The following is a 1,153,433-nucleotide window of genomic DNA, read 5'->3' on the forward strand; positions in this document are numbered from 1 at the left end:
TACATGTAAAGAAGGGAAAACAGCAAGGTATGATTAGGACAATGTAAACATAGGTTAAAGTGTTTATGGACTTCAGTTAATGAACAAAATCACTTGCAGAACTAAAAAGATTATTCTGCTACAAAGAGGTCCATTTTTATTGGCTTCCTAATGATTTCTGAATACTGTGAGCATATGAGTTCAATACTTAATCACCTTGTTGGACATTTTACAAATGCACTAGAAAATTGTGCTGTGTGCGTGGTCCTTCAAGGGTGTTGTACAAAATATTTGTTCATTTTCTTTAGACCTTTTAAAGTCATTCAATAGCTATTGACAGTTAAAACTCGGCGACTTTGAGGTATAGAGAGCAGTTATTTCTTATGTGTTTGTACAATTTGTTTTTCTTTTTCCTCACTTCTGCTAGCAGGAAAAAATCATTTTGCTGTATTTTTGCATCTGAACTAGTAGAAATAAGAAAAAATAGTTTATTTGCTGTGATTCTGCTCCAGCATTTTTGAAGGGGCAGCCAGAGAAATTGAAGAACGTGGGATGTGGTACAATTTATTTTGATCCTCTCCATTCTCTTCAAATTGGGGAATCAGTAATTACAGGAATTCCTAAACTGTATAATCGAAAGGCATTCTGGAGCTTAGAATCACTTTATGGAATTCTGAAAGGAGTGTGGAAATATTACAAGGGTCTCCATCATGGATTGGTTTTTGACACATGAAATAAACACAACCATATCACATGAGTCACCACTGCTTTTGTCTCATCTCTCATCACACCTGGATAACATGATATTTGCTTGGAGGTGTAAATGAGGGGTTTGTTGTACTAAGTCATATTTTAAAAGTATTTCAATTAATTTCAATGTATATATTTAAAATGATTTCTAAAGCAAACTAATTGATGGGAGGGAGCAGCAAAGTCAGAACCAGATTTAATGGGTTAGCTAGGAACTCATGAAACAGGACATTCTTAAATAGAATGATTTCCTTTAATGGTTATCATTTATATGTGTTGACCAAATTTTGTTTGGCTTTCATAATTTAGAACTCAACTACTGTTCTAAGGATGTAAACAGAAAGCAAACTTATCTATTAATCAGATTTTCACCCAAAGCAGTTTGCTTTAGAGGCAGATATTATTCAACTAAAGGGATGTTTTCTGAAAGTTTGAAATTTTTGTTCTGGTTATTTGAATATGCTTTGAGTCATCTGGGAGGTTTTGGGGGGCTTAGAATTCTTGTTAGATGCAATTAATAATTAAAGTTTCCCAAGAAACTAGAGGTAGGTTGCCTTTATTATTGAACCAGTCCTATTATGTTACAATTAATCTTTATGCACCTGCCTTCCTTATGTTTCTGTGAATTATTCAAGGTCAGAAACCATGTCATAATATCCCTAGTTATCTCTTCATGCACATAATAGTGTGTAATACTGAGTCAATTCTCAATAAATATATTTTAATATAATAGCAACTGAGTGAATATAAAGTTCTTTCATATAAATGAAAGCACAGCCATCTTTCTAGCATAACATTATTATAGCAAGTCATTTCCATCTGTCTTCCTGTGATTTTAATGTCTTCACAACAGTCTCCACTGCAAAGGAGGAACCATCTAATGAGTCCTCAGTTCTTTAGACTATGGTAAAGACAGTTTAATTTTTAGGTATTGTTATTATGTGAAGTGTTGTTTGTTATTTTATTTTGTTTACTCTTTTAAGGACAAGGTTTTGGATTTTTTTTTTTTTTTTTTTGTCCAAGTTGGGGTTGGATCATGCCCCCTAGAAAAGTCGTGTTCAGGTCTTAATCTGTGTTCCTGTGGGTGTGAATTCATTTTTAATAAGATTTTGAAGATGTTACCATTTGTGAAGACAAGGCTAAACTGAATAAGGGCAGACTTTAATCCAATACGAATGCAATAAGCAAAGGAAATTCAGATGCAGTCTATAAGTGGAGGGGAAAGTCAGCAGAAATCAGAGATGCAAACAGAAACACAGAGAGCTCCCTGTGACAGGGGATTGCCAGAATCCTATAGACTCCAGGAAAAGGCAAGCCTGATAATTTTTTGATGTTGGGATTTCAGCCTCCAAACCATGAGATAATAAATTCCTCTTATTTAAACCAATTTAAGCCAAACAGCCTGTGGTATTTTTCATAATATACCTGGCAAACTAAGATCATCTATCCAGCAGAGATAGTCTGAATGCAACTATGTTAGCCTTCAATATTTTCATAGAAATACCTGGTTGTTTAGGAGGAGACCCAATGTCTAGCCATAAGCTGTTTACTAGTTAGGTGTACTGTATCAGATGGGAATTCTGAAGGTTTGCAGTTTACAAATGACTTCATTTTACCCTAGGAGAGAAAAATAAAGATTCTGAGAGGAAACTAATGCTCTGGCTTTGTTGATTAAACAATAATATTCAGGGTTTAAATTTGAACAAAGAGTGGGTAGTAAGGCAGTTGTTCCTCAAAAAATAAAAGGGACTATGTTGGTTGTCAGCCACTCCAAATTAATTTAATTGTTGCTAACACACAGAGTACATGCTTATTCACAACAAAATACAACAAAAGACACGCTAAATGAAAAAGACACACTTCCAAGAAGTGAAAAGGGTAGATTCCATTAGCATCCTTTAAATATGGTGGCCAGAACAGAGATGACAGTCTTCTCTCCCCCACTTCTCCCTGCTGGGGTTTCTCAGCAAGGAAATCATCCTATTTTATCTATTGTTAATATATTAATTTTACACACTTTTCACAATGAACCAATACTGACATATTATTACTAACTAAAGCCCATATTTTATTTGGATTCTGTATTAGAGTTCTCCAGGGAAACAGAACATACAGGAGATATATATATACATATATATATATATGTAAATAATATGAGATTTTTTTATAGGAATTGGCTCACATGACTGTGGGGAATGGCAGGTCCAAATTCTGTGGGGCAGGCTGCAAACTGGGAACTCTGATGAAGGTTTTCAATGAATTCCCAGGAGAAGCTGGCTGTATAAAGTAGAAATGGAAATCCTCCCTTCTGACTGCTGAATTCATCCCTTCTCCTTTTAAAACCTTCAACTGACTGGATGAGACTTCTCTCATTGTTGAAGACAATCTTCTTAGTTGTTTGTAGATGTTATCAGCCATAGATGCAATCAACATACTAATGATTTAACTCAATGAAATATCCTAACAGTAAAAATCAGGCCAGAGCTGGCTTGATCAAACTACTGGACTTGATAACCTGGACAAGTTGACACATTAAATTAACCCTCACAGATTTCCTTAGTTTTTACCCAATATTCTTTTTCTAAGCTCTGACCCAGGATCCCACATTATATTTAGTCACCATTATCTCCTAGGGCTCCACTAGACTGTGGACATTTCTTAGGTTTTCCTAAATTTGTTTTTGTCTGATTCTTTTTCTCATGATTACAGTGGGGTTTTGGATTGTTGGTAGGAAGACCAGAGAGGAAAAGTACCATTTTCATCATTTCATGTCAAGGGCACATACTATCAGCATGGCTTACCACTGAGGAGGCTGACCATGGTCACCTGGCTGAGGTAGTGTTTGTCAGGTCTCTCCACTGTAGAATTATTCTTTGTAACTCTATGTCCTCTATAAGAGGAAGTAACTATGTGACATTTACACTAAAAGGTTGATTTCAGAGTCCTGCTTTTCAAAATTAGTCTCCAGCTGCCTCCTGCAAAATATTTAGCCATCCCACTTTCCCCTCACTTCTGTGTCTTTCTTTATAAATGGGTAAAATAAGAGCACTCTGTGAGGAATATTTGAATGCAATTTCAAAATTGAACATAAAGAGAAGTGTTTCTGCTTGTCTATTCACATTTAAAACTGCAATATTGTGTTTTTATTCCTCTTGATTCACTGGTCAAAAGTTCTAAATATCCCTTTCTGGAGACAAATGAACCTGCTTCTCATGAGATCTGACATGCTTACTGGCATTAATATGCTCTATTATTATGCAAAAGTTTCTATGTGAACCTTAGATGAAAATTTTAAAAAATCCCTCTAGGTGCTGGTAAATATCTGGAATTCAAAACAGAAATGGTGGTTCAATACTGAAAAAGTAACTTCATAATATTTTAAATACACAATTTGTCACTGTATATTCAAAGTCAACTTAACTTCTCATGGCTATTTATTTTTCCACATAATTGCAGTGCAAGTATTTTCAGTTTCTCCAGAAATGCAACTTGAATTTTTACTGGTCTTATAATGAATTTAAAAGATAATTTAGGGAGATGGAAGAAGATGGTGGCATCACAGAGGAACTAATAAACAATCAGGAACAACTAGTAAATGATCTGGAATATCTGCAGGGGGACAAACATGACTGTTCACTCATCATACACCAACCTGGATTGGGAGGAATGCCCAAGATCGCAGCATAAAATCTGTAAGTAAAAACTGTGGACCTGTGCCTCACTATGAGAGAGAGCAGCACTCTCTGAACAAGTGAATATTCCTCAGCCCAGCTCCAACTGGGGTTTAAATTGGCAAATGTGGACTGCTCAATGCAAGCTGCTAATCTCCAACAAGCAAAGACTTTTAGTGATGACTGACCTTGAAGGACTTCTCTGTGCTGGGAGGGGGAGCCCAGAAGACTGGGTGCTATCTCTGGCTGATGGGTAAAACTGGGGACCATGGACTGACCATGAAAGGGGGCTTTCTGTCCCTTTTTCTCAGTGGAGAAAACCTCAGCCATTTTCAGTTCACAGCACTCTGACCCAGACAAGGTGGAGATAGCAGAGTCAGAGAGACAAAAAACCCATTTAAATGCAAATGAAAATTCCTTAGGGGATTTATCTTCCCTAAGAGGAAAGAGTTGGTGCCCAGCTCTACTGCCCACCTTCCATTCAGAACCAGATCCCAGGTCCTGGGGGAAAACAATCAAACCAGAAACAAGAAGCTGAGAATTAAAGGGGCCGTACATCCTTACACCAATGAGGATGAACAGGCTGACAGGCACTAACTGTTGGGCAAGTTAGTAAAAGCACAGTGCCTTGAGGCCTCACAGGGTGTGTCAGCCTTCTAAGACACACCCTCAGGGAAACCTGGTGCTGAATATTTCCTCCTTCTGGGACCTGAGCCTGTTCTGGTCTGGGAGAACCTGATTGGGGTAACCAAGGAAACCAGATGCCTAGACAACAGAAAACTACAGCCTACACTAAGAAAAATGAAGGTATGGCCCAGTCAAAGGAAAAAACTTACTTCAACTAAGATGCAGGAATTGAAACAACTAATGCTAAATCAATTAAAAAAGCTTAGGGAAGATATGGCAAAAGAGATGAAGTGTAAAATGAAAGCACTGGGCATACATAAGGTAGAAATCAAAAGTTCAAAAAAAAACTGGTAGACTCTATGTAAATGAAAGGCACAACACAAGAGATGAAAGACACAATGGAGACAAAAAATGGCAGATCTCAAGAGGCAGAAGAAAATACTCTGGAACTGGAGAAGAAGACACCTGAGATCCTACACATGGAAAAACAAATGGGGAAAAGAATGGAAAAATACGAGCAACATCTCAGGGAATTGAATGACAACATGAAATGCTTGAATGTATGTGTCATGTGTCCCAGAGGGAGAAGAGGAGGGAAAAGGGGCAGAAGCAATAATAGAGGAAATAATAAATGAAAATTTCCCATCTCTTATGAAAGACATGAAATTATAGATCCAAGAAGCACAGCATACCCCAAATAGAATAGATCTGAATAGGCCTATGCCAAAACACTTAATAATCAGATTTTCAAATGTCAAAGACAAAGAGAGAATCCTGAAAGCAGCAAGAGAAAAGCAATCCATCACATACTAAGGAAGCTTGATAAAACTATGTGCAGATTTCTCAGCAGAAACCATGGCGGCAAGAAGGAAGTGGTGTGATATATTTAAGGCACTGAAAGAGATAAACTGCAAACAAGAATCCTATTTCTGACAAAACTGTCCTTCAGATATGAGGGAGAGTTTAAAATATTCTCTGACAAACAGACAATGACAGAGTTTGTGAAGAAAATACCTGCTCTACAGGAAATGCTAAAGGTAGCATGACAGATGAGAAAAGACAGGAGTGAAAGGTTTGGAGTAAAATTTTGGATGATGGTAATACAGCAATGTAAGTACACTGAACAAAGATGACTGGAGTATGGTTGAAAGAGGACGATTAGGAGCATGTGGGATGCCAGAAGGAAAGAGGAAAGATAAAGACTGGGACTGAATAACTCAGTGAACCCTAGAGTGCTCAACAATTGTGATAAAATGTACAAATATGTTTTTTCATGAGGGAGAACAAATGAATGTCAACCTTGCAAGGTGTTAAAAATAGGGAGGTATTGGGGGAAAATATAATGAATGCAAACTAGAGACTATAATTGACAGAAACATTGTATAGTGCTTCCTTTAATATAACAAAGGCAATATACCAAAGCTAAATGCATATAAGAAGGGGACAAAAGGTAGGGGCATGGAACTCTTGGCATTGGTAATGTTGTCTTACTCTTTATTCTACTTTATTCCTTTTTTTCATTCCTTTTGTTGCTTTCCAGCTGTCATGTTTTCTTCTCTGTCTTTTTTTTTCCTTTGGTCTCTACCTTATTTGACGCTTCCTTCTGCTTTGTGGAAGAAATGGAGATGTCCTTATATAGATAGTGGTGATGGTGGTCAATACAGAAATACGTGACTATACAGGGAACTATCAAGTGTTTACTCAGGATGGAATGTATGGTGTGTGAACAAAACTCTTAAAAAATGGATTGATGAAGAAACCTTCAGGGCACTATACTGAGTGAAATAAGTCAGACACATAAGGATAAATATTGCAGGGTCTCACTGATATGAACTAATTATAATGTGTAAACCTATAGACTCAAAATATAATTTACCAGGATATAGACTGAGGCTAAAGAATGGGGATCAGTTTCTTATTATGAGCAGAATGTTCAACTAGGTTGAACTTAAATGTTTATAAATGGACAGGGGTGATGGTAGCATGTTGTAAGAATGACTAGCAGTGCTGAAGGATGTGTGAAGGTGGTGGAAAGTGTAAGCTCAGAGTCATGTATGTCACCAGAAGGAAAGTTGTAGGTTAAAAGATGGGAATATATAAAACAGTGAACTTTGTGATGGGCAGTGTCCATGATTAACCATACAAATATTTGAAATCTCTTTCATGAACCAGAACAAATGTATGACACTATAACTAGAAGTTAATAATAGAGAGTCATATAGGGAAAAATATATCTACTGAAAACTCTGTAGTACAGAGAGTAGTATTTTAAAATTCTATCATCAACAGTAACAAATGTACTATACTAATACTATGAGTCAACAATGGAGGGGGTGGTTAGGGGTATGGGAGGATTTGAGTTTCCTTTTTTGCCTGTATTTCTTTTCTGAGCTAATGAAAATATTCTAAAAATTGAAAAAAAGTTAATTGTGATGGATGCATAACTGTATGGTGGTACCAGGGGCAATTGATTGTACACTTTGGATCTTTGGATAATTGTATGGTATGTGAACAATCTCAAAAAAAAAGATAATTTAGAAAGAAATGGCATGCTTTTATTAGAGAAGTTGTGGGTTTACAGAACAATCATGCATAAAATGCAGGATTCCAACATACCACCCTACCACTGACACCTTGCATTGGTGTGGAACATTTGTTACAATTGATGATAGAAATGTTTATAATTATACCATTTTTTAACAGTAGTTGCCTTTATTACAATTGATGAAAGATTATTAAAATAGTACTATTAGCTATTGTTCACTGTTTAAATTAGGTGTATTTTCCCCATATACCACCTGTTCCAGTTTTCTAATGCTGCCATTATGTAAAATACCAGAAAAGGATTGGCTTTTATAATGGGGTTTTATTTGGTAACAAATGTACAGTTCTATAGCCATAAAAGTGTCCAAACCAAGGCATAAACATGATTATACCTTCACTGGAGAAAGGCCATTGGTGTCTGGCAAACTTCTGTTGGCTCAGAAGGCATGTGGCTGGTGTCTGCTTGCTCCCAGGTTGTGTTTCAAAATGGCATTCTTTGAAATGTCTCTAGGCTTAGCTTCTTGGGGCAAACTCTAGGCTAGTATCTCCAAAGTGTCAGCAAATTCTGTTTTCAACATTTTTCTCCAAAATGTCTCTCTAAGCTGCAACACTGAGCTCCTTCTCTCTGAGCTTTTACAGGGCTCCTGTAAACTAATCAAGACCCTTGATGAATGTGTGGGGCTACACCTCCATGGAAATAATCTAATCAAAAGGTATTATCCACAGTTGAGGGATCACATCTCCATGGAAACAACCTAATCCAAATATCCCACAAGATTGGATTTAAAATCATGGCTTTTTCTTGGGGGACATAATGTATCCAAACTGGCACACCACCTTATTACTAATGCCTTGTATTAGTGTTGTACATTTGTTAAAATTTATGAAAGAAGATTCTTATACTATAAATATATAGTCCAATGTCTATGATAGGGTTCACTGTCATATAGTACTATATTTTATCTTTTAGTTTTGATTCAAGTAACATATGCAACCTAAAGTTTCCCCTTTTATTAACACTCACCTATATAATTCAATTGTAGTTAATTACACTCACAATATTTTGCTACCATCACCACCATCCATTTCCAAACCTTTACAATCAACCTAAATAGAAATTCTGTACAAATTAAGTATCAACTCCTCATTCTCTAAACCTAGTCTATCCCCTGGTAACCTATAATCTAGGTCTTGTCAAAAATCAATTGACCATAGATGTGAACACTAAATTGATTCCATTGGTTAATATATCTTTCCTTGTGCCAGTATGTTGCTGTTTTGACCACTGTAGCTTTGTAATGTGCTTTAAAGTCAGGAAGTGTATGTCCTTCACCATTGTTTTTTCTTTCTTTCTTTTTTTTTTTTTTTTTCATGATATTTTGGCTATTCAGGGACCCTGAATTTTCCAAGTAAATTTGATAATTACCTTTTCCATTTCTGCACAGTAGACTGTTGGAATTTGATTGGGATGGCACTGAATCTTTAAATCACTTTGGGTAGAATTGACTTCTTAATGATATTTTGTCTTCTGTTCCATGAACACAGAATGTCCTTTCATTTAGGTTTTCTTTGATATCTTTTAGCAATGTTTTGTAGTTTTTCAGGTTCAAGTCATTTACATCCTTTGATAAATGTATTCTTATGTCTTTGATTCTTTTAGTTGCTACTGGAAATTGAATTTTTTTGCTCAATTTCTCATTACCATTGTATAGAAATGCTACTGATTTTTGCATGTTGATCTTGTATCCTGCTACTTTGCTTAACTTGATTATTAGTTTTAGTAACTTTGTTGTAGATTTTTCAGGATTTTTCATATATAGGAACATGTTGTCTATAAATAGTAAAAGTTTTATTTATTCCTTTCCAATTTGGACACCTTTTATTTATTTATTTTTTTCTTTCCTGAGTGCCCTGGCTAGAACTTTCAATACAATGTTGATTAGCAGTGGTGATATTGGGCATCCTTGTTTCATTTCAAATCTTAGAGGGGAAGCTTTCAGTCTTTCACAATTAGGTATGATGTTTTTCAAATATAACCTTCATCATGTTGGTTTTTCAAATATACCCTTTATCATGTTGAGCAAGTTTACTTCTGTTCCTAGAGTTCTAAATGTTTTTATTGAGAAGGGGTGCTGGAGTTTGTCATATCCCTTCTCTGTGTCAATGGAGATGATCATGTGGGTTTTTTTTCCCTTCATTTTCTTGACGTGGTTTATTAGATTACTTTATTTTCTTGTGTTGAACCACCCTTGAATATGTGAAATAAAACCCACCTCATCATGCTGTATAATACTTTTAATGTGCAGTTGGATTCAATTAGCAAATTTTGTTGAGGATTTTGCATCTCTACTCATAAGAGAAATTGGTTCATAATTTTCTCTTCTTTTAGTACATTTATCTGGCTTTGGTTTCAGGGAGACACTGGCCTCATACATGAGTAAGGTAGTGCTCTCTCTGCTCAAATTTTTGGAAGCATTTGAGCAGGATTTGTTTTCATTTTCCTTGGAATGATGGATAGAATTCACCTGTGATGCTATCTGGTCATGAGTTTTTCTTTATTGGGAGTATTTGCATGACTGATTCAATCTCTTTACTTCTAACTGGTTTGTTCAGGTCTTCTATTTCTTCTAGAGCCAGTGTAGATTGTTTATATGTTTCTAGGAACTTTTCCATTTCATGTAACTTTTCTAATTTGTTGCTATACAGTTGTTCAAAGCATTCTCTTATCATCCTTTTTATTTCTGTGGGTTCAGTAGTGATGACTCCCTTCTCATTTCTGATTTTATTTATTCACATCTTCTCTCTTTTTTTCTTTTTCAGTCTAACTAATGGTTTGCCAATTTTATTGATCTTTTCAAATAACCAAGTTTTGATTTTATTTATTCTCTATTGATTTTTAGTTTCAATTTCATTTATTTTTTTCTCTAATCTTTTTTATTTCTTTCCTCTTGCTTGCCTTGAGACTAGTTTGCAAACCAGACAGGGAGTTTAATCCATTATTTTTCATTGTTATTATTATAAAGTCTTACTTCAGCCATTTTGTCCTTTTATTTTTATATTTCATTTCTCTTATTTTGGTCTCTTCCTTTTTTGCAAATTCATTTTTGTATGGTTGATCTTTTGTGATTTATCTGACTCATTCCTTTCTCATTTCTGTTTCTGTATATTTTTAAAATACTTCCTTTGTGGTTACCCTAGGGTTTATATTACACAACATACATCCATAACCTACTAATTTGAAATGATCCTGACTAGTTTCAATAGGATACATATTCTCTGAATCTTCTTTTCTTCATACTACTCCAAGTCACTTCCTCCTGTCTTTTCCTTTCCACCTGAAAAACTCCCATTAGTAATTCATGTAAGCCAGGCTTTTTCTTTGTGAACTCTCTCAGTTTCTATTTATCTATGAATATTTAAAAATCTGCCTAGTTTTTCAAGGACATTTTTTCAAGATAAAGAAATCTTTCTCTCTCAGGATGAAGAAGGGTCATTTCCCCAAGATGGCTCCATTGCTTGGCATGGCTAACAGAAGTTACACTGAACCCAGCTGAAGAGGAAAAGATGGTTTATTATGCTGGCAGAAAGCAGAGGAAACTTTCACAAATCTGCCTACCTGAAGTGTTTCTCCAATTCAGTTTTATAACCATCTTCAGAGATGAAGAGAGATAATTATTCAGTCAACATGTAACAAGAGTGATAGATAAAAGATCCATCTATCTGGGAGGTTTGGGGTAGTCTCCCAGTGATTCCTTAATTGTCTAAACCCATTGGAGACAAAGGGAATCAATTTAGTTATTTCTCGTTTTCCTGTTTTCTTCAGGAGTCAGGTAGCATTTGTGAAGAGAGCAAACTTTATATTTATATATCGTATAACAGGTTTGGAGAACTTCAGTAATTTAGTTATTTCCTGTTTTCTAAGTGACACCTGGGAAAGGTGCAAACTTTATATTTACGTGTGTTTGCAGACTTTACATTTACAATTTGCTTCTTTGTTAGAATAGGAGGTTCTATTGTATCCTGTCTCCAGCTTTGAAGGTTACCTTTTACAATTTCTTGCTTGCTTACAGTTTAAGATTATATTTTTAAAAAGTCACTCTTACAATTTCCTCCTTAAAATAATATTCATTTCCAATCCTGGCAGCTTCCTGCCAGCAAATGGGGCAAAGTAATTAAGGGGTCATCTGGTGAAATCTCTGACTCATAACTTGTAGGTATTTTTAATTTTCTTTGGGGGGAGAATGGATTGTTCTTAACTGGAGTTCTGGAAGATGAAAAGGGTTACATTTTTTGAATTATCATGCACATATATACAGCATTGAACATTAATTAGAGCACAAGCACTGCCTTGGGTGGCAGCCAGAATATTTAATGCCATTTTATTTTGTAAAACCACCTCTTTAAATTGTGAGATTTCACCATTAAGTAGTGATATTGCTAGTTTTCACCATTTTCCAACCTTGGCCACATAAATAAATTTCCCTTTCCAGAAACTTTCTGCACCTTTCTTCATTCATTCAGGTTTTTTTTCCTACATTTTGAAACAACCAGACATTTAGGACAAAACTACTTTCTTTTTCCTTCTAATAAAAACATTCCTTTTACCCTCTATGTTCAAGTTACCATGGATCATTCTTAGCTGGAGTTTTGGAAGGTGAAAAGGGTTTCATACATATTTGAGTTATTTGAGTACATAGAGACAAGAAGTATTTGACTAGAGCAAGAGTAGACATAACAATTAGGAAGATTATAAGCATAGTTTGAAAAAGAGTTCATAACCATGACCCTATTTCTGGAGGATTTACTGTTACTACAGTTTTTATCTAACAGGAGGTGTGTCTTAACCCTGGAACAGTTGCAGCTTGTCTCAGCTTTGGTAAATTCCAGGGTTTTATTTCCTGCAACTTAAGAAAGGAATGAGCAACAAGTACCACTAAATAAGGCCTAGCCCACTTAGGATTTAGTTGAACCTGGGGATACTGGTTCCTTTAGGATATCCAGACTTAATTTTTAGGCTGGTAATGATGTAAGGGGGTACAGCTGTGGGGAATTGAAATATTAAAGGAATAGTTATTAATTTTAGCTAAAGTAGTACTTAAGAACTTTATGTATTGAATTGTAGTTAATTTTGAACTGGGATGCATGTTACCTGCCTATTTAACCTTTAGAAATGGCCTTTTAAATGTTATTTTAAAGGGCTGAAACCCAGCCTGTTTTGGGGTGCTACTCTTATCCTCAAGAGGACAATAGATAGAGCTTTGTCACATTTCTCAAGCAGATTTTGGCAAGGCTGTCTTTTAAAGTCCAAATCCTGCATTCTGTTTTTCCTGTAGATGGTGGCTTGTAAGCAGAATGCAGGCACCAGTCAATGCTGAAGAGTCTTGAAACACCTTTAACAATTTTGCTATGAAAGCTGGTATATTGCTTTGAACAGAAAGCAGAAGTCCAATTTTAGGAAGTTTTGTAGTAACCATTTTACAACTTGTGACTTTTAGTCTAACAAGGAAAAAGCTTTTGGTTATTTAGTAAAAGTGCCCACAAATACTAGCAAATACTTGAAGATTCCAAGGAATGTTGGCAGGACTGTAAATTTATTTGCTTGTTTTCTTCACCATCTTGATTTTTTATTATTCATGGATAGATGTCCTTTGCAGTGGATGACTCATTTTTGGGGGATGCATTACTGCAGTTACCAATTCAACATTTAGCTTTATATGTGTTATGTTTTTGCTGACTGCAGTTATTTGAGCATGCTCTTTTCAGATTGTTTTGTGAGCATGTGAATCAGCAAAAGCATATGCTAGTTTGTGCAGAACTCTGCCTTATCTTAGCTGGAGGGCCCTTATGAGGGCAATTAGTCCCACCCTTAGTGCTGATGTTCCCAGCAGGAGAGACAGTATTTGCTACTGAATATCTTGCTTTTTGTGGGATGACTGAAACTCAAGATTGCCCAGCAGCACTGCTTGATAGTGACTTAGCTTCTCTATGGGAAGCCACTGTCCCTTTTTTGCTCTAATACAGTAAAGACAAGTGAGGAGCTCAAATTAAGTTTTTTGTTTTTTATAAGAGTTCACAGGTGGTTGCCACTGTCCCAGGCCAGTGGGCCATCCTCAGGCTACAGTGTCAAAAGATATTTGACAAATAATCTACTGGTCACATATTTTTCCAAAAGGCTTATGCAAGTACTTTGAAGGTCATACCCTGTGTTTTTTTATGGACAGATAGGTAAATTTTTTTGAAGGCATCAGGGAGTTCAAGACTGAGCTGACATTAACTTGCCTTTAAAATTTGAAAGGGAATTGTATATTCTGGTGTTCATTTCAAATTTTTTTTTCCCCTTTATGGCCAGATATAAAGGTGTGGTATTGCCATTTGACAATAGCCCATTACACCAAAGAATCCTGAGTTTCTTTTTGTTCTTTGGCAAGGCCACTTGCTAAAGGGTCTAGCTTTCAAAAAGTCTTGTGTAGCTTTACTCTCTGAAGATTTCTGGACAAGACTTCACTTTTTAACACAATCCAATTACACTGCTGTTTTGTCTCTATGTCAAGTTCTTTTATTCACATGCAAAGTTTTTGTGAGTCTTTATTTCTTGGGATGTAATAAATGGCATCCTTCAAAGTTAAATTCTGGATAAATTTGTTACCTTGAGTTCCTGGTGTCATCAGTCCTTATTTTAAAATTGTTTAATTAGGGCAAAAATGCTCTCTCTTTTCTTCGCCTAAGTGGACATTGTTTAAATGTGCTGGGATTATGTTCAGCCGCAATCTTACTGTGACTTCTTGTACATCTCTGGCTCACCTCGAGGATATTTCATGGCTTTTCTTCATTAGAGAGTTGTGGCTTGCCTGGATCTTTCAATGCAGTTTGTAGGCTTGTTCCTAGAGCCAAACTTGTAAATTCACCTCACCAGGTGAGAGGGACATAGAGGCTTGCAAAGAAATTTGTAACTCAATTGACATTTTAAATTTGGCACTGCTGATGCTATGAGACATTATTAGCAACTTCAGACACCTCCATAACAAGGACTGATTCAGGTTCAATTAACATTCTGATTTTAAAAAGAATAGGTTGTTCCAATATCCACCAGGAAATTTATTAATTTCTTACCCACTTGGATTGAGACCCAAGGTTCTTTGTGAGTGATGAGGATGGTTTCCTGATGGGTGGAAAGTGCCCCTCAGGCCCCATCACTATAGGTCACTGTCCTAGTCTCCTGTCAGCTGTGGACACTGTACTGCTGGAGTCCCTTGTTTCCCTTTGCGTCAAGCTGGACATTCCCCTTTTTAATGTCCCTCCTTCTTCAGTATGCACATTGCTGGGGGCACAGCAGTTTTCTTAGGGCCCCAGGGGTCTTACCTTTCACAGAATTATTTTTGCTGCTGAAAAGTTTTACTCAGGACTGCTCCTAAGACATTAGCATTTCAGTTAGCTTTATAGGTTATAGCTTTCTTTTTATGCTTTCATTGAGCTGCATCACTTTAAACACTATTCCTCCAGTGCTGAGATTGGCAATTTAAGTTCACCTTTAACTTTCTGAAATTTTTTGATGAATGACAGGGGCACTCTGACAAATAGCATAATTATGAGCCCTTTTGATTACAATTTTCCTTCCTTCTGAGGTTATAGAATATTTAACAAAGTCTGTATATGAGCCCAATCAGGATTATGTATTGCAAAACTTAAGTTAAACAAGGTTTTCATTTTCCTGGGATCCTCTTGATAGCTGGGGACCCAACTCTTCCAATTGTGTAGATTTGAGGTAGAGAAAGGATTCTCTTATCCATTGTATTTATTTTAGCTGTCTGTTGTTGGAGAGGACACTGTTCCTGCCTTTGCCCTTCAGAGGTATAGACACCCTGCCTGAAATTCATATCATTCATGATATGAGGTGGGAAGGCAAATTCAGGGGAAATTCAAAGACATCCTGTGCTTGTCTGCATCCCCCCCAATAAGGTGGGGGAGAAGAGGTTCCCAAAAGTGGTGGACTCTGGCAGAAAGGGTTGGTGGGGGATAGGCACAGCTGCTGCAGACTCTGGCCAAAAGGCCAAGGGAAATGCTGAGTTTACAAACCCCACAAAAATCATAGACCCTGGCTGTAGGTGTTTGGGAAATGCAGGGGCAGTGGGCATCTGAACTGAGGAGAAAAAAAAGGGTACCACCCTTTCAATCCTGGGTGACTACAACATCTATAAATTTATTAGGCTGAACAGGATCAGGGAGGGGTTTTTTACAACCCTCATAGCTTTGATCATTTCCTTGTTTACTTTTTAATTGTACCATTTCTTTAACTATATCTTGCATTAAGTTAAGCTCTATGAATGGTCATTCAATTATTTTGCCTAATGTTAGGAAGTTGCCCCCGGATTTACACTGGAAAATCAGCCTACCATTATACTAACAAACAACAGTAAACCATTTACTTTATGCTTTGGAATAAATTTATGTGCCACTGAGCACTCAAATAAACCTAGGCACCAAATTCAGTGACCTCCCTTAATGCCAGGGGCTGCTTCCTTCCAAACCAAGTGTCAATGGCTATTCCTCCATGTGTAGGGCTGCACCCTCCAGAAACAGCTTTGGCATGAACTTATGACCACTGAGTGCCCAGACCAAGTGGTTTCCCACTTACAACTTCAGCAGGAGTTTGTGTAACTAAAGAAGAAACAAACAGGCCCCACAAACAAAAGAAAACAAGGCCTGTGCATGGTCACAAGACATCCACACTCACTCACCAACCACTCACCAAAACTGTTGTCCTCTGCAGCCAGCCACTGTTAGGGTCCTGGATGCTTAAGGCAAGAAACTCTCTCATCCAGCATTCAGAGAAAAGTGTCTGTCAGCTATAGAGCTGAGACTCCTGAATGTAATATCTTGGGGGTCCAGGAACACATTGAGCAACACATCATTCAGATGTTTTCATCCTTTTGTGATTGCCAAACTGAAATGGGGCATTTCCCAAATATGGGTCCATTGCTTGGCATGACTAATAGAAGTCACACTGAACCTAGCTGAAAAGGAAAAGATGGTTTATTATGCCAGCAGAAAGCAGGGGAAACTTTCACAAATCTTCCTCCCCAAAGTGTTTCTCTAATTCAGTTTTATACCCAGGTTCAGAGATAGTGATAATTATTCAGTCAACATGTAACAAGAGCGATAGATAAAAGGCCCATCTATCTGGGAGGTTTGGGGCAGTCTCCCAGTGAATTCCTTAATTGGCCAAACCCATTAGAGACAAAGGGAATCAATTTAGTTATTTCCCATTTTTCTGTTTTCTTCAGGAGCCAGGTGGCATTTGTGAAAGGTGCAAACTTTACATTTACATATCATATAACAGGTTTGGAGAACTTCAGTAATTTAGTTATTTCCCATTTTTTAGGTGACACCTGGGAAAGGTGCAAACTTTACATTTACATATGTTTGCAGACTTTTTACAAATTGCTTCTTTGTGAGAATAAGAGCTTCCATTGTATCCTGTCTCCAGCTTTGGAGGTTACCTTTTACAATTTTTTGCTTGCTTACAGTTTAAGATTATATTTTAAAAAAGTAACTGTTACAAGGACCTTAAATATGTCATACCACTTCCTTCTCACCTCCATGGTTTCTGATTAGAAATCAGCACTTAATCTTACTGAAGTTCACTTATATATGATGGGTTCCTTTTCTATTGCTGCTTTGAGAATTTTCTCTTTATCTTTGGAATTTGACATTCTGAATAGTGTGTCTCAGATTAGGTCTCTTAGGATTTATTCTGCATGGAGTATGCTGTGCTTCTAGGATATTCATATTTATATCTTTCATAAGAGTGGGCAAATTTTTGGTCATTATTTCCTCAAATATGCTTTCTACTGCTTTTCCCTTCTCTTCTCCTTCTGAGAAACCTGTGATGCGTATGTTTATATGCTTCATGCTGTCAGACCTTAGATACTGCCCAATATTTTCTGTTCTTTTCTCTATCTGTTCTTCTGACTGTATGATTTTGATTGTCCTGTCTTCTAGTTCACTGATTCTTTCTTCTGCTTGTTCAAATCTGTTGTGGTATCCCTTTAGTGTATTTTTAACCTCCAATATTGTGCCTTTCATCCCCATAATTTCTATTCTGTTTCTTTTTATACTTTCAAATTTTTCTTTATGCTCCCATTGTCTGCCAAGAAAAATACAAATTAATTGCTACACAGGGACCAAAAGAAGAAATGACAGTTTCTGGAGGATGGTCTTAGAACAAAACAGCCACCAGGACATAATGACCAACCTGAAGGAGAGAAAGGAGTATAAATGTGCCTAGTATTGGGAAGACCAAGATTTCTGGACTTATGAGAATATCCATGTGTCAATAGATAATGTGACCATCCTTGTGGACTACACAGTCTGAAAATACTGCATTCAGCAGTTAGGCAATAAGACCAACAGAAAGCTACAGTGCCTCACTGACTCAGTTCTACTTTATCAGCTGGCCAGACTTTGGGGTGATTTTCACCCAGATCAACATGCTCAAGTTCCACATGAAGGTGAAGGTTTGTAATCCTTAGTATGTGGGGACCATCATGGTCCATTGCAATGTAAGGGTAGGGTGTGTGCATACCTTTGCCATCACTGATGCCATGCTGGACATGATGCATTCAGAGCTGAAAGTGAACATGCATGGCTCCAAGGGCTTGACCTGGGCACAATACTGTCAGCTGGACAGTATTTACTAAAGAGACACATAGTATATCTTCATATACCAAGCCCTTCTGGAGTATTGTCTCTATGGGGATTCAGAACTAGAAGTGACTTCTCTAGAAAACCACCTGCAGAATATTTTCAAAAATTTTCCAGGGATGAGTAACAATGAGTTATAAGAGTTTGAGAAGTTAATATCAAGCAAAATCCAGAAAGACGAGATGTGGAATAGAAACCTTCCAAGCAACATGAGGAAGAACTGGATTCTACAGACCATTCCATATGAGTTCAACAGAGTGGTCATTCCATTTAAGAGGGGTGAGGAGAACAGAGACTATGTGAATGCATCTTTTGTTGATGGCTGCCCACAGAAGGGCTCCTACATTGCCAGCCATAGCCCTCTTCTCCACACCGATGAAGAATTCTAACAAATGATCTGGTAATGGACATCCTCTTCTATTGTGTTGCTAACATAATGGAGAAGAGAAGTCAGGAGGATTGTGCCCAATTCTGTGTATCTGATGCAGTGGTGTCCTATGGAGACATCACAGTGGAGCTGAAGGAGGAAGCATGTTAGAATCACACTGTCAGAGACCTCCTGACACCAACACTAGGGAGAACAAGAGCTGGCAGATCCAGCAGTTCCTATTCCTGGCTGGCCTGAAGTGGGCACCCAGGCCCTGAGAAAGGTCTGATGAGTGTTATCACAGCCATGCAGCAGCAGCAGAGAACCATCCCAGCACTGTTCACTGCAGCATTGTGCAGGAAGGACAGGAAACTTCTGTGCCCTGAGCATAGTCCTAGAATGGGTGGAAGTGGACCATTAAGAGCCTGTGGTTGCAGAGGCCACAGAAGGTCCAGACCCTGGATGGTATGAATTCTGCTACAAAGTTGTGCAGGGATATATTGGCATATTTTCAGATTATGCCAATGTCAACTAAGTGGTGATAAGTTGTGTGACAGGAGAATTGTATTCTCTAATATTTTGTAATATTCTATTTTGTTATGTTAAAAGAAACAAAGTCAACAATGTAATCAAAAGCTGCAGGTTTATCAAAGGAGTAACTGCTCTAACAGAAAGATCTCAAACCAAGGAAGTTGGAGTGAGAGTCACAATAGAGCAGACAGGTTACAACAGTTTATAAAGGCAATTGAAGGATTTCCAAGTCAGAAGTTATAATAATTCATTATATTGAATTGTTGTTTAAGTTCTTCATTACAGAAGAGGGTTAGTATAATATACTTGTCCATGTTTAATAAGCTATCCCTACTGAACCAAAACCAGTTTATCATTATGTTGCAAAAATTGCAACTTTATTGGGAGTGATTTCTTTCTCAGGGAGTCCCATCCTTGGCCAATTTTTATCTTCTGGAAAATCCTTGCCATTGCTTGGAAAGGGTCACTCCCGGCAACTCCCAATGCCAGAGCCCATTTTATCTTATTTAACAGTTTATACATCCAAAATTTTGTTTATATCCTGTAACTGTTTTAGAAATTGGTACATAGGCTTCCATTTCCTGTCAGGTAGACATTTTATGTTAGCACAGATAGTTCTTTTTCCAGGGTTTTATTGGGGGAATGAAATAATGTGATGTTGGATCAATGTGAAATTCTCTTCCTGGAAATTGGGCTGTAATGTTGTTTTGTGTGTACATCTTTTCCTAAAGAAGACAAAACCTATTCCAGGTAGCCAGGCATAAACTAGACAAAGCACAAAGTTCTCAGTGCTCTGGAGGAAAGTGTTTGTCCTAATACCTGCATGTGGGCCTCTGTTCCCTCCCACCCACTGCAAGTGATAACTCCCCTCTCCATCCCACCCCGTCTTCTCCTACCACCCACATTTTACCCTGGGGAATAAGGGGACCTGTGAGGAATCTCTGGCACCACACCAGGGATTTTCATGTAATAAAATCTTTGACTCCCTGCGGGAATAGGAAAAGAGCCAGGGATATTAGCCTAGCACTGCCTTTGCCAAGTCTGATCACCAGCCAGATGAGCAGCTGCATTTGGAACAACCAGAGGCTGAGGCCCTCAATGGGCCCTGCAATATCATATATTTTGAAAGACATCTCTTTGTGTTGACCCAAAAGATGAAAAATACACCTAAGTGAATGTGTATCATTGTAAAATCATGGAAATAAGAGCCAGTTCACAAGCCCAGATCTGAAGGCATTAGAGTAAATTCCTCTTTCTAATTTCTTAAGAAATAATGAAATTGTATGAATTAATAGGGCAATTGTCCAAGAGCCCAGAAACAGCAGAATCTGCTGTAGCCTGACCCTTCACGTGGGATACTGCTGGGGATATATGAAGATAGGTTGTGCAGAATCTTGAGCAATGGGTAGAGATCAGCTTTGGCTCAAGCAGTTCTGTCTCTACCCAGCCTCAAGCCCAGACACAAGTCTCAGTCTTAAACCTGCAGTGTAAGGAGAGCCCCAGTGAGGAAGACGGCATGCCCAAGGAGGAGCCTGAACAGCTGGGATGCTGGGAGGAGGATGTCCTGAGGCCACATGGCCCTCTTGGTTAGAAATAAAGAGCACCCATTCAGTTCCTCCGTGACCGCTGTATTTCACTTTTCTGGGAAGAGAAAATCCCAACATGTAACACTGTGCTCTGGCCAAGCACACCTCAGGGCAGCTTCTCCCCAGTGGGCACTGCTGTCAGTTAAGCACTGAATCCACTGTGTGCCCAACCTCCTCCAACAAGGTTCTCTGCCTGTGCCATCAAGGGGGAGGAGAAGGGCTGGGGACCGGACCTAATGGCCTTGCTCCACAGAATCCGACACCACGGACTCATCCTCCCATTTCTTCAGCCACAGCTCCCTGTCTCTGCCCTCACGGATGGAGAGCATGCACAGAAATCTGGATTCACCCAACAAAAAGATTTAGAGAGGGGCTGTGTGTTCCTCCAGGCACAGGCTCTGACAGGGGATACAGTTTTGGGACAATCACTTAAATTTTGAGTCCAGTGTCCTTCTCATAAACTGAGATTATAACCTAACATGAAGGTTGTAGGAATGATGGGATGGTCTGGGGAAGTGCCAGGTCTACTCCTTCAGTGAGAGAGCTTATAAAGGGAAGTTGGGATGAGGGGGGCGAGGGGATGTTCATTACCTAAGCATGGAGAGAGGCAGGCCCCATTTCCCTGGGTGCTCTGAACATGTTCACATTTGAAAGCTCTTCCCTGGCTCTGTCCCAACACATTTCTTAACAAACACAATGGGGTTTTATACATAGGTTTTTATAGAGTTTTTATAGAGTCTTGTTAACTTTCTTTTTAAAGCTTTCTAATATAAAAGCATAAACTTCCTATAAACTTTCTATTGCATGAGTATAGCATTATAGTGAGTTCAATATGATACCATGATTATTTTTATAAGTGGTCATCCTGGTGTCAAACAGGAATATATGCTTCTCCTAAAATGCTCTTGTAAAAAGAAATAAACCAAAATCAAGTTACTATGACAGGTCTCAGCCAGATATCACAAACTGCCAAGTAGATGAAGCCTCAAGCAATAGTCTTCCTCAAAACTCTACAGAAATCCAGTCATTATTAAGAAATTAAAGATAAAGAACTCACTAATCAATCTAACCTGAAGACATTTGGAGTGGCTTGAATGAATATCTACCCATCACAAACACTTATGTAATCCTTTTATTTAAAAGGCAGTGCTTGGATGCACCACAATGACTCCCCAAACTGCAATTCTCAGGCCCCAAACAAACATCTTTGTTGCCTTGCAGCTCAGTTTGTTATATTTTGGTCAACGCTCCTTAAAATAACCAACAAATTAACAAAAAATAAAATCTCAGGTAAATCACATCACTTCAACTCATAAGGCCTTCTCCAGGAAGCTAATCTTACAAGTTTTAGGACTGTAGGATTACAAATGAATTAGAGCCAGACATAGACTACTACTACCAGTTAGTTTAGCCTGACTTTTCTGCTCAATCTGGAAATTAAGCCCAGAGCATAAAGCAGTGTACTTACAACCAGATTAAGAGCTTTGACTTCCTGCCTCTCTGCTCAGGGTCTATCAGGGTACCAGCATAATTTTCCCATCTGGTTACTTTTAGCAGTAGAAATTATGAGAACCAGGACATCTGGTCCAGAAAAATAAGAAAACAAGATTGAAGACATCTGGAATATTCCCCTTATAGTTGTTTTCTTACTCATTGATGTTGAGGCTAAATTTCTCCATGCACATAGTTGTCCATATGTGTGTATGTGCATGTGCACACACACACACACACACACACACACACACATCCTCTGTCAAATTCTATGATGCCATCCCTTTATGCTCCCTGCTCTACAGACTTCCACCTCTGGTTTCCATGTACCAAATTAAGCCACCCAAAGTGTCCATCTCCACCTGTCCAACCTGGAGGCCTTTTTTTTTTTTTTAAAGGAAATTTTATTTAAATATATTCACACTATATAGTCCATCCAAAGTATGCAATCAATGGCTCAGTGTGCCATCATTTAGTTGTGCATTCATCACCACAATCAATTTTAGAACATTTTCATTTTTCCAAAATAAAGACAAAAATTAAAAATAAAAAATAACACCCAAAACATTCCATAACCCTTAACCACCCATTATTTATGTATATTTTTGTCTTTATTTTATTACTCATCTGCCCATATACTGGATAATGGGAGTGTCAGTCACGAGGTTTTCACAGTCACATGGTCACATGATAAATGCTATATAGTTATACAGTCATCAACAAGAATCAAGTCTATTGGATTAAAGTTCAACAGATTCAGGCATTTCCTTCTAGTTTTTCTAATTCACTAGAAACTAAAATGGTATATCTATATAATGCACAAGAGTAACCTCCAGAATGACCTCTTGACTCTATTTGAAATCTCTTAGCCATTGAAACATTATTTTGTTCCATTTATTTTCCCCCTTTTGGTCAAGAAGTCATTCTCAATCCCATGATGTAAGAGCCAGGCTCATTGCTGGGAGTCATGTCCCATGTTGCCAGGGAGATTTACATCCCTGGGAGTCATGTCCCATGATAGGGGAGGGCAGTTAGTTTACCTGCAAAGTTGGCTGAGAGAGAGGCCACATCCGAGCAACAAAAGAGTTCTCTGGGGGTGACCCTTAGGCATAATTATGAGTAGGCTTAGCCTCTTCTTTGCAGGAATAATTTTCATAAGGGCAAGCCCCAATATTCAGCTTGACTTATTAAATAGAGAGTCTCTAAAGCTTGCAAGAATATCAGCAATTCCCCATGAGAGGAAGCTTAATATTTCCACACTTTCCCACAGTCCCTCAAGGGGTCTTTGCAAATACTTTTTTATTTTATGCCCAAAATACTCTGGGATGTATTTGCATATTACATTAACATGAGCAGAATAACAAGATCTTATTCCCTATTCTAGGCTTAAATAAACTGACCAGACAGGTTAAATTATTGTGCTACAAAGAATATAAATGTTGTACTATATAAACATCTCTAAAATAACAGTTAAAACTCAAGAATAGATATGACTGCTGTAAGAGCTTACATACTAGGAACCTTGACAATAAGCCTTATTGATCATTCTGTACCCCTTAATCATTGATTGCACAATCTCTGCCCATGTTCTATCCCTGTTAATCTATGCCCTCAAATTCAATCCTCAGTGTTTGCTCATTATACTTAGTTTATATAGTGAGGACTTGCAATATCTGTCCTTTCATTTCTGGTTTGTTTCACTCAACATAGTGTCCTCAAGGTTTACTCACCTAGCTTCATGCCTTATAAATGCATTCCTTCTTGCAGCCACTCAATATTCCATTGTATGTATACACCACAGTTCACCTTTCCATTCACCATTTGATGAACCCTTAGGCCACCTCCATCCATTGCAAAGCCTGAATACTCCCTCCATAAACACCAGTGTGCAAATGCCTAATAATGTCCCTGCTCTCAGTTCTTCCAAGTATATACAAAATTATGGGGTTGCAAGATCATCTGGAAACCCTGTACTTAGCCTTCTGTGGAACCACCACACTGCCTTTCAGAGAGGCTGAACTGTTCTACTTTCACCAATAGTAAATAGGTATATATCTCTCTCCACATCTTCTCCAGCACTTTTATCATTCTGTTTATCTTTTAAACAGTTTTTTATTTGTATACCATACAGTCCATCCTAAGTGATCAATCAATAGCTCCATGTATAATCAAATAGTTACTCATTCACCACCATAGTCTATATGAGAATATTTCCTTTTCTTCTGCATAGAAAGAAGAAAAAAGAATAAGGAATAAAAAATAAAAAAATAAAAAGGAGAAACAACAACAATGACAAGAATCCCATACACTTCCCTTATATAGTTCTCTATTGACATTTACCTTTGGTATATTTCCTATGTTATAATTAGTGGAAGAATATGACAGTGTTACTGTTAACTGTAGACACCAGTTTGCATTGATTGTATTTTCCCCATAAACCATCCTATTTTTAACACCTTTCAATGTTGGCATTCACTTCTCCCTCATGTAAAAACTTTCTTATATTTCTACATTTAATCACCATCTTTGTCCACTCTGTTTTGCTGTTATGCAGTCATAGTCCCTTCTTGTGCCATACATGCCCCTAGGCTTCCTCTTTCAACCATAGTTTACACTAAGTGTTTAAATTTTACTTACAATATTTTGCTACCATCAGATAGGATTGTGCTTTCCATTTCTGGATCTTCAGAATCAATCCTGTTGAACATTCTGTAATCCTTCAGCATCAAATGTCCAATCTCTACCCTGTTTCTACCTTCTGATAACCTGTGTTCTTAACTTTAACTCTCAGAGTTTGCTTATTATAGTTACTTCATATTAGTGAGACTGTAGAGTAGTTGCCCTTTTGTTTCTGGATAATTTCATTCAACATAATGACTTCAATGTTCATCCACATTGTTGCATGTGTTATGACTTTATTCTGCCTTAAAAGCTGCATAATATTCCATCATATGTATATACCACAGTTTGTTTATCTACTTGAAGTTGATGGACATTTGGGATGTTTCCATATCTTAGCTATTGTAAATAATGCTGCTACAGACATCAGTGTACAAATTTCCATTCATGTACCTGCCTTCAGTTCCTCTGAGTAAATATCTAGCAATGGGATTGCTGGATCATATGGCAATTCTATACATAGCTTCCTGAGGAACACCCAAAAGGCCTTCCAGAGTGGTTTCATCATTCTACACTCCCCAAATGGTGAATAAGTGTATTTCTTTCTCCACATCCTCTCCAACACTTGTAGTTTTCTCTTTTTTATATATAATGGCCATGCTAGTACATGTGATATGATATCTCATTGTGGTTTTGATTTGCACTCCCCTAACAGCTAATGAAGTTGAGCATCTTTTCATATGTTTTTGAGCCATTTGTATTTCCTCTTTGGAAAAGTATCTGTCTGTGTCTTTTGCCCATTTTTTAATTGGGCAAAATTGCCAGTGACATACTGTTTTGACTACTGTAGCTTTGTAATCTGATTTAAAGTCAGGTAGTGTGACCTTCCTGTTAATTTTTCTTTCTCAAGATATCATTAGCCATTTGGTGCAACTTCCCCTTCCAAAGAAATTTGATTACTGGTTTTTCTATTTCTGCATAGTAAGTTGTTGGGATTTTAATTGGTATTGCATTGAACCTCTAAATCAATTTGGATAGAATTGACTTCTTAACCATATTTTGCTTTCCTATCCATGTTCATGGTATATCCTTCCATTTATTTAGATCTTCCTTGATTTCTTTTAGCAATGTTTTGTAGTTTTCTGTGTATACCTGCTAATAAACCAGACAACTTAGATGAATTGTACAACTTCCTAGAAAAGCATGAATAACCAAAACTGACTTGAGAAGAAATAGAAGAGCTCAACAAACCAATCACTAGTAAAGAGATTGAATCAGTCATCAAAAAACTCACAAAAAGACAAGTCCAGGACCAGACAGCTTCACATGAGAATTCTACCAAGCACTCAAGAAATAATTAGTACCAATCCTGCTCAAATACCTAATTCATTCCTTGAAGCCAAAATCACCTTAATGCCAAAGCTAGACAAAGCTACTACAAGAAAAGAAAATCACAGACCAGTCTGTTTAATGAATATAAATGCAAATATCCTCAACAAATACTTGCAAATTTAATCCAGCAGCATATTAAAAGAATTATACACCATGACCAGGTGGGATTTATTCCAGGTATGCAAGGCTGGTTCAACACAAGAAAATCAATTAATGTAACACAGCACACCAATAAATCAAAGGGGGGAACCACATGATCATCTCAATGCAGAAAAGGCAGTTGACAAAATTCAACATACTTTCTTGATGAAAACACTTCAAGGTATAGGAATAGAAGGAAACTTCCTCAACACAATAAAGGGAATATATGAAAAAACCCACAGCTAACAGCATATCCAAGGGGAAAGACTGAAAGCTTTCTCTCTAAGATCATGAGCAAGACAAGAATGCCCACTGTCACCATTGTTATTCAACATTGTGCTGGAAGTTCTAGCTAGAGCAATTAGACAAGAAAAAGAAACAAAAGACATCCAAATTGGAAGGAAAGAAGTAAAACTTTCATTGTTTGCAGATGACATGATGCTAAATGTAGAAAAATCCCCAAAAAAAACTACCACAAAGCTGAAACAGCTAATAAAGTAGTACAGCAAAGTGGCAGGATACAAGATCAACACATAAAAATCAGTAGTGCGTCTTTATATTCTTTTCCAGCCTCTTACTTTCAACCTATTTTTGTCCTTGGTTCTAAAATATGTATCTTGTAGAGAGCATATAGGTTTTTAATCCATTTTTTAATCCATTCTGAAACTCTATGTCTTTTGTTTGCAGAGTTAACTCCATTAACATTTAATATTATTACTGTAAAGGCAGTACTTTTTTCTACCATTTAGTCTTTATGATTTTATATGTCATATCTTATTTTTTTCTTTTTTTACCCTGCTGATAGTATTAATTTCTACACTCTTTTCCAAACCTCTCTTTCCTGTCTTTTCCTATCTGCCTCTAGTGCTTCCTTTAGTATTTCTCATAGAGCTGATGTCTTGTTCACAAAATCTCGTTTCCATTTTTCTGAAAATATTTTAAACTCTCATTTTCTAAGGACAGTTTTGCAAGATACAGAATTCTTGGTTGGCAGTGTTTCTTTTTCAGTATCTTAAAGCATATCATTGTTTTTTCACCTCCATGGTTTCTTCTGAGAAATCTGCACATACAGATTTACTTGTATGAGATTGATCACTTTTCTCTTGCTGCTTTCAGATCTTTCTCTCTAACTTTGACATTTGGCAACCTTATTAGTAAGTGTCTTGGAATAGGTCTACTTGTATCTATTCTGTTTGTGGCTTGCTGCACTTCTTGGATTTGTAATTTTACATATTAAATTTCATAATAGTTGGGAAATTTTCAGTGATTATTTCCTCCAATATTCTTTCTGCCCCCTTTCCCTTCTTTTCTTCTGGGACACCTGTAACATGTATGTAGATTCATGTGCTTCATGTTGTCTTTCAATAAGCTGAGACTCTGTTCATATTTTTCCATTCTTTTCCCTATTTGTCCTTTTGTGTACAGGGTTTCAGATGTCCTGTCATCTAGTTGACTAATCCTTCCTTTTGCCTCTTCCAATGTCTTGTGTGTCTCCATTGTGTTTTTAATCTCTTCTTTTATGCCTTTCATTCCCATAAGTTCTGCCATTTGCTTTTTCAAGATTTTGCTTTCTTCTCTATTGTCACTCAGTGTCTTCTGTATATCCTTCATCTCTTTTGGCATATATTCCTTCAACTCATTGATTTTGATTTAGAAGATTTGTGTGAACATCTTTAATTAGTTGATTCAACTCCTGTATCTCATTTGGAATGTCAGTTTTTTCCTTTGGCTGAGCCATATCTTTGAGCTTCTTGGTAAAACTTGTGGTTTTTTGCTGGTGTCAAGGTATCTGATTTCCTTGATTTGCTGATTCTGGAGATTATTTTCTCTCTTTTACCTAGAGTTTTCTTGTTGGTTGACTTTGTTCTCTATCTGTTCTTGACATTCAGTTCAACTTATTGTAGACTTCTAGCATAGCTTCTGTTTAACTGATCAGAATTTTTTAGCTCTTATTTTTCTGATTCTTGCCTACCAATATGGAAGATTTTTTTGAGGAGGGTCTCCCCAGATAGGATCAACCCCAAACACATTTCCCTGACAAGGCAGGCTTAGGACTCAGGAAGAGGATGTAATCAGTATCAAGGTTTTCTGGGGATGAGACCCAGCAGGGTTCCAGTCTTTCCTGTGAAGCTTGTTGATTCTACACTTTTCCTATTCTGCCCAGCAGGTGGTACTTGTCATCTGTAGCTCCCAACCAGCATAAAGTGGTATGGTGATTTTAATTCTCAGTGGACCCTTTTCCAGCAAGGGTGTAGTTGAGACAGAGGCCGAGACAGAGGGCAGGCTTAAACTGTTTCTGTTTTCCAGCCTCTGGGTTCTGCATTCTCTGAATGAGAGCCACCACTTGTGCTGGGCCCTGCCTCACCCTTTGTTGAGGAAGATACACCTTTCAGGGAATTATGTCCTTCACCTGACTACTTTGTCTCTCAGATGTTCTTTAACTCTGCCCTTGCCTGGGGCAGTACTGACAAATGAAAAGGCATGCTGCTTTCTTTATGATAAAAAGTTAAAAAAAAAATCCTTTTCGGAGCCAGTCCACAGCACCCCCCCCCCCCCCATTTCACCAATTAAGAGTCAGAATAGATACCTGGCTCTATGCGACCCTTTATTTGGGGACCAACCCTTTCCTAGTGCTCTGCACTCTGCCAACACCAAATGCCTCTGTTTTTGTTGTTTATTTTTCTGTCAGCCCCACCTCTTCTCTGCTGGGAGAGGCCTCCAGCTTCCTTTTGTGCTTTCTCCAGATTAATCAGTGCTTGGAGCTTTTATTCAATAGTCTGAATTTGTTAATTAAATCTTCAGTTGGACCTTGATTGAGCTACCTTCCCTTGTCTTAGTAGAGACTGTTTCTTTTTCCCACAGGGAAGTGACTCCAAACCAGCCCGCCATGCCAGTCATGGAGAGGTATCAGCCTCCATGCCTGGGAGACTTTACTTACAGTTGTGCTATGATCTCAGCACTTCCACCTGTACAAGAATGTTTATGATGTGTGTCTGGTCACAAAGTCCCCCAAACAGTTGTTGCATACAGTTCATGACTATTTACTAGCTGCCCTAGAGGAAAAATGAAATTCCACAGTTTTCTACTCCACCACATTGCCCCACCTCTCCTGGAGGCTTCTTGATTCCCCATCTACCTGCTCTCCAGTGACCTTCTCCTTTTCTCTACTTCAGCCAGCCTCCATGTTGGTTCCATTTTAAGTCTTCCTCTGCTCCTTAGAGTCCCTGTTCACAATCACCATTTTAGCCATCCCACACATATCCACATCGATGTTCCTTCAGAGCACATGCTTAACTATTGCCATCATCCCACCCTTTGACTTTATTAGGATATCTGACCCTCTGACCCCAAATCTTATAGGGCCCTGCTTTCTTCATTTATTCCTTCATCCAGCTGAGTAATTGGTTCATCATTTTAACACTGCTCCTTCCAATACCTATGATGTTTCTGCTCATAGCATCTGACACAACCTCAACCCTGACACTGCTTCTCTCTGCTGTCTCTGCACAGCCCAGTCCTGCTTGGGAAGGTGACTCGATGGGGCAGTTTGGTTCTGGTGTCAAGCAATGATCACTAACCTCAGATTAACCTAATCATGCCACTATCCAGAATTACTATTTTTCCTCAACTCTTTCTCCTGCACTTCATAACCACTATTCACAATCCCTCCACTCTCTTCCAACCTCAGAGTCCCCTTTCTTCTCTCTAGGTAGATGACTCTTGCCTTGGGGTAAACAGAGGCTATGTGATCAAAGCTGCCCCTTCTTCCTTGTTCAAACATACAAACCTCCCTCCACCTGCATTGTTATCCTTCTTTCTGTGTCCTTCATGCCCAGACTTACCCCTCACCTGCGTCCTGATGCCCAGCTCTCTTGCCTTCTCAGAGATTATGCACAGTCTACCATCCCTTCACTACATCTCAGCTGGATTCTCTCTACTTGTTCAAGTCTCTGCCAGGAAAACAAAAACCCTAACCCTCTCAGCAATCATCAATCTTGTCTAGTTACTCCTCCCCTTAACCAGAAAAAGTATCCAAAGAGTTACCTATACTCACTGAGGCTATTTTCTAAACTTCCACTTCCATGCAAATTTTGATGCCATTTCTCCTTCAAAACAGCCTTGCAAAGGTGGCTATGGCCATTGTCTTGGTTTGCCAGGGCTGCTGTAACAAATACCACAGCCTGGTTGGCTTAAACAACAGGAATTGTTGTCTTGGTTATGGATGCTAGAAGTCCAAAATCAGGGTGTTGGCAGGGCCATGTTTGCTCCAAAGTCTGTAGTATTCTGGTGGTAGCTTGCTGGCATTTGATAATCTATGCCTCTGTCATATGTCCATCTTTTTCCCTATTTCCTACCATGTCTAAATTTCCTCTGCCTCTGAGGACTTTAACCATATTGGATTAAAGCCCACCCTTACTCAGTTTGGTCTCACTTTGCTAATAGCATCTCCAACAATCCTATTTACAAATGAGCTCACATCCATAGGATCATGGTTGGGAGGCATTACTGAATCCATAAAAGTCATACCATCCATATTTGCAAATCCAAATGACATTTTCAAACTTTTTCTTATTTGACCAGTTACAACCCTTCTACACTGTTGACTACTCTTCCTTTCTTTGACCCCCATACCACAGTATTCTTCAGTTTCCCCCTTTGTCTTGGGTCAGGAATTTCTCTTTCCTGGAAGTAGTAGGTTTCCTCTGAGCTCACTGTAGCAGATTCCTTCTCTTGCTGTGCTGGCTTCCTCCACAATTTTGTTTGCACCATGACCCTCCTACTTTGACAAAGGTGACTCGCAAACTGTACCTCCTGCTAAGATACCTTCTCTGGGTGCCTGGCTGTATGTGTTTGGATGCCCTGAGTACAACTGAAACTCAAAGCTCCCATCAGAGAAATGGTGGTCTCCTGCCAAAACAGCTCCTCCTCTTCCATGACCTCTTCCTGTGAAAGTCAGTACTGCCTACCCAGTTTTGCAAGCAAGCTCTGCTATCCCCTGCATGGTCTGCATGACCTCCATCTGGACCTTCTCCCCACCAGCACTATCCTCATCACAGATATTATTTCTGCTGCAGAACCCTCATGACCTGCCCACCCTGTCCACTGTATCCTCCATCTTTACGCTGCTGATCATCCAGTTGTCATGTAACTTGAAGCTAATATGCCCTCCTCCTCCCACATCTCTTTGTCATGTCCTTCTGTGGCCTCTTGATGCTCTACCTATAAATAAGGGGCCTCTGAAGCTCTGTGGCCTGAGCCCCTGTCTGGTTCTCCTAACTAATCTCCACACCAGCTCCATCTCCAGCCTGAGCTCTGGCCTCATGGTTGATTTTAACTCTGCCGAGTCCCTCCCATCTCAGGGCCTTCTCACATGGGGAAATGCCTGCCTCTACCACCTGGTTGTGTCACATTTACCCTCAGTGTACTTCAGTGATACCTTACAACCTCCTGGACTAGATCAACCCCCATCACCTAGGATAGGGTCTCAGAGTCCCATATGTCTCTTTATGCTAATTGACACAGTCGTAATGGAACCTATGTTTCTGTGAGGATTTCACTGTGTCCTCTGGGGGGAAGAGAAAGGCTGCTTTGCTCATGTGGTAGCCCTGGTGCCTAGAACGCTCCAGGGAAGGCAATCAGGAAAGACTGGCTGGATGAAGGAGCAAATGAATTGCTTTTTAAGACAAACTTCAATTGTGTGGGAGTCCCAGAGTGCATCGTCCTGTGACAGAAGTCACCTTGTGGGGTTTTCCACCCACAGGGGGTTGTCATTGCTCTGAGTGTTTTTTCTTAACTCCCATCTGGCAGTGCTTTGAGCCCCTGCTGAGACCATCCTGCAAGGGGCCAGGGCATCTCAGGACTCCCGTGAGGCCCTCCCAGGCTCCCTCCAGCCACCGCAGGCCAGCTGCTCACTGGGAGCTTCTCACAAGCAGATACATGCCCCTGTGACAGTGTGCAGTTTTCTGTGTCTCTTTTGACATCAGGGCAGGGACGTCACTATCCCTAGTGCTTCTAGTAGGTTATTCATTAATCCTCGTGAAGGAAAGGAAGGGAAATAGGTACAAGGGAACTACCAGGGAAGTGCTGGAGTTTGGCAAGCAGCAGAGAGCATTTTCCATCTTGGGTCTGAAGGCCAAGAGATCAGATGATGGCATGAGCTTTTCCATGGTCCACAGGCCATACATTCTATAAGCCCAGAGCCCCATGGATGGAATGCCTGCAGATTAAGAACCATTTTGGCTGGATTTAGGCATTTAAGCCAAGTGCTTCCAAGCTGGTGGTTTACTTCCTTTAACATAGAAATGTATGTGCTTTGTGTCCTAGTGTTATGCACTCTTCATGTTTGTAAACACAAGCCAGTAGAAAACCACTTCTCCCATCTTTAATCCTTCCTCCAAGCAACTCAGAAGTGTCAGCCTTAATTCGCTGCTTTGCCTTCCTCAAATCAAAGGTGTCCAAGTCCTTGGGCAGAGGCTGCAGAGGCAGCTCCCCTCCTCACTATTCTCCCATCATCTGTCTCCTTTCCCAGGAGAGCCCCTAGCTACTTCCCCTTATATGGTAGTTATCCTTTTCACATATGCTTTTTATGCACCCTTCCTTGACTGCTAGTGGGAAAGAAAGAAATAGTGGGCTTCCTTCTTTTAATCAGTTGGCATAATGCAAAGTGCTGGCCTCTGGGCACTGCCTTTTTATTGCATTCACCTTTAATTGTCACTGCATAATGGGCCACTCTTCACTTGCAGGGACAGTGATGTGAAGAGCAGCAGCAGGACTGTCTTTTCCTTCACCAATGAATCCCTTGCATAGTAGGTTGGTTCTGGGGGAATGGATGAGGGGCTGAGAGCAGCACAGGAGAGGAGCTTGGCCCACTCTTTGGAACAATAGTGTATGATCTCATACAGAAGAAATAATTAGAATATGAAAATTCAGACTCAGAAATTAGAATATCGGTTCCCAGAGATGGAGGTGAGGCTGGGGAATGGGGAGTTAATGCTTGGTTGGTGCAAAGTTTCTTTTCAGGGCTCTGGAAAAGTTTTGGTACTGGATGGAGGTAATGGTATCACAACATTGTGAAAGAAATTAACATCACTGAATTGTGTGCTTCAATGTGGTGAAAATGGGAAATGTTGTGTTGTATATGTGTCACCATAATCAAAACAAACTAGACAAACAAAAAGAGAATTCTGTACTTAAGGAACAAACTATTTTGCTTCTTTTCTCTGGGCTGTGTTGAGATCTGAGGATAATCACTCCGTGGCCCTACTCTCCACGTGGACAGCTCCTGTTTTCCGTAGGAGGGTGGAGGTTGGAGGGAGACTAGGTGAAGGGTTTGAGTTTCCATGCATGGGACTGCGGTCCTCACTGAGTTGTCTCAGCCAGAGCAGCTCCCTGGTGTGGCCCTCTGCTTGTCCTGGCAAGGACGATGCTAGGGTCTGAACGGTGGGCCACAGCTGCTCCATTAATCCCCAGCGTTTCAGCTCAATGGGAGTTAGAGCCCAATTATGCTCCTGTTGCAGGAACCACTGATGAAATATGGACATTTTTCAAGGATGTTGGTTTAATGCATTGTAGCAACAGCTTGAGAGATAGTGGTTTTCTCCTCCATTCTAGGGTGCTTCAAATATAATTTGGTAAGATCCTATTTCAAATGTCCTCCTTCGTGTATGGAGCTGAAGTTATAATTATCCTGGAAGGCATAAGGCAGGATCTGATGTGACATTCAGGTTTGGGGGGAGAATTTTTTCCATTTCGGGAGCCCTATGGGAGCCCTTGTAGAGATAAAGAGCAGTTACCTGCCTTCAGCTGACATGTTAATCATCACTGCTCACGGGACTGCCTCTAAGTGTGTGGGATTTTGGCACAGTATTTTAATTTACCTTTTGTTTTGCATACATTTCTAAGGAAATTATAAAAAAAACATTGCAAAAGATTTTGTAATTATTTGCAAGCCAAAAACAATATTGTTACACAGCAGATGTCTGTATTCAAAATTTATCCCCTTGGCCAGGAATGCTTTGCATAGAAGACTAACTTTAAGCACCAAACGTACTACTTAAACCTGGGGGGGGTCACTGTCCCCTGCTAAACTTAACTTCCTCTGTGGAATATAGGGAAATTAAGCAAGCAAATAGACAAAATCCCTTGCATATTACTGATTTGGCCATAAGTCTTAATTTTTTAAGGAGATAAAAATTTGACTACACACAACAAATATTTAAAGACTGTTCTGAGGCAAGATTCTGAAGTAGGTGGTCTCTTTTCAGAGTCCTTCAGTCTTTTCTTGTGTCCACAGCAACACTCCTTCCTGTCCCCTTCCTGCGGCCCCAGCAATGCCACCCGCTGCCTTGCGCACACCCACCCAGGCTCAGACCCCAAGCCTGCAAAGCAGCTCGCACAGTGCTGAGACGGATGTTTATAGCATTAATGTTAGAAAATATTAAGCATCTCAAATCAATTATCTAAGCTCAAGAACCTAGGAAAAGGGAAATCCTAAAGCAAATAGAAAGAAGGGAGTAGTAATGATAGCAAAAGAAATCAATACAATTGAAAACAGAAAAATAATAGAGAAAATCAATGAAACAAGGAGTTGGTTTTTCAAAAAGGAATTGTCAATAAAATTGAAAAAACTCTAGCATGACTATAAAGTAAGAAGAAAGAAAACAAAAATGACTAATATTAAGAAAGAATAAGTAGATAACACTACAGATTCAACAGAGAAAACATGATAATAAAGGAATACTTGGGTCACTTTACACACATAATTTGACAACCTAGATGAAATGGGCTGATTCCAACTCCCATTACCTGAAAAGCATAACTAATACAACTCACCCACCATGAAACAACTAATTTGAAAAACTCCATAGCTACTGAGTAAACTGAATTCATAGTTTTGCAAATCCCAAAAATGAATTTTCCAGGCCTAGAGAGTTTCAACAGAGAATTCTACTCCTAAAGAATTAACCCCAATCGTACACAGTCTCTTCCAGAAAAGAGAGAACACTTCTTAATGAACTTATTGAAGCTAGTATTATCCTGATACCAAAACAAGACAAAATCAATAAAAAAACAAACAAAAATGAATAAACATAAAAACAAAGCTACAGATTTCCTTAGCTTTCCCCTCATGCCATTTTCTGATTAAAGTATGGATTTGCATTCACAGTTATGTATTGGTATTGTCTCATTAATTGTGATAAATATGGCACAGTAATGTAAGATGTTAATAACAGGGGACACTGGGTGGGGTAAATAAGGACTCTCTGTACTAGCTCTGCAATTTTCCTGTAAATTTAAAGCTGTTCTAAATTGATACTTCTTTAAAACATAAACAAAACAAAACGACAATGACAAAAACTCTACAGTTCAATGTCCCTCATGCCTATGGTTGCAAAAATTCTTAACAAAATAGGATTCAACAAATATACACTATGATTAAGTGGAGTTTATTTCAAAGCTGGTTCAATATTTGAAAATCAATGGGATTCACTATATCAACAGGCTGAAGGAGAAAAATTGCATGATCATACAAATCAATGCAGAAAAATCATTTGACAAAATTCAGCACCCTGCAGGATAAATTCTCTCAGAAAAATAGGAATAGAATGGAACATCCTCAACTTGATAAAAAAAAAAGCAACTACAGAATATCTACAGCTAACATTATACTTAGTGGTGAATGATTGAGAGTTTTCCTCCTAAGTTTGGGAACAAAGCTATGATGTCCATTTTCACCAGTGTTATTCAACAAGGTTCTGGAAGTTCTAGTCACTGCAATAACTCAAGAAAAGGAAATTAAAGCCTGCATGTCAGAAAAGAAGAAGTAAAACTGTTGCTATTTGTGAATGACATGGTTGTCTACCTAGATAGTCCTTTAAAAAAACTGTAAAAATCTAGAATTAATGTTACTTCATCAAGCTAAGAAGATAAACATTAAAAATCAACTGTATTCCTATATACCTGCAATGAGCAATCCAAAACTGCCATTAAGGAAACATCGCTTTTCATAGGATGCAATTATAAGAAATAATACAGAAAGAGTCCTTGTGCCTTTCCCCAGTTTCCTCCAATGTTAACACGTTGCCCAATTGTAGCACACTAATACAACCAGGATATTGACACTGATGCGACCCACCAACTGTATTTAGATTTCCCCCATTTTACTCATTTGTTGTGTATTTAGTTACAAATTTTTCTAATTTTACTTTAATTTTATTGCCTGTGTAAATTCATATATTTGATGCCACAGTCAAGTTACCAAACATTTCCTTACCACAAGAATCCCTTCTACCACCCTTTTATAACTGCACCCACCTCCTTTACAACCCACCTCCTTTACAACCCACCTCCCTCAAAGCCTCCAGCCCCTGGCAACCACTGCATTTCTAAAACTGTCATTTCAAAATGTTTTATGAATGGAGCCATGCAATATACAACATTTTGGGATTTTTTTCCTTTACATTCAGCATAATTCCCTGGAGATTCATCCAAGTAGTATTCCATAGTATGAATGTACCACAGTTTAACTATATTTCTGTTGAAGGACATCTGAGCTGTTTCCAGTTTTTGACAGTTACAAATAAAGCTGCTATGAAAACTCATGAATAGTTTTTGTGTGAATATATAAGTCTCCATTTCTCTGGAATAAATGCCGAAGAGTGCAATTTCAGGATTGTATGGTAATTGCAGGTTTAGTTTTATAAGAAACTGCCAAACTTTTTCCCAGAGGAACTGTAACAGTTTGCATTCCTGCAAGCAATGTATGAGATATCCAGTTTCTCTACATCCTTGAAAGAATTTGGTGTCACTTTTTTTTCCTTGCCAATCTGATGTGTGTACAAGGCATAATTTCTTCCTTGCTTCCAGCAAGAAGGAGCTACTGAGTCATAGGATTCCCTGAATTTGGATCTTTGCATTCATTGGCTCTGTTTGGGTCACATATCCATTCTTGAACCATTCCAGTCTCCAAGCTTGGGTACAATGAGTTGAGAGTGGGGGAGAATTTATTTTCCAAGAGAAAAATATGATTGTCAGAACGTTAATGGATGCTCAAGGTTAACAAACAAGGAAAAACAAAACAGAAAAATACTTGCCTAAGGTACCTGTTTTCAGCACCTCTCAGAAAGTTCTGCTTTGAGGAGTCTTAATCCTGAGTGGATGTGCTAAAGCTTTGACGTGATGTGGTAGGTTCTAGGGACAGAGATGTTATCATCTTAGCGGGCTTAGCCCACTTAGTCTGGTCCTTATGCTGTATAATTCAGTAGCTAGCTATGGAGACAGAGTGGAAAACAGGCAAACAGGGATGTGATTTGTTGTTTACATAATGAGGAACTTATCCATAAAGAACTCTTTCTGATGACCAATTGGAATCTCAAAACATGAGACTTACAATGTATCAATTATCTAGGAAAATTTGAGTTTCCTAGATTTGAAAATTATTCAAACCCCTAGCATTCTTGCCAGTTTGAGCTCATCTTGTTCCTTTTGAATTTTTCAGCTGCTTTGCTGAGTTAGCCAACAACAAGAAAAACAACAGATTCATAGGAAATGACCAATATTTTACATGCTTTTATTACATTCATGAGACTTGTTGTCATCCCATCCAAATCAGATTCCCTTCATCTGAAAATTATTTTCCTGGGGAGACTGTTAAAAAAAATCCAAGCTTCAAGATCTGGGCATGAATTTTTGTTACATGGTTGATTTGTTTTATTTATAAGCCTCCTTCTCTTTTCTGTAAAAATAGCCTATATGGGTCCATCTGCCTCAACTTGGATGGGACCAATAGTGCCAGCTCCTCCAGGGTCTGCCTGTTAATTCAGTGTTGACCACTGAAGGCCTGTTAACACATGCAGTTCACAATAGTGGTTACTGGAGGTTCCTGAACAGATCCAGCAAAACCTCCTTCAGCCTCAGGGAAAAAGTTCTCTAGAGCCAGTTCCAAACTTGAAGAGCCCTCAAAAGAAAATATGGTGACTACAGTGTTGAATTATAGTCAACAAGTCAAGTGAATCCTGGAATAAGGGTTGAATTGTACTTGAGAGCTTCTAGAATGTTCTCAGGGTCTCAAAAATGTGCTCCATAAACAGAATTCTCTAAAGGGAGATGAACAGTCCTGCTCCTCCGGAGACAGCCCTGGGGAGGAAACAGATTCGAGTCTAGGTGCTTGATTCATGAGCCAGTGGGTGGAGTTAACTAGTCCAGGGTGAAGCAACCCAGGTCACGAAAGGAGAAGAGAAGTCAGGAATCTGCCATTAGTGTGCATGTCACGGTTTTCTCCTTTTTTGATGCATTATGTGGTTTTCAGTAGTGTAACAGGAAAGGCTATTAAAATCTGCATTTCCTGTTTCAGAGCACTCCAAACAGGGTGTTTTTCACTGCCAACCAACTGTATTTCTCCTTGGCTATAGACTTACATTAAACCTCAAACCGTATCATATGCGGGTGAAAACACAGCACACGGACAGCTCGCCTGTGTTTGGGCTTGGGGGGCCATATCAGCCCCAGTAGCATTTGGCGGTCACGACACACCTGGAAACACGCATCCTGCTGGCCCATGCTCTCGAAAAGATTGCTCTCATCCATGCACATGTTCCCAGGTTCCCACATCCTTGCCAACATTCTCTCCTTACTCACCCTGCTTTCTGACTGCACATTGGCTTCTTCTCGGCTGCGGTTCACCCACTGTCTGTGCTGCATCCTGGTTTAACTTGTTCTGGTTTAACTTGTTCTGGGGACTGATAACCCTCAGCTCTCCCCTCCTGTGGAACCAGATATGAACCGAAAAAGTCTTCAGGAAATTTTGCAGAACACCGGTAAGCCTATTTTGTTCATTTTGTTCATTGTTCGACAGAGGCAAAGCATCATCTCTCTGTAGTCAGGATGCTCAGCAGAAATTGCCAGTGGCTGAAAATACATTCGCCTTCAGATCATGGTTTACACCATGCTCCTTCTCCTCCCCTTGTCTGGCTCAGCATTATCCCAGATCTCAAATCCTGGAGTGCAGCACCTTCCACAAGTTGGAGACAAGCTGAGCCTTCCCCCATTTCTTATACAGCACATCTGTAACATTTTCATAAGTGCCCCTCATACTTCTGTAAGGTGGGGAAAGCTTTAGAGAAAACCAGCTGTGCTCTAGGTCGCTAGAGCTAGCTCATGTTTACTTAAGTAAGTGGCTTCACTTAAGTTTCAACTTTCTAGCTCCTCTCAAGATGCCTTTATTGATTAAATTTTCTCACCATCATCAGTATTGTTACTATTATTGATTTAGTCTTCTATGGGTAACTTCTCTGTGCATATGTAGAAATGATGGGACAATGTCTGTAATTATACTTGACATTAAAAACCTGGCATTGAATCAGTTACATTTTTGTAGAAGTTCTATTGAGATGTATTCACATCCCATACAATTCATCCAAAGTGTATAGTCAGTGGCTTTTAGTATAATCATAGAGTTGTGCATTCATCACCACAATGAATTTTAGAACATACTCCTTACTCCAAAAAGAAAAGCCCCATAACCCTTAGCACTCACCTCTCAATCCCTCTATCTTTCCTTAGCCCTAAATAACAAGTAATCAAATTCTGTCTGTATTGACTTATTTCCAATTATATTGTATATAATTGGAATCATACAATATGTAGTACCTGGTGTCTGACTTCACTTAGCGTAATGATTTTTAAAAATTATTGTTTTTCTTAATTAGAGAATTTTTAGATTTATAGAAAAGTCATATAATAAATACAACATTCCCATATACCCCTCTATTGTTGACATGTTGCGTTAATGTGGTACCTTTGTTACAACTGATGAAAGAATATTAAAATACTACTATTCACTATAGTCTATAGTTTACATTAGGTATACTTTTCCCATATTCCACCTTATTAACACCTTGTAATAGCATTAGACATTTGTTATAATTCATGAAAGAACATTTTTCATATATACTATTAACCACATCCATCTCTGTGCATGCAATACAGTCCTGTTTATCTTCTAACTTTCCTACTAGTAACATACATCACCCAAAACTTCACCTTTTAACCACATTCACAAACATAAATCAGTGCTGTTAACTGCCCTCACAATAACATGCTATCACCACTATCCATTGCCAAACATCTACAATCAACCTAATTAAAAATTCTCCACAAATTAATCATCAGTTCTCCATTCTCTACCCCCATTCTATCCCCTGGTAACCTATATTCTAGATTATAACTCTATGAATTTGCTTGTCATCATTAGTTGAAATCAGTGAGATCATTCAATATTTGTCTTTTAGTGTCTGGCTAATTTCACTCAGCATAATGTCCTCAAGGCTCATCCATGTTGTTGCATGCATCAAGACTCCATTCTTTCTCACAGCTGAATAATATTCCATTGTGTGTTTGTGTGTGTATCACATTTTGTTTATTCATTCAATTGATGGACACCCGAGTTGCTACCATCTTTTGGCAATTGTGAATAATGCCACTATGAACCTCACTGTGCAAATGTCTGTTTGAGTTCCTGCTTTCAATTCTTCTGGATTTGTACCTAGTAGGAGACTGCCAGATCATATGGCAATTCTATACTTAGCTTCCTGAGGAACCACCAAACTGTCTTCAACAAAGACTGCACTGTTTTGCATTCCCACCATTGATGAATGAGTGTTCCTATTTCTCCACATCCCCTCCAAGACTTGCAACTTTTTTTTTTTTTAATTTTAGCCATCCTAGTGGGTGGGAAGTGATTTCTCATTGTGGTTTTGATTTGCATTTCCCTAATTGATGGCTATGATGAGCATCTTTTCATGTGCATTTTAGCCATTTGTATTTTCTCTTTGGAAAATGTCTATCATTTTTACTACTCCTTTCATTATCTCTAGCTGCATTTGCCTGCAAAGTGAATTCTGGGAGGAGGGAATGCCAGAGAGGATTTTGCCAAGTCAGTATTTCACAGTCAAAACAGGGCCAGGGACCACAAAGGGGGTTTAAATAGGTTCCAAAGTGCCCTGGGGAAGAGACCCAGAAGGATGGCAATCTTCTCTTTGATGACTCCCCAAATCTGTGCTTTCCTGGTCTGTCCAGCAGTCCTAAGGGGGTACTGTATCTCTAAATCAAGCCCACTCCCACCCCTATTGGGTGTGAGGTTGAAACAGATGCTGTTGGCTGCTTTTCATCCTGGGCTGGTTGAAATTGTAGCTCCCCTCAGAGTCAGGATCTAGTGATCTGAGTTCCCTAAACAAAAGCCGTGATCAGTGCTTGGCTGTGTCTCCTCCTGTTCTTGGGGAGGAGGACTTTTATTTCCAGCCAGGGACTAGATGGTGAGGTGGCCTGCTGTGAGAGTGGGGGATGGGCACAGCCTCTGCAGAGTGGAGGTTCTGCTCAGAGCTCTTCACCACAGCTCATCAGTCTCTTCTTTCCACTCTTCCCTGGAGGGTGTGCAGGGATCTTCTGGTCTCTGGAGCCCCTGATCAGTTGTTTCAGTTTCTTGCTGTTTACTAGCTTCTCTGGAGGATGAACTGAGTCCTGGAGCTCTCTACTCCACCATCTTACCTTTCTCTGATTCAAATTTGGGAAATTTTCTGTCATTATTTCTTGGAATATTCTTGTGCCCTTTCTTTCTTACCCTTTTGGGCCTCCTGTAATGCATATATTGATATGCTTCATGGTGCCCCACATGTCCCTTAAGCTATGTTCACTTTTTTGGTTCTTTTTTCTTTCTGTTCCTTAGTCTGAATCATTCTAGAGCCTATCTTTGCATTTACTGATTCTTTCTTCTGTCAGCTCCAATCTGCTATTGAAACCCACTAGATAATTTTTCATTTCATTTATTGTGTTCTTCAACTCCAGTATTTTTATTTGGTTCCTTTTTAAAAATTTCTGTCTCTTATTAAGATTATAATATTTTCATTTTCATTAATTGTTTCCATATATCTTTTCTTTCTTTCTCTTTTTTTTTTCCTTTATCAACTTGAGCATATGGAGGATCACTTTTAAAAATCTTTGCTGGTGTATCCCAGGTCTTGTCTTCTTCACCGATGGCATCTGGATTTTTATCTTGTTGTTTTGTATGGGCCATCATTTCCTGCTGCTTTGTTTGTCTTGCAATATTTTTTTGCATACTGTACATATTAATATGTTATAGTGTCAATTCTGAGAGTTAGGCCCTGGTGCTGTCTTTTCCTGAACTTTGAATCCATCTGATGATATAAGAAAGAGCTAACAAAAGCAAACATGTGCATAAAACTCTTTTAAGTCTTTCCCAATTGGCTGTGTATTGGTTGATGTTCTCTGTCAGAAACGAGCTCACCTAATAAGAAAATTAGACTGAGGTGAAGTGAAGTAAAAGGTCCTTTCTACCTTCTCTGAGCCTGTGTCTTGTTCTGGGATTGTCTTGCTCATGATCATAAGGACCCCTTTTTAGAGAAATTTTAATGCTTCCTCTACTCTTCATGAAATAGATGTTCTCCCCCTTCTAGGTACTATTTTGAATGCTGTGAAGAAAGTGACATTTGCCCTAGACCTTTGTGAATTCTTTCTTACACTGCTTTATCTGTCTGGAAGCTGCTTCCGTGTGCAAGACGGAATGGAATATGAGCAAGAGATGTGTTTTCTCATAAGGTTTTTCAGGCTGCCACCCAATGGATTGGCATAACTCTAGTATGGTACACAAGGGGTTACTCTGCTCCCTCAAGATCAGAACCAGTGGCCCACAATGGGAGCACAGCCTGGTTCCACACTCCCTGGGGAGTTGGTGGGAGAAGAAACAATCATGCAACATGAGTTTCTCCTGCCATTTTTAAAGCTATGTTTTCTTGAGTCAGTACTTGTCCAGTTACTGCAAACCTTTAACTATTTTCTCGAGTTCTAAGGATTATGACTGCCAGTTTTTGATAGTTTTTCAAAGATTCTGTGGGGGGACTGCACCTTGGAGCATCTTACAACACCCTCTTGGTAATCCAGAAGACTAAATTCCACAAATTTTGTGGTTAATACTTTCAATTTCATTTAGTTAAAAGATTTTCTTATCTTCTTTGAGATTTTTCCTTTGACTCATGAATTATTTAGAAGTGTGTTTGTTTAATTTGGAGTATTGTGTAATTTCCATACCTCTTCATGTTATTGATGTCTAATTATGGTCAAAGAGCAAATTTTGCTGAGTTTCAATTATTTAAAATTTGTTTAACTTTGGTTTATAACCCACTTTTTCTACCTCAAAAAATGTTCTGTGAGCTTTTGAAAGTAATGTACATCTGCTGTTCTTTTTTGGAATGCTCAATAAATATTAATTAGGTCCAATTCATTGATTGCATTATTAATTTCTTCCATAACCTTGTTGCTTTTGTTATTTCTCTTTCATTACTGGAAGAATAGTGTTTAAGTCTCCAAAAATAACTCTGAATTTGTTCGCATCTCCTTTCAGTTCTCATTTCATGGTTGTTTTTTTTTTTTTTGATGTTATGTTGTTAGGTGCATAATGCATTTAGAATTGTCATGCTTCTTAGTGAATGTACCATTTTATTATTTTACATGGCCTTGTCTATCCATAATAATTTCCCTTGCACTAAAATGTACTTTGCTGACATTATTATAGTGATTACTATAGGGATAAAAATTCCTTACTCTATATTTTATTCTGCAAATAGGATTTGCTTTGTTCTTATATTCTTTTCAGTGATCCATGTATAAATATGCTAAGAGAATATCAGGATTTGTCTAAAACAAATATGCTGCTATGAAACTGTTTATAGAACTCAGTTACTTCAGCTAAAAGTCAATGGGCATTCACTTGGTTTAACAAATCTTACCACTGGATGTTTTGGTGTCCTATAACACCATTTATTATGTAATGACAGATTCAAATTCCTAAGGAAATCAAATAAAAAAGAATAAAATGTTAGAGAAACTGTATTACATTTCTCACTAACTCTATTCTTCAATCCTCCTTTTAGATATTTGTCTTATATTCCTGTGTCAGTTATCATTGCTTAGCAGACACTAAGGAATCAGATATGTGTCTTAGTTCCCAGCCTGCAAAGACAAATAGCACACAAGGGGTTGGCTTAAACAATAGTAATTAATTATCTCACAGTTGCAGAGTCTAGAAGGCTTGCTTCCTCCCGGGGTTGGTAGTGCCCTGGCTGGCTGGCAATCCCTGGCTTCCCTGGCTTTGCCATCGCATGGTGATGCCCTTTCTTTTTACTTCCAGGTTCTGTTGACTTTTGGCTTTTGGCTGGTCCCTGTGACTTTCCCTTGAAAGATCTGTGTTTTGGGGATTCAATGGTGGTATGTATGATTCTCAAGGAAAAATTTTTCTAAAATTGATTTCTACCTTACAGGTTGCATTTAGATCATAATTCCTGAGTAAGATGAAATCCACTGTAATATTTTAACTGAGCAGAATTTAGTATAATAAATACAGTCAGCCTAATATTAAGCACCTTTAAAAAACAGGAAAGAGTGTTTTTTTAACTTTGAAACATTATACTATTGTGCTATTGTGATTGAAAGATTAATGTGTGTATCTTTCTGTGGATTCACTGTTAGCCAGTTCTACTGAGCGGTGCAGGCCCTTCCCCTGAGCTCCTCAAGAATGTCATCACCCAGGACTCCTGAGCTATCATTTCTTCCTCATCACCCGTCATGCTTAGCAGGAGCCACCTCTGCTTTCAGACTCCAACAATTGTCATGGGGTTTGTATGCCCCAGACATTCACCAAACCTGTTTCCTCTGTATCCTGGGCACAGAGCTTGTAGTAGGGGTGGCCTGGGGCATAGTTTTTGCAAGTAGTATATGAATGGAAATGATGTCTGGCTCTGCCTATAAATACCTGCCATGTACCATCTCTCATGCTCCTTTCCCTTGGAGAGGATACCAGGCCTCAGAGAGGGCAGCACCCCCAGACAGAAAGAGTCTGTGAGCTGAAACTGCCCTATGATGAACCACTCTCACCATTTAATGCACCATTTAAACCAGAAATGACATCCTATCATATCAGGACAATGGGCTTAGAGCTATACCTGTTAGAGCAGTTCATATGACCCAAGTCATATCGTGGTTCTGCTGTGTTCACCCGGGTGTTGTTCACAGAGACCAAACTCTAACATCCCTGCAGCTGCCACTGTTCCTTCTGTCTCCATGTTCACCAGACACAGAGAACCAACAAGACATATGTGTGCATGCGTGTTATTTTATGAGGTGTAGTTTAAGGAGCTCGTGCAATTGCTCCATTTCGGTGCTGAGGGGACTCTAGCAGCAGCTCTGCTGGGTCACCTGGTGTGGACTCAGGTCAGGCAGCACATGAGGCCCAGGTGTCCACACGGCTTCAGCATTGGGCATCAAAGGAAATGTATCCACGTCCTCACCCATCCTTGGTGGAGACTTTCCCTCAGAGGTGACCACCTTTATCGTGGCATCTGGGACACCAGTAAGCACCTGCTTTCTCCTTCTCTCTCTCCTATGTAGTCCACCAAAGTCCCAGACCTTACACTGGGCTCTTCAGGACTGTAGAAACCAAGGGTGGGGAAAGAACTTGGCCTGTCTGTCGTCTGCTGTTTCTATGTCCTTCAGGTCTTGTGGCAATGGGTACATCTGGGGCTGCTAATGCCTTCTGAGAGTGAAGGTGGAAAAGACAAAAATTCAATCTTCTCTTTGGTTCCTAAGTTACAAAATCAGTGGTTTCTATCATGTCTCTCCCTTAAGACTCTTCCTTCTTTTAAAAAATCTCCTCCCTCTCTAAAGATTTTTTTATTTCCTTGTTGGTATAGAGAAGGGTTATGATACATTAAACCTGATTTTTTATATTATATATAAAAATTATTTATTTTTGGCTTTCAACCAAAAATATGTTCTTGAGCTTGAAATGTGAAAACTGGTTGGTGTTTCTTCTCCCCTTCATCTGACAGTTCTCCTCTGGGGTTAGTAGCAACTCCATGACTCAAGGATCAAGTGAGTGTTTGTCACTGGTTGGAGGAAGAGAAAAGGATGTTAAAGTTTCAAATTATGAAGGCTCACACATGGAATAAAAGCACGGGGCTATTCAATATAGATCACTGCCTTATTCTAATTGAAAGTTTCAATTATTTCAGCAACTTGCTTTTGATGGCTGTATGGAAAAATTGAATTTTAGGATTATTTTCATCTAGAGAAAGGATAATCTTTTCCCATCATCTAAGTCCTCCTTTTACTTATCTGCATACATAAATGTTACAACAAAACTGCTGGCTCAGGCTTCTAGAGGTTCTCTAAGGAAACACAACATATCAATTTGGGAATAGGGGGAAAGAAATAACAGGAAGAGATGTACAAAGTATTATTGTTTATGATGAGGAAAACCCATTGGTTAAACTATCTTAGCTATAAAAAGCACTGATAATGACCATGATCTCAATCTCTCTCTCTCTCTCTCTCTCTCACACACACACACACACTCAGTAAAGGAGGATTAAAGCTTGGCATGGCCCTTCTGCCACAGAGAAGGACAAACAATGAGAAGGGCAACCTGCAAATTCCCTTCCTCCCGTCCTTCTCCAGCCCTCTGCTAATGAGCCCCGTTTTATTCTTGAATATTTGAAGCATGCCTCGGTTCTGCAGCACTAGTAGCCCTGGAACCTAGAATGCTCAGATTACTTCTTATGTTTCACTGATTTGCAGGAGTCCCTTCCTTATTTTAATTATTTTAACATACCTGTCCCCCCAGGACTAAAGCAGCAAGTGGAAGGGTGTGTTTCCAGGATACACGAAGAGCTGGAGCCTCCAATGAGGGGCCACCCATAGGAGGGAGTGGTGGGAATAAGCACCTCCATCTCTCTCTCTTCCTCACCCTCCAGTCTCCTGCTGGTGCCTCCTACTGGCTTCAAAGTCAGGAGCCAGAGAATAAGATGGTGTGGGGGATGCCTCCATAGACGCCAGCCTCCTGGGATCCACCACAGGTAAAGAGAATTGAGAATAGATCTGAGGGGCCAGTGGCAGATCACCAGCACAGTCCACTATTTTTGCAGTTCAGCATCCATTCCCATATGGTGCTTATATGAAGAAATATATGTCCCTTGGACTGGAGAAATGCCAGGTCCTATCAAATCTGTTTCATCCTGTCAATCCAGTCCTCCTCGCACTGAACTCAGTAGTGTAAATCATAGCTGTCAATCATAGTTGTCACAGGCCCTGACTCTGTAGCTGACAAGAGGGACTAAATGGGCCATCCAAGCTTTTTCCTTGCACCCTCTCCACCTTCCCTCACATGTCAGCTCTTCAACTGGTCAGCATGTTTGTTTGTGTTAACCTGGCGGAGAGACTGAAAACTTCACTCCCATGGGACTGAAGGCTGTAGGGGTTATGGTTGACCAGGTGATACATTTCACCAGGGTGTGCATTTTTCCAAGTCATGAGATTACTAAGGAGTCCTAAGAGGTAGGCATTTTATGGGTGACCTGAGAAGTGTTCCATTGAACCTCCCATTTCCAGACACGGTCCTCCTTGCCCCCATTGTGCATTGACACAATTTCCCTTGTGTAATCAGCATAAATCATCCTGGCTATTGCAATGCCCTTCTATGTGATTGGTTCAATGACACATGGACTCCAAATAGCTCGGGTGCTATTTCCACCCTGGTTTAATGGAGCCATGACTGTGCTCCCCATTGGACATATTTGTTCCTGGAGCACTAAGGCCTCCCAACACACTAAGTCCAAGGATTCACCAATGCAAGCAACCCCTGTGTCAAAGATTCATTAAGTACAATAGTGAGAATGGCCACTCCCACCTCCGTGCCTTACATTCTGGGCCCACATGTTCTGGCAATGGGGAAAATGGTGCCCCAAATTGGCTATTGGCTTAAAGTATATACCAAATCCCATGAAACAAACCCACAGTCCCTCAAGGTGTAGTACTCAGCAGGCACCATCACTGATCTTTCTTAGTTTTTCCCACTCTTCTATTGGGTCAACTGATTTTGGGTGATAGAGAGTGTGGTAAGATCAGTGAAATCTATGGATAGAAAGCCCTCATCATGCTTCTTTTCTCTGTGGGAAACTATGGCAATGAAGAACACATCTTAGACGTCCACAGATGGTGGTCCCATGAGAAGTGTTGTGGCCAGGAAAGCAAGTACCAGCCCATAATACTACATTTTCTGATAAGTACAAACTGCCCCCCTCCATGATGGAAGGGGTCCAATGTCCTCAATATTCTCACAACTGGCTGCCTGGCTGTGCAGGAAATGAAGCCACATCAGAGGCTCAGCACTGGCTTGTTCCTAAAAGACACTGCATCTGGAGAAACCGCTGTGGATTATTTTTACCATAGTTTACAGTCATCCTAGATTCATCTGTCATTTGCTTCAGCCAAATAGGTGAGTTGAATGAGAACACAGTACAACTCCCATTCCTGCATCATCTTAGTTTCCACCTCCCAGGGATACAGATTTTGCTCTTAGTTTACTATTTTAGTGGGGTCAGAAAGGGGATTTTGAAGGGCTTTGTTGGTCCTTCGCACTATAATTGTCTTTAATGCACAGGTCATAAAATCAATGTCAGATTCTCCCAGATACTTGATACATCTGTTTCCATTGATACTTTATAGGACTTGGGATAGTCTGAGGCCCAGGGGGCCCGCAGTGAGATGACCTTGAGCCCACAGCCCACCTGACCTCCCTAAGGACCTCCTCTGAACTATGATCACAATGTCACTTTGAACCCCACACAATTAGTAGTTCTTTCCATGCCCACATATTAGTATAAATCTCACACATTTGTATTCAAGAACCCTGGGAAGATCTGGACATTTCCTTCTCCCCATTGCACACTCATCCTGGTAAATATTTGTAGTTTCCTCTGGAGAAATTCTGGATGAAATTTACTGTATATACCTGGAAGCCCAAAGCAGGATCTTTCCTCCAAGGTATGTGGCCTCCTCTCAATCAGTCAAGGGTCTCCTGCTCTATGAATGGCTTTAGTCTGAGAAATGAGTCAGAAGCAGTGAACAGCCACCATGGGGACTTGAACCCAAATTCGGCTCACCTGATGCTGAAATTTCTGCTACATCTTAGGCTGTGTATCTATTCTAAAATCAATCAGCCACCGAAACAAATGCCAAGCATCCCTGGGGCTTGTTGTAGCAACTGTCCTCCTCGTCTCTGTCAGCTGAGTGCCACTGTCTGACCGTTTATTCACATTGAAATTAAGGAACACAATTTTATGGAGGCTTCTCCCACTATTATCCCTGGTAATACCACAGAACTTTCATAGGATGCTGTTCTTTTACTTGGCAATGTATTTCTTAATTCTTTGGTAAGGATGTGTCCTTTGCATCCTCCCAGAAGTGTGTACAGAGGATGGCAATTTGAATGCACTTCAACATTTTATCTCTGTAAGCTTCTGAATTCTCTCCTCACTATACCATGGGATTTCAGTACCCCAGTGCATTGCTCACAGGCCCTTGCTATTCAAAGTGCCATCCCCACACCAACATCTTAGAAATGCAGAATCTCAGGCCCTGACTCAGATTTACTGAATCAAAATCTACATTTTAAGAAGATCCCTTGTTGATTCCTAAGACACCAGCATTTAAGAAGCACTACTACAGACCACCTTTGAGTCCAGGTTTCAATGGCTCAACCAAGTAACCCATCAGAAACCACCACCAGGTAGTCAAACACATTGAATCCCAAGCCATGTAATAGAGCACCCATGTTTATTAACTCAGCTCCGTCCAACATTGCCTTCTTTTCCTTTATCTAATGTACTTAGAAACCAATTCAAAGCATACCACTAGAGTTCTGAGAACCAGCAAGGTACTGAAATATGCAAGTTGTGTGTGTGGAATTGTCTCTAACCAGAACAATGTGCTTGTCCTTTGGGGGCTTTGAGGCAATGAGGGATGTTGGGGATGGGTCCCAGATGGAACTAGCCCACCCCTTGTACAGCAGTTGCTCCAGAGGGAGTAGTTGAAAGGTTTGTATGAAATGGAATGTTGATTCCCCTAGTGGAGGGGTGTAATGGATTGAATCATGTCACCCACAAAGAAATGTTCAAGTCCTAGTACCTGGTCCTGTGCATATGAGCCCATTTGCAAATAGGACTTTTGAAGATCCCAAAAGTTAAGATAAGAGCAAGTTGAATCAGGATGGCCCTAATCCAATATGACTAGAGTTCTTATAGGCAGAGGAAATTGGACATGGAAGTATGAGCCAAAGGAGGAGTCAAAAAGAAACAGATCACAATGTGGCAGAGGTAGACACTAAGTTATGGGTTTCCAATAAGCCACTACAAGAATGCTACAGACTTTGAAGAAAGCATGGCCTTGGTTTTTGACTTCTAGCCTCCAAAACTGTGAGACAATAAATTTCTGTTGTTTAAGCCAACCACTTTGTAGCATTTGTTATTGCAGTCATGGCAAACTAAGATAAAAGGAAAGGCTATTTTTAAGGATATTTTGAGGAAAGACATTTCAAGGATATTTAAAGCCTCAGAATTTTTATGTGTGGTAGTCTGCTCAAAGAGTCTTGGGTCTTATCAATTCTCAAATATTGCTCTTACCTTAGCAAAAGAGACTTGTAAGAACATTTTGCCTTGGGTCTGAGCCTCACCACACTGGCTCTGGCTGAAGGAGGTATGGCCTTCCTTTGTGTCCTCTGTCATAGTTTCACACAACTCCACAGTGCCTTCAGTTGGGTGTTCAGTTCATAAGCTAACTATTTTTGTAAGCTCCTCAGAATAGTAAACATTAGCTATCCAATTACCACTATAGATACTGGGGGCCCAAGCCAGTTTACTTCCACCAGCTCCCTGTACCTCAAAGATAGACTGGGGATGCTCTGAGCCATGACACTGTTGCAAACTGTGGGTCACCAGTATTACCTTTACCTCAGCAAAGAGGTCCTGCAATCAGTCATCAAAGATGATATTCAACCCATTTTGAAAATCTGTATCTGGGACTAGCCATGTTTCCAATTACTGTATAACCAGGACTCTGGCAAGAAACAACTGGCACTTCCAAACTGTCCAACTGCATATGCCTCAACAGAGGAGTAATTTATAGAGTGTTGAGCAGGGTTAATATAGAAAAAGGATGGTAAGATTGGTGGATTCCGGATACTAGAAACAGTCAGAAAAAAGTCCTCAGAGCCAGAGAGAGAGGAGAATGGATCTCATGGGACAAATAGAGAATAATCTGCACCTGTGTTGAGAGAAAGAGTGAAAATCATTGGGGATTTTCATGGGTTTGGACTAGAATTAATGCACATTCCTTTCGCCTGCCTCTCTCGAGTCAGAAGTCAGTCCTGTCCTTCCTCAAGGGAAGCTCTGGAATCTAGCCTTGTGGCCAGGAGCAGACTCTAGAGAACAACAAGTAACTGCCACAGATATTTTCTAGCATCTCTAGGCAAAAGCTTGAGAGAAAAAGAAGAGGAAGGGAGTGAGGGGGGTAAAAGGGAAAGGAGGGAGCTTTCCTGGAATACTCATTTTGCCAGCATTTCTCAAGGCAAGCAAAAAACGGACAGGATACTGCTCCATAATGCTGACTACAGTGATGGCATGTCAGTCTTCAATGAAATTACACCAAAAGCCAGTAGGGCCTTTCAATAGTCTTTGTGCATTAGACAGTGAAAATCTACACAACTCCACCCAATGTCAAGTGGATATTCAACAAGAAAATTCTTAACTTTCAGAAGAATGGATAGAGTCAAATCCCCAGAATAGAAATAAAGGGAAATCCCAAACAGTTGCTGCATACAGTTCCTGGCTATTTACTATATCCTGTAGGAACTATATAGTGGAGTTACAAATAAAAAACTATTGACTTCTATTTGTATTCCATTGTGGTCAGAGAATGTGCTTTGAATATATTCAACTTTTTTTTTTTAATTTATTGAGGCTTATTTTATGTCCCAGCATATGGTCTATTCTGGAGAAAGATCCATGATCACTAGAGAAGAATGTGTGTCCTGGTGATTTGGGATGTAAGGTTCTATATATGTCTGTTAAAATTCTCTATATCTCTTTCTTTGTTTCTCTGTTGGTAGGGCTCCCTTTAGTATCTGAAGTAGGGCAGGTCTTTTATTGGCAAAATCTCTCAGCATTTGTTTGTCTGTGAAGAATTTAAGCTCTCCCTCAAATTTGAAGGAGAGTTTTGCTGGATAAAGTATTCTTGGTTGGAAATTTTTCTCTCTCAGAATTTTAAATATGTCATGCCACTGCCTTCTCACCTCCATGGTGGCCACTGAGTAGTCTCTACTTAGTCCTAAGTTGTTTCCGTTGTATGTGGTGAATTACTTTTCTCTTGCTGCTTGCAGAACTTGCTCCTTCTCTTCAGTACTTGAGAGTCTGATCAGAATATGTCTTGGAGTGGGTTTATTTGGATTTATTCTATTTGGAGTTTGCTGGGCATTTATGCTTTGTGTATTTGTATTGTGTAGAAGGTTTGGGAAGTTTTCCGCAACAATTTCTTTGAATACTCTTTCTAGACCTTTACCCTTCTCTTCCCCTTCTGGGACACCAATGAGTCTTAAATTTGGATGTTTTATCTATCATATCCCTGAGATCCATTTTGATTTTTTTGATTTTTTTTCTCCATTCTTTCTTTTGTTCTTTCATTTTCTGTTCTGTGGTCCTCTAGGATGCTGAGTTGTTGTTCAGCTTCCTCTAATCTTGTATTATGAATATCCAGAGTCTTTTTGATTTGGCCAAACAGTTTCTTTTATTTCCATAAGATCTTCTATTTTTTTATTTACTCTTGCAATTTTTTCTTTATGCTCTTCTAGCATCTTCTTTATGTCCTTTATATCCTGTGCCATGCTCTCATTCTTTGACTGTAGTCCTTTGATTAATTGCACCAAGTACTGTGTCTCCTCCGATCGTTTGATTTGGGTATTTGGGATTGGGTTCTCCATATCGTTTGGTTTTAGCAAATGCTTTAAGATTTTCTGTTGTTTTTGGCCTCTTGGCATTTGCTTTGCTTGACAGCTGTGATCTTCCAGGACCTCTGCTGAGGGAAGGCTGTGCTACATCACAGTGCATGCCTTCCTTCAAGGGAAGTCCCGGGCTGCTGGGCCGTGCCAAGGGCGCCCCCAGCCTGATGCAAAAATGGCTGAATGGGGCATCTCAACCCCCCTCCCCCTTCACACAGCTCCACCTTCCCAGCTCCAGGACAACTAGCTGTGTCACGGAATACACTCCCCATCAGTCTGGGTTTCCTGGTGCAGCTCTGGGCTGTGAGTACGGCCCCAGGCAGGAGTGTCGCCAGCACTCCAGAAAGCCGGCTGCAAGAGGTGCGGTTTCTTTCTCCTTTTGGCTCTCCCCTCTGTCCCTCTGGCCCTGGGACAATCAGCAGTGGGTGTGGGGAGGGCTATCCTCCATGCCAGACACTGAGGTGTTGGCTACAGTCCACTCCTGCAGTGCTTCACTGCGCGGTTCTCACTGCCGTACCTGCAGCCGCTCCCGGGTTTTTGTTTTTTTTTTTAAAAAGAACTAGTCCATCTCCAAATGCCAACCCACAGTTTCCCCACACTGCAGCATGGCCGCAGGACTTTCAGCCTACTTACTCACTTGTTTCAGAATGCAGACTCCCGGTTTCACCAAGTGCACGGACCCTGTGGTTTTAGCAGAACTTGTCCAGCTGGTGCATCTCTGAAACTGGTGTTCTGGGTCACTTTCTGGTTTTTATCTAGTAATTTTCATGGAGGTGTTTTTTTGCCCTGTCTCACCTAGCTGCCATCTTAGGTTCTCCCCTCTCCATGTAATTTTAAGGGTCAACTTTCACATTTCTTTTAAAAAATGGCCCTCGTCATTTTTATAGACATTGCAATGTATCTGTAAATCCTTTGAGGGAGGATTGCCACCTGAACTGTATTAAATCTTCCAGGTCATGAAATGGGATGTCTTTCCATTTATTAGGCCCTCTTTAATTTCTTTCAACCAGATTTTATAGACAGCAGTATATAGTTGAATACTTTCGTTAAATTTATTCCTAGGAATTTTAATCTTTTTGATGCCAGTGCAAATTAATTTTTTTCTATTTTGCTTCCTCATAATTTATAAGCAGAAATGAAAGTGATTTATGCATGTTATTCTTGTACCCTCCAACTTTTTGGCTTCCATTTATTAGCCCTAATAGGATGTTTGTATGCATGAGTGTAAGAGCAAATGTGTATGTATGTAGTCTATAGGTTTCTGTCTCTTAGTTCGTCACCTCACAATAGAGATAATTTTACTTTTTCCTTTCCAATTTGCATGTCTTTTATTTCTTTTTATAGACAAATTATTCTGACAAGAATATCTAGTACAATATTTAATGGCAGGAAATGAAAGTAAGCCTCCTTGTCTTGTTCCTAATCTTAGGAGGAAAGCTTTCAGGCTTTCTCTGTTGTTTATGATGCTAGCTGTGGATGTTAGATAAATCCCCTAATCATTAGGTTAAAGACATTCCTTTCCAGTTCTGGTATATTGATTGTTGTTATCATGAAAAGTGTTGGGTTTTATCATTTTTTTTTCTGCATCAAACGAAATGATTTTACTTTTTTTCAATCTATTAATATGGAGTAAATCATTGGTTGATTTGTATATGTTGACACATCCCTTACGTTTAGTAAGTTAAGTCCCAATTGATCATCTATTAACATCTATTAACATTTTGCTGGATTTTGTTTGATAGTATTATTTTGATGGATTTTGGCATCTGTATTCATGAGTGATAATTGTCTGGTGCCTTTGTTTGGCATGCATAAAAGCACAATAAAAGCTGTACTCATAGAATTAGTTAGGAAGTATTCCCTTACCTTCTATTTTTTGGAAGAGTTTGAGAAGGATTGGTGCTAATTCTTTAAATGTTTCATAGATTTCAACAGTGAAGTCATTTTATCTTGTACTTTATTTGGAGGTTTTCAATTTTTGATTCACTCTTTTGCTTGGTATACTTCTGTCAAAATATTCTATTTCCTCCTGAGTCTTTTTTGTATTTTGTGTGTTTCTTAAAATGTTTTTGTTTCATCTAAGTTATCGAATTTGTCAGTGTTCAGTTGTTTATAGTATTGTCTTACAATATTTTAATTTCAATAGTCCATAGTAATGTCCACAATTTCATTTCTGACTCTATATATATTCATGTTTTCTCTCCTTTTTCTTATCATTCCAGCTAAAGGTCTGGAAATTGTATTGCTTTTTTCAAAGTACTAACTATTGGTTTTGTGATTTTCTCTATTGTTTTATATTCCCTGTTCCATCTCTGTCCACTCTTTGTTATTTTCTTCTTTCTTATATTTTTGGTTTTAGTTTCCTCTTCTATTTTTTAGTTCCTTAATACATAGAGTTAGGTTTTAAGTTACTGGATTTAAAGTTTTTCTTCTTTATGTAAAAGTAGGTATTTCCATCTGTGAATTCCTCTCTGGGCACCCCTTTCATTTCATTCCATAAGTTTTGGTATGTTGTGTTATGGTTTATATTCATCTCAATGTATTTTCTAATTTCCCTTGTAATCTACCTTTTGACCCAATGGTTGCTGAAGACTGAGAAAGTGATTAAATGAGAGGAAGGGGTAGCAACAGACAAGATGGGATTTACCAAAGGATTACGAATACTGAATCTTTAAATCTATATATATATGTGTGTGTGTGTGTATAGTGTGTGTGTGTGTGTGTGTGTGTGTGTGTGTGTGTGTATAAATATATATATGTTGCTACAGTATTAGAATAGCTAAAAGGAAATAACTGAAATGGTGGAACTCTTAACCCATAACATTCTTTGAAATTTGCTCTATAGCTACTAGTTAAACTGTACTTTGACAGCTATCACCTTTCTGTATATGTGTTATATTTTACAATAAGGAAGTAACTGAAACTGTGGAACTGTAATCCATAACATTCTTTGAAATTTACTCTCTAACTACTTGTTTAATTGTACTGTTCTGTTCATATGTTATATTTCATAATAAAAAATGTTAAAAAGAAAAAAAAGGGAAAAGCAAAACAGCAATCCATTGAGAGTCCACTGAAAATGTTTTTGTCAACTCTGAGCACAAAGAAGAGACCTCATCTTGTCTGGTGTTAGCTCCACAGTATGGTAATATTATGGAAGAGGTACCAACAAAAGCTGAGATTAAAGACCTTGAGCACAGTTCCTTTTGATATTGGTCAGAGCTTTGCTTTAGGGGCCTCCAGATTCAGGCAACCCTAAGACGGTAACTTTACATTATAATTTAAGAAGAGCTCTCACTCTGAAATATGATCTCAGAATTAGAACATCAGCTGCGAGTCAAAATGTAACTGATTCGGAAACTTCCATGGAAGATGGTGGACTGGGGAAGTCCAGGGCTCAGTGCTCCAAAATAGCTAGTAAACATGAAGGGACTCTCTGAAACAACTGTTCTGGGGATCCAGAGGCCAGAAGACTACTGTACACCATCCAGGGAAGATCAGAAGGAAGAAGCTGAGAAACCGCAGTAGAGAACTGTAAGTAGCTCACTCCATGGGCACCTTGGGGTCTTGTCCTTGGCTGGCTGCTGCAGACAGAAAGGGACCTAAAATCCAATTCCCCAAGAACAAGGGGAGGCACAGCTGAGCACTGATCAGAGCTTTCGATTAGCAAAGACAGATTGCTAAGTCCTGGCTTGGAGCTACTGTTTGAACTCACACTGGGCCAGCTGCAGCCAATGTTACAACCCAGTCTCTGACATGGGCAGGGGCATTGGAGGTTTAAGGACACAGTGTATCCTTCGGGATGCAGGGAACCATTTGCTGAAGGGAACCATCTGCTGGGCAGGCAGGAAAGCACAGCTTCAGGAGTCATCAGAAAGGCTTTTGGCAACTTACCAGGGCTCTTTGGAGCTGGGCTGAGCCTCCTTCATGGGTCCTGGCCCTGTTTTGGCAGGAAATAATGACTTGGGAAAGTCTTCTGTAGGCTGGCCCTCCTCCCAGAATTTGCCCTTCAGTCAAAAGCAGCTACAGACAACAGAAGGGGTGTTTAAAAATAGCTATAGAGGCAAATTAAAAAAAAAAAAAAAAAAGCAAAAACAAACAGACCAAAATTCCTGGAGATAGAACAGGGGAAAGGAAGGTTTCTCCTGGGGGGTGAAACAATTATGAAAATCGTGAAATCTTAAAAATTGGACCATATATCCAGGGCAAGAATGAGGTGACTAAGAACTGAAAAAATCTGATCAATTAAACATGAGCTATTCTAAAAGTCTAAAATAAGTTGAAACAAGCATCAAAGAAGCGCTTTAGCACAAAGCCAAACAGCAGGAAAACCCTAAGAAAGAAAGACAAAACTGACCTTCAGAGTAAGCCCAGCAAGACAATCAGATGGCAGACACCAGTGCAAAATCACAAGCCATACTAAGAAGCAGGAAGATATGGCCCAAGCAAAGTGAAAAAATTAAACTTAAGTGGGGACACAGAATTTGGAACAACCAAAGGTGTTCAAACAAATCTCCTAAATCAGTTCAAGGAAGTGAAGGAAAATATAGTTAAAGAAACAAAAGATATTAAAAAGACACATGTGAGCAGGAAGAAGAGTTTAGAATTTGAAAAGATAGAAATAAACATAACAGAAATGATGGGAATGAAAGAGACAACAAAAAAGATTAAAAACATACTAGAAGAATAAAACAGTAGATTTGAACAGGAAAAAGAAAGAATTAGCAAGCTAAAAAACAGGACAGTTGAAATCTTACAGACACATGCTAATCAGAATGTCAAATACCAAAATTAAGGAGAGAATCCTGAAAGCAGCAAGAGAAAAGTAATTTGTCACAGACAAGGGAAATGCAATAAGGCTAAGGTGCCAATTTCTCATGATGGCAAAATGGCAGTGGTGTGTTATATATGATACTGAAAGAGAAAAACTGCCTGTCAAGAATTCTTTATATGCAAATCTGTCCTTCAGAGTTGAAGGAGAGTTAAAATTATTCACAGATAAACAGAAATTGAGAGGCTCTTCAGCAAGACACCTGCCCTACAAGAAATGCTAAAGGGAGTTCTGCAGGCTGAAAGGAAATGATGGGAGAGATTTGGAGGAGAGTGTAGAAATGAAGAGTATCAGTAAGGGTAAATAAAATGGTGAAAAGACATAAAAGTAAGATATGACATATAAAACCAAAGGATTAAATGGTTGAAGTAATATGGCCTATATAGTAATATCATTGAATTTTAAGGATTAAACTACCCAATCAAAAGACCCAGATTGGCAGAATGGATAAGAAGTATGATCCATCTGCATGCTGGTTACTATAGACTCACCTTAAACCCAAGGACACAAACAGATGAAAAGTGAAAATTTGGAGAAAGTTATTTCACCAAAGCAGTAACCAAAAAATAGATGTGTAGACATTATTACTTACCACACAGATATTAAAAGGATCATAAAAAGATAGTATGAACAATTGAATGCAAACAAATTAGACAATCTAAATGAAATGGACACATTCCTACAAACATATGAACAACCAACACTATTCTAGAATAAACATAAGACTTCAACAGAGGAATTATAAGCAAAGAGATTGAATTAGTTATCAATACACATCATACAATATAGACTTTAAATGCAAAACTGTTGTGAGACAAAGAAGGACACTATATATTATAAAAGGGCTAATCCACCAGGAAGAAATAACTATCATAAATGTCTGTGCACCTAATCAGAGTGCTCCAAAATACATGAGGCAAACCCTGGCACAACTGAAGGGAGAAAGAGATGTCCCTACAATAATACAACACTCTCATCAACAGATAGAACATCTAAACTGAGGATCAATAATGAAACAGAGAACTTGAATACTATGATTAAAACTACACACCTAACATATATAGAACAATGTACCCTAAAATAGCAGGGTATACAGGATGTTCTTCTCAAGTACTCATGGATCATATAGACCACATATTGGGGGAAAAAACAAGTCTCAATAAATTTAAAAAGATTGAAATCATACAAAGCACTTTCTCTGACAATAATGGAATGAAAATGGAAATCAGTAACAAGCAGAGAATTAGAGAATTCATAAATATATGAGGTTAAACAGCACAATCTTAAATAATCAGGGGATCAGAGAAGAAATTGCAAGATAAATCAGTAAATATCTTGAGATGAATGACAATGAGAAGACAGCATTATAAAGCTTGTGATATGCAGTGAAGGCAATGTTGACAGGGAAATTTATAGCCCTAAATGCTTACCTTAAAAAAGAAAAAAGAGCTAAAATCAAAGACATAGCTGCACACTTGATGGAACTAGAAAAATAACGGGAAAATAACCCCAAAGCAAGCAGAATGAAAGAAATAAATATTACAGCAGAAATAAATGAAATTGAGATTAAAAAGAATAGAAATAACAAAACTGAAAGTTGGTTCTTTGAGAAGAAATATAAAATTGATAAATCCTTAGTTAGACTGACAAGGAAAAGAGAGAGAGAGAAGAGACAAATAAATAAAATCATAAATGTGAGGGGGGACATTACTACTGATCACACAGATATTAAAAGGATCATAAAAGGATACTATGAACAATTGTATACAAACAAATTAGGCAACCTAAGTGAAATGGACACATTCCTCGAAACATGAACAACCAACACTGACTCTAGAATAAATATAAGACCTCAACAGAGGAATTATAAGCAAAGAGATTGAATTAGTTATCAAAAACCTGCCAATAAAGAAAAGCCATGGACCAGATGATGTCACAGGTGAATTCTACCAATCATTTCAGGAAGAATTTGTACTGATCCTGCTCAAACTCTTCAAAAAAACTGAAGAAGCAGGAATGTTACCTAACTCATTCCAATATACCAATATCACCGTAATACCAAAGCCAGATAAAGATACTATGAGAAAAGAAAATCACAGACCAATTTCTCTAATGAATATGGATGCAAATATCCTCAACGAAATACATGCAAATCAAATCTGACAGCATATTAAAAGAATTATGCATAATTATCAAGTGGGTTTTAATTCAGTTATGCAAGGGTGATTCAACACAACAAAATCAATCTATACAACATTAACATATCAAAGGGGAGAAACCACGTGATCATCCCAATTGATGCAGAAAAGGCATTTGTCAGAATCCAGTATCCTTTCTTGATCAAAACACTTTGAAAGGTAGGAATAGGAGGAAATTTCAACATGATAATGGGCATATATGAAAAACCCACAGTAACATTCCACTCAATGGTGAAAGATTGAAAATTTTCCTGTTGAGATCATGAAAAAGACAAGGATGTCCACTGTCATCACTGTTATTTAACATCGTGCTAGAAGTTCTAGCTCAAGTAGTTAAGCAAGAAAAAGAAATAGAAGTCATTCAAGTTGGAAAGGGAGACGTAAACTTCCACTATTTGCATGTGACATGATGATAATATAAAGAAAGTCCTGAAAAATCTACAACAAAGTTACTAGAGCTAATCAATGAGTTCAAGAAAATGATGGGATACAAGATCAACATGCAAAAATCAGTAGTGTTTCTATACACTAGTAATGAACATTATGAGGAGAAATGAAGAAAAAAATCCATTTACAATAGCAACTAATAGAATCAAATACCAAGGAATAAATTTAATCAAGGATGTAAAGGGTTTGTACACAGAAAACTACAAAACATTGTTAAAAGAAGTCAAAGAAAAACTAAATAAATGGAAGGACATTTCATGTTCATGGATTGGAAGGGTGAATGTCATTAAGAGGTCAGTTCTATCCAAATTGATTTACACAATCATAGCAATTCCAATCAAAATTCCAATAGCCTACCTTGCAGAAATGGAAAAGGAATTATCAAATTTATTTGAGACATCTTGAAAAAGAACAAAGTTGGAGGACTCACAATTCCCAACTTTAAATCACGTTACAAAGCTACAATGGTCAGAACAACATGGTAGTGGAATAAAGATAGATATATTGACCAATGGAATCAAGTTGAGATTTCAGAAATAGACCCTGAAATCTATGATCAATTGATTTTTGACAAGATTGCCAAGTCAACTGGGACAGAACCATCTCTTCAACAAATGGTCCTGGGAGAACTAGATAACCATATGGAAAAGAATGAAGGAGAAGCCCTATCTCACACTTTATTCAAAAATTAACTCAAAAAGGATTTAAAAAAAAAAAAAAACTGAGGATAAGAACCAGAACCATAAAACTCTGAGAAGGAAATGTAGGGAAGCATGTTAAAGATCCTGTGATAGGTAATGGTTTCTTAGACTTTATACCCAAAGTACAGAAAATGAAAGAAAAAAATAGGTAAATGTGACCTCCTAATAATGAAATATTTTCACACATCAAAAGACCCTTTTCAAGAAAGTGAAAAGGCAACTGTGATGGTTTGTAGCTGTTATACACCCCAGAAAATCCATTTCTGTGGGTATAAACCTATTGTGAGTAGGACCTTTTCATTAGGTTATTTCAGTTGATGCATGGCTCTGGTGGTTCTTAATCCTCTACTGGAGTCATATATAAGTGAGATGAATACAGAGAGACAGATAAAAAGCCAGAAGCTAAGAGAGAAAGAGACGAAGAAGCTCAGAGAGAAAGCCACAGATGGAGCAGCACATAGCTGAAAGCAATGAAACCTGGGAGAGAAGGGCAAGTAGATACAACCATGTGCCTTGCCATGTGACAGAGAAGTCCTGGATCACCAGCAGCCTGTCTTCAGGACGAAAGTATTGTCCTGCTGATGCCTTGATTTGGACATTTTTCATGGCCTCAAAACTGTATACTTATAAGATAATAAATCCCCATTGTTAAAAAGCAGACCATTTCTAGTATATTGCACTTTGGCAACTTTAGCAATCTAAAACAGGAACCTATTCAATGGAGGAAAATGTATGGAAACTACATCTCCAATAAGGGTTTAATATCCAGAATAATATAAATAAATCCTACAACTCAATATTAAAAAGACAAACAACTCAATTTAAAAATAGGCAAAAGACAGACATTTTTCCAAAGAGGAAAAACGAATGGCTATAAAGCACTTGAAAAGATGCTCAACATCACTACCTCTTAGGGAAATTCAAATCCAAACCACATTTAGATATAATTCCACACTCATTAGAATAGCTACTATTAAACAACAGAAAATTACAAGTGTTGGAAAGGATATGGAGAAATAGGAACACTCATTCATTGCTGTTGGGAATGTAAAACGGGCAACCACTGTAGAGAAAGAGACTTTGATGGTTCCTCAGGAAGCTAGGTATAGAATTGCCATATGATCCATTAATCCCACTTCTAGGAATATACCCAGAAGAATTGAAAACAGGGAGGTAAACAGACATTTTAACACCAATGTTCAGAGTGGTGTTATTCAAAATTACCAAAAGATGGAAGCAACTGAAGTGTGCATCAACTGATGAATGTATAAACAAAATGTGGCATATGCATATGATGGAATATTATTCAGCTGTAAGAAGGAATGAAGAACTGATGCATGTGACTATATGGATGAACCCTGAGCACATTACATTGAGTGAAATAAGCCAGACACAAAAGGAGAAATATTCTGTAATCTCACTGATACAAACTAATTATAATAAGCAAACTTATAGAGTTAAAATCTAGAATACAGGTCACCAAAAGACAGAATGAGTTAGAGATGTTTAATTTGTCCAGACTTTTTAATTAGGTTACTTGTAAATGCTTGGAAATGGATAGAGGTGAGGGTAGCACATTATTGTGAGTATAATTAGCAGTGCTGAATTATGCAAGTTTTTGTGGTTGAGAGAGTAAGTTTACGGTTGTGTATGTCACCAGAAGGAAAGCTAGATGGTAAATCATGGGACTGTATAATACAGTGACCCCTGTTGTAGACAATGACTGTGGTTGATAGTACAAGTAAAAGAAAGTTCTGTCATGAATTAGAAGAAATGTACATTGATATTAGTAGGCATTAGTAATAGGACAGTATAAGGGAAAAATCCATCTAGTGCAAACTATGGACTATAGTTGACAGTAATATTTTAATACTCTTTCATCAGTTGTAACAAAGGTACTACACCGGTGCTGTGTGTCAATAATGGGGGGGGGGGGGCTGTAAAAAGTATGAGGTTTTCTTTTAAGAGTAATGCAAATGTTGTAAAATTGATCATGGTGATGAATTCACAACTCTGTGATTATATCACAGCCCACTCATTGTACTCTTTGGGTGGATCATACAGTGTGTGAATATATCTCAATAAATCTGCTTAGAAAAAGAAAACTTGCCAAATTTACCAAAATTCATGAACATACGTATTCAAGAAACCAAATGAAGCCTAAACAGGACAAATTTGAATTGAACCATGCCAGAAAATATTAGTCAAACTGTTGAACGCTGAGGAAAAAGAGAGAATTCTGAAAACATCAAGATAAAAACAATGTGTTATGTACAAAGATCGATTTCCAGTTTCTCATCAGAAACCATGTAGGCAAGAAGGCAATTGGACAAAATATTTAAAGTGCTGAAAGAAAACAGCTGCCAACCAAAAATTTTATATCCTAAGAGACTGTCTTTCAAATATGAAGGAGATATTAATATATTCCCAGGTAAACAAAAAACAAAGGAATTTATCAACACTAGATGAACCTGCAAACAATGCTAAAATGAGTTCTTCAGACTGAAAGTAAAGGACATCAGACAGCAGATCAAAGCAATAAAAAAATAAAGACCTCTGGTAAAGCAAACTATATGAGTAATTATAAGGTTCAGTACTACTTTATTGCATTTTGGGGAGATATGACTCTCTGCTTTACTTCTTACAGGCTCTAAAATGCAAGTGAGTAAAAGTAATGATCATCTATAGTTTTGGACATACATGTGAAGATAAAATTTGTAACAAGTATAACAGAAAGGTTGGAGAGATGCAAGGGTATACAAGCAGTGTATGTCTATGCTATTGGAGTTAAGTTCCTATGAAATCCAATGTAGTTATTACAGATTTAAGATGTTAAATTTAAGCCCCATGGTAACCATGAAAAGACATCTGAAAAATATATACAGGAAGAAATGAAAAGGGCCTCACAATTGTATACTACCAAAAATAAAACACTAATAAATAATAAATAATAAATAAATAAATGGAAGTTGCCATTGACAGAAAAATTGAGGAACATAAAATATTAAAGACTTAAAACACAAAATAGCAACATGGCTGAAGATGGTGTTATCAGCAGTTACTTTAAATGTAATTAGATTAATTTTTTCAGTCAAAAGGCAGATATTATTAGAAGAGATTTTAAAAAAATGACTAAACTCTCAGTTGCTTATAAAAGATTCATCATAAATTCAAAAACAAAGTAGATTGAAAGTGAAAGTATAGGAAACATATGCCATGTGAATCATAACTGAAAGAGAGCTGAGATAGCTATACTAACATCAGATAATATAGACTTCAAGTAAAAACTCTTATGAGAGACAAGGAAGGTAACTATTCACTGATAAATGAGGCAATTCAATAAAAATACACAACAATTATAAATATATATGCACCTAAGTCCTGAGTCCAAAAATAAATGAAACAAATATTGACAGATTTGAAAGGAGAAACAAATGGTTCTACGCTTATACTGGGAGACTTCAATACACCTACTTCAATAATGGTTAGAAAATCTGGATAGAAGGTCAGTAAGGTAATAGATGACTTGAGTGATACTATAAACCAACTAAAACTAACAGATATATATATATATATATATATATATATATATATATATATATAGATAGATAGATATAGATATATATAGATAGATAGATAGAGTATTCATCCAACAGCAGCAGAACACACATTCTTGCATAGTGCACTTGGGGCATTCTCCAGGATAGACCATATGTTAGGTCATAAAACTAGTCTCAATGAATTAAAAAATATTGAAATCACATAATGTGCCTTCTCCAAACCCAAAGGAATGGAACTAAAAATCAATAACAGAGGAAGAACTGGAAAGTTCTCAAATATGTAGAATTTAACATACTCTTAAACAGCCAATGGATCAAACAAGAAATCACAAGAGAAGTTAGAAAACATCCTGAGGTGAATGAAAACAATAATAAAAATACTGAAACTTCAGGGATGCAGCAAAGGCAGTGCTAGAAGGAAATTTATAGCTCTAAATGCTTTCATTAAAAAGAAGAAAGATCTCATATCAGAGACTTAACCTCCCAAATGGAAGATCTAGAAAAGAAGAGCAAACTAAATCCAATGTGAGCAGAAGGAAGGAAATAACAAAAATCAGAGCAGAGATAAATAAAATAGAAAATCAAAAAAATCAAAAGTTGTTTCTTTGAAATCATCATAAAATTGACAAGCATTTAGCCAGACTGACAAAAAAAGAGAGAGGACATGAATGACTAAAATCAGAAATGAAAGGGGAGACATTACTATTAACCTGCAAAAAAAAAAAAAAAAGAAAAAAAACAAAACAACCAAACAAAAAAAAAGATAAGGAGATACTCTGAATAACTGTATGCCAACAAATTAGATAACCCTAGATGATATGAACATGTTCCTTGACACATAAACTACCCACAATGAAATAAGAAGAAATAGAAGATTTCAACAGACCTGCAACAAGTAAGGAGATTAATTCAGTAATGAAAAACAAGCAACAAAGGAACCCAAGACCAAGTGGCTTCACTAAGGAATTTTTTCAAACATTTTAAGAAGAAATATTCCTATCCTAGTCAAAATGTTCCAAAACTCATTCTATGAGGCTAACATCAGCCTAATAAAGCCAGATAAAGATGTCACAGGAAAATAAAATTACAGATTAATATAGATGGAAAGTTCTTCAACAAAATACTAACAAACTTAATTCAGCAGCACATTAAAAGAATTATGCACAACAATCAAGTGGGATTTATCCCCTAGTCTACAAGGGTGGTTAAACATAAGAAAATCAACTAATGTAATACACATTAATAGAATGACGGAAAACACACATTCATCTCAATTGATACATAAAATGCTTTCTAAAATCCAGCAACCTCTCTCGATAAAAATACTCAGAAAACTAGGAATGGAGGCAAACTCCCTCAACTAGTAAAGGCATGTAAAAAAACCTAATACATGGAAAACTACAAAGCATTGCTAAAAGAAATCAAAGAAGATATAAATGAATAGATTGTCATTTCATGTTCATGGATTGGGAAACTAAATATTGTTAAGATGTCCATTCTACCCAAAGCATTTTACAGATTGTCTGCCATTCCAATCAAAATTCCAACAGCCTTCTCTGCAGAAATAGAAAAGCCAATCATAAAATTTATATGAAGGCGGTCATGAATAGCCAAAGCTATCCTGAAAAAGAACAGAGTTGGAGGACTTACACTTCCTAGTTTTAAACTTATTACAAAAATTACAGTACAAATAAACAGCATGGTACTGGCACAAGGACAGATATATAGACCAGTGGGATCAAATTGAGATTTCAGAAATAAACTCTATGGACAATTGATTTTTGATAAGGGTTCCAAGTCCATTCAATGGGAAAATAATAGTTTTTTCCATACATGGTGTTGAGAAAACTGGATATCCATATGGAAAAGAATGAAGGTTGACCCTTACCTCACACCATATTAAAAAATCAATTCAAAATGGACCAAGACCTAAATATAAGTGTCAGAGTATAAAACTACTAGAAGAAAACATAGGGAAATGCCTCCAGGACCTTGTGTTAAACAGTGGTTTCTTAGCCTTTATACCCAAGACACCAGCAAAAAAGAAAAAAAAATAGCTAAAGGAACTTCATGAAAATTAAAAACTTTTGTTCCTCCAAGGGCTTTATCATGAAAGTAAAAAGGCAACCTACACAATGGGAGATAATATTTGGAAAACACATACCTACTAAAGATTTAATATCCAGAATATACAAAGTACTCCTACAACTTAAAACAAAAAGGCAAACAACCCTATTAAATAATGGGCAAAATACTTGAATAGACATTTCTTCAAAGAGGATATACAATTGGCCACTGAAAACATGAAAATATACTCAACATGATTAGCCATTAAAGAAATGCTAATAAAAACCACCATTTCACACCAACTAGAATGGCTACTATTGAAAACCAGTAAACATCAAGCATTGAATGGGATGTGGAGAAATGGGAACACTTGTTCATTGTTGGTAGGAAGGTAAAATGGTGCAGTCACTGTGGAAAACTGCTTGGCTGTTCCTCAGGAAACTAAATATTGAATTACCATATGACATGGCAATCACACTCCTACATATATGCACAAAAGAATTGAAAGCAGGGACTTGAGTAGATGTTTGCATACTGATGTTCATAGCAGCATTTACAATTGCCAAAAGATGGAAGCAACCGAAAAGTCCACAGATTAAAGGATAAACAAAATGTGATATATACATACAAAGGAATATTATTCAGCCTTTTTAAAAGTAATGAAGTTCTGACACATGCAACAACATGGATGTACCTGGAAGACATCATCTTGAGTGAAAAAAATTAGAAAATGACGAATATTGTATGACCTCTCAGATATGAAATTATTATAAAAAGCAAATTCATAGTGTCAGAAACTAGAATAAAGTTTATCAGAGGTAGAAGTCTGGGTAAGGAATGGGGGAGGGTTACTGCATAATTGATATAGAGTCTTTGTTTTGGGGTGATAAAATAATTGTTGTTAGTGTTTGTTGGTGATGGTAGGACAACATTGTGAATGTAATCAGCACCACTGAATTATATTTGAAGGTGGTTATATTTGAAGGTGGTTAAAAGGGGGAATTTTAGGTTAAATTTATATGTTACTAGAATAAAAGTAAAAAGTAGGACTGTACAAAACATCCTACCCAATATAGTCACATGACAAGTGTTGTGTCTATAACAACACTTCAAGGGAAGGTTGTCATCTATTGGTATTGTATTCTCATTTTCCTGTCCTTTCCCCCAACTTCTTGCTTGTCTATCTACAACCTTGGCTGCCGTTGTTCAAGGTACTTATTTCTGGATCACTGACACAAGAAATCTCTCAGGGTGCCTGAGGTTCCTCCAATCTAGCAGACTAGTTAGTTCTCTGGGTAGATAAGCTGGGACAGGTGGTAGTGATGGTGGTGGGAAGTGTCTCATTTGGGTTCAAGCAAAAATAAGCTCCCTGACTTCCTGACTTCCAGTCACTCCCTGACTTCCAGTCACTCAGGAAGCATAAATTGCTTGCCCACTGTGAGTGCCAGTCAGTGCCTTCCCCATTATTTCCTGTGCCTTTGCTTGCAAGTGCCTTCTGGTTGAAGGAGTGAACCATCTTGAGAAAATCTTTCCCTTGGTTGACAACAAAATGGGTCCTGGCAGCCTCTTCAGGATCCCAGCTCTTCCTGAGACCTCATGTCCTTCATGTGACCTCTGGGTACACCCCCACCTGATCCATACCTCCTGACATTTGCTGCCGTTGGTGACTGGGGCGTGTTCTTAAGGGCTGCAGGCCACCCAGGGCCAGTCGGATTTATCCCAAAATGCTATGGTGATCTCTCACCTTATATATCATAGGCCCCTCTCTAGTCCAACAAGGTGACATGGTCATACCTGGCTTTACCCTCCTGGTTCCCTGGACCCTGACCTGCTGCCAACCCCAGGCCCCTGCTGGGTGTCCTGCAACCTCACTCCAGGAGGGAACCCCGATGCTCCCCTCCCTAGCTGGTGCCTCCCTTCCGTCTCTGGGCCAGCAGGCTGCATGCACTTTGGGGCCACTCCTGAGCCTGCAGCTGCCTATTCCCCATGACCCATGGGCCAGGCTGATGGAATTGAAGTGGAGACACAAATAACAAACCAGCTCAGACTGGCCTGAGAAACCCATTTTGGCAGTCAAAGGACTCGTCCTCTGCATTGCACTGTTGCTAATAGTAACGGGGCCACTGCCAGCTCTTGGGAAGATGTGACAGAAAATAACATGATAAATAAACTTCAATCATTTATTTTAAATTTAGTATTGCTTCATTGAGAATAGAAGGTTTGGGGTTTGTTTAAGCAAAATTAGTCAATGAATTAAAAAATCATTCTTTTAATCAGAGAATTTTTCTGGATTTTTACATTCTGGTTGTAAATATTATACAAAGCAGTTCAAAACCAACTAGATACAAAATAAGAGTTTATCTTATCTTAGTATTTTCAGCAGTATTTGACTTTAAGGATTTGCCATGGACTCGAATGCTTTTGCTTTCCCTATTTAAAGGCCCCCTGGCCTCACCCTGCCCATGGTATCTTAGAGACCCAAGGCCTGTCTCCAGGTGGCTTTTGTGGCATCACCACGGTAAAAAGATCCTTTTATCTTGAAAAGACTCCCCAGAGCACACTGAGCAGTGAGTAAACCTCAGCATCACTGAGATGCCTGGGACATTTAACATCCACAATATTGCTGGCTTGATGTTCATTTTCTTAGTGTAAACAAAAGAAAAATGAAAAAAGCACACGTTTTTAATTTTGATGAAATAAAAATTATAACTTTTTTTTTTTTTTTAACATCTTATAAATTGTGCTTTGGGGTTGTTGCTAAGAAATCTTTGCCTATCTCAAGATCAAGATCAGAAAGATTTTCTCCTCTTATGTTTTCTGATAGATGTTTATAGTTTTAGAATCACATTTCAACCTAAGATCTATCTTGAGTTAATAATTGTATAAGGTGAGGAATACAATCCAAGTTCTTTTTTGTTTGCTTCTGGCACCATTTGTTGAAAGATTACCCTTTCTATCTAATTACCTTTACACCTTTGTCAAAAAGTATACTGGCTGTATTTGTGTGGAGCTATTTCTGGGTACCCTATTCTTTTCCAATTATCTATTTGTCTGTCTTGAGTCCAATACCCCAACTTTAACCGCCAAAGTTTTATATTAATTCTTGAATTTGGGTAATGTGATCCCTCTAACATTATTCTCCTTTTCTAGATTATTTTGCCCATTTCTTCTTGCAGTTGCATCAGCTTTTGATTCATTCATTTTGAAGTCCTGTTTTTAGGCTTGTTTTAAGATTGTTTTGTTATCCTGATGAATTGACCCATTTATCAAAATGAAATGACTTTCTTGGTCTTTGGTAGTTTTCTTTGGTCTGAAACTTCCTTCAGCTGTTATTAATAGAAGCACTATGATTTCCTTTTGATCAATATTAGAATGGTATCTTTTTCCTCATCCTTTTACTTTTAACCTATGTGAGTCTTTATATTTAAAGTGTGTTTCTCGTTTTACTCTATCGCTGAGTCTTGCTAGTTTACCTGAGCTGACAAACTCTGCCTTAATTAGAGTTTTTATACCATTTACCTGTCCAGTGCTCTGTCTTTTGAACCTGAGCCACCTTGGTTTCTCTGGACTCAGGTCCCTCTCCTCAACTCAGGGTGCCCACGAGCTCCCCCTCCCTGCACTATGGCCTGGGAACTCTCATGGCAGTGAGCTGGGCAATTGTGAGACTCACTGTGTTTATTTGCCATCTCTCAGAGCTCACTGTCCTTCATTGTTTGATGTTCGATACCTTGAAAACTGTAGCAAATATTCTGTCTGATTGTGATTTTGTGGTATAGGGCAGGAGGGTAAATCTCATCTGTGTTACTCCATCTTGGCCGGAAGGAAGTCCCTTCTTGATGTTTAAAATGCTCGTCTTGTATCCAAATTGGATTAGGTCCAAAGACTTGAGGGGGCAGCGGGCTGTGTCTGCCCTTTTGCTCCTCCCTCTGTTTCTAGGTCTCTCCCTTCTCTTGCTCAGTGAGTCAGAGGGTAGGGGAGTCAGAAAGGTCTTTTCTTAAAGGTCTTTCCTTACCTGCAGCTGCTGCAGTGGTCCTCTTTCACCTTTCTCAGTCACAAATGTCTTAGAAGCAGCCCTGTTACTTGACTTGGGTCTCATCCTTCCCCAGCTGACAACAGAAGTGTGCCCTTCTCTTTGCCCTTCTTTCCTACTCTTCCTTTAAGTAGCCTGGGCAGGGGCAGGGACAGGGACGGTGGCCAGGGCAGAAAACAATTAATAAGAATGGGGATGTATCTGAATTCAGGGAGTGGAAGACTCAAGTCCTCTTCATCTTCAGCTTTGGGTCCTAGGCCCTAATCCTGGATCTAGGGCAGTGGTTCTCAAGCAGGGGCAATTCTGTCCCACCCTCATTCACAAGTGACATTTGGCAATGTCTGGAGACATTGTCACAACTGGGGTGGGTTAGGATTAGGGTTAGAGTTAGAGGTGGGGGTGTGTGTGTTTCATACTATCATCTAGTGTGTAGAGACCAGAGATGCTGCTAAACATCCTACAATGTACAGGGCATCTCTGATGTTAGTCAGTGTTCTCCAGAGAAACAGAACTGACAGGATTAAAGAGATATATTATAGGAATTGGCTAATGTGACTGTGGGCATTGAAAAATCTGGGTTCTGTAGGGTAGGCTCAGGTTGGAAACTCTTACAGAGGTGATGTTGAATTCTCCAGGGGAAGCTGCCTAAATTAGAGGCAGAAAGTCTTCTGTATTTGAAAAATTCAGTTATGGCTTTAAAACCTCCAGTTGATTAGATGAGGAGACTCCCCTCATTGCTGAAAGCCACTGTCTTGTGATTGTAGATGCAATCAGCCATAGATGTAATCAATTTATATAGATGCAACTCCATCTATGAAACATCTTCACAGTAACAATCAGGCCAGTGCTTGCTCAACCAAACAACTGTACACTACAGTTTGGCCAAGTTGAGAGTGATACTAACCATCACAGCCCCCACAACAAAGTCATTAGTGCTGAGGTTGAGTGGTCTTGGGACTAGGGAATAGTTCTACTTAACATTCCTTCACGCATGCATGCACTCGTTTTCCCTGCTGTGTTGTGTGCTTTTGCATTGCTGATGCTTGACACATGGTAAGTGCTATTTATTTAACAAATATTTATTGACTTATTAATATACATCAGACACTGTGTCTCAACTTGTTTCCTTCTTCATCAAAATGCAGTTTTCCTTCTAATATCATATACATGCACTGGTCAGTTTGGAACTTATTCCAGTGTTGAACTCAGAAGAGTTCTCCTTAAAAAAGGCTGAACTGAGACAACCTTATTAGAACCCCTTGTCCTATCCCCTCCCTTCCACGGGTTTCTACTGATCATCAGAAACTATGAGATTAAGGGAGGTGATGGCATGATTGGCACAGAGTTACCAAGACAATTGGTCAGTTCTGGGGTGTTTTAGATCTGATCTTTGCTTTTCACCTTAGAAGCTCAACTTACACACAGCAGCACACACACACAGTTCCAGGCACACTGGCTGCACTTTTTCCTCTCTGTACACATACACTGTGGAGGCTACTCCTGGACGTGGGCTTGGTCTGCAACAGGGGCCTTGATACAGCCAAGAGAACCACTGGGTGTGAACAAAGTAGGCTCTATGCAGGACTCTTCCTCCTACATGTGTGCCTTCTTCCACGTGTCCATACTTGGGGTGCCGGGTGGGGGCCTTGCCTGGTAAGGATGGAGATTAGTGCAATGCAGTAACTTAATATGACATGGGGTGGGGTGCAGCATAAAGACCAGTCATGGTCTCATGAAATCCTTGAAAACCCTCTGTATTATATATGAGGAAATTGAGCTCAGAATGGTTGAGCAAGAATATCTGTCTGGAAAACAGCAGATGGGCCCAAACCCAGGTCCCTTCTCCAAGGCCCATATGTGCATACAGAGGGCAGCCCCTTCCCACTTACCTGTCCTGGGTGGTGGGTCCCTTGGCACACACTTGGCTACAGCCAGGGAAAGTCAGGGTTAGTTGTCTTCACTGTATTTTTAGAAACCATTAAAATCAGTTTTATGAGTGCTGAGGAGTTGAATGCAGGGATTCTCAATTTTTTCATAAACCTGAACTGCCAGTCTGATTCCCCATGAGAAATTAACAGAAAATAAGAAGACTGTGCAGGAGATAAAAAGACATTTCTACAAATGATGTGAAAGCTGAGGCACAAAATGAGTCTTTGTTATGCTTTTCAGACACAATCTCCTTGGGTGAAATTCTTTTCACTTCTTCCTCTCCTGCTCTCAGAACTTCAGTGAAAGGAGACTGGGGGTGGGGAGTGGGGTTTGGAAAAGGAGCAAGAGTGCTACTAAACAGAGCCTGAACTTCAGGATTCCCTGATTGCTAGAATGAGCCAGGGGATAAAATGCTCCTTGCCTGTTGTTGGGGATTGAATCATGTCCCTCTTAAAAAGCATATTTGGGTAACTCCTGGTCCTATGGGTGTGAACCCATTTGTAAACAGGACCTTTGAAGATATTATTAGTTAAGGTGCCTGTGATGGTTAGGTTCATGTGTCAACTTGGCCAGCTGATGATACTCAGCTGTCTGGTCAAGTAAGCACTGGCCTAACCATTGCTGTGAGGATGTTTGTGGTTGGTTAATAACCCAACAGGCTGGTTTATTAAGTCATCAGTCAATTGGCATCAGCTGTGACTGATGACTCAACAAAGGGTGTGTCTTCCACAATGAGAGAATGCAGTTGGCTGGATTTAATCAAATCAATCAGTTGAAGACTTAGAAGCGAGACAGATAGAGGACCTTCACCACTTCTTCAGCTGCCCAGTGAAGTGTTTCCTGAGGAGTTCATCAAACGCATTCCTCAAAGATCCCAGTTCATTTCCTGAGGAGTTCATCGAAATTGCCAGTTCATTTCCTGAGTTCATCGAACATCTTCATTGGAGTTGCCAGTTTGCTGCCTGCCCTATGGAATTTTGACTCATGCATACCCACAGTTGCGTGAATCACTTTTATAAATCTTATATTCATAGATATCTCTAATTGATTCTGTTTCCCTAGAGAACCATAACTAATACAGTGCCCAGCTGATTGAGGGTGGGCCTTAACTCAATATAACTGAAGTCCTTAAAAGCAAAGAAAGTTGGACACAGAGAGAAGCCACTGGCAGAAGCCAGAAGTCAATGGAACATTGAGGAGAAAGGAGAAGACCACAATGTGCATTACCATGAGACAGAAAACTCAAGGACCTTAAAGACTGCCAGCCAGCCAGAATATATCAGCCCTGGGAGGAAGCGAGTCTTCTAACCTCTGTGACCATGAGCCAATAAATTCTTATTGTTAAGCCAACCCATTGTAGGGTATGTGTATTAGCAGCTAGGAAACTAATATACATGTGTCAGTGCAATCACAGCTCAAAACTGTCACCTGAATGGCAATCCTTGCAGGGAGACTCTGCATATTGGACTTAGCAATGGAAGAGTGTATCAAGCCATGGAAAATACACTGTGTTATGGAGGGAAGAAGAAATAGGATATATGATTTACCACAAACACATTTAGCTGCAAATATTTTATTTTGCACAATGTTTAGCATACCAGGACTTTCAAATACACTTTAGTGGGGATTAATATTTTAAATATTTCTTTGTATCATGAATGTGCACACAGTCTTCCCTCAAGCATCCATTTTCTGCATGTTTACTTCCATCCCTCCTTTCTGGGACCCTCCCATCTGACCCCTTTTCCTTCACTTCCACTTTCCTTCTGGCTTTCCTGAAGTGGCTTCTTCACTTTCTGGGCTCACGGCAACCCCAGCCCCCCACCCCCAACTCTGCCTTATGCCCCGGGAGATTCAAGCTATGTTAATGAAGCATGAAGGGCAGAGTCCTATTTCCTTATTGTTCTTTTCTGACTCCTGAATTCACAAAGTAATCCATGTAGAACTATTTTCCACACCTACATATTCACATTTCTATTTTATAATCTTTCATGAAATGCCATTTGTTAGCCAGATATTATACAAAATCCCAAGAAGTAGAGAAAGAAAGAATAACATTTCTGTCCTGTTAGAGGTCATTAGCTTAACACAAGTGAAAACAAACAAATGAACAAATGTAACCTGTTTTGGTTTACCAAAGCTGCCAAAATGCAATACACCAGAAATGGATTTGTAAAGAAAAATAAATTGCTCATTCCATATGGTGGCTACCAGTGTGTTACCATGTCTTTGTAGTAGGCTGCCATGAGGTTCAGCCATGGCTAGCTCACTGGTGACAGAAAAGGACATAAAAATCCTCTTCCCCAGGACCAGGGTTGGATATGGCCAATCACTGATCATGGCTCTTGACTAGTGACTTCCGATCGCTGGGGTCCTAGCTCTGAGGCACTCTGGACTGAGGCAGTTGGTGTCATTGTTTCAATCTGCTATGCACAAAGACCATGGTCAAGGAGAACTAAAGATGCTGTGCTTCCTCAGGGCTGCAGGGGACAGTTTGCTAAAGAGCTGCATTTGCTGGGAAGGCCAGGAAAGCTTATCTTGGGGACTGCTGGAAAAAACTCCTGGCACTCTTCTTGATCCCCTCCACAGGGCATTTTGAAAGCAGTCTGTGCCCTCTTTGTGGGTCATGGCCCTGTTCTGGCTGGGAAAGTCCTTTCCAGAGTGCCCCTCCTCCTAGGATAATTTATCCACACAAAATCAGCAAGAGAAAATGGAAGGAGTATAAAAAACTATAGAGTCAAACAATCTGGGGCAAAGAATTACTGGCTTCAAACACCTGGGAGAGAGAGAGATAAATGTCTCCTGGGAAAGAGAAGGGACAACCAAACTCCTATAAACAGGGAACTAAAACAACTAACAAGCAAAAGTCCAGGACAAGATACAGGTCCATAAAGACAGGGAAAACCCTGAACATTATATTCACCTTGGGCAGACCTTCTTGATAGGAGCACTGACGCTCAAGAAGATCTCTGTTAAATCACCAGCTGATTACAAAATTATGAAACAGAAATCTCAGGGTATAAATCCCAGAGCTAAGATTTTTAAATATTAAAATGTACAGTGTGCAACAAGAGAATACAAGAAAAACAAAGAAACAGGAAATGAGGGACCATCCAAAAGAAGAGGCAAAAAAATCCACAGAACACCAAATGAAGAAGATCAGAATGCAGACATACCAAAAAATATTTTTTAAAATGATCTTTAAAATGCTCAAGGAGATGGAGGAAAATACAGAGAAAGAGCTGAAAGGTGTCAGGAAAATAATGGATGAGCAATATGAGAACCTTAGTGAAGAGATAAAAATTTTACAAAAGAACCAATGGCACTACTAAAGTTGAAGACCATAATAGCTGAAAAGAAAAATGTCTGGGAGGGTTTCAAGAGCAGATTGGAGCTGGCAGAAGAAAGAATCAGTGAACTTGAAGAAAAGACACTTGAAAACAGTCAGGTTGAAGAGCAGAAAGAATTATAAAAAGCACAACTAACCTAAAACACTTCTGAGACACCATCAAACGCACCAATAAATGATGTACAGGAGTCCAAAGAGAAGGAGAAAGAAAGAAAGGGGCAAAAGGAATAGTCAAATAAATAATGACAGAAAACTCCCCAGACCTAGCAAAAGACGTGATTTTGCACATCCAAGAAGCACAGAGAACACCAAAGAGGATGAAAGTAAAGACAAATACACTCCATCATATATTGATCACACTATGGAATACAAATGACCAGGAAAGAGTTCTGAAAGCTGATAGAGAAAAGCAATGTGTTATATAGAAGGGAGTCCCAATTAGATGGGATTTCCAACTAGATGGAGTGACGATTTCTCATCTGAAATCATGGAGACAAGAAGACAGTGGGTTAAAATACTTAAAGTCCTCAAAGAAAACAACTGCCTTTCAAAAATTTTATATCCAGCAAGATTTTCATTCAAAAACAAGGAAGAGATTAAGACATTCCCAGATAAACAAAAGCTGAGAGAGTTCATCACTAGATCTTCCCTACAAGCAATGCTAAAGGGAATTCTTTAGATTGAAATGAAAACATATTAGACAGTGGTTCAAAATGGCATAAAGAAATAAAGACTTACAGAAAAAGTAACCATTTTAGTAATTATAAATGCTATTATTATTGTAGTGTTGTTTGGTGTGTAACTCCACTTCTTACTTCTCACAGGTCCTAAGATGCAAATGCATAACAAATATTGATAAATCTATGGTTTTGGACATACAGTGTAAACTGATATAAGTGGCAATAAGTACAAAAAAAGATGTGGGACAGAGGGATATAGGAAAACAGAAAGATACAGGAAATGCATGCTACTGAAGTTAAGTTGGTATCAAACCAAATATTGTTACATATTTAGGATGTTAAAATTTAATCCCATGATACCCACAAAGAAAGTATATAAAAATGTATTAAGGAGAGGGAGGGGCAAGATGGCAGACTGGTGAGCTGTATGTTTTAGTTACTCCTCCAGGAAAGTAGGTAGAAAGCCAGGATCTGCGTGGACAGGACACCACAGAGCAATCTGACTTTGGGCATACTTCATACAACACTCATGAAAACGTGGAACTGCTGAGATCAGCGAAATCTGTAAGTTTTTGCGGCCAGGGGACCCGCGCCCCTCCCTGCCAGGCTCAGTCCCGTGGGAGGAGGGGCTGTCAGCTCCGGGAAGGAGAAGGGAAAACTGCAGTGGCAGCCCTTATAGGAAACTCATTCTACTTATCCAAACTCCAACCATAGATAGACTGAGACCAGACACCAGAGAATCTGAGAGCAGCCAGCCCAGCAGAGAGGAGACAGGCATAGAGAAAAAAAACAACACGAAAAACTCCAAAATAAAAGCAGAGGATTTTTGGAGTTCTGGTGAACATAGAAAGGGGAAGGGCAGAGCTCAGGCCTGAGCTCAGGCCCTGAGGCGCATATGCAAATCCCGAAGAAAAGCTGATCTCTCTGCCCTGTGGACCTTTCCTTAATGGCCCTGGTTGCTTTGTCTATTAGCATTTCAATAACCCATTAGATCTCTGAGGAGGGCCCTTTTTTTTTTTTTTAATCCTTTTTTCTTTTTCTAAAACAATTACTCTAAGAAGCCCAATACAGAAAGCTTCAAAGACTTGCAATTTGAGCAGGTCAAGTCAAGAGCAGAACTAAGAGAGCTCTGAAACAAAAGGCAATAATCCAGTGGCTGAGAAAATTCACTAAACACCACAACTTCCCAAGAAAATTGGGGTGTCCACTCATAGCCATCATCCTGGTGGACAGGAAACACTCCTGCCCATCGCCAGCCCCATAACCCAGAGCTGCCCCAGACAACCCAGTGTGACGGAAGTGCTTCAAATAACAGGCACACACCACAAAACTGGGCGTGGACATTAGCCTTCCCTGCAACCTCAGCTGATTGTCCCAGAGTTGGGAAGGTAGAGCAGTGTGAATTAACAAAGCCCCATTCAGCCATCATTTCACCAGACTGGGAGCCTCCCTACACAGCCCAGCAGGCCAGAACTGCCCTGGGGGGACAGCACTCACCTGTGACATAGCACAGTCATCCCTCAACAGAGGACCCGGTGTGCACGGCCTGGAAGAGGGGCCCACTTGCAAGTCTCAGGAGCCATACGCCAATACCAAGGACTTGTGGGTCAGTGGCAGAGACAAACTGTGGCAGGACTGAACTGAAGGATTAGACTATTGCAGCAGCTTTAAAACTCTAGGATCACCAGGGAGAATTGATTGTTAGAGCCACCCCCCCTCCCTGACTGCCCAGAAACATGCCCCATATACAGGGCAGGCAACACCAACTACACACGCAAGCTTGGTACACCAATTGGACCCCACAAGACTCACTCCCCCACTCACCAAAAAGGCTAAGCAGGGGAGAACTGGCTTGTGGAGAACAGGTGGCTCATGGACGCCACCTGCTGGTAAGTTAGAGAAAGTGTACTCCACGAAGCTGTAGATCTGATAAATCAGAGATAAGGACTTAAATTGGTCTACACATCCTAAAAGAACCCTATCAAGTTCAGCAAATGCCACGAGGCCAAAAACAACAGAAAATTATAAAGCATATGAAAAAACCAGACGATATGGATAACCCAAGCCCAAGCACCCAAATCAAAAGATCAGAAGAGACACAGCACCTAGAGCAGCTACTCAAAGAACTAAAGATGAACAATGAGACCATAGTATGGGAGACAAAGGAAATCAAGAAGACCCTAGAAGAGCATAAAGAAGACATTGCAAGACTAAATAAAAAAATGGATGATCTTATGGAAATTAAAGAAACTGTTGACCAAATTAAAAAGATTCTGGACACTCATAGTACAAGACTAGAGGAAGTTGAACAACGAATCAGTGACCTGGAAGATGACAGAATGGAAAATGAAAGCATAAAAGAAAGAATGGGGAAAAAAATTGAAAAAAATCGAAATGGACCTCAGGGATATGATAGATAATATGAAACGTCCAAATATAAGACTCATTGGTGTCCCAGAAGGGGAAGAAAAGGGTAAAGGTCTAGGAAGAGTATTCAAAGAAATTGTTGGGGAAAACTTCCTAAATCTTCTAAACAACATAAATACACAAATCATAAATGCTCAGCGAACTCCAAATAGAATAAATCCAAATAAACCCACTCTGAGACATATACTGATCACACTGTCAAACACAGAAGAGAAGGAGCAAGTTCTGAAAGCAGCAAGAGAAAAGCAATTCACCACATACAAAGGAAACAGCATAAGGCTAAGTAGTGACTACTCAGCAGCCACCATGGAGGCGAGAAGGCAGTGGCACGATATATTTAAAATTTTGAGTGAGAAAAATTTCCAGCCAAGAATACTTTATCCAGCAAAGCTCTCCTTCAAATTTGAGGGAGAGCTTAAATTTTTCACAGACAAACAAATGCTGAGAGAATTTGCTAACAAGAGACTTGCCCTACTGGAGATACTAAAGAGAGCCCTACAGACAGAGAAACAAAGAAAGGACAGAGAGACTCGGAGAAAGGTTCAGTACTAAAGAGATTCAGTATGGGTACAATAAAGGATATTAATAGACAGAGGGGAAAAATATGACAAACATAAACCAAAGGATAAGATGGCTGATTCAAGAAATGCCTTCACGGTTATAACGTTGAATGTAAATGGATTAAACTCCCCAATTAAAAGATATAGATTCGCAGAATGGATCAAAAAAAATGAACCATTAATATGTTGCATACAAGAGACTCATCTTAGACACAGGGACACAAAGAAACTGAAAGTGAAAGGATGGAAAAAAATATTTCATGCAAGCTACAGCCAAAAGAAAGCAGGTGTAGCAATATTTATCTCAGATAAAATAGACTTTAAATGCAGGGATGTTTTGAGAGACAAAGAAGGCCACTACATACTAATAAAAGGGGCAATTCAGCAAGAAGAAATAACAATCGTAAATGTCTATACACCCAATCAAGGTGTCACAAAATACATGAGAGAAACACTGGCAAAACTAAAGGAAGCAATTGATGTTTCCACAATAATTGTGGGAGACTTCAACACATCACTCTCTCCTATAGATAGATGAACCAGACGGAAGACCAATAAGGAAATTGAAAACCTAAACAATCTGATAAATGAATTAGATTTAACAGACATATACAGGACATTACATCCCAAATCACCAGGGTACACATACTTTTCTAGTGCTCATGGAACTTTCTCCAGAATAGATCATATGCTGGGACATAAAACAAGCCTCAATAAATTTAAAAAGATTGAAATTATTCAAAGCACATTCTCTGACCACAATGGAATACAATTAGAAGTCAATAACCATCAGAGACTTAGAAAATTCACAAATACCTGGAGGTTAAACAACACAGTCCTAAACAATCAGTGGGTTAAAGAAGAAATAGCAAGAGAAATTGCTAAATATATAGAGACAAATGAAAATGAGAACACAACATACCAAAACCTATGGGATGCAGCAAAAGCAGTGCTAAGGGGGAAATTTATAGCACTAAACACATATATTAAAAAGGAAGAAAGAGCCAAAATCAAAGAACTAATGGATCAACTGAAGAAGCTAGAAAATGAACAACAAACCAATCCTAAACCAAGTAGAAGAAAAAAAATAACAAGGATTAAAGCAGAAATAAATGACATAGAGAGCAAAAAAAACAATAGAGAGGATACATATCACCAAAAGTTGGTTCTTTGAGAAGATCAACAAGATTGACAAGCCCCTAGCTAGACTGACAAAATCAAAAAGAGAGAAGACCCATATAAACAAAATAATGAATGAAAAAGGTGACATAACTGCAGATCCTGAAGAAATTTAAAAAAGTATAAGAGGATACTATGAACAACTGTATAGCAACAAACTGGATAATGTAGAGGAAATGGACAATTTCCTGGAAACATATGAAGAACCTAGACTGACCAGAGAAGAAATAGAAGACCTCAACCAACCCATCACAAGCAAAGAGATCCAATCAGTCATCAAAAATCTTCCCACAAATAAATGCCCAGGGCCAGGTGGCTTCACAGGGGAATTCTACCAAACTTTCCAGAAAGAACTGACACAAATCTTACTCAAACTCTTTCAAAACATTGAAGAAAATGGAACACTACCTAACTCATTTTATGACGCTAACATCAATCTAATACCAAAACCAGGCAAAGATGCTACAAAAAAGGAAAACTACCAGCCAATCTCCCTAATGAATATAGATGCAAAAATCCTCAACAAAATACTTGCAAATCAAATCCAAAGACACATTAAAAAAATCATACACCATGACCAAGTGGGGTTTATTCCAGGCATGCAAGGATGTTTCAACATAAGAAAATCAATGAATGTATTACAACACATTAACAAGTCAAAAGGGAAAAATCAATTGATCATCTCAATAGATGCTGAAAAAGCATTTGACAAAATCCAACATCCCTTTTTGATAAAAACACTTCAAAAGGTAGGAATTGAAGGAAACTTCCTCAACATGATAAAGAGCATATATGAAAAACCCACAGCCAGCATAGTACTCAATGGTGAGAGACTGAAAGCCTTCCCTCTAAGATCAGGAACAAGACAAGGATGCCCGCCGTCACCACTGTTATTCAACATTGTGCTGGAAGTGCTAGCCAGGGCAATCCAGCAAGACAAAGAAATAAAAGGCATCCAAATTGGAAAAGAAGAAGTAAAACTGTCATTGTTTGCAGATGATATGATCTTATATCTAGAAAACCCTGAGAAATCAACGATACACCTACTAGAGCTAATAAACAAATTTAGCAAAGTAGCGGGATACAAGATTAATGCACATAAGTCAGTAATGTTTCTATATGCTAGAAATGAACAAACTGAAAAGACACTCAAGAAAAAGATACCATTTTCAATAGCAACTAAAAAAATCAAGTACCTAGGAATCAACTTAACCAAAGATGTAAAAGACCTATACAAAGAAAACTACATAACTCTACTAAAAGAAATAGAAGGGGACCTTAAAAGATGGAAAAATATTTCATGTTCATGGATAGGAAGGCTAAATGTCATTAAGATGTCAATTCTACCCAAACTCATCTACAGATTCAATGCAATCCCGATCAAAATTCCAACAACCTACTTTGCAGACTTGGAAAAGCTAGTTATCAAATTTATTTGGAAAGGGAAGATGCCTCGAATTGCTAAAGACACTCTAAAAAAGAAAAACAAAGTGGGAGGACTTACACTCCCTGACTTTGAAGCTTATTATAAAGCCACAGTTGCCAAAACAGCATGGTACTGGCACAAAGATAGACATATAGATCAATGGAATCGAATTGAGAATTCAGAGATAGACCCTCAGATCTATGGCCAACTGATCTTTGATAAGGCCCCCAAAGTCACTGAACTGAGTCATAATGGTCTTTTCAACAAATGGGGCTGGGAGAGTTGGATATCCATATCCAAAAGAATGAAAGAGGACCCCTACCTCACCCCCTACACAAAAATTAACTCAAAATGGACCAAAGATCTCAATATAAAAGAAAGTACCATAAAACTCCTAGAAGATAATGTAGGAAAACATCTTCAAGACCTTGTATTAGGCGGCCACTTCCTAGACTTTACACCCAAAGCACAAGCAACAAAAGAGAAAATAGATAAATGGGAACTCCTCAAGCTTAGAAGTTTCTGTACCTCAAAGGAATTTCTCAAAAAGGTAAAGAGGCAGCCAACTCAATGGGAAAAAATTTTTGGAAACCATGCATCTGACAAAAGACTGATATCTTGCATATATAAAGAAATCCTACAACTCAATGACAATAGTACAGACGGCCCAATTATAAAATGGGCAACAGATATGAAAAGACAGTTCTCTGAAGAGGAAATACAAATGGCCAAGAAACACATGAAAAAATGTTCAGCTTCACTAGCTATTAGAGAGATGCAAATTAAGACCACAATGAGATACCATCTAACACCGGTTAGAATGGCTGCCATTAAACAAACCGGAAACTACAAATGCTGGAGGGGATGTGGAGAAATTGGAACTCTTATTCATTGTTGGTGGGACTGTATAATGGTTCAGCCACTCTGGAAGTCAGTCTGGCAGTTCCTTAGAAAACTAGATATAGAGTTACCATTCGATCCAGCGATTGCACTTCTCGTTATATACCCGGAAGATCGGAAAGCAGTGACATGAACAGATATCTGCACGCCAATGTTCATAGCAGCATTATTCACAATTGCCAAGAGATGGAAACAACCCAAATGTCCTTCAACAGATGAGTGGATAAATAAAATGTGGCATATACACACTATGGAATACTACGCGGCAGTAAGAAGGAACGATCTCGTGAAACATATGACAACATGGATGAACCTTGAAGATATAATGCTGAGCGAAATAAGCCAGGCACAAAAAGAGAAATATTATATGCTACCACTAATGTGAACTTTGAAAAATGTAAAACAAATGGTTTATAATGTAGAATGTAGGGGAACTAGCAATAGAGAGCAATTAAGGAAGGGGGAACAATAATCCAAGAAGAACAGATAAGCTATTTAACGTTCTGGGGATGCCCAGGAATGACTATAGTCTGTTAATTTCTGATGGATATAGTAGGAGCAAGTTCACAGAAATGTTGCTATATTAGGTAACTTTCTTGGGGTAAAGTAGGAACATGTTGGAAGTTAAGCAGTTATCTTAGGTTAGTTGTCTTTTTCTTACTCCCTTGTTATGGTCTCTTTGAAATGTTCTTTTATTGTATGTTTGTTTTCTTTTTAACTTTTTTTTTTCATACAGTTGATTTAAAAAAGAAGGGAAAGTTAAAAAAAAAGAAAGAAAAACAAGGAAAAAAAAAAGATGTAGTCCCCCTTGAGGAGCCTGTGGAGAATGCAGGGGTATTCGCCTACCCCACCTCCATTGTTGCTAACATGACCACAGACATAGGGGACTGGTGGTTCGATGGGTTGAGCCCTCTACCGCAGGTTTTACCCTTGGGAAGACGGTTGCTGCAAAGGAGAGGCTAGGCCTCCCTATGGTTGTGCCTAAGAGCCTCCTCCCGAATGCCTCTTTGTTGCTCAGATGTGGCCCTCTCTCTCTGGCTAAGCCAACTTGAAAGGTGAAATCACTGCCCTCCCCCCTACGTGGGATCAGACACCCAGGGGAGTGAATCTCCCTGGCAACGTGGAATATGACTCCCGGGAAGGAATGTAGACCCGGCATCGTGGGACGGAGAACATCTTCTTGACCAAAAGGGGGATGTGAAAGGAAATGAAATAAGCTTCAGTGGCAGAGAGATTCCAAAAGGAGCTGAGAGGTCACTCTGGTGGGCACTCTTATGCACACTTTAGACAACCCTTTTTAGTTTCTAAAGAATTGGGGTAGCTGGTGGTGGATACCTGAAACTATCAAACTACAACTCAGAACCCATGAATCTTGAAGACAGTTGTATAAAAATGTAGCTTATGAGGGGTGACAATGGGATTGGGAAAGCCATAAGGACCACACTCCACTTTGTCTAGTTTATGGATGGATGAGTAGAAAAATAGGGGAAGGAAACAAACAGACAAAGGTACCCAGTGTTCTTTTTTACTTCAATTGCTCTTTTTCACTCTAATTATTATTCTTGTTATTTTTGTGTGTGTGCTAATGAAGGTGTCAGGGATTGATTTAGGTGATGAATGTACCACTATGTAATGGTACTGTAAACAATCGAAAGTACGATTTGTTTTGTATGACTGCGTGGTATGTGAATATATCTCAATAAAATGAAGATTAAAAAAATATATATATTAAGATAGAAAACCGAAGGCATTCAATTTGATACAAGGCAAAAAATATAAATATAAAAGTAGACAATGGGAAAATTGGATGACAAAAGATCTATAAGAATTACAAAGGCTAAATAGAAAAATGGCAGAATTGTCAGTAGAGACTTTAAATGTAAATGAATTAAACTCTCCAGTCATAAGGCAGAGATTGGGAGAATGGATTAAAAAGCATGCCACAACTGTATGCTCTCTGCAAGAGACTCACCGTAAATACAAAGATACAAATAAGTTGAAAGTAACAGGATGGAAAAATATACCATTGAAGTAGTGACTGAAAGAAATATATATATACCAATATCAGATAAAATATACTTTAAGTAAAAAAAAATGTTATGAGATAAAAAGCTGATCATTATATATGATAGAGGGGACAATTCAAAAAAAAGTAACAGTTATAAATATACATGCATCTAACAGCAGAGTAATAAATATACGAAGAAAATACTAACAGATTTGTAAAATTTTTTTTCTTCACTAAGGTTCTCATACTGTTCATTCATTGTTTTCCTGATACCTTTTAGTTCTTTCTCTGTATTTTCCTTTATCTCCTTGAGAAATTGACAGTTCTACATTAATAATAGGAAAGTTTAATATACCACTTTGAATAATGGATAGAACATCTAGTCTGAAGAGCAATCAGAAAATAAAAGAATTGAACAATATTGTAAACCAACTAGACCTAACATACATATATAGAACACATCACACACACAAAAATAACACAAGGATACACATCATTCTTAAAGACACATGGATGATTCTCCAGGATAGACCATATATTAGGTCACAACAAAGTATCAATAAATAAAAAAATATTATACTGAAATCATATAATATATATTCTCTGACCACAACAGAATGATGCTAGCAATAAATAACTGGCAGAAATGGAAAATTAACAAACATGTGGAAATTGAACAACATACTCTTAAACAACCAATGGGTTAAAGAGGAATTCAGAAGCAAAATTAGGAAATATCTTGAATGAATGAAATGCAAATACAACATTCTAAAACACACGGGATGCAGCAAAGGCAGTGGTGAGAGGGGAATTTGTAGCTATAAGTACATCAAAAAAGAAGAAAGACTACAAATAGGACATCTAATCTCAAAACTGGAAGAATAAGGAAAAGAGGAGTAAACTAAATGCAAAGTGAGCAAAAGGTAGAAATAACAATGACTGGAGAAGAGATCAATGAAATAGAAAACAAAACAAAAAGTAAAGCACCAGAGAGAATCAACAAAACCAAAGGTTGGTTCTTTGCAAATGCCAATAAAATGTACAAATCATTAGCTACACTGAAAAAGAAAAAAGAGAGAATATGAATAACGAGAATCGGAAATGAAAATGGGGACATTACTACCAATCCCACTAAAATAAAAAGGACTGTAAGAGAATAGTATGAACAACTGTATGTCATTAAATTAGAGAACCTAGATGTAATGGACAAATTCTTAGAAACACAAACTAAGCATATTGACTCAAGAAGTAATAGAAGATCTCAACAAACCAGTTACTGGTAAAGAAATTGAATCAGTCATCAAAAATCTCCTAGTCCAGATGACTTCATAGGTGAATTTTACCAAACATTCCAAGAAGCCTTAATTACAATTCTGCTCAAATTCTTCCAAAAAATTGAAGAAGAGGGAATACATCCTAATTCCTTTTACAGGGTCAACATCATCTTCATAGCAAAGCCAGATAAAGATACCACAAGAAAAGAAAACTATAGACCATTATCTCTTATGAATATACATGCAAAAATCCTCAAAAAAAAAAAAAAAAAAAAATGCCATGAACCTGAAACCAACAGTTCATTAAAATCATTATACATCATGTTTTAGTGGGATTTATCCTGGTAGGTAAGAGAGGTTCAACATAAAAAATCAATTAATGTAATAATTGAGCCAAGGATCACAAGCAGCACATTAATACAATTAAGGGGAAAAATCACATGATCATCTCAATTGATGCAGCAAAGGCATTTGACAAAATTCTTCATAACTTCCTAATAAAGACACTTAGAACACTAGGAATAGAAGGATACTCTCTCAACATGATAAAAGGCATAAATGAAAAACCTACTTTATGGTGAAAGACGGAAAACTTTCCAAGTTTAGAATAAGACAAGGATGCCCAGTTACTCAACATTGTACTGGAAGTTCTTGCCAGAGCAAATAGCTATAAAAATGATACATGCAGCAATATGGAAGAAACTTGAAGACACCATATTGGGTGAAATAAGCCAGATGACAAAAGGACAAATATTGTATGATCTCACTGATTTGAAATAAATAAGCAAATTCATAGGGTCAGAATCTAGAATATAGGTTACCAGGGGATGGGGTGGGGTTAGAGAATGGGAAGTTAAAGCTTGGAATGTACAGAGGTCCTATCTGGAATGACGGAAATGTTTTGGTAATGGATGGTGGTGATGGTAGCACAGCATTGTGAATGTAATTAACAGTACTGGAACACATATCTGAATGTGATTAAAAGGGGAAATCTTAGATTGTGTATGTGGTAACAATAAAAATTTTTAAAAATCCATGGAACTACATTATACAGACTGTGAACCCTAAGTTAAACTATGGACTACAGTTAAGAGTGCAATTATAAAAATGTGCTAACATCGATTGTAACAAATATGCCACACCAATGCAAGTTATTAATAATAGCACGGTAAATGGGAATCCTGTATTTTATGCTTTATTATTCTGTAAACTCACAACTTCTCTAATGAAGAAAAAGAAAGAATAAAATGGGAATTCTAGAAATGAAATTAAGAACATATGATTTTAACAGAAGATTAAGAACATTGGAATAATTAGAGGAATGGAAGATGGGTCAACATAAAATGGTCAGACTGAGGCATAAAGAAAAAAATTTTAAACTATGGGAAATAGAGAAAAATAGCATAAGAATACAGGGGACACAAGGCAGAGATCTAAATTATCCATAATTGAAAATCTAGCAGAATAGTTGCCAAAATGGGGTATGAAAATAATATGAGATACTTAGCTGTATTCAAAAAATTAATGAATAACATCAGTCCCTAGATTCCAGGAAATATAACAGTCAACCAAGAGAAATGCAAGCAAACAAATGCACTGTGGTTGTTTGAAGCTTTATGTATCCCCCTGAAAACATGTTCTTAAATCTAATCCATTCCTGTGGGTAGACACCCATGATAAGTAGGACGTTTTGATGAGGCTACTTCAATAAAGATGAACACCTAATCAGGATAGGTCTTAATTGTATAATTGGAGTCCTTTATAAATGGAATGAATTTCAGACATGAGAGATAGAGAAAGCCACAGAAGTGAGAAGCTGAAATCAATAAACCCTGAAGAGAAGGGGAGACCAGCAGACCCTGTTACATGACTCGCTATGTGGCAGTGTAGCCAAGGATCACCAGCAGACAGTTTTCAGGAAGAAAGTATCATCTTGATGATGCCTTGATTTGGACATTTTCATGGCTTCACACTATAAGCTACTAAATTCTCATTGTTTATGCCAACAAATTTCATGGTCTCTGCTTTAAGCAGCCAAAGAAACTAAAACACATGCCAAACCCGATTAGAGTCAATTTGGTGTAAACTAAACAACGGAGAACAAACTTATAAGAGCCAAAATAAAAATACAAAAACATTTTATCTTCAAGGAGCAACAGTAAGACTTCCAACAGTCATCTCAATAAAATAATAGAAACCACATTACCATGGAACCAACAAATGGTATGAGAATAATTGGATATCAGCATGCAAAAGATAAAGTACCTTGCACAATATACAGAATTCTCTAAAAATGGAGCATAGATGTAAAACTAGAACCTGAAACTACAAACTTAGAAAGACAACACTTATGCAAAGATTTCTTAGACACAAACCCCAAAGCATCATCCATAAAGAAAAATTGATAAACTGGACTAGGAGTTTCTGCTCTTAATTTTAAATGAATAAAAATCTGAGCCACACACAAAGGAAACAGTTGCACATCATGTATTCTATGAAGGATTTATATCCAAAATATATAAAGGACCCTCAAATCTCAAGCATAAAAAAACAAGTAACCCAATTAAAAAATGGGCAAAGGCCTCTCACCTCTCACCTCTTTCTCTGTGAGAATGCCTGCATGTTCCTGTCATGTGCATTCTCAATAAATTTTCTACCTGCTTACTCCATGTTATGCTGTGCCCTTGAATTCTTTCTTGTAGCATGGCCAAGAATCTGGAAAGCTGAATCTGGCAACACAGTTTGGCAAGCCAGCCATGAGACACTTCTCTCCAACTGTCTGGACTGGTAAGACAGGGTTATTGGCCAGGAGGCTTGGCCATGTGCATTTGCTTTTTCTTCTCAGTTGGCTCAATACTACCATCTTCCATGTTCTCATGCAGGTCCACATCTCTAGGAATCTACGGCCTCTGATCCAGCTCCCTGAGGAAATAAAATTGGTCACTCTGAGCCTCTGGCTTCCTCCTTGGAGATGGCAGGAGCCTGTCTCCATGCCATGCAGATCCAAGGAAGCTCAGTACAGTGGGGGACTCTGCCCTTGGGACCTGACTAGGGGCTTCTCCCTGTGTTGAGCAGGAGTCCAATGAGAGCCAAACCAAGTCCCCATCTCTCTCTCTGTCTGTCTCTGACCAAGACTTCCCCACACTCTCTCCTCTCCTCCCCTCTGAGGACTCTTGATCTTTGCCTACCTAAGAAGATTTTCCTGACCTGTCAGACCCTTCCTCCTGCTGAGTCTGTTCCTCTTTTCACCTCTTCTGCAGAGGTCTTCACCCCTGCATCCATGAGTGTCTCCTCTCCTATGTCTGGCTTTCAATACCTTCTGAGACATTCCATCTTTTGCAACACAGGATCCTGGGCTAAAGATTCTTGTACCAAAGAAGGTGTTGTTTTTGTACAAAGGTACAAGGTATTGTATTTAACATTCTAGGGAATCACTTCTGGTTTAGGCCCATGAGAATTGGATATTTTCCAATGGGAATGTCTCCCCTCCAGGCCTTGATCATTTAGTCTCTACTGAGACACACTGCAGCTGACTATAAAGCTCCCCTTCTTCTACAGCATGCTCACTTCTTAGCCCTCAGGAAAGGAAAATTAGAGGACAAAGGTATTTCCAGGAGCATTATCCTAGACTTCTCTCATGTGAGGTGTGTGCCCCCACCTCTGGAGCATAGGTCTAGACATCTGCCAGGGAGGAACTTCCCAGCGATGCTGGGCGACTTATCCCAGGGATGCCCAGTGACTTTACTCCTCGTGTTCCCAAGACATTGGGCCGGCAGAGAGGAAGTACTCCTCAAGAGTATTGTCCTGGAATTTTTCTAGGAAGGCCTGGGAAACCCCCAGTACCGTATGTCCAGATGTCTCTCAGGAAAGGTGTCCCAGGGATGCCCAATGATTGTATTTACTCCCCATGCTGTCAAGAGATTGGGCCAGCAGAGAGAGAAATGCCAGCTCTGATGCATGTTGGGACACCACACAGTCACACTGGTGCTAGTGAGGCCCCTCTATTTCCTTTTCCAGAGAAAATGGGAAATGCCAACAGTCAGTGTAAGCTAAAAGATGGACAAGCGTAGCCCTGCAATGGGACTTTCAATTACAATACCATCCTCCAGTCTGTAAAAGACACAGAAAGTAGTCAAAAATTCCCTATGTCCAGATGTTTATAGCTCTCTATCAGGACAAGGACTTCAGAAGGACTTGTCACTTGTTGTTCCAGTTTGCTAATGCTGCCATTATGCAAAACACCAGAAATGGATTGGATTTTATAAAGGGGATTTATCCAGCTACAAATCTACAGTCTGAAGGCCATGAAAATGTCCAAATTAAGGCATCAACAGAAGTACACCTTCACCGAAGGAAGGCCAGTGGCATCTGGAAAACCTCTGTTAGCTGGGAAAGCATGTGGCTGGCAACTGCTAATCCTGGGTTGTGTTCCAGGTCCTCTCTCAGCTCCTGTATGTTCTTCAAAATGCTTGTGGGGCATTTTGTCCTCTCTTAGCTTCTCCAGAGCAAACTTTGGGTTAGCATAAGTCTGCTTTCAATGGCTGTCTCCAAAATGTCTCTCTCAGTTGCTCTCCAAAATGTCATTCACAGCTGCTCTCAGTTCGTTCTGCTTGTCAGCTCTTTTATATGGCTCCAGTAATTTAATTAAGACCCACCCTGAATGGGTGGGGTAACATCTCCATGGAAATTATCCAATCATAGATGTTGCCACAGTTGATTGTGTCACAGCACCAGTGAAACACTCAAAGGATTCCAACCTTATCAACACTAGTATGTCTGCCTCCACAAGACTGCATAAAATAACATGGCATTTTTGGGGACATAATTCATCCAAACCAGCACACTTGTATTATGCCCATGTTTCAATTTCTATTAGAGGAGAAAATCTTCTTAATGATCCCCTTTTAAAACTCGTTTGCTAAAAGGCAGAAGAAAATGTATCACCAAGCCACTTAATTGTAATAAGCTAAGGGAGATCACTCAGGAGAAAGAGGAAAACCTGACTCTGTTCCAGGGAAAGTTAGTGGGAGCCCTAAAGAAGTATACTAATGTAGGTCCAGACTCCTAGGAAGTTCAGATTTTTCTGGGAACTCATTTCATTAGCCAATGTGCCCCTGATAGAGAGAGCTGCAAAAGTTCTCCATGGGCCTGCAAATTTCCACTAACTGACTTTTCTGTTTTTAACAATTGAGATAAGGCAAGGAGGAGGGGAGGGCAAAGGGAGGTAAGTAGAAGACCAGAGAACAGGCTCGGCTTAATTGCAGTCACTTTTAAAAGCATACTGGCCCCTCAAGTTCACCGAAACATGGCTCCAAGCCTTGAGGGTCTTGCTTCAACTGTGGGCCAGAGATCACTGGCAGAGAGAGTGCCAGAAACCTCAAGACATCCCTTGACCTCGGGACCCAATGGGCCTTGCCCCAGGGCCACCCACATGGGTACTGGCCCAGGGACTGCATCGTCTCCTGAAGGGGGTGGGACAGCACTTTGAGCCCTGCTCCTGGAAAGTGGAGAGGACTGAGGGTGCCTGAGTCCACTTATGGCTCCGCTGAATTCACAGCTGAATGTCAACCCAGAGGAGCCCTGGGTGACCCTCAACATGGCAGGTAGGGTTATTAATTTCTTAATTAATACTAAAGCCACTCTGTCCTGAATTGCCATTTAGGTCTACTTCCACTCCAACTTGCCTAGTTATGGGAGTTGACAGTAAAGCCAAAACTAAGACCTTCACTACCCCTTTCTTTTGTAAGCTTAAGGTCATTTCAATTTCCCATCAATTTCTCATTGTCCCTGAATACTACACCCCTTTCTAGGGAGGGATCTTCTTCATGTCCTAGGGCCAACTTAGGGGTAATAGACCCAGCTAGTGTTTACCCCTTGTTTTCCCTCAGGCCCTGTGCCAGTTTGATGTATTATGTCCCCCCAAACACCATTATCTTTGATGCAATCTTATGTGGGCAGACGTATTAGTGTTGATTAGATTTTGGAATCCTTTGGGTGTTTCCATGGAGATGTGATTCAATCAACTGTGGACATTTGGTTGGATAATTTCCATGGAGGCATGGCCCTGCCCATTCAGGGTGGGCCTTGATTAGTTTACTGGAGCACTATATAAGCTCACACAGAAGGAACAAGCTTGCTACAGCCAAGGGGGGCATTTTGAGAATGCACAGAAGCTGAGAGAGTAGCTGCAGATAAGAGACAGTTTGAAGATGGCCATTAAAAGCAGACTCTTGCTCCAGAGAAGCTAAGAGAGGACAAATGCCTGAAGAGCAACTAAGAGTGACATTTTTGAGGAACTGCAGCCTAGAGAGGAACATCCTGGGAGAAAGCCATTTTGAAACCAGAACTCTGGAGCAGACATCAGCCACGTGCCTTCCCAGCTAACAGAGGTTTTCTGGACGCCATTGGCCATCCTCCAGTGAAGACACCCGATTGTTGATGGCTTACCTTGGACACTTTATGGCCTTTAGGCTGTAACTTTGTAACCAAATAAACCCTCTTTATAAAAGCTGATCCATTTAGGTGTTTTGCATTCCAGCAGCATTAGCAAACTAGAATAGGCCCCTACTGTATCAAAGTCTCTTGGCATCCCAGAGGAGATTTAAGCAAATAAACCCATCTGTATGGGATGACGGCATCCCGGGGTGAGCCCTCCAAACAGCCCCTGTCCGCATTCAGGTTTTCAGTCCTAGATCTTAAAGACACATTTTTTTTGTATCCCTCTTCACCCTGACTCTGAATACCTATTTGCTTTTGAATGGCAGGGACCCAAGGAGAGAATTCCACCCTGCTCACTTAGTGCTGCTCCAAGGGTTTCAAAAGAGTCCCCATAACCTTAAGGATGCCTCAGCCGTAGACCTCACTGACCTCCAGCTGCCTCAGAGCACAGTGTTGCAAGAAGTTAACTTGGTGAAATAACATATCCCTAGCACGAAAGTGAATCTTGTTTACAGTCATTGCAATCTACAAGCCCTGAATGGATATAGAAAGCTGTAGAAGGTTGGGACAGTGAATTTTGTAGTCATTATGAATAAAAGGTCTGAATGGTTGCAGAAAGTTGTGGCAAGTTTGAAAAAGCAGGTTTTGTTTGTAGGCACTGCTGACTATAAGCCCTAGATAGATATAAAAAATTATAGAGAGCTTATGAAAATCTGTCTGTTGGAGTCAATGCTGCTTTCTTAACCATCTGAGTACTCAGTCTAAATGTTTATGTTAACCTTATCATCCTTTATTTCAAAACAAGTCTTCTCACTGTTAAAGGAAAACTATTACAAAAGCTTTGTTCTTTCACATTGTAAGAGTGAGGTGCTAAAATAATTTAACGTTACATGGAAAATGTTTAGGAAGTATTACAATAATTTAAAAAGATTTTCTATCCTTCTGTTAGCTAAATTTGCATACATGAAATATTATTCATATATTTAGAGATGGTTTAAAATTCCTAGAAAGCTTAACAATGTTCTCACTGTCCATGTTATACCCTAATACTAATTTATGTGATTTTAGAAGCTGTTAGTCATGGTTTTATTTATTTTTAGAAAAAAATACTGATCATAAAAACAACCAAATTTATTTGTCAGTTATAGTATTTTGGTCTAAGGCTTCCAAAATTTAAATTTTCTCTAGTCAATTTATTTAAACAACCTAATTCACCTTTATTTGACATGGAACATAGAATAAAGAATAAAATCTTAATCAGAAAATGAAAATATTTGCAAAGTCCCTTTAGAGACTAAAGAAGAATGTAGAACTATTAAACTTCCCCACCTGGAGAATTCTCGTTATTCTCTTAAGCAATAGGGGCTCCCAATTTAATAAGCCAAACTTTTGATCTTGAGGCTTGCCCTTATAAAACTTACCTCTGTAACAGCAAAGCAAAGCCTATTTATAATTAATGCCTAAGAGTCACCCCCAGAGAGCTTCTTTTGTTGCTCAAATGTGTTCTCTCTCTCTAAGCCAAGCTCTACAAATAAACTCACTACCTTCCCTCTACGTGGGACATGATTTCCAAAGGTGTACGTCTCCCTAGCAATGTGAGGCATGACTCCCAAATATGAGCCTGGCCCTTGCATCATAAAATTAGTTGACCAAAAAGGAAACTGAAATTTCAGTGGCTAAGAAGTTTCAAACAGAGTCAAAAAAATACTCTTATGCAAATTTCAGCCAAATATTGCAGAATGCCCCAGTGTGCCAAGACCCAACCAACAGTGTTCCTAAAAATATTCTAAAGAATGCCCTGAGCTTTATCTTGCTCCTCCTTCTGTTCAAACAATTATACAATTTCTCACCCAGTTTGATTCTCCCAGATAGGAAGCCTTTCACAACAAACTCCTCACCAGAGACTGTACTTCTGTTCCCCACACTCAACCAGCCACCCTCAGCAGCACAGCCAGAGACTTCTCTGCTCCCACAAGGAGGGCCTGTGATCCACTGACAGCTTGAAGCAGCTGCAGAAGACAGACTGTCAGCCCAAATTCTCTGAGGGGGAGATGAGGTAGGGTTAGAATTAGCGCAATGGCTGGATAAGCAAAGGGCAAATTCCAAGAAGTAGCCATGCCTCAAGGAGAAAGACATCTCTGAAAAGAACAGCAATAAACAGCACCTGGGAGCCCAATGACCCCCACCTGAGTGAGTCATCTAAGGAGAAGAGTGGAGCCAAGCGACCCACCCAAATGCACTATCTAATACCAGGCACTGAACTGGAGAGAAGGGTGGGGAAGGAGAAAGAGCCCTGAACAAGGAAAGGGGAGGAGGAATAAGTAAAGCTAATCTATAAAAGCAAATGTCCCCACCTTGCTGGGGCCTCTCACCTCTCACCTCTTTCATTGCTAGAGTGCCCAGGTATCTTTTCACATGCATTCTTAATAAATTCTCTACCTGCTTACCCTAAAAAAAATAAAATTGACGAAGACTAGAATAAACACTTCGTGAAAAAGGATTTAAGTATTGTAAGTAAACACACAAATAGCTTGTTCTACATAATAAGCCTTTAGGTAAATGCAAATTAAAGCCATGATGGAGAACCAATACCGAGCAATGAGGATGACTAGATTAAGAAAGACTGCTCATACATCTCGACAGGTGAACTCGCTGCCCTCCCCCCTACGTGGGACCCGACTCCCAGGGGTGTAAATCTCCCTGGCAACGCAGGGTATGACTCCCGGGGATGAATCTGGACCCAGCATCGTGGGACTGAGAGTATCTTCTTGACCAAAAGGGGGATGCAAAATGAGACGAAATAGTTTCAATGGCTGAGAGATTCCAAATGGAGTCGAGAGGTCACTCTGGTGGACATTCTTATGCACTATATAGATAACACCTCTAAGGCTTTAATGTATTGGAATAGCTAGAAGTAAATACCTGAAACTGTCAAACTCCAACCCAGCAGTCTGGACTCCTGAAGACAATTATATAATAATGTAGGTTACAAGGGGTGACAGTGTGATTGTGAAGACCTTGTGGATCACACCCCCTTTATCTAGTGTATGGATGAGTGGAGGAATGGGGATAAAAACTAAAGGACAAATGGGGTGGGATGGGGGGATGATTTGGGTGTTTTTTTTCACTTTTATTTTTTATTCTTGTTCTGGTTCTTTCTGATGTAAGGAAAATGTTCAGAGATAGATTGTGGTGATGAACGCATAACTATGTTATCATACTGTGGACAGTGGATTGTATATCATGGATGATTGTATGGTGTGTGAATGTATTTCAATAAAACTGAATTTAATAAAAAGAAAAAAAGAAAGACTGCTCATATCTAGTGCTGACAAGGACACTCTCTGTGGAACTCTCATAAATTGGTGATGAGAATGCAAACTAGTACAGTCACTATGGAAAATAGTTTTTCAGTTTCTTGTCATTTTAAATATATACCTACTACTTAGTCAAACAATCCTATTTCTGGCTGGAGAAATGAAAACTTATATTCTCTCAAACACATGTGCATGAATGTTCACAGTATAGCTTTATTTGTAATAGTTGACAAATAGAAACAATCCAAATGATTTTCAATGGATGGATGGGTAAAACAAATGGGCTATATTCATAAGATGGAATAAACCCATCAATAACAGGGAGAAGACTACTGAGACATGCAACAACTCAGATGACTGTCAGAGGCATGATGCTGAATGAACAGTCTGAAAAGCTTTCTGTTATGGGTTGAATTGTGTCTCCCAAAAAGATAAGTTGAGGATCTAACCCCCAGTACCCCAGTATGTGACCTTATCTGGAAATAGAGCCATTGCAGATGGAATTGGTTAAATTAAGATGAGGTCATAATGGAGAAGGGTGTGCCTAATCCAGTATAACTGGTGTCTTTATAAAAGGGGAGAAGAGACAGGCACAGGGGAGAAAGACGCATGAAGACAGAGGGGGCAGGCTGTGGAGTGAGGCATCTACAAGCTAAGTTAACACCAAGGGTCACCAGCAAGCGCCAGAAGCTAGGAGACAAAAGGAAGGGATCCTCACCAAAGATTTCAATAGCAGGGTTCCACCGAGACCTTGATTTTGGACATCTGGCCTCTAGAACTGTGAGAATAAATTTCTGTTGTTTTAAGCCACCCAGTTTGTGATGCTTTATTACAGCAGTCCTAGGAGACTAGGACAGTCACATAGTGTATGATTCCATTTATAAGACATTCTTGGAGGGATAAATCTGTTGGAATGGAGAACGAATCAGTTATCTTACCTTCATAGGAGCAAGGACAAAAACATTCAGCCATAACACAGTAGAGTGGCAACTTTGAAGTGCTAAAAGAAAAACTCCCAATCCAGATTTCTATATGCCACAAAATGCTTCTCAAAATCAAAGGGAAATTAAGACTTCCTTAGAAAAATAAAAACTGACAGGATTCACTTGCAGTAGAACTACTTCATAAGAAATTAAAGGAAAATTTTCAGGTAGAAACAATATGATATCAGACTAAAACTTGGATCTACACAAATAAATGAAGAGCACTGAAAATGGAATAAATTTGAAATTAATTTTTAAATTTTTAGTAGTTCTAAAAGAAAACTCTCAAAAACAAAAATAATAGCAATGTATTATGTGTTTATAGCATATGTAAACATAGTGTATACAACATAATTATCACAAAGGATAGGAGAGAAGAATTGGGAATATAATCTTTTAAATTCCTTAAATTACATGGGAAACAGCATAATATTCTTTCAAGTTAGACTTTGCCTAAAGATGTATGTTGTAAACCTGGGGACAACCACTAAAAAATTTTTAAACAATAAGTCAATAGAGTAGATAAAATGTAATAATTTAAAAATGGTCAATTAATAACAGATAAGGCAGAAAAAATCTTAAAAATATAAAAGAACACATGGAAAATACAATGTTTTGAACATTAAATATGAAAGTGCTAAACAGTTAAAAGACAGAATTTATATAGAATTTATATAGCAATTATAGAATTGGACATAAAAACAGGACCCTACTATATACTTTCTACAAAAAAACCTACATTAGATGTAAAAGCATAGATAAGTTAAAAATACAAGGATAGAGAAAGATATACAATGCAAATACTTACATAAAAAATCTGGATTAGCAATATTAATTCAAGACAAAACAGACTTCAGAATAAGGAATGTTATCGGGAATAAAGAAGGATATTATCCAATGATAAAGCCATGAATTCTACAGGGCAGCATTACCCTTATGCCATACCTGAATAAAGACATTACTGTAAAAGACAACTGCAGTTCAATATTTCTCGACATAGACACAAAATTCTCAACAAAATAGTAGAAAATTGCTTCCAGCAATACATAAAAAGAAAATACCATGTAACCAAGTGCAGTTCTTTCCAGGAATGCAAAATATGTTCAACACTCAAAATTCAGTCACTGTAATTCATCATATTAGACTAACGAAAAAAACCATATGACCATCTCAAAAGACCCAGAAAAAGCATACAGTAAAATTCAGTGTCAGTTCAGGATAAAAACTCTCAGCAAACTAGGCATAGAAGGGACCTTTATTAATCTAATAAGGAACATTTACAAAACAAAACAAAAGCCACAGTTCCGCTAACATACTACTACATGGTGGGAAGCCGAATGCTTTCCCCCAAGTTCTAGGTCAAGACCTGGTTGTGCTCTTTCAAAACTCCTGTTCAGTATCCTCAGGAAGTCCTATCAAGTTCAACCAGGCAAGTAAAAACATGAAAGGAATATAAATTAAAAGGAATAAATAAAACTGCTTGTACTTACAGATGAAATTCTTATCTACATAGAAAATACCACAGTATCTATAAAACAGCTCCTAGAACTAATAAATGTGATTATCAAATTATCATATAAGGAATTTGAAATAAAAATATAATACCATTTATAATAGAAACAAAAACTAAAATACCTAGGCATAAGTCTCATAAAATATATGCAGAAAATGTATGCTAAAAACTACAAAATTTTGAAGAAATAAAAGATCTAAATGATGAAAAGATATATTGTGTTCATGAATTAGAAGACTCAATGTTTTTAAGATATCAGTTCTTCCCAATTTCTTCTGCAGATTCAAAGCAATTCCAGTCAAATTCCAAGATTCAGTTTTGGTACTTACAGACAAGCTGATTCTATAATTTATGTGGAGAGGCAAATGGAATAGAATAGACAAAACAATTTTTGACAATATATTTAAAATTTTAGATTTAATAAACAAATTCCATGAAAAATGCAACTTACCAAAATTGGCACAAATAAACATAGAAAATATAAATCATTCTATTCCATCAAACAAAACAAAACAAAACAAAACACTGTATTGATAATGAAAATCCTCCCATAAAGTAAACTCTGGGTCCAGATGGATTCTGCAATGAAATCTTACAAGTATATAAGATATAAGTAATTCTATTAATTCTCAAACTCCTTTAGAGAATAGGAAAAAAAAGGAATAATTCCCACTTCATTTTATGAAGCCAGCATAACCTGGGTAGTACAATCTGATGAGAACATTATGAGAAAAGAAAGCACAAGAAGTTAAAGGGAAAATATGTGTTAGAGAGAAAGAAATAAAGTTGTCATTATTCATTGACGACATCGTGGTTTCTGCAGATATCCAAAAGAGTCTAAAAGCTGAATATTAAAATAACAATCTTTTAGCCATTTTGCTGAATTGAAGATAATGAAAAAGTCTATTTTCATAAATTGGCAACATACAGTTATGAAATGAAATGAAATCTCACTCATAGTAGCACCAAAAATCTTATATAGCTAGGAATATATCAAATAAAGAGATGTGTAAGATGTCTCCTAAAAAACTACAAAGGTACAAAGGACTGTTGAGAGAGATTAAATGTCTAAATATAGCAAAAAAAAAAAATTCATTGACTCAATATTGTAAAAATCTCAATTCTCCCCGTGATGTATAGAATCAAAGCAATCACATTATTTTTCCTTTAAGGACATTGACAATCTGTTGCTAAATTGTATTTGAAAATACGAAGGGCCAAGAATACCTAAGGCAATCCTGAAGAATAAGGTGATGGTACGCAGGTGTCTGGTCAAGCAAGCACTGTCCTAACCATTACTGCAAGGACATTTGTGGCTGGTTAATAAACCAGAAGGCTGGTTTATTAAATCATCAGTCAATTGGCTGCAGCTGTGACTGATGACTTCAATGAAAGGCATGTCTTCCACAATGAGAGAATGCAGTCAGCTGGATTTAATCCAATCAGTTGAAGACGTTTAAGGGAGAAGAGAGAGAAACTTCACTTCTTCTTCAGCTACCCAGCATCTCCCGAGAAGTTCATCGAACACCTTCACTGGAGTTGCCAGTTCGCTGCCTGCGCTGTGGAATTTGGACTCATGTATCCCCACAGTTGCATGAGACACTTTTATGAAATCTCATACTTACAGATATCTTCTGTTGGTTTTGTTTCCCTAGAGAACCCTAAGTAATACAAGGGTTTTGCTACCAAATATTGACTCTAACGTTCCTTTAACTGACAGCACTCACTTTTAGCTTCAGGTGGTAACGTGTCCCAGCTGGAGACGACCAGGGACATATTTCTGACCCATGAAGTGAAAATGTATCGCTGGTCACATTGCTGGGAAATCTCTTTGCAAGGTGCAGCTTCAGTTGACAGGAGACTTTTTCCTTTCTTTTCATTTGCCTAAAGGTGAAGGTGACACAAGTGTTTAGTATGGTGACCGAGGAGAACGGAAGAAGATGCTTCTGTCCCTCCATTTGGAGGCAATACTCGAGTCCCAACCTCCAGATTTCCTTTCATGTGTGGAAAATAAAACGTCGATTTGCCTTATCTATAAAAGTTAGTTCTTTGTTACTTACAGCTTGATGCAGTTCCTGACAGATATAAAGTTTAATTTTTAAAATGATATTATTATATTTATTATTTCACATGAGATGATAATTTATCAGTAGCACAAATGGCTGACATGATCAGTGCTAATAAAATATATGGCTCCTTTACCATCCATGTGACCTGGGGCAAATCTAACCAGCTTGGGGCTCCATTTCCTAATCTTAAAATGAGGATCATAAATGGACATTACCTCATAAAGTCAAGGTAAGGATTAAATAAGTTAATGTCAGTAAAGAGCTGATTCTTATTTACATTATTTATTTTCTATCCTACCCTGCAAAATCCATAAGGACAACCATTTTTATTTTGTTCACTATTGTTTAGTACTTGGTAAGCACTCTCTCTATATTCACTGTATGCATTAGATAAATGAGTGCATGTATACTTCCAGACACAAACTGAACTCTATATAAATTTATGGAGTAGCAGCCTTGTTACTGTTTGTAGTAATAGTAGGAGGACATAGGGAATATTATTTGCTCACTTTCCTGTGAAATATTTTGGGAAAGTGTTTTGCCTAATTCTTAGGGCTGGCATCTAGGGCAGAAATGGATGAACAAAATTGGATGTGGCTTTTTCTACATTCAGGAGATTCAGAAACAGCTGTTTTTCATCCTGTGTCATTTAGTGGCCCTCTCTGCTTGCCTACGCTGCCTGAGAAAGGCCGTGGGACTCGGAGGAAGCAGGAGGAGGAGAGAGGACTGGAGCAGGAGCTGAGTGAATGGTGGCACTGCCCTGAGTTCCCCCAGGACAGCTCCCGTGGGTTGCTTGGGGCTTCAGATGGCCCATTAAGAGATTTCACTAGTTTTAGCTGGACTGTTCCCAAAATACAAATTCTGTTTAGTGGCTTAAGCTGAATTTCCAGGTTTACTCTCCTCGCAAGTTAACACTTCAAGGAAGGATGAGTCAGAAAATGTCCACAATGAATCATTACTCTATAAAATAGAGCATCTGGGCTGAAAGACTCCTTGAGTATAAATCATCCCCTTGAACTTGGCTCTGCCTCTTAAGATCAGGGGCAACAGAAAGACGTTTAAGTGGCAAGGTCAAATGGGAAGGGCTGGTAGGAGCTTCATCCATCATTGTAGGGGAAAGTGAGTGTGCAATCTCACCAGGGAGAAGAGCAAAGCTTTCCTCTCTCTTTCACTCTTCCTTCAAGCAATGAACTGCAATATCCAGATAGTTTTACCACCCAAATGACTCTCTAATCCATCCTCTTCTCCTCGTCCTGTGTCACTGTCTTGATTCTACAGCTGTAATCCAACCTGCACCCCTTCACTCTTGCTTGTCCTCTCACGCCCCCACCCATTAATTTCTTTATATTGTCATCAAAGTAATCTTTCTAAAATGCAAATCTCCTCGCTCATAAAATAAAGTACAACCTTCTTTAGGATAGATGGCATGAAAGGTCTTTCCTCATCTGGACTTGGCTTTTTCTCCCAACTTCCTCCTCTGGCTGAAAGTGACGATGCAGTGGCTGTGACTTTCAGTCCTCTCTGATGGTTTCATGCCCATGGCCTCCGGATGCCAATTCTCTGCGCCGAAACACCTGCCCTTGTCCACAGCTTCGGGATCGTCTGCTTGTCCATCCAGTGCCCTCTGTTCCTCGGGGAGGGGTCCTCTCCTCCACTGAGCCTTTTTCGACTCGCTCCACCATGCCCACACCCTTGAGCCATTCACTGTTGCTTCTTCTCTGCCTTGTGCACCCTTCTTTCACTAAGAAGCGATGCTGCATTCTTCTTACTAATACTGTTCGGTTATGCATCTAAGTAGACACCAAAATACTCCATAGCAGGGGCTTCTTTAGTGGAGTGAAAATATCATTTAAACATCTGGGCCCTGGTGGGATACAGGATGAGGCCATGAAGGAAGGGACTGGATTGGAAAGAGACAAAAAGACAAACCAAGGTCAAACACCTGGTCAAGAAAAAAACAGGCACCTGGGGCGGGAAGGAGGAGAGATGAGGAGATCACGAGAAGGAAGGAATGAATGTGGGGCTGAAGGGTAAGGTTGGGGCTATAAACTGCGGAGAAAAATTCCTCATGCTGTGGTGGCAAAAGGAATTTAAGGCTAAGGATTTAATTTTAAGCAGGCGAGTCACTCTAAGCTCCTTTCTTGCTCCAAATCTTTGTAATGTAAATTGTATACTTACATACTCAAGGCCTTGCCTGAGTGTTTTTAAGGCATTCAAGATAAAGACAATTAGTTCCACCACCGGTGTAGAGTGAAAGTAAGAGAACATTCCTGAGCGATGAGATATCCGTGGAATGTCATGAACACTGGAATGTGTCAGGAAAGTGAGTTTTCAGGGCATTTGCAGAAATGATGCAGACTTTAGCTTTCCACAGAAGATGGGATGGAGGCTGAAATTAATTTTAGTTCAATGACAAAGAAGAGTACGAACCTAAACCAATGGTGGTGTTTTACTTGCCTCAATTTTCGTATTAACATGCTTGGCACATGGTGATTATGACCTGACTGAATGGGTTTTCATATATATGTGAAATACAGAATTAAGAATGTTATCCAGATTTTTGACACTAAAGCAAATTAAAAACAAAAGCAAAATAGCAACAACAGCAAAAAACAGTACCTTAAAAGTTCAAAAATTGTCCTAAAAAGTCTGTGTCTTGAATTTTTTATGAGGAATTGACAAAATTGCCTTATTTATCCACTTTGTAGTATAAGGAAGGTGATCATTAACTATTTCCCTTGTCTGTAACGGTCACTGAGGGTGAAGTCAGCAAGTGGGAGTGCTGAGAGAGGGAAGGAAACGCTTTTGAATATTCAGTAAGTATTTTATTTACTAATGATCAGAGGTGAACGCTATTATGATCTTAGAAACAACACAATGGAAATACTTACTATGCAGTAGTTCATTATTTGGCCTATTTTAGTTTTTACTATTTTCTCCCTAAAGATGTGAAAGTTAAGGAAATGGAGTATAGAAAGAATTGTGTTTTAAGTTTGTTACCCTCAGAGATTTATGAAATGGCCTCCAAATACAGCTGAAACCCCTCGTTGTCTCCAGCAACTGCAGGGAATATTAAATTTGTTCCATGACAAATACTAAGAGAAAACCAATATTCTTCATAACCTGCAAATTTTTCTCAAAGGGACCCACGTGCAAAAGAAGTTTTGCTTCATCCTCACATACAAAAGCACATTCCACTGTTTCTAAGACGGTGACCCCCACAGCATGTAATGCCTGCACCTCTTGTGTGACCCCTTGGTGCTGTGGTGAAAAAGAGAGCTCAGCTCCCAGGGCATGGCTCTTCCAGCTCTGCAAACAAGCCTTGTTGGCTGACAGACTGGATCAAAGGAAATAAAATTGATGAGTGTCTAAAACAGAAATAATAATCCTTACAATCATGAAATAGCTAATTATCATTGACCACTTACTCTACTCAAGGCCAGGTGTTCTTTGTTGTTTTTTTGTTTGTTTGTTTGTTTGTTTGTTTTTTCTGCTTTTAACTGGTCAGGATTTTATTGACAATGCTTCTGTGTTCTTTTTTTATATTCAATTTTATTGAGATATATACACATACCGCAAAGACATCCAAAGTGTACAATCGATTGTTCACAGTACCATCGTATTGTTGTGCATTCATCACCACAATTAATTTTTGAACATTTTCATTACTGCAAAAGAAATAAAAATAAGAATAAAAATAAAAGTAAAACAGAACACCAAAATATCCCCTATCCCTCCCTTTTATTCATTTAATTTTTATCCCCATTTTTCTAGTCATCTGTTCATACATTATATAAAGGGAGTGTGAGCCACAAGGTTTCCACAATTACACAGTCACACCATATAAGCTATATAGTTATACAGTCATCTTCAAGAATTAAGGCTACTGGGTCACAGTTCAAAAGTTTCAGGTATTTCCTTCTAGCTATTCCAATACACTAAAAACTAAACACTATATAATGTATAAGAATAACCTCCAGAATGATGTCTCGGCTCCAATTGAGATCTCTCAGTCACTGAAACTTTATTTTGTTTCATTTCTCTTCCCCCTTTTGGTCTAGAAGGCTTTCTCAATCCCTCTATACAGGGTCCAGGCTCATCCCCAGGAGTCATATCTCACATTTAGGCCAGATACTTTGCAAAGTAAGATTTTATAAAGAATGCCTAGACACCTGAATAGACTTTTGTTCACCTGAAAACAAACTTAGCTTGTCTTCGATAGCTTGCTTAAACGAAAGCTCTTTAAGAGACGAACAATTTTTTCTCCCAGTTCAGAGACTTCCAAGAATAAACAGGACCTGGCAATCCAAACACTATTACTTCCTAAGGAGACAAAGATGCATTAGAAAAAAAGTCCCAGTCTGCCTCCAGAGCCCACCAACTTTATGGGCTGGTGAAAGCTCATGGTATATGCTGACTACAACTCGGTAGGGGCAAGGCTAGAGGAGGCTTTGCCCTCTGGCCTGATAAAACAGAGGGATGAGGGGTCCAGACTGGGGAAACATGCACTGGGTGTCTTCACTCAGGCTCTGATGTGTCTCAGACAATGCCACAACACACCTGTCCTGCACAAAGATAGATACACAGAGATTGGCTGCAAAGGATGAAGACTTTTACTGATCCTTCCTACGTCTCCATGCCAGTGTGTGACACAAATAAACTAATGCAGGGAAACAATTTTCAAAAGGAAAGACTACACATAGGCTGCTAATTATTATTTCAAAGTCCTATAAATTGACTTGTACTAGGGCAGGACTCATTTGTAACTCTAACTCACATGTTGCTTGGTTCAATTTCTTTCTGTAATTAATTGACTATTCTCTTTACTCCACAAATATTTTTTGAGAGGCTATGTTGTACCAGACAATGACATGAACAACATGGTAGCAGAAGACACAGTTTTCCTGTGGGGGAAGTAGACAGCAAAATATAAGCAAGTGAGTATAATGGAAGGGGAAGGCAGTGTGATGGAATCACGTAACAGAAATTTACAATCAAGGTGTGTGCCAGGTGTGTGTGATAGGAAAACATCACCAGACACTTCCCTGGTAGTGTGATATTTAACTAGAGACCCGACAGGTTGGGAAAAGGGAAGAGAAGGACAGGTTCCGGCAGGGGTGGGGTGTCCCTGAGGACCACTCACGCTTACTGATGTACTGGCCCATCCATTAACAGCTACCTGCTGAGAAGCTGCCTCTTGTAAAGGCTGGACAAGCAAGAAAGACCAGCGCTTGTTTCCTCAGTTTACCTGGGTCGCGATGACCCTCTGCTCCTGGGGTCCCCAGCACATGCAGCCACTCGGCTCTGCCCAGCGCACCCGGAGCCAGGCTGGACGCTCAGGGTGCCTGGGGGTGCTGGCTTTCAGGAGCTTGGCTTTCACTCAAGCACAGGAGGACTGAACTCAGGACGCAGGGCTCTCCATACTTGGGATATCCTAGGTCTTTCTCTCTCATTTCATGAGCAATAGACACCCCTTCAAGCCAGAGAATAAATTGTCCCCAGGTTTCAAAGGATTTATCCTGTTTTTAGAAGTTATCACTTTTTAAAAAATGAGCATGTCTCTCTACATTTTAATTTGTTTGTTATAAAAATTCTGCATTTAGAGTTTTCTGGCTAATGGAGATTCTGGAACCATGTCACATACAATAAGAGAGCTAGATGCACTACCATTACAATTAGTAACTTTCAGTTATGTAAACTGCACAATTCTTCTCTAGAATTGTCTTCAGTGAAATTTTTCCTTTTTATCATCATTATATTTCCATTACAGAAATTAATGCAGGTTCATTTAAATGTGAAGATTGTTTATAGCAAGAACTTGGAATATTCCTACAATTAGGATGATTTTACTGGTTAGACTTCAGCAGGTTTTGAATTCTGTCGCTGAGTCATAGAATTAAAAGCAAAGAGAAACATCTCTGTAACCGGAGGATGGGCGTGTGCATGCCTTTCCCCCTGAACGCTGTGGAACCCTGTGAAATAATAACAATGACCATAGCAATAACCCCACCTGCAGACACGGTTAGGTGCGCTCAACATGAGAAACCCTGGCCTAAGGGCATTGTGTGTATTACCTCCTTTCATCCTGGGTAGTGTAAGGGTAAATATAAACTGAAAAAGGAAAAATATAATTTTCCCTGGTGCAAAAAAATAGAGAGTCCCACTTCCTTCCCTTCTCTTAGAGTATTCCTTTGAAAACTTGTAATTTAAAATCTTTTTCCTGGCCCTTTGAGATGTATGCAAATATTTTTAGAAGCTAAATAAACTGTTTCCCAGCTTTACAACCCAGAAACTTCTTTCTCGAGGACCTGGGAGCTTCTCTCTGAAATGCAATCAAGGAAGTTAGTGCCCTTAGCTCTTCATTTCTAAGAGAGTTTAAGCATCTGGCTCCAAGTTATAACTATCTACCTGTCATTTATGAGAAGTTTTATTATTCCTCTGGATAAAGCCAATTAGCAAACACAATGGTCACCCCAATTACCAGGTGTATTTAAGAGCTGTGTGTGACAAATGATGCTGTCAAGTCCTCTTATTTGAGGACTAGTTAATTGTTTATCTCGTGAACATGTATGTAATGGATTGTACCTGCTTGGCTTTATAAAAGGGTGAGATTTCTTTCTTGGCAATCTTTTTAGTGGATTTCTGGTGATGCATCACATTCTGGTTTGATATTTACTGACTTAAAAAAAAATGTTTTTCTTCCTCTTCTATCTTGCTGAAGAGGTTTTCTGGGCTGGGAGTCCAGTTTGTTTTTCATTATATTTCCCCAACAGCATCTACTGCTGCCTTCTCCATTCCTCAGATTGGTAGTTTGATGGACAGAGAAGCAGACTTGAATAGGATCAATGTTTTTCAAACTTTCGTTATTTTTAAGTTTTCTAATTTTGAAAGAAATTGAAATGATGGTAACTGTGCTGGTTTGACTCTGTTATGTACCCCATAAAAGACTCTGTTTTTTAATCTACTCGTGAGGGGGCAGATCTACTGTGGGTGGGATAGTTTGATTAGGTTATTTCCATGGAGATGTAACCCAAACAATTGTGGGTGGGACATTTGGATTAGATTATTTTCATGGAGATGTGACCCCACCCATTCAAGGTGGGTCTTAATTAGTTTGCTGGCAACCTCTATGAGATGATAAAAGACAAAGATATTTTGAAGAGAGCTCCAAGATGCTTACAGAGAAAACACCCAGAGACATTTTGGAGACAGGCATTGAAACCAGAAGCAGGAGAGAAGCTAAGAGATGAAATCCAGAGTTTGCTCCAGAGAAGCTAAGAGAGGACCCCCAGGTGTTGAGAGAGAAATGCCCTGGGAGAAACAAGCAAGGATGCACTGAAGCTGAAAGCAGCAGAGGCCAGGAGCAAAGGACCAGCAGACACTAGCCACGTGCCTTCCCAGATGACAGAGGTGTTCTAGCTGCCATTGGCCTTTCTTCAGTGAAGGTATCCTCTTGTTGATACCTTAGTTTGGACACTTTTATGGCCTTAGGACTATAAATTTGCAACCTAATATATCTCCATTGAAAAAGCCAATCCATTTTTGGTATATTGCGTTTTGGTAGCTTTAGCAAACCAGAACTGTAATATTCCCTCATTCACCCCTATACCACAAGGACTTGAAAAAACAGTTTATAAAATACTGAACTTTCAACCCATGGCATCTATTTATGCTTTTAAATGCTATATGTTTAAGTATCTTTATTCCTATTAGTTTATTATGAAATCCCAATTTCTAGTTTGCATATGTCTAAGTATCTTTATTCCTACTAGTTTATTATAGAAATCCTAATTTCTAGTTTGTACAGAATGGAGGTAAAATTTCACCAATGTATGATAGCCATTATAAAATCATTCTGATGGAATACCCACCTCAAAAAGTAAAAAGAAGAAATCTGAGCCATGTTGACATGTTTTAAGGGAAACACCCATTTTTATATGCCTCTTTATACCTGGCTTATGTGTGGTTTGAATCAAGACCAGTGAATCTGTTTCTAATTGCCAATTTACCACCCATGAAACAGTGGGTTTCCTAATATTGGGCTCATCATGATAATATTGGTCTCATAATAAGGCAGGGCAGATGTGTTCTAGATATAATAGCCTTTTTGCCTGAATTTTGGATAGCTGAGGAGCATGTTTGAAACCCTATATCTAAGCCTGTGGTTTACTGAGGCCCTGGCCACTTTAGTCCTGGGTCATCCTGTGTTTATTACCTTTAGATGACTTGAATTCTAATATAGATTTCCATTCTTTTTCTCTCCAGGTGTTCATTTTCCTGGTAGCAGATAAAATAAGTAGAAAAGGGAGCACAGAGAATCATAAATGTGAGTATATTAAAATGGGTGATAAGCACCCAAATATTCACTACCTGTTGCATCCATATGTGCACTACCCAGCTGGGACTTCTTTCTCCCACATTTGCTTTTAATGGAAGAATTACAATATCCAAGATTGTGAAATTTAATTTTTGTACAGAACGTGTTCAGTGCACACTTCAAAAGTAAGATAAATGCTGAGATAATGGGTGGAGGATACTTAGCTCAATGCTTAAATGTGTAATAACTATTAGTGGCTATTTTTCTTCTAAATGTGATATCTTTTTCTGAAGTGACATCTTTGACATTTTCATTACTTAATAAACTCTAAGTGCTTCTGTGTGTCTTCCAATTTAGGTAATGTTTAATATTATAAATGTCAAATAAATTGGCCTACGATTAAGGATATATATGCATATTTCTTTCCAAGAAAGAAATTATCTTCTTTGTTTATACATTTTCTTTAATGCATCAATTTTGGCATGCATACTTGATTTTCCATCTCTATTATTTTCTTTTGTGGCTTTTGAAAGATCATTCAGTTTGTTTATAACAGTAAGAAAAAGATTTAACTTAATTCTATACAATGCACAAACATTGAGAAATGTATTTAAAAGTGTTAATGTTAACCAAAATGGGATAAAATGTTTTGGTCAGAAAGCCTTTTTCCAAAATAGATTAAGTTTTCTGGGAAAAAACAACTTTGTCTTCTTGTTGATAAATGGACCAATCTTTCCATTAAGAAAATGATAAAGGACAATCTGCTTTGGAGAAGGAATTTAAGTACCAGAACACCTTTCCATTATCTTCTGTGATGGTTTTATTTTTTTGTCCCCATCCCTCTTGTGTGGAGCCTTAGTTCTGTGTCTTGTGGGCCTTGTGACAGCAAGTTTGTCAGCACACTTGTCACTTGACAGATGGAAAGGTTTTTCCCTAAAGAAGTGATGTAGATCTTCAGTCTTGTCAATGGCTTCCTGAGAGCACTTGACATAAGGGTTAACATCAGATTGCATATATATGCACAGGCGGCTCAGATCTTTTAGTAACCCTGGAATTTCACCCAATTGACTATTAACTTCACAGTTGTCACCCAGGGCTTCTCGGCTTATTGGTATAGATGATTGAAGTGCAACTATTTTATCTGAATTTTATCTAAGATAGTCTCAAAGATCTATAAATATGGCTGTCTTTTATAAATTTTGATTTTCAGGTATTCTGCATGTTCTTACAGAAATTTAAAGATAATTATTGGGACTTGGTACACTAGTATACAAGAATCAATCTGAATTTGAAAGGTGTTATCATGCCACATAATAATTACTTTAATTACTGTTAAATTTAAGATGATGTGTGTGAAAATGCCAGGCAAATTTTAATTGAATCTGTCTTTTTATTTCCATTGTTCTTTAACATTACCTTAAGACTAAACTGTTTGGAGACAATTTTACAAGAGCAGTGCCTCTCAAATTTAAATGTGTGCTTGCAAATGCAGATTTATTTCAGTAGGTTTGGAACGGGCCTGAGTCTGCTTTTCTAAAAAGCATCTGGTTGCTGTGGTTGACGAGGGTCTGCTCCGGGGGTGTCAGTGGTTTCTCATATTCGAACTTCAGGATTTCAGGCTTTAGTTCTGTTCACCTACGTATCAGAGACTCTTGCTCACTGCAATCCATGTTCTCTTCTTCCAGGCACATAGACTATACTCGCCAGCCTCTTTTGAGTCGGTTGGGTGTACCCATGTTATTCGGATACTGATGGAAGGTTTGCCATTTTCAAGCCTAGCACATAAACACCCTCCACACGTGAATCTCCCTCTCTCTTGTTGCCATTTACTGCGTGTTCCAGTTTGCTAATATTGCCACTATGCAAAGTAGCAGAGATGGATTGACTTTTATAAAAGGGATTTATCTAGCTACAAATTTACAGTTCTGAGGACACAAAACCGTCCCAACTAAGGCATCAACAAGAGGATACCTTCACTGAAGAATGGCCAGTGGCATCCAGAACACCTCTGTGAGCTCAGAAGGCACGTAGCTGGCGTCTACTGATCCTGGGCTGTGTTTCAGCTCCTCTCTCAGCTCCTGGGCGTACTTAACTTAGCATCTCGAAACATCCTACTGTATGCAACCTCAAGCATCTTTGAGCATCTCTGTCAGCTCCCAAGCTCTCCAAAAGTCTCTCTCAGCTGCTCTTGAGGCGTTTTGTCCTCTCTTAGCTTCTCCGGAGAAAACTCTGGGCTAGCATCTCAAAGCATCACCAAGTGTCTCTCCAAAAGTCTCTCTCAGCTGCTCTGTGTGTGAGCTCATTTTAAAGAACTCCAGGAAACTAATCAAGATCTACCCTGAATGGGTGGGGTCAAATCTCCTTGGAAACATTTAATCAAGAGTTCACATCTTAATCAGAAAGAGTAATAAATCTGTCCCCACAAGATTGCATTAAAAAATATGGCTTTTGGGGGAACATAATATATCCAAACCTACACACTGGATAAATTAAAATGAAGACAGAGTCACAAAGGAGAAGAAGCCTGAGTCCCTCTGTGCCTGAAGAAAAGCATGTTAAGCAGCTGGGATTTCAGAGTTCATTTGTTGTATCATCCTACCTTATCTAATACAAGCTCTAGGGCTTGTATTATTTCATTAACTTATTGCTTACAGAGTCAGAGAACACTTGCTACTTCAATCTAACTTCAAAATATTTCTCAGTCTCAAATATGTACCTATTTAACATTTTGGATTTGCACCCTCTTTTTTTGGCAGGGTCTAAAGAGATGTGCTCATATATCACATCTCCTGGTTTCTACCTCTACTCCTCCTCCCACTATTAGAAAAATGTTTCACAGATGCCTATTCTTGGGTCCTACTCTAGACCTAATAAATTAGAACCTGTAAAGGAGGTAGTTTTAGGTTTCAGGTGTAATACATAGAAGCAGCTAAATTTTTGAAATGAGGAATTAGGCAAAATGGTTTTTTTTTAATGCAAGGGGGAAAATGAACCAGAGATGGCTGTCTTTTTAAACTTTCCAAACTTTCCATCTTTAAAAGGGCTTTCTTCTCTGAAAAAAATTGTTTGCCCCAGCCTTGCTTTATTCTCACTTGTTTGATTTATTCAATTTTTTTTCCCCTTGGGAAAAAAAAAAGGCATAGGACTTATTTTTAAAAAAATTTACTTTAAGTCACCAAGTGATCTTTATTTTTTGCATCTTGCTTTCAAAATGCCAAATGCTTCTTCTTTTTAGGTCTGGTGTATGCAGTTGGCTGCTGACCCATGTTTGCTACTTCCCTCAATCGCAGTGTTTCTCTGCTCCATATTGGGTATATATGGTGAGATTTATGCTTTCTTTCAATGCTGCCATGGCATGGATGAAGAAAGTGAGTGGGACAAATAAATCGGATTAAAGGTGAGTGTCCAGAAACCTGGAAACCTTTTTTTTTTGTTTGTTTTTTTGATTAGTCACCCTTTGTAAACTACCAAACTCCTCTGATACTTATTTATTTTGCCTTTTATTTCTATCCCATTGGCCTTCAATGACTTTTATAGCTGGCATTATTAGAAAACATGGTATATCTGACTGGAGAGTTGTGGGTGTATTTGTGCACTAATGATTTTATCATACATTACTATTTAAATATTTACCACCAATAAAATTATTTGTCTCTAGACCATTAAAATGGTAATTTAATGAATTTCTGGTATGTTTAAACAGTCAAGGTGATGATGCTTGGACTTTCATGGCAATGAATAAGTCACTCTGCAAATATGCAAGTGGCTGGGTTGGCAGGAAAGGCAGATTCATGTCTGGAATACTGGAATACGTATCTGTGGAAAAGAGGAAACTCCTCTCTGCCAGTTCAGTGATGTCCAGTGTTCAATGTGATGAACCTGCTCCTAGGTGGATGACTCATCTATCCAGGGAATGGTGCCACTTCAGAGGCAAAGAGATGGCCTCCTAGAGGCAGATGGACACTCATTAGTGGCAGGTCAGCTTAAATGTCACTGGGCTCATGCATGTTCTCAATCCTTGCCACCAGGGCCATTTTCTCATGCAAATTGCTTGTGCTTTCTACCCTACTCAGGTCCCAGGTCATACACAGCATCTCCATTCATGATGAGCTTATCAGGCCACATAGTCTCCATTTCTGTCAGGCACAGCAGCAAGGTAGAAACCACTATATGAATGGAGGGCTCAAGCAAAAGGGCTCAAGGCTCTGCTCCAAAATTCAAGGTGTCTGACTGGTGATTCTCTTATGACAGCTTGCCAGAGACTCCATACAGATCCCTGTTTGTCACAAAACTTTAAGTATCATTGGCTCTTCTAGGTCACAAGTCAAAGCTGCACCCAGCCTGAACCTGCTTCAAACACTTCTCTTGCTCTGAGTCCTACCCCAGGCTTGCACCTTTATCAATAACCCAATAAATGGACCAAACCATTACACCTCAATGCTACATGTGTTGCTTCCAAAATCCAAAGAGGTCCATCAAGCATTGTAACTCTTCATGGTGGGGGATGGAAGGCTGCTAAGGAAGCCACTGACATACATAACAGCCATCACCCAGCCCTTTTCTATCCCTGCCTTTTCTATTGTGTGTACATGTTTCATTTTCCATTCCACAGCCTGGATCATTCCTGAAACCTGAAACATGGAATGAGAAGTTACAGCTGCTTATTGGGGTAGGAACTCTCAGTATCAGGGATCCCTCTCCCAAGGGTGCTGTGCCAGTTTGGACCTATTATGTCCCCCAAAACGCCATGTTCTTTGATGCAGTCTTGTGGGGGCAGATGTATTAGTGTTGATTAGGTTGGAATCCTTTGATTGTTTCCATGGAGATGTGACTCAATCACCCATGGGTGAGACTTCTGATTGGATAATTTCCATGGAGGTGTTACCCCACCCATTCAGGGTGTGTCTGAATTAATCACTGGAGCCATGTAAAACAGCTGACAAACAGAAGCAACTCAGAGCTGTAGCTGAGGGACACAGTTTGAAGACAGCCTTTGAACAACAGAGTTTGCTATGGAGAAACTAAGAGAACACCCCCAGACACCTAGAGAGAAATGTCCTGGGAGGAAGCCATTGTGAAACACAACCTGGGAGCCAAGGAAGAAGACACCAGGCCTGTGCCTTCCCAGCTAACAGAGGTTTTCCGGACACCATTGGCCATCTTCCAGTGAAGGTACCCAATTGCTGATGTGTTACCTTGGACACTTTATGGCCTTAAGACTGTAACTTTATACCCAAATAACCCCCTTTATAAAAGCCAAACCATATCTGGTACTTTGCAAAATTGCAGCATTAGCAAACTGGAACAGGTGTACAAATATTCTGCCCTCTGGCAGCACAGATTTGTCCCTCATCTCCAACACTAAGTGGGGCACATGGAGTTGCCATCCACTGACCCTGAACCGAGCAGGTGGCCTCCCCTGGGGACCAGCAGTGATTGGACCTCTTCCCCTGCTCTTTTGGACTCAATGTGCTGTGTAAGTAATAAAATGGTCATTTGCTGAAAATCTTTGTTGTGCCTGAGCTTGTGTTTCCATGACACATAATGTAACAACTCACTCCACAAAGATAAAGCAACTTTTCTCTGCACTTAGAGGCATTACCTTGTCATGCTCAAGACCAATTGATCCCTAAGAATGTCACTAGTATGGCCTGACAAGTCCATGCTTTCCCCAAATATCACACACCCTCTGGAATGAGTTTGTCTTACTAAAGCATCCAGGGAGATGACTTCTTCTGCTCACTAGGTCTAAATAATTTTAAGTCCATTGATGTGGTCTAGCACAATGTTCTGTGGGACAACAATGCGATCAGCATCCCTCTGTACTGCATTCTGACAGAAAGCAGGTGAATTAGCATAGACCTAGGATAAGATAGTGAAAATGTGCTACTGTCCCTTGTGGGTGAAATCCAATCATTTTTAATTTATTTTTATTAACTGGGATTAAAATTAAAGCATTTCCTTGGTCAATAATTGTACATTCTTTGCCAAGGGCTTTGCTTATTTGCTCGAGAAAATGATATCACATCTGGAACAGCCTCTGTGATTCATTTTACAACAATCCAGTTATTCTCTAGAGTCTGTCTGGCTTTTGCACTGCACACACATGCAAGTTAAATGAGTATGGACAGAATCATGTCCCCTGCATCTTTTATGTTTTAGATGGGAAAAAGCCTGATATTCCTCCAGGGATGGGACATTACTTTGGGCTTACTCTTCTGGCAAATTGGGACAGTTACGCAGGCATCTATTTGACCTCTCATACTATAATATTTCTCTCTCCACAGGTCAGCAAATGTGGAAGCAACTGATGTCAGGACATATCATGTACAAAGTCAGAAAGAAGAAATGATTCTTTTCCTCTTAGCCAGAATATCCAAACCAAATAAAACTGTGAGCTTTTCTGTTACTGATTTCTTAACTAGAACATGTTTATCCCTGACTTTTGCAATCTTGATATTTGAAGACACAACAACTTTTGTGGATATGTTAATCATGATAGGAAGTTACTGTTTTTCAAACAGGAACAGACTTAGCTTGGTTACTTTAGTAGTCTGGTTCTGTTTTCTTTAAATAGCATTGTAGGTTTTATTTGGCAGACCTTAGCTGGACTTCCCTGGAAAACTTCTGTGCAAGTAGAACACTTTTTTCTTTTGTTTCTCAGACTTCATAGAACAATTGTGTGAAGATGCCACCAGATTTAAAGTATGTCTATTTCTACCATGCATTTAGGAACAGCAGGCCTTTGAACTACTACAGATGGACATCAGCAAGGAGACTATCACCTGACTTCTGTAAGTTCTTTCTGACCTTGGACCCTGGTCACAATTTGCATCCCCAGGTAATTGTTTGAATTCATAGCCAGTATCTAATAACTCTGAAAATTCTGATTATTTCCCTTTCCTTGGTGCAGAGTCACTTTGATTAACAGCTCCGGGCTCCTCTGGCAGGGGTTTAGTGGAAGATTCACAGCACGTACTTGAGGTCATAATGCAGGGACCTTTGCAAAAGGACCTGGTCTCCTGCTTGATAAAGGGTGTCCTGAATCTGTGGATTGGCTTTAACCTGGGACTTGGGAGAGCTGATGAATGCTGATTATTTGGTCATGAGTTTCTGCCCATTTGATAGTATTTTTACAATTATATATATCAATCAATACCTTAGTAGCATCACATCTGCTTCATTGCTAAAGACCTTGTGATCCATTAGCCACTGCCTCTGATGCTCATCTTTTCATTCTTTAGGACTTATTATGATAATTGATTCCATTGTTTCTGAAGGTTTGGCCATGTCATCTGGCCCTGCCACTCCAGGATTTCATATTTCCATTAGATCCAGGGACCCTGTTCCACGGTAACATCTCCCACCATCATCTGCAGCCAACAGAGATGAGCCACCCTAGAACTTCAGTGGATGTTGGTGCTCCCCTCGCTATGCCTCATCAATTTCTGGGTGAGGAGAAAATCCCTGAGACCCCTGATGTATGCTTAGATGGTAGATGAACCAGTTGCATGTGACAGACCTGATCCTACATTCCCATTTCCCAAAGACTTCAGACTTTTCCTATCCAATGTATTAGTGAAGTTCTGGCATTTTAATTTCATTGTTGTGGGCCGTTGTGAATCCAGGATTTGATGGTCCTTTTAATTGAATAACTGGTAGTTAATCCTTACCCTTTAACACAATGTCCCAGGGCTATTTAGTCCCTTTATATAGAAACACAGCCAAGCTGGCCTTGAAATTAGGCCTTTCGGGTTCTAACATGTTTAAAGTACATGTCTGGCATGACTCCCCAGCTCCTGTCGACACAAATGTTCAGGGCCCTGCACCTTCTTGAGTGTATATCCGTCTCTTCAAGGAGCTGACCTGGCTTTGCTCCTACTGGGCTGAACTTCCATTGGTCTATGCTTTGGGCCTGAAGCCACAAGGGAAGGTAACATTCTTGAGGAGACTCTAAGTCCCATGGGATGCCACTGCCCCAGGAAAAGTCAATGAATGGTTTTTAGAAAAGGGAAGACTAATTTAGTGTGGGGTGGGTATGGTAGATTAAGTTGTGTACCCCAGAAATAAAAAAAAAAAAAAAAAAAAAAAACAACTGTTCTTAGTCTTATTCCATTCCTATGTGTAGGAGTCCTTTGTTAAGGTGTGACCAACTGAATCAAGATGAGTCTTAATCCAATTAGTGGAGACCTTATAAAGAGAAAGCCACAGGGAGTCTCCAGAAGCCAGATGCCAGCAGAAAGGAGAGGACCTTGCTACATGATGGGAAAGACAAGGAACCCCAAGGATTGTCAGCTCTCCAAAATGCCATGCTGCATTTTGCCATGAAGCAAACCTTCCAGCCTCTGAAACCGTGAAACAATAAATTCCCATCGTTTCAGCCAATCCATCGTGTGATATTTCTCATAGCACCTGGGAAACTAAGGCAGTGGGAATGAGTATTCAAACATGCCAATACCAAGGCTCAGGATCCCACTTCTCCTTAAGGCTTTGTGAACCCCTTATTTACCTGGAGCCCCAATTCCACAAGCAGCACTGTAAGACCTGGGTGTGATCCACAGTAAGGCTGCTCCACAGCTGTACGAGGGATTATCTCTGTTCTTAGTTTACAGATTAGGAAGTCAAATGAGGGGAGGTTCTCTATCCTTAGTTTTAATGAGTTACTGTTTAGTTGAGTTCTTGTTATTGATATCTGTGGATCCTTGCCAAACACAGCTGACCTAAGTGTGCCATTTTAGCACATTCTTCAGAAGTGTCTTTGAAACAAATGTTCTTTTCCAAACAAAAGTGTGTTTAACTTAATTAAAAAGTGATTGTTTGCCATATTAAAAGAATTGTCTCAGAAGCAACTCCATAGTATCAAAATTTAGAGGACACTGGAGCAGAGGGTAGCAGCTAAAGCACAGGAGTTTAGAAGTTGTTGAGGTCATATTTCCAACATTTAATTCATTTTTCTGCATTTTTTTTAGGTCTGTAATCTTGGGCAAGTTATTTTAACCTAAGCCTCAGCTTTCTCATCAATAAAGTAGTGATTAACTATTACCTCCTTCCTAAGGTGCTGCAAGAATTGAATGATTCGTTGTGCACATGGTCAGTTCTCAAATGTCAGCTGCTGTTTTAATTCTCTCTGAAGGGGCCTGTGACTGTGGTCATGACCAGGGAAAACACGACGATTCCAGTAAGAGGGAGGAATGAGTGGACAGGGAAAGCTCACCAGGGCTCAATCCCAGAACCAAGAAGCAGTTGCTGAAAACATCACATAAGATAACTCAAGTCAACTGATCACTGTCTGAACCCAGCATCGTGGTGGGCCCTCTCTGGGTTTACGGGCCTGTAGAAGCAGGCAGAGGTAGGAGGTAATTCCCAACAGTCAGCCCACCCAAAAGTGCAGCACTAGTCCAGAAGGTGGAACTGTTAACCACATACTAGGTGAGATGGTAGTCCTGGATTTTTGGTAAAAGACATTCAATTCAAATTGAGCCAAGTTAGGTGTCATAGTCCTCTAGTTTTTTGTGTCTACAGGGGTTGCTGTGTCAGTTGGTTTGGGTCTGTGTCTGTAAAGGCAGGCCCTTACCTGATGTGGCCCCATGGCACAGTCTCCAAGGACCCAGTGTTCTACCCCTCGTGGTCCCAGCCATCCCATCCTTCCTGATCCATGCATGGATTTCATCCACTGCTGAGCTGCAGGTGAGCCACCGAGGATGACACCTGCCCCCTTGGCTTGGCTGGAGTAGAGCCCTCCTGTTCTTTGAGCTGTGGGTTGGGGGTCTCGGTGTATGGACTTTTGCAGGAGAGTGTGAGGGAGATTCCCTGTGAACCCTACAGTTGTCACCTTTCTGGGAGAGAGAAGAGCCATCCCACATCCCAGATTCGCGGAATCTGTCTGAGGAGCAACCGAGAGGCCCAGCAGGTGTTCCGCCCCCTCCCCGCACAGCAGGGCTCCGGGCAGACCCCTGACTCCTGGACTTTGCGCCTTCCCAGCCCTCCTGGGCTGCCACACAGAGCCAGAAAGAAGGCAATTCTCTGCTCAAGTATTTCTGACAACATGTGCATTTATTTATCTTAGAAGTACAAACGTAGGAATCCAAATACAAATACAAAGGAAGGCCTAACTACGCGGGCGCAGCGCTTGGCCCCGGGCAGGGCGCGCGGGACGGGATGGGGCGCGGACGGGAGGCGCCGCCTGTGTCGCCAAGGCACGTCGGGCGCGCAGGGCACTCTCGTCGGCTAGGACGCCACAAGCTGCACGGCTAGCAAGAAGTCACGTCCTAGCGGGAGGAAGAGGACGGCCGGACCCACTGGGAGCCAGGGCCTCGCGGCGTCCGCGGAGGGACTAGAGAGAGGGGGCTGTTGGAAGCCACTGCTGAGGGGCGCCTGCCTGGATCACGAGTTTCATGAAGGGCACGCGAGACACCTCTCTGGGCCCAACACATCTAAACAAGGCGTCTAAGGTGCTGGTGGCTCTTGGATTCCGGGGTCCTCCAGCATTCTCCCCGCTGGAGGACAGCACTTCACGGACAGGGATTGTCCCATGAAGACAGGGAGCAGACTCGCCTGGGGACCTCTCCCAGGACGCCTTAGCGGTTTACGTTTCATAGGAACTTCTCCAAGGAGAGGACCATCCGCGAGCTGAGGCTGGTTTATGCACGTTACCTGCCTCACACTAGACCTGAGGCTCTCTCAAGTTATCCCTGAAACCTGCTTCCCGAGCAAGTTCGGAGATGGCTCTTTGCCATCAAAATCGTGAAACCACTTTTATCTTATCAGATACACTTGCCCGTGATGCGCAGATGGCCAACAGCGTTGCTGAAATACTTTCAGAAGCCCTGCTGGCTTGTGTGGACTCGGGACCAAATTCTGATCTGGTGTTTAAACTCCAATTTTTCTTTTTCTTTTTTTTTTAAAGAAAGAGTATATTCAAGAAATATAAATATTTGTCATACTCTCCCTCTCTCCTTGCCCCTCTACTCGCTCTCCCTTTTTTATTAAACAGGGGCTTAGTACACTAATACACTAGCACTAGGAAACTGTGCTCCTTTCTACTTTGTCTCAGCTAAATTTGGAGATGGCATGGGTGGGTAGAGTAATATGCACACTGAAAAGTTGTTTCCAGTTTTTCCACTGCACATGTAGACACAATTACACAGATCACTGCATGTAAACAGAAGATGACCCCTTGCTCCTCATAAAATAACTTAGGCTCAGTCCCTCAATATAGCTACTCTTCAAGAATTCTAAATAGAAAATGTGCTCTGAGGAATGAACCTTCTGGTCAGTCCAAGAGCTTGTCATAAAGAAACATGTATTATGTAGTTGTACAAATGTATTAGCATGTAAACATTGTTCACTAGCACAGAATTAGTCATTTTGAAGGTCAAGAATAATCGAAAGCATCTTTTAAATGTTCTAACAAAGTAGAGCTATTTTGAAGAGTTAATAGAAATAATAGTAAACACTATAAATTTTATCAATTCAGTTTGCCTATGTCTATTTATAGCCAAAAGTAAAAATCTCAAGATAATCAGATGGGTACCAGAGTCTAGACCCAAATTGTACAATATGAAATGTATTCATTGTCCTTTTAGGATAAGATAGAATTTGTAAAGTTTCCAAAGATATACTCATTTTAGGGAAAGAGATGTGTCTTCACTAACTCAAATGTTTTCTTTAAGAAAAGGAATTTAAAAAGCCAAATGAATTAAACATGAAAAGAATCCAAGCAACCATCGAACAAAGATGGCATGGAGTATTCTCTTACGGAATAATTCAAAATTCTGATGGAGGCAGCTAGATGGGCAGGATTACTGGGAAAAAGACCACTTCTGAAAATGTTTTAGACAAGAAATAATTTGAACTATGATCTGTGAGTTTATTATTTAATCTAAAATGAAATGTTTCCATTTTCTCCCTAATTTAAGGTCTAATTTGGTATAGTTTGCAAAAGGCATTAAACCTTTGCATTGAATCAATGGCTAAAGGCAGGCATGGAGCATGAAAAAGACATAGATGATGAAGATGGTGGTGATAGTGACATAGAATAGATTATTTTGCCTAAAATCCTCCTGTCATATCTGGCTAGCCATTTAAAATTTTATTCAATAAGTTATGTGAATCTTCTACTATTACATATATTTTGTTACTTTGAAAGCCACTTAAGAACATATACTCTCTTTTTCAGCTCTTTGAGGCTTTCAAGGTCACTGAGCACTAACTAACCAGTGTGCAGGTCTGTGGATGTCAAGGCTAACTAAGGGGTGGGCTATCTGATCTGCCCATTAAAGTGACCAATGTGCGGCTCTGTATATTAGGCGGCCTTTACTCACTGACAAAATCAACAAAACCCTCTTCCTGATACATGTAAACAGGTCTTGATATAAATCTATTATAATAAAAATTAGCCAAATTAAGACACTCCTCATCTGTCCCTGAAAATCATTCTTGAGGACTGCAGGCTAGGATTTCTTCTTGATATGTGTCCAATAAATCTTTGGTAAAACCAAAGTCATGCCTGGTCCTTAGACTCTTATTTCCAAGTGAAGTACACTGTGCAGGCACATACCTGAGAGGTTAGTCCAGATGGGAGACGTGTGGTGAATGGTCCCCTCCAGTCTCCTTGTCAGCCTGGGCAACCCCACCCTTGCCAAGAGCATCTACCCAAATATCCAACCTCAAGGTTGAAAACTCAGCCTGTCCTGGGTGGAAAGGAGACCCTGGTTGACCCTCTCCTCACCATGCCTGGACACTGAGTACAGCCCTCTCCTTCCTGCCCTGGTTCTTGTTTACTGTAATGCCTATGAATGACAGCTTAGCACAAGGGTCCTGGCAGTTGTTTTCCTGAAGTTGATCCGGAAGTCCACTTCACAAATTACTGAGTATTAGAGAGATGTTTGGTGGAAAACGGGGACTTTGATTCTTCTGTGAAAAATGTGGATGGTGGCAATATAGTCTTTTTGAGAGGACTCTGACATTGAGGGCTGAAATCATAACTCTCATATTTCAGAATACAAATTGGATAATTGTTATAGACATAAATATCATTCACTAAAATTGGACCTCAAGATTCCAGGTAACAAGTAGAAAGTAGGCAGAAACCTGCCACAGAAAAATAAAGGTTACTTTGTTGGGTAAATAAAAAAGGAAACCTGAATTACTAGAAAAGCAAAACACAGTGGCTGCTTGATCATGTGGGAAGGGTTGATCTTCAGGCACTATTTTTCCAACCTCTTTACTCTAAACTGTTCAAAAGAGTTAAATCCCCCTTCCTTTCAGGAAACATTATCACCTCACATTGGGCAGCCTGACCACTGAGCTGCAAAAACATTGGATAGTGTTTACAAATGCAAAAAAATAAAATAAATAAAATGACAAAAATAGGTGATTATCTGATTAATTCAAGCAAAGCAATTTATTTTTGTACCCATTACCTGAATGCTACATTCAACTGTGTTTGTTTTGTGTGTGTTGTATATGTGTGTTGTGCCTTCCTAGTTATTTTCTAGCTCATGGAGTATCCTTCTGTATAGTATGATCTGAAAAACCTATTAGGTTAAACTAAAACATTGAAAACTTTTTAGTGACTGATTCTTCAACTAATTTTTGGCACTGACATATTTAAACTGGCATAAAATTTGACTAAATTTTACATAAGCAGAGCAATAATCAATTTAAGAAATGTTACTGACAACATTAAAAGACAGGGCATCATTCAACATGAGGACATTTTGTAAAAATAAATAAAAGAAAACATTCTCCCCATTGACCTTTTTATATCCAGGGCACACTTATATCCTGGAATTGCTAATTTGTGTTTAGAGCGTTTAAAAGGAGGAGTGAAGGGGAACTTGCAGGGAAGATGGCAGAGCAGGGAGCTCCAGGACTCTCTTCTCCTCCAAAACAGCTTGTGGACAGGCAAAAACTGTCTGAAACGACTGTTTGGGGGCTCTGGAGGCCAGGGGAGCATGGCACAGCCTCCAAGGAAGAGCCAAAGGAAAGGTCGAGGAATTGTGGTAAAGATCTGTGAGTAACTCCTTCTGTGGCATCTGCTGACCCCGGCAGGCTGCAGACAGGCAGGGACTTGGAAGCCCTCTTTCCCAAGAAGGGGAGGTGGGAGGCAGGCTGAGCACTGAACACGGCTTTTGATTGGTGAATTCGGATCACTGAATTGCTATTTCAGCCAACTCAGGGCAGGGACAGCTGTGGCCATTATTTCAACTCCACCACTGGTGTGGACATAGGCAGTGGAGGTTTAAAGACACAGGTCCTCCTTAGAGCTTTGGGGAAAAGTTTGCTGAAGGGTGCTATCCACTGGGCAGGCTGCGAAAGTGCAACTTTGGAGACTCATCAGAAATGTTTCTGGTGACTTTCCTTTCTCCTCAGGGCTCTTTGGAGCTGGTAGTCAGTCCCTAGTCATGTTTTGGCTGGGAAATAATGACTTAAGAAGTTCCTCTCTGGGGCGACCCTCTTCCAGAATACCCCCCCCCCCCAAGCAAAAGCAGACTGAGGGAATGAAACATGTGAAAAAAAAGCTATACAGGCAAAACAAAAACAGAACAGATCAAGATTCCTGAAGAAGGAACAGAGGAGAGGAAGCTTCCTTGCAGGGATGGAACAATTGCATAAATAGTGCAATCTTGAAAACTGTTCTGCATATCCAGGACAAGAATCAGATGAATAAGAACTGAAAAAATCTGATCAATTAAATGTGAGACCTTATTATAAAGGTCTAGAATAAGTTGAACCAAGTGTCAAAGAAGAACCTTAATACAAAGCCAATCAATAAGAAAACCCTAGGCAAGAAAGAGAAACTGATCTTCAGAGAAAACTCATTAAGATAATCAGATGCCAAGACACCAGCAAAAAATTATAAGCCATACTAAGGAACAGGAAGATATGGCCCAGCCAAGGAATAAATTAAAACTTCAGAGGAGACACAGAACTTGGAACAACTAATCAAAGAAGTTCAAACAAATCTCCTAAATCAATTCTTGGAGACAAAGGAACATATAGCTAAAAAGAAAGGATATTAAGAAGACAATGGGTGAATATAAAGAAGAATTTGAAATTATAAAAGGAAATGTAACAGAAATTATGGGAATGAAAGGCACACTAGAAATTAAAAATACACTACAGGCATACAACAGAAGATTTGAACAGGCAGAAGAAAAAATCAGTGAGCTAGAAGACAGGACAATCAAAATCTTACAGACAGAAGAATCAGATGGAGAAAAGAATGGACAAAATTGAGCAGGGTCTCAGAGATTTGAATGGCAACACAAAGCTTGCAAACACACATGGCATGGATGTCCCAGAAGGAGAAGAGAAGGGAAAAGGGGCAGGAAGAATATGTGAGGAAATAATGACTGAAAATTTCCCAACTCATATGAAAGACATAAATATACATGTCCAAGAAGTGCAATGAACTCCAAACAGAATAAATCCTAATAGATCTACTCTGAGACACATACTAAGCAGAATGTCAAATTCCAAAAATAGAAAATCCTGAAAGTAGCAAGAGAAAAGACATTAGTCACATAAAAGGGAACCACAATTTGACTAAGTGTTGGTATCTCATCAGAAATCATGGAATTGAGAAGGCAGAGGTGTGATGTATTTAAGGTTCTGAAGGAGAAAAATTGTCAGCTAAGAATTATTTATCCAGATAAACTGTCCTTCAAACATGAGGGAGAGTTAAAATATTCAAAGATACACAGATAAGCAGAAACTGAGAGAGTTCATCAACAAGAGACCTACCCTACAAGAAATACTAAAGGGAGTTCTGCAGCCTGAGAAGGAAAGACAGGAGAGAGAGTATTGGAGGATAATCATGAAGATTATCATTAAGGGTATCTAAAAGGATAAAAGAAGAGACAAAAATAAGATACGACATATAAAAAACAAAGGATAAAATGGTTGAAGTACTGTCTTTACAGTAATAAAATTGAATATTAATGGATTAAACTCTCTCCAATCAAAAGACACAGGTTAGCAGAATGGACAAAAAAGTGTGATCCAACTATGTATGCTATGTAGAAGAGACTCACCTTAGACCCAAAGAAACAAATATATTGAATGTGAAAGGTTGGAAAAAAAAGAGATATTCCACAAAAACAGTGACCAAAAAAGAGCTGAGGTAGCCATACTAATATTGCACAAAATAGACTTTAAATGGAAAACTGTTATAAGAGACAAATAAGGACAATATATATTAATAAAAGGGGCAATCCACCAAGGAGAAATAATAATCAAATATTCATGTAACTCACCATGGTGACCCCAAATAAATGAGGCAAACAGTGGCAAAACTGAAGGGGAAATAGATATCTCTACCATAATAGTTGGAGACTTCAACGTACTACTGTCATCAATAGAATATCCAGACAGGATCAATAAAGAAACAGAGAACTTGAATGATATGATAAATGGACTAGACCTAACAGACATATACAGAACATTGTACCCCAAAATAGCAGGATACACATTATTCTCAAGTACACATGGATCATTCTCCGGGATAGACCACATGTTGGGTCCCCCCAAAATCTCAATAAATTTAAAAAGATTGAAATTATATTAGGAACTTTGATCACAATGAAATGAAAGTGGAAATCAGTAACAGGCAGAGAACTGGAAAATTCACAAATATATGGAAGTTAAACAACATACTCTTAAACAATCAGTGGGTTCAAGAAGAAGTTGCAAGGGAAATCAGTAAATATCTGGAGACAAATGAAAATGAGAATAAACATTTTTCCAAAGAAGAAATACAAGTGGTTAAAAAGCACATTAAAAGATGCTCAACATCACTAGCTATTAGGGAATGGCAAATCAAAACCACAATGAGATACCATTTCATACCCATTAGAATGGCCACTATTAAAAAAAACAGGAAGCTACAAGTGTTGGAGAGGATGCGGCAAGATAAAGACACTTATTCACTGCTGGTGGGATGTAAAATGGTGCAGCCACTGTGGAGGACAGTTTGGCGATTCCTTAAGAAGCTAAGTATGGAATTACCATATGATCCAGCAATTTGGCTACTAGTTATATATATATATATATATACCCAGAAGAACTGAAAGCAGGGACTCAAACATTTGCACACTGATGTTCATGGAGACATTGTTCACAATGGCTAAAAGACAGAAACAACCCAAGTGTCCATCAGCTGATGAATGGATAAACAATATGTGGTATATACATACAATGGAACAATACTCGGCTGTAAGGAATGACGTCTTGATGCATGCAACAACATGGATGATCCTTGAGGACATTATGCTGCATGAAATAAGCCAGATGCAAAAGGACAAATACTGAATGATCTCACTGATACGAACTAGTTATAATAAACAAACTCATAGAGTTGGAATCTAGGATATAGGTAACCAGGGGAATGGGATAGAGAATGGGGAGCTGGTGCTTAATTTGTGCAGAATTTCTATTTAGGTTGATTATAAATATTTGGAAATGGATAGTGGTGATGGTAACATGTTCCTGTGATTATAATTAACAGTTCTGAATTATGTTTGTGAATGTGGTTGAAAAGGGATGTTTTGGGTCATGTATGTTACTAGAAGGAAAGTTAGAAGATAAAAAATAGGACTGTATAAAATAGTGAACCCTGTTGTGGATGATGAACTGGGCTTCAATGGTATAAATGTAACAGTATTCTTTCATAAATTATAACAAATGTATGACAATATTACAAGTTGTTAAGAATAGAGTAGTATATGGGAAAAATGCACCTAACATAAACTATTGACTAGAGTTAACAGTAATATTTTAATATTCTTTCATCAATTGTAACAAAGGTACCACACTAATGCAAATTGTCAACAATAGCAGGGTACATGGGGGGTGCTGTATTTTTTACATGACTTTTCTATAAACCTACAATTTCTCTAAAAAAAATAACAATAATTGGAAAAAATCCATTATGCTAAATGAAAGAAACCAGACACCAAATTATACATATTGTATAATTCCATTTATATAAAATGTCAATATAAATTAATTTATAGAGACAGAATTAAATTATGTAAGGTTTTTTCTTTTCAGAGTAATGAAAGTGTTCTAAAATTGATTGTGATGAAGAATGCACAACTCTGATTATAGTAAAAGCTATTGATTGTGCACTTTGAGTAGATTATGTGGTATATGAATATATCTCAGTAAAACTACTTTTAGAAAAGAAGTGGAAATGCCCCAATCTCTACCCTTCAAAACTATCAGACATTTTAAAGAGAAGATGAGTTTTTATTCTTCCAGCAAAAATGAATGACTGAACTGTTATCCTCTCATCTCAAGACTTGCATGCTTTCCCCTATAATGACAGAAATCTATTTTTATAATAAATGTAAACCAGTGAGGGACCAGAGCTGTGTCTGTTATTTATCCTGAATTGTTACTTTTGGTTCTTTGGCTCTGCTGTATAATGGAGAACACAACTGTGGAGATGCTGCTAAGCTGCTTGACACAGAATATTTCCTACTGGCCAATTTGAGAGAAAGAAACATAAACAGAGTATGTACTTCCTCAATCTGGGGCAATTTGAAGGGGGCCCAACAGGAAATTTTGAATTTAACATTTACAATGTATTCACAATCTGTTTCTTTCCCTCTTACTTCCAAATACCTTTCTTGATATTTTATAAATGAAGATAGTATTCTGAAGCTCACTGATTGCTTCATTAAATATTGAGATTAGCATTTCAGTGCATATTTACGTCGGATTATATTTATCTCAAATCATCCATTAACTTTTTTCCAGACATTGAGGACGAAATTCCACATGTGTATAGTTTATAAACTATAAGAAAAGGGATTTAAAAACAACTGCAAGTCGTGGCGAAAATGCTGAAATGCTCTGTTCTTTGAAAGCAGTGAAGTGCTGTCGTGAGAAGTATAATGGTTTGACATCAATTATAGTTCTTCAATCTCCAAGAGGGAAATCACAGAAAATTTCCAGTTATTGACAGCTAAGATAAAAATGGTCAAGAATAAGAGGCTTTTTGTTTTGTTGTCTAGCCCTTTAAACAAAAAGTGCTGCATTGCTTCTTAATTTTGGCAAATGTAAGTCAGTCCAAGATGGAGTTACCTCTCTCTGCTCCTCAGAGTGAGTTATTTTGCAGAGCAACAAAACAACACGTTGCCAAAAACGTTTGCTACAACAGGTTATCTCCAGGTAAAATTACTTCGTTGTAAAGGTACTATATGGACACCCATATCCCTGTCATGAGGCTGATTTTGCTGATTTTTAGATTGGCCACAAAGTTCCCATATGCACAACAAAAATATATGCCATTGAAGATATACATTTCCTTAATTGAAGAATCCACAAAAGCTATGTTTTTTTAACTGATTTTATATAAGGATAAGAATTTTTTGGCATGCTAAAAAGTGGAATCTTCTTCCTATCCATTCACAAAAGGCTAAATAGAACCTGGGGTGACTTATAGCTGATTTTTATATCTAGTAAGTGGCAGTGAAATGGGAAATCCTATGAGGTGTGTATGATTTAAAATTTTTAGTTTTATTTTAAGGCATATCTGGGATTAATTGGGGCAGCAATGTCTGGGCCCAGAGTAAATTACAGTGACATTGTCAGTCTCTGTCCCAAATCAGCGTAATCTCCACTGTGGTCAGTGGTATTGGAACACTGCAGAGCTGAAACTCTGAAGCAGCATCCATTAACATGAAATGTCTCTTCTTTCTCTCTCTCACCCTAGACATTGCTTAAGAAAGCAGCAGTCACTTTGTAAGTATGACGCACAGTGATCAGAAATTTGGGATCCTTGTCAAAATGGGAGCCCTCAACTCTTGATTTAGATGATTTCTGAAACTGATGGACACAATAAGCACCACTGGAATGCAGAACACTCAGACTACTGCCCTACAGCTGCTAAACTGTCACCAAAAGTATTTCCCAATTATACATGCAAAGCGAGTTGCCCAGATTGCTGTAGAGACTCAGGGTGTGTGTTCCACTCACAGCCTTAATAGTTTGGCATACTGGCAAAGGTGCCAGCTGGAGAGTGCCACAGCTCCCTTCTCCTTCCACCAACAGTGAATGCACACACACTTCAGTGGGCGACCAGCTCTACACTTGTGCAAGGGCCACGTGGGGAATGACAGGGTCACCTCAGGAACCAAGAGTGATGTGGGGAACTTGCATTAGGTAGTACTGGAGAGGACAGGATGGTGTGCTTTTAGGGGACTTGAAACTTCTCTTTAGTCAGACACTGATGTAATGGAATCTATTTTATGTTCATGAGTGAACAACTGCTGGCCTCTCCTGAGGTGAAAATTCCCCTCCATAGAAAAGGAAACGTGAGCCACTGTGTTTTGATCAAGAAGATGGATGTCTGGAAGAAAACTGTTGGAATCAGAAAACAGAGTGTATCTGTATATATATCCTATAGGTGCACTTCCACGCATTGTCAACAATGTTCAATATTAAGTGACTTTGAAATAAGAGGTGCCAGTAAAATTGTTTTCTAGGTAGAATTGGACCAACTTTGCATTATAAAGAACATTTTTAGGCTATTTTCCTCACAAGAACAATTTTACTAGAAAATTTAGCCCTCTTTAGAACTTCCCTTAAAATATGAGAGGTTGGAATTCTTCATATTGCTACAAGTCATAAATTTATAAAGCTGGTTTGAAGGAGACAGACTTTGAACAGCCTGTTTTCTGCACACTGTGTTCTGGTGAGATCTGGTGGTGTCTTTTGCTCACAGCACCTCCAGACCACCTCTGCTGAGGTTGGGAGGGGTAGTGATGCAATGAAAGACAGAACTTCTATACTAGCACATGAAATTAGCAAATAAAGCAGAAATTTCATTTAAGCCAATAGTTTCAAGCTGCTCCTCCACAAATATCTATTGTTATTTTATTTTTTATTTGAATTATGAAACAGAAGCCAGTTGGCTAATGATTTCTATAGAAAATATTAAACCAAGGCAGGAAGAAAAGCAATGGGCTTGAATGGCTGACACTATGTTGACTTGATCCTTGAATACCTGCGTTGACCATATGCCTGTGTTTTTGTGCTCACTGGATATGCAACTATGTTAATAAGACTGAACAAACCTATATAATTTCAATTTTTCCTGGCCTCCTCCATTCCCATCTCTTTCTGTATCTGGTATGCTTCCAGTAACGTGTGAAAACAGCACTTTTATATACTTTCTCTGCATGATGTTTGACTTTTTATGAGTAAAAATAGTATGCACAATAGATAAAGTAAAATTTTATGTTTTCCATTCAAATTAATTCAAATTTCTGTATGACCTATATGAGAAGCACAAAGATTCTGATACAGAAGTTTTAGTTACTAGGAGCCAAAGCATTATTAACTAACTGGTAGGGCCCTTTTTTATCCTATCAATGGTGGGAAACTTCAAAAGTGTCTTATGAAGTACATACTGGTATCCAGTTATAACAAAGAACTAATATCAAGAAGCAAGTTGGTTTTGTGTTATAAAAATATCAAAAGAGTAGTAACTGTCAGGGATCCTTTTCTTTGGGATTTTGCTGCGTATCCATATTTCAAAGTATAAAATAATTTTTGTTCATCAAAATTATAATTGATGAAGGCCATTACCCATTTTTTTTGCATCTAAAGTTGATTTGACTTGAAAATTGATATCCTCCAAGAATTTTTAAAATTCTATCTACATTTCTTTTCACACTCTGGGATGTTTTCAAGACAAAGGCTTGTGAGTGCTGTAAAACTTTCTTTGCAAGATGAAGATAATCAGTCATTAAGCCCATAATAACATAAACTAGACACAGACTCTGGGGTTGAGCCCTGGTCTAGTAAAACATAACTCAAAGTGAAATGTGGCTGAACTCAAGCTGAACTTGTACCAAGAATACAAAGTTCAAATACTGCTGACTTTCAGTAGTTTCAAATAAAGTAATAACCTTCTAATGTTCAGAGATCAACATCTGTGACTTCAGCAAAATGAGTGTTTTGAAAATCATATATATTTTTTCCTCATGGAGAATGGTGGATGATGCATCTTCCCCCTTTCCCAAACCTGGAAAGCTGCTGTTAGATGAAGGATTGCCAAGTAACTGCACCCATGCAGGAGAGCCCCAGAGAAAGGAAATGGGGTTCAACACTTACTGCAGTTCACGCTTGAGCTCAGCGTGCCCGTGAGTGTGATCTGTCTCTGCCAGGGGTGGTTCAGCACACATGGGCACTGGGGCCAAGGGCTTGCAAGAGAAAGACCTATAAGGGGCAGGGGCCTGAGGGAGCCTCTCAGATGTTTTCCTGCATGTATTACAGATTTCTTTGCAAGGGTTATCAGCAGCTGCTTCTAATATCCAAACACTGTTCATAAACATCACCAAGGTACAGATCCACTCAATTAATTTGTGTATTTGTGTGTGTGCATGTGTGCATGTGTTTGTGTGTGTGTGTGACATACATACTAAACACATTTGCTGAATACTTCCCCGGTTGTTCAAAGGTAATTTATAATTTGAGATAAACTGAGAAATACCCTTCATGGCTACTTCAGATCAGTTCTTATGGGTCTGGGGATGAGGGAAGGTAAAGAGTGTGAACCAGGTGCTCGAAACTCATCGCTAGAAGCAACGTTAGAGATACAGGTATCCAACCCAATAGACCAGGTTGAAGAGCAGGAACGATGTGGGGAAAAAGACGCGGGAATATGAGTCCAGCTCCAAGAGGTCTATGTGGACCCGCCCTTTTCTCCAAGATCCTGATTTACATTCTTCATAGCAGCAGAAAAAGCTCTGGCAGTCTTTGCCGTCGAGACACTCATAGACACAGGAATCTTCAAATTCCTGCCAGTACATGGAATTGTTCAGAGTGATCATCGCAGGTGGCGGTGGCCTCGTATCAAGCAGAGAGTAGTTCTGCAGGCAATGAGAACAACACAACGATCGTCACGGAACACAGCGGAGGCAGCCCAAGGAATATCAAGTGCAGTGCCTATATTAGTCTATTTACTAAAGATAATGTGAGCACCCCATCCACCAAATGTCCTTTCAGTCTTTGCAAATCTAGAGGGAGAGCATTTACGTTGCAGTTTTTAAAACTTACATATTTTCAAATGCATATTAGCCATTTCAAGTACACACTGCCTGCTTGCCTGTTGATTTGTAGTGAATATTTATATATTCCCCTGAAATGTTAAAACCAGTACATATTTTTTTAAAGTATGGAGAGAAAAAATGGGCTTTTATTTTTTTAACTAATTAGGAAACAGTGAAACATATGACTGGCATGTTAGTTGCTTTGTCTAGGAGTGGTACAGCTGTTGGGAAATTGGCCATCCAGAACTCATTAGAAAGCATCATGAGAATCTCTTATATTTTCACCAAAACAAACAAACAAACAAACAAGTGCTATAAGAAAAATGGCACCCACATTCCTTCTACTTTTTGGATTTTGGTTTTGTTGAATATGTCCACAAATGAGAGAATGGTACATCTGTGTCTGGGGACCCACCTGTTTGTTGTGGGTTGAATTGTGTCCCACAAAAAACAACATCTTCAAGTGCTAACCCCGTTCCATGAATGTGATCTTATTTAGAAATAGGGTCTTTGAAGATGTGATCAGTTGAGACGAGGCCAACTGGATTAGAGTGGGCCCTAATCCAATACTCCTGGTCTCCTTATGAGAGGAGGTAAATTTGGACACAGACACGCAAGGGGGCACATGTGGAGATGGAGGCTGAAATTGGAGTGATGCTGACACAAGCCGAGGTTGCCAAGGATTGTTGGAAGCCACCAGAAGCTGGAAGAGGCAAAGGCAGAATCCCCCTCTACAAGTTCCAGAGGAAGTGTGTCCCTGCCGACACCTTGTTTCCAGATTTCTGGCCTCCAGAACGGTGAGACAGCAAATTTCTCCTTAAACCCAGTTTTTGGAGCATTCTTACCGCTGCCCTGGAAACTAAGTCAGAACCTAAAGCCAGATGCCCTGGACGACTTGCTCAACACGTCCTGCCAGGACCACACATCTCTGTTCAAGCAGGGCCTTAGCCGGTGCCAGCCTCTGTCTTCCTCCTTAACTCTGGTGAAGGCAGCCACGGGAGCCTTGCTGTCTGTACAGTTCCAATACGGATTTTACTCCTCTGGGCTACTGGTTCTCAAACCTGAGTGTGCAAAGGCCACTGGGTGGGGGAGTGTGGAAACGGAGCAGATTACCGCCTTAATCTGGCACCTTTTAAGAATATGCATCTTTTTGACAAGCACCAATTTTTAAAAATCTGCCTTTATTAAATAATAATTACATTGAAATTTTCCTACATGTATGTTAATGTTAAGACAGATATCCTTCCATTCATTTCTTCAATCTTATGTATCTGTGTGGTCTCTACCTACATGGGGTAGACTCTGGGCTGCTGGGGAGAGCAGATGAGAATTTGGCTATAACAATGTAAGGTCAAGGCAAGGCTCTGATGCAGACTGGGAAAGCAGGAAGACTCCACAGGGGACAGCTCATCGGAGATCTAAAGGGTGACTTCTGGAGGTCCTAGGCAAAGAAGCTGCAAGGCTTCTGGGGCAAGAGAAACCTCCACTTCACTTCTTCATTAGGGAAGAAAAAAACTATAATTACTGAAACACATGTAAATTCAATACAATGATGAAGAGAACTCTATTGATGTCATTATGCCTCAGTGTTTTGAAATTAAACTAATTCCACTCTATAATACCAAAATAAAATGTAGGATTTTAAGAGCCCTAAACAGCTATACCTTATATTGCTTAAGACCTCATTAAATGTATTCTCATTTGTCATGAAAATTCAAACCATCCCCCAAAGAGAGGTTTTAATTAATGATACTCCAAAGTTACGCTCTCTCATGCTGGGTCCCCTACTTGCTCGCGCTGTGCTGTGTGTGCACTGCAGCTCTGCCCACACCCCCGGACCACAGGCTTCCCGAGTGACGGGCACTACCCCTCTCGGGGTACATCAGTGTTGCATTGCACAGGTGTTACAGGCTGAATTGTGTCCCACAAAAGAACATGGCCAAATCTTAGCCCCAGTCCTGTGAACATGACCTTATTTGGAAGTGGGATCTTTGAAGATGTGGTTGGTTAAGAGGAGGTCAAAGCAGATTAGGGTGGACCCTAATTCAGTGTGTCTGGTGTCTTTGTAAGGAAGGGAGGGAGACACAGAGATGGGAGGAGCATTGTGTCTTGTGGGCAAACCTCAGCAGAAGCCAGGAGAGGGGCATGGAAGGGATTCTTTCCCAGAGACCTCAGAGGGATCGTGAACCTGCCGACAATTTGACTTTGGACTTCTGGCTTCCAAAATTCTGAGACAATAAATTTCTGTTGTTTGAAGTTTGTGGTACTTGTTATGGCAGCTCCAGGACACTAAGACAGGTTGGGAAACTAAGGCACAGAGAGGTAAGAATGATTTACCCCAAACCTTGGAGCTGATGGTTCATGGAGCCTGGCTCCCACGTCTCGTGGCTTTGAGGCTGTGCACTTCCCATTCTTCCTTGTTGGTGATGGTGATCCCTGAACTAGCATAATCCTGTGGATCACTGAGAAAAGATAGTTCTCACCCAAACACTGAATAGCTTCCTCTTTCTTTAGCTGTAGTAGAAACTCTTGCTAAAGGCCTGCCTGGCCATGTTTTCTCACCTGTTCTGACACCCTTTCTGTCTGTAAATTGATTTTCTTTGTACTTTCTTCATGGACTTCCAACTTTCCTCATTTTTATATTTTCTTCTAGTTTTGTGGAAATTTTTTTTTTCTCTGTACTGAAAGGATCCTCTCTTTCTTTCAGCAGAGTCATTTGTACCCCAAAGATGTCATTCCATCTTTCTCTCTCCCAGACCACAATGAGCTCTGTTGGCCTTGGACTACTGGCTGTAACTTCTATTATTTAGCATTCTTCTCTCTCTGCATCTCAGTCTGTTGCTATTTGAATAAATTTGCTGGCAAAATCTGTGTTCACTGTGGCTCTCCACTAACCTTCTAACACAGTTGCAGAAGATAAATCACTATAGAGTCTCCTTATGAAGCTGGCTTGATGTGCACTAAATATATTGTACTTATTAGCAGTTAGGAAACCACATATGCTGTATGGGGGGATGCAAAACACTCAATTAGTGAATTGATATGAATGAAGGAATAAAATTACTGCTTACATACAAAAGTTGGTATATGATAAAAGTGGCAGCTCACATCAGTGAGTTAATGATAAATTACTCAACATTTCAATAAAGTTAGAGTCATACCTCACAGCATATACTAAAAAAAGATGAATTAATAATTAAAATATAACTATTTTTTAAAAAACTGTAGCAGTTGCTCCATGTTTTTATTACTTAATGTATTTTTCAGTTTCCTCACCCATAGAATGGGTGTTGTGAGGATAAAAGGAGCCCATATGTGAACACACTGAAAACAATGTATGGAACAGAAAAGCGCTCAAAGGACAGTGGGGCTTCGGTTGTGTCCTTTTAAGTGTAGGGAAGGCATCCTGAGATGGATCCAGAGGTACACGTCACAGAAGAAAAGGCTGGTAGATTTGACTAAAGGAAACTTAAAACATGCATGTGGAAAAAAGCACAAGAAACAGCACTGACCCCATTGCATTGAACAGTGGAATAAAAACCACATGACAAAACACAAGGATGTCTTCAATATGTGCTATGTGATTATAAAAATATATACTATATAAAGTACAGTGTACATAATACAAATAACTGGCAGATTGCTATGTTAAAATACTAAAGTAAATGTTAAAAGTCATTAAAATCAATTCATGAAAACAAAAATGCAATCAAAAATAAACAAATGAAAAATATTTAACTCCATTAATTGAAGAAATGCCCATGGGAATAGCTGCAGGGGCCCTTTTTCTGTTTGACTAACTAAATGCATGGGTGCTCTGGGAGCTGGGTATCCCCACAGTGTTAAGAGGCTCATACAATGAGTTTATCAAATACTGTACATACCCTTTGACCAAGCCATGATACTCAGGTGAGGACAAAATTACAGTTACAAAAACTATTCTGGAAAAGCCCAACACCCAAACAAGATTATTATTAGATATTTGCCTGCGCATCAAGCATGATTATGTGATGCAATTGTTTAAATGACCTATGAAATAATATTTATAACAGGGAAACCTGCACATAACATATTTTTAAGTTACAAAAACAGGTTATAGAACAATACATATATCATGACTTACAGTTTTTCTAAAACATATTGCATGCACATTATTGAAACACTTAGAAAACAATCAGAAATATGTACCCCATACACTAATCCTTGGGTGGAGGAACTATGATTAATTTTCTCCTCTATTTTCCAAATTTCTTACATTTGGAAAAAAGGTAAACACATTTTTAAGGAAGCATTTTCATCACTCATTGCTCATTAGTCTTCAGAACACACATGCATAAGTGATGACATATCTTTCAAATCAATCTTAATTTAGTAGAAGTTCTCAGAAATATTTGCACCTGAAATGCTATACATACGGAGGGGGTCTGTAGGCTTATTCGCTCAGGAATCCATTTTGAGGAATCTGGATGTAATAACTACAAGAAAAGTAAAAAAAAAAAAAAAAGGTTAAAAAATTGCCGTGAACATCTGTCATTGCAGATCATGCTCAGTAAAGAGCAATCTTCAAAGTGTGACTAAGAATCCATATTGCTAGAAGGTGAGAATGAACAGAAACTTGAGGACCATCTTCCTGTCTTTGAAAACCTGTCCTGTTTTGTAGAGTCTCATAAATAGCTAAATAATGTATAAGATCCTTAGCAATAAAAATGCATTTAAAAGTAGCACATTTGTCTCAAACTGTCCTGCCAGAAACTCTTTGCTGCAGCAACTCACGGATGTTTTCTTCTTCGTGGCGGCTGGTTTTCTACAACTCGAGTAGTAGTTGAGGGTGGCGTACTCCATCAGCGCAGCAAAGACGAACAGGAAGCACACAGTGACAAAGAGGTCCATGGCAGTCACGTAGGACACCCGAGGCAGGGATTTCCTGGCGATGGTGCTGAGTGTGGTCATGGTGAGGACCGTGGTGATTCCTGCACACAGGAGGTCCATCACATCATCCGAGGAAGCAAAACGGAAGAGAGATATCGAAAGATGACCCAATCCCTCCCCTGCGACATGGCTTTGTTGTTTCCACATAGGTCCTTCTTGACATCGTGTGCTTAATTTAGTATTACTTTTGATTGTAATATCTACACAATTGTGTAAACAACTTTTCAATAAAATTTCTTATCATAAAGTCTCATGATAACATTAAGCAATCTGACCTACCTGGATATCCTCAGCAATTCTTCTATTGTTTGACATTTTATCTGTCAAATATTTTAAATGAAGATAGAGTTTATAGACCCCCATACATTCCATACTTTTCTGAATTTCACACTCATATTTTACTTCTGCCCAAATAAACCATTTTCTTCTAACTTCTCCATCCCTACCCAATTTTTAAACTCCCAGTCTTCTTCAAGACCTCAAACAGTTTCTCTGTAGCATCCCAGGCAGAGTTGATGACGTGCACATCTGCACAATCAGTGGACCTTCTGGAACCTTAGTTTTTGCATCATCACAGTGAATTGCATGTACCTCTGCATGTCTGCCTCCTCAAATATATTGAGTGATTTTTAAGGGCAGTGTTGTTGTGACATTGATTATTTCAAATGTGTGGGTCAACATAAAGATTTCAGCTCTGTGGAAATGATTTAGAAAAGAGACATAGATATGATGGCAAGTTTAGAAAGAAACATAAATGAGAAAAAGAAAAGAGATTACTGAGCATGAAGAAGAGTGAAATGACTTGATGATTATCAAGTGAAATAAGCCCTATAAGAGAGCTCACAGACAGAAGGAGCTCAGAGCAGCCGAGAGAGACTTTTGGAGAGGTGCTTGGGATTTGACACTTAGAAATGCCTGGGGACATTTGGAGATGCTGAGCTGGGAGACGAAGCCCAGAGTTTGCTCTGGAGAGGCTAGGAGAGAACCCCAGATGCTTAGAAGAAAACATGCTTGGGAAAAGAATTAAGGATGCACAGGAGCTGAGAGAGAGGAGCTAAGAGAAACCCAGGGACATTTTTGGGAAAGCCATTTTGAAACGTCACCCAGTAACAAAGGACCAGCAGACACCAGCCACATGCCTTCCCAGCTGACAGAGGTGTTCCGGACACCATTGACCTTTCTTCAGTGCAGGTATCCTCTTGTTGATGCCTTAGTATGAACACTTTTATGACCTTAGAACTGTAAATTTGTAACCTAATAAACCCCCTTATAAAAGCCAATCCATTTCTGGTACTTTGCCTAACGGCAGCATTAGCAAACCAAAACACATTGTAATCTGGCTTTTAACACTCATTACCTCTATACTCTGGCCTCTCTGTGGTTCAAAAACTTTAATTGACAAATGGGAATACAATAAAATGCATGCCTCATGGACCCCTCAAGGACTAGGTACATGTGACAGATGTACACACATTAGTCCCACATGTGCTTTAGCATTACAGCCACTGTTTAGTCCATCCCTGCACCTGCTCAGGGTGGTTTCTTCAGGTCCAGCTGGAGAATAAGCATAACAGCATGTGGGTGGAGAGCTTGATCACCTGGAATTCAAAGACTTCAGCCTTGCTCTGGGCCCTCCCAGCCATGGCTTTCAAAAATCACTTACCTTTTCAAAATCAGTGTCTTTAATCAGTTCAGTGAAAACAGAATGTCTCCCTCTCCTTACTGGTGGGGAGATTGTAATACTCATTGCAAATGCTGTGTAAACTGGAAAAGCCTACACTGATGTAAGTGACTTTCTATGAAAAAAAGCTTTTATAATAAATATCCAATTAAGCTTTCTAAATATGTGGTGACAATGTGTTCTAGGTTGAATGGTATGTCCCTAAAATCTTTGTCCTTCCCAGAACCTGGGAATGTGAACTTACTTGGAATTCAGGTCTTGGCAGATGTAATTAGTTAAGTTTCCATGAGGTCCTACTGGAGCAGGGGGGGCCCTTACAGCAATATGTCTGGGATCCTTATGTGGGGGAGAGACACAGAGACAGGGACACAGAGAGAAGATGGCCATGTGAAGATGGAGGTGGAGACTGCAGTTATGCTGCCACAAGCCAAGAAAAGCCCAGGGCCACCAGATACCAAGGAAGGATCGTCTCTAGAGGCTCCAGGGGGAGCAGACCCTAACAATACCTTGATTTACATCTTCTGGGCACCATGTGAAAAAATACATTTCTGTTGTTTCAAGCCACTTGTTTGTTGTGATTTGTTATGGTGGCCCTATGAAATGAATACAGTTTTTGGTGCTTGGAAGAGGGATGCTACTGTAATAAATACCTAAAAATGGGGAGGCATCTTTTGATTGAGCAATGGGTAGAGGCTTGTTCCAAGCTAAAGCTGCCATTATGCAAAATACCAGAAATGGATTGGCTTTTATAAAGGGGATTTATTAAGTTGCAAATTTACAGTTCTGTAGCCATTGAAGTGTCCAAACACTGAAGAATGACTGATGGCATCTGGCCCACCTCTCTCAGCTGGGAAGGCATATGGCTGGCGACATCTGGTTCTTTGCTCCCAGATTGCATTCCAAAATGGCTTTCTCCAAAATGTCTCCAGGCTTCTGTCTTTCTTAGTTTCTCTCTCTCAGCTCCTATGCATCCTTGCTTGTTCTCCCAGGGTGTTTCTCTCTAAGCATCTGGGGTCCTCTCTTGGCTTCTCTGGGGCACACTCTGGGCTTCATCTCTTAGCTTAGCATCCCCAAATGTCTTTCTGTCTTCATCTCCAAGCATCTGGGTCTGTGTCAGCTCTTAGATGCTTCTCCGGGGCAAGCTGTGGATTACATATCTTAGCTTCTCTCCAAAATGTCTCTCTCAGCTTCTCTGAGTGTGTTTTCTCCATGAGCTCTCTTAAAGGACTCCAGAGATCTAATTAAGACCCTACCAGAATGGGTGGATCACATCTCCAAGGAAGCATTCAATCAGAAGTTTCTACCCTAGTCAAAAGACTAGTAAGTCTGCACCCACAAGATTCCATTAAAGAACATGGTTTTTGTGGGGGACTTAATAGATTCAAACCAGCACAAGGCTGGAAGTATTTTGAGGTGCTTCATAGAAAAAGCCTATATTGCCTGAAAGAGATAGTTTGTGGGACTGTACATGTTAAAGTTGCTTGCAGAGGGGCCTTGAAAAGAAATGATGAACATGCTATTGATCACTGGAGGAAAGGTGATCCTCATTATGAAGTGGCAGAGAACTTGGATGAATTATATTTTTCTGTTAGATGGAAAGTAGAAGTTGTAAATGGTGAACTTGAATATTTAGATGAGATTTGCAAACAAAATGTGGAAGGTTCCACCTGGTTTCTCCTTCCTGCTTACAGTAAAAGGTGAGTGGAAAGAGATGAATTGAGGAAGGATCTGTGCTAAGCAAAAATGAAACAGAACTTGAATTAGCAAATTATCAGCCTATTCATATAGCATGTTCTGGAAGCAGTGATAAGGGTGTGGCTGAACAACCATTTGCTTAGAAGGCTTTGTGTGTGACTGATGGAGCCAATCCAACATCTCAGCAGAAACCAGGAATAAAGTCATAATCTGTGAAGAACCTTAATGTTTAATGCTGGGTATCCCTTCAACATCCACTGAAGACAATAAGGTTTTTGATTATTTTATACCAGCAAAAATACTACCAATCTGAACTGAAAGGGACAGACACAGGAATAAATAAATAAAGAATGACTTTGAGGACAGAGCCAAGGATTCAAAGGTCACGAAATGTGGGGCCTTTGCCTTGGGCCTGGAAGGAGGTGTTCTGGTTTGCTAATGCTGCCGCTATGCAAAATATAAGAAATGGACTGGCTTTTATAAGGGGATTTATTGGGTTTCAATTTTACAGTTCTAAGGTCATAAAAGTGTCCATACTGAAGCATCAATAAGAGGACGCCTTCACTGAAGAATGGTCAACGGCATCTGCGCCAGTTTGAATGTATTGTGTCCCCCAAATGCCATTATCTTTGATGTAACCTTGTGTGGGCAGATGTAATCAGTGTTGATTAGATTGTAATTCTTTGAGTGTTTCTTTGGAATGCACCCCACCAAGCTGTGGGTGAGGACTCTAATTGGATAATTTCCATGGAGTGTTGGCCTGCCCATTGGGTGGGTCGTGATCAGTGGAGCCATATAAATGAGCTGACAGGCAGAGGGAAGTCAGTGCAGCTGTCAGTGATGTTTTGAAGAGTAGCTACAGCCAAGAGGGACACTTTGAAGAAAGCACAGGCGCTGAAGATGAGAGACAGTTTGAAAATGGCTGTTGAAAGCAGACTCTTGCTCTGGAGAAGCTAAGAGAGGACAAATATCCCAAGTGCAACTAAGAGTGACATTTTTGAGGAACTGCAGCCTAGAGAGGAAAATCCTGGGAGAAAGCCATTTTGAAACCAGAACTTTGGAGCAGACGCCAGCCACGTGCCTTCCCAGCTAACAGAGGTTTTCTGGACACCATTGGCCATCCTCCAGTGAAGGTACCCGATTGCTGATGTGTTACCTTGGACACTTTATGGCCTTAAGACTGTAACTGTGTAACCAAATAAACCCCCTTTTATAAAAGCCAATCTATCTCTGGTGTTTTGCATTCTGGCAGCTTTAGCAAACTAGAACAGCATCGTGAACACCTCTGTAAGCTTGGAAAGCACATGGCTGGCATCTACTGGTCCTTTGCTTCTGGGTTCTGGTTTCAAAATGGCTTTCTCTAAAATGGGCTTCTGTCTTTGCTCCTCTATCTCAGCTCCTGTGTGTCCTTGCTTCTTTCTCCCAGGGTGTTTCTCTCTAAGCATCTGGGGATCTTCTCTTAGCTTCTCAGGGGTGAACTCTGGGCTTCATCTCATAGCTTAGCACCTACAAACATCCTTCTCTTTGCATCTTCAAGTGTCTCCAACCATCAGAGCCAGCACCTCTGTTGGCTCCTGAGTTCTTATAAGGACTCCAGTGAACCAATCAAGACCCACCCTGAGTGGGCAGGGTCCACACCTCCATGGAAATAACCCAATCAGTGGTTCCACCCTAGTCAACAGATTAATAAGTCTGCCCCCACATGATTGCACTAAAAAATATGGCTTTTCTGGGGGACATAATATATCCAATGGGCACAGAGAGTCTACTTCCACAGGGCCTCCTCTGTAGGCTCAGAGGGCAGAGCATCTGCCAGGCCTTGAAAGCTAATGGAACTTTCCCTGATGGGCAGTTAACTTGCTTTAGAATATTCTTCTCACTTTTGGAATGGGAATGTTTACCCTCTGCCTGTTTCACCACTGTACTTTGGAAGCAGATAACATGTTTCTAGTTCATAGGTTCACAGTTAGAGATGAATTTTGCCCTAGGAAGTCCCACACTCAGAATTTCACCCATATCTGATTTGGGTGATTTATATGATGAGATTTGGAGCTGACTGAGTTGATGATATTTAAATGAGATTTTGTATTTAGAATTAATACAAGGAATGAAAAGACTTTGGAGGATGTTGGAATGGGGTGAACCTATTTTGTATGTGGGATGGATTTGAATTTCATGGGGCCAGATGGTAGTATCAGTTTGTGGTATAATTCATGGTAATTAGTTATAGCAGCCCTAGGAAACCAGTACACTGTGTAATGTCTAAGGAGAAGAAATTCAAAATCTTAAGTTTCTATTATGAAGTTGTTGTGTCTGTAGTTTCATAGTCTCCATGGTTTTCCCTTAGGCTGTTTTGTTCATCATTTCTCATTTTTGGTCTCTATTCCAGATGTGCACAATGGCCACCTGCTTAAGAAACCCCTTCCCCAAGAGCTATACAGTTCTGAGGAGAAATTAGAGTTTAAATAGGAATTTCCTATTTAATACAGGGAGCTAAGAAACATATGAAAACAAGTGTGCTCTTTAGGGTCTCTCACTGGCACTGTGGCCACAACTATCCAGGTGAAAACTCAAGGGAATTCAGGATTTTCTCAGCTGCCCCTTGGTACATAAATGAGTCTTCTGTGAAGGACCAAATCCCACAGTATTAGAAAGAAACTTTGTCTTTGACCTTGGGAGGAATGCATGAGTATAAGTCTTCACATCCTACTTAAATCATAAATAAACTTCTTCATTTAAATACAAACTAAAATTGCACTTTTTGAGATTGGCATTTTCTGCTTGACACAATGTCCTTGAGACCCATTCAAATTGTGTGCATCAATAGTTTGTTCCTTTTTATGGCTAAGTAGTATTCCATGGTATGGTTGTCCCACAGATTCTTTAACCATTCACTTGTTGAGGGAAATTTTGGTTGTTTCCAATTTTTGGCTATTGCAAATGAAGTTTCTATGAACATTTGCATCAACCTACCTATATGACTGTATTTGAAGTGGATTTTTTTCTAGACAGAATATAATTGGACCATGCTTTATTTCTTACCCACTATCCTAATCTTTATCTTTTAATTGACATATTCAGATGATTTACATTTAGTATAATTATTGATATGTTAAGGCTTAAATGTACCTTTTTTTTTTTTTTTTAGTTTTCTGTTTGTTCATTATGTTTTGTATATCTGTTTCTTTTTTCTGCCTTCTTACGGGTTACTCAACATTTTTTAGGGCTCCATCTTGTTTTATATGTATTGCTTATTTTTCATTGTTCTTCTAATTATTTGCTTATTTTTCATTGTTCTTCTAATTTGTATATGTATATAGTTTATCACACGTTGCAATTTACCTGTTTGTGTGAAGTGTAAAAACCATACCCCTCTTTCCTGTACCCTGATTGTAATATAAATGTCTCAAATATTATCTTTCGATATGTTGAGAACCACATCAGACAATGTGCTTCAGCTATTACACACTATTCAGAAAATTCAAGAGGATAAGGAAAGTTTATTTTATTTACCCATATTTTTTCTCTTTCCAGTGGTCTCTCTTCCTTTCCAATGCTCCAAACTTCCTTCTCTTTTCATTTCCTATCCATTTTAAGAAATTCCTTTAGCCATTCTTTTTGAGAGATCTGCTGGCAGATTTTCTCAGTTGTCTTTCATCTGAGAATATCTTGATTTCTACTTCATTCCTAAAGGATATTCTCATTGGGAATAGAATTCTGGGTTGATATTTCTTTTCTTTCAGCACGTGAAAAATGTTGTGCCACTTCTTTCTTATCTCATGACTTTAGATGAGAAATCCACTGTTATTCAAATAGTTTTTCCTTTATAGGTAGCGTGTCATTTGTGTCTGTTGCTTTCAAGATTTTTTTTTTTTTTTCTATTTTAAGTTTGATTATGATGTGTCTTTGCATGGATTTCTTCAGGTTTATCCTGTTTGTTGCTTACTCAGCTTCTTCAGTCTGTAGGTTTATGTCTTTTGTCAAATTTAAGAAATTTTTAACCATTACTTCCTTGGAGACTTCTTCAGCACTTTTGTTCTCCTCTCTTTCTGAGACTTTGGTGGAAATAATGTTAGATCTTTTTTTATAATGTCACAAAACAAACTCTATGTATTTTGTTAGTACATTTTCTCTATATAGATCAGCTTGGGAAATTTTTATTATTCTACCTTCAATTCAGTGATTCTTTCCTCTATACCATCTGTGGTGGTTTGAAGTTGTATGTACCCCAGAAAAACATGCTCTTAAATCTAATCCGTTCCTGTAAACAAGGAGTTTTGATGAGGCTACTTCAGTTACGGTGTGACACACCTCAATCAGGATGGGTCTTACTGGAGTACTTTATAATAAGGATGACTATATATATATATATATATATATATATATATATATTCACACACACACACACACACACACACAGAGGGCAGAGAGAGAGAGAGAGAGTGTGTGTGAGAGAGAGAGAGAGTGAGCATTATGGAAGCAAGAAGCTGAAATCAATGAGAAGAGAAGGAAGAGACCAACAGATGCCACCATATGCCTTGCCACATGGCAGAGGAGACAAGGATCATTGGCAGCCAGTTTTTGGAAAGAAAGCATTGCCATGATGATGCCTTGCTTTGGACATTTTTTTGGCCTCAAAACTATAAGAGAATAAATTCCTATTGCTTGAGCCAAATCATTTCATGGTATTGCTTTAAGTAAGTTAGGAACCTAAAACAGATTTTGGTATCAGAAGAGTGGGGTGCTACTATTACAAATACCAAACGTGGAAAAGGCTTTGGAATCAGGCAATGAGTACAGAATTGTGAGCTGTTTAATAGAAGAGGCTTATACTGCTTTGAAGAGACTGTTGGTAGAATTACGGACACTAAAGTAATTCCAATGAGGCCTGAGACAGAAATGATAGTGTGTCATTGGAAATTGGAAAAAAGGCAAACTGTTTTAAAGTGGCAGACAACTTGGCAAAATTGAGTTGTGATGTTGGATGCAAGGCAGAATTTAAGAGTGATGAAGCTGGATATTTTAACTGAGGACATTTTGAAGCTAAATGTGATAAGTGCAACCTGGTTTCTCCTTGCAGCTTATAATAAAATGCAAGTGGAAAGGGATAAACTGAAAACTGAACTTATGGACACAAACAAACCAGAAACTGATGGTTTGGGAAATTCTGAGCTTCTGGAAAGCAAGTTGCCAGAAAATAGTGCCTCCATGTGAGGGTTTAACTGAACATGGATGTAGTTAGCCATTTAAATGCAAGTCAGAATTGGATGTGTAGTTATCCAGAAATGATTTGTGAACAGAATTTTTGTCTGATGGTTTTGAACCCTGTGTACTACATGCAAAACTGACCAAGTTTTGTGAGATCTGGATGATCGGAAACACTGCCAGTCTGGACAAAAAGGGACAGAAGAGGGAAAAATTGAAGGAAAAATCACTTCAAAGGCAGACCATGGAAGCTGAGGTCTCAACCAAAGATGTCTTCTCAGGCCAAGAGAACATGCCCACCCATGTGTGTGAAAAGAGTGGGTCTGCCTTGAGCTTAGAGAGGGTGGGCCTTCTACCCCCTTGTTCAGGTAGAGTGCTATCACCCAGTGTTCTCAGAAATTGGAGCCTATTTCGCATGGATTGTGGAGAGTCTGGATGCCACCTTAATGCTTGAAGAGTGTAGAGCCTTCACCCCAGTGTTTGTGGAGAACATTAGTATGCCAGTTTGGATGCATTATGTCCCCCAAAATTCCATGTTCTTTGATGCAATCTTGTGGGGGTGGACATATTATGTTGAATAGGTTGGAACCTTTGGATTAGGTTGTTTTCATAGAGATGTGACCTACCAAACTCTGGGTAATAACTTTGATTAGATTATTTTCATGGAGATGTGGCTCTGCCCATTCAGTGTGGGTCTTGATTAGTTAACTGGAGCCCCATAAAAGCTCAGACAGAACGAGCTCACTGCTGTAGCCAGGAGGAGCATTTTGGAGATGGCTGTTGAAAGCTGATGCTGACATTTTGGAGAATGCCATTTTGAAATACAACCTGGGAGCAAAAAAGGAAGACACCCTCCATGTGCCTTCCCAGACAACAGGTTTTCCAGATGCCATGAGTGTTCTTCAGTGAAGTTACCACACAGTTGATGCCTTTGTTTGGACATTTGCATGGCCATAAGACTGTAGCTTTGTAACCAAATAACCCCCTTTTATAAAAGCCAATACACTTCTGGTATTTTGCATAATGGCAGCATTAGCAAACTGAAACAGACATTGGAACCCTGGATTCTGTTGAGTATTTGTTAGGTATACCTGTAGTTGTCTGCCCTGAAGAAGCAGCCCCCCCACCTCCAGTCTACCCTGAAGAGCCTGTCATCCAACCTCCACCTAAAGAAATTAACCCTTCAGTGCCTGCTAAATCTATAATCACCTCCCCTAAGGAAGCAACCGTCACTCCTCTGTCTGGAGAGAGTAATCCTGTTTCACAAGATGAAACTGCAATGGAATGTCTGGAGGTAAATGGCTTGAGGGATACTTCTAATTATTTTTATGACCTACCCCCACCACCAGTCTTTGCTTCAAGACCTATAACTAGACTAAAGTCCCAACAGGCAAAGGAGGGGATTACCGTACTGGTTGGGGTGATTGATCCTGACTACCAAGGGAAAATAGCACTGCAACTATACAATGAAGGTGAAGAAGAGTTTTCCTGGAATACAGGAGACCCCCTAATGGGTCTCTTAGTACTACAATGCCCTGTGATTAAAGACAATGGAAAACTGCAACAACCCAATCCAGGCAGTAGTAACAATGGCCAAGAAACTTCAGGAATGAAGGTTTGGGTCACCCCACCAGACAAAGAACCACGGCCAACTGAAGGGCTTGCTGAAGATAAAGGGAACATGGTATGGGCAGTGGAAGAAGGTAGTGATAAATATGAACTATGACCATGTGACCAGTTACAGAAATGAGGACTATGATGGCATGAATATTTCCTCCTTGTTTTGTTATGAGTATGTTTGTATTTGTCCATAAAGCAAATATCTCTGTTTTCTTCTCCATCTTTTATGACAAAAGATGTATTGTTCATTTTGCAATATTTAAGTTAAAGGAAATCAAATTTAAGAGTCATGTCACCCAAGGACTTGCACCCTATTCTGGGGAAATTTAGTGCAATTCTGGTTGTATGCAGGACAGTTGAGTATTGTTAGGTGAAATATATATCTGTTATTGTGTGCTACTTTGAGACAAATTATGGCTTAAAGTGATGTGCATAACTGCCAAGTTGACAAGGGGTGGACTGTGATGGTTAGGATCATGTGTCATCTTGGCCAGGTGATGGTGTCCATGTGTCCAGTCAAGCAAGCACTGGCCTATTACTGCAAGGAAATTTGTGGCTGGTTAATAAACCAGAAGGCTGGCTTATTAAAGCATCAGTTGACTGCACCTGTGACTGATTACTTCAAGGAGGGGTGTGTCTTTTGCAATGCGAATTCAATCAGCTGGATTTGATCCAATCAGTTGAAGACTTTTAAGGCAGAGAGAGACAGGACCTTCACTTCTTCTAGCCAGTGAAGCTTTCCTGAGTAGTTCATCAAACACCTTGCCAGTTTGCTGCCTGCTCTGTGGATATTGGACTCGTTCATCCCCACAGTTGTGTGAGACACTTTTATAAAATCTTATATTTACAGATGTCTCCTGTTGATTCCGTTTCCCTAGAGAACCCTAACTAATACAATGGGAGAGGATGGGGCTGTGCAAACACTTGGAAAGAATGGGAATGCCACTCCATCAGGCATGGAGGAACAAACATCTTTCCATAGCGGATTCTCAGACCTTGAACTCTAATAAAGTATGCCCTGCAGGGTTTCAGAATTCTTAGGGACCCGTGACTTCTCTTTTCCTTCTAATTTTTCCCTATGGGAATGGGAATGTTCATCCTATGACCATCCCTCCTTATATTGGAAGCAGGTAACTTGTTCTTAGGTTTCAGAGGTCCACAGGCTGAGGGAAGTTGTGCCCTAGGACAGACCATCTCTATAACCAATTTTGATGAGACTCTGTACTTAGAATTGTTACTGAAGTGACTTAAGACTTATGGGATATCTGATAGAATGAATGCATTTTGTATCTGGAAAGAACCTGTCTTTAGGGGTCCAGAAGGTGGATCGTGTGGTTTGAAATTGTAGGTACCACAGAAAAAGATGTTCTTAAATCTAATCCATTCTTTTGTATATAAATACATTGTTAAGTAGGGCCTTTTGATGAGGTTACTTCCTCTAGGATGTGACTGATCTCAATCTGGATGGGCCTTAATCCTCTTAACTGGAGTCCTTTATAAATGAATGCAGAGAGAGGTAGAGAGAGAGGGGGGGAGAGAGAGAGGGGGAGAGAGAAAGGGAAGCATCTCTTTGGTGATGCCTTGATTTGGACATTTTCTCAGCTTCAAAACTGTATGTGAATAAATTCTTTTGTTTAAGCTAAGCCATTTCATGTATTGCTTTAAGCAGGCTGGGAAACTAGAACACCGTCCATTCTGTTCTGGGGCCCATCCAGTTAGTCTTTGTGTTGGTATTATATTTTTCAGTTCTAAAGTTTCTATTTGGTTCTTCTTTATAGCTTCTGTTTCTTTGCTGAGACTTTCTATTTTTTCATTGGTTTCAAGTGTGTTCACACTTGATGATTCTATCATCTGTGTAATGTAGATATTTTCCTCATTCTTGGTATGATGAGTGATGTTTTCTTGTATCTTGGACATTTTGTGTATTATTTTATGAGACTCTGAATAAAGAGCACTTTTAAAAATTATAATTAAAATCATATACAGCAAATTTTGAAAGTACAAACTTACAAAATCCTTAGACCAAAAACCACTACTAAAATGATTGATAAATAAAATTAAGATTTCTGTGCACCAAATATATATAAAAGAAAAAGAAAGCAGGAACTACACATTGGAGAAGATATGTATATTGTATATAACCATTAAATCATAATATTTCCAATGACATGAGATATCTTTCTATTTTTATGTCCTTAATAAATATTTTAAAGTTTCCCTCATCTAAGACTTTTTAGTGCTTTTTTGTTTCTGATTTGAGAAATCTTTGTCTAGTCCAATATTTAGTCCTCTGTTTTCCTTTAGAAATTTTACATTTTTATCATTATCATTTGGGTACATGATCCATTTCATATTATATTTTGTGTATGGTGGAAAGTAGATATTGAATTTTATTTTGTTCCACAAGGGTATCATCACTTAATTGCCTGAATATCTTTATCAAAATTGATTGACAATATATGCTTAATTTATGGATTATCTGTTCTGTTCTAATAATATACTTCTGCATTTTTATGTTAATATCATTCTGCCTTGATTACTCTAGTTTTACACTAATTCATAGAATCAGGTAGTGTAAGTCTCCCTGCTTTACTCCTTTTTCAATATTTGTTTGGCTAATATAGGTCATTTGTATTTCCATCTAAATTTTAGAATCTTCTCCATTTCTACAAAAAAAGCTTAAAGTAATTTTAGTTATGATTATATTGATTTACAGATCAACAAGAATTAATATGTTAACAATAGTACATCTTCCAATCTGTATGTATATCTCTCTCCATTAATCTGTGTCTAATTTCTCTCAGCAATGATTTGTGATTTTCAATTTAGAAGTTTTACACATTTATTTCTAAATGTTTTCCTTCTTCTGTAAATGGAATTGATTTTATACATTAATATCTATTTTTATAAATTTAGTATATAGACATTCAACTGATTTGAATATTGATGTTTCATCAATTGACCTTGATCAATGAATTAATTCTTGTAGATTTCTTACTACTTTCAAAATAGCTTATCATGTCATATATAAATGAAGACTGTTGTACCTCTTTCTAATCTTCCTTGCCTTTTGCATTGATTATAACTTCTAGTACAACGTCAAATACAAAGGATGTAAGTGAACATCCCTGTCTTGACTCTGATCTCAAAGGAAAGAGTTTGCTATTTTTACCCTTTAATGTAGCTCATTATGCAACTAACTTCCCTCCTAGTCTTAGTTTGCTGAGTATTTTAATTGCAAAACGAGTGTTTAATTTTGTCATATGATTTCCTGCATCTATTGAGATAATCATTTTTATCCTTCATTCACCAGTGTCATGTGGTGAATGTTGAATGTTGGACCAAACTTGCATGCTGTGGATAAACTCTACTTAGTCATGATGGATTATCATTTTTATGTATTTTTTGGTTCACTTTGCTAATATTTTTTTGAAAAATTTTTGAATTCATACTGATGAAGAATATTGGTCTCTAGTTTTCTGTTTTTTCTTGTAATCTCTTTTACAGATTTTTCTCTCAGGATTCTGCCACTCTCAAATAATGAATTTGGAAGTTTCTTCCTGCTCTGTTTTCTGAAACAGTTTGTTATGACTAGTATTAATTCTTCCTTAAATATGTTATAGAATTCACCACATTTTACTCTTCATACTTCACCTCATAGGAATATATTTCCAGATACTTCCTATCATCCTTGCTATATAAGGACTGTATTTCATTTCTTTCTATCTTGTAAATGCCATCTGACAGTGTTATTATTTTGTCTTTAGTTGTGGTAATAATAAACAAAGGTAAACTTTAATGTTTTTCATATTTATACATATACCATTTGTGGTGTGCATCATTCCTTCCTAGTAATCCAAATTTGTATCTATTATTTCCTTAGCCTAATTAACTTGCTTTGGTATTTTTCTTGTGGTTTAAGATCTGTTGTGACAATTCTCCCAGTTTTTTTTTGTTTTTCATCCACAAATGTTTTTATTCAAACAACATTTTTTGAAATGTACTTTTCCTGGATACAGAATTTTGAATTGACATATTTTCATTTTAATTTCAGCACTTTAAAGATGGCATTTCATTACCTTCTCACCTTCATTGTTTCAGATGAGAGATTAGCCATAGTTTGATTTTTGGTTCCCCATATATAATGTGGCATTTTTATTTGTCTACTTCCAAGATTTTTGTTTTTGTTTTTAACAGTTGGAGTATGATGGGTTTCTTTGCATTTCTCTTGATTGTGTTTCACTGAGCCTTTTGAATCAGTAGGTTATGGTTTTCAACAAATTTAGGGAATTATTTTACTTAATGACTCCAATTAATTTTTTGCCTCATTCTTTGACACTTATCATTCTGGAATCCCAGTTACAGTTATGTTATACATCCTCATGAGTCCCAGGGTCATTAAGGGTCTGTTTATTCTTTCTAATCTTTTAACCCCTGTATTCTTGAGATGAGATAAATTCTTTGTGTTTCTCTTTGATTTTGCATAATCTTTTTTTTCTGTTATGTTAAATCTGCTCTTAATCCCATTTAGTGATTTTTAAATTCAGATATCAAACATTTATTCTAAAATTTCCTTTTTCATATGCTTTCTCTACTCAGATTACCCACCTGTTCATTCATGAAGATCATATTTTCATTTTAGTCCTTAAACATTATTGTAATAGCTGCTTTAAAGTCCATATCTGCTGATTCAACATTCGAGTTACCTTTTTTCTACTATTTTTTTTCTTGATCATGGGTTCCATTTTCCTGTGTCTTAGAATGTCTAGTAATTTTTTATTGTATATTCAATATTGTGGATGATATTTAAAGAGTCTCAAACATGTTATCCTTTTAAAAAGCATATTGAATTCTCTGTTTTAACATAGAGTTAATTTATTAGTGGTTGTCTTTGATCTTGCTATGGCTTGGTTTAAGCTTTTATTTTAGGGATGTCTAAAGTACCCACAGCCTTTCTGGTGTCTCAACTAGATATCCTTGTTTCAATGTTGATTCTGCACTCTGCTGGGATGTAAATCTGTTATCTGCCAGCACTGTATATGTGATTTCTAGTACCTCTGTTCTTTTAGTCCTGTAGCAGCTACTCTAATAGATTTTTCAGAGTCTCAATTCATGCATGCATAGCACAGCTCTTGGCTAAGGACTTGGTGGGGGGAACCCAGCACAACTTCTGTCCCCCATTCTAACCTCCCTCCTCCCCAGTCACGTGTTTCAGCAGTACTGTCTTCTCAGCTCAGTGGAACCGCTGTGCTCGGCTTGTCCTTCAGTCCCCTGGTTCTTTAGTTCTTTGGGTCACACACGGAAAATTGTCCCCAGGTAGAGTGAGAATGAATATGGAGTTCACTTTGTGAGTTCTCTTTTCCTCAGCATTTGAGTCTTGCAGTGCTATTTTGATATTTTCCAATGCCCAACAGCAGCTGCCTCAAATGCTGCATCCAACAGGAGGAGAACTACGATGCCATTTACTCCATGCCCAAAGTGAGATTCTTAATTTACCATACACTGATTGGATATTGATACACAGAATAATTGTTGTGGTCAGAGAACATATTCTCTCCAATTTCAGTCAAAAATTTATTGAAACTTGATTTTTGGCCATTACATTCTTTCTGCATATGTTCCATTAGAACATGAAAAATGTGGATTTTGTAACTGTTTTGTCTGGTTGTTCAGTAAATAACTAGGGGAAATGTGTGAAAACCTCCCACTATGCTTAAAGGTGTGTCCATTTCTCCTTGTAGTTCTTTAAATTTTTGCTTTACATATTTTGAGGTTATATAATTAGATCCACATTAATTTAGAATTATATCTTCCTGCTGTATTGAAATTTTTGGTACAATATTAAGTGATAATTGTTTACCTTAACATTCATTTTGTCTGTTACTAAATTAGTTGCACTAGACTTAACTGCATGGTATATTTATTTCCTTATTTTTAATTTCATATTTATGTGTCTAATGTTTTATACATGTCTTTTATGGACTCTGAATATAGACAATTTTAAATCCAATGTAATGGTATGTATTTTTAGCTAACACTTTCAGTCATTCATATTTCATGTAATGTGTGATATATTTTGTGTTTAATACTACCATGGTATTTTGTGTTTTCCACTTGACCCACCTGTTATGTATTCTTTTTCCCTCATTCATTGCCTTTTTGTATTGATTTTTTAAGTCATTTCATTTATTTCTCTGTTACTTTGGAAGTTACATATTCACTTTACATTTGTACCGTGTTTACTCTAGGAATCACAGCATGCATACTCAATTTATCAAATTTAAAGTTAATCAAAATTTTAATCCCCTAATCATAAGCATTTCAAAACACATTAATGCCATTTACTTTTTTCCCTAATATACTATTGATTTGCATATTTAAATTTTATTTTGCTACTTTTTAACACTACATGATGCTATTATAATTGTGTTCTCTAGTCAATGTGAATGTATTTTTTCCACATACTTACTAAATTCTTGGCTAGAGTTTTATTTTTACATAAATTATAAATGGGGTTTGGATTTTGCTTTTCTGCTTTTTCTGCCTTGATTATGATTATTGTATGGTTATCTGCCTATAATATAAAAGATGAGGCATTTCATCACAGGTTTTGTAATGTTAAGTGAAATTCCCACCCCCAGCCTTCTCTATTTATTCTTGAGAATGCTCAACTTGATCAAGATTTGTTTTTTAATATTTTTTTAGAATAGTTGTGTTTTTATTCATGAGTGAGTTTGGCTTGTAATTTTCATTTCTTATACTTCCTTGACTGGTTTTGTTAGGCAGTTTATATTAGTCTAATAGAATTAATTAATTTAATTCTTTTATTTATTATCTGAAAGAGTTTGTGTAAGATATGCATTGATCTGTCCTTCAAAGTTTAGAAGAATTTAACCTGGAAATCATATGGGACTAGTCTTTTTTTATGGGAAGTTTTCAATCTACTTATGTAATTTCATTATCTGTTATAGCATCTTTAAAATTTCTTCTTACATTAGATTTGATAAATAATATATGTCTAAGTATCCAATTTTACTGGCAGAAAGCTACAATTTTGTTCCTTTTGTTATTTTCAATACTATTAGCTTGTTTTCTTGATGAATCATATCAGAAGCTTATTTATTTCTTCACAAAGAGCTACTTTCCTCTTGTTAAATAAGTTACAAATAACACAACACAGTGAATGCAGTAGAATGAAGTAAGGAGTTAGGTATAATAAAGCTCGAACTAGATTAAAGAAATGTGAACAAAGTTAACAACACTGGAGCACCTTGTTAAGTTTTGCAGGTAATGAGATGACATTACTCGGTCATGATGGCTCAAAAGAGTCAATGATGATTTCCTATTTGATGAAGAATTGCAGAGAATTTGCCTTGGAAAATATTATTTTGGATAATGAATTGGGAGAATTTGGAAAGAGGGGGAAGTTGGCAGGAAGGATGATTTATAGAAAATGGAGTCTCTTTAAGCCTCTATCTGGTTCTTCCCTGGAATGAGATTAGTATACCTGTGTTCTAAGGATATTGTGAGAATTAAATGAAAGCAGTGGTGCATATGTGTGCATGACACCTGAGTAACCAATTGACAATATCAGCTGTGAAATGGAAGGGAATCAACCAGCTTATTTTCAGTAAATGAGCACCAATTTTTTCCATGCTTCCAGTCTAACAAAATTTATCTTTATTTTGATTTCAGATATGAAAAAAGAAATATAATGTTTGGCTTGTATTATGTGGGTATTAGTTGTTACAATGCTTTTATATGCTTGGTTGACAGATGTATTACTGAGTAAAATACCGAAAACTTTTAACTGGCTTTTAAAATAAAGATAAGTGCTAATTTGCTAAATGTTAGAAATATAGATTGATATATTCATGAGTGTTTTCTTTAACCATGCTTCTCTTGTGGAAGATGCATGGACAGCAACTAGCAATACCTCATTTGTCATGCTCTTGGCTTAAAAGTGTAATCTGTTTATTCACAAGTCTTCTATGAATACATTTGGAACAAAACTAAAATATGATATTAATATAATGAACATGCTTTAATGCAAGGAATCCTGAAAGAAAGGCAATTTCTATTTTTGCAATGAGAGCATTCCATATGAGAGGGATTTTTACATCAAATTGTTTAATGCCCATTTGCAAATGTTAACATTTATTTGTGTTTACCTACATAATCATGTAGTTTATGAGGTTAGTTATGAATTGAATTATTTTTTCTGATCAAAATTATGGGAAACATGTATTGGAACCCTTCATTTTGTTTTAACTAAAGCCAATTCTTTTTTCTTTAAACTTTACTTATTAAAAAATTAAAAAACAAACAAACAATAATCAAAAAAACAAAACATTTCAAACAAAACCAAAACAAAGGAATAAGAAAAACAAATAATCTAAAATAACTACATTGCTTCCAACATGTTTAAAGCCAGTTCTTAATCATTTAACCAAGTATTCCAAAGAATGTCATCTTCACTTTCATTCAGTTTTTAGATAAAGAAAATTTTGTATTTGCATTTGATAGTGAAACAAGAAAATCACATCCAGATATATGCAATATATCTATCTATATGATGGTATGAGTTGAAGATAGGTTTTATTTTAAGCCTTTCTAGGGATATTTATTAGAGATCTTCACAACATAACTACATATTATATTGCTTTGAAACTAATGTTTAAAAGTCTTGTTTGCAATGACACCCAACATTTGTAACTGAGAGTACACAAACCTAAATTTGTGTTAATAACTTTGCCTACTAAATTATCAATGATATTACCCTCTTTAAACATCTAAGAAGAGTATTAGTAGAGGCCATGGCAGGCTAAATTACCTCACTCAAATAGTACTTTGTTGTTAAACAAACAATAAAAAGCAAATGCAGAGTAAGCACAACATAATATGAGAGACTTTGTAAGGATTTGAAATTGAGGCAGCTCCCTGTTATCTGAAGGAAAATATTTCTTGGAAAACATCCTTTATATTCAGTCTTATAAAATACCCATCTTCATAAATCAAAATATTAATAGTTAGGCACAATACCTATCATAGAGAAAAACTGATATAAAATATGCTGCATGATTCTAAAACCACTGAAATTTAGTGTTTTATTAGGGGACTTCTGGGGCCACAGGAAAATTCACAAGGAGACTTTGAGCCTTAATGTGTGGTTTATAGATGAAAAGAATGACCAATTTCTCGTTTGCTGGTAAATTGCTATATAAAAGCAGGGCTTCTTTTACTGAGAGACCACTTTGCAGATTCTGCATCTTCAGTCCTCATGCTGTAATTCATTGTCAGAAAGAACAAGCTAATTGGATTACCCGAAAATATTTTGAGCATGGTTCCAGTAGCCCTAAAATTAGATCAATAATGTTTGAACTAAATATCTTTCATTGAAGGTACTTTTATGAATACGCCTTTATTTAAAATTATACAAAATGGTGGGATAGTTATTTGGAAACTCACCTAATGCTGTTCTTGCTGGAGTAGCGTCTTTTTTGATCCAAAATGAGACCCAGGATAAAACCACAGTCAGTATACAGGGAATATACGTCTGAATAGTGAAGTATCCCATTCTTCTACTCAATTCAAAATATATAGTCATGACAATATAATCACCTGTAATAAAATATTGCCAACATTGAGACAGCTTTCTTGGGTAAAAAAAATTATAATCTAGGGAAATGATTTGAATCTATTTTGTCAAGCATATGCATTGGATAAAAATGTACAACCACAATAATATTCAATCAGGAAAAATATTAAAATGATGGTGGTCTTATATTTAGTTTTTATAGTATCCATGGCTATGTGAGGCATTTTACTGGTCAGTGCAAAAGACACAAAAGCAAACGTATTCACCGGTAGAGGAGACGAACAGGCACATCTACCTGTTGATGAACCCTTCTTGCTTGAGGGCATCTGTGTACTGCATGCTAAAATCAAGGGTAATAGGTAACAGACTCAACTCTCAAAGAGGTTCAGTATCTTAATAAGGAATGCTTTTCCAATAGTCACAGAGTTGTTATATCTTACACGGACTTGTGTAACAATTTTCTATTTTCATTTTGTTATGTCTAGAATTTTCTCTCTTCAACTTTGTGTTTTACATTTTATTTATTACTTTTCTATTTATCATTTGCATTCAGTACTCTGGTGCACTCAGAAACAGAAATAATCATTTTATGACATTCGGTGCTTTCCTTCCAAAGCAAGCTCCATCATAAAGAAGCTGGGAGCAAAGCAGATGTTACTAGAGATTCCATAAGATAACCTAGGGGTTTGGGGAAAGGTAAAGAGTGTGGTGTGTGAATACCTATTACATGTGCATTTTATTCCAAAGTTATCTCTATTGGATTGATCTCTAGGCTACTTCCTGCCAAGACGGTGTCTCTCTCCATCTTCCCTGTTTGACCACCACCTCTTTAGCCTGCTGGATGGAGCCTTCTCGCCACCTGAAATTCACTATAGCCAGAGCTGAACTCCCATCTCCCACACACCAATCCCTGATCCTCATTCAAATCCTGCTCTCAGCTGCAAACCCAGAAGCCATTGCTCAAGATTCCTTTCCCTTTTCTACTGCTTCTAACTCCTAAATTGTTCCCAAATCTTTTTCCTCATTTCGCCCTAGCCACCATCTTCTCTCATCACTCCAGCTGGTCTCCTACCAACCAGTCCTTCTCTGCTGCAATCATTCCATGTTCTGCCATCAAATGGATCTATTTAAAACACGGATCTCATTATATCCCTCTTGTGATTGTTAATTTTTGTGTCAACTTGGCTAAATAATGGTGTCCAGTTGTTTGGTCATACACTGGCCTAGTTGTGCTGTGGAGGTATTTCGTAGATGGGAGTAGCATCTACAGTCACTGACTTTAGGTAAAGGACATTACACTCCAAAATGTGGGTGGGCCTCATCCAATCAGTTGGAGACTTTAACAGCAAAAGCTGAGGGTTCCAGAGATTAGAGAATATAGAAGCTATCCTCCCTGCTTTGTTGTACCTCAGATACCAAAGATGCCCTTTCAATCATCGTTGGACATTTGTTTCTTTCCCCAATTTCTTCTCCTTGTAATGGCCATCACTTCTCTCTCACACAAATATTCTGACACCTGATCCCCTTTCAAAACAGTTTAATTCTTCCCAAAAGCCAGGTAAGGAGACCTTGTCATTCACAAGCAACATTCAGCACCACAAAAGCCTAATAATGTTCGCCCTTTAATTCTTCAAGCTTTCCCTGAAAAGACCTGTCTTTTTATTCATTCAAGCTGCCCATTTATGATTTTTTTTTTTTAATTTTAAGGAAAATGAATTAATCAACCATTTCTTTTATTTAGTGCTTGTTTGTGACAGCCTTGAGAATGTTTCCGTACTCTAAGATTATAACATCATTCTAAGTTGTCTTCTATACCCTTGGCTTTCTTCGGTTATCTTTATTCCACACACAACTGACTCTTTGTTCAGTTCTGTTTGTTTTAGTGCCATAATCAGTTGACTGCCTCTCCTGTCTGCAGTGCTTCCTCTGCCATATTCAGGTGTCCACATCTGGGTGGCTGTGTCTCTGCAGACTGCCTCCTGCACAGTTACCTCCTGCCTCACTCACTGTGGCTGTGGCAGCCACACCCTAAGGTCACCCCCAATTAGCCACACCCTTGTATAAGTCCCTCCCTTCGCGTATGGGCAGAACCTGTAATTTGCTTTTAACTAATAGGACATGGCATGTCATTCCTCCATTAGGTTAAATTATACGGCAAAGGAGATGGATTTTGCAGACGTAATTAAGGGCACAAATCAAGTTTGATTTCAAGGGAGATAGTTTTGGGTGGGCTGGATTAATCAGGGGGACGCCTGTAAAAGAAGGGCAGGTCTTTTCCTGAAGACAGAGATTCTCCTTCTGCTCCTGAAGAAGGAAGCCACCATTACTTCTACAGCCTCAAGAAAATGAATTCTTCTAACAACCTAAATGAGCCTGGAAGCCCTAGCCCTACGTCAAGTCTCCAGAAGAGAATTCAGCCCTTCCAATACCTTGACTGGAGTCCAGTGAGAGCTTGAGCAGAAGAACCTGCTCTGCTTTCCCAGACTCCTGACCTACAGAAATTGGGAGGTTATAAATGTATGCTGTTTTAAGCCAATTTAACTTGCGGTAATTTGTTACATAGAAATAAAAAACTAATACAATAAGGTTGATTTACTGGTAGGAAAGATCTAAATATTACTATTCTTCTACAGACAGACCCTGGTTAGTCTTTGTGCTTCTGCAGAAATTATAGAAATGGTTTGAAAAGCTCATCAAAAACATTGTTGGTATTTTAACTGGACTAAATCATGTAACTTCATTTATTTAGTTCACTGTGAATATCTGAAACTAGAGCAGTGAAGGAAGCATGTTGTTTCCTCATGAAGTTTTTTATTTCAATTTGATCTTTTAACAAAATATTAAATTTCTTCTGTAAAGTTTTTGCACATCTATTGTTATATTTAGTTCTTGGTATGTGTATATTTCTGTTGTTATGGACAGTGATATATTTTATAATTACATTTTATACATCTTTATTGCTGGTATATAAAAGTGAATATTTTAATTCTTGATCTTGTCTCCAGCTAACATGCTAAAATGTCATTAATTACAATAGTTTTCCATAGAGTTTGTCTTTTGGGTTTCCATGAAGAAAATCTAATCTTTTTTGAACAATTAACTCTTTCTTTCTTTCCAATCCTCATTTTCAATCCTCCAATCTAATTTTGTACTAGCAAGGACCTCTAGTAATATATCGAACAGAAGAAATCATTTGGGCATCTTTTCCTTGGTTTGATTTTTTCTTTCTTCCAGATTTATTATAACTTTATTAATATGCCTAATATCCTATTCTCCCGGAACCTGTCTTCCAGATTCACATTTTGCTTCATTTCAGGATATATTTTTTCCATAATGACTTTAAATATTCTGTTGTGTTTGCTTTGTTCCTTTCCCTTTATAAGGATCACTAATTATGTGTCTGCGAACATTCTTTGTTCATTTATTTGCCCATTATTTTCTTCTTATTATGTTTTTGCTCTTTGGATGTTTTCCTCCGCACTGCCAAACCTGTTCTTCATGTTCCTGACAATGTTACTGGAAGATTAAATTCTATTATTGGTACTTGTACTGTGGCTTTCATTTTTCATGATCTTATTTCTTCTGTTTTTTTCCTGACACTTCCTACTCTGCTTTTTATCTCCTCTCTTATTATCTCTTTCCAAATTTCTTTTATCTCCCTTTAAACTATTTCATTTTGAGCTCATTTTTTCTTCAGAGATCATGGCAATGGGCATGTTTGTTTGGAATATTCTTAGGCTGCCTATCCTCCACCCACATTTTACTGTTTTTGTTATCTTTCATGCTTTGGTAGCTCTGCATAGTTTCCACCTGCATTTCTTCCTCAAGGCTGAGTAGAGGCACTTCTGTTAGTGTCAGCCCTACTGGAAGGATGGTGACAGCAGATTGTCTCAGAGTATCTCCTAAGCCCTTGACTGCTCTCCCCTTGGGTTGTGGCCTTGAGCAGGGTCTTCTTATGGGCGAGAAGGCTTATTCATGGGTGTCTCCTCCTCTCTGTATCCTATGTGTGTGATAGTGCCCATGGCTCCCTTCTATTCAGGCTTCTTTTCTAGGCAATCTCATCTAATTTCAAGACTTAGTACTATTAATGTCTCATGCGGTCGTACCTCTAATCTTGACTACTTCTGGAACTCCAGACCCATGTATCCTGATATCATCTCATCATGTCCACACAGATGTCTAAAAGAATTTCAAACTCAACAGGCCCCCAGTGAACACCTGCTTCCCTCACTTTTCACTGTAACAAGCTGTCCAACCTGCTGCTCCCAGCTCAGCAAAGATCAACTCTGTCCTGGTTGTTCAGATGTACAACCTGAGAGTCATCCATGATTCTGCTCTCCCCATTGCATTGCATACGTGATTTATTTAAAAATTCCTGAAACTAACTCAGATTCCAACCACATTTTACCATCTTCAATGCACTTGATTACTGCTTTCGTCTCCTAACTTGTCCATCAGCAGACTATTTTCAGTCTAGCAGCCAACACAATTACTTTAGAACAGGATTCATACCATGCCTTGAAAAGCTTCCTGCTGTAATTTCCCAGCTCATTAAGATAAATTCTAAGACCTTGGTTGCACTACAAGGTTCCCCATGATATGGGCTCCCTCTCCATCACTGGTCCAGCTCCTGCCTCACTGTCCCCCACGCTGCCCTTTGAACAGCCCTTGAACACCCGCTTCTCCTGCCCTTGCAGCACCAGTTCCTATAACATATATAAATATTTTATTATAAGGGATTGGTTCATGTGACCATGGGGGCTGGGAAGTCCAAACTCGATTGATCAGGCTGTAGAGTAGAAATTCCGCTTATTCTGAATTCCCCAGAGAAAGTTTCTGGCTGGAAATTCCAGCAAGAGCCAATGTTGAAATTGAGGCAGAAAGTCTTCTGACTCTAAAACTCTCAATTTTTGGCTTTTAACACTTCCAACTGATTGAATGAGGAGATTACCTACACTTCTGAGTGCAATCTCTGTTGTTGACTATAGATGCAGTCAACTGAATATGGACGCAACTGATCATCAGTGCAAATCCTATCTGTGAAATAACCTCACAGTAACAATCAGGCAGGCCAGTGCTTGACTGAACAACTGCACATCATAATATAGCCAAATTGACACATGGAATCACAGGGAGAATCACCTTTTATTTCTGTTCATATAAAGACTTGAGAACACACCCGTATTCTCCTTATCATTCACTTTTCATGAGCAGTTTGCACTGAAATAAAAATGTTTTTCAAGTGTTATATGTGTTAAAAACAGAAATACATAGTGGTTTTGTTAAAGTCACTTTTAACTTCAGGTCCACCAATCATGTTTAATCATGAAAGTAATGGACAGTGTCTAGAACAAGTAAGTTTTGAACATATTGAAGTATACTAATACTATGAAATGTTAATTACATAACATGATTGTCTGCAAATAAGTAACCAAAGGAACTTATAGAATAATGAATTTATACATGTCAATAAACTCTAAATAATCTTTAAAAATATAATTCAAGATTTTAAATGTAAATGGGATTTTATTTTGCACATTGCATATATGTTCCCATATAGCCCAAGTGGTTTCATACATTTAAAACCTTCAGATTTTTCTTTCAGCATTGAATTTTTACTAGATAGAGCATTCTACTGTTGATCGTCTTGAAGAATCAAGAACATGGAAGAAACAGAGCTTGAAAATAGCTTGGACTTCTGGTTTCATCTCTGACATATCAAGAGCTTAGAAGTTGGTATTCCTCTCTCTATCACAAGAAATAACTGGACAAACTTAAAACCAACTGTTTTTGCACTCAACTGAGATATGAGGTCACAGGGAAAATGGCCACCCCCAAGCTGGGGAGTCAGGTGCACACGGAGACATACAGCCCATGAGATTTGCTTAACTGGAAGAGAAGCTGTTGGAAGCCAAAAGCCAGTAGAAAGACTTAAGTAGTGGTTTGGCAAATTGCTGGAGGCTGAGTGTGAAGTCGATGACGGTGAGAGGGGCCTGAGGGCTGTAGAAATAGGGGGGCTTTAAGACATTTGCAGGCTTTTCCTCCATGAACCTTGAATTCTCATGCAGAGGATCTGAGAACACTCCCAAAGTGTGGCTGGCAGGGGCAGAGTAACAGTAGCTTTCGTGAAACCCTCACAGTCCTGTTTATCTTATAAATGCCTAAAACCCAGAGGAAAAGACTTCACCAGAGGGTAATTCTGAAACTTATTCCAGAAAGCTGGAGTACCCGTATTTCAGAAAAAAATCAGAGTTTTGAACAGGAAGATTATCTGGGGTAAGACGGATATTACATAATGAAAAAGGTGTCAGTTCTCCAAGGAGACATTACAGTGTTTAATGTGTATGCACATAAGAACTGAACCCCAAAATACATGAAGGAAAACAAATGAATAGAACTGAAAGGAGAAATAGAAAATCTGTTATTGTAGTTGGAAATGCAATATTCCTTACTCAGTAATTGATAGGCAGAAAATCAGTTAGGATACAGATGGCCTGAATAGCATTATCAATCAAATTGTTCTAAATGGCAATTCTGGAACATTCCATCCTGAACAGCAGAAAACACATTCTTCTAAAGACACATGTAACATTCACCAAGAAAGACCACATTCTAGATATAGAACACCTTTAAAAATTTGAATAAATAAAAATACCAAAGAATATGTTCTCAGATCACAACAGAAGTAGAAATCAGTAAAAAATTATCTAGAAAATCCCCAAACTTCAGAAATTAAAAACAAACAAACAAAAACCTTCTAAATAACTCATGGGTCAAAGTATTCTCAAGAGAAATTTTAAAATATTTTGAATAAAACAAAAACAAAACTTATCAAAATTTGTGAGACCAGCAAAATTTTAACTGCAAAAGCAGTCCTTAAAGGGATATTAAATTTATAATTAGAAAAGAAGAAATATCTAAAATCAATAACCCAAGGTTCACCTTAGGAACCTAGACAAGAGCAAATTAAAACTGAATGAAACAAGAGGAAGGAAATATTAAAAGAAGAACAGAAATTCATAATAGGTAACTAAAAAACAATAGAAAAAATCAACAAAACCAAAATCTGTTTTTTTGAAAGGATCAATAGATCCTTATCCTTTACCAAGCTAGAGCTTGATAAAGCTCTAGCCAGGTTAACTGAGAGGGAAAAGAGAGAAGACAAATATAACCAACAACAGGAATGACACAGGAATCCTCACTATTTTTTCTAGAGATATTATATCATAATAAGGGAAAGCAATGAATCATGCTCTGCCCACAAATTTTATAATTTAGGTATAATTGGCCAATTCCTTGAAAGACAAAAACTACTAAAAGTCATTTGCAGAGAACTCAATAACCTGAAAACACTATAATTACTGAACTAATTGCATTGATAGCCTAAAATCTTCAAAATAGAAAAGAAAAAAAAAACATGCCCAGATGGTTTAACTGGTGAATTCTAGCGAACATGTAAGAAATATTTAAGGAAAAAATAAGAATAGGATCAAATCTATCTAATCTCTTCCAGAAAGTAGAAGAGGAGGGGCAAATTTATCACTTATGTTATGATGCCAGGATTACCCTAGTTTCAAAAGCAGGTAAAGACATTATAAGAAAAGGAAACTACCAACCAAACTCTCATGAACATACATGCAAAAATCCTTAATATATTAGCAAATTAAATCTATCAATATATAAAAAGAAAATACAGCATAATCAAAATCAAGGGGAGATTCATATCAGAACTGCAAGGCTGGCTCAACATTCCAAAATCAATCAATGGAATACATCATGTAAGAGACTGAACAAAAAAAAAGATGCAATCATATAAATAGATGCATAAAAAGCATTCAACAGTGTTCTACAATGATTCACAGTAAAAACTCTGAAAAAAATTGAAGAGAAGTTTCTCCCTTAACCTACTAAAGGGTATAAACAAAAAATTTGCAGGTAATATCATACCTAATCATGCAAGACTAAGCATTTTCCTCCAAGAATTAAGAACAAGGCAAGGCTGTTCTTTCTCAGTACTCCTATTTAACATCTTACTAGAAGTCTTATTTAGTGCAATCGGCAAGAAAAGGAGTAAGTATACGGATAGGAAACTAGGCAATACATTCTCTTTATTCACAAACAACATAACACTCAGTGAAGAAAACACTGAACAGTCTATGGAACCAAACCAAAGGAAATACTCGTGGGACTAAGAAGCAAGGATAGCAAGGTCACTGAACAGAACGTCAATGTATAAAGATCAACTGCTTTCCTATATGTCAGCAACTGATACTTGGAATTTTAAATTTTAAAAAGGGAATACCATTTACAATAGCATCCTTAAAAATGAAGTATTTAGGTTTACATCTAGCAATATGTGTATAGGATCTATATGCATTATTTATTATAACTGCATTTGAATCTAAAATTATCTCAAAATAAAAAGTATAATTTATTTTAAAAAAAGTCCTATGGATTAAAGAAGAAATCAAAATGTAAGTTAGAAAGTGATGCTAACTGAATGAAAATTATATTGAATGTAAATGCTGAATGAACATGAACCTAGTGAAAAATTATTAAAAACTGTAAGTCAGACTCAGAGCCAAATTAGATTAGCTTCATTTACTTAATCCATCAGATTTTATTATACCAGTCATGCACCCTCCCCATCTGGACCTTGGGCTTTATTTTAAAGTACTCTCTTGCCGGTGATTTGGGCAGGAGTCCTATGCTGCCTCACCTTGTTACTTAGCTCTGTGGATCAGGATCCTCTACAGTCAATGATTTAGGATGCTTCAACACGTGTGTGCAAAACACCTGGGCAATAACGCAAGTACCATGATCTAAAAGTTTGTATTTTTCAATACACCACGCTATACAAACTAATCTATATTAGGTGAATCTAGCATAGCAAATCAGAGATAATTAAAATTACAACTCCTAGAATGTCTTCAGATCTTAGGTACCGGGGCTGTGGGATTTTTCACAGCTCATGGAATCCCTTTAACTTCAGTGTCAGAGATGAACTGTCAGTTAGGAGACCCAATTTGAATTGATGGCAAAGAATGAAATTCCCGTGGGATAGAACTCATTGTGCCTGTGATGAGGGTTTAAAATGCCTTTGTGGCACCTGGTTTTGAGAACTAGCCTAATGCTCATTCTGTAACCATCTGCAAGGGATATTCCAGGAAGATTTGTGCTGCCTAATTTAGAAAAGTGAATCTCTGTTTCTGACACATCATCATGATTGACATCTGTACTCTTTAGAGACAACCTTGCTGATCTGTTGCTAATGCCCTTTTGACATTTAAAAGCATGCATTAGTGGTTCCTGTTTTGCTCAGAAAACCTCCCCAGGCCAGATCTAAAATCATCTGATCCCTTCTTTCTCCTATATAAGATTCTTGGGTTGATTTTTTCAAATATCAAAATGGATGGTGCCTACACATTACAAAAAATAATAGAAATTTGGTGATATTTTTTAATGCATATAATCAGACTCCATTTAACTCCATGGGTCCTGAATGCCACTTCCTTAACTTGATATAACAAGTGAACGGATGCTAATGTAAAAATAAGTGGGTTCAGGGAGTAGGCTGGGTACATTTTTATGACTTCAAATTAACAGATGGGGACTAACAGGGAAGATGTCTGCAGGAAAGGTGGGTTTTGAAAGGTAGGAATTCAAGGAACTCCTAGATTAGCACCTGTTGGTGTTGTGCCAGTGCTTTTTAGGCTTATTTGCCCTCAAATTATCCTTGTCCCAGCCTTGCCCCATCTGTAACTCCTAGAGTTTGACTCCGAGGGTCTTTCCATGCCCTGGGGGACGTGGCTAAATGGAGTCACCAATGGGGAGACCGCGGCCGGGGTGGAGGATGGGAGAAACCATGGCTTTATCACCCTCCCTGTCTGCCTTGGGCACACGGAGCTCACTGCTCCTCTTGCTTCCACGTGGCTACTCAGCACCTGGCATCCAACGACTGACCCAGAAGGGGAGAGGAGGGGCTTCTGTCCTCAGTCACTCTGTGTTATCTCACTGACCCGTCGGTCCTCTCGGACCTTCAGTCGCTTGTGTAGCACATTTCCTCCATTCACTTCCCCCCTGCTCTTCTCCTGACTGCCCTCTGGCCAGCTCAGACTAGGTGGTATGGAGGGTGTGCTTCCCATGGGAAAGGGAAAATGCTTGCCTCTCCATTTCATCTGACCCTCTGTGCCCCCTTGCTGTGTGATCCAGACCCCCAGTCCATTTCCAGGGGTGGGGATGCAGTGTATTCCTTCCTGCTGTGGGAAGTTTCTCAGTCCACCTGGCTGCCCAGAACCATCTTCCACCATGTCTCCACCCCATCTTCCAGGAGACACTTCATGGTCACGTTCCTCACCACTGGGGCAGGGTCCGGGTCCTCTGTCGGTGTCTGCTTCCAGAGAACTGTGCCCATGAGCCCCCCGCACTCATCAGATGGGTGACTTTGTACTCATTTGTAAGATTAGGTGATTATTGTCCATCTTCCCCATGAGACTAAACTCCACACCAGTCCATGTGAGCCTGTGTTTTTCCACTACTTCATCCCCAGTGCCTGGCAAGAGGCACTGCTTATAAGAGATGATCACTGAACATGTCAGCTAATAAATGACTTAAAAAAAAAAAAAAAAAAAGAAACTAGACTGCTACTTTATAGTACAGCCAGATGAGTAGGCTATGTGAGATGTTGCTCAGCTAGGCCTGCTGTTGTGTTCAGTCTTCCTCTGCCTTGCTCACTCTCTCAGCCACATTCTTGGCCTGCCAACTTCCTCATGAATCCTGCAGGCTCAGATACAATGGTTTTGTTCTATCAGAGTTACCCTGTATTTGTTCCTCTCTGATCAAATCTCTTATTTTGTAGAGAGGGAGTGCTGCATAATATTTAGGAGCAGTCACAGGAACTGTGCTGCCTGGATTTTGGCAAAGAAGAACATCTCTTTGTGCCTCGTTTTCCTCATCTGTGAAATGAGAATAATAAACACATCGATGTCAGTTTCCTAGGCTGCCCAAGAAAATGCCATGAAATGGGTCGTGTTAAATGATGGGAATTTATTCACTCATGGTTTCAGGTTGGGGAAAAGGCCAAATCAAGGGATCATGAAAGTGATGATTTTTTTTTCCCAAAGACTTTGGTGTTCTGGGGCTGCCTGTTGGTGATTCTTGGTCCTTAGCTTGTCATATGTGAAGGCCCATGGTGGCATCTGCTGGTCTCTGCCTTCTCTTCTCGGTTCCATTGAGAAACCTTCCTGTTTCCTGTGGCTTCCTCTGTCTCTCAGTCTGGATTTCACTCCACTTATAAAGGACTCCAGTAACAAGATTAAGACTTGTCCAGACTGAGGTGGGCCACACTTTAATTGAAGTCACCTCATCAAAATGGGTTCACACCCACAGGAATGGAATAAATTTAAGGACATGCTTTTCTGGGGTGCATACAGCTTCAAACCACCACAACATCTATATTTCATATGGTTGCCATGAGGATTCAATGAGGTAACAAGTGAAAAGCTCTTAGAAAAAGGCCTAGCCTATGAAAGTATCAGCACACGTAAGCTGTGTTCTAACAGTAAATTGATGTTGTAGACAATGTGCATGGTCTTTGGTGTTTTTCAAAATGCAGATAGAGTGAAATGTATATTTTTTATTGAATTTCTTCAAAAGAAGGGTTATAAGCTTAATTGATGCTAATGCCCACTGCTCATCAAATACTCCTGGAGCCTTATTACTTCTGAGTTGGAAATAAACATTTCCATTAAAACAATAGCTTTATATCAAAAGGAAATTAGTTCTTGAAAAACAAATGCAAGCCTCATTTTCAGATTGGAGTTGTATACATATATATATTTTTTTCTTGAGTATGCCTGTCACCAATGACTGGGTTGTTTAAAGCCAGTAATTTGTCTCTAGATTTAGAGCCATGGTTTCATTGCTTTAATAATGGAGAGACTGAACAAAGTGTGTGTGTTAGGATGCTAATCTTTCCCATGGACTACATCTTGTTTATTGAGACTCCTGGGGAATTTTCTATCTGAGATCAATTGTGCTTAGAATAGGAACAAGTTAACAATTCATCTAACCTGGTTTTTTTTGTGTGTGTGCATTCTTATTGGTTTGATTACGTTTTTAGCTGAGTGCTTCTCTGGATTTGGAATATGCCAAAAATTGATTTACTGTGCCTTAGTCACTGGATTTCCAATATTCTGGAATTTATTTTACATGTTTGTATTGAATTAAATGCCAAACATTCTAAAAAATGTTGTAATTTTACATGTTTGTATTGAATTAAATGCTGAGCATTCTAAGAATTGTTGTAATTACAATATTGAATCATTTTTTGAAAAAATGTATATCCTAAGCCATATGGGATTAGTTATCTTGGGATGTGGAAGCAATGTGCTTTTTTTAGCCGTATAACCAACCACATTTCTTTGACAAGAAAGTCCCATTGGGCAAATATATTTTTCCTAAAAAAGAAAAATAGTAAAGGCTAGAGTAAGCTCAACTATACCTCAAAAAATTGCTGCTTGTCATAGGAGTTAGTGGATTAATCACGTGGAAAGAGTAGTAGAAATTTATGATTTCAGAGAATTGATGGTAAAGCTGCCATCTTTCTGACAAGACAGATGTCTCAGGTTGCCAGAAAATACAGTCACAGATAGATCAACATCTAATGTGGGAATTGGGAGTGGAATTGGAGATGTCTCATAAGAGACAGAGAAGAAAAGGAGAAGAAAAGGAGAAAATTTAATGTAAGAGAAAACAAAAGTAAATATTATCATGTCAACACAACTTTCAAAAACAGCAAAAACAGAATGAAACAAGATTCAGAAACAGGGAGGAGAGTACACACGCTTCTCAGACCTAGGCTGGCTATGGAAAGGCAAATTGTAGCTTAAAAGAAACAAACACAAGTCACACAGTCTGACACTCCACACCAGATAAAAGAAGAAAGGAAGGAGGGTACAAAGGAACATACCAAGTAAATGACAAATAAAGACATAAACCTCCAAGAAAACACAACTCAAGAAAGGAAGGTGATTTTCTTAAATTTATTTTCTGCTGTACAAGAGCAAAAGAAAATTACAGAAGCACAAAAAATTTAGATAATTAAAAACACAATGAGTTGAAAAGGATGATTGCAGACCTAAGGAAAAATTAGAACCAAAATCTTGTTGTAGAGCTATTACGTTAATAAGAAACAGCAAGGAACAGAGCAGACAACATTGAAAATTATATAACTCACTTAGAGGAAATCACAGTGAGTGCAATAAACAGAGGTGAAAAAGTAAAGGAATTAAAGCAGTTAGAGATAATATAAGATATGTAAGCCAAAAAATGATGATCTAACACAAAATAAACTGGTGTTCATGAAGTAGGGTATGCCAGGAAGACAGTAGATAATATATCCAAAGGTATAATAAAATAAAATTTACTTTAAATGAAGAAATAATAACATCTAAATCAGTAAATAAAAAGGATGCATAATTTTCTGATATCCAAACATTTTCTCATTTTAGATTTGAACTTCAAGCATAAGAAATTTAGGCATTCAGTAAAACAAGGCAAATCCCTTTCAAGGGGGAAAGATTGACCTCAGATTTCTCCAAAACAGTAGGCAACGCCAGAAGATAATTCAGCTATGTCTTCAAAGCTCAGAGGAAACAAAAGTGTGACCCAGCGAAAATAAAATTAAAGAACAAAAGCATGGAAAGGCATTCTCAAATGTGAAAGGAACCAGAGACTGCAGCACTCCTATGTCTTTCCTGACAGAAATTACTTAAAAATAAAACCCAGCCAATTAAATACAGACTGAAATTAAGAGCTCGGGGAGTAAGGGAGTGCTGCACAGGAAACATAGTAATCACTGAATTCACTTAAATAGAAAACTGGTACAAAAGAACTTCAGGAAATGCAATTCAAAACATGATTTGAATTTATGGACTTTAACAACGTAGAAAACAACAAGGTAGGCAATAATCATCCATGCCAGAAAGACTGATGAAAGGGCATCTGAGATAACAGTGTCCCCTGGGAAGCAAAGAGCCTCCTGGATATCTGGGACTGGCCTAGAACTATCATCATGGCCTTAGTGTGGCTACAAGTGGGCCTGACATGCACTGCTGAGCCTTTAAGCCTTGCCCTTTTCCTTTCAAATATAAATGTTTTTCACAGATCATCAACATGGACAAGTCTACTCTGAGGTAACAATGTATCAAGACAAAAAAAAAAATCAAACCATGGACATGGAGAAAATATGACATAGTCTAAGCCACAAAATGACCAACCACCTTCCTATCCTGCCTGATACAAGTGACACGTGCTTCTTTATTGATCAATACTTTAGCCTAAGGCTAATACTCCCTTCTTTTAGGTGAAATTTTCTAAGATAACCAATCATGGAACTACTCCTGCTTCTGGGAACACAGAGTACACATACCTAATACTATCCATTACAATAAGTAGAGCTAAAACCCCTGGGTATTATACATACAAAAAACATAAAAAGACTTCAAAAGGTGGAGAAACAAAGGCAGACAGGATAGGGACTTCAGGACCAGTGGAAAGACTCAGTGGTGGGCTACTTGGGTTGTCTCTGCATCACATAGCTCAGACTGGGTGCTGGAACTGCCCCTGGAAATACCAAAAGGTGCAGAAAAAAATCCCCAAGAAAGGCCTGCTTTCTCTAGCCAAAGGAAATTAAAACAGCAATCTATCAGGACCTAAATCTGACAGACAAAAACATCTCTACTCCAGCTCCACCCCTGTCAGCAAAGGCAGAAAGGGAAAGCCATACTTTCCTCTTCCCAAGATGTAATGTGGGCCCCAGTCTCAGAGAGAGCGAGAGAGGAGCCAGGACTTCCTCCCTGCTGGGCCATAGTGAGCCCTTCCAGCCACCTGGGGAGCAGGAGCAAGGCACCCATGCCCCTTCCATCTAGCAGGATCTCATCAGGAGCTAATGGGGAGCTTCAACCCCACCTCTGCCCAGGAGTATTGAGGAGAGGCCACCCCCCCCACCCCACCCCCGCTGCTGGGGTGCAATGGAGGCAGTGGGGAAATCAGGACTCTCACCTTTACCTGGCAACAATAAGGAATCCTCCCTTCCCCTACTGGAATAGAGTCAGAGGGAGCTTTTAAAACAGAAGATTTCAGAAAGATCCAGAGCCTAATAACGAATGCCCAAAATGTCCAGGTTTTAGTTAAAAAATCACTATCACTTGCTATACCAAAGCAAGGAAGATTTCAATTTGAATGAGAAAAGATAATCAGCACATGCCAAAACCAAGATGACTGAGAAATCTGGTAAGGATTTTAAAGCAGCCATCATAAACCCCTTCAACAAGCAACTGCAAACATACTGGAAACAAATAGAAAAACAGAAAGTTTAAGCAAAGAAATAGGAGGCATAAAGATGGAAATTTTAGTTCTGAAATATAAAAATAAGCAAAATTAAAACTCAGCAGATAGGATCAATAACAGACTGGAGCAGACAGTGGGAAAAATAAGTGTATTGGAAGACAGAACAATAGAAATTACCTAATTTGAACAATGAGGAGAAAAGACACAGGAAAAAAAAAAAAACAAAACAGAGCCTTGTGGGACCCACAGGACTATAGCAAAATATCTGATTTTGTGTCTATGAAGGAGACATAAGGCATGGTTTAAAAACATAAGGCATGGTTTAAAAACACCGCATGGGATAATGACTGAAAACTTCTCAAATTTGACAAAAAAATATGCTAAACTACACAGATTTAAGAAACTGAGCTAACCCTAAATGGGATAAACCCAAGAAATCCACTTCAAGACACTTCATAGTCAAACTTCTGTAAATTAGAACAAAGAAAAGTCTTGAACACTGCAAGAAATGACACACTACTGATAGGGGACAAACAATTTTAATGACAGTGTATTTCTCATCAGAAACCATGAAGGCCAGAAGGAAGTGGTATGACATATTTTAAGTCCAGGAAGAAAAGAATTGTCAGTGTAGAATTCTAGGTACATCAAAATATCCTTAAGGATTGAAAGGGAAATCAAAACATTGTCAGATAAATAAAAGCTAAGTGACTTTGTTGCCTGCAGACCTACATTAATAGAAAGGCTGAAGGGAGTTACAAGGGAGTTATCTAAATGGAAAAGAATGATAGATGAATTAATCTTGGAGTGTCAGGAAGAAAGAATAGGATAAGCAAAAATAAGTATAAATACTTTCCTTACTCTTGAGTTTTCTGATTTATATTTGGTGTTTGAAGTAAACATAATAAAATTGTCTGATGTGGTTCTAAATATATATAGAAGAAAATTTATGACCATTACGTTATAAACATGGGAGGATAAAGGGAAATCAAGGGTGGTATGGTTTCTATACTTCATTTGATCTGGTAAAATGTCAATATCAGTAAAGTATGGAAAATTATGTATATGGAATATAATACAATATCATTCAATAAAAATCTATACAAATATACATTCAAATATACTATAGAAGAGATCCACTTCTGACATAACAGAAAATCCACAAGACAACTCCCAAAGATAGTGTTGAAAATTATGTATCTCTATCCCTATCTCTAAATATCACCTTTCAAATATCTGAAAATTGCCCAAAGGCATATAACAAATGAAGAATTTATTAAAGAAAATCTACTAAATTTTGATAAGAACAATGAGAGTCTGTAGCACTTCTCACCCCCACCCCCACCTTCCCAGCTCAGCATGACAGTAGCTCCAGTCTGGTTGACCAAAAGGAAACCAGAAGGACCAAGAAAGTGGTTCTTCCTCTCCCTCAAGCTCCCCATCAAGGGCTAAGGTATATCCCCAAGAGGAACAGACATGGGCATTTCTCATCCGTCCAGCTCTGAGTTGAAAAGGCTAAACTCTAAGTGGGGAAAGCCAAGAAGTTGGGGGCTTCCTTCTTCTACCCAGCCCCCACTAGTAGGGTAGACACTCTGTCCTAGGCATGGCAGGTCTAGAGTACTGCCCCCCCAATCACCCCTACTCCTGATCACTATTAAGAGGGAGGGTTCATGACTGGGGAGGCAAGTCTAGAAGAGCAGAGGATACTGCCCCAACCAAGCGCCCCACTTACAAAGTTTGGTTGTTATTCTGAGGGAAGTGGGCCACTAATCCAACCCTGAGCTCCAAAGTAGGAGCTCAGAGGTTATGCCCAAGAGGAGAGGAAGACCATAATTACAGACAGCTCTGAAAGTCCCCCATAGGAATAGACTTTATTTAGAAAAGAATGGGGGGAAGTTCAAGCCTAAGGAGGTTCCCATAGACAATGAAGATGCAGGTGGCAAGCAAGCAAGAGGAGACTGGAAGCTCCAGAAAAGCAACAAGCTAAACCATATGTGACCTGGATTACCAGAAGGGCCCAGGCACAGAGATATCTATATAAAGCCCTCCTGGGGCAGGAACAAACCACAAAGACTTGCCTCAAAAATTACCTCTGAAAAAAAAAGACTCAAATTCATTTGGATTATACTGTGGAGCAATTTATAACCCCAGGATATTGTTTAAGAAGATAGAGCATTCAGCAGACAATTAGTGGCACTAAAAGCTGGATGTGAAACCAATAGAGGTGGACAGTAACTGATAAATCAGGGGAAGAGACAGTCACAAGAGAAGCTGCTAAAACCACTGTCATCCCAGGATGACATGGCCAAGGTTTCACCTGTCCAAGGATTAGATCAAAGGATACACATTACAGAGCAAATACACTTCATTCAAACAGTCCAGCCAAGCCACTAAACAAATAAACAAGCAACAACAACAACCAAAAGCTCCATGCAGACTCAATATCCCGAGTTGCTACAACGATATCTTAGTTTGCTAGCCTGCCATGATGTATACCACACCATGGGTTGGCTTGAACAATGGAAATATATTGGCTCACAGTTTTGAGGCCAGAGAAGTCCAAAATCAAGTTATTGGCAAGTCTTGCATTCTCCCAGGATTTGTAGAGTTCTGATTCTGGCTGTAGGCAGTTCTTGGTGTCCTTTGGCTTGTATCTCTGCTTCCTGTCACATGACAATGTCCTCTCCTCTCTGCTCTTCCTTCGTCTGCTGAATTCTGGCTTCTGGTCACTCCCTTTGGCCTTCTCTGACTTCTGGCTTCCAGAGTCTTCTCTTTATAAGGCCTCCAGTCACATGGATAAGACCTGCCCTCAGTGAGTCGGGACACACATTAACTCAAAAATAACATCTGCAAGAGGTCTTATTTACAATGGTTCATACCTACAAGAATTCAGATAAAGATTAAGAGCATGTCTTTTCTGAGGGGCATAATTCAACCTTCCACAAATATATTTGTAAAATGTCCAGTTTTCAATAAAAAAATCCTTTCTCCAAAGAAAATATGAAAATTGCCATTAAGCAGAGGAAAAAATGCTCAAAACTATTAATCATTAGGGAAATACAAATAAAAATGACAAGATTCCATGTCACACTCACTAGGATGGCTATAAGTAAGAAACTGAAATTATGTGTTGCCAACGATGTGGAGAAATTGGAACCCTTGGACATGGCCAATAGAATTCAGAAAGAAATAAAAAGAATTATACACTATGAGCAAGTAGGGTTATTCTGGGATGCAATGCTGATTCACTATTAGAAAATCAATCAATGTAATCCACCACAGTGACTGATTAAAGAAGAAAACTCACATGATCATATAATTGATGCAGAAAAAACATTTGACAAAATTCAACACACATTTTTTTTTAAATTAAATCTTCATTTTATTGAGATATATTCACATACCACGCAGTCATAAAAAACAAATCGTACATTTGATTGTTCACAGTACCATTACATAGTTGTACATTCATCACCTAAATCAATCCCTGACACCTTCATTAGCACACACACAAAAATAACAATAATAATAATTAGAGTGAAAAAGAGCAATTGAAGTAAAAAAGAACACTGAGTACCTTTGTCTGTTTGTTTCCTTTCCCTATTTTTCTACTCATCCATCCAAAAACTAGACAAAGTGGAGTGTGGTCCTTATGTCTTTCCCAATCCCATTGTCACCCCTCATAAGCTACATTTTTATACAACTGTCTTCGAGATTCATGGGTCCTGGGTTGTAGTCTGACAGTTTCAGGTATCCACCACCAGCTACCCCAATTCTTTGGAACCTAAAAAGGGTTGTCTAAAGTGTGCGTAAGAGTGCCCACCAGAGTGACCTCTCGGCTCCTTTTGGAATCTCTCTGCCACTGAAGCTTATTTCATTTCCTTTCACATCCCCTTTTTGGTCAAGAAGATGTTCTCCGTCCCACGAGGCCGGGTCTACATTCCTCCCCGGGAGTCATATTCCATGTTGCCAGGGAGATTCACTCCCCTGGGTGTCTGATCCCACGTAGGGGGGAGGGCAGTGATTTCACCTTTCAAGTTGGCTTAGCTAGAGAGAGAGGGCCACATCTGAGCAACAAAGAGGCATTCGGGAGGAGGCTCTTAGGCAGAAATATAGGGAGGCCTAGCTCCTCTTTTACAGCAACTGTCTTCCCAAGGGTAAAACCTATGGTAGGGGGCTCAACCCATCAAACCACCAGTCCCCTATGTCTGTGGTCATGTTAGCAAACATCGAGGTGGGGTAGGCCAATACCCCTGCATTCTCCACAGGCTCCTCAAGGGGGCTCTACATATTTTTTTCCCTTTTTTTTTTTAACTTTTTTTTTTTCTTTTTTAAATCAACTGTATGAAAAAAAAAATACAATAAAAGAACATTTCAAAGAGACCATAACAAGGGAGTAAGAAAAAGACAACTAACCTAAGATAACTGCTTTACTTCCAACCTGTTCCTACTTTACCTCAAGAAAGTTACCCAATATAACGACATTTCTGTGAACTTGTTCCTACTATATCCATCAGAAATTAACAGACCATAGTCATACCTGGGCATACCCAGAACGTTAAATAGCTTATCTGTTCTTCTTGGATTATTGTTCCCCCTTCCTTAATTGCTCTCTATCGCTAGTTCCCCTACATTCTACATTATAAACCATTTGTTTTACATTTTTCAAAGTCCACATTAGTGGTAGCATATAATATTTCTCTTTTTGTGCCTGGCTTATTTCGCTCAGCATTATGTCTTCAAGGTTCATCCATGTTGTCATATGTTTCACGAGATTGTTCCTTCTTACTGCCGCGTAGTATTCCATCGTGTGTATATACCACATTTTATTTATCCACTCATCTGTTGAAGGACATTTGGGTTGTTTCCATCTCTTGGCAATTGTGAATAATGCTGCTATGAACGTTGGCGTGCAGATATCTGTTCATGTCACTGCTTTCCGATCTTCTGGGTATATACCGAGAAGTGCAATCGCTGGATCGAATGGTAACTCTATATCTAGTTTTCTAAGGAACTGCCAGACTGACTTCCAGAGTGGCTGAACCATTATACAGTCCCACCAAACAATGCATAACAGTTCCAATTTCTCTACATCCCCTCCAGCATTTGTAGTTTCCTGTTTGTTTAATGGCAGCCACTCTAATCGGTGTTAGATGGTATCTCATTGTGGTCTTAATTTGCATCTCTCTAATAGCTAGTGAAGCTGAACATTTTTTCATGTGTTTCTTGGTCATTTGTATTCGCTCTTCAGAGAACTGTCTTTTCATATCTTTTGCCCATTTTATAATTGGGCTGTCTGTACTATTGTCATTGAGTTGTAGGATTTCTTTATATATGCAAGATATCAGTCATTTGTCAGATACACGGTTTCCAAAAATTTTTTCCCATTGAGTTGGCTGCCTGTTTACCTTTTTGAGAAATTCCTTTGAGGTGCAGAAACTTCTAAGCTTGAGGAGTTCCCATTTATTTATTTTTTCTTTTGTTGCTTGTGCTTTGGGTGTAAAGTCTAGGAAGTGGCCGCCTAATACAAGGTCTTGAAGATGTTTTCCTACATTATCTTCTAGGAGTTTTATGGTACTTTCTTTTATATTGAGATCTTTGGTCCATTTTGAGTTAATTTTTGTGTAGGGTGTGAGGTAGGGGTCTTCTTTCATTCTTTTGGATATGGATATCCAACTCTCCCAGCCCCATTTGCTGAAAAGACCATTATGACTCAGTTCAGTGACTTTGGGGGCCTTATCAAAGATCAGTCGGCCATAGATCTGAGGGTCTATCTCTGAATTCTCAATTCGATTCCATTGATCTACATGCCTATCTTTGTGCCAGTACCATGGTGTTTTGACAACTGTGGCTTTATAATAAGCTTCAAAGTCAGGGAGTGTAAGTCCTCTCACTTGGTTTTTCTTTTTTAGAGTGTCTTTAGCAATTCGAGGCATCTTCCCTTTCCAAATAAATTTGATAACTAGCTTTTCCAAGTCTGCAAAGTAGGTTGTTGGAATTTTGATTGGGATTGCATTGAATCTGTCGATGAGTTTGGGTAGAATTGACATCTTAATGACATTTAGCCTTCCTATCCATGAACATGGAATATTTTTCCATCTTTTAAGGTCCCCTTCTATTTCTTTTAGTAGAGTTATGTAGTTTTCTTTGTATAGGTGTTTTACATCTTTGGTTAAGTTTATTCCTAGGTACTTGATTTTTTTAGTTGCTATTGAAAATGGATCTTTTTCTTGAGTGTCTCTTCAGTTCGTTCATTTCTAGCATATAGAAACATTACTGACTTATGTGCGTTAATCTTGTATCCTGCTAGTTTGCTAAATTTGTTTATTAGCTCTAGTACTGTGTCGTCGATTTCTCAGGGTTTTCAAGATATAAGATCATATCATCTGCAAACAATGACAGTTTTACTTCTTCTTTTCCAATTTGGATGCCTTTTATTTCCTTGTCTTGCCAGATTGCCCTGGCTAGCACTTCCAGCACAATGTTGAATAACAGTGGTGACAGCGGGCATCCTTGTCTTGTTCCTGATCTTAGAGGGAAGGCTTTCAGTCTCTCACCATTGAGTACTATGCTGGCTGTGGGTTTTTCATATATGCTTTTTATCATATTGAGGAAGTTTCCTTCAATTCCTACCTTTTGAAGTGTTTTTATCAAAAACGGATGTTGGATTTTGTCAAATGCTTTTTCAGCATCTATTGAGAAGATCATTTGATTTTTCATTTTCGAATTGTTAATGTTTTGTAATACATTGATTGATTTTCTTATGTTGAACCATCCTTGCATGCCTGGAATGAACCCCACTAGGTCATGGTGTATGATTTTTTTCATGTGTCTTTGGATTCGATTTGCAAGTATTTTGTTGAGGATTTTTGCTTCTATATTCATTAGGGAGATTGGCCGGTAGTTTTCCTTTTTTGTAGCATCTTTGCCTGGTTTTGGTATTAGATTGATGTTAGCTTCATAAAACGAGTTAGGTACTGTTCCATTTTCTTCAATGTTTTGAAAGAGTTTGAGTAAGATTGGTGTCAGTTCTTCCTGGAAAGTTTGGTAGAATTCCCCTGTGAAGCCATCTGGCCCTGGGCATTTATTTGTGGGAAGATTTTTGATGACTGATTGGATCTCTTTGCTTGTGATGGATTGATTGAGGTCTTCTATTTCTTCTCTGGTCAGTCTAGGTTGTTCATATGTTTCCAGGAACTTGTTCATTTCCTCTACATTATCCAGTTTGTTGCCATACAGTTGTTCATAGTATCCTCTTATAATTTTTTTAATTTCTTCAGGATCTGCAGTTATGTCACCTTTTTCATTCATTATTTTGTTTATATGGGTCTTCTCTCTTTTTGATTTTGTCAGTCTAGCTAGGGGCTTGTCAATCTTGTTGATCTTCTCAAAGAACCAACTTTTGGTGATATGTATCCTCTCTATTGTTTTTTTGTTCTCTATGTCATTTATTTCTGCTTTAATCCTTGTTATTTCTTTTCTTCTACTTGGTTTAGGATTGGTTTGCTGTTCGTTTTCTAGCTTCTTCAGTTGATCCATTAGTTCTTTGATTTTGGCTCTTTCTTCCTCTTTAATATATGCATTAAGTGGTATAAATTTCCCCCTCAGCACTGCTTTTGCTGCATCCCATAGGTTTTGGTATGTTGTGTTCTCATTTTCATTCGTCTCTATATATTTAGCAATTTGTCTTGCTATTTCTTCTTTAACCCACTGATTGTTTAGGAGTGTGTTGTTTAACCTCCAGGTATTTGTGAATTTTCTAAGTCTCTGATGGTTGTTGACTTCTAATTGTATTCCATTGTGGTCAGAGAATGTGCTTTGAATAATGTCAATCTTTTTAAATTTATTGAGGCTTGTTTTATGTCCCAGCATATGATCTATTCTGGAGAAAGTTCCGTGAGCACTAGAAAAGTATGTGTATCCCGGTGATTTGGGATGTAATGTTCTGTATATGTCTGTTAAATCTAATTCATTTATCAGATTGTTGGGTGCATAAAGATTTATGATTGTTATTTCTTCTTGTTGAATTGCCCCTTTTATTACTATGTAGTGGACTTCTTTGTCTCTCAAAACATCCCTGCATTTAAAGTCTGTTTTATCTGAGATTAATATTGCTACACCTGCTTTCTTTTTGCTGTAGCTTGCATGAAATATTTTTTTCCATCCTTTCACTTTCAATTTCTTTGTGTCCCTGTGTCTAAGATGAGTCTCTTGTATGCAACATATTGATGGTTCATTTTTTTTTATCCATTCTGCGAATCTGTATCTTTTAATTGGGGAGTTTAATCCATTTACATTCAATGTTATAACTGTGAAGGCATTCCTTGAATCAGCCATCTTATCCTTTGGTTTATGTTTGTCATATATATTTTTCCCCTCTCTCTATTAATATCCTTTATTGTACCCATACCGAATCTCTTTAGTACTGAACCTTTCTCCAAGTGTCTCTGTCCTTTCTTTGTTTCTCTGTCTGTAGGGCTCCCTTTAGTATCTCCAGTAGGACAGGTCTCTTGTTAGCAAATTCTCTCAGCATTTGTTTGTCTGTGAAAAATTTAAGCTCTCCCTCAAATTTGAAGGAGAGCTTTGCTGGATAAAGTATTCTTGGTTGGAAATTTTTCTCACTCAGAATTTTAAATATATTGTGCCACTGCCTTCTCGCCTCCATGGTGGCTGCTGAGCAGTCACTACTTAGTGTTATGCTGTTTCCTTTGTATGTGGTGAATTGCTTTTCTCTTGCTGCTTTCAGAACTTGCTCCTTCTCTTCCGTGTTTGACAGAGTGATCAGAATATGTCTCGGAGTGGGTTTATTTGGATTTATTCTATTTGGAATTTGCTGAGCATTTATGATTTGTGTATTTCTGTTGTTTAGAGGATTTGGGAAGTTTTCCCCAACAATTTCTTTGAATACTCTTCCTAGACCTTTACCCTTTTCTTCCCCTTCTGGAACACCAATGAGTCTTATATTCGGACGTTTTATTTTATCTATCATATCCCTGAGGTCCGCTTCGATTTTTTCAATTTTTTTCCCCATTCTTTCTTTTATGCTTTCATTTTCCATTCTGTCTTCTTCCAGGTCACTGATTCGTTGTTCAACTTCCTCTAGTCTTGTACTATGAGTATCCAGAGTCTTTTTAATTTGGTCAACAGTTTCTTTAATTTTCATAAGATCATCCATTTTTTTATTTAGTCTTGCAATGTCTTCTTTATGCTCTTCTAGAGTCTCCTTGATTTCCTTTGTCTCCCGTAGTATGGTCTCATTGTTCATCTTTAGTTCTTTGAGTAGCTGCTCTAGGTGCTGTGTCTCTTCTGAGCTTTTGATTTGGGTGCTTGGGCTTGGGTTATCCATATAGTCTGGTTTTTTCATATGCTTTATAATTTTCTGTTGTTTTTGGCCTCTTGGCATTTGCTTAACTTGATAGTGTTCTTTTAGGATTTGTAGACCAATTGAAGTCCTTATCTCTAATGTATCAGATCTACAGCTTCATGGAGTACACTTTCTCTAACTAACCAGCAGGTGGCATCCACGAGCCACCTGTTCTCCACAAGCCAGTTCTCCCTTGCTTTGCCGTTGTGGTGAGTGGGGGAGTGAGTCTTGTGGGGTCCAATTGGTGTACCAAGCTTGCGTGTGTATTTGGTGTTGCCCACCCTGTATATGGGGCGTGTTTCTGGGCAGTCAGGGAGGGGGGTGGCTCTAACAATCAAATCTCCCTGGTGATCCTGGAGTTTTAAAGCTGCTGCAATAGTCTAATCCTTCAGTTCAGTCCTGCCACAGTTTGTCTCTGCCACTGACCCACAAGTCCTTGGTATTGGCATATGGCTCCTGAGACTTGCAAGTGGGTCCCTCTTCCAGGCTGTGGACCCCCTGGCCCTCTGTTGAGGGATGCCTGTGCTATGTCACAGGTGAGTGCCATGCCCCCAGGGTGGTTGTGGGCTGCTGGGCTGTGTAGGGAGGCTCCCAGTCTGCTGAAATGATGGCTGAATGGGGCTTTGTTAATTCACACTGCTCCACCTTCCCAACTCTGGGACAATCAACTGAGGTTGCAGGGAAGGCTAATGTCCACGCCCAGTTTTGTGGTGTGTGCCTGTTACTTGAAGCACTTCCATCACACTGGGTTGTCTGGGGCAGGTCTGGGCTATGGGGCTGTCGATGGGCAGGAGTGTTTCCTGTCCACCAGGATGATGGCTATGAGCAGACACCCCCCTTTTCTTGGGAAGTTGTGGTGTTTAGTGAATTTTCTCAGCCACTGGATTATTGCCTTTTGTCTCAGAGCTCTCTTAGTTCTGCTCTTGTCTTGACCTGCCCAAATAGCAAGTCTTTGAAGCTTTCTTTATTGGGCTTCTTAGTGTAATTGTTTTAGAAAAAGAAAAAAGGATTAAAAAAAAAATAGGGCCCTCCTCACAGATCTAATTGGTTATTGAAATGATAAGAGACAAAGCAATTAGGGCCATTAAGGAAAGGTCCACAAGGCAGAGAGATCAGCTTTTCTTCAGGATTTGCATATGAGCCTCAGGGCCTGAGCTCTGCTCTTCCCCTTTCTATGTTCACCAGAACTCCAAAAATCCTCTGCTTTTATTTTGGAGTTTTTCGTGCTGCTTTTTTTCTATGCCTGTCTCATCTCTGCTGGGCTGGCTGCTCTCAGATTCTCTGGTGTCTGGTCTCAGTCTATCTATGGTTGGAGTTTGGATAAGTAGAATGAGTTTCCGATAAGGGCTGCCACTGCAGTTCTCCCTTCTCCTTCCTGGAGCTGACAGCCCCTCCTTCCACGGGACTGAAACTGGCAGGGAGGGGGCGGGTCCCCTGGCCACAAAAACTTACAGATTTCACTGATCTCAGCAGTTCCACATTTTCATGAGTGTTGTATGAAGTATGCCCAAAGTCAGATTGCTCTGTGGTGTCCAGTCCACGCAGTTCCTGGCTTTGTACCTACTTTCCTGGAGGAGTAACTAAAACATACAGCTCACCAGTCCACCATCTTGCCCCGCCTCCCACACACATTCTTTTATAAAACTAGAATTACTATCTCTTCCTGATAGCATCCATACCAGAGCAATGACCCACTCAGCAAAACACCTAAATCCTTCAATAATTCCTTTATCACCCTCGTACTGAACTAGCCATGGTTCTCGATCGTGTGTGTCCTCCCTTCTGCAACAAGTAATAATTTCAACTTGTTCACCTGCAGGTGTGTTCCTGACTTTCCCTTATCTTGGATAGTGTTGAAACTATTATTGAAGCACACAGTCAGTATCAAATCTAACTTGGAATCTCTTTTAAAAAAAAGTTTTTCTGTCTTCAGAAGACTTCTTTTAGAAAATAATAGCTCTGTTGATTAAGAAAAAATTGGTTTGAAGTTTAATTCCTCTATTTTCTCCTTAATTTCCCTTCTGTTAGAATCAAGCAAAATTGAATGCTATGTTATGTTTAAAATAGTATCTATTAAAATCTTAAAGTGTTATAAAATATTTCTTTGTCTACACATTGATCTATTAATAAGTGTGAATTCATCCAATGCTATTTGGAAGACATTAAACTAATATTAGCTGTGGGTTTTATTAGGAGTATGTATTATATTTAAAGAAAAAAATCTCTGGAAACATTTATCCCAAGATGCTGACAATGATTGGTGGAAGACTGACATTTGTTATTTTCTTCTGTAATTTTTAATATAAAAAATATTTTAAAACCTTTGAATATGCAGGCATAATTAAAGAATAAAAGGAAAACATTAGTAAAAAATGAGAGGAACACCAACATTATGATTTTATTATATCTGATTACAGTATACACATCCACATCCAGACACAAACACATAAAAGGTCATAGAGGTATTTTTTATATAACTATTTTTATTTAACATTATACTATAAGCATTTTCCTTTGTTCAAAATAACTAATTTTTTTCACAGTCTTACTATTCAATAGAAATTGCTCTTTTCTCTGGGGCCCCTGAACAGCTTGTGAATCTAAAACACAGACTTTCATCAATGACAGGCACTTCAAATAGCAGGTGTTGTGCCAAGGGCCAGCCCTTATATGGACAAATGAAATGCAGACTTAGATTTGTCAGTGATTCTTTCATCAAGTACAAAGAACAATATAAGTATAACTCTTAACAAAAAGCTTTTCTTCAGCAAAATGAATCTACTTATAAAACAAACAATATTTTTCCATTGAATCCAGATGTCATTTTGGAAATTCATTCCCTAGGAAATATTCTGGCCTCCAGTTTAATAAAAGTGACACAAAGAAGAAGATGGGAAGGGCCTTGGACAGAATACCTGAAGACAACTGATCTGTCTACCCTCAAGGTATCCCACCCCTACTTCAACCTCCACCTCATCTCAGTACAACCCTAATGCTGATGGGTTGGAATTTCACCTACTAATATTCTAGCAGCCAGTGGCACTAACTTCACACTGTCCTCAGAGACTTTGGATTGGGACTTAAACCAAGACCAAGAATATTCTTTTACAACCTTTAATCTGTGACTTCATTACAGAAGAAATAAAAAGCTATTGGAATGTACCCTATTCTTCTACTTAAGGCGCATTTAAGTAGCTATGATAATTCTTAGCCAAGTCTGCATCTTTAAGCTCTAATTAAAATTGTGGACTTGCTAACTACTTTTTTTAAGAGACTTTTTTTCTAACTTCAGTATAATTAATCTGACAAATGGGCTGATCAGGACATAGTGCAACTCTGGGTAAAGTCAAACCTCTAGAACTTTACTTATGATAAAACAAAGGTTTTGGTACAATGGAACAGTAAGTTTGCTTATCCAACATGGTTTGGTAACTAGGCTTTTATAAACAGAATCACACAAATCAAATGGGATATTACTAAAAAACAATTCTTTTTTTTTAGAGTAGTTATAGCTTTATATATATATATCACGACAAAGGTACAGAGGTCACATATACATACAGTTTTCTGTATTAACATTTTGCATTAGTGTGGTAATTTTGCTACAATCGATAATTGTATTTAATTTTAGCCCACTGTTTATATTAGATTTTACTCCTTGTGTTAATCAATCCTATGTTTTCTTAACTTACATATAATCTAAAATTTCTCTTTTGATCTGTTTTCAAATATACAGTAGAGTGGTCATTATATTCACAAAGTTGTGTCTCCATTACTGTCATAATTGCCAAAACTTTTCCATTACCCCAAACAGAAACTCTATACAAACTAGACATTAACTCCCCACTCCCCTCCCTCAACGGGCCTCTGGTAACATGGGTTCTAGTTTCTGACTTAAATGAATTTGCATATTCTGTTTATTTAATGTGAGATCGTGTAGTATTTCCCCTTTTGTGTCTGACGTATTTTACTCAACATGATGTCATACAAGTTCATCCATATTGTAGCATGCATCAGAACTTCATTACTTTTTATAGCCAAATAATCCACTGAATGAATATATCACATTTTGTTTATCCATTCATCGACTGATGGACACTTGAGTTGCTTCTATCTTTTGGCAATTGTGAATAATGCTACCATGAAAATCAGTATATGAACATAAGTTCAAGTCCCTTTTCTCAATTCTTTCAGATATATACCTAGAAGTGGGATAGCTGAGTCATACGGAAATTCTCTAGTTAACTTGCTGAGGAACCGCCAGACTTTTCCAATGACTGCACAATTTTACATTCCCATGAACAAGGCATGAATGTTCCTATTTCTCCATATCTTCTCCAACAGTTTCTATTTTACATTTTTTTCTTTTTTTTTGTAATTTATAGTAGCCATTCCAGTGTGTGTGAGACCGTATGTCACTGAGGTTTTCATTTGCATTTCCTGATGGCTAATGACATTGAGCATCTGTCCATGTGTTTACTAACCACTTGTATACCTTCTCTGGAGAAATGACTACTCAAATCATTTTTCCCATTTTTAATTGTTTATCTTTTTGTTGTTGAGTTGTAGGTGTTTTTTTAAAAATATATTTTAGATATTAAGCCCTTCTCAGAAATATGGTTTCCAAATATTTTTTCCCATTGTGTATATTGTCTTTTTCTTTCTTGATAAAGCCCTTTGATGTATGAAAGCATTTAATTATGATGCAGTACCATTTATGTACTATTTCCTTGTTCATGTTTTTGGTTTAAAGCGTAAGATACCACTATCTAACACAAAGACCTTCAGAGTTTTCCTTGTTTTCCCCTAGAAGTTTTACATATGTATATATGTCTTTGATCCATTTTGAGTTAATTTTTGTATATGGTACGAATTAGGGTTTGCTTTCATTGTTTTGCATATGGTTATCCAGTTTCCCAGCACCATTTTTTTTGTAAATAAATATTTTATTTATTTTTTTTGTAAATAAATATTTTATTTATTTTGCATGTAACAAGAAACCCTGGAGCTAAGTGGCTGCTGTAATGATTTCATGATGCCAGGAACAATATAGCTATAATTTTCTTGTTTTTGTTTGCTTGTCTGTTATCTGTCTTTGTTCTCTTAGAGTCACACAATTGTTGCAATCCTCGGCATCCATTTTGCATTCACAGTGGAAAAACAGGGAAGGGGAAGCAAGAAGGATCAATACATATAGCTGTGTTCATTGCCCAGGATTGTATCCCAGGGTCGCGTCTAGCAATAGAGGACTAGGTAGGTGAGAATTTGGCTTTCATAACATACATGAGCATGTAAAGAAGGAAAGTGCTATTGGGTGTAAGGGTGACATAAACTACAATTGCTTCCTCAATTTATTTGCAAAACTCCCTAAATTTTCAGAAAAATATTAACAAGTGGAAATCCTCCTTTACACCTTTTATCCAATGTCACTCTAATTTATAGAAATAATTTGCTAAAAATTTAGTGAAGTCTTTATTTGCACATAGTGTGTATATGTGTGTGTAAGTATATATGTATATACATTCGTATATATCCATATATCCATACAGGGCTATTAGCAGATGACAGTTGTTCACTGCCTCATGTCTTTTGCCATCACCTGGGGTTCCAGCAGCCAGGGCGGCAGCTAGCAGCTCTGGGTGGGCTTTAGCTCACTTTGCAGCACCAATTTTTGAAGAAACTACTCTTTGCCCTCTGGGTGGACTTGGCACCCTTGCGAAAGATCAACTGATCAAGGTGTGAAGGTCTAATTCTGAATCCTCAGTTCAATTCCATTGATCCATATGTCTGTCCTTGTGCCAGCACGGCAATGATTTGATTCTTGTAGCTTTGTAAAAAGTTTTAAAATCAGTAAGTGTGAATCCTCCAATTTTGTTCTTCTTTTTCAAGATGGCTTTGGCTATTCAAGACTGCTTTCCCTGCCATATGAATTTAATGATTGGCTTTTCCACTTCTGCCAAGAAGGCTGTTGGACTTTTGATTGGGGTTGCTGTGAATCTGTAACTCACTTTGGGTAGACTTGACATCCGAACAATGTTTAGTCTTCTGGTCCACAAACACAAAATGTCCTTCCATTTATTCATGTCTACTTTTATTTATGTTTTTTTTATTAAAGCAGTTGTGAATTTACAAAACAACCATGTATAAAATATAGGATTCCCGTAAATCACCATTTTAACAACTTGCCTTGGTGTGGTACATTTGTTACAATGATGAAAGCATGTTTTTATATTAGTACTATTAAATATAACCCATGGTTTAACTTAGGATTCACCGTGTTGTGCAGTTCCATGGATTTTTCTTTTTAATATTTATTCTAGTAACAAATACAACTTAAAATTTCTGCATTTAACCACATTCAAATATATAATTCAGTGCTGTTAATTACGTTCCCAATGCTGTGCTGCCCTCATCACAATCCACTACCAAAATGTTTTTATTATCTCTGATGGAAACATTTCAGTCCTTAATTCCCTATTCCCTATCCACATCCTGTTCCCTGGTAACATTTGTTCTAGATTCTGACTCTGTGGGTTTACTTATTCTAATTGTTTCATATCAGTGAGGTCATACAATATTTGTCCTTTTGTGTCTGGCTTATTTCACTCACTATGGTGTCTTCCACATTCATCCGTGTTGTTGCATATATCAGAATTCCATTCCTTTTACAAGTGAACAATATTCCATTGTGTGTATATATCACATTTTTAAATCCATTACTCTTTTGTGGATGGACTGCTTCCATCTTTTGGCAGTTGTGAATAATGCTATGATGAATTTGGTGTGAAAACATCTGTTCAAGTCCCTTATTTCAATTTTGGGTATATATCTAGAAGTGCCGGGACATATGGTGTGACGTTTAGGCTCATGTGTCAACTTGGTCAGGTTATGGTACCCAGCTGTCTGGTCAAGCAAGCACAGGACTAACCATTGCTGCAAGGACATCTGTGGCTGGTTAATAAACCAACAGGCTGGTTTATTAAATCATCAGTCAATTGGACGCAACTGTGACTGATGACTCAGCGAAGGGTGTGTTTTCCACAATGAGAGAATGCAGTTGGCTGGATTTAATCCAATCAGTTGAAGACTTTTAAGCAAGACAGATAGAGGATCTTCACTTCTTCTGCTGCCCAGTGAAGCATTTCCTGAGGAGTTTGTCAAAGTTGCCAGCTCATTTCTTGAGGAGCTTATCGAACACATTCGTCGAAGATCCCAGTTCATTTCCTGAGGAGTTCGTCGAAGTTACCAGTTAGTTTCCTGAGTTCATCGAACATCTTCATTGGAGTTGCCAGTTTGCTGACTGCCCTATGGAGTTTGGACTCATGCATACCCACAGTTGCGTGAGTCACTTTTATTCCTACATATCTCTCATTTATTGTTTCCCTAGAGAACCCTAACTAATACATATGGTAATTTTATACTTAACATTGTAAGGAGCGGAATCCAAGATGGCAGATTAGAAGAGACAGAACAAAATTCTACTCCATGAAAAACACTAGATAAAGGCAGAAAGTGATGGAGAAACTGAGAGAGTGCATTCAGAGTCCTGTGAATGTTTGCTCCAGGGAGCTGCTGGGGAAACGGCAGCCAGAGGTATGCTGTGGTGGGGAGAAACTGAGAGACTGTGCTTGGAGGTGGGTAACAGTAAGACCCAAAAAGCGGCCAGGGAGCCAGCAGCAGGAGCTGCAGCTGAGTGGGTTGGGGAATGCCTTCTGCACCCTGGGCACCCACTTCAGTATCTGGTGTAGGTGATAGCTCTCCACACAACTGCAGCTAAGAGACCCCAAATCAGGGATGAGCTGTTGCAGCAGGTGGAGGATCGTGGCAGTGGATAATTTCCATGCCCCATACAGCCATCTTTGCAGTGGGCTGGGAGACACCCCTTTGCAGTACTGTGGTCAAGAGTTTCCTCAAGGGAATTCAGGACTTGACTGGCTTGAGAGGGGGTACACATCTTCTCTGCAGAAGTCTGCAGGGTGCACAGCCTAGAGGCAGGGGTGCTGCATGAAAGTGCCAGGAGCCCGACACTAATCCAAGGGACCTGTGGGCCTATGGCAGAGAGGGACTGAGGGGAATCTGAGCTGAAGGGTTAGATGCATGCTGCAGCCCCAGAGTATTCCAGACACAGACCTGGGATCAGCTGGAGTACTGGGTCTTAAAGCTGTTTTCACTGCCAAACTCTACAGATTTGGCAGTCCTCACTGCACATGGAAAATTGGCACACTGATTGGATATCCACATGGTCTGGACCCCAACTTGTTGAATAAATGAACTTGGGGAGAATTGGGTTGAAGGGAAGAGGAGGCACTGGAATGCCATCTGCTGGTAGGTCAGGGAAAGTACACTCCACCAAGCTGTAGCTCTGTCAAATTATAGAAAATTGTTTAAATAAGGCTGCATATCCTAAAATAACCAAATCAAGTTAAGCAAATGACAAGAGGCCCAAAACAATGGAAAATTATAAAGCATATTAAAAAAAAAAACCCAGAAGATATGGATAACCCAAATGCCCAAATTAAAAAACCAAAGGAGACACAGAACTTGGAGCAATTAATCAAAGAAGTAATCACAAACAGCAATAGCATGGCTTAGGATATAAAGGACATCAAGAAGACCCAAGAAGAGCATAAAGAAGAATTTGCAAGTGTAAATAATAAAGAGGATCTTATGGAAATAAAATAAACTGTTGACAAAATTAAAAAGATTCTTGAAATACATACCAGCAGATTAGAAGAAGTAGAAGAATGAATAAACAAACTTGAAGGTAGTGTGTTGGCTGGTGAAAGCATAAAGAATGAATGGTGAAAAAAAATAAAAAAAACTTGAAATGGGTCTCAGGGATATGATGGATAACATGAAGTGCACAAATTATAAGAATCATTGGTGTTCCAGAAGGGGAAGAGAAGGGTAAAAGATTAGTAATAGTATTCAAAGACATTGTTGGGGAAAAGTTCCCAACCCTTCTAAAAGACATAAATAGGCAAATCATAGGTTCTCAACAAACTCCAAACAGAATAAATCCAAATAAATCCACTCTGAGACATATTCTGATCAGACAGTCAAATGCTGAGGAGAAGGAGCAAGTTCTGAAAGCAGCAAGAGAGAAGCAATTCACCACATACAGGAAACAACATAAGACTAAGTAGTGACTACTCAGCAGCCACCATGGAGGTGAGAAGAGAAAAACTGCCAACCAAGAATTCTTTATCCAGCAAAGCTCTTCTTCAAATTTGAAGGAGAATTTAAAATCTTCACAGACAAAAAAATGCTAAGAGATTTTGCTAACAAGAGACCTGCTCTACAAGAAATACTAAAGGGACCTCTACCAGCTGAGAAGAAAATAAAGGAGAGAGAAGTCTGGAGAAGGTCATAGAACTAAAGAATTTTAGTAAGGGTATGTTAAAAGAAATAGGGAGAGGGAAAAATATACCTGACAAATAAAAACCAAAGGATAGGATGGCTGATTGAAGAACTGCCTTCACAGTAATAACATTGAATGTGAATGGATTAAGCTCCCCAATTAAAAGAAATAGATTGGCAGAATGGATAAAAAATATGAACCATCAATATATTGCTTACAGGAGATTCAACTTAGATCTAGAGGCTACAAAGGGACTGAAAGTGAAGGATGGAAAAATATATTCCATGCAAATTACAGCCAAAAGAAAGCAGGAACAAGAATATTAATCACAGATAAAATAGACTTTAAATGCAAGGATGTCATAAGAGACAAAGAAGGACACTATATACTAATAAAAGGGACAATTCAACAAGAAGAAATAACTATACTAAATATTTATGCACCCAATCAGGTGCCCCAAAGTACATGAGACAAACATTGGCAAAACTGAAAGAAGCAATAGATGTTTCCACAGTAATTGTGGGAGACTCCAAGACATATTCTCTCCTTTAGATAGATCAACAAGACAGAGGGATAGTAAGGAAATTGAAAACCTAAATGATGTGGTAAATGAATTTGAATTAGCAGACATTTATAGAATATTACATCACGAATCACCAGGATACACATTATTCTCTAGTGCCCATGGAACTTTCTCCAGAATAGACCACATGCTGGACTATAAAACAAGCCTCAATCAATTTAAAAAGATTGAAATTATTCAAAGCACATTCTCTGATCACAATGGAATACAACTAGAAGTCAATAACCATCAAAGATTTAGGACATTCACAAATATCTGGAAGTTAAACAACACACTCCTAAACAATCAGTGGGTTAAAGTAGAAATAGCAAGATAAATTGCTAAATATTTAGAGACAAATAAAAATGAGAGCACAACATATCAAAACTTATGGGAAGGAGTGAAGGTGGTATTGGGGGGAAAATTTATAGCTCTAAATGCACATATTAAAAGGTAAGAAAGAGCTAAAACCAAAGAACTACTGGAACAACTGAAGAAGCAAGAAAATGAACAGCAAACTAATCCTAAAACAAGTTGGAGAAAAGAAATAACAAAGATTAAAGCAGAAATAAATGACATAGAGAACAAAAGAACAATAGAGAGAATAAATAAAACCAAAAGTTGGTTCTTTGAGATTAACAAGATTGACAAGTCCTTAGCTAGACTGACAAAATCAAAAAGAGGGAAGACTCAAATAAACAAAATAATAAATGACAGAGGGGACCTTACTGTATACCCTGTAGAAATTTAAAAATCATAAGAGGATACTAAGAACAACTGTACACCAACAAACTAGATAATGTAGAGTAAATGGACAATTTCCTGGAAACCCATGAACAACCTAGACTGTCCGGAGAAGAAACAGAAGTGCTCAATGTGAAATAAATGTTTTATATTGTAGAATATAGGGGATCTAGAGATAGATGTCAACTGGTGAAGGGGGAGTGGTAATCTAATAAGAACAGATAAGCTATTGAGGATAATCTTAAAGTTATGGGAAAGCTCAGAAATAGTTAGGTTTGTAAAGTTTCTTGGGTATGGTAGGAACATGTTGGAAGCAATAGTTATTTTAGGTTATTTGTTTTTCTAAATCCTTTGTTTTGTTTTGTTTGAATTCTTTATTTTTTTTAATTTTTTGGTAAATAAAGTAAAAAAAGAAAAAGACTTTGTAAGGAACTGACAAACTAACTTCCATAGTGGCTACAACATTTTACATTCCTAACTGCAACAAATGGTTATTCCTATTCATGCATATCATCTCCTCCATTTGCAATTTTCCATTTTTTAATAGTAATCATTCTAGTGGATGTGAATGGTATCTCACTGTGGTTTTGATTTGCATTTCCCAAATGGCTAATGATGTTGAGCATCTTCTCCTTTGGGGAAATGTCTATGCAAGTCTTTTTTTCCCATTTTTAAAATTGGTTGGTTGTATTTTTGTTGGTGAGTTGAAGGATTTCTTTATGTTTTCTGAATATTAAACCCTTATTGGCTGTGTTATTTCCAGATAGTTTCTCCTGTTATGTAGGTTGTCATTTTACTTTCATGATAAAGTCCACTGAGACTCAAGTTTTTAATTTTGATGTGGTCCCATATTTTTTCTTATGTAGCTTGTGTGTTGGGTGTAAGTCTAAGAAACCATTGCCTAACACAAGTTCCTGAAAAGAATTACCCACATCTTGTTCTAGGAATTTAGTAACTCTGGATCTTATATTTAGTTCTTTGATCCATTTTGAGTCTACTTTTGTATATGGTGTGAGGTAGGGGTTTCCCTGCATTCTTCTGCAAATTGAGATCCATTTGTTGAAGAAACTATTCTTACCCAAATGAATGATCTTTGCCACTTTGTCAAATATCAGTTGGCCATAAATGTGAAGGTCAATTTGTGAGCCTGAAATTTGATTAGTTTATATGTCTTTTCTTGTGCCATCACCATGCTGTTTTCATTACTGTGGTTTTGTAATAAGTTTTAAGATTTGGAAGCATGAGTCCTGCAACTTCATTCTTTTTCAAGATGACTTTGGTTATTTGGGTCCCTTTACCCTTCCATATAAATTTGAATATCAGCTTTTCCATTTATTCAAAGAAGGTTTTTGGAATTTTGATTGAGACTGCATTGAATATATAAATCATTTTGGATAAGATTGACATCTTAATGATATTTAGTCTCTCAAAGCATGGACATGGAAAATCCTTTCATTTATTTAGGTCTTTGATTTCTTTTAGCAATGTTTTGTAGTTTTCTGTATTCTAGTACTTTGGTTAGATTTATTCCTAGGTATTTGATTATCTTAGTTGTTATTGTAAATGGAATTATATTCTTGATTTCTTCATCTGATTATTAATTACAATCATACAGAAGTATCACTGATTTTGATGTGTTGATCTTATACCCTGGTATCTTGATGAATTAATTTTTTTTTTAACTCTAGGGGATTTGTTGTGGATTTCTCAGAATTCTTTGCATATAGGACCATGTAATCTGCAAGTGCAGAAAGTTTTACTTCTTCATTTCCAATTTAGATGCCTTTTATTTCATTTTCTTACCCAATTGTTCTGGCTAGCACTTCCAGTGCAATGCTGAATATCACTTGTGACAGAGAGAATCTTTGCTTTGTTTCTGATCTTAAAGGGAAAGCTTTCAGTCTTTCCACATTAAGTATGATTTTAGATGTGGATTTTCACATATGCCCTTTACCACTGTGAGGAAGTTTTTTCTACTCCTATTTTCTAAGTTTTTTTTTTTTTTTAATCAAGAATGGGTGCTGGATTTTGTCAAATGCCTTTTCTGCATCAATTGAGATGATCATGTGATTTTTTTTCCTTCTGTCTTGTAATGTGGTATATTAAATTAATTGATTTTTTTTTATGTTGAACTAACCTTGAATACCACATATAAATCCTAACTGATCATGGTGTATAATTATTTTAATGTGCTGCTGGATTAAGTTTACTGGTATTTTGTTGAGAACTTTTGCATCCATATTCATAGGAGACATTGGCCTGTAATTTTCTTTCCTGGAACTATCTTTATATGACTTTGAGATGAGGGTCATGTTGGTCTCATAGAATAAATTTGGTTGTTCCCTTCCCTTCAATTTTTTTGAAGAGTTTTAGCAGGTTTGGCATTAATTCTTCTTGGAATATTTGGTAAAATTCCCCTGTGAAGCCATCTGGTCCTTGGCTTTTCTTTGTTGGAGGGTTTTCATTTACTAATTCAATCTCTTTACTATTGATTGGCTTTTTGAGATCTTCTATTTCTTCTTGATTCAGTGTAGGTAGTTTGTGTATTTCTAGGAATTTATCCATTTCATCTAGGTTATCTAACTTGTTGGCATACAGTTGTTAATATCATCCTTTTTTAACTTTATCAAAAAATTAAAACAAACAGACAAACAAACAACAACAACAACAAAACAGATTTCAAACAAACCAAAGCAAAGTATTAAGGAAAAAAATTACCTAAAATAACTGCTTTGCTTCCAACATGTTCCTGCCATACCCCAAGAAAATTAATAAACCACATCCAAACAAAGGAAAAAGAAAAAAACATATACTCTAAAATAGCTGCATTGCTTGCAACATGTCCCTACCATACCCCAAGAAAATTAACAAACTGTAATCAAACAATGGTATAAGAAAAACCAAATAACCTAAAATAACTACATTGAAGATAATTTTTAATGCAACAACTTTTGTTTTACTTTATCAAAAACTTAAAAAAAAAAACAATTCAAACAAAATAAAACAAAGGATTAAGAAAAACAAATAATCTAAAATAACTGTATTGCTTCCAGCACGTCCCTACCCTAACCCAAGAAAATAAACAAATCATAACAAAACAAAGGAATAAGAAAAACAAATAACCTAAAATAACCACATTACTTCCAACATGATCCTACCATACCCAAGAAAGTTTGCAAACAATAATCATTCTGAGCACTCCCATAACATTGAGATTACCCTCAATAGCTTATCTGTTCTTACTAGATTATTGTTCCCCTTCACCAGTTGCTGTCTATCTCTATGTCCCCTACATTGTAAAATATAAAATATTTATTTTACATTTTTCACAGAGTTCACATTAGTGGTAATACAATGTCTCTCTTTTTGTGTCTGGCATATTTCACTCAGAATTATGTCTCCAAGTTTCATCCATGTTGTCATATGCTTCACTACCTCGTTCTTTCTTACTGCTGTGTAGCATGGTCCTTGTATTTCAGTGGGATCTGTAGTAATCCTCCTCTTTTCATTCCTGATTTTAATCATTTGTTTCCTCTCTCTTTTCTCTTTGTCCATTTGGCTAAAATTTTGTAAATTTTATTGATGTTTTCAAACACCAAGTTTTGGTTTTCTTGATGCTCTCTACTGTATTTTTTGTTTTGTTTTGTTCTGTATTTTGTTAGTCTCTGCTCTTTTTTATTCCCTTTGTTTTCTTGTTTTGGGCTTAGTTCTCTCTCTCTCTCTCTCTCTCTCTCTCTCTCTTTCTGTGTGTGTGTATGTTGCTAGATCCAGTTTTGAGGTTAGGTCTTAGATTTCTTTTTTAATGCAAGCATTTAGAGCTATAAATCTCCATCTCAGAGCTGCCTTTGCTGAATCCCATATGCTTTGGTACGGTGTGTTTTCATTTTCATTTTCCTCAAGATATTTCCTCATTTCCCTTGTCATTTCCTCTTTAACCAATGTGTCGTTTAAGGGTAAGTTGTTTGATTTCCTCAGTCTTTTGACTTTTCTATGTCTTCCTTTGTTACTGATTTCTAGATTGATTTCATTGTAGTTGAAAAAGATACAGTGTATGATATCTATATTTTTTAATTTATTGAGACTTACTTTAGACCTAAGTTATGGTCTATCCTGTAAAATGATCAATGTGCAACCCAGGAAGAATATAAATGCTGCTTCTTTTAGTTGAAGTGTAAATTGCATTTAAATAGTAACTGAAAGAATCAAATATCTAGCATTAAATTTAACAAAGGATGTAAAGGGCTTGCATGCAGAAAACTACAAACATTGCTAAAAGGAAGCTTGTATTCTGTCCTACTCAGTTTAGAGTATCTTTCAAGCCTTGTATTGTCTTATTGATCTTCTGTCTAGGTTTTCTATTCATTACTGAATGTGGTGTATTAATGTCTCCTGTTATTAATGTGGAATGGTCTATTTCTCCCTTTAAATTTGTCAGTATTGCTTCATATATTTTGGGGCTTTGCTGGTAGGTACATATATATTTATAATTGTTTTATCTTATTGTTGAATTTACCCTTTTATCAGTACATAGTAACCATCATTGTCCCTCATGAGAGACATTGACTTAAAGTCACTTTTATCTGATATTAATATAACTGTCACAGCTCTCTTCTGGTACTAACTGCATGGACTACATTTTTCCATCCTTTCACTTTCAGCCTACATATTTCCTTGAAATTAAGCAGAGTCTCTTGTGGGAAATATACCATTGGGTTCTGCTTTCTTATCCCTTCTGTCAATCTATGACTTCCAACAATTTATATGTGAATCCATTTATATTTGAAATCACTACTGACAATGCTGGCTTTTTTTCTTCTATTTTGCCGTTTAGTGTTTATAAGTCTTAATACCTTTTTTGCCCTTCGATTCTTCTGTCAAAAACTATTTTTTATTTATTTGTTTTTGTTTTTAATTGTACCATATTGTGTCCCTTCTCATTTCTATCTGGATGTATTTTTCATTTATTTTCCTTTTGGTTACTGTGGTGATAAAATGTAACATTCTAAATATATAATAATCATATTTGATACCCATATACTGTCTCTATATCCCACTATCCCCTTAACTTTTCCTCCTACTTTTTACTTGTTACCAATTATATCCTGTCTGTTTAATAGTTTTTCTGGTGGAGAGACTGATTCCTGGAGCTTCCTAGTTCATTGTCTTCCCACATTGCTTTCTTTTAGCAATGTTTTGTAGTTTTCTGCACACAAGCCCTTTACATACTTTGCTAAATTTAATCCTAGATATTTTATTCTTTTACTTACTATTTTAAATGTAATTTTTTTTCTTGATATCCTCTTTGGATTATTCATTTCTAATGTATAGACATGATCATGGTGTATAATGGTTTAATGTACTGTTGGATTTGGTATGCATGTTTATTGTAGAATTTTGCATTTATATTCATGAGGGATATTGGTCTAGAATTTTCTATTTTTGTAATATCTTTGGTATTAGGATGATGCTGGCCTCATAAAATGAGTGAGGAAGTGTTCCCGCCCTTCAATTTTTTGGTAAGAGCTTTAGCAGTATTGGTGTTAATTCTTCCATTGTTTGGTAGAATTAACTAATAAAGTCATCTAGGCCTGGGCTTTTCTTTTTTGGGAAGTTTTTGATGTCTGATTCAATGTCTTTACGTGTTTTTGTTCTGTGTACATCTTCTATTTCTTCTTGAGTCAGTGCAGTAGTTTGTGTATTTTTAGGAGTTTGTCTATTTCATCTAGGTTATCTAATTTATTGGCATACAATTATTCATACTATCCTCTTATAATTGTATCTATTTCTGTGGAGTCAGCAGTAATGTCCTTCCTTTCATTTATGATTTTTATTATTTGCACCTTCTCTCTTTTTTGTTTGTCAGTTTAGCTAAAGATTTTACTGATCTTTTTAAAGAACTAACTTTTACTTTCATTGATTCTATTGTTTGTTTTTTTTAATTCTCTACTTCATTTATATCCTCTTTAATCTTTGTTATTTCTTTCCTGCTGTTCACTTTGGGTTTTGTTTGCTCTTCTTTATCTAGTATCTCCATGTGCAAGATTAGGGCTGTTATTTGAGCTCTTCTTTCTATTTTTTTTATTAGCAATTAGGGTTATAAATTTTACTCTGAGCACTGCCTTTGCTGCTTCCCATAATTTTTCATCCATTTTGTTTTTTGTTTTCATTTGTCTGAAGATATTTCCTGATTTACCTTGTGATTTTTTCTTTGTCTCATTGATTGTTTAAGACTATGTTGTTTAACTTTCATATATTTGTAGATTTCTCATTTCTGCCCTCTTATTTATTTCTAGTTTCATTCCACTGTGGTCAGACAATGGGATTAAGACTCATCCTGATTGAGATGGGTCACACCTTATCTGAAGTACCTCATCAAAAGGCCCTACTTACAATAGTCTCAAACCCACAGGAATGGATTAAGAACATGCTTTTCTGGGGTACATATGGCTCTAAACAGCCAAAGTCCACCCTCTGGACCCCCAGAATACATGTTCTTTCTTTCTATATGCAAAATACATTCATTGCATCACAATATCCCAAAAGCCTTAAGGCATTTCAGAAAAAAATGCTAAGTACAAAAATGAAAATCAGTTATGAGTGTGGTCTGTCCTGGGATATAATTCCCCTCTGACTATTGAAATGCAAAATCCAGAAAACAAGTTATCTTCTTCCAATGTATAAGGGAGAGACAGGTTTAGGATAGATAATCCCCATCCAATGGAGAGAAATTGGAAGAAAAGCAGGGGTCATGGGTCCCCAGAAATTCCAAAAACCCATCAGGGAAAACTATAACAGATTTTAAGATCTGGGAATCATCCTGGGATCAATATCTTGTCCTGTGGGCCTGATGGAGCAGCAACCCCATCCCTTCCAAGTGCTTGTGCAGTGACCATACTCTCCATGAAAACTTGGGTGAAGGCTCTACCTTCTTCAAGCTTTGGAAGATGCATCCAGGCTCTCCACAAACCCCAGAACACAGGCCCCACCCTCTCCTAGCATTGGGGCAGCAGCACTCTCCATGAACTATGGGGTGGGCAGCCCATTTTCTCCAAGAACATTGACAGACATGCCTTTTCCACACTTGGATGAGCTCACACTCTTGGCCCTAGAGAATCTCTTCAGTCTAGATCTATGCTTCCATGGTTCTGCCCTTTAAGTCATTCTTCCTTCAATTTGTCCCTTCTCTGTCCCTTTCATTCTAAGTTCAAGGTGGTTACACTCATACAAATCTTGCAAAACGCTTGTCAGCTTTGCATGTATTTCACCCGGGGTGCAAATCATCAGACAATAGAACCTTCCATAGATCTTTCCTGCATAACTGTATTTTCAATTCTGAAATGGATAATAGTTCCATGTTCAGTTAAATCCTCACATAGAGCAATATTTCCCTAGAATTTGCTTTCTGGAAGATCAAGGAGGTCCCTGATAGAGCCACATCTCTCTGTGGTCTCAGAGCACAATATCTGGGCAGGCTCAGAATTTTCCAAACCACCAATCTCTGGTTTCTTTGTGCCTAAGACTTTAGTTTTCAGCTTATCCCTTTTCTTTCATGTTTCACTATAAGTTGCAAGGGAAAATCAGCCTATACTTTCCACACTTAGCTTGGAAATCTCTAGTAAATATGCAAGTTCATCACCTTCAGGTTCTGCCTTCCACCTGATATCAGAATTCAATTTTGCCAAGTTCTCTGCCATTTTAAGAAAATGATCACTTTTATTCCAGTTTCCAGTAACACATTCATCATTTCCTTCAAAGGCATAGCTGGAGCTACATTTAATGTCCATATTTCTACCTACAGTCTCTTCAAAGCAATCTGTTTATTTTTCTATCAAACACCTCATAATTCTTCCAGCCTCAACCCATTACCCAATTCTAAAGCCATTTCCACATTTTTTAAATATTTGCTTTAGTAGCACACCAATCCTGGTACCAAAATCTGTTTTAGTTTCCTTGGCTTAAACAATGGGAATTTAGTCACCTACAGTTTTGAGGCTGAAGTAAGTCCAAATCAAAACACATTCAAGGTGATGCATTTTTCCTAAGACTGTGGCATTCTGGGACTGGCTGCTGGTAATCCTTGGTCCTTAGCTTGGTAAGGCACATGGTAACTTCTTCTAGTCTCTCCATTTTCTTCTGTGTTCTGTTGATTTCAGCTTCTGACTGCATCCTCTGGAGCTTTCTTTCTGTCTCTGAATTTCACTCCATTTATGAAAGACTCCAGTAATAGGATTAAGACCCATGCTGATTGAAATGGACCACAACTTAACTGAAGTAAACTTATCAAAATCCTATTTACAATGTGTTCTTGCCCACAGGGATGGATTAAGTTTAAGAACATGTTTTTCTGGGGTACATACAGCTCCAAACCACTACACATTGTTTTTAGCTTCAGTATTCTATACATGTCTGTTAGTTCTAGTTCATTTATAGTATTCAAGTTATCCATTTTCTCTGTCTAATTGCTCTAATTCGTAGATGAATGTGATGTATTAAAGTTGCCAACCATTACTCTAGAGGTGTTTATTTCTAGCTTCAGTTTTTCAATCTTTACTTCATATATTTTGGGGCACCATATTAGTCAGAGTTCTCAAGGGAAACAGAACCAAGAATCTTTAATATGAGATTTTATGAAAGTGTCTCATGCAGCTGTGGGATGCACAAGTCCAAATTCCATAGGGCAGACCACAAGATGGCAACTCAAATGAAGTTGTCAATGAACTCCCCAGGAGTGGTTGGCTGGCTTAGGAAGAAATGAAAGTTCTCTCTTCTCCATTAAAATCTTCAACTGATTGGATTAAATCCAACTGACTGAATTACTTCATTGCAGAAGATACTCCCTTAGTTGATTATAGATGTAATCAGCCACAGATGCAATCAATTGATGATTTAATAAACCAAACTTCTGGTTTATTAACCAGCCATGAAATGTCCTTGCAGTAATTGTTAGGCCAGTGCTTGCTTGACCAGATATCTGGGCACCATCACCTGGTCAAGGTGACACATGAACCTAACCATCACAGTCCAATCCTTGTAAGCTTGGCAGCTATACACATCACCTTAAGCCATACTTAATCTCTAAAATGAATACAATAACAGACATAAGTTTACCTAACAATACTCAGCTGTCCTGCATACACCCAGAAACACAATAAATCTCTCCAGAATAGGGTTCAAGTCCTTGGGTAATATTCACTCCTTAACTTGATATCCTATAACTGACATACTATGAAATGAACAGTACAACTTATGCCATATGATAAGGGGATAAGATAGAGAAAAAGCAAAGATATTTGCTTTATGTACAAATACAAACATACTCATAGGATTCTTTTCAAGGAGGAAATATTAACACAATCACAGTCCTTGTTTCTGTAACTGGTCATGTGGTTGTAGTTCATATTTATGAATACCATTTTCCACTACCCAGCAAGCACTTCAGCTGGCCATGATTCTGTTCCTGGTGTGGTGACCCAAACCTACATCTCTGAAGTTTCTGGGTTATTGGTAGTCCTGTATGGATTGGGTTGTTGCAGTTTTCCATTGACTTTAATCACAGGGCATTGGAGTACTAAAAAATGCCCTGGGGATTCTCATGTATTCCATTTATCTCCACTGTGTAGTTGCAGCCCTGTACCTAGTTGGCCTCTTTGGATTTTGGAGACAACATATTCCTCACTTGGGTGTGATATTCTGGACCATTTACTGAGTGACCAGAAAAGCTGCTAGTTTTGAGTGGGGACCAGAACAAGAGGATACTCCATGACAGGTCTAGGCTGCTGTGTAAGCTGCTTTGCCACTTGGAACATATGATCCAGCTGATCCAATGGTGCTGGAAGTGTCAGTGACAAACAGAGATGCTGCCTTGAGACTCTGGCAAACCCCTACAAGAGAATCACAAGGCAGGCCCTTGGGATTTTGGAAAGTAAAACCTTGCCACCCTCTGCATATAACTACTCTCTTTTTGAGAAACAGCTTTTCATCTGCTACTGGGCCTTCTTAGAGACTGAATGCCTAACCATGGACCACTAAGTCACTGTGAGGCCTGAGTTACCTATCATGAGCTAGGTATTCTCTGACCTACAAGCCATAAAGTTGGGCACGCACAGCAGCAGTCCATCATAAGATGGAAATAGTATATATGAAATAGGGCTTTAGCAGGTCTCTAAGGCACAAGTAAGTTCTATGAGGAAGTGGCCCAAATGCCCAGGGTCCCCAATCCTGCCAAAATACATTCCCTTTCCCAGATCAGAGCTGTCTGCATCTCCAAGCATCTGGGTATCAGTTCTCTTCTCTCTCTCTCTCTCCCTGAGCTATCTTAAGGACTCCAGTAAAGTAATTAAGACCCACCTTGAATGGGTGGGGTCACATCTCCATGGAAATAATCTACTCAAAAGTTCTTACCCACAATAGGTCAGCCCCCATAAGAGTGGATTAGAAGAACGTAATACTTTATGGAGTACATAACAGATTCAAACCAGCACAGGCACTGTGGTTACAAAAAGCAAACAATTCTTATAGAAGGAAGTAATGGCAGCAGTGGTATATGAGGGTAATAAAATAAAATTTATCTAATGCAAACTGCCCACTCATTTGAACTAAGAACATAACGTGTAACAGAGTTACTTTTAAGTGTTCCCATAATTCTTCCTTTGGTCAAAGCTTTTTCTCAGTTCAAGTCACTTCTTGAATGATGTTCTTTACTTCCCTAGAAGGAGAGAGCAGACAGAGCGGCTGCTTGCATTCGTCCTGAGGAGACTGACCACAGGCCATCGATGGCACAGGCTAGAGTGAAGAGTCAAAGTTGTGTCACATGGAGCAGAACAGGGATGACTTTCATGCATTCTCCATCCAGACCAATAGGAGCATCTCACAGCAGAGCAGAGCAAAGTGTATTAGGAGGCTACTGTGAAGGACCGGCAGATGAAAAAAAAACTGCAGTCCTACTGTAACTGTATAGTGTTCTGATGAACTGAATGTGTCCATTGGCTTTAGAGCAAATCAGAAGGAGGAGAAATTGAACTATTCATTCTAATGGAGCATGGTGTTGACTATGAGCCTCTTCAATGGCCACATAGCAAGACTCAAGTATAGGGCAAGGGCAAAACAAAGAGAAGACAGGAGTGCAGGTGTAGAAGAAGAGACAGAGGTGGCAGTGCAGAAAATGTGCCTGTCTCAATGAGTAGAGGAGAGTGAAGTGAAAAAGGAAACAGCAACCTAAGAATAAAGTCATTGTCCAGGAAACAGTGGGTTCTGTAAGGAACTGTTTTTGACACACTCAAGCTTTGTTGCATGAAAGTACTTGTTTAGTGGCAGCCAATATAAATTGAACCAAGAAGAAGAGTGCATCTTTGGGCAAAGGGAAAGTTTTCCTTAGTTGATCCAATTGATGGCTTACTGTGTGAATAATTTCTCACTGTGAGTATTGACCACGAAAATTGGAAGGAATGAATGAAGGAATGAAGGAAGGAAGGAAGGGAGGGAGGGAGGAAGGGAAAAAGGGAAGGAGCAATGGTGGAAGGACAGAAGGAAAGAAGGAAGGAAAAAAGTTGATACAGGCAAAAAACGTGTATTATCTTGGGAAATAGACCTGTATTTCCCGTATTTGACGTTGGGTAAGCCAGAAAATGGAAGTCAGATCAAATTCTTCTCCAATTAAGGGAGACGTTATCTTCTAGATGGATAGTATCCATTTAAGCTCCTGAATCTCTAGGCAACTCTTATAGAATAAATTGTCTGCCTAGGCAGCCAGATTCAAGTCATTCTTTGTTGCACAGTGTGAATGTCTTGAATCCGAATTACTACTCCAAAACATTCAGTGTTTTCATGGAAAACAAAATCCTGGTAAACCACAAATTTTTGCAGATCTATAAATAGATATGAAAGAATTATATAAAATTAATATGCTCTGTTCCTATAAAATTTTGGTTCATATATTTGTACCCACAGTATCAAAATAAGCTTTATCTTGTAAAGTAAAAAATAGAAGCCTCCCTCATTAATTAGCTTTTAAATCATGAAACTTTAAAAGGTGATGGAGCATAACTACTAAAATTTTAAAACATGATATCCTTACTCTTATGTCACCATAATATTTCCCATATTAATTTTTCTAAAGTGACAACTAAATATTTGCAAAGTGAAATATTCCTCCTTTTGACTTGCTTGCTAAACAAATGAGTGATTAATGGTTATTTTCTTATTCAAACATGCATATAACTACTTAGTACTTGCTTGTACTTATCAATTTGTGAGATCCTGGGTATACAAATAGGTAAGTCTACTGGGAAACAAAAATACAATTCATCCTAGGTAATTATTATTGGCTGCTTTCAAACTCTATTTAATTCTCGTTAAAGAATAAAGAATAATTATTCTTTCAATTTACAGATAAGTAAACTGAGTCACAGACAGGTAAGGTAATTTGTGCAAGATGACACAACTTGTAAGTGTGAACCTAGAATTTAAAACCAGGCAGTATGGCCCCAGAGTTCATGTTCTCAACCACTGACCTGTATTTCCTCTTTGATTACAATCACAACACAGTGCAGGGTAATACATGTGATGCATGTGATGGGGCAAAGTCAGGGCATTATGGAAGTATATGGCCACCCTACATAGGCTCATTTGCAGAGATTGGGGTGTGTTTTTAAAAGGCTTCCTGGAAGAGGGATCTCAGTGCCTAAGAGCCCATGAACGTAAAGAATGTAGGAAGATGGCAGAGTAGGAACCTCCAGGACTTGGTCCTCCCACCAAAACAATCATTAAACAGGTAAGAACTGAAATAGCTATTTTGAAACTCTGGAAGCCCAGAACACTCTGCAGCATCCAGGGAAGAGCAGGATGAAGGGGCTTATAAATTTCAGTAAGAACAGTAAATTGCTCTCTTTCCATGGCAGCTACCAGCATCCCTCCCCCACTCTTTATCAGGTAACCATGGGGTCCAGCCCCTGGCTAGCTTGTTATTAACAAAAATGGACATAAAAATCTTTCCCAAGACCAGGGGTGAGTATGGCTGATCAATGATCACAGCATTTGATTAGTGACTTTGGATTTCTAGGGTCCTGGCTCTGAGGGCAGCCATTGTTTCAACATGCCCCTGACAAAGGACATGGGACTTAAAGACACTACACTTGCTCAGGGCTGCAGGGGACAGAAAGCTGTAGGGCTGCATTTGCTGGGCAGGACAAGAAAACTCGGCTTAGGGGAGCCATGGGAAGAAGCTCTTGGTGCTTTTCTTGATCCCCTTCCTAGGACACATTGGAATCAGTTTGCACATGCTTTATGGGTCCCTGGCCCTGATTCAGCTGGGAAAGGCTGATTAGGAAAGTCCTCTGCAGAATGACCCTCCTCCCAGAATTTGCCCTAGAAGCTAAAGCAGCTTGAGACAATGAAAGAAATGTAAGAAGTTCAGGGGGCAAAGGCTTACACTCCTGGGAGAGGGAGGTCTGTATCCTGGGAGACAGAGGGGACAACCAAACCCTTATAAACAAGGGAACTCCAAAACAACTAAAAAGCGAACGCACAGGACAAGACACAGACCCAGAAAGACAGGGAAAACCATGCACACTGCACTTACCATGGGCAGACCTTCTGGTAGGAGATTTGAAGCTCAAGAATATCTGTTTTATCACCAGTTGGTTACAAAATCAAGAAACAGACATCTCAGAAAACAAATCCGAGAGTTAACATTTTAAAATATTAAATGTACAGTGTGCAAGAAAAGAGTACAAGACAAACAGGAAATGATGGCCTATCGAAAGGAAGAGGATAAAAACACAGAAAAAAAATGAAGAAGACCAGAATGTGAAAATACCAAACAAAATCTTTAAGAAAAGACCTTAAAAATGTTCAAGCAGATGAATCAAATTACAGAGAAAGAATTAAAAATATCAAGAAAACAATGAAAAAACAATATGAGAGTCTTAGTAGAGAGATAAAAATTTTAAAAAGGAACCAAACAGAACAACTGGAGTTGAAGACCACAATAACTTAAAGGAGGGGGAGCTGGAAGAAGATGGTGGCATAGAGAGGAGTGGAAGCTAGCTTTCCCCCTGGAACAACTAATAAACAATGAGGAACAACTAGTAAATATTTTGGAATAACTGTGGGGGGACAAATGTGACTCATCATACACCAGCCTGAATTGGGAGGAATGCCTGAGATCACAGCATAAAATCTGAAAGTAAAAACTGTGGATCTGAGCAGGGAGCCCCTTCCCCCCATGGCTTGAACTGCAAAGCCTCGTGGTGCTAGGAAGCAACTCTCTCCCAGCAAGCAAATATAGCTCAGCTGAGCTCCAGCTGAGGTTTTAATTAACAAATGTGGACTGCTCAATACAAGATGCAGATCTCCAACAAGCAGACAGAGGCTTTTGGTGATGACTGACCTTGGAGAGCCAGAGGGTCACCATGGACTGGCCCTGGAGGGGACTTTCTGTCCCTTTATTTGGCTCAGTGGAGAAATCCTCAGCCATTTTCATTTCCTAGTGCTCTGACCCAGACAATGGGGGAGATAGCACAGGCAGAGACCATTCAAATACTGATGACCTCTCCCTAGGGGGTTATCTTCCCTAAGAGGAAAGAGGTGGGGCCCAACTCTACTACCTGTCTTCCATTCAGAACCAGACCCCAGAGCCTGGTGGAAAACAGCCACGGGCCACACCTCCTTACACCAGTCTGGAGTTACAGGGTGGCAGGTGCCACCTGCTGGGCAGAAAAGCACAATGACTTGAGGCTTCACAAGGTGTACCAATTTTCTAAGACACACCCTCAGGGAAACTGGATACTGAACATTTCTTCCTTCTGGGACCTGAGCCTGTTCTGGTCTGAGAAAACCTGATTGGGGTAACCAAGGAAACCAGATGACTAGACAACAGAAAACTACAACCTACACTAAGAAAAATGAAGTTATGGCCCAGTCAAAGGAACTAACTTACACTTCAACTGGGATACAGGAATTTAAAAAAAACTAATACTAAATCAATTCAAAAGGTTTAGGGAAGATATGGCAAAAGAAATGAAAACACTGGGCATACATAAGGTAGAAATTAAAGTTCAAAAAAATAACTGGCAGAATCTTTGGAAATGAAAGGCACAACACAAGTGATGAAAGACACAATGAAAACATACAGCAGCAGATCTCAACAGGCAGAAGAGATGACTCAGGAACTGGAGAACAAGGCACCTGAAAGCCTACACACAAAAGAACAGATAGAGAAAAGAATGGAAAAATACAAGCAACATATCCAGGAACTTAAGACAAAATGAAAAGCAGAAATGTACATGTCACTGGTGTCCCAGAAGGTGAAGAGAAGGGAAAAGGGCCAGAAGCAATAATACAGGAAATAATCAATGAAAATTCCCCATCTCTTATGAAAGATATAAAATTACAGATCCAAGAAGTGCAGCATGCCCCAAACAGAATAGATCTGAATAGGACTATGCCAAGTCAGATTATATAATAATCAGATTATCAGACATCAAAGATAAAGGGAGAATCCTGAAAGCAGCAAGAAAGAAGCAATCCATCACATACAAAAGAAGCTTGATAAGACTATGTGCAGATTTCTCAATAGAAACCATGGAGGCAAGAAGGAAGTGGTGTGATATATTTAAGATACTGAAAGAGAAAAGCTGCCAACCAAGAATCCTATATCCAGCAGAGCTGTCCTTCAAATATGAGGAAGAGCTTAAATTATTCTCTGACAAACAGACAATGACAGAGTTTGTGAATAAAATACCTGCTCTACAGGAAACACTAAAGGAAGCACTGCAGACAGAAAGGAAAAGACAGGAGTGAGAGGTTTGGAATACAATTTTGGGAGATAGTAGCATAGCAATGTAAGTACACTGAACAAAGATGACTGTGATTATGTTTGAAAGAGGAAGGTTAGGACCATGTGGGACAACAGAATGAAAGACAAAAGATAAAGACTGGGACTGTATAATTCAGTGAAACTTAGGGTGCTCAACAATTGTAATAAAAGGTATAAATATGTTTTTACATGAAGTAGAATAAATGAATGTCAACATTGCAAGGTGTTAAAAATAGGGTGGGATTGGGGGGAAAATACAATCAATGCAAACTAGAGACTATAATTAACAGAAACATTGTATTATGCTTCCCTTACTATAACAAAGGCAATACATCAAAGCTAAATGCATATTGGGGGGTGGGTAGGGAAAGGGTATGGGACTCCCGACATTGGCGATGTTGTCTGACTCTTTATTCTACTTAGGTTAATGCTATCTTTCCTTTTGTTGCTTTCTAGCTGTCAGATTTTGTGTGTTTTTTTTCTCTTTCTTCTTTCTTTTTCTTTTGTTTCTCTGCCTCCTTTGACTCTTCTTCCCTCTTTGTGGAAGAAATGGAGATGTCCTTATACAGATAGTGGCAATGGTGCTGAATACATAAATACGTGACTATACAGGGAACCATCAATTTTTTACGTAGGACGGAATGTATGGTGCGTGAACAAAACCATCTTAAAAAATGGTTTGATGAAGAAACCTTGAGGGCACTATACTGAGTGAAATAAGACAGACACATAAAGACAAATATTGCAGAGTCTCAATGATATGAATTAATTATAATATGTTAACTCATAGATATGAAATATAAGTTACCAGGATATAGAAAGAGGCTAAAGAATGGGAGTGGTTGCTTATTATGAGCAGAATGTTCAACTAGGGTGAACTTAAACATTTAGAAATGGACAGAGGTGATGGCAGCACATTGTGAGAATAACTAACAGTGTTGAATGGTGTGTGAATGTGGTGCAAAGAGTAAGCTCAGAGTCACATATATCACCAGAAGGAAAGTTGGAGGTTAAAAGATGGGAATGTATAAAACAGTGAATCTTGTGGTGGACAATGTCCATGATTAACTGTATAAATATTATAAATCTGTCTCATGAACTAGAACAAACATATGACACTATAACTAGAAGTTAATAATAGAGAAGCATATAGGAAAATGTATATATATTCTTATTGCAAGCTATATACTACAGTTAGTAGTATTTTAACATTCTTCCAGCAATAGTAACAAATGTAGTATATCAAAACTATGAATCAATAATTGGAGAGAGGGTGGTTAGGGGTATGGGAGGATTTGAGTTTCCTTTTTTTGTCTTTATTTCTTTTCTGGAGTAATGAAAATGTTCTAAAAATTGAAAAAAAATTAATTTTGGTGATGGATGCACAGCAGTATAATGGTACCATGGGCAACTGATTGTACACTTTGGATCTTTGGATATTTGTATGCTATGTGAACAATCTCAATTAAAAAAAAAAAAAGGAAAAAAGATACCCAGGAGGACTTTAAAAGCAGCTTGGAGCTGGTGGTAGAGAGAATTAGTGAACTTGTAAACAAAATGGTTGAAGTGAGCCAGGTTGAAAAGCAGAAAGAAAAAGAATTACAAAATCTGTAAATAACTTAGGACGCCTCTAGGACATCACCAAGCATAACATTATATGCATTTTGGAAGTCCCAGAAGGAGAAGAAATAGAGAAAGGTGCAGAAGGACTATTTAAAGAAATAATGACAGAGAACTTTCAAAACATAGCAAAAGACAAGAATATGCACATCTAGGAAGCCCAGATAACACAAAGAAAGGACAAACATGAAGGAAATATACCCCATCATATATTGGTCATACTATCAAATGCAAAGGGCAAGGAGAGAATTCTGAATGCTCCAATAGAAAACCAATGTGTTACGTATAAAGGAGTCCCAATTCAATTGTGTGCTGATTTCTCATCAGAAGCAATGGAGGCAAGAAGGCAGTGGGTTGAAGTACTTAAAAGTGTTACTTTGGTTTGCTAAAGATGCTGGAATGCAATATACCAGAAATGGGTAGGCTTTTACAATGGGGTTTATTAGTTCACAAATTTACAGTTCTAAGGTCATGAAAATGTCCCTATTAAGGCATCAACAGGACTATACCTTCTCTGAAGAAAGGCTGATGACATCTGGGATTCCTCTGTCACATGGGAAGCCACATGGCTGGAGGCTGCTGGTCCTCTCCCGGGTTTAGTTTCTGGTTTCTGTGGCTTTGTCTAAAATGTCTCTGGGCTTCTCTCTTACCTTCTCTGAGCTCTATTCAAAATGTTTCTACTGTTATTCTCTCATAGAGGACTCATACAAGGGGATTAAGACTCACCTTGAATGGGAAGGGTCACATCCCCATGGAAACAACCTAATCAAAAGGTCCCACCAAAAATAGGTCTGTCCCCACAAGGCTGGATAAAAGAACATGGGCTTTTCTATGTACATAATAGATTCAAACCAGCACAAGTTTTGAGAGAAGAACACAGCCAACCAAGAATTTTATATACAGAGAAACTTTCTTTAAAATATGACTGAAAGATTAAGGCATTCTCAGATAAATATAATCTGAGAGAGCTGATCACCATTAAACCTGCCTCTGGTGGTTAAATTCATGTGACACCTTGGCCAGATGATGGTTCCCAGCTGTCTGGTCAAGGAAGCACTGGCCTATCCATTGCTGTGAGGACATTTCATGGACTTAAATCATCAGTATGATTGCTTTGCTTCCATGGCTAATTACATTTGCAGTTGGCCAGGAGGAGTGTCTTCACAGTGAGAGATGATTAATCTAATCAATGGAAGGCATTTAAGGGGGAGGTGATATCTTCAGCCAACAGAAGAGAGAACTTTCATCTTTTTTGGCCAATCAGCCAGCCTCTCCTGGGGAATTCATCAAAGAACTTAATCAGGGTGCCAGCTCATAGCCTGCCCTACAGAATTTGGACTTGTACATCCTCACAGTTGTGTGAGAACCTTTACAAAATTCCCTAAAGAACCCTGACTAATGCAGCTTGATACCACAAGTGATTCTTGAGAAACAGAATCTTAAAAGTGGGTTTTTGCAATTGATTTTGTACTCTGATTAGATTCAAAGGCTCTAATGACTCTATATCCAATAATCAAGATGGCACTGACAGTCCATGGCATAAGTTGGCAATGGAGATATGCAAAATATCACCATTTGATTCTGCTAATCATATGCTTATATGAGGCAAGGTTCTGGGTGACAGTGTTTTTGACACCTTGGCAGAGTTTTATGGAGTTAAAAAGTATAACTGGCTGGTTGTTTCTAGATATGCTAGATACAGTTATAAAAGAAAGGGATGAGCTGAAGACTTCAGATTTGCAGCTTAAGCACTGTATGAAAGATGTAAAGGTTTCCATGTGTGCACTGAATGAAAATCTTATTTCCTGTGGTCACAGACTTGAGACCTCTGAAAACCAGACTCAGAGCCTCTTTGTGCAAGTAGCAGATTTACAACATGAACTAAATTCTCAACCTTGCAGGGTGTCTACTGTTAAAGTGAAAGCACTGATTAGAAATGAATGGGATCCTGAAACTTGGGATGGGGACATATGGGTTGATAACGATGGCAGTGGGAGCACTGAAACCCTAGATTCTGCTGAGTCTTTGCTAGATACACCTGTAACGATCTGCCATAAGGAAAGGGTCACCCTCCAGTCTGCCCTGAGGAGACAGCTTCCTGATTTCCAGTTTGCCCTGAGGAGACTGCCATCCAACCTCAAACTTAACCCTTCAGTGCCAGCTAAACCTGCAACCACCTCCCCTGAGGAAGCAGTCCTCACTCCTCTGTCTGAAGAGATTAATCCTGATTCACCAGATGAAACTGCAAGCGAATGCCCTGAGGTAATTGGCTTGAAAGACGCTTCTAATCCTTTCCATGACCCATCCCCATTACCCCTCTTTCCTTCCAGGCCTATAACTAAAGTACCAACAGACCCTGAAAAGTGAGGTACAAAGTGTGACCCATGAGGAGATACACCATACTCCAAAAGAACTGCATGAGTTATCCAATTGATATAGGTAGAAATCAGGGGAATATGTGTGGGAATGGATATTAAGGGTGTAGAATAACAGAATAAGGAATATACGCTGGATCAGGCTGAATTTATTTATATGGACCCAGTGAGCAGATATTCTGGATTCAAAGTTGTAGCTTAAGAGATTAGAAAGGACATTAATGGTTTGTTGGGGCAGTTTTTTGAAACATGGATCACAGGTGTCCAACATTGCCTGAAGCTGAAATGCCAGAACTGCCCTGGTATAATGTAGAGGAGGGTATTCAAAGACTTAGAGAGCTTGGAATGGATTTATCATGGAAGACCTGCTAACATACCAGGAATGTCCATTGGGCACACCTTTTACCAGGACTGTGAGGAACAAATTTGTGAGACTGGTTCCATCATCGCTGAAGAGCTCTGTAGTCACCCTTATCTGTAGGTCAGATATTATTGTGGGAACTGCTGTCACTGAGCTGGAATACTTAAACACCATGGGGATGGCAGGATCCCAAGCTGGAAGGAGTCATGTGGCAGCACTTAACTGCCGAAGACAAGGTGGGCGTGGCTACCCTAATGGAAAACAGGTTCAAAGCAGCAGTCAAAATAATCTCACAGAGACATATGGTGTTGGCTAATATATCATGGAATACCTAGAAGAATAGAGATGGGCAGTCTACTAAATTATTGTTTGATTTCTACATGCATAAAGTTCTAGGTCAAGTGAACAAAAATGTAACTGGAATTACAAAAACAGAGTCATGGCCCCATAATCAATTCCCAGACTTGAGACAGTTTACAGACCCAGCACCTCTTGAATGAGGGGAAGGTACCCTTGGGGAAGGACTGTGTTATGCTGCCAAATATTCACACTGTTAATCTTCCTCCCAGCCCTCTCAAAAGAGACCTACAGCCAGGGTAACTGTGCACTGAGGAAAAAAATGATCAGATATTTGGGGGATTATAAGCAACTGGCTCAGAAGTGACATTACTTCCAGGAGACCCAAAATGTCACTCTGGTCCACCAGAGTTGGGGCTTATGGAGGTCAGGTGATCAACAGAGTTTTAGCTAAGGTCTAGCTCACAGTGGGTCAAGTGTGTTCCCAGGCCCATTCTGTGGTTATATCCCCAGTGCTGAAATGCTTGATTGGAATAGACATACTCAGCAATTGGCAGAATCCCCACATTAGTTCCCTGACTTGTTGAGTGGGGGCTATTATGGTAGGAAAGGCCAACTGGAAGCCACTAGAACAGCCCATGCCTAGTAAAATAGCAAATCAGAATCAATACCAGATTTCTGGAAGGATTGCAGAGATTAGTGCCACTCTTAAGGACCTGAAGGATGCAGGGGTGCTGATTCACATCACATTTCCATTCAACTCTCCTATTTGACCTGTGTAGAAAACAGATGGGTCTTGGAGGATGACAGTGGATTATGTAAACTTAACCAGGTGGTGACTCCAATAGCAGCTGCTGTTCCAGATGTGATATCATTGCTTGAGCAAACCAACACATCCTCTGGTACCTGGTATGCAGCTACTGATCTGGCAAATGCTTTTTTCTCTATAGCTGTTAGCAAGAACCACCAGAAACAGCTTGCATTCAGCTGGCAAGGCCAGCAGTTTACATTCACTGTGCTACCTCAGGGTTATATCAACTCTCCAGCCCTATGTCATAATATTGTCTGCAGGGATCTTGATTGTTTCTCCCTCCCACAAGACATCACACTGTTCCACTGTATTGATAATATCATATTGATTGGACCAAGTGAGCAAGAAGTAGCAACTACTTTAGACTTATTGGTAAGGCATTTGTATGTCAGAGGGTGAGAAACAAATCCAACAAAAATAAGGGGCCTTCCACGTCAGTAAAATTTCTAGGTGTCCAGTATATGAGGCATGTCGAGATATCCCTCCTAAGGTATAGAACAAGCTGTTGCATCTGGCCCCTCCTATGACCAAAAAAGAGGCACCACACCTAGCTGGCTTCTTTGGATTGTGGAGACAACATATTCCACATTTGGGTGTGCTACTCTGGCCCATTTACCAAGTGACCAGAAAAACTTCTAGTTTTGAGTGGGGACCAGAATAAGATGAGGTTCTGTGACAGGTCCAGGCTGCTGTGCAAGCTGCTTTCCCACTTGGACCATATGATCCAGCTTATTCAATGATGCTGGAAGTGTCAGTGGCAAATAGAGATGCTGTTTGGAGCCTTTGGCAGGCTCCTATAGGAGAATCACAACACAGGCCCTTAGGATTTGGGAGTAAAGCTTTACTATCCTCTGCAGATAACTACTCTCCATTTGAGAAACAGCTGTTGTCCTGCTACCGGGCCTTAGTGGAGACAGAACGATTAACCATGGGTCACAAAGTTACCATGAGACCTGAGTTACCTATCATGAGCTGGGTGTTGTCTGACCCACCAAGCCATAAAGTTGGGCATGCACAGCAGCACTCCATCATAAAATCAAAATGTTATATATGAGATAGGGTCTGAGCAGGTCCTGAAGACACAAATAACTTACATGAGAAAGTGGCCCAAATGCCCAAGGCCCCCACTCCTGCCACAATTCCTTCTCTTTCCCAGCCCAGAGCTATGGCATTTTGGGGAGTTCCTTACAGTTGACTGAGGTAGAGCAAACTCAGGCCTGGTTACAAATGGTTCTGCATGATATGAAGGTACCATTTAAAAGTGGACAGCTGCAGCACTGTAGCCCCTTTCTGGAATTTCCCTGAAAGACATTGGTGAGGGGAAATCCTCCCAGTGGGAGTAACTTTGAGCAGTGAATCTGGTTGTTCATTTTGCTTGAAAGGACAACTGGCTGGAGGTGCATAAGTATACTGATTCAATGGTTTGACTGGATGGTCAGGGACTTGGAAGGAACATCATTGAAAAATTGGTGGCAAAGAGGTCTATGGAGGAGGTATGTGGATAGACCTTTCTGAGTGGGAAAGAAACATGTAGATATTTGTGTCCCATGTGAATGCTCACCAGAGGGTGACTTCAGCAGAGGTACCATTTTCCCCATCATCCAGAGGCAGCCGGGTTGATAGAATGGTGGAATGGCCTTTTGAAGAGTCAATTATGTAGCCAACTAGGTGACAAAACCTTGCAGGGCTGGGACAATGTTCTCCATGAAGCTGTGCATGTTCCTAATTAGTGTCCACTCTATGGTGCTATTTATCCATTGGAGGATTCATGGGTCCAGGAATCAAGGAGTGGAAACAGGAGTGGCACCACTCACTATCACTCCTAGTGACCCACTGTGAAAATTTTTGCTTCCTGTCCCTGCAACCTTAAGCTCTGCTGGTCTACAAGTCTTAGTTCCAAAAGGAGGAGTGCTTCCATCAGGAGACACAAAATTATTCCATTGAACTGGAAGTGAAGACTGCCACCTGGCCATGTCAGGCTTCTCATGCCTCTGAATCAACAGGCAAGGAAGGGGATTACTGAACTGGCTTGGGTGATTGATCCAGACTATCAAGGGGAAATAGCACTGCAACTACACAATGGAGGTAAAGAAGAGCTTTTGTGGAATACAGGAGTTCCCCTAGGGTGTATCTTAGAACTACCATGCCCTGTGATTAAAGTAAATAGAAAATTGCAACAACCCAATCTAGGCAGGACTACTAATGGTTCAGAAACTTCAGGAATGAAGGTTTGGGCCACCCCACCAGACAAAGAACCATGGTCAGCTGAAGTGCTTGTTGAGGGTAAAGGAACAATGGAATGAGTATTGGAAGAAAGTAGTGATAAATATGAACTATGAAAATGTGACCAGGTATAGAAATGAGGACTATAATGGTATGAACATCTCTAGCTTGTTGTTGAAATAAGTATGTTTGTATTTGTATATAAAGCAAATATCATTGTTTTCTTCTCTATGTTAGCACCTTATCATGTGACATAAATTGTAGTGTTCATGTTATAGTATTTAAGTTATAGGATAGCAAGTAAGAGTTAATATTATCCAAGGACTTCCAGTCTATTATAGGGATGTTAGTGTGTTCCTGGTTGTACTCAGGACAGTTGAGTACTGTTAAGTGAAACATATATCTGATATTTTTTTTTTCAGAGATTAAGCATGGTTTAAAGTGATGTGTATAGCTGCAAGGTTGACAAGTGGTGGACTGTGGTAGTCAGGTTCATGTGTCAACTTGGCCAGGTGATGGTGCTCAGCTGTCTGGTCAAACAAGCACTGGCTTCTCTGTTGCTGTGAGGATATTTTGTGGACTTAAATTATCAGTGCATTGATTGCTTCTGTTGCTGATTACCTCTACAGTCAGCCAAGGCGAGTGTCTTCTGCAGTGAGAGACATTTAATGTAATAAATGGAAGGCTCTTAAAAGGGAGGTGATAGCTTCAGCAAACAGAAGAGAGAACTTTTGTCTTCTTCGGCCACCTCACAGTTGTGTGAGACACCTTTATATAATCTCATACTATTTACAGATATCTCCTGTTGGCTCTGTTTCCCTGGAGAACCCTGACTGAAATACTGCCCTAAAAGCAGTGTTAATGGGAGATATTCAGACTGAAAGGAAAGGACACTAGATTGTTGTTCAAAGTGGCATAAAGAAATAAAGACCTGCAGTTCTTTTGGGTAACTATAAATGCCAGTATTAGTGTAATGCATTTTTTTTTGTATATAACTCCACTTCTTACTTCCTACAGGTGCTAAAATGCAAATGCATAAAAAGTAATGATAAATCTATGGTTTTGTACATATAATGTTTGAAGATATAAATGCTAACAAGTACTAAAAAAAAAGGTGGGAGGCAAAGGGGATAGGAAAATATACGTGTATGGTATTGAAATTAAGTTGGTATCCAACCAAATATGATTGTTATATATTTATGATGATAATTTTTTACCCCACAGTGACCAAAAAGAAAATAGATGAAAAATATATCCAGATAGAAATGACAATGTACTCAATGTGGTGCAACATGAAAAATCAAATATAAAAGTAGGCATTAACGTAAGTGAGGGAAAAAAAGGTGTAAGACTTACAAAGGCAAAATAGCAAAATAGCAGTAGAAAGTCCTATGTTATCAAAAGTGACTTTAAATATAAATGGATTAATCTCTCCACTTAAAAGACACAGATTATCAGAATGGATTAAAAAAACAAAAAAACAAAACAAAAAAACCAAAAAAAAAAAAAAACCCACATGAACTAACAATATGCTTTCTGCATGAGACTTACCTTAAATTAAAAGATAAAAGTATGTTGAAGGTGAGAGGGTGGAAAAAACATAGCAGGCAAGTAGAAGCTAAAAAGACAGCTGGTGTGGCTATACTAATATCAGGTAAAATAGACTTTAAGTCAAAAACAGCTACAAGGGAAAAGATGGTCATTATACACTGTTAAAGGAGACAATCAACAGGAGGATGTAATAATTATAAATATATAAGCACCAAAATATATGAAGCAAATACTGGCATATTTGAAGGGATAAATTGATTGTTCTACATTAAAAACAGGAGACTTTATCACACCACTCTCAATAACAGATGGAACATCCAACCAGAACAACAAGGCAGTACAGGACTTGAATGACCCTCTAAACCAACTGGACTTCACAGGCATATATTGAACACTTCACCTAAAAGCAGCATACACATTCTTCCTGAGTGTGTGTGGTTCATTCTCCAGGATGCACCATATGCTGTATCACAGAACAAGTCTCAATAAATTCATAAACATGTAAATCATACAATGTATATTCTCTGACCACAATAGAATGAAACTAGAATTCAATAACAGAGTGATAAATAGAAAATTCACAAATATGTGGAACTTAAACAACATACTCTAAAAGAGCCAGTGGGTTAAAGAAGAAATCAGAAGCAAAATTAGGAAATAAATTGAGGTAAATAAATGAAAATATAATATACTAAAATTTATGGGATGCAGCAAAGGCAGTGCCAAGAAGGAAATCTATAGCTCTAAATGCTTACTTTAAAAAAAGAAGAAAGATTTCAAATTGGAAACCTAACCTAAATACTGGATGAATTAGAAAAGGAAGAGTAAACTAAGTCCAACATGAGCAGAAGGAAGGAAATAACAAAGATTAGAGCAGAGATAAATGAAATAGAGAAAAAATAGACAGAGACCAAAAGTTGGTTCTTTGAAAATGCCAATAAAATGGACAAACCTTTACCCAGAATAACAAAAAAAATCAGAGAGAGAATACAAATAACTAAAATCAGAAATGAAAAGGGGAGCACTACTGCCGACCTCTCGGAAATAAAGCTATGCACAGCTGTATGGCAATAAATTAGCTAACCTAAATGAAATGGACAGATTCTTAGAAACATACAAACTACCTACACTGAATCAAGAATGAATAGAAGATCTCAACAAAGCAATTACTAATAGAGATTGAATCCATATTATGAAAACCTCCCAACAAAGAAAAGTCCAGGACTGGAAGTCTTCTCAGGGGAATTCTACCAAACATTCCAGGAAATCTTAACTCCAATTCTTCTCAAACTCTTCCAAAAAATTGAAGAGGTGGGAACAATCCCTATATCCTTCCATGAGGCCAACATCACCTTTATGCCAAAGCCAGATAAAGATAGCACAAGAAAAGAAAATTACAAGCCAATATCTCTTACGAATATAGATGTTAAAGTCCTCAACAACAACAACAAAAATTCTCAGCAAAATATTATCAAACTGAATCCAGCAGCATATTAAAAGAACTATATACCATGACCAAGTGGGATTTATCCGTGGTATGCAAGGTTGGTTGAACATAAGAAAATCAATTAATGTAATATACCAAATGACCCCAATGAAGGAAAGACACCACATGATTGTCTCAATTGATTCAGAAAAGGCATTTGACAAAATACAGCAACACTTCTTGATAAAAACACTTAGAACATTAGGAATAGAAGGAAACTCCCTCAACATGATAAAGGGCATATAAGAATAGCTATACCAGGATAGCTTGCCATTGATTTATAGTTTCTCTTTTTTGTTCTCCAACTTTTTATTTTGATATTACTTCAAACTTACAGGACAGTTGCAAAAATAATAAAAAACCCACATAGAGAACTCCAACGTAAACCCTCCCTCCTGATACCCAGGTCCACCAACTTGAGTATTTTGCCCCATTTAGTGTATTATTCCATCAACCGACACATCCAAGGATATATCCATATGCCTGTCTATCTATCCATTTTCTATTCATTTGGGCGTATCTTGTATATATAATGCACCTTCAACATATAATGCATCCATGAATATTTCTTATGAACTAGTGTAGTCCCTTATGTAGCCACCTTGCCATGGATTTTTATGAACAAAGTGACTTTTTAGACTCAAATTTGCCATCTGTATAATGTGATTAGTAGCATGACTACCTTAAAAAGTCATAGTAAGCATCCAGAGCAGTTATCAAACAATAAATGCTAGCATTTGAAATATGGGAGTAAAACTATAGCACTTCTTGCCAGAGTTCTAAATCTCAACACTAATGTAATTATTTTAAACAAAAAATTTTAATCAATGATGTAAAAGTTTTAAATTATAATCTACTTACGTCAGTGTACAGACTTAATACTTTTCTTCTGAGCAAATGATTGGAAATGATAATATAATTCCACAATGGTAAAAGGACATGAAATATCATTCGTGCCAAGGAGTATACCAAAAAAAATAAGAAAAGAAGCTGTGAAGACTAGAGAAAAGAAAGTATTCTGAAAGCTGAGTGTTCAGCTACAGGAAGTAAACTCTTGTAGCAGTGATATAACGGAAAAGCCGCTGGCCTCACACAGAGAGGTTCTAATGTGTGCTGCAGCCTGTGCTGGATATGCTGTTTTAGGTAGTGCCCACAACTTCCAAGCCTCAGTCCCTCCTTTGTAAAATAAAGATAGTGCACACATCCCACCTTCCTCAAAGTACACAGTGATGGTTAAATGAACCATAAAATACTATATGTATAAGTATAACTGTCCAGATAAACTAGATATTATAATTTATTCAGGTACCATGGAAGAATAGTTTTACTTCCAAGGAGTAATTAATCAAATCTGATTTCAATAGATCAGACAATTCAGATATTTTCTGGCATGCTTTTCCATTTCATCACTGAATTAGAGAAGGAAGATGACTCACTTGCATAGAGGATTTGAAAGATTTATCACTCAATCTTGTGAACAAAGATACTGCTGCTATTTTTAAATTTTTGAATTTAAAACCCAGACTGACATTATCCATATGGCATCCTGACACATACAACAAAAATCCAACCGTAAATCACTTTTAGAATTTCTCCTACATGATCTATTTTAAAAGTTGTGATACATTTCATTTTGAATTCAAGATATAAATCTTACTAGAATCCCCTGTTGAAAAGCATGTCTCATTAAATAAAATGCTAGCATTTCATGTATTGGGCTGTTTATTAAATAAAGCCAATGTGTACCTCACAGTTCTCCTTCACAGGAAGTACATTAAGACATGAGAACAGATAACATTTACACTGATAGTCCTAATTATGCATTTTACATGATACCTGCATTCACTCAGATTTGCAACAACCTGATAAGGAAGATGTCAATGTCATTCCCATTTATGGTAGGTACACATGGATGGGTCACAGAAGCTTCCCAAGGCCCTGCAGTGGGTAAATGGTGCAGCTTCATTCAAGCCAGCACTTGCGCTCCTGGCCACACAGCACACACTGTCAGAGCAAATCTTAAAAGCAAGTGTAGCTGGAATGTGAATTACCTATTGATCTCAGTCTGAAGAAGAATTTTTTGAAGTTTGGAGAATTACTTGCAGCAGCTGCTAAACTTGAAGGTGTCATAAACTTCAAAAATGTCCGATATTCACATCAAGCTGTACAGCGGCTTTTGCTATAGCCATGGAGGATCAGCAACTTCTGGTTATGTTGACTTTAACAATTTTGCTCTGTTGTAATAAAACAGGCACCACAATAAAAGCTACTGCAGTCACTTTCGAGCCCTAGACTTCTGACCTGAGCTTCTCTTTTGATGTCAAGGGGACTTTGTGAAGGCTGCTTCTGCTACAAAGCTACTTTTAATCATATCCTAAGCTCGCCCTACTATGCCCATATGGCAAGCATGCTTTGCAGTTCTGTCCCCATCTCACAAGACTTTCAGTAGCGCTGCGACAATTAGGACAAAATACATTGTGTGTCCTGCCCCAATGTTTTTAAACAACTGGACATCGTGAACAACAGAGAAGCATGTAAAAATCCCAAGGATTTTACACGAGAGTGAGAGGAAGGTGCTGCTCTAGAAATCACAATATCAAGCTCTCTTTTCTCTCTATTTTCTTTTAGCTGAAAACATCGTTCTTTCATCTTTATTTTCATTGGCTATTTTGCTAGATATAAAACTCTGGGTTTCTTATCACAGTTTAAATTCCACTGTCTTCTGGTTGTCATGATTTCTGGTGAAAATCAGCCATTTGTGTTATTTCGCTCCTCTGAAGAGAATTTTTTTTTCTCTAGATGCTTTAAAGATATACTTTTTGCCTTTCATCTTCAGCAGTCCAGTGGTTTTCTTTGTATTCATCCTTTTGAGTTCACAACTACTATTCAATGTGTGATTTGGTGTATTTCATCAGTTTAGGATAATTCTAATCCATTCTTTCTTCAGATATTACTTCTGATTTATTGTCTGTGGTCTCCATTTCTCGGATTCCGATTGCTCCTATGTCAGAGCTGTGTATCACATCCCACATATTCATTACACTCGTAAAGCTTTCATTATTTTTTCTCTGTATGGATTTAATTTCCATATATTGTATTGATCTGTTTTACAGTTCACCCAACACTTGTTCTGCTCTAATAATTTATCATTAAGATTATCTTTTGAGTTCTTAATGAAAAATTATTGAATTTCTTTTTTTAGAATTTCCGTTTGCTTGTTTCTATACACATTCTTGTTCTCTGGTGAAATTCTCCATTTTTTCGTTTACCCTTTTCTCTTTTCCTGTTTTCTTAAAAAAAAAATGAGTAATTGTTTTTCTGAAGTCCTTGCTGGATAACTCCAATATCTTAATCTGTTTCTGTTATCTATTATTTTACTTTGGGTTTTATTTATTTAATTACAGTGTATATTTTGTATGGAAATTTATATGAAAAAAATTCATTATTATTCACAGGAGGTTCACTATTTTCTTTGCTAGTCTAGGCTGGAGCTAACTGGACTGAAGTAACTGAAGGCTGGGCTTTAGTTTGGCAGGTTTCCTTCTAGTCTATTTCACACTTGCTCTGGGGTGTAACCCTCCGGGATTCTCACTGAGTGTTCGATGTATTCACCATGGCTCCTGCTCTACTACATCCTCAATGACAATCTGTTATACTTTACTTGCTTTTCAGAGGCTTTTTTTGCCTTCTTCACCTCTGGCTCTTCACAGTTCACAATTCATAACAAGTCTGGAGTGTAGGATTCATTTCCCTTCTGTTCTTTCTCTCCAGGATTCTGCTCCATGTTTCTCTGAGTTACTGATTCTTCAACTCCAGAAGATAGCCAAAATCTCTGCTAATTTCGCTATCCTATCATACTAGCTCTCTGGACAGGATCTTTGCCCAGATTTCTCATTTACGTTCCAATTCCCAATCTCAGCAAATGCCCTGAGAGATAAAATCAACTAAGAATATTGTCTCACTCTACCTGACATCCCTTCTCCAGGATTTGCTCCTCTCAAATTTTGGTTGCCTCAGTGCTATCTGGTATCTTCTAGAGGATTTTAATTTTATGATATTCATATTTTCTAGTTTCTCTCAGTGATAGGATTGGTGTGTTGCAAACCATTTGATCATAATTGAAAGCAGAACTTCACCATTATGATTTATGTATTTTTTCCTAACCAACTTTTTTATATTTGCAGAAAAATTGTGAAGATGATACAGAGAATTCCCACATACCTCACAGCCAATTTCCCCTATTATTAACATCTTACATTAAAATGGGTATATTTGTTGCAATTAATGAACTAATATTGATATATTATTGTTAATGAAAGTCTATACATTATCCATTGTTCCACAGTTTTCACCTATTCTTTTTTTCTCCCTAGGATCCCAATGAGTCTTTACATTTTCTTAGTCTCCTCTTGGCTGTGACAGTTTCTCAGATTTCCCTCGTTTTTGAAGATCTTGATAATTTTGAAGAGTATTTGTTAGAAATTTGTTGCATGTCCCTCAGTCAGGAATTGAGATATTTTTCTCATGATTAGACTGGAACCATTTGTTTTTGGGAGAAACACCTTAGAGATAAAGTGCCATTAAGATCACATTATTGCTTCGGGCTTGATATCTTCTATTGATCTGTTTTAGAGCTCACTAGTCATCTTTTGTGTTCAAATATTTTGTTTTTGAATTTATCTTTTAAGTTTTTAATTAAAATTATTGAATTTCCTTTTGATTGTCTTTTAAATGCAATCCTGTTCTCTGATGAAATCTTTCCTATTTCACTCTCATGCTATAAACAAGACTTTCCTAATTGGAAATGAAGCTATCAGACACCTATTGAAGACAGCCTACCTCCAAAGCACCTGGTGTTGGCCACACAACTGAAGGCTCGAGAACTGGCCTCATGATTCTGAGGGTTTTCCATGTTTTTTTCATCTCAGAAATAAGTTCCACAGTAGATCTGTTTAAATTGGCTCACAGAAGTAGAAAAATACTATCTATCCTCTTCAAATTTCATGACTTGTGATAAAAATTTAGATAATGCTGCAAAGGCTTTAAACTTCTTGGAAGAAAGGGATTATGTAAATATATATTATTGCCATCATCATTTTGAGTTAAGAGATTTAAAATAAGGAATAATATTTGTCTAAAAAAACACATTTATCTGACAAGCATCTCAAAAATGCCATCCAAACCCTGTGGGTGCCCCTTCCACTTTGTGAAATGCCAACCACACTTAGTAAACAATCCATGCCTCATGAATATTCATTAAAATGTCCCAGCCATTGACATCTGGTTTTTTGCTGAGCGCAGGCCCAGCATGATTTCTCACCCTTGTGGGCTCTGGCTGCCCTACCTCATCTCATTTTATTTGGATGCTGTCACAATGCTGCACAGTTTTATATGGGAAATGTTCTCATTCATTTCTGCCATCCCTTCCTACAAGTCGCAGTCATGACCAGAGACTTACACTTTCCTCAGCAAATGGGGCTTTGGGAGTTGCATATGAATTCAAGTACAGGCTCAGGCTCACCTTATAAAACAATGCAACATCAAACTCACTCAGGATTTCTGGTATATAAGACTCGTCACACTTGAACTAGGTTTTATATTAGTCTCTTTAAGGCGAGTAGTCTGTCAATACAAAATTATCACCTTCCCAGAAATGTTAGAAAGACAGTGTAGATCAAAATATTTGAATCTGAAAATAAATCATGAGTTACTTCAATCTTATTCGTGTGGCTATGTAGAAGGGAGTTACAGGTATCTGTTGAAGCATCTGGAACCACTCCAACATTCTGTAGCTGAAAACAACAGCAATCATTTATTTTGCTCACGAATCTGCAATTTGGGCAGGACTTGCAGGGAAGACTTGCCTGTGCTTCAGTAAGAAGAATCTACTTCCAAGATGCTTCCCTCATGTGGCTGAAAAGTTGACACTGACTGTCATCTAGGAGGAAGGCCGACGGCTTCAGTCCTCTCCACATGGTTTTCTCCGTGTGGCCTGGGCTCTCCCACAATATGGGCTGGATTCTGAAGGGGAGTGTCCCAGGAGAGACTGGGTGATAGAGCTGCGTGACCTTTTCCAACCTAACTTCGAAGTCACACAGCATCATTTCCATCACTTTCTCTTCTTTGAGGCAGACACAGAATCCTGCCCAAGTTCAAAGAGAGGGTACTTAGACTCGTCCTTTTGATGGAAGGAGGGTCAAAGACTTTGTTGACATGGTATATAATTACCACAAATGGTAATGTTTCACTGCTCAGAAAGTCATGGTCCAGGCACTCTCAACCATCCTGAGCACAAACACCAGTCCAGTGGTGAAAAAATACTTAAGGAAGCTAAAATAACTGCCCCTAATTCTCTTTGTTTCACAGAAGAGGCTGGAGGCACCTTAAGAGCAAATGTGTACACTGTGGTGGAAGATGAGAAATATGACCTGATAGCTCATAGAGGGCAAAAGAGCTATGAACCCATAAGATTTAGGGCTGATCAATACTGCCCATGCGTATGGCTGAAGTCTGTCACAAAGCACTACAAAGTACCATTTTATGTAATCCTCTATCAATAGAAAATGTGTAATGGTTTTCATAAATTCAGCATAAATTCAGTTTAAAACATTTTAAAAAATTGTCCATCCAACTTGTTTATAAGATTTTGTTTTTTAATGGAGCAAGATTGATTTTTTTAAGAAAATTTATTTATGTGCCAAAACCTCCCTTCCCCAGGGCTTCCAAATGCGTCTCTCATGATCTGGGTCTGAGGTGAGGTGGTGGCAGGGTGGGGGGGAGTAGGGGAGTGGAGGAGGTGGTGCTGAGCTCTGGGGTCCAGGTCCCTCCAGCCCTCTTCATCTGGAGCAAATATTCTTCCCTGCATTTAATTTGTAACAGCAAAGCTCTCTTCTTGGAGTATTTGCAAGCCTGTGGAGTATGACAGTTTCCTCTGCAGTACCCAGTGTGCACGTCACTCTGGGCAGGTGGCTGCTCCCCTGTCCTCTCTGCCATACAGATGAGGCCAAGATACTAATTAGCACAAAAGAGGAAAAGGGCCCCTATTGTTGGTCAATGCAAGAAATGAAACTCTATTTTACTTATAACTTAATGGAAAGTTCTACATGCAAGCAGAACTTAATCTGCACCACTTCCAGCTAGATACCGGCCACTGAGGGTGCTTCTCCCTCCCACTTTCTGCTGCATGGTAAGCCTTGCCCGTGGTCACCCTGGTGGCCAACAGTGAGGCAGGGTGTCCACTCGGTCTGCCCGGAGCCCACACAACCACGTGATCCACCAGGTCTCCTTGGCCAGAGCTGTGAGAAGGTGGCAACCAGGAGCAGATCCCTTCTGGGTGGATGGTCAGCTCCCACAGCCGAGGACCCTCAACTCCAAGCAGTCTCTCCGGCTCCTTGGTGTCTACTCACCCTTCCCAGCATCTTACTCTCTTCAAACTCAACCCTCATTCCTCTATGAGTATAATTAGATATTTTCAATTTTCTTTTTTCCCTAATTTATTTTGGAAGTTTTAATCTACAGAAGGGTTGAAGGAATATGAAAATGAACTTCTGTATATACTTTACACGATTCACCTGCCAACTCAGTGCCTGCCTCTGTCCCTCTCCCTCCTTCTCCACCCTGTATGTGTATATAATTGTTAATGAACCATTTAAAAGTAATTTCAAAGACATATTACACATCATCCCTAAGTAATTAAGAATAAAAGTTTCTATTATGGTAGAAAAAATGGTAAATTTCCCAACATTCATTCAACAGATCTTTACTGAGCATCTGTGTGTGCTAGGCACAGGCTCTGGCTATTGGGAAATCAGTAAACATGCAACAAAACCCATGGATCCCTGCCCCTGGCTTCTGTTCTAATGTGGAGACAGACAATGATGACTAGAACTGACACATTAGAAAAGTGTGTATTGTTGGAAGGTAGTAAGGTATTAAAGGCTATGAAGAGGGAGAGTGATGAGCTGATAGTGGTTGGAGTGCAGGGTTGAGCAGAGGTGGACTCTATTGCATCAAGAACAGGTTCCAACAGAGGAAGCACTAGACATGAGGCCACAGTGTGCTGGAAGACGGGCAAGGAGGCCAGCCTTGAGAAGGAGGCCAGAGTGGAGAGGGCAGACAGACAGGAGCAGGAGGGAGGTGGGAGAACAAATGGGAGGATATGGGGAGACATGGTCAGGTGCATGGGACTCTTTGAAGGCTGTGGCTCTCAGGGTGAAGGAACAGGCCCTCCAGGGGCTTGAGCAGAGATGCAAGCTGACCCAGTGCAGGGCCAGGCACCAGAAAGTCCCATGTGGGTCTTCCAAACACTGTGGATCCTGGTGAATCCTCTGGGACTCCTGTGCTCTCCCATCTATCCCACTAACTCAAGCCTTCAAAGCACAATTGATCTTCTCAGATCTAGCCTCTCAGATACCGTCTATTGCACCATGCTCTGAGCTTTCTTATGCATATGTTTCTGGATTGTTCTGTTCTTTCATCCACATCCCTCCCACCCTACACTCACTCCTAACATCTCTTTAGTTTGCTTTGTATTCTATGTGAAGTCAAAAGTTCCTGTGTGAATTTCCATTACATTGAGTTCCCCTCAGCATGAAACACAGGACTCTAAACTAATTGCTGTTTATTAGTCCAAGGTGAGTGACATTATTAGTCCAAGGTGAGCATGCAGTTCAAAGTCTGCACTCAGGATGAATGAACAAGTACATGAAGGGCTGTAATAAAAGTATTTCATTTATTTTTAAAAGTTTATGAAAAAGATTGTGAACAGCACGACGTTGAACATTTGTCAGAATCCTGCTTTAAATAGCAAGGATGCTCATAGATCTCTTTTTCACATCAATCACATCAATCAGATCAGGACACAAGTTCCTTGAGTTTCTACATAGACAGGAGTGTGTTACCAGGGATGATACATTATCATATCAGATCTTCCAACACCAAAATGATATCTCTAAGGCCGCTCGAGGACATCTTGTAAAGACAATATGAAACTAAAGACGGAGTTAGAAAACGTATTGGATAACACAGACCCCACCAGAATCATATTGGTCTTCAGAGTATGAAAACCAAATAGTTTTTAGCTGTAGATGAACTCCTACAAGAACAGCTTTTTTTAAATCTATTTTTGTTCTTTTTGCATATTTGGAGTTATTACCACATAGGAATGTGACTGTTAAGGAAGGAAATATTTAAAACAGATAATTTTCTAACTCTATTTTGTAAATACACATTGCAGGACTAATGAATCCATTTCTGTGTTTACATAATCTGCATTCACCAAAGTCTACCATCTTCCTGTAACAATTGTTGTGTTGCTCTTGTGATTAAACACCAGCCAATGACTAACAGTGCATGTGAAGATTATTGATTCAAGAAAATATTAATTGGGATGTTTTTATCATCCAAATGATGTTTGGCTTATGAGTGTAATTACACAGGAGATTGAATATGGTTGTAAAACTTAAAATATATGAATTTAGATCCCTTAAAATTTTATGATGGGTAAAAATAAATTGACTCACTTGAAGGAAATTTTTATACTCCATAATAAACATCTAAAAGAGAAATAAATTATGCAGACTTCTCTGTGGAAAAATGCAATTTTTTATTTTCCTCTATTATAGTAACTTGAAATGTGACAGGAATATATATAGAGAGATATCCAATATCTATTGAACAAATCAGCTACATTATTGAGTATGCTAATTATGTTTTCTTGCATCTCATCCCCAGCTGTGATACTTAACTAGCCAGCATGCCAGCATGTCATATAAATCCAGAAAACAATATGATTATATGCAAATGCAGTGTCCAGAATGGTGTTTTTCAGACCAGTAATGCCATTCAGAATGTTGTTAGGTGTCCCATGAGAAACGTGTTTTCTGGTAGAATGAATTTGGGAAGTGTTGTATTAAACAAAATTGCACCGGTTTACTTAACATAATTTTTCATTTTTATGCACATTGTCCATTTTCACAAGGAGGATGCAGTGTGCAGTGTTTCCCAGGTGATGCGTTTCTGAAACATCTCCACAGAGGCTAGTATCACACTGGATCCTAGTGATCTGGGGAAAACTGCAGGAGGTGCTGAGACCCCTGACCACCCGGGAGGTCTTCCTGAAGTCCAGCTGTAAGCTCTACCCCATCTCTGTGCTCCTTCATCAGTTGACGTGACACACATGTTTATGCCTTTCTCACCAAATTACAAGTTCTTTTCTTCTCTGCTAGACTGGGGTCTCCTTTAGTCTAGTGAGTGTTCAACACATTCTAGATTGTCCAATAATTCTTTTGGAATTAAATGAGTTGATAAATGGTTAAGCCCAAGAATAAAAACTGAAATAATTTTTAGGGTATAACAGGGTTCACATGGAAAATATGCAAGAAAAATCAGCTTATCATGATCATTTCCACCACTTCTAAAGTATTTTAGAGTGTTTTATAATGTTTAACAAAAATTTACTTTGACCATAATCTTGCCATATCAGGGGAGAGATCCAGAGGTAGGTAGTAGCCACTCCTAAAACCACCTGACCCACAGGGCAGGGCTTGAATTCCTGGCAGTTGCATCCTTGTGGGTATCACTCTCCGGATGTGTAAGACCTTCGGGGCCCTGCCGGCATAACTCTATCACAGAAGCACGGGTAGCAACTTGTTCAGCCCCCGTTTCCCAGAGAAGGCAACCGGGCTTGGAGTCCTGTCTGCCAACAGGGAGTCTTAACTGTGAATGCTCCTCTGGAATGTCTACAGCCACCTCACGAGTCCCTCCAACACACACACAGTTTTGCCATTCCTGCTTGCTTGCTCATTGCTCCACTCTCCTTCTTCCACTCCTCTTTGCTTTTGTCCTCTGTCTTATCCCACATATTCATCACTTACTTGTTGCTCATTTGACTTACAGAATGTCCTTCAATGTGTCACTTCCTTTCCTTTCCCGTTGCCTCTTCCTGACTTGATTTGCATGATTTTTGCCTACACTTACACATTCCTCCTGACTGGTCTCCTTGACTCAAATACTGTCCCCTCCAGGAGAGCATCAGTAGGAGCCAGGGGTTGTCTAGGTGCTTCAGATGATCAATTCACTACAGTCAGTGGCCCCTGCCCTCACAGAGTGTAGAAAGAAAGCATAAACATAACAAATACATAACTTATATGGTAGACCAGAAGTTGTGATTATGAAATAAAATAGAAAAGGCAAGGTGGGTAAAGGCTAGTGGGGGTGATGGTGTGTGGTCTTTAATGTGTTGTTGGCATGGGACTTGTGGGAACTAAGGGAGTTATTTGTGCCAAAGCCCTGGGGAAGGGCTTTCTAGACAGAGGGAACAGTAGTCAAAGGCCATGCGAAGAGAACACAGCCAGTGTGGCCAGTGCAGAATCAAAGAGGGGACTGTGGATGAGACATGTGGGGCAGGTGTAAGGGGCTTTGTAGGACATTGTAAGTACCTGAAATTTGCTCTAAACAAAAAAAGGGGAGCCATGGTATTGCCTTGAGCAGAAGAGTGCTGACTTCAATATTTAAAAATCACCCTTTGATGGGCTGTAGATGGTCAATTCTAGGATTGAAAGAATGAATTAGGAAGTGAATGCTGTAATCTAGCAAAGATATAATGGTGACTGTCCAGGATGCTAGCAATGGAAGCAGTAGGAAGCAGTCATACTTAGGAGTATATTTTCAGGGTAGAGTCAATAGGATTTGCTGATCTACGAATATCAAGTATAAGTGAAAGGAAATAGCCAGTGATGAACTCAAATTTTGATCTTAGTAACTGAAAGGATGGAGGGACCGTCATATGATAGGAAGGGACTCCAGTGAGATACCTGTGGTGGTCATTTTGGACATGCTGAGTGGGAAATGTCCCCCTAGCTATCCAGGAGGAGGTGTTGAGTAAGCAGTGGGATCCATGAGTGTGGAGTCTGTGAGTTGTTTGAACAGCGAGTAGAGGTGTAAATTTGGGAGTTATCACTGTAGAAGCCTGAATGAGACTCACTGGAGGTGAGTGTGGAGAGAAACTGGAGGATGACCAAGGTCTAATGCCTGGCCCTTCCAGGTGGATGGAATGTGGAGAAGGAGCTCCAAAACAAAGATGCAGAGGTAAAGACAGTGTGGTGGGAGGAAATCTAAGAGAGTAATATCCTAGGAGCAGAGGGAAGAGAGAATGTCAGGAAGGAGGGAAGGTCAATGGTGTGAGAATGTTCTGATTGGTAAAATAATACGAGAATTGACCACTGGCTTTAGCAATGTGGACGTTACTGGTCAACTTTTTGAGGGAAGTTTTGATGGAGGAGTAAGAATGAAGCCGGGTTGAAAAGCACTGGTGTCAGAGAAACCAGGTAGGACTTGGAAAGAATTTTGTTGCAAAAAGAACAAGTGGGGCAGTAACTTGTGGGGAAAGCAGGATAAGAAGGATATTTGTGGGCATCTTCTGTTGCTCCTGCAAATCCACCACTACTCTTTCACACCTGCACCACACCAGAGGATTCCCAGACCTTGCTCCCTGGGAAGGATTAGTAGACACTGCTGGAGAAGAGGGGGTTGAGTATTCCTAAGCTCCTTCCTTCCCGATGCTGCCGATCAGCTGGATTCTCTGCCAACGTGGGTCCTGCTGCCATGCAGCTCTCACTGCAGCTCCTTCTCCAGATTCCAGTCACGACTCCTGCTCTCGCTTCTTCAGCAATGGGGTGTAAGAGCCTCCCAACATTACTAGCTCTAGGGCAATACGATATACTCGTATTCATTTCCAAAATACCTTCATAACTACCCACCACACATTTAGTGCCTTAAAATAACACAAATTTGTTATCTTAGAGTTCTTTAGGTTAGACATCTGACACGTCTCACTGGGATAAAATCAAGGTGTTATTAGGACTATATTCCTTTTGGAGGCTTTAGAGAATTTGTTTTCTTGACTTTTCCAGGCTCTAGAGGCTGCCTGCATTCCTGAGCTGGCAGTGCCTCCCTGCATCTTCCAAGTCAGCAACATTCCATCTTTCTGCCATTCTTCCATAGACATATTTACCTCTGACTCCCTTCTTTTTCCTCCTATCTCTTTTTAAGGACCCTTGGTGATTTCATTGGGCACAGCCTGATAATAGAGTGTAATTTCTTTATCTTAAGGTCATTTTATTAGCAACCTTAATTCCATCTGCAATCTTAATTCCCTTTCTGCCATGTAACATAACATATTACCAGGTTCTGGGGATTAGGCCACTAACATCCTTGGGGCAATTATCTGTCAACCACAGTACCTTGCTGCACCATGCCCTAAACCTACCAGCAGGACTGCAAACAGTTCCTTCCATAACTTCTCCTGAGTTACCCAGTTTGCATGTGCCATTTGTTGCCAGCAGAAGATATGATGGAAATTATAAATATATTATATTAAAGAAATAAAAGCTAGATTTAAGTTGATGGTGGTAATGATCATGCAGAAAGTTGGAGAAAGGGAGATTTGCTGGAGTGATTCCCTATCATCTGTAGGGAAGGGAGTAAGATCCAGTGCACCTGTGGACAAGCAATGGGACTTCCTCTACAGGACTGTGTGGGAGAAGTTACAGGAGGATGAGTGAAGATGGTGGGAATCTGTGGGTACTCTCTTATTGCTTCAAGAGAGGTAGATATTGGAAAGTAAGGAAGAAGGCATAGCTGATTAAGGTCAAGGACAGAGGGCAAAATAGCCCCCAGGAGAGTAGGAGAATGAAGAGACTAGGAGAACACACACACATTTTTAATGGGAGTGATATTGCTCCTAAGTAAGAGGATGGAAATTTGTTTTTGGAGAAGGTGGTGAAAAATTCTTGGAAATTACAATGACGCATAGCCCTCCAAAGGGTCAAAGTACATGAGCAGATGTACAGCACATCTGTGGTATTAAAATTTCAAAGGGGGGTATGATTAAGATAAAACTTCTAAAAAAGACTCCTAGGGGGTGATAATGAATAAAAGATTGGAGAAATACTGGACAAGGGCAACATAATCCGATGACCTCAAGTCTCAGCTTTATTCCTGGCATCGGATCTAAATGAGACCAACAAGCGGAGTCATGCTGCCTGGGTGGAGTGTGGAGGCATAGAGGGTTGGATTTAACAAGGACTGGGCTTTGTCCAAGAGAAAGGGGCAGGGGCGACTGAAGATGTGCAAAAGAGTGAACCTAATGTCTCCCTGAGGGCTTTCCACAGGGGAAGGAGGAGAGAGGGCATTTCGGATGAGCGGAGGGAGTGGGGGCACCGTGAGCCCAGGAGAAGATGGAGAACACAGAGTGAAAATCCATCATTTATGTCTCCTCACTCCTGTCTTTAAACAGCATCTAAGTTTGCTGCAGGCAGGTGAGTTTGATTTTTTTAATCTAGATTTATGTCTTTGGAATATATTGCTTTTCTGCTAAAGGAGCTGCCATGATTTATAAGATTCAGCATAATGTGAAGTTTCAGATTAAAATAGGAGAAGCCAACTATGAGAAGCAGATGGAGAACATCCTTCAATAGGTGCTGTGCTGGTTTAAATCTTTTATGTCCCCCACCAAAGCCATGTTCTTTAATGCAATTGCGTGGGGGGCAGAATTACTAGTCTTTTTATTAGGGTGGGATGTTTGATTAAGTTTTTTCCATGGAGATGTGACCCACCCAGCTGTAGATGAGACCTGTTGATTAGATCATTTCCATGGAGATGTGACCCCACCCATCCAGTGATTAGATCACTGGAGTATTTTAAGAGAGTTCATGGAGAGGAGACACTCAGAGAAGCTGAGAGAGACATTTTGGAGAGAAGCTAAGATATGTAATCCAGAGTTTGCCCTCTGGGAGATGCTAAGAACAGACACAGACCCAGACACCTGGAGATGCAGACAGAAGGATGTTTGGGGATGCTAAGCTAAGAGATGAAGCTCAGAGTTTGCCCCAGAGAAGCTAAGAGAGAATCCCCAAATGCTTAGAGAGAAATGCCCTGGGAGAACAAGCAAGGATGCACAGGAGCTGAGAGAGAGGAGCTAAGAGAGGCAGAAGCCCAGAGACATTTTGGAGAAAGCCATTTTGAAACCAGATCCCAGGAGCAAAGGACCAGCAGACCCCAGCCACATGCCTTCCCAGCTGACAGGGGTGTTCCGGATGCCATCAGCCTTTCTTCTGTGAAAGTATACTCTTGTTGATGCCTTAGTTTGGACAGTTTTATGGCCTCAGAACTGTAAATTTGTAACCTAATAAATCCCTTTTATAAAAGTCAATACATTTCTGGTATTATGCATAATGGCAGCATTAGCAAACCAGAACAAGTGCCAATGTAATTACTGAGTCTATGCAAAGATTGTCCTTTCTTTAAATGAGGAAAATAATTTCAGAGAAATACAGTCATTTCTTATTTATAAAGGAGTGCCCTAACCATTGCTTCAGATTTGTATACAATTTGGCATGCTATAATATCTATGTATTATGCTGATGTTTGTTTGTTAACCTCCCACGTCTACTTTGTTTTTCTAGAGACTGAAAGCTCCTTGCCCCCAGTGAATGTTTTCATCCTTTTCTACCTGTAATAACAGCAAGCACAGTGTTAGGTGGAGCACACAGTAATTGCTCACACTATAGTCTCACCTCCATAGCTCCCTCCATTTGCTGCTTTTTAATGCTAGTATTCTCTTACAATCAATTTGAAATCACAGAGCCACGTGTGTTCAGTTGCCTTCACATCAGAGCATTTCCTTTTGTTTAGCATCACCTGCCCGTGAACACCAGGGAAGGAAGTGCAGCATCGGCGTCTGGCATTTAAATGCCAGAGCCAGCCTCCCTGTTTCGCATGATTTGGGCAGACTCACACTTCAAAGGGTCTGCAGTGAAACGGGCATTTCAACCTCTCAGAGTAATGTTCAATTATCAGGGTGAGGGGATTCATGATCGGGAAAAAGCCTCCCCAAAATAATTGCCCTCGAGCCGCCTCCAGAGTCCATTTAAATAAAGTGTGACCATCCACTAGTTTAACCATCATAGTTTAAACACAGACCACACTTCTCACCTTAACCGCCAATGTATGACACAAATAGTGAATCTTTTCTGCCTCTCCATGGATCAGAGAGCTTGTTCAAAGCCTTTCTTAATGTGCAAAAGGATCCCTATTTTACAACTGAGATCATTCCTTAAAGATACTTGTTATTAATTTTCATACTTTACATTTTAATCTAATCATAAATGGAACTGATTATTATGGAATCTTAAGAGTTAATAGATTACACATATTAACACATAATAAGCACAATAGAATAGATGACTTTAGCCCCATCAGCACCCCAACTATGCCGAAGAAAATCAATTGCATAAGAAAGGACCATAGGATCAGGTAAGTAAAACACACGTGAGCACACACACACACACACACACACACACACACACACACAAACCAAACCAAAAAAAAAAAAACAACACATCCAAATGCACTAATAGGCAAAGTCTCTCTTTTCATCCAATTACATGTTTTGTAATATACATACAATGATCAACAATAAAATCAAATTGTTGGTAATTATTGTGCTCAATATATTGAAAACGAAACTCAAAGTTTAAGATAAAGTTTATAGTAAAGGATAGGAAGAAGTTAGAGATTAAAACTCAGTGGACATTTCATACTAGGTTCTTTTATTTGTGGATTTTCAATAATCTTAGATTCTTATTATGTGTGTAGAAAGTTGTAGAACTCTCATCATTTGCAAAATAGGTTTATATAAAATATAGTCCAGAATGAGTAATCCAAGTTAGGTTGATGAATATAATGCAAATGCAGACTCAATTCAAAAATACAAGTTGATTCTAACCAACCCTATCCCACCCCAATTAAAATATTCTTTGATATTTTTACTTTTAAATCAGTTGTTTTGCCTCAAATATCAGCTAGGTTTCATGGTTACCCTAATATTATTAGTTAAACACACAAAAGAATTCCACATTAAGGTTATGTCAATATATAATTTGCCATAGACCTCAGGAATTTAAAAAAAGTCAGATCTTGTTTTTGAGGACTATACTTCTTTTGGTAAATTCCTACCTGCAGATGTTGTCACAATTTCGGTAGTGTTTCTGAGACCCATGAAGTCAAACTGATAAAGCCGCCATGATTTCTGATCAGCTGCCTCCACTGAATTTTTTCTCCATCTATAAATCATTTCTTCTTTGGGGTAGCCATCTAAAAACAGAATAAATATGAACACTTAAAGATGTAGGTTTATAAAACATTAAGGTCAAAACTGCAATTCTGGTCATCTAATAGGAATTAAGTTTTTAGACTATATTTTTCTTCTAAATTTTCTTCAAAGACAAGGAAACTCCCAAAATGAAGGCAAATGCCACCTAACCCAGAGGGTTTCTGCTGTCAGTTCCAACTGTGAGCCACAAGCCTCGCTGTATTCACGGCAAACAGTAGTGCCGTTGTCTTTATACCTCTAATCGTGGAGAGCCAAGGTGGTAATGACCTTCCAAAATGGTAGCTGCTTGTTGGAGTCCTGAGATGTCACACAGCACTGAGTCTTTTTCATACAGATGTAACTACTCGACTAACCCCATTACACCTTTCACTCTTCCTGAGACTCTAGTCCACCCAGATTGCTGGGAAGATGAATGGAATAGGAAAGTAATGATCCTGCCCCGTAACTGAAACATCAGCTCTTGCCTGAATTTCCAGCCTACTCTTCTGTGCTGCAGGTTTCAGACTCACCAACTCCACAATGACCTGAGCCAATTCCTTAAAATACACACACACACACAACACACACACACACACACACACACACACACACACACACACACTTTGCATTATACATAACATACATACATATATTCTCCTAATATTCTATTGGTTCTGTTTCTCAGGAGAATCCTGACTGTACAGATTCAACTGATTCTCAGTACTGCTGTGATGTGAATCTCCAGGTCCGGACAGCAAACTTTGACCTTTTTTGGTGATCGATTGCTATCTTGTTAGTTATTTCAGGAGACAAGGTCCAAGTCTAGTGTTGGCAAATTGCTGTGTGCCATGGGCAGGGCTTTGGCCCAAACTGTGGGGCTCTGTTACCAGGGATCCATGGGCTCCCGGAGCCTAAGCCAGATATGGGCTGGGTGCCTGCTTCCCTTTCTGCATGTCTCCTCCAGAATTGGCCCCTTCAAAGCAACACTGTCTTCTGGGCCACCACTACATGCAGCAGGGCCCCCTGGCCCTCAGGACTGACAAGGGCACTGGCTTTCTGGGGCATTGTCCTATTTCCAAGCTCTGCAGCTGGAGCTACCTTACAGAGCATGCTCCCCTCCCAGAGCAAGTCTAGATCCCACGTTGGATACATGCATTGGCATTATCAACCCTTCACTGATTCCTACAGACATCAACGTCAGCCTAGAAAAAGGAAATGCTTATGTCATCTTGATAAGACATCCTGACTACAACAATTGCTGCATCATGCACACATATTTCTGCAAAATTATTTATAAAGTACTTGAAAATTACTAATTAAACATTTAGGTCAGTTTAAAAAACTCTTAAAGACAATCTGCATTCTTGATTTTTTCTTTTTCTGCTAGGTAGGCTCCCTCATTCAAAGACTAAGGGAGAGCACAAGTATGCCTCCTGATTTTTAATTGTGTATTGCCCTATGAAATCATTGTCAACATTTCAGGGATACTTGCTCTCCCCCAAACTTGATGAAGTTGATATCAGGATATTTAGATTTAGTTCAAGGCATTTGTATAAAGTAGCCAAACATTTTACTTGCCCCATTAGCCACTTTCTATTCCCATTGGGCTGTCACAATTAGAAATAGTACTCTATGCTATAATTCTTTCTTTGTAACTTTAATTTTGTTTATTTTAAGCAGCTTTATTGAGATATAATTCACATATATAGAATTCACCCACTTAAAGTACACAGTTCAGTGGTTTTAGTATATTCCCAAAGCAGTGCAACTATAACCATAATCTAATTTCAGTTAGATTGTCATCAATCCAAAATGAAACCCCAGACCCATTAGCCATCAGTCCCCACCCACCACCCCCTCCTCCAGGCCTAGGAAACCACTAATATATTTACAGCCCGTATAGATTTGCCTATTCTGGACATTTCACATAAATGGAAGCATACAACATGTGCTTTTTTGTGACAGGGTTCTTTCACTTAGCATGTTTTCAAGTTTCACGCATGTTGTATCACATATCAGCACTTCATTATTTTATGGCTGAATAATATTTCATTGTATGGATATGCCACATTTTATTTATCCATTTGTCAACTGGTAGACATTTACGGTGAGTACACTTTTTCACTATTATGAATAATGCTGCCATGAACATTGTGAAGAATTTGTGTGGATATATGTTTTCAATTTTGGGGATTTATACCTAGGGGTGCAATTGTTGGGTCATAGTTTAACAATTTGGGGGATTGCCAGGCTGTTTTCCAAGCTGGCTGTGCCAATTTACAATCATACCAGCAACATACGAGGGCTTCAATTTCTCTACATCCTCCCCACCATTTACTGTTGTCTTTGTAATTATTACCCTCTTAGTGGGTATGAAGTGGTAGCTCTTTCTTGTTTTAATTTGCACTTCCTAATGAATGAGGAAATTGAGCATCTTTTCATGTGCTTATTGACCATCTGTGTGTCTTCTTTGGGGAGATGTCCAGATCTTTTACTCATTGTTTAATTGGGCTATTTTTTTTTTTTCATATTGTTGAGTTTTAAGAGGTATTTGTATATTTACCTATATTTAGGCATCTGTGTATGCATGCAAGTTCTTCATCAAATATGCTTAAAAATATTTTCTCCCATTATGTAGCTTATCTTTTGATTCTCTCTCCCTCATTTTTGAAGGAGAGTTTTGCTAGTATAGAACTTGTGGTTGACAATCTTTTTCTCCAGTACTGAAAGTATCATCCTCTTGTCATCTGGCCTTCATGGTTCTTCATGAGAAATCTTCTGTAATCATATTGAGGTTTTCTTGTAAGGGATAAATTGTTTCTCTTTTGCTGCTTTCAAGATTTTCTCTTTTATTTTGCCTTTCTTCACTTTGACTATGATGTGTACAGGTGTGAATCTCTTTAAGTTTATTATACCTGGAGTTCATTGACTTCTTGGATTTGTAGATTTTCTCACATTTTTGTCATTATTTCTTCAAATATTTTTTCTGCCCCCTTTCTCTTTTATTCTTCTTCTATGACCCCCATTATGCACATGTCAGTTCATTTCCCCATGTGCCATGATTTTCCTTATCCCTTTTCATTTCGTTTAACACTGGATAATTTCTATTGACCTATCTTAATATTGCTAATCCTTTCTTATGCCTGCTCGAATTAGCTGCTGAACCTCATTAGTGATTATTTTTATATTTCAGGTATTGTACTTCTCAGCTCCAGAATTTCTATTTGGTTCCTTTTAATAATCTCTAACTTTCATTGATATACTCTATTTGGTGTGACATTAATACCATACTTTCCTTTAGTCCTTCAGACATGATTTCCTTTAGTCCCTTGAACTTACTTAAAATACTTTTTAAAGTCTTTGTCTATTAAGTCCAGTGTCTGGGATTCCTGAGGGACAATTCTATTGAGTGTTTTTTTTTTTTTTTTTTCATATGTGGATTATTTTCCTTTTTCTTTCTATGTTTTATAACTAGATAATATATAATGACAATTGTGGTATCAGATCCCTCCCTCCACTCCAGGGTTTGTTGTCATTGCTTGTATTTTTGTTTGTTGTCCTAGTTGTTGCTTAAATGCTTAGTGACTCTCCTGGACTATTTCTGTAGATTCTGTATTTCCTGCAGTGTGCGGCCACTGAGTTCTCTGTTAGCTCTGTTGTTGCTGCTGTTGCTTTTATGTTTTTGTTTTGAATTTTCATTTTTATTCTTCTTCCCTTTGCCAAGGGTATTTGTATGTGAAAGCATGCCTTTAAACACTGAGAAGTTTAAAAGACAGGCTTAACTTTATTATCCTACTTGCACAGAGCTCAGGGTCAACAGAGGTTAATGACTGGGATCTTCTCCTTTTCTAGGACTTTCCTGGGTTGTGCACAGCTTTCTAGGACTCTGGGAATATGTTGGAGATTTTTGGGAGTTTCCTGTGTTCATTCAGTTCTCTACTGACTTCCTCTTTATTCTTTGTGGGAGGAAGGGACAGGGCTCTCCTTTGCATAAATTGAAATCACAACTTTACATAAATGTGATGTTGCCAGAAGGATGCCAGTGTTTTTTATAATGCTCGAGGACACTGTTGTTTTTGCCTAAGCTGAACTCTGAATTAAATGAAATAGCCACAATACGTTGGGAATGGAGATTTTCCAGGTAGTGGCAGTTCAGACAAAATGTTGACTATGCACTGGGATGAAGTTCTTACCAGTGTTTCAAAAGAGGTCAGTTCTCAGTGTTGACTGTGAGTCTGCTTCATTTCGTAGCTGCTGTGCCACTGAGCTTGGGAGAGGGGGAAGAGGAGCATCCCCACGTTGGCATGCACAGACTCCATTGTCTTTCTGAGGTTCAGAAGTGTCTCTTGGATAGGCAATTTTCAGTCTTTCTGTGCTTTGGTTAATTCATAATGCTTTGAAATGGTTGATTTCAGTTGTTTTGCCAGGGTTTTGATTGTTTTTGTGGGCCAGTGGTTACTGAGGTCCTCAGTCAGCCATTCCGAGTCAATCTCCCTAAGCTATAATCCTAATAACAACAGTGACTAATGATGGCTTCTATCTGATGAGCACTGGGCAGTGGTCTATTTATCTACATTTTCCATTTAATGTTATCATCCTGATCTAGTGTGATCTCAGCATTCTAAATTTAATAACTTATCCAGTGCCATATGGTTCATCACAGAAAAAGCTGCAGAACAGTTCCAGGTCTGTACACATGCAAAGCTTTCTCTCAGTTTCATTCTACTCTACTTCCTCTTTTATAAAGCTTCCATTCTTTTTGTAATTCACAAGGCTTCCCTTTCATTTACATGCAAAAGATTTGATAACATGTCAATAATTTAATACTTAACAGTTTATATATATATATACACACACACACATGCACACACACATTTGAATTAGACATAGTTCTGAAGATCCATGCATTAACTCAAGAGAAAAAAAAATGTGGCTAGGATTTCAAAGATAAAATGAAATGGGGAGGAAAACTTCTGTACCTCACTTAGCCACTGGATTCTCCTTCTGCACCTGCTTTTTCTCCTCCTCGTCACAATCATCATCATCATCATCATCACTATCACTACCATCATCATCACCACCATGACCATTATCACCATCATCATCACCATCATCACATTGTCACCATCATTGCCATTATAATCACCACCATCACCATCACCACCATCATCACCTTCATCAACATCCTCCATCATGGCTTTTGCATATATGTGTAATCATGTGCTAGGCAAAGTTCTAAAGTCATTCCATATATTAGGCTCCTAATGGTGTAGACATTGCTGCCCTCATTTTACAGATAAGAAAGCAGAGGCACAGGGACATAAAGTGTCCAAGGCTAAACACTTGGTTGTATGAAACCAAGGTTGAAACCAAGGTTGTATGGCTCCAGAGTCCATGCCCTACCTACAATGCAGTACTGGTCTCCACTTGTCCTTCTCATTCTTCTTCTTCTCAAATGCCAAGTTCCTCAGCTTAAAAAGATATTCCTTAAAAACATATTTTCTCTCCTGGAGAAAAACAATCACTCCTTTCCTAAATACACTCTTCTTAAAAGTACAAAGTTAATGGCTTTCCAACTGCTTATTGTTCACTCTGGAAATGCAGGTAATGATTGTTCTTTCATAAGAAATTTAATAAGAATTGACACTTTTTTTTTTTTTTTAAAAAGCAGCTGGCTCTAATTTTCCAAAGACCTGATGTAAACATCTTTGTTCTCTAAGGTGCTTTAAACATTTGTTATTCTTGGAAGCCTTGACAGTCAGTGATGAGCTCTAATACTCGGGTGGTAAATACTGTGAAGCAGAGGTGGACATGCCAGAAAACCAGGGAAGCCAGAACCGCAGAGCTCTCACTTGCAGGGGCCCTTCCAAAGCCCTGGGAGAGGCCAACAACTCTACTGGTTCCTTTAAGTCACTTAAAGAAGGCCTCCCATCACCATTTGTCTCCTCTCCATTGGTATTACTTTTTGTAGGTTTGACTTACTGAACTTCACATTTTTTTGTTATTAAAGCCATCAGTCATTTGTATACTTTTTCTTTTAATGTATATTTAAATAATTCTTCCCTAAAAGAAGGACAGATAAATGTTTCAAAAATTTAACTATAATTATCTTATGGCTTTATTTATATATTTAATTTATTAGTCACTATAAAATTCTTTTGGTCAGGGCCTTTCTATTTGATGGATGGTTCTGTGTTTGTTTATGTATGTAGGTTTGTTTGTGTGTGTTAATGAATGAATATGACTTGATGTCAATTTTTAGACAGAAAAATGTGCCGTGGTTAGGAAAATGGAGTGTTCGTGTCAGAAAGATAGTTCCAATTGCTGATTGATCTGTCCCCCTGGCCTCCCTTCGAGGTGGTGGCCCTGTGGTTGGCACTGAGAGGCACGTCCGTGGAGTGAGCCCAGGCCCTCCACGCTCATCCTCTGGCTCCTGCAAGGAAGAAGCTCCCCTGCAGGGCCTTTGTACTGGTTCTATGAACAGAGCCTTTTCTAATTTTTGCAACTAAAAGTTAATATTAAGAAAACTCTAAGACTTAAAGGCACCAAGATGCTAAACCTTACATACCTTTTCTGTTAACCTAATGGTTGCTCTGTCCTTTCATTAAAATGAGCATGTATAGTTTTTAACCTTCAGTTCTATCCCACCATGAGATGAAGCTTAACACCCTGATTATCTATTCATTACAGTATTTTAGAGAAGTCACAATCCTAACCATCACCATGGATTCCAAAACTCGGTAAACCACATTCATTTCTCAACTGATTTGTTTTATTTGCATATGGTGGAAACATAAAGATCATTTTTTTTCTTAAATAATAAAATATACAAAATTAATCTTTTAAAAGAAGTTAGCTTATTATATTTAATATTTAATATGCTAAAATACCACTGATTTATGGAGCAGACATTATAACTCTAGTAGTTGGTCAGATTGTCATTGAGATAACAGTTCTTTTTCCTAGTGCATTCAGATGTAACACACAGAAGTATTCCACAGTTTGACAGTATTTCCCCTTTAAATACTTTCAGTTTGCAAGTACTGATTTTCAGACAAGAGTATTTTTCTCCTTTTCTATAGTTAATTTTTTTTTTTCAAAACTATTTAGATCCCATAGAAAGAGAAAGAAGGTTGCAAAAAGACTGACTGCGAAGATAAAGTACAGGCCTAGGCAGACTCACAGGGAACTCTACCAAGCCTGTAACAATCAGATATCCTTAAATACCATTTAAGCAAGTCCAGAGAGTGGAACACAAAGGAATACACCTAATTATTTTAAGTGTAACACAAACTGACAAAGAATGCACAAGAAAAGCAATTTTCATTTACAAGTGTTGGTGCAAAGCATTACGTAAAATGTCAGTTAACAGATTCTATCAGCACAATATTTTTAACACATCATGACCTAATGGAATTTATAACAGAATGAAAGTAAAAATTCATGAATATATGTTTGTCTCCATAGAAGCCAAAAGGCATTTGATAAAATTCAGTACATGTTTGTGCTAAAAACATGCAATGAAAAAAACTAGAAATGAAAGGATAGTTCATCTGTGTGTATGTGTATGTATTTGTTCTTAATAGCCAGAAAAATCATTAATAGGAAAACATTAGAGACTTGCCTTTCCATTTAAGATTAAAAGCAAGTCAATGCTCACTATTTCCACTACTACTTATCATTATGAAATAATTGCTAACAAAGTTAGAACAAAAGTAATTAAATAAAACAACTAGAGGCATACAACTTAGAAAGAAAGATATGTTTATGAAACCATGATACAAAAATCAATGGAAAAAAACTACTACAGATAATAATTTAAAATTCTTGCATAAAATACCCAGGCATAAACTTAACAAAAATGAACAAAATCTATAAGAGGTAGTCTGTAAATTACTACTGAGCCAAAAGTAGACTGATTAATGAGAAGGCACACTTTGCATAAGGAGGCTCAACAACTTAAAGATGTTGATCCTCCTCAACTTAAATTATACATTTAATGTGATCTCAATAAAAAGTCCATTAATTTTTTTTTTCTGTTTCCAGACCAGTTGATTATAAATTTTATTTGGAAGAATAATCAGCAAGAATAATCAAGAGAAGTGTAATGAAGGGGCTTAGCTTTCCTGTGTTATGATAAGCCTCTACACTGAAGAAAATTTTGTACTGTTGCATGGCTGACCCAAGGAACAAGCTCGAGATGCGTGTTCTCTTGGAATCAGCATATGATGAAGGCGGCAGCCTAAATTAGTAGCAGGGAGGAGTTTATGATAAGTGTAAGCCATATGAGAAAAAGACAAATTTGGATTCATTCCTATACCATACTAGAATAAATACAAAATGGATCAGAGATCTAAGTTATAGAAGGAAAAAAGAAAAAAAAAAAAAGGAAAAGAAACCAGAGACCATGGAAGTACTAGAGGAGGAAAATATGGATGAATTCATTTATAACCTTGGATTTGGGAAAACTTTCCTAACAATGACTTAACATCCAGAAGAAATTAAAAAAGAAAAAAGATTTATAAAATTAACATGAAAATAATGATTTAAAAATCAATGTGGAAAAGTATACTATCAGAAAAGTAAAAACAACAAAGTCAAATTGGGGAAAGTGTAGCTCATAATTACGGGAAAAGGATTGACAATACTGATACAGAATGGCTTATAAAAATGAGAAAGAAATAGGACCAAAATCCAGTAAGAAAATGAAATAAGTAAAAACTATGAGTAAATGGTTAACAGAGAAAGAAATAAAAATGAACCATAAACCAGTGAAAGAAACCCACGTTGTTCATGATAAGAGAAGGGCTGGAAGGTGCTACATTTGATATATAAAGGGAATGAATTAAGCATTTTTCCCTGCCTATCCTGTATGGACTGAATTTCAGGCTAAATAAATATTGATGTGAGAAAGCTCTTTTTTGTAGACAAACCATGCAGCTAAAAAATGCTGGAGGAATGATCTACTTAAAAAATGTCTGATCTGCAGCCTCTGGTGGATCTTGGCCCGTCAGGGGCAGCTGGCTGAGATGACCTAAACCCACCTGCCTGTCTTACTATCAGGACTCAGATACTACATTCCTTCCATCTCGATGCAATAGGAATCACACAGAACCATCTGTGAGGCATTCTCATCAAAAGAGTTGAACTTGTATCTAACTGACTCTCTAGAGCTAACCCTCAGTTTACAGGAAATAGGAGGAATAGAGAAACACCTTACATGTCACCATAAGCATAGAATCAGCCAATCAATAATGTGTGAAACTCTGCAGAGAAAACAGCCTAGCTTCTTCTCCCCAAAATAGAGGGAACTTTTATTGATTAAAAGGGACTTGAGAGAAATACTGACCAAATGTAATGTGTAGAGCTAGATTGATCCTGACTCAAACTAATTGCAAAAAGACAGCTGAGGAAATAGGACATGGATTGAGTATTGTATGATATTAAGAAATTAATATTAATTTTGTTTGTGGGATAATGAATTTGATATATCTGTTGGAGCTACCTAATGAAGTACTTACAAGAAAATCAATGCAATGCCTAAAATTTTTTAAAATATTACTAAACAAACATGAGTGGAGACCCATGAAGCAAGATCAGCAAAAAGATGGTGCTGGGTAACGGCAACATGGGCCTCATTGCACTCTTTTATCTTTTAACAAATTCAAAGACTGAAAGAATGCTCAGACAATTTGCAAACTAAAATCTCTATTTCGTCAATAAAATAGATATTTTGAAGCACAAAAGGCTTATCAAAATAAAAGTGCATAATCATGTGCAAAATAGCAGTAATCATGATCCTGAGCTCTGAATTCGGAATCTACCAATTTACACTCTATAACACTCAAAATATATTATATACCCTTTCTAGGTCTCATCTCCTAATCTGTGAAATGTGGAGAATGTGGATGTCTCCTAACAGTGTGTGGTGCCAAGGATTTTGCCTAACCCCATTAGGTGCTTAGCAGTGTTCCAAGTCCCTGGTACTTTCTGGGGTTATGTTTACTGTCATTTTTATTGTGCTGAAAACATGTAAAATTGAATTCCTCATACAAAATCTTAAATTGAAGAGTTCTTTCCTCTTCAGGCTGGGCTCTCTGGAAGGCTATCCCTTTATGGGTTCCCAGTCTTGGACTGCTAAAGGGTGGGGAAGGGGGTGATGGGGTGCTCACGGAGCGTCAGTCATCCTCAACTAGATTAACCATGGGGGATCTCCTCCCACATTATCCGCTGTGTCCCTCCTCTCCTTGTGCTTTTGTTTAGGATACAACAGGTTAAGAGGCAGCAGCCTTTAGAGAAGAATTACACCAAGCACAACCCTTTGGTCTAGAGAAGTGATACTTGTTTTGAATGATGAGAGTTAAGTGGCAACAGCCTCATCTGTTGCATTTGACCTACTTTGAGAAATGTTTACAGGGAAAAGGCAGAATTGTTTTAAAAGATGCCATATGAAGCTTCCCCAAATTTATGTTTGTTTCTATGCAATGAAAAAATAAATTTTCCTTTTGCGATTGTGATCAATTTCTTGTCTGCAGTTGTTAATAGGCTGAAGTATAATCATTGTTTTCCTGGTGCTATGGAAAATGTTATTTCTCCAATGCAAATATCACACAAATACTTAGAGCATTCGAAGGCAAATTTATGTTTATTGGAGTAGGAAGCTAACAGAAATTTAGAGATACAACACAGTCAACTGGAGGGAACCAAGCTCTGCAGGACCACAAAACCCTTCACCCATTGTGTAGAAATCATGGTAGATTCTTCCCTAAAATTCTTCATTCAGAGATTTCTCAACTCAATACAGTCCAACATTTGAAGTTTCTTTATTTTTGTGGAATAAAGGTTACCATTGGCCTTTGCATTTGAGACAGGAGGCAATTCTTTATCTTGGTTCACTGTTTACCTGGTGCTCCACCCTCTCTGGGGCCTGGGGTGACAACATTCTTCCTGAGCATCAGGGCAGAAGGCCCACCCTCGACCTCCAGGGCAAACTCACCCTTTCCATGTGTGTGGGCTGCTCCGCTCTCCCTGCTGGAGATTTCTTGACTCCAGACTTCAATTTTCATGATTCTGTCCTTGAAGAAATTTTTCCTTCAAGTTGTTCCTCCTGTGTCCCTTCCAGTCCCAACAGCAGTGGCTCTGTATATACAGATCTTGCAAATATCTGGTTGGCTCCACATCAAACACACAGGGGTCAAAACTGTCAGACAATAGGGGTTTCCACAAATCCTTCCTGGATAACTCTATCTCAAATCTTGGCATGTACTGAAATGGCGGTTGGGTTCCATGTTTGGTTAAATCCTCACATGGGGCTGTAGCCTCTGGGTTGTCACTTTCTGGAAGCCTGGAATCTTCCAAACCATTAGTTTCTGGTTTCTTTGTACCAAAGAGTTCAGTTCTTAGCCCATTTCTTTCTGTTTGCACTGTACCATAAGTTGCAAGGAGAAGCCAGGCCACACTCTCTATGTTTAGTGTCAAAATCTCTTCAGCTAAGTATCCCAGATTGTCACTTTCAAATTCTGTCTTCCATCTGACACCAGGACTCAATTTTGCCAAATTCTCTGCCACTTTAAGACAAGGATCACCTTTCTTCCACTTAGCAATGACACATTCATCATTTCTGCACAAGGCCTCATCAGAAGTATCTTTAGAGTCCATATTTCCATCAACCGTCTCTTCAAAGCAGTCTAAGGCTTTTCTATTGAGCTCCTCACAATTCCTCCATAATTTTCCCCTTGTCCATCTCAAAAGCCATCCCAACATGCTTGGTATTTGCCATCTCAGCAGCACCTCACTCCCGGTGCCAAAATCTGTTTCAGTTTGCTGATGCTGCTGGAAAACAAAACACCAGAAATGGATTGGCTTTTACAAAGGGGGTTTATTTGGTTACACAGTTACAGTCTTAAGGTCATAAAGTGTCCAAGGTAACACATCAGCAATCAGGTACCTTCACTGAAGTATGGTCAATGGTGTCTGGAAAACCTCTGTTAGCTCAGAAAGCACGTGGCTGGCATCTGCTCTGGAGTTCTGGTTTCAAAACGGCTTTCTCCCAGGATGTTCCTCTCTAGGCTGCAGCAGTGTCTTGGCTGGTGTGGCTCTTTTTAAAGTGCTCCAGAGATCCAATAATGATCCATGCTGAATGGGTGGAGTCACACCTCCATTGAAACATTAAATCAAGAGGTCACACCCTAATCAAAGGTGTCACTCACAGTTGGGGGGTTCACATCTCCATGGCAACACTCAATCACTGGGTTCCAACCTAATCAACACCAATACATCTGCCCCACAAGATTACATCAAAGATAATGGCGGTTTGGGGGCCATAATACATCCAAACCAGCACACCTGGCTTCTAGATTATATGAGCCACACAACTTCTCAGGGATTTATCTCTGTAAGTATGAAGGGACAGTCTAGAACAGTAATTTTGAAACAGTGCATCCTGGCAGTCAATTTAGTGAATCATGTCTAGCAATTTGAAATGAAATATAGTAGAATAAAGGAAAGCATCACCCAGAGTCCCAGGAAATATTATTACTATTATCAAATAAGGTTTGGCTGCCCAACACACACAGAAATCAAAGCTATGACATCAGGATTTTGAGAAAAGAAAGAGCTTTAATGCAAGATCAACTAGCATGGGTACAGGAGCTTCCTGGCTTGAATCTGTCTCCTGGAGTTTAAAAAGCTTAGGGTATTTATGGGATTTAAACAAAGGGAGTTGGACATAGTGATGTTGTCAGAGATGATATTGACTGGTTATGTTTTGGTTATGGTCGATAGGGAGTGGGCAAGCATGGGCCTGAGAAGTCCGTGAAAATTGACAAAAGCCAGCTGGGGCAAGCATTTGGTTACACTTTACAACAGTGCTGAAAATTGCAGTTAACATAAGATAACATGTAAAGGAATGGAAATGAGTTAAAATAAAATTTATAATTATAAGTAAAACAGCTGTAGTCAGAGGTTACATTACTTTGTGTCTTTTCAGTGTGTCTCTATATATTTATGTGTGTGGAATGGAAAATGTATTTCCTAGGTGGTCTTGGTGTACAAAGCTTGAGAGTTACCATCTAGTGTTGCATTTGCAAACTTAGCTCCTTCTTAAGCAGAGAGAACTGAAATGAGGCTGGCAGGGGCGACAGACAAGATGCACGGCCCTCTGCCACCCTCAGTGGGGGCCAGACCTCTCATGAAAGCTCAGTGCTCCCATTGCAACCAAAGGCCCCAAGACCCTGGATCTTCCAGTCTTAAAATAGAAGGCAGAAACATGGAATTTGGTGCAAAATCTCCTGACTTTTAAATGTTGGCAGCTAACTCAATTTATTTTTTAATAATCAAAGTATGTGTACAAGATGGATGCTGCCATATGGGGCACTGGTGGGCACAGAGTAACGGTTTCCAAATTGTTTCTCCTTGAGGGATGACAGCCAGACAGATGGGATGATAGTCGGCCAGAGACTGTGGCTGGAGTTTATTTTTGCATTAATTTTTAGGCCTCATAGCTTCAAGAAAAAGCTGAAAACTCTGGTCTAAATGGAATTACAGCATTATCTTCAGTAATTCTGAGAAAGATATCATCAGTCCTTGACCCACCAAAAGAATTATCCATTCATAAATTTGAAATTATTAGTTGTTTTGTAAAATTATAATAGCACCCAATGTTAAAAGAAAATAATAGAAAATACAAATTTAAAAGACAGCTAACATAGAATGGGAGAAAATATTTGCAATTCATGGGTCTGATGAAGAACTTGCATCTAGAATATAGAAAGAACTCATAACACAATGGTAAAACACAAATATTCCGATTGAGAAGTGGGCAAAGGATTTGGATAGATATTTCTCTGAGAAAGGTATACAAATACCCAAAAAGCACATGAAAAGATGCTTAACAACATTAGCTTTTAGGAAATGTAAATCAAACCCACAATGAAGTAAACAACAATGAAATTCAGAACAGATAGGATGGTATGGTAATTAAGTTCATGTGTCAACTTTCCTTAATTAAGGTGTCCAGATGTTTGGTCAAGCAAGCACTGGCCTGATTGTTACTGTGAGAGTACTTCATGGATTTAAATCATTAGTCAGGTGATTGCATCTATGGCCGATTACATCTACAATCAACAAAGGAGATTGTCTTCAGCTACATGAATCAATCAGTTGAAAGCCTTCAAGGGAAAACTGATGCTTTAAGAATTCAGAAAGAAGAATTTCTATCTTTATTACATCCAGTCAGCTTCTCCTGGGAAATTCATTGAAATTATCATTGGAATTCCCAACTTGCAGCCTGCCTTACAGAATTCAGATTTAACAATTCCCACAGTCATGGGATCCAATTCCTATAATAAACATCATAATATTTACATACATACATATCCTGTCAGTACTGTTTCTCTGGAGAACTGTGACTCATTCAGATTTGGGTAACGAGAGTGGTTCCTGAGAGAGAAACTCAAGAATGAATGAGATTTCTGAGTTGGTTATGGGGTCTTGAGAATTGGTTTTCTAACCTTATTAGAATGAAATCACAAGAACTGCCTCCACCTAGCAAAATAGTAAATCAAAAACAATACCGGATTCCTGGAGGGATTGCAGAGATTAATGCCACTCTTAAGGACTTGAAGGATGCAGGGGTGGTGATTTCCACCACATCCCCATTCAACTCTCCTATTTGGCCTATGCAGAAAACAGATGGGTCTTGGTGGATGACAGTCAGATTATTGTAAACTTAACAAGGTGGTGACTCCAATTGCAGCTGCTGTTCCAGATGTGAAATAATTGCTTGAGCAAACAAACACATCCCCTAGTACCTGGTATGCAGCTATTGATCTGGCAAATCCTTTTTTCTTGATAACTGTTAGTAAAGACCACCAGCAACAGTTTGGTTTCAGGTGTCAAGGCCAGCAATTCACCTACACTGTCCTACCTCAGGGGTATATCAATTTTCTGCCATATGTAATAATCTAATCTGCAAGGAACTTTATTCTTTCCCTTTCAAAGATGTCACACTAGTCCATTATATTGATGATGTTATGCTGACTGGACCCAGTGAGCAAGAAGTAGCAACTACTACAGACTTACTGGCTAGGCATTTGTGTACAAGAAGGTGGGAGATAAATTCCACAGAAATCCAAGGGCCTTCAACATCAGTGAAATATCTAGGCATCCAGTGGTGTGGGGTATGTTGAGAAAGCTGTTGCATCTGACCCCTCCTACAACCAAAGAAGAGGCACAACACCTAGTTGGCTTCCTTGGATTTTGGAGGCAACATATTCCTCATCTGGATGTGCTACACTGGCCCATTTACCAAGTGACCCAAAAACTTGCTAGTTTTGATGGAGAACCTAAACAAAAGTAGGCTCTACAACAGGTCCAGGCTGCTGCACAAGCTGCTCTGCCATTTTGGCCATATGATCCAGCAGATGCAATGGCAGTTGAAGTTTCAGGGGCAAATAGAGATGCTGTATGGAGCCTTTGGCAGGCCCCTATAGGAGAATCAGAGAATATTCTTAGAGGGATTTTGGAAAAAAGCTCTGCCATCTGCTGAAGATAATTAATCTCATTTTGACATACAGCTTGTTTTCTACCGGGCTTTAATACTTAACCATGGGCCACCGAGTTACTATGAGACCTGAGTTGTCTATCACCCACTGGGTTGTCTGAACCACCAAGCCATAAAGTCAGATGTGCACAGCAGCCCTCCATCGTAAAATGGAAGTGGTAGATATGAGACAGGGCTTGTGTAGGCCCTGAATGCACAAGTAAGGTGCATGAGGAAGTGGCCCAAATGCCCACTGGCCACACTCCTGCCACATTACCTTCTCTTTCCCAGCCCAGAGCTATGGCCTCTTGGGGAACTCCTTGCAATCAGTTGACTGAGGAAGAGAAAAGTCGGTCCCGATTTATATATGTTCTGCGTAATATACAAGTACCACCTGAAAGTGGACAGCTGCAGCACTACAGCCCCTTTCTGGGACATCCCTGAAGGACAGTCCTGAAGGGAAATCCTCCTATGGGCAGAATCAAGCAGTGCACCATGGTGTTCATTTTTCTCAGAAGGAGAAATGGCCAGAGGTACATTTGTATACTGATGCATGGGCTTTCGCCAATGTTTTGGCTGGATGATCAAGGATGTATAAGGAACATCATTAGAAAACTGGTGAAAAAGTGGTCTGGGGAGAATTTGTGGATTGACCTTTCTAAATGTGTGAAAAGCATGAAGATATTTGTGTCCCATGTGAATGGTCACCAGAAGGTGACTTCAGCAGAAGATTTAAATTATCAAATGGATTATTAAGATACCAGTCAGTCTCTGCCCAGCCACTCCTGTCATTGCTCAATGGGCTCATGAATAAAGTGGTCATGGTGGTAGGGATGGAGAATACGCATGGGCTCAGCAACACGGACTTCCACTCCAGCCACTGCTGAGTGCCCAATCTTCCAGCAGCAGAGACCCACACTCAGTCCACCATATGGCAGGTGATCAGCTGCTACCATGTAGCAAGTTGATTACATTGGACTACTTCCATTATGGAAGGAGGAATGCCTTGTTCTTAATACAGTAGACACATACTCTGAATATAGATTTGTCTTTCCTGCATGCAATGCTTCTCCATGGGCTCATGGAATGCCTTATTCACTGTCATGGTATTACTCACAGTATTGCTTCTAATCAAGGAACCCACTTTGTAGCAAGAGCAGTGTGAGAATGGGCACATGATCATGGAATTCACTGGTTCTTATTATTTTCCTCATCATGTTGAAGTAGCTGGGTTGATAGAACAGTGCTAATGACCTTTGGAAGACTCAATTACAGCACTAACTAGGCGGCAATACCTTGCAGAGATGGGGCAGTGTTCTCCAGGAGGCTGTGTATGCTCTGAATCAGCATCCACTCTATGGTGCTGTTTCTCCCATAGCCAGGATTCACGGGTCCAGGAATCAAGGTGTGGAAACAGGAGTGGCATCACTCACTATCACTCCTAGTGAACAACAAGGAGAATTTTTGCTTCCTGTCCCTGCAACCTTAAACTCTGTTGGTCTGCAAGTCTTAGTTCCAAAAGGAAGAGTGTTCCACTGGGAGACAACAATTATTCCTTTGAACTGGAAGCTAATACTGCCACCTGGCCACATTAGGCTTCTCGTGCCTCTGAATCAACAGGCAAAGAAGGGAATTACTGTACTGGTTGGGGTGATTGATCTTCATTAAGAAAGGGAAATAGGACTTCTTGCAAAATGGAGGTAAAAAAAGATTTGCCTGGAATACAGGAAGATACCCTAGGGCATCTTGGTACCACCATGTGCTGTGATTAAAGTCAATGGTAAACTGGAACAACCCAATCCACACGGGACTACTAATGGCCTAGCAACTTCAGGAATGAAAATTTGTGTCACCCCATGACGCAAAGAACAAAGGCCAGATGAAGTGCTTGCCAAGTAAGGGTAAAAGGAGTATGGAATGGGTAGTGGGAGAAGGTAGCTATAAATATGAGCTAAATCCATGTGACCAGTTGCAGAAACAAGGACTATAAAGCTATGAGTGTTTCTTCCTTGTTTCATTATGAATGTGTTTGTATATGTACAGAGAGCAAATGTCTTTGTTTTCTTTCCTATCATATTCCCTTATCATATAACATAAATTGTTTTAACTTTATATCATAGTATTTAAGTTACAGGATATCAAGTTTAAGATCAATATTACCCAAGGACTTATATTCTTATCTGGGGAAAGTGTTAATATTTTTCCAGTTATACACAGGACAGTTGAATTATGTTAGATGAAAGGAGGGCTGTTATTGATTTTATTTAGAGTTTAAGTATGTTTTAAGGAGATGTGTTTTAAGTTGACAACAGATGGGCGGTAATGGTTAAATTTATGTGTGAACTTCTAGGTTATGGTGTTCAGCTATTTAGTCAACCAAGCACTGGCCTGATTGTTACTGTGAGGGTATTTCATGGTGTTAAATCATTAGTAAGTTGATTGCATCTGTGGCTGTTTACATCTACAATCAACAAAGGAGATTGCCTTCAGCAATGAGAGAAGTCTTAATCAGTGGAAGGTCTTAATGGGAGAACTGATGATTTCAGCAGGTGGAAAGAATTTCTATTTCTATTACTGCTAGCCAGATTCTTCTGTGGAATTAATTGAAAACTTCATCAGAGTTACCAACTGGTAGCCTGCCCTATGGAATTCAGGCATACCAATCCCTAAGGTTGCATTAATCAATTCCTGTAATAAATATCATAATATTTACATACATATGTATCCTGTTGGTTCTGTTTCTGTGGGAACTTTGAACTAATACATTTGGCTATAATCAAAACAACAGAAAATAAGAAATGGGAGAAATTGGAAGACTCATACATTGCTTGTGGAAAACAGTGTGGCAGTTCCTCAAAACATTGAACATAGAGTTACAATATGACCTATCAATTCCATCCTAGATATGCACACCTAAGAGAAAGGAAGACACATGTTCACACCAGCACTTGTGCTCAAATGTCTGTAGCAGTATAGGCCATAGCAGTCAAAAGTGAAGACAATCTAAATACTCATCAATGAATGAATGGATAAACAAAACCATATATTGCATGATTCCATTTATGTGTGAAACATCCAGAAAAATCCATAGAAATGGAAAATATATAGAAAACCAAAGAGATGGGAAATATATGAGTGTTTGCTTAGGGCTGGGGGTGAAGGGTAGATGGTAATGGGAACTAACTGCTTAATGGATAACGGTATAGAGTTTCATTTTTGCATGATGAAAATGTTCTAAAGTTAGATAGTTGATGATTGTGTGGTTCTTTGAATATATGAAAACCCACTGAATTTTACAGTTTTAAAGGGTATGTGAATTATATTTCAATAAACTGCTATTAAAAAGTCTGAAGCACTATAAAAATAGAGTGCTGGTATCTTCTGCAGCTGTTTGGGAGACCACAATGCAGAGGTGAAACTAGTCCATTCTCTCACATATACACTGCTCCACATACATGATATAAACACAGATGCAACAACTCTCTAATCTGTATTACAGGAGGGACATGTGAGTTTGTTCATCCTGTCAACATGACATCCACTCCCCTAGAGGAGGGGCAAGAGGGACATTAGAGTGATGCAGTGAACACCTAGCATTAATAAGCAGTCAAAGGGCTGTCAAATATTACTGTAATCCTTTTCACTCCCTATTCCTACACTGAGTTTCCTAAGTACACACTGCAACCTCAAAGAGAAGTTCAGGACAAGCCCATGGACTCAGCTGTTTCAAGAGGAGTGCACACATGTGAAATGCAGACTCTCTTGATGCCAGCTGGAATCCCCTGAGCATGCCATAGTCACGTCAATGTGGCTTCTGCAGGGTAAAGTGTGATGGAGACTAAGTGGAAAGGAGCAGAGCTCTTAACATAAAGCTGTTTAAATACCTTACTTCGGCAAATTTTACCAGGACCTCTCCCAGGTCTTGGAAGGAGCTTGTGCAACTGAGGGACCAGTAATTTTATCTTATCATCTTCAGAGTAATGTCCCTGTGGTTCCGTGTTAAAATTAAGATCCAATTTTTAGTTACAGCAGCAATTAACACAAGCAATTATACAGAAAATGCTATACTACTTCAATTCTGATTGAATATCTTAAATATCAAATTAATTCTGGATGGACCAATTTTGTTGCAATAAGGAATATATGCCTATCTTGAAGGTCCTCTTTTATGTCCTTCGATAGAATTTTAATAATTTTCTTCATATATGTCTTGTGCATTTAATGTCAAAAAATATTCCTTGAAGGTGTGTTTGCTTTTGCTTTCCTTTTTTGACTATCGTAAAGAGGTGTCTTTCCTCTATATTATTACATAAATATCGATAACACAAATAAAAGCTATTAAACCTTAAATATTCATTTTTTTAATCAAGTCTACTTCAAAACTCATATTAATCTAATAATATAAATCACATACATTATTTTTCCAAAATACATAAATCATTTCATTGGATAATTATTGATAATATTGACTTCTCCAATACTTATAATGTTCAATTTTATTTTCTTCATTTAATTCGTTGAAGCAGAGATAATATCCCTGATGCCTGCCTTGTGTTTAGCTTCAAGTACTTCTCCCCTTAACACATATTTAGAGTTTTTCTAAAATTAAAATATGCTACTGAATCATGTATTTTTAAATTTCAATCTGTTAATTTAATGAGTTATTTTGAAAGATATCCCAGCGCTGCACCATTAACACATTTCTGGGATAAATTTGACTTTGGTGCATCACACCATTTTTTTTGAATACACTGCTGAATTAAGTTTGCCAGTATATTATGTAGAAATTTTTCAAGTTTAATAGTCTGTTAGATTGTGGTATGACATCTTTTTCTCATTTCAATGCAAAGCTTACTTGAAAGTGTTTTATATCATGAGATAGCAGAAGTAACAATGGAATAGTAAACATTGGTTTTAAAACATTTGATAGAATTCATCTCTAATACCATACAAGCCTAGAGTTTTAAAATAACATTCTATTGCAGTAAACTCTATGTACAGAAAATAACATGTATCAAAAGTATTCAATTTGATGGATTTACAAAAAGTAACATGCCCATAAACCAAGCATCCTAGTCAGGAGACAGAATATTGCAGGCTTTCAAAGCCCCTTGGGTTTCCCCCTAATAACACTCCATTCCAAGGATTACCAGACTCTAATCCCAACCACATTACCTGCTGTTCTGGTTTGCTAAAGCTGCCAGCATGCAAAATGCCGGAAATGGATTGGCTTTTATAATAGGGGTTCATTGGGTTACAAGTGTACAGTTCTAAGCCATAAAAGTGTCCCAATTAAGGCATCAAATAGGATGATACCTTCTCTGAAGAAAGGCGTTTGGCATCTGGGGTTCCTCTGTCACATGGGAAGGCTGGAGTTTGCTGGGTTTCTCTTGGGATTAGCTTCTGGTTTCTGTTGCTTTCTCCAAAACATCTCTGGGCTTCTTTCTTAACTTTTCTCTCTCAGCTTCTGTGTGTCCTTGCTTGTTTCTCCCAGGGAGTTTCTCTCTAAGCACCTGGGGGTCCTCTCTTAGTTTCTGGATTTCATCTCTTAGCTCCTCTCCTTGTTGTGGTTTCAATGACTGTCTCCAAAATGTCTCTGGGTGTTTTCTCTGTAAGCATCTCTGAGCTTTCTTCAAAGTGTCTCTACTTTTTATCCTCTCATAGAGGACACCAGTAAAAGATGATTAAGACCCACCTTGAATGGGCAGGGTCACATCTCCATGGAACCAACCTAATCAAAAGCTCCAACCCACAGTAGGTCTGCTGCCACAAGAGTGAATTAAAGAACATGGCCTTTTATGGGATACATAACAGATTTAAACCAGCCCCCCTGCCCTTATCAGGAGACTGGAGACCCACCTGCATCCTCCTAATCAGAACCCTACTGCAGTGATAACTAACCACCTGACTGCCAACACCATGGGACACCTTGTCAGGATTCAGGTCTTCCCAGGCCCAGGAGCCCCTTGAGCCCCTTTGCGACCCCTCCCTCCCTCCAAGGGCCAGCAACAACCTGCTTCTTAAACCCTTTTATGGGACAAGACATTGCAGGCCCTGGGAGCCCCTATGTCTGTCTTCATAACTCCCCCATTCAGATTGTAACCGAGATACCCCAATACCCATCAGCTTTGACTGCCTGTATTGGGAAGTCAGCCAGTGCAGCCCCAGGCCCCTCCTTCCCTCTCCTGTCACTCCCCCAGTTCAAGTACAACCAGCATCCTGGATTCTGACAGCATTGAGTCATTTCCCTTGTTTTGCACTTTAAATGAAAAGAATTAATCACTATATTCACTTTGTGCCTGGCTTCTTTCTAATGCCTTTTTAAACAGCAATTCTTGATCAATCATTCAATTTTTTTCTTCCATTATTTGGTCTGTTAGCGTTTTCTGATTCTTGGTTCAATTTTGTGCAATTGTTCTTTGCTGGAAAATCACACATAGTTACTTCAATTTCAAATATAGTGTTCTAAATTTCTCCTGTATTACTTTTTATAGTTTCAAAATGAGTGTCATTTCTGTCTTGTTTCATGAGCTTAGATTGTTTTCCCCATTTTTTTCTCTCCATCAAGTCCGCTGAGGTTTGCCACTTTTATTTTTCTTCCAAACTCAGAGTTTTGTTTTATTTGTTGCTCCTATTCCTTGTCTCCATTTTATTAAAATCAATAAATATCCTCATGTATTAACACCTTTTCCTTTTTGTTTTTTGAATTTTCAATCTGACACATGTTTATTGAGCATTTATTGGGCATCTGGTCCCACTCTTTAAGTGCTGGGAGAAAGAAAGAATGAGACGGTAAACAAAGGCAATGCATTGTGGAGGGAAAGTAAGGGAGGGTGAGGGGATTGAGGTGGGCTTGAGATTTGCAATGTGAAAGAGGGATCAGAAAATTCTCTCTGCCTAAGATTCCATTTACCCAAACTCTCAAAGGAGGTAATTTAGACCCTGGAGGGCAGCCAGTGTAAAGGCCAGGAGCAGGGACACAGTTGGGAAGTTTAAGGAAGAACAAGGAAGACGGTGTGGAAAGGACAGAATCAGTGAGGGGAGAGGATTGGAGAAGTGGGTGGCAGAGCAGCAAATATCCAATAATACAGGGAAAATATGATCAGCTTCATCCAGAGTCAGGGAAATAAAAATAGCATTGAGATTCACTTTTCTCCTGAGATAGACAATATATATTTAAAAAAACTCATTAAACAATTATCACTGCATCCAGTACTGATAAAGTTGGTGAAAAAGAGTTCTCTTCATAATATTGTTGGAAGTATTATTTAATTCAAAATTATGAAGTGAAATGTGGCGCCCTGTAAAATATTAAATGTTCATAAATTTTGACCTGTGAATTTTCCGAAAGAAATTTGGGGCTAGCGAAAAGAAAAAAAGGAACAACAAAAATAAAATAAAAACAAAATGCACATACTCAAATGTTTATTGCCATGCTATTCACAAATAACTTAAATGGTGGAAGAAATTATGCTACATCCGTGTCCTTGAAGACAATGCAGCCATTTAAAAGAATGAAGTAGGTCAATATGTACCGAATTGGATGCAAGTCCACAGGACTCCACAAAAGGCAAGACCTAGATGGTATGTTGGGTATGAGTTTATCTTAGTTAAACAAAAAGTGAGTGTGTGTTTGTGTGTCTGTAAGTGCATGCACATCTATGTGTGCATGTTTGCATAAAACGAGATAAAAGTATGGAAAGAAGCACTAAGTGCTCACTGTGGTTCAATACGGAAGAGGGATATGGGTGGCATCAGGAGGGGTGTAATGTAGACACTATATGTGCATACAAGTATGAAGAAAGTCAGTCTTGAAATACTGCAGTGCTTTTCGTGGTCTGCCTAGGAGAATAATAAGGAAAATCAGAAATTTTAAAAAAAGTTCCATCTGTGGAAATAATGGGCAAAAATATTAGAAACCATAATATTTTAGGATGTTTCTGGTTATAATACTATTATAATACCTAAATTATCCAATATTATTATAATGCCTAAATTTATCCATAAATCAATATTTATGTATGCTCAACATTCTTGAAGCAGCTACGACTTCAGATGTACAGACTTTGAGAAATCACGATAACAGTGATATAGTCTAGTGCCATAAGATATGGCCCCACTCAGAGATTTTTGGGTTCCCCCTGATTGAGCCAACCATGATCAACTTTCCTTTCCCCCTGAAACCCAGAAACAACTGGTTAGAAATAAATGCAGAAAGATGCAAGTTTCAAGTTTCAATCTTTGATAATGAAAAATTTTGCTTGTTAGCAAAAAATGAGAGAGAAAAACTCTGAAAATGGAAACAAAAGGAAACATATGTCTGTCTGAGGAATATAATGTCAAGGACCGTTCAATGATCAATATTCAAATTATCACCCTTGATTGTACATATTTCATTATGCTAATTGTAGTCTGTTTCCCAGTTTCTTTTTACCCATGTGGGGGCTGGCATCTTTGACATTTTGGGTGACAATGTCCTTGAAACAAAATCTTTCTTCTTCCTTTTGGGAAACTGTTACTGTCACCTGTACTCATGTGTGTCACCTGTACTCATGTGACATAGCCTACCTGCTGTCCTCAGGTCACCTGCCCTCACCTTGATGTTCTAGGGACTCATAGCAGGTGTGAAGAATCAGGGATGGGACAAAAGAAATAAGAGCTGGCTTTACTATGTGGAGATCAACTATGTGATTCTTCTTTTTTCTCACCAGAAGAAAAACATTTTCTGAAAGACAGTGGTCCTCTAAGCCATCACATTTTGCTTTTAAAAATTGTGGCAAGAGGGCAAGAGTCAACCAGGATTTGAGGTTCCTGAGTGTGTGCCAAGGAGGGAAATATTTTTGGGAAATGGTTGAATAGGAAGAAAAACTTGCTAGAAAAGGGAAGCTGGTGGAGTTGAGTGATGAGTGTATGAAGAGGAAGGGAAGTGGAGCACGGGAACCGGAGAGTCAGAAACATGCAGGAAAAGATTGAAAAGCCACAAGGTGGACTATGAGAGGATGTTGTCTGGGGCTGGGACGCTGTTGTAAGCCTCCAGAACCTCCTGGTGACGTCTGGAAGCCACATGAACCAAGAGCTCACTCCAAAGAACTTTACCTTTCTCAGAGTGCCATCAATTGCCTCCCCTTTGTAGGTTACATGCAGCAATTTGCATCCACTTAGCTGCCATGAAAAATTGTCTCCAGAAAATAAGCCTATTTTCCTTTCAGTGATCTTTTGTCAGAGGCAGCAGGAGAGAGTAATCCCTGTTCAGTTAACACAGACTTCCCTCAGAGGTGAGCTTTATTGCCACCCAGTCTCTGACCCAATGGTGTTCGAATCACAAGTCGTTGATTGCTTCTCAGTGTGAAAATGAGGTTGAGCTTGCACTTCCTCAAACCCTGAAGCAACTGCTGGAACACTTTTCATGACTTGATGAGCTTGTGAATGGGATTATGATTTCAGGGAAAAGATGATTACATTCCCAGTAACAAAGACTCTTTTAAATTAAACTGTTTCAATTATTCTAATCAGGGTGAGAATTGGCTGGACAAATACATGTCGTCAGTCAAAAAGTACTATTAAATGGCCTTGAGGTACCTTTCTCAAAATTGTCATAAAGGTAAACAGCAGGAACTCCAATGAGATTCACAAGGATGGAGCACTGTAGTATTGCATGTCATTCAGTGGCATTTGAAGAATAAGACAGCAGGGTGGGGTTGGAGGGGAGAACCTGGGGAGTGGGCCCAGCTCTGTTGTGTCTTCTGTCCTGGAAGTGCAGGGCACTGAAGCCAAAGCAGATCAACACAGGGGAGGCTCTGCCCTTTCCTCCAGGTGACCCAGACATGCCCCATGAGGTGTCCTCAAATTCCTCCACCCCAGGAGCTCTGTCTAATGGTCTGGAGTCTGGAGGACTTCCCAGCTGAAAGCTGAAGTTTTCTGAGTCTGACCAGGAGTCATTCTACAGAATTTTTGGCAGAGGTGATTGTTCCCTTAGAGATTCCTCATTGACAACAGGCAGAGAAAGAAGATGCCGCTACTTAGACCACATACCTGACGGCACATGGGAGAGGTAAGAGGCCGGGTTGGGATGGGGGAGGTTGGCTGAGGATCTACACAGGCCCAAAGCTGCAAGCCTGAAAGAGGCAGCCTTCTCGGAGTGGGTTATTCCATGGACGGGTAACGTTTGGGGACATGAGCCCATGCGGAGGGCTGGCACCTACGGATTAATTCTGTTATGCCAGTTTACAAAGGAGCCAGGCAATGTTTCTATATCTAACTATAGATCTTCCTCTGCCAGGCATGAATCCCTTTATATAAAATCTGTCCCCAGTGCTGCATTAAATGTTGTTGAACACAACCACCTCCTTATCCAGAGAAGGAAATGTGTCCAAAGAACTTAGTGAAAAAACAGAATCATATGTGGAAACAGAATGAGTAGCCATTGAACTGGATCTAGATCTGGCTATGATGTTTCTAAAAAGGCAAAAGGAAAAATAAATGCATTCTTGTGGGATGTAATTAAAAAAACAATTAGATCCTGTCTCTCCATTTTCCTACATACCTGGTCGGTGCTTGTAGGAATGTCTGGGCCGTTTGTGTGGCTTTACCCATCTCTCCCAGGCCAGTGGGACATCACCCTTGCTGCCCTTAGAGAGCGCCACACTCCCCTCCCACAGCTCATGGCTGGTGGGCTCTGCTCACTGCTGCAAGGGGACAGGGGCCTGCAGCTGCTTCTCCCTGGTCTTTCCATGGTGGGTGGAGGGGGAGAGAAGTGAGGAAGGGTGAGGCGAGCTCTGACCTCTTGTCCTCTGGGCAGCTCTACCAGGCCAGGGTCTGAGGCACCACCGCACCAGCTCCTACACAGCCCAGGGTCTCCTCCTGGGAAGGACATGGTGATGCATTTCCTGAGTCAGCTCCTTCACAGCCTACGTGTGGCTCAATACAGGAGACTCAGAGTCCTGTGGTCCCCAGGGCAGCCTGAGTCTCTCTGACCCAAGCCAGCACAGCCCCAAACTCCAAAGCAGACTTGTCAACATTTCTGGCTTGGTGAAGGTTGGGGAAGCATTTTTCCTTTGTTCTAAGGAGCAAGAGGGAATCCTTGGTCCTTCTTTCTCAGCCTACCAATGCATTCTTTGCCTTTTCTGTAAAAGCTAGAACAGGAGCTAGGCTAACACGTCTGAACTGCTGTCATCATCTCCCTGCATGTCCTGCAAAGCCCATGTCTTTCTTTAGGATGGGAAGGTTCTCACAGTCCCATTGAAGACATCAAGAAGTTCTCGTTGGATGTCTCTTACACCATGCTGGTCACTGAAGTCCACTCAGGGCTCAGCTAATGGCTCAGTGAGCTCAGGATAATGGTAGGACATGGTCATTAGGGAATGGCCATAAAAGTCAAGGGGATGGAGTTCCGAGCCGGGTCACAGTCGCAGAGAAATGAGGTGAACCCAAGTTGTCAGCAGTCCCTGTGATGAGATGACACCGTGTGGATTCTGTGAACTACAGACCAATGCACAATGACAGGGTTTCTCTCATGGCCTTGGACATTGATGAAACAGAGACAGTCAGCTCCAAATTGGAAGTGTGACCCCTTCATACTAGGTTCACACTCACACACACACCCCACACATACTCACACACATCACACACACATCCATTCACACCACACATACGTGACACACACAGATCCATGCTACACATATGCCACATACTTATACACACACACCACACACCACACACATCACATGTGCACCACACACACATAGAGGCACACCAACACCATACACATACTTGCACTACTGTATCATACACGTCACACACATATATGCAGATACACACATATCCTGCACACAGACACACTCATACAACACACATACACATGCACATACACATGCAAATGCATGCACAAATACACAAATTTAGGTTAAAGAAACAGCTATGAGGAAAAAAGAATGTTTCTTGGCTGTTTACACTGGTTTAGTTTCCTGGACTGTTTATTACCTCCTCATTCTGCCAGCCCAGATAATGAAGATAATCAGGAACGCTGGTTAGCAGTATATCACCTCATAAGACCCTGAAAATGTACAATTCCTTTAAAGGAGAAACGCTTCAATGAGAAGAAATTTCTCTTTAAACAGTTTCCGGCTTCAGGCACAGCATTATTAAAATGATAATGGAAAATGTCTCCGGAATGGCCGTAAGAAGCTGCGATGAATGGGAATGATGCCTGTGTTTAGTGAAGTCAAACAGAATGCACTTGGAGCCAAATGCCTCAGGGAGAAAGGGAAGATCGATAACGACCTAGTAACATTCCAGGTAGTATTGTTCTTACAGAAGACTCGGTGTAGAATCCGGTGAACTCATTACAACTTCCTGCAGGGGTTACTATTACAATTTCCCTCTTTGTCAGCACAGTCATAGGCTGATACTAAAGATTCTTGGCAAGAGGCAAAAACGAGCACTTTTCCCAATATAGAAAAGCATCATTTGCTAGGGATTTAAACAAGTGAATGGGGGAACGTAAGGTAGATCAGAATGCTGCAGCCACTTTCCCTATTGTCTTCCTGGTGGAGGTAGATACACAACAGAGCTTGATTATGGAGTTTGCCAATCCGTAGTCTTCTAGCAGGAGAAGAACGCCATTACTTTGGAAATGCTGGTTGTCTGGATGGTGGCTGTGTCACTGAGCCACGGGGAACCCTGGGTACTGGGCTACATTGTTCACTCTGCTTGAGAAATATCAACACCAGTATCACCAAAGTAATCAATTTCCCTTCCACAAAGTTCTCCCATTTAGAAGCAAGACTGTTAGAGCTCCATTACTCAACTTTTCTGTATTTAGACAACTACTGTTAAAACTCACAGGAAGCCTTGCAAATATGTAGATAAATGTCTTCATTTCCTAAGGCTGCCATACAAAAGCACAATTAACTGGTTGGCTTAAACAACAGAAATTTATTATTTCACAGTCTCAGAGGCTACAAGTCTGAATTTAAGATGTCAGCAGGGCCATGTTTCCTCTTAAATGGGAGAATCCGTTCCGGCCTCTCCCCTGGCTTCTGGTGAGTGGCCGGCAGCCCATGTATCCTCATGTTTGTCCAGCCTATATGTCCTTGGCTTGTAGCAACAAAACCCAATCTCTGCCTTCGTCACATGGCACTCTCTGTCTCTCTCTCTTTCTCTCTGTGTATGCCTTACTGACAGACATCTTCAAAGATCCCATTTCCAAATGACTAGGGGTTGGGACTCAAATGTGTCATTTTGGTGGTAAAGCCTCTGAAGATGCCGCCCGGTCTTCTCTCAACCCTAAACAGTCACACCAGCTACAGCAATCCACATGACAGGCTGCAGAACTGGTTTGTGTCTACACTGAACCACATGTGTTTAATATCTCCAAGTTGAAAACATTAAAAGCACACCCCAGAGCTTATCTGAGGATAGATACACTATAGATACATACATAAAGGCACAGCCCAAAATTGATATTGTGCAGAATTTTTTCTATAACTTCTGAACAGTGGCCCCCTCTGTGGAACCATCACTTCCAATATAGACTTTGAATCAACTGTAGAACTTCCTACACACCAACAGAGAGAATAACATAGACATATCTGAGAAACACAAGGCAGACTGCAGGAAAAATAAATAAAATAATAAGCAAACTAAGTACAATAAGTAAAACAAGTGAATGGGGAGGTGCTGGACACAGAACAGAGTGGGAAAACTTTGGGATAAGATCATTGCCATCATGCATTAAAAATTGGGGATTTTGTGAGATTCTAGAGGCTACCGATGCCATTAAACAGCTGTGTTTCAACTTCAGGATGAAATTAACCAATCCTAGTCTTAATTGTATGAATAACCTATGCATTTTCATATTGGGAAGAGGCATACGCCATAGATTAAAAAGGAAAAGAATGACAGCAGGAGAGAAAGATGCAAAAGACATGTTTTTGTCAAGCCAATGAAAATCCACCCCCAAATGTGTCTGCCTGCCAGCAAAAGGCTGTGTTCTTCTTATGGAGCAGGAGGCAATCTCCATTTATGATCCAGACAGCCATTCAGGATTTCTCCAGTGCTAAATCCCTGACAGCAGTATGAGCTTGCAAAATCATGGAATTACATTTTGAGTATTTTAGAAGACTGATACGGGTGCAGCTATAGAAAAGGTACAAAAAAGTAACTCATCAGCACTTGCACATACTTAAAGATGAGCACCACACTTTCTACTGGCAGGCATTTGAAAACATTTGGTTAAATTATTTCAAATTGGGTTTTACGCAAGCTGAGCTGATGATTAGAATACGAGTCACTCATGTAGGTGTTTTGATATTCACAGAGGCAGCCTTCCTTGTCATACCATACTAACGCTTGGGTTCAGTGAGGGTAACATTTCCTGTACAACTCACACAAACAGATTCATTCTCCTAGAGTTGGAGCCAATATAGCAATTAAGCATTTTGCATTTTGTTTTTCGTTATTTTTAACAGGATTGATTCTCTTTGGCAAAATACAGAAATCTCAAAATTAAAATATGCATATTAATCTCCATATATTAATCTAACAAGCAAAAAACATAAACATTTTTACATTAACTTATTTTTGTGGGATTTAAAGTCCTTAACTTTTCAAAACTGAATTTTTTTAAAAAGATTAGATTCTATTTTTAAAGCCTTACAGGATGGTTTGTCCAAAATGGGGCAAGATTATGAGGAAGTATTCTTCTGCAGTGCTGGGCTCTTGCTGGTGGAATTCATGAGCCTCTCCAGCCCTCCCGAGTCACCGAGGTAGGCAGTGCTGTCAGGGAGGTGTGTGATTACAGCAGGAAGTGGCGTGGCCTGAGCATAAGGGAGCTGGGGAGCTACAGTATTCCAACACGGGCATGCACAGTATTCCAACACGGGAAATGAGCTCCATTTCCAAGGCTACAGCTCCCACACATTCCTTTCCTTCACTCCCTGATTCAAGGAGACACCTGTGACTGGAGAAAGTCAGGGCTTGGATGAGGGCTTAAAAGGAGAAAGAAGACCAACCATGGGTCCATCACAAAAATACTCTGGGCACAGTATACGCTCTGCTCTCCTATTGGAGATGAACACATTAATTATGTTAGAGGCTCTTGAAAGATTGTCAGGAAACAAACTAGTTGAATTTTGTTTAATCCTGTGTTTCCTGAATCTATCTGCGAGAACTATGTTTGAAGCAATATAATTTGGGAAATCTCTGGCCTAAAACTTTCATTACAGTAGTGACTTTTTGGGCATTTTGATGTTTTCTAAAGATTTTGCAAGTGTGTGTGTGTGTGTGAGCACACGTGTGTGCATTTGATGCATGGTGGGCGTGTGTGAAGCACTGCATTTTCTATAGGCTCTTTGAGAGTTACCCATTCAATCAACAAATACTTCCTGAATATCTGCTGTGTGTAATAAAAATGTATGGAACACATCAGTGAACAACTTTTTCCCAATAGTGATTATGTAGTGTTCACCTGTAAAACCTTTCCAAACTAACTTGAATCAGGGTTCTTTCAGTATATCATATGACATTACTAAGTCCTAGTGATGTGTAAGGATGTATGCTCATGCTTTATTTTTCAGGCATTATGTACATAATTATGTCATAACTGGTATTCAGATGAAATGATGTGTATTTACAACTCATTGTCTTACATGCTTTTCCAAGTTAACATCTTCTATTTCCCATGAAATCATGCCTCCCAAATCTGTACATTGCCCCTGTTTTAGTTTGCTAAAGCTGCCAAAATGCAAAAGAACAGAAACGGGCTGATTTTTAACAATGGAGATTTATTAGTTTCTAACCTTACAGTTTGAGGCCATGAAAATGTCTAAGTCTGTGCATGATCAAGATGATACCTCCTTCTTGAAGACAGCAAGTGAGTGACCCCAGACTCCTCTGTCCCATGGCAAGGCATCTGCTGGTCTCTCTCTTCTCTTCTGGGTTTTGTTGCTTCCAGTTTCTGGCTTCAGTGGCCTCCTCTCCTTTCTGTGGCTTTTTCTCTGTTCCTTTCTCTGAATTCCATACTCTTATAAAGGACTCAAGTAAGAGGGTAAAGGCCCACCTGGGGCATGGTTCAACTCAACCTAATCAGAAGGTCCCAACCACAATAGGTTTACACCCATAGGAATGGAACGTGATCTTCTGGGGTTCATAACAGCTTCAAACCACCACCTCCCACCCCTTCACCAATTAAAACACCCAATCATGCCATTCCTCTGATTGAAAACCTCAGTGACTCCCCATTTCACACAGTATGCAAGTCCTCTACTAAGCTAGGCCTGCCCAGGTCTATCAGATTCTCACCTGATTTTCCTTCCCAGATTCATACAGCTCTACTCCTTTTACTGGAGCCCTACAGAAATTACTGATGCTCCTGGAACACTCCAAGTAAAATTAGTCTTTCTGTCTTCACTGCTGCTCTAGTTTTGTAAACATCTTGATGCTGACCCTTATCAGTTGTGTTCTGATATTTCACAGGTGTGTCTTCCAAAGTCAGTCTGATTCATCTCTTTACCTCAGATAAAGTATTGGCCTGGTACATAGGGGGAGCAAAACCTCAGTTTATCTAAGGAAGAAGTGATCCCCTCTGCCTTGGCAGGAAATTTCAGAAGCTTCCTGGCTCCTGAAGAGTGACTAACGACTTGGGTACACTCTATGAAGAGGCTCTCCACCATCCCTGTTGGTGATGTACCTGGTGACAACTCCCTTCCTTGACACTTCCAGGAGTGTGACAAGGACCTCAAGAAACCGAAAAGGCCCAGCGTCATAGTCTCAACTAACAGACACAATACAAGCACACCCTCCCATACACATGCCATAGCAGGAGCTCCAAGATGTCTGAGCACAGATCTGCGGTTCCCGGGAATAACAAAGAGCACAAGGCAAAGCCAATACCAATCTGGATTTGAGCCCACTCCCTGCATTTTCATGTTTGTAATTAGCAATAACAGGAATGAGAGTTCAGAACTGCACATTGGTGAATTGTCAAGGGTTTATCATTTTAAGCACCACTCCCCTCCGAAGCCATAAAATCAGTGTCAAGAAGTCGGCAATGACTTTTTCTTCTCCCTTCAGAATACAAAATAAAATATAACCTCCATATGAAGTACTACACTGGTAGGAAACTTCATTTTGTGTGTCGCGCTGAGGTTTCCAACGTGGACCAGTAATCCCAAAGGCCTGAATGTGAGTCTAGAAAACAGACCTTGGTTCTCAGTGGGGGCAGGGTCATGGCCAGGGAATGTGTGAAATTACATGGTTGTCACAAAGGCCAGAGGCACCACCGTTCTGTACTAGGAGGGGAGAAAAGTTGCTGGAAATTCTTCAACGTGGTGAACAACTACCTGCATTCTGCCCATTTTAATGCTCACAGGAGACTAAGGAGGGTGGAAAAAAAAAACAAAACTGCTTCTCTAACCCTGCATATCTATAATTTAAAAAAACAAACTCTCTGGTACAGTGGTAATAAACACTGACTTTATCAGAAAACAACTGATGTTTAAGAGAAGAGAAGATTTTCTTTCAACTGGTTTTGAAATTAACCAAGAATTATTCATCATTTTGACAAGTCATGTCACTAAGGAAAAGTTGTTCATGGTGTTTGAGCTACAAAATCAGCACAGTTGAAGCACCCTGGGTTTGTAGATGCTGGTTTCACAGAGATCTGAAGTACAGATGTGTCTCTTCCCTGTGTCTTCCAATGAAGAATTTGCACATTGAAATATCTGTTATTTTATTTTAAATTACTTTTATTTTCCTTTTCCTTTATGTGACACTTAGAGTATTATGTTATTTTATTGATTTTGACAATTCTGCATGTAAGTTTCATTTTTTATGGGTTTCATTTTAGGAAGGTACATTGCCAAGTTTTTGTTGTATAAAGGAAGCATGGTTATTATGGGATCGAGCATCATGGATCTACATGAATTTATAACCAGAAATGTTTCTCCATGGATCATGATATTTCTGCTTGTGCTGGAACAGAGTTGTCTGACCCAATTTCGCCCTCTCCGTATCTCCTACAGACAGCTTGGTTGCTGTTATCCTGGATGGATGGATGGATGGATGGATGGATATGTGGGAGAGCCCTTCTCTGACAATAGCAGGTAGTAGCCCTGCTCAATAAAACCTCAGCAAATCACTGCATTTTATGCTATATTTCAAATATCGGACTAAATAAATAACATATTTTAGTCATAGAAAATATTCTAAAGTTCAAATTTAAATAAATTGGCAGCTGGTAAATATACCCAATTATCTTCTGTATTAATTTTTTAAAAAAATCCAACTGAGTTGTGATAGATATGACATGAAAATGTATACTGCTGTTCTGGTGAAACTAAGGAATCTTAAAGTAGAGAAAGATTTAAATACATACATCCACCTGCTTGCCCAAATCTCAAAGCTCTACATTTTCTATTTAGATATTCAAAACCACCAGCAGGAACTGCCAAAATGAGAGGCGACTAGAACAAGAATGAGGAGAAACTACAGTTCCTAATCACACCAGAATGGCTGTTTGACAGTAATTCCTGCGATTTTTCAAGTTTTCGCATTCCTCCCCTAAGTGCTCGAGACTGAGCAGCTTGCATGTGTCCATGTTGTACTCACAATGCATTTTCATAAGGATCCCCACATGATCCCTCCATCCACATTTTCCCTACTGCAATGATTAACTTTGTGTCAAGGTGGTTAGGCTATGGTATCCAGTCATTGGTCAAACACTGGCCTAGATGATGCTGTGATGGTATTTTGTAGATGGAATTAGCATCTACAATCAGCTGACTCTAAGTATAGGAGATGACCCTTCACAATGTGGGTTTGCCTCATCCAATCAGTTGGAAGTCTTAGATGCAGAGAACTGAGGGCTCCAGAATAAGGAATTCAGCCTCTAGACTACACCTTCCACTCTTTCTTGATTTTCCAATCTAAGATATTTGGACTCAAGACTTCAGTATCACTATTACTGGAATTTCCAGCCTCTGGCCTGCCCTACAGAATTTGGACTTGCCAGTCCCCACGAACATCTGAGCTAATTCCTTTTCGTAAATCTCTTTGTGGTGTGTGTATACATATGCACCCCGTTGGTTCTGTTTCTCTGCAGAACCCTGACTGATACACCCATCTTTACAATCTGCCCAAACCAAACCACATTGTGTTCTACTCAGTCTAGGAGCGCAAAGACTGGCCAGAGGCACATTCAAAGGATGCTGAAATTTTCATTTGGTTAACAGTAAAGTTAATCCAGGAGGAATAATAGCAGAGTATGAGAACATGGGATTTGGGCTAAAAGATTCTGGCTAAAAGAAGGTAGGAGTAAAAATGCAATTAGCAGAAGGCTACAAACATAAGGGAAGCATAGATCCTACTAACTCCCTCCTCTCCTCTTCCCAAGACTGACGTTCACAAGTATGCATTGGTGTGGCAATGACAGCTGATAACTTTTGAAATGCTTCCATATCAGTTGGTAAGTTACGGTTGCCTGGAACAGCCAACTACCAGCCCCCCTGCCCTTCCATTGTCCTAAATGTTTTAGTTCTTTCCCAAGGATGTTGTGGATGTCACAATAATTCAAACACCTATAGATCTATATCTGATGCAGTGGGGCCTGGAGACCCTGCTGTAACCATCCCTTCCCGGTAACCACAGGTGGTATTTCCAGCTCAGCGGAAAGCCTCACTGTTGAGCATGCTTCCTGCTCAGAGGGTGCAGCTTGGCTGTCTCCTTGGTCAGAAGAGAACTAGCATGTCTGACTCCTCAGTAAGGGTGATTCCCTCAGTGGCTGTCTCAGTGTGCTTGAGGAAGCAAGTGCAGGGACACCATGCATCATCAGGGAAGCTGCAGGTGCCTCAGCTATCTGGTCTGAACATTCAGGCCACAGAGACGCAGCAGAGGTATGGCTGCTTTGGAACCCAGTGACATTAAATCAACCAGGGCTTTTTACTGAGGATTTAGCACATGACTAACTCTGTGTCAGACAGTCCCTTTGGCATTATGGATCAAGACAAAGGGTGAAATAAGCATGGGAAATGCATTTTGGCTTTGATAATGCATGTGAAAGCTTTGAAACATTACCACATTCATGTTGGTTGCAAAAGGAATAAAATAAATAAATGAATACATGCATACATACATAAACACATGCAAACAAAACAAAACCTCAGTGAATCTCAGATTATTTTTCATTATTTATGCAAGTTACCTGCCCCATGAATCAGTGAACCACACTTGGAATTTATTCAGTCCTACTATGGGATTTAGAATCCCATTTATATGGCTCATCTGTGCTTTAAGAAGGATTAAGGTGAAGATTTGGGGATTTGGGAATTCTTGTTGATTGTATTGGGCACTACAATTCCAAGGGAATTAGTGGACCTACATCACAACTCAGTTAGAAAACACATAGAAGAGGCTAAAATTGTGGCAATATATGATATGGTATGGGTCCATTTCATTAATTTTCTTACCTGGTATGATTTTAAAGATGTTCTATGAACATGGTTTCTTTTTAACCCTGCCAGGAAAAGTGGGGTAGAATTCTAAGCTGGCTGCTGTGATCTTGGTCTCCTGGTGTTACTTCTGTGCTCATGCTACCTTACACAGAAATAGGGATTTTTCAAGACATAATTAAGATTAATAACCAATTAACCATAAGATAGAAAGATTATAGGGTGGGCATGGCCAAATAATATGAATTCTTTAAAAGCAGATAATTTTCTCTGTCTGGCCACAGAATGGGAAGTCAGGGAGAGTCAAACTTGGAGGTTGTTGCCGTGTTCTGTTGCTGGCTTTGAGATGGAGAGAGCCGTGGTGCAAGAACCTCAGGGTGGCTTCTAGGAGAGCAGGGATATTACCAGCTGACAGTCAGCAAGAAATTGGACCTTCAGCCTTAAAACCATAAGAAACTGGATCTGAGAACAACAGGAATCCTCTTGGAAAAGGGCCCCAAAGACCAAACTGAAAATGCAATTAGCCAACATCTCCATTTTAGATAAGCCAGAAACACTGTGCTGGACATCGGACTAAGGAACTCTGAGCTAACAAATAGGTGCTGTTATTTTTTTCCCATTTTTTCTCTTTTCTTTGTTCATTTATTTAAATGGAGGTATTGTATAGGAATATAGTACCGACAATATACAAAAAAATCAACTCTCCCTTCTATCTCTGATCACTAGTCCTCCAGCCTCCTCCCCTCCCAAGTTTATCACTGTCTCCAGTTTTTTTTTTTTTTTAGGTTTAGTACAGTACTCTTTTTTAAAAAAATTCAGTTTTATTGATATATATTCAAATACCATACAGTCATCCATGATGTACAATCAGCTGTTCACAGTACCATCATATAGTTGTGCATTCATCATCCCAATCTATTTTTGAACATTTTCCTTACACCAGACAGAATAAAAATAAGAATAAGAAATAAAAGTAAAAAAGAACACCCAAATCACCCCCCCGTCCCACCCTATTTTTCATTTAGTTTCTTGTCCCCATTTTTCTTCTCATCCATCCATACACTAGATAAAGGGCATACGATCCACAAGGTTTTCACAATCACACTGTCATGCCTTGTAAGCCACATTGTTATACAATCATCTTCAAGAGTCAAGGCTACTGGGTTGCAGTTTGTTAGTTTCAGGTATTTACTTCCAGCTATTCCAATATACTAAAACCTAAAAAGGGTTATCTATATAGTGCGTAACAATGTCCACCAGAGTGACTTCTTGACTCCATTTGGAATCTCTCAGCCACTGAAACTATTTTGTTTCATTTTGCATTCCCCTTTTGGTCAAAAAGATGTTCTCAATCCCACAATGCTGGGTCCAGATTCATACCTGGGAGTCATATCCTGTGTTTTCAGAGAGATTTACACCCCTGGGAGTCAGGTCCCATGTAGGGGAAGGGCACTGAGTTCACGTGCTGAGATGGCTTAGCTAGAGAGAGAGAGAGAGAGGCCACAACTGAGCAACACAGAGGCACTCAGGGGGAGACTCTTGGGCACAATTATCAGCAGGTTTAGCCTCTCCTTTGCAGCAACAAGCATCATAAGGGCAAGCCCCAAGATCAAGGGCTCAGCACATGAAACCCTCAGTCCTCAACGCTTGTGAGAACATCAGCAACAACCCAGGTGAGGAAGTCCAACACTTCCACATTTTCCCCCAGATCCTCAGGGGTCCCTGTATGTATATTTTTATTCTCTGCCCAAATTACTTTGGGATGTATCACTATTTCACTCTAACATATACAAATGTACCAGATCTCACTTCCTATTTGAAGTTCCATGTAATTATGGTGTTGAACAAACTGACTGTGCAAGTTAAGTTGTTTAGTGTACTACAGAAAATATAGATCCTGCACTGAATAAACATCTCTTCCCTTGGTTTCACATGGAAGTTGGAATTTTAAAACACAATCAGCATTGTCCTTTATCCTGTGATCCGATGTGCCATAGTCCTAACCACTTCTGCTTCATTCATATCTCTAGTTGAAGTCTAGAGATGTGAATAAAGTCAGCTTTTTAAAATAGGTGCTGTTTTAAGCCACTAAGTTTGTGATAACTTGCTATGCAGCAATAAGAAATTAATGTAAGAAGAATCTAACAGAGTCCCTTCTGTGAGATTTATTCCTTTCTTGATGGTTCTGAAAGCCTAATAGAAGGTTTCTGAATCAGAGATGCTAATTATAATAAAGATGATGATTTATGGATACAGAAAGACACAAAATTGTCAATAGTTGTTTATTGCATTAATTCATTTATTCAGCCCGTCACAAAGTGGAGGAGGTGAAGGTAAGATTTTCACATTAAGCTAGAACACTTGAGGAGGGTTAGAGTATTAAACCCACTTTGTTATGCCCAATAGCACTAATCATCATCATCATCATTATCATCATCATCATCATCATTATCATCATCATCTTCATCTCATCTGGAGTGCAGCATCTGATGCTCAGAACGCCACAGGAAAATATGAACTCATAATCAAAGAGCACTCAAAACACAAAGAAACAAGCCATCAAGGAAAATGTATTCTAAGGAAAAAACATTAGGAAGTAAGAAAAAGGAACTTATAGGGAAGGAGGGAAAGAAAATGTGGCATATGAGGTTAAGTACTGTGTAGAATAATTTCAATTCAATATGAAAGAATAACTGTCTCTAAAAGATAGATGAGCATTTATGGAAACTGAAGCCCATCTGCAAGTCATTTTGATGCCCCTAAATGTCTGTCAGAAGCAAATTTGGCTCTTAAGTAAAAATGCTATCTGTGGGCTAACAATATCTCAGCATATTCTTATATGCAACATCAGTAACTAATAAAAAGTAACAGACATTATATATAATAATAATAGCTCAAAAAAGGAGAAGAAGGAATAAAGGTATATAGAAGAAACACTTCTAAATCTTTCCAGAATTCTTAGTATAAATCTGATGTCAATTCTGATAAATTAAGATGAATGTGGTAATCCCTAGAGCAACCACTAAGAAAATAATGCAAACATATGGTGAAAAATCATTAAGGGAATTAAATTGCTACACCAAATAACAGTCACTTATGAGAAAGCAGTAAAGGAGAAAGTAAGGAAGACAAAGATGAGACATAACAAAAATCAAAAAATAGAATGTCAGAAGTAAATCAATTACATCATTAATGACATTAAATATGAATGGATGAAACAATCATATTAAAATGCAGAGATTTTCCGAGTGAATCAAAAAAAGATTCAAGTATGTGCTATCTAGAGCAAAGATTCAAGTATGTGCTATCTAGAACAGGCACATTTTAGATTCAAAGATACAAATAAATTGGGATAAAAGGATGGAAGAGATAGATCATGTAAACAGCAACCAAAAGAAAACTATATAAAAATAAGATAAAATAGATTTTAAAACAGCAAATGTTACTATAGATTAAGATAGGACTTTACAAATGATACATGAAGATGTAATGAAATCATACACATATATTCACCTAAAACATAGCTGAAAAATGTGAACAAAAACTGAAAGAATTGGAGAAATAGGCAATGCAGTAATAATAATTGGAGATGTCAATAACCTATTTTCAATAATGGATATAACAATTAGACATAAGATCAACAAGGAAATAAAAGTCTAACAGCCCTATAAACCTAATGGATACACTGTACAAAATGGATATCTACATAACACTCCACCCAACAACAATGGAATGCATATTCTTCTCAAATACACGTGGGACATTATCCAGAATAGACCATATGCTAGGCTACAAAACAATCCTCAGTAACTTTACAATTATTGACCCCATGCAAAGTGTGTTCTAGAACCACAATGAAATTAAATGAGCAACCATTAACAGAAGGAAAACTTGTAAACTCACAGGTACATGGAAATTAAGCAACACACTCCTAAATAACCTATAAGACAAAGAAGAAACCACAAAAGAAATTAGAAAATACTTTGAAATGAATACAAATGGAATAATAACTTAACAAAACTTATAGGATATAACTAAAGGAGTGCTTATAAGGAAATTTGGAGCTGTGAATGGCCATATTATAAAAGAAGGTATATATATATATATATATATCTCCATTAACCTAAAATTCCACCTGTATATGAGATTCAGTTTAAATTCAAAGCCTCAAGTAGCATGCAATTGAATGGTTGTAAAAAAATATGCCATGCAAATAGTAATCAGAAGAAAGCTGGGGTCATTAAACAAATATTAGATTAAATTGACTTTAAGTCAAAAATTGTTACAAGAGACAAAGAAGGCCCCTATATACTGATAATTGGGGCAATTATATAAGAATACATGACAATTACAAATTTATAGTGACCTAACATCAGAGATCCAAGTGTATGTAGTAAATATCAACACATTCAAAAGGAGAAATAGTCAGTCCTATATTAATAGTAAGAGGCTACAATGCACCACTTTCAATAATGGATAAACCATTTTGATAGAATATAGGTAAGGAAATATAATACTGAAATAATACTATGAAATGATTAGACTTAAAATTATATGTGTGTGTATATATATATATATATATATATATATATATATATATATATATATCAATTCATCCAACAGCAGCACAATTCACATTCTTCTCTACTGCACATGGGTTATTCTCCAGGACAGACCATTTGTTAGGTCACAAAAGCATGTCTCAATAAAATTAAAAAATATTGAAATAATGCATTGTATATTCTTCAACCACAATGGAATAGAGTTAGAAATCATTGCCAGAGGGAGAACTGGGAAATTCACAAATATGTGGAAATTAAACAATGCATTCTCAAACAACCAATGGGTAAAAAGAAATCAGAAAGGAAATTAGGAAATACTTTGAGGAGAATGGAAACAAAAACATAACACACAAAATGTATGCAGCCAATGAAGTGCTGAGAGGGAAATTTATGGCTCTAAATGTATACATTGAAAAAGAAGAATGATCTCAGATCAGAGATCTCACCTCGTAACTTGATGATTTAGAAAAAGAGGAAGCTAAACCCAAAGCAAGCAGAAGAAATCAAACAAACAAAGATTAGAGTGGAGATAAATGAATTAGAGAATTAAAAAAAAGAAACACAATACAGAGCATCTATAAGCCAAAACTTGGCTTTCTGTAAAATCAATACAATCAACAAACCTTAAGTAGATGACAAGAATAAAATGAGAGAGGATGCAAGTAACTAAAATCAGAAGTTAAAGGGGTATATTACTACCAACCCACATATATAAAACGGATTGTAAGAGGATACTATTCACAACTGTATGCCAACAAATTAGATAACCTAGATGAAATGGACAAATTTCTAGAAACACACAAACTACTCAGGAAGAAAAAGAAGCTCTCAAAAGATGAAAAACAAATAAATAGATTGAATCAGTAATTAAAAAACTAACAACAAAGTAAAGCCCAGTACCAGATGGCCTCACTGGTAAATCTTACAAAACTTCCAGGAAGAATTAACACCAATCCTTCAGAAACTCTTCCAAAAAATTGTAGAAGAGGGAGCACTCACTAACTCATTATATGAGGTCAATATCAGTCTCATATCAAAGATAGATAAAAGTACCACAAGAAAAGAAATGTATAGACCAACATCACTTATGAATATAGACACAAGAAACTTAAAAAAAGAATGCTAGTAAACTGAATCAAATAGATATTAAATGAATGATACACCATGACCAAGAAGAATTGATCCCAAGTATGCAAGGTAGTTCAACATTAGAACATTAATTAATGTACTACATCACATAAATAGAATTATGGGGAAAAAAGCACATGGGCACCTCAATTGACCCAGAAAATGCATTTGAAGAAACCCAGCACTCCTTCTTGAAACAAAGTTAAGAATACTAGGAATAAAAGGAAATTCCATCAACATGAAAAAGAAACATATATGAAAAATCTACAATTATTACATTACTTAATGATGGAACACTGAAATCTTTTCCCCTAGGATCAGGAAGAAGACAAGAATGATCACTGTCACCACCATTATCCAACATAGTACTGTGAGTTCTAGCCAGAGCAATTAGGCATGGAAAAGAAATAAGGGCATCTAAATTCAAAAGGAAGAAATAAAACTTTCCTTATTTGAAGATGATATACACACACACACACACACACACACACACACACACACACACATATATATGTATGTATGTATATATAGTCTTGAAAAATCCACAACAATGCTCTTAGAAGCTAAAAAGAATTCAGCAAATTGGTTGGTGGGGTTCAAGAACAACATGCAAAAATCAGTAGGGCTTTTCTATGATAATAACGAACAATCTGAAGAGGGGAAAGGAAGAAAAAATTCCATTTCCAATAGCAACTAAAAGAATCAAATATCTTGGAAGAAATTTAACCAATGATGTAAAGGACTTGTACACAGAAAACTGCAAAACATTGCTAAAGTTAAGAGCTCTAAATAAATAGAAAGACATTTTGTGTTCTTGATTTGGAAGAATAAGTATTTTTAAGATGTCAATTCTTTAAAAAGAAGTGATTTACAGATTCAACACAATGCTAATCAAAATTCCAACAGCCTTCATTGCAGAAATGGAAAAAAAACAATCATCAAATTTATATGGAAAGGTAAAGGGCCCTATATTGTCCAAACCATCTTGAAAAAGAAGAATGAAGTTAGATAACTCATACTGCCTTATCTGAAAACTTATTACAAAGCTACAGTAATCAAAACAGCAAGGCACTGTCACAAGGACATATAGACCAATGGAACTGAATTGAGAGCTTATGAATTAACACTTACATCTATGGAAAATTGATTTTTGATGAGGGAAGCAAATCCACTAATTGGGAAAATATTCCTTTTAACTAATGGTGCCTGGAAAACTGGATGCCCATATTCAAAAGAATGAAGGTGAGCCCCTACTCATGCCACAAACAAGAATAAAATCAAAATGTGTCAAAGACCTATATATAATAACCAAAGTATAAAACTCCTAGAAGAAAACATAAAGATTGATATTTATGCCTTCATGTTAGGCAATGGTTTCTTAGACTTTACATGATCAATAAAAGAAAACAATTGATAAAAGGGACTTCATGAAAATTAAACTGCTGTGCATCCCAGGACAATTTTCATCATGAAAGTGAAAATACAACCTATAGACATGGATTAGTAAGTTAAATATTAGGAAATCACATATCCAGTAAGGATTTAATTTCTAGAATGTAGTAAGAATTGCTACAACTCAACAACAAAAGGGCAAACAACCCAAGTAAAAAAATTGCAGAAGACATGAATAGACATTTCTCCAAAGAAGAAATACAAATGGCCAAAAAGAACATGAAAAGATGCTAAACATCATTAGCCATTAGGTAAATTCAAGAAAAAACTACAATGACATACACCCGTGCACACCTATGTTCATAGAGGCATTATTCACAATTGCGAAAAGATGGAACCAGCCAAGTTTCCATCAATAAATGAATGAATAAACAAAATGTGTTACATACAAGCAATGAAATATTATTCAGCTGTAAGTAGGAATGAAGTTCTGATACATTCTACAGCATGGATGAATCTTGAAAACATCATATTGAGTGAAATAAGGCAGATGCAAAAGGACAAATATTATATGATATCACTGATAGGGAATAATTAGATAAGCAAATTCATGGAGTCAAAAACTATAATACAGGTTACCAGAGACCAGGGTTTGGTTATAGAATAATTCTATATTTGAATGTGATTAAAAGGGGGAAGTTTTAGATTGTAGTTATGTTACTAGCATAAAGAGTTTTAAAAATCATAGGATTGTACATTAACAGTAAAACTTAATATAAAACATGAACCATAGTTAATAATAACATTATAATATTATTTTAAATCAATTGTAATAAAGGCATCATTTTAGTGAAAAGTATTAATAATATGGGAAGTTATGGAACCCTGCATATTCTGCACAAGTTTTCTGTAAACCTACAAGTTCTTTAATAAAAACGTATAGAAACAAAAACCTAGTACAGCACATATAAAAAGGATTATGTAAATGACTAAGTGGTATTTATTCCAAGTATGCAGAAGTGTCTTCACATCTGACCATCAATTAATGCAATAAATAAGATTAAAATAATAAAGGACAAGAAACTCATGATCCTGCCAATAAGTAGAAAAATCAGTTCACAAAATTCAAAACCACAGCATGTTAAAAACTCAAAAGCTAAGAATGGAAAGAACTTCCAGAATCAGATAAACAGTATCTACGAAAAAACTCACGGCTAACATCCTAATTTAAGGGGAAAGGCATTCAATCTTTCCCCTAATCAGGAACAAGAAAATGTGTTCTATATAAGCAATTCTATCCAACATTTTACTGGAGATTCTAGCCATGTAATTAGGCAAAAAGAAAAATGATAAAAGGCATTCATATTGGAAAAAAAGATGCAAAACTAATTCTATTTGAAGAGACATGATCTTTTTATATAAAATTCTGAGGAATCCACAAAAAACTACTCAAAGTAATAAATTCATCAAGTTAGCAGGATATAAATTCAATATACAAAAATAAATTTCATTTCTAACACTAGACATGAACAACCTGAAAATGAAATTAAAAGAAATAACCACTTACAACAGCATCCATTTATAATAAACCACTTAAGAATAAATTTAACAAAAAGTACAAAAGTTATACCCTGAAAACTACAAAATATTGTCAAAAGAAATTAAAAAGAGCTAAATAAATGGAAAGGCACCCTGTGATTATAAAATACAAGGTTTAATATTGTTAACATGGCAATAATCCCCAAATTCATCTACAAATTCAAAGCCATTGCAATCCGTATTTTAGCTGCTTCTTTAGCAGAAATTGACGACCTTATTTTAAAATTATTAAGGAAGTGCAAGGGACCCATAATAGCCAAAGATGTTGAAAAAGTAGAAAAAAGTTGAAAGGCTTACACTTCCCAGTTTAAAAGCTTACTATGAAGTTTAATAATCAAGAAAATGTGGTACTGGATTAATGGAATAGAGTTGAGAGTCCACAAATAAACCCTCATACTTACAGTCAATTTTTGACAAGGATGTCAAGATAATTCAATGAGGGAGGGGATAGTCTTTTCTATTTTCTAAAGGTTGTTGGGATAACTGAATACCACATGTGAAAAAGTGAAGTTGAACTACTTTCCTTCACCAAACACAAAAATTAACGGAGAATGGAATGTAGCTAAAGCTATAAAACTCTTAGAAAGAAACATAGGAGTAAATGTTGGGTTGGCCAAAGCCTTCTTAGATTTTTACACCAAAAACTTAAGCCAAAAGAAAAAAAAAAAAGATATCATTAAATTTAAACCTCTGTGCCTCTTAGGTTACCAATAAGAAAGTAGAAAGACAACTCCCAGAGTTGGAGAAAATATTCACAAATGATATAATCTGATAAGAGACTTGTATATAGAATATATTAGACACATTTACAATTCAAGTTTGAAAAGATAAATTACATGATTGAAAAAGTGGATGTTTGATTGAAATAGGCATTTCTCCAAAGAAGAAGTGCAAATGTCCAATGAACACGTGAAAAGGTGCCCAACATCAAGGTCTTCCAGGAAAAAGCAAATCAAAACCACAATGTGCTACAACATTGATGAATCTTGAAGACATCATGCTGAGTGAAATAAGTCATACACACACACACAAAAAAAACAAATAAAACACAAAAAAACAAATATTGTATGATCTCATTTATAATAAATACCTGGAATATACAAATTCATAGAAACAGATAGTAGATTACAGTTTACCAGGGGCTTAGGGTAAGGGGAATGTAGTGTTATTGTTTAATGGGTACAGAATTTCTGTTTGAGGTGATGAAAAATTGGGGCAATAAATACTGATGATAGTAGCACAATTTTGTGAATTTAATTAATATCACTGAATTACACACTTGAAATCAATTAAAAATGGAAATTTCAGTTTTATATATGTCACAAAAATAAAATAAAATACCATGATATAGTTCCACTTCACACTTATTAGGGTGGCTGTAATAAGAATGCCAGAAAATAACAAGTGTTGGTAAGAATATGGAGAAATTGCTGATAGGATTGGAAAATGGTACACCTATTTTGGGAAGCAGTCTGGCAATTCCTTAAGGGATTAAACACAGATGTACCATATGACCTAACAATTCCACTTCTTGATACATTTACCCAAATGAAGTTAAAGCAGATGTTCATGCACAATTTGTATACATTCATAGCAGCTGTATTCATTATAGATAAAAAGCTGAGTTGGGAAATGTACAACTGGTGAATGGATATTCAAACTGTAGTATACCTGTAAATTGGAATATTAATCAGAAATAAAATGAAATGTAGTACTTATACACTCTTCAACATAGATGAAAATTGTAAACATTAGGCTAAGTAAAGAAGCCAATCACAAAAGACCACATATTGCATGACTCCACTTTTGTGAAATATCCAGAATAGTAAAATTAATAGTTTTATAGCATTAGACACAGTTGAATATAGTAAAATTAATCTTGAAGATGGGTTAGAAAAAATACATAATTAATCATTGAAAGCTAAAGAGAAATGGAATTAGTAAAGATATGGGTTACACAGTAAGAAAATCTATCATGCATGTACTTGGTGTCTGAGAAGGAAAAAAAATATTTGAAATAATGACAAAGGATTTTCTAAAACTGAAGAAACATGTAAAGTCATAGATTAAGGAAGCTATATGAGCCACTTGTAAAATCTCTCTATAAAATGCCATACATAGACACATTATATCATTGTTGAAAAAAATGACAATGAGAAACCTTAAAAGCAGTTAAAGAAAATAATAGATGCTTCCAAAACAGCAACTAGACTGATACCTGACATCTTGACAGAGGAATGAAAATCAGAATGGAAATTTATGATACTTTCAAAGTGATGAAAGAAAATATCTGAAAACCTAGAATTTTATATCAAGCAAAATAACTTAAAATATTCAAGATATTTTCAGAGAAACAGAATATTTATCATGTGCATACTTTAAGCAAAATACTGTTTTCTAAGGAGAATGAAAATTATCCTAGAGGGCATGAACTAAGGAATAACAATTGTGGGAAAGGGTAAATATGTTGATGGGTATATATTAATACTATGTAGAATAATAATGAACTATGGAAATTTAAATGTACATATAACTAAAATGCATGACTACAATACCATATAAATAGAGAAAGCAAATGAGGTAAAAGTGTTTTGAGACATTTTAGTCATCTGGAAAAAAAATGAAAACACAAGATATCATCAATTTTTGGAAAAACAATGGGGCTTGTAGTAATGCATAAGACAACTTCTAAAATAATAAAATATATTGCATAGCTACCAAGATAATAGAGGGGGAATTGGAATGAAGAGTTATAATTTTTCCAAAACAAGGCAAGAAGAAGAGAATAAATGGGGAGGAAAAGCAAAGGTGGGCTAATTAAAAATCAAATAATAGGCTAGTAGATTTAAATTATATATTAAAGGACTAATAACTATGCTTAAAAGACAAAGGTTATCAGAATGGACATCAAGAAATTCCAAAAATCAACTATATACTATTTCTCAGACATATATATGAAACATAAAGATACAGAAAGTTGGAAGTCCAGTGATAGTAAACAAGATAGATCATGAAATCATTAACCAAAATAAAGCATATGTAGCTATATTAATGTCTGTTTGTCAGGACTGCTGTGTCTCATACCAAAACTGGTCTGCAGATGAACAACTGAAATTTATTGTTTCATAGTTTGGGAGGCAAAAATTCCAAAATAGGGTGACATAATGAACATGGTGATGTAAAATGCTACTGAAAATCTCTCCCGAGAAAATCAATGAGAGGAAAAGGACAATTCTGAATTGTTCAGAACTCTGGAGGAAGATATAGATTGGAGAATGTCCCTACAAATGCCAAATTGAAGGCAGAGATAAATATCAGGTAGGAAAATTCTGTCCCAGACTGGCCAGTTGTCTCCCTTCCCCCTCACTCAGACTCTCACAGCAGCTGGGTTTCCTCCCCCTGGGGACAGAGAATATAAATTCTCTCCCAGCAATGAGACCGACTCCATGATTTGGAGACCCAGGGGACAGGGGCAGACATTTGAAGGCCCAGACCAGTGAGGGACAAAGAGTCTGAGAAAACATGGACAGCGACTGTTTATCCAACTCTGAGTCAAAAAGCCCGTCCCCCACCCCTGAGGGAAACAGCAGCAGATGGCAGTTTCCTTGCCTGGGGGATGGCTAAAAATTGGTACATCTGGGGGAGTCCTTTGCCACAATTAAAGTAAAGGAAATAGCCCCACATTGAGCCAGATTTTGACCAGTAAAATGAGGGCTCAGGAAACCCACAATTCCAGCCTGTCCTGACAAAGGTAATCAGTATGCCAAGGCAAACTGCATCTAAGGATGATTAAGTTACCGAACAGCACCATCTGCTAGGAAGACTAGAAAGTGCAAGGGAATTGAAGGGCTCTTCATAGACTATTTCAGTCCCCTTGCATGGGAATCTGCCCCTGTTTTGGCTTGGAAATATGGACAACACTACTATTAAAACTGTGCCCTAAAACAAATCCAGGTCTTTCTGGCTGGTGAAAAAGAGAGCACTGCTGGTACCCAGCAGATGTTTTTTACCCACACACAGAAATTTTGCTGTGGTGCCAGTGCCTATCCCACATCCACGATTCAGGCCATTTTGGAAGCATGTTTTTTAGGGGAAACTGGGGGCAGAACCAATCTTACAACTGGCTGGTGAGAGAGAGGCAAAGAACAGATAGAGCACAAGGTCAACCAACAAGAAAACCCTAAGCAAAAGAGAAAAATGACTTCCAGAATAAACTAATCAAAGAAATCAGAAAAATCTCATGACTCAAACCAGGAAGAATGAAAATATGGCCACACCAAAGGAGCAACTTACACCTCAGCTGAGATACAGGAATTGAAACAACTAATTAAAGATGTTCAAACCAATCTATATCAAACCAATGAGTTGAAGGAAAATGTGGCAAAAGAGAGGAAGAATATAAAGAAGACACAGGGTGTCCAAACAGAAGAACTTGAAAGCTTGAAAAAACATAAGACAGAACTTATAAAAATGAAATGTACAATAGAATAAATGAAAAACATAATTGAGACATATAACAGCAGATTTGAAGAGGCAGAAGAAAGGATTAGTGAACTAGGAGACAGGATGTTTGAAATCCTAAACACAAAAGAAAACAGGGGAAGTAAGGGAAAAATATGAGCAGGATTTCAGGGAACTGAATGATGACATGAAGCACATGAATATACTCGTTATGGGTGTCCCAGAAGAAGAGAAGAGAAAAGGGGCAGAAAGGATAATGGAAGAAATAATCACCCCAAATTTCCCATCTCTTAGGAAAGACATAAAATTACAGATCCAAGAAACACAATGCACTCCAAACAGAATAGATCCAAATAGACCTACTCCAGGACACTTACTAATCAGATTATCAAATGTCAAAGACAGAGAAAATTCTGAAAGCAGCAAGAGTAAAGCATACAAGGGAAGCTCAATAAGACTATGTGCAGTTCTCTCAGCAGAAACCACAGAGGCAAGAAGGAAGTGGTATCATATTTCAGATACTGAAAGAGAAAAACTGCCAATGAAGAATTTTATATCTGGCAAAACTGCTTCAAAAGTGAGGGAGAGTTTAAAATAATTTCAGACAAATAGACACTGAGAGAGTTTGTGAACAAGATATCTGCTCTACAAGAAATACTACAGGAAGCACTAGGCAGATAGGAGAAGACAGGAGACAGAGGTTGAGAGAAGAGTGTAGAAATGAAAATTAGTAGTATGAGTAATTAATAGGGTAAAAAGAGAGAAAAATAAAATGGTTGAGGAGAATACTGTCTTTATAGTAATAGTATTAAATGTTAATGGATTAAACTCACCAATCAAAAGATGTAGACTTTTAGGGTGGATTAAAAAAAACAAACAAAACAAAAACAAAGAAAACCACAAGAGACTCACTTAACATCCAAGGACAAAAACAGGAAGAAAGTGAAAGGTTGGGGAAAAAAGTTCATGCAAACATCAACCAGAAAAGAGCAGAGTAAGCTACACTAGTATTGGACAAATTAGACTTCAAATGTAAAGAGCCAAAGAAGGAACTATAAAAGGAACAATCCATCAAGAAGACATAACAATCATAAAAATCTATGCACCGACCAAGAATGCCCCAAAATATATGAGGAAAACACTGACAACACTGAAAGGAGAAGTAGACTCTTCCACAATAAAAGTTGATGACTTCAATACATCACTCTCAACAGTGGATAGAACATCAAGAGAGAGGATCAATAAGGAAAAGAGAATTCTGAATAATATGATACATGAACAAGACTTAACAGACCTTCACAAAACATTGCACCCAACAAGAACAGTATAAACATTTTTCTCAAGTGCTCATGGATCATTCTTCAGGATAAACCACATGTTGGGTCACAAAGCAGGTTTCCATGAATTTTAAAAGATCAAAATTATACAAAGCACTTTCTCGTACCATAATGGAATTAAGTTGTAAATAAATAACAGGCAAAAGCCTGGAAAATCCAAAATACATGGAGGCTAAACAACATACTGAAACAAAGAGTGAATCAAGGAATATATTACAAAAGAAATCAGTAATTATCTCAGTACAAATAAAAATTTGAACACAACACATCAAAACTTAAGGGAAGTAAAAAAGGAAGTGCTGAGAGGGAAATTTATTGCCCCAAATCCTTTTATTAAAAAATAAGAAAGAGCAAAAATTGAGGAGTTAACTGCTCATGTGGAGGAACTAGAGAAAGAACAGCAAACTAACACCAAAGCAAACAAAATGAAAGAAACAAAGATTAGAGTAGAAATAAATGAAATTTAGAACATTAAAAAAATAGAGAGAATCAATAAAATAATAAGTTGGTTCTTTGAGAAAATAAACAAGATCAACAGACTCTTAGCTAGACTGACAAATTAAAAAAGAGAGAGGATGCAAGTAAATAAAATCAGTAATGGGAAAAGGGGCATAACTACTGACCCTGCAGAAACCAAGAAGATAATGAGAGGATACTATGAACAAATATATTCTAACAAACTAGACAACTTAGATGACATGAACAACTTCCTAGAAAAGCATGAACAACCAACACTGACTTGAGAAGAAATAGAAGACTTCAACAAACCAATCACAAGTAAAAAGATTGTATGAATCACCAAAAACCTCCCTCCAAAACAAAAGCTTAGGACCAGATGGTTTCACATGTCAAATTCTACCCAGCATTTAATAAAGAATTAGCATCAATTTGCTCAAACTCTTCAAAAATTGAAGAAGAGGGAACGCTATCTAACTCATTCTATGTAGCCAATATCACCCTAACACCAAAGCCAGGCAAAGATACTGCAAGAAAAGAAAATTACAGGCCAATCTCTTTAGTGAACAGAGATGCAAAAATCCTCAAGAAAAGATTTGCAAATTGAATCCAGTAGCACATTAAAAGAATGATACACCATAACCTACTGGGTTTTATTCCAGGTATGTAAGGATGTTTCAACATAAGATAATCAATTAACATTATACACCACATCAATAAATTAAAGAAGAAAAGCCACATGAATATCTTGACTGATTTAGAAAAGGCATTTGAAAAAATTCAGCCTCACTTCTTGAAGAAAACATTTCAAATGATAAGAATGGAAGGAATCTTCCTTAACATGATAAAGGGAATATATGAAAAACCCACAGATAACATCATACTTAATGGGGGAGGGCTGAAAGCTTCCTCTCTAAGAATCAGGAACCAGAGAAGGATGCTCATTGTCACCATTGTTATTCAGCATTGTGCTAGAAGTTACTAGCTGGAGCAATTAGACATGAAAAAGAAATAAAAGGCATCCAAATTGGAAAGGAAGTCAAAATTTCAGTGTTTGCAGAAGACATGATCCTATATTGGAAAATCCTGAAAAAATTACAGTAAAGCTATTAGAGCTAATAAAAAAGTACAGCAAAGTGGCAGGATACAAGATCAAAATGCAAAAATCAGTAGTTCATATATGTTAGTAGCGAGCAATTGAGGAGGAAACCAAGGAAAAAATTCCATTTACAATGGTGACCAGAAGAATAAAATATTTAGGAATAAACTTAACCATGGTTATAAAAGACCTATACATGGAAAACTACAAAAAATTGCTAAAAGAAATCACAGAGAACCTAAATAAATGGAAGGATATAGCACATTCATGGATTGGGAGACTAAATATACTTAAGATGTCAATTCTACCCAAATTGATTTATAGTCTCAATGCAATACCAATTAAAATCCCAACAACTTACTATGCAGAAATAGAAAAACCTACAATAAAATTTATTTTGAATGGCAGGGTGCTCTAAATAGCTGAAAATATCTTAAAAATGAAAAACAAAGTGCTATATTTCACACTACCTTGCTTCAAAGCATATTACAAAGTTACAGTGGTCAAAAAATATGCTACTGGCATAAAGACAGATATATTGGCCACTGGAATCAAACTGAGTGCTCAGAAATAGACCCTGTCATCTATGGACAATTAATCTTTGATAATGCAGTCAAGTTAATTCAACTGGGACAGAGCAGCCACTTAGACAAATGATGCTTGGAGAACTGGATAACCATATCCAAAAAAATGAAAGAGGACCCCATTACACGTCTTATACAAAAATTAGCTCAAAATGGATCAAAGACTTAAATGTTAAGAGCTAAGACCATGAAACTATTACAATAAAATATAGGGAAATATCTTAAAGATCTTGTCATAGGAGATGGCTTCCGAGACCTTACACCCAAAGCACAAGCAATGAAAGTGGAAACAGACAAATGGGATCTCCTCAAAATTGAATACTTTTATGCATCAAAGGACTTTGTCAGGAAAGTAAATAGGCAGCCTATGTAATGGGAGAGAATATTTGGAAACCACATATCAGATAAGGGTTTAACATCCAGAATATATAAAGAGATCATGCAATTCAATTGCAAAAAGTCAAACAACCCAATTTAAAAAGGGCAAAATACATGGATAGACACTTTTCTGAAGAGGAAATACAAATGGCTCAAAAACGTATGGAAAGAGGAGGCGGGGCAAGATGGCAGACTGGCGAGCTGTATGTTTTAGTTACTCCTCCAGGAAAGTAGGTAGAAAGCCAGGAACTGCGTGGACTGGACACCACAGAGCAATCTGACTTTGGGCATACTTCATACAACACTCATGAAAGCGTGGAACTGCTGAGATCAACAAAATCTGTAAGTTTTTGTGGCCTGGGGACCCGCACCCCTCCCTGTCAGGCTCAGTCCCGTGGGAGGAGGGGCTGTCAGCTCCGGGAAGGAGAAGGGAGAACTGCAGTGGCAGCCCTTATCGGAAACTCATTCTACTGATCCAAACTCCAACCATAGATAGACTGTGACCAGACACCAGAGAATCTGAGAGCAGCCAGCCCAGCAGAGAGGAGACAGGCATAGAAAAAAACAACACGAAAAACTCCAAAATAAAAGCGGAGGATTTTTGGAGTTCTGGTGAACATAGAAAGGGGAAGGGCAGAGCTCAGGCCCTGAGGCTCATATGCAAATCCCACAGAAAAGCTGATCTCTCTGCCCTGTGGACCTTTCCTTAATGGCCCTAATTGCTTTGTCTCTTAGCATTTCAATAACCCATTAGATCTCTGAGGAGGGCCCTTTTTTTTTAATCCTTTTTTCTTTTTCTAAAACAACTACTCTAAGAAGCCCAATACAGAAAGCTTCAAAGACTTGCAATTTGGGCAAGTCAAGACAAGAGAAGAACTAAGAGAGCTCTGAGACAAAAGGCAATAATCCAGTGGCCCAGAAAATTCACTAAACACCACAACTTCCCAAGAAAAAGGGGGTGTCCGCTCACAGCCATCATCCTGGTGGACAGGAAACACTCCTGCCCATCGTCAGCCCCATAGCCCAGACCTGCCCCAGACAACCCAGTGGGACGGAAGAGCTTCAAATAACAGGCACACACCACAAAACTGGGTGTGGACATTTGCCTTCCCTGCAACCTCAGCTGATTGTCCCAGAGTTGGGAAGGTGGAGCAGTGTGAATTAACAAAGCCCCATTCAGCCATCATTTCAGCAGACTGGGAGCCTCCCTACACAGCCCAGCAGCCCAGAACTGCCCTGGGGGGACGGCACTCACCTGTGACATAGCACAGTCATCACTCAACAGAGGACCCGGGGTACACAGCCTGGAAGAGGGGCCCACTTGCAAGTCTCAGGAGCCATATGCCAATACCAAGGACTTGTGGGTCAGTGGCAGAGACAAACTGTGGCAGGACTGAACTGAAGGATTAGACTATTGCAGCAGCTTTAAAACTCTAGGATCACCAGGGAGATTTGATTGTTAGAGCCACCCCCCCTCCCTGACTGCCCAGAAACACGCCCCATATACAGGGCAGGCAACACCAACTACACACGCAAGCTTGGTACACCAATTGGACCCCACAAGACTCACTCCCCTACTCACCAAAAAGGCTAAGCAGGGGAGAACTGGCTTGTGGAGAACAGGTGGCTCGTGGACGCCACCTGCTGGTTAGTTAGAGAAAGTGTACTCCACGAAGCTGTAGATCTGATAAATTAGAGATAAGGACTTCAATTGGTCTACAAATCCTAAAAGAACCCTATCAAGTTCAGCAAATGCAAAGAGGTCAAAAACAACAGAAAATTCTAAAGCATATGAAAAAACAAGACGATATGGATAACCCAAGCCCAAGCACCCAAATCAAAATCTCAGAAGAGACACAGCACCTAGAGCAGCTACTCAAAGAACTAAAGATGAACAATGAGACCATAGTACGGGATACAAAGGATATCAAGAAGACCCTAGAAGAGCATAAAGAAGACATTGCAAGACTAAATAAAAAAATGGATGATCTTATGGAAATTAAAGAAACTGTTGACCAAATTAAAAAGATTCTGGGCACTCATAGTACAAGACTAGAGGAAGTTGAACAATGAATCAGTGACCTGGAAGATGACAGAATGGAGAATGAAAGCATAAAAGAAAGAATGGGGAAAAAATTGAAAAAATCGAAGCGGACCTCAGGGATATGATAGATAATATGAAATGTCCAAATATAAGACTCATTGGTGTTCCAGAAGGGGAAGAAAAGGGTAAAGGTCTAGGAAGAGTATTCAAAGAAATTGTTGGGGAAAACTTCCCAAATCTTCTAAACAACATAAATACACAAATCATAAATGCTCAGCAAATTCCAAATAGAATAAATCCAAATAAACCCACTCCGAGATATATTCTGATCACACTGTCAAACACGGAAGAGAAGGAGCAAGTTCTGAAAGCAGCAAGAGAAAACCAATTCACCACATACAAAGGAAACAGCATAAGACTAAGTAGTGACTACTCAGCAGCCACCATGGAGGTGAGAAGGCAGTGGCACGATATATTTAAAATTCTGAGTGAGAAAAATTTCCAGCCAAGAATACTTTATCCAGCAAAGCTCTCCTTCAAATTTGAGGGAGAGCTTAAACTTTTCACAGACAAACAAATGCTGAGAGAATTTGCTAACAAGAGACCTGCCCTACTGGAGATACTAAAGGGAGCCCTACAGACAGAGAAACAAAGAAAGGACAGAGAGACTTGGAGAAAGGTTCAGTACTAAAGAGATTCGGTATGGGTACAATGAAGGATATTAATAGACAGAGGGGAAAAATATGACAAACATAAACCAAAGGATAAGATGGCTGATTCAAGAAATGCCTTCACAGTTATAACGTTGAATGTAAATGGATTAAACTCCCCAATTAAAAGATATAGATTCGCAGAATGGATCAAAAAAAATGAACCATCAGTATGTTGCATACAAGAGACTCATCTTAGACACAGGGACACAAAGAAACTGAAAGTGAAAGGATGGAAAAAAATATTTCATGCAAGCTACAGCCAAAAGAAAGCAGGTGTAGCAATATTAATCTCAGATAAAACAGACTTTAAATGCAGTGATGTTTTGAGAGACAAAGAAGGCCACTACATACTAATAAAAGGGGCAATTCAACAAGAAGAAATAACAATCGTAAATGTCTATGCACCCAATCAAGGTGCCACAAAATACATGAGAGAAACACTGGCAAAACTAAAGGAAGCAATTGATGTTTCCACAATAATTGTGGGAGACTTCAACACATCACTCTCTCCTATAGATAGATCAACCAGACAGAAGACCAATAAAGAAATCGAAAACCTAAACAATCTGATAAATGAATTAGATTTAACAGATATATACAGGACATTACACCCCAAATCACCAGGATACACATACTTTTCTAGTACTCACGGAACTTTCTCCAGAATAGATCATATGCTGGGACATAAAACAAGCCTCAATAAATTTAAAAAGATTGAAATTATTCAAAGCACATTCTCTGACCACAATGGAATACAATTAGAAGTCAATAACCATCAGAGACTTAGAAAATTCACAAATACCTGGAGGTTAAACAACACACTCCTAAACAATCAGTGGGTTAATGAAGAAATAGCAAGAGAAATTGCTAAATATATAGAGATGAATGAAAATGAGATCACAACATACCAAAACCTATGGGATGCAGCAAAAGCAGTGCTAAGGGGTAAATTTATAGCACTAAACGCATATATTAAAAAGGAAGAAAGAGCCAAAATCAAAGAACTAATGGATCAAGGAAGAAGCTAGAAAATGAACAGCAAACCAATCCTAAACCAAGTACAAGAAAAGAAATAACAAGGATTAAAGCCGAAATAAATGACATAGAGAACAGAAAAACAATAGAGAGGATAAATATCACCAAAAGTTGGTTCTTTGAGAAGATCAACAAGATTGACAAGCCCCTAGCTAGACTGACAAAATCAAAAAGAGACAAGACCCATATAAACAAAATAATGAATGAAAAAGGTGACATAACTGCAGATCCTGAAGAAATTAAAAAAATTATAAGAGGATACTATGAACAACTGTATGCCAACAAACGGGATAATGTAGAGGAAATGGACAAATTCCTGGAAACATATGAACAACCTAGAAGAACCAGAGAAGAAATAGAAGACCTCAACCAACCCATCACAAGCAAAGAGATCCAATCAGTCATCAAAAATCTTCCCACAAATAAATGCCCAAGGCCAGATGGCTTCACAGGGGAATTCTACCAAACTTTCCAGAAAGAACTGACACCAATCTTACTCAAACTCTTTCAAAACATTGAAGAAAATGGAACACTACCTAACTCATTTTATGAAGCTAACATCAATCTAATACCAAAACCAGGCAAAGATGCTACAAAAAAGGAAAACTACTGGCCAATCTCCCTAATGAATATAGATGCATAAATCCTCAACAAAATACTTGCAGATCGAATCCAAAGACACAATAAAAAAAATCATACACCATGACCAAGTGGGGTTCATTCCAGGCATGCAAGGATGATTCAACATAAGAAAATCAATCAATGTATTACAACACATTAACAAGTCAAAAGGGAAAAATCAAATGATCATCTCAATAGATGCTGAAAAAGCATTTGACAAAATCCAACATCCCTTTTTGATAAAAACACTTCAAAAGGTAGGAATTGAAGGAAACTTCCTCAACATGATAAAAAGCATATATGAAAAACCCACAGCCAGCATAGTACTCAATGGTGAGAGACTGAAAGCCTTCCCTCTAAGATCAGGAACAAGACAAGGATGCCCGCTGTCACCACTGTTATTCAACATTGTGCTGGAAGTGCTAGCCAAGGCAATCCGGCAAGACAAAGAAATAAAAGGCATCCAAATTGGAAAAGAAGAAGTAAAACTGTCATTGTTTGCAGATGATATCATCTTATACCTAGAAAACCCTGAGAAATCGACGATACAGCTACTAGAGCTAATAAACAAATTTCGCAAAGTAGCGGGATACAAGGTTAATGCACATAAGTCAGTAATGTTTCTATATGCTAGAAATGAACAAACTGAAGAGACACTCAAGAAAAAGATAGCATTTTCAATAGCAACTAAAAAAATCAAGTACCTAGGAATAAACTTAACCAAAGATGTAAAAGACCTATACAAAGAAAGCTACATAACTCTACTAAAAGAAATAGAAGGGGACCTTAAAAGATGGAAAAATATTCCATGTTCATGGATAGGAAGACTAAATGTCATTAAGATGTCAATTCTACCCAAACTCATCTACAGATTCAATGCAATCCCAATGAAAATTCCAACAACCTACTTTGCAGACTTGGAAAAGCTAGTTATCAAATTTATTTGGAAAGGGAAGATGCCTCGAATTGCTAAAGACACTCTAAAAAAGAAAAACGAAGTGGGAGGACTTACACTCCCTGACTTTGAAGCTTATTATAAAGCCACAGTTGCCAAAACAGCATGGTACTGGCACAAAGATAGACATATAGATCAATGGAATCGAATTGAGAATTCAGAGATAGACCCTCAGATCTATGGCCGACTGATCTTTGATAAGGCCCCCAAAGTCACTGAACTGAGTCATAATGGTCTTTTCAACAAATGGGGCTGGGAGAGTTGGATATCCATATCCAAAAGAATGAAAGGGGACCCCTACCTCACCCCCTATACAAAAATTAACTCAAAATGGACCAAAGATCTCAATATAAAAGAAAGTACCATAAAACTCCTAGAAGATAATGTAGGAAAACATCTTCAAGACCTTGTATTAGGCGGCCACTTCCTAGACTTTACACCCAAAGCACAAGCAACAAAAGAAAAGATAGATAAATGGGAACTCCTCAAGCTTAGAAGTTTCTGCACCTCAAAGGAATTTCTCAAAAAGGTAAAGAGGCAGCCAACTCAATGGGAAAAAATTTTTGGAAACCATGTATCTGACAAAAGACTGATATCTTGCATATATAAACAAATCCTACAACTCAATGACAATAGTACAGACAGCCCAATTATAAAATGGGCAAAAGATATGAAAAGAGAGTTCTCTGAAGACGAAATACAAATGGCCAAGAAAGACATGAAAAAATGTTCAGCTTCACTAGCTATTAGAGAGATGCAAATTAAGACCACAATGAGATTAGAATGGCTGCCATTAAACAAACAGGAAACTACAAATGCTGGAGGGGATGTGGAGAAATTGGAACTATTATTCATTGTTGGTGGGACTGTGTAATGGTTCAGCCACTCTGGAAGTCAGTCTGGCAGTTCCTTAGAAAACTAGAAATAAAGTTACCATTCGATCCAGCGATTGCACTTCTCGGTATATACCCGGAAGATCGGAAAGCAGTGGCACGAACAGATATCTGCACACCAATGTTCATAGCAGCATTATTCACAATTACCAAGAGATGGAAACAACCCAAATGTCCTTCAACAGATGAAGGGATAAATAAAATGTGGTATATACACACGATGGAATACTACGCGGCAGTAAGAAGGAACGATCTCGTGAAACATATGACAACATGGATGAACCTTGAAGACATAATGCTGAGGAAAATAAGCCAGGCACAAAAAGAGAAATATTATATGCTACCACTAATGTGAACTTTGAAAAATGTAAAACAAATGGTTTATAATGTAGAATGTAGGGGAACTAGCAATAGAGAGCAATTATGGAAGGGGGAACAATAATCCAAGAAGAACAGATAAGCTATTTAACGTTCTGGGGATGCCCAGGAATGACTATGGTCTGTTAATTTCTGATGGATATAGTAGGAACAAGTTCACAGAAATGTTGCTATATTAGGTAACTTTCTTGGGGTAAAGTAGGAACATGTTGGAAGTTAAGCAGTTATCTTAGGTTAGTTGTCTTTTTCTTACTCCCTTGTTATGGTCTCTTTGAAATTTTCTTTTATTGTATGTTTGTTTTCTTTTTAACTTTTTTTTCATACAGTTGATTTAAAAAAGAAGGGAAAGTTAAAAAAAAAAAAAGAAAAACAAGGAAAAAAAGATGTAGTGCCCCATTGAGGAGCCTGTGGAGAATGCAGGGGTATTCGCCTACCCCACCTCAATGGTTGCTAACATGACTACAGACATAGGGGACTGGTGGTTTGATGGGTTGAGCCCTCTACCACAGGTTTTACCCTTGGGAAGACGGTTGCTGTAAAGGGGAGGCTAGGCCTCCCTATGGTTGTGTCTAAGTGTCTCCTCCTGAATGCCTCTTTGTTGCTCAGATGTGGCCCTCTCTCTCTGGCTAAGCCAACTTGGAAGGTGAAATCACTGCCCTCCCCCCCTACGTGGGATCAGACACCCAGGGTAGTGAATCTCCCTGGCAAAGTGGAATATGACTCCCGGGGAGGAATGTAGACCTGGCATCGTGGGACGGAGAACATCTTCTTGACCAAAAGGGGGATGTGAAAGGAAATGAAATAAGCTTCTGTGGCAGAGAGATTCCAAAAGGAGCCGAGAGGTCACTCTGGTGGGCACTCTTATGCACAATTTAGACAACCCTTTTTAGGTTCTAAAGAATTGGGGTAGCTGGTGGTGGATACCTGAAAGTATCAAACTACAACCCAGAACCCATGAATCTCGAAGACAGTTGTATAAAAATGTAGCTTATGAGGGGTGACAATGGGATTGGGAAAGCCATAAGGACCACACTCCACTTTGTCTAGTTTATGGATGGATGAGTAGAAAAATAGGGGAAGGAAACAAACAGACAAAGGTACCCAGTGTTCTTTTTTACTTCAATTGCTCTTTTTCACTCTAATTATTATTCTTGTTATTTTTGTGTGCGTGCTAAGGAAGGTGTCAGGGATTGATTTAGGTGATGAATGTGCAACTATGTAATGGTACTGTGAACAATCGAAAGTGCGGTTTGTTTTGTATGACTGCATGGTATGTGAATATATCTCAATAAAATGATTAAAAAAAAAAACGTATGGAAAGATGCTCAACTTGGCTGGCTATTAGGGAAATGCAAATCAGAACCACAATGAGATATCATCTTACTCCTACTAGAATGGCAATTATCAAAAATAAATAAATGAATAAAAACAGAAAACTACAAGTGCTGGAGAGGAAGTGAAGAAAGAGGCACACTTATTCACTGTTGGTGGGAATGTGGAATTGTGCCCTCTGGAAGGTAGTGTGGTGGTTCCTCAGGAAACTAAGTTCAGAATTGCCATATGATTCAGCAATCCCATTACTAGGTATATACTCAGAGGAACTGAAGGTAGGGATACCAATGGACACGTTTGTACACAAATGTTTATAGTGGCATTATTCACCATTGCCAAGAGACGGAAACAGCCTAAATGTTCAACAACAGATGATGGATAATCAAAATGTGGTACATACATATAATAGAATACTACACAGCTGTAAGAAGAAATAAAGTTATGATGCATATAATAACATGGATGAGCTTAAGGACATTACATTAAGCAAAATTAGCCAGAAACAAAAGGTCAAATACTCTATGGTCTCACTAATATGAACTAACTATAATGAGCAAACTCTAAGATCTAAAATTTAGAAAATAGGTTAACAGGAGAGAGAACTAGGGTGGAGATTGGGCATTTGATGCTGAAGGAGTACAAAATGTTCAACAGGATTGATTGTAATGATCTGGAAATAGACGGCACAGAACTATCTGATGGTGGTACAATACTGCAAGTTTAATGAAGAAAGCTGAATATAAGTATAGTTGAAAGAGGAAGCCTAGGGACATGTATGACATCAGAAGGATACATATAGGATAAAGGCTGGGACTGTATAGCTTGGTGAAACCTAGAGTGGACAATGATGGTTATTACATGTACAAATGTAAGAAAGTTTTTACATAGGGTAGAAAAAATGGATGTCACCATTGCTGGTGTACAAAATTGGATGGTATATGGAAAAAATGAAATCAATGCAAACTAGGGTCTACAGTTAACAGTAATGGTGTAATAGTGCTCCATTAATTGTAGCAAACTCAATAAACCAAAGCAAATGTCTGTAAGAGGGATTCTTCTTGTTGATGTGGTTTCTTCCCTTTTTTTACTTCTTATTTTTTATTATTCTTCATTTTAAAAATATTTTTCCTCCTCTTTTCTTGTGGAAGAAATGGAAATGTTCTCATATGGAACTGTGGTGGTGAATGCATAATTATGCAATTATACACCAGGTGAGCCATTAACGGCTAACCTAGAATGGATTGTATGGCATGTGAATAAAACTGTTTAAAAATAAACAGAAAGATACAAGTGCTGGAGGAGATTCTTAGAGAGAAATATAGCTATTCACTGTTGGTAGGGAAGTAGAATGGTGCAGCCCATCTGGAGGACTGTGTGGTGGTTCCACAGGAGGCTGAGTATAGGGTTGCCATATGATCCTGCAACCCCATTATGTGGTGTACACTTAGAAGAACTGAAAGCAGGGACACAAATAGGCATTTTCACACTGATGTTTATGGCAGCACTAGCCACAATTTGCAATGGATGGAGGTGACCTAAGGGTACACTGATGGATAAACAGAGGGCAAACTGTGATGTATACATACAACAGAATTTGAGCAGCTGAAAGAATTACTGAAGTCATGAGGCATGCAACTAGGTGCATGAATCTTGAGAATATTGTGTTGAGTGAAATAAGCCAAAAATGAGGGAAATACATTGTAAGGCTGCACTAATATAAACTATCTATAATGAGCAAATGCTGGGTATTGAATTTGAAAGCATAAGTTACCTGGGTATAAAACAGGTACAGAAATTGAGCAATCAATGATTAAGGAGTACAGAATGTCCAATAAAGCTCATTGTAAAGTTTCCTAGATTGTAAGCTCATACAGCAGTCATAGCTATTCCTGAGGTATAACTGTGACTTCTAAATTCTGAGATGCTGTGCTCTTTTTGTATAACTTTTTTCCTGGAAATTTGGCTGTCTGTGTAACATGAGAGACTCAGAGTCAGAGTTTTGCAGCTCTATAAGTCAGCATTACACCATACAGCAATTGTTAAAGAAGCTGAAAAAGAGATCAGACTACAATTAGAGATATGAATGACATGGACTTGGTTAGGATTAAGGTAAATTAGAATACAGGGTAAAGGATGATATTGACTATATTTTAAAACTCCAACTTCTGTGTGAGACAAAGTAAAAGATTTTTTTTGGTACAAAATTTATAGTTTCTGTAGCACACTATCTAATTTACCTTGTCTGGTCAGTTTATTTAAACATCATAATTACACAGAACCTAGAATAAGAGATGAGTTCTTGTTATTTTGTACAGGCTAATGTAATACCCCAGTACCTTCCAGATTATTTTTGGCAGCAAATAAAAAAAATATATATTTGCAAAATTCCCTTGAGGAATTGGGGAGAAATGTTGGAAATATTAAACTTCCCCACCTGAGGAATTCTTGCTATTCTATTAAGCACTAGGGGCTCCCAATTTAATAAGCCAAGCCCTCAATCTTGGGGCTTGCCCTTGTGAAACTTATCTCTACAATGGCAAAACTAAGCCTACTTATAACTATACCTAAGAATTACCCCAGACAACCTCTTTTGTTGCTCAGATGTGGCCTCTCTCTCTCTAAACAAACTTGGCATTTGGACTTGTTGCTTACCCCTCTATGTGGGACATGACTGCCAGGGATAATCCTGGCCCTGGCATCATGGGATTGAGAAAGCCTTCTTGACCAAAAGTGGGGAAAGATATGTAATAAAATAAAGCTTCAGTGGCTAAGAGATTTCAAATGGAGTTAAGAGGTCATTCTGAAGGTTATTCTTATGCATTATATAGATATCCCTTTTTAGTTTCTTATGTATTAGAACAACTAGAAGGAAATACCTGAATCTGTTGAAATGTAAGCCGGTAGCCTTGATTCTTGATGATGCTTGTATAACTACATAGCTTTTCCCGTGTGACTATGTGATTGTGAAAACCTGGTGACTGACACTCCCTGATTCCAGTGTATGGGCAGATGAGTAATAAAATATAGACAAAAATATATAAATAATAGGGGAGAAAGGATTATGGGATGTTTTGGGTATTTTTTCTTATATTTATTTTTTATTTTTAAAATTTTTATTATTTTGGGGGGATAATGAAAATGTTCTAAAACTGTGATGATTAATGCACAACTATATGATGATACTGTGAGCCACTGATTGTATACTTTGGATGGATTATATAGTGTGTGAATATATGTCATTAAAATTGCATTAAAAATAAAAAACAAGTAAGTCAAAAATCATGGTGTTGGCAAGGCCATGACTTCTCCAAAGCCTGTATTTTCTGGTGATGGCAATTCTCAGTCATATGGCAATTTCTCTCTCTGGCTTTTCCTACTTTTGGCTTCTAATTCTGGCTTCTACTTCCATGTCCAATTTCTTTTGCTTATAAGGACATCAGCTATATTATATTAAGGCCCACCCTTTTTCAGTTTGGCCACATCTTAACCAATAATAATGTTTTCAAAGGTCCTATTTACAAATAGGCTCATATCCACAGGACTGCTGGTTAGGATTTGAACACATCTTTCACGTGGGACATGATTCAATCCCCAACAATTAGCAATAGAAAGGGCAGACTTTAAGAGACAGTGAAGAACATTTAACAGTGGTAAAAATTTCAGTTTTTCTAAGCTAAATTTTCATAATCCTAAGAATATAGCCTCAATATGAAAACTTCAATAGACAAACCAGTTGTAAAAACAGAGAAATCCCCAATCATTTTGGAAGATTTTATCACACTTCTTTGATTGAATAAATAGGAAAAAAAATCACTAACTAGTAAGAAAATTTGAGCAATGTGATTAACAAAGTTGATCTAGCTTCTTAAGAATTTTAGAAAAAGAAGAATAAATTCTTTCACAAGATTGATATGAAAAATCAACTGTTCCCATATCATTTCAAGAGACCAACATTGCCCTGATTCCAAAACTGGACAAAAGTATTTAAAAAAAAGAAATTTGACATAAATGCTTGAACAAAATATTAAATATTTGAATTCAGCAATAAATAAAAAGAATAATGTAACATGACCAAATGGAGTTTATCCAAGGAATACAAAGTTATTTTAACATTTGAAAATCAATAATTGTCATATTCCACATTAAAAGAATAAAACAGATAAAAGTATGATCATCTCAATAGATGAGCAAAAAGCATTTGACAAATGCAACACCAATTCATGATAAAACCTCCCAGAAAATTTAGAATTGAAGGAATTCCTTCAACTTGCTAAAGGGCATATGTGGAAACACACACACACACAGACACACACACACACAAACTACAGCTAACATCATACTTAATAGTGAAAGATTAGAACTTTCCCCCTAAGATCAGGAACAAGGAAAGTGCATCCTCTCTTGCCACTTCTACTGATGCAGAATACTGGAATTTCTAGCAGGCGTAACCAAACAATTTGAAAAATTAAAAAACATCAGTTTAGAAAAGAGGAAGGAAAATATGATCCTGCATGTAGAAAGTACTAAAGAATCAAAAGACTACTTAAGTTTATGACAATATAGCAAAGACATGGGAACAAGATCAGTAAAGAAAATCACTGTATTGCCATGTACTTACAATAAACAATTTAAAATTAAATTTAAAGTACACTACTTTTGTTTTAAAATATGAAATTATTATGTATAATTTTAATGATCTGTGGTACAAGACCTGTACACTGAGCATTGCTCAAAGCAATTAAAGATGACCTAATTAAATGAAGGGATAGATGAACTTAATGGATGGAAAGACTCATTGCTCTCAAAATGTCAACTCTCTGCAAATTATCTTTAGATTTAATGGTATGCCTGTCAAAATCCCAGCAGGCAATTTTGTGGAAATTGACAAACTAATTCTAAAATTATATAGAAATTCAATGAAGCTAGAATAGGCAAAACAATTTTGGAAAAAAAAGAACCAAGCTGGATTTTGAAATTTGCCATAATGAAACCATAATCAAGACAGTGTGATATTGGAGTAGAGATATAAAAATTGTTTAGTGGAACAGAATAGAGTCTAAAAATAGACCAATGCATATATTGTCAAGTGATTTTCTACAAAAGGGGCTGAGACAAATCAATGAAGAACGAATGTTCTTTTCTAAAAAAATAAGCTTCTGTCCTTAGCTCATACCATATGCAAAATTTATCTAGAAATTGTTTGAAGTAATTTAATGTAGGTTTGAATGTAAACACTAAAACTATAAATCTCCAAGAAGGAAACATAGGAGAAAAATTTCAACTAAAGATGAGTCAATATTACTGATCACAGAACAAAAATAGTCATCACTAATCATCAAAGAAAAAAATGACAGATTAAGTTTTCCCAAATTAATAATTTCTGCTTTTTGAAAGACACTGGCAAAAATTTGAAAAGGAAGGCCAATACCTGCTTGAATGATGACAATTTGAAATGTTAACACCACTAAGTGGACGCACTGAAACGTTCATATATTGCTAGTGAGAATTAAAAATGGCACAATCACTTTGTAAAAATGCTTGGCTTTTTATTTTAAAGTAAAAACATATAGTTACATACAATTAAATAATTTCACTCCAGGGAAAATGTATCTGTCTGTGCTTAAAACTGGAAATAACTTAGATCTCCATCAACCAGTGAATGGATCAATAAATTATGGTATATCCATACAAGAGAATATGATTCAGTAATAAAAGGGGAATGGATTACTTTTACATGAAATAACATGGAGACTTTAAAAAACATTGAGCTGAGTGAGGGAGCTAGGTACAAAACAGTCTATATTTGTGATTCCATTTACATGAAATTCTAGAATAGGCAGAATTAATCTATAAATTCAGAAAAAAAGAGTTAATCTAAAAGGGAAAACATCTATTGTCTTTTCTAATAGTCAATAATTAGAAAAAACTAAAAGATACCATTTGCACTAGCATTAAAACTATAATTTTTACTACCAAATTCATGGAATATGTTAAAAAAGAATACACAGAAACTCACTGAGAGAAACAAAGAGAATTTAGATGTTCCATATTCATAAATGGAGAGGCCGTTATGTGCAGATGTCCTTATAGCTGATGGTTGGTGCTCCACCCACATCCCTCACTGATCATTCTGTGACATTCTGGTCTGACTCTTCATTGCCTGTTCATTTTCTCTGGCTACCTATTCGTGTGGCAGGTAGAGGGTTAGGGTTAGGGATTTCTCTCCCCTGGGGGCAGCTCAGGACCAATAGCTGTGGAGTTGTTTGTAGAGTTGCACCCATGGGCTCGCTCTGAAGCATGTGGATTATGATGGCTCCCAGAGCTTTCCTGAAGGATGGTTAATTTGCTCAATCACACTCACATTCTTGGCTGCCTTCCCTTCTCTGCATCACTCCCCTTTCCCCAACTGTGTTCCTGTACCAGTGTTTCTTTCACCTCCCAGACAATTTGCACTTGCATACTAGTCCTGGGGTTTGCTGCTGGGTGAACCTAAACTAATCCATCAATTCACCCCCCATTGATGGATAAATTCAGTGTCCTTCCAAAAAAATCTCAATAGTTTGTGTGAGTGTGAGTCTGTGTGTGTGCATGTGGGTATAAACTGGCAAGATGATCTATAATGTAAGACACCTTGTCACAGGTTCCTCAGCAGCAAGCAGACCCTGAGACAAGCCAAGAGGCAGAAGTGTTATTAGGAAGTGTTCCAGGAACACTGGGAGTGAGGAAGGGGACTCAGGCTGGGAAGGAGACTAAAGAAAGGGTGCACCAAGAAGCACAGATTCTGTTGCAGATAATGTAGCTCAATCCTTCAGGGCATGTTAGAGATGGTGAGGCTCACACCTCCGAGTTGTCCCAGTCCAGGAAAGGTCCAGGGAAGGTCCAGGAGCTGGGGTGCATGCATCTCTCCACCGTCCATCCCTGGAAAGACCTGCCCTTGGAGGAGGTAAAGTGCCTGCACTCTGGAGTCCCACACATGCAGGCAGAGCTGGGTGTCGGAGGGAAGACATGCCTGGAAAAGGGGCCAGGAATGGGGAGTGTGGAAAGCACATACTACATCAAGAGGAACTTCTAGAGGAGACAGACACATCTCTCCTTGGAGAGCTGCCACTGATTGAAGCCAGTAGTGATAAGAGAAACTTGTTTTCAGAGCTGCTGCCATGCCTCCACCAGCAAGTGCACAGCTGCAGGGGGGAGCTTCTAACAGAGAGGCTTTCCAGCGACAACTGCTGCCATAAACAACTGCTGACAGACCCTGTCCTGAGAGCTTCCCTGCCTGGCATCTCACAGGATGATGTGTCAAGACACAAAATCCTGCTATTTTAGAGGACTCAATCCACTGTGAGCGCACCTGGGCATGTGAGGAGGTTGTCTAGCTCTGAGCTAGGTCCACATCACTTAACCAAACTCAGCCATATTTTGCAGGGGGTGATAATATCTTTATAAGAAGTTGATCAGGAAAGTTAAATGAGATAATATTTAAGTGCTCAGCTGAATCCCTCTGCCTTGTTGGTTCTCAATAAAATTTCTCGAAGAGTATTTGTACAATAACTATATTTCTTACTGAGGAAAGAATGCATTTCCTTCTGGGAAAGTTGGCTGTTTCGATGGCAGAATTTTAATCAATTGACTACTGACTGTGAGGTCAGTGGGAAAGGGCTCAGAAAAGAGGGGTACAGTATCAGCATCTCACCATAATCCGAAACGACACCTGAATTAGGTCATGGTAAATATCCACTAGGCAGTGCAATGTCCATTCACCAAATCTCCTTTAAATAAAAATTTAAAAAGAGCCTGGCATTTAAATAAATGACAAGAAATAGGGGGAAAAAATTTGACCCTAAACTTTTACACAAATTCTCAGCTTTGTTGAAACTGGTTTCTAATTTTTATAATTTACTCACTAATATTTAAATGGTAGTGATTAAACTTTCCTTACACCTATCTCATAGCTCTTTGGAAAGCAAATAAATGGAAACATATCAGTGCAGAATGCACTGAATTTCACTCTAAATTTTCTGGGGGATGTAAATTGAAAGTGAAAACAAAAGCATGAGCTATCCCACCCTCCATATAAAAATGATTACTAATGTCAGCAAAGATTAAAAACTAAACACCCAAGGATCCAAGTCATTGTACGGCAGTGCCTTTGCTGGACGCTATTGGAGAAAGTCTGACTGTGGCCTGGGAGGAGGACACTGTCCACTGCAGCCAGCACACAGAGCTGCCTATCGAAGGGACTCATTCTTCCTGGCTTTGATGTCCATTAACTCTTATTTGTTTTGATGAACTGACCTCACGCAGTCGGCCACTCGGAAGAAGACAACTGCACTTATGGAATATTTCCCTCGATTTCTTTTTCTGAGATATATAATATGTTATTAGGATTTACAAGCTCACCAATTCAACTTTTTTGTATAAAGGGGTCATGTTTCAGAAAAATCAGTTGAAGAAATCATTTTAGTTCTCAGTAGGAGGACGAAAACCAGAATCTAATGCTAAGAGCTAACGCAATTGGTTTCCAAAGTACATTGTGTGTAAGGGAACATCCTGGGAGGTCTAAGCTCCAGGGAGTCTAAGTGTGCCCGAGGTGGCTTTATCAGACACCTTGAGTGGTGTTCTGCATCCCAGGGCTTCTATTACCAGGAGGAAGAGAACATGACACACTACTTTATGTGCAGACATGTATGCACACATGCACTACTGCTGCCTCCTCAGCACTCCCTAAGCTCTGTGGTCAGAGAGAGCCTGCCTGTTCTGAGGACTCATGGGGCAGTGATGATTACAGACGAGCATGCAGTGCAAGCAAGGACTGGGACCCCAGAGCATACCTGGCTAAGCCACGCTTTGGAAGCTGGTTACCCTGCCTGGGGCAACCGCTTGAGGGTCTTTCAGGCTGGGAGAACAGTCACCCCTGCTCTAAGGTCAAGGCTGGAGACTTCCACTGAGAGAATCCATGAGGAGTGCGTTTCTTCTGGCCTGGCCTTGTTTGTGCAGGGTCTCATCCTTTGGTCCAGAATTTCTCCTAGTGTAACCCACATGGTTCTTTAAAAAAAGGGTCTGAGGCAAAATAATTTGGGGAAGGATGCATGTTATGCTCTCTCTTTGACACAATTGATATGAGTAATACTGTGGAAGCAACCCTTGTTGAAGGTTTAATCCAGTGGTTTCCAAATCTGATCATAAAAGTCTCTAAAAAAATCACATAAAATCTATGATCATCCCGTGGGAACCACTGCTCTAGACGGTGTGAGCTTGGCAGCTTCTTCCCGGGATGTCACAGCCACAGAGAGGGAGGCACAAAGGGGAAGAGATTTCACGGTGGCCGCTGGCTAACCTGGGTCCTCCCTGATTCTGATCTGCTCTCAGGGTAGTTTAGGACTCCCACGGTTTTCCACATCAGTCTTCAGTTCTAAGAAGAGCAAATGAAGATGAGAGCAGGTTATCCAGGAGATTGCTCCTTGATGGTGGGAGAGGAGAGGAGAAATGTTTTTTCTCCATGCTTATCCTGGGCAATGTGGGAATTGTCAAATTATTTTGTAGTTGGAAGTCCAGGGACACAAAATGCTTGGGCATATTTCTCGTTTCTCTCCATGTCAGGGTGGAAGAAGCAAAGCCATCCCTTGGGCTTCTCTGTACTGAACCCACTAAATCTGGAGCAGAACAATGAAATGCCTGCCACATGGCTTACACAGATCAATAACTTATGATAAATTAGGATGATACAATGTATCCACCCTGCCGAGATGTAAGGCTGCAGTGGGCATAGGAGACAAGCATTGTACAAATTGCTGCAATATTTCAGAAGTCATGTAAAATGGAAACTTGAAATAAATGTCCCAAACAAATTTTAAGTGCCTGCTATATTTTCCCCATCTTTTGTTTAATGAATTTTTTTAAAACTGATCTTACCTCACTTGGACTTACAAGGGGCCCTGTATTTTGATCTGAAACAGTGCCTGGGAATGCAGCTGCGGGTGCAAGTGACAAGTTAAAGAAGTTCCTTCACACGTGCACAGGAATATGGGTCTCAGGCTCTCAACCTTATAGAAATCTTCTTAGGTAAAATCTATGGTTTACCTCATGATTATGATATTTATATTGTCATTTAACTTCCATTATGGTAGTATCAAGTCATTGAGTAACTGGATAAATCAGATGGTTACGGTCTATTTTCAAGCATGTTACATTTATATTTCCTTTAACAAGTAGCTTTAGCTCTGCCTTTTACCTTGGACACAATAATGACTCCCTCATCTCAGCTTCCATCGCCATCACCGGGGAAGGCATATTTAAAATGCCCACTTCATGAGAGAACATATCCATTGCCCAAGTTAATCAAGATCCAGTGTTTTCAGTGCTACTTTCTCCACCACCACCCATCCCATCCCCACATCTCCCTTGTCTGGATGTACTTGTTGCACACAAAGTTCAACTTCACCGTGGGCTCCTGTGACATGGGAGAGGAAGTGGCTCATCCCCTACTGGATGAACCTCCGCTCCGAGATCATCTGAGAGAAGATGGAGGTGGCTGGTGCTCCTCACGGAGGGCCCTGTCTGTAGGCGGTGCTGGAGAGAGCAGGATAAATAACACTTTGCTTGGGTGCCTTTCCATGGGGTGTTTAGCTCTGACTGGATTTTCACCACAAGACTGTATATTCTGAGCTTGCTCACAACAACCAGCCTATTTTATCACTGAGCTGATGAGTGTGTGCAGGCTGAGAACAGACAGCAGGGAGAGGACAGACAGCAGGGAGAGAGGACAGATAGCAGTTAGAGGACAGACAATAGGGAGAGGACTGATGCCAGGGAGAGGACAGATGGCAGGGATGGGACAGACAGCAGGAGTGGGGCAGACCCATGGCTCTCCCGGAGGAGGCTGTGAGAGCTGCCTAGAGAAAGGCGCTGAGCACTCAGGGTGGGTATAATGTTTTACTGTTTACTGAATGCTAAACCACTCTGTAAATGGTGATCATCTTCAAGGATTGATATTCAACATCTTGAAGAAAAATGCAGCCCTCTGCTTTCCATGATGATTGTCTTGTGATAGATTCTTGGGGGAATGGAAATAGTTTCCGAGGCAGAGGTCACCTGGAATGAGCAGGGCACTGGCCGCCGGGCTCCGTGCTTTCATCCAGCTTCCACGTCTCTGTGCTTGGCAGGTGAGTCTCCATCATATGTGAAGAGAAATGCTTTCACTAGCATGGGCCTGAGCAGACACTAGCGAATGTGTGTCCTACCAGAGCCCCTGGGTGACAGCTCCAGAGCCGGATGTGCTTTACAGGGAACTCAAGTTTATTTTGCCTTTGAGGGCAACGTCAGCTTTGCATGTGGTCTTTAAAAACTAAGCCCAGGCCTACAAAGTATGACTTGTTTTTCTTTGTGGAGTACACATAATATTAGTGAACTGTTTTAAATTTGTGAATCTATTGCAGAAAACACCGAACAGGTCTCTGATGAGGTTATTAAAAGTGTAGAATTTTTTAGAAGCATGAACTTCAAATGCCAGGTAACAACCACACCACTATTTTCACGTTATTGGATTTGGATGGCACATCCTTCTTCAGCCTTCCCTCCTTGATTTCCATAACTTCGTCCCTCCCCCGGCTTTGGCATCCGTGTTCTGCGACTCTGCTCCGAACGCAACTGCTCATGTCTGCACTCAAGGCTTCTTCCCATGTGTCTGATCTCAGCTTAAAAATCATTTCCCAGGGAGCCCTCCCCTGCCAGATTCTCAATGCAGAGCCCCTAATTTCAGTGTGCACCCTAGTCCTTCCAGCATGCATATTGTGTTTACTTCTCTACTTCTGTCCCTTCCTTCCTCCCAGACTACTAGCTACATAGGGAGACAGCTAAGTCTGCTTTTTTGTCCACTGCACAGCAAGTTTGTGTTAAGGTCCTGTGAATGAGTTTAAGAAAATGCCTCTACTGGTGTGAAAAGTGCAGTGAGGAGTAAAGGGAAGTTGAACATAGGGAAAGATTTGCCGTAAGAAAGTCATTTTCTTCCATTCTAAGTCAGGTGGAATTCCAGTTAGTCTATTTTCCAGATGATAAATAGAATGTCTATTTCTACCAAAATCCAGTTATGAAATAAAGTTTAATTACATTCCATTTATTAACCAGAAATATATTTAGGGTTTCTGTGTTCAGTGATTCTAAAGCTTATAGAGTCTTTGCCTTATGTGCTTAATAAATTGCATCATATCAACAGACTCATTTTAAAAGTTTTGATTTTTGTGTTTTCAGTCTTCCTGGGCAGCTGCAGTTTTAGAACCATCTGGCATGTGTGTGACAAATTAAAAGATGCTTGATAATGAGCAGCATCATCAAAGTTAAGCAAATACCACATAGTGACTGTGATAGATTGAATTATAAATCCCAAGAAAAGGCAGGCTCTTAATCTTATTCGACGTTCCTGCAGGTTTGAATTTGTTTAAAATGTAGTCAGCTGAATCAGGGTGGATTTTAAGCCATATTACTGCAGACATCATAAAGAGAGGGCCACAGGGAGGAGCCAGAAACCGGGATCATCAGAAACCAGGAGAGCAGACACAAGGAGAAAGAGAGAGCTCACAAAACGATGGAGTGTACAGGAAACCCCGATGATTAAGGCAAACCAGCACCAGAACGCTACAGACTTCAGGGAGAAAAGACGGTCTTGGTTCATATGTTAGCTTGCCACACCTTAACTAACGATAACATTCTCAGATGGTCCTACTTACAAATAAATTCAAACCCCTGGGGGCGGGGTATGTAATTCAGTCTTCCGGACACAAATACTGCTTATGTACTGATGACTGTGAGCTATTCCCGCTAACCTTCCCCCCCAAACCTCTGGATGCTGGTCTCCATCTCACTGACTTCCTCCTCCTCATCTTCCCAACAGGTGCCTGCTGGAGAGCCCAAGCCCTGGTCCTCAACCTTCGGAACTGCACTTCCTTTCTAGGGGACCCGTTCAGTCCTGTGGCTTCAAATACAAGTACATGTGAGTGGGTATCACATTTATATCTCTTGCCGGCCACTCCCTGCCCTCCAGAATCCTCTACCCAGCAGGTCACACACAGCATCTCCACCTGCATAACAAAAATAATCTGACTATGTACAAAATGCTTGATATTACCCCAAATCCCGGTCCCCATCTCAGGAACTGGTCACCCCACATACTCAGTGCTCAAGTCAAAACTTCCACTGAAGTATCTTATTGGTCCTTTCTGTAATGCCCACTATCTCTTCATCAGCAATTGCCCTCAGTTCTAAACCCAAAATGTATCTTGAATTTGATTAGTATCTTGAGTTTGACTAGTTTAGTGGCCATCCCCATGGCCACTAAACTAGTCAAACTACCATCACCCAGTGTCAGAACTACTGCAACAGCCTCTCACTGGCTAAATCCACTTCTGAAGTTGATATAAACTGATCTGCCCCTCCTCTACTTCACACCTGATACAGATGATGCCTTAAAGAACTACTTACGAAATGTTTACCAAGTGATTGAAAGAATAGCTAACAGATGAGCTTAGAGGCCTGAAGCCTCCAAATCCTGGAATCTGGCTTCTCCGGATTTAGACCAGTCACTTTATTTTAGTAGGACTTGGTGGTGATTCTAATACCATAACTTTACATTACTGGAGAAAGATAAGGTAAGAAGAAAGTAGCATAAGTAATTCAGTGTTTTAAATATGCCCTTTATTCAAAACTTATACATTCAACATATTTATTGAGCTCCTATATTCCAGTGATGATAGACAATAAATACATGGCCTATGTCTGGTGGTGGAAAGTTCAAGCTCTGGAGAAGGGCCAGTACACAATGGCTGCAGATAAAATTTGGCCTCTACCTCATTTTGTAAATAAAGTTTTATTGAAACCAAGCAACACATTTATTTACATATTGCCTATGTGCTACAATGACATGGTGGAGTACTTGCAAGAGAGAACTTATGGCCTAAAAAGCCAAAAGTATTTATTACTTTTCCCTTTACAGAAGAAGTGTTTCAAGCCCTGCTGAGGAGGAAAATAAAGTAGGATAAGGGGCAGAGACATTACAGACGGAGGGAGGGTGTCATGGCAAGATGTTGTTTTATTATATAGGGTAGTTGCAAAGGTCATTTGGGCAAGGAAATGTTCCAGCAGAGACCTGAAAAAAGTGAGCACACAAACCCTGCACATCCATGGGAAGTGCTCCAGGAAGCAATAACAAATGGCCTGACCCAAGAGAGAGCTTGGTGCATTGTGGAAACAATAGGGATATCAGGTTCCTGAGGCTGGGTGATGGGGAAGGAATGGAAAGAGATGAGGACAGGAAAGAAAAACAAATAAAACACAAGTAGACACACAGCTAACCCTGAACTGGACTCCAGATATTCCCCAAAGGGGCTCATTTAAGGCAGAAGGCAGAAAGGTTGCCCTCCACCTGCTAGAAAATGGAGAGAAGCCAACCTCACCACGGCCACTGAAGGGACTGCTCCCTCCTGGTCTGCCCCCAGAGACTTCTGCTACTTCTGGATTGATGTCCACTGCCTTCAATAACTGGGGACATGGATGACATGGGAGGAAATTCTTGTTACTCCTAGAAATTTCTACTGTAGTTGGGTCAAGCTACATTAGGTTCTGTCATTTCTTGTCATTTTAAGAGGTCATCAACATGAACAAGATTATTTCTCCATTCTAGATTTGCACTAACATATCTAATACAAGTGTATAATTATTTCCCATGAATTATTTCATGTGAAACATTGAACTTCTCAAATCTACTGGCCACCACATATTATGCAGGTTGAATAGGCTAACAAGATGGGACCCAAGTCATAGATGGTTTAGCACAAACCAGCCTCAATAATTTAAATGTTTCTTTGGCTCTGTGCTTGAATTCTATTATTATTCAAAGAAGACATTATTTCTTAGAATTATATTTGACAAAATGATTAATTGGGGGTGCTCATTGCCCACATCCTTTTCATAGCCACAAAAACAAATTTGAAACATTTTAATTGAATCTGCTGTTGACATCTGCATACTTATGCAATGCATTATTCTGGGATGCTTATAATATGTGTGAACTATAGTGTCACATTAACAATTTTCATGTTTATCAAAAAGCTTTAGTCAAGCCAAAAATCAACTGCATGTAATTTGCTATGCAAATATGTTTTCCAGGTCAGCTGGCAGCCTTCATATATTTGCATCAACAGTGATAAGTGATGAAAAATGTTATAAATAAAATAGCTCATGTAAAGTCTTATAAGAATTCTGTTGCCTAAACATTTGGGGGGAAATAAACATTTGCCAGAAAATTATTAATCTTGGTTTTTTAGTGTTTGTACAGAAAATACAAAGTCAGCTTGAAATTTACCATTTTTTTTTCAGGAGGCTTCAAAGTTTGGTAATTGATTTAGTATCATTGCTTCCCAGGAGGTTCTGAATTATCATCTACCAAAAGCAGGGGACTCCTGAGGATTTCCACATCCCCTTAGTTGTTTTATTCAGCAGCTACTTTCAATAGTCCCATAAGCAGATTTTGGTCATATGAACTACACTCACAAGAGCACATACAATGGCACCCTGAAAGTCAAGGAAGACTGCACAGCATCTATTGACTTGGAGTCACCGAAGTAATTATTGATCATTCTGATAAACCAGTTACTTAATTAGACTTAAAAATACCCACCAGAGAGGGAGCACTTGCAGAATGGCAGAATAAGAACCTCTGTAAATGCATTCCTCCATGAAAGCAAGAACATTGGAAAAAAATGTCAAAATCAACCTTTTCAGAACTCCGGAAAGTATCCACAGGCTGACAACAATTCAAGGAGAATTTATTCAGGCAAATGATGGAAGTCCAATAAGAACAATTAGCCTTGTGGTATTATCACTTGTGCCATTTCCACCCCTGTGTCCCCAGATCTGTAGTGAAGGAAGAGATTATTTTAGATTATCTGGATGGGTGTATTTTAATCACAATTGTCTCTATAAAAGGGACACAGGAGGATCAGACTCAGAGAAAGGGATGTGATGATGGAAGCAGACATTGGGAAAAGCTGGAAAAAGCAAGGAGCAAATTCTCCTCTACAGCACCCAGAAGAAACACAGCCCCACCAGCACCTGATTCCAGCCCCATAAAAATAATTTTGGTTTTCTGACCCCCAGAACTATAAGATAATAAATTTGTACTGTTTAGGCCACTGAGATTGGGGTGATTTGTTTCAGCAGCAATAGGAATCTAACAAGGCAACCCCCTGTAAATGTCCCAATCCCAGGGATTTAATTATTTGTCCTAATTTAGAACTTCTTCAGCAAGGAAAGTGAATTGTCTAAAGCAATGACAATTGTTTAACACTGCAACTGTCTGAGGCAGGAGTATAATTTGAAATAAACAGCAGCTTACCAAAACACTTTAAACGATGTTTATAAGGGTGACTGAAAAGATTCAACATATTCCTGGAATTGAGAAGGCCACTCAAATGTGTGGGCACACCAAGAAGAGACCTCAGAAGACCCTAATCTCTCACCTTTGGTGGATCTTGTGTCTCTTCACAGAAAGTGAAGGTTAAGGCAGAGTTGTAAATTTCCAGAGCAATGAAAGCATTTCCCAACACACACACACACAGAGTCCTTGTCAAGGACTGGGAGGCATACTGGTTTAAAGAATTTAAGGGAATTTCTATCCAATCATTAGCTGACCACTAAGCTAGCAAAGGAGAGATTAAAGTGGCCTCACATGACAAAGATTCTATAAAATTAGTCCAGGAAAGTCTCTGAATTCACAGAAAGAAACCAAATAGAAATTCTGGAGTTGAAAAATATATTAAAATGAAAATTTCACTAGAGTGGTAAAAGAGCAGATTTGAGCAGGTAGAAGAAACAAGCAGAAAACTTGAAGTTAATTGAGATTTTCTAGTCTTAAGAACCAAAAGAAAGAAAAATGAATGCTGTTTCAGAGACTCGTGGGACACTGTCAATCATACATATATACCTAATAGGGATTCCAGAAGGACAAGCAAGAGGGAAAGTGCAGAAAGGATATTTAAAGAAATGATGGTAGGATGTTCCCTAAGGTTGACTTAAAAAGTTAATCTACACATCCAAGAAATTCAATGGACACCAAGTAAGACAATCTTGAAGACACCCATCCCTAGACATATCATAATCTAAAATGACAAAGTGAATGTCAAGGAGAGAATTGCGAAGGCACCAAGAGAAAAGTGGCTCACCATATATAAGTAGTCCTGAATAAAACTAACTAACAGGATATTTCTCATCAGCAAACATGGAGGCCAGAAGGCTGAGGAACGACATATGTAAGACGCTAAAAGAAAAAGACTGTCAGCCAAGTAACCTCTGTCTAGCAAGACTATCTTTCAAAAATGAAGAAGAAATTAAGACTTTCCAAAAGAAACAAAAATTGACAGAATGTGTTTCTAAAAGATCTGCCATCCAAGAAATACTGAAGGCATTTCTTCAGAATAAAATAAAGGACAGTAGACAATAACTTGAATTCACACAAAGAAATAAAAAGCACTGGTGAAAGTAATTACATAAACATGTTTTTGCTTATAGCAATTTTCTTCTCCTGACTCATTTGGAAGAAGACTGCATCAATAATTATGTCAGAGTAAGGATGGAACTTATATTGTATAGACAAGCATTTTTTATATAATTAATAATACAGAGGAGGGAGAAGGGAAAGGAGCAATATTTAAGCAGTAAGTTTATATGCAACTGAAATTAAGATGCTGTTAACATGAACTAGGTTGCTTTAAGTTAAGCTGTTAATTGACCTAACAGATATTTATAGAACTCTCCACCAAATAACAGCAGAATACACATTCCTCTCAAGTGAACACAGTGTATTCTCCAGGGTGGACCATAAGCTAGGCCATAAAACAAGACTCAAAAAATTAAAAATTATAAAACCATCCAAAGTATGTTCTTCAACTACAATGGAATGAACTCAGAAACCAATAATAGAAAGATATTTGGGACATTGGAAAATAGAATTTAAAATCACACTCCCACATAACCAAAAGGTAGATCAAAGAAAAAAATCACAAGCAAAATAAGAAAATAATTTGAAATGAATGAAAATGAAAACATAGCATACCAAAACTTACGGGATACAGCAAAAACTGTGCTTACAGAGAAGTTTACAGCTGTAAATGTCTGTCACAAATAAGAAAAATTACAGATCAATAACCTAAAATCTCACCTTAAGAAAGAAGTAAAAGAAGAGCAAGCAAAGGAAGAAAATACTAAAGATTTAGAGTAGAAATAAATTAAATTAAAAAAATTGAAAAACAATAGAGAAAAATCAACAAAAGCCAAAGGTAATTCTTTGAAATAATCAACAAATTAACAAATTTAGGTAGATTAACCAGGAAAAAAGAGAGAAGAATATAATTATCAAAATCATGACTAAAAGAGTGGACATAACTATCAATCTTACAAGAAATAGTAATGATTAAAAGGGAATACTAAAAACAATTGCATACCAACAAATTAAATAATCTAGTTGAAGTGAATAAATTCCTAGAGGGACAAAACTACCAAAATGGACTCAAGAAGAAAGGGAAAGTAGACCTAAAACATGTAAAGAGGTTGAATTAGTAATTAACAGACTTCCCAGAGTGAAAAGCCTAGGTCCACATGGCTCCACTTGTTAATTCTGCCAAACATTTAAAGAATAATTAAAATTGGTCATACACAAATGCTTCCAAAATATAGAAAAGGAGGCAAATCTTTGCAATGCATGCTAGGAAGTCAGTATTGCCCTGATACCAAGTCCAGACAAATACATCAAAAGAAAATAGGGTATAGACTCATGAAATTTAGCCCATGTCACAAAGTAGATAAAATATATGAAAATCAATCAATATAATACACACTTTTAAAAGAATAGTGGCCAAAAGTCACATGATTATCTCAATAGATTCAGCAAAAGTATTTGGCAAAACTCAATAACCTTTATTCATAAAAGCAGTCAACAAATTAAGAGTAGAGGGGAACTACCTCAACCCAATAAAATGTACCTATAAAAAACCCCACAGCTAACACTTTACCAAATGGTGAAATGCTGTATGCTTTCTGAAGATCAGGAACAAGAGAAAGATGTCTGCTATCACACATCTATTCATCATTGAACAGGAGCATCTACCCAAGCATTTACACAAGATAGTGAAATAAGAGGCATCAATATTGGAAAGGAAGAAGAAAACTTATCCCTATTTGAAGAAAATATGATCTTTTATAGAGAAAATCCTAAGGAATTTACATTAAATTAATTCTTTATTAGAAGTAATAAAGAAGTCCAGCATGGTTGCAGTATTCAAGAACAATATAAAAAATTAAATTGTATTTCTATACACTAGTAATGAAGAGTCCCAAAGTGAATTTACCAAAACAATTCAATCTATAATACCACCAAAAATATAAATATAAAAATATAAAACATGTAGGATTAAATCTAAGAAAAGAAGTACAAGACTTTTTACACTGAAATATCAAAAGATATTGTTTAAATAAATTAAAGAAGACCCAAATAAATTGAAAGATATTTCATCTCAGGGATTGGGAGAAATTAATGTAGATAAGATCACAATGTCTCCAGACAAATATGCATGCTCAGTATAATCCCTATAAAAATCTCGCATGGTATTTTCGAGAAATTGACAGTGTTATCCCAAAATTCACATATAAATTCAAAGGACCCAAAATAACCAAAACAATATTGAAAAACAAGAAAAAAGTTGAGGACTCACATGTCCCAATTTCAAAACTTACTGCAAAGATTAAGTAGCAAGATAGTGTGATATCGACATAAAGATAGACCTACAGATCAATGGAAGAGAACTGAGAGTGCACAAATAAATCCTTGTATTTATGGTCAATTAAATTTAAGCAAGGCACCAAGACAATTCAATGGGGAAAGAACAGTCTTTACAACAAATTGTGCTAGAACAACTGGATATGCACATGCAAAAGAATGAAGTCAGACTCATTCATTTCACCACACCCAAAAATTAACTCAAAATGGAACATATACCTTGATGTCAGATCTAAAATTACAAAACCCTTAGAAGAAAGTTTGGGAGTAAATCTCCATGACCTTCATTAGACAATGGTTTCTTAGATATGACACCAAAATCAAAATCAGAGAAAGAAAAACAGATAAATCAGATGTCATTAAAATGCAAAATTTTAAGGCTTCAAAAATACCATCAAAAGAGAAAGACAACCCACAGAATGTGAGAAAATATTTGCAAATTATGTAATATAAGGGACTCACATTTAAAGAAATCTTACAATTCAACAATAAAAAGATGAATAATCCAATTTGAAAATGGGCAGAGGATTTGAGCAGACATTTGTTCTACAAATAGCTAATAAGCATATTAAAGGATGCTTAACATCATAAGACATTAAGGAAATGGAAATCAAATACAAATAACCATATAAAACCACTCATACACACCAGGATGGCTAAAATTAAAAAAAAAAAAAAAAAAAAAAAAAAAAAAGGATAGATACTACCAACATATTACTAAGAATGTGAAGACATTGGAATCTTCCTGCATTACTAGTGGGATTATAAAATGGTGCAGCCACTTTGGAACAGTTTGGCGGTTCAGAAAATGTTAAACATAGTTACCATAAAGATCCAGCAAATCCACTATATACCCATGAGAATTAAAAACATGTAAATCTATGCATGAATGTTTATAGCAGCATTATCTATAATATCCTAAAAGTAAAAACAATGCAAATGTCCATCAACTAAAAAATTGATAATCAAATTGTGGTATATCCATACAATGGAATATTACTTAGTAATTCAAATTCAGTACTAATACTGCTACAATATGGATGAACCTTCAAAACGTTATTCTAAGTGGAAAAAGCCAGTCATAAAAGGCTACAACTGTTTCATTCATTTTTTAAAATGACAAATCCAGGTTCAGAAAGTAGATTAGCGATTGGGGGAGATTTGGGGGGAAAGAGAACAGAGAGTGACTGCTAATGCGTATTGGGTTTATTTTGTAGGTGAGGGAAATATTCTAAAATTTGAAAGTTGCAAAACTCTGTGGATATACTCAAAACTGCTGCATTGTACACTTTGAAAATATGAACTTCATGCAATGTGAATTTTATCTCGATAAAGTTATATTTAAAAATTAGCCATCAGAACACCAGATCATAGGAGACATGGGTTCAGTCAAAGTCCTGCGGCTAATTCTGAGGGATTCACTACCATCTAAGCCTACCCAGGATTAAACAAGTGTAAACTGTCTTCATCCAGGAAGTGGAAACTTTATACAAGGTGATCTCTATTCCTTCCATTTCTCAATAATTTGATAGTAAGAATGACAACTCCAAACCCTCAAAGTTCAGACTAGCTTTGAAAATGTTAATGTGGCCAAATAATAATATCACCCCTAGATTTTAATTTCTAAATAATCAAAACTAATACATTAGGAGACTCTGTGAGATCTGTCCTTATGGTTGAATATTTGCTAAGTTGGTGAGTGAAGTTATACCCTTTGGATTTTTTGTATCTGTGAAAATAATTTCTACAAACGGGAAGAAGCTTGGCTTCACAGATTCACATTCAATTTTCCTCCCCAACTTGTTGTAAACATTGAGAGGTTTAGACAAGATGCCTGCATGTAACCATTTTATCTTAGGAAATCCATTTGCAAACCAATACAAAACCTAAATTGACCTGCATTTTTAATTTAGCTTCAGATATTTTGTTTGTTTGCTTGCTCATTTAGTCAAACCATTTAAAGTCACAAGCTATCACTTCTCCTTGTTGTTAATCAGAAACATGAAGTAGGATGAAGTGAAGCAAGACTTTAATAAGGCTTCAGATTCAAATATGTATTATTTTTGAAAATTACACAAATTTCCAAAATTACAGCAAAGAATCAACAAGTTGGCAGATCATAGATTGTCTGATTTTAATACCGTCTCCTTTCCACCATCCTCGATATTAACTATTCACGTGAAAACAGACCAGAGCTAACCTCGGCTATCATTTTGTTAAATAGTTTCAGACAGAGAAATAATATATCCATGGTGGAAACAACCTTGGCAATATATCTCTTGTGTGAACTACATGGTGAAACTCTTAATCATACATCTGAGCTATATTTTCATAATTAGTAGGAGCCACATGTTATAATATCCCACTTCATGATAGTAGTTTTCAAATTCAAAACCCATTCCCCATCCTAAAAATCATATTTTAAATGTTTATTTGTATAAGTCTTTCAAATTTCAGAGAAATTGAATTGGACAGATCACTTCAGGAGATAGATGGCTGTATCTAGATTTATGAAGATGTTCATCATATACTTGCATATAAAGATTAGGAAAGGAGGGAAGCAAAAGCAAACAACTAGAATCAAATTTATCTTCCATCATATTCCAGGGAAAAAATAAATTTAAGCAACCACTGATTCCCCATACTTAACCCAAATTTGTTCATGCAAGCATTTGTTTTTGGAACAAACAATGAATGGGAACTGGACATAGAGCTAGGATTTTGAATCCAAATCTTGTCACTGACATTTTTTAGGTCTGGATCCAAGGCCAGTCACTTACCGTATGCCTAATTGCACGTACCTAAGAGTAATAGCAATGAAAAGAACAGAAACGTTGTTACACACTTCTTCCGTGTCAGGTCTAGGGAAACTGCTTATATGCTGCATGTTGTCTAAATACAGAAGGTAGTATTACAGAAACTACAAACACAAATTCCACATTTTACAAATGAGGAAACAGGCTCAACAAAGTGAAATTCTGGCCCAAACAGGAAAGGCAGGATTTGAACCCAGAACATCTGTCAACAAACTCTCAGCCTTCTTAATGCCCTATTGTATCACACTACCTCATTGAGCTTCAGGTTCCTCATTTGTAAACTGAATTGGAAAATGCATGCCTCAAATTATTTATGGAAAGATCAAATAAGATTTTGTATATGTAGGGTACTTCAAATGCAAATGAATTAAGATGAGGCATTTACAATTAGGGCATATAAAATATTAAAGGATTAAAACAATCACTGAAAAACACAATCACAAAATGATATTGCTTAATAACAGCATCATAAATCCTATATAAGAGAATACATATTATCACCTGTTCTGGATCACTTCCCAGAAGAGAAGGTGTTGAAATTATAGAGTTTCATTTCCTCTGCTGGTGGAACCCAAACATCAGTTGCGAGGTTGTCAGAGTTCTTCGGAGAACACAGTACTTCCAAGTGCTGATATGACAGCCTGATTGCTCTCCCAGATGCATTTGAGCGGTGCAAGCCATCCGAGAAGCATCAGGGGGTCTGCGAGGAAGACTTTCTTTTGCTGACTTTTCAAGATCAAGATCTAGTTCAGGCTCTTGTTCTGCACCTCGTGGTTTTGGTTGCGTTAAAGAGGCTGTACTGTGGGGTTCCCAGGAGGACTATCACAGCAGCTTCTTTTGCAGACATCAGGCTCCTGAAAGGCTAATTCTTTAAGTGTTGAAATATCTCATTTTCTTCCTCATGCCTGATTGCACAGGCAATCCAAAGTAAGCACACTTAATGCCTAGGATTTTAAAACAAAACCTGATTTATTAGGAGAGCAATAGGAGATGGGTGTGTATCTTTTTTATCCAACCCTCCTGCTTACATACAGCTTCTTTCCCTCATCTTGGACCATAGCTTAGGTGTACCCAGGTTATTGCAAAAACTCTGATGTTTTCACTCTAGAAGAGGAGTTTTCAGTGTATCTGAATATCTAAATTCAGCATTCAAATTGCTTCAAACTCAGGGTATGCTTATGGGTGATTTTTTAATACTATCTCCCCACTACTGCTCTTGCGAGAAGTTAGGGTTTACTAAGTACAGGCCCATTGGCTTCTTCACTTTTAAGTCAAGCCCTGTGAGGAATTAAGCCAGATTCTTCTTTGTTTAGCAAATCAAAATTTCAAACATTGAATAAAAGAAGAAAATTGAGAAGAGAGGTATATCTAATTTTCTTAAAATAGTCCATTCCAGACCTAAACTTTCATATCAATCACACAATCATAATTTCACATTCCAAGGAGAGATAACAAAAAAATATCCTCTCAAAAACCTCACTTGCCACTAACTCAGGAACAAATTTAAAGTTACTAAAATGAGAATAAATAGATTTTAGATTCTATGGGATTACAGAGGCAGGGAATCCCCAAGACCACACTCATGCTGACACAACTTCAGGCTCAATAATTCTCTAGAAGGACTCACGGAATTCAGTAAAGCCACTGTACTCATGGTTTTGGTTCACTACAGAGAAAGGATACAGATTAAAATCAGCCAAGGGAAAATGCCCATCAAGCAGGGTCCAGGAGTCACCACGTGTGAGCTTCCAGCTGCCCTCTCCCAGTGGAGTTTATGGACAGCATTTGCTTTTCCCAGCAACCAGGGAAGCTCACCCAAGGCTTAACGTCCAGGGTTATACTGGGGCTTGTTGATGTAAGTGTGGTTGACCACCATGTGCCTGAGCTTCGTCTCCAGCCTCTGCAGAGGTCCAGCTGATATCATTAGGCCCAAGCCTTAGCACCCCACCATAAATCACACTATTAGTACTTGGGTCAAGTGTGTCCCAAGGCCCCCATCATAATTTACATGATTGACACAGATTATCTGAAGTGGACCAAAGCTCGCAGGTAAACAAAGACTGTCTCATAAAGCTGAGCTTAGAGGTTACCTCCCATGAACAGAGGGCAAAGGTCAGGCCTTTCTTTGGGCAGGGTTAGTCCTTCACTACACACAAACACATTAGCATAGTTGGTTTAGTGCTACTAACTGTCATTTTTGGGTGCATGTTATGCGCTCCCCAATAAGCATTGTGTATTTCACATGCTTTAATTCATTAACAACTCTATATACTAGCTACTGTTATTCCCATTTCAAAGAAAAGAAAACTGAGGAGTAAACAGACCAAGTGCTCACAATCTCACAGCTAATAAAAGGGAAAGTCCACTATGAACCCACAGAATGCACAAGGCTCCTTCTTATGCATACAGATACTCATAGTTAGCTACTGGATAAACCAATCATTGCAGCAGATAACAAAAGCAGGCTTATAAGAAAAGAGTTAGAGCAGGTTTCTGATTGCTTATAGTTTGCAATGTCTCCAAGAAGTCTGAAACTATGATTAGTTCTGGGCCAAGCCTGGGAATGTGGCTCTCCAGAAATTCTCTATATTAATGATTGATGATTTATTTTATAAGCTGGAGGAAGGAACCATGTCATACCAGCTTGTCAGGATTGCTTTGCACAGACATCCCAAGATTGAAGTTGTTCCCCTGCTTTCATTGCTGGCTGGGATCCTGTGTTGTGTTACCGTGGCTGGTCACACAGCAGTGTGTGTCCATATGTCAACCCTCCCGAAAATCCCTGACCCCTAGATTCAAATGGGCTTCCCTGAGCAAAGCCCGTTTGGTTATCTGCTGGACAGAAGCCTTTCTGAATGGCCAGATGGGGAAAGGGCTCAGAAGCCTGCCCCTAACCTTGCTGGAATCCACCAAATGCGTGATTTTTTTCTTGTTGCTCTTGATCTGTATCCTTTTGCATTAATAAACCTTAGCCATGGGTATAAACTGCTGTTTTAACCTGTGACTCCTTCTGCAAATCAGTGAACTGGAGGGCAGTCCTGAGACCCCCAGAGGGCTAAGCACATGCACTTCTCTTTAAAAGTCACCAATTTCTGTCACATTATGGATTCCAATGTTTTGCATGTCATGCCCCAAAAGTGAGAATGTATGGCTGAGACAGGTCAATATAGGGGTGATTTTAGGTGATCTGAGCATTTTAGTGTCCTTAGAACACTCAGCATTGGTGGATATCTAGCTGACTTAAGTGCTTCCCTGTCTCTTTTGGAAAGTATTGAATGGGCTAAAATTTTAGGCAAGTTTTCTCTGCCAGGGTGTTTTTAAATGATGGAAACAGAATGGGGTAGAAACTGTCAAATGTTTATAAATAGTGACCTTTTCCTTTTCAGGGCTTACCCTTGGTACTCAAAACTGATTTAACACGTGGATCTTCTTTTCCATGAACACCAGGAAAATGAGACTTATGCTTGGGGTGCACAGTCAATGGCAGTAATGAGCAGTATCCATCTACTAGTGACTTGGAGAACCCATCTCCATGGGAAAGCACTCATCACAGGCACTCAGAAGAGTGAGTGCTTGGAAGTCTGTTCAGACCTGAACATATATGTTTCTTTGCTGCTCTATGATGAGTAGATTTTTTTAAATTAAATTAGAATGAAAATAGGCTCCTTATCTCATTTAAATTAGTAGAGAGAATAAGCAGGGGTTAAAATGGCAACAAAATGACCATTAGCACATCGGTTTATTGAACATAACTGTATCTTCCATTATATATTCATTTGCTGCTGTCTTTAAAAGCGTTATTTTCTTCCATTTCCTGAATTTTAATGAGATTTATCTTATTTTTAATCATTTACAAAATTCTTTCTTTTCATTTTACTTTAGTGATGTAACTCAAAATATTTGAGAGGTGGAATATTCCAAAATTGAATTTACAGGGAAGTTTCCACCATGTCCTTGTATTAGAAGAGAAAAATCCACAGAAGTACTGTTATTATTTCTTTTGTAAAAAGGAAAGTTTTCAAGGGTAGGGAATTGGTTGATATTTCTGACAGCCTCAGCTATTATATCCAGAATGATAAAAGTCCAGTGTTTAAGTTAACTGGAAAATAGATTATCTTCAAATACTTTCTTCAAATCAGACACTTAAAATGTATGACTTCGGAGTGTTTGAAATATAACAAGGGACACTGTTTTTCACGTCTATCCTGTACATTTTATCAGCAAGTTTCCAACCTATTTGTTAGAAAAGCAGCTTGATACGTTGCAACTCTAAACACCACTGATCAAAGTACAGCATGGTTTGCAAATATGTTTCTTTGGCTTGCAGTGAGCATTTTTTTTTTTTAATTAGATGCCAACATCTTCAAATTGGGAGGTTTTACATAAAAGTCTCAATTCCAATTTCTCATGAAGAATGGGGGATTCTTCCCAACATGGGGCCCACATTCTCCTGGGCTGGGAGCAGCTGCTGCCTGTAGACAGGGCGTGTGGCCCCACATTTACCACTGGCCCCAGCGGCCCTGCTTCGCCTGCTTACGTTTCCCATCGCTGCAGGCATGTGAGCTTGCTCCAGTTGCTAGAGCTTCTTGGCCCATTTATGACCACTCAGAGGGTAGAGCTACACTCTTAATCCAGAATATGGGGAATCAGGCATTCATTCCTAAACTAGATTTTCTTTTTCTTTTCTCCCTCTTATCATACTGGCTCATAAAATTTTAGAATTGGAAATCATCTCATGTTAAAACTAGGTCTGGTTTTGGAAATTTTTTTTTTTTCCTAGAAGAATTCTCTTTAAAATAATATCTTATGCAGAATTCACTACACAACACAAATAAAAGTATTATTAGTGTGTTTATTTTATAGATTCTAACATATTACATTTATTTATAAAATATTGGGAATAATGAGGCTACTATAATGCATAGAAATGTGAAATTTCAGTTACGGATGATAGTTGCAGTTTTATATCAGTTTCAGTATTTGGTTTTAAGAAAATTGTGATTCACACAGATTAGTAGCTGCAAATAATAATAAATTTGTTTTTACTCCCAATCTAACTTTTTTAGCTACACTGACACAATGCTTAGGAAATGAATGATGGCAAATTTTTGTGTGAAAATTGAGTTATTAATATACCTGAAAATTGTTCACATTCTTAATCGATGATTGATCACTTTGGAGAAATCGATGCATGATTATCTCAGCTACTTTAAAAACATTATTGTTTGGAAAAAAATAAATGTATCTTATAAGATCATAAAAAAAATAGTAAGTGGGTTTTGAGCCACTCTCCTGTCACACAGATGAGATGCAGGACTGAAATCTCGCTGACTACACACCAACCACCTCTTCTCACCTAAAAGCCATGTTTGCCCCTGTCTAAGTTTGCCAGGGTTGCTCTAACAAAGTTTGACAGGCTAGTTGGCTTGAAACAATAGGAACTTATTTTCTCACAGTTCTGGAGGATGGATGTCTAAATCAAGGTGTTGGCAGGGCCATGCTTCCTATGAAGTCTGTAGCACTCTAGCAGGTAGCTAGTAATCCATGATGTGCATTGGCCTGTGGCATAACTCCTGCTCTGCCAGTTCATGTGGCTGTTTTTCTCTCTACCCTTTTTTTTCTCTCTCTCTCTCTCCCCTCCACACACACACACACCCTTTCTCTCTCTCTCTCTCTTACTGGGTCCAAACATCCTCTGTTTATAAGGACAGCAGTCACATTGGATTAAGGCCCAGCTTGATTCAATGTGGTCTTATTATAATTAATCACATTCCCAAAAGAAATTTACAAATAATTTCCCTTTCATAGGATGGGCATTAGGCCTTGAACACATCTTTTGGGGGCAAGGATTCAATCCTTAGCACCCCCTTTAATACAAATAATAATGGGATCAGCCTCATTGATAAATGAAGTAGACAAAGTTGCCAATCTAATATCCACAACTGAACTACAGAACTGTTATTAAAAATCTGAATAGCTCGTCTACCTGTTTTGGTATGTCACTTACAAGGACACATCTGGATGTTTGCCCAAATGGGTAACAGCAATCAGCTATGCCCATTATAACCACAAATAACTCTGGGCAGAACAGTACAAGGAGACCATGTTGACCCATTTATTCCTTAGGATTAACCACTTTACTAGAAAAGGTTACCCTAGACAACCGAGAAACTTGAAGGGAATAATGTACAGAACAGGAAATCTAAAATTAGAGGAAGAAGAGGTCAGAAAGTTGAAAGGCCTGAGGTAATGCAGGAAAGCTCCAGGGGTTCCTGGTTAGAGGACCCTGAAACTACAGTCAGCAAACATCCGTACCCTAGAAGCCAACATGGAAGAGCGGGGCACTGCTCGGTGTGAGCTGGCAGGGGAAGAAGGTGCAAAGGCTCTTCTGGTTAAGGCAGAAGGCAAATCAGCCTGGGAGTGACGGCACCATTTCTCATATCCAAGGATGCAGTCCCGCCCTCCTGCCAGCCGGGTGAAAATCTCATTACAGCATGACTTGATGCACGTGCACGGTGAGGGGGCGGCGACTGTGGGGTATTTATGTTGATAGAGGCATCTCCTGCTACAGTCCACTCGGCGTCAGCTGCAAGCCAGCTTCGGGGAAAGCCGGGAGTTGTCATGGCAACCTCTTCCCTGAGACTTGACACCCATGCTGCTGACTGCCAGCTCTGACTTACATAGTTTGATTTTTTTTAGCATAAATTGATAGTGCAATAAAACTTGGTTTAAAGGTGGCTGCGATTTGTGCCGCAATTACTCTAGAGGTCTTTTCCCTCTGGATTGAAAAAGGAAAAATGCTTATTTTATATAAAAACTGTAGTTTTAAAAATGCACTCATGTGTACTCACTTGTTGCTTAATGTACTCATTCTCTACGAGTTCATAGAGGGTCTGAACTCCGGGGCTCACTAGGACGTGCAGGCAAAGCCTCGTCGCTGGGCCCAGGGGGTGGCTTGGTCACCTGGGGTTGACAGGAGCTACCTTCCCCATCAGGGCTGAGGAGCATGCCCTTGTGGTTTTCAGAAAACCTGCTCTCTCACAACGTGGATGGAGAAGCTCTGGGGAAAGTGTTCAAAGGAAAGCCCCAAGGCCCAGCTTTGTTTCCTGCGGCTGTATGTCCTTTCTCCTGGATAGCTGTCTCACTGCTTTCTACCTCTTGCTGTGAAGTTGGTGCCTAGGAGATTACTCCTTCCGTTCCTGTATTTTCCCCACTAGGTCAGGGCGAGCCCATGAGCAGCAGAACCATCTTCCAGCTCTGCTGCTGTGCCTGGTTCTGCTCCACCTTGAACCAGAGGTGGGAGGGGCCCTGAGCTCCTGGGCCTTGAGTTTGGCCCCCTCCTTCCATGTCCATCGGTGGAGGGCTTACCAAACTTCCTCCAACTACTCCTGTGTGACCGCGACTCCACAGAGGTAAGAATTACTTTTGCTCACAATCCACCTTTGGTCTGGGCCAATCGACACTCTCTCAAGCGGAATTACTTAGAGATTGAGTTATGTGCTGAGCCCTCTTTTGTTGCACCAGGGTTGGGTCTGTCTTGATGAGGACTTTCACAACACCTGTGTGACTTCAGGAGGAATTTCCTGTCATTGTTCTATGCACCAGTGCTGTGCTGGGTGTTCTGTGCTTTCCTTTCACTTAGCTTAGGCATATGTATGAGGTAGGCATGCCTTTTTGTTATCCCTTTTTGCATATAAAAAAGAGACCTAAAGAAGAAATGGTGGAGGCAGGACTTGAACTTGTGCTGCCAAGTGTGGAAGCACTCATCGCTGCTGTCCCCTGTGGACACTGTCACGACCATGGGACTGTGAGGCTCTGACGACGCCTCCACCAGAATGAGGAGGGATGAAAGTGCCAGTGCCTGGACTCCAGCGGGCCTTGCGGAAGGAGATCTGGACTGGACTGTGGTCTTGCCAGAGGCAGGGAGGTGTGGGCAGCCTTCCTGGGAGGATTCTCGCCATCCAATGAAGGGAGGTGCACTGCAGATTATGAGCTGACTCAGTGCTACCACAGCTCATTTTCTCCCCTCATATTTAACATCATTCACTTCAAGATTATCACTTCTAGGGAGTGACACTGACTAATCATTTTTCAGAGAAACAGGCCATTGCTGCAAAGTCTACCAGGCTGAGGAGGAATCAAAGGGGATGGGATAGTGGTAACTAAGTCCATTAACTAGGACAAATGAAGCTTAGCAGAGAAAGGGGGAAAGAACATTCCTTCTGGAGAGATAAACAAACAGGGGTAGGGTGATGAGCAACTCACTAAAGGTGAGAGGTAAGCTCTTAAGCTTTCCAAGACTCACAGGCTGTGATGGTTTGCATATATCATGTCCCCCAGAAAAAGTCATATTCTTTAATGCAATCTTGTGGGGGCAGATGTATTAGTGTTGATTAGATTGGAATCCTTTGAATGGGTGTTTCCATGGAGATATTACTCAATCAATCATAAGTGAAATGTTTGATTGGACAATTTCCATGGAGGTGTTACCCCGCCAATTCAGGGTGGGTGTTAACTGGATCACTGGAGTCATATAAAGGAATTCACAGACAGAAGGACATCAGAGCAGCTAAGACTGACAGTTTGAAGAGCAACTGAAGGTGACATTTTGAAGAGGAACTGCAGCCGAGAGAAGACAAAATGCCCCAAGAGCAACATTTTGGAGAATGCCATTTTTGAAACACAACCTGGGAGCAAGCAGACACCAGCCATGTGCCTTCCATGCTAACAGAAGTTTTCCAGACACTAATGGCCATCCTTCAGTGAAGGTACCTGATTGTTGATGCCTTCATTTGGACATTTTCATGGCCTTCAGACTGTAACTGTGCAACCAAATAAACCCCCTTTTTAAAAGCCAATCCATTTCTGGTATTTTGCCTAATAGCTGTATTAGCGAACTGGAACGCAGGCTAAGTGGGAGGGAGGGAGCCCTCATCCCCTCAGATACTTTTCACACTCAACACGTTTAATCCATTCAAAGCCGCAGAGGAAAACCTGATAACTCCCACCCATAAGCAAGAATTGAGGCTCAAGGAAGTTAAGTCCAAATGCACATACCTGTGAAGTGGGAAGTATGGTTTGTAAGGCCTGTGCCTGGCCAACCAACCCACACCATTCACTGATAAGGTGCCTCTAAGGTCTGATATGAGAAAGAACAACCACCCAGTCTTAGGATGAGGAGAAAAACCCAACACTTGGACAAAGACCATCCTGTTAGTGACAGGATACAGGTAGAGGCTCTGTTGGAGATAGTAATAAGCATAGCCTTCAAGGAAGCTATGGTCTATGATGGGAACTAGAAATGGCAAGGGAGGATGTGCTTGCCCAGAAGTGAGATTGTTGATATTTATGATAAATAGCCTGTGAATAGACGAAAACAACAGAGAGAGGAGAAATCATGTCAACATCAGTGAGCCTGTGGAGCTAAAGGGTGGCTAGGCCTTGTTGACAGAAGATTACAACTGGGGAGGCAAGGAAGTGAGGTTTAGAGATGGGAAACAATTTTCACCAGCAGAACACTACATTCAGCATTAGTTGAAGAGTTTGAGCTGGAGAAGGAACAGTAGTGGCAAGAGGAGTAAATATGGGAGCAGGAGCATCAGTCAACTAGAGATCACAGGAAACTCATGGAAGAGGTACTAGTGTATTTCTAGAGAGTTGAGTGTCAACAATGTTGAACTGTTTCAAGGATGATGATATGCTTTTGTTATAGGGTCAGAAATCCCAATTTGAGGATATTATCAATATCCCAGACCTCTATATTTTGGATGCCAGTAGCAATCCACTTCCTACTTGTGGCAACCAAAATTCAAAAATGTATCCAGAGAGGCAGGGCAAGATGGTAGTGTAGGGAGGTGTAGAATTTAGTTACTCCTCTAGAGCACCTAGTAAATGGCCAGGAACTCCCTGGAATACCTGTTTGGAGGACATCCATGGCTGGACACACATTGTAAACTTTCTGGCAGGTGGAATGGTAGGAGGGTCAAGATTGCAGCATAGAACTGTAAGTAAATCCCCAACTGCATTGATGGTGCCCCTCCCCCACAGGCACAGCAGGTTGAGTTGGAATACTCCACTGTGGGAAAAAGAAGCAATCTCTAATAGGAGCAAGGGAAGGTAGCTCAACTGAGCACCAATTGTGGTTTACTTGACAAATCTGAACTACTGAATATGACCTATGAGCACAGATAACCCAAGAGCAAGCAGGAAAAGAATCCTGAGGTCTCTCCCAGAATAGAGAAGGCAGGGCTGGTGGGGAAAAAATAAAATAAATAAAAACAGAGGCTTTAGGAGTCAGCAAAGCTCACAATATTGGAAAAAGGGCTGTGTCCCAAGGAAGGGAGTATATAGAGCTAGGTACCAACTGTGGCTCCTGGCCGGTGAAAGAGGACTGGCTCTGAAAATGGGATTTCTTTTTTTTTCCTTTTTTAAACTATTCTAAGTTGCTCATTAGTGAAAGCCCCAGGCATTTTCAATTGTCAGCATTGACCTGGGCAAGAGTGGAGTTAAGAGAGGTCTGTGAGGCAAAGTAAGGAGTCAAGTGAAGGAGACAATTCCTTTAAGAGTATATCTTCTTTATGAACAGGGGGGTGGAGGTGGATGCAGGGTCTTCAGATAATTAAGACCCTAGGTGCTGGAAAGAAAAACAGAAACAACATAGGTTTGTCTTCTACCTCTAGCCTCTGTCAAATCCAGACCCCTGGGAAGGACAGGGTCAACTGAGAATTAAAGGCACCACACCTCTTTACACCAGTGGGGAGCTGTGGACTGAAAGGACCACATTCTAGCCAAGACAGGAAAAGCACATAGTCTAGAGGCCTGAGAGGAAAGTCTGACAATCTGCTGGGTCTCATCTTCAGGGAAACTTGATTACTGATTACACTTTCCTCCTGAGACTGGGCACATTTGGTCTGGGAAAATCTGATTGGGATCAATCATATCTGGGTAAATTCTCCTCCTCCTCCTCCTCTTCCTCCAAAAAACACAAAGTTTCCATATAGGCAGGGCAAGAAACAGAACAAGAAGAGCTGAAAAATTCTGATCAGTTAAAAAGAAGATATGTTAGAGGTCTAAAATAAGTTGAACTGAATGCCAAAGAACAGATAGGTAACAAATACAACCAACAATAAAACCCTAGATAGAAGAGTGAAATGGCCTCTAGAAAAAAAAACCAAACAAGGAAATCAGATGCCAAGACGCCAACAAAAATTTACAAGTCACACTAGGAAAGACAAAGATAAGGACCAGTCAAAGGAACAAACTAATATTTCAAATGAGATACAGGAGTTGAAACAATGAATTAAAGATGATCAAACAAACATGATAAATCAATTCAAAAATTAAATCAATGAATTGAGGGAAGATAAGGCAAAAGGGATGAAGAATAAAAGAAGACATTGGGTGAACATAAGAAAGAACTTGAAAGTTTGAAAAAACAAATGGCAGAACTTATGGGAATGAAAGGCACAACAGAAGAGATGAAAAACAATGGAGATTTACAACAGCAGATTTGAAGAGGCAGGAGAAAGGATTAGTGAACTAGAGGACATATCATCTGAAATCCTACATACAAAAAAAAAAAACAGTTAGGGAAAAGAATGGAAAAATATGAACAGGAACTCAATGAATTGAATGAAAACATGAAACACATGAATATAGTGTCATGGGTGTCCCAGAAGGAGAAGAGAAAGGAAAGGGGGCAGAAAGAATAATGGAGGGAATAATCACTGAAAATTTCCTATCTCTTATTAAGGACATAAAATTACAGATCCAAGAAGTGCAGCATATCCCAAACAGAATAGATCTGAATAGACCTACTCCAATACACATACTAAATCTGATTGTCAAATGTCAAAGACAAAGACACAATTCTGAAAACAGTAAGAAAAGTCATCCATCACATGTAAGGGAAGCTTGATAAGACTGTGAGGACTTCTCAGCAGAAGCCATGGAGGCAAGAAAGGAGTGGTATGATATATTGATGATACTGAAAGAGAAAAACTGAGAACCAAGAATTCTATATCCAGCAAAACTGTCCTTCAAAACTGAGGGGAAACTTAAAATATTTCCAAACAGACACAGAGAGTTTGTGAAAAAGCACCTGCTCTACAAACAAACAAACAAACAACAACAACAACAACAACAAAATACTAAATGGAGCACACAAGGCAGACAGAAAAGACGGGAGAGAGAGGTTTGGAGAAGAGTTTAGAAATGAACAATATCAGTAAGGGTAAAAAGAGAAAGAGAGGGAATAAAAGATATGACATACAGAATCCAAAAGACAAAATGGTATACAAAAGTACTGCCTCTACAGTGATGACATTAAATGTTTATGGATTACACTCCTCAATCAAAATATATAGACTGGCAGAATGGATTAAAAACAGAATCCATCTACATGGTATCTACAAGAGACTCACTTTAGAACCAAGGACAAAAATAGGTTAAAAGTGAAAAGTTGGAAAAGGTATTTCATGCAAACAACAACCAGAAAAGAGCAAGGTAGCTGTACTAATATCAGACAAATTAGGCTTCAAATGTAAAATAATTAAGAGACAAAGAAGGAAATTATATATTAATAAAAGGGACAGTTCATCGGGAAGACATACAGTCATAAATATTTATGCACCAAGCCAGAGCACCACAAAATACATGAGGCAAACACTGACAACACTGAAGGGAGAAGTAGACACATCTACCTTAATAGCTGGAGGCTTTAATACCCTACTCTCATCAAAGGATAGAACATCAAGACATAGGATCAATAAGGAAACAGATTTTGAATAGTATGATAAATGAACTAGACTTAAGAGATATTTACAGAACGCTACAACCCACAACAGCAGGATACACATTTTTCTCAAGTGCTCATGGATCATTTGTCAGGATAGACCACATGTTTGGTCACAAAGCAAGTCCCAATAGATATCAAAAGATTGAAATTATACAAAGCACTTTTTTGGATCATCATGGAATGAAGTTGGAAATCAGTAACAGGTGGAAGGCCAGAAAATTCACAAATATATGGAGGTTATACAATATACTCTTAAACAACCAGTGGTCAAGGAAGAAATTACAAGAGAAATCAGTAAATATCTTGAGGCAAATGAGAATGAAAACACAACATATCAAAACTATGGTATGCAGACCTCTGGGAAGACTGCTGAACAGGAGAGGCAGAGCAAACTTCTCCCCTGTGAAAAAACTAGAGAAAAAGCAGAAAACACCCAGGACAGCAATTTCAGGGTACGAGAACCAGAGGAGGACCTCTTCAATATATTGTAGGGGCTTGGATGAAAAAGCAGAGAATTTATGTCTGAAAGGACAGGGTAAGTTTAGGTAACTGGTGTTGCCACCAGGAGCTGGAAGCTGTGAGCTTTCTGCTGAGCAGGGGAGGGACAAGTTCTCCACTCCCATGCACCCTCTTCAGCAATTAGCTGGGGAGATAATCCTTCTCAGCCCTGCGGCCAGGAGCTCCTGTGAGGGAACTCAGGAAACAGGGCCTGTGTTGACTGCACGCAGAAAACCTGGTGCACTTATTCTTCCATCATGGAAGCCTGCAGTGTGCACAAACAAGAGGAAGGGATAAGCAGGAGTGCCACATAGAAGCACAAGGTGCCCTCCCCCACCCCAGAGGCTTGCAGGCACAGGCAGGCAGAGACAGGGGCACATTTGACCTGGATGATGAGTTGTGCAGCACCACTGTCCGAGAGTGAACTACTTGGAGGTCCAGGAACCACCATACCCTTGATGCCATTAAGGAGACTCCCAGCACAGGGCCCATGCCCCAACCCCAGTGCTGGTAATCCCTGGGGCACAGGAACAGCTGCACTGACTGGATTTCCATCTGGTTGGAACCCCACCCAGAGCATCACTGCAGTTAGGGAAAAGCTGGCTTGAGAGTAAGAAGCAGCTAAAGAGCACCATCTGTTGGGAAGACAGGGAAAGTGCATTCCAGCAAGCTGTGGTCCTGCCAAATTCTAAATAAATGTTCAAATAATCCTGCATTCCCCAAAATAACATTATCAAGATAAGGAAATGACCTGAAATCATAGAATCACAAAGCACATGAAGACCCAAGGAAATATGGACAAGCCAAATGATCAAAGTAAAAAGCCAGAGGAGACATAGAACTTGGAGCAATTAATCAAAAAAGTAATACAAATCTCCAAAACAAATTAAAAAAAATGACATAAAGAACATCAAGAAGACTCTAGAAGAGCATAAAGAAAAAAATTAATGAGTAAATAAAAAATAGCAGATCTAATGGAAATAAGAGGTACTGTAGATCCAATTAAAATATATTAGAGACACATAACAGCAGAATTGAGGAAGCAGAAGAAAGAATAAATGAACTAGAGGTCAGAGAAATTGAATGTGAATGCAAAAAAGAACAAATGGTGAAAAAAATAAAAAAAGAAAATTTGAAATGGATCTCATGGAAATGATGGATAACATGAAGCACAGAAATACAAGAATAATTGGTGACCAAGCAGGAGAAGAGAAGAATAAAGGGCTATGAAGAGTATTTGAAGACATAGTTAGGGAAAACTTCCCAGCTCTTCTAAATGACATAAATATGAAATCAAAGAAGCCCAATGAACTCAAAATAGTAAAAATCCAAATAGACCCACTCTGAGACATACACTAATCAGATTGTCAAATGCTGAAGAGAAGGAAGATATACCAAAAGCAGCAAGAGAGAAGCAATTCACCACATACAAAGGAACCCACATGAGACTAAATACCACTCAGCAGAGTCCATGAAGATGAGAATGCAGTGGTATGACATTAAATAGTCTGAAAAAGAAAAATTGCCAGCCAAGAATTCCTAATCCAGCAAAGGTATCCTCCAAAACTGAGGGAGAGTTAAAAATTTTCACAGACAAATGCTGAGAGATTTTGTTAAAAAGAGACCTGCCTGAAAGAAATACTAAAGGAGTTCTACCAGCTGAGAAGAAAAGGAGAGAGAGATCTGGAGAAGGGTCCATAACTTCAGAGCATTAGTAAGGGTAACCTAAAGGAAAAAAAAAAAAGATAGAGAGGGGAAAAATAAATCTGAAAAATAAAAACAAAAGTATATGATGGGTTGATTCAAGAACTACCTCCACAGCAATAATTTTGAATGTGAATGGATTAAACTCTCCAATTAAAAGATAAAGAGTGGAAGAATGGATTAAAAATATGTTCCATCAATATGTTGTTTACAAGAGACTCATCTTAGACTCAGCAACAGAAAGAGATTGAAAGTGAAAGGATGAAAAAAAATATTCCATGTAAGCTGCAACAAAAAGAAAGTAGGGGATAGCTATACTAGTATCAAACAAAATAGACTTCAAATGCAAAGATGTAATAAAAGACAAAAAAGGACACTATATATTAATAAAAGGTACAATTCACCAAGAACAAATCACAATCATAAATGTTAACACACTTGATCAAGGAACTCCAAAGTGAACATGAGGAAAACATTGGCTAAATGTAAGCGAGCATTAGGCATTTCTACAATAATAGCAGGCAGCTTCAATACACCACTGTCTTCTATAGATAAAACAACAAGTCGGAGGACCAACCAAGGAATTGGTAACCTAAACAATGTGATAAATGAATTAAACTTAAGAGACATATATAGATTGTTACATCCTACGTTACCAGGATATGCATTATTCTCTAACACTCATGTAACATTCTCCAGGATAGATCATATGCTGATCACAAAACAAGTCTCAATAAATGCATAAAGTTTGGAACTATTCAAAGCACATTTTCTGACCATAAGGGAATGCAATTAGAAATCAATAACCACCAAAGAACTAGATCTTTCACAAATATATGGAGGTTAAACCACACACTCTTAAGCAATCAGTGGGTCAAAGAAGAAATTGCAAGAGAAATGAATAATTATCTAGAGACAAATGAAAACAAGAACAAAATATATCAAAACCTATGGGATGCAGTGAAGGTGTTGCTGAGAGGGAATTTATATCTCTAAATGCATACATTGAAAAGGAAGAAAGAGCTAAAACCAAAGACCTAACTGAACAACTGAAGAAGCTAAAGAATGATAATCAAACTACACCTAAAGCAAGTAGAAGAAAAGAAATAGATTAAAGCAGAAATAAATGATCTTGTGAACAAAGAAAAACTACAATAGAGAGAATAAATAAAGCCAAAAGCTGGTTCTTTGAGAAGATTAATAAGATTGACAAACACTTAGTGAGACTTACAAAGTCTAAAAGAAAGCAGATCCAAATAAACAAAATCAGAAGTGGGAGTGTGGTAAATTACTATGGATCCCAAAGAAATTTAAAATATCATAAGAGGATATATAAATAACTGTACCCCCAACAAATTAGACAACTTAGAGGAAATGGAAAATTTCCTGGAAGCACAAGAACAACCTAGACTGACTTGAGAAGAAATAGAATATGTCAACAAGCCAATCACAATTAGAGTTCCAATCAATCATCAAAAATCTTCTTCCAAGTAAAAGCCCAGGGCCAGATGGCTTCATGGGGGAATTTTACCAAACTTTCCAAAAAGAACTGACACCATTCCTGCTCAAAATCTTTCAAAAAATTGAAGAAAAAGGAATACTACCTAATTCATTTTATGAAGCTAACATTACTGTAATATCAAAACCAGAAAAAGATACTACAAGAAAGGAAAAGTACAGGCCAATCTCCCTAATGAATGTAGATTCAAAAATAATCAACAAAATACTTGCAGATAGAATCCAAAGACACATTAAAAGAATTATAGACCACAACCAAGTGGGGTTCATTCCAGGCATGCAAGGGTGGTTCAATTAATGTAATGCAACACATTAAAAAATCAAAAGGGAAATATCAAATGATCATCTCAATAGATGCTGAAAAAGCATTCTACAAAATTCACCATCATTTTTTGATATGAACACTTCAAAAGGTAGGAGTTGAAGGAAACTTCCTCAATATGATAAAGGGCATATATGAAAAGCCCACAGCCAGCATAGTATTCAATGGTGAGAGACTGAAAGCCTTCCCTCTAAGATCAGGAATGAGACAAGGATGCCCGCTGTCACCACTGTTATTCAACATTGTGCTAGATGTGCTAGCCAGAGCAATTTATTTCAAGACATAGAGATAAAAGGCATCCAAATTGGAAAGGAAGAAATAAAACTGTCATTTGCACATGATATAATCTTATATTTGGAAAATCCTGAGAAATCAATGACAAAGCTACTTGAGCTAATTAACAAATTCAGCAGAATGGTGTGGTACAATATTAATGTGTGAAAGTCAGTAATGTTCCTATACACTAGCAATGACCTAACTGAAGAGACAATCAAGGAAAAAATCCAATTCACAATAGCAATTAGAAAAATCAAGTACCTAAGAATAAACTTAACCAATGATGTAAAAGACCCCTGCACAGAAAATTACAAAACTTTACTAAAAGAAATCAGTGAGGACCTAATAGGTGGGAAGTCATTGGATAAGAAGTTCATGAATTGGAAAGTTAAATGTCATAAAGATGTCAATTCTACCCAAACTGATCTGCAGTTTCAATGCAATTCCAGTAAAAATTCCAACAAACTGTTTGCAGACTTGGAAGAGCTAGTTATCAAATTTATTTGGAAGGGAAAGGGACCTCGAATTGTCAAAAATACTCTATAAAAGAAGAATGAAGCAGAAGGGATTACACTTCCTGACTTTAAAGCCTACTATAAAACCACAGTGGTCAAAACAGCATGGTATTGGCACAAAGATAGACCTATTGATCAATGGAATCAAATCAACAGTTCAGAAATAGACCTCTAGATCTCTAGTCAGCTGGTATTGGATAAGGCCCCCAAATCCTCTGAACTGGGGCACAACAGTATCTTCAACAAATGGTGCTGAGAGAACTGGATATCTATATCCAGAAGAATGAAAGAGGACCCCTAACTCACACCTATACAAAAATTAACTCATTATGGATCAAAGACCTCACTATAAAACACAGTAAGTTAAAACTGCTAGAAGATAATATAGGGAAACATCTTCAAAGATATTAATAGAAGGTATCTTCTTAGACCTTACACCCAAAACACAAGCTATGAAAGAATAAATAGATAAATAGGATCTCTTCAAATTGGAAGCTTCTGTGCCTCAAAGGAATTTATCAGAAAGGTGAAGAGGTATCCAACTCAATTGTATAAAATATTTGGAAACCATATATCTGATAATATATCCAGCATATATAAAGAAATCCTACAAATCAATGACAATAGTACAAATAGCCCAATTAAAAACGGGCAAAAGATATGAAAAAACATTTTTCTGGAAAGGAAATACAAATGGCTAGGAAACACATGGAAAAAAATGTTCATTTTCTCTAGTTATCAGGGAAATGCAAATCAAAACCACAATGAGATATTTCACACCATTAAGAATGGCTGCTATTAAACAAACAGGAAACTACAAATGCTGGAGAGGATGTGGAGAAATAGGAACTCTTTTTAATTGTTGGTAAGAATGTATAATGATACTGCCACTGTGGAAGACAGTTTAGTAGTTCCTCAGAAAAATAAATATCAAGCTACCCTGTGATCTGGCAATTCCATTTCTTGGTATTTTCCCAGAAGATCTGAAAGCAGTGACACAAACAGACATTCGCACACCAATGTTCATAGCAGCATTGTTCACAAATTGCCAAGAGATGGAAAAAGTCCAAATGTCCTTAAATAGACAAATGGACAAACAAAATTTGGTATACACATGATGGAATACTATGCAGCAGTAAGAGGAATGAGGTCCTGAAACATATGGCAACATGGGTGAACCTTGGAGATATAATGCTGAGTGAAATAAGTCAGACACAAAAGGAGAAATATTGCATGTTCCCACTACTATGAACTCCATGAACAATGTAAAATCAGGGTCTTAGTTCTTATAATGTTGAATATAGGGGACCTAGAGATAGACGGAAGCTAGTGAAGTGGGTATGATAAGCTAGCATGTTCAGATATGTTCTTAGGGTGAATTTAAAGGTATGGGAATGGACAGGGCTGATGATTGTTCTTTAATGGGCTTATAAGTATCAGTGCCACTTTGAAGGCAAACATGATTGAAACAGATTCTTTAAAGGCATGTATCCCACAGATTAGCACTACAAATATTAATAAGTGCTTGCATGATATACATTTAAGGTATGACTCTAGTACAAAGAGTTAACAACAGAGTGGTATTCAGGAAAAACTACCTATTGCATACTAGGGACTATACTTGTTAGGAATACCTTGTCAATGCTACATAAATACTAGGGATGAATAATTAGGTGCTGACAAGAGCTTTGAGGTGTTTTGCATCATAAGCATTGTTTAAAATGGAGAGTGATGATTGTACTACTAAGTGAAGATAATGTTAGACATTGATTGTTTACCTTGGTTAGAATATATGCTATATGAAGTTAGGAACCCCCTATTTAATAAGTAAGCCTTTAATCTTGAGGCTTTCTCTTGTGAAGCCTACGTCTGTAAAGGTTGGCTAAGCCTATCTTTAATTATGCCTAAGAGTCACCTCCAGAGAGCCTCTTTTGTTGCTCAGTTGTGGCCTTTTTTAAGTCCAACTGTGCAAATAAATTCAGTATGCTTGCCTTACATGGGACATGACTCCCAGGGGAATAAGTCTCCCTGGCAACATGGGACATTACTCCCAGCAATGAGCTTGGAATGGCACTGAGGGATTGAGAAAGCCTTCTTGCCCAAAAGGTGGGAAAGAAAGGTAACAAAATAAGGTTTCAGTGACTAAGAAATTTCAAATAGAGCTTTGAAAGGCCATCCTGGAGGTTACTCTTATGCAACCTTCAGCTAGATATTCCAAATGGCTGCAGTATGCCAAGCCCAAATAAACAGTAGGTCTCAAATACTAAAGAATACCTAGGTCCCTATCTGAGACCTTATAAAACTTTCACTCACTGAGTTTATTTTTCTGAAATTTAAAACCTCCAGAGTGTTCCTATGCCAGATAAGTCCCAAAACCCAGAGGCAACAGCTTCTTCAAGAACATCAAACAGATGCAGTCCTCCTTCCCCATAATGTCAAAACCCCTTTTCAATATGAACAAGTGATAGTGGTCATGGTCCAGATATCTCTGAAGATTGAGACAGTGATCAAATGAAAGGGAGAGTAGCAGCAGACAAGATAGGATTTAACAAAGGATTATGAATACTGAATCTTTATATAAACACATTATTTCTTGGTTTCTAGGGTATTAGAATAGCTAGAAGGAAATAACTGAAATGGTGGAATTGAAACCCATAACATTCTTTGAAATTTGCTCTCTTAACTACTTGTCAAACTGTACTTTGACAGTTATCCCTTTTCTGTGTATATATTTCACAATTAAAAATGTAAAAACATATTAGTTGCTAAATTCAGTGCAATCCAAATTAAAATTCATTAGGGTGGGGGGAATAGGGAAGATGATTCTTAGGATTAATGGAAATAGTTAATAAGGAAGAAAAAACAAAAGCTAAAAAGACCAATAAAGGGGAATTGCCCTATAGGCATGAAAATTATGTGATAAAGCTAAAGTAATTCAGAGTGTGGTGTAAGCCTTGAAAAAGGCAAATTTATTAATGGAACAAAAGAAAATCCATAGCATGTGATAAAGGAAACATCTCAATTCAGTGGAGAAATGGTAGTGTAGTCAATATAGTATGTATATGGAAAAAATAAAGTTATATTCTTATATACTACATACTCCATTATACTATAAACTGAATTCCCAATGGACTCATGATCTATGTTACAATTTTTCCAATCTGAATGCTTGTACAAGCTATTTTTTTTTACTCAAAAGTGGACTATAAGAAAATATAGATATATATTTCTGTTATCTTAAGGTGAGAAACACCTTCTCACTACAATGAATATTTGAAATATAATTTTACTGCTACATACAGGCTATAATATTGGAGAAATATACTGCAAAATGCTGATAGTTATTATTTTGGGGGATGGTATCTATAGGTACTTCCATTTTCTAGGTTATGTTATTTCTGTAATGTAGTCTTATATAAGTTTGTATTGTATTGTGTTTATAACTAGAAAAATTAAATATAATAAAAAAGAAAATAAAGACCAAAAAAAAAACAAAGAAGGGATACAAATAAATAAAATCAGAATGACATTATTATATCCAGGAATTAGGTATCTTGCATGAATGCTCTCTTCCGTGTTTTGGTATTCTATGCCACTCCTGCTGTGAAATTGAAGTGCATGCAGAAAAAAACCTTTTACTGTATGAAACTTTATAACACTTGTGAAAACAATTCAATTTGGTTTATGAATAATATAATACAAAATTCCCCAGAGACAAGGCTTTCATCCTCATTAGGTGCTGTCCTCAGCCTTAGAATGCGTGACTGTTCTATTAAATTGCAGTCTGAATTTTACATCAGTTACCTCCAGTTTCTAGAATGCCTTCTCTACTAATGTCATCGAAACCACTTTCTACTTCATACAGATATTTTTTTTTTGCAACAGCAAGAGTCAAATCCTCTTAAGAAAATGATTTTAGTTATTAATTTTGTGAATTATTTTAATGTTATAGTTCCCTCCCTTTGTAGCCCTTCCATATAAAGCAATACACTGTTACACTGTGGGTTTATACTAATTTTATACCACAGAGGGGAAATGGGAGTGGACCCTGGTCCCAGTTTTCTTTTAAGATCAAGTGAATTTGGTCTTCTTTTTATTGGCTGATGGTGACAAAAATAAGCATTAGAATATTGTAGCTTGAGATTAGGGTGCATGGGCAGAGCTGTACAGAAATCTTAAAACCCATGCCATGATCCCCAGTAAATCAGTAAATGAGATCAGTTTATCATGAGCACCACAACTTTGCTAATTTGCTAAACAGTATAAATGGTGTTTATCAAAGCTCAGATCAGTCACTTTAACTTAAATTACTTTAGCAACCATCTCCACTAATTTCCACTGAAAGCTTTGATTCAAAGCAGAATCTATATCTTTTCTACCCTGTGACTGCAATGCATATGATAGTGTCCTGACTTCATCTGTTCTTCTCACTGGTGCTACTTTCACCATGGTTTGATAGGATAAATGAAGTGACTGCTTGGAATGATAGCTGTCCAGGTTACTCAGGAGGGCACAGAGATACAGAATGCTACTCATAAAACATAATATGAAATTCCAAAACAGCCAATGGGAAATGACAAGAAATGCAGGCTGTCCAGAGAGTAGGCATCTTTTTAGCAAATTCAGTGGTATTTAAGCAACTGAGAAAACAGTGAAGCTTAACTAAATTTTGTATTTCTTCTTGTCCTCAATATATATGTTTTTTTATTTTTTTCTGGATTGGTACCATGGTGTTTCGTTCCTTCCAAATTTATAGATGAAACACCCTTTTTAAAGAGCTTTCTAAACAAAATCTACTTGGTTTGAAATCAAGTGGTTGGAACGCTGTTTTGACTTATTTTATGCATGTTGTTGAAAGTTTCATGGAAGTAGCACTCAGTCAATGTGTAATCAGTTTGGTTCTGTAAGCAGCATACCACCTAAAGTTTTGGAGCTTTGGTTTCTTAAGGACCAATACTGAAAATAGATTTTGTTCTTGAACAGTATCCCGGCAGATTTGATGATATTTGTTGGCTTGAGGTCTGATTTTTTTTTTTTTAAAGTAGAATTCTGTCTAATGTTGATAAAGTGCACAAATTTGTATGGAAGTAATCCTAGAAAATGAAAACTGTAGAATTGGAGAGTAATCTAAATCTTACTGTTATAGAGGAGGGGAAGTTTTGGTGCCATAAGTTCTCCCTTCATGGTGTTGGATTTTAATCAGTTGAAATGTATTTCTGTACCACAATTTATGCTTCAATAAAAGTTTGCTTAATTAAAAAAAAAATGGCGTGAACATAACTGCTGACCCCACAGAAATAAAGGAGATAATTAGACAGACCTATGAGCAACTACATGGTAATAAACTAGATAATGCAAATTAAATGGACAACTTCCTGGGAAAGCAGAACAGCCTACACTGACTTGAGAAGAAACAGACAACCCCAACAAACCAATCACAAGTGAAGAGACTGAATCAGTCATCAAAAACTCCCAAAAATGGAAAATCCACAATCAGATGGCTTCACATGTGAATTCTACCAAACATTCAAGAAAGAATTAACACCAATCCTGCTCAAACTCTTCAAAATTTGAAGAGAAGGGAAAGCTACCCAACTCATTCTATGAAGCCAGTGTCACCCCAATTAGACAAAGAAACTAAAAGAAAATTACAGACCAATCTCTTCAATGAATACAGATGCAAATATCCTCAACAAAATACTCACAAATTGAATCCAGCAGCATATTAAAAGAATTATACACCATGGCCATTGAGATTTATTCCAGGTATGCAAGGCTGGTTCAACAGAAGAAAATCAATTAATGTAATATACCAAATCAGTAAATCAAAGGGGAAAATCCACATGATCATCTCAATTGATTGCAGAAAAGGCAATTGATAAAATTCACCATCCTTTCTTAATGAGAACACTTCAAAAGATAGGAATAGAAGGGAGCATCCTCAAAATGATAAAGGGAATATATGGAAAACTCACATCTAAAATCAGAATATCAACCTTGAGGACATTATGTTGAGTGAAGTTAGCCATAAACAAAAAGACATATACTATATGGTGTCACTAAAATGGACTAACATTAATGAGCAAATTTTGAGAATTAAAGTTGAGAACACAGGATATCAGAAAATAGAAAGAAGGTGGCATTTGGGCATTTGATGCTGAAGGAGTAAAGAATGTTCAACAAGACTGATGTAAAGATCCAGAAATGGATAGCACAATACTACCTGATGGTAGCACAATATTGTAAGTACACTGAAAAAAGCTGAGTGTAAATATGGTTGAAAGAGGAAGGATAGGGTCATGTATGATACCAGAAGTAAAGAAAGGCGATAAGGACTGGGACTGTATAATTTATTGACACCTAGAGTGGAATATGATGGTGATTAACTGTACAAATATAAGAATGTTTTTACATGAAGGAGAACAAATGAATGTAAATATTGCAAGTGTTCAAAGCAGGATGGTATATGGAAAAATACAATCAATGCAAATTAGAGTCTACAGTTAGTAATATTGTAATATACTTCCGTGAAATGTAACAAAGACAATATACAATGGCTAAACGTCAATAAGTGGGGAATTTAAGGAAGGGGTGTAAGATTCTTGGCATTATTGTTGTTGTTTCTCATTTTAATTTAATTTTATTTTTATTTGTTCTTTTATATTTTATTCTTTATTTTTTTTCTTTTTCTTTCTTTGAGGAAGAAATGGAAATGTCTTCATACAGATAGTGATTATACCAGGAATCATTGATTGTTTACTTAGGATGGATTGTGTGGTGTGTGAATAAACCTGTTTAAAAAATATACAGAAAATTACAAGTGCTGGAGAAAATATGGAGAGAGGTATGTAACTATTCACTGTTGGTGGGAAGTAGAATGGTGCAGCCCATCGGGAGGGCAGTGCAGTGATCCCACAGGAGGCTGAGTATAGGGTTGCCATATGGTCCTTCAACCACATTATTTGGTATATACTTGGAAGAACTTAAAGCAGGAACACGAATTGACATTTGCACAGTGATGTTTATAGCAGCAATATTCACGATTTGCAATGCTTAGAAGTGGCCTAAGAGTACATCGATTGATGAACAGAACGGTGAACTGTGGTGTATAAATTCAATGGAATATTGATTGGCTGCAAGAAAGAATGAAGTTGTGAGGCATGCAACTAGATGAATGAGCCTTGAGGATAGCATGTTGAGTGAAGCAAGCCAGAAACAAAAAGACAATTATTATAATGCCTCACTAGTAAGTACTAAATATAATGTGCAATCTGTGAGAATTGAATTTGAGGGCATAGGTTATCAGGGAAAGGCTTATTGCAAAGGTTTCTAGATTGTAAGCTCTTACAGCAGTCACATCTATTCCTGAATTGTTATGGTCATTTCTAAATTCGGAGGTCCTGAGCCCTTTGATAATCTTGCCATTCCCTGGAACTTTGGGTGTCTGCGTGACACTTGAGACCTGAGATTCAGAGCTAGAGTTCTGCAATTATGAAAGTCAGCATTACTCCTCAGAGCAACTGTTAAGCCAAAAAAGAGATCAGACTTCAATTAGAGTTATGAATGAAGTTATTCTGGTTAGGACTAAGGCAAATCAGACTAAAGGGTAGAGGACAATATTGATGGTGTTTTAAAACTTCAACTTCTGTGTGAGACCAAAGGAAGAGATGTTTATTTAGTGTAAAATTCAAGTCTTCTACAGCACAATATCTAATTTAATTTGTATGGTCAGTTTATTTGAACACCATAACTACATGGACCCTTGAATAGGGAGTGAGATCTTGCTCATTTGTACAGGTTATTTGATGCCCCAATAAATCCCAGAATAATTTGGGCAGAGAATAAAAAAGTATTTACAATGCCCCCTGAGGGACTGGGGGAAAATGTGGAAATACTAAACTTCCCCACCTGGAGAATTCCTGATATTCTCACAAGCAATGGGGACTACCAACTTAATAGGCCAAGCCCTCGATCTTGGGGCTTGCCTTTATGAAACTTATTTCTGCAAAAGAGAACTAAGCCTACTTATAATTACACCTAAGAGTCTCCCCCAGAGAACTTCTTTTGTTTCTCAGATGTGGCCTCTCTCCCTCTCTTTAAGCCAACTCTGCAAGTGAACTCACTGCCTTCCCCACTATGTGGGACATGGCTCCGGGGGATGAGCCTGGCCCTGGCATTGTGGGATTGAGAAAGCCTTCTTGGACCAAAATGGGCAAGAGAAATGAAACAAAGTACAGTTTCAGCGACTGAGAGGTTTCAAATAGAGTCAAGAGGTCATTCTGGAGGTTATTCTTATGCATTATATAGATATCCCTTTGTAGTTTTTGTGTATTGGAATAGCTAGAAGGAAGTAACTGAAACTGTTGACCTGTAATCCAGTAGACTTGATTCTTGAAGATGATTGTATGATTATATAACTTTTACTGTGTGACTGTGTAATTGTGAAAACCTTGTGATTGACACTTCCATTTTCCAGTGTATGGATGGATGAGTAAGAACATAAGGACAAAAAACAAATAAATAATGGGGGGGGGGCTGGGTAAGGGCATTCTTTCATATTTTTATTTTTTTTTTTGGAGCAATGGAAATGTTCTAAAATTGATTATGGCAATGAATGCACAAGTATATGATGATACCGTGAACTATTGATTATATACTTTGGATGATTATCTGGTACGTGAATGCATCTCAATAAAATTGCATTTAAAAAATGTATCCAGACATTACTGAGTGTCCTCTGAGAACCGCTGCTGTATAGAACCTCATTACATGGCAGAGCTATTATTTTATGTAAATTACCTTTTTATAGCGTAATTTCCAGCATTCCTTTGTGGTGAGTAGCTTTAATTATATAACTATAAGTGTAGGTATAAATATAAACAGAAATATGTTATTATTTATATGAATTTCTAGAAATGAAATGTTATTTTTAATATTGTTATGCCTATTTCCAAACAGCAGGGGGAGAGGGTTCGGTTGGAGAGAGACCTGTCAGATAATGATATCCAAGCTTCTGCAGAACAGAAGGCAGGACAATGATCGGAAAGCAAGGGAGTCTGACGAGAGAAGGTAGAGCCACAGTGGAAAGCAAGTGCTCAGTTTCTTTGATGTGATATGTGCACCCCGTGAGAGTGGCACAGTCATCCAGTTAAGCAATGCTATGGAGAAGACATCAATGGATTCCAGGTAGTAATTGGACAAAATTAATATTTTACTTCTTTTCTAGTCCCTGTATTTCCTTGTATTTGTCATAAGGGATTCCTCCTCTCTGGATGTTTGTTTTATATATTTAAAATAAGCAGCATGGCTCTGCCACTCAAAGCACCAACAGGGGGTCTTGACCTGTTGCAAACTTAGGAGAAAGAATCAGGTGATGGCAGGAGGCAGCCAGCCAGGAATGGAAATATCACGAGGGTCTAGGGTGGTTCACGAACCAGAAGGATGATATGCTCTTATCCCAAGGGGTGAGAAGAGATGGAATTAAAGTGTTTAGGTTGTTTGCTCTTGAAAAATTATTATGCTTAATTATTCCATTAACTTTAGGCTGCTTCAGAATAAAATTTTGTTTAAGTATAGGCTGCACAGTAGTTGAATTAGTGAATTCCATATAAGCATGGAAATATCTACCATTCCTTTATAATTAATAGTAAAAAGATTTGGAGCATTAACATTTCTAAGGAAATCCACCATGCACATTTTATCTGTGTAAACTTAATTTTCTAGAATAAATCAGAGACCTAACAGATGTCTGGTAGTGTGCTTTGTTCAAATTAGTCATTCAAAACAGGAATATTAATTAACTGGAAATATTTGGGAGAAAAATAGGAATATGAAAAAATTGGTATCTCTTTCCTTCTTTCTATTCCCCCAAAATAGTTGTTGGATATATGAAAAGGGGACATCATTTGTTAGACATAAGTGCAAAATTACAGCATTGGATGAAGAAATAATTTTATTCTGTCAGCAGGCTCCAGCAGCTGGGTCTTGCATTCTCAACTCCCTCTGCAATTCTCCATCTTAAAATCAACTGTAATTTATACACACTAATCTGAAATTTTTTTTTGTAAAATTAGAGCCCAATTATATATGAAAGTGTGCATTTAAATTATCTCCTCAAATGTGATTTAAGCTCTAACTACAACTGGAAAATAAGCAATTTCTCGTGTCTCATTAAGCACAGGTGAGAACTCATTTTTCTTGGCACATGCATACTAATTGCTTTTTCTTTAAAAAAATGCTGTTTTTTTATCACAAACTATGGGATCTTCATATTAATTGTAAGCTTCTCTCTAACATCTCTGAACTGGAGTAAAGTTGGCTGTTTCAAGGTCTTCCCCTACCATATTCATCTTAGCTAATCATAGCAACCTTGAGGTGTGTAGGATCACAAGATGATATGGGAGGCTTTTCATAATTACTTCAGCGGTAAATATTTTAAACATGAATTTATTGTAAACACAAAGAATCTGTAAATTTACATTATGATCTGCAGAAACTGTTTTTCTAAACATTAAAGTGGTTAAGGTATGATTTATAATCTATCTATTGGCTCATTTGCTGTTTGTTCCCAAGGGATTATGAATCTTTTCACTTTGGTTGCTTTGCCTTGAAAAGATTAATGCAAAACAAATTTAAACATCTAAAGATAACTTTGCAATTAATTATATTCATTTTAGAGTGACTTGCAATAAACAAAGAACAAAGAAAATGGTTACCCTATGTGAGATTTTTTAAAAGAGCAAATATGTAATTTGTAACTGGACATGCAATGTTGAATTTAGAGTAATAAGTACTGAAAAAAAGAACACTTTAATTTTTACTTCCTTAAGGGAAATCATAATATTTGCCTTTTTCTTCAAAGAAATGATTGATGATAATAAATCTTGGTCCTTCAGTGAGCTGGCACACAAGGAAAGATGAAAGTTAACTCAAGTATACAGGGTGAAGAATAACCCTGAATTTAAGTAAAATGGCCTGAAGCCTACCCCTTTCTCCTCTATCCACAAATGTCTGAGGGGTTCAAAGAACATCCAATTTCCCCTTCTCATTTCTCCCACGCATGTCAGATTCCTGAGCTAAGTTCATTGGTTATGAATGATGGGTGGATAACACAATGGATAATGTGAACAGATGCTATAGTATCAACTTGCTTTATTTATTAAAGACAAAGTCACATAATAACCTGGATGAATCTCCAGAAAATTATGCTGAGTGAAAAAATCAATCTGAAAAATTTATATTCCATGTGATCCAATTTACATGACATTCTTGAAATGACAAAATTGTAGACATGGACACGAGAGGGTGTGACTACAAATGGGCAGCATGAGGTCCTTGTGCAGATGGAGATGTCTGTTATTTTGACTCTTTCCACATTGATATCCTAGTTGTAGTATTGTACCATGTTTTTGCAAGATGTTATCATCAGGAGAAGTGGGTAAAGGGCACAGGGGAGCTCACTGCATTATTTTTTTAAATTGTATGTGAATCTACAATTATCACAAAATTAAAAGTTTAATTTAAAAAATATATGACAGAAAAAGTGAAAGAAAAATAAAGATTCACAAATAAATAAAAATTAAGGGATAAAATGCTATACACCCACAGGAAGTTCTTTAAGCAGAAGAAAATGATATAAAGTAGACTTGGATCTACATAAAGAAAGGAAGAGTATTGGAGAAGGAATAAATGAAGGTAAAGTAAACTGTTTTATTTTCCTTATTCTTAACTGATCTGAAAGATAAACTGTTTAAAGCATCAATAGGACCAATGATAAGACAACAGTATCTGAAGGAATGGGAGGGAAGGATTGAGTATATTCTGTTAAAAGGTAACTGAAATGCACATGAAACGGTGTAGTATTATTTACACATAGACTCAGATTATTGTAATATGGATGTTGTAAATGCTATGCGAACCACTTAAAAACTGAATAAACAAGTATAAATGATGTGTTAAGAGAGAAAAAATAAGAGTAATATACAATATGCACCATTGAAGCCAGGGAGACAGAAAAAGAGTAGAAATTTTGGATGAACCTTGAAAACATTACACTAAGTGAAATAAGCTAGTCACACAAGTCCACATATTATACAATTCCATTCATATGAAAATCCAGAATAGGGAAATCGATAGCAAAATAGATTAGTGGTTGTTTAGGTCTGGAGGGATGATGGACTGATAAGGGGGCAACAGCAAAAGGATATGCATTGTCTTTTTTTTGAGGTGGTGAAATGTTCTAAAATTGCCCATAATGATGGCTGTACATGTCTGAAGAATAGTAAAAACCATTGACTCTTACATTTTAAATGGGTGAATTATATGCTATATGAATTATACCTCAATGAAGCTGTTTTAAAAACAATGAACATGCACTTATTACTGACCCAACAATCACACTTTTGGGATCAGTAGCTGAGAAATAAAAAGTATATTCACAATAAAAATCTGTGCACAAATGTTCATAAAAATATTCATAACAAATTTATTCCTAATAGCAAAAAATCCTGTAAAAACTCAAATGTTCTTTAATGGGTGACTCGTTAAACACAATTTGGTATATGCATACCATGGAACACAACCCAGCTAAAAAGGAAAATCGACTGGCTGATGAGACAACAAATACTTAGTGAAAAGAAGTCAAGCTAATTAAGGAAATTATAAATAAGCTAAATAAATGGAGAGACATGATGTACTTGTAAGACAATTGAATCACGTTCCCCACAAAAGGCATGTTCGGGTTCCAATCTCTGGTCCTGTAGGTGTGAACCCATTTGTAAATAGGACTTTTGAAGATGTTATTAACTAAGGTGCCCAAACTGATTGAGGTTGAGCCTTAACCCAATATGGATGAAGTCCTTATAAGCAGAGGAACTTGGACATGGAAGGAAAAGTCAAAAAGAGCAGCCAGAAGCTGGAAGTGAACAGAACTCAAAAGAGAAAGGAGAAGATGTCACCATGTGCATTGTCATGTGACAGAAGAGCCAAGGACCACAGATTGCCAAAAGCCAGCCCCAGAATGCCATGGTCTTCAGGAAGAAAGCATCACCTTGTTGATACATTGAGTGTGGACTTCTCCTAGCCTCAAAACTGTGAGCCAATAAATTCACATGGTTTAAGCCAACCCATTGCATGATACGTGTTTTAGAAGCTAGGAAACGAAAGCAGTGTTCATGGATTGGAAGACTTCAAATAGTAAAGATATCAATTCTCTTCATATTGATCTATGGGTTACATACTATAGAGACAGAGAACTGATTCATTATGGCCAGTGGACAAGACTGGAGGTGGGGTATGCTCGGGTTTGCTGAAGCTGCCAAAATGCAATATACCAGAATGGGATTGGCTTTTACAATGGGGGTTTATTAGTCCACAAACTTACAGTTCTAAGGCCGTGCAAATGTCCCAATTAAGGCATAAAGAGTAGGATACCTTCTCTGAGGAAAGGTCGATGGTGTGGGGTTCCTCTGTCACGTGGGAAGGCACACAGCTGGAAGCTGATGATCCTTTCCTGGCTTTACCCTCTGGTTTCCATGGCTTTGTTCAAAATGTCTCTGGGCTTCTGTCTTAGCATTTCTCTTGGCTTCTCCTGGGGGCAAACTCTGAATTACATATCTTAGCTTCTCTCTGAAAGTGTTTCTCAGTTTCTCTGAGCTCTCTTTCTCTGTGAGCTCTCTTAAAGGACTCCAGGAAAGGACTAAGACCCACCTTGAATGGGGGGGGTCACCTCTCCATGGAAACAACCTGATCCAAAGGTCCCACCCACAATAGGTCTGCCCCCACAAGATTGGATTAAAAGAACACAGCCTTTTATGGGGTACATAGCATATCCAAAACAACAATGGGTGGTAATGCATGGTGGGTGCATAAAAGGGTGGTAGGAGGGAGTTGCTTTGAGGTGATGGAACAGTTTTGTATCTTGATTGTGGGGATGGTTACAGGAATCTACATGTGTAATAACATTGCATACCACTATCAAAACATACAGAAATGAGTTGGATATATAAAAAAGGTAAATATTGAATAAGATTTGTAGTCTAGTTGCCAGTATTGTTCCAATGTCCATTATCTGGTTTTGCAATTGTACTGCGGTTATATAAGATGTCACCAGTGGAGAACCTGGGAACCTATGTAGAATCTTTGCCATCTATAATAATTTCAAAACAAAAATGTTAAAAAGGCAATGGGAACAATGCTCACTTTTAATTGTTACTATCAACTTAAGGCCTTCCTACTTGGGATACCCCAGCAGGTCCTGCCCCATCTACAGCCCTGTAAATTGGTGGCTCTGTGTTTCTTCCTGCCCATCAGAAGATTGCCACTAACTCTCTAACCACAAGTGAAACATTTTTCCTGTTCCCCATAATTTTAGAACTCTGGTTTTTGTGCTTTTTAGTGTTAAGGCTGGCAATTTGATAAATTAAACTGGGACAAAGATGTGGCACTTTGCCTTAGAGAGCACTCCTCCGAGAGGACTTTTAATTCCTCTATCCCCATACCCTCTGATTTGGTGACATACCTACCCTCTCGGGTCCCCGATCTGTCAGATAACACTAATCATACCTAGATACCTAGCTTCCTTAAAGAAAGAAGCTGCATTCTGATAATGTGAGAATGATACAGGAGATGCTGAGTGCTCTTTCTTTTTCCTGTAAGATATATGCCATATTTTAGGATTTGGTTAAAGCAGAGACTCCTCTCTTCTCATTATCCTCAAAATTAAATGCACTGTATTCTCTATTGGTTAAAAAATGTAGTAAAATAAGATGAATGCTAACTCAGGAGATCCTGGGCACAGGCAAAAGACTTTGGATATTTTTTAGCTTTACAGAGATAACTGCTGACTTCAACCCTATGTAGAGGCCTGAATGCACTGCTCTTTAAATTATTAATTTATTACTGGAGAGGATTCTGCATTTTAAAGAAGGACTTGATTCAGAATGGTAGTTATATCCAGAAATAGCCAAATTCAACAAAGTGGACCAGATAAAGACCAATGGTAAATATTGCTCATCCCCTATCTTTGCTCACTATTTGCAAAGGCTGGGTCAAGACCACATGGGAATCAGGGAGATATGTTCACATTTAGAATGGAAGTTAGGAGACCTGCCAAAACAGACTGGGCCTGGAAACAGAGATGTGGAGTCAACAGGCTAGTTGACAGAACGTTAGTCATCACTGCTTGGCAAAGACCGTCCCATCCTTCAAGGCTCACAGCTGCCATTCCTGAGAGCTCTGTATCTAAAAACCGAGAAAGAAGGCAAAGCTGCCCTGAACAGGCTTGGCAATGGCTTGTAGCCCCAGAAGACTATGGTTAGAAGACCTCAAGGCTACAATGACCTCTCCTTTATGACCACTTTCTTGTTATGTTATCAAGGTAGCTAAGTCAAAGGGCAAGTTGTAAAAGTTGGGGGAAAAATCAGAGAAATTTAGAGCTTGTGGATATCACAAGTAAACTAAGTTGAGGAAGTCAAAATGCAGATTAACAAATGACTTGCCCAATGGTATATTCCAGTTCAAACAAAGATATCAGTCAGTGGCCAAACAGCACTCAGCCTGAAATGTAATATGCACCCTCCTGCCATCCAGAGTCCTCCAGTGGGACAGGGGGATGATTGTGGGTGATATTTCTGATGGTTATATTTGTCTTCTTGAGAGCAGGGAAATGCACTTTTTTTTTTATCTCCACTGTGGTATATGGTACCTGGGAATTTTATATGCTTACTTAATTTTTTTTCTTATAGAATTCCTGAATAACTAAATAGATAAGTAAATGTTATTCAGTAATATTCTAGAAAATTGAATATAAAAAATTAATACCAAATGTTTTAGGTTAGATTTTTCCTAGACAAAAACTGTAAGGCAGAACCTTTCATCTTCAAGGATTTGCTGTCTTCCTAAATCTGCAAAATTTTCTATGCAAAAATACTTGTCACAATTATTCCAGTGTTGTATCAGAAAAAAGAATCTGCCAGGTAAAGTTCACAAGCTTTGACAGTCACCTGAATGAAGGTGAGGATAACCTCTGAGATGAGATGAGAAGCAGAAGAGAAGAAATTTGGGAATGGTGAAGGGGCATGGTAGTTAATAATGAGTTGGGTTTTTGACTTGTTGATTTGCAAGGGCCAGTGGGGCATGCAGTGGTAATTGGATGTACAGACCTGCAGTTGAGATAAAGGTCTGGCAGGAAGTAGGGTATATGAGATTCATTCATGTAGAAAAAATAATTGAAAACAAAGGAGTGGATGCTATGGCTCTGGAGCCTGTGCTCACTAAGGAGAGAAGAGCTCCAAAACTGGGGACACCAGCAGCTCAAGAGGAAGAGAAGGAGGAGGGGCCTGAGAAAGGGCTGAGGAGGAGCCCCTAAAGCCACGAGGGGGACAAACAACAGAGAGGGCTAATCTGGAACCAAGGGAGGAATGAATAGTGGGAAGAAGGGAAGTGTGAACTTTGTCCAATGTTTCAGAGAGAAGGGACCCACTAAGAGCATTATAGATTGAATTGTGTCACCCCAAAATTTCTGGTACAAGTCTCATAAATATAATCCTATTTGGAAATAGGATCATTGAAGATGTTAGTTCAGATGAGGCCAAACTGGATTAGAAGGGCCCTATACGTCAGTGTCCTTTGAAGAAGAGGATATTTGGACACAGACAGACAGACAGAGAAGACAGTCATGTGATGGAGGCAGAAGTTGAGTTATGCCACAAGCCAAGGAACCCCATAGATTGCTGGAAAGCCACCACCAGGACCCTATAGATTTCAGAGGAAGCATGGCCCTGACTAAACCTTGATTCCCACTTCTGGCTCCTGAGTATGAGACAAATGAGTTTCTTTTGTTTTTAGAGACCCAGTTTGTGGTCCTTCATTATGGACACCCTGGGAAACTAAAACAGGGTGGCAGAGCTGGAAAAGTTTCCACTGCATGAAAATCAATTTAATGGTCTTAATATTTTAAGCATTATTTCTGAAAACCTGCATAATGCATATGGTATGAGATGATTTATGGAACCTTAAAATATTTTAATGCTTGACCATGAAAAATAATTACTGCATGACCCAAGGCCTCAGAGTGTATTAATGCAGAGGCTGCTAAGAAAGCAATGATTTCAGTTTCCTGCCATATTTGAATATTTATCATGTAAACTGTGGAGGTAAACAGATTCAGTGACATCTGGGGGTTGGAAAGTGGCTAGAGAGCAGCAGGCTCTGTGATGAGGAGAAAGCCTGCTGTCCTCTGCAGTAACCCTGAAGTAGAATGAGACTGTGCTGGAATTCTCAGGGGGTCATGTGTTTCTCACTTCTGTCCACTGCTTTATTTGTACCTTCCCATGTGCCTTAGCACTGGATTCCCTTGTACCAATCCTCAGTTCCTCGCCGATAATAGAATGCATAAAAATGCTTTAATATTAATGATCCCCAAACCTCAGAGCAGACACATGTGGCTCTCCTAAGGGATTCTTAAACCTGGTTGCTGGCTGTAGTTTAGTAACTGCCTATCTGTATGACCACTGGCATTCATTAACTTTCTGGTGGGATAAGTTCTTGCCTATATTCTGATTTATACATATCACTAATATTAAGGGATCTGGGAGCTCTTGTTACAATAAAGTTTCCAAAGCCCCAGGCCAGACCACTTAATTCAGAATCTCTGGGACTGGGGCCATGGAATCTGAATTTTATAATCTTCCAGGGTAGCCCTGATGTTTATCATTATTATAGAACCTCTGATACAAAAATTCCACAGAGCTCTACAAGTCTATGATTTGAATAGATATTTTACTTTGGAATAAATTTATATTTACAGAAAGGTTAGAAAGATAGTAAATAGAGTCCCTGCATGCATTCACCCAGTTTTACGTATTGTTAATTGTATATTATTGTGGAACATTGACAACATTAAGAAACTGCATTGGCATTCCTACTCTAGACTCTATTTTTCTCATTGCTATCACTTTTTCTGTTCCAGGATCCTGTCCAGGATACCACATGGCATCTAGCTGTCATGTCCCTTTCGGCTCCTTTTGGCTGTGACAGTGTCTCAGACTTGCCTTGTTTTTGATGACCCTGGCAGTTTAGGAGAGTGCTGCTCACGTATTTTGGAGCATGTGCATCAAATGAGAACTGTATGATGATTTTCACATGATTTGACTGGGGTTATTGATTTGGGGGAGGAAGATCATAGAGATAAAATACCATCCTCATTGCATCATACCCACAAAATGATGTCAGCCTTGGTCATCTGGCTGATGTAATGTCTGCCAGATTTCTCCATTGTGAAGTTACTTTTTTTCCCTTTATACTGTACCCTAGCTCTTTGGAAGCAAGTCACTCTGTCCAGGGCATACTTAAGGAGTAAGGAGTTATGCTATACCTCCTTGAGGGTGAAGTATCCACAAAATCATTTGAAATTCTTCAGCATGGAAAATTTGCCTATTATCTCTCATTTATTTATTGATTCAATCATTTATTCATAACAGTATGGATGCATGGATTTTTTTTTAATACCTTCAGTTATATTCTATATTAGTCAGGGTTCTCCAAAAAAGCAGAACCAACAGGAAGTGTATATACATATATGTACACACACACACATACACACACATCCCTTGCAAGAAATAATTCTCTTAATTTTAATATTAAGAGATTTACGATAAGGAATTTGGGCATGCAATTACATGGACTGGAAAGTCCAAACTCTAAAGGGCAAGTAGCAAGCTGGAAACTAATAAAGATGATGCTGAAGTCTTCAGTCCAAATTCCCCAAGGGAACCTGGCTTGCTGGAATATCCAGAAAGAGCCAATGCTGAAGTTGAGGCAGAAATTCTTCTTCTGACCTCTGAAATAAAAATGCTTCATTACTGGCTTTTAAGACCTCCAACTCATTGGATGAGGAGAATCTACATGTTGCTGAGGACAGACTCCTTTGTTGATCATAGATGCAATCAACTGATTACAGATGCAAATCATCCTGAAATGCACTCACCTTAGCAAGCAGTCCAGTGCTTGACCAAAAACTGGACACCATAACCGAGGCAAGTAGACACATGAAATTAACCATTGCATGGTCCAACACTTTATTTTATTCCACAACTTGTTCTAATATTGGTCATTAAGAATTCTGTTATTTGGCTTCTGTATCTCTTTGACATACCCAATATTGTTTTGGTTTTCTTTTAGCATTTTTTTTCTATATTTTCAGTCTCAGTCCTAGAATCAGCCATTTATCAAAGGATTCCTGGCTCCTTTTATTAGAGAATGGTAATAGAAATCAAGATTTTAATGTTAAGTGTGCTCATTTCTAATGGGAAGTTGTTATATCTAGGGCCTCTCAGCTGATAAAGAAAATATATGTATGTATAATAACTAGTGTATAAACACATATCTGGGAATATTTCTATATGTAACCATCTCTATCAATATTAAGTTAAACATGAGTTCATACTGATATTTCCAACTCTGACCAATTGTATAATTCTAAACTCCTCCCCTTGTTATCTGTAAGCCTCCTACTCCAAAGTGAGAATCCTGGCTTCTATTCAACATCCAGTTGGTTAAGTGTTCGGATCCATTAAACGTGTGTAGTGGTTTCAGAATTATTAACCTAAGCCCCCATGGGAAACAACTCTGTCAGTCAGAATACAGAGCTTAACTACTATTCCTTTTGACTTTAGTTTTGCAGACGCCACTCATTTCCAAAATTACTTAAGTCAGCACCGTTTTCCCCAGCACCTTCAGTGAGGTTTCTCATAAACTTGTCATGTGGTTAGATACTCTTGTCACAGCCCGCATTCCCTTCTGGATCTCCCAACATCCTAAATAATATTTTTTTTAGGAAAAAAATTTGCACTTATTAAATTTCACTCCTTGTGCTGAAAAGTTCATTTGGTTTTGAGAAATGCACAGTATCATGAATCCCAATTACAATATCAAATAGAATCATGTCACCATCCTAAAACAACTTCTTGTGGACCACATGTTCAAATCCCCCCCACCCCCAAACACCTGGCAATCACTGATCACTTCACCATGTCTATAGTTTGGCTTTTTCCAGATTGTCATGTAAATGGAATCATATAATGTGTATCCTTCTATATGCTCTCTTTGACTTAGCAATCTGCATTTAGAATTCACCCATGCCTTTTTGAGCCTTGAAAGTTCATTCCTTCTTATTACAAAAAAATGTTCTAACACATGGATGTGCCATTGTTTGTGTATCTCTCCACCTACTGAAGGATATCTTGCTTATTTCCAATTGCTAGCAATTATGAAGAAAGCTACTATAAACATTGGCATGCTGGTTGCCTTCCTGTTGTATCAATTACTGACAATGGGATGTTGCAATCTCTAATTATCAAAGAGTTTTTCTATTTCTTCTTTTACTATTAGAAATTTATCTTAAGAAACTAAGGTTTGTGTGCTGGATGTGCTCATTGCTAATAGGATATCACTGCTTCAGGGCCTTCACAGCAGACAGAAATGCTAGAAATGCCATCTGGCTCCACCAGTGTATGATTTCTGCCTTCCTCTTATAATGTGCAGCATAAGTACACTATGTTTTTGAGATACATCCTTGTTGAAGTCATATGTCTCCAGTTCATTCACTTTAAGTGCTTAATATATTTCACTGCACAAACAACAAACAGTATTTATCCATTCCCCTATAGAGTATTGAGATTCTTATCAATACTTTACTAGCATGAGGAGTATTGCAATGGACATTTTAAAAAAAAGTTTCCATGAGTACATGAGTGAAAGACTTTCCTGGTTATTTTACTAAAAGTGAGATTGTTTGGACAAAGGAAATGCACTTCATGTGCTTTACTAATTACTGCCAACGATTCTCCCACTAGCAGTTCTGATTCTCCGTATTTTGAACTCAACTTTACATTTAGTCAGACATGTAAAATGTTGCCAATTTCGTGTGCATGTCTACCTCATTTTTGTGTAAATTTGGATTTCTGACTTTAATAAAATATGAGTTTGAGCAAGTTATCATGTATCTATTGTCCACAAATTTCATGGCCATAGGGATACTTTCTTACATATACTTGTGAGTGCTTCATATTGTTTGTTCATCTTTACATATGTTGATACAACTGGAACTGATATTTAGATGATGTAAGGATTTAATTTATATTAGTTTAATTTACTTTTACTTTTAATTTAATTATCTTGTATCAAATAATCCATCCAGTCACCACTTTTTTAATGCAAGCTTTAATGTCAATTTTCCATAGAAACATTGATCTGTCTTTGGACTTTCTATTCCATTCTGTTTGTCCATTTGCATATTCTTGCATCGATATCACGCTTGTACTTTTTATCCAAAAGTATCCTGATTATTCTTGACTCCTGAATTTTAGGAACAGCTTGATACATTTCATAAAGCACCCCCTGAGTTTTTAAATGAGAATACACTGGATATGTATATTAATATGGGAGAATTGACATATTTATAAAATTGAATCTTCCATCCATTAATATTTTATAGCTCTCTAGGTATTCAGGTTTTATTTTAAGTCCCTCAATTTCCCCTATAATTTTCTCATGAAAGTCTTTAGCATTGTTTAACAAATTAATTCCTTCTTAGGAAACAAAGATTTGTGTTGCTGTAAATAGGATATTTTATTATTATTATTGTCTTCATAATCACTATTAAAATATCTCATGATTTATTATTATGCATGATCACCCTTCATTTTTAGCATTATTTTATCCAAGATTATTCTGAACTTTTCTTTCAGTTCTATTAGTTTGCTATAGTTTGCCTGGTATGTCTTTTGTAGACAAACCATTTTCCAAAATGGTTTTACCATTCCAAATCCCATCAACAACTATGAGCCTTCCCTTTTGTTCCATATTCTCAACAACATTTTGCTATTTCTATCATTTTAATTTTAGTTATTCAAGAAATTGAAGAGAATGTCATATTGTAATTTTGATTTGCATTTCCCTAACAAATTATATTGATATATCTTTCTGTATCTATATCTATACATCCATATCTATAGCCACATCTACACTGGACATAAAATATTTTCCAAATGTATATTCTGCATATACACTTCTGCTTATACACAAGTGAAAAGGCAAGCCAAATAGTGGGAGAATCTATAGCTTGACTTTACTCTTTGTCACTGGTGGCTTTTGATAAAGAGAAATCTTTAAATGCAATGAATTCAAATATACTTTTTTTCTTTTATGGTTATTATTTTTTGTATCTCGTTTGCAATTGCATTCTGGTTTTTTGTTTGCTTTAGAAATTTTCTAATATAAGCTTGCATATTTATATTTCTGATTCATCTCAAATTAATATTCATGTATGGACTGAGGTAAGATTTGAGGTTCACTTTTTTCATGTTTATCCAGATGTTCTACCATCATTTGTTACAAAAACTATTTTCCTGATTGAATTTTCTTGATACATTTATCAATAATAAATTAAATATATATTTGAAGATCTTGTTCTGAACTCTCTTTTATTCCATTTATTCATCTATTTATCCTTCTACCTGTACTGCCCTGTACTCTTCTGATTACGTTTCTATTGATCTGTCTGAAATTTTACAAATACTTTTTTCTGTGGGCTCCAATTAACTGTAAATACATCCAATGATTATGTTTCCTCATAAATTATATGGTTACATTAAATAATTTCTATATTTGTATAGTTTCCTTTTCTCTACTGAGTTTCCCCACCTGTTCATTCATTATAGCTATCTTTTCATTTACCTGCTTGAGCATATTTATTATAATTGCTTTAAGGTACTGGTCTGCTAATTCCAACATTGGGGTAATCTTTGAGTCTGTTTCAGTAGAATCCTTTTTCTTCATTATAGGCAAATCTTCCTGCTTCTTTGCTGTATGGAAGTTATTGTAGGTCATACCTATTTTCATTTACACTGCATACGGTTTTGTTCTGGCAGAACTAGCAATCTTTGTTCCTTTTAGACATGGTTTCCTTTTTGCTAGGTTGGGTCTATTTCAGCTATGAACTCCATTTTCAGAGCATGGATTTACTCTTTAGTAAGGTTGTTATTTCTAATATATGCCCTTTCTGGAATCTGAGCTGATATCCCATGGTGTTCTGTTAGGTATCTCACCTTGGGTTGACCAAAACTGCTACATCTCGCAGCATTGCACAACTTTGCTCAGCCTTCAGCTTCACAGCAAGCACTCTGCTAGGATTCACAGAATTTTACCCTGTGCACACAGGTTCAGCCATTGACAAATGACCATGGTCAACTCCAATAAAGACTTTTGGCCTTTCCTCTCTATGCAGCCCCTTCATCTTCAGTAGTATTCTTCCAAACTCCAGCCACTCAGGCCACCAAGAACTCTGGTCTCTACCTCCTGAGCTTAGGGAGACTACTGTTACACTTAGGCTCCACATCCCTTCAGAGAACTAGGAAATGGGCTGATGCAGAAAATTGGTGTGAAGTGTGGCTCATTTTTGTGTTTTCCTTCTGTCAAAGACCGTGTAGTCCTGTGCAACTTGCTGTATGGTACTTCTTCATTCACTACCTTAAATATTTTAGCCAGTATATAATGATATAGGGTGAGGGGAAATCTGTTCTTTTTTACTCTGTCATAGCTAGAAGTGAAAGGGCACAAGATTTAATATTTAGTATTTTCATTATCTTTCAGTTCAAACCATTCTCTAACTTTCCTTGTGATTTTAAAAATATTGAGGAATGACTATTCAGAAGTCTATTTCTTCATTCTGACATAAGGATTTTCAAGTTAAGTCATTTTTTTTTTAATTTCTAGTTTAAATGTCCTGCAATCGGAGAATATACTCTATTTGATTTCAATTGTTTGACATTTACTGAGACTTGCTTTATGGCCTAACATATGGTCACATTATAATGTACTTCAAAAGGATGTATTTTATCTTGCAGATGTTCTGTGCTGTGCTCTACAATTGGAATTAGGTCAAATTTGTTAATTGTCCTGTTGAAATCCACTGCATATTCACTGATGATTTTGGCATTTTACAGTTATGGAGAGGAGTTTACTGAAAACTCTCAAAATCATTGTGAATTTGTCCATATATCTTTGCAATTCTGTAAGTTTTTAGTTTACATATTTTCAGGCTGTGAAATTAGGAATAAACTAATTTAGAAATGTTAAATCTATCAGTGAATTGAGCCCATAATTTTCTAAGCATCACTGTTTAGTGCTTATTTATTTTAACCTGACTCTATCTCATTTTCATTAAGCTATATCAACTTGATTTGTCTAGAATTTCATGGTATACCCTTTTCTTTTCTTTTCTTTTAATTTCAATTTTTCTGTATCCTTGTACTTTTAGATGTGCTTCCCTTAAAAAGCACCAAGTATTGTTTTTAATCCAGTTTGATAATCTTTGTATTCTAACTGGAGTGTTCAGTCTATTTACATTTCATGAAATTACAGATTTAGTTGACTTTGTTTCTCATTTGCTTTCTTACCATTAAACTTGTTCTATGTACCTTTATGTATGTTTTAGTCTATTAGATTAATAGATATTTTGAAGTATTCAATAGTTCCATGTATTAGTTTGTTGGATTGTTACTATATTTTAAAGCTTATGCTGAGTTGCAACTCATGTATGCTTGACTTAAAAAACTATAACCTTATTTTGCATGTTTACCCTTCCCGTGACTTATTCAGTGTCACTATTATATATATAGGTATATACATATATACATACATATATATATGGTCCTGTGCAATTATATATATACACACACACACATATATACCCATATGTATACATAATATAGTGATACAATTGTTGTTTAATATAGTGACCATTTAGATTTATTTTATTTGTTGTTCTTCATGTCTTCTCATCTCAAGTCTCCATGCAGGATAATTTTCCTTCTGACTAAAAGAAGTCAATTAATTTCTCCTTAGTCTAGTGAGGTGGTAATAAATTTCTGTAGTTTCTGTCTGCCTGAAAAGTGCATTTTTCAGTCAATTTTGAAGGATATTTTATTCAGAGTCATCCCTGGCATGTGGAGTCTTAGGAAAATATTTTTGATAGGGGATATGAAAAATACACATCCACATATGCACACACACACCCCAGGGATATATATTTTATCTTAGAATGCATTGCTAACTTTATGCCTCACATGAGGTATAGAGCTTTGTCAACGAAGATTTAGAATGAAGGATAGAGATGAGATGCTTACGTATTTGTTCATTGTCCAGTCACCTACCTGAAGGTTCTTTGCAGTGTGCAGGCAGCAGTTTTCCTGTGAATGCCCAGGAAACATCTCTTTGAGCTCTTTATTTCAAGTTTGACATTCCTGACTAATTTTATCTTTCCCAGCATGAGAAAAATATAACAACACTGTTATTATTCACATGCCATCCCTCTTTAGAAGCAGCTTGTGTGGAAACAGTACAGATTTTCTTGCCTCTTGCTGGTCCTTAATACTATTACTTTATTGCTGGTTTTATCATTACTCTGCTTCATTCATTGGGTTGCCATGAATACTATTACCTAATGATAATTTCAGAGCTGGCTCTTTTGTTTCACTTGTGATGACCACAAATGCAAGTCTTACACAGAGTATGTAGAAAATGTGGACACTAATTTATCATGTGGAATTTTATAGCATAAACATACAACAGCACACTTTACGATCGTGTCTTCTCTTGAACTCTTGAATGTAATTGCTATATGCCTAGAATGTGATCTATTTTGATGTATACCACATCCCTTTCTTCAAACACACCTCCAGCAGAAAGGATGGAAGAGAGCGTGGAAGGAGGCACAGAACAGCAAGAAGGCAATGCCATATGTGCAAATAACGTGCATCCTCCTCCAACATACTGACGGATTTGAGAGCACAATGGCAGCCCGCTGATCAGAACTGGGAGGACAGTGATGGGAAGAGTCCATTGGCTTTGCACAGGAATGGTCTTGAAGGCCCTTAGAGAAGAAAGGTGTGCTCCACTCCCGTGACTAACACGGTGAAGAGTGAGATGGTCACCCAGGTGCACTGCCAATTTGGTCAGAGCACAGACAGGGTTCGAATCCAAGCATTGGCTGTGGCCTGTTAATAATGCAGATCCCTGAGCTCTTCTCTTGTCCAGCATGAATGAGAGCCACCAAATGTTAGCTTGTCGATGCCTTTCTAGCGCTCCACACTCATGCCAGCCAGCAGGAGCAATCCATTCTCCAGGATGGCTACAGAAACCCAGGATGACCCCATGGGCACCAATCCCAGAGCTTGGTGGAGCATCTGTTAACAATGTGTGCAGAACAGGGCATCAGAAAGCACCCCAAAAGGGAGAACCAAGAATCAGGCCCAGATGTGTGATACAGCCTCAGCTGTCCAACCCAGACACAACTGCCAGCCCTGCTGGAAGCTTCACCTGAGCGGAGCAGAGGCAATTAATATCAAGGTAGTCAATCCCAGAAAACCCTAGGATTTATACTGAACCTAGTTAGTCTTGGCTCAAAGTGCCCTGGCCAGATGGTACCCCCAACTCCAATCATAACAGGCACCACGAGGGACTTAAAACATTTTGAGGAAGGTTCTCCTAAGTACCAGGAACCATGAAGCATGGACCCCAGGGTTAAGTATCTTTAAAGCATTCTGAGGAGCTCACTCCATTGTCTTCTGAATTCCATCTTCTCAATCAAGAAGTCAGCTCTAAATATAATGACTCACCTTTGAAGGAAATGCTTATCCTTACTCCAGGTGCTTTTAAGATTTTTTTGTTTGCACTGATTTTCAGCTGATTACCTCGATGTGTTTAAGTATTTTTAATCACTTTCTTATTCATCATGATTGGAGTTCATAGGCATTTCTAAATTTTGATTTGACTTCTTTCATCAATTTTGAAAATTTCTCAGCTTTTATCACTTAAAATATTGCTTCTTTCTCCTTCTATTTTTCCTTTTATTCTAAGAATTCCAAATCTACCAATCTATCTATCTATCTATCTTTGGAATTCTAAGAAAACTTTAACTTAGTTTTTATGACTTAGAAAACTATAACTTTGCTTCATAGTTTTACCCTTCCCCTGACTCATGTAAAGTCACTATTTTATATATATACATATGTATGTATAGTTGTCTCTTTTACTTTTTACTGTGTCACCTAGTTTCTACTTCTGCTTCAGTATTTTCCATCTTTTAGCTTATCAACATTTTATTTTGGTAATCTTGGTCTGACCTATCTTCTAGTTCACTAATACTTTCTTCAGAGTTCTTAAATCTCTGTGATTTTGTGCTGGGCTTCAGACCATGAAAAGGCCAGAATCCCTCTGTTTTGTCCTTAGACCCAGGGTCTATTTCTATGTGATCCATAAAAAAAAAGGCGAGCTGGTGCTTTCTGGGCCAGGCTCATTTTGGCCTTAGATTCATGCAACTATCAAAATTTCTCCTTAGTTCCTTAACCATCTCAGATGGTTACAATTTTTCTTTGGTTTTATGACTTTTAAAAATAGATTGGAAGTGAAATTAGCTCTAATATCATTAATTCAAGAGTAAGCACTGAAATTACTGCCTAAATTCTACAACTGGACATTTTTTCTTCTTTCTGAAGCATTTTCCTTTATCTGCACTATTTTTTAAAATATAATTACAAGCATAACAATGGAATCACCAGCTATTTTTTTTTAATCCTTAACAAAGTCAAGGTTTTGTGGCCTATGGTTTAAGTTAAGGCACACAAAGCTATGTTGGGAATTCATTCAAGGGAATGAATAAAATTTGTTGAAAAAGCATGAATTTAGTGTTAAAGAAATATTCAATTACTTTGTTAATTTATTTTGCCTTTCCTGTGTCTACAATAATAGACAAGTACTTGCAAATGCCATGTTGGGTATTTCTTCACATTACATTTCATGAATCTATTTATCCTAGTATTGTACAACCCCTTCTAGAACACAATCAATCTGTAATCCAGTGGGGCAGTACTGAAATTGACCACTAGAACATTGAGGAAGCCCAAGATGTGGACACGGCACCAGTTACTGAGACATATGGAATAAGAAGATTAGGATGTCATGATGGTGAGGGTGGGAGATCTGCAGTGAGGGGCTGGTAATTAAACCATCCACATAGTTATCCATAAACTGAAGGAAAGACATTGGATGCAATACAGAGTTTAGATCAAGAGAGTTCGTGTATTGCTTTGGATACACCAGAAAATATTCAAGTATCCGTGAGATGGAGTGTTTAGCCTTGTTTTTCTGCAGAATGCCAATGGACTCCTGATTTTTATAAGAATAAAACAGAATACATATAGTTTAAAGGAAATGAGATTTATTCATGCAATTGATAACACTAATAAAAACATTTCCAGTCTGGTAATATAAGTGTGTCTCCAGTGAAGCATCAAATAAGATCTAGTGGAGAGCCCAGAATCTGCAGTTTTCATGTAGTGAGGAGGAAAATGCTACTTTGTGGTTCCTACAATTGCTATGATGTGATGTGTGAATATTTGTGATTTTTACTAATGAACTATTGAAGTTTGAACCTGTATTTAAAATTAAAGGCATGTTAAATTTCAATTAGAATTTACTGAAAATAAAGATGAAATTATTTTTCCATCCAATCATCCAATTTCAATACCCCCAACTCTGTCCATGGATTATTTGTGGAAGAGGGGATCCATGAATCTCAGGATAAATATCACTGTTATAGAGGATCAATGGAAGCACATTTTTCAGGGCCAAGTAGCTACAGTAGGACTCGTGCTACCAGAAGGGAGTGGGGTAAGCAGGGCGGGACACCTCCTCTGGCTTCACTCACTGGGATGACAGTAGCCTGTGAGGTCCCTACAAATTCATCGGGTAGGTCAAAGTGAATTTAGCCACTATAAAGGATTTAACAGACAATACTCAAATCATTTTGATCATACTTATAGTCCTGGGAAAACAGCTTGGAAATTTATAAAATATTCTTAGTCTACAATGAATGTTAAGGTGGCATCTACAAAAGATTTAGTTTTATGAATAGCAGTTGTCCTAGTTTTCTAGGGCTGTCATAGCAAAGTATCACAGACGGGGTTGTCTCAGTTTGGGAGAGTAGAAGTCCTAAATCAAGGTGTTGGCTACATGTGTCACCTGAGATCTGTAGGATACTGGCTGTACCTTGCTGGCAAGCCCTACATTCTCTGGCTTGTGGCATAACTCAATTTTTGCCTCCACTGGATGTTAGTCTGTCTCTAAATTTCCCCTTTTTATAAAGACACCAGTCGTACTAGATTAGGGTCCAGCCTAATCCAGTTTGGCCTCATCTTAAATAGTAACATCTTCAAAAATCCTACTTCCAAATAGGGTTGCATTCACAGGACCAGAGATCAGGATTGAACATATCTTTTTGGGGCACACAATTCAATCTACAATATAGTAAATCCAAGAAATACGTTGTTGCTATTATCATTAATCTAAAACCAAGTTGATATCTATTCAAAGACCACATGTATTAAGTTTGATGAATTAATCTCACTTCCTTTGCTGCTTTGAGTAAAACATAACATATCCTTTAAAAAATATAAACTGCTAAGCAAAGACTGGGTGTTTACAATTAACTTTTAAAAAAATTAACTCGAAGAAGCAGTCACATTAGGGGCTGAAAAGATAAGTAGAGAGATTTTTAAAAATCTAATATAGACAGGATCATTCTAGAAGAATTGATGGACACGTCTGTGACAACAGAGTCAGAGAGGAAGGCAGGAGGCACGAGATGGACACTGCAAGTATGTTAAGTTCAGGTTGGAGAAGATGGATTGATGTTTCTTCACGGGGATGGATGAGTTAGTACAGAAGAGAAGGGAGTGATTGCTACAAATGCCCTAATGATAAGGAAATTCTGTCCTCATAGACCTAACTGTCATGTACTGAAGGGCCCAGGCTAGCTTCGTGGCTGCTTCGTACTTGCTTGCCGTGAGCAGAAGGGTATCTGCGAGGGACCTGCCCTCTCCCTGAGCAGGGGAGGGTCTGCAATTCATCTCTAATGGCCAGGAGGGCCAAACTTTTGGGTGTTATCAAATAGCTAATGAGTCCCCAATTTGTCCATTTTTAATGCTTTCTCATCAATTTGTTGTCAACTGATACCTCCTTTAGTCAATATTTCATCTCAGGTGATTTGATTCAACAGTCCTGTGCTGGGTCTAATACAGGCATGGCCAGTTGGAGGTTCTGAGGTTAACAGCATGAAGTTTGAGTTAAGGAATGGACAAGGAGACACGTGAACCTGGCTGGTTTGGACTGATAGTTGCATCAGAATAATAAAATCACCAAAAGAAAAAAAAAATGATAAAGAAAAGGAAAAGTCTGTTAATAACCAAACCTCTATATTGGGAAGGTTTGGAAATCTGGAGAAAGAAAGAATATCCTTAATTTCCCTGTGGACACCATGCTTTTCTCAGGGATGTGCCTCTAAATAGAGAGAAGGACCATTTCACAGTCTTCAATTATTGCTTCTGTAGTCAGCGTCCACCAGCCTAAGAGCAAATTTGTCTTCTCTGCCTACTGCAAAAGACACAGTTTTCTATATTAAAAGTATATTGAACCAATCACTGACTGAGCAAAATGGCAATGGTAATAAAGAAATTTAGAAAAGGCAGTTCTCTTTGAGCCAACAGACTTCTCAATCAGATAAGCTCACCTCATACTTAAAAATACTCCATATATAACTATTTTGAAAGAGCACAAAATCTACACATCCTTACCTAATGATGAGGAATAATAGAGAGATAGAGTCATAAATATGTTGAAAATTTTGGACTTCTTTCTCCTTTATGGCTTAGTTCTATGATAAGCAAGTGCTTTCCTAATTATCATTTAAAACAAATCAACAAATATGTGAATAGAAAGGGACTAAAGTAATAAGAAATAATCAATTGTTACTATGTAAAAACATCAAATAACATTATTTTAGTAGTGGGTAAGGAAGGCAGCATTTTAGTTATTTCAAGATAGTCCTTTATAGTAGAGAAATTGCTTTGAAAATTTTAGTAAAAATTGCAAAATGCTTTGCAAAATCATGACAAAATAATACAAATATGAGGAACCTTGTTAAAATCTTAAGTTGGAAAAAAAACCAACACAAACTAATTTATTTCCATAATATAATGTAAGGGACAAGACCCTGAAAGGATATTTTAAAAAATAGCATGGTGATTTTTCATTACAGTGTTCTAACAATTACAAATCAGTTGAGGAGACACACATTTCAAAACTCTGAATATCTGGCTTTTGTAACGAAAGAAAAACATCTGCAAAATAGACATTTGCTAAAAAAAAATCCTTTGATAGCAAAGTGGTAAAAGATTTCAATTTTGTTTGTAACCTCGAAAATATGGGAGAAAAAGAAAAAGAAATAAGCATTCAATAGGCACAGGGTTTAATTGTCCATATACACTAATATATAAATATGTAACTCCTGCTCATATTTCACTCACAAGCTATATTTGCTTCCCGTGAGCAGACAGCTGTCTCTGAGGGTCCACAAGCTTCTGTACTTTGCCTAAGTGCCCAAAAAGCATGTTAGTAAAAGGATGGTACTTAACTTGTGACTCAGCTCCGACCTTTTGTCTTTGTGTGACGATCTGGTTCTACTGTCATCACTCAGAGGAAATAGCTTTAATAGTCTTGAGGTAGAAAATTGAAGGCATTTTAACAAAATGAGCCAAATGCTCAGGGTCAGCCATACAAAATAGCAAATACTGATAATGCTTTAAATTGGATCTAAAAGAAAGTACTCTGTTTCCTCCAGAGAAGTCCTTGAGGTCAAGCACAGGATGAGTTTCAAAAAAAAAAAAATACTTCTGAGTCAACTGTGTCTAGAAATATCAGAGCTTAAACTAGTGTCTTTTGATACATTAATTGAAAATGCACTATAGTTTTAACAAAGGTTACTAGGTATGTCAAGGGAAAGTGAAGGGATTACAAAGACACTGTTGCTATGTAATTAAATAAGGCACTTGAATATTGATTAACTGCCGGATTGGAAACCGTTGTTAAGCATCCGGAGCACAGATTTAAGTCCAGCACAGAGAGTGCTTATTCATCTGTGCAGCAACTAGAGGGGCCTTTGTCTCCTTTGGTTTCATGGACAGAATCAACATTCATTTATTTTTCCAATTTTAGGTTGCATCACTCAATCTTGATTTCCAGGTCCTATCAAACAGTATCTGAATGTACTCACAGAGGAAGTGTTCAACAGAGAGACCACTATTACTAAACAACTTCCTGAAATTTCAGGTAGCAAATAACATATTTTAGCTAAACAGAGAATATCTTGTTCTTTTACCTTTTCAACCCATTCTTCTATTTTCATAAGCATGGATTTATAAATGAGACCTGCCATTCTAAATGAACAAGTTGAGACTAAAACGCATAAACTAGTGCTCTGATGACGGAAGGTTCTGATCAAGGTAGAGGAAAAAAATTCCTGCCCTCTGTCAGATTTCCCAACGTGTCTCTACCCTTGCCATTCTAGCTCCCACCCCTCTGTTCTCACTCCTAGTTTTTCCCCAGCAGTTCAGCCTTTCTTGTTTATCGATCTCTGTTACAGAATTAAACTGTAGTTCAAGGACTACTGTATTCTAGCTTCTGAAAAAACTCAGTAAACAGTAAGGTCCATATTGGCCTCTGAGTAATCCCTTTTCTGAGTTCTTGCCATAATGTTTATCCATACATACCCATGCATATATATATGTAACACATACGCACATATATAAATATGTATATTTGTCATGACACTTTCCCAAAAATATAAAATGTAATACATGCAAATGAGAAAGAAAGTAAGTGCCTTCAATGAATATGACTTAGATACAAGGAATACAGCTTTAGCTGTTCCTTCATCTCCACCCTCCAAAAAATTACAAGCACAGGAATCCATACGACCACAACCATACTATCACAAATTAAGTAGTATGTAAGGCCTTGCCACCCAGAAACTGCTATTCCTGCAAAAGTCAGTCTCAGGACTTTCCTTAAGTGGCTTCAGCCTGTATTGTTAGATGGTATAAATGATATACATGACATGGATATACGGTGATACTGCAACATCAACTGTGAATATCCTCCCATAAAAATTCCGTTTATTCACATTAATTACATGTAAAGCACTGTCAGTTGTAGTAGAGGTTGTAGGAGAGTATAGGAATGGGCTTGGCAGGGATGTAGATAAGCAGAGGCAGACAGAAATTTAAAAGAAGCATTAAAATTCAGAGGGAAACTATGTCCTCTCTATGCCAGGGAAAGGGTATTTTGCTAAGCGAAGGAACCAAAATGAATGGAATAAAAGAGAAAGGTTAAAAGAGAGTCTAAAATAAGATTAACTATGTAGGGTGAAATCTGATGAGGGTGAATATTGCCTGACAGCCAAGTAGAGGAATTCAAACTTGGCAAATCAGAAAATATGGAGACATTACAGGTTCAAAACGTAAAAACAAAACATTAAGTAGTTAAATCATAGACTTTAACAGTCACTGTCTCCTCAATATCAGGGCTGGAATTATAGATTTTAAATAAATAAACATGATAGTCAGATTTAAAGTTACAGTTGTTCTTAGCTTTAGTCTTACAGTGTCAAGTCCAAACACCATAACTTATGTCCGATCTTTTGTTCCCCATGGTTTCCAGTGCAGTCATATGTTCCACTTGTAATACAGTTAGATTCAGTCAGCATCTGAATTCCATCTTTCTTCCAATCCTAGCTGATTTTAAAGACTTTATATCCAGTAAAATTTCCTTTTTTGGTCCTATTGAATTTAACAAATGCATTAGAGTCATGCATCTACCACCACAAATTCATCACCCCACAATTTTCCCTGTGCTACCTCTTTATTGACAATGCCTCCCTTCATTTCCCACACCAGGCAATTACCAATCTCTTTTTCCTCCTATTATTATGCCTTTTCCAGAGTAATGTAAGTGAAACTATACAGTATGTAGCCATTTGATCTGGCTTCTTTCAATTTAAGATCTATCCATTCCATTACATATTAATAGTTTTTTTTTTTCCTATTCCTGAGTAGAATTTTATTATACAGATGTGTAGCAGTTTATCATTCACTGCTTGAAGAAACTCTGGATTGTTTCAGATTTTTCGCAATTATGACCTAATTTTTTTTCATGTACAGGTATATATATATAAATTGTGGGTTTACAGAATAATCATGCATAAAACATAGGGTTCTCATATACAGGTTTTTGTGTGAAAATAAGTTTTTGTTTCCTAGAAGTGGATGTGCTGGTAATAGCAGAGGTGAATGTTGAACTCCACATAGATTGAAAAGTCCTTTTCTAAGGTAGCTGTAACAATTTGCTTTCCTAAGAGTAATGTGTCAGTTCCGATTGCTCTGTATCCTTGTCAGCATTCTGTGTGGCATTTTTAATAGGCATTCTAATGGACAGGTGGAGGTTTTAATTTACAATTTTCTAATGTTTCATGTTCTTGATCATCTTTTCATATGTTTATCTGCCATCCACAGACTTTCTTTAATGAAGTGTCTGTTTAAATATTTTAGCTATTTTTAATTGGGTCATTTGTGCTTTTATTATTGACTTTTGAGTTTCCTTTATGTATTCTGGATACAATCCCTTCATTTAAATGTAATTTGCAAATATTTTCCCCAAGTTTGTAGCTTGTCTTTTCAAAATCATTTTGGAGTTTTAGTTCCTTTGACTTTTCATCTATATTTTAGAATTAGCTTGTCAATATCTACAAGTCTTTAAGTCTCACCAGATTAATGATAACAATAGACAGGGAAATTATTTAAAAAAGAACTAAATAAACATTCTGTAATTGAAATAAACAAGAAATGAAATGAAAAATACAAAACAGAAGATTCAAGCTGGCAGAAGAGTCAGTGAATTTTAAGATCAGTCAATTGATCTGATCCAGTCTGAGCATTAGGAAAAAAAAGAATGAAAAAAATGAACATTGCCCCAGAAACTGTGAGGTGTCATCAAGAACATCAACATACAGGGAGTGCCAGAAAGAAAAGAGAGAGAGAGAGAGGCAGAAACAAAGTTTGGGGAAATGGTGACTTCAAAATCACCAAATATAATGTGAATCATTAATCTACCTATCCAAGAAGCTCAAAAAAATTCAAGTATGATAAACTCAATGAGTGCCACACTGGGACACAAGATAGTCAAACTGACAAGTCAATAACTAAAAGAAAATCTTGAAAGTAGCAGGTACGGTTTCAAGGAATGAGCAACAATGTTTAAAGCTGAATGTTCACCAGAAACCATGGAGGCCAGAAGGCACTGAGATAAGATAGTTAACATATTCAAAGTGCTGAAGGAAAGGATTATAATTGAAGAATTCTATATCCACAAAACTATCCTTCAGCAATTAAGGAGAATTAAAATATTTTCAGATTAAAAATCTGAGAAGATCCATAATTTGCACACCTGCCCTACAAGAAATACTAGAGGGATACCAGGCTGAAAGGAAAGTAAATGGTAACCAGTAGCCACATGAAGAAATATAGAGCCCTGGTAAAGACAACCACACTGGCAAATATCAAAGACAGAAACAGAAAAATAGTGGCAGTTTAAAATGCTGTATCAGTAATTATTTTAATTGTAAAATAGTTAAATACTACAGTTAAATACAGATTAGCAGGATGGATTAAAAAACAAATGTGATCAAATTATATGATGTCTAGAAGAGGCACACTTTAGGTTGAAAGATACAGGTATATTGAAACAGCAAGTTTGAAAACCTAACCTTAATTCAACAACACAAATTTATTATCTTACAGTTCTGAATGTCTGCAGTGTGAAATAGGTTCGAGTGGGTTAAAATCCAGGTGTTGTCAGGGTTGCCTTTTTTTCTGGAGAGCTAGGGTAGGAGCCATTTCCTTGCCATTTCCAACTTCTGGAGGCCACCTTCATTACTTAGCTCGCCTTCTCCTCCATCTTCAAGGCCAGCAACGTTTCATGTCTCTGAGCACTCTTCTGAAGTTAAAATGTCCCATTGAACATGGCAAGGAGAGTTTCTCCACTCTTCAAGGCCCATGAGATTAGATCGGGTCCTATCAGAAAACACAGAATAACCTTCCGATCTCGTAGACCCTAACCTATCACATCTGCAAACAATCCTTTGCCATGCAAAGTAGCATATTTAGAGGTTCTGAGGATGAGGATGTAGACGTTTTGTGAGGGTGATTATCCTTCTTACCACACATACATGGAATATTATTTGATGTTGGATGAACCTTGAAAAAATTATGTTAAGTGGAAGAAGCTATTCACAAAAGACCACATAATTCATGATTACATTAATATGAAATGTCTAGAATAGAGACAGAAAGTAGATTATTTGTCACCTAGCCCTGGTGTGGGGGACAATGGGGATTTACTTCTGAAGGGTACAAATCGTCCTTATGGGATGATTAAAAAGTTCTAAGATATATTGCGGTGATTGATGTACAACTCTATGAATATAGTAAAAAGCACTGATTTTTAAATTTAAATGGGTGCATTTTATGGTATTGAATTATATTTCAATAAAGCTGCTAAAAATAGCAAATTTTTGTAAAGTGTCCATGAGTAAAATCTTTAGTATTAACTCAAAGCATTTTTTTCACTTGGTGATTTTCTCTCAGTTTAAATTGACAGATCTTAAATATTGAAATTTTTGCTATTACACATTTATATTTTTGACTGACTCTCTTTTTCATGAAGAGACTTCACACACTGAAAAAGAATGAAGTTTAAATTCTATTTAGTGACTTTAAATTTCCTCATCATATTACTACCTCATATGAAAATGATGGCGTCTGTCTCTAATGACATCTTAACATACACAGTGAATAGTAAGAGTAAAGCTCACCCCTCAAAGATAACGTAAAACCTAATAGTGAGTTTGGAGTTGCTCTTCATTTCCGCTGACATCGTCAACGGCTTTGCCCCTCTGGCTAGGCCAATTTATTTATATTTTAACTGAAGATATTTTGAAACTCTCTGCTAATGGATTTAGGGTGTTTGAGGTGTTTAAAATATTCTAATATTAGATGGTGATGACGGTTACACAATTGTGAAGTAAATAAAACCACTAGATTGTACATATTAAATGGGTAATTTTATGGTATGTGAAATATGTCTCAAAAAATCCATTAAAATGTTAGTCTTTCTTGATACAAGAATGGCTGAATAGACCAATGGGACAGAATAGAGGGTCTAGAAACAGACCCAGGCATATGCAGTCAATTAATTTATAACAAAGGCACCACTGAAATTCAGTCGCAAAAGCCTGGTCTTTCTCATGAATCATACTTGATAAATTGGGCATCTTTTTGGTAAAAATTGTTATAGACAAGACTTTAAAAGTAAAAACATAAAACCTTATGAAGGAGAAAAAAGTTTCTTATGCATAACACAAAAACTATTAATCATAAAAGGAAATGTTGAAAAATTGAACTTAATGGAAATCACACACTTCAATTCATTGTAAGGCACCAGAAAAAATGAAAAAGCAATTGGAAGATACATACATGTGACAAAGGACTTGTATACAAACTATATAAAACTACAAATCATTTTAAAAAATGACCCACTTTTTTTCAAACGGGCAAAAGACTTAACACTGGCAATTCATTAAAAAGTGTGTCTAAATGTCCAAAGGCATATCAAAAGTTGTTGAAATTCTTACCCATCACATAATACATATTAAACCCACAGCAAGATGCCATGCAAACACCCCTGAATGGTGAAAATTTAAAAGACTGATAACTGTAAGTGTTGTTGAAAATTTGAAGCAACTGAAGATCTCAAAACATTGCTGGTGGGAGCATAACTTGGTATAACAATTCTGAAAAATTGATTACTAGTAGCTACTAAAGGTGAACATACAATTACCCCATGAATCATCAATTCCACTCCTAGCAATTGTCTTAAATAATTCCTCTTCATATATTTAGAACTACATTGGACAGTGATATAATTGTAGTTTCAACATCAATTGTAATTTAGAAAACTCAAAAGGAAAAGGGAGATGTATTGTGCTTACCCATATTTTTACTCTCTCCATTCTTCTTTCATCCTTCCTGATTTCTGAGATTCCTTCTTTTATCATTGCTTTTCTGATTAGAGAACTTCTTTTAGTCATACATTTACGGTGGGTCTGCTAGTAACAAATTCTCTTAGGTTTCCTTCATCTTAGAATGTCTTGATACAGCTATTATTCCTGAAGAATATTTTTACTGAATGTAAGATTCTGAATTAATAGTTTTGTTTTGTTTTGTTTTTTTCTTTCAGCACCTTAAAAATGTTGTGTTGCTTCTTTCTGGTCACCATGGTTTGTGATGAACATCTTTTGAAACATGGGGGAAGTTTTCAGTCTTTATAATTTCAAGAACCTTTTCAATTCCAACCTCTTCTCTATTTCTTCTAAATCTGGGATCGGATGACATGAATTTTAAACCCACTTTTATAGTACCACAGGTCACCGGAGCTCTGTTGAGTTTATTCAGTTTGGTTTCTCTCTGTTGTTCATATTAGATATTTTGTATTTTTCTATCTTCATGTTCACTGATTCTTTCCTTTCTGTTCCTTTCTGCAACTGAGCCCATGATTAATTTTTATTTCCATTATTGTATTTTCAACTTCTAAAACTTCTATTTTAGAAATTTTTCCTTTGCATCATCTATTTCTTTGCTAATACTTTTCCTTCATTTGTTCCAAGCATTTCTGTAATTTCTTGTTGAATTAATTTTATAATAGCTGCTTTAATATCCTAAAATCCTTGTCAGATAAATCCAACATTGTTGTCATTTCAGTGTTAGTATCTGTGCAGGTGGAAACTGTTATGTTCCCCAGGAAAGGCCATGTTCTTTTAATCCAGTCTTGTGGATGAGGACTTATTGTGGGTGGGAACTTTTGATTACGTGTTTCCAAGGAGAAGTGACCCACCCAACTGTGGGTGAGACCTTTTGATTAGATTATTTTCATGGAGGTGTGACCCTGCCCATTCAAGGTGGGTCTTGATTAGTTCACTGGAGTCCTTAAGAGAGCTCAGGGCCCACACAGACCCAGACACTTGGAGATGCAGTCAGAAGACATTTGGAGATGCTAAGCTAAGAGATAAAGCCCAGAGTTGCCCTGTAGAAGCTAAGAGAGGACTCATAGATGCTTAGAGAGAAACACCCTGGGAGAACAAGCAAGGATGTGTAGGAGCTGAGAGAGAGAAGCTAAGAGAGACAGAAGCCCAGAGACATTTTGGAGAAAGCCATTGTGAAACCAGAACCCAGGAGCAAAGGACCAGCAGATGCCAGCCACGAGCCTTCCCAGCTGACAGAGTTGTTCCGGACGCCATCGGCCTTTCTTCATGAAGGTATCCTCTTACTGATGCCTTAGTTTAGACACTCTTATGGCCTTAGAACTGTAAGTTTGTAACCTAATAATTCCCTTTATAAAAGCCAGTACTTTTCTGGTATTTTGCCTAATGGCAGCTTTAGCAAAACAAAGCAGTGTCTATTTATTTTCTTTTTTCATTCAAGTTGAGAGTTTCCTGGTACTTAATATGATGAGTGATTTTTAATGCAATTTCATTGAAATATACTCACGCACCATACAGTCATCCAAAGTGTACAGTTGTTCACAGTATCATCATATAGTTGTGCATTCATCACCATGATCAATTTTTTGAGCATTTTTATTACTCCAAAAATTAAAATGAAACCATTTACTTTTTGTCCCCATTTTTCTAGTCATCTGTCCATACACTGGATAAAGGGAGTGTGAGCCACAAGGTTTTCACAATCACACAGTCACACCATGTAAGCTACCTAGTAACACAATCATCTTCAAGAATACACTGAAAACTAAAAATGGATGTCTTTGTAACACGTAAGACTAACTCCCAGAATTACCTTTTGAATGCATTTAAAATCTCTCAGCCACTGAAACTTTATTTTGTTTCATTTCTCTTCCCCCTTTTGGTCAGGAAGGCTTTCTCAATCCCACAATGCCAGGTCCAAGCTCATCCTCAATGATGAGTGATTTTTTAAATGAAACTTAATGTTTTGGGATTTATGTTTGATACTTCTGGGTTATGTTGAAAGTCCTGACTCTCCACTAAGCCTCTTCTGACACCACCCAAGCAAGGAGAGGCACCTTGTCACTGTTCGGTGAAACTGGAAACAATTCGACTGTCCATCAAGAAGAGAAAGGATTGAAAATATTGTGGTATGTTTATGCAGTGGAATACTATACAGCAATAAAAACAAATGAACTACTCCAAACACACAACATTGTTGAATCTGACAGATCTATGGTGAGCAAAAGAATGTAAGAAAAACTGTTCTATATATATATAATTATACAGTTATTAAGAACTTCAAAAACAGGTAACAGTAAACAATGGAGATAGAAATCAGAATGCTGGTTATCTCTGGTGGGGTAGAAGGGTGCATAAGGGATGATGTTTACTGGAAAGGGGTACCAGGGAGCTTTCTGGAGTGCTGGAGGGATTTTACTATCTTGGTCTGATTGCAGTTTTACTGGTGAATATATAAACAAAAATTTATCAACTTGTCCCCTTAAGATATGTGCCCTTTACAATATGTATATCTCAATATGTATTTTTAAAAGGTACAAAAGTGATGCTCAGCCACTCACTCATCTTTCTCCCATTTCTAGTGAAATGTATATTTTTGTATGTTTTGGTTTTTGGGATTTATTAATACCTGGCTGTACAAGTGACATTCCACATATCTTGATCTCAGTTGAACTTTTCTTTCAAAGAAAACTTCTAAAGAAAGCTGCCATATGGGGCATGTTAAAACCATCCCTCTTACAGAAGGGGGGATTAAGGAAGGAAGATCCCTAGATCCAGACTATGCCTCTCTAGTATAAAAACTGTCCTCAATGAATACAGAAATATCCCATACTGCCCTGGAAAACTTTTTCTTTATGCTTCTGTAAAAATAGCAGAAGTAATATCTGGAAAACCATTTGGCAACAACTTAAGGTGCATTTCTTTGTCAATAAATATTGCTGTTAGAAAACCTTGCTAAAAATCTTAAGAAATAGTTAGTAGAACAAATGTCTCTGGGTGGGAGCTTCCTTCCACAGTCAGATGAAAATGCATCTTTCAGCCGATGATATTTGCAATGAAGCTATTTAAAAAAAAAAACCCAAAAAGTAAAATAGGCACTTGAGTAGAGGTAAACGTACCATAAACTAACTAGCTTAAAGAGAATTTGGTATAATTCCTAAGTGGCAATGCATGAGTAATTCATTTGCACAACACTGAGCTATTGTGGGAAAGAAGTTGAAACAAGAATAATGCAAAATCTTAGAGGAAGTCAGCCCTGTAGTTAGTTTTTTTGTTTGTTTTGAAATTTAAACAATAATAGAATATTTTAACTATTTGCAATGAGAAGGGAAGTAAAAAGGATAATCTTTATTACCACCACCAAGGACCACTGATTACCCCATGCCAAATTTCTAGATGTTGCACATTTTTCTTGAAACAAAAGGCTCTTTTGGAATCACAATCGTATACTCCCTAGCAGATATTTCCAGTGAATTCAGACTTTATTGCTGTAGGCTGTCCTGTTCCTGAAGGTCACATATTTGGAATGGCCGGTATGCACTCTTTTATGCCTGGCTTCTTTTGCACAACATCCTCTCTGCGGGACCTGTTGTGTTGTGTGTATCAGTATTTCATTCTTTTTTATTGCTGATTAGTAGTTTATTATATGAATGAATCACAGTTCTTTTTTCCATTTTTCTGTAGATGAGTGTTTGGAGTCCTACCAACCAAGCTTTCATAAACATCCTTGATCTTCTCTGGTGGGCATTTGTGCTCATTTCTCTTGACTATGTGCCAGGTATGGGACTGACAGGTCATAGGACAGGCATATATTTAAGTTTAAGAAAGAGTCCAGGCAATTTTCTAAATTGGTTGAGATATTTGGTTGTGGGTTTATTCATGCTCCTAGTAATCCCCAGAAACCCTCATTTCCTGTAAGTTGCACACTTTCCCAGGTTGGAAAGCCAAAGTATTACTCAATTAACTATCAGTACTGGCTAACTAGTTTTCCCTGCTTTTGTGCTTCATGGGATACAAGTAGAACCAGTCAGAATGAGCTTGAAATTCAGATTGTTAAAATGAATGTTAGGCCTGATGAAGGAAAGTAAATGCTTTAAATAAAACCTCTCAAATGGTAAGCTCCGGAAGTATGTTAATGAATGTGAGAATCAGTAGGATTTCAACCCAGCTCAATACTATATTCTGAAGCCTATAAGAGTTTTCCTGTGTCTCTTTTCCTTTGATAATTCTCATCAAATCTAGGTTTGTCTCTGTTTAATTTTTGAGAATGATAATCATGTATGTAGAACATTATAATTCCTTCACATATGCTTTTATATTAATCCTTCTAATTCTATAGTTTATTAGATATTTTGTTTGGTTGGTTTTTGCTACACAGTACAAAATCTTTCCAGAGCTATATGGGCATCAAAAAACACTACTCCTTGAAAAGTAATATTGCACTGCCCACAAAAGAAGTCACATTCTATCAGTGGTTTTGGGCATTTTATGAGTGGAACTCATATTTTGTTTAATTGTTTATTTACAAAAGAACTGCAAAGGTCATTAAAAAACTAACACCCTTACAAAAACACTTGCTGTCTCATAGATGATACCTCCCTGTACCCTTTCCCAACTACAAAGTTCCCAGAATCTAGGCAGAAAAATGCTATGGCCCATTTTGCACCTACTAGAATGGTTGCTATTAAACAAATATGAAAATACAAGTGTTGGAGAGGATGTGGATGCACAGGAACAGTTATTCATTGCTGGTAAGAATATAAAATGATACAGACACTGTGGAAGACAAATGGCAGCTCCTCACTAAGCTAACTATAGAGTTGCCTTACAATCTGACAATTCCACTACTTGGGATATACACAGAAGACCTGAAAGAGGGACACGAACAGACACTTGCACACTGATGTTCGTACAGCATTATTCACAATTGCCAAAAGATGGAAGCAACCCACATGCCCATCAACTGACGAATGGATAAACAAAATGTGGTGTGTGCATACAATGGAGTATTATTCAGCAGTAAGAAGGAATGAAGTACTGAAGCATGTGATGACATGGTTTAACCTTGAGGACATTATGTTGAGTAAAACAGTCAGACACTAAAGGACAAATACTGCATGAACTTACTGATATGAACTAATTATGATATGTAAACTCATAGACATAAAATCTAGAATACAGGTTACCAGGAGATAGAATGAGGTGGAAGAATGTGGAGCAGTTGCTTAACATGTGCAGAATGTTTAACTAGATTGAACTTAAACATTTGGAAGTGGATAGAGGTGATGGTAGCATGTTATTGTTGGTTAATTAATAATGCTGAATTGTGTGTGAATGTGGTTGAAAGGGGTAGTTTAGAGCCATGTATGTCACCAGAAGGAAAGCTAGAGGTGAAAACATGGGAATGTATAACACATTGAATCTTCTGGTGGATGATGACTGATTAGCAGTACAAATATAAAAAAGTTCTTTCATGAACTAGAACAAATGTATGATACTATTGCAAGGGGTATTAATAGTGTGGTACATGGGGAAAATGTACCTATTGCAAATTATGGACTCTAGTTAACGGTAATATCTTAATATTCTTTCATGAAAAGTAACAAATGTACCACACAGATTCTAGGGGTCAACAATATGGGAGTGGGGAAAAGAGTATAAAATGTTTTGTGTTTTGGTTTTTTTAAATATTTTTATTCTTTTTAAAGTAATGAAAATGTTCTAAAATTGATTGCGGTGATGAATGTACAACTATGTGATTAAACTTTGGATGGAATTTATGGTGTGTGTATATATCTCAATAAAATTGCATTTTAAAAAAAAGAAATTGTAGGGTCACCTTAACACACAAAGGCCTTTTAGTACTTGTACGGTTTTACTACCCTGGGTCACAGCTCCTTTTTCTGAGGACCCTCTGACTGGAGAGTCCTGTTGTTCTAAGGCATGGCCTCTCCCTCAAAGAACTTACAATCTCATTGGGAAAATAAGACAAATTCATACTAAACAAAAGTAAAATAACACAAGATAGTAAATCATCTAGGGCCAAACTATATGTCAACACAGATTTTTAATAAAATATTTTTTCAAACAGTCCTATGGCCGTGCTCTCATCTACCCGAGATGAGCTGCAGCTCGGCATCAGCGTTATATTCCCACAGGCTGATTAGGAGCCGTCCATGCTGATATGGCTGCTGGGGACAAAGGTCTTATTTGCCAGTTTACCTTCCCAGGCATTTTTTTCCTTTCAAAACCTCCCCACCTCTTGACCCACTAATATTTCTAAGATGGGCAACCACACCTTTTTCTCTTAATATTTTCATAAACATCCTTTTCCCTTGGCACTCAATTTTGAGTGATAGTCTCAATAATCTAGGTATGTGGCACCATTTTCCCATGGGCTTGGGAAAGTTCTGCTGTAGAATTTAGGGGAAATTATCAGCTGTTTTATACCATAGTGAGAAAATTCCTGTGTGTAATTCCCCTAGAGCATTAAACATGCTCTTTAGAGTGGAAGTGGGTGGTTAATACGTGCACTGTAGACCAACTTCCTGCTTGGCAGTGGCTAAACCAGTGGAGACACTTGAGATCAATAGTATATAAAATCACAGAACACAACACGGAAAATTCACTAGAAGGAAATGAAATCTGCAACAGTGTCAGGAAATTAAAGGAGATCATTTTATTTTCAGTAAAATCAGAATACTTGCTGGAGGACAAATATAAATTAACTTGCTCTTTTGGCAAGCCTGGCTATCAAAGTGAATGCAGGTGATTAGGATTTATTAACTGATACCTGAAGTGCTTTCTGACAAGCCCTGGGACCACATACATTGAGAAAAATGACGGCAATTAGAGATACATTAATCAAAGATATTTGGGAGTATCTCAAGAAAATTCTGCCCAAGTTCTTTAAACCAAATTAAGAGAGCAGTACTGCCGATTCATACTCATCTAATCTAATGGAAGTCTAGGGCACTCTTACTTCTGTAGTTTTTAAAGCTCTTTGCTTTATATTACTGACATACGGGTGTCTGGTTGACAGGAAATATATTCCATGTACAGTCCCAGGTATATGGTGAATGTTCAATATAAAATATGAATTATCTTGTCAACTTGGAGGACCCATGTACATAAATGAAAATACATGAATGTAGATATGAGCTACACATACATTCTTGCATCTTTATTATACATTCATACTCTATTCAAACTGGTGATATTACTCAAGATTTATTTGATAAATAACATCGCTTAGGTAATTCTTTTATTTGCTCCTCTGGAATGCTTCTTAACTGGATACAATAAATGCATTAATGAGTGAAATAAATGCATGATTATTTCTTATTTAAAATAAAAGAGTTTTAATTTTGGATGTGAAAGGGAAATACACATATCTATGCATAAAAAATAGCTGGGTATACTACCTTCAAGTTGTTGTTTTGTTTTTGTTTTTTTTAGTTTGTTGTCACTTCCACTAAGATTAGACTGGGACAGGGAAAACTTTAGTCATTCTTTCATTTTCTTTGATGTTCTTGATTTCCTGGCCTCTCTGTTTGTAGCAGAGGTGATTAGAATCCACATATTTTTCTAAATAAGAACATGAGGCTTTATCCAGGCCCTCTATTAATACACTGAATGTATTCAACCAAATACACTGAAGGAAAGTAAACAGCTTTATTTCCTATAGAGAATGTATCTACAATAAATATCTAAAATACTATATAAAATAAATAACCACAAACGTTTTCAAGGAAAACTGCCAAGTTCTAGAGAAAACATGTGGGGTTGAGGGGGACATCAAATTTATTTATTATTATATTCACATAGTTAATTATCACTAAGAAAATAGGCTTTTTTTCTGAAGCTAAACTCTAACTTGAGCATGAAAAAGTATCAGTCAAATAAGTGGCAAAAGGCAAAGGGAGCAGGCTATGTCTGGTGGCTCCAGATCATGCATGTTTACAGTTGACTGACATCTCAAGGAGCCATGCCATCTATTTCCGAGGACTATCTGTGGTCTAATAGATCTTCAGACTGTCCATCTCATATTACACAGAGAGAAAGCCAAGGAAACAAAACCAACTAAAGTGTTCCTAAAACTTACTGGATAAGTAATGTAACTTGATTTTATTTCATCACTCTATCAGTTCCTTTGGTCATTGTTATTATGATAAATTTAAGGATAGGGATGACTTCCAACCAGGGTAAAGTAAGAAAATCCAGGACACCTACTACTTTACTTGATACTGTGGTGTATTCTCTTACCAGCAGAATATAAAACTATCCACAGATTATATAATAGCTTTGTCCTTTAAAAAATAAATAAAACATATAGTTACAATCCTAAAAACACATGCAGTACATGGAATCTCCCTTTTTAAAATGCACTTTTATTCAGATACATTCATAAACTATATAATCCATTCAAAGTTTACAATCAGCAGCTCAGAGTATCATCATATAGTTGTGCATTCATCACCACAATCAATTTTAGAACATGTTCATTACTCCAAAATAAATAAAAATAAATAAAAACTAAAAAAACACCTAAAACATTTCATGCACCCTATTATTTATATATTTTTTGTCTCCATTTTATTACTCACCTGCCCATACACTGGATGAAGGGAGTGTCAGTCACAGGTTTTCCCAATCACACAGTCCCATGATAAAAGTTATACAGTTATACAATCATCATCAAGAATAAACCCTACTGAATTACAGTTCAACAGGGAATCTCCTTTTTTTTTTTTATCACTTTTGGAGCAAATTATATCACGGTGGACTCTATTTTTCTGTTTAAATATCATTGGAATGGTTTTCACTCCCTTCTTCCAGTAGGTATAAAAGCATGACAAATAAAAATCAAGTGTCTTTTTCTGTAAGAAATGCACACTATTGAGTCTTTTTCTTTGCCATTGCTCTTAGCAGCACCCATTGTATAAAAGTATTGGTAATATTTAGGGGAGGGTGCGGCAGCACGTCTAAAATAGAGGTGAGGAAAAAATGTATTCCAACTGGAGTAGAAAATAGCACAAACCACTGCTGTCTCACTCCCCTCTTCTTGGTGGGCTCTGTAAGTGCTCCTCCCAAGAGCTGTGCAGTCCTCTGCCTTGGTCCCCAAGAAACCTTGTGAATGAGTCCAGCATCCAAGTTCCCACCCAATGTTAGCACAGGAGATGCTCACGGCTGCCTGTTTTTGAATTCTTCCTCCTTTTTATAATCCTAAGGAGGCTTGAAATGTATTTTTAGAAAATAAATATATTGAAGCTAAAATATACTAATTTACTATTCTAATATGAAAATTTGTTCTAGGCATATTTGCTTTAAATGTGATGGCTCTGGAATTAATCAAACAACTCAGGATGAAAGTGTCAAGTCACTGTTTCAAATGTCTCTCCTAAGCACCACCTCTCTGCTTTATTCACAGGTATCCAAAAGGATACAAGTGAGGGCCCTGCTCATTGTTCAGGCCAAGAAAGGAAGCAAATTAACTCACAGAGCATCTTTTATATAGCTTTTTGATTAATGCGCATCATACATATTTTAAATTCTGAAAATAATTGTGGCTATACCTGTTAGTGGTAACCTCTAACATGTCTATTCTCATTCAGCTGTAGAGAAATTTATGTAGCATTAGAGTTTGTATGGGGATTAAGGCTAAAGTCTCTAGAGTGATATGCATAAAATATTTTATTTTAAAAATGCTGCAAAATAAGGAAAAGGCTCTACCTTAAGATATTGTGGTGAACTCCAATATGTAAAGATCTTGGAAGTTGTCACTCTAATCCATAACAGGAAAAAGCAGGACAGACTGAAAATCAGCAACCTTTTTGGACCTGTTGGAGGATTGAAGTTGCAGAGCCAACCACCACCCAAAATCTTGAGCAATAGGCTCATCCAAAGAGAAAGAGATGAGATCTGCTTAGCTGGAGCAGAAGCCACTGGAGCCGTGAAATTGTAGGGACACTTAAATGTTAATTTTGACTAATTGTTAGAGGCTGAATCTGTGTTACAGGGAAAGAAACTCATTGGTAGCACAGTCTCAGGGAACCCTAAGACTTGAGGTTTTACCTCAAGGACCCCCAAAGTGTCTCACAGTAAAGATCCAAGAATGATCCCTTTCTGGCTCTGGTGGAAGGGGGAGGATGATAGTGATCATTGTGAAATATCCCCAGTCTTCTCCATAAAAGAGCCCAGTTTCAAGGGGAAGCAATACTTTGCCAGAGCCTATCCCAGTTGGGGGGGAGGACTTACTCCCACTCCAGCTGCCCCCACCCCAGCCTTCCTGTTTCACCTATAGGTGATGGAGTGTAGTCAACAAAGTATCAGGGTTTCAAGGAAATAAATGGAGAATTCTGAAGCCAGGGAAGAGAATAGGGATTAGGAGGCAAAATAAAAAAAGCTGTTCCACTGAGAAACACTCACGAGGGTCACAACACAGAAACACATGCTCACTAAAATACAGAGATTTAATCAGAAGATTATAGAAAAGAGCCTCCCCCCCACACACACATACAGCTTAGCACCACACCACCAGACTCTAGTGTTTAATAACAGGATTATAGCTGAAATAGCTGCAAGACACAGCTTCTCTCTGAGAAGGAGTAATTAAGGAAGCCCAAAGACAAGAAGGGAGATGAAAACAAGGATACAAGGGGAATTTGAAGCTTCTGACACTTATAACTACAACAAACATTAAATGCAGGCCAGCTCCTAGCCAGATTACACAAGTGCTCATACAAAATCCCCATTACCTGTTACAACTTATCTGCTTTTCCACAAAAAATTACAAGGCATACCAAAAGACAGGAAAAAAAATCCTCTGAAGAGGCAAAACAATCATTGGAAACAGACTCACATATGATATAGATGTTGGAATTATCAGACAGGGAATTTAAAGTAACTATAATGCTATGAGTTCAAATAAAAAATAGAAAACATCACAGGACAGATGTTTAATGTAAGTAGAGAATTGAAAACTCTAAGAAAGATCCAAATACAATACTAGAAATCAAAATCACCATAAAAAGGTAAAGAAAACTTTCAATGGGCTCATGAATAGATACAATACAGTAAAAAAAAGAATAAGCAAACTTGAAGATAGATCAGTAGAAATTTCCCAAAAGGAAATGCAAATAGAAAGAAATAATTTAAAAAACAGAACAACATCCCAAAAATTTTGAGCCAATTTCAAAAAGTATAATATATTTGTAATTGGAATTCTAGGAGGAAAAGAAAGAGAACACAAAAAAGAAGAAATATTTTAAGTAATAATGGCTGAGAACTTTTCAAAATTATTGACAGATGCTGAACAAGAGACCCATGGGACTCATAAAATAACCTGCAGAATAAGTAACAAAAAATGCCTGGGCAGATAAAGTAAGAGATAAGGAAAGTAAGGGAGAAAACCTTGTCATAAGCCGCAGAAGGGGAAAAAAAACAATCCTCTTAACTACAGAGGATCAAGGATAAAAATTATAGCAGACAATTTTATAGGAAACCTTGAAAGCAATAAGAGTGTATTGAAATATATAGTGCTGAGGTAAAAATACCATTTAGTATTCTGTATACAGGTAAAGCACCCTTCAAAGGTGAAGATTGAATAAAGATATTCTCAGGTGAGAAAATCACAAGCAGATCAGCTTTGCAACAAATGTTAAAAGAAGTTCATATAGGCAGAGGAACATGATAGAGATCAGAACCTGGAGTCTACAAAAAGAAAATAAAAAGTCTCAGAGTAGGGTTAAATTCAAGTAAAATAGAATCTTTAATTTCCTTATTCTTAATAATCTAAAATAAAACTATTTAAAGTAAGAGTAGTAACAATTTATTGGGTGATTATAGCATATGTATAAGTAAAATGAAAGACTGATTTCAAAGGGACAAAAGCATGAAACTGGGAATATTCTGTTATAAGGTATATGCACTATATTTTAAGTTGTTTCAAGGTATGCTTAGATAAGTTAAAAATGTATATTGAGAACTCTAAGGCTACTAATAAATATCATTTTAAAGGAATATATATTTTAAAAAGCAGATAACATGGAAAAATATAACATACAAAACAAATCAGAGAAGCTGTAAATAAAGGAGGAGGAACAAAAACAATTAATAGAGAACAGTTACAGTATAGTTGTATATTAATCCAACTGTATAAATAATCATTTTAAATGGGAATGGTTTAACTACACCAACTAAAAGTCAGAGATTGTCACATTGAATATCAAAGAAGACCCAATTATATGTTGTCTACAAGAAACTCCCTCAAACTATAAAGTTTCAGGATAAAAGTATGGGCATAAAGAAAGCTATACCACACTAACAGTAACAGTCAAAAAGGCTGGAATATCTTCATTAATTTCAGACAACACAGAGTTCAAAGAAGGAAGCTTAGTAGAGATAAAGAGGTACATTATTTTATGATAAAAGGACCAATCCTTCAAGAAGGATGAACAACATTACATATGCACACAAAAAGAAAGTGTCAGTTACATAAGGTAAAAATTAATAGAACTAAAAGGCAAAATAGAAAAATCCTCTGTTATAATTGGTGAGCTCAACACCCCTCTGTTAATGATTGATACATCAGGCAGGCAAACAGCACACAAATGTTGATAGCAGCTCTATTTATAATTGAAAAAAAAATTGGAAGTAACCAATATATCCTTCAGTAGGTGACTTGATAAATGACGGTAATTCCATACAGTGGAATATTTTGCAGTAATAAAAATGAGTGAGCTATAAAGCCTAATAAAAGCTTGGATGAATCTTAAAATGCATGTTGCTAAGTCAAAGAAACCCATATAAAATTGATCTACTGTATGATTCCATTTATATAAATATCTGTAAAAGACCAAACTATACACATGGAAATCAGTGCTTATGAGGAGTTTGGAGGGAGTGTGGTGGGGTGAATAGGTAAAGCACAGGACATATTTCTGAGGGTGCTGAAACTATTTTAAATGAGACTGTAATAGTAGATACATGACACTATACATTGGTTAAAACATACAGAATTTTCTATCACAAGGAGTGAATCTTAATGTGCACAGATTTTTAAAAATCACTTAGGAGGTTGGGAGATTACAGGAAGGAATGCAGACTATGACAAAAGAATCTAATCGTATTACAAGTGTATGAAACAGTGTTACTGAAGGGGGTTGGGGAGTGGGAGGGCACTGACCAAAGTAACTTTGGAAACAAGTGGAAAAGACAAAAGGAACTGTATTTAAGCACTGTACTGTAGTTGATAAAGTTGTTTCCCACAAGGGCATGTGTTAACAATTCTGAAGCCACCACACATGTATACTGGAATTCAACACTTAACCAAATGAATGCTAGATGGGAAGCCAGGATTCTCACTGTTGGAGTCAGCATTTACAGATAAGCAAGGGGAAGAGGCTAGAATGATCCATGTAGCTAGAGTTGGGGAACTCAGTATGAATTCATGTTTAGCTTAATATTGATACAGAGAGCTACATATAGTAATGTTTATAGATATGTGTATATATACTGGCTTTTATACACACATATATTTCCTTGCTCTGTCAACTGGGGGATCCTAGAAGCAAAAATAGGCCAGTGGACATGAGCACATCTCACTCCCAGATCTTGGTTCTGAATACCATTCTCAAATAAAAGGAATCAGGGATCCTTGGGAAAATGTCTGATCCTAGGATTGAGCAGAAAAAGTAAAAGATGAGCTGGGATAAACCTGCTTATAATTGTGCCTAAGAGTCTCCCCCGAGTGCCTCTTTGTTGCTCAGATGTGGCCCTCTCTCTCTCTCTAAACCACCCAGGCAGGTGATCTCACTGCCCTCCCCCCTACTTGAGACCTGACTCCCAGGGGTGTAAATCTCCCTGGCAATGCAGGATATGAGTCCCGGGGATGAATCTAGACCTGGCATCATGGGATTGAGAACATCTTCTCACCAAAAGGGGGATGCGAAATGAAACGAAATAAAGTTTCAGTGGCTGCGAGATTTCAAATGGAGTCGATAGGTCACTCTGGTGGACATCCTTATGCATTATATAGATAACCCTTTTTAGGTATTAATGCACTGGAATAGCTAGAAGTAAATACCTCAAACTACCAAACTCCAACCAGTGACTCTTGAAGACGATTGTATAACAATGTAGCTTACAATGGGTGACAGTGTGATTGTGTAAACCTTGTGGATCACATTCCCTTTATCTAGTATATGGATCGATGAGTAGAAAAATGGGGACAAAAGCTAATAAAAAATAGGGTGGGGTGGGATGGTTTGGGTGTCCTTTTTTACTTTTATTTTTTATTCTTATTTTTATTCTTTCTGGTGTAAGGAATATATTCAAAAATAGATTGGGGTGGTGAATGCACAACTATATAATGATACCGTGAACAATTGATTGTATACCATGGATGATAGTATGGTATGTGACTATATCTCAATAAAAATGAATTAAAAAAAGAGATGAGCCTGGAGCATTTTGTAGTACCTGAAAGTAAGGAAACAAAACAAACAAAACAATGTTGGATATGACAAGTGAAAGAATTCCCAATAACCAAAGCTGGATATTTGAGTAAAAAATAAGTAGTGTAGCATTGGATTATAACCCAAGGTATAAAATAAATATCCATGAGTCCAAACTGATAAAAATAAATTACTGAATCAATAAATAAATGAGGAAGAACAAATTTCTTATAGAGAATTCCTAATAATTTACATAGACCCTTTGCCCTCAGGGAGATGTGGCATAACTCCCCACTCCTTCAGTGTGAATCTAAGACTTCCCTCTAAAGGTAAAGAGGATGGTATAAAGAGAGAAAAAAGTAACTTGACAGAAGAGACACCTGACAGAGACTATCTTAGCCAGGAAACCAAGGTTAACATCATCAGTGATAAGTCAATAGTAAGATGTGATAAGAATAGCATTTTGCTTCCGTGGTCTTCTTCCCCCAAATCCATACATCCAGTCTAATAATGAGTGAAATATCACATAATTCCCAATTGAGCTGCATTCTACAAAATACTTGACCGATACTCCCCAGTTTTGACAAGGTCATCAAAATGAAAGGAAGTCTGAGAAGTGTCTCGGTCCACAGGAGCCTAAGGAGACAACAACAACTAAATGTGGCATGCTGTCCAGGATGGGGCCTTGGAACATAGGAAGGGTGATAGGTAAAAACCAGGAAGATCTGAATATGTATGGGTTTATGTTAATAACAATATCAATATGTTTATAGGAAGGATAATAGGCAAAAACTGAGTAGATCTGAGTAAGTATGGGTTTTTTGTTAATAATAATGTCAATATTTGTTTATTAATCTTGAAAATATATATGACTCTACTGGGTCACAATTTTTCTGTAAATCTATATTCTAAAATGTAAATTTTATTTAAAAATAATTTTAACATGCCAATGGCACCTGTCACAGCCCATGTACCAGGACTAGGAGTTAACTGTTATTCCAGGTTTCAGCACTATCTTCTCATCCGGACTTCTATCACGTATGTGGGGAAAGTAGTTGGATACTGCTCCACCCACTGCCCGCTCCTCCCCTAGCCTCACTCAGGTCTAGCTACCTGGTGAATGAATGACATTCTCAAATCAGTCCGGTTGAGATTGTAGCCACTTGTTTCAAACAAATATTATTTCTAAAAATAGAAAAAAAATTACCGTGGGCATGTAACAGGAACCATCCTTCTATCTTACATAAGATGCTGAAGAGCTGTGGAAACTATTGGGTCTCCACTCCATGTTACGTGTCATTTGCTACCTGGGAGATTTCTGATGGCTTTATTTGATTGGAAAGCCATGGACTTCATGCAAGTAGTGGGAAATCCATGGACCGATCCTAAAGGCCTGACACAGGATGTCTTTAGCTCTTCTTCTAGGCTGACCTAGAAGGCAAACGATGGAGTGGCTCTCTGACTCGACATAGGACACTGACAGTGAACAGCTGGGACCTGGTGAGGGTCAGGAGTTTAGGTAACATGTTACCCAGGGGTACGAGGGCTCGGCTGCTATCATGAAGACGGCAGGGAAGGGGGGCCTCTCCTTCATCCCAGTTATGAACACATTTCCATCATTGGGCACCCAGCATTTATTGGACTCTCTGGGGTGGGGGTGGGGATGGAGGGTGGGGGTACCATGCTGTTCAGAAGTAATCTAGTACGTTCATGCTTATAACACTGAAGGAAGTAAAATTATATCAACAGATTCAAGTCTAGTGCATCAGAGGAGGAAAACTCAAACTTTATTTCTTGTTCATTCTTAACATGTATATTATAAATTACAAGCTATTCATAGCTTATAATGTATTTCCAGGGAAGTCAAATTTAATTTCTATAAAGCATCTAATGTTAACAATAAATAACCAATGGCAGTTTGTTTTCCCGATTTTCAATGGGGCAATATATCAAAGAAGCAATATTGATTTGAGGTATTGTTTGTGAAGCATTATTCATGAAGGGATTTATCTCTCAATATTTTCCAATTTGATTTTACCACAATGTGTATTTGATTTTTTAAAAGTTACAACACATAAAAATAGCACCATGTGAAATTTATATCTTTAACATTGGCATTTATGTTTTTATACATTCTTTAATAGATTCCTGGCACACTAAATGTTAGCATCAGAGTCAAGATAGTTTACATTCTTTGTTCTCAAATAATTATTTCCCTATTTCCTTAACATCATGACAGTTTTTATACCCTGCATGGAATTTTATGTCTGCATACTTTATATTGCTTTTAAATTCAATCATTAACAAGGAAACACCACAGCAAGCTTTTTTTAGTGATTTTATTTAAAATTTTTTTTCAATGGAAAAGATGGAAGCCACTATATTTGGCTGTTTCTTAAGCATTTATCAAATATAATTTGATTTATTAGCCTTCAGGATTATATGAATAGATTGACCCGAGTAGGTTAACTGATTATTTTCCTACATGGTGCTATTGTATGTGTCTGTTTTGCCAATCATAATTAGATTATAGGATGCATAAAAGTACAAATAAGTTAGTTTGAAAGGTCAGGAATATTTGTTGAGTGATAAGATGTTTAAGTGGTAGACACCATTGTTCTGAGAAGTACACAAGTACCAATAACATACATTATTCATCAAAATTATCCATGTACCTTGAATCCATCTGATCTCAGATACAGTGTTTGGGTTTGGACAAATTTGGCTGAATAAGCTTTTAGGATTGCAGGTTTAAATGGAAACTGTATTGAATGCCAATTTTCAAAATGTGTGGTTTGGAGATATGACTATTTACTTGATATGGTTTGGAGATATGACTATTTATAGAATTATAGTCTATTTGATGTTTACAGCAAGGTTAAGTGTGGAAACTGTCTTGCCTTCATGTCATGATATATAACACAATGAAGCCCACGGTTTCCTAGAATTTTATGATTTAGATGACTAAGTTTTATGCCAGTTAAGTCTTGTTCCTTTGTAAATAACCACTTATTTCCTGGTGAAATGTGTAGAAAATTCCTTTTATCCTTGGACTTCACAATGTCATAATGGTACTTTTTTGGGTGGAGAGAGGGGAGCAAGTGAATAGCTCTAGAGATACTTTGTAGACCTGTTGAAGGTGATCTGCTCAAGGATATTTTCCTCTAGTTTTCTTCATTTTAAATTATTCTTTTCCTGATAATTTTCTCTTTCTCTTTCTTCCTCTGGAATTCCAGCTTTTATCTTCCTGCACTTCTCTCTCTCTTTCTTATTCTTTCCCTTCCTTTTCTTTTGCTTCTTTCTCTCCCCAGAGTTGCTATTTTCTGTAAGAATTCTTTAGCTTAATTTACCAGTTCACCAGTGTTGTCTAATTGCTATTCAATCGTTTTAATGAATTTCTAATTTTTGAAAGTTCAGCACTCATGTATTTAACTTCAATAAATCTGCTTCTTTCTTCTCTATAGTACCTACTTTTGCACTAAATCCATTTCCTCGGAATCCCTGAGATCCAGTTGGTGCACTCTCACCCAATGGCTCTGTCCAGCCTCAGCCCCTACTCAGGAGCTTCCACTGAAGATACTTCATTTACAGGCCTGTTTTCATAGCTTTGCGTGGGGTAAGACACAACAGCTGATGATCTCAGACGGAAGCATCACAGCTCTCCAGAGCTGTCATTCCCCCTAACCATTGCCCAAGGACCAGCTTCTGCTCTTGGGCAGTGCTATATGTGTGCCGAGGCTTCCCCGGGACTCGTTGGAAATGAATCCTAGCTCTGCTGAAGATTCCTCTGCTGTGTCTGAGTCCTCTGCTAGGTTTATATCCCATCTGTGTTTGCTTTTCATCTCTTTTGTCTCCCTCCCCTCTCTCTTCACACTCTTCCTCCTCTCTTTCTCTCCCCTTTCTCCCTCCCTTTCCATCTTTCTTCCAGTAACATACAGTGGCCACCTTCATCGGACATTGCCAAGAGAAGAACCCTTTCCAGGAAAGACTTTTCTCCAGGACAAAAGCAATTGACCTGCAGGGGTTCTCTGAGAAAACAGAACATACCTCACAGGGTAGCTAATAAACCAACACTGGTAATATAATTAGTTTCAGTCTGGTAGAGAGAACCAATCAGAATGGACAAGCATACCATACTAATCAATGTACATCTGCTTCCCACTTTGTAAGACCTACCAACGTAAAATAGAAACAATGTCAGCCAAACAGAACATTTCCCCTCTTAATTCTTCGTGTGCTCTATATGAGCTTCCCCTTTGCACCCCCTTGGTGGAACTCCCTTCTACTTTCTGAATGAGATGCTGCCAGATTCATGAATTGCTCAATAAAACTGTGACACAAACTGCATGAAATGCTTTCTTCCTTTCTTTCTTTCTCTTTTCCTTCATTTCTGTCTTTTTGGATCTTGGGTACAGAAAATTTGATGAATCATAATCCCTGTTTTGTGATACATTCATCATTGACCCTCTGGTTCATTTATTCTGTTAGATATGTTTAGTAATATAATAAATTGCTGAAAACCTACAACCTGAAGCAAAAATTAGGACTTTGATAATAACCTACAACTAAATATATGGTCTCCCCTAAATCCACCCCCTTGTGCACGCACAATGCGATAATTATCCTGGTGGTCCTTATTCCCTAGCATCCACTTTCATATAGTCTAATTGTATCTGTTTGTATCCTGAAAGATATATCTATATCTATATCTATATATATATATAAATATATATAAACACATACATACATACATACATACATACATACATACATAGAGGCACACCTCAGAGATATTGCAGGGTTCAGTTCCAAACCACCAAATATCACAATAAAGCAAGACACAAATTTTGGTTTCCCAGTGCATATAAAAGGTATGTTTACTCTATACAGTAGTCTACTAAGTGTGCAATAGCATTATGTCTAAAATAATGTATATACCTTACTTTGAAAATACTTTATTGCTAAAAAATGCTAACTATCAACTGAACCTTCAATGAGTCCTAATCTTTTGCTAGTGGAAGGTCTTGCCTCAGTGTTGGTGGTTGCTGACTGATTAGGGTAGCGGTTGCTGAAGGTTGGGGTTGCTGTGGCAATTTCTGAAAGCAAGAAAATAATAAAGTTTGCCACATTGATTGACTCATCCTTTCATGAAAGATTTCTCTGCAGCATGCTATGCTGTTTGATAGCATTTTACCCACAGTAGAACTTCATTCAAAATTGGAGTCAATCCTCTCAGACCCTGCCACTGCTTTATCAACTAAGTTGATATAATATTCTAAATCCTTTGTTGTCATTTCAACAATGTTCACAGCATCTTCACCAGATTAGACTCCATCTCAAGAAACCACTTTCTTTGCTCATCCATAAGGAGCAACCCTTCATCTGTTAAAGTTGTAACCTGAAATTGCAGCAATTCAGTTTCGTCTTCAGACCCAACTTATAATTCTAGTTCACTTATTATTTCTACCATATCTGTAGTTACTTCCTCCACTAAAGTCTTGAACCCCTCAAAGTCACTCATGATGGTTGGAATCAACTTCTTCCAAACTCCTGTTCATGTTGATATTTTGACTTTCTCCCTTGAATCACAAATGTTCTTAAAGGCATTTAGAATAGTGAGTACTTTGCAGAAGGTTTTCAATTTGCCGAGTGAGATCCATCAGAGGGATCATTATCTATGGCAGCTATAGCCTTAGGAAATGTATATCTTAAATAATATGACTTGAAAATCAAAAGGAGTCCTTGATCCATGGGCTGAAGTATGGTTGTGTTATCAGGCATGCAAATGTTTCTGTCATTGCACATCTTCATCAGAGCTCTTGGGGGACCAGGTATATTGTCAATATTTTGAAAAGAATCTTTTTTTTTTTTTTTTCTGAGCAGTAGGTCTCAACAGTGGGCTTAAAATATTCAGTCTACCACGCTGTAAAGAGATGTGCTGTCACCTTGGCTTTGTTGCTCCATTTATAGAGCAAGGCAAGTTAGATTTAGAATAAATCTTAAAGGCCCTAGGATTTTTGGAATGGTAAATGAACATTGGCTTCAACTTAGAGTCACCAGCTGTATTAGCCCCTAACATGGGAGGCAGCCTGTCCTTTGAAGCTTTGAAGACAGACGTTGACTTCTTCCCTCTCACTATGAAAGTCCCAGATGGCATCTTTCTCCAATGGAAGGCTGTTTCATTTACATTGAAAATGTGTTGTTGAGTGTAGCCACCTTCCTCCATTACCTTAGCTAGATCTTCTGGATAACTTCCTGTAGCACTTGTTGCTTCACCTTGCACTTTTATGTTTTGGAGATGGCTTCTCTCCTTAAACCTCATGAACTAACCTCTGCTAGCTTCAAACTTTTTTTCTTCAGCTTCCTTGCCTCTCTCAGCCTTTGCAGAATTGAAGAGAGTTAAGGCCTTACTCTGGGTTAGACATCAGTTTAAGGGAAAGTTGTGGCTTGTTTGATCTTCTATCCAGACCATTAAAACTTTGTCCACATCTCTGATAAGGCTTGTTTCACTTTCTTATCATCCATGTGTTCACTGGAGTAATGCTTTTAATTTCCTTCAAGAACTTATTTGCATTCACACCTTGGCTAACTGTTGGGCCTAGATTTTGGCCTTTCTCAGCTTGCAACGTGCCTTCCTCACTAAGGTAGCATTTGACTAAAAGTGAGAGATGGTGACTCTTCCTTTTACTTGAATACTTGGAGGTCACTGTAGGGTTGTTAACTGGCCTAATTCAAATATTTTTGTGTTTCAGGGAATACAGAGGTCTGAGGAGAGAGATGGGGGAATAGCCGGTCAGTGGAGGAGTCCGAACATACAGATCGTTTGCCAGGGAAGTTTGCTGTCTTATATGGGTGCGGTTCATGGTGCCCAAAAACAATTACATTGGTGACATCAGAGATCACTCATCTCAGGTCAACATAACAGATAAAATAATAATGAAAAACTCTGAAATAGTGTGAGAATTACCAAAAGGTGACAAAGATATTAAGTAGGTACTTGCTGTTGGAAAAATGGCACCATATATTTGTTCCATGTGGGGTTGCCACAAACCTCCAATTTCTAAGAAAAGGCAATGTGTGTGAAGCACAACAGAGCAAAGCACAATAAAATGAGGTGTGCCTGTATGTGTCTATCTATATATATATATATACACATACATACATACGTATACTTGTTTCCACTTTCCTATAAAGGTCACCAAAATATGACCTATCTCTGATGTAAAGAATATTTTGGGACTTATTTTTTCATTAAATATATCATGCCCTATAATTTTCTTATTAGATATAATTATAGTCCATTTATATTTACTATTGCAGAATAGCCTATTTATTTTTATTCTCCAAATATTTCTCAATAGTCTGTTCTACTAATGAAACCCTTCCTGGATGTTCTGTGAGGCTATGAATTATTTAAATTTTAGATGTCTTCTCTAATTGTAATGGGATTACAGGAAGGAAGAGAAGTAAATGCTATGTCAGTCAGCCATTTGGAACTAAATGTAGCATCATTCTATCAAAATTGCTGTTACTCTCCCTACCGAGGCCTGAAACTCTAAAAGGATAAAAATAAACCCTGTTATCCAGCATTCTCTTACCATGCTCATCCCTATGACACAGCATTTCCATTTTTAGGTATTTAAGAGAAATGAAAACACATGCTCAAAAAATGAGTCAAGAATATTTATAACAGCTTTTGCATAATAGTAAAAACCTGAAAACAATTCAAATATTCACCTACAGGAGAAAGGAAAACAAATTTGGGTATATTCATACCATTGGATACTGCTCACCAAATATATATATATATATATATATATATATATATATATATATATATATATATATATATATATATATGGTAGAGTATGTTCTACCCTATTTTACTGCTGAATTCAACTAAAATCCCAGACAATTTATATAAAAATACTATCAGAATATACAAAATGTATAAAACTACTACTAGAATCTTCTTAAAGGTGGAGAAAAGAAAATAGACAGGCTGGAGAGTTTGAGACTCAAGGGAAGACATGGTGTCTTCCTTTATTTGGAGAACAGCATGGAAAAATCCATGTCTGGGACATCATAAAAGCAATAGAGATCTCAGTGGCAAATGGTCATGGAAAGCTAACACTGGTGACATACTAGTTGGGGAAAGTAACAAAGAGCAGACTAGTCAGAATTTTAACAGGAAGAGCCAGGGAAAAGAGACAGCCAAAGGGAACCCTGCTAAGATTAAACATCCTGCACCCACTCATGAGAGAGTAGAGAGGGCCTTTGACACTACATGTCCCTGGCAGACATCAGACAGACTTCTTCACTTTTTCAATTAAAAAAAATCCAAATTACACACAGATCCAGTGGCAAAGGGTAGAAGCCTAACTCAATCAATAACCTCTGACTAATCAATTGTCACCACTAAATCCTGCTGATCCACTGGTAATCTCTAGGAAGGCAGGCTTAAAAATACTAAGAAAGGAAAACCCAAATAGTGACACGAGACCGTCCTGTGGGGATAACAGACTCCACAGAAAATAGTCGAGCTAAGTCAGTAAACAAACAAAAACTGGCAACAATAAGCCCTAGGAGTATTAGAATGCAGGATTGTTACAATATATTATTTTAAATGACTGGTTTTCAGCAGACACTTTTGAGACATCAAAAAAAAATAAAACAGGATTGCATGACCCATGCACAGGGGGGAAGAAACAATCTCTTTGGGGGAAGTCCTAATATTTGACTTAGCAAAGACTTTAAAAAAGATTAATATATATAAAAGGAAACTATGTTTATAGAATTGAAGGAAAGTATTATGATTATACTCATCAAATAAAGGGCATCAATATAAAACAAAAGTATAAAAATGAACCAAATAGAAATACTGAATTTGAAATGACAATAAATGAATTAAAATTTCAGTAGAGAGATTCAATAGCAGAATTGAGCTGGCATAAGAATCAATGAACTCTAGGAGCTAAGATGGCAGCACAGAGAGGAGTGGAAGACTGTTAGTCCCCCCCGGAACAATTCATAAATGACCAAAAAACTAGTAAATAACCTGGAATAACTGCAGGGAGACAAATGTGGTTGACCATTCATCATCCACCAACTTGAATTGGGAGGAATGCCCAAGATCACAGCATAAAATCTGTAAGTAAAACTGCAGACCCACACTGAGAGCCAAGAGCTGAGATCCCCTCCCTCATGGAAGCCTCACAGTGCGAGAGCAGAACTCTCCAAACAAGCTAGCATGCCTCAGCCCAGCTCCAACTGGGGTTTTAATGTTAACTGCTCAATACAGACAGCGAATCCCCAACAAGCAGACAGAGGCTTTTGGTGACAATTGACCTTGGGAGAGTCGGGGGGCATATCTGTCTCAGGACAGGGAGCCCAGAGGATCGGGTGCGATCTCTGGCTGATGGGTGAACCTGGGAGCTTTTCTGTCCCTTTCTCTCTGTGGAGAAAACCTCAGCCATTTTCAGCCTGCAGTGCTTTGCAGTAAAGAGAGCCTCAGCCATTTTAACATCAAAACACTTTGATCAGCAGAGTCAGAGAAACAAAGAACTTATTGATATGCAATGGCCTCTCTGGAGGGGGCATAGCTTCCCAAGAGGAAAGGGAGGGGCCCAGCTGTACTGCCTGCCTTACTGAAACCAGACCCCAAAGCCTGGGGGAGGAGAGCCACAGGCCACACCCTCTTACACGAGCTGGTGACAGGCTGACAGGTGCACTTGCTGGGCAGAAAAGCCCAGGTGTGTCAGCCCTCTAAGAAAAACCAACGGGGAAACCGGATACTGAATATTTCCTCCTTCTGTGACCTGACCCTGTTCTCATCTGGGAAAACCTGATTGGTGTGGCCTGGGAGGTCAGATGCCTAGACAACAGAAATCTGCAACCTACACTAAGAAAAACGAAGTTATGGCCCAGTCAAAGGAACAAACGTACACTTCAGCTGAGATACAGGAATTTATACAACTAATGCTAAATCAATTCAAAAAGTTTAGAGAAGATTTTGCAAAAGAGATAGAAGCTGTAAAGAAAACACTTGGCATACATAAGGCAGAAATCGAAAGTTCAAAAAAAAACAACTAGTAGAATCCATGGAAATGAAAGGCACAACACAAGAGATGAAAGACACAATGGAAACATACAACAGCAGATCTCAAGAGGCAGAAGAAAACACTCAGGAACTGGAGAACAAAACACCTGAAAGCCTACATGCAAAGGAGCAGATGGAGAAAACAATGAAAAAAGATGAGCAACATCTCTGGGAACTTAAGGTTGAAACAAAGTACAAGAATGTATGTGTCATTGGTGTCCCAGAAGGAGAAGAGATGGGAAAAGGGGAAGAAGCAATAATAGAGGAAATAATCAATGAAAATTTCCCATCTCTTATGAAAGACATAAAATTACAGATCCAAGAAGTGCAGTGCACTCCAAACAGAATAGATCTGAATAGGCCTATGCCAAGACACTTAATAATCAGATTATCAAATGTCAAAGACAAAGAGAGAATCCTGAAAGAAGCAAGAGAAAAACAATCCAACACATACAAAGGAAGCTTAATAATACTATGTGCGGATCTCTCAGCAGAAACCATGGAGGCAAGAAGGAAGTGGTGTGATATATTTAAGATACTGAAAGAGAAAAACTGCCAACCAAGAATACTATATCCAGCAAAGCTGCCCTTCAAATATGAGGGAGAGCTCAAAATATTTTCCAACAAACAGACAATGAGAGACTTTGTGAACAAGACACCTGCCCTGCAGGAAATACTAAGGGGAGCACTACAGTGTGATAGGAGAAGACAGGAGTGCATGGTTTGGAACACAATTTTGGGAGACGGTAGCACACATAATGTAAGTACACTGAACAAAGATAACTATGAATACGGTTGAGAGAGGAAGGTTGGGAACATGTGAGACACCAGAAGAAAGGAGGAAAGGTAAAGACTGGGACTGTGTAACTTGGTGAAATCTAGAGTGTTCAACAATTGTGATAAAATGTACAAATATGTTCTTTTATGAGGGATAACAAGCAAATGTCAACCTTGAAAGGTGTTAAAAATGGGGAGGCATTGGGGGAGGGATGCAATCAACGTAAACCAGAGACTGTAACTAACAGAATCATTGTATTATGCTTCCTTTAATGTAACAAAGGTGATATACCAAGGAAAATGCAGATAAGAGGGAGGGATAGGGGAGGCATGTTAGACACTTGACATTGGTGGTGGTGTCTGACTCTTTATTCTACTTTGATTTAAGGTTATCTTTCCTTTTGCTGCTTCCTAGCTGTCATTTTTTTTTCCTCTTTCTTTTGCCTCTCTACCTTCTTTGACTCTCCCTCCTGCCTTGTGGAAGAAATGTAGATGCTCTTATATAGATAGTGGTGAAGGTAGTGAACACATAAATACGTGACCATACAGAGAACCATCGATTGTTTACTTAGGATGGAATGTATAGTATGTGAACAAAACTGTCTTAAAAAAAAAAAAAAAGGGTTGATGGCAAAACCTTGAGGGCAATATACTGAGTGAAATGAGCCAGACACACAAGGACAAATATTGCAGGGTCTCACTGATAGGAACTAATTATACTAGGTAAACTTACAGACATGAAATATAAGGTACCAAGATATAGGATGAGGCTTAAGAATGGAGAGCATTTGCTTAGTATGAGCAGAATGTTCAACTAGGATGAACTTAAACGTATGGAAATGAACAGAGTTGTCAGTAGCAAAATATGAGAATAACTAACAGCGCCGAATGGTGTGTGAATGAGGTGGAAAGGGGAAGCTCAGAGTCATATATGTCACCAGAAGGAAAGTTGGAGGTCAAAAGATGGGAATGTATAAAACTGAATCCTATGGTCGGCAATGTCCATGATCAACTGTACAAATACTAGAAATCGCTTCCATGAACCAGAACAAATGTATGACAATACAATTAGAAGTTAATAATAGAAGGGCATATAGGGAAGAACTATATACCTATTACAAACTATATACTACAGTTAGTAGTATTTCAACATTTTTTCATAAACAGTAGCAAATGTACTATACCAATACTACGAGTCAACAATTGAGGGGGGTTGGTTAGGGATAGGGGAGGATTAGAGTTTCCTTTTCTTTTTTCCTTTTTTCATCTTTCACTTTATTTCTTGTCTGGAGTAATGAAAAGTTTCTAAAAATTGAACAAAAATTAAGTGTGGTGATGGATGCACAGCTGTGTGAGGGTACCAGGGGCAACTGATTGTACAGTTTGGATCTTTGGATAATTGTATGGCATCTGAACAATCCCAATAAAAATTAAAAAGAAAAAAAAAAGAATCAATGAAATCAAAGATACTCAATAAAGTTTATCCACTCTGAATATATCAGAAAGAAAAAATAATGAAGAAAAATAAATGTTTTCAGGGACCTGTGGGACACTAGTAAGTGCATTTATGGTAGCACCAAAATGAGAGCAGGAGATAATGGAAAAGAAAATACGTTTGAAAAAATAATGGCTGAAACTTCCCAAATTTGGTATAAAACATTAATCTATGTGCTCAATAAGCTCAACGAATGTCAACTAGGGTAAACACAAAAAAATCAACACCTTGACATGTGATAGCCAGATTGTTAAAAGCTAAAGACAATAAGTAATCTATGGTGACAGAAATCATGGTTTAGTTGCCACAGGGCTGTAGGAAATTTGAATGTAAAAGGGAAAAAGGAATATTTGGGGGATAATAGAATATACTGTATCTTTTTTTGGGTGGATGTGGTTACGTACATGTATGTAAGTATCATAATGCATTAAACTGAATATCTAAGATCTGCACATTTTGCTATATTGCAATTATACCTCAATAAAAATATATAAAACAAATAAAAAATTAGAGACAATCTGAAATAGTAATGTATAAGGAGAATGATTGTACATTGGAAGGTTAATACTAGAGTCTAAAATTATATTTTATATATATATATATATATATATATATATATATATGATTTCTAATGTAGAGTTTAGTGCATACTAGGAGCCTGAAAATTTTATATATATATATATATATATAAGGTTTCTAATGTAGAGTTTAGTACATACTAGGAGCCTGATAAATAATAGCTTCTATTATCAAAAACACTTCTGTACTCTCCACCACTTCTGAACATTTAACATTCATCTAAAATTCACATCTGTGTTGATCCCTAAGGCATAGCATACTGCTAAATAATTTATCAAGACTAAGCATCAGGGTATCTTTATGATTTTCTATTCTATGAATATTTATAATTTATCTAAAACATGAATTACAATACTCTATCAATTGGCTACAAAACCCCCATTCCCAGGCACTTGTGTGTGTATATATGTGAGTTTTTCTTGTGCTTGCTCTTAGGAGTTTCCAATAATCCTTTTATTAAAATGTTCTCTTTCATTATTTTCAGACAGCAGGTAGGTGATGTGGCAGCACGGCTAGAACCACCTCATTTAACACTCTCCTTAGTCCCATTTCCTAGGCATGCATTAGATTTTAATGTTTCTTTGAAAATTGTTCTCAGAGGCAGCTGATTTGCATCCAGTCAAAAGAAGCTTACAGATTCCAGAAGCCTGCACCATCTTCTGGGCTGCTTACTGTGGTTCTATGTGCCTTGGGTGTCTTCTGTTCCTGGAATGACGTGGCTTTAAGCCCCTCACTTTAGAAATATATCACACGCTAATTATGCACATAGCCTTAAGCTTAAATGTTTGCATTTCTGTTGAGCAAAAATTTAATGCTATTCCATTTTTGAATATTTTATGCTTTCAGAAGAAATCTACCTTAGAAAGTTTGTTATATGGTCCTCAATAATAGCTGATTCTAAAGAAAATCAACAGAATTTATACAAAATCAATCGTTTGGTCTCAGCTATCATTCCACTGTTGAATTTATCACCCTGTTTAGTGCCATTATGCAAATAAAACAAGGAACTCTAATTACTATAGACTCCATTTTACGACGGTTGATTTACTTTAAATCTTGTAAACACTTATATAAAAGGAAAAACATTTTATCATTTTAATTTATCAACAAGTTTTTAAGAAAAATAAATAATAATAAAGAGCACAACATGCATTTTGGCATAGTGCTTCACGCTCAGTCAGGTTGGATCAGGAGGAGTCATTTCTCTGTCAGTAGCTGTCTTCCTCTCAGTTTGCTTGGCAGAGTTAACAGAGTGGATAGTAAAGTTTCACCTAATGTTGCATTATATCTAAAAATGAAAAATTGGGACAGATGCTAAACTGGACAGATGGCTGGGAAACAAGCATAAATCAGAATGGTTCTGGGCAAGTAGGATGAATGTCATCCTACCTGAGGGAGAAGAATTTAAAAGGAAGTTGAACACCAGATAACATCACTACTTCATAACTTTTGCCTGGTTTCCACCCTGATATCGTGATCTTAAAATTATTGTGTTTTTTTTTTTGTTTGTTTGTTTTCCATCACAGATATCAGATTTAGGAGTTAGATATAAACCACTCTCCACCAGGGTATGTTAGAGAATGTTACTCAGTCATCTGTATAATGAATGGTTGGATTAAATGGTCCCCAAAGTCCCTTTCCTAGCCTTGTACCCATCAAGATAATACAATTCATTTACATACTATTCCAATTCTCCACACCTTGTTCTAGCAGAAACGGAAAAGCCAACTCAAGTTTGATTGACTGAGGCATGGAAAATCAATGCCAGGTATTATTCCAAAGATGCCACAGATGAACTTTACAGACAATCACTTTCACAAAAGGTGCCTTTAGAGATATACCATGTGGGTGGGATCTCACCGTTGGTCCTCAGGGTGTCCTACAGTGGTACCTCCAACTCTGTCAGAAGCTCCTCTCACCAGAAGTGTCAGGAGCTTAGCCGGTGATGAATGGAAGTGGGAAGACAACACCTTCAGCATCTTTATCCCCAGTACATGCACCTATGATCAACTCCACTCCAGGTGCTCAATGCGGGAAACAGCTCCTGGCACACCTGTTATTGGCTGCCATTGCCTCCTCACCTCCTCACCTCCTACCTCCCCACCAGTGTTTTCTGAAATCACCTCCAATATATGCTGCTTGTACTAAAGTGCTTGTTTTAACATTTTGCTTCTGGGCAAATTCACCCTGAGACAATAGAAAATGAAGACAACTAATTTGAATGGGTAAAATATTTGTTTATGAGTTACAGGAACAAAGTAGAAAAAAGGGCAATAAAATATGAGGTGAATTCCTGAATTTCAAAATGCAGATATATTAATAGAACATTTTAGAATACATCAGGTTGATCTCCTTTTGACAAAAATAATATCGCATTTATGAATCCAAACTATTCAAGAGGTCTTGGACTTCCTCTGTGAGATGAGGAGATAAGTAACAAAATGAAGAGATATGAAGGCACTAAGAGCATATTAATATTACACAGAGGCAGTGACCATTTTGTGACCGTGTTTCAGAAGATAATAAAGAAAATCAGCCAACCTGACCAGCAGGGGGAACTGATGAGGGTTCTATGATGTGTTCATTATGAATTGTGCATTTATAAGTAAAATTATCCATGTTTTAAATGGAAATTCTTGGAAGAGAAAAATTATTTTATTGTAATACTGAAGGTTAACAAAACAAAGACTGAAATAAATGCCAAGAGAGGAAAAAACAATTTTTTAGTAGGTGTGAATTGCCGCATACAACTAGATATTTTTAATTTTGATTCATAGCATTTTAGACTTGAAAGAACACTTTAATGGACATTGTGGACATTGTTAAGATTATGTATCAGAGGTCTTAGCCACAGTGAAGTGACTTGCTAACTTGTCAATTTTTGTCCATTAGAGATTCAAATAATTTTTGTCTGGTAGAAAAGATAACTCCAAATATTGTGGTTTATTTCTCTGTGTGAATTTACTAGTGTTGTATCTAACTCAGCAATCTTTTCCTATCATTTCTTTATTAAACTTCCTATAAATACCTAGTTCCTCAAATGTTCCTTTTACTGGTATTGACATCTTATTGATATCCTCATTTATTAATGAGCTGATTAAAAACATTGATGTGTTCATTTTATATTTATACTTTTTTTGCAAACTATTCTTTAGGGGCATATAGTTCAAATTCTTCATTTCATAGGCAGAGATACTCAGAAAGATGAAGCAACTTTTCCTGAGAATTAAGACCCAGGTGTTGTAGAACTCAAACTAGGCTTTTTCTAGTCTAGCTCATACTTCTACTATCTTTTACATGATATTTGCAAGTCCTTTCACATTTACAATACTGTAAGTAGGGCAAGGGTAATCATATCCTTTTTGTAAAGGAAGAAATTGAACCCAGCTGTGATAATATCTTGCTATAAGTCCCAGATCTGGTCATTGTGAGGCACTGTTGCTGAGAGGAAGCAAAGTCCGCCAAGCCATGGCTAATGCACACAATGAATTTGCAGCTGTCTTACCTGCAACTCAAGGTCTGGGGCCTGGAGGAAGGTGGAGGCAGAGTGCTGCTAGGGGCTGCTAGAGGGAGTCCACCTGAAGGTGAGGTCAGGGAAGAATTCAAAGAGCTGGACCTTTTACACAGCCTCAGTGATGGTGACACTGGGCAGAAGTGGTGGGTTCTCTGCCCAATGCACATAACAGCCAATCCATGACACCGCAGTTTCAAAGAGAGAAAGAGATGTTTGCTAAGCAAGAAACAGTAGATAAGCTGGGCTATCAGCCTAAAAATCTGTCTCCCCGAGACTAAGGAGTTCAAGGTTTTTATGAATTCAAACAAGGGGAAATGGAGTTGTAACCATTTCAATAACAAGTATAAGCAGAAACCAGGGGAGATTGATGTTGCTATTTCGATAACAAGTATAAGCAGAAATGAGAGGAGGTGGAGTTGTTTATTTTATATACTCAATAAAAAGTATATGCAGAAACAATTTACAAATGCAAAAGAGCTGAGGTATGCTAGGACTAAGCTAACCACAAGAACAAGTCATTGGTTAGTTCTGAGCTGACTCAAGTTCCTTCATTAACATTATGGGTTGCTTTTGTGATTATACAACTCTAAATTTGAGAAAACTAGATAAGAGTACAGTGACAAGGTTTTTACAATCACAAATTCAAAAGATAGAGGCTATATAGTTATACAACTATTATCAAAATTCAAGGCAATTGGATTACAATTCAGCAATTTCAGGTAATTCCTTCCAGCTATTCTAATACACAATAAAGTTAAAAGAAATTTCCATATATTGATTCAGTAAACATAATCATTTCTTAAAATTCCTTGGGTACAATGGTAAAATTTTAAACTTGGTGATGGATTTAAATTTTTAGAACTAGACTAACGCTGTAAGGAACTAATTCTAGTAAATAGTTTGTTGACCAAACTGGGTTATACTAATAAAACTGAAGGGAAAAAAAAACACATAAAAGACATCCTCAAAAAGTTAGCCCTTATCTAAGTTTTCAATATTATTTTAGATATTACTTTTTTCTGAAATAAGTCTTGAGTCTAATAATAATGATATATGCACAGATGAAAGCTGGAAGCTGAACCAAGATTTGAATATAATTTTGTACTGTATTTTTGGTTTTTATTAACTTAATAAACCATAACAATATCCTACTTCTATTAAAATAAAACAATTAAAACCGAGATATGTATGCTTAAAGCCATTAAAGCAAACATTCACTGACTTTCATTAAGACTATATTTTGCTATTTAAAAAAATGATTCAGAAGATTCTTTTGCTCTTAACCAATTAAAGTGAGCTAACATTATTAAATTGCATGATCCTTATCACATTTATGTTATATTCTTTTAAGATATCAATATAATACTTTGAGACAACACTAATGTTACATTTGTGTTTTCCAAAATATATTTAAGTAAATTATTAATACTTGTGGGTTGGAAAATTCATTATAATTAGCTTTATGGAACTGAAATTTAGGGAAATATATTATCCCTCTCTAGTTCTGATTTTTTTCCCCTTCACACATATATATATACAGGCTTGGTGAATATATACAAAAGAAGATTTGAATCCAGAGAAATAAGTTGCCTTTACAGCTTGCCTCTGGCACCCCATCATTAATTGGTTTTGGAAAAATCACTTAACATTAATTATAAAACTGTGTCCTTGTATTATGATTTGCATTAACTAGAAATCTCTACCATCATTACCACAAATCAAAAGGAAAGAGAGAGATAATAATAAAAAGGTAAGTTTTTTTTTCCTAACAGAGCAGATTCCTATTCCAAATTTACCTTCCCTATGTAGAATTTTATCAGGGATTTCCTGAATGAATATTTGCATCCTCCCACCTAGACTAAAGAAATTAGTGCCTATTTCACAACTGGAAAATGCAGACATATTTCTAAAACATTATAAAAATGTTAAACTCTTCATCATTTCAGGAAAAAGTCAGACAGAAAGATGTTGACATATTCTATCAAAGTCTAATATTTAATTTAGCCCTTGGGAAGCCAAGTTCAATGCATGTAATCCAATAGCACATTTTTTTTTTTTTTGACAAAATATCCTCTGCTTCTAATTCTAGTTGGAGTGTCAAACAATGGAACTTGATGGCCTAGCCATAAATGCTGGTTAACATTGGATGATCATGTAATTGTTTAGGAAAATGAGGGCACTTGAGTGGTCATTTCATAACTCAACAGCAGGTGATGACATCATCAATATTGTGATATAAGATATCCCCTGAGAAAGCCTCCCCATAGAATTAGCAAATAAAAGGACAAGTCTCACTTGCTTAGAACTATGAAGGACAGTAGAGACTGAAGAAAGACTCTACAAATGCTAAAAGGAAGAAAAAGAAAAATGTCAGGTAGGAAAAATTTTGTTATGGACTGCTGGTGCCTCCCCTTCACTCAGTCCTGCACAGCTTGGGAGCCACACAGATGCAGTACATCCTGGATCCCTTCTACCATGGATAGAGACTGTAAAGCAACTCACAGCAGCAAGATAGAACTCCATGCATATCCAGGAACAGAGACCTAAGTCCACTGATACCCAGGGACTTAGTTTCCAAGAGTTCTGCATAGCAAAGGATGCCTGGGATACACACAAAAAAAAATTGCTAAAAATGCTTACAAGAACTGATATGCCCTCAGTCAATCCAGTTTCAGCCAGCTGTAGCACCTAAAGGCAAAACAGACTTTTCAGAAGTGACTAAACTTTCCAGATTGACCCTATCTTGCTCCCCAGGACACGATATGTAATGGGGTCAATCTGGAAACCAGAGACAGAAAAGCCTAACAGGAATAAAAGGGAGGTGTGGGCACTAAATGAGAGAGAGAACATAAACAAATCATAGGAGCTGGAGAGAAAAGTTTGTACAAAAACAAACAGATCATTTCAAGATTCCTGGAAAAAGAAATAAAGAACAGGAAGCTGTCTCCTGGAGGTGAAACAATTGCACAAGAAGTGCAATCTTAATAATCGCACCACATGTCCAGGTCAAGAATCAGATGATGAAGAGCTGAGAAAATCTGAACAGTTGAACATTGCCTATTGTAAAGTCTAAAATAAGTTGAACCAAGAGCCAAAGAAGAGCCTTAATACAAAGGCTTAATACAAAAATAAAACCCTAGACAAGGAAACAGACCTACAGGGTGAGTTAATTAATCAGGATAATCAGATATCTAGACATCAGCAAAAAATTACAAGCCATACTAAGAAACAGGAAGATCTGTCTCAACCAAGGGAACAAATTAAAACTTCAAAGGAAACTGAGAAATTGGAGCAAGTAATCAAATATATTCAAACAAATCTCTTAAATCAATTCAGTGAGATGAAGGAACATATACATAAAGAGATAAAGGACATTAAGAAGGCACTGGGTGAGCGTAAAGAAGAATTTGAAAGTATAAAAAGAAATATAGAAATTGTGGGGATAACAGGCACAATACTAGAGATTATAAATACACTAGGTGCACAAAACAGCAGATTTTAATAGGCAGAAGAAAGAATCAGTGAACTAGAAGGTACAGCAATCAAAATCTTACAGTCAGAAGAATGGATAGAATAAAGAATAGGAAAAACCATGCAGTGTCTCAGGGATTTGAGTGACAGCACAAATCACACAAACATACAAATCATGGGCATTTCAGTAGGAGAAGAGACAGGAAAAGGAAAAGAAAGAATATTTGAGGAAATACTAGCCCCAAATTTCCCAACATAAGTTTACATGTCCAAGTAGTACAATATACTCCAAACAGAATAAATCCTAGTAGATCTACTCCAACACTTATACTAAGCAGAATGTCAAAAGCCAAAGATAAAAGGAAAATTCTGAAAGCAGCAAGAAACAAGTCATTCATCACATACAAGGGATCCTCAATAAGAGTAAGTCCCGATTTCTCATCAGAAACCAGAGAGGTGAGAATACAGTGGTATGGTATATCTAAGATACTGAAAGAGAAAAATGCCATCCAAAGATACTTTATCTGGCAAAACAGTCCTTCACAAACGAGGAAGAGTTTAACATGTTCACAAACAGAACTCAGAGAGTTTGTCAACAAAAGACCTTCCCTGTAAGAATTACTAAAGGGGGCCCTGCAGGTTGAAAGGGGGAGATAAAAGAAGAGAGAGGTTTGGAGGAGAGTGTAAAAATGAAGATCATCAGTAAGGGTAACTAAAAGGGTAAATGCAAAATCCAGTAGTACTGTATTTACTTTATGCTTTAATTCTGATAAGAATCAGAATATATTCGACCAAGAAAAAGGCATATTTCTTGAAAATAGGTGTGCAAAATATAAAATGGTGAAGTGGGAAAAAAACAGCATCAAGAGTGGAAACACAAGGGTATTGGAGCAGAGAATATGTACTCTACTGAATCTAAGTTGGTATTTTTTCAAATTAGTAGGTTATAGAGGTAGATTGTGTATTATAAACCCCAGAGTAACCACAAAGAAAGCATTTTAAAAATATACAGAAACATAAATGAGAGCAGAATCAGTCAGATACATCACAAAAAATCTTCTATACAGAAAAGGAGGTTACAATAAAGGAAAAGAGAGGAAAAATATATGAATGTAAAAACCAAAGAAAATACGACTCAAGCAAATATTGCCTTTACAGTAATAACACTAAACATTAATAGATTAAACTTCTCCAATCAAAGGACAGAAATTGGCAAAATAGATTAAAAAGTATGATCCAACTATACATCTTTTTACAAGAAACTCACCTTACACCCAAAGACACAAATAGATTGGGAGTGAAAGGATAGAAAAAGATATTCCATGCAAATACTAACCAAAAAAGAGCTGGAGTAGCTATACTAATATTGAACAACATAGACTTTAAGTCAAAAGCTGTTATGAGACAAAGAAAGATACTATATATTAATAAGAAGAGCAGTCCATCAAGAATATTTATGCTCCTAACAAGGGTGCCCCAAAATACATGAGACAACACTGGCAAAACTGAAGGGAGAAAAAAGTCACCTCTGCTATAATAGTTGGGGACTTCAATACACCACTCTCATCAATATAGAACATCTAGAGTGAAGATCAATAAGTAAATGGGGGAATTGAATAATATGATAAATGAACTATATCTAACAGACACATTCTAAACATTGCACACCAAAACAGCAAGATATACATTCCTTTAATTGCACATGGATCATTCCCCAAGATAGACCACATGTTGGGTCACAAAACAAGTCTCAATGAATTCAGAAAGATGGAAATCATGCAAAGCATTTTCTCTCACCATAGCTGGAAATCAATAACAGGCAGAAAACTGAAAAGTCCACATATACAGTGAAATTAAATAACACTCTCTTAAACAATCAGTAGATCATAGATGAAATTACAAGGGATATCAGTAAATACTTTGAGACAAGTGAAAATGAGAAAACAATATATCAAAACATGTGATGCAGGAAATGCAGTGTTGAGAGGGAAATATATAGCCCTAAATGCCTATACTAAAAAGAAGAAAGAGCTGAAATCAAAGACCTAATTGAAAACCTGGAGGAACTAGAAAAAGAACAGAAAACTAATCCCAAAGTAAGCAGAAGGAAAGAAATAATGAAGATTAGAGCAGAAATAAATGAAATTAAGAATAAAGAACAATAGAAACAATTAACAAAACCAAAAGTTGGTTCTTTGAAAGCATTAATAAAATTGACAAACACTTAGCTAGACTGACAAGAAAAAAGAGAAGATGCAAATAAATATAATCAGAAATGATAAGGGGGCATTACTACTAAACCCGCAGAAATAAAAAGGATCATAAGAGGATACTATGAACAACTCTATGTCAAAAAATCAGACAACTTACATGAAATGAACAAATTCCTAGAAACACGTGGACAACTTACACTGACTTTAGAAGAAACAGAAGACATCAAATTACCAATTAAAAGTGAAGAGAGTGAATCAGTCATCAAAAACCTCCCAAGAAAGCAAGCACAGGACCAGATGACTTCACAGGTGAATTCTATCATTCAATTCAAGAAAAATTTTATGCCATTCCTACTCAGACTCTTCCAAAAAACTGAAAAGAAGGAAATACTACCTAACTCATTCTATAAAACCAACATCACCCTAATACCAAAGCCAAATAAAGATACTACAATAAAAGAAAATCATAGACCATTTTTTCTTACAAACATAGATGTGAAATTCCTCAAAATAAAATGCTTGCTTATCGAATCCACAGCACATCAAAAGAATTATACACTTTGATCAAATGGATTTTATCCCAGTGTGCCAGTTTGAATGTATCGTGTCCCCCAAATGCCATTATCTTTGATGTAATCTTGTGTGGGCAGACGTTACCAGTGCTGATTAGATTTCTTTGAGTGTTTCTTTGGAGATGTGCCCCACCCAACTGTGGGTGATAACTCTGATGGGATATTTCCATGGAGGCATGGCCCCACCCATTTAGGGTGGGCCTTGATCAGTGGAACCATATAAATGAGCTGATGGGCAGAGGCAACTCAGTGCAGCTGTGAGTGATGTTGGAAGAGGAGCTACAGCCAAGAGGGACACTTTGAAGAACACACTGGAACTGAGAGAGGAGCTTCAGCTTACAGAGACATTTTGGAGACGGCCTTTGAAAGCTGACTTTTGCTCTGGAGAAGATAACAGAGAACAAACGCCCCAAGAGCAACGGAGAGTGACATTTTGGAGAGAAGCTGAAGCCTGGAGAGGAACGTCCTGGGAGAAAGCCATTTTGAAACCAGAACTTGGAGCAGATGCCAGCCACGTGCTTCACAGCTACCAGAGGTTTTCCGGACACCATTGGCCATCCTCCAGTGAAGGTACCCGATTACTGATGTGTTACCTTGGATACTTTATGGCCTCAAGACTGTAACTGTGTAGCCAAATAAACCCCCTTTATAAAAGCCAATCCATTTCTGGTGTTTTGCATTCCAGCAGCATTAGCAAACTAGAACACCCAGGTATACAATGGTGGCTCAACAAAAGAAAATCAATTAATGTAATTTATCGCATCAACAAAATGAAGGGAAAAAAATCAAGATCATGCTAATTGATGCAGACAAGGCATTTGACAAAATTCAGCATCCTTTCTTGATAAAAAAAATGCTGAGAAAGATAGAATAGAAGGAAACTTCTTCAACATAATAAAGAGCATATATGACAAACCCACAGATAACATCATACTCAGTGGTGAAAGACTGAAAGCTTTCCCTATAAGATTGGCAACAAGATAGGGATGCCCCCTGACACCAATGTTATTCAACATTGTGCTAGAAGTTCTAGCTGGCGCAGTTAGGCAAGAACAGAAATAAAAATCATCCAAATTGGAAAGGAAGTGAAACTTTCACTATTTGCATATGACATGGTCCTATATAGAAAACCCAAAAAAAGGCACAACAAAACTACCAGAGCTAATAAATGAGTTCAGCAAAGTGGCAACAGAATGCAAGATCACACAAAAATCAATAGTGTTCACAAGAAATGAACAATTTGAGGTTGAAATGAAGAAAAATATTTCTATTTACAATAGTAATTAAAAAAATCAAACATCTAGGAATAAATTTATCCAAGGATGTCAAGGACCTGTACACAGAAATCTACAAAACATTGCTAAAAGAAATCAAAGAATAACTGAATAAATGAAGGACATTCTATGTTTGTAGATTGGAAGACTAAATATTGCTAAGATGTAAATTCTACCCATATTGATTTACAGATTCAATGCAATCCCAATCAAAATTCCAACAGGCTACTTTGAAGAACTGGAAAATCCACTTATCACATTTATTTGGCAGAGTAAGGGGCCCTAATAGCCTAAAACATCTTGAAAAAGAAGTGCAAAGTTGGAGGACTCATACTTTCTGACTGTGAAGTGCATTACAAAGATACAGTGGTCAAAACAGCCTTGTGTTGGCATAAGGATAGATATATTGAGACATGGAATCTTATCGAGAGTTCAGAAATAGACTTTCACACTTATGCCCAATTGATTTTTGACAAGACTGCCAAATCCACTCAATTGGGAAAGATTAGTCTCTTCAACAAATGATGCTGGGAGAATTGGATAGCCATATGCAAAAGAATGAAAGAGGATCCTCTCTTGTGCCATAGATAAAAAATCACTCAAAATGGATCAAATTTCTAAATATAAGAGCTGGGATTATAAAATTTCTAGAAGAAAATGTAGGGAAGTGTCTTCAGGATGCACAAGAAACAAAAGAAAAATAGACAAATGGGACCTCCTCAAAATTAAAAGCTTTTGTGTATCAAAGGACTTTGTCATGAAAGTGGAAAAAACCTATTTCTCAATTGGAAAAAATATTTGAAAACCACATATCCAATAATGGTTTAATATCCAGAATATGTAAAGAAACCCTACAACTCAACAATAAGAATACAAACAACCTCATTAAAAATGGGCAAAGATTTGAATGGACATTTTTCCAAAGAGGATGTACAAATGGATAAAAAGCAAATGAAAAGATGTTCAACATCACTAGCTGTTAGGGAAGTGAAAATCAAAAGCCTAAATAGATATCATTCCACACCCACTAGAATGGCTACTATTAAAATCACAAAAAATTACGAGTATTGGAGATTATGTGAAGAAATAGGGCCACTCATTCATTGCTGGTGGGAATGTAAAAACGGAGCAGCCACTGTGGAAGACACTTTGGCATTTCCCCAGGATACTAAATACAGAATTACCATATGACCCAGAATCCCACTTACTAGGTATATACCTAGAAGAATTGAAAGGAGGAGCTCAAACAGATATTTACACAGTGGTGTTCCTAACAGCATTACTCAGACTTGCCAAAAGGTGGAAGCAAATCAAGTGTCCATCAACTGAAGAATGGATAAACAAATGTGGCATACACACACACACACACACACACACACACACACACACACACATATATACACACATACATATATATATATATAATGGAATATTATTCAGCTATAGAAAAATGAATAATGTCTTGATAGCTGGATGAATACTGAGGACATTATGTTGAGTATAATAAGCCAGACACTAAAGGACAGATACTGTATGATCTCACTCATATGAACTAATTATAATAAGCAAACTCCTAACAGTTAGAATCTAGAATACAGGTTACCAGGGCATAGATTGGGGTAGAGAATGTAGATCTAATGGCTTAATTTGTACAGAATTTCTATTTAGGTTGAAGGCAAATGTTTGGAAATGGATGGTGGTGCTGGTAGCCCATTATTGTGAGTGTAATTAACAGTACTGAATTATGTACGTGAAGGTGGTTAAAAGGGGGAAGTTTTGGGTCATGTTTGTTACTGGAATGAAGGTTAGAATATAAAACATGGACTGTATATCACAGTGAACCCTGTTGTGGATGATGGATGTGGTTAATAGTAAAAGCTTAAGAATGTTCTTTCATGAATTATAACAAATGTACTATAATTATTAATGGTGTTAATAATAGGGTGGTATATGGGAAAAATACACCTAATGTAAACTATGGACTACAGTTAATAGTACTATTTTAAAATTCTTTCATCATTTGTAATAAAGGTAATGCAATGACTAAAGCAAAGTGTCAATAATAGGGTGTATATTTGAACATTGTATTTTTTACTTGAATTTTTTTAAACCTACAACTTCTCTAATTAAAAAACAATAATAATTTTAAAAGACATTATGTTAAGTAAAAGACACCAGACACCAAGTACTACCTATTGTATGATTCCTTTTACATAAAATGTAAATATAAACAGATTATAGGGACAGAAATATATTAGTGGTTATGTAGGTAAGACTGGAAAAGAATAGAGGGATTGAGTTGTGACTGCTAAGACATATAGGGTTTTTCTTTTGTGAATAATGAAAATATTATAAAATTGATTGTGGGGAGGAGTGCACAACTCAGAGAGTATACTAAAAGCCATTGATTGTACACTTTGGATGAATTGTATGGCATGTGAATACATCTCAATAAAACTACTTTTTAAAAAGATAAAAAAGAACTCAACAGCAGAGTTTTGAGTTTGTTTTTTTTTTCCCATTAGCTTAGTTCATGATTGAAAAAGAACACATATGAGAGCAGTTAGTGTCACAGTCAACAGGGAAGTATGAATGACAAGTTTGTCAATTATACGTAACGTAGAACTGGATCTGACCCCAATTCTTGCCACTGTTAGAAAAACAATCCATATCCTTCTAAAAGCCATGAGAAGCATCTCGATACACGGAACATGCACATATTGCTGTATTAAATACACCTGGAGATTAATGTGCCAGAGTGGCCATGCCATTTTGTCATGCCTAATTATTTTCCACAGAATTATAATATACTGTGGGCTTGTTGCATTGCAATGTAATGGATGAGGAAAAGACCATCTGCGCTGTGTGATTGCTTTAAATAAGCCGCTAATGATGCAGGAGGCATCTGCTCCTTTTCTCAGGTGACCCCACAGAGATCTCAGGGTAGACACCACTCCACATCAGAGCACCTCATGCTGTTAGATGGAAGCCTGCATGGAGCTGAGATTGACGGATGCTCCCAGGCTACTCTTCAGATGCTAGGGGGAACTGCGGAAAGACTTCAACAAGCAGTCCAGAGATTTTCCATACAGGGAGGATATTGGCAATTTTAGATCATCTATTGTTGATAGCAAAAGCAAAGTAAGGAAAGCTGCAAAGCGTTTGCTCCAGGCTATTGTTTGAACTGGATGAGTGGCTAACGGCCCATCTGGTTAGAACTTCTTTCCTGGCAACCAGTGCATTGCTCTGTTCTCCCTGGATTCCATCTATTCTCTGCTAAATGCCTAATTCAATCCCCATGAATGTCAAAGTGGAAAGAGACTTCAAGATCACCCAGTCAGACACTTTATTTAGCAGATGTGGAAACCGAGGATCTGAAATGACAGATCCCTACCCTAATATTTAGTTCTCTTGGAAATATTTCTGATGCATGTGCTGTTGAATTCCATTGAATAAGTTTTTTTTTTTTTTTTTTTTTTTTTTTTTTTTTTTTTTTTTTTTTACATTCATTTTCGTATTCTTTATTTGTATAACTCAAAACTGGAAACCACCCAAATGTACCCACAACATGAGAATAGTAAACAAATTGCAATATATTCATATGATGAAAATAAACTACTGATACCCACAACAAAAGAATACATACTGTATGACTCAAGTTATAGCATCATATTCTAGGACTGTCAAATTTAATCTAAAGTGAAAAATTGCAAGTTTGGTTGTCCCAGGGTGGCAGGTGGTGGGATTGACCAAGGAAATTGGATTGACCAAGGTGGGAAAGGGCACAAGGAAATTTTCTGGAGTGATGTAAATGTTCTATAACTTGAGAAGGGTATGGGTTACATGGTTATATGCATTTCAAAAATCATTAAACTATGCACTTATGATATGTACATTTCTCTCTATATAAATTATAGCTCAAAAAAATAAAAGACAAAAAATTAGATACAATTCATCTCAATCATGGTAAATAAACCCTTAGCAATCTAAAGATAGACGATAACTTACTTAACCTGATGAAGTGTCTATCAAAAACCCATTGGAAATATTAAAACTTTAATGACAAAATTTAGAAGCATTTTTTATCAAAGGTAAGTAAAAGACATGGATATCTGCTACTATCCATAGTGGTCAATATTTTATTGGCTATTGCAATAAAGCAGGACTTTTCACTATACATCTTTTAAGATTTTGAACCGTGTGAATATAATACCTATACCAAAATTAATTGAAAATAGTATTGATAATGATATGTTACTGACTTAGCTCAAGAAATGAAAATTAATGAGTATAATAATTTGAAATGAACACTATACTTTTCTGATGATATTATTATCTGTATAAAAATCCAAGAATGTCTACAGATAGGTTATTAGAACTTATGAGACTTCACCAAGTTTGCTGGATATAAGATCAACATATAAAAATCAATAGCAATCTTATATTAACAATATTATTATTACCAATTAGAAAATCTGATAGGAAAGAAAAGCAATAAGAATTATGAGGTGCCTAGAATATAACCAAGAGAAGACAGAGAAAATATAAAAAGATAATTATAGGATAGAACATAATATCTAAATAAAGGAAAGTGTATCATTTATTACTATGTAATAAAACAGCCTCCAAAACTTACTGACTTAAAAAAATGATTTATTTTTTCTCACAATTTTTTAGATTGACCAGTTGGTTCTCCTGTTGGTTATACCTGAACTCACTCATGCAGCAGCTTTCAGCTGGAAGGTTGACCGAGGACTGGGCTCAGTTAGAGCTGAGATGGTTGGGTTCCTCTCTCTACCTGCTCTCTATCCCGGTCTCCTTTTCAGCATGGTGGTCTCAAGGAGGCTTTTAAATAGACTGAAGGCAGAAACTACAAGGTTTCCAGAGGCCTAGGCTCTGGAACTTTAATAATGTCACTTCTATCATATTCTTTTTTTTTTTTTTTTTTTTGTTTCATCACAGTTGTAGTCTAAGGCTTTTTACATTTTTTTTTTTTTTTTAATCATCATTTTATTGAGATATATTCACATACCACGCAGTCATACAAAACAAATTGTACTTTCGATTGTTTACAGTACCATTACATAGTTGTACATTCATCACCTAAATCAATCCCTGACACCTTCATTAGCACACACACAAAAATAACAAGAATAATAATTAGAGTGAAAAAGAGCAATTGAAGTAAAAAAGAACACTAGGTACCTTTGTCTGTTTGTTTGCTTCCCCTACTTTTCTACACATCCATCCATAAACTAGACAAAGTGGAGTTTGGTCCTTATGGCATTCCCAATCCCACTGTCACCCCTCATAAGCTACATTTTTATACAACTGTCTTCGAGATTCATGGGTTCTGGGTTGTAGTTTAATAGTTTCAGGTATCCACCACCAGCTACCCCAATTCTTTAGAACCTAAAAAAAGGTTGTCTAAAGTGTGCGTAAGAGTGCCCCCCAGAGTGATCTCTCGGCTCGTTTTGGAATCTCGCTGCCACTGAAGCTTATTTCATTTCCTTTCACATCCCCCTTTTGGTCAAGAAGATGTTCTCCATCCCACGATGCCGGGTCTACATTCCTCCCCGGGAGTCATATTCCACGTTGCCAGGGAGATTCACTTCCCTGGGTGTCTGATCCCACGTAGGGGGGAGGGCAGTGATTTCACCTTTCAAGTTGGCTTAGCCAGAGAGAGAGGGCCACATCTGAGCAACAAAGAGGCATTCAGGAGGAGACTCTTAGGCACAAATACAGGGAGGCCTAGCCTCTCCTTTGCAGCAACCGTCTTCCCAAGGGTAAAACTTATGGTAGAGGGCTCAACCCATCAAACCACCAGTCCCCTATGTCTGTGGTCATGTTAGCAACCATGGAGGTGGGGTAGGCGAATACCCCTGCATTCTCCACAGGCTCCTCAAGGGGGCACTACATCTTTTTTTTTTTTTTTTTTCCTTGTTTGTCTTTTTTCTTTCTTTTTTTTTTTTTAACTTTCCCTTCTTTTTTGAAATCAACTGTATGAAAAAAAAAGTTAAAAAGAAAACAAACATACAATAAAAGAACATTTCAAAGAGACCATAGCAAGGGAGTAAGAAAAAGACAACTAACCTAAGATAACTGCTTAACTTCCAACATGTTCCTACTTTACCCCAAGAAAGTTACATACTATAGCAACATTTCAGTGAACTTGTTCCTACTACATCCATCAGAAACCAACAGACCACAGTCATTTCTGGGCATCCCCAGAACGTTAAATAGCTTATCTGTTCTTCTTGGACTATTGTTCCCCCTTCCTTAATTGCTCTCCACTGCTAGTTCCCCTACATTCTACATTATAAACCATTTGTTTTACATTTTTCAAAGTTCACATTAGTGGTAGCATATAATATTTCTCTTTTTGTGCCTGGCTTATTTCGCTCAGCATTATGTCTTCAAGGTTCATCCATGTTGTCATATGTTTCACCAGATCGTTCCTTCTTATTGCCGCGTAGTATTCCATCGTGTGTATATACCACATTTTATTTATCCACTCATCTGTTGATGGACATTTGGGTTGTTTCCATCTCTTGGCAATTGTGAATAATGCTGCTATGAACATTGGCGTGCAGATATCTGTTCGTGTCACTGCTTTCCGATCTTCCGGGTATATCCCGAGAAGTGCAATCGCTGGATCGAATGGTAGCTCTATCTCTAGTTTTCTAAGGAACTGCCAGACTGACTTCCAGAGTGGCTGAACCATTATACAGTCCCACCAACAATGAATAAGAGTTCCAATTTCTCCACATCCCCTCCAGCATTTGTAGTTTCCTGTTTGTTTAATGGCAGCCATTCTAACCGGTGTTAGATGGTATCTCATTGTGGTCTTAATTTGCATCTCTCTAATAGCTAGTGAAGCTGAACATTTTTTCATGTGTTTCTTGGCCATTTGTATTTCCTCTTCAGAGAACTGTCTTTTCATATCTTTTGCCCATTTTATAATTGGGCTGTCTGTACTCTTGTCATTGAGTTGTAGGATTTCCTTGTATATGCAAGATATCAGTCTTTTGTCAGATACATGGTTTCCAAAAATTTTTTCCCATTGAGTTGGCTGCCTCTTTACCTTTTTGAGAAATTCCTTTGAGGTGCAGAAACTTCTAAGCTTGAGGAGTTCCCATTTATCTATTTTCTCTTTTGTTGCTTGTGCTTTGGGTGTAAAGTCTAGGAAGTGGCCTCCTAATACAAGGTCTTGAAGATGTTTTCCTACATTATCTTCTAGGAGTTTAATGGTACTTTCTTTTATATTGAGATCTTTGGTCCATTTTGAGTTAATTTTTGTGTAGGGGGTGAGGTAGGGGTCCTCTTTCATTCTTTTGGATATGGATATCCAACTCTCCCAGCCCCATTTGTTGAAAAGACCATTATGGCTCAGTTCGGTGACTCTGGGGGCCTTATCAAAGATCAGTCGGCCATAGATCTGAGGGTCTATCTCTGAATTCTCAATTCGATTCCATTGATCTATATGTCTATCTTTGTGCCAGTACCATGCTGTTTTGGCAACTGTGGCTTTATAATAAGCTTCAAAGTCAGGGAGTGTAAGTCCTCCCACTTCGTTTTTCTTTTTTAGAGTGTCTTTAGCAATTCGAGGCATCTTCCCTTTCCAAATAAATTTGATAACTAGCTTTTCCAAGTCTGCAAAGTAGGTTGTTGGAATTTTGATTGGGATTGCATTGAATCTGTAGATGAGTTTGGGTAGAATTGACATCTTAATGACATTTAGCCTTCCTATCCATGAACATGGAATATTTTTCCATCTTTTAAGGTCCCCTTCTATTTCTTTTAGTAGAGTTATGTAGTTTTCTTTGTATAGGTCTTTTACATCTTTGGTTAAGTTTATTCCTAGGTACTTGATTTTTTAGTTGCTATTGAAAATGGTATCTTTTTCTTGAGTGTCTCTTCAGTTTGTTCATTTCTAGCATATAGAAACATTACTGACTTATGTGCATTAATCTTGTATCCCGCTACTTTGCTAAATTTGTTTATTAGCTCTAGTAGGTGTATCGTTGATTTCTCAGGGTTTTCTAGATATAAGATCATATCATCTGCAAACAATGACAGTTTTACTTCTTCTTTTCCAATTTGGATGCCTTTTATTTCTTTGTCTTGCCGGATTGCCCTGGCTAGCACTTCCAGCACAATGTTGAATAACAGTGGTGACAGCGGGCATCCTTGTCTTGTTCCTGATCTTAGAGGGAAGGCTTTCAGTCTCTCACCATTGAGTACTATGCTGGCTGTGGGTTTTTCATATATGCTCTTTATCATGTTGAGGAAGTTTCCTTCAATTCCTACCTTTTGAAGTGTTTTTATCAAAAAGGGATGTTGGATTTTGTCAAATGCTTTTTCAGCATCTATTGAGATGATCAATTGATTTTTCCCTTTCGAGTTTTTAATGTGTTGTAATACATTGATTGTTTTTCTTATGTTGAACCATCCTTGCATGCCTGGAATGAACCCCACTTGGTCATGGTGTATGATTTTTTTAATGTGTCTTTGGATTCGATTTGCAAGTATTTTGTTGAGGATTTTTGCATCTATATTCATTAGGGAGATTGGCCGGTAGTTTTCCTTTTTTGTAGCATCTTTGCCTGGTTTTGGTATTAGATTGATGTTAGCTTCATAAAATGAGTTAGGTAGTGTTCCATTTTTTTCAATGTTTTGAAAGAGTTTGAGTAAGATTGGTGTCAGTTCTTTCTGGAAAGTTTGGTAGAATTCCCCTGTGAAGCCATCTGGCCCTGGGCATTTATTTGTGGGAAGATTTTTGATGACTGATTGGATCTCTTTGCTTGTGATGGGTTGGTTGAGGTCTTCTATTTCTTCTCTGGTCAGTCTAGGTTGTTCATATGTTTCCAGGAAATTGTCCATTTCTTCTACATTATCCAGTTTGTTGCCATACAGTTGTTCATAATATCCTCTTATAATTTTTTTAATTTATTCAGGATCTGCAGTTATGTCACCTTTTTCATTCATTATTTTGTTTATATGGGTCTTCTCTCTTTTTGATTTTGTCAGTCTAGCTAGGGGCTTGTCAATCTTGTTGATCTTCTCAAAGAACCAACTTTTGGTGATATTTATCCTTTCTATTGTTTTTTTGTTCTCTATGTCATTTATTTCTGCTTTAATCCTTGTTATTTCTTTTCTTCTACTTGGTTTAGGATTGGTTTGCTGTTCATTTTCTAGCTTCTTCAGTTGATCCATTAGTTCTTTGATTTTGGCTCTTTCTTCCTTTTTAATATATGCGTTTAGTGCTATAAATTTCCCCCTTAGCACTGCTTTTGCTGCATCCCATAGGTTTTGGTATGTTGTGTTCTCATTTTCATTCGTCTCTATATATTTAGCAATTTCTCTTGCTATTTCTTCTTTAACCCACTGATTGTTTAGGAGTGTGTTGTTTAACCTCCAGGTATTTGTGAATTTTCTAAGTCTCTGATGGTTATTGACTTCTAATTGTATTCCATTGTGGTCAGAGAATGTGCTTTGAATAATTTCAATCTTTTTAAATTTATTGAGGCTTGTTTTATGTCCCAGCATATGATCTATTCTGGAGAAAGTTCCGTGAGCACTAGAAAAGTATGTGTATCCTGGTGATTTGGGATGTAATGTCCTGTAGATGTCTGTTAAATCTAATTCATTTATCAGATTGTTTAGGTTTTCAATTTCCTTATTGGTCTTCTGTCTGGTTGATCTATCTATAGGAGAGAGTGATGTGTTGAAGTCTCCCACAATTATTGTGGAAACATCAATTGCTTCCTTTAGTTTTGCCAATGTTTCTCTCATGTATTTTGTGGCACCTTGATTGGGTGCATAGACATTTACGATTGTTATTTCTTCTTGCTGAATTGCCCCTTTTATTAGTATGTAGTGGCCTTCTTTGTCTCTCAAAACATCCCTGCATTTGAAGTCTATTTTATCTGAGATTAATATTGCTACACCTGCTTTCTTTTGGCTGTAGCTTGCATGAAATATTTTTTTCCATCCTTTCACTTTCAGTTTCTTTGTGTCCCTGTGTCTAAGATGAGTCTCTTGTATGCAACATATTGATGGTTCATTTTTTTTGATCCATTCTGCGAATCTATATCTTTTAATTGGGGAGTTTAATCCATTTACATTCAACGTTAAAACCGTGAAGGCATTTCTTGAATCGGCCATCTTATCCTTTGGATTATGTTTGCCATATTTTTCCCTCTCTCTATTAATATCCTTTATTGTACCCATACCGAATCTCTTTAGTACTGAACCTTTCTCCAAGTCTCTCTGTCCTGTCTTTGTTTCTCTGTCTGTAGGGCTCCCTTTAGTATCTCCAGTAGGGCAGGTCTCTTGTTAGCAAATTCTCTCAGCATTTCTTTGTCTGTGAAAAATTTAAGCTCTCCCTCAAATTTGAAGGAGAGCTTTGCTGGATAGAGTATTCTTGGCTGGAAATTCCTCTCACTCAGAATTTTAAATATATCGTGCCACTGCCTTCTCGCCTCCATGGTGGCTGCTGAGTAGTCACTACTTAGTCTTATGCTGTTTCCTTTGTATGTGGTGAATTGCTTTTCTCTTGCTGCTTTCAGAACTTGCTCCTTCTCTTCTATGTTTGACAGTGTGATCAGTATATGTCTCGGAGTGGGTTTTTTTGGATTTATTCTATTTGGAGTTCGCTGAGCATTTATGATTTGTGTATTTATGTTGTTTAGAAGATTTGGGAAGTTTTCCCCAACAATTTCTTTGAATACTCTTCCTAGACCTTTACCCTTTTCTTCCCCTTCTGGGACACCAATGAGTCTTATATTCGGACGTTTCATATTATCTATCATATCCCTGAGGTCCATTTCGAGTTTTTCAATTTTTTTCCCCATTCTTTCTTTTATGCTTTCATTTTCCATTCTGTCATCTTCCAGGTCACTGATTCGTTGTTCAACTTCCTCTAGTCTTGTACTATGAGTGTCCAGAATCGTTTTAATTTGGTCAACAGTTTCTTTAATTTCCATAAGATCATCCATTTTTTTATTTAGTCTTGCAATGTCTTCTTTATGCTCTTCTAGGGTCTTCTTGATTTCCTTCATATCCCGTACTATGGTCTCATTGTTCATCTTTAGTTCTTTGAGTAGCTGCTCTAGGTGTGTCTCTTCTGGTCTTTTGATTTGGGTGCTTGGGCTTGGGTTATCCATATCGTCTGGTTTTTTCATATGCTTTATAATTTTCTGTTGTTTTTGGCCTCGTGGCATTTGCTGACCTTGATAGGGTTCTTTTAGGGTTTGTAGACCAGTTGAAGTCCTTATCTCTAATTTATCAGATCTACAGCTTCGTGGAGTACACTTTCTCTAACTAACCAGCAGGTGGCGTCCACGAGCCACCTGTTCTCCACAAGCCAGATCTCCCCTGCTTAGCCTTTTTGGTGAGTGGGGGAGTGAGTCTTGTGGGGCCCAATTGGTGTCCCAAGCTTGCGTGTGTAGTTGGTGTTGCCTGCCCTGTATGTGGGGCGTGTTTCTGGGCAGTCGGGGAGGGGGGGTGGCCCTAACAATCAAATCTCCCTGATGATCCTAGAGTTTTAAAGCTACTGCAATAGTCTAATCCTTCAGTTCAGTCCTGCCACAGTTTGTCTCTGCCACTGACCCACAAGTCTTTGGTATTGGCGTATGGCTCCTGAGACTTGCAAGTGGGCCCCTCTTCCAGGCTGTGCACCCCGGGTCCTCTGTTGAGGGATGACTGTGCTATGTCACAGGTGAGTGCCGTCCCCCCAGGGCAGTTCTGGGCTGCTGGGCTGTGTTGGGAGGCTCCCAGTCTGCTCAAATGATGGCTGAATGGGGCTCTGTTAATTCACACTGCTCCCCCTTCCCAGCTCTGGGACATTCAGCTGAGGTTGCAGAGAAGGCTAATGTCCACGCCCAGTTTTGTGGTGTGTGCCTGTTATTTGAAGCACTTCCGTCACACTGGGTTGTCTGGGACAGCTCTGGGCTATGGGGCTGGCGATGGGCAGGAGTGTTTCCTGTCCACCAGGATGGTGGCTGTGAGCGGACACCCCCCTTTTCTTGGGAAGTTGTGTTGTTTAGTGAATTTTCTCAGCCACTGGATTATTGCCTTTTGTCTCAGAGCTCTCTTAGTTCTGCTCTTGACTTGACGTGCCCAAATTTCAATTCTTTGAAGCTTTCTGTATTGAGCTTCTTAGAGTAATTGTTTTAGAAAAAGCAAAAAGGATTTAAAAAAAAAAAAAAAAAAAAAAAAAAAAAAAAAAAAAAAAAACGGTCCTCCTCAGAGATTTAATGGGTTATTGAAATGCTAAGAGACAAAGCAACCAGGGCCATTAAGGAAAGTTGCCCAGGGCAGAGAGATCAGCCTTGCTTCGGGATTTGCATATGCGCCTTAAGGCCTGATCTCCGCCCTTCCCCTTTCTGTGTTCATCAGAACTCCAAAAATCCTCTGCTTTTATTTTGGAGTTTTTCGTGTTGTTTTTGTTCTATGCCTGTCTCCTCTCTGCTGGGCTGGCTGCTCTCAGAGTCTCTGGTGTCTGGCCTCAGTCTATCTATGGTTGGAGTTTGAATCAGTAGAATGAGTTTCCGGTAAGAGCAGCCACTGCAATTCTCCCTTCTCCTTCCTGGAGCTGACAGCCCCTCCTCCCCCGGGACTGAGCCTGGCAGGGAGGGGCGCGGGTCCCCTGGCTGCAAAAACTTACAGATTTCGCTGATCTCAGCAGTTCCACGTTTTCATGAGTGTTGTATGAAGTATGCCCAAAGACAGATTGCTCTGTGGTGTCCAGTCCACGCAGTTCCTGGCTTTTTACCTACTTTCCTGGAGGAGTAACTAAAACATACATCTCACCAGTCTGCCATCTTGCCCCGCCTCTGAATAAGTTTTTAAAGAATGGCTTTATTTTTCAATAACTGAAGTTTTAGTTGACTAGGATGTAGTAAAGTAGCATACAGTCAACATCCAACCTGTTACGTGTCTACATCAGAGCTGATGGTTCTCATTCGAGCATCTGAGGAGTAAGGGAGAGATGGACTCTTCTCTCTCAGCATCTCTATGATGACAGAGGAGGACAAGGCAAAGTCCATCCATACCTGCATGTGGAAGGTTTCTATGCTCATATACCAAAGAAATGCCTAGAATCTCATGCAAATTTTAGGCATAATAGCTGCATCATTTCCTGTCGGGCAGCACTGTGTACCCCGGTGCCCTCTGTGTGTTCCCTCAACCACCATTCCTCACCGATCGTTGTTGGGGACGTTTTCCTAGTTAAGCTTCTTGGGCCTATTAATCTAAAGGGTATTAGTCCTGGTGTATCTCCCTGTTTTTTACTCTTTCACCACTATGTTCTATTGCTCAACACACTTTAGTTACCTAGAACTTTCTGCTCACTGGCACTCTACACATCTCTAGTGCAATGCTACCTGACATCGTCACTTAAGATGACCTCAGAGGCTTTATAAAATCTAGAAATCATATCAATCATCAATATACAATTAAGTGGTGTTCAGCACATTTTTAGCTTTGAGCATAAGCAAGGTAGAATATGATGGGGGAAAAAAAAAACACCAAAATACCAGAAGAGATATGAACATGCAAAACCTTTAAAATAACAAAAGAAAAAAAAAGTGAATTAAAGTCAAGTCTCAAAAGATACAGGCCATTTATTATTCGACCCTTGTCTACCTATCCAAGTTCATTTCAGAATGTTGGCTCCTTCCAATCAAGCTTCATCAGTAGGGAACTTATTTCACCAAATTTCAAGCCTCTTCACCATGTTGACCTTTGCTAATGCATGGCCCTCCATCCCTTCCCCTACATCCCTTCCAGCCGCAAACTCCTATGCACCCTTCAAGTCCCCATCTTCTCAGTGTCTCAGTGTACCTACTGTCTCCTGGACTTCTAAGCAAATATATTTGTTCCTCCTCTAGTGTTTCTACTTCTCATTTTCAGCAATTGAGTGTGTGAGTATTAGCGTCAGAGTGTGGGTTCGATCTGCATGGTCTTGGGGAAGACACTCTGCATCCCTGTGCTTTAATATCCTGTACAACTGGAGGTAATGTTGACACCTAATTTGTGTGATCTTGTGAGGACTAAATGAGACTCTGCTGTAAAGCACTGGAATATAACTGGGAAGATGACTATGCCTACTATGGACATCAGACATCCTTCTACTGCACTCGTTAGGGTCATTACAATCACCTGTATTATGCAATAACCTTATTGAAACAAAGCTGCTTCCCATGTGAGGCTGTGCATTCTGTGAGGACAGGCCCATGTCTCTTTTTCATCTTCCTCATTTTTAGCACTACAACATTGCAAAAATCTAGACCAATACCCCATTTTGCTGGGTGCACGTGTGTGTGTTACTCAGACCCATGTACTTGGCCCCATATATCTCTACCAAATCTCCCAGTGGCAATGCTTGAGAACTTTCTAAAGAACTAGTTTAAAAGCTAATAATGAGTGGCCAAGTTGTCTGCTCCTCATCTCCATTCTCTGAAACTCACACCATAATACTAATCATTTAGCTTTAACCTTACTCCTCAGCAGAAGGAATTAAATGGAAAACAACAACAGCAACAAAGTCCTTCTCTCCAAGACCTAAAACTGAGTGGTCCATTCCATGATTCCCTTCCCCATCCAAGACCTGGACATTGGGACCTCAGGAGGTGGTGGGGTTCCAAATCTGGAAGCACCCCAAGTGAGACGGAGGAGAGAGAAACAGGACAGCACATCCAAGAAGAGAGGGGGAGAAGAGAGGAAGAGCTAAGAGAAGAATCCAGCATTTACCGCAAACTCTTTCCACTTCTCTTCCTATGAAAACTTTTCCTTATGACCATGAACTGATTTTCCTTAACCTACATCTGGACTTCTTTGCATGGGTAAAACAGAAATAAAACCAGAAACAATCATTGAGATTAACCAGTGAGGACAGTAAGACATATAGTAGGCACTGTAATTATTATATGGTTAGAATCCTGAATTTAAAAAATAAACCTCCACAAGTTTAGAGAAATTGCCACATATGTGGTGTGTTAGAATAATTCAATTTTCCCATTGCATTTATTGACACTCCCACTATATTGGAGGCATTTCAAAGGCTTTTTGAAAACACAGCTTCTTATCAATCCTGAAATTAATTCTCTCTCTCTTGTCATGCACTGGGCAAGGCATCATGTAAAGAGAGAATTATAAATTTATTGTTGCTACAAAGCAAAATAAAACTCCTTTTAGGAACAAAACAATAGTATCCTCTCTCCCCTACCCTCACCAAGATTTACTAAAGTGTTTTTGAATATTGGGCACGTTATTTTGGACATTTGGATTCCACGTACCTTTATCAGCAGGCTGGCTTCTTGTGCTATGTGTTTGATCAACCAGGAAAAGTCAAGAGATGTATTGTCCTAGGGAATGAGGAGGAAGACTGAAATCTCCCACCCAGAAAACTAAAACAAACATTGAGTACAAACAGGTCCTGAGGATGGAAAAGAAGGAAAATGTAGCAGTTGCTCCTGCCAGAAGACAAGGGGTCCCTCCAGAGGAAGGAAGCAGCATGAGGATAATAAGGAGGGGACATGAAGTTTTAGGATCTTCCTATCTCTGGGCCTAAACTGCAGGTGAGGATAAAGAATGCCAGTACAGACACAGAACCCCCAGACAGGGAAAGGAATAAAAGGCAAGTGTCTCACATGTGAGGGTTGTCAAAGAGGAGTGCACATGAGCACACTGAGGCCAAGTCAGCAAGAACATTCCAGAGCCTACCTGTGTGAATACTGCCCACAAGCCACCAGGGACAGGGGCAAGCCAGAGGGGCACTCACCTGCTGCCACAGTAGGAGGTAGAGATTACAGAATAAGAGCTGAAGGGCAGCTGCTGCAGGGGTCACCTTGGCTGAGACACAGGGATGGACAAAAATAGTGAAGGCAAGATCAGGTTCAGGTTAGCAAGGGGGAAGGGGCAGAGACAAAAATACAAGTTTTAGCAGCCATGCAGGTCACAAATGGGTGTCCATGGGATCCATGTGAGGAAGTGGGGAAAGGATTATTGTTGCGGAGATGAACAAAGGATGTGTGCAGCAGGATCGTTGAGGATGAATCATCTTCGTCTTCACCAGAAGGACATGGTGTTGGGGACTGAACTAGGTATCCCCGCAAAAGACATATTCTTGCTCTTAATCTGTGCTCCTGTGGGTGTGGACACATTTTAAATAGGACCCTTTGAAGACGTATTATCAGTAAAGGTGTGGACTCATTTGTAAATAGGATCTTCTGACATACTATTTAGTGTGGCCCCACTGAATCAGGGTGGGCCTTCATCCATAGTAGTGAAGTCCTTTATACACAGAAGACTTTTAGGCACAGTGAGTCAGAAAGCCACAGGAAGTCAGCAGAAACTAGACGAGCAGACACAAGGAGAGAAAGAGCACACCATATGTTCTGGTTTGCTAATGTTGCCATTATGCAAAACATCAGATACGGATTGGCTTTTATAAAGGGGGTTTATTCAGTTACAAAGTTACAGTCTGAAGGCCATGAAAATGTACAAATGAAGGCATCAACATGAGTATATCTTCACTGAAGGAAGGCAAATGCTATCCGGAAAACCTCTGTTAGCTGGGAAGGCATGTGGCTGGCATCTGCTGATCCTGGTTTGTGTTCCAGCTCCTCTCTCAGCTCCTGTGCATTTTGCAAAATGTTGCTCTTGGGGTATTTTGTTCTCTCATAGCTTCTCTGGAGCAAAATGTCAGAAAAAGCCTGCTTTCAATGTCCATCTCCAAAATGTCTCTCTTGTCTATAGCTGCACTGAGCTCCTTCTGTTTGTCAGCTCTTTTATATCACTCCAGTGCTTTAATTAAGACCAACCCTGAATGGGTGGGCCAACACCTCCATGGAAATCATCCAATCAAAGGTCTCGCCCATGTTGATTGAGTCATGTTCCCATGGAAATACTCAATCAATAGGTTCCAACCTAATCAACACTAATAGTCTGCCCCCATAAGATTGCATCACAGAGCATGACATTTTGGGGGGTATAATACATCTAAACCAGCACACCATGTGACAAGAAGCAGAGATGCAAGCCAAGGAACCCCAGAGCTGCAGAAAGCCAGCACCAGAATACCACAGATTTTGAGGAAAAAGCTTCACTTTGCCATTACCTTCATCTTGGACTTTCAGTCTTCAAAACCATGAAGAAACAAGTTCTTATTTTTTAAGCCAACCCATTCTATGATATTTGTCATAGTAGCCCTGGAAAACAAAGACACCCATTCAAGCTGGGAGGAAAACCTTGAAGACTAAGCATTTACCCCAAAGACTGTGAGCTGAGTCAGACCATGAGCTGTATACCAGATGTGCATGATTGGCAAGTGAAGGTCACCCAGGCCTTGGGACCACACAGGGATCGGTGAGAATGACGCTGAACAATGAAGTTCAGCTTGATCATGCCAACAAAGAAAACAGGATTTCTTTTCCTTTGATCTTTTTAGCTTGGGATTTTAGAGGATGCATTTGTATCCTGTTCCAAAGATCCTTCTGCTTATAATGTAGGAAAAGAATATGGAGTTGGATTTCTGGAAGCCCGGACTCTTGGCCCAGCTCCTGCCCAGTTCACTGTTGGAACCATGGATGCCCCACTTGGCTTTCCAGGTCCCATCAGGTCACCTGGCCCCAACTCCAGGAGCCTCCAGGTTTCCTTCTGGGAGATGTCTTAGTTCTGACTGTGTGTCCCTACTTAGACCATGGAAATCAATGGAGTCTGATTCTGCGATTTCTATGATTGTCTTTGGGTTCTGACATGTAAAGCCTGAAGGAGTTTTATATCTTCTTTTCGTGAACCCCAGAAGGAAATGAGATCATGGCACATTTAAACTTTTTTCTTTTCCAATTCTCATTTGACACTATGAAAAAGAGACTCTTTAAAAGGGAGAGCTTTTTCCATTTATGTCCCCCCCAAATTCATATCCTTTTATTCTACTCAATTAGAGGCATAACATCAAATCTTATAAATCAATACAAAAATATTTTTTTTCTCATTATGCTCCTTTCTTTCGCAGGAGAGTGAAAAGAGCTCAGCCTTTGGTGGGAGATCTGGAGCTGATTTCTGGCCTCATCTCAAGCAGAATATGTGCTCCAGGACAAGTTATGTAGCTTCTGAGTCTCCGATTACCTATTTGTTTTATTTTAAAAGGATAGAATTGATGCTTCATACATCTTTACACATAATTATAAGTTTAGAATTCATTGATATTTTGGTAATGTTAAAGTGCTTGAATCTCTTTTAATTGATTCTTCAAAGAAAATTTGAGATGAAGAAGTTCAGACATTGAATTTACTTATTTAGCTATTTATTTCACTGCTAAGTGACTCTGATTCCTTGTTTTCTAAATAAGAGTATGAATTCCAACCTCCCAGGAATGTTTGGCACACACCCTTCATAATAATATATTACAAAGAGAAAAATAGTAACTTGACAGTGGATAAATCTGGCAACCTGCCTTAGCAAGTAACCAAAGCTAGCACCATCGGTAATGGGACAAGCCGACAATCCCAGACGGGGGCACTGCCAGGAGGTGATGTTGGCTCCAGGGGATTCCTGCCAGTAATGCATAATACAACTCAAATCCTGAGGAAACATCAGACAAACCCTAGTTGAGGGATATTATGCAAAATAACTGGCCTGCCCACTGCAAACATGTCAGTGTCTTAGAAATACTGAAGATTTAAGATTAAAGGAGATTAAGATAGAGCAGAAAAATGCAACTTGTTATCTGAGACTGGGTCTTAGCCTGGGGGAGGAAAGATGAATGTGTACATGTGTGTGTACTTTAGCTTTAAATGATATTATTAAGACAAATAGTGAAATTTAAATACAGTTTATAGATTAGTTAATAGGATTGTATTCTGTGGCTATTAGAAACGTACACTTACAATAATGTCTGATTATGAAAAAGAATATCTTGGTTTTCAGGAAATGTATGCTAAAGTACTTAGGGGGAAAGAGGCAATATGTCTGTAACCTGTAATTTGTTCTCAAATGGATCAGCGAAAACAGACAAACAAAAAAAGCCATAAAAAAAGAACACACCTGTTTTTGTGTGTAAAAGGACAGAACATAACAAAGCAAATGTGGTAAAATGTTAGCATTTGGGATATGTAAGTGAAGGGCATGCAAAAATTATTTTTCCTCATCTTGCTGCTTTCCTGATGGCCTGAAATTTTTTGAAAATAAAAAGTCAAAAAAGGCAATATTGAATTAATATAAATCTTGCTTATAGGATAAGAGTCATGTTTCTCTTTACCAAGCTACCTGATTTGTGCTATTCGCATTGCTAAATTTTAATTTCCTTTGAGTAGTTTGGAAAACGTTCTGGAAATCTGTTAAATGATCATGGTGCCACCAAGTTATAAATAAGAACTTGTTTAAAATTGGAAGCACAGGGACCCCAGCATCCAAAATTTTCTCAAAGCCAATCATGCTCCAGGAAAACTGACAAAACATAATTGTGGAAAACATCATGTTCTCTACCCTTCACAAACCTCTGGGGATTGCTATGAAACTCTTCTCAGTTTTGGTGTTGAACTGTAGATACAAAACTATTCACCTATTCACAGCAGGGAGTAGATGTGCAACTTTCTTATCTTAATCACATCACACTCTCCCAGTGGTATTTCAGCAAAACCTCCATTTCACTCATAAACAATGCTCTGCACATGTTTTTTCCTCAAAGAAAAAAATATTTTTTCCTATGATGGGAAGACATGTTTTTCATGCAGCACCACAGTTCCCTCACTGCTCAAAGTCAAACCATGGACACCTCGGGGCTTATGAGATCATATCAATGCCTCAAAAAGCAGATCCACATGGGGCCTGTGCATAGCTCAGCCAGTTGACTGCCACACAAATTAAATGTTAGAGAAAATACTTGATCACTTTAATTTGAAGTGATTAGTCTATTAGGTATTCTCTTGAAATATATAAAACCAAAGTTTGTCATAGTGCAAGATTATTATAATGACAGAAATCTGGTTTTTGAAATGTTTACTGAGGTCAAAATGTATATGCTTTTCATGCAAGCATTGATCAGAACTTTGAGCATAAGGAGCACAATCATTTGCACCAACCGTGGCAGTTTGTGTCTGTGTAGTACCTTTTCTCTGCCACTGCCCTTCTCCTCTTTGTTATAAAAACATTTGTTCCTGCTCCTCTACATGAAGAAGGTCCATTTTGGTCATTTAGCTACAGTACATGTACCTGTCAGAACCGCCCCCTCCCTGTGCCACAACCACACAGCTCCTTTTAGGAGGAAGACTGTGCATCTGCAGGCGCTAGCATGAAATGCTGATTTCAGTGACATGCTCAAGCCCCACCATAGCCTCCTTGATCCTCTTCATCTCCCCTCTTGCCCATGTCTGAAATTTCAAAGGTAGTTCAATCCTTTAATTTAAGTCTAGATCAGAGCTTTATATGCTAATACCCCCTTGAAGAACTGATGCTAATTCACATGTTGTGATTGATTTGAGAGCCTGGGTAAGTACGAGAGAGGAGAAGAGAGCAGAAAATGCCCTCCCAATGTGGAAAACTGGCGTGGACAGGGAAGGTGCAGTTGTTCCACTGATGGATTATGGGGTTAAGTCTGACATCAAGGGCAGACACGACTGATAATATGCTTGTCTTCTTAAGAGGTAGCTCCAACTGTGTGTCCGGAGTCAGCTGACCCGTGTCCAGGACAGACAGTAACTCTCACCCTGGAAAGGCTGAGTCCCAGTCTTCTCCATCTCTGCCACCAGCTGCTACAACATTGGAGGTTGTGGGTACCATGTTGATGTCCTAATGAATGAACGAACACTGGGTTTGGACCTCTGTCATAAACAGTCCAAGTCTTCAGACTCTCTAAGAACCGGGACTGGTAACATGTCTCATTAATTTCCCATGTGTGTATTTCCTTCTACCACTCTCAGATTTCATGTGGCTATTGGATTTTTTTTAACATTGTCATTTCTGTCCCCTTACCACCTCCCTCTTGTCTTACCTCCACTTGATCATGCCATTACAGCATTGTTGCAGAAAGCTCCCATCAACTATGAAAAATGCCCCCAAGTTTTCAGCCATACTCCATCACCCTCAACCCCAAACAAATTCTGGGAAGAGAACAACACCCATCTTGTTATGTTGTTGCTTTTGTGATGAATGACCTTAGTTTGCACCCTGTTTTTTTCCATATGTCATCCTATTCTATAATGTACTGATTTCCTAGCTTTGGCATCTCTATTTTTTCCTTCTTCAGAGTACCTTCCTCACCTATATCCTAAGCGATTATGGTAATTATTAGATTGGCAGCCCTTTAAATGCTAGACAGGGATCCCGGGAGGCCTTCTGTGGATAGTGATTCTGGTGATCTTTGTCTGTCCTGATGGCTTCCTCTGAGTCAGACTGTCTGCTTCATCATTACTAGCACCTATGGGAATGCACGACCCTCTCGTCTCAGAAAGTTGCCTTTACAGGTTAGAAGACGTAGAAAAATTGGCACCGGTCATGGGAGCAAGGTGCTGAGCAAGACCCATCCCTATCTCACAGACCTGTCTACAATTGTACACATAAAAAATGATACTCAGAGGTCTTCTGATGCTAAGTCCACACCTATCAGTTCATAGAAGGTTATCTCCATTCCTTCACTTTTGTTGGTGGGTTTTTTTCTTTTGGCAGAACTGGCTCCCTTAGAAGTCATCCAACCAAATTCAGTGACAGGAATGATTGATTTTGCTGCATCTCTTCCAACACTCTAGCTGAAGCTCTCAACCCAGGCCTTCATAGAGATCCCTCTTTTATATCTTAGAGATCACCCTTTTTTTTCCACCCCATCCTCAAACCTCTCACACTCCCACCCCAGGTCTTACCCTATTTTCTTCATAGAACTAATCTTTCCTGAAATCTTGTTCTTTCTAAATTGATTTTCTTGCATGCTTGCTTGATTGGTCATTGCCTCTCTCTCTCGCCACTGGAATGTGAAGACTCATGTGAGTTCAGGCTCTGGAACTCCCATGGCTAGAACCTAAATGGGCACATGATCAGCACATAATAAAATATATATTGAATGACAAATCAAGCTATGTCCTTCACAGTAGATAGCCTGCTCCTCCACCCCAGACCCTGCCTCCAGGGTGGATGCGCTCAACCCCAAGCTACTGAGAATGTCAGCTTACAGCTGCGACTTTTCTGGGAATTGCCTGCGGTTGCCAGAGACTGCCTTGCTCCAAGTCATGCACCCTCTCCAGAATAATCTGCTGGTTTGAGGATACAAAGCCATCCTCAAAACCTCAACATGGGACTTCTGAAGGGTCGTTTCCGCCCCAGAGCTCCCGTAGGATTGAATGGAGTGTCAGTGGCAAACACACTGTGAGCTGACTTTTCCCTCTATCTAATCCTGCCTTCCTGACTTTCCTACCAGTATAACTCTAGAAAGCACTTCCCAATAACCTCTGCTTGTAACCCTCCAGCTCAGTCTATTTTCAGGTAGCCCAGTTGTCTTAGTTTGCCAGTGTTGATATAATAAACACCACATGGTGGTTGGTTTAAACAGTAGGAATTTATTGGCTTCTAGATTTGGAAGCTAGAAGTTCAGCATCAAGATGTCAGCTGTAGTGTTATTGGTACAGTCATCCTGTCATATGGCAATCTCTCTCTCTATGGCTTCTCCTACATCTAGGTCCTACTGACTTCTGTGCCCAATTTCCATGCGTTTTTTTTTTTAATTTTATTTTGAAATAAATTCAAAGTTACATAACTATTTGCAAAAACAATACTAGCCCCATACACAGAATTCCATCATACCCTGTCCCCCCTCCCCCGATGGCTCAATCCTCCAACTTTAACATGCTGTCACATCACTGTTTCTTTCCCTCCCTATCTATCATCCATCATACATTTCTCTGTCTTCCGAATATGTGAGAGCTAGCTGCACACATCCTTGAACATACACTATAATTCACGTATGTACTTCCCATGAACAAGAACATTCTTTTATGTAATTCCATTAAGCACAGCTAAGAAGTATATGAGATTCAACAATGATACAATGCTTACATTCTGTATTTCCTTTTCCTTATGTCTCAACTGTGTCCCTTCGAGCCACCTGTCCTCTATCCTCCAATCCCATCCAGGTTCATCCTTGGCATTCAATTGTCATCTGTTTAGACTGTCTTTTTTTTTTCCCCCTTTTTTCAATTGTGGAAACATATATACAGCCTAAATCTTCCCATTCCACCCCTTTCCTAGTCTTCCATTAGTGGGATTAATCACATTTAGAATGATGTTATGCTCTTTCCCACCATCCATTACTAGAAATTTCCCTTCACCTCAAACAGCAACCCTACACTCCTTTCTTAACTCCCCATTGCCCCTTCCCCCATTTCTCTTAACCCAAACTCTACTTTTCATCTCTATGGTTATATTCTCTGATAATTTCTTTGTGTTTACTGTGGGGCTTAAAATTAACCTCTTAAATCCCTATCAATCTTGTTTTTCTTTGATACCACCTTCACTTCAATAGGGCACATAAACTATGTTCCTATACTCCTTCATTCCCCCATCTTTATATAGTTGTCTAAAATTACATATTTTACATTGAGTTCAAAACCATTGATTTGTCCTTAGAGTTTGTGTATTTTTTATCATGTAGGAAGTAAATAGTGGAGTTATAGTTCAAAAATCATTGACTTCTATTTGTATTCCATTGTGTTTGGAGAATGTATTTTGAGTATATTCAATTTTTTTTTTTTTTTTTTTAATTTCTTGAGGCTTGTTTTATGTCCCAGCTTATGGTCCCTTCTGGAGAAAGATCTGTGATCACTAGAGAAAAATGAGTGTCCTGGTGATTTGGGATGTAACGTACTATATATGTCTGTTAAAATTCTCTATATCTCTTTCTCCTTTCTTTGTCTCTCTGTTGGTAGGGCTTCCTTTAGAATCTGAAGTAGGGCAGGTCTTTTACTGGCAAAGTCTCTCAGCATTTGTTTGTCTGTGAAAAATTTAAGCTCTCCCTCAAATTTGAAGGAGAGTTTTGCTGGATAAAGTATTCTTGGCTGGAAATTTTTCTCTCTCAGAATTTTAAATATGTCATGCCACTGCCTCCTCACCTCCATAGTGGCCACTGAGTAGTCACTACTTAGTCTTATATTGTTTCCTTTGTATGTGGTGAATTGCTTTTCTCTTGCTGCTTTCAGAACTTGCTCCTTCTCTTCAGTATTTGACAGTCTGATCAGAATATGTCTTGGGGTGGGTTTATTTGGATTTATTGTATTTGGAGTTCGCTGGGCATTTATGCTTTGTGTATTTATATTGTGTAGAAGGTTAGGGAAGTTTTCCCCAACAATTTCTTTGAATACTCTTTCTAGACCTTTATCCTTCTCTTCCCCTTCTGGGACACCAATGAGTCTTAATTTTGGACGTTTCATTTTATCTATCGTATCCCTGAGATTCATTGCGATTTTCTCAATTTTTTTCTCCATTCTTTCTTTTGTTCTTTCATTTTCTGTTCTGTGGATTTCTAGGACACTGAGATGTTGTTCAGCTTCCTCTAGTCTTGTATTGTGAATATCCAGAGTCTTTTTAATTTGGCCAACAGTTTCTTTTATTTCCATAAGATCTTCTATTTTTTTTATTTACTCTTGCAATGTCTTCTTTATGCTCTTCTAGGGTCTTTTTTATGGCGCTTATATCCTGGGCCATGGTCCTCTTGATGTCCTTTAAATCCTTTGCCATGTTTTCATTCTTTGATTGTAGTTCTTTAATTAATTTTGCGAGGTATAACGTTTCTTCCAAAATCTTGATTTGTGTGTTTGGAGTTGGATTCTCCATATCATCTGGTTTTATCACATGCATTAAGATTTTCTGTTGTTTTTGGCCTCTTGGCATTTGTTTTGCTTGATAGGGTTCTTTCAAGTTGTATGAAAAAAAAAAGGACATCGATCTAATTTTTCAGAGACACAGTTTGGTGACGTACACTTTCTCTAACTAACCATCAGATGGTGTCTGTGAGCCACCTATATCCCTCCAGTCAGTTCTCAACCTTTTTTACTGTGTAGTGTGGGGAAATGATTCTTGTGTGTTCAGTTGAAGAGCTCAGCCTGGGCATGCCGCTGGAGTCTCCCTCCCTGAATGTGAGGCGCGCACATGGGTGGCCAGGGAGGAAGGGCAGCTCTCTCTCAGTGTCCCATAAACCACCAGACTTGGCATAGCGCCCCTGGGTTCTCTGAGCAGACTCCCCCCCCAGCCACAATCATCCCTCAGCTGAGGGAGATGCCGTGCTACGTCATCAGTGTGCACTGACCCTCTAGGGAAGCCCTGGGCCGCTGGGCTGTGCCACAGGGCTCTCAGCTCATTTCAGAATGCAGAATGTGTGAGGCTGTCTTCACTGCAACACCTTGTGGGCTGAGAGCAGCTGAGGTTTTCTCCACAGAGAGAGAGCGAGGGACAGAATATGTCCCCTGATTCTCCCAAGGTCAGTTGTCACCAAAAGCCTCTGTCTGCTTGTTGAGGATTCGCTGTCTGTATTGAGCAGTTAATATTAAAACCTCACTTGGAGCTGGGCTGAGAAAGTGCACGGCGTGGCTTCCGTGAGGGAGGGGCTCCCGGCTCTAGGTTCTCAGCTGTCAGTGTGGGTCCGCAATTTTACTTACAGATTTTATGCTGTGATCTCGGGCATTCCTCCCAATTCATGTCGGTGGATGTTGAGTGTACAGTCACGTTTGTCTTCCCTCTACCATTCCAGGTTACTTACTGTTTTTTTGTTTATTTATGAATTGTTCTGGGGGAGACTAAGTCTTCCACTTCTTTCTATGCTGCCATCTTCCCAGAAATGTGTCTCCATTGCTTTTAAGTACGTTAGTCATCAGGTCCACCCTGATTCAGTTTGGCTTCATCTAAATAGGATCTTCAAAGATCCAATTCAAAACTGAGCCCACACCCTAACTAATAATAACATCATCAAAGGTCTTATTTACAAATGGTTCCACACCCACAACTGAACTGGGGGTTCAGACTTGAACATGTCTTTATTGGGGGCATGATTCAATTCCCAGTACCAATCTAAGGTAGTTTCTGTCCCTCTGTCTGTATCTTGTCCTTTTTGTTTCTATTTTTTTCCTGATAAATTTCCTTTATTTGCTCTTTAGGGTTTGGTGATATTCTTTGTGCAGCCGGATCTGCAATCTTATAGGTGAGGACTTCCTAGTGGATTGGTCCAGCCTCCCTACATGTATTCTCACCTCTTAATATATAAGGATCTTACCAAGTTGTGGTAAGATATGAGAAATTATGAGATCTCACTTCTGTTCATTTCACCTTGAAAAAAGGAAGGCAGACACTTCCGTGTTACATGGCAGCATTTGGGAGGAACTCTAAAATATGGAAAACTAAAATTTGTAGCAATATATAATGTCAATGTATTTTTTCATGAACTGTTGCTTATCAATATAATTACTTGTTTTGCTCATGTGTATTTTCTAAGCCCTGGAAATTCTGAAGAATGAAGTGTTACTTTTGGCAGTTTAACAGCTTCTGATGCACTCTTATGTTGGCAAGATGCTTATTTGAAGCACTGGCAGCTGCCTCTAAAGTCTGAGATCGACTTGTAAACTCTAGGTGATTGGAAGCAGTGATAGTAATGATAGCTAAACATGATGCTGGCGTTAAATAAAAGGCATCCAGTAGACCATGACAGCATACAGAGGGAGGTCCTTTTAGTAAAAATTCCATTTCCTGTTATTTGTTGAAATCACACATAGGGGACCATTTTCAACATGTGCATATTTTTCATATTTTAAAATATTGGTTATAAAGTCAAAATTCTGTCTGTACCAAAGGGTGCTTAATGTATACCAGGGGGAAAAAAAGGCATGAGAAAAGTTTACACTTAAAAGAGACATTTATTGAGGAAGAGGAAGATGGCAGCATAGAAAGGAGTGGAAGCTAGTCATTCCCCTGCAAGAACTAATAAACTACCAGGAACAACTAGTAAATAATCTGGAGTAACTGTGGGGTGACAAATGACCGTCCACTCATCATACACCAACCTGAATTGGGAGGAATGCCCAAGATCGCAGCATAAAAACTATAAGTAAAAACTGTGGATCCAAGCCAGGAGCCCCCTCCCCCCACAGCCTGAACTGCAAAGCCTCACTGTGCTACAGAGCAGCTCTCTCCAAGCAAGCAAATATCCCTCAGCCCAGCTCCAATGGAGGTTTTAATTAACAAGTGTGCTGTGCTCAATATATGCTACAAATTCCCAACAAGCAGACAGAGGCTTTTAGTGATGACTGGCCTTGGAGAGCAAGAGGACCACTCTGGGAGGGAGGGAAAGCCCAGAGGACCAGATGCTGTCTCTGGCTGATGGGTGAAACTGAGGGGGGCTGTAGACTGACCCTGAAGGGGGGCTTTCTGTCCCTTTTTTGGCTCAGTGGAGAAAGCCTCAACTATTTTCAATTCCCAGCACTCAGACCCAGACAAGGGTGGAGATAGCACAGGCAGAGTCTATTCAAATGCTAATCACCTCTCCCTGGGGGGGGGTGTCTATCTTCTCTAAAAGGAAAGGGGTGGGGCCCAACTCTACTACCCACCTTCCATTCAGAACCAGACCCCAGAGCCTGGGGAAACCAGCCAAGGGCCACAACTCCTTACACCAGTCTGGAGTTACAGGCTAACAGGCACCACCTGCTGGGCAGAAAAGCAGTGACTTGAAGCCTCACAGGGTGTATCAATCTTCTAAGACACACATTCAGGGAAACCAGATACTATTGCCTCCTTCCAAGATCTGAGCCCATTCACGTCTGTGAAAACCTGATTGGGGTAACCAAGGAAACCAGATTCCTAGACAACAGAAAACTATAAGAAAAATGAAGTTATGGCCCAGTCAAAAGAACAAACATACACTTCAACTGAGATACAGGAATTGAAACAACAAATGTTAAATCAATTCAAAAAGTTTAGGGAAGATATGGCAAAAGAGATGAAGCATATAATGAAAACACTGGGCATACATAGGGTAGAAGTTGAAAGTTTGGAAAAACAACTGGCAGAATCTATGGAAATGGAAGGCACAACACAGGAGATGAAAGAGACAGTGGAAACATACAACAGCAGATCTCAAGAGGCAGAAGAAAACACTCAGGAACTGGAGAACAAGGACCTGAAATCCAACCCATAAAAGAACAGATAGGGAAAAGAATGGAAAAATATGAGCAATGTCTCTGGGAACTTAAGGACAAAATGAAATGCAGGAATGTATGTGTCATGGGTATCCCAGAAGAAGAGAAGGGAAGAGGGGCAGAAGCAATAATAATTTTATCAAAGACATAAAATTATGGACCCAAGAAGTGCAGTGTATCCTAAACAGAATAGATCCAAATAGGCCTACACCAAGACACTTAATAATCAGATTGTCAAATGTCAAAGATGAAAAGAGAATCCTGAATGCAGCAAGAGAGAAGTGATCCATCACATAAAAAGAAGCTTGATAAGACTATGTGCAGATTTCTCAATAGAAACCATGGAGGCAAGAAGGAAGTGGGGTAATATATTTAAGATACTGATAGAGAAAAACCACCAACCAAGAATCCTATATCCAGCAAAACTGTCCTTCAAATATGAGGGAGAACTTAAAATATTCTCTGACAAACAGACAATGAGAGAGTTTGTGAACAAGATACCTGCTTTACAGGAAACACAAAAGAAAGCACTGCAGACAGAAAGGAAAAGAAAGGAGTGAGAGGTTTGGAATACAATTCTGGGAGATAGTAGCACAGCAATGTAAGTACACTGAACAAAGATGACTGTGAGTATGGTTGAAAGAGGAAGGTTAGGAGCATGTGGGACACCAGATGGAAAGAGGAAAGATAAAGACTGGGACTGTATAACTCAATGAAACTTAGGGTGCTCAATTATTGTGATAAAAGGTACAAATATGTTTTTACATGAAGTAGAACAAATGAATGTCAGCATTGCAAGGTGTTAAAAATGGGGTGGGTTTGGGGGAAAAATTCAATCAATGCAAACTAGAGACTATAGTTAACAGAAATATTGTATTATGCTTCCTTTAATATAAGGTAGGCAATATACCAAAGCTAAAGGCATATGGGGTGGGGGGACACAGGAGAAGGGTATGGTACTCTTGACATTGGTGATATTGTCTGACTCTTTATTCTACTTTAGTTTAATGCTATCTTTCCTTTCAATGCTTTTTTGCTGTCATTTTTTTTCCTTTCTTTTTCCTTTTTCTTTTGTCTCTCTACCTTCTTTGACTCTTCCTCCTTCTTTATGGAAGAATGGAGATGTCCTTATATAGATAGTGGTGATGGTGCTAAATACATAGATATATGAGTATACAGGGAACCAATGATTGTTTACTTAGGATGGAATGTATGGTATGTGAACAAAACCATCTTAAAAGAAATGGGTCGAAGAAAAACCTTGAGAGCACTTTATTGGGTGAAATAAGACAGACACACAAGGACAAATATTGCAGGGTCTTGCTGATACGAAATAATTGTAATATGTAAACTTATAGACGTGAAATGTAAGTTATCAGGATATAAAATGAGGCTAAAGAATGGGGAGCAGTTGCTTATTATGAGCAAAATGTTCAACTGGGTTGAAATTAAGTGTTTGGAAATGGACAGAGGTGATGGTAGCACGTAATTGTGAAAATAACTAACAGTGAAAGGTGTGTGAAGGTGGTGGAAAGGGTAAGCTCAGAGTCATAGTATGTCACCAGAAGGAAAGTTAGTGGTTAAAAGATTGGAATGTATAAAACAGTGAATCTTGTGGTGAGCAATGTCCATGATTAACTGTACAAATATTAGAAATCTCTTTCATGAACTAGAACAAATGTATGACAATACAACTAGAAGTTAATACTAGAGCGGTATATAGGGAAACATATACCTATTGCAAACTATGTACTACTGTTACTAGTATTTTAACATTCTTTCATCAATAGTAACAAATGTACTATACCAATACTATGAGTCAATAATGGAGGGGGGAGGTGGTTAGGGGTATGGGAGAATTTAAGGTTTCTTTTTTTGGTCTCTATTACTTTCCTGGAGTAATGAAAATGTTCTAAAAATTGAAAAAAAATATGGTGATGGATGCACAGCTGTATGATGGTACTGAGGGCAACTGATTGTGCACTTTGGATCTTTGGATAATTGTATGGTTTGTGAACAATCTCAATTAAAAAAGAGGCATTTATCAGTTTTTACCATTTCCTTAGTCAAAAACTAGTCCTTTGAAAATTTCTGTTTTATCAGAATGATTTTCATTCTTAACTTTGTTATCTAAAGAAAATCTTTACAAGCTGACTCACAACATCAACAACATCTTTAATACTATGATTGAACCTCACAGCTGAAAACTGCTTGGGAAACTTGTGGGCATAAATTCACTCCTTGGTACAACCTACCATCCAGAGTGTACATTGTAACCTAATTCTGTTGTGGAAGTAAAACAAGCTTCCTGAGTATCCCTGATGAAGAGCAAAACAGAAAGATAATGTTACAAGGTATTTGCCATTTTTTGCTGTTGGGGTTTTAAAATTCAATATGTACATTTTAATTGAGTGCCAACTTGAGTTCTTGAAAGACATACAACAGCTTGGAAGAACATCCAATCTAACATTAAATACATGTGAGGAAATAGGAAATTGTTATGGATGGTTAACATTTGTGGTCATCATCTTTAAATACAATGAGGCCAGAACCAGGAGAATGACGTGTATCAGTATGTGTGTGTAAATATACTTGTGCACGTTACGTTTTAACGTGGGCTTTTCTCAAAAGTGAATAACACGGGGGTTACTTTATTATCTTTAAAGGGGCTGCTGACCATCAGCTAAATGAGTTCTAATATTTAAAGATGGGATTTCAATCATTTCAGAAAATGTGAAATTACAGATGAAATGAAAAATCTTGGAACTTGAATTAACTGATAGTGAGTAGTAGGAACACAACTGAAAGTGAAGGACATTAATGTAAGAACAGATTAGCCCAAGAGAGTGGCTTGTCCCATCCCCACTGCAATCAGCCAACCGTCTGCCCTATTGAAGCCTGGTGTACTTGCTCCTAGATCCTGGAGACCCCTCCCCAGAAGCTCTCACCTGGCGGAAGGGGTCTTCCTGTCTTCTCCTGCAGTGGAATTTGTGAGGGTGAAAGACGGGCCAAATATTTGACTCCCAGGGTGGCTGCTAAATTCAATTTCATGGGAGTTTACCCTGGAAACCAATGCCATTTCTTCCACCCTTAGTTCTGAAGTGAAATGGGTGCTTGGGGCTAACACAAATCCAGTCTCTAGAATCAGTGTGTTAGCATCACTCCGGGAATAAGTTAACACCGGATGCTTAACACACGGCCTTGACCCTTTGTGGCCTCTAGAGCACCCTTTACGGACCCAGAAATGGGCTGCCCCTGAGAGAGGGGAAGGGATTCTTGGGAGGGTCTCCTCGGGTGCCACTCACTAGGTTATGCCACCACTTCAGTGTCCGGCGGTTTGCAGTGGCTGCAGGAACTTGGAGACACATTCCCTTAAACACCACCAGAGCCACTCAGTGAGAAAAGGACTCTGCTCTCCCATGCTTCCTGGCCAGCCTGGGAGAACCCACACCTGACTCAGGTCTCAGCCACAAGGCACCATGCTTCCTGAGGGCTCACCTTCTCCATGACAAGCTTCTGCCTTTGTGTAAGTGGTTTCATGTAATTGTCTCGTGGCCCCATTGAGGGGATTTATTATCCCCATTCTCCCTGAGTAAGCTGACGGGAGGCAGAGCTCAGCCTTGACTGTGGGAGTGTGGACTCAGAGTTTCGTTACCATCTGGGGACCCCAATAAAACCTAGGCTGCTTTGGGATGGAGGGGGTATCCCACACCAACAGGAAGTCATGGAGACATGGAGTCCAGACTCCTCATCCCAGAACCAGGTGGGGAACTCCCAAGGGTCACATTTGCATCAGGAGGTCCGGTTCTGGTGTGGAGGAACTGTCACTTGCTGAGCTTATGTAGTAACGGCAATGTAGTAGTGGGTGGTAGGAAGGGGGTGTCCCACTGGGCAGCATCCCCAGGCAGTGGAGGGCTCTCGTCAGGTGATGGGCGTACATTGAACATGCCCCTGTGGTCTTCAGATGGCTGAAGCTTGTCTATCAGGAATTGCTCTCTAATGGTTTGCATTAACAAATCTCCTTCTGAGGCATTCTCATGGAAGCAAGCATCCCTTCTACGGAAGGTGTTTCTCCTGGCCCGTGAGTGCCCAAGGTAAAATATTTTCCAATTTATGTATAGGGTTTGGGGTCTGGAGCAGTTTAATATCCAGACAAAGGAATTGTAGTTCTTTCACCCCGGGCTGTCTGACACAGAAAGTCATGTGCTACAGACGAGAGCAGTCTGTCATGCCCTCCATTCTGCAATTTCTCGGAGTAGGGCCCCCAGTACATGCTGATGGGGTGAAATCCACAGGGTTTGTGGGAATGCTGCCCTCCCACGGCATCCTGCTCCGTCCACTGCAGCCACTCGGAGGAGCCGCCTGCCTGGCCAGGGCCACCCCATCCTGCACCCAGATGTCCCTTCCTCCATGAGACATCTGACAGGCCCCGCAGCCTCGGCTTCCCTCGGGCGGCATTTCCCACACAGCTCTGTGGTCTGCAAATGCCTGTCCCCGGCTCTGCCTTGGGGCCCTAGCACTGTCCCTATGTGGTCTGCATTTGATAAATGTGTGCCACATTGAGGAACAAAGCAGATGAGATTTACAAAGCAGAAGAAAATCAGATATAAAAATATTTGTATTAGGGCTAATCAGAGAACTTGATGCCTTTAAAAGGAAGATGTTTAGATCATCCTGATTCCTATGGCTTATGTAAACTCTGACTTTAGATGTGTCATATAGAAAGGGAAGATCTGGAAGGCAGCTTAAAAGAAATACTCAAGGAAATAAGAGGCATTGTGTATTAAACACTCAAAGAAAGTGCAACATGCTAATTTCCTGTAGCTGCTTCATATAGAGGTTTTAAAAAATTAGAGGGAATAACTTATACTTAGTACATCCAGCCACAAAGATTTTTTCCTTCGTTTTAGTATTTTACTATATTATGTTTTTAGGTACGGGGATAGATTGCACATGTTTGTTTCCTCAGCTTCAAACCAGAATTTAAACTACCCTGACTGATATATAATTTTATTGTTTAGTCTAGTTTTGTTTGTGTTTAGTTTGATTGCTTGCAAAAATAAAGAATTACATAAACACATCTCTTCTCATTAAGTTAAGGTTTTAGTCTCAGGCCATTGTGGGAGTTGGTAAAATCTGATTAAAGTAGAACATACGCATAATATATAACTTAGAGGGAGGTATAGGAATAGGAAGAAATACACTTTTTTTTTTGGTAATTAAATACGATTTTAAACAATGCTGCTCTGACTGTGAGGGAACTGAAGGTTGGGAGGATGAGTGCTGCACTCCAACCCAGCTTCAGGCAGGCTCAGCTCGGCTTCACTGGCGACTTCCTGAAGATGGGTGGTCTTAGAGGGCGGAGGGACAGCAGAGGGAACTGGGCCCCCCACTTTCCCGACATGTGTCCACAGAGGAATGCAGTGCATTCCAGCCACCAGAAGGGGTCAACACAGCCTTTGGAGCTAAGTACATGTTTACACCCCACTCCCACCACCATCTCAGAACCCAGGCCAAGTCAAGAGTCTCTAGACACCCCCTTGCCGGGCCCCCCGAGAAAAAGCAGCCCTGTGCAGCTGCAGGCCCATAGGTCCAAGAGCTGGCCTTGCACAGAGCTGGTATGGGCTCAAGTAAGCAGCTCATCAAGCACAGAGCAACCAAGGATCTCCTATCACTCTGTGTGCACCAGAAGAAACCGAACCACCCTTGCCTTTTGGTCACCACAACTCCTCACACATAGTAGGCTTTTGATGTGTGTGTGTGTGTGTGTGTGTGTGTGTGTGTGTGGTTGGATATAGAATAAATCATTTTTATGCAGTGCTTTCTCTTTTTTAATTTTTATCCAGTCTCTCACTTGCTATGTACTGTGTGTGCCTACCACTGTTTTCTTTTTTGAGTTTTGGTGGAACCAATCAGGGATAATGGAATCAAGGGCTTCCATGGGAGCTGCTAGCTTCAGGGTATGGCTTTGGACTTCTCAACTCACTGCTGTGGCTGATTGCTTTTTTTGCCACTGGCTGCTGGTCCGTCTCTCTGCATGTCTTTTCCAAGCTTGGCTCTGCATGATATGTACCACAATAACCTTTCCTAGAGCTAGGAAGGAGATCTCCTCCATTAGATTAGCTTTCAGAACAGGCTTGCCCAAATGATTTAGAAGGAATATACAATATCTACCCACAGTCAACCTCAACATCCAAGAAACTGAAGGACAGGACTGAACTAGCCTCTTTTCTCATGAAATTCTATTTTTACTTGACAGAACACTGGCAGACAATCTATGGTGATTTTCAGACTTGGGTGTTTGGCAGACTTTTTACTTGAAAATGAATGAAGGAATCTGTCACTTCTAGGAACACAATTGACAGTACTTATTGCCAATACTAAAACTTGATAGAGTAAATTAGTATTTTGGAAAATGTGTATTCCCTACCATGAGCTTGACAGCTTCCCAATACTTAGATTACTTTTTTCTAATGAGATTGGTAGGGATAGTAACAGATGCATTTTATGATATAGTGTCAATATTTGGATGATTTGCACAACTCTGTCAAAAAATATTCTCCAAAGGACCAATGTATGATGTTACAAAATAACTAAGTATAAAAAGTTCATTAATATGGTTTGAGATTCCACATTGCAACTAAATTCTAAGAAACTACTACCTGTTGAGTTATGACGTGATATCAAAGAATAGCTTCAATGATTTGAAAAAGTTAATAAAATATTTACCCATTTTCCCAACTATATATCTGTCTAAGGTTAGATTTTCTTCAACTGAAACTATATATCACATCATCCCAGCAAATTAAATGCAGAAGCAGATATGAAAACCATCTTTCTTCTATTAAGCCAGAACTTAAATAAATTTGCAAAAACAACTGTTGCTAAATTTTTGTTTCTTTGGATAAAATAGTTATAGATATCTATTACTTATGTGGGTTTATTTTTGTTATTTTTAAGTGAATAAATAAATAAATATATTGAAATACCTCTGCTTTTACAAACCACATAAATAAAAGTCCTTTGGAGTGTTTAAAAATTTGTGAGTTTTGCATGATGCTGAGAACATTTTGCTATATTTATGTGCCCATGGACCAGTAATTTTGAATCTTACACAGGCTAATTTACACATTTGAACTTCATGGCTGCTAATGTAGATTCCCTTAAGACTCACTTGATCTTTAGAGACTCAAGTTACTCACTAGAAATGGTCTTCATAGATAGCACGTGAAAAATGCATATGAAGGGTTTCACTTCTCAGTGTTAGGGGAGATGGAATCAAAGAAAGGACGTTAAACACAATGAAGAAACTCTTTACTATAAGGGTAATTTTTACATTGGAGAACATCACAGTGGAACTCCCTTCAGTAGTCTTCAAAAATGGATAAATTTCCTACTCATGAGAATAAGTTACTGTTTACAATATTTTATGAAAATTTCAAATATAAAAAAAGATGAAAAGATTTTGTGGTAAAAACCCATATATCCACCTAGATTCTACAATTAACATTTTATTATACCTGCTTTATCACCTATCTATCCATCAATTCATCTTTGCCAAGATGTAGGCTTGGATCCAAGAAAAATTAGGGACTCAAGATAGGGTATGGGTTATAGAGCCTTATAAGGCTCATGTAAACTTATTTCATTTCTGTTTTCCTCATTTTAATAATAGAATTGGGTTCTATGTAATAATTAACCTGAGTGTTTTTTCCACACCTAAGAATTTAGCATGATTTTCAATGTATTAACCAGTTCTAATCTATTTAAGTTCTAACTGTTGCCATCATCTTGACCCACAAACATAGAGAATGATTACCACCACCCAAATCCTCCAACTTCAAAATACAGGAGGCCCTTCAGGTCCACATCTCCCCATCAGGGCTGCTTCAGAATCCCCCTTCTTAGTTTGGGTTAAAGAAATATCACTCAAAAGGAAATCTCTATTACAATGCAAATCCACCCAGTCAAACTAGTGAAGGACTCTTAAGGAAGTACTTAATTCAGACTATGTTTTTCAAAGAGCATCGCAGCGGTTGAAGTTGGTGAGGTATTTGCCCAAGAACAGCCAGATTCTTAGTGTGGAGCCAGAAATAGAACACTAACAGAAGGAAAACCGCAGAGACACTTTGTCTACCTCATGTGCTATCTGGGCATGGTTCTCGGCTCCCTCTCTGAGTTTAAGAAACTGGCAGTTATGCTCCTCACTGCATATCTCTGAGGTGTAAACGATGCCATGTTCAGTAGCAGTCACACAAAGGTGATCATTTCCGGGATGGTGTAAAACGTGGCACTGATGTTCGTTCACCTTGTCAGGAAATTAGTACAGACAAAGAGGTGAGCGACTGACAAATGGCATCGTCACATCCTCCCACCCCCTGTGTCTGCTCTTCCAAGGACAGAACGGATGCAATCCACTCATGGGCCTGAACCACATCTCTAATTAGGGTAACGGGACAATGGCCAGGACCCACCACGCCCTATGCAGGGCCATGTCGCAGAGCAAGCGGGGCCTTATCCTTTAGAGATGGAGTGAAAATAATCTTGCAGGCCAGGACTGGCGGCCTGAATGGGACCCCATCTGTCAGACACACAGAAGTCTCCAGGAAACAGGTTGCTTTAGTGCTTGCTAACGTGCCATGTTGGGAACACTCAGCAAAATGTTCTTCCTTACACAGTGCAACTTTGAGAGCTGTTAATGCTCTCTTGTCCCTTTTAGGACATGTTCCAGGTTGTTTTTGCTCCTCTGAAATGAGCTGCCAACAGGGAGAGCACTGCTCTGCCAACGTGACTGGTGCTGTGTGGCTCGTGCCACCCTCCTGGTTTGGCCACGATGCCAGGAGCAGAGCCAGAGTTCTCTTCTGTTGGCAGCTGCCCATCCTGGGCCTGCAGCCAGGGCCACGCCCCATCATCAAAGCAATTCCTCAACTTACTGCAGACTTTTGGGAACATCCCTGAGTAACATGAAACCCACAAGAAACACTGAGCTTTTTTCCTAGGATTTTATGGATAAACTAAACATGTAACAAGGGAAATGAGTATTATTATTTTTTACTAAAAGATTTGTTTTAATTATTAAATTTCAAAAGACACCCATAACTATTGTAAAAAGTAATTATACAGGTAAAAATAAAAAATAAAAAAAAACTATAGTTAAATATTTACACATTAAATCCACGGGATTATATTACTCCTGATGTCATCTACTTGAATGTGTACATTAACATCAGATTATGAAAGCCTTTATTTGTTGGTGAATGTAAATCCTCATTAAGATTTAAAGAGGTGCATACAACTTTTTTTGGGATGGCCACATCATAGCACATTTAACCATTCTTTAATGATTGAATATTTGAGTTATTTAACCATTCTCTAATGATTGAATATTTGAATTATTTAAACTGTTAATTTGATAAGTGCTAAGAGGGACTTGTTTTTCCATAACAAAGGTCTTTCATTTCCTTAGGATAAATTCTAAGAATTAGGGTTCCTCAGTGAATGGGTCCACCCACGTCTATGGTTTCTTGTGAGTGTTGTGGCAAGTTTCCTCAATGCAATTTGTCTTTAAATGTTAAGACCATATGGAAATGTTGAAGACAAGGTGAAGTTTACTCTGAAGGCAGGAAGAATTGAGGGGACATTACAGCTTCTTTCACATATCCCACCACATAATAGGTCCTCAAGAAATATGTGTCAAGGAATGAATAACTAAACAATGAAGGGCAGTAGGAGTAGAAGATTTATTTCTGGAGTTTCTGTTTGGAAGAATGGGAATCACAACTAGAGTTGCTGGGAGGTCAACTTTGATTGTCTTGAGACCCCACCCATCCCAGACCCCCATCCTTGCCTTCCTTACATTTTTTTTTTTTTTTTTTTTTCTTTTTTTTCTATCTGGGAACACTTTTTTTTCAAATTATCATGGAAATCAAAAGTGAAACATGGTCTTTTATATGACTATAGAATTCATTTGGTTACTAAATATTCTATATCACCCATATACTTAAAAAAACAGTTTTATTGAGACATAGTTGGTATCATATATAACCAAGTTTGCCCTTTAAAAGTGAACAAAGTCAGTGGTTTTTAGTATATTTGCAAAGTTTTGTAATTACCAATACAGAAAATTTTCATACTCCAAAAAAAGAAATCCTATGCCCTTTAGCTATTACTCTCCACACCTCCTGGCAACCACTAATCCACTTTGTGTATCCACGGATTTGCCTCATCTGCACATTCCATATAAATAGATTCATACAATATGTTGAATCTTTTGTGACTTGCTTCTTTCACTCAACATAGTGTTTCCAAGGTTCATCCATGTTGCAGCTTGAATCAGAACTTCATTCCATTATATGGCCAAATAAAATTCCATTAAATTATATACCACATTTTGTTCATCTATGATGGACATTGGTTTTTTTTTTTCCCTACTGTTTCTACTTTTTGGATGGACATTGTTTTTTTTTTTCCCTACTATTTCTACTTTTTGACTATTATGAATAATGCTGTTATGAATATTCGTGTGCAAGTTTTTGTGTGGATGTGTCTTTTTATTTCTCTTGGGGTGGAATTGCTGGGTCATGTGGTAGCGTTAAGTTTAACATTTTAGTGAATTTCCAAACTGTTTTCCAAAGTCTCTGCACCATTTTACATTCCCACCAGCAATGTATGAGAGTTCCAATTTCTCCACATCTTCATCAACTCTGTGTTGATATCATTTTTGTTCTAGCCATTTTTTTTTTGAAGTGGTATCTTGTAATTTTGATTTGAATTTATAGAATGACTAATAATGTTGAGCATTTTTTCATGTGCTGATTGGACATTCTTTAGGGAAATGTCTATTCAGATCCTCTGCCCATAGTTTAATTGGGTTATCTGTCTTTCTATTGTTGAGTTGTACACTCACGTGCTTTTATTCTCCCTCTTCTCATGGTCTGCTCATTTCCACACAGGAGACAGATCCCATCTGGGATAATAGAAAGGGTTGCTAAGCTGGTGTCATTTGGTGGTGGACAATGAGACACAGAGACAGGCCAGAACACACACAGACCACAGCTCACAGTGCAAGTCAGGGGGATAGCCCCTTCCCTTCCAAGGTGGACAAACACCCTGGGCTTTCTTGGCACAGACTTGATTTAGTTCTGTTGTCTTGTCATAATTATCAGCAGTACTCTTTCACTCCCAAAGGAGTTCTGATTAGACAGAACTGACCTAACATACAAGCCCTAGGTGAGAACAAGAGAAACATAGCACTAACAAATGCATTCAGAACACTCAATACATTAGGGTTGTGCCTCTCCCAGGTGGAGTCCTGGATACACAGTGCTGAACACAGCAGACACGGTCGCTGGCCTCTGGGAACTTTTATCTCGTTAATGAAAGTCTTCCTTAAAATTGGAGTAGACTCTGAAATTGTGAAAATTGAACCATATTTTAATTATTATCATTGTCGTTGAGATACTCACCCACCTAATGGAACCTATTTTAACCTACTTGTTAGGTTTCTGCAGTAGTTTCTCTGGTTGGGAGCATACCTGTTACTGTAACCAAAAATTTTTGAGAAAATATACCAAAATTTCATATCATTTCCTGATGGCTGCTCCCAGTGCAGCTAAGCAGCCTTGCTTTTCCCTCAGGCCTGGTGAGTGCTTGCCCTTTGAGCTGCCTGCCCAGAAAGGCCTTTAGACCTTTCGACCCTTTGTATTGGGTTTGGTGGTTGTCACTGTAGTTCTGTGGCAATGTGAGACATGGCTCAAAATAGTTTCATTACAGTGAAAATATTGGACTATATATTTTTGTTCATTTGAAAGGGTCCAAGTTTATTACTATGATCACACTCCACTAAATTCTATCATGATCTTTTGAGCAGGAGATATAGGACCAGAAGGGGACTTGTCCACAGTGAATAAATACAAAAATCATATATCAAATATGTTGATGGTTTCCTATGCAACAGAAATATGCTCACCGGTCCACATGGTTTATCTAATTCAGTCTACCTTTCAGACCACAAACTACAGTGTTGAAAATACAGTAACTGTGTAAGGTTATCCAGGTTATCAGAGCACACTTAGATTTGAACCAAAGTGATCTGATTTCAGAGTTAGCCAGCTGTCTTGTCAGATCTTTCTCCTTCCCTTTTGTAACCTTCTTTCCTTCCTTCCTTCAAAAACCACTCTGAGCACATACAGTGCCAGGCTCTGGGCTCTGAGGTAGAGGTGCAGGAGACCACAGAGCAAACCTCTGTCCTTGTGGTGCTCAGTGAGGTGCAAGAGATGGGTCTCAGAATTATGCTGAGAATTATGGAGGAAATAGGCAGAATCCAAGGGTAGGGAGTGCCAGCATGGGGGGCTGATACTAATTTACATGCGGTGATCTGGGACGGCTTCTTCAATATGGTGACATTTGAGCAAAGTGCTGGAGAAAGTGAGGAAACTGCATTTGTCTGCAGGAAGAGAGCTCTAGTCCGAAAGAAGAGCCAACATGGGGTTCTGAGGCAGGAGTGGCCCTGCAGGCCCATGGGACAGGAGGGTGTCCACAGCCGAGCTCCTGGAGGACCCAGCAGAGGGCTGGACAGGAAGGGGAAAAGCCGAGGGACCATGTAAGACCAGAACTTCTATTCTGAGTCAGATGGAGAGCAATTGCAGGTCCACAAGCTGACCAGTGTAGCTGCTCTGATGAGAACAGAGTGCAGGGTGCTCAGGGGGTAGCATGAGGTGACAGCAGCATCCACACAAAGATAGTACCACTGGACCAGGCTGGAAGCCACACAGGCAGAAAGAGTGATTGCATCAGGGTGTGAATGACTAGTATGAGGAAGAGAGAAGTCAAGGAAGACTCTAAGGTCTGGAAAAATGGAGCTCACTTTACTGGGCAGGGAAAAGAGAAAGGAGCATGTTTAAGGGGTGGTTTGTAGATAGCACATTTGAAATACCTATTAGACATACATCACCAAGCATTCTGCTTCTCTCCTTTTCAATACCTTCTCCTTCTTTGTCAGCAATAGTGCAATTAAATAAGACCAATGACTTGCTGAGGGGTCGGATGCTGGGGCCTCTCCTAGGCACTTTATGTGACATTTATTTTATTCACACAGTCTCATGAGTTAGGTTTGCTATCCCTATTTTTCAAGCAAGGACCTGAGCGCACATAAGTAGCAGACACAGAAGAAGGCTCTGTGCTTGGCTCTGGTTGTGATCTTTGTATTCTACAGGTCACCTCCCTCTTCCTTACCAAGTGTTGGGCATAGGGAAGTGGCTGAGTGCCATTGCTCAGCCCTGCTTTCAAGCTTCACTATGGAGACGACGGGTCGGGAGTGACCTCCCTCATGCATCTGATCCCTGACCTTGAAGCATGCTTGGAACTGTGTGCAGATTGCTCTCTTAGAAGGTTTCCTCTCTGCAAAGTGGGAATAACAAAAGCACCTGTCTCATGAGCTAATGAGAAATAACATATGAAAAGCATGTGGCACAATTCCTGACCCAAAGTCCCCTTACCTCATATTCCTATTCTTACAATGTAACACTCCAAGGTTTCTTAATACTAAAATGAAGGTCATCAATCTGCTTAGTTCACTCTGGATTTTCTGAGATTTTCTGGGTCATTTTTCCTAGTTTTAGCTAAATGAAAAAGGAAATTGGCAAAGACAGCTATCCACATCCCGTTGAAGTGGGTGAGGTTTAAACACGTTCTTCCCTGGTTCTCTTCTCTTGCTATTTGTCTCAATTTATGAGGTGAGGGGTGACAGGGAAATGGAGATTAAATGGCTGAATGATTTGGCAGAGTCTCTACGTGCCGTGGAATCTTAAAAGAATATAAGCTGAGAAAAAAATAAAATAAAAAACACAAAGAATGATCGCCTGTATTTCTAGACAGACTCATTTGAGCTGCAGAAGAAAGACGGATGGACCGACTATGTCTGTGGAAGCTCTTTGACTTCTCACTACACTATCGTCTGTCCTCTCTCAACATACATTCCATTCTTGGACTGCTGTGGGCCTGGGGATCCCTTCTGTCTCCCAATAAGACTTCCCAGGCCTTCTTCACTACACCATCTCCTCCCTCTTCTGTCCCTCTGTCCATAGTCTGTCATCCACTCCTGCCCGACGCATGCCCTGTTGGTGCTCACATGCTGAGATGGCACAGTCCACCTCCCGGCTCCCTGAATGGATCAAGAGAATGTATTTGCTACAATTCATTTGGTAACCCACCGATAACTCTTCTCCTACATTGACCTTATCCACCCTATACACAACTGCATTTCAAACTTCTCGAAGGCAGGAGCATATCTTGCATATCTTTGTGTCAACATATTTAGCATTTTTCTATTCTTATTTGTTGGAATCTTATTGATTTTCAAAAAGAAGACAATTGCAGGTTGTTTAGATGATTTTGAACTTTTCCTCCTGTAATGCCTTCCAATACTGAGTAGTGAAAGGAATCTTGGGCCAGAAGTCAGAAGAGGTGGTCTCAGATAAACCATGAGCCAGCTGTGTGCTCCTGGTAATGCACGGAACCTCACAGGTGAAAGGGAAGTACAGACAAAATTATCTCTAAGACGCTTGCAAACTTGAAAGCTGCACCCATCTCTAATACACACACACACACACATATACATATGTGTGTGTATATATGGGGGGGACAGAAGTCCTGAAGGGTAATATGATGGATGGCTAGGCAAGTGATTAAGAAAGAAAAAAATTGTAATTTCTCTAATTAGTGGAAATGTCTCTAATTAGACTTTATTGAGTATACAAAAGGAAAATTTGCATCCCAAACTCATCAACTTTTTAGCCACAAAATTGCCAAAAACTAACACAGAAGGGGTCTTTTTTTTTTAATTGTTACTAAAGCAAAAAAAAAAAAACAAAACAAAAACAAACAAACAAAAAAATGAAGGTGATGCAGTAAAGGATGCAGTTAGATATGAACACAAGTAAAAACATGGTTCTAAAAGTCTAAAAGGAGTCTGAACAACAGGCTTCTGAAGATGGAATCCAACTCAGCCATTCTTCCTGAAATACAGAAGTTCCAGAGTTTTCTTGGTTCTCTTCTGTAATAACCTGCACACTATGGAGAGCTTTTCACGAGGCTTGGTGCTTGTGAAAAGTTGGTCCATTCATCTTGAATTTCTAATTACATTGGCATGGAGAACCTTACCTAATGGAATGTACAGAATTTATTTAAGTTTTCAATATTTAGCTTCAAGTTTCAGCAACACCTGTCTTTGGAAGTTCCTGATTTTTAAACATTATAACTAGAATAGCATATACAAAGGAATTTCTGGCTTCAGTTCCAGTATATACTCTTTACATCAACATACCAGTGTCTACATTGGGCTAAGTGAAAATCACTGAATTTTCCTGGACCCATCAGAGAACAGTGGCTATGTGGTAAACCATGACCCAGAAATCTAGGAGACAAGTGAAAAGAGAGATTCACGATGGGGAAATCTTTATCTGGAGCAGAAGTCCTAGATCCCTAAACTGGTAGGAACATCTAAGTGGTAATTTTGATGAATTGCTGAAGGCTAGTATAAACTAAGATGGGAATGAGAGATGCCCAACAGCCACAATTTTACGGGAGGTGGGTCCCCATATTTTCATGAGAACCAAGATCCCCATAGGTTCTCACAGTGAAGATTCAGGAATGATCCTTCCATGACTATGGCAGGGGAAGGGGAATGGCAGTCATTGTGAGAACACCCACAGCATTCTCCGTATCAATGACCTTCCCTAGAGGAGGAAAGATTTTGCTAGAGCTGTATGCCAGTAGGGGTGGGGGGCAGATTACTTAAATGGAGGGCTTCTTTAGACTATTGAACACCCACCCCCCCCCCCCACACACACACACCTTACCACTAACCAATAGCTCCAGTATAATATCAAGGGATTATTGCTGAGAAGTACTTAAGAAAGCTCAAAGTCAAGAAGGGAGATCATCACAAGAGCACTACAGGAATTTGAAGCCTCTGATGCCTACAGCTACAGCAAACATGAAACACAGCTCAAATCCTAGCCAGATTAATATAAATCTTCACATCAAAGGACTTTTACTTCAGTACCTATTACACAGTACAACATTCCTGTATTTCAAAAAAGTTATAAGCATTGCCAAAGGGCAAAACAAACAAACAAAAACATAGTCTGAAGAGACAGAACAATCATCACAATCAGACTCACATAACACACAGATTTGGAATTATTAGGTAAGGAATTGAAATAACTGTGATTAATATGTTAAGGGCTCTAATGGAAAAAGTAAACACACACAAGAATAGATGAATAATGCAAGCAGAGGAATGGAAACTCTAAGAAAGAGTTAAAAGGAAATGCTGCAAATCAAGAATAATCTAATAGATACCAGTTAAAATCCCAACAACTTACTATGCAGAAATAGAAAAACCAATAATTGAATTTATTTGGAAGGGCAAGGTACCCCAAATAGCCAAAAATATCTTGAGAAAGAGGAACGAAGAGGGAGGTCTCACACTACCTGACTTCGAAGCATATTACAAAGTTACAGTGCTGAAAACAGCAAGGTACTGGCATAAGGACAGAGATACCGAACAATGGAATAGAATTGATGTTCAGAAATAGAATCTTGCATCTATGGACAATTGATCTTTGATAAGGCAGTCAAGCCAAATCAACTGGGACAGAGCAGCCTCCTCAATAAATGGTGTTTGGAGAACTGGATATCCATTTCCAGAAGAATGAAAGAGGACCTCATCTCATACCTCATACAAAAATTAACTCCAAATGGATCAAAGACCTAAACATTACTGCTAAGACCACAAGACTCTTAGAAGATAATGTAGGGCAATATCCTAAAGATATTGTGATAGGAGGTGGTTTCCTAGACCTTACACCCAAAGTGCGAGCAACCAAAGAACAAATAGACAAATGGGATCTCCTCAAAAGCAAACACTTTTGTCCATCAAAGGGCTTTGTTAGAAAAGTAAAAAGGCAGACTACACAATGGGAGATGATATTTGGAAACCACATATCAGAAAAGAGTTTAATATCCCAAATATATAAAGCAATCCTACAACTCAACAACAGAAAGACAAACAACACAATTAAAAAATGGGCCAAAGACATGGACAGACACTTTTCTGAAGAGGAAATACAAATGGCTCAAAAACATGAAAAAATGCACAACTTCACTGGTTATTAGGGAAATGCAAATCAAAACCACAATGAGATATCATCTCACACATACCAGAATGGCCATTACCCAAAAAAAACAGAAAATTAACAGTGCTGGAGAGGATGTGGAGAAAGAGGCACACTTATTCATTGCTGGTGAGAATGTAGAATGGTGCAACCTCTCTGGAAGACAGTGTAGAGATTCCTCAGGAAGCTAAGTATAGGTTTGCCATATAACCCAGGAATTCCATTACTAGGTATATACTCAAAGGAACTGAAAGTTAAGACACAAGTGGACATTTGTAAACCAATGTTTATTGCGGCATTATTCATGATTGCCAGAGATGGAAGCAGTCCAAATGTCCATCAATGGACGATTGGATAAACAAACTGGTATAAACACATGATGGAATATTATGCAGCTGTAAGACAGAAGAAAGACATGGATCATGTAATAACGTGGATGAAACTTGAGGACATTATGTTGAGCGAAGTTAGCCAGAAACAAAAGGACAAATAGACTATGGTCTCACTAATATGAACTAACATTAATGAACAAACTTTGAGAGTTAAAAGCTGGTGACACAGGCTACCAGGAAATAGAAAGAGGGTAGTGATTGGGTATCTGATGCTGAAGGACTGAAGAATGTTCAGCAGGGTTCATTGTATAGATCCAGCAACAGGTAGCATAATACTGTGTGATGGTGGCACAGTAGTGTAAGTACACTGGACAAAGATGTCTGTGAGTAAAGCTGAAAGAGGTGAGATAGGGGAATGTATGACACCAGAGGTAAAGATAGATGATAAAGACTGGGACTGTATAACTTGGCAAAAACTGGAGTGACCAATGACTGTTATTAAATGTACAAATATAAAATTTTCTCACATGTGGGAGAACAAATGAATGTCAACTATACAGAGTGTTGAAAAAGGGACAGTTTTTGGGAAAAAAAAACATAATCAAAGCAAACTAGAGTCTATGGTCAACAGTAACATTGTAATATGCTTCCATTAAATGTAACAAAGGCAATATACCAAAGTTAAATGTGTATAAAAGGGGCATATAAGGGAGGGAAATGGGATTCTTGGTAATGGTGTTGTTTTCTGTCCTTACTATTGTATTGTATGACATTTTATTTTTCTTTTTTATTATCTTTTTTATTAGTTGCCCCCCTCCCCAAAAAAACAGTTTTTCATAGTAATCAATATGTTCAAGTGTTGACTGTGGTGATATATATGCAACTATATGATGATACTGTGAACAACTGATTGTACACTGTGGATAAATGTATATTATGTGAATACATCTCTACAAAATTATAGGAAAAAATATAAATAGGGGTAAAAGTGCTGGAGAAAACATGGAGAGAGGGATGTTCCTATTTACTGTTGATAAGGAGGCAGAATGGTGTAGCCTTTCTGGAGGTCACTGTTGTGGCTCCACAAGATGCTAAGTATGTGGGGCCATAAGGTCCTACAACCTCATTATGGGGTATGTACGTGGAAGAACTGAGAGCAGAGACGTGAACAGATATTTGCACACCATTGTTTATGGAGGCAGTATTCATGATTTGCAATGGGTGGAGGTGGCCAACTGAGGAACAGAATGGTGAACTGTGGTGTGTGCATACAATGGAATATTGAGCAACTACGAGTAGGAGTGAAGCTGTGAGACATGCAACGAGGTGAATGGATCCTGTAGACAGCATGTTGAGTGACGTACGCCAGAAACCAAGGCAAACAGTATAATGCCTCACCAATATGGACTAACTACAATGTGTAAACTCAGAATCGAATCTTAGAGCACAGCCTAACAGGGCAATGATTATTGTAATGGTCCCTAGATTGTAAGCTCTTACAGCAGTCACATCTATTCCTGAATTGTAACGGCTATCTCCAAACTCTGAGATGTTGCTCCCTTAGAGTATAATCTGATTGGTCTCTGGAACATTGTGTACCTGTGTTACACCTGAAACTCAGAGCTAGAGCTTGGCAGATATGAATATCAGTATTAACACATACAGCAAGTGTTAAAAAAAAAAAAAACAAACCTGAAATAGAGCCCAGACTTCAATTAGAGATATGAATAAAGCAGATATGGTTAAGACTAAGGCAAATCGGGCCAAAGGGTAAAGGTTGAAACTAACTTGTTCAAACTTCAACTTCCATGTGAGACCAAGGGAAGAGATATTTATTTAGTGTAGGAACTGTATTTTCTAAACAGTATAACTTCTACAGTCAGTTTGTTCAAACACCACAATCACAAGGAACTTTGAATAGGAAGTGAGCTATTGTAGGTCTGTATAGGTTAGTGTGAAATAGCCAACACATCTCAAAGTAATTTGGGCAGAGAATAAAAATATATATGCAGGGCCCCCTGAAGATCTGGGGGAAAATGCAGAAGTGTTGGACTTCCTCACCTGGATTGTTGCTGATGTTCTCACAAACACTGGGGACTGACGGCTTGGTATGTCAAGCCCTCTGTCTTGGGGCTGGCTCTTATGAAGCTCATTACTGCAAAGGTGAGGCTAAACCTGCTTATAATTGTGCCTAAGACTCTCCCCCTGAGTACCTCTTTGTTGCTCAGATGTGGGCCTCTCTCTCTCTAACTGAGCCACCTTGGTGGGTGATCTCACTGTACTCCCCCCTACATGGGACCTGACTCCCAGGGGTGTAAATCTCCCTGGCAATGCAGGATCTGACTCTGAATCTGGATCTGGCATCATGGGATTGAGAACATCTTCTTGACCAAAAGGAGGTTGTGAAATGAAACAAAATAAAGTTTCGGTGGCTGAGAGGTTTCAAATGGAGTTGAGAGGTCACTCTGGTGGACATTCTTACTCACTATATAGATAACACTTTTTAGGTTTTAATGTATTGGAATAGATAGAAGTAAATACCTGAAACTACCAAACTCCAACCCAGCAGTCTGGACTCCTGAAGATGATTATATAATAATGTAGCTTACAAGGGGTGATAGTGTGATTGTGAAAACCTTGTGGATCACACTCCCTTTATCTAATGTATGGATGGATGAGTAGAAAAACAGGGACAAAAACTAAATGAAAAAAATAGGGTAGAATGGGGGGATGATTTGGGTGTTCTTTTTTACTTTTATTTTTTATTCTTATTCTGATTCTTTCTGGTATAAGGAAAATGTTCAAAAATAAATTGGGTTGATGAATGCACAACTGTATGATGGTACTGTGAACAGTTGATTGTACACCATGGATGATTGTATACTATGTGAATATATTGCAATAAAACTGAATTTAATTAAAAAATAATCTAATAGATAAAAACTAAAGGACAAATGGGGTGGGATGGGGGGATGATTTGGGTGTTCTTTTTTTCACTTTTATTTGCTATTCTTGTTCTGGTTCTTTCTGGTGTAAGGAAAATGTTCAGAGATAGATTGTGGTGATGAACGCATAACTATGTTATCATACTGTGGACAGTGGATTGTATACCATGGATGATTGTATGGTGTGTGAATGTATTTCAATAAAACTGAATTTAATAAAAAATAATAATAATCTAATAGAAATGAAGAATGCCATTGATGGGTTTGTTGTTAATCTGGATACAACCGAGGAAAGAATCTGTGAGCTTGAAGAAAAGTGAATAAAATTTTCCCATACTGAAATGCAAAGAGAAAAATGAATGTGGGAAAATCAGAATAGAACATCCAAAAACTGTGAGACAACTACAAAAGGGTAACATATGTGCACATTGGAATGCCAAAAAGAGAAGAAAGTGAGAATGGGGCAGAAGAAATATTTGAAGTAATAATGGCTGAGAACTTTCCAAAATTAATGACAGACACCAATGCACAAATCTAACTCAGAGAATACCAAATAGGATAAATACCCAAACAGAAACCAAGCAGCCGACCAAGAATCCACACCTAGACATGTCATATTCATCCTGCAGAAAACTGAAGACAAACAGAAAATCTTGGAATAAACCAAAGGTAGGAAGTGGGAGGGAGGAGGAAATAAAACTTAACTATAGAAGAACAGGAACAAGAATTCCTGTGCACTCCTCATTGGAAATCATGCAAGCAGGAATAGAAGAGAAAATCATGCAAGCAGGAATAGAAGAGAGAGGAGTAAAATATTTAAGATATGTATAGAGAATAAAAATACCAACCCAGAATTCAGTATCCGGAGAAATAGAGACTTCTTTAGGCAAACAAAAACTGAGGAATTTCCTTGCCACTGGGCATGCCCTTCATGAAATTTTAAAATGTCTTCAGGTAGAAGAAAAGTGGTGTAGGTCAGAAAACTGGATATACATACAGGAAGAAGGAACATTAGAGAAAATATATGAAGGGAAGATATGATCTTTCATTTTTTATTATTAATTGAAGTAAAAGATAACAGTTTAAGGAATAATAGTAACAAAGTATTTGCAGAATATTTATTATGGATAAGTGAAATGAATGACAACAGTCTCACAATGGACATGATGAAGGAACTGGGAATACTCCATTAGACAGCTGCACTAGACGTGGAGCAAGCACACTTGAAGTGAGACTCAGATTTGTTAACTGTGCACAGTGCAAGCTCTAAAGCAACCACTATATTGATATATTAAGACAGATGATAAAGTAGAATCACATAAAACATTTGACTGAAACCAGAGAAGACAGAAAAAGAAGGGAGGGAGAAATAAAGAACAAATGTGATAAATAGAAATGATATGAGTATGGTTGATATTAATCCTGTTATAACAATAATCACTTTAAATGTGAATGGCAGAACACACCAAGTAGAAGACAGAAACTGTCAGAGTGGATAAAAAAACAAGATCTAACTATACATTCTATAAAAGAAACCCACTTTGTATAGAGATAGGTTTAAAATAGGTTAAAAATAAAGCAGCGGAGAAAGACATACCAGGATAACACTAATCAAAAGAAGTCTAAAATGGCTATATTAATTTCAGACCAAGCAGACTTTGGAACAAGGAAGTTTATCATGGATAAAGAGTGGCACTACAAAATGATAAAGGGGTCAATTCTCCAAGAAGATATAACAATCCTAAGTATGTGTGTACTTAACAAGAGAGCATCAAAATACATGAGGCAAAACTGAAAGGATTGGAAGGAGAAATTTATAAATCCACTACTATAGTTAGAGGCTTTAACATCCCTCTCTCAGTAATTGTTAGATGAAGCAGGCAGAAAATTAGTAGGAGTATAAATAAGCTGAACAGCACTATCAACCCATTTAATCTGATTGGAAAATATAGAACAGTCCATCTAACAAAAATGGGATACCCATTCTTCTGTAGTTCACATGGAACATTAAACAATATAGACCATCATCTAGGCAATAAAATGTTCTCAGACAACAATGGAATTAAATTAGAAATCAATATCAAAAAGAAAACTGAAAAATCCCCAAGTATCTGGCAATTAAACTGCATGCTTCTAAACAGCACATGGATCAAAACAAGTCTTAAATTTAAACATAATTTGAAAACAAAACTACAACTTATCAAATTTTGTGTAAAGCTGCATAAACAATGCTAAGAAGGAAATTAATAGCATTAAATGAATATATTAGAAAAGAAAAAATACCTGAACTCTGATAACCTGAGCTTCCACCTTCCACTAGAGAAAGAAAAACAATTTTAGCCTAAAACAGGCAAAAGGGAAGAATAATATAAAAAATTGGAATAGAAATTAATAAAATTTAAAACAGGTAATCAATAGGAACAATCAGCAAAACCAAAAGCTGGTTCTTTGAAAAGATAAGTAAAACTGATGAATTTCTAGCCATGCTAACTGAGAAAAAAAGAAAGAAGATACAAATTACAGGGGTTGTCATTACTGAACACCTGGACTTTAAAATAATAATAAAGGAATATTACAAATAACATCTCTATCCACATATTTGTTACTTGGATGAAAGGAACCAGTTTTGTTAGAGACTCAAGCTACCAAAACATGCACAAGGAAAAGTAGATAGCCTGAATAGCCTGTCTATTAAAAAAATTAAACCAGTAATTAATAACCTCCAAAAATTAACTAGTGAATTCTACTAAATATTTAAGGCAGTAATACCAATTCTCTAAAATCTTCCCCAGAAAATAGAAGCAGAGGGAACACTATGGAACACATTTTATGAGGCTAACTAATACTGAAACTAGATAAAGCTAATATAATAAAAGAAAATTACAAACCTATACCTCTTATGAATGCAGACAGAAAAGATATTCATGAAAATATTAACAAATTGAATCTGACAGTGTATAAAAAATTATACACCAAGACCAAGTGAGATTTATTACAGGTATGCAAAGCATTTTAACTTCGAAAAATCAACTGTTATTCTTCAATGTCAACAAGCTAAAGAAGAAAAATCATATAATCTCAACAACTGATGAAGAAAGGCATTTGATAAAACCCAACACCCATTCATGATAAAAATCCTCAGCAAATAAGAAATAGTGAGGAACTTCTTCAACGTGATAAAGAACATCTATAGAAAACTTACAGCTAACATCACACAATGATGAAAGACTGGATACTTTCCCCTACGATCTGGAGTGAGGACAGGGTGTCCATTTTCACCACCGCTATTCAACATCATACTGGAAATCCTAGCTAGTAAAATAATATTAAAAAAGGATATAAAATGTATACAGATTCAAAAGGCAGAAATTAATCTCTCTTTAACTGCATATGACATGATTGTCTGTATAGAAAATCCAAAAAAAAAAAAAAAAAGAATCTACAAAAACCTTGGAACCAAAAAGTAAGTATAACAAGGTAGCCGGGTACAAGGCCAATATGCAAAAGTCACTTACTTTCCTATATGCCATCAATGACAATTGGGATTTGAAATAAAACTGTTAGCAATAATACCTCCAAAAATAAATAAATAAATACATAAATGAACAGATATCTATATAAACTGAAAAACACTGATGAAAGGAATTTTTTGAAATGTAAAGAAATAAAAAGATATTCCACATGTATAGATTCAAAGACTCACTATAGATAATAAGGCAAATATTCTTAACTTGATCAAAGATGAAAGGCAATATCAATCAAAATCCCTGCAAAGTGTTTGGATATATTGAAAAATTAATTCTAATGTTTATGTGGAAAAGCAAAAGACCTGGAATAGCCAATACAATTCCGATGAAGAAGAACAAATTTAGAGGACTCACATTTCCCAGTTTTAAGACTTACTATAAACCTGCAGTAATCAAGACCCCATGTATTGGTGAAAGAATACACATCTTGATCAATAGGACAGAACAGAGAATCTAGAAAGAAACCCACAAAAATACAATCCACTGATTTTTGCAAAGGATTGAAGGCAATTCAATAGAGAAAGGATAGTTTTTTCAAAAATGATGCTGGATCACCTGGATATCCATATGCAAAAAAAATGAACCCTGACACAGATTTTATACCTATTACAAAAATTAACTCATAATGGATCATAGTCCTAAATGTAAAATGCAAAACAATAATACTTTTAGAACAAAACAGAGAAATATTGTTTGACACTGGATTTGGTGATGAGTTTTTAGGTAAAATACCAAAAGCATAATCCATAAAAATAATTTATAAGTTGGACTTTATTAAAATTATGAATTTATGTCCTTCAAAAAAAGTTAAGATAACAAAAAGCCAAGCAACAGACTGAGAGAAAATATTTGCAAAACAATATTTGATAAATGACTTGTATCCAAAATATTTAAAGAACTCTTGAAACTCAAAAATAAGAAAACATGCAATCCAATTAAAAAATAAGCAAACGATCTGAACAGATGCCTCACCAAAAAAGATATACAGATGGCAAATAAAAATAAGGAAAGTAACTCAACATCATTCCTTATTGGGGCAATGCAAATTGAAATAACAATAAGATACTACTACACATGTATTAGAGTGGCTAAAATCCAAAAAAACTGACAATGCGAATTGCTGGGGAAGATACAGAGCAACAAGAACATTCATTCATTGTTGAAGGGAATACAAAATGACACAGCTACTTTGGAAGTCAGTTTGGCAGTCTGTTACAAAGCTAAACATAGTCTTATGAGATGATCCAGCAGTCATGTACCTAGGTCTTTTCCCAACTGATTTGAAAACTTATATTCACACAGAACTCATCATGCAAATATTTACTGGAGCTTTATTCAAAATCACCAAAACCTGGAAGCAAACAAGATATGTTTCAATAGGTGCATAGATTTAAAAAAAACAAAAACAAAAACAACTGTGTATAACCATACAATGCATTACTATTCAACCATAAAAGGGAATAAGCTATCAAGCCATGTAAATACATGGATAAATCTAAATGCATATTTCTAAGTCAAAGAAGCATCTGAAAAGGCTACATACTGTACATTTCCAATTATATCACATTCTGGAAAAGGCCAAAATATACATAAGGTAGATAGATCAGGAGTTTCCCACAGTTTTGAGGAGGAAGATAGGATTGGATAGGTAAAGCTCTGGGGATTTTGCAGCACAGTGAATATTTTGTATGATTTTTTAATGATGGACATGTGGTATGCATTTGTCAAAATGCAAAGAACTGTACAACACAAGGAATGAATATTAATGTATGCAAGTATTAAAATATCACTTAGGACATTGGAGGATCCCAGGATGGATTGCACAGTGTAACAAAGGAAACTAACTATATCACAAATGTATGAAACAACCCCACTGAAGGAGGCAGACAGGAAAAAACTGGTCACCTAAGCTGTCTAGGAGATGAGTGGAGTCTGTTAAGTCTAAAGGAAAACAAAACTGTACATAAGCACTCTACTAAAATTGATAAATTTGTTTCCCATGGGAATACATGTTGGCAATTCTGAAACTCCTATACATATATACTGGTATTGAACAATTACGTAAATGAATGGCAGATGGCAGGAGGTTTCCCACCTTTGGAGTGAGAAGGAGAGATAAGTAAGGAGAGAAGGCTCCCGCAATCCATGTGGTAATGGACTAGAGTTAGAGTCCCAAATATGAGCTCTGGTTTAGCTTAATATAGATATAGATGGTTATATCATTTCTAAACATAGAAATATTTATACAGGTGTTTAAATACGTAATTTCCCTGCTCTGTCAGCTGACAGGGACTAGAAGCAATGGCACTCCAGTAGCAAGAAGTCCACCTAGTGCCCAGATCTTGGTTTCTAATACCATTCTCCAATAAAAGGAACCAGGGATCTTTGGTGCAGTGGCTGAGGCCAGGGCTAAGACAGAAGAGATGAGCCTAGAGCATGTTTGTATTGCCTGAAAGTGAATGTTTTCTCAAAAATAGATGAAGCCAAATAGGTAGAGGTATGTCAAAGGTCACAGAAGTGAACATCTAAAGCACCTAATGTCCAAAGCTGGGATACTTTCAACAAGAAAATAAGTAAAGTAGTATTGGATTATAATCCAAAGTACAAAATAAATTCCAAGGTTCCCACACACTAATCATTGATTAACTGAGTACACAGGGGAGAATAGACAAATCTCCCACTTAGGATTCCAAATGTATCTAAAGGAGGTAGAGCATAACTTTCTACTCCGTAAGTATTGGCTACAAATAGTGGCTTTCTTCCAAAAACAACAGTGCAGGAAGGGCGAAAAAAAGTAACTTTACAGTAGAGAATCCTGACAGACACTTTCTCAGCCGGGTGATTAGGGACAACATCAACAGTGACAAGTCTTATGTCAACAGAATGAACACTTAATGTGATGCGATCAGAATGGCACATTTGTATCATTCCTCTCAAAAAGCTGAAACTCTGTTTTAATCATGAGAAAAACATCACACAAATCCTAATTGAGGGGCATTCTCCAAAATAATTGACCAGTATGCCTTCAAACTTTCAGTCATTAGAAGAAAGAGAAGGTCTGTGAAACTGTCACAGCAAAGAGGAACCTAAGAAAATATGACAACCAAATGTAACTCTGTATTACGGATAGGATCCTGGAAATGGAAAGGACATTAGGTAAAAATGAACTTTAGTTAACAATAATGTATCAATATTAGTTCACAAATTGTAACAAATATACTTATTTAATAGAACAGGAAACTTAGAGTGGAGTATAAGGAAGCTCTGTATCATTTGTGCATTTTATTCTGTAAATCTAAACTATTCTAAAAATAAATGTTTAAAAATAGAAATACATGGATATATATATATATATATATATATATATATATATATATATATGAATGCCTACTAAAAATAGGAGATGGAAATCAAGAAAAAAATTCCATTCACAAGAGCAACTGAAAGAATCAAATATCTAGGAATAAATCTAACAAATGATGCAAAGGGCTTGTACGCAGAAAACTATAAAACATTTGTTAAAATAAATCAAAGTCAACCTAAATAAATGGAAGGACATTCCATGTTTATGTTTTGGAAGACTAGATATTGTTAAGATGTCAATTCGATCTAAGCTGATTTTTACATTCAACACAATCCCAATAAAAATTCCAACAAACTTTTTGCAGAAATGTAAAAGCCAATCATGAAATTTCTACGGAAGGGTTGGGTGTCCCAAATAGCTAAAGCCATCTTGAAAAAGAAGAATGAAGATGGAGGACTCAAAACTTCCTGATCTTAAAACTTATTACAAAGCCACAGTAATCAAAAGAGCATGTTACTGGCACAAGGACAGACATGTAGAACAATAGAATTGTATTCAGAGGTTAGAAATCATCCCACATATTTAGTGGCAACTGATTTTTGACAAGATGGCAAAGACCACTCAATGGGGAAAGATCAGTCTGTTCAACAAATGGTGCTGGCAAAACTGGATCTCCATTTGCGAAAAAAAAAAAGAGCCCCCCCCCCCTCCCCTGCAATCTCATATCTTATACAGAACTAAACTTCAAGTGGATCAGAGACTTAAATATATGAGTCAGAACTATTAAACACCTAGAAGAAAACATAAGGAAGACTCTTCAGGACTTTGTGTTAGGCAGTGGTTTCTTAAACTTTAAACTAAAAGCACAAGCAACAAAAGGAAAAATAGATAAACGAGACCTTATCAAAATAAAAAACTTTTGCAACTTTAAGGACTTTATCATGAAAGTAAAATGACAACCTATAAAATGGGAGGAAATGTTTGGAAATTACATATTTGATAAAGGGTTTAACATCCAGAATAAATAAAGAAATTCTTCAATTAAACAACCAAAAGGCAACCCAATTTTTAAAATGGGCAAAATACTTGAATAGACATCTCTCCAAAGAAGGTATACAAATGGCCAGAAAGCATATGAAAAGATACTTAACACTATTAACCTTCAGAGAAATGCAAATAAAAACACGAGACAGCATTTCACACCCATTAGTACAGCTGCTACAAAAAATCATAAAATAATGTGTTGGCGAGGATGTAAAGATGCCGGTGGCAATGTAAAATGGTGCAGCCTCTGTGGAAGACAGTTCGGTGGCTCCTCAGAAAGCTAAGTATAGAACAACCATATGACTTGGCAATCCCACTACTGGGTATATACCCCAAAGAATTGAGAGCTGGGACCTAAACAGCTTTTTGCACATCAGTGGTAATAGCAACACTATTCACAATTGCCAAAAGATGGAAGCAACCAAAGTGTCCATCAACTGATGAATGGATGAATAAAATATGGTGTGTACATGCAATCCAATATTACTAGGCTGCAAAAAGGAATGAAGTTCTGATACATGTGACAACATAGATGAACCTTGAAAACATCATGTTGAGTGAAATAAGCCAGACACAAAAGGACATATATTGTGTGACCTCACTGATTTGAAATATTAGAAAAAGCAAAAGTATAGTGTTGGAATCTAGAATTAGGTTACCATGGGATTGGGTGGGGCTAGGGAGAGGGAAGTCAAGGCTTAAACTGTATACTGTTCCTGTTTGGAAAGATGGAAATGTCTTGGTAATGGGTAGTGTTGATGATAGCACTACATTGTGAACATAATTAACAGCACTGAAATATATATCCGAATGTGATTGAAAGGAGAAATGTTAGATTTATACATAGTAACAGAACAAATATTAAAAGACAAAAAAATCCATGGAACTAAGTTAAATCATGGACTATAGTCAATAAGACCATCATAAAAATGTGATATCAATTGTAACAAAAATTCCACACCAACACAAGGTGTGAATAATGGGGTGGTATATGGGAAACCTGTATCTTATGAATGATTGCTCTGTAAACTCACAACTTCACTAAGGAAAAAAAAAAAAAAAAGCTACTGTTGCACTTAAAAAAAAAAAAAGGAAAATTTCTAAATTATAACCTTGCTTTCATGTTATGTTCTATTTGACTTAAATTTAACATGTATTTCTGTTGTTGCTTTTAAAAGTACTATAGAAAACTCTGTGTTTTGTTTTTGTTGTTTGTTTTGGTGGATACAATCCCATATATTTTATATGCATATATGATAAAGCAGAAAGAACAGTGGAAAAAATACACAGTTCTTAGAGATGTCAGTAGCTTTCACATCCACTAGCTCACACCTCTGTTTAAGACAAAGAGCAAATGAATAGCTACCTAAATTTTCAATTTCAACCATGATTTTAATCATAGCTTTATTAATTGGAAAATGGCCAAATGATAATTCTTTGTACTTAGATTTGAGTCTTGTGTCTGCCATTTAATAGCTGAGTAAATTTCTGTGCTTTTAAATGTAAAATGTCTATAATTTCTCTTTTGGACACACCACAATGCTACAAGAAGAAACAATATCATATGTTTGAAAGACCCTAAAACTGGGCCTAACTCCTAGTAGACACTTAATAAATGTTTAGAGAATTTGATATATTGGCAAAAATAATTTAATTATTGCAAAAACTACATAGCCTTACAAATATTAAAGGTATTTAAATCAGCTAAATTGATAAAAAGCTTTAGATACTCAATTCTGTCCCATATTAACTTTTCACTGCAATGAGACTTCTTTAATGAAATTTCTTTAGAAAGAATACTTAACAGAATGGACTCCCTGAGATATACTCTAAGTAGCAAAATAAATTTGTATTTACATTCATAGTCTGTATCATATCTATAAGAATAAAAACTAATCTTCACCTTATATTGCTAAGGAATTAAGATTATTAAGGAAATTTCTCAACCAAACCAGGCCTGGCAGTTGTCCCTCATATCTCTGCTCCCTCAACATGCTCATGACACAAATGTGTTTGCTTCCTCATGAATAAATATTGCTATTATTTTATGGCAGATTAAGTATAACAAGTTGAGAAAAGTCATGATAGTCCTCACTCCACTGTCCCAGAATAGAGGCCAACCAACACCTTGGTCAAAAAGTGAACCTAACTCCCAGGACAATCTCTCTCTAATTGCTCTGTATATACACAACTCATATAAGCTGGTGTCTGACACATGTATGGACCACTGAAACAAGGGGCGCCTCTTTCTCTTTATTCAAGCTGAAAGTTTGTGCATCATGCCCAGAGCTGTAACTTCTGCCTTGCTGGCATGGCTCCAGAAAAAGAGATGAAAATGTACCAAGCTACCTGTTTTATCCATCTCTTGGTCATCCAAAGAGAGGAAATGTGTCTAAAATGGTGTGATGTGGTTCACCAGGCATATTTAAATATTACCAAAGTCCACTTTTCATGGTTTCATAAAAAAACGCCTGGATTCTCCTGACTCTATTCCCAGATAATGCCTAACAATCAAGAATGAACTTCAGTGGTTTCTTTATTTGGTTTGTTTCCTTTTCTTTGAGATAGAATTTTAGAATTTATCAGTGGACAACATTCCTGAAGCATAGAGAGAATGCGTAGAAGAATGGGAGAGGCACAGAATCTTATTAATGAGTAACCTCTTGCTTGATCAAATGACATGTGAAAAAATGAGGCATTAGCAGACACTGGGATATTTCATGGTATCTTAATTTGCTGGAGCTGCTATGACAGATACTGCACAATGGGTTGGCTTAAACATCAAGAATTTGTTGGTTCATGGTTTGGGAGCCTTGAAGCCTAACATCAAGATGCTGACAAAGTTGTGCTGTCTCCTGAAGTTGGTAGTGTTTTGGCGATGGCCATCCTCTGTCATCTGGCAATGTCCTTGATCTCCTCCTGTGGCTTTCTCTGACTTCTACCTTTTATGTCTTCTGGCTTCTCTCAATTTCAGTTTCTACTGACTGGATGCATCTGAATTTCCCCTCTTTTATAAGGCCTACGGTAATACAGATTAAGACCCACCCTGCTTCAATTTGGACCTACCTTAACTAATAATAACATCTTCAAAAGACCCTGTTTAAAAAATGGTTTCACACCTATGAAGATTAAGGACATACTTTTTCTGGGGTAGATGATTTGATCCCCAACACATGGATTGTATCATCTTGAGCTATTAATAAAAATGGCTTACCTTAGACAGCCACAAACACAGAATATCTATTAAGTATCTTCTGTAAACTAGCAAAAAAAAAAGAAAAAGATATGTTCCCTACCCTCCAAAATTCAATATGGGCAAGTATTTTTTTTTTAAATATTAACTAAGTCTACAAAAAAATCAATTTATGAGAATATACATTATTCTATGGATTCATTGGCCCAGCAAGTAAAACATTTGGTTTATTTCAGTGTTTTTTGGGCTGTTAAGCTAACAACAAAGCACATGCCCTCAATCACACTCTTTCGTTCATCACTGAGAGCATGGCAGGCAGGGTGGGCCTTGGGGTCTTCAGCATCTTGTTATAAGGATGGAAAAGGTACATCAGCTGGCAAGTTGAGTAAGGCAAAGACAACGTGTTCCAAATAATGGGCTTCTTGAGAGCCCAAAGCACAGAAGAGAAAGATGTAAGTGAGCGTGGTTGTGCCCAGCACTTACCTGGCTTGATGTGGACTCTCCAAATCACTTCTCCAAGGCAGGCCACTGTCTTCTGGTTCATCAGTGCAACAAATGCAAAGCACAGGGGAGAAAATCCCAAGGATCTCCTAGCTGAATATAACAAGCTGTGTGCTAGCAGCATGGCAATGCTTGATGAAGAAAACTCCTGCTTCTTCCCAGAATGACACATCCTTTCCCTGGTACTTGTCTAAGAATTAGCAGACCCTGGGTCTCTTTCCCATCCTGAAGGTACGGGAGGGACAGAATCGGTAGAAATATCATGTCCTGCTGCATGTCTGGGTTTTATGCTCATTCATTGAGGAAGTGATACTGAGAGAATGGATGATGGCGGTAGAAAAAGCAATTCTAGAATGCCCTAGAAGGGGTCGTTCACCTTGAAAGCTGTTCTTTTCAGCTAATAACTACCACAGATAGATAATGATGCAGTGGAGAGAACCCTCGACCTGGAGATGCAAGAAGCAATTCCATGTTGTCACTCTACTGCAGATGAGCTGTGTGATCTTGCACCAGCTTTTGTATTCTATTTCTGAGTTTCAGTTTCCAAGGGTTAGCTTAAGGCTTTCCTGAAGACAGAAAGGAACCACACATGAACAGGGACCATTGTTGCCTTCTGGTCACTGTGTTAGTATGGGCTTGGCATCAGTCCAGAGGACAACCAGATGTGACCTTGAGACGGTTCTCACTCAGCAGCACTGTTACCCAGATGTACCAAAACAGAGGTTTATTAACTGACATTTACTCTTCTTCCAAATTATAGTATGCCAAGGAATGGAGCTTTGCCTTTTAAAACTCTGAAAATCAAACAGCATTCTCAGACATCTCTGACATCTCTTACAGTGGTGACATTTCCCTAATAATTTTACACCTCCAATATTGTTACAGCCAACATAGCTGTCAAAGATAAAGAGTGCCAGTTTTTTTTTCTTCTTAAATTATTTACCATGGGAGGACCATGTCACAGCAATACACACCTTATGTCCTGTGGTTTGAGCATCTCTTCTTGCTCTGCTCTTCGTCTTTCAATAAAAAATTATATAATGATGATAATAATAAAAAGCTCCTTTGAGCAGTGCAATGTAGCAACCAAGGGCACAGACTCTCCAGCCTTCTGCTGCAGTTCCAAGCCCAGAATTCCATGCTCAGTTCTCCAAGCTACAAATGGCTCTGAGGATAACAGGCCCTCCCAAGTTTACTCTAAGGACCAGAGAGATGGTCAAAAGTGTATAGAACAGTGCTTGGCACCTACTACATGCACCTAGATAAGTGTTAGGGGAAAGTACTGAGCTCCCATGCTTTCCATGTGTCATATTATTCCCCAAGCCTGTGAGCCCCAGGCAGGGAGGGACTGGGTCAGGGGCCTCCCAGTGAGGCTGCAGCTTCCACAATGCCTAGCATGGTTCAAATACCCACAGAGCCTGGTGTCTGCAGACAACACTTACACAGAAGTTTGCAGATTATTGGGTGAATGAATGGTGAAAGCTGAATGGGCTAGTGAAGATTTGGCTGTTTTCTCTGCAAGAGAAGACTTCCTTGTGCAGACTGCATCAACCCCTTTGGGGAATTCAATGGAAAAAGAGAAACTGTGCAAATATCCCTCACACATTCTTCTGCCCTTTGGAGCCACCTTGCTCCCAACCAGCTCCACATCCTTGGCTAAATTAACTAAGAATCTATAGCAGGAGTGCCTTGAGTCTCTTCACCTATTCCATTACTTGCTGCCATTTTCATATTGCAGTCGGGTAAAGGGAACTTTAGAGGTTTAGAGAAGCAAAGAATGTTTCCTAGGGGCACTGAGCTAGTGAGCAGGTGGTTGGGGTTTAAGCTCAGTAGCCGTGGCTCCATGGTCTGTACCTTCCATCAGCAACCCCCATCCTGGTTCTCTGCAGCCACATGGTCTTTGACAGAAATGACATCAAGTGGTTTTTCCTGTGTCATACTGGGCAGGCTGCCCCCATTGCATCCATATTCTCTCACGACATTTAATCTTCACAGTAAAGATGAGGGGAATGTTATTACCCCCAATTCTTAGATGAGAAAGCTAAAGCTCAGAGAGTTTCAATTGCATGCAAAGCCATGCAAGGAGAAGGGCGGCAGCAGGGTTTTCCCTCTAGACCCCGTTGACACTTTCACTTAGCTCATTTTCAGGCTCTCAGGGGTGTGGACATGTGTTGACAGAACCCCCAAACTGGTCAGTGCAAGAGGTGCAAACAACAATCTTCTGCATCTGACCACTTGACTCTAGTCTTGAGCATGGGTACGCCCACATGTCCATTTGCTCCATACCCTTCAGAAGGCAGGGGGAGCCTGGTCAGCTACCACCATAGGAGAAAACCTGAGATGGGATGGGAGATTTTCCTTTGCAGTTCAGAAGCAACCCCCAACTTCCCTGCCCCTGCAAGTTCCTGCACTGTGCAGGCTCTATAGACGTTTGAAAAGGGGGCATGTTACCTCCAGAAATCCAGGTACAGGGTAGATGGCATGACCCTAGTAGAGTGGATGAAGCCTGGCTTTCTTATCTCTGCATGACCAGGTTCTTCATCTTTCAGAACAAATTACTTCACCTACAGCCAGGAATAAAAATAACCCACCTTCAAGACTGGGCAGATGGAGCCAGTGCAATGATGTGTAACGTGATTTGCCATTTTTAATGAGTTTCTCAAAAGAGTGATGGTGGAAGTTATGTGGGAGGTAATACTGCAGCTAGAGTACTTTCTGTTGCAGAGTTAAAATCACTGTTATCTCTGAAGGAATGCAGAGCAACCAGATGGTCCAAGCCTCCCCTCTGCCTGCCTCAAAGGTACATGTGTCTACAGGGATGGAAAGAGAGGACAGAGAACAAGAGAACCAGGAGCAGGTGGCAGGAAGACCTGGCCCACAGGTGAGGAGCAAGCACCTTGAGGAGGGTGGGGCAGGCAAAGAGAGATGATGCCAAAGGTGTGCTTCATCTGCTCCACAGTTCTGCCCAATGTGGTCCCTGATGGGAGCTCTGGTATCCAGGATGGTAGCGTCTTGATTCTCAGTCACAGGTGCAGACTTGTAGACCCCATCATGTCTCCAGGAGATGCTGAAGAGCCTCCTCCAGTTGATTCCAAAGCCTTCAGATTTAATTGGATGCTACAGCATTTGGGACTTTGGAGTCCACACATCTTGGAGGCTGGGAGGGTGGGAAAGTCCTCCCCTTGGAAGATGGGGCCTCCTTACAGAAGGCTCACACCCAAGCATTTGATACAGAGCCTGTTGGACCACTGCTGGCTTTTCACAGCATCTGCTGTTTGGTTATTAACTCCTCCAACAGAAAGATCAGACTTTCAGGGAGTTGGCAGGTTCCTCGCCTGCCAAAGCAAAATACATCAGAGGGAAGCCTCACCTGCCAATAGGCTCCACCTGGCAGCACTCCAGCCTCATTAGTGCACTCAGGAAGCAGCCCTGAGAACACAGCAAATGTGATTTGGCTGATGTTAAGGCAGCATGCCAATTATGAAGCATTTGGATGAGTCAGGTGTGTTGGTTGACTCTCCAGGTCACATCAACAAGGGTTTGAAAGGAAATTCATTTGGTTGTACTCTGCAGGCTGCACACAAAGGAAGAAAGGGTGTATTAAGACTCCTAAAAATAAACACTTGCTGGTGTATTTGTACCCCTGCACAGCCAACCTGACTGTATATTGCTGGAGACTACAGCAGTGAGGCAGTGAAGCTTTCCCATAGTGTACAGTGTCCTGCCTGCCTCAAGGGGACAAAACTCAAGTCATGCCAAACATAGACGGTGCTCTCCTGTAAGGCACCCAGCACCCAACTCAGAGCATGATCATCCCAGAAGGCCTTGAGAACCTTTCCCCCAAGTCCACATTCCTCAAAGACACTGCCCATGGAGGGATGTGAACACAGCGGAGCCAGTGTTTGAATCAAATGCAGCAGTGATGAATTGAGCCTCAAGGTCACAGAATTGCCACATTTGGAGAATTCAGATCAGCTGAAATTGGTTTCCATTGCCCTTTGGTTTCTGGAATCTCTTCATGGCAAGTCTGTTTATGAAAGGAAGGTAAGAAGGATACTTGGGGCAACACTGAATAGTGAAAGAGAAACAGAAAAATCTCTTTCCACCCATGATCCCAGTTAATCATGTGTCAGCAAGAACTCTGTTGACTGAATAACACTCTATAGTGCTGGCATCAAAAGTAATAGGTGATGCTAATGGTCTGCTTGTGTTTCCTGACTGAAGGATGGCTCCTTCTCAGACTGGACCTCCTCGAGGGCAGTGGTCTGGCCCCGCTGCATGGCCTCCAGGCCACGGTCTTCACACAGGACTCCTGACCAACACAGGCAGGGAGAAGTTATGTGCATTAGTAATGGTACTTCCCCAAATAGCAGGAAAATAACAAATGAATGACTAGTATTCCTTTGTTTTAGGACTCTGCCAATCCTCCACAAATCTATATTTTACTTCTAAATTTTTAGTGACAACTTTCTTTTATCCCTAGTAGAATTTGGTATCCAATGGTCACTGTAAGTGTATGTCAATTTTCATGGTATTCGCAAAAAGTACTGCAAAATTCATGTTATTGTTGCACTTCAACATGTTTTTCTCCACTCCTTTATCATGTGTTCATAATGGTGAATGGTGAATGCAAAGGCTGGAGCCTAGCAAAAGCATTTGAGTGACTCATAGCCACTTGAATCATGAGACTCATATTTTGTGCATGGGATTTATGTCACAGGAATGCACATATACATCCACATTTGCATATCTTGTATAGAATATTTTAAGTTAATCAAGACAAATCTCATGGTTGGATGGCAAATCTTGAAATGAGAGAGTCAAGTATGCAGAGCATGTATGAAGAAAAGTGTTGGAAATACACAAGAAGCAAAATTTTGGGAAAAGAAGAATCAAGAGCACTACTGATATTAAACAAAAGGTACAGTTTTAAGGGGAAGCATAGCCAATTTGAAGACTCCTGGAAGCACCTAAGACTGTAGTGTCCAACAGCACATTGGCCACATTTATGACATATAAAATCCAAATCTCTAGGCTATAGAGAATTTGAAATGTAGGCACTCCAAATGTAGGCACTTGACATGTGCTATGAATATAAAATACACCATGGGGGTTGGAGATGTTGTATGGAAATCTCCTATACTAATTCATTAAAATATCTCAATAACTTTTCATATTGAATACATGTTGAAATGAAAATATAATGTGTAGATTACGTTACATGAAATATGTTATTAAAATTAATTTCAATATTTGTTTTTATTTTGTAAATGCAACTCCTAGAAAATTTAAAATTATACCTACTGGAAAGTGATGATATAAGAGGTATAGAAATAGAAGTGTTACTTTGAAATGAAGACACTGAAAAGGAAGAGATCATGATGCTGCTCAGAAAACAAAAGGAAAATGTTGGTAAAGTTAGAAAGAAAAGTAAAACAGAGGAATCCTAATATAAAGAATGTGCTGCCAATTATGGGCTGAATCCAGTCCATGAGTGTATTTTATTTGGCCAGCAGAGTCTTAAACTTCAAAGTGTATTAACTAAACATTTAATTATTTTCATAAATTTGTTGTGAACTTTAAAAAAACACTGGAAAGATGAGCTTCCAAGGAAATTTGTGGATTAGGGAGCTAGATGACACACTCCTCCTACAAAAACAGTGAGTGGACAGGCAGAAACTGTCTGAATCAACACTTCTGGGACTCTGGAGACAAGGAGAGAACTGTGCAACATCCAGGAAAGTGCAGGATGGGGAGACTGAGAAGCTGAAGCAAATATTATGAGTGAATCACACCCACAGGAGTGGCTGGCATTGATCCCCCACCCTCGAAGCTTGTGTCAGATATGGTCCATGGCTGGCTGCCTGGGACAGAGAGGGGCATGGAGGTCTCCCTGCCCAAGAACAATGTGGAGGACATGGTCAAGTACTGAGTGTGGCTTATGATCAGTGAGTTTGGAGGTCTCCCTGCCCAAGAACAATGTGGAGGACATGGTCAAGTACTGAGTGTGGCTTATGATCAGTGAGTTTGGACTGCTGGCTTCTGGCTCTGAATCATGGTTCCAGATCACCTGGAACAGAGAACACCACTGCCACTGTTTCAACATGGCTTGGTGGAATTTGAAAAAATACACTCCCACCTTATGGCTGTGGGAAAAGGTTTGCTGAAGAGTGCCACCTGCTGGGCAGGTCAGGGAAGTGCACCTTAGGGGAGGCAAAGAAGAAAAAAATGCTTTTTTGGCATCTTTCCTGACCCTCTCCCCAGAGCCCATTAGAACTAGTCTGTGCCCCCTTCATGGGTCTCTGACCCTGTTTTGATCAAACAAGATCAATTCTAAAGATCTAGAATAAGTTGAACCATGTGTCAAAGAAGGGCCTTAACACAAAGCCAATCAATAATAAAACATTAGGCAAGAGAGAGAAATGGACCAAGATAATCAGATGCCTAGACATCAACAAAAAGTCGTTTTAAGAAACAAGAATATATGGCCCAAATGAACAAATTAAGAAGTCAGAGAAGACAGAAAATTTGGAACAACTAATCAAAGATATTCAAACAAATATCCTAAATCAATTCAAGGAGATGAAGAAAAATATGGCAAAAATAAATAAATAAATAAATAATATTAAGACATTGGGTGAGCATAAATAGGAATTTGAAATAATGTAAAGAAAAATAACTGAACTTATGGGAATGAAATGCACAGTAGATGAGATTAAAAATGCCCTAGAGACATGCAGATTTGAATAGGCAGAAGAAAGGATCATTGAACTAGAAGAAAAGACAATCTAAATCTTTTACACAGAAGAATAGACAGAGAAAAGAATGGAAAAAATTGTGCAGAGTCACAGGGAATTGAATGACAGCAAAAAGCAAACAAACATACATATCATAGATGTCCCAGATTGAGAAGAGAAAGGAAAGGGGGCAGAAAGAATATTTGAGGAAATAATGGCCCCAAATTTCCCAACTCTTATGAAACATTTGAATATGCATATCCATGAAGCTCAATTGACTCCAAATGGAATAAACCTGAATAGAGGCACTCCAAGACACATACTTATTAAAATGTGAAATGTCAAAGATAAAGAGATAATTCTGGAAGCAGCAAGAGAAAAGCAATCCATCACATACACGGGAAGCTCAATAAGACAATGTGTGGATTTCTTGGTAGGAACCATGGAGGCAAGAAAGCAGTGGTAGAATATATTTCAGAAAGTGAAGGAGAAAAAATGCCAGGCAATAATTCTTTACCTGGTAACACTGTACTTCAAAAATGGGGGAGAGAGGTGGGGCAAGATGGCAGACTGGTGAGCTGTAAGTTTTAGTTACTCCTCCAGGAAAGTAGGTAAAAAGCCAGGAACTGTGTGGACTGGACACCACAGAGCAATCTGTCTTTGGGCATACTTCATACAACACTCATGAAAATGTCGAACTGCTGAGATCAGCGAAATCTGTAAGTTTTTGTGGCCAGGGGACCCGCGCCCCTCCCTGCCAGGCTCAGTCCCGTGGGAGGAGGGGCTGCCAGCTCCGGGAAGGAGAAGGGAGAACTGCAGTGGTAGCCCTTCTCGGAAACTCATTCTACTGATTCAAACTCCAACCATAGATAGACTGAGACCAGACACCAGAGAATCTGAGAGCTGCCAGCCCAGCAGAGAGGAGACAGGCATAGAAAAAAAAAATAACATGAAAAACTCCAAAATAAAAGCAGAGGATTTTTGGAGTTCTGATGAACACAGAAAGGGGAAGGGCGGAGCTCAGGCCTTGAGGCGCATATGCAAATCCCGAAGAAAAGCTGATCTCTCTGACCTGTGGACCTTTCCTTAATGGCCCTGGTTGCATTGTCTATTAGCATTTCAATAACCCATTAGATCTCTGAGGAGGGCGCCTTTTTTTTTTTTTTTTTTAATCCCTTTTTCTTTTTCTAAAACAATTACTCTAAGAAGCCCAATACAGAAAGCTTCAAAGAATTGCAATTTGGGCACCTCAAGTCAAGAGCAGAACTAAGAGAGCTCTGAGACAAAAGGCAATAATCCAGTGGCTGAGAAAATTCACTAAACACCACAACTTCCCAAGAAAAGGGGGGTGTCCGCTCACAGCCACCATCCTGGTGGACAGGAAACACTCCTGCCCATCGCCAGCCCCATAGCCCTGAGCTGCCCCAGACAACCCAGTGTGACGGAAATGCTTCAAATAACAGGCACACACCACAAAACTGGGCGTGGACATTAGCCTTCCCTGCAACCTCAGCTGATTGTCCCAGAGCTGGGAAGGGGGAGCAGTGTGAATTAACAAAGCCCCATTCAGCCATCATTTGAGCAGACGGGGAGCCTCCCTACACAGCCCAGCAGCCCAGAACTGCCCTGGGGGGACGGCACTCACCTGTGACATAGCACAGTCATCCCTCAACAGAGGACCCGGGGTGCACGGCCTGGAAGAGGGGCCCACTTGCAAGTCTCAGGAGCCATACGCCAATACCAAAGACTTGTGGGTCAGTGGCAGAGACAAACTGTGGCAGGACTGAACTGAAGGATTAGACTATTGCAGCAGCTTTAAAACTCTAGGATGACCAGGGAGATTTGATTGTTAGAGCCACCCCCCCCTCCCTGACTGCCCAGAAACACGCCCCATATACAGGGCAGGCAACACCAACTACACACGCAAGCTTGGTACACCAATTGGACCCCACAAGACTCACTCCCCCACTCACCACAAAGGCTAAGCAGGGGAGAACTGGCTTGTGGAGAACAGGTGGCTCGTGGACGCCACCTGCTGGTTAGTTAGAGAAAGTGTACTCCACGAAGCTGTAGATCTGATAAATTAGAGATAAGGACTTCAATAGGTCTACAAACCCTAAAAGAACCCTATCAAGTTCAGCAAATGCCATGAGGCCAAAAACAACAGAAAATTATACAGCATATGAAAAAAACAGACGATATGGATAACCCAAGCCCAAGCACCCAAATCAAAAGACCAGAAGAGACACAGCACCTAGAGCAGCTACTCAAAGAACTAAAGATGAACAATGAGACCATAGTACGGGATATGAAGGAAATCAAGAAGACTCTAGAAGAGCATAAAGAAGACATTGCAAGACTAAATAAAAAAAATGGATGATCTTATGGAAATTAAAGAAACTGTTGACCAAATTAAAAAGATTCTGGACACTCATAGTACAAGACTAGAGGAAGTTGAACAACGAATCAGTGACCTGGAAGATGACAGAATGGAAAATGAAAGCATAAAAGAAAGAATGGGGAAAAAAATTGAAAATATCGAAATGGACCTCAGGGATATGATAGATAATATGAAACGTCCAAATATAAGACTCATTGGTGTCCCAGAAGGGGAAGAAAAGGATAAAGGTCTAGGAAGAGTATTCAAAGAAATTGTTGGGGAAAACTTCCCAAATCTTCTAAACAACATAAATACACAAATCATAAATGCTCAGCGAACTCCAAATGGAATAAATCCAAATAAACCCACTCCGAGACATATACTGATCACACTGTCAAACACAGAAGAGAAGGAGCAAGTTCTGAAAGCAGCAAGAGAAAAGCAATTCACCACATACAAAGGAAACAGCATAAGACTAAGTAGTGACTACTCAGCAGCCACCATGGAGGCGAGAAGGCAGTGGCACGATATATTTAAAATTCTGAGTGAGAAAAATTTCCAGCCAAGAATATTTTATCCAGCAAAGCTCTCCTTCAAATTTGAGGGAGAGCTTAAATTTTTCACAGACAAACAAATGCTGAGAGAATTTGCTAACAAGAGACCTGCCCTACTGAAGATACTAAAGGGAGCCCTACAGACAGAGAAACAAAGACAGGACAGAGAGACTTGGAGAAAGGTTCAGTACTAAAGAGATTCGGTATGGGTACAATAAAGGATATTAATACAGAGAGGGAAAAATATGGCAAACATAAACCAAAGGATAAGATGGCCGATTCAAGAAATACCTTCACAGTTTTAACGTTGAATGTAAATGGATTAAACACCCCAATTAAAAGATATAGATTCGCAGAATGGATCAAAAAAAATGAACCATCAATATGTTGCATACAAGAGACTCATCTTAGACACAGGGACACAAAGAAACTGAAAGTGAAAGGATGGAAAAAAATATTTCATGCAAGCCACAGCCAAAAGAAAGCAGGTGTAGCAATATTTATCTCAGATAAAATAGACTTCAAATGCAGGGATGTTTTGAGAGACAAAGAAGGCCACTACATACTAATAAAAGGGGCAATTCAGCAAGAAGAAATAACAATCGTAAATGTCTACGCACCCAATCAAGGTGCCACAAAATACATGAGAGAAACACTGGCAAAACTAAAGGAAGCAATTGATGTTTCCACAATAATTGTGGGAGACTTCAACACATCACTCTCTCCTATAGATAGATCAACCAGACAGAAGACCAATAAGGAAATTGAAAACCTAAACAATCTGATAAATGAATTAGATTTAACAGACATATACAGGACATTACATCTCAAATCACCAGGATACACATACTTTTCTAGTGCTCATGGAACTTTCTCCAGAATAGATCATATGCTGGGACATAAAACAAGCCTCAATAAATTTAAAAAGATTGAAATTATTCAAAGCACATTCTCTGATCACAATGGAATACAATTAGAAGTCAATAACCATCAGAGACTTAGAAAATTCACAAATACCTGGAGGTTAAACAACACACTCCTAAACAATCAGTGGGTTAAAGAAGAAATAGCAAGAGAAATTGCTAAATATATAGAGATGAATGAAAATGAGAACACAACATACCAAAACCTATGGGATGCAGCAAAAGCAGTGCTAAGGGAGAAATTTATAGCACTAAACACATATATTAAAAAGGAAGAAAGAGCCAAAATCAAAGAACTAATGGATCAACTGAAGAAGCTAGAAAATGAACAGCAAACCAATCCTAAACCAAGTAGAAGAAAAGAAATAACAAGGATTAAAGCAGAAATAAATGACATAGAGAACAAAAAAACAATAGAGGATAAATATCACCAAAAGTTGGTTCTTTGAGAAGATCAACAAGATTGACAAGCCCCTAGCTAGACTGACAAAATCAAAAAGAGAGAAGACCCATATAAACAAAATAATGAATGAAAAAGGTGACATAACTGCAGATCCTGAAGAAATTAAAAAAATTATAAGAGGATATTATGAACAACTGTATGGCAACAAACTGGATAATGTAGAAGAAATGGACAATTTCCTGGAAACATATGAACAACCTAGACTGACTAGAGAAGAAATAGAAGACCTCAACCAACCCATCACAAGCAAAGAGATCCAATCAGTCATCAAAAATCTTCCCACAAATAAATGCCCAGGGCCAGATGGCTTCACAGGGGAATTCTACCAAACTTTTCAGAAAGAACTGACACCAATCTTACTCAAACTCTTTCAAAACATTGAAAAAAATGGAACACTACCTAACTCATTTTATGAAGCTAACATCAATCTAATACCAAAACCAGGCAAAGATGCTACAAAAAAGGAAAACTACCGGCCAATCTCCCTAATGAATATAGATGCAAAAATCCTCAACAAAATACTTGCAAATTGAATCCAAAGACACATTAAAAAAATCATATACCATGACCAAGTGGGGTTCATTCCAGGCATGCAAGGATGGTTCAACATCAGAAAAACAATCAATGTATTTCAACACATTAACAAGTCAAAAGGGAAAAATCAATTGATCATCTCAATAGATGCTGAAAAAGCATTTGACAAAATCCAACATCCCTTTTTGATAAAAACACTTCAAAAGGTAGGAATTGAAGGAAACTTCCTCAACATGATAAAGAGCATATATGAAAAACCCACAGCCAGCATAGTACTCAATGGTGAGAGACTGAAAGCCTTCCCTCTAAGATCAGGAACAAGACAAGGATGCCCGCTGTCACCACTGTTATTCAACATTGTGCTGGAAGTGCTAGCCAGGGCAATCCGGCAAGACAAAGAAATAAAAGGCATCCAAATTGGAAAAGAAGAAGTAAAACTGTCTTTGTTTGCAGATGATATGATCTTATATCTAGAAAACCCTGAGAAATCAACGATACACCTACTAGAGCTAATAAACAAATTTAGCAAAGTAGCGGGATACAAGATTAATGCACATAAGTCAGTAATGTTTCTATATGCTAGAAATGAACAAACTGAAGAGACACTCAAGAAAAAGATACCATTTTCAATAGCAACTAAAAAGTCAAGTACCTAGGAATAAACTTAACCAAAGATGTAAAAGACCTATACAAAGAAAACTACATAACTCTACTAAAAGAAATAGAAGGGCACCTTAAAAGATGGAAAAATATTCCATGTTCATGGATAAGAAGGCTAAATGTCATTAAGATGTCAATTCTACCCAAAGTCATCTACAGATTCAATGCAATCCCAATCAAAATTCCAACAACCTACTTTGCAGACTTGGAAAAGCTAGTTATCAAATTTATTTGGAAAGGGAAGATGCCTCGAATTGCTAAAGACACTCTAAAGAAGAAAAACGAAGTGGGAGGACTTACACTCCCTGACTTTGAAGCTTATTATAAAGCCACAGTTGCCAAAACAGCATGGTACTGGCACAAAGATAGACATATAGATCAATGGAATCGAATTGAGAATTCAGAGATAGACCCTCAGATCTATGGCCGACTGATCTTTGATAAGGCCCCCAAAGTCACTGAACAGAGCCATAATGGTCTTTTCAACAAATGGGGCTGGGAGAGTTGGATATCCATATCCAAAAGAATGAAAGAGGACCCCTACCTCACCCCCTACACAAAAATTAACTCAAAATGGACGAAAGATCTCAATAGAAAAGAAAGTACCATAAAACTCCTAGAAGATAATGTAGGAAAACATCTTCAAGACCTTGTATTAGGAGGCCACTTCCTAGACTTTACACCCAAAGCACAAGCAACAAAAGAGAAAATAGATAAATGGGAACTCCTCAAGCTTAGAAGTTTCTGCACCTCAAAGGAATTTCTCAAAAAGGTAAAGAGGCAGCCAACTCAATGGGAAAAAATTTTTGGAAACCATGTATCTGACAAAAGACTGATATCTTGCATATATAAAGAAATCCTACAACTCAATGACAATAGTACAGACAGCCCAATTATAAAATGGGCCAAAGGTATGAAAAGACAGTTCTCTGAAGAGGAAATACAAATGGCCAAGAAACACATGAAAAAATGTTCAGCTTCACTAGCTATTAGAGAGATGCAAATTAAGACCACAATGAGATACCATCTAACACCGGTTAAAATGGCTGCCATTAAACAAACAGGAAACTACAAATGCTGGAGGGGATGTGGAGAAATTGGAACTCTTATTCATTGTTGGTGGGACTGTATAATGGTTCAGCCACTCTGGAAGTCAGTCTGGCAGTTCCTTAGAAAACTAGATAATAGAGTTACCGTTCGATCCAGCGATTGCACTTCTCGGTATATACCCGGAATATCGGAAAGCAGTGACACGAACAGATATCTGCACGCCAATGTTCATAGCAGCATTATTCACAATTACCAAGAGATGGAAACAACCCAAATGTCCTTCAACAGATGAGTGGATAAATAAAATGTGGTATATACACACGATGGAATACTACGCGGCAGTAAGAAGGAACGATCTGGTGAAACATGTGACAACATGGATGAACCTTGAAGACATAATGCTGAGCGAAATAAGCCAGGCACAAAAAGAGAAATATTATATGCTACCACTAATGTGAACTTTGAAAAATGTAAAACAAATGGTTTATAATGTAGAATGTAGGGGAACTAGCAGTAGAGAGCAATTAAGGAAGGAGGAACAATAATCCAAGAAGAACAGATAAGCTAACGTTCTGGGGATGCCCAGAAATGACTATGGTCTGTTAATTTCTGATGGATATAGTAGGAACAAGTTCACAGAAATGTTGCTATATTATGTAACTTTCTTGGGGTAAAGTAGGAACATGTTGGAAGTTAAGCAGTTATCTTAGGTTAGTTGTCTTTTTCTTATCCCCTTGTTATGGTCTCTTTGAAATGTTCTTTTATTGTATGTTTGTTTTCTTTTTAACTTTTTTTTTCATACAGTTGATTTAAAAAAGAAGGGAAAGTTAAAAAAAAAAAAAAAAGAAAAACAAGGAAAAAAAAAAAAGATGTAGTGCCCCCTTGAGGAGCCTGTGGAGAATGCAGGGGTATTCGCCTACCCCACCTCCATGGTTGCTAACATGACCACAGACATAGGGGACTGGTGGTTTGATGGGTTGAGCCCGCTACCATAAGTTTTACCCTTGGGAAGACGGTTGCTGCAAAGGAGAGGCTAGGCCTCCCTATATTTGTGCCTAAGAGTCTCCTCCTGAATGCCTCTTTGTTGCTCAGATGTGGCCCTCTCTCTCTGGCTAAGCCAACTTGAAAGGTGAAATCGCTGCCCTCCCCCCTACATGGGATCAGACACCCAGGGGAGTGAATCTCCCTGGCAACGTGGAATATGACTCCCGGGGAGGAATGTAGACCCGGCATCGTGGGACGGAGAACATCTTCTTGACCAAAAGGGGGATGTGAAAGGAAATGAAATAAGCTTCAGTGGCAGAGAGATTCCTAAACGAGCCGAGAGATCACTCTGGTGGGCACTCTTACGCACACTTTAGACAACCCTTTTTAGGTTCTAAAGAATTGGGGTAGCTGGTGGTGGATACCTGAAACTATCAAACTACAACCCAGAACCCATGAATCTCGAAGACAGTTGTATAAAAATGTAGCTTATGAGGGGTGACAATGGGATTGGGAAAGCCATAAGGACCAAACACCACTTTGTCTAGTTTATGGATGGATGTGTAGAAAAGTAGGGGAGGGAAACAGACAGACAAAGGTACCCAGTGTTCTTTTTTACTTTAATTGCTCTTTTTCACTCTAATTATTATTCTTGTTATTTTTGTGTGTGTGCTAATGAAGGTGTCAGGGATTGATTTAGGTGATGAATGTACAACTATGTAATGGTACTGTGAACAATCGAATGTACGATTTGTTTTGTATGACTGCGTGGTATGTGAATATATCTCAATAAAATGATGATTAAAAAAAATGGGGGAGAGTTTAAAATATTCATACATAAACAGAAAACAAGAGATTTTGTTAACAAGAGATCTGTCCTACAAGGAATACTAAAGGGAGTTCTGCAGGCTGAAAGGAAAAGACAGGAGAGACACATGGAGGAAGGTGTAAAAATGAAGATTAGAGTAAGAGTAATTAAAAGGGTAAAAAGAGAGAAAAAATATGATATGACATATAAAATCCAAAGAATAAAATGTTTGAAGTACTGCATTAACAGTAACAACATTGAATGTAAGTGTATTAAACTTCCCAATCAAAAAACACAGATTGGCAGAATGGATAAAAAAAAATGTGACCACCTATATGCTACCTACAAGAGACTCACCTAACACCAAAGAACACAAAAAAGATGAGAGTGAAAGGCTGGAAAATGATATGCCACACAATGGGTAACCAAAGAAGAGGTGGAGTTGCTATATTAATGTTGAACAAAATAGACTTTAAATGTAAAAGCGTTATAAGAAACAGACATTGCATAGTAACAAAAGGGGAAACCCACCATGAAGAAATAACAATCATAAAGATTTATGCACTTAACCACGGTACCCCAAAATGCTTGAGGCAAAAACTGGCAAAACTGAAGGGAGAAATAGATATCACTACAATAATAGTTGGAGACTCCAATAGATAGAATATCTAGACAGAGGATCAATAAGAAAACAGAAATCTACCTCAATAATATGATTAATGAACTAGATGTAGCAGACATGTACAGAACACTGCATGCCAAAACAGCAGGATACACATTTTTCACAAGTGCTCATGGATTGTTATTGTGGTAAGACCTTATGCTGGGACACAAAACAAGTCTCAATAACTTGAAAATAAAATTAAAATTATACAAAGTGTTTCCTCTAATCATAATGGAATGATGCTACAAATCAATAACAGGTGAAGAACTGGGAAATGCACAAATATATGGAGGTTAAACAACACACTCTTAAACAATCAGTGGGTCAAAGAAAATATTGCAATAGCAATCAGAAATATCTTGAAACAAATGAAAACAAGAACACAAAATATCAAAATTTATGGGGTGCAGTGAAGGCAGAGATGAGAGAGACATGCATAGCCCTAAATGTCTAAAAAAGAAGAAAGAGCTAAAATCAAAGACCTAACTGCACACCTGAAAGAAGTACAAAAAGAGCAGCAAACTAAACCAAAATCCAGAAGAAGGAAAGAAATAACAAAGATTAGAGTGGAAATAAATGAAATTGATAACAATAAAACAATAGAGAGGATCCACAAAACCAAAAGTTTGTTCTTTGAAAAGATTAATAAAATCAACAAACCCTTAACTAGACTGACAAAGAAAACAAGAGAGAATATACAAATAATTAAAATCAGAAGTAAGAGTGGGGGCATTACTACCAACCCCACAGAAACAAAAAGGCTCATAACAGGTCACTATGAACAACTGAATGCCAACAAATTAGACAAGTTAGATGAAATGGAAAAATTCCAGGAAACAACCAACACTGACCCTACAAGAAACAGAAGATCTCAACAAACCAGTCACAAGTAAAGAGACTGAATCAGTCAACAAAAACCTCCCAAAAAAGAAAAGCCCAGGACCACAGGACATCAAAGGTGAATTCTACCAAACATTCCAAGAAAAATTAATACCAATTCTGTTCAAACTCTTCCAAAAATTTGAAGAGGAGGGAATACTACCTAACTCATTCTAGGAATCTGTATTAGTTAGGGTTCTTCAGGGAAACAGAGCAATCAGGCAATATCTGTAAACATGAGATTTTATAAAAGTGTCTCATGCAACTGTGGGGATGTGCAAGTCCAAATTCCAGAGGGCAGGGGGATGCACAAGTCCAAATTCCAGAGGGCAGGGGGATGCACAAGTCCAAATTCCAGAGGGCAGGGGGATGCACAAGTCCAAATTCCATAGGACAGGCAGCAAACTGGCAACTCCAATGAAGGTCTTTGATGAACTCTCCAGGAGAGGCTGGCTGGCTGAAGAAGAAGTAAAAGAGCTCTCTCTACTCTCTTAAACGTCTTCAACTGATTGGATTAAATCCAGTTCACTGAATTCTCTCATTGTGGAAGCTGCACCCTTTATTGATGTAATCAGTAACAGCTGCAGCCAATTGACTGATGATTTAATAAGCCAGCCTTCTGGTTTACTAGCCAGCCACAAATGTCCCTGCAGTAATGGTTAGGCCAGTGCTTGCTTGACTAGACATCTCAGCACCATCACCTGGCCAAGTTGACACAAGAGCCCAACCATCACAAAAGTCAACTTCACCATATTACCAAAGCCAGTTAAAGATACTAAAAGAAAATAAAATTACAAACCAATTTCTCTAATGAATATAGATGCAGAAATCCTCAACGAAATACCTGCAAATCTAATCCAACAGCACATTAAAGGAATCATACACCATAAATAATGGATTTTATCCCAGATATGCTAGGGTGATTCAAAACAAGAAAATCAATTTATGTAATATACCATATTAAGAAATTGAAGGGGAAAACCATGTTTTTCATCAATATTCATCTCCATTAATGCAGAAAAGGTATTTGACAAAATCCAGCACCTTTTCTTGGTAAAAACATTTTGAAAGATAGGAATGGAATGAAACTTCATTAAAATGGTAAAGAACATATACGAAAAGCCCATAGCTAACATTGTACTCAATGGTGAAAGATTGAAAACTTTCCCTCTAAGATGAGGAACAAGCCAAGGATGCCCACTGTCACCACTGTTACTCAAATTGTAGTAGAAGCTCTAGCTAGAGCAGAGCAGTTAAGCTCTCACACACACACACACACACACACACACACACACACACACACACAAAACCTCCAAGAAAGCAAGAAATAAATAAAACGTTCACTATTTGCAGATGGCATGATCCCACATTGATAAAATCACAGAAAATCTACAACAAAGCTACAAAAACTAATAAATGAGTTCAGCAAATTTGCAGAATAGAACACCAACTTGCAAAAATCAATAGTGTTTATATACACTAGTAATGAAAAATCTGAGGAGGAAATCAAGAAAAAAATCCAAAAACTAAACTAAAAACTAACTAAAAAACTAAAAGAATCAAGTATTTATGAATAAATTTAACCAAGGAGGTAAAGGACTTGTACGCTGAAAATTACAAAACACCATTGCTAAAATAAATCAAGGAAGACCTAAATAAAAGGAGGGACATTTCATGTTGATCGATTAGAAGACTAAATGTCATTAAGATGGCAATTCTACCCAAATTAACTCAGAGACTCAATGCAATCCCAACCAAAATTCCAACAGCCTACTTTCAGAACTGCAAAAGCTGATTATCAAATTTATTTGGAAAGGTAATGGGCCCTGAAGGGCCAAAAACATCTTGAAGAAGAAGAGTAAAGTTGGAGGACTCAAACTTCCTGACTTTAAAGCATATTACAAAGCTACAGTGGTCAAAACAGCATGGTACTGGCATAAAGATAGACATAGTGATCACTGGAATTGAATTGAGAGTTCAGAAACAGGCCCTCACACCTATGGCCAAGTGATTTTTGACAAGGCTGCCAAATCCACTCAATTAGGGCACAACAGTTTCTTCAAGCAATAGTGCTGAGAGAACTGGATACTATATCCAAAGAATGAAAATGGACTCCTATCTCACACCACATAAAAAGTAATTCAAAATGGATCAAAGACCTAAATATAAGAGCCAGGACCATAAAACTCCCAGAGAAAATATAGGAAAGGATCTTCAAGATCAAGTTGTAGGCCATGGCTTCTTAGACCTTACACCCAAAGCACAAGAAATGAAAGAAAAAAATAGATAAATGGGACCTCCTCAAAACTGAGTACTTTTGTACATCAAAGGACTTTGTTGAGAAAGTAAAAAGGCAGCTTACTTAACAGGAGAAAATATTCAGAAACCACATACTTAATAAGGTTTTAATATCTAGAATGTATAAATAAATCCTATACTCAACAATAAGAAGACAAACCACCCAATTAAAAAATGGACAAAAGACTTGAACAGACATTTTTTCAACAAGGAAATACAAATGATTAAAAAGCACATGAAAAGATGTTCAACATCACTACCTATTAGGGAAATGCAAATCAAAACGACAGTGAGATATTTCACACATAGTAGAAAGGCCACTATTAAAGAAACAGAAAATTACATGTGTTGTAGAGGATATGGAAAAATAGGATAGGAACACTTATTTCCTGATGGTAGTAATGTAGAATTGTACAACCCCTGTGGAAGACAGTTTGGTGGTTCCTCAGTAAGCTAATTACAGAACTGCCATATGATGCAGCAATTCCTCTACTAGATATATACTCAGAAGAACTGAAAGCAGGAATACAAATAGACATTTGCACCCAATGTTCATAGTGGCATTATTCACAACTGCCAAAAGATGGAAACAACCCAGGTGTCCATCAACTGATGAATGGATAAACAAAATGTGGTATACACATACAATAGAGTATTATTCAGCTGTAAGAAGAAATGATGTGTTAATGCAACTCATGGATGAAGCTTGAGGATATTATGTGGAGTGAAATAAGCCAGACACAAAAGGACAAATATTATGGTCCCACTAATATGAATTTATTATAATTCACAATCTCATAGAGTCAATATCTAGAATGTAGGTTATCATGAGATAGAATGAGGGTAAAGAATATTGAGATGATGCTTAATTTATGCATAATTTTTCATAAGGTTGATTGTAAATGTTTGGGAATGGATAGAGATGATGGTATCACGTTATTGTGAGTGTAGTTAACCATGCTGAATGGTGTTTGTGATTGGGGTTGAAAAGGGAAATTTAGGGTCATGTATGTCACTAGAAGGAAAGCTAGAGGATGAAACATGGGACTGTATAACACAGTGAAACCTGTTGTGGATGATGACTGTGGTTAGTAGTACAAATATTAAAAAGTTCTTCCATGAACCAGAACAAATGTATGTCACTATTACAAGGTGTTAATAATAAGGTGGTATATGGTGGGAAATACACCTAATGCAGACTATGGACTAAAGTTAACAGTAATATTTTAATATTCTTTCATCAGTTGTAACAAAGGGACCACACTAATGTTAAGTGTCAATGAAAGGGAAGTAGAAGGCTTTTCCTTTTGGTGCAATGAAAATGTTCTAAAATTGATTGTGGTGATGTAAGCACAATTCCATGCTTATACTGAGGGCACTGATTGTACACTTTGGGTGGATTGTATGGTATGGCATTAAAACTGCTCATAAAAACTCATACAGTAAAAATTGGAAAGAAGACTGCTTCAGTTCTTGGAAAAAAATTACTTGGAAATAGCAGCCAAATTAAGTAGGACTTTCTCATTTTTGCTACTATAACTGTAGCTTATTTGGAATCCAACTTCAATTCACAAGTTCAAATGACCTCTGTGCTTTACAATTTTTTCCCTGAGAAAGAGAAGTTTAACTGATGATGATATCCAATGTGCTTCTTAGTCTTTAAAATTAATGGACATTATAGACACATCTGGCCTCTATGATGAATTTGTAGAATCAAAGGAACTGACTGACAAACAACTACTCTACTAAAATGAGCCTGGAGATGAAAGGTGGATGGACACTTTTGGAGAGCTGGAAAATAATTCCTACACGTCTAAAAACCTATTAAGACTAGTAAATAAAATCTTAAGTATACTGTATACAAACACTTTTGTTGGGAGGAGATTTAGGTTGCTGTCATCCATTGGGCTGATGCTAGGTATCAGTGTAATATGGGCTTGATAAGAGCAGAGCTTCAAGTCAAAATGAATTTTACATTTGACAGTATTCAGTTTTGTCACTACACAAAAGAAAAGAAGGATGTCCCAAAGGCTGTGGGCAGTTCAGAGAAGTATTTTTGGAAAAGTAAACAGAGAGAATAAAATTATCCTACTGTATTATGGGACAGAAAGAAACATGTCATTGTTATTTTTATTGAATATGGATAATAGCTGCTTAGAAAAATATTGCAACAGGTACTCCATGGTGTAGTGGAGGACAGTGCGGAGCTAAGAAGGGCTGATTTTCTCAACTACAGTCACCTCATGTGAATCAAAGCAGCCTGCAAGCCAACTGCTCCAATAGTCTATGAACTCCCAACTGCTCGTGTTCTGCTTCCCTCTGATACTGGATGTTGCTACCTCTTTCCACATCTTGTTCCAATACCTGGAACCTTTGCCCTATCATATTACAAGGAAACCTCTCTATGTGATTGCTTTCTGATCCTGATTTATGGACTATTTGTAAATTGCTTTTTTTGGAAACAAACCGAAAAATATTTTATAGTCCACAGAAATACCCCTCAATATTGTTGGGAATTGAATCATGCCCCACCTCTCCCCGCCCAAAGACACGTTCTTAATCTTAATCCATGTTCCTGTGGATGGGAACCCATTTGAAAACAGGACCTTGTGAAAATGTTACTATTAATTAAGGTGGGGCCAAATGGAATCAGAGTCAGCCTTAGTCTGTATTATGGAGGCCTTATAAAGAGAAGCCAGAAGTCAGAGAAAGCCGCAGGAAGAGACTGAGGACACTGCCATGTGATGGAGGACAGCCGTCTCTAGAACATGGCAGACTCTGGAGAAAGCACAGCCTTGCCAACATCTTGAGGTTGGACATCTAGCCTTCAAAAGTGTGAGACACCCAGGGGAGTGAATCTCCCTGGCAATGTGGAATATGACTCCCGGGGAGGAATGTAGACCTGGCATCATGGGATGGAGAACATCTTCTTGTCCAAAAGGGGTATGTGAAAGGAAATGAAATAATCTTCAGTGGCAGAGAGATTCCAAAAGGAGCCGAGAGGTCACTCTGGTGGGCACTCTTACGCACACTTTAGACAACCCTTTTTAGGTTCTAAAGAATTGGGGTAGCTGGTGGTGGATACCTGAAACTATCAAACTACAACCCAGAACCCATGAATCTCGAAGACAATTGTATAAAAATGTAGCTTATGAGGGGTGACAGTGGGATTGGGGAAGCCATAAGGACCGCAGTCCACTTTGTCTAGTTTATGGATGGATGAGTAGAAAAATAGGGGAAGGAAACAAACAGACAAACAAACAGACAAAGGCACCCAGTGTTCTTTTTGACTTTAATTGCTCTTTTTCAGTTTAATTATTATTCTTGTTATTTTTGTGTGTGTGGTAATGAAGGTGTCAGGGATTGATTTTGGTGATGAATGTACAACTATGTAATGGTACTGTGAACAATCGAAAGTACGATTTGTTTTGTATGACTGCTTGGTATGTGAATATATCTCAATAAAATGAATATTAAAAAAATAAGTGTGAGACAATAAATTCTGGTTGTTCAAGCCAGCCTATTGTGCAGTATTTGTCATAGCAGTGCTAGTGTACTGAAACCATATTATTCCCCCATTCTAGTCTGAAATCACAGAAGGTTCTCTGTTGTTCCTCATCTAATGCTCACACCAATTACTAGAACCTTTTACTTTATAGACATGCTAATATTTCCTTGTTATATGATAGGGCAAATGTTCTGGGTAATGAACAAGATGTGGAAAGAGGTAGCAGCATCCAGTATCAGAGAGAAGCAGAACACAGCAGTTGGGAGTTCACAGAATATTGGAGCAGTTGGCTTGCAGGCTGCTTTGATTCACATGAGGTCACCGTCATTGAGGAGAAACCAAATTCCTGGCAAAACAAAAGGTTAGTACACCCTCCTTCCTTCATGGGAATGTCTCATGAAATTGAAGAAAGTGGAGCACAATTACCAGTAGCCCCCAGATGACTTGTCTGATCCTCCTAATGATCCCAGAGCCGCTTTGCTGGACTAGGGTTCAGCATGTGCTCAAAGAGTTGGAAGTCTTCCAACCTTCCCACCCCATCCAGCGACCATAGAGAAATATGGACGATGGCTCGGTTGTTGTGACAAGTATAGACCCCCTTCATATTCCTATGTTCTACTCACATTGACTATATTTCCCCCTTCATAGAATAGCATTGTCATACCACTAAAAACTATAGCATGAACTAGCTTTAGTAGGGAACATGCAATAAAAATTTTATGAGTAAAATTCATCAATAATAGTTTTAAATTTAATCAATCTACGCATAAACTTTTGGCAATGTTTCCAGGCTAAACCTTGAGTAATAAAATGAAAACAAAGTGAAAAATATAGGCTAATGTTGGGTAGAGCCATGTTTTGAGTTAAAAAAGAGAAAAAAGTCCACCAAACAGCAAAGAACAACACTTTCAAGAGGAGGAATAGAAAGAGATGAGAAGGAACCATGTAACAGGCCTTGTAGGCTGTGAAAGAACATTAAGGTTTGATGCTAATCTCCAGCACGAAACTTCTGGATGGTTTTAATCCAGGATTAGCATAGGCAGGTGGATGTTTTAATAGACTAACTCCAGGACCTATGTGGAGAATGGACTGCAGAAAGAGAAGAGTGTGAGTCAGAAAACCTGGCAGGTGGAAATGGTAAGCAGTGGACACATTCAGGGACATGCTTTGGAGGCAGAGCCAGTGGGAGCTGGTTTTGTCCAGCAGACAAGCTCTGTCCAGGGTCAGCAGACTCCAATTCTAAGGCTGTCCTCTTTAAACTAGGACAATGACAGTATCTATCTCCATTTCCTTACCTATAAAATGAATGAGAGAGACCAATTAGATGAGTTTTTAAATTCTGCACTACAGATCCTGGAGTTGATAGATGCATTCAGAGTTAATGCATCTTCCAAAATATCTTTGCAAAATGCCATGAGAAAGTAAAGTATGTGAGCATGTGAACAAGAAATCAAAGCTTTGTTCAGACTCTCAAAGTGGTATGTGAGCAAAAAATATATAAGAACCATTGGACAAAATGCTCTATTGTTAAGATCTCTAAGCTACATCTTCTGGCTCAAGGTCTTCAGAAAGTTTCACAAAATAACTCGGGAGTTTATTTCCCCAAAGTTGAAGAGTCAGGGACTGCTTGGTCTGGCATTAGTTAGACGATCATTTCACTTTAGCCCTAGATAGATTTATGTTTCAGCAACTTGGTCCAATTTTGTCTATGAATAGGACCCAAAATGTCAGCTCAGTGTCATCACTCATATTTATATCTTTTTAAAATAAACATTTTTTTTTCTGTTCTAGGACAGATTTAAGTTTATACTAAAATTGAAAAGATACTATAGGGAGTTCTCAATATGCTGTACCCAGTTTCCTGTGTTATTAACATCTTTAATTGGTATGGTACATTTATCACAATTAATGAAACAGTGCTGATACATTATTGTTAAATAAAGTCCAAACTTTATTCATATTGCCTTAGTTTTCCCTGATTTTTGTTTTTCCTTTTCTGTTTCAGGTTCCTATCCAAGATACAACATTACATTTAGTGGTCATGCTTCCTTACACTCCTCTCAGATTTTCCTTGTTTTTGATAAATTTGGCAGTTTTAAAGAGTACTAGTCAGGTATTTTGTAGAACATCCTTCAATTATGAGTAGTCTGATGTTTGTCTCATGATCAGACTGGAATTATGGGTGTTAGAGAGGAAGCCCACAGAAGTAAAGGACACGTTTTGTCGTATCACATCAAGTGTATCTACTATCGGAGTGACATCACTGTTGAAAAGTTGGCCTTGATCACCTCACAAAGAAACGTGTGCCAGGACTCTCCACTGTAGAGCTATCCTGTTTTCCCATTTCCATACTGTGCACTTTGGAAGGAAATCATCATGTGCAATCCACACTAAAGCAATGGGAAGTTATGCTCCACCTCCTTCAGGGGGAGTCTCTACATAAATCACTTGGAATTCTGGTGCACTGGAAGACTTCTCTCTCCATTTATTTATGGTTGAATGATATTCTGTTATATGGATATACCACATTTTGTTTATTCATTCATCAGTTGATGTACATTTGTTTCTACTTTTTGGCTATTATGAGTTATGCTGCTATAAACATTCATATACAAGTTTTTGCATTGACATATGTTGCCAGTTCTCTTGGGTATATATAAGTAGGGGTGGAATGGCTGAGTCAAATGATGACTCCATGGTCACATTTTTGAGGAACTGCCAAACTGCTTTCTAAAGAGGCTGTACCATTTTACATTCCCATCAGCAATGCAGGAATTTTCCAATTCCTCCATGTCCTAGGCGACACTTGTTACTGTCTGTCTTTTTAATTATAGCCATCCTCACAGGTGTGACGTGTATCTCATTGTGATTTTGATGATTAATGATTTTAAGTATCTTTTCATAGTTTTATTGTCCATTTATATTTCTTTTTTGATGAAATGTCTATACAAGTACACTGCTCATTTTCAGTTGAGTTATTTATCTTTTTATAGTTGAATTATAAATGTTCTTTATATAATCTTGATACTAGATACTATATTACCCTTATCAGATATGTGATTTAGCAAATATTCTCTCCCATTTTGTGGGTTTCTTTTCATTTTTTTGGATGATGTCCTTTGACGCACAAAAGATTTTTATTTTGCTTAAGTCCAGTTTATTTCCTTCTTTGGTTACTTGCGCTTTTGGTGTCATACCTAAGAAACCATTGTCTAATTAAAGGCCGCTATGATTTACACTTATGTTTTCTTTGAAGAGTTTTATAGCTTTAACTCTTACACCCAGGTCTTTCATCCATCTGGATTTAATGTTTAAATGGTGTGAGGTAGGAGCACAACTGTATTCTTTGCATTTGGATATCCAGTTGTCCCAGCACCATTTATTTAAAAGACCCCCTTGTCGAAAATAAATTGATCCCAGATATATGATTTGTTTCCAGATTCTCCATTCTATTCCAATTGTCTATATGTCTATCTTTATGGCAGTACCTCACTGTCTTGATTACTATAGCTCAGGAAGCCATAACGTCAGAAGAGTAATTTTTCCCCCTTTCTTCTTCTTTTTAAAAATTATTTTAGCTATTCTAGATTCTTTGCCTTTCCACACAAATTTTCAAATGTCTATGTGTACAAAACAACTTGCTGAGGTTTGATAGGAATTGCATTAAATGGACATCTTTACAATGTTGAGTCTTCCAAACTATGAACACAGTAACTCTCTCACTTTAGGTCTCCCTTGATTTCTTTCATCAGCATTTTGTAATACTTAGCATATAGATCCAAGATCCAATATGTTTTTCTTAGATTTATAGATAAGTGTTCAATTTTATTTTTTACTACTGTATATGGTACTGTGTTTTTAATTTCAGTTTCCATATACACCATGTTAGTATAAAAATCCAATTGGTTTTGTGTCTTGATATTATAATCTGTGACCTCACTGAAATCATTTCTTGTTCTATGAGGGTTTTATTTTTGTTAGATTGTATGGGATTTTCTACATAGATAGTGTAGAAATTGCAGACAATATCATGTGCAAATAGTGACAGTTTTACTTCTTCTTTTCTAATATCAATGCTTTTATTTCTGTCTTATTCTATTGATCTGTCTATAACCTCCAGTGCTGTTTTGGATAAGAGTGGTGAAATTAGACTTTCTTGCCTTGTTCTTAATCTTATGGGGAAACTATTCAGTCTTTTACCATTAAGTATTGTATCAGATGTCCTTTTTTAAGTTGAGGAAAATTTTATACGTCACTCAATTCGATTTGCCAATTTTTTTTCTTGCTTTTTATGTCTAAGTTCATCAGAGATATCAGGCTGCAGTTTCTTTTTTTGTGATGTCTTTGTCTAGTTTTAATAAAAGGTTAATACTAGCCTCATAAAGTGATTTTGTAAGTGTTTCCACTACTTTTATTTTCTGGAAGATACTGTAAAATTGGGGTTAATTCATCTTTAAAAGTCTGATCAAATTGCCAAGTGCAGCGATCTAGGACTCAGTATTTATTTTTGTAGAGCACTTTAATCACAAATCAATTTCTTTAATTATTATAGGACAATTCAAGTTATCTATTTCATCTTGGTTGAGTTCTGCAAGGTTTTGTGTTTTAAGGTTTATATTTTTGAATTTATGAGTGCAAATTTGATCATACTATTACCTTCTTTTTCTAGTGATATCACATAGTTCATTCTTGATACTGGATATTTCTGTCCTTTCTCTTTTTATGTTTTCAGCCTTGCTTGTAGTTTATCAATTGTATTGACCTTTTAGAGAATCAGCTTTATGTTTCATTGCTTTATCTGTTTTTAGTTTTGTTGATTACACCCATACTAATCTCCTTCCTTCTGCTTACTTTGAGTTTATTTTGTTCTTACTTTTTTACTATTTTAGAGTGGGAACATAGATTATTGATTTAAGAGATTTCTTCTTTTCCAATGCAAACATTTAGTGCTCTAAATTTCCTTTTCAACAATGCTTTAGCTGCATCCTATGAAGTTTCGTATTTTTTATTTCTGTTTTCCAGATTTTTTAAAATTTCCTTTGAGGCTTTCTCTCTAACCCATGGATTTTACAAGCAGTACAATGTTAAATTTCCAAGTATTTGAAGATTTCCCTATTTTATTGCTGTTATTGATTTCTTGTTTGACTCTTATCTAGAGAACACATTCTGTAGTATTTAAATTATTTTAAATTCGTTGAATTTTGTTTTTGACACTCTATATGGTCTATCTTGAAGAATGTTCCAGGGGTTCTTGAAAATATATGTATATTCGGCTGTTGTTGGTTGGAATGTTCTATAAATGTTAATTAAATCTTATTGGTTAATGGTATTGTTTAGTTCTTCCATATTTTTGCTGATTTTCAGTCTAGGAGTTATATCAATTGCTGAGAGTGAGGTGTTGAAGTCCCCAACCACAGTTGCGAATTTGTCTGTTTCTCTTTTCAGCCATTTTTGTTGCATATATTTTGAAGTTCTGTTGTTTGGTATGTGCTTATTTAGGATAATTGTCTTCTTGTTGACTTGATATTTTTATCATTACACAATGCCTCTCTTTATTCCTGATATTTTTTCTCTGCCCTGAAGTCTATTTTATACATTATCAACATAGTCACTCTTGTTTTTCATTAATGTTTGCATGAGATATATTTTCCCATCCTTTCACTTTTGACCAATCTATATCACTATGTTTTTTCTTGCAATTTTATTGAGATATAGTCACATACCATACAATCCCCCAAAGTGTACAGTCACTTGCTCACAGTACCATCATATAGTTGTGCATTCATAACCATATTGAATTTTTGAACATTTTGATTACTTTTATCTCCCTTCTTTAATTTGGCATCTGTAGGGTCCTTCTCCTGTCCAAACCCTCCTCCAAAGTTTCAAACAAGTCAGGGTTATCCCCTTTATTGCCAAATATCTGGGGAGAAGTTTTCATCAGCTGTTTATATCGCCATGTTGATGACATCACCGATGTCATTATGTTTAAAATGAGTTTCTTATAAACAGTATGTAGATAGCTTCTGTTTTTTATCCACTTTGCCAATCTCTTTTGATCATTTATATTTAAAGCAGTTATTAATATCTTAGAGCTTAAGTGGCCATTTTATTATTTTTTTAAATTTGTTCCTGCTTTTTCTTCTTCCCTATTTGTCTTCACTTGCCTTCTTGTTGATCGCTATAATGTTTTCAGATTCTATTTTCTTATATTTATGATATTTTTGACTATATTTTTTGTATACTTTTTTAATGATTGATTTAGATATGGCAATATTCATAAATAATTTATCACCATGTACTGGTATCAACATTTTATCACTTCAAGTGAAATATTGAAATCTTACTTCCACTGTGGTCACTTTTTCCTTCCCCACTTAATGCATATGATTTTAAGTATTTCCTCTACATACATTGAACACAATGCCAGATGATGTTATAATTTTTAATTCATTCATCAATTATGGTTTAAGAGACTCATGAAAAGAAAGATAACCTCTATATCTATCCCTATTTTTACCTACTTAATTCTGCTTTTGTTTTCTAAGTTCTAATCTTTCTTTGTTATTATTTTCTTTCTGTCTGGAGAGCTTTCTTTAGCCAAATCTTTGAGATTTGTTGTTGTCACATTGTCTTAATTTTCCTTCATCTGAGAATGTTTTTTCTTCCCTTTGATTCCCAACCTAGCTCCCTTGATATAAAATTTGTGGTTGACAGATCCTTTTCTTTCAGCATTTAAAAAACACAAGATCACTTTTTTTTTTTGTCTTCATGGTTTTTCACGAGAAATCTGCTGTTATGCATATTGATGTTTTCCTCTAGATAATATATCATTCCTCTCTGGTTTCCTTTAAATTTTTTTCCTTGTCTTTACTTTTCTGAAGTTTAATTATGATGTATTTTGGTATGGTTTTCATTGGGTTCACTTGATTTGAGGTTCACTTAACTTCTTGAATATGTTAGTTGTAGCTTTCTTCAAATTTTTCCAGAATGTAAGAGAGATTTAAAAAAAAAAAAAAAAACAGGCAAAGGGAACACAATGTCTTTCTTCAAGCTCTGAGGCCCCTAGCCATTCACCACCTTCTTTCTGGTTTTCAGACTCCTTCATGTATCTCTGTTGAATTATTTCCATGTGATGTAGTTGTAATTCTGGGAGAGAGGTGAGTCCATGCCATCACATTTGGACTAGAACTCTGAAGTGAGACTTGTAAAATGTATTATGACACCCAGGATGAGCTTGGCCCTGCCATTGTGGGGTTGGGAAAGACTTCTTGACCAAAAGAGGGGAAAGCAATGGAACAAAAGAGAGATCTCAAATAGGGTTGAGAGGTCATTCTGGAGGTTATTCTTACGCATTATATAGATGCTCCTTTTTAGTTTCTAGTATAATGGAATAGCTAGAAGAAAATACTGGAAACTGCTGAACTGTAATCCAGTAGCCTTGATGATGATTGTATAACTATATAACTTTTATTGTCTTTATTTTATTTTACTACTCATTTGCACATACACGGGATAATGGGAGTGTCAGTCACAAGGTTTACACAATAAAAGTTATATATATATATAATAGAGGGGATAAGGGGTATGAGATGTTTTGAGTGTTCTTTTGATTTATGTTTTATTTTTAATTTTTAAATTTTTATTACTTTTTTGGAGTACCAAAAATGCTCTAAAATTGATCATGATGATGAATGCACAACTATATGATGATACTGTGACCTATTGATTACATGTTTTGGATGGATTGTATGGTGTGTGAATATATGTCAATAAAATTGCATTTAAAAAATGTATTGGGTGAGTGTAAGCAATGGAATAAACATAAATCAGAAGAAGCTACATTTTATATGGAAAATATGAACTTCTAAATCAATTCCTCCCATGTTTTGTTGTAGAATAATCAGCTCTGTCACTTACACAGTTCTCATAATATTGCATTTCAGTGTTTCAGTGCAAGTGTGAACAGCCCCAGTGCCATGGGCGTGATCAGTGTCTCAGACCTGCACATTGCAAAGTAAGCTCACAATACTTGGATGCTAATTTAGTTTATGGTTGATAGATTAATAGAATGATGGTGTTGCAGTTTTCAGGTTTTATTTTACAATATTACTTAATTTTAAAAATTGCCAATGAACGTTTATTGTGTAAATAGAATCTTCTACAACTCAAACTAAGCAACAGAAAAATATTACTTAAAGGTCCACCCAAGCTTTATTTCAGTTTACAGGTACTGTGTGTGTGTAAGTGTGCTATGTGCAATTCCTATTTTGAAAAATATGACAACATAGAGTTGCATCACTGGCATTCTCAACATCTGTCATTAATTTTGTACTTGACTGAGAAATAGATGATGATATCTATGTATATCGAATTTAAGGATGTGTACTGTAGCTATAACAAATTAAACACCTTAATTTTTCAAAGGCATACCACTTTTGAAAATGAAATCATAAATAAAATAAAGTTCATACTCATATATAACTCAGGCAGCCAGTCAAAAATGAACATCTGTTTCATAATTCTGACATTTAACTAACAGAAAACTGATAAGAAGGGAAATGAACATTTAAAGCAACAAGACATATGTTTTTCTTTTCATTCATTTTTCCATAAAACACATCATAACACAAATTGTAAAATAAAGTTTATGATGTCTCACCAAGAAATCATTTTTGCTCTTAAAAAAGTTGAACTTTGGGTTTATTCTGCACATAGATTCACTCCACAATTTGGAGCTGTGAGTAGCACATCCCATGAGCCTGGCTTCTCAGGTTGCAGATGCTTCTGAGAGCTTAGGAACTATGGTAGCAGGAGAGAGGCACCTCAGAGCGTCCAAGTTCCAATCCCAATAGAACCTGTGAATATGATACTGATGTCGAAGTTTGGCAGGCTACTCTGACAGATAGCATGCAAGGTGTTGGCTTAAGCAATGGAAGTCCCAAATCAAGGTATCAGCAAGGCCATGCTTTCTCCCTGGGTCATCAGCATTCCAGCCATCCTTCATCACATGGTGATATCCTTGGGCTTCCCCTGTTGGTTTTCTCTAACTTCTGGCTTCTGGCACCTAGCTTCTCTTTATAAGGCCTCCAGTAAAGTGGATTTAGACCTGCTCTCATTCAGTTTGGTAACATCTTGTATTTTAGAAGATCCTACTCAAAAATGAGTCCACACCTTAACTGACAATACTCTTTAGAGGGTCTTATTACACATGGGTCAACACCCACAGGAATGCAGATTAAGCACCTACCTTTTGTTGGAGTACATGGTTCAATCTACCACATCTTACACGGCTGAATGGACTTTGCAGATGTGGTTAAGGCTATGGACCTTGAGATGGGAAGATTATCCCAGACTATCTTAGTGGGCTCAATGCAATCACAAGAGTTCTTAGAAAGCAGAGAGCCTTTTCTGTCTGTGGTCAGAGAGAAATGTGATGAGGGAAGGACCAGAGGGCAGCCACACTCCTGGCTTTGAAGATGGAGGAAGGCAACCACAAATCAAGGAGTGTGTGTAACCTCTAGAAGGTGAGAAAAAGCAAGGAAATGGACTTTACCTTAGAAGCTTTCAGAAAGGGACACAGCCCAGTCAGCACCTTGGTTTTAGCCCAGAGAGGCTCATGTAGGACTTTGACATACAGAACCATAAGATAATAAATATCTGTTGTTTTAAGCCACTAATTTGTGTTAGTTAGTTAAAGCAGCAATAGAATGTTAATACAATAATCAGTGTTGTTATCAAAGGTTCATTATGATTCAAGCTCTGAAGGTTCTCCAAAAAATATGATTATAGTTAAGTTATAGATACCAAAATTTTTGTCCAAAAGTGCCATATCAAAATTACCTTTAGTTTATCCATATAAAGAATTTTAATTTTATTTTAATTAATTTTAATTATTTTTAATAATCTACATAGAGACCTTTCTTAGTGTATTTGAGAAATTTTAAAAAGTGATAAATAGAACTGAATGACTTCAGAAAGTGTTATGGGGACTTTTTTTTTTAATTGATTAAAATTTTATTTCAAAAATCTCTATTATTTCAAAAAACAGTAAAAATCAACACCATTATCCCAATGTTTTATATATCAAATATTAACACTTTTTCTCTGTGTATGTAGTTGAAAATATTATATATTTGGCATTGTTTGAGAAGTGTTGCTTATGTTACTCAGAAAGCCAGACCCAGCCTCCCTACACAGCAGTATTTATGCTAGAGAATTCATTACCAAAGTACATTGCACCAAGAATATTTGCAGATGTGGTTCATTTACTTGAGCCACGCTGTTTTCCAAACAGGATAGCTGTCTAACAAGTAAAAAGATGTTACAATTATTTTGATGTTCACTTTAGATTTTACCATTCATTTTGGGTAGTTTTCCTAATATTTATTTGTATGGTAGAAAATATAAATGGTGGCTACATTTTATCATTGTTATATTTTAAAACATAAAGAAAATTAAAGCTTCTGGCTGTATTTAATTGAAAATAAGATTGTTTATAAACAAGAACACCAGTTTGTTTCCAATTAGTTATCACTATTTACAGTGAAGATTTTCCTGATAGTATACCTCCAAAATATAGAAATAAATTGGATACTAAGCTGACATAGATCAGACTGTTCTCTCTACTACAAATTATCACTGCATGTTTTCATTAAAACAGTATTATTATTCTCACTTCTAAAAATGAATTCTGTACATATGAATTAATATCATACATGTGAATTGGTGCAATAGATTTATACTTTAAAACATAGTTTTATATTTGGGGATTCCAAGTCAATTTTATTTGATAAAATAGCATTATGGAACTTTGTCATTTATATTGCATTAGATTCCTAATTAATTTCCCAACCTCCAGTATTGCTCTTATAAAATCTACCACCCATAATGCTACCAGTCTGAAGGTTCATTATGCTAATCCCTGATTTTCAGCCTTAATGGCCTTTCCTTGCCCGCATGTTAAAAGTGGAGCTCTCGCAAAAGAGAGGCTAGGCCTCCCTATAATTGTGCCTAAGAGTCTCCCCCTGAATGCCTCTTTGCTGCTCAGATGTGGCCCTCTCTCTCTAGCTAAGCCAACTTCTCAGGTGAAATCACTGCCCTCCCACCTACATGGGATCAGACACCCAGGGGAGAGAATCTCCCTGGCAATATGGAATATGACTTCTAGGGAGCAATGTAGACCCAGCATCCTTGGATGGAGAACATCTACTTGACCAAAAGGGGGGTGCGAATGGAAATGAAATAAGCTTCAGTGACAGAGAGATTCCAAAAGGAGCTGAGAGGTCACTCTGGTGGGCACTCTTATGTACAATATAGACAACCCTTTTTAAGCTCCAATGAATTGAGCTAGCTGGTGGTGGATACCTGAAACTATCAAATTACAACCCAGAACCTATGAATCCTGAAGATGATTGTATAAAAATGTAGCTTATGAGGGGTGACAATGGGATTGGGAAAGCCATATGGACCACACTCCCCTTTGTCTAGTTTCTGGATGGATGAGTAGAAAAATGGGGGAAGGAAACAAACAAACAAACAAACAAAGGCACCCAGTGTTCTTTTTTACTTTAATTGCTCTTTTTCACTTTAATTATTCTTCTTTTTATTTTTGTGTGTGTGGTAATGAAGGTGTCAGGGATTGATTTTGGTGATGAATGCACAACTATGTATGTGAACAACTGAATATACACTTTGTTTTGTATGACTGCGTGGTATGTGAATGTAGCGCAATAAAACGAATATAAAAAAAATGAAATGGATATTGTCATTAAATTTCCCCAGAATGAAAGTTAAAAGGGAAGTGTTTAACATAAAATATTTTTTCTCATTTTATATTTCTCATTTCTCATCTTTCTTATACTCCATAAAAATTTTCAAAAAAAAAGTGGTGCTCTCTGGCACCGACTGTCAGAAGGTCTTCAGCCTGGCTCTTAGGATTACTTCTGACCACCCCTCACCACCACGGACATCACCCTGCATATTTCCAGAGCACCCCTCATGGCTGGCTCTACCCTCGTGGCTGGCTCCACCCTGGCTGCTAGCTCACGCTCTTGGCTTGGTCTGGAACGTAGTTTTCCAGATTCTTTGCCTGGATGACTCAGATCTTTGTAGGCTCAATTCAGAATGTACTCGTCTAGAAACCCACCCTTGTCCCTTCCCTTTGGAAAGTTTGCCTGTCCTGAGTTCCCGCCACACCCTGTGCGTATTTATTTCTTAACCGATTATTTTAGTATTATGTGATATGTATTATCTGACAGACTAAGGGGTCCTGTTCATTACACTGTCCCTGGCACCAGTGAGGTTTCAATTAATATTTTCCACAGAGGAATGCAAGCTGCCTTGGAAATGAGTGGGCTGGCAAGGATGAAGTCTGTGCTTGGCTTTCACAAGCCACTTTTTCCTGCTATTCTAGTCTTCTTCCTAGTATTTTAAGGTAATTTTCAACTAATTCCAGAAAGACATTAAATGACAGTTACAATTTTAGGATAGTGTTTCACATAATGGTGGGTGTATGGGAAAGCCCGCTTTAAGAATTTAAATTATTTCTATAAAAATCTTTCAAAACTAGTCCCTATCAGCACTTCTCTTTCTGGCAGTATTGCAAGCAACACATGCAGAAGATCTCTTCCCAGAAGTAAACAGCTAAAAAGGCTTTGTAAACCACAAATATACATTTATAAAGCCCCCGAGTATAGGAAGCAATCAGACAAAGAAATAAGGCTGCCATGGAGTGTGCCTGCATTGGAAAGGGGGGTGGGGGGGTGGGGGTGGTCTCGGGGGGACCTGACAATCTCTGCTGGCATAGATGGACTTGGGTCCAGTGGTCCACAGCACCACGGAGCAGGAGCGGGGCCAGGCCTTGGCACCGCGGGCATGCCACTCAGAGACCCCTTGAAAGCCCGGACCTTATCAGGCTAAAAGCCTCCGTCAGTGGACTAAGGAGAAAAGTCTCCCTAGAAGATTTCATGCCCAGCTTTTGCTTTGGAAATAATGGAAAAGTGAAAAATATCTGTCCTAAGAATTTATAACCACAATACTAAACTCATAAAGACTTGTGGGTAGAATTCCCATTCTCTGCGTGGCTCCAGGTACCCAGGCTAAAACTTCATTGTAAAGCGATGCTGGCAGGGGCAGAGACAGAGGAAGCCCTCTTTAAAAGAATCTGCTTTAAGAAGGGTCCCCTATGGCCTCGTATTCTGTTTTCCTTTATTTATATAAATAAAAGAGAATCATTATATCAAAAAAATCTACTTTAAATTCAAGCCTCAATAAAATCCCACAGCAAAAGTTCCAGAAAACTTGAGCTCAGATTAAAAAAAAATTACCAAACAGATAAGAAAACAAATTATCACAATACAGAGGAAAGAGAAGCAACAAATTGTGCAATTGTTCCCAAAAGGTATTGGAATGTCGGAAATTTAAATATGTCGAACATTGCAAATTTGATGAAGAAATAAGAGGTTTGCATAGGAGATTTTAAAAAATGCATAACACTAAAATGTCTAATAATGAAAAATAACCACTAAAATTGCAAACTCAATAAATTAGCAGTGCATATCAGGCCAACAGAAGTGTCAACAAAGCCAAATTAGGCTCGCTGAAAAGACTACAAACAGGGATATGGACAAATTACTAAGAAAAAATAAATACCTAAATAACCAAACTGACACAACAAACTAGACAATTTGGATGGTTCCATAATCTTTAAAATAGGTAAATAGTTAACAGTACTCAAATGAATTTACAAGCAAGTTTATCAGACATCTGTAGACATTAGCCATCCACTTGATAAGCACTGGATATTTGTGTTATCAACAATTATAATTGTTTTGGGGGATGGATTATTTAAAATTTGAATTCATCTAATTAAACTTTTCTCAAAATTAGAGTATTTTTACCCACTCTAGGAGATCAGTGAAATTTTGCTTTCTCTCTTTTCTTTTTTCTAAATCTAACATATACTGTAAAGAATATTCGTCTCCATATTTCATTTTTGTCTTCTCACTATAAAATCAAATGAAAAAAGCCATAAAAAATGCTTGAAGTGTCAAGTGTTTGTCATGTCCCATATACAATTTTGGAGAATGTCAAATAAGTTGAGTTCTTAAGAGTCATCAGAAGTAGTTGTGATTAATACATTCAAGATGTACCATCATAAATTCAACAGATATATTTCCATTTTGAACTTTACATAAACTCCTATCTTTATAAGTAGGCAAATAAATTTGATATTTGATATTTCTGCTTATATGTATTCTTGTACTTACCTTTAAGATGATGTTGACTTTAGGAACTGTAAATGATTACTTGTTAGCTCTGATTATCAATTGTAAGTAAAATATTGGAAGATGAAACACTGTAAAAAAAATTACTTTCACAATTGCTCAATGAGACAAACAAATTTAGAGAAAAAAAATTGTTCCTTCTAATTAGAAGACAAATTACCTTGCTTTAAGACGATAATAAACCCGTAAATAGCCCAAAAGAATTTTGTATACTTCCAAATAGTACACATAGCTCATTAGCTTAAGGGTCTTTAAGTAATGCCAGCTGTCTATCAATTCCTTAATTCTTCAGTGGTATAAAATGCATTAGCAGGATGTTCACAGCTTTCTGAAGGTGCCTGTCCTGTGATATGGGTCCTATGTAATAAAGTCTAGAGTAAAACAACCAAGGACAATAGCAAAACCGTCGTCAGTTTTCTCTCTCTGGTGATACTGAAGTTATAATCCCAGGACTGTTTATGAGAAAACAGCCTTACCCTCAGCATACTTTCACACACGTTCACATAGCAGCACAGTACTCACAGCTGGAGAAGGTCAGCGGGCACGAGTGCTCGTCCATGGGGAAGTTGTGCAGCTGCAGCTGGCACTCTGCATTTATGGTGAGCCTGTGGAAGGGGCACGAGTCAGTCAAGAGGGCACCCGAGCAACCATGCAGCACCCAACGCAAGGCCACAGGGACAGCCATGCTAACACATGCAGGGAGATGGAGGCAGCCCTGGGGCACACGGCATGTCTCAGAGCCACACTGAGCAGCTAAAGTCCATCCAGCTGCTTTTGTGTTGAGTTATTTTGTTTTGCTTTCTGTTATCAGCAGCAAAGAGAATTCCAGTTAGTAAAATTCCAAGCTGTGTCTAGACAGGCAAGCCATCCAGGGAGGAGACAAATAAAACCAACTGTTGTTTTATCAATATTTGTTTTCAATCTGCTTGACTGAATGAAACTCTTTCTTCATTTCAAACTGGTGTATTGGTTTAAATGGTATAATGTCAAGTCAATCCACTCAAAAGAGAAATTCCATATTTGGACAACCTTCCCCTATTTCAACAGGCATGAAAGAAAGTAGAGTATTAAGGTAATTATTCTGGATTAAAGGAATCTAAAAGGCATGGAAACTAAATGCAATGGTGATTCTTGATTAGATGCTGGGAAATTGAGGAAATTTGAATATGGATTGAATAGTGTATCAATGTTACGCATTTTTGGTAAAATAATTGTTTTGGGCTTATGTGTCCTTAGGGAATATATGCTGAAATTTTGAGGAATAAAGTTAAATGAAATCTGCAACTTACTTTCAAGTAGTTTGGATAAAAAAATGTAATTGTACATGAATATGTATTTGTGTGTGTGTTTGTGTTTGTATAGGGGAGAAAGACAAATAGATGACAGACACAGAGAGTGAAATCACAAATGTAGTAAAAAAACGGTAACTTGAAGAAATTACAGTTGTTTCTTGTTTTGTTCTTTTTTTCAATATTTTTGCAGCACTGAACTTTTTTTTAAAGTTTGAAAGAAAATAAAGGCTTTGGAGCAATATAATCCCAAATTGGACAGTTCTGAAAATCCACCTCCAATCACCCCCAACCCACACACCTCCCCTGGTTCTGCATATGCAAAGAGCTCAGCGTATTTGAACACTCAGGAGGAGGCCCACATGGCCCCAGCTTAGCACACAGAGTAGAGGGTGTCTGGAGCTGGGAGTAGAGAGGGGCAGTTCACGGCCAGATCCTCCAGGGCATATTACTGATGCTCCATCTTACTCCAAGTGCAAACGGAAGCTTCTAACTGACTTTATATGACATGGTGGCATCATCACGTGTGTTTTATAATATTACTCTGGGCATTGTGTGAAGAAAGCATTATGTATAGAAGTCAGCAGACCAGCAAGAAGGGCGTTTCCACCAACCAGGTGAGAGGAAGTAGAGACTTGGATCTGTCTATTGGTGGTACAGATGGAGAGAGATGCTTTGTATACAGAATTGTCAGATCCTGGTGGCTGGAGGGAAGGGAGAACCCAGGAGCACTCATGGGCTCCAGAGCAAAGGGGGGTGGTGGTGGTGCTGGCACTGGTGACGGCAGTGATGGTGGTGATGGTGATGGTGATGGTGATGATGGTGGTGGTGCTGGTGGTGCTGGTGCTGGTGGGAAACAGACAAGGGGAATGAGAGCCACTGTGATTTCTCACCAGGGCATGTTGACTTTGAGATTCCTTTTAGACTTCCAGGAGGATGTGTCACACAGACAGGGGTCTCCATGAATCTGGAGTTCAGTAGTGAAGTTCTGGGTTGGAAATATGCACATGGGAACCCTCAGCATGGGTGTGGTTTTTAGAGTCAAGGGAATGGATGCGATACACCAGGGAGCAAGTGTAATGTGAGTAAAGCAATAAGATGCCAGTCCTGATACAGAAAGAGGGGAATGAGAAGAATCATCAACAGCGGGAAAAAGAAACAGAGGATAGAGAGGTGTTTCAGATCCAGTGAAAGAGAATATGATAAAGCAGACAGTCGAGTATATCCACTACTTCTGAAAGACTGAGTAAGATGAGGAGTGAAGTGTCCATGGAGCTCCATGAGTCTCAGAGTGCTGATGTGTAAATAACAAGAGCTCCCTGATGGTAGTGGTGGACATGCAGAAGGGATGGACTTACGTGCACGTGCATTGCTATGATATGTTGGAACGCTGCGTTCAGTTAAACTCAGACCATCTTAGTGGAAAGACTTTTGAAAGAGACAGATCTAGGTTCACTTCTGGTAGCCCTAGTTCCCAGTGGTAACCCTGGGCAAGTCAAGTCACTTCTCTGAAATGTTGAAATGCAATTTCTTTTATCTTGCAGGGTCTCTGTGCAAGAAGATTCATTACACAGTAGCTACCACTTCCATTGGCAATAGATCAGAAAAAGTTCATTGTTCTTTTTCTCCTTATTATATCAAATTTAATTATACTTCTCACGTTAATTAGGACCCCAGACATCTTTATTTTCCTAAGTGAGTAGACCCATAGGTCAAATATTTTAAAGACAATTTTCATAGCCCACTTCTAGCCAAGATGAAATTAATGAAAGAAATAGTTTCTATTAATTGCCGATCATTTGTATGTCTTTATTTTTACACACTTAGCATTAGGACAAACTTTTTCAGGATGCGGTACCATGTCAATCATGAGATATGATAGACTTTAGCAATGAAAATAAAATATTAATTTATCCCATTCATAGGGATGCTTCACAGAGCATCCCTACTATGCTCTAAATTAGGAATGCAAAATTAGACCATAAGTAATTAAATATCCATAGACTAATTTACCTTAAAGTGTAAAGGATTTTCCCGTCATTCCAGATCCTGAGGAGTTGATTGGGTGTAGTAATCCAGTGAGCCTCAGCGGTTTTGGAATTGCGAAAGATTGTGTCTGGAATCCATATCAGCCCTACCATGTTGCTATTCAGAGTAAGTATTTTCATTGTGCTGTTGAATCGAAGGCGACTGTCTGTCCAGGTCTGAGCAAAAAATATATCGATTTGGTATTCCTGAAATGAAGCAAAAAGAGAAGCAAGAATTAATGAATTTTTTATATGCATTCTCTTTGTCAAAAGTTTGTTCTCCATTTTTCCTCTCCTCGCTCCTGCTGTTAGTGCTTAGTCCAGCGGCAACCGTCATAACATGGTAAGAATTATTAGCCAAAGGGTGATAGGTGAAAATGCTCTGTAAACTTTAAATCATAAAAAAAAAAAAACAAAAGTACAATGAGAGACTGAGACAGTAAAATATAATTGCAGACTTTGGACTCAGACCCTGCATTCACACATCGGAGCTTTCACAGGTAGTGTGACTTATCAGAATTTCAGTTCTTTATTCAGCAAAATGGGGAAAGAGTAGTGCCCATCTCCTGAAGGTATTATAAAGAAGAGAGGAAATTACTAAATGAAAAACACTGTGCGTGGCAAAGAGTAAGTGATCCACAAAATCTTACCTCACTTAATAATAATTATTATTTTCACTCAAGAGCCTTCTCAAACAACACAACACAAAACAAAAAGAAAAGCAACAAACAGACACAACAAAAGGAACTATAGGGACTCTGTAGTCACCCAAGCCAAATACTGATTCCAGAAGAAGGCTGGGTGGACTCAAATTACAGTGACAACAGTCCAGCTCTGGAAGCCAGTATAGTGTTTGCAGTGCAAAATAAGACTTCTCTGTGGCCATCAGACATTAGAAATCATGAAACCTAAAGAAATGTGTCTAAACTGGACCACCTCAGAGACCATTCCCATTTTCACAGTTTAAAGGATCCTCACCAGGCCCATAAAAAAAAAGATTTAGAGGTTGATAATTAAAAGAGTTGTATAAATATTGTAGTTTCTATTATGTATTCGATATTATGAATTCATTAATTTACAAAGCATGAGTTCACTAATTCTCAGGAATCCCATATTTATCCTTTCTACCAAGTTTCTCGTTAAATTTTCTGAGTTAGGTAACTCAGCAGACTAGATCTGGCCTTTTGTAAACTAATCCATTCATTCATCATCTATGTAAGGACCCTGCCAAACATTGAAGATCCAGCACTGTGCCAACAAGCAAAATCCCTGCTATCATAGAACTTAAATTCTAGTCAGAAGAGACAGGCATTAGGCAAATAATGAAAGTAAAAAATACAGTATATCTGATGATCATGTATACTATGCAGAAATAAAAGCATATTGTATAAGTTGTGATTCTCATAGAAAAAAACCAAATGGCATTCCAATATTCACAGTAGGAAGAGTTGTAGTACAGAGAACCCAAGGCTTGCACAAAAAGCCTTTGAGCAGCTGGGGAAGCAAATGTCAGAGCTGCAGTAGTTGCAGAGATGCAGAGGTGACCCATCTGGACCCTCCCAGGAATTTCAGTGAGTTTCAGAACCTGCAGCAGGAGCTTTGTGAAATCTCAGCATCCAACAGGATCCATCTAAAGTTTTCACCTTCTCCTTAAACATGCCTCTAAAGAACAATAAATCCTGCCTTTTCAATGCCTTCCAAATCTTCTGCATGTGTCTTTCCTTGTCCCTGTCATGCATGAGGGTCTAAGAAGAAGTATGTGTTTGCATTATTCCTGCTGTATAACATAGAATATACTGACTGATATAATAATTGGTTTCAAGGGATGCTGAAACAAAATGAAAACAGGTGCCATTGTCTCAGGATTCAGGAAAGGGTTCCAAGGAATGTGGAACTGGGGGCTGGAAGCATGATGGTTCATGCTATGCATAGGTGAAATATTTGGCAAAATCAATACCTGTCCTAACTTGGAAGGCAGAACATATGTCTGAGGAGTACAAGCACTTTGAGCACAGGTTGGAAGAAGAATATTAATTAGAATATGTTGACTAATATTGATTGTTATTGCATGAAAGAAATTAGCTCAAAAAATTGGTCAGTTTGAAATTAGTTATGAAAGAAGAAAGAAAGATAAAGCAAAAAATTTAGGGTGTTGTAGAGTTGTAAATGCTTCTTATTCCCATCAGTAAAGCATGAAATTTAGAAATGCTTTGAGTGTCAAAAATCCATGAAAACTCATCTTTGCAGAAATATTTGCATCCATTGCTAAAACCTCTAAGTGGATTAAGTTATCACCCTGTAAAATATTTAATTGTACAAATATGGCTCAAGGAATAGAGACTAAGCTGTGACTTTCCCACTGAAATCTGTAAGGGCCAAGGCACCTGCACTTGATTAAACAGAGAAAAAATGAGAATGAGCACAAAAGTGAGGGAGCACAAGCCAAAGCAAAGACGCACAGCAGGTCTGAGAATTGTGTTGAGAAGAGATGTATGAATGTGGCTATGCATGCATAAACTGGCTTAGGAGGCACAAAGCTTACTACATCTTTGAGAACTCTACTGCCAAAGGAGCAATAAATGAAGAAAGGACCTCTGCCTTCCTGTCTTTAATAGGTGAGCAGCGCCTTGGAAAGCTGCCTGGCACCAAAGGAGGCTTGATCTCCAAAGCCTACTTGACTGTGGCCAAAAAAGGTAATGAAAAAGAAATAAACTCCCAGAGGATGAAGTCCAAGCCAGGAAGAAAACAGTCCTCAGGAGTCCCATACTGGAGCAGCGTTACAGTTTAATCAAGAGGATTCCCCACCCCAGGACTCAGGGTCTTTGCCAGGGAGTCTCCAAATTGCTGCAAACCAATGGGCTGACCGTGGTCATCCTGGCCCTTTCCGACCAGTGCCTATATGGTGCTTGCTGGGGTGGGGTGAGGTTAGATGGCTTTTCTTCTCAGTTTACAGGTTGCTCCACCCCAGGAGGCCACGCTTGGCCTTGATTTACAGAGGACCATGCACAGGCTCATTTGACCTTAGGGCTGTGTCTGGATTGGCCTTTTGATTGCCTCCTTGTTTTTTCCCAACCAGGGGGAGAAAGACAAATATTAGTGGCTAGATGCAAAGATCATGGGGTCATTATGGCTGTTTGCTAACTATCTTCGCATCTCTTCTTTTGGGCCTTTGGAAGATTCGCTCCCATCCCACCCTGGGGCTGGGTACATGGCCCTCTTTTTGTGATAAAGAGAAATATGAGTAGAGTGGCATGGGTGGGTGATTTCTAGAAGGGCACTTGAAAAGACCATGCAGGATTTGCATCTACCCTCCCTGGACCCTGAGAGACTGCGCAGATCAGAGCCCCTGCTGACTCATAGACACACGAACCAGCTGAGATATTATCTTGTTAGACTGAGAAGTGTTTTATATGAGCAGCACCCCCAGTCTGTTCTGACTGGTGCAGTGAGGAAAGAGGAAAGGGGGTTCTTTGATGTGGGAAGGGGTGGGAGTAGCAAGACCTCAATGAGAAGGGGACTTCAGAGCCAAGACTTTGGGGAAATGCACGAGTGAGCCAAACAGATTCCAGGGAAATGAGGACTCTGAGCAGAAGGGGCAGCTACTCCCAAAGCATCCTTGATGAGAAAGTAGTAGACTCAATGAGGTGAGTGGCCGCTCTACCTGCCTTAATTGTAGGATTTTGGCCTCACAATGATTATTTCTTTCTAAATGTGTAACATTGTATATTTGCACAGAGAACACACTCAATACTTAAAATAAAATTCCATATGTTGTATACGCAGGGTACTCATAAGTGCTATTTCCTCCTTTCTTTTAACACTCAATTTTTATTGGATTAAGGAACAAAGAGACAAGGATGAACATGTTCTTCCTTTCAGGGCCAGGGCCCAGCTGGTGTGCAATGATGTCAGAAAAAGAATGCTTCCTAGAGAGGTTACCATGCACATTTTGATGTTTCAGAAAGAATCTAAAGTTCTTCAAATCTTTTCTTTTAATACATCCTAAAATTATGCCAGGAAAATCAAAACTCAGAAAACTTGAAGAACTTTACCAAAACTACTCAATATGTCAACAATATTTTGAATTCTGGAATCCCAGGTAAAAACTCTGGAATGGATCTTTATATCTTATATTAACAGAAAAACAAAACCTGTCTCCTGCAGACAAGCCCTTCCATTTTGCCCCTTCTGTTTTCATCTTCTCCACTTTTCATTCCTGTTCATGCACAGATTAAGTCCTTTCACCATAAAACCATTTTAAAATGCAGGTGTGAAATTAGTAAATTATAGAGCAAGCTGGGAAGCATTACCTAAGTCATCACGATGTTGAGCAGTTAACGTTAATTCATCACGATGTTGAACAGAAACATTCTGAACCAGGCCCCTGAATTACAGACACAGAGACAAGAGGATTTTCCCTTCTTGGGGGTAAACTGAGGACAGAGATATTAAGTAACTTTCCTAAAGTCACGCAGCTACTAAGTGTCAATTTTTCTAAACTACACAGTCAGGATCTGCCTCCCTGGATATGACTAAGAGGAATTTCAGAAGCTGAGCTCCAGTTGGATGCAGGAACTAATCTACATTAGAACTGCTGCAGCATGTGTAAGAAAGAACCCAGCAGGTTCAGCCTGCTCTGTGTTCCGTGCTCATCCCATTTACAAGTGATGTGAAGTCAATTTCCTCCCTGGTAAAATGGGAGGGTTGGGTTACAGTAAGGGCTCTTCCAACTCCGAAATTTTGCATTTCCATATCCTTGCCCAGAGTCAGCTTTCCATTACCGAAGCTAATTTTCCATTTCTCTCATTTCTCTATTCTGCTTCTACAGTAAGAACATGATAGAACACTGCTTCATACGTTCTGTCTCCTGCCAATACGCCACGAATGCTAATACTTCCTTACCCTGAGTCCTGCCAAAAACTCCAACAAAAAAGGGTGTGAGAGTGTGCAGCCTGTGGATGGTTTATTGTGTCTACATTTGACTCAATGTTGGCAAAACACCTCACACCCACAGAGAAACATTTTTATGTCTCTCATAAATTTTCTTTGTAATGGCATTAATCATCCTTTCTTTCTATGGAGGAAAGAAATCTTCTTAAAATGTCTATCTAAAAATAAATCACATTTATATCATTAATAAATAGCTATGAAATTAAGGTGTCTGAAATAGTAATGACCATAACTGGTGAAAAATGTATAAAAACCACTGATTTAAACCATAGTGTTTGTGGAAAGCTTACATTCAGTTTGTATTAATAATTGGAGAACATAGTGATTCCCAAATAAGCCATGAATTACAGCAGCATGTGGAATGTTTTGGCAAAACAGAAGAAAAATTATGCTCCTTAATCATATTTATCTGTAACATCTAAAAAATTAGAAAATTATTCTCTAACACTTTTTTTCTTTACTAAAAGAAGAGGGTCAAATAGAAAACTTTGAGATTAATAAATGCTAGGGGCTTTGAGATTAGTGATGAAGGAGATACCAGAAAAATGTCTTTTATAGTGTGTAGTTTCCTCAGATTAGCCCTGGGAGAAGCAGTTTTGACGATTTGCCCCCATTTCTTCCCCGGGGACCCACTGTGGCTTGATGCCTTCAGGTTTTCTGTTCTCACACAGTCATCTTCCAGGTAGCCTGTCCTGTCCTCCTCACTAGCATTGCATTTCCGGGACATGAGCCTCCCTTCTGGAATCCCTCTCTCCCCATGACTCCACAGGAGTATAGGGTCCTCATGCCTTCTGCAGTGGGTGTAAAGATGCTGCAACACCACCACCTTCCAGGAGCTCTGGCTCATTGCATGGGGGAGAGGTGCAATGCACCTTCCAACACTGCAGGGACCTGTGCAGGTGTGGAGCAGGTACCAGACAAGGAGGGACCCACCACCTGGGAGACCCGGGAAGGCTTGGCTGATGATGCTCACACATGAGGCAGGAGAAAGGGTATTGGATGTGTCAGTCAATAGCCCACTGAGAAAGTCAAAACCACTTCAAGTATGTAGAGCTGTGAAGGATGAGTCACAGGGATGGTGGAACAGGTGGAGACCAAGGTGACCCTGAGACAGGGAAGGGTGGAGGGACACTCCTGGGCTGGTGGAAGAAGGGAAAACCAGGGTGATGCTGGAGATAGAGCAGTGGGGCAAATTGCATTCATGAGGTGGGGTGGCCTGATGCTAATGTAACAGGGGACCCTTCTTATGAAAGAACACAAAATTATAAATACAACATTAAGCACAAATATAAATACCTATGCTGAATAAGGAAAACACATCATTATTCTTTAAAAATTACAAATACCACAGAAATCGCCAAATCCAAAAAAAAAAAGCATGCTATTTTAATTAATTCACTAATTAACCTGCCTCCATATTCCTCATGTGTCCTACATCTTTTGACTGCATATTGATCACATCATTCTATGAGAATGATTATATAGCATTACGTTTTAAGAGAGAGAATAAAAACATAATTCTTTTCACTGGAATGGTGGAACTAAATGTTTTAGTAAAAATAGTTTTCCAAAGTTTAATTCATTATTAGTAATGTCGTGTAAATGTTTAGGATTCACTAAATTTGGGAAAGACTCAAGCTCCTCTCATATAAAATATGGAAGATCCACGTACTAGCTTCGGGCCTCACATATTTTGAACATTTTCTCCTTACTCCCTACACCTTTTGTGCCACAGCCTTGGGAGGTGAAGGAGCCTGAGGTGGGAGAAGGTTATGAAACTGGTCCAACACGGAGACACTGGTGACCACTTCATTAGAGATGGAGCCACTGTGAAACACATGATCAAACCCAACTAAACACACCCTATCGTTCCCCAGTTCCATGTCCCTGGAGCAGGATCTAGAGCTTCCTACACCCAATACGATGGACATGTGACAGAGGGAAGTCAGAGGATAAAGGGGCAGCAGTCTTGTCCAACAATAGCTTTCACTTGCCAATTTCACAAATATTGAAGTGTAGGTGAACACACTGCCTGGGCCTCCCCAGGCCCTGGGAAGGGGCCTCTGGTTGGGAGGTCCTTGAGGCTGATGTTTCATTGCCATCATGATAAATCCACCTCTGGATGGAACGGCCAAGGACTGGCTTTGGACTGTCAGAACTTGCAGGAGGTCAGCTGGCCAGGGAGCCTTGAAAATGAAGCCTCTGGGGTGTGCCCCTGGTACAGTGAGGGGAGGGGTGAGGACGGAGGCCTATGTGGGCACAGAGGGAAAGAGGGGAGTCCCAGCCAAAGCAGGCCCCTCTCCACACTTCGTCATCCTCCCGTCAGCTTCTCAATGTTCCCTACCTTGAATAGCTCACCCTTCCTCTAGTACTTGGCCACTAATTTACTATTTTCTGATTAAGCTTCTTCAAGCATTCAATTGAATGCTACATACTCCAACAACCATGGGTACTCAAAAACTTACAGTGGTGACTTAATGTCCAATAATTAGGTTAAACTCTTTTGCAGGATACTCAGGCTCTTTTCTTTCTTACCCAGATTTAGCTCCTGCTTGCTCATCAACAATCTGATTACTATAACCACCCTGTTCCATTCGCTGGCACCACATGCCTCCACAAAGTCCCTCCCTCCCCAGCTCCCTGCACCCCTCCCCATGCTGGATGCCACTTGTCCATGTCTTCTCAGGCTTACAGTTCAGTAACTACCTCACCAAGAAAGGTCACCCTGGGAAGTGGCAAGATGGCAGAAAAGGGAGCTCCAGGAATTAGTCCTTCCACCAGAACAACTATTAAACAAGCAGGAACTGTCTGAAACAACGATTTTGAAACTCTGGAGGTCAGAAAAATATTGTGCAGCATTCAGGGAAGAGAGAGAGGAAGAGGCTGATAAATTATGGGAAAGAACAGTAAATTACTCTCTCCACAAGGCAGCTCCAAGTACCCACCCCCTAATCTCCTGGAAGGCCACCATGGGGCCCAGTGCCTGGAAGACTCACTGGTGACAGAAAGGGACATACATATTCTATTTCCCAAGATGAAGGGAGGGGACAGCCAATCACTGATGACAACTTCTGATTATCAACTTGGGATCTCTGGGAGCCCAGCTCTGAGGGCAGCCATTGTTTCAACACACCCTGGACAAAGACAGCATAAGAGACTTAAAGACACTATGCATCCACAGGGCTCAGGGGACAATTAGTTGTAGGACTGCATTAGCTGGGTAGGTCAAAAGCTCAGCCTTGGGGAGCAATGGAAAAAGATTTTGGTGCCTGTGATGGTTAGGTTCATGTGTCAACTTGGCCAGGTGATGGTGCCTGAGTGTCTGGTCAAGCAAAAACTGGCCTAACCATTACTGCAAGGACATTTGTGGCTGGCAATAAACCAGAAGGTGGGTTTATTAAATCATCAGTCAACTGATTGCTTCTGTGGCTGGTCACATCAATGGAGTGTCTTCCACAGCTAGAATTCAATCAGTTGGGTTTAATCCAGTCAGCTGAAGACTTTCAAGCGGGAAGAGAGAACTTTTACTTCTTCTTCAGCCAACCTTTCCTGGGGAGTTCATCAAAGACATTCTGTGGAGTTACCAGCTTACAGCCTGACCTACGGAATTTGGGCTCATGCAATACCACAGTTGTGTGAGACTTTTATAAAGTCTCATGTTTACAGATAACTCCTGTTGGTTCTGTTTCCATAGAGAACCCTAACTAATTAAGTGCCCTTCCTGATCCCTTCTCCAGGGTTCATTGGAACCTTCATGGGTTCCTGACTCTGTTTTGGATGAGAAAGACTGACTTTGGAAATTCCTCTCCAGTGGGCCCCTCTCTCAAGAATTAGCCATCCAGGCAAAAACAGCTTAACCCAACAAAAGGAATATAATAAATCATAGAGGAAGCCAGTCTCGGACAAAGGCTTACTGTCTTCAAACACCTGGGAGAGAGAGATGTGTCTCCTATAAAACAGAGGGGACAACCAAACTCCTGTAAAGAGGGGAACTCCAAAACAACTAACAAAGACCAGGACAAGACACAGGCCCAGAAGGACAGGAACCACCCCCCCCCCCCCCCAACACAAACACACATTGCATTTGCCTTGGGCAGACCTTTCTGATAAGAGGGCAGAAACTAAAGAAAATCTCTCTTATCACCAGCTGATTACAAAAGCAAGGAACAAACATCCCAGGGAACAATCCTAGACTTAACATTTTAAAATACTAAAATGTTCAGTGTGGAAAACTACAGGCCAATCTCCTTAATGAATATAGAAGCAAAAATTCTCAACAAAATACTTGCAAATTGAATCTGCAGTCACATTAAAAGAATTATATATCACAACAAAGCTACTTGAGCTAACAAACAAATTCAGCAAAGTGGCAGGATACAAGATCAATGGACAAGTCAGTAATGTTCATATACACCAGTAATGGCCTGACTGAAGAGACACTCAAGAAAAAGATTCCATTCAGAATAGGAATTAAAAAAATCAAGTACCTAAGAAATAAACTTAACCAAGGATATAAAAGACCTCCACCCATAAAATTTACAAAACCTTACTAACAGAAATCAAAGAGGCCCTAAATAAGTGGAAAGATATTCTGTGTTCATGGATAGGAAGGCTATATGTCATTACGATGTCAATTCTACCCAAACTCATCTACGTATTCAATGCAATTCTAATAAACATTCCAACACCCTACTTTGCAGACTTGGAAAAGCTAGTTATCAAATTTATTTTGAAAGGAAAGGGGCCTTGAGTTGCCAAAAACATTCTAACAAAGAAGAACAAAGTGGGAGGACTTATACTTCCATACTTTAAAGCCTATTATAAATCCACAGTGGTCAAAACATCATGGTACTGGCACAAAGATAGACATATAGATCAATGGAATTGAATCAAGAGTTTGGGAATACAAGCCCAGGTCTATGGTCAACTGATTTTTGATAAGACCCCCAAATCCACTGAAATGGGACAGAACAGTCTCTTCAACAAATGGGGTGGGAGAACTAGATAGCCATAACCAAAAGAATGAAAGAGGACACCCTATACACAAACTAGCTCAAAGTGAATCAAAGACCTCAATATAAGAGCAAACATAATAAAATTCTTAGAAGATAATATAGGGAAATATCATCAGGACCTAGTAATAGGAGGAGCTTCTCAGACCTTACACCCAAAACACAAGCAGCAAAACAAAAAGTACATAAATTGGAACCCCTCAAAGTTGAAAGCTTTGTCAAAAAACTTTGTCAAAAAAGTGAAGTCAGCCAATTTAATGGGAGAAAATATTTGGAAACCATATATCTAATAGGAGACTGATACCCTGCATATGTAAAGAAATCTTACAACTAAACAGTAGTACAAACAGCCCAATTATAAAATGGGCAAAAGATATGAAAAGGTATTATTCTGAAGAGTAGATATGAATGGCTAAGAAATACATGAAAAAATGTTCAACTTCACTAGCTATTAGGGAAATGCAAATCAAAACCAAAATGAGAAACCATCTCATGCCAATAAGAATGGCTGCCATTAAACAAACAGGAAACAATAAATGCTGGAAAGGATGTGGAGAAATAGGAACCCTTATTTATTGCTGGTGGGAATGTATAATGGTACAACCACTATAAAAGACAGTTTTGTGGTTTCTTAGAAAACAAGATACTGAATTAACCTACAATCCAGCAATTCCACTTCTTGTCATATACCCAGAAGATTTGAAAGCAGTGACATGAACAGACTTGTGTACACCAATGTTCATAGCAGGATTGTTCACAATTGCTAAGAGATGGAAGCAACCAAAGTGTCTTTCAACAGATGAGTGGATAAACACAATGTGGTATATATGTATGATGGAATACTATGAAGCAGTAAGAAGGAAAAAGGTCCTGAAACATGTGGCAACATGGATGAACCTTGAAGATATAATGCAAAGTGAAATAAGTCAGACACAATAGGAGACATATTGTATGTTACCACTTTTATGAACCCTTTGAATAATGTAAAATCAATGTCTTATAATGTAGAATATTGGAGACCTAGTGATAGAATCTTGTGAGGGGGGATGATAATCTGATATGTTCAGATATGTTAATGATGGTGAATTCAAAGGTATGGGGATGGATAGGTGTAACGATTGTTTGTTAATGGGATTATAAGTATCAGAGCTGTATTGATGGCAAATAGGGTTGAAACGGGTTGTTTATAGTTATGTTTCCCACAGATCAGCACCTCAAATATAGATAGGTGCTTGCATGATATACTTCTAAGGTATGACACTAGCATAGAGTTGAAAGCAGAAGGATATAAGGGAAGAAATTACCTATTGCATGCTAGGGGCTATAATCAATAGGAATACATTACTGGCACCACACAAATACTAGGAACAAATAATTAAGGGCTGACAAGAGATATGAGGTGTTTTGGTTCATGAGAATTGTTTAAAATGGAGAGTGATGAGGTGTTCTAACTTGCTAATGCTGCCTTTTTGAAAAACACCAGAAATGGGTTGGCTTGTATAAAGGGGGTTTATTTGGTTACAAAGTTACAGTCTTAAGGCCATAAAGTGTCCAAGGTAAGTCATCAACAATTGGCTACCTTCACTGGAAGATGGCCAATGGTGTCCGGAAAACCTGTTAGTGGGAAGGCATGTGGCTGGCATCTGTTCCAGAGTTCTGGTTTCAAAATGGTTTTCTCCCAGGACATTCCTCTCTAGGCTGCAGTTCCTCAAAAATGTCAATCTTAGTCGCTCTTGGCATGTTTTTTCTCTCTTGGCTTCTCCAGAGCAAAAGTCTGCTTTCAATGGCTATCTTCAAGCTGTTTCTCATCTGCAGCTCCTGTGCTTTCTTTAAAGTGTCCCTCTTGATTGTATTAAGCGCACTCCTTATGTCTGAGCTTATATAGTGCTCCAGCAAACTAATCAAGGCCCACGCTGGATGGGCGGGGCCACACCTCCATGGAAATTATCCAGTGAAAGATCTTGCCCACAGTTGAGTGATCACATCTCCACAGAAACATCCCATCAAAAGTCTCTAACCACAAGACTGCATCAAAGATAATGGTGTTTTGGGGGACATAATACACCCAAACCAGCATATGAGGATTGTACAACCAAGTGATGATAATGTGAATAATGGATGGATTATTGTGGAGGACATAACACATGCTATGTGAACTTAGGAACCCCTAATTTATAAGTCAAGCCCTCAATCATGAGGTTTGCTTGCTCAAGTAAAACCTGTGGCCATAAAGCAGAGGCTAAGCCCACCTATAATTATGCCTAAGAGGCACCTCCAGAGAACCTCTTTTGTTGCTTAGATGTGGCCTTTCTCTCTCTAAGCCCAATTCTGCAAATAAATTAATTACCCTTCCCCCTATGTGGTACACAACTCCCAGGAATGAGCCTGGCCCCGGCATCAGGGATTGAGGGATTCTTGACCAAAAGGGGGAAAAGAAAGGTAACAATATAAGGTTTCAGTGGCTAAAAGATTTCAAATAGAGATGAGAGACTATTTTAGAAGTTACTTTTATGCAAGCTTCAGCTAGTTATTCCAAATGGCCACATTATGCCAAGCCCTAATCAACAGTGGTCTCAAAAATACTAAAGAATACCTGGTCTCTATCTGAGAGTCTATAAAAGTTTCATTCACTAAGTTTACTTTTCAGAAACTTAAATCCTCCAGAGTGTTCCTATGTCACATAAGTCCCAAAACAGCCTCTTCAAGAAGATCAACCACGTGCATCCACCTTTCCCATAATGTTCATACCCTTTTCAATATGAACAAGTTAGGTTGGTCACTGCCCAGATATCCCTGAAGACTGAGATGGTGATCAAATGAGAGGGAGGGTTAGCAACAGACAAGATAGGATTTAACAAAAGATTGTGAATATTGAATCTTTATATATATATATATTTTCATTTCTTGGCTATTAGAATAGCTAGAAGGAAATAACTGATATGGTGGAACCATAGCCAATAACATTCTTTGAAATTTGCTCTATAGCTACTTGTTAAATCATATTTTGAAAGTTATCACTTTTCTGTATATATGTTATATTTCACAATAAAAAATGTAAAACAAAACAAAAAAAATGTACAGTGTGCAGAGTACAAGACAAAGGAAATGATGTCCTATCCAAAGTAAGAGGATACAAATCCAGAAAACACCAACAAAGAAGATGAAAATGTGGACATACAAAACAAAGCTTTTTAAAAACTGAACTTAAAATTGCTCATGAAGATAAAATAAAATACAGATAAAATATGCAGAAAAACAATGAATGAACTATGTAACATAGGAAAACCAATTAATGTAACACACCACATTTATGCAGTGAAGAGGAAAGAAACACATGATCATCTCAATTGCTGCACTGACAAAATCCAGCACCACTTCTTGATAAAAACACTGTGAACACTAGTAATAAAAGGAAACTTCCTGAAAAGTATATATGAAAATCCCACAGGTAACATCCTACTTAATGGTGAAAGACTAAAAGCCTTCCCTCTAAGATTGGGAACAAGAAAAGGATGCCCACTATCATCACTGCTATTCAAAATTGTGCTGGAAGTTCTTACCAGAGAAACTAACCAAGAAAAATAAATAAAAGGCATCCAAATGGGAAAGGAAAGGAAGACATAAAATTTTCCCTACTTGCAGATGACATGATCTTACCTAGAGAAAATTCTTGAAACTCTACAACAAAGCTCCAGAGCTAATAAATGTATTCAGCAAAGTGCTGGGGTACAAAATCAACACTCCAAAATCAGTAGTGTTTCTATACACAAGCAATGAACAATTAGAAGAAGAAATTAAGAAAAAAAAATTCCATTCACAATAGCAACTAAAAGAATCAAACATCTAGGAATAAATCTAAGGAAGGATGTAAAGGACTTGTACAGAGAAAACAACTAAACATTGCTGTAGAAATTAAACAAGACCTAAATAAATGCAAAAACAAACTTTTCATGGATTGTAAGACTAAATATCATTCAGATGTCAATCTTATGCAAAGCAACTTATGGATTCAATGAAATCCCAAATAAAAAATCCAACAACCTTCTTTGCAGAAATGGAAAAGCCAATCAACAGATTTATATGGAACGGTAGGGGGTCTCAAATAACTAAAGCTTTCTTGAAGAAGAATGAAATTGGAGGACTCACCCTCCCCATCTTAAAACTTATAACAAAGCCACAGTAATCAAAACAGCATGATACTGGTACAGAAATACCTATAGACGAGTGAAATAAAATTGAGAGCTCAGACATCAACTCTCACATTTAAGGTCAACTAGTTTTTTTTTTTTTTTTTTTTTTACAAGGGGGCAAAGAACACTCAACTGGGAAAGAATAATAGTCTCTTCAACAAACGGTGCTGGGAAAACTGGATTGGCATTTGCAAAAGTAAGAAGAAGGACCCCTTCCTTCCTCACACCTTATACAAAAATCAACTCAAAATTGATCAAATAACTAAATGTAAGTGCAAGCATTATCAATCTCTTAGAAGAAAAGTAGGCAAGCATCTTCAGGACTTTGAGTGTGCAATGGTTTCTTAGACTTTTCACCCAAAGCACAAGCAACAACTACAACAAAAATAGATGAAAGGGACCTCATCAAAGTTAAAAACTTTTGCACCTCAAATGACTTTACCATGAAAATAAAGTGATAACCTACTCATTGGGGGTAAAATTTGGAAACCACATATTCAATAGGGTTTGATATACAAAATATATAATGAAAACCTTCAACTTAACAAGAAGACAAACAACCCAATTTAAAAATGGGCAAAATACTTGAATAGATGCATCTCCAAAGAAGATATACAAATGACTAGAAAGCATATCAAAAGATGTTCAACATCAGTAACCATCCGGGAAATGCAAACCAAAACCATAGTGAGACACCATTTTCACACTCATTAAAATGGCTGCCATTTGAAAAATGGAAAATAAAGTGTCAGAGACGATACAGAGAAATAGGAAAACTCATTCATTGCTGGTGGAAATGCAAAATGGTGCAGCAACTGTGGAAGACAGTTTGGTGGTTCCTCAGGAAGCTAAGAATAGAACTACCATATGACCCAGCATCCCCCTACTAGGTGTATACCCCAAAGAATTGAAAGCAAGGCCTTGAACAGATTTTGCACACCAATGTTTATAGCAGCATTATTCACAATTGCCAAAGATGGAAGCAACCCAAGTGTCCATCAACTGATGAAAGGATGAATAAAATGTGATACACACACACACACACACACACACACACACATATGGAATAATATTCAGTCATAAAAATGAATGAAGCTTTGATGCATGTGACAACATGGATGAACCTTGAAGACACCATGTTGAGTGAAATAATCCAGACATAGAAGGATATATATTGCATGATCTCACTGATTTGAAAGAATTTGAATAAGCAACATATAGAGCCAGAATCTAGAATATAGGTTACCTGGTGATGGGGTGGAGATAGGGAATAGGAAGTTAGAGCTTAAAATGTACACGGCTCCTATTTGGAATGATAGAAATGTTTTAGTAATGGATGACGTTAATGGTGGCAAAAAATTGTGACTGCAATTAACAGCACTGAAATTAGTATCTGAATATGATTCAAAGGGGAAATATTAGATTGTACATATAGGAACAGAATAATTTTTTTTTAAAATCCATGGAGCTACACTACTCAGTGAACCCTAAGTTAAACCATGTGCTATTGTGAATAGTACAATTATAAAAATATACTATCATCAATTTTAACAAATGTTCCACACCAATGCAAGGTGTTAATAATAGGGTGGCATATGGGAATCCTGTATTTTATGCATGATTGTTCTATAAACCTACAACTTCTCCAATAAAGGAAAAAAAAAACTCACCCTCTGTACCCCCATCTTCCTGTGGCAAGAATCTTAAACGATATGTATTTATATATCTTCCCCTCCTTAGAGTACCTTACCATATTTATGCCTGATGTTAACGTCCTATTTAATTGGTACATTTCACAATTATCTGCCTCTTAAGCCTATAGAACTGTAACTGACTACAACCATCCCCTTATGCTGCTCTCACATCCTAATCCCCCAACCGAGAGGGCAGAGTTGTTTGTTGTTTAAGGAGATTTTCTTTTCTCAGCCCCTCAAGTGAGCCATCAGTTAGTGAGGATCATGGGTCTCAATTATGATGTTGCCAGCTACATCCCTACCATAATTATGTACTTTGGTCCAGCAGCTAATGTGACCATGAAATGGAAGCATGATTTTCTTTCTGCCAATTGTTTTAAAAAGAGAGGCAGTGACTTGTATCTGGCGAGCTCTTCTCCTCAGAGGCCTCACTAGGTTAGTGTTTCCATTAAAACACCTGCCAAAAATCTCCATGAACAGAACAGAAAGAGCCCTGCTCCCATGGAGACATCAGGTCCTGGACCCCATTCCTTCTTTGTTCCCAGATTTTGGGAACCACGTGGGCCAGACAACCTGCTCGGTCTTCCCCCCATATCTCTGGAGGGCAAGAGCCACATTAAAGCTTGTTTCCTTTCAACCGTGCTTCTGGGTTCTGCATTTTCTGTGCTACTGCTCACTCACTTAAAAGGAAATAAAAACATGTTCCTTTTGCCATTTCAGCCAAAGAAGAACTCATCACAGAGTGTGTGCTATGGAAAACTCATGGAGACCAAATGAAGATCACAGGACATGAAGATAAACCATCACTTCACTTTGAGGCAAAATGTTTTAAAGAAAGGGAGCTCAATGTGTTGAAAGCAAAATACAGGTTATGCAAAGACATGCATGACATTTGGTGATTCTTAAATGCACTATCTGCAGCAGCAGTTTTTCCCTTAAAAGTTCACCTAGTCTTGCTACCCAAACTCTCACTATCTGAATTTTCACTGTAATGGCTCACAGACATTTTTTTTTTTTTTTACCTCAAATTTACTGTCAAGTGGAAAACCTTATTTATTGAATCTTTATGTGCACATGAGCACATACGCACACCTTCAATTTTTGGGTTTCATTCTTTCTACAAGATGGTTCTGCCCATGACTTTCTTTTTTCTTAAGACAAAATTACTTTCTTAATATGGTGTATGGATTTTTTCTTGAAAAATTATCCACTATTTTCCTGGCATATCTCCTTTTTAGACAAAACCTTCCTTATGTTATTATTTTTAATAAAATAAGAGTTTGGGGAAGTTCTAGGAAACAAATATCAGTAGCAAATGGCACCCACACTTTCTTCTTTCATGTCAGAGTGTTGGGAAGCACTCATTCCCCAAGTCCAAACTAATCTCTCTGGACGGCCCTCCACCACACCTTCAGAGGGGTGCCTTCCAGCTGCCAGGAGGGAAGCTAGAGGATCGTGATAGATTCACAGGACTCTAGAGAGAGGGGTGATGCCACATGCTGAGCAAAGACAAGGAGGGACTTCAGGTTCTGGTTGGAAACCCAGACTTCCAGAAATACCACACCCCTAAGCTGCACCCCACCATTTGAATGGCGGCCAGGTGGTGGAGCAGGAGCCACTTCCAAGTATAGAATCGTGGACAGGTGTGGGCACAGGCTCTCTGTGGGGCTGTGGGCTTGTCACAGACCCACTCTGTGCCCAGGGTCCCTGCTGGTAAATAAGGGATCCCCAACCCCCACTGTATCCACCATGTCCATCATCCACCAGATTACACAGGTCAGCACACCATTGTGACGCATCGACGCATTCGAGAAGTCGGCCCACATTCCAAACAACTGACAAGCCCTCAGCTTGTATTAATATCCCCATTGTATAAACAAGGAACCAAGGGTTGGGGGTTATTGCCTGAGCAGTGACTCAGCTTCAGTGAATCCTGGGTCTGTTCAAATGTTCTTAACGACTGTGCTTGGCAACAGTGAGAGGCCTGCCTGGCACCTGGGACCCTGGGACGTGGGACTCATCATGTGACCCTGGGACCCTCAGCCCCCCAGCCCCTGACACCCTCAGACACTGGCTGTCAGCACCAGCTCCCATTCTGCAAAGTTTCCTTCATAGGATCCAAAGCCAAATACATTATGGATTTTGAAATTCCTCCAGATAAAGTAACATTCAATCAATTGCGTTGAAATCTGACTTGACAATCTGCAGAACCTCTTGGGCACGATCATTGTCAGGGAGGAGTTGGTGTTTTTCCACCCTGATGAGAGGAAGCTTTTTTAGCCCTGGAACTAAATGTCTCCTCAGTGATTTAGGGAATTCACATAATGTCACGATGCCGCTACTCAGGAAGGAGGGACCCCTCGGTATTTTCCTTCTCCTTCCCAGCAGAGTGTGGGTTTCCACCCCAGTGAACTTTGAGTACTACAGATGAATTTAAAGAAGTAAACCTCCCCTTAGGGAAACTTCTTTACACTAGACCCTATAAGTTAACAGTGGAGGTGAAAAAGAATTACGACTTCCCTATGCATGAAGAAAACAATTCTAATTCCATTTAATATTTAAAAAGACAGGTCTCCAGGATACCCCTGCTTTTAGTTTCCTTCCAGAGAGATAAATTAATTTCCCTCTAGGGAAATCAAACATTACTAAGTACTCACCAGCACTGAACAGGAACCCTGAGAATTTTATAATGTAAAATGGTTCAGTAACGCTCTGTGAAGGAAGCTGCATCAGGTGTTTACATAAAAGAAGTTTTTATTTTGCACGTTATTCGATTACTTTTTATCCCTGAAGCTTTGGCTTGGGCTCTTTCTCTTATCAGCAACTGTAAAATTCAGAATTCCATACTGTGCAGTGCTTTGCTTTCTAACAAGGTTGGTGTGAAGTACACTGCAAAGTGGGGTAGGAAGGGCTGGATTTGAACAGGAGCAAAGCATGTGCAGCAGGCTTTACCCCCTTCCTGCCCACAGCCTCCAAATCAGGAATAAGGTTGTGCTTCCCGGAACTTGGTGAGAAGACAACCACCTTTTAGCTTAAAAATGTTTAACCTTTCCATGAAAAAATGATTTACATTTTTAGAAAATGATTGACCTCAGTGTGATGAAGTCTAGTTGGAAACCAAATGCCTTAAAAGTTTGTTGTTAAATCACATTTTATCTTCACACTGAAAGTAACCCTTTCTAAAAATGTTTAGATTAGAAGTAGCAGTTCTCTTAATAACCTTGATGCCATAAGGCCTCTCGATAAGCAGAAAGCATTTCTGAAGGAAATCTGGATGAGCCTGGCCCAGGGCAGAAGAAGCTGAGATAGAAGGAGACGAGGCACAGGAAATGGCCAGCAGCTGACTGCTGCTTGTTCTACTACCCTGCACGAGCTGTTACAATCCATGTTAGCCTGAGCCGAGCACTCGGGGAAGAAACTTGTGATCTAGCCTCCAGATTAGACAATCCGTTCCCAGAGTGGAAATGGAATGGATTAGACATTCTGCTAACTTTGGGGCGTCAGGATGCCCTTAAGACACCACAGTTAGGAAGGTAGAGGGCCCAGGGTTATCATGTACGGCCAACACTACAGAGCTTAGAGAGAGTAGGCACTAGGAGACAGAAAAAAAAAGATGAAATATATGAGGAAGGGCTTGAAAAATAATTATAAAAATGGAGAGGCGTTCCAAAATGTGCCTCTGAACTAGAAGGATTAAAATCAAGCAATCAAGATAGTGCAAGGTTTATAAGCTCAGGAATTAGGGTTAGCAGAGGAGAGGAAGTTTTTCCTACACAAGTTATACTTCATAACATCACAAGGAGAAATTCCTGAGACTTTATTAATCCCCGGTAACTGAAATGCTCAGATTTCCCACAAATATCTAAATAGGGGTTTTAATTTGGAAACTGGAATGGAAAGAATATGCTGAAATCCAGCACTTTCTCATGTATACCAATAGAGTTGTAAAACATCATTTAATGAAACCATATTCTTAATTTGACAGGATTAAAGCTACTGTCTGAATGGAAAATTGGGTATCATGTGCTGGAAATCCTACCTGCCTAAAATTAACCACATGTTTTTGTCATGGAACTATTGCCATGGTAAGAATCTCTCTCACATAAAAAAAATACATAAATTAAAAATGTAGAATGTAATATTGGTTAACACTCTTAGACATTTTAAAGCACCAGCTAGCAGTTCGCATTCATTATATACTTACTATGTGACAGTAATTATAATTGTTTGACAAGTATTATTTCTTTAATCTTTCTCAACAACCTTATCAGGTAGGTTTCATGATTTTCCCCACTTTCCTATCCAAAGATGTTGTCAGTGAAGAAATGCACTTTTCTTTAAGTAGAACACAACTGAACCATTTTCATGTTTTTCTGAAAATAACATTGAATTAGAAAGCAAAGTGAGTATATGTATTTTAGAAAATATAGCACAAAAAATTTCCATTCAAAATTGTCAAGGTGTATTAGACAAACATCTTCAAGAGGAACTCATCACAGGTAATGTTTAAGGAAGTAGAATGCTATGCCTTTAAAAATCAGGATATGGATATTTTCAAAGAAAGGTCAAGCAACTTGAACTAAAAAAAAGAGGAACAGACATAAAAAAAGAAGTCAAATGAAATAGATATCTGTAATCTGTATATAGTCATCATAGGAAATATCACAAATTTAAGACAATCTATTATTTGCGAAGTATTAACATTTGTATAATGAATTTATTTCATAAAAATGATAAATACTACCAAAATGGTTTCAAAGCACAAGATTTTGTAGGATAAAAGGATTTGAATGCTTAAAACTAATACCGCTTGTATCTGTTATGTTGCCCTAAGTGAAAAAATGGTTTTGAAAAGAATGTTTAGTATTCAGGATTTAATTTTCTAGTCACTCAAGACTATAACATTGATTATAACGTGAGTATCTCTGAATAATGAATTGTCTGAAGTGTCCTCAGACACAGATGTCTTTTGAATCTAATCCTACAAGAGTTACATGTGCATGAAAGATAAGAAATTTCAAAAATGCAGTAAGCTTCCAGATCTGGACTTCTGCATTCCATTTGGGTGTTTCAGCTTCTCCAGAAGAGTTCTGACTCCTGTGATTGCAGAAAGCATTGCATATTCAATCCATGATTCATCTAGACACTGTAAAACAAGCACTTGGCTCAATTTTGAAATAATTCATTTAAAAACCGTTTTCAGTGGCATGATAATCTGTTATCATTTACAGGTATTAGATATAACTTGACCAACTTTTGCTTTTCCTCCTCTTAATTTCTCTTGTTGATGGAAGACATTGCTAAATTTAGTTCAGTCCAATTTCTCAGTCATTCACTGTATGGGTTGTGCTTTTTAAGTCCTATTCAATAATCTCATCTATCTCTGAAGTCATGAAGATATTTTCACTTATTTATGACCACGTTTTATTGTTTTGTCATTCATATTTAAATCTATAATCTACCAGAATTGGTTGTGGTGGGAGGTAGACGTCATCTGGATATTGAATTACCCCAACACTATTGATTGAGAAGACTGTTTTCCTCACTGTTCTGCATTGCCATGCCTGTGAAAATCTAATGTCCTTAGTGCTTGGGTTTTTTCTAGATGCTGTAATGTGTTCCACTGATTTACCGGTATACTCTGCATGGAGGCCACTGTCTTGATGACTGAAGCTTTCTAATAAGTCCTGATACCCAGTGGAGGAAGTCCTTCAAACTCATTCTTTATAATCAAAAGTATATTAGCCATTCCCAGCCATTTGCATTTTTATATACCTTTTCATCTGAGAATGTCTCGATTTCTGAAGGATAGCCTCACTAGATACATAATCTTTGGTTGACAGTTCTTTTCTTGCAGCATTTGAAAAAGGTCATAGCCCTTTCTTCTGGCCACAGTGGTTTCTGTTGAGATATCCACTGCCATTTGAATCATTTTTCCCTTATAGGGAAGGTGTCATTTTCTTCTAGCTGCTTTCAAATTTTTGTCTTTGTCTTTAGTTTTCAGGAATTTGGTATTGATATGTCTGTGAGAGGATTTCTTTGGCATTACCCTGTTAAGGTTTGCTCAGCTTCTCTAATCTTAAGGTGTATAGCATTTGAAAATTTTTAAAAGTTTCAGTCACTATTTCTTCAAATATTTTTTGAGCACCACACTTTCCTCTTTGGGGACTTCAATGGCATGGCTATTAAACACTTTTTTTTTTTTTTTCCAACAGGTCCCTGAATCTCTGTTCTTTGTTTGTCAATTTTATTTTTCTCTCTGTTTTTCATATTAGACTATTTCTACTGATCTATCTTAAGGTTCACTGACTTACTCATCTGTCAACTCTATTTAGCCATTGAAGACAACCAGTGAGGTTTTGTTGTTTTGTTGCTATGGGTGGTATTGTATTTCTCAGTTCTAAAATTTCTGGTTGGTTCTTCTCTTAATCTTCCGATTCTTTCCTGAGACATGTTGTTTAAACATTTGTTGCAAGAGTAATCACAATTGTTTGTTTAGGTGTTATTTTTAAATACCTGCTTTAATGTTCATCAGATGATTCCACCATCTAATTCATCTTGGAATTGTTGTCTGTTGATTGTCACTTCTTATGAGAGTTAAATGTTCATGGTTCTTCACATGCCAACTAATTTTGGATTGTATCCTGCACATTTTAAATATTACGTTATGAGACTCTGGGTTTTGCTTAAACCCTGTGGAAAATGCTGCTATTTTCATTTCTAGCAGCAGCTGATCTGGTTAGGTTCAGATCAAAAGTTGCAAGCTGTTCCCTGTGTCCTGAGGTTCTAATGTAAGTTCAGTATGTGCTTTCTAAGTTTTAGACCTATTCCTCATGTGGCGGTAGCTAAGAGGTGTGACCCATCACTTAACTCAGGTCTCAAGCCTCTGGGATGCTAATCATGGTCAGTTCCATACATTCACAACTCAAGAATAAGTCCTGAGGTTCATCAACAATTTTATGGGGTCATTTTCTTGACCTCATCTCCTTCTGCAATATACCCAGTACACTTTGATTCCCAGGAGTTCTCTATTTTGGTCCTCTGGCCGCAACCTTGGGGATGTAGTTAACCCTCTCTATCACACACTTCCACTCCTGGGTCCTCGCCCTGGGCCAAGAGGAGGGAGGTCAGTGAGAGAAAAATGCAGTGCGATGCAACTCTAGATATGCAGTTCCAACGATGGAAAGGAAGGGACGTTTCCTTCAGAGTTTTGGTTTTTCCAGGTTCCAGAAGCCGCCACAGTCACCAGCTACATAGAATTGTCTAGGGACTTGGCTGTGAAAGAATGGAGAAAACAGGAAGGAAGTGGAGGATTTCTACATTCTCTCTAAGAATTAGGAGTTCCTCTTTCCACTGCGCAAGACAGATTATTTTAAAACTTTCACTGTTTGCACAATGATGCTGACTTCCAGATTTCAGGTTGTGTTGAGTTCAAGTTAGAGGATCCTGGATGAAAAACTTGGTAAATTCATTTCCCATTTGCAGTTACTTTAAATTCTGATATTCTTATCCAACCCAATTGCTGCTATTTAATTTTTTATTCAGTTTTATTGAGATATATTCACATACCCTACAATCATCCAAAGTGTACAATCAATTGTTCACAGCACCATTATATAGTTGTGCATTCATCATCACAATTTTTGAATATTTTCATTACTTCAAACATAAAAATAAAAATAAAATAAAAAAGAACACCCAAAACATCCCATCTTCCCTCATTTCCCCTATTATTCATCTAAATTTTGTCCCCATTTTTTACACATATGCCCATACACTGGATAAAGGGAGTGTGAGTCACAAAGTTTTCACTATCACATGGTCACACCATATGAGCTATATGGTTCTACAGTTGTCTTCAAGAATCAAGGCTACTGGGTTGCAGTTCAGCAGTTTCAGGTATTTCCTTCCAACTAGTCCAATACGCTAAAAACTGAAAAGGGATATCTATATAACACATAAGAATAACCTGCAGAATGACCTCTTGACTCCATCTGAAATCTCTCAGCCACTGGAACCTTATTTTGTTTAATTTCTCTTCCTCCTTTTGGTCAGGAAGGCTTTCTCAATCCCACAATGCCGGGTCCAGTCTCATCCCTGGGAGTCATGTCCACATTGCCAGGGAGATTTACACCCCCGGGAGTCATGTCCCACATAGGGGGGAGGGCAGTGAGTTTACCTGCTGAGTTGGCTTAGGGAGAGAGAACACATCTAAACTGCTATTTAACTTTAAGTGTCTTCAAATCATTGGCCCACATGTTCTGTCCACACCTTATTGTTGTATGCAGTTGGAGATAAAGGGTTAGGCTTGTTCATTCCATCTAACCCAGGGCTGAAACTTGCAAATGGTACCTTGATAAAATTTAGAAATTTTAACTGATATGTTGCTTGTAGAGTAAAAAAAAAAAAAAAATGATAATACCAATTTTATACCCAGGACCCATGCAAAAATCATTCATTACTTCTAAAAATAGAGATTTTTTTGGATTTTCTATGTACACAATTATTGTTTCCTAATTTAACTCCATTGTGGTCAGAGACTATTCACATATGATTTCAATCCTTTTAAATTTATTGAGGCATGCTTTGTGGCCTTGCATATAGTCTATTCTGGAGAATATTCTGTTAAATTTGAGAAAAAAAGTATGTATTCTGCTGTGGTTGAAAGGAGTGTCTACAGCTATCTGTTGGTTCTGGTTGGTGTATAGTACTGCTCAAGTCTTCCATTTCTTTGTTGATCTTCTGTCTGTTATTCTTTCCATCATTGAAAGTGTGGTATTGTAGTAGAACCGTATATTTTTTCCTTCAATTCTTTCAATTTTTGTTTCACTTATTTCGATTGTTTGGTGCATATATGTTTATAATTATCTTTTCCAAATGAAATAACCCTTTTATCATTATGAAATATCTCTATTAACTCTAGTAACATTTTTTTTCTTAAACTCTCTTTTGTCTGATATTTGTGTAGAAACTTCAGATCCCTTATGTTTGTTGTATGCATGGTGTATCATTTTCTATCCTACTATTTTCAACTTATTTGTTTCTTAGAATTTAAAGTGTGTTCCATAGACAGAACATGGTCTCCATTTGATGATGTTTTCTTTCATTCCTACTTTGCTGAGAGATTTTATTATGGATGGGTTTTGGAATTTTTTTCAAATCATTTTTCTGCATTTATCTATATGATCATATGATTTTTCTTCTGTAGCCTGTTGATGTGATATATTACAATAATTGATTTTCTAGTGTTGAACTAGCCTTGAATACTTGAGATAAATCTCACTATGCCCTGATTATAATTCTTCTTATATACTGTTGGATTTGATTTCCTAATATTTTGTTGAGGATTTTTGTATCTATGTTAATGAGAGATATTGGCCTGCAGTTTTCCATTTGGTAAATCTTTGTCTATTTTTGGTATTATGGTAATATTGGTCTCATAGAAAGAGTTAGGAAATGGTCCATCTGCTTCTATTTTCTGGAAGAGATTGCAGAGAATTGGTATCATTTCTCACTTAAAAGTTTGGTAAAATTAACCAGTGAAACTATCTGGGTCTTGCACTCTCTGTTTAGGAAGTTTATGAAATAGTGATTCATTTTTGTAATAGACATAGGCCAATTCAAGCTATCTATTTATCCTTCTGTGAATTTTGGTAGAGTGTCTTTTAAGGAATTGGTGCATTTCTTATAAATTATCAAATTTTTATATAGATAGTTCATAACGTTTATTTATCATCATTTTAAAGGGCCCTCTTTTATTTCTGATATTAGTAATTTGTGTTATCTCTTTTTTCTTGCTTAGCTTGTCAGAGGATTATCAATTTTATTAATTGTTTCAGAGAACCAGCTTTTAGTTTCATTGATTTTCTACTGATTTCTTGTTCAAATGTTACTGATTATTGCTCTAATTTTTTATTGTTGCTCCTCTTCTGCTTATTTTGGACACAATTTTTTATTTTTCTAAGTTTCTAAAGTAAAATTTTAATTACAGTTTCCAGATATTTCTCTTTTCTAATATATGCATTCAATGCTATAAATTTCCCCCATACATGGTTTCTGTTGCATCTCACAAATTTCGATAGCTGTATTTTCATATAAGTCAAAGTATTTTAAAATTTCTCTTGCAACTTTTTGTTTGACCCATGTGTTAATTGGAAGTGTGCTGTTTAATCTTCAAGATTTTTTTTTTGAACCATCTTTTTGTTACCAATTTCTAGTTTAATTTCATTGGGATCTGAAGATATAGTTTATATGATTTCTATTCTTTTAAATTTGAAAGTTGTGTTTTGTGGTCTAGAATGTGTCATACACACACACACACAAACACAGTTTTCTTAATCATTGTCTTTATTTCTTATTGTCTATTTTTCCCTTGAAAATGTAGTTCCACAAAGGCAGGGAATTTTGCCTGTTTAGATCATTCATGTATTCTAAGTACTGAAAACAGTATCTAGCTCATAGTAAATGCTTAGTAAATATGTGCCTGACTAAATACTTGTCAACATCTCATTTGCAAACTGAGCATGTGTAATCCATAAACTGCCTCCCTTCTCTCCCATAGATCCTCTGTTCTCTCCTCTCTCCATCCCCTCTGACTTTTATCCCAATGAGTACATTCAAGTTGCTGCAGCAATTATATTTCTCCCTTTGAATCATACCATGGCTATTTGGAATCATGCCATGTAATCTAAATCTAATTCTATTTATCTCACTTCTTTAATTTCCACTTGTTCAATATCTCACATCTATTCACCTAACACAGAGTTCAGTGCCAATACATTAAGTGAATTTTCTCTCAATTTTGCAGCAAATAAATCATCACGTCAGTAGCAATCCCTTTACTCCCCAAACTGTCAGTCATAAGAATTCACAGCATCACCCCCAGACCCTAGTAACATTTTTAGTGAATGCAGTATCTATGTTTGATGTTTTGAGCCAGTAGTTCAGGATCAAGGTGTCTGTATTTCTATTCTTGTAAGACCGTTAGTGGCTAATATTAATATTATTAGGTAGATTAAGTATAATCTAGCCACAGCAGTAGATTTCCCTGTTGCTATGGAAATAGTACCGATCTCTTTTCTCTTTGTCCCTTGTCTGAAAGCACTTCTGTTTGCTGCTGTTATAGAAATAGTCTGTGTCTTGGTCGCTATAGTAACAGCTTGCAAAAAGTTGCTTTTCCCCCACCTCTGCACACCGGGACACAGTCCTCATTTCAGCTAAATGACATGGATTATTATTTAGGAAACAATTAGGGTTGTAATTGTACTCATCTTCATGTGCAAATGTTCCAAAGAAGCTTGAAGTGTCCTTTACACAGGAGGTGGCCACACCTTTCTCACAGGCAGCTGGTCCACAGCCAAATCTATCAGACATGCAAGAATTGTAACTCGGAAGGAAAGCAGGAAGCTCTTCTCTCTACTGGAGGACTGGCCCAACAGCTTATGAATGCAGATGTATGTTGTCTAACAAAGTGAGTTCATGATTTCAACTCTGCCACTGAATATACATTCTTTTTTTTGTTTTTCAACTCACTTTGGAGTTCAATGATTTTAAAAAATTTGAAACTCTACAAATGCACTAGATACTTGTTCTCTGTAAAATGTCTTCAATAAATAAAAAATAACCTTGAATGTAAAGCATAATTCAGCTTTTTATCATGACATTCAATAACAACTTGTGTTTTACAATAAACGCATCTGCTGCCATGATGATGGATTTCCCTGAAATTCAATTACATGGGTAGACATCTTGAAAATGAATGATTTTAATGGTTAATGTTTACACAATAGCCAGTGTTAGGCCAATAATTCCTCCAGGTATAGCACAGATAATAATATACAAAGCATAAAGATTGCTGCAGCCTATAATGAAGTTTAAAAAAAACAACCTCAAAATTCAGTGCTATTTAAAGTTACCTAGAATGCTATCCTTTTCCTGGATCCAAAACCCTTATCCATGGATCTATTTCATAAGTATGGTCTGTATCTAACTTCAGAATAATCAGTTATGGCAGGTTATTGAATATCATGGGGATTTTAGTACAGACAGCTTGGCAAACAGTAAAGAACATACACATATTTCTGAAACATCTATGAAATTCCCTGTGAATATTATTCATTCTGTAATTACTGAGGGAAGTGCTACAAGGAAATAAGAGATGTTATTGAGAAACTTATAATTTATTGTACAATTCAACAAACTCTAAATGCATTTTCCATGCTTTATTATTTATTTTTTAACAAGCTTTTATTTTAGAATAGTTTTAGATTTAAAAAAACATTGTAAAGGTATGGAGATTTCCTATACACACTGCACCCCAATTCTTCTCTTATTAACTTAGTATGGGGCATTTTTTACAAATAACCAACTAATACTGATACATTATGGTTAACTAAGGGACAAACTTTTTTCAGATTTCCTTCGTTTTCTCCTACTATACTTTTAGATCCCAGGATCCTATCCAAAATACAATATTACATTTATTCTTCATGTCTCCATAGGTTCCTCCTGGTTGTGACAGTTTTTCAGACTTTCCTTGTTTTGTGATGATCTGGACAATTTTGAGGCATGCTGGCTAAATGTGACCATCCCTCAATTTGGACTTCTATGATGTTTTTCTCATGATTTGGCTGGGGCTGAGGGTTTTAGGGAGGAGGACTAGAGAGATAAAGCGTGAATTCCATGACATTTTATAAAGGATACGCATTATCAACATGACTTATTGCTGATGCTGACCTTGATCATCTGACTGACAGAGCATTTGCAAAGTTTCTTCACTGTAGAGCTACCCCTTGTTTGCACTGCACTCTCAGAAAGGAAGTCACTGTGCTCAGCCTGAACTTAAGTGATTGGCAGTTATGTTCCACCTCTCTGAGGGTGGAGTATCTACAAAAATTGTTTGGAATTCTTCTGCAAGGGAGATCTGTCTCTTTTTCCCCATTTATTTATTTTATTCAGTCTTTTATTTTAATTAGTATGGACTCATGGACATTTGCTTTATAATTTGGGTTATAATCGAATAGTATTTTATTTTTGTGTGTGACTCAAATTGTTCCAGAATTGACCATCTTTCAGATGGCACGTGTGCTCCTTGGACATACACCCATCCATGGGAGGGGAAGAGTTCTCTTTGATTGAATGCTTTCTTGGTTTGGGGCATTACAAGGTGCTCCAGACTCATCTTGTATATTTCCTTCCCAAGTTCTATTGTCAGCCATTTCCCAAAAGGGTCCTGGTGCCTTTTGTAGGAAAATAGTTTTAGAAACTAATATCTGGAAATGAGGTGTTCTCAATCCTACTGGGATATTACTGCATCTAGGCCATCTCAACTAACAGAGCAAAGCTATACATGTGTGTATACTAATCTGTGTATATAAACATCTCTATGAATATTTCTGTATGTAACCATCTGTCTGTATATTAAGCTAAACATGAGTTCATATTGATTTCCCCAACTCTAACCCATTCCCATATTGATCATGCTGGTCTCCTCCCCTTTCTTATTTGTAAACTCCCACTTCAACATTGAAAAACCTGGCTCCTACTATACACCATCCATTTAATTGTTCAATTTCAGTCTATACGTATAGTGGTTTCAGAATTGTTAATCCATACCCCCATAGGACACAACTTTTATCAACTACAGAATATTGCTCAGATACACTTTATTTTGCCTTTAGTCTTACAGAATCCACTCATTTATGAAGTTACTTAAGTCAGGACCTTGTGCCCCACCCCCTTAGTGAGGTTATGTCAAACATTTGTAATACAGTTAGATTTTTTGTTTTGCTATATTCTGCATTCAATCCTGGAAGTTAAGTCCATCACAGATTTAATAGAATACTGTAGATAGCAGATGACAGAATAAAAGGACTTGAAGATTAAAAAAAAAAAAAAGATTGAGAGTAAAAATATGCAGAGACCCAGGGACTTGTTAACTCCAAAATATTCCTCAGAAAAAGAGGAAAGATGAAGAATGTGATTAAACACTTGAGAAAAAAATGGTCAAATATCACTCAAACTGGACAAAGGGAAAAATTACAGATTAAGATTCATACAAAACCCCAAGCATGATAAACACAAAGGTCTTGTCTAGGCATATCAGAATCAAACTGTTTAAAGCCCTCAATGAAGACAGATCTGAATTCATCAAGAAATAAAAGAACACATTACCCAGAGGGGAATAATTATTTCACTGAATGCTGATTTCACATCAAAGCTATGGAGGCAAGAAGACAGTGGAACATCTTTTGAGTGAGGAAAGAGAACTGTCAAACAAGAATTCCATATCCAGTGAAAATATCCATCAAAAACTATGTTAAATTAAAGGCATTTTCATATAAATAAAATCAAAATAATTAACATAGACCTGCACTACAAGAAATGATAATGTAAGTTCTTCAGGCTCAAGGAAAATGATATTATATCAAAACTTGGAAGAGCCTCCAAAATGGTAATTAACTGGTAAACATTAATAATATTGGTTTTAAATTTATTTATATCAGTATCTTCAAAAAATATATGACAGTTTATGTAAAATAAAAATGTCTATTTTCCTATGTGCAGCATATATAGATATAAATATATATATAACTATAGCATAAAGTACAGAGAAAGGGAGGTGAATTGATTTTTGCAATTTTAAGATTTCTGACTTTTATGTGAAGTACTATAGCATTAATTTTAAGGAGGTCAAGGAAAATTAAGGATGTATGTTGTAATTCTTAGAGTAAGCACTAAAAATACTGCAAAACTCTATATATAAAACAGTAAAAAAAAAAAAGTTGTATTCCAAAAATTATCCAAATAATCCAAAAAAGATAGGGAATGGGGAAGAGAGGAATGAAAATCAGAGGGAACAAATAGAAAACAATTAATAAAATTATAGACCCAAGTTCTATTCAACCTTATCAAAGATGTTCAAAGTTATTATTTGTAAGCTAAATAGAAAATCAAACTATATTAACATATTATACACACCAACTATAATGACTAAAATTTAAAATCCTGATAAGAATAAATGTTGGTTATGATGGAGAGCACCTAGAAATCTCAGATATTGCTGGTGGGAATTGAAAATGGTACAGTGGCTTTAGAAAATAAGTTGTCAGTATTATAAAGTCAAACATAACAGTTACCATCCAAGCCAGTAGGTATTTATCCACATCTGGGTATTTATTCCAAAGAAATGAAAACATATATACTCATGTAAAGACCCGTAAGCAAATGCTCATAATGGCGTTCATGATAGCCCAAAACTGGAAACAACCAAAATGTACATCAAGTAGTAAATGGATAAGTTGTGGAATAGCTATACTATGAAATATTAGTTGATGTAAAAACTCACAAATTGTTGACATACACAACAACATGGATGAAGCTTAAAAACATGGTGCAAAGTAGGAGATGCCACATTCAAAAGACTATCTATTGTATCACTCCATTTACAGAATAATTCGAAGTGATAAATTTTATCATGAGTAAATTATACCTGAATAAAGCTAGAGAAAACAAAAAAAAGTGAAAAAGTTGAACTTGAATGAAACTGAAATACCTTCTAGAAGACTGATTTAAAAAAGAAAGCATGAAAAAAAATTAGGAACAAATAGAGTATAATCACAAATACAGTATTTATTTCAGAACAATAGAAATACTCCAAATAACCTACTGCAAATAAATTTGAAGTTTTCAATGAAATAGAAAATTTTGTACTAAAATCTTAATTATGAGAAATGCCCTAAGGAGAAATTAAAAACTAAAGCTACCATTAGCAATTCTGGAAACAGAAATTATGATTAAACATCTTGCCCATGCCTTCCCCCAATCCTCACCGAAACAAACAAAAAAAAAGATACATAGCTGGGTGGTTTGAAACTGTATGTGCCCCAGAAAATCATGCTCTTAAAGCTAGCCCATTCCTGCGGATGTGAGCCTATTGTAAATAGGACCTTTTTTGGTTGCTTCAGTTAAGGCGTGACCCAGGATGGGATCCTGATCCTCTCAGTGGAGTTATGTATAAGAGAATCTAATTCATACAAAGAGAGAGAACAGCCAGAGGTGCAAGAAGCTGAAATCAGTGGAATCTGGAAGAGAAGGGAGAAACCAGCAGATGCTGCCATGTGCCTTGTCACAGAATGCGGTCGCAGTTGACTCGTCTGGGGGGGGGGAGGTGGCGGCCGGTTGCCAAATCCTAGGCTCTCAGGATTGCTTGGAGGGTACCGGCGGCGGGGGCTCTTTTCCGGAGGCGAGGGCGAGGCGGGGGACTGGGCCCAGTCCCCGGCGTAGGCGTTCAAAGTATGGAGGGCGGCGAGAAAGGAACAGGCGGGACACGGTTCTTTTAGGGTGAAGAAGCCAAGAGAGTTTATTAGGGGAGAGTACAAGCTTATATCGGGCGTTTAGAGGGCGGGGTAGCTGTAGAGGTTAAAGGCTTGGATTGGTTCTGAGAGGGCGCGGAGGTTGATTGAAAAGGTGCGAGAGTTGCTCCGGTAACGGTGTCTGGCAACAATGTATGCGCACTGGTGGAGATGGGAGTTGCACTGGCAACGGGGAGTGTCCGGGCAAGATAAGGGGGTGGGGAAAAGGCGGTTCCCTCCGGCAAGCCTCCCCTAACGGTGGTATTTTGGGTGAGGAAATGGGGCCTGCCTCCGGCCTCACTTTCCCAGGCCTGGGGGGCTGTGGAGGGCGCTGTCACCCGTGCCCACCACCCTCCCCAGGGGCGGATCCGGTCCCCTGGCCCAGGCCCGCCAAGTTGAAGCACGTAATCAGTGTCCCGCAACAGAACAGAGGAGTCAAGGTTCACTGGCAGCCAGTCTTTGGGAAAAAAGCATCACCTTGATTTGAACATGTTCCTGGCCTCAAAACTGTGATTTAATAAATTCCCATTGTTCAACCTAACTCATTTCACGGTATCTACTTTAAGCAGCCTAGGAATCACTGGCTCATGTAGCTTTAAAGACATTTGTTACCAAACCTCGAGTGAGTAGATGATTTCTACCTTTTGAAAACTGATTCAGGTACTAACAATATTCCAGAAGCCATTAAGCTGATTGCATGAAGTTAATATAATCTTGACAGGAAACAAGACCAAAGAATACAAGAAAAAATACTAATTACTACTGAAGATGCTGTATTAGTTTCACATGATGTTGTGACAAATTACCACAGTCTAAAACAACACAGATGTATTATCTAATAATTCCGGAGGTCCGAAGTCTTAAATGAATCTGCAGGGATGTGATCCCTCTGAAGTTTCTGGGGGAGAGCCCATTTCCTTGCCTTTTCCAGCTTCTTGAGTCTGCCCCTGTTCCTTGCTTCATGATCTGTATCACTCTAACCTCTGTGTTCGTTGCTGAATCTTCCTCTCTGTATCTGACTGTCCTTCCTCCCTTTTATAATGACCCTCGTGATCAGACTGGGCCACCTGGATAATCCAGGATACTCTTTTCCTTAACTAACCATCTATGAAATCTCTTTTGTCATGTAGGATAACATTTACAGGTTCTGAGGATTAGGCAGTGTACACATTTGGAGGGGGACATTATATTATCCACCACAGACATAGATGCAAAAACCCTAAGTAAAATACTTATTTCAAAACTAATAGTATATAAAGAACAAAAAATCAACTTGAACACATAGGCTGTGCCAGGAATCAAGGTTGGCTCAACATCAGAATTACATTATAAAGGCATAAATCCATAGGTTTACTTGATAGTTGAAGAAAAAACTTCCCTCCTTCATCGTGAATATTAACATACATTCATAGTAAAAACCCTTAAACAAGCAAGAGGTATTGTTGTAAACATGTAAAAGTGTGTTGCTATTTAGCTCATTTCAGAATGACTAACTACTAACAAATTACTCTCTAAAGTAACTTACCAGCTTACACTTCCTTCAGGAGGATGTGGGAGTTCCTATTTCTGCACATCTTCATCAATGCTTGGTATCCTCAGACTTTTTAAAATTTCCAATCCGATGAATGTGGATATTATTTCTCTGTTTATTTTGGTATACTCCTGGTTACTAATGGAATTTTTGTGTGGGTGTGTGTGCATACAAACGAATAATTACTGATTCAAGTTTTCTCTTTTCCAAATTCCCTGCCCATATCCTTGGCCCATTTCTCTCGTGTGTTTTATTTTTGTTCCCCTAATTTATTTATGAGTTCTTTATACTTTCTGAATAATAATTCTTCATTATATAAATTGTATATGAATTTCCTTAAAAATCTGCCATGCGTGGGAATGTAAAACATGGATGAGATTATTCATTGCTGCATATTTTAATACTGAAAATGGAAAGTGGAAACTCACCTAATTGAACTGTGATTCAGGCAAATAACAGAATATTGCACAGCAGTTTAAATGGGTGACTAAGAACTATACATGCTGAGAATTTCAAAACATAAAACTGAATAGAGTGCAAATTGAAAGACCTCATGGAATACATCTGTGTAAATTTGAAGAGAAATCAAGTAATACTATAGATTTTATAGATCACATGGTTAATAGAAGTGAAATATATTGATTGAAGAATATGCATCAAATTCATGAGAGTTATTTTTTATGGGCACAGCAGTGTGGATAGCAATTAAGACGTGAACAAAGTTGTTTTTCATTGTATTTTAAACAATCTATTCTCTTTATTTAAGGAAATGTGAATTAAGCAATAAAAAAATACTCTCATCTCATTAACAACACTATTAAAAATGTAAAGTTGGTTGAAATGATCTTAAAATAAAACCTATTTTTAAAAGTTATCTTTTCAAGAAGAAAAAAATTTTCATAATTAACCAAAAAATAACCTAAGTACGTAGCTTTGACATGTGATATCACTGGAGATGACACTCAAAGAAAAATATTTTAAATGAAATCCAAGAAATATATCTCTTCCTATCAGCATTTCAGTTCCATGTGACAGAAAAGTCATAGAGATCAGACACATGTACAAACATACTCATCATTCATGATAAATTCACAAAGATATGAAAAAGGGGGTTTCTTTCAGCATCTTGCTACATTAATGTTTTATCTTTTCCATTGACTATTTCATAGGTCAACCTTTCACCTGTATGTGAAAAATACTTGGAAAAATGAAGAATTTATATGAAAAGAGTACACATGTGAAGTCCACAAGAAGATGCAGGCATATAAAGAAATAAGTCTAGTCCCAGAAGAAAACTCATATTTCATCTTTGATATTATACAACTCTCTCTAGTGTGTAAAAAAAATAATCTTTGCTTAGCTTTAAAATTTCAAAGTCTTCTCAATATAGGTGAGCAAAAATCACCAATTTTTAAAATGATCTTTTATTTTTAAACTTACAAACCAAAAAATAAGTATGGGGTAAAAGCCAGACTCTGTTGATGAGTGTAACATGCATTAAATGACGGAAAAGTTGTTAATACCGAGCAGCTGCTCCTCCAGTTACTACAAAACTAATAAAATGAGAATCTGGTTAGGGAATCGTAATAAGATTATTGATGTTGCATTTTAAAGGAAGAGAATAAAACATTGTGAAGTCTGTCTATGAAACCAAGTAGTTAAGATGACAGGGTCTTTAAAAACTGAGAAAAGAAATTGATAAATGCATTGAGGTATTTAATAGGAAAAAGTAAATACACTTTAATGCACCTGAAAGAAAGTTCATGTTGGTTCATATTTAATTGGAACTTGGTGTTCAATAGGGAGTAAGACATCTAAAGATTTCCATTAACAGCTCATTAGAAGTGTAAATCTTGGTGCTAAAAACAACTGAGATACTTATTCTAGTATCCATGTTATTTAGCACTTTTATAATATGTACTCTGATGCACCGTGTTAAAAGATAAAGTAAACCCCTCACTCTAAGCTTGCCTCTTATGGTTTTGGTCCCTGTCCTCTACACCAGCTCCAAGCAAGCATACAGTACCTTCTCACCCCGTCTTGCGCCTGCCCTAACCCCAGAGCTGTGCTTTCCATGTTGATACATTCACATATTGGTCCAGGCATGCCTTGTGGTGATGATGTCTTTGGTCTAAATGTGTTGACATTACAGTTTCACTTATAAAATATATCAAGTGAAATTTCTGCAAACATTTCCCATATGTATTATCTAACTCATGACTTTCATTCCATTTTTTATACAATAAATCTCCCAACAGAAGTGACGTGTAATGGAGCAGTGCATTCTAAAGGCAGAATTAAAATAATATTTCCTGTTACTTGCAAAAAAAGAAGTCAGTTGAAATCTCAAACTCAAGAGATGTACTCATTAAATAGTATCAGTTTCATTACAGAAGCTGGCTGGCTGTTCAGTTACCATTAGAAAAACTAAAATTTGTTTATTGATAAACTATGTTCAATCTATCATTATTCTTCTAAAATATTTTTTTTTAACTCTAGGATTATTATTCAAATTCCTTCCAACCAACCACTTATATGTGCTATTAAAAGAAGGATTTTACTGTTTCAGATTTTGTCATTTATTTATGTTCTGGTTGGGATGTTGGTTTTTTGTTGTTGTTTTCCAGAGGAAATGCAATTTTGATTCCTTTATCATACTAATAACTTATTGTGATATGTCATTTCTGGGTTCAATTCTTTCTGTCCTTTTCCATTAATTCATTGCCACAGTTTCTTATCCTACAGCATAGTAATTCCATCAAATGGTTTAAAACATTATTTTAAAGAGATAACAAAAATAAAATGAAAGACAAATGAAGTTGCTCCATGTATTTTTTCTGAGCAGCGCTGAGCCCCAAGACCCACCCTGCATCCTGGCTTGTCAGGACCAGCTTTTTGAGTCACTCCCCATCACTGACATCCGGCTCCTCCTTGTAATTAGAGGGCTGGATAAGGCGATCTCAAAGACTCCTTCCAAGCCCGGCATTCTGTGATTCTTGAACTGACTACTCTGAGAAAATTAACTATGTTGTCACAGTCAGTAATTTTACAACTTTGAGAGTTATTGCTGACAATATGAGCAGACTATGATGAAATTATCTTGAGTCCCTGAAAGCAATATAAATTCAGTAAAGTTTAAACCATTAAATACCAAATCCCTTTTCCTTAGATACTGATGCAAACAAAAGCAATTACTAAATCAAATAAAATAAGCATTTCTCTAAATTAAGCCATCCTATCTAAAAGTCAAGCCTGACTCATAAAATATCTGTTTGTTTGTTTATTGGTCAACTTTGTAAGGTCAATTTTATCCATGATTTTCCACCAAAACTTCTAGATTTTCTTGAAAATATAAGTACCAGAGATTGCATGGAGTCCTCAAGGAGAACAACTGTATGTAAGGCAGGAAAAGAAAAAGGTAACCTGTGAATGATTTCATCTATTCACTCAGTCTTTATTTCCTCAGGGCACACCTGGCCAGGAGTTAAATGGTGGTAGGTATCAATACTGCCTCTACATCCTGCTAAGTCCACTGTTGCAAGCTCTCCAGTTCCCTACAAGACACTCCTTTTCTGTACCTTCCCTTTCTTGGGTGAAGGGCCCATGGGTACCCATTAGCAGGTACTACAATTATCCTGTGATATCAGCCTTTCTCTCCTTCTCTCCTGGCCTCAGGTCACCATACAGCTAGTGCAACCAGCACCTGAGTCTGATGCAGCCTGGAGTCTCAGGTTACAGCCACAACACCTTCCTGAAGGAGTGAGAAGGATGTTCTGGTTATCCCACAGCAACTAAACAGATGCTTATTCCAGTGCATCAGAGAGATTTAGAGGGAATCTTTCCTTCCATTTCTGATTGCAGCTTAACCAGTCAGAAGGATCCACATCAATACTGCAAGTTGGGGAATGGCTTAGTTTTCCAGGGCTACTATAACAAATACCACAGCCTCACTGGCTTAAACAACTATTGTTTCCCAGTTTGGGAGGCTATTAAGTCCAACTTTAAAGTGTTGTTAGGATCATGCTTTCTCTGAAGTCTGCTGAGTTCTGATGGCAGCTTTCTAGCTAACTCAATCTCTACCTCTGTCACATGACCATCTGTCTCCTTCTTTTTCTCTCCACCTCCTATGCCCAAATTTTCTCTGCTTATAAGGACTCCAGTCATATTGGATGAAAGGCTACCCTTATTCAGCTTGTCCTCACCTTAACTAATACCATCTTCAAAGATTTCCTTTACAAATGTATACATAGCCATAAGACTGGGGTTTAGGACTTGAATGTGTCTCTGTGGGGGTCATGATTCAATCCACTGAGAGATCCAGTCTTGTTGATAGATACCCCACTGCCTTCTGCCAGGTGGAGACACAGCTCCTCCAAATGCTGCTTCTTTCTTCCTAAGGCATTCCCTTCCCCTAGAGCCCATCATCCACGCTGATTCAAAGTTCACTTTTTGGAAAATTTCTTCAAAGTTATGGAGTTCTAGGGGGCAAGAACACACTCTGCATTCTAGAATGAAATTCTGGTGTCACATTGAGAAATAATCTGGTAATAGACAGACTAGCTGATCTGATGCCAAGCACTAGTTATCTGGGAAGAAGATGGGTGTTGTGGAAATGAGTCAGTGGAAGTAAAGATGATCCTTAAAAGAAAGGATGCTCTCTTGCATGGATACTTGACCTATTGATTAAAATATATCATGACATGTTTCTGTTCTTTACCAAGTGGTCTTTATAATATTTCTATACCTTGTTGTGATATTATATATTTATTTATAGTAGTTTAGGAATTTATTTTATAAATGCATTTGAGCTCTCTGTACACCTTGAATTATTAATGTTTGTTTTCCACTTTTTTTTTCTGAGCTGTGGAAGTACAAACTGCATCATTTCTACCTTAAATAGTTACTACTGGATTCTTCTAAATCTTGAGATGATTTAATTCAAACCACTACTCTCCTTTCCACATTAACACCTGCCTGCACTCCTCTATCACTGCTTCCTCCCCACTTTTAACAGACTTCTCTTTGCCTCTATCCTCATCTCAAGACACAGCCTCAGGTAGCAGTGCCCTTGTATCAGCACTTGTAGGAGGAATATAAAGCCATTTGAACTTGGAAAATAGGAAGGAGTACGGATAGAGAAACCAACTTAAAGAAAGAAAGTGGTTAAAAATAGATGCTTCAATATCTGCTTCAGGTTGGGGAAGACTGACTATCAAATTTTGCTTTGTATATTCTAAAACAAGTATAAAAGTAGTCTTGCATACAATATAATAGGTAGATACTCCATATACATGAGTTGAATTCAATGGAATATTTTAAGAAATGCTTGTGAGCAAATGAAATTTAAATGTGAAACATTTTGTTTGTGCTTTTCCTTGCAGTATAAGATTAGATTTATGTTCTTTGATCCCCTATGAATCCCTATTCTTTAACTGGTTTCTTTCTAAGCTTAGTGATATCCCAACTTAATTCATTTCTCAAAAATCTATCAAGAACGTGTCCTGCACTAAGCACTGTGTAATTGATGCGAAGGTGAGTGATAGTCACTTTCAGCCATCTGTGAGCTTTGGTCTAGTGCCCAAAGCAGATATACAAAGCATATTTAGAAAATCATACAATGAACACAGTGATAGAGAACTACAGGGACTACCACTTGAGAAGAAATGAGGCAGAGAGTCTATTGATTTAACAACTGAGCTTCAGTCGTTAAAGTATAAGCCAATCTGCTTTGTGGATGTCAGAGCTGCATGAGATCCATTCTCTCCTCAATCAACTTTACTACACTGAAGAAGAAGAAAACAAAAATTCCTTAGACAGAAATAGGACCAGAAAAAAAAAAATAGCCTGAATGTGTGCACATTTTCTGTTCTCTGATTATATGGCTTCTGTCATCATAATATTAATAGCACATGCTAATAAATAGAATACACATTTATACAACAGGTCACTAAACATTTTATATTTCTCACTTAACAATAATTAATACATTTATTTAAAAACTGCATGTCTGATTATTTAAAGCATGAGATGGAGTTTCAAGGGTTTAAAAATGCAATAAACTCTCACACCATTTTTGTCAAGGAAATTTAACAAGATTTTTCACGTAGAGCAATGAGATCCAGGGAAGATAAAGGAAATTTCCTCTCTCTCAGTCATTGGTTACAGACAGAGCCTTACTGTCTACCTCCCTCTTGCATGCCATATTATAGACAATATAACTGAAGTTGGGAAAAGAAGGAAACACACACACATCCGGAATTTCAGCATAATCATATAGGGAAGATGCAAACTCACATTATCACATTTTACAAAAATTTTAGTATCTAAAATACTTGAATTAAACATCTATAGAGCTGGGTAGGGAGGAACCATTTGCTCTTTCCAGATATTTACCAGTAACAAGATATCCAAGGCACCTTGAATGCACAGGACTTTATGGATGGACAGAAACACTCTTTAACACACCCAGAAAAAAAGAAGCCAACAGAATAAACTTAAGGATAGAAGATGGAGTTTAGAACAAAGGCCTGAGATTCTTCATTAACCAGATTCAATCAATACTCTCAGTAAGGGGAAAATACCCCTACTGAAGAAGAAATAAACACATATATGATTTCTGTAATACAGTAATTTCTTTCCTCAACAGTCCCTCTTCTCAACTTTATTAAAAAATGAGAATACAAGTAATTTTTTTTTCATCATTATGGATTGTCACTGACCCTGTGCTAAAGGTATTTGGTGAAGGACATGAGTTAGATTACCATATGCTGCCAGCAAGGGCAAAGAAGAAGTGACAGTCCTTTTCTGTGGATGACTAGTCAAATTACCAAGAGCCTGTAGGCTAGGAATATTATACACTGTCACCAAAGAAAATGCCAGCAAATCTTGATTATCCTGAGTATGTAAGAATTTTTCAGATTTTCAAGATGCTTACAGTCTTCTTTTCCAGCTCTTCTAGGTTACAGGCTTGCAACAAGAGAAAAAAAGTGAGACAACATTTCTTCATTAAGGATGGTGTACCTGTGCATGTGCATGTGTGTAAGAGAGATGTCACGCAGAGATAGAGTGTCCTAGTATCTGTTCATAATCTCAAAGAGGATATGTTTCATTTATTTTTCTTTTTATCTACGATATCTTGTAGATAAGCAGAATTTATCACAATTCTATTTTTTCAAACCTATTATCCCAAATGTTAATTGGAAAATACTTAGGGAACTTTTCCATTAAATCTTACATTTTGCAAACAAGTTTATCACTCAAAGAAGCAGATCCTAAATCTGTCTCTAAATCTAAGTTTCTAAACTTCATGACATTAACTAGATTTCTGACCTTTCAGGCTAAACTGCAGTTGTCAGTAAGAAAGAAGAGAATATTTATGTTCCTTTCATATATCCTGCTTAGCTTTTCATCTGATTTTCTGACACCACAAAAATGATGTGATCGAGGTGGAAGTTGGCGGATTAAGGAGTTAAAGGATATGCTCCTCCTACAAAAACACATAGTGAACAGGCAGAAACTGAGTCAATGGTTCTGTGGCTCTGGAGACAAGGGGATCACTGTACAGCATCCAGGAAGGAGCAGACTGGGGAAAACGAGAAGCTGCAGCAAAAATTATGAGTGAATCACTCCCACAGCAGTGGCTGGTGCACATGCCCCACTCAAAACTTCCCTCAGGTACAGTTGGTGGCTGGCAGCCCTGAGCAGAAGGGAGTAAAGTTCTTCCTCTAGGGGAAAGGTGTGGGAGGACATGATCAAGGGCTGAAAATGGTTACTGATCAGTGAGTTTGGACTGCTGGGTTCTGGCACTGAATCATGGTTTTAGCCTGCCAAGAATGGGGATCCCTGTGGTCATTGTTTCAACACCATGTGGCGGCGGTTGAAAAATATACTCACTCTTTCTTGCTCTTTAGGGATGTGGGGAAAGGTTTGCTGAAGAGTGCCGTCTGCTGGGAAGGTCAGGAAAGAGCCCCTTAGAGGAAGTGAAAAGGGAAAAAAACGCTTCTTGGCATCCTTCCTGACCCTTTCCCCAGGGTCCTTTGTAACTGATATGTGCCCCCTTCATGGGTCTCTACCCCTGTTTTGAACAGTTAAACAAGGGCAATTCTAAAGCTCTAGAATAAGTTGAACCAAGTGTCAAAGAAGAGACTTAACACACAGTCTATGAATAATAAAATAATAGACAAGAGAGAGAAATGGACAGAGTAGAAACATCAAGATGATCAGATGCCTAGACATCAGCAACAAATTACAAGCTGTACTAAGAAACAGGAAGATATGAACCAGTAAAGGGACAAATTAAAAAGTCAGAGGAGATATGAAATTTGTAACAACTAATCAAAGATATTCAAATAAATCTCCTAAAACAAGGAGGTTAATTAAAATATGGGAAAAGAGATAACGACATTTAAGAAGACACTTGGTGAGCCTAAAGAAAAATTTGAAAGCATGCAAAGAAAAACAATTGAATTTATGAGGAATGAAAGGCAAAATGGATGAGATTTAAAATATAATAGTGGCATACAACAGCATATTTGAATAGGTAGAAGAAAGGACTAGAGAATTAGAAGACAGGACATTTGAAAACTTACAGACAGAAGAACAGAAAAAAGAACAGAAAAAAATTAGATCAGAGTCTCAAGGAATTGAATGAGAGCATGAAGCACACAAACATTTTTATTGTGGTATCCCAGAAGTAGAAGGGAAGGGAAAAGGGGGAGAAAGAATGTCTGAGAAAATAATGGCTGAAATTTCCCCAACTCTAATTAAAGACTTGAATAAACAAATCTGAGAAGTGCAATGTACTCCAAACTGAAAAAATCTTAATAACAAATCCTAATACTAAAACACAAATACTAATCTGAATGTCAAATGCCAAAGATACAGAGAGAATTCAGAAAGCAGCAAGAGAAAAGTTTCATCATATAAAAGGGATGCTGAATAAGACTAAGTGTGGATTTTTCATAAGATACCATGCAGGTGAGAAGGCAGTGTTATGATATATTTAAGAGACTGAAAGAGATAAATTGCCAGCCAAGGGTTCTTTATCTGTCAAAACTGTCCTTCAAAAATGAGGGTTAGTTTAAAATATTCAAAGAGTTGTTAACAAGAGACCTGCCCTATAAGAAATACTAAAAGGAGTTCTGCTGACTGACATGAAGAAAGGAGAGAGTGGTTTGGAGGATGTAGAAATGAAGATTATCAGTAAGGGTAAATAAAAGTGTAAAAGGAGAAACAAAAATAAGATATGAAATATAAAAGCCAAAGGATAAAAGAATTTGATTGTCTCAGTTTAAAAGACACAGATTGGCATAATAGATCAAAAAATATCATCCATCTCTGTGCTGTCTACAAGAGACTCACCTTAGATCAAGGGGTGCAAACAGGTTGAACATGAAAGACTGGAAAAAGATATTCCACACAAACAGAAAAGAGCTGGTGGAGCTATACAAATATTGGACAAAATAGACTTTAAATGCAAAACTTCTATGAGATAAAAAAGGACATTATATATCAATCAACTGGCAATCCACCAAGAAGTAACAAACATAAATATTTATGAACTTAACCAGGGTATACCAAAATACATAATGCAAATTCTGTAAAAACTGAATGCAGAAATAGATGTCTCTACAATATTTGTAGACTTCAATTCAACACTAGACAGAACACCAATAAGGAAACAGAGAAATTGAATATTATGATAAATTAACTATACCTAACAGACAAATACAGAATATGGCACCTCAAAACACCATGATATACATTCTTCTCAAGAGCTCTTGGATCATTCTCCAGACTAGAGCACATGTTGGGTTACAACACAAATCTCAACAAATTTGAAAAAGATTGAGAATATGCAAAGCACTTTCTCTGATCATAACAGCATGATTCATAATAGAATGATTTGTAATAGAATGATTTTTGTAGTCCACTGGAGGAACTATAAAAAGAATTGCAAACTAATCCCAAAGCCAGTAGAATGAAAGAAATAACAAATATTAGAGCAGAAATAAATGAAATTGAGGAACAACAACAACAACAAAAAAATAGAGAATCAAAAAAAACAAAATTTGGTTCATAGGGAAGGTCAATAAAATTGACAAACCCTTAGCTAGACTGATAAAGGAATAAAAAAAGAGAAAATGCAAATCACTAAAATCAGAAATGAGAGGGGACACATTACTACTGACCCCATAGAAATTAAAAGAAGATAATATTATGAACAAAATTGACAAACCCTTAGCCAGGCTGATAGAGAAAAAGAGAGAGAAAATGCAAATAACTAAAATCAGAAATGAGAGAGGGCACATTACTACTGACTTCACAGAAATTAAAAGGATGATAATACTATGAACAACTGTATGCCAACAAATTAGACAACATGGATGAAATGGGCAAGTTCCTAGAAACACATGAACAACCTACACTGACTTTAGAAGGAAGAGATCTCAACAAGCCATCACAAGTAAAGAGAAAGAATCAATAATCAGAAACCTCCCAACAAAGTAAAGCCATGGACCAGATGGCTTCACATCTGAATTCTACAAAACATTCCAAGGAGAATTCATATGAGTCCTGCTCAAACTCTTCCAAAAAATTAAATAAGAGGGGACATTACCTAGTGCATTCTATGAAGCCGACATCACCCAAATTTCAGAGTCAGATAAAGATACTGAAGGAAAAGAAAATTAAACACCAAATTCTCTAATGAATATAGATGCAAAAATCCTCAATAAAATACTGGGAAGTTTAATCTAACACAGCATATTAAAAGGATTATGTACCATAATCCAGTGGATTTTATCCCAGGTGTGTAGGGGTGGTTCAACACAAGAAAATCAATTAATATAATACAACACATTAACAAATCAAAGGAGAAAAACCAGATAATCATATGAAATGATGCAGAAAAAGGCATTTAACAAAATCCTGCATCATTTCCTGAAAGAGAGGAATAGAAGGAAATTTCCTCAACATGATAAAAGACATATATGAAAAAACCACAGTTCTCATATTCAAAGGTGAAAGACTGAACATATTCTCTCTAAGATCAGGAACAAGACAAGGATGCCCACTGTCACCACTGTTATTCAACATTGTGCTAGAAATGCTAGCTATAGCAGTTAGCCAAGAAAAGGAAATAAGAGGCCTCCAAATTGGAAAGGAAGCAATAAAATTTTCACTATTCACAGATGGCATGATTCTATAGTTAGGAAGTCTCATAAAATCTACAACAAAGCTACTAGAGCCAATAAATGAGTTCAGCACCATGTAAAATCAGTAATGTTTCTATACACTAGTAATGAGAAATCTGAGGAGGAAATCAAGAAAAAATCCATTTACAATAACAACTAAGAATCAAATATCCTGGAATAAAGCTCTCCAGAATATATAAAGAAATCTTGTAACTAAGCACTAAAGAGACAAATACCGCAATTTAAAAATGGACAAAAGATTTGAATATACCTTTTTCCAAAGAAGATATACAAATGGCTAAAAAGCAAATAAAACTATTTTGAGCATTGCTAACTATTAGGAAAATCCAAATCAAAACCTCAGTGAGATATCATTTCACACTTACTAGAACACTTACTATTAAAAAAGCAGGAAACTACAAGTTTTGGAGGGCATGCAGAGAAATAGAAACTTACTGCTGGTGAAAATGTAGAATAATACAGTCACTGTGGAAGACAGTTTGGTGGTTTCTCAGAAAACTAAGTATATAGAATTGCCATATGAGCTAGCAATCCCTCTACTAGGTATATACTCAGAAGTACTGAAAGTAGGTTTATGAACAATCATAAGTACTGAAAGTAGGTTTATGAACAATCATTTGTACACTGATATTTATAGTAGCATTGTTCACACTTGCCAGAAGGTGGAAATAACCCAACTGTCCATCAACTGATGAATGGTTGGAGAGTATGTGGTGTATACATATGATGGAATATTATTCAGCTATAAGAAGTGAAGTCCTGATGCATGAGACAACATAGATTAATCTTGAGGGCATTATGTTGAGTGAAATAAACCAGACACAAAAGGACAAATATTGCATGATCTCACTAATAAGAACTAATTATAATTAGCAAACTCATGGAGTTAATAACTAAAATACAGGTTGCCATGAGATAGAATGAGGGTAAAGAACAGTGAGATGAAGTTTAATTTATGCATAATTTTAATAAGGTTGATTGTAAATATGTGGAAACGGATGGAGCTGATGGCAGCCCATTATTGTGAGTGTAATTAACAGTCCTGGCCTCTGGATGTGATTATTGTTCAAAGGGGAAGTTTACAGTCATGTATGTCACTAAAAGGAAAACTAGAGGAAGAAACTTGGGACTGTCTATCATAGTGAAACCTATTGTGGCCCATGAATGTGGTTAATAATACAAAAATAAGAATGTTCTTCCATGAACTAAAACAAATGTAGATCACTATTACAAGGTGTTAGTAATAGTGTGGTATGTGGAAAAAATACACCTAATGCAAACTATGGACATATTTGGAAATATTGACAGTAAAATTTCAATACTCTTTTGTCATTGTAACAAAGTTACCACACCAAGGTGAGTTTCAATAATAAGGGGTATAAGGGGTATGGGGCTTTTCTTTTTGGAGCAATGGAAATGTTCCAAAAATGATTGTGATAAAGAATGCACAATTTTATGATTACACTGAAAGCTATTTATTGCACACTTTGGATGGATTTGTATCGTATGTGAATAAACTGCTTTAAAAAATGCTAGCAACCCAATGGAAGTACATGTTTGAGAAAATTTGGTGAACCATATATAGGGAATTTTTGTGCTATTTTTGCAACTTTTCAGTGAGTCCAGAATTAGTTAAAAATAAAATCAGAAAGGAAATGTTTTGGTGACATATGGGTATTCTGTACTGTCTGCATGATTTTTCTGTAAACCTGCAACTTCTCCAATTTTAAAAAAGATTAAAATGGCCAAAATGAAAGAAATGTCATATATTAGCAACCCAAACAAAATTTCTAGTCTTCCATCAGTGTTAAACACCATTCTTGCTATTTTTTTGTAAAGTCAGTGTGCACATTTTAATCATTTTGAGTGACTTGCTAGGAATTTGGAGTGCCTCTGCATTTTGAATGGCACAGGAAAGCCCTGAACTAGGAGCATTGTCTTCATCAGAGTGTGGTCCCATCCCTCACCCCCATAGTCTCAACTCTCCAGAGATCTGAGAAGAAATAAGTGACAGAATCCCTAAGGGCTGGTCTCTGAGTGTGGAACTACCATGAATGCTCTTCAATTCAAGTAAGTACTTGATGGTGCCTTCATGGATATCCTAGTCAGCCTTCAGTAAGCGCTGCACTCTAGTTGATAATTCTGTTCCCATGGAAGTACCCAGAATTCTGAAACCACTACACATGTATATTATACTTGAAGAAACAGGCAAATAAATAGCAGAGGATGGCAGTCAGATTTCTCACTGTTGGAAAGGGAAGTTGCAGATAAGCAAGGGGAAGAGGTTAGAATGACCCATAGGTAATGGATTAGAGTTTAGTCCAATAGAGATACAGTTAGTAACATACAGAAATATTTATAGATATCTGTATATACAAAAGTTAGTATGCACACATATATTTCTTTGCTCTATCAGTTTAAATATCTTAAAAGAAATGACATCCCAGAAGCAATGATTAAACCATGAGCCCAGATATGGACTTATAATACCATTCTCAAATAAAATAATCCAGAGCTCCTTGTAGAAATGACTAATTCTAGGAGTGGGGCAGGAAATATACAAGATGAGCCTGGAGCACTTTGTTCAGGCAGGAAGTAAGAAAGTACTCAAAAAAAAAAACAAAAAAAAAAAAAACCAACAAGGGAAACAAAGATACCACAATGATCATCATATGTCAAAGAGATACAGGAGCCAACTGAAAAACCTCCCAAAGGTCAAAGTTGGAACAATTTGAGCAAAAAAAATGAATAAATTAGTAACAGATTATAACCCAAAATATAAAATAAATATTCATGAACTCATATTTATTTAAACAAATGATTGAATAAATAAATGGTGAGGCCATCTGATCTTGGGATTTTCTTTGTGGGAAGTTTTAAAATTAGTAATTCAATTCCTCCTCATTTGCAAAGTTTGTTAGAACAGCACTGTGATGCTTAGCTTCATGTGTCAGCTTGCCAGGTGATGGTGCCCAGGTGTCTGGTCAAGCAAGCACTGGCCCAACCATTACTTCAAGGACATTTGTGGCTGGTTAATAAATCAGAAGGCTGGTTTATTCAATCATCAGTCAATTAACTGCATCTGTGGCTGATTACATCAATGAAGGGCATATCTTCCACAATGAGAGAATTCAATCAGATGGATTTAATCCAATCAATTGGAGACATTTAAGGGAGAAGAGAGAGAGAGAACTTTCATTTCTTCAGCCAGCCAGCCTCTCCTCTGGATTTCCTCAAAGACCTTCATTGGAGTTTCTAGATTGCTGTCTGCCCTACAGAATTTGGACTCATGCATCCCCACAGTTGTGTGAGACACTTTTATAAAATCTCATATTTACAGATATCCCCTGTTCGTTCTGTTCCCCTAGAGAACCCTAATACAAGTACCTATTTCCCAATCCCTTCAGTGAAGTTGTTCCATACATTGGCAGTGCATTTAAAATTTTTGTTACATTGTGCATTTCATCCTGGCATACCCCAGCCTCCTAAATAATTTTTAAAATTTGCGTATGTTAAAGTTTACTCTCTGTGATGTAGAGTTCTGTGGGTTTTTTAGAATGTGTAATGTCTTGTACTCTTCTTGTACTCACCATTACAGTAACATACAAAATACTTTCAATGTCTTAAGAAATACTCTTGCTTCATCTACTCAACCTTCCTACCACTCCACCTGAGCTTCTGGAAACCACTGATTTGTTTACCATTGAATTTTACCTTTTCCAGAATGTCATATGCTTGAAATTATGTGGGATGTCATGTTTTGGACTGAGTTCTTTTACTTAGCAATATGCATTTGAGATTCCTCCATGTATTTTTGTAGCTTGAAAACTCATTTCTTATTTTACATTGTGTGGATATGTCACAGTTTTGTTATCCATTGATGCCTTGGTTCCTCCCAGCTTTTGGCAATTATGAATAAGGTCCCTGTGAACACTCATGCAAAAAAAAAAAAAAAAAAGAAAGAAAGAAAGATAGAGAATTTTGGTTCTGAATAAGATGTGATGGACACATTTCTCTTTTTCTTTCCTACAGTGCAGCCCAAACCCAGGACATTATATATGAAACAAACATAAGAAATCTCTGAAAGCCAGAGAGAAGGAAGCAGACAAACTAGGGATCTCAGGGCTCAGGGAACAACATGATGGTGAGTTTCCTGAGTTTCCTTTTTGCTCCTATAATTTTCAAAAAGGGTGCTGGAAAAGTCTGCAACACAGAAACACCAAAGGGTAAAGACAAAAAATAAAATCCAAGGAAAGCTTACTCTCTCTTGCCAAAGGATCAGGAAAGAGGTAGTCTAGAAAAATAGAAGGGCTTTTTGAAAATTAACATCTTCAACAAAATTTGAGGGAAAGTGCGTGCCCTATTCCTACATCCTATCACCATTGGCAAAGGCCAGTGGAGAGCTTAGACGCTCCTCCTTGTTTGGCAGTAACAAACTGGACCTCCCCCTCCATGGTACCAATAGAGGCCAAGTAGGAATTCTGCATTTCCACCCCACCCAGAAGTATGAGCACCTCTCCACATCCTTGCCATTCTGGTGTCAGAGGGAGCCAAGTGGCAAGCCTGAACTTTCACCTCCTTTTGCCTTCCTTCATGCTTTCAATAGAAGACTGAATACAGAGAAAATTTAATTAAGATCCAGATTTTCATAACATAATATTCAGGATAAGATTGAAAATCATTCATAATACTAAGAAGCAGGAAAATTTCAATTTGGATGAGAGAAAACAATCAACAGAAGCCATAACCCAGATGACACACATTTTGGAATTATCTGACAAGTATTTTAAAGCATCCATCAAAAAGTGCTTCAATAAGCAATTATGAACATGCTTGACACAAATAAAGAATAGAAAATCACTAAAACTAAATAGATATAAAGCAGAGGCAAATACATTTTAGAACTGAAAAATACAAAAACTAATATAAAAAAGTAAAATATAGGCTTAATGGAAGAATAGTGATTATGGAGGAAGGAATCAGAAAACTTGAAGATAGAGAAATATAAAGTGCACAATCAGAACCACAAAGAGAAAACAGGCTGAAAAAATAAAAGGATCATGTTTCTGAGTGAGGTGGGGTAAGATGGTAGTATAGGGAGGTGTAAAATTTAGTTAGTATCCTAGAACAACTAGTAAGTAGCCAGGAAAACCAGAAAATAGTCTGGAAAAACTGATTGGGGGACATCCATGACTGAAAACATCATACAGTCTGGAATGGGTGGAACAGCTGAGATTGCATCATAGAACTATAAGTAAAACTCCCCAAACTGTGGAGCTGGCAACCCTACCCTACTGGCATATCAGGCTGAGTTGGAAAACTTCACTGTAGGAAAAAGAAGCAGTCCCTGCTAGGACAAAGAGAATGTACCACAACCAAGCCCAATTGTGGTTTTAATTAACAAATTTTGACCACTGAACACATGTTGTAAGAACAGATAAACCCAGAGAAAGAAGGAAAGAACCCAGAGCTTTCTCCTGGCAAAGAGGAGGTGGAGCTGATGGAAAAATTACATAAATAAATAAAAACAGAGACTTTTGGACTCCACTGAGCTCAGAATACTGCAAAAGGGCTGTGTCCCAAGAAAAGGGGCACACTGAAGCAGGTACCAACTCCAGTTTTGCCTGGTGAACTGGAGGGATAGGGACTAACTCTGAAAAGGAGACTCTTTTTTTCCTTATATTCCTCTCATTTTAAGCAGCTCATTAGAGAAAGTCTCAGACATTTTCAGTTGTCAGCACTGACCCAGGAAAGGGTGGAATTAAGATAGAGAGTCAAAGGGAAAACTGAAGTATAGAAGATAATTCCCTAAAGGACTTATTTTCCCTGAGAAAAGGATAAGTGTCAGCCCTCCCTCAGAGAACTCAGACCCCAGGGCTTAGGGGAGAATAAAAAATAGAAAATAAGCTTGGCTTCTGACACCTTAGTCCCTGGCCAGGACAGGGGACACTGAGAATTAAATACACCACATATCTTTATACCAGTGGGGAGTTGTGGACTGACAAGCACAACCTGCTATGCAGGATAGGAAAAGCACAGAGTCCAGAGGACTCACAGGAAAGTCTGACAGTCTTCTGGGTCTCACCCTCAGGGAAACATGATACTGGATACAGCCTCCTCCCAAGATCTGGGCCCCTCTGGTCTGGGAAAATCTGATTGGGGTAATCAAGGAAACCAGATGCCTAGACAACAAAAAATTATGAATCACACTAGCAAAAATTAAGATATAGCCCAGTCAAAGGAACAAACTTACAATTCAAATGAGATACAGGAGTTGAAAAAACTAATTAAAGACCTTCAAACTAATATGCTAAGTCAATTCAAAAATCAAAGCAATGAGTTGAGGGAAAATATGGCAAAACAGATGAAGGGTATAAAGAAGACATTGAGCAAACATAAGGAAGTACTTGAAAGTCTGAAAAAACAATTGGTAGAACTTTTGGGAATGAAAGGTACAATAGAAGAGATGAACAACACAATGGAGACATACAACAGCAGATTTGAAGAGGCAGACAAAAGGATTCAGGAACTAGCAGACAAGACATCTAAAGTCCTATAAACAAAAGAAGAGATAGAGAAAATGGAAAAATATGATCAGGGTATCAGGAATTGAATGACAACACGAAGCACATGAATATATATGTCATGGGTGTCTCAGAAGGAGAAGTGAAGGGGAAAGGGGCAGAAAGAATAATGGAGGAAACAATCACTGAAAATTTCCCATCTCTCATAAAAGATATAAAATTACAGAGTCAAGAATCACAACATACCTCAAACAGAATAGATCTGAGTAGACTGACTCCAAGACCTTAATAATCAGATTATCTAATGGCAAAGTAAAAGAGAGAATTCTGAAAGCAGAACGAGAAAAGCAATCCTTTGCATACAAAGGAAGCCTGATGAGAATAAGTGCAGATTTCTCAGTAGAAATCATGGAGGTGAGAAGACAATGGTATGACATATTTAAGATGCTGAAAGAGAAAAACAGCCAAGCAAGAATTCTATATGCAGAAAAATTGTCCTTCAAAACTTAGGAAGAGTTTAAAATATTTATAGACAGGCACTGAGAGAGTTTCTGAACAGGATACTTGCTCTACAAGAAATACTAAAGGGAGCACTACAGGCAGATAGGAAAAGATAGGAGAGAGAGGTTTGGAGAAGAGTGCAGAAATGAAGACTATCAGTAGGGGTACAGTATTATCTCACTAATATGGACTGACATTGATGAGTGAAATTATAGAGCTGCAAACACAGATTATCAGGAGACAGAGAGGTTAGAGATTGGGCATTTGATGTTGAAGGAGTACAGAAGGTTCAACAGGTTTGATTGTATAGATTCAGCAATGGAATGGATAGCATAATAGTGTGTGATGGTAGCACAATAAGTTCTCTGAACAAAGATGAGCTTGAATATGGTTGAAAGAAGTAGGCTAAGGGCATATATGACACCAGAAGGAATGATGGAAGATAAAGACTGGGATTTTATAATGTAGGGAAACCTAGAATGGTCAATGATGGTGATTAAATGTACAAATTAAGACTCTTTTTAAATAAGGGAGAACAAATGAATGTCATCATTGCAAGGCATTGAAAATTGGATGGTATAGGGGAAAAATACAATCAATGCACACTATAGACTATAGTTAATGATAACATTATAAGATGCTTCCACTAATTGTAACAAAGGCAATATACTAAAGCTAATGTCTATAAGAGCAGGATATAAGGGGGTGATATGGGATTCTTGGTGGTGGTGGTGTCTGACCTTTTCATTGTATTTTATTTTCATTTTTCTTCTATCTTTTGTATTTTTATTCTTTATTTTTTCTCCTTTTCCTCTTTCTTTGGGGAAGAAATGGAAATATCATCATATAGATTGTAGTGGTGAATGCATAATTATGTGATTATACTGGGAACCATTCATTGTTTACTGAGGGTGGATTGTATGGTGTGTGAATAAAAGTGTTTAAAAATAAACAGTGCAGACTTTTGGGAAGATGCCAGAGTAGGTGGGATGGACAGGCTTGTCCTCCATCAGAATAACTAGAAAGGGGTCCGAGGACACCAGGGACTGTGGTTCTGGGGTGTGACCAGCCATAGAGGGTCCCCCACAGAACATGCAGTGGATACTTGACAAAAACAGAAGTGAGATGGCAGCTGGAGGGACATGGTGAGTGTGTTCTCCATCCAGACAGACAACACCCCTCCACACACACACATGGCAGCAGCATCAAAACTGCTGCTAGGCAAGGGGCTGAGCAGAGACCATCCACTCCCATCAACATACCTTGACCATTTGCTGGGGGTGAGCATTCACAGCCAGACATCCGAGAGCTCTGGTGAGGGAACCCAGCAGGCTGCAATTGCTCTACCCCCATGAAAGCCCAGGGAGGGTGCAATGATGAGAAGTGGGGAAGGGAGAGGCACCATACTAGTGACCAGGAGCCCTTCCCACACCCCAGACATTCATGGGTGCAAGGCAGACAGAGACCCAGCAGGCCAGGCCCATGTCCCACCTGCAGGATGCCCTTGATCAGGCTCCCTGCCCACCTGCTTGAGGCTCATGTTGCAGCCCCAGGACCAGGATTCCCAGAGCACACAGAGATCCAGTGCACTGATTGGTTCCCCACCCAGTTTGGACTCCACCCACCACAAGACGTTCAGAGGAGACTTACTTAAGAGTACCACCTGCTGGTGTTTAGGGAAACTGCACTTCAGCAAGCTGTGCCTCAGGAGTGCCACATGCTGGTATTTTAGGGAAACTGCACTCCAGCAAGCTGTACCTCAAGAGTGCAACCTCCTGGTAGGTTAGGGGAACAGCACTCCACCAAGCTGTGCCTCAAGTGGGCCACCCGCTGGTAGAATTGGAAAACTGTACTCCAGCTAAAAATTGTATGCAATACTCAATTAATTCTGCACTTTCCAAAATAATGTTATCAAGACAAGCAAATGCCCCAAAGCCAGCAGAAGATTACAAAGCACTTGAAGGATATATGGGCAAGCCAAACAAACAAATTAAAAAGCTGGAAGAGACACAAAAGTTGGAGCAATTAATCAAAGAAGAACACAAAAATATCAATATTATGGCTCAGAATATAAAAGTCATGAAGAAGATCCTAGAAGAACATAAAGAAGAATTTGCAAGAGTAAATAAAAAGTAGCAGATATTTTCCAAATAAAAGGTACTGTTGATCAAATTAAAAATATTCTTGAGACACTTAACACCAGATTTGAAGAAGTGGAGGAACAAATTAGTGACCTCAAAGATAGGGTGATGGAAAGTGAAAGCTAAAAAGAATAAATGGTGAAAAAATAAAAAAAAAAAATTGAAATGGATCTCGGGGAAATGATGAACAACATGAAGCACACAAATATAAGAAGCAGAGGAGAAGAGAAAAGTAAAGGGCTAGGAAGAATATTCGAAGAAATTCTTGGGGAAAATTGCCCAAACCTTCTAAATGACATAAATATCCAAATTGAAGATGCCTAATGAACTCCAAACAGAATAAATCCAAACAAACCTACTCCAAGATATATACTGATTAGATTGTCAAATGCTGAAGAGAAGGAGAGACTTCTGAAAGGAGGAAGAGAGAAGTGATTCACCACATAAACGGGAAACAATATTGCACTAAGTACTAATGACTCAGCAGGCACCATGGAGGCAAGAAGGCAGTAGTATGACGTATTTCAGATTCTGAAACAGAAAAATTGCCAGCCAAGAATTCTTTATCCAGCAAAACTGTCCTTCAAAATTGAGGGAGAGTTTAAAATTTTCACAGACAAACAAATCCTAAGAGAATTTGTTAACAAGAGACCTGCCCTGCAGGAAATACTAAAGGGAGCTCTACCCACTGAGAAAAAAAATGAAAACAGAGAGAGGGGTCTGGAGAAGAGCACAGAACTGAAGAGTTTTTAGTAAAGGAAACGTAAAGGAAAAAGTGAGTGGGAAAAAATAGATCTAACAACAAAAACCAAACGATAAGATGGCTGGTTCAAGAAATTCCTTCACAGTAATAATTTTGAATGTGAATTGATTAAACTCTCCAATTAAAAGATACAGATGTGAAGAAAACATACGACCCAGTGATATGTTATTTACAAGAGACTCATTTTAGACCCTGGAACAAAAAGACACTGAAAGTGAAAGGATGGAAAAAATATTCCACACAAACTGCAATCAAAAAAAGCTGGGATAGCTATACTAACAATGAGCTAGAGGATCAATAAGGAAATTGAGGACCCAAACAATATGATAAATGACTTACATTTAATAGACATATACAGATTGTTACATCCCAAAGTACAAGGATACACATTCTTCTCTATTTCCCATGGAATGTTTTCCAGGATAGATCATATATTGGGGCACAACACAAGTCTTTATAAATTTTAAAAAGATTGAAATTATTCAAATCACATTTTCTGACTATATTAGAATGCAACTAGAATTCAATAACCACCAAAAAAAAATAATAAACACAGATATTTCACAAGTATAGGGAGGCTAAACAACATACACCTAAACAACCAGTGGGTCAAAGAAGAAATTGTAAGAGAAATTTGTAAATATCTAGAGATGAAAGAAAATGAGAACACAACATATCAAAACTTGTGGCATGCAACAAAGGCAGTGCTGAGAGTGAAATTTATAGCTCTAAATGCATATATCAAAAAGCAAGAAAGCTAAAACAAAAGACCAAACTGAATAAAAGAAGAGGCTAGAGAATGATCAGCAAACTAACCCTTAAGCAAGTAGATAAAAAGAAGTAACAAAGATTGAAGCAGGAATAAATGAGCTGGAGAACAAAAAAGCAAGAGAGAGAATAAATAAAACAAAACATTGGTTCTTTGAGATCAACAAGATTGACAGACCCTTAGCTAGACTGACAAAGTCAAAAAAAGAGGAAAGATCCAAATAAACAGAATCAGAAATTAGAAAGGGATAATTACTACAGATCCCAAATTTTTAAAATCATAAGATGATACTAGGAACTGTATGCCAACAAGCTAGACAATTTAGACAAAATGGGCAATTTCCTGGAAACACATGAACAACCTAGACTGATCCAAGAAGAAACAGAAGACCTCAACAAATCAACCAAAGAGATCCAATCAGTCATTAAAAAATCTACCTACAAATAAAAGCCTATGGCCAGATAGCTTCAAAGGAGAATTTTACCAAACTCCAGAAACAACTGACACCATTCCTGTTCAAACTTTGTCAAAAAATTTAAGAAAAAAGTATACTACCTTCATTTATGAAGCTAATATCACTCTGATACCAAAATAAGATAAAGACATTACACAAAAAGGTAAACTATAGACCAATCTCCCTAATGAATATAGATGCAAAAATCCTAAACAAAATACTGGCAAATAGAATTCAGAGGCACGTTAAAATAATTATACACCATGACAAACTGGGTTTCATTCCTGGCATGCAAGGGTGTATCAATATAAGAAAATCAATTAATGTAATACAACACATTAACAAATCAAAAGGGAAAAATCAAATGATCATCTTGATAGATGCTGAAAAAGCATTTGACAGAATTCAACATCCTTTTTGATAAAAATATGGCAAAAGGTAGGAATTGAAGAAGGCAGTAGTATGACATATTTCAGATTCTGAAAGAGAAAAATTGCCAGCCAGGAATTGAAGAAAACTTTATCATATTTATCAATATAGGTGACATACATGAAAAACCCACAGCCAGCATAGTACTCAATGGTGAGAGACTGAAAGACTTCCCTCTAAGATCAGGAACAAGACAAGGAGGCCCGCTGCACCACTGTTATTCAACATTGTGCTAGTTGTTCTAGCCAGAGCAATTCACCAAGATAAAGCTACAAAAGGTATCTAAATTGGAAAGGAAGAAGTAAAATTGTCATTATTTGCAAATGATATGATATATTTGAAAATCCCTGAGAATTCTACTACAAAGCTACTTGAGCTAATAAACAAGTTCAGTAAAGGGGCAGGATATAAGGTTAATGCACATAGGGTGGCAATATTCCTACACACTAGTAATGACCTAACTGAAGAGGGAATCAAAAAAAAAAAATCCATTTGCAGTGGCAAGGAAAAAATCAAGTACATAGGAATAAATGTAACCAAGGATGTAAAAGACATCTACACAGAAAATTACAAAATTTTTCTTCAGGAAATAAAAAAAGGACCCAAATCACTGGAAAAATATTCCATGCTGAAGGATAGGAAGACTAAATATTGTTAAGATGTCAATTCTACCCAAACTCATCTACAGATTCAATGCAATTCCATTCCAAATTCCAACAACCTACTTTCCAGACTTGGAAAGTTAGTTGTCAGATTTATTTGGAAGGGAAAGGGGTCTTGAATTGCCAAAAACATCATAAAAAAAGAAGAACAAAGTGGGAGGACTTACACTTCCTGACTTTGAAACCTACTATAAAGCTGCAGTGGTCAAACAGCATGGTATTGGCATAAAGACAAACATACTGATCAATGGAATTGAATTGAAATTTTGGAAATAGACCCTTGGATATATGGTTAACTGATTTTTCATAAGGCCTGCAAATCCACTGAACTGGGACAGAATAGTCTCTTCAACAAATGGGGCTGGGAGAACTGGTTAGCCATAACAAAAAGAATGAAAGAGGACCTCTTCCTCACACCCTAAACAAAAATCAACTCACAGTGGATTACAGACCTCAATATAAGAGACAGTGCCATAAAACTCCTAGAAGATAATGTGGGGTAACATCTTCAAGACCTAGTATTAGGAGATTGCTTCTTAGACCTTACACCCAAATCACAAGGAATGAAAAAAAATACACAAATGGGAACTTCTTAAAATCAAAACCTTCTGTACCTCAAAGTAATTTGTTAAAAAATTGAAGAGGCAGCCAACTCAATGGGAGAAAATATTTGGAAACCACACATCTGGTAAGACAATAATATCTGGCATATATAAACAAATCTTACAACACAACAATAGTACAAACAGCTCAATTATAAAATGGGCAAAACTTATGAAAAGAAATTTCTCCAAAGAGGAAATACAAATGGCTAAAAAACACATATAAAAATGTCCATCTTCACTAGCTATTAGGGAGATGAAAATCAAGACAAAATGAGATATAATCTCACACTAATAAGAATGGCTGCCATTAAACAATGAGGAAATAACAAGTGCTGGAAAGGATGTGGAGAAATTGGAACTCTTATTCATTACTGGTGGGACTGTATAATGGTACAGCCACTCTGGAAGACAGTTTGGTGGTTTCTCAGAAAACTAGATATTGAATTACCTAATGATCTGGCAATTCCACTTCTCACTATATACCCAGAAGATTTTAAAGCTGTGACATGAACAGACATTTGTACAACAATGTTTATAACAGCATTGTTCACAATTTCCAGGAGATGAAACAACCCAAGTGTTCTTCACCAGATGAGTGGACAAAAAAAAAAAAAAATGTTGTATATACATATGATGGATTTAAGAGGCAACAAGTCTTGAAACATATGGCAACATGGATGAATCTTGAAGATATAATTCTGAGTGAAATAACTCAGATGCAAAAGGAGAGATATTGTATATTACCACTTCTATGAACTCCCTGAACAATGCAAAATCAATGTCTTATAATATAAGAATATGGGGACCTAGTGACAGACAGCAGCTAGTGAGGGGAAATGAAAATGTAATATGTTCAGATATGTTTAATGATCATGAATCCAAAGATGTGGTAATGGATAGGGGTGATGATTGTTTATTAATGGGATTATAAATATCAGAGCTGTATTGGAGGTGAATAGGAATGAAAATGTTGTTTAAAGGCATCCCACAGATCAGCACCAGAAATATAAATAGGTGTTTGTATGATATACTTCTAAGTTATGACACTGGCACAGAGAGTTGACAACAGAAGGATACATGGGAAAATCTACACATTGCATACTAGGGACTATAATTAATAGGAATACCAAATAATCAGAGGCTGACAAGAGCTGCAAGATGCTTTGGGTCTTCAGAATTGTTTAAAATGGAAAGTGATAAAGATTGTACAACTAAGTGATGATATTGTGAGACATGGATGGATTATCATGGACCTAACATATGCTATGTGAACTTGGGAACCCCTTAATTTATAGGCCAAGCCCTTGATATTGAGGCTTGCTCAGGAGAAACTTATGGCTGTAAAGAGGAAGCTGAGCCCATCTGTAATTATGCCTAGGAGTAGCCTCCAGAGAACCTCTTTGCTCAAATGTGAACTTTCTCTCTCTAAGCCTAACTCCACAAATAAATTCATTACCCTTCCGCCAACACAAGACAGGACCCCCAAGATGAATGAGCTTTCCTGGTGATGTGGGACATGGATTCTGAAAATGACCCTGACCCTGGCATCAAGGGATTGAGATTGCCTTTTTGACCAAAAGGGGGAAAAGAAAGACAGCAAAATAAGGTTTCAGTGGCTAAGAGAATTCAAACAGAGTCAAGAGGCTGTCCTGGGGGTTACTCCTATGCAAGCTTCACCTAGATATTCAAATGACCACAATATGATAAGCCCAAGTCTACAGGAGTCCCTCAAATTTAAAGAATACCCAAATCCCTGAGAGTCTATAAAATTTTCACTCACTAAGTTTATTCATCAGAAACTTAAATTCCTCAGATTGTTCCTATGTCATCTAAGTCCTGAAGCCAAGAGGCAATAGCCTCTTCAAAAACATCAAACAGATGTGTTCCCTTTGCTCATAAAGTAGACACCCCTTTTCAACATGAACAGGTTAGGGTGGTCACTGCCTAGACATCCCTGAAGATTGGGAAAGTGATTAAACTAGAGGAAGGGGTAGAAACAGACAAGAAGGAATTTAACAAAGGATTATGAATACTGAATTTTTAACCGATTTTCTTCTTCTTAGTTGCTAGGGTACTAGAATAGCTAGAAGGAAAGAATTGAAATGGTGGAACTGGGACACACAGCATCCTTTGGAATTTATTCTATAGCTGCTTGTTAAATTGTTATTTGAAAGCTATACCTTTTTGTGTATATGTTAGATTTCATAATAAGGAAATAACTGAAACTATGGTGCTATAACTCAAAATAACTTTGGAAATTTCCAATATATCTACTTGCTAAATATTACTTTGAAAGATGTTACCTTTTTGTAAATATGCTGTATTTCATAATAAGGAAAAAACTGAAACTCTGGAATTGTAGCCTATAATAGTCTTTGAAATTTGCTCTCTAACAACTTGTTAAAATGTACTTGGAAAGTTTTCACTTTTATGTATATATGTTATATTCTACAATTAAAACATGATAAAAAAAATAAATAAAAGAGGTATTCAGGTGCTGGAGAAAATATGGAGAGAGGGATGTACCTATTCCCTGTTGGTAGGGAGGTAGAATGGCACAGCCCAGCTGGAGTGCAGTGTGGTGGCACCACAGGAAGCTAACTATGGGGTTGCCCTATGGTCCTGCAACCCCATTATTGGGTATATACTTGGAAGAACTGAGAGCAGGGACATGAGTGGGCATTGCACACTGTTGTTTATGGCAGCAGAATTCATGATTCACAATGGATGGAGGTTGCCTAAGGGTACATCGATGGAATGGTGAACTGTGTTGTATACATACAATGGAATACTGAACTGCAGCAAGAAGAAATGAAGTTGTGTGGTATGAAACTAGGTCATTGGACCTTGAGGACAGTATGTTGAGTGAAATAAGCCAAAATCCAAAAGACACACATTATAACACCTCACCAACATGGACTAACTATAATGTGCAAACCCTGAGAATTGAATCTGAGAGCATAGGTAATCAGGGGAAGGCTTATAGTAAAGGTACCTAGGTTGCAAGCTCTTACAGCAGTCACATCTATTCATGAGTTGTAACAGTTATCTCTAAATTCTGAGATGCTGAGTCTTTGTATATAATCTCGTCAGTCCCTGGAACTTTGGATATCTGTGTGACACCTGAGACTCAGAGCCAGAGTTCAGCAGCTATGAATGTCAGCATTGCCCCATAAAGCAAATGTTAAAGAAGCCGAAAAAGAGATCAGACTTCACTTAAGATATTAATGAAATGGACTTGATTAGAACTAAGGTAAAGCAGACTAAAGGGAAAAGGATTGTATTGATTATGTTTTAAAATCTCAGCTTTTGTGTGAGGCCAAAGGAACAGATGTCTATCTGGTGCAAAATGCATGTTTTCTGTAGCATACCATATAAGTTAACATGAATCATCAGTTTATTTAAACACTATAATTACAGGGAACCTTGAATAAGGGGTGAGATCAGGTTGGTTTGTACAGGTTAGCATGAAACCCCAAATACATCATAGAGTAATTTGGGCAGAGAATAAAAAGTATTTGCAAAGCACCCTTGAGGGCCTGGGGGAAAATGAGGAAACACTAAACTGCCCCACAAGCATTGGGGACTACCATTGTAGTAGGCAAAGTCCTCAATCTTGGGGCCTGCCCTTATGAAGCTGAGTACTGCAAAGGAAAGTCTAAGCCTGCTTATAATTGTGCCTAAGATTCACCCCAAGAGAACCTCTTGTTGCTCAGATGTGGCCTCTCTCTCTCTAAGCCCACTCAGCAGGAAAACTCACTGCCCTCTCCCCTACATGGGACATGACTCCCAAGGGTGTAAAATCTCCCTGGCAATGTGGGACATGACTCCCAGGGATGAGACTGGACCCAGCATCATGGGATTGAGAAAGCCTTCCTGACCAAAAGGGGGAATAGAATTTCAACAAAATAAAGTTTCATTGGCTGAGAGACCTCATATGGAGTTGAGAGGTCATTCTGGAGGTTATTCTTATGCATTACATAGATATTCCTTTTTAGTTTTTAGTGTACTAGAATAGCTAGAAGGAAATATCTGAAACTGTTGACCTGCAATACAATATCCTTGATTCTTGAAAATGATTGTATAACTATATAGCTTGCATGGTGTGACTGTGTGATTATGAAAACTTTGTGGCTCACACTCCCTTTATCCAGTGTATGGACAGATGAGTAAAAAAAAGGGGGACTAAAAGTAAATTAATAAAAGAGGGGAAAAGGAGTATGAGATGTTGGGGTGTTCTTCCTTACTTTTATTTTTATTCTTATTTTTAGTTTTATTTTTCAGAGTAATGAAAATGTTCAAAAATTGATTGTTGTGATGAATGAACAACTACGTGATGATACAGTGAACAACTGATTGTACACTTTGGGTAACTGCATGGTGTGTGACTATATCTCAATAAAATTGCATATATATATATATATATATATATATATATATATATATATATATATATATTTATGAACAGGGGTGGAGACTTGCAGGGACAAAAGCAGACAAGGGAGCTCCAGGACTCAGAGCTCCCACCAGAACAACTATTAAACAGGCAGAACCTGTCAAAAACAACTATTTTGAACTCCAGAGCCCAGAAGAATTATGTACAGCATCAAGGGAAGAGCAGGGGGTCAAGGCAGATAAATTATGATGAAGAACTGTAAATTGCTCACTCTGTGGCAGCTGTTGCTGCTAATCTCCCACTCTTGTGGCAGGCCACCAGTGGGGTCCAGTCCCTGCAAGCTGCTGGGACAGAAAGGGATATGAAAACCCCCTTCCCCAAGAATAGGGGTGGGCATGACTCATCACTGATCAAAACTTTTGATTAGCAAACTCAGATCACTGGGTCCCAGGTCTGAGGGCAGCTATTGTTTCAGTGCAGCCCAGAAAAATGCAGCAACAGCTGTTTTTTCAGCCCTCCCCAGACAGGAGTGGAGGCAGTAGTGATTTAAAGAGGCAGCACTTCCTCAGGGCTGCAGGGGAGAGTTAACTGAAGGGCTGCATTTGCTGCGCAGAACAGGAAAACTCAGCTTTGGTTAGCAGTCAGAAAATTTGAAAGAACTTCCTGATCATCCCCAGGGCACTTTGGAGCAGGTCTGTGCCCCCTTCATGAGTCCTTAGCCCTGTTTTGACTAGGAAAGACTGACTTGGGGAAGTCCTCTCCAGCATGTCCCTCCTTCCAGAATTGCCTTCTAGGAAAAAGAAACATGAAACTATTACAAGAGTGTAAAAACGATAGAGATGGACATCTGGGACAATTGCCTGCTGTTTTTGTTTGCTAATGCTGCTGTTATGCAAAATACCAGAAATGGATTGGCTTTTATAAAGGGGTTTTATTTGGTTACAAATTTACAGTCCTAAGGCCATAAAAGTGCCCAAACTAAGGCACCAACAAGAGGATACCTTCATAAAGGAAGTCGATGGCATCCGGAACATTCTGTCAGCTGGGAATGCACATGGCTGGCATCCGCTGGTCCTTTGCTCCCAGATTCATTTCAAAATCGCTTTCTCCAAAATGTCTCTGGGCATCAGTCTTGGTTCCTCTCTTTCAGCTCCTGTGCATCCTTGCTTCTTTCTCCCAGGACATTCCTCTCTAAGCATCTGGTGGTTCTCTCTTAGTTTCTCCAGGGCAAACTCTGGACTTCATCTCTTAGTTTAGCATCTCCAAATGTCCTTCTGTCTGCATCTCCAAACATCTCCAAGCATCAGTGTCAGTGCCTGTGTTGGCTCCTGGCTCTCCTAAACACTCAAGTGAACTAATCAAGCCTATACTGAATGAGTGGGGTCCACATCTGCATGGAACCAATATAATCAGAGTTCTCACCCACAGCTGAGTGGGTCACATCTCCATGGAAACATTCAGTCAGAAGGTCACAGGCTAATCAAGACTAATAGCTCTGGCTCCACAATATTGCATTAAATAACACTACTTTTCAGGGGACATAATATATCTAAACTGGCACGTCTGCCCTTGTCAAATACTCAGGAGCAGGGTGTCTGTCTCCTGGGAAACAGGGGGGACCAATACTCTCCTGTAAATGGGGAATTTCAAAACAACTAGCAAACAAAAGGCCAGGAGAAGTCAGAGACCCAGACAGATAGGGAAACACTGTACAATTCATTTGCCTTGGGCAGACCTTCAAGGTAGCATGGTGGAAGCTCAAAAATACCTTTGTCTTATCACCAGCTAGAAACAAAACCAAGAAACAGACAACTCAGGGTGTAATTCCCAGAGTTAACTTATTAAAATATTAAAATGGATGGTTTGCAGCAAAAGAGTACAAAACAGACAAGGAAACAGGAATGAAGGACCAGCCAAAAGAACATTAAAATTCAGAAAACACCAACAAAGAAGACCAGAATGTCAAGGAGATGAAGAAAGTACAGACAAAACTAAAATACATCAGAGAAACACTGAATGAACAATGTGAAAGTCAAGTAAAAAGATATAAATTTAAGAAAAAAAACAAACAGAAGTACTGGAGTTGAAGACCACAATAACGGAAATGAAAAATGCCCAGGAGGGTTTCAAGAGCAGATTGGTGCTGACAGAAGAAGGAACCAGTGAATTTGAAGATAAGACACTTAAAACGAGTCAGGCTGAGGAGCAGAAAGGGGAAAGAAATGTTAAAAGTGAGACTAGACTAAAATATTAAAAGCCAAAATAGACAGATATGGTACATCATTGAGCACACCAATGCTTGCATTGCAGGCCCAGAGGAGAAGGAGAGAAAGGGGAGGAAGGAATAGTCAGAGAAATAATGAGAGGGATTTCCCAATCTTAGCAAAAGATGTGAATATGCACATCCAAAAAGCTGAGAGAACACCAAACAGGATAAACATGATGAATAATATACCCCATCATACAATTATACACTGTCAAATGCAATGAGCAGGAGAGTTCTGAAAGCCGCAAGAGAAAATCAATGTGTTGCATACAAGGGAGCCCCAATTAGATTGAGTGCCAATTTCTCATCAAAAACCATAGAGGCAAGAAGACAGTGGGTTGAAATACTTAAAATATTGAAAGAAAACAACTGTCAATCAAGAATTTATAACTGGAAAGACTTTCTTTCAAAAAAAAAGGGAGCAATTAAGACATTAGCAGATACATGAAAGCTGAGGGAGTTCATCACCACTAGCCCTGTTATAAGCAATGCTAAAAGAAGTTCTTCAGACTGAAAGGAAAGGACAATAGACATCAGTTCAAAGCAACATGAAGAAATAAAGACCTTCAGTAAAGTTAACTATTTGGGTAATTATGAATGCCAGTACTATTGTATTGCATTGTTTGGTATGTAACTCCCTTTTTTATTCCCTACAGGTGCTAAAATGCAAATGAATAAAAAGTGATGATAATCTAGGTTTTTGTACATACAATTTACAACATATAAGTGGTAACAAGTACCAAAAAAAAAGGTGGGGAGACAGAAAGGTATAGGAAAAGTATAAGTGCATAAAGTTAAATCAGCATCAAACCAAACATGATTGTTATGTACTTAGGATGTTAAATTTTAACCCCCCTCTACAAGGGAAATAGGTGAAAAATACATCCAGATAATAATGAGAAGGCATTCAATGTTGTACAACACAAAAATAAATAAACATAATAATAGGCATTAATAGAATTAAAGCACACAAAAAGTGTAAGACTTACAAAGGCTAAATAGAAAAATGGTAGAAGAAATTCCTTGTTTGTCAGTAGTGACTTTAAATGAAAATGGATTAAGCTCTCCAATCAAAAGATAGAGATTGGCAAAATGTATAAATAGCAAGACATTATAAAACTGAACTTATATTCAAAGATAGTAATAGGTTGAGGATGAAAAGTTGGAAAAAAAAAATGTGCCATACAAGTAGTAACCAAAAGAGACCTGGGGTGGCTATCCTAATATTGGATATAATTGAGTTTAATTCAAAAAAGTTAAGAGGGACAAAGAAGGTCATTATATAATGTTTAAGGTGACAATTCAACAGGAAGATGTAACAATTATAAATCTATATGCACCCCATAGCAAAGCCCTAAAATACATGAAGCAAATACTGACAGGTCTGAATGGAGAAACTGACAATTCTACACTAATAGTAGGAGATTTTAACACACCACTCTCAATAATGGATAGAACATCTAGTCAGAATATCAATAAGGAAGTACCGCACTTGAATGGTACACTAAAACAACTAGACCTAACAGAAATATATTGAACACTCCACCCAAGAAAGACAGAATACACATTCTTCTCAAGTGCACATGGATCATTCTCCAGAATAGACCATACGTTGTGTCACAAAAAAAGTATCAACATATTTTAAAATTTTGAATCTTACAATGTATGTTCTCTGACCACAACAGATTGAAGCTAGAAATAAATAACAGAGGGAGAAATGGAAAATTAACCAATAATGGATTTGAAACAATATGCTCTTAATCAACCAATGGGTTAAAATGGAAATCAGAAGCAAAATTAAGAAATATCTTGAGACAAATGAATTAACAAAATACAATATACCAAAACTTATGGGATGCAGTGAAGGTAGTGTTGAGAAAGAAATTTATAGCTGTAAAGGCTATCATTTCAAAAGAAGAAAGACTAAAACCAGAGACCTAAGCCTCAAAACTGGAAGAACTAAAAAAATAAGAATAAACCAAACACAAAGTGAGCAGAAGGAAGGAAAAACAAAGATAACAATGGAGATAAATGAAATAGAAAAAAAAAAAAGAATAACAAGGAAAAGAATCAACATAACCAAAAGTTGGTTCTTTGAAATGATCAATAAAATTAACAAAACTTTATCTGAAATGACAAATAAAAAACAGAGGACAAAACTAAAATCAGATATGAAAAGGGGAACACTATTACCAACACCAATGAAATAAAAGGATCATAAAGGGATATTATGAGCTACTGTATACCAGTAAATTAGATAACCTGTATGAAATGGACAATTTCTTAGAAACAAACTACCCACATTGACTCAAGAAGAAACAGAAGATCTCAACACACCAATTAGTAGTAAAGAGATTGAATCGGTAATCAAAAACCTCCCAACAAAGAAAAGCCCAGAACCCCAAAGTCTTCATATGGGAATTCTACCAAATATTCCAAGAAAATTTAGCTCCATTTCCAGTCAAACTCTTCAAAACAAATTGAAGAGGAGGGAATATTCCCTAACGCATTCTACAAGCCCAATATCACCCTCACACCAAAGCCAAATAAAGGTATCACAAGAAAAGGAAACTGAACCTGTATCTTTTATGAATATAGATGCAAAAATCCTCAACAAAATACTAGAAAGCCAAATCCAACAGCATAGATTAAAAGAATTATACACCATGATTTATCACTGGTATACAAGGTTGGTTCAACATAAGAAAATCAATATATATAATACACCACATTAAAAGAAAGAAAGGGAGAAAACACACCATCTCAATTGATGCAGAAAAGGCATGTGGCAAAATACACAATCCTTTCTTGATAAAAACACTTAGAATACTAGGTACAGAAGGGAACTTCCTCAACATCATAAAGGGTATATATGAAAAACCTACAGCTAATATCCTACTTACTGGTGAAAGACTGAAAGCTTCCCCTCTGAGATCAGCAACAAGACAAGGAAAGCCACTGTCACCACTATTATTCAACATTGTACTGGAAGTTCTAGCCAGAGCAATTTGGGAAGAAAAATAAATAAAAGACATCCAAACTGGAAAGAAAGAAGTAAAATGTTCTGTATTTGCAGATGATATGACCCTATATATAGAAAATCCTGAAAAATCCACCACAGAGCTTCAGAGCTAATAAATGAATTCAGCAAAGTGGCAGGGTACAAGATCAGCAGCCTAAATCTATAGTGTTTCTATACAAAAGCAATGAACAATCTGAAAATGAAATCAAGAAAACAATTATATTCACAATAGTGTATATAAGAATTGAATATCTAGGAATAAATCTAAATATGATGGTAAGGACTTGTATGCAGAAAACTACAAAACACTGCTAAAATAATTAAAGAAGACCTAAATACATGGAAGTTCCTTCCATGTTCATGGATTTGAAGATTTAATATTTTAAGAGGTCAATACTACCCAAGAAATTTATAGATTCAATGCAAATTCCAAGAACCTTCTTAACAAAAATGGAAAAACTAATCAACAAAATTGTATAGAAGGGTAAGGGGTCCTGAATAGTTAAAGCCATCTTGAAAAAGAATGAAGTTGGAGGACTCACACTTCCTGATCTTAAAACTTATTACAAAGCCAAAGTAATCAAAACAGCATGGCAGTGGCATAAGGATAGACATGTAGACCAATGGAACAGAACTGAGAGCTCATAAATCAACCCTCATTTTATTGCCAACTGAATTTTGACAAGGTGGTAAAGACTGCTCATTTTAGAAAGAATAGGGTTTCTTTGTTTTTGTTTTGTTTTAATAAATTGTGCTGGGGAAACTGGATCTCCATTTGCAAAAAAAAAAAAAAAAAAGAAGGAAGATTCGTACATCAGAGCATATAAAAAAATCAACTCAAAATGGATCAAAGGGGATTCTGGGAAGATGGCAGCATAGAAAGAAGTGGAAGACTTAGTCTCCCTCAGAACTATTCATAAATGAACAAAAAACCAGTAAATAACCTGGAATAACAGCAGGGAGACAAATGTGACTGTACACTCAACACCCACCAACATGAATTGGGAGGAATGCCTGAGATCACAGCATAAAATCTGTAAGTAAAACTGTGGACCTGCACTGAGAGCCGAGAACCTAGAGCCGAGAGCCCCTCCCTCACAGAAGCCGCGCCGTGCACTTTCTCAGCCCAGCTCCAAGTGAGGTTTTAATATTAACTGCTCAATACAGACAGTGAATCCTCAACAAGCAGACAGAGGATTTTGATGACAACTGACCTTGGGAGAACTGAGGGACATATCTGTCTCAGGATAGGGAGCCCAGAGAATCGGGTGCTATCACTGGCTGATGGGTGAACCTGGGAGATTTTCTGTCCCTCGCTCTCTCTCTGCGGAGAAAACCTCAGCTGTTCTCAGCCCACAAGGCGTTGCAGTAAAAACAGCCTCAGACATTCTGCAATCTGAAATGAGCTGAGAGCCCCGCGGCACAGCCCAGCGGCCCAGGGCTTCCCTTGAGGGATGGCGCACACTGATGATGTAGCACGGCATTCCCTCAGCTGAGGGAGGATCGCGGCTGGGAGGGGGGACCTGCTAGGAGAACCCAGTGGTACTACGCCAAGTCCGGTGGTTTGTGGGACAGCAAGAGAGAGGGTCTGGGGCTGAAATGAAATTAAGGCTTAGATTCTTGCGGCAGCCTTGAATCTCCTGGAACCTGGGAGATTTGAACAGTAGAACTGCCCTTCCTCCCTGGCCACCCGTACACATGCCCCACATTCAAGGTGGACGGCTCCAGCAACACACCCAAACAGAGTTCTCCAACTGAACCCACAAGAATCATTTCCCCACACATCGTGGAAAAAAGGTTGAGAACTGACTTGAGGGATATAGGTGACTCACAGACGCCATCTGCTGGTCAGTTAGAGAAAGTGTACGTCACCAAACTGTGTCTCTGAAAAATTAGATCGATATCCTTTTTTTTTGATACAACTTGAAAGAACCCTATCAAGCAAAACAAATGCCAAGAGGCCAAAAACAACAGAAAATCTTAATGTATATGATAAAACCAGACAATATGGAGAATCCAGCTCCAAACACACAAATCAAGATTTCAAAAGAAACATTGTACTGCATACAATTAATCAAAGAACTACAATCGAAGAACGAAAAAATGGTAAAGGATTTAAAGGACATCAAGGGGACCATGGCCCAGGATATAAGTGCCATAAAGAAGACCCTAGAAGAGCATAAAGAAGACATTGCAAGAGTATATAAAAAAATAGAAGTTCTTATGGAAATAAAAGAAACTGTTGACCAAATTAAAAAGACTCGATATTCACAATACAAGACTAGAGGAAGCTAAACAATGACTCAGTGTCCTTGAGGACCACAGAATGGAAAATGAAAGAATAAAAGAAAGAATGGGGAAAAATTGAAAAAATCAAAATTGATCTCTGGGATATGACAGATAAAATAAAATGTCCAAATTTAAGACTCATTGGTGTCCCAGAAGGGGAAGAGAAGGGTAAAGGTCCAGAAAGAGTATTCAAAGAAATTGTTGGGGAAAACTTCTACACAATATAAACAAACAAAGCATAAATGCCCAGTGAACTCCAAATAGAATAAATCCAAATAAACCCACTCCAGGACATATTCTGATCAGACTGCCAAATACTGAAGAGAAGGAGCAAGTTCTGAAAGCAGCAAGAGAAAAGCAATTCACCACATACAAAGAAAACAACATAAGACTAAGTAGTGACTACTCAGCGGCCACCATGGAGGTGAGAAGGCAGTGGCATGACATGTTTAAAATTCTGAGAGAGAAAAATTTCCAACCAAGAATACTTTATCCAGTAAAACTCTCCTTCAAATTTGAGAGAGAGCTTAAGTATTTCACAGACAAACAAATGCTGAGAAATTTTCCTAATAAAAGACCTGCCCTATTTCAGATACTAAAGGGAGCCCTACAGACAGAGAAACAAAGATTGGAGAGAGAGAGAGAGAGAATTTTAACAGACATATATAGAATGTTACATCCCAGATCACCAGGATACACATTCTTCTCTAGTGATCATGGAACTTTCTCCAGAGTGGACCATAGGCTGGGACATAAAACAAGCCTCAATAAATTTAAAAAAATTGAATTTATTCAAAGCACATTCTCTGACCACAATGGAATACAAGTGGAAGTCAATAACCATCAGAGACTTAGAAAATTTACAAACACCTGGAGGTTAAAAATGAGGGGGAGATGAAGACATTCCTGGATAATCAAAAGCTAAGGGACTTCGTCAACAGTGGATCAGTCCTATAAGAAATACTAAGGGAATTGTGCAGGCTGAAAGGAAGGGACACTAAACACTTGATTGAAACCATATGAAGAAACAAAGATTTCCAGTAAAGATCACATGGTAAATATAAATACCAATACTACTCTATTTTTGATTTATAACTCCACTGTTTACTTCCTACAGTGTCTAAAATACATAAACTGTAATGATAAATCAGTGGTTTTGGACTCAATGTAAAATATGTAATTTTTGACAAGAACTACATAAAGGTGGGGGATTGGAGGAGTATAGGAACATAGTTTATGTGTCCTACTGAAGTTAAGCTGGTATCAAAGAAAAACAAGATTGTTATAGATTTAAGATGTTTAATTTAAGCCCCACAGTAAACACAAAGGAAGTATCAGAGAATATGACCATAGAGATGAGAAGTGGAGTATGGGTTATGAGAAGTGGGGGAAGGGGCAATGGGGAGTTAAGAAATGAGTGTAGGGTTTCTGGGGTGAAGGGAAATTTCTAGTAATGGATGGTGGGAAGGCAATAGCATTGCAACACTCTAAATGTGATTAATCACACTAATGGAATGCTAGGGAGGGGTTGGAATGGGAAGATTTAGGCTGTATATATGTTTCCACAATTGAAAAATAAAAAAAAAAGACCATCTAAATAGATAATGACAATTAAATGCCAAGGATGATCCTGGATGGGATCTGAGGATGGAGGAGAGGAGGCTCAAAGGGACACAGTTGGGACATAAGAAAAAAAAAGGAAATATAGAAGGTAAGCTTTGTATCAATGTTGAATTTCTTGAACTTCTTAGCTGCGCTTAATGGGATTGCATGAAAGAATGTTCTTGTTCATGGAAAATGTATATGTGAATTATATTGTTTGTTCAAGGATGTGTGCAGCTTGCTCTCATATGTTCAGAAGACAGAGCAATAGATGATGGATGATAGATAGGGAGGGAGGGAGGGAGGGAAAGAAAGAAATGGTGGTGTGACAGGATGTTAAAGTTGGTGGAACGGGATATTGGGGGAGGGGGTTCAGGGTATGCTGGAGTTCTGTGTATGGGGTTTGTATTGTTTGTGCAACTGTTCCTGTAAGTTTGAATTTATTTCAAAATGAAATTTAAAACAAAAACAAAAACAAAACCTACAGAGAGCTATATGTCCACACAACGAATGTTTGTATGTAAACACGGCAAAATCTTAATAAGGTCTATGGATTGTCCCAATATTAAATTCCTAGCTTGGGTATTTCCTAGCTGTGTAAGTACTAATTTTTCAACTACACTTTAATCTATAATAATTTCAAAATAAAAGTTAAAAAATGAAAATAATGAATGGCTCTATTGCCTCTAAATATTTTTTCGTTATTTAACATTAGTAAATTTAGAACATCATAATTTAAATTACTGTAGTTTGAGTTAAGGCAGAAGTTGTATAACTATATATCCCTATAACTAGTGTTGTGAAGCAAAATATGAGGAGAAACAGCACAGAAAAAAGATGAACATTTGCAATAACCAATGCCAAGTTATCAAAAAATCATTATGTTATTGTGAGCTCATTTGTCCTAGAACAGTGAACATCTAGGAATATTTTTATGCTGATTCCACTAATTATGGCCATCAGTCTCCTCTAGTTAGACATCATAACCTTTTTTAAGGATTGATTCTTAGAAGTCACCAAGGAATGCATGATGACTAATTACAATCTCTCTGTTTCATAATTATATCAATGAGTTTGTACCAAATTCCCATACCCTGTAATATTACGTGGTGATTAGATAGGAAAAAAAAAAACACAACAACATTGAAGAATATGGATAAGGTTTAGAAGACTGGAAAACATTCAGGTGGTTGTTTGCCATACTTTTTTATAAGCACTTACAGAAATCCTCTTCTGTAAACTTTCCAGTTAACTCTGCCTCCTTCTCAAAGAGCTGCTTTTCTTGACTCCGATTCACCAATACAGAAACTTGAAATTGTTTACAAGGCCTCTCTCTGATTTCTCTCCAATCTGAACCTGAAACTACCATTTTCCCAACCTCCTCCAAAGGGTTCTTGCCTCATTCCCTGCTATTGCCAAGAGGTTATGCTTGGCTTCTGGGCTGCATGTCAGTTTGGCTTTCCCTTTCTTGAGCTTCCTATCAGTCACTGAGTTCTGATACTTGCTTTCCTTTGATCTAAATGAAACACAAACTTCTCCCAGAGAGTCATTCAACCTAACTTCTGTTTCTTGTTTAGCTGGAAAAAAATAGTATAAATAGAAATATTAGTAGCCCCAGTAAAACATGTGATTCCAATGACATGCAATGAAGTCTACACAAGGCTGTATAATATAAATATCTCACAATTTTAATTTAGTCTGCTTCATTTTTGTGTTGCCAAAAGATTTTTCTTACACATTAATGAATTGCATGTTTCAGGCATTGCCTGTTTTGAGATTCTATGATGAAGATCTCAGTGTATCCCTGCATTTTATCAGTCCCGTTTGCTATTCTGTCTCCTTTTTAATCAATTTTGCATCTCACTGCATAACAAAATTCCTAGAACAAATTTTTCTTCATTCTCATACTCAATCTCTTGGTAATTTAGCCTAGTCCTGTTTATTTCTTAATACTTTAAAATTATAATGTAGTCACCCAAATCTTTGCAGCACACAATGTGTGCTGGATGCTTGGTGACACCTCATTTAATCCATGCAATAGCTCAGTCTGAAAGACTGAAAATACAAACGGACAACGGCCAAACCACAGATGACAAAATAACTCTGGCATATAACTTCTGCAGCAACCAGAACGTCAGGGCTTGGTCAATGACTGGTAACTTCCCTAGGTTTTATCCGGACCTCCAACTCAGGACCAACCATGAAAGCCAAATATGCTCCATAAAGTAATCACACAGGATGCCTGCTTCTACTTAGCCTTTCTCCAGCTTCTGCATGCCACAGTCTCCAATCAGCACACACCTGAAGCCTTCTGTTTCTTTCACTCTAAAGCTCCCCGACTCCCCTGACTGCCTTGGAATCTCTGCCAAATGAGGGAGATGGTGGCTGACTCCCTTGCCATAGCTAGCTCTGAATAAATAGGCTGCTTGTTCTCATTTGGGTGGTCTTCATTTAGGTTCCCAAGTCCTACAGTCCTGCAAGGTCATGTGCCCTGTTTGCAAGTGCAAGGACTGTGACCTGGAAAGGGCAGAAGCTGCTGGAGGACACACTGAGACCCAGGTCACCCATGCTCATCCTGACATCCCCACCATTCAATCTTAGGGCCCTGCACTTTCTCTGAATCTCTCTGTTCATTATCATTTGCTCTTACTATTAAATCATAGCATGAGCTTCCATCAGCCCTGGAATTATAGAAATTGGTGGCTAACTATTGTCTTCCTATTGGTCACCTTAATTTAAAATTTCAAGAATTTTCCTTTAGTCCTAAAAAGAGTGACATCGTAACTTGGTCACAATATGGACAATTAATTATTTGCCTGTCATCTTTGGTAAAGAATTTCATTTTCAATGGATGGGGGGAGACTGGTAAGCTTGCGAACTATCAGATCCTCAGCACTGGACAAGGGAATAGACTTGGCTGGCCTTGTTTGGTCTGTTTGAGGCAGGTAGCCCAATGGGGCATGGAGAACTTTCCTGAGCACTGCTCATTAAACACTATTTTCTACATGCAGAAGTTTACATAGGCTCTCTGACTTCATAGGCCCAGTTACAAAGCTCTATTTCATTAACAACATTTAAGATACTAAAAACAGTTTTAATATAATATATTGAAAATCTTTGTTATGTGAAAAGCTGGTCTTACCACTAGAGGAGGAACAGCTGCATTCATATAGCTCAAAGGGATAAAATGTAGATTTAGAAATATCCAGAGGATTTGGAACAATAACATGCAAGTATAAGTCAAAAGTTCTAGGTTTCTTGCAGATAAACATAGTTTCTTAAAATGCATACATTGCAAAATTACGTCACGTCTTTGATTGTAATATGTGTGGTGGAATTCACTTCCACACGCTGTAGGTGAACCTTCACTTTTCACTATTGCTAATTTTCAGGTGCAGAACACTACGGTTCTAAATTTAGGAATTATTAAGCTTATTACAATTTTAGTTCTATTTTTTTGCCCTAATTAGATGTTAACTCTTAAATACCTGGCATTTTTTATGGCGTTAGCTTTTGCATCTACCATAAATATTTTAATAATTCAAAGATTTCTGGGGAATGTGCAATATTTAGATAAAAGACGTCTCATAGGACAGAACCTTTAAGACATTTATTCTTTAATAAAAATGATATTACTTGTCATCAGAAATTGCAGTGTTGCTTTGGGTAAGATGATATAATAGTGTTCAGATTATGGCACATGAATTTCCACTTCAGATCGTTCCCATGTCCTTGACACTACACATAAACTAGGGCTGTGTCCTCACAGAGCTTTTCTATCTCCTCCAAAGCAGCATTTCTCTGAATATTTTCTACAAAATAAATTATATGAAATGCTAATAGAGGGTCCATGGTAAAAGTGTCCATGATCTAATAACATTGGGGGACAATGCTCAATACATCCTCCAACCCTGCAAGAAACATTGGAATATCAAAGTCTCCAGGAAGCCCTGACATTACTCAAGACAATTTTTAACTTTTTAAAATTCAACATTTCACAAGCATTTTCACTTGCAAAAACTTTTCTGTGTTTTCCATGTGTTTAATTCATTGCATAACACTAGTGTTTCTCAGAAAATGCTCTAGATGTGATGCCAATATGCAATGATCGTGTGGTACCTTTTGATGTAGGACAAGAAGCAGCAGGCAGACTCCAGGGCAGCCCCCCAGGATTCTTGCATTTTAGTATTCACAGTCTCATGTGGTCCCCTCCCACACATGCCCGGGTTGGCCTGTGTGGCCAACAGAGTAGACAGAAGTGATGGTGTGCCACTTCCAAAATGGTCATCAGGGACTCTGGCTCCCAAGTGGGCTCTCCTTATTCTAGGTCACTTGCTCTGGGGGAAGCTGGCTGCCCATGGTGCAGATGCTCGGCAGCCAGTGGAGGCATCACGTGGTGAGGAACTGAGGCCTCCGCCAGCAACCATGTGGCTGAGCTAGGAAGTGGATCGTCCTCCAGCTGAGCTTTCAGTAGACTCAGATTCACTGCAACCTCAGCAGAGACCCTGAGCTAGAACCACCCCCTGAGCTGCTCCTAGATTCCTGATTCTCAGAAACTGCAAGAAACTAAATGTTTGTTGCATTAAGCTCTTACCTTTCAGGCAGTTTGTTATGCAGCAATATATATCTAATAGACTAGATTAATTAAGAAGCCCTGGGGAATGTGATGTTTATGTTTGTACTGAGGAAAATGCTTACTCAGTCAATTGTAAATGTTAATGAATCTTATACACTGTGTGCCAGGTGCTACTGTAGGCAGTGAACTAAGTGGATAATCCCATTCCTTCTCTTATATTCAAGTGGTTCTATTGGCAGTTATCACTAGTTGTCCTTCAGAATCTCTGCTTCTCTACAGAGGCTGGAATCATAGCTGGTCCCAGGCCCTGACTTCCCATCTCCCATGCAGTGTGTATAGAGAGGTGTCTCATTTCTCTCCAGGAAATTGGGAGCAGCTCATGCAACTTCTGGGTCTTGGACCTTAGGACATGGGCTATCAGCTCCCCATCTATGCTTCCTCTGTTCTTGCTACCAGACGAAATCCATGCAGAGAGTGGCCTGGTTTCAACTATACAGAACACGACAGTGCCCCTGGCTGTGATGGAGCAAAACATGGAAGGAGCCTGGGTCCCAGAATGACAGCATGGAGCACAGCCACCCCACTGACCTGTGGTTCAATCAAGTCCACTATATGAAAGAGGAATAAAAATAAGCTTATGTTACTTTGAGACACTGTTGGATTTCTTTGTTGGAGCAGTATAGGCTGGACCATATTTGCTACAACTTATAATCAAAAAGTTCAATGTTATACAACACATAATTAACTAAATGAAATATAAAACTTTGTGTAGTTATTCCAAAAGAAAATAAAACTACTTCTAAATATCAGACGACATGTGAATTCAGGGGACACACCTTTCTGTCATTCTCCTTTGCTCACTTCTTGTCCAGTTTTTTTATTACTATAGACCATGAGTGAGCAAAATATGGCTCTTAGGCTAAATCTAGACAATTGCCTTTTTTTTTTTTTAATTTCTAAATTTTATAAATTTTGTAAATTGTAATATGAACTGTCTTCTTTTACACTTCTTTTGCACTACAACTGCAGAGGTAAACTGAAGAGTAAAATGAAGTGGCTTCTTTTGCACTACAACTGCAGAGGTAAACTGGGGCAACAAAACATCTGACCAGCAAGCCTAACGTTTGCACCATTTTGCCCTTTCCAAAAAAGCATTTCCACACATGTAGAGTATAAGTTTCAGTGGTTACATACATCATTGAAAACGTTTTGCTATTAATTCATTATATAAAACCACAGTGTCTAAAAATTTACTATTTTGGATCTACGAACAGCCAGTTTCTTCTGTTGCTTTTTCAAGGGAGGAAAAGAAAACAAGCCATCTCTTTCTAAAGGGCTTTCCTTCTGAATGAGATGGAACTTACGCCCCTTTGAATGCTGAGCTGCTTTCACAGGGTCAGACTGGGGGAACACACTGTCTGCACAGCAGCTTCTAATGGGTCTCCTCCTCCTCTTCCAGCGAATGATTCAGGCCTGGCTAAGCAAGTAGACTTACCAAAAGGAAAAAAAAAGAGACTCCTTTGAAGAACTTCCAGCTTAGAGTAGGTGTTATCACAGATATATCTCTTTGCAGTGGTCTTTGAAAATACCACACAAGGATCCTAATAGAAATTGAACCATGCCCCTTAAGGTTAGATGGAAACTTCAGAGCTGGTCAGTATGCTTTTTTTAAAAGGCAAGATTTTATTGGCTGGGATTAAATGGGTATTATTCCTTGAGACCTCCCAGGAGCCTGCAGGTATGTCCTGTGCCCTCATTCTTCATTCTTGATTTTCTGAGATGCTGTAGCTCTCTGTAGCACACCTGAGAAGGTCTATCACTCAGGTGGGCTCCCAAGTCCTCCTTCAACCAGCCTCTCACACCCACTCAGTAAGAAGTTGCTACCAGGGGGTTAGAGAGGGTCATCATTGCCTTACCAACGTTGGTGACAGCCTTTGCATAGCTACCAGGCCCCTTCCTCTTTACCTCCCACCTGCCTTCTTCGTGGAGGCCTCCTGAGGCTGTGGCCTGGGCCTCATTTATCTCTCCTCCAGCACTGGCCCAGGACACAACACAGAGCCTGGCATGAAACAATTGAGGGAGCAAAGGGTGGTCCCGAGGGCTGTCAGTGGACCTCACACAGGGTGGCATTTGCAGTGGAACAACCCAGGATTCTGAAGGCCCATCTAGCAGAGCTGAAGACTGGGTTCAGGGTGTCAACAAAGCAGTTCCATGAGCAGGGCTGGTGGGGCAGTTCTAGCTTTGGGGATGGGCAATTCTCCTCAGTCCCGCCATCCACACCCGGTGTCTGGGGGTGCTCACCAGCAGGGAGGGACAGAGAGTAACACTCTGGCTAGGTGTAACGTTTCACCTCTTTGCCGAGGCTTCTAGCTCAGTACTCACAGCACTTTAGACTAACCTAAAATAGCAGCAATTTTATGTTGGACCTGGTGCTGGCATGTGACATATATCAACCCTTTAATTCCCTATGTCTTCTCTTCCTGGGGTGACTAGTGGTACCCCCATACCACCAAAGAATAGTCAAGGATAATCCATCCCTTTCACACATTCTGGTATTTGATAGTGATTTCACGGAACATCATCTTTAAATACTATTTTCCTCTCCATCTGTCTGGCTATGATTTCTGTATTGAAGAAGCAGGGCACCATGGCCTGAGAGTCAAGTCTGATAAACAAAATTCAAGCACTGTATCTTTGCCAGTGTTCCTATTTTGAAGACATCAGGAAAGAAAACCCACAACTACCAGGTATGTACATATGTCCTCTGCAAGGCCTTGCCCTCATGTACCGGAGAAGTTTCTAGTTCTTAAGTCCAAACACAGGCCATCCATAATATCAGCAGAAAGAAGGGGAGAAAATTGACTCATTTTTCTAAGATCTGTCATCCTTTTTTTTTTCCAACTTTTTTATACTGCCCTACATCACTGTTATTTTGGATTCTACCTAGAATATTCATGATCTTTTCCTGACTATAGCTTCCTTTTGAATAATGGATTTCTGAATTTCTATGCATTCTGGATAGGGAGGTAGTGACTCCAATAAAAGAAAAAATAGTGGAAGAATTCAAATTTAAATGTTTAAAAATAATTGTTCCTCGTCTGTAAGGCTATATTTAATGTTAGTCAATATTATAAGTAATACTAGTTAGCTGCAGTTAGTAATATATTTTCCAAGATATTTAAAATAGGTATGCATAATTATAACATATATTAATGCGAAAATAAACAATAAAATATCATCTAGTTACCCATCACTATTCCCCCCAAGACCTTCAGTGATGTCTTATGATATATCATCTTTATGGCAATTTCACACTTTATTTTGTCAGCCTGTTGGTGTCATCCCCAAGCCTGGGGTACAAGAATTAAATATTGATGGCAGGGCCCTGCCCTAAAGAACTTCAGAATATTGTAGTGATGTAGACATGGAAACATTCATTTAAATCATTACCCCGGAAAGGAGGAAGATGTGTACACAGTGCAGTAGATGCATAGGAATCAGAGCATCCACACTGAAATAAGAGAATTTGCTGGGAGACCAAAAGACAGAGGGCACGGAGGGGTTAAAAATAGCATGTACAAAAACATGGGTTTATCAGAACTCCACGTGACACACACATTACAGAGCAGGCAATGTGTGTGTGTGGTGTGGGGCAAGGGAGTCTGTGGGAGGTATGGGATAAAGCTGACAAGAAAGACCAAAAAGCATCTTGATTTCAAATTGAAGATGTTCAGGTTTCACACTGAAGTCCTGGGGACCAAGAGGATTTCTAGATAGAGTAGACTGCTCGGGGGTGAAATGTGATTACAGGAAGCAGGTGAGTAGGCACTGCAGACATCCAGGTGAAAGATGATGAGTGATGGAGGGAGGTGATGTGGAGGATGTGACTCCTGCTTCTGGCCACAATGGAGCAATAAGGACCAGGCATACCCTACTGCCTGAAAAGAGGGAAGCAGGTAACACAGGTAAAGCTATAGTTTGCAAGACTATCCTTGATAATGGGAAACAAAAAAGGATAAACCCAATGATTGTCCAAGCTTCCTGCCTAAAGGAAAGTTTCCAGGTTGCAGTGCAGGGAAAACAACACAGAAGAAGCCAGAAGAGCTCTTTGAGTTGAAAACATGGGGCTGAGGGTCTGGGAGACCAACCAACTTGTCTAGAGTTTTCAGGACAGAGTACCAAAGCGGACAACTGCACATAGAAAAGATTTGAACTGAATAAAAAAGAAAACACAAATATCAACATATGTGGGATGTAGCAAAGCAGAACTTACAGAAAATTTATTGTACTAAAGGAGGATATTAGAAGAGGAAAAAGGTCTCAAATCAATAACCTCAGCTTCCATATTAAGAAACTAGAAAAAGAAGACCAAATAACCCCTCCTTCCCCCCAAAATTAGAAGATACGAAATAAAAATATGGGTGGATATCAATGAAATAAAAACAGAAAAACAATAGAGAAAAATCAATGAAACCAAAAGCTGGTTCTTTGAGAAGATCAATAAAATAGACAATTCTGCAGAGAAGAGAAAGAAAGAAGACACATTTAGATATAAGAAAAATGAAAGAGGTGACATCATCACCACAAATTCTACTTATATTAAAGAGATGATAAGGAAATATTATGAACAACCTTGGGCCAATAAACTGGACACCTGAGATGAAATGGGCAAATTCCTTAAAAGACACAAACTGTCAAAGTTTACTGAAGAAAAAATATATGATATAAATAGCCCTATATCTATTTTTTACACTGAACTTGCAACTGAATTCCTTCCCACAAAACATTCCAGGCCACAATGATTTCACTGATGAATTTCGCCAATCAGTTGAGTAAAAATAATACCAATTCTGTACACACGAACCAGAAAATTGCAAAGGAAGGAATATTTCCCAATTCTTATATAAGGCCAAGGTAACCCTGACATCGAAACTATAAAAATACTTTACCTCAAAAGAAAATTACAGAGCAATATCCTTCATGAATGCATATGCAAAAAATTCTAAACACATAGCATACTGAATCTAACAATTCTTAGAATGAAAAATGCATTGTAACCATGTGAGGTTTATTCAAGGAATGCAATGTTGATTTAATATTTGAAAATCAGTCAGTATAATTCACCATATTAACAAACCTAAAAAGAAAAACTATATGAAAATCTCAATAGATGTAAAAAAAAAAAATTGAGAAAATGCACCAGTTACTGATAAAAACTATCAGTAAGTTGGAATTAGAAGATAACTTCCTTAATCTAATAAATGACAACTATGAAAATCCTAGAGTTCATATCCTACTTGATGGGGAAAGACATGATGCTCTCTCAGTAACATCAGGAACAATACAAGAATATATGATTCATTGCTTCTTTGAACTTTGTACTGTAGCAAGTGCACTGAAGCCAGTGTGATTACAGATTGCACACACACTCACAGAACTAGAAGCCATACAGATTGGACAGGAAGAAGTAAAAGTGTCATTGACATGAACATCGATGGAAACTGTTAAGAACAGCTTATTCTCGAGGTTGCAGGATACAAGATCAATATACAAAAATACATTTTATTTCTATATACTAGCAACCAACATTTGGAAAATCAATTTTAAAAAGAATACCATTACAATATCATCAAAAGTATGGAATATATGGACATAAGTCTGATAGAAGACCTGAAATACATGCGCACATATACTGAAAACTACCAAGCATTGTTCAGAGAAATTAAAGAAGACTTAAATAAATGGAGAAATAAACTGTGTCTGCAGGTCAGAAGACTTAATATTGTTAGGTCAATTCTCTCAAATTGATCCATAGATTTGATGCATTCCTAATAAAAATCCAAGCAAGATTTTTTTAGCTGACAAATTATTTCTAAAATTCATATAGAAATGAAAAAAAATTATAAGAGCCAAAATAACTTTAAATAAGAACAAATTTAGAAGACTAAGATGAGATCTCAAGATTTACACGAAGCTATAGTAATCCAGTGTGTGTATAGTATACAGTAATTTAGTAATTTATGATAAATGAATCTATGAACAGTGTGAACAATGGATTCATTTGATCAATGGAAAAAGAATATATAGTCCAGCTATAGACCCAGACATCCATGGGTAACTGATTTTTTCACAAAGATATGCAGACAATACGATGGAGAAAGGAAACTTTTTTCAACATATGGTGGTAGAATGATTGGATATCCATACTCAAAAAATGTATTTCAATCCATACTTCACATCATATACAAACATTACCTTAAAATGGATTATAGACTTAATGTAAAACCTAAAACTAAAACTTTTAGAAGAAAACATAGGAGAAAATCTTCACAATCTTGAATTTGTTGAGTTTTTAGATGAATCACCAAAAGCCTGATCCAGGAAAGGAAAAAAAGATGGTGAACTTGATTTCTTCAAAAATAAAAACTACTGAATTTAAAAGATATTATTAAGAGACAGAATAGCCAAGCCACAGATTGGAATAAATTGTTTGCAATGCACATATATGATAAAGGACTTGTATCAGGAATGTGCCTTGTATTCATATATCTTCTTAAGGACCCATTTTTGCTCTCTCAGATCTTTTCTCCTAATCAAGACCAGGATGCATATCTGATCATATAATCCATTAACTAAATTCCCCTAAATGCTTCCCTTTGCTCTGGGAATAAAACCCAAACTCGTTGAGATGGTTTCTGAGCCTGAGTGCATGAGTTGCCATCTACCTTTCTCTGTGACTCTGTCTCAGGTACTCACTAGTAGGCTTGCTGTCTCATCACTTCCTTCCAAGGCAAGTATATCAGTGTTTTCTCACACCTACAGACCTTTCCTTTGCTGTTTCCTTCAAGCAGAACACTGCCCCTCCCCTGTGCCCCAGCCTCTTCCTCAAAAGTGTTCTCGTTACAATTCTCAGGTGTCAGCTCAAACTTTAATTCTTCCAAGAGGCTCTTTTTGGCACTCTCAGGATTAGTCAGGTATGCCTCCTATGTGTTCTCAAAGCCCTTTTTACCACTGTAATTCATTAAGCAGTTGTCTGTTCATTGCTTGTCTACTCAACATGAGAAGCACAACATGGCCCAATATATAAAGAAAATTCATAAATATTTAAGAAATCAGTACAAAATACCATTAGCTTGGTGGAAATAAGTCTTAGGTATAGCATTTTGGATTTATAAATTTAAAATAAAAAGAATTCCCACAGATAGTTGGAAAGAAGATGGAGGCTTTGAAAATTTTGGTTTGGGTTGAATTCATTATATCACTAAATTCAGGGAAACAAGATCCTAACTATGACACTGCATTTCAGTGCTGGATATAAATCACCTTCTTTCTCCCATGTAAGCCCTAGTAGTACATTTCTCATCAATACTCTTTCAGGAAGGTTTATGATCACTGTCACCTTGCATTCACCACCGATATATTACTGGCATTCAGTGTTATCTGTGACAGCGTCTGGCTTTGAAGAAAAGTGTGTTCTGATGATTCCATTTCCAAAGAAAAACTCATTTAATATTTTTCCTTGGCTATAATTGGAACGAGAGTCCTGTTGGTTCAAAACCAGTAGCTGTCTCCCAGACCAAACAGATACTGCAGTCAACTGAAGAAATAGGTTTCTTTTGTGTAGAAAATGACTTTGTGCATGGTGCAGAAAGAGAGAGAAGACATATACTTTACCAGACTCTATATTTTCCCAATACTATTTGCAAAATTTTAAAAGAAAGTTTATTAAATTGATTTATTTCTAAGTCACTTAACTATCTTTCAGTTTTACATATACATCCCTATGCAGTTCTCAAATTGTTGAAAACTTTACCTAAATCATGAAAAGACATGGTCCCTCCTCAAATAAATGAAATGAAAACAATGTAATGAAAAGGAATGAAAAACATGTGAATAAAGCTTGCAAACCTCTTCAATATTTAGTTGGGGTTCTGAATACAGATGATAGATGGGGGAGAGGGTCAATACCTTAGTGATACATTACTCTACCCTACCTTGTAACAGTAGAACTAAAAGAAAACATTAAATTAATAGGGGAGGTAGCAATCTAGGAGAGAATCACTGAGACCCATTGCATATCTCTATATTCCATTGCATCTTTGCTTTGAAAATAGCCTTCTGACCATCAAACAATATGGACATGGCAATAGTTAAGGCATCCAGAGCCACTGGGTAGAAAATGTCCCACAATCACCTCCAGTTTTTGACCTCAAAAAAGAAAGCAGATAAACACTAATGGAAGGGTCCCTTTACAACCCGAGATGCTCGGCTTCTCTCACCTAGTATATAGTAGAGTTTTTGTCCCCTACGGGAGAAATCTTTCCAATGCATAAATCTTTCCATTGCATGAATGAAGATTCATAAATATGACACTTTCTTCATTGCCTCCACCTTACTGTAGGAACTTTGGAAAGAATTTAAAAGACAATGTCTAGCTGTTTAGATGGTCTCACAAAAGAACTCTGATTTGCTTTATGTTCATGTAAAAGTAAAACAAGATGGACTCTGCTCAGGAATTTGCTGGAAGGGAGGGAAAAGGAAACAAGAGATAGCAAAACCATTTAGTAAAGAAGATTTTGGTTAAAAGACACTATATTCAAATCAAGTAAAGAGGCTGTCCTGGAGGTTACTCCTCTGCAAGTCTGACCTAGATATGCCAAATGACCACAGTATGATAAGTCCAAGTAAACAGGAGTCCTGAAAATCCTAAAGAATACCTGGATCCCTATCTGAGACTCTATAAATAAAGTTTCACTCACTAAGCTTATTCTTCAGAAACTTAAATCCTTCAGAGAACTCCTATGACAGCTAAGTCTCCAAACCCAGAGGCAATACCCTCTTCAAGAACATCAACCAGATATGTCCCCTTTTTGCATAAAGTCAACACCCCTTGTGCCAGTTTGTATATTTATGTTCCCCAGAAAAAGCCATATTCTTTAATGCATTCTTACGGGGGCAGACTTATTAGTGTGGATTGGGTTGGAACATATTGGTTCAGTGTCCATGGAGATGTGAACCACCCAACTGTAGGTGATAACTCTGATTGGATAATTTCCATGGAGGTATGGCCCTGCCCGTTCAGCATGGTCCTTGATTAGTTTTCTAGAGCAGTATATAAGCTCAGACAGAAGGAGCTCATAGTGAGCTGAAACTAAGACACTTTTTGAAGACGGCCATTGGAAGCTGATGCAGACATTTGGAGAATGCCATTTTGAAACACAACTTGGAAGCAAGCAGATGCCACCACATGCCTTCCCAGCTAACAGAGGTTTTCTGGATGCCAATGGCCTTTCTCCAGTGAAAGTACCCTTTATTGATGGACACTTTGTGGCCTTAAAACTGTAACTTTGTAATCAAATAAACCCCCTTTATAAAAGCCAATACATTTCTGGTGTTTTGCATTCTGGCAGAATTAGTGAACTAGAACACCCCTTTTCAAAATGAACAAGTTAGAGTGGTAACTGCCTAGACATCCCTGAAGTTCAGGAAAATGATTAAACTAGAGGAAGGGGTAGCAACAGATAAGATGGAATTTATCAGAGGATTATGAATACCGAATCTCTCTTTTTCTAAGAAAAACAGAAAAAATCTTTTTCTTAGTTTTTAGGGTGTTAGAATAGCTAGAAGGAAAGAATTGAAATGACGGAACTGTAACCCATAGCATCCTTTGAAATTTGTTCTGTAGCTGCTTGTTAAATCATACTTTTAAAGATATTATCTTTTTGTATATGTTGTATTTCACAATAAGGAAATGACTGAAACTGTGGAACTGTAACTCATAACATTCTTTGAAATTTGCCCTCTAACTGCTTGTTAAATTGCACTTGGAAAATTATCACTTCTATGTATATATGTCAGATTCTATAATTTAAAAAGTCACTATATTGGAGGGACCAAGTGATTAATGGGGGAAAAGAAGGGAGTAAATTATATTAGTGGACTCAAGTCTCAAAAGGTAATTTTACAGAATGAAAGTGGTCACTTACAGAATGGAGCCTTTTTATATTTAGATAAAAATGTGACAATCCAAAAGCACAGACTTTTGGATTTAAATATTTTTTCAAGTTAAGAAGCTGTTCCCTAAAGGTGGAAATACTCCATAGAATGTTTATATAAATAGGAAAGAAAAGGAAAGAGATAGTCTCTACACTTCTACATGTAAGTCTCTGTCAGCTAAAGTGTCAATATAATAAATGTCACATATATTTAATTATATACATTGAATATTCTTCTTTAATTAAATACATGTATATTAGAAACTAGAAGAATATCTGAAGGTTATAGGATGGGGAGCAATAGTTTCCTGGCCCTCTCACCAATCCAAGTCTCTGTACCCCAGACAAGGGCAAGTGGTTCAGGAGTGGGGGAAGTTTAATTCTCTCAACACTTGCCAACCCTGGTGGTTAATCTGCATCTCTAAATAATGTTTTGCCACTAAAATACATATTTTGGACTGAAATATATGGAAGGCCATTTTCCCAATAAGACAATTTGACTATTCCTGGTTTCCATATTGGTTGCCTATGTAACTGTAAATGATCTGTTTCCAACTGTTTTCCTTCTTCTAGTGGTAAGATATCTTGACTTGCAGGGTCATAGAATAAGCCGACTGATCCTCTTTCAGCTTTCCTCCCATCCCTCCGTTCCTAACTTCTGCCTTCTCCAAGTACAATCAATATTCATACGTTGATTCTAAAAGTTGAAAAATCACTAAATGATTTAATGTATAATTAATGGAATATGTAAATTTTCAACCACAAAAACAGGCAGTGCATTATGTGTGCTTGTATTTGGGTACATCTGGTGGTTTTCCTCACAATTTCTTTTTTTCATCCCTGTGCAGTTGGTCTTTATCGTTATTCAATGCTTCCTTCCATTGCTGCTGCTCCGGAGCCTCCACCTGCTGGGCCCACTTGGACTGGTTGCTCCATAGCGTGCTACACAGTGTCAAACTGGAATCCCTCCATCAGCTTCCTGTGTTGGTTGCCTTGTTTCCTAGATCCATATATAAGGAAACACAGCAGATCTAGGAAATGCGCAATACATATTATATATATGTATATTTATATAATGAGTGGTAATTTTGTTATTATTTTTGATGAAACAATATTATAATTATACTATTAACTATAATCTATAGTTTACATTACAGTTCACCATTTGTGTTGTACAGTTCTATGTTGTTGTTTTTTAATTTTTATTCTGGTGATACATATACAAACTAAAATCTCCCCCTTTTAACCACATTCGAAGATACAAACCAGACGTGTTAATTAGATTCACAATGTTGAGATACCATCGTGACCATCCATTAACAAAACTATTCCAATACCCCAACAGAAACTCTGAACCTATTAAACATTAACTTTCCATTCTCTACCTCCATTCCTGCCCCTATAAAGCTGTATTATAGTTTCTGACTATGAGTTGACATATTCTAATTATTTCATGTGAGATCATACAATATATATCTTTTTGTGTCTGGTTTATTTCACTCGACATGATGTCTTAAGATTCATCCATGTTGTAGCATGTATCAGAACTTCATTTCTTTTTAAATTTTATTTAAAGATTCATCTATTGATGGAAACTTGGTTTGCTTCCTGCTTTGGGCATCTGTGAATAGTGCCACTCTGAATGTCTGTGTGAAAATATCTTCTTGAGTCCCAGCTTTCAACTCTTTCAGTTATAAATCCAGAATTGGGATTTCTGCACTATGTGTTAATTCTGTACTGAACTTTCTGAGAAACTGCCAAAATGCTTTCCACAGTGGCTGTACCATTTTACATTCTCATCATCAGTGAATCCATGTTTGCATTTCTCTACATCCTCCCCAACATTTAATATCTGTCTTTTTTAAATAGGAGGATTCTAGTGTTTGTGAAATGGTATTTCATTGTGGTTTTGACTTGCATTTCCCAAATGACTAATAATGTTGAACATCTTTTCATGTGCTTATCAGCCATTTGTATATCTTCTTTGGAGAAATGTTTATTCAAGTCTTGTGCCTGCTTTTTAAATAAAAGGTTGTTTGAACTTTTATTGTCAAGTTTTAGGATCTCTTTATATATTGTAGATATTAAGCCTTTAGCAAATATGTGGTTTCAAAATATTTTCTCCCATTTTGTAAGTTGTCTTATTAGTTTCATGATAAAGTAAATGTGGTGAAAAGTTTTAAATTTTGATGAAGTCTCATTTATTTTTCTTCTGTTGCTCATGCCTTTGGGGTAAAGTCTGAGGAGCCATTGCCTAACACAAGGTCCTCAAGATATTTCCCTTTGTTTTCTTCTAGGAGTTTTATATTTTTGATTCTTATATTTAGATTTTTGATCCATTTTTGAGTTACTTTTTGTACACAGTATGTGTTTGGCATCCAACTTCATTGTTTTGCTTATGTATATCCAGTTTCCCCAGCACAATTTGTTGAAGAGATTATTCTTTCCCTATTTGTGGACTTGGCACCTTGCCAAAAATCAATTGGGGGCGAGACATCATCAACATGGTAATGTAAACAGGTACTGAAAACTTCTATCCAGAGATTCAATGAAAAAAAAATACAATTCTAAATTACTTGGAACTCTGGAGGAGGATATAGACTGGAGTAGGAACCTGAAAATGCCAAATTGTAAAAGAGAAGAATTATCAGGTACGAATCTTCCTCCTGGGCCAGCCAGAACTACCCCCCACCACACACATACACCAACTTATTCTCAGCATGGGAAAGGCACAGAATCAGTAAATGGGACACCTCCCACCAGGGACACAGACTATAAAATCTCTGACAGCAGTGAGACATATCCTCAGAGTTTGAAGTCTCAGGGGACAAGGGAGGACATTTCAAGGCCCAGGTCTGTGAGGGACAAAGAGACTGAGAAAACATGGACAGAAGCTGTTTCCAGTCACAGGTCTGAAAGCCCTTCCCCCAACCTTGAGGGAAGCTTCAGTAGGTAGCCAATTCATTGATTGGGGGATGACCGGAGTACTGGGTCAGGAGAAGGAGTCCTCTGCCACAGGTGGTACCCTACATTGAGCCAGGTTTTTGCCAGCAAAGTAAGGGCAGAGGGTTCCCACAGTTTCAGCTCACCAATGTAGATGCAGCCTGTGCTCAGAGGCAAAGCAACTTCTGAGAATAATTAATTCACCAAACAGTGCTATCTGCTGGATAGTCCAGAAGGTGCAAGGGAATTGAAACATTTTTAAAAAGATGCTCCAGACCCTTTCTTAGGACCACAGTAGCTGATCTACCTGCCCTGCATGGAAACCCAGCCCTATCTTTGCTGAGAAACATGGATGACACAATTGTTAAAGCAGTGTTCTAAAACAAACCCAGGTCTTGCTGACCAATGCAAAACAAAACAACACTAGAAATGAGCAGATTTGTTTTACCACGAAGAGCGAAATTGCTGGGGTGCCCAGTGCCTATCTCCCAACCCTGTGGCAGGCCACTGACTGGGGGAGGAGACAGGGGGCAGAGGAAATCTAACAAGTGGCAAGTAAGAGAAACAAAGAGCAGCTAGAGATCAAAGACAACCTGCTAAGAAAGCCCTAGGCAAAAGAGAGAAAACAACATCCAGAATGAAATAATCAAAAAATCAGATGCCTAGAGAAAAAAAAAAAATCATGAGAACCACCAGGGAACATGAAGATATGGCCCAGTCAAAGGAAAAAACTAACACCTCAACTGAGATTCAGGAGTGGAAACAACTAACTAAAGATGTTCATACAAATCTTTCTAAACTAAATCAATGAATTGAAAGAAAATGTGTCAAAAGAGATGAAGGATATAAGAAGACACAGAGTGTCCATACAAAAGAACTTGAAAGCTTGAAAAAAAAAAAAATGACAGAACTTATGGCAATGAAAGTCACAATAGAAGAGATGAAAAACACAGTGGAGACATACAACAGTGGACTTGAAGAGGCAGAATAAAGGATTAGTGAACCAGAGGAAATAACATCTGAAATCCTGCATACAAAAGAACAGATAGGGAAAAGAATGGGAAAATATGAGCAGGGTATCAGGGAACTGAATGACAACATGAACAAACAAATATACATGTTAGAAATGTTCCAGAATGAGAAGAGAAGGGAAAGGGGACAGAAAGAAAAATAGAGGAATTAATTAGTAACAATATCCCAACTCTTATGAAAGACATAAAATTACAGGTCCAGCAACTAGAAATCAATAACCACCAAAGAACCAGATCTTTCACAAATATATGGAGGTTAAACAACACATTCCTAAGCAATCAGTGGGTCAAAGAAGAAATTGCAAGAGAATTGCTGAATATCTAGAGACACATGAAAATGAGAACACAGCATATCAAAACCTGTGGGATGCAGTGAAGGCAGAGCTGAGAGGGAAATTTATAGCTCTAAATGCCTATATCAAAATGCAAGAAAAAGCTAAAACCAAAGACCTAATTGAACAACTGAAGAGGCTAGAGAATGATCAGCGAACTATGCTGTTCTGGTTTGCTAATGCTGCCTATTTGCAAAATTCCAAAAATTTATTGGCTTTTATAAAGGGAGTTTATTTAGTTAGAAAGTTACAGTCTTAAAGTCATAAAGTGTCCAAGGTAAGGCCTCAACAACAGGGTACCTTCACTGAAGGATGGCCATTGGTGTCTGGAAAACCTCTGTTAGCTGGGAAGACACATGGCTGTTGTCTGTTTGCTCCCAGGTTGTGTTTCAAAATGGCATTCTCCAAACTGTTGCTCTTGGGGCATTTTGTCCTCTCTTAGCTGCAGCTCTTCTTCAAAATGTCACTCTCAATTGCTCTGAGGTCCTTCTGTCTATGAATTCCTTTATATGACTCCAGTGATCCAATTAACACCCAACCTGAATGGGCAGGGTAACATCTCCATGGTAATTATCCAATCAAATGTTTCACTCACAGTTGATAGAGTCACATCTCCATGGAAACACTCAAAGGATTCCAATCTAATCAACACCAATATGTCTGTCCCCACAAGATTGTATCAAAGAACATGGTGTTTTGGGGAATGTAATACATCCAAACTGGCACATAACCCTAAAGCAAGTAGAAGAAATAAATAACAAAGATTAAACCAGAAATAAATAAGCTGATGAACAAAAAAGAGAGAGAGAGAGAGAGAATAAATAAAAGAATAAAAGCAAAAGTTGGTTCTTTGAGAAGACAAACAAGATTGACAGACCCTTAGCTAGATTGACAAAGTCCGAAGAGAGAAGACCCAAATAAATAGAATCAGAAATAAGACAGGGATAATTGCTATGGATCCCAAAGTAATAAAAAAATCATAAGAGGATATTATAAACAACTGTATGCCAAAAAGCTAGACCATTTAGAGGAAGTGGACAATTTCCCAGAAACACATGAACAACCCAGACTGACCCCAGAAGAAATAGAAGACCTCAACAAACCAATCACAAGGAAAGAGATCCAAACAGTCTTCAAATATCTACCTACAAATAAAAGCCAGATGGCTTCACAGAATTTTACCAAACATTCCAAAAGGGATTGACACCAATCCTGCTCAAACTCTTTCAAAAAATTGAAGAAAAAGGAACACTACTTAACTCATTTTATGGAGCTAATATCTCTCTGATACCAAAATGAGATAAAGATACTACAAAAAAAAGGAAAACTATAGGATAATCTCTCTAATGAATATAGATGCAAACATCCTAAACAAAAGATTCCCATTGTTGTCTCTATTATTCAACATTGGACTAAAAGTTCTAGCCAGAGCAATTTGCCTAGACAAAGACATAAAATGTATCCAAATGGGATAGGAAGAAGCAAAACTATCATTATTTGCAGATTATGTAATCTTATATTTGGAAAATCCTGAGAATTCAGTCACAAAGCTACTTGAGCTAATAAACAAATTCAGCAGAGTGGCTGGATATAAGATTGATGCACATATGTCAGTAATGTTCCTATACACTAGTAATGACCTTAACTGAAGAGGCACTCAAAAAAAAAAAAAATTCCATTGATGATAGAACCTAAAAAATTCAACTACCTGGGAAGAAACTTAACCAAGGACATAAAAGAACTCTGCACAGAAAATTACAAATTTTACTAAAAGAAATTAAAAGGAACTAAATAGGTGGAAAAATATTCCGTGCTCATGGATAGGAAGACTAAACATTGTTAAGATGTCAATTCTACCCAAAGTGATGTACATATTCCAATCAAACAACCTACTTTGCAGACTTGTAAAAGTTAGGTATCAAATTTATTTGGAAGAGAAAGGGGCCTTGAATTGCCAAAATATCCTTAAAAGAAGAACTACATGGGAGGACTAACACTTCCAGACTTTGAAACCTACTATAAACTACAGTGATCAAAACAGCATGGAATTGGCATAAAGGTAGAAGTATTGATCAATGGAATTGACTTGAGATTTCATAAATAGACCCCCAGATATATGGTCAACTGAATTTTTGATAAGGCCCCCAAATCTACAGAACAGGGACAGAACAGTCTCTTCAACAAATGGGGCTGGGAGAGCTAGATAGCCATAACCAAAAGAATGAAAGAGGACATGCTATACAAAAACTTACTCAAATTGGGTCAAAGAACTCAATGTAGCAGACAACATAATAAAATTTTTAGAAGATAATATAGGGAAATGTTTTCAGAACCTAGTAATAGGAGGATCTTCTCAGACCTTACACCCAAAGCACAAGCCACAAAACAGAAAGTACATAAATTGGAACTCTTCAAAGTTGAAAGCTTCTGTGCCTGAGAAAACATTGTCAAAAAAAATGGTCAGCCAATTTAATGGGAGATAACATTTGGAAACCCTATATCTAATAAGAGGCTGATATCCTGCACATATAAAGAAATCCTACAAATCAACAATAGTAAGACAGCCAAAATATGAAATAGGCAAAAAGTATGAAAAGGTATTATTCTGAAGAGTAGATATGAATGGCTAAGAAACATGAAAAAAATGTTCAACTTCACTAGCTACTAGGGAAATGCAAATCAAAACCAAAATGAGAAACCATCTCACACCAATAAGAATGGCTGCCATTAAACAAACAGGAAACAATAAATGCTAGAAAGGATGTGGAGAAATTGGAATTCCTATTTATTGCTGGTGGGAATGTATAATGGTACAACCACTATAAAAGACAGTTTTGTGGTTTCTCAGAAAACAAGATACTGAATTAACCTACAATCCAGCAATTCCACTTCTTAGTATATACCCAGAAGATTTGAAAGCAGTGACATGAACAGACTTTGAACACCTATGCTCATAGCAGCATTGTTCACAGTTGCCAAGAGATGGAAGCAATCCAAGTGTCTTTCAACAGATGAGTGCATAAACAGAATGTGGTATATACATATGATGGAATACTATGAAGCAGTAAGAAGGAACAAGGTCCTGAAACATGTGGCAACATGGATGAACCTTGAAGATATAATGCAAAGTGAAATGTCAGACACAGTAGGAGAGATATTGTACGTTACCATATCTATGAACCCTTTGAATAATGTAAAATCAGTCTTATAATATAGAATATTGGGGACCTAGTGATAGAATCTTGTGAAGGGGGGTGATAATCTGATATGTTCAGATATATTAATGATGGTGAATTCAAAAGTATGGGAATAGATGGGTGTAACGACTGTTTGTTAATGGGATTATAGGTATCAGAGCTGTATTGATGGCAAATAGGTTTGAAAGGGGTTGTTTATAGTCATGTTTCCCACAGATCAGCACCACAAATATAGGTAGGTGCTTGCATGATATACTTCTAAAGTACGACACTAGCATAGAAAGTTGAAAACAGAGGATATATGGGAAAAAACTATCTATTGCATACTAGGGACTATAATTAATAGGAATACTATACTGGCATCACACAAATACTAGGAACAAATAATTAAGGGCTGACAAGAGCTATGAGGTGTTTTGGTTCATGAGAGTTGTTTAAAATGGAGAGTGATGACGTGTTCTAGTTTGCTAATGCTGCCTTTTTGCAAAACACCAGAAATGGATTGGCTTTGATAAAGGGGGTTTATTTGGTTGCAAAGTTACATCTTACCTTGTCCAAGGTAAGTCACCAATAATCAGGTACCTTCACCGGAGAAAATAGCCAATGGTCTCCAGAAAACCTCTGTTAGCTGGGAAGGCACATAGCTGATATCTGCTCCAAGTTCTGTTTTCAAAATGGCTTTCTCCCAGGACATTCCTCTCTACGCTGCAGTTCCTCAAATTTGTCACTTAGTTGCTCTTGGGGCATTTTTTCTCTCTTGGCTTCTCCAGAGCAAAAGTCTGCTTTCAATGTCTGTCTTCAAACTGTCTCTCATCTGCAGCTACTCTCTCAGCTCCTGTGGGTTCTTCAAAGTGTCCCTTTTGGCTGTAGTAAGCTCACTCCTTCTGTCTGAGCTTATATAGTGCTCCAGTAAACTAATTAAGGCCCATGCTGGATGGGAGGGGCCACACTTCCATGGAAATTATCCAATGAAAGGTTTTGCCCACAGCTGAGAGATCACATCTCCATGGAAACATCCAATCAAAAGTCTCCAATCCAATCAACACCAATATGTTTCCTGCCCGCACAAGACTGCATCAAAGATAATGGTGTTTTGGGGGACATAATACATCCAAACCAGCACATGAGGACTGTACAACCAAGTGATGATCATGTGAGAAATGGTGGATTATTGTGGAGGACATAACATACACTATGTGAATTTAGGAACCCCTAATTTATAAGTCAAGCCCTCAATCTTGAGGCTTGCTTGCTCAGGTAAAACTTGTGGCTGTGAAGTGGAGGCTAAGCCCACCTATAATTATGCCTAGGAGTCACTTCCAGAGAACCTCTTTTGTTGCTCAAATGTGGTTTTTCTCTCTCTAAGCATAGCTCTGCAAATAAATGCATCACCCTCCCCACAATGTGGGACAGGACACTCAAGATGAATGAGCCTTCCTGGTGATGTGAGACATGGATTCCGTGAATGAGCCTGACTTGGCATCAAGAGATTTAGAATGCCTTTTTGACCAAAAGGGGGGAAAGAAAGGCAACAAGTGGCTTTCAGTGGCTAAGAGAATTCAAATAGAGTCAAGAGGCTCTCCTGGAAGTTACTCCTATGTAAGCTTCACCTAGATATGCCAAATGACAATGGTATCATAAGCCCAAGTCAGCAGAAAAAAAATTACAAGTCCAAGAAGTGCAGCATAGACCAAATAGAATAGATCCCAATAGACCTACTCCAAGACACTTACTAATCAGATTGTCAAATGTCACAGACAGAGAGGTCTGAAAATAGCAAGTGAAAAGTGATCCATCGCATACAAAGGAAGCTCGATAAGACTAAATGTGGATCTTTCAGAGAAACCATGGAGGAGAGAAGGCAGTGATATGATATATTCAAGATACTGAAAGAGAGAAACTGTCAACCAGAAATCCTGTATCTGTCCATCAAAAATGATAAGAGACTTTAAAATATTTATGGATAAACAGACACTGAGATATATTGTGAGCAGGAGTCCTTCTCTACAAGAAATACTAAAGGCACTGCTACAGATAGACAAGAAAAGACAGTAGAGAGAGGTTTGGAGAACAGTGTAGAAATGAAGATTAGCACTAATAGTAACTAAAAACGTAAAAAGAAAGAAAAAGAAATGTTTTGACAAGTAAAATCCAAAAGGAAAAAATGGCTGTGGAAAGTAATGCCTTTACAAGAATCATATTAAATGTTAATGGATTGAACTCCTCAATCAAAAGACATAGATTGGCAGAGTGCATTAAAAAAACAGGATCCATCTATATGTTGTCTACAAGAGACTCACCTAATACCCAAGGACAAAAACAGGTTGAAAATGAAAGTCTGGAAAAAGATATTTCATGCAAACAACAACCAGAAAAGAGTGGGGGTAACTATACTAATATCACACAAACTAGACATTAAATGTAAAGCAATTAAAAGAGACAAAGAAGGACACTATGTATTACTAAGAGGGACAATTCATCAAGAAAAGATAAAAATCAAAATATCTATGCACCAAGCCAGAGTGCTCCAAAATACATAAAGCAAACACTGACAAAACTGAAGGGAGAAGTAAACATTTCTACATAGTAATTGAAGACTTCAATACACCACTTTCATCAATGGATAGAACATGTAGACAGAAGATCAATAGGGAAACAGAGATATTGCATAAAATGATAAATGTACTAGACTTGACAGGTAATTATAGAACATTACACCACATAAAAGCAAGATACACATTTTTCTCCAGTGCTCATGGAACATTCTCCAGGATAGACCAGATGTTGGGTCACAAAGCAAGTCTCAATGAATGCAAAAATATTGATATTATATGAAACACTTTCACAGATCATAATGGAATAAAGCTGAAAATCAATTAACAGGTGGAAAGCCCCAAATCCCCAAATGTATGGAAGATAAACAACACATTCTTATACAACCAGCAGGTCAAGGAAGAAATTACAAGAGAAATTAGTAAATATGTTGAGGCAAATGAAAATGAAAATACAACTTATCAGAACTTATGGGATGCAGCAAAGGCAGTGCTGAGAGGCAAAGTTATTTCCCTAAATGCATATATTAAAAAAGAAGAACAAAAATTGAGGAATTAACTGTTCACCTGGAGGAACTAGAGAAAGAACAGCAAACTAACCCCAAAGAAAAGAGAAGGAAAGAAATAACAAAGATTAGAGCAGAAATAAATGAAATTGAGAACCTGGAAACAATAGAGAGAATTAAAAAAAAAAACCCAAAGTTGGATCTTTGAGAAAATCAATAAAATTGATAGACCTTTAGCTATGCTACCAGAAGGAGGGAGGGAGGGAGGGAGAGAGAGAGAGAGAGAGAGAGGATGCAAATAAATAAAATCAGAAATGAGAAAGGGGACATGATTACTGACCCACAGAAATAAAGGAGATAATGATAATGAGAGGACACTATGAGAAACTATATGCTAATACACTAGACAACTTACATGAAATGGACAACTTCCTGGAAAAGCATAAACAACTAACACTGACCTGAGAAGAAACAGAGGACCTCAACAAACCAAACACAAATAAAGAGATTGCATCAGTCATCAAAAAGCTCCCAAAAAAGAAAAGTCCAGGATCAGATGGCTTCACGTGTGAATTCTACCAAGCATTCAAGAAAGAATTAGTACCAATCCTGCTCAAACTCTTCAAAAAAATTGAAAAGGAGGGAAAGCTACCTAACTCATTTTATCAAGCCAACATCACCCTAATACCAAAGCCAGACAAAGATACTAGAAGAAAAGAAAATTATAGACCAACTTCTTTAAAGAATAGATGCAAAAATCCTCAACAAAATACTCACAAATCAAATCCAGCAGCACATTAAAAAAAATTATATAAACCATGACCAAGTGGGATTTATTCCAGGTATGCAATGCTGTTACAACACAGAAAAATCAATTAATGTAATACACCACATCAATAAATCAAAGTGGGAAAACCACATGATCATGATGCAGAAAAGGCATTTGACAAAATTCAACATCCTTTCTTGATGAAAGCACTCAAAAGAATAGGAATAGAAGGGACCATCCTTAATATGATAAAGGCAAGATATGAAAAACCCACAATTAACATCATACTCAATGGGGAGAACCTAAAATATTTCCCTCTAATCTCAGGAAAAAGACAAGGTTTCCCACTGTCACCATTGTTATTCAACATTTTGCTGGAAGTTCTTGCCATAGCAATTAGGAAAGAAAAATAAATAGAAGGTATTCAAATTGGAGAGGAAGAAGTAAAACTTTCACTGTTTACAGATGGCATGACCCTATATATAGAAGATACTGAAAAATCTACAGCAAAGCTACTAGAGCTAATCAATGAATACAGCAAAGTGGCAGGGTACAGGCTCAACATGCACAAATCAGTAGTGTTCCTATACAGTAGTAATGAGCAACATGAGGAGGAAATCAGGAAAAACATTCCATTTACAACAGCAACCAAAAAATCAAATAGTTAGGAATAAACTTAACCAAGGCCACCAAAGACCTATATGCAAAAACTATAGGAAACTGCTAAAAGAAATTGAAGAGGACCTAAATAAATGGAAGGACATAAAGTGTTCATAGATTGGAAGACTAAATATAGTTATCAATTCTACCTAAACTGATTTATAGATTAAATACAATATCAATTAAAATCCCAATAACTTACTTAGCAGAAATAGAAAACCCAATAACAAAATTTACTTGGAAGGGCATGGTGCACTGAATAGGCAAAAATATCTCGAGAAAGATGAATGAAGTGGGAGGTCTCACATTACCTGATGTTAAAGCATATTACAAAGCAACAATGGTTAAAATAGTATGTCAGCAAAAAGATAGATATACTCACCAATGGAATTGAGTTTTCAGAAATATACCCTCTCATCTACAGACAATTAATCTTTGATAAGCCAGTCAAGTCAACACAACTGGGACAGAGCAGCTTCTTCAATAAATGGTGTTTGGAGAACTGGATAGCCATAGCTGAATGAGTGAAAAGAGCCATATCTAACACCTTATACAAAAAATAACTCAAAATGGATCAAAGACCTAAACATTAGAGATAAGATCCTGAAACTTTTGGAAGAAAATGTAGGGAAACATCTTGAAGATCTTGTGATAGGAGGTAGTTTCCTAGACCTTACTCCCAAACTGCAAGCAATGAAAGAAGAAATAGATAAATGGAATCTCCTCAAGATTGAACACTTTTGTGCATCAGAGGGCTTTCTCTGGAAAGTAAAAAGGCAGCCTGAAATGGGAGACATTGGAATATTGGAAACCACATATCAGATAAGGGTTTAATATCCAGAGTATATGAAGAGATTCTAGAACTCAACAAAAAGAAGACAAAACCCACTTTAAAAATGGGCAAAAGAAATGGACAGAGACTTTTCTGATGATGAAATACAAATGGCTTAAAAACATATGAAAAGACACTCAACTTCACTGGCTATTAGGGAAATGTAAATCAAAACCACAATGAGATATTGTCTCACACCTACTGGAATGGCAATTATAAAAAAAAATAAATCCAGAAAATTGCAAGTGCTGGAGAGGATGTGGAGAAAGAGGTACATTTAGTCACTGTTGGTGGGAATGTAGAATGGTGCAACCACTCTGGAAGGCAGTATGGAGGCTTCTCAAGAAGCTAAGTATAGACCCGTCATACGATCCAGTAATCCCATTACTAGGCATATACTCAGAGAACTGAAAGATAGGACATGTATGGACACTTGTAAACCAATATTTATAGCAGCATTCTTCACAATTGCTAAGAGGTGGAAACAGCCCAAATGTCCATCAATGGATGAGTGGATAAACAAACTGTGGTATGTGCACATGATGGAATATTATGCAGCTGTAAAACAGTAAAGTAATGGAGCATATAACAATGTGAATGAAACTTGAGGATGTTTTGTTGAGCAAAATTATCCAGAAAAAAAGGACAAATACTGTATGGTCTCACTAATATGAGCTAACATTAATGAGCAAACTTTGAGAGTTCAAGCTGAGAATATAGGTTATCAGAAGATAGAAAGAGGGTAGAGATCAGGCATTTGATGCTGAAAGACCACAGAATGTTCAACAGGATTGATTGTATAGATCCAGAAATTGATAGCGCAATACTGTGTGATGGTAGCACAATATTGTAAGTACACTGAACAAAGATGTGTGTGGGTAAAGCTGAAAGAGGAGGGCTAGGGGCATATATGACACAAGAAGGAAAGATAGAAAATAAAGACTGGGACTGCATAACCTAGTGAAAGCTAGAGTGGTCAATAATGGTGACTAAATCTACAAATATAAGATTTTTACATGAGGGAGAACAAATGAATGTCAACTTTTCAAGGTGTTGAAAATGGGATGGAATGGGGGAAAATACAATCAATACAAACTGGAGTCTATACTTACCAGTAAAATTGTAAAATGCTTCATTAATTGTAACAAAGGCAATATACCAAAGCTAAATGTCTATAGCTCATTAACTGTAACAAAGGCAATATACCAAAGCTAAATGTCTGCAAGAGGGGGATACAAGGGAGAGGTGTGGGACACTTGGTGTTGTTGTTGTTGTCTGAACTTTTCACTGTATTTTATTTTATTTTTATTTTATTTTTTTAATCTTAACAATTTTCTTTTTTCCTCTTCCTCTTTTTTTGTGGGGGTACAAAAATATCCACATATAGATTGTGGTGGTGAATGCATAACTATGTGATTATACCAGGAACCATTGATTATTTTCTTAGGAAGGAATACATGGTATATGACTACAACTGTTTAAAACATGAACAGAGGGATATGAGTACTGGAGAAAATGTGGAGAGAGGGGTGTACCTAATCTCTGTTGGTGGGGAAGTAGAATGGTGCCGCCCATCTTGAAGGCAGTGTACTAGTTTCACTGGAAGCTAAGTTTGGGTTGCCATAAGGTCCTGAAACCCCATTGTTGGTTATATACTTGGAAGAACTGAGATCAGGGACATGAATGGATGCACATTTTCACACTGCTGATTATGATAGTAGGATTCACAATTCACGGTGGATAGAGGTGGCCTAAAGATACATTAACTGATAAATGGAATGGAGAACTATGGTGTATATATCAAATGGAATATTGAGTGGCTACAAGAAGAAATGAAGTTGTGAGATGTGCAACTAGGTGAACAGACCTTGAGGACACTATTTTGAGTGAAATAAAGCAGAATTGAAAAGACATCCATTGTAATACCTCACTAATATGGACTAACTATAATGTGCAGACTCTGAGATTTGAATCTGAGAACACAGGTTATCAGGGGAAGGCTTTGGTAAAGGTTCCTAGATTGTAAGCTCTTACAGCAGTCACATCTATTCCTGAATTGTAATGGGTATTTCTAAATTCTGAGATGCTGAGTTGTTTGTGTACAATGTCGTCAGTCTCTGGAACTTTGGGTATCTGTGTGACACCTGAGACTCAGAACCAGAGTTCAGCAGCTATGAATGTCAGCATTACCCCATACAGTAACTGTTAAGGAGTCTGAAAAAGAGTTCAGACTTTGATTAGAGATATGAAAGAAAGGACTTATTTAGGGTTAGCGTAAATCAGACTAAAGGGTAAAGAATGATACTGACAGTGTTTTAGAACTTCAACTTCTGTGTGAGACCAAAAGAAGAGAGATTTAGTCAGTGCAAAATCTATATTTTATGTAGAAGGCTATATAATTTAACTCATTTGGTCAGTTTATTCAAATACCATAATTACATGGAACTTTGAATAAGGAATGATAACTAGTTTTCTTGTACAAGTTAGTGTGAAGCCCCAATACATCACAGAGTAATTTGGGCAGGAAATAAAAATGTTTTTGCAAGGCCTCCTTTAGAGACTGGGGAAAAATTGGAAATACTAGACTTTCCCTCCTGGGGAATTATTGATACTTTCACAAACATTGGGGACTACCAATTTAGAACGCCAAGCCTTTGATCTTGGGATTTGCCCTTATTAAGTTTTATATTGCAAAGGAGAGGCTAAGCCTACTTATAATTGTGCCAGGAGTCACCCCCAGAGAACCTCTTTTGTTGCTCTGATGTGGTCTCTTTCTCTAGGCCAACTCTGCAAGTAAACTCACTCCTCCCTGCTTTGTGGGACATGACTTGAGGGATGTAAACCTCCATGGCAGTGTGGGACATGACTCCTGGAGATGAGCCTAGTCCTGGCATCATGGGGTTGAGAAAGCCTTCTTAGACCAAAAGCGGAGAGTGGAATTAAACAAAATAAAGTTTCAGTGGCTGAGAGATTTCAAATGGAGATGAGAGATCTTTCTGGAGGTTATTCTCACCTGTTACATAGATATCCCTTTTTATTTCTTAGTGTATAGGAATAGATAGAAGGAAATACCTGAAACTGTAGAACTGCAACCCAGTAGCCTTGATTCTTGAAGATGATTGCATAACTATAATCCTTACACTGTGTTACTGTGTGATTGTGGAAACCTTGTGGATCACACTCCCTTTATCCAGTGTATGGACAGATGAGTAGACAGATGGGGACAAAAGTTAAGTGAATAATATGGGAGGGGGGGTATGGAGAGATGGGATGTTTTGGATGTTTCCTTTTTTTACTTTAATTTTTATTCTTATTTTAATCTTTTTTGGAGTAATGAAAATGTTTGAAACTTTATTTTGGTGATGAATGCATGACTACGTGATAGTACTGTGAAAAAATTAAAATTGAATTTAAAAAAAGAAAGAATTATCCCAACAGAAAGAGTATGAAAAGGCAAGATAAAAAAACAATAAAGTAGATTTCTCATTATACAAAAAAATCATTTGGCCATAGATGTGTGGATTTATTTCTGAATTCTCAATTTGATTCCATTGGTCTATATGTCTGTCCAATATCATGTTGTTTTGATTAATGTAGCTTTGTAATAAGTTTTAAAATTGGAAAGTTTTTGTATTCCAACTTTGTTCTTCATTTTCAACTTGGTTTAGCTATTTGTGACCCCTTACCTTTCCACATAAATTTGATGATTGGATTTTCCATTCCCACAAAAAAGTTCTCAGAATTTCAATTGTGAGTGTGTTGAATCTGTAAATTGCTTTGGGTAGAAATGATATCTTTACAATATTTAGTTTTCAAGTCCAGGAACACAGAATGTCTTCCTTTTATATAGGTCTTCTTTGATTTCTTTCAGCAATATTTGTAGTTTTCTGTGTTCAAGTCTTTTAAATCTTGGTTAAACTTATTTCCAGATATTTGATACTTTATTTGCTTTCTTTATATTTTATTTATTTTCCATTTTAGGTGTAAGGTGGCAAACTGAGTTCTTAAAAATATGTAACTGTCTTTATTTTATCATTATGCATGATAAATAAGATTTTGGGTTATGGAAATTAGGATATAAAATTAGTTTTGCCAAGAAGTTTGAACATATCATCCCAAAGTTCCTTTATCTTCTGGCATCCATGGTTTGATGAGGATTCTGAACACATCTTAATTCACAAGTGACATTTATCTCTGGTAAAATACGCCCAAAATTTTACAGACAGGTGTCTAAGTACAAATCTCTATTTTTCTAGTCATTGTATTTGACATTTGATGTTCCCTTTCAATATATAGACTCCTGATTCTCAGATCTTGGAAATTTTATAAATTATGTAGCTGATAATCTCTTCCCCTCTATTTACTCTATCTCTTCTTGATACTTCTATCATCCTGAATTATGGACTTTCTGAAGCAAGCCTCCATATCCTTACTTACACTCATAATTATTATCCCTTCATGTTCTCTTTTTTTAGGACATTTTCTCTATTTTATCCTCCAATCTTTTTAATCAAATTTTATATTCCCTTAATATAAAGAACCCTATATAACTCCTTAGTTTCCCCCCATCATAATTTCCTATTTTGTTTCATTTTTTAATAGTTGCAATACCTAAAACCTCCCTGAGGGTTTTTAATGCTCTCTCTCCTTCCTGAATTCTCTCTTCTGAACTATAATTTAATCTTTTTCGGATATGGTCTTTCCTATTTATTTCTGATCTCTCTAATACATGGTGGTCATCATTATCCATCCATATTTATGTTTAGGGCAGTTGGAGAGCAGACTGTGAGCCAAAGTAGGGGCTGGGGCTTGCAGTCTGGAAAGGATAAGTGGACGGGAATATTCCTTTATAGTTTAGGATCCAAAATAGAGAAATGCCTGGATTTTGCTCAGTGGCCTCTCTCTCTCTCTCTCTCTCTCTCTCTCTCTCTCTCTCTCTCTCTAGTTGCCTAGTTAATGCAACAGTTTATTCAACTTTCTTAGAGAAGATTCCTAATGACAAAGAAAGGCAGGCTCTGTCTGCACATCCCAATCGTTGCTGTTTCTGGCCCCACATATCACCAGCCTCTCCCAGTCTTGAAGAATAGAGAAGTCTATTACCGAGTCAACTGTGGCCCCCCCAAAAAAGACATGTTCAAGTCCTAGCCCCTGACTCTGTGACTTTGAACTCATTTATAAATAAGATTTTTGAAGATGTTACTAGGTAAGATAAGGCCAAACTGGATTGGAGTGGGACCAAATCCAATGTGACTGGAGTCCTTATAAGCAGAGGAAATTTGCCCACAGTACCACGGGATGGATAGGGAAAGAGACGACCATGTGACGGAGGCAGAGATTGAGCTGTGGGCTGCTGGCAAGCCACCACCAGCACACTGCAGGCTTCAGAGGAAGCACCATCCTGCTGACACTTCTAGCCTCCAGAACTGGGAGACAATAAATGCCTGTTGCTAGAGCCAATTAGCCTGTGATACTTTGTTACAGCAGCCCTGGCAAACGACAGCTCCTATGGTGCTAGCCCCCGAGGTGGCCTCTGAGCTGCAGCTCTCCCACCCTGGTTTTCATCCTCCTGCTTTCTATGTTCCAAATACTTGTGCTGCATGTCCCATGAAGATAGCTCTCCTATTATCTTCACTGTTGCAAATGTGTAGCATTTTATTCCTCACTGCCATGAAAAAGTGTTTAGGAGGGATGGGGAGAGCTGAATGTGTATGCCCTTAATCTGCCTTGAGGAAGGAGATCTGATGATAAATTAATGCCCATAAGTAGAGGAATGTCTCTGAACTTGACTCTGACTACCACTGACAGGATTTTGATTGATGTGAACTTGAAGAGGATGCAACTATGCTATCTTATATTTCATGAAAGTAAAGAAAGGATTCATTCTATGTGTCATAGGCAGGCATATTCTCAAAGCTTTAGGATGATAGGAGACTCTGAAAGGTTAATTGTTGGCTAAAATAAGTGGAACCTGCATGTCTCAGTAGAAGCGGAGTGCCCTGTTCACCTTGACCAAGGGCACATTCCGAAAACAGAAGGAACAAAACCGCACCAAAGAGCATCAAAGAAATGGCAGAAGACAGGAAAGGGTCAGAAAGTGAAAAACCCTTAATGAGGTGAGATGTTTAAAAATACTAACGAAAATAGAACACAAAAAATGATGGAAATGTTTTGGTAATGGACGGTGGTGATGGTAGCACAACATTGTGAATGTCATCAACAGCCCTGAAAAATATATCTGAATGTTGTTAAAAGGGGACATGTTAGGTTATATAAATGATAATAGAATAAAATATTTAAAAAAAAAATGATGGCACTGCACTACAAAAACTATGAACCCTAAGTTAAACCATGGACTATAGTTGACAGTACAATTGTAAAAATGTGCTTTCATCAATTGTAGCAAATGTTCCGCAGCAATGCAAAGTGTTAATAATAGGGCGGTATATTAGTTAGTCCTCTAGGGAAACAGAGCCAACAGGAGACATTGGCAAATATGAGATTTTATAAAAGCGTCTCATGCAGTTGTGATGCATGAGTCCAAATTCCATACAGCAGGCAGTGAACTGGCAACTCCGATGAAGGTGTTTGATGAACTTCTCAGGAAGTGCTTTGCTGGCTAGCTAAAGAGGAAGTGAAGGTCATCTCTCTTTCTCCCTTAAAAGTCTTCAACTGATTGATTGGATTAAATCCAGCTGACTGAATTCCCTCATTGAGGAAGACACGCCCTTTGTTGATGTAATCAGTCAGAGGTGTAGTCAATTGACTGACGATTTAATAAACCAGCCTTCTGGTTTATTAACCAGCCACAAATGTCCTTGCAGTAATGGTTAGGCCAGTGCTTGCTTGACCAGACACCTGGACACCATCACCTGGTCAAGTTGACACATGAACCTAACCATCACAGGCAGTATATGGGAATCCTATATTCTATGCTAGATTGTTCTCTAAATCCACCACAAATGTAAGGAAGCATCAGATAAAATTATGGGTGCTGATGTGACACTCCCCAGGATGGGCAGGAGGGGACAGAGCACTCATCACCTCCACACGCACAGAGCCCTCGAGAGTCTGGACTTTGTCCTGGTGCTGCCAAGTGGTGTCTCAGATCTGGGAGCCTCACCAATTGGGATCAGCAGATATGGAACCTGGCTATGAGCACAGTGATCTGGAAAACTGTAAACAGGGAGAGCGAGCTGGATGGTGCAGCCACTCCTTAACTCCTTGAAGGTCTAATTTCATGAAGATGTTTGCATTGGGCATTAAAATTAATATGATCCTGAAATAGGTCACGTATTTATATATCTAATCCTACTTGCATCTTAGATAAGCATGCCTCCCTTAGATCATCTTCCCCTACTCAGGGTGCCGTCAGAAATCTTCAGTTTCCATTTATAAACAACTTCACTGCTGAGGATGTTCATGTTGCTAATGAACCAGGACAACAGTGGATTTTAAAGCAGACACAAAGTATATTGAAATAGCATTTTCCTTTTGTACTCTGAAATAATATTACTTTGTTAAATGAAATAAGAAGTCCTCAGTACAAAAGCAATTAATGTCTTGAGCCAAATTGTATAGAAGTATAGAAACAGATAGATGATAGATACAGACAAATGATAGATAGATACTACTGTGTTTCACATATTATTCTAAACTATTCCTTTGTAGGAAAAAAAAAGCTGTGAAAACAATGCAATCTGGCCAATTGTAAATATGATTTTGCAAAAAACTGCAACTCTAGAAAACACATAGGCTTACAGTATTAGTTTTCTATTACTGCTGTAACAAATTACCACAAACATTACGGCTTAAGGCAACAGAAATTTATTCTCTCATAGTTATGGAGGGCAGAAGTAAAAAATGGCTCAGCAGGGTGGCGTTCCTTCTGGAGACTTCAGGGGAGAAGCTGTTTCCGGCTCGTTTCCAGCTTCTAGAGGCTACCTGCATCCTGGGCTTGTGGCTACATTCCTCTAACCTCTGCTTCTGTCTTCACCTCTCCTTCTCTCACTCTGAAACTTCTTCCTGCTCCCTGTGATTACACTGACCCACCAGAATAATCCAGGGTAATTTCCCATTTCAAGATCCTTAGCCTAATCATGTTGGAAAAGTCCCTTTTGTCATGTAAAGTAAGATGTTCACAGGTTTCAGGGATTGGGACATGGGCAACTTTAGAAGGGGGAGCCAATATTCTGCCCACTAAACTCACCAGGAGTCTATAAAAAAAATAACTAAATATGTTCTTCCAGTTCGTGGGGAATTTTGGTGTCTTTTGGGCTAATTTAGGAGAAAAGCTGCTGGAACCCCAGAACCCAGGGGCCTTGGAGGCACAGGACCTGTAACTCAAACCCTTTTCCCCTTGGCAGGTATGTCCCAGTGACCTCCCCAGTAAACCAGAGTTCAGAAGACATCCCTTGCAAGGTCTATGGGGATTAAATAAAATCAAACATGTGAGGTTCTTACCCAGAGCCTAATTCACCACACATATTCAATAATGGCTAGCTATTACTTACAATAGGATTCAAAAGAAAGCATTAAAATATTTCCAAACAAAACAAAACAAAACAGAAACAAAACATGAAAAATGGGATACAAGTTTTAGGTTTGAAACAGTTCACATCCTCCCCACCACCTAAAGGTATGGCCTGAAATGGAACAGTAAGGTATAAGAGCAGAAGGCCTGGGAGCATATGATTAATTCAATTTTATACATGTGTAAACGAAAAGCCAAACACAGCGTGGGTAGCCTCACATCCCTGAGCTGATCATTGCCTCGGTCCGTTCCCCAAATGCAGCACCTGCAGAAAGTCCCTGTGTGCTGCTAATGCCTTAGAGAGAGTCACCCTGAGGACCACGAAAGGGGACTGAGAAAGGGAGGAGGGAATGCAGGCCCCAAACTGCTGGGCTGCAATGCACCTTGTGTCTTGAGTTCATAGTTATTTCAAGGACCATTTCCCAATATGAAGCACAGCCCATTGGGGAAGATGAGGAAGGCTATTTCTGAGGCATCTTGCTCCCAGTGATCAAGGTTTGCTCACAGGACAAGCACGTGTTCAGCAGTGCACCCTGGCAGGGACAGGTGCTGTTGGCTAAGCCTGGAGGAGCTGGTCGGAGCCCACCAGAGCTGGGTGCTGCAGCAGCTGAGCCTGGGTAAGCTGCCAAAGGCCCCAAGCAGGGGTTTGGGAGACTCGGAGCAGCAGGCAGGTCCAGCCTGGCCTCCCACCTATCTCCAGAACTCTGAGTCCTCATCTTTGGCTTCCAGCTCTGGTCTGTCACCCCCACTCCCCCACCCTAGTGCTGCAAAACCTCTTTCCTGCTCCCTGTTCTCTCTTCTGCCCCCAATCTACCTGCTCCCACACAGCATCCAGAGAGAGGTGTCTTACATAAATCAGGTGATGCAATTCCTTGTTAACCAATATACAGAAGCTCATTGAGAGGAATTTTCTAGAATCCCCCTGTGATCCATTCCACCTTTCTGGGGTCTCTTTGCTGGTTCTCCATTCCCCTTGCCTTCTCACCAGTACACAGCATGTGGAGCTCCTTCTTGCTCAGGCTCCTTGCATTTGCTCTTACCATGAGTTAGGAAGATCAGTGTTCCAACTCTGCTTTTCATCTGGCTCTGCCCAGAGAGCTCCTGCCTACCACTCATGCCTGCCCCTGGTGCTCTGGAGAACTCCCATCTGATCCACTCCCTCCCCAGCCTTCATCCTCAGCCTGATCTCATTTTTCATGGATGCTTGGTGCTGGGTTGAGCCTTTGAATGCTGGAGAATTGCACCATCAACTATGAGTGCTGTGAAGAGTTCCTGCAGCTATTAGACAAATCCAACCACTGCAGAAAAAATGAGTTCCCCATAGAAATCCCGAGGTCAAAGCAAGGTGATTATATTCAGTAATTTAGAAAATTAATTTCAGGCATTCGATGAGGTCACTTCTTTCATGGGAAAAAAAAGTCATCTGGAAAGTGACACAGCCCTGAGTACGTTTCTATTTAAAGCAGGAAATGTGAAATATTACCCACCGGTCACTATTCCTCTTCCCAACGTGGAATTGAGCCATCTGGAGAAGTGAAAGTAAAAGAGCCAATACTCAGCTCCTGGTAGAATGGAATGGATCTGTCTCGTTCCTTTATGCTGCAGAAGGCAACCTTGCTGACAGCAGCGGCGGATGAAGTCATGCGCCTTGTCAGTGAGAACAGAAAATGGTGTCTGCCTGCTTCTGCAGAGCTGAGCTCCCGCACTCTGTGGACGGGTTGTCTGAGCCTCAGCCACACACTCCCCGCATACCGGGGCCCTTAGACCAGAATGGATTTCAAAATGCATTTCCTAACTGACTGCAAGAGCAACCCCTGACCACAGGGCTAGGGAACCCTCTGGCTAGTTTCATCCCGTGGGGGCCTTCCCACCAGGTTTAGCTAGTTGGATGGCAGCTCCAGAGAGGAAGGAGCAAGGCGTCCTCCACTCCAGAGGGGTAGGAGGGGATAGGACTGGAAAGGGGAGAAGGTTCTCAAAGAGTTCAACTCCTCCCCGCCTCCTCCTACCACCCAGGAGAGAGCTAGAGCTGCTCTGGGCATTCTAAAAAAAAAAAAAAAAAAAAAAAAATAGTCATTTCCTTAAATGCCCAAACCCATGTATCTGGAGAGAGAGGGAATTTGACATTTGGTGCATGCTGCCATTTCAATGCCTTCACTTCCTAGGGAGTCCTTTCTTGGCTGAAAAACACAGACTTTGTATCATAAGTGGGTCTGGAGCCTAACAGTGATGCCCAGGACCAGTTTTTGTTATTTCAGTGAATTTGCCACATGCCAGCATTTGGAGTAGGGTCTGTATGTATGCAGGGGTGGGGAGCCCCAAGGAAATATCATGGATAAGGTGACCTCAGAACCGTCTTAGAACCCAAGCCAGTATGTAGGCCAAAACTGTTTTTCAATAAAAGCCCCCAAACAGACCTCAAGAACATTCTCAGTCTTTGAGATACAAGACCAGATTAACTCAAAGCAGGCATCAGAGAGCAACAAATTAATTTTTTAGGCCACTGAGCACAGTGCTGTGCCATTTTTTATAACAAAATTCCCTAGACATGGACCTTTCAGATCCCAATTTTCTTCACCCATATGATGATGAGATTGGATTATCTGTGCAATCCCATCCAGACTTCCTGTTCTCTTTGCTCTGCCTGTATCAGACCCACAGGTGGGACGGGGTTTTCTCTCTGAAGTCAGATTTCACCTTCCAAGGAACCAACCTCACAGGACCCCTGCCTTGTGCCCTTACTTTCCACTACCTCCGACTGTCCTTGGTTTTAGGAAGGTCGTGCGCCTTCCTCAGAGGGTGAGTTCCTCCTAAGCGGGTGGTGCTGATTTCTCCTCGCAGGAGGCTGGCACGGAGCCGGTGTGTTCTGACCGGGCCTGGGTTGAACACTTGATTCTTCACAGGGCACCTCCACACGGACCGTGCCTTTGAATCCTCGAAACAACCCTGCCTGGTGCCAGCCCCGTTTGCAGATGGGAAAGTTGACTTTCTCACATCTAACCAGAGCCCAGAAGGGGCTCAGAGATCCAGGCCTGGAGTGACCCACCCTGACTGCAGCTCTTGGGGAGAGCAGATCCAGTCCACGGGATCACCGCACTGCAGCAGCCGTGGGGGGTGAGCGAGAACAGGTCCAGGCAAGGGGCGAGGATGAGGAACGGAGAGACAGGCCCCCCGTCCTTGGAACACTCTCACTTACAATGTTCCATAATCTACCTATTTAACAAGCAGCCTACTTTAAATTATCTGTGATGATGGTTCCAGAGAAGGTGAGGGAGACAGAAAGTCTACTGTCTCATTTTAGCAAATAATTAAAGACTTCTTCAGCACACATCTTTTTCAAAAAGGCTCATCTGTACTGGGTCATTTCAGCCCTCCAAGCTCTGGCAGGGGCCATCACAGTAGCACTCCAGGGGGCTTATAAGGCTTTATTATATCAGCTGGCACCAGGGAGCCATCCTTTCCGTGGAAGCACCCTTTCGTGATGGGGTGGGGAGAGCCAAGGAGTCCCCAGCCCTGGACTGGCAGAGGCAGTGATGGGGAAGTGGGGAGAGGAAGGGGAAAGGGGTGGACATGGCAAAGGAAAGACTTTTGGACAAAGTGTGCAGTGCAGCCAATTCTGCCCCCTCTTTGCTTTTCATCTCTGCCCTTGTCCTTCTCTTGGTCTCATTCTCAACTTCTTTATTGCAACCTAGACTTCCCTTCCACCTATCAAACTACCTCTATTTGTGAAATGTAGAAAGGGAATACACAGTTACTTTCTTAGAAGAAAATAAACTAGAACAATAATTATAATTCACATAAATGCTTCAGTTGTAGAAAATAGTTCATTCAAATGATTTCAGTGCATAATCAATGATATTTAATATTTTGTTAAGATTTCTTTAAAAAGCACTGTCGTTTATCTTTAGGTTTCAAGACATCATATTACTGCTTGCATTCATCAAGAATAACATTTTTTAAATCAAAAGCTCAAAGAAATCACTGCCTAGACATCCCTGAAGATGAGGAAAGTGATTAAACTAGAGGAAGGATAGCAACAGACAAGATGGAATTTAACAAAGGATTATGAATACTGAATCTCTATATAATTTTATTTTTCTTTGTTGCTAGGGTATTAGAATAGCTAGAAGGAAAGAATTGAAATGGTGGAACTATAACCCATAACATCCTTTCAAATTTGTTCTATAGCTACCTGCTAAATTGTAATTAGAAAGTTATCACCTTTGTGTATATATGATATAGTTCACAATAAGGAAATAATTGGAAGTATGGCACTGTAACTCATAATGTTTTTGGAAATTTCCTACATAACTACTCGTTAAATCATACTTTGAAAGATATAACCTTTTTGCATATATGTTGTATTTCACAATAAGGAAATAACTGAAAGCATGGAACTGTATCCCATAATACTCTTTGAAATTTGCTCTCTAACTACTTGTTAAATTGCACTTGGAAAGTTATCACTTCTGTGTATATATGCTATATTCCATGATAAAAAAAAATGATTTAAAAAAGCAATGAAAGAAAACAAAAATGTAAATAAACCATATACACCAAGATTTTACCCTCTGTTACTCTGCATTCCCATTTCCCTGATACACTTTGCCTAGCTGAGGGTAGGTGGGGGGATTTGTGGCAACATTTTTGAGGCAACAGCAAAGAAGGGACGGAAATCCTCCAGACAAAGGAAGGCTGAATGTGTTCTTTGAATTAAAAGGCATGCGGATGGGGCTTTCACTGTTCCATTTTCTCTGAAAGGGGTGAGTGAGGTGCTCTGTGGGGATGGGGCTGAGAGGCAATGGGCTGGTTCTTGCCCCTCTCTCACAGCCTTGGGTGCTGGGGGCCCTGGAAGACACTGCTGCTCAAGCATTCGTGTTGCTCCTTCAAGACCTTGACTTGGATTTACTCGCTAAGGATGAGAAGTGCATGGGACAGCAGAGGAGTGAGGGAAAAGCTGGGAAAATCAGCTCTTCCAGCAACACTCCCACCAGGGACCCCTGAAGACCTCCTCTGCGTGGTGGGAAACGGCCTTCTGGCATGAAAGGAGCACATGCCGGCCACGTGTGCCATCTGCTGCAAGACCTTGCTTGACACATAAAACCAAAGCACTCTTTCTAATGGAGACTTATGCGGATTTACTCCTTGAATTATTCAAAGCTCATTTTCCATAATTTCTCTCATCGCGCCCACGGGCACGGTCCTTGGGTAGATTCCTTAGCCGTGCAATGAGTGACAGCTAGGAGCAGCTCACTCTTTTCGGTGTTTCAGAAAATATGAAGTAGAGAAGACACAGTCTCCATCCCCGCACAGAGGCTAATGGAAATGAGTAGCTTATAATTCAGCTGTAGTATCCCACAAGGCATTTTGTGGTAAGGAACTTCAGAATAGTAAAATATAACCTTCATGTCTTCAATTTCACAATATGTCTATTAAATGTCAGCATGCGCACTTTGATGCTGCAGATATGATGGAAATCCAGACAAGGACCCCTCTGGTGACTTTGCAGGGAAAGGTGGTGGGGCCGTGTCTGGCTGATGGAGTGAGTGTTCTCCTCTTATGATTAAGAAGAGGAGATAACATAACTTCCCCTTCCTTCTGGAGGAAAAGCATATATGCTATGACATTCTGATAAATCTAAGTGTTTCAGGATTCCTTCTTCATTTATAAAATGAAATAAATCTCCAGCCCCAGCTACAGCCCTTCGTAAGCTGGTCCTATCTATTATCTGAACCTCCCCGGCTTGCTCTCTCCTCTGCTTGGCTGATGGCTGCATCCAACAGTCTGCCCATTCTGGACTAATTAATCACAGCCCCCAAGCCCATCATTTATCTTCATCTTGCTTCTTCATAGGTTAAAGCTGTTCCCTCTAGCTGAGTTGCATTTGACCCTTCTGGCCCATCCTTCAGGAACAGCTCAAATAAATTCTCTTTGAATCCTGCCTTAGGCAAATTCTGTGGCTCCTTTCCCTACCTCTCTGTAGGCAGTGGTGTCTGACAGCTGTGTGCCCTGCAGCCAGTGGCCATGCCATGTTGTGTTACATTCCTACAACTGACACAGAGGTGGATCTTTGTGTTTGTGAACGAGATGGCATTTTGGATCATAGTAGAAGTTCTCTGGAAAGCAGAAATTTACACTATGTAATTAACTGTTGCATCTAAAAATATTATAGGAAATAGTCACCCTTATGATTTATTAGGTAAAAGCTAAACCAACAAATTTCAAGCACACTCTGCAATGAAATAGTGCTTGTTATTTACTTAAACAATTAAATTATTTAATGAAAGAATTTTTCTCTTCAATAGATTGATAAAATCAAGCCACTATATTTTAAGGATGACTAAATCATGGAAGAGGGAGAATTAGCAATTGTCCAAAACCCCACAGCTTAAATTGTTTGAATCAATATCTGGACAGTGTTCCTCTGAGTTGCCGAACCCCATCCATTCCATATCCACAACCACCTCCACAAGACGAGGAGTGCCCCTCTGGGAGAGGACCCTGCAGAGACTCAGCCAACAAGCATTGCTTACATGCTATTTAAACATAAGAATCTCATTCTGCACAAGCCATCTCAGTTCACACTTGCCTCCAAGTAGTTAGTAAAAGCAAGGTAAGAAGTTCTTAGATTTCAGGGCCTTTATCCATTCCTTTGTTGTATTATCTCAATCAATAATCACATAATTCAGATTTCTCAAAAAAAAACACAATCACCCCATCAGCTTGGGTCACAGTGGATTACCAGTGCCCATTCCCCCACAGCTGCCAAGACTAGGCATCATCCTGCTTTAATCTTTGCTAATCATACAGGTGTATCTGATATGTTGTTGGGCTTTGCATTTCCTCAACGATAGATGAGGTTGAGTACTTTATAACCTTCATCCTTGGCTTAAATCCATAATCTTGGAAATGTGGATAAAACCACATTAGCCTCTGTGGTCTGTCCTATGCATGATTCTAGCAGAGTAAGGAACAGGCTGTCCAGGATCCCACCAGCATCTGTGCTTGAGGGCAGGTGAGGAGAGGAGCTTCCTAAATCCACCTGGCCTCATCAACTGGCTAGGCAAGGACTCCTCCAGGCCTGTCCAGGCCCACCCCCTTCCTGAGCAGGTACCAGACGGCTGCAACACACAGAGATGAGTGCCCTCTCTCCCTGTCTCCAACATGCTCCTGCCCAGGTCTTCAGAATGTAGCTAAAATCATAGAACTGAATGGCCCCTGCCCATTTCGTTTCTGAGCACAGGAACCCTAAGCTGAGTGTAAGCTCAAGTGGGTTGCTTCTTCTGTCCCTCCCACATTCCTTCTCATCACACTCCTTCACTGCCTCACTCCACCGCCACTGGGCAACCGCAGGTGCTGAGGTGCCTGCCTGATGCCCAAAACTAGAACTTCAGATGTGCTTTCTTTATTTCTTTAGGATGAAAAGTTCACTGAGGTTTCAATATAGAAACTATAGCTATAATATGAAGTCATCTTTCCTTCCAACAAAATTGTATAAATTGTGCCATGACTCGCCGGGACATTTCAGGTGTGGTAGCATCCTTCCTGCTATTTTTACAAATTTCCCTTATGATTCTTTTTTCCCTGTTCAACAATTTGTGTCCAGGCATTCTGAGTTTGGAACATGTCTTCTACACAATTACAAGATGCAGATGTTGCTGCAAGGCGCCTTGTGAAAGCTCTTGTTGAGTTAGGGATGCAATTATTTGAGAACAGGGAGGATCTGCAAATCTGGAAAATGATCACTGAGAAGTTTCTTAGGGGGAATCCCAGAGAAAGCAATGGACTCAAAGGAAAAGGCTGAAATAGGCCAAAAGACTCAAATAGGCTCAGTTGACAATAAGAGAGCAGAGCCCACACAAATCTGTAGTTATGGTGAAGAAACCCTGAGCAACAAGTACTAGTGACAGCAAGCATCCCCACTGTTTGTAACTCCACCTTCCAGCATGGGTATTTCACAATATATAGACACTGGGGAGTAATTCCAATTGATTTCTGCCAATCAGGACTGTTCAGGCTTTTCCTGGATGTTTTTTTTTTTTTCTTCCTTATTTGTAAATTAAAAACTTAAAAGTAGAGTAAAAAAAAAGCACCTGATGATACAATTCTCTTTGTGGTTTAGTTTTGGCCTTTGCACTTTTAATTTCTTTATTCTAGTTCTTTAGCAATAACATGCAATACTGCATACTTAGTGTGGTAGGCAACCTCCTAGTATTCACACCCTTGCACAATCCTTCCCTTTACTGTGGACTGCATCCACTGGCTTGCTTCTAAAGACTGCAGTACAGCCACAGCAATGGAATGCCACTTTCGAGATTAGGGTGCACAGACTGTGGCTTCTATCTGGCTTGCCCACTTGTGCTCTCTGATGGAAGTCAGCTGCTATGGGATGAGCTGCTGGGTAGAGAGGCCCATGTGGCAAGGAAATGAAGGAGATCCCTGGCCAATAGCCAGAGAGAACCGGAGGTCCTCAGTCGAACAGCCTGCGAGGAACAGAATCCAGCCCACAACTGTGTGAGCTTGGAAGCAGATCCTCCGCAGTTCAGCCATCGGATGAAACCATTGCCCAGTTAACATCTTGAGACTAGCCTTTTGAGAGACCCAGGTAAGTTATGCCTCATTTCTTGGTTTGCAGATATTGTGAAATAATAAATGTTTGTTATTTTAAGCCTCTAAGTTTTAGAATAATTTGTCTTGCAGCAATAGATAATACACACACACACACACACACACACACACACACACACACACACACACACAGGCACAGCATTTACTGAATATAGCCAATATGCCAGTGCTTTCCATACATAGTTGCTCTTCATTCTTACAGCCACCCTGCAAGGGGAGCACATATTAGCTTATTTTACAGATGGGAACTCAGAGTGGAACTGATTCACTGAGAGTCATGTCAATTGTATGTAGTTGAGCTAGATTTTATCTCCACCCAAACTTTCCATAAGAATGCAAATCCAATGTTATCATTGAAAAATACTTAGGTGCTCTGACAGAATGCTTATTGCTTACGATCAAGTAAAATGCATAATCCAGAGCCATAGATTCTCATGGTTTTGCCTGGGGTGACAATGCCTGACCCCTTTCCCTTCTCATTTAATGAGGTTCTCTAAAGACTACACACATGATTGTATTTTATCTCAAAATCAAAACTGCCTGGAAGCGTGAAAAAAAGAAATCAGAGTATCAAAGGAAGGGAGTCTCGGGATTTCTGTGCAACTGATTTTTTTCAAAACTTTTAAGGAAGCAGTTTTAAACCCATGATTAATGAGGTAAGACAGCAAATGGTAGTTCTAAGCAACTTGCTGTATCCAACCTCTCATCAGCTCCACTTTGCTACTCTCCTCAGTTTCAATCATCCATTTTAAGACACGGAGAAACTCCTGAGGGCTGGCAGAGGGAAATGATTCCTAACCAATTCTCAGAGACAATGAATGTAACTACTTTGATGCCTCACAAGGAAGTTGCTAAAATTTCCGAGGACCAACGATCATTCATCTATGGCAACTGTAATAGATTAGCCTCAGTGGAGATCAGTTCTACCTGATGCTTGCAGGGGTAGACAACACAAGCTGCCCTGTCCATCACGTTATGGCAGTAGAAGTTGCCTGTCACCGATCCCTGTGACTGTGACCAGGGATGACACTTGTCCCCCCACCTTCCAGAAGCCCAGATTTGCCGTGCCCTGACCCTAATGTTCTTTCTCCTTGCATGTCCCTCTCCTGCCTTCATCTTATTCAAGCACCAGCTCCACAGTTGGCTCTGGTCCTCCTTGTCTGTCACAGACCCCCACTGATCACCTCCAGGTTTGGCTTCTCCTGATCTGCTGGGTTGGACATGGGCTCCCCCTACCCTCCTAGAGTTATTCACTCTGCCGTCGGCTTCCCAGAGCTCAGTGCTCATCCATCTCCACAAATCCAATCTGACAACATTGCCAAAATCAGCCTCCAGAGACAGACGGCTTCAGTCGCTCCCTTCTTTTAACCTGTCTGGGAAAGCCCTCTCTGATCACACCTTGGAAATCTGAAACACAAAACTGGTGTCTGTCGTTTAGCATCTGTTGGAGAGTGAGTGGTGGGGAGGCAGGCACTGAAATGGATGCAGGCAGAGCAGGCAGTTGCAATGATAGTCAACTGATCTTTGACAAAGAAGCAAAGGCAATTCATTGGAGAAAGAACAGTCTTTTCAATCAATGGTCATGGAACAACTGGATATCCACATGCAAACAAATGAGTTCAGACACAGACCGTACACCTTTCACAGAAATCAACTCAAAATGAATCATAGATCTAAACATCAAACTATACAATTCTAGAAAATAACATAGGAGAAAATCTAGGTGACTTTGGGACTAGTGGTGGCTCCTTAGATACAAACCCACAAGGCTGACACATGAAAGGAAAAAAAAATCGGTAAGTTGGACTTCATTCAAACTAAAAATTCCTGTTCTGTGAAAGATGCTGTTAAGAGAATGAAAAGGCAAGCCACAGACTAGTAGAAAATATTAGGAAACACATATCAGATAAAAGGCAGTATATCAAATATAAAAAGAACTCTTAAAACAAAACACGGTTTAAAATGGTCAGATGCAAAAAGGGAGCCCAAGCCTGCTTATCTGCTATCTCTGACTCAGTGAGCCGTAGGCTCAGGAGAAACGTCCTCTCTCAATTTAGGCAAACTTTAGGAAAATGGCAACTGGAGACTCATGAAGACAAAGTTTACCTTTGCATTAACTAGTGTACTAGTGATTGAACACGCCAGACAACAATGTGGTTTATTAATTCACTTTAGAGTTATCTTAGGACAGGAAAACACGGACTTGTTCTCTATTTCCTCCAAGGGCAAACTGCACTGTGAAATTAGGCAGGAGTTTCTCCTCCAGAGAACAGCCAGAAGCACCTGGCAATTCATCTCCAGGTTGTAAAGTTTGGCTGAAGGTTGTGTTCTCTCTACCTCCTGACGGCAAGACCAGGAATAAAGAGAACAGATGCAGGAGAAACCCTGAGGCTGGTGAGCTGGGGGCCGGGGTGGCCGGGGGACCACGGAGAGAGACAGCTGGCTGTCCATCTGAGCTGCAGCATCTGCATTTGCACTTTCCCTTCTCATAACTTAATTGACTAAGAAAATGCTATCAACTATTGAGCTTTCCTCATGAGCACTGCCAAAGCAGAACTTTCTGCAAGGCTAGACATGTTCTATAAAACGTGACTGTCTAGCTCTTGAAATGTGGCTGGTGTGACTGAAGAACCAGACTTTGTATATTATTTCATTTTAATTACTCTCAGTGTAGAACGCCTTGTGTGAAGCACAGGTCTCAAGGCATTTGGAGCTTATGCTACAATCTAGCAGACAGCGGATTTCATGGGGAAAGGAAACAGACGCTCCTAAATGGAGGGAAAACGGGCGAGTAGGGTTAGATGTTCTGAGCAGGTGCCTTGTACCCAGTAAACACAAGCATCATTGCTACTTCAACTCAGAAGCGACCAGCGAACCCAATGGACAGGAGGCAGCATGTGGTGTGGGAGGGGAAGGGATGTGGTTAGAAGGAGAAGGAGAGAAAGAAGGAGATGAGGAATCCAGCTGTGGCTGTGGTGATGTCTTTTCCCAGGTAGCCTGGGCCAGAAACTACCCCCACCCCAACCAGGACTTGGGTATCTCTGTAAGGTCACCCCAGCCCGAGGGAGATATCTGAGCCTCTCAGCTTCTCCCTGTCCCTCAATACCCAACCTGCTCAGTCTCTACCAATTATGAAGATGTCATTAATTTCAATGTACAGAATTTTATGATGAGGGAGCATTTTTTTGGACAGCTTGCTAAATGATGCACCATTTCTCTCTTTTTGCCACCCCTCTTTCCTAGTGCATGGGTGAGCATTTTAGAGTTTGGACTGAAGAAGGTGGAATCATTAATCATTTAGCATCCTTTAACATTGTATTCCTTAATGAATCCATTCACTCACTCCTTCAACATGCATTCTTGAGCTCACACTCTGCATCACACGGTTGGAAGTGCTTGGAATGCAGCAGCTCCCACTTGATGCTATTGTGGACAAAGAAATGATAAACAAAGGAACATATGAAGTTGTGATAAGCCCAGTGGTGATGATAGCTAGGCCATGGCAAATCCAGCAAGACGATGACATAAGGAGAATTGGGCACTCATGAGGACCACGATAAGAGGATATTTCAGCAGAGCCCATCAGAAGGGAGGGAGGGAGGGAGCCAGGAAGCTCTCCGGGGTTAGAGGGCACCAGGCATGTGAATAGCAAATGCAGTAGCCCTGAGTACAAGGTGCATTTAAAGACTGGAAGAGACCCCTCAGGTGATGATGGCAAGAGCCAGGAGAGCTGCAGAGGAGGCTGCATTTGCAGGTATAAATCTGAATGATTGTTCAATTACAGGGACATGCACAATCTAGTAATAAAGTGGGCTTTGGAGTCTGTGGAAATCCTCCAGCCAAGAGCTGTTTGGACTGAACCCCATGTGTGCCTAGCTCTAAGAGTCTGATGCCCAGAGTTATGCATTCAACCTGAGAAGGCTGAAAAAGTGAAAGTCCACTCTTCCTCTCTGTGTGCATATTTGCTATTGATTAATTGCTAGATTTTAAGACAAAGTGGCCTCCATGACTCCTCATCATGACTCCCCTTTTTAATGCATTCTCTGAGCCCTGTGCTTTCTCTGCCCTACCATCTTCCGCACACCACTGTCCTCATTGCAAACTACCCTGGACATTTACAGGTCTGCTGTCACTGCTTCTGCCTTAAACACGGAGAGCCCCTCTGGACCATGGCCCTGGGCAGCTGGGCTGGGTAGGGCACACAGGTATCTAGTGAATATCCAAGAGGCAATTTTGTTCATTGATGTGATACAGTGTCAAGATTGAATAACCCCGCATGGCTCTCCAATGGTCTGGTTTGAGATTCAGAGGTCCTTCAGAGAAATAAATTGCAATTTCCTCTGACTGCAGGGTACAAAACCAACAACTGGTAGCTGTACTGTCTGGAAAAATAAAGACATCACATCTTTTTTTGCTATGAGCTGCCTTTTGTCATTTGACTGTTACCCACCACAAATGAGATATTACGGCTTCTTCATTATCTGTCAAGAAAAATTGCTTGGTGTGAAGAACTAGCTTTACATCCAATTCCCACTAATAGGCCCTCAAAGGGTATGCCTTGCTTCTTGGCAGGAAACTTCTGACAGTAATAGAGTTTTCACAGCAAGGCTGAGTTAGCGTGAGGTGCTGAAGTGGATGGCAAGTAGCTAGACTCCTTGGGCTCCCAGGCCCTGACGGGCTCAGCCTGACACAGAGAAGGGTGTGGGGGAGTGTGAGAGGGCACAGCTTTCATGGTGGGCTCTGTGCAGGGGCCCCAGGAGCCCATGGAAGGTGTGTGGTGGAAACCTGGCAGCTGCCACCCTGGTGGATGTGGGCAACATGGTGATGGAGACAAGCCCCTCTCGGCCCTGGTTTCCATGAGTGCTGTCTGGTTTAGGTCCCTGGGATTGTTCGTGAGGACGTCAGGAAGAAACCTCTAAAGACCATCACACCTGACTGGGCGTACCTCTACCGGTGACAGGTTAGGCTGAGACATTCAGATTCCAGAATTTCTCACGACCGTCTCCCCACATGCATCTACTTTAAGACCTGGTGGGTCATTTCCACTTTTGCAACCTCTATCAACTCCACTGTGTGTCCTGAATATTCTTCCTTATTAGTTATCTCTAGTCATTCCAACCACTTAATTATGTTCTATATCCTCACTCCCAGAAGGCAAACAGTAAATCTCACTTTTTTTTCTATATCACACAAAACAGACTTGTCTGTCAGTCCTCAAAATCTTAGAAGGCTAACTCTTTAAATGATCATCTCTGTAATGGTCACAATGCAAAAGTAACATTACGTTCTGAGAGCAGCTCCTTTCTCCAAAAGCTGCATAAGCCATTTTCCTTCATTTAAACCCATCTTACTTAAAACTCTTCTGTTTTTAGGTGTCATTACTAGGATCATCAGATACTTTAAAGATCACCGAGCTGACTGTTTTAACATGTCCGTAGCTCTAACAGTGTGACTAGGAACATATATGAGATAGTTATGAGGATGATAAACCTCAAGTACAAAAAAGGACAAAGTATTTAGCTTTGTACCAATATTGGATGTTAAAAGCTACTATTCTTTTCCTTTCTTCAGTATGTGTGCTATTTTCTGAAATTATAGTTTAATTCTTCGCCTTGCCTTTTTGTTCTGGTGGGATGAGTAAGAATCCAATCATTGCACACATTTTTATTAAACTGTTACTATGTGGCAGACACTCTACTGGGGGGAGGTGCAGTGGGAAACTACTGGTCAACCATACCGTGAGCAAACACATGGTTATGAGCACTGTGAACAATATAAATGAGCCAACGAAAATGGGAGTATCAGGGAAGCATCCCCACAGGACCTGCTCCTAGAAGGATAAGGAAATCCTTTGTTAAGGCAGTGAGATTGAGATAGGATTTGCAGCAGCAGCACTGCTCTGTGAGGGAAACCAAAGGGGAGACGGGCATTGGTGTGGAGGAATAAAACAACGATGGCCAACAGTCAGAAAATAAAATCTACATAGGATCACTAAAGGCAAGAGAGTTTTTAGTCTGATAAAAAGAAGGCTGAAAACTACCTTTCCAGATATATAAGAACTGTCCTACATAGTTATTGGGAAGACAAATAAGTAGACAATTATAAACATTACTGAAGGATCTCTAGTCTTGATGTGTTCTGGAGTCTGACTCTATTATTGATTGCAGCCATGTAACAAATCGGGGGGTGTTCTTTTTTATCTCTTAAAACACATGGCCATTTCTTTCACAGCAGGGTTAGAATAGAAGTGTAAAAGGATCTCTCAGAATGAGAATGAAAGTCAGGGTGTTTTCAGCATCAGATAATGTCTGGAAATATTACAGAGGATTGCATGGCTGAATCCATTACAGGTCATGTCATATTAGATTGCTGTTCTTGAAAGTTCAGTGTGGGAACCACACCAGAGCAGGGGCTCAACACAGTATCTCTGCTGGGGGAATTGATGGGCTAACCCAAAGTAGTAGAAGCAGGTGAGATGGAGAATTAGAGGAGGATTGGGGAGAGGTTTTATTAAGCAATGCAGTCTCCAGAGCTTATGAGGGGAAGCGTGTAATTTAAAGTAGTCATATACATGCATGCGTGCATATATATTTATTTGCTACATGCAAAATGCAAGCACTATGCAAAAGAAGCATTTGTAACTCACAATGTTAATTAACACCATCTTATATTCAGGTCACACTTTTTGTTACAGTGCTTCCTTTCAATATTTATAAAACCAGAAGGAATTTTATTTCATACAGGTCATTGCAAATTGTTGCTTAATAATCAGATCATGGTAACCAGGGTCTAATTAGATCTATCATTATTTTAATTCAAGTCATCACATGATGCTAGATTAGGAATCCTAGTGTTAGGAGCCAGAATTATAACTTAATTGAAATATTTGCCTATACATAATTTTACTTAAAGCCAGTTTTTTAAAAATAGGAAAGCCCTTGCTAGGTAGCTTCCTTAAAAGAAAATTTTTACAGAACAGTTTTTTATTGAATTATTGTTTCTATACTTGTAACCAAATGATGCTCAATATTTGGAGAATGACAATTAGCTTATACTAGATGTATCTGTTTATTTTACATAGTGATTTCCATTTGGAAATGGAATCAGTACCTATCAAGAAAGTAATTTTTCATAAAAAGATTAAGTGACTCAGCTACATTCTTCTATTTTTCCCATATAACTAGTACACAATGTCATTTGGAATTAAAGTTTCCTAAATATATTGACATTTATATATATATATATTTAAAACAAAAGTGAGGGAGAGAATGCATCTGCAGGGGCTTTAGATTCTTTGATATCCAAAGAGCATTATGGTAAACTTTTCAAGTTGCTTTTTTCTAGCTAAATAATTCACAGAACTTTCAAAAACTCATTAATTCATTTACTCACAGGTGGTCAACATCATTCATCGAGAGTTGATTAAACTCTACAGTATTGTTTCATTTAATGCACACTGCCCTGTGAAGTCAACTTCAGGGGAGAGAAAGCCACCCCTTCGATGGCCTGCTCTGACTGGACTGCCCGAGGCTGGGCAGGGTGGGCCATCCTAGACCGTGCTTGCCATTGCTAGCCCCCCTGCCTTCACCCATTCCTTCACGTGCAGGGGCACCAGGCTCTAGGAGGGGCATTCCACTCTGCTTATTTCAAATCCTCAAAATAACCTTTGTTTACAAATGCAGAAGCTGAGGCCAAGCGACCTGCCCAGGACTGGGTACAGAGGACCCGGTACATGGCTCAGAAAGCCCCAGTCGTGCCTCTCTTGCCTCCCTCCACTCACCCAGAGGTGCCTGTCAGTCACATCTATTTTCAGGTCACCTACAATAATAACAGAAGCAATGGGGTGAGGAAGAGAAAGGTAAAGTTCAGACGTGGGGATGTTTATGCCTCCCCCGTCTATCCCAGACCCTGACTCTGCATTTGGCCCAAGAGCTGCCTCAGCCGTCTGACCCAGGTCCTGCTTCCACTGAAATGCTCATGCCCTGTCTCCCCATCTGGCCCAAGCCCTGCCTTCACGCACCACCCCTCCTTTGGACACTTGCATTGGAAAACATGTTTTTCCCGAATGATACGGGTGTTTCATGCTTTTTCATGTGCTCTTCCTGCCTGGCATGGGCTACCTGGCTAGAATCATCATATTTCAGGACCCAGGTATTGCCTCACCTCCCCGCCACAGCCCACACTTGTCTCCCACCCCACCCCACAGTCCAGATGAGACCGCAGCCCCCTTGGTGGAGGCTCTCCTCTCTTGGCACCCACAACTCTCCCTCTACAGGACTCCACAGGACTGAAGATGGGAATCCTGTGTCCCACCTCTCTTCCTGTAGGATCTAAGATCCGTGACCTATGGAAGGTTTACGGAAGGCATCTACCCTTCCACACATTAAATAACTTCTCCCAGGGAACGAGTAGCCCATGGAAGTTTTAAAACACACACGTGTGCATGCACACACATGCACACACTGCAGCTGGGACTTTTTTAAAGGAAAAATAACTTTTATTTGAAAGAAAGATCAATAAATATTTTCTTTAAATGCATTGAGGCTAACAAAAAGAGAATTTTGTACAAATGGCAACAGTTTTTTAAAATGCAGCTATTGCTATAAAACAAGTTTTCTGATTCTCAGAAGCCCCTCAAGGTGTTGGTCATGATAGTCACTCTCCAAGAAGAACTCCCTGTCTCCTTGCAGTGGGTCCTCTCCATCCTCTCCCTCTCCTTGCCCACACCTTGTGAAGGCACTATCAGCTGTTCCTCACCTGTTTCCATATTAAAATCATGATCTAAAGACTCTCTCTTTCATCTTCATTTGTCACACCCTGGTGGCCAACCTGGTACCCAGATATGCAAAAAGTGTTTGGAGGATAAATGATGCTAATGCTTCAAGCTTGCTTCTTAAATATCTTTAATCTGCATATTCTTAATATGCAGAATAAAAATTCTAGAATAGTGTCTGAAAGAAGATGGTGGTATAGAGAGGAGTGGAAGCTAGAAGATATCATCTCTATCTATCAGTAGCTTTTAAACTGCTTGGAGATTAAGAATATGCAGATTAAAGATATTTAAGATCTTTCCTCTGAATTTCTCTGCAGTGGCTAGAAATCAGCCCTTGGCACAATTCATGCTCAATCCATATTTTAAATGCTTTCCTTTCCAATTTCCATGCCCAGTTGTCTATCAATTTCAGATTAAACAAAACCAAAATAAATTAAACAAAACAACACATAAATATCATGTACTAGACCCAAGGAATCAGCTGTCTGGCACCTTGTTTTCTTGGACAATTCTCTGGAGTTATCTTTCTTAATGGAGTTCTATGTCCCAAAACATGAATGTACTTCAAATAGGAAGGTAGAGTGTATTTTCTGAAATCTACTTTAAAAATTCTAGGACAGGGTCTGAAAGAAGATGGTGGTATAGAGAGGAGTGGAAACTAGTTAGACCCCTGGAACAACTAATAAACAACCAGAAACAACTAGTAAATAATCTGGAATAACTGTGGGGGGACAAATGTGACTGTCCACTCATCATGCTTCGACCTGAATTGGAAGGAATGCCCAAGACTGCAGCATTAAACCTGTAAGTAAAATCTGCAGATCCAAGCTGGGAGACCCCTCCCCCTGTGGCCTGAACTACAAAGCCTCCTGATGCTAGAGAGGAGCACCCTCCCAGCAAGCAAATATTGCTCAGCTGAGCTCCAACTGGGGTTTTAATTAACAAACATGGACTGCTCAACAGAAGCTACAAATCCCAACAAGCAGACAGAGGCTTTTGGTGATGACTGACCTTGGAAAGCCAGAGGACCTCTCTGGGAGGGAGGGGGAGCCCAGAGGACCAGGTGCTATCTCTGGCCAATGGGTGGAACTGAGTGTGGCCACAAACTGCCCCTGGAGAGGGAATTTCTGCCCCTTTTTTGGCTCAGTGGAGAAAGCCTCAGCTATTTTCAGTTCCCAGTGTCCTGACCTAGTACAAGGGTGGAGCTAGCACAGGCAGAGAGAGACTATTCAAATTCTAATGACCTCTCCCTAGGGGGTGTATCTTCCCAAAGAGGAAACAGATGGGGCCCAGCTCTTCTAAACCCATTCCTTTCAGAACCAGACCCCACAGCCTGGGGAAAAACAGTCATGGGCCATACCTCCATAAACCAGTCTGGCGCTATAGGCTGACAGGCACCACCTGCTGGGCAGAAAAGCACAGTGACTTGAGGCCTTACAGCGTGTATCAATCTTCTAAGACACACACTCAGGGAAACCTGATACTATTGCCTCCTTCTGATACCTGAGCCCATTCTGGTCTGGGAAAACCTGATTGGGGTAAACAAGGAAACCAGATGCCTAGACAACAGAAACTACAAGCTACACCAAGAAAAACAAAGTTATGGCCCAATCAAAGGAGCAGACTTACACTTCAACTGAGATTCAGGAATTTAAACAGCTAATGCTAAATCAATTCAAAAAGTTTAAGGAACATATGGCAAAAGAGATGAAGCATATAATGCAAACACTGGGTGCACATAAGGTAGAAATTGAAAGTTGGAAAAAACAACTGGCAGAAGCTATGGAAATGAAAGGCACAACACAAGAGATGAAAGACACAAGGGAGACATGCAACAGCAGATCTCAAGAGGCAGAAGAAAACACTCAGGAACTGGAGAACAAGACACCTGAAATCCAACCCACAAAACAACAGATAGAGAAAAGAATTGAAAAATATGAACAATGTCTCAGGGAACTGAATGACAACACAAAACACAGAAATGCTCATGTCATGGGTGTCCCAGAAGGAGAAGAGTAGGGAAAAAGGGGCAGAAGCAATAATAGAGGAAATAATCAATGAAAATTCCCCATCTCTTATGAAAGACATAAAATTACAGATCCAAGAAGTGCAGCATACCTCAAACACAATAGACCTGAATAGGCCTATGCCAAGACACTTAATAATCAGATTATCAGACATCAAAGATAAGGAGAGAATCCTGAAAGCAGCAAGAGAAAAGTGATCCATCACATACAAAGGTAGCTTGATAAGGCTATGTGTGGATTTCTCAATAGAAACCATAGAGGCAAGAAGGAAGTGGGGTAATATATTTAAGATACTGAAAGAGAAAAACCACCAACCAAGAATCCTATATCCAGCAAAACTATCCTTCAAATATGAGGGAAAGCTTAAAATATTCTCAGACAAACAGACAATGACAGAGTTTGTGAACAAGATACCTGCTCTACAGGAAACGCTAAAGGAAGCACTACAGACAGACAGGAAAAGACAGTAGTGAGAAGTTTGGAAAACAATTTTGGGAGATAGTAGCACAGCAATGTAACTACACTCAACAAAGATGACTGTCAGTATGGTTGAAAGAGGAAGGTTAGGAGCATGTGGTACACCAGAAGGAAAGAGGAAAAATAAAGACTGGGACGATGTAACTCAGTGAAACATAGGATGCTCAATGATTGTGATAGAAGTTACAAATATGTTTTTACATGAGGTAGAACAAATAATGTCAACATTGCAAGGTGTTAAAAATAGGATGGTATGGGGGGGAAATAAATCAATGCAAACTAGAAACTATAATTAACAGAAACATTGTATTATGCTTCCTTTAATATAACAAAGGCAATATACCACAGCTAAATGCATATGGAAGGGGGGACATAGGGGAAGGGTACGGGACTCTTGGCATTGGTGATTTTGTCTGATTCTTTATTCTACTTTAGTTTAATGCTATCTTTCCTTTTGTTGATTCCTAGCTGTCATGTTTTGTTTTGTTTTGTTTTCTCTCTTTCTTTTCCCTTTGTATTTTGTCTCTCTACCTGCTTTGAATCTTACTCTTTTTTTTGTAGAAGAAATGGAGATGTCCTTATATAGATAGGGGCAATGGTGGTGAATACATATATACGTGACTATACAGGGAACCATCAATTGTTTACTGAAGATGGAATGTATGGTGTGTGAACAAAACCATCTTAAAAAAAATGGGTTGATGAAGAAATCTTGAGGGCACTATATTGAGTGAAATAAGACAGACACATAAGGACAGATATTGCAGGGTCTCACTGATATGAGCAAATTATAATATGTAAACTCATAGACATGAAATGTAAGTTGCCAGGATATAGAACAAGGTTAAGGAATGGGGAGCAGTTGCTTATTGTGAGCAGATTGTTCAAGTATGGTGAACTTAAACCTTTGGAAATGGACAGAGATGATGGTAGCATGTTGTGAGAATAAATAACTGCTTAATGGTGTGTGAAGGTGGTGGAAATGGTAAGCTCAGAGTCAGGTATGTCACCAGAAGGAAAGTTGGAGGTTAAAAGATGGGAATGTATAAAACAGTGAATCTTGTGGTGGACAATGTCCAGGATTAACTGTACAAATGTTAGAAATCTCTTTCATGAATTAGAACAAATGTATGACACTATAACTAGGAGTTCATAATAGAGGGGCATATAGGAAAAATGTATACCTAATGCAAACTATATACTACAGTTAGTATATAGTTTCATCAACAGTAACAAATGTACTATACCAAAATTATGAATCAATAATGGATGGGGAATGGTTAGGGGTATTGGAGGATTTGAGTTTCCTTTTTTGTCTTTCTTTTCTGGAGTAATGAAAATGTTCTAAAAATTGAAAAAAAGTTAATTGTGGTGATGGATGCACAGCTGTATGACAGTACCGTGGACAACTGATTTTGCACTTTGGATCTTTGGATAGTTGTATGGTATGTGAACAATCTCAATAAATTAAAAAAAATTTCTAGAATAAGTACCCTAAAGGCACATATAAGATTTGGAAAATTTTCATTTACTGATGAAAGCATGATTTGGCACCCTTTTGTTTTTCCTTCAAAATTTCTGTCCTGATTATTTAAGAGGATGACTCTTAAGCCTTAATTAATAATACCAGTTGGTGTTGAATTGCATTAATGATAGTGGCATTAGAAAGCTTGCCTCCTTACATCTGAATAGAAAACATTCACTCTCCTTCTTATCAAATATTTACTCTTCTAATGATTATAAGAAGAGAGTTGTTCAATGAATATTCCTTATCATTAATGGAAAAGTATCTGGTAGGGATCTGAAAACATTTCTGAGAATTTCTAGCAGAGCTCAAAGTGTGGGGGCCCACAGTAATTTACATTGTCCTTCACCATCCCATCTCCCCCTTGGACTCATGCAGCTGTGGTGTCTCTTATTTCTTAATGGACATTGAGGAGAAATGGGAATATAGTCATAAATAAATTAAATGCCACTCTTAAGTGCCTTGATTCATTCCTCCAGTCTTTCAACTAATGCTTACTGTCCAACTAATATGTATGCTGTGCGTCTGAGAGACATGTGAAATTAGATTGCTCATTTTTAATTATTGAGCATAATCTGATAATTATCAACAAAGTTGATACAACAAATTAAGCATTTGTCATCCATACATTCTACTGTTGAGTACTCTTTCCTGTAGTCTTTAGCAAACTGCAAATTTAATCCTGTCAAATAAAGACCTAAAAAGTCATTGCCTCTCAGTTTCAACCTAATAGAGAGTAATTTGAGCATTGGTTTTATGAATACATTGAATTCTTGAAGTATCTTTTTCATGACTGGAATTATTAGCAATAAAACCTTTCACAGAAAATGAGATGTTGAGCTCATTATTTCAACCAAAATAATGTAAGTAAATTTTAATTTATATGTAAATGAGGGACAACTCAGGCAAGACCTAACTGGATTGTCACTAGTTAATTAATAATTTGGTTAGGGACAACCCATCTTAATCACAAATACTCCAAGATTTAAAAGATTACTATTCTAAACCCAAAGCAATTAAACTAGTGTCACAGTACAGCAGAGAGACCTGGTTTCCTCCCACTGAATCCTTCTCCCCTCTTCTCTGTAAGAGAGCCCTGGGGAACGGGACAAGCTTCCTTTACCAGCCTCCCTCACAGCTGGATAGAGCCACAGCTTTCAGTTTTAGGTACAAGCCCGCGTCTCATGTAAGGTTTGCGTGGGCCTTTCTCTCATGCTTCCTTATTCCTGCTGGTGGGATGCAGATGTCATGGCTGTTCCTGCAGAGCCATCCAAAGTGCACCTGGAGGAGGGAAGCAACGCAGGATGGAGGGAGGTGCCCTGGAGAGAGGAGCCAAGGCCCCTGGTGAGGGTGGAAAGATGCCCGGTCAGCTCTGCACTGTCCACCTGCAGAGTAAACCCCTGTAGGGTTAAGCTACTGATGTGAAGTCTCCATGACTAGTCATCAAACTCGACTCAACTGTTGTACAGAACTGAAAAAATATATGGATATTCTGTTTGTTGTGGCAATATGGAATATTAAATCTGGTTTTAACTTTTCAAAAATAGACCTCTTAGGAAAAATTAAAACCAAAAACATTCAAAATTCATGATACAATTCACTTTAAGGGAAAGCATCTGGCTTGCCTTCATCACTACCTTGGAAAAGACAGATGTTTGGTTTAAATTTTAGAATGCACTAGAATGGTGGTTATGTACTGTAAGATCAAATTTCACGTAAAAGAGAACATTTAAATGGGCAGTGAGATTTGTAGATGCAGCATTCAAACATTCTTTAACTACAATGCAATACTAACTATCACCAAATAAACCCAGTTTGCATGCTAAATGAGAGGATATGCTAAAATACACAGTCTTACCTGTTGTTTTAGGAATGGTAGCACCCAGAGTTGCAGAAATAAATGTATACTGCCTATAAGTAGTTCCATTCCTTTACCCAAAATAAGGATGGAAATATGGCCATAATTGCTATATATTATTTCCCAGTCCCATAATGTTTCTGGAAAGTATTACCAAATGTCTGAACTTGATAAATGGTGGTATTGATATTGAAAAGGCAAAGGAGATGATACCTTTCTGTATCATAGATTCACCTGTCCTCTATCCACTGACACAAAAGCCCTATGAGAAGTAATCTGTTGTTACCTCAGATATCATCTAATATAGTGTGAAATCTTGAATCGTGAAAACACTGTAAGACGTAGAATTCATATTCGTCTCTTGGGCATATCTAATCCAATTATTTTAGTGTGCATAAAAACAACTATTTTCACCCTGTTTTCTGTAGAAGCTCGAGAATTCTAGAGTTACCTAAGGGGTTTTCTGGGAATGGTGGGAAGGAAGCAGAGATTCACCTGGATGGAGAGATTTAGTCTTGAACCTACTCCAGGAAGACTACCTCAGCTTTGATCTGTTCTGTACACCAGGATTTCATATAAATTTATCAGACAAAAAGTTTCAGGCTCTAAAATAAATCATCAAAAACAAACACACACCACTCTCCTTGGCACTTGAAATAATATAAAAATGTCACTAAACCATATTCAGAGAAGCTTTTAAACCAACATTGTACACTGTTTTCATAATGATATTAGAAGCTGTAAATTTACTGAAATCTCCATAAAAGTCATTTGTTAAAAGAAATTTAAAAAGAAAAAATTCAGAAACCTATTTGAAAATATCTGTTATCAAAGTTGGACTGAAATTAAACACATTTAATAGTAATGGATGTTTCATTGTTCTTTGTCAGCACAATTTAGTCACAATTCCCATTTACTTTTTAGTATATTAATTTATTTAGGTAATCCAGAGGGGAGCAAAAACATTTACTTATCCATACACACATTTTATGAAATAATATAGGATTTCTAATATATTGACTAATTGTGGGTCATACAACTTGGCCTGGATGGACATTGTGAACTGCAGAACTCAATGCTCCACCTGGTCAAGAAGCAAAGCTCCTGTTGTCTATGACGAGTAAGTCCATCCCCTGACATGGGAAATCAGCTGCCTCATCCAGGGTTTCTAAGTGTCTGATGTGTACACAAGCTCTGCTCTCCTTACCCGGAGACATGTCTGCTACATTCACATCCTTCTAGCAAGATGATTTACTATGTCTATTCATTTTAAAAGATTACAGATGATCTTATACATAACAAAATATAGGGGCCTCGGAGAGAAAATTAAAGAGGAAAATATGATCGAGAGCTCAGTGGGTTTATATGGGCTGCTATTTTGAAGTCTGAGTTTCAGGAAATTAATTGAGAAGTTGATAGCTACTCATTTATTAAACATTTTTACAAAGGTCTCAAAACATAAATACTAAATAATTAACGTAGACTGTGTACCCAATCACTATTATTATTATTATTAGACATAGTAATTACAACAAAATTAGCTGAAAGGTCATACATATAAATTTGTAATTTATAACATCAAGAGGTCTTAGATAATTGCTGTGAAAGTTTGATGAAATGAAAATTCTCATAGAAGAGCAATTCATAGGAACATCTGTAAACTGTCATTTATTTCTGAAGATAACTAAGAAAATTCTTTTAAGTTATACAGTAGAAACCAATATACTTAAGCAGATGGAGAAAATTTTCATCTTTTAGACCTAAACACATTTTTAGACAACTTAGGCAAAATATAATTTTTTATCAATACAATGCATGATTTCTGAATAGTCTCATGAATGTTTAATACATGTTTATTATTAAAACAAGTGCCTTACATTCACTATTAGGAAACAAAATATTTAAAATGGACTCATACTCTATTAGCCCATCAAATTCTAATGCATCTTTTCGTTTTAAAATATACAAATGTTTAAGTTTAAAATGTAAAAAACTAAAAAATGCAAAGATGATCTGAAACTTTAAAAAGTATTTTCATTACAAAAGAGCTTATGCTCTTTTTGAAAGAATGAATGTTTAACAAATACCTTTCTAAACTCAGAGTTTTATTTTTTATTTGTTTGACTGTTGGGATACTCACAATCATAAAGCATTTAGAAACCTTTGAAACAATCCTAACCTCTCCAGATTAACTCATTACAGTAGCGATACAACCTCTTCTCTGGATATTCGGATGAATTAAATCCAGGGAAATGTACTTGGCTTTGCCATAGGAAACAAACTCATAAGTGATTAAAAAAATCAAAAATCCCCAACTCTTTGCAAATAATAAAGAGAAGAGGAATACAGGCAGAATAAAAATAAAACAATAATTATTTAGTGTCAGTTATGTGTCAAACATAGATCTTAGTGCTTTAATCTATGCTTTTATTTTTCCTTGTATTTTTGTCATATTACAGACAGAAGGAAGGCTGAGAGAGGTCAAATAATTTAATATGGCTCTCATCCAGATCTTTGTAACTTCTTTTCATGTCTTCCACTGGGTCACTAACATAAACAAATAAGTGAGAGGATGAAATATGGTTTTCAAAAGGTCTCCTGCTCAGGCAACCCTGTGCAGGAAGGAGGGTAAGGAGCGGGCACACAAACAGAAGCTTTGCTCCTCCAGGCCAATGGGTCCCCAAAGATCCATTGCTTCGAGAACATTGTCTCTCCCAACCTTTTCCTTATGAAAAATAAATTCCATAATACTGACGTCTCATTTATCATATTTCTAATAAGAAATGAAAACAAAAGAAAAAAGAAGAGAGCAAATCCATCACACCACTGCTTACTTCACTTGGAGACTTGGGATAATTCTATTATGTTAGGAACAGCACAAAGGATGAAACACTTCATCTTCCAAATATCTAATCAATAAAGGGTCTGAAAAAAATCTCCTCCCCATCCTCTCCTTCCTCCAAGGTATAATAGCTAGGTTTCAGTGTTTTCCGGTACTGTGCAGTGTCTAAGCCCAGTAGCTATAAACACAATAATTAAATTCACACAAATGCATATAATTCACTGAATCCTCACAAATTAAGTACAATTGCTATCCTCACTTCATAGACAAGGAATCTATCCACCTGGTTGAAAAATCAGTTGAATAAGTCGCAGTCTCTCAGGTGCCAGTACCAATGGAACAAGCCCAGCTAGGAAAGAAGGGGTCCCTTGCATCCAGACATGACATCAAAGCTTTATGTCTTGACTCAATAGGTATAAAATAATTGTCATTAAGTCAAGCTGGTTTAAAACTATGCATTTTTTGCTTTGTTTTTAAAAATTGTATTCAATATATTACTCTATATGTATTCCATGACATAATTTGCTTCTTGTGTCCCCACCATTTTTGCTAGCATATCCTTGTTTCTGTTTATCATTTGAATCACTGGAGATCTTTTCTTTGCATTTCAGGTGTATGCAACGCCCTTCAGCTGACTCTGCATGATGTCAGATGCTCTGATAGCAATGGCTTCTGCCAGCCTCAGGGATGGATACATCTAAAGGTCTTAGAAAGACATTACTAGTGATTTTCCAGCTGTCCTAATTTGCAAGCTTTCAGAAACATTTTTTGAAGCTTCATACTGTTAAGTAAAATAAAATGGCTGCCTGCACTGGGTATTGCTGAGAGAACACCTCTTTCTAAGAAGGGCTTGTCCAGAAGACAAAAACAATTGCCCTACAGGGTTTTCCAAGGAAAATGAAGCTTACCTTAAACAGGTGCTGATAAACAACCCCTGGTGATAAAACTGGTTTTAGTCGAGCAGAAATAGCTTGCAAGAGGGGACAAGCCTACCATACTAATCAATGTATCTCAGCTCCCCACTTTATAAGAACCCCCCTATGTAAAATGGAAACTTAATGTCAGCCATCCAGAACATTTCCTCCACTGCATCCATGTTAACCCTCTATGAGCTTCCCCTTTCCAACCTCTTGGTAGAGCTCCCTTCTACTTGCTGAGTGGGATGCTGTCCAATTCATGAATCACTCAGTAAAGATGTGAGATACTAAATAGCATGAGAAGTTTTGTTTTGTTTTTCTTAAACCACATTTATATATCCGACCTCTTTAAATCCCTTTTACTTTTACAGCTTCACTCATACTAGTGTCCTGAAACTTTCCTAGTGTGTCAGCATTGGATTTATATAACACATTACTTAACCCCTCTTCCAGAGAAGTGATAAATACATTTGAAGGGGGGCAAGATGGTGGAGTGGTGAGGTGTGGAATCTAGTTACTCCTATAGGGCAGCTGGTAAATAGCCAGGAACTGGCTGGAACAGGTGGAACAGCTGAGATTGTAGCAAAAACTGTAAGTTTCCCTGGCCGTGGGGCTGGCACCTCTCCACCACCACCACCCCCCACCAGGCACAAGGCATGACAGACTGTCTTGGAGCTGGTTCCTTGAGGGAAACAGAAACAATCTGTGCTGGGAACAAGGAGGGGGGCTCAACCCAGCCCCAATTGCAGAATTAATTAACAAATTTGGACTGCTGAATAAAAGCTCCAAGCACAGAAATCAGGTGTGGGTATGAAAGGAGCCAGGAGGAATCCATCCTGCAGAGAGCAGGTGGGGCTCACAATAACAACAACAAAAACAACAGAGACTTTTGGAGTTGGAGGTATTCAGAACTCTGAAAAAGGGCTGGGCTCCAAGAAAAAGGGTCACAAACCCAGGAATCTAGGGTCCAGTTCTGAAAAGGTTTTGTTTTTTCTTCCTTTCCTTTCTTGCTCTCTGACTCCTTATCTTTTTACTTTTCAATAGCCCATCAGAGCTCCTGATTCAGCATTGCCCCGGGCAAGGGTGGAATTAAGAATTAAAGTTGTCTGAGAGTAACTATTCAGGTGAAAGGGATAATAGCCCAAAGGACTTATCTTAAAATAGTCCATACTGGGACTGACAAAACTTGGTGGCTGGGGAAAGGACTTCAAAAGGGTTTTCTTTTTTTTCTCTCTCTTTCTTTGTTGTTGTTGTTTTTTTTTAATAACTATTCTAAGAGCTAATTAAAGAAGGCTTCAGATATTTGCAATTGGCCACTGGACCCAGGCAAGGGCAGAGCTAAGATAGGTCTGAGAGACAAAGCAATGAGTCCACTGGGGGGGGGGGGGTGGCAATTCCCTAAAGGGCATAACTTCCTCAAACAAGGGGGTGGGGGCAGTTCAAGTAGCAGCCCTCCTTCAGAGAACTCAGAGCCCAGGGGCTGAACCGTAGAAACCAATTAGAGTCAGCCATACCCCTGACAGGGACAAGGCCTGTGGAGAATTAGTGGCACCTCCCTACACTGATGGGGAGCTGCAGGCTAAGTGCCACCTGCTGGACAGGCTAGGAAAAGCAGAGTCTAGAGGCTTCACAGGAGGGTCTGACAACCTCTGGAATCTCATTCTCAGGGAAACTCCATGCCCTCCTCCTGAGAACTGGGCCTGTCTGGACTGGGAAAATCTGATTGGAGTTGATTGTATCTGGAAAGCCCCTCTCACAAAAAGGTTACATAGAGGCAGGGCAAGAACCAGAAAAACAAGAGATGAAACATTCTGATCAACCAAACAAAATCTAGATTAGACATCTAGAATAAGGTGAACTGAAGGCCAAAGAACAGATAGAGAAGACAGCCAAACAAGAAGAAAATCCTAGGGAAAAGAGTGAACACAAGCTCCAGAATGAACTAAACAAGAAAATCAGAAGCCTAGAAGCTAGAAGTAATGAGCCATACTAGGAAACATGAAAATAAGGACCAGCCAAAGGAACAAAGTAACACTTCAACTGAGATGCATGGATTGAAACAACTAACTAAAAATAAAACAAATCTCTGAAATCAATTCAAAAATCCTATCAATGAGTTGTTGGAAGATATGGCAAAAGACATGAAGGATATAAAGAAGACATTGGATGAACATAAGGAGGAACTCAAAAACTTGAGAAAATACATGGTCAAACTTATGGGAATGAAAGGCACAATAGAAGAGATGAAAAACACAATGGAGACTTACAACACAACACAAGATTTGAAGAGGCAGAAGAAAGGATTAATGAACAAGAAGAGAGATATCTGAAATACTTGAAATCCTACACACAAAGGAACAGGTAGGGAAAAGAATGGAAAAATATGAGCAGGATCTTAGGGAACTGAAGGACAACATGAAGTGCATGAATATATGTGTTATGGGTGTCCCAGAAGGAGAAAAGAAGGGAAAAGGGGCAGAAAGAATAATAAAAGAAATATTCACAGAAAATTTCCCATTTCTTATGAAAGACATAAAATTACAGATTGAAGAAGTGCAGCATACCCTAAAGAGAATAGATCCCAATAGACCTACTCCAAGACACTTACTGATCAGATTGTCCAATGTCAAAGACAAAGAGAGAATTCTCTAAGCAGCAAGAGAAAGGGAAGCTCAATAAGATGTACAGATTTCATTGCAGAAACCATGGAGGTGACAAGGTAGTGGTATGATGTCTTTGAGAAACTTAAAGAGAAAAACTACCAACCAAGAATTCAACATGCAGCAAAACTGTCTTTCAAAAATGAAGGAGAGTTTAAAATATTTTCAGAGAAACAGATCCTTAGAAAGATTCTGGAAAAGGAAACTGCACTTCAGAAAATACTAAAGGGAAAGCTACAGGCTGATAGGAAAAGACAGGAGACAGAGGTTTGGAGAAGAGTGTAGAAATGAAGACTATCAGGAAGGGAGAGAGAGAAAAAATAAGATATGATATATAAAACCCAAAAGACAAAATGGTAGCCGAAAGTACTGCCCTTACAGTAATAACACTAAATGTTAATGAATTAAAATCCCCAATAAAGAGAAACAGACTGGCAGAATGGATTGAAGATAAGACCCATCTACATACTGTCTACAGGAAACTCACTTTAGACACAAGGACAAAAAAAGGATAAAAGTGAAAGGTTGGAAAAAAATATTTCATGCAAATAACAACCAGAAAAAGTGGGAGTAGCTATATTATATTAATATCAGACAAATTAAACTTCAATGGTAAAACAATAAACAGAGACAAAGACGGACACTATACATTAATAAAAGGGAAAATTCACCAAGAAAACATAGCAATCATACATATTTATAAACCAAGCCAGAGTGCCCCAAAATACATGAGGTTGACACTGACAACACTGAAGGGAGAAATAGATATCTCACTAAAAATATTTGGAAACTTCAATACACCATTCTCGTCAATGGATAGAACATCAAACAGAGGATTAATAAGGAAACAGAGATGTTGAATTGTACAGTAAATGAACTAGACTTGACAGTTATAGAGCTCTACATCCCACAACAGCAGGATATACATTCTTCTCAAGTGTTCATGGATCATTCTCTAGGATACACTAGAGAATACACCACACATTGTGTCACAAAGCAAGTCTCAACAAATTTCTTGTAAAAAAATGATATTATACAAAGTACCTTCTCAGATCATAGTATAATGAGTTGGAAATCAATAACAAGTAGAATGTCAGATAATTCACAAATATATGGAGACTAAATAACACATTCTTAGACAACTAGTGGGTAAAGGAACAAAGTACAAGAGAAATTGGTAAATTCCTAGAGGCAAATGAAAATGAAAACACAACATATCGAAACTTATGGAATGCAGCAAAGGCAGTGCTGAGAGGGAAATTTAGTGCCTTAATGCCTATATTAGAAGAGAAGAAAGAGAAAGAATTGAGAAATCAACTGTTCACTTGTAGGATCTAGAGAAAGAACAGCAAAACAACCCCAAAAGAAGCAGAAGGAAAGAAATAATGAAGATTAGAGCAGAAATAAATGAAATTGGGAACAGGAAAGCAATAGAGAGAATCAACAAAACTAGATGTTGACTCTTTGAGAAAATCAATAAAATCAATGGACACTTAGCTAGGCTAACAAAAAAAGAGAGAAAGAGGTACAAATAAACATAATCAGAAATGGGAAAAGAGGACATAACTAAAGATCCTGCAGAAATAAAGGAAATAATGAGAGGTTACTATGAGCAACTATATACTAATAAAGTAGAAAACTTAGACAAAATGGACAACTTCCTAGAAAAGAATGAAAAACCAACCTTGACTTGAGAAGAAATAGAAGACCTCAACAAACCAATCAAAAGTAAAGAGGTTGGGGGCAAGATGGAGGACTGGTGAGCTGTATGTTTTAGTTACTCCTCCAGGAAAGTAGGTAGAAAGCCAGGAACTGCGGGGACTGGACACCACAGAGCAATCTGACTTTGGGCATACTTCATACAACACTCATGAAAACGTGGAACTGCTGAGATCAGCGAAATCTAAGCCCAATACAGAAAGCTCGAAAGTCTTGCAATTTGGGCACGTCAAGTCAAGAGCAGAACTAAGAGAGCTCTAAGACAAAAGGCAATAATCCAGTGGCTGAGAAAATTCACTAAACACCACAACTTCCCAAGAAAGGGGGGTGTCTGCTCACAGCCATCATCCTGGTGGACAGGAAACACTCCTGCCCATCGCCAGCCCCATAGCCCAGAGCTGCCCCAGACAACCCAGTGTGATGGAAGTGCTTCAAGTAACAGGCACACACCACAAAACTGGGCATGGACATTAGCCTTCCCTGCAACCTCAGCTGATTGTCCCAGAGTTGGGAAGGTGGAGCAGTGTGAATTAACAAAGCCCCATTCAGCCATCATTTCAGCAGACTGGGAGACTCCCTACACAGCCCAGCAGCCCAGAACTGCCCTGGGGGGATGGCACTCACCTGTGACATAGCACAGTCATCCCTCAACAGAGGACCCGGGGTGCACAGCCTGGAAGAGGGGCCCATTCACAAGTCTCAGGAGCCATACGCCAATACCAAGGACTTGTGGGTCAGTGGCAGAGACAAACTGTGGCAGGACTGAACTGAAGGATTAGACTATTGCAGCAGCTTTAAAACTCTAGGATCATCAGGGAGATTTGATTGTTAGGGCCACCCCCCCTCCCCGACTGCCCAGAAACACGCCCCACATACAGGGCAGGCAACACCAACTACACACGCAAGCTTGGTACACCAATTGGGCCCCACAAGACTCACTCCCCCACTCACCAAAAAGGCTAAGCAGGGGAGAACTGGCTTGTGGAGAACAGGTGGCTCGTGGACGCCACCTGCTGGTTAGTTACAGAAAGTGTACTCCACGAAGCTGTAGATCTGCTAATTGGAGATAAGGACTTCAATAGGTCTACAAACCCTAAAAAAACCCTATCAAGTTCAGCAAATGCCACGAGGCCAAAAACAACAGAAAATTATAAAGCATATGAAAAAAACAGACGATATGGATAACCCAAGCCCAAGCACCCAAATCAAAATACCAGAAGAGACACAGCACCTAGAGCAGCTACTCAAAGAACTAAAGATGAACAATGAGACCATAATATGGGATATAAAGGAAATCAAGAAGACTCTAGAAGAGCATAAAGAAGACATTGCAAGACTAAATAAAAAAATGGATGATCTTATGGAAATTAAAGAAACTGTTGACCAAATTAAAAAGATTCTGGACACTCATAGTACAAGACTAGAGGAAGCTGAACAACGAATCAGTGACCTGGAAGATGACAGAATGGAAAATGAAAGCATAAAAGAAAGAATGGGGAAAAAAATTGAAAAAATCGAAATGGACCTCAGGGATATGATAGATAATATGAAACGTCCAAATATAAGACTCATTGGTGTCCCAGAAGGGGAAGAAAAGGGTAAAGGTCTAGGAAGAGTATTCAAAGAAATCATTGCGGAAAACTTCCCAAATCTTCTAAACAACATAAATACACAAATCATAAATGCTCAGCGAACTCCAAATAGAATAAATCCAAATAAACCCACTCCGAGACATATACTGATCACACTGTCAAACACAGAAGAGAAGGAGCAAGTTCTGAAAGCAGCAAGAGAAAAAACAATTCACCACATACAAAGGAAACAGCATAAGACTAAGTAGTGACTACTCAGCAGCCACCATGGAGGCAAGAAGGCAGTGGCATGATATATTTAAAATTCTGAGTGAGAAAAATTTCCAGCCAAGAATACTTTATCCAGCAAAGCTCTCCTTCAAATTTGAGGGAGAGCTTAAATTTTTCACAGACAAACAAATGCTGAGAGAATTTGCTAACAAGAGACTTGCCCTACTGGAGATACTAAAGGGAACCCTACAGACAGAGAAACAAAGACAGGACAGAGAGACTTGGAGAAAGGTTCAGTACTAAAGAGATTCGGTATGGGTACAATAAAGGATATTAATAAAGAGAGGGAAAAATATGGCAAATATAAACCAAAGGATAAGATGGCCGATTCAAGAAATGCCTTCACGGTTATAACGTTGAATGTAAATGGATTAAACTCCCCAATTAAAAGATATAGATTCGCAGAATGGACCAAAAAAAATAAACCATCAATATGTTGCATACAAGAGACTCATCTTAGACACAGGGACACAAAGAAACTGAAAGTGAAAGGATGGAAAAAAATATTTCATGCAAGCTACAGCCAAAGGAAAGCAGGTGTAGCAATATTAATCTCAGATAAAATAGACTTCAAATGCAGGGATGTTCTGAGAGACAAAGAAGGCCACTACATACTAATAAAAGGGGCAATTCAGCAAGAAGAAATAACAATCGTAAATGTCTACGCACCCAATCAAGGTGCCACAAAATACATGAGAGAAACACTGGCAAAACTAAAGGAAGCAATTGATGTTTCCACAATAATTGTGGGAGACTTCAACACATCACTCTCTCCTATAGATAGATCAACCAGACAGAAGACCAATAAGGAAATTGAAAATCTAAACAATCTGATAAATGAATTAGATTTAACAGACATATACAGGACATTACATCCCAAATCACCAGGATACACATACTTTTCTAGTGCTCATGGAACTTTCTCCAGAATAGATCATATGCTGGGACATAAAACAAGCCTCAATAAATTTAAAAAGATTGAAATTATTCAAAGCACATTCTCTGACCACAATGGAATACAATTAGAAGTCAATAACCATCAGAGACTTAGAAAATTCACAAATACCTGGAGGTTAAACAACACACTCCTAAACAATCAGTGGGTTAAAGAAGAAATAGCAAAAGAAATTGCTAAATATATAGAGACGAATGAAAATGAGAACACAACATACCAAAACCTATGGCATGCAGCAAAAGCAGTGCTGAGGGGGAAATTTATAGCACTAAACGCATATATTAAAAAGGAAGAAAGAGCCAAAATCAAAGAACTAATGGATCAACTGAAGAAGCTAGAAAATGAACAGCAAACCAATCCTAAACCAAGTAGAAGAAAAGAAATAACAAGGATTAAAGCAGAAATAAATGACATAGAGAACAAAAAAACAATAGAGGATAAATATCACCAAAAGTTGGTTCTTTGAGAAGATCAACAAGATTGACAAGCCCCTAGCTAGACTGACAAAATCAAAAAGAGAGAAGACCCATATAAACAAAATAATGAATGAAAAAGGTGACATAACTGCAGATCCTGAAGAAATTAAAAAAATTATAAGAGGATATTATGAACAACTGTATGGCAACAAACTGGATAATGTAGAAGAAATGGACAATTTCCTGGAAACATATGAATAACCTAGACTGCCCAGAGAAGAAATAGAAGATCTCAACCAACCCATCACAAGCAAAGATATCCAATCAGTCATCAAAAATCTTCCCACAAATAAATGCCCAGGGCCAGATGGCTTCACAGGGGAATTCTACCAAACTTTCCAGAAAGAACTGACACCAATCTTACTCAAACTCTTTCAAAACATTGAAGAAAATGGAACACTACCTAACTCATTTTATGAAGCTAACATCAATCTAATACCAAAACCAGGCAAAGATGCTACAAAAAAGGAAAACTACCGGCCAATCTCCCTAATGAATATAGATGCAAAAATCCTCAACAAAATACTTGCAAATCGAATCCAAAGACACATTAAAAAAATCATACACCATGACCAAGTGGGGTTCATTCCAGGCATGCAAGGATGGTTCAACATAAGAAAATCAATCAATGTATTACAACACATTAACAAGTCAAAAGGGAAAAATCAATTGATCATCTCAATAGATGCTGAAAAAGCATTTGACAAAATCCAACATCCCTTTTTGATAAAAACACTTCAAAAGGTAGGAATTGAAGGAAACTTCCTCAACATGATAAAGAGCATATATGAAAAACCCACAGCCAGCATAGTACTCAATGGTGAGAGACTGAAAGCCTTCCCTCTAAGATCAGGAACAAGACAAGGATGCCCACTGTCACCACTGTTATTCAACATTGTGCTAGAAGTGCTAGCCAGGGCAATCCGGCAAGACAAAGAAATAAAAGGCATCCAAACTTGAAAGGAAGAAGTAAAACTGTCATTGTTTGCAGATGATATGATCTTATATCTAGAAAACCCTGAGAAATCGACGATACAGCTACTAGAGCTAATAAACAAATTTAGCAAAGTAGCGGGATACAAGATTAATGCACATAAGTCAGTAATGTTTCTATATGCTAGAAATGAACAAACTGAAGAGACACTCAAGAAAAAGATACCATTTTCAATAGCAACTAAAAAAATCAAGTACCTAGGAATAAACTTAACCAAAGATGTAAAAGACCTATACAAAGAAAACTACATAACTCTACTAAAAGAAATAGAAGGGGACCTTAAAAGATGGAAAAATATTCCATGTTCATGGATAGGAAGGCTAAATGTCATTAAGATGTCAATTCTACCCAAACTTATCTACAGATTCAATGCAATCCCAATCAAAATTCCAACAACCTACTTTGCAGACTTGGAAAAGCTAGTTATCAAATTTATTTGGAAAGGGAAGATGCCTCGAATTGCTAAAGACACTCTAAAAAAGAAAAACGAAGTGGGAGGACTTACACTCCCTGACTTTGAAGCTTATTATAAAGCCACAGTTGTCAAAACAGCATGGTACTGGCACAAAGATAGACATATAGATCAATGGAATCGAATTGAGAATTCAGAGATAGACCCTCAGATCTATGGCCGACTGATCTTTGATAAGGCCCCCAAAGTCACTGAACTGAGTCATAATGGTCTTTTCAACAAATGGGGCTGGGAAAGTTGGATATCCATATCCAAAAGAATGAAAGAGGACCCCTACCTCACCCCCTACACAAAAATTCACTCAAAATGGACCAAAGATCTCAATATAAAAGAAAGTACCATAAAACTCCTAGAAGATAATGTAGGAAAACATCTTCAAAACCTTGTATTAGGCGGCCACTTCCTAGACTTTACACCCAAAGCACAAGCAACAAAAGAGAAAATAGATAAATGGGAACTCCTCAAGCTTAGAAGTTTCTGCATCTCAAAGGAATTTCTCAAAAAGGTAAAGAGGCAGCCAACTCAATGGGAAAAAATTTTTGGAAACCATGTATCTGACAAAAGACTGATAACTTGCATATACAAAGAAATCCTACAACTCAATGACAATAGTACAAACACCCCAATTATAAAATGGGCAAAAGATATGAAAAGACAGTTCTCTGAAGAGGAAATACAAATGGCCAAGAAACACATGAAAAAATGTTCAGCTTCACTAGCTATTAGAGAGATGCAAATTAAGACCACAATGAGATACCATCTAACACCGATTAGAATGGCTGCCATTAAACAAACAGGAAACTACAAATGCTGGAGGGGATGTGGAGAAATTGGGACTCTTATTCATTGTTGGTGGGACTGTATAATGGTTCAGCCACTCTGGAAGTCAGTCTTGCAGTTCCTTAGAAAACTAGATATAGAGTTACCATTCGATCCAGCGATTGCACTTCTCGGTATATACCCGGAAGATCGGAAAGCAGTGACACGAACAGATATCTGCACGCCAATGTTCATAGCAGCATTATTCACAATTGCCAAGAGATGGAAACAACCCAAATGTCCTTCAACAGATGAGTGGATAAATAAAATGTGGTATATACACATGATGGAATACTACGCAGCAGTAAGAAGGCACAATCTCATGAAACATATGACAACATGGATGAACCTTGAAGACATAATGCTGAGCGAAATAAGCCAGGCACAAAAAGAGAAATATTATATGCTACCACTAATGTGAACTTTGAAAAATGTAAAACAAATGGTTTATAATGTAGAATGTAGGGGAACTAGCAGTAGAGAGCAATTAAGGAAGGGGGAACAATAATCCAAGAAGAACAGATAAGCTGTTTGACGTTCTGGGGATGCCCAGGAATGACTATGGTCTGTTAATTTCTGATGGATATAGTAGGAACAAGTTCACAGAAATGTTGCTATATTATGTAACTTTCTTGGGGTAAAGTAGGAACATGTTGGAAGTTAAGCAGTTATCTTAGGTTAGTTGTCTTTTTCTTACTCCCTTGTTATGGTCTCTTTGAAATGTTCTTTTATCGTATGTTTGTTTACTTTTTAACTTTTTTTTCACACAGTTGATTTAAAAAAGAAGGGAAAGTTAAAAAAAAAAAAAAGAAAAACAAGGAAAAAAAAAGATGTAGTGCCCCCTTGAGGAGCCTGTGGAGAATGCAGGGGTATTCGCCTACCCCACATCCATGGTTGCTAACATGACCACAGACATAGGGGACTGGTGGTTTGATGGGTTGAGCCCTCTACCATAAGTTTTACCCTTGGGAAGACGGTTGCTGCAAAGGAGAGGCTAGGCCTCCCTATGGTTGTGCCTAAGAGCCTCCTCCCGAATGCCTCTTTGTTGCTCAGATGTGGCCCTCTCTCTCTGGCTAAGCCAACTTGAAAGGTGAAATCAGTGCCCTCCCCCCTACGTGGGATCAGACACCCAGGGGAGTGAATCTCCCTGGCAACGTGGAATATGACTCCCGGGGAGGAATGTAGACCCGGCATCGTGGGACGGAGAACATCTTCTTGACCAAAAGGGGGATGTGAAAGGAAATGAAATAAGCTTCAGTGGCAGAGAGATTCCAAAAGGAGCCGAGAGGTCACTCTGGTGGGCACTCTTACGCACACTTTAGACAACCCTTTTTAGGTTCTAAAGAATTGGGGTAGCTGGTGGTGGATACCTGAAACTGTCAAACTACAGCCCAGAACCCATGAATCTCGAAGACAGTTGTATAAAAATGTAGCTTGTGAGGGGTGACAATGGGATTGGGAAAGCCATAACGACCACACTCCACTTTGTCTAGTTTATGGATGGAGGAGTAGAAAAATAGGGGAAGGAAACAAACAGACAAAGGTACCCAGTGTTCTTTTTTACTTCAATTGCTCTTTTTCACTCTAATTATTATTCTTGTTATTTTTGTGTGTGTGCTAATCAAGGTGTCAGGGATTGATTTAGGTGATGAATGTACAACTATGTAATGGTACTGTAAACAATCAAAAGTACGATTTGTTTTGTATGACTACGTGGTATGTGAATATATCTCAATAAAATGAAGATTTAAAAAAAAAAAAAGTAAAGAGGTTGAGGCAGTCATCAAAAAACTCCCAAAAAGGAAAAGCCCAGGACCAGACAACTTCACATGAGAATATGACCAACATTTAAGAAAGAATGAACACTTATCCTGCTCAAACTCTTCAAAAAATTGAAGAGGAGGGAAAGTTACTTAATTCGTTCTAAGGCAACATCACCCTAATACCAAAGCCAGACAAAGATACCACAAGAAAAGAAAATCATAGACCAATCTCTTTAATGAATATAGATGCAAAATCCTCAAAAAAATACTTGCAAATAGAATATAGCAGCACATTAAAAGAAGTATACAGACTCCAGGGGAGGAATGTAGACCCAGCATCATGGGATGGAGAATGTCTTCTTGACCAAAAGGAGGATGTGAAAGGAAATGAAATAAGTTTCAGTGGCAGAGAGATTCCAAAAGGAGCTGAGAGGTCACTCTGGTGGACATCTTAGGCACAATATAGACAACCCTTTCTGGGTTCTAGTGAATTGTAATAGCTAGCAGTAAATACCTGAAACTATCAAACTACAACCCAGAACCCATGAATCTTGAAGACTGATTGTACAAAAATGTAGCTTATGAGGGGTGACAATGTGATTGGGAAAGCCATACGGACCACACTCCCCTTTTTCTAGTTTATGGATGGATGAGTAGAAAAATGAGGGAAGGAAAAAAACAAACAAACAAAGGCGCCCAGTGTTCTTTTCTACTTTAATTGCTGTTTTTCACTTTAATTATTGTTCTTGTTATTTTTGTGTGTGTGGTAATGAAGGTGTCAGGGATTGATTCTGGTGATGAATGCACAACTATGTAATGGTACCGTGAACAATTGAATGTATGCTTTGTTTTGTATGACTGCATGGTATGTGAATATATCTCAATAAAATGAATAAAAAAAAAAAGAAGTATGCACCATGATCAAGTGGGATCTATTCCAGTTATGCAAGGCTGGTTCAACACAAGAAAATCAATTAATGTAATACACCACATCAATAAATCAAAGCAGAAGAACCACATGATGCAGAAAAGACATTTGACAAAATTCAACATCCTTTCTTGATGAAAACTCTTCAAAGGATAGGAATAGAAGGGAAATTTCTCAATATGATAAAGGCAATATATGAAAAACCCACAGCTAATATCATACTCAATGGGGAAAGACTAAAACTTTTCCCTCTTAGATTAAGAAGAAAACAGGGATGCCCACTGTCACCATTGTTATTCAAAATTGTGCTGGAAGTTCTAGCTAGAGCATTTAGGCAAGAAAATGAAATAAAGGACACCCAAATTGGAGAGGAAGATGTAAAACTTTCATTGTTTGCACACAGCATGAACCTATATGTGGAAAATCCAGAAAAATCTACAGTGAAGCTACTAGAGCTAGTCAATGAATACAGCAAAGTGGCAGGCTACAAGATCAACATGCAAAAATCAGTAGTGTTCTTATACACAAGTAATGAGCAACAGGAGGAGGAAATCAAGAAAAAAATCCATTTACAATAGCAGCCAAAAGAAGCAAGTATTTAGGAATAAACTTAAATAAGGCCACAAAAGACTTATACAGAGAAAACTACAAGAAACTGATAAAAGAAATCCATGTTCATGGATTGGAGGTGTAAATATAATTAAGATGTCAATTCTACCTAAACTGATTTACAGATTCAATGCAATACCAATTTAAATCACAAGAACTTATTTTGCAGAAATAGAAACACCAATAACCAAATTTATTTGAAAGGGCAAGGTGCCCTGAATAGCCAAAAATATCTTGAGAAAGAAGAACAAAATAGGAGGTCTCACATTACCTGACTTTGAAGCATATTACAAACCTACAGTACTCAAACAGCATGGTACTGATATAAACACGTATGTGTTTATCTACTGATGAGTAGAATTGGATTGAGTGTTCAGAAATAGAACCTCCTATCTACAGACGACTGATGTTGGATAAGACAGTCAGCCAAAGCAACTGGAACAGAGCAGCCTCTTCAATAAACGGTGTTGGGAGAATTGGATATCCATTTCCAAAAGAGTGAAAGAGGACTCCTGTCTCACACCTTATACAAAATTTAACTCAAAATGGATTGAAGACCTAAACATTAGTGTTAAAGCCATAAGACTTTTAGAAGAAAAGTCCTATCTTGTGATAGGAGGTGGTTTCCTAGATTTTACACCTAAAGTGTGAGCAATAACAGAAGAAATAGATATGGGATCTCAAAATTAAACACTTTTGTACATCAAAAGACTTTGTCACAAAAGTAAAAAGGCAGCCTACACAATGGGAGACAATATTTGGAAGCCACATATCAGATAAAGGTTTAATATCCAGAATATATAAAGAGATTCTACAACTCAACAACAGAAAGACAAACAACCCAATCAAACAATGGTCAAAAGTCATGGATAGATACTTTTCTAAAGAGGAAATACAAATGGCTCAAAAACATATAAAAAAAAATGCTCAACTTCACTGTCTATTAGGGAAATGCAAATTGAAACCACAATAAGATATCATCTCACACCTAATAGAATGCCCATTATCAAGAAAACTGAAAATTACAAGTGCTGGAGAGGATGTGGAGAAAGAGGCACACTTATTCACTGTTGGTGGGAATGTAGAGTGGTGCAACCACTCTGGAAGGCAGTGTGGCGGTTCCTCAGGAAGCTAAGCATAGATTTGCCATATGACCCAGCTATTCCATTACTAGGTATATACTCAGAGAAACTGAAAATTAAGACATGAACAGACATTTGTAAACTGATGTTTATTGCAGCATTATTCACAATTGCCAAGAGATGGAAACAGCCCAAATGTCCATCAAGGGACGAGTGGATAAACAAACTGTGGTATAAACACACGATGGAATATTATGTGGCTGTAAGACCAAACAAAGTCATGGAACATATAATAACATGGATGAACCTTGAGGATGTTATGTTGAAAGAAGTTAGCTAGAAACAAAAGGACAAATATAGTACGGTCTCAATAATATGAACTAACATTAATGAGCAAACTTTGAGAGTTAAAAACTGAGAATACAGGTTATAAGAGGATAGAATGTGGGTAGAGATCAGGCATTTGATGCTGAGGGAGTATAGAATATTCAACAGAACTGATTATATAGATTCAGAAATGTTTAGCATAATATTGCATGGTGGTAGCACAATATTGTAAATACACTGAACAAAGATGTCTGAGTAAAGCTGAAAGAGTAGTGCTAGGGGAAAGTATGATACCAGAAGTAAAGATGGAAGATAAAGACTGGGACTGTATAACTAGTGAAACCTAAAGTGGTCAATGATGGTTACTAAATGTACAAATACAAAAATGTTGCTACATGTGGGAGAACAAATGAATGTCAACCTTGCAAGTTGTTGAAAAGGGGATGGTATTGGGGAAAAAAATAATCAAAGACAGCTAGAATCTTTGGTTAACTAACATTGTAATATGCTTCCAGTAAATGTAACAAAGGCAATATACTAAAGCTAAATGTCTATGAGAAGGGAATATAAGGGAAGGATATGGGATCATTGGTAGTGGTGGTGTTGTTTGGCCTTATTATTATATTGTATTGTGTGGTATTTTAATTTGTTGTAATCTGTTTTATTATTCTTTTTAAAAAATTTTTGAAGTAATGAATATGTTCAAGTGCTAATTGTGGTGATGGATGCACAACTATCTAATGATAACTGTGAACAATTGATTGTACACTGTGGATGATTGTATGGTATGTGAATATATCTCTATAAAATTGCAGGGAAAATATAAAGAGAGAGATACAGGTGCTGGAGAAAACAGAGAGAGAGAGATTACCTGTTTACTGTTGGTGGGGAAGTAGAATGGTGTAGCCAGTAGAATATTGAACAGCTGCAAGAAGGAATGAAGCGGTGGGACACGCAACTAGGTGAATGGATCTTGAAGGCAGCATTTTGAGTGACGTATGCCAGAAATGAAAAGGCAAACATCATAATGCCTCACTAATATGGACTAATTATAATGTTTAAACTTTGAGAATTGAATCTTATAGCACAGCTTATCAGGGCGATGCTTATTGTAAAGGTCCCTAGATTGTAAGCTCTTGCAGCAGTCGCATCTATTCCTGAGTTGTAATGGCTGTCTCTAAATTCTGAGATGCTGATCCCTTTGTGTATAACCTGGTCAGTCTCTAGAACTTTGGGTACCTCTGTGACACCTGAAACTAAGAGCTAGAGCTCGACAGCTACGAATGTCAGTATTATCTCATGCAGCAACTGTTAAAAAAGCTGAAAAAGAATTCAGAATTCAAATAGAGATATGAATGGAACAGATCTGGTTAGGACTAAGGCAAATCAGGCCAAAGGGTAAAGGATGACATTGACTGTGTTTTAAAACTCAATTTCTGTGAAATTGAGAAGCTTGTTACTGCAAATGAGAGGCTAACCCTGCTTAAAATTGTGCCTAAGAGTCTTCTCCAGAGAACCTATTTGTTGCTCAGATGTGGCCTCTCTCTCTAAATCCACAGAGCAGGTGAATTCACTGCTCTCCCCCCTACATGGGACATGACTCCCAGGGGTATAAATCTCCCTGGCAATGTGGGACATGACTCCTGGGGATGAGCCTGGACCCAGCATCGTGGGATTCAGAAACTCTTCTTGACCAAAAGGGGGAAGCAAAATGAAACACAATAAAGTTTCCGTGGCTGAGAGATTGCAAATGGAGTCGATAGGTCAGTCTGGAAGTTATTCTTATATGTTATGTAGATATCCCTTTTTAGTTTTCGGTGTATTGGAATAGTGAGAAGGAAATACCTGAAACTTGGGCTGCAACCCAGTAGCCTTGATTCTTGAAGACAACTGCATAACTATGTAGCTTACATGGTGTGACCATGTGATTGTGAAAACCTCGTGTCTCACACTCCCTCTATCCAGTGTATGGAGAGATGAGTAGGAGAATGTGGTGGAATGGGGGGGTGGAATGTTTTAGGTGTTCTTTTATACTTCTATTTTTTTTTTTTTTTGGAATAAGGAAAATGTTCAAAAATTGATTCTGGTGATTAATGAACAACTATATGATGGTGCTGTGAATAACTGTACACTGTGGATGATTGTGAGGTATGTGAATATATCTCAATAAAACTGTATTACAAAATACATTTGAAGGAAGTGTTCATCCCTCACAGCCTCCCTAGACTACCCTTCCCCTTGAATTTCCCTCATATACACATAGTTTATGGAATAAATTTGAAACGATAGAATGATTCAGAGTTTGCCTCAAGGAGTTTGGTTCTGCTCTTAGAATCACCCTTTTACCTCTTCTGTCTATGCATTAAAACATCAACTAGATTCTCAGGGGACTGACTTCCCTTATGCAGCTCTCTGAGTGCATCAGAGTCCCAAAAGAATTAGCACATTTTCTGTTGAGACGCTTACTGCACGCTAGACTTGCCTTACATACAAGTTTTCTGAGTCTACACCATGGAATGTTATGAAGGTGCTGGAGCTCTACTCCTCAGCTAACTGAACCTCCCTGATCTGGAGCCGGAAGGGTTACATGCAGTTGTGTAATAGGAATTGTCAGTCTTGTCCTTACTACTATTTACTTCACATTTATTTCACAGACACAATTTCGTTTGAGTATATCATTAACTTTCATGGATTATGTCAGTTTATAGCTCCTTTTAATAGCCTAGAAAGGTAATTCAAGTCAGCAACTGTCCCATCTAAAATATTCGTTGAGCACCTTCCACATGTTTATGCATTAGAAGTTGTGCTAAAAATGGTTAGATAAAGAGCACAAACATTTGTTCCAATGCCAACGCTCACTGAGCTTGAACTTTTATGGGAAAGCATGATAGAAAAACTAGTGAGAACAGATGTCCTTTGTTGCCCCCTTCATCAAATCTCTAGTAAGGGAAAAGGTGTAGGGGAGCCACAGTGCACCCAGCAATGGCAAAACTGGATAGAGGTTAATTGCCTAATTGCCGGTATGTTCAGGTCCCAGCAGGCACCAAAACCCACAGGTTAGAGAAGCAGGACTGAGGGGACTAACTCCACAGGAAGCTCTCAAGTAATCATTTGATTGAAAACCATTTCTCTACCTTCCTTCTTAAAGTGTATAATTACATAATGAAATTTATGGGAGTTGCGGGAAGATTCCATACATTTCTTATGGATATTTCAATTTGAACACATCAAATGAACTGAATGATTGTCACCAACAGAAATGAGTGAGCACAGTCATTGGGGCACAATGACTGTATTAGCTAATTTGCAGGTGATATGGTTGGGACTCTTCCAAACTGCTTACCAACTTGAAAGAGGAAGGAAGTTCTATAATTATCATCCCCAAAACGGAGTTAAGTGCTGGGTGCAGGGGCTTCCTGTAGTGTATGGCCTGGTGAGTGTGGACAAATTCAGTTATTGACTTAATGTTTTTGTAAAAAATAAAAGATAAAATCCAGTCAACCTAAAGCCTTTAAATCCTCGCAATTCAGTGATAAGACTGAGTTGGTAGCCAAAAGGAGGAGCAAGTGGCATTCCACGCTGATGTTCCACCCATTGTACTGCAAGCACTTAGCCACTTAGCTCAGCAGTCTTTTAAATTTCTCCTACTCACAATGGCGTTTGCCCCTCTTGTCTCCTGTCAACCATTTGTCTGTAAATAGAAAGTAATTTGCCAAAAGACAGAGCCCCAATTCCTGACCTCTGGGTCCCTTTTGAAATGAAAGCACAGCTCCAAGGCATTCTGGAGGGTCAGAGGAAGAGAAAAAGGCAGATTAATTGCTCTTCAGCTAATCCTAATTATTTGCTGCTAAACATCTTGTTTATCTTTCCAAATCAAGAGAAGGAATGGATAGCTGTGTTATTAGGAAACATGAGAATGCTCCCATCTTATCTGAAATTCTCTCTTCAAGAAATGGGAGATAACATCACCAGAATATAAATGCTCTCCCCAGGTCTAAATGAGCACACTGAAATTCATATAAAATGGGACTATCTTTCCAATGTTATTCACCTTGGAGACAATCTGGTGAACTGCAGACTACCTCAAAGTCAAATACTCAGCAATTGGGAAGGAGAAAAGAAGGGGAATTGGAGAATAGAGGAGAGAAAGAGGGCTGGGAACATCCTATAGAATATCCAATCTTACACTGGACAATTGCTTGTTAGCACTGGATAGCAGCAATTTTTGGACAATAATTCTAAACACTACTAGCCACCAACACTGCCTGAGACCCCATGCTCCCTGAAAATAAATAAATAAATAAATAAAATTTACAAACTAAAAATAAAAATAAAATTTACAAACTAAATAAAGATGCCTCCTCCTTCCACTCTGCAAAAAAGACAGGCATCAACCTGCCTCCTTCACAGTCACTGACTGTTCTTTGGGATGGTGCAAGGGTCACAAATCCCACAGCTACATTTTACCTAAACTTTCATAACCGGTGCTCCAAGCGTATTCCATGATGCGAGTAATTCACAAAATTTTATGAACAAGACACCACTGTCAATCTTGTCCTTGCATTTTGACAATGCTGAATATTACCTGAATCCTGTTATCATTCAGGTTTTAAGAAATCCCCAACCCAGCGTGTTACTGTCCAAGATGGCCTTAATTTCTCTTCAGCCTGACTAAACTTTAGACAGCCTTCTCCTTGTCTCTAGACTCCTGGCCTCTGTCATCTTGGCCTTGACAGAATCCATATAGGACATGTTCCACATGGCCTGTAGATTCATGTAATCAATATGCTCCATTTCTTTTTTTTTTTTTTTTCCATAGTAGTGCTGTTTATTTTATTTTATTTTTATTAAATTCAGTTTTATTGAAATACATTCACACACCATACAATCATCCATGGTACACAATCCACTGTCCACAGTATGATAACATAGTTATGCGTTCATCACCACAATCTATCTCTGAACATTTTCCTTACATCAGAAAGAACCAGAACAAGAATACAAAATAAAAGTGAAAAAAGAACACCCAAATCATCCCCCCATCCCACCCCATTTGTCCTTTAGTTTTTATCCCCATTCCTCCACTCATCCATACACTAGATAAAGGGGGTGTGATCCACAAGGTCTTCACAATCACACTGTCACCCCTTGTAATCTACATTATTATATAATTGTCTTCAGGCGTCCAGACCGCTGGGTTGGAGTTTGGTAGTCTCAGGTATTTACTTCTAGCTATTCCAATACATTAAAGCCTAAGAGGTGCTATCTATATAGTGCATAAGAATGTCCACCAGAGTGACCTCTCGACTCCATTTGGAATCTCTCAGCCACTGAAACCATTTCGTCTCATTTTGCATCCCCCTTTTGGTCAAGAAGATACTCTCAGTCCCACGATGCCGGGTCCACATTCATCCCTGGGAGTCATACTCTGCGTTGCCAGGGAGATTTACACCCCTGGGAGTATGCTCCATTTCTTGACTTCTCCCTTCACTACACTTCAGCTAGTCCATCCCAGTTCTTAAAATCTCTCTTGCCCTCCTCTTCAAGGGAGTTGAGCCCCCTCACTCTCTCCCCTACTGTAATAATCTTTTGGTCTTTTTCTATATATCACAATAGCCTTCTGGTCTCTCTCTCTTCCCTATTGCATATATTTTTGAATAAGTCATCTTTGACAATCTCCTGGAATTTTGTCTCCCTATTTGCACATAATTCACCTTAAGGGACCATCACTTCTGCTTCCTACATCCTGTGCAAGTTTGTCCATGTTTCTAAATCTCTAACACAAGTTCTTGAAAGAATATGGACTCTCTGGTAGAAATAACACAAAAACAAGATCAGTGAGGTAAGTCCAAGGCAGTTTGTTTTCTGGGTCACAGTGGAGAAAGAGGGCAGGCTGGGGTCTGCACAGGAAACCAAAGAAGAGAAACGTCTTCCTTGAAGAAGAGGTCAGCCTTACTTACATAGGGGAGCAAGCCCAGTGAGTATGGCACTGCCATCCCTCACGAGGCCCTCTCATCATGTGTTCAAGTTTCCCTGTAATCTGAGGAAGTCCAGCCTTGGTGGTTGATCTCTCTTGGATGATAGACTGGTACTTTATTTTCTAAAAACAAGTGTCACTTCTACCTTATCCCCCATTGCTCCTGTCAGTTGTCTTCAGGACAGCGTGTTTGTCTCCTGGGCACCTGGAGTGCATGCAGATTCCTGGTTATGTACCTGATGCTGGTGCTAAATTGCCATGGACCTCAGAAGGACCTCCAAGCCACAGGAGCTGGCAGCCAGGTGTGGCACTCAGAAGGGGAGACTTTGCCAAGGACCTTGGACTCCAGCTAGGTGCCTGAGTTGATTCAGTGAATCCCTGCAGTGCTTTTGTAGAGCTGTTGGAGAAGACCCTAACCTGGCTCCAGTCTTGCCTCTAACTCCAACACCTTCTGTCCTGCCCAAAGGGAGGCACTTCTCTGCATCACTGATGCCTCGTCTACACAATGCCAGCGTAGTTGTGCTCTGTGAGTGGTTTCACATTCGATTACCACTTCCTACCATCCAAGGGCAGGATTTTCGGACCAGATGGGATGGGGCAGAATGAAAATATTTGAAGAGGGCTCTGGACCTCTTCACCCCTGCTTTCACCCATTTTAAATCATGATGCTCTGCTGAAGATTCCATTTAAGAGGAAAAAAATCTAAAAGTATTGAAAATTGTTACATTAATTAGTGATTTCCAAACTGGTGGATCATTAGAATCACCTGCATGGTGAATCGATGCTCTCAGTTTTTGTTTTCATCATTAAAATTACTTAAATTTCAGAGAATATATGTATATGACATAAATAAAATAGTGCAAATAGAAAGCTAGAACACTGGTCATTCTCCCTAAGCCCACTCCCAGCTCCCCAGGGCTCTGAGGGGTACTGGTTTGTGCTGTCTTCTCTCCTAACTCTCATTCTGCCTCCCAGGTTATCACATGAACACTGCCAGACTCATTATGGTTTTGTTTTAATGGACTGTTATTATACGCATTACTCTAGAATTCACTTTTTATCAATTTTTAAATTGTGAGATAGAACATATACTCAAAAGAATGTCTGTAATTTCTTGAGTGCAGCAATTCAGGTTAAGGCAAACCCCTTTTAACTGCCTCACACATGAAGAAGTAGAATTTGGCAGGACCCCCACCCCCACCCCCTGTGTGTCCAGCACTCACCCCTGAGTTTGTGGTAATAGTTACCTGGCATGTCTTGATAGGTCCACCACCTCTCTACCCATCTCCAAATGACTTGTCTACTTTTCTTGGTAATTCCCTGATTGTTTGTGAGGTTGCGTGTCTTTCAGGTGTTCATTTACCATTTGGATTTTCTCTTTTGTGGAATTCATATTAAAATGTTTTGCTCACCTTCGTATTGGGTTGTCTGTCTTTTTCTGTTTTATAGGAATACTTTATTTACCCTTGACATGAGTCCTTTTATGGAACGTTTGTGTTGTAAAATAGAAGTTCTTCATTTTAGTCCATCTAAAGTAATCATTTGTTTTAAGCTTAGTGCTTTCTGTGTCTTGTCTAAAACATCCTATCCAAGATTTCCTTTAGTTGTTTAGATACTCTCCTTTATTTTATTATAAAAGCTTTTTCATTTGTCTTTCACGTTTAGGTCATATCTCATTGGGGTTTCTTTACTTGGCATGAGGTAGAGTTCAATTCCATTATACATGTAATCATTGCCCTGTAAGACGTATCACTTGGCAATTTGAAACCCAACCTTTGGCATGTACCTTGGGTCCATATAAGCATAAGTCTGTTTCTGTTTCTTTGCTCCTTCTGCATATCTCCAGTACCAATTCTACACTGGCAAAATAATCACTACAGCTTGGTAACAAGTCCTGATGAATGGTAAGACAAGGCTACCCAATGCTTTTTTTTTTTCCCCCAGCTGTTTTGATGATTTTTGGCCCATGTGACTCCATATTAGACTCATGTGTCTTCTTAAAATATAAACAAACATGTTGATGCTTCCTCAAGATTGCATTGTATCTTTTATAATTCAAATTTGCAGATAATTTACATCTGTATAATGTTGAATCTACTGATTCATGGAAGTATTTTGTTTCTTCACTTACTTAGGCCTTCTTTTATATATTAATATAATTTTATAATTTTGAATGTGTCTATCACATCTTCTTTAAATTTATTCCCATGTACATTTTTAATCTGATTGCAAATGGTGTCTTTTTAAACACTCCGTTTTCTACTTTGTATTAGTATATAGAAATAAATTGGACTTCCATTAATTTTGTTTGTTTGCAGCAACCTTGAGCTGTTTGGTTCAATCTACAGCACATTAACAGATTAAAAGGAAGTAATTATATGATCATAACCTTAGATGGGGAAAAATTCATCATAAAATTTCTTAGCAAAGAATATAAGCAATCTTCTTTAATGTAACAACAAGTATGTGAAGAAAAAGCTGTAGCAAAAATCACTTAATTAATGAGGAAACCCTGCAAGCTTTCTCTTTGAGAAGAGAAACATGGCAGGACAGCCTGCTAACACTAATCCTCCATATTACTCCAGAGCATTTAGACAGAGCATTTAGGCAAGAAAGATGATTATGGGCTACAAGGATTGGAAAGGAGGAAACAAAGTCTTTTCAGATGATGAGATTTTACATATTAAAAATCCAAACTAATTTACACTTTAGTTGGCTTGTTACTCTATAAATACACAACCGATCTATGAACTTTTTACATTCTAATTTTTTTAATTATACTGAATCTGATTCACAGTTTATAATAATATTTTCTTTTTCATTAGAGTAACACTCATGAGTGTTGTGAATATTGTCATTAATTAGAGGAATCAGTAATTGATGTGAGATGTTTTCAACCTCTTAGGTATCAGATAAATGTTGTCACTTTAATTAACTGGAAAATGAACTGTGCCATCCAAAAGTGTGCTAGAGATGTATTGTTTGAAAAATCACCTTAAAGTATGGTCTGTAAAGAAACAACGGGCATGGCTTCCCCAATGCCATGGGTTGGCCGGCAGGTGCCGCAGCTCTTGCCCGGGCTCAGTCTTGCACCTGCGTTCAGCTGAGGGCTGGGGTTCCCAGGGAGCCTGGGCATTCCTCTCTGTCTGGCCTTTAGTTCTCAAGAAGCTTATAGCTGATTCTTCCCATGGCAGCAGTGTTCTAAAAGGGCCAGCTCTCATGCAGGAGTCTTATCACGTACCTGCCTAGGTCAGGTTTGCTGATGCCCCACTGGCCAAAGCAAGCACATGGCAATTCCAGGATTAATGCACAAAGGACTACACAAGGTTGTGGATATCAGAAGGTGTGATATCATGTAAATAAATGAAGAACATCCAAATGAGAACAAGCAAAGGCTATTTATTCAGAACTTGCTAGTGCAAGGGGGTTGGCCACACCATGTGCATTTGGTAGAGACTCAATGGCAGGCATGAGACTGGGAAAGCTTGATAGTGGGAGAAAGGGAGGACTTCAGAAACGCCATGATTGGAGGCTGTTGGCATGGAGGCAGGCTAACTAGAAGGGGAGCATCCTATGTGATGGGAGCAGGGGCAAACATTTAGGGAATTTGTCAGTTATTGATCAAGTCCTGGCCATTTGGGGCTGATTGCTCCAGGGATTGTGGTTTGGCTTCCAGGTATGGTTGCCGTAGACACTGCCCAGCTTCCGGGACTATCGTTGAAGGTGGTAAGTCAGAGTTTCCTCATCTGGTTATTGCTGATAGTGGCCAGACTTTCCTGGTCATTTTCCATCTGTACATTCAGTCTCCCAATTCCCTTGGAGCCATTATTGTAACAGTTAACTATAGCAAATGCCTCAAAGCACTGTAGAAACAGAGTGGGTATTTTAAATTGCTCTCTATCAGAAACTAACGAGAGAGAGTACTGGCATCATCTGCAGTAATAGAAACCAGAGGCACCTCCATTTGTAAAAAGAAGTTCTGGATTTATACCAAGCTGGTCAGACATGCTGCCCTGGATGGATTTACCAAGTGATTTGGGCTAAAGTGCTTTATGTCTCAGAGCTCTCCTTTTGCCATCATCTGATTTAGAACCTATAGTGTCTACTTTGAAGAAATGGAGGTATTTAAAGATGTGTATAAATTGCCATAATAGTATTAATTGTGCTTGATATAAAAGCAAAGTTAAGGAAAACATCACCACAAATATTTTCGAGGCTTATATTTATAGTCTTCACAGTGAAAAATTTCCAAGCAGCCCCTAAAGGTTTCATATGACTGTATTGTGACTTTATTACCTCACTACTCCAGGCAAAGGACATTGCAACATTTTGCAAAGTAATGGAAGTGAAGCTGCAGGCTACAAGCTGTGGAGTGAGCACATTTGAATTCCAGGCAGACATGGATTTTCTGCAAGACTAGTGAGGCTTAAGCTTCAGGTCCTTCACTCCCTCCAGCTGTTCCTAGTCCCTGGGGAGGGGGTGGGGGGGGCTCACAATATGTGCACATGGGCATGAATTTTATAAAATCTGCTTCAGTTTTCTTGGGGTAGGGGCAAATTTTATAAATTTCATGGCTGACAAAACCTAGGTCCCAACCTGAGTCTAGGATATGACTTCATGGTCCAAAGAAAGCTGAAAGTGAGTCACAAAAAAATGTGACCTAGTAGGAAAGAAATGCCAGAAAGGGTCATGATGTTTTCCAACTAATCCACAAATACTATGACGAGAGAGAATGTGAGGTGTAGGAATCACTTGTAGAGATTTTTTCCTCCAAAGTATTCATTCTAAATATCAAATACTACTTTTATTATGTACTAGGCAATAAGATCCAAGCTCTCTGTTCTCTACCTGTATCTTAATCTGAACTAATTTACAGCTGACAAATATGCTGTTCTTGTGGCACATCCAGTTCATTTCCTCTGTCCACATAAGAAAGATAAACTGTTTTGTGCAAATCCAGCCCCAGGAAGACAAAATTCCCACCCACTCCTCAACCTTTCCACATGCCGGTTTTAGGAAACAAGTCTAAATTGAACCATGGTTTATAAAGATAAGCACATAATCTCACAAATATAGTGAGTCAGGTGGAGTAAATGCCAGAGTCACAGAGAGATAACCCAATATTCACTAAGCCATCTAAGAGAACATTAAGATTAATTGGGCTATGGTGATTGACCTACAAAGTGCTCTCTCTCCAAATCCACGTTTCTCAAAGGTTAACTAATGTACCATCTGCTACAGAGGGGTAGCTAGAATAACTACACCTGCTCCTGGAGCATAAATTTTGCAAAGATTTGGGGGACATTATGCTTTATTCTTTCATCAAATGTGATAATGTTTTAAATTAGCATTTAAAATTGTGTGAGTTTCTGAGATAAAACAGGAAACTTCAAGAACATCTGGAGATTCCCATAGGGGCAATTTGAGTTGAAACTAGAGTTCCTTAGGGGTACCAAGCTCTTTTCTCCACCACTGGATGTGTAGAGACAGGACCAAAATATGCCTCCCACCAAGCAAAAAAAAGCCATAAGCATGGCTGTTTGGAGAATGTATCAGAGCATCATAAAAATGTTAAATCTTCTCCCCCTGACCAGAGAGTGTCCCTGCTTCACTCACAGTGGACACCTTGGCCAGCTCTTGGTGGGATCATGTCTGAGGACTTTATTTACAGCTGCCTTCAGAGAGAACCTGAAATTTCCAGCTCCCAGAGTCCTGGCAACCTCTCTCAAGGTCCTGGAAGAAGTCATCAACAGCACAGCTATTCTTTGAATGATCCGCTTTGTGTAAATAATCAAAGAACTCCCAAATGAGAACAAGCAAAGGCTATTTATTCAGAGCTTGCAATAGCAAGGGATTCGAGCATCATGTGCACTTGGCAGAGATCAAGGGCAGGCAGGAGTGGGAAAGCTTTAAAGTCAGAAAACGGGAAGACCTTGAATGGAGGCTGTTGGCATGGGGAGGATGGAAGCAAGGTAACTGGAAGGGGGCGTCCTATGTCATGGGTTAGGGGAGCATATTCAACTTTCTCTGCTTGGTCCTAAGTTGGGAGCAGGGGCAAAAATCAGGGAAGCTGTCAGTTATTGATCAAGTCTTGGCAATTTGGGCTGATTGTTACAGGGATTGTGGTTTCACTTCCTGGGCTGGTTGATGCAGTTAGTGTGCCAGCATTTCCTTGTAACTGTCCATTTGTATATCCAGTCTTTCTATTTAGTGAATCATTAAATCCCTTACAGGAGAGGTCGGCAGATTAGTTATTTATCATTGAAATAAGCTGAAAGCCTCAACATAAAGATTTCACAACTAACCACTCACCAATAGAAAGTCCTCTAAAAGAAACAATCATTTCGTAACCAGAAGATGAATATCCCAGAGTACATTTCCCTAGCACCACAGCCCAGTGGCTTGGAGGCTCAGAACACACTGGGCTCCAAAACCAAGGTCCATTCCCTCCTTCCCAGTGCTAATGTATGACACAGACCAGGAGGAGGAGGATACAGACAAACCCACCTAGCAGGCTTGTTCCATTTCAGACAGTGAGCTAAGGTTTCATCTTACAACAATGCTATAGAGACGGTATTATTTCCATCCTATATATGAGAAAACTAAGGCTCAGAGAAGCTAAATAATTGTCCAAAGATCACACAGCAAACAAATGGGGGATTTGGGTTTGGCTTCAGATGTGCAGATTTCCCCATTGTATTATGTCTATGGTGCAATGGCAGTCCCCTTGGGGAAAAAGCCCTAGTTCTCAGGAAGCGCCAGGATGCTTTTTTAAAAATAAGCTTTCTCAGTACATTATTCCATCAACCAAATATCACAGGATTAGACAGAATGGGACAGAATTAAATTAGACAGAATAGAAATAGCTGGTTCTACATAATCCTTGGCTTCTCTTTTGATATTATTACAGAACGTTATTACTTATTTTTTAATCTACCCAGATGAATAGAAAAAAATAAAAATAAAAACCTACCCCCAAACTACTTACTAAAGCCCGGAAGTCACAGGAACTTACCTCTCAAAAGCTCCGTGGCCTGGAAGTGTTTTTCTGCTTGAATTAAAAATGCTTGGTTTCCAATATGTAAAGAGGGGAAAATCATATTGTAAGTTGAAATAACTCAACCCACTTAATTATGCACAAAATATAACAAAGTACATAGAATATGTTTCACATTATGACTGATAGCTTCATAATTTATATGGAAAATAAAAACTTACATTTTGCCACCAATGTCCTGTCTCAGTGGTGTGTATGTGTGCCTGGTGTCTGTTGCAGAAAGACTTTGATGAAATGGATTCACTTGTTCATGTCCAGCCTTTTTTGCTCCTCTATGCTCACATACAATGTTCAGCAAAATAAATCAACCCCAGAATGTAAGGAACAGGGAAGCCTAACACACAGGCATGTGGACATAATTGGCCCCATCCGCTTGCCCAGGCCCCAAATGGACACTCACAATTGCAGGCCCAGTGCCCCTGGAATAAATGCAGCTCAAAAAATATGGATAACCACTTCTCCTGAATCCCATCTCTCCCACCCCCACTCCAGGCTCATCTCTCCTACTCCGGGGACAAGAGGTGCTGGTGGGCAAGGGTGTCATTCATGTGGATGGCCCAGAAGCCGTATCTGCTTCCAGCCACCCCTCCGGGGAGGCCTGCCCCCATGCATGTCCCTGAGAGCACGGCCAGCTCTCCACCACCCCAGCTTCAAGGCTGTGTGCATCAGAAGTGAGAAAGCAGAGTTTTCATCAGACAGAAGAGTGAACCTAAATACCTTTGGTCTAACTTTTTACCTTATGTGGGAAGGGAAATTTAGTAAATTGTAACATTTTTCCATTTAAAATGTTTACTGGTAGACATAATGTATTTTGTGCTAAAATATACTCATCAAACCAAGGGGAATAACTGCCAAACCTTTTCCATTTATGCCTTCTTGCCTCCCGTCCCCAAACCAAGGTTTAATATTCACAACCATAATTTTAGGGAGTATCTTCCACATAGAGTTTCAGTACCTAGAAAGTAACCTGGCAGAGGAAGAGCTGCTTCAATAAGTGCTTGTGGTAGATTGAATTATGGGTCCCAATTTAGATATGTTATTAGCTTTAGTCCACATTCCTGTGGGAATGAATCTACCATAAATGGGACCACCTGAAGATATTATTTTAATTAAGTACATGTTCAGTTGGGTATAACCCAGCTGAAGGACTAGAGTCCACAAACAGAGGAAATTCAGACCTATTAAGAGAAAGCCACAGGGAGCAGCTGGAACCCAGAAGTCAAAGGAACCTAGAAGAGATGACCCTGTGATACCAGGCAGGGATTCAAGCCAATGAATCCTAAGGATCACCAGCAGCCAGCACATTGGAAAGAAACCACTGCTTTGTGGATGTCTTGATTTCAGACTTCTTCTAGCCTCAAAGCAGTGAGCCAATAAATTTCCATTGCTTAAGCCAACCCCTTGTGAGGTGTTTGCCATAGCAGGCTGCCAAACTAAGACAGTGCCCAAGGTAGACGGTGTACTCTGGTGATTTGGCCTCTCTTCCTTGATGGGCCCATGGCCAACCACATGGCCCTCAGCCCACCAAACTATGCTGAACCCATCAAGAGAGCACCAATGTGCTAATTCTCTGTAGATGAAGGCATCCGTTCTCAAACTAAAGAAAGAGGAAGCTCCATGTAGACTCACAGGTGAACTAATAGCTAACTCGGACCAAACCTACTTCAACTGCATTTCAGGCCAGGACATGAAGAAAATGGGTCAGGCACCTACTGGGTTAATTTAAATGGGTGGAGCACTTTAGGCATTTGTTGAATTCAATGAAAATTAAATTTTCTCTACTATTTTACCGAGTTTAGTTTGAATAATTTGTCCTTCAACTCATATTCCATGTGGTTAAACACCATTTCCTGGCTAGGAGTTAGATTGAATTATGACATGCAAAGTTTCCTGCAATGAAATTGGATTTTACTCCATTTAACACAGTACAATTATTATAATAAAGCACCTAATGTTTCCATTTCCTTGAGAAAATTAGTTTAAAATTGTTTTGCTTCCTATAAATCATCTTCATATACTAAAAACTTTATACTTGAATTGTAAAAGGCCTAACACAATTTATTGTGTATTCAGTCCTATTGTATATTTGGGTAAAAATTCGAATTTTGCATGAGGAACTATTATGAACATTGAATAAACAGTAGTAGCATTACAATTTTCCAATCTATCATTTAGAGTAGCTGGTGAAGTGGAATATGCTTTTGTTAAGTTCAAAAAATATGTTTAACAGGTTTTGCGAAGCTTAGATAATTGGACTATTCATTCATTCATATAATTATGGAAAAAGTCAATATAATTTGGATATTCTTTGTCCACCAAGCAAAACATAAAAGTGCTAATATATGAAGCAAATTAATTAATTAAAAAGAAAGTGACAGTAAGCTTAAATACCCATGTTTTTACTTCTGCAAGCCAGGAAATTAGGGGGATATCTATAAAGCAACCTTGATCAACTCTGCCTTTCTTCTCCAAAAGATAGTTTCCAAAAAATCACCAAATTTGCGTTATCAAAGCCCACCTCACATTCATGAATCACAGCAAATAATCCAGTGACATTTAGAAATTGACAGCTGCTTTCATTAAAGTCTAAAATCCCCTTGGAATAGGACTAAGTCCTCCTCTTTTCCTGCCTCTAAACTCTTCTCCCTTCTACCAGGAATACTCTGAAATTTGCTACTCAAGCAGCCTGAAAACTCCTCCAGAACGGGGACTCTTTCAGGCCCCATGATGAAAGAATCAGTGGGGAAACTGGCCAGATTGAATACTATTTTCACATCGTGTCTCAAAGGCCTTGTTTTCCAATGAATTACTCTGGCTGGGTTTTAATTTTTGCTTGTTTAGGGTCCAGTTCTTATTGGTTTATCTGTACTTGTATTGCTCTATTGAACATATTGAATATGTAGGATATATTTTATATAGGGATTTCTGAATATTTGAATGTTTGAAAAAATATTTAAAATCTAAGGATAATCAACAAGAGTTGAATCATGTCCCCCACAAAACACAGCTCAAGGTTTAACCCGCATTCCTCATTCCTGTGGGTGTGAACCCATTAGCAAATAGGCCCTTCGAAGATGTTATTACCAATGTGTGAACTCATTTGTGGATAGGGTCTTGGAAGATCCTACTCAGATGAGGCCACACTGAATCCAGGTGGGCCTCAGTCGATTCAGCTGAAGTCCTTATAAGAAGAGGAAATCCAGACAGAGACATGGATAGAATCCAATGGAAGCCAGAAGTCAGAGAAAGCCACAGGAGGAGACCAAGGGGACAGATGACTGTGTCACAGAGATGGGCACGCAAGCCAAGGGACCCCGAGGATGGAGGCAAATCGGCACCAGAAGGCTACAGATTCTGGGAGAAACCATGGCCTGTCTCGACCGTGATTTTGGACTTCTAACCCACAAACCATGAGAGAATAAATCCCAGTTATTTAAGCCAACCCATTCTGTGGCATTTTGCCAGAGCCGCTATGACAATAACTTTAAAAGCACTTGCTTTACTCATAGCAAATATATGTTAGTGTGTATGTAACAGGGTACTTTAGGTTTGAGACTTGAATATCTGATATCTCACACAGAATTGTTAAATATATGAAAGGTTTCTCTATTTTCCTGAATTCTTGTTAATGTTAAGAAGAACACACACACACATAAACACACGTACATAAACCAAAAAGATTTTTAATCTTTTAAACTCAGCCCAATCACTTAAAATATATTTTTAAGCTACAGTCACTAGTCAAAGGACCAGAACAATTACCAGATTTGAGCTGCAGTATCGCCCACTGCAGGAAATTTTATAGCCAGGTGTTAATGACATACTACTGCAGCACGGGAAACCCAGGGCTATAATTTGTAAAATTTATTTTTAGGAAACTGGAAAAAAAAAATACCTTTACAGCTAAGGCATTTAATGGCTTAAATCCAAAGATAAAAATAAATAAATAAGAAGACCACAATAGAAATTGTTTCCCATTTTCAAATGGCAGTTATTGCAAAGAAGGGTGGGGTAATTGTTTTCTTCACTATTTAAGTGTAAATAGAAGCCAATAAAACCGATTTGCCAGAACATCAGCAAGTACTTCAGAATAAATCATATACAAACTATGCAAATGTAGAAATTATAAAAGCCTACATGTCATTTTGCATGTAGAACAAGTACTTCTAGGAAAACAAAATCTCCAATTAAAAAATTAGAGAAAAGATTAATGTGTAAGATGGAAAGTAACAAGCAGGGTTAAGAGTAAACTTCACCTCCAATCCAGAGACTCTGGGCACAGAAGGAGACCCGCTCTCAGCTCCTCTCCTCTTGGGTCTAGCTCAACATTATGACAAGTGGAAGATAGTCTCAATATGTGGAAATAAGCTCAATAGCAGAAAAACTACTTAGTGTGCTCTGTAGGGTAAGTTCAGCTGATTATCATCATAATCCATCTTGGAGCATGTGCCAGGTTGGGTATTTTATGTCCCTCAGAAAAACCATGTTCTTTAATGCAATCTTGTGGGGGCCGACTGATTAGTCTGTTGATTAGGGTGGGGCCTTTGATTAAATTGTTTCCATGGATGTGTTGACCCAGCCCACTCAGGGTGGGTCTTGATTGGTTCACAGGATTACTTAAGAGAACTCTGGAGCTGAAACAGACACTTGCTGACACTTAGAGATGCTCGGAAATACAGAGAAAAGGACATTTGGAGATGCTAAGCTAAGAGATGAAGCCCAGAGTTTGCCCCAGAGAAGCTAAGTGAGAACCCTCAGATGCTTAGAGAGAAATACCCTGGGTGAACAAGCAAGGATGCACAGGGGCTGAGAGAGAGAAGCTGAAACACAACCCAGGAGCAAAGGACCAGCAGGTGCCAGTTATGTGCCCTCCCAGCTGACAGAGGAGTTCCGGATACCATTGGCCTTTCTTCAGTGGAGGTACCCTCTTCTTTATGCCCTAGTTTGGACACTTTTATGGCCTTAGAACTGTGAGTTTGTAACCAAGTAAACCCCCTTTAAAAAAGCCAATCCATTTCTGGTATTTTGCATAAAGGCAGCATTAACAAACCAGAACAGAGCCATTTGGTTTTATTACACTTACACCAAAGACACAATTGTGTGCTAAATTGGATATTGATGCTAAATTGTTTTATTTATCTGAGAAAGCACAGCAAACATTATCCTTTAGTTAACCCATTTTAGCATTTAAAAATTTTTAAATAAATACCAAGAGAATTAAAAGTATTTGTTCATAATTTTGAGCAAAGATAAAATCTGCAGTTTCATGTGATTTATCAAGATTTTTAGGAAATGCATGTTTGGTAGGCTAGAGTTATTTGAATATGATTTATCAAGATTATGAAGAGAAGTAAACTTGGTAGGCTAGAATTATTTGAACAGTTGCCATAGTTTTTATATTATTTTTCAAGTGTAAGTATGTTGTAAGACTTCTCTAACAAACTCTTAATAAAAATTCTTTATTTCATTGCAACCTAGTAATTGATTTTTCCATAAAAGAAATTACCGTGGGCATTTTTAATCTCTTAATTATTAAACTACTACCTTTTCTGATCTCTTTTAATAAATTTTATACTTTAATGTTAGGGCAACAACATATTACATAAGCTAATGCTTAAAGGCCTTTAGAGTCTTTTCCACACAAGCTGATTATTTTTGCATATTATCCGGAATATTGTTTTTTCTTCTTTTTTCATTTTGGAAGTTAATATTTTATTTATCGAAGGTAAGATGTTCTTTGGGGATAAAAAGTGTTATTTCAGGAGACAAAGGCCTTCGTTTCAGTTTCTTTTCTGTTACCGAGCTACTGTATGTCCCCAATCAGAAGGGTATAAATGAAGTATCTATGAAAGCGTTTCAAAATGACCAAACCGACAAGACGCCCAGCCCTTAATCTGGAGAGCATTCTTCAGCCCCATCTCCCAGAGGGTAGAGAAAAGTACCACCGGGCAGGTGACATAGGGTGCCCTTGTCGCTCTGTGGGTGCTGAGTATTGTCCCTCACCAAACACATTATCTAAAGCTGGGGCCAGGTCCCCTGCCCAGAACAACGGGCTCCCTCCATAGCCCCGAGCACCCAGACGTCCACCCATCTGCCCACAATGTGGGCTGGCAGCATCGGGACAAGTGTCCGTGCTCGCCCTCCTGTCTTCACCCACCAACAGCCCTCTTGCCCCTCGGGCTGAAACCGCATTTCCCACCCTCATTCCCCTGGTGACCACAGGGTGTCTTCAGGATGACAACCAGGCTGACCTGGTGCTACCCTGGGTGTCCTGTCCACCACGGGCTGAGCCATCCCCAGACTCTGTCCCCCCAATTCCTCTACATTGAGTGACCGATGCAGACGTCCACCTGGCACTCCACTTGTCCTCACCTTATCCCACTGCACCTACTCACTCACACATTGAGGTGTCCCCTCTCCTATTTCTATCTGGCTGCTGATTTCATTCTCCTCCAGCTTGGGGTCCCTTGGTCCTCACCTTCAGCTAGTCTCTGCTGGGTGTCTTTTCCTTCATACCTATCCACATGGCCCTTCTGTACCTGGGCTCTCCTACTGGCCGCTTTCACAGAAAATGAAGTCTCTAAAGTGGTCCTAATTCCCAAATGGAGTGTACCCATTTACTGTCTCTGGGCCTGTGGCTCTCTCCACCTGGGTTGCCCCACCCTACAGCAGCCACCTCGATGTCCTCTGGTCCAGGCCTTGTCCGCCTGCTCACGGCCCCAGCTCTCTGTCAGCATCAGGCCTGTCTCTGCATCCTTTCTGAGGGAGCACATCACTGAGAACCGGATCAGGTAGAGCAAGCCACATGGGGGCACTTGTTTAACTCCACATGCATTTACCAGATGGACAGTAAAACCCATGACACAGTTCTGGGTACTAGGAACAGTGACTGGGACACCCCGAGCTGTCGGTACAGTGTGAATGACGGGCGCACACTTGTCTCGGCTTCCCTCTGGGTGGGACACAGAAGGTCGGTTTATTCTTCTTCAGACAGGAATAAGAAACAGGAATTTTGGAATGACTCTTCCCCCACAAGTAAACTTGGTCAGACTTTAGGATTTTGCCAAAGAACCTGGCAGTGTGGAAAGGTGGTACCCCCACAAGCCCACTGAAAGCTTGGAGCCCTCCTTCCCAAACACTCGGATCATTTTCTCCAAGGCCCTGCACTTTGCTCCCTGCAGGGAAGTGTTCTGAAGCTAAACCTTCCATGCTCTAATTTATGGGGCACAGGGAAGGGCAAGAGGAGGGCACCTTTAGATATATCTGTTGTTTTTAATTAAAATGATAAAAGCACACAAGCTAGGCTGTGATTATTTTAAGATAATGCAATTAAGACAATGGAATTAGGAGGAACAGAATATTTGATTATGAATGACTAAATTAATGTAATATTCACCATGAGCTGGGGGAAGAAAAAAAGTGCTAGTCTTCGTCCAATCAGTGGTGTGGAAGGGTGGGGGGCATTCCAAGGGAGGGGAGGATGGTTGTTGCACCCCAGCACCCCCAGGGAGTTCAGACTGAACACAGCTGGCCATTCCTACCCATCAAAAGATGATGTTCAGCTCCTATATTGCAAGGAAGCTGACACTCATGTAGAATCAATATTTTCTCCAAAGACGGCTATGAAATTCTTGGCCTTATGAATGGCAGAAGAGCTCTATTAAGCTTATGAATAGCACAGCTAAATTGATGTATAGAACACACTAAATCACTCCTGATCCACACAACAATAAACATTACACTTGTAAAGACTTAGAAATTATCTAAACTGTACTTCTAACCCCTTTCTTTCCACCTTAAACACCCGAAAGCTAGAAAACATTTTCATCACAAATCACTTGAGTGGTGATTCTCTGTTTGAGCAGTGAATATTATCTGTCAAATTGGCTAAGTTATGGTGCCCAGTTGGATCATCAAACGCTGGCCTAGTTGTTATGGTAGAGGCAGCATTTACACATCTACAATCAGTTGACTTTAAGGAAAGACTATTTTCCTCCATAATGTGGGTGGCACTCATCCAATCAGTTGGAGGCTTTAAGAGCAAGTAACTGAGTTTTCCAGAAAAAGAAGAAATTCTGCCTTAAGGCTACTCCAACTACTTCTCCTTGAGTTTCCAGCCTGCCGCCTTTCCTAAGGATTTCAAACTCAACACTGCAACTTCACTCTCACCAAAATTTCCAGCCTGCTGGCTGCCCTATAAATCTTGGACTTGCCAGCACCCAGAACCACATGAACCAGTTCTTTGAAATCTATTTATCTCTCCATACATACACCTCTATCTATCTCTCTATCATCTATCATTTATTATCTATTTATCTATCAATCTATCTACTGTCATCTATCATCTATCTATCTAGATATCTAGATATCTATCATTTATCTATCATGTATCTATCATCCATCTATCCATCCATCCATCCATCCATCTATACATCTATCCATCTATCCCTCTAGATATCTACATATCTAGATATCTGAGACATGCAGGAAGGCACATTGCTGTACCCTCAGCACAACAATAAAAAAGCTATTGAAATCCAGCATTCTCACTTCATAGATGAGAAAACCCAGGCTCCATGAGGAAGTGATTTCCTTGCATGATGTCACTCTCAGCATCCCACAAACAACTCGCGTCTGCTCCATTGGCGGGCATGTTTCCTGGCTGGGTCAGATGGAGGGAAGGTTCAGCAAAGGAACCACTTCCTAGGTAGCTGTTGGGGTCAGGCCAAACTGCCCACTATTTAGATTATCTAACAATCACTTCCAAGCAAGATATTAAGGCCAGCCAACTCTACTCAATATTTCAGGGTTTCTAAAAATTGATTCTGAACTTAGAGAAACTAAAAGCCATCTCTGCATTTAAGGGCTGGGGTGAACATGGCTTTTCTTTTTTCCCTTCTCCAGGCACTGGCAAACCTGGGGCAGCACAGTAAGGATATGGACAAGGGACAAGATCAAACCCTGCTGTGGTAGGTTGAATTATAAACCCAATTTAGTTGTGTTTAATCTTAATCCATGCCCCACGGGTGGGAACGCATTGTAGACAGGACCTCCTGAAGATGGTTTTGTTTAGTTTAGGAGCGGCCAATGAATGGGGTGGTTCTTAATCTGTATTAATGGAGGCTTTACAAAGAGATCTGGGAAGTCACTGAAGAGAGAAAGGAGAGGACCTCACTGTGTGAAGGGAGGCAGAGACAAGCCAAAGAACCCCAGGGATTGCTGCAATGCAGCACCAGAACACTGCAGACTTGGAGAAGTAAGTGTGGCCTTGCTGATGCTGATTTTGAACTTCTTTGAGCCTCAGAACTACGAGCCAATAAATTCCTGTTGTTTAAGCTAAAACCAGTTTCTGATAGCAGCTCAAGCAAACTAGGACACTTCCCTCAGGTGCACTGTGGGGTCATGGAGCAGCCAGCGATGGAAGACTGGAGAGCAGGCTGAGCTTAATGCAACAGTCTCCGTGGCCCCTGTCCTGGATGGTGGCACTTCTCACGGGCATCCTTCCCAGCCCACTCGTGTTACAGTAACACAGGGGCAAGTAAGGGAATAGCTTTAAAGGGGGAAATACAGTTTAAAATTTAAGATATACTCAATCTTAAACTCAGGTTCCGGGAATTATTAAAAGGAAATGGTTCTAAATATAGAAAAGATTGCATGCGAGAGTTTTATGTCATGTGGGAAAAGGAGCAATCAACATATCCTGTGAGGAGAACATGGTGAGTGGATCCTGGTGCAGCCACTCAAAAATTCAATTAAGGGAAGAGTCCATAGCCCGCTGAACCTCATCTTTGTGAGGGGACACTAGACAGAACTGAAATTCATGATGCATTCTTTGTAAAAGCTTGAAAATCAGGGCTGTGGATAATTTACTTGATACAACATCCTTTTGTATCTGTCTACCTATCTTTCACCTATCTAGATCCATCGTCTCTCTATACACACACACAGAGACTGCATATATAAGATGTAACATCTATTTTTATTTTATGTTCATATATCTTTACATTTACCTATATAGATATATGTGTTTGTATGTGTATACATATATCTTTAAACATTTTTGTCAGAAACCAAAATGCTAAAAATGGACACATTAGTGTAGTAGGATTGCAAATCTTTTAAAAATTATTTTCCTCTTGTTCTAATTTTTTGTAATATATTTCTATTACTTTAGTAGGAAAAAAAATCATTAATTTAATTGTAAACTGCTCTTAAATTTCTACCCAGTAAACCAAAGATATTTCAATTGTTTATAGTAGAATTTCATGAAGGCTGTCCCCTATTAATGTTGGATTAAAAAGAAATACCATACCGATACAAACAGAGGCTGCATCTTTAAATAAATTACTCACAGCCGCACTCTTCCTGCTTTTAAAAAGAAAGAACCAGGAATTTGATTGCTTTCATTCCAGAAGATGAATAAAAATCTTCAAAAAGATGCTAACAAAATGAAGAGCAATGGGAAAATCTCTTAACCTTGGTAACTGATGGTTTTTAATTCCACTCTGGGCTCCAGGTCCCATGTTGGCAAAGAGTCTAAAGTGAAATTGTACTGAGAATTAGCACAGGGTCCTGCTCAGAGAGATTTGGGGCTGGAGCTCTTGACAGGAGAGTGGAGCTGCTGTCAGCTCTGTGGTTTCAGCCCATGGCTCCCGGGACATCACTGTAGCCAAAGCTGGAAACAGAGAACCCCAGTCTCTAATCAATAAGGGGACGTGGAGCTCTTACAATTCATCACAAGAATTTTCTCCAAATCCCTCCTAAAGTCCTTAGGATTTTAAACATTCAAGGATTTGGACTTCCTATTTTGGGGGTTTAGATCATTTGGTCATTTGCCAATTCTAATTCTTAGCTCATCCTTTATACCAAGAGACTCTATGTTCTGAAATATGCAGCCATTAGCCCAAGTAATTCCTGGATTCTGAAGCTCTTATCCCCCACTAATATACCTTAGAAAATAAGGAGTTTGCTTTTGGATCCTTTAAAGGAAGTACTAACATGGAACCCAAGGATAGAGGTGTATCTAAAAGGAATCATATCAGTAATGCTCAATGCTAACCTTCATGCAGGTTGTATTATCTGTCAGGTAAGCACTTTGCATGTGATCTACAAAGCTTCCCTGAAAAGGGAGTTCCTCTCTTCCCTCCGTTTTACACACACAAACTCTACTACCTGGAAGGAGATTGCCAGCAGACCACAGGGTCAGCACTCAATCAGATGTACCCAGTCGTGCCTCTCCTGCTACTGACTCTCAACATTCACACAAAGAACTTGGCTCTACCTGGGGGACATTTGTGAAAAACATAGAGCAGTTTGGGGGGTCTTCTGCAGAAGAATGTGTGAAGACTTATGATGAGCTAAGGTTCTCCTGGAAGAGAAAAAGGAGCAAAAAGAGAGAAGGGTTGAAGACAGAACTATAGAGGAATCTGCATTCAAAAGGCAGAAGTGTGTGTTAAGAAGGGTTTTAAAAAAGGATATACAACTTCAGTCCAGGAAAACAAAAATTCCCTGCTATCCTCAAGCCATCATATAACCAGTGTGGGAACAATCATAAAAAACTCCTACATCCTGGCTTTACTCAAAAACGAAGATAAAAAATAATATTTTCATCATTCTTATTTGTCATATGAAAAGTGAGGTCAGTGTGTTGACCTCAAATTTTGAGAATCTGAAGAATAGAGGAAAGAAACATTTTATGATGCTAAAGCAGGTTATATTTGTCCTGAAACACACAGGGGACATTGTTAAGGGTCATTTGGACATTCTAAAGAAGAGCTACTTGGTTGGAAAAGGGCAAAAATTACACAGACAACTGGAAATGTCATTTGGGTAAAAGGCTTGATGGATGTAACAGAGCAGCCTGTGCTGAGGGGGTAAGGAGAATCTCTACCTGCCTCTCAGGCATCCTGGGCTGTGAGGAATTACCTTGAGAATAACGAATAACATGGCTTTTAAAAGCCGTAAATTTTCTGGGTACTTTAAAACTAAAAATTAACATCTGCTTAGTCACTCCACCTTAAGCTTGCTTTTTTGTTTGCTTGTTTTTGCTCTTGCTCTGTCTTTTAGTTCCCTCAACCCTCTTGCAAACCCATGGAGTCACTGTTACATATTGTAGTTCAAAGATGGAAAGTTCAGTGCTATAAACTAATAACTTGGAAATGAATGGTGTTCAATCTCTTTTCCAAGCAAATGGTAAAAAAGGAGATCTCCCTCTCGAGGGCATATGGCCCATAGGAGAAGAGACAGTGACTAAAAAAGTCACTGAAGAAATGACAAGAACCATAATTCCACACCTCTCAGGAGGCAACGCTACTTCAAATGTCACATATGAATTTACTCATTTCTTCGGTAAAAGGTCTCCTATGCTTCTAGTATGTTCTGATTTCCCTTAATTAACCCTGTAAGCCTCAGCAGTTTCCTCCCCTGAATGTAGTTTAGTAATTGCACCTCCATATTTGTTGAGTGAAAGACAGGGAAAAAAAGAAAAGAAAAAGGAAAAGGAAACAATCCAAAGTTCAACTGACTGAAAGGTTAAATAATGCCTTGCATGTAAAGTATTGGCAATTTTAAAGACCAAACTGAACTCCTGATCTATGATCTTTGCCTACAGAATGGTGGTGACAAGAAGCATCCCCGACTGGGTAGTAAAATGATGACCACCTCCTGTGTTGCTGGAGGATTGAGAATAGTTCTTGTGGAAAACAACTGGACAAGTCATCATTATTGAACCAATAATGCATTTCTGAAAATCTGTTTTACATAAATAGTGTTAATTGTAGGGAAATGTTTTATAAATAAAGCAGGAAGGAAACAGCTGTTATGTTTGCCAAACTCTGTCTCCATTCTCCTCTAGTTTCCTATTGTGCTCCCCAGGAGTGGAGCCCAACAGCAGCCAGCCGGAGTCGGAGAGCGGTGCAGCCCACTGAGCTGGCGTGTCTGCAGGGGCACAGAGCCGCTGGGAAAGGGATGGAGTGGATGGAGGACAAGAAGGGTGATAGAGGACATGCTATCCCTGGTCTCCAGGGCCCTGGAACCACAGCCTGGATTCCACTCCTCATCCTTCTTTCCTCCCTGCCCTGTCCAACCCCTCCTGCTGGAGCTGGGGGTGGGGGCAGGGAGGACAGAGCAATTGGACACTCTCAGCTCCACAATTCATGACCAGAAAGGCAATGGAGCCTCTTCCACCCAGACCTAAATTGAATGATACTAGTGAAGGGATCTTGCTCAAACTGGACCCTTGGTCTATCCCTTGGGGCCATTGCTGTGACCTGAGATGAGGACCTGCAGCTGTCTCAGACTAAGACCTGTGCCCTCACCAAGACCAAATGAAAGAGCCATGGTGGGTCCCCATGTGTAGACCAAGAATCTCCTCTTGAAACAGGAGAGGCAGCACGTGGTCCCTTTGTGTGGTAAATTGCATCAAGCACCCCGACAAAAGTCACATTCTTAACTTTAGCCTGCACTTCTGTGGGCATGAACCCATTTGTAAGTGGAACCCCTTGAGGACGTATTATCATTCAAGGTGTAGACTCATTATGAATAGGAACTTCTACAATCCTGTTCAGATGAGGCCAAATTGAATCAGGATGGGCCTTACCCATATTACTGGAGATCTTATTAAGAGAAGTTAGAGTCAGAAAAGTGACAGGACAAAGCCAGAAGCCAGCAGAAAATGGAAGAGCAGACACAAAGAAAGAGAGAGAGATTGCCGAGTGACAAGAGGTAGACGTACAAGTCAAGGAACCTCAAGGACTGCAGCAGGGCAGCACAGAACACTACAGACTCCAGGAGAAAGCATAGCCTTGCCGACACCTTGATTAGGACTTCTAACCTCCGAAACCATGAGACCATGAATTTCCATTATTTAAGCCAATCCATTGTTTGATGTTTGTCCTAGAATCCCACATTCTCTGTAGGAACACCTGAGAAATAACCATACAAATTAGCACCTGCTGAGCTTCAGTGATGAGGCAGCAAGAGGGAGGGTTCCAGAATCGCAGAGGATTGAGTTAGCACCCAGGCCTGTAGCCAGACAGGGAAGGCCAAGTTGATGAGGTCACCTCACCCTGAGTGCAGGTGGGAGCAGGATTAGGTGATTGGAAAGAGTGGCAGGGAGAATGCTGGCCTCTGCTCTGGAATGGCCAGAGTTGTCAGGTGTGGGGAAACCACGGGGCTTATGCGTATTTGCTCCAAGGATCAGAATGACCTTAGCTGGCTTACCCTCTCTGTGCCTAGCTATATGGACATGGGACTTCAGTCTCACTGTGGTGGTGGAGAAACAGAGGCTCATTTGGAAGGTAGCTGGCCAAGGTCACCCTCACTTTCACTTCAGTCCTGGCAGCTCAAGTCCAGTGAACTCGGAGTTCTGTGTCCTGTCTAAACCCTATGCCCTCCAGTGGATGCGCAGGGCATAGGATTGGAGCTGAGTAAGATGAGCCTGCCAGTTGCCCTCTGAGGTTGGCCTTGAAGTCTGAGGCTCCATCTCTCCATAGACAAGCATTTGGGCAAGACCACAGCACCAGACCGAGTGGGGCAGACAAGAGCTGATGGGTGGGGCAGAGAAGACTGAGCATGAGGTGCAGCCATCCTGGGACATGAGGGCTCATTGCAGCTGGGAAGAAGTGGGGTTACAACCACATGAGCATCCTTGATTTCAGGAAGACAGACAGCCTCAAAACCCAGGGACTCCCATGGGTCAGGTATCTTCAGGGAGCACGGAGGACTGGTTCACACCCTCCTTCTCTAGGACCTCCTTTGTGAGAAGCAGGGCAGCTCAGCTTGTTGGGGTGGGGGTGCGATGAGCAGCTGACACAAGGCCTAGTCTACAAGTGCTGGACAGACAGCCACGGAAGGAGAGAATGGCACAGGCCCTGTTTCTTGTGTTCTATGTATCTTTATTGCCAGTTCCATCCCACAGCTTCCATGAATCCATGACAGCAGAATGCTTTATTCTCCTTTGTGCCCCTCGGTGTTTGTCAAATCTGATTAAGGGTGCACTTACTGAAATACTTTATAAAGCACTTTCATATGCATGAGGACCAAATGAGGTAAGCAGGGGTGATGTACAAAATTTTTAAAAACCAATGGCGTAATAGGTGTAGCCTCTGCCTGGAGCATGGTCCTAGCAGCAACCTGTTGGACCAGGCAGAAGTCCCTCATCTCTAGTACTGGGGTGTTCAAGGGGTCCCAGGGCAAGTCAGGAGGCTAAGCAGGGTCTCCCAGGGACTCAGGGCAGAAGTTATTTACTCACCAGCAGCCTCTCAGCATCATGCTACCTCCTGGCAAGTGAGGTCAGAGACACCAAGCCCTGGGCAGATGTCTAGAGCTGTGAGGGCTGGGACTTCACTCCCTCACTGAAATGATTAGATCAAACATAATGACAATGTTTAAAGCTTGGAAGATAACACTGGCAGAAGAGAAGATGAGTCAATTTTGGCATGAGCTTGGCCTTAAGTTCTGTTGAGTGTTGGTGCCTAAGTATAGATTCCCAGGAGGGTTGTTTGGCCAAGGGTGTGTTTGCTGGCTGATGGGGCAGCGGGGGCAGCACTGTGTCACGGGGGAAGATGGGGGAGGCAGAGACTGTGTAATAGATGCACTGTGGTCTCCAGGGAACACGGCACAGCACAGCCCCCCCCTCACTGCAGGCTGGGTCGGAATCTAGGGACACCCCAGGGGACAGGCTGAGGCAGTGGGCGAGGCCCGGGCTGCAGCACAGGGGTTGGCTCACTCACTCACAGGAGCCCACCTTGCTTCTGCACACTCAGAAGTCACTGGAAGGACTTTTCTGAGGCTTGGGAGTCCTGAAGCTCCAGGCAGAGGCAAGGACAGACAAACAAGGGTTGTCAATCTCATGTTGACTTCATGTGCTGTGATGGATTGAATCATGCCCCCCACAAAGACCTGCTCAAGCCCTAACCCCAGTCCTGTGGATATGAACCCATTTATAAATAGGATTTTTGAAGCCACTATTAGTTGATATAAGTCCAAACTAGATCAGGGTGGGTCTTAACCCAATAGGACTGAATCCTTATGAGCAGAGATTTGGAGTAGGAGACAGAGGGAGACAGACGGCCGTGGACGGAGCTGAGATGAGTAAAGGACTGCTGGCAAGCCACCACCAAAGCAATACAGGACTTCAGAGGGAGCATGGCCCTGCCGACTCCTTGACTGTGGATGTCAAGACTCCAAGACTGAGAGACAGTACCTCCTGCTGTCCAGCCAGCCAGTCCATGGTACTTTGCTACACCAGCCCTGGTAGACAGAGACCTGTGTGACCCCAGGCAGCCTGGAGGTCCTTCAGGGACATGTTTAACACATTGGAGTATTCAGATGTACATTCATGTTTTGATAGGGTAGCGAAAGCAGAGGGAATTCTCTTCTAAAACACACTGAGGGGTCTAAGCATCAACCTAGGTTATCCACTGTCCTCTGCAGTCCTTCGGCATTTGCTTCTGGGTCTGCAGCAGTGCTGCTGGTGCGGACGTGCCCACATCCTGAATGGGACAGATGCACCCACACCTGGTCTGAGGGGCCCCCACACCTGATCTGAGGGGCTCCCACACCTGATCTAAGGGGCTCCCACACCTGTCTGAGCGTCACCACACCTGGTCTGAGGGAAACACACACTGTGTGATGGGCACCCACACCTCTCTGAGGGTCACTACACCTGGTCTGAGAGGAATCCATACCTGTCTGAGGGTCACCACATCTGTCACCACACCTGTCTCAGGGGCACCCACACCTGTCTGAGCGTTACCACACCTGGTCTGAGGGGAACACACACTGTGTGATGGGCTCCCACACCTCTCTGAGGGTCACTACACCTGGTCTGAGGGGTTCCCACACCTGGTCTAAGGGGCTTCCTTACCTGTCTTGAGGGGCTCCCACACCTGGTCTGAGGGGCCCCCACACCTGGTCTGAGGGGCCCCCACACCTGATCTGAGGGGCTCCCACACCTGTCTGAGGGGCACCCACACCTGTCTGAGCATTACTACACCTGGTCTGAGGGGAACACACACTGTGTGATGGGCTCCCACACCTCTCTGAGGGTCACTACACCTGGTCTGAGGGGTTCCCACACCTGGTCTAAGGGGCTTCCTTACCTGTCTTGAGGGGCTCCCACACCTGGTCTGAGGGGAACCCACACCTGTCTGAGGGTCACCACACCTGGTCTGAGGGTCACCACACCTGTCTGAGGGGCTCCTACACCTGGTCTAAGGGGCTCCCTCACCTGTCTGAGGGGCTCTCACACCTCTCTGAGGGTCACTACGCCTGGTCTGAGAGGAATCCATACCTGTCTGAGGGTCACCACATCTGTCACCACACCTGTCTCAGGGGCACCCACACCTGTCTGAGCCCCCCATGGTGTGTGACACCTTCACAGTCCTGCCCCCGTCACTCAGTGTTGGCATATCTATAAGAAGGTGAGCCTCTGCCTGACGTGTCTGCGCCATGTCTATAAATGAACTGGTGACTGCCTTCTGGCATCAGTGAGCCGTGATATGTGAATGTTTCCTTGCACAGTGCAGTTTGAACTTAGCCAACTCCCTCTGCTCATTAGAGTACAATGTGAATGCAACTGAGGTCACACTCTTCACTTCGGGGTCAGTAAACTCAACTCAGAGAAAAGGTGTACAAGCTGTTATCTCGGTGGCACTAATCCTAGGTAAATCTGTGCCCTTGTACACCAGTGTCTAAAAGAGGGACCAGGAAGAGGAGGTGTGCCTCAGCAGACTCATCCCGGGTCTAGGAAAGCACTACACATCAGGTGTCCCCACAGAGGCTCACCCCCCTCATCCGTCCATCGTGGCCTGGGCACTGCGCTGCCAGCACTCCTGGCCCTGGTGACTCACCCGCCCTGCCCCAGCCCTGTGATTCACGCCTTCTTCAATTCTCCCACAGGAGATTTGCAAATGCATTTAATAATACAGGGTTAGAAAATAGAGCCTCCATCAGTTAATAATAATGACAGTTTCTTATGGTCCCGGTCATGCGTGGGAAGGAGTTAGAAGCATCTAGGACAATTAGACTTAGGCTCTGATTGGGTCAAAGCTGGCAGGAGGCTAAATTGCAGGGAAGCCTAACTGTCAGGGAGTATCCTCCCTCTTTCTAACGCTGGTCCTTGGGGGCCACACCGCGGAGATGCTTGAGAACTTGGGACAAAGAGAAGGCAGAGGCGCCTCCTGTCCACAGGCTGAGGACAGTCCCTCCATCCTGCAGGGCCTGTATCAAGCTTGCCAAAAGGGGCAGCAGCACATGTGAGAGCAGCGAAGCCAGAGGCAGTGAAAAACTGTGAACTAGAGGAGAAAATGAGGGGAAAGGGCCACGGAGGGCTCCCAGCTGCTGGGAGCAAACAAGATCCCTAAACAGGAGCCTTGTGCACACCTCTTCCTCCTTTAGGATTCCTGAGCATTCCCAGCAAGGAGTTATCTGCAACTGCCAGCTACTTCTTTTTAAAGGCATACTGACAGAGCTTGACATAGAGTAAAAGTTATATAGGAAAAGGCTGGCAAACTATCCGGGCCAAACAAATGAAGTAAATGGGAAGAGTGCAAAATGCAAGTCACAGACCCATTTGCATATATTTCAACATAATAATCAATGATGTAACTAATGTAGACTTGTGCAAATGCTGCTAATTTCAATTTCTAATGGCAGTGCTTTAGACTTCTTTGGTTTGTTTTATTTTTATTTGTTTTTAGAAGAGGTGGCTGATGGAGAGGAAGATTCACTGCTCCTGAAGTTCTCCTACAGACCAACTCCTTGCTTCCTCAGAAGGGAGGTCCCGGGGTCTCCACTTTCAGGCAGGGCCTGCACCAGCCCTTCACACACCCTCCCCTGGGGCCTCAGTACCAGTGACCAGGGTTCTCAAGGGCTGTTTGATGAAACAAGTTAGGTGCCTTCCCTGAAAAACTGTGGATGTGAGCATTTCAATTGCCACTTGGATTCATGGGTAAATCTGTTTGGGTCATTTTTGACCAAATGACGCTAATTTAGGGGCTGAAGAATCTGCTTGTAACCTTCTAATTCACTTACCTAGAAAGTATTCAAGATATTATTGCTCAGTGACAAGATTCCCCTTTTTTCCTCCTAGGTAGTTTATAGAATACCCACAAGGGAAAGTTACAATAGTGCTATAGCCCCCAATATTCTTGAGGTTCGGATATTTAAACATAAAACTTTGGCTTTAGAAAAGGAATAAATGGAGGCCGGGTGACCCTCAGGGCAGGCTTTTATGATGCCATTGAGTTATTTACCGCACCACATCTGCATCTTCATGGCAAACTCCTTAATTAAGTGTTCCTGAACATGCACCTTTCATAGAATCAGAACATCCTCTAATAGATGAAACACCATCTCACATTCCATAGCTAACATCATTGCCATAACTAATATGAGCACATAAGTGGGTTTTCTCATTTGTTTTACAGGCATTAACAGTGCATTCAGTTTTCACAGCAACCCCGTGAAGTGGCTCCTTCAGAGCTCATAAGCTCTTCAGAGGTCACTTGTCTACGAGAGGTGAGGTGACATTTGCAGATGGGCACAGTTAGTACAGAGTTTGAACTGAGACTCAAACACAGACCTCAGTGTTTCTAACTGCTAAACATTGCTGCTTTATTTTGCCCCACAAATGGTTGACAACAGAGTGTCTCCCTAAGAGGCAATCAGCAAACTCTCCATAATAAACAGTGGAATAAACTGTGGAAACTTTGGGATCCCATGTTGGCTGAAATTGCCCTTCCTTGCAACCAACTAGCAAACAAACAGCTCTACAGGGAAAGAGAACGAGTGTTCCTTCCTGGGGTGCCCTGGCAACTTGCACCATGTATGTAGAATTTGCTACCTGTAGCGATCAAGTTTAAAGGAAAGCACTGCTGTGCAATGTTCCAGGATTGAAAGAAAGTTCGAAAAAGTGCTCAGGGTTTGATTTCTGGAAATAGATTTTCACTTAACTGGTTTCTTTTATAAGTTTTGTTCAGAATCATTAAGATATACCTAATTAAGAGATGTTAAAATTACGTTAAGCCTCCCACAAAAGGGCAGCCCTTCATTCTTTATTCTACGTCAGAAAGCTGGTTGTTCTCCCTTTTGTTGCCGAGAAAGTTCACAAGCCTCTTCCAGTGGTGGGTTTTCAGTTAAGTTTTCAAGCTAATCATGTGACTTCATCAGACATTTGACTCAAAACATATGTTCCTGTATTACTGAATTACACTGAAATAAAGAAAGCAAGAAAATTATAGAGGGAGTAAAAACCTGAATCATGATGGGCTGGAGGATTTTCTTTTGAAAATCCCATTATGAAAGCAGAAAATAATATCTCAAAAGAAGTAGTGACATGAAAATATTTTCTATAAGAAGAATCTCATCCCATGATTGGGGCTTCCAGTTCTTTCTTTCCCCTACATTTAGTGGATATTTGGTACACAAAGCCAATATTCCAACATATCATTTTTTCCCATTCATTTTCCTCAGTGAGGAACTGAGATCCCTAGGCCAGAATTTCAGACACTGTATCATCTAAATACCTGATACGTGAGCCAAGATGCCTCGGGAAATGAGAAGGGCCCCAATCCCAAACACTCTGTGTTGTTGCGTCACTTTTATGTCCTCTTAGTTCACTCAGATGAGTGCTGCTTCTGCAATGACTATTTTTTCTCTCTATGACTTTGGAAGGCAGGGTATGTAGAGTGACGTGGCTTTGTTTTTTCTAGGCTTGACATTAGCTGGAGAAAAATTGCATTTTACAGACCAATTTCTTTTCTTTCCTTGGGTCTAGTTACTCTGGCCTTCTGCTGTATTTTCAAAGGCAAATGAGGGCTGAGGCTGAATCTTCTGAGTCTAGTCTGCCTCCAGGTTTTCACAAATGACCCTGGGCTGCTCTTTAACAACAAATATGGGTTAACTTCTTACTGGGATGATATGGTAAATCATCCAGAAGTAGGTCGGACATGCTACGCCCTTCTAGAATAGCTTCCACACGGTGCTGCTGGCAGAGAGGTGATGGATGACATGTCTGCTCAGCGTTGGGGAGCTTGGCAGACAGACAGACCCAGGGCCCAAAGTCACGTCCCTGCCCTGCCATGTCTTATTTACATGACCTCAGACAAGCTTGTCACACTCTTTAAGCCTCAGTTTTCTTGTTTTTAACATGGAAACACAGTAATTCCAATATCACAGGATTGTTAGATGTATTAAGGGAGGCAATTTGTACAAAGTCTTTAACCCAGTCACAATGCATAGTGACTCCTGAAGAAAAGCAAGAAGACAAACTCGCAAAGAGAGGACAGAAGGGACAAGGTCCCCAGAGGGGTGGACTTGGAGGTTTCCAACAATTATCACATAGCACGTAAGGCATAGGGGAAGCTAGCCTCACTGTTCTAAAAAAAAAAAAAAAAAAGTTGTAAATCTCAATTCCACTAAGAGTTTAAAAACAACTCAGTGATAAGAGGAAGAGCATTTTAGCATAACTGTTAGCCATTTTTCAAAGTATCTCTGTATGATTACAGTGCAGTAGCCTTTGAATTTAATTCAATATGACTATGTAATAAAATGATGCATTTTAAATGCATTTTAAAAAAAACTGTAGCCCGATTTAGGACTATCTAAATTCAGTTGCTCTTAAGTGTGTCTGTTTTTAGGACAGGATATTGCTATGCTTCCTGCATTATTTGTTTCCCAGGCAGTATTTTTCTTTTATATCTAGTGTCTTCTTCACTCAATTGTAAATGACTTTCCAATGACTACTGAAGCATTCATTTTTATATTCATTTGTCATAGATTGTTGCATAAATTGTGGTGATGTTGCTCCTCTGATCTAGTAACAGAGGGGATAAGAGCAGGGAATCTGGAGGTAGGTGCTTGGGTCAATCTCCATCATCCGTTAACTCCTGGAAAGCCACAGGCCCCTCTCGAGCACCCTGAGCCCCAGCTTCCTTCTCTCCATTTGGATCTCCTAACAGCACCCCCAACCCAGGGCGCCAATAGGGTTCTGCGAGAGCTGCATGTACGGGGGCCTGTGGAGAGACCATGACACACCAAGCTCTCATAATACCCAGAATGGACAAAAATCACACCCAGCTAAGTCACCGAGGAGCCTTCTGAAGCTGTGGTTTCCATGAATTTAAATTCTTCAAAGCCTCACCCTCACTTCTTATTTACTTTAAGATATGTGTTCTGGGTTTCAAATTCCAGAAGGTTAGAAACACCAATTAGAAGCAAAAGGGGATTACAGCAGGCAGCACCTACAGCATTAAAATGCAATGAGAAATTTATATGTATGTATGTTATTAGAATAAAAATTAAAAAAAACAAACAAACACCATAGGCCTGTGCAACACAAACAGTGAACTCTAATCTCAACCATGGACTATAGTTAATAGCACAATTATAAAAATGTCCTTTGCCAGTTGTAACAAATGGACCACACCAATGTTAGGTGCTAATCATAAGGTGGTACGTGGGAACTCTGTATTATATGCATGCCTTTTCTGTAAACCTACAGCTTCTCTAATAAAAGAAAATGCTATGAGAAGTAAATGCTTATCGGGTGCATGGTTTCTGTTTGGGGTGATGGAAAAGTTTTGGTAATGCCTGGTGGTGATGGTAGCACAACATTGTGAATGTAATTAACACCACTGAATTGTAAACTGGAAAGTGGTTAAAATGGGACATTTTTTGTTGTATATATATTACCACAATAAAATTTTGTTTTTAATGTTATGAGAGCATAAGAGCAAGGGAGGGGGCAGAATGCAGTGGTAATGAGCAGATGAGGAGAGCAGCCAGCACCGGCCTCCAGGGCATGCACCGTGGGACACTCAGCCGCTGCAGGCTGCCGCCACGCAGGAACCTGTTTACCCACAATCAACCCTCTGTGCTCAACCACTGATCAATTTACATTCAAAGAACTTTCTTTGGGAAGGCAGAATTGCAAAATATATTTTAGAAAGAGTGCCGCCAAAAGGGTGAAATTAAATATATCAGTGTAGTTTTGAAATTTTATATATGTATATTTCTTGTGGTTCTAGGCACATGGAGCATGTTCATAGATCCCTTGGAAGACTTCATGGAACAAATCTTGGGAAGAGATTATTGCATAAGATGAAGGTCTAAACATAAAGGGATAGTATCTGAATGTACCTGTTTCATGTGCAGTGACAGTTCTCTATCTGTGCAATCAGGGCAGGGGTGTGTGACAGACCAGCCTGAATCTCAAGGTCCTCCCTGGCTCACTTCCTCCTGTGTCTTTTCTACCTCCACCCACAACAATAATACACTTGTATCCCCCCCTGGGGCTAAGAAATGGTATTTCTCCAGTGTCTTTTATTGCTACTGTCTTGCAAGCAGACCTTAAGAATAACAGTTTGAAGAGGAAAATGGTCCTTAAGGAGAGACCTTGATCATGGATCTTCTAAGGAATTTGGAGAGACCAGTTTGGAGAGAAACTAGAGAAAAGATCTTTCTAGGGAGCTGGCCTGCTGTACCACTCGAACAACTTTTGCAAGCAAATTTCAACACCAGTTGCTACCAGGGCTGCTGCATTCAGCTCCTCCCACCCGATTCTGTGGCCCCTGGAGGGGGGATCTACTGGATCTCCCGTTCCATCCTCTTTAGGTCTGGAAATGCCACTCCTTCTATGCCCCAAGTACTGATGCTAAAATATCAAAATTGAAACCTCCAACCCTAACTATCCTTGAATGCATGGTCTCATTCTCTGAAAAAAAAGCACTGAGGTTAAGTAATATACTCTTTTTATTACACTGACCCCCTATCAAGAAAAATATAAGGGTGCATCAGTCATCCTCAGCAGCTCACTGGAATAGCAGTTCTGTATCTATATAGGATCATCAGTGTAAGAATGAACGTGCATATGCACCTGTCTGTATGTGTGTGTGTGCATGTGTGTGAATGTGCATGTGTGAGTATGCAAGTGAGTTCATTTGTGTGTGTGCATGTGTGTGTGCATGTGTGTGTGCATGCATGTATGGACATGCATTTGTGTGCACATGTGTGCCTGGACGTGCACATTTGCAACTGCAGGCAGCCCAAAGCTTGGATGGAAACCCAGGCTGGGAGGAGATAGCGAGATGTGCCTCTGAAAAATGTGAACATCTTCAGTGAAAGTCAAAAGGTGAGAGAAGTCTCCCATAACATGGGGGAAAATGTGCTCATGAATATTCCTCTTACCAAACCTGTCTTTTAGTATTCATAAAATAGAGACTGTGTATTCTGAAGCAGGGAGAAGAAAATTTCAAAAGGAATGACAAGCATTTCTTGAGGCTGAGGGAAGAAGGAGGGAACAATCCCTTCCCTACTTCAGCTGCTTGTCAAAATACACCTCACCTGCCTGAACCTCCCCTCAAGGGGGGCATCCTCTAGGGAACCATCCACACCCGCCTTGACCAGCCCTCTCTCCGTGGCTCACCATGCAGGACCGGGCACCTTGACTTGATCCCCAGCACCCAGAATGGACGCCAACATATGTGCAGTGTCCATTGTGGGCTTGTTGGGTGGAATTGCTGGAAAGAGGGATTCGGGAGAAACAAGAGTCAGCCCTGATCCAGGCTTCCAGGCCTCTGAGGCTTCTCTTTGTCTTAGATTACTCATACGGACACAAAGTGGCCAAAAATCTGCTCCCCTGTACGTAAAAATACAACTGCCTGTTGCCCACGGGTGGGGTGGCCGTGCAGGGCTTACTCAGAATCCCTGTTCTCTCAGCCTGGCCTCAGTCCATGGCTGATTTTAGCAGCCCCATTGTAGACAGCACATTGGTGCTGTGAGTTAGAGAGGACAAGCCAGTCAGTTCAACGACAGACATGGCATCTGAGTCTTGCATGGACACCCATCTCTGCTCCAGCCCAATTAGGTGTGTGTGCCATGAATAACGAAGCTGGCTTCATGTCATGATTGGCATTTGGGGAAGGAATACGGACAACGGAGTCAAACAGGCTCTGGAAACAAATAGCCCTGTGACCTTGGGTGAGTCGCTCATCCTTTATTTCCCTCAGTTTCTTTGTCTACAAACTGGTGGTATCTTCCGATAATGTTGTTCTGAGTTACCCTTCCAAAGTGCTGTTTTAGTTCCCTTGTTGCTAAAGCAAACAGTGTGCAATGGGTTGGCTTAAGCAATGGGACTTTACTGGCTCATGGTTTTGATGCTAGGAGAAGCTCAAATCAAGGTATCATTGAGGTGATGCTTTCTTCCTGAAGACTGACACTCTGGGCCAGCAGCTGGTGATCTTGGTCCTGGGCTCCTCTGTCACTTGGCATTGCACATGGTGGCCTCTCCTGGCCTCCACATTCTCTTCTGCAGTCCCTTGAATTTCAGCTTCTTGCTTTCCATGGCTTTTCTCTGTGTGTCTGCATTGCATTCTGTTTATAAAGGACTTCAGTAAGAGGATTAAGACTCATCCTGATTGGGCTGGGCCACAGCTCGACTGAAGCAACCTCATGAAAAGGTCCTACTTACAATGGGTTCACACCCACAGGAATGGCTTAAGTTTAAGCACATGTTTTTCTGGGGTACACACAGCCTCAAGCCACTACAAATACCATTCAGATAGCATTATCCCTCTGTTTAGACCACTTCATGGCATCCAAGATTAAATATAAATTTCTCAGTATGGCTCATTCATTTGTTCACTCAGTATTTATGTCACGTTTTATGTGCCAGGCACTATTTTAGTTGCTAGGAAAACACCAGTGAGGAAAAAGACAAAAGATCCTGCCTCATTGTGGACACAACCAGCTTTTTGTGTTCTAAACTCTGTGTTTCTTGGCCAGACACATCTTCCACACTCCACACCAGATAACTAAACTCCAGAGATGCTCTCTCAAGGCCCTTTTTCACTAATGCATCATTCAAAGTTTAAATGTTACAGCTTCTGGGAAAACTTCCATTACTCCTCCTCAGCATACTCTTCCTGACCCTCTCTCTCCCTCCTCCTTCTCTGTCCCTTCTTTCCCTCTATTTCTCTCCTTGTCCTCTCTCTCCCTCTCTCTCTCTCTCCATCTCCTCTCTCTTTCTCTTCCTCCCTCACTCTCTCGCCCTCCTCTCTCTCCCTCCACCCCACCCCACAGCAGCAGCTGGTACACTTTCCCTGGTACTCCAGGAGTCCTGAGCTCCATCAGCTGGTCTCCCTGCACTAAGCTCTGCTGGGCATCTACTCATCAACTCTTGTCCTAACCTGTCCAAGTTTAAAGACGATAACCACGGCCTGCATCTGCATATCCTGAGTACACAGCACAAAGCCAGGGGCCCATCAGCTACCCAACAAATAACCATCTCATCCTAAACTTTTCTCTAGCAATCAGAGTAGATGCCCTTAGCCAAGTAATGGATGGGGGCCAAAGACAAATGTTCTGCCCTATTTCTCCTCTGCACTTTATATTCGTTTGGTATTGTGGGAATTATCCTGGGAGATGCATGGAGATGGCTAAACCTATAAAGAATGTGGGAGATGGTGTTCTCCATGTTATAAAGTATGGATGAGCTAAAAAGCTAGTGATGGCTTAAAAGGGGAGGGAAGGCAAGCAACATCAATAAAACATCTAAAATGAAGTAAATCTGGAGGCCCTAAATAAGGATTTTTGTGGGGAGTGATGCACATAGTGCAGGGTTAGCCCTGGGGTCAAATCCACCCTGAGGCCTGTTTTGTAAATAAGGTTTTATTGGTACACAGTCATGCCCATTGGTTGCATGGGGTTCAGGGCTGTTTTTCCTATGGGGGCAGAGGTGAATAGCTGTGACAGAAAATGTGTGGACCTCAAAGCTTAAATTATGACTACTTGGCCCTTTAGAAGAAAAGTTTGCCAACTCCTCCTATAAGAGGTAAAAACACTGCTCCTTTATCTTCTCATGCCATAATGTAAGCTCCTCGAAGGAGACATCTTTACCTGCAATACTCGTTAATGCATGTCAAGCATCTAGATTAGGGAACTATAGGACCTGAGGCAGTACAGCACCTTAAAGACTTGATTGATAGGCCCATTCTCTCTGGAAATACTCAAAAGATTTTCAGATTTTATGTCATGTACTCACCCCCAGAAGGGAATGTGCCAGTTTGGATGTATTATGCCCCCCAAAACTCCATGTTCTATAATGCAATCTTGTGGGGGCAGACGTATTGGTGTTGATTAGATTGTAACTTATTGATTCAGTGTTTACATGGAGATGTGACTCAATCAATGGTGGGCAAGACCTTTCACTGGATTTTTTCCATGGAGGTGTTGCCCCACCCAGGTCTTAATTGGCCACTGAAAGCAGACTTTTGCTCCAGAGAAGCTAAGAGAGGACAATTGCCCCAAGAACAACATTTTGGAGAATGCCATTTTGAAACGCAACCTGGGAGCAAGCAGACACCAGCCATGTGCCTTCCCAGCTAACAGAGATTTTCCAGACACCATTGGTCATTCTCCAGAGAAGGTACCCTATTGTTGATGCCTTACCTTGGACACTTTATGGCCTTAAGACTGTAACTGCGTAACCAAATAAACCCCCTTTATAAAAGCCAATCCATTTCTGATATTTTGCAAAAGGGCAGCAATAGCAAACTGGAACAGGGAGCATACATTTTAAGAATAAAGACTGAGGAGTCAGGGTTTCTAACGTGGCTCAGAAAATTCAACCTCATATGACAGCCAGGTGAGTAGAAGCCATGCCCATCCCACGGAAACTAAATCTGAAAATACAACATGCCAACAGCTGCACATAGTCCATGTCAGCCAATAAACCTTACTAATTTCTTTTTTTTAGTGGTCAGAGAGCAGCTAGGAAACATTCATCCTATGTTTTGTTTTGTTTTGTTTTGTTGGGGGGCATGCAGGAAGGGGAGAGGGGGGAAAAAAAAGGAGGACACAGCAGCCACAAAAATTTAAGTGGCAGCTATTTCACATGGGGCTGCAATCTTTCCCTCCCTGTGGTGAAACATTGTCTCTCACCCAGGCCCATTTAATAGTAATCAAATTAATCCTGGCATTCAGATATGTTCTAGAAAATCTTGTTTTGGAACAGTAAAAAATAAATTCACTTTAAAACAAAAGTGCATCACCTCCAGGACCAGGCTGACATAACGACTGTCATTTTAGCCACACGGTAGAAAACCAAAGCAGTCTGTCAACACAGGGCTCTTTTTTCCCAGTAACATTGGTTGGTACATCCTTAGTCCTTTCTTTAGAAACAGGTTACACAAAGTGTCTACTTGTCGTTTACTCAGACGTGGTCCCATTTGACACGAGGCCCCAGCGTGAACTCCGTTGCCTGTTTGTGATGGCCGTCCCCCGAGAGGGTCGGGGACCCATGCTGCTTGGCCCCCCACTGACATTGCCGTGAAGATCAAGTAAACACACATTCAAAAGAAACAGCAATTAAAGGACATGAAATGGCTGATTTTGCCACTACCGGTGATATTGGCATTCTTCTCAAAAAGCCTTCCTATGAACACTGACTTTTCCTTGCATCATGGAACAAAGAGTCAAGCATCATCGTGAGAAGCTCTTCAGAGCAGAAACAGGTAGCTAACATTCATTTTCAAAGCAAATGGATTTCTCACCCTTTTCTAGAATGTCCCTATAAGTCGATCCCTGGGAGAAACCAAAAGTACCGTTTCATTCCTTCCTCCTCCAGCCTCATGCTTGTGAGTGGTTAGAGGGACAGATTTGAGTCTGTGTCTGAGAGTCAAGCGAGACACCTGTGCTGCAATGTGTGATAGCTGTGTGCTCTCAGAATCCTCACTTAGCCTTGCTGAGCCTCGCTTTATAGGATGGCACAATATTAAGAGCCGATGACAATGACAACCACTGTAAAGCTTACTGAAGGCTCACCGTGAGGATGCCTCTCACTAAGAGCTCCCCTGAAGCTTCTGCCCACCTTCACAGAGGAGGAACTGGGGTTCAGCTGGGTCAAGGAACTTGCCCAAGGACCCCCAGCTAGCAGGGTTTGAGCTAGGATTTGCAACTCCCGAACCTGGGGTGTTAATTCCTTCTCTGTGTGTCTTTTACCTTGCTGGATTGTCTTGAGGATCAAGTAAGATCACTTACTTTAGGACACAGCATGGAGCCTGACACAGAGAAAGCCAGGAAGACATTGTGATGAAACTAAACAGCAAGGTAATTTTACTAATGTGAGATTTTAATTTTAAAAAGAGAGACAATGAGAAGGAACTTAGGACATATTTCAGAAACATGAGCCCTTTTTCCTGGGGTAGGGAGATTAAACGTAATTAGATAGACAGTAGGAAGGCACTACAGCATTCAGAGCATGGAAATTGTGAATTGGGCACTATGCTTCCAAGGAGGGGCTCTGCAGGGGTAGAACTCTTGGCAGTTCCTGGTGAGGTGAGTTTGAGCAAGGCAGCAGTTAGGCAGCAGAGCAGGGATGAAGGGCTGTGGGAGACCCCACAGAGGAGGCCTTGGCAACTGGTATATAGAATAGGTTGCCATTCAGAAGAGGAAACTCAGAAGAGCTGATGGGTTTTCCCTTTTTCATAGCATAAACAGAAAATTAAAAGAGAAAAAAAATACAAGCAGGTCATTAAGATTTATGTGAGTCCAAGACAATCTGTGAAATTCCATCTGATGACTTCCCCTTGGCAAGCAGGCCCTGACTCCAGCATTGCAGGTCTCACTGCACAGTGCCATGCTGGCCTGCGAGGCTGGCATCCAGAGCACTTTATAATCCATCCTTGTACCCCAAAACAGAACCTCCTAGAGCAACTTTCACATCCTTTGTTTTTAATTTGTAAATGTTAAAAAAACTATCTAAGATATTATTATTATTATTTTTTTAATCTGGGAGGAGTACTATACAACAGTGGTTCTGAACTTTAGCAAGCATTTGAATCACATCTTCCATCTTCACCAACAGCAATGAGATTTACAAAACAGTGGGAGGATGAGTAATCAACACTCCGCTTTTCCCCAGCCCTGGGGTCAGCAGTTACTGGGGACCTCAGCTTTCCTGCCCACCAAATAGCAATGAGCTTGAATGAGTTGGTGCAAGGCAGGGGTAGACTGTACTCCAGTATCACATTATCTTCCCTCCCTGGTGTCAGGAGGGCTCAGTGGAGAGCTGAGTCTCCACCTTCATGTGGCCTCAACAAGACTGGGCAAGATGAAATGAGGCATGGCTAATCTGCATTCTACTACCCTTCTCTCCTCCTTGATGTCAGTGGAGGCTGTCATCACCTTGCACTAACTCTGTCTCTGAGTCAGGGTGTTGGTAAACCATTGGGACTGTTACAAATTAAGTATGTTTACTGTAATTCATAAAATGACCACAAAGAAAACTATACAAAGTAATATATTAAAAATGCTATAAAGAAATAATGGTGGAAACCTAAATAAATGTTCAAACAATGCAAAAGAGGACAAGTAAAGAGAAACAGGCAACAAGAAAGAGACAGTAAAAGAAAACAAACATGAAAATGTCAGACTGAATCTCTAACAATAATTACTTTAAATACAACAATTAAAAGACGGAAGTTGGCAGAGGCAATTAAATAAATGTGATCCAACTATATGCTGTCTACAAGAAACTCACTTCAAAATTCAACAGCATAGGTAGGTGGAAAGAAAAAACGGAAAGGATATGCCATGCAAACATTAATTTTAAAAGGAGTGGCTACATTACTATCTGATAAAACAGACTTCAGAGAAAAGAAAATTATTAGTGACAAAAAGGACATTAAATAATAAAATGACCAATCCACCAGAAAGACATAACAATCTTAAATATGCATGCACCAAACAACATAGTATCAAGATATATTTTCTTTGTTTGGCAGGGATGCTATAACAAAATACCAGAGCTGGTTGGTTTAAACAACAGAATTTATTTTCTAACAGTTTGGGAGGCTAGAAGTCCAAAATCAAGGTATTGACAGGCTGTGCTTTCTTTGAAGTCTGTAGTGTGCTGGTGGAGGTTTGCTGGCACTCACTCTCTGCCTCTGTCACATGGTATCTGTTGCCATCAGTCTCCATGTGTTCTCTACTCCTCCTGCTCAGTCATCTGCACCTTTGTCTAGATTTCCTCTTCTTACAATGTCTGCAGTCATAATGGATTAAGGCCCACTCTTATTCAATTTGGCCTCATCTGCATAGGCTCACTGAAGACCACGTTTACACATGAGTCCACACCAACAAGACCTGGGAATGGGACCTGAGCATATCTTTGTGGGAGATGTGATTCAACATACCACATACATGAAGCAAAGATCGATAGACTCGAAAAAGAAACACACAAACTCCCTACTCTAGTTGTGGATGTCAAACACTCACTCAAGCAACTGATAGAAGCATTAGGCAGAAAATCATCAGGAACATAGAAAAACTGAACACTAAAGTCTATCAACAGACTCTAATTGACATGTATAGAAAAGTTCACCAACAACAGCAGAATACAAAGTTTTTCCCAGTTCCCATGAAATATTTACCAAGATGAACCATATCTTGGACCTTAAAATGAATCTCAACAAATTTAAATTAGTTGAAAATATGCACAGTATGTTCTCTGATCATAATGAAATCAAAAGAGAAATAAAAAAGAGAAAGAGAACGGAAAAATCTCCAAACACTTGAAATTAACAGCACACTTCAAAATAATCCATGGTGCAAAGAAGATATTTAAATGTATGTTTTATCAAAATGCATATAACTGAAAGTGAACATGCAACATATTAAGATTTGCAGAAAGGGCTAAAGCATGCTGAAGGGGACACTTATAGCACTAAATGTTTACATTAGAAAAGAGGAAATGTCTTGAATCAATAATCTAAATTACTACTTCAAGAAACTTGAAAAGAAGAACAAAATAATCCTAAAGCAAGTGAAAGGCAGGAAATACTAAAGATAGGGGCAGATATCAAAGATACTGAAAATAGAAAAGCAATAGACAAAAACCAATGAATCAAAAAGCTGGTTCTTCAAGTCAATAAAAGTGATAAAAATAAAACTCAAGGAAGACTCCACAAAGGGAAAAAAAGAAAGAAGACACAAATTATCACTATCAAGAGTGAAATGGGGAATATTAAAAATTACTACATATCTTCCAGCTATTAAAAGGATAATAAGGTATATTATGAACAACTTTATGCTCAGAAATTTTCCAATTATGAAGAAATAGATCAATTCCTCAAAGCCCACAAACTTCCAAAATTCACCAAGATGAAATAGACAATTTGAATATTCCTATAACCATTAACTAAATTGAACTCATAACTGAAATGCTCCCCTCAAATAAATCTCCATGCCTACACGGCTTCACTGCTGAAGTGCTTTACCAACCATTTCAAGATTAATTAACAATAATTGTATACAATTTCTTCCAAAAAAAAAAAAGAAAAAAAAGAGAGAGAGAACACTTCCCAAGCTATTTTATGAATCTAGTATTGCTCTGATACCAAAACTATACAAAGACAGTACCAAAAAAACAAAACTACGGACCAATTTCTTTTATAAACTTTGATGCAAAAATCCTCAACAAAATATTAGCAAAGAGAGTGTAGCATACATAAAAAGAAGTATACACCGTGTTTAATTAAGATTTATTCCACATATTCAAGGCTGGTTAAATATTCAACAACTATAATTTTAGTTCACCATATCGATAGACTAAAGGAGAGAAATCATATGAGCATATTAAGTGATGCAGAAAAAAGTATTTTCTATAATTCAACACCCATTTATGATAAAAGCTCTCAGAAACTTGGGAATAGTGGGAAACTTCCTTGCCTTGATAAAAAAGCATCTATAAATAACCTAATGGTGACTGCTTCCCTCATAAGATCTGGAACAAGATAAGGATGTCCTCTCTCACTACTCTTTTTCAACATAGTACTCTAAATTATAGCCAGTGCAACAAGGTAAGGAAAAAAAAAACAAAACATTCAGTTGGAAAGGAAAATAAAACTGTCAGTTGGAAAGGAAAATAAAACTGTCCTTATTTACAGATGCCATGATTGTCTGTATAGAAAATCCCAAGAAAGGTACAAAATATTCCCAGAACTAAAAAGTGAGTCCAGTAAGGTTGTAGGATATGAGATAAACACACAAAATCAATAAAATCAATCACATTTGTATATATCAACAAAGAACATGTGGAAACCAAAATTTAAAATGCAATGCCATTTGAAATTGCTTTCAGAAAATGAAATACTTAGACATAAATGTAACAAAAACATTTACAGTTTCTTTATCCTTACAAAATGATCATGAAGGAAATTAAAGAAGATCTAAATAAATGGAGAAACATCATGTTCATGAAAGGGAAGATGTCAATTCTCTTCAAATTGATCTTTAGGTTTAATTTAATTCCTACCAAAATGGAAACAGGATTTTTTTGTAGATGTAAATAAACATTCTAAATTTAATATGGAAAAGAAAAGAATATAGAATAACTGAAAATATGGAAGAAGAAGTATAAATGGGAGGAATCACTTTACCCATTAATTAGGTGTTCTATGTAGGTACATTATTCAAGGCAGTGTGTTATTGATAGAGAGATGGGCACATGTATCCATAAAATAGAATAGGAACCCATAAATGGAACCCATAAGGAGAAAAACAATTGCATGGAAGAAGTGTATCCTTTCAATGATGGTGTTGGAGCAACTGGATTTCCATTCCAATACAAAATAATGAAACGATAACCTGACACCTTAAACAAAAATTACCTCAAAATGGTTACCAACTTAAATGTAAAAGATAAAACTATAAAATTTTTAGAAAAAGCGCTGAGGAAAATCTTTTGTGACCTAGGTTTAGGCAAAAAGTTCTTGGGCTTGGCCCCAAATGCATGATTCACAATAGGAAAATTTGCATGAAATCCAAAAGTTCTGAAACCAGTAGTACTAAGGGAATTTCTTCATTCAGGTATCTAATGCATGTGATACCAAAAACATGATTCATAAAAGGAAAATTTTATAAATTGAACCTCATTAACATTCAAAACTTTTGTTCTGTGAAAAACCTCATGAAGATGAATAAAAGACAGCTAAGAATTGGAAAAAAAAATATTAGAAAACCACATTAGAAATATCAGAAATCCACCAAATGGAGTGTACCTAGAATATATAAAGAGTTCTTGAAACTTGACTGTAATAACAAACAATCCAGTTAGCAAATGGGCAAAAGACATGCAGAGACATTTCACTGGGTAGGATCTACAAACGGCAATTAAGTACACAAAAAGATGTTCAGCATCGTTAGTCATTAGGAAAATGCAATTTAAAATCACAGTCAGATATCACTATATAACTACCAGAATTCAAAAAACAATAATAAAAAAATAGTGATGTAGGATGCAGAGAAACCAGGTCATTCATGCATACTATTGGGAATGTAAAAGGGTGTAGCCACTCTGGAAAAGAGTATGCCATTTTCTTACAAAATTTAACATGTGATTACCACAAGATCCAGCCATTTCCCTCTTGGGAATTAATGCAAATGCATATGAATCTATAATCATTTCAAACTAAAAATTTTAAAAAATAAACATTGGAATATTATTCACCCATGAAAAGGAACAAACTATTGACACATGCTAAAACACAAATGAACTTTTAAAACATCATGCTGTGGGATAGAAGCCAGGCACCAAAGGCCACATATAGTGTGATTTCATTTATATGAACTGACTAGAAAAGGTTAATTCATCAATACAGAAAGCAGATTAGTGGTTGCCAGGAGTTAGGGAACAGGGGCCTGGGGTTTCCTTCTGGGGTGATGAAAATGTTCTGGAGCTAGTGAGTGGTGATAGTTGTACAACATAGTGAATACACTAAATGCTACTGAGTTGTACATTTTTAAATGTTTAAAACAGTGAATTTTATCACAATTTAAAAATATAGAGATTGAAAAGAAGTTTTATGCATATGAAGAAAATTACATGAGGAGAGATTTTGGCTGTTTTACTATCAGTGCCAATTAAAAAAACCAGAAGGCTCTCAAACAGAAGTTATTGTACATCATGGTATAACCATATCATAGTATACATGGAATAAAATATTGAAGAAAAAGAGGTAGACGTAAGTGTACTTTTAATTTTATGCCTGCCTTGCCCTTCCTCTCCAGGGCCCTCCTGCAGGCCTGATTTCCATCTACCCATGTTGTTCTGCAATGTGACAGGCTTTTTCCTGCCGCAGGGCCTTCGCACATGCCATTCCCTATTCCTAGGATTCTCTTCCCCACATCTGCCAGACCGATTCTTATTCTTCAAATCACAGTCTCCATGTTCCTTCTGCAGAAAGGTCTCTCCAAGTCATCAAGATGAGATAGGTTAGCAAGTAATTTCCCCTGAGGAAACCCTTTTTTTCCCTCAGAACACTTGGCTTGCCATTCTTGGGTTTCAGTGCTGACTTTTTGAAACACTTCTTTCTCCTTCGTCAGAGTGCAAGCACCATGAAGGTAATGACCATACCTGAAATCTCAGTAGCCAGCAGACTGCCTGACACAGAGCAGGCAATCAGTAAATGTAAAATGAATGAATAACTGTGCATAGGAAAATCCCTCAGAGAACATCATAGAGTAGTATGGGTGCAAGTGCATACATTAACCATATGTTGAAATCGTCTGATTGGTACACCTTTGACCATTAACTGAGCTCATATATAGGAATAGTGTCAGTATTGTGTGGGTGGGTGACAGGTGGGGAAATTCATCTTTTTTGCATAACATATTTCTCTATTCTATATGTTCTTATCAAAAGATAAGAGCATAGCTTCATGCATTACTTTTGAAATCCAAACATTGTTTTATGAACCAAAGAAGGAAATAATTATACCTTAATAGTCAAATAAAACATACTACCACTGTCTTCTAGGGTCCAGAGCCATTTCTATCACCTTTTCACCTGCTTCAAAATAAGCTTTTGTTGAGCAAATGTGGAGAGTACAGTGGTTAAAGTCAGGGACTATGTAACCCGACTGCCTGACTTTGAATCCTGGCTCCCCAATCAGCCATGCAACTTCAGACATATTATTTAATTGATCACTCAGTTCCTCAATTTCACCATGGCAGGGAGGTAAATGTGAGTTGCAAAGCCAAGACTGAGATTTTTGTCCTTTTTTTTTCTCTCCTTTCCAGTCTTTCTATGGCCCCAGGAGAGTGAGATAACTTGTTTTTTATATCTTATCATTCAAAATATAATGACACAATCAGATGCACATTAGAAAGAAAACTGAGTAGGTTTATCAACCATTTAATGCTCTGGCTGATCATTTCAGTGTTCATCAGTAGGAAAAAAAATCAGAAAAAAATTCTCCTTTGTAAAACAATAACAGTAGCAGAAACCAAGGATTTAAAGGAAACCACTACCTAAGGCTCTTCTAAGATGAATTGATCACTCTTCATCGAAAACTAAAAATAAACCATAAAGGCAGACATTTTTTAATTTTCTTGCTGCTGTTTTTACTAAGTTCTCTTCCCCCTAAAACTACATCCTCGGCTATCAAAGGATGATTTTGTAGGTTTCCTGCCCAAACCTGAACCAGCAGTGGCTGTTTTCTGCGAAGTGGACCTCCTGATAACCAGGCTGCTGAGCTCCTCTCCGTCTGGCCCACATGGGACTCATCTTGATTTCCAGCCATTACAAATCCAGCCAGTGACACAGCGTGTCCGATGGGGCAGCGACTTCAATCTCATCTGGCTGGTGGCTGAGTTAGGAGAGCCTTTCTGTTAGCAGCTCCATACTGGGCACCCCCTGGAGACGTCACATTCAATTCTCAGGACCACCCTGGGGAGTGAAAATCCTTCCTTCCACCTTACAGATCAGGTCTAAGGCCACACAGCTTTTAAACGGTGGACCCAAATTTAATGCACTGTCTCTCTGATTCCTTGTCACACACGCTCAAATGCCATTTAAGAATAATGTAGCCCGGTAAAACCTGAAACATTCCAGGATTTGACGATCAAAGTCTTGGGTATTTGAGAATAACTTCTCAGCTCCATGACATGTTATAATATGTAATTTTGAAGAAATAAAGTTGAATAATAAGCCTAGCAAGACCGGTGAGTGGGAGTAAATTAGCTAGCTGGATTCCATTCCATTCCCACGCACCAGTCTGCCTTCTAGCGTAAAGCCGGTGAACTAAAAATCAGCAGAGTGGAGAAACCATGGAAAGTGTGAACTGGCGGGGCCCAGCTATCTCCAGAGCCGGTGTGAAATGGGGCCTCAGCAACTGCATTTCTATTGGGTCCTCCATATAATTCCCATATCTGTGTCCAAATTCAAGGCTGTTGCTTTCTACTTACTATTTATTCTCAACAGGGGTCATATGTTTTCCAGTTACATTTAACTGCATTTTATAGTGGAAATGCTATGCTAGAGTGTCATGGGGAATTTACTGTGGTTTCTTGTGAACAGAACTAGATGGGAAAGATTGCTAAGTATCTGGTATAATCTGGTAGAGAAAGAAAAGTCCAGAAATGTCTTCCATATGACCTTATGGACTGAGCATGACAGGAACTCCTCATTTTGAGTTCACTGCTGTTACCAGCATTTAGAGGAGGGCTTACACATAGCAGGCACCCAATCAACATGTATTCACTGAATGTATGATCATTTGCCATTGGTATATCACACAAAGTAAAAGGAAGAAATTGCCTCCAGAGAGATGTGGCTAAGATGTTCGCATATGGTCAGATGGTTTCTTCTGTACATGATGAGCTTCTTAGTAAACCAGGCTATGTGTGGGAAAGAGGAACCTCTCTCCTTTTCCTTCCCTGCTAGACAGAGTCTAACTGGTCCACCCCACTTTGGAGCATCACTAGTGGCACAAAGGCAGCTGCTAACAAACCACCCTTTCTGAAAAGATTTCTTCTTTCAAGTCTCCATCTCTGAATGTTGGGAATATTGGGAAATAAAAAGACCTGATAGGAAGATATGAGGGAACTTATTTAATTTTGGCCCTTCAACTCTTTAAGAAGGCCCTTAATTCAGAGCCCTTAATCTCCAGTCAAGAAGTTTGAAACTGGGGATCTTGTGAGGGTGTCAGTATAATCTCACAGCTAAAATAACACCAAGGTGGGAGAGTATGTTCCAACCCTAAAATACTAAACCAAAACAACATCATGCATTTGATTGGTTAGTCTAACTCTCATGCCCTAACTAGATATAAAACAGGTGATGTTCAGTGACCACAGAGGGTACAGATGTTGTTGGCAATAACCAAATGTGAATGGTAAGAACATCAATCAGAGGGTTTAGGGCCAGGGAGGACCCAGTAGAAAATAAAAGGACTATGAAAGAACACAGTTTTATTTCAGTGATCCCTAAAACTGACCCTGGGTAAAAAAAAAAAATACACACATACAAACACTAAATACATAGGTTCAACTTAAAAATAAGATCCAAGTTGGACAAAGTTAACGTGGTGAATGGCATAGGTAGAGCTCTGAGTTGAGCATGAAGATAAAACATGACTAGAGATTCCGAAAAGACACATGCAAACTACACCAAGAGGAAGAATCCAGAACATAAATATGGACCCATTGGACACATCAAGATGGAAATACAACACATAAAAACAATGGACAATAAAATGATCTGGAAGAAGTTTCACCATTGCTCAATGTCAATATTTTCTTTCACTCAGGCTGTTCAGTCCATGTATCCTTAGTTGCTATTGAAGTGTGTAAATCTATTGACTCTTCTAAACCAGTGATCATCAAACCCTACATAGATAGCTCCAAGAGGGTATGTTCTTGATGGACATACTCAATTTATCTCTATGGTCTCCAGGTCCCAACCCGACTTCTCTGATACAAGCAAGAGCAAAGAGTTCCCACTAATTCTGAGGGAAATCTGAGGACACATTCTCCACCGAAGGTGGTACAGGGGCTCTCACACAAATCCCCTGTGGATCAAGGGGGCAGGAGTGGATGCAATGGTTACGTGACAGCAATAAAGCAGGGATGCTGTCTCTGCAGTAGGAAATGAAGAACTCAGACCCTACTACTGTCTTATACGTCTGTCATTTTAGCGATGATGAAGCACGCAAAGTGTACTGTGAGGCAGAACTGCCGTGACTCTTCAGAGCAACCATCAGTTACATCTAGGAAGTAGTGAACTTATTATGAACCAAGAGAACAATCTAGGAACAGAGGAGAAAAATAGTGAGCTGTTTTGAGGCAGACAAGACTGAAGAGGGAAACTTCTGCCCTTCATCTCTTGCCCATCATGCCAAATCAATGGCGTTTCCTTTCCAAAAAGCCTGATGTTCTTCTTGCCTTGTCTTTACTGTAGCCTTTCAAATTCACACCATGAACAAGTACCAAACAGACAGCTACAAAGAGGGAATTAATCTACACTTCTGAAGATCTAAGATAAATGTTCCCTTCCCCCTCAAGGCTGAGCAATGGAACCCTAGGGTACTGTGTTCCTATATATATATGTTCTAGAAGTGGATGAATTCTGAATATTTTGAAAAAGAAAACTGCTCACTTGGATAGTTCTTACTTAAAGTTTTCATACTATAACAGGGGGCAAAATGATACACTTTCTTCAAGTCAGACTAAGCACAAGCTAGCAGGATTTCAAATTTGTTATGCAGGAAGTTAATATTCATGGAAATAACTAATTACAAAATGGGAGGAATCACTATCCAAAGCAAAAACAAAAAGGAAAACAAAAAATACAATGCATCTTCATTTTAAAATGCCAATAATATGCTATTACTTGGACATATATAATGCATTTATGCATGGACAACTTTTGCAACCTGCTCTTGAAGGGAAGATAGACAATATTGTTGCATCACTGGATTGCTAACAGGCTATCCCATTGAAGATGTTACTTTTAATTTGAAAAGTAAGTAATATTTCTAATTTTGGCTAATTTCTAATTCTAATTAATTTTAATTTCTGAGGATCATTTTTATAATTTTTGACATTAGGGATGTGAATTGGAGCTTTTCACCAAAAAGAAATATTTAAAGAGTTAATAATCCTTACTGTCATTCTTGAAACATGTATTATATGCCAAACTTGGTTTTCCCTGGTTGTTTAAGGTAATCCTCTTGGGAGCTTGCAAAGGCTTTTTTCTTTGTTTGTTTTAAAAAGTGATTGAAATACATGGCAGAGTGGTTAAGTACAGTCCCACCACTAGTGAACTATAAAGACAAGTCACGTACCTAAGCAGATTTCACTCCAGAACACAAACTCCACACAATATCCCATTAATCCAAGGGTGAATGGTGTGGAATTGTCGCTAATGCTATTTGCTACCTTATTTAGAATTGGGCATTGAGGTCAGCATTCTCCAAGCTCTCCTTCCAGTGAAGGCAAAGCTCCCAGTATTGAACTGACATCATGGGGCAAACATTCTGAAGTCTTTCAGCTCCCCACCATATCACAGGGCTAAGTTATCTCAACTCTAGACACTCCCTGCAAAGACCCACCAGCCTGCACTAACCTAGTGTTATCCATGGCCTTGGCCAGGGTAAGGGAAGACAGGACCTACTTCATGCAAGTTTCAGAATGTCAACCACCTGGTCGACTCTTTTGGCAGCCCTTCTGGCCTTCTGAGGCAGAGTTAATCGCTTGCTCCTTTACTGACAGTTCCTCATACTCCATCACTGTTAGTTGTTCTCACTTTATATTACAATCATGCATTAATCCACCTGTCTCCTTGAGAGAGTGACCCAGTGTAAGTCCCTTTGGAATAATGAGCATGACCTGGAACAACACCCAGTAGTCAATAAATGCTGGGGCATAAAATAGCACTTATCAAAGAATAAGCACTGTCACCTTTCTTAAACTCAAGTAACTTTTGGGGTGATGATTAGCTGTATCCCCTACAACACCACTCTGCAATTGGGACAGGTGGATCCGAACTCCTAGAATAAAAGTAAACGATAGCTAGGTGGTAAAGTTGGCCTGGGAAATGCTGAATACTAGCTCTTTCTTTAAGAATTTCATAACATACATTTGCATAGTAGAGGCTATGAGATATCTTAAAGTTTAAAAATACAGGTTAGATTTTAATTATCAATCAAATTTGAGCAAGAGAATGTATTTTTGGTTGTTCCCTTTTTCTGCATACCCATTATCACAGGTTAGAAAATGTTTCCCCTTAATATCAGCTTGTTCTCTCCTGTCTTTGTAATCCAAGATTGCTAAGAGCTGACTCCTGAAGACTTTTTCGGAGGTGTCTCTGCTGGTGAGCTCAGAGGAAGGGACAATGGCTCTTTTCTTGCATTGTAGCCAGCAGTTAGAGGTGAACTAGAAATGATTAAAGCAACAACTGAATTATTCTTAGCGCAAAGGTCAGAATTCATTGTGAGGGAAAGGGAACAAAGGCTTAACTTCTTTGGGCCCATCCTGAGGGGTGTCTGACCCCCGCCCCCCCCAGCCCCTTCGGCCATGCTTTTTGGCGTCTGCTTTGTTTTCTTTTCTCTATTGGGAACACCCTTGCACTAGGTCTAGCTAGTGTCTATTCACAGACTGATTTTCATTAAAGACTTATTGGATGGTTGCCTAGTTTCTGAATTTCACCCAAACTCCTGCTGCAAGCCAAATAGATCAACCAGCACAGCAAAACGAAAAGCCCATGGTGACATCTTGAAGCACAAACACACAAAATAATTTTTAAAAAAAGAAGTGCTAGGAAATTGCTTGAGCCCCCGAATGCTGGTGAGTGTGGCCAAACTGCCTATGTCTGTGAGACCTGCCAGGATTAGCATCAGGGCATCAGGGGTGGTGGATGACACATAAGCTGCCCACAAACATGTATGTCCACCAGAATCCGAGCAGAAACCAGGGCACACGGGTTGGCAGATGACTGACAAAGCTGGGAGAGTGTTCCCAGGCTCCAAAGTCCAGGCAAATGAGGAAGCCGCTAGCAGAGAGAATGAGGAGTCAGACAGCACCAGGAATCTCGGAGATGATAGACAAACACTGCCTGCCAAAACAGAGTGTGCCTGAGGAAACTGCAAGAAGCAGAAGCTCCATGGAGCATAGCACAGGAACCTTGAGGTAAAGGACACCGGAAGGTCCCCTGCAGTGTGGATGGGTAGTGAGGAAGCAGATTCCAGAGAGATCCAGGAATAAGGAAATCCATCATCTCAAGGTGAAGGCCAATGTGGAAGGCCAGGAAACACCGGGCTGGAGGTGAATTTTCAAGAACCAGCCTTGGCTCTGTTGACTTAGAAGTGGCCACACGGAGATCACAATGGAGAAGTCAAGACTGTTTTCTTTAAACATGATGTATTTCATAGCTCCAGCCACCAAGTCCTAGAAACAATGACAACCTAATAGCAATATCCACCCCTAGCTGCCAGATGGTGTTTCTAAGAGCCGTTTCCTCATGGAAAGGGGCCAGAATTCCTTGGAGGAAAGATGGGCTCTAGAACTTGGGACAGAAATGTGTAAGGAGAGCCTGAGATATCTGTCATGCCTGACAACTGCTAGGTCATCAGTAAAACTGTAGATGCCAACTTGGAGGGGCTTCCATTAGCCAAAGATGGGAAAATTGAGAATCAAAGGGGCACTGACTATTGATGATTAAAATGCATTAAATATGGAAAGATCTGAGTTTATAATGTATTCAATAAAGAAACTGAGAGAGAGACAGAGAGAGAGACAGAACTGTCACTTGGATTGGCGATAACTAGGGCACCACCCATTTTGCAAATTGGCAATTAAAGGGAAAGATTTCAACATTTATCAAATTTCCTGCACAGTAGTTTTTCTAGGTAACCAAATTGCTCTAGTTGATGAGGAAAACTTCTTTTGTACCAAAGAACTCTGGTTAATGAAAGTAGACAAAATGGCACACTTAAACACCATTGTACAAGCTCTTATGAAATATTCGATTTAGACCAAGTCCATTACCAGATGAAACACTCAGGGGTAAATTTGGGGAGACCCTTTCCCATGGAGAGACCAGGCGGTCTCCATCTCAACCCACTTGATCAACCTTAGTATCACTAAGTGTGAGACATCCAGATGTTATGTGCCTCCTGATGTGATACAATATGAAATGCAGGAAATATGGGAAATAGGACAACTTAAACGACACCTTGAGAAAGAAAGAAGGCACATTTCAACAAATCAATGCCATGAAAAAAGTTAAGAGTTGGAGGTCCCCCTCTGGAATAAAAGAGACTTAAAAGACATTTGGTGATTACCATATGCAGTAGATGGATCAGATCCAGACTTAAACAAAGCAACTACATAATGATGTTTTGAAACAGACAATTTTTGAATATGAACTAGTTTTTAGATGATACCAGAGAACTGGTACTCATTTTGTTGTCAGTATAATAGCATCATTGTTAGGTTTTAAAAGACCATATTTTTTTTAGTAATGAATTCTCAAGTATGTAGGGATGAAATGATGAAAAGCCCAGGTTTGCATTAAAATATTTCAGCATTGGAAACAACAGAATATGTGGGAAAATCTTGATAATTGTTGATCTGGGTGATGGATATAGAGGGTTTCATTATGCTATTCTCTCTATCTTTGTCTATGTTTAAACATTTCATAGTAACATTTTCTTAAAAACATTCTTGTAATGGAAAAGCCCCCTAAATACACGTCATCTATTATTAAAGATAAAATTTTCGGTATTTGGAGCAAGGAATGCTAATCAGCACCTCAAAGTTAGGCTCGCCCTGTGTGTCTTTGTGCCTCTTTGTGCGTCTCTGTTTCTATGTCTATGTGTCTCTCAGTGTCTCTCTCTGCCATTCTGTCTCTCTCTGGCTCTGTGTGTCTCTTGTCCTCTCTCTCTCTCTCTCTCTGTGTCTCTCTGTGTATCTCCCTTTATCAGTCTGTCTCTTTCTGTCTCTGTATCTCTGTCTTTCTCTCTCTGTCTCTCTCTTTCAACATAACACCACACCACCCATATCCAGATGGCTTGGAATTGCTAACCGAAGGAGCAGGCATAAGGGGTCTGCCTGCCTGGGGGGTCACCTTCTCCTCACCAAGACACTGTTAGAATGCAGGCAATTCCCTGCTGAACTGCTAATGGCAGCCTAATTGCATACATCTCTCTACATCAATAAAGAGAACTGCATCTAGGATGTCTTGAAATGAAATACGTAGTTAAAATGCAACACGAAGAAAGCCCTGACATACCAACTTTAGAGCCAGCAAATGATTATAGACTTTCAGAATGGGATGTTACCGTGCCTCTGTCACAAAAGATGAGTCTAACCATTTGGCAGGATGCTGCACTCCCAATCCCAGAGTGCAACTTGCAAGCAGAAGGAGGGTTCTTTAGGCACCTTCAAAAACTGTTGGTAAATGTTATGCATGTTCAACTGTGGAGTTCCACAACGGAATCCAGGCCAACTGATGATGACAGGATGCACATCACTGCTGGTGCCTGGCAAAGCATGGCCAAACTGTGCCCAGTGCCCCCCCCCCTTTACCAATTAGTCCTGACACAATGGTTTGCCCTAGAGTAATGAGCCCCTGCCTTCCAGGTGCAGAGACAAGGACTATAGGGCTGTCCACTGGGAGCAGAAGCCCTGTTCTGAGGTTCTGAGTACCGTGGATAGCCCCAGATTCCTGTAGGATCAGGAAGGAACCTGCCCAGTGGTGACAGTGATAAAATGTCCTTCCACTCCCTTTCCACTCCCCCTGGGTGACGGCAGCTTGTGGTCAATTTTATCTTGATTATAAAAGACCTGATGGATGCTTCTGGCTCCCCTAAGTGTGGTGTTACAGATCCATCACTGCTCCATGCTGAACCCTCTGGAAGGCAATGTCCATGTCTGTCCATGCTGCTGGCCTGTGGCAGCTAGCAAAGAGCAGATGGGATCAAGTGAGGGATTTCTGAGTTCTTTGAATTCCATGTAAGTGGCCAGGAGGGGGCAGAGAACAGTTTCACACAGAAAAGGGCAGGATAATGAATTTGGGGATAAATAATCCAAGTCATGCATGAGGAGTGAAGGGCTCTGAGCCATGGTTTCTGATTAAGAAAGAGCAGTGGGGCAAAGTCTAGACCCAACCATGATGGGTTGGGTCTATATAAACTCCCCATAAACTCTACAGACCAGTCATCAAGGCATTAATTCCTCTGAGAATTAAGGAATCTTCTATGATTTCACAAGGGCAATGCAAACAACCAGAGCAGAGCTTCGGTTCTCAGCACCAATTTCCCTCTGCACCTGCTCACACTCTCTCCAAGCCTCCTCCCTACACTTTGTGCTCTACTTACACATATTTCTCCCTTTAGGCACCTTGAGAGCTAGAATCACCCTTTTACCTATTTCCTCCCTACACCCAGGATGGTGCTGGACTCAAGTAGGCACCTCATACAAATTTTAGTTGGCCTAAAACTTATGTAATATCTCTAGGTATATGCACAAAATTAGGTAAGAACAGACAAAACACTGGTGCAGCAGATAGCAAGAGAGTGGATGATATTTTTGTATTTTAATGATTTTCCTAAACATTGCTATAATCTTCCCTCTCTCTCTCCACTCCCATACAAAAACACACATACACACTCACAATTTGGGGAGAAGCGTTGGCGTGGCATCTACTTTTGAACCTCTGCCACCAGGAGTAATGATTTGATTAGAAGATCTATGTGAGCAGTTTTCCTGTATTTCTAAGCTTTTATATTGGTAGGCCAGGAGGATAAAGAGAATTTTCATTTAATATTATATAACTTAGTTAAGTAGAGTGATTGGGTTTCATGAAATAGATTTGAAATAGATTTGATGAAGATTCTCAAGGTTATACTTTATTTCTGTATTTTGGGCATGTATACTGAAAAAGAAAAAACAGCTGATTTTTTTTTTTATCAGTCCCAACAAACCATGGACTAGATTTTTGGGAGAAACCTTTGATCATCTGGTTCAAACATGAAACTCATTCAGGCTACCCCACTGAGCAGGCTCACCCAGCACACCTGCCACCTCACTCGGAGATACTGGGCCTCTCTTCCCAGCCCCAACCTCCTCTCCCCAGTGCCAGACCCCACTCAGCTCCCTTCTTTTCTGTGGTATACCCTGATGAACAGGCTGACTCAGCTACAGAGCAAAAGCCCAATCTGGAAGGGACAAACTTGAAAGTAGCAATTACATACTTCCAATTTGAAAATTGCTTGAGATGAGAGATGCAAAATCTATTTGTGGATGCATAAATAATATGCTTATAAATTGGCACATTTTAACATCACCCTTTCTATTTTAAATACTTGGGACAACTAAAAGAATGTTAACAAATAAAAATGAGATATTTCTTGTACACTTATTTGCCAGAGTCTTAATATGATTCATGCAATATACTGTCACTGTCATGTTTTTAAAACAACCAAGAGCACTGATACAGTCATTGAAATATTGACATATTGGACTTATTAGAGTGTGAATTTTACATTTGATGTGAATTTTGTTTGTCTATCAATTTGCCATGTGTTTTCTATTTATTCCATCTGTACTTTGTTCCTTTTATTCTTCTTTTCTGTCTTCTTTTGGATCAGTTGAGCTGTTTGTAGCATCCCATTATATCTCCTCTATTGACTTTTGAGCTATACCTCCCCATGTGATTTTTAGTGATGGCTTTAGGGTTTGCAGTATGAAATTTAATTTATCAGTGCCTGCTGTAAATAAATATATTATTTAAATGTCATATGGTATAACAAACTTGCAAGAGTGTTCTTCCAATTGCGCTCTCATCCGTTGTGCTATTGTAGTGTATGTTATTCCCATACATGTTATAAATTTATACATTGTTATCATTTTTTGCTTTATGTGACCAACTGTCTGTTAAAGACATTTAAAAATGAGAAAAAAAGTCTTTGTGTTTACTCCATATTTACATTTATCTCAGCTCTTCATTCTTTCAGAAGGCCCTAATTTCCATCAGATATCATTTTCATTTAGCTTAAATAGCTTCCTTTAATATTTCTTGTAGTGCATCTCTGTTGGTGATGAATTCTCTCAGTTGTTTATCATAAAATGTCCTTGTTTTACCTTCATTTCTTATTAGATAATATGTGGGTTTACAGAAAAATCATGTACAAAATGCAAGGCTCTTATATACCATTCTATTATTAACACTTTGCATTATTGCAGTACATTTGTTACAATGACGTAAAGATGTTTTTATAATTGTACTATTAACTCTATTCCATGGTTTACCTTAGGAGTCACTGATTGTGTTGTGTCATCCCATGGATTTTCTATTTTTAAATATTTTAGACTAGTAACATATATAAAACCTAAAATTTTCTTTTAACCTCATTCAAATATATAATTCAGTGCTATTAATTACATTCACAATGTTGTGCTACCATCACCATCCTTTACAAAACTTTTCCATCATCAGAAATAGAAAATCTGTACAATTTAAGAATTAATTCCCTATTCCCTACATTCACACCAACCCCTTGAAACCTATATTCTAGAATCTAACTCTGTGAGTTTGCATATTCTAATTATTTGATATTAGTGAGATTATATAATACTTTTCCTTTTGTGTCTGGCTTATCTCATTCAACATGATGTCTTCAAAGTTCTTCTATGTTGTCATATGTATGAGAACCTCATTCCTTTTTATGGCTAAATAATATTCCATTGTGTGTATATACCACATTTTATTATCCATTCATCAGTTGATGAACACTTGAGTTGTTTCCATCTTTTGGAAATTGTGAATAATGTCACCTTGAACATTGGTGTGGAAATATTTGTTTGAGTCTTTTCTTTCAATTCTTTTAAGTATATACCTAAAAGTGGGATTGCTGGCCCATTTGGCTATTCCATATTTAATTTTCTGAGAAACCGCCAGCACTTCTTCTGCAACAGCTGCACCATTTTACATTCACACTAATAATGAATGTGTGTTACTATTTTTCCACTTAGTCTCCAACACTTGTAATTTTCTGTTTTTTTTAACACTGCCAATCTAGTGGGTGTGAAATCATAACTAACTGTGGTTTTGATTTGCATTTCCCTAATGGCCAATGATGATGAGTATCTTTTCATATGTTTTTTAGCCATATATCTTCTTTGGAGAAATGTCTAATTACTTGGGTTGTTTGTCTTTTTGTTGAGTTGAAGGATTTCTTTATATAATCTGGATATTAAACCCTTATTTACATGTTCTGGATATTAAACCCTTATTTACATGTTCTGGATATTAAACCCTTATTGGATACGTGGTTTCCAAATAGTTTCTCCCGTTACATAGACTGTCATTTTTGATGCACAAAAGTCTTTAATTTTGCTGTGGTCCTGTTTATCATTTTTTTTTCTTTTGTTGCTTGATCTTTGGGTGTGAAGTCTAGAAAAACTATGGCCAAACCCAATATCCTGAAGACGTTTCTTTACATATTCTTCTAGGAGTTTTATAGTTCTGGTTCTTTAGGCCTTTGATCTGTTTTGAGTTGATTTTTGTATATGGTGTGAGGTAGGGGTCCCCCTTCATTCTTTTGTATTTTGACATCAAGTTGTCCTAGCACCATTTGTTGATGATACTGTTCTTTCCCAATAGTGTGCTTTCTGCCCCCTAGTCAAAAATCAGTTGGCCACAAATGTAAGCGTTGATTGCTTAGCTCTCAATTCAATTCTGTTTGTCTATATGCTTGTCCTTGTGTAGTACCATGCTGTTCTGATTACTTGGCTTTGTAATATGTTATACGACTGGGAAATGTGAGTCCTCCAACTTCATTCTTCTTTTTCAAGATGGCTTTGGCTATCTGGGGACACTTACCGTGCCATATAAATTTGATGATTGACTTTTCCATCTCTGCAAAGAAGATTGTTGGAAGTTTGATTGACATTGCATTGAATCTGTAAATAATTTGGGGTAGAGTTGACATCTTAACATTTAGTCTTCCAATTCACGAACATGGAATGTCCTTCAACTTATTTGGGTCTTTGGTTCCTTTTAGCAAATTTTTTTTTTTTTTTTTTAATTTTCTGTGTACAGTTCTTTACCCCCTTGGTTAGACTTCTTCCTAGATATTTGATTATTTTAGTCATTGTTTCCAATGAAATTTTTCTTGATTTCTACTTCTAGTTGTATATTGCTAGTGCATAGAAGCACTACTGATTTGCGGATATTGAGCTTGTACCCTGCCACTTTGTTGAATTTATTTATTAGCTCTAGGAACTTTGTTGTGGACTTTCAGGATTTTCTGTATATAAGATCATGTCATAAGGAAATAGGGAAAGTTTTTTCTTCTTCCTTTCTGGATGCCTTTTATTTCTTTTTCCTGCCTAATTGCTCTGTCTATAATTTCCACTACAATTTGAATAACAGTGTGACAGTGGGTGTCCTTGTCTTGTTCCTGATATTAGAGGGAAAGCCTTCAGTCTTTCACCATTAAGTTGGATGTTAGCTGTGGGTTTTTTACTTATCCCCTTTATCATGCTGAAGATTTTTCTTTCTGTTCCTAGTGTTTTAAGTGCCTTTATGAAGAAAGAATGCTGAATTTTGTCAAATGCCTTTTCTCTATCAATTGAGATGATCGTGTTTTTTCCTTTATTGTGTTAATGTGGTGAATAACATTTATTGATTTTCTTATATTGAACCATGCTTGAATAATTGGGATAAATCCATCTTCATCATGCTGTATAATTCCTTGAATGCACTGTTGGATTCAGTTTACTAGAATTTTGTTCAGGATTTTTGAATCTATATTCATAAGGGATATTGGTCTGTAATTGTCTTTTCTTGTGGTATATCCACCCGACTTTGGTATGAGGGTGATGTTGGACTCACAGAATGAATTAGGGAATGTTCCCTAACTCTTCAGTGCTTCAGAAGAATTTGAAAAGGATTGGTGTTAATTCTTCTTAGAATGGCAAATTCCCTGTGAAGCCATCAGGGCTTTTCATTGCTGGGAGATATTTTATTATTGCTCCAATCTATTTTCTAGTTATTGGTTTGTTGAGAGCTTCTATTTCTTGTTGAGTTAGTGTCAGTTGTGTATTTCTAAGAATTTGTCATTTCATCCAGGTTATCTGATTTGTTAATAGTATCCTCTTATACTCCTTTTTATTTCTTTTAGATCAATAGTAATGCACCCTTTTTCATTTTCTGATTTTAGTTATTTCTGTCCTCTCTCTTTTCTCTTCATCAATCTAATCTAATTAAAAGTTTGTCAGTTTTATTGATCTTTTCAAAGAACCAACTTTTGGTTTTGTTGATTCTAATTTTTAATTCTCTATTTCATTTATCTCTGCTCTAATCTTTGTTATTTCCTTCCTTCTGCTCACTTTGGGTTTATTGGGTTCTTTCTGAGTTCTTCTAGTTCTGAAGTTAGGTCTCTGATTTGAAATTTTTCTTTGTTTTTAATGTAAGCATTTACAGCTATAACTTTCACTCTAAGAACTGCCTTTGTTGCATCCCTTCAGCTGTTGTATGTTGTGTTCTCATTTTCATTCACCTCAAAATATGTCACAAATTCCCTTTTGATTCCCTCTTTAATCTGTTGACTGTTTGTTTAAATGAGTTTTTTTTTTTTTATTTCAACATGTGTTTTAATTTTCCATGTCTCACTCTGCTATAGATTTCTAGCATCATTCCATTGTGGTCAGAGAAGACACATTGTATGATTATAATATTTTTTAATTTATTGAGACTTGTTTTTGACTTAAGATATGGTCTGTCCTGGAGAATGATCCATATGCACTAGAGAATAACATGTATTCTGTTGTTGCTGGGTGAAGTGTTCTGTATATGTCGGTTAGATCTAGCTCATTTATAGTATTGTCTAAGTCTTCTTTTTCTTTATTGATCTTCTGTCTATTTGTTCTGCCCATTATTGAAGTGGTATGTTAAATTCTATTATTAACATGCAACCATATATTTCTCCCTTCAAAGCTGTTAATATTTGCTGCATATATATTGGGTCTCTGTTATTAGGTGCATATAAATTTATAATTGTTATGTCTTCCTGTTGACCACTTTGTCAGTATACAATGACCATCTTTTTCCCTCATAACAGATTTTGACTTGACGTTTCTTTTATCTAATATTAGTATAGCTACCCCTGCTCTCTTTTTGTTACTACTTGTATGATATAATTTTTCCCATCCTTTCACTTTCAACCTACTTATATCTTTGAATTTAAGGTGAGCATTTTGTAAACAGCGTAAAATTCAGCCATGCTTTTTCATTCATTTTACCACTCTCTTTTGAATGCAAAGTTTGATCCACTTACATTTAAATTAACTATTGACAATGCAGGACTTTCTTCTTCCATTTTGCTATTTAGTTTTTGTAACTCATACTTTTTTTGTCTTTCCATTCTTTAATACCCATTTTCATATTTATTTGATTTTTTGTATTGTAATATATTGAGTCCCTTATCATTTCCTTCTGGATATATTTTTCATATATTTTCTTTGTGTTTACCATGGAATTAAGATTTAAAATCCTAAATACATAAAAATCATATTTGGTTTGATACCTACCTGACTTCAATAACAAACATATATATTGTTCCTATATCCCTCCATCTCCTCACATTTTTTGTACTTCTTCTAAATTATAACATTATGTATTGTAAGTCCAAAGCCAAATATTTATCATTCCTTTTTATGCATATGCATTTTAGGACTGTAAGATGTAAAAAGAGAAGTTGAATACCAAAAATAGAGTACAATAGTAATGGCATTTATAATTACCCAAATGGTTATCTTTACTGGAGGTTTTAATTTTTTTTATGCCACCTTGAACCACTTTCTAGTGTCCTTTCCTTCCATTCTGAGGAACTTTCTTTTGCATTGCTTGAAGGAGAGATCTAGTGGTAGTGAATCCCCTCAGCTTTTATTTATATGGGAATGTCTTAATCTCTCCTTCATTTTTGAAAGGAACTCACCATATGTAAAACTCTTGGTTAACAACTTTTTTCTGTCAGTACTTTAAGTATTTCAATCCACTGCCTTCTTGCCTCCATGATTTCGGATGAGATACGGCACTTAAATTAATTGGCACTCTCTTGTCCATAACATGCTGCTTTTCTCTTGCAGTTTTCAGAACTCTTTCCTTGCCCTTTTCACCCAAAAATTTTGTTAGCATGTGGTGGGGCACTCTTCAAGTTAATCCTGTTTGGTGTTCTCTGGGCATCTTGGATGTGCATATTCATGTATTTTGCTAAATTTGGGATGTTTTTTGCCATCTTTTCCTTTGAATATTCATTCCACCCTTTTCTCTATTTCTTCTTTTTCTAGTACTCCCATAATGCATACATTGGTATGCTTGATGATGCTTGATGTTATCCCTCAGGTTATTTAGGCTATTTCCACTTTTTGCAATTTTTTTTTCTTTCTGCTCCTCAGCCTGAATCATTTTAATTGTCTTGTCTTAACTTCATTGATTCTTTCTTCTGCCAGCTCCAACCTACTATTGACATCTTCCTGGGAATTTTTCATTTATATTATGGGTGGTCTTCAATTCTGCTAGAAATTTTTAAAATTTCTTTCTCTTTATAGAGATTCTCATATTTATTCATTGTTTTCCTTATATCCTTTATTACTTTCTCTGCATTTTTCTTCATCTCCTTTTGAAGATATTGAAGTCCTTCAGCATATTGAAGTTCAACTTTTTAGTCTTTTTCCAGTATGTCCACAGTCTGGTCTTCTTTGTCGATGTTTTCTAGATTTTTAGCCTCTTTCTTTGGATGGAATATTATTTCATATTTCTTTGTTTTTGTTGTAATCTTTCATTGTACACTGTACATTTTAATATTTTAAAATGTTAACTCTGGTATTTATTCCCTGAGATGTCTGTTTCTTGAGTTTGTATCCAGCTAGTGATATGTCAGAGGTTTTCTTGAGTGTTAGGAACAAACAAAACCAAGCAATAAGAAAAAAAAAATACCGTCTTTGCAGATTGGTTTTTCATTGACTGGTGCTGTACTTTGGGACTCAGCTTTCCTACTGGGAATATCAGCCCAGGCAAGTGGAAAGTACAGGCACCCACCTGTCTTTCCTGGATCTGTGTCTTGTCCTGAGCTTGTGCTTTCTTTGGCCTTAGAGTCCCATTGTCTACAGGAATTTGAATGCCCCTTCCTCTTCTTCTCCTTTTCCTGAGTGTTTCTCTGCAGGACTTAAAGCAGGTAAGCCTTTGCTCTAGGACATCTGACTCAATTTTTTTTCACTCTGCTTTCACTGTCTCTAGCTGCTTTTGCCTGGAGGGAAATTCAGTGAGTGGGGGTACACAGGAGAGAAGCTTCTCAAGTCAGTCCTTCCCAGCCAAACAAGACCAGCTGGCTAGCTCCAAATGCCCTGGGGAAGTGCTGGGGGAGAGGGCAGAAGGACAGAAGTTTCCCCAGGACTCCTCAAGCTCTGCTTTCTTGTCTCAGCACCTGCCCAGCAAATGCAGCCCTTAAGCTGTCCTCTGCATCTCTGAGTAAGCTTACTATCTTTAAAACTCCTCTGCTGCCTTTGTCTGGGGTGGGTTAAAACCCTCAGAGCCACGACCCAGCAATCTGAAATAGCTCATCAAAAGCTGTGATCAGTGTTTAGACCATATACCTCCAAATCTTGACAAACTGGGTTTTTATGTTTCACTTTGGCACTAGCAAGCTTGCCAGTCTCTTACTGCTTCCTGCCATGATGTTGGCAGATGAACGACTGTTGCCACTGTGTGGAGAATGCCACTCAGTGGTATTTACTGCAATTTACCAGCCTCTCCCTCCCACTTTTCTCTGGATGCTGCACCATGTTTGGCTGGACTCTGGTGTTTTGACATAGTTGATTTAGACAGTTCCTGCCTGTTTAATAGGTGTTCTGTTGGAGGGACTGACTCCTGGAGCTTCCTACTCCACCATCTTCTAAGCATTTACATTTTACCCTCATTGTGGAAGAATATTTTCTCCGGATATAGAAATTTTTGTTGAGAAGGTGTTTTCCTTTTCTTTCATTTTTTTTTTTTTTTTTTTTGCTGTTGTTATTCTGTTGTCATTATTTATGTGAAGAAGTCAGCCTGTTTAACCAATATTCTCTTCTTTTTCTCTAGCTGCTTTTAAGATTTTTTTCTTAACCTTTTATTTCAGCAATTTGGTTATGCTTATCCTAAGTGCGAATTTTCTGTTTATATTGCTTCAGATTAGTTAATATTCTTGGTTCTGTGGGTTTATCTGTTTCATTAAATTTGGAAAAAATTCAGCTGTTATTTCTTCAAACATTTTTTCTTCCCCAATTTCTCTCTCTTTCTTCTCCTTCTTGGATTGCTTCCCCACATATAAGAGAATGCTGATATTGTCTTGTTGGTCACTGAGTCTCTGTTCATTTTGTCAGTCCTTTTCACTCAAGGGTTTAGCTGAGATAGTTTCTATTGTCTTTTCTTCAAGTCCACTTCAGCCATATCTGCAAGGCTCTGCTCATAAAGACACACATATTGTTTTTCTTTTTAAATTTTATATATTTTTTTTATTTCTGGGACTTTCATTTGGTTCACTCTCATTTTCATGGTTTTCATTCTCTTTTGAGATTCCCCATCCATTCGCTGATTATGTTCATCTTGCAATATTTGTAATCTCTTTTTGTGTCCTTGTTTACTATTTCCACCATTAGTATCATTTCTGAGTATATATGTAGAGACTGATTTCTCTCCTGTTATAGTCATGCTTTCCTGCTTCTTCAATACATAGTAATTTTTTATTGTATCCTGAACACTGTGGATGCTATACTCTTTTGCATATAGATTTTGTTGACTCACATCAAGGTTGTTGAATTTTGCCCTGGTAGTCAACTAATTTATTTGTGAATTGACTTGCTGTTTCTGAAGCTTGATTTTGATCTCTGTTAGGGCACGTCTAGATCAGTACTTAATTTAGAGTTAGACTAGCCTTGCTTCCAAAGTCACCTTCCTGGCATCTTGACTGAGTTATCAAGCTCTCTCCACTACGGTTGGCCTGAATTCCAATGTCTCCCAGCCCTGTACAACTTCCAAAACTGCCATCTAGCTCAGAAATTCCCAGCACTTATTACCTTCCAGGCCTAGTGAGCGTTTCCTTATAGAGGAGCAGGTGATTACTTGTCTAAAGGGTCTCCTGCACAGATTCCTGAAGTTCCTTCTCTACACAGCTCCTTTTCCCTAGTATTCCTGCCAGTATCTTCCAGCCACTTCATAATCCGAGAACTCTGATCAACATCTGCTCAGCTCAGTCACACCAACATGTTCTAGTTGGTCTCTGCCTTCCCACACTGCGTCCTGAAATGCACCTCTAGCTAGGAAGCTGGGGCAATCGTGAGGCTTGCCTCCTGTGCTTTAATTCCTTCAAGGATCATAGCTCTGTGGTTCATGTTGCCAAACATCTGAAAACAATCATTGCATGTATTTTGTCTAATTATATAGTCATCTTTGGTGGGAGGACCAGCTTGTTCCTATAACTGCATCATGGCCAGCAGAGGACATCACTACAGATTTTTGAAAATCAAGACCACTAATTGTAGGTATAGAAATATGTTTTAAAAGTCCCACCAAGGTACTGACTCACCACCGCTGATGCCTTCCTTCCTGAGAAAGTATTTTGGCAAAAATAGCAAAATATCCTGATAGCTGTGAGAAACTCTAAGCTTGAACTGAAGTCTGTGGTAGATGACTTGGCTTAGAAAAGAAGACAGAACAACTTATCTGTGGAGGGATAAAACAAGAAGCCAATTGTGAGAGCTCGGTTTTGTTTTGTCCCATCACTCACTTAAGAGAAACCGTGTCAACACACACCTGTGGCAACTTGGACCTTTGCCCAGGTATCCTCAGGAGTAACTTAGGGCTTTGTAGAAATACATTGTTTATTAAGAATTGAGAAATATGGGGGGTGACTAAATACCAAGGCATTTTCTCCATCTTCCAAACCATAAAAAAACATGGTGAGTGAATTGCAATTCTGGATTTACTCTCTGGGAAGCAAAGGAGTGTTCTCACAATTTCAGTGAACCCAGGTACACATACATGGCCTTGTACTAGGTAGTGGAGATAGAACAGTAAACACCCAGACACAGTTCCTGCCCTCAAGACACTTAGAGTCAGGTGGGAGTAACAAAAAATACGGAATCAATTTCCACATTTCTGGTATGAAAGATACAACTGGAAAACTGAAAGCAGCTCTCTTTTAAAAAAAAAATCATTTTTTTAAAAAGAAAAAAAGAATATTGGATATTCTGATGGGAGGAAGGAAACTAAAGAACACTGGTGATTATAATAATATATAGTAATGATTCTTGCACTTAATCTTTTCTGCAACATTTTACACAAGTATATGAGGCAATATGGCAAAGATATTATTTTTTAAAATAACAATATAATTGTAGAATGCAGTTTTTCATGTGAGTGAGTTCTGAATTATTTCTGCTGCATGTCTTTAACTGAGATTGAAAATTGTCTTCCTAAATAGTGAGGTGACCATTGAAGAGCTTTAATCAATTCCCCTTCCATGGTGAATCACTTATGGGTTATTCACAAGCAGAAAAAACAATGGTTTAGCATGTCAGCCTTTTCCTGCTAAATGAGTGTACTCCCAGCCTCACTTCCTTGTGCCCTAGTTTGAGAAGTCTTGGACACCTCAATTTCCTCATCTGAGAAACAGGGATTGAAAACATGTGTCCTTGAAGTCTTTGTCAGACTTAAAAATGATTGACAGCACACTTGCAACCTATGATAGTCTCTGACACCTAATAGTTTGTACAAGTTTTATCCACTTATTCACAGAGCAGATTCATAAAAGGTATATATGTGCAATATTTATTTAATGTTACACACAGTCTCATATAAAGACAACTCTCTCTCCAAAAGCATTTTCAGGATTAAGTTTTTATTTATTCCTCCAAAAATGGAAATTAATAATCAAAAGAAAAAAAAAATAGCTTTCGTGTCATAGAGAAATAAAAACTGACAAAGGATTTGGATCTTTCTTTTGAGATGTTAAAATCTTAATCAGTGTTTAAAATATTTAAAATAATTTTCTATATATATATATATTTATAATTAAAGGCAAGAGGGAAGGGGAGGTAAAAAAATAAATGAGGGAAGAAAAGTCCCTCAGAGAGATTTAAAAACTTTCCTAGAGGAAAATAAGAATGAGAGGGATAATAACCTGTGTAAAAAAAGGAAAGAAAATGGGAGAGGTGAGGTAGAAGGATGCAGGACAAGAAGAGGGATACAGGGGAACTATTAAGACCTTCAGCAAATTTGAAAATATGCTTCACACACCCAACAATAGTCTTCAGAGCTTTCAACTCATCCTGCTGATCTCTGAAATCCCAGTAAGCCTTCCAACCATTTCTATAGCTCTTCACCTGATTTTGCATTAAGAATGTTGATGATGATGATGACGACAATGACAATGATGACTAAATAATATCATTCATTCATTGAGTGTTTGCCACATGCCAACTCTGCTGTGGGTGTTATGTAGATTGTTCCATTTAATTATTATTAATAATAATGTGCTAATAATCACGAACATTTGTTGGGAGCCAAAAATGTCTCAGCATTCTGCATTATTTAAATGGATTGTATCATTTGATCCTTACTGTTTCACATGAGGAATGTGAAGCTCAGAAGTCCAGTGACTACTTAAGTTCATTTACCTAGAAAGTAACAGCACTGGGTTCAGACCATTGTCAGGATTACATTTATTCAATAATTCTTTTTCAACTGTCCACAAGGCATTCTGCTAAGTGGATGTGGTAATCAGTCTCCAAGGATGCCCTCAACAATTCTCTCTGATTGTACCCGCACTCCTCATTTCAAGAGGTAGAGTTGATTGCACACCTACTTACACTTGCACTGGTCTGTTGACTAGATTTGATTAATAGAATGTAGCAGAAGAAATGTTCTGGGAATTCCAAGCCCAGGCCTCAAGAGAACTATTCTTTTTAACTTCCAGTGTGGTTCTTGGAGACAGCTATCATAGAACAAATAAGCCCATATGAAGAACACATGTAGAGAGAAGCTCCTTGTTCTAGTTTGCCAATGCTGCCGGAATGCAAAACACCAGAGATGGATTGGCTTTTATAAAAGGGGGTTTATTTGGTTACATAGTTACAGTCTTAACGCCATAAAGTGTCCAAGGTAATGCATCAGCAATTGGGTACCTTCACTGGAGGATGGCCAATGGTGTCCAGAAAACCTCTAGCTGGGAAGGCACGTGGCTGGCGTCTGCTCCAAAGTTCTGGTTTCAGAATGGCTTTCTCCCCAGATGTTCCTCTCTAGGCTGCAGTTCCTCAAAAATGTCACTCTTAGTTGCACTTGGGATATTTGTCCTCTCTCAGCTTCTCCAGAGCAAGAGTCTGCTTTCAACAGCTGTTTTCAAACTGTCTCTCATCTGCAGCTCCTGTGGTTTCTTCAAAGTGTCCCTGTTGGCTGTAGCTCCTCTTCAAAACATCACTCACAGCTGCACTGAGTTCCCTCTGTCCATCAGATCATTTATATGGCTCCAGTGACTCAACTTAGACTCACCCTGAATGGGTAGAGCAACACCTCCGTGGAAATTATCTAATCAGAGTCATCACCCACAGCTGGGTGGGGCACATTCCATGGAAACACTCAAAGAATTCCAATCTAATCAGCACTAAAATGTCTGCCCCACAAGATTGCATCAAAGTTAATGGCATTTGGGGGACATAATACATTCAAACTAGCACACTCCCCTTCTTGCCAAAGCATCAAACATGTGAGTGATCCATGTGGATGCTCCAGCCCAGCAACCACCTTCCTATGGCTGCACAAAATGCCCCAGTCAGGACCAGCAGAAGAACATCCAGCCAATTACTCACAGAATCATGAGAAATAATAAAATGATTGTTTTCTTAAGCCACCAAGATTGTTTTGGATTTTTTATGCAGCAATAGCTAACAGATGCAATGGAATACAAAGGAAAACCAAACACAGATTCTGCCCTAAAAGAGCTATAATCCTGGGGATCATCACCATCATTCATTATGATCTTATGAGTTGTCCCTGTACTAGATGATTTCCATAAGATTCTTCTGGTTTTTTGCATACTATGTTGCATAGTATTTATCTCTCTAAGTTAAAGATGAGGTTGCTGTCACTCAAAAACTGTAAACAACTTTCCCTAGGTCATAGAGTTAGTAAGTGGCTCAGCTGAGCCTTAAGTCTGTCCAAGTCTGTCTAATGACAAAGCCCATGCTGTTTATCTTCAGTGATGCTGTCTTCAAATATGTCTTAAGAGATATACATAGAAATCTGATTTTGTTCTCATGGGGGAGTTGCATAATTGAAACTAACATATCCTACAGTCTATATACCATTTCAGAACAATGCAGCCAGTTAGCACAAACCACCACCTCCTCTTTCCATTGAGATGACACATTTATTGGGATTAAGTTATACTAATTAAAATAACTAGCACTTATGAATTCCCTAATATGTCCCAGGCATTCAAAAGCTTGTATTTATGACACAATTGTTTATTGTATTCTGGTCACTGTTGGGACTTCCTGTCACTTCTTACAATCTCACTATTGTTCTACAATAGGTAACTCCATTCTGTTGATGAGGCAAATGAGCTTCAGGGCCATATATCTGGGCTGAGGGTCTGAACCCAAGCTCCTAGCTTGTTCGCTATTCTTTGCGGCCTTCCTCATTTCAGCTCTCACGTTATGTGAAGAATTTTCTGGATGGAGGCAATAAACCAGATTATCTTGTAGAACAGAAGAGGCACAACAAAGATCACAACTGAATCATCTCATAAACCTCAGTTTACTTGATGTGTACAGAACCTGAAGTGGAGAAAGAGAATGAAGATTGCGAGTGGATTTAACACACTTTGCTGAAGAAAGGGCAAGAAAGTAAGGTTTGATTCCATGGGAACTTTTGAAAAGGAAAAGACCAGGATAAAATCTGTGCTTCTGTAAATTGAGTATTCAGCAGTATATAGGACAAATGGCAAATGGCAGTGTCCACAGACATTTACAATGCCCCAGGTAAGAGGACAGAATTCGAATTAGATCTTGGGGCTTAAAAGGAGGGTACAGATGCCAGATAGGTAAAATCAGTAGGATTTAGAACTTGATTGGATTTAAAAATAGAAGTCAAAGATGGCGTTAAATGTTAATTCTAGGTAGCGCCTTAAAAAGCAATGGGGAGCACTAGAAGGAGGAGAAATTTGGAACAGGAGATGATGTTTTCCATTGAGCTTTAGAAACAGTGATAGATTCAGACAGAGATGATATCAGGGAAATGCAAGCACTAAAATTGACTTCCAGGAAGCTTGAGCTGTCCAAAGTGAAACTTTAGTTGTTACAATTAAATTTAAAATTTCGGGTTCAGAAGATGTGTCCGCCCACTGGAATTGCAGAGAACTGTAGCGATTTTCATGGTTATGGAAGAGGGCAAACAGGCACATGCTGTCATGATTTTTGGAAGAGGAAAACGGCAGGTTTGGAACAGACCAGTAAACCTGAAAATCCCCCCTGCAAGGCAGAAGTAAATAGCTTTTTAGTAAATGTTAAGCCCTTAGGAAAGGAAACACAAATCACGGGGAACAAAGATGGAATCACTAAAATCAAAGTCATGGAAGACAATGCCAGGCTGTTCAAGATAGAGTGGAGAGGATTGCAGGTCAGAGGGTGCTTTAGAGAGCCCATGTGTGGTGACTCCAGCTTTTGTGGACACAGGCACCCTCATCAACACAAAAGTGTAGGGGCTCTAGCTGAGCAGTGTCACAGGTGTAAACAGGATGAAAAAGTCATGCTCAAAGAACAGAAGTTAGTGTCATCCTAGAACATGCTTTCCAGGCTCCTACAGGTGTGTTCCCATCTTCAAATGTGCCTGAAGACATGGGAGATATCATGACCTCATGAGTTGGATAGCAGGGTTGGATAGTCTGTGGAAAGAGGGAAACATCTTAGTGGTATCAATACTCAAAACATTCTTGCAAAGTTATTGTGATCAGTTTAACTACAAAGGAGAAATTTTGAAAGGAGGAAGGTAAAAATTAAATACATAAGAACAGAATAAGAAAAGATAGCTTAGCAGGAATTCATCTGAATAAAGGTCTAAGAGTTTGGGTTGCAAGCAAATTTGAAATTAGCAAAAAACCAAAAAAAAAAAGATACATTTCTAGTCCAATCTTATGCTGCATTAATAGAAGTCCATTATTCCTAATAAAGAGAGCAATGGTGGCCCAGCTCTGGGCACAGAATTGACTACATATGGAGTGAATTCACCTTTGGAAAACACATTTTTAAAAATTCATTACTGAAATGGGGGATTTCCAATAGAGAGCTGCTGGGTTGACAATTCTGTGGTGTGAGGTGGATAGATCCAGTGGAAGGCAGCCAGGCTAACGAAGGGAATCAAGCCACATCTCATTAGTCAAGAAATATTTAAACATGAACATGGAAGACTTCCAGATACTGGAATTATACTTTCAAGTTTCTGAAGGACCTTGCTAAGCAAAAGGTTTTAGCAATTCTATGTAATTCCAATAAGTAGAATTAGAAGCAAGAGTTAGAGGTGTGAAAGGGGGTCTGGAGACATTCTGATATTGGAGACGTTGGAGCAAGAAAGGATTCCAATGAATCTGAGGCTCTTCTAGCAGAAATAAAACCTGTTTTGGAAAAGCAGGCAGTGTCAGTCTAAAAAGTGCACATTTAATCTTCAGATATTTATTAAGCATTGCTACAGAGGCATGGTGAAACAGAGAGAGACCCTCGACACACTGGCAGGGGGCGAGTCATAGCAGAAATTTGGGCAGAATGTTCCTCCCAAATGCTAGTCAAGAATCTGAACTGCTGAGAAACCTAGCTTTTAACCAGGAAATAGACAGGAGTGGGGTTAGGTAGACAAATTCAATATAAATAAAATAAGCAAAATAATTTTGGTGCTAAGTCCCTTTCATAAGCATCTTTGGCCTCTTTCTTGATGGCTCTGGAATGAGGGGCCAACTACTATTTAGGGAGACTGAACCATCTCCCTGGAGTGAGAGTACATGCTAATCAGGGTAGGCTATATCTTGGATTGTGCAGGATCCCTCAGGGTAAGATATTTGGAACACACTTTTCATCAGGTTCGTACCATACTGGCCTCTCCTCCAATGACTTTCCATGGTTCTTAGCACCCACCAGCCTTGACTGATCTATCCCCTGCCTACCTTTCCAAGTCCATCTAGCAACATGCTCCTGTTTCTTCTCCCTGTCAGAATCCCTGATCTTTATCGGTTCATCCAATGGACCATGTTTCCTCCAGCCTTCTATGCTCTTTCATCTGAGTGAAATGCTCTTCCACCCCCATGTCCAATTCAGCTGCTAAACTTCTGTTACTCTATCAGATCCCAACACATTCTCCACCAAGATCTCCACCAGATCCCACCACACACTCCACCAAGACCAGGGAAGTCTCCACTGACCTGCCTAATCAGATAAACACTCCCATTGTACATTTTCATGACAACTGTATGTAGTACTCATCAACATTTGTAAGTATATTTTCTGTGAATGAAATTACTGACCTTTTATCCTACACAAGCATGACCTCCACCAAGGCCACTGCTACTATTTTGCTCACCATTGTATCTCCAGTGCCAAGCATAGAGCTTGGCACATAGCAAGTGTTCAGCATATCTTTTCTAGTGGGCACATCCGTAAAGGGCAGTAAGGACTGACTCTCCTTAAAGTATGGCCACCCTGCACTGTTCTCTCCTTAGCACTGCCCTGGAGTCTCCTGCAGGAACCTTAACTAGAGGGATCACTTGGAGGAGCAGGAGGAGGAACATTCTAACCCAAATCTAGACATTCTGCCTTTTACAATGGGAGTTGCTTAATCACCATATGTGTTCAGACATATGTGGAGTGAACACCTGTTTGGGGAGTGGTCAAGGGATTTTAGATATTGCATAAGAATTTCAACCTTTGATAAACTTAACTCTTCTTCAAATTCTCAAACCCCGTAAACCCATTCTCAATTCCAGTTGCAAGGCGCAAAGCAGCTACCAAGATCTAGGCAAACTTCAACCTCCATTTGAGTACAGCATTTTCATCTTAGGAAAATAGCTGCATTCTCTTTGGTTGTTAAGAATCAAATAGGTACAAGGATTGAAATGTTTTAAGTTCTAGCAATAATTCTTCCTTTTGTTTATATGTTCAAAGCAGTATTCTGCAGGTCCTTTATCCCAGCTGCTGATGCGTGCTCACTATGCCTCCTCCTCCCTTCCCTTGCCTTGCTCATGACGTATCTCTAGGAGCATCAAAGGGATATTTCACATGTGCTGAGGAACAATTTCAGTCTAGTCTCTGATCAATCACCATGTGATGCCCAGTTTTTATCATCTAATCTTATTCTAAGAACGTTGAGCACACCCTTTCCATTTGGCACGCTGCATCCATTGGATTCTGTTTCCACTGTTGCTGGGTACTGCTGTCTGATTGTGTGCCCACTATACCTACAGGACACCACCACCATTTCAACAAAGCCCACCAGGCACTACATAGCTCTCAAAGGACCACGGTTTCATGGTGGTCATAAGCAGAGTGAGATGGAATTAACTTTTTGCTCTATTGTGTAGACTCTTCTCGAAGAAGTCCTATCACAGGGCTGCTTGAACCCCAGTGTCTTACTGCAGTTTCAGTGAAGTAGCTTTCACCCCCTGTTTTGGTTTGCCAATGCTGCCATTATACAAAATACCAGAAACAGATTGGCATTTATAAGGGGGTTTGTTACTTTACAAATTTACAGTCTTTACGCCATAAAAGTGTCCAAACTAAGGCATCGACAAGAAGATACCTTCACTGAAAAAATGCCAGTGGTGTCTGGAAAACCTCTGTTAGTGGGAAAAGCACGTGGCTGGCATTTGCTGGTCCCAGGTTGTGTTTTAGCTCTTCTCTCAGCTCCTGTGCATCCTCAGTTTAGCATCTCCAAACATCCTATCCACAATTCCAAGCATCTCTAAGCATTGGCTCCCAAGTGTCTCTTCAAAAGTCTCTCTCAGCTGCTCTTGGGGCATTTTTGTCCCCTCTTAGCTTCTCTAGAGCAAACTCTGGGCTAGCATCTCAAAGTGTCTCCAAGCATCTCCAAGTGTTAGTGTCAGCTATTAGCTTCTCTCCAAAATGCCCCATTCAAGCTGCTCTGAGCTCCTTCTGTTTGTGAGCTCTCTTATAGGACTCCAGTGATTAAATCAAGACCTACCCCGAAAGGGCAGGGTCAAATTTCCATGGAAACATTCAACCAAGAGGTCACACCCTAAACAAAAAATTAACAAGTCTGCCCCCACAATATTGCACTAAAGAATATGGCTTTTGAGGGGACATAATATATTCAAACTGCCACACCTCCCCTTTCCCATCTCCCCTTAGGATATCCTGGATAAAATTCAGTGCCAGACACCACAATCAGAAAGACCCCTCTCTTCTGTTGACCAAAGTTGTGTTGAGTCGAGTATGTCTTTCCCGGTTGTTTCTTCCCTTGGGTTGGGTTCTCTCCCAGGAAATCCCTTATGCTGTCATGAAACAGAATTATTACTGGCACTCTAATATTCCACAGTCATGCTCAGATATTTTGGGGGCAGATGGTGCAAATACACCATTGGAGCTCTAAGATGTCTTAGAGAATCATGTTAGCAGTTTTATTGCATAATTTTTCCTCCATTTTTATAAATAAAAGTATATATATAAAACTTATTTCTAACCATATGTTATATAAACTCCTGAAAGAAAGGGAGGATATAATTTTGTGATAACTATCAAAATTTTTTGCATGCTGCCTTGGCATCCATCTTACTTTGGCCTGATTATTACTTAGAAAGATTGAGATAGTGCAATGGGCATAGCATGTCTTTGAGGATTCAGACAAAAGACCCAGAGACTATCTTTGACCCTGAGGAGGACCCCTTAGACACAGGGTCATGGAAAGTTTTCTTACAGGGAGCCCTTTCCCCCAACTTTCCAGATAGCCTTGCTCAACCTCCTAGGCAAGGCTCATCCTACACCTGGATGGATGGAGCTATTGGCACGATGTGAGGGGGCTCACATCAGAGTCACAGATCCTGGCCTATCAGGCACCACCTAAAGGGGACACATGGTCCCTCCCCTGGAGGCCCCTCTCCTCCTTCTCCTGCAAATGAAAGCTCAGTCCCCTGCCCACTGGGACTTGTGACCATTGTAACAATTCTTATCAAACAGCTAGTGGTAGCACTTTTGCTCTTACTTTCCTCACTACAGGTCTTGATACTTTAACACACTTCCTGGATAAGATCAAATCCTTGGCTCCATTGGGGGGTCCATGCCACATGGGACCCCAAGGAATTGGTCCTGCCATTCAAGGTGCTAAATGAAACAAGGTGCTGTAGGGCTCCTGCCTATAACAGAAGATCTCCTCAAAGAGGGAGTCATTTATTTTACCTGCTATCTCCCCCTACAGCAGCCCCATTCACCATCTCATAAGACTTCACCAATGAAGGGGAATTAACCCTCAACTGTTCCAACCTTAATGGGCAAGTCCTGCCCATCATAGCCACTATTCCTAACATCATCTAATTAATAATAGATATATGCAGGAGATGGACAATTGCTTTGCTGTGACTGACCTGGCCACAATGTGCTACTCATTGCCAAATATTTAAAGAATCCTAACAGCTGTTGCCAAGCCCTTAACAAATCATCTTTAAAAAACTGCTCAATTCTGGCACTATATAGCTATCCTTGAATTAAGGGGGTGACTCTAAAGAGGATCTCTGAGACAATGTAGCCATATGTACACATCATTTACAGGAACAATGCTGGGCAATAGCACCCCATAAAATAGAAAGGCAACCAAACTCTGTCAAATTCCTGGGCATATCTCATCCTCTAACAGCACACAGATTCCCACCATTGTCAAACCAACCCCACCTCTGAAACTGTGACTTGCACAATACCTGTTAGGATTATTCATTTTCTGGAGTTAACACATCCCACATCTCACATTCTCATTACAACCCATATACAAAATCACATGTACATCTGCTGCTTTCTACTGGGGACAGTCTCAGCATGATTTAAAATTGACACACCAGGCCATTTCTCAGGCTATGCCCCTGGTCCCTTGAGCAATGGATTTTAGATTAGAGCTGTTGGCTACTTCCAAATATGCCTCTTAGAGTCCATGGACTAAGCATGGCAAGTCCTCACTGTTTATTGGGCTCTTCTAAGAATGGAGGTTCTTACAGGGCCACAACTGGGCAGCTTGTGCATGCAGATTCCCATAATGCCATGGGTGAGAGATAATCCCCGGTAGAAGCTCAGCCTGGCCACTGACGAGTCACTGGTAAGATAGAAGTGGTACCCATGGGAGGTGGCTAAACCCAACAGGGCCTTTCTAAATTATGGGAGGATGTGGCTTTCTCCATGCTCAGCCCCTTGACTACAGATCTTGACTCACTGACAATGACACCCCCAATTCCCCCTCCTCTAGCCAAGGAGCCCCATTGGTACCAACTCTTTGAGATGGAAAGAGAGTGGGTACATCTCACTGATGGCTGTGCCATCACTGTACACAACACAGGTTGCCAGTGTATCACCCAGCCTCAGACACCTCACCTACTGAGATGTCTGTTTGAGGTGCACACTTTCAGCAGAGCAGGAGGCAGTAGAGTTAGCCCTCTGGGATGCCCTGAGCTGCCATTTGCCCAGTCTCTGAATCTTCACTGATTCTTGGGCAGTGACCAAAGGACTGGAGTGTGGTCATGTCAATAGAAATAATTTTCTCATACAAGGAAAGTCCTTGAGGGAGTTTCACATTTGGAAACAGCTTACAGTCTTACCCAACCCCATATATATTACACATGTTTTTACTCACACTAGACTCACCACACTGAAGTTGCTCTTGAATGACACTGCTGATAAACTACCTGAAATTCATTCCTGCATATCCAGTGGGTCCTTTGGAGATTGCCCACTCACACCCTCTAGCTTCCCCACCAGCTGGTAGTCTGGGCCCATGATACCTCAGGGTTCAGAGACTTCTCTGCCTGGGTGGAGTAGGCACATGGAAAGGGATTGCCTCTAGGCCCAACACAAGTCATAGTTACTGGACTGTGACTCGCACTCTAAAACCAAACATTGGTATCACCTAAGTGGGGTGTGGTTCCATCAGAATCCTTTTTTTGCTGCAACATTAAATACATAGGTCCACTTCTTATCACTCCTGGAGCCACCAGGTGTGCACCAGGTGTAGCTTGACTATGATTGACTCTTTTTTTAAATACATTTTTATTGTGAAATCCAACATATACACAGAACAGTGACAATTAAAGCACAACTCAACCAGTAGTCAAAGATCAAACTTCAAAGAAAGCTATGGGCCACAGCTCCACAATCCCAGCCACCACCCCCCCACTGCAATACACAACATATTTGCAGAAAGGATACAATGCCCAAAGCATGATCCAACAAGCACCTACATAGGTAATTTCAAAGAATGCCCTGGGTCCCAGTTCCACAGTTCCAGCCACCCCTCCACTGTGAAATATAAGATGTATACAGAAAGGTTGTAACTCCCAAAGTACAACTCAACAAGAAGCCACAGAGCAAACCTCAAAAAATGCCATGGGCCACAGCCTCAGCATCCCAGCCACCTCCCTTCAGCTATTCCAGTATCCCAACATAATACAAATAAATATAAAGATCTGGCATTTGTAATCCTTTATCAAATCCTATCTTGTCTGTTGCTACCCCTTCCTCATATTTAATCACTTTCTCGATCTTCAGGGGTGTCTAGGCAGTGACCCTCCTAACTTGTTCATATTAAAAAGGGGTGTGGACCTTGTGGGGAAGGGTGCAGTATCTAATTGATGTTCCTAAAGAGGCTGCTGCCTCTGGGTTTTAGGATTTGTCTGGCATAAAAACACTCTGGTGGATTAAAGTTTCTGAAAAATAAACTTAGTGAGTGAAACTTTTATAGAGTCTCAAACAGGAACCTAGATATTTTGGCACTACTGTTGCTTAGGACTTGACATACTGTGGCCATCTGGGATATATAGCTGGGGCTTGCATAAGAGTAACCTCCAGGAAAGCCTCTCAACTCTATTTGAAATCTCGTAGTCACTGTCACCTTATTTTGTTATCTTTCTTTTCCCCCTTTTGGTCAAGAAGGCATTCTCAATGCCTTGATGCCAGGGCCAGGCTCATTCCTGGGAGTCATGTCCCATGTTGCCAGGGAAATTCACTCCCCTGGGAGTCATGTCCCATGTAGTGGGGAGGGTAAAGAATTTATTTGCAGAGTTGGGCTTAGACAGCGAAAGGCCACATCTGAGCAACCAAAGAGGTCCTCTGGCAGTAACTCTTAGGATAATTATAGGGACGCTTAGCCTCTCTTTTACAGCCATAAGTTTCAAAAGAGCAAGCCTCAAGATTGAGGGCTTGACTTGTTCAGTAGGGGGTTTCTAATTTCACATAGCATATATTCTGTCCAAGGTAAAATAAAAATAAAAAAATCAGTATCTCACATTATCTTCACTTAGTTGTACAATCATCATCACTCTCAATTTAAAACAATTGTCATAACACAAAACATCCCAGAGTGCTTATCAGCCCCTAATTATTCATCCCTAGTATTAGTGTAGTACTGGTAAGGTATTCCTATTAAATATAGTCTACAGTGTGTAATGGGTAGTTTTTCCATATACCACTCTTTTTTTAACTCTTGGTCCCAGTGTCATAACTTAGAAGTATATCATGCGAACACTTATTTATATTTGTAGTGCTAATCCATGGCATACATGTCTCCAAACCACTTTTGATCATGTTTGCCTTCAATGCAGCCCTGATACTTACAATCCCATTAATGAACAGTCATCACCCCTGTCCATTCCCATACACTGATTGACTCTTATACCACCCCATACTGTCCTTCCTCATGTGTCATACATCCAGAAAAGCCAATTTCATGACCTCAACAATTCTAAACTTGTTCCTTTTGAAACTTTTTACATTATTGACTCAGATCAAGGAGCTCATTTCACTTCCCATATTGTGTAATAACATACACTCCAATAAGGAATCACTTGGAATTTTCACTTGCCCTTTTCCCCAAGTTGGTAAGGCTTGACCTCATCAAAGAATAATTACTTAAATTACTTAATGACAAATGGATGCTTCAAGCTGTAATACTCTTCAATTGCAGGTAAACGGGTTTCCATAACCCCCACCCACATACACACACTAATCGCATGACCCCACCTTGGGTACCAGTCTTAGTCATTAAAGGTAACCCCACTAATTTTGAAATACATGACATGATCATCTTTTATTAACCTCCCAGTGGTGCCTCCCCATATGCCTTTGACTTCACTCATGCCGCCTACTTCAACGAGATGGCAGCCTGATTGAGGGTGGATCGTAGTTCACGATCCCTGTACCAGTTTGTACATATCATGTCCCCCAGAAAAAGCCATATTCTTTTACGCAATCTTGTCAGGGAAGACATATTAGTGGGGATTAAGTTGGAATATTTGGATTAGGTTGTTTGCATGGAAATGCACCCCACCCAACTGTGGGTGATAATTCTGGATAATTTCCATGGAGGTGTGGCCCCGCCCATTCAGCCTGGGCCTTAATTAGTTTACTGGAGCACTGTATAAGCTCAGACAGAAGGAGTGAGCTTGCTACAGCCAAGAGGGACACTTTGAAGAATGCACAGGAGCTGAGAGTAGCTGCAGATGAGAGACAGATTGACAATGGCTGTTGAAAGCAGACTCTTGCTCTGGAGAAGCTAAGAGAGGACAAACACCCCAAGAGCAACTAAGAGAGACATTTTGAAGAGGATCTGTGGCCTAGAGAGGAACATCCTGGAAGAAAGCCATTTTGAAACCAGAACTCTGGAGCAGACACCAGCCATGTGCCTTCCCAGCTAACAGAGGTTTCCCAGACACCATTGGCCATCCTCCAGTGAAGGTACCCAATTGTTGATAACTTACCTTGGACATTTTATGGCTTTAAGACTGTAACTTTGTAACCAAATAAACTTCCTTTTATAATAGCCAATCCATTTCTGGTGTTTTGCATTCTGGCAGCATTAGTAAACTAGAACAACCCCCTCACAATTAAAAGATGGGTCTACCCATGGGGTAATAGGTGTACTAGAAAGGGAAAACCCAGAACCACAATGCCATGTTTTTCAGGATACAAGGGATGTCTACTAAATCCCAGTCTCCTAACACATTGTAGGAAGTAGAGATTATAGCTCTGGTATCAAGAAGTGGAACTTACTGGGTCACCTGTAGAAGTAGAGAAGCTACATATGGTAGATGCCAGTCACATCACAAAATGACTTCCTTTTACCCTATTACCCATATAAGGCATAACACCCAGGCTGAAAAGCAACAGAAATAGAGCAAACCCTGAGAAAATGTATTATGCCATCTCTCAGCAGGGAAGAAACACCACCAAGTCTGACTGTCATGATACAACTAGAAATTCCAGAAGCCAGTCCTTGCCAACTGGCTCAGTGCCAAGTTTCATCTTGGCTCCGGGTTTTAGTCATTTCTCTCAGCTGCATGGGTCATAGGCTTACTTACTGAACCACAGGGCCTCACCATGTGGTCCAGGAATGCTCAAATACTACTCAGCTAGTCCTCAAATTGTACCCAGGGATGGACAGAGGAGATTGCTGGCCATGGCTCCTTAATCACCTGTACCCAGCATGCCACCAAGAATGGCTGATGACTCAAAGCCATTCAATCTATATATCAAATGATAATAATGCATGAATGATCCTGGGCCCAGGTGTAACCTAAATAAGATTCTCATACAGAAAATGCCCTCAAATGAAATCTGCATTGCTAATTGTCCATTGCTCCAGCCTTCTGGACATGGAATTCTAAGACAAGAGCTTGGCTTGCAAAAAGGCCTCACCAAGAATTAACATTCAATTGGAATATAAGTGAGGACAAAATATATTTTCTCTGTGGAGGGTAGTGTGGGAGTGGGGAGCACTCAGGAACACACAGCCAAAGCATTTTCTAGGTATATTCAAGATGAGGTCCTTAAAGTCAAGGACCTCTCTGATAACAACTGTTTTAAGGAAACCTGCAGAGATATCATGATCAGAGCTGCCCCATGGTGTTTAAAAGCCTATGACAAAATTCCCCATCTTTTTCTTGGGAGGGATACCCACTCTTGGGTTGGCCCCCCTGCTATTACCATTTGCCTCACCTTGCCCCAGCATACAATTCCACCGATGGAAATGACAGAGCCAAGACCACCACTGAGGGTCCCACACTGCCAATCCTGTCACTTGACAAACCAGAGTCATCCCTAGGCTTGGGCAAATGAAGTAAGGTGCTGCCTTGAGAAATGGGAAGGAGAACCATCAGAATACTATCAGGCTGAAATAACAGAATGCCTAAACATGGTCCTTCTTCCTTATGCAATACTGTCATCATGAGTTGTGATGTCCACGATTGTAAAGCTGCCTTGCACTCTGCCACCCCTACAGCAAAGACAACCTTAAATGTTTGCCCTCCATTCCTTTGTCTGATCTCCTGTCCCTGTGTATGCTAATAAGGGCTGATACAACAACAAATAGATTCTCTAGCCCAGGTGATCTTGGATAACTCTTAGCTTTAGACTACCTCTTGGCCAAAGACAGGGGTGTCTGCACTATAGAAGAACCACCTGCTGCATCTATATTAATAATTTGGGGCATTTCCAAATTATCTTACAAAAGATTAAGTGATTCACAGTATAACCAAGGTTTTTCAACTGGTACCTCAGACCCTAAAATACCTCTGACATTTTCTCCTAGTTATTGCATGATTGGTGGAGGGGAATGGCTATGCAAAGGTTTCCAGATCTTGGTTTTACTGTTTATTGGCATTTTTATAATCACCAATATCCTCAAGTGCTTTATGTGCTGGCTCAATAATGCTTTGCACCTGGCAATAAATATGTCAGCCACCCAAACTGCTGAGGCATCAAGGGATGGATTATTATAACTATCAAATTTTTTTGTATGCTGTCTCAGCATCTATCTTACTTTGGCTAAGCCACTTGCAGCAACATTGACCTTTAGCCTAGTTAATAAACAATTTTCCACCCTTGGGGCCTAGACTATCCAGAGCTCATCCTCTATCTGCAGATACTATCTATGCCACTTACATCAGCCACACAACTCACTCAGGACCCACAGCTGGTCCCAAATGATAAGCTCTCCATCCCTACCACCTTCAGACCCTAAGTCCCTGTCCCTTCTTGCATGCATTTTCCTTCATTCCTGTGGGAAATCTACAGACCATCACCCCTGAACTACAATAAAGGCACAAGCCCACAGGTCCTTCTCACTCTGCTTGTGTGCTCCCCACCTGCTGGTAGAGCCACCTGAGCTGATCATGCATCCCGTTTACTCATCATAGCACCTCTCTGTCTCTAGGACCTGTGAGTAAAAAAACTATCATTTCCCAGGCATTATGGATTCAGTTTCCCATTTGTGTCACATTGGCCTCCAACCAGACAAAAATTTAAAATCCAACTTAACTAATTGTACACACTATTATTTCTTTGTTTACTTTGAATAACCTAATAGTACACAGTATAGACAGCTTCATTTGATCTTGCATTCTTTGGTTCATGGGAGCAGTAATATATTAAGTACAGTAACATTTTCCAGTTTTTAAGATATCATACGTTACTTAAGATGGTCTTTCCAATATGTGGAATTGGAGCAAATGGATATCACTGTAGGGAAAAAAGTGAACCTTGACTCTTAGCTCATACTATTAAAAATTAATTTGAGGTAGATTTTAGACTTAAATTTTAATTCTAAAACATGCAAATTTTAATAAGTAAGCAAACAAAATTTTCTTCATGATCTCATACTAGGCAAATACCTCTTAACAGGACATAAAAAAGCACTAACCATAAAAAAAAATCAAGTTGATAAATTGAACTTCATTAAGGTTAAGAGCTTTCTTCATCAAGAGCTATCATTAAAAAGGTGAACAGGTGTAAGATTGGCATTTCCTAAGCTTGGATTTCCTTAGCTGTGAACATATCCTTGGCTGTTTCACATTGCCCCTGTAGAACTTGGGGACAGAGAGGGAAGAAAATAAACTAACATGAAAGTCATGCTGTCTGCTGTGCTTTGAGTAACAAAACCCTTTGTATCTGCCCCAGCATCTCACGTCTTCTCCCAGCATCTGTGGAACTGTAGCTGGCCAACCTTGCAAATAAGGTAAAATCTCAGGATCTGCCAGAGGTCTTGTCAGGGAGAACCCTGAAGCATCTCAAGATTCACAGCCTCCACCTATCTCTGGGCCAGAATATGCAATGAGTCCAGAATGAAGGAGTTTGAACTACAGATTCACAAGCCACAGAGCTGGTGACTGTCTCTCCCTATCCCAATAGCAGGTGGGATTCTCTGTACATGGAGGTTGAAGAAAATAGACCCTAGATTCAATGGCATGCAGAAACAACAGGTGAGCATACCAGCCCCTTTCCCTGCTTGGCTTCCAGAGTTTTGTCTGCAAAACTTTGTAACTTCTCAGGCAGCATATAACTTTTTTTTTATGTGGGGAAATAAAGAAGCCAAAGTAAAAGACCATGTGGCACCTCCCAAAAGTCCAACTCCTCACATCAGTGATTGAAATAAGAGCTTCCAATCATATGTTACTGTTTCTTTAATTCCTTAATATTAATGAGAATCTTTAATGAGCATTAAAGACGAATGTTTGATCATGAAAGACATGTTCCAAAATGAACAGAAAGAAATGTAAGCAGAGGAAAAAGCAACAACGTAGTGACTAGAAGAACGCTTCAAAGAAACCGGTTAATCTCAGAAAGAAGAGAAGTAATTGAGTCATTGACACAATACCAGGATGCTCTCATAAAAGAATATTTCAAGAAAAAGAAAGTTCCTTTAGAAATTAAAAAAAAAAAAAAAGAGTAAATGGTTGGAAGACAAATTTTGAGGAATTTAAAAAAAAAAACTAGTACAGAAAGGCAAAGGAAGAAATATAAAGAGAAAGGCAGTGACCCCAGGAAAAAGGAATTTATCAAAGAAATAAACTTCTACAACAAAAAGACATGATTTTCAAGATTGTTAAGGCTTGTCTACTGCCTGGCATAATGAAAAAAAAAGAAAATTTGTAATACCTATTTACAACACATCATCATGCAATTTCAGAAAACCAAGTGAAAAGAAAGTATCTTAGAAAGTTTCTGGTTGTGGCTGTTAAAGGAGGTTAGGGCCATAAAGGAGGTCACAAACAAACAAGCACAAATCAGGATGACAGGCAACTCATCCATAGCATAATCCTGGAATCTACAGGATTATGGGTCAGTGCCTACAAACGCCAAAATGAAATGATTTCCAACCCAGGAGGACAAAGGTAAAGACACTTTCAGATGCTCAATATTTCCAAGAATTTACTCCTGTGCAATGTTCCCAGAGAATGTGCTGCAGCAAAATCAGGAGATAGAATGACCAAGACAGGGAAGACGTGATCTAGAGATCAGGGAATCAATTCAGGAAAACAGGTGCTGTGGGTTGCATTATGCCCCAATTTAGACATGGTCTTAATCTACATTCCTCTGAGTGTAGCCCCATTGTAAATAGGACCTATTAAAGATACTAATTTTGGTTAAGGTGTGGCTCAAATGAGTGAGGCTCGGTCTTAATCTCACTTACTGGAAACCTTATAAAGAAAAGAATCAGGAAGTCAGAGTTAAAAGAAAGCCACAGGGAGGAGCTGGAAACAGGAAGTCAGTGAAAACCCAGAAGAGAAAGGAGAGGACATTGCCTTGTGATGAGAGGCAAGAACCCTAGCACCATTCTGGCATTCTTTTGTGTCATTCTGTCCTAGCACCATGTTGTGTCATTCTGTCCTAGCACCATTCTCAGTCCATCCTTGCCTTGCATAGCTTTAGCATGAGAAGAAAGTAGAGGTGGGCCATCCTTCGCAGATAATACAAACCCCTCAACATAAACCCAGTATCCCTAGCTTTCAATCAGTGTTTCATTCTTTAAAGAAAATATATATTAAGTACCCTTTATGTTCTAGGCTCTGGATTGGGCACATGGTCCCTTCTTTTCTTGCTGCTGAGTTCCTCTCAGCAGCAAGTAAAGTCAGGATCTTCTCCTACTTCCCTTTATTTCCTTTTTTATTGTTTCTTTTTCTTCCCCTAAATTTTATTTTAATGGAAAACCTCAAACCTATACAAAAAGAGACAGCCTAGTATAATCAATCCGTATGTGCTTATCACCCAGCTTTAACGATTAAAATCCATGGCCCCTTTTGTTTCACTTATACCCTCTTCCTATTTCCCCTTGTAAACGCCCAGGGCCCTGCCCCTCCTCCATTTTGAGAGCAAGTCACACAGCTGCCTATGTGACTGGGACATGCTAAAGGTCATCAAAGCCTTAAAACTCCTCTCCCCTGATCACTGTTAATAACCAAATTTTGTGAGACCCTGCTGAAACTCCATTGTCACACCCTATGAACTTGAGTCTTTGTAAGACACCCCCTTGGTACTCTTCTCTGTCTTTTTGTGTGGTTCGCTTTCCATGGCCAGCCACAACCATGGGACCATCTCCTGTCAGTAAGTCCCAATTAAACCCACGTCCGCTTCCATGCCTGGTGTAGTCCGGTGTGTTCTTCGGTCTTAGGGCTAAGCTGGGTGGGAATAATTAGTGAGCCAACCAGGAGGACTGAAGGCTGAAGACCCACTGGCTGTAACAGGCATGAGTCCTGGGAAGGGAGATTACATGGGGGGAATCCCGGGGTGGTCTGTCTCCTTGATGTGGGGAGAGATCACCCACTTGCTTGGCTGCGCTGTAGTCAGCGGGCCATTATGTACAGTGTGGTCCCCTACAGCAGAATGTCTCAAGAAAGAGAGAGATCCCCAAGTCCATGGGAGTAATCCTGAGGTGGCTTCCTTGATGTGGAGAGGGGTTGCCCACTTGCTTGACTGCACCACAGTCAGATAACCGTTGTTGTGAGCAGTACAGCTAGCTACTGCAGACTGTCTCAAAAAAGATGGAAACCCACAGATTTAAAAACAAAAAAAAAAAAGGTCAGATTAAAAAACACCACCATTCAGGGTCCAAGTCCTGAAGCCCAAACACTGGAGCCTCCACTCCCATGGAAGAGGTGTGGCAAGCCCCTTTCCATCTTCCAAATGGAGGAGGTCAAAATCCTTGGGCATGAACAATAGTCTGAAACCCTGGGATCAGAGACCACAGGTAGAATTGTGCCTTTACTGGTCCCCTAACAGCCAGCAGCAAGCATTAGCACTAGAAAATTATCGGGAGTTAAAGTAACACCACCATAATATGCCACAGTCCCAGATATCACTGGTTTATTACAAGAAATTAGCACCCAATTGTGTCAATATCCTTTTGTATTAAATCTTGCTAATGATTTCTTTAGTATCTTCTTAGAAAAATCAAGCGAGCCTGCATTCATCTTCTCCTCGAGAGGCAACAATGGACTTGAACCATGCTTTCCCAAGGCTATGTACATCTGCCACCATCTCATGGCAAAAACTTAGCTAAGTGAAAAAGTCCTGCAAGTGCAACTCCATTTCATTTCATTGATAATGTCATGCTAAAGAATAACTCTCCTTCAGAATTAAAAGAAGCCTCAGGCTCATTGCCGTCTCACTTTAAAAGTAGGGAATGAGCAGTCAATGGCAACAAACTGCAAGGCCTTGGCTGCTCTGTCAAATTCTTAGGTGTTGTATGATTGGGTAAAACAAAAACTATACCTTCTGCTGTAGTTAATAAGGTGCAATGTTTCCCCACACCACAAATACTAAAGCAACTGATGGCTTTCTTGGGATTGTTAAGGTATTGAAAACCTTTAGTTCCTCATTTAGCCCAAATGTTAAAACATCTGTATGTTTTGATTAAAAATTTCATCCCTGGGAATGGAACACCTCCCAATAGGCAAAAAGGGCAATAGCATAGGCACCAACACTCTGAGGTGTAGCTCAAGACCTGCCCCATGATTTGGATGTAACCAGCACTGATATTGGCTTTGGGTGGTGTCTGCTGGCAGAGGTAACATTTTCAATGAATGGCCCTTGGTTTTTGGCCAAAATTATGGAAAGGGGCAGAACTGAGATACAGCACCCTGGAAAAGCAATTGTGTGCTGCATATAATGCCTTATTGCAAGTGGAGGGACTGATGCAAAGATGCCCAGTCATGTTGAAAATGGCTATTTTCAACAGGGCATCTAAGCCACACTCTGCAGTGCTTACCCAAGCACACTGACCTAATGGAAAGCCTACCTGCTACAGTGCAGCATTTTAAATTCTAGCCCTCTGAGTGAAAAAATGCATGAGATTCTTGGATTTGTGTCCTATATGGAGGATTCAACAGCTAAATTCACTCCATCTGAAATACCTGTTGAAATGTCCACTATAGAAGGCATGGGTACCTGAGTCTGCTTAGTACACTGATGTGTCTGCTAAGGGGCAGCCTCCCACATGAACAGCTGTGGCCATGCAATCGAGTGCTGAGACTATATGGTGGGAGACTGGCACTATGCAAAGCAGCCAATGGCCTGAATTAAAAGCAATGTGAATGGTAATAATGCATGAACCCAGAGATGTGCTAACTATCTGTACTAATAGCTGAGCTGTTTACAAAGGCCTTACAACATGCATGGCAACCTGGAAGCAAGAACAATGAACAATCATAGGGTCACCCCCCTCTGGGGATAAGAATTGTGGAAAAACATCTGAAACCTCCCAACAATGAAAGGTAACTATTGCAGGCAGCTAGTGGACATCACTAAATAGTGCCCTTCTTGTTCCCTGCATCAACCACATGGGCTACCACACCAGATGGAGCACACAAATCCTGGTGACCCAGTGGTAAGTGGAATACATCAGTCCCCTTCTGCTCTCAGAGGGGGTGAGGTATGCTTTTACTGCTGTGGACATGGCTTCAGGACTTTTGCCAGCTTTCCCAATGGGGAAGGTCAATCAGCAGACCACCATCCATTGTTAAAAAGAGTGCACACTCTGTATGGCACACCTACACATATAGACAGTGATCGGGGAAACCACTTTCACTCGACAAATGACCCAAGCATAGGCTATGGACTACGAAATCTCTATAACAATGGACTAAAAAGCTCTATCAGGTCTTAACTTGCTTAAATGCAATGTCACAGGATGTTGTACCTGCCCCTGCTGAAATGTTAAGCGGGGTGGGGTGGGACCAAAGCAAACATTGAGAATCCAAGTTAAATGGCCAGAGGCTTTACAACCTAAAAGGGGGAATAGTAATAATTTGTTGTTGCCTGTGCCTCAGACCATACAAACAGGGAAAGTGAAATCCTTTGGCCTCAGTGCTGGGCTATGCAGCTGCATTGGTTAAGAATCCTAAGTCCCTTGGGAATAGAAGTTACCCAAAATGTAGTAACCAATCTGGGGTCTCCCATTCCCATGGGAACCTTATGCATGACTACATGGACACTTCCTATGCTGAGATTAACAATGATGTAATAGTTAAAAAAATTCTTAAAATTTGCAGGGGAAGAATATCTGGTATTTAAAACCTCCCCATTATATTACTCTGCCTGGTACTTTGTTATCAACCAATGAACTCTAGAATATAATTACTTCTTATTGTTCCCTATAAACACCTTTCTTTTCACCCATAGCACCCTAGCAAACAGCTTCCTCCAGTGGGCTTCAGCAGTAACTCATGCCTACAACAAACCCAAAGTCAGGTTTGCACGGACTTTCCATCTTCAGACACCACCAGCCTTCCTTGGACTGTGACCCCTGAGAATTGGACTGCAGAGAATACCCTGCTGACCTAGCAGAATTCAATGCATTGGAAAATCTGGGAAAAACTTTTAAATAGTTTAATTCCCTTTCTTGGCCATGGTGGCATCTCTTTGTGGAGTTCTTATCTCTGTGTGGAGGCTCCTTGTGTTCTGCTGTCTCTTATACTGTTGTTGTGGAATATGGACGCAATGTCTGTCCTATGGTCAACATAGTCTGATGCATGGGGGTGGATTGTGAGGACCAGGGCCCCACCCTTCCTCCATTTTGAGAGCAAGTCATGCATCCAGCTACCTACATGACCAGGACAGACCCCTCAGAATGCATCTTCAAAGCCTTAAAACTGATCAGTGTTAATAACCAAATCTCATGAGAATCTGCTGAAATTCTGTTGTCATACCCTATGAACCTAAACCTTTATAAGCTACCCCCTTGGCACTCCCAGCTTTCTCTTTTGCATGGTTTACTTTCCACAGTCAGCCACAACCATGGGACCATCTCCTGTCAGTAAATCCCAATTAAACCCACGTCCACTTCCATGCCTGGTGTGTTCTTTCATCTAAAGTCTAAGCTGGGTTGGAACACCCCTTGACTGAGATTATTTTGAAACAAATCTCAGACAATATACTATCCATAAACATTTTAGCATATGTTTCCAACAGATAATAAGACTGTTTAAAACAAACTACAGTAATATTTTCTTAAAAAATTAAAAATACTTAATAAATCAAATTTGCATGATTATCCATTACTTTCTTTTGCATTATCTTTTTAAAATCAATATCCTCCTTAGGCTCACACACTACAATTGTTATATAAGTCTCAAGTCTTTTTTTAATTGAGGAATAATTCAAATATGATAAAATTTTCCCTATGGAAGTGTACAATTCAGTGGTTTTTCATATATTCACAAAGCAATGAGTCATCACTATTAAACTCCAGAATATTTTCATCACCTCAATCAAAAATCCCCAAATCCATTTAGCAGCCATTCCCTGCCCCCCTTTCCGCTAAGCCCCAACAATGACTAATTTGCCTATTCTGAACATTTCATAAAAAGGAATCATATAATATGTGGCTTTGCGTTCCAATTTCTTTCACTTAGCACAGTGTTTTCAAGGTTGAGTCATGCTGTAGAATGTATCAATACTTCATTACTTTTTATAGCAAAGTGATATTCCATTGTGTGGATATACCATGTTTTGTTTATCCATTTACTAGTTGACGGCCATTTATGTTCTTTCCGTTTTCTAGCTATCATGAATATTTCTATGAACATTTGTTTACACTTTTTGTGCAGAGATCTATTTTCAATACTTTTTGGTATATTCCAGGTGCAGAGTTGCTGGGCCATATGGTCATTCCAAGTTTAACTTTTTTACACACTGTCAAACTGTTTTCCATAGTAGTGTCACCATTTTACACTCTTATCAGCAGTAGCCATTATATCCATATCCTCTCCAACAATTACATTGCACATCTTTGTGTTATAGCCATCCTAGGGATATGAAGTTTTAAATGATTGTGGTTTTTATTTGCATGGCTCTACTGACTAATAATGTTGAGCATTCTTTCATATGTTTATTGTGAATTTGCATATATTCTTTGGAGAAATGTTATTCAAATTCCTTGCCAATTTTTAAAGTAAGGTTTATCTGTTTATCATTGAACTGTAAGAGTTCTTTATATGTTTTAGATATAAGCCCTTATCAGATATATGATTTGCAAATATTTTATTCTATTCCACGGTTTATTTGTCCTTTTGAAACAAGGGTGTCCCTTTGTTTCAAAGGGAGAGTGTCCCTTTGAAACAACTGTTTTTAACTTTGATTGAAGTTCAACATTATTTTGTTGTTACTTGTGATTTTGGTGAAATAGCTAAGAAACTATTGCTTAATCCAAAATTACAAAGATTTACACCTATGTTTTCTTCTGAGTTTGATATATTTAGCTCTTACATTGAAGTCTATGACCCAATTAAGAGTATTTTTTGTTAAGAAATGATGTAAGAAGTAGTTTGACTTCATTCTTTTGCATGTAGATATCCACTGTTCCAGCACCAATTATTCAAGACACTATTCTTTCCCCCACTGAATTGTCTTGAGTATCTTGTTGAAAATCAATTGGCCATAAATAGGAGGGATTATTTTCTGGGCTGTCAACTCTATCCTTTTCATATATATACGTATCTTCTTATGCCAGTACTACACTGTCTTGATAACTGAGCTTTGTATTAGATTTTTATATTGGTAAGTGTAAGCCCTTCAACTTTATCCTTCTTTTCAAGATAGTTTTGGATATTCTGGATTGCTTGCATTTCTATGTGAATTGTAGGACAAACATGTCAATTTCTGGGATTTTTTATAGGGGCTAGATATATAGGTAGAATGACCTTTGTTGAATCTACAAATCAATTTGGGGATATTTCTACCTTAATATTAATTCTTCTAATCCTTGAACATGAGATGCTCTTCCATTTATTTAGGTCATTAATTTCTTTCAACAATGTTTTATGGTTTTCAGTGTACAAGCCTCATGTTTCTTTTATCAAATCTGCTCCTAAATATTTTATTTTTGATGATATGGTAAGTGGGATTCTTTATTTCATTTTCAGATTGCCCATTACAAGTGTAGAGAAATACAATTGATTTTTATACTTTGATCTTGTAAATTGCAGTGATGTTGAGGCTGTTTATTAGTTTCAAAAAGGTTTTCTGCATATGTATATATACATTACTTTGGAATTTCTATATACAAGACCATGTCATTTACAAAAAGAGATGGTTTTATTTTTTCCTTTTCAATCTGAATTCCTGGTTTTCTATGTCTTGTGTAACTATAATTACTAGACCTTCTGATACAATGCTAAATGAAAGTGCCAAGTGAGGACTACCTTGTCTAGTTCCTGATGTTAAGGGAAAAGTTTTCAGTCTTTTACCATTAAGTATGATGTGCGTTGTGAGTTTTTAATAGATGCCCTTCATTAGGTTGAGGAATTTCTCTCCTTTTACTAGTTTTTTTTGAGTGTTTTTATTATGAAAGAATGAAGGATTTTGTCAAATACTTTTTTCTGAGTCTATTGAGATGATCATGTGTTATTTGTTCTTTGTTCAATGAATACAGAATATTAAATTGAATATTTTTGTATATTGAACAAACTTTGCATTCTGGTGTAAATTCCACTTGGTCATGGTATTTAAGCTTTTTTATATGCTGCTGGATTAACTTTCATAGTATTTCATTGAGGACTTTTGCATCAGTATTTATAAGGGATATTGATTGTAGTTTTGAATTCTTTTATGTATTTATCTAGCTTTTGTACCAGGATAATACTGGAACCATCTAAGCCTGGGTTTTTCCTAATGAGATGATTTTGATTAAATCTCTTTTCTTTTTACTTGTTGAAGATCTACTCAGATTTCTATTTCTTCTTGAATCAGTTTTGGTATTATGTGTGTTCATAGGAATTTATCAATTTCATCTAAGTTATCTAATTTGTTGGCATACAGTATGTTCACAGTATTCTTTTTTGATAGATCTCATGGGTTTACAGAAAAATCATGCTTAAAATACAATGTTTCCATATACCACTCTAGTATTAATATCTTGTGTTGGTATGGTACATTTGTTACAAGTGATGACAGCAATTTTTTTTTACTTCTGTTAACTATAATCCATGGATTAACATAGGGTTCACTATTTGTGTTGTATAGTCCCATGGACTTTTTAAAAATTATGCTAATAACATATATACATCAAAAATTTTCCCTTTTTATCACATTAAAATATATAATTCAATGTGGTTAATTACAAACACAATGTTGTACTACTATTACCACCATCTATTACCAAAAATTTTCCATCACCCCAATTAGAAACTCTACATTTTAAGCATAAACTTCCTACCCCCTATCAGTACCCCATTACCTGGTAACCTATATTTTAGATTCTGGTTCTATGGGTTTGCTTATTCCAATTATTTCATATCAGTGAAATCATACAATATTTGTCCTTTTGTCTCTGGGTTCCCTTAATTGACATGATGCCTTCAAGGTTGATCAATGTTCTTGCATATATCAAAATTTCATTCCTTTCTGTGGCTGAATATTTCCATTTTATATATATACCTTATTTTGTTTATCCATTCTTTGGTTGGTGGACATTTGGGATGCTTCCATCTTTCGGTGATTGTGAATAATGCCACTTTGAATCATTGTGCAAATGTCTGTTTGAGTCCCTGCTTTCAATTCTTTGGGGAATATACCTAGAAGTGAGATTGCCAGGTCATGTGGTAATTTTATACTTAACTTTCTGAGGAACCAAAAAACTGTCTTCCACAGTGGTTGAAACATTCTCCATTTCCACTATCAGTGAATGAACGTTTCTTTTTTCTCCATATCCTATCCAACACTTGCAATTTTCCACTGTTAATAGTAGTCAGTCCAGGCGGTGTAAAATGGCTTCTAATTGTGATTTAGATTTGCATTTCCCTAATGGTTAATGATGTTGAGCATCTTTTCATGGTTTATCTTCTTTGAAAAAGTATATCCAAGTCTTGTGCCTTTTTTTATTTATTTTTTTTATTGTTGAGTCAAAGGATTTCGTTATTTATTCTGGATATAAACCCATATTGGTTTGTGGCTTCCAACTAGTTTCGCCCCTTATGTAAGTTGTCCATTTTACTTTCATGATAAAGTCCTTTGCTATTTTTTTTTTTTTTTTTTTGGATGAGGTCCCATTTATCTATTTTTTTTCTTTTGTTGCTCATACTTTGGGTACAAAATCTAATAAACCATTGCCTAACACAAGGACTTAAAGATGTGTCCCTACATTTTCTTTTAGGAATTTGACAGTTCTGGCACTTACATTTTGGTCTTTTGTTCATTTTGATTTGATTTTTGTACATGGTATGAGGTAGGGGTCTACATTCATTCTTTTGCATAGGGGCAACCAGTTTTCCCAGCATAACTTGTTGTAGACACTGTTCTTTCCCAAATGAGTGGCACTTACCCTTTGTCAAAAATAAGCTGCTCAAAAAGTTTAAGGATAATTTCTGAACTCTCAGAATCCTTTGGTCTATATGTTTGTCCTTATGCCAGTACCATGCTATTTTGATTAATGTGGATATACAATAAATTTAAAGTTTGGGAAGTATGACTCTGTCCAACTTCATTTTTCTTTTTCAAGATGGCTTTGACTATTCAGGGCCACTTAACCTTCCATATACATTTGATGACTGGCTTTTTCATTTCTGCAAAGAAGGCTCTTGGAATTTTCATTGGTATTGTGTTAAATCTGTAAATCACTTTGGAAAGAATTGACATCCTCAGAGCATTTAGTCTTCCAATCCATGAACATGGAAAGCCCTTCCATTTATTTTGGTCTTCTTTAATTTCTTTTAGCAATGTTTTGCCATTTTCTGCATATAATCTTTTACATCTTTGGTTAGAATTATTGGTAGCTATTTTGATTCTTTTAGTGCTATTGTAAATGGAATATTTTCTTTGATTTCATCTTCTAATTGTTCTTTACTAGTATATAGAAACACTGCTGATTTTTGAGTGTTGATCTTTTACCCACCACTGCTGAACTCATTTATTGGCCTGTAATTTTCTTTTCTTGTGATGGCTTTATCTGGCTTTGGTATGAGGGTGATGTTGGACTCTTAGAATGAATTATGGTTCCCTCCTCTTCAATTTTTTGGAAGAGTTTGAGCATAATTGGTTTAATTTTTCTTGGAATATTTGGTAAAATACCCCTGTGAAGTCATGTGATCCAGGTGTTTTCTTTTTGGAGAAGATTTTGATTACTGATTCAATATCTTTACTAGTCATTTGTTTGTTGATATCTTCTATATCTTCTTGAATCATTCTGTGTAGGAATTTGTCCCTTTCATCTAGGTTATCTAATTTAATGATGTACAGTTTTTCATAGTATACTCTTCTACTCCGTTTTATTACTTAAAGGTTGGTAGTAATGTCCCTCTTTCTATTTTTTATTTTCATTACATGTGTTCTCTCTGTTTTTATCTTCTTTAATCAAGGTAATTATTTGTTAATTTTAATGATACTTTCAAAGAACCACTTTTGGTTTTGTTGATTTTCTTTATTTTTTTTTAAATGTTCTATTTCACTTATGTCTACTCTGATCTCTGTTATTCCCTTCTTTTGCCAGCTTTTGGTTTAAGTTGCTCTTTTTTATTTCTAGTTCCTCCAGTTTTGAGGTTAGCACTCTGATTTGAAATCTTTCTTCATTTTTAATGTAAGCATTCAGAGCTATAAATTTCCCTCTCAACAATGCCTTAGGTGCATACCATAAAGTTTTGATATGTTGTATTTTCATTTTCATTCACTTCAACAAATTTCCTAATTTTCCTTGTGAGTTCCTCTTTAATGCATTGGTTGTTCAATAGTATGTTGTTTAATCTATACATATTTGTGTAATTTCCGTTTCTCCGTTATTGATTTCTAATTTCATTCCATTATGGTTGGAGAAGATACATTGTGTGCTTTCAGTGTTTTTGAATTTCTTGAGATTTGTTTTGTTATCAAAATTAAGATCTATCCCTAGAACACTCCATGTGCTTTTGAAGAATGTGCATTCTGTCGCTGTTGGATGAAGTGTCCTGTATGTGTCTGTTAGGTCTAGTTGATTTAAGGAATGATTCAAGTCTTCTAGTTCTTTATTGAACTTCTGGTGTATTAAAGTCTCCTATTATTAATGTAGAGAAAGGAATGAGATAGATGGTTGAGTGGAGAGCAGAAAAGGTACAGCTAAGCTACTGAAAGGCACTGTACTGGTAATAACAAGTCTTGGAAATCAAAAACTGTTTTATTCAGCACTACCCTTATTGAGTTTTTAATATTTACCTTTATGAATTCTACCCTGAATGTGCACATAAATTGTCCTGGATCACAGCCATATTTCTTATTAAATACTCTATAATAATGAATAGATGCATGGGCACCTCTTTACCATAGTCCTTTCCACTAAAGTGACACAATAAAAGTCAGATCCATTTTCCTACGTGAATACCTGGACTTGTAGGTGAGCGACAAGAAAAAAAGTGATTTTTCTCTGCTTGTGAAGGGGAAGGAGGCACCCGTGCCTCTCTCCTCCTGAATGGTCTCCTTGGAAAGGTAATGGGTCTGAGTTTCAACTCCAATACTTTGGTATGTAAGTAAAATCTCTCCTAGGAGCGCATAACAATATAGATGCCTCTAAGGTCTTAGGCTCATTCCTCTTAGAAATGTAAACACCCAGGAAGATAGCCATTATAGTATTTCTGTCACTATGGAACTTAACCTATGATGTAGTCTGAGTTGTAACTCTTAGGCCCTCTTGGAGAGATAAGAGATGTTTTATTATCCTTTCATATCAGAGCAATTAACCCTTGCTCTGATCTCATGTTCATGGTATGTGGAGTCTCTGGAGGCTAAGGCATTTTACAGGGACTCTGAGAATTTCAAGAAAGTTTTATTTCACACACCCACAAAAGCTAAGTAAGTCAGATACCAGATATCAGAAGCCAAGCTTATATACACCTCCGCTCTAATCCAACCCCTCCATGGTAAGATATTTGAGCCCGTTTTTCTGGATAGACAACCAAAGAGCAACAACAACAGAAAAAGCAACCCCAGGATGCTAACATTTTGAGGCTCGTGTTAGTCACGATTCTCCAGAGAAACAGACCAATATATTTATATATGAAAGCATTATGAAATGTGTTAGAGGAGTTGACTCAAGCAACTGTGGGGATTGGCAAGTCCAAATTCCAGAAGGCAGGATACAAGTTGGAAATACCAGGAATTTCCCAGGAGAAACTGACTGACTGAAGCAGAGGTAGAAAGTCTTCCTTTTTCCTGTTGAAATAATAAGTTCTCCCTTTAAGGTCTTCAGCTAACTGGATGAGACTTCTCTCATTGCTGAAGGCAACCTCCTTTGTTGATTGTAGCCAAAGGAGCAATCAGCTGAGTAAGGATTTAAATCCATGAAATATCCTAACAGTAACAATCAGACCAGTGCTTGCTTGACCAAAAAGAACTCGACATCATAACCTGGACAAGTGGATATATCAACTTGACCATCACAAGGACTCAAAGGAAAAATATGGGACCATTCCATAATGCTATACTGAAGCCCTGTATTCTACGCATATTGCTTTCATACAGAAAGTTTAGTCAAATTTTTAGTGCCTCACTCTTAAATGTAAATTGGCAGTCAAAAATCAGGGATCCAGAATCATGAAATTGACAAAACAAATAGAACTCAAGAAAATTAGCCAAGCAAAGAGCAGAAGAAAATATCAAAATAACTATAATTAATATCACCAGAGATTTTAAAAATCAATTCATCTATAAAATGAGAATAGGATATATTATGAAAGAACAAACATAGAACAAGGAAATAGATCTAACAAAATATATAAGAGAAATGAGAAAAATTCTATAGAAAATGGAAATTATAATTGGAGAAATTTCCTAGAAAGTAAGACAATATAAAGTTCTTTAATAGTTAAGTAAAGAAAATAATATTAGTTAATTGGTCCAATGCCCAGTTAATATCAGTTCCAGAAGGGGACTTAATACTATAAGAAAAGGCACTAAAGTATTATAAGAAAAAAGTTCAATACAGAAAAAAAAGGGCTCAGGACTGAAAAAGCCCCCTGAATGCTCCAGACAGTTGTCTGAAAACATACCGATTTCTAGTCATGTCATGCTGAGATCTCAGAAAAGCAGAAATAAAGAAAAGTTCCTAAATGTTCAGAGAGAAGGAAAAAGCCAGAATGATATAGAACTTCTCAACAAGCAAAATTGAAAGACAGTGGAATAATGCCCTTAGAGTTCTGAGGGATAATCATTTTCTACCCAACAATGGAGCAAAACCAAAATAGAAGTCCTGGGATTCAAGACAAAGGGTGTCCCACACCAGGAGAAGTGAAGAGAATTCTCAAGGTGACACTGAAGAAGGTGTCCACCAGGGGTTCAACACTCTCAAGTCAGAATGACGCAAAGGTGAGGACTTGAGGAGTACAGGAGGAGATAAATTATTGGACAGAACTGACTACATGAAACCCTTTTGAGAGGTATTTTACAAACTGTAAAGAGCATAGGAAGAAATAGTGATGTGGTCTATGCCAGTTTGGATATGTTATATCTCCCAAGAAAAAGCCATGACCTTTTAATCCAATCTCGTGGGATATTGGGATTAGGTTGTTTCCATGGAGATGCGACCCACCCGACTGTGAGTGACACCTTTGGTTAGGGTATGACCTCTTGATTGAATGTTTCCATAGAGGTGTGGCCCCAAGCATTCAGCCTGGGCCTTGATTAGCTCACTGGAGTCTTATAATAGAGCTCATAAACAGAGGGACCTCAGAGCAACTGAGAGTGACATTTGGAGCTGCAGCTAAAATAGGACAAATCACCCCAAGAGCAACATTTTGGAGAATGCCATTTTGCAACACAACCTGGGAGCAAGTAAATGCCAGCCATGTGCCTTCTGTGCTACCAGAGGTTTTCCGGACACCATTGGCCATCCTCCAGTGAAGGTACCTGTTGCTGATGCCTTACCTTGGACACTTTGTGGCCTTCAGACTGTAACTTTGTAACCAAATAAACCCCCTTTATAAAAGCCCATCCACTTCTGGTGTTTTGCAAAATGGCAGCATTAGCAAACCAGAATATGGTCCAAGAAAATTCAGCCTATGGGGAAAAAGTGGGGCAAATTTTGATTCCAGGAAAAAGTGAAGCCTTCAATGAGAAAAGAAATACAACTACAGTGCACTATTTAGCTCAACAATGAACATTATATTTATGGTCAAAAGAATGAAAAGTGTTATTATGTGTTTCTCCAACTGAGATGTAATTACCCAAAGAGGGTGGAAGTTTATGGAGAGAGGGTGTGTGTTACCTGCAGCCCTCAGCAACTATTGTAGGAAGTCAATAGTTAATTTCTAAAATTAAATTGAGGCAGTAGAATATGCAGAATGTTCTGAAATACAGAGATAAATATCAGAAAAAAACAGCTGAAAAAAGTTAATAGTGTTTGCCTCTGGGAAATAGGATTAAAGAAGAGAAATGAGTTTTTTTGGCTATGTTTTATATTATTTTCAAATAATACAATGATAATAAAAATTAACTTAAATGGATGAAAATAAAATTTAGAGAACAGAAAGACATTTTGAAAAGTGTTGCTGCACTTTGCTTCACCTATACAGTTTCCAAAAATATGCAAAAGTGCACATGCACAAGCTGCTATGTCAAATCTTAATAAGGGACTTTGTCAAAGATTCCCCACCCCTAGGTGCTGATCAAAAGGACACCATAGAAGGTGAAAATGGTATTTACTTTAAACAGAAATAAAAGCAACCTTCTCCCACTCCCCAATGACCACCCCCTCTAAAAGAGGTGGGAGTGAGAAAGTCAAGAAGAAAAAGGAACCTGATCCCAAGTTCATTTTGTGTGTCTGTGAATTTATAAAAGAAAAAAAAAAAAAAAAACAGGTGTGCCTTAGAAGCAGTCAGAAAGTCTTGTAAATAGATATGATCAAGTCCTCTTTGAAAAAGAGATCTCTTTGAAAAAAAAAAAAGAAAATTATGGGAGTCTGTATTACAAAAACAGTTGATCACAGGACTCCTCTCAGCCGTGATTTACCCTGGTATATTATAAATTAGGCTGTATTATCCAGGGAGGGTGAACATAGAGTGCTTAGAATGTATAATATTAAATGGACATTGATCCTGGCATTAAGAAGGAAAATCACTCAACTCTGTTATTGTATAACTGAAGGTTTCCATGATGAAAATAAGTATAAAATTTCTGTGGCAATATCTCCTTTTTCTGGACAGGAGCAATAATTTGGTTCTGGGATCTTTTTTTCTCTTTTACTTTCAGTTTTGTGTTCGTCTCCCATCAGACAAACTGGAATTTAATTTTGAGTTACTTAAATGGGTGAATCTTTGCTTCAATATTCCAAAATGTGTGCTCCGTGCACAGTTATGCACAGCAGCAGGACTTTTTGGGGACAGAGCTCTTGGCTTTCTTTTGCCTTTGCTGCAGCAGCTCGTCTCCTTTTCCCATGCTACTTCATTTCACATGCCTTTTCCTCTTTCTGAATTTTATTTGAATATTTTGACCTGCACATTTAGTAGGAGAGTTTTTCATAAACTGCTTTGCTTTGTCATTATTCTTTCATGTGTGTCCTCAAAATCTCTATTGTAACAGAGAAAGGATCATTCATTTATTCACAAATCATACTGAGCACCCACTGAGCGTTAGACTGTGTGCTGTTGATGTCGAAACTCTCAGGAATGAATCTGTAGAGTTACGCTCTAGTGATGGAGGTGAAGCAACCGTTCTAGGACAGTATAATAAATGCTGTGAACGACATTGGAAAGTCTAACCCGAGGGGCATAGAGCCAGAGCTCAGAGAACGTTTCCTGTGGGTTACCTATTGAGCTGAATCGTGGAGGACTCAGTCAGGGAGGCCATCGAGGCGAAGGTCCAGGGTGTGAAGATAATGGAGAACCTTTCATGGGTAACTTTGAGTTTGCCTGCAATGCTGAGTGTTGGTTGGCCAGTGGTGAGACCATGTTGTGCATCTTGGTAGAGCATTAAGCTTTTCTCTTAGAGAAGAGGAAAGTAGATGTTATTGCTGTATTTTAATCAGAGGCGTGGTGCAGAGGGAGGCAACTCTAGAGGTAAAGATAGATGAATGGGAAGAATGGTATATGTTTGGGAGAATTCACATGGTACGCCTGTGAGACGTTGTGACCTATTGATTGAGTTGGATGAGAGAGAGGAACCTGGAATTAATTCAACTTTTCTAGCCTGGGAAATTTATTTAGAATATTACATCCAAGTGTACAGAATTGGGAAATGACATTAATTTTTCATTCTTTAAAATAGTATTCATGGGAGGTGGGGCAAGATGGCAGACTGGTGAGCTGTATGTTTTAGTTACTCCTCCAGGAAAGTAGGTAGAAAGCCAGGAACTGCGTGGACTGGACACCACAGAACAATCTGTCTTTGGGCATACTTCATACAACACTCATGAAAATGTCGAACTGCTGAGATCAGCGAAATCTGTAAGTTTTTGCGGCTAGGGGACACACGCCCCTCCCTGCCAGGCTCAGTCCCGTGGGAGGAGGGGCTGTCAGCTCAGGGAAGGAGAAGGGAGAACTGCAGTGGCAGCCCTTATCGGAAACTCATTCTACTGATCCAAACTCCAACCATAGATAGACTGAGACCAGACACCAGAGAATCTGAGAGCAGCCAGCCCAGCAGAGAGGAGACAGGCATAGAAAAAAAAAAAACAACACGAAAAACTCCAAAATAAAAGCGGAGGATTTTTGGAGATCTGGTGAACACAGAAAGGGGAAGGGCGGAGCTCAGGCCTTGAGGCGCATATGCAAATCCCGAAGCAAAGCTGATCTCTCTGCCCTGTGGACCTTTCCTTAATGGCCCTGGTTGCTTTGTCTATTAGCATTTCAATAACCCATTAGATCTCTGAGGAGGACCCTTTTTTTTTTTTTTAATCCTTTTTTCTTTTTCTAAAACAATTACTCTAAGAAGCCCAATACAGAAAGCTTCAAAGACTTTCAATTTCGGCACATCAAGTCAAGAGCAGAACTAAGAGAGCTCTGAGACAAAAGGCAATAATCCAGTGGCTGAGAAAATTCACTAAACACCACAACTTCCCAAGAAAAGGGGGGTGTCTGCTCACAGCCACCATCCTGGTGGACAGGAAACACTCCTGCCCATCGCCAGCCCCATAGACCAGAGCTGCCCCAGACAACCCAGTGTGATGGAAGTGCTTCAAATAACAGGCACACACCACAAAACTGGGCATGGACATTAGCCTTCCCTGCAACCTCAGCTGATTGTCCCAGAGTTGGGAAGGTGGAGCAGTGTGAATTAACAAAGCCCCATTCAGCCATCATTTGAGCAGACTGGGAGCCTCTCTACACAGCCCAGCAGCCCAGAACTGCCCTGGGGGGACGGCACTCACCTGTGACATAGCACAGTCATCCCTCAACAGAGGACCCAGGGTGCACGGCCTGGAAGAGGGGCCCACTTTCAAGTCTCAGGGGCCATACGCCAATACCAAGGACTTGTGGGTCAGTGGCAGAGACAAACTGTGGCAGGACTGAACTGAAGGATTAGACTATTGCAGCAGCTTTAAAACTCTAGGATCACCAGGGAGATTTGATTGTTAGGGCCACCCCCCCTCCCCGACTGCCCAGAAACACACCTCACATACAGGGCAGGCAACACCAACTACACACGCAAGCTTGGTACACCAATTGGGCCCCACAAGACTCACTCCCCCACTCACCAAAAAGGCTAAGCAGGGGAGAACTGGCTTGTGGAGAACAGGTGGCTCGTGGACGCCACCTGCTGGTTAGTTAGAGAAAGTGTACTCCACGAAGCTGTAGATCTGATAAATTAGAGATAAGGACTTCAATAGGTCTACAAACCCTAAAAGAACCCTATCAAGTTCAGCAAATGCCACGAGGCCAAAAACAACAGAAAATTATAAAGCATATGAAAAAACCAGACGATATGGATAACCCAAGCCCAAGCACCCAAATCAAAAGATCAGAAGAGACACAGCACTTAGAGCAGCTACTCAAAGAACTAAAGATGAACAATGAGACCATAGTACGGGATATAAAGGAAATCAAGAAGACTCTAGAAGAGCATAAAGAAGACATTGCAAGACTAAATAAAAAAATGGATGATCTTATGGAAATTAAAGAAACTGTTGACCAAATTGAAAAGATTCTGGACACTCATAGAACAAGACTAGAGGAAGTTGAACAACGAATCAGTGACCTGGAAGATGACAGAATGGAAAATGAAAGCATAAAAGAAAGAATGGGGAAAAAAATTGAAAAAATCTAAATGGACCTCAGGGATATGATAGATAATATGAAACGTCCAAATATAAGACTCATTGGTGTCCCAGAAGGGGAAGAAAAGGGTAAAGGTCTAGGAAGAGTATTCAAAGAAATTGTTGGGGAAAACTTCCCAAATCTTCTAAACAACATAAATACGCAAATCATAAATGCTCAGCGAACTCCAAATAGAATAAATCCAAATAAACCCACTCCGAGACATATACTGATCACACTGTCAAACACAGAAGAGAAGGAGCAAGTTCTGAAAGCAGCAAGAGAAAAGCAATTCACCACATACAAAGGAAATAGCATAAGACTAAGTAGTGACTACTCAGCAGCCACCATGGAGGCAAGAAGGCAGTGGCACGATATATTTAAAATTCTGAGTGAGAAAAATTTCCGGCCAAGAATACTTTATCCAGCAAAGCTCTCCTTCAAATTTGAGGGAGAGCTTAAATTTTTCACAGACAAACAAATGCTGAGAGAATTTGCTACCAAGAGACCTGCCCTACTGGAGATACTAAAGGGAGCCCTACAGACAGAGAAACAAAGAAAGGACAGAGAGACTTGGAGAAACGTTCAGTACTAAAGAGATTCGGTATGGGTACAATAAAGGATATTAATAGAGAGAGGGAAAAATATGGCAAACATAAACCAAAGGATAAGATGGCCGATTCAAGAAATGCCTTCACGGTTTTAACGTTGAATGTAAATGGATTAAACTCCCCAATTAAAAGATATAGATTCGCAGAATGGATCAAAAAAAAATGAACCATCAATATGTTGCATACAAGAGACTCATCTTAGACACAGGGACACAAAGAAACTGAAAGTGAAAGGGTGGAAAAAAATATTTCATGCAAGCTACAGCCAAAAGAAAGCAGGTGTAGCAATATTAATCTCAGATAAAATAGACTTCAAATGCAGGGATGTTTTGAGAGACAAAGAAGGCCACTACATACTAATAAAAGGGGCAATTCAGCAAGAAGAAATAACAATCGTAAATGTCTATGCACCCAATCAAGGTGCCACAAAATACATGAGAGAAACACTGGCAAAACTAAAGGAAGCAATTGATGTTTCCACAATAATTGTGGGAGACTTCAACACATCACTCTCTCCTATAGATAGATCAACCAGACAGAAGACCAATAAGGAAACTGAAAACCTAAACAATCTGACAAATGAATTAGATTTAACAGACATATACAGGACATTACATCCCAAATCACCAGGATACACATACTTTTCTAGTGCTCGCGGAACTTTCTCCAGAATAGATCATATGCTGGGACATAAAACAAGCCTCAATAAATTTAAAAAGATTGAAATTATTCAAAGCACATTCTCTGACCACAGTGGAATACAATTAGAAGTCAATAACCATCAGAGACTTAGAAAATTCACAAATACCTGGAGGTTAAACAACACACTCCTAAACAATCAGTGGGTTAAAGAAGAAATAGCAAGAGAAATTGCTAAATATATAGAGACGAATGAAAATGAGAACACAACGTACCAAAACCTATGGGATGCAGCAAAAGCAGTGCTAAGGGGGAAATTTATAGCACTAAACGCATATATTAAAAAGGAAGAAAGAGCCAAAATCAAAGAACTAATGGATCAACTGAAGAAGCTAGAAAATGAACAGCAAACCACTCCTAAACCAAGTAGAAGAAAAGAAATAACAAGGATTAAAGCAGAAATAAATGACATAGAGAACAAAAAAACAATAGAGAGGATAAATATCACCAAAAGTTGGTTCTTTGAGAAGATCAACAAGATTGACAAGCCCCTAGCTAGACTGACAAAATCAAAAAGAGAGAAGACCCATATAAACAAAATAATGAATGAAAAAGGTGACATAACTGCAGATCCTGAAGAAATTAAAAAAATTATAAGAGGATACTATGAACAACTGTACGGCAACAAACTGGATAATGTAGAGGAAATGGACAATTTCCTGGAAACATATGAACAACCTAGCCTGACCAGAGAAGAAATAGAAGACCTCAACCAACCCATCACAAGCAAAGAGATCCAATCAGTCATCAAAAATCTTCCCACAAATAAATGCCCAGGGCCAGATGGCTTCGCAGGGGAATTCTACCAAACTTTCCAGAAAGAACTGACACCAATCTTACTCAAACTCTTTCAAAACACTGAAGAAAATGGAACACTACCTAACTCATTTTATGAAGCTAACATCAATCTAATTCCAAAACCAGGCAAAGATGCTACAAAAAAGGAAAACTACTGGCCAATCTCCCTAATGAATATAGATGCAAAAATCCTCAACAAAATACTTGCAAATCGAATCCAAAGACACATTAAAAAAATCATACACCATGACAAAGTGGGGTTCATTCCAGGCATGCAAGGATGGGTCAACATAAGAAAAACAATCAATGTATTACAACACATTAAAAACTCGAAAGGGAAAAATCAATTGATCATCTCAATAGATGCTGAAAAAGCATTTGAGAAAATCCAACATCCCTTTTTGATAAAAACACTTCAAAAGGTAGGAATTGAAGGAAACTTCCTCAACATGATAAAGAGCATATATGAAAAACCCACAGCCAGCATAGTACTGAATGGTGAGAGACTGAAAGCATTCCCTCTAAGATCAGGAACAAGACAAGGATGCCCGCTGTCACCACTGTTATTCAACATTGTGCTGGAAGTGCTAGCCAGGGCAATCCGGCAAGACAAAGAAATAAAAGGCATCCAAATTGGAAAAGAAGAAGTAAAACTGTCATTGTTTGCAGATGATATGATCTTCTATCTAGAAAACCCTGAGAAATCGACGATACAGCTACTAGAGCTAATAAACAAATTTAGCAAAGTAGCGGGATACAAGATTAATGCACATAAGTCAGTAATGTTTCTATATGCTAGAAATGAACAAACTGAAGAGACACTCAAGAAAAAGATACCATTTTCAATAGCAACTAAAAAAATCAAGTACCTAGGAATAAACTTAACCAAAGATGTAAAATACCTATACAAATAAAACTACATAACTCTACTAAAAGAAATAGAAGGGGACCTTAAAAGATGGAAAAATATTCCATGTTCATGGATAGGAAGGCTAAATGTCATTAAGATGTCCATTCTGCCCAAACTCATCTACAGATTCAATGCAATCCCAATCAAAATTCCAACAACCTACTTTGCAGACTTGGAAAAGCTAGTTATCAAATTTATTTGGAAAGGGAAGATGCCTAGAATTGCTAAAGACACTCTAAAAAAGAAAAACGAAGTGGGAGGACTTACACTCCCTGACTTTGAAGCTTATTATAAAGCCACAGTTGCCAAAACAGCATGGTACTGGCACAAAGATAGACATATAGATCAATGGAATCGAATTGAGAATTCAGAGATAGACCCTCAGATCTATGGCCGACTGATCTTTGATAAGGCCCCCAAAGTCACTGAACTGAGCCATAATGGTCTTTTCAACAAATGGGGCTGGGAGAGTTGGACATCCATATCCAAAAGAATGAAAGAGGACCCCTACCTCACCCCCTACACAAAAATTAACTCAAAATGGACCAAAGATCTCAATATAAAAGAAAGTACCATAAAACTCCTAGAAGGTAATGTAGGAAAACATCTTCAAGACCTTGTATTAGGCGGCCACTTCCTAGACTTTATACCCAAAGCACAAGCAACAAAAGAGAAAATAGATAAATGGGAACTCCTCAAGCTTAGAAGTTTCTGCACCTCAAAGGAATTTCTCAAAAAGGTAAAGAGGCCGCCAACTCAATGGGAAAAAATTTTTGGAAACCATGTATCTGACAAAAGACTGATATCTTGCATATATAAAGAAATCCTACAACTCAATGACAATAGTACAGACAGCCCAATTATAAAATGGGCAAAAGATATGAAAAGACAGTTCTCTGAAGAGGAAATACAAATGGCCAAGAAACACATGAAAAAATGTTCAGCTTCACTAGCTATTAGAGAGATGCAAATTAAGACCACAATGAGATACCATCTAACACCGGTTAGAATGGCTGCCATTAAACAAACAGGAAACTACAAATGCTGGAGGGGATGTGGAGAAATTGGAACTCTTATTCATTGTTGGTGGGACTGTATAATGGTTCAGCCACTCTGGAAGTCAGTCTGGCAGCTCCTTAGAAAACTAGATATAGAGCTACCATTCGATCCAGCGATTGCACTTCTCGGTATATACCCGGAAGATCGGAAAGCAGTGACACGAACAGATATCTGCACGCCAATGTTCATAGCAGCATTATTCACAATTGCCAAGAGATGGAAACAACCCAAATGTCCTTCAACAGATGAGTGGATAAATAAAATGTGGTATATACACATGATGGAATACTACACGGCAGTAAGAAGGAACGATCTTGTGAAACATATGACAACATGGATGAACCTTGAAGACATAACGCTGAGCGAAATAAGCCAGGCACAAAGAGAGAAATATTATATGCTACCACTAATGTGAACTTTGAAAAATGTAAAACAAATGGTTTATAATGTAGAATGTAGGGGAACTAGCAGTAGAGAGCAATTAAGGAAGGGGGAACAATAATCCAAGAAGAACAGATAAGCTATTTAACGTTCTGGGGATGCCCAGAAATGACTATGGTCTGTTAATTTCTGATGGATATAGTAGGAACAAGTTCACAGAAATGTTGCTATATTATGTAACTTTCTTGGGGTAAAATAGGAACATGTTGGAAGTTAAGCAGTTATCTTAGGTTAGTTGTCTGTTTCTTACTCCCTTGTTATGGTCTCTTTGAAATGTTCTTTTATTGTATGTTTGTTTTCTTTTTAACTTTTTTTTTCATACAGTTGATTTAAAAAAGAAGGGAAAGTTAAAAAAAAAAAAAAAGAAAGAAAAACAAGGAAAAAAAAAAAATATGTAGTGCCCCCTTGAGGAGCCTGTGGAGAATGCAGGGGTATTCGCCTACCCCATACCCCACCTCCATGGTTGCTAACATGACCACAGACATAGGGGACTGGTGGTTTGATGGGTTGAGCCCTCTACCATAAGTTTTACCCTTGGGAAGACGGTTGCTGCAAAGGAGAGGCTAGGCCTCCCTATATTTGTGCCTAAGAGTCTCCTCCTGAATGCCTCTTTGTTGCTCAGATGTGGCCCTCTCTCTCTGGCTAAGCCAACTTGAAAGGTGAAATCACTGCCCTCCCCCCTACGTGGGATCAGACACCCAGGGGAGTGAATCTCCCTGGCAACGTAGAATATGACTCCCGGGGAGGAATGTAGACCCGGCATCGTGGGACGGAGAACATCTTCTTGACCAAAAGGGGGATGTGAAAGGAAATGAAATAAGCTTCAGTGGCAGAGAGATTCCAAAAGGAGCCTAGAGGTCACTCTGTGGGCACTCTTACGCACACTTTAGACAACCCTTTTTAGGTTCTAAAGAATTGGGGTAGCTGGTGGTGGATACCTGAAACTATCAAACTACAACCCAGAACCCATGAATCTCGAAGACAGTTGTATAAAAATGTAGCTTATGAGGGGTGACAATGGGATTGGGAAAGCCATAAGGACCACACTCCACTGTGTCTAGTTTATGGATGGATGAGTAGAAAAATAGGGGAAGGAAACAAACAGACAAAGGTACCCAGTGTTCTTTTTTACTTCAATTGTTCTTTTTCACTCTAATTATTATTCTTGTTATTTTTGTGTGTGTGCTAATGAAGGTGTCAGGGATTGATTTAGGTGATGAATGTACAACTATGTAATGGTACTGTAAACAATCGAAAGTACGATTTGTTTTGTATGACTGTGTGGTATGTGAATATATCTCAATAAAATGATGATTAAAAAAAAATAGTATTCATGCGTTTACACACAATAAGAATGTGAGTCACCTAATCTGTGATCAGATTACGAGAGTATTTGACTGAGACATGTTGTGTATTTTGTATGACTGGTCCCATCATTGTAAACATTAGCACCTCGTCTGTCACATGTTTAAACAGAAGCTGGTTAAATATAAGGAAACACGTGGATAAAGCTCAGCCACATTCTAAAACCCACACTTTAACCCACAATGCTACTGAAATTGCTTTGAATTCTATTTAGATATAAACTGGGGGCATTAGAACATGCAGTCAAAATAATTCTCCTGAAAATCACTCTTTAAAAGCTTATATATATAAACATATACAATATATATACATATAAATATATACTATACATATATATAAATATATATAAAATGTGTAAATTTCACATTCTGTGGCAACCATTATAAAACTGGATCCCAAACTTCCACTCCTTTCTATGGAATTTTTCCAATCATTTTGCCAACGCAACTTTGCAGAGCTTTAAAAAGGACAGCATTCTTAATCAGTGTGCTCATATTTAATTCACAATCATATCATCATTTTCATGTACATAGTATGACTAGAGCTAGAAAGATGCAGCCTGCCACTACTTTTGCTTCAAGGCATTACGTGGTTGAAACCCTACCATCACCACCACCACCAGGCTACTGTAAGCTCCTCATGACACCCAGTTGGAGGCAAGAGAAGAACTGAGGCTTATTGGGCATCAACTCTTGGCTCAACACTGCATTTTATTTCCATTTACTCTTTCAACTCTCACAAAAAGCATAAAGTCTGTGCCGGACAGGTTGGAAACCTGAGTTTCAGTGAAGTGCTGTCACTTGCTCGATTTCACACAATTAGTGAGCTTTGAGTCTACCTGATCCATCAGACTAATCCTCCGTGAACGTCTAGAACAAGTATTGCACAGGTATGCCTACAAGGAAATGGAACTAAATAAATTAAGAAGGCGCACAGAATTTCCCTAGCTGTTCATGAGAACTGACCGTCCTCAAGTGCATAAGAATAGCCACTTAGGTAGTTAGCCCTCATTCATTCACTCATTCAAAGAGTCTCAGCTTGGCCACACATTAGGCTACTTTGTGAGATTTATTTAATATAACTGCTGGTCTTTTAAAATTTTCCCTAATGAAGACTGGTTTTTAATTCACACATACACAAGCACACATGCACACCTCACAATTATCTAACCTAGTGAAACTAACCATGATAGAAAAGAGGCATTTCTTCAAAACTATGCAAATTATTATTTCTCTTCACAATAGGTGAAAACACACATTTCATCATCAGTAATTTTTAAAATAAAAGTTTTGAGGGTTGATTATCGACCTTGCTAGATTATAAGAGACAAAAAGTTTTTTATTGTAATTGTTCTCATCATACTTCGAAAAATTGGCTCTTATGTGGGAAACACCATTAAATGCCCTCCTGGACAATCTTTTCTTTACTCATGGAGGGCCAGTCCTATGGCATTCAGAAGGGTGACACAGTAGCTACAGAAATGATCTCCACTTCAGTTTTGATTGTCTTAGAAAATTTTTCTTTTATTGTGGCATATACTTTGGATCTAAGTGTTAAATTGCACAATACCAGCTAAGAGCAGGGTTTCCATGGAGGACGAGACCAACACGAGTCCAGGAAGGCTTTCTGTTCAGAGATGTCAAAATTGCTTTTCCTTTGGTGGTTTTGTTCTTTTCCTTAGATGGTAGGAGTGTTGAAATATAAGAAAGCCTTAAGAATCAGGAACAAGTGGTGCCAAATTATAGTCCTTTTGGTTCATGAGGAAAGAAATATTGATTTTCTGCAATTAAATGCTTAAAATGCAAATAACCCAGAGAACATAAATGTTTCGTCCTCTATGAGAAAACTGTAGTTGCTAATGTGTATGGATCTCATAGAAATGCAAAATCTGATGTGTGTATGATAAGATGAACCTAGATATGTACGTTAAGGAAAATCATGTTCCCTTCTCAAATTAACAGCCTGAGTGAGTGCATTAGCTGCTTGTAACAATTTGCCGTTTGTCTTTCCAGGTGGCAAATTCTAATAACTTGTCATGAATTGCTTAATCTAGAAAAACTCCATTGTCATGAGAATTAATACATAGCTCTCCCAGAGAGGTTTGGATTTAGATTTCAGAAAGCAAATTATACTCTTGGAAGCAGAGCAGCTACCTTTGTAAGTATGAAAGCATTTCATTAGGAGTTGGTTCTGAGGGTGGCTTAGGCATTGAATGGAGAAGAAGGAAAATTCATAGTTGAGAATTGAGACAGAAGTAATTTGTAGGTTGCCCAGTGAGCAGAGTGCGGTGACTGTGGGAAGTCTCTCCATGACTCTGCAGGTGGGGCCAGCACCTTACAGGGCAGGAGTTTTCATGGGTCATAAACGGTCAACAAGAAAACAAGTTTGCTATGAAAAATGTAAGACTTCATAAGCACTGATTCAAGACATATTGCCAAAGAACAGTGAATCTATTATTTTAAAACATCTGAATTTCTCCACAGGCTGGCAGAAACAGTAGAGTTTTTTAGGCACAGAGAGTAGAGATTTTATGTTAATATTAAAGCATGGCCATATTTGTTTTTCTGTTCTCCACGATTTTTTGTATGATGCTGGGGGTAGGAGGCCTTAAGAAAATGTCTCCATGCTATAGCAACCAATATGCTTTATTTGTTACTACACATCACTTAAGAAACAGATCCACACAGTCTCTCTGTTTATCCTACATTATGGTAACAAGCAGACACAGGGAACAATATAATCTTCTCTAACACAATCTTTTTAAAGGAAAAACAAAAGTTTCCAGCCTCAATAATATTGACTAATTACTTTAATTTTGCTTAAATTTGTGGAAACTTAGAAGTTAATACAGATACCACATCTTCTACATCTCAAACAACAATGTATTCAAATAAAACAAAAACTCAAAATCAATAAAAATATCAAATTAACACCACTGAAGTTATAAGATGCACTGTGTTGTTATTTAGACCTTTGATGGCAACTTGGGATATAAATGGCAGAGATTCTAGCAGCTTGGCTAGAATCAGAGGGCACAGCCACAGTGAGTCACTCAAATTCTACAATACTTAGCTTTTTCATCTTTTAAATAGGGGTAAACCATCACTCCCTTCTTCAAATGGTTGTTGGGAGGACCTAACCAAACAAGTCAAACCATCTGCCATATAAAAGTTCAGGGTTGCACATATCTGGTGTCATCAGTGCCCTTCTCCAAGTACAGAGGCTGTCAGGGACGTGCCAGTTAACTGAGCATCTGCAGGGAAGCACTGATCCTTTGGGAGAGAAGCTGGGCCAGCTGCAGTGCAGCCTCTGACATGGGCAGTGTTGATGCTTGCCAGATGCACTCCAAGGGCAAGGAGAACTGGCCAAAATTACAAATCTCCAAAATCACATACCTGTGGTAACCTCTGGACAATTCTTCCAATAAATAGACTGGCACAGCTCCACCTTGTACCTGAGATAGGGCTTAAAGCCCCAATTCACAAATCAGTCTTGCTTCTAGATGAAAACTGATTGGAGATGTGTGAGAAAGGAAATTCAGCAGCATCCACCATATCCCGTAGGGAGGAGACAGGACCCAGTCCTTGCTCAGGCCCCCAGCTACCCCACACCCACCCCCAAGCACACTGACAGCAGTGTGGCGCCTCCAGTCTCCTCCATTAGGAATGGACAACATGCACAATGAATTATGTAGCCAGCCACATTTTAAAAGATGGAAGAAGCATTTCCCTCTAGGTGTCATTAGATGTATATTCATTTTACTGCCTTTCATAGTCAAGTCACATCTATTGCTTCTCATTGCAGTCTCTCTTATGAACCAGTAATACATTAAATCTTCTTAACCAGGCTCTGCTTGACCAGCTAACTGAACGGACCAGCCCCAAAAGCCCCTCCCTGCTAAGGCCACCCTTGATCTCCAAGCCCACCAGCCGAGTGTCTATGTTCTTGCAGAGAGTTGTGTGCTTTCTAAACATGCCTAGTACAAAGGAAATTGTTCTTGTAATCATATCTACTCTTATTTAAAATATACATGAATTATGAGTAAAAAAGAATGACTGTTCCTTTGAAAATCCAGTTGAGGCTTCACCACTGCATAGCATAGATCCCCATGCTTTCAGCCTATGAGAACGGCTACATTGCTTGCTCTCCACTGTCTGTCCCCAAATGACATTACATATTTTGGACTTTTGATTATTATATCATTCATTCCTAGTACTAATTTCTGCATTCATCATAATGGGCTAGATTAAGCTATTGGTAAAAGACAACCCCTAAATTTCTAATTGCAGAGGTCCCTCCTTGCATTTGGTTTGAAACTGCCAAAGCCAAAGCAAACTCTGGGGACCTGCACACAATCCGCACAGCCTCGTGGCCTTCCCCTGTGGTGCCCGGGGACCTGTTGCCAGGCAGTGTGCAGCCGCCTAGCACTGTCTTTTACTCTCTCAGGAACACAGCACTCCAGCTAACAAGGCTATTTCTTTACCTCTCTCTGAATTACCTTTTATTGCCCAATGGTGGCTCGAAAAATCTGTGAAAGCTTACAGTTCTGTTTTTTCCTTTAAAACAAATGCCCTTGGCATATCCTCTCACTGAGTCTCTTTAGGATGGAAAAGGTAATATAATTAAAAGAAGATGTTTTGGAAATGCAAGCTGGCTGCCGTCATTAAAAGCCAATGTTTGATGAGCATTTGGGGGAAAACAAGCCCACATTGACTAGTAAGCAAGCATTAAGAATCATATTAGAAAGAATTGAGTTTTTAAGAAGCAGTAGCTATAATTAGAATGAAAATGTAATTATAAGGCATAAAACAGGTGGTCTCCACAAAACTGCTGGAAAAGAAGAAAAGGTAGGGCAAGCTTTCAAAACATATTTTTTTCAAAGGAATCAGAACAGCTCCTCCAGGGTTCTGTAAAGGCCTTGAGGACTCCCAGCAGGGCACGCCCGAGGCAAACTGGGCTATGTATTAAATTTACTAAATACACCCACGGTTCTCCCCACCAGGGAGTTCTCTGTGACCTCTTTCCACTCTTCCTTCCCCCTATTAGAGCTGTCATCCAAAACCACCAACACATTGCCATGTTTCTGGGACTGGTTTCCTTTTAATGAGAGATGAAGTTTACAAATTCATGGTAATTAATTAATGACACAATGACAACAGGACTTCCGTGATGACAAATGGTTGACAGTACAGCACGGGCAGATTCATTTCTCCCTCCGTTTTCCCTGAAATCATGCCACATAGCAAGGCCATCTGTGATGCTTGATTTTATGCCCTAACTTTGCTAGGTTATGGTGTCCAGTTGTTTGGTCAAACACTGACCTAGAAGTGACTGTGGAGGTATTTCCTGGATGGGAGTAGCATCTATAATCAGTTGACTTTAAGTGAAGATAATTCCCTTCCATAATGTGTATGGCCCTCACCCAATCACTTGGTGGCCTTAAGAACAAGTAATTTAGGGTTTCAGGAGGAAGAAGAAATTCTGCGTCAAGACTACATCATCTAATTCTCTCTGAGTTTTCAACCTCTGGCCTCCCTTACTAATTTCAGACTCAAGATTTCAACATCAATTCTTACCAGAATTTCTAGCTTGATGGCCTGCCTATAGATTTTGGACTTGCCAACCCCACATCACAGAAGCCCATAAGCCGATTCCTTAAATAAGTCTGTTCATGTGTATGAGTGTGTTTGTGTGTGTGTGTGTGTGTGTGTGTGTGTGTGTGTTGGTTCTGTTTCTCTGGAGAGCCCTTACTAATACATTATCTCTTCTAAATGCCATATGGAAAAATGAATCTCTTCTAGATGCTCAGAGATAGGATGGCTCAGCAGCATTTAGCCTTGATTTAGAGTCAGAAATTAGGGCCACTGGACTTTGGTTCAGTCCAATCTACCCTCCAAGCTTCATTTCTTCACCTGTAAAATGAGTGTAATAACACCTCATAGGGCTGCCATGAGGATCCCAGGAGATGACATGATCAGTGAACAAGACAGAAGGTAAATAGGATTTTTATCACAGTTATTTCAATGATCCTATTCTAAAAGTTACGTTGAATAGCTAAAACTATAGTTACAATACCCAGAAGTGACACTACCTCAATAGAAACTATCAACTCCTCAATTTACCCACATGCTCTAAAAAGATGCAAACATAGATCATTCTACTATTACCTATGGGAACTAAACAGTTCTATGGGGTTGCCTCTTAATTCCTTGGGCAACCTGCTCTTAATTAATCCAGATTTTAATTCATGCCACTCTACCATGTGCTTGCTAAGGGCAGAGGCAGGCCCATCCTAGTCAGTATGTGGGAGTCCTGCCACCGTAGGTGTTCAGCAAACACCTGGTGAGTGGATGAATGGATGAATGGATGGATGGATGAACGGGTGAATGGATGGATGGATGGATGGGTGGATGGATGGATGATGGATGGATGGATGGATGGATGGGTGAATGGATGGATGTTTGGATGGATGGATGGATGGATGAAAGGGTGAATGGATGATGGATGGGTGGAAGGATGGATGGATGGATGGATGAATAAGTAAACGGATGGGTGATGGATGGATGAATGGGTTAATGGATGGATGGATGGGTGGATGGATGAATGGATGGCTCCTTCTAGACATGGGTCAAAGACTACCTCCTCTTGCCTCTCAATGTCTTCAGTACCTCAGACTACAGAGTGATATCATCTCCCTTTCCACCTGCATTCACTTCTTTGGCTTGTGCTACATGGAGCTTCACATGCTAAATTATCATTTTTGTAGGTGTACTTCTCCCCAACTAGACTCTAAGCTTTTTGAGAGCAGAGGTTAGATATAAGCCATCTTTATTTCTCCACTATAATAGTCATTCAAGATTTTACATGGATAGTGCTTAATAAATCTCCATTGTTTCTGTATAGCCAGGGTGGCAAAGAAAGTGTGTCATGATGTCCAACAACTGAAAAAGTATCTGACCTCCAAGAAGATGAGAATCCATCAATTCTTTTCATTAACACATTAGCACACCTATTTTATTCACTAGCATATTACAATCCTCCTTAAGAACTTCCCTTACAAAGACAACAGAGGCTTTACAGATGCCCTATTAGGCAAAATCAGCACTTGAGTTTACAGTGGCTTTGGGAAGGTGGTTTGAATGGAAAGGAAAAGGGAATTACCTAAAACCCCACTGTGAGTCAAGCATACCCATGCCCTCCATCCTATGAGAGGTCAGCTACATGGACACTTGGGACCGCCTTGACGTTCCTGAAACAATTCCCCAGCTTGCTGTGGAGGCTAAACATAGCCTCCAAAACTTGCTTATCAAAACTCGTTGGCAAGCTTCAGGCCTAATCACCAGCTTACTACCTAAACAGTTCCCTTTAGTATCAAGCCCTATTGACAATATTGATATAGAGCTTTCACTTCACTAGTGGTATAGCACCTTCTCCAGGACACGGGCTGTCCTCATTGGTACAAAAAGGGTTTGTCTGGAAAAAAAGGTTGTTTTGCTTTCTCTCTAAATTTCTTTTTTTTTTTCTTTTTCTGTTTTTTTTGTTTTTGTTTTTGTTTTTGTTTTTTTTTCTTTTTTTTCTGAATGCATAGCAGGGTCACATGGATACATAAATAATTCTGTTCACTGAATAATTTATAGTTTGGTGGTTAAGAGCACAGATGCTGGGGTTTGGAGCCACTTCTAGTTGTGGGACAGGGAGCAAGTTACATCATCTTTCTGTAAAGGTTGATGATGGTGATAATAATATACCTTATCTCAGAGGGTTGCTCTGATGATCATAGGAAGGACTACATATGAAGTACTTAGTGCACTGTCTGGTATGTAAATGTTTGAATCTATATGATTTAGCCAATATAGATCTTACATACTATACATTTTAGCATTTTATAAAGACCTAAAGGGAAGTAATACTGTAGTGGGATCAGACTGCCTGGATTCATATCCTGGCTCAATTAAATCCTAGGGTCTTAGCCCATCTTTAAAATGAATATAATAATAATGTATATAAAATGCTTAGAACAGTAGGAGCCCAGTACTTCCACAACACATGGTATTATTGTGTTGATGGTTGACAGAGCAAATCCATCCTGGAGTTTCTACAACAATCTCTTGTAGTCATGTTAGCTGCACACCCTGGAATCTCTCAGTAGTTATACATATAGCTGTGGAGTGAATAACTTAAGTGTCAGCTGCTCAAAGAGGAATTAGGGGTGATGGAATCAGAATGGGTATCTCCAAAGGGAAGCTGAGCCACTCTTTAAGACTCTGACTGCCTGAAGATTTTAGGTACAAATCTGAGTAGTCTCCACAGGACAAAAGCATCTGTAGTGTATGAACATCTGCTTTAGAGCAATCATGAATATCTAAGTTCAGATTCATAGGCTGAAGCAAAATGTCAGCTCCATTTTTCTGGAGAGAAAGTTAGCCAGCTTCCAGGAAGAAATAGCTATTTGATTCCTTGTATAGTTACCTCCACGAGGTTAATGTTTGCAGTGTACCCCAACCTTAAGAAACTCTGTAAGAATGCCATCTTCTTGCTGCCTAGAAGCATCTTGCTACGTGGAGACAATAAAAAGGTGAAAATACAGTCCAACAATTGAGCAACCATCTTTCCTCAAGGCAGCATGCTCTGTGACTATCAGACTATGCAAGAACCTCAGATTACCTACATGTTTTTTGTAAGGTCTACTAAGTGATCAAGTTGGCATAAACTTGAGTGAAAACCAATAAACAAATATGAGCAGAGACTCCAACTCCACTCAGATATTGATAACTGAGGATGTTAACTGACATTTTTATGATGCTAAAGCTATAATTTCAAGATATCGTCGACAAACGTGAATATTTATACTATGAGAGACCATTCAAAGAAGTTCCAGATTTTGAGATGTTTCCTACAAGTCAACTTTCTGTTTAACCAAGATGTGGCTTCCTTCAGGAGTCAGCCTTGGCTAACAGAGCTCAGCTGGTAATAACAACCAATAGCCTGGTATTGGAATACTGGTCTCCAGCCACCACTTGATAAGCATGAGGCCAACAGTAATTAGACATTGCTTTTCAGCGGGCAAAGAGAGAATATCAGATCTTCCCCTACAATCTTTAACATGAAATGACAGCCAGAACTCCACAGGCAGCAAGAACAAAGAGAGCGTGCCTCCCTAAGGAAAGGAGAGTAATGACACCACACTTTAGACTAGTAATAAAACCCCAATGCCAACAGGGCCAACCAGGCAACACAAGTAATTGAAGTGCCTGGATGCAAGAAAAACAATTATGCTTGCATTATGATAAGTGACAACGTACAACAAGAAAAGAAGACTGGGAGGACGTGAGGATCACTAATTCTGTTCAAAGGAAATAGCTATTTCATAGCTCACACCAGTACTTGCCGTGTAAAGGCACAGCTAATGTCAGGCTTCTTATAGAAAATCTAGAAATGCATTTTTTTAATTCTCTATTATTTTAATAGCTTTAATGAGGTTTGACTTTTAACGTGCAATTTCCTAACACCTAAATGGCAGCGACAATTCAATTGTTTAAACATCATGTGTGGCCGGCAGACTCTAGGGTGTTGCCCTTCTCCCCATAACTCCCACCCCTGGTGCTGATGCTTTTGCGTAATCCCCTCCCCTTGAGTGTGAGTGAGACTTGTGACTTGCTTCTAACCGATACAATACGGCAAAGTCAGGGGATGCCACACCTGTGATCACGTTACATTACATAAATCTCTATCTTGCTTATAGTGTTCCTTGCTAGCTTGATGAAGCAAGCCACAGTGTTGAGAAAGTCCCTGTGCTAAAGAGCCATGCATAGCCTCTAGGAACTACAGTACCTCTAGGAGCTGAGGGTGGACTCTAAGAGCTGTGGGCAGTCTCCAGCTGACATTCAGCAAGAAGTTAGGGGTCTCAGTCCTTCCACCATGAGGAAAGAATTCTATAAACAACTGAGGGAGCTTGGAAGCAAATTCTTCCTCAGTTTAGCTTCTGAATGAGAACACAGCCTGATGACACCTGACTGCAGTCTTATTAGACCCTAACCAGAGACCCAGCTAAGCCCCACCGGGACTTCTGCCCTACAAAAATTGTGAGATGGTAAATGTGTGTTGTTTTAAGCTGAAGCTGCTAGGTTTGTGCTAATTTGTTACACAGCAGTAGATAACTAATGCAAACTGAACAAACCCCATCTGTTTCTGTTTCCTGGCTCCTAAAACAAATGTCATATAGTAGATTAGCTTAAAAATGAGAATTTATAGGCTCATGTGTTTGTGCCTAGGAGAAGTCCAAAATCAAAGTGTCAGCAAGGCTAGCTTTGTCCTTGCAGACTGTGGTGTTCTGGGGCTGGCTGCTGGCAATCCTTGGGTTTTGGCTTTTCTGTTGTGTAGCAATGCACATGATGGAGTCTTCTCCTTTCTCTTACAGGTTTCACTAATTTACAGCTTCCTGCTCTTCCGATGGCTTCTTTTGTGTCTAATTCCCTTTGCTTATAAGGACCTCAGCCATATTGGAGTCAGGTCAACTCTTTTTCAGTTTGGGTACACCCTGACTAATAAAGTCTTTAAAGATCATGTTTACCAGTGAGTTCACACTCAAAGAACCAGGAGTTGGAATCTGAACATGTCTTTTTTGGAGAACATGATTCAATCCCCAGCATCATCTAAGGAATATGTTTTGCCCTGGCTCAAAATTTGCAGCATCTGTTGTTTTCCACTAAACCTGATATTGATATTGGCTAAAATTATAAAGAGCTCCAGATTGAGAGTTCAAAGCACTTAGAGGGAACAGATGAACCTTGAGAGTCATCATATGAAAATCCACATAAGTGAATCATAAGGGTGATTGAAATGTAACCTTGGACTTTAGCATGGTATTTGGTAAAGATTCACATGGTCATATTTTAGACAGCTTGGTCAGTGCATTCCAGATAATAACACAATTAGCTAGAGATGTGGATTCTTAAGGAATTGGATGACTCACCAAATGCCATTTGAACACAGCCAGATGCACAGAATTATATGTTCAATGAGGGCAGGACTGACATTTAATGGATAGGTGCTCCCTGGCCTGCCTGAGGTGTCTGCCTTAGTGCTTTCCTTATAGAACATCAGTATTAGCCACTTAAATGGCCAAGCAAGGTGTCTGGACACCAAACTCATTAATGACACCATAGCTGAAGAAAAGTGTGTGGGTTGAAAAATAAAACAGAATAAAATAATCTCAACAGGTCATAACAATGCACCAACTCTAAAGATATATGTATTTAGTAGGGTTAATTTAAAACTCTCAATTTAGATTAAAAACACATTCTACCAACAGTTGAAATGGGGTGTACACAGTAGAAATAAAAAGGACTTTGATCCAGACGGCATGCTCATTCTGTGTACATGAAGAGAGAAGAGTGGTATCAGTTGATGTCACCCTCTTGACTGCATTTATCGTGTAGAAAGAACACATGGGAAACATGCTCTGTCAGCTCATTTCACCTCAGTTCCAGGCCTTAGAGAACTGGGTTCAATTTTGACAAGTGCATATGACAAGCACTAACAGGAGCTCATTCAGAAGGGTCAATCCAGCATGGCAACATGTGCCTGGTACATGCATGACACTCAATAAATGGTTATTGAATAGATACATTAGGCATTGAGTCAATGACTAGACTGTAAACTAAGGCCATGAGGAATAGTTTGGAAAAATGGAGTGTTCAACCTGGTAAGAGAAGACATAGTAAGAGGGGCAATCTGTGACTCTAGCATGGAGCTTACACATATAGACAGAGGAGCCAGGTTACCCAGTTTTGAATCTGTCTCCACTTGCATTTTGTATTACTTATCCAGGCTGCACTGTTTTCCTATTTGTAAAATAAGGGTCAGCATAGAAGCACCCATCTTAGAAAGTTTTCATGAGGAAATAAAGTGTTTGCATATTTATTTAGAAAAATAGAAAAATAGAACAACTTAGAAAAATAGTACTTGGCACAGAGTAGCCCTTAGTAAGCATCAGTTATTATTATTATTACTATTATCATTATTATTAAAGTATTTTTTCTATTAGTTAAAGGGCTAGTAAGTAGATTTTCTCTGAATCATTGTAGAGTCACAAATAGTATTAGTGGATAGAAATAACAGAGAAAGAGATCAATTCTATATGAAGAAGAACTTTCTAATAATCTAAGTAGTCCTGAAATGGAATGGAAGTGTTTTGAAGTAATGACTGTCTCTTCCCTGGAAATTTGTAAATAATTCTCTATGATTTTATTAGAAGGAATTCATGTCAAAAAAGACCTTTATTTGTTTCAGTGGTTTACCAACTCAGGTACTCTGCCTCATGGGAGTCCCTTTGACCCAACCCACCGCAAAATGGTAAGGGAGGCCACTTTGGGTGCCTTTGGGAAAAGGCAAGGAAAATATGACTACCTTACATTACAGAGAGAGAAATCCTTTCTCTGCAGTATTAATGTTTGCATCTAAGGAATCTTAGGTATTGTTTTGATTCCAGAGAGAAAGTATAAAACAGAAATTCAGTCATCTTGTTAACTTTGTAGGGAGGAGAAATAAATTTACGTATGTGAGATTTTCAGGGAGAATAAAATTTCAAGGAATAATACATCAATGAAATGAGATTTAAAAAAAAAAAGGAATTTAAGGTAAGATGCAAAGACCATGTGCTCTAAAGCTAAACTCTCTGGGTTTAAATTTTGTCTCCATCAGTTATTAGCTTTGTAGCCTGTAACGAGAATTTAATAGTTAACAAATGATTATGATTACTAAATCATTATATAAATGCCTTTTACTTTCTAGTATATTGTAGAATAGCCTAAAGTAAATACCTGAAACTACTGAAATTCACTGAACTGTAACCCAAACTCTTTCATCTCTGATGATGATTATATAACTATATAATCTTTACCTTTTGATTGTAAAAGCCTCATGATAACTTCTGACTGTCCCGACTTGTACCCCCTTAACCTGTTTTACAACTTTGAAGTCGTGATCACTGGATAGCCCCTTAATGTTTATTAATGAAGGAACTTGAGTCAGCCCAGAACTAACCGACCCCAGTTCCTAAGTAACCTTGCTAGACAAAAGCAGATCTAACCAAAATTGGCCCACCTGACATGTACAGTAGCTAAAATCTTAACCAATTGGTGACCTATACCTCCTTATAATACTAAGAATCACACCCATCAACATGTTAAGGCTGACGTTTTCTTACATACATTCTGTGACTAGACAGGTAGTCAATCTGTGCATGCCCAATAATTAGATCACCTCTAACCTCATCATCCAAACTGTTATACACATTATCCTAAAACCTGCCCATCTTCTGATACTAAAAAACTCTCAGATCAACTGCAGTTCAGGGAGACAGATTTTAGGCACATGAGCCATCTGTTCTCCTTGCTTCACACTTAGCAATAAACTCTTTCTCCCTTCGAAAGCCCCGTGTCTCAGAAATTGGTCATTTGTGTGCATCAGGCAGAGAAACCCTGCATTTGGTCAGTAACAACCTTGAACTATTGCTTAACATCCTTCTGCCTTAATTTGCTTATCTGAAAAAACAAGATGCTAATAGTACCTACCTCACAGGGTGTTGGGAGAATTTAATGGGTTAATATTTGTAAAGTACTCAGAAAAGTTTTTTTTGTTTTTTGGTAGTTTTTTTTTCTTCTTAGTAATAATAATAGCAGTAGAAGGGATGGAAATAAACATATTTTACTATCATTACTCTTATTCTTATTCTAGATAAGCTCTTTGAGGGCGAGAATCCTTTCTTATTCACAGCATTATGTCTCAGATAAAATAAGTGAACAGTAAATAGTCCTAGTTTTTCTGCCATTAAGGAACAGAGTGTGTACTAACAGGAGTAAGTCATAACCCAGGCATGTATTAGGGGGAATAATCATTAATAGACAAACTGTAAATGGGAAGACTAAGAAAGAAAGGTTACCAGCAAATATGATTTTTAAGTTTTTATGGAACTGTCTCTATTTGAAAATTGGGAACTTTGAAAGTTTCATGCTATTTATAAAGGCATGAAATAATTTTGGGAATAGTGATCAACAAATAAATACTCTTTAGAATATTTACTGGAATAATATGATATTCAAATTATGTCATTAGGTTTAACTGCAGCAAGCCTGGAATTAACTTGAGCTGTTGTGCTGAAATAAGAAATATTTGTGCAGCATTGACCCCTGGTTAAGTCAGGAAACATAATGATTAATAGCATTGATTATAACCATGGGTTCTGAGGGGCTGCAACTTGTCAGCATTCTTTAATGGTAACAGCCAGTGAGCCTGATGATTGGCACCTAGGAAAGGTGAGAACCCCAGAGGTCTCTGCTGTTGGATTTGGAATATGGAAGACTTCATTTTGGTTTCCTAGGATCCAAGGATTTCTGTGTATATTTTTATGGTTCCTAACCTGAGAATGAAAGCATATCCCATGGCCCTTACAGAGGGAGGGCAAATGGAGCTCACTCCTGCCCTCTTCACACTCCTTGCTGTGAGGCAGACTTTGACGATGATGTTATATCCTTCCTTTTATGCTGCTACTATATTGAATCCTTTTCATGCAATAAAGCATAGCATTGGAAGCCTGGTCATTTAGGGTCCTGTGAGTCTTCCTTGCAATTGAACCCTGTCTAACTGCCACTGTTAGTGAAAAATTGTAGCCTGCTGTATTAGTTTCCTAGGCTGCCATAGCAAAGTATTCAACAGTAGGTGGCTTAAAACAACAGAAACTGATGGTCTCACAGTTCTGGAACTAGAAGTGCAAAATCAAGATGACGGCAGAGTCATAGTCCCTCAGAAACCACGAGAGCCCTTCCTTGCTTCTTGTAGCTCCTGGTGTTTAGGAGAGACTTTCCTTGCTTCTTAAAGTTTCTGGTATTTGCAAGCAATCCTTGGAATACCTAGGTTTGTAGATGCATCACCGTAATCCTGCCTCCATCATCATAGGGCTTTCTTCTCCCTGTGTCCCTCCTCCTGTTCTTTTATGGACACCACCCACTGAATCAGGGCACACCCTAATCCAATATGAGCATCCACAAATTATATCTGCAAAGACCCTGTTTCTAAATAAAGCCACATTCACAGGTAAAAGGGGTTAGGATTTCAACATATCTTTTTTAGAGCACACAATTCAACCCAGGACATCTGTCGTCATAGAAAATTGTTTAAGAGGTACCTCATTTCTTCTTATTTCATTTTTATTGTTTTTTAACTATGGCCTGGCTATGATAATATGAAAGTGAGCTAAGGACACATTTTTAACATCATGGAAGTTATCAACATTTACCTAAAAATTGAAAGTCTCAGAATTCAAATTTCCAATAATATCTGTTTAGAGACTTATTACTACTTCTTTGCAATGAAGCCTGCCAGTGCTGTGGAATAATGCGAGTTTGGTGTGATGGTACATTTCCCTGGATGAAAGGAATAATCCTTTGGGGTAAATATTCCCTTTGCTGGTTTGGATGTATTATGTTCCCCAAAATGCCATTATCTTTGATGCAATCTTGTGTGGGCAGATGTATTAGTGTTGATTAGATTGTAATTCTTTGAGTGTTTCCATGGAGATGTGACCCACCAGCTGTAGGTGATACCTCTGATTGGATAATTTCCTTGGAGGTGTGGCCCTGCCCATTCAGCATGGGCCTTGATGAGTTTACTAGAGCACTATATAAGCTCAGACAGAAGGAGCGAGCTTGCTACAGCCAAGAGGGACACTTTGAAGAGTGCACAGATGCTGACAGAGTAGCTGCAGATAAGAGACAGTTTGAAGATGGCCTTTGAAAGCAGACTTCTGCTCCAGAGAAGCTAACAGAGGACAAATGCCCCAAGAGCAACTGAAAGTGACATTTTGAAGAGGAGCTGTGGCCTAGAGTGGAACTTCCTGGGAGAAAGCCATTTTGAAACCAGAACCTGGAGCAGATGCCAGCCATGTGCTTTCCCAGCTAACAGAGGTTTTCCGGACACCATTGGCCATCCTCCAGTGAAGGTACCCAATTGTTGATGCCTTACCTTGGACACTTTATGGCCTTAAGACTGTAACTGTGTAAGCAAATAAACCCCCTTTATAAAATCCAATCCATTTCTGGTGTTTTGCATTCCGGCAGCATTAGCAAACTAGAACACTCCCTTAATCCCCATTGTCTGTATCTTTGTACCTAGTCAATTACCTTTATCTTCTACTCTCAACTTCAAATCATTATATTCACCCATGAGCCATAAATCTCCTTGAAACTTTGGCAGCATGTTTATTCCTGGTCACTCAGCTACTTATATGACAATTTTTTTAATCAAAATTCATTTTTAGTGAGAGTTCAGTAAAAAGGGCCTTCAGTATTCAAAAAACAACACTTCTTAATGTTGATATTGCTGTGCTGAGAATGATATGTGTGTCTTGTGGGATAAAGGAAATGAATGATTTGTCAGGTAACTGGGATTTTCAACAATGTGAGAGAGACTATATAGCTGTAAGACTGATGAAGTTGAGGAAAAATCCTTTTGTCCTGAATGAACTCATCTTATGTTTTTTAATTCATCATTAAAAAATGCACATTTCCTATTATTTCTCCACTGAAAGGGCCTAGAAGCAATGGCAAATCTAATAGCAATGAGTACATCTAGGGTACAGATTGTGATCTCTAAATACCATTTAGCACTGAAAGAAACCAGGAATCCTAGACGAAATGATCATTCAAAGTTTGAGGAGACAGGAAATGTACAAGATAAGTCTAGAACATTTTGTAATTACAGGATGCAAGTAATTGATCAAAGATTATTGAAAGTATATCCAAAGGATTTCAGAAGGAATTTCGATAACCTCCCATTAGCTAAAGACAGGATTATTTGAGTTTCAGTAAGAATAACTTCAGTGGGTTGAAATATATCAAATACATTTATTCCATGCCTTTAGAGGCCTATTTTTAAAATTCTTTAGTAATCTTTGAAAAATAATAAATTGGTTCCTTAGCATATTTCAAATTGGTAAACAAAGGGAAAAGCATCAAGCCCTTTTCCAGCCTTTTCTGTACAAACTGAGTAGCCAGGCAGTCAAATTGTGGGTAAGAAGTTTATCTTTATAGTTGTGTTCTGCCACCCACTGTCGTCAAACATATTGCATTCATGTAGAAGCCTATATTATAGATCAGATTCTCAATCTCAATGAAACTGGTCTATATTGCAAGTAAATACTCTAAAAGATACATTTCTCAAAGGAGGAAACAGATGTCGCTAGGTTTAAGGCTGAAAGGAATGATCAATTAAGAAGCTAGGGGCATATAACTCTATTAGAAATAAATAGTGATCCTGATTATTTTCGTTGGTGCTGTCACTTCAAAGCATAGATTGTGTTGTCTATCCCTGATCCTATTTCTCTAAGACCTGTTAAGTTTAGATTCATAAGGTATGAGGTTTTTCAGAAAGACTTAGGATTCCTAAAACAAAAAGTCACCCACGGTGAAGCTCCCCATCAATCAAACTATTGGTCTTCCTAGAGAGATTTCAATTGCCTTTCTGGTACCATACATTAAATAGAATCAAACCTGTAATGTACTCAACTAAGGCCCCATCTTCAAATGGTGGTGATGTTGAAGAAATCCTCCTTTGAGGATGGAGGTAAGGCAGTGCCTTAGAGTGTCATAGGCTGTAAACTAATCTAGAGAAGCCAAAAAGTGGAGAATATGTCTTGAAAGAGCTATGATTTCCCCAGCTCAGCTCACAAAGGGATAAAATAGGTATCAGATAGAGAGTTGATTCCAAGAACAGCTGCGTTCTCCTGGATGTCTCCGAATTCTCTTCTGGGTCTTTAAACCTAAACATATACTTCCTCCAGGTGCATAAAATTTCTGCTGGACCATAGTCAGAAACTCCACCTCCAGTGAGATGGGCACATTGGCCTGGGGTTACTTCATAATCTTCCAATAACCTTGTATTATATGCAATGAAATTTTTGGATCTCCTTGTCACAAAATGATGGGGTCTATAAGCAGATAAGGAAGCATCACTAAAGATTTTTAAAAATAATATTAAAACACAGAAATCAAAACAAACATGAAGAAAAAAGGAAACTGGAGGGAAAAGAAACAATGCATTAAGAAATAATATCAAATAAACCACTATAAATAATCTCAGAGAGATAATAATTATTGCATCCATTTTTTAGCAAAAGGAAAATTTAGAAAATGAAGAAGAGCTCTTAGAAAAGAATAATAAGATGGAAGAAATAAAAAAGAAGAAATGGAAGATAAAGTTGAGGATATCTCTGACAAATGAATAGACAAAGAGATAAAAAGCAGTAGAAGAAATATTAGAAAAATACAGGAATCCTCCAGAAGAGATCTGAATTTGGGGAATCCTAAAAGGTAAGACCAGAGAAAATACATTAGAGGAAATTATCAAAGAAATATTTTAAAACCTTATTCTTAGAACTGAAAGGCAGACTTTTAATATTGGAAAGGATCATTGGCTGTACATAAAGTACAATGAATGAAAAAAGAATCCAGATAAATTACATTACTGTGAACTCATAAGTGATTAATTGACTAATTAGTAGTATGTTGATACAACAGAGTAAAATAAAAACATCATAAAATTGAGTTTTCCAATAAAATTTAATGATATAATTAAATACTTGAGATACAGGTTAAATGGGGGAATAAAAGGACATTTGGATTCAGCTCCAACAGGTAAAGAAAGTGGAAGTCATCGCTCCTGTCTTTACAACAAGAAAAGGCTGGACAAAGGGAAAATCAATGACTTTCCTTGGTCTCTTCAGAGAACTTACGTTGCAGGCCAAACTACCACCCCAAAATCTAGAGAGAGAGGTCCATTCTCAGATGGAGAGAAATTGAAATCTATTCCCTGGAGCAGATGCTGCAGGAACCAAAGAATGGTAGGAAAATTTAAATGGTAATTTTGACCGTTTCCTGGAGTCTGAATGTGTCTAACATGAGAATAAGAAACTCCTGGGTGCCTCAGTCTTAGGGAAGCCCATACTTGCCTGGAGTTCCAACAGGTTCCCACTGTAAGGATCTAAGAAAGAAACCTCATGGCCCTAATAGGGGTGAGGGAAGAGTAACCATTATGAAACACCAGAGGGCTCTCCATAACAAGGCTTACTCTCCAGAGGAAATTACCTTGCAAGGGTACAGTTCTGAAACCTTGTGAGCCTTTCTGTCTCACCCGAGGAAAAAAAATATTCAACAGAGGACAGGACCTCAAAGAAATCAATTGGGAAGGCTGCAGCCAGGTAAGAGAAGGAAAGAAGGGATAAAGCAAACTATAGCATTTTAGTAGGAATAGAAACACTTGTGAAGCCCACAACCCTGAAACCTAGGCACATTAAAAGACTGAGACTCAATCAGAAAATTACAGAACATTTCCTCCTTATCCCCATACTACCACTACACTAAGGTTTCTCTAGTTCAGTAACAGTGGATTACACTGAAAGTGCTGCAAGACACCCAGTCTTTCGGAGGAACAGTACATAGAAAACTACCAAAACTAAGAGGTGGGGGGAGACCAAATAAAGGTAATAGAGGAATTTGAGCCCTCTGGTACCTATAGATACTACAACATTAAATATAGTCCAACTCCTAAGCAGATTAACACAAAACCTCACGCTAAAGATCTGCATATGTTAGTTCCTAAGATGTCTGACTTTCACTGAAAAATTACAAGGAACATCAAAAAGCAAGACAAAATAGCTTGAAGAGGTAAACCAATCATCAGAACCAGTCCTAGATTTGACATGGATATTAGAACTTTCACATATGGAATTTTGAATAACCATGATTAATATGTTGAGGAAGGAAAAAGTAGAAAACATGCAAGAAAGGGTAGTAATGTAAACAGCAAGATGGAGACTCTAAGAACCAAAATAAAATGCTAGAAATAAAAACACCACATAAATAAGAATGCCTTTGAAATGCTCATGAGTAGACGAAACCTAATCGAGGAAAGAATCAGTGAACTTAAAGACAGGTCAATGGAAGCATCCTAAGCTGAAATTCAAAGAGAAAAAAGAAAGAAAATTGTATAAAACACTAGAACTGAACATCAAGGAACTGTGGGGCAATATCAAAGCATCCAACCTATGTGTAACTGGAATACAAAAAGAGAAGAAAGAGAGAATGAAGCAGAAGAAATATTTGAGATAATAATGGCCAAGATCTTTTCAAATTAATGACAGAAACCAAACCAAACATCCAGGAAGTTCAGAGAACATCAGGCAGGATAAACGCTAGAAATAACAGATTATATTATATAGGCATATAGTATTCAAACTTAAAAAAAAAAAAAAAAGGCAAAGAGATAATCTTGAAAAAAATTCAGAGGAGAAAAAACCTTACATATAGAGGAACAAGGATATGACAGTGTACATGTCATCAGAAATCATGCAAGCAAGAAGAGTACGGAGTGAAATATTTAAAGTGTTGAAAGAAAGCACCACTGACATACAAATCTATATCCAGTGAAATTACCCTTCAAAAGAAATATTGTGCTGGTTTGGATGTATTATGTCCCCCAAAACACCGTTATCTTTGATGCAGGCTTGTGTAGGCAGGAAACGTATTGGTGTTGATTGGGTTGGAGACTTTTGATTTGATGTTTCCATGAAGATGTGATCGCTGAACTATGGGCAAGGTCTTTCACTGTATACTTTCTGTGGAGGTGTTGCCCTGTCCATTCAGGGTGTGTCTGAATTAAATTACTGGAGCACTATATAAGCTCAGACAGAAGGAGCGAGCTTGCTACAGCCAAGGGAGACACTTTGAAGAATGCACAGGAGCTGAGAGAGGAGCTGCAGATAAGAGACAGTTTGAAGATGGCCACTGAAAGCAGACTCTTGCTCCAGAGAAGCTAAGAGAGGACAAACGCCCCAAGAGGAACTGAAAGTGACATTTTGAAGAGGAGCTGTGGCCTACAGAGGAACTTCCTGGGAGAAAGCCATTTTGAAACCAGAACTTGGAGCAGATGCCAGCCACGTGCTTTCCCAGCTAACAGAGGATTTCAGGACACCATTGACCATCCTCCAGTGAAGGTACCCAATTGTTGATGCCTTACCTTGGACACTTTATGGCCTTAAGACTGTAATTGTGTAACCAAATAAGCCCCCTTTATAAAAGTCAATCCATTTCTGGTGTTTTGCAATCTGGCAGCATTAGCAAACTACAACAAATATTTTCTCACAGCAAAAATTGAGGGAATAAATTTATATCAAGGAATCTGTTTCCTGGCATGCAAGAAATATTAAAAGAAATGTTTCTTCTCTCTTCTACAGAATAGAATAGAAAACAGTTACAAAGATGATAATGTTAATTTAAATATATCAATAATCAATTTAAATATAAATGGTCTAAATGCATCAATACAATAGAGATTGTCAGACTGGATATAAAACAAAGGTAGACCTACTAAGTTTGTCTACAAGAAACTCACTTTAAATATAAAGATAATAGAGTTTAAAAATAAAGGGATCAAGAAATATATACCATGTTAACCATAATTAAGAGAAAGCTAGAATTGCTATATTAATATCAGAAAATCAGATTTCAGAACAGGGAAGATCATCAGAAACAATGAGGGCCATTACATAATAATAAAGCAGCCAATTCTCTAAGCAGATATAACTCTAAATTTTTAGGCACACACAAAAAAGAATATCAAATACATGAGGGAAAATCTCATACAACTGTAAGTTGCAATAGATGAATTCTTTATTACCTTTGGATTCAATGCTCTTCTTTCAACAACTGATAGATAAAACAAGCAGAAAATCAGTAAGAATATAGATGAGTTGAACAGCATTACCAACCAGCTTGACCTAATTGACAATTGTAGACTATTCCATCCAACAACAGCAAAATGCTGTTATATTTAAGGTAATCATTAACGTGTTAGAACACAAATCTTCAATTTCATTATTTGTTTTCTATTTCTTTCATTTGGTTCTCCTAATTCTATTTTTAAAACTTAAGAATTTGTCAGTAGATACAGCTTACATTGGAATGAAACGATCTAATTTGTTTCAGTGGCTTTTTCTGTATCATGTGATTCCTGTCAGTTGTCTTACAGTGTATTTCATTCCCCATCTCCTATTGAACTGAAATGGAGACACCTAGAGCTTTTGTTCCTACCTGGGAAGATTAACTCAGTGAACGTATCACAAGGTTAAGGAGAAAGCAATGAGTGAGATGCCCACCGGGGTCAGTCTTCCATCTCAGTGGAAGTGCAAGCCATGCCTTAGCTATGTCCATATAACAAACATACCAGGATGCAGTTAGCCCTCATTCAGTACCACAGAATGCAAATGTCTTCTCAATGACTGAACAAATGAGGGAATGAGAGAATAGGTTCAACACAACCCATAAACAAAGCTACAATAAACAAACACATAAAAAATTATTGAAATCAAGACTGGATAACAGCATCCAAATTCACGCACAAAGAACAGTACTTCTTTGGCCATTAATTAACCAGGCTCGTGAAGTTGCAGATCTCTGAAACACAATACTTGGCCAGTTTGAATTATCCTATCCTTGCTCACACATTTGATTCAACCAAGTGCCATGGGGAAAAATTAGAAAACGAGATATCATGTGGAATTAAAATTCCTAAAATCAGTGTTTCAAGGCAGAATAAAAGGCTAAACATCCTACAAAATGTGCTAACAAGGGCTATTTTAAAATGACTTCACATTTCGTTAGGAGTGGAATTTTTTCTACCCCAACTGCCCTAAAGAAATGGATGCTTCATTTTGCATGACCTCTGCACACGTGTATAATACAACTAGGCTATTTCCAAAGGGTTCTGGCCGAGCCAGTCTTTTGTTCACTAAAACAAATGCTTACTTATTTTCCCACTAACCTTTAAAGGAAGTCTTCACCATGGGAAACGAATATGTCAAAAGACCACTTAAAAGGCATATATTCTGTATTTGAACGCATTTATAAGAGCAAGCAGAAAACTGTGCATGGATGAACCCTGTACTAATGTGTGGTCATCTCAGGTGGGTGGGAGAGAACAGGCATCGGGAGGGGGGGTTAACATTTTTTTAAATATATCATTATATCGCATGCTTGTCACAATGGATGTGTAAAACATTTATAAATTCATAAAATGAATGAAGAAATATGGAAAGGGAAAAGCAATTCCTTTTGATTTTCTGCCCCAGGTGTGCAGCCCACATATTGTTTTCTGTACGTGGTCCTGTTGACTGTGTCTCACTTCTGCTGTGGGGAAGCCCCCCGTACAACCTGCTGCCAGCGTCTGGCAGCCCCGGAGTGGCCCTGCTGCAGGGATGCCTGGGGGTTCTGGCAGGCATGGTTCATAATTCCCTACTTTATGCCTGGGTGATTGTCTTTAACTTGAGACTGCCACAGGGAAGGACTTACCTTTTAAGCATTAAACAAGGTTTGAGTGACTTAACTAACACCTGACAGAGAGGTGAGTCAGTTGCCAGGCATGGATGGCCAGTTCAGGGAAAATGTGTGTATAAACTGATGTGTCATAGAAGAGGTAAGGGATCTGGTGGGACAGGAGCATCCTGTGAGCACTGGTGGGTGATAATTTGGTGTATTATTATGTTACAAAGATCCCATGGCATGCATCTAGATTTAGCCTGTTAAATCTTCCAAACTCATTAGGTAAGAAAGACTACGAGTATTCTAAAACTTATTTTATAGTTCACAAACAAGACTTTAAACTTTTTAAAGGATAACCCAAAACAACTAAAGGAAAGTTAAGCTAGAAATGGTGCAGTATCGTTTTTTTTTTTATCCAGAAAGAACTTTTGTTTGTTCTTTCTGGAATTTTTAGTATTTGAGACATGGTTAATTTTTAGTATAGATAGTACCCTTGGAAGTATTGTGGATGAAAAAAATACAAACACACCCCTAGTTTATCTGTTTATGTTGGGAAATCCAATATTAACAGAGCACATACTAAATTTAACGAGTATTAAAGTATCTTACCTGTCAGTATTTTTACTGGCAGAAGTAAGCTCATCATTTAATGTGATAGCAATTCTGTAATTCAATCCATAACATCTCTGAAACATTTGTGTACAGAAAGCCACTTGTTTACAGTTATATGGCTGTAGAATAATCTTCAGTCATGGATTTCATAAATTGACCAAATGGACTTTAAATAACAACATAATGTGCTACAACCACCATGTGAAATCCCCTCTCCCAGGAAGCCAAAAACATAGGGTCCTTAAAATACTGCTTGTTGCCAATCATGATTTACTAACAATATAATGATCACAATAATTAGGGAAATTATGTGAACATCTTCCAGGAGCATTTTAGAGCCCAGTTGGAGGCTGAGATTCTAGTTTCCTCAGTGGCAATTCTGATTTGTCATTCCAAAACCCTCAAATAGCCAGACCATTAGGAATAAAAAGGCAAGTCATAACAAAAACCAAGGACCCTCATTTCTAAAGCTGAATGGAACGTGGCAGCTTCCAGGATTTTTTTTTAAGACTACAATTAGTTAATTGGTTGTACCAGCTCATTGAGTTCTGCAATGAAGAGCTTTGGAGGTGTCTCTCCCCTACAGCAGTGCGTGTATTTAACTCAACACCAGGACTGCTAGAACACAGGGCAGTGGGGTGCAGCTACATGTTGGCAAGCACCCTGCACCCCAGAGCCTGGGATGGTGCAACTTCATTCATACATACAAAAAGGACCTGAGTCCCTCCCTGGAGTGAGGCGGAGCAGGGACTCACACCAGGTACACACACAGCTGCACCTGCCCGTGCCTGTCCTGGGCACTCAAGGGCCTCATTAGATACCATTGTGCCTAATTCATGCTCAACACATCCATACACATGAAAGCAAGGATCATGTGCTCTGATATATTTTTTAAGTTAATTGAGTGACTTGTAGGTTCACGTGCAATTAAGAAGCAATACCAACATACTTTATAGCCCTCACTAAGCTATTTAGTACAATATCAAAACCAACATTCACCTACTTTATTCCGATTTCACTAGTTTTACATGCACTCTTGTGTGTGTGTGTGTTTGTATGTGCTTATTTCTATGCAATTGTATCTATGTGTAGATTCCTACGACCACCACCACAATCAAAATGCAGAGAAGTTCCTTCACAAGAATTGCTCATGCTACCGTTTTATAGCCATAGCCACTTCCATCCTGTCCTGTCGTCCTTACATGCTGGGCACTGCTGACCTGCACTCTTTTGCTATAATTTTGTCATTTCAAGGATATTATATAAGTATAATATAAATAAAATATAAGTATAAATATAATATATAATATACAGATATTAACCTTCTGAGACTGGCATTTTCACTCAGCACAATTCCCTTGAATTCCCATCCAAGTTTTTCTATCAGTAGTTTGTTCCTTTTTATTGCTGAGTGGTATTCCACAGTATGGATGAACCACTGTTTGTTTAACCATCTACCTGTTGAAGAACATTTGCTTGTTTCCAGTTTGGGGCTGTTAAAAATAAAACTGCTAAGAAAATGTCACAGGTGTTTGTGTGAACATGTCTTCATTCCATTGCACTAAATGCCCAGGAGACCAAGGACTGGGTCCTGTCGTACTTGGATGTATGATTTTGTAAGAAACTTTGAAAATATTTTCCAAGGTGGATGTTCCACTTTACACTACACCAGCAGCATATGAGTAACTGAGTTTCTCAGCATCCTTGCCAGCATCTGGCATAATCATCATTCTTTTGTTTTAGGTCCTCTGATAGCCGTGTAGTGATATCCTATTGTGGTTTTAATTTTCATTTCCCTAATGACTAATGATGTTGTACGGTCTTTCATGTTTTAATTTACCAACTGTATATCCTCTTCAGTGAAACAGCTCCTTGTGTCTTTTGCTGATTTTCTAATTGGATTGTTTGAATTTTGACTGCTGAGTTTTGACAATCCTTTATATATTCTAGATACTAGTCTTTGTTGAATATGGTTTGCACATATTGTGGCTTGTCATTTCATCCTCTTAACAGGGTCTTAGGCAAGACAAAAATTTTAAATTTTGATTAGATTCAGCTTATAGACACTTTCTTTTGTGGATCTGACTTTTGGGTCAGTTTAAGAACTATTTGATTAACCCTAGGTCCTGATACTTTCCCTTTTTTAAAAAAATAAAAGCATATAGATTTACATTTTATGTTTAAGCTTGGGATTAATTTTGAGTTAATTTTTTAATGGTATGAGGTTAAAATTGAGGTCTCCTTTTTTTTTTTTCTTTGTGGGGGATAGGTGGGAGAATGGATGTCCAATGCCACAGCACCATTTGTTGAAAAGGCTATCCTTCCTCTGTTGAAAGGCTTTTATCCTTTCGTCAAAAATCAATTGTCAATATTTCTAGCCTATTTCTGGGTTCTCCATTTTGTTCCATTGATCTATGTGTTTACTTCTGTTCCATTGCCACAATAAGTCTTGAAATCAGACTAATTCCCCCAACTTCATACATTTTAAACAAAAATTATTTTAGCTATTCTAGGTCCTATGTCTTTCCACATAAATTTTTTAATAAGTTCATCTAAATCCTCCAAAACCTTGCTGGGATTTTCATAGAAACTGCATTAAACCTATAGATTAGGGGATAATTGACATCTTTACTATATTGAGACTTTCAATCTATGAAAAAATTTCAATCTCCATTTATTCAGGGTTTGATTTCTTTCATCAGTGTTCTGTAATTTCGGACATATAGATTCCATACTTTTTTTGTTAGGTTTATACCTAAGTATTGAATTTTCTTTATGCAGTTGTATTTGATGTTGTGTTTTAATTTTGGTTTCCACATGTTCATTGTTATCATATAAAAATGTGACTGAATTTGTATTGATCTTGTATCTTGAGATCTTGCTGATCTCAATAGTTGTAGGAGTAGTTTGTGTATTTCTTTGCTTTTTATGTAAACAATCTGGTTATCTGAAAACTGGGACAGTTTCCAGTCTGTATGTCTTTAATTTCTTTTTATTGCCATATTGCAGTGGCTAGAACTTCTAGTACAATGTTGAATATAAGTGTTGAGAATGGACAACCCTGCCTTTTTCCTGATCTTAGGGGGAAAACACTCAGTCTTTCACCATTAACTATGATGCTGGCTGTAGGGTTTTTGTTTTGTTTTTGGTAGATACACTGTATCAAGTTGAAGAAGTTTCCTCCTTTTCTTAGTTTGCTGACACTGCTTTTTAAAATCATGAATGGGTGCTGGATTTTGTCAAATACATTTTCTGAATCAAATAATATACTCATGATTTTTTTAGCCCACTGATAAGGTGGATTACATTGACTGATTTTGAAAGTTGAACCAGCCTGCATACCTGGAATAGATACCATTTGGTTGTGGTGTATAATTCTTTTAGACATTTGCTACTATTTTGTTGAGGATTTTTGCATTTGACTTTTTGAGAAAAACTGGTCTCTGGTTTGTGAGTGTGCTTCCTGTCTTTACCCAGTTTGTGTACTGGGTAATGCAAGCTTCATAAAATGCTTTCCTCTATTTTCTGTAAGAGATTGTGTAAAATTGGTGTTAATTCTTCTTTAAATGTTGGCAAAATTCTCTAATGAGGACATATGAGATAGATTTCTTTTTGGGTACATTTTAAATTATTAATTCAATAATTCTTAATGGTTTTAAGAATATTCAAGTATTCTATTTCACACTGGTTGTATTTTTGGTAGTTAGTGGATTTTTTAAAAATAGTATGTTTTTTTTAAGATGTCCATTTTATAAGTGTAAAGTTGATCAGAGTATTCCTTTATTTTCTATTTAACAGCTACAGGATCTATAGTAATATCTCTGTTTCATTCCTGGTAGTAGTAGTAATTTGTTTCTTCTCTCTTTTCATCTTTGTCAGTCTTACTGGAACAAATATTTTATTGTTTCAAAGATCAGGTTTTTTATTTCTTTGATTTTCCCTACTGTGCCAGTTTGAATGTATTACGTCCCCTAAATGCTATTATCTTTGATGTAATCTTGGGGGAACAGATCTATCAGTGTTAATCAGATTGTAATTTTTTGAGTGTTTCCATGAAATGTGCCCCACCCAACTGTGGGTGATAACTCTGATGAGATAATTTCCATGGACATGTGGCCCCACCCATGCAGGGTGGGCCTTGATCAGTGGAGCCATATAAATGAGCTGACAAACAGGAGGAACTCAGTGCAGCTGTGAGTGACACTTTGAAGAGGAGCTACAGCCAAGAGGGACACTTTGAAGAAAGCACAGGAGCTGCAGATCAGAGACAGTTTGAAGATGGCCGTTGAAAGCAGACTGTTGCTCCAGAGAAAGTGAGAGAGGACAAATATCCCAAGTGCAACTAAGAGTGACATTTTTGAGGAACTGCAGCCTAGAGAGGAACATCCTGGGAGAAAGCCATTTTGAAACCAGAACTTTGGAGCAGATGCCAGCCACGTGCCTTCCCAGCTAACAGAGGTTTTCTGGACACCATTGGCCATCCTCCAGTGAAGGTACCCAATTGCTGATGTGTTACCTTGGACACTTTATGGCCTTAAGACTGTAACTGTGTGACCAAATAAACCCCTTTTTATAAAAGCCGATCCGTCTCTGGTGTTTTGCATTCCAGCAGCATTAGCATACTAGAACACCTACTGTTTTCGTCTTTATTTGCCTTGATTTCTTCTATTTATTATTTCAGCTTTTTTAGTTTTGGCTTCTTGTATTTTGAGGTTCTGTTGTTTGATATGTACTTATTGGAATCATTATGTCTTCTTCATGGACTGATTATTTCATCGTTATGTAATGTCCCTCTTTGTCTCTACTAATTTTCTCTGCCCTATAGTCTACTTTATTGGATATAAATATGTCCACTCCTACTTTTTGTAAATTAATGCCTGCTTGTGTGGTATGTCTTTTTCCATCCTTGCACTTTCAACCTACCTATGTCTTTGTACGTGCATAACATTTATTGTAGACAGCATATTGTATGATCCTGTGTTTTTTTTCACCCCTCCATTCACTGTCTTTTAATTGATACATTTACACATCTAATGTAAGAGATATGTTACGGCTTAAATCTGCCATTTTATTCTTTGTTTTCATTTATTTTCCCTCTGTTTCTCATTCCTCTGTTTCCTTTTTCTCATCTCTTGTGGGTTCTTAAATATTTTTAAGGATTCCTTCTTATTTTATTTATAGTGTTTTTTAGTTTATCCCTTGTATAAATTTCTTTATGGTGGCTCTAGATACTACAATAGACATATTTAACTTACTATAGTCTACTGAGATTGACATTTGGCCTTTTTGAGTGAAGTGTGAAGTGTTCATTTTACCCTCTCACTTTTAAAATATAATTGTCTAAGTATTTCCTCTATATACACTAAGCCCCAAATCAGATGGTGTTATAATTTTTGCTTCAACCATCAAAAATTATTTAAAGTACTTTTATGACAGTTGCTTTATAATACATTGGATAATTACATTGTATCCATCTTGGTGTCAGTATGTGTTCATTTTCTTTTCTCGTTCAATTTGTGATTTCCCTGTTTCATGGTGTGACAAGTGAGTTGACTATTTCCTAGGCATTTTGGATATTACCTTGTGAGGCAGTGTCATTGATCAAGTCCCCAGTGCCCAGGCAGTTCACGTTCTACTTTCCATCTCTCAGAGTCCTCTCACACTTGCTTGTTGTGTCCAGAATTTTTCAGTCCATCTTGTCTTGGACTAGAAGTTTCTCTGATATTTTTAAATGTTTTGTCTGGTACATTGAGTGATTTTACCTTTTTTGAATCATTCATTCTTGCCATTTTTTCATAAATAAATTTGACATATCTGAATTCATTCTGAATTGTATAAGAATTTTTAATTTTCTTTGAAAGAATAACTAGAGACTCTTGCATAGTCCTATCAGACTTGGAAAACTTTCAGTCCTAAGGCCTGGAAGCAGGCTTAGGAAAGGCTGAAAATATTTAAAAAAATAACTTAAAGATAGTTACAGGAAACCTCTGATTTAAAAACTAATAAAGTACTTCCTCCTTATGACGTCCAAGTCAAGTTTGTTAAAAAAAATAGAGAGGCATATTTTCGTAGTCAGGTCCTGTGATATTAACATGAAGCATTTTTTTAAAAGTTTTATCTTTTATTCTGGTGCTTCCAGATGACATTAACAAAATTTCACAATACTAACATTGCAACTACTGAAAGTTATCAGGGCTAACCTTATTATGTGTTATCCAAGAATTTATTGTTATTTTTCTATTCCACCCAACAATCTTATAACATTTCTGATTAAAAGAAAAACAGACTTAAGAAGGGAAGAATTATTAGCTAATAATGACAACAGTCTTGGAATACTATCACGACCTCCTTTCTCCTAGAAATTCTTATTCTCTAGAGCAGAGATTCTCAACCTTAGCATTACTGACATTTTGGACAATATAATTCTTGGTTACAGGAAGCTGTCCTGTACAATGTAGGATGTTTAGCAGCATCCCTGACCTCTACCCACTAAATGCCAGTAACTCCATCTGCCCTCACGACAATCAGAAATGTCTCCAGACCTTTCCAGATGTCCTCCAGAGTAGGGGGAGGAAGTTGGGGGTTGGATTCATCTCTAGTTGAATATTACTACTCTGGGCTGAACAAAAAATTCAGAGAAAATTGTCATTAAAGTTGAAGCCCTGAAAGAAGCACAGAGAGAGGCAGGGATGGAGGGGGAGGCAGACAGGAAGAGAAAAGTAAAATAATTGGATAAAAATTCTCTAGGTCATGTTTGCCTATTTAAATGATGAACTCTGTTGGTGTTGCCTGGGTCACCGTTGTAAAGAAGGCAAGCTATGTCTGCAGGGAAGATATTCTTTCTTCCTAACCCTGGCCACCCTTGTAACTATGCCCCAGGTAAAAGGTCCCTCATCCTGATCTCAGGAACCCTATACTCCTGCGAGCCCACACCCCTTGCCCTCAGCCACTCTGCTTCATTAGGGATCCTCCCTGAGTAGCTCCTCTGTTGCTGTCGTTAGCACTTCTTATGTGCCAGACAGAAGCCAGGTTTCCAAGCACCTGCCCACAGGAACTCAGACTCCAGTAGCTGAGGCCAGCAAGTAACTCATTAGCTTGTGGCTTACAAATGCTTTAATATAGAGATGGACCCAGGACAGTATTAGGAAAAACAACAACAACAACAGCAAAACAAAACAAAAAGAAGATGGGCAGGATCTAATTCATGTCATTTTCTGTCCCCATTCAAATTTATTGATTATTTGGAATGCAGTTCCAGATTTCAAAAATCTGTGTTACATGGAGAAATTAATAACTCATAGTTATTTGCATGTCCCAGAAAATATACAAATGAAATGTGTACATAGAGCTCCTGACATTTATAAGGTAAATGTTAATTCTACATTTAACTTGTCTAGAGCTGACTGCTTTTAATTAGAGTCTTGTCTTAACACAACTTAAGCTTGCAGCTTTGCCTTCAAAGCCAAAGATGCAAGAACTGTCAGCACCAACAAAGTGAGTAATCAATCCATCACCTCTCTGCTGAAAGACCCAATTTTTCCTGATATCAAACACACACCAAAGGCCAAGTGGGTCATCTGGTTTACCAGATGTACCTGTTTTATCCACTAATCAGACTATAGATACTCGGAGAATGCCAGAGACCTCTTACCAACCCCAGTGTCCCCAGCAAGACTGAGCCTGGAGCCTCTACTCCCTAGTATTCAATAAATATTTGTTAAAGCAAAGGGCAAACATGAGGGGAAAACACATGGAAACTGGGATCCTGCTTTGTATGGTGGCATCTCCTGCAAATCTGTGCAGACAACAATTTGTCATGATTTAGCATGATTTGAATATTGACATTGTGCTGGGAACTATATATTTGCCAAGCCAACCATATGGTGGCTGTTTTTCAGATGTGATAATCCAGGTCAAGCTCAACTGCTGGAAATTGAAGAGCTGTCATGTGCATATGTGAAGGGAAAGCAAATCCCCTGGGAAATACTGCAGCCAACAGGATTCAGTCTCAGAATGCCAAAAGGATAATCAGGCATCCGTGCTGGAAGAGTAAGTTTGGTATGGAAGGGAAGGCAGAGGGGAGAACAGAGAAGGGAAAGAGCCAAGAAGAATGCAAGAACCTTCTGACCTGTAGTTGAAGGTCAGCAGGTAGCAGGGCTCTGAGGATCTGTCACCCTCAGAAATTCCCAAATGCTCACTCCAAATAGCACCACACTCCGAGAGATAAACCTAAATTTACTGAAAGAATGGGAAACAGATGATTTTTCTCTCTCCTCCTGCTTCTCCCCGCTGCTTTGGCATCATTCTCTTCTAGAAATGATAGTAAACTTGGTTATTAGAATTATGGGAAGGTTTTAAAATTATGATGAGGGACAACCAGATGAAAAATCCACAAGGAAGGGATTCCACAGTCAGATTCCAGAACATCTCCCAGTCTCTGAGGTGGAGACAAAGAACTATCCTCATGAAATCATTTTAAATGAGGAAGCTGACATTTCTTACATCTGTTGTGGGGAAATGTGTAGCGATGGAAGAGAAGCTGAATGACCCCTGAGACAGAGCACCTACCGTGGTTCCCAGAACTCATCTTTGCAGTTCTAGAAATTTCTTTCATTAACCAATTCCTATAGAACTATGAGGTTCTGTGAAATTCACATACATTAGCCAAAATGGCCATGTTAACATGTACAACTCTACTCATTCAACAGCGTTCTGAAAGCCAACTGCACAGAGGCCTATCGATAAATTACTATTGGTATGGTGGCGACAAGGCAGGCTAGTCCTGGACCCTGTGGAATTTTTTAAATGAAATGTCATTTTAAAAAAATGACAATGGCAGGCAAACCAGTATTGTTCATTTGCAGAGGTCCCTCGCTCTCAAGAGTGAATATTTAGGCCATACATAGGGGTCAAAGCCTTGACTGATTGCTACAAACAAACAAACAAACAAACAAAAACATGGCGTAGAAGTTAATTATCCAGGCACTTATGATGTATTTTGGCTACAAAGAAGATTTGAGAATGCTATTTTCAGCATAAACTGTGGGTGCATTGTCATAATATATGTATTTGGAAATCTTATACTAAAATGTAAATGGTGATATTTATCATTTTTTCTTCTCTGTGATTTTTTTATATTTCCAAATCTCAGCAATAGCCATCTATTATTTTTGTGACCAGGTGAAAATCTTCTTGATAGATTTTTAAAATTGCTTTTTGAGTGTAGGATAAACACAAGGAGTCGTGAAAATGCTCTTAGGCATTCTCTCCCCACGGCCAGAGACTTTTCATAGAATCTGGTTAGGCCACCCCTTAAACATATTAAAATACAATCATCTATTTTTCCTGGTTGAGATTGGAAGACACTGCATTCTGTAGTAAGCAAGTTGGAAATATAGGGCCAGACAAATTTTAAAGCACATGCACTTAATTGCCTGAGGCTTCTTGTTTGGAATCTCATATGCTCCCAAATGCCTTAAGCAATTCTGCTCGGTTCTCCGAGGCCTGGTTTCCTTGGAGATAACCCCTTGCAGGCACTGACTAGTTGATCACTGGGGCCCTCACCATAGAAAGGAAAGGACAAGGGCCTAGAACCTTGGCACAGAGCCCAGGGTATGGCAGATGGAAACAGTCAGTTGGATAAAGGTGCATCAGCCATGCTGAATAAATATTTGCAGTTGCTGTTGTTAATTACATATGTCCACCGTGTCCAGCCACTTTGCTAAAGCAACTTACATGAATAAAACAAATTTTAGTCTTCATGTCAAATGTAGGAAGGATGCACTGCTGTCCTCTTCATTTTCTAAATGAGGAGGTGTGGGATTGATGAGGTTATAGACTTCTTAAGCTTCCATGGCATTGACCAGCATACAGCCACTCTGCTCCATTGGCTCCCAGCAGGAAACAAGACATTAATAAGTGTAATTAGTGCATTAACATGTCACAGGGCCTCAAGGTTTGAAAAGGTGTGTCAAGCTCCCCTCCTAGGGTTCTCCAAGTCATTCTCTGACTTTTCTATCCTCCATAATATGGAGAATTGGGCTTCTATTTTGAGTGCCCAAGAGTTGTTGTCAAAACTGTCCAGCCTGGTGTTTTCCTTAGTGATAAAAATTTAAAAAAATAAAAAATAAAAATTCTCAAGACTTTTCTTTTCACAAAGATACCATGGACATGAACATACTTAATCCTTCTGTATGTCCCATAGAAATATCAAAAGCAGAGATGAAAAGAAGGCACAGGCCATTGGACCTCGTGCATATTGAAAAGCAGAATCCCCAATTCTACCAGAAAGTCACAGGTGACCATGGCTTACACGCAGTATGTTATGGACTGAATTGTCTCCCAAACAAGACAAGCTCAAGTCCTAATCCTCAGTCCTGTGCATGCAAACTTAATTTGTGAATCGGATCTTCGAAGATATTATTAGTTAAAATGGAGCCAAGCTGGATCTGGGTGGTCCTCTTAATCCCATATGACTTGTGGTGTTCTCATAAAGAGAGGAAACTTGGAAGCATTAGGAGATGCACAGGGAGGGAGACAGCTGAGTGATGGAGGCAGGGACTTAGTTTTATAGATTGCTGGCACGTCACCCCCAGAACAATACAGACGTCAGAGGAAGCAGGACCTGGCTGACAGCTTGATTTCAGACTTCTAGCTTCTAGAAATGTGAGATAAAAATTTCTGTTTCAAGCCACCCAGTTTGTGGCATCTTGCCGCAGCCTTCCTGGTAAACTGAGCCTCAGCCATCACAAGGTCATAATAGCCAACACTCACAGTGTTCCCATGTGCTGTTCAAAGAGCTCCCTACTTTTTCTCATTAATCTTTCCTATTACTATTATCCTCATGGCACAATGAGGAGGCTGAGACGGAGCAGGTGAGTGCTTGGCCCCAAGTCACACAGTAACGAGTGCAGAGCCGCAACCTGCCCTGGCTCTCCTGCCTTGGGCCCACCAGAGGATGACGCTTTGCCTTTTGTTTTCCCCTTTACACTCCCACGTTCCTTTCCCCTCCTGCTTCACGTTCTGGGTTAGCCAACCCTCCTAAGGAGTTACCTTCACCCTTCACCCTTCCCCTTCTCTAGAACAATGAATAGTGGTAGGATTTAATGATGGGGAAGGATGGTGAGGAAAACATATTAGAGGAGGAAGTGACTTCTCGTTCCCTGTCAGTAGTACCATGCAGGAATCAGAAAGCACAGCAGCTAACCCAGGTTTAGTGAAAATCTGTGGAGAACACTAGGAATTGTGGAGCAGCAGAAGATATGCTGTCCTAGGAGGGTGGGAATCTGTTACCTGGTGAAATTCTGTGAACTTCATTCCCTAACTGTAAAATGAAGACAATGAACATATGATCTTGAAGGTCCCTTTCTGCTTTGAAAAACCTGTAATTCAACTTTCACACAAAAGCAACAAATATTTATTAAGCACATCTTCTATTTTTCATCTGCAGGCCTCTTGCTGTTCTTTCTGTCAGCACTAAATCATCAGAGATGGAGAGCAATCATCTGTACAAGCAGTCCACGTGGAAAAGGAAACACTAGACAAAGCCTCCAAGAACATCAGCTGGTTGCCGGTGAAAACAAGAAAGCCATTAAACGAGCGTGTTATGGATACTAACAGAGCAGCTACTCATTAGCTAACATCAGTCAAAGGCAAGTTCATCAATATAGAACGAGGTCTCAAAGAGGAAACGGAGAGCAGAAAAGATTCACACAGATACACCAGGATTCTGTAAAAAATACAACCACAGAGAAATTAAACGAGAAAGACATTTCCTGTCACACTTGTGCAACATATTGAAAACTTGCACATGCAACAAAACATGTTTATATGATTGAATCCAAGGGACCAGCTCTCTTAAAGTAGAGATTATCCAATATTGTCCAAAATGAAATGAAAAGCTGCTAAATGAAGGGATGAGAATAAAATAGCAGTTTTATTAGCTGATGTAGAGTGATCTACACAAAAGCCATGACTGAATAGAAGGTAACAGAGTGCTCTCAGCAGAGGGCCTATATAAGAGAGGAAAATGATGAGAATGTTTAAAACTCCAGATGGGAGGGAATGATGCTTGAGAAAACAGTGAGAGTGTACCGAAAGAGCATTTAATAAGAGTGACATCAGCAGAAACAGTGGTGTAGGAATCTTTGGGGGCACCCCTCCCAAGGGACCCTGAAAAGCATGAAAAAACTGTCAGAAGCAACCTCATGGGAACTCTGGAGGACAGGCAAAGACTTACAGCAACCCAGCGAATGATTAGCCAAGAGAAAGGACAGTGAAGTAGGGTAGGAGAGCTTTGTGAGTTTTAACTTAACTTCACCCCATCCTTCCTGCCGTGGCAACTGTCTTGAAAATGGCTTTCTGGGTTCCTGCTCTAGACATCTCATTTTAGAGGAAACAGGGTCCTACTCGTTCCTGAGGAACTGGATTTTGTTTGTGTGTTTTGACCTGACTGGGATTTTTCTGAAGAACCACCACCACTTCCTTTTCTTTCAACTAGTGAGGAAATTCATCAGGGCAAAGCATCTATGAGCTTGAAAATATTGAAAGACACATTAAAAAGCTGCTACCAGAAAAAAAAACAGTTGGGACAATGAAAAAATATGTTGAAAGACTGTGAGGAAAAGGGGGAATTTATAGAGCCACATAAACACTAACGGTAGGATGTATGCTCAAAAACTCACCTGGGAATACTCTCACCTGTCAACTCGAGCTAGTCTCTAGGCTCTGAACAAGCAGGAAGTGAAGGCTAAGTCAGAGTTGTTAGCTTAACTTTGAAGTGGCCAACCCAGAACACTCTACAAACACCTAGAGAGCATTATTTTTCCTTTCTTTTTATTTTGTACATCATAATATTTAAAAGGTATAGTTTACAACAAAAAGCACCAAACATACAAAGGAAAAAAAGGAATAGTTTTCCACTCACAAGAAAACATGAAATTAACAGAAACCATCAGTGAGCAACTCTTTGCTCAGTCTTTAAAGACTTTGAAGTTTTGCTGAACAAAGACTTTAAATCAACTGTCTCAAACATGCTTAATTTATCATAGGAATTCAAGAGATGTTCAACATAAGGAAATCAATGTAATACGCTACATTAATAGAATGTAGGGAAAAACACATGATCATTTCAATTGATGCAGAACAGGTTTATAGCAAAGTCTAACACATTTTTATGATTAAAAAAATACTCAGAAAAATAGGAGTAGACAGGAACTTCCTCAACATAATGAAGGACATTTTTTAAAAACCCACAGCTAACGTTATACTCAATGGTGAAAGACAATAAGCTTTCTCTCTAAGATCAAGAACAAGACAAAGATGCTTGCTTTCACCATTGCTCTTGAACATTGTACTGGATATTCACTAGCCAGTGCAATTGGGGAAGAAAAACAAATTAAAGGCATCCAAATTGGAAATGGAGATGTAACACAGTCTCTATTTCCAGATGACCTGATCCTTTGTACAGAAAATTTGAAAGAATTCACAAAACAAAACAGCTATTACAGCTAAGAAACAAACTCAGCAAAGTCTCTGGGTACAAGACTAACATGCAAAAATGAGTTGTATTTCTATGCAACAGCAAGAACAATCAAAATAGAAACTAAGGAAACAATTCCATTTATTATAACATCAAAAAGAATAAAATATCTAGGAATAAGTTTAACCAAGGAGGTGAAAGACACAGAAAACTATAAAATACTGACAAAAGAAATTAAAGACCTAAGTAGTAGGAAAACATCTTGCTTTCATGGTTTGGAAGACTTAATATTTTTAAGATGGTAATATTCACCCAAAGTGATCCATAGATTCAATACAAACCTTATCAAAATTCCAATGGCCTTTTTTGTAGAAATGGAACAGCTGATCATAAAATCCGTATAGAATGCAAGACACTTCAAATAGCCAAAGCAATATTGAAAAAGAAGAACAAAGTGGAAGTCTCACACTTCCTAATTTCAAAACTTACTGCAAAGCTACAGTAATTAATACTGGCATAAGGATAAGACCTATAGATGAATGGAATAGAATTGAGAGTTCAGAAATAAACTCACATATGATGGTTAACTGATTTTTGACAATACTGCCAAGACCATTCAATAGAGAAGAATAATATCTTTACCAAAAGATATCCTACCAGCAACCTAACGCCACAATGTGCCACTGTGCTCCCAAAGGAAGGCAAGTCTCCAGGGATTCTCTCTGCCCTGAACCCAAAGTACAGGATCCTTCAATACCAGAGCCTTTCTCTCCCCTCCCAACATCCAAGACCCCACCCTAGTCTGTACTCTGTTCACCGAAGGCAGAGACTTGTGCAACCACACACTTCTGTCTGAGCTGCCTTTGGACTGCTGAGTCTCGTTCAAAGGTTTTGGTCCTGGTTACTCCTGGAGCCCTGGCATTCTGAGCTATGTGCATGTCTGGCATCCCAAGGTTCAGAACACATTGGGAAGGGACCAAGAGGGCTCCTCTCTGCTCTGCTCAGAGGACGTGGCTGCCCGTGGCCTCCAGGGTGGTTCTCTCTTCCCCAGAGCCCTCATATGCTGCTCAGACTTTGGGTAGTGGATCCCCCTCATCCCTCACTGCCCCTCCAGTCTAAACCAAATCTCCATGTTCCAGACCCTGTTGCCAATTCTTGCTTGTGGAGCCGTGATTTGTGGCCACCTGGTCTCTCCATGGCCTTCCCTGAAGATGCAGCTCCTGATCCCCCACCCTCTCTCCTGGCTTCATGCACAGCAGTCTCAGGGTGGTCCTCCCAGTGTGCTTTCTGCACCTGTGACCCAGCTCTAAGGCTTGAATCTCCTCCCTCCCTGTGTGTGCGTCCCTCTTGGGTCGTCTCTCAGTGCCCCCAAATTCAGAGTCCAGCTGCCACTCAGACAACAGCTCACTACCCCACGGCCAGTGACTTTCAGCCTTAGTACCCAGAAGGCATGCCAGCCCAAGGGTCCAAACTTCACTGTCTCCTGCCCCTTACATCCTCATTTCCTTCCCTTTGGTTTTTCTCTCCTGACAAGATCCCACCCTGGTGAAATCACCTGTGTCAACTCTTGGCAGGCACTGCACACTGCTCCCCAGGAGTCGCTAAAGTCAGCATCTCACATGCATTCTCATGGAGCTCCTTTCCTCCTAGGCACTTCCCACTCTCTCCTCTCTCCTCTCTGGGATCACAGCTCCATCCCCCTCTCCCACTCCACTCCTAGCCTCACCTACTCTTTGTCTCCTGTGCAAACACATGGGCTGCTGGTTTCACTCAGAGTGAAGCCAGGGTTTTCCCTTGAGACCCTCAGGATGGACACAGCCCCTCTGCCCACATCCACCCTGCTTGCCTGGCTCCCACCACCCCACACTCTGGTCTCTGCTCTGTTCTCCAACTCTCTGGAATGCCCCAATCTCAGAAAGCAAGAATGCCTGGGACGCTGGTTCCCCAGAGAGCCAAACAACTGCCCTTTGCTACTGCACATACCACATCCCACACTCCACCATGCACACAGACATACACACACTACACTCCATCACACACACTAGGCGCTCCTTATTCTCTTTTCCTGTTTTACTTTTCCTAATAGAATTTATCACCAATTGGTATAGCAACATCTGGCACAAGTAGGCTCTCAATAAGTGTTTATTGAATAAATAACCATCATGGAACTCAGAAAACTACAAATGTTGGGCCAAGTTTTAAAGTGCAGAGGCTGTAACTTAACTTGAGTATCTCTCTATAAAGCCCCAGTCTTGATGTCATTCTGTGGCACCATATCTGTCACCTCAACCAAGGTTTCTTGTCCAGAAATTACTTAGAAATGCTTGTTCTGCTCAATTGAAATACAGCTTTACCTCAGGTCAAATATAGATATGATCAGCTCAAATGTTATCCCCATGAAGCCTCAGAATAGGAAGGGGCTTTGGAGATCATTGAACCCATTTCTTTGCCTCCAATCAAAACAACCTGGTTTGGCTTGCTAAAGAGGCCAGAATGCAAAATACAAGAAATGGGTTGGGTTTTACAATGGTGGTTTATTAGTTCACAAATTTACAGTTCTAAGGTCATAAAAAAGTCCAAATTAAGGCATCAAGGAGTAGATATCTTCTCTGAAGAAAGGCCGATGGCATCTGGGGTTCCTCTGTCACATGGGAAGGCACAAGGCAATGTCTGCTGACCCTTCTCTGCTTGCTTCTGGTTTCAAAATGCCTTTCTCCAAAATGTCTTTCCCATATATCTCTCTTAGCCTCTCTCATAGCTGCCCCTGGGAGAAAACTCTGGACTATATATCTTAGCTTCTCTCCAAACTGTTTCTCTCAGCTTCTCTGCTTCTTCCTCCTGGGGCATTTCTGTTTAAGCATGTCTGAGCTGTCTTCAAAATGCCTCTGCCTTTTATCCTCTCATAGAGGATGCCAGTAAAGATGATTAAGACCCACCTTGAATGGGTGGAGTCACATCTCCGTGAACACAACCTGATCCAAAGATCCCACCCACAGCAGGTCTGCCCCCACAAGACTGGATTAAAAGAACATGGTGTTTCTGAGGTACTTAACAGTTTCAAACCAGCACACAACTCAAGAGGAACAGGAGTCAACCCCAGTGCACCATGTTTCCAGGGAAGAAGGTGTGATGATCTTGTCAAGCAATATGCTCAAGAACATATTTCAGGCAATGGCTAGTTTTTCCCCTGTGGAAACTCTCTGAAAAGGAAATCCTGGCTTCATAGTGGAAATGGAATGTCTCCAGTGCCTCGCTTTCTCCTGGACACCTGGATATGGCAGAAACACCCACATACCTGCAGGATCTACAGAGAATGGGATGGAGATATGAATTTAACTGAGAAGGTCTCAGAACACAAAATGGATATTTCAGAGGCGGCCTCAGTAATTCTGACTTTAAAGAACTCAACATTGCTGCATGTTCACCCAGTTTGCAAACTAGAGATTAGCACCAGGATTGAACTGTAAATATAGAACTCCCCCCCCAAGGAAATCCAGACAAACCTGAATAGTTTTGCTTGCTTTACCTAGAAACAATTTTCAGCACTGTCTTGAAATTAACAATTTAAATAAAGTGTCCATTGCAAAAATAGTCTGCCTAACTTAAACTTCTACATTATGAAGTTGTTAATGTAACAGCACAGCTTTTGTTAAATTACATTTCAATGATATAATTTATTACAGTCTTAATACAACTTCCCTTCTGTAGGAATTTACAACTTGAAAAATGCTTTCATATGTATTATTCCTTGGATTTTCAATAAATCCTAGCAAGTTAGACAGCGCAATAATTACTGCTGCCATTTTACAGAGAAAGAAAGTGGAGCTCAGAAGAGTCAAGTAGCTTGTCCAAGTTTACACAGATGTGGAACTGGAATTGTAATACAAGTCTTCCAAACCATAGTTTAGCACTCCATGTTATATAGACTCTACTTAAAAAAAAAAAAGTATAGAGTTTCTTTTTATTACCATTTTAGATTCATAGAATAATTGAGCAGATAGTACATAGGGTTCCATTTACAGTTTACATGAGTATTGAATCTTTGTGTTGCACAGTTCTAGGGGTTTTTACAGGTGCATAATATCACACAGTTTCATGAAAAGTAGTTTCACCTAAAAATGGCCTGGAACTAAAAAACTCCTGAAACTCCTGGAACTAATAAGCCCTTGGCTCCCTCCTTTGGAATCCCTGGTAACCACAAATCTTTTTACTCTCCATATAGATATGCCTTTTTCAAATTGTCATATACCTGGAATCATAGATTATGTAGGCTTATCAGATTGCCTTCTTTCATTTAGCAGTATACATTTAAGTTACCTCCATGTCTTTCTGTAGCTTGATGACTCATTTCTTTTTATTGCTGAATAATATTCTATTGTATGAATATACCAAAGCTTTTGTTTGTTTGTTTTTAATCCATTTACCTTTTGAAGGGCACCTTGGTTGCTTCCAGTTTTATTGCCAATTGTGAATAAAGCTGCTATTAATGATCATATGCAGGCTTTTATGTATTTACTCTACTCAGTTGAGCAAATACCTAGGAGCACAATTGTATGGACTGTATGGAAAGACTTTTACTTTGTAAGAAATGAAAAACTGTTTTCCAAAGTGGTTGTACCATTTCGCATTTCCATCAGCAATGAATGAGAGTTCCTGTTGCTTAGCATCCTTGCCAGAATTTGGTGTCATCAGTGTTTTGGATTTTAACCATTCTATTAACTGTGAAGAGGTATTTCATTGTTGTTTTAACTTGTAATTCCATAATGACATACAATGTTGAACATCTTTTCATATGCCTGTTTACCACCTATATATCTTCTTTGGCAAGATGGTTATTTAGATCTTTCACATGTTTTTCAATTGGGTTGTTTGTTTTCTTATTGTAGAGTTTGAAGAGTGAATTGTATATTTGTGACACAACAACTTTATCACATGTGTTTTGCAGACATTTTGTCCCTGTCTGTGACTTTTCTCTTCATTCTCTCAATGTCTTTTGCAAAGCAGAAGTTTGAATTTTCATAAATTCCTACATGTCTTTTTTTTTTTTTTTTTAACTTTATGGATTGTGCTTTTGACGTTTTATCTAAAACCACATTGAAAAACCTAAGGTCACCTAGATTTTCTCCTATACGATCTTCCTTAAGTTTTATAGTCTTGAATTTTACATTTAGGTCTAATATACATTTTGATTTAATTTTTGTGAAAGTGTAAGGACTGTGTCTACATTCATTTTTACAATTGTTTCAAAATCCTTCCTCCATTGAATTGCCTTCACTCCTTTGTCAAAGGTCAGTTGACCATATTTGTGTTGGTCTATTTATGAGCCTGCTATTCTGTTAGTTGATCAACTTGTGTATTCTCTCTCTAGTGTCAGTTTTCTTGATTACTATAGCCTTATAGTAAGACTTAAAATTGGGCAGTGTCAGACCTCTGACTTAGCTCTTCATCTTCAGTATTGTCGGTTATTCCAGGTCTGTCTTTTCTATACAAACTTTAAAATCAGTTTGTGAATATTCACAAAATAACTTGTTGGTATTTTGATTAGTTTTGCATTAAATCTATACATTATGCTGGGGAAGATTGGCATTTTGACAATATCAAGGCTTCCAATTCATGAACACAGAATATCTTTCCATTTATTTAGATATGCTTTCATCACAATTTTATAGGCTTTGTCATGGCGATTCTATATGTATTTTTTTAGATTCGTACATAAATATTTCACATTTTGGTACTGATAATACATGGTATTGTGTTTTTAATTTTAAATTCCATTTGTTCATTCCTCATATTTAAGAAAGCAATTGCTTTTTATATATTAACCCTTCATTCTGTGACCCTGCTATAATTGCTTATTAGTTCCAGGAGTTTTTTTTTTTTTTTTTTTTTTTTCATTTCTTTGAGATTTTCAGCATAGACCATGATACAATCTACGAATAAAGACAGTTTTATTTCTCCCTTCCCAATCTGTTTATTTTTTATTTCCTTTTCTTGCCTTATTGCATTAAGTAGAAATTCCAGTTGATGTTGACTAGGAGAGGTGAAAAGGGACATCTTTGCCTAGTTCCCAGTCTTTGGGGAAAATAATCTAGTTTCTCACCATTAGCTATGATGTTGCTTGTGATTTTTTTGTAGATGTTCTTAATCAAGTTAAAGTAGTTCCTCTCTATTGCTAGTTTGCTCAGAATTTTTAATTGAATGGATATTGGATTTTGTCAAATGCTTTTCCTTCACCTATTGATACGGTCATATGATATTTCTTTTTGGCCTATTGATGAGGATTATATTAATTGATTTTCAAATTATTGCATACCTTCCATACCTGAGATAAATCCCACTTGGTTTTATAATTCTTCATATACATTTTAAATTTGATTTCTAGTATTTTGTTGAGGATATTTGCATCTATTTTCATGAGAGATATTGGTTTGTAGTTTCCTTTCTTGTACTGCTTGTATCTGGTTTTGGTGTTAGGGCAATGCTGACTTCATAAAATGGCTTATGAAGTGTTCCCTTGTTCTTATATTCTTCAGCAGATTGTAGAGAATCAATATCATTTCTTCTCCAAATATTTGGTAGAATTCACCAGTGTAATCATTTGGGCATGGTGCTTTCTATTTGGATAGTTTGTTCTGTTTTCTCCACCCATTCTTTTGTTCTCTTTGCATTTCAACTTGGGAGATTCCTAGTGACCTGTCTTCTAGCTCACTGGTTTTTTTCATTGGCCATATCCAGTCTACCATGTTTTCGATTTCTTATATTTCTTTTTTATTATCTTAGTGTTTCCATCTCTCTGCTTACATTAGCCACCTGTTTTTGTATATTGTCCCCTTTTCCCTTAGTGTATTAATCATGGTTATTTCAAATTCCTGGTATGATAATTCCCAAATCTATAATAAAACTGAGTCTGTTTACTGATGCTTGCTTTGTCTCTTCAGATAACATTTTTCTTGCCTTTTATCTTGCATTCTATTTTTTTGCAGACTGCTAGACATGATGTATCAGGTAATAGACATTGAAGTAGACAGGCTTTTAGTGTGAGGTGTTATGTCTATGGGCTAGGAATTAGGCCATGTTTACTGTTTTTTGTTTTGTTTTGTTTTTGTAGCTATGGGATTCAGGGGATTCAATTTCCTCTGATGTCTCTATTTTGTCTCTCCTGATTTCTTTGGGTTTCCCTAGATATTCCTTTTTTTTTTAAATTCATTCTATTGAGATATATTCACATACCATGCAGTCATACAAAGTGTACATTCAGTTGTCTACAGTACCATTATATAGTTGTGCATTCATCACCAAAATTAATTTTTGACATTTTCATTACCACACACACACAAATAATAAGAATAAAAATTAAAGTGAAAAAGAACAATTAAAGTAAAAAAGAACACTGGGTGCCTTTTGTTTTTTGTTTTGCTTTGTTTTGTTTTCCTTCCATTTTTCTACTCATCCATCCATAAACTAGACAAAGGTGACTGTGGTCCTTATGGCTTTCCCAATCACATTGTCACCTCTCATAAGCTACATTTTTGTAAAATCATCTTCAAGCTTCAAGAGTTCTGGGTTGTAGTTTAATAGTTTCAGGTATTTACTGCTAGCTACTCCAATTCACTAGAACCTAAAAAGGGTTATCTGTATTGTGCATAAGAGTGCCCACCAGAGTGACCTCTCGGCTCCTTTTGGAATCTCTCTGCCACTGAAGCTTATTTCATTTCCTTTCACATCCCCCTTTTGGTCAAGAAGATGTTCTCCATCCCACAATGCCAGGTCTAGATTCCTCCCTGGGAGTCATATTCCACGTCGCCAGGGAGAGTCACTCCCCTGGGTGTCTGATCCCACGTAGTGGGGAGGGCAGTGATTTCAAGTTGGCTTAGCTAGAGAGAGAGGCCACATCTGAGCAACAAAGAGGCATTCGTGAGGAGGCTCTTAGGCACAATTTCAGGGGATACTCCTTCTTAAATAGAGTCTGAGCCTTACAGTTTGCACAGCTGTTATTATGCAGGAGTTATGTTGATGTGTTGGTAAGATATGGGGGGAAGGGAAGAATTCTATAATCCTATTATGTGGTTTCAGTTTTTAGTGAGCTTGTGTCTCTGGGCTGTGACTTCACCAGTGATTCTCAGCATTTTTTCCCATTAGGTGAGTCAGGAGGATAGTGGGGCTGAAGTTGAGTAATTTCCCTGCCCCAGGTCCAACAATGTTCTGGTGAAATATTTTCTTTGCGGTGTAAGCCTGTTATGGAGAATTTTCTGAGCTTCTTTCAAATGGCTACATGTCCTCTCCTCCTGGCCAAACCTAAGGGAACTTTTCTTTTATCTTCACTACAAGGACATGATGGGGCTTTTGGAAGTAAAACTCATGAAAGTGTGGAGGCTCTGCTTCTACTGGACCCAGAGATTTTAATGCTCAAGCTAGTCCACACTCAGCTCCATTTAAGTTTTCTACCAGTGACTGGCTCTATCAGCTATGATTCTTGGTGTCATCTGTCTTCTCAGTGTGAGGAGACAGCATTTTTCCCTGTGACTTCTATACTTGAATGCATCTAAGGAAACTTGCTGTGAGGGTGGGAGTGACAACTTGCAAGTTCTTTATCTATCAGAGCTGAAAGGTGAAGTTATGTAATGTCTTCTTGAACATGAAAAATTCTGATGAACTTAAGGTAGCTAGGTTTCTGCAATCTGTTTCCTCTGCCCATCCCTGCAAACAGGAGCAGTTACAGGGGTGAGTCCTTCTGCTGGTGACTCCCCACCCCCACCCCTAGGAAACATTTCATAAACTATTTGTCTGGGGTGGAGACAGATGTGTACATATCCACAAACAGTCATTTTCTCATGCCCATCCCATTTCCTTTATAGAACAAAAGGGCAACATCAATTTCTTAAATGTTCCATTTTTGAAAATTTGCTGAAATATTTAATCTTAAAGAGGAGGAAGGACCTGAGAGAACAGTAAGTTCTTAGTTTGACAAATGCCATTTATAATATACATTTGGAGTCAGTTTTAAGTTCTTCAATGAAATGTTTAAAACGATGATTACTATAAAGTAGATGAGTCACTACGCTCTATCTAAAACCATGATTTATTCAAATAGCATAATTTACAGTGCTTGATTTAGGAGAGGAGAGTAAATTGGCAAGTTTACAGATCAAAAGAAGGTCTTTCAACCTGTTCAAATAATATACCAGACATAAAAAAGAGCCAAAGAATTTTGATTATATTTTAAATGAATATTTAAAAATATACTGATGCTTGTTGTCATCCCGCTCTAATGTACATAAGTATGTTACCCTATTCAATATCTACTACTAAAGATTATAAACAAAGAATTTATCACTGTGCATCAGATTAGCAATTTTTACATTGAAATGGATATTATCCAGTGCTTGTAAGAAGGGAAAAAAGCAAACTTCTACACTGCTGATAGGAATAATTTGAGGCAATATTTTTGTTTTTTTTCAAGTGAAATTTGGCCATAAATATACAAATTTAAGTGCATCAATGTTGGAAATAGCTGTCACATTTCTAGTCATGTATCCCACAAATATATAAGAGTGAACATGTAAATGTATTTCCTGCCACTTGATTCGTTTAGAGGAAAACTGGGAACACAGCAAGGTCCATCAATAGCATATTGGTTGAAAAGCAGATGGTATATCCATACTATAGGATACTTTGCATTGATTAAATAGAATGGGGGAAGATGTATGAACTTTATGTAAAAGACAATCTATTGTTTTAGAGCCAAATGAAAGTTAAACTTTGTTGCATACAATAATTTACAGATTACAATTTGTAATATGGGGATGTGACATCCCATGTGCTAGACTCCATTAATCTCTAGGTCTCTCTTCAGAATGGTGTTGATGAAGTAATTCAAATCAGCCTCAGAAACGAAGTCTTCCCTCTTATGCAGTACATCCTGCTTTCATTCAAAAATGTACATGCTGAATATGAAATAGCCTTGAACTAGTTCTTGACAAATACTACCATAAATCAATTTTATTAATTGCCGAGATTAGTAACCCTTCAAGTATTGTCAAGTTCCCAGAGCCTGTGAGAGAGGCTCCAAGTACTGAGTACTCAAACAGACAACTGGAAAATACCAACAAGAGTAGCTTTTTATGTTAATCTCATTTGCTTAGAAAGCAAAGAAAGTAGGTCTTTGGAGATGGTGGCATCTCCCTGGGGATGAAAAGACTTCATGATTTTACAGTTGATGAATGTCATGGCTATTTGCTGATTCCAGTTAAAAATGCTCAATCTCTGCTCTTTGTAACTGAAGACTTTTTCCCCTATGTTGTACTCAGATTTGTTAACTAATTCTTTGGTTGCCAAGATCCAAAACAGACAAAATTAACTTATGGGTTGATGAGTCATTATTGAGTGTATATAAAACTTCTGGAAGCTTCTGTGACTCTTTCCCCATCCCTCCAGGCTGACCTGAGGCACCCTGCATTCCCTCCTGCATCAGCTCACGGTAGCTAGGGCTCTGCAATCGGCAGTGCCCCTGTCCCCACAAACAGTTTGCTTACAGGAGGAAGGTCTTTCTCCTACATGTTTGCTTATTCACCTCACCACAAAAGCTCTTAGGGGTAAAGACTGAGGTGATTTCTGTAGATCCCAATGTCCTAGTCCAGAGCCAGGGCAGAATAGAAACTAAATAAAGAAGGAGACACTGACAGGCAAGACAGATTCTTTACCAGGGTTATGTCCAATCCAGGAAATGAGAAATGTGTGACTGAGTAAGAAGGAAATGAGGGTTTGCAGCAAAAGGTCTAAGAATGACAAAAGAATGGCAAGAATTCAGAGACATCTGGGCTAATCCAGAAAAGCTTCAAGGATGAGGTAGCATTCTAATTAGGATTGAAAGAAAGAGAATTTGGGGAGGATTAGTATATTTTGACAGTTTTTCAGTTGAGAAGGGATCATGAGTAAAGTGGTTGTGACAATACAGGTTTAGATAGGTTTTCTTAAGAGGTGGGATGGAGGGTCCTTGGGGTAGACAGAGGCAGAAGCTGAGAGGAAAGATGGACTTTTGAGGGGTGAATCTTTCACTCCAGAAACCACATCAGTCCCCTCCTCCACATGCCCTTTACTTCTGGACAGTGTAAGGTACAAATCATAAATAGATGGTTTGCCATCATGTAGGCAGAAGAAGTTTAAAATGTGCTTGTTCAAAATGCCGGTGCTGGACACATTGAGGTCTTGCAGAGCACCATGCCCAGCGTCAGCTCTCTGCAGTTCACACAGCTCTGGGTCTCCCAACATGCGCAGGAGCTGTGAATTGTCTGGCACAGGTTTGCCGTCTCCATGTAGCATCTAGTGAGGGTCAGCAGATCACAGAGCCTAACCTGACCGCGGTGGGCAGAATAACGGCCCCCTGAAGATGTTCACGTCCCAATTCCTGAAACCTGTGAATATGCCACCTGATATGGCAAAAGGGACTTTATAGATGTGATTAAGGCTAAGTACCTCAAAATGGGGAGTTTATCCTAGACTATCCAGGTGGGTCCAGTCTAATACAGGTGGAGAGCCCTTCCTGCTGTGGTCAGAGAGAGAGCAACATGGTGAGACGATGGAGGAAGGACAGACAAATGGCAGTGTGATGATTGTGTTCCTGGCCCTGAGATGTATGGGGCTAAGGGATGGGCCCTGAGAGGTCTCCAGGCTATAGGAGCCGTGCACAGTGGACAGCCAGCAAGGACACAGAGACCTCAATCCTACAACTCATGAAACTTAATTCTGCCCCAAATCAAGGCAATGGATCCTCCTTTAGAGTGTCCAGAAAGGAACCCAGCCCTGACAACATTAGGTGACCCAGGCTGGACTTCTAACATACAGAACCACAAAGCCATTTGGAAACAATCCACATCCAGACTTAGAGATGGGGGGCAGGGGCAGAGACTCACAAATGGGCCACTTTCCTCTGATCTTTGTATCTAGCTATATTCACTCAAAAAGGATGAAATGTTCTTGAAAAATATTCAATGGCTCTTATTTTCCAGTAACACCGTTCTCTCCTTCAGTCAGTTCAGATGACTAAAGACTAAAATTTTGCTGTAGTTATGTAACTTCCTTTGTGAATAGAGAAAAATGGATATTAACCTTTGCTAATGGAGGTTAGCCTACTTGTCTGCACATGCTATTTTAGTAAGGAAAACTTTTTGTCATCTCCGGCTTCATTTGTTTTGTGCTAAAAACTCACCTTGTAAGGTATCATTAAAAATATGAAAAATATTTTATATTGTTTAAACTGGTTTGATCTTATCCTTATATTATAAATTATGATGATAGAACCTGAATTATACTACACACAAAAAAAAGACTTTTTCAAGCATAAAAATTGGTTAATGCAAAACACCTGTAGCCCTGAGATCCTCTGTAGAAGAGGAGATCTTGGTAGCTCAGGGGAGTCAGCCCACGCAGGGGAGCTGCAAGACACATTGGTGGGAGCAGAGATGGGGGAAAAGAACTCCAGCAGGTCATCGCCTGTCTTACTTCTGCCTTAGCTGATTTATATTCACCAAACCAGAGGTCTACTGTGGCTTTTATTGCAAGGGTGTTAAAAGGCATTTCCTGACTTCTGAAGTTATTTCTCATCCCTCCGATTCTAAACTAAGTAAGCCTTCCTTTGTCCTTTACACATAAATCACATTTTCTACCAACTAATTACTTTGTGGATTTCCATTTGTTGAGGACTGAATCATGTCCTTCATAAAGGCATGTTGGAATCATAATCCACATTCCTGTGGGTGTGAAACCATTTGTAAATAGGAAATTTCAAGTGTTATTAGTTAAGGCATTGACTCATTTGTGAACGGGCTCTATGAAGATCCTATTTAGATGAAGTCAAATGGAATCAGGTTGGACCTTAATCCATGTTAAAGGAAATCTGCATATAGCCAGACAGTAGAAGCCAGAAGTCAGCAAATTCAGAAAAGCAGACTCAAAGAGAGAGGTTGGCCTTCCTTTCTGGAGACAGAGGATTGCTGAGGTGCCACAGTTTCTGGGAGAAAGCATGATCTGCTGAGACCTTGATTTTGCACTTACAGCCTCCAAAAGAATGAGACAATAAATTCCCATTGTTTAAGCTAAGCAGGGTGTGTTCTTTGTCAAAGCAGCCCTCAGAAACTGAGGCACCCTTAGTCTTAAATTCTCTATGCTGTTATGCAAAACACCAGAAAAGGATTGGCTTTTATAAAGGGGGTTTATTTGGTTACAAAGTTACAGTCTGAAGGCCATGAAAATGTCCAAATGAAGGTATCGACACAAGTATACCTTCACTGAAGGAAGGCCAATGGCATCCAGAAAAACTCTGTTAGCTGGGAAGGAATGTGGCTGGCATCTGCTCCAGAGTTCTGGTTTCAAGATGACTTTCTCCCAAGATGTTCCTCTCCAGACATCTGGGGATATTCTCTTAGTTTCTTCCAGGTAAACTCTGGACTAGCAAAAGTTTACTTTTAATGGCCATCTCCAAAATGACTCTCTTGGCTGCAGCAGCTCTGTCTGCGAACACTTTTATAGGACTCCAGTGATTCAATTAAGACCCACCCTGAATGGGTGGGGTAACACCTCCATGGAAATTATCCAATCAAGGTCTCACCCACAGTTCATTGAGTCACATCTCCATGGAAACACTTAGTCAAAGGAGTCCAACCTAATTAACACTAATTCATCTGCCCCCACAAAACTGCATCAAATAGCATGGCATTTTAGGGGACAAAATACATCCAAAGTGACACAATAGTGATTCCTTTTAAAACATTTCTAAGCTGAAATCTTCCCTCCAGAAAAGTTTTGTTATACTATTTTTAAAATTCAGTTAGGAATCCTGATGAATTTCAAACAAGTTCATTGTTCCCTGATAAACTAAAGATTATATGTCTAAGGTCTGTGGCTTTTTTCTTCTATGGCTGTAATTATATCTGCAATATCAGTTCCATCAACTAAAAGAAGTACAGCTACTACAATTTCATTTGAGAATTGTGCAGATTTTTGAGTTGAGATGAACTACCTTATTGACTTATTTTTCATGAATATTTTAGTTCACTAAAAGAAATTCTACCTTGAGACTACAACATCACCATTCTTTGGCAGCTAAGTAGGCTGTTTCTGTCATTCCAGGGGAAAATAGATTTCAGGATTCTGTCTCAGCTTTCCCTAGCCAGAATTTCATGCAGGACATCTTCACAAGCAGAAAGCAAGAAGGAGCTTCTGCAAAGAAGCTGCTGTATACTTCATTTGAAATGTGATGTGACTGTTTGCCTTGCCTCACAACTGAGAATTCTCCAGTAGTTCTTCAGATAAAGGCTATAAATTATACTCTCTCTTGGTTCCCATGAGAACCATCGCTGAGGATTAAAAATCAATTCAATGTACCCAATTAATGGCCACTGGGGGGATCTGCCAGAGCAGCAAAATATAGCCCTAAGGGCCTTCTTTAATATTGAAGGTCTACTTAATACCCGTATAGTAAAGGGAGAACATGTGAAATGGGTCTCCCACAGTGACCAGGTTCTGCCATTAGCAGGTGGGTCCAGTTGCTGGCTGTATAATGTCACTGTTACTCTAACACGATGGTTGGTTAGCATTTAATTCCGTTTTCCCCTTGGCCCAGGACCCAGAGAGCAGTTCACATGAGGTGCTCCTGTGTCCACTGGGAACCCAGTCTCCTCTGCTCCTGTGTGCCTTGGGGATAGCAAAAGTCACAGTGGTGAAGACTAAGGATTCTAGTCAACGTGTTTCTTGATTGATAAGAATAGTTTTATTTTTAATTTTAGAATCAATAAATGAATGAAGAAATGAATGGAAAAAGTGCAATAATTAAGAAAACCACCCACTTTACCAGAATATGTGTATTATAATTCCTTAGTTTCCTGACACAAATCAGTCTGATCAAGTAGGAAAAGCCCTCAACCAAACATCAGAATAAGGAGACCTGGTCTATCACTATGTATCTAATGTCTTTTTAGACTTCTGGGCCTTATTTTTTGACAGATTGAGTTATGTGCCCCAGAAAAAAACATGTTCTTACTTTTAACCCACATTCCTGAGGATGTGATCACATTGTAAACAGGACTTTTTGAAGATACTGTATTTAACTAAGGTGTGGGCAACTGAATAAAGACGGACCTTAATCCTGTTACTGTAGGTCTAATGGAGAGAACGCTATGGGGTGGAGCCAAAAGCTGGAAGTCACAGAACCCAGAAGAGAAAGGAGACAACACCACCAGGTGACAGAAAAGCCAAGGAACCCAAGGATTGCCAGCCAGCCAGAATGCTACTGACCTCGAGAGGAAGCAAATTGTCCAGTCTCTGAAACCATGAGCCAATAAATTCCTGTTACTAAGATAAACCATTGTGTGGTACTTGTGATAGCTGGGAAACTAAACAGTTTCCTATTTGCCATTTAAGTGTTTGTCATGGATAGCTTTTGTTGGAACCAATGCTTAGCAGCTTAAAACAACCACCATTCAATATTGTTCATGAGTCTATAGATTGGTTGGGTGGTTCTGTAGATGCAGCCAGGCCTAGCTGATCTGGTCTGAGCTCACGCATGTGTAAGTTTGGCTTCCTGCTAGGAGCTGTCTCACTCAGGATGGCCTCATCTGGGATGGACCCTCTCTGCTCCATGTAGTCTCTCATCCTCCAGCAGTGGCCATTGCTTATAAATAATCATTAAGGTGTCTTTTGAATTTTAGAATGCTGTTATTTATCATTGGTTCCCAAGTGAGCTTTCTCGGACTCTTTCTGTAGCAAGAAGATTCCCTAAGGCTCTGGGGACCTTGGGAAAACTCCAAGGAGGTTGCATCTATTCTAGAGATATTACTTCCTACCAAATGGACTTAAATCCCTTTGAAATACTGACATATCACCTCTCATTTTACATAATCCCAAGGGATTATCCTTAGGTAAAAGCCAGTCCCTCAAAACATCAACCTTTGAATCCTGAAAAGAAGCAAGAAGTATTTGGGGAGGATGCCTTTCTGTCAGGAATATCATCCATCAAGGGGAATGTAAACCTGAGAAGGTGAATTAACTTTTATTTAATTCTCCACCAGTCCATCCTTCTCCATTAAGATCTTCAAGATGCTGTCACTGAGACTGGCATGAAATGGCTCTCAGAGACTATTTTGGGACAGTGTTGGAGGCTGTATGTCCAATTTGCCTTGTTTCAAGTGAGGAAATGGCAGAATTAGTTCTTTTTCACACTGTCTTAATAACAGGCCGTGGACCTGGGTTCCACTGGCTAGAAAGCTGAGCTCCCTCCAAACCGCTTCATGACGTGGCTGCACTACCATTTTTGTTTCTTCTTTGATCCCTTCCTCTTGATCAATTTCTCACCCTTCCCCAATATTTCAATCAATCTGCCTGCTAAATCTCTCCCATTCACAGCACAGACACCATGCAGCATCTTCTGACTTTACTCTATTTGCAACTTTTGTCCTAAAATCATAATGGTGACCTGTTTATCCAAACACTTCTACTTCCCTGCTCCCATTTTATTTTAAATTCCAAGCAATCTTCGACAATATTGTTTGACTTCCAAAAGTCCTTCAATTTTGTAGACTTTTTTTTTTTTTTTTTGCCTTTCCTTGGTAAAGTCTTGTTGCTTCTATATTCTTTACCTCTGTATGGTCTTTAAGCAACTGTCAGCTATTTGTTTGGGGATGTTTAATGAACTTCTTCACCACTTATCATACCCACCTCCCAAAGTACCCCATCTATACTCACATCTGGCCTTGTCTACAGGCTGAAAACTAATCATGATTAGCACAACTGGCCCCCTTTATTTTGTCACTTATTGTTTACAGAGCCCTTAATATTGTCCTCATGCAGCAGACATCTCAAGCATGGCCTCCTTTCATCTTGACAACAGTGGTTTCAGTGAGACAGTTGTTACCCCAGTTCCACAGATGAGAAGATAATGGGTGGTGACCTAGTGATGTCTGGTGTGAAATCCTCCAGAAGGGGTGTTTCTCCTTTAGTAACTTGCGTATTCTATACATGTCATGTCTGCGACTTTATTCTTATTTTATTTTTAGAGATTTCTTAATGTATTATAATTAAAGCATATTTTCCTTTTCTAAAAAATGTGTTTTTTCACAGCATAGGGAAGAAGGAAGAACTAGATTTTCAAAAGTTAGGAAATATTAATGAGAAGAAACTGGGTAAATGATCAAAACTCAAAATGATAAGATGAAACAAGGAGGAACCAAATTCTGTGTATTCAACGTCACTGGAAGCTTAGGAGAAGTATAAACATGGAATGTTTCCACACAACTGACATGCCCTGACCTGAACCACCAGCAAGGAGGGTCCCTGCCAGCTGTGAGGGTCAAGGCTCTGTCACTGGGGCTGAGATCACCCTACAGCGGTTCCTGGGCTGTGCTGTGGTCACTCTTAGCTCTCTCCTTCTCTCTGGTACTCACAGAACTTGGCCTTAATTCCCATTTAGGACCAGGGAGATAAATCCCTCCCTTTGATTTCCAAGGTGATCAGAAGCTGAATAAGAGGAGAGATCTGTTGATCACTACAGAGCCCAGCAAATCGCCCTGACATCTCAGGACATGGTTTCTTTCATCTTCACCCCAATTTCTCAAGATATTCTGAAAGCTGACAGGGCACCAGGGAAGGAGGCTGTGGCACACACGCTGAGGCTATTCATGTCCTGTTGCTTGCCTGTTTCCCCGAAAGGTCAGAGCATAAACCAGCCAATTATGCCATAAGGAGCATTTGCAAATTAGTCCCCATTTGTCTTGGCATTTTCAAAGATAATGAGTCCCAGAATAGAACAGAATAGAAAAATATGAGAGAGTAAGAGTCCAGCTGCCCTGGGAAATTCATAAGGGTGAGAACAGACATAACCAGTGCTTTTGTCTGTCTGCACAAGCCCTTGGGAACACTCTGCTCCTTTCATCCTCATTCTTATTGAAAGAAAGGTCTTATAAGACAGGCGATGACCAGTGCTTTGGGAACCACACTGGCTCTGGAAGTGTGTACCATCGCCACAGCCATGGCAGCCACTGACAGGTTGAAACGTGAGGTGCTTGTGAGAAACTGGCTCTGTTGGGGTTGAGCAGCAAACACTAATGTCCCACACATTCACTTTCTTGGCTAAGACCTACTGCTCACCTTCACTGGATGGTGTGTGCTAGAAAGGAGCAGAGGAACCCAAAAGGACAGGGTGAAACCCTGGCAGAATTACGGAACCCAATATCAGAGGGTTATGGAGGAGCTATCAGGAGCATAGCTGGCCAGGTGCCAGTGGGAGCCCTTGGGAGCTCTGGTCAGGTGGCTGCTGAGTTCTCCAAAACTCAGTTTCCTCATCTGTCAATAAGGATTGTGTATTAGTTTCCTGTGGTTGCCGTAACATATTTCCACAAATTTGGTGATTGAAACAACAGAAGTGTTCTCTTATCACAGTTCTGGAGGTGAGAAGTCCCAAATCAAGATGCAGAAGGTCTGTGCTCCTTCAGGGCTGCAGGGACAATCTTTCTTGCCTTTTGCAGATTCTGGTGGATCCAAGCATTCCCGAGGCACCTATGGCCTCATCACTCCAATCTCTGCTTCCATCTTCATGTCATCTCCTCCTCTTGTGTCCTCTCCTCTTCTATCTGTCTCAGAAAACATCCCTCTGTCTCTTTTATATGGGCACTTGCCATTAGATTTAGGGTCCACCTCAATAATCCACTTCAATAGTCCATCTCAATGATCTCCTAATCTCAAAATCCTTAACTTAATCACATCTGCGAGGACGCTGTCTACAAATAAGGTGACATTCACTGGTTCCATAGATTTGTCAAATCTTCTGGTGGCCATTTCTCAGTCTTCTCAGAAGGGCTGGGTGAGATTGTCATAATGTTGGAAACAAAGTGGTATAGCACCAGCACTCCTGCAGGAGTCAGTGAACAGTGGAAAATGGTGGCAGAGATCTGCAAGAGGTGCATCTAGCAAGCTCAAGACTGTGAAAAAGGCCACAAAAACATAAAGAACTCTGGAATATTCCATGCAGTGATATACATAAATTCTACATGGTATGCAAACACTGAGGACATCACAACTCTCTGAGTTCCCTTTCATTCTTGAAGGATCTAGGAGGTGGCAGATCATACCCCTGTGTAGCTTGCTGGTGGGCCTTGCATCAGGAACTTCTCACTCGTTTCTTTCCCACAGAAGCTCTATCTCCTCACACTGTCTTACTAGGGGACTTTATTTGGAATTATATTTTCCACCAAAAAAATAAACATGGCTATGCCATTGACTTATCAAGCTCTCCTCCCACATATGACTTCTAGATCCTTTTAACTAACACATACATTTCCTTATCATGTGACTTCAGAGAATGGCTTAAATTATGTGATACTGGACATATCTTTCCTTGTTTTGGATTGACTGACTCTCTCAGGTTCAACAAATTACAGGAGTGGAGAATGGGTTTCTTATACAAACTACACAGAAAGAATTCTCTACCTGCTGCCCAAAGTTATAGACAGAGAATAAGGCAGACTGGTCTACCTTCACTTTTGCCTGAGAATAAAGATGAATTTCATAGCTCATTCATTCTACAAACCAGCACTGAGAAATTATTCTTACTGGAAACTTTCTTTGGGAATGGGTGGCCAAAATAAACAACATTCAGTTTCCATCCTCAATCAAGGTAGAGCCTGCACAATTGACTGCAAGAAAAAATCTATTTGTTTCAAAAGTTCGAATTTGTCTTACAATTAGCATAACTCTATCCAATAAAATACTTTGAGATATTTTGCTCAAAGAGGAAGGAAATCTTTTGGATAAATAATCTTTCATACAACCTCAAATACTATAAATAATCATTGATGTTACTCCAAATAAATGAAAAGAAACAAAAAAAATAGCTCACCAAAGTTTAGAAAAATTGTTTCAAAAATTCTGCTCAGATTTAATTTGAGCTTGATAGTTTCAGATTCACACACTGGTAATAGCAAAAAGTGATCTAGTTCTATGATCAGCCTCATAAATTTGAAATTAAGACACTAAAGTCCAATCTAGGGGTGTAAATGTTCTGAGTTCTTTCAAACATAATGGCTCTTGCAGATACTCCAGAATATGACATTCAACCCCTTTAGAAACCAACCCCAACCAATCTTTCAGATTCACGTCCTTCTACTCATTCTCAATCTGTTGATTTCACCTATTCCCCACAAACATACACACACACACACACACACAACTCCTAAGTATGTTACACTGCATACTAAATTGGAACCCTTGCTACACTACTTGCTATCAAGTTCCTAATTAACCTGAACTTCAATTTCCTTTTGAGTGAAATAAGGTTAATAATAGTTGCCTCAAATTTTGTTGTAAAATGTAAATATATGAGTAAATATTCCCACAGATTAGGTTTTCAGTAAAGGATGGCCTGCATTTGCCCACCTCCTGGTGCACAAGCCCTTGCATAATCCCTTCCCCTTTAGTGTGGATGGGACTTGTGACTTGCGGATGGGACTTGTGACTTATAGAACACAGCAAAGTGGCAGGATATTACTTCCAGCATTATGTTACATAAGGTTGTAATGTCTGTCTTGCTAGGACACTCTCTCCCTTGCTGGCTTTGTTGAAGCAAGTAACCAGGTGGGAAAGTCTCCACATGGCATGGAATTCAGAGCAGCTTGTAACCAACAGTCAATAAGGAACTGATGCCTCATTGAAATGGCCCATGAGTAACTGAAGGCAAGAAACAATCACAAGAACTTGAAAGTGGATCCTCCCCCAGTTGAGCCTGCAGATGAGAACACAGCCCTGCCTGACAGCTTGGCTGCAGCCTTGCTGAAGGCCCAGCTAAAGTATGCCTGCACTCCTGGCTCACAGGATATGTGAAATGACAAATGTATGTGGTTCCAAGCCACTGATTTTATGGCCAGGTTTTAAACGGCAATAGCTATCTACTTCACAAGGTATTACAAGAAAAAAAGCTCATCAAATATTGGCTTGTCCAAAAGCAGAAATAAATGGTAGAAGAGAAAGAGAACCCAGAAAAATGCTTCAGGAGCCTATACAATATGAGGCAAGACTTGTAGAAGATGTTGAGCAATAAAAGCCCATTAAGATTTCTCAGTCAATCAGGGCATCCCAGCACTTCACAAATGACCAGCTGAAGATACACAGGCATACCTTGAAGATCTTGCGGGTTCTGTTCTAGACCATTGCAATAAAACAAATGTCACAATAAAGTGAGTCACACAAATTTTTTAGTTTCCCAGTGCATATAAAAGTTATGTTTACATTATATTGTAGTCTATTAAGTGTGCAATAGCATTGTGTCTAAGAAACAACGTACAAACCTTAATTATAATGTAACCAGAGATAAGAAGTGAGCACATGCTGTTGGAAAAATGGCACTGATGGACTTGTTCAATGCAGGGTTGCCACAAACCCTCAATTTGTAAACAATGAAGTATCTGCAAAGGGCAACAAAATGAAGTGTGTTTGGATTGTCCTTACACCAAGCTTCTTGTTTCACATGGCTTCAAAGCAGACGCCAGTAAGTGGAGGCAACCTGCACAGGCTGTGCCTCCCCATCTGACATCCTTCCCATGCCTGCTACATTTGAGGCTATGGAGGATTCTGGACCAGGAAGAACCTCTAGAAGGCAGAGCCAGAGAAAGGGGCTTCTTCCCCCACCAGGGAAGAGGTGCCACCCAGTGTCTGCCAGGTGGGGTTTTATAAATGCTGGATTCATGGAGACTGGTACACTCCATTCTTCTCTTTTCCAGAAGGGATTTGTTAGAAATTATCCTATGTGCTTGCCCATCAGGTATTGGATGAGTGTGCAGGGAAGAGACCTCTTGTAGTTCACAAATCCATGGACACAATGAGTTGTTCCAGACTGGGCAGGCAGGACCATGCGTTCCCAAACATGTTGGGTATTGAGCTGGATGCAGTGCATGTATAGGGATGTGGGCTATCTGCCCAGAGCAGAGGTGAGCGTGATTGCTCTACATTTGGAAAACAGGGTGAATCAGAATAACCTGTCAATTGAAGTGGTGGACTGTAGCAAAGCTTGCTAACCCCTCACCAAAAATTCACATTTCCCACTCTACATGATAAAACCATCCTTGGGAACTGGATTTCTGGGCAGCCTTGCAGCTGGGTGAGCCCCTTGTAGATGATGAAGTGGGAGTGGAAGAGATTTGTGCCCCTGCTAGGATGCCTGCACCTCCTCTTTGTGGTTGACTGGAATGGAAACAGACCCAGGATCCTTGAAGACTCATGGGGGAGAAAGCAGGTCACTGTCAGCCTCCTCCTGAACAACTGTTTTGAGAAACACTGCACAAGCAACCCATTCCCTCACCCAGTGTGCTCCAAGCAAAAGCAGATTTCCAGTTTGATCCATTGTACATTCTGCAGTCTATTTGTTGCAGCAATTAGCATACACTAATTAAAACAGATCTTGAAAACAGACAAACTTTATCTCCTTCACAATACTGCAAAATGGATTTGGTCCACAGAGAGAAATTCCATTTATAAAATGAAGAGCTATTAATGTATTTTCTTGCTGGAAAGAGTTTTCATATCATGAGAAGACTTAAAAGGAGAGGAACTAGTCTTCAGGGACCCAGAAAAGTGGCATTACAAGAAGCAAGATTAGATTTGGGTTGCTGCAATAGGTTATTCTTCCTACGGCTGATGAGACAAGCAACGCTGTATGAACTGAGGCGCAGCTTTGCTTGTGGCTTAAATACTGTCCTAATTTATTAGGATATGACCCAGATTGCTCTGTCCACACCCTGCTGTTGGCCAATGGGCAGAGAAGACTCTGAGATGTCATTCATATACATCCAGCCCATTGAATAATTATCAATATCTGACTGTAAATATGACAATTTTGGCATCTCTAGCAATGAGGCCTTCAGCATATTCAGTGTGGGTATTTTTCTAGTGTATTGCTTTATTAACAAGAAAAAAAATCCTCTCTAGCCATAGTAAATCAAGAAGAAAGAGATGCTAGCAATGTTTTAATGTGTTTGTCCTGGAATTTCCATAGTTTGCAGACTTCTCCAGTTAAGGAAGAACAATTGGGTTTTGGGGCATGGTACTGAAAATCAACTACAGCACAAACTACAGGACATATCAGTACTGGTCAACTGGCTTGCCCAATCAGAAACACTCAATTTTGTTGCATCACTGGTACATTCACTAACAAAGACAAGAAATCAGATAGTTGGGGTAGCAGGTCATTAACTGGTCATTAGCACAGTAATGCCTCCTCTTACCCCCCACTCAACTTTGTCAAGGCAGACTGGACCTAGAAAAGTGGGGAGGCAGGGGCAATGGGGAAGTAAAAAGATAGAAATCCTCTCTCCTTGGCCTTTACGTGCAATGCCCCCGGCTATTGGCAGCTTTGCCACCACAGGGTGGAAATAACAATACCAGCCTAGTTACTATTGGCAGAGACAAGGAGTTGTGACGGAAACACACAGAGGGCCTCCCGCTTTGGATTATCTCCACTCCAAACGGTTGCCTAGGATACAAGGTAGCCCAGATTTTGCAAAACAGCACAGACACTGAACATGAGATCAGACAAGTGACATCTTTCAAGTTAGTCAGAAGGAAGAAAAATTAAAACACAGCAGCCTGGCAGATTCTCCCTGCACCACAGGATGCCGTTCACTGGGAGAGGACCTGCCAGTGCCACTGCTATTTGCAAAGCGAAGCTGACTGCAGCCAGCTGGTCAATGTTATGAGTGGCAACACATGAACATGAGGTACGCTAATTGGGTAGCTTTGTTTTTTTGAAAAACTCAGAATAGGATGTGCCCATTGTCATTGGGATATGCAATCCAGTGGCTTCTTGCAAAGATTCCTATTTACTAGCTATGTGTCCAAGCATCCTAGCAGTTCACACCACGTCTGGCTTCCCAGGATGCCTCAGGGTCACAGCCTGTCCGTGGTCGGTAGAAATAGGTCCCTGCTTTTCACTTATTCCAACTATCAGAAAGCTTAAAATGTCATGAACAACTTTGATCTCTAAGGTAAGAAAGACAAAGGTATGAAATGACCAAAAGCTCATCAGACTCTTGGTAATAACCACATTCCATCCACAATGATAGTGGAAGAAATTTTGTTGATGCAAGACATGTATTCACAAAATGCTTCTTTTGAAGCATTATCAGTACACAGAACAAGGTGCTCATTCATCCAACAGAACTTCTTCTGATTGAGCAAAGAAAGTATGGCATGGTGAAAGGTCATACACCACCAAAGTTTCTCCAAATACTGAAAACAGATATTTATAATTTGACAGATGTTCAAACTGCCTGAAATTGTTCCAGAACAGTCCCTGTGCCACACCAAGTGCCATGACATCTTACCGGTGGGGCATAATACCCCAATTTGATTTTCATCTCTTTTTTATACTGGCACTGAAACACAAATCAAGGTTTGAAATGCATTCAGGATGCTGCAAAATATTTTGTTCAGAAAAAAAGGTGGTGTAAGTGGGATCCACAGTTGGGTTCCCACTTGGGGGATTGTTTCCCTCCAGGGAATTTGGATATCCACTCGCTTTGTCTTTGGATACCCATGTACTTCCTCCTTGCTTTTTGGTTTTCTTCATCATGCTTATAAAACTCTGCCTCCTTTCTCTACCTTGCTTCTCCTCCTGCTTCTTCTGGGAGGCACAGCTTTCATCTTCTTCTGACCAAAATGAGGAAATCCCTAGCACAATTGGAAACAATTGAAGGCGATTGTTCTCTCCAACATACAGAATAGTAAGCAGAAAAATCACAGGTACATCAACAGGGCTGCAAGCCCTCTGTTTTCATCCCTTCAGTGAAAATGGTTTGCTAAGGCATTTTATTTTTGTTATATGTTTTAACTCTACAAGATGATGAGGTGAATATTACTTTTAAATAAGATCCACATTTTTCTGATTATAATTATGATGCATATAGATTATATAACATTGGGAAAATTTGGTAAAGTATGCAGAAGGAAATTTAAATATTCCATAATCCTACTTCCTAGAATAACTACAGTTAACATTTTAGTCTATTCTCTTCCAGACGGTTCCTTATATGTTTGTATTTAAACACACTCAGATGCACATATATGCATAGCAAGGGAGTGAAAGAGAAGAGATAGTTATATGTGTACAGTTTTGATTTAGAGCACAATTCTTTGATACACAGTGGTACTGTGCAAGTTCTGCTGTATAGATACAAGGTCATAACATTTCAGAGTTTTGAATGCAACTCATTTTATAGATGCAGCAACTAAGGAGACATGAAACAACTTTTCAAAATGACCCAGCTAGAAAGTAGGTGTGGGGGATTGACCCATGTCCCCCACAAAAGACACGTTCAAGTCTTAATCCGCAGTCCTGTGGGAGTGAACCCATTTGTAAATAGGACCTTTGAAGACATTATTATTAGTTCAGATGTGGACTAATATGAGATCCTATTTAGATGAGGCCAAATTGTACCAGAGTGGGCCTTAATCTGTATCACAAATCCTTATAAAAAGAAATCTAGGCAGAGACATGGACAACTGAGCAGGAGACAGAGAAATCAAAAGGATAAGCTGTGTGATGGAGGGAGAGATGCAAACCAAGGGACTGCAAGGATGTGCAAGCCAGCACCAGGATGCTACAGACCCCGGGAGAAAGCATGGACTGTCAGGACCTTGATTTTAGACTTCTAGTCTCCAAAACCATCAGACAGTAAGTTCCCAAATGCCCACTGTTGAAGTCAACTCAACCTGTGGTATTTGACACGGCAGCCCTGGGAAACTAAGATTGTTTTTGCAGGGAATGTGCATTCGATGCTCAGTCCAATGCTCTGTCTGTTAGATCCCAGAAGAAGAACTAATATGTAGAAGGAGTTTTGAACCTGAGGGCCCTGCAGCTTATCTCACAGAAAACAAGTGCCCCATAAACTAAAGAATAAAGCTGTTCAAAGCTAGTCAAGGGTGTCTCAGTCACAGCAGTGTCTCCAAGGCGGGTAAGGCAAGGGCAGATATACCCATAAAATAAACAACCAAAAAGGCCTGCTCTCCCTAGCTAGATAACGCAGCTGCTTTCCTAAAAAGAATATTGTCTCAGAATTCTACCAACCAATCACACCAAAACTAAATAAGCACTCACCCAATCGAGGCACAAAACATCACAGCAGACACCCTACCCAACGTGGGTTCCTTTTTCCCTTAAAGAATGCTGCTCTCAGATAGAGAGCGGGAGCCATTATCTTTCTCTTCTTTTCTGCTGGCTCCCACCTGCTTTCTTCCTCTAACAAATCTTAAACTTTATACTTAAACTTTGACTCGCTGCATTGTATGAATTCTTGAACGGCTCCAAACCTAACACTGTCCACTATGCCATGAATGTCCAGAATAAGTGTCTCATTACAAATTTACAGAAGACCTTGGAAAAAATCACAAGAACAAAATTCTGTAAGTCTTACATATTGTTAAAAAGCATCGAGTTGCCCCACTCAGTTCAAGATGGTAGACTGAGATGCTTCAGGGCTCCATATCCCTAAAGAAACTTAAAACAACCAACAAGAAATGGCAAAAACATCCTTCTCAAAGCTTCAGAAAATAGCTAAGGGACTGTATAAAAGGGCAAACACCCAATCAAGAGAAAGGCTACTTAAAAGCAGTAGGAACTATGGCACCCTGGCTGGCCTCTCACCCACCCCTTACCAGCTCAGTGCAGACTTGACCAGTGCTCCCAGTGTGGAACCCTGGTCCCAGTTTGGAGGAAGTAGTAGCTCTTGTGCACACACTGGGAGCATGTATGTCTGCCCCAATCTGTCTGGTGGTGGCCCAAGCTTGTTGCTCCAGAACTTGCCCTGCAAGTAGGAGCAGTTAAGTTGTGCTGCCTCAGGCAGAGGGTTGCTGGCTGTAGATACAGAACAGTGCCTGGGATCATGAGGAAACTGATTCCTAAGGAAGAGGGGACATTGGGAACCATGTAAATGGTGGAATTCCCAGGGCCCCACGTGCATGCTGAAGGCATGCCCTAGATTAAACACATGCACAGAAAGCACCAGGGATCCCCTATGCTTGGGTGCAAACTATTCTCTAAACTGTTTGTATGGTTAAGACCTGATGGAGAGCATACAGTTTAACCTGCCAAGTTTAGAAAAGTATTTTCCTTTTTTTCCTTTTTCTTCATCTTCCTTTTTTTTTTTTTTTATTTGTTATCTCCTGGCATTCAAGGAAAGCTCTGTCATAGCACTAGCTGGATACAAGCTTAAGGAACAGACAGAACAGAATCTAAATTCCAGTGATATGTTAAAACAGCAAAATACCAGGCTTCAACAAAAGGTCACAAAACATATAAAGAAACAGGAAGTGATGGTCAAAGCAAAGGAGAAGAACAAAGCATTAGAAGCTATCCATGAGGAGGGCCAGACTTGGGATAGAGCAGACAAAGACTTTAAAATATGGTTCTAAATATGCTCAAATAGCTTATGGAAAACATGGACAAGAAAATGATAAAATAACACAAAGGGAATATCAATAGATGGATGAAAATTATTGAAAGGAACCGAACAGAACTGAAGACCCAAGTAACAGAAATTAAAAATTCCCTAGAGGGGATGCAAAATGAGACTGAATAGTTTCAGTGGCTGAGAGATTTCAAATGGAGTCGAGAGGTCACTCTGGTGGACGTTCTTATGCACTATATAGATAACACCTCTTAGGTTTTAATGTGTTGGAATAGCTAGAAGTAAATACCTGAAACTACCAAACTCCAACCCAGCAGTCTGGACTCCTGAAGACAATTATATGACAATGTAGATTACAAGGGGTGACAGTGTGATTGTGAAGACCTCGTGGATCACACCCCCTTTATCTAGTGCATGGATAAGTAGAAAAATGGGGATAAAAACTAAAGGACAAATGGGGTGGGATGGGGGGATGCTTTTGGTGTTCTTTTTTCACTTTTATTTTTTATTCTTGTTCTGGTTCTTTCTGACCTAAGGAAAATGTTCCGAGATAGATTGTGGTGATGAACGCATAACTATGTTATCACACTGTGGACAGTGGATTGTATACGATGGATGATTGCATGGTGTGTGAATGTATTTCAATAAAACTGAATTTAATTAAAAAAAAATCCCTAGAGGATTTCAACAACAGATTGGAACTGACAGAAGAAAGATTGGCAAACTTGAAGATAAGCCAATTGGGATCAATCAGTCTGAGGAACAGAAAGAAGAGAGAATGAGGAAAGGTGAACAGGTCCCAAGGAACCTGTGGGACACCATTAAGCACACTGATATACACACTGTGGGAGTCCCAGAAGGAGGAGAGAGAGAGAAAGGGGCAGAGAGAATATTTAAAGAAATAGTGATTGAAAACTCCCCAAATTTAACAAAAGACATAAATAAACACATCCATTATGCTCAATGATCTCCGCCCGGGATAAAACCAAATAGACTCATGCCAAACGCCAAAGATAAAGAGAGAATTCTGAAAGCCACAAGAGAGAAGCAGTAGGTCACAAACATGGGGTCTCAATTAGATTTAGTGTCATTTCTCGTCAGAAACCCTGGAGGCAAGAAAGCAAAGGGGTGATATATGTAAAGTGCTGAAAGCAAAAAAAAAAAAAACAAGAACAAAACAAAACAAAAACCTGCCAACCAAGATTTCTATATCTGGCAAAACCATCTTTCAAAAATGATGGAGAGATTAAGAAATTTCCAGATAAACAAAATTTGAGAGCGTTCATCAATCAGAAAATGGATTGATAAATAGATAGGCAGACAGAAAGAGAGGGAGAGAGTGAAATAGAAAGACAGAATGATATGGCAAATATAGCAAAATGTTAAAATTGGTTTATCTGTCTGGGGTATCTTGGGGGATAGGAACATGTTGAATTTCTCCATATGGGGTTTGTATTATTTTTGTAATTTTTGAAAGTATTTAAAAATACAAAGTTAAAGAGTAATGAGCTATGGGTTGTATGAGCAGAGCCAATAGTTCAAGGGCACACTGGGTAATATCCCCTGATTCCATGACATCCAAAACAAGAACAGGCACAAACTGAATAGATGCAAACACTGTACATGCCTCCTCTTAGTGATATCTTTACTTTGGGGTTTAGGTTCCCATTTGTCAGGGCAAAAATCAATGTCCTAAATAAAGTTAGGAGTTTCTGTAAAAATGGCCAACCAGAGCCTTGTGTGGAATGTGTCAGCCATGATCACTGGATGTCCTCTATCTCAGACGAAGATTTGGAGATTCAGGCACAGTGAGACATTAGGAAGCTTCTGTTAAATAAAAATGTCCTTACTACAGTTCTGAGGTAAATGTTTTCCACTTTCTTTTTTGAAAGAGCTATGATTCATCTCCCCTAATGTTATTCTCTTTCACAAGAGATAATATATTTTTATCAAACTCCCTAACATATCCATGAACAGGAAAGAGTTCCTGTCTTGCATCACATGAGGAATTACAAAATTGTGCCTGTTTTCAATTTATTATCTCTCAGTGTCAAGTTCACCCTTCATTGCCTGTTTTCTGGAAATGGAGCTGGGTCCTCTAAATATGTTCCCTTCAGCAGCTAATGGAAAGCTCTGTCAGTGGAGGACACTGGAGAGACACTGCAGAGGAAAGGGCTTGCTTCTTCGTTCCGGCATGGTCACCGGTCGGGTTCCTGCAAACTGGCTGGTTTGTCCAGCACCAGACCACTGCGGTGTGTGCTGTGGGCAAGTCTCCAGAGTGTGAAGTTCCCCCAGTGTCAGCTCCTGTAGGGCAGCAGTTTCTCCAGCACCTGGACCCCACAATGTCCAGCAGTCAGCAGCAGTCCCAGCAGCCAACAGCTTTCCCCAGAACCCTCCTTGGGTGATTTCGTAGCACAGTGACTCCAGCGAGACATCTCCCAGTGGACAGTTTTCTCCAGCAACTTGGAGGGCAGGTTTCTGGCAAGTTCCACCAGCAAAGGACCACAGAAACTTTTTGCCTTTCAGTAAGTCACAACCATGACCTCTCCAACTTCATCTGCATCTCCTCTTTGGGGATGCTCTTCCTGGGTCCTTTATTTTAGACCCGGGGGTAATGTCTGCTTCATTTATCTGCTATTCTTGTATTTCTTAGTGTTCTTTTTACTTCTTACTAGGCAATCCCTCTTTACTTCAATCCCCTAATTTAGTTAATGGTTATCTATATTAAACTTTCCCTGTTCAAATTACTATCAGCTTCTCTTTCTTGACTGACTAGACCCTGGATAACATAGGTGCAAAGCTGTTAGGGCTCTGTAGCTGCAAGCAACAGAAACTAACTCTAGGCAACTAAGCACTAAGATCAGAAAGAGATTAATGAAGGATATGGAATTCACAGAATAAAAGGGAGACCTGGAAAGCCAGTTTGGCAAGGAGAGCAACCTCAGGATTTTAGGGGTCAAAGGAGATGGGCACCTGAATGGGCCAGGCTCCCTGGGAGCGAAGTCTGAAATGGGGGTGTTAGGAAAGTGATCCATTGAAAGAGTGCTCTCAGGGAGGCAGGGTAGGGAAGGAGGAAAATGCTTAGCAAGGATGTGGTCTGTGCAGGAGATGAGCTTCCACCTGGAGACTCCAGAGACACAGAATCCCTCCACCTAGGGCAAAGGGGACAGACATTTGTACCTCCTGTCAGTTTGTCACTGGCTGTGGACTGCCCTGGGGAGGATGGTACAGAAACTCCCAGGTAAAGTGTCTCCATTCAGCCAAGGGTTATTTTCTGGAAAGGAGCAGCTCTGAGCCCTTAGGAGCCACACAGCAGCCTCCACCATAATACATACTAACAAAAATAAATAAATAAGGAGCCACAACTGGATGCAGAAGGGGACACGTGAATGGGGCTCAGGCAAACGTTACCTAGGTCATAACCTACCCAAGTCCAGTCTTGAAGTGAAACAGAAATGAAGTTTCAGGAGAATGCACATAGCTGAAAAACTTCCTAGCCTTCTTTTTTTGCTTTCTTCTGGATGAATCCAGGTCATCCAACTTCAAAATGCATTGCATCTTCCCTGCACCCTAGAGCCTCCCATTGGAAAGGACAAGAACTGTGCACTACAAATACTCCCTTGACAGAACGAGTGGAGCTGTGGGAAGGAAGACGCCTGGGGTTGACATATGCTTTGATGTCTTTATGCATTTAAAAACCTAGGAACAGCTTCTCTAATAAACGAAAAAAATAAAAATAAACCTGGGAATATGTCATTCATGTATATATCAATACTTTCATTTTCCTTGGGAGAAGCTAGGAGTCAAATATTAGTCCTCCAAGTTCCCTAAAGACCTGCTCACATTGAAGATGCCTGTGTGCTTGTTCATTGATTGTTTTGTTTGTCTCTACTTACCCTTGACATTCTATTTCCCAACAGTTCAACACGTAGTATAAGTATATTTGTGCGATATTTTAAACATATATTATAAATTTATTCACTTTTAGAACTTGAAATGTAGAATTCAATAGGATAAAATCAAGAAAGAGATTATTATGGAAGCATACCAAAGAAATTGATAACCATTTTTTCTAGATAAAACGGGGTGAGAGTCCAGGAAAGCCAAGTGTCTCTTCTATCTTCATCAGATCACGTCCTCTCTTCCAGCCCTCCCATTCTGTAACCCCTGTCGTGAGGTTCAAAAGTTTTTTGGTGCAGTAGACGTTCTTTTCTGAACGTCCTTCAAGTGGCCATGATTCTACTTCGAAGTGTTTCCATTTAATGGTGCTTATACTTTTTCTTCTTCCAGAAATAGTTGAATTTTAGCAAAAATACATGTATTAGCATCTCATCAAAGGCAGTCTTAATTGTCTCAAAATATTGTGAGGTGCTTTTTCTTGTACAGGGGCTGTACTAACTGGCCTTGCAGACCACTCCCAACCATCTAAAAGCCACACATAGAGAAAAAGGACAACACAACTCCAAGGATAGAAAGGACAAGATGGAATACCTAAAAGTGATAATATCTTTGCTGTCCAAATGATATATTGTTAGTATTAAGCAAGGTTTATATGAACATGTCTGTATATCACAGTAAAAACTGCTGGGTCTTTCAGGGGTACTAGAAAGAGAAATCTCAGGGAAACCTGGGACCTCATGAATATAAAGGACCAAAGAACTTTTTCTAGAAACCTAATTTTTAAATTTTGCAAACATCCTATGCCACATTAGCACACTTAATTCAGCTATCATTGAACAACGTTATAGAAGTTTGATCATGCAAAATCAGGTCATTTCTGGGAATGTACACAGGAGGCAAATGATACCTTCCTGCAGATAACTTTTTCCCTTTAAACATATAAATCCAAGCTGGCATGTCTAAATTGACCAGGACTTCTTTTTGTATGAAAACAGAAGTCCACACAATGTTGTAGCTATCTAATAAATTCCTCACAGAGAAATCCAGTGGAGATAAAAGCTGAAAATATGCCCAGGTTATTTTTCTACAATTTCTCTAAAAGAACTGTGTAAAGTGCTATATCTCTGGCTGCATTTTGGTTGTCATCAGTGATAGCAAAGGACCCCAGCAAACTGCCTGCATGCCAGTCAGCAGGCAGCTCAGTAACGTTTGGTCCTCTTCTCTCTTCATTGTTACTTTCCTAGAAACACAAATCTCATGCTAAGTATTTTTAGCAAAAACAATAAAAAAGCACCTGAAGATCATTTGAGTTGGCCCCCATTTCCTTGTAAAACCGACGCTCCAAACCAGTGAATGTCGCAATGAGACAAAACAGCTTTCCAGGAAATTTACAGAAAAGATAGAAATTGACCCCATGGGTTCTGACCTCTGAAAAACATCCTCAACCAACTAGAGGGAAGCAGAATTTCCTGATATTCCTCCTGCATTTCTTCACTCATGGTGCAATAAACTTATGTCATTTCAAGTTTTCAGAAATATTGCTGTATACCTAGAAGTAGGTTTTTAATTATTCCAATCCCCGCTCTGTGTTAGAGAAAGTTCCAGACCAGAGATGATAGCAAAGATCTAATTAAGAATTTTGTTGAACAAATTACAAAGAGGAGTCACATTCATTTATCTATATGTTGACTGTCACATTTGCTCGTTGTTTCTTTTTTAATTTATTCATTATGTTAAATGCAAGGTATACAGTGATAAATGAACCTGTCCTCATGTGCATTACCAGTTGAAGGTAGAAAGACAACATAAAACACATATCCATTATGATAAGCTACAGGGGAAGCAATAAGGTGCATGAAGAAAACAATGGGGGGTCCTAAGCACAGACACAGTCATACAGACTTTCTCAGAAAAAAATGACAGTTTGAGCTTCTTTTATCAGTGACTCTTGAAGGAATCAATTTTACTGATAAAACTGATTAGACATTAGTGTCTGAACTTTACATTGATTAAAAGGAGAAATATAATCAAGTAAACTTTTGGAGATTTAAGATAGATGAAAAGAGAAGGTGGGAATGTTCAGTGCTTTTTAATGCATCACTACCTAGTACCTTATGGCTAGAAAATTTGTGTAATATTACAAAATATCAGGATGGTGTGCAGAGGCGATATTTCTGAATTTGCCTTTGGACATTTCACTGTGATCAGAGAGCATGCTAATTCTATCAGCCACATTCTCCACTTTCACTGTTTAAGGAATTGACCTTCGTGTTGACACCTAGCTGAGATGAAAGGAGACATGAATTGGGGATAATCAAAATGCTGAGGTTGGTCACGCCCTCCCTTAATCAGCATGCTTTCTGAACTATTGGGACCAAAGTTGATTTGAGTCCTAACTCAACCTGACAGTCTTAGACCAGCTGGCATCAAGAACACCCCACCCAGGGAGGCCAAGCTGGGAAGAACTTTTTCTAGAAGGAGCAGCAGGGGCCTCCTGGGGATCCTGGAAATGGTGGGATTCAATGAATTGACAAGAAAGATAAAAAGGTCTGTGTCAATTTAACTCTTTAAAAACTCCAGAAAATTCCAATACATTTAACTACTGTGCCTGGACTGGACCTTTCAATCCAAGACTCCATTCAGAGTGTGAAAATTCCACTTTTATAACTATAGTGAAACTTGGAGACCACCAAGCTTTCCGTGGCAATTCACCCCAGTCAAAACTGCAAGTGAAGGAAATTTTTCACATCTTCACCCTCCTATCCAGAGACCATTTGCCTCCTCTCTGCTTCCACCGTGCACCCCATTCCTCCATCTTACATACACTCTGAGTAAATGAAAGGCCTAATTTGCTTTTTGAAGCAAATAAATTACACTGATCTGATGCTTCTCCAAAGACAGTTGCTTCATTGGTCATGCCTATGTTCATGTACATCCAGTCATCTTTTCTGTCAAAATGGCTTTTTGTTCCTGGAAAGCAGCAAGATACCGGTTGTGTGGGTTTTGCGTCACCCCTGAGATTATTTCCATGGTGGGAAAGAGGACTTCAAGGGGAAAAGGTGCAGAGAAGGAGGTGGGCAGTGGGGCAGCCTCCCACCCCCACGTTTTCCCCACCTTCCAGGTGAGCCTGCATTTCTCAGGTTCAGACTTGGGGGGCTCCCTGTCAGTTCAACCTTGCGCCCATTAAAAGGAAAGAAATGACATTGAGATGCAGAGGGCACCCTTCACAGACCTGTGCTCACCTGTGTCTGAAGCACTGCACAGGGTTTCCAAGGTCTACAGTAAAAGATAAAGACACCTGGATATTCGGACATCTGATTCGAAAAAGGAGACCTCAAGACAGCAGTAACTTGGCATTGCTGTGGCTGAGACACTGAAAATATTTGAAAATAAAACTCTTTTTTAAGTTTCCACCTTTCCATGGCTCCAACTCTGCCTTCACTTTTTTCAAGGGTTCAGCCAGACTTAGCAAGTGAGTAACTAGAAGTATTTATTTCACCCTGAGTCTGTCCCTCAGTAGGGGAGAAAAGAGCAATCTGCCACCTGCTGTTTACTTTTTGCAGTGCAGAATATGACTTCTCATGAGACTGAAATTTACAATATGTGCATTCCTTTTATATTTAAACAATCAGCAAATATTAGAGTTGAAATGGATCTCAACCTAGTCAATTTAAACTTTACAAATAAAATAATAAGCTCCAAAGAAATCAACTTACCAAATTTCTATTTGGAGGCTTACTTTATTAAAAAAGAAAAATCAATTCAGTAAACATTAATTTAGCATTAAATAGTATTATTTGAACACAGGACCTCGAGAGGCTTATAAGCAAGTGTAAAATATCTGACTAAACTATCTATCCAAGTCCAATAAAAACTGTCTATTCCTACTGTGATAGATTGAATTATATACTCTACCCTAGATAGATTCTTAATCTTAATCCACATTCATGTGGAGTGAACCCTTTGTAAAGAGGAACTTTGAAGATGTTATTTTTAGCTAAGGTGTGGACCAACTGAATGAGGGGGGTCTTAACTCATTTTACTTCATATAAAGAGGAGAAACCAGAGGCCAGAACTGAGAGAAAGCCACACAAGGAGAAGCCAGAAGTCAGTGGAAACCAGAAAACTGGAAGCCAATGGAAGGGGAAGATGTGAGCACACATTAGAGGCAGAAATATAAACCAAAGACCCCCAAGGATTGCTGACAGCCAGCAGCAGAAGGCTCCAGTCTCCCAGGAGAAGGCAGACCTTGCTGATATACCTCAAAACCATGTGCCAACAAATCCCTGTTGTTTAAGTCAAAACCAGTTTGTGGGTTTGTGATAACAGTCCAGGCAAACAAAGACACCTACTGTCAAGCTAAAGACTGAATTATTCCATCTGTCAAGTGGCTGGGGTTAGAAATGCAGGCACACGCATAGCTCTGCCCACTGGCCACAGCAGAGCCCTTTACCCTCTCTGGTCTGGCCGTGGAAAGGAGCTCCGTCTTGGAGGATGCATTCGTGACAGAGCCGGGCACATCCAGAGGTAGCAATCAGGAAGGATGGGTCTGAAAACTCCATCACATGATGAGTATCTAAGGAAAGCAACAGTGTGTCCTGGGGAAGGGAGACTGAGAAAACAGGAGCACTGCTTCCAATGTTAAAAGGCAGCCTGTGGGTGATGGATTAGATTTATTCTGTAAGTCTTCATCCAGAAGGCAAAATATAGGGTCATAGACAGAAGTAAAAAGGAGGCCAATGTCAACTCCACGAGAGGAATATCTTAGTAGAGTTGTTCAAAATAGAAATGTCTCTTCCTGAAAAGTGATTACCTCTTGGGGAAGGAGCAGAGGGGATTTCAGCATTGAGGAGGACAACTGAGTTTGACGTATCTTCCCAGTTTGGAGATGTGCTTTAAAAAACTGGCTTCCTGCTGGAATGCAATTTCCTTGGGGTTATCGAATAAGCCAGGGTCAGAGCTGGAGTTTAGTCAGCAGGGACAAGACTTCTTTTCTTTTCTTTTTTAGTTTTTTTGGGGGCTTGGGAGTTGGAGCAGTGAAAGATCGGAGATGGAGACACTGGTTCCACAAATGAATGTGAGCATTTTCTTTGAAACTGGTACTGATTGCCATCAATCTTTAGCTGTGTCTGACTGGCTTGCAAGAATCTGGAAGTGGGTGGATTAAACTTGGGAGTTATGATCATGATCTAAACAGTCTATGAGAAGTTTTTATGCACCCAAACGGTTTGTTTTCTAATTTAAAAGTCTACTGTTTAATTTTAACAAATAAGGAGCAGTTATGTCAATGGGACAGCATTTTGTTACAATAGCCTTAATAACAATAATCCGATGGCCAGAGTTCAGAATCTACCCAGACCAGTAGACTGTGTGAAAACAAACAGTGTGGAGTTTTGGTAAAATTAACTACTTGCAGGATCTTTGATGGAGCAATGAAATGAAGAAGTCCACTGCACCAGCAATATGAGTATAAGTTTGGTGAAAGCTCCCAGTATCACTAAAAGTGCACAATAACTTCTCAACCATAACATCTCAACAAAGTGGGCTTCTAGTTCCTGCCAATTAGGCACATTCGTCTATGTATTTACCTTTACTGGGGAAGAAAATATTATACACATGAGAGCAATAACAATTTGCCTTATTCCTAATATATTCCTCTTATGTAATATGACCTCATCTATTAAATTTGAAATGTTTTATTTATGGCTTTCCCCACTTAAACTGTATACTTAATAAGGCAACAGTGCCTGTTGCCTTATTAAGTACACGAGAGTATTTAGTGGCATTTAATGATTTCCTTAGAAACTCAAAGTCCTACTAGGACCATGCAGAAGGGAAAAAATGGAACTATAGTTAGAACTGCTGAAAGACAAAGTGCTGAAAAGGGAAATATAAAACATACCTATGGCATCATTCCATTTTGGAGAGGAAGGAGCTTTGTGGCTATCAGGTCAGTCATTTTCAAGCATGCAAAACAATCAGTGAGATTGGCAGAGCAGGGCTGGCAAATGACAGTCAGTCTTTCCTCACTGGCACAACCCCAAAAGCCCACACCCATAAACAGACTTTGCACGTGCATCTCACTGCCCCATCTTTTGGGCAGAGACTCATCAGAGATACTCTGCTCATCCTCAACCCGCCGATCGCTTCACACAGAGTAATTCTGCACACGTTACTTGGTCTGCACTGACTCGTGAAAGCATGTGTCCTGGATATCTCAGGGACCTTCAGAAACTGAGTCCTTACAGGCAGGAGTTGTTTGACTGCATATGGTGATGACATGCTCTATCAGCTCAAAGAGCCTGCAGGCTGCCAGCTGTTTATCCAACAGCAGTTTATCTGAGTAGCATGCCAGTGTGTTTGTCTAAAAGCAGCAGAGCAAAGTTTCAGCTCTGCTCAAGGGCCAAGCCAGGGTGATGAGGACTGACAAGACTTGGGGTTCTTTCAAATAGGTGACTACCCCACCCTTTAGAGCAGCAAAAAGAACAGGATTCATGTCTGAAGAAGATACCTAATAGTCTTGGACAGTCTGTCTTTGAACCACACTGGTTCAATACTGGAGAGTATAAAAACCAACTAGATTTTAAATTCTCCTTAATGGTAAACTAAAACACATTTAAAAATTAGGTCATTGCCATTTTTCTTCATCTCTTACTTTATGACCACATTATCACTATTTTGGTATTTAATTACATAACATTGATAAAAGGTCATAATTAATGTAGCATTATGTTTTCATACATATTTTAGGAAAAAAAAAAAAAACAGAAGGGGACATTGTCCTTTCTTCAGTAACCTTTGATTCCACAGAGGCATTAAGATTGACCAGATTTTGCCACTATGAAATACAGATACTTGGACAAAGAACCACTCTTAGCAATGTCCTCGTCATTAATGCAGACATTTCTGTTCTCTGTGGTGCCACATAGTGGTGCAGTTATCCAACTGCATCTCTAGTGCAGGGACTCTCCAAAGGTGTCCTCACCAGCCCTGCCACCTAATGGTTGCAAATCCTGTCACCAGAATTTACCTTCACTAGCATCCGGGAACACATCTGCTCTCTTGGACATCTAAGGTAGAAACGAAAAATGGGTTTTGCCAAAGGTCTTCAGGTTTCTTAACAGGGTTGGAGAAGAAAGCAGTTGATATCCAAATATTGATCAATTTTCAGTGGGATTTCAACCTTCTCTTTAGGACTCGCTATTAGAACATCTTGCTATCCTCTTCAGTAGAACCAAAGAGGGTTTTTCAGTAAAGCGAAAGAAGGCATGGGTTTATTTATCCATGCCCCTGTAAGGATTGCTTTTAAAAATATATCCATATAGCCTGAAGATAATCAGACATATTGACACAGACACAGGTTTCTATACCTGAGAACTGTGGTGCCCATTGCCGAGAAGGATATGAAATGGTCTCAGTTCCTGCCAGGTGAGTTGTTCCCCATATGCACCATCCCACCACCACACAGGGCATTTCTGTGATTGGTAGTCATGGTGTGTGTGGACAGTGGATGACAGGCTAACTGGGGTCCTTGGGGTCCTCAAATCATTACAAAACTGTGATAAGTACTCAATTTGGAAACGCATCTTTTGACTCCACATTTATTCAACAAAATTTTCAAATTGGAATAAAGGTTGCGAAGTTATCCCAGGTGTCAATACCAATTTAGGAATTACAATTTAGGAATATCAAACTGATATTCTAGTCATTTGGATTTAGCCTACGAACTAAATCAATAGTGGTGAAGACTGCTATTTTTCCACCAAAATCCATTCTCCCCATTTTCTACAATAGTGGGGTGGCAGGTGGGAGGTGGAGGTCAGAGAGGAATCCCATTTCCCGGAGCCCCTGGCTGCAGATGTGGTCCTGTGACTGAGCGCTCAGCAAGGGCCTGGCATGGGAAACCTTGCTTGCAGATGTTACTGCTGGTTAGAAAGATTATCTAGAGCAATCTTTGAGGCCAGGTGTTGAGAATGGCAGAGTTGTTTTCAGCCTGTTTCCCTGCATGATTGAGGGGACTAGAACAGCCTGCAGACCTGAAATGTTGGCCTTGGAATTCTTGTATGGGAGAGTTCTATATTCCTCAAATCAGCAAATTACATTAGACCTCTTGTTACAACAGTTTAGTGTTCTCTGACTGGCTAATCAAAGTCTAAAATTATTTTAATAGTGACCATGGGATCAAATATCCATTCGTGTGTAAGAATCATAAAAGTTTTTATTGGTAACAATAGTGACATTTATCTTATGAGATTTTTGATAAAATACATTTTAGCAATGCAAAAGCAGTTTAAAAGCAATTTAGCTTTATTTTTGCAAAATGACACAGTTATAGACAGTGCTAAACATTTAACAATTTGAATTAAGTCAAAGAGAATACTGGCATTCAACTGACTATGTTAGTCTCAAGAATTATAGGAATACATCCTTCAGGACATCTCTATTCTTTTGTTTTTTAAAAGATGGTGGCCCTTAGTTTCAGAAATGGCAACTTATTTTTCTTTTAAAGTACTCTCACAGATCCAGTAGATAAAAATATTGACCAGGATATGTAGCCAGATAGTTGGAGATTCATAAATTAATTCCCCAAATGCTAGAGGTACTCAGACTTTTGGGTGAGTATAACATGGCTCACTTCCTGTTGAATAGGTTTCTCAAACCTTAGGCAAATTGAGAAATCAGATGATTCAGACCTCTGCATGTCATTCACCCCAGCTGAGGCCTCCAAAACTTACAGCGTAATGTGTAATCAAATATCTTTATCCTCTTCCACAGCCGCTTAGGCAGACTCTGCCATCTGTGATTGTACTGGGCCAGGGCGTTTCTGCAGAGAACTGTGAACTCCTATTACCATCGGCTCTGTTCTCAGATGCTGGGAAAGCCTGGATGCCGGGACTTCCTGGAAGAAATCAGCATTTCTCTTGTCTTATTCCAGCATATGTAAGATCAGTGTGATCTGCAGTCCCAGAATTATGAATCATCGTGGGAACCCAACAGGATAGAACTTTAAATTCAAAGGCTTTGCAAATGGAGCATGCGCTTGTTTGCACCTGTTATGCACCCCAGAAAAAGGCCAGGTTACTTTAATACAATCTTGTGGGTGGAATCTATTGATAAGATTATTTCCATAGAGATGTGACTCCACACATTCAAGGTGAGTCTAAATTAACCATCATCCTCTATGAAAGTATAAAAGGCAGAGGCATTTTGAAGAGAGCTCAGAGAGATGCTTAGAGAGAAAATGCCCAGAGACATTTTGGAGACAGCCACTGAAACCAGAACCAGGAGAGAAGCTAAGAGATGAAATCCAGAGTTTACCCCAGAGAAGCTAAAAGAGGATCCCCAGACTTAACGGGAGAGCCACTGGAATCAGAAGCTGGAAGCAGCACAACTAAGGAGCAAAGGACCAGCAGACGCTAGCCATGTGCCTTCTCAACTGACAGAGGTGTTCCGGATGTCATCAGCCTTTCTTCAGTGAAGGTATCCTCATGTTGATGCCTTACTTTGGACATTTTTATGGCCTAAGAACTGTAAATTTGTGAACTAATAAACCCCCATTGTAAAAGCCAATCCATTTCCAGTATTTTGCATTCCAGCAGCTTTAGCAAACCGGAACAGAGCAGATTAACCCATTCCTCAAAAAGAGTCCGTGACCTAGCCGTTGAGCTGCAGTACAATTATGCAAAAAGCTGCATGCTTCTTCAGCCTTGGGAAATATCCCTTAAATTCACTGTGAGCATCACAGTGATGGGTGGGTCATGCATCGAACCTGGCTACAAGGGCACAGCAGAAGTGCTTCCCTGGCACTGCAATGGACACTTGGTGTAATGACTCTCTCTCTGGACGTAATGTGGACACTTCTTTTATTTCTTCATCACTGGGGCTTCTTTCAGGCAAGTAAACTTGGCTGCTCCGTGTGTAGAGTAAATGACCAATGCCCTGAACTACATTGTCTTACAGTTACCAACACTGTAGGTTTCCAAAGAACAGGTGCATGGTGATTCCTTTAAAAAGATACCATGTTTTGCAAATGGACCGTCATGACATTCACGTGCAAAGGGGGCCCTGAGGAAACCCTGGTGAGGAGACGTGCACTCACCAACACCAATCCCTCTAAGTCCAGGGGGTGTTCCCAGTCGGCTCAAGTGAATCCTTTAGAGTTGCAGTCCTGCCATTGTGTAAGGTGCAGGAAATGGATTGTATTAGTTAGGGTTCTCCAGGGAAACAGGATCAACAAGAGATATCTACAAATATATCTATAAATATATGATTTATAGAAGTGTCTCACATAACTGTGGGTATGCATGAGTCCGAATTCCATAGGGCAGGCAGCAAACTGGCAACTCCAATGAAGATGGTCGATGAACTCCTCAGGCAGCAAACTGGCAACTTCGATGAACATGTTTGATGAATTCCTCAGGAAACAAACTGGCAACTTTGACAAACTCCTCAGGAAATACTTTGGTGGTCAGCCAAAGAAGTGAAGGTCCTCTGTCTGTCTTGCTTAAAAGTCGTCAACTGATTGCATTAAATCCAGCTGACTGCGTTCTCTCATTGTGGAAGACAAGCCCTTCATTGATGTAATCAGTCACAGCCGCAGCCAATTGACTGATGATTTAATAAACCAGCCTTTTGCTTTATTTACCAGCCACAAATGTCCTGGCAGCAATGGTTAGGCCAGTGCTTGCTTGACCAGACAGCTGGGTACCATCACCTGGCCAAGTTGACACATGAACCTAACTGTCACATGGATGATATCTCAAATGATTCTGTGGCATATTCTCAGGAATCCTTTTGTTTTATTAAATCTCAGACATTCTACTCAGTTGTCATTTGTCTTTTTTTCCTATACACTGAAAACATAAATCACCATCATTATTAAAGCCTTCTCATTATTCAGATTCAGAAAACATGGTTTTCCCCATAAAGACCATGTGTCTTCAAATCCCGTTAACACCATGTTTCTGCTCATTTTTATATTGACCAGACTTGGGCAAATTGGGCCCAATTAGAGAACTTCTTTATGGAGGTTCTTAGTCCTGGTGGGAAACAAAGCTGAAATTTCTTCTAGGCCAGCTGGCTTTGGTGTGTCCCTGGCAGGAAAGAAAAGCCACCTATGGTAAGGGCACCAGTTAAAAATGGACCAAAAAATGGAATCAGATACTGAACACTTCACGGGAGGTTAGGGGCTTCTGACCACTTTTTGGAGGGCTTTGTTTTTTCCATTTAGGCAATGGATACAGGGGAGCAACACCTAATCTAGACCCTGTCTTCAGATCCTCAACCTTCTGGAAAAAAAAAAAAAGTAGAGAAAAGCACAGATTCTGGAAAAATGGGAAACATGTTTATAACATGCTTTCTGAAGGAAAGGATGAGCACTCACGTACACGGAGGAACTGGGTGATCTGCTGTTGCTTCTTTCCTGATAGAATTCATGGGTCTTCAGAAGAGTTATTGGAGAGATACAGACCCATGTGCTAGAAACATCCTTGGAAACTCACTGTTCAAATGAGCTTCATTTATTACAGAATAAATATCAGAAATATAATTAAAAAAAAAAAAAAAAACAAAGCCTCCATACCCCCTGCCCCGCTCCCATCTTGCATGCTTGCTTGTTTTCCGTTTGCGGAGGATGCTCCAGTACGTGTCTCACTGCCTCCCTGAGCAGCCTGTGCATGGAGTGCTACCAGATGTGACATGAGTTACTTCCAGCAGAGGATTTTCAGAATTGCTCTCCATGAACCACAGCTTTATTTTCCCACCAACACTCAATGAGGCGTCTCACCTTGGTGTGCCCTTTCTAGCACTGAGTTATCACTTTTGAGAAGATCTTTCTATTTGCAAGGGTGAATTTTTGGTGTTAATTTTAATTTCAGCCCCTAAAAGAATGCCTGACCCAAGGAAGGCCCTCAATAAATATTTGTTAATTGGGTGGCTTTCTTTGATTACTGGTGTAGTAATTGTTTTGCATGCTTATTTGCTATTCATGAGTCTTCTCTGGTGAGTTAGTATTTTCAATGTATCTTTTCCAGTATTTCCAGGGCAATTTTTTTTTCTTATTTTATTTTCCAGAAGTCTTTTATCTTTTTACTCAAACTTTTAATCATCCCTATCATTACTAAGTTTTTTATTTTCTCCTTTCAGTTTTCTAAATATATAATCTCATCCTTAGCAAATAATGAAAGAACTAATTTCCCCAAGTTATGTTTTCTCTATTCTCTGCCAATTTTTTGTATTGATCGTAACATCAAAAAACGATGAGGGCAGAAAGCTGTGGATGTCTCCAGAGCAGAAGCCAGCGAATTTTTTTCTATAAAGTGCTGAATAGTAAATACTGTACACTTTGTAGGATATAGCATCTGTCACTTATTCTTCTTTGGGTTTTGTTTTGTTTTTTGTTTTTTTTTTTTTTCTTTCTTTCTTTCTTTCTTTCTTTACTTATTTATTTGGTCACTGTTCTAGTTTGCTAATGCTGCCAAAATGCAAAACACCAGAAATGGATTGGCTTTTATAAAAGGTGGTTTATTTGGTTACAAAGTTACAGTCTTAAGGCCATAAATATCCAAGGTAACACATCAACAATAGGGTACCTTCACTGGAGGATGGCCAATGGTGTCCAGAAAACCTCTATTAGCTGGGAAGGCACATGGCTGGCATCTGCTCCAGAGTTCTGGTTTCAAAATGGCTATCTCCCAGGATGTTCCTCTCTAGGTTGCAGCTTCTCTCCAAAATATTCTCAGTTGCTCTTGGGGTGTTTTTCCTCTCTTGGCTTCTCTGGAGCAAAAGTCTGCTTTCAAAGGCCATCTTCAAACTGTCTCTCATCTGCAGTTCCTCTCTCAGCTTCTGTGCATTCTTCAAAGTGTTTCTCTTGACTGTAGCAAGCTTCCTCCTTCTGTCTGAGCTTATATGGTCCTCCAGTAAACTAATCAAGACCCATGCTGAATGGGTGGGGCCACAACTCAATGGAAATCATCCAATCAGACTGATCACCCACAGTTGGGTGAGGTGCATCTCCATGGAAACACTCAAAGAATTACAATCTAATGAACACTAATACATATGCCCACACAAGACTGCATCAAAGGTAATGGCATTTTGGGGGCCATAATATATTGAACTGGCACAGTCACTGTTGCTTACAGTCCTTTAAAAATGCAAGTTTTCTTTTTGATTCACAGGCCATATGAAGCCAGGCTGGTCTGGAGTTCCACTCTTGGGTGTGGTACTCTTGTTTGAAGGCAAACACTCATGTTAGCAAATATCTCCCTCAGGGTCCCCATGGGCCAAGGGGCAGGGTAGAATATATTAGCTACGTTTAAGTCATCTATCTCAATGGTTACAAGCATTTCCTTATTCATCTCACTGATGGAATATGTTATACCACTGCTTTTCTTCCTGCAGAAACCACCTTTCAATCTTCTCATGAAATTCCTGTGTTCCATTGAAGGGTCCTTTCAACATAATATGGAATTTGCCTCACGGGCATTCTCGTTTGCCTTGAGAGTGAGCTCTCTTTGTTAACGCATGGGCCTGATCTGTGGTGCTCTGATACCCTCGTTAGGTTTTTGAATGAGGGTTCCCCCAGCACCGTAAAGCAAGCAGGTGTGTCTCCACCCACCTTGCAGTGCTCAATCAAGTTACAGAGCTTTGGGAACATAGATCCTGAGAAAAATTGAGTACACAAATTTGGCCCTGGAAACTTACTTGCAGGAGATTCTTTGATAACATCTACAACTTCTCCCATTCATATTTATTTCCCTTTTCTCCTCCCTGCTCCCACTTCCCATCTCCTTAGGTGGGAAAGGAAGGCTAGAGGGGGCTGGAATTGGATGTTTCTTTTCTCCCATGTCAGGTAGACTCAGGTAACACCCAAGTAGGCTGGGCTTTTTTTTTTTTTTTTTCTTTTTGAGGGCAGTCTTTTATTAAGGAGAAGAGATCATTTTGAGCAAATTTCACAATGTTTACTTTTCCCCTCATCCCACTGGAAGCATGAGGGGAATTTTCTCTGGTCTTCATAGTGACAGCCTGCTCAGGATCTTGGAGGTAAAATTCATAAAAGTGTGAGCCTTTCTACCCCCAAAAAATGGTGCCCCTAGGAGACTTTAAACCATCAAGCCAGTCGGCAGTGAACCTCCAGCTCCTACCGCTGATGGTTCCAGAGGTTTTACAATTTATATTTTCCCCAAATTTTATCTATATTTTAAAAACTATTAGCATAGCCATACACTAAATATTTAATTAAATGTTTTAATAATTTCCTGGTCTGCTGTTAAATCTTTTACACATCTATTTTTGTTTGCCTTTACATTAACTTTCTTGTTTTCTAGAAGCAGTAGAAGGGAAGTGACTTGACATCACCAAGACTTCATGGGTATCAGAATGCTTTCTCAAAGAATTACAGGGAGGTGACACATTGCACACGTGGATTTTCTATGGAAAGTCAGGCTTCACCCTGTACAAGTGGAACATGTTTGCCACACTCGCCATGTGAGAGCCTGATGGCTGAGCTCCCTTCAAATAAGCCGGGCTCCCCCGTGAGGCACGGAAACGAGAAGCAACCCCAGACGGCCGGGGGTGTCAGGAACAAGGTGAACTCACTGCTTCCCCGGAGGACAGAGAACAGGACGGTCTCCAGCAGGAGTTGAATGTAGATTGGATCACAGCATAAACTATCATTAATAATAATGCAATAAACCAGGTGTGATATTTCTCAGGCCCTTCACTCCTGTCAGCAAAGGAAATAAGATTAAATGGCAGGCACTATTCAAGAAGACAGCATTTTTCATTATAAAAAAAAACGGAAAATTCACTATAGTTTGTACTTTTGATAGACATTGATAGACGCACTTTTGGAGGACTTGACCTCAATAAATACATTGTAAAAATCAATAAAACACATTTCTTCTGAACTTCTAAAACCACAAATAAATGTAGGAATGGGAGGTCATAGGTGAATCATTACTAAAATGATTAGAGTCAGAAGAATCCTCGTTTGAACAATTGTAGCTTGTCTCTAGACTTCTCAGCTTTGAAATAAACAGGTCCATAGAACTGAGGGGAAATAGAGAAAATAGCTATGGTTATTTAATAAATGTAGAAAATTGGTAACTGTGTCCTTCTATCCAAATGCGGGTGGTTACACATGTATATACATGCAACAGCTGAAAACAGAAATTTAACAATATTTGAATCATTTTCCTCTCACCATGCATAGTGAAAAAGTGTTTTTGTTTTCTCACATACATTAAGAAACTACCCAATTTAGAACAGTAGAACCACTCTATTCAACATTATATTGTAAGCAAGCTAATTATGCACAGACATTAGTAATAAATTATAATTCATAATATATAGTAATCAATATCAATATTTTATTATAGATAAATTATTTCATTTTAACAATTAATGATTTGTTTATCCTTTTTTAAAAATAAATGTTTAGGCAAAAATAAAGCTTTAGTATTAAATAAAATGACCTTATCAAATAATGCATTTTCATCAACTTGGAAATAGCCAATTCCAAGAAGTCTGAATATAAGAAGAGTTTTAACTCAGAAGCATCTACCTTACTTTGTTCACTTATCTGATGAAATCGTGATGTGCTTGGCTAGCCATGGTTTTACTACTAATAAAACCCATTGGTGCTGCCCGTCTTCAGATGCTGCAGCATCCTGAGCACGGAAATGAGAGGAGGTGATGTGCCTTCCAGAGTGGAGTGGTGGAAAAGCTGCCATGGAGGACAGGCACGGCGCAGATGAGGGAGCCTGATGCTGAGCTTCTCGGAGCTCCACAGGCAGCTGCCTCTGTGTCTGAGGAATGGGCAAGGGACCCAGACTTCAGAGCCCCTTCAGCCCCTCAGACAGACACGTCAACACAATAGATACAGTAGTAAGCAAGTTTGGAGTCACCATCACTGATCCAGTGGCCCCAAATGAGAGTTCCAGAATGAGGGCAGACGAAGAAGGAAAGGAAAGTGACAATGTTCATGCATGCATTCTTTCATATAGAAAATCAAAATATTGCATCTTTTTTTCCCTAAAAGTCAACTCCTTGATGTATCATTGAAGAACAAGTGGGCATTATTTGAGTGCTTCCCCTTGGTAAACTATAACTATAGAGACTAAATCTTATTTAAGAATATGCATATCCATAGGCATTAGGGCTGATGTACAACAAATTAAAACCTTCTTCCCTTGCCAAAAAAATAAAAAACACCTCACTTCATCTTTGTATGTCAGATAACATCTCAGGCACTTTATGTAATTAATCTCATTGTCCCACAATCAACCCGTTATCATAGGGTTTAATAAATGAAACTGGAGGCTCAGGGAAGCTACATAGGTGTCCTAGTGTCACACATCTGGATGGAGTCACTCCTAGACCCCAAACTTTCACCCCATCTCATGGCTTCCAATTCCCCACCCCACCACCGTTTTCCCAACTATGCCTTCTGTGCAGACTGCACATCATTGCGTTCTAGCAATTTATAAACTGAATCCATCCTTTTTACTTATTATTCTTTGAGAGGACATCTTAGTTTACCAGGGCTGCTATGGCAAATGTCACATATTGGATGGCTTAAGCAGCAGGAATTTACTCTCCCACAGTTTTGGAGGCTGTAAGTCCAAAATCAGGTGTTGGCAGAATTGTGCTTTCTCTGAAGTCTACAGTTTTCTGATGGTGGCTTGCTGACAATCCACAACTAATTCTCTGCCTCCAGCATGTGGCTGTCCATCTCCTTCTGTCTTCTATTACCATCCTTCCAGATTCATTCTGCTTAAAAGGACTCCTGTCATAATGGATTAAGACCCTCCTGATTCAGTTTGTCCTCATCTTAATTAATAGGATCTTTGAAAATCCTATTTGCAAATGAGTTCATTTACAGGACACGGGTTTAGGAACTGAACAATTCTTTGTGGGGGATGTGGTTCGATCCAGGGGATGGGGTAACTCTTAGCTATTGAATTAAATCTTTACATATAATATCTGATTTAATTATCAAATTCCTTTGATAGATATTGCATTGTCCCCACTTTTCAAATATGGAAAGTTAAAATTTGGGAGTTAGAATTTGAACTCGGATTTGAACCATTCATTCCTCATGACTGATGATTTCTCTCATTTCAACATCTCTGCAGACTCTGCTCACATATCCCAAATACATATGTGGATCTAAATTACTGTAGTCAGTCCCCAACATAGAGGAACATTTGGAAAGGCTCCTTGCAAGGAATTAAGTTAGATTTGTTAAGATTAGAAACGGGAATAAAATAAAAAAAAAAAAAAAAAAAAAAAAAAAAAACCTATGAATAACTGATAGCTAAATGTTTGTGATTGAATGGCTGTTTACATAAATGAATCTCAAATTTGTAAGCATACAGGCCATGTAGACATATAATGTGGAAGCAAGACACTACTCCAAGGTAAAGTCTCAGCAGGAAGCAGGGCTAGCCTCATAATTTGCATGCCCCAGTGCAGATGAAAATGTGTTAAAAAATTATTAAGAGTTTCAACAGAGAAACAGCAGAAAACTGAACAAAATGCAGAGCCCTTGAGAGTGTGGGCCCTGAGCTATTCTGCAGGACACAACTGTTGAAACCATCCCTTCCTAGAAAGCTCTCTGCACCTTTCATCTGTGTCCTTCTCCAGAACCTGAGTCCAGACTTCCTCTGCCACATTTGGTGTCACAGTGCCTCATGGCACCACAGACCATGGAAATGGTGGGAAGTGGGGGCAGAAAGCCCCCAAGCACACAGAGGACAATCAAGGATTAACAGTAGAGGGGAAGGTGTCCTGGAGTCAAACCAGGAGGGCAGGGAGGTGAAGGTGGGGATAGATGAGAGAGGGCCTCACCCAGAAGGTGACATCTCAGCGAAAACCTGTAGGAGGTGACACTACAAACCTTGTAAACACATGGGGAGGTCACGCAGGCAGGAAGGGCTGCCTCCTGAGGTCGAGCATGCGCACCTGTTTTGCCCCACCTGTAGGAGCAACACCAAGGCCATGCAGCGGAACAGAGGACTGAGGGAGAAGGGAGGGCGGGAGCCGGGGTGTTCCTGTTTACTAAAGCTGACGGAAAGCAAAAGACCAGAAATGGATTGGCTTTTACAATGGGGGTTTATTAGTTCACAAATTTATGGTTCTAAGGCCATGAAAATGTCCCAATTAAGGCATCAATAGGACGTGACCTTCTCTGAAGAAAGGCTGATGGCATCTGGGGTTCCTCTGTCACATGGAAAGGCACATGCAGGAGTCTGCAGAGCCTCTCCCAGGGTTAGCTTCTAGTTTCTGTTGCTCTCTCAAAAATGTCTCTGGGCTTCTGTCTTAGCTCCTCTCTCTCAGCTCCTGTGCATCCTTGCTTGTTTCTCCCAGGGCGTTTCTCTCTAAGCATCTGGGAGTCCTCTCTTAGCTTCTCTGGGGAAACTCTGGATTTCATCTTCTAGCTTCTCTCCTGGTTCTAGTTTCAATGGCTGTCTCCAAAATGTCTCTGGGCACTTTCTCACTAAGCATCCCTGAGATCTCTCTAAAATCTTTCTGTCTTTTTATCCTTTCATAGAGGGCACCAATAAACTAATTTAGACCCACCTTGAATGGATGAGGTCACATCTCCATGGAAATAATCTAATCAAAAAATCCCACCCACAATAAGTCTGCATTCACAAGATTGGATTTAAAGATCATGGCTTTCTGGAGGATGTAAGAGATTCAAACAAGCACAAGGGGAGAAACAGTCAAATGGTCAGTGTTGGGATGTAGAGGGGGTCTTTGTCAGGCTTGGAACATTGTTTGGTAAGCGGGTGGGAGGATTCTAAGCAAATAGAGGACTTTTGTGCTGGATCAAGTCCTGCTGACTCTGGCTGCATACAGAAGTAGCATCATGGTGATGGTATTTAACCTTCCAAATCTCTAGCAGGAGGGAAATTCACATTTAAGGCAATTCCAGAAAGTTGTTTAAAAGAAGATATCTTTCTGTTTAAGAAGAGAATTACAGTGCCTGCTGGGTGGTTTGAAGCTGTATGTATCCCAGAAAGGCATGTTCTTAAATCTAATCCATTCCAGTGGGTATGAGCTATTATAAGTAGGACATTTTGATGAAGATACTTCAGTTAAGGTATGATTCTCCTCAATCAGGATGAGTCTTAACCCTCTTACTAGAGAATGAAATTCAGACTAAGAGACAGAAAGCCACAGAAGCAAGAAGCTGAAAGCAACAAAACCTGGAAGAGAGAGAGGCCAACAGGCCAACAGACACCGCCACGTGCCTTGTCCTGTGGCAAAGGAGCCAAGAAACACCAGCAGGTGGTTGTGAGGAAGAAAGCATTGCCTTGATGATGCCTTGATTTGGACATTTTTCTCAGCCTCAAAGCTGTAAGCAAATAAATTCCCATTGCTAATCCAACCCATTTCACAGTATCTTCTCTCAGCAACTGAGAAAACTAAAATACCTACCTTCAAGGAATTGACTGATTTTAGGAAGCTATGCCATTGGCATAAATGATGGTGTGAGGGGAATGAAAGTACAGCTTCCTTTCTGACAAGTCCATTTGTTTTCCTACCACCAGGGATGGAGTGATGAGCCTGAGAAGCAGACTCCTGGCTACCGTGCAGCCCAGTGACCACAGACAATCACGTGCAGTTTCCATGAAACCCTGTGACCACAGATAACCCCCAGAACATGGACCCTCCTGTGATCACAGACTCCTGGTAACCGTGAAGCCCCCTGACCATGGAGCTCCTCTGGCCACAGAGTCCCCTGTGCCATGGACCACCTGGTCACCATGGTCTGCATTTTCCATGGTCCCCTCTGTGACCAGGGATCCCCATAACCACAGACAAACCCCCATGTCCATGGTCCCTCCCAAATGAACATGGACACCCAGTCCCACACCATGACCCGCACATCTGCAGTGCCCTGCACCCAGAGGACCACTCTGGCTTCAAACCCAAGAATCCAACTCCCTTGTCTGGGTGCCAGATTAACAACTTGGGGGGCTTTCTGAACATATCAATGTCAAGGGGTTGACAGTGGGGCCTGGGCACCCGGAGATCTAAATTGGTTCCTAGTGGTTCCAATGTTCATCTGATCCTCATCCTAAGGCACTGATCAGAGAGCAGCTTGTCCAGGAACTGTGACCGGGACACCTTCTGAGGAGAGAAAGACATTGCCTCCATATCCTCATCTGGAATATGCTCAGACTATAGGAGCAGCCAAGCAGCACCACTGTTCATTGCCAACCTTATTTCCAGCCTTGGGCAGTGGGTGAGGGTGCAGCCCCTTCTCTTGCAGGATTTCTCTCAGGGGTGCTCCCTGGCTGAGCAGGAGGCTCCCCCCACCAGATGGGGTCTGCCCCATATCGCCTCACATGCCCCGTCCATGATCTCCACCCCATCCCTCCCTTCCAGCAGACACTGCTTGTGGTGTAACTTAGTTAAATGTAAGCAATTATCCTCAATCCATTCGCTCAGATCCCTGTTTATTTGATTCTCTCATTTTCTCTAAGTTGGCTGCTTCACAAATTAAATTCTTATCTAGGTTCAAAATATTTAGCAAAATGACCTCCAATTAAAATATAATAGGCACAAATAAAGATAAAGTGTACAATTAAAGCTGTCTACTAGATTGAGGTAACCCACATTAATTCCATTTTTATCCAGAAATGGTTTCACATTGCCTCTCCAGATTAGTGAAGTTGGTAGCAGCTAGAACACAAATACAATATCATTTCCAGTTTGTTTCTTTTAAAACACAGCCTGACCATGACTCTCAGTAGTTGAAAATTGACTTAATTTTATTAGGAAAGCTTGCAAAGTATAAATGTGAAAAACTTAAAACTGCATTGCCAACTATGTCCCAAGGGTTGGGAAGTCCTTTTTGCTTGCTAATTATATGGACCGTCAACACAAAGAGAACTGCCTGTGATTGAGTTGAACTTTAGCATAAGGAGAACCAAGCATGAATGCAGTATCTGATTTGGGTAATTAATCATGATAGGGCCCTAGGGTTTTCTCTGAGCCCAGCCCACTGGACATCTTTGTTAAACCACACGATAGCACCCAAGAAGGACAGCAATGAAAGAGCGGGGTTCCTTGTTCTCTTCTTCCGTGATTCTACAGGGAACTCTTACAACCTGTGACAGCCATAGTTATTCTTGATCAAACTAGGCAGAAGTCACAGCCCTGAACTTTTATTCATCAATAATGTCAGGTAATGTACAACCATAAGACTGGTAAGTCTCACTGAATATAGGAACATTAACCAGAATGTTACTGAAGAATACAGCAGCCTGAAGATTTGGATTTTAAATGATTGTTTTGTGGTTTATCTCTGAAAAGGAAACAAGAGTGAAAAATTACGCAACAACCAGCTGAGTTAGCAATGGTGCCATATGGCTACACTGTAGACATTATCTTATATCATTTTTCAGCATCTCAGAAAATAGTCACTAAAGAAAGATTTTAAATAAAGAATAAAATATGTAAAACACAAAAAAGAGTATAGCCATAATAACACTTTCATTTGGATCCAATTTTCGCCTAAAAAACATCAAATTATCCTAAGTCTTTTGAGCTGCGATGTTTTCTGATTATATTTTACCCTCCAAAAGGAGAAAGCTTAAGATGAAGTATGATGAATGTTCTCTTGCACTTTGAGACTGCAAGTATATTTTAAAAGCATAGGCCTATTTTCAGACCTCCAAAAAACACACCTCACGTATCCAAGAGCAAGGAAATGTGAGCACGTGGTGACTTTGAAATTGGAGTTCAAAGAATTTCCTATAGCATATCAAAAAGCAAAAGAAATATAAAGGGTCAGCTTTCTCTCAGAATATGAGCTGTGGATCAAAGATTGAGGAGGAAATCTAGTGTGAGTAAAGATGCACAAAGAGACTGTCATGCAATGTACACAGTGATTTAACAAGTAATTAAAGAAAAATCTCTAGGCGTTTCCAAACTGCTTGAGAAAAAAGAAATGAACCAAAGAGACGTGGAGTATGTAGACATAATTTTAAGTGTACAAGAATTTAGATGCATCCTTTTCTAGTTCTCATCACCATTCTTATGATGCTTCCCAAGTCCTGATCTCTCTATAGTTCTCCGGACAAGGGCATATTCACAATCTCATTTGATGCAGTAAACTTTATTAGCATCACCATTTGAAGATGAAAAAACTGAGACTCTACTCTATAAAGAGCCAGTATTACTCCATGAATTTGGTATTAATTGATCAGATTGGTGGGACCCAGTTTGGCTGCAGAGTGAAAACAACACGATCCCACAGAGGAGCCCAGTACATTTGGGAGTAATAGACCAGGCAGGACATAGACCCTGGGTCCACTGTCTAATGGCACTTGGTTTCCTGTCTCTGAAAAGATGACAGAAATACTGACTTCCTGAATATCTGTAAGGACTAAATAAGACAATACATGTAAATTGCTTGGTACACGTTGGGAACACAATAGATAATAGTTTTTTTCTCTTTCTCCACTGAATTTGCATCTGCTTTTGAGATAGGAAAGTAGTGCCATTCCTGACAGCTCTTGATACCTAGTAATTTCAGAAGATCCATGGTTTTGTGCTCTAGTCTAAAGCAGTGAGATTGATTTTTGCCAAGGCATATATCATTTCATTCATTCTTGATAGTTTATCTTGCAATAGACACTATGTACACTCCGGAAGGAGAAAACAGATAAAGAGAGGCTATCAGGCTGTGTGAAAACCCACAAGGATGGAGAACGGAGAACTGACTTTCTGGAGTTTGGCTTCTCTAGACAGAGCTGGTCAGATAGCTTGCCTTTTTTTGATTTTCTAGAATGTGCCACGCAGCTCAAAGCCCAAAGTCTTTGCACCTGCTGGGCCCCTCTGTGCAGGATGCCCCTGATGCTGCCCCCAATCTTCCCCTGACACCCTTCATCTGGTTCAATTCTACTACCCTTCAGATCTCACCAGCTCCTCAAAGAATCCTCCTGTAATCTCTGATCCAGGTCAAGCTCTTTTATAACATTCCTTCAAAGCTTCTTGTTCCATTCGGTTCAAATAACGTGTCTCAATGTGTATAATAACCCATCTCAGTGATTATGTGACTTGCTGACTACCACACCTTCCAGATTCAATCGCCTTGATTGCAGAGACCATGCACAGGGACTGGCATAAAACAGGGTGTGATAGTCAGCTTCCAAGATAGATCCCAAATACCCCTGCCTCCTGATATCCCAGTCCCTGAGCATATTGAGCATATCCTCCTCTTATGTGTAAGCTGGACCACTATGGCAAAAGCAATGGGATGTCCCTTAGTGTATAACCTGATTGGTCTCTGGAACAATGCTGTGCCAGTTTGAATGTATTGTGTCCCCCAAACGCCATTATCTTTGATGTAGTCTTGTGGGGGCAGATGTTTTGGTGCTGATTAGATTTGCTTGGAATGTGCCCCACCCAGCTGTGGGTGATGACTCTGATGAGATAGTCCCATGGAGGCATGGCCCCACCCATTCAGGGTGGGACTTGATCAGTGGAGCCATATAAATGAGCTGACTCAAAGAGAAGGAACTCAGTGCAGCTGTGAGTGATGTTTTGAAGAGGAGCAAGCTGCTAGAGAGGAATGTCCTGGGAGAAAGCCATTTTGAAACCAGAAACTTTGGAGCAGACCGCCAGCCACGTGCCTTCCCAGTTAACGGAGGTTTTCCGGACACCATGGCCATCCTCCAGTGAAGGTACCCGATTACTGATGTGTTACCTTGGACACTTTATGGCCTTAAGACTGTAACTGTGTAGCCAAATGAACCCCCTTTTTATAAAAGCCAATCCATCTCTGGTGTTTTGCATTCTGCAGCATTAGCAAACTAGAACAAATGCATATCTCTGAGACACCTGAAACTCAGAGCTAGAGCTCGGCAGATGTGAATGTCAGTATTAGTGCATACAGCCACTGTTAAAAAAAAAAAAAAGCTGAAAAAGAGCCCAGACTTCAATTAGTGATATGAATTAAGCAGGTCTGGTTAAGACCAGGGCAAGCCAGGCCAAAGGGTAAAGGTCGAAACTGACTGTGTTTTAAAACTTCAACTTCCATATGAGACCAAGGGAAGAGGTATCTATTTGGTACAGGATCTAAATTTCCTAAACGGTACAACACTACAGTCGATTTCTTCAAATACCACAATTGCATGGAACTTTGAATAGGATGTGAGATACAGTAGGTTAGTATAGGCTGGAGTGAAACAGTGACACATCCCAGAGTAATTTGGGCAGATAATAAAAAAAATTATTACAAACAATACAGCCTCCCCCTCACCAGTCCTGAGGATCCGGGGGAAGTGTGGATGTGTTGGACATCCTCAACCTGGACTGGTGTTGATGTTGTCACAAACATTGGGACTGGCGGTTTGATGTGCTGAGCCCTCAATCATGGGACATGCCCTTATGAAGCTCGTTACTGCAAAAGAGAGGCTAAACTTGTATGTAATGGTGCCTAAGGGTCTCCCCCTGAGTACCTCTTTGTTGCTCAGATGTGGCCCTCTCTCTCTCTAACTGAGCCACCTTGGCAGGTGAACTCACTGCCCTCCCCGCTACGTGGGACCCAACTCTCAGGGGTGTAAATCTCCCTGGCAACGCAGAATATGACTCCCGGGGATGAATCTGGACCCAGCATCGTGGGACTGAGAGTATCTTCTTGACCAAAAGGGGGATGCAAAATGAGACAAAATAGTTTCAGTGGCTGAGAGATTCCAAATGGAGTCGAGAGGTCACTCTGGTGGACATTCTTATGCACTATATAGATAACACCTCTTAGGTTTTAATGTATTGGAATAGCTAGAAGTAAATACCTGAAACTACCAAACTCCAACCCAGCAGTCTGGACTCCTGAAGACAATTATGTAATAATGTAGATTACAAGGGGTGACAGTGTGATTGTAAAGACCTTGTGGATCACACCCCCTTTATCTTGTGTATGGATGAGTAGAAAAATGGGGATAAAAACTAAAGGACAAACGGGGTGGGATAGGGGGATGATTTGGGTGTTCTTTTTCACTTTTATTTTTTATTCTTGTTCTGGTTCTTTCTGATGTAAGAAAAATGTTCACAGATAGATTGTGGTGATGAACGCATAACTATGTTATCATACTGTGGACAGTGGATTGTATATCATGGATGATTGTATGGTGTGTGAATGTATTTCAATAAAACTGAATTTAATAAAAAAAAAAAAAGCAATGGGATGTCAAATCTGATATTGGATTTTCTTTAACGCTCCCCTCCATCTATCTATCTCTCACAGACCGCTCTCTGATGACACTAGTTGCCAAGCTGAGAGCTACCTTATGATGAGCCCAAACGAGCCCTCCAGGCAACAGCCAGTGAGGACCCGAGAGGCAGCCAGGTGCTCGGACCCATGTTTCCGACAGCTCATTCAGGTGGCAGCCAGAGGTACGGCCAGGAGCTCTGAGCCAGTGAGTCGCTCACAGCAGCCACACCAGCAGAATTCAGTGCTGCCATGGACATGGTGGGAGGGAGGCGGAGGTACCAAGAATGGCATTTTGGGAGGGTGAGCTAGCTGGAGTTGCAGAACCACATGACACGGGCAATGGGCACCCTCAAAACCTTTAAGAAGAGGGCAAGGAGAATCCACATGCCCATTGTAGAAGAAGACTGGGCAGCAGTGGAGAGGCATTCTACGTCAGAGGTTCCATGGTTCCACGGCTCCTGGGAGGTGGGGGGCTCCCCGATGTGGCTACAGGGAGCCAGGTGGGTGAGGCTCCAGCCCCCTTCTCCTACAGGTATCAGAGAAGCTGCATCTTCTACTCCTTTCATATATTTGGGTTCTGTGTGATATTTTAGAGAAAACACAGGGTGTGGAGAGCTTCTCTACTGAAAGTCTGTGGCCCAGTGAAAGATAAGCAATGGGCATAAGGCACAGAGGGGACACACTTGGGAAGTCCCTTGCATTAAGCTAGGCCATCAGTGGACTGTGTCCTCACACACAGATTTTGCTCCTGAAGAACCACATTCTGGGGTCTGCCTTGGCTCTCTGCCTCAGATACCGATAAAGAAATTTAAAAAAATCAAACTAGGTCAAAAAAATGGAGACCCACTTGTATCTAGAACAAGGACATTTTGAAGGAGGTTGTCCTTGCTTTATGCATATGGAAGCCTATGAGTTCTTATAGCTTAAGTCCCAAAACACCTCAATCAGATGGTACTGCAACCACCTCCCCTTGCAGACATCCTTAGTCACCGGACTGGTCGCATTTCTCCCCTTGCTAGGTCTGCCTGTAGGTTAGAGTAAGTTTAGAGCCCAAACTTCATACTAGCAGAATCACTTGGTCAGCAACCTGGTGACAGAAGAGATGTGGAAAGGAAAAGATGCAAGGTCAGAGAGAATTCCAAGTTTAGATAGTCTACTTGTTTCTTTCGCTGACAGTAAAGTAGGTGTTGCCAACAATTAGAAACCGAGGAGGGAAGTTTATTTAGAGGGACAAGTTATGCTGTTTGGATAAGAATTTACTGGGTGAGAGGTATTTCCTGGATAACCACATGAAGATCTAGGAAGAAGATGGAAATCATGTCTGAAGCTTAGGTTAAAAGAGAAACTCACAACAACCTAAAATTGTAGAATGTCTTGAGCAACAAAAGACCATTGGTGGTGGTGCCTATAACCTCCATAAAGTGATTTCTTTTGGTGGTTTTTAACCCATCAAACACTGCCAGAGAGAGAGAAATTTCTAGTAACTCTAGTCTACAAATGCTGTTTAAATACTGGATATCGGAAGAGTTTTCTCCAGGTCTAAGGTGTTACCTGCCAGGGGACAGCCCAGCCCCTCACACAGACAAGCATGAATCTGTTCTTGCTCCTGCTGGATGCTTTCATCAGGATGGACTGAGGTACTCAGAGAAGGATGGACAATTTCAAGAGAAGAAAGAAAAGGGAGCTGACTTCACATGGTCGCTTTTTTTTAAACTCATGTAACATCCTTTCAAAATGTTTAAACCTTAATTGCTGTCCTCATTCAAACATCCTTGTAAAATTCTCTAGGTCATAACTTTGAACCAAAAAGAAAAAAAAAAAGAGATGGAAAACAGTATTTTTTACTGCTTTCTTTGATAAATCCAATTAATTTTCATTTCCTCGCATAGTTGCAAGGATGAGTCTATCTTTAGACTACAGTGTTATGAAAGAGAAGGATGGGGCAGATTAGAGAATATAGAAACAAAAGGTGAGTGATTGCAAATCACCAGCAAAAATAATTGTTGGTAGGAAATTTTAAGAGTTTTTTCAGTATTATATAATCAGATTTCTCTTTTGTGTCATAAATTCAGAAAATTGTAGGACATTCGTTTTGGAAGAGACCAACAAGGCTACTGTGTGCAAAGTTCCTTTCCCCCAACAGTCCTCCCTTCACTCAGTTCCTGTGGGACAGCCCCAGCCACCTAGGAGCCGTTCGTACAGGTCTGCATGTTTCCCACATCTCCACTCTGAGTGCAAAACTCTTCCTCATTCTAAGCTGCAACCTGCCTACCTCCAATGCCCAGCCATTTGCTTTGCTCCAATTCTGCTTCCTAACAGGATTCCAAGTGGACAAGGAAGCAGCCATGCAAGGTGGTTTGTGCAGATGGCAGTGCATCGAAGGATCGAAAGTACAGAGCTTGCTCCTCTGAGCCCTGGGTGTTGGTTGCCAAGCCCTTGTCCCTGTCCTGATAGTACCAATTAAGCAAATCAAAAGGAATCAACTGGACTCCAGCCCCGCCCAGGATGTTGGCCTCACCCTAACAGGTCCTAACATTCTCTACTCTCCTCAGGAGGCAGAGCAGCTGCACTGCCAGAACAAAGACCTGACAAAGGCAAAGAAAGGCATACAGGGGAATACAGTGAGGAAGTAGAAGGGGAGAGAGATGAACAACATCTAATTGAGAAGGAACTTCCTGGAAAATAAACAAGTGGATTCTCCAGGCCAGTGGCTAATGCAGCTAAAGAAACTCCACAGTAAGATGTCAGGGGTGGTTGTAAGGCACACTGGCATCACTGGACCATCAATGATTTATCAACGGAAGCACTAAGGAGATGGATGTGATGGTCAACCCTCTCTCCAGCCTAGGGGGTCTCATATTTCTTTTAAAACAGGCCTCAGAAATAGAGCTCTGCCTCTAAAAATATCAGAAAGCTGACAGTTGCAGCACACTGTTATAAACAGTGGCCCTCACTTTGAGTTGAGTTGGAAAATTGATTGAGGGATTTAAGAATCAAACTCAGCACTCTGAAGGGTTCTTTTGACTTCCTCGTAACATCTTCATTTCCTGTAATTGGAGGTTGCTGGGCTCAACTACACACCTGGGGCAGTAATTCCACTTACACAATCTCCCCAGCAGCACCCGGGAGGCTGCAGCTTCTCCTCAGTGCTAGCAGATGAAGGAGTGGTCCAAGATGTCAGGAAGGTCTTTACTCCGAGGACCCACAGTTCAATGGAAGGTTAGAACAGATAGTTCATGGAGCCTTGGGGGATGGGATAGCGAGACGAGAGGGCCCCAAAAGGACTGCTGGAGCCCCAGATGACATGTGAGAGTATAAACTGTTAAAGCTCTAGGTGAACAATGACTAGGAACCGTCATGACCACCGCTATCACCCCTGCCCACCCACTACTCACCGATCCTACCTCCAGTTTGGGAAGCACAGAGGAAGAGTAAGTAAATCATCTCCCCAAAGAAGGTGCTATGGATTGAATTCTGTCCCCTCCAAAAAAAATGTCCAAATCCTAATCCTCAGTTCCATGAGTATGATTCAATCTGGAAATAGGATCTTTGAAGGTGTTATTAGTTGGCATGAAGTCAACAGATTAGGGTTATAGCTCACCAGTATAGCTAGTGTCCTTATAAGGAGAGGAAATTTGGAGGCAGGCAAACAGAGAGAGAAGACAGCCACATGATGGAAGCAGAGCCACAAGCCAAAGAACACCATGGATTGCCAGCAATTCACCACCAGAATCTTACAGACTTCACAAGAAGCAGAGCTGTACCAACACCTTGATTGCAGACTTCTAGCCCCCAGAACCCTGATAGAATTCATTTCTGTTGTTTTAAGCCACCCAGTTTGTGGTGCTTTGTTCTAGCAGCCCCAGAAAGCTAACATGGCCCCAGGAAAGTAAGGAAACTAAGGCCTCTCCTGCTCATCTTCTCATTCTTATATCTTTTCATTCCGTACATAGAAAAAAGGAAAAACATGCACACCTTCTACTCTGTCTCTTTAAGGGTAAATTTTTTCCTAAGTCATTCTTTGCCAACATCAACCAGCCCAGGGCTTGTGTCTTCCTGACATGGCATGGCGTGTCCTCTTGCTCTTCGTCATCTGTCTGACTGGATGGTCCTGGGCCCATTGATGCCCATGCCCTTCCAAAAGTGGAGCTCAGCACCCCTGAGTGGCTGCACCACATTCTCTCTCACTTCGTTTTTAACGCTCACTTGAAGTCGTTTGATATTGGAAAGCAGTGGGGTAGTCAGGCCCCTCAATGGGAAAGGCATACAGGCATGGACATGGTGAGTGTAGATTCCCCTGCTATCCAGCCAATTCTGCCAACCCTGACACAAGGGATGTCAACTCAAGGAATTGGAGACCAGCAATGTAATTCTGTGGCCTGGCTGGCAGCAGGGACATCAACAGTGAGGACATGGACTTTTCTACAGCCATGACCCTATGGTACTCCCCTATCTTGAAATTTGTTGCCACAAAAGAATGCTTGGGTTTGGGGAGTGATGAGTCTTTGATACAGAACAGCATGATTGACACTGAATGAGTAAAGTTCTGTGTTATTGACAAGATGCCAGGTGGTTTCAATATATTTCAGAAAATTCCTGACTATACAATGCAAGTTATTTCTTTTACAGTTGATTTAAAATGATGCTTGTGGTTATTTCTGTGAAAAAAAAATCAGGATATCTGACGCTTGGTTAGGGAGATAATCTCCAGGCAAAACATTGCTGCTCTGGAGAAAATGATATTTAATTTACACACTTTTGAATTGCAGCACCTTTTCCAAAAACCTAAATCATTCTAGCAGTTTGAACTGCTGGAAAAGAATCTTGAAAGAACCACAAAAGAAGGCATTCCTTCTTAATTTATTTCTGTATTATACAAATTGTTGGTTCTCCCCTCTCAACTTTTTCAGTGAGGCAGGGCACACAAATACCTGTCTGGTAAAAATACCCAATATAGAAATGTGTCCAGCATCATGCTGGCAAAGGATATTAGAAGCAGCACAGAGAAGAGAGCAGCATATAACTCCAGGCACTCTCATTCCACACCATTATTTACTGTTTTGTGCTAGACATTGTCTGGGCACTAGGGTGAATTAGTCAACAGAACATACAAATCCTTAAGTATTACCCCCACCCCATTCTGTCAAGCTGCTACTCAGAATGTATCTACCTCAGACCACTCCCTTCCTTCCTTCTTTCATCCACACCTCCTCCCACACTGACTGATGGTCAGCTCTCAGTCCTATCAGCATTAGGTTGGAGGATGGGGAGTAAAACATAAATCTGTGTCTTGGAGGATCTCACAGTTTGGTGGACCAGACAGGCATGGAAACAAATGGCTATCACCCACGTGGAGGTATCAGAAGCACCCTGCATGATGGTTCCAGGTGGGCTATAAAGCATGGCATCCCTCTGGACATGAGACTTTCAATCCTGAGAACCTCATTCAGAGTATTAAGTGGGTGTCATGGCCACTGAGGGTGGACATGGTGGGCACCATACTGGGAGGCACTGCAATTCTCTCTTCCCTGTAAGTTCCTCTCAACCTCAGTCATCTTCAGTGCTCCACAATGACCTCCTCCATCCTTCTCCTCAGAGGTAGCTTCACTGCACCCAGAGACACTGGGGTTAAGAATGGCTGCCAGGCTGGCTGGTACACCAGGTCCTGCTCCTTTGGGTGCTGAAACACAGATTTGCTTCTCAGAACAGGAAATTCAGGATGCACCACTCACATCCCCAAGACCTCGGCTCTCTGTGGACAGGGTCTCATGTTCTGGTTAATTAAATGGGAACAACAATCCCTAATTTGTAAGGTTGTTCAGAGACCAGTTATGTGACATGAAACAAAATCTAACTTATGGAAGCCATGTTTGTGTTGCTATTGCTAAGTAGCTGTACAGAGAAGGAAACCACAGGTTGCTCCTGTTGTCCCTCATGGTCAGACCCTTCTAGTGGTCCTGGGTCCTGGACCGAGGCTCATGAGGAAGGGACTGAGTGAGGATGTTGACTGTCAGCCTCCTCAGCCAGCAGCCAGTCATTGACACATGGGAAGTGGCAATATATTAACACAACCTGCAAAATATGGACAGTCCATTGAGAGGTTTCATAGATGCAACCTGTTCCCTCCAGAGCTGGGTGGCAGGGCTGGTCCCTCAACTCTCAACACAGTCAGGGTACAGAAGTACTACTAAAAGTTGAACCACATCACATCATTTATTGACTTGGTGCTTTTCATAGGTTCTCTGCTATACTTAGAATAAAACCCAAATGCCTCATCATGGTCTAACAAAGCTCCTTATACACTGACATCTACAGAGCTCTCATATTTGAGCTCCCTCTACTCTCCTCCTCTCCCCAAGCTTTTTCTAAGGAAGCATTCATGGTTTGGTCCCACCCATGTGTTTAATTTCTCCATGGAACTCTCTACAATCTGGAATAATCCATAAAAGCAGTGCTTTTATTCATTGTCTTCACCACTGTATCCCTGTCACCCGACTCAACATCTAGCTCACAGCAGGCCAATTCATTTTTGGATTAATGAATACTGTTAGCATGTGAGTCACCCATGACTTCTCCCACTCCTCAAAGTCTACATGCAATCAATCATGTCTTGGAAGTTACATTTCTCAAATGCATGCGGCCCACCACCACTATTTGGATTCAGAACATACCACTTCTCAATCAGAAATTCCACAAGTTATTCCTAACTTGTTTCCCCATCTCAGTCTCACCAGCCCCTCCAACCCTCCTCCACAATGCTTTGAGAGGGATTTCTGTGAAAGATGCACATGAGTAACCACCTTAGGTCCTGTAATTGTGCCTCATCTCCTGCTATGGCCTCGGCATGGTAGACCAGTCCTCCCACGACCCACTGGTCCCCTGTGTACACGCCAGTCCTGCAAACTGCATGTCGTCCCTGCCTCCAGCCACGCTGAGCCTCGGGATGCACAGGCTTGTGAAAGCCTTGTCAAGATAAGATGGGACTGTCTCCTTAGCTTTTTAATAGGGAGAACCAAGCCAATGACCCCTAATGTCAGATAAAGATTTTTACATGCAGCATAAAGAAGGTGATCTTTTCAGAGGTACATAATGTAGCCCATATTATGAAGAATGAGGGTAATCAACTGTGAAATATCCAACATAAATGGAAAAGTTCAAGGTACAAAGGAAAATAAGTTATTCATGCATTTGAAGGATTCATTGTGCAAGAACTCTGCTAGCAAAAGATCAAAGTTTTATTATGATTATAGATATGCTGATATCCTTAATGGCTGAAAAAGTTCATCTTCATTCACACAATAGGCGTGAATGCCACATTCTACCAGTTAACATCTCTAATGATAAATGGGAACTCCTCAAGCTTAGAAGTTTCTGCACCTCAAAGGAATTTCTCAAAAAGGTAAAGAGGCCGCCAACTCAATGGGAAAAAATTTTTGGAAACCATGTATCTGACAAAAGACTGATATCTTGCATATATAAAGTAATCTTACAACTCAATGACGATAGTACAGACAGCCCAATTATAAAATGGGCAAAAGATATGAAAAGACAGTTCTCTGAAGAGGAAATACAAATGGCCAAGAAACACATGAAAAAATGTTCAGCTTCACTAGCTATTAGAGAGATGCAAATTAAGACCACAATGAGATACCATCTAACACCAATTAGAATGGCTGCCATTAAACAAACAGGAAACTACAAATGCTGGAGGGGATGTGGAGAAATTGGAACTCTTATTCATTGTTGGTGGGACTGTATAATGGTTCAGCCACTCTGGAAGTCAGTCTGGCAGTTCCTTAGAAAACTAGATATAGAGTTACCCTTCGATCCAGCGATTGCACTTCTCGGTATATACCCGGAAGATTGGAAAGCAGTGACACGAACAGATATCTGCACGCCAATGTTCATAGCAGCATTATTCACAATTGCCAAGAGATGGAAACAACCCAAATGTCCTTCAACAAATGAGTGGATAAATAAAATGTGGTATATACACATGATAGAATACTACACAGCAGTAAGAAGGAACGATCTCGTGAAACATATGACAACATGGATGAACCTTGAAGACATAATGCTGAGCGAAATAAGCCAGGCACAAAGAGAGAAATATTATATGCTACCACTAATGTGAACTTTGAAAAATGTAAAACAAATGGTTTATAATGTAGAATGTAGGGGAACTAGCAACAGAGAGCAATTAAGGAAGGGGACAATAATCCAAGAAGAACAGATAAGCTATTTAACGTTCTGGGGATGCCCAGGAATGACTATGGTCTGTTAATTTCTGATGGATATAGTAGGAACAAGTTCACAGAAATGTTGCTATATTAGGTAACTTTCTTGGGGTAAAGTAGGAACATGTTGGAAGTTAAGCAGTTATCTTAGGTTAGTTGTCTTTTTCTTACTCCCTTGTTATGGTCTCTTTGAAATGTTCTTTTATTGTATGCTTTTTTTGTTTTGTTTTGTTTTTTAATTTTTTTTTTCATACAGTTGATTTAAAAAAAAAAAAAAACAAGAAAAAAAATATGTACAGCCCCCTTGAGGAGCCTGTGGAGAATGTAGGGGTATTGGCCTACCCCACCTCGATGGTTGCTAACATGACCACAGACACAGGGGACTGGTGGTTTGATGGGTTGAGCCCTCTACCATAGGTTTTACCCTTGGGAAGACGGTTGCTGCAAAGGAGAGGCTAGGCCTCCCTATAATTCTGCCTAAGAGCCTCCTCCCGAATGCCTCTTTGTTGCTCAGATGTGGCCCTCTCTCTCTAGCTAAGCCAACTTGAAAGGTGAAATCACTGCCCTCCCCCCTACGTGGGATCAGACACCCAGGGGAGTGAATCTCCCTGGCAACGTGGAATATGACTCCCGGGGAGGAATGTAGACCTGGCATCGTGGGACAGAGAACATCTTCTTGACCAAAAGGGGGATGTGAAAGGAAATGAAATAAGCTTCAGTGGCAGAGAGATTCCAAAAGGAGCCGAGAAGTCACTCTGGTGGGCACTCTTATGCACAATATAGACAACCCTTTTTAGGTTCTAAAGAATTGGGGTAGCTGGTGGTAGATACCTGAAACTATCAAACTACAACCCAGAACCAATGAATCTCAAAGACAATTGTATAAAAATGTAGCTTATGAGGGGGGACAGTGGGATCGGGAAAGCCATAAGGACCACACTCCACTTTGTCTAGTTTATGGATGGATGAGTAGAAAAATAGGGGAAGGAAACAAACAAAGAAACAAACAGACAAAGGCACCCAGTGTTCTTTTTTACTATAATTGCCCTTTTTCACTTTAATTATTATTCTTGTTATTTTTGTGTGTGTGCTAATGAAGGTGTCAGGGATTGATTCAGGTGATGAATGTACAACTATGTAATGGTACTGTGAACCATCAAATGTACGATTTGTTTTGTATGACTGCATGGTATATGAATATATCTCAATAAAATGAAGATTAAAAAAAAAGTAAAAAAAAAAATTAAAAAAAATAAAATGGTGAGAAGTGGTTTTCTGTTGCTTATTTCTAGGATTCCTGAAGGGCAAAGAAAAGAAGACATGCAGTATTAATTTAAAATTCACTGCTTTTACATTTAAGACATGGCCTTTAGCATGGTTCACATTGATTCCCTCTTCATTCAGGTAAGACAAAGTGTAAATGGTGGTTCCAACATCTTCCAGGTAAACGACTTTTGGAATACACTCATGAATAAGCCTTAGCTCCACTAGCTATAGCTTAGGTGATAATATCACTGACCCCACAGGTTTGTTGTCAGGATTAAATTCTTGAAACAATGATGCACTAAACAGTGTTAGGTAACTTTATTAGAGCAAGAGAAGTATATCTATTAAACTAATAAATATTGAGACTACAGACATAACAAAGCCTATAGCATGCAGAATGTGCATGAGTTTATACTTAAGGTCATACTGATGGGAATGCATGTTGAGAGGCAGAGAATGAAGGCAGTTTTCTTTCATTTTTTCATTTCACAAATATTGACTAGGGTTTCTGGAATGGACTGTAGGGGCAGAAGAGTGATCGAGAAGATCCAGGGGTTTGCCTTGTGAGGCCCAAGTCACTTGAGTACCTTCTACAGCCTGAGACTGAATCTCAAGTTTAAAAAGGACCTTAAATGTCATCTTCCTTCTAGTTCTCGGAGATTTTTTTAAAAGCTCCAGAAATCATCACATTTTATGATGTGTGGCTCCTCCAGTAGATTCTAATGATTTATTTTATAATATATATATCATAAATATTATTCATATTTCTATTGTTACTACTTCAAGTGTCTCTAACCTGACAAGGGCTTTCTTTCCAGTGATGAACCAAATCGAGAGTGCACAAACTTTTTGTAAAACATCCTTTCTCATTTCTTGAAAGCACGTGGAAGAGCCGAGGCAGCGGGGGAAGACGGCGGCCGTTCCACACCGGGCGTGCACCGTGGAGCAGCTGCGAAGCCATCAGCCACACAAGTTTCTTCAGGACCTCAGTTCAGAGTCATGTCTTGCAGAACATAAATTGTTAGGAAACATTAAAAATGTGGCCAAAACCGCTAATAAGGACTATTTGATTGCAGCCTATAACCACCTTTTTTGAAAATAAGCATTTCAAATGTACTGAAAGTATACATGAAGTGTAAAAGCAGATGAAAAATGTGGCTATTAATGAAGACAAACCCAAAGAAACTAAGTCTGAAGAGTCTCTGGGTGAGAGTCCACCAAAATACACAAAATCTGTTCTTAAAAGGGGAGCTAAAACCAACTTTCCCAAAAAGAGAGATGTTGTTCACTGCTGGTACACAGGAGCACTACAGGATGGGACTGTTTTTGATATTAATATTCAAACCAGTTCAAAGAAGAAGAAAAATGCCAAGCCCTTGAGTTGTAAGGATGGACTAGGCAAAGTTGTCAGAGGATGGGATGAAGCACTCTTGACTATAATAAGTAAAGGAGACAAGGCTGGATTGGAGATTGAACCAGAATGGGACTTAGGAGAGAAAGGACAGCCTGATGTCAAGATTCCACCAAATGCAAAACTCATTTTTGAAGTGGAATTAGTGGATATTGATTGAAATCTCAATGCTTCAAACATAAAGACATCAGCAACGATAAAATTTCACCTTGAAGAAATTTATGTAACTAATTTAGAGCTGGTTGCTGTTCTGTGTAAGGGAAGAGTCAACTGGAAAACTCAAGAAGTTAAGTTAAACTTGTTTACTTGGTCCACAAATTTGGAGAAATGTATTCCTTATAAATCCCTAAAGTCTAAAATATTTTACTACACTGTATAAAACATCGGTTAAGGAGAATTGATTTTCCTTTTACCTCATATTATAAATTAAAAGGCTCAATACAATTTTTTTTTAAAAAAAAGCACATGGAAACAACATATAAGACCATCCTTTGAACAACTGACAATGGGTAAGTATTTTGTTGCTCTAAATTAATACTGCTGGATGAAATATGCAATTAACCTCCTTGAGTTTCCTTCAAAGACTAATTATTTTTAGGGGAAAACTGGGAACATTGAACTCCTTTTTGGGAGGTTACTAAAGCAAGAAAGACTCTCTCAGTGACATAACACTGTCTTCAACAAATGGGGCTGGGAGAATTGGATATCTATATTTAAAGAATGAAGGAGGACCCCTACCTCACTCCCTATATAATAATTAATTCAGCATGGATCAGAGATCTCAATATAAGAGACAGTACCATAAAACTCTTAGAAGATAATGTAGGGGAACATCTTCAAGACCTAGAATTTGGTGGTTGCTTCTTAGACCTTATACCTAAAGCACAAGCAACAAAAGAAAAAATAGATAGATGGGAATGCTTCAGAATTAAAAGCTTCCGCACCTCAAAGGAATTTGTTAAAAAGGTAAAGAGACAGCAAACTCAATGGGAGAAAATATTTGGAAACCATCTATTTGATAAGAGACTGATATATATATAAAGAAATCTTACAACTCAATGACATTAGTTCAAATAGCCCAATTAAAAAATGGGCAAAAGATATGAAAAGACATTTATCTGAAGAGGCAATACAAATGGCTAAAAAACACATAAAAAATGTTCTTTGTTAATTGTTAGGGAGATGCAAATCAAAACCACAATGAGATACCATGTCACACCAATAAGAATGGCTGCCATTAAACAAACAGGAAACTATAAATGCTGGAGAGGATGTGGAGAAATTGGAACTCTTATTCTTTGCTGGTGGGACTGTATAATGGTTCAACAACTCTGGAAGTCAGTTTGATGGTTCATCAGAAAACTGCATATTGAGTTACCCTTCGATACAGCAATTTCACTTCTCGGTATTTGCCCAGAGGACTTGAAAGCAGTGACACGAACAGATATTTGCACACTGATGTTCATAGCAGCATTGTTAACAATTGCCAAGAGATGGAAGCAACCTAAATGTTCTACATCAAAGGAGTGGATAAATAAACTGGTACATACATATGATGGAATACTATGCAGCAGTGAGAAGGAACAACGTTGTGAAGCATATGACAACAAGGATGAACTTTGAGGACATAAAGTCAAGTGACATAAGTCAGATAAAAAAGGAGAGATATTGTATGATACCACTAATGTGAACTCTGAAAAACATAAAACAAGTGTCTCATATTGTCGAATATAGGGGACCTAGAGATAGACAGTAGCTAGGGAAGGGGGAATGATAATCTAATGAGAACAGATAAGATTGAGGGTAATCTTAATGATATGGGAATGCTCAGGAATGACTATGGTTCAATAATTTTCTTGAGGTATGGTAAGAGCGTATTGGAAGCAATGTAATTTTAGGATACTTGTTTTTCTTATTCCTTTGTTTTGTCTGAAAATTTTTTTAATTTTTTTATAAATAAAGTTTTAACAAAAAAAGGATCTCTCTGTAGAGTTGCATTAGGCAATTTTGTTCCAATTTACTTGTTTGTTATCTATTAGGAATCAAATCTTATTCCATCTGAACTTAAATTTTCAAAGCATGTGTTTATGGCTATGATGGAATAGTTTGTAGTAGACCACAGAGAACAAACAAAAAGCCAGATGATACAAATTTCAAGGTCCATTTGAAGACGCCAGATATGAGAAGGTGGGCTTGCTGTGGTAAAACAGGCTTCCTGAAAGCTGTTTACCCCAGAATCTGTTGGCTGTGAGCATGAAGCACAATGAGGAGCTGCACAGATAGTGACTGCTAAGTACGAGAGAAAATAGTTAGATGGAGAGAAACACTGGAATCTGGGGCCACCAATGGAATCCAAAAGGATGGGCTAAGATCCCAGAGAAGACAAAATGACAGTATTGGCTTTCCCTTTAAAACATTTCCTGACTAAGATGCACAGAGGAAAAGGCTTAAAAACAGTTGGAAAATGGAAGAAAAGTAAAGTGGAGTTTTCAGCCATTTTATTATCTTGATAATACAACAATTAGAATTTAGGACCTTCTTGGAGTGGCCTTGGAACTTCTGAGGATTATTCCCTACAAAGTAAGAGTACCAGAGCCTGATGGAGACTTAGCAAGACCTCAAATGAGCTCAAGTCCCACTCAGACCTCCAGAGAGAGGAGGAAACAAGACCTTAAGCCTCTAACAATGTTTATACACAATCAAAATCACCAGGCATAACAAGAAACAGGACCAAGCAATAAAGCAATGATAAAAACAGAACCAAAGATGACCCAGACATTGCACTTATGATTAATGGATAATGATTAATATGTGAGAGAAAATTGTTAGCAGGATGGAGAATTTCAGCAGACAGCTGAAATCTATTAGAAAGAATCAGATTAAAATTTGAGAATTAAAAAATGTTGCACATGCCACAACATGGATAAACCTTGAAGACATCATATTGAGTGAAGTAAGCAAGACACAAAGAGACAAATATTTTATAATCTCACTGATTTGAAACAATTAGAATAAGCAAACTCAGAGTCAGAATCTGGAATATAGGATACTGGGAGATGGGGTGGGGATAGGGAATGGGAAATAAAGACTTAAAACGTACAAGGTTCCTATTTGTAACAATGGAAACGTTTTGGTGATGGATGGTGGTAATGGTAGGACAACTTTGTGAATGTAATAACAGCACTGAAATACAGATCTTAATATGGTTAAAACGGGAAATATTAGGTTGTGTTTATGGTAATGGAATAAATTTCTTTAAATCCATAGAACTACACAAATAGTGAACCCTAAGTTGAACCATGGAGTATAGTTAATGGTACAATTATAAGAATGTGTTTTCATCAATTGTAGCAAATGTTCCACACCAATGCAAGGTGGTGGTTGTGGTGTGGTGTATGGGAATCCTGTATTTTATGCATGATTGCTCTGTAAACCAACAAATTTTCTAATAAAAATTTAATTAGAAATGCTGCAACTGAAATCAAGAATTTAAATAACAGATAATTGGACCCAGGAAATTGATTCAGTAGGCTGAAAGTCATGTCAGAAGCTTCTCCTCAGACTGAAGCATGAGAGCCAAAGTATGGAAGAAAACAGAACAGGCACCGAAGACCAATGGAACATGGTTAAAAAGTTTAACATTCATGTGACTGGAGTATTAGAAGGTCAAGAAAGAGAGAATGAATGGTACAAAGCAATATTTTTAAGAAATAGTGGTCAACGGTTTTTAAAAATGGATAAAGGGTATCTAGCTACAGATACAAAAGTGTCCATGAATCTCAAGCAGGATAAATGCAAAGGAAACCCTTGGTGCTGCCCTCTTCAACACCTTTGTAAAGATAGACTTTCCTGAACTTAGATACCTTCAGAAAAGTTCTGTAACGCAATGGACCCTCCTCTAGTAATAATCAACCTTTTTGGAATGGAACTGACCTCCCTCTCCTCCTGGCTTTTGGTTATAGCTCTGAACAACTGCTGCTTTATTTACATATTAATTGGAGAAATGAATGCTAGGCTTTCCTCTCAAGAAGATTGGAGTTAGAATCCATGCTTTGCAACCTTGGTGTGCTTCAGCTCAGTCGACACAGATCAGTGGAGAATGACAGTACCTTCTCCACAATAATAGTGCAAAGAGTAAATGAGATGAGATTGACAGAATCTGGTTTCTTCTTTCCTTTTCCAAAAAGTTTCTTACTGTTAATATTCTCAAAAATAAATTCACAAGTTCCCCCTGTATGCACCTTACATATTCCTGAAATAACCCATGTATAATTTCTATGAGGAATTGTTCATGTTTATATATTTTATAATGACTAACAAGAGAGGATGCCATAAATGTTTTATAAAAGAAGCTTTTCCACTAACCCTTCTGAACTGTTTCTAATCCCCTCAATAACTAGAAAAGCATTATCAGTTCCAGAATTAACAAGATAATCAAAATCCTTCTTTGAAACAATACACTGAAACACAATTTCCTTTTCCTTTAGCTGGAGGAGTTTCTGAAACAGAATCTTCAGCATTAATAATATCAAGAAAGAAGCAAAAAGAAGGGGAGAAATAAACAGGAGAGGAGAAAAAAGAAAAAAGAAAAATTGTAATTGTTTTCCCTGTTTCATTGATTGATAAATGGCTATTTGGAGAAAAGTCAGAATTTTATCAGGCTTTAGCTTTATGATCAAAACTGAAATAAAAATCTATATCATTAAATCTTGTACACATCTCTCAATTGTGCTCTTATCCCCATAACATATTCTTTAATCTGGTTGTTTTAATCTTTCTCATATATTTTTTTCTGTTGCCAACTTAATCCCCAAACCCACTTACACAGCCAGTTTTCCACTATTTTCATTTTTTAGTAGGCCCACATTTCACTTTTAAGCATTTTACATTCTTTTCAAACTGTGTAGCATGCTTGTACTAGATACAGGAGGTCTGCGGAATGGATTCAACAATGTGTGAGGCAACCGTTTGTCATTTTGACTTCAAGCAATGTGTTCTGAGTACAGAGGTTCAAGACACTCATCCTTCAAGGAGCAGCTGGACGCCCCGATTTCACTGCCCTTCCCAGCTGAAGGCCAGCTGGGAATCTCCCTTCTCTGGATTGCTCAGCCCTGAATCTAACTCATTCTGGTTCTCCACCCAGTGCACCCCGATGGTTGGTGTGTGGATTTTTTTCCCCAGAGGAAGGGAGTAGGCCTTCATTCATTTCTGTCTTATCAACACCCAGCTGCAAAATTCACCCACATAGAGAATAAGAATTAAATATTCACATATGTATGCATATGTATACACTTCAAACAGACCTTCACTATGTGCTATACTTTGTTTCAGTGAAGCAGGTTAGTAGTATGTTATCTCTTCCTCATGAAATTAGATACTGGAACTGCAAGGACAACCTCAGCTCTGCTGAGAATTTAATACAAACATGTCACTCTTTCCACAGTAAAGTGCTTTTTTAAAAAATTTTTCATCTTGCCCACTGTCACCTGGCTGGTTGTTTCAATTTGTTAAAATAATAGGAAACCAACATGTACTGGTCTACCCTCTCAATACAGAAGAAATATATTCTAGATAGAAAAACAATTGGGCTAGATGAGTGGTCAAGATATTCACAGTATAGTTTTTTAATGAGGGGTTAATAGAAAAACTTTCCATCCAATCCTTGTTGTTAAATTGTCGATAAATTGTGGCACTGGCTGGGGATGCAGATGTATGATGCAGAAGATCATTTGCTTTTATTTGGTGATAGAGGTCTTACAATGCCTCAGGACATTTGATTAAGATCATTCCTTGCCACATGATGGGGGGATCAGCATAAATGATGTAAAATCTCTAATTAAGCAGCAATTTTATGTCATTTTGTAGGCTTTTCTCTTTAAAAGACAAAAAGGGGGTTCTGGCTAGAGATTTGAATTAATCTCATGAAACATGACCTACAAGTAGCTCAGATGAAATGGGTTTTTTTACTTCCCTGACACCAGGATCTGCTTTGAACAAACCCAGAAATGACACCCTGTCTCCTCACCTCACCTTATGCCCAGCAAGCCCAGAGTGAGGACAGGCTGTAACCTACCCTCTAAATTGTACTTCAGTCCCTCATCCCCTGTTAATGGTTAATTTCATGTGTCATTTGTCTAGGTTATTGTCCAGTTGTTTGGTCAAGCAAGCATTGGCCTGATTGTTACCATGAGGGGTATTTCTTGGATGAATTTGCCTCTATAATCAGTTGATTGCATCTACAGCAGATTGCATCTACAATCAACAAAAGAGACCTTTCTTAGGAGTGTGGGGAATCTCCTCATCCAATCATTTGGAGGTCTTAAAAGTCAGAACTAAGGATTTCAGACATCAAAAGGAAAAATTTCTGCCTCAACTTCTGTCAGCCAATTTCCCCTGGGGAATTTGGAATCAACTTCAGCATCACTTTTTTTTTTATTTAATTTAATTTTTTTTTATTTTGAAATAAATTCAAAGTTATAGGAACTGTTGCAAAAACAATACAAACCCCATACACAGAACTCCAGCATACCCTGACCCCCTTCCCTGATACCCCAATCCACCAGCTTTAACATGCTGTCACACTGCTATTTCATTCCCTCCCTCCCTCCCTCCCTATCCATCATCCATCATCTATTTCAGCATCACTTTTATTGGATTTTCCAGCTTGAGGCTTAATCTACAGAATTCAGACTTGTCAGACGTCAGAATCACCTTCTCCAGAACTTCCAGTTTACTGCCTGCTTTATGGTATTTGGACTTATGTGTGTATATGTATATACATATGTACATTTACACAAACACACACATACACACACATACATAAAACCAGTTGTTTCTGTTTCTATGGAGAACCCCAATATCCCCTAACTGGCTCACACACCCTGTAACTGTGCCTTGAATGGATGACCGCTCCTCGAGACTCTATCGGCAAATTCTTTTCATTGGTCACGCTTCAGACTGAGACGCCATCGTCAGGGAAGCCCACTCTTCCCTCTGCCTGCTTTTGCTTCACTCTGTGCCTACTCATAGCACACTATTGTCCACTGGGTGACTGTCAGTTTCTTAGCCACCTCCTCTACATCCTGTGATTTCCCCTGGGAAATTGTTCCATTGATTCCAATAGCAAAGGTTAATTCTGGGCACAAAGTTAATCTCAAAGTTATAAGTGTTCACAAAATCCCTGAATGTGCAACTGCAAGAACCTGTTCCTGAAATAATTTTGTAACTATATATTGACAGAAACACATTTAATTTTCAGCAGTAGACATAAATCAGTGTTAGACATGAAGGTGCTAAATAAAGTGTCTTGAAACAAAGGTTAAAAAATGAAACTCCACATTAACAAACAAATAAATTAGTAAGTGATTACTTTTTTTTTCTGCAATCAGCTGACTAACTGCTTATCAGGAAAAGGGCATATTACGTTTATAGTTTATTTTACTACAGAGCTATCTGCAATTCATTGGTTGTGTAAGGTGAAGATTCTTTTGTTCCTTTTACCTTTTGGGTAGTGCCCCGTCTCCAGTTTATGGATAACACGGGGATTTTTTAACTAAATTCTAAATAAATAATTATTTTACCCCTATATAAAACACATATCTTCAGAGAAAAAATGAACACTTTTAAAATTTGGCAATGACAGGAAATAATTTTTCTACTAACTTTGGAGAGGTTGTTTGCATCCACAGAATGCTGTAAGGAAAAGAAGGTATGTAAATCAGCATTTTGGCAATCCCCAACACACTGCCTCACATGCAGCTGTGAGCACAAGGTTGGCCCCAGTTTGCAGGAATTCCTGGCATCGCCTGTGTCCACAGATGCACTTGTTTGCTCTTGGAATGCTCTTACCCAATGCAGGGAAGCCACCACTCCCTGCAGCAGGTCACGGGACTTTCCAAAGGAAAGGATCCAACATTAAGATGCTTTCTTCATAGCTAAGCAGTTTCTTAACAGGGAAAGGTGGTTGTCAATTACTTAGCATCCGCCTCTACATCCTATGATGTTTTACATTGAAAACAGTTACTGCTGTAGCTCAATTTGCTTGTAAGTCTGTGGAAATACTCCACTAAGTGAAGTACTATACTTTATTACATACATTCCTCTCTAAGAAAATGCAATTTACTTCCTCACAGAGTTAAAATTAAAGACAGAAATATAATCTGGGTGGGTAACTGCAGATCCTTTCCTAAGAAACACCAAAAGTATACTGAATCTTGAAAATAGGAACTAAAGTAAAAAAAGCTGTCATTTATATTCACTCTCAGCATTTCTAAAGTCAAATATAACCAATGACTATAAAATTCACATAATCCCATCTGAAAATCTGAGAGCTGTAAATACATGTGCAGAAGGTGGCAGAAGGGGAATATTTCCTAATCGTTAGATTGATGTTCTCACTGCTCCTGTCCCACACTCTACTTCTTCGTTTAAACCATTTTCAGTGTTTAAACTATCAAGAACAGATTTAAGAACTCAATTGTAAGTTTTATGGTAAATCACAAATGGAAATCCAGAATGAGACTGTAAGCAAGAATGGAGGTAAAGTCCATCAGATCAGAAAATAAAGTAGCTTCTTACCATGTTTATTGATGACACAGGCCCAATGCTGTTTACATAAATGTCAACATCAATTACGGTCGGTTTTACTGTGGAGAAAAATACATGTATGTTAATAATCTGTGCCAGGGAGAAAGAGAGAGAGGAGAACAATACTGAACTTCTTGATGACACACACTGATACCGCAAGGCTACGTTTGAAAGGGGTAGATTTTGGGAGGACTTCTCTTGTACTTATAATTCAAACAGTGCCCATCTAACTTTTTAAAATTCTCAGTGGGAGGACAGTCTTACTTGCACTTAATAAAAGTTCTGGGGGAACAGCACACTAGTGCACTGTAATTTGTTAGTTATCAATGACTAAAAAGATATTCTGCAGAATTAGTTACACTATTATATGGCAGAGATACGAGATAAAGTGTGACATGCTATAGTAATTGAATGTCAAAGTTTCACTATAAAATCAAACACAAGTGACTATCAGTATCATCTAGCAATGTGCTCTTGCCATTTATCCATTACATGAATTTCTACCGATTGTTCCAAAACAGAGGAACTCAAAGCAAGAATCTAGATAGGAGGGGCTTCCAGAGAAGACGGCACAGTAGGGAGCTCCAGGAATCAGTCCTTCCACCAAAACAACTATTAAACAACTAAGAACTGTCGGAAACAGCTGTTTTGAAATTGCAGAGGCCAGAAAAGCACTATGCTGCAAATGGGGAAGAGCAAGAGCAGGAGGAAGACAATTTCTGGTAAAGAACTGTAAATTGCTCTTTTGGAGTGGCAGCTATCTGTGCACATCCCCCACTTTTGTGGCAGGCTGACAATGGGGTCCAGTCCCTGGCTAGCTGCTGGTGACAGAAAAGGAAATGAAAATCCTCTCCTCCAAGAACAGGGCAGGCACAGCCGATCACTGATCACAGTTTTTATTAACAAGTTTGGATCACTGGGAACCAACTCTGAAAACAAATAATGTTTCAAACTGCTGACAAAGGCAGCAGAAGCCATTGCTTTAACCCTGCCAGACAGAAGCAGATCCAGCACTTCTTCAGGGCTGCAGGGGACAGTTAGCTGACGGGCTGCATTTGCTGTGCAGGATAAGAAAGATCAGCTTTGAGTTGCTGTGAGAGCAGCTTTTGGAGCTCTCTCTGATGCCCTCCTCAGAACTGTTGAGCTGGTCTGCACCCTCTTTATGGGTCCCTGGCCCTGCTTTGGCTGGAAAAGACTGGCTTGGGAAAGTCCTCTCCAGTGTGAGCCTCCTCACAGAATTCACCCTCCAGGCAAAAGCATCTTGAGACAACAAAAGGAGTATAAAAAATCTATAGAGGCTGACAATCTGGGACAAAGTCCTGCTGCCTTCCAACACATGCAGGAGGGAGGACTGTCTCCTGGGAAACAAAGAGAACAGCAAGACTCCTGTAAACAGGGGAACTCCAAAATAACTAACAAGCAAAAGCCCAGGAAAAACCAGAGGCTGGAAAGACAGGGGAAACCCTGCACACTGCATTCTCCTTTGGCAGGCCTTCCTGATAGGAAGACTGTAGCTCAAGAAGATCTCTGTCTTATCAACAGCTGGTTAGAAAACCGGGAAATAGACATACCAGGGAGTAAGTCCCATAGTTCACATTTTAAAATATTACAATGTAGAGCGTTCAACAAAAGAGTGCAAGACAAACAAAGAAACAGGAAGAGGATAAAAATACAGAAAACACCAACAAAAAAAATGAGAGTGTGGACACACCAAACAAAGCCTTTAAGAAAATGACCTTAAATATGCTGAAGGAGATGAAGGAAAATACAGAGAAAGAATTAAAGGATATCAGGAAAACAATGAATGAACAATATGAGCATCTAAGTAAAGAGATAAATTTCATTAAGGAACCAAACCAAACTGCTAGAGTTCAAGGCCACAATAGCTTAAATGAAAAATGCCCAGGAGGGTTTCAAGAGCATATTGGAGCTGGCAGAAGAAAGAATCAGTGAACTTGAAAACAAGACACTTGAAATGAGTCAGGCTGAGGAGCAGAGAGAAAAAAGAAATGTTGAAAGTGAAGATAGCCTAAGACAGCTATGGGACACCATCAAGTGCACCAGTGTATGTGTTATGGGAGTCCCAGAAGGAGAAGAAAGAGAGAAAAGGGCAGATGGAGTAGTCAAAGAAATAATGACAGAGAACTTTCCAAATTCAGCAAAAGGCAGGAATATACACATCCAAGAAGATCAGAGAATTATCAAGAAGGATAAACATGATGAAAAATTCACCCCATCAAATAGTGATTACACTATTAAACACAAATGGCAAGGAGAGAGTTCTAAAAGCTACAAGAGTAAAGCAACATGCTATATACAAGGGAGTCCCAATTAGATTTTGTGCCAATTTATCTCAGAAGCCATGGAGGCAAGAAAGCAGTGGGTTGAAATATTTTAAAGTGCTGAAAGAAAACATCTGCCAGTGAAGAACTTTATACCTGGCAATATTTTCTTTCAAAAATCTGGGAGAAATTAAGACATACTCAGATAAACAAAAGCTGAGGGAGTTCATCACCATTAGACTGGCCCTACAAGTAATGCTAAAGGGAGTTCTTCAGACTGAAAGAAAGGGCACTAGACAGTGGTTCAAAGCAGCATAAAGAAATAAAACCTGTGGTAAAAATAACCAATTGGCGAATTATAAATGCCACCATTGTTACATTATATTGTTTGGTATGTAACGCCACCTTTTACTTCCTACAGGAGCTAAAATGCAAATACATAAAAATTAATGAAAAACCTATGTTTTTGGACATACAATGTACAAAGATATATGTAGTAACAAGCACAAAAAATGGTGGGGGCACAGAGGGATATAAGAAAACTATATGTGCATGCTATTGAAGTTAAGTTGGTATCAAACCAAATATGACTGCTACATATTTAGGATGTTACATTTTAATTCCATGGTAACCATAGGGAAATTAGATGAAAAATTTATCCAGATAGAAGTGAGAAAGCGCTCAACATGGTAAAACACAAAAAAGCAAATAAATATAAAAGTATGCATTAACAGAGGTGAAGGACAAAAAAGATATAAGACTTACAGAGGCTAATCAGCAAAATGGCAGGAAAAAAAGTCCTGTATTATCAGTAATGACTTTAAATATAAATGGATTAAACTCTCCAGTCAAAAAGCAGAGAGTGGCAGAATGGATGAAAAGCCCTGACCCAACTATATGCTTTCTGCAAGAGAGCCCTTAAAGTTAAATATGCAAGTAGGATGAGAGATAAAGGATGGAAAAATATATATACCATGCAAGTGATAACCAAAAGACAGTGAGTGGGTTGGCTCTCCTAAAGTCAGATAAAATAGACTTTAAGTCAAAAACAGTTACAAGGGACACAGATAGTCATTATATGCTATTAAAGGGGACAATTCAATAAGAAGATGTAATCATTAAAAAAATAAGCAGCTAACACCAGAGCCCCAAAATATATGAAGCAAATACTGATAGATTTGAAGTATTTCTAATATTGAAGTATTTGAAATACTGATAGTTCTACATTATAGTGGGAGACTTTAACACACCACTCTCAATAATAGATAGAACGTATAGTCAGAAGGTCAATGAATGATACACTAGACCTAACAGGCATATGTAGGACACTGCACCCAACAAAAACAGAATACACATCCTTCTCCAGTGCGCACAGATAATTCTCCAGAATAGACCATATCTTAAGTCACAAAACCAGTCTTAATAAATTCAAAAATACTGAAATCATACAATGTATATTCTCCAACACAACAAATGAAGCTAGAAATCAATAACAGAGGGAGAAGGGGAAAATTCACAAATATGTGGAAATTAAACAACATACCATTAAGCAATCAGTGGATTATAGAGAAAATCAGAAGCAACATTGGGAAATATCTTGAGTCGAATGAAAATGACAGGCAGTGCTGAGAGGCAAATTTATACCTCTAAATGTGCTTACATTAAAAAAGAAGAAATATTTCAAATCAAAGACCTAACTTCAAAACTGGAAGATCTAGAGCAAAGAGAACAAACTAAACCCAATGTGAGCAGAAGGAAGAAAATCACAAAGATTAGATTAGAAATAAATGAAATTGAGAACTAAAAAAAAAAGAGAGAGAGAGAGAGAGATTGAGCAATACCAAACCTTTAACTGGAATGTTAAAGTAAGAAATAGAGAGGATGGAAATAACGAAAATCAGAAATGAAGAAGGGACATTACTACCAACCCTGCTGAAATAAAAAGAACTGTAAGAGGATACTATGAACAACTGTATGACAATAAATTCAATAAACTAGATGAATGGACAAATTCTTAGAAACACACAAACTACCTACATTAATTTAAGAAGAAACAGAAGATTTCAACAAACCAATTACTAATAAAGAGATTGAATTAGTAATCAAAAAACTCTCAACAAAGAAAGGCCCAGGACCAGATGGTTACACTGAGGAATTCTACCAAATAGTCAAAGAAGACTTAACTCCAATTCTGCTCAAAGTCTTCCAAAATATAAAAGTGGAGGAAACCCTCCTTAACATATTCTGAGGCCAACATCACCCACATACCAAAGCCAGCTAAAGATACCACAAGAAAAGAAAACTACAAATCACTATCTCTTATGAAGATAGATACAAAAATCATCAGCAAAATACTAGCAAACCAAATCCAGCAACATATTGAAATAATGATACAGCATAATCAAATGGGATTGATCCCTTGTATGCAAGTTTGGTTCAACATAAGAAAATCAAACAATGTAATACACCACATTAACAATGAAGGAAAAACCCACACGATCATCTCAATTGAGGCAGAAAAGAAATCTGACAAAATCCAGCACCCTTCTTGATAAAAACACTTAGGCCAATAGGAATAGAAATAAACTTCCTCAACATGATAAAAAGCATACATGAAAAGCCTACAGCTAACATCCCACTTAATGGTAAAACACTGAAAACTTTCCTTCTAATATCAGGACAAGAATGCCCACCATCAACACTATTACTCAGCAGTGTACTAGAAGTTCTTGCCAGAGCAATTAGCAAGAAAATGAAATAAAATGCATCCAAATTGGAAAGGAAGAACTACAACTTTCCCTATTTGCAAATGACATGATCCTTTATGCGGAAAATCCTGAAAGATCCACAACAAAGCTCCTAGACCTAATAGATGAATTCAGCAAAGTGGTGGGGTACAAAATGAACACCCCAAAATCAGTAGTGATTCCATACACAAGAAATGAACACTTGGAAGAAGAAATCAAGAAAAAAAATTCCATTCACAATAGCAACTAAAAGAACCAAATATCTAGAAATAAATCTAACCAAGGATGCAAAGAACTTGTTCACAGAAAATTACAAAATATTGTTAAGAGAAAATAAAGAAGACCTAAATAAATGAAAGGATATTCTGTGTTCATGGATTGGAAGACTAAATATCATTAAGATGTCAATACCTGTGCCTAAGAGCATCCTCCTGAATGCCTCTTTGTTGCTCAGATGTGGCCCTCTCTCTCTACCTAAGCCAACTTGAAAGGTAAAATCACTGCCCTCCCCGCTACGTGGGATCAGACACCCAGGGGAGTGAATCTCCCTGGCAACATAGAATATGACTCCCAGGGAGGAATGTAGACCTGGCATCATGCGATGGAGAAAATCTTCTTGACCAAAAGGGGGATGTGAAAGGAAATGAAATAAGCTTCAGTGGCAGAGAGATTCCAAAAGGAGCCGAGAGGTCACTCTGGTGGGCACTCTTACACACAATATAGACAACCCTTTTTAGGTTCTAATGAATTGGGGTAGCTGGTGGTGGATACCTGAAACTATCAAACTACAACCCAGAACCCATGAATCATGAAGACAATTGTATAAAAATGTAGCTTATAAGGGGTGACAATGGGATCGGGAAAGCCATAAGGACCACACTCCCCTTTGTCTAGTTTATGGATGGATGAGTAGAAAAATGGGGGAAGGAAACAAGCAAACAAACCGACAAAGGCACCCAGTGCTCTTTTTTACTTTAATTGCTCTTTTTCAGTTTAATTATTACTCTTGTTATTTTTGTGTGTGTGCTAATGAAGGTGTCAGGGATTGGTTTAGGTGATGAATGTACAACTATGTAATGGTACTGTGAACAATCGAATGTACAATTTGTTTTGTATGACTGCGTGGTATATGACTATATCTCAATAAAATGAAGATTAAAAAAAAAAAGATGTCAATACTACCAAAAGCAATTTATATATTCAATGCAAGCCCAATCAAAATTACAACAACCTTCCTTGCAGAAAGGTAAAGGCCAAACATCAAAAATATATTGAAGATATCGTCTAAGATGGTGGCATAAAGAGGACTGGAGGCTAGTTAGTCCCCCGGGAACAACTAACAACCAGGAACAACTAGTAAATAATCTGGAATAACTGCAGGGAACAAACGTGACCATCCACTTATCACACACCAACCTGAATTGGGAGGGGTGCCCAAGATCACAGCATAAAATCTGTAAGTAAAAACTGTAGATCCAAGCTGGGAGCCCCCTCCTCCCACAGCCCAAGCTGCAAAGCCTCATGATGCTGGAGACCAGATCTCTCCAAGCAAGTTAATACAGCCCAACTGAGCCCCAGTTGGAGTTTTAATTAACAAACATGAACTGCTCGATAAAACCCACAAATCCCCAACAAGCAGACAGAGGCTTTGGGTGAAGGCTGACCTTGGAGAGCCAGAGTGTGGCCATGGACTGGCCCTGAAGGGGACTTCTTGTCCCTCTTTCAGCTCAGTGGAGAAACTTCAGCCATTTTCAGTTCCCAGCACTCTGACCCAGACAAGGGTGGAGATAGCACAGGCAGAGGGAAACAATTGAAATGCTAATGATCTCTCCCTAGGGGGTCTGTCTTGCCTAAGAGGAAATGGGTGGGGCCCAGCTCTACTACCTGCCTTTCATTCAGAACCAGACCCCAGAGCCTGGGGAAAACAGCCACAGGCCACAGCTCCTTACACCAGTCTGGAGTTACAGGCTGACAGGTGCCACCTGCTGGGCAGAAAAGTACAGTAACCCGAGGCTCACAGGGTGTACCAATTTTCTAAGACACACACTCAAGGAAACCAGATACTGAATAGTTTTTCCTTCTGGGACCTGAGTCCATTCTGGTCTGGGAAAACTCGATTGGGGTAACCAAGGAAACCATGCCTAGACAACAGAAAACTACAACCTATGCTAAAAAAAACACACTTATGACCCAGTCAAAGCAATAAACATACACTTCAACTGAGACACAGGAATTTAAACAGCTAATACTAAGTTAATTCAAAAAGTTAAGTGAAAATATGGCAAAAGAGATGAACCGTATAATGAAAACACTGGGCGTACATATGGAAGAAATTGAAAGTTTGAAAAACCAACTGGCAGAATCTATGGAAATGAAAGACACAACACAAGAGATGAAAGACACAATGGAAATATACAACAGCAGATCTCAAGAGGCAGAACAAAACACTCAACAATTGGAGAACAAGGCACCTGAAAGCCTACACACAAAAGAGCAGATAGAGAAAAGAATGGAAAAATATGAGCAATGTGTCCAGGAACTTAAGGACAAAATGAAAATCAGGAATGTATGTGTCATTGGTGTCCCAGAAGGAGAAGAGAAGGGAAAAGAGGCAGAAGTAATAACAGAGGCAATAATCAATGAAAATTTCCCATCTCTTATGAAAGACATAAAATTACGGATCCAAGAAGCACAGAATACCCCAAACAGAATAGATCTGAATAGGCCTATGCCAAGACACATAATAACCAGATTATTAAACATCAAAGATAAAGAGAGAATTCTGAAAGCAGCAAGAAAAAAGCTATCCATCACATACAAAGGAAGTTTGATAAGACTATGTGTGGATTTCTCAATAGAAACCATGGAGGAAAGAAGGAAGTGCGGTGATACATTTAAGATACTGAAAGAGAAAAAACACCAACCAAGAATCGTATATTTGGCAAAACTGCCCTTCAAATATGAGGGAGAGTTTAAAATATTCTCAGACAAACAGACAACAACAGTTTGTGAACAAGACACCTGCTCTACAGGAAACACTAAAGGAAGCACTGCAGACAGAAAGGAAAAGACAGGAGTGAGAGGTTTGGAAAACAATTGTGGGAGATAGTAACACAGCAATGTAAGTACACTGAACAAAGATGACTGTGAGTATGGTTAAAAGAGGAAGGTTGGGAACATGTGGGATACAAGAACAAAAAGACGAAGGATAAAGACTGAGACTGTGTAACTCAGGGAAACCTAGGGTGCTCAGCAACTGTAATAAAAGGTACAAATATGTTTTTACATGAGGTAGAACAAATGAATGTCAACACTGCAAGGTGTTAAAAATAGGATGGGATTGGGGGAAAATGCAATCAATGCAAACTAGAGACTATAATTAATGGAAACATTGTATAATGCTTCCTTTAATATAACAAAGGCAATATACCAAAGCTAAATGCATATGGGGGGGTGGGGAAGGATATGGGACTCCTGGTATTGGTGATGTTGCCTGACTCTTTAATCTACTTTAGTTTAATGCTATCTTTCCTCTTGTTGTTTCCTAGTGGTCATGTTTGGGTTTGTTTGTTTGTTTGTTTGTTTAGGTTTTTGTTTTTTCTCTTTCTTTTTCTTTTTCTTTTGTCTCCCTACCTTCTTTGACTCTTCCTCCTGCTTTGCGGAAGAAATGGAGATGTCCTCATATAGATAGTGGTGAGGGTGCTGAATACATAAATATGTGACTATACAGGGAACTATCGAGTGTTTACTTAGGATGGAATGTATGGTGTGTAAACAAAACCGTCTTAAAAAATGGGTCGATGAAGAAACCTTGAGGACACTATATTGAGTAAAATAAGTCAGACACATAAGGACAGATGTTGCATGATCTTACTGATATGAACTAATTATAATATGTAAACACATAGACATGAAATATAAATTACCAGGATATAGAACGAGACTAAAGAATGGGGAATGGTTTCTTATTATGAGCAGAATGTTCAACTAGGTTGAACTTAAATGTTGGGAAATGAACAGAGGTGAACGGAGCATGTTGTGAGAATAACAGTGCTGAAAGTTGTGTGAATGTGGTGGAAAGGGTAAGCTCTGAGTCATGTATGTCACCAGAAGGCAAGTTGGAGGTTAAAAGATGGGAATGTACGAAACAGTGAACCTCATGGTGGGCAATGTCCATGATTAACTGTACAAATATTTCTAATAAAATCTCTTTCATGAATCAGAACAAATGTATGACTCTATAAATAGAAGTTAATAATAGAGGGGCATATGGGGAAAATATACCTATTGTTAACTCTATACTACAGTTAGTAGTATTTTAACATTCTATCATTAACAGTAACAAAATTTCTATACCAATACTGTGAGTCAACAATTGAGGAGGGTGGTTATGGATTTGGGAGGATTTGAATTTCCTTTTTTTGTCTTTATTTTTTTTCTGGAGTAATAAAAATGTTCTAAAATTGAAAAAAAATAATTGTGGTAATGGATGCATCCTGTATGATGGTACTGGGGGCAACTGATTGTACACTTTGCATCTTTGGATAATTGTATGGTATGTGTATAATCACAATAAAAAAAAATAGAGAAGCAAATAAAGAACAAACTGAGAAGATCAACATTCCCTGAGGAAGAAGAGGGAAGAGAAAGATTTTTCCTGGGGGGTGAAACAACTCCATAAACAGGTCAAAATCAAAAATCATTCAATATATGCAAGGCAAGAATCAGATAAATGAGTGCTGAAAAAATTCTGATCAGTTAAACACAAGCTATGCTAAAGGTCTAAAATAAGTTGAGCCAAATGTCAAAGAAGAGTTAAAGCACAAAACCAATGAAGAAGAAAATCTTAGTTCCAGAATGAACTAATCAAGAAAATCAGATGCCAAGACATCAGCAAAAAGTCTCAAGTCACACTAAGAAGCACAAAGATATGGCCCAGTCAAAGAAAAAAACTAAAACTTCTGATGAAATACAGGAGTTGAAACAACAAATTAAGGATGTTCCAAATCAATTCAATGAATTGAAGGAAAATGTGGCAAAAGAGATGAAGCATATAAAGAAGACACTGGGTGACCATAAAGAAGAACACAGAAGCTTGCAAAAAAAAAATAATAACAGAATTTATGGGGATGAAAGACACGTACATTGAGACATACAACAGCAGATTTTAAGAGGCAGAAGAAAGAAGCAGTGAACTAGAGAATAATCCGTATGAAATCTTACACACAAAAGAACAGATAGAGAACGGAATGAAAAGCTTTGAGCAGGGTCTCAGGGAATTGAATGATAACATGAATTGCACAAATATATGTGTTACAGGGCCTCAGAAGGAGAAGAGAAAGGAAAAATGACAGAAAGAATAATGAAGGAAATAATCACTGAAAATTTCCCAAGTCTTATGAAAGACTTAAAATCACAAGTCCAAGAAGCCCAATGTACCCTAACCAGAATAGATCCAAATAGACCTACCTGAAGACACCAACTAATCAGACTGTAAAATGACAAAGACAAAGAGAGAATTCTGAAAGCAGCAAGAAAAAAGCAGCCCATCACTTACAAGGGAAGCTCGATAAGACTATATGTGGATTTCTCTGTAGAAACCATGCAGGCGAGAAGCAGTGGTATGATATATTTAAGATACTGGAAGTAAAAAACTTCTAGCCAAGAATTCTACATCTGGCAAAACTGTCCTTCAAAAGTGAGGGTGAGTTTAAAATATTCAAAGATAAACATACACTGAGGGAGTTTGTGAGCAAGAGGCCTGCTCTACAGGAATTAATAAGGTGCCACAGGCTGATAGGAAAAGACAGGAGAGAGAGGTTTGGAGGAGAGTGTAGAAATGAAGATTAGCAGTAAAGGTAACTAAAGGGGTAAAAAGAGAGATAAAAACAAGATATGACACATAAAATACAAAGAACAAAATATTTGAAGAAAGTACTCCTTTAGAGTAATAACATTAAAAGTTAATGGATTAAAAATGGGCAAAAGATTTGAACAGGCATCTCTACACAGAAGATATACTAATGGCCATAAAGCACCAATTAGCCATCAGGGAAATGCAAACCAAAACCATGAGATACCATTTTACACCCAATAGACTGGCTGCTATTAATAAAAACAGAAAAAAAAAAAGTGTTGGAGAGGATGTGGAGAAATAGGAACACTCATTCAGTGCTGGTGGCAATGTAAAATGGTGCTGCCCCTGTGGAAGGCAGTTTTTGTTTTGTTTTGTTTTGTTTTATAAAGTGACCCAGTTTTATTTTGGTTTTGGAGGCCTGGGGGGGGGGTAGGGTTCTTTAGGAAGCTAAATATAGAATTACCATAGGACCCAGCAATCCCACTATTAGGTATATACCCAAAAGAATTGAAAGCAGGGACTCGATATTTGCACACCGATGTCTATAGCAGCATTATTTGTAATTGCCAAAATATGGAAGCAATCCAAGTGTCCATCAACTGATGAATGGACAAAATGGGGCATATGCATACAATGGAATATTATGCAGCCATAAAAAGGAATGAAATCCCGATACATGTGACAACATGGATGAACCTTGAAAATGTCATGTTGAGTGAAATAAGACAGGCACAAAAGGGCAAGTATTATACGATCTCACCAATTTGAAGCAATTAGAATCAGCAAACTCCTAGAGCCAGAATCTAGAATATAGGGTACCAGGTGATGGGGCAGAATGAGAAAGGGAAGGGGAAGTTAAGGCTTAAAATGTACAGGGTTCCAAACTAGAGTGATGGAAATGTTTTGGTAATATATGGTGGTGATTTCAGCACAGAATTATGGATGCAATTAACAGCACTGAAACATATGTTTGGATATGATTAAAAAAAGAAATGTTCTATTGCATATAGGGTAACAGAATAACATTTTTCAAAAATACATGGAACTAAACTATACAGTGAACCCTAAGTTAAACCAGGGACTTTAGTCAATAGTACAATTATAAAAATACACTATCAATTGTATGAAATATTCCACACCAATGCAAGAAGTTGGTGGTAGAGTGGTAAATGGGAATCCTGCATTCTATGCATGATTGCTCTCTAAACCCACAACTTCTCTAATAAAAATATAAATAAATAAATAAATAAATAAATAAATAAAAATAGTACATGCTTCAAAGGAGAGTAAGAATTAATATGCATTGTCATTATTGTCATCAGTGAATGACCCACACACACATGCACATACACATAAACCAGAGATAAAAGGCATACAAACACATTCAAATACATGTCTCCGATTTAGACATGCACACACCCCCTCACATATACCACAGAGTTAAAATCCTATAACTCAAAAAAGAATAAAATCTTAGTGAGCCAAAGAATTACTGTTTTGACTATGAGTACATAAAATTTATACAATTAGTGGCTGTGATGTCTAATGCTGTGCATCAGAGGTAAGAGTGGTTTGTTTAGCTTTTCTCCTTCCCTGGCAGCAATGACACTGAGCGAGGCTGGTAATGAGCTTGCTGGAAAGGCAGGACTGAGTCAGGCGGCTGACACCCCCTGAAAGGGAAGACTCTCTCTTGAGTGCCCCCATACCCAGCACTTAGTAACTGACTAAAGAGAGGACGATGTCAATTTCATAGTATTTCTTCCTGAAACATGAGTAAGCTTCCTGAACCCATCTCCTTGAAATGGGTTGTTTCTATGGAAACAAGAGTGTTCTTAAAAGCAATTATTTCAATGGGCCTATTTCCGTTTTGCTAAATAACTGATTACTCACAAGCGGACCTGTGCATTCTACTCTGGAACTATGAAGGGCTCCTCTGCACTTGCAGTCCCTTTGTTCACTTCCATCTCTGGCAATCTGTAGCCTGAGCAATGTTTTCAGACCTCTATGAAAAGCAACACCATGGTGATGAATTGTAGCCAATTCCTTTAACAGTCTGCCAGCCCAGCCAAGTAACCTTAGCTTCAAAAACTTGTTGGCATTTTGGTAAATGCTCTGACAAAATTGTATGTACTATGTATTTAGTGCTTACATTTCATAAAAAAAGGAATAGTCTTCATTGCAGACCAAGCTTTACCAAATACTGTGAATAGTTGGCAGCATCTTTCTTCAAATGAATTAGATTCAACAAGTGTTGACACTGCATACGCTTTGCTGATGTCATGGAAAAGGCTGTGCAAAGTCAGGCAGTTGAGGACAAACATTTTGCAAGCGACTCTTCTGGTGGATTCATGACACTTATTAGACTTCAGGCTTTCAGAGGTTTCAATCTCATTAAATAAAAAGACCTACAGACAGAAAGCGTTCACACTTGGAGTGGGAAGTGCCAAATGAGAAATAAGTGTCATAGTACAATAAAGGTTTTAAAAGGTGGGAATGTGGAATAACCACATATGTGTGCACATGCACCCCTACGCTGGGGAAAATTAACTACTTCAAGCACATGTTCTTAGGAAGCACGGTCTTGTTAAAGTTACAGTGGTGTTTAGCAAGCAACTTGGGCAGTGGAGTTAAGGATTTATAATTCAAAGACTAGTGATTAAGTTCTGGGTAGCCAGAAAAAGAATGAGAACTTCCACAGAGGTAGAAAAGCCAGAAATGGGGTTAGGGGTGGGGTGGAGTATTTTCTGAGTGGAAGGAGGCACATTCTATAGAAAAATAGTTTATAAAACAGCTGATGGAGTTGATCACCTATATTTGGTTCAAAATGTATGCACTTTGTAATTCTTCATTTAAATCTACTTTACCTATTTAGATTTCATTATTTCCTAAAAACTCAGAACTAGTATTTCTGAAAAGAACTGTAAGCTCATAAATTGTGCAGCATAAATGAACACTGCAAAGTTGCAATGGGTAAACCCTGATAAACTTCAACCACATATTTTCCCTAGATAGGTAATTTGGTCCTAGGGAGAGGTACATGGGCTGCATTTTCTCATTCCCTCTGTCACATGACGAATACAGATACAGTTTGGTTATTTTCCTCCATCCTTCCATGGACTTCCACATCCTGAGATAAGCAGCTGAGGAGAACCTGATGGGGCAGTGTGCTAGTATGAAACTGTTTTGTACCCAAAAGAAGGCCGTGTGCAAAACGATTGTGGTGGGACCTTTTGATTAGGTTATTTCAATTGAGATGTGACCCAGCCCATACCAGGTGGGTCTTAATCTCCTACTGAAGTTTTTTATGAGAGGATAAAGGACAGAAAAAGCCCAGAGAACTTAGTGGAAAGCCACAGAGAAACTAAGGGAGGACACACAGAAGCTCCAAGAGGAGGCCACTGAAACTAGAAGGTGAAAACAAAGAAACCCATGAGTGAAGGACAAAAGACAATGCCATGTGCCTTCCCATGTGATGGAGGTGTCCTGGACGCCGGCAGCCTGTCTTCAGAGTCCAAGTATCATCCTGTTGATGCCTTGAGTTGGGCATTTTCATGGCCTAAGAACTGTAAATTGTAAGTTCATAAATCCCCATTGTAAAAGCCAGCCCATTTCTGGTATATTGCATTTTGTTAGCTTTAGCAAACCGAAACAAGAGCTGTTCAAAAATGCGATGAGCAGAGGGAAGTTGGCAGAATGTGTCGGAACAGACTGTGGGAGGCAAGAAGTGGGTGCAGGCTGGACTGATGGATGGAGAGGAACATCCCTGAGCTTCAAGCTCCAGAATGCTCCCTGGAGACTGGAAGTCAACAGATACCCTGTGTTGTTGACTGTGGTCACAAAATGAGTCCTGTTATTGTAAAAACAACATGGTGAATTATTTTAGAATGTTACAGGAATTTTATAATGTTATAAGTTTTATTAAAAATAAATTGCATTTTAATTAAAGAAAGCTCTCCTTCCCAAAGTCAATGCCTTTGGGCCTTGGCATCCCCAAACACATTTAACAAAGTACAACAAAGTTCCTATTAAACAAACCTCAGGCTCTCTCACGAAAAAAAAAAAATTAATTTATTTCCAAAATATCCAACAAACACTGTGTTGAGGGTAACAATTTACATTTGTAAATTGACAATTCCTAAGATGTGTCTTAAATACCAACCCTTCATAAATTAGGTTATAGAAAATTTCTGTGTAATCTGCTATCAGTTCACTGCTTTTCAATTTGGCTGTTTTTAAATCTTAACCAACATCTTTCATTTTCCTGACTGACCAAGTCTGATGGTGATTGTTCTGGCCCTAGGTATGGTTCTCCACTAACCTCCACACAGGCTGAAAACCTGTGCCATTTGGTGAGTCTACAAGCCACGCCCCTCTGGGGAGAAGTCCCGGGCTTCTCTCATAGCATAGAAACCAGCAGTCTGGGGATTCCAGATCTTTTCCCCCAGTGGTGAAAGCTGAGGAAGGTGGGGGCAGAAAAACCTCTATTCATGAAGTTAAATGAGATCACTGGTGTAGTGGGAGCCCCTGGCCCCCAAGTGTCTTGAAAACTGCACACATCAGTTTGATTGACCTAGGACCTATTCTCCTTGTAATATCAGGTGCTAACTGTAATCTACACCCAAAACTACCTCCTCCCTGAGACTCCCTGAGATACTGTTATCTCTATAATCCTCCCCTCCTCCCTGTTGATTACAATCAACCCCTCCCTATGTTGCATGACCTTGCTCCCCACCTTATGCTCTCATACCCATTGGAATGTCGAGCCCTTGTAACCAGCTTATTCAGCCCCCCAAAGGGTGGATTATTTCCATGTTGTGCTCTGAACTGGCCGCCATTCAAAGCAGGTCCTGAATCCATCCAGAGAAACTCCTGATTTCAGGGCAATGTGGCTTGACTTCCCCACCCTGTAGGTAAGCCCTGTAATAAAAGCTCATGTCTCAGAACGTGTCTGGTGCTTTCTTTAGTCCTTTGGCTACAAAAGCCCTTGTTTAATAAATTCCCAAGTCCTCTCAAAGAGAATGCAGCATTATTACTGTTGTTAATTTTATGATATACTTTCTGTCCATTTTTTTTAATCATAGAAGAGACAGACTTCAGTTTTAATTTCCTTCCGGATACAGTATCCCCTATTTTTGTTTCAAGTTTTCTTCTGCCAGAACAACTCAAAAGTCAGTATTTTCACTTTCTGAGTACAGTGACTTTTCCAGGCTATTTACCCAGCTACAAAGTCACTTTTGGGTTTTCAGGTTTTATCCAGTTAAAATCTTGGTAAGTTAAAACCAAAAGTTTTAGTTTCTGCCCTCATCAGCTCTGACTCCTTCATTTCTCTTAATCTATTTTTTTCAACCTAGAAGGTTATTTCCTTACTTCCTGGAAGAGGCCAGACAGAGATCTCAAGTACCCATTGTCCTGCAAATGGTGAAGACTTAGCCTGATTACTCAACGCTCAAATTCAAGGGGTTTCAAAGCCTGTGGAGATTCAGCTCTGAGTTTCCAGAAAACTTCAACCAGAGAAACTGTATCTGAGCAGAGAATGATCTTTGTCATCCTCTGCAAAGCTGATTGAGCACCCACCATCCATGTTCAGCTCTGACACAGTACTGGATCCTATTCACTGGAAGTCATTTTATAATTGTTATTATTGCAAAAAAAAAAACTTTCCAGGCTCTCCTTGAAATGCAAATACTCTGCCCCTGAGGCTCATATTAAGTCCATCCATAACATCTCAAAGGAGATGTGTTTCAAATGCTTTTCTCTAACTTGGAACATACAAGGTTATAGGGTTGGGGTGGGGGGCTTGGGAATAGGCAAACTTGGTTAATATTACAGCTCTACTAGGACTCCTGGGTCTGTTTGTGAGATAGCTCTGCATTCCACCACTGAGTAGATGAAGTTACTATTAGGGAACCACTGAGCTCTGTAAGTGTTCTTATTTGGCCAATTACCTTGGTTATGACCCTTGTCTATAGAGTTTGAAGTTAATTCCATCTCTATTAATGCCAGAACTATAGATATAGATGTCAACTCTAAAACTCTCGCTCCTTCCCTCATATCCTTCAAATGAGTGCGTTCAAGGAGGCCAGCAAGTTTACAAAGATGGAGGTGGATTTGTCATTACCTAATTGTGGGTCAGATGCAACATGGAAGAAGGCAGTAAACAGTGAACTTCTGCAACTGTGGACAAACAAATAAAATTTTACTACTAAAGTAAGCAGCTTGGGAATTCATATTCTCAGAAGAATGAAAAGAGCACAGGGGTTAATAGTCATAGCTGCAATTCCCACAGTGCTGTGAAGACAAGGGCTCAAAAGCATGTGTCTACATTTCTACCACATGAAAGAGTTTGATGGCAAGAAAATAAGAGAATTGAGGAAGATACGACCTTACAAATTTGACTAGCCATATGACTATGAGAAAGTCAGGTAAATTTGCTGGGGATCATTTTTCCATCTGTGAACTAAGTGTTAGAAGTATGTGTTTCTTAGAACTATGAATGTCAGGTATAAAAGAAAGATAGCTTTTAACAATTCCTTTCATGACAGTACCTTCTCCATCTACTGTCTGGATGGGAATATAAAATATATCCACCAGGAGTGTTTTCAATCCACAGAGGATTTGGAAGGCTAACTGCATTACACCTTTAAACAAAGAAGAGAATAAGATGGTATGAAAAAACTTAGTGCTTGACAGAGCTCACAGAACTTTAAAATGCAATGGCATGTCTAGAATGGGAGACCTGGAAGAGCTCTTGGAAATTAACCAGTCCAATATTCTCTTGACAGCAGAGGAAACCCAAGCCACCCCTCTCACTTTTAGAAAAGTGCTAGGTGCTTCCAAGAATTAAAGAGATGCAAAGCATGTCCCCTTGTCTTCAAGGTCAATTCAAGAATCATTATCTCTTGAGTGAAAAGAGATACTACATTTTGTTCTTGACCCAGCATCACTATTTGCAGAATAGAAATATCACACTGTTTTTTAAATAGATAATCATGTATTAAATAAGGAAATAGGATATGATCTATAAAATCTCTTTCCAGCTGTGCAATTCTATAATTCTATTACAACTGATTAAGCCTAATTCATGCAAAAATAGTTTATTTTTTCACTGAATGGTGAATAAATTTTTTCACTTAACAATCTTTTTTCATAGTCTGATTATTTTTCAGTATTACAAATTGTTTATTGGGTTTTAATACTTATATTTTTAAAGTCTCCTTTCTAAGTGGTAAATCTTATTCTTGCCTTTGTACTTAGTAAGCATCATTCATTCAACAAATAATTAGGGTGACTACTGGGCTAGGCAGGGTTCTAGGTATTCAGGATAGACTATAAGCAAAACATACAAGGTCCCTACTTAGTTTAAATCATAGTGGATAAAAGAGATATTAAACAAGTAAACTAATTAATAAACCAGATGTTCTAGTTAGTGATGAGTACCATGAAGGAAATAAAACCAGTTAATGAGGTAGAAAGTGACTCTGGTGTGGGATGGGAGCCTATCATGGATAGAGTGGTTCACTCCCCTATATCCATTTTACCCTCCATGGTATTACAAACTTGACAGTTAATAGTTTAGAAATAAGCATACAACCCATCTAATGAGATATGAAGAGCATGTGTATGTAATCAGAGTCACAGAAAGAGAGATATTGAGATGGGATGGAAAAAAAAGGATAACATCTATGATACAGAGGAGGCTGAAACATTTGTATGTGGTTAAGGAACAGAGAAGAGAAAAGGGAAGCAGAACTATATTGGGTAAAGTAAACTTCACAGGAGGAGAGGACATTGAGAGAGAGAGAAGAAAATGGTGTGAAATCATTCAAGAACATGAGAGTTTGCCAAACCTAATTTGATCTAGCACTGCTATATATTTTCCTGGGTAAAAGGACCAAGCAAACTGAATAAGTTTCTAGAATGTTTAATTAGCTGCTTTCTCCGATTGCTGAAGTTAGGACCCTCTTTATCCTTATGGCCTAGGATTTTCCACGATAGAGAATATTTTTGTGAAAACTATGACACTGATGAAAAGATCACAGGATTCCTGGCTGTGGGGGAAGAGGGAGAGAAAGGTCTTAGGTATCCAACATATCAACCTAGGTAGCCAATATATCAGCCCAGACAGGCAGGCTGTCAGCCTAGAAACACAACAAATCAGCCTAGATAGCAAACATATCAGACATGGTTAACCTTTCAGGATTAAGAGATGTTGGTTGGGAGATACAGGACTTCCACCCTAAAAATACTTTCCTTCCCTGGAGTGGTTGATTCCTGTGCCGGAGCAGCACACATGCAATCAGGGGAACGTGTGGTCACTGACCCTTCTGACTTTCCCTTTCTAATCTGGCTGCACCTTTGGATTGGGGATACCATGTTTGCAACAGTGGGCTTCACACAGCCCTCATTGCCTTGAGGATGAGGCTTGTCTTAGCAGTAAGACCAGTAATAGTTGACATGTCTTGAGCACTTATAACGTGATAATGGTCTTAGCAGTAAGTGTACTAAGACCTAGGCAAATAAATATATATTAGAAGTTGACAAACATTGGAGACATTCCCCTGCCTGCCCCAAATTTCTTCTTCACCTGGCTACAGCTTTGATGTTTTTTCTTGTTTTTCTATCCACCTGTCTATATATTTACTTATTTATTGGAACCTATAATCTTTTCCATCTTCATGTGTCATTTGATAAAATACAATACCTTAATAGGACTGGCACTCTCCAATTTAATTAATCAACTTGGTAAGGAGGATTAGAACAGGACTGAGAGGGAAAGTGAGAGGATTCCAAAGACCAACCTATCTTACTTTCCAACATCGGTGGATTGTTCTATATGGCTTGCTATCAACAATAAAACTCTGTGCTTTGAGAAACTGGGCTTTTTGATGCCCACCTGGAGGAAGCAGCATTAGCTCTGTGGGAATTTGAGCAACTTCTTTAAATACCCAAAGCCCCTCAAGAATGAGTTGCAGACAAAGCTAATTCTAAACAGAAACATAAGTGAAGTCTGAGCAGAGTCTGAGCAGATTCTGGGGCTGCCCAGGATTGTTCCCTTCCATTTCTTTCCCTGTACCATCTCTTCCCCTTAACTTTCTCCCAACTCTCTCCTCTAGGGATGTTTCTCAGAGAAGGGCCTGCAGCTCTAATGAGAAGGGGAACAGATTCTGGATGCTTCTCTGACCCAGCCTTTTAGCTAGGTGCTGCTGAGAGGGCCTAATGGAATCACCATCAGGTGAGTTTCACCTTCCGAGCAGCAAAGCAGAGATGTCAACTCACAGTGAGCCCTTAAAAGTGATTAAGAGACTGCTCCGCTGAACCATTTATTTCAATTTTATCTCCCTTCTTTTTCTTCCAGCTAAAAAAAAAAAAAATCATGTGTACTTCTGGGCAAGGGATTGACAGCGAGTGGTGGGGAGAGAAAATTTAAGGAAAAAAAAAAGAGATCCATCACCCACTGTTTAGGCAAGTAATTTGATTATTTAACAAAATGGGTATATGTGGTAGTTTTTATTTATAGGGCCACACAGGCCTCCCAAGTCCTAGCAGAGCAGAATACAGGACAGTCTTACCCAGTTTCCCCTCTTGACTGAATCTCTTAGTGATTATTGCTCAAAAGATTCCTCTCCCATCTATATTTGGAGAAGTAATTGTTCATCACTGTTTTGAAATTAAAATTAAGGGCATGTGCACATTCTTTGAGTGGTAAGAAATATGCTCTGGAATGTGCAAACTAAATATTCAGAATGAGAGACCATTACAGGATCAGTCACTTTTTTTTTTTTTTTTTTTTTTAGTCTTTTAGGTTCATTTTTAGCCTTCTAGAATGACAGTATTTACTAACATTAAATGTTTAATAACCATGTTCTAATGTATTGGGATAGCTTAATAGGTACTTATGTATTTTCAACACTAATTCTAGATGTGACTTCTTAAAAAATATTACATTCTAAAATGATGTCCTGAAAAAGAAGGTAATGTGGTTGAATTACTTTTAAATGAACCATACCCTGGTAACACTTGAGGCCAATTTCAATTCATCACCAGTGTCATATAAAACAGTATCTTCGAAATTGTTAGTGATAGTTTATATTACTCCCTAGAAAAGAAGATGGACAGTTGATAAGATTTACTGAAGAAATTTCTGCAAGCTTTTGGAGAATATGTCTAATAAAGTCCATAAGCATTGGTCCAGAACAGGGTCATTAACTATTTAGAAGAACAAATATTGTTAACCGTTTTCACCATTTCTTTCACTAGTAATACGCAAGACTTTGACCCACAACTGGAAACATGTTGGCAAGTTTTGTAGATGATCACTCTGATGTCCTGCTTGTGGGGAAATATAAATCAAGGAAACTTTTCTGGGAAGATTTTATCCTTCAGACAAGTAGTTTCACTTCTACAAATCCAAGGTTGGGGAACCTACCATGGTGGATTGACAGTGGCCACAAATTCTCTGCATCCACCACCACTGAGGGTGAAGTCTCCTCACTCTAGATCAGCCCCGGGACTTCCTCTGACTGATAGAACATCGTAGCAACGATGTTGTGTGACTTCTGAAAATGTTCTTCTGGTCCCATCCCAATTCCAACAGCCACTGCATAAGCAAGTTCAGCCTGGCCATCTTGTGGAGGAGACACATGGAAGAGAAGCTCAGCCAACATGGCCATTCCACCATCCCATCTGAGGCCCAATCATACCAGTGACGTCAGTGGGGATCAATCCCAGCTGGAGCATCTACCGGCCACAAGGGCAGAGGTGAATCTACTCAAGCCCAGTTCTGCCCAGATTGCCAAGCTACACAGTCATCAGCAAACACTTGTTTCCAGCCACTGACTTTCAATGCAGTTTGCTTTGCAACAGTAGATAATTAATACAAATGTCAAATGTGGATAAAAACTGATGCATAAGATGGTGGATTCAGTTAGAAACAAAATAAATGTCCAACAGGGAAATATAAAACAATCAACCTACAGTTAAAACATGGTTTCATGATACTTAAAATACCAATGATATAATGTTATGTGAGATTATTAAATACTGAGATTTAACTATTTAAAACCTGAATGGAGGCTTGAAAAAAATATGTTAAAATATTTACATATGATAACCTCCGGGTAGGAGAGCAAGTTATTGTAATTTTTAACATTTTATGTCATTTCATACATCCCAAATGTTTTACAATGCATATGTCTTTTTAACTTAAAAATCAAAACTACAGAAAAATTAAACATTGCATTTAAAAGTAGATTACTTCATTAGGATACTTAAGGATTTAAGTGTCGAGGTAAATAATTTAAACAAATAATGCCATGATATTGTCATTGAAGTGTCTAAAGAAGTTTTGAGAGCAGAATAATTAATTTAGAGAAGTGCCTCCCAAGAAGACTGGTCTACTTCCGGGGAGAGATGGAGGGGTTTCAGGCAGTGAATTGGCAAATCGGCACTGTGCTGGGACAATGAACCCTGGGAAAATACTGTAGTGTGTCCCCTGGGTGTGAGTTCAGATGGCAGCCTTCAACAAATCACATTATGGTTGTGGTCTGAATGATGTAATAGCAAGAAGGCTTTGAATATTTAACTAAAATCTGACTATTTTTAAAATGTGTGTGTTTTCAGGAAGAAGTTGAGTTTACTAGTGGAAATATTTAGGAAGTTAAGCTTTTTCACTGCTGCAGCTGACTGAGGAAAAGATAACTGCTTCTCCATGTAACCACTATAAAAACATATATAAGCCCCCAAACAAGAGTTACCACGCAATATCTGCCACTAGGTAATAAAACCCAAACATCCCCTAAAGAGTCTACTTTTCCCCATCCAGACCCTAAAAGATGGCATGGGCACCTCTCTCCAAGGGAAATCCCTTCTGATATCTGCTCCTAAACCAAGTCGAGTCAACTAACTCAACCAGAACCAAGGACTGCCTGAGAGAAAACAGACCAATGGAGAGTGGTCATTGTACCTCACTTGTCCCACTCTTCCACAATCTACCAGGGGCTAGTTTGGAAAGTGTGGTGAATATAAAACTTGTGTGAGCATAACCACATTCCTAGTTACTGCACATCCTTGCCTCATGACAAACATGTCTTAACAAGGAGTACCCCAGGAAGAAAGTGGCTAAGAGGAAGTACCCAAATCCTGCCACTACTAACAATTTAAGCAGTAGATCCTCAAATCAAGTGGCTAGAAGAAGCTCAACATCCACAAATGCTGGCCTGTAGAGAGCTAGTAGGCTGGCAACATCAAAATCAGCCAGGGGGACAGACACTTGTGTTTCCATCCAAGATGGAATAACAGGCACTGAATTTACTCTCTCAATTGCAAAAAGAAAATCAATGGTTTTCAAGATACTGGACACGAGGCAATGAAGGACAGTGGCCACTGAGATTGGAAACAAACAAGATTAACCCTTCAATTGCCCCAGTTTACTAATTTGAGAGTTTCCAGGCTACAACTCAGGGAGATGGTCAAAGGCAGAGGTTGGTGGATCCCCTGAGTGGAGATGGAACTGAGAGTCTGAGGAGACCAAAGCTGAGTCACAGAACACAGTAAACAGAGGGAAGAGCTACACTGAGAGAACTCCAGAGAACCGCAATGGCCCCTCCTGAGCATTCAGCAGAGAGTGTATCAGTGCACATCTGAAGCAACTACCCAAATCCCAATAGAATATGGAACAGTGCCAGGTGCTCCCACAGTGCTGGCAATAGTGCCTTTTCCCAACATGTAGAGTGGAAAAATTCTAAATTCTTGAAGAAAGACTTTCTCAGGAAAGTTTTGATTCATAAGAAGTATATAATAACCTTATAGTATGCCAGAACTCTGCCCCACACTTGCCTAAAATAAAAAAATAAATAAAAATTTAAAAACTAAAAAAAAAAAAAAAATGACTCAAAGGGATCAAATGCTTTCCAAGTAATTTAACTGCACCCCAGAAAAACACTCAAGAATGTTTATGGGAATACAGAAATAGCCAACACTCACAAGGTAAAATTCACAATGTCTGCTGTCCCAACAAAGATTAACAGGCAAGTAAATAAGCTGGAAAACAATCCATGATAAGGAGAAAAACTAATCAATTAAACTGACCCAGAACCTACACAAATGTTAGAAATATTGACTGATATAAAGGTTATAATTAGAACAAGGGCATTGAATCAGTTATTAACTGCATTCAATATGTTCAAAAAGTTTAGAGACATCAGAGATATACAAAAGACCTGAAATTAATTTCTAGAGACAAAGACTACAATATCTGAGATGAGAAATACACCAGAAAAGACGGAGAGATTATACATAGGAGCAGAAAAGAGTAGTGAACTCGAAGCTATAGCTATAGAAACCATGTAAAATAAAACTTAAAGAAAAAATCCTTTTTAAATGGAAATAACATCAATGACCTGTGGAACAACTTCAAGAAGCCTAAACTATGTAAAACTGGAGTCCCTTCAGAAGAGGAGGAGGAGCAGGGAAATACAAATATATGTATAAAGGAAGAAATGATGGCTAAAATTTTCAAATTTTTCTAGAATTATAAACCTGCAAATTCAAGAAACTCAAGGAAACCCAAGCACAAAAAACATGAAGAAAAACTACATAAAGGCAAATAATAATTTAATTGCACAAACCCAATAATAAAGAAAAAAAATGTTAAAAGGGAAAAATACACATGAAATACAAAGAAGTATGATGGCAGATTCCTCTTTAGAAAAAAATGCAAAGAAGACAGTGAAGCAATATCATTAAAGAAATGAAAAAAGAAGAAAAAATCTTTCAACCAAGAATTCTATGACTGGTAAAAGAGCCTACAAAAATGAAAGAAAGAGACAGGGATTCCAGACATGCAGAGCAAGGATCTCAGCAGACCCTCTACGATGAAAAAAAATAAAAAAATACAACGGGAAAAATTAGTTTTTAAAAATCATTTATTAATGGAATGAAAAAAATCACAGGATGGGAGGAAATATTTTCAAAACATATCTGACAAAAGACTTGTATCCAAAATATACAAAGTACTCTAAACACTCATAAGAAAACAACAAAATGCAACTAAAAAATGCTAAAAGATTTAAATAGGCACTTCACCAAAGAAGAAATATGGATGGTAAATAAGCAATGAAATGAAGTTTAAAAAATTAGTCATTAGGGAAGTATAAATTAAATCCACAATGAGATATCACCACATACTTAATAGAACAGCTAAAATTAAAATGAATGACCAGAGCAAGTGTTGATGAGGATGTGGGAGAACTGAAACTCTCAATCAGGGCTGATGGGGATGAAAAATGTTAAACCACTTAGAAAACACTTTGACATTTCTTAAACAGTTAAATATACACCTACTATGCCTACCGTATGATCTGGATATTTAGGTATTTACCCAAGGGAAATCCATACAAAGACTTAATACACAAATGTTCATATCCAAAATCTATTAATAACCTAAATGTCCACCAACAGGTGAATGAGTAAACCAATCATGTTAAACTATGCAGTGGAACACTGCTCAGCAATAAAAAGGAATCAATATTGATGCAAACAGCATCAATGAATCTCAAAATAATTATGAATGAAAGAAGCCAGACAAAAATAGCACATACTGTGTGATTCTATTTATAGAAAATTCTAGAAAATGCAGACAAATAGAAATTAATAGTCATCAGATAAATGGCTGCCTGGGAATAGGATTAGGAGATGGGAAGGGGCAGAAGGGAGGGATTAAAAGGGGCCCAAGGAAACTTTTGTGGGTGATGGAGATGCTCATTATTTTGATTATGGTGGTGGTTTCAAGACTGTACATCTGTATTTACAATCAAAACACATAAAAACACACACTTTAAGCATATGCAGTTTCTTATATGTTAATTATACTTCAATAAAGCATCAAAAAATTGGCTGAAAAAACCATTTCAAGTCCCTGGAAATTGTCCTAAGGCATACCACAAAAATGGAGAGACGTTCACTCAAGAAAATTTATGAAATCTGTGAGAACAGCCAAAGTCTGTAGCATTTGAGGCACAAAGTGCCCCCTCTTGCCCTGCCCTGCCTTACAAAACTCTACTCTGAGCCATCCAGGCTGGGGGGTGAGGACAAGAGAGCAGAAGTTCCCTCTCCTGCCAGCTCCCAGTTTAGGGCTGTGGTGTCCGGTGGGTCAGACCACTAGTGTTTCTCATTCTCCCCAGCCCCCTTTGTGAGAAGCTCTATTCCAGGCAGATTGGCCTAGAGGTTGCTGTTTCTCCCCCCAGACCTTACTCTAGGGCAGAAGGTGAGACAGGCCCGGAATACCAGGCACTGACTGCTCCAACCCAGTTATCTTGCATGATGGACGCTTCCTGCTGGAAAGGGCAAGCCAAGAAAACCAGCTCCTTCTGTCCCCGTCCCCAGCTCCTATGCAGTGGCACAGAGTTTCCGCCCAGGGAAAGAGGAAGATCATAAGAAGGAAGAGCTCTGAAGCTTTGCCTGAGGAGGCTGACCTTATTTGTCACAGAGAGTGGAAAAGTCCATGCCTAAAGCTGTCGTAAAAATAATGGAAATAGACCGTCTTGATCAAAATGACAAGTGAAATGCTTCAGGGCTCCCTACTTCCACAGAAGCTTTGAATGACCAGCAAGAACTGGAAGCAATGTCTTTCTCAAAGCTCCAGAAAACAGTTAAGGGATTGCAATAACAGAGCAAGTGCTGAATCAAGGAAAAGATTACTTGGAAGCAGCAGGATCTCATGGTGCTCTGGCTGGCCCCGCCTTTTTGCCTCCCCTGGCTCAGCAAGGATCCTGTCTGTGTGCCCAGGGTGGATCCCTGGTCCTGGTTCCAGAGGGAGCAGGGTGGCCCTTGTGAACCTACTGGCCCAGTCTGTCTGGTGGTGGCTGGAGGGACTCACCCTCCCAGAACTTGCCCTGCATGTTAAAGGAGTTCACAGAGCTCTCCTACAGGAGGTTTTGGGAGAACAGTCAAGTCATGCTGCCTGGGGCAAGGAAATGCTGATGGTAGGACATTCAGTGCAGTGCCCGCCACGAGGAAACTGATTCCTGAGGAAGAGGGGACATTCAGGTCCGTGCAAATGTGGGTATTCCCAGGGCCACACACTCACATCCTGCCTGAGACAAAAAGCAAGTGTGGAAAGGATCAGGGAGGCCAAGGCTTTGGCTTTGGCCTGGAGCTAATCTCTAAACTGATCATATGGATGAGCCCTGAATGAGAGCACGTGCACAGAAAATATCAACAAAGTTGGCAAACTTTAGCTAGATTGACCATGAAAAAAAAAAGAGAAAAGACACAAATTACTAAAATCAGAAATGAAAGTGGAGATATTGAAGAAATAAAAAGGATTGTAAGGGAATGCTATGAACAATTGTGGGACAACAAATTAGGTAATTTAAATGAAATGGAAAAATTCCTGCAAAGACTCAAAGTACTTACACAAACAAAAGAAGAAACAGAAAATCTGGATAAACCTCTAACAAGTAGAGATTGAATTAGTAATAAAGAAATTTCCCAAAAATAAAAAAAATCAGAACCAGAAGGCTTTATGGTAAATTCTACCAACATTTAAAAATTAATTACCACCAATGATTAGTAACTCTTCTAAAAAATGGGAGGGAACACTTCCTAGTTCATTATATGAGACCAATATTACCCTGATACCAAAGCCAGAAAAAGATATCACAATAAAAGAAAACTACAGACCAGTATATTATATAAATATGTATGTAAAACACCAACAAAATGAACCCAGCAACATATTAAAGGTATTATATATCATGCCTAAGTGAGATTTATCCTAGGAATGCTACATTGGTTCAATATCAAACAATTAATTAATATACTATACTATACGACAGAAAAAAAGGACAAAAACCCATGTTCATCACAATAGAAGCAGAAAAAGAATTTAACAAAATTGAATACTCTTTCCTGTTTAAAAGAATTCAAGTAGGAGTAGAAGAGATCTTCCTTATGCTGATAAAGGGCATATATGAAAAACCCAGACTTAATATCATACTTAATGGGGAAATGTGCTTTCCAACTAAGATCTGAAATAGAAGAAGGAAATCCTCTCCTGTGCTGGAGGTTTTAGCTAGAAAGAAAGAGAAAGAGAAAGAGAGAGAGAGAGAAGGAGAGGGAGAGAGAGAGAAAGGATGGAGGAAGGAAGGAAGGAAGGAAGGAAGGAAGGAAGGAAATAAGGAAATCAAAATTGGACAGGAAGAAGCAAAACTACCTCTATTTGCATATTACACGATCTTATGAATAGAAAATCCCAAAGAGTCCAATAAAACTAATAAAATTAATAAAACTAATAAATCAGTCTGGCAAGTTTGCAGGATATAAGATAAATAAGCAAAAATGAGTTATATCTCTACACACTAATGTGCTGGTTTGCATCAAAGGCCATGTTTTTTAATCCAGTCTTGTGGGAGCAGACCTATTGTGGGTGAGATCTTTTGATTAGGCTGTTTCCATGGAGCTGTGATCAACCAAATTGTAGGTGGGAATTTTGATTAGATTATTCCCATGGAGATGTGACCTGCCCATTCAAATTGGTCTTAATTAGTTTACAGGAGTTCTTAAGAGAGCTCATGGGCTGACAAAGGTCCAGAAATTTGGAGAAGCTTAGAGAGACATTTTGGAGAGAAGGACCAGCAGATGTTGTCACGTGCCTTCCCATGTAACAGAGGTATCCTGGATGCCATTGGCCTTTCTTCAGTGAAGGTATCCTCTTGTTGATGCCTTAGTCTGAACACTTTTATGACCTTAGAACTATAAATTTGTGACCTAATAAATACCATTTGTCAAGGCCAATTCATTTATGGTATTTTTGCATTCTGGCAACTTTAGCAAACCAGAACAACTAGCAATAAAAAATCCAAAAATAAAATTTTAAAAAACAATTCCATTTGCAATAGCATCAAAAATAATAAAACATTTAAAAATAAACTTAATAAATGAAGTCCATGCTTATACACTGAAAACCACAAAACATTAAAAGAAAGGAAAGAAGGCCTAAATAGAGATACATTCTATATTCATGGATTGAAATACATGATATTGTTAAGATGGCAATACACTGTAAACTGATCTACAGATTCAATCCTATCTATCAAAATCTGGGCTTGAATCTTTGCAAAAATTGACAAGCTGATCCTAAGCTTTATATGGTATTGCAAGGTATACCAAAGAGCCAAAACAATCTTGAAAAAAAATATTGTTTGAGGACTTAAACTTCCTGATTTCAAAATTTACTACAGGGCTTCAGTAATCAAGATAATGTGTTACTAGAATAAGAAGAGACATATAAATCAATAAATGAATAGAATCCAGAGCCCAGAAATAAGCCCATACAATTATGGTCAACTGATTTTTAACAAAAGTGCTAAGATGAGTAAGGAAAATATAGTCTCTTCAACAAATGATGCTGGGACAATGGGACAGCCACATGCAAAGCAATAAAGTTGGACCCATACCTCACATCATATACCAAAATTATCTCAAAATAAATCACAGATATAAATGTAAGAGTGAATACTACAAAACTCTTAGAAGAAAACATGGGAATAAATCTACATGATCTTGGATTTGTCAATGGTTTCTTACTGTACAGGTTTGTATATATTATGTCCCCCAGAAAAAGCCATGTTCTTTGATGCAACCTTGTGGGGGCAGACATATTAGTGTTGATTAAGTTGGAATGTTTGGATTAGGTTGTTTCCATGGAGATGCACTCCACCCAACTGTAGGTGATAACTCTGATTGGATAGTTTCCATGGAGGTGTGGCCCTGCCCATTCAGCATGGGCCTTGATTAGTTTGCTAGAGCACTATATAAGCTCAGACAGAAGGAGCGAGCTTGCTACAGCCAAGAGGGACACTTTGAAGAATGCACAGAAGCTGAGAGAGGGATGTCCTGGGAGAAAGTCATTTTGAAAACAGAACTCTGGAACAGACACCAGCCACATGCCTTCCCAGCTAACAGAGGTTTTCCAGACACCATTGGCCATCCTCCAGTGAAGGTACCCGATTGCTGATGTGTTACCTTGGACACTTTATGGCTTTAAGACTGTAACTGTGTGACCAAATAAACCCTCTTTTATAAAAGCCAATCTATCTCTGGTGTTTTGCATTCTGGCAGCATTAGCAAACCAGAGCACCTATGTATGACAGCAAAGCACAAGCAACAAAGAAAACATAAAAAAATTGGACCTCACCAAAAATAAACCTTTTGTGCCTCAAAGGACACCATCAAGAAAGTTAAAGTAAACCCACATATGGGAGAAAATACTTGCAAGTCATATATCTGTTAAGAGACATGTATTTAGAATTCATAAAGAACTCTTACAACTTAATAAGAAAATAAAACTCAATTTACAAGTGGTCAAAGCAGGTGACATCATCAGCATGGCAATGTAAACAGCTACTGGAAACTTCCCTCCAGATATCCAGCAAAAAAGGGGATACCCTGACTTGCTCAGAAATCTGGAGGAGGGTGTAGACTGGAGATGGACCCTACAAATGCTGAACTGAGGAAGAAGAGAGTCATTAGGGAAATGCAAATGCTACAACAAGCTACCACTTCATACCCAGCAGGATGGCAAGAATAAAAACAATGGATGACAGGAAACTACAAATGTGGGAGAGGATGTGGAGAAATTGGAAATCTTATCCATTGGTGTTGGGACTGTATAATGGGTCAGCCACTCTGGAGGACAGTCTGGCTGTTCCTTAGAAAACGAGATATCAAGTTATTCTACGATCCAGCAATTTCACTTCTCAGTATATACCCAGGAGCTCTGAAAGCAGTGACACGAACAGATATTTGCACACCAATGTTCATAGTGGTATTATTCACAATTGCCAAGAGATGGAAACAATCCAAATGTCCTTTAACAGATGAGTGGATAAAAAATGTGGTTTATACACACGATGGAATACTGTGCTGCAGTAAGAAGGAACAAGGTTGTGAAATATGTGATAACATGGATGAACCTTGAAGACATAATGCTGAGTGAAATAAAGCCAGACACAAAAAGAGAGAGATTGTATGCTACCACTAATGTGAACTCTGTGAAAAATGTAAAATAAATGTTTTATATTGTAGAATGTAGGGGACCTATAGAGAGACAGCAAATAGTGAAGAGGGAACGATAACCTAATAAGAACAGATAAGCTATTAAGGGTAAACTTAATGTTTTGGGGATGCTCAGGAATGATTATGGTTTGTAAATTTTCTTGGGTATGGTAGGAACATGTAGTTATTTTAGGTTATTTGTTTTTCTTATTTCTTTGTTTTTATATGGTTTATTAATTTTCTTGGGGTATGGTAGGGACATTAAAAAAAAGATTCCTCAGCAGCAGACTCATACTAAAAGAAAAGTTAGAGGAAGTCCTTCTATAGAAGGAAAATGATACAAGATAGAAATACAGATCTATACAAAAGAATGAAAAGCATAAGAAGTGGTAATAGGAACAACATGGGTGACTATATATATATAGTTATATAGATAGATACACACATACATATATATCCATATATGTATAAAATTTCTCATCATTTAATCTCCTTTAAATAGTTAAAATATACCTATTTAAACAAATATAAAAGCAAAGTCTTACTAGGTTTATAATATATATTCAGCTGTTATGTATGACCACAATAGCATATAAAAATACACTGTTATAAAATTTTTATACCATGTATGAAGAAGTATAAAATCATTTGAAAGTAGGCTGTGATCAGTTGAAAATGTATACTATAAACCCTAATGCAACAACCAAAACACCAAAATAAAGGGTTATAGCTAGTCAGAAAACAAAGATAAAAATAAAATCATAAAAAAGGGGTTAAAGGAACAACATGGAGACTGGACAAGAAAAATAAAATAACAAGGTAATATACAAATATAGTCATATTAATAATCACATTAAATGTAAATAGTCTAAAGAAACAAATTAAAAAGTAGAGATTGTCAGATTGGATAAAAAATCAAGACCCATCTATACAGTACCTACAAGAAACACATTCTAAATATAAAGATATAAAGACAACCATAGGTTAAAAGTAAAAGAATGGAAAAATGCATAGTATACACTTATCAAAAGAAAGCTGGAGTGGTTATCTTAATATCAAACAAAGCAGATTTCACAGCAAAGTATATTACCAGGAACTTTATAATAATAAAGTGGTCAGTTGATCAAGAGGACCTAAAAATGTTTTATGCCTTTACTCCTAATAACAGTGCTTCCAAATTCTTGATGCAAACACTGATAGAAGTATAAGGAAAAATAGACAAATCCATAATTACTGTCAGACATTGCAATATACTCCTGTTAATAATTGCTAGAAGAAGTAGACAGAAAGTCAGCAAGCAGACTTGAACAGAACTGAGCCAACTTCATCTAATTGACCTAATTTATAGGCCACTCCAGCTATCAGCATAATACACATTCTTTTCGAGTGCACATTATGATAGACCATATTCTGAGCCATAAAACAAGTCTCAATAAATGTAAAAGGATTCAAGTTGTACAAAGTATGTTCTCTGACCACAGTAGAATTAAATTAAAAATCAAAAACAGACCTATGTCTGAAAAGCCCTAAGTTTTTGGAAAAAGGAATAACAAACACTGAAATAACCAATGGATAGGATAGTCAATCAAACAAAAAAGAAATTAGAAAGCATTTTTATTCAATGAAAATGAAATCAAAATATTGGGATCTATGAAATGCCACTAAAGTCATACTTAGGGGAAATGTATAGCACTGAGGACTTATATCAGCAAAGACAGTCCTGAATCAGTGCCTCCATCATCCACCTTAAGACACTAGAGAAAGGGCAAGTTAAACCAAAAGTATGAAGAAGAAAGGTAATAATAAAGATAAAAATAGAAATCAACAGAAAATCCATAAATATTCTAGTTCAGTAAGAACTAGGTAATCTGATACAAAGCCAAGTTTGTGAACTGTTGGATTAGATTTCCTTTAGAGAATCTCTATAAGCTGAGACAGTCTATGAAACTATGATTTTTAGATCTACATATGCCCCTCAAATGTGAATTAATAGAATAACAGTCTAATTAGAATAGGCTTGAAAATACTTTACAAAAGTGTCTGTAAGATATTTTGGATCTGGAGTTAATTACAGATGGATGAAATTCTGACAGCTGAACAGAAAGGAATCTCAAGACAAGACAAAGCTTTTATAACAGTAGAGCTTTCTAAGGGCTCTACTGTAGTCCTCATAAGCAAAACCAAAAGAGAAGCAAGAGAAAAGATATAGTGTGTGGTTGTAGGGGTACACTGGATGGAAGGGAACTAAAACATCATGGTCACTGTGGGCAGATGTTATTACTTGTCCTTGTAGCAGTACTTGGAGGCAGATACCATTACTCCATTTAGAGACAGAAACTGATGATCAGTGAGATGGTTCCTTTCCTGCAGTGAAATCTGCTGATAAATAAGGGGAGAACCCATTATTTCAGGGCAGATCTTTTCTCACTCACACCGTCTGATCCATCTGAAGCCATTTTGCTCAGTTCCAGGAGCAGTTATGAATAAACATAAGTATCTGTGTACTATGAACTGAATTGAATATTGAAATCAAGTCAGGTCACTAGTTTATACCTCTGGACAACTGACCTAATCAAATTTTTACCTAGCCTTAAAAACTTTTACCCTATCTGGCTAATGGCTCAAGTTTTCTAATGTAGCTATCAAATTATACATAAAAATAATTATATACTGAAACCTCATTATAAATTCTCTATAATTTAAAAAAAAAATCCTAATAAAAAGCCTTTTTAGTGAACTTGGCCATATGAATGGATTCTCTATAGGACACCAAATTCTGCCTTAGATAGATTACCATGGAGAAGTTCCAGTGATCCATTGCAAGACTCATTGCTAAAAACGTGAGGAAAGTTTGGAGAAGGGTCACCTACCAATGGGTGCTGAAATGAGATAATGGGACTTAAATAAGCTCTCTTTGGATACCTAATTAGTCTCTCATAAAGGTGACAGGTATAATTTCTTTACAAAATTTGTTCTCCACCTCCCTTATGCATGTGAATTAACTTTGTGAGAGAATCAGTTAACTAACTCTACAGTAATAGCTTTTACTTCAAGCACAGCAATTAAGAATGTCTGCTTCCTCTCCTCCTACATCTGTTCTGAGAGTTGAGTGAATATATTTGAATTATTTTCTGGATATACAATAATTGCTGGAGAAAGACAACTCACCTGTCTGATTTTCAGGTGAGGACTAGCCAGATTAAATGAAATATACAGTTGAGACTATTATCTGCTAGTCTGTGCATTAAGAAAGGAAAGCATAGTTTGGCTTGAATTAGGGAGGGGGTCACTGGACAATCAGTTATGATACATCAGTACACTCTGGTTTGGTGGACCCCAAAATACCCCTACACTACCTCCAAATGCCCAATTTGTAAAGCCTTCTTCCTCTGTCTTACAAGTTCCTAAACTTCATTCCATTTGCACTTCATTCCTTTGGATTAAAACATGGAGTCTCCTATTTTTACTAAAATATGAAAATCATCAGGAGGAGGGAGAGTTCTATATAACCATCATCTATCATCATATTTTAATAATACATTTCGTTCTTCATGCAGCCCTTCACAAATTTCAAAATTCCCAGTGGTACCCTGTTACACAGCTGGTCTAGGAGCAGGAGATGGTTTTCTCTGGCTTCCCACTGGCTAATCCACTTCTTTCTCAAAGACATCAGATGCCCTCAGTCTTTAGCTCTTTGATAACCTATTACGCTTATACTTTCTAACTGAAAGATATCAAGAACGGCATAAAAAGGCTTGCTTTAAAAATCATATTTGGGGTCCAGTATGCATTTCTTTTAGTTGTTTTTTTTATTATTATTATTCTACAGCAAAATGAACTCTTGGCCAACTTGAGGTCACTTTAACATTTTCTCTTTCCCCTTTTCTCTCAGGCCCCTCCTATCCCACCCAACTAGGAATTGCCTGTGTCCTACAGTGCTCCTGAGCCAACACTCAGGCTTCTGTGAAGACAAGCAGCCCCAGGTGGAAACTTCCTCCTGTGGTCCGACTCAGGAGGGGCTGTGGGTATCCCCAGCTCAGGGGGAAGCTGGGTTTGGGGCCTTCTGCTATGAGGATACAGCAGTAAGCACACTTCACCTCCTTGCCCAAGCAACCAGCCTCTTCTTATGGGAAGTTCCTAAATACTGGATAGTCTTCATTGCCAATTGAGATGATCTAACTAAACTGGGAAACTAGGCTTTACAAAAGTCTTGGAAAGAAGACCCCTGGGCAAACATCTGAAGAAGAGGAATAGAAAATTAGGTCCTCTGGCCTAACATACCCAAAAGATTACTGAGATGGTTCACTTGAGTTAAATGAGCCCTTTGGCTGCCTGAATGCCTTGTACACATCTTTACAGAGTGTTCACTCGCCTGTAAAAACAGTGCCTAATCTTATATTTTTCCCATCACTAATTTTATTTGTCATAGACTGTTTAGGAAATGGGGAACAAATTTGTATTCTGTAATCATCTATTTTCAGGAGAGTGGTTCAAATTTCTTGAAACCCTAAAGAGAGAGAAATTCACTTAAGCTATTACCTTTCCTTTTCACAGTGCTCTTATTAAAAGGTTTATCCTCCTCCAGTCTTTTTTCTGACTCACATGACAAGATCTCTTCCCAAGATAAATGACACTCTTCATAACCCTGAACTAGCAAAGGACACGGCTGAAGTATTACTTAGAATGATGGATAGTTAAAGACCAGAACTAAAACAGAAACATCAAAAATTTAAAAGTTAGTTGAGGGGAGAGAACAGCTGAGACAGTAGTCAGTATTTTTAAAACATAACGATCACAATATATATTATGAAAACTAATTAGAGGATTCCATGTGAATATGTTACATCTATGCAACGCAAATGAGTCTGTTCAATTCGCCTATTTATTGTTGACAATAACAGTGATGAGGCATTTATTTCCCAAATTTGGATCTTTGTGGATGCAATGGGACTACATATTTTGGGAGATGCCAATTTAAACTGATACATCTATAGTTACAAAATGGAATCTGTGTCTTAAAAAGAAAAAGATCAATTCTCAGCTTTGGAATTATGGAAAGTACACAGAAATATTGCAGGAAGTATTACCCTATTACATCACACCATGTGTGCTGGTTTGTATACATTATGTCCCCCAGAAAAAGCCGTCTTCTTTAATGCAGTCTTGTGGGGATGGACATATTAGTGCTAATTAGATTGGAATCTTCTGATTGAGTGCTTCCATGGAGATGTGACCCACCCAACTGTGAGTGACTCCTTCGATTAGGGTGTGACCTCTTGATTGAAAGTTTCCATGGAAATGTAGCCCCACCCATTCAGGGCGGGTCTTGATTAGTTCACTGGAGTCCTATAAAAAGAGCTCACAAACAAAGGGACCTCAGAGCAACTGAGAGTGATATTTTGAAGAGGAGCTGCAGCTAACAGAGGACAAACCAACTCAAGAGCAACATTTTGGAGAACGTCATTTTGAAACGCAACCTAGGAGTAAGCAGATGCCAGCCACATGCATTCCCAGATAACAGAGGTTTTTGGATGCCATCAGCCATCCTTCAGTGAAGGTACCCTTTGTTGATGCCTTACCTTGGACACTTTATGGTCTTAAGACTGTAACTTTGTAACCAAATAAACCCCCTTTATAAAAGTCAATCCATTTCTGGTGTTTTACAAAATGGCAGCATTAGCAAACTGAACATCCACAAGACAGTCCTTCAAAGATTACTATTCCCCTTTTAAAAATGAAAAAACTGAGGCTAGAAGATGCTCAGGAGAGAGACACTTGGTCCATCCCAGGGCAGCAGGGGTGGGGTGGGGATGGAGGACAAGTTATGAAGGAAGACATTTGATAGGAGACGGCTTCGAGCCTGGAAGAAAAGTATGAGCTAGCTCAGGTCAAAAATGGGATAAAGGGGCACTGGTGGGTTAAAAGAGCAGCATAAGCAAAAACCCAGATGAGGAAAGAGGAGGTTTGGTTTCCCTGAAGAATTTCTGATGTACGTAACCTGTGAAGCACAAGGTGGTAGGAAATGAAACTGAGAGATAGATCAGGCCAGGTAATGGTTTGCTTCTTTATGTCATTTTGAGGGCATAGACTTTACCATGGAAGCAAAGTGGAGAATTCAAGAGTTTTAAGCCAGAGAGTGACTTAAATGTGCTAAATTTTTACCAAAGTGTAGATACTAGAATGCCAATATCTACCACCAGGTGCTGTTTGGAGGACCCCCACCTCCTTGCTTCACTATCAGAACCCAAGTGTGGATGGATTTGTGTTTTACCCCATCTGTCCCGTGACCCAAAACGGGGTTTGATACAGAGTGAGAGCTCAGTAAATATTGACAGACTGGATGAGGGTGTGAGGATGTGATATAAGGCAAGCAACATAAACTGGTAATTGCCATAATAAGTGATAAATCCGTGCAGATACAATGTTAGGTAGATATTAATTAATAACTTGATGAGAGGCATGAGAGCTATAACAGATGAAATAGGTTAAACTTGAAAAAAGCAGTGAGAAAAGAAGAGAAATTCATATTTTTATAGGAAATTCTCCTTTGAAGTAAAACCCTTTCTGAACCATAAAAGATAATGGTGTGTAAATCAGTAACTTTTACCAAGAGTTGTTGGGGCAGTTACTCTGATTGAACATCACTGCCAACCAGACATTATATACCATTTAAGTAAGACAGAAAGATTAATCTTAAGGTGTCACATTGACCTTGGGAACTTTTATCAGCAGTCTCTGCTGCCCCAAGGTTCATGACAATATATATGAAAGGACTTAAAAGTCATGAAACCAAAGAGGAACATCCTGCTTTGAGGTTTTATATTTAGTTGTTAATTTCCTCCACTCAAAAACCACTGAACTCTTCTTACATGTGATAATGACTTCTGAGAACCAAATAACATGATGCATTAGAAGAGTTGTTTTCTTTAAAAGAAACATGCTTTCTTAGTGTGTGAGCATGTTGTTTTACTTGAAAAAGTCACAACTCCTTATGTATAAAATAGAAAAAGAAAATCTTTAGGATCAATGAATTCTGCTTCCCTGTTGCACATGACAAATTCTTAGTAGATCCTGTGATGGTTCAGTCCATGTGTCAACTTGGGTAGGTTATGGTGTTCGGCTGTTACGTCATGCAAGCACTGGCCTGATTCTTACTGTGATGATATTTCAGAGTTTAAATCATCAATAAGGTGATGGTATCTATGATTGATTACATCTACTATCAACTAAAGAGACCGCTGTCAACAATGAGAGAAGTCTCTTCCAATCAGTTGAAGGTCTTAAAGGGAGAATTGATGATTTTGACAGTCAGAAAGGAGAATTTCCATCTCTACTTTAGCCAGCCAGCTTTTCCTGGGGAATTCATTGAAAACCTCATCAGAGTTCCTGGCTTCCAGCCTGCCCTGTGGAATTTGAAGTTAACCATTCCCATAGTCATGTGAGCCAATTCATATGATAAATCTCAATATTTACATTACAAATGTGTGTGTGTGTGTGTGTGTGTGTGTGTGTGTGTGTGTGTGTGTGTGAATTTCCTGTTGGGGTTGTTTCCCTGGAAAACCCTAACAATCCCCTTCCAAGTGTTGTGCAGTGTGGCAGGAGGGGGTGGCTCTCTGTTTTAAAAGGTTTGCCCTGCATTTTCTGTAACAGTGCAGTGGCTAAGTCCTCTAGCTGTAGAATCAGAGAGATTGGATTGAAAGCCACTCACTCACTTTCTACCCATGTCCAGTTTTCCACCTCAGAGGACAAATGTGATGCTGATGAGACCATGGATGGAAGGTGCTACTCTGGCAGTCTAGCAGAGCAAGCAAGGCACCAACTGGGATAAACTATGAGCTCCCAGAAGGGCAACGCACAGGCCTTATTTATCTTTGTTCCAAGGCTGAGTACATTGTCTGACAATGAGGAAATCAGAAACATTTTTAAATGTTCACTTACCATACAGTGCACCATTGTTGTGCACCCTTCATCCTGGATGGACTTTTTATGTAATTATGATGGGAAAACTGATGATAGCTGAATTTATGAACCTGAGCACTGGTAACAGATCTTGCGCTGAGTAAAAACTAAAGCTGGAAGGAAGCTTAAGAGTAATTAGGTCCTCTCCTTCATTGTATAGAAGAAGTAACTAAGGCACAGAAAGTTAATGCGACTTCTCCAATATCATAATGAAAATACATCTCCCAAGTGAAAATAAATTTCCCAACTGTCCTCATACAACAACGGATGATTATGAAATTCTGTGCCTATTAGAACTAGTGTAATCTAGGATCTGCCAAAGATAAATTGGAGTCATAAGCCTCAGGCTTGGAAAAAAAAAGGGACTGGGTAGTTAGGGAAGTGTAAGGTTTGGCTATTTGCTGGGATCTAAAAGAAACTGAGCCCCATGGAGAAGAAAAAGCAAACTACAGCCTGGAAGCATCCTATGAAAATGTGTCTCCTGCACTCCCCATACTTTCTGATTATCACCATGGAGATGGTGAAGGCCTAGACCAGAAACTGTAAATACCCCTTCTCTCCTGTCCAAACTTACGAGGCTGGCCTTGGAGCAAATATATTTTTTAATGTATCAATCGTTAATCTATCAAGACAATTGATAGAACAACTAGAGAGAAAATCAGCAAAGGTATAGAAAATAACTCAACAATGCCTTCAAGCAACAGGATCCAATCCATCCAAAAATATCCCATTGCAACAAAATACACATTCTTTTAAATACCCATGGAACATATACCAAGATAGAGTACTTCCTGGGTCATAAAACAAAACTCAACAACTTGAAAGAATCGAACTCAGGCAGAGTATGTTCTCAGACCACAGAAAGATAACAAGAATAGTTCCATATACTTGGAAACTAAACAGCACAATTCTGAAGATCCATGAGCCAAAGAGAAAGTCTCAAGGGAAATAAAAATACATTCAGCTAAGGAATCTAGACCCGGCATCATGGGATGGAGAACATCTTCTGGACCAAAAGGGGGATGTGAAAGGAAATGAAATAAGCTTCAGTGGCAGAGAGATTCCAAAAGGAGCCGAGAGGTCACTCTGGTGGGCACTCTTATGTACAATACAGACAACCTTTTTTAGGTTCTAGTGAATTGGAGTAGCTAGCAGTAAATACCTGAAACTATCAAACTACAACCCAGAACCCATGAATCTTGAAGACGATTGTATAAAAATGCAGCTTATGAGAGGTGACAATGTGATTGGGAAAGCCATATGGACCACACTCCCCTTTGTCTAGTTTATGGATGGATGAGTAGAAAAATGGGGGAAGGAAACAAACAAACAAACAAACAAAGGCACCCAGTGTCCTTTTTTACTTTAATTGCTTGTTTTCACTTTAATTATTATTCTTGTTATTTTTGTGTGTGTGGTAATGAAGGTGTCAGGGATTGATTTTGGTGATGAATGCACAACTATGTAATGGTACTGTGAACAACCGAATGAATGCTTTGTTTTGTATGACTGCATGATATGTGAATATATCTCAATAAAATGAATTAAAAAAAATACATTGAGCTAAATGAAAATGAAAATTCAACATAAAATCCATGTGACGAAGCTGAAGCAGTTCTGAAAGGGAAATTTAGAACACTCACTCTTGACATTAGAAAAGAATAATAATCTCAAGGCAATAGTTTAAGTTCTACTTCAAGAAGAAGAGCAAAATAAACACAAAGAAGCAGAAAGATAATAGCAGAAATCAATAAAATTGAGAAGAGAAAATCAATGAAATAAAAGGGTGATACTATGAAAACATCAATGAAATGAACAAACCCTTAGCAAGACTGACAATGAAAAAGAAAAATGTCACAAATTACCAATATGAGGAATGAAAAGGGATATCAATACAGACCCTGCAGACATGAAATGGATAATAAGGTAATACTCCAAACAACACTTAACAATAAATTTGATAACTCAGACAAAATGAACCAACTCTTTAAAAAAGCACAAACTACCATAGCTCACCGAATATGAAAAAGATACTTTGAATAATCCTAAAACTATTAAGGAAATGAATTTTGTAATGAGAAAAGTTCCAAAAATGGAATTTCCAGGCCCAGAGTGTGTTACTTGAGAATACTACTAACTATTCAAAGAAGAATTAACAGTTCTACACAATCTCTTCTGGAAAATAGAAGAGGAGGAGCATTTGCCATTCGTTGTATGGAACTATTATCACCCTGATACCAAAATCAAACAAAAAGATTAAAATAAGAACAAAAACAACAGACCAATGTCTCTCATAAATAGAGATACAGAAAAGTCCTTAACAAAGTATTAGCAAATTAAATGTAGAAACTCAGTGGTATGTAAAAAGAATTATACACCACGATCAAGTGAGGTTTACTACAAGGATGCAGGCTTGTTCAATATCCAAAAAATCAATCAATGTAATCCACTACACCAGTAGGCTAAAGAAGAAAATCACATGATCATATCAATCAATGCAGAAAAAAATTTGGCAAAACTCAATACTCCTTCATGATTTAAAAAACAATTATCAGAAAACGACTGATAGAGGGGAACCTTCTCAACTTGATAAAGAATATAAGCAAAATACCTATAGTTAAAATAATACTTAATGGTGAAAGACTAAATGTTTTTCCCCTGATGTCTGGAAAAAGCCAAAGTTGTCTTTCACACCACTACTGTTCAACATAGTACTGGAAATTTTAACCAATGCAATGAAGCAATAAAAGAAATAAAAAGCATACAGATTGTAAAGGAAGCTGTATCTCTCCTTATTTTCAGGAGGAAGGAAAGATGGTGTACATAGAAAATCCCAAGGAATCTACACCCCAAAAATCTTAAAACTAATAAGTGAATTTGGTAGATACAACATCAATATGCAAAACTCAATTGTATTTGTATACATTAGCAATGGAGAGAGGGAAACAAAATTAAAAATACAAAATCATTTATAATTGCTAAAAAAGTAAGTACTTAGATGAAACTCAAACAAAATATATTCAGGATTTATATGCCAAAAACTATAACATGATGATGAAAGAAATTAAAGAAGATCCAAATAAACAGAGGCATCTATTCATGAACTGTAAGACTCATAGTAAAAATGACAATTCTCCACAAATTGATATATAGGTTTAACATAGTTACCATTAAAATCCCGGAAACATTTTTTTGCAGATATAGACAGAATTATTCTAAAATTCTTATGGAAAGGCAAAAGAACTGGAAGAACTAAAACAATTTTAAGGAATAAAAGTTTTTAATTAGTCTCCCCAATTTCAAGATTTATTATATACAGCTACAGAAATCAAGACTGTGTGATGTTGACAGCATGATAGACACATAGATACGTGGAATAAAACAGAGAATCAAAAAATAGCCCAAACAAGTGTAGCCAACTTGTTTGACAAATGTGCAAAGCAGTTCAATAGAGGGAGGGTATCTTTTCAACAAATGTGGAATAATTGGATATCCACAGGCAAAACAAAAAACAAACTAACCTCCATGTAAACCTCAAATCTCAAAATAAGTGTGACTTAAATGTAAAACAAAAAATTGTAAAACTTTTAGAAAAAAAATTGGGAGCAAATCTTCGGGAATTAGGGCTCTTGTTCTTAGACATTACTCCAAAAGCATGATCCATAAAAGAAAAAAAATCACTAAACTGGGCTTCATCAAAATTAGAATTGTTTCTCTATGAAAGATTTTATTAAGAGGATGAAAGGATGAACTATTTACTAGCAGAAAATATTTTCAAACTAAATTTCTGATAAAGGACTTATATCTATAATATATAAAGAGCCCTCACAATTTAACAGTAAATATATATATAATAAAATGATCTAATTTTGAAAAGGGCAAATAACATTAAGAGGTATTTCAATAAAGATATATGAATTGCAAATAAACACATGAAATGAGTTCAACATCAATAATAATTAGGAAATACAAGTTAGAACCATGATGTGATATCACTATACATACACCTATGAGAATAGCTAAAAATTTTACAAAAAAGTGACAATACCAATGGTTGGCAAGGATGAAGAGAAACTGGATATTTCATACATTGCCAGTGGGAATACAAAATGATACAGCCACTTGGGCAAATAGTTTGACAGTTTCCTAAAAAGTGAAACATACAGTTATCATATGACTTAGCAATCACCTACCTGTGCATTTATCCCAGAAAAAAATGAAACCTTGTTACCACCTAAAAACCTGCCTATGAATTTTTAATTGATTTATTTAATTAATTAATATGTAATAGCCAAAAAACTGGAAATAAAACTGTGGTACATCATATCTTGGACTACGGCTCAGTCATAAAAAGTAGCAAAGTGAATCCCAAAATCTTTTTGTTGATTGAACAAAAGCCGGTCTCAAAAGGTTATTTATTGAATGATTCCATTTACATAGCCTTCCCAAAATGGTAAAAATATAGAAATGGTGAGAAATTACGGTTTCCAGGGATTAGGGATGGTGGGGGAAAGCTTGGGTATGACTGAACTATATAAGGGTAACAGAAGGGAGGTCTTTGTGGGGATAGAATAGTTATGTATCTTGACTGAGGTGGTGATTGCATAAATCTACACACGTGATAAAATGCATGGAACTATACACACACATTGTACCAATGTCAGTTTCCTGGTTTGGGTATAAAATTACAGTTATGTATAATGAAACCACTGGGGGAAATTGTATGAGGACTACAGGAGAAATTTCTGCACTACCTTTGCAACTCCCTGTTGCAAAATTTTAAAACTTAAAAAAAAATCATAATAGCATGTTTTCCATTAGAATCACAAACATAGACACTCACTTCCAATATCTGGTCTCAGTTTTTTGTCATATTCTCTTAGAAGCTTGTTGAGAATAAGAGTCACATCAGTGTCCTGGGATTTTGGAGCCAAAACCCACTTTTGGTTTGAAGATGAGTCTTCATATTCATCGTCTTCCACCTTTCTGGACCTGTAATTATGACACAGATTGTGGCCCATAAGTTGCAGCAGTAGCTCTGGAAAGTGTCATAAGCTTTCCCCTGCTTCCCCACAAACTCTATATCGATGGGTAGAAAGTCCCAAGTACCCTCAGCCCATCCATTGTTTTAATGAAAACAATAAAAATAAAATAAGCACAATCAATAGGAAGAATGCTACTGCTAACAATGAGGCATGTCCGGCTTCTGTGCTTCTCACCAAGCCTGGAATCTGTTATGAACTGTCATTATAAGGTGGCGTGCTTGGCCAGCCCTCAGGGGAGGTGACAAGTAACAGAGACTATGGTTGGTGACCATTCTCTGGTAACTTTACATGTCTCCTTCAACACAAATGGATTCATTTCTTACAGAGCAGACTAACATGAACATTAAAAATCAAAATATTTCTAATATTTTCATCATTTTGACCCCCTCATAAATAGGTCCTAATGAATGCATGAGAGACCCTGAGCTTGTGTTGTGCAGGGTTGAACGTGACAGCTGCCTGCACTGGGAGCTGCAGAGTGACAGGAGTACTCAACGGAGAGGGCTGACAATGGCAAGCAGTCTCCTTGATAAGGTTGACTCCACGGTACAGCCCTTCACGCGGCGAAAGAGAAGATTCTCCTGCCTCTAAGCAGGCATTTTCACATGGACAACCGTTTACCGTGGTTACCATGGTGAAAAGCATGTCACAAAATAAGCAACAAACTTCTTTCCTTGTAGTCTGTCAGTGTGCATGCCTTAATGACTCTTTATTCCAAAAAAAAAGAACAAAAATAGGACATAAGATTGCACTGAGGTATACTTGTGCTGATTGCATATGAGCTAGTGTCTGTGGAGCTTCCAGGATGGGAACCAAAAATGCTAATACTGTCTCCAGGTGGTGGTGTTCCAGAACCTAAATTCTTTCAGCCAGTTTTAGAAATTGTGTAAGTTATCTATAATAAACATGAAAGAAATGAAAAGAATATACTTTTTTAAGTTCATGACCTCAACTTCATTTATGTCTGCAGAATCATATTACATATGTATATAATTACATATATATGTGTGTGTGTGTGTATGTACATTATTTGCATGAGTCTTTTATGTATGTTAACTACTCATAACAGAGTACAGCAGTGGTCAAATAGTCTAAACCTGGGTAAATATATACATGTAAATGAGATTTTGGTAATGAATATATGACATATTTTGGCAGACAGATTTCCCTACTTAAGTTTTCCCTAGGCTGAAAAAAATCAGTCATGGAAACTATAAACTGTCAAACTATAAATTGCCATGGAGGACATTTATTCATGCTAAGCACTCACCATCAATAGAAACTTATAAAATTTGGGACATGTATTCAATAAGTGAGAGGTTGCATTTCCATATTTAAAAAACTGAACTTTTACCAAAAATACTATACAGTTGAAAATGTCATTCTAAGAATATTTCCTTCATTATCAGTAATATTAGTTTTATCATCTTACAAAAACAAGAGTAGTTTGAAGCAGGTTCTGCAGGACATGAATAGGTGGGAGCCAAGCCTTGCCAATCTGGCTTGGCAATCCATTTGACAGCAAAGACATTTGGGGGAACTGTGGACAGAGGGGCAGTTTGGCTCAGCAAAATCATGAACAGGGATTCTCAGGACAAGTACCGGACTCTACGATAGTGTCTTCCTCCCTCCTCTTCTTGTCCCTCTGCCTCTTTCCCTCTCTTCCCTTCCATCGCCTCTATTTCTTCCCTTCCCTTCCCGCCCTTCCCTTTTCTCTCCCCCACACCCCTCTTCTCCCCCACTTCCCGCCTCTCCCCTTTCTTTTCTTTACCCTCCCCCACCCCCTCTGCCTTCCATCTCCCTCTCTCTCCACACTACAGAACCAAACCCTGTCCTGTTATTCTCAGTTGCCCAAACAGTTACATGTGCATGTAGATTCAGCACGTTGAGCAACTCTCAATTTCTTTTCTGTGCACCCAGGCTTAGTTACTTCAGTAACGAACAGGTATTATAACGAGACTAATTCTCCCCCTACTGGTGATGAGAGGGTTTTCCTGAAATTGCATAAGCCTCTTCCTTAGAGTGAGGCCAGTGCAGGTGGCAGCGGGGGAAGAAGGAGAGAGGAAAAGCGGGGACATTCTCTTTCCTGTCATCAGAAGGTTTCGTGGAATCTGGGACCCTGCAGCTGGGCTGGAGTGGACAGTTGACAGACGGGACCAGTCAAGGCTGTCTGGGTCCCAGGCTGCCAGCTTGCCCTGCTCCAGATCCAACTGATGTTTCTCCTGCATCAGTTTTCTACAGAACTTTAGATAATGAAATAGAAGCCACACTTTGCTAGTATCAGACCCAGGGCCCCACAGAAAATCCTTACTTTGATAAAAATCAGATCTTTTCTCAGGGGAGCTATTAGACTGGACATAAAAGAATGTTGTTTGCTACCCCCTACGTTCTATAAGCATTTTTATTACTTGGATTGTTGGATGCTAAACACCATCATTGCAATTAAGGTTTTCTTAAAAAATATACCGGCAATGTGTTGTCATTGTCAAACAATTGCTATACCCAATTACTGATGCTTTATACTTTCTTTCCATTCAGGAGGACAGATGAAAAGTATGAGGTATTTTTAAACACTAAAAAGAGCTCCTAAACCCCAGAAGGCATAGGTGATTCTCTAGTAAGCTTTCCCAAGGTACCACCAAGGTCCCATATGTGACTCAATGTTTTTTAAATGTTTCTCCTGTGTCAGAATGTTGAGAATCCCCCTTGGGCACTGCCATGTCATCACCATGGAGTCCAACTGTAAGAATCTTTTCCAGGGAATAGCCACACCAGAAAGACATTCCAGAGTGCAGAATTAACAACAATTTGAAAGATGACACTGGAAATCAGATTATTTTACATGTCTGCAAAACCCATTCAAAAAGCACAGACACTTTCAAAACACAGGCATGCAGAACTAAAAGTAGTTTAAAATTTGGATTTTTTTTTCTTTCAACTAACATGCAATCCCTGTTATGAAGGCCAAGGAACCATCCCAGATAGAGAACATATTAAAACAGTTACATCTGCCTTGGCAAAAGGGAGGGATGAAAAATCCCAAGAGATTTTATTTGTCTTTGAGAATCCCTAGAAACCTGACCGATTCAAGTCAGATGCTAAGATTATCTTCCTATCAAGCACATAAAGTAATGAGCACACATAGGAGGTTTTCCTTCTAGAATATGAAGTATCTATAGATCCAGACAGTTGACTGCCTGATCCTGAACTGTGTGCAGTCACTTCATGGAGCTGGTGGCAATAGAAGAGTCACCTAGATATGACTTCAGATCACTATCTTCTGCCTGATGCCAGGGCAGCCTCTGAGCTGAGTGTCTGCACCTCTAAGCAAAGATTCATCCAGGTAGAACCAACAGAAGAAAGCACACTTCAATTTCCTTTCATAACTCCCTTCATAGGCAGGAAGAAACTTCAGTGGAAAAGCCCAAAGAGTGAGCTGCTTCATTGAGAAAGTTGACTGTGACTCACTGGTGGAGGCTGCCTTCCCAGCACACCTTCTGCCTCTCCTGCTGTCCACTCAGCAAAGACAAGTGGTTTGGAGAGCAGGGCCAGGACTGTCTTCCTCTGGCTAGACGCCTCTGTCAAGGTAGGGAGTGAGAACTGGGGGCCTCTTCAAGGTTTGCTAATGCATCTTCCTGGTTCCTTGTACTTCACAAATATGAATGAAAGCACAAAGTCCTGGCACTACCTCCTGGCTCCTGCAGGGTTTACTGCCCCCAGGGACGCTCTCTGATTCTCTAACTCCCAGATCAGGAAACGGAGAAGGGTGAAAACAGGAGTGTTTGGGGAGCTGGGGTGCTCTGAGAGGGGAGCTGCTCTGATTTCCAAATGACAAGGCACTCTCAGGGCCAGAGATCAGGGAGGGGGGATTAAAGAAACCAAGCCTAGAATCTGGAGGTGAATTTACAGCAAAAGGGTTTAATCCTTCTTTTCCCACTCCCTTTCTGGCCTCAAGAGCCCTCTTCATCTCTTCCTGGAGCTTCCTAAGTCCCCTTATCTGCCTGGTTTCTAGGAGGAAGTCTAAGGGTATCTTTGGCAAGAATTATTTCTTACATTACCTGGCAGAAGCCTTATTATCAGTTTCAACATGCTGCTTTATGGGCACAGGTGTGTGTGTGTGTGTGTGTGTGTGTGTGTGTGTGCAGCGTGGTTTATGTGGAAGGGATGCGTGTACTGTGTGTGTGTCCGGGACCAGGGAAGGGAGTCCTTCCAGGGAAGCAGGGCTCTCAGCTGCCCACCTTTCCCAGTCCTTCTCCAGCTCCTTCCTGCAGGTTGTTCTTCACCAGTCTGGTCTACACTGGGCAGCTAGAAAACCATCACCCCCGGTCCTGGAAAATTTCAGAGTAATGGAAATGATAGAGGACATGGGTCGATGTAAGTACGTCTGTTAGACCCTGGGACACTTGGGGTGGGAGTAACGGGTGGACAAGGAGGTACCCACCACCGCTCCCTGGCCCTGTGATCTTGGTTTTCAAACCCCTTAAAACCACCAGAACCTTAACGCCTTGTGAGAAGAGCCAATTAATTTCTGAGTCCTTGAATCGCAGTCTGCAGAGAAGGCTGCAGCCGCCGGCCGGAGAGGGGACTGGCCGAGCCCGGGAAAGCTTGGGCAGGTGAGGCGCGAACGCACTTGCGGTGTCCTTCCCGCAGCCGAGCCGACGGCGGGTGCCCCAGGGTCTGGGCCTCCGGGACCTCGGGCCCCGCGCACTTACCGCGCGTGCAAGCCTGAGAACAGGCAGAGGAGCAGCAGCAGCTTCGGGGCCATGGTGTCTGGAGCTTGGCGCGGTGTCCTCGCAGCGCGGCCTTTCCGCGCCCTCCTGCAGCCCGCCGCCTGGGGACAAGTGTCGGGTCGGTGGCTCAGCCCGCGCCCCCGACGGCTCCCGGGCGCACTGCGAGACGCCCACCCCGCAGGGTGCCGAGTCCCCGCGCAGAGCCAGGCGGCGGGATCTCCGCGGTGGCGCCGCCGCTGCCACTGAGGAGCGGATCCTCTGGCCGCTCGCTCCTGTGTGGGCGCACCCGGGCGGCGGATCTTCCAGCTCCGCGGCGGAGGCGGTGCCGGCGGGGAGGAGTTTCCCCAATTACACGGCTGACGGCGCTCCCGGCGAAGGAGGTAGATCTGAATGGATTCGGTGCTAGTTTGAGGCTGCCGAGGGGGTGGGGCTCCACGGGGGCGGGGCACCTTGGGGATCCCGCCGGGAATCTGAACAAAGCCCCAGAGATGTGCGCCTGGTGGTCGGGAGGAGCCGCGAGTCCACTCGGTTGCGTTCCTATGGTCGTTTCAACCAAACGGGCACTCCCACCGTGCACGCCCCTCCCGGCAGGTCTTCATTTGGGCATGCCAGATAGCAAGTGGGAAAGATGGTCTGCAAGCGTCCTGCTAAGTCTGCGGAACTCTGCATGTGGATTCTAAGATGCTGTGCTTAGAAAAGTGGCCTTGCTGGGGAGTATTTGGGGAAAAAAGATTCAGATCTATGTGCCTTCTCCTGGAAAGAGCAGTTAACATATTCAATAAAGAGGAATAGTGAAAAGGAATGTAAGGGTAGGAGAAAGAAAGATCTTAAGTCGGGGCGGGGGGGGGGCGGGGGGGGGTTCTGTATGAACCAAGAAATGCACTTCATTCAATGTGCTTGTATGCTCTAAAGACTGGAAATTGCATTTATAATTTCATTTGTAATAATCACTCAGAAAACTAGTCCTTCACCGTACATTACAATATTTAGCATGGTTTAGAGCACATCAACAACTACTTTGGCATTTACAATCACCCCAAAAATAGTTTTTAGAAAATATTTTACATTTCAAACTACTATCCAAAGAATCATGTAAAGGTGAAATAACTGTTTCTTAAATATTGTCAGCTTTGTTCATAAAATATATAGGCTATAAGTGCCAGAGTTGTCTGGTGTTTTCCTCCTTGTTTCTGAATCCTCCACCATGATTGTGGGCATGCAGTGGGAGTGGAATTAAGTTTGTGATGATGGAGAATTTTGTTTTTAACAAGAGAACTCTCTTTTCCTTGGTATTGTCACCTCCTGTCTCCAAGAAGCTCTGGGCTAACTCTGGCTGGCCAGTCCCTGGGCTCTTTCTAATGTCCTCCTCTGCCTGCCATATCTTTCCCAGGTAAATGCACAAGCCCAACTCAGGTCTGGTTTTCCAGGAAGCCTCAGAACTCTCCTGCAACCCTTCACCTTCAAAACTGTACCTGTCTTTCAAGAGAATGTATCCAGTTTATCACATTCTTCCCTAGTTTCTAATTTTCTATATCACACAACTAAGCCCATTAGCACAAGATGATTTTTTGTTCATTAAGTGCTTATGGAAATCTGTCAAGTCTCCACATATCTTTAAGTGTGTCATGAGAAAATAAAAATTAAAAAGAAACAATACTTCTGTGCTCCAATTCTTAGCATAGTAATAGGCCCGTCAGTAAAAAAATAGCCATCAGACATTTATAACATAATTTTGGCCTAGGGTTAATGCTTACATGTATTGACTTTGCATGCATTAACTCATTTTACCTCTCACAACAACCCTTTAGGTAGCTATTTTTACTATCATTCGCATTTTACAGATGTAGAAAACAAGGTGCAGAAAAGTAATTCCCCCAAGGTAACACAGCAAGTGGATGAGACTGGGGATAGGAACCCAAGCAGTGAGTTCCAGCATATTGGGCTTACTCAGTACCATACTGATTCTCTGGGTAGATGTTCAGGAAACATTTATTGTTTGATCTCTTGATTGATTGAGCAAAGTTTAGACTCCTCTGTGTATTCTTTTTTTAAGCATGAGTTTTTATAATAGAAGCAGACTGGTACTTGAATGGCTTTGTAAAATATCAGTATAACCAGAAGTGTCCTGTACAGGTTTTACAATCCAGCCAGAGGAAAACAAATTGTGATGGTCTTTTACATCCTGGTACTGCTTTGTTCTTCTCTCTTGACTATGTTCAAAGTATTATTACTATGAATAAGGACAACAGGGTCTCTTCTGGCGTTTGTCTCATTTAAAGTTTCATAGAACTGACCATTTTGCCTTGGAAGTCTCCCCTTTCTAAGATGCACTCCAGAGCAAGATTTTTTTTTTTTTTTTCCACTAAATGAGTTGACAAGAGGGAAACATTCAAAGCACGTTTATGGGCATTAAGTGTGAAAGCAAAACGCAAAGTCAAGAATCTTCAAAGCATAAGCTCCAGGCTTTGATTTTTCTCCCTAGACCACTTGGACCAGCGGGGATGCTTTGGGAGCATGCGCAGTTCTCACAGCACATTCTGCTTCAGCTCCCTGCGTTTTCAGCACCACAGAAGCTGACAGCTCCCCCGTGGCGCGCTGCAGGTAAAGGGAAAAAGAAAAATTGTGGGAAACAGATCCACGACAAGATTGGTGCTTAATCATAAGAGGTAAAGATTGGGGATCTACTCACTCCACTGCAGCACAAACACTTTCAGTGCATATAGAAAGTCCGCCAGCTAGTGTGCTGTTTCTTTCAGGCTTTGGCGTCAGGTGCTGGATTCAGGTTTCCGGGGAAGACCTGGGCTGGCGGCGCAACGTGTGGGTTGAGCTGCATCTCAGCAGCCGGCGGGAAGGAATCCGAGGGCGGCGAGACTGGCTGACTTATCTTTGAAATCGTCTGCGGCCTCTCTGACAAATACTCTTCAGGATTCCTTCCGATAGCCTCCTTTCACCTCCTACAGGCGCAAAGGGGGAAAGCCAGCAGTGTTGGTGAAAGTAACTGGACCACTGCCGCGGTTGGTCGTGTGTGTGTGTGGGGGGGGGGGGGGCTTCTGGGTTTTGGATTTTGAATAAAATTTCCTCACTGCCCAAATTATTCTTTTTATTTGCATTAAGATATTTTAAAACCTTTCCCTCCTCAACTTTTCTGTTTTCCTTTCTTATCCAGGGATAATACACATGCTACAAAATTCAGTAACCTTAAAAAAGTATGGCTGAATGAATTTTTTATATGCCATAAAGATATGACTAGCACGTGAATATCATTCAGATTAAGATATAGAACACTTTTCTAGTTTCCTAGTTTTTTTCTGTCCAGTCACTGGGCCATTTTCACAGTCAACACCCTCACGAGGTGATTACTATTCTGACTTCCCTCACAGTAGATTAGATTTGCCTGATCTTGAACCTCCCATAAATAGAACCACACAGTATTTTCTATTTAATGTCTGGTTTCCCTCACTCAATAGAATGCCTCCAAATTTATCCATGTTGCTGCATATAGCAGTCATTCATTATTTTTTTTTTAATCATCATTTTATTGAGATATATTCACATACCACGCAGTCATACAAAACAAATTGTACTTTCGATTGTTTACAGTACCATTACATAGTTGTACATTCATCACCTAAATCAATCCCTGACACCTTCATTAGCACACACACAAAAATAACAAGAATAATAATTAGAGTGAAAAAGAGCAATTGAAGTAAAAAAGAACACTAGGTACCTTTGTCTGTTTGTTTGCTTCCCCTACTTTTCTACACATCCATCCATAAACTAGACAAAGTGGAGTTTGGTTCTTATGGCATTCCCAATCCCACTGTCACCCCTCATAAGCTACATTTTTATACAACTGTCTTCGAGATTCATGGGTTCTGGGTTGTAGTTTAATAGTTTCAGGTATCCACCACCAGCTACCCCAATTCTTTAGAACCTAAAAAAGGTTGTCTAAAGTGTGCGTAAGAGTGCCCACCAGAGTGATCTCTCGGCTCGTTTTGGAATCTCTCTGCCACTGAAGCTTATTTCATTTCCTTTCACATCCCCCTTTTGGTCAAGAAGATGTTCTCCATCCCACGATGCCGGGTCTACATTCCTCCCCGGGAGTCATATTCCACGTTGCCCGGGAGATTCACTTTCCTGGGTGTCTGATCCCACGTAGGGGGGAGGGCAGTGATTTCACCTTTCAAGTTGGCTTAGCCAGAGAGAGAGGGCCACATCTGAGCAACAAAGAGGCATTCAGGAGGAGACTCTTAGGCACAAATACAGGGAGGCCTAGCCTCTCCTTTGCAGCAACCGTCTTCCCAAGGGTAAAACTTATGGTAGAGGGCTCAACCCATCAAACCACCAGTCCCCTATGTCTGTGGTCATGTTAGCAACCATGGAGGTGGGGTAGGCAAATACCCCTGCATTCTCCACAGGCTCCTCAAGGGGGCACTACATCTTTTTTTTTTTTTTCCTTGTTTGTCTTTTTTCTTTTTCTTTTTTTTTTTTTTTAACTTTCCCTTCTTTTTTCAAATCAACTGTATGAAAAAAAAAGTTAAAAAGAAAACAAACATACAATAAAAGAACATTTCAAAGAGACCATAGCAAGGGAGTAAGAAAAAGACAACTAACCTAAGATAACTGCTTAACTTCCAACAGCAGTCATTCATTATTTTTTTATTGCTGCTCATAGTTTTCCATTGTGAATACACCACACATTGTTTATTTGTTCCCATGCCAGCAGGCATTTGGGTTGTTTAAAGCTTTGGTATATTATGAATAAAGCTGACAAGAACATTTTTGTGCATGTCTTTTGGTGGACATATGCCATCATTTATCTTGGTTATCTAGCTAAAAGAGGAATTTCTAGGTCACATGGAAGGCAAATGTGTAGTTGCATTAGATATTGCTAAGCACCAAAGTACTTGTGTCAGTTTACCACTCATTGGCTATGTATGAGAGTTCCATTCATAGCCTCCATGAAACTTGGACTTCTCATTTTTAAAAGCATAACTATTCTGAAATCTCATTTTGGCTTTACTGTCATTGAGTAATAACATTGAGCTCCTTTTCAAATTCCTACCAGCCATTGAAGTATCTTCTTTTATGAAGTGTTGCACAAGTTTTTTGCCCATTTTTAAATCAATTTGTTTTATTTTTGTTTGTAGAAACTTTTTTACAAATTTTTATGAATCCTTTAATAGATGCATAATGAGCATCTTCTCCCTGTCATTGGTTTGCCTTTAGATTCTTTGAATATCCAAAGGTTGTAAAGATAGTCTATTATGTTTTCTTCTAAAAGATTTAGAACAAATCTCCTCTTTTATGTCTAGGTTCAACTTCTAATTAATTTTACTATATGACTTTATTTATGAATTAATGCTTATTTATTTTCTTAAAAGATAAATCATTCTAGCATGATTTATTTAAAACACCACTATTTACCACTGATTTTGCATAAATCAGTTGACCATAAATGAATTTGTCTTTCTCTGGAATCTGTTCTGTCTCTGGATCTTTTGTTTATGCTTGCACCAATACCATTTTTTTTTTCTGTAGCTATAAAATTGTTCTTAACATCCAGTATTGTTAGTGTTCTGAATTTATTCTATGGTTGTTCTGGGTCATTTGCATTTCCATATAAATCCACTTGTAAAATTTTTCCAAAATACCTGCTGAGATGGTAATGGGAACAAATAAATTTATATCAGTTTTGAGAGAACTGACACCACTTAATCTTTGATCATGTTTTATCTTTCCTTTCATTTAAGCCTTCTTTAATTTATTTCAACAATGTTTTACAGTTTTCAGGGTAGAGATCTTACACACATTTCTTAGATGTACACTTCATTATTTGATGTTTTTATGATATGGTAAATGAAGTTTTTAAAAATGCAATATATAGACACATATCTGACACATATTTGATCTACTTTATAATTGAACTTTAATTGCTAAATTAACTCAGTAATTACTTTTGTAGGTTTGCAAATGCTATTACATTTTATGCAAAGATCACACAAATGCAAAAATGAACTGTTTTATTTTATCCTTTCAAATTTTCATAGCTCATTTATTTTTTTCTTGCTTTATTACACTGGCTTAAATCTCTAGTAAGATGTGATAAAAGTAGTAACTGTGAACATCTTTTTCTCGGTCCAACCTCAGGCAAAAATAACACTTTGCCATTTTTCATGAAGTTAGTTGTAAGTTTTTATAGAAAACATTTATAAAATTAACATTTTTCCATCTATGTCTACATTATTAAGATATTTTCCCCAATTTGTGGTGGATTTTGCTAAGTGTTTTTCTGCATTTTTTGAAATGATCATATAATTTTTTCTCCTTTAATCCATTACTGACAGTGTAGTAAATTTCACTGATTGATTTTTGAATATCAAACCAATCTTGTATTATGGTTGCGACCTTATAACCCTATTCAATATGTATGCATTATTCTTTTTATTGTTGCCGGATCCAATTTCTTAATTTTTGCATGTATTTTTATGGGATATATTGGCCTATAATTTTATTTATTGTATTTTGATAAATTTGGTTTTTAAAGAATTTTACCATTTTGTTCAATGACATCATCTTTCATAAATATACAACAACATCACAGGCAGGATAATGATATCAATACAGTCAAGGCACAGAACATTTCTATCAGCACAAGAGCCTGCATGCTTCTCTTTATAGCCACACCCACTTTCCTCCCCTGTCAACCACTAACCTGTTCTCCATCCCAATAATTTTGGCATTTCAAGGATGTTAGGTAAATAGAATCATATAGTATGTAACCATTGAAATTGGCTTTTTTTTCACTCTGCATAGTTCTCTGAAGTTTCATCTGGTTGTTGTGTATATCAATAGTTCATTCTTTTTTTATTGTTGAAAAGTGTTCTGTTTCACCTTCTTTCTCCTCTCTTTCCATGATTCTGGTAACAAGAATGTTACATTTTTTATAGCCCTATATATCCCTGAGGCTCTTTTCATTTATATCAGTTTATTTTCTCTCTGTTTTTCAGATTGGGTAGTTCTATTAAGCTATCTTCAAGTCACTCACTCTCCTTTATTCCTTTCTTAATGCTACTGAGATAATCCATTGAACTTTTTATTTTGGCTATTGTACTTTTCAGTTCTAATTTCCATTTTCTTTTCTTTATTTCTTCTATTTCTTTGCTGAGATTTAATATTTTTTGCTGAGATGTTCTATTTTTATTTCATTTCATCCAAGCATGCTGGTTAATTGCTCATTGATGCATTTTATTATTGTGATATAAAAATATTTGTTAGAAAACTGTACCATCTCTGTCTTCTTCATGTTGGTGATTATCTTTTATGAGACTCTGTATGTTATTTAAACCTTCTGTCTTAGCTGGCTTTTTATGACACCACTCTGGCAGGGGAAGAAGGGGACAGAAGAACATTCCCATTATTTCTAGATGGAGATAGAAGTCTAAGTTCCCCACTTGGCCTCCATTGACCTCTGAGGTGGATGTGTGTGTGTGTGTGTGTGTGTGTGTGTGTGTGTGTGTTCCTTGTTGCTGCTTCACAGTGGTGGGAGTTCTACTTCCACTTTAAACTTCTGCTGATATCTCCCTGTCCTCATGTGCCCTCCACTGATACCACAGAGGTTACAGCTTTACTAGTGCTGGTGAATGCCCACTGGGCCTCATCTGACACTACCTCAGTAGAGAAGGCAAAAGGTACTTCCTTAATGCTGGGTGGGGCTGAAAGTCCAAGATCCCCATGTGGTTTCCACTGACACTGTGGGGGGCTGGGATGTCATTAATACCCAGCAAGGATGAAAGTGCTAGCTCCCTAATCAACTTTCTCTGACACTGCCCTGACTGGGGTGCATTACTGTAACCTGACAAGGGCAGATGTGTAAGCTCACCACTTGACATTTGCTGGAGTGTGGTAGGGCCATAGTATTTTCTGTGGTATTTGGCTAGTGTTAAGCAGTTACTGTATAAAAATTTTCTGTTCCATAAGGTGATCCTTTCCTGGTCTTTTGTCTCCAGCATGCAGGTATTGTTGAGGTTCTTCTTTTTTCTTTTTATTTTTTTGTCTGTACCCACTGGCTTTCTGGGTTACTGGCTTCTTCAGCTCCAAGACTGAGATATATGAGACAAAAGAAAACCTGGTCTCTAGATGACCTGTGTTATTCTTCCCACTGTTGAGCATCTACTTACATTTGATTTATATGTAATATCTTGACATTTTATATATACATCATCTTCTTGGAGATTTATTTATATTCTTTCTGCATTTTGGTTTTGCTATTTTATTTGATCAGCTAGGAGAAGAGTGCTTTTCATTTTTCTGGCTTCAGATGATTCATTAAACTTCTTAAATCTAAAAACAAATGTTTGGTGTAAATAAAGAATAATAGAAGATTTTTAGTGACAATCTCTTTCAATATTCCCTATCTCCATTTGCTATATTATCTTCTACAGAAATGACTAGAGTAGAGATTAGACATCTGTTTTTCCTTCTCATTCAATTCTTTATGGTCTGAATCTTTCTTTCACATGTTTTTTTCTTTATCTCTTAATGCTTCATTCTGGTTGATTCATCATATCATATTTGTAGTTAACTTATTGTAACCTGATTTTTAACTTATATGTTGAGTTTATAATTTTAATCATTATTTTCATTTCTTTAGGTTCTATAGTTTTTATTTCATATATTCATAACCATTGTTGATAGTCTCTTTTTCTTGTATCATGTGTTCAATACCTTCTTCTATTGTTTAATTATATTTACGTACTTTATAATTTGTTATCATTATATCTTTTCTTATATCTTTCAACAATATAGAAGAAGGCTTACTAACTAGTATGAATATAGAAAAAAGTTGAGTTTCAAAAACATAGGAATGCATATAAATGTGAGATATCATGAATTAAAAGCCATCATAATAAGTTACTAATTATATCTTGTGGTCCTAATAAAGTTCAATATCTTTGCAGGAATTAAAATATATCTAGCATTCAACATGGTAAAATTCACAGTGTATGACCTCCAATCAAAACTTATCAGACATACAAAAAAGAAGGAAAATATGATCCATATTAAGGTGGAAAAAATTACTCAATAGAATCAGAATCAGAAATGACAGAGGTGATAGTATTAGCAGATAAGGACATTAAATAACTAGAATTGTAGATCACATATTCTGGAAGATAGTGGAAAGAATGAGCATGTTAAAGAGATATATCAAAGATATAAAAAGGACCTAAATCCAGAGATGAACTGTGAGGCAATATTAAACAGTCCAATATATGTGGAATTGGAGTGCTCATAAAGAGGGATGAGAAAAATATTTGGAAACATGACTATTTTTTCCCAATTCTAATGAAAACTATTAACCCACAAAAATGTGAAGTTCAAGGTACTTCAAACACAAGTAATATGAAGCGAGCTACATGCAGTAAGTTTTTTCACCTTTGTCAAGGGAGTTTGTGTGTAGGTTGCATGGGGCCTCAAGGTAAGCAAGAGATGAGTAAGTAACTAGGGCTCTCTGTGGTCTTTCTTGTCTCTTCACACAGCCATTCGCATGCACACAGCCTTCCAGATCCCTGGAATACGTCAGAAGTCTTCATAACCCTCCATGCACATCTCAGTCTCAAGACCTTCTCTTTAAATTTTTGGCTGTCTCTCTGTTGCCTAACAGTATCACAAACTAAGGGAAATGAAATGGCAACTTTCCCAACTGCTACTGATTGCTATAGTTTCCAACAATCCTCTGGAAACAGGGCTTTTCCAAAGTGTGAGCTCCAAACCAAATCCAATAGTGACAATAATCTGGGGATGGGACTTTTTGTGGAGTTCCACATCAAGTCAGCCCCTTTACATGGCAGTGAGTCTGCTGGCTTCCACGTCAAGGAGCTTTAGGAAGAACTGGAGTAACCCCTAGGTAAAATGCCGTAGACCTCACTGCTCTTACTAAGGTTCAGTTTTTCTTGATTAAATATTTTCAACTTGTTGTATGTTCTGGGTAAAATCTCCAGAGTTCTAAAAACGGTTGCTATTGATAATTTTGCCAGTAGGATTTCTGAGCGAGAGGATTTACTGAAGTCCTCACTCCACCACTCCTGAAGTCTCATTCCTGGATGATAAATTACATGGTCACTGTACTAAAAGGTCAGCCTGTTACTCAGTCCCACACAACTGATACCTCGTGGGAATGCATTCCGTGTTGTCAGATCAAACGTGGCTGTATTTTTAAAAACCTCAAATTTGTGTTTTGTAAACTCTTAAGGAAACATTTTTATGGGGAGCATACAGCTATCAATTTGCAATCTCTACATCATAGATTGTCATCAAACCCAGTCACCCACCTCCAGGCATTCATTCCTTCAGGTACTCCAAATTTATTGAGTATGTGCCGTAAGCCTGGAATACATTATGAAGGATATAGAATAAACTAGACTTACGTTGGGATATTGGGTCAATTAGAGCTCGTTTCAAATGTCTAAGGTCTTATATTACAAAGTACCAATTCTTGGCTTTTGTTTGTCTCTCAATTTGAATCAGAAAAGCTAAGGGAACCCATTTCTTCAGAATTTTATGTGAGGAAAATTCTGAAGAGTAAATATTTTGAAGCACACGTTTTCATAAAGAACCTATAGTCACAGAGCATTTGAGCTGGGGGTCGAGATACCTATTGAGAATGACAGTGTGCCCAAACAGATAGTCATGCAAGTCCTTGATGAAATGAACCTTCTTTGCATACTTTGAAAAGCATTACTTTACAACACTGCAAACCTGGCAAGTAATTGCAATGATCAGAGTAATTCAAATTCAAATGTTCATCATGTTTGCTCACGGCATTGGTTGTCCCAGATGTGCTAGTATCGTAAAAAGACATGAAGACTAATTTTTAAATATTTAAAATACTGTTTTCACTGACGTATCTATGGGTTTCTAATCTTGAAAAAAAAATTCTTTTGACTTGAAGCTAGTTCCTATGATGGAGGCTAATGTTGATTGAAGACCGAGTGCTGTCGTTAGCTATGCTTTCCCCTTGAAGTGCTCCCCACCCCAACCTCACCCCATACAGAGGCTGGCAGAAACCATAATCACTTCCATCAATGCTTGGGTAGGAGCAGTCCATCTGGGACTCGACTCCTGTCAATCAGTTCTTTCCCTTTCAGTCCCTGTCTCTCCCTCTTTCCCTTCCTCTTTCGCTCCCTTTATCTCACCCTCATTCCTTCCTTTCTTCGGGATCTCACCTCCCTCCTTCCCTTCCTCTCTCTCTTTTTTTTATTGAGATTGTTCACATACCATACAACTATCCAAAGATCCAAAGTGTACAATCAGTTGCCCATGTCACCACCATACAGCTGTACATCAATCAACACAATTAATTTTTTTTCAATTTTTAGAACATTTTCACTACTCCAGAAAAGAAATAAAGTCAAAAGAAAAAGGAAACTCAGATCCTCTCATACCCCTAACCACACCCCCCTCCTTTATTGATTCATAGTTTTGGTATAGTACATTTGTTAGTGTTGATGAAAGAATGTTAAAATACTAACTGTAGTATACAGTTTGTAATATGTATATATTTTTCCCTATATGCCTCTCTATTATTAACTTCTAGTTATAGTGACATACATTTGTTCTAGTTCATGAGAGAGATTTCTAATATTTTTATAAATAATCAAGGACTTTGTCCACCACAAGATTCACTGTTTTATACATTCCTATCTTTTAACCTCCAACTTTCCTTCTGGTTACATATGTGACTCTGAGCTTACCCTTTCCACCACCTTCACACACCTTTCAGCACTAAGTTATTCTCATAACCTGCTGCCATCACCCCCATCTATTTCCAAACATTGAAGTTCACCCTAGTTGAACATTCTTCTCATAATAAGCAACCGCTCCGCATTCTTTAGCCTCATTCTATATCGTGGTAACTTATATTTCATGTCTATGAGTTTACATATTATAATTAGTTCATATCAATGAGATCCTGCAATATTTGCCTTTATGTGTCTGTCTTATCTCACTCAATATAGTGCCCTCAAGGTTTCTTCATCAACCCATTTCTTTTAAGATAGTTTTGTTCACACGCCATACATTCTGTCCTAAGTAAACAACTGTTGGTTCTCCATATAGTCACGTATTTATGTATTGAGCACCATCGCCACTCTCTATATAAGGACATCTCCATTTCCTCAACAAAGATGGAGGAGGAGTCAAAGAAGGCAGAGAAGCAAAAGAAAAAAAAAGAGAAAGAGAGAAAAACAAACAAAAAAAATTGATAACTAGAAAGCGACAAAAGGAAAGATAGCATTAACTTAAAGTAGAATAAAGAGTCAGACAACATCACCAATGCCAGGAGTCCCATACCCTTCCTCTATTCCCCACCCCCCCATATGCATTTAACTTTGATATATTGCCTTTGTTACATTAAAGGAAGCATAATACAATGTTTCTGTTAATTCTAGTCTCTAGTTTGCATTGATTGTATTTCCCCCAAATCCCACCCTATTTTTAACACCTTGCAGTGTTGACATTCATTTGTTCTACCTCATGTAAAAACATATTTGTACCTTTTATTACAATCATTGAGCACCCTAGGTTTCCCTGAGTTACACAGTCCCAGCCTTTATCATTCGTCTTTTGTTCTGATGTCCCACATGGGCCCAGCCTTCCTCTTTCAACCATATTCACAGTCATCTTTGTTCAGTGTACCCACATTGCTGTGCTACTATCTCCCAAAATTGTTTTCCGAACCTCTCACTCCTGTCTTTTCCTTTCTGTCTGCTGTGCTTCCTTTAGTGTTTCCTGTAGAGCAGGTATCTTGTTTACAAACTCTGTCATTGTCTGCTTGTCAGAGAATATTTTAAGCTCTTCCTCATATCTGAAGGATAGTCTTGCTGGATATAGGATTCTTGGTTGGTGGTTTTTCTCTTTCAGTATCTTAGATGTATCACCTCACTTCCTTCATGCCTCCATGGTTTCTATTGAGAAATCTACAGTCTTATTAAGTTTCCTTGGTATGTGATAGATCGCTTTTCTCTTGCTGCTTTTAGGATTCTTTCTTTATCTTTGATGTTTGATAATCTGATTATTAAGTGTCTTGGCATAGGCCTATTCAGATCTATTCTGTTTGGGGTACTCTGGGCATCTTGGATCTGTTATTTTATGTCTTTCAAAAAAGATGGGAAATTTTCATTGATTATTTCCTCTGTTATTGCTTCTGCCCCTTTTCCCTTCTCTTCTCCTTCTGGGACACCAATGACAAATAAATTATTGCTTTTCATTTTGTCTTGAAGCTCCTGGAGATGTTGCTCATATTTTTCCATTCTTTTCTCTATCTGTTCTTTTGTGTGTAGGCTTTCAGGTGCCTTGTTCTCCAATTCCTGAGTGTTTTCTTCTGCCTCTTGAGATCTGTTGTGTTTCCAGTGTGTCTTTCATCTCTTGTGTTTTGTCTTTCATTTCCATAGATTCTGCCAGTTGGTTTTTTGAGCTTTCAATTTCTACCGTACATATGTCCTGTGTTTTCATTATACAGTTCAGCTCTTTCACCGTATCTTCCCTAAACTTTTTGAATTCAGTTATTATTAGTTGTTTCAATTCCTGCATCACAGTTGAAGTGCAAGTTTGTTCCCCTGACCGGACCATAGCCTCATTTTTCTTGGTGTAGGTTGTAGTTTTCTGTTGTCTAGGCATGGTTTCCTTGGTTACCCCAATCAGGCCTCCCCAGACCAGAATGGGCTAAGATCCCAGAAGGAAGAAATATTCAGTATCCGGTTTCCCTGAGGGTGTGTCTTAGAAAATTGGTACACCCTCTGGTGCCTCCAGTCACTGTGCTTTTCTGCCCAGCAGGTGGCACCTGTTAGCCTATAATTCTTGACTGGTGTAAGTTCTGAATGAAAGGCAGGTAGTAGAGCTGGGCCCACCCCTTTCCTCTTAGAGAAGATAGATGCCCTAGGGGGAGGTCATTAGCATTTCAATGGTCTCTCTCTGCCTGTGCTATACCCTTGTCTGGGTCACAGAACTGAGAACTGAAAATGGCTGAGGCTTTCTTCACTGAGTCAAAAAAGGAACAGAAAGTCCCCTTCAGAGCCAGTCCAAGGTGACCCTCTGGCTCTCCAAGGTCATTTGTCACCCAAAGCCTCTGTCTACTTGTTGGGGATTCGTATCCCATAGTGAGCAGTTCACACTCGCTAATTAAAACCCCAGTTGGAGCTCAGCTGAGCTATATTCCCTTGCTGGGAGAAAGCTTCTTCTCTCTGGCACCACAAGGCTTTGTAGCTCGGGCTGTGGGTCTCCCAATTTGGATCTGCAGTTCTTACTTGCAGATTATGTGCTGTGATCTCGGGCAATCCTCCCAATTCAGGTTAGTGTATGATGAGTGGACGGTCACATTTGTCCCCCTGCAGTTATTCCGGATTATTTACTAGTTGTTTATGGGTTTTTTTTTAAGTTGCTCCAGGGGGACTACTTAGCTTCCCCTCTTCTTTATACTGCCATCTTGGATCCTCCCCCTTCCTCTTTTTTGATGGGGAGGAAAGTGGCTACCCTGGCCAACCGTTCTATCAAGATGGAATTCTACATTCACAGAAGCACAGACTTTTATATTAGATAGGATGGACTTAAAGATCTGTATCCAGTGCAAAAAAAAAAAAAAAAAAAAAAAAAAAATCCCTAGGGCATTCTTAGTAAATAATCATTCAGCCAGGGCTTGAAGCAAGATTTTCCATTTTAGGTTACAGTTGTGTTCTGAAGTAATTTCAATTTATAAATAAATGCATAGTGTAGGGAATCCATGGTTAGAAACTATGAGAACTGGAAATCCAGTTCTCCATTTTCTTCTAACTTGTTATATAACTTTCAGACAATGGAGTAATCTCTTTTGGTATTAATATTCTCATTTGTAAAACAGAAATTTCTCATTTACCCTACCTATTTCCCAGAATTTGTCTCATGAGAGATACAGAACATACAGAACACTATTTCTAAGTTATTAATATGACAATCTTCACTGGAGGATGTTTGCTATACTATTTTAACTCTGATAGATACTCTAGAAATATTTAATCCCAATTATTGTATACAAACATGCACATTGAGGCCAACTTCAGCTAAGGTTTGTCCTAGTTAGACCCATGGGTTCCTGAGAAAGTACCTAAGTAACACTGATTGCTAACTTATTAGAATATCCTGTCTTTCTATTTGTGGTGTTGTCACAAGTACGTTTAAATACCTGATTCTAAAATCAGGGCACTTTAATTTATAATCATTTTCCAAGATTCTTATTTCTTGCCTTGTTATTATTTTTCCAAGGTGATTCTTTATTATGTCCTCATTAAAAATAACAAACGTGGATAGTATATAATACGAAATCAGAGTAGAACACTAATATGATCTTTTTCACTAAATATTCACCATATTTAAGGTTCAGCAGCATGTAAATGCAGAAGACCTATTTTCAAACTGGAATTCATCCAGCAGAGCTCACAGGGTTTTCTGTACCTAACACTAGAACTTGTCAGGAACACTATTGCAACATGGAAGATATTTTCTGTTAGGACTGAGATTTTCAAAGTGGGTGTCTTTTCATGTAGCCATCTAAACATAACTTATATTTTTCCATAAATTAAAATGCAAAACTAAGTTGTAAATATTATGTAAGATAAATGTAATTACAATAGTAAATGGAAACAGAAACATCATATTGAGCCTTAGGTTCGCTCTTTGTCACAGCAAGATTTGTGCTGTGGTGTAATGGGAAGCACAAAAACTATACTCCAATTATATCACTTCTTATTGTGTCATACATTATACAAATATATCACTTCTTATGTGAAATGCTTCTTGCTTTAACATTTAAGCGCACCATTTCATTGACCTTTTCCTTCCTACTTTGTGAGTTCCTGAAACCAGTTATAGAAGGAGGCAATGGAGTTCCTACAATAAAGAGACTCTGTCCATTTGAAGAACTTAGTAGTTCTGTGAATCTTGCAGACTAATCAGATAAAACACGATAATTGTGCTTGCACCCCATGAAAAGGTTTCAGGGGAATTATCTGAGCTTTAGGTAAACTGATGCTCTGGGCATTTACATGGTTGTTCAAGCTGTTTGTCCCTGTCCATGACCTATGTCTGTGACTGTCAAACACAAGCAATGTGGACAGATTTTTAAGAATTAAATGTCATTAACTAATCAAGGTAGACATGCCTAATATTTGATATTGCTTGCTAACATTCACAGCTCCCCTTTTAAGAATCTGTAATTCCAAATGTGTCACGGAGAAGGCAGAAAGAGCTCCTCTACCAGTATCTTTCCATGATACTTCCTCAAACAGTAGGCAGGTGGCTTGAATGCAGGTATTTTCATCACCATTTACAGATGGCAGAAGGAAGACATGGAGCCTTGACTCAAAGCCACCTCGCTCACAGAAAATGTCCATCCCTGGGGAAGCCCTCAATAGGACTATATAAGGTAGAGGTCCAAGAGGCCCTCACTACACTCTTGCAACATATGTGATGGGGGGAAATATCAGTTTTACCTATTTACCATCACTATGGGTTTAAATATGCTTCCTCTGCAAGTGCTATTCTAGGGAGTTAGATTGGAAACAGAGGTGAGCTTCCATGAAGGTATTTTCCCATGCAATTTCATGATGGGTTCCCTCCTTTATGTCACTTTTAGGAAATGAGTCTAACGAAATACGAAAACTTTAAAAAATGACATTTGCCCACAAGACTAGCTCATTTTTTTTTATTATTTAATGAACATTTAAGATTCATATACAAAAGCTAACAGAGCAATAAAACAATCATGAAGTCATACAAGGAAATAAAATGGAAAATAATTCAATTACAATTTCTCACCACTGAAGCACTAGTCACGGCTGCAGCGAGAATGGGTCAAGTTTCAGATGCAATCAATGAATGCATGGGCCAAATGCCACGACTGTCATCAAACTATTGTTTTTGTCTCAATGTCTCCTTTTCTTTCTTGGTCATTGTTTAGTTAGCAGGGGAGAGGATTATTTTTTTCACAAAAACTAATTTTTAAGAGTCAAATTTTCAAAATTTTCCTTGGGGAATATTTTAAATTAACATACCATGTATTCCTGTTATTGAACTTGTCTGCATAAATATTTGTTATTCTATTTCTTAATGTAAGATCATGAAGTACTTTTCTAATTTCAGAGCAGTAAGAATTATCAAAGGCAATTAATTCTGTACATAAATGCCCAGTTTTTGTTTTTTTTTTCCATGAAAAAATGTGCTTTTTGTGATCTTTGTCTCTTGCAATATTTGGTCAGATAATAATCATTGAGCATTTCCTAAAATATTGATCTGCTGGGAAAATTTGTATGAAATGACATCTGAAGTATAAAAAACATCGTTAGGTAACATTTGGAACAGTTAAAAATATACTTATCTTGTTTGTAAACTAACAGTGTAAGATACTGAGCATCTGAGTGTCAGAGTCTTTTTCTCCTGTTTTTTTTAGAAAGTTGTTTGCTCTATTTATCAATGTGACATCTTTGAAACATCTGAGGTTATATACAGAAACAATCAAGGCAATATTATTTGTACGTATTATTAAACATGCAAAAATTTCCTGAACGATATTGCCCAAATGGGTCAAGTCCCTCTGAGCTCAGCCTGTCCTGGGTACCAGATGCTGGAAGTATGGCTCTCTTGGTGATCGGGAGTCCAGCAGTTTATTTTGGAGACGTGGCTCCTTTAATCACAGGCTCCCTATTCAAATACGTTGCCCAGTAAACTAAGTTGAAAGTGCCAAACAAGACAGGGAATACAATTCGGGACATCTTGTCAATCTTGCTGATGCTGTTGTATGTCTTTTTACTTTCAGAAGTCTTCTCTTCAGAAGGTTTCGCTGAGACTGAAGATGCATTTGCAGTTCCCACGGGTGTCTGTTCCTTTGGGATATTTGGGGCATGGGTCATCTTCCCAGTAGAATAAGCATTTGTTGATTTATTTAGTATGTGTTCACGCTCCTTTTTCTGCAAAATACAAGAAGAACATAAAGACATGTCATTATGTAGGCAATGTCAGAGACAGGGAAGTTGGCACAAGCCATAGACATTATTGATATTAGCATTTGGCATTAATCTAGAATAAACCGAGTTAAGATTTTTCTTGCACCATGGAGCAGCCATCATTTCTTTACCTCTGCATGTATCAGTGGGACTGAACAGGGTTTATGGATAGAAGGCTAATTCTTGGGAATGGCCTACAGAGGAGGAAAAAAGGAGGTGATAAAAATTATTTTCAAATTCTTTTGTGTAAGGCTGTAAGAATGCTGTTAAGAATCATTCTTGTTGATTGTATCAGTAATCCATTCATTTTATTGCTATGTAATATTTTTTTGCATGAATAAACCCCAGTTTGTTTGTTTTTTCCTGTTGATGTATACCTACACAGTTCCAATCTTGGCTATTATGAATTATGCTGCCAAGAACATTTGTGTATAAATCTTTTCATAAACATATGTTTTCATTTCTTTTGGATGTGAAATTCTAGAACAGGGAAAATAATTTATGATGAAAAAAATCACAATAGTGGTTGCCTTTGGAGAGGTGGGGATGGAAATCGGCTGGAGAGAGGTGTGATGGAGTTCTCTGGGATGCTGGTGATATTTTGTATCTTGATAGGGGTTTGGGTGACCCAGGTGTACGTGTTTGTCCAAACTCAGCATATATGCCCTTAATATTTTTGCATTTCAATCTATGGACATTTTGCTGCAAAAGAACAGAACAGTAAAACAAATATTGAACTCCAGTAGATATGCATGTTTACATATTCAGTGGGAAATGTACTCTTGTCTGCAATTTTACTTTGAATGCATCCAAAAATGGACAGATTGACAGGTTATAGGGATGGATGGATGGATTTATTAAATATAGATGAATATGTAAGTATAAATGGATATAGATACACAGATGGTGATAAACAAGTAAAATGTTAATAGTAAACAGGTATTCATTATAAAAATTTTTAAACATGTATACCGGAAAATACTGTTAATAAAATGTTGGAAGCAGCTCTGTTCTATTACCAAAGCAATATGGTCTCATAATAAAATTTAGAATACACAGGAAAGTAAATTAAAGAAAATAGAGCAATGACTAAAAATATGGAAAAAATAAAAAGCAGAGAGAAAAAGCACAGGAAAGGGAAGGAGGGGAAGTGGGTGAAAAAGAAGGTGATGCTCATGCCAAGCCAAGTGCAGGGACCATAAGAAACCTGGGGGATTCGGGGAGGGAGACCACCACATCCTCAGGCTGGGGTGGTGACCTCCTGACAGCTGCTGTGAAATACCTGGCTCTCTGCAATGCCCACGATCACGCGGACACGTGTGTGTGTCTGCCAGAGAAACAGGTAAGTGTCATGCATCAGTTAACTTACTGCTTTGAATGGTTTTCATTTCTTGGTATTACCAGGAAAAGAGGAGAGCCTTTACAATACACCAATCAGGCTTTCCAATGCATGTTTTTATGTGGGAGGGTTGATGTAGCAACATCCTAGATCTCTATGTGGTCTCAATGGTTGTGATCGATGTGTCCCCAGGTCCGTCTTCTAGGAAGGATCTGCAGCTCAGCTGCAGGGCGAGTGGCCAGCAGACCTTGCAGTGTGTTCCTTCAGGGCCAGCCTCAGCTGCAGAGAGCACCTGGCCAAGGCCACACCCTTCCTGGGAAGCCAGCACGGATGGAAGTCCTGGCCATGCCACCCGATGCAAGGGCTCTGTCGGGACTGATCGTCCCAGAGCTCCCCGCAGGCTGACCTAGCCCTGTTGGCCTCTTCCCAGGTCCATTTCTTCCTCTACCCAATCCTGCTTCCTCCTTTTATCCTTTCACAGGTGTTCACCCCTAAAACCTATCTTGCATCCCAAACTCTGACTCATCGTCTGCTTCTGAGTATCCTGAAACATGATGATGTGAATACAGTCTATTTCTTAAACTTCTCTCTAGGTCTGAGTAAAAGCTGGTTTACTTGAGTGGCTATACCCACTGACAATACAAATGCTTCCCAAGTTCCCCTCATTCAATCTATATTGGCCAGATCATTATCATTCCATCCTCAACTCCCACCCCAAAAAACACCTCCACATCCCAAAACTCAGTCTACACACCAGCGTCACACTCATCATAGCTTTCCCTCATGCTTCTGTTGACAGCTCTGAGGGGGCCTGGAGTGGGTGCTACTGGGCCTCCAAATAGGGGGCTGGAGTGGGGAGTGGGCTCTTGGTGGCTGAAACTAGGGCATGTGAGGGACGGGTGGGTCATGTCAGACCCTTGGTTTCTTCAGAAAGCACAAGTGGGGCTGTCGGTGGGACAAGATGAGAAACCCCAGTGGAACCACAGTGTCTGGGTTTGTTGTTGTTTTGTGGCCATGGTTGGGGGGCTAAGGCATAATGCCAGTTTCCAGTGATGCCTTCTAGACCTCCCTGGATGCTAACTGTTTTCAAAGGAGAGCTCAATTCTGCCCCGAGAATTCGGACCACATCTCTTAGTGAAATGGATGTGTTTTCTGCATGTAATAATTAGCAGTTTATCATAGGTTGTTTTATTTTCTCTTACATCTGCATTACTCTCATCTCCCCAGGAAAATGATTAAGCTTAGAATCTTTTCCCACATTTGTTTTAAAAAATATCCCTTAAATTTAGGTACAAATTGCCCTTTAAGTACTTGATGATTAATTGCCCACCTCCTGGGCAGTTTGCTGGGATTTGCTCTTCTTTCCTCTTATCATTTAAGTAAACCAAATCATTTATTCAGTGGAACTGGGTATTTTTGCTGATATGTGTTGCTGATATGCTGCTCCCATTTAGTTACGGGCCCTGTTCTTGACTTTTAGGGCCACCTTGCAGAGGATGTACTGCGGGTGAAATGACAAAAGAGCAAGCAAATTAATGGACTGTTCAATTCAAAACTGGGCAATTAGTTGCTGGATAGGCAGGAGCTACTTTTGCAAAAGTAACACGCTTAAAACTGAACAAACCCAAGCCCTTCACATATCATGAGACCTTTTGCTTGAATTAAGTTGATGATTCAAAATAAAGGAATTAGAATTCTGAGTGATCTGCTATAAAGAAGACTTTGAAAGGATCTTGGATAGAAGGGACCTTGGGAGCAGGACAAACCTTGCCGTGGTGGATTGAATCACGTACTCAACAAAAGACATGTTCTTTTGTCCTCTTAATTTGGTTCCTGAGGATGTGAACCCATTCTAAATAGGATTCTTTGAGGATGCAGTCAGTTAACATGTGGGCTCATTTGTGAGTAGGATCTTTTAAAATTCTATTTAGGTGTAGCCAAACTGAATCAGGCTGGGCCTTAACCTGCATTATAGGGGCCCTGTAAAGAGAAGTCAGAAGTCAGATGGAGGACAGCCATCACCAGAACACCACTGACTCAGGAAGAAAGCATGGCCTTGTCAACACCTTGATTTTGGACTTCTAGCCTCCCAAACTGAGACAATAAATGCTTGTTGTGTAAGCCAGCCCATTATGTGGCATTCGTCATTAGCAGCTCTGGAAAACTAAGACATTGCCTTATATTTGGACATATATAGACATATAAAGAAGCATGTTTTATTAGTAAAGAGAATCTCAAAGAATGGGATAAAGAGGAAACATAAAGCAAGTACCTTGATCTTGGCTGCTTCCAAAGCCTTTTTGCCATCCCAGGCCCAGCCTCTCTTTGTGAAGTAGTTGACGGTGGCAAACTCGATCAGTGCGGAGAACACAAAGGCATAGCACACGGCTATGAACCAGTCCATGGCAGTTGCATAAGCCACTTTGGGCAGAGAGTTCCGAGCACTGATGCTGAGGGTCGTCATTGTCAGCACCGTGGTCACCCCTTTGATTGTCAACACCAGGGGAGGTGAAATGGAGGAGGGGCAGAAACAAAGGTTAGTACCTACACCCTAGCAGAAAAGTCCTAAATGTGATAAATGAGTACATGAGAGGCTGGTTATTTTTATCTGCAGCCTGGATCTCTCTCTCCACTGAGCTTGGATGTCTACCTGCCTGCCTTGCATCTCAACTTGGTGCTCAGACTCAGCCGGTCCCAGAATGAACCCTCATCTGTCCTCATCACCATTCATGGGAATCCCCCCAACCCATCCCCTCTTCTAGCTGCTCAGCCAAAAGCAATGGAGAGATCTTCAACTCATCATACTCAACTCATTCTTTCTCTTACACCCAAGATTAATTTGGTTTTCAAATTCTGAGATTGCTACCTTCAAAATATATCTCAAGTCTGATCACTTCTCTCCATTTTCAAGAGTACATCTCTTATCTCAGCACCATCAACATCTATTGCTGAGAATATTTCAAGAGCCCCCCCAACTGGACTCCCTTCTTCAGCCCATTCTTGAAACAGAAAGTCAGAGTGATTCTGTTAAAATGGAAGTCAGATTGTGCCTCTTCTCAGCTTGGAATCTGGCAATGGCTTCCTTCCTCACAATAAAGAAAACTTCCTAAAAGTGACTGCCAAAACACCTTTATCCCTACTGCCACATGCACTTGACTTAAAGGTGACTTCTAAGACCTCTTTGTTTCCTACTGCACACACTCATGTCCCCTCTCTAACCTCATCTCCAGCAAACTGCATCCCTCTGCTCTCTCGGCTCTCTCCACGTGGGCTCTCTGGTCCTCCCTCACTCGACAGTGGCTAACTCCTCTGGCTGGAGGTGCTCCCCTAGATCTCCACCTGACTCCCCACTTCCTTTAGGTCTTCACTCACTGTCTTCTTCTCAGGGAGATCCTCCCCAAACACTCTATATTTTTGTTTGTCTCCTGTCTCTAGAATATAAATGTAAGAGGGAAGGGATCTTGGTCTGATTTAAACACAACTGTATCCCCACTGACTTGAAAAGAACTGAGCCCAGAGTTGGTGCTACACAAAGATGTATTGATTGAATGGCGTTTCTTTGTGACACATGGGCAATACCTAATTGACAAATGACCATTCAGGACACACAGCATCTAGTTCAGTCCTGCATAAAGATTTAATATATACCCTATAAGTAGGAGCCACAGGCATACTGATGAGACAGACATCTTTTCACATTTATTAACCAAACCTGCAGACCAATCTGGGTGAAGTTCAATGGGAGCACTGTATCTGAATCTCCCTACCTCAACACTTAACTTCCACAAAGAGGGAATGATGTTTCCTAAAGGCTCTCATGCAAGATGCCTGTGGCTGTCTGCTTTGCCTTCTGGAGAGGATGGACACTTGAGTCACCAGGAAGGAGACATTCATCTAGGACTTGCAGACTATGTGTCATTCAGTGAGCATCATCTACCAAGTACCAGACCCCGACTTGAGCATGCTCCATGCTGGGTGACGTGACTACCCCCAATTGCAGGTGGGATCCTGAAGCTGTAAAAACCTGAGCAATGACAAGCCTGTGTCTGTTGGACTCATCTGTCCATGCAGCTCCCACATATTATTCCTGCTGTCTTCTTGCAGTTTTGTCTGCACTAGTGTGTGCACGTGTGCACGGGGTCTGGTATAGAACTGAAGAAATGGAATCTCGCTGTGGTCAGGGCAGCTATTAGTTTTCATTTGCTGTCTCCTTTGAAGGAATTATATACCCTCATTGAACATGGAGTCATGCATGGATTTAATGCTTAATGACAAATCAAGTCATTTTTAATGTTTCTTAGAAATCCAGTTAATCACTGTGCTAGGGGAAAGAGTGTTAGAGTGCTCTGTACATGATATTAAACAGGTTTCTTGAGTCTTCCTTGATCCTATTGCATCCTAATGTGCACTGCGAATCTCCAAGGGGAAATACACCTTAATACGCAGCATTTTCCCAATGAATGCTTTGTCTGTGCTCACCTATTAAGATTCTCCTAAAGACTATTCTGAGGCACATTAACTTGTGAAGCTCTGCCTAGCCAGCCTCCAAAGCTTCCTGAAACGTTCCTGAAAGGTACACCAGGTGAGGCGAATGAAGTTGGCTGAATACCTAGCGGTGGAGATGGTCGAAGGGAACATCCATGGATTCTACAGACTGCTGGTTCCTCCACCCCATGGACCATCAAAATAACCTGCATGCTGTTTTCCTTCTTCAAAAGGAAAAGGGTGGTACTAAGGGCTAATGTGTGGTAGCTCTTTAAAGTTTTAGAAGATGGGGACATCCATTATCACACAGACTTACAAAATAACCTTGAACACATCGATTGGAATTTTAGGAGCTTGAGGTTCAAGGTAACAAAGTAAAGATGCCCAACTCCATCTACTGTGCTACAGTACATCTGAACTGGACCTTTCTAGACTTCATTCATGTCTTAGAGATGTTGACTAACATTACACGAGATTCTTATCATATAGATATTTTTATAATTTAGTACTGTAGTATCACATTTAATGTATCGATTGCCACTTGGCAGTTTAAGTGGCACACATATTTCAAAGAAAACTGCTCAATAACATACAAAGTAGTACTTTACCAGGACTGTGAATATACTATAGCAAAATCTCACATCAGACACATTCCTGGGAATTCCAGACCCCCAAAAAGGCTGACAGTGAAAGGCTTTTCAAAATGGAAATACTGATCAAACAGCCCTTGCATTATTCCCTAAACTTTCATCTGAGAGAAATCCTAAATCCTAATCTTTAACACAACATTCTTAACTAATGAGTCATTCTGTTCCAGGTCACAAAACACAGAGGCAGCACTAGAAGTTGTGTGGTTGTGGGGCGGCTGCTTTGGGGGTTGGCTCAGCGTCAAGCACCCTCCCGAGGCAGGCCTGGCACACTCACCAAAAACCGTCCTGGCTGGGACTGACTCTCGGTTCAGCCAGAAGGATACCTGAGACAAAATCACGGTCATGATGCAAGGGAGATAGGTCTGGATGACAAAGTACCCAATCCTCCTTTTCAGATGGAAATGTGCTGTCATGATTGTGTATTCACCTGCAAATAAGCAAATAAATACACTCAACCACCCTCACCACAGTCCTGGAAACAAGCTCCTGCTTGTGGGGTCAGGGAAGCTTAAATGGAACCAGTAATTACTTGTGAGATTCAGGTTACGGAGAGGATGGGGAGGATGCATGAATTTTTTAACCACTCTTTTCTAAGTCTCTTGACCACCCGCCTCGAAAAGCTTTTGCTGGTGGATGCCTTTCCTGGGGAAAATCCGATTTCCGGATTTTGCTAATCCCTGGTTGCAATCTGTGTCCTTCCATTTGTGCCACTCCCCCACCCACTCCACGGCCGACTTCTGCAACCAGGATTTAGCTTGCCCTGATATAACTCAGGATATCAGACCCTGTTGCAGGTGGGGAGCCTCCTTTCTCTTTCCCATCCCGGTGGGCGAGAAAGGAGACGAGAGGGTGAGCGAGCCTGGACATCTCCCCACCGGCTCTCTGTGCCTCCAGCCCTGGGGTGGACGGTGACAGCAGAGGCTACAGAAGCCCAGGGATCCAAGCAGCACCAGAGAGACGGGGCTCCTGCTCTTGAAGTAGGAGCCTCTCCTTGGCGATGACCCAGTGCCTTCTCTGGATCTGCCTGGCCGTGTGGGAGGCAAGAGGGGACTTTCCCTTCATCGCGGACAATGACGCTGCCTTGACGGTCAACTGGTAAGAAACCGAGTCGGGGCTCGGGCAGAGGGTGAGTGAGGGTCTGTGTGAATGCCGAGGGTCTCCACTGCTAGCCTGGGGTCCCATCTCCTCAGGGAGATGTAAGTGTGCTCTGAGAAATGGGCGAAAGGCAGAGGAGAGTGGAAAAATGCAGAGTTGGGCTGGTTGCAATTGTTTTTTTGGGGCCGGATTGCCAAAAAGGACCGAATGGTGGCTGACAGGATGAACGGTGGAGAACAAGCTTGGGGCTCGGCACAATGGGGTCTAACTGATGAGGGTGGAGGTCTGCCCGCCTCTTGGGCAGTTTGCTGGGATTTGCTCTTCTTTACTCTTATCCAGCCCTGTTTAAGACTTAACTCAGCTAAACACTTAGTGCTGGAATCGAAGGCCACAGTTGAGTCCACCCAGCTGTGGCTGCTCCCCGAAGGCCCTTGCTCACGAGACCCCATACATGGGGCATAGCGGGATCACTGAGACCACACAGGGTGGAATTTGCCAACATTCTCCAAAGAGTCTCAAGACACACTGGTAGAGGTAGGCTGGGAAGACCTCCATTTCCCAGAGGCATGAGCTTCCTTTTTCAAATAAGAGTGAGGGGGCAGAGCAAGCTCTAGTGCAAGGAGAGAGAAATCAGGATAAAGAGAAAGGGGTAAGATAAAATTAGTACTGAGGACCGGGTCATTCATTGATGAACCAATTTTGCCTGTCCTCAACACCTGAAGAAGAGGTGAAACGTGTTTCTATGCCTTTATGTTAGTCTTCGAAATTACTCCCTACTCTCAGTTCTTTTGCTAAATGTCTCATACCACCATTTTACCTCTTTTCATAAAATCTGTCCTATTTTCCTCCTTCTTCCAATTTAACATCATTACCAAACAATGAAACTGTTCTCACAGGCTCACTCACGTTTCCCAAATATGGCGAGCACAAGCATTCTCCCTGGTAGGGGCTGACGTGGTGCCTGGGGAGGGGAGAGCACTGAACTGCCTGTTCAGCTCCGTGGGTTCCAAGAGCTCAGGGTGTTAGCAGACCCTGAGGCTGTCAGTTGGGTACCCTGGGACTCAGAACTCATTCTGCTCCAGGGCTTTGTTTGTCTCTGTGGTTCTCTCCTCTTCTCTCTGGAGCACTGAAATCTCCTCATCCACTGATGGCAACACCCGTGAGCTCTAGGGACAGGCCTTCACAGTGGCCAGGAGGCATCTAAAGGCATCAGGGCCAGGCTCAGGAAGTGCTCTCTGTCCCCTGGTGACCCCCACACCCACCCACTGGCATCAGGGGGAACCCAGCTCCTAGTGCACCATCTGGGCTCAGGCCAGCCCCTGTGCTGGGGGAACCGCCAGTGTCTGCCTCTGGGAACAGCCTCAGCTATTCAGTCTATGCTGCTTGCTTGTGCTTTCCAAAATTCCGCCCCAGGGAAATCTCTGAAATGCTCAGAGCAGGAGGTAGGGAGCAGGTAAATGGGGAATGTGCCAGAAGCTGTCTACCTTTCCTGCAGATTCCCACCTGCCATTTGGTCTCAGAGCTTGGGGCAGGGATGTGTGTTCTAGAAGCACCCAGGCAGGGCCAGAAGTGACTGGGTCACTGCCCTGCCCTCACAGCCCCTCGGGTGAGCCCCTGCTGCTCACAGCTGGTGCCTCTGCTTGCAGCTAGAAGGGGACCTTGATGGGAAGGGCACTTTAGGGGCTTCTGGGCATCACTGCACACTGCCATGCCCCACACTGCTGGGGAGAGGGCCCTGGGCAGCAGGGTGGCGAGGGCTGGGAGATCGTCGGTGCAGGCCCCAGCCTTGCACACCAGCTAGGACAGCCAAGTCCTCACCTGTACTGGTGCTGATATTCTCGGTGCCCACCGTCTGCCCCATCAGGTGGTACTGGTTCAGTCTGGAGCCGTCTTCTGCCACCACCACAGACTTGGTGGTGCCGTTGGTCCAGATGTAGACAACCTCGGAATTCGGGTATGCATCTGTACAGACAGGAGGACAGAAAGGGGCATAAAACTGGTACCATTCCTAGTACAGGGCAACCAAAGGTGTGTGGAAAAGAAATAAGAGCAATGATTTCAAAGTCTGGAAGGTCAAAGTTAAATGACTGAAAGTGTGTGGGATGGTCAGAGGAGGGCAGATGTGATCTCAAAGGCCTGAGTGCTCAGAAACAGAGCCCGGTGACCCTGTATTCATCTTCTTTTCAGAGGGGCATGACGGAATATGAGTGAGAGCCTGGGCTCTGGGACCAGACGGCCTGGGCTCAACTCCCAGCTCTGTGACCTTGAGAAGGGTCCTTATTCTCTGTGCCTGAATTTGTTCAACTGTAAAATGGGGTGAGAACAGTGCTTGCTTCTTAGGGTTTTTGCAGTGATTTCATGAAATGCATATTTGCATGGATGTTCCCAACTCCACTCAATATAATACACTTCCCACTTTTCAAAGACACTGAGTGAGGCACTGTCTGAGGTGACAGGGTAGGGGCAGGCTGGATTTTTGTCCCCTCACATTTTCTCCCTGGAGTTCTACCCATGAATATGTTACTTTGCAGGCAAAAGGCCCTTTGCAGGTGGAATTAAGTTGATGTACCTTAAGATGGGGAGACTATTCTGGTTTTCTTGGTGCCCAATCTAATTTCTGAAGACCTTCAAACAATAGAAATGTCTCTAGTTGGAGTCAGTCTGTGGGATTTGAAAGTGAAAAGGACTCCACTGTCCATTACTGGCTTTGAAGATGGAGGAAGGGACTACAGTCCACGAAACGTGGGTGGTCTCTAGAGGCTGAAAACAATCCCCAGCTGACACCCAGCAAGGAAATGGGGATCTCAGTTCTGCAGCCACATGGAACTGAATTCCACCAACAACCCGGAGGAGACTGGAAGCAGAGTCTCCCCCAGAACCTCCAGAAAGGGACGCAGCCAGGCCAGCACCTCGATTTTGGCTTTGTGAGAGCAAAGCAGAGAAGCCAGTAGGACCCAGTGGGCTTCTGATCTCCACAACTGTGAGAAAATAAATTTGTGTTAAGTAGCTAAATTTGTGGTAATTTGTCCGGGAAAGCATAGAAATCCAATACAGGTAAGACAGAGAATGAAACTGAAAGAAGTCCCTAGGCTTAAAGGACAATCCTGGGACCTATTTTAAAAATGGAATGTAGACTGTGAGCTTTATATCAATGTTAAATTTCTTGAACTTGAAATCACATGTCAGGTGATTTCATAAGTGAACATTCTTGTTTTCAGGAAATGTTCATAGATGTATCAAGTATTCAAGGAGCCTGGTGTAGGTAGACAGATAAATATATAGACAGAATCGTACAGTAAATGTTGTAAAATGTTAAAAGTGGTAGATCTCAGTATCTGGGAGGTGGGTATGTTGAATTTCTCTGTATGAGTTTTATATATGTTTTACAACTGTCCTGTGAGTTTGAAATCATTTCAAAATAAGTTTAAAGAAAAAAGTTCCTCTCCTCAAGAAATTTTCATTCTAGAGAAAGGACAACTATCATACGTAAAATATGTACTACGTGAGGTGGTAGTAAGTGCTAAGGGAAAATACAAACTATGAAGAGGAAGAGGCATGATTTTGAATGGAGTGGTCCCCGGAGGCCCCCCTTAGAATGTGACCTGAGGGGCAAGCAGGAGCTGCCAAGAGGAGGGAGGGCTTCCCAGGCCCAGAGAGCCATAGTGCAAAGGCACTGGGACGGGAGCACATCTGTGATGGCTGAAAGGCCAGGAGGGCAGAGAAGGAGAGCATGTTTGAAAAGGCCAAGAGTCGGACCTTTGACTCTTACTCTGAGTAAGCTGTGAATGCACTGGAAGTCTTTCAGCAAATAAGGGAGATACTCTAACTGCAGTGGCTCAGGTGGAGGACTAGGATACAGGAAGGGAAGGGATAGAAGCAGGAGGTTACATAGGGCAATATTAAAACGATCCAGGTGAGGGACAATGGTGGTTTAACCAAGGAGATGGCAGTGGCAGTGCAGAAGAGAGGACAAATTCTGCATATATCCTAAAGGAAAAGCTCAGATAGTCGTCAAATGACCTGGATGTGAGCTTTACGAGCCTGGTTCAGTCAGGCTGGCCATCTGGAAGGGGGACTTCATTAGCAGGATGGTGAAGATCCTGGGAAGAATGAGTTTCTGATGAAGGACCAGAAGTTCAGGTGTTCATATGTTAGTTCTGAGAGGCCTGTAAGGGTTTAACTGGAGATGCTGACCAGACAGTTTGCTACTCATGTCTGGAGTTTGTGGCTAGGGTAACAATGAAGACCTAAGACACTGAGTTACCAGCAGATGGTCCTGGAAGCACAGGCTGATGACAGCCCCTGGCAGTGAGGGCTGGTGGAGAAGAGAAGAAGCCGAGCAGTGGTGTGTAGGGTGCTGGTGGGTTAGCGTTTCAGAAAATGAGGGAGAAACATCAGAGCAGCCCTGCAGTGGGAGGACCCAGGGGGCATGTTCTGGAGGCTGAGTGCCAGTACTGCAGACAGATTTCAGACCGTGACTGAGAGCTGACCACTGGGCCTAGCAATGAGGGGTCACTGGTGACCTTGGCAAGAGCAGTTCCAGCAGGGTCCGGTCAATGCCCAGCTGACTTGAGCAAACACAGGGATTTGTCTGTCTGTGGTCTCTATGGGAGCCTGAGCACATGTCCAGCATAGAGAAAGGTCAAGGATCACACCTGTGCCACATCGAACTCCCAGATCTACACAACCTCCAAAATACGGCCATATACTTTCACCCCAAGCTACTCAAGCAGATCATGACCCAAAGTCCAGACTGAACAGAAACGTCACCATCACACCTGTGTGCCATCACAGGTGAGGAGCCAGGAGATGTCCTGGAGGTGGGAGATGAACAGGGGAGTGCTGCTACTGGGGAAAGTGTCCCTGACTACAACTGCACGCTCTGGGACCTCTCCACCAAACAAGGCCAGAACACTCCATAAAATGAGCTCTGGAGGCACCATTTCAATCAGTCTCACAGCAAAACCATGTCCTGAGATTAGAGTTCTGGATTGGAAGAAGCCAGAATGGCCACTTGAATGATCTTCTTGAAAGCTACTAGAAGTGTGGAAGTTTCTTTGCTAATACACATTGCTTGTTTTACATACAAAGGAGTAGTAATAACAGTTTAAAAAATGAAACAAGCATGCATCAAACACAGAACTTTATATATAGTAAAACATACAGACCTTCAAATCCCTCTGTGTTCCCCTCACATTCCACCCCTCTTAAAGTACTATTCTGAATTTTATGTTAACTGTTGCATTGTTTGCTTTGTAGTTTCATAGGCAGTAGTCATTGAGCAATATGTTGGGTGGTTTTGTCTGCTTCTTTTATGTGAAATCTGTCCATGTTTTTCTACCCATATGATTCATGTTTTCTTTATATATTCTGACACAATTTTTTGTAATATGCATCACAAATTCCTTCAAGTTTGTGGCTATTTCACTTAGTTCATGGTGGATTTTTTAGATAAATATTGATTTTAATTTTAATTATAATTATTTTAATTTAATTTATTTTAATTTAATTCACAGTTAACTCTTTCTGCATGTTATTGCCAAAATCCTCCCCATTCCATTCAGAGGTCAGGAAATATTATATAATTATTATAAGCGCTTTGGCGTGTTGCCTTTCATATTTACGGATTCGATAACTGGAACTGACTTCTGCATATGAAGTTTGCAATTTTTGTACAAAGTTCAAATTGCAGGGAGATGTCGGGCAGTACCCTTGCTGTGTCTTTTCTATTAGCATGGTGTTCATGGTTCAGTAATTTAGCCCTCTGTGTCTTTCACACAGACGACAGTGGAGCCTGTCTGGTGCAAGTGCATTCTGTTATAATCTCTTGTCTCTCCTGGGGAGCTGTTCTGATTGGGGGTGACAGAGACGTGCGACTGATGCTCTAGTTTGGTGAGCTATTTGTCTGAGTGTTTGGTCATGAGCCCCCAGAGCCCCCTACAAATGGCAATCAGATTTCTATCTTATTTTCTTATTATGGAAATTTTACCGTTTTACAGAACCCTGAATCTAAAGGGTCCAGATGCAGATTGGAGCACAGCAGCTGCTGAATGCTGGCCTCTGTGTGAGTCTGAAGTGGGAAATGGTAAAGGGGCAGTGCCTCTTCTGCAGGTGGACACTCAAATGTCCTGCTGGACCCAGACTGGCTTGGGCAGGTTCCATGCACCTGACGTGCATTACTTCCCCAGCTTGTCTGCCTCATGCCAGGCAGGAGCAACTGCCACTGTGACGCTGGCCTTCCTTAATGGCCAGGCTCACAGTCAACAGTGGTTCCCCACAGAAAAGCAGAAGATCAGAGTGTGGGGTGTGGATTTCCTATTAACAACTCCCTCCCCACTTCTCAGTCAGGCCCCCATGGGCCTCGCAAGCTTGAACTTAGAGGCCACGGGTTTCGGGGACAGTGAGCAATCCTTGGCAGTTAGGAAATGTCTATGAATACAGACATGTTGAACAGGAAGACAGAATACAGGAAACAACCATACACTGGCATTTTGAACACTTGGGGCCAAGCCTGATCACTGGAGAAAGGAAAAGGGGACAAGGAGGGATGTGATACTGAAGAGAGGGACAAAATGATGGATGCATGGGATTTCTGAACTGGAAAGAGGTCTGGGGGTGCAGGTTCTCTTTCTAAGGGCTGGGAGGTTGGGTGGTGGATACAGTGAGCACCTGAGGATGAGCAAATGGGAGTCATGGGGTGGAGAGGCACAGAGGTGGGTGAGGCTGGGTGCACTGGCTATTCACCCAGTCTGCTCTCCAGAAGGTGGGACAGCATCTCTGTCCTAGGATAGCCTGCAGATTGGCTTATCCTTCCTGATGCTTCTCTCTGGGCTCTGTCGCTAAGTGGCATGCCAGTGAGCTGACAGCAAGGGGCTACAGGGACCTCTGGAGGGGAGTGGGCTGGCTCTGTGGCCTCCTGGCTCACTGCATGTGGCGGGGGTACAAGTCCTCCAAGTCTGTTTCTTCATCGTTTGGGGGTGGGGTAAGGTAGAGCAGGTAACATTACTCACCTTACATGGAGGATCAAAACAATTATTAAGTAGGTAAAAGTTACTTGAGAGCACAAAGGGATATATGAATGCTACCTTCAACACATAATCGTAATTTATACGATCTAATTCCTCAAACTGTTAGTGAGTAGTGAATGGCTTATGTTATCGATAACGTTAGAATCAATAACATCAACAATGAGAAGTAGCATGGCCTCTGGCATGCCGCTTTAGCTTTATTGAGTTTCGCTCTCTGTATCAAATTAGGAGTTTGAATAAATGACCTCCAGTGTCCATTTGAGCTCAGGCATGCATTAGCAACTCTGCTATTTTCTTTGTGTCGGTGCGGCTCTCGATCTTGCAGCCGGGACAGCAGAAACAAGGAATCAGGATACTGTGTGGTTGGGTGTCCAGGAACAGACACCTGGAAACCCAGTGCTCGCCCCCCAGAACACAGCCAGCAGGCCGGGCAGGGTCTCGCTCGTTCACCACCCACATCTGCGATTTGTCACTGCTTTCCGCGTGACCTCTCTCCCTGGGCTGGACACTTTTTATCTGTCTGTCTAGCATTGCAAATCCTGTGTAAGACTGTCAACACTTTCTTTAAAGGCCTCTTAGAATCAGTGTGTTTTTAACTAAATATGAAAGAAATAAAGCAGCGTGACTATGATATTCACGATCTGAGTGACCTTGCCAACCTAATCTTTAACTTCTAAGCCACTACTACTTCCCCATTTGCACACTGGGGACAACAGCATCCCCATCTCCCGAGGTCACCATAAAAACAACATGTATTTGTGAATGCCACGTGTTTATCATACCCCTGACACCCGCAGTAGGTGCTTAATTAATAGCAGCTAGAATTAATGTAGGTTGAGAAGGATTTTTGCCTGGTATCAAATCCAATTTTATAAAAAGATCTGTCTCCTTAAATTCGATTCCTAACTGTTGGTAACAAGCAAACCCAATTTGTGAAAACAGTGGGTAAGGCCTCTAGTCAGGCTGGGTGGAGACACACAGGAATTGCCAATACTGACTTAGGAAATACTTTTTACTCTAAGCATTAATTTCTATTAAGTTTGAAGAAAGGCAGATTAGAATGTGATAGATAATCAGAATTTTGCAGTTTGAAAACCTACAGGATTTGAGTTCTGGGAAACTCACATCGCCAGCCTTGCCTTCCCCAAGAGAGGTGGGGATGGAGGCACTTCTAAAGGCACGTATGTATCAGAGGGAGCAGAGGCCTCGCATCACAAGGACCCACTCCTCACCACCCGTGTCACCCCCAGCAGGTCACCTGACTTCCCTGAGCCTCAGTTTCCTGAACTGTAAAAACAAGCCAACACTGCAATTACATAAAACTGCATAAGATAGATCAGAAAACACCATAACATATAAATGTATATAGGCATACCACATCGAATGGCATACTGGATATCCAATAACCCAACAAATTCAACAGGTGGTAAATAAAAGTGTCAGAGTTTTGACATCTCCTTTTCCTTGCCCATCACCACTGAGAAATAAGAGCAGCTGTCAGGCAGATGGAGATGGCTGCATCACCATGTTATTTTGAACCAATGAAGCTATTCTGGGATACACTGGGGCACTGGCATTTGCTAGGCAAGGGGCTTTCTAACACCTTCCCCCTGAGTCCCTGTGAAACTACTCAGGGCTGCTGTCCCATGTTGATCTGAGGGGAAACGAGTCCAACAGACCAAGTCCTTCTTGTTCATGGACTTTGATAGGAGCAAGCGGGGAAGGAAGGACAAAGGGGCTGTCACCTTCCAAACAGAAAAGATGCTCTCTCAGTGGAGAGGCATGAGGGCAGGGCAAGAAGCCAAAAGGGTTCAAGGGAAAATCCCTCCACATGATTTTCACCCCCTTATACAAATTGATTAGCTTGCACAACCTGAAACCAGCAGCTTCTTCTCCTTGCTTTATTTCCTCCTGGAAAACAGTGTTTTCCTAATCAACCAGACTTAAAACATTGGTGTTTTCTTTGATTCATGCTTCTCTTTCTTCCTATATATCCACTTACCTCTTCTATCCAGCCACCGTTCTTCTCTCAGGTCTCATTACTTCTAACTACTTCACTATAATTCCTAGCTCTTGGTTTTACTTCCAGACATAGTGATTTCCACATGTCTTTGCTCAATAAAAGTCAGCAGCTCTGCTTACTATTCTTATGACGATCTTAACCCTTTAGTCTAGTACTTAAGCCTTCCTATTTTGGTTGCAATGCAGCCCTACCATTTCCCCAAATAAGGCTTCTTTTTTTTGGTTCAGCACTTCAACTAATTGATCTTTGGTTGTTTATGTTTTGACTTACATTAATTATTCTTTCTATTCAAATTTTACCAGGTTCCGTTCAAAATGTGATTACTCTATCCCAAGATGGGCTCTCCCTTCTGTGAGCTCCAAAATTGCTTTCAGCTGCTCCCTGTTTACCTCAATGCAATACTGAGCCTTATCATCTAAATATAAACATGTCCATCATCAGTTCCTTGGGAGCAGACCAAGGTTTATGCTTCTGTGCTCCTCACCGCGCTAGCTGAGTACTGAATGTCAAACACACCCAAAATATTTGTTAAATAGTCATGAACTTTAGCTAATTCATCAAAGTGACTCCTAAAATAATATAAACTCAGACATAGCATTCATTGAATATCAACGAATTTCCAAGACCAAGCAGGCTGTAACATGCGTCTGTCAGGCATTCAGAAACCTGCTTTCTAAACCACCCACAACCCCTACCTGCAGGGAATGACAAACCCAGTAACACAGTCTCATAATCCCACATCTCTGAAATTACTCACGTTTCACTATTGAGAGTTACTCCCAATTTCCTGAAATTCTCCCCACAGGATGTCCACACATGAAGCTTCCATGTCAAACATGGCATATTTTATCATACATCCAGATGTTGTCGCACGACTTAATTTAATACGGAACGCATCATTTCACAAATGAAATGAACAAAAAAGAATTAGGGTTTTTTTTTCTTTTCTTTTCCAAATAATCTTGATTTGTTTAAGTACTTCCTTCCAAATGGAAGCCTTGCTATTAATTCAAAGAAACTCCTGAAGGACTAGGAAACATCCCTTTATAACCTAGGGCTAATTTCAACATTTGTTAGAATTCTTGAGAGTAGAGATAGTCTGACTACTGCAGTAGCAGAGGCAGAAATGTCTGTTAATTCAGTTCTGCATTAGAGAAGCCAGAGCATGTGGGTAATTAGAATAATGACACATATTTGTATTCCTTTGTCTCCTAATAGCAAAGAACTCTTGAGCAGACTAATTTGAAACTCATTATACTATCACATTTAGCCTCAGCATGTTCAGATGCTAGTGCTGTAAGTGAACAAGTTTGGCCAAGCATTTATTTTTAGTAAATGCAAAAAATGAAAGACAAGTTAGAAAAATGCTTAATTGAATAGCATTTCTCCTCCTAAAACTGTGTCCAGAGCTAACAAAATGTAAGCTTTAGGAAAGGTGAAGTTTGTGCAGTTTTCTAACTTGTGCCCAACTGTATAAAAGTGTGATATAGGACTAAAATTCATCTAACTAGTTCTAATGATATTAAAAAGGCAAATGTAAACATCTGAATCAAATCAATCTTCAAAATATCAGTCAGATAAAAAAATTTTTGCATGAAAGGTGTTCTGGTTTGCTAATGCTGCCAGATGGAATGCAAAACAACAGAAATGGATTGGCTTTTACAAAAGGGGTTTTTTTTGGTTACACAGTTACAGTCTTAAGGCCATAAAGTGTCCAAGGTAAGACATCAGCAATCGGGTACCTTCACTGGAGGATGGCCAGTGGTGTCTGGAAAACCTCTGTTAGCTGGGAAGGCACGTGGCTGGCGTCTGCTCCAAAGTTCTGGTTTCAAAATGGCTTTCTCCCAGGACATTCCTCTCTAGGCTGCAGTTCCTCAAAAATGTCACTCTTAGTTGCACTTGGGGTATTTGTTCTCTCTTAGCTTCTCTGGAGCAAGAGTCTGCTTCCAACGGCCGTCTTCAAAATGTCTCTCATCTGCAGCTCCTGTGCTTTCTTCAAAGTGTCCCTCTTGACTGTAGCAAGCTCACTCCTTTTGTCTGAGCTTATATAGTGCTCCAGTAATCAAGGCCCATGCTGAATGGGTGGGGCCATGCCTCCATGGAAATTATCTCATCAGTTTTCACCTACAGTTGGGTGGGTCACATTTCCATGGAAAGACTCAAAGGATTCCAATCTCATCAGCACTACAATGTCTGCCCCACAAGATTACATCAAAGATAATGGCATTTTGGGGGAATAATACATTCAAACTGGCACATTCTACCCCCTGGACCCCCAAATGACATTATCTTTCCATATACAAAGTACATTCATCCCACAACAATATCACAGAAACTTAAATCACTTCAGTAGCAATAAGATCTCATCAGAATCAATTAGTAGGCATGGTCGGTCCTAAGGCATAATTCTCCTTTAGTTATGGATCTGTGAACTTAAAACAAGTTATGTGCTTCCAATATACAAAGGAGAGACATTCATAGGATAAACATTCCCAATGCCATAAGGAGAAACAGTAAGAAAAACAGGGTTAACAGGACCAAAACAGTTCCTAAACCTGCAGGACAAACTCCATTAGATTTCAAAGTTTGAGAGTCATTAACAGAACGACGTTGCATCCTTGGGGCTTGAGAGAGCGGGAGTCTAACCCATTCTAACAGCCTTTGTGGCAGCCCTTTCCTCTTCAAATGCTGGGGGGAGTGCTCTAATATATCCACACATTGGGGAGACCACCTTCTTGGCCCCACCCTCCTCAAACATCAGGGCAGCACCCGGATTCCCTTCCATCTCTGGGGCACACGCTCAACCCCTTCAGAACAGTGGGGTGGCAGCCAGGCTCTCCCCAGTTCCCTGGGAATGTGCTCCACCCTCTTTGGGGCTTGGGGTGGCACAACATTTCCTGAGCATCGAGGTGGAAGGCCCACCCTCAGCCTCCAGGGCAAATCACCCCTTCCGTACATGTGGGCCACTCCGCTCTCCCAGTTCAAGACCTCTTGACTCCAGACCTCAACCTCCATGGCTCTGTCTTCGAAGAAATTTTTCCTTCAATTTGTTCCTTGTCTGTCTCCTCCAGTTCAGACCAGCAGCATCTCTGTCTATAAATATCTCCCCAAAATTCTGTTGGCTTCGCATGAAGCACACAAGGATCAAAGCCATCAGACAATAGGACTTTCCACAAGTCCTTTCTGGATAACTCCATCTCCAACCTTGACTTGCACTGAAATGGCGGTTGAGTTCCAAGTTTGGTTAAATCCTCACGCTGGGCTATAGCTTCTAGAGTTCCACTCCCTAGAAGCCCGGAATTTTCCAAACCGTCAGTTTCTAGTTTCTTTGAACCCAAGAGTTCAGTTCTAAGTTTATCTCTGTCCTGTCACATTTTACTATAAGCTGCAACTAGAAGCCAGGCTACTTCTTCTATATTTTGCTTGGAGACCTTATCAGCTAAATAGTCCAGGTCGTCACTTTCAAATTCTGCCTTCTATCCAACACCAGGACTCAATTTTGCCAAATTCTCTGCCACTTTAAAACAAGGATTGTCTTCCAGTTTGCAACAACACATTCATCATTTTTGCTCAAGGCCTCATCAGAAGTATCTTTAGTGTCCATATTTCCACAAACAGTCTCTTCAGAGCAGTTTAGGCCGTTTTTATCAAGTTCCTCACAATTCTTCCAGAATCTTCCCCTTATCCATTTAAAAAGCCATTCCAACATGTTTGGTATTTGCAAATTCAGCAGCACCACACTTCTCTGGTACCAAAATCTGTTCTAGTTTGCTAACGCTGCTGGAATGCAAAACAACAGAGATGGGCTGGCTTTTACAAAAGGGGGTTTATTTGGTTACACAGTTACAGTCTTAAGGCCATAAAGTGTCCAAGGTAAGTCATCAACAATTGGGTACCTTCACTGGAGGATCGCCAATGGTGTCCAGAAAACCTCTGTTTGCTGGGAAGTCACATGGCTGGTGTCTGCTCCAAAGTTCAGGTTTCAAAATGGCTTTCTCCCAGGATGTTCCTCTCTAGCTGTAGTTCCTTAAAAATGTCACTCTTAGTTGCACTTGGGGTATTTGTCCTCTTTTAGCTTCTCTGGAGTCTGCTTCCAATGGCTGTCTTCAAACTGTCTCTCATCTGCAGCTCCTGTGTATTCTTCAAAGTGTCCCTCTTGGCTGTAGCAGCTTGCTCCTTCTGTCTGACTTATATAGAGCTCCAGTAATTTAATTCAGACCCACCCTGAATGGGCGGGCCAACACCTCCATGGAAATTATCCAATCAGAGTCATCACCCACAGTTGGGTGGGGCACATCTCCATGGAAACACTCAAAGAATTACAATCTAATTAACACTGATAGGTCTGCCCATGCAAGATTACATCAAAGACAATGGCATTTTGGGGGACATAATTCATTCAAACTGGCACAAAAGGTAATGTCAATTTTGGCATAAAAGTATAATTTTCATATAAAAGGAGTGGCATAATTTTAAATTACCCACCTTGTCTTCTTCCAGGGAATTTGATCATTGGTTTCCAAATTAATTGCCTTAGGATCTTGACAGGGTTCATTGTCCTAATTACTGATGCCCACAACTACCCCATGACAGCAAGTAATTTAAATAAATGCCTGATAAAAGTCCCTTTCAATTATACCACCTCCCCAAAATAAGTTTACATCGTTATCTCTCCATGGCATTTGGAAATTATAGCTTAAATGAAATGAACAATTTCCCTCCAATCTAACTTTTGACTTATCACACATACTAACCTTTTCTAATTCCAAAAGTACCTTTGGAAAGATGGAAATAATACAAAAAGATTCCCCTGTACCCCAAAGAGATTCTCCTTCCAGTTAAGGAAGAGTGACTTCTATTGGAAAGAAACTATTAACTCTGGACACAATATAAAACATAAATACCTGAAGGAACTGTTCCGCAACTAAGTACATGAAGAAACTTGGAAGAAGGGAATGGCTAGTCACCTAAAAAGCTGGGAGCCAGAGCTGGGAGTAGCTTAACCTCTGATAGAAACCCTCAGTTTTGGCTTAGAGACCAAAAGAAGGCATCTAGAGCTATCACAGATGCTGGAAAGTGAGGAAATCCTAAAAAGGAAGGACACATGGAGAAGGAGCCCAAAATTTGACATATAAGGATGTATATAACTCCTATAAAAAACTTCTGACTGACACCTGAACTTACCCATGTATGGACCATAAGCCTAGAAGTCCAAGTAAGGTAAAAGAACTATGATGAGATTTTAGCTTCTGCCCACCACAGGCAAGAGGGAGTGTGGAGTTTGAACTTAGCCAAGTTAACTGACTAATTTAAAAAAACTGATACTCCTTAAAGTAATTTAATAGAGTATAGTGTCTCTGCACTATAATACTGAAATAACCAGGATCTAATTTAAAATTATTAAATGTAAAGGAAACAGGAAGCATGACCCATACTCAAGAGAAAAATATAATCCATGTGGACTGACCCAAAGAAGATACAGTTGTCAAAATTAGCAGACAAGAATTTTAATGCAGCTATTGTAACTACACTTAAGGATGTAAAGGAAAATACACTTCTAATAAAAAGACAAATAAAATTATCAGCAGAGAAATTGAAACTATTTACAAGGACCAAATAAAAATTCTATAACCAAAAATACATTATATTAAATTAAAACATTTAGTGGGTGGAATTAAGAGCAGATCGGAAAAGGGAGAGGAGTTAGTGAACGTGATAGAGCAACAAATATTATCAGATATACAGAATAGAGAGGAAAAACTATCTTAATGAAATAAACAGACCTTTAGGGGTATCAGGAATAATATCAAAGGTATAACCATGTAACTGGAATCCCAGATGGAAAAGAAAGGAGGAATGGGACAGAAAAATATTAGAAAGTATAATGGTAAAAATTTCTCAAATGTGCTCAAAGACATAAATTTAGAGATACAAGAGGACCAGCAAAGGGCATAAATAAAAATAAAAACACATCTGGGGGACTTGTGTTTCTGGGAATAGATGTGTTTTTCCTATTCCTCCCTCTAACTACGATTAGAAACCATGAGAAAACAAGTATAGGAAGAATCTGAAAGGTGGAAAGAAGGAAGACTGGCTAGGGATCCTGGGACCCAAAAGATGAGAAATGAGATAGTGGTGAGCTCTATGGCTTTCTTTTTGCTTTATATATCCCAGACTTGGAACTGAAGAAGCTGGCAATCCAGACATGCCAATAGGCATAGAAAAAAAAAAATGAAAAACAAAAAAACAAAAATAAAAGCCACAAAACAGAAACCTGTGCTCTCTAGCCAAAGGACCAGAAAAGGGGCATCCTAGCAAGAAGAACATTTTAGACAACAACTACTCTACTCCAGCCAATCACTGCAGGAATAAAGAAAGGTGTCCCCTCACCCCCACCCAGGCTAGCAAAGGCCAACTGGGGCTTCTAAACTTCCATCCTCACCAGATGCCCCAATGCCCTGATGGCATGGTGCCAGAGGTTACTATAGAGGGAGACAGAATTGTCATCTCTGCCAAGTAGAAGTGATGCCCCCTCCCTGAGGTGGTAGTGGAACCACAGGGGGAGCTTGCACTTCCACCCTGGTCCAGTAGTAACACGTTCCTTCCTCTCCATTCTGGGATGGTGTCAGGGGAGGCACATCGGGTGTCAGGAATTTCTCCACTGCTCAGCAATAATGAGGCCACCTATTGCTTGTGCTGAAAGTGGAGGTCATGTGGGGATCCATAGTGAGGTGTTCTACTCCTCCCAGCCAGAGAGGAATCAATAGAGGCACAGTATGGGGCTCCCACACCCACCCAGGAGTGATTAGAAGCCATAGCACCCTGGTTGTGTCAACTAAGGCTGATGGGGAACATGTTCTTCTTTCCCAATCTGTCAACAGTGAGGCTGTGCCCCACCTTCCTCTGCAGGAGTGGTGTCAGAAAAGAGCAACTAAAACAGAACATTTAAATAGGATCAAAGTTTCTTAACATAATACACAAAATATCAGTTTCAAGAAAAAATCATTCATCATACCCAGAATCAATAAGATCAAACTGAATGAAAAATAAATGAAAAAACACCAAAAACAAGATGAGAGATGTTAGAATTATCTGACAAAGATTTTCAAGGCAGACATCCTAAAATGTTACAATGACCAATTATGAATATATTTGAGACAAATTAAAAAAAAACAGAATTTTCATCATAAAAAGAGTAGATGAAGAACCAAATAGAAAGTTTAGAACTAAAAAATACAATCACCACAATAAAAAGCTCAATGGATAAGATCAACAGCAGGCTGGAGAGGACAGAAGAAAGAAGCCATGAACGTGAAGATAAAACAATAAGAATTACCCAATATGAAAAAGAGATTAAATAACCTGGAATAAAAAAAACAGAAAAGAGCCCCAGGAACCTGTGGTACTATAACAAAGGTGCAGCATTCATTGGATGCAGGGAAGAAGAGAAAGAGTAATGTTAAAGGGTCAGCTCACCAGGAAGATACAATGATTACAATATGTGTGGGTGCATACTAAGAGAGCTTAAAATACATGAAGAAAAAATTGACAGAGTTAAAGGGAGAAATAGACATCTATAATCATAGTTGGAGATATTTTTACAACTCTCACAGCTATTGATAGAACAATGTGATAAAAAAATTAGCAAACACAAAGATGAACTCAACACTTTTAACCACTTTAGTCTTATTAAAACCTATATGACACTTCATTCAACACATGCAGAATACACTTTCTTTTCAAGTAAGCAAGGCATACTCACCAAGATAGAACATATGATGTGCTACAAACAAGTAAGTAAATTTCAAAAGATGGGAACCTTACTGAATTATGTTCTCTGATCAACATTAAATAAGCAATGACTACAGAAAAATGTCTGTAAAAATTCCCAAATATTTGAGAATTAAATACACACACTTACACACACACTATTAAATAATCATGGTTCAAAGAAGAAGAAATCACAAAAATCACAAGAGAAATTAGCAAGTGTTTTAAACTGAATGATAATGAAAATAAAACATATTGAAATTTAGCTCTGGGAAACTTATAAAGAAGTGCTCAGCGGTAAATGTGTAGTTTTAAATGCTTATATTAGAAAAGAAAAAAATGTCTGCTCTGAAAATGTCTACTCTTTTTTTTATAGGTTTACTTTTAAGAAGTTAATACAAAAGAATAATGTAAAGCCAAAGAAAGTAGAAAAAAAGAAATAATAGATCAAAGCAGAAATCAATGAAAGAGAAAGCAAAACAAACAGTATAGAACATTACCAAAGCCAAAAGTTTATGTGAAAAGATGAACACATTTGATAAACCACTATTGAAACTGATCAATGAAAAAAGAATTCATATGACCAATAACAGGAATTAAATAAAGATTATCATGAAAGATTGCACAGGCATTAAAAGGACAGCAATGAAATCTTTTGAACAGCTTTATGTCAGTAAGTTCAGCAACTTAGATGAAACAGACAAATTTCCCAAAAAATACAATTAAAAAAAAAACTGAAACAAGATAAAACAGATTGTCTACACAACACTACCTTTAGTAAAGAAATTTAATTCATTATCAAAATCTTTTCCTCAAAGAAAGCCCTAAGCTTAAATGGTTTCACTGTATTCTCTCAAATATTTAAAGCAGAAATAGTCCCAATCTTGCATAAACTTCTTCAGAAAATAGAGGAGAGGATACCTGTAAACTGTTTTTATGAGGTCAGTACAGCCTGGATGTAAAAAGAAAATAACAGACCAGTATCATCCATGAATATAGGTACAGAACTCACTAACAAAATATCAAATTGAGTTCATGAATACCTAAAATGAAAATACACTGTGACTAATTTATTTTATTCCAGGAATTTAAGGTTGGTTTAACATCAAAAATCCACTAATGCCAGTCAGTATAGTAAAAAATTAATTTGAAAAAAAAAATGTCAATTTGTCATAAAATCCTCAGCCACTTAAGAATAGAAGGAAATTTCCTCAATATGATAAAAGGCATCTTTAAAAAACCCAAGGTAGCAACATAACACATAGTGAAATATGGGACACTTTGTAAGATGGTGAGCAAAGCAACCATGACCAATTCACAACTCCTAATACTGTACTAGATATCCTAACAGGTGTAAAAAGGCAAGAGAAGAAATAAAAGGCATACAGATTGGAAAGAAGAAAATAAATCTGTCTATCCTCAGGTGTCATGCATGTTTATAATAAATCTAAGGAATCTACAAACTACTAATAGAAATAATAAATGAAGTTAGCAGGATAGCAGTACTCAAGGTCAATGTAAAAAAAAAAAAGAAAAAAACTATTGTGTGCTCTTGCTTGCTTCCTTCAGTATGGTGTAGGGACAGGTAACAGCTATGTTTGACCTCAAGAGAAACATGGTCACTGGACTGTGTTCTGCCATGGAGCCTGGTAGGGTGGTAGCTGCAGCATCCTCTCCAGGCAGGCAGCATACTATAGGGGTGAGCAGATTGCAGAGAGTGCAGGACAGAGAGCACTGTGGAGAGAGCAGACATCACCACCCCTCTTGTGCCCCTGCACCACAGAGTTGCCCATGGAGACTTGACAGTGTCCCATTGGGGGTTTGTGGCCCATCCATCCTTGCAGAAGTTGCTCCAGGAGGCTAGTCATGGCTCCTTTTAGGGTGGGGGCTAACTACCCCCTGATGCTGCCCCACCAGAGGAGCAGGAGGATAAGTGATGAGAGCCAAGGAAACTGGCTCAGCTCAGTGGGAGCAGGGCCCTGGGTGTGGCTGTGAATAACACACAGGCAAGCTGGTATTTGGAGGCATGCTTCAAACACCCACTGTCAGAAGTGAAGCTGAGGTGGTGTCTTTGTCTTCAGTAATGATCCCTATTTTCAATTACAGAATTACTGGAGCAGGACCCAGCCTCATTTTTTTTTATTTGCCTTTGTGACCAGAAACTTGAACAGAAGCTGCACTGAATCATTAGCAGAAAGTATCATAGACATCCTCATAAAGACAGGAAGGGAATTATGCTTCTCAAGAAAAGAGACTGAGATGGGTTTGTGGAGTTCTCCCCTGTGGAGCGCTCGGAAGGTGGCCTCAAGGATATGCTGCTGGCTTTTGTTCATGCATTGCAGGAGTAAGAGCTGGTTGGCGTATTTAATAAGATAGCCTTCCCTAAGTGAAATACTAACTCAGTCAGCTCCAGCCACTCAAACCACTCTGAACTTTAATGTATTTAGACATCAAGTATCCCAGCTTTAACATACACATGTTATTACTCCAGCAATTTAGCCAGAAAAGCAAGTGGCAAGAGGATTATGGTTAACAGGAATAGAAGATCCTACTTCTTTGAAAACTCACTGCCTGAGAGAAGCAAAATTCATTTCCTTGGTATAGCAGTTTACATTTCCAGTATGCGTCCCTGTTATCTGGTTATTAGCATTAGAATGCCTAATGTGCAAATTGACTGTCTGTATGTCAGCTCCAGCCTACATCCTGAAAGACTGACTCCAAGTGCTCCTCTGTGTCACCTAACCTGAATTCAATCAGGACTGAGAAGCAGGATGGAGAAGTGGCAAACTGAAGCCACCTGGGGAGAAACTGCTTGAGACAATAAAATAGAACCTGGAGTCCAGAAGGAAAACTGAAGAAGAGAATTTCTTTTTTAGGAGAGAAAACTAGGACACCCAGGAATATTGACCACATACTGGGGAATTTTTGAAAGCTACCACACAAACATGCACCGGGACATGCACAGAAAGACCTGAGAAAAACCTAGCTCTTCACTGTGGACTGATCTATAGGTTCAGTAATATCTGTTCTGAGAATTGAAATAAACTTCAATACAGAGACAATCTACACTACAGCCTTCAGTATTCAAAATACATACACACAATAAAACACACACACACACACACACACACACACACACCAAAATCAAAACAATAACAATGAAAACCTAATAAAGTCTGGCAAAAGCCAGAATCTGACTTACAGAGCTATTAGCATAGCAAAATATTCAAATACCCATACTTAAACAAAAAAATCACAAAGAAAGAGGAACAATGATCCATTCAAAGGAACAAAATAAAGCAAAAGAAGCTATCTGTCAGGAAGTTCAGACATTGGAAATACTAATCAAAGACATGAATTAATAAGTCTCTTAAGTTCAATGATCTGAAGAAAAAAATGGGCAAACTAAAGGGAATAAGGAAAATGATACATGAACAAAAGGAGGAAAAACTATTTTAAAACAAACCAAACAAACTCTGGAGATAAAAGCACAATAATCAATACAAAAAATTCACTAGCTTAAAACTGGGAGACGGGGCAAAATGGCGGATTGGTGAGTTGTATGTTTTAGTTACTCCTCCAGGAAAGTAGGTAGAAAGCCAGGAACTGCGTGGACTGGACACCACAGAGCAATTTGACTTTGGGCACAATTCATACAACAATCATGAACACATTGAACTGCTGAGATCAGTGAAATCTGTAAGTTTTTGTGGCCAGGGGACCCATGCCCCTCCCTTCCAGGCTCAGTCCCGTGGGAGGAGGGGCCATCAGCGCTGGGAAGGAGAAGGGAGAACTGCGGTGGCAGCTCTTATCGGAAACTCATCTACTGATCCAAACTCCAACCATAGATAGACTGAGACCAGACACCAGAGAATCTGAGAGCAGCCAGCCCAGCAGAGAGGAGACAGGCATAGAAAAAAAACAGCAAGAAAAACTCCAAAATAAAAGTGGAGGCTTTGTGGAGTTCCAGTGAACATAGAAAGGGGAAGGGCAGAGCTCAGGCCCTGAGGCTCATATGCAAATCCCGAAGAAAAACTGATCTCTCTGCCCCCTGGATCTTTCCTTAATGGCCCTAATTGCTTTGTCTCTTACCATTTCAATAACTCATTAGATCTGCCAGGAGGGCTTTTTTTTTTTATCTTTTTTTTTTTCTGTTTCTAAAACAATTACTCTAAGAAGCCCAATACAGAAAGCCTCAACAACTTGCAATTTGGGCAGGTCAAGACAAGAGCAGAACTAAGAGAGCTCTGAGACAAAAGGCAATAATCCAGTGGCTGAGAAAATTCACTAAACACCACAACTTTCCAAGAAAACGGGGGTGTCCACTCACAGCCATCATCCTGGTGGACAGGAAACACTCCTGCCCATCACAAGCCCCATAGCCCAGAGCTACCCCAGACAACCCAGTGTGACGGAAGTGCTTCAAATAACAGGCAAACACCACAAAACTGGGTATGGACATTAGCCTTCCCTGCAACCTCAGCTGATTGTCCCAGAGTTGGGAGGGTGGCGCAGTGTGAATTAACAAAGCCCCATTCAGCCATCATTTCAGCAGACTGGGAGCCTCCCTACACAGCCCAGCAGCCCAGAACTGCCCTGGGGGGACGGCACTCACCTGGGATATAGCACAGCCATCCCTCAACAGAGGACCAGGGGGTGCACGGCCTGGAAGAGGGGCCCACTTGCAAGTCTCAGGAGCCATACGCCAATACCAAGGACTTGTGGGTCAGTAGCAGAGACAAACTTTGGCAGGACTGAACTGAAGGATTAGACTATTGCAGCACCTTTAAAACTCCAGGAACACCAGGGAGATTTGATTGTTAGAACCAACCCCCTTCCCTGACCGCCCAGACACATGCCCCATATACAGGGCGGGCAACACCAACTACACACGCAAGCTTGGTACACCAATTGGACCCCACAAGACTCACTCCCCCACTCACCAAAAAGGCTAAGCAGGGGAGAACTGGCTTGTGGAGAACAGGTGGCTCGTGGACGCCACCTGCTGGTTACTTAGAGAAAGTGTACTCCACAAAGCTATAGAGCTCATAAATTAGAGATAAGAACTTCAATTGGTCTACAAATCCTAAAAGAACACTATCAAGTTAAGCAAATGCCAAGAGGCCAAAAACAACAGAAAATTATAAAGCATATGAAAAAACCAGACGATATGGATAACCCAAGCCCAAGCACACAAATCATAAGATTAGAAGAGACACAGTACCTAGAGCAACTTATCAAAGAACTAAAGATGAACAATGAGACCATAGTATGGGATACAAAGGATATCAAGAAGACCCTAGAAGAGCATAAAGAAGACATTGCAAGACTAAATAAAAAAATAGATGATCTTATGGAAATTAAAGAAACTGTTGACCAAATTAAAAAGATTCTGGATACTCATAGTACAAGACTAGAGAAGTTGAACAATGAATCAGTGACCTGGAAGATGACAGAATGGAAAATGAAAGCACAAAAGAAAGGATGGGGAAAAAAATTGAAAAAATCAAAATGGACCTCAGGGATATGATAGATAATATAAAATGTTCAAATATAAGACTCATTGGTATTCCAGAAGGAGAAGAAAAGAGTAAAGGTCTAGGAAGAGTATTCAAAGAAATTATTGGGGAAATTTTCCCAAATATTCTAAACAACATAAATACACAAATCATAAATGCTCAGCGAACTCCAAATAGAATAAATCCAAATAAACCCACTCCAAGACATATTCTGATCACACTGTCAAACACAGAAGAGAAGGAGCAAGTTCTGAAAGCAGCAAGAGAAAAGCAATTCACCACATACAAAGGAAACAGCATAAGACTAAGTAGAGACTACTCAGCAGCCACCATGGAGGCGAGAAGGCAGTGGCACTATATATTTAAAATTCTGAGTGAGAAAAATTTCCAACCAAGAATACTTTATCCTGCAAAGCTCTCCTTCAAATTTGAGGGAGAGCTTAAATTTTTCACAGACAAACAAATGCTGAGAGAATTTGCTAACAAGAGACCTGCCCTACTGGAGATACTAAAGGGAGCCCTATAGACAGAGAAACAAAGAAAGGAGAGAGAGACTTGGAGAAAGGTTCAGTACTAAAGGGATTCAGTATGGGTACATTAAAGGATATTAATAGAGAAAGGGGAAAAATATATATGACAAAAATAAACCAAAGGATAAAATGGCTGATTCAAGAAATGCCTTCACGGTTATAAAGTTGAATGTAAATGGTTAAACTCCACAATTAAAAGATACAGATTCGCAGAATGGATTTAAAAAACGAACCATCAATTTGTTGCATACAAGACACTCATCCTAGACAAAGGGACACAAAGAAATTGAAAGTGAAAGGATGGAAAAAAATATTTCATGCAAGCTACAGCCACAAGAGAGCAGGTGTAGCAATATTAATCTCAGATAAAATAGACTTTAAATGCAGGGATGTTTTGAGAGACAAAGAAGGCCACTACATACTAATAAAAGAGGCAATTCAACAAGAAGAAATAACAATCATAAATGTTTATGCACACAATCAAGGTGCCACAAAATACATGAGAGAAACACTGGCAAAACTAAGGAAGCAATTGATGCTTCCACAATAATTGTGGGAGACTTCAACACATCACTCTCTCCTATAGATAGATCAACCAGACAGAAGACCAATAAGGAAACTGAAAACCTAAACAATCTGATAAATGAATTGGATTTAACAGACATATATAGAACATTACATCCCAAATCACCAGGATACTCATACTTCTCTAGTGCTCATGGAACTTTCTCCAGAATAGATCATATGCTGGGACATAAAACAAGGCTCAATAAATTTAAAAAGATTGAAATTATTCAAAGCACATTCTCTGACCACAATGGAATACAATTAGAAGTCAATAACCATCAGAGACTTAGAAAATTCACAAATACCTGGAGGTTAAACAACACACTCCTAAACAATCAGTGGGTTAAAGAAGAAATAGCAAGAAAAATTGCTAAATATATAGAGACGAATGAAAATGAGAACACAACATACGAAAACCTATGGGATGCAGCAAAAGCAGTACTGAGGGGGAAATTTACAGCATTAAACACATACATTAAAAAGGAAGAAAGAGCCAAAATCAAAGAACTAATGGATCAACTGAAGAAGCTAGAAAATGAACAACAAACCAATCTTAAACCAAGTAGAAGAAAAGAAATAACAAGGATTAAAGCAGAAATAAATGACATAAAGAATAAAAAAACAATAGAGAGGATAAACATCACCAAAAGTTGGTTCTTTGAGGAGATCAACAAGATTGACAAGCCCCTAGCTAGACTGACAAAATCAAAAAGAGAGAAGACTCATATAAGCAAAATAATGAATGAAAAAGGTGACATAATAAAAGGAATTAAAAAAATTATAAGAGGATACTATGAACAACTGTATGGCAACAAACTGGATAATGTACAGGAAATAGACAATTTCCTGGAAAGATATGAACAACCTAGACTGACCAGAGAAGAAACAGAAGACCTCAATCAACCCATCACAAGCAAAGAGATCCAATCAGTCATCAAAAGTCTTCCCACAAATAAATGCCCAGGGCCAGATGGCTTCACAGGGGAATTCTACCAAACTTTCCAGAAAGAACTGACTCCAATCTTACTTAAACTCTTTCAAAAAGTTGAAGAAAATGGAACACTGCCTAACTCATTTTATGAAGCTAACATCAATCTAATACCAAAACCAGGCAAAGATGCTACAAAAAAGGAAAACTACCGGCCAATCTCCCTAATGAATATAGATGCAAAAATCCTCAGCAAAATACTTGCAAATCGAATCCAAAGACACATTAAAAAAATAATACACCATGACCAAGTGGGGTTCATTCCAGACATGCAAGGATGGTTCAACATAAGAAAATCAATCAATGTATTATAACACATTAACAATTTGAAAGGGAAAAATCAGATGATCATCTCAATAGATGCTGAAAAAGCATTTGACAAAATCCAACATCCCTTTTTGATAAAAACACTTCAAAAGGTAGGAATTGAAAGAAACTTACTCAATATAATAAAGAGCATATATGAAAAACCCACAGCCCGCATAGTACTCAATGGTGAGAGACTGAAAGCCTTCCCTCTAAGATCAGGAACAAGACAAGGATGCCCCCTATCACCACTGTTATTCAACATTGTGCTGGAAGTGCTAGCAAGGGCAATCCAGCAAGACAAAGAAATAGAAGGCATCCAAATTGGAAAAGAAGAAGTAAAACTGTCATTGTTTGCAGATGATATGATCTTATACCTGGAAAACCCTGAGAAATCGACGATACAGCTACTAGAGCTAATAAACATATTTAGCAAAGTAGTGGGATACAAGATTAATGCACATAAGTCAGTAATGTTTCTATATGCTAGAAATGAACAAACTGAAGAGACACTCAAGAAAAAGATACCATTTTCAGTAGCAACTAAAAAAATTAAGTACCTAGGAATAAACTCTACCAAAGATGTAAAAGACCTATACAAAGAAAACTACATAAATCTACTAAAAGAAATAGAAGGGGACCTTAAAAGATGGAAAAATATTCCATGTTCATGGATAGGAAGGCTAAATGTCATTAAGATGTCAATTCTACCCAAACTCATCTACAGATTCAATGCAATCCCAATCAAAATTCCAACAACCTACTTTGCAGACTTGGAAAAGCTAGTTATCAAATTTATTTGGAAAGGGAAGATGCCTTGAATTGCTAAAGACACTCTAAAAAAGAAAAACGAAGTGGGAGGACTTACACTCCCTGACTTTGAAGCTTATTATAAAGCCACAGTTGCCAAAACAGCATGGTACTGGCACAAAGATAGACATGTAGATCAATGGAATCGCATTGAGAATTCGGAGATAGACCCCCAGCTCTATGGCCGACTGATCTTTGATAAGGCCCCCAAAGTCACTGAACTGAGCCATAATGGTCTTTTTAACAAGTGGGGCTGGGAGAGTTGGATATCCATATCCAAAAGAATGAAAGAGGTCCCCTACTTCACACCCTACACAAAAATTAACTTAAAATGGAGTAAAGATTTCAATATAAAAGAGAGTACCATAAAACTCCTAGAAGATAATTAAGGAAAACATCTTCAAGACCTTGTATTAGGTGGACACTTCTTAGACTTTACACCCAAAGCACAAGCAACAAAAGAAAAAATAGATAAATGGGAATACCATAAAACTCCTAGAAGAGAATGTAGGAAAACATCTTCAAGACCTTGTATTAGGCGGACACTTCTTAGACTTTACACCCAAAGCACAAGCAAGAAAAGAAAAATTAGATAAATGGGAACTCCTCAAGCTTGGAAGTTTCTGCACCTCAAAGGAATTTGTCAAAAAGGTAAAGAGGCAGCCAACTCAATGGGAAAAAAATTTTGGAAACCATGTATCTGACAAAAGACTGATATCTTGCATATATAAAGAAATCCTACAACTCAATGACAATAGTACAGACAGCCCAATTATAAAATGGGCAAAAGATATGAAAAGACAGTTCTCTGAAGAGGAAATACAAATGGCCAAGAAACACATGAAAAAATGTTCAGCTTCACTAGCTATTAGAGAGATGCAAATTAAGACCACAATGAGATACCATCTCACACCAATTAGAATGGCTGCCATTAAACAAACAGGAAACTACAAATGCTGGAGGGGATGTGGAGAAATTGGAACTCTTATTCATTGTTGGTGGGACTGTATAATGGTTCAGCCACTCTGGAAGTCAGTCTGGCAGTTCCTTAGAAAACTAGATATAGAGTTACCGTTCGATCCAGCGATTGCACTTCTCAGTATATACCCGGAAGATCGGAAAGCAGTGACAGGAACAGATATCTGCACACCAATGTTCATAGCAGCATTATTCACAATTGCCAAGAGATGGAAACAACCCAAATGTTCTTCAACAGATGAGTGGATAAATAAAATGTGGTATATACACACAACGGAATACCACACAGCAGTAAGAAGGAATGATGTCGTGAAACATATGACAACATGGACGAACCTTGAAGACATAATGCTGAGTGAAATAAGCCAGGCACAAAGAGAGAAATATTATATGCTACCACTAATGTGAAGTTGGAAAAATGTAAAACAAATGGTTTATAATGTAGAATGTAGGGGAACTAGCAGTAGAGAGCAATTAAGGAAGGGGGAACAATAATCCAAGTAGAACAGATAAGCTATCGTGGGTAAATTTAATGTTCTGGGAATGCCCAGGAATGACTATGGTCTGTTAATTTCTGATGGGTATATCAGGAACAAGTTCACAGAAATGTTGCTATATTAGTTAACTGTCTTGGGGTACAGTAGGAACATGTTGGAAGCAAAGTAGTTAGGTTAGTTGTCTTTTTCTTACTCCCTTGATATGGTCTCTTTGAAATGTTCTTTTATTGTATCTTTTTTTAAAATTATTTTTTTTAATTTTTTTATTTTTCATACAGTTGATTTAAAAAAAAAAAGTTAAAAAAAAAAACTAGCAAAAAAATATGTAGAGCCCCCTTGAGGAGCCTGTGGAGAATGCAGGGGTATTGGCCTACCCCACCTCGATGGTTGCTAACATGACCACAGACATAGGGGACTGGTGGCTTGATGGGTTGAGCCATCTACTACAGGATTTACCCTTGGGAAGACTGTTGCTGCAAAGGAGAGGCTAGGCCTCCCTATAATTGTGCCTAAGAGCCTCCTCCTGAGTGTCTCTTTGTTGCTCAGATGTGGCCCTCTCTTTCTAGCTAAGCCAACTTGAAAGGTTAAATCACTGCCCTCCCCGCTACATGGGATCAGACAACCAGGGGGGTGAATCTCCCTGGCAATGTGGAATATGACTCCTGGGGAGGAATGTAGACCTGGCATCATGGGATGGAGAACATCTTCTTGACCAAAAGGGGGATGTGAAAGGAAATGAAATAAGCTTCAGTGGCAGAGAGATTCCAAAAGGAGCCGAGAGGTTACTCTGGTGGGCAATCTTATGCACAATTTAGACAACTCTTTTTAGGTTCTAATGAATTGGGGTAGCTGGTGGTAGATACCTGAAAACTATCAAACTATAACCCAGAATCCATGAATCTCAAAGATAATTGTATACAAATGTAGCTTATGAGGGGTGACAATGGGATTGGGAAAGCCATAAAGACCACACTCCCCTTTATCTAGTTTATGGATGGATGAGTAGAAAAATAGGGGAAGGAAACAAACAAACAAACAAACAGACAAAGGTACCCAATGTTCTTTTTTACTTTAATTGCTCTTTTTCAATTTAATTATTATTCTTGTTATTTTTGTGTGTGTGGTAATGAAGGTGTCAGGGATTGATTTAGGTGATGAATGTACAACTATGTAATGGTACTGTGAACAATCGAATGTACGATTTGTTTTGTATGACTGCGTGGTATGTGAATATATCTCAATAAAATGAAGAAAAAAAATTCGGTAAATGGTTACAACAGCACTTTTGAACAGGCAGTAGACAGAATCAGCAAATTGAAGCTATAATAATTGAATTTTTTCCATGTGAGAAACAGAAAAAAGAAGAATGAGTAAAAGTGAACAGAGCCAAAGGAACCTGTGGATCACCATGAAGTGTACCAGCATACACATTACAGGAATCCCAGAAGATGAAGTAGAAGAAAAAGAAAAGGGCAGAAAGATTATTTGAAGAAATAGTGGCCAGAAAGTACTCAAATCTGATGAAAGAGATGAATATGCACATCCTATCCACATCCAAGAAGCTCAACAAACTCCAATTAGGATAAACTCAAAGAGACTACACTAAGACACATTATAGTCCAAGTGTTTACGGACAAACACCAAGACAGAATCCTAAAAGCAGCAAGAGAGAAGCAACTCATCACATAAAAGGGATCCTCAGTGAGATTAAGCATCAATTTCTCATCATAAACCTTGGAGAACAAAAGCAGTGGGGTGATATATTTAAAGTGCTGAAATTAAAAAAATAAAATGTCAACCAAGAAATCTGTAGCTGACAAACTGACTTCAAAAAAGAAGGAGAAATCAAGGTCTACTGAGATAAACAAAAGCTGAGGGAGTCAGTTATTACTATATCTGCCCTACCAGAAATGCTAAAGGGAGTACCTTGGCTTTCAGGAAGAAAGCAAAGGACAATAGCCTAACTTGAAGCCCTATGAAGGAATAAAGATCTATGATAAAGCTTACTACACAGGTAAATGTAAATATAATAGCAATATTATTGTATTCTTGGTCCATAGCTGTACTTTATACATCTTATATAAACTAAAATAAAAATCCAAGAAAGTAATCATAATTCTACATCATTGGGTAGGCAATGTATAATGATTTAACTTGTGACAAGAACAACATAAAGAGGGGTGACAAATAAGCATAGGAATAGAAATTATATACGCTACTGCAGTTAAACTGGTATTGATGGAAACTAGAGCATTATAGGTTTAGGATGTTAAACATAAACCTCATGGTAACCACAACAAAAATCTACAAAATACATACAGAAAAGGAAATGAAAAGGGAATATGTTTTACTACAAAAGATCAATTATACACAAAAGGCAGCAGCAGTGGAGGAAACAATGAGTACAAAAAGGTGTAAGGTGTACAAAAACCAAAAGGCAAAATAGCTGAAGTATGTACTGCCTTATCAGTAATTACTTTAAATGTAAATGGCTTAAACTCTCCAACCTAGAGGCAGAGATCGGCAGAATGGAAAAGGCATAACCCAACTATAAGCAATTTACAAGAGATTTAGCTCAGACCCCAAAACACAAACAGGTTGAAAGTGAAAATGAAAGGATGGAAATATACACCATGCAGGTAGTAACCAAAAGAGAGCTGGGAGGCTACTCTAGTACCAGACTGTGGTTGTTTGGCACTGTATATACTCAAGAAAAGCATGTTCTAAAGTTAATACGTTCCTGTAGGTGTGAACCCATTGTAAGTAGGATCTTTTGATGAAGATATTTCAGTTAAAGTGTGAACCACCTCATTCAGGATGCGTCTTAATTTGCCTACTGGCATCCTTTATAAGAGAATGAAATTCAGACAAAGAGAGAGAAAGCCATAGAAGCCAGAAGCTGAAAGCAACAAAACTGGAACAGAAGGGAAAGACCAGCAGATGTTGCCATGTGCCTCGCCATGTGACAGGAGACCCAAGGGTTGCTGGCAGCTGATCTTCAGGAAGAAACCATCGCCCTGATGATGACTTGATTCGAATATTCTCACAGCTTCAAACTGTAAGCTAATAAATTTCCATTGGTAAAAGCCAACTCATTTCATGGTATCTGTTTACAGCAGCCTAGGAAACTAAACAGACAAAACAGAATTTTAGTCAAAACTCTTATAGGAGACAAAGAAGGATATTATATATTATTAGAGGGTTAATCCATCAAGAAGATGGAGACCCAAAATACATGAAGCAGACACTGACAGAACTGAAGGGAGAAATAAAAGTTTCTACAGTGATAATTGGAGACTTCAGTACACCACTTTCAATAATGTATAGAAGATCTAGACAGAATATCAATAAGGAAACAAGGGGACTTGCACAATAGTATATAATAACTAGATCTAACATAAATAGAACAGCCCACCTAAAAACAGCAGAATATATACACTTATCAAGTGCACAGAGATCATTCTCCAAGACAGACCATAGAAGTCTCAATAAATGTTAAAAGATTGAAATAATAATAAAGCATGTTCTCCAACCACAAGGAATAAAGCTAGAAGTCAATAACAGAAGGAAACTGGAAAATCCACAAACATGTCAAAATTAAATAGTACACAATAGTATACTCTAAAAACCAATGGATCAAAGAGGAAATTGCAAAAGAAATCAGAAAACTCTTAGAAATGAATAAAACTGAAAGCACAACATACCAAGATCTATGGGATACAGCAAAGGCAGTGCTCAGAGAGAAATTTTTAGCTATAAATGTCAATATTATAATAGAAAGATCTCAAATCTATAAACTTCCCATTTTAAATCTAAAACTTCCCATTTTAAAATGTAGTGAAAAAGAGAAAATTAAGCCTACAGTTAGTAGCAAAAGGATATAAAAAGAGCAAGATAAATTATATAAAGAATAGAAAAATTGAACCAATGAAACCCAGAGTTGTTTCTTTGAAAACATCAATAACAGGGACAAACTTTTAGGTAGACTGAGAAAGGAAACCAAGTGAAGGCACAAATAACAAAAATCAGAAATTAAGTGGGGACATTACCACTGATATAGCCAAAACAAAACAAAAAAAAGGATTGTAAGAGAATACTATGAACAACTGTATGCCAAAAATTTGGATAATCTAGAGGAAATAGACAAATTCTTAGAAACACACAATACACCTAAACTGACTCAAGAAGAAACAGAAGATATCAACAGACCTATAACAGGTAAAGAGATCAAGTCAGTAATCAAAAAGCTTCCCAAAAAAGAGAATCCCAGGACCAAATGGCTTCTCTAAGAAGTTCCATCAAATATTCAAAGAAGAATTAACAGCAGTCTTTCTCACACTCTGCCAAAGAATTAAAAAGGAGGGAATGCATCCTAAATTATTCTATAAGGTCAGCATTGATCTGATTCCAAAGCCAGATAAAGACATCACAAGAAAGTTACAGACCAATTTCCATTATGAATATAGATGCAAAGGTCCTTAACAAAATACTAGCAAATTGAATCCTACTGCATATTAAAGGGATTATACACTATAACCAAGTGGAATTCATCCCAGGAATGCAAGGGTGATTCAACATAAGAAAATCAATCAATGTAATATACATTACTAAAATGAAGGGAAAAAAAAAAGAAATCATCTCAACGGATGAAAAAATTTTTGAGAAAATCTAACACTCATTCATGAAAAAACACTCAAAAAACTAGAAGTAGAAGGAAATTTCATCAACATCATAAAGGGTATTTATTAAAAAACCAAAGCTAACATCATACCCAATGCTGAAAGACTGAAAGATTTTTCCCCTAAGATTAGGAACAAGGCAAGGATGCCTGCTTTCCACACTGCTATTTAACATTGTAGTGGAAGTTTTAGCCAGTATAATTAGGTAAGAAACAGAAATAAAAGTCATGTACATTGTAAAGGAAGATGTAAAACTATCTCCAGTCACAGATGGCAAAATCCTTTTATAGAAAATCTCAAATAATCCACAGGAAAGCTAATAGAGTTAGCAGACAAATTAACAAAGGGTACAAAATTAACAGGCAAAAAATCTTTCATGTTTCCTACACCATAAATGAAAATTCTGAAATGGAAATTAAGAAAACAATTCCATATACAATAGCTTCTAAAAGTATAAAATATTTAATGATAAATTTAACAAGGAGGTGTAAGATGTGTACACTGAAAACTGTTCAAAACACTGTTGAATGAAAGTAAAGAGGACCTAAATAAATAGCAAGACATCCTATGTTCATGGATTGGAAGACAATATTTTAAAGACGTCAATACTACCCAAAGTGATCAGTTTCAAAGCAATCGCTAGCAAAATTTCACCAGCCTTTTTTCCAGAAATGGAATAGATGAGCTTCAAAGATATATGCAATCATAAAGGGACCTGAACAACCAAATAATTTTGTAAAAAGAAAAAAGTTGGAGTTCTCACACTTCCCAACTTCAAAATTAACCACAAAGCCACAATAATCAAAACAGTATAGAACTTACATAAAGATAGACATATAGCCCAATGGAATCAAATTGAGAGTCCAGAAATGAACCCACACACCTATAGTCAACTGATTTTTTACAAGGGTGCAAAGTATAGTAAATGGGGAGAGAGGAATAGTCTCTTTGGCAAATACTGCTTGGAAACCTGGATATCCACATGCAAAAAAATTAAGTTGGGCCCCTACCTCTCATCATATTAAAAAATTGATTCAAATGGATCAAAAACCTAAATATTAAGAGCCAAAACCATAACACTTGTAAAAGAAAACATAGAGGGTAACCTTCATGACCATGTATTTTGCAGAGATTTCTTAGACATCACATAGAAAGCAAGAGAAACAAAAGAAAGGAAAGAAAAAATAGATAAATGGGCTTGATTAAAATTAAAAACTTTTTTTTTGCATTAAAGGACATTATCAAGAAAGTAAAAACACAGCCTACAGAATGGGTGAAAATATTTGCAAATCATATATATGACAATAGTTTATGATCCAGAATATATAAAGAACTGCTAGAACTCAACAACAAAAAGACAAACAAAGCAATTTTAAAAGGGGCAAAGGACTTAAATAAACATTTCTCCAAAGATACACAGATGGCCAATAAGCACTTGAAAAGATGTTCAACATCCTCAGTCATCAGGGAAATGTAAATCAAAACCACAATGATTTACTACTTCATACCCATTAGGATGGTGGTTATTAAAATAATGGAAAATAAGTGTAGACAAAGATGTGGAGAAACAAGAATACTTTTATATTGTTGCTGAGAATGTAAAATGGTGCAGTTTTGTAGAAAAAAGTTTGCTGGTTCCTCAGAAAATAAAATGTAGAAGTACCATATGACCCAGCAATCCCATTTTTAGGTCTATACCTCAAAGAATTGAAAACAGGAACTCGAACTGATATTTGTACACCAATGTTCATAGCAGTCTTATTCATAACAGCTCAAAGGTGGAAGCAATGCAAGTGTCCATCAAGAGACAGATGGATAAACAAAATGTGCTATGTGTATGTATATGTGTGCACACACACACAATATTAATTATATGATGCAGCAGGAAAAAGCAATGAAGTTCTGATACATGGATGAACCTTGAAGACAATATATTGAGTGAAATAAACCAGAAACAAAAGCATAAATATTGTATGATTCCAATTATATGACATAACAAGAATATGAAAATTCATAGAGTTGCCAGGGGCCCAAGGAAAGGAGACGGGGAGTCACTGCTTAATGGATCAAGTTTCTGCTTGGGGTAATGGATGAGTTTTAATAATGGATGGTGGTGATGGTAGCACAATGTTGCAAATATAATTAATACCAGTGAATTGTGCACCTGAAATTGGCAAAAATGAGAAATTTGGGGATGTGTATATGTTACCACAATTTTTTTAAGAAAAGAGATGGTTTAGTATTAGCAGAAGGATGGACAAATAGATCAATAGAACAGAATAATAAACCCAGAAATAGACACACAGTTATAAGGTCATTTGATTTTTGTTAAAGGTACCAAACCAATCTAATGAGGAAAGGGCATTCTTTTAAACAAATTTTGCTGAAATAACTGAATATTCATGTGTTAAAAAGCAAATGTTGGTGCCTATGTCACAGTACAAAATTAATTTAAGATTGATTATACACCTAACATAAAAGCTGAAGCTTTACAGTTTCTGGGATTAAAAAAAAACAGAATATATTTGCAACAGGATTTGGAAAATGTTTCTTGGCCAAGACACAGAAACAATGAACAGGAAAGAAAAAAATTATAAATTAGATTTCATCAAATTAAAAACTTCAGCTCCTCAAGAAAATCAACAGTTAATTCATGCCCAGGGGAAAATATCCACAAATATATGTTTGACAAGGACTTGATATCCAAGCCATATAAAGAACTCCTAAAATGCAATAATAAAAAGACAACCCATTAAACACAAGCAAAATATTTGAATATGTACATCCGATAGAAAGATATACATATGGCCAATAAGCATAAGAACAAGTGCTCTACATCATTAGTCCTCAGAGAAATGCAAATTAAAATCACAATGCGATACCAATACATGCCTAGCAGTATGACTAAAATTTTTAAAAAAGACTCACTAAGGCAAATGTTGGTGAGTATGCGGAATAAAAAAACTTTCATACATGGTTTATGGTAGTGTAAATAATGTAACCAGTTTAGAAACACAAACACAACAATTCCATTTCTAGTATCTTCCTAAGAGCACTTAATTTATGTGCTGTTGAAGGGACTTGTAAAATGATTTTCATGTCAGATATTTTCATAATCACTCCAAACTGAAAACAGTTCAGATATCTATCAACAGGAGAATGGATAACCAAATTGTAACATATTCATATGAGATACTACTTGTCAATATGAAGTAACAAAGTACTGTCATAAGGAACAAATGTATGATCTACAAAATACTGTGCCGAGTGAGACACCTTACAGAGAACATATACTGTATGATTCCATTTACATGAAGTTCTAGAATAGCAAAACTAATTTATATTGAAAATAATCAGAACAATGGTTGGCTGAGCAGTGGAGGAATTCTGTGGGGCAGTTGTGTGCAGCAACTGAATGGAAGTGTCATGAAAGAATGTTCTAGGGTGATGGTAATGCTCCATACATTTTCTAAGGGTTTGGTTTCCATAGGTGTATTCATTTGCCAAAACATTTAAAATTTTAACTAGAAAACGATAAAGAACTGAAATAAATATTGAACTCTAGTTAATGGTGTGCAGGCTGACATCTCTAGAGAGGAAATGTACTAGTATCTGCAACTTACTTGAAATGCATCAACATAAAAGATGGCTCAATGGAGGGATAGAAGGATATACCTATTATGATGCCAATATAACATACGGTAAATTACTGAATTTAGGTCGGGGTTGAAAAACTTTTTCTGTAGAAGGCAAGACAGTAAATGTTTTATGTTTTACAGGCTATTCAGTTTCTCTTTCACAACTATTCAACACTGCCATTAGACCACAAAAGCAGTCACAGACAACACATAAATGAATGAGCGTGGTTGTTTTGTAATGAAACTTTATTTTCAAAAGCAAGCAGTGGGCCAGATTTGGCACAGGGACCACAGTTTCTGACCCCTAAAGAAGGGAGTGGGTATATGCACATTCATTGTAGAATTCTTGCACCTTTTCTGCCTTCTAATGACTTTTATAATAAAATATGGGAAAAAATTAAAACCAAAGTAGTTCTGGAACGTTAGGAGGGATTCTGCCAATGGATCAGAAAAATAAGAGATAAGTCCCAGAAAGGAAGAGAGGCTTATTAAACAAAACAACTTAGTGACTAGCAATCCCATATAATTATTAAAGCAGACTCTCTGAGTATAAAATTTTCCTAACATAGAACAAGAATAATATTGTCAACAGGGCAGTAGTGAGTGTCAGGTTATCAGTGTTGGCAAGGTAATCAAATGGAAACAGAACAGTGGCTCCTGACTCGCCTTCTCCAGTCACTGGTTCCTGAGATCACTACCAAAATAGAACCTCTGGGTATAACTCATCTGGGGTGCTAAGACAGAGAAATGGATCACAAATCAATTTACCCTACCTTTTAAAACAAACAAACAAACAAACAAAAAAAAAAAACAAGCAAAAGACTGCTGTGAAAAAGAAACAGTAAGAGGGTATGGAAATTAAAATTGATGTGGCTACAAAAAAGCAACTTACCAAATAGGCAGATTTTTAGTACCAATTTATGGCTATGTAAAAAATTTACCTCAAAACTAAGTGTTGAGAATGCCTTTTTGACCAAAAGGGGGAACAGAGGCAACAAAATAAGGTTTCAGTGGCTAAGAGAATTCAAATAGAGTCAAGAGGCTGTCCGGGAGGTTACTCCTATGCAAGCTTCAGCTAGATACCCCAAATGGCCATAGCAGGATACGCCCAAGTCAACAGTAGTCCCGAAATCCCTAAAGAATATCTGGATCCCTATCTGAGACTCTAGAAAAGTTTCACTCACTGAGTTTATTCTTTAGAAACTTAAATCCTCCAGAGTGCTTCAAGTCCCCAAACCCAGCAGCAAAAGCCTCTTCAAGAATATCAGCCAGTTGTGTCTCCTTTTCCCAAAATGTGGACAAACCTTTTCAACAAGAACAAGTTAGGGTGGTCAATGCCTAGACAATCCCTAAAGATCGGAAAAGTGATTAAACTTCAGGAAGGGGTAGCAACATAAAAGATAGAATTTAACAAAGGATTGTGAATACTGAATCTCTATATAATTTTCTTTTTCTTAGTTGCTAAGGTATTTAGAACTGAAATGGTGGAACTGTAACCATAACATTCTTTGAAATTTGCTATATAGCTCCTTGATAAATTATAATTTGAAAGTTATCACCTTTTTGTATATATATTATATTTCACAATAAGGAAATAACTGAAACTATGATACTGTAACTCATTACATTCTTGGAAATTTCATATATAACTACTTGTAAAATGGTACTTTGAAAGTTATCACCTTTTTGCATGTATGTTATATTTCACAGTAAGGAAATAACTGAAACTGTGGAACTATAACCCATTAATGTTCTTTGAAATTTTCTAACTACTTGTTAAATTGCACTTGGAAATTTATCATTTCTATGCAAATATGTTATATTCCACAATGAAAAAAAAAACCTAAGTGTTATAAAGTAACCCTTTATTATGCAAATAAATTCTGTGGATCAAAAACTTGCACAGGGCACAGCAGGAACAGCTTTGTTGGAAAACTCAAAAGCTGAGAACTACAATAATCTGATGGTTTGTCATAGTGGTTGTAGTTAGTTGACTAAGGGCCTCTTTTGGCTCCACTTGGTCCTCTCCATGGTTTCTCCCTGTGGGCTAGTTTGGGCTTCCTCAAATCATGGTAACTGGATCCTATGGGTGAGCATCTTAGAACAGGGAGAGCCAGGTAGATCCATGCCTGTTTTCTGTGCAGCCCTGGAAATCATGCAGTCACTTCTGCTACCCTGTACTTGTCCAGTCAGTCTCAAAGTCCCACACTGATTCAAAGACAGAAGAAACAGACTCCATCACTTGAAGGGGTGTGGAAAGTTCTGAAAGAACATGTGGGACCAAAAATACTGCTATGCCATTTTTCAAAAATATAATCTGCCCCAGGTAGCATAAAAACAAAAATGGGCCCAGCGAAAACTGGATACTCAGATGGACTACTGAGCCTAGGTATTACCTTAGAATTCAAAAGATACAGAGTTGAAAAGTATTAGAAACACTAAGATAATGAAATCCCACACCTGCCTATTGAATGTTAAACACGAAAAGCACTGAGAGAAGGAAATACACCAAAAAATAAAAGGAAAAGAATTCCCATAGCAGAAAAAACACTCTTCAGAGTAAAAGTGCTGACAAAATTACAAGTAGAATTTATTGAAAACAGACCAACACTTAGACACACTGGTGAAATTTCAGAACACCAAGGTTGAAGAGAAACTTCTAAATGCTTCTACAGGGATAATACAAGGAAATATGAATCAAATTGATGTCTAAAATAAATTTTAGAAGATAGTGGAACAATGTCATCAAAGTTTAAGAGAAAATAATCCTGATCCTAAAATTCTATATCCAGCCAAAATTCTCCAGTCTATAATCTGAGTGACACTGAATTTTGAAGACATGGTATCAAAATTAGATAGGCCAAGACTCAGAAAACTTACCAACCACAAAGTTAAGCAAAGAAAGAGGAAATTTAAGATATAAAACCACAACAAAAACTGTAATAAACAAAGACATCAATAAAACTTATAGTTAAGCATAAATAACTTTTTATGATAAGGCTGGGCAGATTACTACTGTTAGGGATTGATTCTGTAAATTAAACAAGTATTTAAAAAGGTATTAAAAGATAAGAAAAATGAAAGCTTAAAAGACATTGAAACCAAAATTCTAGGTAATTTCAATGAAATCAGACAGTAGCAGTAATAAGGGAAAGACAGACATCAAAACATACCAAAGATGTTGTCTTGGTGAGGGGTTGGGAAACAAAATATTGTGGGTTTTTTCTACTTTAAATATGCTTGTAAAATTTAAAAGTAGTCATAAAGAGTAAATTTGAAATGTATACATTAAAAATTCTAGGGGAAAAAAGAAGAAAGGACAATAACATGTTTTAAAAGAGAAAGGAAAAGGAACTATAGCTACAGGAGTGAACATTTAATACATAGAAAAATAAATATTTCAGGAATAATGAGAAGAATAACCAGGATTCAAACCCAGGTAATCTGAGGTTCAGTCTCAAAGAGGACACTCTTCTGCTTTCAACAATTAAAACTTCACATAGCATCAGAACAAATGAACAGGGTAAAGAAAGAAGAAAACAGCAGGTAGCTTTCAACACTGCTTCTAAGTATCTCAGAAAGGGATAAATCTGAAGGCATTCTTTTGGGCCCACTTTCACCACATCTTCTGTCGGGAATACATTTCGCTGGAATCCAGAAGTTTCTACTAGAATTGGACAACTGTATTTTGACATGAACTATCTGTTTGTTCAAGCAACCAGATTTAGCTAATACTATTTTGTGCAAGCCCTGGTTACAGATATTGGGTGTACAGGCTGAGCAGTGAGTGTTAGCAGCAGAGACACTGCCCTTGCTCTTACGGAACATTCTAGAGGGAACAGTGAGTCAACAAAGCAATGGTTACGATGCAGTAAAAAAAAAAGTTACTGGCTAGCTAATGAAAACTGGGTCTTCAAGGAAAGCTTCTCTGAGGAGGTGACCATTATACTGAGCCATGAAGACAAACTGGAGTTAACAGTGCCTTCACTCTAATTATCTCATTTTATCCTGATGAGTGATGTATGTTAAGCAGTTGTTAATGTACCCATTCTACAGACAAGCAAACGAGAATTTAAAATGCCCACATGGATGGCAAGGGCAAAAGTGTGTGTGTGCTCCACAACACTCTCTGGTCTTTGCAAACAACCTGCAGCTCATGCTTTGCTTAAATACAGAACCTACATTATTCCAAATGAAAGTATACCCATGGTTCTTACTTGTGAAAATAACTTACAGCTGCCAAACTTCAGCGGGCAAGCATGGGCATCCATGGGGAAGTCTTCAAGTTGCATTGGACATTCAGCAGAGATAGTCAAACTGAAAAATAAGAGAAGAAAATCTTTAAGTGATTTGCTAACTCCACCCATTTATTCAACAGCCACTATATTCTAAAGAGTCATATTAAGTAATTTACTCATTATTCTAATTAATATCCTATATGAAACTGCCTGAACTGTCCCCATCAGAATATATGAGTTTGGATTGCAGATAAATATGATTTAGAAATAAGGCTTAAATCAAATCTATGCAGGAGTTCTGGGGCTGAGTATGTGTGTCCGTACATATATTACCACATATAAAGCAATTTAAGCTGTCTTTTAAAGTAACTTATTCTTCATTTCCCATCCATTATCCTCAGTTATCTTAAAAAACTTTCCCTGGCCAGGCTGACAATTTGCTTTTGTGAAAAAAAAAAATTTTTACAAGCTTATAAATGTAAATGTAGGATAAAAACACAGTCTACATTTTCACTGGGAACCTGGCTAGGGTTACTATATATAATGGGTCCAAGTCATAAAACCGTATATTAGGTAAAACTGTGTTATATTAGCAACTTTCTAGTACAACATTTTTTTTTTAACCCAAATCTTGTTTTCCAATATCACCAGTCACTAGCACTGCCACGAATGATGACAAAAATAATGGTAATGATAGCTGGCATTCATATGGCAGGCACTGTTTTAAGTGATTTGCCTGCATTAACTCATCTAATCATAATAGCATGGTAAGACCTGTTACAATTATTATCCCAGTTCAGAAATGAGGAAAGTGAGGCACTGGTATTAAGGGATCTGACTGAGGGTGCAGAGCTGCTAAGGGGGGGCGGGCAGCCAGGATGGTTGAGCAGATGTCGGCCCCTCTGACAGAGGCACCAAGCAGGACCCCACATCCACCAAGCAATGCACTGTTGAGACATTCTGTTCTGCAGAAGCCTCCTGTACTTCCAGAGTTGCCACATGGTGGTGGCTTATTTCCCTCCAGACTTTAGTAATTAGGCAGTGATTCTAAATTTAATTATCACATTTATCTTCTGTTCCTTAGGTTTTTTTATAGTACTTAAAGCAAAATGAAATTACTTACAATGAAATCAAAATGCAAACACATTAAACTTTGCACAGATGTTATAATTCTATTCTTAGAGAAAATAATAATTCAATGTTACATTACCAATATTGTTCATTCCTCATTATATTAAGTCTGAATGTTGCCTAAGTGTCCAGGGTGGCAATCAAACTGTAAAACTAATTATTTTAGCCTTTACTAGCTCCTTCTCTTAAAATAGATTAACCTGTTGCTGTTAAAATTTGGCACATCATTTTACACAACGAATGCAGACTGAGTCATACTCTCTGAATGACACTAAAATATGTGGTGATGGAGAAAGTCCTGTGTCCATCAGGGAGAGAAAATCCTCTGCTGCTTTGAGTGAGTCTCCCCTGGATGGGGAGATTGATGGATGGATGGATAAGAACATACCACAAAGGTTTCAAATCCAGGCAGGGACATTTTAAAAATGATATTCCACATATGTTCATAGGAGTAATTTGAAAATACAGAAAATTTATAAAGAAGAAAATTACAAATATCTATAATTTCACTTATAATTTCACCTGATTCATTTAGTTCAGGCTTTTTCTACATGCACATATATTTCCTTTTCTTTCTTGGTATGTAAACTTCAGTCTCTTACTTGTTTTTACCTAACTTTAGAGCAGAGACATTTCTCACATCATTAAAAAACTATGCATAATCATGACTTCCAAAGGTTAAAAATTTAGTTCTAGCATACAGATGGGTATGTATTAAACTAATTAACTGTTGTTAGATCTTTAGATTGTTTCATATGGTAAGTAATCTACAATGCATCTCTTTATGCATAAATATGTGAAAGGGTTATATTAAAGACTATGAAATGGGTAAGGGGAAAAGAAGATTTACTTATTAGAATTAAGAAAGTTAAGACTTAAAAAGAGCAGTTCGTGAGGATGGTCTTCAGCCAATATAAATGTAAAGGGGGCGTTTTATACAGTTGTTAGTAAACATATGCAATTTGTTAAGTAAAGCTATCTTGGAATCAGAAAATTCAAAGTAGTCAAATATGTTCTAGAGGTTAAATAAAATTACAGTGATCTCAGAAAAACAGAATTTCCTTCCAAGGCAAAATTTTAGCAGGGAAATAGGAAGTATATATAAGCTATAATACCAGGTACAAAGCAATAAATGTGAAAGTAGCCACATTTTTTTAAAGTGCCGCAGAAGTTTAGAGGAGAACACTTGTAACAGAGAGAAGCAATCTCTGTGCTGCCTACGGCCTCTGCTCTAACGGTTTACGGATTTTGGCCTAACAGAAATACCGTGAGGCTCAACCTCTAGTAGCAGTGCGGGGTGGGCTGGAGGCGCCTTAGCCTACCCACTTACAATGTCCTCAACAGCAGACCCAGTTTACACTCTTAAGTCAGCCTCCAGCAGTGATAACTTCACAGGCCTCATCCCCATCATCTGCTCAGATGTGAAGATGGTACCTCCATGGCAGTCATCTCTTCTTTAGACACCGCCACGATGCCAGCTCACATACATGGGCTTCTGCCCCCAGCAAACACTCAGCTTCCCCTGGATCTGGAGGCTGCCTTGAAGTCAGCTCCCTTTGCTAAGTTCCTGATGACTTGATGAAGCACTGCTAGCTCCCTGTCCTCCTTCCCCCTAGCCATATGCTGGAATTCTGCTCAGTCCAGCTGGCCAAAGCGGGCTGCCCTCCCTGACACTGCTCCCACTCATTGGAGCAGATTCCCAAGCAGATGTGGAAGCCCTCTTGGGCACTCTGCCCATTCCTGGCTCGTCTTCCTCTTCCTCACATCCTCCTCCTTCCCTGGCCGAGACCACATGCTTATGAGAGTGACCAGCAGCCCCCTGTCTGCCATGGTGGCCTCAGCTCCTACCACAGAAAGCACTTCAAGTCCTGCTGTTTCTGGGTGTCTGACTCTGGGATTTCCCACCTTCTGAAAATCACAGCACTAACTACACCTAACGACAGCATTCTGACAAGGAAAGTACACATAGGAATTTGTTTTTAGCATAACAGCAGGGAAGATGAATAGAATCAGGTGGACAGAGTTTAGCCATATCTAAAAAGAAGAATCTTTGAATCAAAAAAAATAACTTCTATAAAAATATAAAAATGATAGTAATTCTATAATTAAAGTCTCAATATATGCTATTACTAGAGCCTAACGAATTTTTCCCTACTTTAACAGAGTTCCTCAGAATTAGGATTGCAACCCTTAGAAAAGTTTATTTTAATTACTACCCTAATGAACGAGCTTATTATTCAAATAAAGTTCCCAATAGCATATAATCCAACCTCAGTAACAGAATAAAATTTAACTATTTTATCCCTTTAAAAGTTTCAAAAATGATCTATGCTTTTATAATACTCAAAAAAATATCTGTAGATAGGAAGGGGCATCCTTTCATGAGATCTTTAGAGTGCTCTGATGTATAACCAATCTCCTTTACACAGTACTGAGAAAAAAGAACTGTCTGAAATGGTGGATTGTCATAGCTCAAAAGATCCAGCTGGGTCACCTACCTCAAACTCTTATTTTTCAGATGAGAAAAATGAAACCAAAGATTAGGGAAGTTGCCTGTGGAAAAATTTCATTGAAATAGTGGCAGATTCAAGAATCCAGTATTTTTTTTTTTTCAAAGATCCAATTTTTGTTTCTTTTCCAATTTCTATTATGACATTCAAGCTTGCATGTATGGGGCCTCAGGGCCCATTTTTTAACAACACCTGAATTTTGGGGTCAGGAAAGCATTTTGTGTGTTAACTGCTTCAGTCCATATTTGTAGCAGCCTAGTTGAGTGTTTAGGTTCTGAGGCTCACTGGAGGGCTCTCTGATTAGCCAGGGGCAGCTCGTGGGTGGATATAACTTTCAATTCCCTCTTAAATTCAATCTAGAGACAATCCAATTCTAGAGTCAGATCTGCCATTAACTAGCCGTGTGACCTTTGTTAAAACTGCTAACCCCTCTGTAAAAATAACTGCCCACCTAACCTTCCCACTAAAAAAGAAAAATAATAACAATTCCTTTTATTTCTCAGAAATAAAATTCACAGATGTCAAAAGAAGGTTAAGTGGCTGTAATCATGACCACATGTTCAGTGATGAGGTAATTAAAGACACTATCTCCAGATAACTAGCTCAATATTTTCATCATAATAGAACTTCCCTCATTTATTTGGAAGTACTGATTTTCACACGCATAGAAATCAGTATCTAAGAGTGGACTATTAGTGTTCATTAACACATTTTTCATTAATTGGCCTTTGGCATTATCAAACACTTACTAAGCAACGAACTCTCATAACTGTGGGTTGCCCCCCTTTTGATTCCTGGTCTTGTAATTACCTTTTCCCCTATCAGAGAGCAGAGATGTTTGGCTTTATCAGTGCGGCAGATGATGTGAACACTGAGTTTTTGTGGTAGACAACATAATGGCCCCCAAAGTGTCTACATTCTAATCACCAAAACCTGTGGATATATTACCTGATGTGACAAAGAGACTTTACAAATGTGATTAAGTCAACACTCTTGAGATGGGGAGAGTGTCCTGATTACCCGGGGGGGGGGTATGTCAATGTCATCACAAACGTCCTTATCAGAGGGAGGCACGAAGGTCAGGATCAGAGAAGTGAAGGAGAAAGCAGAGACCAGAGCAACAGGGCACGAGCCAAGGAGTGCAGGCAGCCTTGGAAAGCTGGAAAAGGCAAGAAACAGCTTCTCCCCTAGGATCTCCAGAAGGAAGGCGATCTCGCTGACCCCTTGGTTTTAGCGCTGTCATACCTATTTAAGACTTCTATAAAGATAATACATTTGTGTAGCTTAAAGGACTGTATGATAATATATTTGTGTAATTTAAGAACTGTAAGATGATAAATTTGCATTGTTTTAAGCAACTAAATTTGTGGTAATTTGTCCCAGGAGCAATAGGTGCTGCTGTAACAAATACCTAAAAATGTGACGTGGTTTTGGAATTGGGTAGTGGGCAGAGGATGGGGTGATTCTGAGGAACAGGATGGGAAAATCTTGAGGAACACAAAAGAAAAAGCCATTAGTAGATATATAGCATTAATAACTTTGTAGTGAGGACTTACAATGAAATGAGGAGCACAGCAAAGAAAACCTATATTATCTCACAGAATATTTAAGCTGTCATAAAAAGACTGTTGGTAGACAGATGGACATTAAAGGTGTTGTTGGGGAGGGCTCAGAAGGAAATCAGGAACATGTTATAGGGAGCTAGAAGAAAGAAACTTCTTGTTATATAGTGGTAGAAAGTTTAGCAAAATTGTGCCCTACAGTTATGTGGAAAGTAGAACTTGTAAATAATGAACTTGTATATTTAGCTGAGGAAATTTATAGGCAAAATGCTGAAGATATGGCCTGGTTTCTTCTTGCTGTTGATAGCGAAATGTAAGAGGAATGAGATAGATCAAGGGAAGAACTGGTAACCAACCAAAAATGATGACTGGCTTCCTCTGCAGACTCTGTGCCTATCCAGATTACAAGGGATGCTAAAATTACATCTGCTGTCAAGAAGGCATGATCTGGAAAGTGAGGCAGGGGTGTGGTGGACGGCCATTGGCTAAGTGCCAAGAAAGGATCAAAAGGTCGAAGTATTCAATCACAAAGAGAGCTCAAAAGGACTTTCTGAAGGGATTAGGAATGTTGACTCATGGATCCCCTCAGCCTTCTAAGCAGAAGTCAGGAAGAGAGATAGGATTAAACATGAAAGAACTGTGCAGGAATCTCTTGTCTAATGGACTGAATCCCTGAGATATGTACAGGAGATCCACAATGTTCTTCAAAATTTTATACTGAAAGAAACACTACCAACTTTAAGTGAAAGGGATGGAGAAATGACTAAATGAAAGAAGACTACTGGACTTCCAAATTCTATAGGTAGGAAACAGGTTGATCAAACGTGTACTACCCTTATAATAAAGGTAGGATGAGCCAAAGGGGAGAGCCTCAAACTGAGAGGGTGGAGCTCTGAGCCCAGAAGTTAGAGCCTGTAACCACAGAGAATTATTTCCAGGCCTCAAAACCTAATGATGCTTTCCCTTCTGGATTTCTAAATTGCTTGGGACTGGTGATTTGTTTTTTTTTTCTTTTCATTTCTCTCTTTTTGGAATGGGAATGCCTATAACTATTATCCTATGCTGTTCCCCCCACTGTATTGTGGGACCTCACAACTTGTTTTCTAGTTTCACAGGTCCACAAATGGAGAGATTTTTTTCCCCAGGATAGATAATACCCAGAGCCTCACTCATACCTGATTTACATGACTTAGATAATGGGATTTTGGAATTTTGAGTTGATGAGATTTTTAGACTTTGAGTTGCTGCTGTAAGAGTTGAGTTTGGGGGGGATGTGGGGTGTATGTGAATCTTTGAGGATCAGAGGGTGGAGCGTGGCAGGCAGAAAAGTGGCCCTCCAAAGAATGTCACCTTATGTGGCAAAAGAGACTTTGCAGGTGTGATTAAGTTAAAGCTCCTGAGATGGGGAAGATTATCTTGGATTATCTGGATGAGCCCAATGTAATCACAAAGATACATATAGGAAGGCAGGGCAGTCAAGAGTTAAGAAAAAGAAGGGACAATGGAGCAGAGGTGAAAGCAAAGAGGTCATGAGCCAAACAAAGCAGGAAGCCTCTACAAGCTGGAAAAGAGCAAAGAACAGATGCTCCCCTGGAGCCTCCAACAGGGACACAACCCTCCAACAGCTTGATTTTAGCCCCATAATTCCCATTTCAGACTTTTGACCTATATAACTGTAGGATAATACATTTGTGTTGCTTTAACCCACTAAGTCTGTGGTAATTAGTTTTAGCAATAATAGGAAACTGATGCAGTAATCTTCAATAAAATAAAAATTCATATTACTAGTTGAATGACCAGGTGTTAGTGAGCTGAATAGCAGCCCTATTATATTTTGAAATCCTTTCCCAAAGTTGACAATGGGTTTCGATAATGTCAGCCAATTTATAGACAGTTCATCAAATGTGCACTGCAATGAAAATTCATGACTTGCTAATGAAAGAGACCTCCCAGGTGAGGCCACAGTACTGCATGGCCTCGGTGAGAACCACTTAATTAAAGGATGACTTCTCCATGCACGATGCTGTCACTGCCATGAGGCGATATAAGCAATTGATCTGTGGATACTGAAACTCAATATTAGCATAGTATTTATATGATTTATATTTTGGGAATGAAACAAGACTTTTATTTGGTTGTGATATTTTCCCAGCCCTGTGAGTCTGAACTAATGTCTAATTTGGATAAATTTATATTAACCAAAGTTGTGGTTGTGCCCGTCTGAAAACCTGCTGGGTTTGGAGGTGCAATAAAGCTGGTGCCACTCACCTGGCATGACTGTAAGCCATATTTGCACTGTCTCAGACCCTCATTTCGATGTCTTCTGGCTTACCCGCACCTGTTTAGGTCTGTGTCGTACTCAGTCAACATTCAAGCAGGGATGCTGCCCGAGAATCCTCCTTGCTCTGTGCCTGGGGCACATAGAGAGATTCACACGATGCAGGAGGAGTGTATTACATGCTGTCACGGGGTCTTTGAAAAGAAGCTTATCCCTGAACACAGCTGCATGTTTTCTTATATGTGACTGGCTTCAAGATTGGCAAATGAAGACATGCTTATTCTCTTATTCAATTGAAGAGAATTAGCCTCTTTATCAATTAAAGAGAATTAGCCTCTTTACCAACACAAGTATAATATTTACTAAGGCACTAGACTAAGAATACAGATAGCCCTGCATCTCCTTCAGAAACATCTCTGTGAATCCCACCAGATGCCAAAACCCTGCCCTCCCTACTGGAATTTTGTCCCATGTTCCTATGCTCAGAGAGAATGCCAAATTTATTCATTACATAAAAGAACGAAAGAATGCATCTGTTTTCTTACAGACAATAACATGATGTACCTGTGTGATACTTTTATATCTGTCAGTTAGTCATTCACAGTTTTCCTGAGAATTTAACTACCATTTACAATAATATTTCTAGGAAAAGAAAATGAATGCTAAAACTCAGCTTTCAACTTCATAATAACTGTTTAAAGACTGAACCTTTTGGATATAAAAATTGGTAAGTTGGGTAGAGTGCTTGTTGTACCCCAAAGGTTAATTTCCAGGCTTGGCCATTCCCTTCTTTCTTTTTATTGACTGTAACACATGGGTACTGACCCCAGTCTATGAAAATTGTTGACCTGCAGTCGTGTTTGAACTAGACTAGAACTGCAGGCAGAGTTTCTTTCAGGCCCTGGCTATTGTACATCTGCTAATTAGTTAATCTCCTAAGGGATCCTTTCCTCAGAACTAATCCTGGTGCCTTCCAAATTGAAAACAGAGGTTCGCACCTGGCAAAGGAGAAATAAAACACTAGGTCCAGCAAGGGCTGATGGGGGTGGGGAGTGGAAAATGGAGAGAAGAACCAAGTGTGCACTGACTTCTTTTAAGCATAACAACATTTAAATTCAGTGATGGACAACTGGTAAAAAGCAAAACTTTATGGAATTATCTGAAAGTTAAAAGTCTTAGAAATAAGAATATTCTAAAATGATGCATGTTTGGGTTTTACAATTTTATGGTCCCATTCTTTAAAAAATACACCTGTCATTGAGATGGCATGATTACTGTCTTCTTTTTAACAATAGAGCCAAAATATACAACTTATTTAGTGCTTGTGTTACATATTTCATAAGTCATTCCAAGGCTACTTGATTCATTTTGTATGCTTTAATGTAATAGGAGTGTATGTGAGACCAAATACCAGAACCTTACTAGGCAAATATTCTCATTGAGCTTTGCATTGTTTAGTAGGATTCTCATTCCATTTGAGCTACCAGAAAAAAAAATCGGAAAATCTTATTTATGTTGGAAAAATAAACATAAGTTTGATAATTATGATAAGTTGGCATATTTATTGTCCAAAAGGACACAAGCTTTATTGACCTATTTTTATTAACATATTGTTTCTTTAATACTAGGCTTCTCAGGATGTTATTGCAATGACTGATGTGAGAATGGGAATTTTTTAAAAATATTTTTATGTGTGATCACATGCCTTGGCAGTAAACCTTCTTAATAGATCAAATGTAGGAAAATAAATGCAAGGTTGAATGATAAAAGAATGCTGCAACAGAGGAAGAGCATAAATATGCAAATAGGCTCTCCTTTTCTCAAAATTAAATTCAAGTATTTCTTTAATCATGAGACATAAGGCTCTTAATTGCATAATGCAGGGGAAAGCAGACGGATGAGGCAGTGCAATCAAATGGACCCAGTTACAACACTCAGCTCAACCTATGTATATTTGCTGTGTAGCTTTAAACTAATTACTCAACTTTCCTGTACCAAATGGGATCATAAAGCTTATCTTACAATGTTTTTTTTAAATGTCTACATGCTGATATAAAATATGTATTACAATACCTGTCACATAGTAGATGCTTTAAAGATACTAGAAGATAAGTAGTTAAGGCTACGTCAGCATAAACGATTGACTAGGGATCTCCAAAATTTGCCCCTCCCCAAAAGCAATGACAAAGTGAGTAAATCAGAATTGAGTTTTTTGGGAATTCTGGAGTCTAATAAAAAATTAAAACAACAGTGGGAATGCTTAATGAATAAAAAATTACCTGAATTTCAGCAATAGATCTCTGTATCATTTTAACCTAACACTATTACCATCCCCCACTCCTCTGCTCAGCAGTAGCCTTTAAGACTGCTTGAAAGAACTGTGGTAGTTTATTTTTTTCATGCTTGGTGGCTCTCTGAAGAACTGGCATAAGGACTTGCCTTTGCTTCACAGACTTGGAGCTTTCTTCAAGTTGAGGCAGTTTCCTGGGCAGTGTTTTTCAAAAACACTTAAAGACAAATGTATTAGCTATGGCCACCTGCAGTAAGGAATAACAACTGGAGATAATGACAGACATATTCAAAAGCCTGGGAAGGTAGAGGAAGAGAAGAGAGATATTTGGGGGAATTAAGGTTTTGAAAACTCCCACATATCTGGGAAATCTAAAGGTCAAGCACAAATCCAGGGTTTGCAGCATGCTCGGGAAAGACCTGAAGACTCTAAACTTGCATCTCCGGCTGACCTTCAGGCTCTTCACAAGCAGGAAGTGACGGCTGTGACACAACAGTAAACTGTTTGACTACACATCAAAGGAGAACCCCAACAAACCCACAAAGTCATTCTGCAAAGACTAGGAGAGGTTTTTAAGGAATCTCTGTCAAATCACTAGCAGACAAGTAAGCTAACAGAACAGAGATTCAGTTCACCCATGACAAGGAATAGATACTTTACAAAACTAGTTCAGAAAAGTCATGAAACAATGACCACACAAAAAAAAGGAAGAATGTGATTTCCAGAGAGTCCACACTATAATATTCAAATGGTTAGTTTTCAAAAAATAAAAAATAAAAATAAAAATTTCAAGGTATGCAAAGAAACAAAGTGTAGCTCATACTCAGGAAAAATAAATTAATAGAAACCGTTCTGGAGGAAATCCAATCTTTAGACTTAGTAAACAAAGACTTAAAATCAACCACCTTAAATATGCTCAAAGAGCTAAAGGAAACCATGGGAAAAGAACTAAAGAAAACCAGAAGAACAATCTCTCACCAAATATAGAATATCAGTAAAGATATAAAGGCACCAAATAGAAACACTGGAATTGAGAAGTACAACTGAAGTGAAATATTCACTAGAGGAGATCAATAACAGATGTGAGCAGTCATAAGCAAATTTGAAAACAAGTCAACTAATATATTCCAGTGTGAGGGTGGAAAGAAAACAGAGTGAAGAAAAATTATTACAGCCTAACACATCTGAAGAACATAGTCAACCATACCAACATACGCATAATGGGAGTCTCAAAAAGAAAGGTGCAAGAAAATATTTTAAGAATTAATGGCCCAAATGTTCCCAAATTTGATGATCTACAGGAATCTACACAACCAATAACCTCAAGGAATTCTAGGTAAGAAAAACTCAAAGTGATCCATGAAGATACATTATAATCAAACTGTTGAAAGATAAAAAGATCTTGAAAGCACAAGAGTGAAGTGAATGATCATGTACAAGAGATCTCCAATAAGATAAAAGCAGATTTCTCATCAGAAATTATGGAGGCCATAAGGCAGCTTAGATGTATTTGGCAGTATTTAAAGTACTGAAAGGAAAAAAAAAAGACAGAAAACTTTTAACCAAGAGTTCTTTATCCAGCAAAACTATCCTTCAAAAATGAAGGAGAAATTAAGACTTCAAGATAGATTAATATCAGGAAAGTTCATTACCAGTACACCTGCCTTACAAAAAAAAATGCTAAAGTGATACCTTCAGGTTGAAACGAAGGACACTAGAGAATAACTTGGAGTCATATAACGAAATAAAGAACACCACTAAAGGTAACTACACAGGTAAATATCAAAGCCAGTATTGTATTTTTGGTTTGTAACCTTTTTTCCTTTATAAACATAATAAAAGAAAAATGTATAAAACAATTGCAAATCTATGTTAAAGGACACAATGCATAAAGATGCAACTTTTGACAATGAAAACATAAAGGGGAGGCGAGATACATTTGAGCTATGTTTTTGTATACTATTGAAACTAGTTTGGTATTAATTCAAACTAGATTACTCTAAAGTAAGATATTACTTGCAATCCCCAAGGAAACTACTAAGAAAATAGACTTTAATGCACAAGTTGTTACAAGAGACACAAAAGGATATTCTATAATGATAAAAGGGCCAATCCATGGAGAAAATATAACTATAATAAATGTGTGCACGTAACAACAAAGCTCCCAAATATATAAAGGAAAAACTGGCAAAATTGAAGGGGGCAATTGACAGTTCTACAATAATATTGGAGACTTCTACATGCCAATTTCAACAATGGATAGAACAATCAGACAGAAGACTAACAAGGAAATAGAGGACTTGAAGAATTTGGTAAATCAACTAGAACTAACAACCATTTATAGAATACTCCACTCAACAATATCAGAAGGCACATTCTTCTCAAGTGCCCATGGAACATTCTCCAGGATAGACCATATGTTAGGCCACAACAGTCTTTAAATTTTAAAAGATGGAAATCATACAAACTCTCTTCTCTAACCACAATGGAATAGAACTAGAAATCAATTTAAAAAAAAAAGAAAATCTGGAAAATTCAGAAACGTGTGGAAATCAAGCAGTGAGCTCTTAACATACACATCAAAGAAGAAATCACAAGTAGGATTAGAAGATACTTTGAGATGAATGAAAGTGAAAACATAACAGAAATTGTGGGGTACAGCCAAAGTAGTGCTCAGAGTAAAATTTATATTTGCAAATGCATACATCAAAAAAAGAAGAAACATCTCAAATCACTTACTTAACTTTCCACCTCACAGAATCTGAAAAGGAAAGCAATCTAAACCTAATGACAGCAGAAAGAAGCAAATAATAAATTTAGAGCAAATATAAACAAAGTAGAGGATAGAAAAATAATAGAATCAATGAAACCAAAATGTGATTCTTTGAAAGACCAAGAAAATTTAAAAGGCTTTAGCTAAATTAACCAAGAAAAAAGGATAGAACACTCAATTACTAAAATCAGAAATGAAAGTGGGACATCCCTACAGAAATAAAAAAAAGAATTATAAAAGAATACCATGAATAACTGAACACCAACAAACTAGATAATTTAGATGAAATGCACAAATTCCTATTTCTATACAAAAACTACCATAACTGATTCAATAAGAAATAAACAATCTGAATAGAACCATAAAAAGTAAAGAGATTGAATCACTAATCAAAAAGTTCAAATCCCAAATGCCCAGAACCATATAATTTCACTGGTGAATTCTACCAAAAATTTTAGAGAATTTAACACTGATCCTTCTCAAACTCTTCCAAAACAAAGAAGAGGAAGGAATACTTCTCAACTCACTCTATGACACCTGTACTTCCCTGATACCAAAGTCAGACAAAGAAAGAAAGAAAACTATAGACCAATATGCTTTATGCAAAAATCTTCAACAAAATACTACCAGACACAACCCAGCAACATATTAAAAAGATTATATGCCATGACCAATTGGGACTTATCCCAGGAACACAAAGGTGGATCAACATATGTAGTATCAATCCATGTAATACAGCACATTAATAGGGAAAAGGGGAAAATACATTACAGCCTGGAATGATGAAAAGCACTGACAAAATCCAACATCCTTTCTTGACAAAAACACTCTACAAACTAGGAGTAGAAGGGAACGTCTTCAATGTGATAAAGGGATGTTATGTATGAAAAATCCACGGCTAACACCATATTTAATAATGTTCCTTCCTCCTAAAATCAGGAACAAGACAAGGATGCCCGCTCTATTCAACACTGTATTGGAAATGTTGGCCAGGGCAATCAGGCAAGCAAAGAAATATGAAGCATCCAGATTTGAAACAAAGAAGTAAAAATATTTCTATTCACAGATAAAATCATTTTATGTATAGAAAATTCCAAGGAATCCACTAGAAACTATTAGAGTTAATAAATTAATTCAGCAAAGTTGCAGGATACTAGAGCAACATATAAAAATCTGTTGTATTTCTATATACTGGCAATGAGCAATCCAAAAATGAACTTAAGAAAACAATTCCATTTTCAATAGCATCAAAAAGAGTAAAATACCTTGGAATAAATTTAACTAATGAGGAGCAAAATGTGTACACTTTAAAACTATAAAACATTGCTGAAAGAAATTTAAAAAGACCTAATAAATGGAAGACATCCTGTGCTCACGGATGGGAACAGTTAATAATGTTAAGACATACAGACTCAATGCAATCCCTAACCAAATCACGGTGAACGCTTTTGCAGAAATGGAAAACCTAATTCTAAAATCTTATGGTACTGTAAAGAACCTGTAATAACCAAAACATCTTGAAAAATAATAATATTGGAGGACTCATGCTTGCCAATTTCAATATTTATTACAAAGATAAAGCAATCAAAGCAGAGTGGTATCAGCAGAAGGACAGACATATAACTCAATGGAACAGAGTTGAGAACCCAGAAACAACCCATACATCTATGGTCAATTGATTTTCAACAAGGGTCCCAAAATTATCCAGTGGGGAAAAGAACAGTCTTATCAACAAATGGAGCTGGGACAACTGGATAGCCATGTGCAAAAGAGTGGAGCTGAATCCCAACTTTACACCACAAGCAAAAAATAAACTCCAAGTGGATTAAAGACCTAAATGTGAGTGTTAAAACTTTTAAAACCCTTAGAAGAAAATATAGGGTTAAATCTTCATGACCTTGGATTTGGCAAAGGATTCTTATATAAGACACCAAAAGCACAAGCAACTACAGAAAAAATAAATAAAATGTACTTCATCAAAATCAAAAACTTTTAACATTAATGGACGCTACGAAAAAAGTGATAAAATCACCTACAGAATGAGAGTTAATATTTACAAATCATGTATCTGATAAAGGTCTAATATCCAAAACATATAAAGAACTCATACAACTTTTACAGCTCAACAACAAGATAACCCAATTTAAAAATTGTTAAAGGATTTAAGTAGGCATTTAAGAAGACATTTATTAATGGCTATACAGACATGAAAATATGCTGAACATCATTAGTCATTAGGGATATGCAAATCAAAACTCTATTAAGATATCACTTCACATCGACTATGATGGCTATAAAATTTTTAAAGATGGGAAATAAGTGTTACAAAGATATGGAGACGTTGGAATCCTCATACAATGGTAGGAATGTGAAGTAGTGCAGCCACTGTGGAAGCCAGTTTGGCAGTTCCTCATATTTGGAATGACCATATGATCCAGCAATCCCACTCCTAGGTATATATCCAAAAGAAATGAAAATAGGCATTCAAACAAAAATGTGTATTCTAATGCTCATAGCAGTACTGCTCACAGTAGCCAAAAAGTGTGAACTATCCAAATGCCCATCAACTGACAAAAGGATAAATCAACTGTAGTACAGGTCTACAGTGAAATATTATTCAGCCATAAAAAGGAAAGAACTACTGAAACATGCTACAACATGGATGAACCTTGAGAACATTTTTTTCCAAGTGAAAGAAGATAGAAACAAAAGGCCATATACTATATGATTGCACTGATATGAAATGACTATCACAGGCAAATTTATAGAGACACAAAGATTTGTAGCGACAAGGGCCTGGGGTAAGAGGAAACGGGGAGTGATTGCATAAAGGGCTGCCTTTTGAGGTGATGAAAATATTAAGCAAGTAGACAATGGTGATGGGTGACCAACCTTTGAATGTACAGAAAGTCAGTGAATGGTGCACTTCCTACAGATGTCAAAAACTCAGCTGAAAGTTTTTCTCAAATAGCTTTTGTTTCTTTAGTTTTCATTAACTACCTGGTTCCCCCGCTCTTTGCTCCTCTTGATTCTTTCTCCCTGTGTGGCACTAGCCCTTCCCTAGGTGCCAGCTGTCAGAGCTCACTCCAGCCCTGTGTCACCTGCTTCCCCAGGTAGACCCCTCACCTCGGCCCTGGATTGCTGTCACTGCCACTTGCCTGATTTCTCTGCTCTCAGTATCCCTCTCCTATTATTCATTCTGGATACAAAAGCTAAGGCAGTTTAAAATATTAGAGGAATTTAACTGGTCAAGGCTTTACAGTTTATTAACAAATTTGGAAATCACTAATTCAACTACAATATGTGGACAGTCCATAAAGGTATTGTTTCTTGCCCTAAAATTCTGCAATAGCCCAAAACAAAAATATTTAGTCCTGAATACAGGGTTCCTGGTAAACTGATCCTTGTGCACCTTTTAGGTCTTCTGTTTTGCGACCCCTTCCCACCCACCCCTCAAGCACAGATTTTTTTAATACTATATTATATTAATTCCTACTTAATATGTTTTTAAACATTCTAGCCCCTATGTCTAGAACACCCTTGCAACTGTGCTTCACCCCAATTACTCCACCTACTAAGAATTTATCCTTCAAAACTCAGCTCAGATGAAACTGCTGTGAAACTGTCTATGCTCCTCCCCCTGAACCATACATCTCTCATTTGTGATGTATCCACCCCCTGAACTATACATCTCTCATTTGTGCACTGATGTAGTCCCAAATATGATGGCCTCTATTTTTGCATCTCCAAAATCCAGCAAACTTTTGGTTCCATAGACGGTGTTCAGTAAGCCTTTGTTTAAATTAACTTTAAATCGATGAAGGCATGGAGCAAGCCAAGAGAACGTGCTATCAAGGGCTCAATGTGGGAATGGCAGGAAAGCAGACTGATGGTGGATTAGCTCTGATTGCTGCCTATTTATTTAAATTAACCCACACTGTGATTAGCCCACACCAATCTGTCTGCCCCTCCTTTAACAATATAGTTTGAGTCAGGAGAGTGAGGTAAACTCCTCACACCCTCCCTCCACCATGCACACACATAAACCCAGCACACGGCTCTTACCTAACAATGACATCCTCAACAATAAGTAGCTTCACAAGCTCCATCATTACCGAGGAAACAGAGTGGGAGGAGGACGAACTCCAGAATTTGGAATTTGTGGTTATCCAGAAGGGGCAGAATGTGCTCATGTGTCCGAGAGGAAGGACAGAGCATACTGGGTGCAACAGAACTCACAAGGGGTGGCTGTCACTCAGAGCCCTGGCCAGGGAGGTCCTGCACCTGCCATGTTTCCTTGCAAGTGCACCGAGCAAGGTCTGCTAGATACCTCCAGAGAATGAAGGCCAGACGACTCACCCACTGCACAGAGCTCCGTCTCCGCAGCTTGGCACTCCAGGGAGAGACTTTAGTAATGTGCCCTTTGGCTGAGAGTCAAATTTAAAATACCTAGTTGGATTCTATTTTTGTCTGTGCTAGATAGCTTCATTTAGAAATCTCAGGGATTGTGTAGGCTCAACAAATTTAAAGCAGAATTCATCATTTCTCTGACCCTCTTAAGAAATCCCAGTACTCTTTAAGAGTTCCCCCATTCATTCATTCAAACAATGATCTCAGGGAATGGCACTACTTCTGCAAGACAGACTTAGGAATCACTTTTGACATCTCCCATCCGTCATTCCCATTGCAATTCTATGAAGTCCTGTCACCTCAACCTCTAAAACATAACTTGAATTACATCCATTCTTTTCACTTTCTTTGTCTCTGCCTTAGGTAGAGATGCCCTCATCTCTTGCTGGGTATGGCAATCACCTCCTAATATCTCCTTGATCCCATTTGGGAATTCCAGATCCATCCAAACCACTTTTCTTCACAAGGCAGCAAATTCCTAAACTTAAATCCCTTCAGTGCTGCGCAGTGCATTTAGGATGACACTCCAAATCCTTAGCCAGACCCACAAGGCTCTGTGTACCTCTCTACTTTCTCTACTTCTCTGACACTGATCCCCATACTTTGCTCCCCCACCGTGGCTTTAGCGCATCTCCTTAAAGATGCTGAGCTCTTGACACCCACTTCTGCTCCTCCTCTTACCCAGAAGGCTACTTTGTCCTCCCTGCACAGCTTTTAAAATAACTTACTCAGAGAAGCTTCTCCTGAAACCCCCACCTATCACCCCCACCCAGCTGAAAGGGGCCCTCCTATCATCCCTCGCACATTCTTTTTCTTCCCTGTGTTATAATGTGACCGAAAATAACATTTCCCATGCTCATGTTTAATAGTGCCTAGTTACTGACCCTATTATTGCCCACAGTAATGAAAAAAATTAGACTCAATTGTAAATACCTAAGTGCAAAAATAAAAGTTAGATTAGCAATGTTTATTCTTGCTATAAGAATATTTACGATTGATTTTAGTATGAATTTTAAATGCTTTAGAAAAATCACCCCTATTAGAGATTAGAACATAAATGCTTTCATTTCCCTCAAAATAATTTAAAATTTCATTTCAGTCTGAGGATTCCCAGAGTCCTCTGAGCACCACTCCTTCATCTGTGTCACAGCAGAGAAGCAACTGGGTACTGCTGGTGAGAGTGGTGTGTGTGAAACTACAACCCGTGTGAACAACAGCATTCTCTACGAGGGGCCAATGGAAAGACACAAGCCCTAAGAAATGCTTCTAGTTCCCTTAGAACTGGACTAATTTCCAGTGGAACTTTCTGTGATGACATAAATGTGTCCCAAATCTGTGCTGTCAATATAGTAACCACTAACCACTTCTGGCTATTGACTACTCAAAATGTGGCTAGTGTGACAGAGGAACTTGATTTTTAATTTTACTTAACTTCAATTAATTTACATTTAAATTGCTACATGTGTCTAGAGGTTATTGTATTAGACAGAACAGACTATAGGAAAACACTTAACAGAAAAGACCGCTCGTGATTTCAGGTTGCTTGGGAAATGTTTTAGCAGTGGGGGGTGATATCACACTTTCCTTCTGCATAACCATCAGACAAATGCCTAATAATCTTTGGTTAAATCTAGAAATCTTCGCTGCATTAGCCACATCACTAGGAGACAATGACTCCTCTGGATTTGAGGCTTCCCAACCTCCTTGTATCATCCCAAACTTGAAGACCAAACATGCAATGAAACTAGCAATTTCGGCATAATGGAAGGATCATATTTTTAGTTCAAATTAGCAGGTCTGGCTGTCCACTTTTCCCCACGTGAAGGGTGCAGGGACCTGTTCACAGCCCTTTTACTGTGATTCGGCCCTTGGTCTGCTGGTAGCTGGCGTTGGGACAGGCTGGGTCATTCTGGAGAGGGCTTTGTGCTTGCTCAGCTCTGAGAGAGCTCCTCAAGTGCTGGCATGTCCAGGGACACATGTAGCAATTTAAATGTAAATTAATTGAAGTTAAATAAAATTAAAAACCCACACAGGAACTCTCTCCAGTAGTGCTACACTTTATTTTCCCAGAAAGTAATTCCACAAAATCAGTGCTTTTCTTGGCCTGATAGAACAGTGAGGCACCCATGAAAATATCTCTAGGACATTCTCCCCAAATATAAGTGTGAGTGGCACCACCTTGTGGCGGTTATTTCACCCGTGGTGGCTGAGTCCAGTCCACGGCTTCTAGTTGCATTTGTTTCCTGGATGTTCTTCTATCAAAATAAGTACCGGCAGATGAGTTTGGGCAATGGATTTTATTTATGGCTTAGTTAATGTTGATTAATTTTTACGTCCTTCAAGTGCTTCATCTATAAAAGGGATATTGATAGTACCAAGCTCTAAGGGTGTTACATGAGTTTATATTTCTGAAGCACCAAGCACATAATAAAGGCCACGTACATTTTTGCAAACAAATTAACAAGGCGGCTTGAGTAGCTCTTTTGAATCAGGCACTGGGCTGGACCTCAGATATGTGAAGCCAGGGTTGGAAGACAAGCCAAGAGCCTTGCCAGCAAGCAGCCTAGGGCCTTCCACCCAACCACCTCTGTCTATATGAGAGATCACGAGAGATTCCTCAGAATCTTGTTTAAGATGTGGCCCTGAGCTTGCAGGGGGCTCATTTCTAAGAAGGACTTGGCATAGGGAAGCCAAAGACAGAAGCAAAGCAAAGCGCCTGTGCTGGGGGCCTTACTTCTGTTTCACTGTGCTGAGGGGTCTGAAATCTGCAGGAGTCAGGCAGGACCCAACAACAGAAAACATGCTGGAGAATTTCCATCTGCAGAGGATAAGGTAGTGTTTGGTGAAATGAGTGCTTAAGAGTCCAAAAGTCTGGACTGTGTAGATTTAATTCACTGTGATGTCTATAGAATAACAGCTGTGAAGATAGATACACAATAATTCCATTCATGTTTTCAAACCAAGTACGCAAGATATATGTATATATATATAAAAATGTATCCTAAAAATACAACTTTTTTTGGAGCAAAACATAAACTTTAATCTTTATAAAACTGGTAGAAACGTATGCAATGAGCAATGTTTGTAAAAGAGAAATCCTCTAGGACTCTCTTCTAAATCCCTCAAACCAGGTCTGAGCAGTGAACTGGCTTAGGTTGAAAAAATGTCTCGTTTCCTCTATTATCATTTATCCCTTTACAAACAAGCACCAAGCTCCTCTTAAGAGCAGGCTGGGTGCCATGTGTGGGATCGCATGGAGTACACATAATTACACAGAACACATGGATCGTACACAATCAACACACGGTCTCCCAGTGAGGTTCAGCAGGGAACAGAGAGCTTCAACAAGGAAATAAAATGCAGCCTGGCAAATGATCCCATATAAGATTTACCCAGGGTGCAGGGAGGCAAGGAGGGAAGACAGCTGAGATAAAAATGATGTTATGCAATCCACATTCCATTTCTCTAAATTTAGGAATAAAATTGGCTCTAAATTGAGTCAGTGGGAGAAAAAGGGAGTTCTGTGAGATGTATTTCCCAAAGGAAAAGAATAGGCTGCTGCTACTAGAAATCTTGAGATGAGTTATCTGTTATATCTATTTTAATGGATTTATTGCTAATTACTTTATTTCATCCAGCTAAATAAGTTGATACTTCATTTTCATATATAAAGTATCAGGGAAGAAGGAATAGAGATGAGGTCTACTCCCACTGTTTGTGGGAGAGTGAAATTGGAGAATATGTACAATTTGAGAATATGTATCAAAAACTTTATCTTTTGATCAGTTCTTGGAATTTATCCCAAGACTATATTTATGTGCATCTATAAGAACAGATATGCTCATCACAATGTTGTTTATAATAGAGAAAAAAATGGTAACAGCATGAATAGGATAGCCACATGATGGAATGAGAAACTGAAATATCAAGTTTCAAAATGATATTTAAATGGCATGGGAAAATGTTTTGGATATATTTTACATGAAAAATCTAATTACAAAAAGTTTTCCAAGAATGATTACACTCAGAAACTATATGGGAATCTGTGCACACACATCACACCCAGACTATCTCTAATACTGGCAAAAGCTGTATCTGCAGGATACAAATGAGGACATGTTAATATATATTGCTTGCATACTTGGTTTGAAAACATGACTGGAATTATCTGTCTTTACAGATGTTATTCTATACATCATGTAGTATTTTGGTGTACATGAAATGCATCAAAATATGAATGTGGATTTTCTTTGGTCTTGGCCTCATAACCGTATTTCAGGCTTTTTCATGTTTTTCAGAATTTTAATCATATTTTAATTTTTTCATTATAAAATAAATGTCACAAGATTTAGCCAATATATCTGCTGGTGCCAAGAAAGAAGTTCTTAACTAGATGCTGGTTTGTATGTATATGTATGTAAGTATCTGTGTGTGTCTGTATCTTCTGTATGTGTCTGTGTACACATATAAATACACACCCAAGAAGCTATTAAAAAAAAAAAAAACTTCTATTTTTATGCATATACTGTCCTTCAAGTAAGATACTTATTACACTAAACTTGGATGCTGGAGGCCAATCGCTATGAAAAGACGTGACTCTGCTACCCCCCTGTGGTCACTCGTGGAACACGTGTAGGCACGATCGATTTCTAAAATGAGAAACGCCCCATCCTGCACTGAACGAAAAAGAACCTTGACTCTAGGAGCTAAAACTAGATGACCAAGGACTCAGGATTACTAAATATAGAGTCAGCACTTGAACTTACGGCCTCCTAACCCTGAAATACATGTTCATCTCACCACATCATACTTCCTCGGTTCAAAATGGTGTTTTCCACTAATCATGAAAATCTAAATGAAGTGCAAATAAACATTAAAATATGTCTTTCACAATTTTACAAACTAAAAATGATACAGAGGAATACACACGTGCAAGAGACCCAATGAACAGATATCTTCAGTGCACTGCTTTTTCGGGTGTTATTTTACTTAGTGTAGTGTATTCTGTTACTCACAAAGGTAAATAAATCGTCAACATTCTGAACTGTTTGCTACGATCTTTCTATTACACAGGTACGGGCAAGGTGATGTGAGGCAGAACGGCAGTCAGGGTTTCTGAGCCAGGCAGAACTGAATGGGAGGATTCTGCCTTGTAGTTAAGTTCTTTCTTGCTTGTTTGTTTTCCACACAAGACACCTAGAGGAGATGTGCTCTTCTGCCAGGGATGCAAAGAACAGGGGATTATACCCTAAGGTGGTTCTCACTGTGCTTTCTTGTGAGAATTTGTACTTTTAGAGGGTATGGGGGAAAAGGGGATGGTTTTTAGGTAATTAAGGTCTACCAGCTCAAAACTTCCTAACATTTGCTTATAAAAGCAAACCCTCCTAACATTTGGCATGGTCCCAGATAAATGCACCCACCCTGTAGGACACTGTCCATTCATCGCTACAGCGGCTTGTTGGAGAGCAGAATCTGTACACCACTGCCAGTCAATGACGGCCACCAGTTCTGCCCAGAGAAACACAATTAATGGAGTCTAGCCAGAAGGACAGGCATCCATCCAGCCCTCTAGGTAGACTACAATCAGGCTCTTGATTCAGCACCTGCTACCCCTCTAGGGCTACAAAGGAAGGTTCTGGGGGACTCTGCTTCAGCTGAGCTTCCTTGGAGGTGACCAGGGCCCCTGCCTAATGTGTGACATTCAATTCTAGGGACAGGCCTGGAAATGTATCAATCACTCTGTTTACCAAAAGCTGCTGTGGAAGAAACTATCCAGACTTTATAAATCTTTGTTTCTCTCTTTGGAATGAGAAAGAGTTGGCTTATCCTGAGCCGCTGGTGGATTTCTATCTTCAGACTCTGCAAACGGATGACACATTGTCTAACAGAAAGTTCTTCAGAACCAACAATGCAGATCAGCTCCTGGCAAACGCCTGAGTCTCGCTGACAGAGACATTTGGGAACACATGTCATCAATCACTTGCCTTCCATTGGCTTCTTTTGATCCACCTCTTTAAAGAATTCCATCATGCTACATTGTTTATATCCTAAATACTACTTTAAATGACTACTGGAGCATAAATAAATCCTATTAATGTACAATAGTCTCTACGTAGTTATATTTTAGAAGTTAACTTCATTTTTTTCAAACATTTCCAAACATTTGTCTCAGTTTGAAAGCATATCATACAAACTCCAGTTTATTCTATATATCCACATTTCATTTTCTAATTAGGTCCAAAGCCTTAAAAAATAGAAAACAGAGCTTTATTTGAAAAGTGTACCTTATTTTTATATTCCTTCCAGTGCTTGCTATCCTAAGCAATATCTTAGGACACCTCTGTGCATAAAACTTAGTCAATACTCCTATTTATTTCCTTAATATACATTCTACATGGGAATTACCGGATCAAAGTATATCATCATTGTTATGAGGTTCAAAAAGAGTGGCCAACTGCAGTACGGACACACTGTATTCTTGAAATGCTTATTGATTGGGGGAGGAATAGTTTGCATTATCACCAATTATTAGTATCATCATTTTACCATCTTTAATATATCAATAGGTTAAAACGCTATCACATTATTTCAATCCATTAACACTCTCAAGTGGAACTGGTTCCACTTTTCAAATGTTGCATAAGACTGGAAAAAAAAAAAACTCGTTATCAACTTTACAGCTCATTAGCAGACTTTCTTTGCATAAACAACCATTAATTACACTGACAAGTTGCTCCGGTTCTCACTGTCTTCCCTCTGGGCCTGACACTTTGACAACGGTCATATGAAGTCCATTATGCATCTAATGAAGCTGCATACCTCACAGAATCAAACGTGAGGGATGAAACACGGAAATTGCTCAGACTCGAGCTCAAACTCCTGTTACCCCCACCCCGGCTGTGTGACCCAGGGCTGATCAGTCAACACCCCTGAGCCTCATTTTCTTTGTCCATTAATGTGACAGTGTCACCTTCCTGGCAGAGCTATTAGAGGACTAAACGACTGCATGTTTGGGAAGGCATGGGGTACAAGGGCTCCGTCAGAGGCCCCACCTCCTGTCTTTTCCCCTGCAAACAAGAATGCATGAGAGGACAGTAGCCCGCTGTCCACTGAGAGTAAAACTATATGCTTTATGATATATTTGGGGGAGTTTGAATCAAATACGTCTACAAGCGATAGGGACAGATGTGACCAAGGACATAATGTGCTTGGAGGTATTTTGAGTCCATGGCCACGAAGCTTCCTGACCATGCCCCTTCCAGTTCATTTCAGCCATGTGCGGCTCCCCTAGCAGGCTCAGAAGCCTAGAACACTGGCTCACACATGCTCCTTCCTCACGTGGTAGAATGGACCACACTTGGCTCCACATCATTGCCTCCCATCCCCCACCATGACCAAGGAAGTTTTTTCAACCTTTACAATATTTCTTAGCTTTTCAACGTGGGCACTGATGCCCACAACTCATGTCTCCATCTACGTGCAGATCAAGCTTCCAAGATCAGCGAAGGAAGAGAAGAGAGCAAGGAACAGAGCAAGACACCAAGATGATACAGGGTCATTCATCAGAGATCATCGGGTTACTACGAGAGAATTCACCTCCTGCTGTCAGATACAGGTGTCAAAACGCAACAGGTATTGGAAAATGCATCCTTCCAGGATAGAATGACCACCACTTTCCACTATGATCACTTTCTTTAAATCTAAAGCTTATTTATTTTTAGAATAATTTGTGAAGAATTGTGCAGTGGAAACAGTAATTCCAAGAACACCAAATTTACACAAATGCATGTATATATACTTGGCTTTAGTGCCTTTAAAAACAAATTATTTGTGGTCTACTTTGGCCCACCATGGAAAAATTGAAAAGCTATAGAGGAGCCTTTCTCGCTGGTCAATTTATTGATTTACTCAGACGCAATGAATAATTCAGAAAAAAAAAAATGGCTAACATCACTTTAAATTAGAAATCCTAAAATTTAACCCCAGTTTTGGAATGTTATTAAAGCATAGAAGAGCAGGGCTTTTAAAAACTCAAAAGGCTGCACAATTGCAAGAAAAGGGTTTTTCTTAATTTTTTTTTTTAAATAAAATGAAATTTCCGTCTTACATTAAGCTTGGCCACGATCCCAAAGATGCTTTTGAGCTTGCACCGAACAAACAAGCATAAATAACAGAAGCTATGGACCTTTGGCAGCCCAGGGGAACAGCTACATGTGTTTTAGCATGGGCAGGTCATAGGGTAAAAAGTGCACCCCCCACCTCCACCTGGGAGGCTGAAACCGAATTGCACCAGAAGCCGGGGAGCCCTGTCTTCAGGTACGGGGTCAGCTCCCTCCCGGACCCAGGGCCGCCCCCTCACCGCATGGTGTAGAGCAGCGTGCCGTCGTCCTCCAGCCGCAGCAGCTTATTGGGGGTGGTCATGTTGTGGGCGATGGATTTCTTCCCGTTGTGGAAGAACGTGTCCGGGGTCCAGATTTTGCTGGCGAGGAGGTTGTTGAGAGGCAGGCGCTGCATCGGCCCCTTAAACCGCAGCCGCTCATCTTTCCAGCTTTGTCGGAAAAACACATCTATGGTGTACTCCTAATGCAAAAGAAGGCAGCCGGCCAGAGCAGGGTAGAAGAGGCCGTTAGTGGAGCTCTCTTGCTGTTGATTTAAAATTACCGTGAAGCGCCACCTACCATTTCTGTGTCCGACACCGGGCCGAAGCTGGTGACATAGATGTCCGTCCTCACCTGCGTTATTCGCTCTGAAACACAGACACAGGTACCCCCGGTCACCAACTCACGGTGGCAACGCAACACATGCAACCAGAGCACCCTGCAATGTGTGTGCTAAATCTGGAGGACTTGACAAACACCACATGGTACCATGGTGCTCCAAACCATAGCAAGGAATAAAACATCCACAGAAAAAGAAAACTGTTGTCTCCTTGCCCTTTGTTACCCTTGGGGAGCAGATGTGGGTGAATCCTGGTGTGTGGCACTGGGTGATTTTCATCAAACCTGAGCCTCAGTTTCTTCATCTGTTACCAACCCCATACCCCAAAAATGGGAGCTTTAAAATCAGTCTGGACATAGCATTACCATATGACCCGGCAATCCCACTTGGAGGTATTTATCCCAAAGAATTGAAAGCAGGAACCCAAACAAATTTCTGTACACCAATGATCATAGCAGCATTATTCACAACAGCCAAAAGGTGGAAACAACCCAACTGTCCATCAAGGGATGAACGGACAAACAAAATGTGATGAACACATAGAGTGAAATATTATCGAGAAGTAAAAAGGAATGAAGTTCTCATGCATGCTACAACATGGATAAATCTTGGAGACATCATGTCAAATGAAATACTCCAGATATAAAAAGAAAGATACTGTATGATCTCACTTATAGAAAATACCCAGAAAAGAAAATTAATAGGGACAGTAGTGGATTATAGGTTATCAGGGGCTTGGGGTGGTGGTGAAGGGGATGGGAATATTGATTAATGAGTACAGGGCTTCAGTTTGATGTGATGAAAAGTTGGGGTAAGGTATGTTGGTGATGATAGCACAATATTGCAAATGTATTAATACCATTGAATTGTAGGCTTGAAAGTCATTAAAATGGGAAATTTTGAGCAGTATACATGTTACTACAATAAAAAGTTCAAAAAGTAAAAAACGAAAAGAATAATAATTGAACAACAAAAGTTCAATATGGAGGAGGACAGCAGACTCACGTGGAATCTGCAGTGAAAAACTGCAGGCAGAGAGTTGTTTTTGGGGAAAGGTCAAACATGACTGTGTACCCTTGGGATAAGGACAGCTTGGGAAGGGAGATCCTCATCACTGGATTTTGTTTTAGTTAAAGCTATTGGTAATATATTAACCAATAAAAATTGCTACTAACAACAGGGGAGGTGCACTATGGGTATCCCCTAGGCACTACAAGGCCTGGTGAAATCTTCTGGACCCAAGTGGGGACCATATTTGAGTGTATTACAGCCCTGACTAAGCAACCCTAAACTGCCCAGATGTTATCATGTTGTGATTATAGATGGGTGTGGTGTGTAGCTGCACATGCATGTGTGTTTGTGTGATGCCTCAGATGTCGTCAACACCTGTCTCCCCTCAGGTGCACCAGCTCCGGAAGGACAGAGCCAGTCTGCTCCATCCCAGAAGGACAGGGCCAGTCTGCTCCATCCAATCTCAGTGTCTGGCACATATTATCAACTTCTAAAGAATTGAAGTGGCTACTATGCTATGAATCCTAGTGAAAAAAGAAACATAGAATATGCTAAAATGCAAAGAAAAACTGCATTCAGCAGTGGACTTCTGAAAAGGGCTGGCATCATTGCCAGAGTGTGAAGTTGACAATACAGTACTCAACAGATTTATCTCGGCTCTCTTGAGACCTAAGAGCTGGTTGGAGGTTCCCTCCTTAAGTGAACCAGATTGAAAGGTACCATGAACTGAGAAAACAGGGGCAGGCAGGGGATACGTTAGGCAGAACATGTCTCCCAGCTTCTTGCATCTGGAAAATAGTAATAAAGGAGGAGACGGGGACCCTTGCAAGTGAGAAAAGCCATCAGATCAAACTCCTGACAGGGAAGATATTTCAGGTACCTAAAAATCACCTTTGCGTGTTCCTTGAATCCCAGCACATAAGGGCTTGTTTCTGGATGTAAGCTTCCCTGGGGGATGTGGTGGGATCACCCAGGAGGACACTCACCTCCGAGGCCAGGCCGCAGTCTGTTGTCATAACCGTCTAAGAGTCCGTCCAATATCCGCGTGAATATCGTGATGTTGTCGTTGGTTGCATCTTTCACCGAACTTGTTGTCATTTGTGAAAAGCTTTTTAAGGTAGAAACAAAAGTAAAACTTAAAAGTTGCATTAATTATTTCTTAGAGATTTTAAATTGAAAAAGACGCAGATAATCCCATACTCAGATATGGAAGCCGGGGAACGCAGCGACTTGCCTTGGAGGGATGGATCTGGATTACTGTTCCAGATCAAGAGGCCCTCGGGGCTGGTCTTTTCCCAACCTAATGCAACACTCAAAGTCTATCAGTAAATGTGAGGATTCTGAGAAGTCATTTATGTCAACATTTTAGCCATTCTGAAAACAAATCAGCCAACACACATGAACTAGCAGAGCCTAATTCACTTGCAAAGGATTTCAGGAGTTTGGTTTAAACACAGAAAAACTGGGTTCATATATTTGTAGTGCAGTGTCTGTTATGGGAGATGGGTTTTGGAGGGAGATGCGTAAAAACCCTATACAATTTAAAGGGTAAGACTGGTGTGTCCAGTTTAACTGGAAAGTCTGTGCTGTGAATGACATGCTGATATCCATGCAAATGGTGATGGAAACAACTGAGTTTGTGAAATCTGTAAAACTGCTTCAGGCTCACACACCTTCAGCAAGGCTAGCTGGCAGGATGTTTAGTTGATGGATCCTCAAGCCTGGTCTGAAAACCCTCACTGAGGTTAACAGTTGTCACTTTTGATCAAAGACACGGACACAAAATGTTCAGTGTGCCTGAACATGTCAGACTCCTGCAGCTAAAATAAAACCCCCAAGGAAAACAGACCTGACCCTTCCAGAAAGAAGCAAAAAAAGCTTTTTTGGTTTCTTCAATTAACTGGAGTTATCCAGCGTCAAAAAGTGTATGCAGGTGGAGACACCCTTAGGAGGTCTGGGATAACCAAGGAAGGCATTTGGGAAGAAGAAAGTGCAGACCCAGAAGATATAATAGCATATCTGGAACCCTGGACCCTACCTCAGTCTCTACAGCTGCTGTTGATGTGCAGATAACAAGATGGGTTCAGACTATCAAGAACTTGACCTCAATAAACAAAATGTGGTGCATACACATGATGGAATATTATCTGGGCATAAGAAAGAATGAAGTTCTCAGACAGGCCAACATGGGAGAACCTCGAAAACATTATGCTCAATGAATAAGCCAGACACATAAGCACAAATATTGTAAAGATATCACTTGTAAGAGATGACTAGAAATGACAAATCTGCAGAGATAGGAAGCAGTTTAGAGGTTATCGGGGGGGTAGAGGGAGGGGGAGAGGGAATGTTAATAGAGAAATAAGCACTTGGCTTGAGCTGAAAGCCAGATGTGGCCACCATGGACTGTCAGTGACATTGGCATTTGGGAGAAGGACCCATGGCTCTCAGTAATTCCCTGAGTTGCTGGGCCATGGCTGCCCCACACTGCTGAAAGCACTTTCTCTTTCATAAAACTGCTGAAATTGAACCTGGGAGCCATCATCAGGGCTGGAGAGCTGAGGCCAAAATCCATTTGTGCATGCTCCACCCAGTTCCTGAAAATCAGTCATTTCTATTGATTGGATCTTAACAGATCAATTCTTAACTGGCCCTAATGCTATTCACTTTTGAATGAAAAAGTTGCTTAAAGTTCTCTTGATCTATTTCTCACATCACCACTAAAATGCATATATCAGAAGTTCTAACGAGCTAAAACTCAGTCCTGCCAGCATGGAGCCGACAGACATGACTTTTTGCCCCGTGACTTAGTATTGAAGATTAAATCCCCCTTTTCTCTGACATCCACTGCGGTTTCACACTTCAGAAAGACAAAGCACGGAGCCTCACACAGCTAGTCCCAGGATGAAGGGCCTTGATCTCTTCTTCTGGGTTTGTGAAAGAAATGGGTATAATCTAGAGCTTTCCCAGGTGCGGAACTGTTGGTCCAACTAAATCTGGTCTCATCAGACACTTCTCATGGCATTTGTAAGTTTTATCAGTTGGTTATTCAGCTTGAGGTTATGCAGTTTCCAATGTCTGGGAAACCTTCCTCACTGCTTCTTTAATTTACAAATAGAGGTGAGAGCCTACACACCAGTGGAAAAAGCATATCTTAATATTTAGAGGAAATTTGTCTAAGTGATTCCATAACCTATTGTGAAAATGTTCTTAAATTACATTAGATCCAAAAGCCCTGCTATTAGGAGACAAACACTTGACACAACATTATTGACCATTTTGAGATTTCCCGAACACTCTGAGTTCATGGCTAATGTCTCTGTGAGACATTTCCTCGGCTTTCTCTGGAAGTGCAGATACAGATACGCTGCTCCGTCACAGTTTCATGGAAATGTATTTTACTTGGCTCTGAATCCCACTCCACAGATACTGAAAGCTTTTCAGACAGCCATGGGGTGGGATGCAATGCTTAAGAATTCCAAAGCTCAGCTACTACTTCTTGGCCCTCCAAAATTTTAAACACCTCTAAACTGCATTTTTCTTGGAACAATTTCAGTATCTGTCCTGCGCCCACTATTACGGCTTCTCATACATATCTGTGGGACCTTTTAGGATAGAGATCATGCTGTGGATTTGCAGTGTTTTTTCTGTGTATTAACTGAAGATAGGGGCTGGAAGATAGGAAAGATACTCTAAAAAAAAAAAAAACCTCCCTGGAAATGTGCATCAGGGAAAGAGAGGGGGTGCTTTCATGAACAGCTATGAAACTCTCCTCAGTTCACAGATCATCTTCTGAAATGACTCAACTGCAGCATGTGGTTATGAAATCACCACTTCACAGCCATGGAGAGGATGACCCTTCCCTTATCATGCAGAACAAATGTGTTTTCTCAGCTCCCGGCACAGCACCAGCATGAGGAGAATCTCATGGGCATCTACTGGACTTGCTAACGTTTTTATCAAGCTGTATAATCTTTAAAGACAGCTTCTAAGGTGAATGGGTAGCTTCAGCTTCTTGTATTGCATTTCAGTTGGTTGGAACCACTTGAAAATCAAAACAAAACAGCAAAGTACCTTCAGCGAGTGATAATGTGCAGTGGATAATCAGTGAGTCCTCTCAGTATCAACACAAGATGATTTCAACTCATCGAACACTCACTTACTCCACAGGTCCAGAAAGTAAGCTCAGCCTCACTGTGTGGTCTGGAGCTGAATGGACCCCAGAAAATCATGCTCTTAAGCTAATCCATTCCTGTGGGTGTAAACCTGTTGTAGGCAGGAACTTTTGATTAGGTTATTTCAGTTGAGGTGCACCCCAGTTGGGTCTTAATCCTCTTACTGGAGTCCTTTATAAATGGAATGAATATGGGGAGAGAAAGACACAGAAGCTGAGAGGAAGCCAGTGAAGCCAGAAGCTGGAAGCCAAAGGAGCCTGGAAGAGAAGGTAGAGACCAGCAGACGCCACCATGTGCCTTGCCATAGGACAGAGGAGCCAAGGATCGCTGGCAGCCTGTCTTCAGAAAGAAGGTATCATCTTGATTTGGACATTTTCAGTCTGAAAACTATAAGCTTGTACACTAACAGATTCTCATTGTTAAAAGCCAGCCCATTTATGATAAATTATATTTCGGCAGCCTAGCAGACTACAACACTTTCCACCATCCCATCCCACTTTCCCTGCTATAGTAAGTACAGCCACAGAGCTCTGCTCACCCTTAAGAAATCTGTTCTGCTGCTTTAAAGATAAGCTAATCACTCTGCTCTTCTGGGAGGTGGATGTTGGTAAAATGAGACTAGATCCCTTATCACTGACAATAGCCTAAAATGGAATGGAAGTACTTAAAAAATTTGGTGACTTACCCCTCAGTTTCAATTGAAGTTATTTAACTAGGTCCTCTTAAAGTACAAAATAATTCTTTGTATTGAATGCATGTTCTCTACAAAAACATATCACATTTATTCCATGTCGGTTCCAAAATTTTCAGAGTATTGATGTTCCAGAAAAGGGATTATAAAGAAACCCACCTTTTTTGTTACAAGATCCTAATTTTTTACATTTCCTTCCCAAAGTATTGGTCTATACAAAAATGACAAGGACTCGATCCTTAAATTTGAACCCTAGGCTCCCTGAGCTGTGATCCCTAATATTGTTAAAGGAAATGAGTAATAGGATGGTTTTCAAATAATTTTAGACTGAAAAACAAGAGAATGAGCTCACTGAGCCCCACGCTGCAGGATGAGTAAGGTAGTGAGTTGCAGGGGCTGGGGGTGGGGGTGGGGGTGGGACACGGTGGCAGGGACCCTGGGGAGCGGAGGGGTTTTCTGAAAAGCTATGCTGGGGCACAATGCTCAACTTCAAGTTCTGAGTCATTTATACACTTCTGGTGAAGTGAAGTAGGAAACTGGCAGCCCACTAAATTTGGTCAACCATTGGGTCTATTTTACCAGCACTGTTTAAGGAAAATGATGTGAATGCCTTTAGGAAGGATAAATTCTGCAGTTGGTCAAATTCCCCCACCTCTCCCTATTGTCTTACATCTGGATTCTCCAAGGGATTTGATTCTCAGGTTCTTGCAATAGAATTCTGGGCCTTAGAGACTTGGCTTTAATTGATGCAGGAGGGAATGGGCAATAGTATTGTTTAAAGAGCCCCAAGGATGGACTGACTCTTTTCTCCTCTAGTAGGTTCAGAGAGGCCATATGATTGGGCTCAGGGTTTATTCCAACAGCTCAGTTCAACAAATGATTCTGGGATGTCATTCTGCTATGTACCAGGCATTGCAATAAATGCTGGGACAACAATGACAACAAATTTGATGCAGACAATATTCCCAACCTGTATTCTGAAAGAACCACAGAGGATTTCAACAGAACATGGCATGTGTAGGAATCTATGCAAACTACAGGACCCCAGAGAACAGAAACTGGCTTTACCTAGGGTCAGAGGCGAGGAAAACTGACCTGAGCTTTTAAGCATAAAGGTAGGGTCACAAATCAAAGACAGCAGTGCAAAAGGGATTGTGAGCAGTGGCACTGAGACAGGAAGCAACAGCATGTGTGCAGAGGATGTATAAGGACTTGGGTAAAAGAATAACATGCGTGGGGGAAAGATAGACAAAAGACAAACCACAAAAGACTACGCATGCAATGCTAGGCTTCTGTGGCTCATCCTGAGCGTGGTCGGGGGCTGCCAAAGCATTCTGAGCAGGGGCATTTTCACTGCAGGCCTCCACGCAGGCAGCATGAACATGAAGGACTTAGGGAGGCAGACCTAAAGGCCTAGAGACTCAGGAGATGGCCATGGGGGAAGAGGCGGGAAGGACAGCAGCCTCCGCAAGGTTTCCTGATTGGGGGTGAGGGAGAGGGAGGGGTCTGAGCACAGAATATGGGAGGATCACAAATCCAGAGGGCACCGTCGCTACCATCAGCCGGGCACCAGCCCAAGGATAACCCTGCCGTAGGGTTCACTCATTACCCTGAAAGGGGAGTGTGCTGGTTTGGTTGTATTATGTCTGCCAAAATGCCATTATCTTTGATGCAATTTTGTGGGGGCAGATGTATTAGTGTTGATTAGACTGCAATTCTTTGAGTGTTTCCATGGAGATGTAACTCACCGAACTGTAGGTGGTAACTCTGATGGATAATTTCCATGGAGGTGTGGCCCCGCCCATTCAGTGTGGGTCTTGATGAGTTTACTAGAGGACTATGTAAGCTCAGACAGAAGGAGTGAGCTTGCTACAGCCAGGAGGGACACTTTGAAGAATGCACTGGAACTGAGAGAGGAACTTCACCTTACAGAGACATTTTGGAGACGGCCTTTGAAAGCAGACTTTTGCTCTGGAGAAGCTAAGAGAGGACAAACGCCCCAAGAGCAACTGAGAGTGATATTTTTGAGGAACTTCAGCCTAGAGGGGAACATCCTGGGAGAAAGCCATTTTGAAACCAAAACTCTGGAGCAGACGCCAGCCACGTGCCTTCCCAGCTAACAGAGGTTTTCCGGACACCACTGGCCATCCTCCAGTGAAGGTACCTGATTGCTAATGTGTTACCTTTGACACTTTATGGCCTTAAGACTGTAACTTTGTAATGAAATAAACCCCCTTTATAAAATCCAATCCATTTTTGGTGTTTTGCATAACAGAAGCTTTAGCAAACTGGAACAGGGAGCAAGCAAGAAACCGCATTAGTATGACCTAAAAGCATGTTTCTTTTTGAAGAACTTTAAAGGACTTTACAGGAATGTAACTTAATCTGTTTATCTATCAGTATTTATAATATCTAATAATAAGAAGAACAGGAATGTAACTTAATCTGTTTATCTATCAGTATTTATAATATCTAATAATAAGAAGAACAGGAAGAGGAGGAAGAGTAGAAGGAAGAGGAGGAGGAGGAGGAGAAGCTTCTGTAGAGTCAATCCTTAAGGGAGCTTCACTTTCCAAGGGATGCCTGATTATTAATCTTTCCTTATTTTGGTGTTTTAAGGTTTACACATTAAACACTGATCTCATCATTTCTGGTGTAAAGAAAAGTCTTTGGATTCTTCTGCACCACACATTTGACCAAAGTGCATGAAGCTGCTGGTGAATACAATGAGTAAGGTTATTTCTTAATGGTGCTATCTCGGTTTACACAAAATGAGATCAATAAGGCAACTGCAGACATGTTTTAATGTGAATTAACTTTGGGAATTGTACTGGGTTGGTTTTAAACTATAGCTTATCTGTCTTCTTAAATTTCATTTCCTTCTGCATTCTTTCTTCAGTAAGTAATGATTTCCAAGAAATGTATCTTCAGTTTATTTACAATACTTTAAGGTCATTAAATAAGCACTTATAAATGGCACCACTTTATGACGTTTTGCTCAAGCTTCCTTTACTCACCATTTTAGCCATCTGTGCTTTAAAAAATATGTAAAAAAAGTACACGGTGGACACTAGCTAGACATTCAAAGTCAATCCCAAGTATCCAAATAACAGTTTTCCCCTCTTATGGGGGGGCACCATGGACTTGAAACAGATGTTCTCTGTGGTTAGAGTCATGCACCATGAAATCTGCCCCAGTACTCTGAGGTTCCTCCCATTCCCTGGGGCCTCTCATTAAATGTGCCCCAATCCTGCTTATTTACCTCCCTCACTTCTCCTGCTCATCACCCTTCACGCAGAATGTCCATTCTTCCTTAACATCCAAAAGGCTCAATGGTCCTTCCCTCTCCCAGCTCTCTGAACCCATCCTGCACTGCGTGAGTGCACAGTGCAAATCTGCCTGCAATGGACCCCACACAGACTCCTCCTGCCCAGGCTGCAAACTCTGAGCCCTGCATCCTCACAGGCAGCCCCCTCCTTCACCTAACCTTGCCTGCTCTCCTAGACTCAGTCTGTCTCCCACCTCCAACATACTGGCTGCCCCAAACACGTGATTATGTAGTGGCACACATAATCCTGGTCTTTATCAGTCTTCCCAGACTCCTTAATCATTTCCAAGAGCAATCACGTCTGCTGTCATAACTCCTTTCTTTAAAATAGTCTTCCACTCATCCCATGTCTCCTTCCAGTTACTGCTCCTCATCTCATCAAAACTCATCAGAAGAGCCGCCTATTCTAGAAAACACCGCTTCTCCTCCTCCATCCTCTCAGACCTACTCCAGTAAGACCTCCACCATCCCCTTCCAAGGAAGCCACTCTTCTTGAGATCAGTGATGAGTCCTGCATGACCAGGCCCAAAGGTCCATTCTCAGTTCTTGCCTTAGTGGCCCTAGCAGCAGCATTTGACATGGCGGCCACTTCTCCCTTCTTGGAACACTTTCTTCTCTTTGTCTCAGGACACTGCTTTTTTTGTTCTTCTCCCTTCACTGCCTCTTCTTCCCAGTCTTGCTGGTTGCTCCTTCATTTGCAGACTCCTAGACACTCGAACGTTCCAGGGCACAGTCCATGGGCCATTTTGCTTTATCTGTCTACACTGGATCTCTACCTGAACTCATGCAATCAAATGGCTTTACATATCTCCTGTCCATGGGAGACTCAAATTCTTGCCTCCAACTCCAAACTCTCTCTGACTTCCAGACTCAAGTATCTGACTGCCTCCCTGGCCTCTCCACTTGGATATCTAAAAGGTATCTCACAGGGCTTCTGATGTCCATAACTGAACTCACAATTTTCTCCATTGAACCCTCTTCTCCTACTGTCTTCCCCAGCTCACTAAAGGGCAACTTATCCTGTCAGGCTTTCAGGTCAGACAAATTGGACTCATCGTTGGTTCCATTCTCTCTTTCATTTCCACATCAATCCATCAACACATCCTTTTAGCCAAAACACTCTTTCCTCTGGATAGCTGCAATAGCCTCTTAACTCTCCTCCTTGCTTCCTTCTTTACCGCCCTGCCCCACCCTACATTCTATTCTATTGTCCACTCAGCAGCCAGAGTGAGCCCTTTAAAACTTAAGTCCCATCATGCCACATCTAGATTGGATCATGTTTCACTCCCACTTAAAAACACTCAATGACCCTGCTTGACCTGCAAGACAAAACTCAACTGCTTTTTCTGAATCTGCATAGCACGGTACTACCCTTTACCCATGACTCCACCCCAGCCTCACTCTCTCTTGAATTGCACCCCTTTCGACCTCCCCCTTCCTCAATCCAACCTCCTGGCTGTTGGGTGGTGCCAACCATGTCTCTGCAGTGACAGCTCCCCTTGGCCCCCTCACTCTTCTCCACCGACAGCACTGCTCAGGGCCTTCCTTCCTGCAGGTGTCTGCTCAAGCAGCTCCCCCACACTCACTGTCCTTTACTCTTTTACCTCCCTGGGAATCATCATGACCTGACACTCATGTGCTCACTGAGAGACAGGATCTGCCTATCCACTGCAGGATCTCAGCACCTGGGGCAGTGCCTGGTATCAGTAAGGACTCGATCAACATGGAGGTGACCCCCTGAGATGTGCAGTTCCTAATCCCTGCAACCCGCGAATCCCTGGAGACTGTGGATGTGCTAACTTACACGGCAAGGGGGACTGCAGGTGCAACTAATGTAATGGACCTTCAAATAGGGAGAGGATCCTGGGTTACTCAGGTGGGCCTGCTTAAAAGTAGAAGAGAAAAGCAGAGGAGAGTGTTAAAGAAATGCTGCTGTTGCTGGCTTTGAAGAAGGGAGAAGAGAGGGCCAAGGCACAAGGGATTCGGTGGCTTTCAGAAACTGCAAACAGCCTGCAGTTTAGCCAGCAGGAAATGAGGACCTTGCTCCTACATAGGTAAGGAACTGAACTCTGCCAAATACCTGAATGAGGAGGAAACAGCTTCTCCCCCAGAGCCTCCAGAAAGAATGCAGCGGCCAACACCTTGGACTTAGTCCAGTGAGACCCATGCTGGACTCCTGACATACAGAACCTAAGACAGTGAATGTGTGCTGATTTAAACCACTAGGATTATGGTAATTTCTTGTGGCAACGAGTGAAATCTAATACAAATTTGTCATTAATTCTTCACTACATTATAGACTATAGATGGTGTCCTTGTTTGTCTTGACTGTTTTTATATCCCCAGAACTTCCATATAGCACTACTTAACCAGTGAGAAGGAAATGATGGGCCTCTTTCCATTTACTACCCAAGCCCTCAGTGCTCTTTTGAGGACCACTTCCAGGCTGTGACAGCTGAGCCTCCCTCCCCCATATGGGGCAGGAAGCCCACTCTCCAGGCCCTGACCTTTGGGGTCCCCTCTCAAGCCGGGTGCCCCATGCTAACTCCCTCTATTTGCACGGGCCTTTGCACGTGTTCCTCCAGGTGCCTGGAATGTCCCCACCACCACCACCCCATCCTCCTTTGCCTCATAATCTCCGTTTCACTCAAGAATTTCCTTCTCTAGGGGAAGCATCCTGCTCGCATCTCCAGTAGAGGGAACACTTTCATGGTAGAATCTGTCACACTCTGTTGCATCTGTGAATTTACACATTTCCCTCCCCTGTAGAGTGAGGTCCCCTCAGAGGAGAGACCGTCAACACTCAAAAATGCCAGAAGGACAGCTACACGTGCTGAGCACGTCCTCCTGCCCGGACTGCTTTAAGCAATGAGGACACAGGGAGCAATTGCACCCTCTTTCAGCCCTGCGACGCAAGATCTGCTTTCATCCCCACTTTGTGATTATGAAACAAAGGGCAGACGGTTAATAACTCCTCCACGTAGCTGCGGAGATCAGACCTGGACACCTTGATCTCAAAAGCCAATTTGGGGATAAACACTACTAAAATATTGTTTGGTTAATATATTCCCTCTGCCAAAATGATACGTAAAAATATCCCTAAATATTTGCCAGGGAGTCCTGAAATGACAACCAAACCTAATATAGAAGGATGGCCCAATTTTGTTTTTGAAACTGAAAATTAACAGATCCTGTTTCATTAATGTTGAGGTTTGCCCTCTGATTTTGAAACAAATTGTTAAATACAAATAAAAATGGAGTTTTCTATGAACTGCTGAGGCCTGCTTCATAAAAGTCTTCCTTTTTCTCTCCCATGATCCCATCTCAATGACATTACGTTTCATAGTTTGTCTTTGGTGTTTGATTTTTATTTGGGCTGCAGTTTAGAGCAGTGGTGTTTGAGTTCCAGATGAGGATATTCTTTTGTTTCCCAAATTTGGAATTTTCCCTATTCCTTCTCTTTCCAATATACCATAAATATCATGAAATTCTAGAAGTGGTAAGGCAGTGGATAGCACTAGAGTTGGCCTGGAGCCCTGAAGAGGAACCCCAATCCTACCACTTCCCAAAGGTGAAACTTGGAGATGTTTCTCTGAGCTCTTAAGCCTGAGCTTTCTTCACCTACAAAGTAACATTTTTGTGAACATTAAATAGCAAATTGTTTGAAAATGCATCCTGGAAATTAAGGAGACATACACATGTAAACACTGATAACTACTGCTGCTAACACCAGAGTTCTATGTTGGAATACTTTTTAGCTTGGATTCTAATAATTTCCTCTGAAATTTCACCCTAATTGAAATATTCATTGTATGCAGTTTAGCATTTTGTAAATCCAGAAGCCCATACGTCTTCTACTTCTGTCATTGAACTGAGTCAGTGACGCTTATTTGAGTCGGTGGCCAGGTGGGGTCGGCAGAGAGCTGCACTTGCCTTGTGAGTGTTGTCAGGCTCTGCTGACCTCATGGTCCATTGACATGACGAACATGTAAAAGTGTCCTTTATAAAGCATTCAGTTTTCAAGTATTTTCTTTTGGTGCCTACCAAAAAAATATTGACCATTACCCAGTTGCTATATGCAAGAACTGCATTTCTGGTTTTTGGCCATGCTCGATGGCTGGATGTGTGTGAGCTGACAGTTTTGGCTGGGCTTTGTATTTTTGTATTTTTTTTTTAATTGGTGTTTTATTAATTGTTACAATGTTGTACTGGACCTCAGGAACCCACTGCAGCTACAGTCCAGGAAGAATTTGCCATTGGAGGATTTACAAGAGAACATTCCATTTTAGAAGATATGGCAAGCCTCTGTGAAAATGATTCAGAAAGAAAGTACTTTCTCCTCTTGTTAAAAGAAGAGGGATTCTGTCCTTGAGTACACATGTGAAAAGACACTATTCACGTTGCCAATGCCTAAGTCCATATACTTGCATAGACAGATAAAGAAAAAATTTATCTGCTTATGTTCATGAGTTGCTTCCAGAGTATTCACCTTTATTTCTACTATAAAATATCGTTTCCTAAAATCTTTCTAAATTATGGCTCCAATGTAATAAAATCCTAACTCATTTTTCTTTTTTCAATCAATAATCCTCTGAGATACACTTAATACCATTAAATGAATGAACACAGATTTTATCTTACTATTGATTTGATATACCCAAAATGTATCTAACAATTGTCATTGGCCTATGTAATCTAACAAAGTAAGGTTTTTAAAATGATAAGTTAATTCCAGGTTAAATTCAATATTACATGTTTTGACATGTCTTTGATTCCAATATTGTTTCTGCACTAGTTTTTATTTGCCATATAATTCTGATTACTGGTCTCATTAAAATAATCATAATGCCTCAAACAATACTAGGCCCCCAAATGTGGCATAGCATAAAGCTGACTGCCAAATAAGACCTCCATTGTTATACATGTGACTCAGTGCTCTGTTATATAATTTAAAACTGATAGAAGAATTATAAAGGCTATTGAAAAGGCACCGGCAGTGACTCAGATCAAATTCAGAATATAAATGGGAGGAGAAAAATAACGCATGATTACATATAAGACATATTTTCAAAACAATTTCACATTCATTATCTGATATAACCATCAAATATTTTTAACTTGTCACACTTATCATTTCTCTGATTGCCAAATCCCTGCCCTCTTCACCAACACCGCCTGTCAACTTTGCACATGCAGAAACCCTTTCTTTCAGTCCCTGGCCAGCTTCTCTCTATCACTTGCTTCTCTGACCAGCTGTTCGTCCTCTTACATATTGTGAGGAGGCAGCATTTCCATTATCCTACAGAGCTTCATTCAAGTTTCAAGCCTTTATGCTTCCCTTTCACCTTTCTTTTGAACCCGATCACATAAACTCTTTCTTTTGGGGAAAAAAGAGCTTGCCCAAACTCTTTTTTTCCCCCTAATCGCAGAGATCAGAAAACATTCTCTAGCCTGAAGCACGAATACCTTTTAGTATCATGTCCCTTCCTGTATAGATGTGTTTGACTCAGAAATGCTGGCAAAGCACATGCAGGCAAAGGATGACGCAGAAGAACTATCTGAGCCAAATCACAATAACGGGTGCTGAGATCGGGGAGGAGGGGGCAGCCTGCGGGGTGGGGGTGAGGCTGCTGTAAATCCCAGGACCCACGGGCTTTGTGAACTTGTCAGCCTCAATTTCCCCAACTGTAGGATGCGGTTCATAAGGTTGATGTTAGGATTTGTCTAAAACAGACAACATAAACTAGGTGTTCCATCTGTGCTAGCTACTAGCTGGTCACAATGTAAAGTCAGATAAATATTACAAAACTTTCTTTGGGATTGGACAAAATCATCCTTAAGTACATTTAGAATTATATGCAAGTGTGAGGAGCTAAAAATGTCTTGTGTAAGAAGGGGAAACAAATAGGGACTTTTCCTCCCAGATGCCAACATGTCCTTTGTGGCTACTGAAAACCACACAGGGTGTGTGGAACTCGAATCTCGGCTGTCCCGCTTTGCTAGAGACCCCGCTTCATCAAAAGCAATTGGACAAGCAGGGTCAAGAATTAAAAGCATTGACAGAACATGATGTAAAATTCCACTTTTAGGAATGCCTTCTATTAGAAATAATTTTAAATACTGAAAAAAGTCATTCACTACAGCAATATTCATAACAGCAATATCACAAACAGTTAAATACCCCAAATTAGGGAAATAGTTATCTATGAAGCATTCATATCCTGTAATAATATCCATCCACTTAAAATCATACATTTTGCAGTATTTATAATACCCAAGTGTCAGGTAGGAGAAAAGCAGAAAACAAAATTGAATGTATAGTATGAACTCAGTTGTATAAAAATATGCACTGAAGCAAGGGGAAGAAAACACACCAAACTCTGAGGAATGATTTTATCTGTGTCGTAGAATTAAGGATATTTTCCTTCTTTCACACTGTTATACTTTTATCTCACATATTTCCTGCAGTTAATAGATATTGTTTTAGAATGGACTATAGACCTTACATCTGAAAGATTTAAAAATTTCTCCATTTTTTATTGGAATATTGAGGGCAATTCTACCACTAGTAATTAATGGCTTTCAGAAACTACACTTCTCTCTCTATTTTGAAGTTGAGGTCAGAAAATTATAAAATTAAATAAGAAATAAAGTATAATTGCTTCTAATTGTTAAACTCACGCGCCCATTATTTCGTATTTCAGACTTGCATCTTCCAGAGAGTGTAATAATTTCTTACCTACAGAATGCAATTTCAAAATAATATATTTTGACCAAACTGTTATTGAAAATATATGTTCCCAATCCTAGGACATTCTTCACCTCCAAAATATTGCTAATTTATGCAGTATAATAGTAAGCAAACCTACTCTACCTATTACAGTAATCTGAATATTCTGTATGATTTCACTTACACACACAGCTAAATCATATGATTTAAAAACTGGAAAGAACCTTAAAGAAAGGAAAAATTTCATTTCACAAATAAGGAAACCAAGGACAAGACAGAGGTGCCCAGTGAAGACGAGAAGTAAAGCATGAATAGAATCGGATGCTCTTTCCAAGGGAATACTCAAGTGGCTCACTGGGCAGTAACATTACTCTGATTAGCACACATGGCGACACGGCCCCCATGGTGGTGAAGGACGGTTCCTTAGCTCACCTTTCGGACACAGTCCCGGCTGAGGGCTCAGAACTGAGCTTGGGCAGCCCTGGACTAAAATCACAGTGCTGTCGTACATCAGTGATGGCACCTGGGGAATGTCACAATCCCCTCTCTTTCTCTTTCTCAATTTCTCAATCTCTCATCTCTCTGGATTTATTCCTCTTTACAAGGCTTGGAAAGGTCAGAAGAACAGAAAATGTCCGGGGGATGGCGAGTGAGCTGACTTGGGAGGGTCCTCTTTACTCTCCAGGATCAAGGACACTCTATGGGCTGTTGCAGAGCCACTGCATTCTTGAGAAGTCCCGGTGATCTACACAAGTGCAAAGTGAACTGGGTAACCTCTGGAGCCTATCCTTACAGAACTAATGCTTGCCAACTTTTACCCTATTCTCCTGAAATTTAATTTCTTAATCACACTGCCATCAACTTCAAGTTACCATCTTTCTGATTAGCAGGAAAAATTCTGGGAACTTGGGGAGAGAGAAAGAACATCAGCAACTCGTACGAACATTCATTTGGAATGTTGATAATCATTAGTTTGATAAAGAAGGTTAGAATCAGCACACTGATACTATAAGGCTGAAATGAAAGAGGTTGAGGGAACAACAGTGCAGGAAACCGAGTGGTGTCTTTAGATCTTCGGACACGTGTACTGCCTGGAATCTGCTCCTGCCACAACATCTCAAGTTCCAGGCTGCGGGATCAGTCTAGCACACTGGGGGTCCTTTTCAACGCCATGTAGTTTGGACTTTGCATTAAAGGCAAATTCCATTGTGCAGCTGAACCAGGGAGTGCATGAAACTGTTGGACGCCATTATGTCTAACAAGCAATACATGTCCTTTTTATGCACCTGAACTTCTGAGCCTTGTTTTAACCTGAGTAGGCAGAAACACAGCTGGCACTGAAACCATCTTCTGCTTCCATTTCTGAGAATATAATCTGCTTTATTTCTCTGATTCATTCCAGAGCAGCCTTGCTTATGAAGAAGGTGCTAGGCAGGACAAGGACTCTTGTATTGATTTACAAAAATTGAATGGAGTGGGGTGACAAAGGTGGCAGGTGACAGCTTGCTGAACTGACGTACTTACTGCTCTGCAAAGTTTTGTAAAGGCACTTTTGTCTCTAAAATCATAAAATAAAAGCATAGAAAATAACTTACCCAAAGTGACTGGCTAAGTTCATGGAAGTACAAATGAGAAGGAGGTTTTTGATCATGATAAAGCTAGAGAACATTCCATTGTCCATTCCCAATAAGAGTGATAGATGAAGCAGATGAATTTGGAAGAATGACTGTTCTTTTCTCTAACTTGCAGCTGAAAGGTACACAAAGGGGGAACATGTATGAACATGAATATTTTGGTGTCAAAGGTTTTGAAATCAAAATCATACTTCTAATACTCAGCAATTTACAAAGAAGAGGAATCTGGCTGTCATTCTCCAGCCAGGGCTCCAATGCAGATATCATGTATGTTTGTTCAGTGGGCAGCAAGCTGGGGCAAAATGAAGTTATCATATGGCTTCATTTGTACATTTACTTAGAGTGCAGAATCATTCTTGCAATTTATTTATCTTCCATTTCTCAAATACTTTGTTTTACTTTATAGCATGTTATCAAATGAGCCAGTATCCCTAGTATCAGAATAAATGTGTGTAGTTATCTGAGGGATTGTATCCTGAATTTCACAAGTGGAATAATTTTACCTTTCTGAAATATTTGCCACGTGTTCAGAGCCAGCAAGCTACTCCTTGTTCTGCAAGGCGCTGAGAGAAACCAGGTGGAAAGAAGGGGGAAAGGCACATATGAGAATCAAATCTTGCTACAGGATCACAATAATACAATAGCTGTTTTCAAGAGAGGGTCACCACTTTCTTGGCTCTTTGCCTCAACACAAAATAACTTAGTAATCACTGAATTTGAAGAAGTCTCTGTCTGTGCTGGGCCCTATTTAAGGAATTTAAGATCCAGGCCGTCGCCCTCCCCGGGCTCTGGAACTAACCTTTCCGAATGCACATATTTGCAATACGCGAATAACTCAGATAGGTGTCCCTGGGATGTGAACACAGCATGTTCAATATAATCATTTTCCCGAAGAGCCCCCGGGCAAACTCCGAGCCTGGGAAGCACACAACAGGTCCTTCCCACCCAGAGACGAAGGCTCACTACGATTCTTGCCACGAAGGGTCCCGGGACTTGCCGCCAGGCCCGGGCGAGAGTCCCCGCAGCGAGCACGCCGAGCTCAACGCGGACAACGCGGACGGTGCTCCCTGACGGCCCTCAGCCCCGACCCAGGGCAGCGGGTCAGAGGCTGAGCTCCCCGCCCGTGCCCGGACCCCGCGGGCTCGTCGCTGCCGGCGCGCAGGGCTCAAGTGGGCGCGCGAGGAGGCACTGCGGAGCCGCAGCCTCGGCCACCCGCTGCTCGCCGCCCGGTCCCGGCTGCCCGCCTCGGTCCACAGCGCGCCCGCTTCCAACCCCGGGTCCGAGCCTAGCACCCTCCTGGGCGGCGTCTTGCCCTCCGCCGCACCGAGCGCACGGGGCAGTGGTGGCTCCAGAGTCCCGGGGCCTCAGGCAGGTGCTGGAACCACGAGCGCCACCCCCGCGGGGCCCGTGCCCACTCCACGAGCAGCACCCGGGGCCGCCAGGGGCTCCTCCCGCTCGCGATTCCGTCCCCCCGGCTCCCGCCGCGGCGTACCTCACAGCCCCTCCATTTGTTCCGCGTGGCGCCCGGGCTGGCTCGGCTGCGCTGCCCAGGACGCCCCTGCCCTCCGGCGTGCAGCTCGCTCCGCAGTCCCCGAGCAAAGTTTGCGCTCCTGGCCGGCCGCGGGGCTACCTCCCCGGGCGCCCCCACCCCTCCCGGCCCCGGTGCCGCGGCAGGTCGCCAGCGGAGAAGAGTGTGGGGGAAGCCGGGGGCTCCCACCCTCCCTCCACCGCATCCCCTTAGCCTAGTCCCCGGCCCGCGCTCTGGGCTTACCCTGCGCGCCGGCCCCGGTGGGCGAGCCGTCGGCGAGGGTGCATCCTCCACCTTGTGCTGCTGCTCCCGCCCGCTGGCAGGCGCGGAAGGCCGATGAGGCGAGTCAGCGCCCCATGCCGCCCGCTGCCACTGCCCGGGTCCCTCCGGCCGTGCGGAACCCGCGCCCCGCGCTCCCAGCTGCCGCCCTGAGGCTTCGCGCTGCGCCTCGCCGCGCCCCGGGCCGCGCTGCCGCCCGGACTCTGTCCCCGCGCGCCCGCGCGCCCGCGCCTTCTCTGTCTTCCTCGCTCGCTCGCCCGCGCGCGCTCCTCCTCTCACCTTTCCGAGGCGCCACATGGCGTCCCCGGGGCCGCAGCCCCGTCCTTCTGCAGGCGCGCCTGGGCAGACGCTGCCGGACTCTCACCAAAGGCGCCTCGGCTGCGTTCTGCGAAAAAGCAGGACTTGCGCGGCGGTTTGGCCTGGTGTGGGCCAGGCCATATTTCTGCTGAACTTTCTTGAGGGCTTTTAGTCATATATTCTGTGCCTCCTGTAATAACTACTGGTTCCCCTCTCTGGAGCGAGAATGTCGCCCGAGATGCAAAGGGCGAGGCAGCAGGCAGTCTGTGCTGGCGGAGGCCAGCGGTCAGCCCCAGCACCGCCTACCCTGACCCCAGCCCTTCCTCGGGTGCCAGCGCTCGCCCTCTGTGTCTGCACCGCTCAGTCTCCTTAGAAAGAGACGAGCTTGTGAACATCCTTTTTGTCTGGCATTACTTGCTATGGGGGGGGAAAGGCGAGAATACATTTGGATTAGATTAGAAATAAAACCCTTAGCTAACTGCACATACATTTGGGAGTTTCCTGAAATTCCATTCTTGAAGCGAGACCGCAGTGTCAATAGCAAGTGGACCTGGGCTCTGCTGACCTAAGGGCGGGCCTGGTGTTGTGGGGCGGGAACTCCCTGTGACCGGGGAAACGTGTGGCATTGCCTTCGCCCACCACACCGCAATGTGGTTTCATTGCTGTGGTCAGGCCTGACTGACTCGGTGTTGCAGCGCTTGTGAGGTGACGGTGAAGTCGCGGCTGGACAAGTGTGCAGTGTCACCCTCCCGCGACGAACGCAAATGCTGGGCCGACTTCAAAGCCCCTTACAGCACGAGCAAGGCGGCTGTAGAGCAAATCCATGCCTCAGTTTCAAGACTGCAGGACCTTGTTTCATTAAGAGGTGGATATGCCTTTCGATTGTTAGAACAACCAGTGAAGCACATTAAAGATTTAAAGTAAAACCAAGGAGAGCATGAGGTTTCTGCCATTATTACATGCGTTTTGTGAAACTGCATTGTTTATAGTCACTTTTGGCAGAGGAGTTGTAGAAAAGGCACATTTCTATCTGTCCTCCAAAAGAGACCTTTAGTCTTCCAGTGTATTAAGTAGCTCAGTAATCAGTTATGTCTAAAACTTTGTATTCTAAATCCAGACTTCCTGCTGGTGCTTTTCAACACTCCAAAAATTCTGTAATAATCTGATGAGATATTGTAAACATATCCCAATGACAAAACATAAAAATATATAAATGTTGCAAATACCAAGTGTTAGTCTAAATATACATTTAGTCACAATGTGTAAAAACTGATTCTAGTAATCCCACATAAAATATAAAATTGATAAGATGTTCACTTAAAAGGCTTTTCCAATATGAAAATGGATAAATTAGATATATGCTTTTCTTCGTTTTTCCTTCTGAGTTCTCAAAAGAAACACCACTCAGGAAAATGTCATTGACAGTCAAAATTGTATCATTAAATTAAAAACGATCAGTGTTCATAACATAATTTGCACCTATTAAGTGTTGGAAATCTAGGCTTAGAAATACAAGTAACTGCCATTCTTCTCTCAGGAGTAAACAGCATAATACAAATCAAAAAGTTGGAATAACTAGTGAATTTAAAGCTTTACAGATTGCTATAAAAAGTCTACCATTTGTTTTTGCCAAAAAAAAAAAAAATTAGATGAACAAGGCCATACTTTTTTATTAGTGAGACTAATACACATTAATTCTTGACGATACCTAAAAGGTTGAAGAATGAAATGTCAATTGCAAGTTGAATATTTATCATTTCAAAAATGTGGGGTTTGATATGGAATTCAGTGTTACCCTTGAAAAATAATGGTCTGTCATCTGAATCCCCGTTTGTTCCATTGGCATTTGCCTTTTCATTGAATGCAGTAAGGCAAAGTAGTTATAGTTCTGGAAACCAGTAGAGGGCAAGCGAATTCCACATAACCTTAGCTTTGGATCCAGTACTGGTAAGCACATAGTTTGCAGCGTGAGACCCTAAAATAGCTGAAATTGGGGAAGTTGAGCTATGGGTGGAGCCCTTGCTTGCAGTGCACCCACTCTCCACCCTAATCTAGAACCGAGGCTAAGAAAGGTGGCTGTGTTTGTGAGGGTGGGTGTAGTAAATGTGGCTGAGGCATGCAAAGCAGTGTCATCTTGAGGAAGCAGAGCTTTGTTAAGGCAAAAAACTGAATGGAGGATGTTCTGAGTTCCCACATGTGTAGAGTAACATGCTAAAGGAATGGTGTGTGGTTTTGTATTTATAAAGAACAAAGTACAAGGTAAAGATAGAGAAATGATATGATTAAACAGGTAAGAAGAGACCAGCCAAGGGGTGGATTTCATTCTGCAGGCAAAAGAGAACCATTACATAGTTTTGTTCCAGGCTCTGACATGATAGGAGAAAAGAATCACCATGGCAACTGGACACAGAGAAGGAGTTGTGAGGAGATGAATCCAGGCTGAAAGCGTGTATGAAACCACAGGTCTAACATGGGGCCAGCTGGGGTGTTCGGTTTCCTAAGTCTGCCATTATGCAAAATACCAGAAATGGATTGGCTTCTGTAAAGGGGATTTATTAGGTTACAAATGTACCATTCTAAGGCCACAAAAGCATCCAAACTAAGGCATCAACAAGAGGATACCTTCACCAAAGGAAGGTCAATGGTGTCTGGAACACCCGTCAGCTAGGAAGACATGTGGCTGACGGCTGCTGGTCCCTTGCTCTCATGGTTCTAGTTTCAAAATGGCTTTCTCCAAAATGTCTCTGGGCTTCTGTCTCTCTTAGCTTCTCTCTCTCAACTCTTGTGCGTCCTTGCTTGTTCTGCTAGGGTGTTTCTCTCTAAGCTTCTGGGAGTCCTCTCTTAGCTTCTCCGGGGCAATCTCTGGTCTTCAACTCTTAGCTTAGCATCTCCAGATGTCTTTCTGTCTGCATCTCCAGGTATCTGGGTGTGTTTCAGCCCCTGAGCTCTCTTAAGGACTCCAGTAGAGTCATTAAGACCCACCTTGAATGGGCAGGGTCACACCTCCATGGACACAACCAAATCAGAAGATCCCACCCATAATAAATCTGCACCCACGAGATTGGATTAAAAGAATATGGCTTTTGTGGGAGACATAATAGATTCAAACCTGCACATGGGGGTATGAGTTTAATAAGTGCTTGAGTTAATTCATTTACAGAATGATACACTGATGGATTCACGTGTATTCAAAGCAGGCTGATAAATGTTGTTTTCCAAATGGAGTAGAGGGTCTTGGTCTTGGAGAGTTAAGTCTGACCAATAGAAGAGGGAAATTTTCTAAGAAAAGGTGGCAGTAAATGTCCTGTTTATAGAAAGCACACACTGTATATTTCTAATCTGTATTTTATTTCTTTTTTGTGCTTCTTAAATCAAAACCTTCAAATTATTCCTCTGATGGCTGACTATGGACTACAGACATGTTTCAATTAGCCAGCACTATTTTAAAATAAACTAGAAGCAGCATTAAAAAAAAAAAAGAGTATTTCACATAATGGATGAATTCATAAATAAATAGGTCTAGAATTCTAGATTTTTTAATAAAAGAAAAAAACAAAAAGCAGATTTAGCCACACTGCCTACATTCCCACCATCTCACCCCACTCTCTCCATCCCATCCCCACCAGACTTGTGCTGGGCATAGGCTCCATGGAGCAGCATAGCCTATTCTTTTTACACTTGGCCTCCTGCCTCATTTATATTTCAAGTAGAGGCAACTGAGGTTTGTAAAAAAAATTATTTTTTCTTTAAATATTATTTCATTTCCTTTATTGGCTTATTAGTTATATTTCTTTGTTTTATTTGAATTTTGGTGGTTGCTCTAGGGTTTGCAATGTGCATGTGTAACTTATTGCAGTCTACCTTTAAATAACATTATATTTTGTATGAATTGTACAATAACATATTTTTATTTTCCCCTCCTATTTGCTGTTGCTGTCACACGTTACTTCTACTTAAGTTAGCTAGTGTATTATCTTTTAACAGTAAATTATCTTTTAAAGAGATTTAAAAATGTGGACAATTTTCCATTGGCTACTATCATTTTCAGTCTCCTTGAAGACCTTCCTTTAACATTTCTTATTGTACAGGTCTTCTGTGATGAATTCTATAAGCTTTTGTTTTCTAAAAAAGATTTTATTTTATTTTTACATTTGAGAGATATTTTTTATCAGTATAGAATTCTGGATTGATAAAATAGTTTTGTATGCACTTTAAAACTCTTGTTCCACTGTCTGTTGGCTTACATTATTTATAACCATAAGTCTACTGTCATTCTTCTCTTTATTTCTCTTTTTTGGTGCTTCCCTGTGGTTGATTTTGATATTCCCTTTATCACTTGTTTTCAGCATTTCAATAATAATATGCCTTGATGTATTTTTCTCTGTGTCTATTCTGCTTTGGGGTTTCTTGAGCCTTGGAAAATTTATATCATTATCACCTTAAATATGTTTTTGTCTTCCCTAATTCTGCCTTCTCTTGTCCCCATAGATTAGTGAAATTTTAGTTATTTTTTTCTCTGTTTCATTTTGGATATTTTCTATTTCAATGTCTTCAGGTTCACTGATCTTTTGTTTTGTGGTGTCTACTCGGTGCATTTTTTTCATTTAAAGCATTGTGTTTTTCATCTCTGAATGTTAATTTGGCTATTCTTTGTATTTTTCATTTCTTTCATTATCATGTTCATATTTTTATTTAAATCTGAGACTGTACGTGTAATCACTGTTTTAAAGTCCTTATCTGCTAATGCCTTCATCTTCCAGTTTTACTTCTGATTTATTTTTCATTTTTTTCTGATTATGGGTCACATTTTTCTGCTTCTTAGCATATCCACTAATTTTTTGTGTTGGATGTTACACCTTCTGAATTTCATGTAGTTGAGTGTCTGGTCTGTTTATTCTTATTTAGAGTGTCGGACTTTATTCTGGCAGACATTTAAGTTAATTGCAGGTCACCTTGATCATTTTGAGGCTTGTTTTTAAGCTTTGTTACAGTGGATTTACAGATTTATTCTAGGACTAGTTTATCTCACTACTAAGGTGTGTCCCCTTTGGTGCCTCCACTGAATGTCCCAGGTGTTCAATGAGGATCCTTTGTGTGAGCTCCGAGAACTGTCTAGCTTAAAGATTCCTAGTTATTCTGTATCCAGACCTATGGAATTTCCTCTGTGAAAAGATTAAAGAAAGCTTCACTTCCTATTCAGAAACAGACTTAGAAGGATCCTTTTGTAGATTTCCATAACCCTTACTTCACACAATTTCCTTCGTACTGGTACTTAACCTAAAAAAAGAAAAAAAGAAAAATCCAATTGCCTTAGCCTTCCTGACACTAATATTTATCTCACCATCTCAAAGAATCTTCTGTGTTTTTAATGGGAATACCTTCCTTGCAGAAATTAAAAAGCAATACTTGACTCACCTCCATTTTTCTTCTCTCAGAGATCACAATTCTGTGGTCGCGGTTACTGCTTCTAGGGGGAGGGGCGGCCGGTAGCTGAGCCCTCAGCTCTCGGGGCTGCTTAAAGGGTACCGGCGGCGGGGGCTCTTTCCCGGAGGCGAGGGCGAGGCGGAGGACTTGGCCGGGTCCTCGGCGGGAGGCGTGCAAGGTATGGAGGGCGGCGATAAGGACAAGACACTCTTCATCCAGTAGGAGTATGCGCCAAAGAGATTTATTCAGGGGTGATTACAGGTTATATAGGCTGGTAAGAAGGGCAGGGCTGGAAAGGAGGTGAAGCAGCCTTAAATGGCAATACTGAAGGGATAGGGGCTAGGATTGGTTCTGAGAGAACGCCGGAGCCGTTGCAGCGGGGCGGGGGTTGTTCTGGCCACGGTGCATGCGCGCTGGCGGTGGCAGGAGTGGCCTTGGCACCAGGGAGTGAGTGGGTAAGATAAGGAAGTGGGGAAAGGGCAGTTGGGAGAAAGGCGGTTTCCTCCGGCAAGCCTCCCCTGCCAGTGGCATTTTGGGTGAGGAAAAGGGAGCTGCCTTGACCTCGCTCCCCAGGCTCGGGGGGGCTGCAGAGGGCACTCACGCCCGTACCTACTACCCTCCCCAGGGGGTGATATCAGGTCCCCTGGCCCAGGCCTGGTAAGTCGAGGTACAAGCTCAGTCACCCGCACAATTCTACACATTTTTGTCCCATATATGAAAATATTTGTTTCATATATTTTGCCCAGTTTTCTACATGTTTCTGGAGAGAGAGTTAAGTCTGGTCAGTTAGTCTGTCATGACCCCATTTCCTGAGTTTTGTAAATATGTTTTATAGTCTTCCCTCATGAAACTTTTATAATACAGAAATTTGAAAACCACCTTTTTTTTCTGTCTAGACAGTTATCCATTATTTTATTTACTTTTGACATTTAGAAAATTCCTCAATATTTGACTTCATTTTGATTGGTGGGCACCATTATTTTCAGTGAGCTGCTTTTATCAAGAGATTCAGATTACCTTTATTTCAAGAAAGATTTATTCTATTATTTCATGGGAAATGTTTCCAAATCTTGTTTTTCATTTTTTTCTTTAGAAAGGAGAACCACTTTTGAAAATATCTGATCTCCTTTGCCTTCTTTCATATTTATTTAAATTATTACTTTAATGTGATCATTTATTTATGTTCTGTATTGGTTTTTCACATATAAACAACACATTTCTTATATACAGAGCATAACAGATGTGATAGAATTCTGTATAAAGACTTCCACAATTTTTTAAATGAATCAATTTTTAAACATTTTTCCCTAATTTTATTAACAAATCATTTTGCATGCTATATAACATTCTATTTCATGAATTGAATTATTACCATTTATTTAAACCTTCCCTTACTGATGTTCATTTATTTGCTATTATGAGTAATGCTACTATGAACATTCTTGTATATGTTTCCTGTGCACACATACAAGTGTTTCTGTAGGACAGAAGTTCCCCAAATTTTTGGCCTCAAAAACCAATTATGTCATTAAAAATTATTAACACCGATGTTCTTTTGTTTATGTACATTATAGTTATCAATATTAAATGTATTAGAAATTAAAACTGAAGTTTCAAAATATTTATGTAAAATAACTAATAAACCCATTACATATTAATATAAAGAACAGTTTTACTGAAAATAACTACATATTCCAAAATTTTAATGAGAAGGTGGAATTATTTTCCATTTCATCAAATCTCTTGCATAGAAGGCAACTCTTTAATAAAAGAGAGATGGGTTCTCATATCTACTTCTGCATTTGATCTATTGATCTATTGCAATATCTTCTTTTGGTTGAAATATCTGAAGAAAACCTGCTTCACACAAATATGTACTTGAAAAGGGAGGGAGTATTTTAATAGGATTTTCAGATGTGTCAATATCCTTCTTGGATACTACATCAAATTTCAGTAACTGATAGTTTCTTAAAGATTAATTACAATGTGGAATCTGAAATATATTAATGAACTTTTTATTCTATTACATTAAAACATATTGTTCAACTCAACACCTAATCATGATAAAAACTGTCAGGAAACTAAGAATGGAAGGGAACTTCCTCAACTTGATAAAGTGAAATTACAAAAACCTACAGATAACATCATTTTTAATGAGGAAAAAAATGAATGCTTTCCACTTGATAATGAGAGCGGCAATTGCACTTCTGAGCATTTATTCTAGAGAAAGGAAAATGTATGTTCACGTAATTACCTGTATAGAAATTTTTATATCAGCTATACTTGTAATAACCAAAATGGAAAAAAAAACACCAAATATCCTTCAATGGGTGAATGTTTGGAAAATTGTATTATAGCCACACCATGGCTTACTACTCAGCAATAAAAAGGATAGAATTGTTGATGCAACTTGAACGGATGTTAAGGGTATTTTGGTGAGGGAAGAAAGACAATTTCAAAAGATTACATATGACATTATTCAATTTACATAACATTCTCAAAATGACAAAATTATTATGATGGAGAACAGATTGGCTGTTGCCATGGGACCAAGGGAGAAACGCAACTATAAGAGGGTGCCAGGGAGTTTGCTTGAGATGAAAGAACCATTCTAAATCTTGATTATTGCGTGGTTACACAAATAACATAATATGTGATTATACAAAAGAGTAAAACTGCATAGAAAAACACACACAAAAAAATTAGTGCACAGAAAAACTAGTGAAATCTGAGTAAGGTCTGTGAATTGCACTCATAATTTCCTGGTGTTTATATTGTATTACTGTTATGCCAGATGTTACCATTTGGAGAAGCCAAGCCAAGGGTACCAGGACATCTCTTTGGTACTTTCACAAGTTTCTGTGTCTATAATTACTTTAAAATAAATGCTTTATAAAACATCTATGGGTCAAACTTGCCATTTCAGTGGATTTTCACCAATGCATGATTTTATAATAGTGCCCTGGTCACTTGGGAAATTTTACCTTACTGAATTATACAGAGCTCCTTCATGTTAACTCAATTAATTACACAACAGCAAAAAATCACGTTCATAAATATCATCACAAGTCTCATCAGAAAAATCTTAAGCACTTAGAAGCAGTCAGGCTCACAGTGGTAGATACAAGTTTCTCGAAATTCTAATATTTGCTTTGAAAACATCAATTAGATCATTCACAAAAAATACTCTCAGTTGTTTTCCTTGAAGTAACAGGTTCCCTATATTCATTTCCAAGAGTAGGTCTACTAATATCCAAGTCTGAATAACCAAAGTTAACTGATCAGTTGTTCTTTCAACTAAAAATGAACCTCAACCTGGTTCAGAGGTTCAGATTGCAAATCAAATAATTGCAAAAGTGTTTTCTCTTTTTGAAACAACCATCTTATATCAGTATACAGCAGAATATTTTATGCATACTTGCTGTTTTGTCACATAGAATACTAAAAGTCTTATTCACATCGGTCAAGACTTTGAAAAATAATACTTTTTATTGCTTTATTAAGGACATTTATAAGTGAAACAGGCTTTTCTTTTTAACCATGAGATGATACAATGAAGAATACAATGACTACAAGTACAGTTTGGCACTATTGCCTTGATTTGTGCAAAGACACCACTACTTCTCTGTAACATCAGTGCAAGTGTCAACACAATGAAAAAGGCAATTACTCCCTTAGTATTCTTATAAAATTAGTTAGGCCTCTTGGACCCCCTGAAATAGTCTTGAGGACCCTCTAAGTGTCCATGGACCACATATTGGGAATCATTGCTGTAATACTCATGTACTAGAAGTAAATTGGTTGAATTGTATTTGGTGTATTTTTGTATTGTTTGTTTATGTTCAAATACATGATTGGATTGTTTTCTAAAGTAGTTGTAAGCATTTCCATTCCCACCAACATGGTTGCCTTATGAACTTACCAATACTTGATTTTGTCAGACAATTTGAATTTGCCAAAATAAATGAGCATAAAATGGCATCTCATATTGATCTTAATTTGCATGCATCTCCCTAATTATTAATGCAGTTGAGCATATTTTCATGTTTTATTGCCATTCATGTTTCTTTTTGTGTAATGTTCCTATTCATCTATTTTGCCTATTTTTCTATTGGGTTGTCTTCTCCTTATCCCAATAACTCAAATATATTAGCAGTGTTACTAATGGGTTTGAGTTTTTCTTCTGCAGCTCTTAAAATAATCACACTATTTTTCCCATTTAACTGTTAATATTGAACAAAATTGCATTCCTTGGATATATTCAACTTAGTAGTGATTATTGCATTGATTATGTATGATTGGGCATGTTTTACTTACATTTTGTCTAGGATTTTGTTCATGAGTAAAACTGATTTGTAGTTTTTCCTTTCTTTTATTGTCTTCCTTTAGTCTTGAGATCAATAATGTACTAGTCTTGTGAAATTGTTTGGAAAATTTTCCCTCTGTTCTTATTCTCTACAAGAATTTGCTTATGATTGGAAATACCTGTTCCCTGAAAAACTGGCAGAGTTTATGTGTAAAACTGTAGGTTTTTTGTCTGTTGTTAATGTTCCCTTTGTTCTTTGTTTTTGCTGTTTTTCTTTTACCTGTGGGAAAGAAGCTGATTCAGCTTCTTGAATTCTTCATGCTTTCTATTTCTTCTTCACTCAGTTTACTGATTTATGTTGCACTCCTTTCTCCATTTAATCTAAAATTTCAAATTGATTCGGCCTAAAGTTGGCCTTGGTATTCTTTGGGTCACTATAATCTCTGTTTGTTTGTAGTAATGCCCTCCATTTATTCCTAATATTGCTTTGTCACTTCACTCTCCCTTCCCCCACCCCCTTTTATTCCTAGGATGAGATCATTTTAGCATGAGGATTATTAATTTTTCTCAAAGAACCAACTTTTAGCTTTGTTGATATTTGTTTTCTATTTTGCTAATTTCTGGTCTTTCTTTGTTACCTCATTCCTTATAGTTTTCTTCACTGCAAAGTTACTCATTTCTCCTTTTCCATTCTGTACTCTTTAGAAGGAAGTCAAATGCATTTAAGTGGTGGACAGTTAATGTTTGATCTGCTTGAGGGCAGAATATTTAAATACATTATTTGGAATTCTTCTGCATAGATTTGTCTCTTCTCCACCATTTATTTGTTTATTTAATCATTGATTTATGTTCAGTATAGACACATGGATATTTTTTATACTTTGGTACAGTCCAGTGCTACTTTATTTATATTCTTTCTCAAACTGTCCCAGGTTTGCCCAGTAAGAATTCTTTCAGTTGTCTTGCATCCTTTTGACAAATCATCAGTGTGGGATTTTCTTTTTTTTTTTTGTTTTTGTTTTTGTTTTTAGCATATCCTTACTTTCTGGCACTACAAGACAAATTAGATTCATCTTATGTATTTCCTGCTCCAGCCTTAGAATCAGCCTTTTCACGAAGATGCCCCCATGCCTTTTATTGAAGAACGTTTTCGAGAAACCAAGATCTGGGCACCAGATATGCTTGTTGCTGCTGTGTATGTGTGTGTGGTAGTGGGGGTGAAGGGGGGGCTGTTGCTTCTAGACCTTCTCTAGACAAGAAAATATATTTGCCTATAGTAACTTGTATATATACACATATCTATAAATATTTCTATATGTAACCATCTGTATCTATATAAGACTAAACATGAGTTAATACTGATATTTCCAATTTATTACCACATATATCATTCTAGCCTCCTCCTCTTGCTTATTTTAACCCCTTCCTCCAACAGTGAGTAACGGGACTCCAACCATCTGCCATCCATTTATTTAATTATTCAATTCCAGTATATAGGTATAGCAGTGTCAGAGTTGTTAGGCTGTAATGCCTCAGGAAACAACTTTATCAACTGGAGTATAGTGCTTATGTGTAGTTTCCTTTGTCTTTAGCCTTCCAGACTCCACTAATTTCCAAAGTCACTTTTTCTGTCACCCCTTCTAGAAAAGGAGACTGTTTAAAACATTTACAATACATTTGCATTATTTTTTCACAGTCTGCATTTTATCCTGGAATCCAAAACAAACTCCTATATGAGATTTTTCTATTTGCATACATTAAGATTCATTCTTTGTTCTTGTAAAGTCCCTGTGAGTTTTGACAAATGCCTAGTGTCACCAATACATACCCAATTGTTTCGATTGTTTCACCACCCTAAAAATTCTCATGCTTCACTTATTCAACCTTCCACCAACCCAATGGAAACCACTGATATTTTTACTGTCTCTATAGTTTCTCCTTTTCCAGATTGTCATGTTATTGGAATCATACAGTATGTATCCTTTTCAGATTGGCTTCCTAAACTTACCAATATGCAGTTGATATTCTTCCATGTCTTTTTGTGGCTTATTCCTTTTAACACTGAATAACATTCCATGGTATGAATGCACTGCCGTTTGTTTATCAATTCACCTGTTGAAGGACATCTTGATTACTTCCAGTTTGGGGCCCTTATGAATAAATCTGCTATAAACATTTATGTGCAAGTTTTTGTGGAGATGTAAGTTTTCAAATCAGTTAGGTAAATACCTAAGAGTGTGATTTCTAGATAGCATGATAAGAGTATATTTACCTTTGTAACAAACTGCCAAACCGTTTCCCACAGTGGCTGCACCATTTTGCATTCCCACCAACAATCAGGGAGAGCTCTATTGCTCCATGTCCTTGCAGCAATTGGGCTTCTCAATTTTCTCTTTCTTTCATTCTTTCTTTCTGTTGGTCAATCTATTAGGTGTGTAGTGGTATCTCATTACTGTTTTAATCTGCAATTCCCTAATGATAAATGACCTTGCACATCTTTTCATAAGCTTATTTGCCATCTGTATATCTTATCCGGTGAAGTATCTGTTCAGATCTTTAGCCCATTTTTTTTATTGAGCTGTTCGTATTTTTTATTGTTGAGTTGAAGAGTTCTTTGTATATTTTGGATAAAAGTTCTTTATCAGATATGTGCATTACAAATATTTTCTCCAACAATGTGGCTGCTAATTTTATTCTCTTAACAGTGCCTTTCAAAGAGTGGAAGTTTTAAATTTTAATAAAATTTAATCCAATTTATCATTTTTTTTTCTTCCATGGTTCATTTTTTTGACTTTGTATTTAAAAACTCATTGACAAATCCAAGGTCACCTAGATTTTCACTGAGTTCCTAACAAATATTTAAAAATTCCTCACAGAAAACTATAAAACATTATTAATAAACATTATTAATAATGAAGGGCTGTGTCATGTTCATTGATTAAAAGACTCACAATGCCAATTCTCCAACAATATGGTCAATACAGTCTCAGCAATATCAATACAAATCTCAGCACATTTTTAAAATGTGAAATTGACAAGCTGGTTCTGAAGTTTGTATATAAATGCAAAAGGTCAAAATTAGACATGATAATATTGAAGGATTTCATCTACTACATATCAAGACATGATAAAGGCACAGTAATTTAAACAATATAATATTGACATGGGGAGAGCAAAACTAATGGAAACAGAGATACACAATTACCTTGAAGACAACAAAGGAGGCATCGCAGTGCTTTGCAGAAAGGATGGTTCTTTTCAATAAGTTGGAATGTTGAGAAAATTAAACTTGTTTCCAACTTCACATCATGCACATAAATCAGTTCCAGGAGAACTGTACATCAAAATTTGACAAATATAACGCTAAATCTTTTGATGCAGGAGAATAATTCTTAAAAGGACCCAAAGCATAAAGGAAAAAGAACGATAAATTATGTTATGTTTAAATTTAGAACTTTTAAAATCAAAACCAAAGTGAGAAAAGATATTTGCAACACTTATAGCCATCAAATGGCTTGTGTTCAAAATAGACAAAGAATTCCTAAAATCACATAGAAAAAAACACAACATAAAACTGAAAAAGTTGCTTCCAATTGGACAGTAAAAATACAATAAACTGCTCTATCTCACTAGTTCCTAGGGAAATGCATTTAAACCACAGTGAGAGACCACTCTATTACCAATGACAATGACCTAAACTTAAAATACTGCCCATTCTAAGCAGTAGCAAACATGTGGTGCAATTGCAACTCTTGTATATTTGACACTATCTGCTAAAATTGAATATTGATATACTCTATGCCCAGTACTTTCAATATTAGGAACATCCTCAAAGCATGCATATGTGTCTCAATTGACATATACAATAATATTCCTCTCAGCGTTTTCATAACAGCCAAAATCTGGAAACAACTCAAATATTCATCTATAGTAGATTGCATAAATAAAGTATGGCATAGTCATATAATCAAATAAATAAATATACAGCAATGAAAACCAATGAATGTTCCATATAGCAACATGCAAAAATATCCTAAGCAAATGTCAGACACAAAAGAATAAATATTGGTTGATGCCATTTGCATAAATTTCAAAAACAGTCAGAACAGTGGTTTCCATGGGGCAGGACGCCACAGGGGGACTTTTGTGGGCTGGTAATATTCTATTTCTTTGAGTGATGGTTACACAGTGTTTTCCATTTTGTGATGTTATAGTCATGCATACTTATGATTTGTGTACTTTTCTCTTTTGTACTTATACATCCATATGAAGGTTTTAAAAATATTAAACCTGCAGATTTGAGATTTCGAAGGGTATTCTTTCACATTCATAAATGTCTATTCTAGTTGAATTATCTTTAGCACTTGCCCATTACATCACAGACCTTGGTACTAAAAGTCAGCTTTGCTTCTGAATTCCCCAGATGCAACTATATTTTAGAATTTCAGATAAAAAGAGAAATTGGTAGGGAATTTTGTTTGTATGGAAACAAATTCTGTGTGGAAGCACTCATCTCTGTTCATGCATGTGTAGCTGCTTTGATTAGTGATAAACATTTGAGCCTGTCACTGTTTTCCTTTTCAGACTCTCCCAATGCCTCCAATTACTGACCTAAACCTAGCACGCTTAAGTTTCAGGGACTGGACCTGACAGAGGAGTTACCTGTCTGGTACCTGATAACCAGTCATTCTTCAGGAAATTAGAACAGAGAATGCTACGAACCATGATACATCCAACCCTGGAACAAGCCATCTGCCCCTTTCAGCTTGGGTTTACTCACATTGTTAATTTGGTCTAATCATATTTCAGCATATGATGCTTGTATGGATATAAGCACATGTGCTGGTTTGTATATATTATGTCTCCCAGAAAAAGCCATATTCTTTAATGCATTCTTGTGGGGGCAGACGTATTAATGTGGATTGGGTTGGAACCTATTGGTTCAGTGTCCATGGAGATGTGACCCACCCAACTGTAGGCAATAACTCTGATTGGATAATTTCTGTGGAGGAGTGGGTGGCCCCGCCCATTCAGCTTGGGCCTTGTTTAGTTTACTGGAGCACTGTATAGGCTCAGACAGAAGGAGCTCACAGCTAGGTGGACCTGAGACAGACATGTTGAAGACGGCCGTTGGAAGCTGATGCAGACATTTTGGAGAATGCCATTTTGAAACACAACCCGGGAGCAAGCAGACACCAGCCACGTGCCTTCCCAGCTAACAGAGGTTTTCCAGATGCCAATGGCCGTTCTCCAGTGAAGGTGCCCTATTGTTGATGCCTTACCTTGGAGACTTTATGGCCTTAAGACTGTAACCTTGTAACCAAATAAAGCCCCTTTTATAAAAGCCAATCCATTTCTTGTGTTTTTCATTCCAGCAGCATTAGCAAACTAGAACAGCATGTGATAAACAACCACTTTTTTCTTTTAATACTTGAGATTGAAGTTTAAATGTATCAGTAAAGTACACAGAGGAATGTAAAAGTAGGCCAGCTTGTGGTGGAACAGAGTACATATCTGAGATTTCTATACATGAGAGTGTTAATAGGTAGGAATTAAAATAATCCATTTATCAGAATGGCCAGAAAAGTCAGGGCAGACAGAGTGAGCATTAGGGAGAGAAAACTCCTGGGATGTGATTTCAATGCAGGGACTCCGTTTTTGGAGATCATGCCATTGGAAAATAAAAAGGAAAACTTTTTTTCTATCACATTAATGAAAATGCTTCTAGTAACATATAAGTCTCATGCTGTGTTCCCAAGTCAACGTCAAACAATTGACTATAGATTTAAAAGAAAATTCCCAGGTAGATTAAAAAATTTACTAAATAAATGCTCTGTGCTCTATGAATTTGTCCCAGATATCACCCAGATATGCTGGGGGAAATACAGGATCTTTGATAATCTTCATTTAATTATTGAATGAATCAATATTGATTTTTTGGCTTATTTGAAGGAGCTAAATACAGAATATATATTTTGAGAATTCAGGAGGTTGGGTAATAAGTTAATTTAGATAGTGTTTACAATTTTCCTAGTCTGAAGAAATCATTCAAAATAGGCACCAGAGATTTAAAAAAAAAAAAAGCCCTAGGTCTTAGTGCAGGCCTTTTTTCTCCTAGTTAAATTCAGAAACTTGAACACCACACACACATACACACACACGTGCACACACATCCATTACCTCCTTTGTAAAAATTGAAGGAATACCTTTTCAACACAGGTTGCTAGAGGATAAAATGTGGTATGATGGATTACAAACTCTGACAGGCATAAAGCAATGCATAACTGTGAAAACATTACTATAAAGCTTAGACCATCCCTTCATGTTCATAGACCATTTTTTCTTTGGATTATTTAGGAGCTTTCATAACTAAGGATAGTTTTATTCAAAACAACTAAATACATTTGTGAATTTAGTCTATTGGTCTTTAAGAATGTACTGTTAATTTAGTATTTTGTTTTAGTTTGGGTGCTGTCTGATCACCAAAAAGCACTGTTGCATTTAAACACATGGAGCAGACCCAGCATGGAAGGGCTGTTAAGGCTACTGTTCACCTCTTCTGTTCTACAGGATGACACAGATTTGCTGTATTGTGCTCAATCCATCTGGGCCCAAAAGTGTGACACACCCAAGCCTGTCCTTGGCCTAACAATTACTAGGTCACACTCATGTTTATCTTCCTTATTGTTAGCCTAAAGTATATGTTAACTTAAATCAGGAAAATGGAAGAGACAAATAACTATTTTGGTATTTTGCACAGAAACCAACATTTTATTTTGGGATTATTGTCAACTGTAGAATGCAATTCTATCAACAAACTACCCAGCGGTGGCTAGTAATATTTTGGATCTGACTAGCAGGAACTCCTCCACTGCATATCTCATTCCTACAGTTCTAAATTGCTTTCATAAAAATGTCACAAAAATGACTAAATGGGTTACAATATATTTACCTTATAAATGAAAAATACATATTTTATTTAATGACTGATTCTGTAAAATATACTATGTCCTGTTACTTTGATAAATATTTAAAGGGCTTTTTAAAAATATCTTGTCAAATGATTACCAGGGAATTTGTAAATTCCCAAAGCACCTTACAGACACTCTAGAAATAATAACTACAGAAGCAAACAAAAGCACTGGGTAAAGTTTTGATCGAACATGAAGCATTTAGTTTTCTACATATGCATTCACTACATATTTGGCCATTTTTTCCCAGAACTTTGCATCTCTAAAAATGTGAATACAAGAGACCCACACTGATCCTCTGTTATGTCACCTACCTATTTGAAAGCTTATTCTAAGCTTTCAAATACTCATATGTTTGAAATGGAGAAAGAGAAAATGAGGTCAATTAAGCAGAGTGTATGTTTTATGGAAGCAATATAAAATACTTTACTTTGGAAGCAAAGATGATTAGTATTAAATGTGAATTTATTTGAGAATTTTGGACCTAGTGTGGCCACCTCAAAGTTCTTCCTGGGACAGTGAAAGTAAAGAAAGGAAGAAAGGAAGAAGGAAAGAAGGAAAGACATTAAAATAAACACAGGTGGAAAAAAGCACCAGTGAACTTCATATAGCTCCCACCAGAGAGTGTGTTAGAACAGACTGGGGCAGGGGTCTATAAATAAAATACCTCACAGACCACCATATCCTATTAGTATCTCCTTCTTGCAGTGATTCTGGGGCTATTTGTCAATGTATATTTCCAGTATATGCTATATCAGTATAAAAAGTGGCTTCCATCCTTCCAAAGTTCCATATAGACTTCATGTAAAACTGTGTTTCAAAAAATAACAATATTTATAATATTTGTGAGTCCTTAACTTTTCAAACATTAGAAATCTGAGGGCAGAGGCAGACAAGGGGAAGACAGAATTCAAGTGATGAACGGTGGTTGTGTCTTATTCCAATTTAGGATTCCTTCTGGCCTGGAGAATGCATTCCCTTGGCATTCCCTCACAAAACCAAACATTTGTTTACTTAATACTGGAAATAAGACTACGTAATTATACATAACTATAATCATATAGAAATCATAGTGATTTCCAAAAAATTTCGAAATGCATAAGATATAGTAAGTGTTTTAATGTGCAGTTTCTGGTCAATGCCTTGCTGACATGGGGTCATCACTATCCCCAATCTGTAAAGGAAGAATAATCTTGAAATAGGGTTGGGCACAGAAATCTGGAAAGGTTTCGATCTAAGGTTCAGGTTGCAAGGAATGGACACGAAAATATACTGATTAGAATTCAAGTCTTGTGGCACTTGATTAAGCTTCCAACTATTTCATTTTCTCTTGGGGGATTTTATGCACACTCTTCCAATACAAGCAGTTAGTAATGCCTCTCAAAATAATAGGATTGTGCAAGGGATGAGCTGATAGGATCCTGCAGTAAGAAGTGATCAAATCACTTCCAGAGTCATGCTCCGGGGAGTAAAATGTTATAGATGCACACACAAAAAGAAAGCAGGCTGCGAACACATTTCCACAGGTGACTCCAGCCCTGGAACTTCCTCGGCCTCTTTCCTGTGCTCTGGTCTGCCCAGCGTTCCAGTGCCCACAGCCTGGGACTCCTTTCATGGCTCCTCACTAATCAGAGCATTGGCCATTTCCTACCCTGCTTCCAGGCTTCCCTATTAGCCCTCAACGATGCCTTCTTGGGTCACAGCAATGCCGACTGCTACCAAATCTGCCAGAGACACCTTTTCCTTTTGTGCCCAGCTCTGGTTTTACTGAAACTGCTTCGCACATTCCTACACTGCTGCACACATGCCTGCTCACACTCAGGTACACAGGCTTTTTACTGGAGTCAAGTCCAAGGACAGCTCGAGGGACAGTGATGTCTCTGTGGTCAGAGTGACTTGGGCACTTGGCCCTCTCCTGGGAACATCAGCAGTTTTGTCATTGTGATGACTTTCTCCATGGGGATTCCCTGCTCCGCAGTGTAAACAGGCTTTGGGCAGATCCTCTGTCCTGGTTTACCAGGGCTCCTTGACAAAGTACCACGAACTGGGTGGCTGAAAATGACAGAAATTTATTCTCTCACAGCTCTAGAGGCCAGAGGTCTGAAATCAAGGTGCGGGCAGGACCGTGCCCCCAGAGGAGCCCTCCCTGGCCTCTCCTGGCCTCTTTGTGCAGCTGCAGCACTTTAATCTCTGCCTCCCTTGGCCTCTGGGGTTTCCCCCTAAGTCTGTCCCTGTGTTGAAATTTCCCTCTTCCTATGAGGATACCAGTGATATTTTTAACTCATCACATTCTCAAAGACCCTATTTCCAAATAAGGTCCCATACAAGGGACCAGGGATTAGGACATGGAGCATATCTTTTGGGGGAACACAATCCAACCCATAATACCCTCCCTCTCCAGGGCTTTAGATGCCCCCAGATCTGAATCCTAGTGAGATCAAGCATTACGTTCAACTATAACCCTTACTGCAAAAGCTTTTATTTAACCAAAATTTTAGTCCTTGTTCCTATATGGCTCTGAGAATACATACCTGTATCAATATACTCTATAATATTTAGGGGGAAAAGTCATTTAATTATCATAGCTTCTACAGATTAAAAAAACACACCAAAAATGTTTTCAAGTTAGAAAATGTAAATTTATTACATAAAGGAACAAAATGCCTTTGTCTGGTTGGTTTTACAGCAAAAGAAAAAAAAAATCCCTTTATTTTATGCACAATGAGAAATGAATTTTAAAAAGCCTAAAAAATGATGTCATTGTTTGTTCTTTAACAAAATATATAGCAAGAAAATTAATCTCTCTTTAGTCTATATAAAAATTGCAGGCTAAAATAGTAATTTTCTTCCCTTACAAGTGTACAATGCTTTTAAAATTATGTTATTAAGAATTATCATTTAACAATTGCCTGGTAGAAGTGATGAACTCTTTAAAAGAATCTGCTAGTTAATGAAACAGGGGCAACCCAAATCCTAGCATGGTCTCAGGTTGTAAGGCTGGTGTGGGGGTAAGATTCATTTCTTGGATGAATCTTCACAGTTCTAATTCCACTGACTTCATATCCTTGGTTGTCTGAGGATGAGGGATTAGTAGCAGCTACCAGATCATAAAGGGAGAGGAGGTGGGGGCAGGAGGTCATCAGGAAGCTGGGGGTTGCCACAGAGCTCTGTTTTGGTGGTACTCAGCTGTCCACATCTGATTTTGCTCAGGTTACATTTTTATTATTAATGTAGAAAATTAGGTATGGAGTTCAGAGCTTTGCCTCCTGAAAATAGCTTGTGCCTTATTTTCAATTTATTTCTATTTGAGGAGAAAAATTTTGTAGTCTGTGTAGTAATTTGGAACTGCATGTTCCCCAGAAAGTCATGTTTTTAAAGCTAGTCCATTCTGTGGGTGTAGACCTATTGGAAGTAGGACCTTTTAATGTGGTTTCTGCAGCTAGGGCATGTCCCAGGGTGGGTCTTAATCCTCTAATTAGAGTCCTTTATAAACGGGATAAAAACAGAGAGACAGGAAAAAGCCATGGAAGCAAGAAGCTGAAAATAATGAAACCCAAAAGAGAGGAGAGAGAGATCAGAAGACACTGCCATGTTCTTTGTCATGTGGCAGAAGAGCCAAAGATCTCTGGTAGCCAGTCTTCAGGGAGAAAACATCACCTTGGTGATGTCTTGATTTCGACATTCCCGTGACCTTGAACTGTAAGCCAAAAAATTCCCATTGTTAAAGCCACCCCATTTCATGGCATCTGCTTTTAACAGTCTAGGAAACTAAAGTCTGATTTACAGCCTTATTTTTCTGTTTAAAATTATGTAGTTTAAAAATTGTACAAAGTAGTCCTATCCCCATCAAAATAAAGACATTCTACAAAAGTTTGAAAAAGCCAATCAACTAATTTTACAGTTTCAAAATACATTTTCTTTCTAGAGAAACAGTCTGAAGAGTTAGACAACTTTCTAAATCATATAACCAAAAAAGGAGTATAGGGACATCTAACAGATTTTTATTTCATTTTCCAAATTAAGGTAAAGTAGATAATGAATTTGAAAGGTTCTGTGGAGAACGACAAGCCCATAGAAAGCATTTGACAACTGGCACTCATCATTATATTGCCATTTTCATTATGATGAAACAGGGGCCTTGTTCACACACACACACACACACACACACACATACACACACGCACACACCCCTAAATGAGAGGATATCATGAACAGTGACATTACTTAATAAAGAGGGAGAACAGAAAACCATAGGCTAAAATACTTTGCAATATGGTACCAACAGTGCAGTATTAACAGCAAACCTAGAGGTAAGGAAGAAAAGGATAAGGCATGATGGAGTGGCCAGCGAAGACTTGCTTTAACTAGCAAGGAGATACAAACGATCTTTACCAAAGAAATGGAAAAATCCCCAGTCCTTGATTCCTGTGAACAAGCTCTCAGGGTAAATAAAGGCAGAAGAGGGCCTTAGTCTAAGGGTAATATGGTACTAGTAATCAAAAAAGACTCACAGAGATCATCTTCCTCCATGAAGCTAAATACTTATATTATTAAATTTTATTTGATATTTAGAGTGTCTTCATTGAAAAATCATGGAAAGGAAGACAGTAAAAACACCACCTGTTTTAATGGGTTGGTAGGATTTTGAATAATATTTAAACAAGGCTTGTAATGGAAATCTATTTTCTAAGTATATTATTTAGAAGTAATGTAATAAATTCAGTAAACATTGCCTATCAGGCCATTGGTAAATGTCAAGACTTTGTCTTTCACTCTGATTTGTTCATTACAAAATGGCTTACCCCAAGGATCCTCTACAAAGCGTTAATATGTTGGATAAACTTGGGTCCTCTCAAAAGGCAGGAGATGATTTGGTTGCAGGATACAGTGCTTCGCATTTTATATCTATTTATAATTTGAGTTATTATATTAAGTATCCATGTGTTACTTTTGTAATATGAAAATAACGAAAGCAAACTTAACAAATGGCAAAGAAAAAAAAAAAAAAAAACTTTGTAAAAAGTGTCAGAATACACTTTATCCAAGAAGCCTCAACTCTAAACAGAGTTACAGAACTATTTCCATCATGAAGAAAATCAGAGTAACTGCATGGGGTCTGTGTGCAATCGTTATAACAGTAGTGGTTGTTCCTACTATGAGAATCAGGCTACAGTTCTCTCAACACAGGAGGACACAGGAGGAGGGGGTACCTGTCAGTTTTATACAATGAATTAGATGCTGGTTTTTTTTTCTCTCCTTTTACCTTTGTACTGTCTCACCAGATCAATGCAATTTACTACCTCTCTCTGCTTACTGCTTCCAGATACACAATGTACCTCTTGATTTTCATTTCAGCTTGTATTAAAAATAGCTGTGTGAATCCAGGTAAAGTTGATCACAGCTGTTGTTAATAAGAATAATAATAATAAAATAGATGCCTAATGTCTGGTAGCTTAAACAGACTAACACACACGCATACCAGAAACCATTTATTATAGATAAATAGATCACTAAATGGGTAACAGGGCTGAGGAGGAGGGAGACCACATGTCCAATAAAAAAAACTGAACACACTCTGAATACATACTACAAGTAAGGCTCAGAGCAACTAAGAAAGGAAAAATGTGACAATAAAGATGTGCCACTCTCTTTGTGGCATCTAGTATAAAAACGAAAACCTTTCTCATCAACGGGAGAGTTCACAGCCCGTGAAATGTCAACACCCCTGGGAAGGGAAACCCGGATTTTATGCAGGGCCCCAGAGGAGTCCTTCAAAAGTGCTGTCACATCCTCATGGGACTCAGCTTCCTTGGAAAGAAAAACAAGCAGCTCTGGGTTGCTGAATGTTAGGGGGAAAATGTAACTGTCTCCAGTTTGCATTATCAATTGTCATGTGCAAAACCTGATCGATGTGTTCCTGGGGCCTCCTTTACGAGGTGACATTGGCCTACACTCACGTTCCCAATGAGGCTGTTACTCGGGATAGAGGGCCTCAGGTTGACAGCCAAAATTTCTTCAGTGAAATATTTATCTGTAGGGTGTGTATGAGGGCAGGTGTTGCTTGTTCAGAAATTCAAGACCAGAAAAATGAGTTATTTACTGAAAGAAATGACATTGAAGTTGCATCAAATTCAGCGGCATTGATTCAGCAATGTATGATAGTTAAAAGCAATACTATCAGAAAATTTGGAATGGTCTCTTTTCCTGTGAGTAGGCAAGCTGATAAATAAGATAATTGTTATTCAGCTATAGAAACAAGAAGCTGGATGTTACCTAAGACCTGTTTGTAATATTTTTTAAACACAATAAAATTATTTTATTAATCAAAAAAGGCAATTCTTATTCTTAAGGAAACTACAGAATTTTGGAATGGGGAACCACATCACTGACAAAAATCATAATATGATAAGCACTTCATAAGAAATAAGTTCCTTGGGTATGTAGTCTCATGCTAAACTCTTTTGCAATTTTAGTTAAATATTTCACATTCATAGTTTCTTTATCTGTACTTGCTAGATGAGGTTAAAATTCCTACTTTGTTGATGTAATGGAGATATCTACAGATTGGTAAAAGTGTACAGAATACTTTGCCCTTCCCAAAGGAAAACCACTGTATACTGCAGTGTTATCTTCGTTGTATTGGGGTTTTGTTTGGATCGGATGCTTTCCACACTTCAAATTCTGAATCACTGCCCTCTTTTGAAATAATGCCATACTAATTCAAATTCAAGTGCCAGCATAAATGTTGAGTACTTCTTAAGTGCTTTGAAGAAAGTTAACACTAAAGAACCACACGGTTGAAAAGATAGAGAATGGTTTCTCCTGAAGCAATCAAAGAAGTCTTCAGATGCACACTGAAACGTTGTTGTTAAGTGACTTAATAAAATGACTCTGGAAACTAAGTTTCCCTGGATGTTCCACCAAAACCAGAATTGGCAGTTGAGGAGTATTTAGGAGTACAGACTCTGTGTCCAATTCTTGATGCTTCTCCTTACTAGTTGGGTGACCTCGGATAAATGATCTAAGTTCTTTGAACCTTCTTCTCTAAATGGGGTGTTGGCAGTTGCCTCGTAGGATGGAGGTGAGCAGGAAACGATACAATGCATGTAAAGGATGTGCCCACACAACTTCAGTTCTCAGTACGTATTAGCTCCCTGCAGACCACTCTTTGCTTTGCTTTTCACTCCCTGTAATATGCATACACTTTAATTCAAAGAGGGAAATGTTCAGGAGACAATTAAAATAAACAACCCTTCCCCCTTCTGGAAACCAGCAACAATGACATCAATTTCCATTATGAAGAAGCAAGTACAACAATGCCCTCGTATTCCCCATGTTTCCAGAACTACAGAAGTTCTGTTCAGTTTTCCATCTGCTTTCTAAAGCAGAGTAGTGGAAATCCTGGAAAGAGGATCATTCTGACGAAGGCACTTTCACTTATTAGCTCTGCAATGTTGTTCAAATTATTTTTAATTCCCGAAGACTCAGCTTCTTAATGATTGTCTCATGAGTCTTGCATTCCAGCAGGGAGACATAAAAAATAACATAAATAAGTGGCCTATATAAAGTACTAGGTAGCGAAAGGGCTAAGAAGAAAAATGAAGCAAGTAAGTTTGATAGAAAGGGTTGGGGGTAAAATTTTAGATAGGGTGTCTAGGGAAGACATTTTAGTCAAGACTTGAGTAAATTAAAGGAATAAGCCATGCAGAAATCTGGGGAAAGAGCATGTGATGCAAACAGTACACCAATTCAAAAGCTCCATGCAGTAGTATACCAGGTGTGTTTGAGGGTCAGTCGGGGAGCCATAGGGGCTGGGATGGATGAATGTGGAAGCTATGAGGCCACCTGTGCAGAAAAGTCTTAAGGCCAGTCCATGTGGCACCTTGTAGGTCATAGCAAGGTTATTAACTTGGAGTTCAAAGTGAAGTCATTGGAAGGTTCTGAGCAGGGCAGTGATGTGATTGGACTTCCTTTTAATATGAGCCATGTTGAGAGCAGAATGCATGGAAGCAAGATACATGGAGTCAAGTTGCAATAATCCAGACAAGAGCTGATGGTTGTTTGGGCCAAAGTGGTGGCGGTGGAGTTGTTGAAAAGTGGGTGAACACATAGCCACAGAATAAGTTGCAGCTTAGACGTGGGATATGAGACAAGTAGAGAAGTTAAGAATGACTCTAAGCTTCCAAACTTTTTGTTCTGAACAACTGGAATGATTGCCAATTACCTAAAATGGGCAAGACAGTGGGAAGATCAAATTTGAGAGGGTGAAAGAAAATCCAGGAGCTCAGTTTTAGGCATTTTAAGTGTGAAATGCCTATTGACCAAGACTGTTTTTCTTTCTTTTGATCAGGCTCCCAGTCTTACTGCTTGTGTGCCCCTACTCCACACCCCCACCCTTCCCCAGTCCTGACTACCTTTTAATCTAACTTTGCAGCTGTGGGAATGCAGGGGAAAACAATTAGGACAGCAGATAGATTATATCAGTTAAGAAGCTGTGGCCCACCTCAATCAGGGTAGGTCTTAATCCTTTTAGTGGAGTCCTTTGTAAGTGGAGTGAAATTCAGACAAAGTGAGAGAAAGCCACAGAAAGCAAGAAGCTGAAGCAGAACCTGGAAGAGAAGTAACAGACCAGAAATCCCAGTATGTGCCTTGCCATGTGACAGAGGAGCCAAGTATCACCGACAGCCAATCCAGGACCATTAGTCATAAGGGAAAAAAGCATCACCTTGACATCTTGATTTAGACATTCTCTTGGCTTCACAACCATAAGCTAATAAATTCCCATTGTTTAAGCTGAACCATTTCATGGTATTTGCTTGAGCAGCCTATGAAACTAAAACATCTCCCAGTGACCAACTATCCTTACTACCTTCCAGGGCTTTTTCTCCAACTCACTCTCAGTCCTTATAAAGCTTGCTGTCCTTTGTTTCAACTCAGTTCTACCCTCTCTCCTATGATACGGCAGCCCCCAGAATAAAGTTATCCACTGTTTTTTAACATTGGTGCAGTTTTTTCTTTGATGCTATTAAGTATGAGTTGGATGTGTGTCTTGAGTTCTTGAGAAATATCTGAGATGGAGACCACATTTGCAGGTTTTCCACTCAGTGGATGCTATCTGGAGATGCAGAAGTCCTGGTGTCAGAAAGATAGCACAACACGGGGTCACACCAAAAGATCTCTTGCCTTATATGATGGGACAAAATCACTGCCAGAACACATCCTGGCAGAATGGGAGCTGAGGGGCCTAAATGCTCCCAGCATTTCTCTCCTCACGCTTTCTGATCTCCCGCTCTCTGATCTTCCCATTGGCTGAACCCAATAGTAAGTCAGAAAGCAAGGGTGCCCATTTGGAACTGTCCATCCAGGGCACAAAGAATGGCTGGGAATGGGAGCGTGGGAATAGGGAGGGGCCAACACAACATTTGAAACCATGGAATCATGTAGAGAGCAAATGTAGATAGAACCAGCAGTCCAATGATTGAGTCCAGTGTCTTCCAATAGTAAAAGGGAGGGGAGAGAAGACTAGCAAGGGAGACTTAGGAGGGGTGGCCAGGGGAGAAGAAGGAACAGCTAGTTGGAGTGGAGAGTTGCTGGACAGCGTGTGCTCCAGATTCAGATCAGCCTACCAGCTCTTTGAAAATTGACAGATCATTAAGGTCACTGGGCTGTGGTCACCCCACTTATGAAAAGAACATTCAACTTGATTATCTCTGAGATTCTCTTTTTGTTTGTGCATTGCATTTGCATCCCTGTTCTGCTTGGTATAGCTATGATGAGCTGACTCCTCCCCTCTGTAAGCTCCTATCATCTAACATATTTCTAGTGCACAAGACAAATCCAACTTGAATGAACTCACATGCATCTTCACAAAGCCAGTCACCACTTGAACAACTAAACTACGATCACTCAACATATAATGACAAAAAAAATGACAAGATGTGGTTTCTGTGAAGAGGGCTGCACCTGAGTTAACTTGCAAAGTTGTCTAACATCTCTGTGCATCAGCTCCTTCCTGTGCAGAAAAAGGATAACACCTGGCATGAAAAGATTTTAAAATAATGCACGGTGAGTTGTTTTGAAATCTGTAATTTTGATAAAAGTGAAAGGCATTAAAGTGCATTTTGGTCAATGTGTCCTTCCTCCTCCCCAACCTATTAGTAAAAGTTTTACTTAGAATAACAACAATATCAGAAACAAAATAAAAGGGTTTTGAGTTTAAGTTTACCAAATGCTGGTTTAAAGAGATTGCACTACTTTGAAATTTCTCACGCTTTTAGTATGCTAATGAGCATTGTGAATCTCTAAAAGAGAAACATGTGTGGCTGCCCACATTAAATCAGCATCAAAACCCTTTTTCAGGGATCATTTCACAGGCCAGCTTATCTAAACAATACTTGTAGAACCATTGAAATAGATTATTTTTTATTCTCTCCCAGCAGAATCACCAGGCTAATGCCATAAATAATAATGTCATTTTAGCAATAGGTACATTGTTCTGACTATGACTCATGAGCCAGGCAAGGTGCAAAGTGTGTGATATGGATGGTGGATAAGGGCAGGTCAGCTGTGTGGTTTTCAGTGCTTCCATTCTCTCTTCTCCACATTGGACCAAACACTAGTGCCTGATGCTTGCAGTGTAATAAGGATTCTGTGAATTAAACTATGGAAAGCACTTAGACCATTGCCTACTCCCCAGGAATTGCTATGCAAGAGTTACCATTATTATTAATTGTCTTTGTTTTCCAGGGCTCATATAATATATTTCTATCTCATGGTTCTGGAGGCTGGAAGTACAAAGTCAAGGTGCTAGCAGGGCCTTGCTTTCCCTCAAAGGGGAGAATCTGTTCCAGGCCTCTCTCCCGGTTCCTGGTGGGGGGCTGGCAATCTACAGCTTTCCTTGCCTTTTGGTGGCGTAGCTCAATCTTTGCTTCCATCACAGGTGTCTCTGTCTCCCTGTCTGTGTCCAAATTTCCTCTCCTTATACAGACCCCAGTCATATTGGATTAGCCCCCCCGCAATGCAATTTGACCTCATCTGAGCTAAGAACATCTTCAAAGATCCTATGTACACATCAGAACGCACTGGTGGGAACCAGGGGCCAGATCTTGAACATGGCTTTGTGGGGGACACAATTCAATCCATAATATTAGTTATTCATAAAATCTTTCTTGAGGTGGCTTCTCTAACTATCCCCATTTTACGCAAGAAGAAACTGAGACAACGTCTAAGTAGCTGGTCTGAAAGCCTGCTGTCATGACTACAGATAGAGTGGATCCCACTCTGGGAGGGCGACTGGGTGAGTGCCCACACTAGGAGCTGAGAGGCTCACGGGAGCATGCAGCCATCTAATCTGCATGTAAGAACTGACCCCAGTCAGCATGTCCCACTTTGGAAAATGGTGGAGTGGGTTGTTCATTGGTGGAAAATACAAGAATAATGTGATAGGAATAGTATTAGCAGTAGCTCACATTTATTATTGATTACTTTAGATTTTAATGGGAATCTTTCACCCTCCCCTTTGATTCTTTTTCCGTCATAAGTTTCTCTCTATTCCTTTCACCCAAATGCCCAGTGCTGCCCCAATTTGTTTAAGGAAATATTGATCTGGTCCACTCTCTTTTTAAAATTAATTTTATTGAGATATATTCACCCACCATATAATCCACCCAAAGTATACAATCCATGGTTCACAGTATCATGACATAGTTGTGCGTTCATCAACATGATCATTTTTAGAACATTTGCATTACTCCAGAAAAAGAAATAAAAAGAATAAAGAAGAGCCTAAATATCCATACGCCTGATCCCTCCCTCTTATTGATTATTAGTATTGCACTGTAACCAATTTTAAGCCTTACAATAGATGTAGGTTAACTAAGACAGTGTAGTATTGTCAGAGATAGACATATGGACCAGTGGAACAGAAGAAAACATCCAGAAGTAGATCCATACAAATGTGATTAATAAGATGTGTTTGTTTTTGTTTTGTTTTGTTTTGTTTGCTGTATAGTTATACAATCATTATCAAAGATCAAGACTACTGGATTATAGTTCAACAAATTCAGATATTTCCTTCTGGTTATTCTAATACACTAGACACTAAAAATAAACATCTATATAATGAGTCAGTATTAGCAGTCATTTTTAAATCCAAATTTCTCAATTACACCTCCTCCTTCTCATTTGATCTTTCTCTCAGTCTTCAGGGATATCTGGACAATGAACATTTTAACTTCTGCATGCTGGAAAGTGGTATTGACCTTATGGGGTAGAGGAATGAAACTGGTTGATGTTCTTGGAGAGACTGGTACCTCTGGGGTTCAGGGCTTATCTGGCATGGGATCAATCTGGAGGCCTTAAGTTTCTTGAAAAAAATAATCTTACTAAGAATAATTTTTATAGAGACTTAGATAGAGCCCAATGCACTCCCTAGGGCTGTCAGGAATAGTATGGGTTGGTGTTGGGCATACTGTGGTAGTTTGCAAGATCTGGCTAAAACTTGCATAACAAGTAACCTCCAGAATGAACTCTTGACTCTATTTGAAATCTCTTAGCCACTGAAACTTTATTTTCTTCCATTTATTTTTCCCCTTTTGGTCAAGAAGACTTTCTCAATCCCATGATGCCAGGGCCAGGCTCATCCCTGGGAGTCATGTTCCACATTGCCAGGGAGATTTACAGCCCTGGGAGTCATGTCCCATGTAGGGGGGGAGTATGGTGAGTTTATTTGCACAGTGGGCTTAAAGAGAGAGAGAGACCATATCTGAGTAACAAAAGAGGCTCTCTGGGGGTGACTCCTGGGCAAAACTGCATGCAGGCCTAGCTTCACCATTGCTGAAGTAGGCTTCATAAATTCAAGTGTCAAGATTGAGGGCTTGTCTTAATCAATTGTGATTCTCCAGTGCCTGAGAGAATATCAGAAATTCCCCAGGTGGGAATTTCACATTTTCTCCCAGTCCCTCAAGTAGACTTTGCAAACACTTTTTCATTTTCTGCCCAAAATACTCTGGAATATCCAGGTTTTACATTAACTTGTACAGAATAAGATCTCATTCTCTATTCTGGAGTCCATATATTTGGGTTTTTTAACAGACCCGACAAGTTAAATCAGATAGTGTGCTACAAAAAAAAATTAAATTTTGGACTAAATAAGTATCTCTTCCTTTGGTCTCACACAGAAGTTGAAGTTTTTAAATGCAGGAAATGTCATCCTTACCCTGTATTCTGATTTGCCTTAGTCGTAACCAGATCCATTTCAGTCATCTCTCTAATTGGAGTCTGATCTTTTTTCATCTTCTTTAACAGTTGCTATTGGAGTAATGCTGACATTCAGAGCTGCAGAATTCTCACTCTGAGTCTCCAGTGTCACGCAAATACCCAATGCTCCAGGGAACTAACAGACTATACACAAAGAGAACCCAATCTCAGAATCTAGAAATAGCAGTTAAAACTCAGGAATAGATATGACTGTTGAAGAGCTTATAATCTAGGAACCTTTACAATGAGCCTTATTTGATTGCCCATTCTTTGCCCACTTTCTTCTACTGAAAACCTGTGCACTCAAATTTAATCCTCATAGTTTCCTCACTATAGTTATTTTATATTAGTGAGACCATACATTATTTGTCCTTTTGTTTCTGGCTTATTTCATTCAACATAATGTCCTCAAGGTTCATTCACCTAGTTGCATATCACATGACTTTATTCTTTCCTGCTGCCACTCAGTATTCCGTTATGTGCATAACCATGATTCACCCTTCCATTCATTAGTCTATGTACCCTAAGACCACCTCCAGCCACTGCAAATCATGAATACCGCTGCCATAAACACTAGGGTGCAAACGCTTATTCGTGTCCCTGATTTCAGTCCTTCCAAGTCTGTGTTTAATAACAGGGTTGCAGGATCATGTGGCAACCCTATACTTACCCTCCTGTGGACCACTGTCCTGCCCTCCTGAGAGGCTGCACCATTTCACTTCCCCACCACCAGTGAGCAGGTACATCTCTCTTTATTACACCACTTCTCCAACACTTGTATCCCTCTATTTTTTTAAAATTCAATTTTATTGAGTTTGTTCACACACCATACAATCATCCAAAGATCCAAAGTGCACAATCAATTGCCCATGGTACCATCATACAGCTGTGCAGCCATCACCACAATTATTGTTTTTTCAATTTTTAGGACATTTTCATTACTCCAGAAAAGAAATAAAGACAAAAAAGAAAACTCAAATCCTCCCTTATCCCTAACCACTCCCCTCCATTATTGACTCATAGTATTGGTATAGTGCATTTATTTGTTACTGTTGATGAAAGAATGTTAAAATACTACTAACCGTAGTACATAGTTTGCAATAGGTATATTTTTCCCTATATACCCTTCTAGTATTAACTTCTAGTTATAGTGTCATACATTTTGTTCTAGTTCATGAGAAAGACTTCTAATATTTGTACAGTTAATCACAGAGATTGTCCACCACAAGATTCACTGTTTCATACATTCCTGTCTTTTAAACTCCAACTTTCCTTCTGGTGACTTTTGTGACTCTGAGCTTCCCCTTTCCACCACATTCACACACCATTCAGCACTGTTAGTTATTCTTACAATAACATGCTACTGTCACCTCTGTCTATTCCCAAACACTTAAGTTCAACCTAGTTAAACATCCTGCTAATAATAAGCAACTGCTCCCCATTCTTTAGCCTCGTTCTATATCATCATAACTTATATTTCATATCTATGAGTTTACATATTATAATTAGTTCATATCAGTGAGACTGTACAATATTTGTCCTTTTCTGCTCTGATTTATTTCACTCAATATAGTGCCTTCAAGGTTTCCTCATCAACCCGTTTTTTTTCTTAAAGAAGGTTTTGTTTACCCACCACACATTCCGTCCTAAGTAAACAATCAATGGTTCCTTGTATAGTCACATATTTATGTATTCCACATCATCACCACTGTCCATATAAGGACATCTCCATTTCTTCCACAAAGAAGAAAGAAGAGTCAAAGAAGGTAGAGACAAAAGAAAAAGAAAGAAAACAAACGACAGCTAAAAAGCAACAAAAGGATAGATAGAATGAAACTAAAGTACAATAAAAGAGTCAGATAACATCACTAGTACCGGGTCCCATACCCCTCCCTTACGTCCCTATCTTATATGCATTTAGCTTTGGTATATTGCCTTTGTATCCATCTATTTTTAAACAGTTTTATTCACACACCATACATTCCATCCTAAGTGTACAATCAGTGGTTCCCAGTATAATCACATAGTTACAGATTCACCATCACAATGCATATAAGAACATTTCTATTTATTCAACAAAGAAAGAAAAATAGAAAAGAGAAAAAGGAGAAACAACAACAAAAAGAATCCCATACCCCTCCCTTATGTCATCCCTCTCTTATTGACATTCAGCTTTGCTAAACTGCCTTTGTTACAATTAATGAAAAAACACTACAATGTTACTGTTAACTGTAGACCCCAGTTTGCATTAAATGCATTTTTTTCCACATACCATCCCATTTTTAACACCTTGCATTGGTGACATTCAATTGCTCTCCCTCAAGTAAAAACTTTCTTATATTTGCAAACTTAATCACCATCCTTGTCTACTCTAGGTTTCGCTAAGTTATACAGTCCCAATTTTTATCCTCTATCTTTTCTTCTGGTGTCATACATGTGCCTAGCCTTCCACTTTCAACCCATACTCACACTCAGTTTTATTCATTATACTTAAAATGTTGTGTAACCATCACACAGTATTGTGCTATCCATTTCTGGATCTTTACAATCAATCCTGTTGAACATTCTGTATTGCTTCAGCATCAGGTGCCCAAACTCGACCTTCTTTCTATCTCCTGACAACCCGTGTTCTCAACTATAAATTTCAGAGTTTGCTCATTATATTTAGTTCATATTATTCATGAAACCATACAATATTTGTCCTTTTGTTTCTGGGTTATTTCACTCAACATAATGTCCTCAAGTTTCATCCACATTATTATATGCTTCATGACTTTACTCTGATTTACAGCTGTGTAATGTTATGTTTCATTGTATGTATATACCACAGTTTTAAGAAAACTTATCCACTTGTCTCTTGACTGACATTTGGGCTGTTTCTATCTCTTGACAATCACAAATAATGCTGCTATAAACAGCTGTGTACAAATGTCCTTTCATGTCTCTGCTTTCAGTTCCTCTGGATATATAACTAGTAATGGTATTGCTGGATCATATGGCAGGTCTATACTTAGCTTCCTGAGGAGCAGCCACACTGCCTTCCAGAGTGGCTGCACCATTCTACATTCCCACCAACAGTGAACAAGTCTACCTCTTTCTCCACATCCTCTCCAGCACTTGTAGTTTTCTGTTTTTGTGTTAATGGCCAATCTAGAAGGTATAAGAAGATATATTATTGTGGTTTTGATTTACATTTCCCTAATCACTAATAAGGTTGAGCATCTTTTCATACGCTTTTGAGCCATTTCTATTTCCTCTTTGGAAAACTTTCTATCCATGTCTCTTTCCCGTTTTTCAATTGGGTTGTCTTTTTGTTGCTGAATGTAGTATCTCCTTATATATTCTCAATATTAAACCCTTATCTGATGTGGTTTCCAAATACTGTCTCCCATTGTGCAGACTCCCTTTTTATTTTTCTGACAAAATCCTTTGATGTGCAAAAGTGTTCAATTCTGAGGAGATCCTATTTATCTATTTCTTCTTTCACTGATCATGCTTTGGGTATAAGGTCTAGGAAACAACATCCTATCACAAGGTCCTTAAGATATTTCCTACATTTTCTTCTAAATGCTTTATGGTCTTAGCTCTAATGCTGGTACATTCTTAACACTTCAGTGAACATTAATACATTGCAATTCTCCATAGGATTGTCCAATATGGAAAGGAAACCAAAAGAAATACTTTCTAATGTTGGAATTTAATGCATTTGTAGAATCTAAGTAAAGGAAAAGATATATTTTTAGGTAGTTGGTCTTTCTTGGTGTCTTGCAATGGAAGTTGAACTTTACTAACTACAGCCATAAGGCTACAGAAAGATACTTTTTTTGTTGTTATTTGTTTATCTCATTAATTTCCAGTTTACTTTATGGTACACTAAATCTTTCTTTGTGATTTATACAGTTTTCTTTTGTGGCCCAACATATGGTTAACTTATATAAATATTGTAAGTGTACTGAAAAGAGGTGTATTCTCAAATGACAGAGTTTTATGGTTAATATATACCTAATAGAATTGTTTCACTGATTATTTTTAGATCTTCTAAATCCTGACTAATATTTTCACTCTGATCTGACATTGTCTAAATGATGTGTATTAGCATCTCTTGTTATTAATTTCTATTTCTTCTTGAATCTCTTAAACTTTCTGCTTAACAAGTTGTATCTTTGTTAATTGGTGCATAGATATTTCACAACTTTTATATATTTATCAGGAAACAGAGTCTTTTGTATAAAATATCTTTCTTTTGCACATTTGATATTTTTATTAGATTTGTATACCTTTCCTGATCTCAAGATAACAACCCTTACAATTTTGGGGGTGCATTTTCCTGGAATCTCCTTGCCACCAGTTCATTTGTACCATTTGAAAATGACCTATTTGAATGTGTCTCTTTATATAGCATGGAATTGTAGATTTAGTGTTGTTAGTAAATTTGAAATTAATTTCTATAAACAGCTGATTTAAACCCATTTATATTTATTGGTATGATCAATATGCATGATCTTAATTCTATCAAGAGATTTTATGATATACTCACCATTTGTATAAATGTTTAATATTTTCTTTCTTCTTTTTCAGTATTTTAATTGCTATTTTGGACTTATTCTTCTGTGCATATATTTATCTTTACATTAATATCTGTAAATAATCTTAAGTCCCTATATTTTAAATCTTGCCTGCAATGAACAATAAGCAAATGAGAAGCCTCTTATTCTTCACCCTCTTTTCATTCTCTTCTACACCTAAGTAAAAAAATTATTTTACTTTTATATAATACCAGCTTTATACTTGCATGAACTTTTGACTGACATGAAATTTATTTCTCATCATTTGACCATATTTTCTTTCTTTAGTATCTAAAACTGTTGACACACTGTTCCTTTTGCCTGAATACACACAGCACGTTTTCTTTATCCTTAAAGAACCATAGTTTTATTAAGATATGTCTCAAGTTTGGTGATTATGGGTTCAATTCCCCAGGTATGCAGTGTGCTTTGAATATGTAGCTTCAAGTCTTTTTGTTTTGTTCAAATTTTCTTGAATTAAAGTTTTAAATATTTGTTCTGTTTCATTGCTTTGGCATTCTTATTTGGGAATTTCAGGATTGCATACGTTGGATCTTCCTTGCCTGTCTTCCATGTGTGTTACTTCCCCTCATAGATTTCTTATCTTCTCTCCAGCTTTATTTCATAATTTTCATTTTTCTCCTTTCTGTTTTCTATTGCACTTCTTATTGTATTTACCATGGTAATTGTCACTCCCATAAATTTTCATTTTAAATCACTTAAAATTTTAGAGTGTTTATCTTTAGTTTGGGTTTCCACAGAAGTGGACCATGAGAAGAGTCAAATGGAGGTAGTTTATTTGGGAGGTGAAGCAAACATCATGTGGAATAGGCAAAGGAAGGGAAGACAGCCAATAAGAAGTGCATTGTCAGAAATTTGCCTGTCTAGGTATCCAGAGCATCACCCCTGGAGAACTCTAGAAGCCAGAGGAAAAATGCTCCCGGAATTATCCATGCAAAGAATGCTCAAGCTGTGCATTTATCTACTCCCATCCAACAACAAAGTTTCACCAGCGTAGCTCTCTAATGACTCAAGGACCCCCTCTTTAAGGTATCTTTCACTTTTAAGGAAAGAATTTAAAAATAGGACCATTCTGTATCCATTTCTCTACAACTCAGGGCTAAATCTGATGGGGAAAATCTTCAAATATCTGATTCTTTGTGGTCCAGAGTTCTATATCTCTGCATTTTCCTTTTCAGTTCTTTCAAAGTTCTGCCCTTACCATATCCTCCCCCTTCCCCATCTCTAAACTGCTTTGTATTAAAATCCACAATGTCTAACTTATGTTTCATAGGCATGAGTTTCTTTTGTCCTTTGGAAAGGCAAGGTTTGTTGAGTTATTCTGGGATACAAAGGGATTCGGCGCTTCAATGCTGCAGCCACTTGATGTGTCCCATGGTCTTTGTGCACCTACATGTAATTTAGAGCATGTGAGGACTTCCCTGTTTTTCTCAGATTCAGTCACTTTGGTTATTCCTCAGGTTCCAGTTTTCTCCTCGGGCAAAGGGGGAGTATTCACAGTTGTACGCTCCACGACCCCTAGCCCCAGTCCATTACTGTGGAGTACCACTGACCCCTGTGGAGCCCAGTGCTGCCACGTGTTGGACTGTGACCTCCTCTCTTACGGGATTCATAGGGATTTCTCGTTACTGAGTTCTGTTGAGGAAGCTGCCATCTGCTCCCACCTCCCACCCTGCATTGATGCTTAGCCTAATGGCTTTCTTTAGTTTTCATGAGTGTATTTGGACATATAAAAAAACAAAACTAAAGAAACAAAAACATATGATGCAACCATATTTGTTCAGTTTGAAGTTCTCCATTTCTTTGTGGGTCTGATTTGGTAAGATTTATCTTTATTGTATGATTGCTTATTAATTATTTTAATTTCTACTGTTATATTCATTGGGTATTTTTGTCCTCTACTGTAAAAAAATTGCTCCTCTTGTTCTAACCTTAATGAATGTATGCTTAGTTAACTAAATTTTAGCTACTTTTCTTTTTCAAAATACATATTTATGGCTACAAATTTCCCCTAAAAATATTTTATTAGAGAAACTGTGCCATTACTAGAAAATTATACATAAAATACAGTGTCCATATACTGCATAATTATTAACACCTTGCATTAGTGTGGTACATTTCTTACAATCTATGAAAGAACATTTTTATAATTGTGCTATTAACTATATTCTTTCATTTGTATAGGGGTTCCCCATGTTATACAGTCCTATATTTTTCTTTTAATATTTTAACATAATTTTATTGCCATATATTCACATACCATACAATCATCTAAAATGTACAGTTATTCACAGCATCACCACAATTTTTGAACATTTTCATTATTCTAAAAAATAAAGATAAATAAAAGAATAAAAAGTAAAATAGAATACTGAAACATCCCATAACCCTCCTCCCCATATTATTCATTTACTTCTTGTTCCCATTTTTCTACTCATCTGTCTATACACTGTATAAAGGGAGTGTGAGCCACAAGGTTTTCATAATCACACAGTCACACCATATAAGCTATATAGTTATACAATTGTCTTCAAGAATCAAGGATACTGGATTGGAGTTCAACAGTTTCAGGTATTTCCTTCCAGCTATTCTAATAAAATAAAAACTAAAAAGGGATATCTATATAATGCTTAAAGGTAACCTCCAGAATGACCTCTTGACTCCATGTGAAATCTCTCAGCCACTGAAACTTTATCTTGTTTCAGTTCTCTTCCCCTGTTTAGTCCAGAAGGCTTTCTCAATTCCACAATGCTGGGTCTAGGCTCATGCCTGGGAATCATGTCACCCATTGCTAGGGAAATTGATACCCCTGGGAGTCATGTCCCATATAGGGGGAAGGGCAGCAAGTCCACCTAATAAGTGGGCTTAGAGAGAGAGGCCACATCTGAGCAACAAAAGAGGTTCTCTGGGAGTGACTCTTAGGCATAATTATAAGTAGGCTTAGCCTCTCCTTTGCAATAACAAGCTTCATAAGAGTGAGCTTCAAGATCAAGCACTCAGAGTATTAAACTGGTAGTCACTGATGCCTGCAAGAAAATCAGGAATTCCCCAAGTGGGGAAGCTTAATATTTCCACATTTTTTCCCCAGTCCCTCAAGGGGGCTTTGCAAATACTTTTTATTCTCTGCCCAAATTACTCTGGGATGTATCAGGCCTCATGCTAACCTGTACAAACCAACCAGATCTCACTTCCTATTCAAGGTTCCATGCAATTATGGTGTTTGAATAAACTGAACATTTAATAAGGTTAAATTATATAGTGTGCTACAGAAAATGTAGGTTTTGCACCAAATATACATCTCTTCCTCTGGTCTCACACCAAAGTTGAAGTTTTGAAACACAGTCAGTATTGTCCTTTACCCTTTGGTCTGATTTACCTTAGTTCTAAGTCTGTTTCATTCATGTCTCTATCTGAACTCTGATCTATTTTTCAGCCCCATGAACAGTTGCTGTAGGGGGTAATACTGACCTTCGTAACTGCTGAAATCTGGCCCTGAGTCTCAGGTGACCATGTTATACACAACCAGCTCAGCATCTCAGAATTTAGAAATAGCCATTACTACTCATGAACAGATGTAACTGTTGTAAGAACTTACGATTTAGGAACCTTTACCATAAGCCTTCCTGTGAAAACCTATGCACCCAGATTCAATTCTCAGAGTTTGCACATTATAGTTAGTCAATGTTAGTGAGGCGTTATTATGTTTGTCTCTTTTTTCTGCCTTATTTCACTCAACATGCTATCCTCAAGTTCCATTCACCTAGTTGCATGCTTTACAACTTTGTTCCTTCTTGCCACCACTCAATAGTCCATTGTATGTATACACCACACATCACCATTCTGTTTATCAGTCAATGAGCCCTTAGGCCACCACCATCCATTGCAAATCTTGAATACTGCTGCCATACACACCAGTGTGTGAATGTTCATTCATGTCCTGCTCTCAGTTCTTCCAAGGGTTGCAGGACCACATGGGGTTGCCGGACCATATGGCAACCCCATACTTAGCTTCCTGTGGAATCACCACACTGCCCTCCAGATGGCCTGCACCATTCTACTTCCCTACCAACAGGAAATAGGTACCTCCCTCTCTCCACATTTTCTCCAGTACTAGTATCCCTCTGTTTATTTTTTAAACAGTGTTATTCATACAACATACAATCCATCCCAAGTAAACAATCAATGATTCCAGCCTAATCACATAAATATGCATTCACTTCCACAACTCGTATGAGCACATTTCCATTTATTCTGCAAAGAAAGAGGAATAGGATAAAATAGAAAAAAAAATTAAAGAATAAAAAAGTAAAAGACAGAAGGAGAAATGAAGATAAAATAAAATACAACATAAAGTTCAGCAACAGCAACACCACGAATCACGTATCACTCTTTATATCCCTCTGTTACAGACATTTAGCTTTGGTATATTGCCTTTGTTAAAATTAATGGAAGCGTATAGCAATGTTACTGTTAACTATAGGCTGTAGTTTGCATTGATGTGTTTTTCCTCTATACCATCCAATTTTCAACACCTTGCAATGTTGACATTCATTTGTTCTCTCTCATGTAAAGGCATTCTTATATTTGTACATTAAATCACCATCATTGATCACTTTAGGTTTTGCTAAGTTTTGCAGTACCATTCTTTATCTTCTATCTTTCTTTCTGGTGTCATACATTCCCTCAGCCTTCCTCTTTCAATGGTACTCATACCCATCTTTGTTCAGAGTACTTACAATATTGTGCTACTGTCACAAAGTATTGTGCTATCAATTTCTGGATCTATACAATAAATCCTACTGAACATTCTGTACTCCCTCAGTATCAAATGCCTGATCTCTACCCCCTTTCTATCTTCTGATAACCTGTGTTCTCAAGTTTAACTCTCTTATTTCAGGATATTTGTTTCCCCATTGCTTTGTTTTGTTTGGAATTTTTTTTATTTGCTAAATAAAGTTAATTTAAAAAAAGAAAAAAGAATTAACACAAGCCTTCTCGAAGTCATCTTAAAAAGGAGAGAACAATTCCTAATTCATTTCATGAGGCTAGCATTACTCTGTTATCAAAATCAGAACAAGACACCACAAAAAAAGAAGACAATTGCAGAACAATATCCCATATTAATAGAGATGAAAGAATCCTCAACAAAATACTAGCAAACTGAATTGAGTAGTGTGTTAAAAGGATTATACATCATGATCAATGGGATTTGGTCCAGGAATGCAAGGATGGTACAACATAAGAAAATCAATCACTCAAATGCACATTAATAGAACAAAGGGGAAAAAAAAACCACGTGATCATCTCAAATAATACAGAAGAAGCATTTGACAAAATTCAATAACCTTTCATGGTAAAAATACTCAAAAATAGTAGTAAAAGGGAACTTCCTCAACATGATAAAGGCATTTTTGAAAATCACACAGCAAGGAAAAATCCACAAAAGACATCAAGAAAATAGTTCCATTTACAATAGCATCCAAAAGAATACAATCATTAGGAATAAATTTAAACAATGAAGTGAAATATATGTACTCTGAAAACTACAAGACATTGCTAAAAGAAATAAAAGATCTAAATAAATGACAAGATATTCCATGTTCATTGATTGGATGACTTAATATTGTTAAGATGGCAATAAAACCCCAAATATACTACAGATTTGATGCAATCCCTATCAAAACTCCAATGGCCTTCTTTGCAGACATGCAAAAACTGATTCTTAAATTCACATGGAAATGTAAGAAGCCCCGGATAGTGAGAACAATCTTGAAAAGGAATGATAACGTTGGAGGACTCACATTACCCAACTTTGAAATTTACTACAGCACTACACTAAACAAAACAGTGTGTTACTGGAATTAGCATAGCCATTTAGAAAAATAGAATTGAGTGTCCAGAAATAAGCCCACACATCTACAGTCAATTTAATTTTGAGAAGGCTGTCAAGACCCTTCAATGGAGAATATTCTCTCCAACAAATGATGCTGGGATAACTGGATATCCACATAAAAAGAATGGAATTGGATTCCTACTTCATATCATATACAAAAAGTAACCCAAAATGGGTCAATGACCCAAACATAAGAGAACTCTAAATCTCTTAGTATAAAATACGGTGGGTAACTCTTCATAACCTTGGATTTGACAATGAATTCTTGGACATAACACCAATAGCATGAGCAACCAAAGAACAGATATATTGGATTGTATCAAAATTAAAAACTTTTGTGCATTAAAGAGCATTTTCAATAAAAGGAAAAAACAACCTAAAGAATGGGAGAAAATACTTCCAAATGATGTATCTGGTGAGAGCCTAGCATACAGAACATATAAAGAACTCCTAAAACTTCACTGACAAAAGGAAAGACAACCCAATTTAAAAATGGGCAAAGGACTTGAATAGACATTTCTCCAAAAGAGATACACAAATGGCCAGATGCTCATCATTAGTCATCAAGGAAATGAAAATCAAAACCACAATTAAATACCACTTCAGCCACATTAGGATGTCTCTAATAAAAACAAAACACAACAGAAAATAAAAAGTGTTGACCAGGATATGGGCACCTCAAGAAGAAACTGCTGGATCTGCTAGGGCTTCCTTGTGACCTTGAGAACTGGCCTGAGGATGGCTGGACTTCTGAAATTATCAGATGGAAAGACATAAGAACTCCAAATCAACCAAGTATGATGAATCAGAGAGAGCAAGGCAATCATCAAGTAGAAGAAATTCAGGAAATATATCCTTAAGGATATCAAAGAGTATGTTAAGATTTATTATAATGTTATAACAATTAAGAATGTATGGCATATGTAAGAATGGTCAAATAGACCAATAGGACAGAAAAGAGAGCCTAGAAACAGACTAAGGCATACATGGATACATAATTGAATACAAAGTTTATGTTCTTGATTTTGAAAAATTATGTTTATAGCTAAAACTGATTTTCATGAGAGCAATATAAAGACATTTCAGCTAATACATGATTGAATGAATTGCCAACTGAGGGCACATTAAAAAGATGTGCCTCCAGATGAAAGGGAATTATGCCACAAATAATGTCTGTGATGCAGGGTAGAAGGGTGAGCATGCAAATGATGAATGCATGTATTAACCTCAACAAGATTCATTCATAAAAATAACATATTATTATATATATAGCATAATAAATAATAGAATATTTAATTTGTTTAAAATATAGGCAAAAACACATGACAGTTGGGAGTTGTGTTATGACACATAAGATATCTAAGTTTCTTATATCATGTAAGAGAAATGTCCAGATATTACCATTTAACGTAAAGGTAAGTAGAGTCTATGCCTTCTAAACAAGTAAAGGGAAATAACGTAAAAAAAGAACAAAAATACTTTAGGTAGAAAAGGAGAAAAAATAAAACAAACAAAAACCAAATAATATGTTGGAAAGTACAAGTCTAAATTAGTGAAATAAGTATAAATGGTTGGACTCACAAGTCAAAGGACAAAAACTTTTACACTGGATTAAAAAACAGAGCTATATGCTGTTCATAAGAAACACACATATAATATAAAGGTTTATATGGTACTTACTAACTATAATAAATCTAGGATAGCTATATTAATATCAGAAAAAAATAACCTTTAAAACAAAATTCATATTGGAGCTGAAAATATTACTACATGGTGAGAAAAGTTATAATTAATCAGGAAAAATAACAACTCAAAACATTTATTCTCCTAAAAAATATTCAATAATTAGCAAAGAAAAATTGATAGAATTACAAGGAGAAAATCACTATTTCATCATTAGAGTGGGATATTTCAACACAATGCTCTTAATAAATATTTGTCTAGTAGTGAAAAATAGATTAAATCATAGGAAATTCGAAGCATACAACTGACATGTTTTTATACTTTACCTCTAAAAAATGTATACCATACAGGTGATAGACATTATTCTTAATCTTACCTGGAACATAATAAATATTAGACATGTAATATGCTACTAAGAAAATTCCATAAAATTTCAAATAGTATCATAAAATTCAAATTATTTGACCAAATATAATTAAATAAGGAGCATATAATAAAAATGTTTTTTTTTTAATTCTCACATATTATGAAATAAAATAACATTCTTTGTGCATGAAATAAAAATAACTATTTTAAAAGAATGACAAAGCTCAGCCTATACAGATAATGGGATTAGGGAAAAAGAAAAACTGAAACAAAAAGCTAGAAAAAGAACATTGAAACAAACCCCCCAAAACATGAGGAAAGATATAATAATGATAAGATCAGAAATCAGTGAAATGGGAAACAATGATAAAACACCAAGCATAAGCAATGCCAAAAGTTGCCTCCTCAAAAGTGGCTGTGAGAGTTATACAGGAAGATAGAAGGCAGAAATAATACTAGGAATGAAAAATACATTAGAGATTTAAAAGGATTACAAAATGTAATGAGTTATTTTATGGTCATAAATTTAAAAACTGGTAAAATGTACAAGTTTCTAAAAATACAACAACAAATTGGAAACAATCTAGAAATCTTGAATTGTCTATCACCACAAAAATTTGAATCAGCTATCAATAGCTATCTCTTACACATTCAAACACACACACACACACACACACACACACACGCATATGCAATTATACCCAAAGCCAGACAGTTTCACAAATGAGTTCTATTGAACTGCCAAGGAATGGATTATTCCAGTCTGATATAAAATATTTTAAAAAGAGAGAAGGAGAAAAGAAAACAAGAGAATGCTCCTTGTGTTATACAATATTTGCTTTCCAGACTGTGTTGGTACAGTCACCTATGTTGTAAACCGTCAGCTTCTTATTCCATCTCAGTCACTGCAACGGCCAACTAAGTCCATTTACACTCACCCAATATTCTGCAGAGTCACTAGCCCCAAGAGGATTGGGCCAGCTCCTTTGGCTGCCACAGCGTAATCCGGCTACCTTGCAACACTGTGTGAGATTTTACCTTCCTTCACTACCTCAGAATTGGATAGAATGCTACCCAGCAAGATGTGTGGTCTGACTTTGCAAGAAGCTGGCTGATGGGAGCTGATGGTAACACCCAGAAAAGTCGAGAAGTAACTCCTTGTAGAGTTAGTATTTGACTAATGAGAACAAGAAAGAAACAGGATCCTGGAATGAAAAAGATATGAGGAGCAGAGCCCCAACTGGCCCACAGCAGTTGTGTACACAAACAAGAAATAAACTTTTGTTATGGTAAGCCATTGAGATTTTGCAGTTGTTCGTTACTGTAGAAAAAGATTACTAATATGCAAGATCGACCAAGGGCATCATATATCCCAAGAAAAAAAGACAAAACAGGGCTAACTGAGAAGGGAATGGAAATTTTTGAAGCAGTAGTGGAAGAAAAATCATCAGAGCTTAAAAATCAAAAGACCTGGCTCATGGTTTCTACCCAGAGATGTTGAGATATGCAAAGAGCATCACTGCCAAACTCAAGCATGAATAAAAGTTTGAAAACAGCAAATTTTCAAGGCAAGTCCCAAAGCTTGAGGCATAAGCTCCTGCGGATGGAGATGGAGTCCAAGCAGTGCCTCACCAGGTGCTGGGGGACAATGGTAAGAAGCTGTCATGTAGAGTGATCAGTGGACTGGGGAGGCCAACAGAGAGTACACTTGTGAGAAAGGGTAAAATGCTTCAGGACCACAAATATAGTGTGAGTCTGCCCCGTCTTGCAGGACTTCTCTCTGAGTCCCTCCAGGCACTCACAGATGGACTGAGAGGGTCCTTAGTGGCACAGAACTGGGAAAGGTAAGCAAGGAAACTCCACTGGGAAACTTGTCCCCTTAATCTGTGAGTGGTTGCAAAACAAACACTGTCACCCTTAGGACACTGGTGAATCCAATTGTAGTAGGTGGAAGGAATAGGACTGACGAGTTGGATCCCTGGGAAGTAGACATCAGAATGTGTGCCAGGTTCAGAACTATGAGGGACAGAATTCTGAGAAGGCCACATTCCAAGACTCAGGTTCACAGTGCTTGCTAAGACTGAGACAAACTAAACAGCAGAGAACATGCCCCAATTCCCACCACCAGGTTAGTAAGAATTGCATAACAAATAATTTGTGAAAGAATGACTCTCTCTGAAGTACAGACAAAAGAAACTTAAGACCAAAAATGGAGAAGTCATTGGAACAGGAAGGAATGAGGAGGAAATATACCTCTGGCAAACCAACCCTCAGCCGTATCTTTGTTTATAAGATATCTCTACAAGAATTTGAAGCCCAGGCTGAAGGTTTTACAGCAACAACAAATCCCATACCCACCTCAACTCCTGATTAGTTTAACTCAAATTCAAGCATCCAAGCATTAAAGTTCATATGGAAATGTAAGGAACCCAGGATAACCAAAACAATCTTAAAAGAAGACAGAGTTGAAAGACTCAAACTTCTTCAAAATGTGCTACAGTGATACAGTAATCAAAACAGTGTGGTAGTGTATAAGGTTAGAGTTTAGACCAATGGAACAGAATTGAAAAGCCAGAAATAAACTCTTACATTTATGGACATTGATTTTTGATGAGCATTCTAAGACCATTCCATGGGGGAAGTGATGCTGGAGCAATAAGATATCCTCATGCAAAGCAAGACAATGGATTTGGACCTTTACCTCACATGATGTACAAAAATGAACTGAAATGGATTAAAGAACTAAATGTAATAGCTTAAATTATAAAACTTTTGAAAGGAACCATAGGCATACATCTCAATGACCTTCAATTTGGCAAAGATCCCTAGATATGACACCAAAACATGAGCAATCAAAGACAAAATAAATTAGACTTCATCAAAATTAAAAACTTTTGAGCATCAAAGGATGCTATCAAGAAAGTGAAAAGACAACCTATAGAATGGGAGATAGTATTTGCAAATTATATATCTGATAAAAGTCTGGTACCCAGACTCAACAATAAAAGAACAACTCAATTTAAAACATATGCAAAGGATTTGAATAGACATTTCTCCAAAGAAGATATACAAATGGCCAATAAGCACATGAAAAGATGCTACACATAATTAGCCATCAGGAAAATGCAAATCAAAACTAAAATGAGGTACCATTTCATACCCGCTAGAATGGCTACTATTAAAAAATTAGAAAATAACACGTGTTGGAGAGGATGTGGAGAAACAGGAACAGTTGATCATTGGTGGTGGGAATGTAACATGGTGCAGCCATTGTGGAAAACTGTTTGATGGTTCCTCAGGAAGTTAAGTATAGAATTACCATATGACCCAGCAATCTCACTTCTAGGTATATACTCCAAAATTGAAAAACAGGGACCAAACAGATGTTTACACACCAATGTTCATAGCAGCATTATTCAGAATTGCCAAAAGATAGGAACAACCCAAGTGTCCATCAACTGATGAATGGATAAATAAAATGTGACATATACGTACAATGGACTATTATTCACTTGCAAAAAAGAATGAAATACTGATACATGTGACAACGTAGATAAAACTTGAAGACATCATGTTGAGTGAAATAAGCCATACACAAAAGGACAAATATTGCATAATCTCATTGATATGAAATAATTAGAAGAAGAAAATTCTAATACAGGTTTCCAAGGATGGGAGTGGCAGTAGGGGGTTTATGCTTAATTAATACAGACTTTCTGTTTGGGGTGATGGATAAGTTTTGGTAATGGATGCTGGTGATGGTAACACAACATTGTGAATGTTGAAACCACTGAATTGTCTATTTTAAAGTGGTTAAAATGGAAATTTTAGATTGTAAATATGTTACCATAAGAAAAATTTTACAAAACCATAGAACCGTACAGCACAGTAAACCCTAATATAAACTATGGACTACAGTTAACAGTATTATTATAGGAATATTGTTTCATCTATTGTAACCAAAATACCACATTAACACTGAGTGTTAATAGGGAAAACTGTGTGTGTGTGAGGGAGTGTATACAGGAGCTCTGTACATTCTGCATGATTTTTCTGTAAATCTACAACTTCTCCATTAAAAAAAAAATGCAATGAGATGTCACCTCATGCATACTAGGATGGCTATAATGAAACAAAATGGGAAATAGTGAGTGTTGAAGAGAATGTGGAGCAATTGAGACCCTAACATAGCTGGAACAGCCACTTTGGAAAACAGTTTTGCAGTGTCTCAAAAAATTAAAGATAGAGTTAACATATGACTTAGCAATTCCCCTTCTAGGTGGAGGTATAATGAAATATTTGGCTGACCATTGACTCCAGTTCATAAGGAAGCAACGTCTGAATCTTTGGAATTTCCTGTGGTAGGACTGTCTTTTGTTCATGTTGGGGCCAGCCACACCTGCAGTCTTAGGGTGAGGGACTGGCCACACCAGAAAAACAATCCATGTGATTTAGGGGTTGGGGCATTGAGCCATGTCATATTAGCCCATGCCAACCCACATCAGCTCAACTTCCCAACCTCTGGGGATTGCGTTGAACTACATGGACGTGGTTTCCATTAATCCTGTCTACATAATGAGACCCCATATAAACTCTGGCACTTGAAGAGCTTCCATGATTGAGAAAATACATCTTTGTGGTAGGAGGGTGATGCGTTCTGACTCCCCATGGAGGGGACACAGAAGCTTGTGTTTGAGATATTCCCAGACCTTGTCCTATATGCTGTTTCTTCTGGCTCCTTCTTTTTTTGCATACTTTTACTACACACAGCTATAATCATAGGTTTATCACTTTCAGTGAGGTCTTTGACTTGTTCAAGTGAACTACTGAACCTGCAGGGGTAGTGTGAACCCCTGAATTTGTAGCCAGTTGGTCAGACATGCAGGTAGCTTAGACCTATGGACTTGTGAATTGTGCCAGGACAATTTTGTAGATTTCCCTTAATTTCAGGAGTCAGGCCTAACTCTAGTTAATTAGAGTCAGAATTGGATTTAGTTTCTGCAGCATTTGTAGTTGCTGATTGAAACATTTGATACCCTTTACATAGGTATATACCCAAGAGAACTGTAAATATATACCCAAGAGAACTGTAAAAAAAGAAATATGTAAATATATTCACTCTAAAACATATACACAAGTGCTCATAATAGCATTATTCATAACTGGCAAAAAAGTGGAAACAATCCAATTGTTCTTCAACTGATAAATGAATTTAAAAAGTGGTATATCAATTCAATGGAATATTATTCAGACATAAAAAGAGATGAAGTACTGATACATGCTACAACATGGATGAACCTTGAAGACATTATGCCAAATGAAATAAGCCAGACACAATACCAGGTATTACCTGATTATATTTACATGAAATGTCAGAATAGGCAAATCCAAAAGACAGAAGGTAGATTAGCAGTTGCTAGGAGTTGAACAGGGGAATTGGGAGGTACAGAGTTTCTTTTGGGGGTGATAGAAATGTTTTGAAATTAGATAGGGATGGTGATTGCATAACACTGTGGAACTACTGAACAAAACTGAATTGTGTGGGCTAAAGTGACTAAAATGTTGAAATTTGTGTTATGGGGATTTTATCTGAACAGAATATGTCTTGTTAGCAAACTTGGAATAGAAGAGTCTATCCTTAATATGATCAAAGGCATGTACCAAAAATCTTGGAGCAGACCTCAATCTTAGTGGTGAAAGACTGGATGCTTCCCTTACATCTGAAAGATGGCAAACAGGTCTTCTAGTACTACTCTTAATCAGTTTTATCCTGAAAGTCCTAACTGGTGCAAAAAGTGAAGAAAAGACCTACAGATTGGAAATGAAAAAAATAAATAAATCTTATACTGACATGCCATAATTGTAGAAATTCTAAGGAACTTGCAGAAAGCCTAGAACTAATAAATAATCCAATGAATAATTGGATTTTTAAATTTAAAAAAATACCATTTAAAATATGACAAACATTACTTAAGTATTTATCTGCCAATATATATACTTATATATTTATAAGATCTGTAAATTTACAATTGTAAAACTGGTGAAATAGGTCAAAGAATACTTAAATAATTGTATATATGTCACGTTCATGAATTGCAGGATTCAATATTGTTAAAATGACAATTCTCCCCAATTTGAACCTATAAATGCAGTGTAGTTCCAATCAAAATCTCAGCAGGGGTTTTCATAAATATTGACAAGCTGATTCCAATATATATATTTGGAAATCAAAGGAACTAGAATAGTCAAAACAGTTTTGAAAAAGTACAAATTTTGATGAAATTACCCGATGAAAGATTAGATCACACATGGATTGATGAACCAGAATAAAGTCCAGAAACATGCAATACAAATATGGCCAACTGACATTTTTATAAAAGTACAAAAGCAATTCAATTGAGAAGAAAGAGTACCTTGTACACATTGTTATATAACAACTGAACTTCATTCAAAAAATGGAGTTTTACACATATTTCACCCATTTGCAAAATTCATTTAAAATGGGTAATGACTCTATATGTAAAACATAAAACTAGATAACTTCAGAAGAAGACAGGAGAAAATCTCTGGATTTGGTTTTGGAAAAATAAATTTTAGACATGTTGCCAAAGATGCAATTCATAAAAGAAAATTCCATAAATTGGCTTTCAACAAAAATAGAAGTTTATGCTCTTTGAAAGACATTGTTAAAATAATAAAAAGGCAATCCATAAGCTGGGAGAAAATATTTTAAATCATGTATCTGATAATGGACTTGTGGCCAAAATATATAAAGAATTCTCAAAACTCAACAATAAGAACACAAGCAACCCAATTTTTAAAAAATAGCAAAAGATACGGACAGACATTTTACCAAAGAAGATATGTGAATGACAAATTCACTTACGAAAAGATGCTCAATACCATTCATCATTAGTCATTAGAGAAATACAGATTTTTGTACAATGTGATACAATTGCATACCTACTAGACTGGCTAAAATTAAAATCCACAAATAAACATGGCCAAACCAAGTGTTGGTGAAGATGCAGAGAATCTGGATTGCTCATACTATGCTGTTTGGAATGCAAATCATACAGACACTTTGAAAAACAATTTGGGAAGTCTTATAAAACTCATACATTTTCCATATAACCAGAAATCCCAATCCTAGATGTTCACACAAGTGAAATGAAAAATTATGTTCACACAAAGCCTGTACATGAATGTTTATGTAGAAGCTTTATTCACACTTGCCAAAGACTGGAAACAACCCAAGTGTCCTTCAATAGATGAATGCATTAAAAAAATGTGGTTACACGAAACGGACCATTACTCAGCAACAAAAAGGAATGATGTATTAATTCAAACAACATGAATGAACCTTTAATGAATTTTGCTAAGTGAAACCCAAAATGCTATATATTGTTTCATTTGATTATGTGACATACTATAGTGTCAGAGAACAGATCGGTGGTTGCCTGGAGTTAAAAGAGGGGAAGGGGTTCACTACAAAGAAGCAACAAGGGTATAAATTTAGGGATGATTTACCTGTTATGTACATTACTTTGCAGAGGTAGATATACAACCATATTCATCTGCAAAAATCCATAGAACTGTATACCTCCAAGAGTGAATTTTCATATTATTCAGAGTTTAGAAAGTTAACCAGGATGGGAAGGGAAGCCAAGATAGAATGCAGACTTGGGGACAAATGAATCTAGCTCTATTAAGCCTAAATGACGTCACCTCATTGAAGTGGGAGGGGAAGGACGTAGGGTCCATCTCCAGGCTGCGCCGATTGGCCGAAGCGTGAGCAGGAAGAATGAGGAATGAGGTTCAGTCTCCTCCAGGCTGGGGTGTGCACACATGAAGCCTGGAGGGCTTTGTTCGATTTGCTCCCACCAGGGCAGCTAGCCTGAGAACACAGACGACACCTGAAGGAGGGAGGAACGGACACAACCCCAGCGCCAACGCCTTGATCGAACCCCACTTAGAGACTGTTCAGGCAAATGACAAATTCTCCTTTATGCTCAACCAATTCTGTTACTTGTAAACCAAACCACCCTCTCAGATGCACTTCTCATGTACCATTTTGGCAAATTTACTCAAGCATGTGCTTTAGAGGAACTGGTAAGTCAATCAAGAAAAAGGAACCCTGAGATTCTGGGAACAGTGGGTTCAATCCGCAAACGGAGAGGACACGCTGTGATCGCGGTTAGTGCAGCAGGCAAGGAAAACAACGGGTCCAAATAGGAGCAGGGTGGAGATATCCGGTCAGGGATATTCCATGTATTAGACACAAAACATGCAGGAAAAACAAAGGATTTTACTTATCAGGAGCTGAGCACTTTGCAACAGATACCCGAGAACTTCCCCTGGTGTTGCACTGGCAAGATTAGGCCATGTGTCTCCTCCTAAAACAGTCACAGATCAGAGAATCAAATGACTAAGGAGAAGGCTACCTCCTTTGAACTTATGGGAGCTGGAGCACCCTAAAGCATCTGGTTTCTGCCATCAAGACAGTAGGTGGGGCAAGAGCTGTTTTTCGACAATCAGCTTTCTGCCACACCACTTCACCAAACCCTGAGAAAAGAGAATTGCAGGGAATATGGAAACAATCTCCCAGATCTCAGGACACCCTGTCAGACACGACAGAAAGGACAAGAAGCTGATCCAGCACCAAGTGTGCTTAAATCTTAATTGAAAGAATTATAAGAGTTATAAAAGTGACTGAGGAGATTATTACATAGATGCTGCAAGCTGTTTGCCGCTTAACAGGCTGAGGCTTAGAGTGGAAAATTCATTTGAATTAAGTCACATGTATGCACACCAGAGTCTGTGACCGTAAAATTCATACTAATGACTTCTGTAATGAGCATGAGCTAATTTTTTAACGGGAGAAATAATAAGGTCTGTTTAAAAGAGGGTGGGGCGATGTAGAAAGAGGTAAAGCTAGTGATGGAAAGGAGATACAACAGCTTTCCCAGATGAAGGTGGAAAGGGATGCTTTGCTTCTGTTAAATGTGTTGTGAAAAGGACTACAGACATTTGATCGGTCATGAAATTTTCCTTAACAATAACCTCTAGTTTTATTTTACAACAAATATTTCAGCACCAACATTCATTGGGTATCATGAGGTTGACTCACTGTACTATACTTTCAATGACAACTTGCACTTATGTTGGAATTGATTACATTAAAAGGGCTTTTCTATGCAAAGAAATCCAATTTCCTTGCCATTAACTCCTAAAATATTTTTCTTAGCAATAAATAAATAAATAAATAAATAAATAAATAAATAAAGGTTTCTCATCATTGCGAAGATTAGGAAAGTTTCAGGACCTCAAAAGAAAATGTAAAATGAGGCTTAACAAAGAATCAGAAACTGCATTATTGAAAAGCAGTTTGGTACCAGTCTCTGAGGCTTTTTCTTTTTCTAATTGCTTTTGATTGTTTGAGATTGCTAAGGCCTCCACTGGTTCTAGAAAAGTAAGTAGCAGTGTGACTGCTAGCATGCCTGTTTAATAGATTAAAATTGGGCTACGTAAATTTGTTTTATATAATTGTTGTATAATGTATATCCTCCTAAATTTTCGAATCTTTCTGGATTCCAATTTTGTTTTAAAAATTGAGAGTTCTTTAAGTTTCTAAAAGACATATTTTCTTATAGTAAGTTCAATTTAATTTTTTCTTTATAATTTATATTCATTTTATTATTATGAAATGGTATATGCATTTGGAACCTACAAAGAGCTTTAAAAATTAACTCATTTCAACACTCAGATTTGTATATTGATTAAATTTTATCTATTAACTAAGCACACACATGCAAGGTTTTGTATTATGTTTTCATTTAATATTATATCATGAGCATTTTCTTATGTTAATAAGGATCATCCAAATAGATAATGTAATGGCTATTGAATATTCTTTTTTAAAGCTGTCACCAAATTGTATTTAACCATTTCTGTATTGGAAACTTACGCTGTTTCTACTATTTTATTACTAAAATAATATTTAGATAACCAGCATTGGCAAATTAGCATTTTTTGTGATCCTAGTTTGTTTACTAAGGACAGTGTCCTGCATTTGGAATTACTGGCTAAAGTGCTTGAAATTTCTTGAGGCCCAAGTAGACTTAAGAAAATTAATAGCTTTCCTCACTGGACTGCATTAGAATGCCTGTGTTATGGAACACATGACAACATTAATTTTAAAAATACTTTTTTTCAAATTGGTTTGTGAAATGTTATCTTATTATTCTAACTTGTATGACTTTATATAATATACATTTTTATCTTTTTCTTTTGTTATCTGCCTATATATATTATTCATGTGAATATTCCATTACTTCTGTTTACTTTTATTGATATCCAGGAATTCTTTTTATAACATACGATAAATATAATCCATTTTCAGTTAAATACAACTATTGGTTTTCTAGATCTGCTTATTTGCATTAAAATTTGATTACAATATTTTTGTAGTATTCAGCTTTCAAAGCTTTATAAAATACATTTATTACTAATTTATTTTATAATTTCTCTCACCATTTTTTCCTCAGAAGAGCCTTTCCCACCTCAAAAATCAATTAAATAGCAATTTTTTGTCAGAAATATTTACTGATTCATTTTTTAAAGTAAACTTTCTATTTGAGATAATTGTAGACTCACATGCACCTGTAAGAAGTAATACAGAGAGTTCCCATATACACCAAGTTGCTCCCAGTGGAAGTATCTTGAAAACCTATGCTACAATATTATGACCAAGATATCTGAGCTGATACAATCAAGAGATGGGACATTTCCAGCCTCACAAGGGTCCTTCATGTTGACCTTGAATAGGCACATCCACTGCCCATGAACCCCCACCTCATCCTTCACCTCTGACAACCACTAACCTGTTCTCCATTCTTATAATTTTGTAATCACAAAAATGTCATATAAATAGAGTAATCCAGTATGCAGTAATCTTTTGGAATTGGCTTTTTTCATCTAGCATCATTCTCCAGAGATTCATTATCAATAGTTTATCAATAGTTTATTGTTTCTGATTGCTGAGAAGTACTTCATGGCATGGTAGGACTATACAGTTCATTCAAATCTCCATCTGTCAGAGGATATCTAGACCATTTTGTTTTTGGCTACCACGAACAAAGCTTTTGTAGACATTTGTTCACAGACCCTTGAGTAAACATAAATCTTTACTTCTCTGGGATAAATGTCCAGAAGTGCAATGGCTGGATTTTATGGTAGTTGCAAGTTTAGGTTTTTGGAAAACTACCAAAATGTCTTCTAGAGTGTCCACACCATTTTACATTCCCTTCATCATTGCATGGGTGATTGAATTTCTCTGCATCCTCACCAGCATTTGGTATTGTCGGTTTTTTTTCTTAGCTGTTCTGATATAGGTATGTAGATATATCTCAATATACTTTCAATTTGCTAGTGCCAGTGGCTCATGATGTTGAACATTTTCTCATGTGCACATTTGCCATTCATAGATTCTCCTTAATGAAATGTCTCTTCACATCTCCTGTCCATGTTCTTAATTGGGTCATTGGCTTTACTACTATTGAGTTTTGAGAGTTCTCCATAGAAAACAGATAATACAGCTCCCATTGAATATGCAGTTTGCAAACACTTTCCCCCACTCTATAATCTGCCTCTTCACCCCTGCAACAGAAACCTTTGCAAGGCAAGTGTTTTTAACCTCTATGTAGTCCAATTTATCAACCTTCTGTATTATTGATTGTGCCTTTGGGGTCATGTTAAAGAATGCTTTGCCCAGCACTAGACCCCAAAGATATGCTTCTAAAGTTTTTTCCCAAAAGTAACATAATCATATACTATAAATATAAGTCTCTGTTTCACTCTGTGTTAATTTTTGAACAATGTTTGAATGTTGAGTCATCTCTTTTGCCTATAGATGCCCAATTTCTCTAGCACCATTGGTTGAAATGTCATTTTTCCTACATTGAATTGATTTTTCTCCATTCTCATAAATCAGTTCAGCCTGTATCAGTGAAAATGTAAGAGTCGAGACCTCCAAAACCTCTCTCCTCTATAATATCAAAGAGAAAACTGGAAAACATTGTCAGAATCAAATATTTCAGAACCCTAGATAGTAGCCAAAAGCTTGCAGAAATCCAGAGAGCATTTATTCTTGATAAGAACAGCAAACTTTGTGACATTTTTGCCAGTATGATTTCCATCCCCTCCTCTCCAGCTCAGTGGTAGCTTTGTAAACAAACAGACTGGCAGCCAGTGCAGGAATCAGGATTGGTTGGAGCTCCTTCAGAGCTTCATGTCATTATTCATCCTCTCTGGTTGTTTCCTGAAAGATCCCCCTGGAAAGACTGCATTTATTTGGCCCGACTCTGTGCTCACCCAGTGTTGAAAAGCCTTGCTTTGCCAAGGGTGTTTGTCAAAAAGACTTACAGGAAATTAGTTAATCTCATGGTTACCTGAGACTGTGGATAGAAGATGGGGCAAACAAGACACTAACCCAAAAGCTGAAAAGAGAAAACATAAATTAGATGTCAGTAGGTGCTTTGCAAAGCTCTGACGTATTCCTGAGAATCAAGAAGGCCAACTGCAGGTGTGAAGCTGTGCTCATACCCAGGAACTTGCACATCCTCAGGAAAGAACTGAGAGGGTCCTAAGCTCTCACCTGTGGCTGATCTTGAGGCTCTCTGCAAGTAGGAAGTGAAGACTAAAGCAGAGTTGTTAACTACCCAGCTAAGTGTTGAAGGTGGGCCTCCAAACACACACATAAAGCCACTTGGCAAAGATTGGCAAACTTATTGGTTCCAGGAATTTTAGAAAATCTCTTTTCAGTAATTAGCTGGACAACAAACTGAGCAAGCAGATATTTCAGTGGCCACATAAGAAAAAGAAATTAGACAAGGAAACAAAGCTGCAAAATTAGTCAGGAAATTCACTAAACAAGCAAAGATAAACAACAAATAGCACAATGACCGATCCTGCGGAGGATGGAACATCTGATTTTCAGAGATGTCACATTATATTTTTCAAAATTTCTAGTTTTCAAAAAAAATTGCATGATGTGCAACAACAACAAAACAAGAAAGTTTTGCCCATAAACAAGACAAATAATCCTAAAATCCTTCTCTGAGGTAGAACAGACATGAATCAGACAAAACAAAGACAAGTATTTCAAATAAGCTGTTTTAAATGCTTTCAGAGAACTAAAAGAAACCATATCTATAGAGAACTAAAAGAAAGGATGACAACAATGTCTCCTCAAACAGGAAATATAATACAGAGGTATAAATTATTTTAAAAAGAACTAAATAGAAATTCTCAAGTTGAAAAAGTACAATAAGTAAAATAAAATTGCACTAAAAGGGTAAATTTGCAGATCTGAGATGACAGAAAAAAGAATCAGAAAATTTAAAGATAAATCAATTGAGTTTTTCCAGGGTGAGGATCATAACAAAAAAAGCATGAAAAAAATTAACACAGCCTCAGAGATTTTTGGACATCATCAGGCTCACCAACAACATATGCAAAATGGGAATTCCATCAGGTAAGAAGAAAGAGAAAGAGACAGAAGGAAATTTGAAGGAATAATGGCCAAAACATCCAAAATTTGATGAAAAAATATTAATCTACACATCTAAGAAGCTCAGTGAATCCCGAGTAGGGTACTCAAGGACCTCTAGGCCTAGACACATCAGTATCGCTGTAGAAAGGCAAAACCTATGAATAAATCTTAAAAGCACCAGTGGATAAAGTATTAATTATGAACAAAGGGCCCTCGATAAACTTAATAGTGATTTCTCCTTAGAAACTGTGGAGGCTGTAAGGCAATGGGATGACATATTCAAAACGCTGAAAGAGAAACACATATCTATATCTAGAAAAATCTCCTTCAAGAAGGACAGAGAACTGAAGACATTTAGAGATAAACTAAAATTTATAGAATCCATCAGGCTGCAATGAAAGGACACTAGAAAATAGTTTGCATTCACATGAAGAAATAAAGGGCACCAGTAAAGGTAAATACATATAAAATATTAAAGACAGTATAAATATTTTTAAATATGTTTTTTCTCCTATATTATTGAAAAGACAACTACAAAAAAAAATCATTTTAAATCTGTATTGAAGGGCATGCTATGCATAAAGATGTGATTTTGAATGACAATAGCAACATAAAGGAATGGGGGAGAATGGAGCTGTATAAGTCCAGCCTTTTTGTATGCTGTTGTAACTAAGCTGCCATTAATCCAAACTAGATGTTGTTACTGAGCAAGGACTCACTGCATGATAAACACACACAGGGCAATACTATGGCATTGGGATTCTGAGAATTAAGAAAAGAGCTTTAATATAAGGTCTACCAACATGGAGACAGGATCCAAGGCTCAAATCTGTCTCCCTGATCTGAGAAGTAAGGGAAATTTTATGGGAATGGGAGGTGAGAGGTGGGGACAGAAGTGGGGAGGTTTGACTTGGCGTAGCCCAGCTGGTTAATTACAGAGCTGTTCATAAGTGGTAGAGTGGGTTTTAGACTGGACCTTCCTTATAGAAGCGACTCTTACCTTTGATTTGCTTTGATGTCTCTTGTACTCACAATCTTGGTTCCAAGGGAGATGACCTCTTTTCCTGGTATCTCAAAGATTGTCTAAAGGACAGGAGTCAGTGTTTTCTGCACATGGTCAAGTTATATGAACCTGCAGCTAAACAAGCTCAGAGTAAAAGGTTATAGGAACAGAGGGTATCTACACCAGTTTTTCCTTGTCACAGTTTCAATGTCATAAGTTAATTGTAATCCTCAAAGCAGCCACTAAAAAAATTCAAAAAATATCCTAACAGAAGTTATTAATAATATTTATAACTAAGTTATTAAGAAATTAAGTTATTAAGAAAATATTAATTTGACATAAAAGAAGGCAGAATGTAGGAAGAGAGGAACAAAGTCATAAGCATTATAGAAAACAAATAGCAAAAGGCAGATATAGAATTTATATCAAGAATGACAAATATAAATGGGCTAAACAAAATATAATGTAGATATTGGAAAATAAGGAAATACTTTGAAATGAATGCCAATGAAAATATAACATAGCAAAATTTATGAATTTTAGATAAAGAACTACTTAGAGGGAAATCTATAAATGCCAATTTTCCAAAGAAGGAAGATTTCAAATCAATAACCTGACCTTCAACTTTAAGAAACTAGAAAAAGAAAAACAAATTAAACACACAGCAAATGAAAGGAATAATGATTAGAGCAGAATATAAATGAAATAAAGAACAGAAAAACTAGAGAAAATCAATGAAACCAAATTTGGTTCTTTGAAGAGATCAACAAAATTGAAAAACCTCTGGCTAGACTGACAAATAATAAAAGAGTGAACATTCTAATTACTAACATCAAGAATGAAAGAAGGGACGTCACTAGTGATATTACAGAAATAAAACAGATTATAAGGGAATATTAGGAACAGCTTCATAATAAAAAATTAGATAACTTAGATGAAACAGACCTATTTCCATGAAGATATAGATTACCAAAATTAATTCAAGAAGAAATAGAATATCTAAACAAGTGAAGAGATTAGTTTAGTAATCAAATTTCTAGTGAAAACTCAGGCTCAGTTGTCTTCAATGGTAAATTCCATGAAATTTTTAAAGAATGCATGCCAATACTTCACAAAATCTTCCAAAAAAATAGAAAAGGAGGGAACACTTCTGAATGCATGCTATAAGGTCAGTGTTACTCCATTACCAAAAACAGATAAAGACATCATTAAGAAAACTATAGATGAATATCACCTAATAATATAGATGCAAAAATCTTCAACAAAAGGCTAAGAAACCAAATCCAGCAACATTTAAATCAATGATACACTTTGACCAAGTGGGATTTATGCTACAAAATCAAGTTCGTTAAAATATAAAAAATCTATTATATTAATAATATTAATGCAATAAAGGACATATCTGCATTATTATCTCAATATATGCAGAAAGCATTTGACAAAATCCAACATGACTTCTTGGTAACAACACTCAATAAAATAGGAATATAACAGAACGCCTCAACCTGATAAAAAGCATCTCTCCGAAATTCACAGTTAACATCATACTTAATGTTAAAAGATTGAAAACTTTTCTACTAAGATCCCACTAATATATCACCTTTTCTGTTCAACATTGTACTTCAGGTCCAATCCAGGGCAATTAGGGGAAAAAAAAATAAATAGAAAACATTCCAATTGGAAAGAAAGAAGTAAAACTATTCCTATTTGCAGATGACATTAAGAATCCCCACAACTACTATTTGATGATAGATAATAATGTGTTCTGCAAATTTTCATAATAAAAAATCAATATACAAAAATAAGTTGTATTTCTTTATACAAGCAATGAAGAATCAGAAAATGAAATTAGGAAAAAATTTATTTTACAATAGCATCAAACTGAAAAAATGTATAGGAATAAGTTTATCAAAAGAAGTACAAGACTTATAAACTGAAAACTACAAAACAATGTTGAAGGAAAGTAAAGATGACCTATATAAACAGAGAGACATCCCATATTCATGAATTGGAAGAATTAATATTGTAGAAATGGTAATATTCCCCCAATTTGATCTATGGCTGACTTTTTTGCAGAGACCGATATGTTGATTTAAAATTCATGTAAAAATAGCCAAAACAATCTTGAAAAAGAACAAAGTTGAAGGATTCTCAGATTCCTATTTCAAAACTACAAAGCTACAATAATCAATACTGTGTCGTGCTGGCATAAAAATCAACATGGAGTGGAAGTAAGAGTCTAGAAATAAACTTGTACATTTATAGTGGGTTGATTTTCAACAAGCCTGCCAAGATATTTCAATGAGGAAAGAAATTGTCTCCTGAATAATGACCTGTGACACCGTGGTGCTGGGACAATTGGAAAAAGAACAAAGTTTGGCTGCTGCTTCACACCATGTACAAAAGTTAACTCAAAATGGATCAAAGACCTAAATTTAAGAGCTAAAACTGTAAAACTTTAGAAAAATAGATGTAAATCTTTTTGATCTTGGATTAGGCAATGGTTTCACAGATATTACACATAAAGCACAAGCAGTGAAAGAAAAATGGATCATTTGGACATCATCAAAACTTTTGTGCTTCAAAGGGCAAGAAACTTGCAAATCCTCAATGTATAAGTCCAGAATAATAAGGAACTCTTTTAACTCAACAATATAAAGACAAATTGATCAATTAAAAAATGAACAAAGGATTTGCATAGACATTTATCCAAAGAGGATAGATATAGAAATGGCAATAAAAACTTGAAATGACATTATGATATCTTAGGGAAATGCAAATCAAAACCACAATGAAATAGGGCTGGCTGTATTCAAAAAAGAATGACAATAACTAGTATTGTCAGGAAAGTGGAGAAACTGGAATCCTCATATATTGCTGCTGGGAATTTAAAATGTAGCAGCCATTTTTAAAAAGTTTGGAAATTCCTCAAACTCTTAATCATAGAATTATCAAATGACCCCAAAATTCCACTTTTGACTATACACCCAAGGGAAATGAAAATATATATACATATAAAAACTGCTACATAAATGTTTATAGCAGCATTACTCATAATAGGTAAAATGTGGAAGTAACCTCAATGTCAATTGACTTACAAATGGATAAATAAAATGCAGTATATCAATACAATGGAATCTTATTCAGCCATAAATTGGAATGAAGTACTGCTACTTATAGCAACATGGAAGAACCTTGAAAACATCTACTGAGTGAAAGAAGGCAGACAAAATTCAATACATTGTAGATTTCCAATTATATGAAATATGCAGAACAGACAAATCCATAAAAACAGAAAGAATATTGGTTGCCAGGGAATGGGGATGGGGATGGTTAATGACTGCTACTAAGAACGGGGTATTCTTTTAGTGATGATAAAAATGTTCTAAAGTTAGAGTGTGATGATGGTTGCACAACACTGTGTATATAACAAAAACCTCATAATTGTACACATTAAAGGGAGGGATTTTATGGTATATGAATTTTACCTGAATTAAAAATCAGCAGGACGTATTTGTGTGGGTTAATTTATGGATTCTCTATTCTGCTCCATTGTTCTATATGTCTACTCTTACACCAACTCAGCACAGGTATATAGACAACAAATCTTAAAATCAGGTAGATGGCTTCCTTCTACTTTTTTCCCTCTTTCTGAGAATGGTTTTAGCCATTCCACTCCCTTGCCCTTCCATATGAATTTTAGAATAATATTGTCCATAAATATAAAAAATCATAATAGGATTTTTTTTTGCTTTTTAGTTTCAATCAAAGTGTTTTATATGCAATTTTACTGAGATATATTCACAAACCATCTAGTCCATCCAAGTACATAATAAAGGGCACACAGTATCATCATATAGTTGGACATTCATCACCACAATTAACTTTTTGGCATTTTTGTTACTCAAAAATAAAGGAAAAAATTTTTAAAAAAAGAAGCAAAACAGAACACACAAACCATCCCATATGCCTTATCCCTCCTATTATTTATATATTTTTGTCATTATTTTATTACTCATCTGCCCATACACTGGTTAAAAGGGACTGTCATTCACCAGGTTTTCACTATCACATGTTACACAGTAAAAGCAATATGGTTATATGATTATCAAGAATCAAGTCTATTGGATTACTGTTCAACAGATTCAGGTATTTCCTTCTAGTTCTTCTAACACTAGAAACTAAAAAGGAATATCTATATAATGCATACAAATAACCTCCAGATTGACCTCTTGATTCTATTTGAGATCTCTCAGTTACTGAAACTTTATTTTGTTTCATTTCTTTTCCCCCTTTTGATCAAGATAGATTTCTTAATCCCACAATGCCAGGGCCAGGCTCATCCCCAGGGGTTATGTCCTTTGTTTCCAGGGAGAGTTATACCCCTGGGAGTCAGGTCCCACATAGAGAGGGGAGGGAAGTGAGTTTATTTGCAAAGTTGGTGGAGGGAAAGAGGCCACATCTGAGCAACAAAAGAGGTTCTCTTAGGGTGACTCTTAGGCCTAATTATAAGTAGGCTTAGCTTGTCATTTGCAAGAATAAGTTTCATAAGGGCAAGCCCCAAGATAAAATACTTGACATTAAAATAGTATTCCCTAATGCTTGCAGAAATATCAGGAATTGCCAAGTTGAGGAAGTTTAATATTTCCACATTTTTCCTTAGTCCCTCAAGGGGATATTGCAAATACTTTTTAATTTTCTGCCCAAAGTACTCTGAGGTACATCAGGGTATCACATTAATCTGTACAGAATAACAAGATCTCATTTCCCATTCTAGTTTCCATGCAACCATGTTGTTAAAATTAACTGACCATATGGGTTATATTAGAAAGTGTGATACAGAGAATATAAATTTTGTACCAAATAAACATTTCTTAAATAACAGTGAAAACTCAGGAATAGATGTGACTGCTATAAGAGCTTACAATCTATGAACCTTTACAACAAGCCTCCTTGAACACTCCACACTCCTGCATCATTGATTGTCCAAACTCTGTCCATATTCTGTCCCCTGGTGCCTATGCTCTCGAAGTAAATTCTTAGCGTTTGTGCATTATAGAAAATTTATATTGTGAGGCCTTACAATATTTGTCCCTTTGTTTCTGGCTTATTTCACTCAATATATTGTCCTGAAGTTTCATTCACCTGGTTGCCCAACTCATGACTTCACTCTTTCTTGCATACACCATATTTAGCCATTCCATTCACCCTTCAATGTACTTTAAGGCTGCCTCCTTTCATTGCAAATCATGAATACTGCTGCTTTAAAAACTGGTGTTTAGGTGTCTGTTCATGTACCTGCTTTCTGTTCTTCCAAACCTATACCTGCATCATTCTACTTCCCTACCAACAGTGAATAGGTGTATCTCTCTCTCCACATCTTCTACAGAACTTGAATCTTTCTGATTCTTTTTAAACAGTTTTATTCACACACCACACAATCCATCTTGAGTTAACAGTCAATAGTTCCCAGTATAATCACATAATTATGCTTTCACCACCACAATCTATCAGATAACTTTTCCATTTCTTCCCCCCAAAAAAGAAGAGGAATAAAAAAAAGAAAAAAAGATAAAAACATGAAGAATAATAAAGTAAAATAAAATAAAATAAAAAGGAGAAACAACAACAACAAGAATCTCATACCCCTTATTTATTCCTCTTTTAAATTAGCTTTGGTGTATTGTCTTTTTTGCAGTTAATGGAAGAATATTACAATGTTATTATTAACTATAAAACTTAGTTTTTCATTGATTGTATTTTCCCCATACACCATCCCATTTTAATACATTTCAATGTTGAAAATCACTTGTTCTTCCTCATTTAAAAATTTTTATATTTTTATGTTTAATCAGTATCATTGTCCAGTCTAGTTTTTGCAAAGTTATACAGTCCCAGTTTTATCTTCTGTATTAGTTAGGGTTCTCTAGGGAAACAGAGTCAACAAGAGATATCTAAATAAAAGATTTTATAAAAGTGTCTCATGCAACTGTGAGGATGCATGAGTCCAAATTCTGTAGAGCAGGCAGCAAACTGGCAACTCCAATGAAGGTGTTTTATAAACTCCTCAGGCAGTGAAATGGCAACTCTGATGTACTCCTCAGGAAACATTTCACTGGCTAGCCAAAGAAGAAATGAAGGTTCACTATCTGTCTCACTTAAAAGTCTTCAACTGATTGGATTAAATCCAGCTGATTTCATTCTCTCATTGTGGAAGACATGCCCTTCGTTGATGTAATCAGTCACAGCTGCAGCAAATTCACTGATGATTTAATAAATCAGCCTTCCAGTTTATTAACCAGCCACAAATGTCCTTGCAGTAGTGGTTAGGCCAGTGCTTGCTTGACCAGAGAACTAAGTACCATCACTTGGCCAAGTTGACACATGAACCTAACCATCACATCCTCTATCTTTCCTTCTGGTGTCATACATGTCCTTAGTCTTTCTCTTTCAACTATACTCACACTCAGCTTTGCTCATTATACTTAAAACATTGTGCAACCATCACATAGTATTTTGCTATCCATTTCTGGACCACTACAATCAATCCTGTTGAACAGTCTGTACTGTTTCAGCATCAAATGCCCAATCTCTACCCTCTTTCTATATCCTGATAGCCTCTGTTCTTAACTTGAACTTTCAGAGTTTGCTCATTATAGTTAGTTCATAATAGTGAGACCATACAGTATTTTTCCTTTTGTTTCTGACTAATTTCACTCAACCTAATGTCCTCAAGCTTCATCCATGTTGTTATATGTGTCATGACTTTTTTTTCTTACAGCTGCATAATACACCATCATATGTATATATCACAGTTTGTTTATCCACTTGTACATTGATGGATATCTGGGCTGTTTCCTTCTCTTTGCATTTGTGAATAATGCCACTATAAACATCTGTTTACAAATGTCTGTTCACATCCTAGCCTTCTGTTCCTCTGAATATATACCTATTAATGAAATTTCTGGATCATATGGCAGTTTTATAATTTGCTTCCTGAGGAATTGACAAACTGCCTTCCAGAGCAGTTGCACCATTCTGCTTTCCCATCAACAGTGAATAAGTGTACCTCTTTCTCAACATCGTACCCAAAACTTGTAGTTTTCTGTTGTTGTTGTTGTTTTTTGTTGTTGTTGGTAATGGCCATTCTAATAGGTGTGAGATGATATCTTATTGGGGTTTTGAGTTGCATTTCCTTAGCAGCTAATGAAGTTGAACATCTTTTCATGTTTTTTATCCATTTGTATTTCCAGTGTGGAAAATTACCTGTCCATGTCTTTTATCCATTTTTAAATTGGGTTGTTTACCTGTTTGCTGTGTTTTAGGATCTCTTTATATATTCTAGATATTAAACCCTATCTGATATGTGGGTTCCAAATATTCTCACCCAATTGCATAGGCTGCCTTTTTACTTGTCTGAAAAAGGCCTTTGATGCACAAAGGTTTTCAATTTTGAGGAGATCCCATTTGTCTATCTCTTCTTTCATTGCTTGTTCTGTTTAATATCTAGGAAACCACCTCCTATCCCAAGATCATTAAGATATTTCCCTACATTTTCTTCTGAAAGTCTTATGGCCTTAGCTCTAATGTTTAGATCTTTGAGCCATTTTGAGTTTATTTTTGTATAAGGTGTGAGATAGGGGTCTCCTTTCATTCTTCTGGATGTGGATATCCAGTTCTCCAAACACCATTTATTCAAGAGGCTGCTCTGTCCCAGTAAAGTTGACTTGACAGACTTATTGAAGATCAATTGTTCATAGATGAGAGGGTCTATTTCTGAAGACCCAATTCAATTCCATTGGTCAGTATAACTATCTTTATGCCAGTACCATGCTGTTTTGATCACTATAGCTTTGTTACATGCATTATAGTCAGGTAGTGTGAGACCTCCCAGTTCATTTTTCTTTCTCAAGGTAGTTTCAGGGCACTTTGCCTTTCCAAATAAATTTGATTCCTGGTTTTTCTATTACTGCAAAGTAAATTGTTGGGATTTTAGTTTACATTGCATTGAAAATCTATTTTTGTAGAATTGACATCTTAACTATAGTTAGTCTTCCAATCCATGAACATGGTATGTTCTTCCATTTATATACATCATCCTTGATTTCTTTTAGAAATTTTTTATTCAATTATTGAGATATATTCATACCCCAAAGAATCATCCAAAATGTACAATCAGTTGTTCACAATACCATCATATAGTTGTACCTTCATCACCACAATAAATATTTGAACATTTTCATTACTCCAAAAAAAAAAGAATAAAAATAAAAATAAAAAAGAACACCCAAAACATCACATTCCCCCACCATCCATATTATTCACTTAATTTTTGTCCCTATTTTTCTAGTCATCTGTCCATACACTGGATAAAGGGAGTGTCAGTCACAAGGTTCTCACAATCACACAGTCATGCTGTGTAAGCTATATAGTTATACAATCATCTTCAAGAATCAAGGCTACTGGGTTGCAGTTCAATATTTTCAGGTATTTTGTTCTTGCTATTCCAATAGATTAAAACTAAAAAGGGATATCTATATACATAAGAATAACCACCAGGATGACTCATGACTCCATTTGAAATCTCTCAGGCACTGAAACTTCACCTTGTTTCATTTCTGTTCCCTCTTTTTGTCAGGAAGTCTTTCTCAATCCCACAATGTTGGGTCCAGGCTCATCTCTGGGAATCATGTTCCATGTTGCCAGGGAGATTTATACCTCTGGGAGAAGTGAGTTTACCTGCTGAGTTGGCTTAGAGAGATAAGCCACATTTGAGCAACAAAAGAGGTTATCTGAGGGTGACTCATATGCACAATTACATGTGAGCTTAGACCCTCCTTTTCAGTAAGAACCTTCCTTAAGGTAAGCTCAAAGATTGAAGGCTTGGCCTTCTAAATTGGTAGTCACCAGTGCTTGTGAGAACATCAGTAATTCACCAGGTGGGGAAATGTAACATTTCCACGTTTTCTCCCAGTCCCTTAAGTGGGCTTTGCAAATACATTTTTATTATCATCTACAATTACTCTGGGATAAATTGAGGCTTCAAAGTTCATGTAATTATGGTGTTTGAAAAAACTGACCATACAAGTAAATTACATAGTGTTTAGCAATTTTTGTAGCTTTCTGTTTATAAGTCTTTTATGTCCTTGATTAAATTTATTGCTAAATACTTGATTCTTTTAGTTGCTTTTGTAAATGACATTTTTTTTCCTGATTTCCTCCTCATATTTTTCCTTACTACTGTATAGAAACTCTACTGATTTTTGAACATTGATCTTGTATCTTGCCACTTTGCTATAGTCATTTATTCATTCTAGTAGTTTTCCTGTAGGTTTTTCAGGATTTTCTACATATAGGATCATGTCCTCTGCAAACAATGAAGATTTTACTTCTTCAATTCCAATTTGGATACTAATTTTTTCTTTTTCTTGCCTAATTGCTCTAACTAGAACTTCCAGAACAATGTTCAATAACAGTAGTGACAGTGGGCATCCTTGTCTTGCTCCTGATCTTAGAGGGAAGTCTTTCATAATCCTTTCTCCACTGAGTATGATGTTAGCTGTGGGTTTTTAATATATTCCCTTTATTATGTTGAGGAAGTTTCCTTCTACTCCTATCGTTTGAAGTGTTTTCATCAAGAAAGGATGCTGAATTTTGTCAAATACCTTTTCTGCAACAATTGAGATATTCATATGGTTTTTCCTCTTTTATTTATTGATGTGGTGTATTACAATAATTGATTTTCTTGTGTTGAACCACCCTTGCATACCTGGAAGTAAACCCACTTGGTCATTGTGTATAATTCTTTTAACGTGCTGCTGGATTCAATTTGCAAACATTTTCTTGAGGATTTTTTCATCTATATTCACTAGAGATTTGTCTGTAATTTTATTTTCTTGTAGTATCTTTGTCTGGCTTTGGTATTAGGGTGATGCTGGCTTCACAGAAAGAGTTAGGCAGCTTTCCCTCCTCTTCAAATTTTTGGAAGAGTTTGAGCAGGATTGGTACTTTCTCTTCAATGCTTGGTATAATTCACATGTGAAGTCATCTGGTTCTGGACTTTTCTTTTTGGGGAGTTTTTTGATGACTGATTCAATCTCTTTACTTGTGATTGGTTTGTTGAGGCCTTCTATTTCTTCTCAAGTTAATGTTGGCTTCTCATGCTTTCCTAGAAATTTGTCAATTTCGTCTATGTTGTCTAGTTTGATAGCAGGTAGTTGTTCTTGTTTCTTCTCACTATCTCCTTTATTTCTGCAAGATCAGTAGTTATGTCCCCCCAACAATTTCTCATTTTATTTATTTGCATCCTCTCTCTCTCTCTCCCTCTCTCTCTCTCTCTCTCTCTCTCTCTCTCTCTCTCTCTCTCTCTCTCTCTCTCTCTCTTTTCTTTCCAGCCTGGTAGAGTCCATCAATTTTATAAATTTTCTCAAAGAACCAAATTTTGGTTTTGTTGATTCTCCATTTTACTTTCACGTTCTCAATTTCATTTATTTCCTCTCTTATTTTTGTGATTGCTTTCCTTCTCTTTGCTTTGGGGTTAGTTTGCTGTTGTTTCTCAAGTTCCTACAGGTGAGCAGTTAAGTCCACAATTTTTTTTTATCTTTTTTTCTTTTTTAATATAGGCATTTAGGGTGACAAACTTCACTCTTTGCACTGCCTTTGCTGCATCCCATCCGTTTTGATATGCTGTGTTCTCATTTTCATTTGCCTTGCAGTGTTTACTTATTTCTCTTGTAATTTCTTCATTGACCCAGTTGTTTAAGAGTGTGTTGTTAAGTATCCATATATTTGTGAATGTTCCTGTCTTTTCATCTGTTATTTTTTTCTAACTTCATTCCATTATTACCTGAAAAGGTGTCTTGTATAATTTTGATTCTTTTAAATTTATTGAGATTTGCTTTTTGATCCAACATGTGATCTATCCAGGATAATGTCACATGAGCAGTTGGCATGTATATCCTGTATATCTTGCAGTTTTTTTTGGTGGAATATTCTGTAAATGTCTATTAATTCTAGTTCATTTATCATTTTATTAAAATTCTCTGTTTCCTTATTTATCCTTATTGATCTTCTGTCTGGATGTTCTATCCATTGCTGAGATGGACATATTGAAGTCCCCCACTAGTATGTGAGTGTCAACTTCTCCCTTCATTTTTTTAAAATTTTTATTGAGATTGTTCACATACTATACAATTTTCCAAAGACCCAAAGTGTACAATCAATTGCCCACAGTGCCATCATAAGCTGTGCATCCATCACCACAATCAAATTTTGAATTTTTAGAATATTTTCATTACTCCAGAAAAGAAATGAAGACAAAAAAAGGAAACTCAAATTCTTCCAAACCCTTAATCACTCCCACTCCTTTATTGACTCATAGTATTGGTATAGTACAGTTGTTACTATTGATGAAAGAATGTTAAAATACACTAACTGTAGTATATAGTTTGCAATAGGTATAAAATTTTCCGATATGCCCCACTATAATTACTTCTAGTTATAGTGTCATATGTTTGTTCCAGTTCATGAAAGAGATTTCTAATATTTGTACAGTTAATCACAGACACTGCCCACCACAGGATTCACTGTTTTATACATTCCCATCTTTTAAGCTCCAACTTTCCTTCTGATGATATGCATGACTCTAAGCTTCCCCTTTCCACCACATTCACACCTGTCAGCATTGTTAGTTATTCTCACAATGTGCTACTCTCACCTCTGTCCAATACCAAATACTGAAGTTCAACCTAGTTCAACATTCTGCTCATAATAAGCAACCATAACCCCTTCTTTAGCCTCATTCTATATCCTGGTAACTTATATTTCATGTCTATGAGTTTAAATATTAAAATTAGTTCAAATCAGTGACACCCTGCAATATTTGTCCTTATGTGTCAGACTTATTTCACTCAACATAGTGTCCCCAAGGTTTCTTCATCAACCCATTTTTTTAAAGATGGTTTTGTTCACACAACATACACTCCATCCTAAGTAAACAATCAATGGTTCCCTGTATAGTCATGTATTTATGTATTCAACACCATCACCACTGTCTATATAAGGACATCTCCATTTCTTCTACAAAGAAGGAGGAAGGCTCAAAGAAAGAAGAGAGACAAAAAACAAAGAAAAACAAAAGAGAAAAAAAAGCATGCAGCTAGGAAGTAACAAATGGAAAGATACCCTTAAACTAAAGTAGAATAAAGAGTCAGAGAACATCACCAATGCCAAGAGTCCCAAACCCTTCCCTTATGTCTCCCTCTTATATGCATTTAGCTTTGGTATATTGCACTTGTTACATTTTGGAAACATAATACAATGTTTCTCTTAATTATAGTCTTTGGTTTGTATTGATTGTGTTTTCCCCCAATCGTACCCTATTTTTAACACCTTGCAAGGTTGACATTCATTTGTTCTCCCTCATGTAAAAACATATTTGTATCTTTTATCACAGTTGTTGAGCACTATAGTTTTCACTGAATTATATAGTCCCAGACTTTATTTTCCACTTTCCTTCTGGTGCCCAACATGCTCCTAACCTTCCTCTTTCAACCATGCTCACAGTCATCTTTGTTCAGTGTACTTACGTTGCTGTGCTACCATCACCCAAAATTGCATTCCAAACCTCTCACTCCTGTCTTTTCCCATCTATCTGTAGTGTTTCCTTCAGTGTTTCCTGTAGAGCAGGTATCTTGTTCACAAACTGTCATTGTCTGTTTGTCTGAGAATATTTTAAGCTCTCCCTCATATTTGAAGGACAGTTCTGATGGATATAGGATTCTTGGTTGGTGGTATTTCTCTTTCAGTATCTTAAAGATATGATGCCATTTCTTTTTTGTCTCCATGGTTTCTGCTGAGAAATCTGCACATAGTCTTATCAAGCTTCCTTTGTATGAGATGGATTGCTTTTCTTTTGCTGCTTTCAGGATTCTCTCTTTGTCTTTGATGTTTGATAATCTGATTATTAAGTGTCTTGGTGTAGGCCTATTCAGATCTGTTTTGTTTGGGGTATGCTGCACTTCTTGGATCTGTAATTTTATATCTTTCATAAGAGATGGAAAATATTCACTGAATATTTCCTCCATTATTGCTTCTGCCTTTTTCCTTTCTCTTCTCCTTCCAGGAAACCAATGACATGTACATTCATGCACTTCATGTGGTCATTCAATTCCCTGAGACATTGCTCAGATTTCTCCATTCTTTTCCCTATCTGTTCTTTTGCACATAGGATTTCAGTTGTCTTCTTCTCCAGTTCCTGAGTGTTTTCTTCTGCCTCTTGAGATCTGCTGTTGTATGTCTCCATTGTGTCTTTCATCTCTTGTGTTGTGCCTTTCATTTCCATAGATTCTGCCAGTTGTTTTTATGAACTTTCATTTTCTGCCTTATGTTTGCTCGATGTTTTCATTATACACTTCATCTCTTTTTCCGTATCTTCCCTAAACATTTTGAATTGATTTAACATTAGTTGTTTCAATTCCTGTATCTCACATGAAGTGTAAGTTTGTTCCTTTTACTGGGCCATAACTTCATTTTTCTTCATGTAGTTTCTAGTTTTCTGTTGTCTAGGCATCTGGTTTCCTTGGTTACCTCAATCAGGTTTTCCCAGTCCAGAACAGGCTCAGATCTCAGAAGGGGGAAATATTCAGTATCAGGTTTCCCTGAGGTTGTGTCTTAGAAGATGACACACACTGTGAGGCCCAAGCCACTGTGCTTTTCCTAACCTGCCCAGCAGTGGTGCCTGTCAGCCTGTTGCTCCTGACTGGTTTGAGATGTGGCCCGCTTAGTTTCTGTTTTGACTGTTTTCCCCCAGGCTCTGGGGTCTGGTTTTGAATGAGGGGCCGGTGGTAGGGCTGGGCACCACCTCCTTCGTCTTAGGAAAGATACAACCCCTAGGGAATGATCATCAGCATTTAAATAGGTTCTTTGTCTCTCTAACTCATCTGGGTCAGAGCACTTTGAACTGAAAATGGCTTAGATTTTCTCCACTGAGCTGCTCAGGTTGAGAGAGAGAAAAAGGGACAGAAAGCCCCTCTTCTTTAAGGTCAGTCTTCACTAAAAGCCCCTGTCTGCTTGTTGGGGATTTGTAGTCTGTATTGAGCATACCACGTTTGTTAATTAAAACCCAGTTAGAGCTGGACTGAGGAATATTCACTTGTTCAGAGATTGCTGCTCTTTATCACAGTGAGGTTTTGCATTTCAGGCTTCCATGGGGGGAGGGAGCTCCCAACTCAGGTCCACAGTTTTTACTTACTGATTTTATGCTGCAATCTCAGCCATCCTTCTCAATCCAGGTTGGTGCATGATATGTGGAGAGTCACAGTTGCCCCCCAGCAGTTTTTCCAGATTATTTGCTTGTTGTTTCTGGTCATTTATTAGTTGTTCCAGGGGGACTAACTTCCACTACTCTCTGTGCTGCCATCTTCTAGGTCTCTTCTCCCTTTGGTTTTGTCAGGGTTTGCCTCATGTATTTTGGGGCACTCTGACTTGGTGCATAGATAATTATGTCTTCTTCATGGATTTCCCCTTTTATTAATATATAGTGAACAATTGATTGTCTGCTTTGTATGACTGCATGGCATGTGAATATATTATATATATAATATATATACATATATATATATATATATATATATATATATATATATATATAGAGAGAGAGAGAGAGAGAGAGAGAGAGAGTCCTTCTTTGTCCTTTTTAATTTTTTTACATTTAATGTCTACTTTGATATTAGTATAGATTCTCCCACTCTTTTCTGGTTGTTGTTTGCATGGCATATCTTTTTCCCACCCTTCACTTTCAACCTGTTTTTATCCTTGAGTCTTAAATGAGTCTCTTATAGACAGTATATAGATGGATCCTTTCTTTAAAATCCACTGTGCCAATCCATATCTTTTGATTGGAGCATTTAATCCATTAACATTTATGTGATTACTGTAAAACATTTGTTTCTTCAACCACTTTTTCCTTTTGGACTTTATATGTCATATCCTAGTTTTTTTCCCTTCTTTTTACCCTTTAGTTACATTTACTGCCAATCTTCCTTTTAACACTCTTCTCCAAACCCCTCTCTCCTGTCTTTTTCTTTCTGTCTGTAGTGCTCCCTTTAGTATTTCTTGTAGAGCAGATCTCCTGTTCACAAACATTCTTGTTGTCTATCTGTAAATATTTTAAATTCTCCTGCATTTTTGAAGAACAATTTTTCCAGATGTAGAATTCTTAGTCGGCAATTTTTCTCTTTCAACATCTTCAATATATCATACCACTGTCTTGTTTCCATGGTTTCTATTGAGAAATCTGCACGTAGTCTTATTGAATTTCTCATGTATGTGATGGATTGCTTTTCTCTTGCTGCTTTCAGAATTCTTTGTTTTTGACAATTGATAATCTTTTTATTAAGTGTCTTGGAATAGGTCTATTTAGATCTATTCTGTTTGGAACATGCTGTGCTTCTTGGATCTGTAATTTTATGTCTCATTAAGATGGAAAATTTTCAGTGATTACTTCCTTCATTTTTCTTTCTGCCCCTTTTCCCTTCTCTTCTCCTTCTGGGACACCTACAACATGTATTATCATGTTCTTCATGTTGTCATTCAGTTTCCTGTCACCCTGCTCATATTTTTCCATTCTTTTCCCTGTCTGTGTATAACACTTCAGATGTCAGGTCTTCTAATTCACTAATCCTTTCTTCTGTCTCTTTAAGTCTACTGTTGCATGTCTCCATTGTATTTTCCATTTCTTCTATTGTGCCTTTCATTCCCATTAGTTCTGTCATTTGTTTTCTCAAGTTTTCAAGTTCTTCATATGGAAACCCTCTGTCTTTTTCATATCCATCATCTCTTTTGCCACACTTTCTTTCAACTCATTGATTTGAGTTAGAAGATTTGTTTGAACATCTTTAATTGGTGTTTCCTCTTCTGTATCTCAGTTGAAGTGTTAGCTTCTTCCTTTGACTGATCTATATCTTCACCTTCTTAGTGTGATTTGTGATTTTTTTTCTGTCTAGGTATCTTATTTTCTTGATTAGTTTATTCTGGAGGTTGTTTTCTCTCTTTTGCCTAGGGGTTTCTTGCTTGTTGGCCTTAATCTCTATTTTTCCTTTGTTGCTCTCACTGACTGGTCATCAGATTAGCTCTGCTACACCCTCCAGTCTCTCCCCAAAGCAGGTGCCCACAGCAGCCTGCCTCTGAGCGGTAGGCACCAGGCTCCAGAGCAAGGTACCTGTGTGTGGGTAAAACAAGTCTGCTAGCTCCCATTGGTGCTACATTTTTCTCCAGCCAGCAAGCCCTGTGGTTGTTTTAGAGCCTTGCTTTAATCACTGGGTTGTCAGTATTTCTCAGCTTAAACAAGGCCAGGTTCCCATGCAGAGAGTATAGCCTAGCTCCAGTGGACCTCGGATATGGTCTAGAGAGGTTCTAAGAAGTCCTGCAATTCCTGTGTTCTGGCCAGCAGGTGGCACTGTTTGGTGAGTTAATCATCCTCAGAATGTGTTTACCTTCTGTCTCCAAGGTTGTGTCTCACCAGGTGGGGCTAAATTAACTCCTGGATTCCAGACTGTGTCAGACCAGGTGGGACTGAATTATCTTCTGGAGCAGGGAGGCTGTGTCTGACTGAGTTGGTTGAATGTTCTCCTGTAGCCCCAGCTGTGCCTTACTGGGCTGGATCAAATTACCTCTTGGATCCCTGGCTGAGTCTGGTGGGATGGGGAGGTTGGGGTGGGGGTTGAATTACTGTTGGTAGCCTGTGCTCAGTCTCACTGGTTGGTGTTGAATTTCCCCTTGGAGCCCTGGCTAATTCTGGCTGGGTAGGGCTGAATTATCTGTCAGAGCCCCTGCTGTGTCTAACCAGCCAGGGCTGAGTTGCCTATGGGAGCTCCTGTCTGACTGGGCAGAGCTGAGGCTGTGGGGTTCTTGTACCTTCACTTTGCCAGGCAAAATCTGACTCAATGTGGGGCTATGTGCCCCACTCCACCTGTAGCAGAGGATCCCCCAGCTGCCACAGTTTTCAGCCATCTCACAGGCAAGGTTCCAGCTGCCAGCTACTGTTTCCCTCAAGAGTGGAGAAGGGCTTCCAGACCCAGGGCTGGAAACAGTCTCTGCCCATGTTTTCTCAGACTCTTCATCCCTCACTGATCTGGGCCTTGAAATGTCCTCCCCTATCTCCTGGGTCTCCAAACAGTAGGGATCTCTCTCACTGCTGTGAGAAATTTTATGGTCTGTGACCCTGGTGGGAGGTGAGAGGAATCCCAAAAGTGTTTCTGTGCTCCTTCCATTATGCACAAGACTGAGTGAGGGGGGAGGGAAAGGACCATCTGGTCTGAAAGGAGTTTTCCTACCTGGGATTTTCCTTTTTCTTCAATTTGGCATTTGTAGGGTCCTTCTCCAGTCTATATCCTCCTCCAGAATATTGTACAAGTCAGGATTTTCCCCGTTTTGTTGAATATCTGAGGAGAATTTTTTTGGTAGCTGTTTATGTTATCGTGTTGACAATGTCATTTCATTCTGGAATTTTGACATGAAATTGTGTTAAGTCTGTGTATTTTTCCTGAAAATTGACTTCCTTATCATGTTCAGTGTTCTAATCCATAATAGCATGTCTTTCCATTTATTTTCCTCTTCTTTGATTTCTTGCATCAGTATTGTGTAGTTTTCAGCATAGAAGGCCTATACATATTTATGCCTATGTATTTCTTTTTTTAAAAAAGTGTCTAATGGTATTATATTATTTTTTGGTTCCACATGTTTATTGCTAGCATATAGAAATTCAATTTAATTTTCTAAGTTTATATTGTGTCCTCAAGCCTTGTGGAACTCAATAGTTCTAGGAGCTTTTAGGTAGAATATTTGGAGTTTTCTATATGGACAATCATGTCACCTGCAAATAAGTAGTATATTATTTATTTCTTTCAATAATATGCCTTTTATTTCCTTTTAATGTCTTATTGAATGGGCTAAAACTCTGTTGTATAAGAATGAGGCAGGACAACATTGTTTAATCCCAAATTTAGCAGTAAAGAATCCAGTCTTTCACCATTAAATATAGTCGTATTTTTGCAGATGCTTTTTATCATGATGAGAAAGTTATCATCTATTCTCAGTTTTCTGAGAGCTGTAGTTTTTTGTACTGTATTTTTCTGGTTATAATATCAGGGTAATAAAATGAATTGAAAAGTGTTTTGTTCTCTTTTATTTTCTGGAAGAGATTGGGTAGAATTGGTGTTTATTTTTCTTTAATATTAAGTATAATTCTCCAGTGAAACCATCTGGAAGTGGAGATTTCTTTCTTAGGAGTTTGTAAATGAATAATTCAACTTTGATATACAGCTACTCAAACTATCTATTTCTTTTGCAACAAATTATGGTAGTTTGTGCTTTCAGTAAGTCAGTCCATTTATTTAAGTTGTCAAATCTATGTGTGTAGTGTTTTTTGTTAATATTAGATATGTCACATAGCTCACCCCAATCTGTTATCTCTCTGTAAACTGTGTCCATGGTGTCTTCTGTGGAACAGAAAATTTTCTTTTGATGTAATCAAATATAAAATGCAACAATATTGTTCCTTATTATTTTTCCTTTGGGGATTTAAGTGAGTAAGTCTATCCCCACCATTAGATAAAAATATATATGCTTCCTACATTGTCATATAATCAATATTTTACCTTTCACATTAGGTTTTTTTATCTATTTGGAACAAATTCTGTATGTACATTTATGGATAGAGATCCAATTATATTTACTTAATGTAGTGAGCATTTTTTCCCAATACTTTATTTTTGTCCATTGACATTTTTGATGTAAAATTTTATTGTCAGATACTAAAGTTGCTACATTACCTGATATAACATTTTCCTTGGTTTTATTTTCAGTCCTTTGTTTTGAATGTCTCTATTAGAGACAGAATATTTATAACTAAAAATAAATAAATTAAATGTTAGATTGTTGTCTCTGAATTTTTACTTTTAAGCCATTTGCATTTATAGTAACTTTATATTAGTACTTTTTGTGCTATTTTTAAAATTATCTGCAAGTAAAAGAGAATTTTTATGCACAATTCTATGAATTTTCACACATCTATAAATTCATGTAACCACAGCAACAAGCATACAACACAATACCATTACCACCACCACAATTCCAGAACTCCCTCATCCTGTCCCCCACCTCTGACTCTCGTGACCATTGGTGTAGGATTTGTGGTGCAAATACTCTAATGAATTTGAATGTGCTTGAGAAGGGTATAAAATGCAATCCTATCAATCATGTTTTTTGAAATAAAATTGTTATTTTGGTCCAAACTATGAGCATTTTTTCCCATGTTATAAGTATATCTGCTTGGTGAGGTGTCTGTTTAAGTCTTTTGCCCAGTTATAATTTGGTTATATGTTTGCTTACTTGAATTTTTTTCTTAGTGATGATTTTTATATGTTTTTATACATTTGTTATAGAAGTCCCATGTTATATGCATGACTTGCAGATATTTTTGGCCACTCTGTAGCTTGTCATTTCATTTTCTTAATAGTGTCTCTCACAAAAAAGTTTTAAAATTTGATTAAGTCCAATTTATTATTTTTTAATGGGTTGTGTTTCTGGTACCATGTCTAAGAACTCATTGCCTAACTCAGATCATAAAGACTTTTTTCCTGTGTTTTCTTCTAAAAGTTATATGACAATCTTTAAAAATTTAGATATATGATTTATTTTTAGTTAGTTTTTGTATAAGATGTGATGTTTAGGTTAAGTTTGTTGTTTTTATTTTGTTTTGTTTGTTTTTTTTCCCATATGGATAATCAGTTGTTCAAAGACCATTTGTGGAAAAGACTGTCCTTTGTCAACAATCATTTGGCCAGATTTGTTTCATTATCTTTCTAGACTTTCTATTCTGTTCAATTGATCTATGTGTCTGTCCCTTTGCCGATAGCTATACTGAGTAGATTAGATTACTGCTGCTTTATAGTAGGGTTTAAAACAAGTTGTGAAAAAAAAAAAAACAAGTTGTGTGGTTTCTTCAACTATATTCTTCAATTTCAAAATAGTTTGAGCTACTCTATTTCCTTTTCCTTTCCATATAAACTTTATATTTATTTAGCTTGTTTATATATACAAAATATCCTGCTGGGATTTTTATAAGAATTGCATTAATTAATTCAGGGAGATTTGACATCTTAATGATATTTAATTTCATAGTCCATGAACCATAGGTCCTTGAATATGATGTATATTAGTTTTTAAAATATGTGAAGATTTCTTTAAACATTATTTCTTGATCTTCAGAAGAAAGCTAATGGAGGTTTAACATCAAATAGACACAATTAGAGAAAATGATTATTGAAGGAATTTCAAACTTTAGCAATCATTTTAAGCTTATGTTTTGTTTTATCCTTTTTTCTATTTTTCACAGGAATGCAGTGAAAGAACACAGAAAACTTTATGTGATTTATGAAACCAGGTAAGTCTATGTATGATGCACAATTTATCAATTAAGGCTTTCACGTTACAGAATGTTAGCATTTGTTGTTCAGTACTTTGGGTGGAATTAGTAAGCTATTATAAACATAAATATGTTTTTTATTTATTTTATACAAATACTTATATTTACTCATCCAAATATTTCCTTAGAAATTTCCTTAAAAGCAGAATTTTATGATGATAGAGTATGTACTCTTAATAACATTTTATTTATGTGTTTGTACATAAATATTTACAAATCATAACACATTCATTTAACAAAAAAAAAATTAGAAAATAAAACATTTGAAGCATCTCAGAAGCCTCCTCCCACCACTTCCCAGTCACTTTGCTCTCCTCTTTAGTGAACAAAATCAATATCCAGAATTCTCTCACCGTGTGTCTCAGGTGACATTCCCTGGAAGCAGTGCTCAAGATGAGGACCCTTTTGCTGGTGATTTACTGAGGGAGTGCTATCAGGAGAAGACTGTAAGAGTCAGAAGCAGGGTATGATAGGGCAAGAAAATGAAAAAAGATGTGGTTTGGAGAGAAGTCTACTTCTGCCTGATCCCACCAGTGCTCTGTAACATGATTTAAAGGACAAAGATTGTCCCACTAGATGTCTAGTGTCTAGTGGCTACCTCCCTACATCAGTCAGTTCATAGAAGTACTGCCTCCAAATGTGGGGCATAACCACCAAGGCAACTCCAGCTCAGGCAGTGACTGGGTAATCTCCTGGAGAAGGGTGAATGTTTGAGTTACTAGCAGACACACTGCAACTGGAAAATAGCAAAGGGAATCTAACACTGATGGCATAGGCTACAGTCCACACTTTACACCATGCAGATCCATTTTCTTCTCACATTAAGTTCACTCCATCTGGTCAGTTTCTCAAAGAATCTGGTTGGTCACTATTTGGAAAGAAGCTTGCAAGGTGAGGCTTCGTGAAACAAGCCATAGCCCCCACTGCTGTAATTGTTCCTAGGATGTAATGAATGTGTATCATCCCCCTTCCCCCACACATCCCCATTCTGGAGGTCCTCACCTACCATCTCTACTGGACCAATTGAATTGCCTGTTGGGAGGATGAAGATCTTTACCTCTGAGGGGTCTGAGCCCCTAGTTATTATGCTCCTTTCAGGCCATTTTTACTGTCCTTGACAAGTTACAGTTAGAACTTGGCATACCAATATCAAGAAATCCTTTAATGGATCATCTCGGAGCCAAACATATTCCCCCTGTCACCATGATGTAGAATAACCCCTACTCCTCATAAGGATGAGAGGAAATTCCCCTGCCAATATACTAACTTCATTCTTAGTTTGCTCCTTTACTGGCATGAAGATCCCAAAGTGACTGGGCAGCAGCTACAGCTTTATGTTTAGTAAGGTCATTATGATGCCTACTCACAGAAGGATCCTTTCTCTGGGAATCAGGACTTATAGAACCACAGAGTTTAGAGTGGAGGGAGAGAGAAGCATAATTCCCCATGTGGGTCAGAGGGTGAGCTCCACTCATATTTCCACCCCTTGGCTCTCAGCCTCTGTGCAACCTATTAGAGATACAGCATTGATGTTCATTGGTTAAGTGTTTACCATATCCCGAAGGATAGTGCTCCACCCTCATAACATGTCATCTTCAAGTTTGTACCCTATGTATGCTTGAAAAATGCTTTTCCAATGTTCTATCCAGCTGTCAGCTTCTATAGGGGGAAAGATGGATTAGGATACTAGATCCCATGGTCAAGTACCCTCTGACACACTTCTTTTTGCTTTAAAGAGGATCTCTTTTCCAAGGCAATGTTATGTGGGGCCCCATTTAAGGAGCTTAGACACTCTAAGAGTCCTCATGTAATCATATGACTAAAGGCAAGAAAAGGAAACCAAAACCCATCCAAGGAATACTTGACAGTTTCAGTGAAAATTAATGGTTGCTACTTAGCATAGAAGGGGTATTATGTAATCTGCTTGATAACAAGTGGTTGGTTGTTTCCTTGAGGGATGGTACTATATCATATCCCAGCACTGGTCAATTATTGCAGAGTATATGTCTTCGTGGTTCCATGACTACACACTAGTTCAGTGATTTGATAGAAGTCTCACATGGCTCAACATGAAGTCTTATTTAAGGGCAGGATTTATTACCCCAAAAGATACAGTGCAACAACAGTAGGAAAGTGATACATACATAGGCAAAGGCTAGAGAGATACACATATGTGGGCCTTCTTGCCCTCCTGTTACAGAGATAGCACAGGTAAGATGTACTTGCCTGGGAAAATCCACTTGAGTTTTAGAGTATAAAGCTCTTAAAGGGAGTCAATCAGTAGGCTCATACCTGCCATATGACCAGTCATGATGTGAAACAAACCAGGGCCCACTTGAATGCTATGAAGCTTCATGTTTACTTTAAACATGCTAACATTCTGGTTCCTCTTGATGCACTGCTTCAGACTTATAGAAAAACATCATTACCAGTAGTTATGTGAATATTTAGTAGTTTATTTCCCATGATTACCATGCCTACAGAGATAAGCGAGAACTGTGTAGAACAGATCTGTTGTGTTAACTCTTTCCTCACACATTAGTAGGTAGAAAAGTGTTGGTGAAAAACAGCTCATGTGCTTATGCCCGGTATATCCCCCATCTCTGCCACCATAACCTCTCCATTCACAAGCTTAATGAGCAAGTCCCAAGGAGGCTGAGAGAGGCTGGCTGATACACCAACTGAGCCATTATCTCTACCTGGTTGTTTAGGAACTCTTCTGCAGAGGATGCTTTCTGTTTGTAATTAATGTGAGATAAAAAGATCTGAACACTTCGTACCCACTTTTAGAGACGCATATGATGACTTTTCTGTAGACATCTTTGTCTTGAAGAGTCTTCTAATCCAGCTCTTACCATAGCCTTGAACAACCAGCCAAGCCCTTCACTACTGTTCCTTACTTGGGGCCATTTTTTTATTCACACAGAATAATTGTTTGAAGCTCTGTCCAAGGAGAAGATTTCCCCTCACCACTGCATTTCAGGGTCACCTCTGAGCAGAGCTAAAGTGCAGCAGCAATCCATTCTCAGCCTGAACCAAGCTCAGGGTTTTTCCTGTGAACTTTGGGAAATCCAATGAGGCTAAGGTTGTGAGCTAAGCAGTGGGGAGGCTTGTCAATGGGATAATTGGGAGTGACATGGGGGTCTGAGCCACATGTTCATGCAGATGAGCTGAGCTCTTTATACCTGCTCTGACCCAATTCTGATGTGTTTCCTGTGTCTTACAATGGATGGCCACTGGGCCTACTTGACTGTATGAAGTGGTAGGTATGGCGTAATTCTTCCCATATGAGCAGTCAGAGACACATGGTTGCTTGATACCACATGGTCAGACACTCCTTTAGCACCCAATACACCAGGAGCCATGGGGCTTCCCAAAGACCCCATGCAGCACCTTCACCACACATGTCTAGAACCATGGGATCTAACAGATTTTGTGGCCCAATATGCTTGCACTGCAACCCAGACCAGCTACACCTCCATTCATGCTCAGAGTTCCATTCAAAATTGGTATTCTTCATCAGCTGATAAATAAGGTCAGAGCATTATTGCCAGATAAAATGGATAAGCTGCTTTCTGAACCTTATGTGCCCTAAAAAGTGCTGTGAATCTTTCTTAGTTGCAGGGGACCCAAGGTGCAACTTGTCCTGTACCTTGTGGAGAATATCTGGGAATGCCCCAAACCACTAGACCCGAAAACTTCAACAAAAAGAAAGGATCCTGAAACCATATAGGGTTGTCTCTTACTCTCCAGAGCATGTGTTTCTTACCAGGGTGTGCTTGCCACCTCCTGCTTATTAGGTCCATTCAACATGATGTTGGCAGCAAGAGAGGACTAACATGATTTGTGAACTGTCTCAATGATTCAGATCCATTAAGACTACACTGTGGCAGAGAAGAGTTGTTTTCCTTGCAGCAAAACTAGAAGAAATATGTACTGCTGCCCACCCCCCATAAATACAAACTGCTTTTGATCCTCCTTCCTGATAGATAAGGAAAGAATACCTGATCCATAGCCACATACCCCACATCAGAGGCCACATTAATCTCCTTTTAAAGATACTACACTTGATGCATCAACTGAAATTGGGGCTAAATTCATGCGAGTCCCTCAGAGTCCATTGGACTCTGCCATGAACCTTTGGTTTTTGCAGGGCCACACTTGTTTTCAAATGAGACCATGATTCCTGTGATCTTAAGTCTCTGAAGTTGGCACAAATTTGCACCATTCTACCTGCAATGTGTCATTGTTTCTTACTTGCTATCTTGGTCAGTTGAGAAGAGTCCGTTTCCAACTTTGGTACCACTTCCTCCTTGGATAAAGAAAATAACATGACCATTCTGCTAGCTGCTAAGCCTGGCCAATAGTGATTACCAATTTGGGAGCCAGGGAAATGACCATCAAGTGGGTCTGTGGAACCTTCCAACCCCCTGCGAGATGGATGTCGACCACTGCTACAGTTACCTTAGGTATCCCTCAATCTAACAAAGGGGCTTTGATGGTATTTTGAATGCCCCCAGATCAGCTCTTGTGTCTAACAGCCATTGAAAGGGGGATTTGCCTTTCTCTTTGAATTAACCAAGACAATGGACATAAACTCTTCAGGTAGCCACTGTGATAAAGAGCTCAAAGCATGCCACCATGTCTGCATGGCGTGGTATTGTGGGTTCTTTTTCATAGGGACCTGAGCTCTCAGGAAACTGAATACATCACTACTTCCAAGGCTTCTTCTGCTCATCTATTCTTGATTCTTTTTGAATATATATATTCATGCCTGGCCCCTCCACTCTCCTGACTACCATTCAGATTTACCACTTTACAGTCGTTACTGCTGCTCTGCTTCTGATGATCAAGGGTGGGCACCTGGCTTCTGCTGCTCCATGATCCCATTATTCTGCAGAGCATCTTCTAATGATGTCCCTGTGCTCAGAGGCCAACCATCACTGAGCTATTCAATGATTTTGGTCACCTCCCTACCAACTCATTCCTCTATGCTCTTAGAAATGGAGTGATCTCTATGCTTTAAGAATATGTGCAAATGGTCAAAATGGCAAATATTATATTATATATATTACTATATATATATATATGCCAGCTGGAAGGTCTTCCAAATTTATACAGGGATCCATTTTAGCATGACAACTTCTCCAAATCTTTTGAATATTTCCTCCACAGTCCACCATAGCAAATCTGTCATTTCTACTTAATTTAATTTGCCTATCTGTTGTCTGAAGCTTCCAAGAACTAATCCAGCACTAACTTATACCCAAATTATATCTTTGTGATGCTCCTGCTTATGGTTCATTGAGCTTCTTTGATCTGGTTCATAGTCACATTAGTTTCCTTTGGGCTGCTGTACTACAAACAAGGTGACTTAAAACAATGGAAATTTATTCTCACGCAGTTCTGGAGGCCAAAAGTCTGAGGTTAAGGACCACACACCCTCCAAGATTTGAGGGGAGAATCCTTTCTTGCCTCTTTCAGCTTCTGGTAGCTCCAGGCATTCTTTGGCTTGTGGCTGCATAATTCCAGTCTCTGCCTCTGAAGTCACATGGAATTCTCCTCTGTGTCTGTGTTTTCTCCCATTCTGACTTGTATAAAGATAACTGTCTTCAGATTGAGAGCCTGCCTCTGTAATCCAGGATGATCTCATCTCAAGATCCTGAACTTCATTACATTTGCAAGGACCATTTTTTTCAAATAAGGTCACATTCAAAGGTTCCAGGATGTGGACATATCATTGTGGGGAAGGGGGGCACCATTCAGTTCTCTCAATAACTTCACCAAATTTTCAAAGTTTCCACTCATTCTTTCTTCAAGTACTTCTACAACCCCATTTCACCACTCTCCTTCTGGAACTCCATTTACAAGTGTGTTAAAAGCATGCCCATTTTCCAACAGGCTTCTAAGGCCATGTTCATTTTATTTTCAGTCATTTGTAGTTTGCAGAGTTTTCATTGTGCCACCAAGTTCACTGAAATTTTCTTCAGCACTGTCTAATCACCTTTAATCCCATACAGTGAATTTTTCATTTCAGACATTAGATATTTTCATTGTTCCATTTGTTTCTTAATTTTCAATTTATTTTGCTTTTATATTCTGTTTTTCTTTATGTCCTTAAGCATGTTTATACCCTATAAAGCCTTTCACCACTCAGAGCAGCATTTTGGGGTTCCAGAAAAAGTTGTCAGAGGTAGAATTCATGTGCTGGCAACTGTAAGTCTGCTGGAGCACACTAAAACCTGAGAGATAGAGCAGAAAAAAACGTGGCATATTCACCTCAATGAATTTCTTTTCTATCCACAATCTCAGCTTCTCAAGTCTTTGATATCTTGATAGCTTTCTGAAGCCTGCATATATATATATATATATATATATATATATATATATATATATATATATATTTATACATTTTGTCTGCTTGTTCTAAGTAGGATAATTGGTGTCCCAAGCTAGTGGAAGGTTAGGTTATTATATTTTGGACACTAAAAAATATTTTACTGAATTATTTATAGGTCTGGACACTAAAATATCTCTTTATTGATTTGGAAGTTAGATAACTGTTATCCAATTTGTGCCAGTAAAATTAAGACAATTTTTAAAGACCATCAAGCAATTTTCAACAAACGTGGATACACTGGTAACTCATTTCCTTATCCGAGTGATGTATTAATGTGTGTTCTTTCCAATTAAAATGGTCTTGCACTGTATTTGTTAATTTTCATATGGGATTATATAAAGAGGCAGAGCAAAATTCTTCAATATCATCCTTCCACACAATTCATTTCTGGAATTACTCTGAGGAAAGAGAGGAAAATGCTGAATAAAGGGCATATTTCTCCCTGACCTGTGTTGTTTATACCTCTGGAATTTTAACCTGTCCAAGCTTGATTTCAGGCCACAGTAGTACCTGTTGCTGAAGGATATTGGCTTCTGTCTTGCTGAGAGCTCCGTTTCCCTTTCTGGAATCTCTGCTGATACCCATTCTCATGTTTCCTTAAGCATCTGCTGCTTCTTGGCTGAGTTTCATCAGTGAGTGACAAGTGTCTGTGCTCACCTTCACCTGCTGTCCCTGAAACTTCCCACTCTGCGACTACTTCCCTGTGACCCAGACAGCCTGCCCACCTCCTGGAAAAATGCTTTCAGCACAGAACATGCCCAGAAACAGAAAGCAGATGGGGAGTTGAAGCCAAAGTGTCCACGGACTGTCAGGGGCCCACTGGGCAGCAGATCAGCAGCTGTCAAGGCAAGTTCAAAGGAAACTAATTAAGAAAGGGGAGTATATTGGACCAGTGGCACCCACACATTTATTATCATGCATCCTAACAACAAAAGTAATTCAGTACAGCACCCATACACATTATGTTTTTGATAAAATAAATTAAAACAGATGAGATTTTTACATTACATGAAGGCTCTAATTCCCTCCCTTCAGTGGGCCATTGTGAAGTTCTTATATGGAAACCATTAATACAAAGAGGAAGCCCACACAAGGAAACCTAAATGCACCGTAAGGAGCACAGTACATTGCAAGGGCAGCCCAAGGTCACCCCTTAGGGTTAAAGTGCCAACAGGGAGAGAGACCGGAGTGTGTGCCAAGTTCCATAGGATGTGATCACCAGGCTGGCTTCCCCCAGGACAGAATCCAATTTCAGTGGAGCTCAACTAAGCCCTGTAAGCAGAATGGCTAATGGGCAGCTTCCAACTGAAGGGAAATGTTTATAGAGATTTAGTGTAGTTTCCAGCGAACAAATCCAAACAGATTCTGAGTTTGCACTGAGACAGTTTCTTTGCCTTCAAAACACTGCATTCAATGTAGATATATTTTTATCTGTTGTGCAACACTGAATAACATAAAGATTAACTTATCTTCTGTGATGCAATTCAGTCTAAATTTACACAGCATAAATGAAGTGCAACATCACTTTGTGCTACTTTGTTTGGATTGACAGTCAAAATCTGATATTGGCTCTTACAGTAAATGTTAAATTGAAGCAAAGATAAAACTATGAAGAGTAGTTATAACTACAAGTCAAGATTGCCAAAGGGGGACATTGCATGTATTCTCCTACAGGTCCACATCATCCACACTTAGCAGCAACAGCAGCAACACAATTCACAATGTGGAATTATCACCAATATTTGTGTTCCTTTTGAGTGTAGCTATAACCCTGGGCAGACTCCCTGGTAGACTCCTTGTTTATACAGATGGAGACATGAAGCGGAAGGATGTACTCTGCTGCCTGATCCTTTTTTATCATTAGATGAAACTGAGGACATGGGGTAGCTTCTGACTTATTTATCTTTATTACTTGTACTTAATTGCTAATACCATACTCCTGACAGTTCGACATCTCCGAGAGCTTAGAATGTAAACACCTACAATTAGCCTCAAACCAGGGCACTGGGGCTGTGAAAAGGTAGCCTCTCTGTTCCATCACTGCCTGCCCCATATCTATCAAGATTAAGCAAAAAGATTTGTGATTATCCTAATTTTTGTTTCTGGCTTTTTCCCACGCACTGTACACATATAAATTTTGCATGAAAAAGTTTAATAAGGGAAGGGAGTTTTTGCTTGGTGGATACAGGGTGTTTACAACTTTTAGAAAGTTTGAAAGAAAAAAATTATGATGTAACTATATTGAGAAACTGAGGTATATATACTTATATGAGAAGTGTATATATGTGTGTGGGAAGGATCAAGGATTCAAAGAACTAAATTTTGCATTTTTCATAAAGTTAATATTAACATCTATGTTAAGAAAAAACAGGTTAGGTATATTATTTAGAATCATACACAGCATGATAGGGACAGTCTATTTTGGTAGAGATACAAAGATGAAGAAATTACATCTGTCATCAGAAACTCACAGACATGATGAAATAAAATCGGTAGAAAATGGCCTTTATGGAAAAAAGTGCAGGTACCATGGGAGCTGAAAGGAGGGAGCACAGAGTTACATTTTATCTTCTGCACTCATACACATAATGCTCTTCTTGCCAGCCACTGGCAAAGCAACCTGAGAGAAATGGTCTCCCTCTCACACACACACATACCCAATATCTATGCAAACCAAAATCAGTCACTTTCAGTGCTTTATTTTATTCTATAAACATTTCCCACCCATCTATCCATAATACAAAATAATTGATCAGCATTATGTTAATCTGTATATGACTATAGCCTTCAGTTCAGTGGGGGGAGTTCTGTTTAGTTCATGTATTTAAGAGGATTAGGAAGTATTTAGCAACAAAATTATAAGGTGTTTCTGTGGCCCTGTAGCTGGTGTTCCTGTACCATCTAACCTGTGTCATCTCAGGATGGATGGTGGGATAATGGAGGAAATGTTTCCAACACAGAAGCAGCAGGGCTAAGCTAAGCAGCAGTTTTGTCTGTACTTCCTACCTAGGGGCTTGAAGGAGTTCGGAACTGTGATATCTAAGAAAAGAAACATGTGAGGTGAGGTCTATGATCACCCAATTTTCTCCCTAGAGGTAATTTTCAGACGTTGAAACAGGAAACGGTCATCCAAAGAGAGTCTGGCAATCTTGCTGACATAAGGAGCTAGAATCAGAGTTCTGAGAGGCTGCAACCATAATTTGGGGTCAAGAGTCTCCAAGAGGAGGAAGCAACACAGAGAAAGAGCTTCAGAAATCTGGATAAGGATGTTTTTGAGTCTTTGCTTGAACATCAGTTTGCACATGCAAAGGGTAAAACTCTATAAGGCCAGGCAAAGAAAATCTTTGGGAAAAGACTGCTTACAGGGTTTGGTTTGTTAGCTAAATAATCCTCAGAGGTCACACAGGACCAAGAATCATTTGAATTCCCGAAGGCCGGAGTTGAGAAAACTCCTTGAAACGGGAGGCATTTAGTATACTTAGTGAGGCTAAACTAGTCCTAAAGGAAAAGCTATACTAGGTACATCAGAAACATGCTTAAAAGCCAGTCCTGGAGAAGAAATGTACCTACAGAAGCCAACCAGAGCAAACTCCACCAATCTTTACAGGGATATGACAAAGCTAACACTCAAAAATGCAGCATTCATAATGTGCATTTTATTGTATGTAAATTATGCCACAACAAAAGTTGGCTTTAAAGCAAAAATTGAAGTAACTGCATCTCAATAGATACAAAAAATAACTTGGTAAAAATGTAATACTTGCCCATTAAAATAAAACATTTGGCCATCTGGTAATAAGAAGTAGCTTCCTGTATTTGGTAATGGATCATTTATTTCCACTAACAACACAGTTAGTAAAGAGACACTAGATTTATCTACCTTAAGTCATTAATTTCTACTATTAGCACTTGTATTTAAAAGAATGCTGGAGTTTCTAACCCAGCGCATTAAGATAATAAAAAGAAATTAATGGCACAGAGAAAGAAGACTAAAATTAAAGCTCTCCTTTCTCATACACATGATTATCTACATATTAAGTCACTCTTTAATAATGGAAGAACTGGGATTCAAACTCAGAGTGTAGCTTTAGAGATTCCATTCCCCAGCAACAGCTAATTGGAAAATATAATTTTTAAGAAAAGTTACAATTCATAATGAAGGAAAACCTATAAGGTTTTGTGCTGAGGAGTATTTTTTACTAAGGCTCTGAGGAATATATTCTTACCAAGCACATGTGAAAAACTTCTTGGGTAAAATATCAAAATTTCATTGAAAGACATAAAGGAATATCTAAATAAATGAAGCAATATATTCATAGATGGTGATATCATAAAGTGGCTTTTCTCTTCATAACAATCTACAAATTCCACACAAACCCAGATAGCCAACAGACTTCTTTGTGAAACTTGACCTGGTGATACTAAAATTTATATGGAGAAGTATAGAACCATGAAAAGATAAAACACCAGAAAAGGGGAAGCAAATAGGGACCCATTCTACCAGATATCAGATGTTACAATAAAGCTAGGCTAAATAAAAATGTGGTGCAAGAAAGGCAAATAGACAACAGAACAGACTAGAAAGCTTAAAAATAAAGCAACAGGAATACATGATATACAACATATACATATGATACCACAGATGCAGGCGAGGAGAGGTGGCATTATAGATCAGAAAACAAAATTTAGATCCTTAAAACATGTTGCTATATATATGAAAAACAAGAAAACTGTATCTTTGTCTCACACCTTCACAAAATTAGTACTATATGGATTAAAGACCAGAATAAAATTAAGAAAAATAACTCTAAAACTTAAATAGAACAAAACATATGGGAATGACTTGATGACAGCAGCAGAAGAGAAGAATTTCTTAGACTAGACACTCACACAATAACACAAACCATAAAAGAAAAGATCAATAAATTTGACTATAGTAAAAATTAAAAATTCTGTATGAACACATAAAAAAAGTGAAAAGACAAGCCACAAAGTAGAAGAAGATACATGCAGCCTTTAATAAGCCTTAAGTAATAGAATCTTGAATATGGGTGTGTGTGTTTGTGCATATATATGGAGTTAAAATGGGCAATGGATATGAATGGCAAGTCCTCAGATTTAAAAGAAAATAGCCCTAATAGCTAAAATGTAAATTTTACCACTAATAAAGAAATGCAAGTTGAGCAATAACATATTACTAGTTCATACACATCATATTTGCAAATATTCATAAATCAGATAATGACAAGAGTGTTATGCTGTGATGGAATGAGAAAATTTATATAGAGTTAGTGAGAGTAAAAACAGGTACAACCACTTTGGAAAACAATTTTCTGAAATTAGTACATTTGAAGTTTACTTTATGATTCAGCAATTTCATTTCTAGGCAATTTCCATCAACTAATATTTTTGTAATAGGATGTTTATTTCAGTAGTTTGTAATAGTGAAAAGGTATATAAAAAACTAACCTTTCTTCTGTAAAGAAAATGATATATAAGCTGTGGGGGGGATTAATATATTTATATTATTGAAACTTCCTATTCAGGAATATCAATGGTTATTTTATTTCCTTTCCTTTAGTTTTTCCTTTACCCAAGTTTAAACATTTTAGTTAGGTTTATTCTAAGGAATTTTATAGTTTTTACAGTTATTGTTAGTGGAAGTTTTTCTATTACTTCTTCTAATAGTGTATAGGAAATATTTATGTTGATTTTTTAAATGTGCCTTCCTTACTTCCTCCTTCCTTCCTTCCTTCCTTCCTTCCCTTCCACTTTCTTTAGGTTTTTATTGTTCTTTAAAAAAATATATTGACTCAAATATTTAGTTCCCAAATTTCATTTTTTCTTAATTTCTACTAAATGGATTTAAGGAAAAACCTTTTGTATGTGTGGGATGATTTTTGTCTTGCATATTTTGTTTCTAAATAAGTAGTGAATTTAGTTTTCTTTTCTCCTAATTGTGTAATTTTTAAATGTTTAGGAGAAGAGATATTTTGGCTAACTTTAAATTGCTAATTTGGAATTTTATTACTTTTTTTAGATATTGATTTCTGATTTTGTTGTTTCCTTTGTGTAATGTATAGTCAATTTCTTTGGTCTGCATGTCTTTGTAAATATTATGTTGGTTATGTATACATTCTTTAAATTCTTAAATTTGTTAATTAAATCTGCTATGTTTGTATTCATTGAGAGAATTCATGTAACTAGATTAGATTGCAAATTCCTCATTTCCAAGATGTCTACATAGTTTATTTTTTAGACAAACGATGCCTTAAGTAAAAAGCACACAATTATTTCAATTAAAAGTAATAGAGGTAATGAATAAACTAAAAAGAAGAATGTTCACAGGTTAAGACCAAAATAAATATATCCAATGAGCAAACATTCATGGTATATTTTACTTTGCATAAATATTTAAAATTTACTCTTTCCCAGACAAATAATGTGATGAGAATGTAGATATGAATATGTTAGGATATCCTATCAGAGAAAAAGATGCAATTCAGTGATTAATGGACTAAACTTGGATTCTCAGTGCTTGCACTATGAACTCGGGTAAAGCTCCACTCACCTCTTTCAGCCTGGGTTCCATCACATATATAATAGGTGTTATGAGGGCAAACCCCTCTTATGAACTCTTAGGAGGTTTATGAGAAGTGAAACACTGCCAGAAGAGTGATTAGCCCATTTCTTGCCATACAGGAAGAACCTGGTAAATGTTAGCCATCAATCCCATAAACTGTTAAAAGCATTTTATGAGGAAGATTTAATTGTGCTAAAAGGTTCTCATGAATCAATAAGAAACATAGAAACACATCAATAGAAAAATAAAGGAATGGCAGTCATGAATAAAGCATAAAAGAAAAAAAGCATATAGGGAAATATTTAATACCAGTAGTAATTAAAAAAAGCAAATTGAAACTTTAATTAAATGCCATATATTGCGGGTCAGATTGACAAAGTGTATAATCTCAAATATGGGCAAAAGATACATTCACTTGCTGCTTGAGGGTGAGAAAACTATCACTGCTTTCTGGGATATAAAGTCAATTCCCTCTGGTATCCCAGAGTCCTGCCATTTGATCTGGAAATTCCAGTTTAAAACTTTATCCCAAGGAAACAAGAGAAAAGCGATGTTTATTCAAGGAACTACATGCTGTTATTATAAGGAAAAATTGGAAATGAGTTACACATCTAGCCATAGTGGGTAAGTTAAATAGATTATTATATAATGTTTCAGTTTGCTAAAGCTGCCAGAATGCAATATACCAGAAATGGGTTGGCTTTTACAATGGGGATTTATTAGCTTATTAATTTATAGTTCTAAGGCTATGGAAATGTTCAAATTAAGGCATCAACAGGAGGATACCTTCTCTGAAGAAAGGCTGCTGGCATCTGGGACACCTCTGTCATATGGGAAGACACATGGCTGGTGTCTGCTGTTCCTTCTCTCCTGGGTTTTGTTGCTTTCAGCTTCTGGCTTCTGTGGGTCCTCTCTTAGCTTCTCTAGGACTTTTTTCTCATATAAGCTTCTCTGCTTTGCCTGCCCTTTGTCCTCTCATAAAGGACTCCAGTAGAAGGATTAAGACCCACCTTGAATGGGGTGGATCACATCTCAAATTGAAATAACCTAACCAAAAGTTCCCACCCACAGTAGGTCTGCACCCACAGGAATGGATTAAAAGAACATGGCCTTTTCTTAGGTACATAACAGCTTCAAAATAGCACATGTAAGAATTATTATTTAGGCATTAACAATAATTTTGAAGTGTACTTTTTTAGAAATATGTTAAAAACTCAATGTAGTTGAGTTTTTTTTAAAAGCAATGTATAAAACAGTATATATATATATATATATACATTTAATCACATTTTATAAAGAAAATAATTTTGTACATTGAAAGTATACATTGAAAACATCAAGAAAGCACAATAAAGTGATAAAATTATTTTAGAGGTTGTATTATGTGCAATTTTTATATTCTTTTTTATTTTTCTAAAATGATATGTATTATCTGTATAATTATAAAAGAGACTAGACAAAAGTAACATACAAAAGATAGCATCTCTATGTGCATATATATATAACTGATGTTAACATATAATATTTTGTGTTTCATTTCTTGTCTTTCAACTACAAATAAAATTATGCATATTTTTAGTTTTGGCCATGCTTAAGTCACTGGCATAAAATTCATAACAAATGTGGAGTAATGTCAAATGCTTGTATTAATGTAGTATATTTTGTATTTATTGTAAGTAGCTTATTCTTGATTACTATAACACAAAATATAACAATATCAGTGTTTCAATGACTTATATTAAAAAATGATTTAATAAATTCAATTTGGGATTATACTATGATATAAAAATGTAAGAAAGAGATCTTTCTAAGATAGTATAAGCAAAAATGTAGGTTGCTTTTAGTTTATATATATATATGTATATATGTATATATTTAAGACTTTAGTTTTCCATCTCAACATTTAAAAAGCTTTGGAATTTTCTCTCATCCTTATAACAAGAAAAATGGGAGCAAACTGAAAATCAGTGACTTTTCTTGGACCCATTAGATAACTGAGTTTATAAGGAAAACTGCTATCTGGAAATTGGGAGAGACTTACAAATCCATAGAGTCATTTCAGAGATCCTTTGACCCCAAGCAGAAGCTGAAGTATAACTGGCAGGCATGTTTGAACAGCAGTCTTGGTAAATTGTAGGAGGCTGAGTGTGGGCTAGCATGAGAGTGAGAAATGCCTTAGGGGCTGCAGTCTTTGGGATGTCCCCATGCTTCCTTAAATGTTTCCTCATGGATTGCCACCAGAATCTCACAGTAAAGATCTGAAAAACACACCCTCATTGCTGTGGCAGGGAAAGGAGAAGATTACTCAATGGAAAATATGTTCAGGGCCTTCTTCACATCAAAGACCTGCTCAACCTGGTGAAAATCTTTACCAGATCCCTAGCTAAATGAGGAAAATGCTTTCTTCCCATGCTGGCCCTCTCTAGATTCCCTGTGTCATTGAAATGGAGAGGAAACTTGACAGGTAAAAACCATTTTGAAGGTCATAGCCCAAAGACCAAGGCTGGGAAAAATAGAGAGGTTTAATCATAAGTTTATACAATGCTTTCCCTCCCCCACCACCTGTCAACACATCAACAGGGCTCCAGTATAACTACAATGGAGTACAGCTGAAAAAGCAGCAAAAACACAGACTCTTTCTGAGGAGGAGTAATTAGGGAAAGCCAAAGTCAAAGAGGGAGGAAAAATCAAGGACACCAGAGGAATATTAAGCACCTGGCATCTGCAGTTACAGAAAACATTAAACACAGCCTAACTACAACCCAGAGTAATATAAATCCTCAAAGTTAAGACCTAATTAACTCAGCTTCTATCAACTTATACAACATGTCTAGCTTTCAAGAAAAATTACAAGTCATACAAAAAGGCAGGGGAAAATGCAGTCTAAGGAGACAAAGCAAGTATCAGAATCAGATCTGGATATGACAGAATTTGGAATTGTCAGGCAGGAAATTTAAAATAACTTTGTTAAGGGATCTAAGGAAAAAAAGGAGGAACATGCAAGAACAGATGGGTAATGTAAGCAGAGAAATGTAAACTCTAAGAAAGACCCAAAAGTAGCTGCTATAAATAAAAAAAAACAAACACTGTAAAAGAAATAAAGGATGTTTTTAATGTGCTCATCAGAGACTAGGCAGATCCAGGAATGAATCAGTGATTTTGAAGATAGATCAATAGAAAATTCTCAAGCTGAAATGCAAGGAAAAGAATGAAAAATGAAAAGTCGAATAGAACATCCAAGGAGTGTGGGAAAATTTTTTAAAGTAACATTTGCATAAGGAAAACCAAAAGAAGAAGAAAAAGGAAGGGAGTGGAAGAAACATTTGAAGTAATAACAGTTAAGAACTCTCTAAATTAGTGCCAGACACCAAACCATAGAACCATGAAGCTCAGAGAACAAATAGTCTGGTCCACAGTCTGGCCTTCTTCATTGATTTTTTTTTTCTGCATTTTTATTGTCTTCCTTTGGATGGGCCATCATTTCCTGTTTCTCTATTTGTCTTGTAATCTTTTGTCACACAGTGTATATTTTGATAATATAAAATTTTAACTCTGGGATTTATTCCCTGAGATGTCTGTTTTCTTGAGTGTGTGATATGACAGAGATTTTCTTCATTGTAGCCCTCCTATCAGGAAGGTCTGCCAAGATGAATGCAAAGCACAGGGCTCCCCCTGTCTTTTCTGGACATGTGTCTTGTCCTGGGCTTGTTCTTATTAGTGGCCTTAGAAGTTCTAGTTACAGAAGTTCGAATGCCCCTTCTACTTCCCAGGAAACAGAACTTCTCCCTCTCTCAGGTGTTCCAGTGCTGGAGTTTAAGCAGGTAAACCTTTGCCCCAGGCTGTCCACCTCAATAGTTTCTTATACTGCTTTCATCATCTCAAGCTGCCTTTACCCGGAGGGAAAATTCTGTTAGGGTGGGAGCACCAGAGAGGAGTTTCTCAAGTCAGTCTTTTCCAGGTAGAACAAGGCCAGGAATACACAAAGGCTCCAAAGTGCCCTGGATAAGGGATGAGGGAGAGGAAGAAAGGGTGTCTGGACCTTCCTCCACAGCTCCCCAACGCTGTGCTTTCTTGACATGCCCAGCAAATGCAGCCCTTCAATTGTCCTCCACAGCTCTGAGGAAATGTACAATCTTTAAGTCTCCTCCACTGCCTTTGTCTGGGGTGGGTTGGGCCAATGGCCACTCTTGGACCCTGTTCCCCAATGATCTGAAGTAGCTAAATAAATGCCATGATCAGCAATTGCCCTATGCCCAACTGGATCTTGGAGAAGTGGATTTTTACATCCCTTTGGCACCAGCATGCTATGCCAGGGTTGGACCCCACATGCTACACCAGGGCTGGGCACTGGTAACCACCACATGAAGAGAGCAATTTCTTGGTATTTACGTTCATTTGACAGCCTCCTCCTCCCACTCTTCCCTGGATGATGTACAGTGTTCTACTAGACTCCAGATCTTTAAAATAGTTGATTCAATTAGTTCCTGCCTGTTTAATAGTTGTTCTGTTGGTGGGATTCCTGGAGCTTCCTACTCTGCTATCTTCTCACAATTCATTCTAAATCATCTGTTGTATCCAGCTAGTGTTATCACAGAGAATCCCTTGAATGCCAGGAGCTGACAAACAAACAAGGAAAAGAAAGAATATGCTTTTCCTGGTCTTTGCATCTTGACCTGTGTGACTGCTCTCCTTCAGGTTAACCAGACAATAACTTCAGAGAATAGCTCAAGTCCAAAGCATAGGGCCTTCCTGATCCTCTCTGAGCATGAGTCTTTTCTTGGGCATGTGTGTTATGGCCCTAAAAATTTCCTCTTCTACTAGAATACAGATGTTCATTCTTCCCTGAGAAACAGTTTTCTCATGGTCCCAGGTACTGCACTCTATCCCACAGTCAGCAATCCCTTGCCCCAGGCAACCACAACATGTATGCTCTCCAGGAGCATTCTGTAGGAGAACTCCATGAGCTGTCTTCCACATGCATGATAAGTTCCAGTATGGCAACTTGTAATGAGGGTTCTGATTCAGTTCCTCAGGCCACCAGCAGAAATATTGGGCCAGATACATATGCACCATGTGTACTCTGATCTCTCTGGAACTGGGAACAGGGACTTGTACTGGGAACATTGGCCACCTTCATGCTAACCTAGTAAAGGAATAGGGGAAGGGCCAGTCAGGGCACATGAGATCCAACTGCTTTTTTTTTTCATTTTTATTGAGATTGTTCAGATACCATACAATTATCCAAAGATCCAAAGTGTACAATCACTTGCCCCTGGGTACCCTCATACAGCTGTGCATCCATCACACTTAATTTTTGTTCAATTTTTAGAAACTTTTCATTACTCCAGACAAGAAATAAAGTGAAAGATGAAAAAAGAAAAAAAGAAAAGGAAACTCTAATCCTCCCCTATCCCTAAACAACCCCCCTCAATTGTTGACTCATAGTATTGGTATAGTACATCTGTTACTGTTTATGAAAAAATGTTGAAATACTACGAACTGTAGTATATAGTTTGTAATAGGTATATAGTTCTTCCCTATATGCCCCTCTATTATTAACTTCTAATTGTATTGTCATACATTTGTTCTTGTTCATGGAAGTGATTTCTAGTATTTGTACAGTTGATCATGGACATTGCCCACCATAGGATTCAGTTTTATACATTCCCATCTTTTGACCTCCAACTTTCCTTCTGGTGACATATATGACTCTGAGCTTCCCCTTTCCACCTCATTCACACACCATTCGGCACTGTTAGTTATTCTCACATCTTGCTACCAACACCCCTGTTCATTTCCAAACATTTAAGTTCATCCTAATTGAACATTCTGCTCATACTAAGCAACCAGTCCCCATTCTTAAGCCTCGTCCTATATCTTGGTACCTTATATTTCATGTCTATGAGTTTACATATTATAATTAGTTCCTATCAGTGAGACCCTGCAATAATTGTCCTAATGTGTCTGGCTTATTTCACTCAGTATATTGCCCTCGAGGTTTTGTCATCAACCCATTTCTTTTTAATATGGTTTTGTTCACTCACCATACATTCCATCCCAAGTAAATAATTGATGGTTCCCTGCATGGTCATACATTTATGTGTTCACCACCTTCACCACTATCTATATAAGAGCATCTACATTTCTTCCACAAGGCAGGAGGGAGTGTCAAAGAAGGTAGAGAGGCAAAAGAAAGAGGAAAAAAAATGACAGCTAGGAAGCAGCAAAAGGAAAAATAACCTTAAATCAAAGTAGAATAAAGAATCAGACAATACCACCAATGTCAAGTGTCTAACATGCCTCCCCTATTCCCCCTCTTATCTGCATTCCCTTGGTATATCACCTTTGTTACATTAAAGGAAGCATAATACAATGATTCTATTAGTTACAGTCTCTAGTTTATGCTGATTGCATCCCTCCCCCAATGCCTCCCCATTTTTAACACCTTGCAAGGTTGACATTTGCTTGCTCTCCCTCGTAAAAGAACATATTTGTACATTTTATCACAATTGTTGAATACTCCAGATTTCACCAAGTTACACAGTCTCAGTCGGTATCTTTCCTCCTTTCTTGTGGTGTCTCACATGCTCCCCATCTTCCTCTCTCAACCGTATTCATAGTTACCTTTGTTCAGTGTACTTACATTGTTGTGCTACCATCTCCCAAAATTGTGTTCCAAACCATGCACTCCTGTCTTCTGTCACCATGTAGTGCTCCCTTTAGTATTTCCTGTAGGACAGGTGTCTTGTTCACAAAGTCTCTCATTGTCTGTTTGTCAGAAAATATTTTGAGCTCTCCCTCATATTTGAAGGACAGCTTTGCTGGATATAGGATTCTTGGTTGGTGGTTTTTCTCTTTCAGTATCTTAAATATATCACACCACTTCCTTCTTGCCTCCATGGTTTCTGCTGAGAGATCCGCACATAGTCTTATTAAGCTTCCTTTGTATGTAATGGATCGCTTTTCTCTTGCTGCTTTCAGGATTCTCTCTTTTGTCTTTGACATTTGATAATCTGATTATTAAGTGTCTTGGCGTAGGCCTATTCATATCTCTTCTGTTTGGAGTACGCTGCGCTTCTTGGATCTGTAATTTTATGTCTTTCATAAGACATGGGAAATTTTCATTAATTATTTCCTCTATTATTGCTTCTGCCCCCTTTCCCTTCTCTTCTCCTTCTGGGACACCAATGATACGTACATTATTGTACTTTGTTTCATCCTTGAGTTCCCGGAGACGTTGCTCATATTTTTTCATTCTTTTCTGCATCTGCTCCTTTGCGTGTAGGCTTTCAGGTGTTTTGTTCTCCAGTTCCTGGGTGTTTTCTTCTGCCTCTTGAGATCAGCTGTTGTATGTTTCCATTGTGTCTTTCATCTCTTGTGTTGTGCCTTTCATTTCCATAGATTCTACTAGTTGTTTTTTTGAACTTTCGATTTCTGCCGTATACATACCCAGTGCTTCCTTTACAGCCTCTATCTCTTTTGCAATATCTTCTCTAAACTTTTTGAATTGATTTAGCATTCGTTGTTTAAATTCCTGTATCTCAGTTGAAGTGTATGTTTGTTCCTTTGACTGGGCCATAACTTTGTTTTTCTTAGTGTAGGTTGTAATTTTCTGTTGTCTAGGCATGGTTTCCTTGGTTATCCAAATCAGGTTTTCCCAGACCAGAAAAGGCTCAGGTCCCAGAGGGAAGAAATATTCAGTATCTGGTTTCCCTGTGGGTATGTCTTAGAAAATTGCTCCACCCTGTGATGCCTTGGGTCACTGCGCTTTTCTGCCCAGCAGGTGATACCTGTTAGCCTATAATTCTTGACTGGTGTGAGGAGGTATGGCCATGTTCCCCCAGGCTCTGGGGTCTGGTTCTGAATGGAAAGGGCCCCACCCCTTTTCTCCTAGAGAAGACAGACCCCTCAGGTGGAGATCATTAGCATTTCAATGGTCTCCTCTCTGCTTGTGGTGTCTCCACCCTTCCCAGAGTCACAGCCCTGGAAACTGAAAATAACCGGGGCTTTCTCCACTGAGCCGAAAAAGAAACAGATAGTCCCCTTCAGGCACAGTCCAAGGCGACCCTCCGGCTCTCCCAGGTCAGTCATCACTCAAAGCCTCTGTCTGTTTTTTGGGGATGCGTACCTGTAGTAAGCGGTTCACACTCGCTACTTAAAACCCCAGTTGGAGCTGAGCTGAGCTATATTCGTTTGCTGGGAGAGAGCTCCTCTCTGGCACCAGGAGGCTTTGCAGCTCGGGTTATGGGGGAGGGGTCTCATGACTTGGTTCAGCAGGTTTTACTTACAGATTTTATGATGTGTTCTCGGGCATTCCTCCCAATTCAGGTTGGTGTATGATGAGTGTACGGTCTCGTTTGTCCCCTCGCAGTTATTCTGGATTATTTACTAGTTGTTTCTTGTTTTTTGTAGTTGTTCCAGGGGGACTACTTAGCTCTCACTCCTCTCTATGCCGCCATCTTGCCCGAGTCTCCTCCAACTGCTTTTAAGTTGCATTTTTCTTGATTCAGCGCTTGCCTTGTTACTGCAATCCTTCTTGTTTCCTGGAGCTTTATAAAAGGATGTTTCTGCCAGTTCTTGCTTCTTCTTCAAAGCTTCTGAGGGTAGACAGAGCCCTGAAGCTTCTCACTCTACCATCTTGGTCAAGGTGAGACCCCTGGAGAGTTTTATTAATCAAGACAAATGTGTTTTTTTGGGAAAATTTTTAAACATTTTATTTTAATAAAAGGTATATAACAAAACTTGCCATTTTAACCATTATAAAATGTACAATTCAGTGGTATTAATTATACTCACAGTGTTGTCCAACAACCACCTCCTTCCATTATCAAAACTTTTTCATCACTGCAAACATAAACCCTACCCATTAAGCACTCTCTCCCCATTTCTTTCTCCCTTCCCCTGATCCCTGGTATTGTGGGGTCATATGGTAATTCTATTTTTAACATTTGTAAGAAACTTCAAACTGTTTTCCACAACAGCTGCATCGTTTTTCATTCCCACAAACAATGCACCAGGGTTTCAACTTTTCTGCATCCCCACCAACACTTGTTATTTTCCTTTTAAAATATTTTACCCATCCTAGTGAGTGTGGAGTGATTTCTAGTGATTTTATTGCATATGGTTGTTGGCCATTTGTATGTCTTCATTGGAGAAATGTCTGTTCAAGTCTTTTGCTCAATTTTTAGTTAAGTTGCTTGTCTTTTTATTGTTTTATTGTAGAAACTCTTTACGTATTCTGAATACTAGACCCTTGTCACGTATATGATTTGAAACTGTTCTCTCCCCTTCTGTGGGTTGTCTTTCCATTTTCTTGATAATGTTCTTTTATGCACAAAACATTTAAATTTTGATGAAGTACAATTTATCTTTTTTTCTTTGGTTTTTCAAGCTTTGGGTGTCATATCTAAGAATCCATTGCCAGATCCAGGGCCATGAAGATTTTCCCCTGTTTTCTTCTAGTATTTTTACAGTTTTAGCACTCATATTTTGGTCATTGATCCATTTTTAATTCATGTATATAATGTGAGATAAGATTCTAACTTCATTCTTTTGCATATGGATATCCAATTTTCCCAGAACCATTTGTTGAAGAGACTATTCTTTCTCCAGTTCATGTACTTACCACCCTGTCAAAAGATCAATTGGCCATCAATGTGCAGGTTTATCTTTGGACTCTTAGTTGTATTCCATTTATCTATATGTCTGTCCTTATGCAGTACAATGCTGTTTTGATTACTGTGGCTTTGTACTAAAGTTTTGAAATAGGGAAGTGAAAGCACTCTAACTTTATTCTTCCTTTTCAAGATGGCTTTGGCCCTTTGAGGCCTCCTTATTATTTTAATTTGCCATGCTCTAGTGATGAATAGCCATGAGCATTTTTTTCATATCTGCATTATTTTTGGTGAGATGCCAGATATTTTACCCATTTTGTAATTGAGTTTTTTTATGTACTTATTTTTGATTTTTCAGAGTTCTTTGTATATTTTGCATGCAAGTCCCTTACCAGATATATGATTTGCAAATGTTTTATCCTAATCAACCTTGTTGTTTCATTCTCTTAACAGTCTGTTTTGCACAGCTGAAGTTTTAAAATATTAATGAAGTCAACATATCAATTATTTTTCTCTCTTGGATCACATTTTTTGTGTTGAATAAAAAATTCATCACCAAACCCAAGCTCACCAAGATTTTCTCCTATATTATCATATAAAGTTTGTATATTGTTGCATTTTACATCTAGGTCTATGATCATTATTGAGTTAATTTTTCCAAAAAGGTGTAATATCTGTGCCTACATCCATTTCTTTTTTGCTTGCAGATGTCTAGTTGTGCAGCAACATTTGTTGAAATGACTATATCTTCTCCAATGAGTTGATTTTGCTCCTTAGTGATTTTTTGTATGCAAGACATTTCAATTACTGAAGAGGGGTATTTAAGTCTCTAATACTAATATTAGATTTTTTTTATCAGTTTTTGTCTCATGTAATTTTATGCTGTCCTGTTATGTGCATATATGTTTGGGAATTTAATATCTTCTTGGAGAATTAATCCCTTTATCATTATAAAATCATTCCTCTTTATTCCCAATAATGTTCCTAATTCTGAAGTTAGTTTATGTAAAAATAATATAGCCACTCTAGCCTTCTTTTTGTAAAATGCAATTTTATTGAGATATACTAACACACCATATAATCCATCCAAAGTTTACAATCGGTGGCACACAGTATCATCATATAGTTGTGCATTCATCACCACAATTTTTAAGCCTTTTCATTACTCAAAGATGAAGAAAAAAATATACAGACATACAAAAATATTTAAAAAGAAATGAAAAATTACACTCAAACCATCCCATACACCTTATCCCCCCTATTATTTATAAATTTTGTCATTATTTTATTACTCACTTGCCCGTATATTGGTTAAAGAGAGTGTCAGTCACCAGGTTTTTTCTATCATAAGTCACATTATGAAAGCTATGTAATTTTTAAATTATCATCAAAAATCAGGTCTCCTGGATTGCCATTGAACAGATAGAGGTATTTCATTCTAGCTATTTGAATATGCTAAAACTAAAAAGGAATATCTATATAATGCATAATAATCATCTCTGTTTTGACCTCTCAACTCTATTTGACATCTCTCAGCCACTGAAACTTTATTTTAATTTCTTTTGCCATTCTTGTCAAGATGTCATTCTTAATCCCATGATGCCAGGGACAGGTTCATCACTGGGAGTCCTGTCTCTCATTGTTGGGGAGACTTACACCCCTGTGTGTCATGTCCCACATAGCAGGGAGGATAGGGGGTTTATTTGCAAGGTTGGATGAGAAAAAGAGGCCACATCTAAGCAACAAAAGAGGTTATCTGGGGATGATTCAGGCATAATTATAAGTAGATTTAACTTCTCCTTTGCAAGAATAAGTTTCATAAGGGCAATCCAGCCTTCTTTTGATAGGTGTTATCATGGTATATTTGATCTATCATCATACTTTTAACCTGTATGTGAGTATTTGTACATACAGGTTTCATGTAGACAACATACTATTGGCTATTGTTTTTTAACCATTCTAATAATCTCTGTCTTTTAATTACTGTATTTAGATCATTCACATTTAAAGTTATCAATTTTTTACCATTTTCTATTTGTTCCAAGGAACTTCAAGGAGAAATAGACAAATCTATTGTCATGCAAATAGTAACAAAAAGAGAGATAGGATAGCTATATTAATACCAGATAAAATAGACTTTAAATCAAAATCAGTTATGAATTTTTCATTTCTCCCTCTGTTATTAATTTCTAGATTTATCCCATTGTGAGAAGAGAATACACATTGTGTGACTTCAATATTTTTGAATTTATTGAGAATTGTTTTGTGATCCAACATATGTTCTATCCTAGAGAATGATCCATGTGCACTCAAGAAGAATGTGTCTTCTGTTTGGTTGAATGCAGTATTCTGTATATGTCTGTTAGGTCTAGTTGGCTTAGTGTATCATTAAAGTCTTGTATTTTCTTATTGATCTTCTGACTAGATATTCTACCCATTATTGAGAATGGTGCATTAAAGTTTCCTTCTATTAATGTAGAACCATCAGTTTTCCCTTCAGATATGCCAGTATTTGCTTCATTTATTTTGGGGCTCTGCTGTTATATATTTATAATTCTTACATCTTCCTATTGAATTGTTCCCTTTATCAGTATATAGTGACCATCTTTTCCCCTTATAACTGTTTTGACTTAAAGTCTATTTTATATAATTTCTTTATAGCCCCCCAGCTCTCTTTTTGTTCCTACTTGCAATGGTATATTTTTCCCATCTTTTCACCTTCAACCTACTTGTATCTTTCATTTTACAGTTAGTCTCTTGTAGACAGCATGTAGCTGAGTAATAATTTTTTTATCCATTATTCCAATCTCTGCCTTTTGACTGGAGAGTTTAATCCATTTATGTTTAAAGTCACTACTATTATACAGGACTCTCTTCTGCCCTTTTCCTATTTAACCTTTGTAAGTCATATCTTTCTTGTCCCTCACTTCCATTGAATCCAAATTTATATGTATATGCTGTTTATGTTGTACCATATTGAGTGCTTTCTCACTTCTATCTGGATATATTTTCATCTCTTTTCCTTGCACTTACCATGGGGTTAAAATGTAACATCCTAAACAGATAACAATTATGTATGGCTCGATTCCAACTTAACTTCAATAGCATGCACATACACTTTTCCCACACTTTTCCTATAATCACCTGCTCCCCCACCATTTTTTTTGTCTGCTACCACTTATATCTTTGTATATTGTATGTCCAAAAACCTAGCTTTATCATTTCACTTTATTCATTTGCATTTCATCACCTGTAAGCAACAAGAAGTGGAGTTACATACCAAATATTACAATACAATAATTCTGGTATTTATAATTACCCAAATGGTTGCCTTTACTGCAGGTCTTTATATCTTTATGCTGCTTTGAACCACTGCCTAATGTCCTTTCCTTTCAGGCTGTCGAACTCACCTTATCATTGCTTGTAGGGATGCCTAGTGGTGATGAACTCCCTCAGCTTTTATCTGAGAATGTCTTAATCTCTCTCTCAATTTTGAAAGAGTCTTACTGGATGTAAAATTTTGGTGCTGACAATTGTCTTCCTTCAGCACTTTAAGTATTTCAACCCACTACCTTCTTGCCTCCATGGTTTCTGATGAGAAATCAGCACTCAATCTAATTGGAATTCCCTTGTATATCACATGTTGCTTTTCTCTTGCAGCTTTCAGAACTCTCTCCTTGTCCTTGTGTAATCAGTATATAATGGGGTGAATTTTTCTTCATGATTATCCTGTTTGGTGTTCTCTGAGATTCTCGGATGTTCATATTCACACATTTCACTAAGTTTGGGAAGTTCCCTCTCATTATGTATTTGACTATTCCTTCTGCCCTTTCTTCTCCTGGGACTCCCATAAAGCACATATTGGTGTGCTTGATGGTGTCCCATAGCTCCCTTAGGCTATTTTCCCTTTTAATATTGTTTTTTGCTTCTACTTTTCAGTCTGACTCATTTCAAATGTCTTGTCTTTGAATTCACTGATTCTTTCTTCTGCCAGCTTCAATCTGTTCATGAATCCTTGTAGGCATTTTTCATTTCAGCATTTCAGCTATTGTGATCTTCAACTCCATTAGTTCTGTTTGGTTCCTTTTTTAAATTTCTATACCTTTATTTGGACTTTCATACTTTTCATTCATTGTTTTCCCAATATCCTTTAGTTTATTCTCTGTACTTTCCTTCATCTCCTTGTACATTTTTAAGATCATTTTAAAGGTTTTTTTCAATATGTCAACATTCTCATCTTTTTCACTGTTTTTTTTCCTGTATGTTGATCCTCTTCCTTTGGATGAGCCATCATTTTGTTTCATTCTTTGTCTTGTAATCTTTTTTTTTTTTTGCACTGTATATTTTAATATTTTTAAATGTGAACTCTGAGATTTACTCCCTGGAGTGTCTGTTTCTTGGTTTTGTAACCAGGTGGTGATAAGCAGAGATTTTCTTGAGTTTCAGTCCTCCTACCAGAAAGTTTGCCTAAGGCAAATGCAGCGTGCAGAGTTCTTCCTGTCTTTCTGGGCCTCTGTCTTGTCCTGTGCTTTTTGCTTGCTTATTGCTTTGGAGTTCCCCTGTTTATAGGAGTCTGGTTGTCCCTTCTGCTCCCAGGAGACAGACTCCTTCTCCTGGATATTTGACACTGGAAAGTCTTTGTCCCAGTACTGTCCATTTCTATAGTTTTTTTACACTCCTTTCATTTTCTCATGTTGATTTTGCCTGGAAGGAAAATTCTGGGAGGAGTATTATCCCAAGGTTTTCTTTCCCAGGCTAAACAATGCCAGCAACCCATGAACAAGGTGCAGATTTGCCCCAAAGTGCACTGGGGAGGGAATCAGGAAGGAATCCAAAAGCTTCTCCAATGGCTTCCCAAAGTTGAGCTTTCCTAGCTTCCCCAGAAAATTCAGCCCTTCAGCTAACTGTCCCCTACAACCCTTAAGAAGCATCTTTAAATCTACACCACCGGTGCTGCTTTTGTCAGGGTAGGGTTGAAACAATAGCTGCCTTCAGAGCAATTCAAATTTGCTAATCAAGTCATGATCAGCAATCGGCCATGCCCACCCCTGTTCTTGGGGAAGAGGATTTTTGTCACCAGCAACTATCCAGGGATTGGACTTCACAGTGGCCTGCCATGAGAGTGGAGGATGGGTGCCAGCAGCCACCACACATTGAGAACAATTTTGAAACTCATTGGCAGAATTAGAGAAATTCATATTAGATTTCTACTATTATGAATGAGGCATCATGCTGGGAAGTGGGAACCAAAATTGAAAAAGACTCAAAATTGAAAAAAGATGCTAATAGTTAAGGGAGAAAAAAGACAAATTCAGGATTAAAAAATACTGTCACTAGATTTTACATCTGAAAGGAACTAAAACAGGACATTTTCAATTTCATCTATGTTACTAGCATAAAAAAGGTTTTTATACAAATACTCAATACAAGAGAATTCCTAATAATTTACGCAGATTCTCCACCCTCGAGGAAGTCAGGCATAAATCCTCACTCCATAGGTGTGAGCTGTGCACAGTGGTTTCCTTTCAAAAGGTACAGTATGGAAAGGAGGTAAAAAATGTAACCTTACAGTGCACAAACCTGACAAATCCTACCTCAGCCAGGTGATCAATATCAAAATTAACAGTGAGAAGTCATGTTGATAGTCCATAGCCCTGATGTTATGTGATAATAATGGCACTTAACCTTTGAAGTTTTCCTCCCCCAAACCTTTAACCACAGACCATCAGACAAATCCCAATGGGGGACATTCTACAAAATACCTGACTAGTCATCCTCAAAACTGTCAAGGTCATCAAATCAAGAAATGT

General features: G+C 38.7%; 2 protein-coding genes and 1 pseudogene across 5 annotated transcripts; 1 reads left to right on the top strand and 2 right to left on the bottom strand.

Annotated features, from left to right (window-relative positions):
- Positions 1-17,457: 17,457 nt before the first annotated feature.
- Positions 17,458-19,174, top strand: LOC119532676 (annotated as a pseudogene).
- A 112,788-nt stretch (positions 19,175-131,962) lies between these two features.
- Positions 131,963-937,225, bottom strand: GABRG3 (gamma-aminobutyric acid type A receptor subunit gamma3). The gene is made up of 10 exons (XM_037832811.1): positions 936,966-937,225; positions 932,052-932,200; positions 888,300-888,367; positions 514,296-514,516; positions 511,516-511,598; positions 236,229-236,366; positions 157,163-157,315; positions 137,338-137,534; positions 136,980-137,039; positions 131,963-132,384 (listed from the first exon to the last, which is right to left on the bottom strand). The coding sequence occupies exons 1-10, from the start codon at positions 937,016-937,018 to the stop codon at positions 132,103-132,105; spliced, it is 1,404 nt and encodes a 467-aa protein (XP_037688739.1). The 5' UTR covers positions 937,019-937,225; the 3' UTR covers positions 131,963-132,102.
- Positions 937,226-954,154: 16,929 nt separating this feature from the next.
- Positions 954,155-1,047,831, bottom strand: GABRA5 (gamma-aminobutyric acid type A receptor subunit alpha5). Of its 4 annotated transcripts, none has more exons than XM_037832813.1 (11): positions 1,047,483-1,047,831; positions 1,045,900-1,045,959; positions 1,045,358-1,045,511; positions 1,029,825-1,029,946; positions 1,027,788-1,027,855; positions 1,027,469-1,027,689; positions 1,002,152-1,002,234; positions 964,403-964,546; positions 961,764-961,916; positions 958,627-958,838; positions 954,155-954,979 (listed from the first exon to the last, which is right to left on the bottom strand). In XM_037832813.1, the coding sequence occupies exons 3-11, from the start codon at positions 1,045,441-1,045,443 to the stop codon at positions 954,677-954,679; spliced, it is 1,392 nt and encodes a 463-aa protein (XP_037688741.1). In that variant the 5' UTR covers positions 1,045,444-1,045,511; positions 1,045,900-1,045,959; positions 1,047,483-1,047,831; the 3' UTR covers positions 954,155-954,676. The 4 variants fall into 4 exon arrangements, with proteins under 4 accessions (XP_037688741.1, XP_037688740.1, XP_037688742.1 ...); XM_037832812.1 differs by lacking the exon at positions 1,047,483-1,047,831 and adding an exon at positions 1,047,168-1,047,352; XM_037832814.1 differs by lacking the exon at positions 1,047,483-1,047,831 and adding an exon at positions 1,046,889-1,046,905.
- Positions 1,047,832-1,153,433: the final 105,602 nt, after the last annotated feature.

Source organism: Choloepus didactylus, chromosome 4 (assembly GCF_015220235.1).
Source record: "Choloepus didactylus isolate mChoDid1 chromosome 4, mChoDid1.pri, whole genome shotgun sequence".
Classification (NCBI taxonomy): Eukaryota; Metazoa; Chordata; class Mammalia; order Pilosa; family Megalonychidae; genus Choloepus; species Choloepus didactylus.

Excerpts from the sequence above, each read along its gene's own strand:
- GABRA5 (XM_037832813.1), bottom strand. The coding sequence starts at position 1,045,443 with ATGGACAATGGAATGTTCTCTAGCTTTATCATGATCAAAAACCTCCTT. Across the intron at positions 1,027,690-1,027,787 it reads CGGTGTCGGACACAGAAATG|GAGTACACCATAGATGTGTT; the intron begins GTAGGTGGCGCT and ends CTTTTGCATTAG. Across the intron at positions 954,980-958,626 it reads TGGAAGCAGCCAAGATCAAG|AAAAAGGAGCGTGAACACAT; the intron begins GTACTTGCTTTA and ends TGTATTTTGCAG.
- GABRG3 (XM_037832811.1), bottom strand. The coding sequence starts at position 937,018 with ATGGCCCCGAAGCTGCTGCTGCTCCTCTGCCTGTTCTCAGGCTTGCAC. Across the intron at positions 511,599-514,295 it reads AAAATCCTTTACACTTTAAG|GCTCACCATAAATGCAGAGT; the intron begins GTAAATTAGTCT and ends CCCCTTCCACAG. Across the intron at positions 137,040-137,337 it reads CCACGAAGAAGAAAACATCC|TTATTACATCCAGATTCCTC; the intron begins GTGAGTTGCTGC and ends CTTTTCTTGTAG.